The 1,153,433-nt window shown below is 32.9% G+C and overlaps 11 protein-coding genes and 2 long non-coding RNA genes across 18 annotated transcripts; 7 read left to right on the forward strand and 6 right to left on the reverse strand.

Annotated features, from left to right (window-relative positions):
* Window positions 1-3,234: 3,234 nt before the first annotated feature.
* LOC114334459 (all trans-polyprenyl-diphosphate synthase PDSS1) lies at window positions 3,235-356,167 on the reverse strand. 2 transcript variants are annotated; one of them, XM_050655543.1, is made up of 9 exons: window positions 355,942-356,167; window positions 180,368-180,586; window positions 124,723-124,862; window positions 82,472-82,613; window positions 32,349-32,438; window positions 25,241-25,372; window positions 11,028-11,222; window positions 8,397-8,638; window positions 3,235-3,485 (listed from the first exon to the last, which is right to left on the reverse strand). In XM_050655543.1, the coding sequence occupies exons 1-8, from the start codon at window positions 356,092-356,094 to the stop codon at window positions 8,417-8,419; spliced, it is 1,293 nt and encodes a 430-aa protein (XP_050511500.1). In that variant the 5' UTR covers window positions 356,095-356,167; the 3' UTR covers window positions 3,235-3,485; window positions 8,397-8,416. The 2 variants fall into 2 exon arrangements, with proteins under 2 accessions (XP_050511500.1, XP_028140304.1); XM_028284503.2 differs by lacking the exon at window positions 3,235-3,485 and having other exon boundaries at window positions 7,677-8,638.
* LOC114334476 (uncharacterized) lies at window positions 18,874-24,069 on the forward strand. Its single transcript, XM_050655544.1, has 7 exons — window positions 18,874-19,028; window positions 19,674-19,887; window positions 20,578-20,811; window positions 21,573-21,794; window positions 22,139-22,335; window positions 22,506-22,689; window positions 23,175-24,069. The coding sequence occupies exons 2-7, from the start codon at window positions 19,680-19,682 to the stop codon at window positions 23,273-23,275; spliced, it is 1,146 nt and encodes a 381-aa protein (XP_050511501.1). The 5' UTR covers window positions 18,874-19,028; window positions 19,674-19,679; the 3' UTR covers window positions 23,276-24,069.
* On the forward strand, window positions 356,055-365,614 carry LOC114334468 (39S ribosomal protein L32, mitochondrial). Its single transcript, XM_028284510.2, has 3 exons — window positions 356,055-356,352; window positions 356,428-356,670; window positions 365,248-365,614. Exons 1-3 carry the CDS (start codon window positions 356,262-356,264, stop codon window positions 365,508-365,510), a joined length of 597 nt encoding a protein of 198 aa, XP_028140311.1. The 5' UTR covers window positions 356,055-356,261; the 3' UTR covers window positions 365,511-365,614.
* Window positions 365,615-378,572: 12,958 nt separating this feature from the next.
* On the reverse strand, window positions 378,573-394,761 carry LOC114334405 (uncharacterized). Its single transcript, XM_050655545.1, has 5 exons — window positions 394,445-394,761; window positions 388,572-388,690; window positions 383,834-383,932; window positions 383,672-383,773; window positions 378,573-378,726 (listed from the first exon to the last, which is right to left on the reverse strand). The coding sequence occupies exons 2-5, from the start codon at window positions 388,658-388,660 to the stop codon at window positions 378,609-378,611; spliced, it is 408 nt and encodes a 135-aa protein (XP_050511502.1). The 5' UTR covers window positions 388,661-388,690; window positions 394,445-394,761; the 3' UTR covers window positions 378,573-378,608.
* A 9,477-nt stretch (window positions 394,762-404,238) lies between these two features.
* On the reverse strand, window positions 404,239-446,684 carry LOC114334442 (T-complex protein 1 subunit alpha). The gene is made up of 7 exons (XM_028284484.2): window positions 446,521-446,684; window positions 434,670-434,911; window positions 432,354-432,535; window positions 429,095-429,359; window positions 419,896-420,239; window positions 414,104-414,483; window positions 404,239-404,643 (listed from the first exon to the last, which is right to left on the reverse strand). The coding sequence occupies exons 1-7, from the start codon at window positions 446,591-446,593 to the stop codon at window positions 404,456-404,458; spliced, it is 1,674 nt and encodes a 557-aa protein (XP_028140285.1). The 5' UTR covers window positions 446,594-446,684; the 3' UTR covers window positions 404,239-404,455.
* Window positions 446,685-446,989: 305 nt separating this feature from the next.
* On the forward strand, window positions 446,990-680,548 carry LOC114339551 (uncharacterized). 2 transcript variants are annotated; one of them, XM_050655547.1, is made up of 9 exons: window positions 446,990-447,142; window positions 575,417-575,678; window positions 594,380-594,680; window positions 642,355-642,508; window positions 643,174-643,338; window positions 647,325-647,677; window positions 655,841-656,161; window positions 663,047-663,258; window positions 664,691-680,548. In XM_050655547.1, exons 3-9 carry the CDS (start codon window positions 594,587-594,589, stop codon window positions 665,030-665,032), a joined length of 1,641 nt encoding a protein of 546 aa, XP_050511504.1. In that variant the 5' UTR covers window positions 446,990-447,142; window positions 575,417-575,678; window positions 594,380-594,586; the 3' UTR covers window positions 665,033-680,548. The 2 variants fall into 2 exon arrangements, with proteins under 2 accessions (XP_050511504.1, XP_050511503.1); XM_050655546.1 differs by lacking the exon at window positions 446,990-447,142 and adding an exon at window positions 494,457-494,607.
* A 15,671-nt stretch (window positions 680,549-696,219) lies between these two features.
* LOC114339548 (zinc transporter 2) lies at window positions 696,220-847,864 on the reverse strand. 3 transcript variants are annotated; one of them, XM_050655550.1, is made up of 7 exons: window positions 847,401-847,864; window positions 792,219-792,338; window positions 761,344-761,528; window positions 749,869-750,000; window positions 711,126-711,538; window positions 705,220-705,414; window positions 696,220-696,322 (listed from the first exon to the last, which is right to left on the reverse strand). In XM_050655550.1, the coding sequence occupies exons 1-6, from the start codon at window positions 847,620-847,622 to the stop codon at window positions 705,266-705,268; spliced, it is 1,221 nt and encodes a 406-aa protein (XP_050511507.1). In that variant the 5' UTR covers window positions 847,623-847,864; the 3' UTR covers window positions 696,220-696,322; window positions 705,220-705,265. The 3 variants fall into 3 exon arrangements, with proteins under 3 accessions (XP_050511507.1, XP_050511506.1, XP_050511508.1); XM_050655549.1 differs by lacking the exon at window positions 696,220-696,322 and having other exon boundaries at window positions 705,160-705,414; XM_050655551.1 differs by lacking the exons at window positions 696,220-696,322; window positions 847,401-847,864 and adding an exon at window positions 818,778-818,981 and having other exon boundaries at window positions 705,160-705,414.
* On the forward strand, window positions 717,197-721,103 carry LOC126887753 (uncharacterized). Of its 2 annotated transcripts, none has more exons than XR_007699187.1 (3): window positions 717,197-717,424; window positions 717,535-717,715; window positions 719,437-721,103. It is a non-coding gene; the product is annotated as an uncharacterized LOC126887753 (long non-coding RNA). The 2 variants fall into 2 exon arrangements; XR_007699188.1 differs by having other exon boundaries at window positions 717,202-717,424; window positions 720,759-721,103.
* Window positions 722,724-735,728, forward strand: LOC114339549 (uncharacterized). Its single transcript, XM_028290199.2, has 2 exons — window positions 722,724-723,135; window positions 733,583-735,728. The coding sequence occupies exons 1-2, from the start codon at window positions 722,811-722,813 to the stop codon at window positions 734,599-734,601; spliced, it is 1,344 nt and encodes a 447-aa protein (XP_028146000.1). The 5' UTR covers window positions 722,724-722,810; the 3' UTR covers window positions 734,602-735,728.
* On the reverse strand, window positions 778,277-779,226 carry LOC126887752 (101 kDa malaria antigen-like). The gene is made up of 2 exons (XM_050655552.1): window positions 778,646-779,226; window positions 778,277-778,392 (listed from the first exon to the last, which is right to left on the reverse strand). Exons 1-2 carry the CDS (start codon window positions 778,925-778,927, stop codon window positions 778,333-778,335), a joined length of 342 nt encoding a protein of 113 aa, XP_050511509.1. The 5' UTR covers window positions 778,928-779,226; the 3' UTR covers window positions 778,277-778,332.
* Window positions 803,887-805,937, reverse strand: LOC126887754 (uncharacterized). The gene is made up of 3 exons (XR_007699189.1): window positions 805,818-805,937; window positions 805,325-805,621; window positions 803,887-804,912 (listed from the first exon to the last, which is right to left on the reverse strand). It is a non-coding gene; the product is annotated as an uncharacterized LOC126887754 (long non-coding RNA).
* Window positions 806,147-808,396, forward strand: LOC126887751 (piggyBac transposable element-derived protein 4-like). Its single transcript, XM_050655548.1, has 2 exons — window positions 806,147-806,694; window positions 806,756-808,396. Exons 1-2 carry the CDS (start codon window positions 806,470-806,472, stop codon window positions 808,232-808,234), a joined length of 1,704 nt encoding a protein of 567 aa, XP_050511505.1. The 5' UTR covers window positions 806,147-806,469; the 3' UTR covers window positions 808,235-808,396.
* Window positions 847,865-913,120: 65,256 nt separating the features above from the next.
* On the forward strand, window positions 913,121-984,912 carry LOC114330861 (homeobox protein GBX-2-like). Its single transcript, XM_050655553.1, has 3 exons — window positions 913,121-913,402; window positions 980,939-981,272; window positions 984,753-984,912. Exons 1-3 carry the CDS (start codon window positions 913,162-913,164, stop codon window positions 984,886-984,888), a joined length of 711 nt encoding a protein of 236 aa, XP_050511510.1. The 5' UTR covers window positions 913,121-913,161; the 3' UTR covers window positions 984,889-984,912.
* The last annotated feature ends 168,521 nt before the right edge of the window (window positions 984,913-1,153,433 follow it).

Genomic DNA, 1,153,433 nt, shown 5'->3' on the forward strand with positions numbered 1-1,153,433 from the left:
GTCGGTCAAGCGAAACGTAGAACAGGGGTTACTGAAATGGTTTCAAAGTTGCTTTCCTACGAAGGTAATTAAATCCATTTACTAAAGCTGAAAATCAGTACATACATTCTAAATTAAATATAAATAAAAGTTATTATAGTCGGTCAGCTGTATGACGGGACAGAGCCGGTCGGTCGGCCCCAATGAATCTACATGGTTATTCACTATATTTTGACCCCCTTGTAAACTGCTTTATTTACAAAATTAGAAAAAAATGTAAAATATACAAAAGTTATTCGATTTTTAAATTATGTTTTTTTGACATATATATCGTACTAGTGACGTCATCCCTTTGGGCGTGATGACGTAATCGACTATTTTTTAAATGGGAATAGGGGTCGAGTGCTAGCTCATTTGAAAGGTTATTCAATTCCCTATTCAGTAATATGAACATTAACATGATTAATTATACACGGCGTCCAAAAAAATTTTTTTTAATTAAATTAATTGTTTAATTAATAATTCGAAAAATTTTTTTGGACACAAAAATTCAAAACGTTTTTAATGTTAATGTAAGTAATGTTAATGTAAGTACTGTATAGAGAATTGAATAACCTTTCAAATGAGCTAGCACACGACCCCTATTCATTTAAAAAAATAGTCGATTACGTCATCACGCCCAGATGGATGACGTGACTAGTACGATATATATGCCAAAAAATCATAATTAAAAAATCGAATAACTTTTATATTTTACATTTTTTTCTTCTTCTTCTTCTTTCTCGAAACTCCTTATGCCCCTCAGGGGCGTCCGAGGTTTTATTCATCTTCTATCCATCTCTTCCATTTCTTGCGGTCCTTTGCTAACGCTTTCATTTGTTGATGTGTTTTTCCTTTTTCCTGACCAATTTCTATAATCTGATCGATCCATCTCTTCCTTGGCCTCCCTTTCCTTCTTTTTCCATATCTTTTCGATTCCATCACCTGCTTTGGTAGTCTTCCCTGGTCCATTCTGTTAATGTGTCCATACCATTTTAATTTTCTTTTTTGTATCTTGGTTATTATCGATTCCTGTTTCAGTTTTTGTCTAATATCTTCATTTCTTATATTGTCCAATTTCGTTTTTCCTGCTATTTTTCTTAGCTGCTTCATCTCCGCTGCGTTTATTGTACTGTCTATTTTTGCATTGTTTACCCATGTCTCACTTGCATATATTAAAGTTGGCACAGAGATTGCGTTGTATACCTTCAGTTTTATTTCTTTATCTATTTCTTCCTTTCCAAATATTGTTTTATTTAGTGCATAGTAGATCTTATTTGCTTTTTTCGCTATGTATGAGATTTCCTGATCTATCTTTCCATCCTCTGATATTATTACTCCAAGGTATTCAAACGTAGAGACTGTTTCTATTATTTCGTTTTTGCACCTAAATATCGTTTGGTTTATTTCTTCCCTTTTCTTTTGGGTTACTATCATGGTCTTCGTTTTCTTTACATTTACCTCCATTTTCAAATTTTCTATTTCCTCCACCCATATATTGATTAATTTTTGCATTTTCTTTTTATTGTCTGCTATTATTACTAAGTCATCTGCATATAGTAATCCCTCCATTCTCACTGGTACTAAATTCATGTACCCTATTATTGACTGTTATTGCCTTGACCTTCTTTTAGCGCTCTTCATTACTCTATCCATTACTAATATAAACAAAACTGGGCTGAGACTGTCCCCTTGTTTTATTCCTCTCCTTAGGTTTATTATTGGCGATCTGTTTCCATTTATTTGTACTTTAGCAAGTACGTTTCTATACGTACTTTTTACCACGCTTACTATCTTTTGCGGGATTTGCAGATCTTCCATTACTGACCATATTACTTCTCTATTTATAGAATCAAAAGCAGCTTTAATATCTATAAACGTAATATATAAGTCTTCTCCTATTTCGTTTTTCCTTTCAATTATATTTCTCAGTATGTATATATTATCTGTTGTTCCTCTTTCCTTCCTAAAAGCCGCTTGTTCTTCTTCTAGTTTTCCTTCCAGTTCTTTCCTGAGCTTCCTTTCTATTATCCCGGTGTAGACTTTATATGCCACTGATGATAAGCATATAGCCCTATAGTTATCACATTCCGCTTCATCTCCTTTCTTGTGTATTGGTATCAATAAATTTTCTTCCCAGTCTTCCGGTATCTTTTCTGTTCTCCATGCTTCCCTCATTATTTCCAGCAGCCAAAGCTTGCCTCGTTCTCTCACGTACTTCATCATCTCCGGATCTATGTCATCGGCACCTCCCGTTTTTCCAATCTTTATTCTTGAAAATCCCTCTTCAATATCTTTGATATGAATTTCGTCTACTCGATTGTCTCTATCCACTTCTCTTGCCTGCTGTCCTCTCTCCTCATCTTGTTGGTTACTTTCCTCGAATTTTTCTTTATAGTGCTTATTCCATATGGTTAGTATGTCCTGTATGTTTGTTTTCAATTCATTTCGCTCATTTCTAATTCCTCTTATTTGTTTCCTTTTTGTTCCTTTCATGCTTCTAATTTTACATTTACATTTTTTTCTAATTTTGTAAATAAAGCAGTTTACAAGGGGGTCAAAATATAGTGAATAACCCTGTACACTCATTGGGGCCGACCAACCGGCTCCCGTCATACAGCTGATCGACTATAATAACTTCGATTTATATTTAATTTAGAATGTGTGTACTGATTTTCAGCTTTAGTAAATGAATTTAATTACCTTCGTAGGAAAGCAACTTTGATACCTTCTCAGTAACCATTGTTCTACGCTTCGCTTGACCGACCGCCGCCCGTATGTTTCTCTACACAATCACAGTAATCAACTGTGAAAAATTTAGCTTTAGTAAATTCAAATAGATTTTTCTGCGCTGCCTCTACGTCTATTATTTCTAACATCGTCCAGTAAATGGATGACGACACCAGATAATGGTTGTTTGCAGACAAATTCGAAAATAGAATGGCAGGTCTCTTACATAGATAGCGTCTAAGTGCTCCTGTCCACATCCTACTGGAAAATATGGGGAAGTTTGTCTATAAAACTATTATCAAATTTTGCGAAGGTTATTTTACTTATTGTTTTTCAGACAAATATATACAAGCTTACATCTTCTTCATGCCACTTCATGATTGATATTATAGCTTCAATATGTACATAATTATTTGGTTTCACTTGAAACACAATGGTTCTATATATTTTACTATCTTTGAGTAGCGTGTACTTACTAGACTTTTAGGGCCATAAACATTGAGCAATAGAACATAATTAACACTTAAGAACTCGGGGTTTTCCGGTATAAATGTATAACAAATAAAAGTAATAAACGTACAGTAAAATTCAAATCGAGTGATGGAAAACTCTTAGAATAAATGTTAAATTGTTTTATCAATGACATCCCGAGATATACATTTTAATACACCACAGTTATCCTATGTTCTACGTCAGAAAGCCTTCCTAAAGTTTTTCGTCACTGAATTTGAATTTGCCTGTAAAAGAAATATATATTAGCCAACAAAAGGGAATGATACACACTATTCAGACGATAAAAAATAGAACAAAATCTATGAATGCAAAAAAAAAAAAGTTGAATGTATACACCGTTCTTAGGCGTCAACGCCCTTCGGTAGGGATCTATGGAGGAGTATCACCAAGCCGGAAGCCCTTATCCCTTCCCGTACCGCTCCTCCATAGGCCGATCAGACGCCAGTTTATTCCATTAAAATCGAATCGTAAAAAAAAAGTTAATTCCATTAAAATCGAATCAAAAGAGAACTAAAATTGACGAAGAAAATATGTGTCATTGTATGTTTTGCTGCCTATCTTTTCATCGTAGATACTAGGCGAGGATAAAGAATAATGTTAGAGGAACTATTCCGAATAGCAGCAAGCAAAGTTAGGATAGCCATGCTGATCGCCAACATCTGAAACGGATAGGCACCGTAAGAATAAGAGAACAGGAAAAATCAATTAAAAGTTTTATGATTTTAATAGGTGTAATATTTAACGGCACTATAAAGACCATCGTGGTCACAAACCGGGAGTTTGTTATACAGTCCATTCGTAAAATGTGGAAACGGTCTATTATCTCACGACTTAATTATTTTCAGAGTTAAAAATCTGACAGGTCGATTTTTATTTTTAAATTATGATTTTTTGACGTATAGTACATAATAGTGACGTCAGCGTAATGACGTCATCGATGATTTTTTTAAATGGGAATAGGGGTAGTGTGATAGCTGATTTGAAAGGTGATTCAATTCTCTATTCAGTAATATAAACATTAACATCATTATTTATACATTGTGGCCGAAAAATAATTTTTGAATTAAAATAATTGACCCAAAAAGAAAAATGTATGTAATTTATTTAACTCAAAATACATTTTACTGATGCCACATATAGTAAAAAAATGTTTATTTTATAAATAAACATTGTTTTTTGCTTAAATTAAATGTCAAGCAGCCACACACCTGCCTCTTTACCGTTTGAATGTATGTAAGCAATGCTTATTTGTCAAATAAACATTTCTTTTCTCTTTTCTGACAGCAGTAAAATGTATCTTGTGTTAAATAAATTACATATTTATATTCTTTTTTTGCTTCAATTAATTTAATTCAAAAATTATTTTTTTGGCCATCCGGTATAAATAATGATGTTAATGTTTATATTACTGAATAGAGAATTGAATTACCTTTCAAATGAGCTACCACACAGCCCCTATTCCCATTTAAAAAAATCATCGATGACGTCATTACGGCTAAATCGATGACGTCACTATTATGTACTATACCTACGTTAAAAAATCATAATTTAAAAATAAAAATCGGCCTGTCAGAGCTTTAACTCTGAAAATAATTAGGTCATGAGATAATAGACCGTTTTCACACTTTACGAATGCACTGTATGTAAATACATACTGGGTTGGGATAAAGTATGGAATCAAGCAAATATCTTTGAAACGAAAAGAACAATATTTATGAAACTTTGCATGCAAGTACAGTGACGCAAAAGGCATCTGTTGCCATATTTTTTACTATTCCACGTCCGGTTTCACCAGAAATACCCATAACTTATTTAATTTAAATGGGACACCCTATATATTTTTGCGGATTTTAAAAGAACTTGTTATTTTTAATTTATACATACCAAATTTGGTAGAGAAAATTTGTTAAAAAGTATCTGTAGATAATTTTTTGTATTAATACAACGTAATAGGAAATAAACGAGTACTATCTATATACTGTAGACTAAAATTGTTGTTTACATGCACTGCATGACTTATTTGAATTTAGTATAGTAGGTAAAACTGTTACTGAACTAATTGACAAATAAGTTGTATTAAAAATGGTTCATTTAAGTGGAAAATATCGTATTGAAATATTAATGATAATAGGTTATGGTGAATTTTCATTTTTTGGAAGTGAATTTTCCAAATCCATGGATTGGACGTAGAGGATTCATAGAGTGACCCGCTCGTTCTCCGGACCTCAACCCGTTAGATTTTTTCTTTGGGTTATCTAAAATTACGTGTTTCGTTAGGCGACCAACATGCTTGCAGGATTTGAGACAAAGAATAATAATTGATGCATGTGAACTAATACGTGGAGAGATATTGCAAAAAGTGACTCACGAATTTATTTATACGCTTGCACGTTGTCAGGAGCTGAACCTCAAACATTTTCGACATTTGAAATTATTTTTTTTTTTATTTTTGAATATCATTGGTCTAACGTAAATAAATTAACCTATTTTTTAACTGTAAAGAGATTTATTTCTTGTTTTAATAGTTTTTTCTTCCAAACTTGGTATGTATGAATTAAAAATAACAAGTTCTTTTAAAATCCGCAAAAATATATAGGGTGTCCCATTTAAATTAAATAAGTTAAGGGTATTTTCGGTGAAACCGAAAGTGGAATAGTAACAAAAAATATGGCATCAGATGCCTTTTGCGTCACTGTACTTGCATGCAAAGTTTCATAAATATTGTTCTTTTCGTTTCAAAGGTATTTGCTTGGTTCCATACTTTATCCATACTCTGTATAGAAAACAGTATGATATCAAGCTAAAATTTCACAATTTCAAAACAAGTGCGAAAATAATTATACCTGAGTCAATAAATGAAAATGGGAGCAAACAACAAGACATGAAGGAAAATAACCACCATCTGGCAACTTGTGGGACATTAAACGAAATATTTAAGAGTAACATAAGGAGAGGTTAACCCTTTCCACAGTAAAATCACTCTTCTGTCGGCCCTTTGATCTCACGAAGTAATACCGGCAGTACGCAATTGGTAATTCACCAGTGGTGAATGCAGGTTTTTCCTGTTAAAAGCCGTACGTTTCTATGCGAATAGCAATGCGAGAGTGGGGCAAAAGCGACTGCCAACATTGCGCGGTCGCCATGCGCGACTACAGATTTTACTTCCAATTTTTCGGAGAGTGGTTCTACTGTCCCTCTTTATACTGTGGAACCGGTGTGCTCTCGTCCCACTTAACTTTTAATTAAGCAGAGCATGGCCGCACAGCGCAACTCCCTCCTATTTAACGCCGCACTGAAAGGGTTATCCTATTGAGAAGAATGTGGAAGAAGTAAAGGAAAAACCTTAAGAAAATGAAAAGACCGGTCAATGTAGAAAACTATGTAAAATGTATTAATTGTAAAACAGGACTACAATTCGATGTCTGAAAGGATAACATGGAGAAGATGATATAATGATATACAAAGAGGTCAACCAGAGGAGCTGGTATAAAAAAAATTAGCACAGTTGCAGCAGAATAACACTTTAGACAGCATTTAAAACAAATTTCAAAAAGCAGCCCCTCCAATAAAATAACTTATGTGCAGATGGCCTACATGTTAATTACATTTAAGGAAACATCCAAGATTCTTTTAAGTAGTGAACTAACTACAGATTTTACATATAAGTAAAAGGTAATATTGATGTTTAAGAAGACTTTAGGTATGCCTATCTGTCTTTTTAAACGGTCAATATATGTATCAATAAATATGGATAGAGCAAAATTATTTTGTTAGATCGATCTATCAATTGTAGAAGGTATCACTGAAATATTTTAATACACTTACGGTGCTGCTAAATGTTGCGGTGAATTTAGTACTATACAGGACATTCCCTATTAAAAATCTTAGCAACATTGGTAATTTTAAACTTGGAATGTTCAAAGATATTTCTAAAGAAACCAGCGAAAACAACGGCCATACTGAAACATCTATTATAAATGAGGGGATTAGATGCTAAGGGGTACAAGTGACAAAATGGTTTAATTGAGAAAAACGAAGTCAAAGTTAAATTTACATAGTAAATTCTACAGCGAATTAATCACTTATGGACTTATTTTGAATTAATTTTATACCTTTTATTTATCTAATTGTAAAAGCTTTTGTAAAGTTAGTATTTATTTTCATTCAAAATATTTGAAATTTGGAAAAAAATGTTCGCACTTGTACCTCTCTGCTTCAAATTTTGCACTTGTTTCTCTTTGCCACTTAAGTACCTTACGAATTTCTTAAATTCTTAAACTAAAATAAAAGTAAAATTACGTAAAACTTAAACGTTTTTATTTATGAAAAATTACTTGGTAAATTTTGTGTTATTATTTCACTCATTTTGGACAGTTTTTTAAGAGCACGATTTACAAAGATGCTAAATGTCTGTATTTTTCTAGGGTGGAGTAAAGTCAGTAGTAGAAAGGTTGGCTTATGTAATGATTACAAATTAAGGATGGTAATTATAGGAATGATAAGGCGAAAAATGTAAAATTAAATTGAATAATGGCAACTTGCAACTAATGCCAACGTTTCTCAAACGGTCGTTTTAATTGGGGATCTTATTAAGGAGTTACCTGAGGAGTGTTTGCATCTCTATTGATGATACGCAAAAATAGTGTACAGGATAAATGGGGTCGATATTCAAAAATTGGTTAATGGCAAAGGCGAGCAGACCCGGACCAGGAAGAAAAACGAACTTAATATTGTTGTTTTGTAAGATTAAAACGGTCATTACCTTTATCATAGTCAGAGGAAATAAAAGATTGCAGAAATCTGATGATGAGTTACAAGAAATTTTCGTGTCTTATCATAGGACTATAATTTCCATCTAGATATCAAAAAGCCAAAGTTGTTCATCAAGTTGTTATATGCAGGTTGGACTCAGTCGATGAATCAGTTCTTTTTATTAACTCGAGGCACAATTTAGACAATAATGTATTTTTTATGCAATTAATGTAACATGGGTGGGATTATTAGATTTTTAAGTGTATTTTTTGATATCTCAGTACGACAGCCTTATGTAACTTCCAGTTTAGTTTCAAATATTTCAGAAATACCTGCCACTTATACATCATACATAAAATAATTTCATAACTAAAAGTAACTACCTAATCTACTATTTTGTAGACTATTTCATCCTGTTTAGGACATAATCCGCTGTTACTATCAAACCCTTTTGATACGAGCTCTGTTCTATGAGATTAGCAAGTCGCACTGCTTCTTGGCAATGTTGTCGTGCTAAAAATTGTGTCTGCTCAAGTCCTCGGGATTTGTGAACTAATTCAAATGCTTTTTCTACATCTCCTGGTTCTTGAAACCTTCTCATTATCATTGGGTTGAGCTCAGGATACTAAAACATATTGAAATGTATAAGTATAAATACAGGAAATAATGCTAATATAAACGACTTTACATATGTTTACAAAAACGAATATTAAAGAAGTAGTAATTCGGAAAATAATTGATGAATTCTACATAATTATTATTGAATTACGTACGATATTGAACAACCTAAGATAATTTGTTGAATCAAAAAACTTCGGTCTTTTAGTCGCCGACCAGTAACGTCTATAAAATGCAGTCTATAAAATGCTGGGGCTACAGTAAAGTCTAATGCCGTTAATTAACGCGTTATTTGACATTATGCTGGGGCCACAGTAACGTTAACGTCTAACGTCCATTATCGTATTAATTAACACACTAAAAATGACGGAATAAACTGCGCGTTAAACTGACTGGACAAACTTATTTTAGCGTGTAGTTAGCAGAAATCGCGTTTTTTAATCCAATAATTTCAAGATGGAAGTCGAAGCTGCTGCGCTGTTATATTTTAGGAGTGCTAATTATTATTTTATAAACGGATCAAGCAAAAACCAAGACTCAAAAGAAGATGATGGATAAAAATGCAAAGAAAACGAACACGGTAACGACATCAAATACAATCCAGCTTGTTTTATATACCTCATTCGTTCCCATGCCAGATTTTAACGATTTTTTATATTTATTTAAACGGGTCCTATAGTATCCCATAAGTGTGTTTTATGCCTCTCTTTATGCCGGGGCCATAGTAACGTCTAATGCCGTTAATTAACGCGTTATTTGACATTAAAGAGAGGTGTAGCCACGACTTAGCGCGCTAATTTGTTATTGCCATTATTAATGCCGTTAAACTTTGGGCGATAGATCGGGTGGCGGTTACTTTCGACACTTCAAAGGAGTTACTCCGTTACTTATCGCGTTGTTGTGGCTACACTTGCACTGTTTCAACAAGTTCTAGCTTGCAGCGCAGTAGAGTAATTTGTTTTGTGAAATAGGTACATACTATTCTACGAAAATGGGGTGAAGTAATGAGAAAATAATTGAATTTTTAACAGTGTTTGAAACAACCTTGTTTATGGGATCCCCGACAAAAATCACATAAAAATCGTGGTGTTCGTTTTCTGTGCATTTTTATCACCCATCATCTTCTTTTGAGTCTTGGTTTTTGCTTGATCTATTTATAAAATAATAAATTCATAAAATAATAATTAGCACTCATAAAATATAACAGCGTAGCAGTTTCGACATCCATCTTGAAATTGTTGGATTAAAAAACGCGTTTTCTGCTGACTACGCGCTAAAATAAGTGTGGCCAGTCACTTCAACGCGCAATTTATTCCATCATTTTTGGTGTGTTAATTAATACGATAATGGACGTTAGACGTTAACGTTACTGTGGCCCCAGCATTACTGCAAAACAGACGTTTTTTTTGTTATGCTGGAGTGCAAAGTAACCTTGGTGAAACCAAGCTCCTCTCTATGCTGACGGTTTCGCAATATGTGTTCAAGTAAATAATTTTGAAGAAGTGGAGGAGAAACTCGAAACTGTCTTAAAACCTATGATAGCGTGCTATCTGGCAGAATTCCCTGAGACCCAATCCTTCTAAGACGCAAGTCTGCGCCTTCCACCTTCGCGCAAAGGAAGCCAAGCGATAACTCCAAATTGCATGGAATGGTAATACATTAGAACACACAGACGACGAACCTATATATCTTGGAGTAATTCAAAGTATGGGAGTAATTGGAGTAAGCTATATATCTTGGAGTATCATAAAAGTAAAAACTATACAGTATAATCAGAAAGCTAAAGGGAAGTAAATGGGGGGAATGTACTCTCGTCTTAAGAACAACGGTACAGACACTATTTTTTCCAACTGCTGAATACCCCGTTTGGGGCTGATCTGCCCACATGAAACATGCGAAACATGCACCCCGTAACGGGGTGCATGAAACCAACGCCACTCTCAAATCTATATAAAGCAGCGGGTTTTGCAGAACGTTCAACACGCAGAGGCGTTGCAGAGCACATAGAGAAAATTAAACAGATCACGGATAAGCGGCATGCCATATACAAAGCTGAAACATCATGAAAGAGACTAAAATCCAGGAGAAACTTCCTTGGAACAGTGCAGGATGAACTGCCTTAGTATTTTGCTCTTCCCCAGGTTTAATGGACTGGCCAATCTTTAGGCTTTGAAACGTGGAAAACCATGAACGGGGGTCGCTCCATACTCGGCGGAAATTCTATGAAAGACATGCATCTATTCTGTGAGTATCGTTGAGAGCTTTCATGAAACTTACGTACAAAAAGAAATTGTTATTTACATAGATTCGTTAAAGAATAAGGCTTTGTTGATATAAACGTGAGTGAGTATAAATGATTTTTATTTGTCATAATTCTATATTCTACGATAACATACCTTCTCACATGCAAACAATACTGGAGCTGTGGCCAAACCCAATTTTAAATCTGCTGCTGTTGGTTTACCCATAGCTTCAGAAGAAGACACGAAATCCAATAGGTCATCTACTAATTGGAAAGCTATTCCCAAATTTCTTCCGTACTGATATGAAATATCAGTTAAGTTTTCGTCTGCTTCTGCTAATATCGCAACCTAAAGGAAAACTTGATTAATATTTGGTGTATACCATAAATATCTTTATAAAATAAATGTATTATTCTAATTGGGAAATAAGCCACAATTTAAGTTTAAAAAATGATTTTATTGACGTTTCGACTTCCACTTCGGAGGTCGTTATCAAAATACATTATTTCGATAACGACCTATAAATATATTTATCGAAATCGTTATTTCGACCTCCGAAGAGAAAGTCGAAACGTTAATTAAATCATTTTTCCAATTTAAATTGTTGCAAAAATGAATAACCATTTTCAGTTTCGTTGCAACACGAAACTACAGTTGCATCATTATTCTAGTCCAATCAAAGAAAGCAGCAAGCACCTTTACTGGTTTCGAAACTTATTAGTCTCTCATCAGGAGGCACATATGCTGCTCTCTCTGACCCAACTAGGACAAACCCCGGCGTGCAGTCACGGATTGCAACGAACGAAATGGCAGGGATGCCCTAGCGGCAACTGCTAGCAAAAAACTAAGTTTTCAATCTAATAGCACATAAAACAACATCAAAAAAATGTTACTCTACACCCTACCAGATTGAAAAAAATGGGAACCTTCTCTGGTAACACCTCCGAGGCTTCTACAATTTGCAAACCATAACGGATGCTGAGACTAAGGAAGATGAGGGAATTTTACAATTTATAATTCACGTCCCATCTGCTCAGCGCGGTAAAGTTCCAACGAGAATGGTTCCATTGTTACTCCAATCAGAGTAATATAAATCAAAAATTAATAACCATTTTCAATTTCGTTCCAACACGAAACTATAGCCGCATCATTATTCTAGTCCAATCAGAGAGAGATGTGCCTCCTGATGAGAGACTAATAAGTTTCGAAACCGGTAGAGGTCCTTGCTGCACTCTCTGATTAGACTAGAATAATGATGCGGCTGTAGTTTCGTGATGGAACAAAATTGAAAATGGTTATTCATTTTTTATTTACATTACTCTGATTGGAGTACGAAGGGAACCATTCTCGTTGGAACTTTACCGCGCTGAGCAGATGGGACGTGAATTATAAATTGTAAAGTTCCCTCATCTGCCTTAGTCTCAGCATCCGTTATGGCTTGCAAATTGTAGAAGCCTCGGAGGTGTTACCAGAGAAGGTTCCCATTTTTTTTTCAATCTGGTAGGATATAGATTAACATTTTTGGATGTTGTTTTATGTTCTATTTCGTTAGTTGCAATCCGTGACTGCACGCCGGGGTTTGTCCTAGTTGGGTCAGAGAGAGCAGCATATGTGCCTCCTGATGAGAGACTAACAAGTTTCGAAACCGGTAGAGGTGCTTGCTGCACTCTCTGATTGGACTAGAATAATGATGCGGCTGTAGTTTCGTGTTGTAACGAAATTGAAAATGGTTATTCATTTTTGATTTACATTACTCTGATTGGAGTACGAAGGTAACCATTCTCGTTGGAACTTTACTGTGCTGAGTAAATGGGACGTGAATTATAAATTGTAAAGTTCCCTCATCTTCCTTAGTCTCAGCATCCGTTATGGCTTGCAAATTGTAGAAGCCTCGGAGGTGTTACCAGAGAAGGTTCCCATTGTTTTCAATCTGGCAGGATGTAGAGTAACGTTTTTTAATGTTGTTTTATGTGCTATTAGATTGAAAACTTAGTTTTTTGGTAGCAGTTGCCGCTAGGGCATCCCTGCCATTTCGTTCGTTGCAATCCGTGACTGCATGCCGTACAGTGTTCAAAATTGAAGGAAACGTGATCGTAAGTACAAAAAAAAATCTGAGAATGCCGAAATTAAGGGGTTTGTTTGTACTACTCATGATGCAACTTATCAACAAAAATTGATTTTTTATGTTTGTTAGGGCCAGATGTATTAATGATCAAAAGTACAAAATTCAATATAATTGTATACATCATATTTAAATTCTCAGAGGCTGCCTTTTACTTTAATTATTACTTCATTTACGTGGATAGCTAATTTAAAAGTAATTATTTGAGATAAAATTACATACTTTAAAGAATAAAATAGCATAGTTAGCCTCACTGAAAGGTGATTTTGATTTTGATATAATCGTCTGTCTAAAAACCTATCCAATTTTTGATAAAATGAATGTTTGACAGCGTATTACGTTTACTGTGCCATCTTGTGCCAAATTAAATCCTTCACTATATGAAAGACTACAATGTAAGGAATAAAAAAATATATAAGACAAACTGCGCAAAGGTGCGCAACTGAGTACATGAGCATAAGTTTGCATCTAGCGCCGCGCGCATTTGTCTGAATTAATAATTGCACTCGTACGTATTGTTTACAAGTATGTCAAAGACATGTTATTTGTTAGGGTTACGAAAAGAGATTTTAGTTTTGATGAAGTAGTGTTATTCCTCAATAGAGAATATACTCTCTATGTAAATAATATATTCCTTACTCTTAACGATAAAATTATTAGTTTTCGAGATATTTGAACTTAAACAAGTAACGGTACAGATATTTTGATTAACGTATTGTGCGTAACGTAATAATTTTTAATTTCAAATATCTTGAAAACCAATGATTTTCTCATTATGAATGAAAAATATACTCTTCAGTCTTAACGATAAAATCATTGATTTTAGAGATATTTGAAATTTAAAATTAAACGGCACAATACATTAATCAAATATCTGTGCCGTTACATGTTTAACTTCAAATAACTCAAAAACTAATGACTTTATCGTTGCGAATGAGTGCATGTTATTTACATAGAGTATTGGAGAATCGAAAAATAGCGCTAAAATGGCATTTCCGCCAGTGGCGCAGAATTTGGGAAGGGTCAACCATTCACTGTCTCCTGTCGTACTCCTCTGGTAATAGCCAGAAACGTTTGTTTAACATAATTTTATAGGGTGTACAGTACCTAGACTTTTTGCCAACTAAAAGGATACGTTAAAAAGTTTAAAAACACTGAGCAAAAATAGTTTTTAAATTTTTAAATAAAACACCTTGTAGCTCTGTAAGGAGCCACATTTTATTTAAGTGATTTGGGTTAAATCCTAATATTTTGAGGTCTAGAATCTACAACTCAATATTGGATATTCTTAATGAAACACCCTTTATAACGATATTTTTTAAGTAAAATACCCCCTAATGAAGGAATGAAAACTAAAAAACGACCCCTGTTATATATATATATATATATATATATATATATATATATATATAAAAACATAAGATGTAGATCTTTGAAACACACTCAGTGAACCAAAGATCCAAGGTTATTGGTTTAACGACCACTCGTACGAAATCAAATAGATGAAATAGAGAATGTGGAAAAAATCCCCTTACGAACAATTCACACATCCACCATTTCGAGCTGGGAAAAATTTTTTCGAATAGAATCAAAGATCCAAACACCAGTTCTTAGAAATGTGTTTCGCCCTCTTCAACCTCTCTGGGCTCGTCGGTAAAGACAAGAGGTTGAATATCTTTAGACACATTCTAATCAAAAAACAACATTCGAGACCTAGACATAGAAGGTGCGTAAGTCTACGGCAAATCCGACAATGACAGTCTCAAGTTTTAATTCCCTAATTACTTAAAGTAAAATATATGTTTAAAAACATAAGATGTAGATCTTTGAAACACACTCAGTGAACCAAAGATCCAATATATAATTTTTATATATATATATATATATATATATATATATATATATATATATATATATATATATATATATATACTCGTCATACGGTATAATACCTCAAATATTCTAAGTTTTCAGCGAGATAACTTTTACAGTTTAAACAAATTTAGTTTCGATCACGTTTTAACCAATTTTGAACACTGTGCGCCGGGGTTTGTCCTAGTTGGGTCAGAGAGAGCAGCGTATGTGCCTCCTGATGAGAGACTAACAAGTTTCGAAACCGGTAGAGGTGCTTGCTACACTCTCTGATTGGACTAGAATAATGATGCGGCTGTAGTTTCGTGTTGCAACGAAATTGAAAATGGGTATTCATTTTTGTTTTACATTACTCTGATTGGAGTACGAAGGGAACTATTCTCGTTGGAACTTTACCGCGCTGAGCAGATGGGACGTGAATTATAAATTGTAAAATTCCCTCATCTTCCTTAGTCTCAGCATCCGTTATGGCTTGCAAATTGTAGAAGCCTCGGAAGTGTTACCAGAGAAGGTTCACATTGTTTTCAATCTGGTAGGATGTAGAGTAACATTTTTTGATGTGATTTTATGTGCCATTAGATTGAAAACTTAGTGTTTTTTTTAGTTTTTTAAATTGTTGCTTATTTCCCAATTAGAATAATAAATTACATAAATGCCACAAAGAAATATCTTCAGAACAATATTAAAATCAATTTATTGAAAGAAAACGAAGAGTTAGAGGAGACAGAGAAAAATATCTGTGTGAATCTGGCATGTCTACTACTTTTACTTTTAGTACAAAACTTGTTTATTGTGTATTATTGACTCGAGGTCGTATTTTAGTAGTTTCAGTAGCTCTAGGCAAATTATAGTCAGTGAAAAAAATTATTGGTGGTTATGTTTCTCCCAGAATTTTCAACATCTTTTACAAGTACTAACATCACACTTCTGTCCTGACGTAGGTACGTCACGAGGCTGATTTTCTGTTTTTTATGTATACACTTCTGTACAATACACATCAGAATTATTCAAAAGTTCTTCCAGAGATTCTCCACCAGATTTATGCTCTGTATGTACACCAGCAAAAACAGCCTTCCCAAAAAAATAATCAAAAAATAGTCGCCGCATTTGAAAAAAAATTCTGGGTACAAATGGACCCATAACCAACGGATGTGTTTTACTCAATTCAAAAAATAAGCAAAATGATATTTTAAAATGCTAATATGTTAAACTGGGTATAAACCTTATCTTGAACATCACGTCTCAAATTGGCGATACAACAAAGATATAAACATTTGAACTTTCCTAGTGGGTCCAGGTGTACCCACAGACAGTAAAAAGGTTAATAGTCCAGGCTGCATCGTCGCCCCCGTTAGTCGTACCGTGGTCAAAAAATTGTTTTAACAATTTTTTTAAACAAATTGTTAAAAATAATTTTTTCACTTCGGACATTTTTTTAGATTATTTGGGTCATTCTGGGCACAAAAGGTCTCTTGTGATTTTTCTCTAAAATAGATTGTTGGCGAGTTATAGGCGATTTAAAATTTGAAAAATACAAAAATAGCCATTTTCGAATTTGAAAAATACGAAAATGGCCATTTTCAAGGCTTAATGAGTCTATTGAATAAAAAGAAGTATTTGCTTTTACTTCCTCGTATTTAAGTATTTACTTAATAGTAATTGAATGAAGCATTAAAGAAATGACTTTATTCAACTAGTATTAAGTAAATACTTAAATACTTGTAAGTAAAAGCAAATACTTTTTTTTATTCAACAGACCCAATGTCTTGTTTAAACATAATTATTATGAAAGTCAGAAAGTGCATTTATGCAAAAAAATAACTTTGTACCTAACGGAGGCGAGGATAGGGCCGGGACTATAATGAATAAAGAAAGTGAAGACCTGTCTAACGGTTAAACAATGTAAAATAATACAACCCTCACTTGTACGCTGATAATATTTTTTGTAAGTTTACATTCTAATTGTTTTGTAGGGGAGTGCATATAGATTTTCACTTCGGAAAAATCAAATAAGATAGAACTTTTTTGGAATTTCGTTAAGAAATGTTTAATAAACAACATATCAAAAAGTTCTACTCGAGGAGTGGGTGCTTCATTTTTTATTAAACAAATGAATTGCGAAATTAGATGTTTTTTTAAATAACTCCGAAAATATACATTTTAGAAAAAAACTGACTTGACCATTGCAAAATTCAGAAAATTTTACCAAAAAAACCTTGTATAAAGATTTTTCTAAAATTAAATCTGTAGCTTCTATAATTTTTTATTTTTAACGCCAAAGTCACCCTTCTCACAAACATTGGCGCACTGTACACTAGCGTACGGCGAAGTGCTTGGTTGAGTTATTTTAATGTAATGTTTTAACTAGTCGATCAAATGAAATTTTACAAATTGAACATGAAAGAAGAATAATTAAACTATATTATGGTTATAATAAAAAGAAATAAAATGTATGGGCATAAGTACGGTGTGGGCTGAAAGTGAGACTTACATGAATTTTGTTTAAAAATGATTTAAAAATGTGTAACTAATACAATTTTTCTTATAAAACTCTAAATATTGCACAACTTACCTTTCAAACATCTTACTAAACGATGTTTTATTCAAAAAAAAATCTCAAAAATTGAATTCAAATGATATGACGTCTCAAAAAACGTAATTTTTGATAATTTCATAGTTTTACAGAATTAACACCACTTTAAGACGGTATTATTACTTAAGTTTGAACAGATCTGTTACAGTTTTGTAGCTGTTTTTTTAAGATTAGGATGTAGTCTTTCAAATGCACTAAATTATTTTACTTTAGAAATGAAATAAACTATTTCTTTTTAAGAAAATTAAGAAGGATAACAAAAATGTAATACAAAAACCGAAAATTACCAGCTAAAAAAATGTTTATACAAAGTGATCAAAACTTTTTTCTGTAAAACTTACCTAAAATACATTTAATAATAAGCTTCAACAATAATAAATGTTCAACAAAAAATTTTTTTTTAGTTCTTATACAGTATGTTTACGTAACTTGGAACCTATTGATAACTTTTTTATTCTCAGTCTCACGAAAAAAGTTATTCTTTATAAAATACTCTGCATCGTATATAATCTAAGATGCAACCATCAAATATAAAATTTTATTAATTATATACGAGGTATGTAAAAAAATATGAATTTTACTCAAGAGTGAAGTACTTTTATAATTCACAATATCGAAAATTGTTATTAAGAAAAGTTGTTTGGAATTCAAACATATGTTTCAGTGCTCAATTACATCCTTCTAATTAAAATATTGTGAACAATAAAGGCACCCCAAGCAGCAAGAGTTAGTCGAATATACGTCGATACTAAGTCATTTGTAGACCTTGACGTCGATCGACCTTAAAACGACATCGATTAGGTGTCGATTTGTAGACGTCTTTTCGACATCATAATATAGACGTTGATTTAACGTCGATTGTAGGGCGGTAGAGGTTTTCAAAATTTATCGACCAAAAATGAACGTTGAAAAGACGTTATGAAAGTAACCATCAATATTATAGTTATTTGATATATAAATATCTATAAATCAAACTGAAAATAGACATTAGACATACGAATGCGTAGGTACTCTATAATATACCAATACTTCGCGCGTCAATTCTAAAGTTTAGTTCAAAGTAAAAACACAGTAAAACACCAGAGGTACAAAGCAAAACAACATTATTTTAATCGTTAGACCTATAAATTTAATATTAGTACCTATAACAATGATTTCACTCATCGATCTTCAAAAAACTTATCATTAAATAAATTCAAATTTTGCGCGAAACTTTCTCATTGGGGTGTCATAACGGCGCAAAACGTCCTGTCGTCCTGTCCACAGAATATCGAGTTCATTTTTTTAACCAATCAAATTATTAGTACTTTGAAATACTATGTAGTGATTGGCTAAAAAAAGTCTTGCCGCTATCTGTGTATTTTGGATGACAATTGACGTTTTTGACAGTCAAATCAAACAAAATGGCTTTGTTGGTTATGGTGGTGTATGCCGTCTTCCGTCTTCCGTTAGTTTAAGTTTGTTTCCTGTTTTTCTTGATCCATCGTGTTCAAGGAGTTCGCTTTTTTCCATCCATTGGCTCCTTGTTTATTAAATTAGTTTATATTTGGATTATTTCTTGTTTTAGGTAAGTCTAATTTTTAGAAATATCATAACTTAAAAACAGGTATATTTTTTCACTTCTACTTACGAAAATGAACTTCAACTGGTGAAATACATTTCACTGACTAATCTCTGTAGACAATATTATGGTGGGTGAATATGAAAAAATAGTAATAATCAGGAACATTACACATGTTTGTCTTAACAAAATATCATTTTTACAGCATTTTTCTAAATAACCCTATTAAGAATATATACTTATTTTGTTTAAAACATTTTATAACTACAGTGGAACCCCGATCAGTCGGCCCCCGATAACCCGGAAGTCCGGCTAACCCGGACCGATTTTCATCAGACAAAACAAAAATTTTTTCACTTCGACTGAGTTTTTTACCAAGAAATAAACAATACTCTATACAACTGTATGTAATTTAGATGTACTGTGCATATGGATTTCATGTTTTGTCATTTATAATGGAGTTTATCTCTAAGTATACCGTATTTTATTAATTTTTACCATATTCTCCGGCTAACCGGGATTTTCGATAACCCGGATAGGCCGCGGTCCCGATTAATCCAACTTATCGAGGTTCCACTGTATTAGTATTAGTAACAAGATAAAATAGTCAAGAAAAATTAAAATACAGTTTTTTTCTTCACAATTATGTAGGTAAAAATGTATTCTGTAATAGAATTTAAACAAGAAGAAGATGGTGGTGGACTATCTATAGTAAATTCAACTTGGTTGACACCTAGAAAAACTGAAGTACGTTGGCCCCCTATAAAAGATAACCTTCAATTTAAAAAAGTGCTACGCAAACTAGAACCTGAAATTGATGAAACTTGGAAGATATATGGTGTCCAGAAAATTTTTTATTCAACAGGTAATGATAATAATTTAGCTAATTAAAACACAAAGGGTGTCTCACTCACGCAATCTAGTGTAGACACCAATCACTATTTGGAAGTCCTTTTGCAAATTTTGCCACCACGTTTGTCTGACGTTCGAGTCTGCTGTTCCCATTTCTCTTGTTTTCAGCTTGAAAGGATTTCTAAATAGTGATTGGTCTTTACATTGTGCTTTAAATCAGCTTAAAATGTCAGAAATCTTACCAATCCCAGGCACAATCTCAGAAATCCTCAAATATATATTTGAATCTCTCAATCTATTTCGAAAATATGGTGACAATATCACAAATCTAAGCTCGAAGTATGTTTCTATCGTCTCCTGATGATGTTGACATAGTCAACGAAATGTGTTTTGGTTAATGGTGAACTCTTTGAATCAGTTTGAAGAAAACTAAAGGTTTCAGGCTCAAGATTCTTCATAAATTTTCATGAATCTTGTAAAAATGCTTCTAATCTCACAATATCCAATCTGGTGTACACATTCTGTTGAAGCGAAATACCCCTTGTCAGAAGATTGTGTGCCATAAATATGCTTAGCATAATTTACAAAAGTATAAGGCAAAAATTTAATTGCGATTTGTCATTTTTCATTTGTGGTAGTGTAAGTGAAAATAGTGATACCAGTAAAGTTATTTTAACCCTTTTATTACCCCGTACATTTTTAGATGATTTTGAAAAGGCCACAAATAAATTAAAAAGAGCAGAAATAACATCTGATCTACAAACTGATCTTGAGGATGATAATACCAGACCCAGAAGAAAGATCCTGAAACGAAAATTTAGTTCGGATGAGGACAGCAACGACCAGGTTTCGCTATTTAAGCCTGGCAAAAAGTTGAAGCAAATTTTACCACAGCCTCCACCTGTGGGAATTAATAAACTCTATACAAATCCAAGAGGTTAGTGATTCTAAGATTTACATCAATATTAATATTTTAAACACAAACACTTGTTTAACAATTTTAAACCTAAATTATTATTTTGTACATTTGATGATGCCAGCATATTATTGTACAGTGTAGTCCGTAAGAATTTTCAGTGTAAAAAAAATAGATAAAAATTAACTAGTTGTGTGTTATGACACAAGGTACTTTCCCTCAAAGTCTCAAAGCCTCTTAAACTCCATTAACGTTAGCCTATGAGTTTAATAATTTGAAAAATAGACTGTATTGATCTACTAAACATAATAGAGATTATTTTGTTTAAATTTCATTAGTTTTTATGAATTTTTTAAATATTTTTTAATTTTCAAATGTCTTTAACACCCCGTTAACGTATGTCAGTGGGTTTATTATGTGTGATAAATAGTTTTTCCAAAAAACTAATCAGATCCAGATTTTCACATAGTTGATTTTTGGTCCAAATTTTGTAAAAATCTGTTTAGCAATTTTTGCTAAACCGTTGACGAAAAATTTCTCCACAGACACACATTGAAAATCAATGAAAATCCCGAAGTCGAAATTTTACACCATCACAATACTTCGCTTCGATAATACATATCCTATCTAAGGATAGGATATGTAAAATTGAGGGAAAGTAAAAATTGGTCTGTTGTAGGATTTTCTTCCAAATCATTAATCAGCTAGACAATAATTAATTTATCCATTATGAACCTCACTGGTATCATAAAGTATTAAGGGAGTAATAAATAAAATTGTAGGATCGTCTCAAGAATTGGAATCTGGGACAGATGAGTCTGACCCTGGCATACCTTCTGGCTCTCAATTTATGAAAAGCATATCCACACCAAGGGATAAGTTATCATTTCAGATATCTACACCAAAATCTTCATCGTCTTTTAGTAGGCAAGAAGCAACTGAAATACAAACACCGACTCTGAACGAGTCTCTAAATTTTGATAATAGTCTTCAGGATACAAATGGTAAGTTCTTTTATTTATGGGAGTAATTTTGCACAACACTACCTTATTGATTTGCCAAAAATATTGTTGGTTTAAAGCACACAGTAAAAATTGACTTGAAAAAGCTTCCAATAGTGTAACAAATCATCTAATTTTTATAGTTGTTATTACTGATACTATTAATGTAAATGGTCAAATTGTGTTTTCCCCAAACTTACAATTTTTTATGGGCATAGGTACAACCAACGATATAGGTACACAATGTTAGCATGCATTCATTATAAGTATCAATGAATAATTGCAAAAAACTAATGGAAAACCTTCTGTACTTTATTCAATGTGTTGTAAATATGTTTTGTTTCTAGGATTGAAGGTTCTACTTAAACATATATTAACAATTAAGGAACAGAACAGAAAAATTCTAAATATTTTGGAGAAATCAAAACCATTTGAAAATTCAGATTTACCTGATGACTTCAAAATAAAATTGCCAATAGAATCCTTACAAGACCTGGAAGAACTAGAGATATATTTGACAGAAGAAGAGAACTTCAACACTTTTGTAAGTTGTATAAATCTAGTACCCAATTGTAGAAATTAAGAAAATTTAAATTTTTTGCTGATTTGTTTATAATAGAAAATTATTCCCTTATTAAACTTTCTTTGTATAAATTAAAAGAAATTAGTTGCACCTAAATGTAAAAATACTTTTTTTAATTTATATTTTTTTAGAAATCATACTGTGCCTCAATTTCAAACCTGAAAGATGTTACCCAGAAGAATAATAGGATATTAAGATCTCTTTTGACAGATAATATTGCGAAGCATTTTAATTACTTCGGTAACAACCGGCGGCAAGACAGAGTATCAAATAAGCGACCATTTAATCAACTGCGCTTAAACAAAGTGGTTCTAGGTGAGTCTTGTGGTTTCAATTTTTTTGTTTTTTATTAACTTGCTTCGATTGTAAACACGGATTGTGAAGAAAATAAGGAAAGGTGTTTATACAGGGTGTTTCATTCTAAAATAGACATACTTTAACTACTGATAGGGCATGCCTAGGTGTTTTGCAGAAGGTTCATATTTAATGGGTTGTACTCCTTTAATAACTTGAGGTATAGGGCATTTTATCTATTTTGCCCAGTTATTTCTTTCCAACTGCCTTGTATATTGTTTTTTAATCTTTTTAATCTTAATCTTTTTAAATTTCCAAACCCAGATTTAAAAGAAAAGTTAAGAAATTATATTTTGTGTGAATGGGTTGTAATATTATTTGCAAAGAGTGAAAAAACTCATTTTTAGTACAAACAGTTTTAGTCCGTATTGTGTTATTATGTTTCTGAATGAAACAACCCATATATTGTATATTTTTTGATACACTGAATTTTATTTTTATTATAGATGCGGTAAAACAAGGAACTGACTTTACAACTCATGAAGTTGAGAACGCTATTAAGCGCTGGTTAAAACATGCTCCTAACCGTAACAAGAAAAATTACTAATTTGGAATTGTTTTAATTTTAGTTTTTTATTTGATTAAACATGCAAAGGTTTTATAAAGAAACTGTAGGTGAACGCCAAATGTGTAGGAGGGTGGCTAAGGAACTTAAAAATACGATTGAAGGTCTTAATAGTAATTTAAATCAGGCTTCTTCCCTTGTTAGTAAAACAGTAGTACATAGTGATACCGTTTAGTAAGTTTTTAAGGATAAGTATAAAATTTGCAAGATGTTGATGTATAAAATGTAACATCTTTATTTAAAAATAGTCAAAAAATTTAAAAATAAAAATATTCTCGATTATGTTCAAAAAAATTTAAATTTTTTGACTATTTAAAAAAGTATGTTTTACACATCAATATTTTGCAAATTTTATGAAAAAGATTATTATTAAAAAGTTATATTTATTAAAAAAAAATACTTATTTATGACCATTCAAATATTATTTTTAAATAGCCATGGGGATGCGATTCAAGATTTTCAAAAAGATACATTGTCAAATATGATACATCACTAGATTTGAAATTTTGTGAAGAACAATATTGTCACAAAAAAATTATCTCATTTCCTGTTAAACCGGAAGTAATAATTGAAGCACCGCCAAAAGCTGAATATTTATGTGATTTCAAAATAATCGGTTTATTAACAAAAAAGTTATTCACTGTTACCTGATCTCGTCACCAGGTATATCTTAGCCACCCTACCTGCCATTTGCTTTACAAAGTTTCTTGTATTTTATATTCACCTGTCATTTTACAAAGTTTTTTGTATTTTATATAATAAAAGTTTTGACAGAGTTTTTGATTTCTTTATTATTTGACACAGGTTACGTTTGTTAGAGCAGCAGTTGCTAATCGGAAGACACATGCCCTGTTTATTTTTTAACTTGAAAATGCTAAAAATGAACTGCATGTACATCCAATTGACGACTGAAAGCTGCCATTCGAAGAAACTATAACTGCCAACGTCTATTGTACGTCTATATAACGTTATCAGTGAGGTATATCTCGTCGTCGATTAAACGTCATAAGTCGACGTCGTTTCAACTATGACATTGTGCTGTCGAATTCACGTTGAACCGACCGTTGTTTCGACGTATTTGGACGTCGAGTAGTGACGTACATTCGACGTCTCTTCGACTGACTCTTGCTGCTTGGGACTTAACTCTTAAGAAAAATTCATATTATTTACATACCTCGTATAAATCTAAAAAAATTTGATATCTGATGGTTGTATCTTAGATTCTAGACCAGATAGAGCATTTTAGGAAGAATAACTTTTTTTCGTAAAATTGATAATAAAAAAGTTTTCCATGTGGTACCCTAGCTACGCAAACATACTGTATAAGAGCTTCTGTATAAGAATTTTAAAATTGTAATGCCATATTCGGATTCTGCATAACCAAAAACAAAATAGAAACATATTTGATCAAAGTAAAATGATCAATTCAACTATATTTTTAAAATTATTTATACAAAAAAATTGTTATTGTTTAAACAATTAATAAACAATTAGCGGCCAAATCTGCGAGTAGAACATTTTACTTTAACATGTAAATAAACCAACAAAAAAGGTTTTAGAAAAATATAAGCTTGTTTGAATTTATCCGAAACAATACATGTTTTCGTTCTAATTGCACTCCCCTATTGTGAGAAAAGATAAAGTTAATTTAACAAGGGCATAAAATATTTAAACTTATATAATTAGTCAAACAAATACATAAAGGTTCCGTTATTTGGGAAGGCACTAATTTGCGTATTAGGTATGGCTCATCTAGAATTTATCTAGGAATCGCAAGTTGGTGATTGGTTACTGACATTTGAAACTGTTACTGAGTATTTAAATTATTTAATGCTAAGGCGTGGCAGAGGAAGAAACTACAAATTTTGACCTCTGTACAAGTACAATAATATGCAAATTAGTGCCTTCCCTAATGACGGACCTCTATAATATTTTAAAAATACTAACTGCTTTCAGTGAGTTGGCGATTAACGAGGCAGTTTTTCTATACGTTTTTTGTAGATAGTGAGCAAATCGTTCGTTTTCTGTTTCTTTCGATCCTAACTGCATAAATTCTCCTTGGACTAGATCTGTAACAACCTAAAACAAATTAAGAAAATTTGATAGCTCTAATAATGTTTATTTATCAAATAAACATTTTTTTATGTTTTCTGTCAGCAGTAGAATGTATTTTGAGTTAAATAGATTACATACATTCTTCTTTTTGTGTCAATTAATTAAATTCAAAATAATTTTTCTAAGACACCCTGTATAAATGTTTATGTCAATGTTGATATTACTGAATAGAAAATTGAATAACCTTTCAAATGAGCTATTACACGACCCCTATTCCCTATTTAAAAATAAGGGATAAGGAAGTGGAAGGGAGGAAGTTGACAAATGACAGATGTTTGTACCGTAAAAATGTGTCCCCGTTAGATCAAAAATTGATCTGTTTTTTATTTTCTTAAAATCTAATAAATACTGCCAAATATCGAGGTGGACTCTCTTGCTTGGCCCACTCTGTTATATGAAAACATAAGTAATATACCTAAAACTCAAGTTATTCCAGAGCTCATCGAACAACCAATACAAAAGGTACAGTACAGAATGTAGGATAGGAGGATATGCCAGAATATATCACGGCAGGAAATTCAACATGCCCTCAAAAATATGAAAAATAATAGAGCTCCGGGGGAAGATGGTGTAGTCATTGAGACAATAATTAAACTATGATATACACTTTTGATGATACGAATCTAAACACTTTTTAATCTATGTCCGCATAATGAAAGCATTCCAAAAAAATAGAAGAATTCGTTTACAATCTTTCTTCATAACAAAGGAGATAAATTAGATCTTGAAAACTATAGGCCAATTAGTTTGCTAAACCACCTATGCAAGTTTTTTACTCGTATATTGACAAACAGGTTGGAAGCAAAACTCGATTTCTATCAGACAGAAGAACAGTCTGGATTTCGATCTGGACACGGAACAAACGACCATTTGCAATGCCTTAAAACTCTAATCGGAAAGTCTATCGAATATAATAGACCACCTGCTCTTATATTTGTCGACTTCTACAAAGCGTTTGACACAGTGGAAACAGGTGCTATCTTAAAAGCACTATCAGGATGCAGAATAGACCACAGGTAGGCGAATATTATTCGAAATATATAAGAAAATGCGACAACAACTCTTAACCTCCATTCCATGACTGAAAAGATAAAAATTGGCAGAAGGGTACGGCAGGAAGATGCCTTGTCTCCAAAAATATCTATAACATGGAGTACGCATTTAAACGACCAGAGTGCGGAATAACCCACAGGTATGCGAATATTATTCGAAATATATACGAAAATGCGACAACTGTTAACCTCCATTGCGTGACTGAGAAGATAAAAATTGGCATAGGGGTACGGCAGGGAGATACCTTGTCTCTAAAATATTTACTTATAACGTTCATGGAGTACGCATTTAAACGACTAGAGTGGGAATCAAAGGGTATTAGCATCGATGGAAAGATAATGAATATAAAAATATTTTCATTCTATTGCGGGCAATTACTTATTAGGTACTTACCTACTTTCAGTTCAATTTAAGTCAGTAAGTTGTCTCCAGCAAGTTGTCTTTTCATCGTTTTCGTGATCTACCCAATGATCCTCTTCCTACTGGGGAACCCTCTCTCGCCGTTTTTACTACTCTATTTATTGCCATTGCCAAAATTAACATTATCTGGCAGTTATATTAAATTGGTGCAGTATACGTTTAGTCCAGAGAAATAAGGTATTTGTCGGGACACTTGAGCAGCCAGGTTGCAAATGGGTTTTTTGGGTACTATATATCTAATACATTATAAATACAAAAATTCCCGTCACAGTTCGGACGGAAAACTTAGTTATTAACAAATAAGGGTCAAAAATGGCAGTTTTTTCGTTTAAATCGCTACAGGTAAAAATAGGATAATGTAATGTAATGTAGTATTCTTCTTTTAGTAGATGACCCAAGGTTTAAAATGGCAGTTTTTGATTTTTGGTCCCATCATTTGTTGCTTCGGAAATTGCAAAATGAAACTAAAATTTCGAAAATAAAAAAATTGCTATATCTTTTGTGAAAATGACCTTAAGATTTTCGTATTGCACGAAAAGTTGAGTCAAACAGTCCAAATATTGCACAAAAAAATTTAAGACGATTCGTCAATTAGTTTAAATTTTATTCGACTTGTTTATCCCAAAGAGCCTTTTTTCGCAAAGTTATTGTTCAGAAAGTAATAATGATATAGCAATTCTGTGCAATCCACGTGAAAGGAGAATAGTTATGTTTTCAACGTATTGAAAAAAATCATTAAAAAGACGTTTTTATCACTCCGAAAACATTTTACTAAAGCAGAGTCATTTTTGGCTTATAAATAATTTGAATAACTTTGTTAATATTGACTGCAGAGTAAATTTACTTTAGGATTTCAAAAGCTGGTATTTTTACACGAATTAAAAAAAAATCTTTTGGCCTAGGTTAATTACGGTCAAAGTTAGCCCCTTTTATTATTTAATTCAGTTACTTCTACATATATTACATAAAATCCTCCTGTAACAGTGTTAGTTACCATACTACTCCGAAAGGGCTAGGCCGATTTTTATGAAATTTTACACTGATATCCTATATAGTCAAGGAAATGAAGCTGAAAAAATGGCAAAACCTCGCAATTTTTTCGTCCAGCATCGATTTGTACACAAATTTGGGATTAGGCTCATTACACCCACTAGTTCATTTTCTATATTGAGCCGTTGTACGCTTTTGTTTTTTAAGGGTGAAAACTACCCCTAATTGTAAAAAAATTATAAAATAACATTTTAAACTTTAATATTGTCAACATTTGGTTCTTATTAGTTACATAATGATTGTTTTATGCTTTAATATATACTATCATACTATCTCAACCCTTCAAACCACCCTTGTTGGAGCTATATATAAAAAATTACTTATCCTAAAAGAATAATTTCGGCTTGCATCGATTTACATAAAAATTTGGGATTAGGATCACCTCACCCTGTACTTCATATTCTATATCATACTTAAGGGCGTTGATTATTTTTAGGGGTGTAAACTGCCCCTAATTGTCAAAAATTATATAAAAACAATGTAAACTTTAATATGGGTAAAATTTGGTTTTGATTGGTTAAATAATGATTGTTTTATACTTTAGGATATAATATCATAATATTTCAACCCTTAAAAACCACCCTTAATAACAATACAGTTTTTATAAGTAGATATTTTAATAGATTTATACAATTAGGATCATCTCACCCTGTACTTCATATTCTATATCATACTTAAGGGCGTTGATTATTTTTAGGGGTGTAAACTGCCCCTCATTGTCAAAAATTATATAAAAACAATGTAAACTTTAATATGGGTAAAATTTGGCTGTGATTGGTTAAATAATGATTGTTTTATACTTTAGGATATAATATAATATTTCAACCCTTAAAAACCACCCTTAATAACAATACAGTTTTTATAAGTAGATATTTTAATAGATCTATACAGAAAAAAAGTAGAATGAAAGAATTACAAAAACATTTATTTACACAAAAATACGAATTTACAAATATGTACAAATACAATTACAAATAGTTTTTTAGTCATCTTCCAGTATACGAACCGTTTCTGTGGTATTATACATACATTGAAAATTATCCATAAGCGGACTATCCGAATTTTTCTAAAAAAAATCGTTTTATAAACATCGCTCCTTCATTTTTGGCGATAAAAAGTTTTTTCAAAAATGACTTTATAGGATCTTTGAAGAGTTATAAGACTGTGTAAACTAAATTCCGTAAAATCCCTTAGTTTTTAATTAGGGTGGGTTTAAAGGGCTCGAATAAGGGGGTGTTTGCTCGTAAATAGAGGTTTTAAACAGCTATATCTCGCTAACTGTTCACTGTGATGAAAATCTATGCACAAGGGAATTTTAGCTATTAAAAAAGCTACAATTTAGTAATGATAATTCTTTTGTATCTCCTGTATTTTCGGAGATATTTTGAAGTAAGAGGTGAAAAATGGGAAATTAAAAAAAATGTAATTTTTCTTTAAACTCCAATTTTTCTAAAATTAGGCCTTTTAAATAGGTCAAACTTTTTGGATGTATTGATAATACAAATATAAAAGGAATTACAGAAAGGTGAAGACAAATTTTTAATTAGGAGGGTAGTTAGGGGGTTGTTTTCACTGATTTTTTCATAGAGAAAAGCAGGTACCGACCTTTTTTGATCATAAGTCGCTTAATTTTCAGGCTGGAAACTTTTTATTCTTATTTTTTGAAAGTCCTAATTGTATACTTAAAAAAAGATTATTTAAGTTTTTCTCAAAAAATGCAAAGTTTTTCCGTTATTTTACTTTGAATATTTCAAATTATGCATTTGACGAAAAAAGCTAACTTTTAACATGCCGTATCTCGGTGTGTATTGGTCTTACAGATATTACTGAAAAAGAATTTGGTTTGTGTTACTAAAAGATACAATTTTGATATCTACAGTTTTTTGATTAAATGCATATTTTTCGAGGTATTCTCACAAAACCCTCTAAAAAGTCGATTTTTGCATCGAAAAACTGTTACTTTCAAGCGCGAATAACTCGAAAAATATTAGTTTTACGAAGAAAATGTAAAAAACATTTTCTTTTACAATTACTTTTTACATCTATTTACATGGTTAAAATGTAATAAAAAATTCCCGCCCCGAGATGGCGTGGCAACCACCCCACAAGGTTTTAGCGTACAGCGGCATGATATAGAAAATTATCCTTGGACTATTCCCTATCTTCTGTGAAAATTTCAAGTAAATCCATGCTGGACGAAAAAATTGCGAGCCAAAATGCTTCATTTCCTCGACTAATAGGACTGAGTAAAGGTTTTAATTTATTTTTCATACCCATATGTTATAAGGAGGGTTGCTCACCTGACATTTTTTTTATTTTTTTGTACAAAATTGTCAACCTTAATTTTATATGATTTATAATTAAAAAATACATACAACCCTTAATTTTCACTTTTTTATCGCCAACCCCTATTTGTTAATAGCCATATATTATATTTACATCTACAAAATTCTCCTGTCACAGTGTTAGTGGCCATACTCCTCCGAGACCGCTTGACCGATTGTTATGAAATTATAATATATGTATATTTGGTAGGTTTTACAATTGGTCGTAATATATTTTTCATATCCCTGAGTGGTAAGGGGGCTTCCCCCCCCCTAACATTTTGTAATTTTAGGTGGGGATATGTGTAAATAACGTACTCTATAAGACTACGAGTACATACAAATTAAAAAAATTATGATAAAATTCCATCAACAAGCTCCGGAGATATTAATCGCAGCATATGTTTCAAGAATCAGTTTCATTTTTTGAGTGCACGGATTTTAATAATTCCCCTCCGCCGACCACGAATCGATTTCGTTAGGACGTCTTTTTTAAGGCTTTATTAACCACTCTGTATTAAAATATATACCTTCATCTTCAAAATTGCGCTAGTTAGGTTGCTTAATTGTTATAAACAAAGTAGCCGTCAATTAAATAAAAAAAGTGGCTAACTTTGACCGAAATGAAACTAGTCGAAAAGTTATTTTTTGAGAATTCGTGTAAAAATACCAGCTTTTCAAATCCCATTGTAGTTTTAGCCTACAATCAGTATTAACAAAGTTATTCAAATTGTTTATAATCCAAAAATGACTCTACTTTAGTAAAATGTTTTCGGAGTGATATGAATGATTTAATGATTTTTTTAAATGTGTTGAAAATATGACTATTCTTCTTTCATGTGGTTTCCACAGAATTGTTACATCATTATTATTTTCTGAACAATAACATTGCGAAAAAAAAGCTCTTTGGGATAAATAAATTGAATAAAATTTAAACTAATTGACGAATCGTCTTAAAAATGTTTGTGCATTATATGGACTGTTTGACCCAACTTTTCGTGCAATATGAAAATCTTAAGGTCATTTTCACAAAAGATATAGCAATTTTTTTATTTTCAAAATTTTAGTTTTATTTTGCAATTTACGAAGCAACAAATGATGTCACCAAAATTCAAAAACTGCCCTTATAAACCTTGGATCATCTACTAAAAGAAGAATACCATAAATAAGATATCTACCCTATTTTTACCTGTAGCGATTTAAACGAAAAAACTGCCATTTTTGAGCCTTATTTGTTATAACTAATATTCTCGTCCGATCTGTGACGGGAATTTTTGTATTTATAATGTATTAGGTATGTAGTACCCAAAAAACCCATTTGCAACCTGGTTGCTCAAGTGTCCCAAACATGGTATATTTTTGCCTTATTTCCCTGGCGTAGTTGTAAATGATCTTAACTTTGAGAGACTAGAACGTTTTAAGTTGTTTTTCTCCAATTTGGTATCCATTTTTAGTTCTTACTTTTTTATTATTACATCCATGATCAGGTTGAACAATAGGGGACTCAGTGAAACACCCTGTCTTATCCCATTACTAGGTTTAATTGGGTCAGCTAGTTCTTCTTCTACTTTTACTTTTATTTTGTTGCTCTCGTAGAAATTTTCGATCGATTTGATTTTTTCTAGAGGTATCTCTCTTGCGTACATTAAGTGGATAACGTCCTTTAATGTGACCCTTTCAAAGGCGTTCTAAGGTCCACGAAACATAAACAGGCCGGTGTAGTGTATTCTAATGATTTTTCTTGCACTTGCTTTATTATAAATATAGCGTCGGTGCATGATCTTTCCCACCTAAGGGTTTGTTCACTACGGAGAGCAATGGATTGTATCCTCGCCTAGTATCTATTGTTGTCGTCCCCCTTCGTATTTACTCAGTGTTTGTTGTACGTTTGCCGACAGTATACCTGGTATTGGATACATGGGTACGATACATTGATCGGAGTAAGGCTTGGCGCCTCGTAATGAACACAACTTGACACCTTGTTGTTCTTCTGCTAGTGATATAATTTCATTTTATGGTCGTTACCTAAATCTGCTGTATTTAGCCAAAATGCAGATAATATAGGAACAGAAAAATATTAATATTTAACTTACTTGACTAAGTACTGACGTAACATCATTGTTTCTTAACCTAGCGATCAACATGGATGCTACCGCTAAAATAAAATCACCTGCCATTGTGACCTGGAAGAGAGAAAATATATATTAATAATAAAAAAAACTGAGAGGTCGTAAGAATATTGATAGGATGTAAAACATTCATATAGTTTTTCTTGGTAAATCTGTTTCATGTACAGATTGTAACATTATAAAAAGGACCCCGCAAAAACCTTATGGGAAATGGCTCTCTGTCAAATGCTCTGAAACTTTGGGTTTTGGTAGTCCTTAATGTATAGAACAAAAGACTCAATGGGCGCATGGCTCCAAAAAATCATGCTTTTAAGATATAAGCCTCTGAAGTTATAGGAATAAATTTATTTTCTCAAGAATGGGCGACTCTGGAGATAAATTAGAAATCAAGTCGATTTTAATTTTTAAATTATAATTGTTTGGCATATATATCATACTAGTGACGTCATCCATCTGGGCGTGATTGCGCAATCCATGATTTTTTTAAATAAGAATAGGGGTCGTGTGATAGCTCATTTGAAAGGTTATTCAATTCTCTAATACTCTAATCAATAATATAAACATTAACATAATTATTTATACAGGGTGCCCAAAAATTTTTTTGGATTAAATTAATTGAGACAAAAAGAAGAATGTATATAATTTATTTAATTCGAAATACATTTTACTGTTGTCCGAAAACAGGAAAAAATGTTTATTTGATAAATAAATGTTGTTTTTCGCTTAAATTCAATATTAAAGCTGCCACCCACCTGCCTCTTAGAAGTTTGAACATTTAATTTAAGCGAAAAACAATGTTTATTTTTCAAATTGACATTTTTTCTGTTTTCTGACAGCAGTAAAATGTTTTTCGAATTAAATAAATTATATACATTCTTCTTTTTGTCTCAATTAATTTAATTTAAAAAAATTTTGGGCACCCTGTATAAATAATTATGTTACTGTCTATATTAGTGAATAGAGAACTAAATAACCTTTCAAGTGAGCTATCACACGACCCCTTTCGCTTAAATTAAATGTTCAAACTGCTAAGAGGCAGGTGGATGGCAGCTTTAATATTGAATTTAAGCGAAAAACAATATTTATTTATCAAATAAACATACTTTTCTGGTTTCGGACAACAGTAAAATGTATTTCTATTTAAATAAATTATATACATTCTTCTTTTTGTCTCAATTAATTTAATTAAAAAAAATTTTTTGGGGACCCTGTATAAATAATATTGTTAATGGTTATATTATTGAATAGAGAATTTAATAACCTTTCAACACACGACCCCTATTCTTATTTAAAAAAATCATCGATTGCGTCATCACGCCCAGATGGATGACGTCACTAGTATGATATATATGGCAAAAAATTATAATTTAAAAATAAAAATCGACCTGATTTGTAATTTATCTCCAGAGTTGCCCATTCTCGAGAAAATGAATTTATTCCAACTCAAACGTCCTTACTGTACCTATAACTTCAGAGGCTTATATCTTAAAATCATGATTTTTTGGAGCTACGCGCCCATTGAGTCTTTTGTTCTATACATCAAGGACTACCAAAACCCAAAGTTTCAGAGCATTTTACGGAGAGCCATTTTCCATAAGGTTTCTAAGGGGTCCTTTATCCATTTCACATATGAAGGTAGGTATAAGCCAAGAGATTTATACGTATAGATAATAGAAAAAAAAGTCATGTACATATTGGTTAATGTGTCGTGATGAAGCCACAGAATTTTCTAGCGTTTGTTGTTTTTTCATTTCATTATGAGCCTTACAAGTATTATCAAGTAACGAAGAACTTTAACATCTGATTAATAGGATTGATGAATACGGACTCAGGCTAAACACCGCAAAGACAAAAGTGATAGTCCTCAGTAAAACACCAATACAACCGGAAGTGGTAACAGCTTATGGTGAACAACTGGAGAGAAATAACAGTATCACCTACCTTGGTTGTAATCTAAATGAGAACTGGGACGTGAGCAAAGAAATTAGAGTATGTATAGCGAAGGCCAGAGCTGCATTCTTCAAAATGAAGAAACTGATATGTGGAGATAATATCACTTTAAGTCTGAAAATTAGATTAGTGATGTTATGTGTTCTCTACTCTTTTGTATGGTGTAGGTGTAGAATGTAGAAAATAAGGCGGCCAATAGAGCCTGGTGCACTGCGACCTTTGCAGATCTATTGTGTTTCCCCTTCTTTTAAAGCAGTTCATCTAGGTTGGTCTTCTTAATAAGACTCAACAGCCTTGATAGTGGCCTTTTCATGTAGCCTGGTCTTCTTCTTCTACGGCACTACAGCCCAAATTGAGCCTTGGCCTCCTTTATTTTTTGCCTCCACCCTTGCCTGTCTGTGGCTGCTCTTCTCCATACACGGACTCCTAAAAGGGCTTTTGCGTCGCTGTTTACTGTGTCTTCCCAGCGCTTTCGTGGCTTCCCAACCGGTCTCTTTCCTTGCATTCTAGCATTCAGTGCTCGTTTTGGTAGCCTATCCTCTCCCATTCTTATCACATGTCCGGCCCATTGCAATCTTTGTAATCTAATGAAGTCTGACAGGGGCGTTTCCTTATAAAGTTGATAAAGCTCGTTGTTGTATCGACTTCTGCAGATTCCGTTTTCCCTCACAGGTCCTAGTATTCTCCTAAGTACTTTCCTTTCGAATGTGTCGAGTTTGTTTTTGGATGTTTCTTTCAGCACCCAGACTTCACTGCCATAGCATGTTATTGGTCGAATTAAGGTTTTATAGATTCTCATCTTTGTATTTCGGTGGACACTTTTTGACCGAAATATATGGGAGAGGGCAAAATAAGCTTTGTTTGCCTGCGTTATTCTCTTCCTTATTTCTCCATCTTCTGATCCGTCGGCATATATTTCTACTCCCAGGTATGTAAACTTTTCAACCGTTTCAATGTCATCTTCATGTATAATGTTTTCTGGGACTATATTTCTTCTCGTCTGAGTCATTAGTTTTGTTTTTTCTGTGTTAATTTCCAGACCTAGCATTTTTGTTTGTGTCTCTAACTCTGCAAATGTTTCCTGTGCTCCTGTTGATGTTCTACTCATAATATTAATATCATCAGCATAAGCGGCCAGTTGAACCGTTCGGTTGGTCAGTAGATGTCCTCGTCCAGTTTGCATTTGCCTAACCGCATACTCCAGTGCCAGGTTAAACAATGTTGGGGCCAGCCCATCTCCCTGTTTTAGTCCCTGCGAAATGTTAAAAAAGTCTGTCCGGTGGTTTTGTATTCGTACACATGCCTGAGTTTCATCCATTGTGGCTTTAATGAGTCTTATTAACTTGTGTGGTATTGCTAATTCAGCCAATATATAGTATAGTTTGTTCCTTTTGACTGAGTCGTATGCCTGTTTGAAGTCTACAAACACGTTGTGAACATCAATATTGTGTTCCCATGCTTTGCTCAAGATCTGTTTTACTGTGAATATTTGATCCAGTGTCGATCTTCCCCGTCGGAAGCCCGTCTGATACTCTCCAATAATATTTTCTGCTAGTGGTTGGAGCCGCTGGTTTATAATATACGTGAGGACTTTATATGCTGTACATAGTAGAGAGATTCCACGGTAGTTTTTGCACTGGAGTTTGTCTCCTTTTTTATAGATCGGGCATACTATACTTTTCTTCCAGTCGTCGGGTATTTTCTCTTCTTGCCATACGTCTCTGATGAGCGCGTGGATGTGACTTGCTAGGTGGTCGCCACCTACCTTATATAGTTCTGCTGGTATTTCATCAACTCCCGGAGCTTTATTGTTTTTCTGGGCCTTAATGGCTTCGAAAACTTCCTCTGTGGTTGGAGCTTCTACTCCATTCTCTTCTACGTAGATCATACCCATTTCATCTTCCATGTCTACTTGAGTTCCAAGTAGTGTCTGAAAATAATGCTTCCAGGTTTCTGTGACTTTCTGTTGGTCACTGATTATTTGCCCACTTTCATCTTTACATAGACTTGTTTGAGGTTTATACCCACTTTTTATCTTTTTTAGGTATTCGTAAGCCCCTCTAATTTCGTTGTTTTTGAAATGTTCTTCCATTTTTCTATTTGTCCATTTTCATAGGCTCTCTTTTTATTTCTACATGTCTTGTCTGCTTTCCGTCTTGCGACTTCAAATAATGTTCGTCTTTCCCGTGTTCTTCTTGTTATGTACATTTTGTGTGCTTCATTTCTTTCCTCGATTGCTTGTCTGCACTCGTCATCAAACCATGCTGCTCTTCTCTCTTTTTTCTTGTTTCCCAGGGTGGACGCTGCTGCTGTCAGTACTGCTGTTTTGATATTAGTCCATTTGCCCTCTATGGAGTGCAGTTCTAGCGTCCTTAACTTATTTGCGACTTCTTGTTCGAACTTCTCTTTACATTTCTGAATCTTCAGTTTTTCCAGGTCCAGTTTGTTTGTTCTTTGTTGTCTTTCGTTTCTTTTGCTGTTAACTCTGCATCTAAATTTGGTTTGTACTAAAAGATGGTCTGATCCACAGCATGCTCCTCGTCGTGTTCTCACATCGGAGATACTACTGGCTGCCCTTTTGTCTATCAGCACATGGTCAATTTGATTGGTTGTGGTTCCATCTGGTGAAATCCATGTCATTTTGTGTATGCCTGTGCAAAGGCATGTAGCCTGGTGCTTCCGGTTTTTCCTCCCCGAGTTCTAGAAACCGCACTCGTGCGAGACCTTCGCAATGACACAAAACGTGCAGAGCGGTTTCCTCTTCTTCCAGACAGAACCGACAGGTGTCCTCTTCTGTCAGGCCATTGATTATAAATATTCCACATATTCCATAGATGTAGTTATTAATCAATGGTCAGGCCTATGAGACTCAAGTGTTTATTGAGTCTACAATGTCCAGTCAACAGACCCACTATCATTCTGACAGTGCTGCGACTGCGCGAAAGAAAGTCTGTTGTAAATTTAGCCGAATGTTTTTTGATGAATTGTTTAGCCTGCCTCTGTCCTGGGGAGTTGTTCTACCATTTCAGAGACTTCTGTTGCACCCATTTGTGTATAGCCGCTCTTTTTATCGTATTTTCGATTCCAAAGAAGGGTTCCGGACCAACCAGTGGCGTAGATGCGCCTTCTCGGGCCAATTAATCGACCTTCTCGTTGCTACGATGACCCTTATGTCCCGGCACCCAGGCAAGTGTCAACTTGTTTCGACTTCCCACCTGAGAGAGGACATTCAAACAGTTCCATACCAGCCATGAATCGACCTGTACCGAATTGAGAGCCTTTAGAGCCGCTTGACTATCCGAATACATAACGATGGAGTCGCTATCTAGATTTCGGCTGATTAGTTCCATAGCGCACCTTTGTATAGCACCTACTTCGGCTTGAAATAGGTTGGACTTTGCTTGGAAACACCAGTAGGTGTAAGGTTGGACTTTAACCGATACACTTCTCAAGAACCTGGAAGCCTTTGAAATCTGAGTGTATTGGAGAATCCTACGAGTAAGTTGGGTAGATAGAGTTCGTAATGAAGTTGTTTTGTATCGGATGGGAAAAGTTACGGAGTCGTCCAAACAGTTAAAAATCTCAAACTTGGAATATTTTGGCCAGGTTATGCGACACTCAGAGAGATATAATATTCTCCATTTAATACAAGGCAAGGCAAACCTGAGAGAATGGTTTCACAGATCCTCTGCATCCCTTTTCCAAGCTGCCGTCAACAAAATTACTGTAGCCAATTTGATAGCCCACGCTCGATAATCGAGCACGGCACATGAAGAAGATGAGGCTAATTAGTCCAGAAAGCCACTGCGCATCCACTAGGAAAAATATTCCGATTCGGATTTTTTGCACAATCTTACTCAAAAAGGACCCCTTTTAACAAATTTGCATATTGCCAGGACCAAAAGTGGGTCAAAAATTTTTTAAACGTTTTTTTTTTTTTTGTTTTTTTCCTAAAATTATTTTTTTTGCATGGAACAAAGATTTTTAGGTTTTTTTGGATCATTCCAAACAAAAAAGGTCTTTAGTGACTTTTCTCTAAAGTTGGTAGTTTTTGACATATAAGCGATTAAAAATTTAAAAATTGCGAAATCGGCCATTTTTAACCTTCAAAAACTATGTGAAAAACTTAAAATTTGAATGTTGCCAAGGTAGGTAGATATTCTTTAAACATCGATTGATGAAATCTCGAAGAGTTTTTTGCAATACAGTATTCAAAACTCCTTTGTTTTTTAATTTCTAATCACACGTGCGCGACACTATTTTCCACCGTTGCATGTGTATACAGTATGGTGCAAATGAAAGGAATAAATTCGTTATTTCGTAAACCGGCGACTTTAAGGAAAAAACCCGAAATAGGTCGAGTTTTATTTTTAAGTTATGATATTGTGGCATATATGGTATACTAGTGACGTCATCCGTCTGGGCGTGATGACATAATCGATGATTTTTTTTTAATGAGAATAGGGGTCGTGTGGTAGCTCATTTAAAAGGTTCTTCAATTCTCTATTCAGTAATATAAACATTTACATAATTATTTATACAGGGTGTCCAAAAAATGTTTAATGAATTAAATTATTTGACAAAAAAAGAAGTAGAAGCACACCATGTATAAATAATTATATAAATGTTTATATTACTGAATAGGGAATTGAAGAACCTTTCAAATGAGCTAGCACACGACCCCTATTCTTATTTAAAAAAATCATCGATTACGTCATCACGTCCAGATGGATGACGTCACTAGTATACCATATATGCCACAATATCATAACTTAAAAATAAAAATCGACCCGTTTCGGGATTTTTCCTTAGAGTCGCCGGTTTACGAAATAACGAATTTATTCCTTTCATTTGCACCATACTGTCGGTGGAAAATAGTGTCGCGCACGCTTGATTAGCAATTAAAAAACAAAGGAGTTTTGAATATTGTATTGCAAAAATTTCTTCGAGATTTCATCAATCGATGTTTAAAGAATATCTACCCATCTTGGCAACATTCAAATTTTCAGTTTTTCACATAGATTTTGAGGGTTAAAAATGGCCAATTTCGCAATTTTTCAATTTTTATCGCTTGTATGTCAAAAACTATCAACTTTAGAGAAATGTCACTAAAGACCTTTTCTGTTTGAAATGATCCAAAAAACCTTATAAAACTTTGTTCCAAGCAAAAAAAATAATTTTAGAAAAAAAAAACAAAAAAAAAAACGTTTAAAAAATTTTTGACCCACTTTTGGTCCTGGCAACATGCAAATTTGTTAAAAGGGGTCCTTTTTTAGTAAGATTGTGCAAAAAACCCGAATCGGAATATTTTTCCTAGCGGATGCGCAGTGGCTTTCTGGACTAAATATACTTTTATAACAATGCACTCTACTCAACGAAAACAACAGTATTACATAAATTGTTGAACGTTAAAATTGTCCTATAGTGTTAAAAATTATATTTATTCATGGAAAGACAAATTCTACAATAAATTGGTTAAATCTTCTGTACAACACAGTCGCTAATAGAAAACACCTACTCATCTATTAAAAACAACTAATTTATTGTCAAAACAATTAACAAAAAAATCACAGAAGCATTAGCATATCATAAACTTCCTATTTGGGCAACAAACATTATTGTGAAAGGTCCATTGATTATGATTATTTTTAAATGTGTATATAGTTAACATACTTTACAACTTTTTGTTAGTCGTATAAGTATCTCGGTAGGCGGTCTGTCAAAATATCGATATTTTAGATCAATGGGTCAAACTATAATATCATTTTAAAATCAATGGCAAACTATCAAGGCTTATAGAAAGATGATTAGATCGAAATATTATTTTTTAATTTAAAATTGTGTAATAATAAACACATTAAAATCTAAGCAACACTATCCACCTTTAACGCGGGAACAGTCGCGTTCTTTTCTGTCACGTAATCGGTCGCGCGAAATACGAATTTAATTACGAATTTACAATAAATTTTTATTTTATAGTATTTTTATTTACTTGTTATGTTATTGTGTAGAAATATTATTTCTAACAATTATTAAAGCTTGGTTTTCACCAAAGCCATAAATTCCACAAAAATAAGAAGAAGAAGAAGAAGAAAAACAAAGAAAAAATAAACCTACGCATTACTAAACACTTCCTTGAGGCACTTACGAGTAGAAATGTTGCAAAATTTTTCATCCCGTTATCACGGAAAAGGATAAAATGTTATTTTTTCTAACAGCACGACTGCTCCCGGGTTAAATAAACTTAGTAGACCAAGCAGTCTAGTTGTCAGATAAGAAAATGCCAATGATCCCCTAAAAATCATAAGATCAAGCTGAATTTTGCTAAGAATGTCAATTTAGGGACCCTAAAAAAGATACAAAAGAGTTTGCTACTTCCACCCCGACCCCGGGCTTCCCTCTAAACTCTACACCGTAGAAAAAAATGTATCAAACACGAAATATTCGCTACGTGCATGACTAATGCGACACCTAGCGTAGTCGCCTGAAATTTTTGGCAAACATAATTTGACGTTAAACATATGATACACATGACATATTTGATGTTAATGCAGGGCCGTAAGTACGATGTTGGGGGCCCCGGGGCAAACGTGATCTGGGGGCCCCTATCGGGGGGTTTCCCCATCTGAAGGAGGCCCCCTATCGGGGGTTTCGAGAGGGGGTAAACCCCCATCTCTTATCTGGAAAACGTATTACGAAGTTGATTGCTTCGTTTTAAAGGTCTTGTTTGTTTGCATTCAAAATAAAAGCAGGTTGAACAATAATTCGGTACATACCTATCTAACACTGCTTTGATTCCTTGAAAGCGAATGTAGCTGATGGCATAATGTGTCGATCATTGTATAAAACACAGTTACTCTAAAGCATGACTTGGTATCTTGAAATCTTTCATCTTCGCACAGTTCACGAAATGTCTTCTGCATTATTTTTGGAGCGAACCCTACTGGTATTCCCAACGTTGACACATATATTTGAAGCTTCTTCAAAGAAGGTTTCAAATTATCCTCTCATTTCAGTTAGTTTTAAGAGGCTCTCTTCAAGTAAACTGTAAGCTGTTAAAACGTCCAAAGATTTAGATTGCAGTGTTTTCGAGACTATGTTGAGGATTTCAAGGATTGTATTTTGCACAACTACACTCGCCGCCACAACATTCCGCCACCTAAAATTTTTGATAAAGTTTGACAATTTATAACTTTATTATTTGTACTCCGATTTTCAAGATTCTTGCACCAGTTTGTAGATACATGTATTGGTATTGTTTGGTGTTATTCCGGTAACACAAAAATTTTGCTTGTATGGCATTATACGGGGGTGAATGGCAGCGTTATATTTTCTCCTAACTTTAAAAAATTCTGTGGAAAAATGGAAGAGATGATTTTGTTTCATAGTCCTGTCATATTATCCCGGAGGCATCACTAAAATTTTGTTTTTTGAATAGGGAACTTGCATAAAATTTAAAATTGGAAAAAAATGTTATAAATCACAACAGAACATAATTTAAAACATGTATCAATGATAAAAAAGTTTTGTTTGTCTTTCGTTTTTCCCCTAAAGACAATTAAAAATTCAAATTATTCCAGCTAGCAAAAAACGCGTCGTGACGTCATATGGTTTTGCATTTACATTTTACACCAAAAAGTAAACAAAATTAATTAGACATTATAAACGTCAGTAAAAAATACAGTTATGTGACAGTTTCTTCGTTTGAACTATTCATAGAAAATATTTACTTTTACAAAATGGTTTTATTTTCAATAGTAAACCTTCTTTTCTTTCCTTCAAAAACTGTATCAAACTCCAATCTCAACAAACTGGTATATATTATTACAACGACATACGATAAATGTCATTAGAATATAAATATGTTTCCTTTATTACCCTACGACGAGCTGGCCAAATACCCAAGTAGGTGGAGGCCAATAAACTAAAGAAGGAAAAGAAGAAGGTACCTAAATATAACGCTGTGTCTAGGTACACGCTAACGTGTACGCAAATAAAAAAGTTCGTGTCAGAGTGTTGGAATTTGTTTAATTGCGTTGTGTTTATACTTTAATTTAAATATTGATTAGTAAAGAGATTTCTTATTTTTTATTTGTTTAGTGTTTGTTTTTAAATTAACTATGCAGTGTGGACAATTATTTAGTTGTTTTAATGAGTTTAACAACATTTTAAAAAAGTTAAGAGACTATAAATTAATATATATTTTTTTAGTTCTAAGTGAAATACAGTATTTAGTATTACAATATAACACAATATGTTACAATTTAGTGTATACAATATTTAGTATTACCGTCCAAAATTAAAATAAAAGGAAGACCTTAAGCTTTCACAATAATAATTAACTTGTTATGAAGCTATTTCCTTGTGGCATTTTTGTAATCAACTATTCTAAATGGGAACTAAGCCACAATTTAACTAAAAAAATGATGTTATTAACGTTTCAACGTCTAAATCGGACGTCGTTGTCAAAATACAAAATATTATTAAATTAAACAAAAATGTTCTTGCTTAGTAAAAAATTTTTTCTAATAATTTATTTAATCTGACTAATTTTTGTATTTTGACAATGACATCCGATTTGGACGTCGAAACGTTAATAAAATCTTTTTTTAGTTAAATTGTGGCTCATTTCCCATTTAGAATAGTTGATTATAATAATTAACTTACGTATAAAAATTATTTTAGCAATATTTTGTACGTGTCATGTCAACTAAATACATATATTTATTTTGCTAACCTAAATATATACTTTTATTATATACATTGAATTATTACAATTAAGTTTGAAACATCTGAATAGTTCTGCTTCCCTTCCCTTAACCAATATTTTTCTATCAAACAAACACTAAACATATCAAAATAGCATGTATTTACCAAAATATACAGTCACTGCGTACGTTAAATAATGACGTCACTGGCTTCATGAAGTTTAATTCGCGTGTATGTACCTAACTTTTTTATTTGCGTACACGTTAGCGTTTACCTAGACACAGCGACATTTAACCATAATAATAACTAATGTAAAACTAGGTGACGTCACGGGCCGTTCGAACTACTTTAAAATACCGAAGACTTTAAATTTGTACTTCTAAGTTATTATGAGGTTTTGAAGCGTGAACTTTTGGAAATCTCATTTTTATACAAAACTGAACATTATTATGTAATAAAAAAAATGTGCAAGTTCCCTATTATCCGAATACATATCTCTTTTCTTGTAAGAGCTGTACCATTTTTTTCTAAGTAAAAACACTGATTGACTCATAAACTAGAGGTTGGATTGATAAGATTAGAATGGCCCGCATGCAGCTAAGATCTCAATCCTATTGAGTATTTATGGGATAAATTGAAAAAAGCTATTCGCCGTCATTCTAGGCCTCCAGAAAATTTGGTACAGTTATGGCCCTGGTAGAGGAATATCGGGCTATTCCCCAGGCAAGGATAACAAATCTTTATTCGATGCCAAACAGATTGCGAGCTGTCGTTGCTGCAAGAGGTGGACATACCCGCTATTGAATTGTTTTGTTTTTGTTATTAATTTTGTTTTCTTTTGTTAATTTTAGTGCGTTTGATATTTTTAATTAAAAAACCTCCAAGGCAGTGTTTTTATTTACAGCTCTTACAAGAAAAGAGATATTCGGATAATTCAAAAAACAAAACCTTAGTGATACCTCCAGGATAATACAAAAGGAGTATGAAACAAAATCAGCCCTCCAATTTTTCCACAGAATTTTTTAAAATTAGTATAAAATACAACGCTTCCATTCACCCCCGTATAATGCCATCTAAACAAAAATTATTTGTTACCGGAATAACAAAAAACGACATCAATACATGTACCTACAAACTGATGGAAGAATCTTGAAAATCGGAGTAAAAATAACAAAGTTATAGGTTGTCAAACTTAATCAAAAATTTTGGGTAGCGGAATTTTGTGCCGGTGAGTGTAGTAACAAAACAAATTTGAATGATTCTAGTTTCTTTTTTTCAGTTGTGGTGCTTCGTCTCTTTCATTTCTTTTGTTTAATTGCGATGATTGGTCGTGAGATACAACCGGCCAAAGTTGACCGGCATTTACGGCCAAGATATAAACAATAGGATCATAATTTTCGAACCATCACCTTTATACTGCGGTCCTATTTCTCCACAATAATTTTTATATCTTTAAAGTACTCATAACATATATTATTATAATAAAAACTATCGATATTACGAGTGAAAATTGACAAAAATAGCAAAATTCCAATTGAAAATTAGGTTGGAGAAAATGTAACCTAAAAGTTCAAAATCGGTATACGTTAAAAAAATGCATTTTCTCGGCTTCCCATAGAGCAATTTTCTTCATTCTTTTTTTTTTTGTTCCCAAGTAACTCGAGTAGAGCCATCTAACTAACGCATTATGAAATGTCAAAGTTGCTTTTGTTTTGTTATAATAGATTAATTTATTTATAAGAAAACTACATATTTTTTCCAGTTGTAGACTTTTTTAGATAAATTTACTACAAATGTACCTTTTAACGTTAAAAACACAAATATTCTCATTTGAAAGCTGTATAATTATATAAACAATCTTTATTTAAACACATTAAAAATTTTTGTTATAATAAATAAATAAATTTATTACAAATAAAACAAAAGCAAGATTTACATTTAATAAAACGTTAGTTAGATGGCTCTAGTCGAGTCACTTGGGAACAAAAAAAGAATGAAGAAAATCCTCAATGGGAAGCCGAGAAAATGCATTCTTTTAACGTATACCGACTTTGAACTTTGAGATTACATTTTCTCCTACCTATTTTTGATTGGAATTTTGCTATTTTTGTCAATTTTCACTCGTAATATCGATAGTTTTTATTACAATAATATATGTTATGAGTATTTTAAAGATATGAAAATTATTGTGGAGAAAGAGGACCGCAGTAAAAAGGTGATGATTCGAAAATTATGATCCTATTGTTTATATCTTTGCCGTAAATGCCGGTAAACTTTGACCGGTTGTATCTCAGGAACCACTTATCACAATTAAACGTTTTTCTTTTAAAAGAAGCGTCCTGCCACTTTTTTCCAATACCGTTTTCATGATTTAATTTAATTTAATATTCCCCGCAATATTCCTGAGACCGCTTAAATAGTCTGTAAACTGTAAAGTACATTAGATAGGTACAGTTTCTTTTTATGCAAAAATCATAGTGATTCTTATGTATCATAATTACGAGTATTTTGGTTATTATAGTGACCGTAAATTTTTTATTAACATTTTAATTGTTGCGAAACTGTTCATTAAATTTCCATCGGCTTCTGGAATTATAATCTATACGAAAAGAGCTTTTATATTACCAAGTTATTTATTGATTGATAAACAACTACTTATCTAAAATTTTAGTAGAAAATTAAAGATTTTGTTGGAAAAACCCGCATTTTCCGGGGAAAATTTTCGTCAAAGTAAATCGGGAAAAACACGTCTCTATGCAGAATGTAATTACGGTGAATTTTTATATGGGTGTTTTTGGTGTAAAGTTAAAATATTTGGAGTTATAGAGCAAAAATTGAAAAAAACACGATTTTCGAGCGCCATTCTGTTTATAAAAAAAGTAGCACACTATCTGCGGACTTTTCATACCTACATATATTATTAATATATACAATCATAAGATTCGATTCCAGCAATAAATTATGTCCAGTAATAAAATTGCCCAGACTATTAAATAAATAAACATTGCGCGAGAGAGAGAGAGAGAAAGAGAGAGAGAGAGAGAGAGAGAGAGAGAGAGAGAGAGAGAGAGACATAATTTATTGATACAATGTACCAAAAGGCCATCGACCGAAGTCTTTCAGCCAAGCACATTGCGCGATTTTTGCCATTTTTTACGATTCTTGTGATATCAATAAAATTTATAACTTCCATTGACATGTTACTGCGGAATTTCTGACACTGAGGCATTTGAAATATGTTTCTTCTTCTTCTTCTTCAAGTGCCATCTTCGTTCCGAAGGTTGGCGATCATCAGGGCTATACGTATTTTCGAAACTGCTGACCGAAACAATTCGTTGTTGCTACAGCTATACCATTCCCGTAGATTCTTTAGCCAGGAGTTTCGTCTTCTTCCTATGGACCCTTTTCCTGCTATCTTCCCCTGCATAATTATTCGAAATATGTTTAAGAAACATTTAATTTAAACTTTCATATTACAAACGAAATATGCCTCATATTTGTTGTCAAAACTCCAAATCGAAATTTCATGATTTAGGTTTTGAAGATTAGACTCTGCCAATGGAAACTCCACAGCGATTGGTTACTGGAAGTGATAAATTTTATTTTATTTATTAATCTAAACGAAACTAAATATTAATGTTTAATTTACATAGCAATTCAATTGATTCTGGGGAACATTCCACAGTCCTGGAGGTTTCCACGGTATACACGGTTTAGGGCTTGGGTAGTCTAAAACACAATGGCTTATGGTCTGTCTAGATCAGTGGATCGTGGAAGTCGATCGCGATTCTCGGAAAAATACAAATGGAAAAGATATTATGTCTGCTATCAAAGAAGTCCTGTTGTAACGTCCAACGGTTACTATCATGCGGCTATCTCCGCAATGTTAAATACTTAACGTGAAACGCTCTATAGACGTATCTAAATCATGAAAAAGATTTGGAAAGCAAAGTTAAAAGTGATACTATGTATAATATACTTTTCTTTGCAATTTGACGACTCAACTGATATTAATGATACCGCCCAGTTGTTATTTTTATTCGGATGGTATTTTCTGATATGTTGGCTAAAGAAGAATTGTTAACAATGCATCTGAAAGAAAAAATTTGCGGAGAAGATATATACAACGTTTTGTTTTTTAATTTTGTAAGATAATAGGAGCTACCGATTTACAAACTAGTGTGTGTTACAACAGATGGTGCACCATCCATGACTGACATTAACAATGGATGTGTTGCACTGTGTCGAGCTAACGATGACTTTCCATCGTTCACCACCAATTTTTGTGTTCCAAAATTTTAAATATGAAAGACGTCATGAAGATGACAACAAAAATTGTGAATTCAATCAGGGCGCGAAGCTTGCAACGACGTCTTTTTAAAGCGCAATTTAAAGCTAGCGACTCTGCTGAACACACTGATTTACTTTTGCTTGCAGATATGAGGTGGTTGAGACGTGGAAAATTTTTAGATAGGTTCCAGGAGTTACTTGTCGAAATAATTTGTTTTCTAGACGAACGAGGGAACGACGCTCATCTACTTCAAAACCAAAAAATGGCTCAGTGATTTGGCTTTCGTATCAGATTTAGCAAATTATTTGAACCTCGTTAATTTGAAACTACAGGATAAAAATAAAACAGTTATTATCGATGTGATGAGCACAGTACCTACATTCTTCTATCGACAAATTGAAATTATTGATTAATCAAATGAACAGAAAGGATTTAAACAACTTTCCATCGTTGAAAAAAGGTAACCCTCATTTGAATTATGTTTATTATTAGGAGACTGAGCTGCAAGCAGTTCGTAGTGAGTTTGATAGACGCTTCGCTGATTTTAAAAAACACAGATATTGTAATATTTATGTCTAATCAATTTTCTTGTGAAGAGATGAAAAAAATTGCCACTGAAATCTCCATTACTTTCAATTAGATTCAATCAGCTAATTTCCGTCCAAAATGAGGTACTGAAAATAATGTCGGATTATATCTTCAATCCAGAGCGACCAATACGAAATTTCTTTGCCTTTTATATCGCCAGACAAATATCCGTCTTTGAGGCAAGTAGCTCTGCAATTCACAACATTATTGGATCAACATACTTGTGTCAGTCTGCATTTCCCCAAATTAAGGTAGTAAAATCAAAGTATCGTAATCGGCTAACTGATTTTGGTAATCATTTTCGTAATCATTTTTGGTCCTCGGTAATTACGTACCATCATAATATGAAAAACTTGTGGATGATACGCAGTGCCATGCATCAACATCCAAATAAAATTAAGATGAAAAATATGATTTTAATTACGACTCTCTGTGGTTACAACTTTTTATCAAATAGAAATGTGCAATAAAGTGTTTCATTTTCAAAATTGTTTTTTTTTTACTATCAGTCGATCGTTGGAAGCTTGAAGTTTATGTGGTAGATCCCACGCAGTATAAGTTTGAGCACCACGGGTCTAGATGATCCGCAATCGCATTGTAAACTTTCCGCACGGCCCCATTTGAATAGCGAATCAGTACATTTATGGTGCTTCTCAGAGGCTTTTTTCAGTGAGTCACAAGTGACAGAAGAAAAGGTACGTCCGTGATTATACACAGTTATTCTAGTTGTTGATAGATGGCGCTATAATCGGAAAAAATGATTTACCTATTACATATCTACGCGACTAAAATCTAAAGTTCTTCTCAGTCTTTCAGTGTGACATTAATTTTGACGTCATATATGATTTTAAGAATGTAGATAATCATTGTATGACATTTTAGTTAAATCTGACAGTTGTCAGAATCGTAATAAGCCAAATATGAAAAGGTTATTGCAGTATAACCCTTTGATTTGCAATTTGGTATAAAAACAAATCAATCGTGTTTATTGCATTTATAAAAGGGTATGTTCTTTGATTTATATAGTCGTATAAATTGTACTATACTCGTAGGTAACCTATAAATTTACCTATAGATAATATGTAAATCATTTGTTTATTATAGCGCTATCTATCAACAATTAGAATAAATATTATAAATGAGTATAAGCACAAGCACGGACCTACGTTTTTTTCTGTCACTTCAAACTTAATGCGTTAGAAAGAAATCGAAAAACTGTGACGGACTGAAAGAAGCCTCTGACAAAAAGTATACCATGTATACTATATACAATACCAAAGTATACAGTACCAAAGTAGCAGTGGCGTAGCTAGCATGGGTGACACACGGGGCGGTAATCGATGGTGTCACCCCAAATCCAAAAAATAAAGATTGTTAAAATCAACGGAAATCCGATAAATGTATGTTTGGAATAATGAAAAAAATTAAGAATCATAGTTAATAAACCGAGGTTATTTAGCCTTGTTTGCGCCATTGTTGCTCGCAACTAATTCTTGATTAATTTTAGCTTACTAAAATTTCTCTCACATGAAGCAACCGATACACAGCTAACCATTTAGTGGCTGTAATATTTCGTTACTTTTAGCTTCGTTTTTCCTTTTAACGGAAAAAATCCAAGAAGTGCCAATTTGACCTAGATTTTTCTCAGATTTTTAGGGCAGATTTTATTGAAGGATTTCTATGTAGATCTCAGTCGCTCATGCTCTTTTGTGAAGTTGTTAATTTTATTGCTTCCAGTGATTATTCTCACCGTTTCAAAAAACATAAATTTTTCAGTGATCTTTAATCAGGACGCTGGCCTATAATGTGCTCAGATGATTCAGACAGAAATATAGACAACTACCACAGAATGATCATTCTTATGATCATCCTGTCCTGTACTGTGAATTGCCTCTTCATATTTCTTCACTCTCGTCTAAAGACTGACGGCAATAATAATAAATTTAAATAGCTAAAATTAACAGTCGATGGTAAATATTTAGATGCAATCAGACAGTACAAAATGTTACCACAAAAATTTAAGATTCTGCCACACCCTTGAAAAAAAGTATCACGATGAACAAAGCACATGTGTCAGTCGACGTTACATCAAAAATTATGTAAAACGTGTAATAATAGCAGGCACAGGAAAAGTGGACAACAACTGGACAGTACCGGCCCGAGGTAAAGTGTCAGCTAATTAAGGAAAACTTTCGTTAGTCCATGTTGTGAGGCGGCTCCCATATGAAACAATTTTCGATTCGGTTTCTTTGCGGATTCCTGTTCAAAGATGTCCCCTTTATAGGCTATTGATTATATTCAAAATAAGATAGCTAAAAGGAACTACAACGTTAACGGGGTTTTATTATTTCATATGGTCAATGGACATCCATATATGAAAAAATTAATTTTAGCTTACTAAAATTTCTCTCACATGAAGCAACCGATACACAGCTAACCATTTAGTGGCTGTAATATTTCGTTACTTTTAGCTTCGTTTTTCCTTTTAACGGAAAAAATCCAAGAAGTGCCAATTTGACCTAGATTTTTCTCGGTTTCGTGTGTTCACAAAATAATATCGAATTGTATTTTGATTCTTTTGTGATCCTTGCGATCTCATTTTTTTGCAATTGGGTTTCTCGGGTGTCACCCCCGAACGGGTGACACCCGGGGCGCACCTCCCCCTCCGCCCCACTCTAGCTACGCCACTGCAAAGTAGTATAAATACCAAAGTATACATATGCGATTAAGCCTCGCCCAGATGGACCAGAGCAAATTTGATCCAATGAAACCTTGAGTTGGGATGGATATCTGAATCATCATCATTCTCTTTGCCTTATCCCTATGCGGGGTCGGCTTCCCTAATTGCATTTCTCCACACAATTTTATCTTGGGTCATATCAATATTAATCCCCTTTACCAACATGTCCTACCTAATCGTCTCCCCCATGTCTGCTTTGGTCTTCCTCCCCTACTCCTTCCAGGAATCTGCACTTCAGCAATTCTTCGTATTGGGTGATTAACGTCTCGACGTTGAACATGACCAAACCATCTCAACCTATGCTCTCTCATTTTGCATCAATTGGTGCCACACCTAGACTTCCTCTAATATACTCATTTTTAATTTTATCCTTTTTTGTCACTCCACTCATCCATCTAAGCATTCTCATTTCCGCCACATGCATTCGTTGTTCCTCTTTCTTTTTCACTGCCCAACATTCAGTTCCGTACATCATAGCCGGCCTTATGGCTGTTTTACAGAATTTTCCCTTCAACTTCATTGAAATTTTCCTGTCACACAGCACACCACTCGCTTCCTTCCACTTCATCCATCCAGCCCTAATTCTACTGCATGCATCTCCATCTGTTTCTCCATTACTCTGTAATACCGATCCCAGGTACTTAAAACTATTGCTTTTTACAATCAGTTCACCATCCAAAGATACCATTTTAATTGTAGTAACTTCATCTTTAAATGAGCATTCCAAATACTCTGTCTTTGTCCTACTAAGTTTTAAACCTTTTTCCTCGAGAGCTTGTCTCCACTGTTCCAGTTTTTGTTCTAAGTCTCACTATTTCCTACTAACACGACATCACCAGCATACATTAAACACCACGGAATGTTACCCTGTAGTTTCACTGTTATCTGGTCCAAAACTAATGAGAATAAATACGGACTAAGCACCGAGCCTTGGTGCAATCCTACTTTCACATGAAATTTATCAGTCTCTCCCACACCTGTCCTAACACTAGTCGTGACTTCCTCATACATATCCCTCACAATCTTTACATATTCACCAGAGACTCCTTTCTTATTGAGTGCCCACCTCAGAATCTCTCGAGGAACTCTATCATATGCTTTCTCAAGATCAATGAATACCATATGAGCGTTTGTTTCTTTACTCCTGTATTTTTCCATCAACTGCGTTATAATGAAAATTGCATCTGTTGTAGATCTGCCCTGCATAAAGCCAAATTGATTCTCGGATATTTCGGTCTCTTCACGTATCCGTCTATCAGTTACTCTTTTCCATATTTTCATGGTGTGGCTAAGCAGTTTTGTAGCCCTGCAGTTTGTACATTGTTGTATATCTGCCTTGTTTTTGAAGACAGGTAGTAGTATACTGCTTCTCCATTCGTCTGGCATTTGTCCAACTTCCATAATTATATTAAATAAACCTGCTAGCCACCTTGTTCCTGTCTCTCCCAATGCTCTCCTTACTTCCCCAGGATATGAATATAATCTGATAATATTGTTGGCATCCATTTTGTTGACCATTCCCAATGTATATCATAAGAATCACCAATTTTTAGGGCAGATTTTATTGAAGGATTTCTATGTAGATCTCAGTCGCTCATGCTCTTTTGTGAAGTTGTTAATTTTATTGCTTCCAGTGATTATTCTCACCGTTTCAAAAAACATAAATTTTTCAGTGATCTTTAATCAGGACGCTGGCCTATAATGTGCTCAGATGATTCAGACAGAAATATAGACAACTACCACAGAATGATCATTCTTATGATCATCCTGTCCTGTACTGTGAATTGCCTCTTCATATTTCTTCACTCTCGTCTAAAGACTGACGGCAATAATAATAAATTTAAATAGCTAAAATTAACAGTCGATGGTAAATATTTAGATGCAATCAGACAGTACAAAATGTTACCACAAAAATTTAAGATTCTGCCACACCCTTGAAAAAAAGTATCACGATGAACAAAGCACATGTGTCAGTCGACGTTACATCAAAAATTATGTAAAACGTGTAATAATAGCAGGCACAGGAAAAGTGGACAACAACTGGACAGTACCGGCCCGAGGTAAAGTGTCAGCTAATTAAGGAAAACTTTCGTTAGTCCATGTTGTGAGGCGGCTCCCATATGAAACAATTTTCGATTCGGTTTCTTTGCGGATTCCTGTTCAAAGATGTCCCCTTTATAGGCTATTGATTATATTCAAAATAAGATAGCTAAAAGGAACTACAACGTTAACGGGGTTTTATTATTTCATATGGTCAATGGACATCCATATATGAAAAAACCGCGGAGTGCTACCATTTAAAGGGGTGCGTTTTTGAGAAATGGGTGAATTAGTCCCTGGACACAGGTTACATTAGGGTGAATTCTATGCACTTTTGGTACAAATATATCTACATAAAAATTGTTCCGGGTTAAATTTCCTATTTAAATATCACTTTTTAAAGTCAATGATACTTTTTTTACAAAAATATATTCAAAAGAAAAAGCACAAAGAAACCCAAAAGAAAGAAATTTTGTTTTTTGTCCCATAACTTTTGTCCACGAGGATATAGGTATAGACATTGCTTTACAGAAAAAAAACCTACATATTTCTTCTTTAAAATATTGTTTAGTAGAGGTAATTAGGATATATAGTTTTCGAAATATGATTTTTCAAATTTCTTCACTCATAGCAATTTTGGGCAATTTTCCTTGTTATTTCGCAAATATTGTTCTGTAACTTTTTTCTACGTAACTTTAGGTATATGCAATGGTACACATAATATGAATAGAAATCAATAACCTTTAAAATGGTCTACTGTATAACGTTGTACGACTTTTTTTAAAGAGATTATGGTTTTTCAAGGTTTTATACTCTTAACGATTTTTTATATAATATAAAAATAAAATAATAATATTATATTATATATTATATATTATATATTATATATTATATATTATATATTATATATTATATATTATATATTATATATTATATATTATATATTATATATTATATAATAAAAAAAAGCTTATTTTGTTTACTTTAAAATGGTGTATTACAAAAAATTCTAGGATTATTTTTGAATAAGATATTATTTTTCAAAATGTAATAAGTACTTGCAAACATTTTTGATTTTAGGATTATTTTTTCTATTTCTCATTATAACTTTTTTTTCTTGTACATGAATATACTATATATTGCTCAATAAAGAGGGCTTACTTTCTGTTCTTTAAAATGGTGTATCATCTATATTTAAATAATGGAAATCGATTGATTCTTTGATATTTTTGTTACCTGTATTATTTAAAATTATTTCTTTTACAAAAATAACATAAACATTAGTCTTAGAAAACATCATAGTTAAAATTATTTAAACGTTGACATTTAAAAATTTTTCAAAATCAAAGTCCATCTCTTCGTTAGCATTAGCTTCAATATCTTCCTCTGACACCTCAGTTATCTTAGAGTTCCCACAATTAGTACCCATGCACATGGGTACAACATATATATTGAACAACTAATTCCTATCTTCCTACAACCGCAGTTTTTGTATATCCTTTGGTACATTTACATGCTATTTTTTTCAAGTAAAGCTTGTGGTACAGGAGCTTGGACAGTAAATATTGGAATTAATCCATATTTTGAAGTTTGCCCGGCCGAGTCAAGTGAATCCAAAGTATTACCTATAAAAAATGAGATTCAATCATAACACACAATCACATAAAAAAGTTATAATGAGAAATTTAAAAAATAATCCTAAAATCAAAAATCGTTGCAAGTACCTACATATTACATTATGAAAAATCATATCTTATTCAAAAATAATCCTAGAATTTTTTGTAATACACCATTTTAAAGTAAACAGAATAAGCTTTCTTTTTTATTATATAATATATACCTAAATGTAGAAAAAAAAAGTTATAATGGGAAATTTAAAAAATAATCGTAAAAAATACATACATACATAAATACAACTTGTTAAAAGTATAAAATCTTGAAAAAGATAACCTCTTTAGAAGTTGTACAACATTATACAGTAGAACATTTTAAAGGTAGTTGATTTCTATTCCTTCTACATGTAGCATTGCATATGCCTAACGTTACGTAGAAAAAAGTTACAGAACAATATTTGCGAAATAACAAGGAAATTTGCCCAAAATTGCTGTGAGTGGCGAACTTTGAAAAATCATATTTCGAAAACTGTAAATCCTAATGACCTCTACCAAACATCATTTTAAAGAGAAAATATGTAAGTTTTTTTTCTGTGAAGCAATGTCTATACCTATATCTCCGTGGACAAAAGTTATGGGACAAAAAACAAAATTTCTTACTTTTGGGTTTCTTTGTGCTTTTTCTTTTGAATATATTTTTGTAAAAAAAATCTTTGACTTTAAAAAGTTATATTTAGATAGGAAATTTAACCAGGAACAATTTTTATGTAGACGTGTTTGTACCAAAAGTGCATAGAACTCACCCTAATGTAACCTGTGCCCAGGGACTAATTCACCCATTTCTCAAAAACGCACCCCTTTAAATGGTAGCACTCAGCGGTTTTTTTATATATAGAGATTCGTTAACCATATGAAATAATAAAACCCCGTTAACGTTGTAGTTCCTTTCTATAGTACATAATCAATAGCCTATTACACAAATAAATATTTGTGTCGGGCGTCGGGCGAAATTTTTGGGCAGAAATTGTTTAAACAATTGTCTCAAAAATTAAGACAAAGGTCCCTTGTCATTTTTCCCAGAAGTAAATAGTTTTCGACAAACAATGGGAAAATATAAAAGAAGCAATCTTGAACACAAGTAAAGCAATCCTAGCGAAAACCAAAAGAAAACACTAAACAAAAGATTGGTATGATGAAGAATGCCAAGAAGTAGCAGAAGCAATAAGAAAGGTAAGACTCAAAAATCTCACAAATGACGAAGAAAGCACTAGAGAAGAATACAGAGAATTGAGAAAAATCATGAAAAGAAAATGTAGAAGCAAAAAGAGAAAATACAACGAGAACAAACTGAAAGAAATAGAAGAAAAATTTCAAAAAAAAAGAAATAAGATCAATCTACCAGGAAGCAAAAAAAATGGAAAGAGGATATCAAAAAAACAACCCATATATGAGAGATGATAAAGGGATGTTGCTAAATGAGCCGGAAAAAATAATGGGAAACTGGCAAAACTATTTCACAGAACTGATAAATAAGAGCTAAGTACAAAAGGAAACAAACCATAAAATTGAAGATGATCAGATAGCAATAGAAATACCCACAGAACAAGAAATACAGAACGAAATAAAGAGCTTGAAAAATAACAAAAGCCCAGGAATAACAGAAATATAGGCCGAAATGATAAAATCAGGAGGGAAAAGACTACAGAAAGAGATATATGACCTGATAAAAAGAATATGGGAAGTAGAAAAATGCCAGAAGAGTGGACCATAGCAAGGATATGCCCTATACGTAAAAAAGGTGATAGAATGCTATGCGAAAACTACAGAGGCATCGCACTATTAGAAATAGTTTACAAAATATTGGCACAAAGTATAAGAAAAAAGCTAAGTCAATATTCGGAAAAAATACTGGGAGAATGCCAGGCAGGTTTTAGAAACAACAGATCAACGACTGACCAAATATTTACCTTAAAAGAAATACAGACTACCTGTTACGAACATAAAACAGTACTATATGCTTTGTTCATAGACTTTAAGCAGGCTTACGACACAGTAAATAGACAGCAGATGTACTAACTGATGAAAGAATTGGGGATACCAAGTAAAATTGTCAGGATGGTAAAGATGACGATGGAAAACACAACAAATGAAATAGCTTGGAAAGGGTATACATCCAAAAAGTTTGAAACCAAGGAAGGTTTACAACAAGGAGACCCACTATCAACAACGGCATTCAATCTAACATTGGAAGGAATAATCAGGAAAAGCAGAATAAACATGCAAGAAACGATATTTAAAAACGGCCACCAATGCATAGCATTTGCAGATGATCTGACGCTATTAGCAACAAGCAAAAAAGAACTACAAAAGTTAATGAAAAACATAATAACAGAAGCCAAAAAATTCGGACTTAAAGTAAATGAAGAAAAGACAAAGTATATGATAATGGGAGAGATCCAAAAAGAAAAAGAGAATAACATTATAGTACAAATATATGGAGAAAAAACATACTCGTTCAGAAGAGCCAAAGAAATTATTTACCTGGGAGCCAAAATAGATGAAAATGGTCGTGAAGAAGGGGAGATAAAGGCAATAATAGCTAAAGGAAATAAAAAATATGGAGCATTACGCACATTATTGAAATCAAATACGTATCAAGAAAAACAAAAATAAGAATTTATAAGACTGTTATCAGACCTACAGTAACATAAAAACATGCGAAACATGGGTGCTCAAAAAGTCAGAAACAGACCTTTTAGAAAGATGGGAGAGAAAAATGCAAAGAGCAATATATGGAGGTGTGAAAATAGAAGGTCAGCGGATAAGACGAACCAATAAAGAATTGGAAGAACTATATCAAGAGTCAACGATAACGACGACGATCAAAGCACAGAGAATACGATACTTGGGACACATCGAGAGAATGGGAAGTAAACGAATGCCAAAAATGGTACTCTCACGAAGACCAATACAAAAGAGGAGGAAAGGCAGGCCAAGGAAAAGATGGAAGGACACTGTGTATTAAGACTTGAAGAAAAGTAACATTGAGAGATGGAAAGAACTAGCATTGGACAGAAGGAGATGGAGGGAGGTGGTGAAGGAGTGTATAAAAAGACTGAAGTGTAATTAAATAAAATTTATAAGTTTTATAAGTTTTGTAAGTTATATTAAGTTATTTATTATATTATTTATGTAATCAGAAATGTAAACATTTTAGCCCTAGACCTACAAGGCCTGTTGCGCTTAATAAATAAAGATAGTTTTCGATCGGTTAGATTACATTATGTATAAACATTATGTTTAAAGATTCTGAAGAGTGATCGAGGCTTATTTCAATATAGATCGTTGTTAGGTAAGAATTAAAAAACAACGGTCTAAATTGACACACTCTACAGAATTATTACTCTACAGAATCTGGAAATTGAAATCAACTTCAATTTAGGCACTTGGCAACCTCAAAAATAATAATTTCCATATGAGTTTTCAAGCCTCGAAAATGCGTATTTTCGCATTTTTCAGATTTTAAATTGCTTATAACTTGAAACCTAGTAATTTCTTTTCCTTGTGGATTTTTGAAAACTATTAACTTCTCAGAAAAATGACGAGAACACTTTTTTTGTTTAGGACAACCCAAAAAACCTAACAAAATGTTTTTCGGAGCAAAATAGGAGATTGTTGAAATAGAGTGTGCCGCCCCGGCATCAAAATCGGATGGACGCGCATAATTAACAATTAAAAAACAACGGTTTAAATTAAAGTTAGACCCGATAACTCTTCAGAATCTTGAAAATAAATGTTTTGACTTCAATATAAGCACTTGTCAACCTCAAAAATAATAATTCAATTGAATACATAAGTGGATAAAAGTCATCTCATTTTTTGAGAAAATTGTTTTATTCGGTTTTACTTCTTCTGATATGCTGTTTAACCCTTTAAAATTTTAAAATTACCTATCTTTAGCGAAATTAAAAACAGGAAGGTATAAGTTAAACGGGTAGATAAAGGTATTATGTTTAAAATCGCGTTTGGACATAATACCTTTATCCACGTAAAATGTGTAAATATGGAGAATTCTGTTATCACTTTGAAGATCTGCTGACGAACCCCTATTTATTTAAAAAGCAAGCAACGGTTCAAATGAAAAGGTTAATTTTTGTAGTGCAAAATGGATAAGAGTGGAAGAATTTGGCTTATATCACTATCAGACATGCCTTAATGACTACATGTGAATTCAGCAAGTAGATTTAAGAAAAAAAAGGACGGCACATCTGACCAGAACTGAATATAGACCAAGAAAACTGGAAAATAAAACTGGTGATTTGAGTTTGGAAAACTGGAAAATCTAAGAGACTAAATAAAATTTGTTCCTGAAGAGTACAGTTGGTTTTATGAAAACGCGATAGAGGAAAATAAAGAAAATCCCAAAAATAAAAAAAAGGACTTACGTACTAAAAAATATGTATTTATTGTACAGCTGGTTCCTAAAAAACTGATACGAATATTAGTAAGATTTGATCATTTTGAGCAGTGTATTTGATTGGTCTGACATTATATTATATTTATTATGACAGACAAATACTAAAATAAACAAACAAACAACAAACAACTGATTATATGTTAATTCATAAATTGTAATAATTATTAAGGTCTAAATTTTGATATTATTTTAAATTCCTGCATTTTATAAAGAGTACCTATACCTACCTATAAAATAAATGATGGTTTTTACATAAAATAGGGCTGTTATTATTATTTTTTGAGGTTGAACAGAATAAGTTATCTGGCAAATTTTAAGATTTGGCAGTGACAGTGACAGTACGTAAATAATAAGTATTTATCCTTCAAAATATACTGCTCAATTTTCTACAAAATACGATTTAAGAGTCGTATCAGTTTTTTTAGGAACCAGCTGTACATCTTGTTTTGTTATTTTTTTTTTAATAAATGCCCATTTTTGATACTCAACACTTTTATCCACTTAACCCTAACATTTTTTATATTATTTCTATGTGGATAAAGGTAATATGTCCACAAAATTTGAAATATTTGGCTTAAGGTAACTTTTTAAAATTCAATTTAAAGAGTAACAACGTACCTTCAAATACCTGTTTAAAAAAGTATATGGGCCATTCCACGAACATACGCCTGTTTTGGATTACTTCGACAACGAATATTTTACTGTGTAACATAAGAAGTACGAAAGTAAATGGCGCTAATAATTATTCCAATAAACAACAATGTAATTTGCGATTTACTTTTGTTCTTCTTATTTTGCACAGTAAAATATTCGTTGTCGAAGTAATCCAAAACAGGCATATGTTCGTGGAATAGGGTATAGCAATGTAAAGTTATAAAATAAATAATTAACTTGGAACAAAAGACACTAATGCCCGGTGCACCAACAGATCTTAAGCAAGTCGAGAATACCATAAGAATTAATATAATATAATTATAATATATTACAATAAAAATACCATAATATAATAATAGATATTATTGATAATTAGGTTAGAATCTAAAATTATGGTGCAACGTAAGTGATACTCAAGGAGGCCCTATCTATAATGCCCAGTTGCACCAACAGATCTTAAGCTTAAGTCGAGAATATCATAAGAATTAATAGTTATAATATAATTATAATATATTACAATTAAAATACCATAATATAATAATAGATATAATTGATAATAAGGTTAGAATCTAAAATTATGATGCAACGTAAGTGATACTCAAGGAGGCCCTATCTATAATGCCCAGTTGCACCAACAGATCTTAAGCTTAAGTCGAGAATATTATAAGAATTAATATAATATAATTATAATATATTACAGTTAAAATACCATAATATAATAATAGATATAATTGATAATAAGGTTAGAATCTAAAATTATGGTGCAACGTAAGTGATACTCAAGGAGGCCCTATCTATAATGCCCAGTTGCACCAACAGATCTTAAGCTTAAGTCGAGAATATCATAAGAATAAAATATTCGTTGTCGAAGTAATCCAAAACAGACATATGTTCGTGGAATAGGGTATAGCAATGTAAAGTTATAAAATAAATAATTAACTTGGAACAAAAGACACTAATGCCCGGTGCACCAACAGATCTTAAGCAAGTCGAGAATACCATAAGAATTAATATAATATAATTATAATATATTACAATAAAAATACCATAATATAATAATAGATATAATTGATAATTAGGTTAGAATCTAAAATTATGGTGCAACGTAAGTGATACTCAAGGAGGCCCTATCTATAATGCCCAGTTGCACCAACAGATCTTAAGCTTAAGTCGAGAATATCATAAGAATTAATATAATATAATTATAATATATTACAATTAAAATACCATAATATAATAATAGATATAATTGATAATAAGGTTAGAATCTAAAATTATGATGCAACGTAAGTGATACTCAAGGAGGCCCTATCTATAATGCCCAGTTGCACCAACAGATCTTAAGCTTAAGTCGAGAATATTATAAGAATTAATATAATATAATTATAATATATTACAGTTAAAATACCATAATATAATAATAGATATAATTGATAATAAGGTTAGAATCTAAAATTATGGTGCAACGTAAGTGATACTCAAGGAGGCCCTATCTATAATGCCCAGTTGCACCAACAGATCTTAAGCTTAAGTCGAGAATATCATAAGAATTAATATAATATAATTATAATATATTACAATTAAAATACCATAATATAATAATAGATATAATTGATAATAAGGTAAGAATCTAAAATTATGGTGCAACGTAAGTGATACTCAAGGAGGCCCTATCTATTAGTAGAGCTTAGCTAAGCTGGAGCTTAAGATCTGTTGGTGCAACCAGGCATAAAATGCTCATTACTCAAAAACATTATTTTGCGACATATGACCTTTATCCACTTATGTCTTTAATTATGAGTTTTTATGTCACGAAATTTTCGCATTTTCAGATTTTAAATCGCCTATAACTCAAGCACTATCAAGTTTTGAGAAAAATGACAACATACCTTTCTTGTTTAGAATGGTCAAAAAAACATAAAAGAATATTTTCCGAAGCAAAAAAGGTGATCTTTTGAATGTGTTTAAAAAAATATTCAAACAATTTCTGTTTAAAAATTTCGCCCGGCACCCTTCAGATTTGCCGAAAGGGGACATTTTTGAATAGAAATCCGCACAGAAACCGAATCAGAATTTTTTTCAGACGGGAGCGGCATCACAACATGGACTAAAGTCTCAGCTACAATTAAGGAAAACTTTCATTAGCGTCTCTGGGTTGCGCACTTATATTTTACGTAAACCATGTCAACTGACTATTGTAGCATGGGGTGGCGCGTTTAACAAAACTCTTAATATTTTAGAAACAGTTCAAAATACTCTATTAAAAATAATTTTTAAAAAAAGAAAACTGCATCCAACAAAAAAATTATATGATGAATCCGAGATATTTAGTGTTAAATCCCTCTACATCTACAACTGTGTTTTAAATGTTTATATAAACTCAAAAAAATTTAAATTTCAAAGCAACCGATTAACTCGATAAGTAGCAAATATGGATATTAGTATTCAGCAGTTCAAAAAATCAGTAACACAAAGATCCCTAATGTTCTTTGGACCTAAATTTTATAACATAATTCCTATACATATCAAACAAGAACCTAAATTATTTAAATTTAAAAAATACATAAAAACCTATCTAAAAACCCACTTACAATTATTTTTGGACGCAATGTCTTAATGTATGAACGACAGTATAATCAGAGTAGAATTTGGGTGTATATTGGTATTATAATTAACAAAGTATTCAGCAGCTAGAGAGGTTTACCGTCCGTCTTGTTCTGTTGCATTATCTCTTCGATAGTTAGGTATGTTACTTCTTAGTTCCAACCTTAATACTACTTTTATGTACAATTGATACAGTTTCGATTGACATAGTACAGTGCAAAACAGGCAACTCTTGCCTAGGCATGGTGCTGAGTCAGTCGATACTAATAATAATATAAGATCTAAATGTAAAATGTTGTACACACATATTTTTGAATAAATTTGAAATTTGAAATTTGACTAGAGTATTGTATTACAAAATGTTTTACATTCAAGTAAAATAAATGGAACGTGTTAAAATTGGTGTATAACTGTCGATTATCAGTAAATACGCAAAGCAGATTTACTACAAAAACGATTAAAAAACTATACCCCAGTCTATCTGTGAAAAAATCGTCGATTTAACGTAAAAATCTAAAAAAGAATTTCGACGGAGCGTGTTGAGTATCAAAAAAAGATAAGAACTGAAGACAGAAATCAATGCAACGTGAAATAGTGAAATTTCTCTCAAAATTTGGTATTTATGATCCTTAAGCTAATACCGAACCCTAATCTATGGCCTCTGTGGAGCGGCGTGTTTTTTCCCGTGAATTGTCGGTAAAATGACACGTTTCAAAGGAATTTACCATACAAGTACTAAAGCGTCCACCCTTCCGACGAAGCTAGGGCGCTGATACAATCAGTGCTATGTTCTGTCATTTCCGCATGTGATGAAGCTCAATACAATAACAACCATCGGAAAATCGCGGAAAAATCAATTAGTCAAATTTTTCCACAAAAGTTTTAAGATTCGATTCTGCCACTCCCTTGAAAAAAAGTATCACGATGAACAAAGCACATGTCTTGTGTCGCTCGACGTAACATCGAGAATTATGTAAAACCTGTAATAATACCAGGTACAGGAAAAGTGGACAACAACCGGACAGTACTGGCTTGAGGTAAAGTTTCAGCTTCAATTAAGAAAAGCTTTCATTAGCGTCTCTGGGTTGCGCACTTATATTTTACGCAAACTATGTCAATTGACTAGACTGTTGTATTACAAAATGTTTTACATTCAAGTAAAATAAATGGGACGTGTTAAAATTTATGTATAACTGTCGCCTATCGGTAAATACGCCAAGCATGTTGCGGATTTACTACAAATAGTAAAAATATTGTAAAACCTCCGAATTCTAACGAACCGTACCGATTTTGATGATATTTTGCAAGTACTTTCCACTTTAGGAAAAGTTATACGATTAAAATAAATGTGTATTTTTATTTTTTTAAGGGGTGAAAACTATCCGTTTTTACCAAAAATTAAAAACTGCAGAATTTTCATCATGTTAAATAAACATTTGCTTAGCATTTGAGGATGCATTTTATAAAATATAAATATTTGGTAAATATAATAAATATAATAGGTATACAGGGTGTCCAGAAACTTTCCTGACAAACGAAGACCGAAAATTCCCCCGATAATTTTAAGACAATTTAACTCAATTCACGTAGTCCGAAAATACTTCCTAGAGGGACCCCGAGCTCTTGGAAGATGGTGCCTTGTAATTAGTTTTTTTTTAAATACCTCCAGAATGCTTGTATCTAGAAAAACAAAAAGTGGTACGCCTATTTATCTTCCAGAGATAAATCGATTCCTTTAATTAAGAATTTCTAGTACCGGTCATAGGCTTCGGTTTTGGGTAGGGCAACAGTTATTATATCGCATAATTGTTTTGTCTTTAACTTTTAAGCATTTTGATAGTGGAATATTAAATTGTGAGGTATTCTAGTACTAAAAGGTACTCTTGCTTTATGTTGGTAGGATACACCGTTTTCTAGAAAAATCGATTTGAAAATTTTTCGCTTTTTGAATTTGAAAAAATGTTAAAAAACCGGTGTATTTTACCGACTTAGAGCAAGATTAACTTTTTGTTGTTCTGAAGCTATTTCCTTGTGGCATTTTTATGATTAATTATTAATATGGGAAATAAGCCACAATTAAAATGAAAAAAATAATTTTATTAACGTTTCGACGCCCAAATCGGGTGCCGTTGTCAAAATACAAAATATTACTAGAATAAACAAAAGTGTTGTTGCTAAGCAAAAAAATTCTTCTAATAATTTATTTAATCTGACTCATTTATATTGGCAATTCATACATATATTATACATTTTAAAGTAGAAGACTTTAAAATGATATTGCCAATATTTATGAGTTGCGTTCCTGGGACGACTTACTGAAAGATAGTTCATTCGATTACATGAAATCAACCCTAACTCAAGAATATCCGTCACAAAAAAATTATAGCATGTGATCTGTCTTTAAAAAGACAACCAAATGCAACGACAGTAAAATTCTCGCGTTAGAGACTTCATAGTAAATCACAAGGGAAAACCAGGAAAAAAACCTTGTGATACTATCCCGACATCGTAAGTATTTGGTCTTACATTTAATTTACTCTCAAAAAATAATACCAAATTCTGACTTGTAACAGGTTTAAATTATAAATATATTAATAATACTAGATATATAAGTAATATGTACTAAAATATAAAATATGTACTAGCTCGATATTATTGACTTACTAATCTTGGTATTTTCTTTCTATTGACTTCCTCTTTCAGTATGGGTGACCACATCCTACTGCATTCGATCGAGGAATTTGCGACACAATTGGTTTCATTTAGCATAATTAGAGCCGCTTCTTTGATTTTTCTCTTTTTACTATCTGATTCTTTCAGGACTATACTTGAATCTCTCCACTGAACTCTATGCTCATTATCCCATGCGTGTTGACATATTTGAGATCTATCAAATTCTCTATTTTTAATATAAGATTGATGTTCACTTATTCTAACGTCTAATGGTCTTGATGTCTCACCTAAATAAAATTGTTCGCATTCACAAGGTATTTTATAAATGCAATTCTTTGTTCTTTCTTGATCATTGTTAGGTTTAGTTTTAGATAGAATAGATCTCAATGTGTTTGTTGTTTTGAATGTTGTTGAAATGTTGAATTTATTTCCTATTGTTTTAAGTTTCTCCGATAGTCCTTTTATATATGGTATTGATATTTTCCTCGTATTATTTCTTGTGAATGTTGCAGGATCCCGTTCTAAGTTGTTCTGTTCCATTCGATCCAATCTTGACAACTCCTTATTTATAAACGATAAAGGATAATCATTTTTTAATAAAATAGATGTTAATAATTGTTTTTCTGCTAAAAAGGAGTTTTGTTTATTCTAGTAATATTTTGTATTTTGACAACGGCACCCGATTTGGGCGTCGAAACGTTAATAAAATTATTTTTTTCATTTTAATTGTGGCTTATTTCCCATATAAATAATTAATCAAGATTAACTTTTAGTACTAGAATACCTCATAATTTAATAATCTATTGTCAAAAATGCTTAAAAATAAAAACTTTTAGAAACATTTCAAAACTTTTTTTTTGAAAAATATCGTATATTTGATGATAAAAGGTTCGATTGCAGGTTAATTCAAATAAATTTTCATCTTCAACAGGTTGCTACTCGAGTTGTATAGCCGTCACAAACATTTTAAAAAATTATTTGATTTATTACATATTTTGAAAGGTTTCTTTTGGATCTTTATGCCTTTTTGGTTAGAATGTACTCTTTTCCAGCTATTTATAAAAAATCACTCGAAAACATGCTGTTTTAGGTAGAAAATCAACAATTTCAAGCGTGAATAACTTGGAAAATATTGACTTAACCAAGAAAAGTCTTTAAAACATTTTTTGTTATAGATTGAATTATCTATAGAGTTCGGGCATTATTTAAAAGTTAAATATTTTCACCCCCGAAAAGGGGTGGCACTCACCCCTGAGGTAAAAGTACAAATCGGCACCATATAACTTTCTTTCTTTGACATGTATGCAGCATCAGGCAGTGTTCTCCAATATATGCCGTATAGCGTTTCGCCGTACGTCACGTCTGTATGCTGAATATAATACATGATGGAAGTGGTCTCTATTGTATACGTGTAACTATTTTAAGGCGTGTAACTGCTAAACGTGGCTTCAAATGTTGGACGCGACGTCTTTAGTTATTTTCGAGAATTATTCAGACGTTTATGTCAGAAGACCACAACCTGACGCTATAAGCAGCGTACGACGTTTATTAATGATCATAGCCTAAATTTCTGTAGTGACTACGTAAAGTTGCAGGCGACCGACAAACATTGAATGCAACGTATGGCTTCTATTGGAGATCACAGCGTAAATAGAAGTTCCATTTTGTTTCAACTACAAAAACGGCGTTTTGTCGCCACGCTACATGCGACGAAAAACTCGGGCGTGAAAGCGGCCTAAGGCTTTGTGCATATGAGGGCGGTTTGCCAGCGGTTGACGCTACGGTTAGCTGACGTTTGTACCATACACATGACAGCGTTTGACTGGCGGTCCCATTCCTCCTCTAGTAACTTACAACCGCCGCCGTTTGACGACGTTTAGCGGTTGCATGTGTACGATACTACATGATACTATAAATAACAAGATAATATATTGCACATCCTGAAGTCGTGACGTAACTGGAGACCGGCAAGTTCGTAATCGTTCGTAATCATTCGTAATGTCCGATTAGCTTGAATTGTTCGCGGTTGTAAGCTAAGTGTATTTTATATTTTATTTTTGACGAAATTTTGACAGGAATCTCGACACTAAATTTTTTTCGAATACATTGAAGTTTAATGTTATGTTGCTAATTGAATAATTTTATCACAGAATGCATACAAATCCCATTTAACTTTATCAAGAATTCAAATTCAACTTCCGGTCTCCAGTTACGTCATCATGCGCCAACTCGGACGTATTTGAGCTACAGGAAGATACTATCTCGTTATTTATAGTATCATGCGATACTATGCGGCATTTGGGTTTTTCAGGTAAAACGCGACGTAACCGTTGGCAAACCGCTCGCATGTGTACAAAGCCTAAGATAGAGAAGAATAACAAAAAGTTTTTCACTAGTTGCATTTATTTGTTTAGGATATATTATCCGTCTTCCAATTGCCTAATTGGAGATTATAGATATCTCTTACATTTAATGATTCATAAAGAAATATATTGTAAATAAAAAGATATGTGGTTTCTTTATGTATATTTCATAATATCATACATTATTCTTTGTTAAATATTCAAGATTCTTACTTAAGTTTATTATCAATTGAAAAGAAAAAATATTTGTTCTGATTGCTAAATTTTTAAAACATTTTTTTCTGAATACTGTTTTCTATATATGTAATATCGTACCCACTAATTCCTAGGTCAATGTAATGAATGACTTAATAATATGTTCGTTTTTGTTTTCATGTGGTTTTAGGCAAGGGTAATAAGGCAAAAATATACCCTGTTCGTGACACTTCAACAGCTTACTGAAACGTTTTTTTCGACAGATAATACCTATAAGAAAAAATTGTAACTATTTCCTGCATAGGGTCTGGCGGCCATTTTTATTTATAAACAATTTAGTGTCAACAAACGGCTTTTTTTCATTTTTTTTTTCGAATAAATGAAAAACAGTGAAACTTATGGTTTTTTAGTACACACATCTTCGAGAGCATGGGAAAAGCTTTAAAATGACGTATTACAAAGTTTGATATATTCATTTATTGTTAATATAATTGCGAAAAAAGGTCGACATTGCAAAAAAAAATAATTTCGCAATAACTATTGTAAAAATTAGTATACAGCTTTGAAATTTTTGTCAAATAAGGGTTCCTTGGTGCTTAATATGTAACAAACATTTCAAGGTGATTCATTCAATTGTTTAAATTTTATTCAAATTGTTTATCCAACAGAGCTCTTTTTTTCAATAACATAAGTCAGAAAAAAATTATGTTAGAACCATTCTGAAGGTGTCAAATAAAAGAGCATGAGCTAAATTTTCTAATTAGTTTAAAAAAGTGAATAAAAAAATGCACTTATTAGTAATAAATAATTATGCAAAAGTATCGTCAATTTTTCCTTATAAGTATTTTAAATAATTTTTTTCAAAAAAATCTACTTTTTTACCGTGTTTTAGGTGCACAACTACTAAGTTAGTGCTATGTATATAATTATTGATAAAAAAGTGTAATAAATATTTATAATTTATTATTTATAAAAATTAAACAGTTTATAAGGAAAAATTGACCATAATTTTGCATAATTATTTATTACTAAAAATGCATTTTTTATTCCCTTTTTAAATCAATTTGAAAATCTAGCTCATGCTCTTTCATTTGACACCTGTAGGATGGTTCTAACATCAGTTTTTTTTACTTAAGTTATTGCAAAAAAGGCTCTCTGGGATAAACAATTTGAATAAAATTTAAACCTTTGAATGAATCGCTTTGAAATTTTTGTCACATATTAAGCACCAAAGAACCCCCATTTGACAACAATTTTAAAGCTGTACACTAATTTTTACAATAGTTATTGCGAAATTAATTTTTATTCAATTTCGACCTTTTTTCGCAATTATACTAACAATAAATGAGTATAGAAAACTTTATAATACGCCATTTTAAAGCTTTTCCCATGCTCTCGAAGATGTGTGTGCTAAAAAAAACCATGAGTTTCATTGTTTTCCATTTATTTGAAAAAAAAAGGAAAAAAGGCGGTTTTTCGACACAAAATTGTTTAAAAATAAAAATGGCCGCCAGATCCTACGCAGGAAATAGTTAGAATTTGTTCTTATAGGTATTAACTGTCGAAAAAACGCTTCAGTCCGCTGGCTGTTGAAGTGTCATGGAAAAAACCCAATTACCCTGGACTATTTTCCATAACGAGTAGTCGGCGACTTCTGTTGGCGATATTTCTCTAAGTATATTATACAGAATGATTTTTATATAAAGTATTATTTTTTAGCTCTATTGCTCCTCTATTAAGTTTATTACTGACTTTTGTGTTTTGTTGGCAAATTCTTCTTATCCTTCTTTTGTCAGAATTTTTTTCCTCCAGTGTGGAAGATACCATTCTGGCAATACTGACTACTGACTATGTCGAACAAAAATAAGAGAAAACTATTAGAAAGAGCATTTGAAGAGAATAGATAAAACCAAGTAATAGAATCCAGTAAGCATAAAATAGTTGTAATAAGACTTTGTATAACAAGATCTTTGTTTTTGCCTTAAACATTGATCTCCTTCAGCATATGGGTGAGTCATGAGGAACTGTACATACTCTTACCTCGTATAGAGGCTCCTATGAGGAATAACAAATGACCATTAAAAAGTGTCTGCTCCCCTTGTTTAATAATATACAGGGCGAGTTTCGCATTTTGACAGAAATTTATATTCGTCATAATTTTTGAACGGTCAGATCGATGTGTCTCTTATTTTGGTCAATCGTTACACTATTACCACCTAATCAACTGATTTATTCAAACTAGAAAAAAATCAGGTCCGGCTTTAAAAAAATTAGTTCGTTTGAGTCTTAGAAAAAAGTTCACCCTGTATACGCTTTTTGAAAACTCTAATATGAATTTTACAAATTAGACAAATAGGCAATTAAAATGGCATATTTATTTTTTTCCGCACACGATTACTTAACTTTTTATAAAAAAAATCAAATTTCACTATGAATTAAAAGTTTGGTAAAGTGAACCATAGATTTAAAAAAAAAATATCTTTTATTACAAAAATAAATTTTTTTTGCACAAATAAGTAATTTATGTTACCATCCAATCAACTGATTTATTCAAACTAAAGAAAAATCAGGTCCGGATTTAAAAAATTAGTTCGTTTTGGTCTTAGAAAAAATTTCACCCTGTATATGCTTTTTGAAAACTCTAATATGAATTTTACAAATAAGACAAATAGGCAATTAAAATGGCATATTTATTTTTTCCCCACACGATTACTTAATTTTTTATTAAAAAATCAAATTGGTCAAAATCGGAATTTTAACCTAAAAATGAAAACAAAATGAACTCACGGTTTAACTCGCTACAACTCTGTTCCATTTTAATATTTTTTTTCTGAAATTTTTATAGCACATACCTCTTACCATTGTGAAGACTATGAAAATTGTTGTAGACTTTCAGTCTTCCTCTTGTAAAAGTTGCAACCTTGTAAATCGCAAAAATTAGGTGGAAAAATTTAAAATTTATCAATTTTATCACGTCTATGTTAAACTATAGAGTCCAAAAGAAGTGTTATGGGAAGTTTTAGATCTAGACGTGTTATAGAAAAAAAAAATGGTAAAACTTTTAATTTTAAGAAAAACGTTGTTGTTGTAAATTAATTTTTGTAAAAAAAGTTAATTTTTTTAAATGTATGCAAAAACTTTGCCAAACTTTTTATGCATAGTCAAATTTGATTTTAAAAAAAAAAAATAAGTAATCGTGTGGGGAAAAATAAATATGCCATTTTAATTGCCTATTTGTCTTATTTGTAAAATTCATATTAGAGTTTTCAAAAAACGTATACAAGGTGAAATTTTTTCTAAGACCCAAACAAACTAATTTTTTTAATCCGGGCCTGATTTTTTTCTAGTTTGAATAAATCAGTTGATTGGGTGATAACATAAATTAAATATTTGTTCAAAAAAAATTCATTTTTGTAATAAAAGTTATTTTTTTTTAATCTATGGTTCACTTTACCAAACTTTTAATTATTCATAGTAAAATTTGATTTTTTTTATAAAAAATTAAGTAATCGTGTGGGGAAAAAATAAATATGCCATTTTAATTGCCTATTTGTCTAATTTGTAAAAATCATATTAGAGTTTTCAAAAAGCGTATACAGGGTGAAATTTTTTCTAAGACCAAAACGAACTTATTTTTTAAATCCGGGCCTGATTTTTTCTTGTTTGAATAAATCAGTTGATTGGTGGTAACATAAATTAAATATTTGTTCAAAAAAAAATTAATTTTGGTAATAAAAGTTAATTTTGTTAAATCTATGGTTCACTTTACCAAACTTTTAATTCATAATCAAATTTGAGTTTGTTATAAAAAATTAAGCAATCGTGTGCGGAAAAAAATAAATATGTTATTTTAATTGCCTATTTGTCTAATTTGTAAAATTCATATTAGAGTTTTCAAAAAGCTTATACAGGGTGAAATTTTTTCTAAGACCCAAACGAACTAATTTTTTTAAAGCCGGACCTGATTTTTTTCTAGTTTGAATAAATCAGTTGATTAGGTGGCAATAGTGTAACGATTGACCAAAATAAGAGACACATCGATCTGACCGTTACAAAATTATGACAAATACAAATTTCTGTCAAAATGCGAAACTCGCCCTGTATATTATTAAACAATGGGAGCAGACACTTTTTAATGGTCATTTGTTATTCCCCATAGGGGCCTCTATACGAGGTAGGAGTATGTGCAGTTCCTCATGACTCACCCTGTATAGCTGTTGAGTAGTCGGTGGCATATGTAAAAATCGTTTGTAAGAAAAAAAAATAAGTTTTTGTTAGGTCATATTCTTTCCGACTGTATTTTCTAAATGTTATTATACACCATAATATTCGTATTTATACAAGGTACAATATAAAAACCAGCACCTCTATTACCAGTCAAAGTTTAATAATAATAAATATTAGTGCAAAGGCTAACGTATAGTAGTTACTAGAAACTTACAGTACAATATTATGAGTGAAAGCCACTAATAGCAATGTGTGAAAAGACTATTTAAATGGAATCTATTTAATACACTACATAGGTTTATAACCTGATAATTGATATTAAATTCCACAAACAAAATAAGTACCAACCAATGATTACAAGGCCCTAATTCAATAAGTTTGTTTTTCTTATAGTAGTCCATTTACTCACGGTTTGTGCTCCGAATTTTAAAGAACCGCTTGGATTGACACGAAAGGCATGCACAATGCACATAGCTAACATGTCAAAGAAAAAAATGATATTGTGCCGATGTGTGCTTTTGCCCTGGAGGTGAGTAGGTGAGTTGCCTAACATCCCCAGTAGTGCCGCTACCATCCCTTCTCGAGGGTAAAAAACATGTTCAAAATAAGTCCGGAAGTGAATAAAGTGACTAATTCTAAGCAACTTTTGTTCTATAGAATTTTTTCATCAAATCAATACTTTTCGAGTTATTTGCGAGTGAATCTGTTCATTTTTCAACAAAAAAAAAACACGTTTTTAGACGGTTTTTCGCAAATAACTCTTTCCAACAAAAAAAAGTTACCTACATTATTTTCATCGTAACTTACTTAATTTTGATGTTGGAAACTTTTTCATAAAACAAAAATTAAGCTTTTTTAAAACACTTTAAAAAAGTTGTCTAGTTGTTTAAAAACGCCTAGTTACTTTAGAAAAGTTGTAATGAGTTTTTCCCGAAAAGTGCTTGATTTTTTGATAATTTCACGTTGAAATATTTGATTTGGAATTTGTCGAGAAAGAACCCACTTTTGATTAGCTACAACTCTGCTTCTACTGGGTCTACCGACTTTATATACACCATTGTTTTCATTTATTTATAAGCTATATTTTGCCGATAATATTTTTTTTTTCGATAAAATACTTACTTATTGCGTTATTTGCAAAAAACTGTCTAAAATCGAGTTTTTTTTTTGTTGAAAAATGAACATATTCACTCGCAAATAATTCGAAAAGTATTGACTTGGTGAAAAACCTCTATAGGACAAAAGTTACTTAGAATTAGTCAGTTTATCCAATTCTGGACTTACTTTGAACGTATATTTTTTCACCCTCGAGATGGGGTGGAACTAACCCCCGGGGCAAAAGTACACACATCGGCACGATATCACTTTTTTTTTATTTGACATGTTAGCTCTGTGTATCCCAAATTTCATGTCAATCCAAGCGGTTCTTTAAAATTTGGAGGTTGTGCAATATTTTACATTTTACCATGACTGAATCGAATATCTCAGTTGAGCGAATTTTCTATATCCTTATTTTCCTTTATATCTCTTTCGTATATGTGATCACAAGTACAATCATACAAGAGTACCGAATAACCCATCAGTTTAATATAACAGTGTCCAAATAAATTTGCGTGAAAGTTTTCGTACATAATTATAATAGTGCAAAATATACATTTTTACATCACTCGAAGACTAAATCGGGTTGTGTAAATATGATGAAAATAGATGGGCATGTGAAAACATTCCAATGACAAACACTCAAACTGTGTACAAATGATAGTAAAGCTAAAAGTGAGATTTCATTAAAATTCACCAGATACCGCTTTCAATCAATGAAAGTTTTTGTTTTGGGGTTCAAGCAGTATAACAGAGGCGTATACGGTTGGTATAAGAAGGGTCATATTTTTTTATTAACTCTCTAATGAAATATATCTTTATTTCGCTAACTCTTTCTCCATATTTCGGTTCATCCCTTCTAATTGAACATTGGGCCCATTTAGTCCATTCACGGACGGTAAAATATTGCAAAACCTTCCAATTTTAAAGAACCGCTTTGATTGACATGAAATTTTTGTATGCACACATAGCTGACACGTCAAAGAAAAAAAGTTAAATTGCGCCGATGTGTGCTTTTGCCCTAGGGGCAAGTTTCACCTCTTATCGGGGGTGAAAAAATATACTTTCAAAATAAGTACGGAAATGGATAAACTAGTTCTAAGCAACTTTTGTTCTATAGCATTTTTTCACTAAGTTAATACGATTCGAATTATTTGCGAGTGAATACGTTCATTTTTCAACAAAAAAACCACGTTTTTAGACGGTTTTTCGCAAATAACTCAAAAAGTAAGAATTTTATAAAAAAAAACATTCTTAGCAAAATATAACTTATAAAAAAGTGAAAAAAAACTGTGTATGTCTGAGGTATCTAGACCCAGTAGAAGCAGAGTTGTAGGTAATGAAAAATTGGTTCATATTCGTCAAATTCCAAATCGAATATTTCAACGTGAAATAACCAAAAAATTAAGCATTTTTTGAGCAAAACTCTACATTTTTTTTAAAGTGTTTAAAAAAAGCTTTATTTGCGTTTTTTATCAACAAGTTTCTAGCATCAAAAGTAAGCAAGTTGCGCTCAAAATAAAGTTGGTCCCTTTTTTTTGGTAAAAAATCATGAATATCATCCCCTAATTAGCATCCCAAATGAAATTAATCGTTACCGCTTTACGAGTTATTTTATTCGTGTATGTATTTTATATATAGGGTGTCCCAAAAGTAGTGGAACGGTCGAATATTTCGCGAACTAAACATCGGATCGAAAAACTGAAAAGTACGTGTTCAATCATTTTCAAAAATCTATCCATTGACACCAAACACCAACCCCCACTACACCCCCTGGAGGTGGCGTGGGGGGTAACTTTAAAATCTCAAATGGAAACCCCTAGTTTTTCTTGCAGATTTGGATTCGTTATGTAAAAGTAAGCAACTGTTATTCAAGACATTTTTTCGAACTGTGGATAGATGGCGCTATAATTGGGAAAAACCATTTATCCTGATACCATAGGTAAATTATAGAAACGGTCTAACATCTCGAGAAATACACTTCAAAAATGAGAAACCAAAAAACAGGTTTTTAATATTTTTCGAAAACCCATCGACAAACACCAAAAATGACCCTCCAACCCACCCCCTGGAGACGGGGTGGGGGGTAAATTTAAAATCTTAAATAGCAACCCCCACTTTTTATTGCAGATTCGAATTCGTCATGAAAAATTAAGCAATATTTATTCTAAACATTTTTTAAAATTGCTTATAGATGGCGCTAATAAATCGTATTTTTCCAATTAGAGCGCCATCTATCAATAAGTCTAAAAAATGTTTCGAATAAATGTTGCTTAATTTTTCATGACAAATCTGAATCTGTAATAAAAAGTGGGGGTTGCTATTTAAGATTTTAAAGCTACCCCCCACCCCACCTCCAGGGGGTGGGTTGGAGGGTCATGTTTAGTGTTACTCGATAGGTTTTCGAAAAGTATTAAAAACCTTTTTTTTGGTTTCTCATTTGGAAGTGTATTTCTCGAGATATTAGACCGTTTCTATAATTTACCTATGGTATCAGGATAAATGGTTTTTCTCAATTATAGCGCCATCTATCCACAGTTCGAAAAAATGTCTTGAATAAAAGTTACTTACTTTTACGTAACGAATCCAAATCTGCAAGAAAAACTAGGGGTTTCCATTTGAGATTTTAAAGTTACCCTCCACCCCACCTCCAGGGGGTGTAGTGGGGGTTGGTGTTTGGTGTCATTGGATAGATTTTTGAAAATGATTGAACACGTATTTTTCATTTTTTCGATCCGATGTTTAGTTCGCGAAATATTTGACCGTTCCACTACTTTTGGGACACTCTGTATAATCTGTAAGTTTTACCGGTTCAAAGTGCTTATTTTTGAAAGGGCTGTAGTTGAATGGGCTTGAACGAGTCAGTAATCACAAGGGTGTGCAAATTTTGAACAGCCATATCTTAGCCAATTTTTGCCTTTCAGAAAAAAAATGCAAAATTTTCAGAATAGTAAAACTTATTTTTTTTTTTAAATTAAACATTAGCAAAATTTTAATTTAGAAACAAATGTTTTAAAAAATAAGAACTTAAGCCTGAGGCGCTCGATCGAAAAATCTAGAGGATGTGCGATCGAGCCCCGGCCGATGAATAGAAAAATAAAAAGGCCAACGTCGTAGTATAAAATTCAATAGAATCTACGACTTGGTCTGGAATAAACTGGTGTCTGATCGGCCTATGGGGGAGCGGTATGGCAAGGGATAAGGGCTTGTAGCTCGGTGATACTCCTCCATAGATCCCTACCGGAAGGGCGTTGACTCCTAAAAACGGTGTATATATCCTCCTCATTCGTTTCCTCATTGCTGAGTGTCGTGATTCCCTATAATACAAGCAACTACCTCTTTCCATCGGCTTCTGTCCTGAGCTTCCCTCTTTCTGTACTTGATCCGTCCATCGAGTAGGTGAGCGACCTCTACTTCTGCGCCCTTTAACGTTTCCCGAAATTATAAGTCTCTCAAGATTATCATCACTTCTTCTTACAATATGGCCGAAAAATTTTAAGACGGTGGAGAGGCAAATAGAGGAAAGTCGAGTCTGAATATTAAGCTCTTGGAGGATTGAGTGATTTGTTATGTGTTCCGACCATGAGATCCGAAGCATTCTTCTCCAGCACCACATTTCAAAGGCGTCAATCCTTTTTCTGTCGTCCGATTTCATTGTCCATGTTTCGGATCCGTAATTAAATATGGGAAAAATTAAGGCACGTACTAATCTTATTTTGGTGCTCTTCGACAAGCAGCGATCTTTCCAGATTTTCCATAATCGACTCATAGCGTTTTTGGCCATGCCTATTCTCCTACGTATTTCTGTTTCACAAGATCCTGTATTACTGATGTAGGATCCTAGATAATTGAACTCGTTAACCACTTCAAACTGGTCCAAGGCTCCTGTTGTCTGAAGTGAATTTGAATAATCTACTATCATAATTTTTGTTTTTTGTTTATTGATCTTGAGACCACATCTATTGCTTTCGGCTTCCACTAGCTGCAGCAGGCTGGACATTTCTTCTTAGGATGCTGTTATTAAGGTTGTATCATCTGCATATCTGAGATTTGAGATCTTCTTTCCTGTGATAGAAATACCGCCATTCCATTTGTCGAGTGCTTTTCTCATTATATATTCCCCATAGAAATTAAAAAGACTTGGAGATAGAATACATCCTTGTCGGACTGCTCTACCTATTTTAAAAGGATCGGACTTATGGTTTTCAATTCTTATTCTGGTTTCACTGTTCTCATATAGGCTTTTCACCAGAGCTGACAGATGATCAGGAGCCCCCATCTCATGTAGAACTTTCCACAAAACTGTCCAGTTTACACAGTCAAATGCCTTCTGATAATCCAGAAAGCAGATGATTATCGGAATTTTGAATTCTCGTGCTTTCTCAACGAGTTGTCGCATATTAAGAATTTGCTCCCTTGTGCCTTTACCCTTCACGAAGCCTGCCTGTTCTTGTGGTATTTGTCTATCCAGGTATGTCTGCATGCGACACTTGATGATTCTCAACAGAATTTTACTTGGGTGTGAAATTAGTGAAATGGTTCGGTAGTTACTACATTTTGTGGTTACGCCTTTCTTATGAATGGGAGTAAATAGTGCGGTACACCAATCGGTGTATATATATAATGCTTAATTTCATTTGAGATGCTAATTAGGGGGTGATTTTTCCGATTTCTTTTGCCAAAAAAAGGGACCAGTTTTATTTGAAGCGTAACTTAACTTTTGATGCTAAAAACTTTTTTAAAAACAAAAATAAAGCATTTTTTAAACACTTAAAAAAGTTGGAAGACCTCCAACATATGTACATATACCATCTCTCTGGGGTGATTCATTTAGACGTACTTTTTTGGTGGGGTTTTGATAAAAGATCGTGCATGAATCGTATGACCTGACGTTGCGTTTTTATTCAGTATTGTTTGACATTTCATCCTGAAAAGACTTAGCTCAGCACAACGTCTAGAAATTATTCAGCTGTATTAGGAAAATAGGCGTTCAATGAGTAACGTGTTTCGTGAGCTTAGCGCAACTCATGGTCCACATAATTGGCCTACCTAACTAGAGTTGCACAAGTTTGACTTGAATGTTTGAACTTGACTTGAGTTTGACTTAACTTCAAGTCAATCCTTCTGACAAATATTTCAAGTCAAGTCACACTAGTCAATCGTACAGGTTTGAAAATTCAAACTGTTTGTCAAACTAGTTTTAAAGAGTTTGAAAAATAATTTATTTAGTAGATATACCTTTTTGTCGAGATTGACATGTTAGTTGCCAATTAAGATAAGAAAAGTAATAATACAATGAGTGCCACATAAAAGTAACTTAATAGAGGAAGCGATTATAATCAAAATAGGGTCGTAAATTTAAATTTCTTGAAAATGATTCCTGAATGCTTAGAACTGCTTGCTGGCAAGTTTCGTTTTATCCATATAACGTTTTTATATTTAAGTGTTACTAGATTAATACAAAGAATTCGTTGGATAGTTTTTTTATTATACAAATTTAATTTTAATCTACTTTCAAGTATTACGTAACGCAAGATGGGGGGAAGGGTCATGTAAAACGTTACGGCGCGTTACACGGGGAGGGAGTAGGATGGTTCGAACAGCGCATTACGTAACATTGTTTTTTTTAACTTGAATAAAAAAACTACCGAATCACAATCTTCCACCTTTTCAACTTTCGTTTATATTTTACATAGAACCCCTGGATTGTATTATATTGACCCCTCACGCTCCGCTTATGTTACAATAGGACAAAATAGTATTCAAGTGAAAAAATCTTAAAATTTGTACTTAGCAGATCAAGCACAGTAACATGTGTCTCAATGGACAGCTCAAAATAAAATGATTTGGAATTTTTACGACTTTCTTTTATTAAAAAAGGCATTTATTTATCTTAGGGCCAGTTCGAAAAAATATCGGGTACCAAGCTGCTAGTTCACTCGAAAATACAATACAAAAGTATTGCTGTAAATTCGTTGGTATTTCTTTAAAATTCAAAACTAACCATTGGGTTATTAGACCTGGATCCTGCGTACCAAAAAAAGTTTATTAATAGTAAGCTGAAAATTTGTTAATAGCTTAACGGTGTCTAGTCGGACAAACTTAGATGTACGGGAACACTGGAACGGTGGAAGTTTTAATTGTGGAACAGTTTAAAAATTTGGAACGTTAGATTACGAAAACGTCCCATGTATTTTGTCGGACATAACATCCAATTGATTTGTTACTCTTTCATTAAACTCATGCAAAAATCAGACTGCTATTACTAACCAACATGATTCCTGTCATTTGACATATCCTTTATGTTCCACTCATTAAAATGCCCAGTTGGTGATAAACACCAGTCTGATTTTTGCATGAGTGTTTAATGAAATGGTAACAAATCAATTCAAAGTTCTGTCGGACAAAATACATGGAACGTTTACGTAGTCTGGCATTCCAAATTTTTAACCTGTTCCACAATTAAAACTTTTCCTGTTCCAGTGTTCCCATACATCAAAGTTTGTCTGACTAGACACCGTTAAGCTATTAACAAATTTTCAGCTTGCTATTAATCAACTTTTTTTTGGTACGCGGGATCCAGGTCTATATGGTTTTATACTTACAATTTAAATTTCTTTCGGATACAGGCTACAAATGTTGGGTTTAAATTTTTAAAAAATTAATGTATAAATATGCATTAATAGTATGGTATAAGTAGACCCAAACCCAGACATCCAAAGTGAAAGTTATCCTCCAACACCAAATTGTTCTATATGGTCCACATAATGTTAAGAAAAAAGTCACACCATTTTGAGCGTCGGGTTTGGGGGGGAGAGGGGGAAGAAATCGGTAAATTCGGAGTTTTTTACGTTTTTCGTCAATATTTCTAAAACTATGCGGTTTCTAAAGGAGTCTACATAAAATTTAAAACAAAAAAGGTCCTATACATATTTGTTATAAAATCAACGGTTCCAGAGCTACGGAGGGTGAAAAGTGGAAGTTTTCGATACTTTTTATATTTTTTGGGCAATTTATAATATTATTACTGATGAAAGAAATTTTCTTTAACAGTATTTATTGTGTTTTGTAAATAAAATTTGCTATTTCAGTGGCATGTTAGTGATAACCCCTTGAAGAAACGTCAACCTCACCACACAATATCATCATCAATTGCCCAAAAAATATAAAAAATATCGAAAATCTCCGCTTTCCACTCTCCGTAACCCTGGAAGCGTTGATTTTATAACAATTATATATCGGACCTTTTTTGTTTTAAATTTTATGTAGAACAATTTTGTATAGAACATTGTTTACGCTAAAGTATAGTTTTAGAAATATTGACGAAAAACATAAAAAATCTACTAATTTACCGATTTCTCCCCAATCTCCCCTCCAAACCGGACGCTGAAAATGGTGTAACTTTTTATTGAACAATATGTGGACCATATAGAACAATTTGGTGTTGGAGGAAGACTCTTACTTTGGATGTTTGGGTTAGGCCTTTTTTTGACCAGTTATACTATACTACCTCCGTAACTTTGGAACCGTTCATTTTAGAAGGATTATGCATTGGGCCTTTTTTATTTCAAATTTAATGTAGAACAATTTTTTGTCGAGGGTTGTTCATGCTAAACCGTATAGTTTTAAAAACATTGACGAAAAACGTAAAAAACTACGAATTTACCGATTTCTCCCCCCTCTCCCCTTCAAACCCGGCGCTCAAAATGGTGTGACTTTTTTCTGAACATTATGTGGACCATATAGAACAATTTGGTGTTGGATGATAACTTTCACTTTGGATGTCTGGTTTATGCCATTATTTGGATCAATTGTATCATACTATAAGACGCTATAAGCTTTCTTAATAATTATTATCCTAACTGGCGCGTTTATTGGGTTTTATTTGTCTGTCTGCGGTTTAAATAGCATATCAGCCAATACATTTCGATGTTTATTGAAATTCGCCAAAAAAAATTTTTTGGACCTTGTTGGGAGGGGGGATTTCCCCTTCCCCTCCCCCACCAATTACTACCCCACCCATTGATCCGCCACTGAACAAATAAACACGTTGCGTAATATTCAAACTTTTCAAATTGTTTGAAGATGTTTGAATTCAAGTCAAACCTAAAGATATCGAAATCAAGTCAAGTCAAACTTTTTTATACGAAAAGTTTGATTTTCAAGTCAAGTCAAGTTTGTTGAGTAAAATCAAACTAGTTTGACTTGATGCATCTCTATACCTAACGCACAATTCGCTATACAATCAGTAAGTTTAAAACCCAGTTTTCATTATTGGATAACACATGACTAAATAAATCAAATCCAGCACATACTGAAGAAAACATAGCGGCGGTAGCGGATGGTGTACGCGAATATAACTAAGAATCGATTCAATTAGTTCAAAACCTACAAAATTCAATTAGTGCAAGATCTGAGGCCGATCGACCTTCCGAGTCGTCACCGTTTCAGTCGAAGTGCTCTTGATAAGCTTGCAGAAGATCCACTGTTTTCGAAAAAAAATTGTGTTTCGATGATAACCATTTTTGGCTTAATGGGGACGTGAATAAACAAAATGCCCGCATTTCGGTTGATGAGAAACCCGAAGAAGTTGCCATTACGTTCAGAAAAAACAATTGTTTGGTGTGGTTTATGGGGCGGTGTAATCGTCGGTCCATATGTCTTTGAAACAGAGGTCGGCCAGAATGTTACTGTAAATGGAGACCGTTATCGCGCCATTATAACGGACTAATTGGTGCCAGAAATTGAAGCTCGTAGTTTCAATGACATTTGGTTCCAAAAATATGGCGCCAATTGCCGTGAAAGCATGGCTTTACTGCGAAAACGATTCGGTAAGCAATTTATTTCACGCTTCGGACCAGTGAATTGGCCGCCTATATCCTGTGACATCACACCTCTTGATTTTTTCGTTAGGAGCTACCTAAGTCCAAAGTCTACATGAATAAACCGGCTACGAGTGAGGCATCGGAGGCCAATATTACCCGAGTCATTTTTCCAATACCAATTTAAATGATCGAACGCGTCACCGAGAATTGAAACTTTAGAAACGACCATCTTAACAGCAGTCACGGTCAGCATTTGAAAGAAATTATCTTTAAGAAGTAATTGTAAGGAATTGTTCTTTTAAATGACAATAAAGATTTTCAAATAAAATTCATTTTTTTCATTGTTTTTTCTTTTTGACAAAAGAACCTCGAAGGGCCTGTTTCACCAACGACAAATAGTAGTTTATTCTATGAATAAAGTTATTCGACCAATAAACTGACATTTCTCCATTTTACTAACGTCAAATAAGAATTATTTTGCTTATTTATCAAATAAATACTTTACTCTTCGAATAAATTGGCAAGCTAATCTCGCTGTAAATATTTATAAGAAAGTAAATTCGCCAGTTTAACTTTAAATCATCAAAATTATATTGAAACAAAATATAAATATAAATATAAACGTCTATTAAATTTTATTCGACGAATAGTATATTTATATATTCTATTAATTGATTTATTTGTTGTTTGTGAAACCGGACCTAAATGAATCGCCCTTTATAAGGATAACAGTTATCATTGTCAACCTGGTGGAGAAGGCACATGGAGAACACGTACATTAGCAAATTAGGAACCTTTGTACTCGCTCTTATATTTATGTTTAACGTATATTCAAGTTTTTGTATCTATATTTACTTGCTTGTGATATGCTGTTTTATTAAATCAAACAAACATATTTTTTTTATTCTTCTTCTATATTTTGTATTTTGTATAGAAAGACAAAGTTTCTAATTTGCAATGGGTACAATCCAAAATAGTGTATGTATTTAAGTACTTATTTTAGCAGTAGTAAATATATTGGAAAAAAATAAATAACTTACTTGTTTGTGGTTCCATTTGACATTAACACTAGGTTTACCCCTTCGAAAGTCTGACTGATCGATGACATCGTCGTGAACAAGTGAGGCTGTGTGGATCATTTCTGATATCATCGCTACTTCTCTTTGCGATGATAAAAGACCACTGAAACAAAAATAAATAATTAAAAACATAATTGTATAGATTTTTGGATGCATAAATGTGTGTTATACTGTTAATCACGCTTAATACAATTAATATAAAATATGTTTTGCGCCTAATTCTGAATAAAAATGTTATTAACCAAAGCCACTGACCATAAGCAAATATCAAACATTACTTGGCCGTGAAATGTTTGTGCTGCTGCAATGTTTTCATGTGTAAAACATTGATCCCAGAATATGATTTAATTTATAACGTGCCTTTTTGTTACACCCTGTATACATACTATCCGACTATTCTTCTTAACATTCTTACTGCAACACACCAGAGAACCGCCTTACTGCTACACATAACCCGGTCTATATAGACATTTGAAATAACAAAAATTGCCGGAGAGCCAAATTTTGGTGGAGAGCTAGGGTAGGTATACCATAACAAATAAAGTTTTAAAAGTCCCCATCGATCTCATGTGTGCAACAAATGTCATTCGGGGTCAAAGGTTAAAATTTGAGATTTTTTGGATTTTTTTTTCGAAAACGTTAAGTTTTATTAAAAAAGAACATTAAAGCAAAGTTGTAGATCTTAAAATTCTCTACAAAAATAGTCCTTACTATTTTTTTCCTAAGAGTTGCCATTCCTGAGATATCGCGATTCTAAGAGTCATATTATACATGATATGCACACGTTTCCACACCACCTGTGAGGTAGTGTACTCGGCGCGTTTTTTACCGTGGTTTCCCCTGCAGGCCTACTCCACTAACTGTTTTGACAATTTTAGGATAATTTAAGGAAACAATACCGGTCAAGTTCTAGATATTACATTATTATTGATATTGATTATTGATATTGCTATTGATTTTAGGTTAACTATTGTTTTGATTTTTTTTTTAGATATTTTAATCAGATTCATATTCTTGAAAGTCTACTTCAACAGTCAAGTCTTCTTCGATTTCATCTTCTTCCTCTTCCTCTTGCTGGATGTTCAAAAATTGTTCAAATGTGACTGAGTCATTGGTCTCTTCAATAAAATCACAGGAGTCTTCCTCTGTTGTACTGAACTGGACTTTTGAGCAAGACTGACTGAGCAGTTGGTACACGCTAGAGAACACAGCAACCCGACTTTTTTACATCCACATTTGGTACTACAACCTTTTTTGCAATTGCAAAAAATTGTGTTAAGGAGTTTTTCTGGAGCAGGTGGGAGTAAGGTTTTAATCGGTTCCAGAGTATTATCTATTAATTTCCAACCCCAGTCTTCTGGATTCAGTTCATTGCCTAGCCATGTTTGAACTTGATAATATACTCGATACAAATGTTGAAAAGCAGATGCTGATGTTGGAGAAAGACATAATAGTTGTACTTGTTTCTTGTTTCGCGTATTTTTTACAAAAGTTAAGTATCGGTATTTATCAAGACAACTAATTTTTTTGGAGCTCCATAAACCGCAAGAAGAAAGCGAATTCCTTCCGTAATTATTGTTTGCGGTGTGGAATCAAGTTCTGTAAAAACTTTAGAGCAGTCAGTCAAATCTTTTTTTTTTTCAAATAATTTAAGTACTGACGTTTTGCCCTTTCTGTATATTGCTGACGTAGTGTCGCAGCCGGTTATCACATACAAAAATTAAATATACTTTTGGCATTTGGGATAAGCCGATAAACTTTTCGAAGAATATATCTCTGTTCGCTGTTGAGCCCTTCCAGGTTTCAGAAAATAAATAACTTTATCTACTGGAGTCCTTGCAATAAGCAGTACTAGCAAATCAACATCTTCACCAACTACAATTACTGTTGTGTTTGTTGCCTTAAAATTTTCAATTGCTGTCTCAATTATAAGGACATCTGCGTCATTTTTAGCTTGTTTCACTTCAATATTCGCAGCTGTAATTTGTCAGTTAACATGGAAATGAAACGAGATTTATTATTAATGATAGCGAAAAATTGTTGTTGATTCGCTGGAACTGTTATATTTTCATCAAAGATAATCTCGGAACCCGATGATGTTTTTGTAATTCGACGACGTTGTTCTGTAGCTTTAATATTCTTTGTCGAGTCACTGTAGCCGTCAAATACCACTGTCACTGTAAGCCCGTAATGTCTGCTAAATGGTAGACGCTTGTAATAAGTACTTATATTCACTTGAACTGAACCTTTAGCACTAAAAGAAACAGATAATATGAACGAAACCTACGGACAATACTGTAGCCATTGTTTACAATAATCGACAATCTGTTCTTTTTTTCAACAATGGTACAGCCAAATGTTTTTCAAGGCCACGTGGATAGAGGAAATTCAGTTTGGGACTGATTATCTTTTGAAGAAATATTTTCAGAATGCAGTGGAACCTCGATAAGTCGGATTAATCGGGACCGCGGCCGATCTGGGTTATCGAAAATCCGAGTTAGCCGGAGAATATGGTAAAAATTAGTAAAATACATATAAATAATAAACAAGTACACATTATAATTGCAGAAACCTGAAATACATTTATGCACAGTACATCTTAATTACGTCCAGTAGTAGGTATACAGTATTGTTCATTTCTTGGTAAAAAACTCAGTCAAAGTGAAAAGATGTTTGTTTTGTCTGATGAAAATCGGTCCGGGTTAGCCGGACTTCCGAGTTATCGGGGGCCGACTTATCGGGGTTCCACTGTAGTATAATATATTATATAAAAGAGACACAAATATTCATTTATACTTGTCTTAAGTGCCACATTATGTATACATATACGTGGCTTATAATATGTGCATATAATGTATAAAGTAACTTTTAAAATCGCGACATCTCAGGAATGGTAACTCTTAGTAAAAAAATTGTAAGGGATATTTTTGTAGAGAATGTTAAGATATACAACTTTGGTTTGATGTTTTTTTTTTGATAAAACTTACCGTTTTCGAGAAAAACCCAAAAAATCTCAAATTTTGACCTTTGACCCTGAATAACTTTTGTTGCACACATGGGATCGATGGGGACTTTTAAAACTTTATTTGTTATGGTAAACTCTAGCTCTCCACCAAAATTCGGCTCTCCGGCAATTTTTGTTATTGGCCAACTATTTTGATGTCTAAGTTGACCGGATTAACACCAGAGAATATAATGAACGCACGGCAGTGGAAAGGTGATGTTCTTCACGATGTTATAATAGGTTTGTTCGTAGAACGATCAGCAACCGTTGCCAACCGTCAGACGCAAGCGCGTTCGTAGTCTACGAACTCGAACTGTTAACTGCGCAGCGCTAACTGTTAACTGCGCATGCGTCTGATGGTTGGCAACGGTTGCTGATCGATTGGATCGTACTACGAACAAACCTACTATACCCTGTTCGTGACACTTCAACAGCCAGGGTACTGAAGCGTTTTTTCGACAGGTTATACCTATAATGTTGGGGCCACAGTAACGTCTAATGCCGTTAATTAACGCATTATTTGCGTTACAGAAATGGCAAATAATACGTTAATTAACGGCATTAGACGTGACTGTGACCCTAGCATAAGAACAAATTGTACCTATTTCCTGCGTAGGATGTGGCGGCCGTTTTTATTTATAAACAATTTAGTGTCAAAAACGGCCTTTTTCCTTTTTTTCAAATTAATGAAAAACGTTAAGACTTATGGTTTTCTTAGTACAAACATCTTCGAGAGAACGGAAAAAGTTTTTTTCTGCAACCGTCCCGAAAATAAAACTTTCGGTATGATTTATTGAATCGAAAGTACCATTTTACACAACTCATACCGAAAGTAGCTACTTTCGGGACTAATTTGTTCACTTTCGGGACGCTTTTTTTACTTTCGGGACGATTTTGGGTAGCTAGGTAACGACTTTGACAATAACATCAACTTTGTATTTTATTATGACAACGCCTGTCAAATAAATTTCGTGTGTGTTTTCGCTCAGATTTTCGTTTTTCAATTCCAAGTAATGGAAATCAGCAGTGAAACTAATGTAGCAGAGGGGATACGTAGAAAATTATTTAAGAAATAAAATTCACATAGCTTCATAGATTGAAAATGGCCTCAACCAAATTAATATCTCAAAAAATACTAAAAGTACTGACACGTCTAACACTAATTTCAATACTGCCACTTCTGTTAATATTCCTAACAATATCAATGTAAATAATTGTTTATAATTGTGTTATTTATATTCATGAGTAGATTTTTCTAATGTTGAATTCACGAGAGTAATTTGAAAGTCTTTAATAAAAGTTCATAAGTAAAGTTTATCCATATATTCTTTTTAACGTACAAAACGGCTGCAGAAAAAATATTGTACGTAACACGATCCAAAAGTTATTTTACGAGATTCACAGGATTCCAGGACTCGCCTACGGCTCGCCCTGGAAACTTCCTACTCGTCCCTTAAATATCTCTTTCGGAACTCGTTACGTAAATTACTATAAAATGGCGTATTACAATGTTTAATATACTCATTTATTGTAAGTATAATTGCAAAAAAAGGTCGAAATTTCAGAAAAATTAATTTCACAATAACTATTATAAAATAAGTGTACAGCTTTGAAATTTTTGTCAAATGAGGGTTCTTGATTCCTAAAATGTGACAAACATTTCAAAGCTATTCATTCAATTGTTTAAATTTTATTCAAATTATTTATCTCAGAGAACTTTTTTTTGCAATAACACAAGTCAGAAAAAACTAATGTTAGAACCATTCTACAGCTGTCAATTGAAAGAGCATGAGCTAAACGTTCAAATTGGTTTAAAAAAAGTGAATAAAAAGTGCATTTATTAGTAATAAATAACTATGCAAAAGTATCGTCAATATTTTATTGTAAACTTTTTGAATAACTTTTTAAAAAAAAATCTATTTTTTACCGTGTTTTAGGTGCACAACTACTAAGTAATGTTATGTATATGATACTTGATGAAAAATTGTAATAAATATATCTAATATATTATATAAAAAAATAAAAAGTTTGTAAGGAAAAATTGACCATACTTTTGCATAATTATATTATTACTAATAAATGCATTTTTTATTCACTTTTTTTAAATCAATTTAAAAATTTAGCTCATGCTCTTTCATTTGACACCTGTAGAATGGTTCTACCAGCATTTTTTTCTGACTTATGTTATTGTAAAAAAAGCTCTCTGGGATAAACAATTTGAATCAAATTTAAACAATTGAATGAATCGCTTTGAAATTTTTGTCACATATTAAGCACCAAAGAACCCTAATTTGACAAAAGTTTCAAAGTTGTACACTTATTTTTAAAATAGTTATTGCGAAATTATTTTTTTGAAATTTCGAACTTTTTTCGCAATTATATTAACAATAAATGAGTATATTAAACTTTGTAATACGCCATTTTAAAGCTTTTTCCATTCTCTCGAAGATGTTTGTACTAAGAAAACAATATGTCTTACTGTTTTCCATTAATTTGAAAAAAAAAGGAAAAAAGCCGTTTTTTGGCACTAAACTGTTTATAAATAAAAATGGCCGCCAGATCCTACGCAGGAAATAGCTACAATTTGTTCCTATAGGTATTTCCTGTCAAAAATACGCTTCAGTACCCTGGCTGTTGAAATGGCATGGAAAGAACCTTATTACCCTGGACTATAAAGCCTTATTACCGAACAAATTATATTAATAAAACCTTGCTGCAGAACACTAATTAATTACCCTGTAATTTTTTCAGTCTTTTTGGATTCCTTTCTAATAAATGGAATATACCTAATATGATGGTTTTCTCGCATTCTGTGGATGGCGACTCATCTTCATCGCCGATATAAATTAATTAACCTATGAATTTTAAATGCCATACACGCGTACCATATTAAGCGTACTTTACTCGGTCAATATTATTGATATTGACCGATATTGATATTGATGCAATATTATTGACCAATAAATGGTAAGAAAACGGTAGTTTTCACACGGCTCAATAATATTGATCAATAAAGGAAAAAAACGGTAGCCCTCACACGACTCAATAATATTGATCAATAAAGTGTCAGTTTCAATTGTGCAGTCAAGGAGAATGGATCTAGAGTTTCTAATCGCATCTGCTTTGGTTCTCAAGAAGAGGAAAAAAAGGAGGCAAAGAACAGGGTGGATAAAAAACTGGTTAAATAGACGTAGCCCAGTAACTGAACGGGGAATACGGCGATACCGTGTAATTTTCAGGGTCAAGCCCGAATTGCATGAAAATTTGGATTTTGGTTCTACTTACCCTCCACTTCAAAGTTGAACTTGTGCAGTTGGTTGCTTTTACTTGGGGGGTGACAGTCGCCCCTTCTCGGGGATGAAAAAACATACGTTTAAAATAAATCAGGAAATTGATAAACTGACTAATTCTAAACAACTTTCATTCTATAGAGTTTTTTTAACTAAGTCAATAATTTTCGAGTTATTTACGATTGAAAATGTTTATTATTCGACAAAAAAGAACACGTTTTCAGGTGGTTTTTCGCAAATAACTCAAAAAGGTGAGAAGTTTATCAAAAAAATATTCTTATTAAAAATGTATGAGCTTAGGCAAGGATGTTGTTTGTCTCCGACCTTATTTAAAATGTATATTCGTTCGTTGCAATCCGTGACTGCACGCCGGGGTTTGTCCTAGTTGGGTCAGAGAGAGCAGTATATGTGCCTCCTGATGAGAGACTAATAAGTTTCGAAACCGGTAGAGGTGCTTGCTGCACTCTCTGATTGAACTGGAATAATGATGCGGCTGTAGTTTCGTGTTGCAACGAAATTGAAAATGGTTATTCATTTTTGATTTATATATTCAATTATCGCTAGAGCAGTGGAGGAAACCAGTATCCGGAGTGAGAATAGACATAGGAGGTGGCTAAATGTTTAACAACTGTGTTTTTCGCAGATGATCAGGTAGTCGTAACGAATGATGAGGATGATATGGACTACATGTTTAGAAAACTAAAGAAGGAATATGAAAAATGGGGCTTCGATATGAATATGTCAAAGACAGAGTATCTTAAAATAGGGGATGATGAAGAAGATCCAGAGTTAGGAATTAGAACCACAAAAACATGTAAAGAATATAAGTATCTCGGATTTATAATATCTAAAAAAGAAACTACCAAAAGAGACATCGAAAACAACGCAGCAGGGCAAAAAAGCGGTAAACATTCTAAGCTCTCTACTATGGTCTAAGTCTAAAGATATTATAAGACAAAAAACGAAATTGACAATCTATCGAACCTTGATAGAGCCTATTATGACTTATGGAGCAGAAGTTTGTCAGATCACGAAAAAAGATAGAAAAAGAATAGAAGTAGTAGAAATGGATTATCTGAGAGCGTGTGGTATATCCAAAAAAGATCACATCCGGAATGAAGATATTAGAAGGAGGACAAATACTGTATATTCCAGTGCAGATAGAATTGAAACGAGACAACTAGTATCGTATGGTCAGATAAAACGAATGAATGAAGATAGATGGGCAAAGAAAGCTTTAAATTATATACCTACCACAACAAAGAAGAAGAAGGGGGAATGCCTTCAGTTGCCTGGGAAGAAAATGTACGGCACATAACGGACAGAAAACGATGGCAGTCGAAATTAGAGAAGCGGCAGAGGCTGTAGGAACGTCGCTTATAGATAGATAGAAAAATGTAGTATAAAAAAAATGAAACAAATTATTTATTACTGAAGTCTATAGACCCAGCAAAAGTAAAGCTGTAACTCATGATTAATATGTTCTTATTCGCCAAATTCCAAATCGAATATTTCAACGTGAAATAACCAAAAAATGTAGCACTTTTCGGGAAAACCGCATTAAAACTTTTTTAAAAAAGCGTTACAAAAAGCTTTATTTTTATTTTTTTATAAAAGTTTCTAGCATCAAAACTAAGCGAGTTACGGTCAAAATAAAGTTGGCCACTTTTCTTGTTAAAAAAAAGTCGTGAAAATCTCCCCCTATTTAGCACCTCCAAGGAAATTAATCGTTACCGTTTTACAAACAATTTTTCTTTACTTATATATTTTTTATATGATCTGTAAGTTTCACCGGTTCAAAGTGCTTATTTTTGAAAGGGTTATTGTTCAAAGGGCTTGTACGCGTCACTAGTCACGAACGTATGCAAACTTTGAGCAGCCATATCTTAACCAACTCTTGTTTTACAGATATTTAAAATGAAACTAGCATATTTATAAAAGCAAAACCTACATTTTTTACTCTTTGAGATTATTTGTAACACTATTACGTTTTGGTAAGTTGTTTTGGAAAAAAGAGCATTTTTCCAAAATTTTAGAAAAATAATTTTTACTATAAAATCAATTTTTTTCCAAAAATATGCACTTCGAAGCGGTCAAACTTAAAGCTCATATTAACAATACACACATATAAAGTAAATGGTAAAGCGGTAACGATTAATTTTATTTAGAATGCTAAATAGTAGGAGATTTTCGCGGTTTCTTTTACCAAAAAAAAAAGAACCAGCTTTATTTTGACCGTAACTCACTTAGTTTTGATACTAGAAACTATTATAATAAAATAAAAATAAATCTTTTTTTACACAACTTAAAAAAAATTAATAAGTTTTCCCGATAATTGCTTAATTTTTTGGTCATTTCACGTTAAAATATTCGGTTTTGAATTTGAAGAATAAGACCGTATTTTTCATGAGCTACACTTTTGCTTTTACTGGATTATAAACTGGATCCATAGACTTCGTGCTATAGAAAATACTCACTTTTGAGATATTTGCGAAACACCATCTGAAAACATGTTTTTTTCTTGTTGACAAATACATATTTTCACTGGCAAATAACTCGAAAAGTATTGACCTAGTTAAAGAACTCTATAGAACAAAATTTACTTAGAATTAGTCAATTTATCCATTTCCAGACTTATCTTGAACGTATGTTTTTTCGCCCCTTCCCCCTCCAAGTAAAAGCAACCAACGGCACAAGTCCAACTTTGAGGTGGAGGGTCAGTAGAATCTAAAACCAAATTTTTATGCAATTCGGAGTTGACTTTGAAAAGTACAGTCAAAAACGGTTATTTAAACAATTTAGGAGGCTAATATGGTTCCATAAAGGTGGGAAACTATGTAATGTAATGTTAATTGATACGTTTATACCGATAATTTTCACCTCTATTAGTTTCATCGCTTTTATTTCACAATGTATTATGTTTTCCACCTTTTGCGTTATTTTGTCGGTTATAAGCGCGCTCATTACTGCATAATTATCAATATATGTGATCTATTATATTTCTGTTATTTATTACACGAACTTTGTGTTCAATCATGCAAAAACTCAATCTAGGCGCACTATATAGGGTGTAACAAAAAGGCAGGTTATATCACATATGCTGGGACAAAAATAGTTCGATTGAACCTAACTTATCTTAGTACAAATGTGCACATAAAAAAGTTACAGACCTTTGAAGTTACAAAATGAAAATAGAGTTTTTCCAATGTCGAAATATATTAGATTTGATATTTTTTATTGAAAATGAACATGTGGCATTCCTATGGCCGATAAAAAAATAACAGGGAAATTTGTGCACCCCATAAAAACTGGGGGTTTTGTTCCTTTAAACAACCCCTCTATGTGGTGGATTTTACAAATGTTCAAAATATCTCGGTAAAAACTGGTTTATTGAAAGAGTACTAAGAGGCAAAAAAGTTTTTTAAAACATTGTGTTTAACTAATGGTAGCACAATGATAATTTAATTGGAACGCACACAAATGTTTGGGGGATGGGTTTTAGGGAACAAAACCCCCATAAAATTTTTATGGGATGCCCAAATTTCACTGTTATTTTTTTTAAATGTTCCTGCTATAAGAATGCCACATGTCCATTTTCAATAAAAAATCTCTAGTAGTTTTCGATATATTGGAAAAATCGATTTTCATTTTGTAACTTCGAAGGACTGTAACTTTTTTTATGTGCACATTTGTACTAAGGTACTTAAGTTAAGGTTCAATCAAACTTAATTTTTGGTACCAGAATATGTGATTTAATATATGACCTACCTTTTGGTTACACCCTGTATAATTACTGTATGTGTGATCTATGATATTTCTGCTATTTATTACACGAACTTTGTGTTTAATCATGCAAAAACTCGATCTAGGCTCACTATAGACACAGAAAAATTTAGCTAATTGTCTCCTTGTCATTTCTGGTGCAATGTAAAATCAACCTTCAAATTCATTTAGAATGTCTTTAGTAACTGCTTACGAAGTTACGAAATGGAACCGAATTGCACATTTGCAGGTGGTAATTAAGCCTGACACTGAAATAGTCATTATATCAATAGCTAAAGTAATGATAGGTACTTTATAGGTTCTTTGCACTTAAAAATAATTTTATTTGGTATTTATACATGTCTATGGAAATATACGTTAAAGTTTCTGTTTTTTCTATAGATTTTTCTCGGTTTGTTTTTTGGACCTTGGACGTACCTATGTACTTTTTTATTCATAATAATAACATTGCCATCTTCACATCCGAGTCGTATCCTGCTCACATAAATACACTTATACTGGAAAAAGAAAACTAAGAAAGGGGTGGCAGCTCACTAGGCACCCAGAAGATAAAACAAATCTTAATAGAGCTTGCAGATTACTCAAAAGAAACTTGATTCAACATAAAGACAATCGAATCAACAATTATTTAAAGAACCTCTCACCTGCAGATGATACAAATTATTCTCTGTGGAAACTAACAAAAAAACTTAAAGACAACGAACAAATGAATATGCCAATCAGGAAACCAAATGGCACATGGGCTAAAACTGACAAAGATAAAGCATATACTTTCGCAAATCATTTATGCGAGGTATTTCAACCGCATCAGAGGGAAGTATCAGCTGAAAAAGAAGAAGTTATTGATGAAATCGTAAACGCACCATATCAAATGGCTCCACCTATTAAAATTTTTAAGCAATCTGAAGTTAAAGAAGTAATTGATAATCTGGAAAATGAGAACTCACCTGGATATGATATAATATCTAGCTTGGTACTAAAAAATCTACCCAACGAAGGTTTAAGTTTAATTACTTATATATTTAATTCAATATTGGTTATTTTTCACTCCAATGGAAAGTAGCTCAAATTGTTCTAATCCCAAAACCTAATAAGGATCACACGGAAGTATCTTCATATCGTCCAATAGTTTGTTGCCTATTATATCCAAAGTATTTGAGCGGCTGTTCCTGAGAAGACTACAGCCTGTTGGATAGAAGCAATGTTTTACCTAATTATCAGTTTGGTTTTAGAAAACAACATGGTACCATCGAGCAAATTCATAGAGTGGTAAAAACTATCAGAAATTCGCTCGAACACAAAAATTACTGTACAGCTGCATTTCTAGTTATCTCACAGGCATTCGACAAAGTTTGGCATACAGGTTTTATCTCCAAAATTAAATCTATATTTCCTTATCCCATAAGTTCTCTATGAAGATCCTATGAGACAGATAGATTTTTTCAAGTCAAAAGAGGTGGGGAAATTACCAACCTGTTTCCAATATGTTCCGGAGTTCCACAAGGAAGCATATTAGGACCAACACTCTACTTAATTACACATCAGATCTCCCAACCACCAATAATACAACAATTGCTACATATGCGGATGACACAGTTATCATGGCTTCAAATTCTATAGCAACGGAAGCATCCAAGGTATTCCAAAATCATCTGCATAAACTAGAGAGCTGTCTTAAACTGTGGCGAGTCCAAGTAAACAGTTTAAAATCAACAAAGATAACATTTACTTAAAAAAGGTGTCGCGCCACCTGTTTCTATAAATAACACTCCACTACCAGTCAATACAGTCGTAAAATACCTCGGAATTAATTTGGATAGTAAACTTAATTGGGGCACTCACATTTGGAAAAAACGTCTTCAACTCAGCTTAATCTACAGGAAAATGTATTGGTACATGAGTCGAAAATCAAATCTCAGCCTGGAGAACAAACTTCTGATTTATAAATGTATTTTAAAACCGGTATGGCTATATGCAGCACAAATATGGGGAACAGTAAGTAACACCAATATACAAAAACTTCAACGATTCTAATCAAAAGCATTGCGCCAGATCTGCAATGCTCCTTGGTATGTTACGAACCACAGATTACACCACGATTTAGGAAGCTCTCATACCAAATGCAACAGATAAAATAAAATTTATACGTAAAATGTTGCACAGTTCATAATTAATAGCGTACATCTGTTTACACTCAACTCAACAGAGATAACTTCGCATCACACATTTTATATATTATGTAGAATACAGGAGCGTGCCAATTTTGAAACTTCAGTAAACTGCAACGTTAAGCTTTTTGACTTAAACTGGAACAGAAAACAAGTGTCAGTAGGAGATTCGAAGCTCGGGTTAAATGATGCCATAAAAAATAATGCCATAAACTTTTGTCTGTCAAGAGGAGGCAGTTCAAAATAAAAAACATTTGGAATCAATACTTTTTCTTTTATTAAAAAGGGCCTACCTACCCATCTTCCAAGGACCAATGGCCCAGTCAAAAAAATAACAACATACGGTTTCAGAGTGTCGCTAGAAAACAGAACAATACAAATAAATATACTATTTACGAAGTAAAAAATATAAAGGGCTCCATACACGAAAAAAAATATTAGAGGAGTTAGAGAATACCAAAAAAGTACAAAAAAAAACAGTATACAAGAAAGTCTAAGCAAAATCTTGAAAAGCCTTAATGATAAAATTAAGCAATTGGAGAATGAAAAGCTCTGGGCAGTATGCGAATAAGAATAAGTTGTAAAAGAATCATTTAGTAGGATTAATTTCACTGGGGATGCTGATTAGGTGGTGATTTTCACGATTTCTTTTTACGAAAAAAGGAAGGGACCAACGTTATTTTAAGCGTAACTTGCTTACTTTTGCTACTAAAACAAAATTAAAGTTTTTTAAACAATTAAAAAGTGGTTTTTCCCAAAAAGTGCTTTATTCTTTGGTTATTTCACGTTGATATATTCAATTTGAAATTTGGCGAGTATCAATGTGTTTTTCATTACTTATAACTCTTCTTTTACTAGGTAATCTCATACTTAAACCATTTTTTTCACTTTTTTATGGGATATATTTTTGCTAAGAATGTTATTTTTTCGATAAAATACTTACTTTTTAAGTTAGTTGCACGAAACCGTCTGGAAATGTGTTTTTTTGTGAACACACTTACTCGCAAATAACTCGAAAAGTTTTAACTTAATGAAAAAATGCTATGAAACAAAAGTTGCTTAGAATTAGTTAGTTTATCCATTTCCGGTCTTATTTTGAACGTATATTTTTTCACCCTCGAGAAGGGATGAAACTCGCCCCCATGCTACCTATATATGGTAGGGGAGCCCAAGCGGGGATTTTTGCAGTTACTCGAGCGCGTCAGATTATCATATGGAGAGAAACCTGGTACCCTGCAGATGTACCTCTACCATATATTGGCTCTTAACACAGGGGAGTTCGTTAAGGGGGGCCCGAAAAAAAAAATCTATCCTTAAAAAAACTCGAAATTGTCAGATTAAGATAAGGTAAGTTAAGTACATGCAAAAGAGTGTATATTTAAAAAATCTGACGATTTGAGCCAGGCGTAAGGAAATGGGTGAGTCGCAAAGTTGCACAAGAAAAAAGTGAATATTTCGCGAAATGAATAACAGATCGAAAAACTAAAAAATATGTGCTCAATATTTTTTAAAAATCTATCGAATGATACCAAACACGACTTCCCACAGAGAGGGGTGGGGGGTAAATTAAATATTTTAAATACGAATCCCGCGATATTTCGCGAAATGAACATCAGATCGAAAAACTGTAAAATACACTTATTTAATATTTTTAAAAAATCTATCAAATGACACCAAACAAGATCCCCCACGGAGGTGGGGTGGGGGGTTACTTTAAAATCTTAAATAGGAGCCCCCATTTTTTATTGCGGATTTGGATTCCTTACGAAAAAATAAGTAAGTTTTATCCGAAACATTTTTTCAAATTATGCATAGATGGCGTTATAATCGGAGAAAACCATTGTTAGAAATGGAAAATTAAATTAAAAAATGGCAAGCGCCCACTAAAATGGAAAATGTTACTTAACTTTTTTTGGTTTTAGGACCTACTCTTCACAACCCAATAGGTCTCCAAAGCGCTCGAGTGACTGCACATTTAGCATACTTTGCTCCCCTACCAAAAAACAATATGTATATGCCAAATTTCATGTCAATCTAAGCGGATCTTTAAAATTTATAGGTTTTGCATTATTTTACCGTCAGCGAACAAACTATCAATTGCCCATAAACTTTAAAAATATCACTTAACTTAATTTGTATAAAAAATTATTTTTTTGTATTATTAGGGAAAGAAATATGAAAATAAACATGGAGAAAACAAAGATAATGGTCATGGGAAATGAGGATAATCAAGTAAATATAGAGATAAATAACCAAAAACTAGAACAAGTAACAACATATACATAAATACCTGGGTGTGAAAATAGAAAATGGAGGAAGATCAGAAGAATAAGTCAACGAAAGGATAACCATGACTTCCAGAATGTACTACAGCTTAAACAGAGCATTCATTGGAAAGAAAGAAGTAAGCAGTAGGACGAAGATGGGGGTGTATAAAATGATCTTCAGGCCGATCCCCACCTATGGTAGTGAGAGCTGGGTGCTAACACAATCATCGAAAAATAGAATAAACTCAATGGACATTAAGTACTCATGAAAAGTAAAAGGAATTACAAGACGCGATAGAATAAGAAACAGCATTGTAAGAGAAGAACTACAAGTCGAACCAAAAACACAAATACTAGATAAGAACAAGCTTAAATCTTTTTGGGTTTTGTGTAGAATGAACGACAATAGACAAGTAAAACGCGTATGGGAGGCATCAGTACAAAACAAGGGAGAAAAAGGGAGACCAAAGAAAACCTGGAACGATGAAGTGGTAAGAATTCTGAAGAAAAATACAACTTGGACTGAAGCGAAACGAAGGTCCAAGAATAAGCAAGAGTGGAGACGATTTGTATATGATATAGATGCATGAAATGTATTTTTCAAACACCTTAAGAAAGGTTTAGATATAGATTATATATAAAATTATTTACTACTTGGACTAAATAAAAAAGGGATTTGTGTACCAATTTAACAAAAAATTATACTAGAAAAAAATGATTTGTCTAAAAACTGTAAATATTAATCTGTAAACATTAGATAGATAAGTCAACAAGCATGTTTATTCTTTTAAGACTTTTTTAAGTTTATTATGTAAGTAAACAAATTATTGTAAAAAATTGATTTCAATAAACCTATTATCTCAAAAATTATATAGCCCTAGGATCCCTCTCGTTCTACGCTTTCAATCCCAAATATGTATACACATCTGGGCATATGCAACGGCACACTCTGACCTTTTTTGAGTATCCCACCCCGAACGACGTTTCAAAGAATTCTAGGTAATAGTTTAAGTGCATTGAATACATATATATTAACGGTTGATATTTATTAGACCCTGCTGTATCGTTGTCCCCGTTAGGTAAATTATTCAGATTCGTTTTCTTTGCACAAACTTACTGAAAAAGAGGTCCTCATAATAAATCCACAGGGTGCCGGGAGGTGCCGCGATCGGAAAATAGTTTAAACATTTTTTTTAAACAAATTCAAAAAATCAATTTTCTAACTTCGTACAATTTTTTTTAGATTCTTTGGGTCATTATGGGCAAAAAAGGTTTCTTGTAATTTTTCAATGTCCCAAAGAATCTAAAAAAATTGGTACGAAGTGAAAAAATTGATTTTTTAAATTTGTTTAAAAAAATTGTTTAAACAATTATCCGACCGCGGCACCTCCCGGCACCGTGTATTTGTTATTAGGACCTTTTTTTAAGTAAAACCGTTTGTGCAAAAAAAGACGGATCGAAATAATTTACCTAACGGGGACGACGATACAGTCTGGACTATATGGGATGTTGCGTGTTACATATATCGATCGGATATCGCTTTTGGTATGAGAGCTTATCTATCAAAACTAGAAAATAATTCAATTAAAGCTAAAAATTCAAATATTTTTACGAAAATTGACATCGATAGAAAGCGACGTGTAGATATCTACAGTGCACGGAATCCAGGCCCTGACCCTTTGGACCTCTAGTTCATCTGGAGAAAAAGAGTGCAGTGTCATAGGGCGGTGAAATAATCAAGTGTTAGTTTCAGTGATTTTTTAAACTTTTTTAGTATTTTTATTCTTATTTTTAGACTTCTAATAATCATATTTATTGCCAGTGCTGTCTACTATACTAAATTTTATCTATTATGTTCCAAGTAACTGTTATTGTATTTTAAAGTTATAATTTTATATGTCTTACTGGGTGCTCGCCACTGGGCAGCTTCCCTCTATGTTATTTTACAATAATTATGCATATTGCTTATTGTTTGTGATGAGACAGATTGCAATAAACATTGGATGTTATTAAAAAAAAATCTTAACATTTAGAAAAGTGTTTGAAACTATTCCGTGGTGACATTTTAATATTATTTACTATGATGAAAAGGTTGCAAGTGTGAGTCGCTGATGTATAGATTTATGAAAAAAAGCCAATACTCACAATCTTATTATTTATTAGATGTTAATAGAGGCTACCGGTTTCGGGACTTACAATTTATGCCCATCCTCAGGCAAAGTAAAGAGTTTGTTTACACAAAACAAAACTACAAGCTAAAAATACAAGTTTAATATAGAAATATAGATGATTACAAACAAATAACAAACTAGGGTTAAAATTATTGAAACAGGAAACAGGAATTAACATCCTTCTACACTCTACACCTAAATAGATAGTGTATTAAGGAAAAGACGAGGACATTCCCGACTATCATCTTGTAAACTGATATGTAATTTCTTCTAATATTTATTAATGTCGTAGTTTAATTTTAATTTCTACTATATTCACCAGCCTCACATAGACTAGAGCATTTAGCACTAAAAAAAACATTATAAATCGATTTTTAAATACAGCATCTAGAAACTTACAACTTTTTGCATTACGTTCAGGACGATGTCAAGAAAAAAGTCTACTAAGTATGGATCGATTTGCTCGAAAATTTGAGAATAAGTAGTAGATAGTCCAAGGTTCAAAATCTATATAAGGCCGAAAGACGCTTTTACCATGGGGGTGGTTGCCACCCCATCTCGGGGGTGGAAATTTTTTATTATATTTTGACCGCAAAAGTTGGTAAAAACATTCATTCTAAGCAAAAAACGTTCTATACATTTTTTTGATAAAATTAATAGTTTTCGATTTATCGGCTATCGAAAGTGTTAGTTTTATATCGAAAAAATGAATGTTTTTAATCAGTTTTCTGCTAATAACTCAAAAAGTTTTCGTTTTATCAAAACAACTTTGCTTAATAAAAATGTACCATGTACCTTTTGAAAAAATAAACACAACCGTTTTTTTTTAATTTTCTTTAAGACCAATAGTAATCGTCCTATACTTTATTATATGTTGGCTCTTCTTCGTCAAATGGTAAATATTGTAGTTTCAAAGTCAAAAGGCGGGAAAACGATGGATTTTTCGAGTATAACTTGTTCAGTATAACTAATTTAAAGTATTTAAAAATATCTATCTCTAGAAATAAAAAAAGTCTAGCTCAAAAATTAAGTGACTTATGATGAAAAGAATGTCAGTCCCTATTTTTTTCCACGAAAAAGTGATTGAAATGAACCCCCTAATGTTTCAGAGATAGGAAAAAATGTTTAAATATGAAATTATAGCTTATTTAATTCTGAAGAAATTGGTTTACAAAATTTTTTTCTACGGCAAAAATTGAATGAGCTATTGACAATTAAAACTTGTAATAACATGTAAAAACCACATTTACCAACCCTTTCAAAGTCACCTCTTTTTGCGACTGAGGATTTTAAAAGGATTTAATATCAATAGCCTTATAGATCTTGTAAAAACCTACAAAATTCTTTTTTACCAAACTTTCTAAGATAAAAAATAAAAAGTTACTGTTAAAAAATCAATATATTTTTTTGAAAAAAAAGGAGAAATCCAATTGGAAGCATAATAATGTAAGTTAACGGCGTTTTTAGTCATTGGCCTTACTTATTCTTCTTTATTTATGTATTATTAATAGATTCTAGAAGTTTGACTGGCTTAGAATGATTAGTTTTTAAAAAACTGGAGATAAAAGCGAATAATGAATTTTTGTAGTTTGGTAAAAAATGCCACTTTCTTCAGAATAGAAAGATTAGCATCAGAGATACGAAAAAAATGTTTAAATATGAAATTGTAGGCTATTTAATTCTCAAGAACTTGGTTTAAAAAAATTTTTCTACGGCAAAAATTGAGTGAATCGTAAATGAGTATATCGAAAAACATTGATTTTTTCGATATAAAACTGTAACACTTTTGAAGGCGGAAAAATCTAAAAATATTAATTTTATCAAAAAAAGTATAGAGCATTTTTTGCTTAGAATGAATGTTTTTATTAACTTTTGCGGTCAAAATATAATAAAAAGTTTCCACCCCCGAGATGGGGTGGCCACCACCCCGATTGTAAAAGCGCCTTTCGGCATCATATAGATTTTGATCCTTGGACTATCCACTCATTATGCCCAAATTTTCAAGCAAATCGATCTATTCTGTAAAAATTGGGAGGTGAAAAGCTTGCTTCGGTTCCTGGGCTAATAGAAAAATCAGTGGAAATGCATAGTTGCGTTTTAAAGTGCATAAGCATGTCAAAATAAACGTATTACTCCAGATTACGTATAAACTCCAGATAAACGTATTAATCCATATTACCAGATTTTGTTACTCGGGGGTTTTTGGGACCGCTGAAGACGAATACGCCATCAGAACCGATCACCGGAGTACCTGGTGCCCAGGATCACTGCTAAGGTACGTCATTTAAAACACATTGAAAATTTTGACAGGCGACATTTTGCGCTTTCCCCTTAATTTTTATTTCAATTTTAACCATAGTTTGTTATTTGTTTGTAATCATCTATATCTATTTGTATTTTTAGCCTGTAGTTTTGTTTTGTATAAACAAACTCTTTACTGGGCCTATTGTGAGTATTGACCTTTTTTTCATAAATCTATGGGACAAACAACAAAATCGCCTTCTTTCGTTTTATTGCTTCGTTTTTTCAATATGTTTTTGTAAAAAAAATTTTAACTTTAGAAGGTAACTCTTCGATAGCAATTTTAATTTTGAACAACTCTTCTGTAGTGCTTAGGAACTTTAAATGATCGAACTCCGCGGTTTTTTCAAATTTGGGGGTCCATTGACCATATTTTTTCTTGTTGTTTATTTAATGCTAAAATCTAGTCAAAGTCCAATCAGTAACTTTTTTATACATTCACCGGCACAAAATTCCGCCACCCAAAATTTTTGATTGAGTTTGGACAATTTATAACTTTCTTATTTGTGCTCCGATTTTCAAGATTCTTGCACCAGTTTGTAGGTACATGTATTTATATCGTTTGATATTATTCCAGTAACAAAACAAATTTGCTTGCATGGCATTATACAGGGGTGAATGGAAGCGTTATATTTTCTCCTAACTTTGAAAACTTCTGTTGAAAAATGGAATAGCTGATTTTGTTTCATAGTCCTGTCATATTATCCCGGAGGAATTACTAAAATTTTGTTTCTTGAATTATCCGAATATCTCTTGTAAGAGCTGTACAATTTTTTGTAAATAAAAACACTGATTGACTCATAAAATAAAGGTTGGATTGATAAGATTAGAATGGCCCGCATGCAGCCCAGATCTCAATACTATTGAGAATTTATGGGATGAATTGAAAAAAACTATTCGCCGTAATCCTAGGTCTCCAGCAAATTTAATACAATTATGGCCCTGGTAGAGGAATATCCGGCTATTCCCCAGGCAAGGATAACACATCTTTATTCGATGCTAAACAGATTGCGAGCAGTCGTTGCTGCAAGAGGTGGACATACCCGCTATTAAATTATTTTGTTTTGCTGTTAATTTTGTTTTGTTTTGTTAATTTTAGTGTGTTTGATATTTTTAATTAAATAAACCTTCAAAGCAGTGTTTTTATTTACATCTCTTACAAGAAAAGAGATATTCGGATAATTCAAAAAATAAAACCTTAGTGATACCTCCAGGATAATACAAAAGGAGTATGAAACAAAAATAGCCCTCCAATTTTTCCACAGAATTTTTTAAAATTAGGAGAAAAAACATCGCTTCCATGCAACCCCGTACAATGCCATCTAAGTAAAAAAATTTTATTACCGGAATAATAACAAACGACATCAATACATGTACCTACAAACTTATGTAAGAATCTTGAAAATCGTAGTACAAATAATAAAGTTATAGATTGTCAAACTTAATCAAAAATTTTTGGGTGACGGAATTTTGTGCCGGTGAGTGTAGATCCTAACTTACTATCTAATTTAATTTAAGAATCATCCCGTGGTGTATTCTTAGCTTGTTCTAATTTTTAAAGCACTTTGTTCTTGTGCACCAATCACAATAATAGCTTTTTGACTTAACTTGCATTATCCTCTACACTAACGCATATGGCTTTGTCCTCTTGAGTCTTCTTTTTGGCTAGATTTATCCAGAAACTGAATGACCTCGACGTTTTGATGCAGTGAAAGCCCTTCTTCGTGCCTGCTGGCGATTTTTTGTATTTCTTCATCAACATACCCACTCCTAGGTCTCTGTGGATATCTTGGTTGCGGATGTACCAAGATGCATAAACCATGCACCTTGCACCAATACTTTATTTTGGAAAGTTTGGATTATTTTATTATTAGTTTTTTGGTATAACCCCACAGTTGGATGCCATACGTCCACTTAGGTTTTAGAATCTGGTTGTAGAGTAAAAGCTTGTTTTGAATTGACAAGGTCTTTTCAGAAGCCAATACATATTTTTGAATCTGATACTCCATTCTTCCTAATATTTCTTTACGTGTGTTTTCCAGTTCAGCTTTGCATCTACATACGGTCAGCATTGACCACATGAATCAATAGGTAACGTTTTAGTTCTTTTCTAAAGTACTTCTTATTGCAGTACCGTCTCCTATCGGAGGTTGGCTACCATCACAGCAATCTTAACTTTGTTGGCTGCAGCTCTGAACAACTGTATTGAACTGCACCCATACCACTCCCTTAAATTTCGCAACCAGGAAATCCTCCTACGTCCCACATTTCTCTTTCCCGAGATTTTTCCTTGGATTATGAGTCTTAGCAGAGAGTACTTTTCTCCTCTCATTATGTGGCCTAGATACTCCAGTTTTTTCGTTTGTATGGTTTTTATGACTTCGCATTCCTTCCCCATCTTCAGCAAAACATCTTGATTTGTTACTCTTTCTGTCCATGGTATTTTCCACATTCTCCTGTAACACCACATCTCGAATGCCTCAATGTTTTTGATGTTTATCTTTTTCAGTGTCCAAGCTTCCATGCCGTACAGCAGAACGGAGAAAACATAGCACCTTAACATTCTCGTTCTTAAGTTTATATTTATGTCCCGGCTGCATAGGAACTTTTTCATTCTGACAAACGATTGTCTCGCTATCTCAATTCGCCTCTTGATTTCTCTTGTCTGGTCATTAGTATCCGTGAAGAAAATCCCTAAATATTTGTAGGACGTAACTCTTTCAACTGGCTGATTATTTATGGTTAAATTCACATTGGTGTATAGCTTCTTTGTTACAATCATGAATTTAGTCTTTTTGATGTTCAGTTTTAGACCAAAATTATTGGTATGAGTGTTTATGTTTTCCATCAAATACTGTAAATTTCCTAGGTTATCTGTTACTATTAGCGTGTCATCAGCGTATCGAATATTGTTAATTAACTCTCCGTTACTGTTCATACCAATGTTTTGCTCTAGGAGCGCTTCTTGACATATTGTTTCGCTATATATATATATATATATATATATATATATATATATATATATATATATATATATATATATATATATATATATATATATATATATATATATATATATATATATATATATATATATGTATATATCAAGCAGTGATTCTTGAGGATGCAGTCTATTTTGGCCCACAAGACAAAGAAAACTCTTTGACTTACTGTCAAGCTTTCGAATTTATTTTAATTCTTTTTCAAGACATCTGTTGACAAAAATATACATAATAATTTTTACAAAAATATACATACTAAGTACCTACATAATTTTTATAATTGTATATTTTTGTCAACAGATGTCTTGAAAAAGAATTAAAATAAATTCGAAAGCTTGACAGTAACTCAAAGAGTTTTCTTTGTCTTGTGGGCCAAAATAGACTGCATCCTCAAGAATCACTGCTTGATATTTGAATATACAGTCAAGAATACCATAATCTTATATGTATATATATATATATATATATATATATATATATATATATATATATATATGTATATATATATATATATGTATATATATATATATATATATAATATATATTTGTTTTTCTTGGGTTTAGGTTCAGAGATTATGTTTTAAATTTGGAACTAGATTTTATTGTTCATTTACAATCAACGTTTCGGCAGAAACTCTTGCCTTTGTCAAGATTGATTTCTAAAAATTTTTACAAATGAAAAACAATACATTATTTTAGAACAATATTAAAACTTACCAAACACGTAAAACGACACACTAACGACGATGAACAGATACAAATTAAAAATTGAGTGTTGATATCTCATTGCTTACTGTGCTAGTTAATTACAGGAGCGTATCTTTAATGTAGTAAAAGGGATACAAAATGGAAATATGTTACTTTAAGAAATTTTTTAATGGTGTTATTTATTATTAATTAAATTAGATTAAAATAAATTCTATTCAGGTTGTCCGTGTCTTTCCTATCGTTGATTGAATTTTTGTTTCTTTTTATTTCTATTGATTCGTAAATCTCCCTCTTCTTTTTGTTCTTCTCGGTTTTTAAAATCTTTGTGCTTTCGAAGTCAAATGTATGCTTCTTCCCCTTCTCATGTTTTGTCAGTGCAGTTGTATTGTTTTTGTCGTATTTGTGGGAACGAATTCTGGATTGAAGTAGTTGACTAGTCTGACCAATATAGACACCATCACAGTTTGTACAGGGTATCTCATAAACAACATGCGATTTTTTGAGTTTGGGAGTTTTTGTTTTTAGCTTGGTGAAATATTTATTTAAAAGGTTGTTGCCTTTATGAGCCACTGTTATGTTGTGTTGGGCTAGAAGATGCATTAGTTGTTCGGATAAACCTTTTATATATGGAAGAGTTGTATACGTAGTTTTGGTTCTACTACTTTTATTGTTGTTGGTGTTGTTATAAAATTTGTTTATTCTTGACTTAAATACCGATTCGATTAGATGTTCGGGATATGCATTACTTAGGAGAGCATCTTTTGCTTTTTTTATTGCATCCCTTTTACTACATTAAAGATACGCTCCTGTAATTAACTAGCACAGTAAGCAATGAGATATCAACACTCAATTTTTAATTTGTATCTGTTCATCGTCGTTAGTGTGTCGTTTTACGTGTTTGGTAAGTTTTAATATTGTTCTAAAATAATGTATTGTTTTTCATTTGTAAAAATTTTTAGAAATCAATCTTGACAAAGGCAAGAGTTTCTGCCGAAACGTTGATTGTAAATGAACAATAAAATCTAGTTCCAAATTTAAAACATAATCTCTGAACCTAAACCCAAGAAAAACAAATATATATTATATATAATTAGTATGGTTCAAGAACATCAATAAAACTATATATATATATATATATATATATATATATATATATATATATATATATATATATATATATATTGAATAGTAGTGGAAAAAGCACACAACCCTGACGCACACCTCGAAGAATCTCAATTTCTTCGGTTAACTCATTATCAACCTTGATTTTTGCTGTTTGTCCCCAGTACAACCTGGATATGATGTTAATATCGCGACAGTCAATGTTTTTGCTTCTTAGGATTTCATACAGGCATATCGAAGGCCTTCTCAAAATCTATGAATCCTATGTAGAGATCTTGGTTTACATCCAAACATCTTTGCAATAACACACTCAGACCAAACAAAGCTTCCCGTGTTCCCAGTCCACTTCTGAATCCAAACTGTGTGGCGCTTATGTCCTCTTCTAATTGATTAAATATTCTTTTGTGAATTATTTTTAAAAATACTTTTAGTGTGTGGCTCATCAATGCTATAGTTCTGTTGTCTGAACACTCTCTGGCGTTATTCGTCTTCCGGATTGTGACAAAAGTAGAGGAGAGCCATTTCTTTGGTATGATGCCTGTTCTATAAATTGTGTTAAAGAGGTTCACCATTATTTCAAGTGTGTCGTCGTCTATAAGTTTCAACAATTCTACAGGAATTTCATCTGGTCCTGCAGCTTTACCCCCTTTTGTGTTCCTTATAGCATATTCTATCTCGCTTTTTAGGATTTCAGGCCCTGTTGTGTCGTCTGTAGGTTCTGCCACTGCTATTTCTGGTCTTTCTTCTGCAAAAAGTTCTTCAATGTATTCTGTCCATCTTGCCAGTTTTTCATTTAAATCTGTAATTTTTTACCTTTTTTATCCTTTACGATGGATGCTTGTTTCACTTTTTAACCTGTTATTTCCTTGATCTTTTTATGCATGTTAAAGCTATCGTACTTTCTTTCATATTCTTCTATTTCCTTGCAGTTTTCCAGAACCCACTTCTCTTTGGCTTCTCTAATTTTTCTCTTAATCTCACGGTTCTCACTTCTTTGTATTTTGTCTTGTTGTTTTTATTTCTTCGCCTTTCCTCCATGAGGTACAAAATTTCGTTTGTTATCCATTCCTTTTTCTTTATTCTGCTTGGAGCTAAGGAGCCTTTAACAGCTGTCATAAGGGCCTTTTCTATCTCCATCCATTTGTCCTCTACATTGCCTATGTTCCTATTTTTTGCAGCAAGGTTTCTACGATTGTTGTTTACCTGTTCTCTTGTCCTTTCCAGTATAGTTGCGTCTTTCAGTTGCTTAACGTCTATCTTTTGTTTAGCTGCATTTTTCTGTAGTTTCTTGAATCTTATATTTACTACAGCCACTTGTGATCCGATTCTATATCAGTGCCTGGATAGGTTTTTGTATACGTGATGGAGTTTTTAAACCGGCTTCTGATTAGTATATAATCGATTTGATTCCTGACGATGTTGTCTGCATTATCCCTTGGTGATGTCCACGTGTACAATCTACGGTTTGGTAACCTGTACATTGTGTTCATTACTTCTAAAGTACATAATTATGTAAACAAATAGGAGGCTACAAGTCAACAGTGAAAAAGTACTTCTCTTTGATCGCAGTATTCGAATTATTTCAAACACATATCCATGTTTTTGTTAAAGAAATAACAGCAGTCCTTTTAAGCTAAAAATATGGAGCGATTACAATTAAAAATTAAATATCCAGAGCAGTTAGAACTATTCAGTTCAATTGTTGAGGACTGTTTTTATTATCACTTACCACAATACCATACCAACACAAAAGACCCAGAGGCAAACCTCCTATGAGATGATCTGAAACGAACTGCAGGGAAAAATTGGCTACAAGTAGCGTACAACAAAAAACAATGGAAAGGAAGACTTGAAGAGGCTTATGTTCAGATATGGACGTGAATGGCTAGACGAAGAAGAAGAAGAAGAAGACCACAATAGACACATATTGTGTACATGCGATTTTATGTGTTTTTGTTATCATTATTATCAGCCTCTCTTGATCCATTTCGGACATAAACCTCCCCTGTTTGTCTACAAAGTGTTCTATCTTATGCTTTCTGTATCCAGATTTTTGTTGTCTTTCGTAAGTAGTCTTGCCATCGTGTTGGTGCCTCTGCTACGTTTATAGGCTCTTGGTCTCCATTCAACTAGTTTGCGAGTGCATCTTTCGTCCTTCATTCTGGCAACGTGTCCAGCCCATTTCCATTTTAAGTTACAGCTTCTTTCAATGACGTCTATGACTTTGGTCTTAGCTCGTAGATCTTCGTTTCTAATTCGGTCTCGTAGAGTGACCCCTATCATTGATCGCTCCATTCTTTGCGTTACTCTTAGTTTTTGTGCGTTTTTCTATGTGAGCGATAATGTTTCTGCATCATAGGTCATCACCGGTAGCACGCATTGGTCGAAAACTTTTCTTCTTCGTATTAACTGGAATGTCACTCTTAATATCGTTCCTAAGAGCTACGTATGCTGCCCATCCTGGTATTATTCTTCATTTTTAAGCCTATTTTATGATCTCTCTCTCTTGTCGTTTCCCCATTACTGAGGATGGTGATTTCTTCCAATATTCCTAACAATGTTTCTCCATTGGTCTCTATCTTCAGCTGCTCTAAGAGCCTCGCCGAATGAGTTTCCAGCTGAATGCTTTATTTGGTCAGACCATCTAGTTGGTGATCGTTCTCTTGATCTTCTCCCCGGAACGTTTCCAGAAACAATTAATCTCTCCAAACTGTCGTCACCTCTGCGAACCAACCAAAGAATTGCAGAATTCGTTGCAGACATATTGTGGACAGCCTTTTTTTTTAATATTGAGTTGGTTTAGAAAGGAAACGTTTGTCCTATGAGCTGTCCAAGGTATGCGCAGCATTCTTCTCCAGCACCACATCCCAAAGGTATCAATTTTTCGGCGCTGGCATTCTCGAAGAGACCAAGTCTCTGCTCCGTATAGAAACATTGAGAATAGAAGAGCATTCACCAGTCTCATCTTAATATTTTGAGAGATAGATCTGTCTTTCCAAACTTTAGTTAGGCGACTCATCGCATTTTTTGCCATACCAATACGTCTCCGAACTTCTGCTTCACAGTTACCATCGCTAGTTATACTAGACCCGAGATAGATAAAGGTGTTTACTATCTGGTATTCCTGTAACATGTTAGTCAGTTGAATAGTGTCGAATCTGTCGACCACCATTATTTTTTTCTTAGCTTTATTGATGTGCAGACCAACTTTATTGCTTTCGCACTTAACTCTTCGCAGAAGATCAAACATTTCTTGCTCATTTGCTGCTACAAGTGTAGTGTCATCAGCAAATCGTAAATTGGAGATTTTCCTACCAGCTACTGTTACTCCACCGCCCCATCCTTCTAAAACCATCCTCATGACATGTTCACCATAAATGTTAAATAAGCCAGGTGACAACACCCATCCTTGTCTAACACCTCTCTCGGTCTTGAATTGGTTTGAGAACTTCTGATCTAGTCGTACTCTCGCTATATTAGACTGGTACAGATTTTTAATAAGTGTCACCAGGTGCACTGGTTCGCCCATTTCTATTAAAATCGACCACAGATTTATCCAGCTTACACAATCAAATGCTTTTCGGTAGTCAACGAAGCATATAATCAGGTACTTGAAATTCTCTAGACTTTTCAATGAGTTGTCTCAGGTTCAGGATTTGTTCCCTTGTACCTTAACCCTTTACGAACCCCGCTTGTTCTGAGGTATTTGGTAATGTATGGTGTATTCCACGAATATACGACTGTTTCGGATTATCGCGACAACGAATATTTTAGTGTGCAACATAAGAAGTACGGAAGTATTTTGCTCTAATAATTACTCTAATAAACAACAATATAATTTGCAATTTACTTTCGTTCTTCATATTTTGCACAGTAAAATATTCGTTGTCGCGATAATCCAAGAGGGTCGTATATTCGTGGAATGGGGTATAGATAGGTTTTTAATCTGTTTTTGATGATATGCAACAAGATTTTAGTAGCATGTGTTATTAGTGACAGTGTGCGGTAGTTTTCACATCTGGTAGTGGTTCCTTTTTTGTGTGGTGGGATATAAATTGAGGTACACCAATCAGATGGCCATTTTCCTGAATTTCAAAAAGCGACACAGATAGAATGGAGGATATGTAATTCTTTGTCACCTAGTAACTTTAGTATTTCACATGGTATTGAATCAATTCCTGGGGATTTATTTCTCTTTAGTGATTTAATTGCATCTTTGACTTCAGAGAGTAAGACAGTAGGTTCTCTAGGGTAGTCAGAAGGCCACTGATTTTCTGCTGATACCTCGTTCTATCTCTCTGCATATTTGAGAGATGTAATCAGCTTTATCTTTGCGGCACTGTTTTCTGATTTCTCTCGATGACGCTCTGTATTCATCGTTTGTTCCGTACCTAGTTTTATGTTCTTTTCTGCGTTGAACCACAGTCCACGTATTATGGGATATCCATGGCTTACGGCCAGTGGAAACCGCTGCCTCGCAGTCTTTTGCAGCCTCGATTACCTTATCTTTCAGAAAGATCCAAGTGCTCTCAGGGTCACTATCTACTTGGTCTAAAGAAAGAGCTTCTTCTAGGTTTTGTTGGAAGTCATTGATTTTTGATGGATTTAGAGACATGACTTTTCCCTGGGGTCTTCTTTTGGAGACTTCAAAATGAAGTCGAACGTTCAATACCAGGAGTTGATGATCGCTTCCACAGTCTGCGCCAGGATATGTTTTACAGTTGATGGACGACGACTTCCATCTTGATCTTATTAGGATGTAGTCTATTTGGTTCCTAGTTCTTCCATCTGGGCTGCGCCATGTGTATAATCTCCGTGGATGATGTTGATATTGTATGTATGTATGTATTTTATGATAGGCTGTACTAAGTTCTTTCAACATTTTCTTTATTTGTCCCAAATCGTCTGCAATCAAGACTATAGGTACTATCGCCTGCGTAGCTTAGGTGGTATAGCAGCTCGCCGTCCACTTATTCCTTTGTCACTCAGTTTTTGTCATAATCCAGAAAAAATATTATGTGGTTGTAAATGGTTGTAAACTAATTTATGGATTTGGCAACGTTGGCGTTTCTCTTTCACACAGTACCTACTCATCGACGATGACCGGCGACGAGGGGTCACTTTCACATTTTTCGAATGTTGAATTAATCATTTTTGTTACTGGGATTAATATGTGATTTCATAAGAAACTAAATTGTTATATCAGAAGAAATACCGCAAATTAAAGACCCAGACGATTCGGTATGTTCGATTTATTCGGCATTCTTTTTAGATTATCGGCTGCAAGGCAACTAGACAAATAATTATGGTGATTAAAACTAAAATATTTGAACCGTAAGGACAAATTAAAAGAAAAAGTATAATTATTAATGGAAAGGAAATCGATGAATGAATATAAAACGTTTTTAAAATATAAACAAGCCGTCATACATGCCACCGTACACTATATATTGGTGATCCTAAAGAATGATTTTTTTTTAATTTTACGGGAGACCTACATTCAGAAGTGGATAAATATAGGCTAACTGATGATGAAGAATGATAAAAAATTGTAATAATTTTATTCGAGACAGTCAATACAAAAATTTTGGAATCCTGAGAAATTTACAAAAAAAATCTTCAATGATACACTTTTTTTGAATAAATGAAGGTTGTACAGAAACTCTCCTGACAAACGAAGTGCGAAAATGCTTCCTAATTCCTAAGGGAACTAGAGCTCTTTGAAGATGGCGTATTGTAAATAGTTTTTTAAATACCTCCAGAACGCTTCCATTAAAAAAAATGAAAACTGGTAACTCTGTTTATTATCCAGAAATAAAGCAATTCCATCAGTTACGAATTTCTAGTATCGGTCATAGGCGTCCGTTTTGGGTAGGGCAACGGTTATTTTATCCCATAACGTTTTTGTCTGTATGGTAAGTAGATTATAATTTGTTTATGGTAATCGCCATCAACTGCAAATACCAAAGGTGGTTTTTCGAGAATAGGTCACTTTGTAGAAAAATCCTGAGACAGGCCGATTTTTATTTTTAAATTATTTTTTGACATAATATCATACTAGTGACGTCATTCATCTGGGCGTGATGGCGTAGTCGGTGATGTTTTTTAATGAGAACAGAGGTTGTGTGCTAGCTCATTTGAAAGGATATGCATGTCTCTATTCAGTAACATAAGCATTAACCTAATTATTTATACAGGGTGTCCAAAATAATTTGTTTTGAATTAAATTATTTGACACAATAAGAAGAATGTGTGTAATTTATTTACTTCAAAATACATTTTACTGCTATCAGAAAACAGAAAAAAAAATGTTATTGAATATTCAAGCTCTCACCCACCTGCCTCTTGGCAGTGTAAACATTTAATTTAAGCAAAAAGCAATATTTATTTGTCAAATAAATTTTGTTGTCTGTCCTCTGGCATGAGTAAAATGTATTTTGAATTCAATAAATTAAATACATTCTTCTTTTTGTCTCTATTATTTTAATTTAAAAAATATTTTTGACTATAGCATTCAATAACCTTTCAAATAAGCTAGCACACGACCCATATTCTCATTTAAAAAAATCATCGATTACTAAATATTAATTATAATTAATTACTAATTATCAAAATAGTTAATCGTCGATTACGTCATCACGCCCAGATGGATGACGCCACTAGTATGATATGTCAAAAAATCGTAATATAAAGTTAAAACTCGACATGTCTAGGGATTTTTCTCCAAAGTAGCCTATTCTCGAAAAAATGAATTTATTCCATAATAGGGAACTTGCATAAATTTTTAAATATTAAAATAATATTAAAAAACATAAGGTAACATGATCTTAAAACGTTTGCATGCAAAAAAAAAACAAATATTTTTAACCCATATGTTTATTACGATGCTTTGAAAATGCTGTGAAATTCAAATTTCTTAGGACGCGCTTGAACGTGCTTCTATTGGTCTGACGTAACGACCACAGTCAACCGGGCTAGGAGTCGAAAACAACGCGATTAGAGTATTACGGGAATTGTATATTACATTTTAATCGTAGTTAATTTGAAATTACCAGGTAGTATTTGTATTCTTGTATAGTTCTACAATCAATTGTATAGTTTCAACGTGAAATTTATAAATCTTTAGAAATCTAAAGGGTTTAAAATGCATAAGTACCATTACTCATGAGGGTTTTTCAAAACAAAGCGATTAGGTTATTCTGGGGATTGTATAGTACATTTTAATCGTCTTTAATAATTGAAATGCTAAGGGTAAGTTTAATTTAATTGAACTAACTTGGGGATTAAAAATACAAGATCTTAAATATTAACTAATTAATGGAACAGATTTTGCAAATATTCTCGAAGCATTTCTTTGGCTTATGGCGAAATCATCTCCAAGAGACATAAATGTGTGTCATTGATTGTTTGTGTTTTATTTCCATTAATTAAAACGTATAAAATGTATAAAATGAAACGTATAGGTACAGTCTAGGTCTGTATTGAAACTTCATCACTGTACAATTCGGAGACAAACTTTTAAATTGTTTTGCTTCCTATTCTTTCGCATCTTCATCACAAGATACAGAATCACTTTCATTGTACCAATAGTCATCACTACCACTATATTTACTATTATCTTCAAATACAGAACTTCCTGATTCACTTTTTATATCTTCAGATACTGTTTCAAGTCTTTTATAGGTGAAGTTCCTGCATCCTTATTATGTATTTGCAATGGTGACAACCCGACTGTAACACTCCTTTGAAATTTAACTGAATGCCTTTATTGAGATACCGTTTTTGAGGTAAAGCTGGTTGGTTTAATTCAGGTCCTGATTGAACTAAGCTTGTGAATTAGTCCTCTAATATTATCATCATTGTCCTCATCATTACCTCATCATTACTCTTATCATCATTGTCCTCTAGAACTAGAACAGACTTAGATATAGAAGCGGCATCTTCAAGAAGCTGTCGTTTAACCCTTTTAAGGGCTGCTTCCCTCACAGGCTGAGAAAAAGCACGTTTTATATCTGGTTGACAATCAAATATGTGCGGGACAACACCTGACTTAACAATTTTGGTACCACCCATAATCTTGAATTATATATAGTTATCCATGTCATGTTCCAACTGTAACCAATAAACAAATTTAAGTAGGCACATTTCATGAAACGGCAACTAATATTTTTTCTTGAAATAGAAAATGTCTTATTAGGTACCTAATTAGATAAATACTCACATCGAAATGATCCTCACAGAAATAAAGACCTTTGATACTTTGTGAAATATCCTTTTTATCTCGCAAGCCTGACTATAGCCTTATTAATCGACGTTTTTGGTTCTGCTAGTAGAGTAAAAAAATGTTTGTTGGATATTCTGACAGTTGTGCTTTGGCATTCCGGCACTATAGTACTTATATTACGCAGATTTGTTTTTAATTTTGATAAAGTATATTATACACTAAATACACTAAATACAATAATATAAACACCGAGCAAACAACACAGTTATTCGACACGCACAACTAGCAATCGCAAAATGCATTCAATGCAATAGCTCACCGAACGGGCGAACGAGAACAGTGGTTGGTGACGTCAGACCCCAGCTCGCGCTTTTGAAGTTGTTTGAAACGGAAATTTTGGGCGCGGAACTTTAATCAGTTGTTGTACGTACACCATTCATTGTTAAGACGTAATATTTTGAATATAACATTTTTAAACATATAGGTCTGGATCCCGCGTATGAAAAAAAGTTGATTAATAGCAAGCTGAAAATTTGTCAATAGCTTAAGGGTGTCTAGTCTGACAAACTTTGATATATGGGAACACTGGAACAGGGGAAGTTTTAATTGTGGAACAGGTTAAAAATTTGGAACGGTCAGACCACGAAAACGGCACATGTATTTTGTCCGACAGAACAGACTTAAACTCTCCGAACAGAGATTAAACTCTCATGCAAAAATCAGACTGCTATTTATAACCAAATGGGCGTTTTAATGAGTGGAACATGTAGAATATGTCAAATGACAGGAATTATGACAGGTGATAAATAGCAGTCTGATTTTTGCATGAGAGTTTTATCTCTGTTTGGAGAGTTTAGATCTATTCTGTCGGACAAAATAAATGTGCCGTTTTCGTGGTCTGACCGTTCCAAATTTTTAACCTGTTCCACAATTAAAACTGCCCCTGCTACAGTGTTCCCATATATCAAAGTTTGTCCGACTAGACACCCTTAAGCTATTAACAAATTTTCAGCTTGCTATTAATCAACTTTTTTTTCATACGCGGGATCCAGACCTAATAAACTAACAATTTTATGCAAAAATATTTTTATGTGCAAGTTCCCTATTTTGAACTTCTCTGTACCTATATGTTGAAATAGCGGAGGATACGAGCGCGATAACTTCTGCAGTGCTGTTATTTTTGCAACAGATAGTTTAGCGTGAAGCTGTTAACATCTTCGTGAAATTTAGAATATTTTTAAATGGATTGTAAATGGTAGCAATAAATCGTGTGCAACTTCCGGCGATAAACCATTATAGTTTAAACTGTTATAACTTTTAACCTCATCGTTATAAATATCTGAATTTTTTGAAGATATACTTCTTTAAGCACGATTGGGAAAAATGTTAAGAGTGAATTTTTATAAAACCTCACGCGCATGCGCATACAGCCAGTATGGAGTTAGTTGCTAAATATTTCAAGTTATGTATGTATCAGTACATAAGGAGTGAAAAGAATATATTAGTGTTTTTAGTAAATATATTTAATATATTTTTGTGTCTTTGAATTTGTCTTCCTCGGGAATAAGATAAGTACATACAGTGGAACCGCGATAAGTCGGCCCCCGATAACCCGGAAGTCCGGCTAACCCGGACCGATTTTCATCAGATAAACATTTTGATTTTCAATATTTTGTATTTTTCAATTTAATTGTGGCTTATTTCCAATCAAAATAGTTAATTATCAGACAAACCTTTCAACAATAAAAATGTATGTAATATAATATTTGAGAGATAATGTGTATGTGTGTAATTTGAACTATACGATATTAAAAATGACTCATAGCACACGCCGCAGAAACAACAGCCACCTGTCTGTAGTATCTATTCCTTTTTATTTCAAACTGTCAGCATTGTTTAGGAAAGACCATTTAAAAAATTCTTTTATAAACAATGGTCTTTAGTATTGTGTGTCTTGTATTGTTCGCTTCCATTTGCTTACGTTTGGGTTTGGTGTTTTTTTTAGTAATTTTAATGAGTAGGTACTGTGCATATTTATAAATATATTTCATGTTATTTCAATTCTAACGGAGTTTATCTGTAAGTATACCGTATTTTATTAATTTTTACCATATTCTTCGGCTACCTCGGATTTTCGATAACCCGGATCGGTCGCGGTCCCGATTAATCCGAGTTATCGAGGATCCACTGTATTATTAAAACATTTTTATATTGCTTCACTTGTAATTTTATAATCCAATGCAAACATCGCGATTTTAGGGTCAGTGGTGGAGCATTCGACTATAGATCAAGAGGTCCCCACTCCAAATCAGCGTGTTTCCTATCCCTTTTTGTTTTTTTTTTAATTTTTGGTGTTATTTTAAGGTACTAGTACACTTACTTAAGACCAAAAATAATCATTTTTTTCAAGAATTTCTTTCTCAGAACTTCTATTAAAAATGAACATAAAACTTTTTACATATTAATATCTAACTCTTAGAGAGTACAAAAAATATATCTTTTTTCGAGGCCTCGAAAAAAAGTAGTTCCGATGGCGGACAGTTAATCTCACGATTGGGATATCTGAAACAAAAAAATCGTATTGCATTTGAAAAAGGAAGGTTTTTTACGTGCCAATTTACCACAATTTGATCAAAAAATAAAAAATAAGTGTTTTTTAACCATGAAAAACTGAAGAAAAACGAGCGATTTTTTCACAAATTTTTTTCAAATTTCCGTAAAATCTCTTTTTTGCGGAATTTTCCACTAACGGTGGTAAACTGTCACATAAGAAACCTTCCTTTTTCAAATGCCGTATGATTTTTTTTTGTTTCAGAGATCTCAATCCTGAGATTAACTGTCCGCCATCGGAACTACTTTTTTGAGGCCTCGATTTTGGGGCCCTCTACAATATTAGCGTACGTGCATAAATCACAAAAGATATATTTGTTGTATTCTCTAAGAGTTAGATATATTAATACGTAAAAAGTTTTACGTTCATTTTTAATAACGGCTCTAAAAAAATTTTTGAAAAATGCTAATTTTTGGTCTTCTAAAGTGTACTAGTACCTTAATAAAAAAATTTGGAAAGTAGTAAGTATTAAAATTAGTTTAATATTTAAACAAAATACAAATAAACTAAAGTATATTTATTTCGTTGAAATCATATAATAGAAGTATAACGTCTTACGTGCGTAAAAAGTACACATATTATTTTTTTCAAATACGTACATATTTTATGTTAAAGTTGATTTCAAGGAATCGAATGAACTATCTTCCAATAAGGTCGTCCCAGGAACGCCACTCATAAACATCGAGAATATAATTTTAAAGTCTTCTTTAGAATTAGATAAAATTAAATTATTAGAAGAATTTTTTACGAAGCAACTAAAATAAAATTTGTTTTATTAATATCTTGTATTTTGAATAAATAAATTAATTTTAAAGTAAAATAGTTGTAGCTTATTCACAACAAAAAATAGTAAATTGCATTAAACAATATAATGTTTGTGATTATAGCATTTGGTATAATATTTATTTAGTCGAAGAAATTTTTCACAGGCACACACGACTAAAATAAGTATTTATTTCCAAATATTACTTTCCCTAACACATGTCTAAAAATAGGTATAAATAACTTACTTTTGGCAGAGGACACTACACGTGTCTGTTCTCTAATTTTATGACGTTCGTCTTAAAATCAGCATTTTGTGGGAACACACTTACCCAAAATATATAATTAGTTTTCAAGATTAGTTTTATAATATGTAATATATTCTGTTATCCAATATGGTCTTATTAATATAAATGATTTAATTCAATTTAAGATTTTTACGGAGAATAAGCCACAATAATTTTACTTTAAAATAAGTTAATTTGAGGTTTCTAGTTCTACTTCGGAAATCATTTTCCAAATGAAAAAAATTCATAAATTAAACAAATTTTGTTTTTGTTACTTGGTAAAAAAATAATTATTTTATTTTATTTTACTCATTCAGATTGACAATTTAAACATATATTACATATTTTAAAGTATGTATTACACATTCCTGGGACGACTTTATTGGAAGATATTCATTAGATTACATAAAATCAGCTTTAACTTAAGACTATCCGTCAGAAAAAATCATAGCATGTGATTTGTCTTTAAAAAGACAACCACATGCAATGATGACAGTACAACCCTCGTGTTAGTGATTCCGTAGTAAATCACGAGAAGAACTAGGCAAAAACCTCATGATACTATCCAGACATGTGAACTATTTGGTTTCACATTTCGTTTACTCTCAATATTAATACCAAACTCTGATTTTATCTCTATGTTATTTTAAATAAATGATGTCGTCGGCAACATACTTCGAAACGATAAATAACTCTCTGTTGCACGACATCTTGCAATGAACAAAAGGCTTGGGAAGAAAGAAAAAATCTTGGCTGTTGAACAGATATTTCACATTGCAAAAGATAGAGAACCGCTTAAAAAAGTGATCGCTAACCTTCGTTAGAAAACGGCACAATAAGAAGAAGAAGAAAAATGTCGTTTATATATAAGAAAATATAAGAATAGACTGAATGGAGCAGAACAACATATAGACCACTCATCAGCGGTAAAAAACTGTAAAACCGTGGAATTTTGAGAATCAACACCGATTTTAATGAAAATTTGGGTTTAAGCTCTGTTGACACTCTTCCTCAAAATCTACCCTATGCCGAACTGCGCTTTTGTCCTGGGGTGAAAACAACCCCATTTTGGGATGAAAATTTTTTAATCAAAATAACTATGGAAATCGATAGAGTGACCAATTCTGAGTAAATTTTGTTCTATAAATATTTTTGCAAAATTGACACTTTCCAAGTTATTTGCGATTGAAACTATGCATTTTTCATTGAAAAAATTCACGTTTTATAACCGTTTTTCATGAATAACTTAAAAAATTTAATTGACATTATCTATTAAATGACATTATTTCGAAGTCTATTAACGCCCTAGGGGCGCGAAGCCTATTAACGCGAAAAATAACGCCCTAGGGCCTATTAAATTTAAATAACGAGTTAAATACTGTCAAGTTGACAAATAAAACTCTAAGTAAAACGATGGTTACCACAATTACGTTACGACTATTTCTGGTAAATGTACTTATTTGAAAACTAATTAATTCAAAATTCATTCAAATTGTTTGCATATAAAGAATAATTTAGTCGGACGTTAAACGTTGAAGGCACCACGGGTATTATAATAATAACGCTTTCGGTCAACGTATATACCTCGGGTTGAAGGCACTCGGTCTATACACCATTGACCTCAAGCGTTATTACCCTTATAATACCCTTGGTACCTTAATAACCATAATTTTATAATATTGTTCTGAAACTATTTCCTTGTGGCATTTTTACAATCAACTATTGTTAATGGGAAACAAGCCACAATTTTACCAAAAATTATTTTATTAACGTTTCGAAGCCCAAATCGGGTTTCGTTGTCAAAATACAAAATACATACTACTAAAATAAACAAAAATGTTGTTGCTAAGTAAAAAAAATCTTGTAATAATTTATTTAATCTGACTCATTTATATTGGCAATTCAGACGTATATTATACATTTTAAAGTAGAAGACTTTAAAATGATATCGCCAATATTTATGAGTTGCGTTCCTGGGACGACTTTACTAAAAGATAGTTCATTCGATTACATGAAATCAATCAATTCAAAGAGAAAAATCAAAGAAGCGGCTCTAATTATGCTAAATGAAACCAATTGTGTCGCAAATTCCTCGGTAGAATGCAGTAGGATGTGGTTACCCATACTGAAAGAGGAAGTCAATAGAAAGAAAATACCACGATTAGTAAGTCAATAACATATCAAGTTAGTACAAATTTTGTATTTTAGTATAACTGATTGTATATCTATGTATTATTAATATTATTTATAATTTAAACATATTAAAGTCAGAATTTGGTATTAGTTTTTTGAAAGTAAATTAAATGTAAGACCAAATACTTACGATGTCGGGATAGTATCACGAGGTTTTTTCCTGGTTTTCCCTCGTGATTTACTATGGAATATCTAACGCGAGAATTTTACTGTCATCGTTGCATTTGGTTGTCTTTTTAAAGACAGATCACATGCTATGATTTTTTTTTTGTGACGGATATTCTTGAGTTGGGATTGATTTCATGTAATCGAATGAACTATCTTTTAGTAAAGTCGTCCCAGGAACGCAACTCATAAATATTGGCGATATCATTTTAAAGTCTTCTACTTTAAAATGTATAATATACGTCTGAATTGCCAATATAAATGAGTCAGATTAAATAAATTATTAGAAGAATTTTTTTTACTTAGCAACAACATTTTTGGTTATTTTAGTAGTATTTTGTATTTTGACAACGAAACCCGATTTGGGCTTCGAAACGTTAATAAAATCATTTTTGGTAAAATTGTGGCTTGTTTCCCATTAAAAATAGTTAATCATAATTTTATAGAAAGAATCATTAAGAACAAAATTGTGGCTCATAAAAAAGCAAAGAGTTATTGCTCTTTAAAGGATGGTTATTTTCGAAGAACCTCAAAATGGAGAACCTTGAATGTGGTGCAATTTTTTGTGAGAACTTAACCCTTAAAAGACTATGGTTGCCATATGGCAACCATTGTAAGCAGTGATCTAAATAATTTTTTCAGTAGGTTTCTCTATTAAAAAGCAGATGGCTCATGCTGTTCTGAATAGTAAAATAAGTACATTTTAAGGTAGTACTGAAAGTTCAGTCTCAAGTTAGTGTTTGTTTGATTAACATCGTTGTGTATATATCCGATTTTTGTTGGTGCAAAAAAATGTACATCAGATTTGTGTAAGTAACTTTTTAATACCTAATATAAATTATTTTTTGTTTAGTATACGATTTTATTTATAAGAATATACTAGATTTTAAAAATGTTGCATTAGTTTGTCTTTTTCTTTTAGTGTGTAATTATTTTAGGGCGGGAAAAACTAAAATTGCCATATGGCAACCAGAGTTTCTTTCAGTACCTATTATTGAATGTTTTTACTTTATTTTAGAAGAGGCTTTACTCTTGAAGAAGCGTTACAAATGGCGTAAACGGACGATTTAGACGTGGGGGGAATCTACATTGAACCAACAGACACAAAATGAATTGACCGGTGAAGATTCTGCTGATGAGGATAATGGTGGTATGGTAGATAATTTACCAGCAAGTCAATTACGAGCTCCAGCCGAGCTTCAGGTTCGCAATTCGAACGAAAAGGATTTTGCAATTTGCAATGGAGAAAATAGACGCTACCAAGGTATATTTTGTATTTTTACGACAAATATAGGTGATAGTTTTATCGGAATTTTGCCGCTACAGAAAGTAAAAAGGTTTTCCCAAAAAGAAAAGAAAAATATTTTAGTTCCTAGACCATAGGTTTTCGGTAAATACAATTTAGCAATGGGAGGGACAGATCTCAAGGACGAAAATATAGCCAGGTATAGAATACGTATAAGGGGTAAAAAATTGTGGTGGTGCATTTTTTCTTGGCTTATTGATGTATCGATACAAAATGCATGGATTATTACAACAAGTCTGGCCACAACTGTACACAGCTACAATTTAGACGTGATATTGTAAAAGTAGCTTCTGCTAAGTTTCGAGATCCACCAAAAATTTTAGGTTAGGTTAGCTTATCATCCAGCACTAATAGTAGAGTTAGTGATGATATTAGGTATGATAATCTTAGCCATTCGTGGTATCTGCTCCGGAAAATAAGAAAAAGAAATGTGCAAATAAAACGTGCAAGTCTATAATGAGAACGATGTGCTCTAAATGTAACGTTGGCTTATGCCTAGCGTGCAATGTGCAATTTCACACTAAATAATTTATAGTTTTTATTGTTAGTCATAGTTTTTATTGATATTCATAGTTGTAGTAATTTTTGATGTTTATTATAATATAGGTAGTAGGAAGGACTACGGTTGCCATATGGCAATCTTCTTTTTTTTATAAAAAATACTTAAATTGTTTAATTTTTTTATGATAATTTTAATATTTGTTCAAAATAAAACATAAATCACGAACTTTTTTTCAGTTTTTTAATAAAAACAAAAGTCCGTCCTTTAAGGGTTAAGAGACATCTTTTAAAGTTTATTAAAAAATCTTTCAAGTAAGCTCTGAAAAAAGTTTTTTACATAAGAACTGACTGACTTATGAAGAAAACAAAGTCGCTCTCTGCTTTTTTTCTTTTTGAAATGTAAAAATTAAACCCTCGTCGTTACAATCCTAATAAAATTGAATAGCTTCCCACTTGAAATTAACTTTATTTAGGTATAATTGATACGATCCATGTTATTCGACCGGTTTGTAATGCTTAGTTTAGAAAAAATAGTTAATTAAATTGAAAATGACATTTTAAAATTAAAAAAAAAATGATTTTTTCTTAAATAAACCTAAAAGTATTCTTGATACAAAAACAAAAATCAAAATATTCAGTAAAAGAACTTTTACAATTAATATTTGAAACATTTTTTCATATTATAAATACTTTTAGAAGTATTTAAGAAAAATGCAGCTTTTAAAATTTTAAAAATGTCATTTTCGATTTAGTCAACTATTTTTTCTAAACTAAGCATTCCAAACCGGTCGAATCACATGGATCGTATCGATTATACCTAAATATAGTTAATTTCAAGTGGGAAGCTATTCAATTATATTAGGATTGTAACGACGAGGGTTTAACTTTTACATTTCAAAAAAAAACAGAGACCGACTTTATTTTCGTCATAAGTCAGTTCTTATGCAAAAAACTTTTGTCATACCTTACTTGAAAGGTATTTTAATGAGTTTTAAAAGATGTCTGTTAAGTTTTCCCAAAAAATTGCACCACATTCGAGTTATTTAAGATTAAAGGTTCTCCATTTCGATGTTCTTCAAAAATAACCGTCCTTTAAAGGGCAATAACTAAGTCGTTATTGGGTTTACACAGGTCTTTCAGACGCGAATATCTTTGTTTTTTTATTAGCTACAATTTTTTCCTTGATGATTTTTTCTATAAAATAAAATATTTTTAAGTTATTCATGTAAAACGGTTATAAAAAGTTTTTTCAATGAAAAATGCATAGTTTCAATCGCAAGTAACTTGGAAAGTGTCAATTTTGCAAAAAAAAATTATAGAACAAAATTTACTCAGAGTTGGTCACTTTATCGATTTCCGTAGTTATTTTGATTAAACAATATTCATCCCCTAGATGGACTTGCTTTCACCCCCAGGGCAAAAACGCAGTTCGGCATAGGGCAGATTTTGACAAAGGGGTTATAATTACTACCTAAATTCAAATTTTCAAGGAAATCGACCTTGGTTCTCAAAAAAAATTTGCGATTCCTACCACCGTGCACCCTAAAACCCCACCACGTAGGAGGAGGGGGTAACGGAAAACATCAACTTACCAAAAATCTGTACGCCGTAGAAAAAAAAATGTTTCAAACAAGAATTTTTGTTGAGAAAATTTTGACCGAAAATATTATTAACACTTTTTGTGTAGAATGAACCGTTCTCTCAGAAACAAACTTAAATAAAATTTGTATCAACTCGACGGTAAATATTTGATATTCTTTTATCAGTGTCGACATAAATCAAAATGAGTTCTAAAGGTAAAGAGTGAAGCTTTCACATGCAATTTTTGCATTTTATAGCAAAAGAAGTTAGTTTTTAAAAGGTGTTACATCAAAAAACTTTGCGTGATTTTTTCCATTTTTTATGATTCTTATATCAATAAAATGTATCACTTCCATTGACCGGTCGCTGTGGAATTTCCATGTTTAGAGCCTAATCTTCAAAACGTACAATATGAAATTCGATTTTGACTTTTGGCAACAAAGAATGTAAGTCATTTGAAATGTGCCTAAGAAACGCTGAATTTAAACTTTCACATTACAACCTCAGAGGAAGGTAACTGGGAAAATAAAGTGTAATAGAGGAAGAAAACAGCGAACTTATAATGCGAAAAAGCCGAAAAAGGAAAGAAAAAGAAAAATATTATAAAAGAATTTTTTTAATTCAATTTAGAAATTCGTTATTTTCGCCCTTCTTATGCTGTACAGTAGACTGGACCATTGGTTATCGAGTGTCTAGCGATAATCCAAAACAGTCGCAAATTCGTAAAATATACTTTAATTCTTAGATGGTAGACTAAAAATGTTACCTGTTTTCTTTATACATATGTGAGTTGATTGCTTTTGCCATTAAAATTGTAACCATTGGTCGCACAGCTTTTCCATGTCCATCGAAGTAATATGTTGCTATTTCATATAAATTATTCTGGAATGTGTTTCTCCTTAGGGCCTAGAAAAAAGAAAAAAAAATTAAAATTAGAAAAATAACAAAAGTAAAATAGGAAATCAAATCTAAGAAAATTCAACCAGGAAGATAATTACTCTTTTCCTAAAATATCAAAGAATCTATATTAACAAGTTAAAATGCCGAGCAATATCATAACGAAAACTTTGTTTATTTACGTATTTTAATTCATAATATGGAAAATTGCCATTATGAAAAGTTGTTTAGAATTAAAAATTATGTTTTAATGTGCAATTATATAATTCTAACTTAAATATTGTGAATTATAAAGGTACTTTACTCTTGATCGAAATTCATATTTTGTATATACCTCGTATAAAATTAATAAAATTTGATATATGATGGTTGTAATATATGTGGTGCCACTGTTAGGCAACCAACATGACATGAGCCTGGTAGTGACATAACCTGTCATCATAGGGAGCAGTCAACATGGGGAATGTGTCATGAAAATGATCACAATAAAAGGTCTTGAATCAAACATATTCTATTTATAGGGCTTTTCATCGATTGTCATATGTTTCGAGCTTCTGTCAAATGTCGAATAATCCATGTATAATATTAATATACACGGATTATACAACACATGACAGAAGCTCGAAACAAATGACTGTGAATGAAAAGCCCTATTCATCTTTATACCCTGGCAGGTTTACCAGGATATTACAATGGTTGCATCATAAATCTTACACCATGGGTCTGTTAAATAAAAAGAAGTATTTGCTTTTACTTCCTCGTATTTAAGTATCTACTTAATAGTAATTAAATAAAGCATTAAAGAAATGACTTTATTCAATTACTATTAAGTAAATACTTAAATACTTGTAAGTAAAAGCAAATACTTCTTTTATTCAATAGACCCATTGAAGAGCTTTTTATGAAGAATAACTTTTCTTCATCAAATTAAAAATAAAAGAGTTAGGTATAAATAAAAATGTTGTTAGTATCCATAATTTGAGAAAAATCTTCAAATATTTTTTTAGAAGGATGTAATTGATATTTTTATATTTTTTTCCATTAGAAGGATGTAATTGCACATATCAGACCATAATTTTTTATTCCAAACAACATTTCATATAGTCGGTTAGCTATAGACACAACTGGCTAGTGATTTTAGTCAGTAATTTTATCAATTTGGCAAAAAAAATAATTACTAAATAGTTAATAATTACTAAATAATTAGTAATCTTGCCAATTTTGGCAAAATTGGCAGAACACAAAAAAATTACCTACTAAAATCACTAGCCAGTTGTGTCTTTAGCGAACCGACTATAATAACAATTTTCATTTCATAATAACTGGAACAGTCAATTTATCATTAGGTACTCCCATTAAAGGGAGAGCCGTATAGTCGTATAAACATTTTTAAAATTGTTTAAACTATTGCTTTCAAAATATACTCAAATTGTATTTTTGAACATCGTATTTATTTCATATAATAATTAAATTCACTATCAAATGTCATTGATATTTTATTAATACTTTGTTTAAAACTTATTCTGACATTGACGAAGTGTCAAACTCAAATAATGTAAATAACCTCTGCTTTGCTTAACAAATTCAGATTAAAAAACTAGCCTACTTACTAGCAACGATTTCAGCTGATGTTTAGTGTGTCGGCAGAAAATAAAAGGATTGTGGCGTCACATTTTAGTCTTTGAGGTTGATTATCTCGAAGACGGTCAGAGATATCGAAATGCCGTTTTCAAATTTGGATTCAGAAGACAAAACTACATAAGATTCCATTGATAAATCTGCTTTAAGTATTGCAGGACCGGCAACGCAATAACACACAGACTTTGCGAATTTATAAACGAAAAGTTTTCGTTGAATGAAATGTTTTATTATTTTCTATCTTTTTAAAGGGGGGGGGGCGGTATGGTTTGAAAATTTTAAAATTTTCGATTTTTTTTTTTTTTTAAAAGTAGGTACATAACTTCAAGAATATTTACTCTTTGAAAATTTCAGATTGATCGAGCAAAATTACCGGATATGTTGAATATCCCTACCTTCGACTCGCTTTGTAGCATGTTCGCGCCAGCGCACTTTAGCGTAGTGAGAAACGTTCATCAGCTGTTCCCCTTCTCTTTTGTATATTACTCCGCGATTCAAAAACCTATTTCGGTGGCATCACTTTACGATGTGACAGACAAAAAAGAAATTGAAAATAAAGGTTGTCAAAATTTGAAACGCGTTTTTCTCAAAACTGCTTTTTTCAAAGGCGGTGGACACTGTATCTAACTCAAAAACTACTTGACCGATCCACCTGAAATTTTGTAAAGATTTTCTTTAGGCATTTAGTGAGGTAACGAGGTCGAGATTTTTTTGCTTATATTTTGTTTAACAATAATAAATATCTTGATTTTCACTCTTTTTTACAAAAAAATTGTTATTTTTACTTCTGAGTGTTACCAAAAACAGAAAAATCGTTAAAACTAAAAAACTCGACAGCGGTACCTTGAGAAAGTTATATGCCAATAAAATGAGTTCACCTCAATATCCATTTTTAGGGGTTTGTAAAAATTTGCCACCGTCGACTCATCTTTCAATTTAGCCTTGATTTTTTTTAAATTCTTTGAATTGTACCTACTGATTAGGTTCATTTAATTCAAAAATAAAATAATTTTACCATAGGTTCAAAAAAAATCACAAAAATGTGCTTGAAATATTGACTTCAAACCATACCCCCCCTTAATAACTATATTGCTTGTTATTTTAATCGCTTTCATAATACAATGTTATTATTCAAAACGTCTTAAAGGTTTTGCTAATTATAACGTTAAGGAGTTAAGGACCACTTCAGAGAAATACTTGAGCAAACGTTGCCTATGGATGAACGAACCTAAAAGTAAGAGCAAAATCAATAGGAATTACTACTAAATCATTAAGTCAAATAGGTACCCTACTTAATATTTAATTGCTCATGTAGAAATCATTATTAGTGCAGTCATTGAAGCTTTTTAGCTCAGAATTTTTTACTATGAACCGATTTACATGAAATTTTGGAATTAGGCTTTTCCTACCCTTAACTTGAAAAGTGATATTGACCCGAACTTCGTTTTCACCCTGGGGGTGGTTGCCACTCCTTTTCGGTAGTGGAATTTTTTTTTTAAATAAGCTCAGATATAGATAGAAGACCTAAGTTATTGACAATTGAAAATTCGGAATTTTCTCATGATTTTCAACAGTTTTTTGCAAATATCTCCAAAAATATGCATTTTAACGATAATATTATAATAAACAAAATTGTAGCAGGTAAAAAATGAACAAATTGGTTTTTTAAAGAGTGTTCTAAGTGCAATATTAAGCGAGATACTGAAGATCAAAGCCGTTTTTTTATTTTGTGTGAAATTTAATCGATGTATTCAATGCCATCTAGCGCAGAGCGAATAAATTTTATGCATGCTAATGAGAAAGGATTTTATAGTGCTTAAAATAAGCTTTAAAATGAGCACTGCTAAAAGTCTTTTGTACGTAAAATGAGTGAGCTGTAATGAAAAAAAAAGGAACATCTAATGGTTTTTTTAAATCAATGGATTTCATAAGTGCCATTTCCACCAGAATTAAAATTAATGGTATTCCGTCTAGAATCAACTTTAATATAAAGATTTTGATGGATTCTAGCAGTTTCGCTGCTTTGGAACACATATTTCTTGAAAAAATCACGATTTTAAGAAAAAAAATTTCGAATTAAAAAAAACACTTACCTTTCATAATATCTCGAAAATAATGAAAGATACGTAAAAAAGTGTAGTAATAAAAAAATAGGTTTTTTTGACAAAAATTTTGGTTTGTTTGTTTTTCCTCTCACACAAAAATTGACGAAGATATGATTGATTAAAGAGCACAGTCTCTCTCGAGCCCTTTAACCCTTCACCGTTTCAAAATAAAAGGTTTTTCATTACATATTATAATGAAAAAAGTTGTAGCTCTTTTAATTACCTTCAAAATGGTTATTTATAATATATAAGTTGTGATAGCTTCAAAATTGAAGTAGTTATGGTCCAAAAACTAAATCATACATATTCAATGTTTTAATTTAGGGGTAGTTTTAAGGGTTAAAGAACTTGAGCATATGATTTTCCAGCATAGCTTTTTGGAGAACGTGGAACGATATTTAAATTCTTTTTAGTTTATCAAAAGAAATTTTTTATCCAATTTTTAATCGAGGGGTTGATTTTAAGGGTTAAAAGGGGTTAACAAATAATTAAGATAGAGAACGTAAAATATTATTTACTCTAGATTTAAGTCTTCTTGTCAAACCAAATTAATTTTTTGTAAATTTTTTCTCTTTAGGGGTTGTTTTTAAGGGTTGAAAGAGGGTGAACAATATGATAATTAAGACAGAGAACGTAAAATATCATTTTTACTCTATATTTAAATCTTTTTATGTCATACTAAATTAATTTTTTGTAATTTTTTTCAATTTAGGGGTTGTTTGCAAGGGTTGTACGGTTTTCAAGGGGATGAAAATGAGTTTAACATGAGGTTATTGTGTTAAAAAACACTTCACAATGTCACTCTTTATTATGAAACAGGTTTTCTGGCGATAAAATGGCTCAATGTCAATTTTTCCATTAAGGGGTTGTTTTCACCCCTTAAAAATAAAAAACGGAGTTCGGGTCAATATCCTTTTGAAGTAAAGGGTAAGATAAGTCTAATTCCAAAATCTCATGTAAATCGGTTCATAGTAAAAAATTTCGGAGGTAAAAACCTATTTTACGCTTCAATTACTGCACCACATTAGTCCATTCTTTCTTTCTTTCACGGTTTTTGCTCAGCATTTTAAAGAAACGCTTCGATTGATATAAGTTTGAAATACGCCTAGGAAACATCTCAAAAAAAAAAAAGAAAAAAAAATACATTAAAAAATATTCCAGCTACTCCAATACTCAAAAAAAATTAATTTGGAGTTCTATACTCCAAAAAAAAATTTTGAAGTTTTGTACTCAATATGTATAATTGAAAACTCAATATGTACTTAATATCTTTACGGTTTTACTTGATTTTTCCGAAAGTATTGAAAAGAAATATAATATATGTTGTATTTTTGAAAAGCTAGTTGGACTACCAATAACATGAGGTAAAAACCACTCAACCTCCTTTCCATTAAAGATATTTAGGGTTGTGTCCACCCTCGCTAGAGGGTTGAGCGAGGGTTGATGTAATTTAGTTAAAAACTATCCTACAAAATGTCCCCCTCACAAAAATAATTTGACGTGTTTTTGCCTATTCTTAGATCTTCTATAGGGACCAAATTATAGAGGTACTTTTTCAAAACGACACACTGTATATAGTCCAGAAAGCCAATGCGCATCCGCTAGGAAAAATATTCTAATTCGGATTTTTTGCACAATCTTACTTAAAAAGGACCCCTTTTAACAAATTTGCATGTTGCCAGTACCAAAAGTTGGTCAAAAATTTTTTACACGTTTTTTTTTTGTTTTTTTCCTAAAATTATTTTTTTTTGCATGGAACAAAATTTTTTTAGGTTTTTTGGATCATTCCAAACAGAAAAGGTCTTCAGTGACTTTTCTCTGAAGTTGATAGTTTTTGACATATAAGCGATTAAAAATTGAAAAATTGCGAAATCGGCCATTTTTAACCCTCAAAAACTATGTGAAAACCTGAAAATTTGAATGTTACCAAGGTAGGTAGATATTCTTTAAACATCGATTGATGAAATCCCGAAGAGTTTTTTGCAATACAGTATTCAAAACTCCTTTGTTTTTTAATTGCTAATCAAGCGTGCGCGACACTATTTTCCACCGTTGCATGTGTATGTAGTATGGTGCAAATGAAAGGAATAAATTCGTTATTTCGTAAACCGGCGACTTTAAGGAAAAATCCCGAAATAGGTCGATTTTTATTTTTAAGTTATGATATTGTGACATATATGGTATACTAGTGACGTCATCCATCTAAGCGTGATGACGTAATCGATGATTTTTTAAAATGGGAATAGGCGTCGTGTGCCAGCTCATTTGAAAGTTTCTTCAATTCTCTATTCAGTAATATAAACATTTACATACAGGGTGTCCAATAATTTAATTTTTTTGTCAATTTGCCAAATGATTTAATTTAATAAACATTTTTTGGACACCCTGTATAAATAATTATGTACATGTTTATATTACTGAATAGAGAATTGAAGAACCCTTCAAATGAGCCAGCACACGACCCGTATTCTCATTTAAAAAAATCATCGATTACGTCATCACGCCCACATGGATGACGTCACTAGTATACTATATATGCCACAATATTATAACTTAAAAATAAAAACCGACCTGTTTTGGGATTTTTCCTTAAAGTCACCGGTTTACGAAATAACGAATTTATTCCTTTCATTTGCACCATACTGTATACACATGCAACGGTGGAAAATAGTGTCGCGCACGCTTGATTGCCAATTAAAAAACGAAGGGGATTTTGATATTCTATTGCAAAAAACTCTTCGGGATTTCATCAATCGATGTTTAAAGAATATCTACCTACCTTGGCAACATTCACATTTTCAGCTTATCACATAGTTTTTGAGGGTTAAAAATGGCCGATTTCGCAATTTTTCAATTTTTAATCGCTTATATGTATGTAAAGACTGAAAAAGTTTTGTACACACTTATGACAACAGGTAAAAGGGGGAGAAGTGTACTTTTGAAGTGTGTAAAATTAATAATTCTTAGCTGAGCGCTTTCGGCTTATAAAGCCATCTTCGGAGCTATGGTCAAAAAGGTCAAAATACCACTATGAAGAGAGATGGGTTCCATTTATGATATGAAATACTTCTGTTTCTTATGTAGTTTTTTATTGGTTGGAAAAAACCTTGTCTGTCTGTTTAAAAAATTGTTCAATTTGCTGCTGGTTATTTTTGTATCCAGAAAAGTTAAACATCAAGAACGAGCACAAAGGACTTTCACACGAAAATTACATTATATATAAAACGAATATTTGATCATGGTAAGGTCAAAAAGACCTTACCATTTGAATACTGCGGTGTCAGATAGCAGAATGTTCGCCTCGCATGGAGGATTTTTAAGACTGTCATTAAAAATCCTCCATGCGAGGCGACCATTCTGCTATCTGACACCGCAGTATTCAAATGGTAAGGTCTTTTTGACCTTACCATGATCAAATATTCGTTTTATATATAATGTAATTTTCGTGTGAAAGTCCTTTGTGCTCGTTCTTGATGTTTAACTTTTCTGGATACAAAAATAACCAGCAGCAAATTGAACAATTTTTTAAACAGACAGACAAGGTTTTTTCCAACCAATAAAAAACTACATAAGAAACAGAAGTATTTCATATCATAAATGGAACCCATCTCTCTTCATAGTGGTATTTTGACCTTTTTGACCATAGCTCCGAAGATGGCTTTATAAGCCGAAAGCGCTCAGCTAAGAATTATTAATTTTACACACTTCAAAAGTACACTTCTCCCCCTTTTACCTGCTTATATGTATGTCAATCAACTTTAGAGAAAAGTCACTAAAGACTTTTTCTGTTTGGAATGATCCAAAAAACCTAAAAAAAAATTGTTTCATGCAAAAAAAATAATTTTAGGAAAAAAACAAAAAAAAAAACGTTTAAAAAATTTTTGACCAACTTTTGGTCCTGGCAACATGCAAATTTGTTAATTTTGTCCTTTTTGAGTAAGATTGTGCAAAAAATCCGAATTAGAATATTTTTCCTAGCGGATGCGCATTGGCTTTCTGGACTAATATGTATTCGTAGATTACCTAATAGGTCAATGCTAATTTACTAATTCTAAAAAAGTAACAACAGTAAAAATTCTAAATAGGCCATGCACCAGAAGAACTGCTTGTAATGATATTTTGCAATTGTAGAAAAATATGTGATACAACGAGCAGCTGTCGAAAAATTTGACTTTTCTGTAATGCAGCTTGTGAAGCTTGCTCTGGTAATTAATTTTTACAACTAAGCTTGGTTTACTTACAACTTTTTTAGTCCAAGTAATGGAGCTTAGAATAGGACAAAACCTCGCAATTTTTACAGAATGGATCGATTTGCTTGAAAATTTGAGAATAAGTAGTAGATAGTCCAAAGATCAAAATCTATATATGATGCCAAAAGGCGCTTTTACCATGGGGGTGGTTACCACCCCACCTAGGGGTGGAAATTTTTCATTATATTTTGACCGCAAAAGTTGGTAAAAACATTCATTTTAAGCAAAAAACGTTCTATACATTTTTTTGATAAAATTAATAGTTTTCCATTTATTCGCTATCGAAAGTGTTCGTTTTATATCGAAAAAACCAATGTTTTTAATAAGTTTTCTGCTAATAACTCCAAAAGTTTTCGTTTTATCAAAACAACTTTACTTAACAAAAATGTACATTTTAAAAATAAACAAAACCGTTTTTTTTTAATTTTCTTTAAAACCAATAGTAATCGAGATATACTTTATTATATCTTAACTCTTCTTCGTCAAATGCTAAATATTGTAATTTCAAAGTCAAAAGACGGGAAACTATGCATTTTTCGAGGATAACTTGTTCAAACTAATTTAAAATATTTCAAAATATCTCTTTTCAGAAATAAAAAATTTCTCTAGCTCAAAAATTAAGTGACTTATAATGAAAAGAATGTCAGTCCCTATTTTTTTCAGCGAAAAAGTGATCGGAAGCAACCTCCTAATCACCACACTAATTAAAATTAGTCATTGACCTTATTTAGTCTTCTTTATTTATGTATTATTAATAGGATTTAAGGTATTAATCCTCGACACCGTAAGGTACAAGAGGACGGCTTGAGTAAGTAAGTAATAGGATTTAGAAGTTTGACCGGCTTAGGATGATTAGATTAAAAAAAATTTAGTAAAAAAGCGAATACCGAATTTTTATAGTTTGGAAAAAATGGCTTTTTCTTCAGAATAGAAAGATTAGCATCAGAGATACGAAAAAATGTTTAAATACGAAGTTGTAGCTTATTTAATTCCCAAGAACACTGTTTGCAAAACTTTTTTCTACGGTAACAATTGAGCGAGCTATTGACAATTAAAACTTGTAATAACATGCAGAAACCACCTTTACCAACCCTTTCAAAGTCACCTCTTTTTGCGGCTGAGGATTTTAAAAGGATTTAATATTAATAGGCTTATAGATCTTGTAGAAACCTACAAAATTCTTATTTGCCAAACTTTGTAAGATAAAAATAAAAAAGTTACGGTCAAAAAATGAACATATTTTTTTGAAAAAATAAGGAGAAATCCAATTGGAAGCATAATAATGTAAGTTAGCGGTATTTTTAGTCATTGGCCTTATTCATTCTTCTTAATTTCTGTATTAATAATAGATTTTAGCAGTTTGACTGGCTTAGAATAATTACTTTTTAAAAAACTGGACCTAAAACGAATAACGAATTTTTGTAGTTTGGTAAAAAATGCCTTTTCTTCAGAATAGAAAGATTAGCATCAGCGATACGAAAAAATGTTTAAATATGAAATTGTAGGTTATCTAATTCCCAAGAACTTGGTTTGAAAAATTTTTTCTACGGCCAAAATTGAGTGAATCGTAAATGAGTATTATCGAAAAACATTGATTTTTTCGATATAAAACTAACACTTTCGATAGCGAATAAATCGAAAACTGTTAATTTTATCAAAAAATGTATGGAACATTTTTTGCTTAGAATGAATTATGAATTATATTATAATTTGTTTAAAAATTATTATAAATAAATAGGTTGTCATAAAAGACATCGATCTTTCTCGACAAATGCCACCAGACTATAACCGTATTAGTCATTATGGAATATTTTCATAATTTAGGTTCTAAATTAGTCAATGTGGAATATTTTCAGATTTTTTAGGTTTAAGATAATATATCTATTTTATAAAATGTTCAATTAAATTTTCGTGTAAAGCGTGAGAATGCAATAACTTAACATAATTAATTAATAATCTTAACTTTGATAATAATTGACCCCATAACTTAAAATAATTACGAAATATTTTACTAAACTTAATATTTGAACTGATGTCATTTATTTAGTAAGCAGTACAATTATTTTGACATATGATTTATTTTGAAATTTCGTTGTAATAACATTTATTTCAGGTTGAGTGTTTTGTTGAAAGAAATTTTCCTAAAATTATTGTAAGATTTATTCGCGATGTTAAGTCACAAACGACTTCTTGTGAATATCGGTGGAACTAGCTTTGAGAGTATTTTCAATGTCAAACTCTGAGAGCACATTCATTTGAAACAAGTATTAGGTAATATTCATGATTTATTTTTACATGTTTTAAATTAATTATTGGGTATAGTCGGTTCGCTAAACTCAGACACAACTGGCTAGCGATATTAGTAGGTAATTTTTTTGTTTTTGGAGATTTTTGCCAAAACTGACAAAATTACTAACTATTTAGTAATTATTAAATATTTAGTAATTATTTTATTGCTTATTTTACCAAATTGACAAAATTACTTACTAAAATCGCTAGTAGTGCAGCCGATATGTGAAACAATTGTGCATTTAATGATAGAAGTATATAATTTGGATCACATATACTGCACATAAAGGTTCAAAATTAGATATGGGGCCATCTCAGATTTTGCCTTTTACAAAAATGGAGGGGATTCAAAATGGCGACTATACACATGTGCCTAATAACACGATAACTTTTGAACGAGACTTCAGATTTCAACCAAATTTGGTATATAGGTTCTTTTTTGATGTATAAGATAGAGGTCTTGAACCGGAAGAATCGGTTTACCAGAAGTTGTTTTTCCTGTTTTTTATGTAAAAATATGCTGTTTTTTTTTTCAATTCTTTCACCATGTATGTATTAATTTTTCATAAAGTTAATACCGCCATTGAAAAGAAGGTAAAATATTTTTTAGGAAATATTTTTAACTTTTTAGTTATGTTAATTACCATTTAATAAATGCAAAATGTATCTTCACATGTACCTATATGCGACAGATTTGTGCAAATATTATAAGAATTATTGTGTATTTAATGGTAGAAGCATATAATTTGGACCACATATACTACACATATAAAGGTTCAAATTTAGATACGAGAACATCTCAGTTTTTGTTCCTTTTACAAAAATGGCGGGCATTCAAAATGGCGACTATACATATGTGACTAATAGCACGATAACTTTTGAATGAAACGTCAGATTTTCACCAAATTTGGTATATAGTATTGTGTTTCAATTTATCAATCAAAGATAGAATACAATTTTTTATTTTTTTTAATACAGTGTGTCCACGATTGGGGTGCCCAAGAGAAAAAACTTTTTTATTTTCAATTTTAACAAAAAATATCATTCTTGACAAAAAGTTTTGCTTGTTCTAAAACCCCATAAAACGAAATAAAATTTAAGTTTTACAAATCCTGCTTAATTTTGTAGTCAATTTTATGTAATTCTCTATAAATTTTTGCACTAAGTTCAAAAACGTAACAATAATCTAGTGTTGGCAAGCCACAATGTAGCTTAGTAACTGTCAACTACGATCAATAATTTGCTAATTGTCATTTTTTTTGACAATGTTAAGCGTTCAAAAAAGAATTTATCTTGGGATCAATTTTATTGGTAAAATTATTGGATTAATAATTATATAAATATTGTAGCGTGATTAGTGTAATTACTTCTAATTACAATAAAACTAGCGGTTCGTAATTTATATACGACTTTATTTATATAAGTTACAGACGAATTTATCTTATACACTAAACTTATTCACAAAATATGCCCGTATTTATACCCAGTTGTTATTCTGGAACAATCGACTCCCATCTCGAGCTATCGGCTTGTTCCGCCTACGTGACGTACCTTCCAGAATTCTCCGGCGAGGCCTAGCACATCCGATTACGTCATTCTCGAGGTGTTTACTGTTATACGGGGATCGGCCAAGATTTCTCTTCCGCTACACTGCTCCCCTCTTAAGATCTGAGCGTCTCGATCAGCAACTCTAAATGAAGGCCCAGGATGGCGGAATCTACACGACTCTCCAGCTCTGCATACACCCTTCAAGAAGAAATAACAGTCTACTGTCTTTGAAGGGTACGACATCTTCGGGTTCATGCAACACACAGTGATTTGTACACCAGTTCCTCTGAAGACCACTTCAAGCATGCTTCTCACAATCTTCCAATCCAGATTTTCTACTGCATGGCCTATTTTTGGTAAAGCCAAATTTTTGATGTCATAATTACACACGATTTTCTTCAAATTAGTTAGAACACGCCATATGTTCTCGTAGCTTGGCGTGTCCGTATAAGACTTTCTGGTCACCATATACAGCAAAGATCGAGGACCATCTTCCAATCGCAGTACTCTTCCAATTTTAGGCTGCTGATTTCTTAACTCGTCCAGGCGGCCGAACTTTCTATTGAATACGGACGATATTCCTTTAGTCATCTCGAGGTCTTGGGCAACACAGTGGGCCAGAGAGACGTTTTCTGGAACACCAAACAGATCTTGCTGAACTTCTGTGGTCACGCCGAATCTAGCACTCTTTCTCGCTGCGTAATTTGACATAAATTGATTAAAACTTGGCTGTGCGACATCTTTCATCTCCTGTTGGAGGACTCGTGCTTCTTCTGTTTCATTTGAGCCAGCATATGGTGCAAGACGATTTATGTGAATAACTTTTGGTTTACCGTTTGGCAACTTCTTAATTCTATATATTACGTCATTTATTTTCTTCTTAACTTCATATGGACCTTCCCATTGTCTTTGCAGTTTAGGACATAAGCCTCGACGACGTTGCGGATTATAAAGCCAGACAAGATCACCTACTTCGAAGCTTTCATTCTTGCATCGAGAATCATATTGATCTTTCATTCTGTCACTGGCTATCTGGATGTGTTGTCGGGCAAGTTCATGAATGTTGTTCATTCGTAATTTCAGGCGGTCAACGTAGTCTTCGCCTGCAACATGTTCCTCGGAAGGTCCGCAGCCAAACTCTAGGTCGCAGGGCAACCGAACTTCACGACCCAACATCAGGCAGGTTGGTGTTTGACCTGTAGTTTCATTTACGGCCGAGCGGTAGGCCATCAGGAATAAATGAATGTGTTGGTCCCAATCTCGCTGATGTTCAGATACAACTTTGGACAAGTGTTTACCCATCGTTCGGTTCATCCTCTCGACCATCCCATCTGATTGAGGATGCAGGGGTGTTGTTCTGGTCTTATTGGCACCAATCAATTTACAAACGTTTTGGAAAAGAGCTGACTCAAAGTTTCGCCCTTGGTCGGAGTGGATCTCCAAGGGAACACCAAATCGGCTAAAGAATTCTTTAACAAGTACCTCTGCAACGGTAGCAGCTTCTTGATTTGGTAATGCATAGGCCTCAGTCCATTTTGTAAAATAATCCATGGCTACCAGGATGTATTTATTTCCAGCATCGGTTTCTGGAAATGGACCTGCAATGTCGATAGCTACTCTTTCCATAGGACTTCCAACATTGTACTGTCTCATGGGTGCTCTCTTTTTACCAACCGGACCATTACCGGATGCACACGGTTCACATTTTCGGCACCATCTTCTTACATCATCTTTACAGTTCACCCAATAGAACCGTTCTCGAACCTTTTGCAGAGTCTTCGTAATACCAAAGTGTCCACCTGATGTACCGTCATGCAACTGACGCAATACTTCTGACACTTTACTTTTAGGTACAATTAACTGAAGCTTAGATTCTGTACCATCATCGTTCTCAAAGGTTCTGTACAGAAGATCATCTTTTAGTACCAGGCAATTCCATTGGCTCCAGTAGGCCTTGACTTCTGGACTACATGCACTAATGTTCTGCCAACTAGGTCTCTCACCTTGCCGCATCCAATCCAATACTCTTTTTATACATGGATCATCTTCTTGGGCGTCTTGTAACTGTTGGGGCTGCCATTGCTCATTAATTACGGTGGTTCGTCTCACGGGGCAAAATCGTTCCTCTAATTTGGCACAGTGATTACAATTCGCACTGCATGGTCGTCTCGAAAGGGCATCAGCATTTGAGTGAACTCTTCCGGCCCTGTGTTCTATCTCGTAATCATATTCTTGTAATCGTTCTAACCATCTTGCCATCTGGCCCTCTGGATTACGGAATTGTATGAGCCATTTTAGAGCAGCGTGATCTGTTCGAAGAAGGAACTTTCTGCCGTACAAGTATTTATGGAAATGTTCGCAAGCCTTCACTACACCCAGCAGTTCTCTTCTGGTAACGCAATAGTTTCTTTCTGGTTTCGACAGGACTTTGCTGAAATAAGCGATGACTTTTTCCTGTCCATCCTGGATTTGTGAGAGAACAGCTCCTATGGCACTGTTGCTAGCATCGGTATCCAAAACAAATTTTCCTGCCTGTCCCGGGTAGCTTAATATCGGTGCACTGATCAGAGCCCTTTGTAGTTGTTCGAAAGCTTTTTGACACTCCTCACTCCATGTATATTCTTTGCCCTCCTCCGTCAACTTTGTTAGGGGCTTGGAGATATTGGCAAATCCTTTGACAAATCGTCGGTAATATGTACATAGGCCAAGGAAACTTCTAATTTCATGTTTATCTTTTGGTACTGGCCAATCTTTAATTGCATCAATCTTTTCAGGATCAGCTGTTACACCATTACTCGATACAATATGTCCTAAGTACTTAACTTCTCGTCGAAACATGTGACATTTCTTCGGACTTAACTTCAAGTTCGCTGCCCTCAATCGTTGAAAGACGTCTATTAGATTCTTGGCATGTTCATCAAAGGACCTTCCAACCACAATTACATCATCCAAGTAAACCAGGCATGTTTTCCATGTTAGACCTCTTAAAACTGCCTCCATTAATCTTTCAAATGTGGCAGGGGCATTACATAAACCAAACGGCATAGCCGTAAACTGCCAAAGCCCTGATCCTATCGAAAATGCGGTTTTCTCCCGATCGGCTGGCTCCATGTCTACTTGCCAATATCCACTTTTTAAATCGAGTGTGGAAAACCAACGAGAACCGGAGAGAGTATCCAATGTATCGTCTATTCTGGGCAAAGGATAACTATCTTTTTTTGTTACCGCATTGAGCTGGCGGTAGTCGATACAAAAACGCGTTGAACCATCTTTCTTCTTTACCAGAACTACTGGTGATGTCCATGGACTGTTCGATGGTTCAATTACCCCTTGTTTGTCCATATCCTTGATAATCTCTTCGGCTTCATCTCTTTTCGCAAATGGAAGTCGTCTAGGCCGTTGTCTGATTGGCTGAGCGTCTCCGGTATTTATTTTATGCGTTACTATGCTTGTTTTTCCCTTATCCTTCGTGTCAATAGCAAAAACATCTTGATACTCTATCAGCATAGATGTCACTTTTTCCGTTCGTTCATGATCAAGATCTTGGCATCTTTCAATGATCATCTCAACAAGCTCCTTTGGATACTTCGCCTTCGATGATTTCTCATTGGTATTCACAGAGCAAATTGAAGCCACGGGAACACACTGCCCGATCAAAGCTCCTCTACTTAACTTGATAGCAGTTTCCCTTAAATTCATAACTCTTACAGGGATCACATCTCGAACTTTTACCAAAGTTTTCGCCGTTAGGAACTCGACATTATCCACATCTTCGACCATCCTTAAACTTCCCTCTCGGCAGTGTCCATCAAGCATGGTCATCAGAATTTTCTCACTATTACCGGGTATGGTTACGTCGCATGTAGTAAGTAAGCGGATGACATCTTCTTTGTCGTCGTGAAAGGGCAACTCTTCACCATTGATCTTGAGAACTCCATTTTGAACATCCAATATTGCCCCCACTTTCCTTAGTACGTCCATCCCCAATATGAATTCGTCGGAGATCTCGGCAATTAATACTTGATGTTCAACTGTGGTCTGGCCAATGGATACTGACATATTAGCCTCGCCATATGTATTAATTAGCTCACCAGTCGCTGTTCTAAGCTTTACTGTTGCAGGTGATAATTTATTATGGTCTCGTACTACATCTGGACGTGCGATAGTTCTCGTTGCACCTGTATCCACCAAAAATGATCTACATCTATTACTGATACGACCTTCGATGTATAAGTTGTGGATTCCACCGGAGGACGTAAGGTTGACAGTTACTATGGGGGCTCTAGTTCTCGAGGTCGGCAGTTGCCCCTTGGTGTCGACCCGCTCTAGTTTTCCGACGGCTGTACGATCTTCTTACAATTACGACGAATGTGGCCTACGTCTCCACAATTCCAACATCTAGGCTCGCGTCTCTTTGGCATCTGATTACTTAATACTCTCCGTATCATTTCCTCCAGACGTTCATCGTTGTGTTCGTCACTTTCTTCAATGGTTCTTACTCTATGGCCTCGTGAAGTTTGACTAGCCGTTTCGTGTTCCAATGCAATAGCAAGTGCTTCATCTAAAACTTTCGGTCTTGCTAGTCGTAAAGCTTTCTGTAGTTCATTATCTTTCAGCCCATTGACGAAGGTATCTACTGCAATTTCTTCTAAAACGCTGTCTGGCACCTCTGGATAAGCCAACCGCACCACACGAGCCACATCTGCTTCAAATTCTTGCAGATTCTCACTTGCTCGTTGACTTCTACTTCGCAGTTGTACTTTGTATACTTGTTGTAGATGGGCATCTCCATAGCGTTTTTCTAGACGAGTGAACAAGGTCTGGTAACAATTTTCTTGACCCTTGGGAATTGACCTTAATATATCTGCAGCATCACCTCGTAAAGCAGCAGTCAAGGAAACAGACTTTTCTTGTTCGGTCCAATGATTGGCGGTCGCAATAGCTTCAAACTGTCTAAGATATATGGACCAAGAGGACTTTCCATCAAATGGTGGTAATTTGAATCTCATATTATGCGACGTTTCGTCTCTCGGTAGTTCATCTTTCACTAAAGGATCTAACGTTGCTGCATTAACTGATGGTTGTACTTTTGTATCGGTTATCCTGCTCTCTAGCTGTTTGATCTTTTCTTCTACGGTCTCTACACTTTTCTGCATCTTATCGAATGTTCTAGAAACTTCTTCAAATTTCTCATTGTTCTGTTTACAAACTTCTTCTAGTTTTTCGTTGTTTTGCCTACAGACCTCTTTAATTATTTGAGAAGTCTCATCGAATCTTTTAGCAACATTTTCGAATTTCTCGTCGCTTTTTCTACTAACTTCTTCAAGTTTCTCGTCGCTTCTTCTACTAACTTCTTCAAGTTTCTCGTCGCTTCTTCTAGAAGTTTCATCGATCTTTTGAGAAACACTTTCAAATTTCTCGTTGTTCTGTCTACTAACTTCTTCAAGTTTCTCGTCGCTTCTTCTAGAAGTTTCATCGATCGTTTCAGAAACAGTTTTTAATTTCGATAAGATTACTTGTTCTGCTGACTGGAAGTGGAACGTCTTTGGGTCTTCTCCGTTCTTCGTGAGGACATCCTCGAGTCGTGCTTGTAGGACTATCTTGAGCCCACTGCTGTCCAGATCCCGTTCCTCGAGCTGTTCACGGAGCTGTTTTACTGTAAGTTCTTGTAGCAACATCTTTGGTCGGCACACACGTACTTTCCAAAATGTCTTTTAACAGTCTTTCCGAATACCGAACAATCAACGCACTTTAACTATTCCCGACGAATAAAGTCCAAAAGTCTTTTAAAGTCTTTCCGAATACCGAACAATTAACGCACTCCGGTTATTCCCGACGAATAAAGTTCAAAAGTCTTTTAAAGTCTCTCTGTAATTCACTTATTTATATCGCACTAAGTTTACCGAACACCGACACCAACTGTAGCGTGATTAGTGTAATTACTTCTAATTACAATAAAACTAGCGGTTCGTAATTTATATACGACTTTATTTATATAAGTTACAGACGAATTTATCTTATACACTAAACTTATTCACAAAATATGCCCGTATTTATACCCAGTTGTTATTCTGGAACAATCGACTCCCATCTCGAGCTATCGGCTTGTTCCGCCTACGTGACGTACCTTCCAGAATTCTCCGGCGAGGCCTAGCACATCCGATTACGTCATTCTCGAGGTGTTTACTGTTATACGGGGATCGGCCAAGATTTCTCTTCCGCTACAATATTAAATCATTAGATGTTTCAAGGAGAACGACAAAGTTTGGTTTCATAATCCAAAGAAGCGAAAGAGTTGTTTTCCTAAGTTATTATTAGTACAATTTCAAACTTACTGCAAAAAGCTGTATGGATTTACATAAAATTGGCTACAAAATTAAGCATGTTTTGAAAAACTTGAATTTTATTTCATTTTATGGGGATTTAGAACAAGCAAAACGTTTTATCAAAAATGACATTTTTTGCTAAAAATGAAAATAAAAAAGTTTTTCCTCTTGGGCACCCCAACCGTGGACACACTGTATAATTTAATTAAATTTTTTTTTGACAAAAGGTACCCTGAGATTTTTTCTTAATATTTTTATGTATGATTTGCGTTAATTAAATAATTGATCAAATAAATAATAATTAATATAAAAGTAATAAAAAGCAGATCATAACAATAGGTTCTTTTTTTGATGAATAATATCGAGGTCTTGAACCGGAAGAATCGGTTTACCAGAATTTGTGTTTTTACTGTTTTTTTACTTAATAATATGTTGTTTCTTTTTCAATTCTTTCACCCTGTATATATAAATTTTTCAAAAAGGTTTCAAAAGATTTTTCAAATCACAGAAAGAAATCGCAAAGAGTCAAATCACAGTATCGATGGGGGGAATATACATAATAGGAGTGATGACTGATGACCCTATATTGTCGAAAAAGTCCACAATAAAATTCAAATGTTGCAGCGTTGCGTTGTATGAATCTTGTTGAAAATATCCCCGTCTTGCTGAAAATATCCTTCTATTAATTCATCATTCATTAATTGATTTAAAAATGGAGTTAAAATGTCTTGACGGTATATTCCAGCATTTAGAATCCCTTCGAAAAATATGGATCCTGCAATACGTCGCTTGCTTATAGCAATCCAAACTCCAAGTTTATGTGGATGTTAAGCCGTTTCAATAAAATAATGAGGGATATCTGCACTCCAAATCCTCATATTCTGACGATTTGTGTACCCAGAAAGATGAATCCAACATTCGTCAGTAAAAAAGATTTTTACCTAATACACCATCATTATTATTGAGATTGTTCAGAAACCAATTACAGAAGGCTCTTCTTTGGGGATAGACGTTTAGGGTGATTTCATGGAAGGCTTATAAACGATACAGCTGAAGATGTAAATCTTGCTTAAGAATATGCTGGTAAGTTCCATATGATCTGGAAAGATCTACCCGTTGATGTAAATGCCGAATTGATGTATGTAGTTGATCTACAACAACTGTTCTGACCAGTTCGATGTTTTCTTCAGTTCGCACTTTAGGCCTGCCTGCAAAAGACGTCATAGTTGTCATAGACGTCAAAGACGACTGCATAGTTGTGCAAAAGACGTCATAATGAACCGCAACATTGGTAAATTCTTCAACAAAATCTTCAAAAGCATCTCGTTTGGAGTAAATCCATTCTCCGCTAATTCTTTAGACATTTCTAAAATACATTTCGAGCACAGATCGCTTTTGTTCATTCGTGAAAACCAGTTTTGAAAAGTATTATGTATCTGAACATAGTCAAAGTTGATATAAACTGACAAGTATATCTGAATTAATGATAGACATGCGCTGTATAGCTATCTCTGTCCTTCAGGACCCACTATGATGACATTATTTTGGATCAGTGTATACCAGTTATAGGTATATACACTACAATGAAGATGAAATAATACAAATTGTAACTCTACCTACAGTTGAGTCCGCGAGTCTTTACCCGTGCGTAATTAATACCTGGCGAGATAAAACACATACTTTTTATTTACCATCATTCTCTTCCACGCATGAAATTAATGACAAACCAGCTGCCGCCTGTTATTAAGTAAAGACACATGTTATTTTTATGAACGATTTAGACTCAGTACATTGAAAAGAGATAGGTACAAAGAAAGACGATTGGGGATGTCTTCACATATTTTAAGTACAATTTCTGACGTTTTGGTTTGTTTACTTTTGTGGCTGTCAGGTTGTTGAATTTTTGCTGTTATTTTGTCGAATTTTTGCATTTTGAATTTTTTTATAGTATACAAACAGTTGTTTTCACACCTAATTTTATATTGGAGTTAAAAATTTTGTAATAAGTTTATGTTATTTTACGATAAATTTTGACAACGTACAAAGCTAACCTCATTGTTGACACAGTTGAATGCTTGTGTTTAAGGTTCCGCCAAAGTGACTAAAATAACAAAAAGAAAATATGTTATCGAATTTTTTTATAAATTGTTTATTTATTTATTAATCAATGATAATAAAATAATTTATTAAGCTACTTCAAATGTAGCTGTAATTATGCACCAAAATTTTAAAGCAAAACTTAAATTTGACATTCTATTTATTTGATAACGTCAAATTTTATACTATAACCCGTGATCGGAATAATATCCACGTGCCGTTGCGTTTAGTAAATTTCCGACTTATTTCGTATGCTTTAAATGATGACGCACGGGTAAAGATTCGCGGACTCAACTGTAATAAAGGGTATTACATACGATAAGATATTGCAAGGAGCAATATAAAAGATAGTGCAAGTTATATGAAGGCGACGCGCTGTCTCCATATAATTCAATCTGCTGTGTCAAAAGTTTTAAAAAGGTACCTTGATACAGAAAATTATAGAAAGAGACTGAACTAGGGAATAAATCGATGTGCAAGTGTTGCAGACGGTCACTTTTTAATTTCTTTAGAGCTTACGAAAACTCTCGTTGACATCTACGCATCTCAAAAATGACTTGTTAAATGTAAGACAGGTTATATTAATTCTAACAGTCAAAGTTAAATAGAACGGGGCATTTAGCGCTAAAATTACAGGAATAAATCGATTTTTAAATACAGTACGTATCGACTTACAACTTTATGTATTCTGTTCAGGAAGAAGTCAGGAAAATTCTACAATAGGAAAATGAGTCGAAATGCATAATTGCATTTTAAAGTTCATAAATGCATCCAAAATTCATAAACATGCCAAAATAAGCATATTAAGGGCCAGATTTTGTGACTCGGGGGGTTTTTGGGGTCGCTGAATACGACTATGTCATCAGAACCGACCCCCGGAGCACCTGGTGCCCAGGATCACTGCTAGGGCTAGTCATCTGGAGGTTCGAGGGATATCGGCAATAAATTGATGCAAACAGATTACTAGAAAGTTTTTCTAGTCGCTGAACACGAATAGGCCATAAGAACCGACCCTCGGAGTACCTGGTGCCCAGTGTCACTGCTAAGACACGTCATCTTCCGGAGTTTCGAGAGGTGTCGGCATTAAATTGATGCAAACAGATGACTCGGGGGTTTTTTATGGTTGCTGAAAACGAATATGCCATCAGAACCGACAGCCAGACCACCTGGTGCCCACGGTCACTTCTAATACACGTTATCTTTTGGAATTTCAAGTTTCCGCACTGAATACATGCAAATAGATTACTAGGCGGTTTATGAGGTCCCTGAATACGAATACCACATCATAACCGACTTCCGGTCCACCCGGTGCCCAAGGTTACTGCTAAGGCATGTTATCTTCTAGAGTTTGGAAGGATTCTGGGGCACCAGGAGCACCGAGTGTCGGTTCTAATGGGTACTCCTGTTAAGCGATACCAAAAACTCTTAAGTAATCTGTTTGCATCACGAAAACCATCGAAACTCCAGACAACGTGCCTTAGCAATGAAACTGGGCACTGAGTGCTCCGGGGGTCGGTTCTGATGGTGTATTGGTCTTCAGAGACCCCAAAAACCCCCGAGTTACAAAATTTGGTATAAATACACTAATTTTGATATGTTCATGCACTTTTTGATGCATTTTATGCACTTCATAACACAATAATGCATATCGACTCATTTTTCTATTATAGACTTTTTTCTTGACATCATCCTGAACACAATGCAAAAAGTTGCAAGTATTTAAATGTTGTATTTAAAAATCGATTTATTTTTTATAAAAGCCCTGGTCTACAAAAGGTGCTAACCTAAACCAAGGTGACCTGTCAAACTTCTACGGCTCTCTCAAAACGACAAATGTGCCAATTTAATACGATTCTTTTGCTATTATTGTTTTGTATTTGATGGCCTTTTGTAACTGTTTGTACTGGATTTTATCCTTATTTAGCTCTAATAGCTCTATATCTGCTTTCAATATTACTGCACTTTCAGCTTCTTCCGGGCTTTTATTGTTTTTTAAGTAACTATCTCCATTATTTCTTATTCTGTTAATCTGTGATGGATACTGTCGCATTCTAACATTGCTAGTATATTATTTTTCCTTAAACTCCCTTCTTGGTTTCCAATATTGTGCGAATAATACAATATAAATGTTACATAAACTCTTTAACAAGATATGGGCTGATGAGGAGCTACCAAACGAATGGACCCCGGGTGTAATAATTAACATACTAAAAAATACCGATCTAAGTAGATGCGAGAATTAGCGAGCAATAACACTGCTGGGCGTTTTATCCAAAATAATGTCCAAGATCATATTGAACAGATTGAAGCCAGAGCTAAAGAAGAAACTAAGAAGCAACCAAGTAGACTTTCGCGCTAAATGCTCCACAAAAATATAGCGGCATGATAAAATACCAAATCACGATTAAAAGAAGGAAATCGGAATAAATTGGACATACATAAATTGGACAAATAGGGAGGAATGTAAAAGACTTGTAGAGGAAAGAACCCCGCTGTGTTGGGATACACAGCATCTCAGTAAACATCTTCTTAAGACAAACTCTTTAATAATTAAATGCCCGTGGTAAAAACAAATATGTTTGTTTTTAATAAATACGATTAACCTAGATTACCACATCGATACATGCTAGTATTTGATACAAGGTCAAGTTGCAATAATAATCAATGTATGTTTGTTAGCAGTCAGCAGTTTTGAATCACTCTCACTTTTGCTTACCAAAACATAAAACAAAACAATCGACCTTTAATTATACTTTCACGGGGAACAGATAAATGAATTAGTAGTTGAGATTCCAGCGAGTAACATCACATTAAGCAAATAATATACCACCAGCTACTTACCGTTAAATACTCCACGTATAAATAAATGTATTAACTGTGAGAGTTATTTACTACATCAACCCTTATGGTCGGGGGTAACCAACCCCTAATTATCTAAGGTGGCTCAGAAGCCAGGAGCCACCATACCGCACAAACCTTATGGAAATTAGGTCCCAGTGGATTTCGATCATACTTTGGGAAAATACTCTTTGAAGTATCCTGATAAAAAATTCACATGGGCACAACTCAATCGTATGAAGGATTTTCAAGATATAGAGGCACAAACTCTAAAAATTCTAAGATAAACTGGGTATTCCAATTCCCGGAGTTACTGGTTATCTGGCAACATGTAGAAGTTTGGATCAAGGAAAAGTACTAGTAGTCTAGGATTTTTTCCTGGCTATCTAATGGCGACCTTTACTTTGAGCCTGACCTTCAACGGACGTCATCTTCTAGGTTTCGAGGGTTTTCGGCATTAAATTGATATAAACAGTTTACTCATGGGATTTTGGGATCGATAATATGCGCTAATATGCCATCAGAATTGACCTCCGGAGGATGTGGTTTCCAGGGCCACTGCAAGGGACATCATCTTCTAGAGTTTCGATGGTTTTCGTTATTTAATTGATGCAAATGAATTACTGGAGGATTTTTTGAGGTCGCTAAACACGAATATTCCACCAGAACCGACTCCCAGAGCACCTGGTTTCCAAGGTCAATGAAAGGCGCTCCTGGAGTTTCGAGGGTCTTTGGTACTATATTAATGTAAACGGATTAGTTATAGGTTTTTAGTGTTGCTGAACACGAATACGTACACGAATCAGCACAGACTCAGGAGCACCTGGTGCCTAAGACAGGTTAGCTTCTGTAGTTAAAAACCTAACAGTAATCCATTTGGTTCCTCCATTTGATTCCTCCGAAACTCCAGAAGAAAACCTGTCTTAGGCACCAGGTGCTCCTGTGTCTGTGCTGATCACGTATTCGTGTTCAGCAACCCCAAAAATCTATAACTAATCCGTTTGCATTAATGTAGTACCAAAGACCCTCGAAACTCCAGGAGCGCCTTGCATTGATCTTGGAAACCAGGTGCTCCGGGAGTCGGTTCTGATGGCATATTCGTGTTTAGCGATCTCAAAAAAGCCTCCAGTAATTCATTTGCATCAATTAAATGCCGAAAACCATCGAAACTCTGGAAGATGACGTCCCTTACAGTGGCCCTGGCCACCACGTCCTCCGGAGGTCAATTCTGATGGCATATTCGTGTTAAGCGATCCCAAAAACCCATGAGTAATCTGTTTATATCAATTTAATGCCGAAAACCCTCGAAACTCTAGAAGATGACGTCCGTTGAAGGTCAAGGTTACAGTAAAGGTCGCCATTGGATAGTCAGGAAAAAATCCTAGACTACTAGTACTTTTCCTTGATCAAAACTTCTACATGTTGTCAGATAACCAGTAACTCAGGGAATTGGAATACCCAGTATCCCAGTAAATCTTATAATTTTCCGAGTTTGTGCCTCTATATCTTGAAAATCCTTCATACGATTGAGTTGTGCCAATGGGAACTTTTTATCAGGATGCTTCAAAGAGTATTTTCCCAAAGTATGAACGAAATCCACTGGGACCTAATTTCCATAAGGTTTGTGCGGGGTATTTTCGATGAAATATAATAGAAGAGAATGCGCTTATCCAGAAAATCAGCCATGTTTCACTTTTCGCTCAGAAACGCTAGAGCTCCCAATTCTTCATAAGGACGGAAGGCAGTAGAGAGGAATAATACAAAATATAAGTGTAGAAAATAAAAACTTTTGTTTTTCAGATCGATATAGTGCGGCAGATTCGTGCAAATATTTATAAGAATTGTGCATTTAATGATAAAAGCATATAATTTGGACCACATACACCACACAAATAAAGGTTCAAAACTAGATACGAGGCCATCTCAGACTTTACCTCTTACAAAAATGGCGGGCATTCAAAATGGCGATGATACATAAGTGACTAATAGCACGATAACTTTTAAACGAAAAGTCCGATTTCAAACAAATTTGGTATATAGGTTCGTTTTTTTTTTATGTATAAGATCGAGCTCTTGAACTGGGAGAATCGGTTTATGAGAAATTGTGTTTGTCCCGATTTTTTATGTAAAAATGTGTTGTTTTTTTTTTCAATTCTTTCACCCTGTATATATTAATTTTTTAAAAAGGTAATAACGGCATTGAACAGAGCGTAAAAATATTTTTTAGGAAATACTTTGAACTAGTTATGTTAATTACCATGTAATAATGCATAATCTTCACATGTACCTATGTGCGGCAGATTCGTTCAAATATTATAAGAATTATTGTGCATTTAATGGTAGAAGCATATAATTTGGACCACATATACTACACATAAAAAGGTTCAAATTTAAATATGAGGCCATCTCAGATTTGGCCTTTTACAAAAAAGGCCGGCATTCAAAATGGCAACTATACATATGTGACTAATAGCACGATATCTTTTGAACGAAATGTCCGATTTCAACCAAATTTGGTATATAGGTTCTTTTTTTGATGTCTAAGTTCGAGCTCTTGAACTTGAAGAATCGGTTTACCAGAAGTTGTGTTTTTCCTGATTTTTTGTAAAAATATGTTGTTTAATTTCCCAATTCTTTCACCCTGTATATATTATTTTTTCAAAAAGGCAATACCGGCGTTGAAAAGAGCGTAAAAATATTTTTTTAGGAAATAATTTGAACTCTAGTTATATTAATTAGCATTTAATAAATGCATAACCTATCTTCACATATAGGTACCTATGTGTGGCAGATTCGTGCAAATAATAATATAAGAATTATTGTGCATTTAATGGTGGAAGCATATCATTTGGACCACACATACTAAACATACAAAAATTCAAATTTAGATATGAGGCCATCTCAGATTTTGTCTTTTACAAAAATGGCGGGCATTCAAAGTGAATCTGCCGCTCATAGGTACATGTGAACATACGTTATGCATTTATTAAGTGGTAATTAACATAACTAAAAAGTTTAAAATATTTCCAAAAAATATTTTTACACTCTTTTCAATGGCGGTATTACCTTTTTGAAAAATTTATATATACAGGGTGAAAGAATTGAAAAAGAAACAACATATTTTTATATAAAAAACAGTAAAAACATAACTTCTGGTAAACCGATTCTTCCGGTTCAAGACCTCGATCTTACACATCAAAAAAAGAACCTGTATACCAAATTTGGTTGAAATCTGACGTCTCGTTCAAAAGTTATCGTGCTATTAGTCACATATGTATAGTCGCCATTTCGAATGGCCGCCATTTTTGTAAATAGAACAGAAACAGATGGCCTTATATCTAAATTTGAACCTTTATATATGTAGTATATGTGGTCCAAATTATATGCTTCTACCATTTAATGCACAATAATTCCTATAATATTTGCACGAATCTGCCGCACATAGGTACATGTGAAGATCCGTTATGTATTTATTAATTGGTAATTAACATAATTAAGTTCAAAATATTTCCTAAAAAATATTTTTACGCTCTTTTCAATGGCGGTATTAACTTTTTGAAAAATTAATACATACAGGGTGAAAGAATTGAAAAAAAAACAACATATTTTTACATAAAAACCAGGAAAAACACAACTCCTGGTACATCGATTTTTCCGGTTCTAGACCTGCATCTTACACATCAAAAAAGAATCTATATACTAAATTTGGTTGAAATCTGACGTCTCGTTTAAAAGTTATCGTGCTATTAGTCACATATGTATAGTCGCCATTTTGAATGCCCGCCATTTTTGTAAAAGGCCAAATCTGAGATGGCCTCGTATCTAAATTTGAACCTTTATATGTTTAGTATATGTGGTCCAAATTATATACTTCTATCATGAAATGCACAATTGTTTCACATATCGGCTGCACTAATAGTCGTTGTCAAAGTAATTTTCTATTTCGATCAAATTAGATTCATTACATAAAAGGTTGTCGATGACTTCCTATTACAAAAACAATATTTTATTGTTAAAAGGTGTTGATTTATGTTTATTAAAATTTAGACTTGAGGTTACATTTACGTAGTCAATATCTGTAATTAAAATTTTAATAATTATTTGCTAATTTTGGTGTTGTTCTATAGGTACTACATCAATTTTCCCATAGATATTAGACGTTATAGGTACATTTATTTCGACTTAAAATGACACAGATGGCAAACCATTCAAGATTGTTTTCCGCATCGCCTCATGATCATCTTCAAAGAATAATAGAAATTTTTAAATGAATTTGTTGTTGCGTTTAAATATTTACCTTATATTAAAAAATACTTTCACTTACAAATAATGAACCACCTACACGTTTGTTTTGTATTGTAAGTATGTACTAAATGTAAACATTTTAATGGCTTCGTCGGGAGTCTCTGTCTGTATCTTTACTTTAAATATCTTTCCAACTAATGCAACATTGTGAGTATACACTTCACACCAAGACATATATTGTCGACTCTCCTTCTAACATACAGGTAAACTATGCAGACATCCTTCAAGTTCTTCTTTATGGGTCTCATCCTTTAAGGACATTGGCGATCATCATAGTCCATTTTACTCTGTCTGCAGCGGTTCTGAAGTGTTCTATTGTTGTTTTTCCAATCCTCTGCTTTAAATTTTTCAACCAAGACGTGCGTCGTCTCTCTGATCCTATATTTCCTTCCACTTTCCATTGTAACCAATCGCATCAACTCATATTTTCATTTCTTAGTATGTGATCAAAGTAGCTCCTTCATAGTGTTACCATTTTTCACTTAGCTCACATCCCAAATAATTGTATGTGGGTACTTTATCTAAAGCTTTTCATTTAACGTAGTTGTTTCATCTTCCATCTTATTCTTACTGACAATCATGATTTTTGTTTTTTTGTATTCAGATCCATTCCATACCTCTCACAATACTGCGCAGTGCGATCAATCAAAATTTTCATCCTTTCTCTGTTATCTGCAAGGAGTATTGTATCGTCTGCATATCTGAGATTATTCACTAGTGTTCCGTTAATTGATATACCTTCATTGATACTAGTACCTCTTTAAATATCTCTTCTGAGCAAAGACATACTATACATGGAGATTGAGTAGTAGGGTAAAGCTCCGTAGATCCATTATAGTAATATACATATAGCGATAAAAGTTAATAACAAAAATTGTAGCCAACTTTGAGCTTCACATTACAAAATTAGTTAGAATATTACAGGGTGTTCGATAACATAGTGGTAGACCAAATTTATGTTTTTTTAAATGGAACATTTTATTTTACATTCAAAGCATTATTCATTACAAAGCATTTTATTTTACATTCGAAATCTTCTTAACTTCTCCATTACAAAAATATAAAGGTTTGGTAAGTTATACAGGGTATTTACAAAGTTATAACCAATTTTATATGAAAATCGTAACAAGTTCAACTCCCTGTATAAATAAAAATAAGCACAACGGCAATGGTTTATTGATGCCATATTTTTTTATTTATTGTTAAAATTTTCATAAATTATTGATATTGCTAATTTTCTTTATATTGAATACAGCGTGAGTCAAAACGCAAGTACATTATTATCTCAGTATGTAATTTTAAATGGAGCACCCTGTATTTTATATCACTATCTAAAAGTACCATTACCGTACTTTAATTTGTATATTATAACATTCCCTATTTCTAAATTTATTAGTTTTCGAGATATTTTCATTTTTCCATGGACCAGTAGCGGAACTTCCCAGCTTACCAGAATTTAATAAACTGGACCGATTTTATTGGGGTTACTTTAAGAATGAAGGTTATAAAATGCCTCCAACAGCAAGAGATGAGATGAAAAATAAAATACAAAGTGTATTTTGAAGTGCTCATTTACAAATGCTTCGTAGTGTAAGTAACTCATTCAATGACCGTTTCTAGGCATGCATAAATGTGTTAGGAGGTCATTTTGAACAACTTAGTAATTAAATATTTAAAATATTTTATTAAAAGTAGATTTTAATTTTTTCAAAAATGTTGTATTTTGTATTCATGTTTTTTTTTGTAAAACTTTATACTGATACATTGTTTTTCGTTCTTTATTTGTTGCATTGTTACATTTACATACAAAAGTAGTTTTTAAATGTTTTCACAAAATGTTGTATTTTGTGTTTGTGTTTTTTTTTGTAAAATGTATAACTAATAAATTATTTTTCTTTCTTTATTTGTTACACTTACATACAAAAGTAGTTTTTAATTGTTTCAAAAATTTTTTAAGTTGTGGTTGTGTTTTTTTGTAAAAATTATTACTAATAAATTATATTTATTTCTTTATTTGCTACATTGTTACATTATTACCAGATTGATAATCAGTACTTTTCGATAGTAATATAAAATACAGGGTGTTCCATTTAAAATTACTGAGAAAATAATGTACTTGCGTTTTGACTCACTCTGTATTCAATATAAAGAAAATTAGCAATATCAATCATTTATGAAAATTTTGACACCAAATAAAAAATATGGCATCAATAATCCATTGCTTTTGTGCTTATTTTTATTTATACAGTGAGTTGAACTTGTTACGATTTTCATATAAAATTGGCTATAACTTTTAGGTCTGGATCCCGCGTATGAAAAAAAAGTTGATTAATAGCAAGCTGAAAATTTGTTAATAGCTTAAGGGTGTCTAGTCGGACAAACTTTGATATATGGGAACACTGGAACAGGGGCAGTTTTAATTGTGGAACAGGTTAAAAATTTGGAACGGTCAGACCACGAAAACGGTACATGTATTTTGTCCGACAGAACAGACTTAAACTCTTCGAACAGAGATTAAACTATCATGTAAAAATCAGACTGCTATTTATCACCAAATGGGCGTTTTAATGAGTGGAACATGTAGAATATGTCAAATGACAGGAATTATGACAGGTGATAAATAGCAGTCTAATTTTTGCGTGAGAGTTTAATCTCTGTTCGGAGAGTTTAATTCTGTTCTGTCAGACAAAATAAATGTGCCGTTTTCGTGGTGTGAACGTTCCGAATTTTTAACCTGTTCCACAATTAAAACTGCCCCTGTTTCAGTGTTCCCATATATCAAAGTTTATCTGACTAGACACCCTTAAGCTCTTAACAAATTTTCAGCTTGCTATTATTCAACTTTTTTTTCATACGCGGGATCCAGACCTATTTGTAAATATCATGTATAACATAATTTTAACCTTATATTTTTGTAATGGAGAAGTTAAGAAGATTTCGAATATAAAATAAAATACAGGGTGTTCCATTTAAAAAAACATAAGTTTGGTCTGCCACTATGTTATCGAACACCCTTTAACATTCCAATTAATTTTGAAATCTGAAGCTCACAGTTGGCTACAATTTTTGTTATTAACTTTTATTGCTATCTATTAATATAACGGATCTACGGAGCTTTACCCCACTAATCAGTCACCCTATAAGAGCTCAACAAAGTGATTTTTTAATCTTCCAATAATTGTAATGTCAGATTCGGATTCAGCATATTCAAAAACATAATGATGAATTCACCGATATTTTTAAAATTGTTTATACAAAACAGTTTTTTTTTGTTTAAACAGTTAATAAACAATTATTTTAACATATATAGGGTGAGGCAGATAACTGGCCTATTAGAAATATCTCGAGAACTAAAGGCAACAGAATCATGAAAATTGGAATAAAGGGGTTTTGAAGGATGATCTATTAAATGAAAATATTTTCATCTCTTTGCAACTTCCGGTTTATAACTCCGTTTTTTTAAATGGGACACCCTGTATATTTTTACATTTTTTGATTCTCTTCGATGTCTTCTTTCTTAAAATATAAGGTTTTGTAATATTATACAGGGTATTTTAAAAGATAATTATGTTTTTTTATTAATTTCGTAGCAACATTCACACCCTGTAGAATTGTAGTAGTTTTACATCTAAAACTCTACTTACGTTCAAATGATTTTTAATATACTCTACTATTGTTAAGAATCATTAGTATAGCTAAATTTTTAATTTTAGTATACAGGGTTGGTCGAAACTCGGAATGAGTATTTTCTGAGTTTTCTTAAATGGAACACCCTGTATTTTTGTATTGTAGTGAAATGATATTTTATAGTACTTTTTTATTTCTTAAGCATTCCCTATACCTAACTGCTTTAATTTGTGAGTTATCGGTGATTCAAGCTAAACATTAATTGCAACAAAAAATACGTAAAATTTTATTAGGTTGGCCGTGAAAATACTCAATCCCAAATAATTTTTCAGAAATAAATACATATTAATCCAGACTGGCCCTTAAAATTACCAATAATGGTTTAGCTATCGAAATACCTACTTAGTTAAGATTGTTGGTGCGATTAACAATTAAGCACAAATTAAAGCAGTTAGGTATAGGGAATGCTTAAGAAATAAAAAAGTACCATAAAATATCATTTCATTACAATACTAAAATACAGGGTGTTCCATTTAAGAAAACTCAGAAAATACTCATTCCGAATTTCGACCAACACTGTATACTAAAATTAAAAATTTAGCTATACTGTAATGATTCTTAACAATAGTAGAGTATATTAAAAATCATTTGAACGTAAGTAGAGTTTTAGATGTCAAACTACTACAATTCTACAGGGTGTTAATTTTGCTACGAAATCAATAAAAAAACGTAATTATCTTTTAAAATACCCTGTATAATACTACAAAACCTCATATTTTAAGAAAGAAGACATCGAAGAGAATCCAAAAATGTAAAAATATACAGGGTATCCCATTTAAAAAACGAAGTTATAAGCAACTTCCGGTATAACCGGAAGTTGCAAAGAGATGAAAATATTTTCATTTAATAGATCATCCTTCAAAACCCCTTTATTCCAATTTTCATGATTCTGTTGCCTTTAGTTCTAGAGATATTGCTAATAGGCCCTTTATTTGCCTCACCCGGTATATATATAAACGCACAAAAAAGTTTTAAAAAAAATAGGCTTTTTGATTTTTTCCGAAACAATGCAAGTTTTCGATTTACAATAATTATTATTGACTCCCCCACATGTAAACATAATATTATGTATAAATATTTTTTAAATATTGGTGAATGCCCATATATCATCGGCGCTGTTATATTTTAGTATATAAATCTTATTCGAACACTTACTAATATTCGTTTATTTAAACCACTTTTCTCTCACCTTAACCTTGTATGTACAAACATTTTTGGTCAAGAGCTGCTACAATAATTAATTATTATATTATACCAACTGAGTTCTAAATTGAGCAGAACATTGAATTAGTGATATAAAATTGGCCTCTTACTTCTTTGCAAAAATGCATTTATGTAATGCTATCACCTTTACTCATTAGATCATATATTATGTATGTTACGTCCTCTACTGCATTAAAATTAGTGCTTCTGGCTAATTATTAATTATATAAAAAAAATTAATACCCACGTAAAGGTGGACTAAAATGCATGTCATGATCAAAATTAGATTAGTCATGACCTCTGTTTTTACCAACGGCCAATGTTAGGATTAATAACGCGAATTATTTGTCAATTAACGGCTAATTATATAGTGTAAAATATTTCGGTCAAATTTTCGGATTCCTCGTCATAAAAAAAATAGAAAAAAGTAAATAGTCAATTAAATATGGATAAATATACATAAAAACAACGTTATTTTTTTACTTTCCACCGGTAACGTAAACAATTACATATACCGACTTTTTTAAAAATTAAAAGGGAAAATTCCAGTGGTTGGCTAGGAAAACTTCTGATGTATGATGGTATTAGTCTGGGCAGATTATCGCAAAATAGGTCATTTTTGGGAGAAGTTCTTACCAGCAATTGTATTGCTGGAATCGAATATTATGCTTGTATATAATAATATATTATTAATATAGCTATGCGAAGTCCGCAGATATTGTGCTATTTTTTTTTAACAAATTAGAGCTCCGAAATCGTGGTTTTTTTTCAATTAATGATCTGTAATTCCGAAGATTTTAACCTTACACCAAAAACACCTAAATAAAAATTTACCCTAATTTAATTCGGCACAAAGATATTTTTCCCGATTTGCTTCGAAGAAAATTTTCCAAATCCGAGTTTTCCCAACAAAATCTTTTATTTTCAACTAAAATTTTAGCAAAAAGCTTTTTTGGTATAGATTATATTTCCAGAAACCGGTGGAAATTGAACGAATAAATAGTTTAGCAATAGTTAAATTGTTAATTCACAATTTACGGTCGCAACAATAAACATAATGTTGCTCTGAAGTTATTTTAAATATAAAATATTTTATATTTTATATTTTTAGATATAAATGAGTCAGATTAAATAAATTATTAGAAGAATTTTTTGCTAAGCAACAACATTTTTGTTTAATCTAGTATTATTTTGTATTTTGACAACGACACCCGACTTGGGCGTCGAAACGTTAATAAAATCATTTTTTTGGTAAAATTGTGGCTTATTTCCCATTTAAAATAGTTGATAATAAACATAATAATTATGACACACCAGAATAACTATGATTTTCGTACAAAAGCTACTATACATATCTAAAGTACTTTACAGAATGAACATTGGACTATTTGAGTGGCCTCTTCTGCGTCCCTGCGGGTTTGGCTTTTCGTAATTGAGGCGCTCAGAGCAACAGTGACGTAAACCACACATTAAGCATTTTTAGATTAATATATCAATAAAAGCAGCAACATTAAATCTTCGGATTGACAAGGATCTATACAACCTATCTCTATATTTGGCTACATGGCGCTACATAATATGTAGCGTCACACCATAAGCATAATGTAAACACGAATGCAAAGATTGCATTTATCTCAAAACTTCGTTTTTGGGGTTAGGCCACTGTTGCTCTGAGCGCCTCAATTATGGTAAGCCTAACTAATCTACAGTTGCACTCCCATCAACATGTTCTTAATAGATCCTCGAGCGTTTATTTGATTTAAGTGTAAGATGCACTTCTTTGTTTTACTGTTGACTCTTTAAAAAGTAGTTATAGTAACATCATATATAAATTATGCGGATCGTGGTTCTCCATGCTTCTCTGTATTGAGTTGCTTGGGAAGCTTCGAATAGACCATGGATGGTTAATAATGCCTCTGACTTGATCCATCCAGCGTGTAGGTGAGCTTTCTCGTGGTTGTTTATAGAATTGCACAAGTTTGACTTGAATGTTTGAACTTGACTTGAGTTTGACTTAATTTCAAGTCAAACTCAAGTCAATCCCTCTAACAAATAATTCAAGTCAATTCAAACTGGTCAATCGTACAGGTTTGAAAATTCAAACTGTTTGTCAAACTAGTTTGAAAGAGTTTGAAAAATAATTTATTTCGTAGATATACTATTTTGTTGAGATAGACATGTCAGTTGCCAATTAAAATAAGAAATTTAATAATACATTGAGTGCCATATAAATCATCCTCATTTTTAAAAATCATGTACAATAGAACTCTGACACTTTCACAGTAAACTATTTTAAGCACGCACAACAAAATTAAATAAAAAAATACTAAATGAACAGTATTTGGTTTAATTGGGTCTAGTTATTTTTATAATTTTCTGCTTTTATAACCGATAACAATAAACACCGGCACCGTCTTCAACGACAGAACGAAAGTCATAAAAAAGGTTTAGGAAAGTTAAAAAGGAAGAAAACAAAGAACCTCAAAAATCTCTTTTCGTACCAACCCCTTTTTAAGCATGTTAATTCCTTGAAATTTTATGGTCAAATTTGGATTACTTATCTACATTTTTTCAATACAAACGTCCCAGAATCTCATAACATGTGGTGTACTAAAAGTATAAGTCAAGCTGCGTAAGTGAAAGCGGAAGGTACTAACAGTATAAGTTGACTTGTATTCTTAATACAAAGCAGACTTTTGAAATTAAAAGTTTTACTGTTGGAATAAAATCAATATTTATACATAAAAAACAGGCTATTGACTTATACTCTTAGTACAGAAATATAGAAGAATCCCGAAAGGTCCATTTTATGACTTATACTATACTCTTGGTACATAGCACGTTAGATATAATATAGAGATTTTATATAGATTATTTGTATCTTTCAATTTAATTATATATAAACACAACACTTTCACTTTAAAAAAATTCCATCATTTCTTGACCGAAACTTCAAAATTAATGTGTAAATTAATGGGGACAAAAATGTTATTATGGCCAAACGCTTAGTTTAGCATAAACAGACCAAAGACGGTTAGTCCGCGCTTAGTCTACAATTGCGAAACTGTTATGAATGGCAGTTAAGAATGGCAGTTATGACTATAGTCTTGTTATGCAAAACTAAAAACCCTTAATAGACAGAATGTCGCTTGGTTTATTTTTGTTTTTCTTAGTAACCGTTAACGTGACAATAACAGGGATTTTTCCAAGATAGTTTTAGCTATGTGTCACCAGAATCCCCTGTTATCTCGATTTTAAAGAAATGGCGCTTGGTCGAGTTATGCATAACGCCGTCCTTTTAAAGAATTAGTTCATTGTTTGTGATTTTATAACGCTGTTCTTTATTTTTACATAATAGAAGTATGTATGCACTTTACAATTTTCATTACTTTGAAATCACCTGCCGCAACATCAAATAAATCAATATATTTATTTTTCTTAATTAATACTGCTTCGACTACAGATTGTTTCTCTTAATTTTTGCAGTGGGAATACCTTCAATATCAGACTCAATTTGTTCTTGTACTTATTCTGAATCGAAAAATATCCAAATTCAGATATTATCTCCCAAAGCCACACACTTCAAAACGAACGTAATAAACCCAAACATGGACGTCTAAATATGAACTACAAACCAATTTGCGGAGTAGCAGAGTACAGATTCAGACCTATCCAAATAAGTCACAACAAAATCCGTACGCTCTCAATTAGAATTGGAAACAAACACGTGGCCAATATGATATTCCAACTTCAAACTGTTTGAAGAAGTTTGATTTCAAGTCAAACCTAAAGATATCGAAATCAAGTCAAGTCAAACTTTTTTACAAAAAAAGTTTGATTTTCAAGTCAAGTCAAGTTTGTTGAATAAAATCAAACTAGTTTGACTTGATGCATCTCTAGTTGTTTATTATTATTGTTCTAAGACTTCTATTCTTCTCATATTAGGTCCTAAGTATCTAAGATAAAAGCCTTACGAATATAAGACCCGTTTAGCTGATTTACATATAGGTAGTTCCAATTTGTATGATTCGACAACCACAACGTAGAAATGTTGACTGTTAGCGTTTGGCCACACGGGCGGTTTTTTACGGCCGCCGTAAGAGCAGCAAAAATCAGCGCGAAATGGGTCCCACGGTGAGAATAGTAGATGGCCAGACTGAGCTGTAAAATATCGCGCAGCAACAGTCTGTCCATCTGCTATTCTCACCGTGGGACCCATTTTCGCGCTGATTTTTACTGCTCTTACGGCGGCCGTAAAAAACCGCCCGTGTGGCCAAACGCTTAATGTTTTTAATAAAATTAGTCACAACTTGAAGTACAATAAAAACTTAAACTTAATTAAAAACATTAATAGCGTTTTGAATGCCGTAGAAAAAGCACTCCAAGAACTGATTGATTTGTGTCTTGTACAATTACCTTTTATCGATAATTTTTTCCGTGATACAATATTGGTGTCCATCAATTACGTGATTAGGCTTAATTTTATCGTCTTACATGTCACTACCAAGAAAAAAATTAACACCTACACCGTCCATAAACAATAATCAAGCACATCATCAATGTTTGTCGTAACTTAAGGTAATTTTCTTATAATACTCTGGGAAAATTACGAAAAAACAAGGATAAATTATTTACCAGCTATTTTATTGCTGGAATCGAATCTTAAGGTTGCTTACAGTGAAAAATGAAAGAATACCCATGAACGATCACCTAAATCACTTATTTTGTATTTGCTATCTTTTTCTATAACAAACCTTTGTTATTTATAGAAAAAGACAGCAAATACAAAATAAATAAATAACAAACGTTTGTTATAGAAAAAGATAGCAAATACAAAATAAGTGATTGATGTGATCGTTCATGGGTATTCTTTCATTTTTCCGACTGTATATTAGTAATACATATAGATATGCAAAGTCCGCAGAAAGTGTGCTATTTTGTTTATAAACAAATTAGCGCTCCGAAATCTTTTTTTGTTCAATTATTGCTCTGTAACTCAGAAGATTTTAACTCTCAACCAAAAACACCTAAACTAAAAATTCGCCGTAATTTAATTCTGCACAGATATATTGTTTTTCTGAACTCCTTCGACGAAAATTTTCATCAAAAAATCCGGGTTTTCCCAACAAAATCTTAATTTTCAAGTAAAATATTAGGGAAGTAATTATTTATCAATAATTAAATAGCTTAGTGACATAAGAGCTTTTTTGTAGTAGATTATATTTTTGGAAGCCGTCGACAGTCTAACAAATAGTTGAGCAACAATTAAATTGTTAATTAAAAATTTATAGTATCTAACGTACTTTACATAATTGAAATTGTGTTATTTGAACGCCCTCAGGAATTGTTTGACGTTATAAAGAATTTTTTGGCTTATAAACAAATATAATATCTCGACAACCATTAGATTAAAGTTAATTAACAATACGGTATATTTCGGTTCTATTTCTACATCAAAATTTTCATATCGTCAAAAGACTCATAACGTAATATTATAATAATAAAAACGATCGGAATTACGCGTGAAAAACACCAAAAATACCAAAATCCCAATCACAAAACCACGTTGAAGAAAATAGAACTTTAAAGTTCAAAATCGGTATGTTGTACGTTAAAAAGTTATTTTCCTAACAAGTGCAGAAAGTCATACTTTTCCGCACGCGACTGCAGTTTGCCGAACGACGCGAAGCGGGAGTTCGGCAAGCAGTCGAGTGCGGAAAAGAGACTTTCGTCAAGAGTTAGGAACAATATTTTTTCTACGAGTCTTTAAAAAATGACCAAATCTTAATCAATTAATTTAATTATGTAATATGAAAATACATACACAAATTAATTATTTGACAAGGTTGTCAAAACCAAACTTTCAATATAATTAGTTAGCATGACGACGATCTTGATTTCCATGACGATGATTCAAAACAACTGTTATTGTCTACCGATTTGGCTTTCGAATATTATGTCAAAATAATTTTATTGCATCGAATTGTCGCGTTAATTTCATTAAAACAGGAACACAATAAGAAACATTTGAAATAAAATAGTAAATAATATCTAAATATTAGTTTATTGCATGTATTATAATTATTTTAAGGCCATATTAAAATATCTAAACGCGTGCGGAAAAGTAAAACGCGTGCGGAAAAGTAAAACGCGTGCGGAAAAGTAAAACTTTCTAAACTAAAACGCGTGCGCGAAAGTAAAAATTTTTGCACGCTCGTAGAAAAAATATGCATTTTGTCGGCTTCACATAGAGCATTTTTTTTAATCCGAAGTAACTCGAGTAGAGTCACCTAACTAACGCATAACTAAATGCCAAAAATGATTTTTTCTACAACCACTATTCAAAGTGCACTTTTCTGCATGGTTTTATGTTAGCAAACTTGATATTTTCTCACAGTATAAGATATTTGACATTAGTGTGCAGAAAAGTGACGTTTCTGTGCCGCAAAGTGACGTTTCTGTGCCGCAAAGTTCTTTTCTGCACAGTTGACTACCTCATTCTGAGTAACGTTATATTCTGTTTACATCCGTGGACTACCGCATTCTGAGTAACGTTATATTCTGTTTACATCCGTGGTTAAACTTTAGACAAATATGTAACCTATAAGACAATTATTATATTTAACTATAGCATAGAAAGTAAATTATGGATGTTACAACTGTTTTATTTTACAATTTTATTCTTATTAAACATTTTATAATTATCAAATACCCAATAAGGATTTAGCAACCTGTGCAAGAGACGTCGAATGAAGTAGGTTTTGTGTAAATCCGTGACTGCATAAATATAATGTCAATAATGTGTAATAATTGTTTAAATTTAAACAAATTAAGGCAGTGCATTAATTTTTTAACTGATTTCTGTGCAATTTATTTAGGTATAAGGAATTTAAATTGATTAGTAGGTATTAATTAAATACAGTTTAAAATTTATCACATAGGTACCTATTATAATTAATCGTCGTTTGTAAATTGTGATTTTTATTTTTAGGAAAAACTGTGCTTGTAGAAAAAGTATAGTGTGAAACACGTGCAGAAAGGTAATTTCTCACTCGTTTGAATTGCGACACTCGCTTGCGCTCGTACCGCAACTTTTCAAACTCGTGAGAAATTAGTACCTTTCTGCACTTGTTGCACAATATACTATAGTTTTAGATAAATTAATTTATTTGTTATAACAAATTTTTAATTTGTTTAAACAAAAATTGTTTAAATAATTACACAGCTTTTAAATGAGCGTATTTGAGGCCCTTAGAACACAAGGGGTGTAAGTGCCAAGTTTTGAGAAAACTTTTTTTAAAGTTTTCAAATTTAAAAAATCTAGGTAGGTGCTACTTAGCATGTTTTCAATTCCATGTCATTTTTGATTATGTTATTGCTAGTTCATATAGAAATTTTGAAGCTAATCTCCTTCTTATAGGCATCTTTTAGTGCGTCACAGTTTTTCGATTTCTTTCTAACGCATTAAGTTGGAAGTGACAGAAAAAAAAGGTAAGTCCGTGATTAAAATCATTTATAACATTTATTCTAGTTGTTGATAGATGGCGCTATAATCGAACAAAAAATTATTTATGTATTATCTACACTACTATAATCTGTACAATTTATAAAACTATGCAAATCATACCTGTATATAAATGAAATAAACACAATTGATTTGTTTTTACACCAAATTACGATTACGATTCTGACAACTGTCAGTTTTAATTAAAATGTCATGCTTCTATATTCTTAAGATCATATATTACATCATTAATGACACACTAATGCCTGGTTGCACCAACAGATCTTAAGCTCCATCTTAGCTAAGCTCTACTTATAGATAGGACCTCCTTGAGTATCACTTACGTTGCACTTTTAGGTTCTTACCTTATTATCAATTATATCTATTATTATATTATGGTATTCTTATTGTAATATATTATAATTATATTATATAAATTCTTATGATATTCTCGACTTAAGCTTAAGATCTGTTGGTGCAACCGGGCATAAAAGACTGAGAAGAACTTTAAATTATAGTCGTATAAGATATGTAATAGGTAAATAATCAGTAAATCGGTAAACCTAAATTTGTTTTTCGATTATAGCGCCATCTATCAAGAACTGGAATAACTGTTATACATGCGTAGGTATATATCACGGACGTGCCTTTTTTTCTGTCACTTGCGTCACACTGTAAAAAGTCTCTGAGAAGAACCATACCATGTTTTCTATGTGTTTGGGAGTCCATTTTTGTGTTTAACCCTAATTCTTCAAAATTGTCACTTACACTTTCCTGCTATGGACGTGGATAATAATTTCAGTGATTTTTTAGACAAGCTTGTCTGTATCTTCAATAAAGCATTTCCTTTAATTCCAATTAAGCCAAAACATCGCAAACCCTGGACTACTAAAGGTATCCGAATATCTTCCAAGAATATGCGTTCTCTACTCTACATCAAGAAATTTACCAACGTCTCTATCACTGAATATATCACCAAGTACAGGGCAACCTATCTTAAACTTATAAAATGAGCTAAAAAAAAGTCCACTACCAAAACCGTCTGGGAAGCTCTAAAAAAAGAAACGTGGTCCATAATAAACGATCTTCGAAATAAAACCCACACTGCTCAAACATTTTCCCTTCCAGGCCCTGAAAATCTAAATGAATACTTTGTTAATGTGAGTAAAAATACAGTCGAACCCGCTTATTAGAATAGCCTTCGTGCCAAGCAAAAATATTCCTATAACCGGGATATTCTAATAACCGATCAGTGGTGGCTAGCAGAAATAAATGTACCGAATATACGTCGTAATAGTACAACACACTTTGTACATGTACATACTGTATGTACATGTACATTGTATGTACATGTACATAGTATGTATGTACATGTACATACATACGTTATGTACATATATTATGTATATGGTTCTATTTCTTTTTATGTCAATAATACAGTACCTAGTGTAACTATTACTTATTTTATTAAAACACCAAACTACATTATCTGTGCATGCATACCTACACAAATATAAGTATGAAATGTATGCATGCAATATGTAGATATACGTATATATATTTTCTTATTAACCTACATATAACAGACTTACTTTTTTCCTGGAAAAATAATCGGTAATCTGAGACTATTTGTTTTGTTACATAAGATATTAGCGTTGATTGAGATATTAATATGGGTCCAACAATACCTCAGTCAACGATATTAGTCACTTGTTGCTCTAAAATATAATAAATAAAAAATTGACATTGGTTTTACCCTCCAGAAAATTTCAGCGGTTATTATATTACAAGGGGTTATTTATGACTTCCAACTGTTAAAAATCTAAACAGACAACGACGTGGGCGATGGGTGAGCAATAAGAATATTTACACAATTGAAAAATTAGGCACCTACTTTACGATCGGTAAATGTTTGGCGGAAGGTAGAATTGGTACCCATAATAAAGTAAGAAATAAAATATATTATCGACAGCTCCTATAAACCAGAAAACATAAAAATTTGTGGGAAATTGTAGGTAAAAAGTTTTTGGTAACTTAGGATTATTAGATAAAGCGGTATTCTTTTACTAAAACGTATTACTATAAACGGTTAAATTTATTAAGGAGTAAATGGAAATGTTCCGGGATCTGAAAATTCTATTCCTTAAACCGGGATATTCCTATAAGCGGTACTCTAATAAGCGGGTTCGACTGTATTACATCAACGGTTTTTCCCCAAAAAGATCCCATTTCCTATCTCCCTAATTCAAGAAAGGTCTCGAATTCTCGAATAGTATCAAAAGCAAATCTTCCTGTAGTACTGATGGTCTATCGATAAAAATTTTTTCTAATCTCCCAGAAAATGTGTTGGAAGTCCTCATCTCACTGATTAATGATTCTTTTGAGAAAGGCAAATTTCCAGAGTGCCTAAAACTGCCATCATTATTCCTCTTCATAAGGGTGGTGAAATATCTAATACCTGCAATTATAGACCTATTGCACTACTACCGGTACTCTCCAAACGTATTGAGAGACTCATGAGCCCGACTTATGTCCTTTCTCGTTGAAAACAACATTTTATCACAAAATATCATTTAAATAATAAATGCACCACTGATGCCATGTTTTCTGTACTACATGAGTTTTATCAAGCACTGAACAATAATCTTCACAGTGCCACCGTTTTTTGTGACTACGCCAAAGCTTTTGATTGTGTAAATAACATTTTGATAAAAAAACTAAATTTCTACGAAATTCGAGGTATTTCTTTGAATTGGTTCCAATCTTACTTTGATGATAGGAAACAACTGGTTAGAGCAAATGATACAGACTCTAGTCTTAAAAACATTGTATGTGGGGTACCTCAAGGATCAGTATTGGGTCCTCTACTTTTCCTTATCTTTATTAATGACATCACTAGTTTAAAAATCGATGGAAAAATCTTTCTATTTGCTGATGATACCAGTATCACTTGGAGCAACTCAAATATTGCAATTCTTCATGCTACTATAACTTCTGATCTATTTACAATAAAAACCTGGTCTGACTCTAATTTACTCTCGTTTAACGTAGATAAAACAGTAGCATTATCTTATAAAGGAGCTCTTCAACCCTTACCTCTTAATAACAGCCAGATCAGTACTGTTGATTCTGTAAAAGTTCTTGGTATTTTTTTAGACAGCAACCTTAAATGGTCCCTCCATATTAATTTGTTAAGGAAGAAACTATCTTCAGCTTGCTATGCTATACGATCTGTTTCGAATGAACTCAATTTAGCATCTTCCAAAATAACATATTTTTCTTTGTTCGAGTCACATCTTCGTTATGGTCTTCCTTTTTGAGGTTCTGGTACAGCTGCCCAATTCGATGTTATTTTCAAATTACAAAAAAGAGCTATAACATATCTGTTTGGCCTCAGAAGAATAACACATTGTAGAAGTTACTTCAAAGATCACAGATTTTTAACCCTTCCATCTTTATATATTTTAGAAACTGTTTGCTTAATTCGTAAACATCTACATGTCTTTCCACCAAGACCTAATCATGACTACTTCACGAGAAATTCTACCTTTGACGTCTATTTACCGACCCCGTCATCTGAGCTAGTAAAGAAATCTATATTATATTCCGCAAAAAAACTTTATAACCATCTCCCTCTACAACTTAAATCTGCAGCATCTTTCCCCAAATTCCGTAAACTGACAAAATCCTTATTATTGGTATTTTTCACGCGTAATACCGATCTTTTTTTATTATTATAATATGCTATGAGTCTCTTGAAAATATAAAAATTTGTACGTAGAAAGAGGACCGAAATAAAAAGGTAATGGTTCGAAGACTAGCATCCTATTATTTATAACTTCGTCGCAAATGCCGGTCAACTTTGACCGGTTATATCTCAGGAAACATCCATCAAAATTCAAATTTTTTTCTTTTAAAAGAAGCGTCCCGCCGTGTTCTTTCCAACACCAATTTAATCTAATAGTAGTCGAGATTTGTTTATAAGCCAATTTTTTTTATAATTGTAAAACATTCCTGAGGCCTCTCAAATAGTCAGTCCAATTTCAATTATGTAAAGTACGTTAGATAAGTATAGTGCCTTTTTATAAGAAAATCATAGTTATTCTGGTGGATCATAATTATTCCGGTTATTATTGCGACCACAAATTTTTACAATTGTTGCTAAACTATTTGTTATATTGTCAGCCGCTTTCGAAAATATAATCTACTTTAAAAAAGCTTGTCTGTCACCAAATTATTTAATTATTAATAAATAATAAGTACTTCCCTAAAATTTTAGTTGAAAATTAAAGATTTTGTTGTAGTTCTGAGTTCTGAGAAATAAGGAAAAAAAATATCCTGGTGGTGACACAACCCCCTCCAGGCCGAAACCAAATTTTTTGAGTAGTATGGACATCTATATTATTAACCTATATGTTTCCTGCAGCTGATTATGATGATATACATAGTTATAAGCAAATGAAGATCAAAAAACGGTAAATTTTCGCTTTTTTGTCTATTACCAAAAATATAAGTATTTTAAACAAATTTTAGTGTAAGAAACTCATAAATCGTATAAAAAACTTCAATATGGCGTTCGCTGAATATGTCTATCCTTATTGGTTGCTTAGAAAATTGCAAAATAAATCATAAATTTTGAATTTTTATAAATATTCATAACTTATGTAAAAATTAACTTAGAACCTTCTTATTACGCGGAATGCTGAAACTTCGGGTGCTTAAATAATGTCCTAAATTTCAAAGCAATTGGTCAAATAGTTTGGAAGTTATTTAATTTGTTTATCCCAAATTAATTTTTTTTGCAACACTATAAGTCAGAAAAAGATTAAATTACAATAATACTTTGGATAGTTTATGAAAGAAGAAGATTTACACTATTAATTTAATTAAAAAAAAGACAAAAAATAATTCTAAATATTGCAAAATTATTTTGCAAGAACATGTGAATTCAAAAAGGGGGGGGCTAACTTCGTCCCTAATTGTCCTAGGGCAATTGTTTTTCTTTCTAAATGTGTATAAAAATTCAGTCTTTCTAAATATGAAAAAATAATTTTTCTACGAGTAACGGTTAGTAAGTAACCAAAAAATCGACATGTTTTTGCAAGATAATTTTATACTGTTTAAAATTACTTTTTGTCATTTTTTTTAATTAAGTTAATAGTATAAATATTCATCTTTCATAAACTGTCCGAAGTATTACTGTAACCTCATAATTTTCTGACCTAGTGTTGCAAAAAAAAATAATTTGGGATAAACAAATTAAATAACTATTTGACCAATTGCTTTGAAATTTAAAATATAATTTAAGCACAATAAATCTCAGCATTCCGTGTAATAACAAGGTTTTAACTTAATTTTTACATAAGTTATGAACATATATAAAATCTGAAAATGTATGATTTATTTTGCAATTTTCTAAGCAACAAAGAAGGATAAACATATTCAGCGAACATCATATTGAAGATTTTTCACTGTTTAGTAATAGACGAAAAAAGCGAAAATTTACCGTTTTTTGATCTTCATTTGTTTATGAACTATGTATATCATCAAAATCGGCTGCAGGAAACATATAGGGTATTATTATACAGGGTGTCCAGAAACTCTACCGACAAACGAAGACAGGAGATTCTTCAGATAATTTTAAGATAATTTAACCTAATTCACTTAGTCCGAAAATGCCTAAGGGAGCTAGAGCTCTTTGAAGATGGCGTCGTGTAATTAGTTTTTCTTAAATACCTCCAGAACGCTTCTAGTTAGAAAAACGAAAATTGGTACACGTATTTACCTTCCAGAGATAAGTCGATTCCATCCAGTGTCAATTTCTAGTACCAGTCATAGACGTCCGTTTTGGGTAGGGCAACAGTTATTTTATCGCATAACTTTTTTAGCTTTAACTTGTATGCATTTCTGACACTGGATTAAAATTTTAAAGTATTCTAGTACTAAAAGGTACTCTTGTTTTAAATCGGTAGGACACACCGTTTTCTAGAAAAATCGATTTGAAAACTTTTCGCTTTTTGAATTAAAAAAATAATTAAAAAAAAAACTGTTTAGAAAGACGAAAACTGGTACATTTATTTATATTCCAGAGATAAATCGATTTGCGAATTTTGAGTACTGGTAATAGGCGTCCGTTTTGGGTAGGTCAACAGTTATTTTATAGCATAACTTTTTTGTCTTGAATTTTTTAGCATTTTTGACACTAGATTATTAAATTATGAGGTATTCGAGTACTAAAAGTTACTCTTACTTTATGTTGGTAAAATACTTCGTTTTTTGTTGAAAAGTTCTTTTAATTTTTTTTCAAATTCCAAGAACGAAAAACTTTTAAATCGATTTTCCTAGAAAACGGTGTGTCCTACCGACTTAAAGCAAGAGTACCTTTTAGTACTAGAATACCTCACAATTTAATAATCCGGTGTCAACAATGCATAAAAGTTAAGGACAAAAAAGTTATGCGATAAAATACCCGTTGCTCTACCCAAAACGGACGCCTATGACCGGTACTAGAAATTTGCAATGGATGGAATCGATTCGTCTCTGAAAAGGTAATATGCATACCAATTTTCGTTTTTCTAAATAGAAGCGTTCTGGAGGTATTTAAGAAAAACTAATTTCATGACGCCATCTTCAAAGAGCTCTAGCTCCCTTAAGAAGCATTTTCGGACTAGGTGAATTGGGTTAAATTGTCTTAAAATTATCTGAGGAATCTCCTGTCTTCGTTTGTCGGTAGAGTTTCTGGACACCCTGTAGATGTCCATACTACTCAAAAAATTTGGTTTCGGCCTGGAGGGAGATGTGTCACGAGAAAAATCTTATTTCTGTGGACTATTGGTAAATCCCGGATTTTCTGAGGAAAATTTTCGTCGAAGGAAATCGAAAAAAAAATATCTCTGTGCAGAATTAAATTACGATGAATTTTTATTTGGGTGTTTTTGGTTTAAAGTTAAAATCTTCGGGGTTACAGAGCAATAATTGAAAGAAGATAATTTGTTTATAAACAAAATAGCACACATTCTGAGGATCTTGCATACCTATATTACTAACAGCACATCTTCCTCTACCAACCACTATTTCTGAAGCACAAAAATGTAAATCGTTACAAAATTTTTAATGTTTGTGTACATTACGTGAATTTTAACTCATCGAGCCTAATCGATTCTTGGGTCTAGGACGTTTCATCGCCGCCAGTTCATCGCCGGCCGATTCATCGCCAGTCAGTTAATCGCTAACGAATATATTTCCGAATTTTCGACCAATTTTTGCCATACTTAATCTTTTAATAGACTTTTAAACTTTTATAATGTAAAATATAATTTAACACTACAAACTTAATACTATTTAGTATCAAATTTAGGGGAAGTAGAAATAGAACAGTAAATTAATATAATAATATTTTTTATCTTTTTATTTGTCATAAGTTTTGAACTGAATTTAACATCGTGTCGTGTCGTATCCCATAATACAAAATCAACTGACTAACTGGCGATGAAACGGACGGCGATGAAATGGACTGGCGATGAACCGGCGGCATCGAAACGGCGGCTGATGAAACGTCCCATTTCGTCGATTCTTGCTCCTTCCTATGAGTTCTTGGCTTCCTGTAATTGCTAATGATGGCTCGATTTGGACCGAAACAAGTCCAATATTGTAACCTTTAAACATTTTAATAAAATTATTGTGGTTCTTCTTTAATTTGAGTACTTAGCTGGTAAATAAATTTCCTTGTTTTTTCCTAATTTGCCCAGAGTATAAACACAATTTTCTTTTATTGCCATCTTGTTTAAACGATAGATGACAATGACACAAAAAGTGTCCACGCAAGTTTTATAGAACGTAGAAAAGATGCTCTTACTTATAATTATTATGTATTGGTAAGGCTAATGAAACACGTAACTGTCAGTAAATAACTAGTTTCTCAACAAACTGTATAATACGCAATACGATTACATACACAGCCTTTTAATATAATTTAATGGTATAAAGTAAACAGTAGCAATCAGAGTAGTGTACGTAAAGACTTTGTTTTAATAGATAGCAAATACATAGTTTGTTATGTTAGCCCAGTAAATGAACGGGAAAATTCGGCGATACCGTGTAATTTTCAGAGGCAACTCCGAATTGCATGAAAATTTGGATTTAGGTTCTACTTACCCTCCACTTCAAAGTTGAAATTGTGCCGTTGGTTGCTTTTACTTGGGGAGTGACAGTCACCCCTTCTCGGGGGGGAAACATACGTTTAAGGTAAGACCGGAAATGGATAATTTGACTGATTTTAAGCAACTTTTGTTCTATAGAGTTTTTTACGTAAGGCAATACTTCTTGAGTTATTTGCAATTGAAAATGTTGATTTTTCGACAAAAAAACTACGTTTTCAGACGGTTTTTCGCAAATAACTCAAAAAATAAATATTTTATCGAAAAAAATATCCTTAGCAAAAGTGCACCTTATAAAAAAGTCTATCAATCAAATAAAAACAAAGTTGTAGCTCATGAAAAATACGTTCTTAACCGTCTAATTCCAAATCGAATATTAGGTGAAATCACCGAAAAATTAAGCACTTTTCGGGAAAAACCCATTTAAACTTTTTTAAAGTGTTTATAAAAAGCTTTGTTTTAATTGTTAACAAAAGTTTTAGCATTAAAAATAAGCGAGTTATGCTCAAAATAAAGGTGGCCCTCTTTTTTTTTGGAAAAAAAGTCATGAAAATCTCGCCGTGTTTAGCTCCCCAAATGAAATTAATCGCTACCGCTTTACAAACAATTTACTTACCTATCTATTTTTTATATGATCTCTCAGTCTCACCGGTTTAAAGTGTTTATTTTTGAAAGGGTTATAATTGAGAAAGCTTGAATGGGTCACTAATCACGAGTGTATGCAAATTTTGAACAGCCATATCTTAACCAATTTTTGTCTTACGGAGAAACAAAATGAAACTAGCATATTTATAATAGCAAAACCTACATTTTTTTACTCTTTAAGATTTTTCTTATAACTAATACTTTTAAGTTATTTTGAAAAAATGAAATTTTTCAAAAATTTTTAGAAATTTTTTTTTACTATAAAACCAAATGTTTTCAAAAATAAGCACTTCAAACCAATCAAAGTTACAGATCATATAAACAATACACATACAGTTAAAATAGATGGTAAAGCCAAACGATTAATTTCAGTTAGGGTGCTAAACAGAGGGAGGTTTTCACGAATTTTTTACCAAAAAAAAAGGTGCCAACTTTTTTTTTCAGTTTAACTCGTTTATTTTTGATGCTGTAAACTTTTGTAAAAAACAAATATTAAGCTTTTTTTCGATACTTTAAAAATGTTAACAAGGTTTTCCCGAAAAACGCTTCTTTCTTCGGTGGTTTCGCGTTTAATTATTCGATTTGGAATTAGACGAATAAGAACGTATTTTTCATGAGCTACAACTTTGCTTCTACTCAATTTGTAGACTTTACTGGTACACCATTTTTTTCGTTTTCTTATAGGCTACACTTTTGCTAAAAATATTGTTTTTCGATAAAATATTTACTTTTTGAGTTATTTGGGAAAAACGGTCTGAAAACGTAGTTTTTTTGTCGAAAAATCAACATTTTAAATCGCGAATAACTCGAAAAGTATTACTTACGTAAAAAACTTTATAGAACACAAGGTGCTTAAAATAAGTTAATTTATCCATTTCCGGCCTTATTTTAAACACGCGTTTTTCACCCCTCGAGAAGAGGTAAATGTCACCCCCCCCCCCAGTAAAAGCAACCAACAGCACAAATTCAACTTTGAAGTGGAGGGTAAGTAGAACCTAAATCCAAATTTTCTTGCAATTCGGAGTTGCCTCTGGAGATTACACTCCAAAACGGTCATTTATTGGTCTACATGAAAAATGTAGAACAATTTATAGGTTCAGGTTTATGTATCAGAAACAAGACTCATATGATGCATTAGAAACAAGACCCGATACAACCACAACACAAAGATTACTAGAAACATCTAGTCTGGGATCCCAGACCTATTTTCACCATTTACTACTAACAACGAATTTAAGACCACAAAAAGCTTATTGCAGGGATGCTCTACATCTCCGCCACTGTTCAAGATATTCCTAGAACAAATATTAAAACCATCGAAAAGGAAACGTGAAGGGATGGGAATTCCAATCCGGGATAACTTCTTGTATACATTAAATTTTGCAGATGACCAAGTGGTAACGGCTCAAGATGAAGAAGATCTGTCCTATATGCTCCGAAAATTAGAAGAGGAATACACAAAAAATGGACTAGAAATAAACCTAGAAAAGACCGAATACTTAACAACAGAACAAGAACCAGTGAGAAATTTGGAAATGGACGATGATAGGGAAAACGGCACTGAAAAATTCAAACACTTAGGATTCATACTCTCAAAGAATATAACCACCGAGCAAAAGATAATCAGCAGATTAGCACAGACAAGAACATGTATTAAACATTAAGAACTTATTAAACCTAACATTAAAATTAACAACCAAAGTGATAACGTTGTTCTGAAGCTATTTCCTTGTGGCATTTTTATGATTAATTATTTATATGGGAAATAAGCCACAATTAAAATGAAAAAAATAATTTTATTATTTATATAATATACATTCACCAGAAATAATACGAGGAAAATATCAATACCATATATAAAAGGACTATCCGAGAAACTTAAAACAATAGGAAATAAATTCAACATTTCAACAACATTCAAAACAACCAACACATTGAGATCTATTCTATCTAAAACTCAACCTGACAATGATCAAGAAAGAACAAAGAATTGCATTTATAAAATACCTTGTGAATGCGAACAATTTTATTTAGGTGAGACATCAAGACCATTAGACGTTAGAATAAGTGAACATCAATCTTATATTAAAAATAGAGAATTTGAGAGATCTCAAATATGTCAACACGCATGAGATAATGAACATAGAGTTCAGTGGAGAGATTCAAGTATAGTCCTGAAAGAATCAGATAGTAAAAAGAGAAAAATCAAAGAAGCGGCTCTAATTATGCTAAATGAAACCAATTGTGTCGCAAATTCCTCGGTAGAATGCAGTAGGATGTGGTTACCCATACTGAAAGAGGAAGTCAATAGAAAGAAAATACCAAGATTAGTAAGTCAATAATATCGAGCTAGTACATATTTTATATTTTAGTATTACTTATATATCTAGTATTATTAATATTATTTATAATTTAAACATGTTACAAGTCAGAATTTGGTATTATTTTTTGAGAGTAAATTAATGTAAGACCAAATACTTACGATGTCGGGATAGTATCACAGGGTTTTTCCTGGTTTTCCCTTGTGATTTACTATGAAGTCTCTAACGCGAGAATTTTAGTGTCGTTGCATTTGGTTGTCTTTTTAACCCGGGAGTAGTCGCGCTCACTTCTGTAACGTCGATAGTCGCGTGTGAGATTCTATCTCAAAACAGGAATTTTAAAACAAATTTCTATTTTGTACTATTTTTATCTACTTTTTATATTGAAAATATATATTTCTAACAATTTTATTAAAAAGACCTGTGTTAACGACCACCTCCCAACATCGGCCACCTGTCATAACGGCCAGTTTAAAAATTTTCCAAACCAGCTATATGTAGACTACAAAAACTGGCAATACCGTCCACCTTTCTATATCGGCCAATAGTTCTTTCATTTTTAGTGGCCGTTACTGACAAATTTTACTGTACAGTAAAACCTGTGTTAACGGCCACCCGCCAACATCGGCCTCCTGACCTAATGTCCAGTTTAAAAATTTCCCAAACCAATGATATGTAGACTACAAAAACTGGCAATAGCGGCCACCTTTCTATATCGGCCCATAGTTTTTTCATTTTTAGTGGCCGTTACTGACAGGTTTTACTGTATTACGAAAAAGGATGAAATGTGAGATTCTATCTAACGGCGCGACTACTCGCGGGTTAAAGCTAATCGGCTCTCCCCAAAGCCATATATTCCACAAAAAGAAGAAGAAGAAAAAATAAAATTCTTACGCATTATTACACCCTTCCTCGAGGCACTTACGAAATTTTTTTAAAATTGCAAAATTTTTCATCAAGTTATCGCGAAAAAGGATAAAAATTGAGATTCTATCTCACCGCGCGACTACTCGCGGGTTAAAGACAGATCACATGCTATAATTTTTTATGGCGGATATTCTTGAGTTGGGGTTGATTTCATGTAATCGAATGAACTATCTTTTAGTAAGTCGTCCCAGGAACGCAACTCATAAATATTGGCAATATCATTTTAAACTCTTCTACTTTAAAATGTATAATATATGTCTGAATTGCCAATATAAATGAGTGAGATTAAATAAATTATTAGAAGAATTTTTTTTACTTAGCAACAACACTTTTGTTTATTTTAGTAATATTTTGTATTTTGACAACGGCACCCGATTTGGGCGTCGAAACGTTAATAAAATTATTTTTTTCATTTTAATTGTGGCTTATTTCCCATATAAATAATTAATCAAAGTGATAACAAACAAACTGAATTAAATTATTACATTAGCAGAAGAAAAACAAGGTTTTAGGTCGGGAAGATCATTATGCCAGTCAATGGGAGCAAGAATAGGATATTACCTCCGAATTCTATCCTTCTGCATGGATTTTAATGAAATTTTGGTAATAGCCTCTACTTATCTCCTAATTCAAAGTCTACTCTATGTCGATGTGTGCTTTTATCTTGGGTGTGGTTGCCACCCCTTCTCAGGGGTTGAAAAATTTTTGGTTAAAATTATTACGGAACTCACTAGAGAACCTAATTCTTAGCAAAAAATGTTCTATATTTTTTTTTAAACTCATTACTTTTTGAGTTATTCGTGGTTGAAAATTGGCCATTTTCATTGAAACATAATACCCTTTCGAACGGTTTTTTGCGAATACTTTAAAAACTATGCATCTAAGGAAAAAAACTATATTCAACATTTTTGTAAGTTATAAAAAACAAAGAGACACGGTAGGTGAAAATAGTTTGTTTTTTTTTTTGGTACATTCTCAAATTGGTGTATTCAACTTCAAATAACAGAGAAACGGTCGATTTTAGCTGTATAATGCTACAAATACATTTTGTAGTGCTTGAAAAGGCCTTTAAAATGAGCTATATTAAAGGTCACTTACATTAAAACTAAGCGAGATATGCTGGGAACAAAATTGATAACTAATGTGTTTTAAGAAAAAATGAGAAGTAATTTTAACCCTCATCCACCAAAAAGTAAATGCATTATTTTCCTTCTACAATACCTTTTACTATAGTGTTATTTCTATGGTCAGAAAGTTGGACGGGTTTAAAATGAATGGTTTTTGAAAAAAAAGATCAAATTATAGAGAGCATTTTTAAATTTTCTTAAAAATCTTCTTTTTCTCCATGTAACTTGAAAATGATAAGAGATACAGTAATGAAAAATAAAAACGAAATTTTTATCTAAAAAATCCCTACATTTTTGTGTGGTATCTTTTTTCGTATCTCTTGTCATTTTCGAGTTAGATGGAGAAAAAGGAAGATTTTTAAGAAAATTTAAAAATGCGCTCTATAATTTGATCTTATTTTTTTTTCAAAAACCATTTATTTTAAAGTTGTCCAACTTTTTGAACATATAAATAACACTATAATAAAAAGTATTGTAGAAGGAAAATGATGTATTTAAATTCTGATGGATGAGGAGTTAAATATACTTCTCATTTCTTCTTAAAAAACATTAGTCATCAAATTTTTTGCAGAATATCTCGCTTAGTTTGAATGTAATGGACATTTAGTATTGCTCATTTTAAAGGTCTTTTCAAGCACTATAATAGTTGTAAGTATCATTATATATCTAAAATCAACCGTTTCTCTATTATTTCAAGTTGAATACACCGATTTGAGCATGCAGGAAAGTAAAATACCTTGTAATATGACATTATAATATATGTATTATAATACATGTAATAAACTAATATTTAGATATTATTTACGAATTTATTTCAAATTTATCTTATTGTGTTCATGTTTTAATGAAATTAGCGCGATAATTCGATGAAATAAAATTATTTTGACATAATATTTAAAAGTCAGATCAGTAGACAGTAGGTTTGTTCTAGCAAACAATCAAACTAGTCAGAAACCGTCAGCAAACAGTTGGTCAGTGAGAGAACATAATACAGTCACCAGTGCTATCCCCTCTACTCGCGCTGGTCCACTATTCGCTGAGGTTTCAAACCATTTGAAACTGATGCTAGAACAAACCTATTTAAAATGGTTTTGAATCGTAGTCATGGAAACCAATATTGTCGTCGTGGTAACCCATTATATTGAAAGTTTGGTTTTGACAACCTTGTCAACGAATTAATTTGTGTATTTTCACTTCTAAATAAAAATTTATATAACTCTATTTTTGTGGCTTTTTTTCCAAACGTACGGCCCTAGAAAAAATATTGTTCCTAACTCATGCGGAAAGTGCCTTCCCCGCACTCGACTGCCTGCCCGAACTCCGCTATCGCGTCGTTCGTGAAAGTATCACTTTCCGCACTAGTTAGGAAAATAACTATTTCGAGGGAAAATAGGAGATTTTTGAAATAGAGCGCGCCGCTCCGGTAAAAGGATCGGATGGACATGCATAATTTAACAATTACAAAACAACGGTTTAAATTAAGGTTAGACGCGATCACTCTTCAGAATCTTGAAGCTGAATGTTTAAACTTCAATTTAAGTATCTGACAACCTCAAAAATATTAATCTAAATATGAGTTTTTAAGCCTCGAAAATTCGTATTTTCGCATTTTTCAGATATTAAATCGCCTATAACTCGAAAACTATCAATTTTTTGGATAACAAATTTTGGATATCAAACAAAATTTACAGGATACTTTTCTTGTTTAGAATGACCCACAAAACTTAAAAATATATGTTCCGAGGCAAAAAACGTGATCTTTTGTATTTGTTTAAAAAAATTGTTTAAACAATTTCTGCCCAAAAATTCTGGCCGGCACCCTTCAGATTTGTTTAAGGAGACATTTTTGAATAGGAATCCACAAAGAACCCGAATCAGAAATTTTTCCAGACGGGAGCGGTCTCACTACAGGGACTAAAGAGAAATCGTTAGAATACAAATAACCGGCATATTTATGTTTCGTGGACCGTCCAGGAGCATTGGTATAGTTTATTCTTACAATGATGGCTTTTAGTTTCATCCCTAGTGGTTCGAATTCTTAATTTAATCCCCCCATTTTCAACCCTTCTACAGTTGCGTCGTTCTTCATATTAACATTTGTCTGTACAAAAAAAACGACTTTTAAATATTTAGTATGCCGTTTATTCTTACAGCGATGGCTTCTATTTTCATTCCTATTGGTCCGAAATTCATTATCTTAATTTAATCCCCCCATTTTCAACCCTATTTACATTTGCGTCATTATTCATCTGAAACAAGGTCTAAAATGGCGCGTATTTCAATAACGACGTTACGTCAATAACGACGTAACTATCCTGTAGTGACTCAGCATATAGTAACAGTTCTGTCGCTTTTGTATCATCTGTATATTAGAACGTAATTACGCAATAAAAAGAAATTGACAAAATTTTCAGTCATTCTTCTTCCGCACCGGCGATATTATGTTTTTCATCTTTTGCGTTCTTTTCCTGTTCTCAGCTGACTCATCACTGTATATTTGCATGAAGTCGATCTTTGAAATGGATAAAAAATATTAGTACATACTTACATTTCTTATATACACATATACATCTTTGAGGTCGTCTTCAAGTAAGGCGTACGGATCGATTTGGTACTCCGGAAGGGATCCTGGTTGCTGCGTTCGCATCGTGGCGAAAGTACGAGCTGTACCAGGTATTTCGGGCCTTATGCAAGGATGGCAACACCCTTGCGTTAGGTATGACTGAGACGCTGCTGCAGCAGCTACCGCATTTTGTAGAGCTTGTGCCTGAAACAATAATATGAATTAGTTAATAATAGTACATTATATGATAAAAATAGAGCAGTTTTAATAAAACTGGAAGAACAGTAAAGTTGGTACAGTATAAATTTCGATGCACGTCATCAGCGTCATAGCAAGTGAGATCAATGATACCAACACAGAATATTTAAGTCGTAGGTCTGTTCCTTCTTACAATATTGTACACTGGAATTACAGCCACTAGGCATATTTTATTATATACGCGTAGAAATAATATTTGAAGATTTCTATTAATCCAAACTTAATAATAATAATATAATAATAATGGAGTTGGGGGGTACTAATAACGGAAGGACTGGTAACAGAATTGCACCCTGGGAAAAAAGACTTCTCGGAAAAATTGAATTAATGCGTAGGGATATTGGTCAAGTCACATAATATATAAGAGGTGTAACAAGTAGAAAAGTCATTAAGAAAGCTGAAGAAATAATGCGGAGCACTGCAAGACTCTAGAGATACGATCCAGAAAATAACACAGCCTAACAGTGTCTGGATACATTAAAACAAAAACTCTCCGTCTATTCAGGGCGACTAAGGAGGTACAAAGTTAGTAACAACCGAGAATGTGACAATGCACTTTTTGAAAATTCCGACAAGGCGTTCTACCAAAAACTCAATTCCACCGTAGAAAGTGTCGACAAGTCTTACCCAAGCCAAGAAGAAATTCATGAGTTTTGGGGAAATCAACTTTCCACACCAGCTGCTTTTAACAACAATGCTGGCTAAATAGAAGATACGACACACAACTGTCACCACTACGTTACTACTAACTACGAACCATTCACGACTGAAGAGGTCTCAAATGTCATCAAAGAGCTTCATAACTGGAAATCTCCTGGACCAGATGGAGTTCAGAACTTCTCGCTTAAGAAGTTTTGGAGTGTTCATGAGTATTAATCATGTTATTTCTAATCCGCAGGAAATGCCATCATTTCTAACTCAGGGAACCACTTATTTAATACCAAAGGATCAAAATAACACCCACGATCCAGCCAAGTACCGCCCAATTACTTGTCTTCCAACTTTGTATAAATTGGTCACATCCTGTGTATCCCGACGTATCTACCAACACTGTGCTCTAAACAATATCATAGAGCCTTATATACTGAAAGATAAAAAGATACCACACAACCTTCGAACCAAAGTGTTCGATTCTTGTATCCTTCCCGTTCTCACTTACGGAGCTCAAACCTGGACATTCACAAAAATGAAAATTGACAAGATTAGAAAAACTCACAAGAGCCATGGAACGACAGATGCTTGGTATCTCACTCATAGATCGGCAAACAAACGAAGCAACCTAAAACAAAACAAAAGTAAGAAGTGCCGTGGAACAAGCAGCTAAATTAACATGGCAATTGTCTGAACGCAACGAACGTCTCGAAAATGAGTGAAAATGTGTATGGAGCAAAAAAAGTTGGAAACTGGCAACCGTACGAAGTGAAGAGACCAATAGGAAGACCTCAAATGCGCTAAAGCGACGACATCAAAAGAGTCGCAGGACCAATGTGGAAATGCCTCACACACAACAGGGATGCATGGCGAGAAATGGGAGAGGCCTTTATCGATAATACAGCAGGCTGCTGTATTTCACCAACTTTGTTCAAGATATATGTTGCAAAAGTACTAAACCAGTGAAAACGCAAATGCCACGGTATAGGTATAGACCTCGGAGAGGTTTGTTTATATACCTTACAATTTGCTGATGACCAAGTCATCATAGCTGATGATAAAGACGATCTACAGTATGTGGCAAGAAAACTAAAGAAGAAATATGAACAGTGGGGTTTGGAAATTAATGTGGAAAAAACTAAATACCTACCCATAGGAGCTGAGTTATCCAATATCGAACTAGAGGATAATGAAGAAGTCACATCCTGCAGTGAATACACATATCTGGGAGTAATCTTCGATAGAACGGGAAAAGACGACGAGGAAATAAAGAAAAGGGTAACACAAGCTAGAAGAACAATTGGCTGCCTAAATGGAAAACTTTGGAGTTCCGAAATAGGAATACAGCGAAAATACATTATCTATGAACCACTTATTAAAAGCAGCCTACTTTACGGAGCAGAAACTTCGAGAATAACCGAGAACAACGGGGAAAAATTAGAAGCTGTAGAAATGGATGCGTTTAGAAGATCGTTAGGTATATCCAGTAGGGAAAGAGTTTGAAATGAGGAAGTAAGACGACGAATTGGAATAGATGGTTACTTAACAACAGACGTTGAGAGGAAACAGTTGATTTGGTATGGTCATGTTCAAAGAATGGAAGACACAAGATTGCCCAAAAAGATTATGCAGTGGGTACCTTCTTCTTCTTAAGGTGCCGAGACCGCTTGTCGATCGTTGGCTCTCATGTTGTGCAGCATATTAACAATCATTGTCTTATTTACAGCCGCACGAAATAGTTCAGTGCTAGTTTTCCCAAACCATTGGCGTAGGTTTTTAAGCCAAGAAGTTGTACGGCGGCCCACACTTCTTTTTCCCATTATTTTACCTTGCATGACAAGGTGAAGTATGTCATATTTTTCTGGGTGACGCATTATATGACCAAAGTATTCCAATTTGCGCCTTTTAACCGTGTTCACTACTTCGCAACTTTTATTCAAACGTTGCAAAACCCTTTCGTTTGTGACTCTTTCTACCCAACTGATCTTCAGAATACGGCGGTAGACCCACATTTCAAATGCTTCTAGGTTTTTTAAAAGCGATTCTGTCAGTGTCCATGCTTCAACCCCGTAAAGTAGTACTGGGAATATATAACATCGGACCATTCTTATGCGAAGTTCCAAATTTAGATCATGACTGCACAGGATTTTCTTAAATTTCATAAAACTTGTTCTTGCTTTGGCAATTCTACTTTTTATTTCTGTACTAGGGTTCCAGCTTTCATTAATATGAGTACCCAGATATACAAGATTACTTACTCGTTCAATTGAGTCATTACCGATTGTTACGTTATAGTTATTATTATTTACGGCTGCCTGTTTACTAATAACCATAAACTTTGTTTTTCTTGCGTTGAGTTTGAGTCCATATATCGCGCAGAATGCCACCATTCGATTCAATAACGCTTGAAGATGTTCAATTGATCCAGTCAGCAACAAGGTGTCATCTGCGTATCTGATATTGTTCATAAGCATACCATTAATGAGTATTCCCTCTTTTGCGTTTTCCAAGACTTCATTTAAGATTGTTTCAGCGTAAAGATTAAACAACATTGGTGACAATATACAGCCTTGTCGAACTCCGCGCTTGATTTTTACTTCTTCAGAGCACTGATTCGCAACCCTAATACATGCAGCCTGGCCCCAATACAAATTTGCGATTATTCTAATGTCCCTACCGTCCAGACCGGTAGTTTTGAGAATATGTAGCATTTTTTCATGGCGAACTTTATCAAAGGCCTTTTCAAAATCAATCGCGCACATGAAAACGTCATGATTTACATCTCTGCATCTCTGAATTAAAACTTGGGTTGCGAATAGTGCATCACGCGTTCCAGTGGGTACCACCAAACCGCAAAAAACGAGGAAGACCCAAAAAGACATGGAAAGAAGGGGTAACCAAAGCAATGAGTACAAGGGATCTTAGAGATGGCCAATGGGATGATATAAGGACATGGAAGTTAGGCGGAATGGGACGTTTCATAGCCGCCGGTTCATCGCCGGCCGTTTCGATGCCGCCGGTTCATCGCCAGTCCATTTCATCGCCGGCCGTTTCATCGCCGGCCGTTTCATCGCCAGTTAGTCAGTTGATCTTGTATTATGGGAGATGACACGACACGACGTTAAATTCAGTTCAAAACTTATGACAAATAAATAGATAAAAAATGTTATTATATTAATTTACTGTTCTATTTCTACTTTCCCTAAATTTGATACTAAACAGTATTAAATTTGTAGTGTTAAATTATATTTTATATTATAAAAGTTTAAAAGTCTATTAAAAGATTAAGTATGGCAACGGGAATGGTCATATCTCGCATTTCCTAGAATTCCTAATTAATACTAAAAATAAATAATAAATGTAACTGTCGAAAATTGGTCGAAAATTCGGAAATATATCAGTTAGCGATTAACTGACTGGCGATGAACCGGCGGCATCGAAACGGCCGGCGATGAATCGGCCGGCGATGAACTGGCGGCATCGAAACGTCGGCGATGAAACGTCCTAGACCCGAAGTAAGGCATCGGACAACGTCGAAAGACGTTCTAAAATGGAAACACACATACTTTATTCGATAATTCGAATAGAAAAAAGGCAATAAAAAATGATTCACCATTACGTTATTTACTTACTATTATACCTATATTGCATTATGCGTTTAATCTGTGTCATCATGGTCGGTCTCACTCGAAATAATTCCCAATTAATATGTCTAACCACCCAACATATTTTAAATGAAAAATTACAAAATGTTAAGCGCAAGAATATTGTCTGAAGACATTTGGAGAAACATCATTGTTTAACAATAGAATGTGCAATATTTCAGACATCTATTGACTAATTACAAATAAATGAAGATAAGTGCAAGCACCGGGAAATACTTTAATATTAATTAAAAAATAAGTGAAAGAGGCATCATGAGTGCATTTTATGATTATATGTATGTACGTGTCTATGTATTGTATGTAGGTATGTACTGTACAGTCCGTCTAATTTACTTACCGTTGCACGTCATTATTTACGTTAGAGATTAAGTTGACATTGTTGCCCAATTACAAAAAATTCTTGAATTCATTTTAAATCAAATACATCACACAATTTTTGCCGAAGTGGATTATACAGCAAAACAAATTAATATTTAATGTAAATAAATAAAAACTTTAGAAATAGAAAACAAGAATTAAGTTATAATCTTACGTTAAAGTACATAATAAAACAGTAAATATAATGAAACAAATACTTATAGTAAAGAATATAAACAAATATGAAGTGTCATCACCGCAACTATCAAATAAATGTTACCATTTTGTGCCAAAATATCACATTCGTTCGATTATAGTTACAGTGTATTCCGAACAAATGTGCTTCATAAAAACGCTTTATAATCCATTTATACAATTTTAAATATTTAGAATGGGAAATAAGCCACAATATTATTAAAAAATGATTTTTATTAACGTTTCGACGCCCAAATCGGGTGCCGTTGTCAAAATACAAAATACTATTAATATAAACAAAAATGTTGTTGCTTAGTAAAAAATTCTTCTAATAATTTATCTAAAAAAAAATTTTTTTTACTAAGCAACAACATTTTTGTTTATATTAATAGTATTTTGTATTTTGACAACGGCACCCGATTTGGGCGTCGAAACGTTAATAAAAATCATTTTTTAATAATATTGTGGCTTATTTCCCATTCTAAATATTTAAAATTTAAAATTGTAAAAATGCCACAAGAAAATAGCTTCAGAACAACATTAAGAAACCATTTATACAAATTAAATGAAACACATTGTGCATTTCTTTAAGTTAACATTAATAGAAATCTTTAAATATTATTTCTACGCGTATATAATAAAATATGCCTAGTGGCTGTAACGCCAGTGTACTCGGCTAAGTGATTGTAAAAAAGAACACACCTACCGCCTAAATATTTCGTGTTGGTATCATGTGACGTTTCGGGCTATGACGCGGATGACGTGCAACGGTAAGTAAATTAGATGGAGTATATGTATATATGCATGTATAAAGAGTTGGGATAAAGTATGGAACCAAGCAAATATCTTTGAAACGAAAACACCAATATTTATGAAACTTTGCATGCAAGTACAGAATACAGTGACGTAAAAGGCATCTGATGTCATATTATTTGTTTCTACTCCACTTCCGGTTTAACCGGAAATACCTTTAACTTATTTACTTTAAAGGGGACAAGTTTGGAAGAAAAAACTATTAAAATAAGAAATAAATATATTTACAGTTAAAAAAATAGGTTAACTTATTTACGTTAGACCAATGATAATAAAAATTAAAAAAAAATCATTTCACATATTGGAAATGTCCGCCGTTCACTACCTGACAACGTGCAAGCCTATAAATAAATTCGTGAGTCACTCTGCAAGATTTCTCGTCGTATTAGATCACATTCATCAATTATTATTCTGTGTCTCAAATCTTGCAAGCATGTTGGTCGCCTAACGTAAACACGTGATTTTAGATTACCCCAAAGAAAAAAATATAACGAGTTGAGGTACGGAGAACGAGCGGGTCACTCTATGAATCTCTCTACGTCCAATCCATCGACTTGGAAAATTCACCTCCAAAAAATTAAAATTCACCATAACTGATTATCATTAATATTTCAATATGATCTTTTTCACTTAAACGAACCATTTTTAATACAACTTATTTCTGTCAATTAGTTCAGTATCAGTTACCTACTATACTAAATTCAAAGAAGTCATGCAGTGCATGTACAATTGCCTGTACAAGTGCATGACAACAATTTTAGTCTACAGTATAGTATAGATTTATAGATGGTACTCGTGTATTTCCTACTACCTTGTATTAATACAAAAAAATTTCTACAGACACTATTTAACAAATTTTTTCTTACAAATTTGGTATATATGAATAAAAAATAACAAGTTCTTTTAAAATCTGCAAAATATACAGGGTATCCCATTTAAAGTAAATAAGTTAAGGGTATTTCCGGTGAAACCGGAAGTAGAGTAGTAACAAAAAATATGGCATCAAATGCCTTTTGCGTCACTGCACTTGCGTGCAAAGTTTCATAAATATTGTTCTTTTCGTTTCAAAGATATTTGCTTGGTTCCATACTTTATCCCAACCCAGTATATATTTGTATATTATATACTTATTGGCGTGTCCGCACTGGTAAATTTTTCGTGCGTTTTGAACTAATGGTTTGTAACAATAACCGTTTCTTTCTTCGTATATTTTAACTTAGAAAATAAAAGTTTATTATTTTTAAACATATGCAATTGTTAAAACAATATTTCACAAACAATAATCAAATTAGTTTGATTTTTGTGGAATTAAAATACTAAAATAAAACAAAATATAGACTAAGAAAATAAGATATTAGATAAAAATTGGAAGAAATTTTGGTGGAAATCAACTTTTATGAATCGAACACCGCTGTCCTGCGCGTAGCACCAAAAATTAATGTTTATTTAAAAAAATTCTTGATGCCGCGGTAGTTAACCGATTTTAATTTTGCAAATTGCAAATGAAAGGCAAAGTATTCTTCTATATGTAGAAAAAATTTCAACTTTCTATCTGCTTTAGTTTTAGTCCTGCAACATTTTGAAAAAATGAATTTTTTTGCGAAAGCTGGATTGCAAAATTTATTTTGGAAAATCTATAAAACCGATCTTAGTAAAATTTACAGTATTGTTCTAATATATCCTAATGTTTTTCTGGGTAAAATATGAAGGTTCTATGTATAGCAGAAATGGATGAAAAGTGTAAAATGCAAATACTTGTTTTTTTATGGTTTTTTCGCCATTATTGCTATTTTGCAACAAGGGTGACAATCTTTAAAATTTTCAACTAATACTATATTGTAGGAAGTTTAATTACGCAACTTTTATGTCAATTCAACTTTTCTCGGAAGTGAATACATCTAAAGTTTTAATCAAAAAACGAAAAAAAAAATTGAATTTTTCCTTCATTTTTTGACATTTTGGTTATTTAAACAATGTTCCGGACCTTTTTGAGTGGTAAGATAACTCAATTATTATTATATGAGTTAATACCGAGCAATTTCCGCAAAAAAATATGAAACCTCTCAACGTCCATCTCAAAACAGATGCGCCCTGGACTATTAATTATTAAAAGCAACGAAAATGAGCAATTTTCCTACGGCCTGACGTTCTACAACGGTTCTACGTAACCTACGGCATTTATTGGAGACCACAGCCTTCTTTTGAGTCGATTTTTTTGCTGTTAAGTGCAGCATTGTCGCGAACGATATTGTTTTAAGGATTTAGTATTACAGCCAGATTAAGAACTGTATTGTATTTGATTAACCTGATTTATAAAAAAAGCCATAAAATTGTAAAGTTTCTAATCTAGACATAAACCTGATTCAAGAGCTTATGCCGTTTAATAAAACCTTTATGTATGTACACGCGTATTAGATTAGATAGTAAATGGTTACCGGTAATTGTTATGTGAAAGTCCGCAATTCATTGTAGATTCTATTTCATTTTAAATTCGCAAAATAAGTAAACTTTCAGTATAATAAAATATTCTTTATGCGACTTGATTCTTATTTACCGGTATATTAATGTTTTTCATGATTGTTTTTTATTATTTTATATTTCATAAATTTCATTTAACTGATTTAATTACTTTTTCCAGCATAATTTAATAAAGCAAGAAGCTTTTTCTCTTATTTATGACTAATAGTACACGTTTATTGTGGGTGGAGGAGTATTTATTTATAATTTTCGTGCGATAAAATTTGAAAAGTATACATTTAGTATAATAAAACATTTTTTATGTGACTTACTTCTTATTTAACGGTCTATTGTTTTTTAACAAGTAAATCACGTTTTTTGTGATTTAATTTGTTCTTTAACTGATTAAATGTTTTTCTCCAGAATAATATAATAAAGGAAGCTTTTTTACTTAATTTATGACTAATATAGTCCGTTCGCTAACTCAGACTCAACTGGCTAGTGATTTAAGCTAGTAATTTTGCCAATTTGATAAAATTGCCAAAAAAATCATTATTAAATAGTTAATAATTACTAAATATTTAGTAATTTTGCAAATTTTGTCAAAATTGGCAAAAAACAAAAAAGTTACGAACTAAAATCATTAGCCATTTGCGTCTGAGTTTAGCGAACCGACTATATTACACGTTATTACACGTATCTTTTATGTAGGTACTGTCCAAGAATTGGACGGGATTCTGCAGAAAGGAACCAAACAGTCTCATAGGTTGTAAAATACCCCGTATATACTTGTGCAGAAAAGAACCAAGCCACATGATATACCGTCCTCTATGAGCGAAAGAACCAACCAACATTATCGTTGCAGCATGACAGCGTTCTGCAGAAAAGATCCATGTGGGTTGGTTCCTTTATGCAAATTCACTTAAGTTATTTTGCAGAAGAGAACAAAGCTACAAAAGTGGATTTTTTTTAAACAACTGTTTTCTTGAATTCACGGGACTTACAGAACAAATTATTAAATCCCAGTAATTTCAAATTAACATTTTTTTTATATTATACGCCTGATTATGTAACTCAATAATGGAAAATAAATGTTTGTTAACTTTGAATTCACTTAAGTTTTTTTGCAAAAGGGAACCCAGCCACAAAAGTGGATTTTTTGTTTAAAACAACTGTTTTATTGAATATGTGTGAAATCAAATCTAATGACGATTTTAATGTTAAACCATGATTATTTTTTATAGAGAATTTTAAATTTTATCGTAGTTTTTATCGAATAATTTTAAAGTTTTTGGATAATATCTCAATTTTAACAAAGTGTGGTTGGATCCTTTCTGCAGAATCCCGTCCAATTGTTGGTTGCTTATAGCCCAGTAAATGATCGTTTTGGAGTGTAATTTTCAGGGGCAACTCCGAATTGCATGAAAATTTGGATTTAGGTTCTACTTACCCTCCACTTCAAAGTTGAATTTGTGCCGTTGATTGCTTTTACTTGGGGGGTGACAGTCACCCCTTCTCGGTGGTGTAAAAATGCGTGTTTAAAATAAGTCCGGAAATGGATAAATTGACTGATTATAAGCAACTTTCGTTGTATACAGTTTTGTATGTAGTCAAAACTTTTCGAGTTATTTGCGATTGAAAATGTTTATTTTCGACAAAAAACTACGTTTTCTGACGGTTTTTCTCAAATAACTCAAAAAGTAAATATTTTATCGAAAAAATTATTCTTAGCAAAAATGTACCTTATAAAAAAACGAATAAAATGGTGTATTATTAAAATCTATAAACCGAAGCAAAGAAAATGCAAAGTCACGTAAAAGTCAACTTAGAGATTATATAAACAATACATATATTATGTACATTTAAAGTAAACGGTAAAGCGGTAACGATTAATTTTATTTAGGGTGCTAAATTTTATTTAGGGTGCTAAATAGAGGGATAATCAACTATTTTCAATGGGAAATAAGCCACAATTTTACCAAAAAATGATTTTATTAACGTTTCTACGCCCAAGTAGGGTGTCGTATTTAAAATAGAGGGATATTTTCACGATTTTTTTAAACCAAAAAAGGGGCCAACTTTTTTTCAGCGTAACTCGTTTATTTTTGATGCTAGAAACTTTTGTAAAAAATAAAAATAAAGCTTTTTTTAAACACTTTAAAAAATGTTAATAAGTTTTTCCCGAAAAGTGCTTCATTTTTTGGTTATTTCACGTTGAAATAATCGATTTGGAATTTAACGAATAAAAACGTATTTTTCATGAGCTACAAATGTTGCTTTTGCCGGATCTATAGACTTCACGAATAAAACAACTTTATTCGATAAAATATTTACTTTTTAAGTAATTTGCCAAAAACCACCTGAGAACGTGTTTTTTTTTTGTCGAAAAATAAACATTTTCAATCGCAAATAACTCGAAAAGTATTGACTTACATAAAAGACTCTATACAACGAAAGTTTCTTAGAATTAGTCAATTTATCCGGACTAATTTTAGACACGCGTTTTTTCACCCCCGAGATGTGACTGTCACCCCACAAGTAAAAGCAACCAACGGCACAATTTCAACTTTGAAGTGGAGGGTAAGTAGAACCTAAATCCAAATTTTCATGCAATTCGGAGTTGATCCTGAAAATTACACGGTATCGCCGTATTTCTCGTTCATTTACTGGGCTATTATTTACTGGGTTCATTTACTGGGCCACCAGCATGCAATATACAGAATTAGGATAAACTATGGAACCAAGCAAATATCTTTGAAACGAAAGGAACAATATTTATGAAACTTTGCATGCAAGTACAGTAAAACCTCGATATAACGGACTAATTGGGGGGATGGGATGACCGTTAAAGCAGAAAGTCCGTTGTATAAAAATAGGTTTAAAATCAATCAAATTTTTTTTTATTTATGTAGGTACTGTATTAGATACATTGTACAAATCTATGAGTTAAAAAAGGAATAAAGTTTTGTTCGCTCCTTTTTACTCTTCTGCTTCATATAAAAACTTTCTGTAATATACTCACATTTGGTTGACAAAATTATTCACTGATTCATGGGTTGAATAAGCAATGTATTTTTGGCACAACATACAATTAAAGTTGCCATCTTCTGAATTTAGAATACTTTCAGGGGGATTAGCAGGAGCTTTGTGTAAAATCAATAAACATTTCACCTCTGTAGGCGGTATTACCAGTTGCTTCTCTTGAATTTTTCTCACTGCATTTACAAACCTCTACAAATTGAAAATATCTCTGGTGAACGATGCCCTATTAGAGCTATAATATGAAAGGGGCAGATGATGCCTTCTGATGATTATATCTTTGACAACACTAGGTTTACAACATTTACCAACAATTATCGTAGTCAATCCATGCGATCCATCGGCGGCGGCGTTAGCACAAAGCAGTGCCGAGATCCTGTCCTTGTTGTTTTTCCTTCTAGAATTTGATTTTTCATATTTTTTTGCATTCAAATTTTTTTACATTTGATCTGATTTTTTGTCCGTTATATCCAAAGTCCGTTAAATAGAGGTCCGTTATATCGAGGCTTTAGTGTACAGTGATGCAAAAGGCATCTGATGCCATATTTTTTATACTACTCCACTTCCGGTTCCACCGGAAATACCCTTAACTTATTTACTTTGAATGAAACGCCCTGAATATTTTAGCAGATTTTAAAAGAACTTTGGAAGAAAAACTATTAAAACAAGAAATAAATCTCTTTACAGTTAAAGAATAGGTAGGTTAATTTATTTACGTTAGACCAATTATAATAAAAATAAAAAAAAATCATTTCAAATGTTGAAAATGCCCGCCGTTCACCTCCTGACAACGTGCAAGCCTATAAAAAAAAATTCTGAGTCACTCTTTGCAAGATTTCGCCACGTATTAGTTCACATTCATCAATTATTCTTTGTCTCAAATCCTGCAAGCATACTGGTCGCCTGACGTAAACACGTGATGCTTGATAACCCAAAAGAAAAAAATTTAACGGGTTGGAATCAATCCATCGATTTGGAAAATTCGCCTCCAAAAAATAAAAATTTACCATAACCGATTATCATTAATATTTAAATACGATCTTTTTCACTTAAATGAACAATTTTTAATACAACTTATTTCTGTCAATTAGTTCAGTATCTAACAGTTACCTACTACATATACTAAATTCAAATAAGTCATGCAGTGCATGTAAACAACAATTTTAGTCTACAGTCTACAGTATAGATGGTAACTCGTGTATTTCCTACTACGTTGTATTAATAGATAACATTATCTACAGACACTTTTTAACAAATTTTTTCTTCCAGGTATGTATGAATTAAAAATAACAAGTTCTTTTAAAATCTGCAAAAATATACAGGGTGTCCTATTTAAAGTAAATAAGTTAAGGGTATTTCCGGTGAAACCGGAAGTGTAGTAGTAACAAAAAATATGGCATCAGATGCCTTTTGCATCACTATACTTGCATGCAAAGTTTCATAAATATTGTTCATTTCGTTTCAAAGATATTTGCTTGGTTCCATACTTTATCCCAACCCAGTATGTCTTTCGCCCAGTATCGGTGTGTTTTATGAACACACCGATAGGTGTGATGTGGACTTAGATCTACAGACCGGCCGCGTCTCGTAAATTGCACGAATTCGCGCAATCGTATTTGAGACACTGTGTCAGGTGAGGTGTTTGAAAATTTGAGTAACTTGATTCTGTGGTGTGAAGTTCTAAAACTTTTAAGTGTGAGTGTGGTTCATAGAGAAATAACAACAAGTGTGGTTAAACTTTTGTTTTATTTTCAGTGTTCTTTTTGTTGTAAGTAGAAAATGAATTGTTGTACTAAGTGTTTAGTTTCTTTCGAAGAATTAAAGGCTGTACAAAAAATTGTAGTCCCGATAAAACCCACCATAGATGCTATAAGAAATCAAAAAGATATCAATTTGGGTTTTCCATCCACATCCAGAATACCCTCCAATAAAAAATTATCCCTCAGAGGAAATTTTTCCAACGAAAAAAATTAAAAAGGGAAAGAAAAGGTCAAAATTTCAAAAGCCGTCCTCAGAAGAAGTCGATATGATGGCTGCAAAAGTTTTGATTCAAAAATAATTTATTTTTTTATGTGTCAATATAAAATATATATTTTAAAATAAAATTGTTTTATTTTTTGAGAAAAAATAAAAAATACAGCATACTTACGGTACCCCGTCAAAATAGCCCCGTCAAAAAAGCTCCGACAAAATAGCCACGACATAATATCCCGCACACAAAATAGCTCCGACAAAATAGCCTGCAGACAAAATCGCCGCGGAATAATAGCCCGCCGACAAAATAGCCCCGACAAAATAGCCCCGACAAAATAGCCCCGGAAAAAAGCTCCCTTCAGAATTCATCATGAAATAATTCCTTAAAAATACATTTTTTTCGGAAATGGTAATTACCCTCTATTCAGATGTTTATCTTAACCACATTAAATAAAAATTGTCTTTTCAGAGAACTCGAGTCCTGTCTTTCCTGCCTCTTGGAAGTTTGAACAATAAAGTTAAGCAAAAATAAATGTTAATTTATGATATAAACATTTTTTTCTGTTTTCGGGCAACAGTAAAATGCATTTTAAATTAAATAAATTAAATACATTCTTCCTTTTTGTCAAATAATTTAAATTAAAAAAAAGTTTTTGGACACCTTGTATAAATAATTATGTAATTGTTTATAAGAGGCTGTTTTAGCCGGGGCTATTTTAGCCGGGGCTGTTTTGACCGGGGCTATTTTGTGTGCGGGCTATTTTGTCGGGGCTATTTTGTGTGCGGGCTATTTTGTCGAGGCTATTTTGTGTTGAGGCTATTTTGACGGGGCTTTTTTGACGGGGCTGTTTTGATCGGGCTATTTTGACGGGTCACGGCATACTTACAGTACTTTTTTTGAAATGCTATTTTCCAAAGTTTATAAAATTTCTTTCTTTCTTTTTTTTTTTTTGTTTATATTGGCATGGACTTTATGCCATTCGGCCAGTCACAACATGAGTATTAGTGTCATGTGTAGTGTGTATGTTGAGTAAGTGTCTTGTTAGTTTGCAAAGTCGACGTCATTGTCTTTGCAAAGAGACGCTAATTGTATCCGAACGTCTGCGGTCCCTCCGGTGAGTACCGATCCGACAAGGACAGAAACTATATTCATTCATTAATTTATAATAAATAAAAAATTTCTGACCCTGGTGAGATTCGAACCCACAACCTTTCGGATTTTTTCGATCCAAAGGCAGGCGCTCTTACCACTGAGCCACGGAGGGGTCAAATAAAATTTCTTACGCTCGATTTTATATTAATAAAGTTAAAGTGGACTTTAAATTTAAAGTTTTCTTTAACTGTAACAATTGCATTTTTTTTAAGGTAACACACACTTTAACTTTATTATGAAATCGAGCGTTAGTCAAAATTCTAAATGCTCAGTAAATAATAACAACAATTAGGTACTTGTATTGAAAACAACATATTTTGTAATTAAAAAAAACATATTTGCAACTTAGATAACAAAACAACATGCTTTGTTACGTAATTAAAAAAACTCTCCATCATGCATGCTCCATGAGAAAAGAAAATATAAAACTAATTTCATCCTTATCGCGTGTCTCAGATGGCGTAGCTACTTTTGCTATAACTACTCAACGCTTTGCTACTCTACCTACCTACATACAATTTGTATTATTTTATCAAAAAACAAGCATTTACAAACTCTGCAAATTGTATTATTTTACTTTGCATTTTCATATGGAAAAACCGCGGTATTTATCTTGAACTTTTTTTGAACAAGGTGCAATACTTAGGTAATATTATTATTAATAAAACAAAGTATATTAAAATACAATGTTAAAAACTTTAATAATATTTAAAAACTTTAATATATTATATAAAAGTATACATTTTATGAATCAGTAGAAACGATTAGGTATATTTAAATTTGGTAAATTATAACTCCACTCGACCAGAGCACGACCACACAACTCAAAACATATTAAAATACAATGTTAAAAACTTTAACAATATTTAAAAACTTTAATATAATATATTATAGTATACATATTATGAATCAGTAGAAACGATTATATTTAAATTTGGTAAATTAAACTCCGCACAATTAAACGCAACTCGAAACATAAGTACGCAAATACGGTTGCGTGAAGCGTGGCTCGAAGTCGTGCAATTTACGAGACTCGCTCGAACTGTAGATCCTTGTGTGATGTGGACGGAATGTATATGTAGTTATAAATGCGCATTGCCAAAATGCGCGTTAAGCGCCTGTCGCGCGAACGTGCCTTTAAAGAGATGGTTTCCACCTTCTTAATGGCAGCACAATACAAGGGCCTTAAAATAAACGAGGAAAAACCAAAATGTTGGCATCGATTCCAAATAGCAGAGATAGAAATAGAAACGCCGAACAAAGCTTCAGCATAGAAGAGTCCCTTCTATTTTCCTTTCGCCCACATAAGGAACTGTAATATTGATCACTATTGTATATCCCCAATTTTTCTGTTATGGGAATGTTTTTGCTTTCAGTAACTTATACAAAGCTCTAAGGCTACGGCTCCACGGGCTGGAAATTGACGCTAGCAGTAGCCGCAAAACGAACTTAAGGTTCCGCAGAACGGAATAGGAATATCCGAACTGTACCGACTACAGGACTTGTGCGTAGTCGGTTCAGTTCGGCTATTCCCATTCCGTTCCGCGGAACCTTAAGTTCATTTTGCGGCTACTGCTAGCGTCAATTTCCAGCCCGTGGAGCCGTAGCCTAAGAGTTTTCCTTGCTTCTACGATCCGCTTCTAAATTTATTGACTTTCTTTCCCTCTATTTTTTAGAGTATACCCTAGATTATACTCAAAACTCTTGTTGAAGAAATACTCTTATGGTTTGTGGTACTCTTTACTTGTATGCTCCATGTTGAATATTGTATTTCATTAAAATTGTTAATTATTAACACTTTTTTCATACAGTTTTATGATAATTTCACATTACTTAAATAAAAAAACCTACGTTCCATATAAGACAAAACAAGAAACCATAAGATGTTAGTTAGCACAGTCAAAAAGAAGCGAGAGATATAAACATTTAAGAGAAATGAACAAAAATAATAATTAAAGGCAGCATATTTGCTAAACTGCTTCCAACAAATCATCCTAAAAATATAGAGATATCAGTCAACGTAACTAGAAGAAATATTACATCTGAAATATCTCCCTCTTATATATCTAATGCGAAAAATAAAAAAGAAGGAGAAATATTCACTGACAAGAGTAATGTTGTTTAATCTTATACGCTTAACTGTCTCAAATATGTATATAAGTGAATCGATTATAAGGCAATTACTAGCTGCATGGCTAAACAGTACTCTGATATGATTGATTGCATACACTTTACAGACAAACGTAACAATTGTAAATACATATTGCTAACTGTACACGGTACTACACGGTAGTCTTAGCCGTAAGCTCTAGCCTAGTAAATCAGAAGATATATTATCCTTGTCATAACCGGATCAATTAAATGGTTTTGTTTAGAACAAACCATACACAAATAAGAATAATATGAAATATGTATCAGAGTTATTCGTGGTATATGGTTTATGATACAAAGTTAATGGAGAATTTTCCTCCAGACCATAGTTGTTTCCGACCGTATCAAAAGACACCATTCCGCTGAACCCCCGTTTGTTTGCTTAAAATGAGTCTCTACCAAGATTTAAGCGCTCCAAACTGTATTAAAATTTAATCTCATTAGAGTTTCACCATATTCGATGAAAATATCGATATTGTATTGATATCGTATCGAAAACCAATACGATACCGATACAATACATACCTTAGCAATATTAATGTCGATACGATACTCATTATCTGAAATCAATACAATACTCTTGTATTGTCAATACGCTTGCCTCGATATTATTGAAAATATCGATATCGAGAAAAAAAAAATAAAACGCCACAGTTGTTTGATTATATTTTGTTGAATAGGTGTTTAGATCATAATTATTTATTACATAAAAGTATAAGTGATCTGCAACCCAAGCATCAGCTGTTATATTTTACACTTGAGTGCATGAACTTGAAATTCTTGAGAGTGAGTAAATGTCTGTTATGATTACACTGTTTATATCATGTGGCATTTGTGGCAATATTATGGAAGTAAGGGATTTCCCTATATCTTCAAAAGTAGTTTTTAAACAATACAGAATTAGTAAGTATTTGTCGACTTTCAAAGAAGCATTCAGCCATATTCAATCTTTATAAGAATATACATATAAGTTATAAGCAATATTCCTAATATTTTTAGAATAATGTCCATTTGCCAAGCATGCAAAAGTGGGCATAAAGGGCCTACACAGCAGCATGCAAAAGTGGGCATAAAGGGCCTACACAGCTCAGATGTATAATCCTTTTTATGTCGATATTTTATCGAGTATTGTATCGATATCGTATCGAAATCAATATCAATACGATAATAATATAAGAAAGTATTATAAGAAAGTATTGCCGATATCAATACTCGATACGATACTTCATTGGCATAACCAATACAATACTCAATACTTAAAATGTATCGATATTGTATCTTATCGTGAAGCTCTAAATCTCATGAAATGTGAGATTCTAGGAAGGTCCCGCTAAGTAGAGCCTAGGCTGTCTCATGCCCTCTTTAGGAACCACAACTCCAGAATCTTCTTTGATAGGGGCTCTCTCATACTGCATCAATCAGTACTGTAGGGGCATAAGTGTGTATCATCATCATACTTGTCTCTACTAGCCATGGTGAGTCTTGGCCCGATTCACAATCAGCTTCCATTCCTTCCTATCCTTCGCTTTGGTTTTCCAATTTCGCACTCCTAACACTGGCAAGTCGTCTTCCACCTGGTCCTTAACCTTCCGATGACCAGCCATATTTTGTTACACGGATGACCAGCGGGGATAAAAAACGACCCCAGGTCAAAAATTACCTGGAATGAATGTTTTCAGCATTTAAATCTTCATCTAACAATACATCCTCGTTTTCTGATACTATTTCATCTTCTATATCATCATAAAAATCGCTAGCAGTAACAATTTATATATATCTTATATATCGTACATATCTTATATGTAGGTACACAAAATACTAATAGTCCAGAAAGCCACTGCGCATCTGCTAGAAAAAATATTCTAATTCGGATTTTTTGCACAATCTTACTCAAAAAGGACTCCTTTTAACAAATTTGCATGTTTTCAGGACCAAAAGGTGGTCAAAAATTTTTTAAACGTTTTTTTTTTGTTTCTTTCCTAAAATTATTTTTTTTTGCATGGAAAAAAGTTTTTTTTGGTTTTTTGGATCATTCCAAACAGAAAAGTTCTTTAGTGACTTTTCTCTAAAAATGATAGTTTTTGACATATAAGCGATTAAAAATTGAAAAATTGCGAAATCGGCCATTTTTAATCCTCAAAAACTATGTGAAAAACTGAAAATTTAAATGTTGCCAAAGTAGGTAGATACTCTTTAAACATCGATTAATGAAATGCCGAAGAGTTTTTTGCAATACAATATTCAAAACTCCTTTGTTTTTTAATTGCTAATCAAGCGTGCGCGACACTATTTTCCATCGACAGTATGGTGCAAATGAAAGGAATAAATTCGTTATTTCGTAAACCGGCGACTTTAAGGAAAAATCCCGAAACAGGTCGATTTTTAGTTTTAAGTTATGATATTGTGGCATATATGGTATACTAATGACGTCATCCATCTGGGCGTGATGACGTAATCGATGATTTTTTGAAATAAGAATAGGGGTCGTGTGCTAGCTCATTTGAAAGGGTCTTCAATTTTCTATTCAGTAATATAAACATTTGTATAATTATTTATACAGGGTGTATTTCTATTTCTTTTTTTGTCAAATAATTTAATTTAATAAAAATTTTTGGATACCCTGTATAAATAATTATATAAATGTTTACACTACTGAATACAGAATTGAAGAACCTTTCAAATGAGCTACCACACGACCCCTATTCTCATTTAAAAAAATCATCGATTACGTCATCACGCCCAGACGAATGACGTCACTAGTATACCATATATGCCACAATATCATAACTTAAAAATAAAAATCGACCTGTTTCGGGTTTTTTCCTTAAAGTCGCCGGTTTACGAAATAACGAATTTACTCCTTTCATTTGCACCATACTGTATACACATGCAACGGTGTCGCGCACGCGTGATTAAAAATTAAAAAACAAGGCGTTTTGAATAGTGTATTGCAAAAAACTCTTCGGGATTTTATCAATCGATGTTTAAAGAGTATCTACCTACTTTGGCAACATTTAAATTTTCAGTTTTTCACATAGTTTTTGAGGGTTAAAAATGGCCGATTTCGAAATTTTTCAATTTTTAATCGCTTATATGTCAAAAACTATAATTTTTAGAGAAAAGTCACTAAAGACCTTTTCTGTTTGAAATGATCCAAAAAACCTAAAAAAACTTTCTTCCAAGCAAAAAAATAATTTTAGGAAAAAAACAAAAAAAAAACGTTTAAAAAATTTTTGACCACCTTTTGGTCCTGGCAACATGCAAATTTGTTAAAAGGAGTCCTTTTTGAGTAAGATTGTGCAAAAAATCCGAATTAGAATATTTTTCCCAGCGGATGCGCAGTGGCTTTCTGGACTATAAGAAACTATAATAATATACTCCAGGAAATAATAATAATAACTAACTGTAGCAGACAGGAATGTCATGATTCGTACATAACAAGCACCACAGTCTAAAAGTAGATTTTGATAACGCGCAGTGTAAAACTACTTGGAATTCCACATAATAGACGGTATTTTACCAAACATCAACTTCAGAATATATTTTTATTCGTAAAATATAGGGAATTTTTTTTATTTCAAAATATGAGGATATCTAGAATGATATTAAAGACAAATAAAAAAATATTCAGTTAAAAATTGGAAATACTTTTGAATTTATTTAAAAAAACATACACTGGGGTCTAGCCCCCTTGGTGATCCGAAGGTTAAAGGGCATAATTATACGTGTAGGAAATTCCTTCAGAAAAATAACGGGAGAAACGGATGTTATCTACGACTATTTAAATCCTAAAACAAACCAACAGATCAACTTCCACCAACCAGTATAAAAGTGGCGAATCCATTGCGACGATTCTTCTCTTAGAGAACAACTGAATTACGGAAAAGAAAAGAACTTTTGAAGTGTGCAAACCTTTATTAATTCCTAGCTGAGCGCTTTCAGCTTACAACGCCATCTTCAGAGCTATGGTCAAATGTTAAAATACCACTAGCTCTGAACATTTTACCATAGCTCTTGAATCGAATAGATATCGAAAAATAAAACGGACATATGGTTGCTGTTTAGCGTCTTCGGTGGTCGCAAGGGTATAAACATGTGTGAATGTGGATACGCTCTTGTTAAGTGCCATTCTTACCCTTTAGCGAACTAAGAAAAACATGTGAGACGCCCTTTTTCAGTCAGATAAGTGTAAATTAAGATATTATGCAGTTTTTAGAGGGGCAGTCCCTTCTGAGGGTCCAAGGCGACTAGTTCGTATGTTGCTCTGTTGTTCTCCCGCTCGCAGTAATTACCTCGCACGCTAAATTTTAAGACGGTACCTAATGTGTATAATAAAGACTCTCTCTTTCGCTACTAAGACAATTAATCGTTAATTCCGTGCATTTGTTAAACTCATTGTTGTTAATAAATGTTTTTTTCGCTTAACACTTTTATTTCTCGTTTGCACAATCCTTCATATCCTGTTTATTAGTAACTATAAAACCGGACCAAATAAATCTGAGAACCAGTTGCCCTAAAAGTTCACTAGTTTGTGAATATCGAAGGAATCATTAAACCCTTTTCGCCACTGTTGGGGTAAAATTCAATAAAAACTCACATCAGAGAGAATAGATACGAAATTATGTTGCAGAAAGAGGAATTCTTAGGTAGATAAGGAAAGTGACAAAGAAGGATCACATTCTTAGATGGGCTGGATTGCCTTTTTTGCATTTTTTTTTTGTCGAAATGCCCCTGAAGATGATCTGAAAGCGAAAGTACTTGATCAAGGTTTAATAAAGACCTGTGCTCGATATCTACCTTTTTTGCTAAAGTTTTTGTCTCGATGAGTGTTTTGCATTGTTTTATATACTATCAATAAAGTAATGCTGTATATAAATTTTAGTCATCCTTAACCACTAATATACCCTCAGATACGCTGCTGTCCACGATCAGGTTCAGTTCTTCCTTAGAGAGCTGCCGTTGTTAGTGAATTCACTTTCACATTCCATACCGACTGCAAATGTGGGTTAAACTGTATTAAAGTTAAAGAGATTCGTTGCATGTGTAAACTCAAATGAGACTGAGACACTTGTCTCGATTGGTATGTCGATGGACGTAATAACCAGTCGTAATCGGTGCAGATTACCTACAGTTTGATAATTTCAACGTTCAGCTCGTTATTTAATTCGTTCAGTAATATTTTTCACATACGATGTGCTTCAATAGTTTAATACACTATCAATAATATAAAAGAGATCGATACTATCAACTTTTGCTGTCTTGTTTAATCAAATGCATAAGAAGAATGTAAGGTTTTCGTGTATATACCGTAGAAGACATAATTAAATTTTCCAATGGTTCCATCATTGATTAATGGTTTCACCGAAGAAATATACAAAATACTTATAGATTATGTGGTTCCAGCCATTTAATTATTCAAGAAAATACATCACAACTATAACACGTCTTCGTTTTGGTCTGGCCTGTAATCCCACACACCTGCATAAAATTCGTGTTCTCGAAAATTATCTATGTCCAAATTGTGATAAAAAAGGTGATTTAGATCATATTTTTGAAGTTATTCTTCTTTAGGCGCGATTTCATTGAGGGTGAAATTTTATTGATCTGCGCGCATGCGCACACAGGCAGTATGGAGTTAGTTACTAAACGTTTTAATTTATGTATGTATCAGTCCAGAAAAGGTGTGGAAAGAATATGTTAGTGTTTTTAAATATATTTTTCTACAAACGTGTTAAAAATACAATTTTTAGCACTCCATAGGAGCGTTAAAAATGCTACTTTAAGGCACTAGTGCTTTAAAATTTTTAAGGCACTGCAGTTAAAAGTGAATTGTCAAATTGTGAAATGTCAAAATATTTATATTTCATTTATTAACATTAATATTAATAATACAACTTGCGCAATTTGAAAAAGGTGGTTTAAAAGGTTTTTTATTATAATTTTGTGTCTTTGGATTTGTCTTCCTTGGGCGTAAAATAATAAAATATCTATTTTTATATTTCACTTCTCACCGTGATGTGTAATTATGTATATCTGAAACGTCAGTAGTATGCGCCTTGATGGCCTTGTTGCTAGAGCATTGGACCAGAGATCGAGAAATCGCGAGATTGCGGGTTCAATTTCCGGACGATTCATACTTTTTTCTTTTTTTTACTATTTGGCATTGTTAAGTTTTGGTAATTATTGTTAATTTTTTGTATTGTAACTGTTAAGTAGGTATATTGATTTCGTTGAAATTATATTATAATAGAAGTATAACTTCTTACGTGCGTACAAAGTACACACACATTCTTTTTTTTTTTGAATGCCAAAAATATAAGAATGAAACAGATCGATTTATTCAGCAGCTACATAGACTTAAGATACCAGCTCCGTTTAATATCCTTAGTATCTTAGCCAATGGACAAGTGAGTATGTATAATGCGTTAGTGATGTTTCTGTCAAGTACCAAAATAGTTTTGTAGTGTCAAGTATTAAAAGTATATGTCATAGAAAAAAGTGTTGTCTGATTTGGTAGAATGCGATCTTACCCTTCAAAAAATATGTCACGTATTTCAGCACCTGGGAAATTGGAAGGATACTACAAATCTGGCCTCCACATAAGTGGTCTGTAGCTTCGACATGATAGGTGTGAAATTTTAAACGTTCTTGCTGTTGATTGGATAGGAAGGGTAGCGTTATCTAGCCTCCACGCTAGGTACACCATAGCCTCCATACGGTACTTCCAATATTTAATATTATTTTATTAAAGTGGATATAAAGGTAAAACACAAACAACTTTTGTTTCTTAATTATTTATTTATACAATAATGTGACATTTTACATAGAAATATTAGTATTTAATTTCGATTAAATATATGTTTACTTGTTGAATTTATCGGCTGCACACAACAGCTGATCGGCCATTAGACCCAACAACAAAACGCGAAATAAAATGTGTATTTTAAAACTGTTGGATAAACAGTACCTACAATCAGAAAAACTTACCTTTAAAAAGGTACTCGATTATGAAATAACAAAAATATCAAAAAACACGACTGAATATCAGCTTTTTATGGTGACACAAACACCAAACACATCACATAACCGACCAAATAAGTGAACGACAACGAACGAACGAACACGAACACAGATTACAGATTCACAGATAGCGCACGATTTGTCAAAAGTCATGTTCCACCAATCACAATGCCGACATCAGCGCCTCTGACTAAACGGAAGGAAAATAAATACGATTACATGTTTTTTATTAGAGTTAGCGGGGCATGGTATATGTGTGTATGTGTGTATGTATGTATATAGAGAAAATGTGGTGAGCAACTTGGACAGTCCATAGCAAGGCAGCTTTTGAATTGAGTAGAGAGCCGCGGAAGATAAAAACACAGAAAAAACTTGCTACGGAACTTTGAGAACCTGACCGTCTTGTTTATTATTATTCTTATATTATTATTCTTATATTATTGTTATTGTTATTAAATTTTTGTAAATCGTTTTTGAACACACCTATGATGTTGAAAGGAGGCTATAATTAGCTTACCTTAGCTTAGTACCATCTTTTTATTTCAGTACTTAAATTACGTCTCAACAGCTATTGAACTAATTTTTCTTCGTTATTGATATTTTATGGACTTAAGGTCTTTAAATATTTATTCTTCTTGATATAGTAGCCATGTTGTGACTGGCTGATTAACATAAAGTCCATGCCATTAAAAGAAAACATCAATGTTGGGCTTAAATCACCAAAAACATTTATATATCGTGAGTAAATCCTCTTGGATTTAATACTGTTGTGGAGGCTATACCTACATACATCTTTTTCCTGCCTAAATTCTCCCATTGATCTATTAAATGATATCGTTATCTGCAGTGATAGTCGCTCCGAAATATTTAAAGCTCTCCCCTGCTTCAAAATTATATGGGTTTATTGTAACATTTTGCCCTATTCTATCTCGTCTTCTTTGTCTGTTAATACACACATATTTGGTTTTCTTTGCCTTGACCCATAGTCCCGGTTTTTTGCCTCTCTCTCTAATTTGTTGAAAGCTTCTTTTACATTGGTGACTGTGTTTCCAACAATGTCAATGTCATTAATATCCTGGTAGTAATTTTGGTCCATCATCATCATCAGCCTCTCTAAAGCCACTGCTGGACATAGGCCTCCCCTGTTTGTCTCCAAAGTGTTCTATCTTATGCTTTCTGTATCCAGTTTTTTGTTGTCTTTCGTAAGTCGTCTTGCCATCGTATTGGTGGTCTTCCTCTGCTACGTTTATCGACCCTTGGTCTCCATTCAACTAGTTTGCGAGTCCATCTTCCGTCCTTCATTCTGGCAATGTGTCCAGCCCATTTCCATTTTAAATTACAGCTTCTTTCAATGACGTCTATGACTTTGGTCGTAGCTCGTAGATCTTCGTTTCTTATCCTGTCTCGCAGAGTGGCCCCTATCATTGATCGCTCCATTCTTCTCTGCGCTACTCTTAGTTTTTGTGCGTTTTCTTTGTGAACGATAATGTTTCTGCACCATAGGTCATCACCGGTAGCACGCATTGGTCGAAAACTTTTTTCTTCATGTTAGTTGGAATGTCACTCTTAAAAATGTCCCTAAGAGCTCCGTATGCTACCCATCCTTGTATTATTCTTCTGGATACTTCTGTTGTTTGATTGTCCTTACCTATCTTAATTTCGTGACCCAGATATATTGTATTTGTCTACCAGTTCTATTTGTTCATTTTGTATTTCAAGGTGTTTACTTGGTACATACTAAGTTCGTCATATATTTTGTTTTTGTTATATTCATCTTTAAGCCTATTTTATGACATGCCGTACAAAGTTCTTCCAACATTTTCTTTATTTGTCCCAAATCGTCTGCAATCAGGACTATATCGTCTGCGTAGCTTAGGTGGTGTAGCATCTCTCCGTCCACATTTATTCCTTTATCACCCCATTAGAGGGCTTTGATCGCTTATCTAGAGCTGATCTAGAGCCAATATGAAAAGTTTATGTGACAACGTATCCCCTTGACGGATACCTCTTTGGATTTTTATTTGTTTGCTGTTAGCGTGTAGTTGTATCGAGCTTGTCGCATTTATATATATATATATATATATATATATATATATATATATATATATATATATATATATTACATATTAGCCTCGAATATCGGCTATCAATGCGGCTCTCGTTTAGTGCTTCTATAACACTGTCGAGTTCTACTGAGTCGAATGCTTTGTGGAAATCTACGAATGCTAAAACTAAGGGCTTGTTATATTCTATGGATTTTTCGATGAGTTGTTTTATTGTTTGGAGGTGATCGTTGGTTCCAAAGTTTGCTCTGAATCCAGCTTGTTCTCTACTTTGATACAGGTCTAATTTCTTGTCTAATCTTGTGGTGATTACTCTAGTGAAAAGTTTATAAAGATGGTTTAACAGACTGATTAGTCGGTAATTTTCCAGATCAGTTTTTTCTCCTTTTTTGTGCAGAAGAATTGTTTTGGCTCTATTCCATTCAGATGGTATCGATTTCTTTGTCAAACATAGATTAAAGAGATTTTTTTATTTTTCTCATTAGCGGTTCACCGCCATTCTTAACAGCCTCGATCACTATTCCATCGTCTCCTGGTGATTTATTGGATTTCATTTTATTCATCGCTTGTCTAATTTCACTGAGAGTTATTTCTGGCATGAGTTCAGAGCCTTGATTTAATATTGTTTTACTGTCAGTAGTTCTGTTCTAATTTGTGCTGTTCTTACCAGTTTCTCCACGATAATATTAAAGAGGAAAGGTGACAGCGCGTCTCCTTGTTTCATGCCACTGTTAAGTTCAAACGATTTTCAGAGATATTTGTATTTTGGATCTACAGCCATTTACACATATTTTAACATGCTGGATAAGGTTTTTTGGAACTAAAAGTTCTGCCATTGCATTCCATATCTGATCCCTTTTAATGAAGAGATTATGGATATAGGGGGGGGGGGGAAAGACGTGAAGATTTTGCACATTATAATTTGTATACTTTGCATGACAATATATAGTTTAAAGCAACCGAAAAGCGAGTGGGGGGACATGCCCCCCTGCCCAAGGGTATAGGCGCCTATGACAATATTGTAATAGCTAAGAAGGCGTTATCTACTTTGATAGCTCTGAATAAACGATTGAGTATACTATCACTATCACTATAAGTGTTTTTTTTTATTAGATATGCGCATCATATTAAAACTATCTTCAAACCATGTGTCTTCAGTTCTTAAATTTTCTCCAATAAGTAAAGAAACTTACACTATCTATTGTTGGATAAGCCCTTTTTTGATTACGTTGCTACTATACTATATGCCACCAAAGTGAATAAAGTATTGAATGAGATTGGAAAATTCTGTTTTGTAAATTTCTTGAAAATCACATTAGTATCTTTTACCATCTTGAACTGTAAAACTAATTATTGATTAATCTGTTAATAAATTCAAATGTGTGTTATTCAAATAACTTTGAGACCTTAGAAGACAATGTTAATCAGACTGTTAGACCAGGGTAGAAAATTAAAAACGGGAAAAAAATCAATACAGGTATTTGAAGGTGCTAAATTGTAGGGAGGATATAGTCAATTAAAAATACATACAGAGGTACTCGTAAATCGACCTCATTTTTTTATAAAAAAATGCCAAAGTCAGAAAATATTGTTTTTTGCCTATAGCATTTTTAGTATCATATTTACAGCAAAAGTTGTGTTATGAAAATTGTGTATCACAAAAAAATGATTAATTTGAATTTTTACAAGTTAAAATCCATCAAGAATTAACCGAGATAATTGCAAAAAACCACGTTGTTTGCACTATTTTGGAAATGTTAATAACTTTTACTAAATAGGTCGCAAGGAACTTATTGTACCTTGATCATGAGGTAATTAAGTGCCTTTATTAGTTTACAAAATCTCAAGAAGATCTATTTGTTAGTTTACAAGCTATGTTAAATGTTTATCCCAGACATCGAATGTTTAAACAATCATTGTTGCCCAAGGAGTATTTTCAGAGCTTTTTGGCAAAGTGCAATGACTACTTAAAGACTCAAAGTACTAAGAAAGTTAAAAAAAATAATATATTTGTTTTTTAAATGTTGTTAAACAAGTCGATAAAAAAATGGTAAGTTTTTTCCTTATAAACAATTAGAATATCTCTGCAATTTTTTCTGAAAACTAATTATAATTGGTTGTGTCAAAAATCTGGTAAAAAAATACACATTAAAATGAAAAAAATAACTTTCTAGGACCAATAATAGCCAAGTTATAGTTTTTTTTTGAAAAATCACATCTCTATTGTTTATAAATATTAAGAGTTGAAATTTTTACAGCATAGTAATAAATATCTATATTTTATATGACAATTGATAAGTACGAAATATCTTCTATTTAAAACGAGTAATAACCCTGTAAAATCAAGTTACTCACGCTGACTGAGCTGGGACCGTGTGATATGGAAGAATGTCGGAGTTCAGGTTCTCTAGTCGAGATTTTGCTACAGAAAGTTCAATTTGGAGCGCTTGAAAAATTTTATAATATCCCAGCTTCCAGAGAACGTAGAGCCTTCAATTTTTTTTTAAATTGGGGCAACTCGACGAAAGAATAACAACTAGCTAATTTTCATTGACCGGAAAAATCGGAAAATTCTGGAAAATGGATTTTTTTATTCAACATTCTATTTACAACGTTAACAGTAATATATTTTGATAAATATTTTCATAAAATATTATAAATTTGTGAATAAATAATAAAATATAATTATAGTATGTATATATTTATTTATATACAGGGTTGTTCATTTTATTCCTCTCAGTGTCTGTACGGAAAACGACTTGATTTAAAAAAAAAATCTTCATAGAAATATACAAAGCCATTAACACTACAATCTAAAAATAATATGAATTATACAGGGTGCTTCAAAAAAGAGTGGTATGTCAAAGATATATTTTTTATGGAACACCCTACACCTGATGAAATTTTTGAATTGCTCAATTTGAAACAATATGCTAGCTTCTAGCTAGACTATACCTAAGTACAGGGTGTTTTAATTTATTTAAATTTTTAGAAAAATGTGAAATTTTAGAAAAAAATAAATATTTACGAATCTAAGAATCGATGACAATTTTTCTTGGATCTTCATAATAGACTATTTAGCATATTTAAACAGATGTTTATTGTAACAAAATTTATAATTACTTAGGTCCAGTTTCACCAACAACAAATAAATCAATGAATGCTATTCGTCGAATAAAATGTATTAGATGTTTAAGTTTATATTTTGTTTCAATATAATTTTAATAATTTAAAGTGAAACTGGCGAATTTACTTTCCTCTAAATATTTACAGTCAGATTAACTTGCCAATTTACTCAAAGAGTAAGTATTTTTTTGATAAATAAATAAAATGAGTCTTATTTGACGTTAGTAAAATGCAGATATGTCAGTTTATTGGTCGAATAACTTTAATCATAGAATAAACTACTATTCGTCGTTGGTGAAACCGGCCATTAATCGTACATTTTTAGATTTAAAAACTAATTGGAAACAAAAACATTCTCAAATTAAGAAAAAATGTATATGCATAGATTATAATTATTGATCTTCGTTAATTCTACACAGTTTATGTACAGATTTATTAATTTCTTAAACATTATCCCCAATTTTTTTAAACAAATCTTCTTCAACTTCACTTTTGTCATCTATAATAACTGCCAAAAGGTTGTAGCATCTTTTTTCGTCAGTATAATCTTTGCAATTTATGCAAAGCTCGGTACAATTGATTTATTTTAAGAAATTATGGATAATGTGGAAGAAATTGATGAACATGTACAAAAACTGTGTAGAATTAACGAAGATCAATAATTATAATCCATACTTTTTTTTTTTCAATTTGAGAACGTTTTTGTTTTCAATTACTTTTTAAACCTGAAATTGTACGATCATGTAATTATAAATTTTGTTACAATAAAAATCTGCTTAAATATGCTAAATAGTCTATTATGAAGATCCAAAAAAAATTTGTCACCGATTCTTAGATTCGTAAATACCTGTTTATTTTTTTTTTCTCAAACATTACATTTTTTTTAAATTGAAATAAATCAAAAGACCCTGTACTTAGGTATAGTCTAGCTTATTGTTTAAGGGCAAATTCAAACATTTCATCAGGTGTAGGGTGTTCCATAAAAAATATGTCTTTGATATACCACTCTTTTTGAAGCACCCTGTATAATTCATATTATTTTTAATTGTAGTGTTAATGGCCCTGTATATTTCTATGAAGAATTTTTTTTAAATCAACTCGTTTTCCGTACAGACACCGAGGAGAATAAAATGAACAACCCTGTATACATACTATAATTATATTTTAATATTTATTCACAAATTTATAATATTTTATGAAAATAGTTATCAAAATATATTAGTGTTAACGTTGTAAATGAATGTTGAATAAAAAATACATTTTAAAGAATTTTCCGATTTTTTCGGCCAATGAAAATTAGCTAGTTGTTATTCTTTCGTCGAGTTACCCCAAAAAAATTAAAGGCTCTACGTTCTTTGGAAGGTGAGATATTGTAAAATTTTTCAAGCGCTCCAAATTGAACTTTTTATAGCAAAATCTCAACGCGAGAAACTGGACTCCGACATTCTTCCATATCACACGGTCCCAGCTCAGTCAGCGTTAGTAACTTGACTTTAAAGGGTTATTACTCGTTTTAAATAGAAGGTATTTATCAATTGTCATATAAAATATAGATATTTATTACCATGCTCTAAAAATTTAAACTCTTAATATCTATAAAGAATAGAGATGTGATTTTTCAAAAAAAAAAGTATAACTTGGCTATTATTCGTCCTAGAAAGTTTTTTTTTCATTTTAATATACATTTTTTACCAGCTTTTTGACACATCCAATTATAATTATTTATCAGAAAAAATGACAAAGATATTCTACTTGTTTATAAGGAAAAAACTTACCATTTTTTTATCGACTTGTTTAACAACATTTAAAAAACAAATATATTATTTTTTTTAACTTTCTTAGTACTTTGAGTCTTTAAGTAGTCATTGCACTTTGCCAAAAAGCTCTGAAAACACTCCTTGGGCAACAATGATTGTTTAAACATTCGATGTCTGGGATAAACATTTAACATAACTTGTAAACTAACAAATAGATCTTCTTGAGATTTTGTAAACTAATAAAGGCACTTAATTACCTCATGATCAAGGTACAATAAGTTCCTGACGACCTATTTAGTAACAGTTATTAACATTTCCAAAATAGTGCAAAAAACGTTGTTTTTTGCAATTATATCGGTTAATTCTTGATGGATTTTAACTTGTAAAAATTCAAATTAATCGTTTTTTTGTGATACACAACTTTCATAAAACAAATTTTGCTGTAGATATGATACCAAAAATGCTATAGGCAAAAAACAATATTTTCTGACTTTGGCATTTTTTTATAAAAAAATCGATTATGCTACGATTTAGCACCTTCAAATACCTGTATTGATTTTTTTCTATATACTAAACTATACTAAACTAATATTTTCTGACTTTGGTCTTTGTTTATAAAAAAATGAGGTCGATTTACGAGTACCTCTGTATGTATTATTAATAAACTATATCCCCCTACGATTTAGCACCTTCAAATACTTGTATTGATTTTTACCCTGAAATCGCTCATATTTATTTTTCTACCCTGGTGTATTGTGGAGAAACACAAAACACAAAAACACATACTTATTATGTGTTTTTGTAGCTACACATTAAAACTAGTTTTGGCTCTATAATGAGGTATGTTTTTGTTTATGTTTTCAGTTTTGTTGAATGTTTTTGTTTTTAATTAATTTTTAAATCTAAAAATGTACGATTAAATAATTATAAATATTATTACAATAAATATCTGTTCCAATATGCTGAATAGTCTATTATAAAAATCCAAGAAAAAATTTGTCACCGATTCTCAGATTCGTAGATATTAATTTTTTTCTTAAACCTTACATTCTTATAAAAATCGAAATAAATCAAAACACCATGTATTACGTGTAGGAAACCCTTATAAAAGTATAGCTTATTTTTTAAGGAAAATTCAAAAATGGCTCACGAGTAGGGTGTTCCATAAGAGAAAATATAACTTTAATATTCCCCTATTTTTTTGAAGCACCCTGTATAATTTTCATTAGTTTTAGATTGTAGTGTTAATTGCCCTGTAAATTGCTGTCAAGAATTTTTTTTTAAATATCAAGTCGTTTTCCGTACAGAGACCGAGGAAAATACGATGAACCACCCTGTATATATATAAAGATATATAATATACTATACATTTATTATTTATTTACAAATTTATAATATGTTATGAAAATATTTATTGAAATATATTAGTGTTAACATTGTAAATGAATGTTGAATAAAAAAGTCCATTTTCCAGAATTTCCCGATTTTTCCGGTGAATGGAAATTAGCTAGTCGTTATTATTTCGTCCAGTTACCCCAATTTAAAAAAATGAAGGCTCTACGTTCTCTGGAAGCGGAGTTATTGTAAAATTTTCAAGTGTTCCAATTTGAACTTTCAATACCAAAATCTCGAAGCGCGAAAGCGGACTCAGAGATCCTTCCCCCATCACACGGTCCCAGTTAAGTCAGCTCGAGTACCTTCATTTTAAAGGGTTATTACTCATTTTAAATAGAAGATATACTGTAGTTATTAATTGCAATGTAAAATATAGATGTCTATTATGATTTTTTGCAAATTTTGACTCTTAATATTTATAAACAATACAGATATGATTTTTCAAAAAAAAAAGTATAACTTGGGTATTATTGGTCATAGAAAGTTTATTTTTAGTTTTTAATGTGTGTTTTTTACCACTTTTCTGATACAACTAATTATAATTATTTGTCGTGAAAAATAACAAAGTTATTCTAAATGTTTATAAGGAAAAAACTCGCTATTTATTAAACGACTTGTTTAAGAACATTTAAATAATAAATGTATCATTTTTTTTTTATTTCTTAGTAGTTTGAGTCTTTAAAAACTCATTTAACTTTGCTAAAAAGCTCTGAAAATACTCCTTGGGCAACAATAGATGTTTAAACATTCAATGTTTTGGATAAACAATTAACGTAACTCGTAAACTAACAAAACGATGTTCTTGATACTTTGCACTCTAATAAAGGCACATAATATCCTCATAATTAAGGTACAATATGTTCCTTAGGGCATATTTATTAAAAGTTATTAACATTTACAAAATAGTGCAAAAAATGTGGTTTTTTGCAATTATCTCGGTTAATTATTTATTAATTTTAACTAATCAAAATTAAAATTAATCGTTTTCTTATGATACACAACTTTCATAATACAACTTTTGCTGTAAACATGATACAAAAAATGGTACAGGCAAAAAACAATATTTTCTGACTTTAGCCTTTGTTTATAAAAAACTGAGGTTGATTTGCGAGTATCTCTGTATGTATTTTTAATTATCTATGTCCCCCCTACGCAGAGGGCTTCATGTTAGTTGGAATGTCACTCTTAAAAATGTCCCTAAGAGCTCCGTATGCTACCCATCCTTGTATTATTCTTCTGGATACTTCTGTTGTTTGATTGTCCTTACCTATCTTAATTTCGTGACCCAGATATATTGTATTTGTCTACCAGTTCTATTTGTTCATTTTGTATTTCAAGGTGTTTACTTGGTACATACTAAGTTCGTCATATATTTTGTTTTTGTTATATTCATCTTTAAGCCTATTTTATGACATGCCGTACAAAGTTCTTCCAACATTTTCTTTATTTGTCCCAAATCGTCTGCAATCAGGACTATATCGTCTGCGTAGCTTAGGTGGTGTAGCATCTCTCCGTCCACATTTATTCCTTTATCACCCCATTAGAGGGCTTTGATCGCTTATCTAGAGCTGATCTAGAGCCAATATGAAAAGTTTATGTGACAACGTATCCCCTTGACGGATACCTCTTTGGATTTTTATTTGTTTGCTGTTAGCGTGTAGTTGTATCGAGCTTGTCGCATTTATATATATATATATATATATATATATATATATATATATATATATATATATATATATATATTACATATTAGCCTCGAATATCGGCTATCAATGCGGCTCTCGTTTAGTGCTTCTATAACACTGTCGAGTTCTACTGAGTCGAATGCTTTGTGGAAATCTACGAATGCTAAAACTAAGGGCTTGTTATATTCTATGGATTTTTCGATGAGTTGTTTTATTGTTTGGAGGTGATCGTTGGTTCCAAAGTTTGCTCTGAATCCAGCTTGTTCTCTACTTTGATACAGGTCTAATTTCTTGTCTAATCTTGTGGTGATTACTCTAGTGAAAAGTTTATAAAGATGGTTTAACAGACTGATTAGTCGGTAATTTTCCAGATCAGTTTTTTCTCCTTTTTTGTGCAGAAGAATTGTTTTGGCTCTATTCCATTCAGATGGTATCGATTTCTTTGTCAAACATAGATTAAAGAGATTTTTTTATTTTTCTCATTAGCGGTTCACCGCCATTCTTAACAGCCTCGATCACTATTCCATCGTCTCCTGGTGATTTATTGGATTTCATTTTATTCATCGCTTGTCTAATTTCACTGAGAGTTATTTCTGGCATGAGTTCAGAGCCTTGATTTAATATTGTTTTACTGTCAGTAGTTCTGTTCTAATTTGTGCTGTTCTTACCAGTTTCTCCACGATAATATTAAAGAGGAAAGGTGACAGCGCGTCTCCTTGTTTCATGCCACTGTTAAGTTCAAACGATTTTCAGAGATATTTGTATTTTGGATCTACAGCCATTTACACATATTTTAACATGCTGGATAAGGTTTTTTGGAACTAAAAGTTCTGCCATTGCATTCCATATCTGATCCCTTTTAATGAAGAGATTATGGATATAGGGGGGGGGGGGAAAGACGTGAAGATTTTGCACATTATAATTTGTATACTTTGCATGACAATATATAGTTTAAAGCAACCGAAAAGCGAGTGGGGGGACATGCCCCCCTGCCCAAGGGTATAGGCGCCTATGACAATATTGTAATAGCTAAGAAGGCGTTATCTACTTTGATAGCTCTGAATAAACGATTGAGTATACTATCACTATCACTATAAGTGTTTTTTTTTATTAGATATGCGCATCATATTAAAACTATCTTCAAACCATGTGTCTTCAGTTCTTAAATTTTCTCCAATAAGTAAAGAAACTTACACTATCTATTGTTGGATAAGCCCTTTTTTGATTACGTTGCTACTATACTATATGCCACCAAAGTGAATAAAGTATTGAATGAGATTGGAAAATTCTGTTTTGTAAATTTCTTGAAAATCACATTAGTATCTTTTACCATCTTGAACTGTAAAACTAATTATTGATTAATCTGTTAATAAATTCAAATGTGTGTTATTCAAATAACTTTGAGACCTTAGAAGACAATGTTAATCAGACTGTTAGACCAGGGTAGAAAATTAAAAACGGGAAAAAAATCAATACAGGTATTTGAAGGTGCTAAATTGTAGGGAGGATATAGTCAATTAAAAATACATACAGAGGTACTCGTAAATCGACCTCATTTTTTTATAAAAAAATGCCAAAGTCAGAAAATATTGTTTTTTGCCTATAGCATTTTTAGTATCATATTTACAGCAAAAGTTGTGTTATGAAAATTGTGTATCACAAAAAAATGATTAATTTGAATTTTTACAAGTTAAAATCCATCAAGAATTAACCGAGATAATTGCAAAAAACCACGTTGTTTGCACTATTTTGGAAATGTTAATAACTTTTACTAAATAGGTCGCAAGGAACTTATTGTACCTTGATCATGAGGTAATTAAGTGCCTTTATTAGTTTACAAAATCTCAAGAAGATCTATTTGTTAGTTTACAAGCTATGTTAAATGTTTATCCCAGACATCGAATGTTTAAACAATCATTGTTGCCCAAGGAGTATTTTCAGAGCTTTTTGGCAAAGTGCAATGACTACTTAAAGACTCAAAGTACTAAGAAAGTTAAAAAAAATAATATATTTGTTTTTTAAATGTTGTTAAACAAGTCGATAAAAAAATGGTAAGTTTTTTCCTTATAAACAATTAGAATATCTCTGCAATTTTTTCTGAAAACTAATTATAATTGGTTGTGTCAAAAATCTGGTAAAAAAATACACATTAAAATGAAAAAAATAACTTTCTAGGACCAATAATAGCCAAGTTATAGTTTTTTTTTGAAAAATCACATCTCTATTGTTTATAAATATTAAGAGTTGAAATTTTTACAGCATAGTAATAAATATCTATATTTTATATGACAATTGATAAGTACGAAATATCTTCTATTTAAAACGAGTAATAACCCTGTAAAATCAAGTTACTCACGCTGACTGAGCTGGGACCGTGTGATATGGAAGAATGTCGGAGTTCAGGTTCTCTAGTCGAGATTTTGCTACAGAAAGTTCAATTTGGAGCGCTTGAAAAATTTTATAATATCCCAGCTTCCAGAGAACGTAGAGCCTTCAATTTTTTTTTAAATTGGGGCAACTCGACGAAAGAATAACAACTAGCTAATTTTCATTGACCGGAAAAATCGGAAAATTCTGGAAAATGGATTTTTTTATTCAACATTCTATTTACAACGTTAACAGTAATATATTTTGATAAATATTTTCATAAAATATTATAAATTTGTGAATAAATAATAAAATATAATTATAGTATGTATATATTTATTTATATACAGGGTTGTTCATTTTATTCCTCTCAGTGTCTGTACGGAAAACGACTTGATTTAAAAAAAAAATCTTCATAGAAATATACAAAGCCATTAACACTACAATCTAAAAATAATATGAATTATACAGGGTGCTTCAAAAAAGAGTGGTATGTCAAAGATATATTTTTTATGGAACACCCTACACCTGATGAAATTTTTGAATTGCTCAATTTGAAACAATATGCTAGCTTCTAGCTAGACTATACCTAAGTACAGGGTGTTTTAATTTATTTAAATTTTTAGAAAAATGTGAAATTTTAGAAAAAAATAAATATTTACGAATCTAAGAATCGATGACAATTTTTCTTGGATCTTCATAATAGACTATTTAGCATATTTAAACAGATGTTTATTGTAACAAAATTTATAATTACTTAGGTCCAGTTTCACCAACAACAAATAAATCAATGAATGCTATTCGTCGAATAAAATGTATTAGATGTTTAAGTTTATATTTTGTTTCAATATAATTTTAATAATTTAAAGTGAAACTGGCGAATTTACTTTCCTCTAAATATTTACAGTCAGATTAACTTGCCAATTTACTCAAAGAGTAAGTATTTTTTTGATAAATAAATAAAATGAGTCTTATTTGACGTTAGTAAAATGCAGATATGTCAGTTTATTGGTCGAATAACTTTAATCATAGAATAAACTACTATTCGTCGTTGGTGAAACCGGCCATTAATCGTACATTTTTAGATTTAAAAACTAATTGGAAACAAAAACATTCTCAAATTAAGAAAAAATGTATATGCATAGATTATAATTATTGATCTTCGTTAATTCTACACAGTTTATGTACAGATTTATTAATTTCTTAAACATTATCCCCAATTTTTTTAAACAAATCTTCTTCAACTTCACTTTTGTCATCTATAATAACTGCCAAAAGGTTGTAGCATCTTTTTTCGTCAGTATAATCTTTGCAATTTATGCAAAGCTCGGTACAATTGATTTATTTTAAGAAATTATGGATAATGTGGAAGAAATTGATGAACATGTACAAAAACTGTGTAGAATTAACGAAGATCAATAATTATAATCCATACTTTTTTTTTTTTCAATTTGAGAACGTTTTTGTTTTCAATTACTTTTTAAACCTGAAATTGTACGATCATGTAATTATAAATTTTGTTACAATAAAAATCTGCTTAAATATGCTAAATAGTCTATTATGAAGATCCAAAAAAAATTTGTCACCGATTCTTAGATTCGTAAATACCTGTTTATTTTTTTTTTCTCAAACATTACATTTTTTTTAAATTGAAATAAATCAAAAGACCCTGTACTTAGGTATAGTCTAGCTTATTGTTTAAGGGCAAATTCAAACATTTCATCAGGTGTAGGGTGTTCCATAAAAAATATGTCTTTGATATACCACTCTTTTTGAAGCACCCTGTATAATTCATATTATTTTTAATTGTAGTGTTAATGGCCCTGTATATTTCTATGAAGAATTTTTTTTAAATCAACTCGTTTTCCGTACAGACACCGAGGAGAATAAAATGAACAACCCTGTATACATACTATAATTATATTTTAATATTTATTCACAAATTTATAATATTTTATGAAAATAGTTATCAAAATATATTAGTGTTAACGTTGTAAATGAATGTTGAATAAAAAATACATTTTAAAGAATTTTCCGATTTTTTCGGCCAATGAAAATTAGCTAGTTGTTATTCTTTCGTCGAGTTACCCCAAAAAAATTAAAGGCTCTACGTTCTTTGGAAGGTGAGATATTGTAAAATTTTTCAAGCGCTCCAAATTGAACTTTTTATAGCAAAATCTCAACGCGAGAAACTGGACTCCGACATTCTTCCATATCACACGGTCCCAGCTCAGTCAGCGTTAGTAACTTGACTTTAAAGGGTTATTACTCGTTTTAAATAGAAGGTATTTATCAATTGTCATATAAAATATAGATATTTATTACCATGCTCTAAAAATTTAAACTCTTAATATCTATAAAGAATAGAGATGTGATTTTTCAAAAAAAAAAGTATAACTTGGCTATTATTCGTCCTAGAAAGTTTTTTTTTCATTTTAATATACATTTTTTACCAGCTTTTTGACACATCCAATTATAATTATTTATCAGAAAAAATGACAAAGATATTCTACTTGTTTATAAGGAAAAAACTTACCATTTTTTTATCGACTTGTTTAACAACATTTAAAAAACAAATATATTATTTTTTTTAACTTTCTTAGTACTTTGAGTCTTTAAGTAGTCATTGCACTTTGCCAAAAAGCTCTGAAAACACTCCTTGGGCAACAATGATTGTTTAAACATTCGATGTCTGGGATAAACATTTAACATAACTTGTAAACTAACAAATAGATCTTCTTGAGATTTTGTAAACTAATAAAGGCACTTAATTACCTCATGATCAAGGTACAATAAGTTCCTGACGACCTATTTAGTAACAGTTATTAACATTTCCAAAATAGTGCAAAAAACGTTGTTTTTTGCAATTATATCGGTTAATTCTTGATGGATTTTAACTTGTAAAAATTCAAATTAATCGTTTTTTTGTGATACACAACTTTCATAAAACAAATTTTGCTGTAGATATGATACCAAAAATGCTATAGGCAAAAAACAATATTTTCTGACTTTGGCATTTTTTTATAAAAAAATCGATTATGCTACGATTTAGCACCTTCAAATACCTGTATTGATTTTTTTCTATATACTAAACTATACTAAACTAATATTTTCTGACTTTGGTCTTTGTTTATAAAAAAATGAGGTCGATTTACGAGTACCTCTGTATGTATTATTAATAAACTATATCCCCCTACGATTTAGCACCTTCAAATACTTGTATTGATTTTTACCCTGAAATCGCTCATATTTATTTTTCTACCCTGGTGTATTGTGGAGAAACACAAAACACAAAAACACATACTTATTATGTGTTTTTGTAGCTACACATTAAAACTAGTTTTGGCTCTATAATGAGGTATGTTTTTGTTTATGTTTTCAGTTTTGTTGAATGTTTTTGTTTTTAATTAATTTTTAAATCTAAAAATGTACGATTAAATAATTATAAATATTATTACAATAAATATCTGTTCCAATATGCTGAATAGTCTATTATAAAAATCCAAGAAAAAATTTGTCACCGATTCTCAGATTCGTAGATATTAATTTTTTTCTTAAACCTTACATTCTTATAAAAATCGAAATAAATCAAAACACCATGTATTACGTGTAGGAAACCCTTATAAAAGTATAGCTTATTTTTTAAGGAAAATTCAAAAATGGCTCACGAGTAGGGTGTTCCATAAGAGAAAATATAACTTTAATATTCCCCTATTTTTTTGAAGCACCCTGTATAATTTTCATTAGTTTTAGATTGTAGTGTTAATTGCCCTGTAAATTGCTGTCAAGAATTTTTTTTTAAATATCAAGTCGTTTTCCGTACAGAGACCGAGGAAAATACGATGAACCACCCTGTATATATATAAAGATATATAATATACTATACATTTATTATTTATTTACAAATTTATAATATGTTATGAAAATATTTATTGAAATATATTAGTGTTAACATTGTAAATGAATGTTGAATAAAAAAGTCCATTTTCCAGAATTTCCCGATTTTTCCGGTGAATGGAAATTAGCTAGTCGTTATTATTTCGTCCAGTTACCCCAATTTAAAAAAATGAAGGCTCTACGTTCTCTGGAAGCGGAGTTATTGTAAAATTTTCAAGTGTTCCAATTTGAACTTTCAATACCAAAATCTCGAAGCGCGAAAGCGGACTCAGAGATCCTTCCCCCATCACACGGTCCCAGTTAAGTCAGCTCGAGTACCTTCATTTTAAAGGGTTATTACTCATTTTAAATAGAAGATATACTGTAGTTATTAATTGCAATGTAAAATATAGATGTCTATTATGATTTTTTGCAAATTTTGACTCTTAATATTTATAAACAATACAGATATGATTTTTCAAAAAAAAAAGTATAACTTGGGTATTATTGGTCATAGAAAGTTTATTTTTAGTTTTTAATGTGTGTTTTTTACCACTTTTCTGATACAACTAATTATAATTATTTGTCGTGAAAAATAACAAAGTTATTCTAAATGTTTATAAGGAAAAAACTCGCTATTTATTAAACGACTTGTTTAAGAACATTTAAATAATAAATGTATCATTTTTTTTTTATTTCTTAGTAGTTTGAGTCTTTAAAAACTCATTTAACTTTGCTAAAAAGCTCTGAAAATACTCCTTGGGCAACAATAGATGTTTAAACATTCAATGTTTTGGATAAACAATTAACGTAACTCGTAAACTAACAAAACGATGTTCTTGATACTTTGCACTCTAATAAAGGCACATAATATCCTCATAATTAAGGTACAATATGTTCCTTAGGGCATATTTATTAAAAGTTATTAACATTTACAAAATAGTGCAAAAAATGTGGTTTTTTGCAATTATCTCGGTTAATTATTTATTAATTTTAACTAATCAAAATTAAAATTAATCGTTTTCTTATGATACACAACTTTCATAATACAACTTTTGCTGTAAACATGATACAAAAAATGGTACAGGCAAAAAACAATATTTTCTGACTTTAGCCTTTGTTTATAAAAAACTGAGGTTGATTTGCGAGTATCTCTGTATGTATTTTTAATTATCTATGTCCCCCCTACGTTTTACCACCTTCAAATACCTGTATTGATTTTTACCCTGAAATCGCTCATTTTTATTTATCTGCCCTGGCGTATGTAGCAATAATGACAGCCAGTTAAATGTATTATACCTGTAAATTTAATAATAGATCTTAAATTTCCCAGATTGATGTAAGTTGATAAGTAGGTATTATTATAGATAAATAAGGAGATAGGGTATAATTGGTTAGAAGTGGATTGCATGACTGCTAGTAGTCATAGGCGTAACCAGGGGGGGGTTTTGGGGGTTGTAACCCCCCCCATTGGGATGTACTTTGAGCTCTATACGCTTAACACCATAGCCCTCAGAGACCTTCCAGTAGTTTAACCCCCCCCTTTCAGGTAGTTGTAACCCCCCCCTTAGGATCATCCTGGTTACGCCTATGCTAGTAGTAAATGACAAAGAACATAATACTAGCAGTAAACGATACAGAATCAAGAACAGGTTCTGAAACTGCTTTCTTGTGGCATGTCTAATTTAAATATGTTTATAGGGGATGAAGTGACAGTTGCTTGTCATAACAATTACATTTTTACATCAAAAAAAGTTGACGTTTCGATTTATAATCCGGAATTGTTTTCAAAATAGTTATTTATGAAACAGTTCGTAAAGTATGCTTTTTGCGAACGCACGCGATGTTTAGAGCACGAGCGACAACAGAGCGAGTGCTATACATCGCGTAAGTTCGCAAAAAGTACTTCACGCACAGTTTCATACAATATTTTATCTACGATAAACAAATAAAAAAACTGTAACTCTTCGTCACTGGAATTCATTTCTATTCTACAATTTTTAAAACTTTGACATTTAAAAATTCTAATTTCTTTCAAACCACAAAACTGTCAAAATTTTTGTTGTAATTTATTGCTCATTATGTCATCACATCACCATGACAACGCGAAAGTAAAGGATATTTGATTATATGAAAGTGTGTCAAAAACAGTGCGAAAAAGTAAATCCCATTTAAAATACATTCTTACTTCACGCACACTTTAAACCCTTCACGCACTGCTATCTATAATGACAGTTTTCACAAACCAAAAACTTATACATAATGTGACATAGAGTAGATAAAAGTTTATTTTAACATGTACCTATTAATGTTAGGGAAATAAGCAGTGGCGTAGCTGACAGGCCCGCGGGGCCCGCAAGGCGGGGGGGCGACGTTATGAGGGGCCCCTTAAAGCCTTCAAGCTTCATACTTCTACTTTCTTTAAATTAGAGACCAAAACATATTTTCCTAATAAGCATCAAAATAGGGAGTTTGGAAGAAAGTAATTAAGCGGATAATTGACGTAATCCTTTCGGGTGCAATTTAGCGTTTCGTGGACAAATTGGTAGTTTAGATAAAAATGAATACCAAAAAAGGAATTTTTGTCGGTGGTTTTTTTACTAGCTCAATTTGATCCTGCTTCAGCGAAATTAATCGATAAAAACAATATCTTAAAAACAAATTACTTGAGCCCCAAATACAAAACGAAGTTATGAATTTGCTGGCTCAAGAAACTGAAAACAAATTGATCAATTTAATTAAAAAAGTTGTTTTTATCCAATAATTCTTGATACCACTCAAAATATTTTAAAACACGATCAGCTTAGTTTTGTTTTCCGTTATGTAAAACTAACTTGCAATGAAAATAATTTATCTTCCAAAGCAGAAGTTGATGAAAGTTTTTTTGGGATTTATTCGCATTTTGGAGGGTCTAGGACGTTTCATCGCCGCCAGTTCATCGCCGCCGTTTCGATGCCGCCAGTTCATCGCCGGCCGATTCATCGCCGGCCCATTCATCGCCGGCCGATTCATCGCCAGTCAGTTAATCGCTATCTGATTTTTTGATAATCTCCCGTCGTTAAGTATATTACGTCAGATGCCCTTCGTTGCTACGAAAAAATACATTCAGTGACATTAATGACAATTAATGTTTTAAAAATTATAAAAGTGATGACTTTCAATCGTCAAATATTTATAAAAACTGTGTGTTTAATGGTATAGTCCTGTCGCCAGGGGGGTACAACGGCCTTCTTAATTCAGATGGACTTACCCAAGTTTTTTTTATGTATTTTGGCCCGTAGAATACGAATTTTTTGGGTAACAGTTGATCCGGATGTCGATAAGATTGTTATAAACAAAGAAGTTAAGGAATTACATGACAGCGATTTCTCGCAAAACAAAACATTTTTTTGAATTTTTTGGGTCATTCTAACCAAAAAATGTTCCTACAAGTTTTTTCGTAGGATGCATAGTTTTCGAGATAAACGCGGCTGAACTTTCAAAAAATCGAAAAATTACAATTTTTGAACCCTAATAACCTTTGAATAAAAAATAAAATAGCAATTCTGCTTACCAACTTTAAAAGTTTGAGTCAAATTATATCTGTTTTGAATATTTGCATTGCTACAAATTTATTTTTTTATTGTTAAAAAAAGCTATAAACACATAGTGTTTCCCGTGCCTAATACATGCGTTTTAATGCATGCTACGTAGAAATAGGCCCGCTTGCACTCTTATCTCCTCTACCTACTCGTTTGATTTTAAATGAGAAATCATTGAAAACATCACTCAAGCACTAGGTGTTTATAGCTTTGTTTTAACAATAAAATAATAAATTTTTAGCAATACAAATAATTAAAACCGATATAATTTGACTTGAACTTTCAAATGCGGTAAGCAGAATTGCTATTTTATTTTTTAATCAAAAGTTATTCGGGTTCAAAAATTGCAATTTTTCGATTTTTTGAAAGTTCAACCCCGTTTATCTCGAAAACTATGCATCCTACGAAAAAAATTGTAGGAACATTTTTTGGTTAGAATGGCCCAAAAAATACAAAAAAATGTTTTGTTTTGCGAGAAATCGCTGTTATGTGATTCCTCAACTTCTTGGTTTATAACAATCTTATCGACATCCGGATCAACTGTTACCCAAAAAATTCGTGTTCTACAAGTCAAAATACATAAAAAAACTTGGGTAAGTCCATCTGAATACAGGAGGCCGTTGTACCCCCCCTGGCGACAGGACTAGTACTTACATAAGTAAATTACAATAAAATTTTGGTTTTGAACAGTTTTATTCATGAAATAATCGCAACAAATTGCACTCGACTTCTGAAATTAATATAGAATTTTTGCTCTCGTGACACTTTGACACAATTTCACTCGCCTTCGGCTCGTGAAATTAAAACTGTCAAAGTGTCACTCGGGAAAAATTCAATAATTTCAGAGCTCTTGTGCAATTACTACTGATAATCTTTTAAATTTCACGGTCAACATTTCCAACCAAGAGAAACTGTTTCTTTAAATTCGAAAAGAACCCAAAATTTCTGTACAAAAATTTAGGGGAAGTAGAACAGTAAATATAATAGTATTTTTTATCTTTTGAATTTTCATAAGTTTTGAACTGAATTTAACGTCGTGTCTTGTCATCTCCCATAATAAAAAATCAACTGTCTAACTGGCGATGAAACGGACGGCGATGAAATGGACTGGCGATGAACCGGCGTCATCGAAACGGCGGCGATGAACCGGCGGCAATGAAACGTCCCATTCTGCATTTCGGACCAAAGTGTAGGCGGTCTTGTAAATAAAAATTGTCTTGTAAATAAAATAAAAAAAACCTTTCCGTACACAACTGAAGAGCAAAGGGGTATGCTGGGACAAGCGTTATGAGTGGTGTATATTCAGGCGTACAAAGGCGCATAACTGACATTGAAAAAACTGCTTCCTATGTTCATTGTGCACCCCATAATCTGTACTATTCAATCTAAAATACTCAACTTTATTAATCTAACATCAAAACTTTTGCAATCTGAAAAGGCAGAGTTAACGGTCGCCCTTCAACTTTTTGAAAAAACTTTTCGGATTAAGAGACATGTATAATAGGTTTTCATGTCTATTCCCAAAAATCTATTAACATTAACGGATGAAGAATTATTAAAGAAAGACCAAATATTGTCCTTTACACATATTTTAGTAATTATACTGTTATTTGGTGTCGTTATGTTTATAATACGGGGGCCCACAAAAATTGTCGCGTGGGGGCCCCTAAATCTTCAGCTACGCCACTGGAAATAAGTCCATTGTGGACCGAAGTACAGATGTACGATGGAGATGGAAGGTTGAGAACATTAATAACTGTGTAAGAAAAAGAAAAGTAGAATAGAATGACCACATAAACTGAATGACAGAGTGAACAAATATAGTAGTAAGGACAGCGAGAGACGGTTCCCCAATAGGAGGACGATCCAGTGCCGGATTAACCATTAGGCGGACTAGGCGGCCGCCTAGGGCCCGAGCACTTGATGGGGCCCGCATCCCACACAAATGCATTAATTAATATCGAATTATTTAAGCAGTAATTTAAAAAAAAATTAAAATATTAAAAAAATCAAATAGGGCTAACTGAGACAAAAAAAAAGAGAATGGGTAATTTATTATTTCCAATCAAACTCAGTTTTTTGCTTTGTCTTCTGTCAAATATCAGGAAAATACAACCGACTTCAAGACAAATTAAGCAGTTATCTTCAAAGGCATTTTTATATTCCATGTTCTAATCATTTCCTCAATTTGGTAATCAATTTTGCAAGCAAATTTTGCTTAGAAGCTGGTAATTATTTTGGTATGGTACGTTCTTTTTTTATTTGGCTTAATGCCTCGACAACTAATGGCCATTAGCATGGTACAGTGGATTTTTCCAATCAGGTACCTAGTATAATGGGTAGTGTGTGTGTTGAGTAAATGTCGTGTTATTTAGCAAAGTCGTCATTGTTTTTGCAAAGAAATGCTAATTGTATCCGAACATTCTGCGGTCCCTCCGATAAGTACCGATCCCACAAGGATAGAAACTATTTTTATTTATTAATTTTTAATAAACGAAAAATTCTCTACCCAGGGTATGCAAATTTTGAACAGACATATCTTAACCAATTTTTATCTTCCAAAAAAGCAAAAATCTGAAATATTCAGAAAAGCAAAACCTACATTTTTTTATTCTTTAAGATTTTTGGTACCACTAATAATTTTTAAGTTATTTTGAAAAAACAGGCATTTTTTTCAAAATTTCAAAAAATTTGTTTTACTTTAAACCCCAATGTTTTGAAATACCGGTGTGAACCCGTGAAACTTACAGATCATATATGTAAATAATATACTTATTATAAGTTTTTTCAAGATTTTCATAAATTTTCAAGAGTTTTTTGCCAAAAAAAGGAATCAACGTTATTTTAAGCTTTACTTGCTTAATTTTGATACTTAAAACTTGTTTAAAAAAAAAACAAAAATAAAACTTTTTTAATACTTTAAAAAAGTTCTGATGATTTTTCACCGAAAACTGCTTCATTTTTTGATTATGTACGTTGAAATATTTGATTTGGAATATGTCGAATAAGAATTTACTTTTCATTAGCTCCAGTTCTGCTTATACTGGGTCTACATACTTCATACATACCACATACACCATTTTTTTAAATTTTGTATACGCTATATTTTTTCTAAGAATATTTTTTCGATAAAATGCTTAATTTTGTAGTCTAAAAACGTATTTTTTTTGTTGAAAAATAAACATATTCACTCGCAAATAACTCAAAAAGTATTGATTTAGTGAAAAAACTCAATAGAACAAAAGTTACTTAGAATTAATCAGTTTATCCATTTCCGCATTTATTTTGAATGTATGTTTTTTCACCCCCGAATTGGTGGCACTCATACCCAGGGCAAAGTCACATATCGACACAATATCCCTTTTTTTCTTTGGCATATTACCTATGAACTATTAAGGCTATGGGTACATAATTCGCAAATATTTTACGTGTATCCCTACTTTTTCTGTCTTTACACGGCAAATTACGTGTAGTAAAATTCACACTGGTGTGGATATGTAAAAATTACTAGAATGTCATTCTACTTGAAAATGTCATAATTAATTTAAAGAGATGGCTTTTGAATGTTCTTGGACAACTGTTATTTTTATAATTGCAAATTATTAATTCAGTTAATAAATGTGATAATTTTTTCACTAACTATATTTTCAGTGATTGTAATAATTTATTTGTACAACAAAAACTAATAATCAATCGAGAAAAGAGGAAAAGTGTTAAAGTGATTTTTTAATAATATGTTGTTATTTTGGAACGCTTACAATTTTGAACATCTCTAACAACAAAATACTTGGATCACAGGATATATCTGATGTATTCTCTGCTTGGATCTTCCACAAATAATACACAATAAATAACTTTTTATTAAGTTCACATCTTAAATCAATTATTTATCAAATACACTACATATCAATAATATTTAATCAATTTCTCAAAATATTCCCGATGCAATGTCAAATATTTAAAATTTTCACTGATTGTCAGTGTCTGACTGACAATATATGCTGACAATATTATATTCGGTTGAGTGCGTTGTAAGACAAAGACAGATTTGGAAAATATTACCACGGCATTGTGTTCATTTTTTTCAAATCCTGAAAAAACCAATAAATATTTTTGAAAAATTTAAACGCAGAATGAAAGACTAAATTATTACCGAGGGCCGAAAGTCCCTTAGAATAAATAAAAAGTTTATTTTGAATGAGATATTTGAAATTAAAAATCACACTAAATTTTCTCTTAGTCTTTTCACCCCTGTAACTTATTAAAATAAACATTATAGAAGTTCTCAGGGACTTTCGGCCCTCGCTAATAACGTAATCTTTCATTCTGCGTTTAAATTTTTCAAAAATACTTATCAGTTTTCTCAGGATTTGAAAAAAATGAATCCCCATTTGAATAGCATTGCAGCCGAAAATACGTACCGATCCTCTTAATGAGAAGTTGTTGCGAAATGTAAAAAAAGAAAAATGATCTTTTTTACATTATCGTAATTTATTTTTGGAGTAACTACGTCCCAAAACAACATAAATATCTGTAAATTTGTTTTAAGTAAATGGTCGCTATAAAGGGGCCTACTTCTTATGACCGCCTAGGGCCCCATGATGCCTTAAACCGTCACTGGGACGATCAATGTGAAGATCACGAAAACGATGAAACAACAACTTGCTGGAGGCACATTTAAAAAACAGTCATGTCTATACAAAAATAAGAAGAATAAGAAGAACAAATTCTTGTTTGAACTGATAAACCTTTTTTTAGACGGAAGTTCATGTAAATAACACCTTTTACCACTTATCCCACCACACCACTGAAATTGATACAGTTATGTCAATGTCTATAACGTTTTGAATGCATAACTTCCACCAAACAATACCGTGCTCTTGAATATTTAACCAATGTCAAGTTAAAGATGAAACGAAAGTGAAAAGAAATTAAGTGCATGCACGTCTGAACAACAGCCAATTTCTACATCAGTGAACAAATACGGGGGAATTGGAAAATTTAATTTGGTTATGTGGTACACTTTAACAAACGAAAACACTTCAGTATGGAAAATATTAGGTCATATTTTCTTATTTTATCATGTAAATTATTGCGTTGATTTATCTAGTTACCATGATCCATTGAGAGACCTAAAAGGGCAGATAAATAAGGCCTCAGTCTTATTCTGGATGTTTATGTAAAAGATGTTGTCTTGGGTCCCGTGGACACTTTTAGCTCGCCGCAATTTGATGGTGGTATTATAGGTTTTTTGGGTCGCTGAATCCAATGGAAGTGGTCTGGAAGCCCAAATGTGGTGCGTTTAATTGTTATTAACAAATTATGGTAAAATTAGGTGTTTTTCAGGAATTATTAGAAGCCCTGTAAATAAATTGATAGTGTTAAGGTCTTCTCTGGTGTATTTTTGGTCGCTGAATCGAATGCAACTAGTCGCGATTACTCACAATATGTTCTTATTTTGTTAATAAGAAAATAATTGTTTATTCGCCGAAAAGCTCGAAATGCGCTATCTACAGCAAGTTTGTAGTCTTTTTCATAGTATTTTTATACGCTAAATCGATTGCCGCTAGTAGTGATAGCTTAAACCACGTTCCGACTTTGTTATTAAGAGGAAACAGTAGCGATCAACAGGTAGCAAAAACGCGTTCCAAGATTGCGGCTGTAATTTTGAATATTTTTTCGAGATATTTGGCATACGTATTCGTAATATAATAAAGAATGGCGGTACAGATCGCAATTTGAAAAATATATTAATATGTGGAAACTACTCTGTGATTAAATACAATATTAAAAAACGAGCCTGTACCGCCATTAAGAAGAACAAAAAAACACACTTTCTTCAAATAAATTTTTTATCCGATGCCTAGATTTTGTGTCATTTTGGAACTACTAATGAAATAAAAAAATTTCGGAGGTCTGACTGAAACCAATTTCACAACACTGATGACTGATTTCTTTACTGATATCGATTCGAATGAAGTGTCGCAAACTAAAGCGCAATGTAAATGTAACCTATTGGGTATTGGCTATGACTAAAAAAACCGAACACCGGTTTTTGGAATAACCGGTTTTTTGACCGGTTATAACCGCCAGGTTAAACCGTAAGTAAAACAACCGGCATAACCGAAAACCGATATTTTGTCAACAACCGCCATCCCTAATATTTATTAACTTTCCGAACGCTGCCCACGCCAATCCGATTCTTCTTTGTACCGGGTGTCCCAATAAGAATGGCTCTCGGCCATATCTCAGGAACCGTTTATACTACAGCTTTGGGAAAAAAAAATTTATAACAAAAGTTGCCTTGAGAAAAGCCTGGAAATTATTTTCATAATTGTAAGTCCTCCGCTAGAGGGCGTAATTGAATATCAAAAATTAAAAAATCGAAATATTACAAAATTTGCCTAAAGAAAGGGCACTGGAAATCCGATCATCGTATTCTTCATAAAATTCTTCGCATATTTCATTTCACAAGTTTAAGTCTACCTGTGCAAATAAGAGGTGGGGGTGAGAGGGAACCTTGTTATGAAAAAATCGCTGTAAGTCCGGTTCTGCTTAATTGATTTTTGCAAACTTAGTCTTGTTGAAAACAGCTCTTTTTCGTTAATGTAATAGTTATAATTTGGAAACAGCCTATTATGTAATATGCCGACTAGGCGCTATTTTGTTTTTTTTTTATATAAATCTAGTTTTCCTTGGAAAATATTAAATACAAGTATGCATTTTTTTCCTGTATTACAAAATTAGACCAAATTAGCAACAGAATACCGAAAACCGCATGTCGATACCTTTTTTATATCTTGAGATATCTTAAGAAACGTGTAAATTTTAAACATAACTGGAATATAAGTGGAAATATATAGAAGCAAGTAGTGTGCTTTGGAAAAAACAAAGAAACATTTTCCTGATGTCACCGCATATAATAAATCAAAACAAAATAAGACAAATAACACTATAAAATATAACCAAAAAAAAAGAATTTGGACTTTATACAAAAAAAATTATACATCTATTATTATGATTTTAACGAAAAAAATATATTTTAAACTGTTTAATTGTATTTTTATTTAAATATTAAACTAATTTTAATACTTAAAATAATATCAAAAATTAAAAATAACGTTAATACGTAGAATCGTAGAAAATGTTGAATGTTAAAATGTTAAAAAAATTATGTTTTACTGATTTGACACATAATTTGACACATGATGACTTTTTGAAGTTAATACTTCTAATCGTTCTATTTTTCCCATAGCACACTACTTGTTTCCATTTTGACTTCCTTAAATTAGTTTACCGGTGACAATAACAGATATGTATTTATCTTAGTTGAGAATAGGATAATTGGTATTAAAATATAATGAAATAAAAATTAAGAATTTGCGTAGAAAATCTGACGTTTTTACATTTTCTATGATTCATCGAGAGAAAAGCAAATGCGCGGAGGCAACAATTCATAAAAAATTACATATTAACGCTATTTTTAAGTATTGGTATTATGATAAGTATTAAGAATAGTGCAATATTCAAATAAAAATAAAATTAAACTGTTTAAAATATATTTATTCCGTTAAAATCATAATAATAGAAGTATAACTTCTTACGCGCGTACAAAGTACACACACTCTTTTTTTGTTATATTTTATAGTGTTATTTGTCTTATTGTTGTTTTGATTCATTATATACGGTGACATCTGGACAATGTTTCTTTGTTTTTTTTTTCATAGCTCACTACTTGCTTCTATATATTTCCACTTATATGACAGCAACAGTTATGTTTAAAATTTACACGTTTCTTAAGATATCTCGAGATAGAAAAAAGGTATCGACATGCGGTTTTCGGTATTCTGTTGCTAATTTGATCTTATTTTGTAATACAGGAAAAAAAATACATACATGTATTTAATATTTTCCAAAGAAAACTAAATTTCTAAAAAACATAAATAGAGCCTCCTAGCCGGCATATTACGTAATAGGCTGTTTCCAAATTATAACTATTACACTGATGAAAAAGAGCTGTTTTCAACAAGAACAAGTTTGCAAAAATCGATTAAGCAGAACCGGACTTACAGCCATTTTTTAATAACAAGGTTCCCACTCACCCCCACCTCTTATTTCCACAGGTAGACTTAAACTTGTGAAATAAAATATGCGCAGACCGGATTTCCAGTGCCCTTTCATTAGGCAAATTTTGTAATATTTCGATTTTTTAATTTTTGATATTCAATTACGCCCTCTAGCGGAGGACTTACAATTATGAAAATAATTTCCAGGCTTTTCTCGAGGCAACTTTTGTTATAAAATTTTTTTTCCCAAAGCTGTAGTATAAAAGGTTTCTGAGATATGGCCGAGAGCCATTCTTATTGGGACACCCGGTACATACAGTAGAACCTCGATAAGTCGGATTAATCGGGACCGCGGCCGATCCGGGTTATCGAAAATCCGGGTTATCCGGAGAATATGGTAAAAATTAATAAAACACTGTAGATTTACAGATAATCTCCATTATAATTGCAAAAACATGAAATACATATGCACAGTACATCTAAATTACGTACAATTGTATACAATATTGTTTATTTCTTGGTAAAAAACTTAGTCAAAGTTAAAAAATGTTTGTTTTGTCTGATGAAAATCGACAATCCATACGGACTTATTTTAAACACTCGTTTTTTCACCCCCGAGAAGGGGTGACTGTCACCCCACAAGTAAAAGCAACCAACGGTACAAATTTCAACTTTAAAGTGGAGGTTAAGTAGATCTTAAATCCAAATTTTCATGCAATTCGGAGTTGCCCCTGAAAATTACATTCCAAAACGGTCATTTACTGGGCTGTAAGCAACAAACAAATTCTTGGACAGCACCTACATAAAATATACGTGTAATATTAGTCATAAATTAAGGGAAAATGTTTCCTTTATTATATTATTCTGGAAAAAATCATTTAATCATTTAAAGAACAAATTAAATCACAAAAAACGTGATTTACTTGTTAAAAGACAATAGACCGTTAAATAAGAAGTAAGTCACATAAAAAATGTTTTATTATACTAAATGTATACTTTTCAGATTTTATACAAAAATTATAAATAAATACCCCCCCACTCACAATAAACGTGTAATATTTGTTCTGAGAAATAAGGAAAAAAAATATCCTGTTGGTGACACAACCCCCTCCAGGCCGAAACCAAATTTTTTGAGTAGTATGGACATCTATAATAATAACATATATGTTTCCTGCAGCCAATTTTGATGATATACATAGTTATAAACAAATAAAGATCAAAAAACGGGAAACTTTCGCTTTTTTCTTCTATGTACTTCAATTGCTTGGTTCTCTTTATTAGCTTTCAAGAAGATGAAGATGTTATTTGCAAAACCATTGGAAATTTGTACGATTCGTGCCGCAACTTTTAATCGGATCAATAGCTACTTTGAAAAACATGAAATAAATTTATCTTTTTGATCTGTGTGTATGCACAGACACGGGCGCCCATATAAAAATTTTTAGGGGGGAGGGCTAAACGTGAAGATGTTGCACATTATATTTTGTATACTTTGGATAGCCATATATAATTTAAAGCACCCGAAAAGCCAGGGGGGGTCACGCCCCCCTCTTCCCATGGGTATGGGCGCCCATGTGCACAGATGGTGCAAAATCAATGATTGGAACATATTCTGGTCTTGGACACGAGTAAAGAAGATCAACGAGACTATAGAATGAAGTCACTGTTTTATTAAGAGGCTTGTAAGGGTATTCCTGTAGAGTTAGGCGCGACGCTGTAAAAATTGTAAATTTTCTAAACTTCCGTGCTGCAAATTCTCATCTATTCGTGAACTTTGTGAGAACTCAAAAATGAATAACCATTTTCAATTTCGTCGCAACACGAAACTACAGCCGCATCATTATTCCAGTTCAATCAGAGAGTGCAGCAAGCACGTCTACCGGTTTCGAAACTTATTAGTCTCTCATCAGGAGGCACATATGCTGCTCTCTCTGGCCCAACTAGGACAAACCCCGGCGTGCAGTCACGGATCGCAACGAACGAAACGGCAGGGATGCCCTAGCGGCAACTGCTAGCAAAAGACTAAGTTTTCAATCTAATAGCATATAAAACAACATCAAAAAATGTTACTCTACATCCTACCAGATTGAAAACAAAATGGGAACCCTCCAACGGGAAACAACGGGAAAACAATGTTGCAACGAAATTGAAAATGGTTATTCATTTTTTTTCAGTTCCATTTTTTAGTTGTTTAATTGCATTTTTAACTGCTACACTGTTTATGTTTATTTCTTCCCCTACAATTTGTATTTCCGTCTCTGTTGGTTGTGAGTATTCGGGCCTTTGTTCAGTTACTTTTGTACAAAGAAAAAATCTAAATCACATAATATGTATTCTTGTCACAAAAACTAATCCGAGCAATAATATTCTAGAGATGCACACTGTTGGTCCTTCTCGCATCCTCAGGCGACGATCGAGCGGTAGATCGATAGAGATTCTCTGCGTAGTGTGCGAAAATGATGACGCTGAGTGGCTACATATAAGTAATAAAGCAACTGACATTAATCTTCAACAAAGCACTGTACCAACAACTGACTTGCAAGATGTTTATCCAGTTATTGTTGTTAAAGAAAGTCTTGCTAATCCTTTGTCCGAGGATTCTTCTTCTTATGCAATCCACTAATGGATGTTGGCGATCACGTTTGGCCATTTTTCTCTATCCCTTGCATTGTGTATTAGGTCTCCAATGTTTCTTAGTCCTGTTAATTGTTTGACATTACGGAACCATGACATTTTCTTCCTGGCAACTCCTCTTCTTTCTTCGATCTTTCCTTCAATTAAGGTTTGAAGAAGATCCGACACATTAAAATAATGTTCATGTACTAGTACAAAAAAGTTTTTCGCATTTCTTTCATTGTTTTTATAACAGTGAAAAACAACCTCCAACCTTTCTGTCTACGTTATTATTGTAGTCTTTAATTTTCTATAATAAAATTAGATGATACTTATTCCTGTATTTACTTATTCCTGTAAAAATTAAGATTTTTAGTAGATATCTACTAAAAAAAGGGGAAGGGGGAGTTAAAAAATGCCAAAAGAACATCACGTGATTAATGGACGGCAACTTACCCTCTGACAATTCCCTAAAAGCTGTTTTTGACAGACAGCTGTTAATAACAGACTTTTGGCTTAGCGTAAAAAAATGTAAAGGGTTCGCAGAAAGAAAAATGTTGGAAATCGCTGTTCTACATCATTAATTCCGCAAATAGTAGGTTTTTTTCGTTGTATTATGTCTTCTGGGTTCCCTGGTATCAGGGAACCCAGCTAGCTTCTTCACTAACCTCTATAATGACATTATTTTCATGGTCTGCACGAAGAATAGGCTATCAGTACATAATTTGGGTGCATAATCTATACTTAGTGAGTAGAATTACTGTATATCTACTATCGTTGATTGATGTACTGGGTATATTAATTTTTATTCCATATGCATATTTCAATTAACGGTACTATTTAATACTAAACTGATGAAAACTGATTATTCACTTTTTTATTCATATTTGTTATTTTTTTATTTACCACTTCTTGAACTGAAGTATAAAAAACTACTATAACGAAACTTGTTAAAAAATGCATAAAATCACAATTTAGTTTTCTCCCTATTTTATGTTTTTGTTATAAATATCATACAGAACTGCATAATAAGAAAAATGAATAAGTGAAAAACATTCAAATAAAATTTGAAATAGGTCTAGATGTGACATCTATTTGATGCGAAGATGAGTAAATATATGGTTACGTGATGTCCATCGTTAAAATCGGTATCACCTTATTCATATCTCATATCAAGTTTCTGAAAGTTTCAGGAAATCAAGGCAGAAGAAAACATGGTGAGCGATGGCTAAACGAACAGGTTTGCAAACGGCATCAACATTGATATCACTCAAGATACAAACATGTGGATAAATTGAATTAGAGCAGCAGAACCACAAAGGAATAAACGCAAGAATACTAATAAAGTTATATCTATCAAAAATTTTATTTAAAATTATTCCTACCATTATGTTTGACCTTTGAACAATGCAAATGTTAACTTTCGTTGCTGTTCTTAATAAACTGCATTCAGAGGATTATTACTTAATATTAAACGCATCAAGGTTTTGCTATTTTGACATTCTCTTTTTCATATTTTTATTACAAAGAAGGTCTCTAATAAATTGTCTTTATTCAAAAAATTGTGCCAATGCCAATATAAAAAACCGCATGTCATTCAGTTGTAGATGAGTTCTTCTTAAATAATTATTAATCATTCCTTTGTTGCGGTATTATTATCAAAGTACGATTGCTTTTATAATATAACCAGTACTACGGTACAATCAACTTAATGAGCTCTATCATAATAGTTTTTAAGAATTGTTCGTAAAAAAAATAAAAAACGATTCACTAAATGTACTAGGTACAAAGTTTGGAAGAAAAAAATTTTAATACAATATTCCTTTTAGAACTAAAACTAGTATATTGTACAGCAAGTGAGAAAAAAGACATATTTCTCACGAGCGCAGAAGTTTGTTGGTACGAGCCTAGCCACGAGGCGAGTGCCGCAAATCAAGTGAGGGAGAATTATGTCATTTTCTCATGTGTTGTACACTGTACTTTTTCTATGGATGCTATACAATGTGCAACTTCTCTCACTACTTACATACATTCAAAATGAATAATTTCTCATGCAGTGAGAAAAGTCGGCCATTGTAGTGAGAAATATTTTTTCTCACGGGTTCTCCTACGGTTTTCCATATATGATCGCCGTTTCCATGGTAACATGCACGATACAAACACAATTAATGTTTTCAAATAAAATATGTTGAAGCAAAACTTACCAGGAATTAACTTTCAAAACCGTTCGAAAATAACTGTTAATTAGAATTTTAAATAAAACGTAAGTAGATAAATTTTAAGAATATTAAATACTTACATGTATATGTATTTCAATTTATGCATATGTTACAGTTCAAGTTGATTCTCAGTTAGAGTTGACTCCAACTAGTTGGAGTCAACTCCAACTGAAACGAGCAGTAAAAATTGATTTTAAAAATTTAAATCAACTTTTACTAGTTGGAGTTGACTCTTCCTGGATCGATTCAGTAAATGTTGATTATACGAGAATCTCAAGTACATTTTTGATGAGTGTGCTTTCTTTGTTTTGACCGTTTCAACTACTTATTAGTCCAACTGTAACGTCGCCCCCGTTAGGTAAATTATTCTGATTCGATTTTTTGTACAAACTTACTCAAAGAAATACAACCGTATAACAATCCTTATAACAAATACACAGGGTGTCACGCGGTACCGCGGTCGAAAAATTGTTTAACCAATTTCAGTAAAGTCAGTCAGTAAAGACTCTTTATCGAACGTGTCTGATATTACGAGCAGAGGAACAGACGCGTTCGATAAAGAGTATTGAGGTGGTGCGTACAAAATTGTATCGTTAATCATAAAAAACATTAACACTTACTTACAACTTTGAGGAAATTTTTTTAATTTTAGACGAAATAAAAAATTCGTATGACAGTAATGACAGTAATGACAGATGACTTTTGCATGATGGCCGGTTTTGATGTTTAATCGATAGTTATTAATATTGTATACCTACCTAATTACTAAATCTGTAAAGTTTTGATTTATTTTGTATGAATATAATTGCGAAACACTACAGAATTTTACTTTTTGACATAAATTTTATTAATAATACGATAAATTTTGTACAATATTTTTAATAATTAAAGTAAATAAATTTTAATTTCACTTAAATAAATAATCGATTGCTGCCATTGACCACTTACATTCAATCTCGGTTAATTTGATTAATTATCGCGGCAGGTAAAGTAACATTCTTCTTTCAATACAACAAAGTGTTACTTTACTGCCGAAAATGAGGGCAAACGAGTACAATAATGAATGATTTTAGTGAAGTTTGGCGATAAACAATGATTTTAAACAAATTCGCAAAAATACATAGTTTTTTCACTTTGTACAATATTTTTTTAGATCCGTTGGGCCTTTTTTTCTCTAAAATTGACTGTTGTCGAGTTATTAGTGACTTAAAATTTGAAAAACGCCAAAATAACCATTTTCAAGGTTTAATAACTCGGTTAAAGATAATTATTGTGAAAGTCGAGCGAGCGGCCGTGGAGTAACGGCATAATCGCTGGCTTCATACGCCAGCGCACGTGGGTTCGAGCCCTGCTAAAGACAAACCATTTTCATTTTCAATAATGACACGAGCCGTCTCACCGTGCCTCGGAGAGCACGTTAAGCAGTCGGTCCCCCTGGGCTAGTGTACATCGACACTAGTTACTTGAAACAGGTTTAAAGATGTAATTGGCACCGGAACTGTCCGAAAGGCAAAAATGCCATACGATGTTATATATTATGAAAGTCAGAAACTAAAAAAATCAAAGATTAAAGCTACCTCTATAAGATCCTGAAGAAATTTTTGTCATTATTTCATTAATAAGATATTATTTTTAATTACCAACAATGAGCGCTAACCGTGTATTGAGGCGCCGTCAATGTGAGTGCGAGTGAGATTCACCATTGGATGGCTGGAATGGTGCATCTCTTTAGCACTCACCATTGACGGCCGCCTAATACGCACTTAGCGCTCATTGTTAATAATTAAAGATAAAGCTTAGTAATAAAATAGTGACAAAAATTTCTGCTGGATCTTGTAGAGGGGGCTATAAACTTTGATTTGGTCACTTTCTGACTTTCATAATAATGGATTTTAACCGAGTTATTAAGCCTTGAAAATGGCTATTTTCGCATTTTTCAAATTTTAAATCGCGTATAACTCGACAACAATCAATTTTAGAGAAAAATCACAAAATACCTTTTTTTGCTCAGAATAACCCAAATGATCTAAAAAAAATTGTTCGAAGTGAAAAAATTATTTTTGTGAATTTGTCTAAAAAAATTGTTTAAAAAACAATTTATCGATCAAGGTACTGCCTGGCACCCAGTAGATTTGTTATAAGGACCTCTTTTTGAGTAAGTTTGTGCAAAAAATTCGAATCGGAGTAATTTACCTAACGGGGGCGACGATATAGGCTAGACTAATTTGAACATATTCAGTAACATTTAATTTCTAGAATCGGCTGTTTGTGTGAATCAGAATCAACTTTTACTAAATGGCATTGGGAAGAGTATACTTTTCCTAGTTGGAGTCTACTTTTACTAGTAAATGTTGAATATAAATCTTCATTTTATATTTATAATCAACTTTTACTGAAACTAGCCGTTAGAGTTGACTCCAACTAGTTGGAGTCAACTCCAACTGGATAATCAACTTGAACTGTAACACATACAAAATACCTAAAAGCACCTAAATTATTTAATTTTGAAGTTTGAACTCTTGATAAAACCGCATCCATAGAAAAAGGTATTTATACTCTATCTCATATTATGTATACATTTTTAGTTTGTGAAAACTGTCATTATAGATAGCAGTGCGTGGAGGATTTAAAGTGTGCGTGAAGTAACAATGTATTTTAAATGGGATTTACTTTTTCGCACTGTTCTTGGCACACTTTCATATAATCAAATAACCTTAAGTTTCGCGTTGTCATGGTGATGACATGTGAGCAATAAATTACAACAAAAGTTTTGACAGTTTTGTGGTTTGAAAAAATTAGAATTTTTAAATGTTAAAGTTCTAAAAATTGTAGAACAGAAATGAATTCCAGTGACGAAGAGTTACAGTTTTTTTATTTGTTTATCGTAGATAAAATATTGTATGAAACAATTTATTTTAAATGTGATTTACTTTTTCGCACTGTTTTTGGCACACTTTGGAAAAACTATGTAATTAAATCTGGAACATAGCAAAATGTACAGATAATTGGTGTGAGCTCACTTTCATACCCATCTACAAGAAAGTGTATTAACTGATTGTAATAAATACCATTCTATAGCCTTAATGCCCCACATGCATATTCTCAATGTCAGACAAATTATAGAAAAATCTAGAGAATTTATTCATAGAAACATACTTGAGATTCATCGAGCATTCGATAATGTGAAGTGGCATAAAATGTGGAGAATACTAAAAGAAATAGGCACTCTGTGAAGGTGTTCACTACAAGAACATCTAGTATACACTTACTAAAACAACTATATTTAAATAACAACTATATAACTACATTTATATAGTTGTTTTAGTAGGTATAGTATCAAAAACACAGCAAACGAAAGAGTCAACAACACATACTCCCGATATCTTAAAACTACCAGCCAGTGCTCATCAAGGAAATATCTCTTACACGCTATTCAGTATACATATACACACACCCAAACTTATATGGAATCTAACAATAAAACACTAAAAACGTTAGTTTTCTATACTTCCACAAAATTTATTACAACTAAGTGACTACAGCTGTTTCGGCAGAGTGCCTTTCTCAAGTGATATAGTTTACAATGTGGTTGCCTTTTTAAGTCTTTAACTGAAGAGGTTGAGGAGTGGGGAGCTGTTTGTCTCGAGTTTGTCATTCAGAATTATATCCGTATTTTTCAATTTATTAATTTCCATAGATTCTAAAAAAGATAGCTTAAGGCCTTTATTTTGAATATGCAGAATTTGAAACTCTTCATTGAAAGAATGATTATGATCTAGAAGGTGAAGTGCGTATGTAGAAGTGTCTGTTTTTCTATTGTTGAAAGCCCTTTTGTGTTCTGCTATCCGTTTGTCAAAGGTTCTGCCAGTTTGACCGATGTAAGTTTTCGGACAGTCACCACACGTTAGTTTGTACACACCACTCTGTAGTTGCTTTCTCTTTCGGCTTTTACTGTTCTTAATATATTTGCTTAAGTTGTTGTTAGTTCTGAAAGCTGGTGTTATTCCTTTCTTTTTTATGTATCTGGCTATTTTTGTTGTTATCTTGCCAGTGTATGTGAGAGAGCAGAAGGTACTGGGTTCTTTCTGTGGTGGTGGATACACTAATTTCAGGGCTCTCTTATGGAGTTTTTGGTTTAAAATTTTGTTAGCTGTTTGTTCGTTATAGCCATTGTTTACTGCTATTTGTTTAATGATGTTTAGTTCTATCTCGAAGTTTTTTTTTGTCATGGGAATTTCTGTCAGTCTATGTATCATGCTATGGTAGGCTGCTAATTTGCGCTGTGTAGGATGGGATGATGAATTGTGTATAGTTGTGTCAGTATGGGTAGGTTTCTGATATACGAACTCATGTTTGTTGTGTAGTCTGGTAATCGTTACATCTAGAAAGTTTATGGAATTGTTCTGTTCTGTTTCTATTGTAAACTCAATATTACTATGAAGTGAATTAATGTATGATAGAAATTGGTCAAGTTGTCTGTTAGTTCCTGTAAAGCATACTAGTATATCATCCACGTATCTCACCCAATATAAGAACTGTTTAAATACGGGATGTTTAGAAATTTTTGTTTTAAGTTGGTTCATAAATATATCTGATAGCAATGGGCTTAGAGGATTACCCATAATAAGTCCTGCACTGTTGTTTGTGTATATTTGATTATTGAATTCAAAATAGTCTTGATTTATGCAAATTTCAAGAAGGTGTAAAATTTCAGATGCAATGATCGGATTTCTACTATTATGGTCTAAAACATTTTTAACTAAAACAAAAGTTTCTGTAGGAGGAACACTGGGAAAAAGATTTTTTACGTCAAATGAAATTAGTCTGGAGTTGTTGGGCAATTGAAAATGTTGTATTTTATTAACTAGTTCTAGTGTATTTTTTACGGTGAATTTAGGTGAAAATTTAGTGTATTCTGTAATAATATCTGACAGTTTTTTTGAAAGTTTATATGACGGAGCTGTATAAAAAGAAACTACAGGCCTTATTGGGTGGTCAGGTTTGTGTAGTTTAATAAAAGAGTATACATAGTTTAGGAGGTTGTGGGTTCATAATATTAAGGTATTTCTGTTCTGTTGGATTTAGTATTGATTTTGAATTTTTAATGGCTAGTTTAATTTGTTTTCGGTATTTTTCTGTGGGGTCTTTGTTTAGTGTTATAATAGTTTGGTTATTTAAAAATTCTATTGTTTAAATTCTATTGTTTTGTTATTATAGTCTCTTTTATCGATAGCAATAGTAGTGTTACCTTTGTCTGCTTTTGTAAATATTATGTCATGTTTTATTGATTTATTTTTAATTGAAACGGCTGTAGGAAACAAATACTCTATACGATTAAGCTCGGGTGAGCAAGCAGGCCACTCCAAACAAGGGATACCTTATGTTTCAATGATGTCTGTAGTCACTCTAATGGTATGTAGAGGTCCACTATCATGCAATAAAATTAAATTTTCTCCTGTTGCACCTCTCCAGAGCCTGACTACAGGTTATCAACATACCTGTGAGCAGTTAAAGTTGATTGGATGAAAATTAAGGGAGTTTTATTACGGATCAAAATTCCTCTCCAAAACATTACACTTCCCCTTGTATATTTATGAACAGATCTGACAGTTTTCGTTCTTGCTTGTCTTCCTCGACCTCTAAGTACACGATTTCGTGGGTCATTTGATTTTACACAAATCCAGATTTTTTTTTTGAAAATAGCACATTTTGTCAATTCCCAATGTTCCAGTTTTGGTGGTGAAGACACCAATTTAGGCGATCAATCTTGTACTGTCTGGATAACTCGGGAACCCATAACTGTCTCCTGCTGTATACTTCTTGGTACGAACTCTTCTTCTTATCGTTTCAACTGAAACAGTTACACCTGTAGCTTCCAAAAGCTGCCTTTTGAGCTGCAGGTGAGAAATGTTTGGGTGTCTTCCAGCTGATTGGACAATTAAACGATCGTGGAGAGCCGTTATTACTTTTGGCGACTTTCCTTTGCTTTATTTTTGAGCTTTCCTAGTTCCTGTTACCTAGCATAGGTTTTTGGGGTCTAGGACATTTCGCCGTCGCCGTTTCGCCGTCGCCATTTCGCCGTCGCCGTTTCGCCGTCGAGCCATTTCGCCGTCGCCGTTTCGCCGTCGCCATTACTTGTATATAAGTTTTGAATGGTTTTCGAACGATTATATTTCGAACACTTTTGCATAATGAAGTTTTTTATTTTTGATACAGTAAAAACAATTGAAATTGAAATCCCTTTTCTCAATATTGTTTATTTCCGGGAATCTGATAATAGTCATATTTTTAATACTGTAAATATTTTATTTTTTAGACGAAAACAATGTATAGTTGAATACGAAAATATAACTTGGTTTTACTAGCAACATCAGCATTTTATTTACACTGACATTTAGTATAAAAAAAAGTTAGTATGTTATCACGTTCTTGTAAACTTAACCAATGCCGGGATGGCGACGGCGAAACGGCCGACGGCGAACTGGCTCGACGGCGAAACGGCCGACGGCGAACTGGCTCGACGGCGAAAGGGCCGACGGCGAAGTGGCTCGACGGCGAAACGGCGACGGCGAAATGGCTACAGCGAAACGGCGACGGCGAAACGGCGACGGCGAAATGGCTACAGCGAAACGGCGACGGCGAAACGGCGACGGCGAAACGTCCCAGTCCGAGGTTTTGGACAGAACGCCCTGTATTACGCCTAGCTCTACAGCTATGTCCCTCTGAGAACATTACTTTCTCCACAAGACCAACAATCTTTCCTCGTTGTAAGTTCTATAACCCCACATGAGGCATATTTTCGATTTTGGACGCCAAAGTTAGTTTATTTATTTTCGTTCAATTTGCAACTCAAGCAAATAATCTATACCGTACCGAGCTGTACTATCCGATTGTCTTATATATTTGTTTATTTGCAATAAAAACCTTTATTCTTCGCAACAATAACAAGTTTTTTCAAAAGAAATAAATATTACTTTGAAATACATGATGATTCCATATAAGTTTGGGTGTGTGTATATAGCGAACACATCATGTGCGTTGTCTTCGATGGATGGCAAGAAGGAATAGCAGTCAGAGTGTACTAGAATTATCAACAGATGAACTTGAACACATTATGAACATACTAGATCATTTTAGTCGTGAATCATCATCATCATTCTCTTTGCCTTATCCCTATGCGGGGTCGGCTTCCCTAATTGCATTTCTCCACACAATTCTATCTTGGGCCATATCAATGTTAATCCCCTTTACCAACATGTCCTGCCTTATCGTCTCCCCCCAGGTCTTCTTTGGTCTTCCTCTCCTACTCCTTCCAGGAATCTGCACTTCAGCTATTCTTCGTATTGGGTGGTTAACGTCTCGACGTTGAACATGACCAAACCATCTTAACCTATGCTCTCTCATTTTGGCATCAATTGGTGCCACACCTAGACTTCCCCTAATATACTCATTTCTAATTTTATCCTTCTTTGTCACTCCACTCATCCATCTAAGCATTCTCATTTCCGCCACATGCATTCGCTGTTCCTCTTTCTTTTTCACTGCCCAACATTCAGTTCCGTACATCATAGCTGGTCTTATGGCTGTTTTATAGAATTTTCCCTTCAGCTTCATTGGAATTTTTCTGTCACACAACACACCACTCGCTTCTTTCCACTTCATCCATCCAGCCCTAATTCTACTGCATGCATCTCCATCTATTTCTCCATTACTCTGTAATACCGATCCTAGGTACTTAAAACTATTGCTTTTTACAATCATTTCACCATCCAAAGATACCATTTTATTTGTAGTAGCTCCATCTTTAAATGAACATTCCAAATACTCTGTTTTTGTCCTACTAAGTTTTAAACCTTTTTCCTCCAGAGCTTGTCTCCACTGTTCCAGTTTTTGTTCTAAGTCTCTTTCACTATTTCCTACTAACACGACATCATCAGCATACATTAAGCACCATGGAATGTTACCCTGTATTTTCGCTGTTATCTGGTCCAAAACTAATGAGAATAAATACGGACTAAGCACAGAACCTTGATGCAATCCTACTTTCACATGAAATTTATCAGTCTCTCCCACACCTGTCCTAACACTAGTCGTTACTCCCTCATACATATCCCTCACAATCTTTACATATTCACCAGGGACTCCTTTCTTATTGAGTGCCCACCACAGAATCTCTCGAGGAACTCTATCATCATTTTAGTCGTGAATATGGACTTAAAATAACAAACTAACAACGCAGTTGTTATTAGAAACAATGGAGGATTCGAAGAAGAAATACGTCGACGCAGCACAATGTCCAGATTACCAACGGTAAAAATTACTAAAATCTGGAGAGATACGTCCATAACCAAAACCACGAAACTGCGCCTGATACGGGCGCTTATCTTTCTTACCGCTACCTATGCTGGATAACCTTGGACCATCAAAAAGTCCGACTCACGACGTATGACCTTTGAAACGTGGGTATATCGTGGAATGATATGCGTACCCTGGACAGCACACTGCATAAATATCTCAATATTAACATAACTTGACATCAACACTATGCTTACCATAATATATTGAGGTATTTTGAACACATAGTTTAATACAATTGTTCAGAGCTGCAGCCAACAAAGTTAAGATTGCTGTGATCGTAGCCAATCTCCGATAGGAGACGGTACTGCAAAAAGAAGAAGGACACATAGGCAGAAGAAGGGAAGGTGTAAAGATATTAGTGATTGAAGACAAAGTAGATGGTAAACGTACCCGATGAAGATAGCGACTCCGATGGTTAGGCCAAAGAAACATCACCACCGATTAATCTTTGTCTGACACACCAAGTCCAAGAGAGAGAAGAGTGAATAGCAACAATAGGTCAACTACCATAACGTCACCACATTCTTGCGAAGAATAAAAGATAGGGGAGGAGGATTTAAACAAAAATGCGTTAGTCATGGAGACAACAACATATATCTGCTAACATATTATACAGTGGACCAGGGAATCATAATAGCAGTAAATCAACTGATCATTTGATGATGATAATCATATAGTAATCATATTGTGGATAAAGCTAATTTTTTAAAGATATAACATTGAATTGGGTGAAAATTATAAAAAAAATCGATGTCACAGTCGATGTGTCTGGTTGCTAGACAGTTTATACATTCACCCAAGTCCCTGTTTTCTTTTAAGGTTCTTAAAACATAATATATCAATCCAAGAATTAACGTTTTGCATATTTAAACGTAATTGCACTTTAACAATTCCTTATGCAGTATCAATTACTATGACTAACTCACTAACATAAATCATTTACAATAACAATTAAGGTTGTACATGGACAGGCTACTTTATATTTCTTATGACTAAGATGGTATCGTTCGTGATTCTAAAGTTGAATGTACTTGCGAAATCTCATTCGCAAAATTTACCAAGCAAATTAGGGTTATCGTCGTTATTCTCGTGACACAGTGTAATGATTAATATTTTATGTTCCTTTGTTTATTCAGCAATGAAACCAAGCAATCAAGGTTATATACATAAAATAGTGTTCGATTTGTTGAAAGTCTCTATCGGTGTTTTAACATGATGTTAACAAGATTCTCTTAACGATTTTCAAGAACAGAATTCTGAAAGTTTAAAATTTCAGAACAAGGATCTGTAGTTTTTCTTGGAAAGCAACAGTTGAACAAATTCTAAACATAATTAAGTTTAACGGAAAATTTATAAAAAAACATAATTTTCACAGCTATTTTTAAAATGCTTCTTCTTCCTCTTCTTCTTTGTCTTTTTGTGTAGACATGACTCGCAGTAACTTGTTATTCCATTGTTTTCGTCGCTTTCCCACTGCGTCTTCCTATTGTGGAACCGTCTCTCGCCGTCTTTATTGCTCGAGTTGGTGTGATTCGGCTTATGTGTGGTTCCATTCTGCTCTTATTTTTCTTACCCATTCCTTGATATTCTCCATTTTGACATATCCGTCCTATGTGTGTAGTTCTACCTATGTCCCATAGTGTCTTACCATCGATTTTTCTACAAATAAAAGGTCTCTTTCAGCCACTACATGGAAACTAGAGGTGAAAAAGACTGAAAAAGACATACACATCCTACTATATACATCGACGACTTCAACAGGCACCACGAATTCTGGAAGTATACCACAAATGATGAAAATGGGGAGGCACTGGTCGAATGATCTGAAAAGCAAAACACATATCTAGTTGTTGATGCCAAAGACAGAGGAGCATTTAAATAAATCAGCTGCATGGAGAAAAGGACATAACTTAGATATATGCTTTGTCTCAAAAGACACCAATGACTAACAACTGCGAGAAGTGCCTTAGCAGAGTTCCCCCATACTGAACATAGTCCTATGCTTATCCCCACCGGCATATCAATCCCAATAATTAGATCATACCCTCGACTCAGGTGAAATAAATCATAAATAAATCATACCCTCAACTACTAGACAGGACCTTGAGCTGGGTCCCTCCAACCAGCAAAAATTACGAGAGATTTGTGGGTGCACTAATAAGCACTACCAAGGAAACCATCCCTAGGGGATATCGCACAAAATGTGTGCTCGGATGGACTGAAACATGTGAAGACTTATAGGCGCAGTTTCTCAAAAGTGGTGACCGAGAAATAGCCGATGAGCTCTTACAAAACATCGATAAATCTAGACGCCAAAAACGGATAGAGACTGTCGAAAACTTTGGTTTGGAGGAGCTAACCAACTAGAATCCATAGAGGATCAAATGTCTCCTAATAAAGTTACTTTCCATATATTTAAGAATCTAAGTCCAGAGCTCTAAGAGATCGAACATATACTATCAAGGTGAAAAGAGAAGAGCATTAAAATAAACGAACAAAATGGAATTATTTGGGAAATCAGATATTCGCTGAAAGAAATGAAATCAGGTAAGGCACCTAGGTTTGATGAATATTGATGATATCCATCCTGAGTTCCTGATACGGTGGACAGCCGTAGCTCAGCGGCTAGATACTGGCTCCATAAGTCAGAGCGCACGGGTCGATTTCCGGCACCGACAAATGACAAATTTTCATTTCTTAAAATGATACGAGCCGTTCACCGTACTTCGGAGGATACGTTAAGCCGTCGGTCCCCCTGGGGTAGTGTGACCATCGACACCAGCTATGTCAAACAGGGTTAAAGATGCTAGTGGCGCTAGTGCTGTCAGAAAGGATCTCCTCGACAAAAATGCCACACGATATTATTATTAGTGGTGCATACTGGCTCAAGTAATAATGGCTCAAGATTATGACGATTTAAACTATATGGCAAGAAAATTAATTGAAGAGTATGATATATGGGGTCTAGAAGTAAATAAAAAGAAAATCGAATATTTGTGCATTGGAGGAGAACAAGAAGATCTCATATTAGACGATAACACCAAGATAAAGCACTACTGTAACTACAAGTATCTATAGGGTGGTCGGAAAGTCCTTTTACACTAAAAATAATAATGTTTTAACACAGAGCCAATGTTTGTTGGCGTTCCGGCACATGCGCATCGTCAAGGGCACCTGTCTGGTCACGCAGACAACCATAGTTGCGATTGAAACATAATGGCGGACACAAGTGAGTACACAATTAAAGAGTGTTTGGTCGCTGCAGTGTGGATATACGAACGTTGTCATAACAATAAAATAATAGTCGACATTATGAATGACTTTGTTGTTCGTTTTAAAAACCATCACCATCCAGACCAACTTTGATGTCATGGAAGAAGAAGGTTAGGTACCGTTCTCGATGCAGCAATAAGTGGAAGACCAAGCACTCCAAAACGTGTGCTGGTATTGTGGATTCCATTGAACGTTCACCGATGAACTCGACGCAGAAACGCTCTGCAGAGTTGGATATTGCACGGTCAACAATTCAAGATCATAAAAAATATTATGCGAAAGGATTAACAAGTGAAGGCCTCGTTCATTTTCAACAAGATGACGCCTCACCCCATTTTCCTCTCGCTGTTCGCAATCGCCTGAATGAAATTTTACCGGACCGATGGATTGGCCGAGGTTCTCCAATTCCTTGGCCTCCAAAAAGTCTAGATTTAACAACGCCGAACAATTTACTGTGCAGTTTCACTAAAGAGGAGATTAGAAAACGCAGATATGTTTCAAATGAAGACTTGCGAAACGGAGTTCGCCAAGCTTTTACGTCAGTAACTCCGAACATGCTGAGACGGATGAGCATACGAACATGGCGTCGTATCAAGTTGTGTTGCGATAATAGATGTATGCTCACCCACACCGATATTTTAGATGAATAAATAAGTAACAAATAAATTATAAACAAAATTGTGTTATCATTTTCCATCTGTAGTACAACAACAGAAATTCATTAATGTAAAGGGACTTTCCGACCACCCTATAGGTACCACTATTTCGAACGATGGAACATTAGACAAAGGTATAAAGAGAGAAATACGTCAGGGAGAAAAGCCATCACAATGTTAAACAGCATTTTATGAAACCAATCCATCAGCAAAGAAAATAAAAAGAAGATATATGAGATTATAGTAAAAAGTATCACTTTATACAGCTGTGAGGTATGGCCACTGAAAGAAAGAACACTGGCAACGCTGAGAGCAACGGAAATGGATTTTTGGAGAAGAGCCGCAGGAAGATCTAGAAGAGAAAGGATTACCAACGAACGCATTAGAGAAATAATGGGAATCAAACGAACAATCACAGTGACCTAACAAAAAAACAACTTATCTGGTTCGGACATAATATACAAAGAATGGATGAACAACGAATATCAAAAGAAATATTAAAATGGCAACCAAAAGGAAAGAGAAAACGAGGTAGACCGAGAAAAAGTTGGAGCGAAGGAATAACTAAAGAGCTGAGAGGCAGAGAAATAGAAGAGGACTTATGGAACAAACGGACGAAGTGGCGATTGGATAGTTATAAACCGACAAGTAGTAGTTATAGTGGTGCATACACTTATGACTAAAATTATTTCGTTCGTTATTCTACAGTTGAATGTAGGGCTTACAATACCGGGAAACTGTGGACATGGCTGCTAAACAGGCTTGTGGCTTTGAACAGATAGAGAATGTTTTTACTATTCATGATTTAATTTGTGTATTAAAGAAAGAAATACGTACAAACTGGGAAAACATTTGGACTACTTTGGTAACAACTTCGACCAATCATTATGCCGATATTCACCCGACCCTTCCAAGAACTATTCCACATATATCTTCGTATAGTATCAGTAGGGCATATGCCACTACCATAACCAGATTAAGATTTAATCATGGATGCTTTCCGGCTCATTTATATAGATTAGGTATCAATAGAACTCCATTTTGTGACTGTGATAATTCTTCTTATGGAGACCTAAATCACGTATTTTTTTCTTGCACTAAATATAAAAATAATACTTCAGTTTTAGTAAACTCGCTCATTTTACGTAATGTACAGTTTCCTACTAGTATTAGTACGTTATTATGCACTTCTGATAAAGAGGTTCTTGATGAACTAATTGATTTCCTGAAACAATCTCAAATTCGTATTTAATCTTAATTAATTAACATATTAATTAAAATAAAAAAAATCTGTGGCTAATGGATTATGTCCGAAGCCAACTACCACTCTGACACACACACACAATACCGGGATCCCGAATACCAGAATCCCTGACGATTTTTCTCCGGTATTAAAAACCGGTATTTATCTAAAAATACCGGTATTTTGGTATTATGTACCGGGTGTCCCAATAAGAATGGCTCTCGGCCATATCTCAGGAACCGTTTATAGTAGAGCTTTGAAATAAAAAATTTTATAACAAAAGTTGCCTCAGGAAAAGCCTGGAAATTATTTTCATAATTGTGGGACCACCGCTAGAGGGCGTAATTGAATGTCAAAAATTAAAAAATCTAAATTTTACAAAATTTTCCTAATGAAGGGGCACTGAAAATCCGATCGTCGTATTCTTCATAAAATTCTACGCATATTTGATTTGACAAGTTTAGGTCTACCTTTGGAAATAAGAGGTGGGGGTGCGTGGGAACCTTGTTATGAAAAACTGGCTGTGAGTCCGGTTCTGCTTAATCAAATTTTGCAAACTTGGTCTTGTTGAAGACAGATCTTTTTCGTCAATGTAAAAGTTATGATTTCGAACCAACTTACTGAGTAATATGCCAGCTAGAAGGCGTTACTTAATTTTTTCAGAAATCTAGTTTTTCTTGGAAAATATTAAATACAAACATGCATTTTTAATACCATATTACAAAATTAGACAAAATTAGCAACAGAATAGCGAAAACCGCATGTTAATACCTTTTTTCTATCTCGAGATATCTTACAAAACGTGTAAATTTAAAAACATAACTGTTACTGTCACCGGTAAACGGAATTCATTAAAAGTAGTGTGCTATGGAAACAACAAAGAAACATTTTCCAGCTGTCAACGTATCTTTTCAACGCTTCTCATTTGTTTCGAGCCTCGTTCATATCTCGTATATTAATATTGCACACGGATTATACGGCATATGACAGAGGCTCGAAACAAATGAGAAGCGTTGAAAAGCCCTATTACAAAGAAATAAAAACAACTATTTAGTGATGACATAAACGTTGAAATTTTTGCCCATCATTTTCGTTGCAAACATTTACTCTTTCAAGAATAGATTGAACAGCAGTCTCAATTTCTGCTCTCGATATGCTTTGAATGGCGTTTAGTATTCTCTGGATAATGTATTCTAGAGTAGTGTATGATGGGCAACAATTTGAATATTTAGGTCGTCACTAAGTAGTTCTTTTTGTTCTGTGTTATATTTAATTTGAATAGTATTGTTTCGCTTTATATTGTTGTTTTAATTAATTATATTTTTATACGTTGACATCTGGAAAATGTTATTTTGTTTTTTTTTCCACAGCACACTACTTTTGATTAACTTAGTTTACCGGTGATAGTAACAGTTGTGTATAAAATTTACACGTTTCTCGAGATATCTTGAGATAGAAAAAAGGTATCGACATGCGGTTTTCGCTATTCTATTGCTAATTTAATCTAATTTTATGAAGTATGATTAAAAATGCATACTTGTATTTAATATTTTCCAAAGAAAACTAGATTTCTGAAAAAAATTAAATAACGCCTCCCAACTGGCTTATTACTTATTAGGATGGTTCAAAATTATCACGCTTACATTGAAGAAAAAGATCTGTCTTCAACAAGACCCAGTTTTCAAAATTTAATTTAGCAGAACCGGACTTACAGCCATTTTTTCATAACAAGGTTCCCACTCACCCCCACCTCTTATTTGCAAAGGTAGAGTTAAACTTGTTAAATCAAATATGCGCAGAATTTTATGAAGAATACAATAATCGGATTTCCAGTGCCCCTTCATTAGGAAAATTTTGTAAAATTTAGATTTTTTTATTTTTGATATTCAATTACGCCCTCTAGCGGTGGACCCAAAATTATGAAAATAATTTCCAGGCTTTTCCTAAGGCAACTTTTGTTATAAAATTTTTTATTTCAAAGCTCTACTATAAACGGTTCCTGAGATATGGCCGAGAGCCATTCTTATTGGGACACCCGGTACATTAGTTGATAAAAATTGAATTTATGCACAATATAAATCTAATTTAAAATAAAATTAATTAATTACAAAATTTTTTTGAAGATAAATATTCAATTTCGTTGTATTAAAATCTACATCAGGCATTTATTACACATATATCGAGCCAAGTATGGCACCATCGAGAAGCGGCGGTGACGGCAATATAAAGCGATTGTTTATGTTTTACGTCTACTACCCAATGCCACTTTTCTTTCGAAATGCCACATTTTGCAAGAAAAATTAACCCGAAGGAATTTTGGAAAAAATACAAATCCACTTTCCCTGGCCTTTATTATTTGGCTATAAAATATTATTTGTCAATATCTGCCACATCAGTACCTTCCGAAAGAATATTTTCAAAGTCTGAGCAGTTAACAAATCTAAGTATTTTTTAAAAATTAGACAAGGCATTAGAATACCGGTTTTAATACCGGTATCCCGATATTTCAAATTTCAAATATCAAATACCGGTATTCAGAATCTCATTCGCAAAATTTACCAAGCAAATTAGGGTTATCGTCGTGATTCTCGTGACATAGTGTAATGATTAATATTTTATGTTCCTTTTAGTCCCTTCTTTAACGGTAAAATATTGCAAAACCTCTAAATTTTAAAGAACCGCTTGGATTGACATGAAATTTGGCATAGACATAGCTAACAAGTCAAAGAAAAAAAGTGATATTGTGCCGATATGTGCTTTTGCCCCGGGGTGATTTTCACCCCCTCTTGGGGGTGAAAAAATATTTGTCCAAAATAAGTCAGGAAATGGATAAACTGGCTAATTTTAAGTAACTTTTGTTCCATAGATTTTTTTCACTAAGTCAATACTTTTCGAGTTATTTGGCAGTGAATATGTTAATTTTTTCAACAGAATAACCACGCTTTTAGACGGTTTTTCGCAAATAACTCAAATAGTAAGTATTTTGTCGAAAAAACATTCTTACTTAGCAACAATATAGCCTGTAAAAAAACTAAAAAAAAATGGTGTATATATCACGTCTCTATACCTAGTAGAAGCAGAGTTATAGCTAATGAAAAATAGGTTCATATTCGTCAAATTCCAAATGGAATACTTTAACGTGAAATAACCAAAAATGAAGCACATTTCGGGGAAAACTCATTACAAATTATTTAAAGTGTTTAAAAAAGCTTCATTTTTGTTTTATAAAAAAAATTTCTAGCATCAAAATAAACAAGTTACGCTCAAACTAAAGTTAGTCCCTTTTTGTTTTGGTAAAAAAATCGAGAAAATCATTAGTATCTTAAATGAATTTAATCGTTACGACTTCACAAGTTTTTTGACTCGTGTATGTATTATATGATCTGTAAGTTTCATCGGTTCAAAGTCCTTATTATGAAAAGGGCTGTAGTTAAAAGGGGTTGAACGAGTAACTGATCACGAATGTATGCAAATTTAGAAACACAAAATTTTAATCAATGTCTAACAGAAAAACAAAAAAATAGGTACATGATATTCAGAAAAGCAATGCTGACTTTTTTTGTTTTTCGAGATTTTTGGTATCTCTAACAATTTTTAAGTTATTTTGAAAAAAAGCATATTTTTCAAAATTAAAATTTTTAAAAATTTTATTTTGAAACAAAATTTTTTCAAAAATAAGCACTTTGAACCGATGAAACTTACAGATCATATAAACACAACATAAGTAAAATAATTTGTGGAGCGGTAACGATTAATTTCATTTTAATTTGCTAATTAGGGGGTTGTCTTCCCGATCTTTTTTTGCCAAAACAAAAGGGACCAACTTTATTTTGAGCCTAACTTGCTTAAATTTATTGCTAGAAACTTTTTGTAAAAACAGAAATAAATCTTTTTTTAAACACTTTAAAAAAGTTATAATGGGTTTTCCCCAAAAACTGCTTAATTTTTTGGATATTTCACGTCGAAATATTATATTTGAAATTTGGTGAATATGAATCTATTTTTCATTGGCTATAATTCTGGTTCTACGAGATCCAGAGACCTAACGCGTACACCATTTTTTTTTTTACTTTTTTATAGGCTATATTTTTGCTAAGAACGTTTCTTTCGACAAAATACTTACTTTTTGAGTTATTTGCGAAAAACCGTCTAAAAATGTGGTTATTTTGTTGAAAAATGAACATATTCACTCGCAAATAACTCGAAGTGATGACTTGGCGAAAAAGCTCTATAGAACAAAAGTTACTTAAAATTAGTCAGTTAACCCATTTCAGGACTTATTTTGGACATATATTTTTTCACCCCCAAGAGGGGGTGAAAGTCATCCCCAGGGCAAAAGCACACATCGGCACAATATCACTTTTTTTCTTTGACATGTAAGCTATACGTACGCCAAATTTCATGTCAATCCAAGCGGTTCTTTAAAATTTAGAGCAAAAACCGTGAAAGAATGTACTATTTGTTTATACAAGAATGAAGTAGTGCAATCAAGGTTATATACATAAAATAGTGTTCGATTTGTTGAAAGTCTCTATTGGTGTTTTTATACCGGTAAACATTTGATAAATCACGTTAACAAGATTCTGTTAGCGAATTTAAAGAACAGAATTCTGAAAATTCAAAATTTCAGAGGAATGATCAGCATTTCTTTGTGAAATGCAATAATGGAACAAATTCCAAACACAAAATAAGTTGAACGGAAAATTGATAAAAAATAACTAATAGGCTATTTTCACAGCTATTCTTAAAATTCAACTTCTTTTTCTTCTTTTTCTTGATCTGTAGCTCTGTCCGATAGTATCTTACCTTCGATTTTACTAAGGGTTTTCATCTCTAAGGCTAGCATTCTTTTTGTTCTCTCTGTGTCGGGTCAGGTTTCTGTCGTTTAGGTATGTCATTATTGATGTGATGATTGGTTTTGTAAATTCTGCCTTTTATTTCTTTCCCGATATTTTTATTTCTCCATACTTTTTCATTCAGGCATCCTGCGTCACTTGATCTTCCACTTATGTTTCTAACTTTCCGTAACTAGATAGTGTGATGCCTAGATAGTTAAACTCCATAACTTGTTCTATTATCTGACCACAGCTCCATTTTACATTTTAGTAGATTTGTTCTAGATTTGTTCTTGGTATTTTTTTAGACAGCAACCTTAAATGAACCTCCATATCGATTTGTTAAGGAAGAAACTATCTTCAGCTTGCTATGTTATAAGATCTGTTTCGAATGAACTCAATTTAGCATCTTCCAAAATAACATGTTTTTCTTTGTTTGAGTCACATCTTCGTTATGGTCTTCCTTTTTGGCGTTCTGGTGCAGCTGCCCAATTCGATGTTATTTTCAAATTACCGTAAAATGGGGTGAGATTGATCTCCCGGGGTGACATTGATCATGTGTCGTTGTATCACATATATGTAGATACAACCGGAAACAATGTAAAATTGTTTCTCGGCGTGGCACTATTCATTTCTTGGATCTTGACTATGATCAGTTCACGTCGTTGTTAGTTTGCAATTGGCATTGGGAAGAAGTTCTGTGGCTTTGAAATTAACCATAATTTTTGGCCTATTTTTATAGTTTGTGTACTTTTGATGGTAGAGGAAGAACAGAGGTAAGTTTGCTATTTCTAGTGTTATAAAATTATTTTATATGGTTCTCTAATATTAATTTTAAGTATCTAGCATTTTAACTAGCGCCAGCTTTTTTAAGATGGCGGATAATATTGAATGGGGTGACATTGATCAAGTGATCAATCTAACCCCACGTTACGTACGTTTCAGAAATTAATTTATAATTTTTGTTACAGATTTAAGAATATCAATCAAAATGGGAAGAACGTACAAAAAACAATTAAGCAGTAAAACGTATGGCAATTTTAATGAAGATCAAGTTAATCAGGCGTTGCACGATGTATTGGAAAATGGATTATCGCTAAGAAAAGCCTCAAAAAAATACAAATTGTCCTACGGAACTTTAAATAACAAGTACCATTTAAGTAAGATTAAGAAAACAGGTGGACAATCTGTATTCACATATGAAGAATAAGTAGCCATTATAAATAGCATTTTAACGTGTGCAGATTGGGGATATCCTCAAGTGCAATGGATTTGAGAATGTTCGTCAAATTTTTTTGGCCTTAAATCAGCAGGATCGAGGAAGATTTTCAAAATAATTGAAAATGACATATCCACTGTTCCCTTCAAGGAAGTAGTTGCCTTACTACCAGATCCGACACTTGAGACGATTTCTGATAGGATACAAAAATATCATTTTCGCGGAGAAATTAATATAAAAGAATGTTAAGTCAAATTTTCTTTTTTTATAAATTGTTTTGAATTACATTTTTAGTTGTTAAAATCTGTTTTTTTTTGTATAAATAAAGAATAATACAATAAAAATAGTGTGATCATTCTCACCCCGCATGATCAATCTCACCCCTTTGTAAAAATTCGAAAAACTGTCTTACCGAATTGGTCAGGGTTAAGATTGATCATATTCTATTTAAAAGCACTACTATTTCATGCTATAAAATCATCATGATCAATCTCACCCCAGTTACGGGTCTAAGATTGATCACCCTTTTTTTATGAGATAAGTTGATTTTCTTAATAATTAAAACAAAACTAGTGTTAAATCACTACGCTTTAGAAATTAATATAACACGTGAAGTGCTTAACTATAGAACAGTCACAAAAACGTTTAAAATACAGTCGAACCCGCTTATTGGAATAGCCTTTGTACCAGGCAAAAATATTCTTATAACCGGGATATTCTAATAACCGATCATTGGTGGCTAGTCGAAATAAGTGTACCGAATATACGTAATAATATTATTTACATACTATGCCAATGTGTAGTTTTACATACTATGCCAATATGTATATCATATATGTACACCTACATAATCAGTATATGTAAATGGTTTTAGGTCTTTTTACGTCAATAATACAGTAGTGTAACTACTACTTATCTATGTATGTGTTAAATACCAAATTACATTATATTATATATGTGAATGAATACAGTAGCAGTAGGTAATTAATATAAAATGTATGCAATATGTAGATATGTAAATATTTTCTTATTAAAATGCATATAACAAAATTACTTATTTTTTCTTGAGAAATTATCGGTAATTATAGCTTTTTGTTGTTAATCCGTGCGGTCATCCTTAATCCATTGGTTGAATGGAACTTTTATTGGCGGCAAGAAATGGATGAATTGAATTTAACAAAGCCATAAGCCTCTCTGGGTGAATTCTAAATAAACTGCTTCTAACAATTTTATAGCAGGCAACAGTGCCTTTGTGTAGACAAATAAAAATTACTTTATGACCCATGCATTTGTCGGCTAAAAATCGAATTGGTACTCGTAACAAAGTAATAAATATTTATTACCCTAATAATATCTAATCCATAATCCTTAACGACTGACCATAATAACCAAACATAATTTAAATTTTTAGTAAAATTGTAAAAAAAAATAGTCGTTGACCTGCAAAATATGCTAATAAGCGGTATTATCTAATTAGAACCTATTCCAATAAAAGGATAAATTTATTAAGGAGTAAATGGAAACGTTTCGGGAACTCGAATTTATATTCCATAAACCGGTATATTCCTATAACAGGGATTCTAATAAGCGGGTTCGACTGTATAAATCAAATAAAGTTAAAATTGATCAATCTCACCCCATTTCACGGTACAAAAAAGAGCAATAAGATATCTGTTTGGCCTCAGAAGAACAACACATTGCAGAAGTTATTTCAAAGATCACGGAATTTTAACCCTTCCATCTTTGTATATTTTTTAGAAACTGTTTGCTTAATTCGTAAACATCTACATGTCTTTCCACCAAGACCTAATCATGACTACTTCACGAGAAATTCTACCTTTGACGTCTATTTACCGACCCCGTCATCTAAGTTAGTAAAGAAATCTATATTATATTCCGCAAAAAAACTTTACAACCATCTCCGTCTACAACTTAAATCGGCAGCATCTTTCCCTAAATTCCGCAAAAATTGACAAAAGCCTACCTATCTGAAAGATCATATTATGCAGTAGAAGATCATATGCAGCAGCTTAACTTTTAAACTTAATTACTATAGGTCTGGATCCCGCGTATGAAAAAAAGTTGATTAATAGCTAGCTGAAAATTTGTTAATAGCTTAAGGGTGTCTAGTCGGACAAACTTTGATATATGGGAATACTGGAACAGGGGAAGTTTTAATTGTGGAACAGGTTAAAAATTTGGAACGGTCAGACTACTAGGTAGAGGTAGACTATGCAATCTGCAATTTATTTAAATTTTGCAATTGATTATTTCTGTTTAACTTCATTATTATTATGTATTATTATTTTAATTTATACCGACGATTTATGTAATTTTAGTAAATTGAATTGTTATTGTTTTGTTTTCTTGACTTTTTGTAAGCTTTGTCGATAAAATTGTACAATTTTTCATGACAATAAAGCATATTTCTATTCTATTTTATTCTGTTGTTATAAATTTGCGTTTTTGTCTATTTTGATTAAATTGACATATTAAATTTCATGGCGGTTATATTAAATTGGTGCAGCATACGTTGTAAATCATTTTCACTTTGAGAGACTAGTGTTGCGTCGTCTGCATAACAAATTGTTTTAATTTCTCTTTCTCCCAGTGGGTCTCTTTTCGTTCTTATTTTTTTTTTATTATTACATTAATGATGAGGATGAACAATAGAGGAGTCAGGAAATCCCCCTGTCTTATCTCATTGCCACCTTCAATTGGGTCAGTGTTCTTCTTCTACTTTGACTGTATTGCAGTGGCGGCCCGTGAAGTAGTGCCATAGAACCATGGCACTACCTTACTAACTATGCAGAAGCATATTTTTATTTTTAAAATCTTTTAATGCCTGTTAACTTTTTGTGTGTATTTCTTTTTATCTTCATAAATTATATCAAATCTGGCAACTGTGCGCGTAGTACAATCGCTGCCACTTACAGAGGAGATTATTCGGCTCAGAGAATCTCGAGACAAAATTGGTACTACCACGGCTGAAAAGAGAAAGATTTTACGAGCATCCCATATAAGTGACAAAGAAAGAGCTATATTGGACTATTTAGTATACCATAAATGGGAATCTCGTGCCTGGCACAAGATTTTGAGTTTCTTTAAGTGCTGGCTTGTCGCTTTTGTTATGTCTATTTTCTGTTAAAGTTTTTGTATTTATAATATTAATATTATTATTAAACTTTTAGTGCATCATGATCGTGGGTGTAGTATAAATAATATTTTGATTATTAGTTTAATTTATTAATTGACAATGAGTCAGATTAGTATCTTAAAAAACTCTTTTGGTGGTTTTTCTTTACAAATTTTATAAGGTTTTGTGGAGCTGTCGAGTTAGCTTAAATAGGTCACGACGAAAAAAAATTCACAAAATAGAGGCATATTTAAGGAACTGGTCAATTTTAGCGCCGAATTAGACAACGACTTAAAGGTTCATAATATTTAAAGTTCCAGATCTTTCAAAGGTCTACCGTCTCCTGACATGTAGTTTCTTCTAATTTATTTATGTCGGAGAAGTTTTCTGCTTACAAGCGTCGGTTCCTCGAATCATTTTTTAATGAAACATGGAGACAATTTTAATTTTTAAACAAAACTCGGCTTAAAACTGAATTAGAAGTACTGTATTAGTGGGACGAATTAAGTACTACCTCTGGGGCTATTCCGCTATGAGTTTTATTAAATGAGGAAGGTTTAAGAAGCACATTGGAAGAAACTATTTAACTTTTAAGCATTTTAATTACCATTCCTATATCAATATCTGAAGCAGAACGCTGTTTTTCGATGTTAAAACGAATTAAAACATTAGTTAAAAATACAATGAAGGAAGAACGACTTAGGTATCTGCAGAAAAGCATTTTGTAAATGGTATTGATAATTTTAATAATAAAGTTATTGAAAACTTTGCAACCAAAAAAACAAGAAGAATGTATCGTAAACTTTAAAAGTGGTATTAACAAACTTTGTGCATGTATGTAAATAATGAAATAGTAGGTATTATTTTTATAATTTTGTAAATAGAGACTAAATCGTAATATGTACAAGCTAAGTAATATTAGCAGTAAATAATGGTTGTAAGTTGAGAGTTTTTTACTGTTAATGAATTTACTGAACTGTTTTGATAAATTTTGAACAATTTCTTGGCACCTCAGATAAATATACATAAGATACATAAGGTAAAAGTATCAGCGCCTATTTTTTTTTAATTTTTGTTTTATAACTTTTTTGACAATATCGTGAAACCGTCACTAAAAATTTTGGCGGCTGTCCGAATTCTGGCACTACCTTCTTAAAGTGGTAGGAGCCGCCACTGCTGTATTGTTATAGTCTATATCTCTATCAGTTATAACATAATATGTCATAGATCTTTGATATGTCATAGAGTGTTATCGAATAGATATTTGTGTTGGTCTGTGTGGTACAAAAATATGTTGTTTATTGTAAGTTCGTTATTCGTGCAGAAGTTTATCACCAGTTATCCATTTTAATTTTTAACATTCTCGTTATGTTTTGCTTAATTTCGGGTATTACTTGGTTGCCATTCCGGGCGTTAAAATCCGCTAGTATTATCATCTTCCCTCTAACTTGGTCTACTACTTGTCGCAATTCGTCATAAAATGTTTCTCATGTTGTCTGAGGATTTTTAGTTTCTGGACCATATACTCTGACGATATTCCGGTCTTTCTTGTCCATTATTATCTTTGTTGTTACAATTGTTTCTGATTCTTAGTGGGACAACAACATAGATAATATGTAAAATGTTTATCTGACGTGAAGTTTAAGGTACATCTACAGAGAGAATAATAAGAACCTAGAGCAAGTAGAAAAGTAAAAAGGAAAGGACACGGAATTATACTTACAGATCACGTTAAAAACGAAGAGATTCGCAGAAAAACGGAACTAGAAGACATCATAGAAAAAATATCAAGGCAAAAATAGAGATTTTCAGGACATTTAGCAAGGCTTAGCGATGACAAATGGACTAAAAGATACGGCGAATAGTGCATAAGTGGATACCACTTGCGTAAAATAGTATTTCCTGGAGGCGTATGGAAGAGACTTATGCCCTGCAGTGAACGCGAGAATCTCGGTGATGATGATGATGATTATTTGTCTCTGTCTATTCGCTATGAGCTTCGCTTGTATCGCCACCTACCTAGCGGATTACTAGTATCACTTTCGCTGGGAATTTAAAGAGAAAAGTGTTGCCTATCCTCTGTGAGCTTCGCTAATCGCTGGTATTGCTGGTATCGCCACCTAGCGGATGACTAGTACTGTTTCGGCCGGAAATTTAAAGAGGAAAGGAGAAAAGCAAATAATAATTATTTCAATCTTATTATTTAAATCTTATCGTGTAATATTTACAACTGTAAAGAAGTAATTGGATTGTAATCGATAATTAATATCAGTAATTACAGAATTTACTATTCATTATGATTATTTTTAAGATTTTGCTTATCGTTTTGAAGTTTATGTTGACCGATAATATTAGAAAAAATTTATTCTGCAGTATTATAAAAGTATAATAATTTAATGTAATTAAATATACTTTCTTGATACATTTAGCAAAAATTATATGCAATTCTTAATGCAGCAGAACGTCAAATTTCCAGTACTACTGGCGCTCGCGAACTTTTAATTACCCCTTCTACCTACGAGCTCACAGCGGATATGAATATTCACAATACCATCTTGTCACTTGCACTGCACATGCTGTGAATATAAGTAACAAATAGGACAAGACCACAATTTGAATAAAGATTGAAAAAGAAAAGGGCGAAATAAATCAGAATAGAGAATTCTTGAAAAATATTCCAAAAAGAATTATTGAGACCACGATAATACTAATAACATATTGTGGATTAACCTTTTATATGTTGAATCGATGCAGCCATTTACTCGACCATCCATGGTTGATGTCGAAGACTTTTTCATGGTTAAAAAGTTGCTAAGTGACATGGCCTATAATTTTTCTACTTTATTTGATACCTATGACATCGGTAAAAGTTTTAGTTTTTTGTTAAAATTCTTATTAAAAACGTTAGTGCTGCTTAAATAATTTCAACAAACAATCCAATAATGTAACACCCTGTATATATTAGTAGTGGCTAATAAAACAGAAGAAAGCACCACATATGTCGATACTTATCTACTCGCGTAATAATTATTGAGCATAAACAAAAACTAAAAAATAAATCAAGTGTAACGTATACCTACTGTAAAGTAAAGGATTAGGTAATGTTAAGTTTGATTAATCAAATGAATGTTGTTTTAGGTTACGCAAGGTACCAAACTTGACACAGAATTCTCATTTTACAAACAGAATACGCTCGAGCCAAATAATGGAAAATCAATCCTACACAGTTATTTTTACAAAACACCTGCTTGGATTTAACAGTGTATGGTTTTATAACGTTATAGTCCAGGCTGTATGCTCATATTATTCCTATTCGTTTTTTTGCACAAAATTACTCAAAAAGAGGTCGTTATAAACTTATAACAAATCCACAGGGTACCAGGCGGTACCTCGGTCGGAAAATTGTTTAAACATTTTTTGAAACAAATTCAAAAAACCTTTTTTTCACTTTGAACAATTTTTTGTAGATCCTTTCTCATTCTGAGCAAAAAAGTCTCTTGTGATTTTTCTCTTTTTCTAAAATTGATTGTTGTCGAGTTATACGCGATTTAAAATTTGAAAAACTTTTGGCCATTTTCAAGGCTTAATAACTCGGTTAAAAATTATTACTATGAAAGTCATAAAGTGACCAAATCAAAGTTTAAAACCCCCTCTAAGAAATGTTTGTCATTATTTTATTAAAAAGCTGTTATTTTTAATTATTAACAATGAGCGCTAAGCGCGTTTTGAGGTGTGAGTACGAGAGAGATACACCATTGGACGGCTGCCTCAATACCCGCTTAACGCTCATTGTTAATAATAATTAAAAATAGCAGCTTTGTAATAAAATAATGATAAAAATTTCTACAGGATCTTGTAGGGGGGCTTTAAACTTTGATTTCGTCACTTTCTGACTTTTATAATAATAATTTTTAACCGAGTTATTAAGCCTTGAAATGGCTATTTTCTCGATTTTCAAAATTTAAATCGCGTATAACTCGACAACAATTAATTTTAGAGAAAAATCACAAGAGACCTTTTTTGCTTAGAATGACCCACAGAAACTAAAAAAATTGAAATTTCATCCAAAGTGAAAAAATTTATTTTTTTAATTTGTTTAAAAAAATCGTTTAAACAATTTTCCGACCGCGTTATCGCCGCGCGCCGGCACCCTGTGGATTTGTTATAAGGAACTCAAGCAAAAAAAAAGAATCGGAATAATTTACCTAACGGGGCGAGGATACAGTGTGGACTATTAATAGACCAGGACGCATCTGTAAAAATATTAGTACATTTGGACGTTGAGAGGTGACTCAATTTTTTTTGCAGAAATTGCTTGAAAATAACTCAAATAATAATATTTGAGTTATCCTCCCTCTCAAAAAGGTCCGGAACATTGTTTAAATAATCAAAATGTCAAAAAATGAAGGAAAAATTCAATTTTTTTCTTCGTTTTTTGATTATAACTTTAAGAGTATTCATTTTCGAGAAAAGTGGTATTGACATTAAAGTTGTGTAATTAAATTTCCTACAATATAGAGTTGGTTGAAAATTTAAAAAATAGTCACCCTTGTTGCAAAATAGCAATAATTGGGAAAAAACTATACAAAAACAAGTATTCGCATTTTACGTTTTTCAACCATTTCTGCTAAACTTAGGACCTTCAAATTTCACCCAGAAAAACTATATGACACAGTTAAACAATACTGTAAATTTTATTAAGATCGGTTCAACAGATTTTGCAAAATAAATTTTGCAATCCAGCTTTCGCAAAAAAAATTCATTTTTTCAAACTGTTACAGGACTGAAAATAAAGCAGATAGCAAGTTGAATTTCTTTTTTGCTTATAGAAATGTACTGTGCCTTTCATTTACAATTTGCAAAACTAAAATCGATTAACCACCACGGCGTCAGGAATTTTTTTAAATAAACATTAATTATTGGTGTTGCGCGCAGGACACCGGATAGTTTGCTCTGATTGGGCATTCCAATGACCTTTGATAATTATTGATACATTTTAATTTTTATTACATTTCGATATAAATAAATAAATTTGTTTAGTGCAAAATAAAAACACATACTCTATCCTTTGAACTAACACTTTTTTTAGCAAAAACTTTCTTTGTTCATATATTTTAACTTGAGAATAAAAGTTTATTATTTTTAAACATATACAATTGTTTAAACAATATTTCACAAACAATAATAAAATTAGTTTGATTTTTGTGGAATTAAAATATTAAAATACAACAAAATACAGAGTAAGAAAATAATATATTAGATAAAGATTGGAAGAAATTTTGGTGGAAATCAACTTCATGTGAATCGAACACCGCTGTCCTGCGCGTAGCACCAATAATTAATGTTTATTTAAAAAAATTCCTGACGCCGTGGTAGTTAATCGATTTTAATTTTGAAAATTGCAAATGAAAGGTACGGTACACTTCTATATGCAAAAAAAAATTTCAACTTGCTATCTGCTTTATTTTCAGTCCTGTAACATTTTGAAAAAATGAATTGTTTTTGCAAAAGCTGGATTGCAAAATTTATTTTGCAAAATCTATTGAACCGATCTTAATGAAATTTACAGTATTGTATTACTGTACCATAAAGTTTTTCTGGGTAAAATATGAAGGTCATAAGTGTACGATAAATGGTTGAAAAACGTAAAATGCGAATACTTGTTTTTGTATGGTTATTTTCGCAATTATTGCTATTTTGCAACAAGGGTGACTATTTTTTTAACTTTTAACTAATTCTATATTGTAGGAAATTTCATTACGCAACTTTTATGTCAGTACATCTTTTCTGGGAAATGAGTACTTTTAAAGTTATAATCAAAAAACGAAGAAAAAAATCGAATTTTTCCTTCATTTTTTGACATTTTAATTATTTAAACAATGTTCCGGACCTTTTTGAGAGGGAGGATAACTCAAATATTATTATTTGAGTTATTTTCAAGCAATTTCTGCAAAAAAATTTGAGTCACCTCTCAACGTCCATCTCAAAACAGATGGGCCCTGGACTATAAGCAATAATTAATAAAACCTAATTTTAACGACAAAAGTTAACTTCAAAGCTATTTTACACCATGTTTAAAGTTTTGTTGTAAATGTCATGCAGTAAAACGTACGGGATGCAATAAAACACATAAAAAATAATAAATCTGCAGGAAGTGATGTTATACCCGCGGAACTTATTAAATATGGAGGTACTACTCTGATTAATCAAATATATTAAATTAAACTGAGAGCCTGGAATGAGGAACAAATCCGCAAGAGTGGTGTATTGGAATCGTTTGCCCTCTACACAAAAAGGGTGATCAATTGGAATGTAAAAACTATAGGGGAATAACCCTCCTTAATTCAGCAAAAACAAAATTCAACAATACAAGATATTTTCAAGTATCTAAGTGCATATTCAGAGGAGCTTCTTGGCGAATATCAAAGTGGTTTTAGGCCTGGTCGATCAACAACAGACCAGATCTTTGTGCCAAGGTAAATACTGGAAAAAACCAATGAATTCAATAATATCGACACCTTTTCGTAGATTTTAAATCGGCCCATGACAGCGTATATCTCGGTTATTTTCTATCCTGCAAAAATTAAAAATTAAGTAAATTCTGTGTTGTAAAGATCTAAAATATTTAGTGACCGCAGCTGTATTTATGGACGTTTGCTCCAGAAAGAAATTTTATACGATGAATGAATATTCCAGAAAATGTGCTGAAAGTGCATACGATGCAAATGCCTACTACTTCCGATCGAGAATCATCAATACAATTTAGCCCTTACTGTGCGTCTTCAAAAACTTATTTTAAAAGCCTCTTCTAATGTTATTGGACTACGTAAAATGTCAAACGAGGAGTGTACAGAAATCAAAGAGGAAAGTATGAGATATCTTTTAAATACTTGACATGAGAAACAAAAGCAGAGATGAAACAGTGAAAAGTCATATCACTACTGCTCACGCAAAAAATCTGAAATTAAACGAAATTACTAATTTAAATTTAACAATAGACTAAAGTGGTTAATCAAAAGTGCTATAATTCTAATGAAATAATTGCAAGTAAGTATAAATTCTGGGCAAGGTAGGAGTAAAACTACCTACTATTAATCATAAATCTAAGATAAGCCAAAACTAATCAACCGAGGCAAGAATTTTTTCACCTGCGATAGCATTACCATAAATAACACAAATACAAAGCAGAGTCGTAACAAGGCAAGATACAGAAATTTAAATAGGGTAAAATTTTTGAATACTAATGGGACTTGATAGTGATAATAAGTCCTAAGAAGTTCAAAGCACAAAAAGGAGCAGAACTGAGATCAAGAAAGGTATATTTAGCAAGAGCACAAGAATACCAAAAACCCTAAACAAACATCAACAAAATACCAACAGATAACATAAATATCTGAATCATGCATACAGAATTTATGATGGTTCCAGCTAAACGTATAAGAAATAAATAGACACTGAAAAAAGACCTGGGTAGGAACTGCGTATTAACTTAAAATGGGGTAGTTCTCAGTAGTAGGTTGTATAAAATATACCACAGTTAAATAACTTTTACAATGAAGTAAAAACTTCTAGTGTAATTGGTATTTTGTAAGATTATGAAAATCATGAAAATATCCAAACGTGTTACAATTTTCAAAACGTTTTTGGTCCTGCCAAACCATTATCAGTGAAAACTTGAGTATTTGCACAGAAGCCACTTACAAAAGAGTATAAAAAAATGTTTAAATTACATTTTAAAAGTTGTGAAGATTAAAATTAAAACGGCATAATGTAGATCATTACAGATACAATCAAGAGGGAACATTTTATTTGCCCTTATCTTACTCGAAACGGTGACCACGTGTGAATCTGACAAAGGTTACTAGCCAACTATTAGTTGTATCAACAAAATAAAGTCAAGTTTACACTGATAATGATCTGATAGGGCCGAAAACGTGTTTGATAATGGTAATATGTTTAATTATTTTCATTATTTTAATAATTTTACCAATATACCAATTACACTATCAGACCGTTTCACGTTAAGAACGAAGCGTTACTTAGATAGAGCTACGGATTTCTTATGGACGATAGAAGCGCGCCGATGCCACGCCGTTTGATTAGAATGAATCACTGGTGTCTGACACTGGTGTCTTACACCGGTGTCCGCCACCGGTGTTCAATTGCATAGCAAAGCATTGTTGAGCCACTAAAATCAGCCAGACACTCGAAAGTGGATCGTCTGTAGTCTGTGGTCAGACACAAATGTCTTAGTCTGAAAGGGTACTTAGAGGTTTGGCAACACTGATCCGCATAAGCCCAACGTTCCGTTCTTGACGTGAAATAAAGTATAGAAGTTTTGACTTCATTGTAAAAAGTGTAGTTACATTACTATACCTATTTCAAATAACGTTGTTTAAAGCAGAAACAATTCGCAACAGCCTAAAGAATAAAAATAAAAAAGAAATTATTAACTTAACGATATTTATGTATATCACTGTTATGACGAGATAATAGACTAGCATGATTGCGTATTTGAAATATTGTATGTATGTGATCGTTACTGCTACACTGATGCATTGCATGTTACACTTACTATTTGCATGTTGTTTTTTCATACCTGCAACAGACAAAAAAACTTCAGTATCCATGTTAAAGAACTTTTATATTAAAAACAATAAGAAATAATTTAGTGAATACCAATTAGAAGTAATTTACTTCCTTTTTCTATTGCGATATTAAGATTAAACATTCATATTGGCCAAAATTAAAATCACATTAGTATATTGGACGGCATATACGCAATACAGATTAATAGTTTAACAAAAACTGTTCGTATTCTCAGAGGACGTTGTGTATAACATATTTGTGAAAAAGAAGAAAAGCTTATATATTCTGTAAAACTTCATGCGTCAGCTATCTAGTACCTCGTGAATGTATATTTTAGATATAGTTGGAGATAAGTAGTAACCCTGTCTCAATCTTGTATTCACTCTTAAAAATTCTGATGTTCTTGCGCCACTTTTAATACAGCTCTCATTTTTATCATTATCACTCTGGCTTTACAACGCTCTGTGCGTCCTAGTCTGCTCTTGAATTTCTCTCCAGTCAGTCGTCCATATCAATCGCATACCTCCGCCAAGTATGCCTCAGCTCAGCAGTTGGCAGTTCTGCGTTCCCATGATGTAAGTCACGTTAAAGTTTAGACATCTTATAATCTTATGTAAAACAATGTATATATAATAACAATTTTATATCATTTAAAGCGTTTTCAGTAGTAATTAAACGAGAGCTCTAAAATTATCGATTTGTATCCCGAGTGACACTTTGACAGTTTTAATTCACGACCCGAAGTGGAGTGAAACTATGTCAGTGTGCCACGAGGACAAAACAAATCGATAATTAGAGCTCGAGAGTAATTCAGTAAGACTATTTCATAAATAAAAATGTCTTCTTAAATCATTTTAACTTATATTTTAGTGATATCTTCGCCTGAATATTTGCTAAAGATGTTTCTTGTTGTTCTCTGTGAGAAGTTGTAAGACATTAATTGTCACTAATGTCACTGAATGTATTTTTACGTAGCAACGAACGGCATCTGACGTAATATACTTGACGACGCGAAATTATTAAAAATTATCAGTAGTGATTGCACAAGAGCTCTAAAATTATTGAATTTTTCCCGAGTGACACTTTTAATTTCACGAGCCGAAGGCGAAGGCGAGTGACAGTTTTAATTTCACGAAAGGCGAGTGAAATCATGTCAAAGTGTCACGAGAGCAAAAATTCTATATTAATTTTAGAGATAGAGTGCAATTTGTTGCGATTATTTCATGAATAAAACTGTTCAACACCAAAATTTTATTGTAATTTATTTATGTAAGTACAAATTAGTACAATTAAACACACAGTTGTTATAAATATTAATTTAACGGTTGAAAGTCATGACTTTTATAATTTTTAAAACATTAATTATCAATAATGTCACTGAATGTATTTTTTCGTAGCAACGAAGGACATCTGACGTAATATACTTGACGACGGGAAATTATCAAAAATTAGCGGGTATAATATCACAAGAGAGTGGGAATAAATTGAAAATAATGCAGTTTTTCGAAAATTTCTTGTCTGGCAAAATTTTATTGTAATTTATTTATGTAAGTACAAATTAGTACAATTAAACACACAGTTGTTATAAATATTAATTTGACGGTTGAAAGTCATGACTTTTATAATTTTTAAAACATTAATTGTCAATAATGTCACTGAATGTATTTTTTCGTAGCAACGAAGGACATCTGACGTAATATACTTGACGACGGGAAATTATCAAAAATTAGCGGGTATAATATCACAAGAGAGTGGGAATAAATTGAAAATAATGCAGTTTTTCGAAAATTTCTTGTCTGGCAATAGACACGAGAGCCCGCAGGGCTCGAGTGGCTTTTGCCCAATGACAACAAATTTGAGTAAAAATGAAGCATTATTTTCTTATTTATTCTTACTGTCGTGTGATATTCGTAAGATTATTTTTTAATACGTATATTATGGATATTTTCTTAAATGTGACAGTTGTCAAAACTAGGAAACTGGCTGCCATTAAACAGAAACAATCTACTTAAAAAAATTATATCGGTAATTTTCTACAGTAGATAATTCTCAGTATAATTTTAATCTGATTGGACAGAATTAAACACGTGATCAAATATCTTACTATACGATTGGAAGTTAAAATCATCAAAAAATAATCGATTTAATTTAGATTTATGTAGCTTTCTACTGGTCAGAATCTCCTATGAATGAAATAATCGCTGTAATTTTCATTCTGGTAGGTTTCTATTGGTTAGAATCTCTATGAATGAAATATTCACCCATATATTTTTAGTGGCTTTATCCACATACACCTTGTATCAAACCACATTTGCTTCAATCTTAGTCCAAATTTAACCTTTACGTTTGCTTTATAATATAATAAATATGTATAATTAAAGTGGTATTTGAATTCTAGGTAAGCAGCACTGAAGATGGAATTGTTATTACGAAAACGATCTGAGATGTAACTCGAAAGGGTTCTTTTTTAATATGTAGATACAGATTTTATAAAGGAATTCCCTAAATACAATTTTTTGTGATTTATGGTATACAGCTGACTACAGCAAATTCGTTCCCTTGTGGATTTTCTAAAAGAATTACGGTTTATCACCATTTTTTGTCTGAACTTTACGATTAATTTCTCCAATTACCTTTACAGTGTCACTTCTGGCTGCCAAAATAAATTCACAGGAGACGTTTAATTCACAGATAGAGTTATTAAAAAAGAGTAGAAGAAAACTATGCAAGACGCAATTCGAGAGTTAGACGAGGTATACAGGATGTACAAATTAATAAATTAGTCTAACAATAAAACACTGAAAACGTTTGTTTTCTATACTTCCACAAAATTTATTACAACTATGTGACTACAGCTGTTTCGGCAGAGTGCCTTTCTCAAGTGATTTAGTTTACTATGTGTTTGCCTTTTTAAAGTCTTTAACTGAAGAGGTTGAGGAGTGGGGAGCTGTTTGTCTCGAGTTGGTCATTCAGAATTAAATCTTTATTTTTCAATTTATTAATTTCCATAGATTCTAATAAATATAGCTTAAGACCTTTATTTTGAATATGCAGAATTTGAAACTGTTCATTAAAAGAATGATTATGATCTAAAAGGTGAAGTGCGTATGTAGACGTGTCTGTTTTTCTATTGTTGAAAGCCCTTTTGTGTTCTGCTATCCGTTCGTCAAAGGTTCTACCAGTTTGACCGATGTAAGTTTTCGAACAGTCACCACAAGTTAGTTTGTAAACACCACTCTGTAGTTGTTTTCTCCCTCGGCTCTTATTGTTCTTAATATATTTGCTTAAGTTGTTGTTAGTTCTGAAAGCTGGTGTTATTCCTTTCTTTTTTATGTATCTGGCTATTTTTGTTGTTATCTTGCCAGTATATGTGATAGAGCAGAAGGTACAGGGTTCTTTCTGTGGTGGTGGATAAACTAATTTCAGGGCTTTCTTATTGAGTTTTTGGTTTAAAATTTTGTTAATTGTTTGTTCGTTATAGCCATTGTTTACTGCTATTTGTTTAATGATGTTCAGTTCTATCTCGAAGTTATTTTTTGACATGGGAATTTCTGTCCGTCTATGTATCATGCGACGGTAGGCTGCTAATTTGTGTTGTGTAGGATGGGATGATGAATTGTGTATAGTTGTATCAGTATAAGAACTGTTTAAATACGGGATGTTTAGGTGTATGTTTAGAACTGGATGTTTATTGGTGGAGATACGTGGATGATATACTAGTATGCTTTACAGGAACTAACAGGCAACTTGAACAATTTATATCATACATTAATTCACTTCATAGTAATATTGAGTTTACAATAGAAACAGAACAGAATAAGTCCATAAACTTTCTAGATGTAAAAATTACCAGACTACACAACAAACATGAGTTCTCCGTATATCATAAACCTACCCATACTGATACAACTATACACAATTCACCATCCCATCCTACACAACACAAATTAGCAGCCTACCATAGCATGATACATAGACTGACAGAAATTTCCATGTCAAAAATAACTTCGAGATAGAACTGGACATCATTAAACAAATAGCAGTAAACAATGGCTATAACGAACAAACAATTAACAAAATTTTAAACCAAAAACTCCATAAGCAAACCCTGAAATTAGTTTATCCACCACCACAGAAAGAACCCAGTACCTTCTGCTCTATCACATATACTGACAAGATAACAACAAAAATAGCCAGATACATAAAAAAGAAAGGAATAACACCAGCTTTCAGAACTAACAACAACTTAAGCAAATATATTAAGAACAATAAGAGCCGAGGGAGAAAACAACTACAGAGTGGTGTTTACAAACTAACTTGTGGTGACTGTCCGAAAACTTACATCGGTCAAACTGGTAGAACCTTTGACAAACGAATAGCAGAACACAAAAGGGCTTTCAACAATAGAAAAACAGACACGTCTACATACGCACTTCACCTTTTAGATCATAATCATTCTTTTAATGAACAGTTTCAAATTTTGCATATTCAAAATAAAGGCCTTAAGCTATCTTTATTAGAATCTATGGAAATTAATAAATTGAAAAATAAAGATATAATTCTGAATGACCAACTCGAGACAAACAGCTCCCCACTCCTCAACCTCTTCAGTTAAAGACTTTAAAAAGGCAAACACATAGTAAACTAAATCACTTGAGAAAGGCACCCTGCCGAAACAGCTATAGTCACATAGTTGTAATAAATTTTGTGGAAGTATAGAAAACAAACGTTTTCAGTGTTTTATTGTTAGATAAAATGAACTTCCATCAAGTAACGGTCGAATCCATCAATTAATAAATTAGTATTTCGCAAGAAACAATCTTCTATAAGAATAATTACTTAATTTCGATAAGGTCGACGAGAAGACTCGTGATTTGGTTAATTTTATTGAAGGTTACTATTAGCACGTTTTAATTTGTCCACAAGAGTTAGACATACAATGATCCAGCAGGATTACGTGTTTGGTCCGGTACGTACTTAGTATCATCGCGCGATGGTGCCACTCTAGAAAAAGAAATCTATTATGGTATAATGCATTTTCGTAGATGGCTAATGTCAAAATTTCAGATAAATCGAAATATAGTTTTGTTTTTACCGCGTTTGAAAGCGGGCGTGTCCGCGGATTTATTAAAATAAAGAGCAATATATATTTATAAAAATAAAGAGAAAAAGAGCAATATTGATCGGTGATTCGAGTCTTATTTTTTGAAGGGAAATCCCGCAGCGAAATCAAAGAGCGCTTGGATGCTGTGTACAGTCTCTACTCCTTCGATGGCAACCGTCAAAAATTGGTTTAACGGGTTTCAACTTGGTCGGACGTCGGTTTTTGATTAGTCAGGCCTAGATGCCCCAAAATTATATATTTCCCATCTAAATAGTTAATTATAAAAATGTCACAAGGAAATAGCTTCAGAACAACATGAATTCCCTGGTATACACCAAAGACCAAGCAACAGTCGGAAGAGTGGACGGCACCCGACAAACGTGCTCCGAAGAAGGCGAAGACTGTCCTATCGGCCGGAAAAAGGTGAGGGCTACCATTTTCTGGAATTTACAAGGTGTGAGCTACATCGACTACCTGGAGAAGGGCAACACGATCACAGCGCTCTACTATGCCCAATTATTGGTCCTATTCGACGCCAAATTGCAGCAAAAACGATCACATTTGGCGAAGAAAAAAGTGCTCTTCCACCACGACAACGCACCGGCTTACACTTCCGCCGTCGACATGGCTAAATTAGTCGAATTGGGCTATGAACTGTTGCCTCATCCAGTATTGGCCCTGTGCGACTTCTTTTTGTTTTCAAACTTGAAAAAGGCACTCGCTGGGCAGAAGTTTCAACTAGAATGAGGAGGTCATCGCCGACACGGAAGGCTACTTTGCAGAACTCGAGAAAACGTATTTTTGTATTTTTCAGGCGGGTTGAAGAAGTTAGAGTCAGTGTTTCCCAACATGGGGCCCACGCCCACAGAGGGGCAATTTGATTGTTAAGGGGGCTCGACATGACTTTACCCCTTACGATATGGGCCATTTCTAGATTTCTGTGAAAAACATTAAAGTCTCTATTTACTGCTCGTATTTCAGCTAATAATCGTATTCTTGAGGCGAGTTATCAAATATCTTTATTCATTGCTAAGACAAGAAGAAAACATACTATAGGAGAGAATTTAATAAAACCGACAATATCAGCGTTTCTTCCAACGGTTCTTGAAAAAGATGACAAAAATGCAAAAGATACCAGTAACAGTAACAATAGTGTTAGCAAAAGAACTGACGAAATGGGTGAAGATTTTAAAAAACAACGTGTTGAAAAGCTGAAAACAAGAAATTTCTTAGTGCAAATGGATAAATCAACTTTGGGATAGGGCTTTGACAGGGCATTTTGTTGAAGAAATATTGTTCTGTAAAATGTTAGAAAGCACAATAATGAAAAATATAACATATTGTAATGCTGATGATGCTCCTAAAAATATGGGAAATTGGGCAAGAAAAATGCTTGCTTAAAATTGTTGAAAGATGCGAATCCATAAATGATTCTTGTGCATTGTGTTATTCATAGGGAAAACTTGATAGCTAAAAACATCTCAGCTGTTCTATTTGAAGTACATACTACATTCCGTAAGAAAATGCGTTAATGCTATTAAATCTAATGCCAAATGTGAGCGTCTCTTCAAGCTATTTTGTGAAGAACAAAATGAAGACCACCTGAGACTTTTACTTCATACTGAAGTAAGATAGCTATCTGAAGACAACTGCTTGAAAAAATTTATGGAACTACTGTCTGATACTATCAGTGATTTTTTATGCCACACACATGAAATTAAAAGTATCTGTTAACAATCGATGGTAAACTATCTGTGAGTTACTTAGCCGAAATCTTTGAAAAAGTAAACATATTAAATAAGCAACTTCAAGGAACAAATAAAACTCTTGTCGATGTAAAACCGAAGATATTTGGTTTCATTATCCATATTATGTCAGAAACCTATTATATGAACAGTTTCATTGTTAGTGAATGTGACAAAAATGTGTAGTAACTGATACCGCTTTACTTCTTATTGTCAATCACCTGCATATTCTATCGGCTGATTTAAAAGAAAGACTTTCTGATTTAAAATATTTTGATATTCCAACATCATGCAGCCAATGTTAGTGAATTTGTCCGATATATCAAATACGCAGTACCAAGAAAAACTTATAGAGTTGCAAAATGATGAATAAGTTAAAACTTTATTTAATTTTAAAAGGAGCGATCGCATGGCTTTGTGGGAAAATAGAAATCGAATACCCACATTCAACCAAATATGCAAGAAAACTATTGCTATCCTTTTCATCTTCATATTTAGCTGAATGTGGATTTAGTGCTGTAAATGATTTACTGGTAAAAAAGAAATCAGCTGAATATACCACAATTTTGGCACTTGCGACTGAAACTAACCATATTGGAACCTAATATAAAATCTCTGTGCAGCAAGAATCAAGAGCAAGGATCTCACTAAATTAAAACAACAAATTAATATAGAAAAATCTATGTTAAAATTGTTTGGAATCTGAATTTGAGTTTTTTATTATTATGTTTTGAAAATTTACTTATCTGTTTCGTTAACAATTTCCTAGTGATTTTTTCTTAAGTTTATCATTTAATCTTCTAACTAAGTAAACAATTAAATTTTTTAATATTCAAAATTATATATGTTATATGGGGGGCATACACATTTTTGGAATTGCTAAGGTGGGACATGGCACAAAAAGGTTGGGAAACACTGAGTTAGAGTATCGCTGGGTCAAGTGTATTGAACTAAAAGGAGACTATGTCGAGAAATAAAGCACAACTTTTCCAAAATTTTGGTTTTTCTTTTGTAGATTAAGTACTTCGCCGACCTAGTATATTCTGGTGTAACAAAGAATACCGAACTTCCTGAGTTTGTATTAGAGTGTGTTTTTTTATTCGGTTTATTGTACATTACGCATATTCGTAAAAAATTACTACTTTCATTGCGAACCAATCTTCAACACCTGGTTCCTTACGCTATTCGTGTGAACATTCACAGGTTTCACGATTCGTAAGTTTGATCATTAATTATATCAGCTTTATTGTTAGATTACAAAGAACTATTGAAATTGTTTGAATAATCCTTTCGCACTACACGTGTTTATTAAATGCTAATTTCATTGGACAAAATTCTTAGTTTAATTTTAGATTTAATTGTAGAAACTTCTTATTTTAATAGCAGGTAGAAATAAAGACCATCCAAACAACGAATTTCATCGCTTTTACTATAAATATACAGGGTGTAGCAAAAATACAGGTCATAAATTAAATCACATATTCTGGGACCAAAAATAGATCGATTGGACCTAACTTACTTTAATACAAATGTGCACATAAAAAAGTTATAGCCCTTTGAAGTTGTAAAATGAAAATCGATTTTTTCCAATATATCGAAAACTATTCGAGATTTTTTATTGAAAATGGACGTGTGGCATTCTTATGACAAGAACATCTTATAATCAAGTATATTCAAATGGGAAATAAGCCACAAATTTACCTAAAAATGATTTTATTAACGTTTCGACGCCCAAGTCGGGTGTCGTTGTCAAAATACAAAATAATACTAAATAAACAAAAATGTTGTTGCTTAGTAAAAATTTCTTCTAATAATTTATTTAATCTGACTCATTTATATCGGCAATTCAGACACGTATTATACATTTTAAAGTAGACGACTTTAAAATGATATTGCCAATATTGATGAGTTGCATTCCTGGGACGACTTTACTAAAAGATAGTTCATTCGATTACATGAAATCAATCCCAACTCAAGAATATCCGCCACAAAAAATCATAGCAGGTGATCTGTCTTTAAAAAGACAACCAAATGTAACGTTGGCACTGAAATTCTCGCGTTAGAGATTCCATAGTAAATCACGAGGGAAAACCAGGAAAAACCTCGTGATACTATCCCGACATCGTAAGTATTTGGGTTTACATTTAGTTTACTCTCAAAACTAATACCAAATTCTGACTTGATATTTTAAATTTTAAATAATACTAAAATACTAAATGTACTAACTCGATATGTTACTGATTTACTAATTGTGGTATTTTCTTTCTATTGACTTCCTCCTTTAATATGGGTAACCACATCCTACTGCATTCTACCGAGGAATTTGCGACACAATTGGTTTCATTTAGCATAATTAGAGCCGCTTCTTTGATATTTCTCTTTTTACTATCTGCTTCTTTTAGGACTATACTTGAATCTCTCCACTGAACTCTATGTTCATTATCCCATGCGTGTTGACATATTTGAGATCTATCAAATTCTTTATTTTTTATATAAGACTGATGTTCATTTACTCTAACGTCTAATGGTCTTGACGTTTCACCTATATAAAATTGTTCGCATTCACAAGGTATTTTGAAATACAATTCTTTGTTCTTTCTTGTTCACTGTTAGGTTTAGTTTTAGATAGAATAGATCTCAATGTGTTTGTTGTTTTGAATGTTGTTGATATGTTGAATTTATTTCCTATTGTTTTAAGTTTCTGGGATAGTCCTTTTACATATGGTATTTATATTTTCCTCGTATTATTTCTTGTGAATGTTGTAGGATCCCGTTCTAAGTTGTTCTGTTCCATTCGATCCAATCTTGACAATTCCTTATTTATAAACGATATGGGATAATCATTTTTTAATAAAGCAGATGTTAACAATTGTTTTTCTTCTAAAAATGAATTTTCGTTAGAACAAGTAATTTTGGCTCTATCATATAAGGATTTAATGATTCCCTTTTTAACGTTGATGTTATGATTTGATTTGTAATTGAGATATCTGTTGGTGTGTGTTGGTTTTCTATACACTTGAGTCTCATATCCAGTATCCTCCTTTAAGACCAAAACATCGAGGAAAGGTAGGGTGTTATTGTATTCCTTTTCCATTGTAAACTTTATTGTCTCTTCTTGATCGTTTATAATATTCAGGAACGTATCCAACAATTCCGATCTATGAGGCCATATGGAAAACACATCATCTACATATCTCCACCATACTGTGGGTTTTAAATTTTGTTTAGAAATGATATTAGTTTCGAAATCCTCCATAAATATATTAGCCAATAATGGAGATAAAGAAGAGCCCATTGATATAAATGAGTCAGATTAAATAAATTATTAGAAGAAATTTTTACTAAGCAACAACATTTTTGTTTATTTAGTATTATTTTGTATTTTGACAACGACACCCGACTTGGGCGTCGAAACGTTAATAAAATCATTTTTAGGTAAATTTGTGGCTTATTTCCCATTTGAATATACTTGATTATAAAAATGCCACAAGAAAATAGCTTCAGAACAACATTAAGAACATCTTAAAGAAAAATTATAGTGAAATTTGTGCACCCCATAAAAATTTTATGGGGGTTTTGTTCCCTTAAACCCCCCAAACTTTTGTGTACGTTCCAATTAAATTATTATTGTGGTACCATTAGTTAAACTCACTATTTTTAAAACTTTTTTGCCTCTTAGTATTTTTTCGATAAGGCAGTTTTTATCGAGTTGCAGCTTCTTTTTTAATATGTATGCATAAAAATTTTATGGGGGTTTTGTTCCTTTACACCCCCCAAATGTTTGTGTACGTTCCAAATAAACTATTACTGCGGTACCATTAGTTAAACACAATGTTTCTAAAACTTTTTTGTCTCTTAGTATTTTTTCGAGAAGGCACCTTTTATTAAGATGTGGCTTATTTTTTAATATGGTTCAAAATATGCCTAAAAATGTAAATTATAAATAAATTTTTATACGATTACAAGTCTCCATAATCGTACATTAAAAAATATGTGGTGGATTTGACTAATATTCAAAATATCTCAATAAAAACTGACTTTTCGCAAAAGTACTAAGAGGCAAAAAAGTTTTAAAAACATTGTGTTTAATTAATGGTACCACAATAATAATTTAATTGGAACGTACACAAAAGTTTGGGGGGTTTAAAGGAACAAAACCCCCATAAAATTTTTATGGGGTGTCAAAATTATACTATAATTTTTTTGTAAGATGTTCCTGCCATAAAAGTACCACATGTCTAGTTTCAATAAAAAATCTCTAGGAATTTTCGATATATTGGAAAAAATCGATTTTCATTTTGTAACTTCAAAGGGCTGTAACTTTTTGTATGTGCATATTTATACTAAGGTAAACTAGGTTCAATCGAACTATTTTTGGTCCCAGAATATGCGATTAAATTTATGACCTGTATTTTTGTTACACCCTGTATATTGTTTAGAACAGTATTTAGTGTTTACTTCAATATTTTATACAGGGTGTTTCATTGGGAAACGGGGATACTTAAATGGTGAGTAGGGATCACTCAGACGGTTCTAGATATGGTACATTTATTGCCCCACCGATTTTTATAACCGAGTTACACGGTGTTTTATCGATTTTACCCATTTATTTCTGGACCCATAACTTTAGAACCACCTTGTATATTTTTTTGATATTTGGTACACATATGTATCATTTAGAACCCAAACCACCCAAGTCCTAATCAGAAAAAAATCCAGGTCCGGATTAATAGAAAATATAAATTCATTGTGACCTTGAAACAACACCCTGTATATTGAAATTTTCTAAATACCTTTGCATATTTGAAAAGTGTGCCAAAAACTAACTTTAATGGTTTGCTTCCATTTTTTTGCGGAGACATTTTAATGATTTAAATTTTTAAATTATGTCGAAATTTTTAAGAACTCTTCATACAAATGTAGGGTTTGCAAATCACCGCACCACACTACTCTACATTTTAACCAACCGGTAAATGAATCTTGCTCATTTCTTCTTCTCCTTCTTCTAAAGTTCCATCTCCTATCGGAGGTTGGATATCATAATGGCTATGGTCACTTTGTTGGCTGCTGCTCTGAACAGTTGTAATGAACTACAGTTAAACCATTCTCTAAGGTTCCTCAATCAGTAGATGCGTCTTCTTCCTATGCTTCTTCTTCCTTGGATCCTTCCTTACATAATAATTCTCAGCAACTCATAGTTTTCTCCTCTGGTAATGTGACCCAAATATTCCAGTTTTCTTGTTTTTATACTGTTCATAACTTCTTACTCCTTATTTAGACGTCGTAGCACTTCAACATTGGTAATCTTTTGAACCCACTGAATTTTCAATATTCTTCTGTAACACCACATTTCAAACGATTCTATTTTTCTTATGTGTTGTCTCTTCAAAGTCCAAGCTTCCATTCCGTATAGTGATATAGAAAATATGTAGCATCTTAGAGCCCTCATCTCCAGGTTTGTTGTTATTTTCGAAGTAGAAACTGAAAGTCAAATAAACTTCTTTTAAAGTATTTTAGCTTATTCACACTAAAAGAGTAATTTGGCATTTATTCCACACTTCATGTCACGAATATTATAAACTGATAACGCTTGTAATGTAACAAAAACCCATAAAAGCTGCAAAAAGGAAGTTCCAAAATTGGCCATTTCCAATAAATTATTATTGCATTACATTTAATAGACTTTCGACTACTACATAGGTAAAGTAAAAAATAGAATCAAAAATGAATAAACCATTTTTAATTTCGTTGCAAAACGAAAATACAGCCGCACCATATTCTAGTCCAATCAAAGAGTGCAGCAAGCACCTCTACCGGTTTCGAAACTTATTAGTCTCTCATCAGGAGGCATATATGCTGCTCTCTCTGATCCAACCAAAACAAACCCCGGCGTGCAGTCCCGTTATTCATTTTTGATTTACATGTTTACTCTGATTGGAGTACGAAGGGAACCATTCTCGTTGGAACTTTACCGCGCTGAGCAGATGGGACGTGAATTGTAAATTGTAGAATTCCCTCATCTTCCTTAGTCTCAGCATCCGTATGGCTTGCATATTGTAGAAGCCTCGGAGGGTAACCAGAGAAGGTTCCCATTGATTTCATTCTGGTGGGGTGTAGAATAGCATTATGTTGTTTTATATGCTATTAGAGTGAAAACTTAGTCTTTTTTTTTTAATAGAAGACTAAAAAAGAAGAAACAGACGGTAATAAAAAAAATATAGATATATGTCTACTATAGTGTAGTCACTGAAGGTTTTTACCACCAATTTCGTTGAACCTCCATCGATTTTCATAAAAATTGATGAGTGGTTAGAGGATACCTCAAGAAACAAAAGTGACATAATGCCAACTTGCACCTTTACCCTGGTGGTGGATGTCACACCTTCTCGGGGGTGAAAATTATTTTATTAAAAATGACTCCATAAATATATAGAGGGACAAATTCTAAGCAAAATTGTCATATAAAGTTGAGACAGCATTCAAGAAAAAATGTATGTTTTAAAGCGATTTTCCATAAATAACTTAAAATCTATAAATTTTTATCAAAAAGTTATCATTAACAAAATTGAAGATAATAAAAAAACGATAAATTCTTTACTTGAAAACCCTTTTAATATTAATTCAAACTGAGTTATAGGTAACTGAATGTATAATTTTTTTGGCGAGAACTCGAATCTAAGATCTAAATATTTAAGCTTAAGAGCGTAGGCGCCAAATTTCGGGCCAATGCACTTTAAATGCAGACATTTTTTTCGAATCCTGAGAAAACTAATAGTATTTTTGCAAAATTTAAACGCAGAATGAAATATTACATTATTACCGATTGCTGAAAGTCCCTGAAAACTTCTATAATGTTTTTTTTTAATTACAGGGACGAAAAAAAAAAAGAAAAAATTTATTGTGAATTTTAGTTTCAAATACTTCATTCAAAAGAAAGTGTTTGGTTATTCTAAGGGACTTTCAGCCCTCGGTAATAACGTTAATCTTTTATTCGGCGTTTAAATTTTTCAAAATATTTCTTAGTTTTCTCAGGATTCGAAAAAAATGAATGCATTTAAAAAACATTGGTCCAAAATTTTGAGCCTACGCTCTTAAATAACGCGAAAACGATACATTTTATAAAATATACTTACCAAACAACCGTCAAAGTACTCAGAAATACCTATGAGCTTCAGAAATGAGCTTCAGAAGAAGTTAATAGCATTAGAATTTATGCTCGAAATATTTTTCAAAATTTATGTTCCAAAAATCTTTTCAAAAAAAGTTATTGTTTTTTTAGAATACCTCCGCTAATTTTTATGACATCAGGTTCATCTAAAAACCATATGAAATGTAATTTCAATGGCTATAAAATCATATTAAATATAAACTTTTAAATCTCTTATTTTTTTAAAGATAAAAGGTTAGATTTTAGGTTAAAATGTAGGATTTAAACGTTTATATCTCGGTTATTTGGACAAAAGCGGTTTTTTTTTGTTTAAATTGGTTTTAATTGGTAAAAACCATTTTTCATGAAAATCGATGGAGGCTCAACGAAATCGGAGGTAATAGCTCATACCGTCATATCCACCTTCAGTGACTGCACTACTAACAAATCCCAAGCATTCATTAAACGCGAATATTAATAAAATATGTATTTGTTTGTAAAATTTCACTTCTTCAACAAGCGACCATCAAAGAGTTCAAGGAACTGGACCGGAACAGATTGAAAACCTCAACCAAAACCGCCGCATATGTATGGGCACGGTAATGTAGCTGAGTTATAGTAAAAAGTGAGAGTTTAATGAGTTTACAAGAAAATTCTTGGAAGATGATGGTAAGTGGAACTTGTTTCTTCTTGTGTTATTGTGTTTATACATTCTATAAAAATAATGGCTTGCAAAATACATGGAAAATGTTAATTATACTGAAATATGTGATGACAAAACTAAAATTGAGAATGGAGAGTGGGAACATGGCATTATGACGAACAATTTACCTACATTGTTCCGAATATTGGAATAATGGGTAGATGTAGTGAAAAATTAAATACAAATAAACGACAAAAAGCAATAGCCAATTAGATACGTCTTAATACGTCTGCTGAATTAATCGGAGTGCAAAATAAATATAAATAAGACAATATGGTTAACTGCAAATGAAACGATTGGGAAAAAAAGAGAAAATAGAAAATGGATAACCCGAGACACATTACAACTTATAGGAGAAAGAAAGAAATTAAAAATTATAAAAGTAAGCAACCCCGAAGAAGGAAAAGCGTTGGAAGGAAAATACAAAGAAAAAAATATAGCAATTAAAAAGCACGCCAGAAAAGATAAAAGAAATTGCGATCGCTGAAAATGTCAGAAAGAGCTGCACAAGAAATGGACCTGAGAACACAATACTCAATACACCATCATGCGAAATTTGACAGGAAAACAGTAGTAAACAAATCAATCAAAGATAAATACGGAAATATAATTAAGAGGAAACAGTAGCGATCAACAGGTAGCGAAAACGCGTTCCAAGATTGCGGCTGTAATTTTGAATATTTTTTCGAGATATTTGGCACACGTATTCGTAATATAATAAAGAATGGCGGTACAGAGCCCAATTTGAAAAATATTTTAATATGTGGAAATTACTCTGTAATTAAATACAATATTAAAAAAACGAGCCTGTACCGCCATTAAGAAGAACAAAAAAATACACTTTCTTCAAATAAACATTTTTATCCGATGCCTAGATTTTGTGTCATTTTGGAACTACTAAAATTTTTTATTTCATTAGTAGTTCTAAAATGACACAAAACGTAGGCATCGGATAAAACAGTTTATTTGAAGAAAGTGTATTTTTTTGTTCTTCTTAATGGCGGTACAGGCTCGTTTTTTTAATATTGTGTTTAATTACAGAGTAATTTCCACATTTAATGTAATTTTTCAAATTGGGCTCTGTACCGCCATTCTTTATTATATTACGAATACGTGTGCCAAATATCTCGAAAAAATATTCAAAATTACAGCCGCAATCTTGGAACGCGTTTTGGCTACCTGTTGATCGCTACTGAATCACCTTAAAGCAGAACAATGTTGTTCTGAAGCTATTTCCTTGTGACATTTTTATGATTAGCTATTTATATGGGAAATAAGCCACAATTAAATTGAAAAAAATATTTTATTAACGTTTCGAAGCCCAAATCGGGTTTCGTTGTCAAAATTATTTATTTATTAAGCGCAACAGGCCTTGTAGGCCTAGGTCTAAAATGTTTACATTTCTGATTACATAAATAATATAGTAAATAACTTAATATAACTTACATAACTTATAAATTTTATTTAAATACACTTCAGTCTTTTTATACACTCCTTCATAACCTCTCTCCATCTCCTTCTGTCCAATGCTAGTTCTTTCCATCTCTCAATGTTACTTTTCTTCAAGTCTTCATATACACTGTCCTTCCATCTTTTCCTTGGCCTGCCTTTCCTCCTCTTTTGTATTGGTCTTCGTGAAAGTACCATTTTTGGCATTCGTTTACTTCCCATTCTCTCTATGTGCCCCAAGTATCGTATTCTCTGTGCTTTGATCGTCGTCGTAATCGTTGGCTCTTGATATAGTTCTTCCAATTCTTTATTGGTTCTTCTTCTCCACGGACCTTCTATTTTCTCACCTCCATATATTGCTCTTTGCATTTTTCTCTCCTATCTTTCTAACAGGTCTGTTTCTGACTTTTTGAGCACCCATATTTCGCTTGCGTATGTTACTGTAGGTCTGATAACAGTCTTATAAATTCTTATTTTTGTTTTTCTTGATACGTATTTGGATTTCAATAATGTGCGTAATGCTCCATATTTTTTATTTCCTTTAGCTATTCTTGCCTTTATCTCCCCTTCTTCATGACCATTTTCATCTATTTTGGCTCCCAGGTAAATAATTTCTTTGGCTCTTTTAAACGAGTATGTTTTTCTCCATCTATTTGTACTATGATGTTATTCTCTTTTTCTTTTTGGATCTCTCCCATTATCATATACTTTGTCTTTTCTTCATTTATTTTAAGAATAGTTGAAAGACTGATAAGTTTGTACACACTTGAATGAATAAGGGAAAATGAAAATGTAGTATGTCAAAGTGTGTAAATAATTTTATTTCCTTAGCTGAGCGCTTTCGACATAAACGTCATCATCGGAGCTAATGGTCAAATACTAAAAAAGTACCGCTACATAGAGGTGTAAAAAAGTGCATCTTAGAAATGTACATTTGATTTTTGTACATTAGGAATGTACAAAAAAAAAAAATCAAATGTACATTCCTAAGATGCACTTTTTTACACCTCTATGTAGCGGTACTTTTTTAGTATTTGACCATTAGCTCCGATGATGACGTTTATGTCGAAAGCGCTCAGCTAAGGAAATAAAATTATTTACACACTTTGACATACTACATTTTCATTTTCCCTTATTTATTTTAAGTCCGAATTTTTTGGCTTCTGTTATTATGTTTTTCATTAACTTTTGTAGTTCTTTTTTGCTTCGTTGTCAAAATACAAAATACTATTAAATTAATCAAAAATGTTGTTAAGTAATTAAAGGCAGAACAAGTTATAACACACAGATTGAAAGAGCACTTCGATGAAATCGAATACTTCGAGAAATATATTCCAAACACGAGGCAATACCAGATATTGACGAAGAAAATAAAATACAGGAGTTAAGACCGTAGGCGCAAAATTTCGGTCCAATGCTTTATAAATGTATTCATTTTTTTCGAATCATGAGAAAACTAATAAATATTTTTGAAAAATTTAACAGAATGAAAGATTGCATTATTACCGAGGGCCGAAAATCCCTCAGAATAAACGAAAAGTTTCTTTTGAACGAGATATTTAAAATTTAAATAGCACTCAATTTTCTCTTTTTTTTCGAAAGTATGCGATAAAAACGGGTATTAGGTGGAACTGACACAACCAGCTGAAGAACTTGGAGTTCGCAGATGGTACTTGTCTCCTAACAGAACATAGCAACCATATGGAGATGAAGATGGAGAAGCTTGCAAAATTATGAAAAGTAATGAGCATTAAGATAAATACAAAAAAAAACACTTAAAAGACAGCCGAAGAAACTAAAATTAAAATAAATGGAAGACAAATAAAGGAAGTAGATAACTTTACATATCTCGGATCAATAATGGAAAAAAAGGCGGTAGTAAATGAGAAGTAAGACACAACATGCATTTAAGAAAATCTGAAATACATGTAATATATTAATTAACGTAAATCCAATTAAGAATTAGCTAAAATCAAAATATTTAACAGCTGTATTAAGGGTATGTTATTGCATGTCGCAGAATATTGTAGACAAGAAGAAATAGACGGAGAGGCAGCGTTGAAAAATCTCTTTGAATTTACTAAAGCTACATTTTTTAGTTGATTACTGTGAGTGTGTAGAGAAACATACTGCGGTCGGTCAAGCGAAACGTAGAACAGGGGTTACTGAGAGGGTATCAAAGTTGCTTTCCTACGAAGGTAATTAACTCCATTTACTAAGGCCGAAAATCAGTACAAACATTCTAAATTATATATAAATAAAAGTTATTATAGTCGGTCAGCTGTATGACGGGACAGAGCCGGTCGGTCGGCCTCAATAGTCGATTGAGGAAATGAAGCATTTTGGCTCGCAATTTTTTCGTCCAGCATGGATTTACTTGAAATTTTCACAGAAGATAGGGAATAGTCCAAGGATCATTTTCTATATCATGCCGCTATCATACGCTAAAACCTTGGGGGTGGTTGCCACCCCATCTCGGGGGGTGGGAATGTTTTATTACATTTTAACCTTGTAATTCGATGGAAAAAGTGATTCTAAGAAAAAAATGTTTTTTACATTTGCTTCGTAGAACTAATATTTTTCGAGTTATTCGAGCTTAAAAATAACAGTTTTGCGACGAAAAATTGACTTTTTAGAGGGTTTTTTAAGAATACCTCGAAAAATATGCATTTAATCGAAAAAACTTTAGATATCAAAATTGTATCTTTTAGTAACACAAACCAAATTCTTTTCCAATAATATCTTTAAGGCCAGTACAAACCGAGGTACGGCATGTTAAAGGTTAGCTTTTTTCGTCAAATGCATAATTTGAAATATTCAAAGCCAAATAATGGGAAAAATTTGCATTTTTTGAGGAAAACTTAAATAATCTTTTTCCAAGTATACAATTAGGCCTTTCAAAAAAAAATAATAAAAAGTTTCTAGCATGAAAACTAAGCGATCAAAAAAATGTCGGTACCTGCTTTTCTCTACGAAAAAATCAGTGAAAACAACCCCCTAACTACCTTCCTAATTCAAAATTGGTCTTCACCTTTCTGTAGTTCCTTTTATATTTATATTATCAATACACTCAAGGAGTTTGGCGTATTTAAAATGACTAATTTTGGAAAAATTGGAGTTTAAAGAAAAATTGATTTTTTGCGATTTGGTATTTTTCACCTTTTACTTCAAAATATCTCCGAAAATACTGAAGATACGAAAAAAATTATAAACTACTAAATTGAAGCTTTTTTAATGACTAAAACTACCCTGTGCATAGATTTTCATTACAGTGAATAGTTAGCCAGATATAGCAAACACCCCCTTATTCGAGGACTTTAAACCCGTCCCAATTAAAAACTAAGGGATCTTACGGAATTTAATATACACAGTCTTATAGCTTTTTAAAAATCCTTCAAAATCATTTTTGACGAAACTCTATCGCCAAAAATATATAGAATATTTTTCGAGGTTTTCTCAAAAAACCCTCTAAAAATGTCGATTTTTTCGTCAAAAAACTGTTATTTTCAAGCGCGAGTAACTCGAAAAATATTAGTTTTACGAAGAAAATGAAAAAAACATTTTTTTCTTAGAATCACTTTTTCCATCTAATTACATGGTTAAAATGTAATAAAAAATTCCCACCCCCGAGATGGGGTGGCAACCACCCCCAAGGCTTTAGCGCATGATAGCGGCATGATATAGAAAATGATCCTTGGACTATTCCCTACCTTCTGTGAAAACTTGAAGTAAATCCATGATGGACGAAAAAATTGCGAGCCAAAATGCTTCATTTCCTCAATCGACTATTAGGGCCGACCGACCGTCTCTGTCCCGTCATACAGCTGGCCGACTATAATAATTTTTCTTTATATTTAATTTAGAATGTGTGTACTGATTTTTAGCCTTAGTAAATGGAAATAATTACCTTCGTAGGAAAGCAACTTTGATACCCTCTCAGTAACCCCTGTTCTACGTTTCGCTTAACCGACCGCAGTATGTTTCTCTACACACTCACAGTAATCAACTGTGAAAAATCTAGCTTTAGTAAATTCAAAGAGATTGTTCAGAGCTGCCCCTTCCAAAAAATTACAAACTTTATCAATAATTCGATGAGACAAATCCTATAAATATACTGGCCTGATAAAATAACAAACGCAGAACTATGAAGAAGAATAAAACAAGAGAAAATATAACAGAAAATATAACGATTAAGGGGAAAGGCTCAAAATGTCGCCTGTCAAAGTTTTCAATGTGTTTAATTCATTTTTTTTTTTCAAATCCTGAAAAAACTAATAAATATTTTTGAAAAATTATAACACAGAATTAAAGATTACCTTATTACCGAGGGCCGAAGGTCTCTTACAATAAATAAAAAGTTTCTTTTGAATAAAATATTTGCAATTAGAAATCACACTAAATCTAGTCTTTAATTTTCACCCCTGTAACTTATTAAAGTAAACATCATAGAAGTTTTCAGGGACTTTCGGCCCTCGGTAATAATGTAAGTTTTCTCAGGATTCGAAAAAAATGAATACATTTAACACACATTGAAAATTTTGACAGACGCCTATGTCCTTAAAAAACGAAATGGAAATGGATTGGACATACATATACTAAGGAAAAGCCAAAATAATGTAACCAGTTGGCCTGAGATGGGGAGACGTTAAACAGGAGCGGGAAATGAAGAGGAATGGAAAATATTTGTAGATGAAATTTTGAAGGAATAAAACAGAAGAGGATGCACTGATCTCATCAGCCATATTTCACTGTTCGCTAAGAATCGCAAAAACACCTAATACTCCATAAGGAGGGAAGGCAGTAGAGAGAGAGGGAGAGAGAGGGAGAACATAAAGTTAACAATAATAGTATATTGTATGTTACCAAAAAAATAAATATAAATAATATAAAATATAATAAACACTACAGAAGCGTTAATACCTATCGATAAACCTTCTTCTTCTTTTTGTATAGACATGACTCTGTCGGTTTTTTCAATGTGCCTCTAGTAAGTTGTCGTTCCATCGTTTTCGTGAACTTCCCACTGATCGTCTTCCTATTGGGGAACCGTCTCTCGCTGTCCTGACTACCCTATTTGTTGTCATTCGGCTTATGCGGTGATTCCATTCTATTCTTCTGTTTCTTACCCAGTTATTAATGTTATCCACCTTGCATATCCGTCGTATATCTGTTCTTCAAGCTCTGTCTCATACGGAATGGGACGTTTCGATGCCGCCGGTTCATCGCCGGCCGTTTCGATGCCGCCGGTTCATCGCCAGTCCATTTCATCGCCGTCATATCTCGCATTTCCTAGAATTCCTAATTAATACTAAAAATAACTAATAATTGTAACTGTCGAAAATTCCGAAATATATCAGATAGCGATTAATTGACTGGCGATGAATCGGCCGGCATTGGCATCGAACTGGCGGCATCGAAACGGCGGCGATGAAACGTCCTAGACCCGTCTCATAGAGTCTTACCATCGATTTTTCAGAGGGTTTTCATCTCCGCTGTTTCGAGCAATATTTTTGTCCTCTCTGTGTCGGGTCGTGTTTCTGTCGCGTATGTCATTATTGGTCTGATGACTGTTTTGTAAATTCTACCTTTCATTTCTTTTCCGATATTTTTATTTCTCCATATTGTGTCATTCAGGCAACCTGCGGCTCTGTTTGCTCTATTCACTTAATCTTCCACTTCTGTTTCGAGCCTTTCGTAGCTAGATAGTGTGATGCCTAGGTATTTAAACTTCATCACTTATTCTATTATCTGACCTTCCAGCTCCAATTTACATCTTATTGGATCTGCTGTTATAACCATGCATTTTGTCTTTTTTGAGGAAATTAACATGTTAAATTTTCTGGCGATTATGTTGAATTGGTGCAGCATACGTTGTAAATCATCTTCACTTTGACAGATTAGTATTGCATCGTCTGCATAGCAGATTATTTTAAGTTGATTTTCTCCCATTTAGTATCCGTTTTTAGTTCTTACTTTTTTATTCTTTCGTCCATGATTAGGTTGAACAATAAAGGACTCAAGGAATCCCCCTGTCTTATCCCATTGCCGGCTTCAATTGTGTCAGTTAGTTCATCTTCCACTTTTACTTTTATTGTGTTGTTCTGGTAGATGTTTTCGATCGTTTTAATTATTCCTAGAGGTACCTCTCTCGAGTATAATAAGTGGATAACGTCCTCTAATGTGACCCTGTCAAATGCTTTCTTAAGGTCCACGAAACATTAATATGCCGGTTTGTTGTATTCCAACGTTTCTGTTGAACTTCTCTTGTTTGTTATCACTTTGGTTGTTAATTTTAATGTTGTGTTTAATAACTTAATTTCTCTGTCATTCTCCGGGTCCGATTTGTTTCCATTTTTGAAGAGAGGTATTAGGATGCTTGATCTCCATTCTTGTGGTATTCTGTTTTGTTCTATTATTTTTTGTATTAGTTTTAATAGTTGTTTAGTTAAATCTTGTCCTCCGTACTTTAGGAGTTCGTTCGATGTTCTCTCCGCTCCTGGAGGTTTTTTTCTTAATGATTTTTTTTTCTTAATGCTTCCTTTACCTCTCCCTCCTCGATGTTTATTTCTTCGTTTGTCGTAACTTCAGGTGTTAGTGGTTCATTATCGTCACCTTTAGCAAATAGAGATCGGAAGTAGTCTGCCCATATTTTCTTCTGAATGTGTTTCGCTTTTATTAATTCGTTCATCTCCTTTCTTTGCCATTTGATCATTATCCATACTTCTTTTTGTGTTCCGTGGAAGTCGTGTTCCATCTGTTTTGAGAAACTGCCAGTGCTCCCTTTTTATTTGCCTCACTAAAGTATTCGTTTCGTTTCTGATTCGTTTGTAGTGGTTGTATGCCTGTTGTGTTTGTCTTGTTCTGTATTGCAAAAAGGCTTTCTTCTTTTCTTCACATTTTATCTTGACTTCCTCTCTAAACCACGGGGTTTTCTTCTTTAATATGTGAGTATTCGTTACTTTTCTCTCTCCAAGTGATTCTGTTGCAGCGTTGATTATGTTATCTTTGAGTTTTTGCCAGCTTTTATCGATGTTATCGTTTTCTAATATTCCATTCTCAGCAATCTTCTCTGACATTTTTTCCTGTATAAGTATTCATTGGATTCCGTATGTAGTCCTTCGACTTTGATTTTTGTTTGTGTTGGTGCTGCCCTCTTGGGTGTGAAAGATTTCATAATGATTTCTATTTTAGATAATACTAGGCGATGGTCGCTACCTACATCTGCTGAGTTGAGGCATCTTACGTCGATTATTTTTGATGGATTATGTATATCTCTGTTGGTTACAACATAATCTATCATAAATCTTTGACCACGGGTGTTATTGAATGTACACATTCACATGTACAACATTGAATGTACAACAACACAAATAGTATTAGTCTTTGTTGTCAAAAAATGTGTTGTTTATTTTAAGTTCGTTATCCGTGCAGAAGTTTATCATCAGTTCTCCATTTTCGATAAACGTTAGGTATGTCAATTCTGAAAAGACATCTCATAAAACTAACTTGCACATCTTCCCAAAAATTTTTACAATAATCTTTTTCGAGACCGATTTCCAGAGTGGACATCGAAACGTCAAACATTAGTTATTTAAAAATGGAACTTCCTTTCACCAATACTTGTGTCTTAATCCCATAAAAACATAATTCATAATAAAATAGTTTTTAATTTGACAGAATTTTGTGCTGATTGCATTCCTGCCTTACACTGACTATTTTGATGAACTGGCTTATCTTGGAAAGATCTATATATTGTAAAACCACTAAAATACAATTTAGAAAGCATAAAAAATGTATGTACCATTCTATAAAAATGATATGGTCCATTAACCGTCTCCATGAAATTTTGTTTAAAGTAAAATCGTAAAATAAAGTGTGCAGATTCAATAATATGTATGTATTACTCTGGGCTAATTAGCAAAATACAAGGAAGTTATTTACCAGCAATTTTATTGCTGGAATCGAATCTTATGATTGTATACAGGGTGTTTCATTAAGAATTGTTCATATCGTAACTGGAGAATCCTTAGCACAAAATACAAAGATTTAACCGAAAACACTTAAATAAAATGTGGTTACTTACTGAGTTACAGCGTGTTTTATCTAAAAATTTAAAAACTATTTTTGCTTAGCATTTTAAAACTATTCGACGTATCCTTTTCATACTTGGCAGGAAGTATAGGTATTGTATAAACTACTAAATTATGTATAAACTACTAAGTTTTGGTAAAATTCTATTTTGAAATTTTGAATACGTTATTTTTCTATGAATTCACATCAAATTGAATTGGTAGGACGAAAAAAGTCGACAATTTCTAGAGTTTAATATTCTAATACCATATCCAAAATGAATACATTTTATATGGTGGTATTAACGTAATGTTAAGAAACAAGCTACAACAGTAAGAAGTAATCAACATAAAAATGTTCTGAAGCGGTTTTCTTTTGGCATGTTTGACAATTATATTTTTGATGGAATTAAGCCAAAATTGGTTGTAATAATTACATTTTTATAATAACCTAAGGTTATATTTACATGGAAATCCAACATCAGTTGATTTTCTTAGTTTTCCTTTTTTGAGAACAATTTCAGGATTGGAAGTCGAAACATCAAAAACTAACAAAAATAAGTCCCGGATTTCGGGTATTTTTTCAGCCTTATCCCGAATTCGACTGAATTAGAGTTGGTCACACTAAATATATGCCATCTTAAGATTTGATGCCGGCAATAAAATGGAGTCAAGCTCAGTAATCTGCGATATGCAGATGATACAATAGTGTTTTCCAGTACCATAGAAGGGCTGCAAAACTTAATGAATAAAATAACTGAAACCAGTAGAATATATGGACTAGATATAAACACCAGCAAAACCAAGCTAATGATCATCAGCAAGCAAAACATAACTGGAGTAAATCTGTATGTGAACCAAATGAGAATTGAACGTGTCTCACAATACAACTATTTGGGCACTATAATCAATGAGTCGTGGGACAATACTCAAGAGATTAAATGTCACATCGGAAAGGCAAAGAGTGCATTATTGACTATGAGCTCTGTGTTCAAGAGCCATGACATCACTCTAAAAACAAAAATAAGGCTCCTTAAATGTTACGTGTACTCAGTGCTTTTATACGGAGTAGAAACGTGGACCTTGAAGGCGGAAACTTTATCGAAACTTCAAGCTTTTGAGCTATGGTTGTACAGAAGGATCCTGAAGATACCATGGACAGACAAAGTCACCAATGAAGAAGTACTACGGAGGATGAACACAACCGCAGATTTAGTCAACATCGTGAAGGGCCGTAAGCTGCAGTACTTAGGGCATATAATGAGAAATCAAGGCAGATACGAGCTACTCCAGTGCATTTTACAAGGTAAAATTGAAGGAAAAAGGGCCCCAGGACGAAGAAGAATATCCTGGCTAGCTAACCTGAGAACATGGTATGGAAAGACCTCAACACAACTATTCCGTATAGCAACTAACAAAGTCATCATAGCCAGAATGATCGCCAACGTTCGGAACGGACAGGCACCTTAAGAAGCATAAAATAACTAATAAAAAACTTTTCTTGTTTTTTCCTAATTTGCCCACAATATGTACCAACATCATCAAAAATGATTAAAATACAAATTATCTATGAAAGTACCTGTTTGCAAAAGTCTGCGTAAAGCAACAAGCGGCATGTGTAACCGAGATTTAACACTGTTTTCACAATTCTAATTAATTGCAGTATTGTTTCTCCTAGTCAAGGGCAACTTTGTTTAGTTTTGAAACACCTTATTTTATCTAATTAAAATTATTATGTCTGTTTTGCACGACTGCTTAATAGTTCATACCAATTGAAAATAATTATTTCTATTCTTTGTTACTTAACAAGATGCTTTGCGCAAGGTTCATGATTGTTGGTATATTTGCTTAATATCGATAAATTTTTAGATCGCACCCATCGTGCGGCTTCCTTTATTGTAAAACAAGGTTTTTGTAGTTGCACTTTCCAATTGAGTTTTTTTTATTTCAAAACTGTTTTTGTTTCCCCTAATTTTTTTTCTTTCCTTGACATAGCCAGTTGACCATTTGTAATTTGTTTTCACAGAACAACAACCAGAGTTTGAGTTAGAAGTGAAATTAAACTAAAATATGTAAATAAATTTTTCCTTTTTTCTTTTTTTATTCTCTATGTATTTTAAAAAAAATTTATTTTTTTTAATTACCGTATAATACGTTTTTTTGACATTTTTAGTATTTTAAGTAAGTACCTATTTCTATTTTGTTTTGGTTTATTAACTCGATTTTTTTGTATTCTTTGTGTTTAATCATCTTTATTTTGTTTTGTATTGTCTTTATTGTTTTTTTTGTTGTTGTTTTTTTTTAATAATTTATTCGTATCATATTTAATTTAATTCCAGTTACTGGAATCACCAAAATATCTGCTGTATACTGCCCTCCCAAGCACAACAATAATTGAAGCGTGAAGCGAAGGCCTAGATGGGATACAGCCTGAGGCGGTTAAATGTCTGGGTCTACTGGAGCCGGCGTGGCTTCTGGGCCATATGAACGCTGTACTCGCTGAACAGACCTTTCCCAAGGACTGGAAAACATCAAAATTAATACTACTCCCTAAAGGAGAGGAAAAGTATCGGCCTATTTGCCTCCTCTCGTGTATTTGTAAACTGTTTGAGAGAATGTTGCGTGAGAGGATTAATGAAGCGATTGAGAGGTCTGGAGGCTTATCCCCCAGACAGTATGGATTCCGGAAGAATGTTAGCACGACTGATGCAGTGTTGGAGTTGCACCGAACGTTGAATACGGAGGCCCGCGACCAGAAATGGGCCGCCTTGCTCCTGCTCGACGTTAGAAACGCCTTCAATTCACTTCAATGGAGTACAGTGATGAGAGCGATTGAGGATAGGAACTTCCCTGGCTACTTGAGGAACCTGGTCTCGGACTATCTATCCGACAGGAGAATTGTTGTTGAGAGAGGAGTAATTGTGGATGTCACGGCTGGGGTGTCGCAGGGGTCCGTCCTTGGCCCGACGCTGTGGAACCTGGCATATGACGGGGTCTTGCGTCTCGAATACGGTGAGGGGGTTAGTCCTTTCGCGTTCGCGGATGATCTTGCGTTGCTGGTGGTAGCGCGGGATACGGATGAACTTCTGTACAAAGCACAGAGTGCATGTGATCTCGCGGAAGATTGGATGAGTCAGCGCGGTCTGAAACTCGCTGGGGAGACGACCGAGGCCGTGATCCTCAAGGGACCACGGAAAGGCGAGAACGTGATATTTGAGTGCGGCGGAGCAGAGATCATCCCGAAAAAGTGTGTTAAGTATCTGGGAGTGACTCTCCACACGAATGGGAGCTGGGGCGAGCACCTGCGGGTGGTGACGCGCACGGCCACGCAGAGAGCGGCCGCGTTGGGGTGGATAATGCCCAACATTGGCGGGCCCAAATCTGAAAGGAGGAGGGCTTTGCACGGTGTGGTACAGTCTATTCTTCTTTACGCGGTCCCAGTCTGGAGTGAGGCGGTAGAAATATCGTCCTACCGGAGGCTCTTGATGCGCACAGACAGAGCAAGTCACTTACGTGTGGCAAGCGCCTACAGAACTGTGTCTGCGGCAGCATTGTGGGCCATCACCGGCTGCGTACCCTCTCACATCTTGGCTTCCGAGAGGGCCCCTTTATTTTATCGTACTAGGGACAACGGTCCGACCGAGAGTGTAAGACGCGAGGAGAGAGCCATATCCATACGGATGTGGCAAAGTGAATGGGAGGCAATTATGGATGTGGCGCAGTGGACCAAATCACTTATACCGGACCTGAAGACGTGGCTCGAATGTGGGCACCGGCGCTTGGACTATTTCCTGTCGCAGGTGCTCACCGGTCACGGTTGTTTCCGTTCGTATCTCTTCAGGTTCAAGAAAGCGGCTACAGAAAACTGCCCTTACTGTGGTTTGGTCGACACAGTGTCACATACGTTGTTGGAGTGTGCAAGATGGAGTGTGGATAGAATACAATTGGAGAGAAGGAATGGTGTTCGTTTTGACTCTGTGAGTGATATGATTGCAAGGATGTGTGAGGATGAAGGTACTTGGGCAAGGACCCATGCGTTCGTGAGACAAACGCTCCAATCCAAGGAGACTGAAGGAAGACAACTACGCCCATAAAAAAATATACGTGTGTATATATGTGTATATATATGTATGTGTGTATATATGTGGCAATTAAGTCGAACTGTGTGTGTATATAAATGTAACATTGTAGATATTTAATGAGACGTGAGGTGGATGCAGTGTCGCAGATATGCCCTCACCAGAGCGGATCCCGGCCTGCATTCCCAGATCACAAGTATGTTTGGTTGAGAGGACGGAGGGTTTTAGTGGGTAGGTTCTTGCCCCGGCGGGGATTGCGGTTCAGCGTACCACACGTGGTGGGCTGTGCAGCCATCTAAGCGGCGGCGAGGGAATCCCACATAACCAGGCATAAGACCGGTATCTTAAGAAGATTTCCCACCCACCTCCAAAGATATGAAAAAAAAGCACAACAATAAAAGAGACAACTATGAGATTTTCTTCAAAACGCTTGGAAACAAATTTATAGCGGGTGGAGATTACAACGCTAAAAACACAGTATGGGGTGCGAGAGTTACAACTACTAAGGGTCGTGAACTACTAACTGCAATGCATTGCAATAATCTAAACTACCTGTCAACAGGAGAACCCACATATTGGCCTTCGGACCCTTAAAAAATAACAGACCTTTTTGATTTCTATATCACAAAAGGAATTGACAGCAAGTCACAGCAACATCTAGCTTAGACATGTCTTTGGATCACACTCCAGTCCTTATGAACATGTACTCCGATATAACTCAGAATCCAAATCCACCCGCTCTGTGCAATAAAAAGACTAATTGGGATACTTTTAAAGAAGTATTAGATGAAGCAATAGATTTAAAAATACCATTAAAAACACCTGCAGATGTTGAATGGGCGATAACTAACCTCATAAAAAACATACAGAAAGCTTCATGGGCAGCAACTCCAAACTACAAACAGTCAACAAGAAAAGAGTCCTGCCCTCCAACTATAAAAGAAAAAATTACAGAGAAAAGAAGGCTAAGAAGAAATTGGCACCAAAACAGAACAGTAAGCAATAAAAATAAATTTAATAAAGCAGCAAGGGAACTAAAAAAATAATACTTGAAGAAAAAAATGATTCTATACAAAGATACTTAGAAGAGCTTACACCAACAGAAGCCACCGACTACTCACTATGGAAAGCCACAAGGAAACTAAAAAGTCCTCAAACACCAATACCACCAATAAGAAAAAACAATGGCAAATGGGCAAGAAATAACATGGAAAAGGCAGATGCCTTTGGTGGCTATGTCTCACAAGTCTTTCAACCAAACAGCTTGGAATCAAGCTGTTGGAGGTTGGAGTTGAAGAATTGGAGGAAATAAATAGAGTACTAAATGAACCTTACTAAATGGAGCTGCCCATACCGAAATTTAAGTACAATGAAGTTAAGGATGTAATAATGAAAGAAATTAATCCTAAAAAAGCTCCTGGTTATGATCTGATAACGGGTAGGATACTACAAAAAGTAACAAAGAAAGGAATAACGGCAATATTACAAATTTTTAATGCAATAATAAAATTAAATTATTTTCCGCAACAACTGAAAATGGCCAAAACCAGGAAAAAAACTAGAGGAATTAACATCATATAGGCCAATAAGCTTACTGCCTGTGCTTTCCAAAGTGCTGTAAAAATTAATAATGAAAAGCATCAAGCCAATACTAGATAGCAAGATACTAGATACTAGATAAGGTACGGTATGGGCCGCTCTGTGCACCGAGGTGTAACGCCGATATCACGGACGCCATCGGTCAATATTCATTTTGAGTGGTCTAGCCATCTTTGTCACATTAGCGGGATCGCTTAGTAAAAAGATATATATACCACCGATGGAAGACCGTTTTCAGAATTTGGGCGCCTTTAGTAGGTATCAGTATCCGCTCTTCTTGTTATAATGCAAGAGTGGTACATCCGACAATTATTGGCCTAAAATTTACAGGTGCAGTTTTCTGCGCTCCTTAACTACATTATACATATATAGGATTATTGCGCCCCAGAATCACACATAACGTATCCAGTGGGTACAACAAAATATAAAATACAACTCATATCAGATATCAGAGAATCAAAGATTAGCGCACAAAGCTCGAAAATGGCACCCGGGGTTAATAGTTTAGATGCGACGCGCGCCGCCCTCGAAGACCACTTTTACGATTTGGGTGCCTTTAGTAGATATCAATATCCGCTATTTTCGTTGTAATCTAATGAACTATCTTTCAATAAAGTCGTTACAGGAACGCAACTTATAAATATTGGCAATATCAAATCATCTACTTTAAAATGTATAATATATGTCTGAATTGTCAATATGAATGAGTTAGATAAAATTTATTAATGTTTTGAATTCTGATTACGATTTCCGAAGTATAAGTCGAAACGTAAAATAAATTTAATTTCAAATTAGATGGTGGCTTATTCCCAAATAAAATAGTAAATTGCATAAGATGTTACTAGGAAATATCTTCAGAATAGTATACAGAGATATAAATAAAAATAAATCGTTCCCAAGGCAAAGAACTCAAATGGTTTCATACAGAAGTAAAGAAAAAAATTTAAATCACTCATGGGAGTGCCGACAGAAGTGAAAACTTCTAATAGTATATAAATTACGAGCTCAATGCTTTCTTCCCATCAAAAAAGAAGTGCTATACCTATATGATATACGCGTTGCGTACGTTCTATGCTATTTATGTATACATACACATAATATATACGTACGAAATTTATTTCGGCAAAGTAATGACGGTCGCAAACTCAATATTTTTCCCCATCTAAAAAGTGCACAACGTCCCTAAAGAAGTTTTCATTTCAAAAATTTATTTCGTCGAAGCAATGACGGTCGCTAATTCCATACTTCTTCCCCATCCAAAAAGTGCACAACGTCCCTGAAGAAGTTTTCATTTCAAACATTTATTTCACCGAAGCGATGACGGTCGCTAATTCAACACTTTTTCCCCATCTGAAAAGTGTTTAACGTCCCTAAAAAAGTTTTCGCTTCAAAAATTTATTTCGTCGAAGCACTGACGGTCGCTAAGTTAATTCAATACTTTTTTCCATCTAAAAAGGGCGCAACGTCCCTAAAGAAGCTTTCACTTCAAACGTTTATTTTGCAGAAGCGATGACGGTGGCTAATTCAATACTTTTTCTCCATCTAAAAAGGGAACAACGTCCCTAAAGAAGTATTCACTTCAAAAATTTATTTTTGTCGACGAAATGACGGTCGCTATTTCAATACCTTTTCCCCATCTAAAAAGGGCAAAACGTCCCTAAAAAAGTTTTCCCCATCTAAAATAGGCACAACATGCCTAAAGAAGTTTTCACTTCAAAAATTATCTCGTCGAAGCAATGACGGTCGCGATAACGGTCACTAATTCAATCTTTTTCTCCATCTAAAAAGGGCACAACGTCCCTAAAGAAATTTTCACTTCAAAAATTTATTTTCGTCGAAGCAATGACGGTCGCGATGACGGTCGCTAATTCAATACTGTTTCCCCATCTAAAAAGTGCTCAACGTCCCTAAAGAAGTTTTCACTTCAATAATATTACTATTATTATACGTAAATTATAATATACGTACAAAATTTATTTCGTCGAAGTGATGACGGTCGCGATGATGGTCGCGAAATCAACCCTTTTTCCCCATCAGAAAATATATTTTACGTTTATTTTAAATTTAAATACTTCTACACAATTTATGTAAACATACACATAATATAGATATGTACAAAATTTATTTCGCCGAAGAGATGACGGTCGCGAAATAAATCCTTTTTCCCCATCCTAAAATAGGTTTTACATTTATTTTAAATTTAAATACTACACAAGTTATATATACACACACATAATATATAGCATAAGCGATGGCGGTAGCAATGACGGTGGCGATGACAGTCGCGATGACGGTCGCAAATTCAATGCTTTCTCCCCTATCCAAAAATCGCCAACGTCCCTAAAGAAGTTTTCACTTCAAAAATCCGAAATTCGATCAAGAATAGAGCAATCCAGAGCAGCCAGCCTTTTCGAAAATGACGAAACTTTTCTGAGTAACCAAAGACTCGATCTGCAAATTCGATATCGAAGGGTAAAATGTTATGTCCACTCTATTCTTCTTTATTGGACTGTTAATGTTGAGTTAATGAGAAAGCTGGAGTTTTTGAGACGTGGCTTTTTAGGAGAATTTTGAAAATAGCATGGACCGATCATATTACGAACGAAATAGTGTTGCACAGAATGGGAAAAAACAGAGAATGAACTTTTCACCACCATTTAAAGGAGAAAGACAGCATATCTGGAACACATACTTAGAAATGAGAAGTACAAGTTGTTGCAGCTGATTATGAAGGGCAAAATCGAAGGAGAAAGGAGTCGTGGTAGACGACAAATATTCTGGCTGAAAAACATTAGCGATCGAACCGGGTTAAACACACACACGCTTTTAAGAAAAGCAGAAGATAGAGACGAATTTGAAATGTTTATAGCCAATCTTCGTTAGTGGAGTCGCACAGTGGTTCCAAATGCTGAAAACGTGATCATGAGGCGAAAAAGAAATCCCTATTTAGGGATTTTCATGTTTATAGTTGTTTTCTCATACTATCGTAGAGTCCTAATAAGCTGGGATGAGGATCAGACTTAATGTATTCTGGTTCACAGCTCAAGAACAAGTGGGCCATGTCCGGGATTATTTTGGCCGGCAGAGAAAGTGAAAAAGAACGCGTATATTGAAAACGCTGTAAAACGTTTTATAGTTTATCAATTTTATCGCTGTAAAGCAGATTCTACTTTTTATTAAAGTATGTAGTAATGTAAGATGTAACTTAAATCAACATTTATTAACAATAAATTCCTTACATTTGCTAATGCATAAATAGTGAAAATATACTTGAAATAATTAAAATTTTGTAAAGATGCATTCAAAAAGTACAAAATTCTGCATAATTCTGCGACTACTGTTTATTAATCTTAAAATATATAGTAAGGCGGTACAGAATCACTTTGGTTTAGCTACCTATAACTGCCTATGCATTGCTGGCAGTTCTTTGAATACAAAAGTGGGAAATGACGCATATAACATGATTCTGGCGATTGTTCAGTATGTATGGGCAGTTGTACATAAGTAGGTAATAAGTTCTGAATATTGTACTTCATACAAAAAATGTATTGGTAATCAGCAGTTTCAAAAGTCCCTTATAATATAAAATTTTAAACAAAAATGCGGCTAAAATAAAATTTTCGAATTTATTTCGTCCATATTGGATCCGCCATTTTGTTTTAAAAAAGTAATGTTAGATTTGTAAGAAGCGACCTTAACCTATCAAATCTGACACAAAATTTTCCTTTCTGATTAATGTTTTCAATTTCTTTCCGCAATGTTGGATCCGCCATTTTGGTTTTCAGAAAAAATAATGTCAGATTCGTAATCAGCGATGCCAAAAACCCTTAAGAGGAAACAGTAGCGATCAACAGGTAGCAAAAACGCGTTCCAAGATTGCGGCTGTAATTTTGAAAATTTTTTGAAGATATTTGGCACACGTATTCGTAATATAATAAAGAATGGCGGTACGGAGCCCAATTTGAAAAATATATTAATATGTGGAAATTACTCTGTAATTAAATACAATATTAAAAAAACGAGCCTGTACCGCCATTAAGAAGAACAAAAAAATACACTTTCTTCAAATAAACTTTTTTATCCGATGTCATTTTGGAACTACTAAAATTTTTTATTTCATTAGTAGTTCCAAAATGACACAAAATCTAGGCATCGGATAAAAAAGTTTATTTGAAGAAAGTGTATTTTTTTGTTCTTCTTAATGGCGGTACAGGCTCGTTTTTTAATATTGTATTTAATTACAGAGTAATTTCCACATATTAATATATTTTTCAAATTGGGATTTGTACCGCCATTCTTTATTATATTACGAATACGTGTGCCAAATATCTCGAAAAAATATTCAAAATTACAGCCGCAATCTTGGAACGCGTTTTGGCTACCTGTTGATCGCTACTGTTTCACCTTAAGAACGAAAGTAATTCCAAAATGTATAAACAATATACGCTTTTAAAAGTTCATGACCACGTTTTCGGCATTTGGAACCACTGTGAGTCGGTAGAGTACAAAATGCTAATAAACTGGCCTGATGCCTTTATAGCACTATATGGCGAAAACGATATACTTATTAACACAGAGATGAAGTCGCAAGAATTTATAAAACCAGTGCAAGACCAATAATGACATATGCGTCACAAACAAGACCTGACACAGCCACAGCACAAAGGGGAAACTATATTATCGATCGCTATGTAAAATAAATGCATTATTTTGAATGCCAGAATTCACGAATATGAAGAGTAGGATACTATGCTCTAGGCTAGGATACCATCCTTTGGTCTCCGTAGTGAGCACACGCTTAGGTACTGAAGTATAGGATTTAATCAAAATTTAAGAGACACAAAATATGTACAAATATTTGGTATATCCTTATGTAACATCCGATATCAATATAACAGAACCTCAAAATATAATAACCACCAAATTAATAGTATCTACAAATTTCTTATCCGTTACAATAATGGATTGATTCAGACAAGTTTTATCTTTTGGGTGCGTCAGTACATTATACTTTCACTACAACTTGGTTATTATCCCTTCGAGCGACGAATTCTACGCAATACTTCAGATGTTTACTTAAAACATGTGAATTTTACATATTATTATCCTAGTTACAAAACTATACGCAAGAAAAGTTTTGGAATCATTCATGTAGGTTTAAAATCATGTTGTATTAGTAATATTTTTACCAATTATTTATATTGGTAGTTCTTCATCTACATCTGCGCCTAGGATCTCTGAATGAATTAAGAATTCTTCTCAATGAATGATTGTAAGGTATGAATACAACTAAGAAAAAAGTCTTATCAGAACTCTACAAGATCTCGAAGTATGATGTATTGTGTCTCCAAGAAACTCGCAGAAACTCAACTGCCAGAAGACCCAACATCTCAAGTAAGAAATTAAATGCAATATATCATCAAAACAGCATTCGTTGATTAGTATGCATGACATTAAGTTCATACGGTAGTTTAGTTAACTTTTTTAAATAGGCCAATAATACGGTACTAATACCACACACATTTGCTTATTAGTATAGGTAGCAAAAGACAACGAAGTAGCCTCCACAACATCAATAGTGGCACATCAATAGTGGCACATCAACTACTAGACCAGGGCGCATCTGTAAAAATATTAGTACATTTGGACGTTGAGAGGTAACTCAAATTTTTTTTGCAGAAATTGCTTGAAAATAACTCAAATAATAATATTTGAGTTATCCTCCCTCTCAAAAAGGTCCGGAACATTGTTTAAATAATCAAAATGTCAAAAAATTAAGGAAAAATTCGATTTTTTTCTTCGTTTTTTGATTATAACTTTAAAAGTATTCTCTTCCGAGTAAAGGTGTACTGACATAAAAGTTGCATAATTAAATTTCCTACAATATAGAATTGATTAAAAATTTAAAAAATAATCATCCTTGTTGCAAAATAGCAATAATTGCGAAAAAACCATACAAAAACAAGTATTCGCATTTTACGTTTTTCAACCATTTATGCTACACTTAGGACCTTCATATTTCACCCAGAAAAACTTTATGATACAGTAAAACAATACTGTATATTTCATTAACATCGGTTCAATAGATTTTGCAAAATAAATTTTGCAATCCAGCTTTCTCAAAAAAAAATTAATTTTTTCAAAATGTTACAGCACTGAAAATAAAGCAGATACTAAGTTGAATCTGTTTTACTGATAGAAGTGTACTGTACCTTTCATTCGCAATCTGCAAAATTAAAATCGATTAACTACCACGGCGGCGTCAGGAATTTTTTTAAATAAACATTAATTATTGGTTCTACGCGCAGGACAGCGGATAGTTTGCTCTGATTGGGCATTCCAATAACCTTTGATAATGATTGATACATTTTAATTTTATTACATTTCAATATAAATAAATAAATTTGTTTATTGCAAAATAAAAACACATACTCTATCCTTTGAAATAACACGTTTTTTAGCGAAAACTTTCTTTGTTCATATATTTTAACTTAGAGAATAAAAGTTTATTATTTTTAAACATATGCAATTGTTTAAATAATATTTCACAAACAACAATAAAATAAGTTTGATTTTTGTGGAATTAAAATATTAAAATACAATAAAATATAGAGTAAGAAAATAATATATTAGATAAAGATTGGAAGAAATTTTGGTGGAAATCAACTTGTGTGAATCGAACACCGCTGTCCTGCGCGTAGCACCAAAAATTAATGTTTATTTAAAACATTTCCTGACGCCGTGGTAATTAATCGATTTTAATTTTGAAAATTGCAAATGAAAGGTACAGTACACTTCTATAAGCAAAAAAAATTCAACTTGCTATCTGCTTGATTTTCAGTCCTGCAACATTAAAAAAATGAATTTTTTTTGAGAAAGCTGGATTACAAAATTTATTTTGCAAAATCTATTAAACCGATCTTAATGAAATTTACAGTGTTGTAGCATAAATGGTTGAAAAACGTAAAATGCGAATACTTGTTTTTGTATGGTTTTTTTCGCAATTATTGCTATTTTGCGACAAGGGTGATTATTTTTTAAATTATTAACCAATTCTATATTGTAGAAAATTTAATTACGCAACTTTTATGTTAGTACAACTTTTCTCAGAAATAAATAGTTTTAAAGCTATAATCAAAAAACCAATAAAAATTCGAATTTTTCCTTCATATTTTGACATTTTGATTATTTAAACAATGTTCCGGACCATTTTGAGTTGGAAGATAACTCAAATATTATTATTTGAGTTATTTTCAAGCAATTTCTGCAAAAAAATTTGAGTCACCTCTCAACGTCCATCTCAAAACAGATGGGCCCTGGACTATACAAAATGTCTACTAGTAGACGGCTAATCCTTCTACCACCGGACCAAACCAAAATAGATGGCAAACATTAAGCCACAATGGTTTTTCTCAAAACCATTACTGACAGTAGCGACCATAAATATTGGGGGCGTTACTACAGCCATAAAAATGGCGTACGGAATTCCTCCACAATACGAAATGGGAGTTCGGACAAATAATTCCCGGACAAATCATCCCGGACAAATAATCCCCACAAATCATACCGGACAAAAAATCCCCACAAATTATCCCTGGACAAAAAATCCCCACAAAAAATCCCGAACAAATAGTCCCCACAAATTGTTTTGGACAAAATATCCCCAAAAAAATTCCCGGACATAATATCCCCAAGAAATATTTACTGCCGAATAGTTCTCTAAAAGTTTTTCCGAAATTTTACCAAATTTCGAATTCCAATTCCATGCTGAAAATTTCAAATTTTACATGACAAAAGAATGTGAGTTTTTTCAACAATCTTTCATAGCTGCTCGGGGAGAGGCCAGATGGGAGAAGGTCTGTAGGACGGCCTAGAAAAAGGTGGAAAGATGCAGTCAGAGAAGATCTGGAGAAAATGTGAGTGAGACAATGGGACATAGTGTCACAGGACCGAAAAACATGGAAAGCAATAGTAAACACGGTTAAGGCTCTCGAAGAGTTATAACGACATTGATGATGATGACAAATATTTTTGACGTTAAGTTTACAAAAAAGAACAGGTTTTTTTGCATTACAATCAAGATTATCGTTTTCAAGACCAGCAGCTATCATCACGAATACGCAATGTTTTGAACATAGTTAATCAAAGCAGAGCGAGCAAAAGATTTAAACGAATAATTACAACATGATTCCCACGGCCTTAACTCATTCCCCATATCTTCCACGATTTTTGAAAAAAAACTCTTTTGTCATGTAAAATTTGAAGTTTTTGACATGGAATTGCAATTAGAAATTGCTATTCATGCTTAATCTTAATTGCTATTTATTATTTTCATACCAAAAAGCGGTTTCATGGCGATTGCTTCATGCACTGAGGCTGAAAAACATTTGCGTCAATTGCATTCACGGAAAAACTTTTAGAGAATTATTGGCAGCAAATATTTCTTGGGGATATTATGTCCGGGATTTTTTGTGGGGATATTTTGTCCAAAAAAATTTGTGGTTATTATTTGTCCGGGATTTTTTGTGGGGATTTTTTGTCCGGGGATTATTTGCCCAGGAATTTATTGTCCGGGGATTTTTTGTCCTAGCTCCGATAATAATTGTATGATACCACAGAACAGCATGGGAGCGTGGGTATGTGAGAACTCAAACCATAGTCTCGTCCGTAGGAACGTAATCGGTATATAGATAGTAGATAGGTTATAACCATTGAGATAGAAAAAGCCACTATAACTTCGCGGTATAAACTAGCCCTTTATATTTTTACTTTAACTTAACTTCCAATTACAACCAAATTAGCTTATATTGGGGCACTTTAAGAGTCACAGTTTATTCTGAGGTTACGCAGATTCGGACGCAAATGGAGACGCAGTAGAAGCATGGGTTGAAACGAGTGGCCTTACATTAATCCACGATTCTAAACTTCCACCATCCTTTCAGAGCAGCGTTTGGAAAAGATAATATAACCCGAAGATCTGTTTTTCAAATACTAACCTCGAATATCGTGTACCAAAGTAATAATGGCCCCATAGCAAAAACTTTGTTAGACATCATGACAAAAACTCAGACCACTGGCTTTAATCCGGAAGAGTAAACTTCAAAAAGGGAAACTGTGAAAAGTATGCAGACATGCTAGATTCTGAGCTGCTACGTCTTAAACCAAAACCAGGAAACTACGAAAATTTGTAGAAATAATAAAATGTATGTATATTAAAGTTATCCTCAGTGGATATAGACACAATTTGTTCCTAGGATTGTCTAGCAAGTCTAAAGAACTACTGAGGACATACCAAACCCTCTACGCAACTGATCCTTTTGGCCAATAAGCGGTTGACTGCAGGGCAGCTCTACTCTAACAGCTAAGTCAAGCTAGGAAAAGTGGATAGAAAGGAAAAGTGGATAGAAACCCTAGAAAAAATGGCACATAGTAGCAACATAGCCTAGAACCTTGTTAAACGACTTGCAAGCGGTAATCCTAAGGAACATAAAACATCTTGCAAGGTTACAGCACACTAAGTCCTTACTCAACTAATTGTGAATGGGAGAACTAACAATCGGCATACTAAAAGGTGACTAAATCAAGATGCAAACCAGCTAGGAACTCAATTTAAACTAAAAGAACTCCATGGTATGAAAAGACTGAAAAACGGAAAAGCTGAAGGTGTGGATGATAATGTGCAACGCCTAAATAAAGCACCAAAGAACAAAAAATGTATCTTGCAGATATACAGGGTGTCCCGAAAAGATTGGTCATAAATTATACCACAGATTCTGGGGTCAAAAATAGGTTGATTAAACCTGACTTACCTATATACAATTTTGCACACAAAAAAAGTTTGTTACAAAGTGAAAGTTTGAAGTTACAAAATCCCCTTTGAAGTTACAAAATGAAAATGGTTTTATTTTCATATATCGAAAACTCTTAGAGATTTTTTATTGAAAATGGACATGTGGCACTCTTTTGGCAGCAACATCTTAAAAAAAAATTAAAATGAAATTTGTGCACCCCATAAAAATTTTATGAGGGGTTTTGTTCCCTTAAACCCCCCAAACTTTTGTGTACGTTCCAATTAAATTATTATTGTGGCATCATTAGTTAAACACAATGTTTTTAAAACTTTTTTGCCTGTTAGTGCTTTTTCGATAAGCCAGTGTTTATCGAGAAATTTTGAATATTTGTCGAATCCACCACACATTTGTATATGGTTAAGTACGATTATAGAAACCTGTTAATAATCTGAAAGTTTATTTATAATTTATATTTTTAGGTATATTTTTAAAAAGAAGCCACATCTCGATAAATGGTGACTTATCAAAAGAAGATTAAGAGGCAAAAAAGTTTTAAAAACACTGTGTTTAACTAATGGTACCGCAATAATAGTTTAATTGGAACGTACACAAACATTTGGGGGGTTTAAAGGAACAAAGCTCCCATAAAATTTTTATGTAAACATATTAAAAAAGAAGGCGCACCTCGATAACAAGTGGCTTATCGAAAAAATACTAAGAGGCAAAAATGTTTTAAAAACGTTGTGTTTAACTAATGGTACCACAATCATGAATTGATTGGAACGTACACAAAAGTTTGGAGGGTTTAAGGTAACAAAACCCCCATACAATTTTTATGGGGTAGACAAATTTCACTATAATTTCCTTTTAAAATGTTCCTGCCATAAGAATGATACATGTCCATTTTCAATAAAATATCTCTAATAGTTTTCGATATATTGAAAAAAATTTCATTTTATAACTTCAAAGGGCTGTAACTTTTTCTATGAGGTACTATGGGGTAGTATGAGGTACTAAGGTAATCGAACTATTCGTTCTGTTGAACCTGTTCTAAGGTTCAATCGAACTATTTTTGACCCCAGAATGTGTGGTATAATTTATGACCAATCTTTTCGGGACACCCTGTATAACACGTGACTGGGAAATTTCAAATTTATCGAGGAAATCTACAATAATAGTCTTGTTAAAACTAGGAAAGAACCCACAAAATCTCAGGAGCTACAGACCTATTTCATTGTCATCACTTTCTTAAACTACTAGAGACTCATCTTGGCCAGAGTAGAAAAAAATGTTGAGAAGTGCTTCACTTCAGAACAAGAGGGATTCAGACCCGGTACCAGACAGTCCTCGCACTAACAGAACACATTGAAGGGGGCTTCGAAGAAAAAATCAGAGACTGTTTTCGTAGATCTGTTTCCATAAAACAAGACATTGCTCCACGGATTGTACGATACTCTCAATGACCACCATCTAGTTAGGATTGTGCATTTTTTGCTGCAAAATAGACGTTTTCTCGTCACGCTCGAGGGCAAAGTAAGTAGGAAGATAGAAGATAGGCTCCCACAAAGAAGGGCCTCCCACGGGGAAGTGTTTTAGTACCGATGCTTTTCAATATATAAACAAACGACCAACAGACGACGACTGAAACCAAGTATTTTTTCTACGTTGACGAACTTGCAATATGAGCTCAAGGAAAAATGTTTGAAGAAACAAACAACAATAAACAACAAACAAACAAATAAGTACAAAAGAAATTTGAAACTGCCTCTAACACAATGACTGCGTACTACCTTCAGATTTACCCGAGACCCTTTCCTTCTAAAAGCTAAGTCTGTGCCTTCCATTTTCGCGCAAAGGAAGCTAAGCGAAAACTTCAAATTGCGTGGAATGGTAATACATTAGAACACTCAGATCAACATAAATATCTTGGAGTAACTCTGGACCGGTTTCTTACCTAAAGACAACACTGCATCAACGAGAGGGAAAGTAACAAATAGGAACAGGGAACAGCTACTCAGGAAGTTAACGGGAAGTAAATGGGGTGCATGTCCTGGCGTCTTAATAACAACGGCACAGACACTAGGTTTTCAACTGCCGAATATGCGTACCCGTTTGGAACACATCTGCTTATATCAAAAAAGTGGACACTGCGCCAAATGAGACATGCATGAGATAGTAACGGGATGCATGAAACCGACGCCAGTCTCAAATCTATAAAAGGCAAAAATCACTCAACACTCAGAAATATAGCATAGAACATAGACAAAATTAAACAAATCGCGGACAAGCAGCATGCCCTATCCTACAATACAGAGCTCCAACACCACGAAAGTGTAGATCAGTATTTTAAAGATGACGAAATGAAGGAGACGCCAGAACAAAAAATCTTACAATTAAATAAATTAATGGAAAAATAACAATTTCATGCTGTGTGCGTATACAAACTGTGTACGATAGGTTAACAGTTAATGATTAAGTTAGGTCGGGACAGTTCATCATTATTTAATGTAACCTTCACCCAAATTTTATAATGATATTTATAAACAACAAAAGATTCATTATGTCTTAATATGAGGATGTTAAAATTTAAGTAGACTTCAATTTTCTTATAATAAAGATCCAAGATATTAGAAGTTGCACAAGATATGCACGGATCTCAAGGATCCGTTCTAAAACAGCCACACCAAGAAAGCTACGCCTAGTACCTAGTACAAGAAGTGCTTAAATATATTTTGGGAATTTTAAAATTGTTACAGAACACTATTAGACCAAGGCGGATCTGATTTGAGGTGGATGTGAGAGGTGGCATTCGGATTTTTGCAGAAAAAGTGATAACTTCAATAATAATAATTGACTTATGCTCCCTCTCAAATATGCCCGGAACATTAATAAAATAAATTAAAATGTTTAAAAATTACAAAAAATATCGATTTTTTCTATTTTCTTATAACTTTAAAACGATCCATTTTGCAAAAAAATGTAGCAAAATAAAATAAAGACAATTAAATTTTCTATAATATACGAGTGGTTAAAAATGTCATAATTTATTACCCTTGCTGCAAAATAGCAATAAATACAGAAAATGGGGGGAAACAAAGCTTTTCTTATTCAATGTTTTTCAACCATCTAGGTTGCACTTAGGACTTTCATAATAAGCTTAGGAAATGTTTATAATATATTTAAACCGTCCACCAAATTGCATTAAAATCGAAATAGATTTTGCATAATTTTGCAATCTTATTTTATTATAATTTTTTTTAAGCTAAAATTTTTTAAAAACTGACATAACAAAAAGTAGACTAGTTAGAAGTTTTAAAAAAATTTTGCATATAAAGAGGCACTCAATATATCTAATACACTTTACAGAATTGAAATCGAATTATAGGCGGCCTCTGCAATGCAAATGTTTTAAAATTATAAATAATTTTTTGGCTTTTAAACAAATGAATATCTTCCTAAATGTTATATTAAATTAAATTGAAAAAACGGCACTGGAAAAGACCCGGTAAGACACTTCTTTAAAAAAAAAAAGTTGAATTGCGAGGAGTAATTCCTGAGATACAACCGGTCAAAGTTGACCGGTATTTTCGACAAAGTTATAGACAATAGAATGGTAATATTTGAACCATTACCCTTATTCTTTCGGTTCTCTTTCTTCATACAAATTTTCGTATGTTCAAGACACTGATAACATATATGTATTATAATAATAAAAACAATCGGTATTGTATGATTATTTGGTATAAAAATACCAAAAATACAAAAAAAACTACTCCCGATGTAGTCTGGATAAAAGAGAATGGATAGAGGAGTAATACCTCTAAAAACCAGGAGGGATGTTATGATTAGTGATGTGAAGGAGAGATTGTATCACTGGATCAATTACATCCAACAACTCTTTAAGGATGAAAGAGAACTGTGATTACCAAATGATGTCCCTTTAACAAAAAAAAATTGACTAACAAAAAAAAAATAGTAAAATGATTGACTACCTATCGCGTAAAATGGACCATGACAGAGAACTTCTGAACTGACTTTAACAAAAAAAAAATAGTAAAATGATTGACCACCTATCGCGTAAAATGGACCATGACAGAGAACTTCTGAATATTTTCAAGAAGCGAAAAACCCGTAATTGTCTGGGACATGTGTACTGGGGAAGCCATTATGAAATTTTGAGCTTGTTGATGGAGAAGAATATTGAAGGAAGCTAAGATCCTAGTTCATTATTGAAAAAAAATCGGAGAGTGGTCGGGTGTCAATACTCAATACTTATTGAGAGCCACATAGGATAGAAAAAAATCTGTCATAATTGTTTCCGCCCTTCAGAAATGAAGAGGGCACTCTTAGAAGAAGTTCACCTCGGTTTGTCTGGTTTTAATCTTTTGAACGATATGTTTTTAACTGTTTTTTAGTTGTAGGCTGTTCAGGATTAAGCATCATCCCCACTTCAGCTACTTACGTAATCAGCTTTTGCGCGTTGCTGCAGATAAAGCGAAGATTGCCATGATGATCGCCAACATTCGTCACGGACAGGCACATCAAGAAGAAGAAAAGGAACAGATATAAGAACGACCTTCACTGATCTGTTTAATGGATAAAAGTTATTTGATATGTAATTTAATACATATGTTAAAAATTATAAAAAACAATATCCGATATGTCCGATATAATTTTATCCAGGCTATAATTAATTAATAATTAAAAAATGACTTTTTATAAATTCTACTACATTTTTCCGGCCTGGGAATATATTAGGTATTTTAGATTTTTTGGATCACTCGAAACAAAAGTCTTTTGTAATTTTTCTCCTAAGTTGATCGTTTTGGAGTTATGTATAAACAATTTAAAACTGAAAAAAGAACTGAAAATTGCGCTTTTCAAGGCAAAAACACAAGTAAAAAATATCATTTTTAAAATTACGAAGTACGTAAATTCAAGTTCAAACCTTCTTCTATCAGTTCTTGATAAGTATTTTTTAGTTGGCCCGACCCCGTCTTCCCATAAGGAACATTCTTCATTGACAATTAAAAGAATATATTTTATAATAAAACATGGGAAATATTCTTATCGGAACCTGATAGAAGGTTTGAACTTGAATTTAGGTACTTAGTAATTTCAAAAATGATATTTTTTACTTGTGTCTTTGAGTCTTGAAAATCGTCATCTTTCGTTCTTTTTTCAGTTTTCAATTGTTTATAACTCGAAAACGATAAACTTAAGAGGAAACAGTAGCGATCAACAGGTAGCGAAAACGCGATCAAAGATTGCGGCTGTAATTTTGAATATTTTTTCGAGATATTTAGCACACGTTATAATAAAGAATGGCGATACAGAGCCCAATTTGAAAAATATATTAATATGTGGAAATTACTCTGTAATTAAATAGAATATTAAAAAAACGAGCCTGTACCGCCATTAAGAAGAACAAAAAAATACACTTTCTTCAAATAAACTATTTTATCCGATGCCTAGATTTTGTGTCATTTTGGAACTACTAATCAAATAAAAAATTTATGACACAAAATCTAGGCATCGGATAAAAAAGTTTATTTGAAGAAAGTGTATTTTTTTGTTCTTCTTAATGGCGGTACAGGCTCGTTTTTTAATATTTTATTTAATTACAGAGTAATTTCCACATATTAATATATTTTTCAAATTGGGCTCTGTACCGCCATTCTTTATTATATTACGAATACGTGTGCCAAAAATATTCAAAATTACAGCCGCAATCTTGGAACGCGTTTTTGCTACCTGTTGATCGCTACTGTATCACCTTAAGATAAAAATTACAAGATACCTTTTTTGTTTCGAATGATCCAATAAATCCAAAATAATATCTATCCGGGTCGAAAAAACTAGTAGTTTTTATAAAAAAATAGTCATTTTTTAATTATTAATTAATTTTAGTCTGAACAAAATTATATCGTGCAACCCTTGTTTTTTATAATTTTTAACGTACTAATTTACATGTCAAATAATCTTTATCCATTAAACAGATCGGTGAAGGTCATTCTTCTATCAGATCTTAGACTAATAAGTCTGGTTCTTTGCGCTCGAACCGGCCCTGCTTGTCACTTTACTCAAAAATGTTAATCGTGAATATCGCTGGCATTTTAAATAAGAAGTTAATCTATAACCTCTATTTGGTGTATTTCGCAACATGGAAAGTGATTACGACGTACAATATGGAAAAATTACTGATGAACGTTCAGCAATTGATGATGACCGGCGGCTTCAGGCGGCTAAAAAGTGAAAATTTCATTAATAATTCAAGACTTACGTGATTTTGGAAACGGCGGAATGTATTAGATGTATTGTTTGAACATTTTTTTTGTAAATATTAGTAGGATCTTAAGAAATTTATTTGGAATGTGGGTAAGCCGACCACAAATCTGTTAACATTGAACTTAATAGCAACTGGCCTGATATACACACCTTGGAAAAGTCTAGGGATATTTTAAAAAAGAGATTTAATTTCTTCTTTAATTGTTTTGAATAAATAATAATCGATTTGTAGTGTTTAGTAGTATTTAACATACAACAGAATTTGTTGAAATGTCAAAAATATCGAGAAGTACAATTTAAAAAAAATAGGACATCACAAAATATGGTCGCAATAATAGTATGGTATAACTACTAGACCCAAACCCAGACATCCAAAGTGAAAGTTATCCTCCAACACCAAATTCTTCTATATGGTCCACATCAGTGATTCCCAACCGGGGGGCAATCGCCCCCCGGTGGGCGATTTAAGATTTTCAGGGGGGCGACACAGCGAAGGGGGCGATATGGGGGCGATAGAGAAAAGGGGGCGATAGAGAAAAGGGGGCGATCAGGGGGCGTTTAGAATCCGGGAAACGAGAAATGGGTAGTTGAGAAAAAAAAATACAATACTTCCGATCAGATATCCATAGGATAATAAAAAGTGAATATGTATACCCGTGCAGGTAATATGATAATAATAACACAAGCATCTCGTCTAGTAACAGAGGGCTATGAATCATGACACAATTTAATTCGATAGGTATAGTCGCCTCGCAAATGGACTAGAAAATTTAAACCGATTATAACAAAATTCAGTTTGGCGACATTGTGTAAATACCAAGTCTTCTCAGATATCGACAGAACCATAATTGAATCCAGACAAATTAAAATATATATTTGCCAAAAAACTTAGATGTTTCAACCAAACAATGTTTCAAATGGTAGGGTAGTCCAAGCGGGGATTTTTGCAGTTACTCGAGCGCGTCAGAAAATCACAGGGGGAAAAACCCTGTACCCTGTAAATGTACCTCTGCCACAAATATATTGGCTCTTCATACAGGGGAGCTCGTTCAGGAAAAAGGTTCAAAAAAGTTCTGGGTCGAAGGGTCTGAAAAAAAATATATCCTTAGAAAAACTCGAAATCTTCAGATTAAGATAAGGTAAGTACATGCAAAACAGTGTATATTTCAAAAATCTAACGATTTGAGCGGGGTGTAACGAAACGGGTGAGTCACAAAGTTTCACAAAGAAAAAGCGAATATTTCGCGAAATAAACGTCAGATCGGAAAACTAAAAAATACGTATTTAATATTTTTCAATAATCTATCGAATCATACCAAACACGACCCCCTACGGAGATGCGTGGGTCTAAATTTAAGATTTTAAATATGAACCCCGCAATATTTCGCGAAATGAACATCAGATCGAAAAGCTGAAAAATGCAGGTATTCAATATTTTTGAAAAATCTATCGAATGACACCGAACACGACCCCCCATGGAGGTGTGGTGGGAAGTTACTTTAAAATCTTAAATTGGAGCCCTCATATTTTTAGTGCAGATTTGGATTTCTTATGTAAAAATAAGTACCTTTTTTTCGAGACATTTTTTCGAATTATGGATAGATGGCGCTATAATCGGAAAAACGATTGTTGGAAATGAAAAATTAAATTAAAAAATGAAAAGTCCCCCACTTATGGAAAACTTAACTCAACTTTTTTGGTTTTAGGATCTACCCTTCACAACCCAATACTTTTCCATAACGCTCGAGTAACTGCAAATTTAGCATACTTTCGTCCCCTACTAAAATTTGATGTGAAAAATAATTTTTAATTCGATTCGCTAATTAATTTACTTTTTTGTCCTTAAAAGTAGAAAAAACGTTCAATTTCTCTTGCGTAATAATAGTTATAGTGTAATTATTTTAACTATACTATGCGAATAATTAAATGAAATGAACCTGCAACTACAAGGGAAGAAGATAAATATGGCCAAAGCGAAGGGAGTAGTCGGAGTATTCAGTGACAAACCATCTATTTTTGAACAAAATATGCAGAGAACCACTCTTGTGGTTGTGGTGATTCTGAGGATCTTCAATCAAACACATTGCCTCCACCTTCAAATATTGAAAGAAATCTGCAGCCCCGATTCCAAGATCTGACTAGTCTGAAAGTACCAACTTGGTTTATCAATCCTTTTAGCGTGGAAGTTTCAACGGCATGTCCTTATCTTCAAGAAAGCTTGATTGATTTGAAACATGATGTTGAAATTGAAAGTCTGTTTCAGTAGTGTGGCTATAAAAGATTTTGACCGCAGATAAAAGAAGTGTATACAATCTTGTGGAATGCAATCAAATTACGATTATCAGCATTCCCCACAATATATCTAGTGGAGAAAGGTTTTAGTTCTGTATGCATATTGAAAAACAAACAAAGAAATAGGCTGGACATAATTTAAAGAGGTGATTTGAGGTTGCTATTAACCAACATTAAGCCAGACATAAAGAAATTATGTGAGAGACACCAGGCCCAAGGAAGCCATTATAATCATTTATCATTTTACGAAATGTAAAAATAAATAAATACGAATACGTACCTTTTTAGACAATGCGAAAACGGCGGGTTCGTTGGAAAAAAGATTCCCATGATATTTTTTTCCATAATCACCTTCGTGAGACATCCCAGAATAAGGTTCAAGAAGTCGCCCACGTGAAAAGTGGTCCAATTTTTTTTTAACAATTTTTTTAATCAAATTGTAAAAATCAATATTTTTGTCCCGGACATTTTTTTTTGTTTTTTTTTTTGGACTATTCTGGACAAAAAAGTTCACTTATAATTTTTCTCTAAAGTTGATTGTTTTGGAGTTATAAGCAATTTAAAATTGAAAAAAAAAACGAAAAATGGCGATTTTTAAGGCTTAACAACTAGGTTAAAAGTTATTATTCTGAAAGTCAAAAAGTGACTAAATCAAAGTTTAAAGACCTCCCTACAGAATCCTGAAGAAATTTTTGTCATTATTTTATCACTAAGCTGTTACTTTTAAATAATAATAATGAGCGCCATGCACGTGTTAGGCGGCCGTCAATGCTGAGTGCGAGAGAGATGCCATTCCGGCAGTCCAATTGTGCATCTTACTCGCACTCACATTTACAGCGGCGTCAATACGATCTAACCGCTCATTAATCTAATAAATTAATGACACAGATTTCTTCAGGATCATGTAGTGGGGGCTTTAAACTTTGTTTTAGTCACTTTATGACTTTCATAATAATTTTTAACCGGGTTATTAAGTCTTAAAAATGTCAATTTTCGCGTTTTTCAAATTTTATATTGCTTATAACTCGAACAAGATCAACTTTAAAGAAAAATTATAAGAGCTCTTTTTTGTCTAGAATGGTCCAAAAAACCTAAAAAAAATTGACCGGGCCAAAAATATTGATTTTTGCAATTTGATTTAAAAAATTGTTAAAAAAAATTTGGACCACTTTTCACGTGGGCGATTTCTTGAACCTTTTTCTGGGATGTCTCACGAATATGATTATGCAAAAAAATCTCATGAGAATATTTTTCCCAACGAACTCGCCGTTTTCGCCCTGTCTATTTGTACTGATTAATTATTTGTTTCAATTTAATTTGAGAGGGGGGGCGATTGTAGTATTCATAACTGACGAAACATGTCTACGGGGGCGATCATCGGAAAAAGGTTGGGAACCACTGGTCCACATAATGTGCAGAAAAAAGTCACACCGTTTTGAGCGTAGGGTTTGGGGGGAAGAGGGGGGAAAAGTCGGCAAATTAGTAGTTTTTTTACGTTTTTCGCCAATATTTCTAAAACTATTAGGCTAGCGGCAGGCACCCCCAAAATGACCAGGTACTGACCACGGAGAGGTGAATGGCCAATTTTAGACATACTGAATGTTTTTGACGGTGCTGAAAATGAAAATGAGATTTATTTTGAATTTCATGTGGGGGAACATTATCAAAATCGCAGTTTTATCCTAAAAATAAATAAAAATAAAATTATGTTTTTTTGCGTTTACCTCGCTACAACTCTGTTCCGTTTTAATATTTTTTTCTGAAATTTTTACCGTATATAGGCTCTAACAGTTCTGAAGACAACGGTACCTGTTTTAAGCTTTAATTCCTATTCTGATAAAGGTTATAAATTTTTCAAAAGAAAAGGTGCGGATTTGTGCATTGCAAAGTTTAATCGCAAAAGTTGAGTGACTAAATTTAAAATTTAGCGTTTTAATCACGTTTATGTTCAAATAGAGAGTACAAAGAAGCTTTCTGGAAAATTTTAGATCAAAATGTTTTATAGAAAAAAAATGGCGCAACTTTTAATATAGACGTTATACATCCCCAAAATAACGCTTATTTTTCGAGATACTGACCGTGGCGGTGAATGGCTAATTTTGGTCTTATTTTATGTTTTCGATGGTGCTGACAATGAAAAAGAGGTTTATTTTGAATTTTATGTGAGGGAACATTGCCAAAATCGCAATTTTAACCTAAAAATGAAAAAAACAGTAAAGTCACGAATTTTTACGTTCTCGCTACAACTCTGTTCCATTTTACTTTGTGAAGACTATGAAAGTAATTGTAGTCTTTCAGTCTTTTCTTCATAAAAGTTGTGAATTTTTAAAAATCAAAGGTGCAGATTCGTGAATTGCAAAGTTAAATCGCAAAAATTAGGTGATAAAATTTAAAATTTATCTATTTAATTACGTTTATGATAAACCATAGAGTTCAAAGAAGTTTTATGGGGAGTTTTAGGTCTAGATGTGTTATAGAAAAAATATGGTGCAACTTTTAATTTTAAGAAAAACGTGGTTTAACTTTTTTTTATTTTTAGGGCAAAATTGCGATTTTGACAATGTTCTCACACCTAAAATTCAAAATAAACTTGATTTTCGTTTTCAGCACCATCAAAAACATAAAGTAAGACCAAAATTAATCATTCACTACCAATGATCAGTATCTCGAAAAATTAGCGTTATTTTGGGGATTTATAACGTAGATGTTAAAAATTGCACCATTTGTTTTCTATAAAACATTTTGAACCAAAACTTTCCAGAAAACTTCTTTGTACTCTATGTTTTAACAAGAATATAATTAAAAATCTAAATTTCAAACTGATTTTGCGATTAAACTTTGCAATTCACGAATCTGCACCTTGTACTTTAAAAGATTCAGAACTTTTACTAGAATAAGACTAAAAGCTTAAAGCAGAAACCATTGTCTTCAAAAAAGTGAGCGATATATAGTGTACAAACTTTAGAAAAAAATATTAAAACTGACCAGAGTTGTAGCGAGCTAAACGCAAAAAACGTGATTTCATTTTTTTTATTTTTAGGGTACAATTGCAATTTTGACAATAAATAATTCTCCCACCTAAAATTTAAAATAAATTTCATTTTCGTTTTCATCACGGTCAAAAACATAATCTAATACCAAAATTAGCCATTCACCACCCATGGTCAGTATCTCGAAAAATAAGCGTTATATTGGGGATTTCTAATGTCGACATTAAAAGTTGCACGATTTTTTTTTCTATAAAACATTTGGTCTAAAACTTACCAGAAAACTTCTCTGTACTCTCTATTTTAACATAAACGTGATTAAGAAGCTAAATTTTAAACTTCGTCACACAACTTTTGCGATTAAACTTTGCAATGCACAAATCCGCACCTTTTCCTTTGAACAATTCATAACCTTTATCAGGATAAGAATAAAAGCTTGAAACAGGTACCGTTGCCTTCAGAAATGTTACAGCTATATACTGTAAAAATTTCAGAAAAAAATATTAAAATGGAACAGAGTTTTAGAGAGGTAAACGCAAAAAAAACGTTATTTAATTTTTTTTATTTTTAGGTTAAAATTGCGATTTTGACAATGTTCCCCCACAAGAAATTCAAAATAAAGCACCCTCGAAAATATAACGTATGAATTCACATTTTGAGGTTGTGAGGGTACATTGCAGCGCTATGGCCTCTGGAGATAGGTGGACATCTCAATGATCTTCTATTGTGGATATTGGCTTCATGGAGACGATTTCTTACGGTATCACAGCCTATGATTACTTGGTGTGCCCTCTACAAGTCGGTAACCAATTCAGAGCTGGGGTTTGGAAATTAATTATGATAAAACGTAATACATGGTCATTGGAAATAGTGGAAAGTTGCGCACTGTATGGCTCATGAGAGACATGGGTGACAAATAAAAGGATGACAACAGTGGAAATGATGATTTGGAGAAGAAGCTGCAGATTAACACTAATGGAGAAAGTAAAAATAAACGAATTAGACAACTCATGAATGTGAGTATGGAAAAATTACTGATGAACGTTCAGCAATTTGATGATGACCGGCGGCTTCAGGCAGCTAAAAAGTGAAAATTTCATTAATAATTCAAGACTAAGGCTACGGCTCCACGGGCGGGAAATTGACGCTAGCAGTAGCAGTAAAATGAATTTAAGGTTCCGCGGAACGGAATAGGGATAGCCGAACTGTACCGATTACAGGACTTGTGCGTAGTCGGTTCAGTTCGGCTATTCCCATTCCGTTCCGCGGAACCTTAAGTTCATTTTACTGCTACTGCTAGCGTCAATTTCCCGCCCGTGGAGCCGTAGCCTTACGTGATTTTGGAAACGGCGGAATGTATTAGATGTATTGTTTGAACATTTTTTTTTTTTGTAAATATTAGTAGGATCTTAAGAAATTTATTTGGAATGTGGGTAAGACGACCACAAATCTGTTAACATTTAACTTAATAGCAACTGGCCTGATACAGTAGGCGAGCGGCACACCCCTAATTTGAGGCTTAGAAATCGAAAAACCGACCATGACAGGTGAATGGCAAATTTTGGTCATTCTTTATATTTTCGACGTCGGCGAATCCGAATATGAAGTTTATTTTTATCTAGAATTGGTGGAACATGTTTAAAAATAAAATTTTATGCAAAAATGCGAAAAATAAATTTTGATGATTTTTCATATTTACCTCGCTGTATCTTTGGTCGCTGTAAATATTTCCTTTGGAAATTTTACTGTAACATCTTTCAAGTATTTAGATGACAACGAGATTTATCCAAATTGTTTAAACAAATTAAAAGAGGGGTTGTTGGAAACTTTTAAACATTTTGTCGTCAGATCTCGTTAGTTTCATGTTTACTTAAAACAGTTAAGTGACAAACTTTTCAGTTTATAATTTTAACCAACACAGTAATTAAACATAATTCATGAAGAAGTTTTCTGGAAAATATCAAGTCAAAATATGCAATAAGAAAAAAGTTATGTGACTTTATAGACGAGTGGCACTCTTCCAAAAAAAAAACGCCTTTTCTCGAGATACTGACCACGGTATGGTGAATGGCTAAGTTTGGTTTTACTTTATGTTTTTGATGGTACTGAAAACGGAAATAAGGTTTATTTTGAATTTTTGGATGGAGGAACATTGTCAAAATCGCAATTTTAGGCTAAAAATTAAAAAAAAATGAAATCACTGTATAATCTTCGGGCTTAGTGGAGGATGATCTTCAGTTTATTGAAACACCAATAGCACTTAGCAATTTTATTGATATCGACTGACACCAGGGTAGTAAACCCTACAACCCCGAGAGACCGTTTGATGTACTGGTATGTTGCTTGTACGCGAATTAGTTGAAGACTCTATTTGATGCTACATATTGATTCTAGTGATTGAGGTTAAAGGCACTTCTGGCCTGGTTGAAGTGATTCTTGAGAATGATTCTAAAATGTATTATTTCTTGTTGGAAACATGAATTGGGTCCTAGCCCACACGACAAAAGAACAAATGTTTTTAATTAGTCAGCTAAAATTATGTCCATTGCCAAAATATTGTTTATAAATTACAACAATTAAACAAATGAAATATCCCGCACATGTTTGAATATGATAACAAATTGGTTTGTGTGATGTACGGGGTGATAAAAATATACTGTTCAATTTCAGATATTATGCTGAATATTTGGTATTGGACATGTTTTTCTTAAAATTAAAAGTTGCATTATTTTTTTCTATAAAACATTTTATTCTTTGTACCCTATATTTTAACATAAACTTGATTAAAAAGCTAAATTTCAAATTTTGTCCCTCAACTTTTGCGATTAAACTTTGAAATTCAGGAATCTGCACCTTTCACTTTAAACAATTCATAACTTTCATTAAAATGAGACAGAAAGATTGAAATGTGTACCATTGTCTTCAGCAAAGTAAGAAATATAGGTATACCATAAAAATTTCAGAAAAAAAAATATTAAAATGGAACAGAATTAATACACAAAAAATGTGATTTCATTTTTTTTATTTTTAGGGTACAATTACGATTTTGCTAATTTTCCCCCACGTAAAATTCAAAATAAACCTAATTTTCGTTTTCAGCATCATCAAAAACATAAAGTATGACCAAAATTAGCCATTCGCCACACCGTGGTCATCACACCACACAGTATCTCGAGAAATAAGCGTTTTTTGGAAGAGTGCCATTCGTCTATAAAGTCACATAGCTTTTTTCCTATTGCATATTTTGATTTAAAATTTTGCAGAAAACTTCTTCAAGAATTATGTTTTATTGCTATGTTGGTTAAAATTATAAACTAAAAAGTTTGTCACTCAACGTTTTTAAGTAAACATGAAACTAACGAAACCTGATGACAAAATGTCATTAACAAAAATTAACAACTCCTCTTTTAATTTATGTACAGATTTTGTATAAAGCTCGTTCTTATCTAAATACTTTAATGATAACACAGTAAAATTTTCAAAAGGAAATATTTGTAGCGACCATAGATACAGCGAGGTAAAGTTCGAAAATGATCAAAATTGATTTTTCGCATTTTTGCATAAACTTTGATTTTTGAACATGTTCCACCAATTCTAAATAAAAATAAACTTCATATTCAGATTCAGCGACCTCGAAAACATATATAACTACCAAAATTACGCGATGCTGCCGCGCGCCTATACGCGCGCCGGTACACACATCGGAAAAGTCTAGGGATGTTTTTAAAAAGAGATTTAATTTCTTCTTTAATTGTTTTGAATAAATAATAATCGACTTGTAGTAGTAGTAGTATTTAATATACAACAAAATTTGTTGAAATGTCAAAAATAACGAGAATCCCTTTCAGAAATGTCAAAAATATCTAGAAGTACAATTAAAAAAATAGGTCATCACAATAATATGGTCATAATAAGAAGAAAAAACAAAAGGAATACAAAGTATCGCGTGCACCCTGGTTTATTAAGGATCTACACCTGTCTTTCATAGACAAAATCATATTGTCGATACACTGTTGAGGTACGTCTGCCCATTCTTCCATCAGACGTTCTCGGGAACGAAACGGGGTGTATATACAGGGTGTTTGGTAAAGAATGGGCCATAACTTAACCTTAGATTCCTGAGGTTAAAATAGATCGATTTAAGCTAACTTACTTTAGTACGAAAGTTCGTAATATGTTCAATTTTTTTTATTACCCACTCTATTTACTTTTTGAAAAAACTTTTTTTCTCTTAATATTTTTACTTAAAAAAGGTATACTACATTCATCTCGCTAAACTCAACTGTTTTTGAGATAAACGCATTTGAAATCTGTGAGGCAACATAATTTTTTGCATATCATTATAGTTACACCCGAAAAATAACTTTAAATTATAAAAATTTCCAAAAATGTATCTCAAATTTCTTCAAATGGAATTTGCGATACAATAACATAAATATGAGAACTGACACAATTATTATGGTTTCAAGTTTATTTTTCGGATATAACTACAATGATATGCAAAAAATTATGTTGTATGGCAGATTTAAAATGCGTTTATCTCGAAAACAGTTAAGTTTAGCGAGATGAATGTAGTATACCTTTTTTAAGTAAAAATATTAAAAAAATAAAAGTTTTGATGCAAAAAGTATATAAAGTGAGTAATAAAAAAAATTTAACCTACTAAATGAGCGCTGAAAGGCGTATGTGGCGCCCTCTGGGTAATACATCAATTTTGGTGGCGAATTTAGATTTAACATCCCAAAAAACCCCCACTTACCAACTTTCTTGTTGTTATCCCATGCCTGTCAGGAAATATATCCCAAGAATAAATAAAATAAAAGTTTAACTTTGACACCCTGTATTTGGGTTATTATCAACTTTCGTATCAAATGATAAAAATGATGATTTTGTATCAAGTTAAGTTAGCTTAGATCGACCTATTTTAAGCTCAGGAATCTAAAGTTAAGCTATGGCCCATTCTTTACCAAACACCATGTATATGTTACCCATATGTAGAGTAATTCCTCGTTGAAGCAAGTCCCATACATTATACATGCATTCAGGTCAGGGGATTGTGCTGGCCAAGGCAACAAATCAATACCTTCGTTGGTAAGCCAGTATGTCACTGGGCGTGCGACATGTGAACGAACATATCATGCATGAGGTGGAAGTTTTGACCAACCGCTTCAGCAAACGGATGAACGATAGGTTGTAGAATGGTGTCGAGGTACTGCTGAGCTGTAAGGAAGCGGTTTGGAAAAACGAGGTCCGTTCCGCTACCGACTATTATTCTACTCTATACCATTACTGCACCACCTGTGTATATGTAAACGTCCTGAACATGTTATAAGCGTCCTACATTCCCAGATGTTTCCACACTCTTATTCGACGATAATCTGGATGAGATCCAAATCTAGACTTGTCGGAGAATAAACCTGTAGCCCAATCATTTGCATCCCAGTTTTGATATTCTTGACACCACTCTAATCTTGCAGCGCTATGGCCTCTGGAGATAAGTGGACATCTCAATGATCTTCGATTGTGGATATTGGCTTCATGGAGACGATTTCCTACGGTATCACAGCCTATGATTACTTGGTGTGCCCTCTACAAGTCGCTAACCAATTCAGAGCTGGGGTTTGGAAATTAATTATGATAAAATGCAATACATGGTCATTGGAAATAGTGGAAAGTTGCGCACTGTATGGCTCATGAGAGACATGGGTGACAAATAAAAGGATGGAAAACAGTGAAAATGCTGTTTTGGAGAAGAAGCTGCAGATTAACACAATAGAGAACGTGAAAAATAAACGAATTAGACAACTAATGAATGTGAGTATGGAAAAATTACTGATGAACGTTCAGCAATTTGATGATGAAATTTTCATTAATAATTCAAGACTTACGTGATTTTAGAAACGGCGGAATGTATTAGATGTAAGACGACCACAAATCTGCTAACATTGAACATAATAGCAACTGACCTGATATAATATGTATATTTATCTATAGTTATTAAAAATGTAAATTACTTATTTAATAATATTAATGTTTATATTCTGCATATAGTAAGAACATAGTTGCAAAATGATTGCTGTGTTTAATACATTACTTATACTTCAATCTCGATCCATATAAACAAAGTAGGACAATTAGAATTTCGTAAGAATATCATATCGTATTGACACGAAAGAGGATACAAAGCTAAAATCGCAAGATGCTATGATAAGACGAAGTTGGCGGATGCCCCCTTTTTCCTCAAACAACTAACTAAAAATTAATTGAGTACAATAAACCCGCCTATGTATATTTTATTGACTTAGTAAAACCATTTGGGCGTATCCAATTGAAAAATGTCATACCACTCTTCTGCAATATATAAATAGCACATAAGCTTATGAATGTCGTAGAAAATATACATACAGCATACCAAAGCCAAGAGAAGAAATAAACCAATACCGTCTAGGAATGGGATCTGATGGTGATATGCACTTTAATTATTTTCTTTTATACTATTTATCAAAATATCAAAGCAGCGCCGAATTAAATAATAGAAAATATTATATAAACAGAAATCAATTTAAGGTCACCTTATAAAAGCGCAAATTAAGTGTACTCAGAAATCTGCCAATCGTTAGTACAATGTTTAATCTAATAGCAATACTATCAATATTTCAATAAAATATTTAGTGATAAATACTTATCTTCCACACTATAATTAAAATTTATCACATTATAATTAAAATTTATCAGATAAAGCACACGTAAATATTTACTCTATTGTTATCAGTTATCAATTACTTTTAGACTTTTTCTGTAATATATTATATTATTCCGATTCGCATAACCAATTACATTCAGAGTAAAACTGGCTTACATTGTTTCATAGATTAAATATTATATTTAGCTTTAGTGTAATCTTGCAAAAATATGTCAAATTCGGAATCCCATTCATAATCCCACAAATTCACAAATGACTTCACAGAAAATTCAGTAAATGCGTAAGACATAAAATCACAAATGAACAAAAATTACAGACCAGAAGAGAGAAACAACAATACAGATACCCAAAATAAACTCTGTCCGAAAAACAAAAAAAAACAAAAAAAAGAAATAAACGAACAAAAATAATATGAGCCATAGAAAAGAAGAGACTTTCTGGATATGGTGCAGATTTAAAGGTTTACTATTCTAATTGGGAAATAAGCCACAATTTAACTTAAAAAATTATTTTATTGACGTTTCGACTTCCACTTCGGGCGTCGTTATCAAAAAACATATTAATAAATTAAACAAAAATGTTGCTGCTTAGTAAAAAAATTCTTCTAATAATTTAATTTAATCTGACTATGATATTACCAATATTTATGAGTTGCATTCCTGGGACGACTTTATTGAAAGATAGTTCATTCGATTACACGAAATCAACTTTAACTCAAGAATATCCGTCACAAAAAATGATAGCATGTGATCTGTCTTTAAAAAGACAACCACACGCAATGGTGACAGTAGAATTCTCGTGTTAGTGATTCCATAGTAAATCACGAGGAAAAACCAGGAAAAAACCTCATGATACCTACTATGACATTGTAAGTATTTGGTGGTATATTCAGTTTACTCTCAAAACTAACACCAAATTCTAATTTTATATGTTGAATGGGTTGCATGTGAGAGTTCATTTTAAATGAAGTAAAAAAAAAACGATTTTTAAATTATTGAGAGTACGTCTGTTTTTACTTCATTTCTAATTTTATAATATAAAATATATTTTAGTATACATCCTCGATATGTATACTAAAATATATTTTATATTATAAAATTAGAAATGAAGTAAAAAACAGACGTACTCTCAATCATTTAAAAATCGCTTTTTTAACTTCATTTAAAATGAACTCTCACATGCATATCGAGGATAGTACATAATTTATATTTTAGTATTATTTATATATTATTATTATTAATAATATATAAATAATACTAATATATAAATTATGTACTATCCTCGATATGTTATTGACTTACTAATCGTGGTATTTTCTTTCTATTGAGTTGATATTCTTGAGTTAAAAAAGAGTTCATGTAATCGAATGAACTATCTTCCAATAAAGTCGTCCCAGGAACGCAACTCATAAATATTGGCAATAGGTATCATTTTAAAGTCTTTTACTTTAAAAATGTAGTATATTATGTCTGAATATAGTCTGAACAAGAGAAAGTCAGAGTACAACCTAAAGTAGGTGAAGCCTACACTAAAATTATAAAAGCCTTGGAAGAAAAACAAACCCAGTTCTACACGTATAAGCCGAAAACTGATAAAACCTACAGAGTCGTGTTAAAAAATCTGCATCATTCCACTGACATGGAAAAAATCAAAACAATTTTAATGGCATACAAAGTCGTACAAAAAAACCTTTGCCACTATTTTTTGTGGACTTGAAACCCAAGGACAACAATAACACCATTTATGAAATAAAAGAGCTCATGAACTGCAGTGTTATAATTGAACCACCTCGCAAGAAACGGATAATACCCCAGTGCACGAGATGCCAACAATACGGTCACACAAAAAACTTCTGTCAGCGAAATCATAAGTGTGTGAAGTGCGCGGGTCCACATAATACAGCAGAGTGCCTCCGGAAAACAAGAGACAACACAGTGTAGTGCGCGAATTGCTTAGAAAACCATCCCGCTAACTACAGGGGTTGTGTAGTGCACAAACAGTTACAACAACAACTTTACCCGAAGCTACGAGAAAAGACCAATGGAGAGAACCAATCAAACATCAGACCTGGAATATCATATGCTCAAGCAACAGTGGGGACAACAGCAGCAACAAATACAGCAAGTAAGTAATACTCAAACTCAGATACCATTACAAATGATACCTCCACAGCAAAACGATATAACCGAGTTAAAAGGAATGATGAAGGACCTAATCACACAGATGGGGACCATGATGAACCTTATCACAGCCCTAGTTAACCAATTATCGAAATGAAACAGTTACTAAAAATAGCTCAATGGAATTCAAACGGACTGAGCCAACATGCAGAAGAAATAAAGACGTTTCTCAAAGAAAACAAAATAGACATCATGTTAATAGCAGAGACGCATTTTACTAAAAAGTCTTATATGAAAATCGCAAAATATAATATCTACCAAACAAATCACCCAGATGGAGCAGCCCATGGTGGAACTGCAATTATAATTCGCAGCAATATAAACCACAACGAAGAAACAAACTATGCGAAAGATCACCTGCAAGCAACAACAGTTGCTCTAAATACTGGAAGCGGTATTCTAAAAGTTTCTGCAGTCTATTGTCCTCCAAAACATAACAATAAAAAACAAGAATACTCTAAATTCTTCGAAACGCTTGGAAACAGATTCATAGCAGGAGGAGACTATAATGCCAAACACAAAGCCTGGGGCTCCAGACTAATAACTACGAAAGGTAGAGAATTACTTCAAACTATAAATCACAGTAACTTAAAGCACTTCGCCACAGGAGAACCTACATACTGGCCCAGTGATCCACAGAAAACACCAGATGCCATAGATTTTTTCGTAACAAAAGGCATTAATACTAAACAACTCAAAATACAGTCCAGCTTTGATCTGTCATCTGATCATTCACCAATACTCTTAACCATGTTTGAGGGAATAGTAGGGCGACCAAAAAAACCTATAGTATGCAATCATAAAACAAATTGGGACACCTTTCAGGAACGGGTGGATGCATGTATAGATCTTAAAATTCCTCTTAAAACAACCGAGGACATAGAAGTAGCATTAAAAAAACTAACAACTTCCATTCAAACTGCGGGTTGGGTTGCAACCCCGATACAAAAAGACAGTGATAAAATCGACGAAAACCCAATCATAATAAAAGACCAAATTGCTGAAAAGAGAAGACTACGCAAGAAATGGCAGCAAACAAGGACAGCAGCAAATAAGAAAAACCTCAATAAAGCAAGTAAGGACCTAAAAAAACTTCTGTTAACGATGAAAAATGACTCGGTTCAGGCATATCTTGAAAACCTAACGCCAACGGAAGCAACAGACTACTCACTCTGGAGAGCAACAAGAAAATTGAACAGGCCACAACAACATATTCCCCCTATAAAAGATCAACAGGGGAAATGGGCCAGAAACGACAAAGAAAAGGCCAATGCATTTGCACTTCACCTATCAAATGTGTTTAAACCAAATGAAGTAGAGAGTACACAAGAAGACATGGACGACATACAAAACTACCTGGAGTCACCTCTCCAAATGGAACAGCCCATAAGCAACTTTAAATACAAGGAAATAAGAGATGTAATTGTACACCAAATTAAACCAAAAAAAGCACCGGGCTATGACCTAATAACCGGCATTATAGTGCAAAAACTCACTAGAAAAGGAATCACAGCATTACTACAAATTTTTAACGCAATGCTAAGGCTGAGCTACTTTCCAAATCAGTGGAAAGTAGCAGAAATAATAATGCTTCCCAAACCAGGTAAAAACCCTAATGAAATATGCTCGTACAGACCCATCAGTCTCTTGCCAATCTTATCAAAAATATTTGAGAAACTTCTACTCAAGCGAATGCAGCCAATATTAACGGAAAAAAAGCTCATACCAGATCATCAGTTCGGCTTTAGAGCAAAACATGGCACAATAGAACAAGTCCACAGAGTCGTTAAACAAATTAACAATGACTTAGAAAAGAAAAGGTATTGTTCAGCCGCATTCATAGATATTAGCCAAGCTTTTGATAAGGTGTGGCATCCTGGACTATTGTATAAAATAAAAAAAGGTTTACCTCACAACTTCTATCCATTATTAAAATCATACCTAACTAACAGATTTTTCTTAGTAAAACAGCAGTCTGAATATACTAACATCTACCACATAGAATCTGGAGTACCACAGGGTAGTACCTTGGGCCCAATATTATATTTATTGTACACGGCAGACATTCCCACTACAGAACAAACAACAGTATCAACATTTGCTGATGATACAGCAATACTAGCCTCCCATCACAATCCTGCAGGAGCTACAAGAAACCTACAAACAAACTTGAACAAAATAGGAGTATGGCTAAAACAGTGGAAAATAAAAGCGAATGAATCCTAATCAATTCACATTACTTTCACGATGAAAAGAGATCAGTGTCCACCAGTGAAACTAAATAACAGCCAATTAGCACAAGCTGATAGTGTGAAATACTTAGGCATGCACCTAGACAAACGCCTCACATGGCGAACACATATATTCAACAAGCGAAAACAACTAGGACTTAGACTGCAGCAACTATACTGGATTATCGGCAGGAAATCAAAACTGACCATTCAAAACAAAATACTTGTATATAAATCAATTCTAAAACCAATCTGGACATATGGAATCCAGCTATGGGGCACAGCGTCAAATTCAAACTTAGAAATACTTCAAAGGTTCCAAAATAAGGTTTTAAGAATAATAGTCAATGCCCCTTGGTACGTGCCAAATACAGCAATAGAAAGAGACTTGGAAATCCCCACCATCAAAAGTGAAATAAAACGACATAGTGAAAAATATCGGGATAGAGCAAATACGCATGTGAACCCCCTCGCGAGTGATCTATTTAACACAGTAGGTGAGGTGCGCCGCTTAAAAAAATTTAAACCAACGGACCTGATAAGCAGGTTTAACTAAGTGTACTCAGAATAACAAACAAATAACTGTTTTAAATAAATAGGTTAATTATGTAAAGGAAATAATTCACTGGAAATATTTCCTACATGTCCAATGTAAATATCCGACCATTTACTTATTGTCCTTCAATATTATATATGTGACAGATTGTAAATATACTGGGAGTTAATAAAAAAAAAAAAAAAATGTCTGAATTGCCGATATGAATTGAGTCAGATTAAATTAAATTATTAGAAGATTTTTTTACCAAGCAATATTTTATATTTTGATAACGACGTCCGTGAAAACGTGGAATGTGGAAGTCGAAACGGCAATAAAATCATTTTTCAAGTTAAATTGTGGCTTATTTCCTAATTAGAGTAGTAAATTACATAGATGCCACAAACAAATAGCTTCAGAACAAGATTTACAGATGATGGCGAGGAAGCTTGCAGATTTAAATGAGGATGGGCTGGCCACGTGGCAAGGATGAAGGGTGGAAGGTGGAAGTTAACTGAATGAAGACCAATATCAGATAAACGAAACAAAGGAAGACCACCACAGAGACGATGGCCAGATGATCTACGAAAAATGACGAAGAATTGGATCCATACTGCACAAGAACGTACACTCTGGTTACAAACAGGGGAGACTCACGTCCTTCAGTCGACTTAAAACGGTCAGGTGATGATAGAAAATAAAAAATAAACATAAATACTAAGGAAAAAATCATCTGCTGGGAAAGAACAAAATTTTGAATTAAGAGATAAATACACTAAGCATCAAAATTAACGCACCACCTTAAAAATGGAATATTTTTGATGTCTTGTATTTCCTAAACCTGTTGTCCGATTTGAGTGATTTTTTTAGTATATTATAGCTTTGTTTTTCAAGAATATCGATGTGATAATATTATTGCTAAAGAGGTAAGTGTCATTGTATACCGGGTGTAACAATGATAGTGTGTTTTTTCCTCAAAGTTTGGAACACCCTGTGGAAAATTCTAGCATATAAAAAATATTGAAATTAAAACTCAACTGTAGCTTTAGGCTTTCTTAACATTTTGCTTTTTGACTCATTCGCGTATGTTGGATAATAAAACAGTTAGGTACTTTAACAACTAGCAATGTTATTCATCAATACAGGGTGTGTCTAAATAAGTGCGACAAACTTTAAGGGGTAATTCTGCATGAAAAAATAATGACCGTTTGTTTTATAAACATATGTCCGCATATGTTTTGTTTCCAAGATATGGGATGTTGAATTTTTTCTTACAAACTGACGATTTATTTATTGCTCTAAAACTGGTTGAGATATGCAAATGAAATTTGGTAGGTTTTAAGAGGTAGTTATTGCGCATTTTTTGAGATACAATTAAGAATTTTATATTCACCATTGGCGTGTATACGGATATAAATATTTTAGATACATCCCGTACGCACGCCAATGGTGAATATAAAATTCTTAATTGTATGTCAAAAATGTGCAATAATTGCCTCTTAAAAACTACCATATTTCATTTGCATATCTCAACCGCTTTTAAAACAATAAATAAATTAAAAAAATCAATTAATAGTTGGCTGTATACCATAGTTTAAAAAACCAATACAGACGTAAAAACTTCGAGATGTATTCTGGTATAAAATCGTTTATTTAAAACTATAAAATGTCATGGATTGCAGACCGTTTTCGTTCTAAACAGAACATCTTCAGTGCATCCTGCCGAGTATTTTGAAACTAGCACACTGTAAATAGTGTTAACATCATCATATATGGTTTACATAATGTAATATGTTAAAATGTTATGACTACAAGTCGATGTTAATAGATAAAGTGGGAAGCCACTTTACAACTGGCTAGATAAAGCCACTTTATCTATTAACATCGGCTTGTAGTCATAACATTTTAACATATTACATTATGTAAACCATATATGATGATGTTAACACTATTTACAGTGTGCTAGTTTCAAAATACACGGCAGGATGCACTGAAGATGTTCTGTTTAGAACGAAAACGTTCTGCAATCCATGACATTTTATAGTTTTAAATAAACGATTTTATACCAGAATACATCTCGAAGTTTTTACTTCTGTATTGGTTTGTTCAATAAATAAATCGTCGGTTTGTAAGAAAAAATTCAACATCCCGTATCTCGGAAACAAAGCATTTGCGGACATATGTTTATAAAGCAAACTGTCATTATTTTTTCATGCAGAATTACCCCTAAAGTTTGTCGCACTTATTTAGAAAATAACATTGTTAGTTGTTAAAGTACCTAACTTTTTATTATCCCACATAAGCGAATGAATCAGCGAATAATCAAAAAGCAAAATGTTAAGAAAGCCTAAGGCTACAGTTAATAGTTTTAATTTCAATATTTTATATACGCTAGAATACTCCACAGGATGTTCCAAACTTTGAGGAAAAAACACACTATCATTGTTACACCCGGTATACAATGACACTTACCTCTTTAGCAATAATATTATTACGTCGATATTCTTGAAGAACAAAGCTATATTATACTAAAAAAATCACTTAAATCGGACAACAGGTTTAGTAAATATGAGTGATCAAAAATGTCCCATTTTAAGGTGGTGCATTAATTTTGATGCTAGTGATGCTAGTGTAGTATGGTCATTCAGTTAAACTTTTATGGAGAGCTATATGCAACCCATCATGAGATGACAGAAATCCAGAAAAACTGTGTACCAATAAAGATAATAAACCAAGGCTCAGGCAAAATTCCGAAGAGAACAACACACTTACCAATAGGGAAGAAAACTTCTATCAACCTCGTGAACAGGATAGATTTCGGTCAGAATATTGCAGTACAAATGACCATTTTGAATATAATAGACTCATGGCGCTGATTTTTATAGACTTTCGCAAGGCTTTCGACACATTGAACAGTGATGCCATCTTAAAGTCACTAACTCTCTCAATTGCCTTCTTAAAGTCCACGAAACATAAGTATGCCGGTTTGTTGTATTCTAATGATTCCTCTTGAACCGGTCTCATTATAAATATAGAGTCGGTGCATGATCTTCCCGACCTAAAACCTTATTGTTCTTCTGCTAATGTTATAATTTTATTGAGTTTGTTTATTATCAATAAGGTTTATTAATCAATAAATTAATCCCTCTGTAATTCTCCGGTTCCGATTTGCCTCCCTTTTTGAAGAAAAGTTAGGATGCTTGATCTCCAATCTTGTGGTATTCCGTTTTGTTGTTTTTTTTTATTAGTTTTAATAATTGTTTGGTCAGATCTTGTCCTCCGTAATTTAGAAGTTCATTCGGTATTCTGTCATCTACTGTTGATTTTCTATTTTTTAATTTTCGTAATGCTTCCGTTACCTCTCCTACTTCAATGTTTATTTCTTCGCTTGTTGTCACTTCAGATGCTGCTGGGCACCTAAGCGCCGGACTCCACTTGCGATTTGTAGTCGTGCGATTGTTTTGTCGCGAAGATTGAACACATTGTTTCAAATACAAGTCAATCCATGATTATTTAGTCGCAAATGCATTGACTCGTATTTGAAACAATGTGTTCAATCTTCCCGACAAAACAATCGCGCAACTACAAATCGCCAGTGGTGTCCGGCGCTTAGCAAATAGAGATCGAAAGTAGTCTGCCCATGTTTCCTTCTGAATGTGTTTCGTTTTTATTATTTCGTTCATCTCTTCTCTTTGTCCTCTGATCATTCTCCATATTTCCATTGTGTTCCGTAGAAGTCGTGTTCCATCTGTTTTGAGAAACTCTGCCAGTGTTCCCTTTTTATTTGTCTGACTAAAGTGTTCGTTTCGTTTCTGATTCGTTTATAGTGGTTGTATGCCTGTTGTGTTTGTTTTGTTCTATATTGTAAAAAGGCTTTCTGCTTTTCTTCACATTTTATCTTCACTTATTCTCTAAACCATGGGGGTTTCTTGTTTGATATGTTCGTTACTGTATTCGTATTCGTTACTGTCCTCACTCCAAGAGTTCTTCTTCTTCTATGGCACTACAGCCCAAATTGAGCCTTGGCCTCCTTTATTTTTTGCCTCCACCCTTGCTTGTCTGTGGCTGCTCTTCTCCATACACGGACTCCTAAAAGGGCTTGTGCGTCGCTGTTTACTGTGTCTTCCCAGCGCTTTCTTGGCTTTCCAACCGGTCTCTTTCCCTGCATTCTAGCATTTAGTGCTCGTTTTGGTAGCCTATTCTCTCCCATTCTTATCACATGTCCGGCCCATTGCAATCTTTGTATTCTAATGAAGTCTGACAGGGGTGATTCCTTATAAATTTAATAAAGTTCGTTGTTGTATCGACTTCTGAAGATTCCGTTTTCCCTCACAGGTCCTAGTATTCTCCTCAGTACTTTCCTTTCGAATTTGTCGAGTTTGTTTTTGGATGTTTCTTTCAAGACCCAGGCTTCACTGCCATAGCATGTTATTGGTCGAATTAAAGTTTTATAGATTCTCATCTTTGTATTTCGGTGGACACTTTTAGACCGAAATATATGGGAGAGGGCAAAACAAGCTCTGTTTGCCTGCGTTATTCTCTTCCGTATTTCTCCATCTTCTGATCCGTCGGCATATATTTCTACTCCCAGGTATGTAAACTTTCCAACCGTTTCAATGTCATCTTCATGTATATTATTTTGTGGGACTATATTTCTTCTCGTCTGAGTCCTTATTTTTGTTTTTCTGTGTTAATTTCCAGACCTAGCATTTTTGTTTGTGTTTTTAACTCTGCGTATGTTTCCTGTGCTCCTGTTGATGTTCTAGTCATATTAATATCATCGGCATAAGCGGCTAGTTGAACCGTTCGGTTGGTCAGTAGGTTTCCTCGTCCAGTTTGCATTTACCTAACCGCATACTCCAGTGCCAGGTTAAACAATGTTGGGGCCGTAAACTCAGACAGAGAATCCAAGAGTTAGATACTAAAATAAACAATTTCAAAAAATGTACTGACTGAGTATAAAATGCTAATATCACAATCAAAACCGCTCGTCCAAGGTCATTGCCACTGAGAATTAAAGTTCACTCTTACAAAGCGAAGCAAATCAGTTTTACTTTTTCAAATAAAATGCATTACGTACGATTAGTAAAAAAGAAAGTGTATTATTTATTCTGCGAGACAGAGACGGAAGATTGGGAAAGTAAATTCAAGTTGCGTACGGTGGATGATGGCGATGGCGACGGTGTAATGTGATTTTTTCATCAAACGCGAATGCCGATCGAGAGTCCGTTTAACCTACTTTTGCGTTAGATCAAGTTATACCAAAACGCCCTACCGTAACGGATAAACTTGGACGATGACGACTCGTTTTCAATAGACGTTTGGCGTTGCGAAATGCTAAATATTTTTATACACGCATGCAGAAGATATTGACCTGCTGTTGCATTCATTGATAGGTGTATGCTAAATGTAGGTGAACAAAAATTACTTGTATCAGGAGTTTTTCAAAGTTTTTTATAAATTAAAGGTATGAACTTCAATGTAATGTTTCTCGATTACATGTTGAGCGTTATAAATGGTCGCATTTAGGCATTTGTCGAATTTTTGGCATTTTTGGGAAAAGTTATTTACCAGCAATTTTATTGCTGGAATCGAATCTTATGACTGTATATATTAATAATATAGGTATGCAAAGTCCGCAGATAGTGTGCTACTTTTTTTATAAAGAAAATGGCGCCCGAAAATCATGTTTTTTTCAATTTTTACTCTATAACTCCAAAGATTTTAACTGTACACCAAAAACACCCAAATAAAAATTCACCGTAATTAAATTCGGCATAGAGACGTGTTTTTCCCGATTTACTTCGAAAATTTTCCCCGGAAAATGCGGGTTTTTCCAACAAAATCTTTAATTTTCAACTAAAGTTTTAGATAAATAATTGTTTATCAATAATTAAATAACTTGGTAATATAAAAGCTCTTTTCGTATAAATTATAATTCCAGAGGCAGATGGAAATTGAATGAACAGTTCAGTAACAATAATTGAATTGTTAATTAAAAATTTACGGTCGCTATAATAACCACAATAATTATGACACATAAGAATAATTATAATTTTTTTATAAAAAGAAACTGTACCTATGTAATGTATAAATGTACCTATGTAATATTTTAAAGTTATAAACAATTTTTTGGCTTATAAACAAATAGAATATCTCGGGAAATATTAAATTAAATTAAATCATGAAAACGGTATTGGAAAAAAGCGACAGGACGCTTCTTCAAAAAGAAAAAAACTTTTAATTGTGATGAGTGGTTCCTGAGATACAACCGTTCAAAGTTGACCGGCATGTACGGCAAAGATATAAACAATAGGATCATAGTTTTTGAACCATCACCTTTTTATTTTTGTCCTTTCTCCACACCAATTTTCATATCTTTAAAATAGTCATAACATATATTATTATAATAAAAACTATCGATATTACGAGTGAAAATTGCCAAAAATAACAAAATTTTAATCAAAAATTAGGTTGGAGAAAATGTAATCTCAAAGTTCAAAATCGGTATACGTTAAAAAAATGCATTTTCTCGGCTTCCCATGGAGCAATTTTCTTCATTCTTTTTTTGGTCCCAAGAAACTCGAGTAGAGCCATCTAACCAACGTATTATTAAATGTCAAATTTACTGTTGTTTTGTTATAATAAATTAATTTATTTATTATAACAAAAATTTTTAATTTGTTTAAATAAAGATTGTTTAAATAATTATACATCTTTCAAATGAGAAAATTTGTGTTTACCTAAAAAAAGTCTACAACTAAAAAAAATATGTAGTTTTCTTTTCTTATAAATAAATTAATCTATAACAAAACAAAAGCAAATTTGACATTTAATAATAAGTTGGTTAGATTTCTTTCATCAGTAATAAATTTCTTTCATCAGTAATAAGGTTAGAAATTGCCCAAAAAATATAAAAAGTATCCAAAACCTCCTCTTTTCACCCTCCGTAACTCTGGAACCGTTGATTATAACAATTATGTATAGGACCATTTTTGTTTTAAATTTTATGTAGAACATTTGTGTATAGAACATTGTTTACGTTAAAGAATAGTTTTAGAAATATTGACGAAAACGTAAAAAAACTACTATATGCAATATGCTATATCCGCCAACAGAACGGACATGTGGTGCAAGCTGGTCTCGAATCTGGACATGAAACAAAACAGCAGATGCTTCTGGAAATTGATTCGGAATCTTTGCAATGATCCACCGTCTTAAATAGTCTCAAATAGAAGTCACACATGATCAAATAGTCCACCGTCACCTGACGAACCGAGGAGGACGAGATCGAGGTGAAAGAACAAGGTGAGAGTCCTACAAAATATCGACGAAGAAAGGTTAGGTCTATTTACCTCCTTTTGTCTGGAGGAGATGAGAGACACGATCCATCAGATCCAAAGACGAGCAGAAAAATAAAGAACTTTCAACCAATAATCGTATTCGTACATTACAAATACCAGCAATCTGGAGGAAAGCCAGAGTGGTGGTCCTCTTAAAAATCAGGAAAGGATCAAGCGAATGCAAAAAGTTTTAGGCCTATCTTACTGTTGTGTCACCGTTTCAAGGCGTTCATAATAATGATACTGAACCAGGTCACTGAATTTGTAGACAGATAATTGTCTAATAACGTTATTCCAGAACAATACAAGCAGAGTTCAGACACGAAAAACCCGGCTGCAACTAAACTTTTAACATCATAAAACACATTGAAGATGGTTTTAAACGGAAAAAAATAACACAAATAATTATACAATAATAAATCACCATTTTCAAGTGACAAAAGGTCAACAAATAACTAAAGAGCGATCACTGTAATGCCTTCAAAAGCAAGAATATTTTCCATAGTTACAAAAAAAAATATAATATCACATGGATCTTGATGTCAAAAAACAAGCCGGATTCCGAAAAGCCAAATCATGTCTAGATATTCGATAATGTATTCATCATGAGCCAAGTGATAGAAAAGAACAAAGAGAAAAATACTGAAACACATAATATGTGTTAGGACTTTTTCCTCTATTTCTTGTGGATTGTTAAAATCAGTACGATCACAAATTAATTTTTTGCCGCTTATCGACAAAAAAATTCCTATTGTTTATAAGAAATGTCATAAAAAGTTAAAAATAATGTTAAAAAATAATAAAGTTAAGTTTATACATACCATATAATCCCATATTCTGAATCTGGCAATAAATGGGAAATATGTTATGGATCGAATTTTTTTAACCTGAGTGACGATTCGCCGAGGTTTCGCCAAGTCGCATTCGCCATTTTCTATACATTTATTATGCTATGGAACGAACATTTCATGAATACCTGGTGAAATGAGTTATCAAGGAATTACTATTTCTGAACCACAAAACATTGTTACTTGATATGTTAGCTAAATAATTCAGTAGTGTTTATCAACTAGATACTTAATATAATACCTATAAGTCTGGATGCCTTTTCCAAGTCGTTATTTAGCTAACATATTAAGTAACAATGTTTTGTGGTTCAGAAATAGTAATTCATTGATAACTCATTTCACCAGGTATTCATGAAATGTTCGTTCCATAGCATAATAAATGTATAGAAAATGGCGAATGCGACTTGACGAAACCTCGGCGAATCGTCACTCAGGTTAAAAAAATTCGATCCATAACATATTTCCCATTTATTGCCAGATTCAGAATATGGGATTATATGGTATGTATAAACTTAACTTTATTATTTTTTAACATTATTTTTAACTTTTTATGACATTTCTTATAAACAATAGGAATTTTTTTGTCGATAAGCGGCAAAAAATTAATTTGTGATCGTACTGATTTTAACAATCCACAAGAAATAGAGGAAAAAGTCCTAGAGCTCGAAAACATCATAAAAGAAGCACTAAGAAATAGCACTACTGAAGAAGAATATGAAATTCATATGGGAAGATTTAGAGACATAAATCAGGAAATAAAAGAAATGATAAGGGAAAAGAACAGAGCCAAAAAGAGAGCAAGAAGAACAAGAAACCAGTAAGATAAAAATAGGGCAAATCGACTGAATCGACAAGTCAAACAGGCACTAATAGACCATAGAAGCCAAAAGTGGGAAAACTGCATAAAAGAAATGGAGGAAAGGAGCCAAAATATGCAAGAAATATGGAGGCTCCAAAGAACTTTAAGAAACGATAGAAAACCCATTCCCCCACTACATGGAGAAAACGGGATCGTCTACACAGAAGAAGATAAAGCCGAGGTGATGAGAAGAACACTTGAAAGAGAGGGCACACTGAATTATCACCAAGACGAAGATATAGACTTTATCGAAGAAGTCGAAGAAACAGAACTAGAAACGCCCGAAGAACAATCCCACATCACCAAGAGAAATAAGTGAACTGATTCGAAAAAGTTCACCAAAGAAAGCACCTGGTCCAGACGAAATCACTAACAGGGCTCTGAAGTATCTTCCCTCGAAAGCAGTTGTGTATTTGACAAATATAACAAACGCAATACTAAGATACAGGCTCTTCCCAAATCGATGGAAGGAAGCCCATGTAATTATGATACCCAAGCCAGGAAAGAACCACATATTTCCGCAAAATTACAGGCCGATTAGCTTACTTCCAGCAGTCAGTAAGATAGTGGAGCGAGTCATCCAAACCAGGCTCCAATCAGAGACAGACAGGCTAGGTATAATCCCAGACGCACAATTTGGATTTAGAGCTCAACATTCCAGCGAACATCAAATATTAAGACTTACCGAATATATAGTAGCTGGATTCAATGACCAACAATATACGGGAGCAGCCTTTCTGGATGTAAGCAAAGCCTTTGATAGAGTGTGGCATGAAGGACTGACATACAAAATGAGAGATTATGGATACAGCGGGGCCATGACGAAACTCATCTCCTCGTACCTAAGCGACCGGAAGTTCAGGGTCCGGATAGGACTAGTTCTGTCAGAACACGGAATGCCGGAAGCTGGAGTACCACAGGGGGCAGTTTTATCACCCCTTCTGTATAGCATATATATAGCAGATGTTCCAAGAACACCCGGGAAATTGATCAGCCTTTATGCAGACGACACTGCAATTGCTGCAAAACACGTGAACCTAGATATAGCTGTAAGAAATCTACAGATGGCATTGGATACAATAGAAGAATGGAGTATCCAATGGAAAATAGCAATAAATCCAGATAAGACCCAAGCGGTAATCTTCAAAAAGAGAAGAGATAACCCAGAAGAACAGCTAACATTGCAAGACAGACCCATCGAATGGCAAAACAAAGCTAAATATTTAGAAGTCACAATGGGCCAAGGTCTAACATTCACATCACATGTCAACGCAACAGTCCAGAAAACAGCAGCGGCCAGAGCGGCAATAAGAGGACTCATAGGAAGAAGAAGCAAATTAGCTATGAAAACAAAATTAAGACTAATAAATAGCATTATACTGCCAATAATTACATACGCATCTCTTGCATGGGGTCACACGAGTCAAAGTAACAAAAAGAAGATACAAGCGGCACACAAAAACTGCCTCAGAGAAGCTGCAAACGTGCCCAGATATGTCGCCGAACGGTTCTTATTTAGAGACCTAAAACAAATAAGAGTACCGGATATTATGGAGGAAAAAGCCAGAACAAAATTTGCTGAGCTAGAAGACCACCCAAACCGGATCCTGCAAGAGATATTAAGGTATGATGTGTGATTTCCATAGATGGAAACACAGGAGACCCAAACAGCAAATATTAGTAAATATATAATAAAGGCTAGATAATCGTAGCTCTATCAAAAGAAAACAACTTGCTCACCTTTGGCATCTCATTATATTTTATTAATGTTGATTTTATACGTTTCAGACGTCCCTCAAAAAAAATATACAAAAACTTCAAAACGGCTTCAGCCACTAAACAAATCAATAAAATATTAACAATAGGCGAAAGCCACAAAAAAATATTAGTAACAAAACCCAAAAAACGGGCATGAGGGGCCCACATCCTCGAACGCCGAGTCACCGAACTGGACATAGCCCAGAGCGGGGACTCGGCGCCCGAGCAAACAAAACAGATCGAAGATAAGTCACTAGAGATAGCGGGAATAGAGCGCCTCACGCTGGTCTGCATTGATCGGGGTAGGATTTCATATGGGAGTCCGTGTACCCAAGACTCCCATATGATAAGCACTTTGCTGATTGAGAGCCCCTATAGCGCATCAGAGTGCTATCGGGGGGTAAGTGGATGGTCTGGAGCATTGAAGCAGGGTGGAGTGATTCCTGCTTACGGGAGTTAATCCTCCTCGTCCCAATGAATTGTATCACCCGAATGTCATTCTCTAGGGGTGAGCAAGTCTCTCAGGCTGGGTTAAATCACTATGCTTGCTTGCTTGATTTTAACAACCAGACCAACTTGGTACTTATTAAAACGTTTTGAGTTCAGAATTTTCAATTCTATAGAGAACCAAACCATTGACCACATTATTGAAGAGTGTCCCTCAACATCCTACAATGGTAGCCCTGAAGACTTTCTGTTTGCAACTTCAGAGTCAATTGATTATATTAATACACTTAATGTTTGTTTGTAACTATTTAAAGTTTGTCATATACCTATATTACTAGTGTTTGTATTTATAATGTAATATTACATACTTATATATCCATGTATTATTGATATTATTTATAATTTAAACAAAATTATAGTAAAGTCAGAATTTGGTATTAATTTTGAGAGTAAATTAAATGTAAGACCAAATACTTACGATGTCGGGATAGTATCACGAGGTTTTTTCCTGGTTTTCCCTTGTGATTTACTATGAGATCTCTAACGCGAGAATTTTAATGTCACCGTTGCATGTGGTTGTCTTTTTAAAGAAAGATCACATGTCACATGCTATGATTTTTTTGTGACGGATATTCTTGAGTTGGGGTTGATTTCATGTAATCGAATGAACTATCTTTCAGTAAAGTCCTCCCAGGAACGCAACTCATAAATATTGGCAATATCATTTTAAAGTCTTCTACTTTAAAATGTATCATATGTATCTGAATTGCCGATATAAATGAGTCAAATTAAATAAATTATTAGAAGAATTTTTTTACTAAGCAACAACATTTTTGTTTATGTTAGTAGTATTTTGTATTTTGACAACGGCACCCGATTTGGGCGTCGAAACGTTAATAAAAAATCATTTTTTAATAATATTGTGGCTTATTTCCCATTATAAATAGTTAAAATTGTAAAAATGCCACAAGAAAATAGCTTCAGAACAACAATAAATATTTTATCGAAAAAAATATTCCTATCAAAAATGTAGCATAGAAACAAACTAAAAAATTTGTGTATTCGTGAAGTATATAAACCCAGTAAAGGCAAAATTGTAACTCATGAAAAATAACGTTTTTATTGGTCAAAATCCAAATCGAATATTTCAACGTGAAATAACCAAAAAATTAGGCAATTTTCGGGAAAAACTTATTAAATTCTTTTATTTAAACAAGCTTTTATTTTATTTTTATAAGTGTTTAAAGCATTAAAACTAAGCGAGTTATGCTCAAAATAAAGTTTGCTTCCTTTTTTGGTAAAAAATATCGTGAAAATCTCCCCCTGTTTAGCACCCCCTGTTTGAAATTAATCGTTACCGTTTTACAAACAATTTACTTTACTCATGTATTTTTTATATGATCTGTAAGTTTAACCGGTTTAAGGTGCTCTTTTTTGAAAGGGTTATAGTTGAGTTGAAAGGGCTTGAACGAGTCACTAATCACGAGTGTAAACAAACTTTGAAAAGCCATATCTTAACCAATTTTTGTCCTACAGAAACACAAAATGAAACTATGATATTTATAAAATCAGAACCTACATTTTTTTACTCTTCGAGATTTATTTTTCGTGTTACTAATATTTTTTTAAGTTATCTTGACAAAAGGGCACTTTTCAAAAAATTTAAAAAACATTTTTTTTTTACTATAAAACTATTTAATAAAACCAAATTTCTTCAAAAGTAAGCACATCGAAGCGGTCAAACTTACAGATCGTATGAACAGTGCACATATACATAAAGTAAAAGGTAAAGCAGTAACGATTAATTTTATTTAGGGTGCTAAATAGGGGAAGATTTTCACGATTTTTTTGATCAAATAAACGGGGCCAACTTTATTTTTGGGGGCCAACCAACTTGTTGCGTTTGGTTCTATGCTACATTTTTGCTATGAATATTTTTTCGATAAAATATTTACTTTTTGAGTTATTTGCGAAAGACCACTTAAAAACATGATTTTTTGTCGAAAGATATATATTTTCAATCGCAAATAACTTGAAAAGTATTGACTTACTTAAAAAACTCTATAGAACTAGTCAATTTATTACTTTATTAGTCAATTTATCCATTTCCGGACTTAATTTAAACGCGCGTTTTTTCACCTCCCAAGTAAAAGCAACCAACGGCACAAATTCAACTTTGAAGTGGAGGGTAAGTAGAACCTAAATCCAAATGTTCATGCAATTCGGAGTTGACCCTCAAAATTACACCCCAACACGGTCATTTACTGGGCTATAAATACGATATATTTATTTGTTAAGTTATGTTAAAAGTCACAATAAAAGTTCAAATATCTCGTAACTTAGTAACTTATTTTGATTAAGTTAATTTAGTACGCACCTACTTTACTAATTAAGAGAAAATATTCATTAAGGTGTTACGTAGTATCTGAAATTTTCAATTATGTGGCTTTAGACTTCGTAGAGAATTTGAATTAAAATATATTCGATGCATCGATTATATATCTAATTTAAATATCGATACACTATGAGCGCTATGAGTATAAAATACATTCCTTCTATATACAAATTCTGTATATAGGGTGTCCCAAATGTAGCGGGAGGGTCGAATATTTCGCGAAATGAACATCGGATCGAAAAACTGAAAAATACGTGTTTAATATTTTTCAAAAATCTATCGAATGACACCAAACACGACCCCAACTCCACCCCCTGGAGGTGGGGTAGGGGTAACTTTAAAATCTTAAATAGAAACCCCAATTTTTTTATTGCAGATTTGGATTTCTCATGGAAAAATTCAATCAAACAATTATTCTAGATATTTTTTTGAATTCTCGATAGATGGCGCTATTAAATCGTATTTTTCCGATTATAGCGCCATCTATTGACAATTCTAAAAAATGTCTCGAATAAATGTTACTTATTTTTTCATCAGGAAGATATGTTCCTGTGAAGAACTTATTCCACCCCAGGGGGTGGAAGTGGTGGGTAGTGTTTGATGTTATTCGACAAGTTTTTGGAAAATATTAAACACGTGTTTTTTGGTTTTTTACTTGAAAATACCTATATTTCTCCAAATATTAGACCGTTTCTATGATTTACATAGGGTTTCTAGTCCAAGCTGTGGGTGAAAAATAGGTCGATTTCAGGATATAATTCAGGAATTTTTGAAACCTATCAGGTGTAAAGGACGATGGCAGGAATAACTTTTACTAAAATGTAACCAAAAATTTCAGGAGCTTTTTATTTATGACGTTTTCCATTTGTTAAATTTGCAATTTTCAAAGATTTTTAATTTTGCAGCTTAGGATATTCATTTTAGAGAAAAACTTTTTAATAGAAAGTTGTAGTAAATTAAAAAACCTACAATTTGAGGTACGGTAAGTTTAATTTGGTTAATTGGTTATTGCAAAACAGCCTGCGAAAATTCCAAAATGGCGTTTTTGCAATTGCATTATTTATTGTAAAAACAAATTTTATTTATTTTTTTAAGGCTTTAAAATAAAGATCTTTCAATACCAAACATAAAAAAAATTATAGAGCCCGATTGGTAAACTTGTTGCTTAGATATTATAACTTGTTTATCCCAAGGGGTCAAATGTCGAAGGCTATAACTTTAAAAAAAATCGTAGAGAGTTAATACAAGATCCACTCTCCTTCTATAGACTTATATTTTCATATTCTGATTTAAATAAATGCGTAAAATATTTTTCAACCTTTTATTTCGAGTTTGAAAATAAGGGGGCAAATTTCGTTATAAACATTTAGAACTGACCCGCCCCTGTACATCCTATGAGTTTCTAACTTGTAGATTATTGTTGCTGAAGACAAATTAAAGATTCAAAACAAAATAAAAATTTTCTACGAATAACTGAAGCCGAGATAATTGTTTTTGTTTTCTTAAATCGTTGGGCCTTTATTTATAACAATTAAGGAATTATTTCACAGTCATTGACTAAAGAAAGACCTACATTATCTTAAAATAAAAATTATTTTAAACGAAAATTACATTTAATTATTAAAAATGATTTTTAAATTGTAGTGGACATTTATTATTCTGTACGAAGGTGATTTATTGTGTCGGTTGCCCTTAGCAACGGTTAGCAACTTATAGTACATTGAATCACGGTTTTTGCTCCAAATTTTAAAGCTCCGCTTGGATTGACTTGAAATTTAGCAAACACATAGATAACATGTCAAGGAATAAAAATGGTATTGGGCCTCTGTGTGCTTTTGCCCTGGGGGTGACCTTCACTCATTAGAAGGGGTGAAAAAATATACGTTAAAAATAAGTTAGGAAATAGATAAAAAGTCTAATTCTAAGCAACTTTTGTTCTACAACATTTTCTCATTAGGTTAATATTTCGAGTTATTTCCGAGTAAATACGTTCATTTTTCAACAAGAAAAAACACCTTTTTAAGCTGTTTTTGGCAAATAACTCAAAAAGTAAGTACTTTATTGAAAAAAACATTCTTAGAAAAAATATAGCCCATTAAAATAAAAAAAAAACTGGTGTATGTATGAACTCACTAGACCCAGCAGAAGCAAAGTTCTAGCTAATGAAAAATATGTTCATAACCGTCAAAATTCAAAGTGAATATTTCAAAGTGAAATAACCAAAAAATAATGCACTTTTTGGAGAAAACCCATTAGAACCTTTTTAAAGTTTTTAACAAAATATTATTTTTTTTTAAGTTTCTAGTGTCAAAAGTAGCAAGTTACGCTCAAAATAAAGTTGATCTCTTTTTTTTATCAAAAGAACTCTGAAAAGTCACCCCCTAATTACCATCTTAAATCAAATTAATCGTTACCGCTTCACAAGTTACTTTGCTCATGTATTATTTATATAATCTGTAAGTATCATCGGTTCAAAGGGCCTATTTAAAAAAAATGGTTTTAACTGTTTTAATTTTTAATTTTGAAAAAAAAAATGTTTTTTTTTAAATAACTTATAATTTATTAGTGTGACCAAAAATTACAAAGAGTAACAAACTGTAGTTTTTGCTTTTTTGAGTATTTTGGATTTTTTGTTTTTTTTTGTAAGGCAAAAATTGGTTAAGATATGGCTGTTCTAAATTTGCATACACTCGTGATTATTGACTAGTTCAAGTCCTTTCAACTACAGTCCCTTCAAAAATAATCACTTTGAACCAATGAATCTTGCAGACATAAACGACACATACACGAGTAAAACAACTTATAAAGTAAAAAGGATTAAAAATGAATAACCATTTTCAATTTCGTTGCAACACGAAACTACAGCCGCATCATTATTCCAGTTCAATCAGAGAGTGCAGCAAGCAATTCTACCGGTTTCGAAACTTATTAGTCTCTCATCAGGAGGCACATATGCTGCTCTCTCTGACCCAACTAGGACAAACCCCGGCGTGCAGTCACGGATTGCAACGAACGAAATGGCAGGGATGCCCTAGCGGCAACTGTTATCAAAAAACTAAGTTTTCAATCTAATAGCACATAAAACAACATCCAAAAATGTCATTCTACCAGAATGAAAACAATGGGAACCTTCTCTGGTAACACCTCCGAGGCTTCTACAATTTGCAAGCCATAACGGATGCTGAGACTAAGGAAAACTGAAAACTGAAAACTTAGTTTTTTTTAGTTTTTTTTTAAAGGATTAATTTCATTTTTGATACTAATTAGGGGGTAACTTTCCCGAGTTTTTTTGACCAAAAAAAAGAGACCAACTTTGATTTGAGTGTAGCTTGCTTACTATTGATGCTACAAACTTTTTAAAAAACAGATAGATACACATATTTTTTAAACACTTTAAAAAAGTTGTAATTAGTGTTCACCAAAGAGTGCTTCATTTTATGGGTATTTCACTTTGAAATTTGACGGATATGAACCTATTTTTCATTAGCTAGAACTTTGCTTCTGCTGAGTCTAGTAAGTTCATACATACACCATTTTTTTTTAATTTTTAATGGGCTATATTTTTGCTAAGAATGTTTTTTTCAATAAATTACTTACTTTTTAAGTTATTTGAAAAAAACCGCCTAAAAACGGATTTTCATCTTGTTGAAAAATGAACGTATTTACTCGGAAATAACTCGAAAAGTATTAACTAAATGAGAAAATGTTGTAGAACAAAAGTTGCTTAGAATTATACGTTTTATCAATTTCCTAACTTATTTTGAACGTATATTTTTTCACCCCTTCTAAGGGGTGAAGGTCACCCCCTTTTTTATTCCTTGACATGTTATCTATATGTTTGCTAAATTTCAAGTCAATCCAAGCGGTGCTTTAAAATTTGGAGCAAAAACCGTGATTCAATGTACTATAAGTTGCTAACCGTTTCTACGGTCTAAGGACAACCTACACAATAAATCACATTCGTACAGAAAAATAAATCTCCACTAAACTTTAAAAAGCATTTTTAATAATTAAATGTAATTATCGTTTAAAAGAATTTTTATTTTAAGATAATATAAGTTTTTCTTTAGTTGATGACTGTGAAATAATTTCTTAATTGTTATTAATAAAGTCACTACGATTTAAAAAAACAAAAGCAATTATCTCGGCTTCAATTGTTCGTAGAAAATTTTTATTTTGTTTTGAATCTTTATTTTGTCTTCACGAAATTTGCCCCCTTATTTTCAAACCCGAAATAAGAGGTTGAAAAATGTTTTTCCACCTACCTCTACCGAAAGTATACTTTTGCGAAACTGATTGCAGGGAGCAAAGTTGTACTTTTCCTCCCTAGGGAGGAAAAGTAAAAGTGACGTCATGAAATTTCATTCATGAAATATAACTTATTAACGCTCTGTACAATATCTATTTTCTGTTACGTAACTATTTATACATTTTAACGTTTATTTATAAAGCACCCTGTATTTTGTAGAATGGTAAAACATAGTAAATTGTTATTTTGATTTAACAATGTTTACATTAATAATTTGACTTATATTTGACAATTGACAGTTATATTATATCTACTTGTTAGTTTTAGTTCAAATAAATTTTGTTGGCTAGTTACATAAATAAATTAAGTAAGTAAAAATGAAAAAATGACTTGTTATTTGAGGAAGGTGGAAAAACCATATGTACCTATAACATGGGAGTAAAGTGCCTTTTCCTCCCTTGAATGATTACTGCCCTCCGCTACGCGTCGGGCGCAAACTTCATTCTTGGGAGGTTATACAAATAGCTATTACGCATTTATTTACATAAGAATATGAAAATATAAGTCTTTAGAAAGAGAGTGGATCTTGGATTAACTCTACGATTTTTTTGTTCAAAAAGTTATAGCCTTCGACATTTGACCCCTTGGAATAAACAAGTTATAATATCTAAGGAACAAGTTTACCAATCGGGCTCTATAATTTTTTTTATGTTTGGTATTGAAAGATCTTCATTCTAAAGCCTTAAAAATAAATAAAAGTTAATTTTACAATAAATAATGCAATTGCAAAAAACGGCCATTTTGGACCTTTCGCATTTTGTTTTGCAATAACGTATTAACAAAATTAAACTTGTTATAGCTCAAATTGTAGGCTTTTTAATTCAATACAATTTTCTATTTAAAAGTTTTTCTCTAAAATGAATATCCTAAGCTGCAAAATTAAACATCTTTAAAAATTGAAAATTTAACAAATGAAAAACGTCATAAATAAAAAAGCTCCTGAAATTTTTGGTTACATTTTAGTATAAGTTATTCCTGCCATCGTCCTTTACAACACCTGATAGGTTTCAAAAATTCCTTAATTATATCACGTTTTTCACCCACAGCCTGGGGTATTCATGATAAATTGTTTTTTCTGATTATAGAGCCATCTAACCACAATTCGAAAAAATCTCTGGAATAAAAGTTGCTTATTTTTACGTACCTAATGAATCCAAATATGCAATAAAAAGTGGGGATTCCTATTTAAGATTTTAAAGTTACCCCCTACCCCACCTCCTGGGGGTGTTTGGTGTCATTCGAAAGATTTTTGAAAAAATTGAAGAAAAGTATTTGTCAGTTTTTCGATTTGATGTTCATTTCGCGAAATATTCGACCGTCCCGCTACTTTTGGGACACCCTATATATAAATACAAAAGTCAATAAGTATATTAAAAGATGAAATATATTGAAAGAAAAATATATATAGAAAATTGTTGTCTGTATTTAGGTTATCAAAAATTTCATTATTTAAAACGTGATAAATTATTCATTTCAAAATGTTATGTATTTTTCCTTAATATCTGACGAAAATTATACATAATTTCCAAATTTTACCTTGTAATATTCATAATATATCCTGCGTAATAACATAGTTTGTTAAGTCAAGTTGTTTCAGACAATTCCCGTCTTACAAGGTCCAACATTAAAGAAAAAAATATTGAAACATAAAAATAAATATATAGTCCTGTCGCCAGAGGGGGTACAACGGCCTCCTGTATTCAGATGGACTTACCCAAGTTTTTTTTATGTATTTTGACCTGTAGAACACGAATTTTTTGGGTAACAGTTGATCCGGATGTCGATAAGATTGTTATAAACCAAGAAGTTGAGAAATCACATAACAGCGATTTCTCGCAAAACAAAACATTTTTTTGTATTTTTTGGGCCATTTTAACCAAAAAATGTTCCTACAAATTTTTTCGTAGGCTGCATAGTTTTCGAGATAAACGCGGTTGAACTTTCAAAAAATCGAAAAATTGGAATTTTTGAACCCGAAAAACTTTTGATTAAAAAATAAAATAGCAATTCTGCTTACCGCATTTGAAAGTTCAAGTCAAATTATATCGGTTTTAATTATTTGTATGGCCAAAAATATATTATTTTATTGTTAAAAAAAAGCTATAAACACCTAGTGCTTGAGTGATGTTTCAATGATTTCTCATTTAAAATCGAACGAGTACGTAGAGGAGGTAAAAGTGCAAGCGGGGCTATTTGTAAGTAGCATGCATTAAAACGCATGTATTAGGCACGGGAAACAGTATGTGTTTATAGCTTTTTTTAACAATCAAAAAATAAATTTTTAGCAATGCAAATATTCAAAACAGATATAATTTGACTTAAACTTTTAAAGGCGGTAAGCAGGATTGCTATTTTATTTTTTATTCAAACGTTATTCGGGTTCAAAAATTGCAATTTTTCCATTTTTTGAAAGTTTAACCGCGTTTATCTCGAAAACTATGCATCGTACGAAAGAACTTGTAGGAACATTTTTTGGTTAGAATGACCCAAAAAATACAAAAAAATGTTTTGCTTTGCGAGAAATCGCTGTTATGTAATTCCTCAACTTCTTTGTTTATAACAATCTTATCGACATCCGGATCAACTGTTACCCAAAGAAATTCGTGTTCTACGGGTCAAAATACATAAAAAAACTTGGGTAAGTCCATCTGAATTAAGAAGGCCGTTGTACCCCCCCTGGCGACAGGACTAATATTAGCTGACATGAAGCATAAACCATATAGTCCAGTCGCCAGGTGGGGTACAACGGCCTCGTTTATTCATATGGACTTACCCAAGTTTTTTTTATGTATTTTGACCCGTAGAACACGAATTTTTTGGGTAATACCCCAGGCTGTGGGTGAAAAAACGTGATATAATTCAGGAATTTTTGAAACCTATCAGGTGTTGTAAAGGACGATGCCAGGAATAACTTCTACTAAAATGTAACCAAAAATATTGTGCGCTTTTTTTTATTGCGATTTTCATTTGTTAAATTTGCAATTTTTAATGATTTTTAATTTTGCAGCTTAGGATATTGATTTTAGAGAAAAATTTTTTATAGAAAGTTGTAGTAAATTAAAAAACCTACAATTTAAGGTATAGTAAGTTTAATTTCGTTAATTAGTTATTGCAAAACAGCCTGCGAAAAGTCCAAAATGACCGTTTTTTACAATTGCATTATTTATTGTACAAATAATTTTTTTTATTTTTTAAAGCTTTAAAATGAAGATCTTTCAATTCCAAACATAAAAAAAATTGTAAAGCCAGATTAACGAATTTGTTGCTTAGATATTATAAATTGTTTATCCCAAGAGGTCAAATGTCGAAGGCTATAACTTTTTTTAAAAAAAATCGTAGAGAGTTGGTGAAACATCCAATCTCCTTCTAAAGAGTTATATTTTCATATTCTGATGTAAATAAATGCGTAAAACATTTTCAAACCTCTAATTTTTGGGTTTGAAAATAAGGGGGCAAATTTCGTTATAAACATTTAGAGCTGAAGCGGCCCTGTACATCCTATGATTTCTAACTTACAGATTATTGTTGCTGAAGACGAAACGAAGATTTATAAAAAAATAATCACATACAAAAAATTTTGTTTCACTAAAATTAAAAATAAGACTATTTTTCTTTAAAATAAATTAAACCTAGAGGAAACATAAATATTGGTAACATACAACATATATTATCTACAGTTGAAAGAATCCCATAGGCCAATAAGTACCTAGGTACTAAAAATCTAGTTTTTTGAAAACTGAAGTGGTATTTACATATATTATTATGATGGTCTTATTTATATTAGTATAAATATATTAGTAACTATGAACCAATGCATTCTTAGGAAAGAAATCTTCAATGCACATTTGTTTACTTAATAGGCTCCATACCATTGAGTGTATGAGTGCCCTGTATTGGTTTACTCTATAAATATAAAAATTCAAAGTGTTATACACAACATGCAGTCCCTTTAAAATTTATATCTTAATTCTTTGACACCAAGTCCTAAACTCGGTTTTTATCCTTAAAAATGAAACTGCTTGAAATCACGACAATAAACGAGACTAATATGTTACTTTTGTAATAACATTATTAAGTCCTGTACACAAATAACCATAATTTCTTCAAAATAAGAATCTACAAATAATAAAAAAATACAGCTCTGATACTAAATACAAAGACACAGTTAACAAGAAAGTAACAAAAAATATCACCAGAAAGTAAAATAAAAATTACTAGAACGTATTAAGTACATGCACCGCAGACAAACATTGTTAACACAAATATCACAGGGAAACTCAGATATTCGAGACAACAAAAGTAATAGAGTCTATCGAGTTATTAAAATACCTCTTCAGCAACTACAGAACTGAAAACAGCCTAGTAGGTACTAAAGCATGTGTTGAAAATATAGAAGCATGCTGTCAACACAACACACCCTAGAAAAAGCGAACAGTAATTGTGTTAGTTATTAAAGTAGGTAGGTAATAGATGAAATAAGAACGAATATTAAGCAATTAAATAATCTGAACAGGTGGAATGAAAATCCTCATAATAACAAATTTATACAGCAACAGTAAATTATTATATTTTTAAAAATGGAAATACAATGGAAAGTATGCAATTAAAAAGTTCTGCTATATGACAATCAGTAAGAAGTGACATTTAAAAGGAAATGAATAATGTACATTACAAAATAAAAAAAATATTAATCTACAAAAAATATGTTAAATATAACATACCAATTTACAACTTGTATATCGATTTCAAACAGGTGTTTGATGGAGTAGATAGACAAAAGATGTTAAGGCAACTATCTATGTTAGCGATACCCAATAAGTTAGTTAAACTTAAATGAGTAACTTTGGAGGGTTCCAAAGCCATGGTGAGAATAGATGGATACATGACAGAGGCAACTGATATTGAAAATGGAGTTAGGCAAGGTGATGCCTTATCAACAACACTTTTTAATCTAACTTTGGAAGTTGTAAGAAAATTTGATATGAATGGCTGTATTAATACAAGTTCTATGCAAATATGCGTATATGCGGATGATGTTATATCATAATGATAATTATATCATATATGATAACAAGCCGCATCAAAAGGATATTAAGCGGAAAAGCTATATAGCTGAAGCAGGAAGCTGCTACGTTTGGTCTATATATAAATAAAAGTAAAACAAAATATATGGAGTGTACAGAGTCAAATCTACATGAGAATCTGAAGGAAGACAACCATACCTAAAAATATATGCCTTCACTTTTTCCTACCTAAGCTCAATAATAAATAACAACAAACACAGCACTCAAAAAATACAAGCACAGATTCTTAGCGGTAATAAGTGCCTTTATGCATACAAGGACTTAATGAAAAGTAAGTTACTGAATCATGAGTCTAAGCTTAGAATCTACAAAACAGTAATTAGACCAGTGGTCATATATGGATGTGAAAAGTGGACCCTCTCAACCAGTGATGAAAATCAACTGAGAATATTTGAGCGCAAAATACTAAGGAAGATATTTGGACAAACCCATTGCAGCGATGGTTAGTGGAGAATTAAAATGAACTACGAGCTGGATTAACTAATGCAGACCAAAGATAATGTTAGATTTGTAATGTCACAAATACTAAGCTGGCTTAGTTACTTAGAAAGTATGCCAGATAATCGAGCAGTTAGAAGTAATCCAGAGATGGAAATCCCAAGGAAATAGAACAAGAGAAAGATGCTGTAAAAGATGGATAGACAACATAGAGGGAGATCTTAAAACCATGAACATCAGGAGTGGCGAAGGAAAGTATCTGACAGAGCAGAATGGAAGAACATTGTTAAGCAGGCCAAGACTAACAAAGGGTTGTAGCGCCATTAGAAGAATAAAGAAGAAGAATCTACAAAAAATATAAAAGTAAATCATACAGGTGGAAGTGGAGGAAAGACAAATAATGATATGAAGATTGATTACAAAGAAAATGGTGTAACAACATTTATATGAAGTATTTATAGAAAAATGTAAGTAGGTACACAATACAATTTAAAGAATTAAGTACAATTTTTTTGTGCGAATGCCATTTACAAAAAAATGTACTTAGGTACCTAATAATTTTATAAAAATGAAATAAAGGTATGTACCTACATATACCTATTATAATGTATGTATAAAAGCAATTTAGACAGCAGTATAAAATAAGAAAAATATTAAATACCAAAATATATATTTTTTAATGATTTATATTTCATCCTATAAACTCACTACAGTAGGTAAGTAGCAATTTGTTCTTATTGGTTATAAATATTACTAAAAGTAAGTATCTTTAAATAATATGTAGGTATATATTTAAACAATAGTGATCTTGAAAGAAAAAAATATTGGATATATTTAGCTACAAAAATCGCTAAGAAGCGCAAGCTAAAAATTTGTATTTCCGGTTTATCTTGAGTATGTAGGTACTCATTTCCGCTCTTGCTCTTGTTTTTGATATGGGGTGTCATTCATCAAAAATAATACAAAAATTATTTGAATATAATTTAAATCAGAATATAATTGATTACAACAGAAGAGAAACTTCCTACCAATTTGTGAATAAACTGTAGTCTTTAGCATCTGTTTTGTTACATTATGGCTATTATAAAGAAAGTAAAAGCTAAAATAAAGATGTAATATAACAGGTGTCTCAAACTGGAGATATTCAACCAGTATCTTGAGTCAAAGTGTATGTAGGACGAGAAATTAATACAATAAACTCATCACCAATAAACTTTCGAATGCTCGAGCAAAAAGTAAAAGTTATTTTCGTGTAAAACTAAAAAATTACTTTCGTTTTCGTTCAGAAACTGGTCGTCTTAAAAGTAAGAGTCAATTATTAAAAGAAGAGGAAGATAAATGAGGAAAATATTAAAAGTTTAAATCAAATAATCAAAGAAAACAAACCTTTGTTGTATTTTCAGAGAAATTCCTTGTCAGCGTGAAAAATCCAATTTTTGCGCGCACACAAGTTGTTTTTTTGGTTATCTGTGAATGTCCCCACTGACACAGTTTTTCATGAACACGGGCACAAATTCTACTATATCCTAAAGAAGCCATCGTTAAGACTGCTGCGAGACCGCAATCACCGACTAAGAAGCGTGGCGGAGCACCTCACAAGCGCCTTTCCACCAACAAACACGACGTCGCCGTAGTCCCACTACCTCGAGCGCCTTTTACCATTACCATACCAATCACGATTTCTACGTTTTCTAACCTGCAAGATAATGTCTGCTACTATTTTGACGCGAATTAATTTAGCAGTTCAAAATTTGAAGCATCATGTACTTAATACTTTTGGAAGAGGTTTTCCACCAGGTAAAATTTCAAATATTACATAATGTTAGATAGGATTTTAAATTGATGACCTAACATAACCTTACTTTTTGACAGATGCACTTTGCCTAGCAGGAATAGAATTAAACAAAAGTCCTCAGAATTTGCCCAAATTTTCTATTAAAGATATAATAGGCGAGGGATTTTTATGGGCAGTTCCTAAACATCGGCGCTCAGTAGAAAAACGATGGAAAAGAAAATTTGGTGATCCTTATTATGTCTTGAAAATTTTATTGCCTAGGAAGGATTTAAGGACCTGTAATGTGTGTGGTGATGACCACGAGGCTGGTGTTTTATGTCGTAAGTTTTTATTTAATGAAAAACAGTACTGACTAATGTTTTAATGTATATCTAAGTTATGTAATGCTTGTTTAGATTTGACTAATTCGACACCCCCATCGAACAAGGTTGTAACTCATTTTTAGCGATTTTACAGGAGAGGCAAAAAACGAAAACATGAATTTTTAAAAATTTGTAGCGAAATGATTACACTCTTTTACACTAATGTGATATGATATTTATAACATAATAAGGGATTACTGTGAGATGTATTCTTTGTAATTTTATTAGCTATTGAAAATCTTGAGTTTGATTGATATACAACCTTGAGATTAAACATGAGTATCCATAGAAAAAGGTTGTAACTCGCCTAACAACCATTTTACACTCTCCGTGTTAATTATTTTCCCGTTTAACTATTAAAAGGTTGTATGTTTTGAGTTATTTGCAATGTAGCTAGGAGAAAATTAGTTTTTATGGTATATTTAAACAAAATATCAACTAACAGTTTACACAATTTTAATTGGAAATTATAAATTTTACAATAACATTAATATTCTATCACTATGAAAAAAACAATGGTATAAAGTATCTCAAACTTTTCGCATTCTTATTGCGTATCTGTAAATATTTAATTTTAAACCATTTTATTTTATTACTTTACTCTTTTACTAATAATATCTACTTCAAAATTAACATGTGTGTCCTTAAATAGGTTAAAATTTAGAATCTGTTTCTGATTTATTTCAGTTACGGATTTAGGCTTGCCTGATGCTTTGGCATATCGTATCATTGTTATCCATAGGTGTGGAGCATATACGACTTAATATTTTTCGGTTTTTCTATAAGGGTATACATTGAATCACCCTCGTTTTGTGAATGTGTTATTTCAAAAAATACATGTGTAATGTTAATATTAAACTTTTTCACTGCATAGAAGTATGTAGCAAACACTATTCTATACTTGTTTTGTCCACTGCAACTATCAAAAAGGAAAAAAAGTCGGTAGATAATTTAGTTTTTTTTATTTTAGATTTTACTTTTATTTCGATAAATTGACTTATGAGATTCACCGTATGTTTGATTACTTTATAAATTAAACATACGTGCAGCAAAGTCGTAACTCATTTAAAAACCTTGTTATGCGTCAACTATTGGGACCGTGCAAGTTCGGCAAAGCGACCTCTATTTCTACGCTCTGTACTTTTATTCGCACTTTTAATTATATTGGCCAATTATATTAGTCCTGGTTGCTGGATAATTGTCAAGACCATAGTCCAAAAAAATAATAAGAAGAAAAAATAAGATGCAGGTTATGTTTAGCAAACGTAAACAATTGTATGTAGTAAATAAAATCAGTTATTAAAATGCAGTACTGCAAGCAAAATACAATTAATTAAATTTACCTTTATATAATAATTGCATATTATATCAATATTGTGGAGCAATATATAATTTTTCAGCGTCAATGACAGAAGGTATGAAATATACGTCAATTTGACAATTTCAATTGACAATATGAATTATTTAAGATAGTTGCAATATTTCTCCGCGACTCGCGCACGGTCGTTTCTCGTTTCCCTTTCCAAGTACTTGCACACTGCGAATAAAGAAAGTAAATATTTAACATAGGGAGTATCCAGTGTTACTGCCTTTTTCACGCTAGAATGGCACACGTAAGTTAAAATACAACTTTTTTCAATGGAGTATTAGCCAAACTATTGAGAATTAAACTATGTCGTTTATATTGACGTGTGCGCAATTTTTTGCTGAATTCGCATGTGTTGAAATCTGAAAAAAGATGTAACTTGAGTTACAATCTTGTTTGATGGGAGTGTCGAATTTATCCAGCTCTAAAAGCCAGTCAGTTATTAGGAAGGACCAGATTAAATGCAATCTGCATTTTTTGCATATATTTGCATTTTTTTTGATAAATTAGAAAATGTTGCATTTTTTTTGATAAATTAGAAAATGTTGCATTTTTTCAAACATTATACCTAAACATTTTGCATTTTTTCTTGATAAATTCAGAAAAGTTGCATTAATTCGATATTTTAGATCTCAAAGGTTTACTTTCACTTTCAATTAAAAACTATCAGTGGTAAATTCAATAACTGTGTATAATCCATTTTTTTAAGAAAAATGTTTAAATCGGGTAATATTCTTATTCTATTATCTATTTTTGGGACTAAGCCGACTAATCCCTAATATAACTTGGTGGGTAGGATAACAATTTGTTGACATAGGTTGTAAAAACTTGTTTGCTCTTTGTAGGGGAATAAGCAGGTACAGAAATTTAGATTTTAACATTTGTATAAAAGCTGGTTCATTTCGTGTTTTGATTCGCAGTGTGTTGTTGCATTATTATTATTTTTGACATATAGTTTAAATTGAGTAACGAATAATTTTTTTGCCAAAATGCCGAAAGTGACAAGTATTAAACATTTGTGGATAAAGGCGCATCCAGAGCTTTCATGGGACAGAGGTAATTTATTTTGCTCAGCGTGCACAAAAATTCTAAGTACCTACCTATTACCTGTTTCGCTGCTTCCAATAATCTCTAAAATTGTTGAAAAAGCTATGGCAGTACAAATAACCACATTTTTTGAAAATAATAACTATTTCTCAGACTCTCAGTTCGGTTTTAGAAAGGACAAATCCACAGTACTTGGCATACTGGACTTGGTCTCACATATTGTAGACTCCTTTCATAGGTTGCAGTTTAATACTGTTCTGTTTTGTGACTTGAGCAAGGCATTTGACTGTGTAGATCATGGAATGCTCTTGCAAAAACTCAAAAAATACAACTTCTGTCCTTACAGTGTAAAACTAGTTCAATCTTACTTAGAAAACAGAACACAGGTTGTGAGGGTCTCTGGGGTGTTATCGGGAAAGAGTGTTGTTAATATTGGGGTTCCCCAGGGCTCTGTTCTGGGACCCATTCTCTTTCTAATTTATATTAATGACCTTACGAGCATTAACACAAATGCAAAGTACACACTCTTCGCCGATGACACCACAGTGTCTTTTACAACTGATACACTTGGGGAGTCGCTTGAGGGTTCTATGTCTGCACAGTCAGTGACCAATGAATGGTTTTGCGTAAACCGATTACTGCTCAATGCAGCAAAAACCAACAGAGTTGTTTTTTCTCTCAGAAACACACAGAATGTAAATGATGGTATGAGCAGTGTCAGATTTCTGGGTGTATTATTAGATCCCAAGCTTCAATGGGGTGAACATATCAACAGTCTAAGTAAAAAGCTAGCAAAAAATCTGTTTGTACTCAGGAATCTGGCATCTAATGTTTCACATAAAGTCTTATTAACAGCGTACCATGCAATTTTTCAGTCTCATCTAGCCTATGCCATTTTAGTCTGGGGTCATTCAGCAGAAATGTTGACAGTCTTTGGTTGGCAGCATAAGGCAGTTAGAGTTCTTGCTGGTCTTTGGTATAGGGATGATTGTAGGCAAGCATATAGGTCCCTAAGAATTCTCACTGTTCCATCTCTATATATACTTGAGAACCTAATGTTTATCAAGAGGGGAGGGGCGCACTTTGAAACCCATGAGAACATACACCAACATGACACCCGATATAAACACCATCTCGTGCCAGCCTACTGGAGATTGAGGAGGTGTCAAACTGGGCCAGGATACTGGGCTATTAAATTTTTCAACAAACTTCCAGATAGTTTAAAGTGTCTTCCATTAAATCAATTTAAGAGTACAATTAAAGATATTTTGTTAGAAAATGTTTTTTATAGTAATGAGGAATTTCTTGCATTTAAATTTTAGGATTTTATGACTTTAAGCAATGTCCATTGTTAATGTAATCAAATTTAATGTGATTTTAATGTTAGTATTTAATGTTATTAATACTCTTAGTCGTATTGTGCATCTTTTTAATTTGTATTGCGTCCAAATCTTTGTGTAATTTTATTTGACATGTGTTAAACACTTGTGTTAGTGACATGAATAAACGAATCTGAATCTACCTACCATTATACTAATTTAATTTATAATGCCTAATAGTCCAAAAGATTATTAATGTTGCATTTTAATATTGCATTTTTCATATAGGCTCTTGCATATTTTTCACAAATCAATTGCATTTTTTTACATTTTTTTGGTGCATTTTTTCTGGTCTTTGGTTATTAGACATCAATATTTTAAAATAAAATGCGATTTGCGATGAATTGATTGTAAAAATTTCAAAAGTGGATAATAAATTAAATTTATTTTAGGTTAGGTATAAATCTCCTGTGATTAATGTTTATACTGTATTTTAATTGGGTGATTGCCCGTTAATAAATAAATAAGATACCTGAAGGGTTATACCTGGTACACAGATATTGGGTACATTCGGACCACCTCAGCAGCTAGACAGCTGAGTAAGCGGTAGCATTCAGACGACACTGCTGGCAGCTAGCCGCTGTGAGATTTACTAAACGCTCCCTAATGCTGCTGGATGCAACTACTAAGCCTCTTTGTGCTTACAGTCAGCTTCGGAGGTTGTCAGAATGCATCCATTGGTTATGAACCATGAATCACATTATTTGTAGATGTCTCTACCGACCTAGTTGTTTATTTTTCTATGAATTTAATAGCTGGGTCTAGTTCTATCTTGTCCCTTATCACAGTATTTCTTATTTCATCCATTGGTGTGACAGTTTTAACTCACCAGAAATGTTCCATTTCTGCTTTGATTCTACTGTAAATATTGTTTTTTGGTGGGTCCCTAATTCATACCTAAATGTTGGCGTTAGAGTTAAAGACATTTATTTTTGTTCATTTTGAAATTCTTTTTTTACCATTTTTTACTACAATTTTACTTTAAAATATCCTTATTTGTTATTACGATTTTCACTTCGGAAATCCCTTTTTTTTTACTAAAGGATTGTTCATTGCCCTATAATATTAGTGTCTTATTTATTGTGTTTTTATTTATAATTCATATTTGAAGGGTCAGGGGGAAGAACGATGAACATCTACCTGCAAGCATTTTCGGTAAAATGAGAAACAAAGTTACAGATTCATTGTTTTCCGCCTTGCATCCAATTTTGTGACGTGATTTTAAGACGATTATCATCTTTATTTCTCCTTGGCCATTCACAGGTTGATAGTACTGTTTCTAAGCTGACAGATTGCACAAAAATCGCAAAATGACCAAATATTGACATTCATCGTTTTTCAATCTAACCCTTGATTTTCAAAGTCTACTTCTAGGCCTTAAAACTATTTACTTGTTCTGCACCTTTTCTGCTTCTAGTGTATTATTGATTTTTGGCATTATTTTATTGCATGGCATCCCTCAATAAAGTGAGACATGGACTCTGAACCAGCGGGAAACGACAAAATTACTGGTACTGAAAGAAAGATACTGCGGACTATGTATGGGCCTCGCAGAGAAGAGACAACAGGAGAATGGAGAAGAAGACACAATGATGAACTCCAGACAGTATATGGAAATAAAAACATAGTATGCTACAATAAAGCAAACCGAATAAGATGGATGGGCCACGTCACGTGCTAAGATAAAGTGACAAAAGACTTCTGAACGCCACATTCTGGGAAAGGCCCGGTGGCAACAGGTCAGTTGTTCACCCAAGAAAGGGATGGAAGGATGCAGTAGCCAGTAATATACGCAAAATGGGAGTACAGCAATAGCTGCTCAGGACCGACAACAATGGAGGGAAATAGTAAATGCAGCCAAGACTCACATAGAGTTGTAGAGCCAAATGAATGAATGAATGCATTATTTTATTATTTAGTATTTGTTCAAACTTATTAATATTATTCTATTCTTAGGTAGTTTTTGCAATCTCGTTTCTTGTGTATTTGGAAAATTAGAGCTACATTATTTTATTATATCCTGGGGCTTTGCCAATTATATTGTATTATTGTTTCTAATTTCATGGTGGTTGTTTTCTTCATTATTGGCATTATTTATACCGTTTTGTGCTATTTTTATACACTAATGGCCGGTTTCACCAACGACAAATAGTAGTTTATTCTATGAATAAAGGTATTCGACCAATAAACTGACATTTCTCCATTTTACTAAAGTCAAATAAGACTTATTTTATTTATTTATCAAACAAATACTTACTAGCTCGGAAATGAATTATTTCCGTTTATAGAGCAAAGTGTCATAATTTTTTATGCATAATTACCCCTATTTGTAATACTTATTTAGACACACCCTGTATATTGTCTGTTATCATTGAAAACCTCATTTCATATGTTACCTTCCTCCATGTTCCATTTTCCAAGTAGGAAAGTACTTATATCTTTCTGATTGGACCATATTTTCCTTTTCCATTTTTTATTTAAGGGGAAAACGCAAAATGTCGCCTGTCAAAATTTTCAATGTGATTTAAATGTATTTATTTTTGTTTTCGAATCCTGAGAAAACTAATAAATATTTTTGAAAAACTTAACCGCAGAATGAAAGATTACATTATTACTGAGGGCGGAAAGTCCCTGAAAACTTCTATAATGTTTATTTTAATAAGTTACAGGGGTGAAAATAAAAGAGAAAATTTAGTGTGATTTTTAATTACAAATATTTCATTCAAAAGAAACTTTTCATTTATTCTAAGGGACTTTCGGCCCTCGATAATAACGCAATCTTTCATTCTGCGTTTAAAATTTTTCAAAAATACTTATTAGTTATCTGAGGATGCGAAAAAAATGAATACATTTAAAACACATTGAAAATGTTGACAGGCGACATTTTGCGCCTTTCCCCTTAAGGAGGGGGTATGGTTTGAAATCAACATATCAAGCACATTTTTGTGAATTTTTTTCGAAACTATGGTAGAATTATTTTATTTTTAAATTAAATAAACACATTAAGTACAATTCAAAGAATATTTAAGAAAAAATTCAATCCAAAATATTGAAAAATAAGCCATTGGCGACAAATTTTGGCAGGCAGCTAAAAAAAAATGGATTTTGCGGTGGACATCAGAACTCATCACTGGATTATACGAAACAAAAAATTCAAAAAGATTTTATTAGCTTATGAGTTTCACGAGGTAACAACGTCGAGTTTTTTTTATTTTTAATGATTTTTGAATTTTTGGTATCACTCAAAAGTCAAAAATACGAAATTTTTGATAAAAATTTTGTGAAAACCAACAGATTTAATATTGTTGAACAAAAAATAAGCACAAAACGAAAAATATCTCGACGTTGTTACCTCACGAAGTGTCTAAAGAAAATCTGTGCAAAATATCAGGTAGATCGGCCGAGTAGTTTTTAAGTTACAATGTCCACCGCATTTGAAAAAGCAGTTTTGAGAAAAATGCGTTTAAAGTTTTGACAACTGCATCTTCATCTTCTTATTTGTCTGCCAAATCGTAAAGTGATGAACATTGAAATATGTTTTTTAAATTGGGGAGTAATCTACAAAAGAGAAGGCGAACAGTTATTTAACGTTTCTCACTACGCTCCGTCGTGCTGGCGCGAAGCCGCGGCAAAGCGAGTCGAAGGTAGGGATATTCAACCCCCTGCATCTCTGGTAATTTTACTCCGATTATTTTGAAATTTTCAGAGAGTATTCTTGAAAGTATGCACTTTTATTTGAAATAATAAAAAAATTTAAATATTTCAAACCATACCCCCTCCTTAAGTTATGTGATATCTGTTGTCACCTTACCATGATTTTGGTTTTCTATAAAAGAATTTTTGATTTCTTTTCTATCTCACTACATTTTTTTGCCTGGTTCTATCTTTTTCTTATAATTTAGAATTAACGAATGACGCTAAATGGCTAAAAAAATATGGATTTGAAGTAAGGAAACAAGGTCTTTCCTTTCTTCTGGAAACCCAGAATCTTATCTGAATTTTATCAAACTTGTATTATGGTTTGCTGCATATTTACTTAAAACATAAATCGTTGCGTCAGAATAACAAGGTTCTATCTGCAATTTTTGTCTAAACTGAGATTTTTATGTAACTTGGTTCTATTTTATGTTCTTCACCTTAATATGATACTAGCACCGACATATATATTAACAGGTGGCTGAAATACGTAAATTACAAGGTTCTATCTGAAAGAATTTTAAATGTTGATAAGTTAACAAGGTTCTAACTGAGATAAAAAAAACAGTCAACTAAATACACAAGGTCCTATCTGCAAGAACTAAAAGTGTTTATAAGTTAACAATAAGACTTTATCAAATAACTTGAAGTTGTTTTATTATATCATAATATAATTGTTAAACAAGTGTATATGTGGAGAATAAACCTTTATTAAATAAGTTTAAATCATTTCTCAAATCAGAACTCCGTTGTATTAACTATTGAAGTAACCTTTCAGGGTTAATAAAATATATTATTTTTTTTTAATTTACATTGTTAACACATACAGGTGGCGATAATAGTAAAATAAATGCATAACATAAAAACTTCAAATAGTCATAACTAAAAATGGCACCTGAGGCAGATAGAACTTTGTTATTCCAATGCAACGAAATATACTATAATATGTTTATATTAATTTATAAATTTATTTATTTTGCATATAGCAAAAAAGTTATATTATCCAGTATATAATTTTTACAGTAACAAAATTTTGGTTTATTTCAGCAACATGCTACAAGAAAGTTATTGATGAAACAAAGGCAATGCAAGAGCAGATTCAAAACGAATTAAAATTGGAACCTGTGGAAAAAGAGATTGTTGTTTTATATGAAGGCGAAAAAAATGACAAACCAGCGGAATTCTTTGAGGGAAAAAGGATAGTAGAAATGAATAAACCAAGGCCGCAATGGTTTAGCAAAAACTTGCTGCAAGAAACAACACAGAAGAATGCTACCACTAAAGAAGTGAAGCCGTCTGATCTAGGTTAAATTTAATTTTAGTAGTTTGTAGATATCAAATGTATTATAAAGTTGTTAAAAACTTTGAAGAATATTGTATATTTCATAATTACAATATAGATTTTATACTTACAGTAACTGTTTTTCTTTTTAACCTTTTAAATATAGTGCAGTCACTGAAGGTTTTCACCTCCGATTTCGTTGAACCTCAATCGATTTTCATGAAAATTGGTGAGTAATTAGAGGATACCTCAAGGAACAAAGGTGACATAATGCCAACTTGCGCTTTTACCCTGGGGAGGATGTCACCCCTTCTCGGGGTGAAAATTATTTTATTAAAAATATTTCCGTAAGTCGATAGAGGGATAAATTATAAGCAAAATTTGTTATATAAAGTTATTAAAATAAATCGACACTTTTTGAGTTATTAAAGACCAGATTAAGATAAGGTAAGTTACGTAGGGGAATTTGGGGCAAAGTGAACTATCTTTTTAAATTATTCGCGCCAGTAATACAGTTTCACACGTAAATTTAATATATTTAAGTTGGTAACAGTGTGCTTACGACGAGAACACGTTTGACGAAAGCTGCTAAGTTGTGGATGAAATTTTTATTTTATCGTGGTAAAATTCTAATCTGGTAAGTGTGTAATCTAATGTATAACTCAACTAGTTATTATTACATTCAAACGTTGTTAATCTATTATGTTAGGCATCTAATTACAGATAGTTTTGCAAGAAAACGAAGACGATATGTAGTGACAGTTTCACATTAACATCAAATGTCAAAAAAGTACCAGTGTGGGGTAAAGTGAAGTTTTTCACAAGGGGCAAAGTGATACTAGGTTCACTTTGCCCCACTATGGTTTTGTAGTAGGTAGATTTGTAGAATGTGTTTATTGAAGGTTGAAGGTTAGAAACTATATGTAGTCGGGATTTGAACATCTGACCTGGCAGCAAAGAAAGGGCTGGGTAGATTTAGAACAGTATTTACGCCAGAACAGGAAAACGAAATAAATGAGCATGTACTTGACATGGAACGACATTTGTTTGGTTTAACGATTCAGAATTTTAGGCACCTTGCCTATCAATATGCTGAAAGAATTAATATTCCGCACACTTTTTCTCAAGAAAAACAACTAGCAGGAAGAGACTGGGTTTCCAAATTTATGCAAAGACACCATAACTTATCTCTTCGAACACCGGAGGCAACATCTGGAGCCCGAGCATCTGCATTTAATAAAGTAAATGTCAAATCTTTTAAAACATCTTACTTACAAATTTTCTCCCAGTAGTATTTATAACTGTGAGGAAACCGGAATTAGTACAGTTCCAAATAGACAATCCAAAGTGTTATCTCTTAAAGGAAAAAACAGGCCGGTAGCCTCTAATCTGCAGAGCCCTCATCTGCCCTCTCAGGTTGGATGCAAAGTGATATTTTTGCACCAACATGGTTCACACATTTTATAAAATATGCCAAGCCAACAGAAGAAGACCCAGTGTTACTTATTTGTGACGGTCATTCAACACATGTTAAAAATTTAGATTTGATTTTAATGGCAAGAAAAAGTAACGTTCACATTATTACAATTCCCCCACACACGTCTCATCGTTTGCAGCCTCTTGATGTTGCGTTTATTATAGCCAGGGTGTTTAGAATTGGCTAAGAAATAATCCTGGTAAAGTCGTGACGATACATGATGTGAGCGAAATATTTGGTAAAGCATATATGAGAGCTGCAACACTTAAAAATGCTTTAGCCGGTTTTAAAAAAACGGGCATTTGTCCTTATGATAACATTTTCCAAGATATGGCATTTGCGGCTGCATAGGTTACTGACCGTCACCGTCCTCTTTTAACTCAAAATAATGACAATGACGGTGTAGAAAATATCACTCGTGATACTGCAGATGTTGCCGACCGCTGTAATGTAGTGCACCCAAAAATGATCATGTTTGGGCTGTAAGTTTCAGTACGGTTAGTAAAAAAAACAGAACAAATGAAAATCTACCGCCACTATATCCACTAATAAATTTTATGGACATACTTCACAAATAAAACAAACTCGTTCAACATCTAATTAAGTTCAAGACGCTGCGCTGTCAAAAATTCAAACATTTAGGCAACTTGGTGCCATCAAGAGATGTATCGCCTATCCATAAACCCTCTAGCTCGTCACATTATCAACTGCAAAATGTTTCGGTAGCTAACGAACTCCATACCACAAGCTCAGCCAATTTTAGCCAAGCGATATCCCCAAGAGATATAGTGCCTGTCCCTAAAACTGCTCTGAGAAAGGAAAGAAAAAAAGGATCTCAACGGTAATAACGTCTTCCCCTTACCTTGCTGACCAGTGACCTGAAGGCAGAAAAAGAACAACAGAAGGCAAAAATAGTGAAAGAAGAAAAAAAAGTTGCAGTAAAACGAAAAATTGCTGTTCCAGAATCTTCTCACTCCGAAGACCATGATGTTGATGACGCCCACTTGTGCGAAGATTCCAGTGACACGGAAACCTTCAGTGATGAAGATGTTGAAATTTTGCAAACAAACCAGCTTACTGCAGTTCCAACGAAAAATGTGTTTGCCGAAGATTTTATACCTATTAGTTCAACTAACTAATGATAAAATAAAAAAAGAATTTGTTACTCAAGTTAAAGATCCATTAGAAAACTGGTATGAAGTAAAATTTATGAGACAGTACAGAGGAAACTGGAATATCTTCGTCTTTCCAGAGGTAGATGATATCTCGGTAATAACTGCATCTCAAATCATGGGAAATCTTCGCTCTAAAAGAATCAGATATGGAAAAATTCAGTTTATATAGAATCTTTTATGTTTTAAGTTTCTTTAATGGTATTTCCTGATTAAATATTTAATTGATCTAATATGTTTTACTTTGCCCCAAAAACAAAATTCACTTTGCCCTGCCTGAGGGGCAAAGTGAACTATTTGCGACTTTTGGGAAATATGTTTACAGCATATTACATTAAACTGTTTTTTAGTTTTTAGATATTGGAATATGTAGCCAAATGTTTCTACTATCGTATTATAACGTGACTACTGTAATTACTTATAATTACAATAAAACTAGCGGTTCGTATTTATATACGAATTTATTTATACAAGTTACAGATCGAATTTATATTATACACTCCACTCATTTACAAAAACAGTTCCAATTTATAGCCCATCGTTATTTCTCGAAAATTCTGCTTATCTCTAGTTATCGTCCAGACGTTATTAGAATTGCTCGTCTTTCCGTCCCGCTACATCGCGTCATATCTAGAAACATCCTCGTGGAATGCCTGTGTGTAGATGGGACCTGTTATACGACGGTCGGTCAAAAGTAATATTTTGTTACACTGCTCCCCTCTTAAGATCTGAGCGTCCCGATCAGCAACTCTAGATGGCCCAGGATGGCGAAACCTACAGGATTCTCCAGCTCTGCATACACCCCTAGAAAAGAAGTAACAGTCTACTGTCTTTGAAGGGTATGACATCTTCGGGTTCATGCAACACACAGTAATTCGTACGCCAGTTTCTCTGAAGATCACTTCAAGCATGCTTCTCACAATCTTCCAATCCAGATTTTCTACTGCATGGCCTATTTTTGGTAAAGCCAAATCTTTGATGTCATAATTACACACGATTTTCTTGAAATTAGTTAGAGCACGCCATATGTTCTCGTAGCTTGGCGTGTCCGTATAAGACTTCCTGGTCACCATATACAGCAAAGAGCGAGGACCATCTTCCAATCGCAATACTCTTCCAATTTTAGGTTGTTGATTCCTTAACTCGTCCAGGCGGCCGAACTTTCTATTGAATACGGACGAGATTCCTTTAGTCATCTCGAGGTCTTGGACAACACAGTGGGCTAGAGAGACGTTTTCTGGAACACCAAACAGATCTTGCTGAACTTCTGTGGTCACGCCGAATCTAGCACTCTTTCTTTCTGCGTAATTTGACATAAATTCCTTAAAACTTGGCTGTGGTGCATCTTTCATCTCCTGTTGGAGGACTCGGGCTTCCTCTGTTTCATTTGAGCCAGCATATGGTGCAAGACGATTTATGTGAATAACTTTTGGTTTACCGTTTGGTAACTTCTTAATTCTGTATATTACGTCATTTATTCTTAACTTCATACGGACCTTCCCATTGTCTTTGCAGTTTAGGACACAGGCCTCGACGACGTTGTGGATTATAAAGCCAGACAAGATCACCTACTTCGAAGCTTTCATTCTTGCAGCGAGAATCATATTGATCTTTCATTCTGTCACTGGCTATCTGGATGTGTTGTCGGGCAAGTTCATGAATGTTGTTCATTCGTAACTTCAGGAGGTCTACGTATTCTTCGCCTGCAACATATTCCTCGGAAGGTCTGCAGCCAAACTCTAGGTCGCAGGGCAAACGAACTTCACGACCCAACATCAGGCAGGTTGGTGTTTGACCTGTAGTTTCATTCACGGCCGAGCGGTAGGCCATCAGGAATAAATGAATGTGTTGGTCCTAATCTCGCTGATGTTCAGATACAACTTTGGACAAGTGTTTACTCATCGTTCGGTTCATCCTCTCGACCATTCCATCTGATTGAGGATGCAGGGGTGTTGTTCTGGTCTTATTGGCACCAATCAATTTACAAACGTTTTGGAAAAGAGCTGACTCAAAGTTTCGCCCTTGGTCGGAGTGGATCTCCAAGGGAACACCAAATCGGCTGAAGAATTCTTTAACAAGTACCTCTGCAACGGTAGCAGCTTCTTGATTCGGTAATGCATAGGCCTCGGTCCATTTCGTAAAATAGTCCATGGCTACCAAAACGTATTTATTTCCAGCATCGGTTTCTGGAAATGGACCTGCAATGTCGATTGCTACTCTTTCCATAGGACTGCCAACATTGTACTGTCTCATGGGTGCTCTCTTTTTACCAACTGGACCATTACCGGATGCACACAGTTCACATTTCCGGCACCATCTTCTTACATCATCTTTACAGTTCACCCAATAGAACCGTTCTCGAACCTTTTGCAGAGTCTTCGTAATACCAAAGTGTCCACCTGATGTACCGTCATGCAACTGACGCAATACTTCTGACGCTTTACTTTTAGGTATAATCAACTGAAGCTTAGATTCTGTACCATCATTGTTCTCAAAGGTTCTGTACATAGATCATCTTTTAGTACCAGGCAATTCCATTGGCTCCAGTAGGCCTTGACTTCTGGACTACATACACTAATGTTCTGCCAACTAGGTCTCTCACCTTGCCGCATCCAATCCAATACTCTTTTTATACATGGATCATCTTCTTGGGCGTTTTGTAACTGTTGGGGCTGCCATTGCTCATTAACTACGGTGGTTCGTCTCACGGGGCAAAATCGTTCCTCTAATTTGGCACAGTGATTACAATTTGCACTGCATGGTCGTCTCGAAAGGGCATCAGCATTTGAATGAACTCTTCCGGCCCTGTGTTCTATCTCGTAATCATATTCTTGTAATCGTTCTAACCATCTTGCCATCTGGCCCTCTGGATTACGGAATTGTATGAGCCATTTTAGAGCAGCGTGATCTGTTCGAAGAAGGAACTTTCTGCCATACAATTATTTATAGAAATGTTCGCAAGCCTTTACTACACCCAGCAGTTCTCTTCTGGTAACGCAATAGTTTCTTTCTGGTTTCGACAGGACTTTGCTGAAATAAGCGATGACTTTTTCCTGTCCATCCTGGATTTGGGAGAGAACAGCTCCTATGGCACTGTTGCTAGCATCGGTATCCAAAACAAATTTTCCTGCCTGTCCCGGGTAGCTTAATATCGGTGCACTGATCAGAGCCATTTGTAGTTGTTCGAAAGCTTTTTGGCACTCTTCACTCCATGTATATTCTTTGCCCTTCTCCGTCAACTTTGTTAGGGGCTTGGAGATATTGGCAAATCCTTTGACAAATCGTCGGTAATATGTACACAGGCCAAGGAAACTTCTAATTTCATGTTTATCTTTTGGTACTGGCCAATCTTTAATTGCTTCAATCTTTTCAGGATCAGCTGTTACACCGTTACTCTATACAATATGTCCCAAGTACTTAACTTCTCGTCGAAACATGTGTTTTTTCGGACTTAACTTCAAGTTCGCTGCCCTCAATCGTTGAAAGACTTCTATTAGATTCTTGGCGTGTTCATCAAAGGACCTTCCAACCACAATTACATCATCCAAGTAAACCAGGCATGTTTTCCATGTTAGACCTCTTAAAACTGCCTCCATTAATCTTTCAAATGTGGCAGGGGCATTACATAAACCAAACGGCATAGCCGTAAACTGCCAAAGCCCCGATCCTATCGAAAATGCGGTTTTCTCCCGATCGGCTGGCTCCATGTCTACTTGCCAATATCCACTTTTTAAATCGAGTGTGGAAAACCATCGAGAACCGGAGAGAGTATCCAATGTATCGTCTATTCTGGGCAAAGGATAACTAATCTTTTTTACCGCGTTGAGCTGGCGGTAGTCGATACAAAAACGCGTCGAACCATCTTTCTTCTTTACCAGAACTACTGGTGATGTCCATGGACTGTTCGATGGTTCAATTACCCCTTGTTTGTCCACATCCCTGATAATCTCTTCGGCCTCATCTCTTTTCGCAAATGGAAGACGTCTAGGCCGTTGTCTGATTGGCTGAGCGTCTCCGGTATTTATTTTATGCGTTACTATGCTTGTTTTGCCGTTATCCTTCTAATCAATAGCAAAAACATCTTGATACTCTATCAGCATAGACGTCACTTTTTCCGTTCGTTCACGATCAAGATCTTTGCATCTTTCAATGATCATCTCAACAAGCTCCTTTGGATACTTCGCCTTCGATGATTTCTCATTGGTATTCACAGAGCAAATTGAAGCCAGGGGAACACACTGCCCGATCAAAGCTCCTCTACTTAACTTGACAGCAGTTTCCCTTAAATTCATAACTCTTACAGGGATGACATCTCGAACCCTTACCAAAGTTTTCGCCGTTAGGAACTCGACATTTTCCACATATTCGACCATCCTTAAGCTTCCCTCTCGGCAGTGTCCATCAAGCATGGTCATCAGAATTTTCTCACTATTACCGGGTATGGTTACGTAGCATGTAGTTAGTAAGCGGATGACATCTTCTTTGTCGTCGTGAAAGGGCAACTCTTCACCATTGATCCTGAGAACTCCATTTTGAACATCCAATATTGCCCCCACTTTTCTTAGTACGTCCATCCCCAATATGAATTCGTCGGAGATCTCGGCAATTAATACTTGATGTTCAACTGTGGTCTGGCCAATGGATACTGACATATTAGCCTCGCCATATGTATTAATTAGCTCACCAGTCGCTGTTCTAAGCTTTACTGTTGCAGGTGATAATAATTTATTATGGTCTCGTACTACATCTGGACGTGCGATAGTTCTCGTTGCACCTGTATCCACCAAAAATGATCTACGTCTATTATTGATACGACCTTCGATGTATAAGTTGTGGATTCCACCGGAGGACGTAAGGTTGACAGTTACTACTATGGGGGCTCTAGTTCTCGAGGTCGGCAGTTGCCCCTTGGTGTCGACCCGCTCTAGTTTTCCGACGACTGTACCGGGTGTCCCAATAAGAATGGCTCTCGGCTATATCTCAGGAACCGTTTATAGTAGAGCTTTGAAATAAAAAATTTTATAACAAAAGTTGCCTCAGGAAAAGCCTGGAAATTATTTTCATAATTGTGGGACCACCGCTAGAGGGCGTAATTGAATATCAAAAATTAAAAAATCCAAATTTTACAAAATTTTCCTAATGAAGGGGCACTGGAAATCCGATCGTCGTATTCTTCATAAAATTCTACGCATACTTGATTTAACAAGTTTAGGTCTACCTTTGGAAATAGGAGGTGGGGGTGAGTGGGAACCTTGTTATGAAAAACTGGCTGTGAGTCCGGTTCTGCTTAATCAAATTTTGCAAACTTGGTCTTGTTGAAGATAGATCTTTTTCATCAATGTAAAAGTTATGATTTCGAACCAACTTACTGAGTAATATGCCAGCTAGAAGGCGTTATTTAATTTTTTTCAGAAATCTAGTGTTCCTTGGAAAATATTAAATACAAACATGCATTTTTAATACCATATTACAAAATTAGACAAAATTAGCAACAGAATAGCGAAAACCGCATGTTAATACCTTTTTTCTATCTCGAGATATCTGACAAAACGTGTAAATTTAAAAACATAACTGTTACTGTCACCGGTAAACGAAATAATTCATTAAAAGTAGTGTGCTATGGAAACAACAAAGAAACATTTTCCAGCTCTCAACGTATATTAGGTCTTTTCAACGCTTCTCATTTGTTTCGAGCCTCGTTCATATCTCGTATATTAATATTAAACACGGATTATACGGCATATGACAGAGGCTCGAAACAAATGAGAAGCGTTGAAAAGCCCTATTACAAAGAAATAAAAACAACTATTTAGTGATGACATAAACGTTCAAATTTTTACCCATCATTTTCGTTGCAAACATTTACTCTTTCAAGAGTAGATTGAACAGCAGTCTCAATTTCTGCTCTCGATATGCTTTGAATGGCGTTTAGTATTCTCTGGATAATGTATTCTAGAGTAGTGTATGATGGGCAACAATTTGAATATTTAGGTCGTCACTAAGTAGTTCTTTTTGTTCTGTGTTATATTTAATTTTAATAGTATTGCTTCTCTTTATATTGTTGTTTTAATTAATTATATTTTTATACGTTGACATCTGGAAAATGTTATTTTGTTTTTTTCCACAGCACACTACTTTTCATTAACTTAGTTTACCGGTGATAGTAACAGTTATGTATAAAATTTACACGTTTCTCGAGATATCTTGAGATAGAAAAAAGGTATCGACATGCGGTTTTCGCTATTCTATTGCTAATTTAATCTAATTTTATAAAGTATGATTAAAAATGCATACTTGTATTTAATATTTTCCAAAGAAAACTAGATTTCTGAAAAAAATTAAATAACACCTCCCAGCTGGCTTATTACTTATTAGGATGGTTCAAAATTATCACGCTTACATTGAAGAAAAAGATATGTCTTCAACAAGACCCAGTTTTCAAAATTTGATTTAGCAGAACCGGACTTACAGCCATTTTTTCATAACAAGGTTCCCACTCACCCCCACCTCTTATTTGCAAAAGTAGAGTTAAACTTGTTAAATCAAATATGCGCAGAATTTGATGAAGAATACAATAATCGGATTTCCAGTGCCCCTTTATTAGGAAAATTTTGTAAAATTTAGATTTTTTATTTTTGATATTCAATTACGCCCTCTAGCGGTGGACCCACAATTATGAAAATAATTTCCAGGCTTTTCCTGAGCCAACTTTTGTTATAAAATTTTTTATTTCAAAGCTCTACTATAAACGGTTCCTGAGATATGGCCGAGAGCCATTCTTATTGGGACACCCGGTACGATCTTCTTACAATTACGACGAATGTGGCCTACGTCTCCGCAATTCCAACATCTAGGCTCGCGTCTCTTTGGCATCTGATTACTTAATACTCTCCGTATCATTTACTCCAGACGTTCATCGTTGTGTTCGTCACTTTCTTCAATGGTTCTTACTCTATGGCTTCGTGAAGTTTGACTAGACGTTTCGTGTTCCAATGCAATAGCAAGTGCTTTATCTAAAACTTTCGGTCTTGCCAGTCGTAAAGCTTTCTGTAGTTCACTATCTTTCAGCCCATTGACGAAGGTATCTACCGCAATTTCTTCTAAAACGCTGTCTGGCACCTCCGGATAAGCCAACCGCACCACACGAGCCACATCTGCTTCAAATTCTTGCAGATTCTCACTTGCTCGTTGACTTCTACTTCTCAGTTGTGCTTTGTATACTTGTTGTAGATGGGCATCTCCATAGCGTTTTTCTAGACGAGTGAACAAGGTCTGGTAACATTTTTCTTGACCCTTAGGAATTGATCTTAATATATCTGCAGCATCACCTCGCAAAGCAGCAGTCAAGGAAACAGCCTTTTCCTGTTCGGTCCAATGATTGGCGGTCGCAATAGCTTCGAATTGTCTAAGGTATATGGACCAAGAGGACTTTCCATCAAATGGTGGTCATTTGAATCTCATATTATGCGACATTTCGTCTCTCGGTAGTTCATCTTTCACTACAGGATCTAAAGCTACTGCATTAACTGACGGTTGCACTTTTGTATCGGTTATCATGCTCTCTAATTCTTTGATCTTCTCTTCTACGGCCAAAACTACTGCATTAACTGAAGGTAGAACTTTCGTATTGGTTACCATAGTCTCTAGTTGTTTGATCTTCTCTTCTAACATTTCTTTATTGTCGTCTACACTTTTCTGTATCTTATCGAATGTTCTTGAAACTTCTTCAAATTTCTCACTGTTCTGTTTACAAACTTCTTCAAGTTTTTCGTTGTTTTGTCTACAGACCTCTTTAAAAGTTTCATCAATCTTTTGAGAAGTCTTGTCGAATCTTTTAGCAACGTTTTCGAATTTCTCGTCGCTTTTTCTACTAACTTCTTTAAGTTTCTCGTTGTTCTGTCTACTAACTTCTTTAATTACTTGAGAAGTCTCATCAAATTTTTTATCAACGTTTTCGAATTTATCGTCGCTTTTTTTAGAACTTTCATCAATTTTTTGAGAAACACTTTCGAATTTCGATAAGATCGCTTGTTCTGTGTCTGGAAGTGGAGCGTCTTTGGGTCATCTCCATTCTTCTTGAGGACCTCCTCGAGTCGTGCTTTCAGGACTTTCTTGGACCCACTGGCATCTTGCTCGTACTCTTCTAATTGTTCACGGAGCTGTTTTAGCGAAAGTTCTTCTAGCAACATCTTTAGTCAGCACACACGTACTTTTCACAATGTCTTTTAAGTCTTTCCGAATACCGAACAATCAACGCACTTCAATTATTCCCGACGAATAAAGTTCAAAAGTCTTTTAAAAGTCTTTCCGTATACCGAACAATTAACGCACTCCGATTATTCCCGACGAATAAAGTTCAAAAGTCTTTTCATTTATTTACACTCCACACCGGACATCAATATAACGTGACTACTGTAATTACTTATAATTACAATAAAACTAGCGGTTCGTATTTATATACGAATTTATTTATACAAGTTACAGATCGAATTTATATTATACACTCCACTTATTTACAAAAACAGTTCCAATTTATAGCCCATCGTTATTTCTCGAAAATTCTGCCCATCTCTAGTTATCGTCCAGACGTTATTAGAATTATTGCTCGTCTTTCCGTCCCGCTACATCGCGTCATATCTAGAAACATCGTCGTGGAATGCCTGTGTGGAGATATGACCTGTTATACGACGGTCGGTCAAGAGTAATATTTTGTTACAGTATGAACAAAAAATAGTCGTAATTATTATTTTCGTATAAGTCATATTATTTGACAAATCTTAACTGGTTCACTTTGCCCCGACTTCCCCTACATGCAAAACAGTGTCTATTTCAAAAATCTGACGATTTAAACCGGGCGTAAGGAAATGGGTGAGTCCCAAAGTTTCACAAGAAAAGACGAATATTTCACGAAATGAATGACAGATCGAAAAACTAAAAAATATGTCAACAGGTAAATAGGGAGAAGTGTACTTTTGAAGTGTTTACATTAAATAATTCCTAGCTGAGCGATTTCGGCTTATAAAGCCATCTTCAGAGCTATGGTCAAAAAATTTTTTTAATTGATGGAAAAACTGCATAAGAAATAGAAGTTTTTTTATATCGTACATGAGATCCATCTCTCTTCATAGTGGTATTTTGAACCTTTTGACCATAGCTCTGAAGATGGCTTTATAAGCCGAAAGCGCTCAGCTAGGAATTATTTAATTTACACACTTCAAAAGTACACTTCTCCCTATTTACCTGTTGTCATAAGTGTGTACAAAACTATTTCAGTTTTTACATTTTTAAAAAATACCTATGTGCTCAATATTTTTTAAAAATCTATTGAATGATACCAAACACGACTTCCCACGGAGAGGGGTGGGGGGTAAATTTAATATTTTAAATACGAATCCCGCGATAGTTCTCGAAATGAACATCAAGTCGAAAAACTGTAAAATACCCTTATTCAATATTTTTAAAAAATCTATCGAATGGCACCAAACACGACTCCCCACGGAGGTGGGGTGGGGGTTACTTAAAAATCTTAAATAGGAGCCCCCATTTTTTATTGCAGATTTGGATTCCTTACTTAAAAATAAGTACATAACTTATTCGAAATATTTTTTCGAATTATGGATAGATGGCGTTATAATCGGAAAAAACGATTGTTGGAAATGGAAAATTAAATTAAAAAATGGTAAGCGCCCACTAAAATGGAAAACTTTACTTAACTCTTTTTGGTTTTAGGACCTACTCTTCACAACCCAATGAGTCCCCATAACGCTCGAGTGACTGCACATTTGGCATATTTTGCTGTCCTACTAATACAAGAGAAAGTGGAAGGAAAAAGAGGACCGGGAAAACGAGGCGCATCCTGGTTGAAAAATTTAAAGTAGTGGAGTGGAAAAAAACAAAAAACTCTTCAGAACCAGTGCAGACCGAGTAAAATGGACCGTTATGATAGCCAATGTCCTTAAAGGATAAGGCACACGAAGAAGAAAAGTTTTTGTCATCTTCCTGGGCAATACTTATATCTTATTGCAGTTACAGTAATATAACCGTATTCGACTACATATTTATGTCTTCTATTTCCTCGGGCCCACGCGATTTCTGAAAATGATTTTTCCATCTACTTTTTTCCGCTCAATATCTCTTATCAAAATTCCATCTTCCTCTTCTATAAAAATTGGTTTTGCAAATACATATCTCTATTTCTTTTTTGTTTTTAATTTAGTTATAGAATTTTCGTAAATTTCTATTTTAAAATTTAGTTTCGATAGGTACTTAAATACCTGTTTATATTTTCTGTATTACCGTTTCGTCTCCTACGTTGTTTTTTTTCGTGTGAGATATTCTATAGGTACCATGTCTACTTTCCTCTAATATTTTCAAGACTTAGAATCTACATGAGGATAGATTTGCTCAAGTATTTTTTTCTTCGAATAAATTACACAATAAATAATATGTATAAAAAATATATTTTTATTGACTTAAATTACCAACGTACAAGATTTCCTCTACAACTGCAGTTTTCACAATTATTAATCTCGGTTAATACTTTCTTGTAGTTATTATCATCAATATTTATGCAATCTCGAAATACACCTCCAGTACTAAAAGAGGAAATATTTTTATTTTAGTAGGTACGCAATTCTAAATTAAAAGAAAAAGCAAGAATGACTATACCGTAAAATAAGAAAGCAAGTCAACTGAAAAGATAACCAGTAAATTTTTATGCATTTTGTCTTCTTAACGTGCTTATTCCATACGGATATTGGTGATTAATTTAGCTATTTTCACTTTATATTCTCCGGCCCTAAATAGTCCAATAGTTCTTCTAGTTTCATGACCGTTATCAATCAATGGATGTCGTGTTGGCTACTGTATTCGCTATCGTGACTTTATTGGCAGCAGCTCAAAATAAGGATGTAGTACATACTTTCTTTTGACAAAACTGCTTCACAAATAAGGCCTGGCTTATCCAAAGTAACTGTAAAGTGTTTTTCTTTTTAGTATATTCATTTCCGTAACAGCATAACATAAGTCAAGACATACCCAGGACCAATATCGTCAGACCATATCCCACTGATTGGTAAAATTAGACTAAGGCTAAAGAAGATTTGACTTAGTGTTAATCCAAAATACATCAGGCTACTAAAAGACCAAAACACAAAACAGAGTGTAAAGCAGTAGGTATATACAGATTAACTTGCATACCGGTATTTAAATGGATGTAAATAGACCAGGAGATAGACAAGTCGCATAGGGTTTAACAAGACAAAGAGAAAATCTTCAAACCATCAAAAAGAAAGAAACGATTGTGGATGAAACGAGATTTTGGATAAGATGGAGGAGAGTTCCATCAAAAGCTCAAAGATGAACACACGTTATAAAAAATCTGAAAAAAAGGATAGAGGTTTGGTAATATTATAAAATGACGAATCAACTGGGTATGATAAGCCACGATGGTCTTCTTCTTCTGGTAGCACTACTCCGGGGTGGATCTTGGCTGACTGCACAACTCGCTTCCATCTCAAACGGTCGTCCATGATAGTTGGGTCAGTGGGTAGCTCCATTGTTCTTAGATCTGACCATATATTGTCTCTCCATCGCATTCGTGGGCATCCTAAGGGCCTTCTTCCTATGGGGGCTTCCTCCTCGATCAGTTTGGTAACGCGGTTATTAGTGAGTCTATGGACATGGCCAGCCCATCTAAGAAGCTGCGATTTAATTTCTTGAACTATGTCACTCGCCCTATACATCTGTTTGACCTCATCATTTGTTCTCATTCGGTATTGGTTGCTATTATAGTCGTGATAAGGTCCAGAGATTCTTCTGAGGATTTCTCTCAAAACATCTAAGTTTTCTTTCAATTGCTTTGGTCAGAGTCCACGTCTCACACCCATACATGAACACCGGTCTAATCACTGTTTTATATATTCTGATCTTTGATGCTCGTGTTAGCGTCTAAAGGGTCGTTTTCAGGCGAAGTCTTATTGTACGTTTTGTGTGTCATACAAGACGTACGACAAAACATACGTTTTGTGAATAAGCAGATTTAATTTTTTCGATTCGACAAGACGTGCGTTTTGCTTTAGATTTAAACGACCCTTTAGATTTAATAGTATTGTGGAGGCTATACATATGTATATCTGTTTGCTGCCTGAATTTCCCCAACTGTTAGTGTGTACTCCACAACTTATAGTTGGTCGCCAACTATTTTTTGAAGTGAAAACTTCTTTAGGGACGTTGTACGATTTTTGGATAGGGGAAAAAGCATTGAATTCGCGACCGTCATCGCTTATGCTGTATATTATTTGTATGTATATATAAATTGTATAGAAGTGTTTAAATTTCAAATAAATGTAAAACTTTTTTTAGGATGGGGTAAAAGGATTTATTTCGCGACCGTCATCTCTTTGACGAAATAAATTCTGTACGTATCTATATTATGTGTATGTATACATAAACTGTATAGAAGTATTAAAATTTAAAATAAATGTAAAACCTATTTTTTGATGGGGAAAAAGGATTTATTTCGCGACCGTCATCTCTTCGACGAAATAAATTTTGTACGTATATTTATTGATGTGAAAACTTCTTTAGGGACGTTGTTTGGATGGGAAAATGTATTAAATTGGCGACCGTCATCGCTTCGAAGAAATACATTTTTGAAGTGAAAACTTCTTGAGGGACGTTGTGCACTTTTTGGATGAAAAAAAATATTAAATTAGCGACCGTCATCGCTTCGACGAAATAAATATTTGAAGTGAAAATTTCTTTAGGGACGTGGTGCACTTTTTAGATGGAAAAAAGTAATGAATTAGCGACCGTCATCGCTTCGAAGAAATAATTTTTAGAAGTGAAAACTTGAGGGACGTTGTGCACTTTTTGGATGGGGAAAAGTATTAAATTAGCGACCGTCATCGCTTCGACGACATAAATTTTTGAAGTGAAACATTCTTTAGGGACGTTGTGCACTTTTTAGGTGGGGAAAAATTATTAAATTAGCTACCGTCGTTACTTCGACGAAATAAATTTTTGAAGTAAAAACTTCTTTAGGGACGTTTTGCACTTTTAATAAATTAGCGACCGTCAACTCTTCGACGAAATAAATATTTGAAGAGAAAACTTCTTTAGGGACGTTGTGCACTTTTTGGATGGAAAAAAGTATTAGATTAGCGACCGTCATCGCTCCGATGGAATTGATTTTTGAAGTAAAAACTTCTTGAGGGACGTTGTGCACTTTTTGCATGTGGAAAAATTATTAAATTAGCGACCGTCATGCGTCATCGCGGCCGTCATCGCTCCGACGAAATAAATATTTGAAGTAAAAACTTCTTGAGGGACGTTGTGCACTTTTTGGATGGGGAAAAAGTATTAAATTAGCGACCACCATCGCTTCGACGAAATAAATTTTTGAAGTTAAAACTACTTGAGGGACGTTGTGAACTTTTTGAATGGGGAAAAAGTATTAAATTAGCGACCGTCATCGCTTCGACGAAATAAATTTTTGAATTGAAAATTTCTTTAGGGACGTTGTGCACTTTTTGGATGGAAAAAAGTATTAAATTATCGCTTCGACGAAATAAATATTTGAAGTGAAAATTTCTTTAGGGACGTGGTGCACTTTTTAGATGGAAAAAAGTAATGAATTAGCGACCGTCATCGCGACCGTATCGCTTCGAAGAAATAATTTTTAGAAGTGAAAACTTGAGGGACGTTGTGCACTTTTTGGATGGGGAAAAGTATTAAATTAGCGACCGTCATCGCTTCGACATACATTTTTGAAGTGAAACATTCTTTAGGGACGTTGTGCACTTTTTAGGTGGGGAAAAAGTATTGAATTAGCGACTGTCATCGCTTCGGCGAAATAAATTTTTTAAGTGAAAACTTCTTTTGGGGACGTTGTGTACTTTTTGGATGGGGAAAAATTATTAAATTAGATACCGTCGTTACTTCGACGAAATAAATTTTTGAAGTAAAAACTTCTTTAGGGACGTTTTGCACTTTTAATAAATTAGCGACCGTCAACTCTTCGACGAAATAAATATTTGAAGTGAAAACTTCTTTAGGGACGTTGTGCACTTTTTGGATGGAAAAAAGTATTAGATTAGCGACCGTCATCGCTCCGATGGAATTGATTTTTGAAGTAAAAACTTCTTGAGGGACGTTGTGCACTTTTTGCATGTGGAAAAATTATTAAATTAGCGACCGTCATGCGTCATCGCTCCGACGAAATAAATATTTTGAAGTGAAATCTTCTTGAGGGACGTTGTGAACTTTTTGAATGGGGAAAAAGTATTAAATTAGCGACCGTCATCGCTTCGACGAAATAAATTTTTGAATTGAAAATTTCTTTAGGGACGTTGTGCACTTTTTGGATGGAAAAAAGTATTAAATTAGCGACCGTCATCGCTTCGACGAAATAAATTTTTGAAGTGAAAATTTCTTTAGGGACGTTGTGCACTTTTTGGATGGAAAAAATATTACATTAGCGACCGTCATCGCGACCGTCATCGCTTCGACGAAATAAATTTTTAAAGTGAAAACTTCTTTAGGGACGTTGTGTACTTTTTGGATAGGAAAAAGTATTAAATTAGCGACGGTCATGCGTCATCGTGACCGTCATCGCTCCGACGAAATAAATATTTGAAGTAAAAACTTCTTGAGGGACGTTGTGCACTTTTTGGATGGGGAAAAAGTATTAAATTAGCGACCGTCATCGCTTAGACGAAATAAATTTTTGAAATGAAGACTTCTTGGATGGAGAATAAGTATTAAATTGGAGACCGTCATCGCTTCGACGAAATAAATTTTTGAATTGAAAATTTCTTTAGGGACGTCGTGCACTTTTTGGAGGGGAAAAAGTATTAAATTAGCGACCGTCATCGCGACCATCATCGCTTCGACGAAATAAATATTTGAAGTGAAACTTCTTGAGGGGCGTTGTGCATTTGTTGGATGGGGAAAAATATTAAATTAGGGAACGTCATCGCTTCGACAAAATATATTTTTGGATTGAAAATTTCTTTAGGGACGTTGTGCACTTCTTGGATGGGGAAAAGTATTGAATTTGCGACAGTCATCACTTCGCTGAAATAAATTTTGTACGTATATAAATTACATGTATGTATACATAAATAGCATAGGTCATACGCATCGCGTATATGATATAGGTATAGCACTTCTTTCTGGGTGGGGAAAAAGCATTGGGCTCGTAATTTATTTACTATAAGAAGTTTTCACTTCTGTCGGCACTCCCACGAGTGCCTTCAATTTTTTTTTGTTTAAAGGGATCCTTGATCTAATAAAGTTTAGGAAGCATTGATTTAGGGTAAGAGGTTTTGCATAATCATATTAAAGGTAAGCTAGTTAGTTTAAAATTGAGAACTATATCGTCGAAAAGGTTTTTTGAAAACCAATGAACAAGATATACAGATATGTACTATTAATGATCACCAAATTCATAAAGAATAAGAAAACTAAAGCTTAAAAGATTATTTTTTAAGATACTCCTCTTTAATTAATTTAGAAATAGTTATAAGTAGGTATTACCTGCAAAGGGTTGTCGAAATGTCCATAAAACTGGTAGGTAAATTAGCAATAATATTTTCGACATTCATGTAGGATATATACAAGTTACATATTTCGCGTAATCTAAAATATAACACAATTATATAGAACATAATTATTAATAAGACATATTTAAAAACTTACTTATTTGTCCAAGTGTTATCCATCTCAGATCGAACATGATCACTACAAGCCAGTTTATTTGATATTACAATATAATCGTTATACCTTCTTAAATCAAATCTACAAATTTTTAAAAGTCAATGTTTTTGAAGTACTATAAATAACGGTTCAAAACGTTTTACGTCTTTCGATTTCCGATCTACAAGCATCTTCCTCAGGGCCCCCGCTACCATATGTGCAAAGTGTGCAATGCACACGGGCGTCATCTTTTAGGGGCGCCAAAAACCGGGACCAAAATTGCAAAATAATTTGAAAAAAAAACAAAAGTTCAGTAATTTTAAAATAAAAGTTGAGAAATTAATTAGGATTAGGTATAAAGAGGAGAAAAAGAGGTGAAAAACAGAATAGATTGGTCGAAAGAAATTTTCATCGTTGCGTAATATTAGACGATGGTGTGGAGCCACAGTAGAAAAATTTTGCGCAGCGGCCGATAGAGAGAGGTTTCGGGAACTTGTAAACATGATGACGGCCAACGTCTGAATACGGACACGGCATCTAAAGAAGGAAAAGGTATAAATACACACAAAATTTTATTAGTATATCATCCAGCTACTGCTGATTCCTATGTGAGAGAACATGTCAGAAGTCAGGCATTTTAATTTATTTTGTTATAATTTTATTCTGTTTGTTTTATTTTGATAGTTTAGTGTACAAAATAATAGTCCATTTAGGTACTCACAGTTTTTGTTGTGAATTTTAAAAACCCGTTGTATTGACGTGAAATTTGGCATACACACATAGCTAATATTCCAAAGAAAAAAGTGATATTGAGCCCAGAGCCCAGAGCCCCAGAGGACAAAATCCTGGGGGTGAGTTATGCCCCTTCTCGGGTGTGAATAAACATACGTTCAAAATAAGTCCGGAATAGGATAAATTGACTAATTGTAAGCAACTTTGGTTCTATAGGTTTTCCACTAAGTCATTACTTTTTGAGTTATTTGCGAGTGAATATGTTCATTTCTCAACAAAAAATCCCGTTTTTGGCAAATAACTTAAAAGTATGTATTTTATCGAAAAAAAAATGATCTCAGCAAAAATATAGCTTACAAAAAGTGAAAAAAAAATGGTGTACTTATATTTATGAAGTCTGTAAACCCAGTAGAAGCAGATCTGCAGCTAACGAAAAGTAGGTTCTTAATCGTCAAATTCCCAATCGAATATTTATTCGTGAAATAACCAAAAAAATGGAGCACTTTTCGGGTAAAACTCATTACAACTTTTTTAACGTGTTTAAAAAAGTTTTATTTTTGTTTTTTTTTTTAAGTTTCTGGCATAAAAAAGTAAGTAAGCTACGGTGAAAATAAAGTTGTTCCCTTATTTTTTTGATAAAAACAATCGTAAAAATGACCCCCTAATTAGCATCCCAAATGAAATTAATCGTTACTGCTTTACCATTTACTTTAGATAGGCATGTATTGTTTATAATGGGTCTACCCCAAAATCCCGACAGCCAAACTCCCGACAGCCACAATCCCGACGGCCAAAATCCCGACACGCCAGAATCCCGAAAGGCCAAAATCCCGACAGGCCAAAATCCCGACAGGTTTGATAATTTTCTTTTTAACATATAATTACATTTATTTCTTGTTTTTTGTTTATGGCCATCTGTTTTTTATTTTTTGTTACCAAACAAAAGTATTTTGTATTAAAAGTATTAAACAAAAGTCGGAATTTTTACTTATGCGAGGAGTGTTGCATGTCGCGATTTTGGCCTTCGGGATTTTGGCTGTCGGGATTTTGGCTGTCGGGATTTTGGGCGGCACCGGTTTATAATATAGAATCTGTAAGTTTCATCGGTTCAAATTGCTCATTTTTGAAAAGATTTGGAATCTTTAATCTTGAAAATAATTCCTTGTGTACAAAATAACTTAAAAATTATTATCTAGTGATACCCAAAATCTCAAGTAAAAAAATGTAGGTTTTGCTTTTTTGAGTAATTTGAATTTTTTGTTTTCCTCTAAGTCAAACATTTGTTAAGATATGACTTCAAAATTTGAATATGTACACTCGTGATTAGTGACTCGTTTAAGCCCTTTTAACTACAACCTTTTCAAAAATAAGCACTTTGAACCGATGAAACTTCAGATCAATATAAACGATACATAAGTAAAGTAGCTTGTGGTGAAGAGATAACGATTAATTTCATTTGAGATTCTAATTATGGGCTAATTTTCACGATTTTTTTTACCAAATAAAAGTGTTAACATTATTTTGAGCGTATCTTACTTTCTATGTTAGAAACTTAGAAAAAAGAAACAAAAAGAAAGATCCTTTTAAACACTTTAAAAACGTTATAATGAGTTCTTCCCAATAAGCGCTTGATTTTTTGGTTATTTCACGTTGAAATCTTCGATTTGGAATTTGACGAATACGAACCTACTTTTCATTAGCTTCAACTACCTGCTTTTCATTAGCTTTTCTTCTACTGGGTGTACAGATTTCAAATATACACCATTTTTTTCACTTTTTTATAAGCTATATTTTTGCTAAGAATATTTTATTCGATAAAATACTTACTTTTGCGTTATTTGTGAAAAACCGTCTAAAAACCTGTTTTTTTTTTATTGAAAAATGAACATATTTACTCGCAAATAACTCGAAAAGTATTGAACTGGATAGAACGAAAGTTGTTTAAAATTAGATATTTTATCCAATTCCGGATTTTTTTGAACGTATGTTTTTTCATCTCCGACAAAGGGTGAAACTTACATCCAGGGCAAATCACATATCAGCACAATATCACTTCTTTGACATGTTAGATATGGTAAAACAAGTTTTATGACAATCCAAGCGGTTCTTTAAAATTCGGTTTTACAATATTTCGCCGAGGATGAATGAACTATGAATATGACTTCTAAAGTTCACTTTTTTGCTTTATTTCAAGCACGTACCTACCTACCTACCGTCAAAAAAAATACATAAAAAACTTGATCCAAAATGCCTTTAAGGCGCGCTAAAATATTTTTTGCACACAGGCGCCAGCAACCCTTACGGGGGCCCTGATCTTCCTTTATAACTTGATCTCTCAAATATTCGTCTACGCCGTTTCTCTAATTTCATCTGGGCCTATCGCCTTTTTTCACATGGTTTCCACTCTTTAATTTGTTTGGAAAACTTATTTTGGACAGTACATGACCAAACCATATTACCTAACTGTTTGTCTTTTATTTTGTCGGTTATTGGGATATTGCTTTCATGATCTCTCTGATTCTTGCATTTGTCACTTTCTCCATCGTTGACCTACCTTCTGCTCTTCTCCAGAGGTCCTCTTCTATTGCTTGTAGCATTTTTATACTTTTTCTTTAAGGAGCCATACTTATGAGCTATAATGTGATTATCATTTTCGAAATGTTGTTATTATATTCCGATTTTGTTTTCTTTACTTATACAGTCGAACTCGCTTATTAGAATAGCCTTCGTGCCAAGCAAAAATATTCCTATAACCGGGATATTCTAATAACCGATCAGTGGTGGCTAGCAGAAATATATGTACCGAATATACGTCGTAATAGTACAACACACTTTGTAGAGGTACATACTGTATGTACATGTACATAGTATGTATTTACATGTACATACATACGTTATGTACATATATTATGTATATGGTTCTATTTTTTTATGTCAATAATACAGTACCTAGTGTAACTATTACTTATTTTATTAAAACACCAAACTACATTATCTGTGCATGCATACCTACACAAATAAGTATGAAATGTATGCAATATGTAGATATACGTATATATATTTTCTTATTAACATATATCCAACAGACTTACTTTTTTCTGGAAAAATAATCGGTAATCTGAGACTATTTTTTGTTACATAAGATATTAGCGTTGATTGAAATATTAATATGGGTCCAATACCTCAATCAACGATATTAGTCACTTGTTGCTCTAAAATTATAATAAATAAAAAATTTACATTGGTTTTACCCTCCAGAAAATTTCAGCGGTTATTATATTACAAGGGGTTATTTATGACTTCCAACTGTTAAAAATCTAAACAGACAACGACGTGGCGGTGAATGAATAAGAATGTTTACACAATTGAAAAATTAGGTACCTACTTTACGATCGGTAAATGTTTGGCGGAAGGTAGAATTGGTACCCATAATAAAGTAAGGAATAAAATATTATCGAGAGGTCCTATAAAACCAGAAAACATAAAAATTTGTGGGAAATTGTACCTAAAAAGTTTTTGGTAACTTAGGATTATTAGATAAAGCGGTATTCTTTTACTAAAACGTATCACTATAAACGGTTAAATTTATTAAGGAGTAAATGGAAATGTTCCGGGATCTCAAAATTCTATTCCTTAAACCGGGATATTCCTATAAGCGGTACTATAACAAGCGGGTTCGACTGTATTATGTTTATCCCATACTGCCCCATTCATTGCATTTGTTCCGTGAATAATTCAATATTTTAATATCAAAAATAAGCAATAGGCATGCGTAAATATCACAATCAACAATTTGAAGGTGTTAGCAGAACTTGAACTGCAAAAAGGAGACATAAACAAAACTCAAAACAAAAAGAAATCGTGAAAATAGATTTTTTGATATAGACAAAGCTCTATAGACAAAGACTCTAATGATGTAGAAATGTGAAAGTAAGCAAAATGTGTATTTATAGGTTGTTGTGTTAAGTTTGATCATATTATTTGTTCTCAAAACCTTAATAATTGTTACCTGTTAAATCCTTCTGTACACAGCGAATTCAATTTCGTAACTATTTCTGAATGAACAATTTCTGGGGGTCTTTTATCAAACGAGGACATTGGTCTAACGTTTCGTAAAGTTTTGTCTATCTAAAATATATTAATATACAAAGTAACATAGAAGTCCGAACACCCCTTATTACAAATTATTTTATTTTTATAAAAATATGGTACCTACATATATACCTATACAAAATTATCTTGGCCAAAAGAGTAAATTATTAGGATTTCAGCCATATCAGTTTAGCCTTTTTAGTTTTTAGAATCTATTAAAAGCAATGAACAAAACGGACTCAAAATATTCAGCAACAATTCTTATTTGTAAAAGGTACTGGTTAAAGAATACGACACAATAGGGAACTTGCACATTAATGTTCAGTTTTGTATAAAAATGAGGTTTCCAAAATTTCACGCTTCAAAAACTCATAATAACTTAGAAGTACAAATTTAAAGTCATCTGTATTTTAAAATAGTTCAAACGACCCGTGACGTCACATAGTTTAACTCTTAGACAAGGAAAAAAGAGAGGACGGGTAACACCCATTTAACACACACGTTCCAAAAGTGAAGCCAGTTTTTGGTTTGTTTGTCACCAGAAACATGGCGGTCACGTCAAAAATAACAATGGGTTGCCAGTGGTGGGTGTTCGTTGAAGGTTAAAATTTCATAAAAAATAAAGTAAATCATCATCTAAAATTCGTAATAAAAACATATGTATGTATTGAAACATATGTACGTAATATGAGCAATTTAATAAAACATTTACCGTACACAAATTCTTCATTTTAAATACATTTCATGTTTTTATTTTAAATACTCAATGCATAACAATACCCCAAAGATACGTCGATGATCAAAATCCCTGGTGTCGGTTTGGTTTCACTTTTGGTCATAGGATTACTCGTCCTCTCTCTTTCCTTGTCTAAGGTTTAACCATAGATTTATAATACTCTAGATTGCGCCTTACGATCTTAAAATGGGTGACGGTTGCGACAGAGATAAATGAGCCTATTTGGTCGGTAGTCTCTTTCTAATTCAAGGGGAGTATCGACGACGTCACTATCCTACTCTGTCGTCGAGTATTTTAGATGGTTTGACAGTTCGAGCGGATGGCGACGAGAACTGGTCGTTTGTCTTCGGACGTGGATAATCCTGGTTCGAATCCCATACCAATCTTTACTTTTTTATTTTTAGTTTAATCAATATTGCGTTTATTAGATATTATTACATCTCTAAAATAAATCTATGCAAAGAAATATATAACACATAAGAAAAACTGTGTAGGTACCTATAGATTTTTAAAAATATAAAAGCCAATGTTATTTTTTTTAATAAGTTAATGGTAGAATACTATAAAGTAATTAAAAATATTCGTAAAAAAATACCAATAATTAATATCAACATAATGTACCATCGATTTATTAATTGAATCGGTCATTTAAAAAATAACACGAGTCACATATTCCTAATTTTACAGAAGAGCAAAGAAAACTTAACTATATAGTCGAAAGATGGATGAAATGGATGACATCAAAATTCAAAGTTATATTGTAGTTTTGTTCCTAATGTTTTTACTGGACTGGTGTCGTTTTTGCACACAACGTTTATCTTAAAGGAGTCTATTCCTCTCAAAAAGTTAGTTTCTCAAAATTGTGGACTTTGCTGTTTTTGAAATGACCGATTCAATTATAAGTAATTAGACATTATTTTTATTTATGAAACTATTGTTACAATTTTTTAAAAAAGTAGAAGCAAAACAAATATTATTCACATCATTCGAATAAGGACGAATTTATATTAATAACGAATGACTTTTATTTTACTATGCAGTTCACAAAATGTATTCCAATATTAACTTACTATACATAGGTACTACATTTATTATCTGCTAGATTTACTTAGGTCCATTTTTCAGAAGTAAAAATATCTAATAAACGCAATATTGATTAAATAAAAATAAAAAAGGTAAAGTTGGTATGGGATTCGAACCACGATTATCCACGTCCGAAGACCAAAGACCATTTCTCGTCACCACCCGCTCCAACTGTCAACACATATTACTCGATAAAGTGGGATAGTCACGTCGTCGATATTCCCCTAAAATTAAAAAGAGACTACCGACCAAATAGGCTCATTTATCTCTGTCGCAACCGTCACCCATTTTAAGATCGCAGGGCGCAATCTAGAGTATTATATATCTATGGGTTTAACTATATGGTTCCGTTTATGGTTATATTTAGGTATATTCTTCTTATTTAGTTTATTGGCCTCCACCTACTTGGGTACTTGGCCAGTTCGTCGTCGCGAAATAAAGGAAAAATATTTATATATGAGTAGCTGAGATGCAAAACTCGCTCGTTACCCTTAAACGAGTTTTTCAGGAAATATAAAAAACTTATTGTGTCTGACTAATTAACTTAAGTAAAATGAATTCTTCTGCTTGTGAAACATTATCCTGGTCTCCATAAAGAAATTAAGAATTAAAAAATCAGGAGCAGTATTTTAATAGTAAAATATTAGATTAAAAGTTAGAACGAACGAGTTTTGCAACGAAGCATTGCATTGAAACACTTTTGCTGCGAACCACCTAGGAACAAACAAGTTATGCATCATAATAATTGAAACCCAACCAAATAGGACATAGTAAAGTAGACAGTTTTTGAAATATTTTTTATTTATAGAACTTGTACAAAAAAATATTATTTATTAAAAAAACGTAATGCTAATAATTTCATTATTATTAAGGCCAAAAAAAATGTTAAATAGAGAGCCCATTAGCTTCCTCTATTATTTCAATGTCGTGCTCTTCCTCATTGTTTTCTTCTACTCCTTCAAAATTATTATCCACAATGGGGACATAGAACTGCAAATTGTTGTAGGTTCTCCAGTTCTCACCAAAATGAGTGTTAAGGAGTTTTTCTACATCTTTAATTTTTTCTTTTGCAACCATGACGTTGTTTGGAAGTAGAGCTGGAATAATCTGATTAATTTTCTTTCCCTTTTTTAAGATTGGTTCTGGACGCCTAGATTGCATCTGTAATTAATTTCACCCTGCACAGTCACATTGTTTTGATTAGTTTTTTCTATGATTATTATTTTGGAAGCAGCAAATTTGAAGTGGAGTTGGCCAGGAGGTTTTACAACTGTAGCAACTGCACTTTTCCAGTCTTGAACGGCTACCTGGGTCCCAACTTTTCTAACTGTGCTAAATTGGGAAAACAAATTCCAATATTCACTAGGTTGTATTATTGTGTCCTTTTTTCTAATTTTTTGTTCAATCCTCCCGAATACCCTATCGGGAGGAATAAAGGAGTGTCCAACCACAGGATAAGTAACAGTAATTTTTTTGCAACTTAATGTTTCATATAAAAATTTGCACAACATGCCAATCACAGTAATGTTTTTATTTTGGCCGGGGCAGCCATCGCAGAAAATCATTATTTCCTCTATTTCTGAAAGGTCCCTATTTCTAAGATGGTAGTATAAAATCGAAGCAATTTCATTAGACCCTTTATATCTTTGGTGTTCACACCATGTATAAGCATACACCGAACCAGGATTTTGAACACTAGTAGAATTTCCCTCACAGATGGTAAAATTGTAGAGGTACAGTTGCCTGCTATAATAGGCAGCCTGGTCTGGAACACGTGGCAACACAAGATTCTTTTGACAATCAAAAGAAAGTTTAAGTACAGAAGGCCCGTCGTCTTTTTTCAGCATAGAATAAAAAGTTTTTGCCTTCATTTTATGAACCGCATGTTCAGCCATAACTTCAACCTTCCTGGGTCCTGCAGGCATCGTTTTTATTTGGCATCTCAGACGAATGCATTGTGAACAAGCATCTGTTGCTGGAGTCTTGAAACTGATATTAAAATAATAGTTGAAAATATACAGGAAGTAACAATACTTTACCTGCAGGTTGTCATTCACTGGTTGGTTGTACTGTTTCCAGAGTTTTTTTGCTGTGCAATAACTTGGCATGTAGTGTCTGGTGCTTTTCTCCCGTGTATAATGGGACTCCACAAACTGTAGTGATTTTAAGAAATTTGAAACAGCCTCTTTTTTACCTTTAAATTTTTCAGTTTTTTTGTCACCTCCCCTTCGTTCTCTTGGAGACTGATATTCTAAAAGATACTTCTTGCCAATATTTTGAACGCGGTATTTAGAAATACCCAAAATTGTAAGAAAAGCTTTGGAGCAAACCTGTACCATTCCTTCGAACCGAGTTAACACGAAATATTTTATGGATATACAGCTTTTTCTCTCTACATTGTTATCCAGTCTTTCATAATTTTTTCGTTTTCTATTCTTTGCTGGAGCTAGTTGCTTCGTATGTTTTAAAATAAAATTATCTTGGTCCACCTTATTTGGTGTCTCATAAAAAGATTGGTGGAAGCGACGTACATCTTGGAGTTTAAGTTTTGGACAATAAAATGTTTTTGAATGAGTGCATGTTGGTAATGAGGGGAAGCCTTTTGCTGTATGCCTGGAATAAATAAAAATAAAATTAATAAACTGTTTTAATAATTGAAGCAAAAATTATTTATCTCAACATAACCTCAAATAAACCTACCTATTTCGTTTCTCAATATTCCTCTTCCACTTATCTTTAACTATTCTTGTTTTCTTTGGTTTAGGATCCATTACTATTAACACTATTAAAAACAGTAATCAAAACAAAAACTGTATTACTTTTATTTAAAAAGTAGTTTTTTAATGTTTACAACAAAGCGAATACAAGCATGAAATGTTAGGTTAGATTCGCTAAAACAAGGTACGGGCGAGTTTTGCTGCAGAATATGCAACGAGCTAGTTTTGCAACCAACTCTTACATAGAACGAACTAGTTTTGCTACCAACTCCTATTTTATATGGTGAAAATTAAGAGAAACGAGCACGTTTTGCTTAACTTTGGGATGAGACTATTATAAAGGGCAGCCATACGTGTCAGAATCCACAACTATCTCAAATTTTTAATTTTTGGTAACGAGTGAGTTGTGCATCTCAGCTACTCATATATTCTAATGACATTTAAGGTATGTCATTGTAATAATATATACCAGTTTGTTGAGCTTGGAGTTTGATATAGTTATTGAACGAAAGGAAAGAAGGTTTACTAATGGCCGGTTTCACCAACGACAAATAGTAGTTTATTCTAGGAATAAAGTTATTCGACCATTAAACTGACATTGCTCCATTTTACTAACGTCAAACAAGACTTTTATTAATTTATTAAATAAATATTTACTCTTAGAATAAATTGGCAAGTTAATGGACCTATGGATAAAAAACCATTTTGTAAAAGTACAAATTTTCTATGAATAGTTCAAACGATCAGAAACACTTGTAGCGTCACATAACTTCTAAAAAAAAATTTGCTCTACCCAAAACGGACGCCTATGACCGGTACTAGAAATTTGCAATGGATGGAATCGATTCATCTCTGAAAAGTACATATGCATATCAATTTTCGTTTTTCTAAATAGAAGCGTTCTGGAGGTATTTAAGAAAAACTAATTTCATGACGCCATCTTCAAAGAGCTCTAGCTCCCTTAAGAAGCATTTTCGGACTAGGTGAATTGGGTTAAATTGTCTTAAAATTATCTGAGGAATCTCCTGTCTTCGTTTGTTGGTAGAGTTTCTGGACACCCTGTATGTATAAAACAGATTGGACTCTATAATATCTATTTGTAATGTGTCGCATACTGTAAATTTAATTACCTATTCCGTGATATAAGCCATACACTAAATGAAATTAATATTGTTGTTACTTCCCCTTAAAAATAGTAGTAGAGTAGTTGTTAACTTAACTTACTAAAACATTTTTCGTTTAAATAATACCAACCTCACTTGCGATTGTCAAACAAGTTGCACACTTTAAATATACTGACGAAAATGGTTTTGATGGGACAAAATTTTTCTACCCCTTTTTAGTAGACAAAATTTTTCATTTTTTCTTTATAAGGATTGATTACAACTTTTGAAGTTTTCATGGTAAAGTTGGATTCCATGTCATCTGTATTTACATTATCTTCAAATACATTTTCTAGATTTGTATCACGCGTGACGGTATTTATGGAGGAGGAACATAGTATAAATAATATAAGAAGTTGTAAAATTTGTCTCATATAAAACTGTAAATCAACACTGTCAAAATTTGGAATGTCACCTCATGACAAATTATATTTTCTTCTGCCAATGTATACGAGGTGTTCATAACAGGCAACGATTTCCGATTATATAGACATAAATAGGTATCATACTGTAGCGAAAGAAACGAAAAATTCAAAGTGACGTATCCCATATGGCAGATTTCATAAAATATTGATAGTCCAGGAACCGAATTTGCTTGAAAATTTGTGATTAAGTAGTAGTTAGTTCAAGGATCAAAATCTATATGATGCCGAAAGGCGCTTTTACCATGGGGGTGGTTCCCACCCCATCTCGGGGGTGGAAATTTTTTATTATATTTTGGCCGCAAAAGTTGATAAAAATATTCATTTTAAGCAAAAAATGTTATATACATTTTTTTGATAAAATGAATAGTTTTTGATTTATTCGCTATCAAAAGTGTTAGTTTTATATCGACAAAATCAATGTTTTTCGATATTATACTCATTTACGATTCACTCAATTTTTGCCGTAGAAAAAATTTTTTCAAACCAAGTTCTTGGAACTTAAATAACCTACAATTTCATATTTAAACATTTTTTCGTATCTCTGATGCTAATCTTTCTATTCTGAATTAAATTGCAATTTTTACCAAACTACAAAAATTCGTTATTCGCTTTTAACTCCAGTATTTGAAAAACTAATCATTCTAAGCCCGTCAAGTTTCTGGAATCTATTAATAATACATAAATAAAGACGAATGACCTATGACTAAAAACACCGCTAACTTACATTATTATGCTTTCAATTGGATTTCTCCTTTTATTTTTCAAAAAAATATATTGACTTTTTAACCGTAACTTTTTTATTTTTTATCCTAAAAAGTTTGGTAAAAAATAATTTTGTAGTTTTTTACAAGATCTATAAGGCTATTAATATTAAATCCCTTTAAAATTGATATTCGCAAAAAGAGGTGACTTTGAAAAGGTTGGTAAAGGTGGTTTTTGCATGTTATTACAAGTTTTAATTGTCAATAGCTCACTCAATTTTTGCAGTAGAAAAAGTTTTTGCAAACCAAGTTCTTGTGAATTAAATAAGCTACAATTTTATATTAAAATATTTTTTCGTATCTCTGATGCTAATCTTTCTATTCTGAAGAAAAGCGCATTTTTTACCAAACTACAAAAATTCGGTATTCGCTTTTAACTCATTTTTTTAAAAACTAATCATTTTAAGCCGGTCAAACCTCTAGAACTTATTAATAATACATAAATAAAGAAGAAATTTTAATTAAGGTGGTGAGTAGGGGAATGTTTCCGATCACTTTTTCGCTGAAAAAATAGGTTGTTCTGAAGCTATTTCCTTGTGGCATTTTTGTGATTACCTATTTAGACGGGATTATTATTATTACAGAAAAAAATAGGGACTGACATTCTTTTTATTATGTCACTTAATTTTTGAGCTAGAGAATATATTCTTATTTCTGGAGATAAATATTTTTAAATACTTTAACTTAGTTTGAACAAGTTATTCTCGAAAAATGCATAGTTTTCCTGTCTGTTGACTTTGAAACTACAATATTTAACATTTGACGAAGAAGAGCTAACATAATATAATAAAGTATAGCTAGATTACTATTGGTCTTAAAGAAAATTAAAAAAAAAACGTTTTGTTTATTTTTTCAAAAGGTACATTTTTGTTAAGCAAAGTTGTTTTGATAAAACGAAAACTTTTTGCGTTATTAGCAGAAAACTAATTAAAACATTTATTTTTTCGATATAAAACTAACACTTTCGATAGCGAATAAATCGAAAACTATTAATTTTATTAAAAAAATGTATAGAACGTTTTTTGCTTAGAATGAATGTGTTTACCAACTTTTGTGGTTAAAATAAAATAAAACATTTCCACCCCCCGAGATGGGGTGGCAACCACCCCCATGGTAAAAGCGCCTTTCAGCTTCATATAGATTTTGATCCTTGGACTATCCACTACTTATTCTCAAATTTTCAAGCAAATCGATCCATTCTGTAAAAATTGCGAGGTTTTGTCCTATTTTAAGCTTCATTACTTGGACTTAATTTGACATAAATCGGTAGGTACTGGAAGGTTTTCGACCTCACAGAATAGGGCTTTTCATTCACAGTCATTTGTTTCGAGCTTCTGTCATATGTCGTATAATCCGTGTATATTAATATTATACACAGATTATACAACATATGACAGAAGCTCGAAACAAATGATAATCGATGAAAAGCACTATACGAACTATGATGTCAAAATTTAAATAGTCCCAACGGCAGATTCTAAATGGTGAAGAAAATTTATTAAAATTTACAAACAATAGATATAAAAAAAACTAAGTTTTCAATCTAATAGCACATTAAAACAACATCCAAAAATGTTATTCTACATCCTACCAGATTGAAAACAATGGGAACCTTCTCTGGTAACACCTCCGAGGCTTCTACAATTTGCAAGCCATAACGGATGCTGAGACTAAGGAAGATAAGGGAAACTGAAAATGGTTATTCATTTTTAATAGATATAATAGTGTATCAGATATAACAGTGTGAGATTTTTGACTTTTGTGAATACGAATTTGATATCATAAGTAAAAATCTTAAAATGCTGGATCCAAAATTGGCGAATAAAATTGTTGTAGCTGTAATATTATCGTTGAATAAATAATATTTACTTTTTTTTACAATTATATTACTTCTTTGTCAGCTTAAGAAATTTCAATCATCAATAAATATAGTTTATGAACATGAATAAATATTTATGTAAAACAATAGAAATATTACAATCGTATACAATAGTCTTTGTTTGTCAAATCCGCTATTATATTGTGTAAGCGTTTCTTCAGGTTCATTTTCAAAATCGCAAATGTAGCGCCAAAGTCTTAATCTTTGTAGAAATCTGTGGCTCCCACAAACATCCTTTTCTGAATCATCATCACTGTTCGAAGCAGTCGGAAGTGGAACTAAAGGCGCATTCTCACGGTTCGATTTTAGTTGATCAACCAAAATCGGTCAAGGTTTTGTTCACACATTTCAAACAAAATTGAAGCAATTAGTTTTAATAAAATGGCGCCAAGTTTAGTTATACGCAAAAGTATAAATATTATTAGTAGTTTACTGATTCATCAATTCACGAAAATTACGTTAAGACGGAATAAAGAACTAAAAAAAAGTCGTTTCTAGATACGAAATTTATTAAAAGAAGGAATGAATGTCGTGTTTCAGAAACTTTAAAACTGCTAAAAGAACTTATATATATATATATATATATATATATATATATATATATATATATATATATATATCGGGTGTTCTACAGCATTCGCCGTTTCCCGCATCCTATTCGCCATGCTTTTCGGTCACGAATATCTTCCTCGTTGAGTTGTCTACTGTTCATTGCTTTCTCTACATCTTGTATCCATGTTCTCTTCGGTCTGCCTCTTTTTCTTCTCTCGGGTGGTACATACTGGATCATTTTCTTGGGCCATCTTGTTGGTCCCATTCTCTGGACATGCCCGTACCATATTAATCTTTTTTGTTCTATTCTGTCTATAATATCCTTTTCTACTTCCATTCTTTCTTTTATTTCTTCGTTTGGGATATGCTGCAGTTTAGATATTCTGCAGCTTCTTCTAAGCGCGTCCATTTCTAAAGCTTGAAGTCTTTTATTTTGTTGGTCTTTTACTTCCCACACTTCCGAGTTGTACAGGACAATTCCTTCCACGATAGTTTGGTAGATTTTTTTCTTTGTCTGATTTTGCAGTCCTGTACTCCACCAAATGCCATTTAGCTGTTTTATAGCTTTTCTTCCTTGCTTATTCGATATTCTATATCTTGATCGCATGTGGAGTTTTTGTCAAAAATTGAACCTAGATATTTAAATTCATCACATCCTTTTATGTATTCCCCTTCTAATTCTAAGTCTTCAGTATCACCTCCGACTACAAGGTATTCAGTTTTCTCCATGCTCATTTCCAAACCCCATTTTTGGTACTCCTCTTTCAATTTTCTAATCATGTAACTGGCGTCATCTTTATCAGCAGCAATCAGCAAAAGAACTTGCTTTGTTAATTTAAACGATAGCAATTTACGCAGACAAGAGTGATTCAAGTCGACCAACAAATGTTTATATGCTTCACACACTATTCAACTCGTCTGAAAAATGTTAAGTTGAACGATAAAGTTTGACTCTATCAATCTTTTGTTAAATCGACAAAAGTTGACCGATTAAAATTGAAATATGTGTTCTCGCAGCTATTATTATTCGTTTTTAGTTGATCCACTAAACTTATCAACTAAAATCGAACCGTGAGAATGCGCATTTAGAGTAATAAGTTTTTTCTGATAATCTTTTTCTCATAGGCATCTTTCAGTGCGTCACAGTTTTTAGATTTCTTTCTAATGCATTAAATAGTATGTGACAGAAAAAAAAGGCACGTCCGTGATCGGTCGCGGATCTTTCCCCAACACGACTCTACCTTATCGGCAGAGTCTACGAGACGTGTACGGTAAATTGAAGGTGGAATTACAAAGAAAGAAATATGTATGTCTTTGTACTCACTTTATAACGCTTAAAAAATTTCGGGATCTGGATTTCAATGCATATTTTTTTTTATAATTCTCGTATCAAAATTACGCGTGAAGTTAGTCATATTGATGACAGTTGGGGAAACGTCCGCGATTACAGACATTTATAACATTTGTTCTAGTTGTCGATAGATAGCGCTATAATCGAAAAAAAATTATCTACGAATATAATCTGTACAATTTATAAGACTATACAAATCAAAGAAAATACCATTTTATAAATGCAATAAACACAATTGATTTGTTTTTATGCCAAATTGAAAATAAAATATGACAACTGTCAGATTTAACTAAAATGTCATGTTAGAATAAATGTTATAAATGTGTATTATCACGGACTTACCTTTTTTTTATCATTTGTGACGCACTGAAAAATGCATATGAAAAGGACCGTAGTTTGCCCTTGGGAACGTAAAAGTGACAACTGGTTTCATAGCTCGGCAACATTTTTCGCACTTTTAATTATATTGGCCAATCATATTGGTCCTGGTTACTGGACAATTGTTAAGGCCATAGCCCAAAAAAATTATAAGAAGAAAAAGTAATATTATGGTTATGTTATCAAAACGTTAACAAATGTATGTAGTAAATAAAATTAATTATTAAAATGCACTACACTACTACAAGCAAAATACAATTAATTAAATTTACTTTTATATAATTTCATATCATATCAATATTGTGGAGCAACATATAATTTTTCTTCTTCATTGACAGTAGATATGAAATATACGTCAATTTTTCAATTTCAGACAATGAATTATTTAAGAAAGTTGCAGGATTTCTCCGATATTCGCGCACGATCGTTTCTCGTATCCCCTCCAAGTAGTTGCACACGGCGAATTGGTAATAATGCTGCTTCTGTTATATCGGGTCCATGGATTAGTAATGCTGAATTCCGGTAGGTATGTTGTACCGGGTATACAGTATGGTGCAAATGAAAGGAATAAATTCGTTATTTCGTAAACTGGCGACCTTAAGAAAAAATCCCGAACTTTTATTTTTATTTTATGATGTTTTGGCATATAAATATGTCATACTAGTGACGTCATCCATCTGGGAGTGATGACGTAATCGATGATTTTTAAAAATGAGAATAGGGGTCGTGTGCCAACTCATTTGAAAGGTTATTCAATTCTCTATCCAGTAATATAAACATTTACATAATTATTTATACATGGTGTCCAAAAACTTTTTTCTCTAATTATATTATTTGACAAAAACAGAAGAATTCATGTAATTTATTCAATTCAAAATACATTTTACTGTTGCCCTAAACAGAAAAAAATGTTTATTTCATTGCTTCTCGATTAAATTCAATGTTTATTTGTAAAATTTTTTGCTGATTTCTGACAGCAGTAAAATATATTTTTAATCAAATAAATTACATACATTCTTCTTTTTTTTGTCAAATGTAATTAAAAAAAAATTTTGGACACCCTGTAGAAATAATTATGTTAATATTTATATTACTGAATAGAGAATTGAATGAGCTGGCACATGACCCCTACTCTCATTAAAAAAAATCATCAATTACGTCATCATGCCCAGATGGACGACGTCACTAGTAGGCCATATATGCCAAAATATCATGATTTAAAAATATAAATCGACCTGTTTCGGGATTTTTCCTCTATGTCGTCGGTTTACGAAATAACGAATTTATTCCTTTCATTTTCACTATACTGTATAGTTGAACAAAGTAGCTGGCTGTTAGAATAGTTCCGAAATTTTTCTGTATCACTTTTTTCACCACTCGAATTCTTTGTCAAATAATATGAAAACGATGGATCAGTTCTTCGTCGTTTCCGATGATGCGAGCTGGTATATTAGTATTTTCAAAGAAACGTCGAGTTGTTTCCATCATTATTACTTAAACCAGACCAAAAATGGGTTATTATTCTTATTAGCCAAAACCAGGTTTCGTCCAATTCTTTTTTAAAACCATCTTGGAGCATTTCTTTTTTGTTTCACATCTTTGTCTTCTGTTTTGAGCGCATAATTTTCATATTGCTTTCCATTCGTTCTGTATTATTAGACCAGGGCGCATCTGTAAAAATATTAGTACATTTGGATGTTGATAGGTGACTCATATTTTTTTAGCAGAAATCGCTTGAAAAAAACTCATATAATAATATTTGAGTTATCCTCCCACTCAAAAAGGTCCGGAACATTGTTTAAATAATTAAATGTCAAAAATGAAGGAAAAATTCGATTTTTTTCTTCGTATTTTGATTATTACTTAAAAGTATTCATTTCCGAGAAAATTGCACTAACATAAAAGTTACGTAATTAAATTTCCTACAATATAGGATTGGTTAAAAATTATAAAAATTGTCACCCTTGTTGCAAAATAGCAATAATTGCGAAAAAAACCTTAAAAAAACAAGTATTGTCATTTTACGTTTTCCAACCATTTATGCTACACTTAGGACTTTCATATTTCACCCAGAAAAACTTTATGATATAATAAACCAATATTGTAAATTTCATTAAGATCGGTTTAACGGGTTTTGCAAAATAAATTTTGCAATCCAGCTTTTGCAAAAAAAATTCATTTTTTCATAATGTTGCAGGACTGAAAATAAAGCAGACAGCAAGTTGAATTTTTTTACGTATAGAGGAATACTGTATAGGTCTGGATCCGGCGTATGAAAAAAAAGTTGATTAATAGCAAGCTGAAAATTTGTTAATAGCTTAAGGGTGTCTAGTAAGATAAACATTGATATATGAGAACACTGGAACAGGGGCAGTTTTAATTGTGGAACAGGTTAAAAATTTGGAACGGTCAGGCCACGAAAACGGCACATTTATTTTGTCCGAAAGAACAGACTTAAACTCTCCGAACAGAGATTAAACTCCCATGCAAAAATCAGACTGCTATTTATCACCTGTCATAATTCCTGTCATTTGACATATTCTACATGTTCCACTCATTAAAACGCCCATTTGGTGATAAATAGCAGTCTGATTTTTGCATGAGAGTTTAATCTCTGTTCGGAGAGTTTAAGTCTGTTCTGTCGGACAAAATACATGTGCCGTTTTCGTGGTCTGACCGTTAAAAATTTTTAACCTGTTCCACAATTAAAACTTCCCCTGTTCCAGTATTCCCATATATCAAAGTTTGTCCGACTAGACACCCTTAAGCTATTAACAAATTTTCAGCTTGCTATTAATCAACTTTTTTTTCATACGCGGGATCCAGACCTAGTACCTTTCATTTGCAATTTGCAAAATTAAAATCGGTTAACTACCACCGCGTCAGGATTTTTTTTAAATTAACATTAATTTTTGGTGCTACGCGCAGGACCACGGATACGTTTGCTTGGATTGGGCATTCCAGTGACCTTCGATAATTATTGATAAATTTTAATTATTAGTACATTTCGATATAAATAATTTTTTTTATTGCAAAATAAAAATATTTGATTTTTGTGGAATTAAAATACAACAAAATATAGAGTAAGAAAATAATATATTAGATAAAGATTGGAAGACATTTTGGTGGAAATCAACTTGAGTGAATCGAACACCGCTGTCCTGCACGTAGCACCAAAAATGAATGTTTATTTAAAAAAATTCCTGACGCCGTGGTAGTTAACTGACTTTAATTTTGCAAATTGCAAATGAAAGGTACAGTATTCTTCTGTGTAAAATTTTTTTAACTTGCTATCTGCTTTATTTTAAGTCCTGGAATATTTTGAAAAAATGAATTTTTTTGCGAAAGCTGGATTGCAAAATCTGTTGAACCGATCTTAACCCACCAGTGGTCGCTATATGAGATTTTCTCTCACGGTTTCAGAAAATTACGCACAACTTTTTTTCTGGGAAATTTTACGCGCTGTTGTTCCTTCTAGTCTCCTAACTATCCTCCCTCGACAATCTAATAGACTCGTCCGCTCAGATAGTGACTCAGTTTACTTAGTATCACCATATTGTTGAGTCAGTGCGCTTCATGTGAGAGATTCTCTCATCAAGCGACCACCGGCGTTACCAACTGTGTATAAAAATTAATTTTAGTTTTCCCCTTGAAACCTACAAAAATATCCTTTTATTATGTAATAAAAGGCGCTGTGGATGTGGTCGATGATATGAAAATCCTATATTCTGTTTCACGGGTTGGTTGTAGATGTTCACTTACCATATATTTTTCAATGTTAAATATTGGCGGCATCAATAGTCACATTTTATATAAAGATAATAATAATAAAACAGAAAAATGTCGTGTCTTTGTAAAGCAAATGGCTTTATCTTTAATGAAACCTTATCTTTTTTGTAAAATTCTGTAAAGAAAGACAAAAGTTGGATATGTGAGCGAAAATCTCACGCGCGACCACTCGCGTAACAACCTACCTAGCAACCAATGCCGGGTTAATGAAATTTACAAAGTTTTTTTATTATACCATAAAGTTTTTCTGGGTAAAATATGAAGGTCCTAAGTGTAGCATAAATCGTTGAAAAACGTAAAATGCGAATACTTGTTTTTTTATGTTGTTTTCGCAATTATTGCTATTTTGCAACAAGAGTGACCATTTTTAAAATGTTTATCCAATCCTATATTGTAGAAAATTTAATTACGCAACTTTTATGTTAGTGCGGCTTTTCTCGGAAGTGAATACTTTTAAAGTTATAATAAAAAAAAAACGAAGAAAAAATCGACTTTTTCCTTCATTTTTTGACATTTTGATTATTGAAACAATGTTCCGGACCTTTTTGAGTGGGAGGACTATTATTATGAGTTTTTTCAAGCAATTTCTGCAAAAAATATGAGACACCTCTCCACGTCCATCTCAAAACAGATGCGCCCTGGACTATATCCTTTTGTAATTTTATTAGATCTGCCTACTTTTCGTCGGAATTGAGGATTCTAATCCAGCGCTGCCCTGGCAATGTCATCTGGGTGTTAGAACATAATAAATGTTGTTTTAATGGTTTATTAAAAAATTATTTGAAAATGTAACAATAAATATTGTGAAAAAGCTTTCAAAAACGTCTTGTAATTATTAAAAATCCTCGCAAATGATGAAGTACTGAAAAATACTTCGAATTAAGTTTATTTTAAAGGAGATTAGCTGAAAATGAGTGACAATTATATGCAGAAACGTATAAATTAGTAATACAGAGTATATATCAAATTAATCATATAATTCTCCACTCTCCATGGCTTGCTGGTAGCTCTTTCCGCCTCTTTGTTCGGAATCCAATTTGATCATATCGTCTATTCTCAAGATGGTAATGGCAGCTTCTGTCGCAAACTTAAGGGATTTTATTTTGGACATGGTGGGTTCCAAAACTCCGGCTTTTCGGTTATCTCGAACGGTACCTGAAATTAAATATCAAGTTACGATTATCTGACACCTTTACAAATACAAAAAAATGGTATTAGTCCAGTCGAGTAAAGGTCTCTGCCCACTACACCGTGTCATACTATGACCGTACTAGGAACGTATCAGACAAAAAAATTTTCTTTGCATTGTAGAGTATGTAGTCTAGGCGCCAAATAGAGGTCACCGTGTCTTTTTCAATTCTGATGGACAAAGTCAACGGTTTCTTATGGATTTTTGGCTGCTGGTTGCGAATTTCGAGGGTGGATTACGATCCGAGTGGAAAAAAATTGTTAAAAACAATTTAATTGTTTATAAATTGTTTACAAGGCTCTGGCTCATAAACTAAAAAAGATAAAAAAAATGGTTCAAACAAAATTTGTTCCTTAATAAACAACGATGAAAAAAACGTTTACTAAACTTAAATCCAACAATTAGAACTCAAGATATTGTAAAATTAGTGCACAATGCAAATTGTAAATTACAAAATAAGTATTTTTCGAAGCTTTATCGATCGTAACTCGGCTAGTTCGCATGCAAATGAACCTTAGAGGGTTTCATTTTAAAGCTTAATTAATAGGCTTCCAAACAACGTTTGTTATATTACTTTATCTTCATTTGTTTTAAAGTTATACCCGTTTGAAGTTGTAATTTTCTTAAAAAAAATTGTACTTTATATTGTTTATAAGAGTTTCAAGCAAATTTGAGCTATAAAAATTTATAGTTTAATTAACAATAATGATAGAAAAACTCAAAAGGAACAATTTGAGCTTATGAAAATGTTCGTAAGTTTATTTTTGGCCAAGACATCGATATTTTAATGGCGCGCTATGAGGCGCAAGATCGGCTCACAGTCAAGTATCTATTTTTTTTTCGACGCTTTATCGATCGTAACTCTGCTTCTACTCGAGCAAATGAGCTTTTCAACATCTCATTTTAAAGCTTAATTAATGGACTTCTAAACAAGGTTTTTCAAATTACTTTATATATGATATTTTTTGACATATAATACACAATTTTTTATTACTTAAATTATTCATCATTGCAACAAATCAATATTACATTACACTATTAAGAAACAATGACTTTGTTGTTACAAATAGACAGAATTGACAGTAGTATGTTATATTTGTAAACAATAACAGACATATTAAGAACGGCCAAGGCCTCCTGAGCAAAATAGTGTAACAACAGAGCAGTCGATCGGTGTCTTTAACTTGATATTACTTGACTGACCGATCTTGAGCCTCAGAGCGTGCTATTAAATTATTGATATCTTATAAAAATAAATAAACCTACGAACCTAATAAGCCAAAAATAAACCTACGAACACTTTCCTAAGCTCAAAATATTCTTTTTGAGTTATTCTATTATTAATGTTAATTAAAGTATAAATATTTATTGCTCAAAGGACATCGCACACATCTTATGGAAAATATAATGTCACTCAAATTCAATAAAATTTATATGAATATATTCGTTTCAATTTAACGATCAATTCTTATCATTGCGCCAACTGTTAATTTTCAATAATAAGAGCAGAAATTGATATAAATCAATCTGAAATCAAATGGGTAGGTACATAAGTTAGAGAGAGAAAAAATATTTTAAAATACCCAAATTATAGTTAGTTCATAAATCTTCTCGAGCTCTTAAGCATCTTATTATAATAGTTTCACTAATCCGCTTAGGCCCAGCAGGGTTTAAGCTGTTTTGAATAGCACCCAGAGCAATAGTGATTATAACTGACACGTTTATAGACTCCAAAAATGTGATTTCGATAAACTTTAATTGCAATTTGCGCCGTAATTAATCATAATTAAGAGTTGGCGCAATGATAAGAATTGACAGTTAATTTAAAACGAATCTATTCGTATAAATTTTATTGAATTTGAGTGACATTATATTTTCCATAAGATGTGTGCGATGTCCTTTACTAAAAACTATTATAAACAAGGTAATCCATCTGGGCGTAATGACGTAATCGATGATTTTTTTAAATGAGAATATGGGTCGTGTTAAAAGGATATTCAATTCTCTATTCAGTAATATAAACATTAAGATAATTATTTGTACAGGGTGTCCAAAAAAATTTTTTTTAATTAAATTAATTGGCACAAAAAGAAGAATGTCTGTAATTTATTTAGTTCAAAATATCTTCTACTGTTTTTGATCATAAGTCACTCAATTTTTATGCTAGAAACTTTTTGACGAAAAAAGCTAATCTTTAACATGCTGTATCTCGGTTTGTATCTGTCGGAAAAATATTATAGAAAAAGAATTTGGTTTGTGTTACTAAAAGACATAATTTCTGTAGCTACAGTTTTTTAGATTAAATGCATATTTTTCGAGTTATTCTCAAAAAACTCTCTAAAAAGTGGATTTTTTCGTCGAAAAACTGTTACTTTCAACCGCGAATAACTCGAAAAATATTAGTTTTACGAAAAAAAATGTAAAACACATTTTTTGTTTAGAATTACGTTTTACACCGACTTACATGGTTAAAATTTAATAAAAAATTCCCACCCCCGAGATGGGGTGGCAAACACCCCCAAGGTTTTAGCGTATAGTGGCATGATATAGAAAATGATCCTTGGACTATTCCCTACTTTCTGTGAAAATTTCAAGCAAATCCATGCTGGACGAAAAAATTGCGAGCCAAAATGCTTCATTTTTTCGACTATATGCTTTCTTTGAAAACTATAAAAAAAGACCCATAAAAACTGAAATAATTAAATGTTGTAATCAGTTTTCGTAATAGATAAGAGTTCTTTATATGTTTCGTAACTCATTCTGAAGTATTACGTATTGATAAAATTTGTTTTGATGATCGATTAAATCAGGAAATAAAGAAGCAAATTCACTTTCTGTGTTTCGTTGTTTACAAATTTCATGCACCCACTTATTACGCTTTCTTTTTGAAAGTTTATTTTATTGTTCCTCTTCCGCGCACAACAAACTAACAATCATCATTTTTAAGAATTTAATTCCGGGCTTTAGCGGTCCGTTTCGTTGCCGACCGATTCTATCTAATGAGCGCAGACCTTTAGACAAAAAAGGTTTAAACTTGAATGGCAAGCTACCTCAAATTTTATTGTTCTAACCCAGCGGTTCTCAATCTTTTTTGGCGACGGAACCCTTTTGGAAAGCAAAATACTTGACGGAACCCTACAATAAAACAATAGTTTTTAAAAGTGTATTTTTTATTAATAAGCATAATCAAATTCCAATGTAACAGTTACTTATTACTTACTTACATATGTAACAAGTATAATAATATAATATAATATTAAAATGAAAAAATCTAACTAATGGGAGGTATGAAACTTTTTTTTTCATCCATTGGTTGATATCAGGTTTAATAGATGACATTTGAAGTCTCATATTAGGTTCGGCGTCCAGTTTATTGCGGTATTTTGTTTTCGTGGCTGCATATGTTGAGAATCTTGTTTCGCACAAATATGTTGTTGGGAACGGTAGAAGAATATTCAGAGCCATTTTGGCAAGCATTGGATATTCATCACGGATTCTGCACCAAAAATCTTTCGAGAGGCGTCGTTTTAAACAATGACTCCATAAATGTGTCTGATGACATTTCTAAAAGAGATTCGTATATCTCGTTTGACATATTTTCGGGCTTTTGTAAGTTGGGTTTATGAATCGATGAATTCAGTTTCATTTTTGTGTTCTGTTCTTCGGGAAAATACTTCTCAAAAGATGCACGCATGGAAGTGAGATATTTGACCAATTCTTCAAATACATCATCTCGGAACATTTCTGAGTCCGTATCGCTAACAAACTGAGTGATGTAAAGCTTTCTATTTCTCTCTTTCTGACGCAAATAATTAAAAAATCTAATTTTCTTTTGAAGGCAGTTATTTTGTTACAGACCTGGAACACTTTTGTCTGTTTACCTTGCAATAATAAATTTAAATCGTTCAGTTTTTGAAAGATATCCGCCATAAAAGACATTCGGAACAACCAAGTTTTATCATACAAACGGTCTTTCAAATTGAAATAACTATCTGAAAGAAACACTTGTAACTCGGCTCTAAGTTCAAATAGCCTTGTTAAAGTTTTACCCCGAGACAGCCATCGCACTTCTGTATGGAGCAGCAGTTATATTTGATGCCATAATCTTCACACAAAAATGAAAACAATCGGGATTGTAGTGGTCGTGATTTGATAAAATTAATTCTTTTTACTGCTTCATCCATAACTAATTTTAGATTTGACAGCATTTGCTTCATCGCAAGTGCTTGTCTATGCAGGATACTATGGCTAGAGCTATAATTAGGAGCTTTATTTTTTATTCGTGACACTAGTCCTGCTGTATTACCTGTCATTGCCTTGGTCCCATCTGTACAAATGTCTGTACATTGCCCCCGTTCCAACTGAGATTATTTTCCTCAAAAAACATAATTATTTTATTAAAAATTTCCTCTCCGGTTGTGTTTGTGGGCAGCGGTGAACACATAAGCATGTCTTCATCAAAAGAACTTTCATATAGATATCTCACGATAACCAGCAAGGTAGCCAGACCAGCGATATCAGTAGACTCATCTATTTGCAAGGCGAATCGTGTTTTTTGTAGTAGGTAGTTCTTGTTTGACGTAGCTGGCCAGATCATGAATACGCAGTGAAACAGTATCGTTCGATAGCGGTATTTACAGTAGAAAGATGCTTTGCAGATTTTTCATCGAGCATACATTTTGTTATGTCTAACACACATGGTTTTATTAAATTCTCAGCGATATTGTGCGCTTCACCTGCTTGTACAATACGATAGCTAACTAAATATGATACCTCTGTGGCCTTTTCATTGAAAGTTTGGGTTACATGCATCATAGTTTTTTGACTTTCCAATAACTGTTCTTTTTTACCTATAAAAAATTATTTATTCTTATTTTTAGAATCGGGGTGTACAGTTTCTAAATGTCGGCGCAACTTGGCAGGTGCCATGGATCTATTATCATCATATTTCCTCTTTTTCGCCTTTGAAACCGTGGAACTTGACGTCGTTGCATAATCGTCTTGACCGGTAATTGCTGTATACTCCGCACGTACTGCTTTTGAACATTCGGCTTCGGTAGTAGATGTTGTTGCATCACGTTTAACGCCTTTAAGCCAACGTTCCATTCTTCTTTATTAAAAACCACAAAATAACTTACGATCACAAACAACAAAAGTACAAAATTGATACAATCAGAATACAGCAGTAGAAAAATAAACACTTTTTTTCTAGCAGGTCGCTCCGAACCCTAATTGTCGACTTACTACTGAATAAGGACTAAGTCACACCAAAGAATGCCCCAACCAACCAAGTTGGTTGGGGTATTCTTTGGTCACACTAAGTCGTGCATCGGCGTTGACAGGCTAGTAAAATTGTATGAGGCAACAAGAGGCAACTAAGTTCGACCTGCATAGGGATTACGTACACTCGATACGCATCGTATCCGCCATGTTTTCCCGTAAGGCGCTATGGGAAAACATGGCGGATACGATGCGTATCGAGTGTACGTAATCCGGGCCCTGTGGTTCGACTACGCCTCGTGAATCGTGCTATGCCGCGTCAGAAAAGTCGACCAGAGAGAGGTGTTTTGATTTTTTTTTCTAAATTCTCGCGGAACCCCCACAGGGGTATCGCGGAACCCTAGGGTTCCGCGGAACACACTTTGAGTATCGTTGTTCTAACCTTTAAGGTCAACAGTATTGTAAATTTAAAATTGCGACTGAATTCCGTCGCTATCTTGAATTTAAAAGTTTTTTTAAAAACTCTCATAAAAAAATGGCAAGGACTGAAATTGTGCCATTTGCTCCAATTTCTTTTTGAAATTTTTTTGTGCGATCGTTAGTTGGGGGGGAAATAGGGACAAAGCATCATTATTAAATGATCTCGTTTATTATTAGCTATTCAGCATGAATGTACATATACATTAAAAATTTGAAAAAATTTAAACAAACGCTTTTCTTTAGTTACGAATGACTAAAATTAAAAATAAAAAAAATCAACTACAAAGCAAGAAATAAAAAAATTCAAACTCAAAGGATTATTCGAAAAAAAAAACTGACAGTAGATTTTTTCAATTTTTTAACGAATGTGTGAGATTTTTGTATATTTAATCTGTCTAACAGTTTTTTCGAATAATCCTTCGAGTTTAAATTTTTTTATTTTTTGCTCTTTAGTTGATTTTTTTTATATTGTTAATTTTAATCATTCGTAAAGTCGCGTTTACACGATGGCAATTGGCGAGACAATTGTCATTGGACAATTGTCATCACGTGGTTGCGGATTGTCGGAGGCCAGTCCAGTTGAAAGAGAAGATGTTTACACGGGGCCATGATGTTTAGTTGGCTCCGTGTAAACATCTTCTCTTTCAACTGGACTGGCCTCCGACAATCTGCAACCACGTGATGACAATTGTCCAATGACAATTGTCTCGCCAATTGCCATCGTGTAAACGCGACTTTACTAAAGAAAAGCATTTCTTAATTTTTTTTTCATATTTTTTTATTTTTTACTTTTTAGTCTTACACTTTTCAAGCATTAAAATATATCGTCATGCTTATTAAACTATATGTATTAAGCATATGATGTACAAACATGAAAAGTACATATTCGGAATCGGCAAAAAATTTGAAACTATTGTTTATTTATGAAGCATAACGTAAACAATTAACGTAAAAAGTGAAATTATGTATAGTTCATATAATTAGCTACAATCTGTAAAAGTTTCAATGTTCTTCATTGTAAAAAACAAAAGAATTTAGGCATTTTCCATTAAAATCGTTTTTTTTTTATTTAAACAATTAATAAACATAAAATATTTTTTGACTATTCGTGTATTGTTCCAGCGAATGCATATGTCTGCAAATTTTCATTCATTTGCATTGAAGAAAAGGCAGTCAAATTAATGTTTAAAGATTTGACGCAAACGATTGAACTAAAGAAAAGCGTTTAAAAAATATAGATTATTTTTTATACAAATATTTTTATATTTTTATTTCATTTTTTTTTTGGTAAAATCCTTATTTAAAGTCGACCATTTGCGATAAAGGCGCGAGCGTGAAACCTTGAGAGGATTGATTTTATAGGAATTGGTTTTGTTCGATATCTCGGCTATTTTTAACTTTTCGACAAAATGGTTAAGAACTTAAATTGTTTCAATTGCGATTTCTTACAATTTCAGTTTCGTGAGGTCGATCTTTTCCTAGTTAAGGGAAACGGAGCAAAATGCAAAATTTTGACGCATATCAAAATTTTCAATGTGTTTTAAGAGGATGGGTACGTATTTTCGGCTGCAATGCTATTCAAATGGGGATTCATTTTTTTCAAATCCTGAGAAAACTAATAAGTATTTTTGAAAAATTTAAACGCAGAATGAAAGATTACGTTATTAGCGAGGGCTGAAAGTCCCTAAGAACTTCTATAATGTTTATTTTAATTTTCACTGATGAGCCCAGAGAGGTTGAAGAGGGCGAAACACATTTCTAAGAACTGGTGTTTGGATCTTTGATTCTATTCAAAAAAATTTTCCCAGCCCGAAGTAGTGGATGTGTGAATTATTCGTAAGGGGAGTTTTCCGCATTCTCTATTTCATTTGTTTGTTTTCGTACGAGTGGTCGTCCAAACCAGTAACTTTGGATCTTTTGATCACTGAGTGTGTTTCAAAGATCTACATCTTTTGTTTTACAACATACATTTTACTTTAAGTAGTAATTAGGGAATTAAAACTTGAGACGGGCATTGTCAGATTGGGCGTAGATTTACGCTCCTGCTATGTCTAGGTCTCGAATGTTGTTTTTTGATTGGAATGTGTCTGAAGATATTCAACCTCTCATCTTCACTGATGAGCCCAGAGAGGTTGAAGAGGGCGAAACACATTTCTAAGAACTGGTGTTTGGATCTTTGATTCTATTCAAAAAAATTTTCCCAGCCCGAAGTAGTGGATGTGTGAATTATTCGTAAGGGGATTTTTCCGCATACTCTATTTCATTTGTTTGTTTATTTTAATAAGTTACAGGGGTGAAAAACTAAGAGAAAATTTAGTGTGATTTTTAACTTTAAATATCTCATTCAAAATAAACGTTTTATTTATTCTAGGGGACTTTCGGCCCTCGGTAATAATTTAGTCTTTCATTCTGTGTCTAAATTTTTCAAAAATATTTATTGGTTTTTTCAGGATTCGAAAAAAATGAACACAATGTCCGTGGTAATATTTTCCACATCTATCTTTGTCATACAACGCACTCAGTCGAATAGAATATTTGTCAGTCAGACGGTGACAATTAGTCACAATTTTAAATATTGGACATGAGTCGGGAATATTTTGAGTTGTTGATTAAATAATATTGATATATAGTGTATTTGATAAATAATTGATTTAAGACGTGAACTTAATAAAAAGTTATTTATTGTGCATTATTTGTGGAAGATCCAAGCAGAGAATACATCAGGATAATAATATATTTTTGATCCAAGTATTTTGTTGTTAAAGATGTTCAAAATTGTAAGCGTTCCATAGTAACAATATATTATTAAAAAATCACTTTAACACTTTTCCTCTTTTCTCGATTGAATATTAGTTTTTGTTGTACCTACATATATAGATTATTACAATCACTGAATACATAGTTAGTGAAAAAATTATCAAATTTCTTAACTGAATTAATAATTTGCAATTATTACAAACAACAGTTATCCAAGAACATTCAAAAGCCATCTCTTTAAGCTAATTATGACATTGTCAAGTAGAATGACATTCTAGTAATATTTACATATCCATACCAGTGTGAATTTTACTACACGTAATTTGCCATGTAAAGACAGAAAAGATAGGGATAGCCGTAAAATATTTGCAAATTATGTACCCATGGCCTTAAATGTATTCATTTTTTTCGAATCCTGAGAAAACTAACAAGTATTTTTGAAAAATTTAAACGCATAATGAAAGACTACTTTATTACCGAGGGCCGAAAGTCTTTTAGAATAAACAAAAAATTTCTTTTGAATGAAATATTTACGATTAAAAATGACACTAAAGTTTCTTTTTTATTTTCACCCCTGTACCTTATTAAAATAAACATTATAGAAGTTTTCTGGGACTTTCGGACCTCGGAAATAACGTAATCTTTCATTCTGCGTTTAAATTGTTCAGAAATATTTATTAGTTTTCTCAGGATTCGAAAAAAATGAATACATTTAAAACACATTTTGCTCCTTTCCCCTTAAGGAGAAAAGTAGTGACTAAGTATAATTAGTAATACATAAACAAAAATGGGAGAGAATTATACTGATATGTCAAATTACACTAACATATTTGTGAATAGTCCAGTAAACCAAAAATCACGTTCAAACCGATGTGGCTATGCCAGACAACAAAGACTAAAAATAAATACTAAAGACGCTTTTAGAAGATTAAAACTAAATATAATAATTACATATAAATATCAATTTACCTTCCATGAGATCTAATCCTACATATTTCAAATGCGCATGATCCTTTTTCGTTTGACTGGAATTCTGGTATGCCCTCAACTTAGCTACTAAATCTGTAGCGTCCTGCGCTGCATTAACTGCCAACGTTTTAGGAATAACCAGTAAACTCCTGGCGAATTCGGCGATAGCCAATTGTTCTCTGGAGCTTAGCGTGGTTGCGAAGTTTTCCAAATATATCGAAAGCGCTGCTTCGACACTGCCTCCACCGACTACGACGCTTTTCGATTCGAGTACGCGTTTTACAACGGACAAGGCGTCGTGAACAGATCTTTCCATTTCATCACAATAGAAATCGTTGGGTCCCCGCAAGATGATAGAGGCTGCTGTACGTGCTTTTGGTCTAAAATTATAAGAGAGAATTTAATACATATATAAAAAACTTTTAATCTGTGAAATAATTTCCAACCAATATTTGACATATCCATAGTCAAAAATACAAAAGCAACAAGTTTACATTGAAGTGTTCACCAAACTGTGACATTAATTGACTTGACATTGTAATGTGCTCTATCTAGCTAACTCTGTAGATAGAACTAAGAAAGAAGGACGACCTTCTCCAAGAAGTGCAAAAAAGTATGCCCTCTACTCGTAAGAGTATATCACAAGAAATTTAGGAAACTATTAAACATTGTGTAACAAGGCTAATTATTAATTTAACCTATAATTTAATCGAAGATTTAATAAAATGTAATGTTTTTCCACCTTTTAATATATCGTATCTATTGTCTCTGGACAGCAAAAATATATATGATTGTTTAATGAAATTTATCGGTGAAACTAAAATCAACCTTTAAATTTATTAATCCTGATAATTTGATATATTATGTATATTAGGCCGGGAAAAAAATGGACAAAAAAAATTTTAAACGGGCTAGTAAAAAAATTTGTGTATGGTAGTCCTTATACTGTGTAACAAACATAGGGCGAATTAAATTATTTTTGACTGGGCCCCCGGGGGCCTGAAAAAATTATTTTTTTTGCTTTATTTTTGGGCAGGCTAGTGTCTAAAATATTAATATCGATGCTATCTCGTTAAAAAATTTTCATCATGATCGAAAAAAATTTAACCGGCCCCCACGACTAAAAACATAAAAGAGGGGTAAACAATGCATATTTATTTATTATTTTTGCGCTGTTAACTGTGCAGCTCTTTGCTTGAATCAATATTCGGCACGAAAGGTTTTTACATTACACTATTATGCACATATTTAACATTATTTCGTATATTCATTTAACCCAGAACGATGAGCTGCACGGCGAGTTCCACCCGCCCACTCTCCTTTGCTCAACATTTTTACTTACTCATTTCTTGAAGCATGGTATCGACATTTACTTTTAAATATCGACTAATTCTTTCTGGTATCAAGTTTAGCTCGGATGTAACCATGTCTAGATTCTTCACCACACACTTTTATTGACGCATCAGTAATTATCTTCACACACCTCTTCACCGCTTGAGTATGGCAAGGAAAATTGTCAAACTTTGGAACTTGTTTCACCATGTCCCACAATTCCTCGTCGACCAAATTATAATTATTAGAAGAGGATTTATTAGAAGAGGATCTGTTACAGCAATATTTATCCAGTATATGAGATCTATGTAATCTTCTGCATCGAAATTGATTTAGGGATTTGGGATACTATGAAAATACAATTTTTATACCTACATTTTAAAATTCTTCTGACAGCAACTTCTCTAATACGTTGACGTGAATCTATTAACATACAAGTTTGAATGATTTCCAGGAGCGCAAATTAAGCATTGTCTTGAATAACTTTATTGATAATTAATTGATGAGGCATTATTCGGAAAATCTCTCGAGGCCTGGATTAATTTCCATAGATGCCTGGCACTATATTACAATCTTGGCTGTGTTTTTATCTCAAACGTCATCCGAGAATATACTTGTATTGACAAAACATGTATCAGCTAAAATCTTTAAGCTTTCACAAGGCTACATCAGTTGTAGCTACATAAACTCTAAGAATGCCAACTTATCTCTGCCAAACTTTGAGAACATATTCCATCTCCAATTATTGCTTTAGATAGTTTGAACAGATACTATTGATCTGAACTTAGATGATTTTCATTTACAAGAGGCAGGACAGAATTCATGGGTTTAAATTTAATAACAGGCATTTTTTCGCAATTGGGAAGAAGGGATCCAATCGGCTCAGAATATGAATGGGGAGGGACCTTTTGTGTGGTCACGGTTTGTTTCCGAAGATCATGGTTTGATCTTTCCTTTCATCAAAGTAGAGCCTTTCAATTGACTTGTTTAACATTCTATTCTCATGCTGGAGTTGTCGTCTGTATTCCTTAACTCCTCTCCGATTTTTATTTAGATCTTCTAAAGCGGCATTTAAAAGCTGAAGTATTTTTTCCTGTCGACTGTATTATCTTTCTTTTGCTTAACAATATAATATGACAACAAAAGCTTTTGATAGCCCCAAACATTTTTTTAACAAAATAAAAATTCTTTAAAAGCCCGGTTAATTACTTTTTAAACCGGCCCAAATTTGGTAAAGGACTATATAAATACTAGTTACAACTTTTAGCAACTAGCCTTGTATAAGTAAGAGTAAAAAATTTTCGACCCAAAAAAAATTTTTTTAAGGGCCAGGGGGCTCTCTTAAATATTTTTTAAACTGTCCCAAATTTGGTATAGGATTAAATAAATAATAAATCCAACTTTTGGCAACTAGCCGTGTAGAAAAAATAAAAAAAAGTTTTTCAGCCCGGCCTAATGTACATATGAAAAAAGAAGATGTATAATGGAAAAACGTGGTAAGCAACTTGGATAGCCCATAGCTGCCAGCTGCAGCTTTTGAATTGAGTAGAGAGCTGTGGAAGAGTTTGCTATGGAACTCTAAGGACCTCATTGCCTTCTTTATGTATGAATAAAAAACAAAAAAGTTGTGACTGGCTAATTGACACCAAGTCTATGCCGTAAAAAAGCGCTAATTATTATTAATGGCCCAAAGTTAAATAATCCTGTGAAACAAAAACACTTAATAACAGATGAGACCCTTAAAATAATTGAGAATAGAAGAAATCTTGGTCAAAGTGGTGTATATAGTGAAAGGAATAAAGCTAGTTTGAGAAACCTCAACAAAGAAATAAAACGAACATGCAAGGCCGATAAAAAAACAATGCAATAACCATACATGTAATGAAATTCAGAGCCACGATCAAAATAATCAGCCAAGAGATCTACTTATAGGTCTGGATCCCGCGTATAAAAAAAAGTTGATTAATAGCAAGCTGAAAATTTGTTAATAGCTTGAGGGTGTCTAGTCGGACAAACTTTGATATATGGGAACACTGGAACAGGGCGAGTTTTAATTGTGGAACAGGTTAAAAATTTGGAACGGTCATACCACGAAAACGTCACATGTATTTTGTCTGACAGAACTTCCAATTGATTTGTTACGCTTTCATTAAACTCTCATGCAAAAATCAGACTGCTATTTGTCACCAAATGGGCATTTTAATGAGTGGAACACGTAGAATCTGTCAAATGAGGAATTATGACAGGCGATAAATAGCAGTCTGATTTTTGCATGAGAGTTTAATGAAAGCGTAACAAATCAATTGGAAGTTCTGTCGGACAAAATACATGTAACGTTTTCGTGGTCTGACCGTTCCAAATTTTTAACCTGTTCCACAATTAAAACTTCCCCTGTTTCAGTGTTCCCATATATCAAAGTTTGTCCGACTAGACACCCTTAAACTATTAACAAATGTTCAGCTTGGTATTAATCAACTTTTTTTTCATACGCGGGATCCACACCTATTATAAAATACGCTACATAACATAACTTTAAAGACATAATTTGGGCCATTAAATATCAAACTGGAACCCAACAGAGAAGATATAACAGAGACATGGATAATATATTGCCGGGGTCTATATAAAGATGATCAACACCAGGAACTTATTCATCAAACCCCTGAAAAATGAAAGAACCTAATAGTCTCAAGAATGAAATAAGACTGAAGATCAGTAAACTCAAGTATAACAAAGCACCAGGTCCATATATGATAACAGCAGGCTCAAAGCCACAGAAAAACGGGCATAAAATTGCTTCACTTTCTCTGTAGATGTCCAAACAAAGGTCTGATGACTGAACAAAATCCACAATACCAATTCCAAGCAAAGAACTGATGACAACAAAATCCACAATACCAACAATACATAAAAAAGGCAGCTTGCATAAATATGACAACTATAGAATCATCTTCCTTATCTCACATGCCAGTAAAATAATGCTACACATAATCATTGAGACTGAAAATTTAGTCTGAAAAATTCCTACAAAGAGAAATACCCCAAGAGCAAACTGGATGTACCAAAGGTACATCATTCCAAAGAAGTACACGAAAACACCTACTGAACATAAGACAAATAATAGAAAAATCTAGGGAATTCAATATCCCACTATGCATTTGTTTTATAGATTATCGCAAAGCGCTCGACAAGGTCAAATGTCAATACTTGGATCCTAAGCGAAAAAAAAAAAAAAAAAAAAAAAATAAGTGGCACTGAAATGTTCTGTTGGAGAAGACTGTTACCAATTCCATGGACCGACAACAGAACAAATACTTTAATTTTAAGTGAGCTAAAAGTCAGCAAGTGGCTGTCCAGCCAAGTCCACCTCCAACAATTAAAATACTTTGGACATGTTATCAAAATATCATCTACTTCGCCTTATAATACAAGGAAAAGTGGAGGGAAAGAGATGGATTGGTCGAAAGAAACTTTCATGGTTGCGTAATATTAGAAAATGGTGCGGTTCCACAAGAATTATTTCGCGCAGCAGCCGATAGAGAAAAGTTTCAGGAAATTGTAAACATGATGACGGCCAACGTCTGAATACGGACACGGCACCGAAAGAAGAAGGACATCTTATGAGAGCAGACAATCCCTGACAAAATGGGTCAACCAAATGACAGGATTTTGCAAAAGACCTATGCATGAGTTAAAAGAAATGACCAGAGACAAAGATCTTTCGAGCCAGACAATACACTAGTGATGTTGATTATAGTTACTTTCGAGTATTCGTTAAAAATCGTTACTTTTGTATAAAGTAATCATTTACAGTATTCGTTACTTTGATGACTATAATTACTTTTGTATTTGAGTACCGGTAATCATATCGAGAATCGTATTTCTCAGTCCTCACCCTCACACCCTTAAAACGCTTCATACCGATCATGATATTCGATAACACTCGTAAAATACCGGCCCCGTTCGTTACTCGCTGGGATACGATTGGTAGAAAGTAATCAAGTGTACTGGTTGTAGATACAATAGTCGTTACTCGCTCTGATACGATTGGTACGAAGTAATCAAAGTAGATACAATAGTCGTTACTCGCTCTGATACGATTAGTACGAAGTAATCAGAGTAATCAAAGTACCGATTTGCCTCTCTGTATAGTAATCGTTACTTTCGGTATTCGTAAGTAACAAGTACTTTGTAACGAATACATACTTTTTCAACATCTCTACAATACACGAGAACATGATGATCACTAAACTCCCTCCGGGGGGTCAGGACTAAAGAGAGAGATTCCCGATATTTCCGATTGCATTACTGTATAATGCCTTGAAGTCAGTAATTAAGATCTAAGCAGTATTTTTGCGAAGAGAAAACAAAGATATATTTTTCAAGTGCATAGAATAACTGATCACCAGCTGAGTATTTTCGCTTCATTTAAACAATGGTTTAAGCTTTGGTAAACTTACCCTTTAATAATTATCAATTCATCGTCAGAAATTCTTTCTTGAACAACTTCCGCTGCCTCTCCTACCATGCTAGAATCAAAACTTTCATCTCCCTCCATGTTACTAAGAGAAGTTAGGAAAGTGGCACCAGTTGCTTTGGCAATGCGTTTTAAGTCAGCTTTCTTTACTCTTCTTACACCCATCGCTCCATTTTCAACGAAGTATTTTAGGCAAAGATCATCGATACCACCACTCGCAAGAATAACATTAACACCGGTAGAGAGGATTTTCTGGATGCGTTCTTTGGTGATGTCGAGCTCTCTTGTGCGGATTGCTTCCAGTTGATTTGGATCAGTAATCAAAACCTAATAATAATAAATATATAATAATATAAACATCTCATAGAAACATAATTTTCTTTGTCTCCTATTATTTGTATAAACCTGGCCTTATTCGGAAATCTGGGTGATGTGAATTAATGCAGGATAGCTGTCCTACTTGTTCAAAAAAATATCAAAATTGGGCCATACATACTAAAGTTGTTTAGGGTAAAAATTTGTTTTTCAACCAGCAATTTGTAGAAGATTCTACCCGCTCTACAGGGTGATTGATTAGTGGGGTAAAGCTGAATAGATCCGCTATAGTAATATATAGCAATAAAAGTTAATAACAAAAATTGTAGCCAACTTTGAGCCTCACATTACAAAAAATAGTTAGAATGTTACAGGTTGTTCGATAACACAGTGGCAGACCAAACTTATGTTTTTTAAATGGAACACCCTATATTTTATTTTATATTCGAAATCCTGTTAACTTCTCCATCACAAAAATATAAAGGTTTGTTACGTTATACAGGGTATTTACAAAGTTATAACCAATTTTGTATGAAAATCGTAACAAGTTTAACTCCCTGTATAAATAAAAATAAGCACAACAATGGTTTATTAGTGCCATATTTTTTTATTTATTGTCAAAATTTTCAAGAATTATTGACATTGCTAATTTTCTTTATATCAAATACAGGGTGAGTCAAAACGCAAGTACACTATTTTCTCAGTAATGTTAAATGGAACACCCTGTATTTTATATCATTATTGAAAAGTAACATTAACGTACTTTAATTTTTATATAACATTCCCTATGTCCAAATTTATTAGTTTTCGAGATATTTTCATTTTTCAGAGCAAATTATTTTAGGTGTCTATCTAAATTTTAAGTAAGCCATTTTGACAATGGCACCTATGTACGCCGTTGCTCCCGCCTGGCGGCGCTAGTCTAGTTGGAGGTCAAAGTTTTGACTATTCGTGAAGTTTGTATATGGTGTTTTTGATTACGATTTAATAAATAATAAATTATGGCCGAAATATACGGATCTTGGAGACTGTTTGTGCGTTGAAAAACGAATTGAGAAGGGATGCGAGAGTTACTGGAAAAAGGAAACACTTATCGAATGATAAACTATATTAATCATCGTCTCAATGTTTTATTTCTATAGCTCAGAGGGTATTTATCTGGTATTGATTAACTCCCCACACGAGTCTGACAACTGTGTATAATATGATATGTGCGATCTGCCTTACTTTTTTTATCAATTTAAAATTCACAATTAAGTGTTCTCAGCATTAATTTTTGTGTTTATCTTATTTAAAAATGTGATATTTTCAAAATATGGCTGCCATGACAGTTGCGCATTTGGTGTAAATTTGGTTTAAGCATGGGGTGAGCGCAGTTGATTCTGCAATGTTGTCTTATTTAAAAAAAAAATATAACTCCTTATGGAAATATAGAATGTGTTAATTTAATTAAGAATAATTATTTGGGTGTTTGTCTACGTGAAAGGCGACCTTAAATTTAAGGTGAAATTAGAAAAAATTAGGGTTAGGTTTGATCAGGTTATGTTTTAGTCACTAAAGAATATTTGAATGGTACTAGGTCACTTTAATTTTCAGTTATTAACTTATTTATATTATTTTCGATTAGGTTAGGTTTGCTCAGGTTATGTTTTAGTCATTTTAAAGAATATTTTAAAGATAATATATCACTAAAATGTTCAGTTATTAACTTTTTTATATTATTTTCGATGACGCTAGGTTAGATTTGGTCAGGCTATATTTTAGTCACTAAAAATATTGAGAACTTGAGAAATATTTAAAATTAGTATTTCACATTTTTCTATATTATTACTTCAAATATAAATTTTTTTACATGTTCACTCCATAAAAAGCGATTGTAGATGTGGCAACAGTGTGAATGTATATAAAATTGCATATCTTAATCCGTGCGTTTATAATAAATTTTGATCTGAATTTTATAGTGAAGTATTCTATTTTTTACAGTCGAATCTGGTGGCAATACTTAATCTGTTTCAACAAAATGTTTATTGCAGATACGTGCATTTATTCTCGGCACATATTTATCCCTTCTTATTGCTACAATCCACTTTTTTCTCATCAGAATATCTTTGGGAAACCTGTGTCCTGATGTTCTCGATGAGCACAAATGCACAGCACAACATTGAGGGATTTTATTTTCTCAAGTTTAATTCACACAGCGAAACAAATATGCAATATTTACTTGGAAATAGATTGATTTGAAGTATTGACGTAAGTTGACATGACCTCCAACTACACGAGCGCCACCTACGTTGAGCTTTCCAGATTAGCTGCCATTGACGATTACTGATTATCAATCCGGTAATCAATGTAACAACGTAGCAAATAAATAAATAAAAATAATTTATTAGTAATACATTTTACAAAAAAAAACACAACCACAATATGCAACATTTTTGAAACAATTAAAAACTACTTTTTTATGTAAATGTAACAAATAAAGAAAGAAAATTAGTAATACATTTTACAAAAAAAAAACACAAACACAAAATACAACATTTTGTGAAGACAATTAAACACTACTTTTGTATGTAAATGTAACAATGTAACAAATAAAGAACGAATAATAATTTATCAGTAATAATACATTTTGCAAAAAAAATATGTTTGAAAAAATTAGAAGCTACTTTTAATAAAATATTTTTAATATTTAATTACATAAGGTGTTCAAAATTACCTCCTACCACATTTATGCACGCCTAAAAACGATCATTGAATGAGCTACTTACTCTACGAAGCATTTGTAAATTAACACATCGAAATATACTTTGTATTCTATTTTTCATCTCATCCCTTGTTGTTGGAGGTATTTTATAAACTTCATTAATAACGTAACCCCAAAAAAATCAGTCCAGTTTACCAAATTCTGGTGATTTGGGTGGCCACGCTACTGGTCCATTAAAAAATGAAAATATCTCGAAAACTAATAAATTTAGACATAGGGAATGTTATCTAAAAATTAAAATACGGTAATGGTACTTTTCAATAATGATATAAAATACAGGGTTTTTCATTTAAAATTACTGAGCAAATAATGTACTAGTGTTTTGACTCACCGTATATTTGATATAAAGAAAATTAGCAATATCAATTATTCTTAAATATTTTGACAATACGTAAAAAAATATGGCATTAATAAACCATTGCTGTTTTGCTTATTTTTATTTATACAGGGAGTTGAACTTGTTACGATTTTCATATAAAATTGGTTATAACTTTGTAAATACCCTGTATAACATAACAAATGTTTATATTTTTGTGATAGAGAAGTTAACAGGATTTCGAATTTAAAATAAAATATATGGTGTTCCATTTAAAAAACACAAGTTTGGTCTGCCACTGTGTTATCGAACACCCTGTAACATTCTTACTATTTTTGTAATATGAAGCTCAAAAGTGGCTAACATTTTTGTTATTAACTTTTATTGCTATCTATTACTATAGCGGATCTATTGAGCTTTACCCCACTAATCAATCACCCTGTATATGACCACCAAAAATGGTAAAGATAAATGGAAGATTTGTTCAGCAAAAATGTAGGAAGATAACGATAAATTAGGATGGCGATCTTACTACCATTTAGAGCGTTAATAAGCAATGTAATAAATTACAATTCGAATGACTACCCACTAAAATAAGAAATAAATAATACCCGCATTAACAAATATGTAATTTAATTACTAACTTTGTCACTATAACTAAATTAAAATCTAGTCGAAGTTTTAGTGTAAAGTTGTTATATTTAAACCCGATTTAATGTCCAATTTACACTAGTCCGCGACACACTACACAAGAGCACTGTTACCCTTTAAATAGCATTAATTTGAACAGGAACCAAGGATATTTTCTTTAGCATTAATAAACTTCATAATAGGGAACTTGCATAAAATTTTAAATTCGAAAAAAAATGGTATAAATCACAACAGAACATAATTTAGAACCTGTATCAAAGATAAAAAAAAGTTTTGTTTGTCTTTCGTTCAGCCCCTAAAGACGACTAAAAATTCAACTTATACCAGCCACCCCAAAACGCGTCGTGACGTCACGGGGTTGTATATTTACATTTTACACCAATTGTATATATAATTTTAAATTAGACATTATAAACGTCAGTAAAAAATACAGTTATGTGACGTTAAAAGTGCTTTTGATCGTTTGAACTATTCATAGAAAATTTGTACTTTTACAAAATGGTTTTATTTTCAATAGTAAACCTTCTTTCCTTTCCTTCAAAAACTGTATCAAACTCCAATCTCAACAAACTGGTATATATTATTACAACGACATACGATAAATGCCATTAGAATATAAATATTTTTCCTTTATTCCCCGACGACGAGCTGGGCAAATACCCAAGTAGGTGGAGGCCAATAAACTAAAGAAGAAGAAGAATATACGTAAATAAAATCATAAACGGAACCATATACGCTCCGAGCTTCGCTGGTATCGCCACCTACCTACAGGATGACTAGTATAACTTTTACCGGAAAATTTCTGGAAAGAAAAAAGTGTTGCCTATCCTCTGTGAGTTTCGCTGGTATGGCTGGTATCGCCATCTAGCGGTTGACTAGTGTTCCTATTTCGACCGGAATTTTAAAGTGGCCAGTAGAAAAGCAAATAATAGTTGTTTCAAACTTATTATTTAATTCTTATCGTGTAATATTTACAACGTAAAGAAGTAATTGGATTGTAATCGATAATTAATATCAGTAAGTACAGCATTTATTATTCATTATGATTATTTTTAAGATTTTGCTGATCGTTTTGACGTTTATGTTAATGTTTTTAATTTCAATGTTTTAAATTAATCACTTTGACATTTATGTCAAATTTCCAGTAAAAGCTTACAGACTTGTCACTACTGGCGCTCGCGAAATTTTCATTTTCCCCTCTACCTACGAGCTCACAGCGTATAGTTAAACTCTGTGACGTCACGGGTCGTTTAAACTATTTTAAAATAAAGAAGACTTTAAATTTGTACTTCTAAGTTATTATGAGTTTTTGAAGCGGGAAATTTTGGAAATCTCATTTTTATACAAAACTGAACATTATATAATAAAAAAATGTGCAAGTTCCCTATTAGCATTTGCGAAACGTGTAGCTTTTAAACTATAACCTAGACACACAATAATTATACAATACGCGAGTGTTAAAAACTCTAAACAAGAAATGCGTCGACAAGACTGGTCGAATTTTAGATTTGTACTTTTTCACTAAAAATACGTGAGAGTTTTGCAGCCAAACTCTAAACTAACAAATACGACGAGCGGACTAAAAAGATACTACCGCTTCAAATTATAATTGCAATGCCTAGCCAATGTCAAGGGGTTGGCAGGGGACAACTTCGAAATCTCTATTAGGTAGGCAAAAACCACACCTTTTGAATATTTGCTACCCGGGATTTCCTGGGTACAAGTTTTCGGTGGTTTTTATGAAAGTAGAAATGATTTTAATATCAGTGGCATTTTTATGTCTAATTCAGCTTTATTTGTCCAACAGTGGGAATAAGCCTCCCATAATTTCTTCCGTTTCGAATGTTAATATCCACCGAAATAAATATAGTGACAAAATTATAATGATTTTTAATAATATACAGGGTGATTGATTAGTAGGGTAAAGCTCAATAGCTCCGCTATAGTAATAGATAGCAATAAAAGTTAATAACAAAAATTTTAGCCACCTTTGAGCTTCACATTACAAAATTAGTTAGAATGTTACAGGGTGTTCGATAACACAGTGGCAGACCTAACTTATGTTTAAGTATTTTCTATGGGAAATAAGCCACAATTTTACTAAAAAATGAATTTATTAACGTTTCGAAGCCCAAATCGGGTTTCGTTGTCAAAATACAAAATATTATTAAAATAAACCTGGGACGACTTTACTAAAATATAGTTCATTCGATTACATGAAATCAATCCCAACTCAAGAATATCCGTCACAAAAAAATCATAGCATGTGATCTGTCTTTAAAAAGACAACCAAATGCAACGATGACAGTAAAATTCTCGCGTTAGAGATTCCATAGTATTTGAGATAAAAAACATAGATCAAAACAACAAACACATTGAGATCTATTCTATCTAAAACTAAACCTAACAATGAACAAGAAAGAACAAAGAATTGAATTTATAAAATACCTTGTGAATGCGAACAATTTTATTTAGGTGAAACATCAAGACCATTAAACGTTAGAACAAGTGAACATCAGTCTTATATTAAAAATAGAGAATTTGATAGATCTCAAATATGTCAACACGCATGGGATAATGAACATAGAGTTCAGTGGAGAGATTCAAGTATAGTCCTGAAAGAATCAGATAGTAAAAAGAGAAAAATCAAAGAAGCGGCTCTAATTATGCTAAATGAAACCAATTGTGTCGCAAATTCCTCGGTAGAATGCAGTAGGATGTGGTTACCCATACTGAAAGAGGAAGTCGATAGAAAGAAAATACCACGATTAGTAAGTCAATAACATATCGAGTTAGTACAAATTTTATATTTTAGTATTACTTATTGTATATCTGTGTATTATTAATATTATTTATAATTTAAACATATTAAAGTCACAATTTGGTATTAGTTTTTTGAAGGTAAATTAAATGTAAGAGCAAATACTTACGGTGTCGGGATAGTATCACGAGGTTTTTTCCTGGTTTTCCCTCGTGATTTACTATGGAATCTAACGCGAGAATTTTACTGTCATCGTTGCATTTGGTTGTCTTTTTAAAGACAGATCACATGCTATGATTTTTTTGTGACGGATATTCTTGAGTTGGGATTGATTTCATGTAATCGAATGAACTATATTTTAGTAAAGTCGTCCCAGGAACGCAACTCATAAATATTGGCGATATCATTTTAAAGTCTTCTACTTTAAAATGTATAATATACGTCTGAATTGCCAATATAGATGAGTCAGATTAAATAAATTATTAGAAGAATTTTTTTTACTTGGCAACAACATTTTTGTTTATTTTAATATTTTGTATTTTGACAACGAAACCCGATTTGGGCTTCGAAACGTTAATAAATTCATTTTTTAGTAAAATTGTGGCTTATTTCCCATAGAAAATACTTATTTATAAAAATGCCACAAGGAAATAGCTTCAGAACAACACTAACTTATGTTTTTTTAAATGGAACACACTATATTTTATTTTATATTCGAAATCCTGTTAACTTCTCCATCACAAAAATATAAAGGTTTGTAATGTTATACAGGGTATTTACAAAGTTATAACCAATTTTGTATGAAAATCATAACAAGTTCAACTCCCTGTATTAATAAAAATAAGCACAACAGCAATGGTTTATTAATGCCATATTTTTTCATTTATTGTCAAAATTTTTAAGAATTATTGATATTGCTAATTTTCTTTATATCAAATATAGGGCGAGTCAAAACGCAAGTACATTATTTTCTGAGTAATGTTAAATGGAACACCCTGTATTTTATATCATTATTGAAAAGTAACATTAACGTACTTTAATTTTTATATAACATTCCCTATGTCCAAATTTATTAGTTTTCGAGATATTTTCATTTTTCAGAGCAAATTATTTTAGGTGTCTAAATTTATCTAAATTTTAAGTAAGCCATGACTGAATTGACAATTGACGATTACTGATTATCAATCCGGTAATCAATGTAACAACGTAGCAAATAAATAAATAAAAATAATTTATTAGTAATACATTTTACAAAAAAAAACACAACCACAACATGCAACATTTTTGAAATAATTAAAAACTACTTTTTTATGTAAATGTAACAAATAAAGAAAGAAAATTAGTAATAAATTTTACGAAAAAACACACAAAATACAACATTTTGTGAAGACAATTAAACACTACTTTTGTATGTAAATGTAACAAATAAAGAACGAATAATAATTTATCAGTAATAATACATTTTGCAAAAAAAAAACATGTTTGAAAAAATTAGAAGCTACTTTTCATAAAATATTTTTAATATTTAATTACATAAGGTGTTCAAAACACATTTATGCACGCCTAAAAACGATCATTGAATGAGCTACTTACTCTACGAAGCATTTGTAAATTAACACATCGAAATATACTTTCTATTCTATTTTTCATCTCATCCCTTGTTGTTCTAGGTATTTTATAAACTTCATTAATAACGTAACCCCAAAAAAATCAGTCCAGTTTATTAAATTCTGGTGATTTGGGTGGCCACGCTACTGGTCCATTGAAAAATGAAAATATCTCGAAAACTAATAAATTTAGACATAGGGAAGGTTATCTAAAAATTAAAGTACGGTAATGGTACTTTTCAACAGTGATATAAAATACAGGGTGTTCCATTTAAAATTACTGAGAAAATAATGTACTTTCGTTTTGACTCACCCTGTATTTGATATAAAGAAAATTAGCAATATCGACCATTCTTTAAAATTTTGACAATACGTTAAAAAATATGGCATTAATAAACCATTGTTGTTTTGCTTATTTTTATTTATACAGGGAGTTGAACTTGTTACGACTTTCATATAAAATTGGTTATAACTTTGTAAATACCTGTACAACATAACAAACCTTTATATTTTTGTGATGGAGAAGTTAACAGGATTTCGAATTTAAAATAAAATATAGGGTGTTCCATTTAAAAAAAAACATAAGTTTGGTCTGCCACTATGTTATCGAACACCCTGTAACATTCTAACTAATTTTGTAATGTGAAGCTCAAAGGTGGCTAAAATTTTTGTTATTAACTTTTATTGCTATCTATTACTATAGCGGAGCTATTGAGCTTTACCCTACTAATCAATCACCGTGTATGTTTAGAGAAATGACATAATTACCTGAACACCCATCTTCATTTTAGCCTTCTGCAATGAAAAATCTAAACATGCGATTTTGGCGTTAACAATTTTTTTGGGCATCGCTTGGCTGGCAACGGTGCAGTTTAATGCATAACCTGGTACAAGGAAGCTCTCTCTGGCGCTTTTACCATGTGCTTTCAAGACATTGACAGCCTTTATGGGATACATGCTATTTCCTCTTGAATCTGTCACTTTAACAGCATTGGCGGCATCGACAACGATTTGTGAAAAAAGATCAGCATCACTATTACATGTTAAGAAAAACAATACAACATTATCGAATACCGAATATTTAAATATACTTTAAAATTCAATAGAATACGGGAAGCGTTTACACATTGATGCAGCGTTGTAACGCAGCGTTACAAAGTGTTAACACGTTAAGCGCTATGTGAACCTACATGCGGTTCCCAACCGAAAGGACCACACGGGCTCCATGATCCAACATATTGTCTACAGTACTATAATAAAAAAAAAATTAACTGGTCAAAGAGGAAAATTATACTAGCTGGGAGGTAGAATTTTGGGGAGGTAGCTATTTGGGAGGTGAACATTTTAATTTTGTTAACATAGACTGATAATTCTACTGTTTGAAACTTTCCAGTTGCTTCGAGACGTCAGTGTCCATGTTTCGACACCATACATTAATATATTGAAGATATAATATAGAAGACTTCAAGTCTCCAAAGGTAGACTTATATCACAGCAACCTTTTATTTTCATAAAAGCAACCTGAATTTCTCTGAATCTTATCTCTTGCTGCTGTCCTAGTTTCATGTTAGCAGGCCAAATATGTGTATTCTTTGCGTCACGATATAAGAAATTTGGTCTGACGCTGGTGGGTTGTCCCGCCAGTGGGGATTAAGGGGAAAGGAACAAAATGCAAGATTTTGACGCCTGTTAAAATTTTCAATGTGTTTTAAATGTAATCATTTTTTTCGAATCCTGAAAAATGTAAGTATTTTTGAAAAATTTAAACGCAGAATGAAAAATTACTTTATTACCGAGGGCCGAAAGTCCCTTGGAATGAATTAAAAGTTTCTTTTGAACGAGATATTTGAAATTAAAAATCACACTAAATGTTCTCTTAGTTTTTCACCCCCTGTAACTGATTAAAATAAACATTATAGAAGTTTTCAGGGACTTTCGGCCCTCGGTAATAACGTAACGGCTTAAAGCCGAAAGTTTGTACCCATCCCCTTAAAAAAAAGTGCAAGTCTTCAAGTATATATAGTATTTTAATTGGGTTGGAATAATAAATATAAATTTAAATATCATATCATTATATTTATTACGTATTTATATCTATGTAGTTATAGGTATATTATTATGTACAATGAAATAAGAGAAATGAACAAATTAAAGAAATTAAGGAAAATAATGATAATAACAGTAAAAGATTAAAAGAGTGGTAGCAAAAATCACAATTAAAAAAGATAACATTATAAACAACAAGATAACATTAAAAGATAACATTAAAAAAATAACATAGAAAATAACAGAAAAATAAAATTTGAAGTTTAGACGGAACAAAATAAATACAAATTACAACTCTATGCCACTATCGCTGTCATCTTCACTAGAATCGTCATCATCTAATGTTATAATTATTGGTTTAATATGTGAGGTTAATGTTCTGTAATGGTCTTCCGTTTTTATAACATGTGAAACACAATTTTGCCACAGCGTTGGGGAAATATTTTTTATTTCTTCTACAACATGTGACACCGATTGGCTACTAAATTTGGGACAGCAGTTGTTTCGCCGTAAACTTTCCTTAAGTTGGCTCCAGATTAATTCAATGGGGTTGAAGACACAGTAGTAAGGAGGTAATCGCAATACATTATGACCACCACGTTTGGCTAATTCGTCTATAACAAACTGTTTCTCAAACACTTTTGTGTGAAGAACTTCCAACATTTCTTTTTTTTGTATATGTTTCTTCAAAGTACAAACCATTGTCATACAAAAAATCAGATATTTGTTTTTTTGTCGAACCTACACCGGGGATTTTTCTAATTTGTTCGCTGTGATACGTCGCGTTATCCATTACAATGACACTTTTTGGAGGCAAATTTGGCTACACCTTCTTTTCAAAACATTCCTTAATCAAGCTACTCGTCATATTTTCATGGTAATCCAGCTTTGAATCTTTAATGTTTTTTGCCGATAGTAAAAAACTTTCCCCTCCAATCCAGCCATACTCCAAGCAAGCCATACATAATTATGTGTAAAGCTATATAATAATAATTAGAGGTATATCTTAGCTTTAACTAATGCACTTGCTAATGATTCTTTAATTTTTTTTATTTAAAGATAGTGAAAACGATATAAAACAGATTATAATCTAACTCCATAAAATTCACGTAATGAGCGCATTGGACATAAAAATTGTTTGTGGTCGTTTGTAATTGATTCCAAGCTAGTTAATTTCAGATGAGTAAATTAATTCGTCTACAGCAAACAAAATTTTTAATACGAAGCATTGTCTAGAAATTTTAATTTTAATAATTTATTTGCATTGGCAGGTAACGAGTCAGTTCTGTAAATAATATCAAGTCCGGCCTTAGTAAGCTGTTCCAATAATATTGCCACCCGTCGCAAAGATAATTGAGGGATTAGTATATTAGTAACATCAACTATTTATTATGATACTAAATCGGTAGGGACAACCCACCAGCGTTAGGCCAAATTTCTTATATCGTGACACAAAGAATACTGCTGAATGTGTTCAAAACACCTAACACATTCTTTCACTTGCTCATTTGGTCCTCTTGATGTGCAACTTGAGCTCCATCTCCCTACTCTATCTACAATGCAGTTTATCAGTTCTTGCAAGTCTTCTAGTGTCTCTACTAGAATTACCGCATTATCTTCGCATCTAATATTATCTATAACTGTACCATTAAAATTAATAGCAAATAAGAAAATGTATGAATCAATTTTAAACAGTATTTTCCAAATGTCAGTTTGGCATTTGGAAAATAATCCACATTTATTTACTATTCTAATGTTTTGGCAACGTTTTGAGGTTCTGCCATCAGAAATCCTAAATGACGTAAGAATATAAACTTTAATACTGTATGACATTGTTAACCAACCCATTTTATTTAGGTCTAAAAAATATTCGATTGATATATAATAGAAAATTTGATACAAAAAAGCAAGCAGATTGTAACATAAATAATAGTTTTGAATCTACCAAAAATTGTTATAATTTTGTAATTTAAAAGGATACGCTCCAATAATTTTTGAGCTCATCGAGGTTTTGGCAACATTTATGATGCACTCCTTTCCCAATTCTTCGACTGGAATAGTCAAATGATCCTGAATGTACCTACAAGCCTCTTTGCATGCTAATCTGTATCCACTTATAATTGAAGTTGGATGTATCTTTTGTTTCACGAGTTCATCAGCATTCTATACAAAAAAACAAAAAGTATTACATCTTGTTAAAAATTGCAAAAAGAGATTAGTGATTTTTAAACATATTTTTTAAATAATGGTACAAAATGGCGACGCTATAGTCATTCTCGAGAGGCATATTTAGTTTTATGCATATTTATTGTTTACCTCACGCAAATTCTAATCTTGAAAAAAATTTCTCCAACTTTTTGCGTCAAATCATTATAGCGCCCTCTGTAGGTGCGAATCTAATGAAATAGAAATATTCTTTCAGTTTTTTTTCAACATAAAACCAGAAAATTCAGAAAATATGAGATTCTGATTGACGAATATCGTAGTGTTACTGTGAGTGGATCTACTAAAAACTTAAGTGTTGGAAACTTGAACCAGAACATTAAGATGACTTACATATGTGCCAAATTATTTCAAAATTGCTTGCAACAGAATAAAAAAAATATGCATAGAAGTTGGCATAACTGTAGGCAATGAATGCCAGATTTTGATTGAGAATGACGTCAGATTAAGACCTTGTGTCGTGTTGGGCATAAATTCCTTAAACATATTGCTTTCAAATTAAACATCTTGGACAACTACAATGATGCAGACTTACTTGCTACATTAAATATGCCACCCGTTTCTATGCGTCATAAGAAGAGAGATTTTATTACGTTTTACAATATTCTGCATGGTAGAGCTGCTGCTTCTTCTTTGCTCAATAAAATTAATATACATGTTCCATCCAGACCTACCAGATCTATAGCTAGTTTCCATTACCCTATACATCACACTAACTATGGATTTAACAACTTCATTACAAGAACTGCTAGACTAGCCAATCAATATGACAACATAGATTTCTTTGCAACCTTTGGCTCATTCATGCGTCAGGTTTTGTGTACTCTTGGTTTGAGTAATAGATATAGATAACTTTTGTATTGCATTGTATAATAATACAGATTAACTTTTTGTATTGCAACTGTAGATATAGTCAGTATTATGAATTTATAGTTTAACATTAATTGTAATTGGGCTTGCCCGTTGATAAATAAAATAAATAAATAAATAAGACAAAAATAACAAATGAACAAGTCAAAACGACTGTTAAATGGATTAAAGACAAATCAAAATTGGATTATGGAGTTGGCCGCTTATCCCCTGTTATCCTGGCTTAAACCTTATTAACCTTTCAGAGTTAACGTGCGGACTATGATTCCGCTTGTCTAAATATTTGCCGATTTCTGACGATTAATTACGACCTCGGTCGTGGCATGCTCGCTAGCTTCAAGTGAGGGGATACTCTATTCAGTACTGTTGTGAGAATTGTCTTAGTGCGTTTAGTTCTGCTGCTATATTGACTTGCGGAACGTGAGTCCGCATGGTATACAAGTTGTCACAAATCTTCAGGTAAGATTAAATTTTAAAATATTTTGTTTTTAGGGTAAATATAAAAATATTTATGTAATTTATAATTGGGAGTGATCTACTGATTACGTTTTCTGTATATTTGATTGATATAAACTTATTTTTTTTTACAGATTTTTTAAGATGAGTTTAGAAAAGCAACTAGCATATCTTGAAAAGCTGCATGCGGAATTTCTATCTGATTCTGAGCCAGAAGCTGAATCTGACGATGATGATGCTAGTTTGGAAGGAGATTATGAAGAAGTACAGGACCACGATACCGACATGGAAGAAGGCATTGAGGAAAGAATCTTAGAATCTCGGAAGGCAGCAGCGAAGATTGACTTATTTCCGTTTATTCATGTATCTACTTTGCGCAGCTCAAACATTTGTTTTTTATTTAGTCATTGTTTAGTTTCTCAGAAATAATTGTTTTGTATTTTTTTAATTTAGGTTTTTGCGATTTATAGGACTCAAAATATGAAAAGGATATATTCGTTCACTTTTATTTTTGAAGCATGAGTTTTTGACTACAATTCGATGTTGTTAGATGTATTAGAATACATGCTCAAAGGGCAACATGTTTCCCTGATCGAAAATGCTAGGTACTTGCCAGTTCAATGGGCACAGACCAACTCCAACTTATTAAGTAACATTAAATACTCCAAATTGACTACTTATTTTGTAAAAATGATGTAATTATATATTATGACATTTAAATTTAAAAGAATTACAACTTTATACCTACCTTTAGTAATTCTGCAGCTATGATAACAACTGAAGTTGTACCATCTCCTACTTCTTCATCCTGTAACTGAGCCAATTCTACTAATACTCTGGCGGCAGGATGTTCAACTTCTAAAAGACGTAAAATGGTAGCTCCGTCATTAGTTACTGTCACATCTCCAATGTCATCAACCAACATTTTATCTAGACCAACTGGTCCCAATGAACTCTTTACAACATTTGCGATAGTAGAGGCTGCCATAACTAAAAAGTTAATTTACATTGAACTAAATGAGATTAAACTAAAACTTAATGGAAATTATCTATTAGAATCGTTTCTGTGTGACCAGTGTATTATTAGATTAACTGATATGTAGTTATATAATAATTAAAGATAAATAAATAAGGAGAGCAAGTAGTACACAGAGAATCCAAGAAAAAACGGGCAATATTCATATTGTAAATTTGTTCAGTATAGTTTGTGTTTGTAGGAAAAAAGTTGGGAAGGCTGGTTCAATGTTGTACAAGAAATGTTTGTAAATAGCTATTTGTATAAGAGGGGAACAAAGTGCTAATTTTCCTCCCGAGAATGAAGCCTGCCTGATGCGTAGCGGAGGGCAGTAATCATTCAAGGGAGGAAAAGGCACTTTACTCCTATGTTATAATATATATATATATATATATATATATATATATATATATATATATATATATATATAATCAGCCCAAAACACATTGACTGCATTCCCCAAAATTATTCATTTTGTATTATTAACAGTCACTACATATTAATAATCATATATATATATATATATATATATATATATATATATATATATATATATATATATATATATATGATTTTTCCACCTCCCTCAAATAACATGTCATTTTTTCATTTTTAAATTATTTATTTACGTAACTAACAAAATTTATAAGAAAACTAAAACTAACAAGTAAGGACAGTATAACTGTCAACTGTCAAATAAAATTCAACTTATCAATGAAAACATTGTTAAATAAAAATAACAATTTACTGTTTTTTATCATTCTGAATAATACAGGGTGTTCTACAAATAAACGTTAAAATGTATAGATACTTACGTAATAGAAAATAGAATATAACATAAGATGTCAATAAGTTATTTCATCGGTGACACACTGTGACGTCACTTTTACTTTTAAGCCCAAGGGAGTAAAAGTACTTTGTCTCCCAAGGGAGGAAAAGTACGACTTTGCTCCCTACAATGAGACCAGGGAACGTATACTTTGGGTAGAGGTAGGTGGAAAACTATATTCTCACCTTACCCCAGCCTGTGGGTGAAAAAACATGTTATAATTCAGGAATTTTTGAAACCTATCAGGTGTTGTAAAGACGATGCCAGGAGTAACTTCTACTAAAATGTAACCAAAAACTTTGTGCCCTTTTTTATTTAAGATGTTTTTCACTTGTTAAATTTACAATTTTGAAAGATTTTTAATTTTGCAATTTAGGATATTCATTTTAGAGAAAAACTTTTAAATAGGAAGTTGTAGTGAATTTAAAAACCTACAATTTGAGCTATGGCAAGTTTAATTTCGTTAATTTGTTATTGCAAAATAGCCAGCGAAAACACAAAAATGGCTGTTTTTTGCAATTGTATTATTTATTGTAAAAATAACTTTCTTTTATTCTTTAGGGCTTTAAAAATGAAGATATTTCAATTCCAAACATAAAAAAAATTGTAAAGCCCGATTGGTGAATTTGTTGCTTAGATATTATAAATTATTTATCCCGAGAGGTCAAATGTCGAAGGCTATTCGCGATGTGCAAGTACTTGGAAAGGGAAACGAGAAACGACCCTGCGCGAGTCGCGGAGAAATATTGCAACTATCTTAAATAATTCATATTGTCAATTGAAATTGTCAAATTGACGTATATTTCATACCTTCTGTCAATGAAGCAGAAAAATTATATATTGCTCCACAATATTGATATGATATGCAATTATTATATAAAGGTAATTTTAATTAATTGTATTTTGCTTGCAGTACTGCATTTTAATAACTAATTTTATTTACTACATACAATTGTTGATGTTTTCATAACATAACCTGAATCTTATTTTTTCTTCTTATTATTTTTTTGGACTATGGCCTTGACAATTATCCAGTAACCAGGACTAATATAATTGGCCAATATAATTAAAAGTGCGAATAATAGTACAGAGCGTAGAAATAGGGGTCGCTTTGCTGAACTTGCACGGTCCCAATAACTTTTTGAAAAAAAAAAATCGTAGAAGGTTAATCCTAGATCCACTCTCCTTCTAAAGACTTATATTTTCATATTCTGATGTAAATAAATACGTATAGCATTTTTCAACGTCTTATTTCAGGTTTAAAAATAAGGGGGCAAATTTCATTATAAACATTTTGAACTGAAGCGGCCCCTTATACATCCTATGAGTTTTTAACTTGCAGATTATTGTTGCTAAAGACAAAAAGAAGATTAAAAACAAAATAAAAATGTTCTTTATGTTTGGAATTGAAAGATCTTCATTTTAAAGCCTTAAAGAATAAAAGAAAGGTATTTTTTACAATAAATAATGCAATTGCAAAAAACGGTCATTTTGGACTTTTCACAGGCTGTTTTGCAATAACAAATTAACGAAATTAAACCTGCCATAGCTCAAATTGTAGGTTTTTTAATTTACTACAACTTTCTATTTAAAAGTTTTTCTCTAAAATGAATATCCTAACATATCCTACATATCCTACATATCAACATATCTAACATATCCTACATATCAACATATCAACAACATTAACGTATATATTTTCTTGTGATTGTTTTTATCAAAATTTAGTGGTAAAACCTTCAATTTAATTGTTGAAAGTCATACCTACATGGTGAGAAAGGTCTGCAGTTTCTGCCTAAAGTTGTGTTTTTGAAGTTGAAGTGTTCTAATCTAAGAAATCTGTGAAAATTAGTGCAGTTTTGCAGTTCTCTTTTTCGTTTTTTTGGCTCAAAAGCAATTACCATTAAAAATCAATTAAGGATAAGCTCCGTCTGTTTTGGAATAATTACCAGTGGCGTGCCTACTACTTTCCTAATTCTTTAATTTTTAATTTGACGATTATTATGGAGTGTGTTGTTTGTAAAATTATAAATAGCAGACCATATATAACATGTGACAGCTGCCAGAGGGCTACACACAGGGATTGTTCGAATCTTACTGCTAGTGAATTAAAAGTTATTGATCTTAAGGGAACCAGATTATTGAAGTATTACTGTGAAGAATGTGAAGCCGGAGTTAAATTAATTCCTACATTACTACAAAAAATTGGTGATTTACAAAACGAGTTGCAAGAAGTAAAAAAATGTGTTGAAGGTTACAAGAGAAGTGGGGAAATGTCATTGAGTGTTAAGGAAGATTTAATCAGTGAAATTATGGATAGAGAGAGGAGAGCTTCTAATATTGTAGTGTTTAATGTAAATGAGTCCAAAATGAAGACCCAACAGGACAGAAATGATGAAGACTTGACTACGGTAAACAAGATATTGGAAAATTTTGATATAGACAGAAAGAGCATTAAAGTTTTTAGACTTGGTAAGTTTACACCAATGAAAACTAGACCAATTAAAGTTATACTACCATCTAAAGAAAAGGTTATGTCTGTGCTGAAGAATAAACAACTGATTAAGGAAGCAGGTATCAAGATCTTTGCAGATCAAACCAACCAGCAACGTGAGTATTATAAAAAAGTACAAAATGAACTACAGAATCTGATCGATTCGGGTGACTTAATACAGATGTTATATATATAAATGCTCAAAGTGTTTTGCAAAATTTAGATCTAATTAGGGAAAGTCTGTTATGTTTTAATCCGAAGGTTATTTTATTAAGCGAGACCAGGACCACCAAGGACATAGAAGATAATGAAATAAGAATTGAAAACTATATGTGTGTTCGTTGTGATTCATCAAGTAGGTATACTGGTGGAGTGTTAGTATATGTTAAAAGTGACTATAGATGTTCTGTTGTAAGAAAGTATGTCCTTGACAAAAATTATTGGTGTGTAATTTTAAAAGTTAATTTTCTAACATCAACTTGGTACATAGGTTGCATATATATCATTCGCCTTCATCATCAGATGCTAGGTTTATGGAAGAACTGGATAATATTTTTGATTTTATTGTTTCAACGAACCACTCTTTCATTTTAGTGGGCGATTTCAATTTAGATCAATTGTCAAGAACTTTTTATGTCAAAAAAATAAATGATCAAATGTTGAGCTACGGTATTTGCCAATTAGTTACAGAACCTACTAGAGTGACAAATGTATCTAAAACACTGGTAGATTATGTCCTGTCAAATACTAATAATATCATAGTAAATGTTCATGAAACTCCAAAATTAACTGACCACTCCATAATTTCTGTTAATATAAGAAATACTAAAAGTACAGAGCATTATAATGTTAAGAAATTTAGAAATTTAAGTCAGAGTAATATTTTGACAATTCAAACTAATTTAATGTATTATAACTGGAATTTGAATTCTGTTGATGTTGACTCGATTTTTAATGAGTTATTTTTAAATTGTGAGATTGAAATCAATAAAACAGCACCTATTCAAATCTGCCGGTTTAACTTAAAGCTACCTTGGTTTGATAACGAAGTTTACTCTCTTATAAAATTACGTGATAATGCTTATAGAACTTTTAAAACAGCACTTGAACCGTTTAAACAGGAGTTGTGGAGTAATTTTAAAAGATATCGTAATGAAGTTGTTAATTTGTTAAAAACTAAAAAAAATCTTTATTATTTTAATAAAATAGATAGATTTAGACACAACCCCAAAGAAATGTGGAGAACATTAAAAAATTTAGTGAACATTAAATCCAAGGGTTCACCTCAATATGTTCAATTTGAAACAGGTATGTATTCAACATGTCAAGATAGCAAAGAAATCGCTAACCAGTTCAACAGTTACTTTGTTTCAAGTATCAACAATATTGTTGGAGCTTTGGATTTGAGGCAAACCTGGTGTAATAAAAATAGTAACTTATACCTACCAATAAATAAATTTAAATTAGTATCTTTAAACGAATTATGTATGTATGTTAATAAATTAGACAGTAAATGCTCAGTTCATGATATATTAAACGCTAAAATTCTCAAAGACATTTTTGAAACAATTGGGCATATTATACTAAATTTAATCAATACTTGTCTGTCTACTGGTAAAATTCCGAATCAACTTAAAGTTAGTACAATTGTACCAATTCAAAAAATCAATAATACAGTGAAAGCTGAAGAATTCAGACCCATCAATACACTACCCCCAATTGAAAAATTGATTGAGCTTGTTGTGTATGATCAAATTATTGAACATGTTAAAACAAATGCTATTTTGATAAGTAATCAATCTGGTTTCAGAAAGCAACACTCTTGTGATTCGGCACTTCAATTGACAATTAGTAAATTTAAAACTGAATTGGATCAAAACAAATATGTAGTATCTGTATTCTTAGACCTTAAGAGGGCGTTTGAGACCATAGACCGTAATATTTTACTGGCAAAATTGTGGCAGTATGGCATTAGGGGTGGAGTTTTTGACTGGCTGAATAATTATCTATCAAATCGCAAGCAGAAGGTTAAATTCAATAATTGTATGTCAGATGAACTTAACATTGATCTAGGTGTACCTCAGGGCAGTGTCCTGGGGCCATTACTTTTTATTCTCTACTTGAATGATATAGATCTGTTTGTGGATTGTGAGTTTGTCAATCTTTTTGCTGACGATACGTTAATAGCTTGTAGTGATGTATGCTTGGAAAATGCAGTGGCAAAAATGAATTCAATTCTAGAGGCTGTTTATAATTATTTAACATTAAACAAGTTAAAATTAAATGTATCAAAGACAAAAGCTCTAATTGTAACCAGTAGATATAAGTATAAAAAAATCAATATAAATAGCATTAATTTATCCATAAATGGTGAAAAGATTGAAATAACAACAACTATTAAATACTTAGGATTTCAACTTGATAACACTCTTTCATTGGAAGATCATTTTGTTTATATACACAAAAAAATCAGCAAGAAATTATTCTTTTTTACAAGAATAGCAAAAAATTTATCTTTAGAAACTAGACTTACTGTATATAATTCAATGATCCAACCACATTTTGATTATTGTGCATCAGTCTTATATTTGTTCAACCTAAATAAAATGGGGCAACTTCAAAAATTACAAAATCGTGGCATGCGTATAATATTAAGAATGGGTCGATGGACACCAATAAATTTAATGCTGAATACATTGAACTGGTTTTCGGTATATCAAAGGTTTCAATATTTTGCATTGATTTTTGTTTATAAAATTAAAAACAATATAGCTCCCGATTATTTTCAGCAATTTATTAATTTTCCTAATACACACATACACGATACTCAAAATAAAAATAACATATACTTTTCTAAAATGAATTATAGCAGCTCAATGAATTCATTAATATTTAGAGGTTTCAGAGAATTTAATGAATTGCCTAATGAATTAAAAGACTGTAGGACAGTTAAAAGTTTTAAAGATAAATTAAAGGTTTTCCTTAAAAATTTAAAGTAGTATGTATTTGAATTGGCGGTGAACGTGCACAATATTTTTGTTTATTTTTATTGACTTTTATTGGTTGGGGAACTTGTTAATTTGATTATAATTCGTTATTAATTTTGATTATAATTTGTTATTATTTTTTAATTCATTATTACATTTATTATTTTTTTATTGAATTTTTTTATTGTGAATCATTGTATTGTATTTTCCTTCGTTTTATATGTAAAAAAATGTATTTAAGTTAAATTTGTATATTAGGTTACCTATTTTTGAAATAAAGATATCTATCTATATCTATATATCTATCCTAAGCTGAAAAATTAAAAATCTTTAAAAATTGCAAATTTAACAAATGAAAAATGTCATAAATAAAAAAGCCCACAAAATTTTTGGTTACATTTTAGTAGAAGTCATTCCTGGCATCATCCTTTACAACACCTAACAGGTTTCAAAAATTCCTTTATATAATAAATTTTCTCAGAATTTATCCCTCTATTGATTTAAGGGGATATTTTTATTAAATACGCCAGTCAGTGGGAGCAAGAATAGGATATTACCTCCGAATTCTATCCTACTGCATGGATTTTAATGAAATTTTGGGCCTAGCCTCTACTTATCTCCTAATTCAAAGTCTACCTTATGCCGATGTGTGCTTTTATCTTGGGGGTGGTTCCCACCCTTTCTTAGTGGTGGAAAATTTTTTGGTTAAAATTACCACGGAATTCGCTAGAGAACCAATTCTACGCAAAAACTGTTCTATAATTTTTTTTTTAAAACTCAATACTTTTTGAGATATTCGTGGTTGGAAATTGGCCATTTTCATTGAAACATAATACCTTCTCGAACGGTTTTTTTGCGAATACCTTAAAAACAATGCATCTCACTAAAAAAACTATATTAAACATTTTTGTAGGTTATATAAAAACCAAGAGACACTTGCCCTCATAAATCTTCTAGTTATAGTACAAAAAGAGATATGGTAGAGGTGAAATGAAAATGGTTTGTTTTTTGATACATTCTCAAATTGGTGTATTCAACTTGAAATAACAGAGAAACGGTCGATTTTAGGTGTATAATGCTACTAATACCTTTTTTAGTTCTTGAAAAGGCCTTTAAAATGAGCTATATTACAGATCCATTACATTAAAACTAAGCGAGATATGCTGCAAACAAAATTGATAACTAATGTATTTTTTAAGAAAAAAATGAGAAGTAATTTTAACCCCCATCCAGCAAAATGTAAATGCATCGTTTTCGTTCCACAATACCTTTTATTATAGTATTATTTCTATGTTCAAAAAGTTGGACGGGTTTAAAATGAATGGTTTTTGAAAAAAAAAAAGATCAAATTATAGAGAGCATTTTTAAATTTTCTTAAAAATCTTCCTTTTTCTCCATGTAACTTGAAAATGATAAGAGATATAGTAATGAAAAATAAAAAGGAAGTTTTTATCTGAAAAAGCCCTACATTTTTGTGTGGTCGTTTTTTTCCTATCTCTTTTATATTTTTCGAGTTACATCGAGGAAAAGGAAGATTTTTAAGAAAATTTAAAAATGCGCTCTATAATTTGATCTTATTTTTTTCAAAAACCATTCATTTTAATCCGGTCAAATTTTTTGAACATAGAAATAACACTATATTAAAAAGTATTGTAGAAGGAAAATGATGTACATATTTAAATTCTGATGGATGAGGTTAAATATACTTCTCATTTCTTCTTAAAATACATTAGTCAACTTTTTTGCAGAATATCTCGCTTAGTTAGAATATAATCGACATTTAGTATTGCTCATTTTAAAGGTCTTCCCAAGCACTACAAAAGTTATTAGCATCATTATACACCTAAAATCTAGTTTCTCTGTTATTTCAAGTTGAATACACCGATTTTTGAAGCAAAAAAACAAACTCTTCTTACCTGCCATATCCAACTTTGTATTCTAACTAGAAGATTTATGAAGGAACCAATCTCTTTGTTTTTTATAACCTACAGAAATAATTTATATAGTTTTTTTGTTATATGCATAGTTCAGGTATTCGCAAAAATCCGTCCCAAAAGGTGTCATTTTTCAATGAAAATGGCCAATTTCCAACCACAAATAACTCAAAAAGCATCGAGTTTTCAAAAAATAATTATAGAACAGTTTTTGCTTAAAATTAGGTTCTCTGGCCTCTTCCGTGGCTTTTTAACCGAACTTTCACCCTTGTGAAGGGGTGGGAACCACCCCTAAGATAAAAGCGCACATCAGCATAGGGTAGACTATGTTTCTTGAGCTATTCCCTACTTACTGTGAAAATATCAAGTAAATCGATGTAGTAGGATGGAATTCGGAGCCAAATACCCTCATTGACTGCCCTAAAAATAATTTTCACCACCCCCAGGGTGTGGCATCCACCCCAAGGGTAAAAACTCAAGTTGGCACCATGTCACTTTTATTCCTTGAGGTATCCTCTAAGCCTAAGCACTCACCAATTTTCATGAATATAGATGGCGGTTCAACGAAGTGGGAGATACTAGGTTTGTTCTAGCAAACAGTCAAACTAGTCAGAAACCGTCAGCAAACAGTTCGTCAGTGAGAAAACATAATACAGTCACCAGTGCTATCCCCTCTACTCACGCTGGTTCACTATTCACTGATGGTTTCAAACCGTTTGAAACTGATGCTAGAACAAACCTAATAGCTCATATTTATCCACCTTCAGTGACTACACTAATAGGGCATTGAACATAACCTAGCAAAACAGGGTTGTCATATCTTTTGTATAAAGTATGTATGTTTAAAATCTAAAGATAGACTTTTCGAAATTATATTTCTAATATTTTTTGTTATGAGAAGCTACAATTTTTTAATTTATATAAAACAGCATTCATAAACTATTTTTTTTTAATTACCTAAACATTAAATTAAATAATGTATAGATTATAGCAAAAGTAATTTTATTTTCTATTTCAGCAATTTTCTGAAACTTATTTAAAAACCATTAAGTAGAATTTATCCTCTTCACGGTCTTCTGGATCCATAATTTTTACTGATATTTTGCTATTTACTTTTTAAAACTGTTGACTTTTTTCATGTTTCTAAACTATTAATTTTTATACTAAACTAAAATACACTTGCAATCATAAAAAGCAGGTCACTCGATGAATTATTCAAGTTAGATGTCTCGAATTTTCTAAACCTCTTGGCCGATTTGAGTGATTTTTTTACTATGTTATATCCTTATTCTTTATCAATGTTATAATAATATTGTTGCTAGACAGGTAAATTGTCATTGTATACCGGGTGTAACAATCACACTGTGTTTATTCATCAAAGTTCGGAACACCCTGTGGAATGTTTTAGCATAGATAAAATATTGAAATTAAAACTCAATTGTAGCCTTAGTCTTTCTTAACATCTTATTTTTTGATTTATTTGTTTATGTTGGATAATAAAAAAGTTAGCCAAGTTAATGACTAGCCATGTTCGTTATCAATACAGGGTGTTTCTAAATAAGTGCGACAAACTTTAAGGGGTAATTTTGCATGAAAAAATAACAACAGTTTGCTTTATAAACATATGTCCGCAAATGTTTCGTTTCCGAGATACGGGATGTTGAAATTTTTCTTACAAACTGACAATTTATTTATTGCTCTAAAACCCGTGAAGATATGTAAATGAAATTTGGTAGGTTTTAAGAGGCAATTATTTTGCATTTTTTGACATACAATTAATAATTCTATATTCACCATTGGCGTGCATATGGGTATAAACATTTTAGATACATCCCGTATGCACGCCAATGGTGAATATAAAATTCTTAAATGTATGTCAAAAAATTCGCCATAACTACCTCTTAGCACCTACCAAATTTCATTTGCATATCTCAACCGGTTTTAGAGCAATAAATAAATCGTCAGTTTGTAAGAAAAAATTTAACATCCCGTATCTTGAAACCGAATAATTTGTGGCCATACGTTTATAAAGCAAACAGTCATTATTTTTTCATGCAGAATTACCCCTTAAGGTTTGTAGCACTTATTTAGAATCACACTTTATGATGAAGAACATGGTTAGTTGTTAACGTGTCTAACTTTTTTATTATCCAACATAAAAAAAATAAATAAAAAAAAGAAAATGTTAAGAAAGCCTAAGGCTACAATCGAGTTTTAATTTCAATATTTTATCTATGCTAAGACATTCCACAGGGTGTTTCGAACTTTGAGGAATAAACACAATATGATTGTTACACCAGGTATACAATGAAAATTTACCTGTCTAGCAACAATATTATTATAGCGATATTGTTAAAGAATAAGGCTATAACCTACTAAAAAAATCACTAAAATCGGACAACAGGTTTAGAAAATTCGAGACATCTAACTTGAATAATTCATCGAGTGACCCGCTTTTTATGATCGCAAGTGTAGTTTCTAAACTATTAATTTTAATGCTTTTCGGTATGGTATCTTTGTTAAATTCAAATTTATGCAATTTTTATGGTAATGTGTATAAATGTTTGCCCCTTCATAAATAAAATAAAAATAATAAAATAAAGTGATGTGTTATTGTTTGTTTTCAACTTTTAACTGATATATTATGTGCTCTTGCTTGATTTTTAATTTTAGATGTGACAAAGTCTAGCTGAAATCTCTCTTGAAACTGGTATTCCTCAAAGAGTTATACTATTTGGAATAAAATACCTTACTGAATTAGCTAGTTGCATGCTTCTTGTGTTTCGGTTCAAATGCAGTCTATCGAAAATTTCCTATATTTGACAAGGTATACATTTGCTGTACTTTTTGAATTCGTTTTGATTGGTTTTATGTATTAAAAATCATAATTTTAATATTGTGGGTGTACAATAGTTACAGCGTTTACTGAACAGAGGGTGAGGTGTATAAGAACTACCAGTGACATAACTTTTGATAACTTTTATCTCAGGCTTATATAGAAAAACAGTTTTTGTTTACAAACACCAATAGATTTGTAATAGCTCCTCAATCCGCCTCTTATAATACTCACGCCCAGAACATATATTTGCAAGAAACATAGACTGATTATTTCATCCTCTACCTTTTATAGTTCTGAATTATTATAATAATAATGTCAAAATCTGTTAATGAATAGTCGTGTTTAGCAATGAAAATTAATTGTATAAGTAGACATGTTCTGTAGAAATATCTATTGTAGTTAAAGAGATATTCAAACTGATGTAGGTGGATATACTTACCTCGTGAGCGGCGTTTAGGTTAGGTGCGGTACAAATTATCAATAAAATATAGTGTTACTTACCATTTTGAGTGCGAACCGAAGCTCCCGTTGTTCTGGAGCCGGCTACAGACAGTGGACTTGCTAAAATCGACATTTTTTAAAACATAAGTTTTATAGCAACCTCGCCGCAAATTAATCAACTGATATTGACAGATGACAGAAATAAAAGTGAAGTGAGTTATAATTGACATATGACATGTGACATATTGATCTTCTTTCTTTTAATTAGGTACGTAGAGACAGAGAAGAGTTCTATATGGTACGATAGTTATCCAAAATGAATATTGGTTTTAAAAATAAGAATTAATTAAGTTATCCAGTATTATTTATTGACCTATTTTTATTATTTAAACGATTCATTAAAAGTCTAATTCTAATGAACTGTTGTAAAATGAGTGGGGATCGAACGGACCGAAAAAGAAATCTGTCTTACCGACTGCTCAATTTGTTATTCTGTCAATGTCATTTTCTTGAAAATAAACTAAAATTAAAATTTATTAACATGTCTACGTTTCTGATTGATGATCGTGGCCAGTGCAATTTGTAGACGAGATCTACATTAATTTTTGTTGTGTTTGTTTTAAAAAAGTGTAGTGTTTTCTAAAATTACGTGCAATTATTTCAAGATATTTGTTTCATATTGGTAAGTCCCAATTTAATAAATAATTTAAGAAACGTCATGGTTCATGCTATATCATGTTTTTTAAACATACTTGAGCTTTTTGTTGTTTTTGAGTTAACTGTTTGAGGTTTTTTGCAAGCTTTCTTCTATATTATCTGGTTTTTATAGAAATTGCCCGTGTGGCTTCGATTTAATTAATTTACTTACATATTAATCTAGGGCAAGGGGCAAATGATTAATTCAATTAATATAATGGAGTGATATGTTAACTTGTAGTCTGCATAATATGTCTATAAGCATAATATAGTTGTAAATTTATCAATCTGCCAACATATCAACAGATTTTTAGTTTTTAAATCTATGGAAAGTAGTTTGACACCTGCTTGTATAGCTCAACAATTTTTATTTTAAAACTGGTTATAAAACTTCCTTCTATCTAAGTATTGGTATATTAGACATAGAATAAAAAAATATTGAGTGGTAAGTTTTTTCTTACTCTGTCATTACTTATTATTTCCCTGGCGTTTAGTACTGCTGAAGGTTTTGTCCCAAAATCCACTTCTATTTCTAAATAATGGTTTTACTAGCTGAAATCAAGCTAAAAAAGCATATTTGTAAATAAGGTTTGAAAAGAGCGTTTAGTTTCACATTAGAGTGCGTTACGCAGGGGGTGGGGGAGGGGTCAAAAATTGCATTGCGTATTACTTGAACGCTCCCTAAGTACTAACACCCTGCTTCTCAGATGGCATCTCTTATTGAAAGTAGGATGTAGGATATCTACCTTCAAAGACCATTTTTATTACTTTTCAAGTTGTGTTGTTATTTAGGGGTATTGAATTCAGTAGTTTGCAGCAAATTGTTATTTGAAAGATGTTTAGACTCAAAGTGTGTTTTCCATCTAAAAGACTGGGTGTTAATGTTTGTGTGTATTTTCTATTTAACTGAAAAATGGATGAGGGACCCAGTTTATCAAAAAAAATATGGGGACAAAGACCATGAGGAAACTCTTTTGAAATGGCTTGATGAAATAGAAAATAGAAGACTAGAAAGTTCCTCCATACCTAGAAAACTAGATAAAAATAGACAGTTTCGTTTTGATTCAATTCGAGTCTCTTACTCTTACCATCATTTAACACATGTTTCTAGGTTTATCTGTTCTCAAAGAGGCTTTGTAAGAAGACTGAAAACCAGAACTAAACTACAAAACTGAAGTTGAGCATATGCGACTTACTTGATCTAAATGAACCTCAACAGAGTCAGAGTCCAGAAGTAAGAGTTGAAAAATTAGAAAAAAAAATACTGTTCTTATTGCCACTATAAAAAGAAAAGAAGAACAGTTTATGTATACTTCCACTGTCAATACCAATTTGCTTGGAATGTGAGAAAAAGATTTGTTTGGGGTGTTCTACACCAGAGGTGTAACGAGGATGATCCTAAGGGGCGGGTTACAACTACTTGACAGTCTCTGGGGGGTATGGAATAGTAATGGTGTTAAGCATATAGAGCTCAAAGTACATCCAAATGGAGGGGGGGTTGTAACCCCCAAACCTCCCTGTTACGCCTATGCTCTACACTTTAACAAATTTAGTACTTGTCAGTTTTTTTTTGTTTTGTCATTTTTTGAAAACTTTTTTGTTTTCATGTGTGTTAAGTACTCCTTATTTAACTCGATTATATAACTGTTTTACCAAGGTTTTTTAATTTGTTTAATTTTTATCCCACATTTTTATAAGGAGTAAAAATAATACTTTCAGTAAGTCATTGAAATAGTTTTGTGCACTAAAATATTTAACAAAAAGGAATTTCCACTAAAATGCTAAACCCATCCGCCAGGCAGTTAAATAGTTAGTGTTTATGTAATAATTGATTTTAGATATTATAGTACTTCAGGGTTAAACCAATTATTTATTTTGTACAGTTATATCTATGATTTAAATGAATTTTGGCAAGACAAATAGGAATTTAGTTGTTTTTGAATATCTCTTTTTCTTTCTCAACCATTTCGATACAATCCTGAGTGCAGGTCTCTCCCAATTATACAGTACCTAAATCTATAGCTTTTTGCTCTACCAATTTGGACAAACATGTTTTATAATTATGTTAGTGGTGTAATCACCTGTTTAATGTTGTTTTAAAAGATTAAATATTATTATTGTAAGTACAGTGGAACCCCGATAAGTCGGCCCCCGATAACCCGGAAGTCCGGCTAACCCGGACCGATTTTCATCAGATAAACATTTTGATTTTCAATATTTTGTATTTTTCAATTTAATTGTGGCTTATTTCCAATCAAAATAGTTAATTATCCCACAATCCTTTCAACAATAAAAGTGTATGTAATATAATATTTGAGAGATAATGTGTCTAGACTCTCTGTGTCCTGTACTTATGTGTGTAATTTGAACACGAGATTAAAAATTACTCATAGTACATGCCGCAAAAACAACAGCCAGCTGTCTGCAGTATCTATTCCTTTTTATTTCAAACTGTCAGCATTGTTTAGGAAAGACTATTTAAAAAATTCTTTTATAAACAATGGTCTTTAGTATTGTGTGTCTTGTATTGTTTGGGTTTGGTTTTTTTTAGAATTGTAATGAGTAGGTAATATGTACTGTGCATATTTATAAAAATATTTCATGTTATTTCAATTCTAATGGAGTTTATCTGTAAGTATACCGTATTTTATTAATTTTTACCATATTCTCCGGCTATCTCGGATTTTCGATAACCCGGATCGGTCGTGGTCCCGATTAATCCGAGTTATCGAGGTTCCACTGTATATTATAAGGTAATTAAACTAAAGTATTACGGATTCTGCAAATACAAAATTTTTTTGCACATACAGTAAAACCCTGATTATCCGTATTCCTCGGGGACCGGTGGTGGCACAGATAATTGAAAAGCACGGATAATTCGAACATGTATTTCTTATCAACGCATGAAAGGCAATCCTTCCTAACCGACAAGATTTGGTAAAATGACATATATATATCATTCGACTCGCCATAAAAATCCGCGTCGATTGGTCTGGGTCTCGTAGCGCTGCGTTGAGATTTGTTGTCGCTTAGGAAGTACGTGAATCTTAAGTATTCTCACGTTTTCAACTGACTAAGCAACAAAAAAGTCCTAATTTTCTATATATCGGTTGGTTGGACAGTTTGAGTTATAAGAAAAAACGAATAGTAATTTGTTCCTGTCTTAAAATTATATTAACCGTTAACTTAGATAAATTTACTGAAAGTAAAATCATATGCACCAAGCAGTACGGTATTTTTTCCTGTTCTAGATTTTGCTATCATAGTCGCTTACCGATTTTTATACAAACAGAAATATCATCCAAACGTGTCCTTATACATTTGTTCCTAAAAATGTATTTGACATCATTTGTGCTTAGACATTTTTGCTTGTTGCGAAATAGGTATAAAAAAGAGCTTAGATAATTTTACATAAAAAAACGATACCGACTTGATGTCGCTTAGATAATTTTACCTGACTAATTAGTTTGGAACCGAATGTCGCTTAAATAGTTTTACTTGCCTTAATGTTGTGCCAAACGTGTCGCTTAGATAGTTTTATTTGAATTTCAAAACGAATAATAGGCGCTTAGGAGGCGCAACCATGTTTTGAATGTCGGTTATGCATAACATACTGCATACTGCTTTCGTATTATACTAGTAAGAGGACTAACTCACAATCATAAACTTATATCGAGAAACAGTCCTGATGAAGGTGAAAATTTGGCACAGCCCTCAAATAGTATGGATTTAAATACACCACACATTGATATAGTCCTAAAAGTAACTGAGATGAATAAAGAACAATCAAATAATACAAATATTGTTGAAAAGAAAAAAAAACTGTTCGTAAATGCAAAAGAGACATGAAATACATCGATTACATGTCTGATCAAGAAGATTTTTCAACTTTTTACGGCGACAATGAGGATTCATACGACTGGTTGCCAGTACAAAGTGCAAGCGACGAGGAAACAAATGATGCAGAGTCAACGGGTAAAACAAGAAAAAAGAAAAAGAATTTCAGAAGAATAAAACCAACAACGAATGGATCGGGCATAGAAGAAGAAACTATAGGTGACGCTGGATTCACGGAAAGAAAAAATAATGAAAGAAAAGAAAGATCTAAGAAGAAGAGAGCTGGGGAAGAATATACAATTAAGAAGGGAGTGACAGTACCAGCCAAGAAATTTCTCCCGAATCCATGTAAAGGAAAAAAATGTGGCAATAACTGTGGATCTATCCCAGAAGAAAGAAGAGAAAGCCTATTTAACCATTTCTGGAAACTGGATACAACTCGACGACGAAATTGGTTGGTATCATTGGCGCAAAGAGTAGGTGTGAAGCGCAAGCGCAGTGAGTCTGAAAAACGCAACTGTACTATAAAATATTTTATAAATGAAGGAGAAGGTAAGAGAAATGTATGCTTACAGTTCGTAGCAGCCACTATGAATGTTTCAGATAAAACTATTTATAGTATTATTAAAAATGCAGAGTGGGGATGTGCCAAGGAAAACATGAGAGGAAAGATGGAGCCGTCAAATAAAACCAAACAAACTACTCTGGATACCGTTATAAACTTTATAAAAAGTTTGCCTGCTTTACCATCGCACTATGGCCGCCAAGATTCCAGTAAAGTTTATTTACCAGAAGAATTCAAGACCATACCAACTCTTTACGGAATTTATAAAAATAATGTCATTAATCAAGGTATGGATATTGTGAGTGAGAGAATTTTTCGCAAAATATTTCATGAGCAGTTTAACGTCGGCTTTCATGTACCAAAGAAAGATAAGTGCAATAAATGCCTTGTGTTTGAAAAAACCACTGATCCTGACAAACTGAAAGAAAAAGAACAGCATGAGAAAGAAAAAGAAGAAAGTTACGCCCGTTTCAAAAGTCACAAAAAGATCCACAAAGATGATTCTTTTACATTATGCGTCAGCTTTGATCTTCAAAAGGTCTTGAATACGCCATATTCACCTTTATTACTATTATACTATAGTAGAAAACTAGCTGTTTATAACCTATGTTTCTACGAGAACAGGACTCGTAAAGTATTCTGTTATTATTGGGACGAATCTAATGGTAAACGAGGTGCAAATGAAGTAGCAACAATTTTGCATAAATACATTAAATCTGTTGATGCCAGAGGAAATGTTAAACGATTGCTGTTATACTGCGATTGTTGTCCAGGGCAAAACCGGAACCGCACTGTTATGGGTATGATTCACCAAACTTTGCAGGAATGTAATAATCTTGAAACAATTCAGTTGAATTTCCTACTAACTGGACACACTTATATGCCAGTAGATACGTCTCACGCCATCATTGAAAATAACCTTAAACATACAACTGTTTATGCACCTTCCCAATGGTTCACCATTTTCTCAACTGCTAGAAAGAATCCATCGCCATTTAATGTTGACCGAATATCTTATGATCAATTTAAAAAATGGGATAACATTGGAGACAAATATTTCAAAGGAAATCTTACTGGCAAAATAAGTAAAGTTCGGATTGCAACTTTTAAGAAAGACAAACACATTAGGTGACAAACCTCACGTAATATAAATAATACCGTTAATAGGTAAATATACGAGGTATACTTACATTTAATTAATATTAATAACTAATTATAAAATTATACTAGGTAAATATACCTTGTATATTTATCTATTAACGATTTTATTTATATCATTTTAAAGTGCGCATGCGTTTTGCTGCTAATTGGCACCCGCGAACGCACTTATTGTTTCTATAAAAACATCTATGAATTCTGTTGTCAAATTATTCGATGTTGAAGTCCAGCCTAAGACTAGGGTCCCACTTATGTCCTGCTATAGATCACTACTGCCCATTTCCAAAAAGAAATATGACGATCTTCAGAAATTTTGTGCTCACCAAGTCATTCCAGCTTGTTTTCATCATGAATATTTGAACATTCCACGGGATGCGAATATGAAAGGTGTGTTACCAGAATCAGACGTAGAAGATCCTGATTACGATTTTTCATTTATTTTTGCTGCAGTTTTGTTTTGATATTATGTTATTAATATTAGTATTACGAGTATATTATAATTTGTGGTTGCTTTCATTTTGATGTTATAAGGTATAAGAAGTCAAAGTGTTAATAAGGCTGGTTAATAACAAGTATACGGTCGGCTTGTGTAACATTTCCTAAATAAATTTATGGGTAAATGCATTAAAATGCAATTATTGCTTCTCCGTCATCTGTTTGGATTATAAAAAGATGCAATGACATTATTAAATGCGTTTAGGCATAAATTGATTTAGAAAGCGTTACGCAAGCCCCCCTAAATAGCATATTTTTTTATAAGTTTAATTATTTGAGGTTCCAGTATTACAGTCTTGACCAAATACGATTTAAAGTTGATTTTTTAACTATTATTTGTTTTGTTTGTTTGCTATCATTTGTTATATGTTTGAGATTGAATTATAGAATTCCTTACAAATTGTCTTACATAGGATATTACTCTAAGTACACTTGGTTAATTTTGCATTTAATGTGTTCTTTACCAATTATTTTTCCAATAGTTAGAGTTTTGGATCTTAACCATAGTTAAGTGTTAATGAAAGAGTACACACGAACATAATATTATGTATGAGATTTTAAAGAAACTTTTTTAACTCTGATGAGTCTTGTGATGTTAAACTGTACACTGTGCCTTATTTGGAGTAATAATAATTAATAATAATATGTTGAGATCTCTTTCTTGTTTGCAAATTCTTGATGTTACTTACTTATGTTATTTAACAATTATTTAGAAGATTTTTTTTATTCATACCCAGTGTTTATTATAAAAACCAAATTTTGTTTAAGTTCTTCATTTTTAATTCAAAAAAATACTGCAATACAATAAAAATATTGATTAAAAACAAAAATTGTTTTATTTGTTAAACTCACTCCCTTCAAAAATGTCGGATAGAGTTGCAAATGTTACTTTATAATAAGTAATTAGATTATTTTTCTTGAAAGATCTGACTAAAATTTAATTATTTAGTTTTTTTTTCCTATTTTTCAAAGATATTTTTTCGTTATTAATATATTTTTACCTATTTGCATATAAATAGCTTAAGTATGTAACTGAATATACTTGAAAGTTTTTTTGTAGGCTCAGGCGCATAGATAGTTGTACCTGTTATTTTTTTGGGGTAATCTTTTACTAACCAACTCTAAATGGTAAACTTGAAGTGTTAAGTAAAAATATTACTTCTTAGATAAAAGCCCACAATATTATAATGCATAAACTCTAACAAGTATTTATCTATGATGGAAAGTAAATATTTTATAAGAATTTTTCAATAAAAAAAATTTTTGATCAGCTCTCCTGCACATTTGTATAGATGTCGGTTAGGAAGGATTGCCTTTCATGCGTTGTTATGTATAATAAATATAGTCTGTCCGCTATAACTTTACGATTTCTGAAAGTTATGACGATTTGTCTTTTGTAATAAATACAAGTTTATTTTATCTTAGATTAAAGAAAAAAAGAAACGCACATATTGGATACATCCCATCATAAAGGAACGAAATTATAAGGGATTTTTTACACATTATATTAACGAAATTAATATAATAAAGGCCCAGAGATGTTTTTTAATTTTACAAGAATGTCTAAAAAATCTTTTCAGGAGTTATTAGTGAGTATTAAAGAGCCGTGTTCAAGAAATAACACCGTTATGAGGGAAAGCATATCACCTAAGAAAAACTATTTATAACGCTAAGAGGCTGTCCATTCTATGGTACGCTACTGAGCAAATACAGGTGTTAAATTGATGCCCCTCTATTATACCCCATCTATTGGGAAATAGTGATGTTTCACAAATGAATATTAACAAAAAAATTATTCAAATTAAAGCCAAAGTACGTATCGAGAAAGACGAAAACCAGAATATACAAAACCGTAATAAGAGCAACAGTCACCTACGGATGTGAGACATGGGTGCTAAATAAAACAAGAAAAAATGATATAGAGTTGAGAACGGAACGTACTAAGAGCTATTTTCAGGGGAAAGAATACATATACAGAAGACGGCTGGCATAGAAGCACCAATCAAGAATTAAGGATGCTTTACAAGGAACCAAGTGTAACAAGATACACAAAGTCATAAAGAATCAGGTGGGCAGGTAATGTCGAGGGTATGGATAAGAAAAGAATACCAAAGATGGTACTGCACAGAAGACCAGTTGGGTCTAGGAGACGAGGTAGACCAAGAAAAAGACAGCAAGAAAGTTTCAGGAAGGTATAGTATCGATAGAAATTACACACTGGAAAGAGGAGGTGAAAAATAGGATATAGTGGAGAACCATAATTCAGCAATTTTTACATAGACATCAAATACAATTATATATAAATTATTAGCATAAACTGTATTATCTAAAATTGTAAATACAAGGCCTGTAGAGCATAATAAATAAAATAATAAATATGGCCTGTTTTTTTATTATTCTGTTTGAATATTCATCAATACGCATATCCCAAATAGCTGGTCTCATCTGAATTTCATTAATTAATTTTTCTACATCTGTATTTCCCAACACAAAAACACGATCTGACAACACTCACTAGAGAATTCGCTAGAAAACAGCTCAAACGTCTGTGTTGCACCATGATACACCCATTTATGATATGCCATCGAAGTCATAAAACCGATTGGCGGTGGATGGGTTCCAGGATATGTCGCCAGAAAGTCGCTGCATCGAAAATTTTAAGAGCGTCTGGTGTGTGTTACTGCATCAAAGTATAGTAAGGGATGCGTCACTTTTGACATCTCAGCGGGGGTTCAGTCGACGTATGCCGCCCCGTCTGTGTTACCTCTAAGGATGCATTAGAAATAAACAAACACGAGGAGCACTCCCAACTCATAATTTGGGAGTGCTCCTCGAACATTCAAAGTGTCTTGGTTTGTTTATTTCTATATAGTGCATTTTTATTGTAATTGTAGTGTAATTTTGTAGTCAGACAGGATCACTTGTTATTAAACTTCATATAACTTTTGCTTAGTTATTTGGTTATAAAGAACTTAACTTATCAGTCCGAAATTCCCATTTTGCCCCGGTTACGGGGCAAAATGGGAAATGCTACGGGGCAAGATGGGAATGTATTTTAGTCAGGCTGGCAGAGTTCACAAATATGAGCACCTTCGTTTTCTTCCTTAACATCTATGCAGGAATTATGAGCCCATCCATGGCAGACACTACACACTACCCATCCTTCAATTGACTGCAAATATAAGTATCCACAGCAGATGCATCCACAGTCTTCATCATCTTTTGATGAGTCAGTGTCCATCTCGTTTTCTTCTTTAGTTTTCTTTGATTTTTTTATTAGTGTCAGTTTTAATCAGATTCTTCTTACAAAGTTTAAATGCTGTAAAGTAGCGGCAATTTAGGAGAGCGGGGCAAGATGGGATAATATCCCATATTGCCCCAACCGCTTTGCCCCAACAGACATCATTTCAAATAAAATTAGTAATTTCTAACGTAAAAGATATAAAACGGTTCACAGCACGCAATATTAAAATTCAGCAAAGTATTATCATATTTGAATGAAAAACGTGATAAAACTTGCTTACTTACCTTATAGCACTTCTATAAATATTACCAAAATTTTTTAACAAAACAAAAGAAAATGGTTTTTATGTCTAAAGAAGCATACTACGTGACTAGAAGTTTCTTTCTAATGACTGAAGTGAGTCAAACCACGTTCGTTCGAATGGCGCTACTGCCAATATTATGACGACTATAAGTTATGCACACCGATGCATTTCCCGTTCTGCCCCGAGCCTCATGTTGCCCCGGTCTCCCCTATGCCGCATCAGTATGTCTCTGAACCATCAATGTTGCTGTCGCCCAGGGCCTCTTTGATTTTCAACTTTACACATTTAGATGATATTTAGATTATATTTGTTTTTTCATAGAATCTGGCCTAAGTATGAACCTTTTCACTGCTTAACAAGAGCTAACAATTCTCTTTAGATTAGCTCTTCTTAGGACCTCATAATTTGTTACATAGTCCACCCATGGAATTCTAAGCAGCTTTCTGAGACACCACATTTCAAAAGTATCCACACGATTCAGAGATTTCACTTTTAGGACCATGTCTCACTTCTGTACATCAGGATGGACGACATATAGCATTTCAAGACCCGATTCGAAAAGTTAAAGGAAATTATTTAACGAATGGCGTTTTTAGCCACATTGCTTCTTTTTATCATCACTTCCTGGTCACAGTCCCATTCGCTGCTTAATGTACCTTCAAGGTAGTTAAATATTTGAACCTGTTCAATAGCTCTATAATTTATATTCAACTGAGCTTCCATATAGGGTTGATTAAGCTAATAGGTACTCTTCTCCTACTTCATTTATGATATTCACTACATGTTGCAGCTGGCCACGCTACTAGACACGCGAGTACCTAATTGTTAAGCTTATCCGGCCCATTCTCACATGTGATTTTCATGTTTGTCATTTCATGTGACTGTCATGATAATTGATAATAATTGATATACTCATGGTAATAATTGACGCCTTTTGTGAAGTTACAATAGTATTTTACAACTTTAACACAATGACAACTATAAACTTAAAAAACAACTGTTCTATAAACTGTCAACACTCTATTTCTATATGTATATGTTACAGTTCGAGTTGATTCTCAGTTAAAGTTAACTATTCCTAGTTCAAGTAAACTGAAACTAAAACGAGCAGTAATAGTTGTTCTGAAAAGTTAAATTCAACATTCAACTTTTACTAGTTGAAGTAAACTATAAACCTTTGCCAGTGAACGTATATTCCGGGAAAAAGAAAATTAACTCTTAATCTCTAGAGATATTAAAATTAAAACTGTTTTAGAAAGGCAATCTACAATTTTAGGATTCATATGCGTAATAACTATAGTACAGGGGTGGCCAAACTGTGGCTCGCGAGCCACATGTGGCTCTTTGAAGGATTATTTGTGGCTCTTAATAAATATACCTGAATTACTTTTAATTTTTGTGTTTCAAAATGTCTTAAATTAGTGACAAGAAATGTAAAAGACTAAGTGTAGTGTGGACTTTGACAAGGAGACCCCTTATCACCGTTGCTAGTCAATTTGTCCTTAGAATATGTAATAAGTAAAATATCATCTGATTTGACAGGGGGATTTGCGAATCGCTGATTAAAACTATTGTTTGCGTTTGTTGATGATCTAGGTGCAGTCGCTCATTCTACAAGAGACGTGAGAGAGGTGTTTTCACAACTCGAGGAAGAAACAGGTAGTCCGGACCTTCGAATAAATGAAGAGAATACGAAATACATGTTAGTAACCAAAAATCCAAGACCAAGAGTTAGGCAGAACATAACTATCAATGACCACAACTTCGAAGAAGTAAAAGAGTTTAAATATCTAGGAGTGGTAATCGCAGATGACAACCGCATATAAAAAGAGGCAAGAGGTCTCCGCAAGGATAGCTGCGGGGAATAGAGCATTATATTCCCTATCATCATTATTAAGATCTAAGTTACTAAAAAGACAATCTAAATTAAGACTGTACAAGCCAATTATTCTTCCAATGGTTATACATGGAAGTGAACATGGATTCAACATCAGCGGGAAATAAATATGCTGCTGGTTTTTAAAAGGAAAGTTCTCAGAATCATATTGAAAAGTCCCCAAAGAGATGAGTTGACAGGAGAGTGTGAAGGCGCTGCATGCCGCAAAGCTGAATTGGTGACTGTGGATGGCACTGAAAACATTGTTAGACATATAAAAGCTAAGATAAGATGGGCAGGTTGTGTGGTAAGATTAGAGGAATACAGTGTTTTTTGAGAGACGGTAGAAGATCAGTAGGCCGTCCCAGAAAAAAATGGAAGGATGATGAAGAATCGAAGTAGTAAAGGTTGCTTAGAATTATTTGCATATTTGAAATAACAATGTGAACCATTTTATTCACTTTTAAATTTGTGAAATTCAAAAACTGAGAGAAAAATTGAATACCTTTTTTACACTGTTTAATTGCGGCTCGCGAAAAATTTCAAATTTTGAAAAATGGCTCGGACTATGATGGAGCTTGCCACCCCTATATCAAATAAACTTGATCGCATATGAATCCTAAAATTTAGATTGCTTTTCTAAAACAGTTTTAATTAAATTTAATCTTTTTGATAAAATCGGCATCACCGCGCTAAAAACTCTCATAAGGACTGCATTGCCTATGTTTCTTATACTGTAAAGTCAAGGTGAGACGGAATATAGTTTGAGTTGATAGTCTGGGTTGATTATCGGAGAATAGGCCATTTTTGGGAAAAGTTATTTACCAGCAATTTTATTGCTGGAATCGAATCTTATGATTGTATATATTAATAATATAGATATGCAAAGTCCGCAGATAGTGTGCTACTTTTTTTATAAACAAAATGGCGCCCGAAAATCGTGTTTTTTTCAATTTTTGCTCTATAACTCCAAAGATTTTAAATTTAGACCAAAACTACCCAAATAAAAATTCACCGCAATTAAATTCTGCATAGAGACGAAAACTTCCCCGGAAAAAGCGGGTTTTTCCAACAAAATCTTTAATTTTCAACTAAACTTTTAGATAAGTAGTTGTTAATTAATAATGAAATAACTTGGTAACGTAAAGCCCTTTCCGTATATATTATAATTCCAGAAGCCGATGGAAATTGAACGAACAGGTTAGCAACAATTGAAATGTTAATTAAAAATTTACGGTCGCTATAATAACGACAATAATGATGATGCATAAGAATAACTATGATTTTTTCATAAAAAGACACTATATCTATCTAATGTATTTCACAGAATTGAAATTGGACTATTTAAGCGGCCTCAGGAATATTTTAAAATTATAAACAATTTTTTGGCTTATAAACAAATAGAATATCTCGGGAAATATTAAACTAAATTAAATTGTGAAAATGGTTTTCGAAAGTCAGCGGCAGGACGCTTCTTTAAAAAAAAAACTTTCAATTATGACAAGTGGTTCCTGAGATACAATGGGTCAAAGTTGACCGAAATTTACGGCAAAGATATAAACAATAGGATCATAATTTTCAAACCATCACCTTTTTGTTTTTGTCGTCTTTCTCCACAACAATTTTCATATCTTTAAAATCCTCATAACATATATTATTATAATAAAAACTATCGATAATACGTGTGAAAATTGCCAAAAATAGCAAAATTCCAATCAAAAATTAGGTTGGAGAAAATGTAACCCTCAAAGTTCAAAATCGGTATACGTTAAAAAAAATGCATTTTCTCGGCTTCCCATGGAGCAATTTCCTTCATTCTTTTTTTGTTCCCAAGTAACTCGAGTAGAGCCATCGAACTAACGCATTATTAAATGTCAAACTTGCTTTTGTTTTGTTATAATAAATTAATTTATTTATTTTAACACAATATTTTAATTTGTTTAAATAAAAATTGTTTAAATAATTATACAGCTTTCAAATGAGAATATTTATGTTTTCAACTTTAAAAGGTACACTTGTAGTAAGTTTATCTAAAAAAAGTCTACAACTGGAAAAAATATGTAATTTTCTGTTCTTATAAATAAATTAATCTATTATAACAAAACAAAAACAAGTTTGACATTTAATAATGCTTTAGTTCGATGGCTCTACTCGAGTTATTAGGGAACAAAAAAAGAATGAAGGAAATTGCTCCACGGGAAGCCGAGAAAATGCATTTTGTTAACGTATACCGATTTTGAACTTTGAGGGTTACATTTTCTCCAACCTAATTTTTGATTGGAATTTTGCTATTTTTGGCAATTTTCACACGTATTATTGATAGTTTTTATTATAATAATATATGTTATGAGGATTTTAAAGATATGAAAATTGGTGTGGAGAAAGAGGACAAAATAAAAAGGTGACGGTTTGAAAATTATGATCCTATTGTTTATATCTTTGCCGTAAATTCCGGTAAACTTTGACCGGTTGTATCTCAGGAACCACTCATCATAATTAAACGTTTTTTCTTTTAAAAGAAGCGTCCTGCCGCTGTCTTTCGAATACCGTTTTCACAATTTAATTTAGTTTAATATTTCCCGAGATATTCTATTTGTTTATAAACCAAAAAATTGTTTATAATTTTAAAATATTCCTAAGGCCGCTAAAATAGTCCAATTTCAATTTTGTATAGTACATTAGATAGGTATAGTGTCTTTTTATGAAAAAATCATAGTTATTCTTATGCATCATAATTATTGTCGTTATTATAGCGACCGTAAATTTTTAATTAACATTTTAAATGTTGCTAAACTGTTCATTCAATTTCCATAGACTTCTGGAATTATAATATATACGGAAAGGGCTTGTACGTTACCAAGGCATTTAATTATTGATTAACAACTACTTATCTAAAAGTTTAGTTGAAAATTAAAGATTTTGTTGGAAAACCCCGCTTTTTCCGGGGAAAGTTTTCGTCGAAGTAAATCGGAAAAAACACGTCTCTAGGCAGAATTTAATTGCAGTGAATTTTTATTTGGGTGTTTTTGGTCTAAAGTTAAAATTTTTGGAGTTATAGAGCAAAAATTGAAAAAAACACGATTTTCGGGCGCCATTTTGTTTATAAAAAAAGTAGCACACTATCTGCGGACTTTGCATATCTATATTATTAATACATACAATAATAAGATTCGATTCCAGCAATAAAATTGCTGGTAAATAACTTTTCCTTGTATTTTGCTTATTAGCCCAGAGTATGAATATTCATGGATCAATCAGTAAATGTAGAATCGCACGTGCTTTTGCGTGCGCATCCTTTTGTTTTGACTGTTATCAACTTATCACGATTTGAACATACACAGTACAGTAACATTTTATTTCAAGAATTTGGTGTTTGTATTATTTCACTTTTTGAGATTTTCATGTATAGGCCTGGATCCCGTGTACCAAAAAAAAGTTTATTAATAGCAAGCTGAAAATTTGTTAATAGCTTAACGGTGTCTAGTCGGACAAACTTGTATATACGGGAACACTGGATAAGAGGAAGTTTTAATTGTGGGACAGTTTAAAAATTTGGTACGTCAGATTACGAAAACGTCCCATGTATTTTGTCGGACAGAACATCTAATTGATTTGTTACTCTTTCATTAACCTCTCATGCAAAAATCAGACTGCTATTACTAACCAACATGATTCCTGACGTTTGATATGTTCTTCGTGTTCCACTCATTAAAATGCCCAGTTAGTGATAAACACCAGTCTGATTTTTTCATGAGAGTTTAATGAAATGGTAACATATCAATTGGAAGTTCTGCCCGACAAAATACATGGAACGTTTTCGTAGTCTGACGTTCTAAATTTTTAAACTGTTCCACAATTAAAACTTCCCCTGTTCCAGTGTTCCCGTACATCAAAGTTTGTCCCACTAGACACCGTTAAGATACACTCACCGGCACGAAAAACGGGCACCCCAAAAAATGGGTAATTTTTGATAGCTTGTATCTTCTAAACCTGTTGTCCAATTTAAGTAATTTTTTAAATGTTTTATAGCCTTATTCTTTAGCAATACCGATGTAATAATATTGTTGATAGACAGGTAAATTTTCATTGTATACCGGGTGTCCCAATCAAACTGGGATTTTTTCTCAATTTTTACAACACCCTGTGGAATATTTTAGCCTTTATAAAATATTGAAATTAAAACCCAACTATAGCTCCAGGTTTTAGTAACATTCTGTTTTTTTATTTATTCGCTTGTGTGACACACAAAACGTACAATAAGACGTAGTGTGAAAACGAGCCTTTACTGTCTCCGTTAACTCCACAGGCTGTCTGTCAAATTCTTCATTTAATAAACTGTCAAAATACTTTCTCCATCTCTTTTTGACATCCTTTTCGTGAATTAGTATTTTATTATTTTCATCTCGAATACATCTAATCTGATTAAAATCTATTGCTTTCTTTGCTCTCTGTTTGGCTATTTTATACAGTGCGTCCATAAAGTAACGCATAAATTCACTATTTCGTAAACCTGAGACTTTAAGGAAAAATCCCGAGACAGGTCGATTTTTATTTTTAATTTATGATTTTTTGGCTTATACATCATACTAGTGACGTCATCCATCTGTTCTTGATGACGTAATCTATGATTTTTTTAAATGAGAATAGGGGTCATGCGACAGCTCATTTGAAAGGGTATTCAATTCTCTATTCACTAATATAAATAATAACATAATTATTTATACAGTGTGTTCAAAAATTTTTTTTAATTAAATTAATTGAGACAAAAGTAAGAATGTATTTAATTTATTTAATTCAAAATACGTTTTACTGTTGTCAGAAAACAGGAAAAAATGTTTTTTTGACAAATAAATATTGCTTTTCGCTTAAATCCAATGTTAAACTCCAGCCCACCTGCCTCTTGGCACTTTAAACATTTCGTTTAAGCGAAAATCAATTTTTATTTGTCAAATAAACATTTTTTTTTCTGTTTTTTGACAACAGTAAAACTTATTGTGTATTAAATAAAGTATGTACATACATTCTTCTTTTTGTCTCAATTAATTTAATTAAAAAATATTTTTTTGAACACCCTGTATAAATAATTATGTTAATGTTTATATTAGTGAATAGAGAATTGAATACCCTTTCAAATGAGCTATCACATGACCCCTATTCCCATTAAAAAAAATCATCGATTACGTCATCAAGCCCAGATGGATGACGTCAACATTGTAAATTAAAAATAAAAATCGACTGGTTTAGGCATTTTTCCTTAAAGTTGCCGGTTTACGAAATAATGAATTTATGCGGTACTTTATGGACGCACTGTGTATCTTTGCTTCGCTTTCCCTTAGTGCGGCAGATTCGTGCAATATAAGAATTGTGCATTTAATGATAGTAGCATATAATTTGGACCACATATACTATACATATAAATGTTAAAAATTAGGTGGGAGGCCATCTCAGATTTTGCTTTTTACAAAAATGGCGGGCATTCAAAATGGCGACTATACATATGTGACTAATAGCACCGTAACTTTTGAACGAAACATCCGATTTCAACCAAATTTGGTATGTAGGATCTTTAATTTGATGTGTAAGATCGAGCTTTAGAACTGGAAGAATCGGTTTACCAGAAATTTTGTTTTTCCTGATTTTTTATATAAAAATATGTTGTTTTTTTTAACTCTTTCACCCTGTATGTATTAATTTTTCAAAAAGTTAATACCGCCATTGAAAAGAGCGTAAAAATAGTTTTTAGGAATTATTTTGAACTTTTTAGTTATGTTAATTACCATTTAATAAAGGCATAACGTATCTTCACATGTACCTGTGTGCGGCAGATTCGTGCAAATATTATAAGAATTATTGTGCATTTAATGGTAAAAGCATATAATTTGGACCATATATAATACATACATAAAGGTTAAAATTTAGATATGAGGCCATCTCAGTTTTTGTTCTTTTTACAAAAATGGCGGGCATTCAAAATGGCGACTATACATATGTAACTAACAGCACGATAACTTTTGAACGAGACGTCAGATTTTAACCAAATTTGGTATATATGTTCTTTCTTTGATGAATAAGGTCGATTTCTTCTTCTTCTTCTTGTAATAGTATGTCCTGTTTCTTCTGTTACAGTCTTTGCTGCGATCCGGAGCTCCAACTCTCGTACCATCGTTTTTTGGGTCTTCCTATGGGTCGCTTGGTGTTGTGCTTCTGTGTTTTTGCCCAATGCGCCATACGTTCAGGGTCCATCCGATCTACGTGGTCTCTCCACATGCGTCGTCGCGCTCTTGTCAATCTCACTATGTCTTGAACGCCTAGCTCTCTCAATGTGTCTTCGTTTCGTATTCTATCTCTGAGTGTGATACCTCTTATGGATCTTAGGGTTTTCATCTCTGTTGTTCTCATTATTTGTTTGGTCTTTGTTGTCTCGGCCCTTGTCTCAGCTGCGTATGTCAGTACGGGTCTAACACATGTCTTATAAATGCGGACTTTGCTTTCGGTGCTCATATATTTATTCCGCCAGATTATATCCCTTAGGAAACCAGATATTCTCGAGGTCTGGAACCGAAAGAATCGGTTTACCAGAAGTTGTGTTTTTACTGGTTTTTTATGTAAAAATATGTTGTTTCTTTTTCAATTCTTTCACCCTGTATATATAAATTTTTCAAAAAGGTAATACGGCCATTGAAAAGAGTAAATATATTTTTAGGAAATATTTTAAACTTTTTAGTTATGTTAATTACCATTTAATAAATGCCTAACGTATGTTCACATGTACCTATGGGCGGCAGATCCATTTTGAATGCCCGCCATTTTTGTAAAAGACAAAATCTGAGATGGCCTCATATCTAAATTTGAATTTTTGCATGTGTAGTATGTGTGATCCAAATTATCTGCTTCTACCATTAAATTCACAATAATTCTTATATTATTATCACTACATCTGATACGTTATTCATTTATTAAATGGTAATTAATATAACTAAAGAGTTCAAAATATTTCCTAAAAAATATTCTTACGCTCTTTTCAATGGCGTTATTGCCTTTTTGAAAAATTAATATATAGAGGGTGAAATAATTGAAATAAAAACAACATATTTTTACATAAAAAACCAGGAAAAACACAACTTCTGGTAAACCGATTCTTCCGGTTCAAAACCTCAATTTTACACATCAAAAAAAGAACCTATATACCAGATTTGCTTAAAATCGGAAATTTCTTTCAAAAGTTATCGTGCTATTAGTCACATATGTATAGTCGCCATTTTGAATGCGCGCCATTTTTGTAAAAGGCAAAATCTGAGATGGCCTCCCATCTAAATTTGAACCTTTATATGTGTAGTATACAGGGTGAGTCATGAGGAACTGTACATACTCCTACTTCGTATAGAGGGCCCTATGGGCATAACAAATGACCATTAAAAAGTGTCTGCTCCTATTGTTTAGTAATATACAGGGCGAGTTTTGCATTTTGACAGAAATTTATATTCGTCATAATTTTTGAACGGTCAGATCGATGTGTCTCTTATTTTGGTCAATCATTACACTATTACCACCTAATCAACTGATTTATTCAAACTAGAAAAAAATCAGGTCCGGCTTTAAAAAATTAGTTCGTTTGGGTCTTAGAAAAAATTTCACCCTGTATACGCTTTTTGAAAACTCTAGTATTAATTTTACAAATTAGACAAATACGCAATTAAAATGACATATTTATTTTTTTCCCCACACGATTACTTAGTTTTTTTTTAGGAAACAAAGGTTGAACCTTGCAAAATGGACACAAGTCCGGTTTTATTTTTTTTCTGGTATATCAAGGGGTGCTTATTATAAGACTAACTTTTTCTGAAAAAATTTCGCCCCGGAACCTCCCTTTTCACCCCTTTAAAGGGGATAATTTGTAGTTTTTGCGGAACGTAGCCCTTCCTGTACCTTTTACAAAAAAATTTTTTTACAGAAATATAAAAAGGACTATATTTTCTACGATATATTTCCGACAGCATATGTCCATCATCCACCGTTTAGCGACAAATACGCAATTAAAATGACATATTTATTTTTTTCCCCACACGATTACTTAGTTTTTTTTTAGGAAACAAAGGTTGAACCTTGCAAAATGGACACAAGTCCGGTTTTATTTTTTTTCTGGTATATCAAGGGGTGCTTATTATAAGACTAACTTTTTCTGAAAAAATTTCGCCCCGGAACCTCCCTTTTCACCCCTTTAAAGGGGATAATTTGTAGTTTTTGCGGGACGTAGCCCTTCCTGTACCTTTTACAAAAAATTTTTTTTATAGAAATATAAAAAGGACTATATTTTCTACGATCTATTTATGACAGCATATGTCTAGCATTCACCGTTTAGCGGGGGTGGGGCCCCAAAGATGACATGTTTTTAAAAAAGATGTTTTTAAAAAATATATATTTTTCCCTAAGTGTAACGGAAATTACGAAGAAATCCTGCGGCAATTATTCATAAATAAGTGACTGATTTTTTGGTATAGGTTTTACTTACGGGTAATTGCCTTATTTTTAATTACAGGGTGTTACATTTTAAAAAACCCCTTTTTATACTATCTGAACCGTTTATGCTAGAGTAAAAGGACTTTCAGCGATTACCCATGTATTGATGCTATTTACAAATTTGTATAATGCACCCCCATTTTTTTCCCGGAACCACCCCAAAAAAAAAGAAGAATTAATAAATAAAGTGATTTTCTTGGAATCCTTCACACACAATGCCCTTTATTAATATGCTTCATATATCATTTTGTGCACGTTATTATTACCCATGCATGGACACCAAAAGCGATTTCCTAATGCAACCCCTGTAGCCAAAAAAAAAAATAAATAAAATGGGGGGTTGAAATTTTTTTTTGTTTTTTGCTTTTTGATCCATATGGGCATATGCTTCATCAATAGTGCTTTTCAGAAATATATATGGTTATTGCAACATCCCTGCGGAAACCACCCCTATCCTTGAAAATATACTGCAGAAACTACCCCTATCCCTTGGCGAGCATGTTTTTACGATTTTCTCATTACCTATGCATTCTTTTTAAACAAAACTTATACAAGGTTAAAGACCGCTATTTACTCTAAAAATTAGGTCCTATTCATTTTTTTCGTATAAGCAACCGTTACGGCACAGTGGCGCCGTAAACTTCATATATGCTTTGGCGGGCTCCAGTTTTTGTTTTTTTTTGGTCATCTGTTCGTTTTATTGATAAAGTACTTATGTAAAATAAAACAACATAGTGTAACCTACAAATTATGACCTATGCACATTTTACATTCTTTGCGCCCAAAAGCCACAGTGGTGGCCCAAAATCAATTTTTGCATATTTTCACCACCTACACGCATTTTATTGCATTAATGCTACCTTAATAGCACAATATTCACCCTTAAGTGGTCGCTAAGCAGTGGCGTATCCAGGGGGTGATGAGGGCGATCATCCCCCTCTCCCTCTCAAACCAAGTGATATTATATTTAAAGATTATAAAAATATTCATTTATTTTTATAGAAATACTTATGTTATATTATTATTTTTATAAGAATGGCGTACTTTTTATGCTTTAGCGACAGTGGCGGATCCAGCATCGTTAAGAGGGGGGTGCCAATTGGCTAAATTTCTATAAAAATTAATGGATATTTTTATAATCTTTAAATATAATATCACTTGGTTTGAGAGGGGGGGGGGGTGATCGCCCTCATCACCCACTGGATCCGCCACTGCTTAGCGACCACTTAAGGGTGAATATTGTGCTATTTAGGTAGCAGTAATGCAATAAAATGCGTGTAGGTGGCGAAAATATGCAAAAATTGATTTTGGGCCACCACTGTGGCTTTGGGGCGCAAAGAATGTAAAATGTGCATAGGTCATAATTTGTAGATTACACTATGTTGTTTTATTATACATAAGTACTTTATCAATAAAACGAACAGATGACGAAAAAAAAAACAAAAACTGGAGCCCGCCAAAGCATATATGAAGTTTACGGCGCCACTGTGCCGTAACGGTTGCTTATACGAAAAAAATGAATAGGACCTAATTTTTAGAGTAAATAGTGGTCTTTAACCTTGTATAAGTTTTGTTTAAAAAGAATGCATAGGTAATGAGAAAATCGTAAAAACATGCTCGCCAAGGGATAGGGGTAGTTTCTGCAGTATATTTTCGATAGGGGTGGTTTCCGCAGGGATGTTGCAATAACCATATATATTTCTGAAAAGCAGTATTGATGAAGCATATGCCCATATGGATCAAAAAGCAAAAAACAAAAAAAAAATTTCAACGCCCCATTTATTTATTTTTTTTTTGGCTACAGGGGTTGCACTAGGAAATCGCTTTTGGTGTCCATGCATGGGTAATAATAACGTGCACAAAATGATATATGAAGCATATTAATAAAGGGCATTGTGTGTGAAGGCTTCCAAGAAAATCACTTTATTTATTAATTCTTCTTCTTTTTGGGGTGGTTCCGGGGAAAAATGGGTGTGCATTATAAAAATTTGTAAATAGCACAAGTACATGGGTAATCGCTGAAAGTCTTTTTACTCTAGCATAAACGGTTCAGATGGTATAAAAAGGGGTTTTTTAAAACGTAACACCCTGTAATTAAAAATAAGGCAATTACCCTTAAGCAAAACCTATACCAAAAAATAAGTCACTTATTTATGAATAATTGTCGCAGGATTTCTTCGTAATTTCCGTTACACTTAGGGAAAAATATATTTTTTTTAAAAACATCTTTTTTAAAAACTTGTCATCTTTGGGGCGCCACCCCCGCTAAACGGTGGATGATGGACATATGCTGTCGGAAATATATCGTAGAAAATATAGTCCTTTTTATATTTCTGTAAAAAAATTTTTTTGTAAAAGGTACAGGAAGGGCTACGTTCCGCAAAAACTACAAATTATCCCCTTTAAAGGGGTGAAAAGGGAGGTTCCGGGGCGAAATTTTTTCAGAAAAAGTTGGTCTTATAATAAGCACCCCTTGATATACCAGAAAAAAAATAAAACCGGACTTGTGTCCATTTTGCAAGGTTCAATCTTTGTTTCCTACACTAAAAGTGAACCATAGATTTAAAAAAAATTAACTTTTATTACAAAAATTTATTTTTTTAAACAAATATTTGATTTATGTTACCACCCAATCAACTGATTTATTCAAACTAGAAAAAATCAGGTCCGGCTTTAAAAAATTAGTTCGTTTGGCTCTTAGAAAAAATTTCACCCTGTATAAGCTTTTTGAAAACTCTAATATAAATTTTACAAATTAGGCAAATAGGCAATTAAAATGGCATATTTATTTTTTCCCCGCTCGATTACTTAATTTTTTATTATAAAATCAAATTTGTTAAAATCGCAATTTTACCATAAAAATAAAAAAAAAATGAACAACGTTTTTCTTAAAATTAAAAGTTTCACCATTTTTTTTTTCTATAACACGTCTAGATCTAAAACTCCCCATAACACTCCTCTTTGGACTCTATAGTTTAACATAGACGTGATCAAATAGATAAATTTTAAATTTTTTCACTTAATTTTTGCGATTTAACTTTGCAATCTGCGAATCTGCACCTTTTATTTTTTTAAATTCATAACTTTTACGAGAAGAAGACTGAAAGTCTACAACAATTGTCATAGTCTTCACAATGGTAGGAAATATGTGCTGTAAAAATTTCAGAAAAAAAAATGGAACGTAGCGAGTTAAACCGTGATTTCATCTTTTTTTTTTCATTTTTAGGTTAAAATTCCGATTTTGACAAATTTGATTTTTTAATAAAAAATTAAGTAATCGTGTGGGGAAAAAATAAATATGCCATTTTAATTGCCTATTTGTCTAATTTGTAAAATTCATATTAGAGTTTTCAAAAAGCGTATACAGGGTGAAATTTTTTCTAAGACCAAAACGAAATAATTTTTTAAATCCGGACCTGATTTTTTTCTAGTTTGAATAAATCAGTTGATTGGGTGGTAACATAAATTAAATATTTGTTAAAAAAAAATTTAATTTTTGTAATAAAAGTAATTTTTTTTAAATCTATGGTTCACTTTACCAAACTTTTAATTATTATTCATAGTCAAATTTGATTTTTTTATAAAAAATTAAGTAATCATGTGGGGAAAAAATAAATATGCCATTTTAATTGCCTATTTGTCTAATTTGTAAAATTCATATTAGAGTTTTCAAAAAGCGTATACAGTGTGAAATTTTTTCTAAGACCCAAGCTAACTAATTTTTTAAAGCCGGACCTGATTTTTTCTAGTTTGAATAAATCAGTTGATTAAGTGGTAACATAAATCAACTATTTGTTAAAAAAAAATAATTTTTGTAATAAAAGCTAATTTTTTTAAATCTATGGTTTACTTTACCAAACTTTTAATTCATAGTCAAATTTAATTTTTTTATAAAAAATTAATTAATCGTGTGGGGAATATAGTAAATATGCCATTTTAATTGTCTATTTGTCTAATTTGTAAAATTCATATTAGAGTTTTCAAAAAGCGTACACAGGGTGAAATTTTTTCTAAGACCGAAACGAACTAATTTTTTAAAGCCGTACCTGATTTTTTTTTTAGTTTGAAGAAATCAGTTAATTAGGTGGTAATAGTGTAACGATTGGCCAAAATAAGACACATCGATCTGACCGTTCAAAAATTATGACGAATATAAATTTCTGTCAAAATGCGAAACTCGCCCTGTATATTATTAAACAAGGGGAGCAGACACTTTTTAATGGTCATTTGTTATTCCCCATAGGAGCCTCTATACGAGGTAGGAGTATGTACAGTTCCTCATGACTCACCCTGTATATGGTCCAAATTATATGCTTCTATCATCAAATGCACAATTGTTTCACATATCGGCTGCACTACCTGGTATCAAGTTGATCGTATAGGTTTGAATACGCTCCTGCTTTTGCTACTGTTACTTTCGCTTCCTTTTTGGCGACCATATAGTTTTGAAGATCTATGTCCGATCTGGTTTCTTGCCACTTTTTATATAATTTTCACTTCTCTCTTATTTTTCCTTGTACTTCATTTGACCACCACCAAGTCTCTTTATCCTCAAACTTCTTTCCTGACGTTTTCCCAAGTATTTCAATAGCCGTCTCTAAATAACTCTCTTCAACTGTAACATATACTACATTTTCTGACGTTCTAAGCGTCGCTACACATCTCTGGGTCATTCCATGACATCTCGAATAGTCTCCCAACTGAATACTTCTCTTTTTACGTCAAGGGATTTTTTCTATGTAGGGTCAATCTGTAGGGTCAATCTGTTTACTTCTCGGCATAAAAGTAAACAATTCAACAAGTGAAAAGTCCAGGACTGTATTAGCTCAATGTGCCCGTGTGCCTACTAGCGTGGCGGTTACTGTATTGTTGGTGGTTGGTTATTAATATGAAGGCAATTAATTTTGATGCCTAGTGGGGAGAGAATATAATCCTTTCTTACGCCTATCCTTATCTCCATTTCTTCTGTGTATAGGTTGTTGGTGATCCTTAATTCCAGTTTTTGATTACAATATAGTTGTTGTACTATATGGACTAGTCCAATATACTTGTTCAAAATCAAAAAAGTGTTGAGGTCACGTTAAAAAAGTCTCTCATCTCTAATGGTACGTTTCCATTATGTTGGTGCTCTGTGTTCCGTGTGGATACGGCATGCGCTCTTCTACATATAAACCGCCACCGATTGGATCGCCCGGAGCGGCGTTCACCCCATAGATATAATAACAAGTAGATTAGGCCAGGTCCGAAAAATAGCGTAACGCGGAGCAGTTCGGGTCGGTGGTCTATCTATCTCTACCGGCGCTTAGCTTTCTCTCTCTAGCATATGGTGGTCGCCGCCCCTGTGTTTTTGTCGTTCCATTACTCCCACCTCTTTGTAGATACTTTCACACTCGCACGACAGACAAAGATAGCTAGACCATCGTACTTGATATTGGCCTTACTGATGCATTGAGTGGCATATAACTAGCCTGGTCTATTGTTAACATGTCTCTGGTTCACCCTCGACGATCCAATCGCCAATCGGTTGAATCGGTGGCTGTTTATATGTAGACGAGCACATGCCGTATCCATAGTGTTGAAAAAATCAGGGAATATTCTCGATATGGAGAATTTTCTGAGAATGAACCGTACGACGCACTTAGGGATATTGTTGAAGATGAAATAGGGTATTAAAAATCATGAAATTATATACAAAATTATGAGACTAAACAACAGTGTTCTTTATAATATATAAACAAAATATAAAAACAACAGAGAACACAAAATTTATTTGATAAAAAAATAAAGTTTCTTCTTAACAACAAATAATGTAAGTAATGGATGTGGTGATTTAATCAGAAAAACATGAGGCCTCAGGTTCAGAATCTATTTCTGTCATTAGCTCATCCTGGTCATCTACATTCTGCATTTCAATGTACTGATGAGAAGTTGTGGGATTTTATTTTTCACGAGTCGTCAGCTCAGTCATGGATTGGTCTAGGTCTAAAGGGGCATTTAGACGGGCTAGTTTTTGAAGCAATATGTTGCCGAAAATATATATTTGGTATGTTTCTGGCAACATTACAGCCATCTAGTGAAAATATCGCCGTTTGGCTGAGCCATGTGGCCGAAATCTTACTGGTATTTGAACACTATTGCAGTGCCTGATGCGTTGCCGATAAAGTCTTACTGCTGTGGAAAATTTTGCATGTTGCTCTGTATTTCCTGTTTATTTCCTGTACTCTTTTGAAATTTAGTTTCGTTTTGTCAAAACATACAAAGAAAAGATGAATATGTGGTCAAATGAAATCACAATAAGGTTTATTAATGCAGTACATTTACATCCCGAGTTGTACTTCTAGAATTTACGTACTTCTGGAATTATGAGACAAATGGAAGAGTAGTGCACTCTGAATAAATACATTAAACTAAAACTGTTACTATATATAAACAACAATTGCTAATCTTGTTGAAATTGGTATTACGTTTCTCATATTTGATCTTTCTTCTCTATTCTTGGCCCTATCATATTTATTAATAGTTCGAAATCACTTTTTGACATTCTTGTAAAATTCTTAAACAAATAATTGTCTAGCATTATTTCCATAGTTAAATTACTCATTATTTCGCGTTTACTTAGAAAAGCCATATGCACATTTTCCGTTTTCCATTTTTCTTTTTTATGTATCTTCTTAGCGCGATTAAGGACGAAGCAACTCTCAAGAGAATATTCTCTTCTTACATCACTACGTATTCATCCACACGGAGCACCAACGTTGGGTACGTACCTTGAGAGTTAAATTTTCGATAACATCTAAATTTTTAGAATTTGTTGTAAATTATAAATTTTTAGATGTTATCGAACATTTTTACTCGAGAGATGATACTTTTTTAACGTGACCTCAACACTTTTTTATGTTCCGAATTGCGTTTACCACACCGGTACCACTGTCGGTGTAAAGTAGTAAAGCACCTTACGGTGAAGCCAACGGTACGACTTTCATCCAATACTCGGTCCCGAGCGGACCTCCAACTGTTGTAAACGCAACATCGGGTCTGCAACCACGAAGAATGCCATTTATTTCTCGCTGGTAACGATTTATTTAATTACAAGTTCATAGATCTGCTTAATGATATAATGACAGTTATCGGCATCGGTAGTGACTCTCATTTATTTTAAGCCTAAGAAATCGCGAACCTGCCACAGATGACGGTGACCGACCTACCGGCTGATTATATTTGTTTAGTTTACTAGAATAGTTTTCGGTGTGTGCATCTGACTTTTGTGTCTGTAACTCAGGTGAGCAAGAAACAAATTTGTTTTATTTGAAGCGGTGAAAGTCGAGTTATATGGACCATATTTGGAGGCATGTATTGTTAGCCTCAACACCGAAACCGAGTTTTTAAAAGCGGATATGAAGTTTTATAATGATATCTACAGTCGGATTAGAATATCGGTTATATGAATATCCCGGTTTATGGAATATAAATTCGAGGTACCCAAACGTTTCCATCTACTCCTTAACAGCGTAGGCGCAAAATTTCGGACTAATACTTTTTAAATTAATTAATTTATTTTTTAATCCTATTTTATTTAAATTTAAACGCAGAATGAAAGATTACAATATTACTGAGGGCCGAAAGTCCCTGAAAACTTCTTTAATGTCACCGTTGCATGTGGTTGTCTTTTTAAAGACAGATCACATGCTATGATTTTTTTTGTGACGGATATTCTTGAGTTGGGGTTGATTTCATGTAATCGAATGAACTATCTTTCAGTAAAGTCGTCCCAGGAACGCAACTCATAAATATTGGCAATATCATTTTAAAGTCTTCTACTTTAAAATGTATCATATGTATCTGAATTGCCGATATAAATGAGTCAAATTAAATAAATTATTAGAAGAATTTTTTTACTAAGCAACAACATTTTTGTTTCCATTAGTAGTATTTTGTATTTTGACAACGGCACCCGATTTGGGCGTCGAAACGTTAATAAAATTATTTTTTTCATTTTAATTGTGGCTTATTTCCCATATAAATAATTAATCATAAAAATGCCACAAGGAAATCGCTTCAGAACATCTTTAATGTTTATTTTAACAAGAATAAAAACCGCTAAACGCCGTAAAAATGAGTGGCGCATACAATATCCCAGCTACAAAAGATCTGATATGAATATTACGTGGCGCGAAAATGTATTTTCATTTTGATGCCAAATAAAATTTTAGTTTTATTTTAAAAGATTTTTTCATGATATTTTCTAAATTTGAAGTAAATGCGCCACAAAAGAGTAACTTTGATACAGTTTGAATTTTGAAGATCTTTTGTGGCGCGTTTACTTCAGATTTAGCAAATATTATGAAAAAATCTTTTAAAATAAAACTGGAATTTTATTTTGCGTCAAAATGAAAATACATTTTCGCGCCACGTAATATTCATATCAGATCTTTTGTAGCTGGAATATTGTATGCGCCACTCATTTTTACGGCGTTTAGCGGTTTTTTATTCTTGTATCAGGAGTTTTTCAAAGTTATTTATACATTAAATGTATGAAGTTGAATGTAAAGTTTCTCGATTACACGTTAAGCTTCATAAATTGTCGCCTTTGTCGCATTATCTCTCAAAAATGATTCTAGTGTACATCGAATGTACACTAGATTTTTTTCTATTCGAAATAGATTGAAAAAAAAATATTGGGATGGCCGGTAAATGAACTCGGATTGTCTGTTGCCTGATCAAATTTAGCGTCGTAACCATTACAAGTACATACACCATTTCGGGGATAATGGTTAATTGGATTATGCTTTTGTAGCTTAATAACTTCTAAACGGCTTAACCGATTTTGATCACTAAACATGAGTTTGAAACGTATTGACAAGTAGTATCTGATGCATCTAAGGTGAAGTATCATAACTGAAGGTATTACAGGAATTATTGAGCTTGAAAAACTGTTTTTTCTCACAGGAAATAGATTTGATTATACTTATGAAGCCTATAACTTAAAAATTCGAATTTCCCGGATATGGGGTATGCACCGTTAGATGCGCCTAGAGCTCTTCTACAAACGCTCAGTTATTGGTGCAATTCGTAGGTTGAAATTTTTAGTAATTGTCGAAAAACCAAAATTTTCAGTGTAGTTTTTCAGTTTTTCGGCTATACTGAGCGGTGTGTATGTGATAAGATATATACCTCAAAAAATATGCCGTTTTATAGCTACCAAGTCCTATAGCTGGCTTATGGGTGGTCAAAAGTCACAAACTACACCGGTTCTGAATCGGCCCTGACCCCTCTTCAAGCACAGAAAAAAAATTCAGATCGGTTTAACTTTTCCACATACATACATACAAAATGTTTGTATCCACAAAAATTTTCCCTTTTTTAATTAGAAATTGAGTCATATTTCTGAGCTCGGTAACTTTTGAATGGTATAACCGATTTTCAAAATTAGACATGCAAAGGTAATGATCAGTAGGTACTATCACAAGCCGCAAAGGTCGGACTTAAATTTTCGAAATTTTTGGTAGTTTAGGGGACGAGAACGAAAAACATAACCTAAATAGGAAGGGCCGTAAAATCAACACCCTTCTACCAAAATGGATGGTTGACATATGGATGGGTGAGTCTTTTCCTGAACTGTAAGATGGGATTTGGCCCAATTTTCAATTCAGTCACATTTAGAAAATCGATAATTTCGTGTATATATTATAGTGTCGCGTGTAAGGGGGTTGTGCACCACTGGTGAAAACTTCCGTTCTCTTGGGATAAGTTACAGGGGTGAAAACAAAAGAGAACATTTAGTGTAATTTATAATTTCAAATATCTCATTTAAAAGAAACCTTTTTTTATTCTAAGGAACCTTCGGCCCTCGTTAATAATGAAATCTTTCATTATGCGTTTAATGTCTGGTTGCACCAACATATTTTAAGCTTAAGACGTGCCTTAAGCTCAGGCTTACGAAACTGTTACGCCATTGAGTCTTAGATCAATTTTCAGCTTGCCACAATGGATTGCCACGTGGATTGCATCTTAAACTTAGTTTAAGTTAAGACTTGCTTAGATAAGAATCGAAAATTATGGTGCAACGTAAGTGAGACTTAAAGCGGCCCTATCTATAAGCTGAGCTGGGCTAAGCTGGAGCTTAAGATTTGTTGCTGAAACCAGGCATAAATTTTTCAAAAATGTTTATTAGTTTTCTCATGATTTGAAAAAAATGAAAATGGTCGGAAATTTTGCGCCTACGCTCTTAATACATTTATTTGTTAATTGGAATATGTTAAAAAAATACCGCTTAAAACAATATTTTTCAGGCAAACGAATAAATTTTTATGGACAATTTCCTAAAAATTTAAATTAAGTATGCCTAGTTTATTAAGGTTTGTCGCCTTTTTGTCGCTTTTTTTGTTATAATAAATACAGTGATGAGCGGACCAATAACCGGCAAAATAACGCAAAAGATAGAAAACATAATACATTGTGAAGTAAAAAGAGATGAAACTAGTAGAGATGGAAATTATCGATATCATCATCATCAGTAGCTCGACAACCCTTTTTGGGTCCTGGCTTGTTCTAGGATTTTCCGCCATTCTGTTCTGGTCCTTGCTTTGTTTTTAAAGTTGGTAATCTTAAGTGTTTTCAGATCTCGTTCCACTTGTTCCATGTATCTAAGTTTGGGTCTTAACTTTGACCTTCTACCTACTGGTGTCTGCCTCATTATATGTTTTGGTGTTTCAGTCTCCAACATCCGTTTAACATGGCCCATCCAGCGCATCTTTATGGATGTTATGACGTCGGGTTCCTTGTATGCTGCGTATAGTTCAAAATTATATCTTCTGCGCCATACGTCATTTTCTTTCACCCCCTTATATATGTGTCTAAGGGTTTTTCGTTCAAACGTTCCCTAATAGGTTCTCATCGCTTTTCGACAGTGTCCATGTGTCTGATCCATATATAACGACCGGTCTTATCAGGATTTTGTATATTTTGCATTTGGTTTCTCTTGTGATATTGTTAGATCTTAGATGTTTAATTTAGTCCATTATATGTTTTATTAGCAATATGTATTCTTCTCTTAACTTCTTCACTGACGTTGTTATCTGCGGTAATTAGTGAACCTATATATGTAAAATTTTTCACGCTTTCGATGTTATGATCTCCTATTGTCAGATTCTGTAGATTTCTTTGGCCTGTCGATTTGCTGGCCTTCTGGATGTACAATTTGGTTTTTATTTCATTATGTTTAGGCCACTGTTTTGTGCCTCTCTTTCTATCGCATTAAATGCTTCTATCATCTCTCGTTCGCTTCTAACTATGATATCAACATTATCTGCAAATGCCAATATTTGTATACTTTTTGTTATTATTGTTCCTCTGGTGTTGACTTTTGACTCTCTAATTATTTTCTCTAATGTGATGTTGAATAGAATACAGGATAGGGCATCTCCCTGTCGTAGGCCCGTTCTAAAATGGATTGTACCTGTTAGTGCGTGTTGAATTCGAATTTTGCTTTGTACTTTAAGTGTTTGTTTTACTATCTAAATGAGTTGAGTTGGAATATTAAACTCTTTCAGGGCGTAAATCAGAAATTCTCGATGGATGCTATCATAGGCACTCTCAAAATCAATGAAGAGATGATGTGTGCCTATATTAAATTCACTAGTATTTTCCAAGATTTGCTTCAAGTTATCGATATATAAACGTATAAAGTATCATTAAATTACATAGTTTCCCACCTTTCGACGTATCGGAGGAGTATGACAACTGTCACTGTGACAGGAGAATTTTTTAAAATACTCCTGTCACAGACGTCTAAAGGTGGGAAACTACGTAATGTAATGTTAATTTATACGTTTACATCGATAATTTCCACCTCTACAAGTTCCATCTCTTTTTATTTCACAATGTATTATGTTTCCCATCTTTTGCGTTATTTTGCCGGTTATTAGCGCGTTCATCACTGTATATTAATTCATTATAACAAAAGTAAAGCATTATTGATCATAGTTATTTTGGTGTATGTATTATGTTATTCTGGTTATTATTGCGCACGTAAATTTTTAATTAACAATTTAATTGTTGCTAAACTATTTGTTAGATTATCGCCGGCTTCCGGAAGTATAATCTACTTCAAAAGCTATTATTTCACCAAGCTATTTAAATATTGATAAACAATTCGCTGTTGGGCGTGAAAAAGGGGACAAGTCAATTTTTGATGAAAACGGGATTAACTCAAATATAGGTTGAAAAAAGTATGTTTTAATTGTGTGTAAAAGGGGACTAGTCAATGTAGCTGAATTTGTATGTAAAGTTGATTGTTCCAAAAGAGGCACTTACAAAATAGTACATAAAGTTTAGTGTAAAAAGGGATATGTTAACATATTCCTTTTGGCACTGCCCATATCAGTATTTCTCTTAGTGAATAATGAGACAACTTGACTTGCCCCCTTATTCACGGTTAGCTTTTAATGTAGCGAGCAACCAACTTAACACACATAACCTATAAATTAGTATGCAAAACGAGTCATAGTTGTGATTATTATTGCAAAATAAAAATATTTGTTTAAATTCAGTAATACCAATATAATAAGTGAAAATTAAAAAATGTCTAGAGGAAAACAAATTCTAAATATGCTAAATGCCGATGGTAAGTAAAATCATAATTTATTTTCCACTGGTAGTGGTAGAATATTTTTACTGTAATCTAAAATTATCCAGTTGTTTCTGTATGTATAATGTGTACACAGAATAAATAAAATAAATGGGATATTGTTTTACAGATGAACAAGAGAATGTTCGTATATATTGTTCAGATAAGGAAACTGTATTAGAAAATTGCAATAAAAGATGTACAAATGCTGACAATTACTTGGAAGGGATTATACCAATGCAGAAAACATTTCCTTCTGGTAAGTAATAAAATAAATAATTTTATTAAAAGTGGGTACACGTAATACAAACTATGGAAGAAATTATATGAACAAAAACAAAATGCGCATTTAGTGTCGTTCTTTTGTTGTTTGCTAATAAAAATTTTATTAGCTAATTTTATTTTTGTTGCATTTTAGAGCAACATGCCCGAGATGAGTCTGAGATGTCCTACGCCAGTAGCGTTGCTGCATCACTTCCAGATGAAATTCAGGATCTATTAGATTTTTCATCAGATGATAGTATTGCAGATCCAAATTTTGTCCCTGCGCAGGATGAAAAATATGATAGCTTTGCCGCGGACAGCGATAGAGTAGAAAGAAAAAAAAGAAGAGCCAATTCAGAAGAAGATATAAATAATACTGCAGTAGACAAATATAACTTAGACGGGCAAGTCCACGAGAAAGTTAAAAAACGCACGAACAAAGAAACGAGAAAAATGAGACAAGAGAGACGAGAAAAACGAAATTTTGGTAAGGCGTATGTTACAAGAACTGGAAAAGAGATTAAAGAAAAAACTATGCAAGAACTGAAATTATGTAGAAATAAGTGCAAGGAAAAAATAAAGGACGAAGTTCGCTTGCAACTTTTTAAAGAATTCTCGGAAATGGGAAGCTACAATCGTAGGTTAGAATATATAGCTGCTCTCATGGATGTTAAAGAGAAGAGTTCTATGCGAATTAGGTGTTCTGACCCAAGCAAACAACGGTACCGACAGCATACCATAATTTCCCTCTTCATGGCGTTCGTTCTGTTGCTTGCAAGGACTGTTTTATGAAAACTTATAATATTAGTAAGAAATTCATAGAAGTTATAGTAGCGAAAAAATGTTCTCAAATATCAGGCGTAATGACATTAGACCAACGAGGATATCATGAAAATCGGAAGAAGGTATCAGATGATGAAAAAATAAGGGCAAGGGATCACATTTTATCTATCCCCTTATATGAAAGTCACTATACAAGAAGGCAGTCATCGAGGAAATATTTACCTTCAAACTACACACTCACTGCTATTTATGAAGCTTACAAGAAGATTTACCCAGATAATTTTATTAATCGTAAAATGTACGAAAACATATTTCACAGCCTTAACATCACTATAAAGAAACCTAAGAAAGACACATGCGGTAAATGTGACAAATTAAAAATGAAAATTACTATGTGCAAGAATGAGGATGAAATAAAACTACTAAAAGAAGAGTTAAACGAACACCATTTACAAGCTGATCAAGAATATAAAAACAAAGAAGACGATAAATTTCTGACTAAGGATAATGCTAAAATGAAAACTATTACTTTTGATCTCCAGCAATGCCTGCCAACACCAGACCTCCACAGTGGTGAGTCGTTTTACAAGAGGCAATTGTGGACATTTAATCTTACAGTTCACGACTGTGATAACTCACAAGCCCACTGCTATTTATGGCATGAATCTTTAGCAAAACGGGGCGGAAATGAAATTAGTTCCTGCCTATATCAATACCTAACAAAAGATTTAGATCCTAAAGTTGAACACGTAATAATGTATTCAGACTGCTGTCCTGGCCAGAATAAGAACAGGTTCATAACAGCAGCTTGTTTAACTGCTTTACAATGCTCTGCAAATTTAAAAATTATTGAACACAAGTTTTTAATACCAGGTCATACACATATGGAGTGCGATACGGATCATAGTTTAATAGAAAAAAAGAAGAAAAAATTTAGTAGTCAAATAGAACATCCACATGATTGGGCTCAACTAATTCGGCAAGTAGGGAGGAAACGTCAATTTTTAGTTAAAGAAATGCAGCGCTCTGCGTTTCTTAATTTTGGTGGCTTATTTAATTCTGTATTAGTTAACCGCAAAACTGATACTCAAAATAACAAGATAAACTGGAGACAATTTCGTTGGTTACGGTATGAAAAATCTAACCAGTTTCAATACAAGTTGTCCTTTGACAAAGAAGAACCTTTTAAGACCGTAGATTTAGAAAAGAGGGGAAAAGCGGCTATAAATTTATTACCCAAGGAGGCATATAACAAGCCTGTGCCGATAACGATAGAAAAGAAAAAGCACCTGATGGACTTACTGCCGTATATATCAGAATCACTGTGGGACTTTTACAAAAATCTACCCACAGATAAAGACTTAGCTGATGTGCTCCCGGATTCATCAACTTCTGACGACGATTAAAAGTTTGAAGTATCTTGTAGCTAGATTTGTATGCATAAGTAATTTATGTTTAATGTTTTTAGTACATAAACATAATGTAGCACTTAAGTAAGCTTGTATTAACGTAATAAAATTTTCCATTATCCTGTGTTATCGTTATTATGTTCAACTACAAAGGGGGTAAGTCATGTGAGTATTTGTGAAAAACGAGGTAAGTCAAACAAATATCGTTTTAAACATATTTTTTTCCCAAATACTCAGCAAAAAAATCTTAATCCATGTAGGAAAAGTACATGTAAAAACAAATTTCAAGTAGATTATCATTCAAAACATCTGTAAAAAAACATCATTTTTTTGTAAAATTTTAAATAGTGTTTTTCTCGTTTTCACATTTTATGACTTGTCCCCCTTTTCACGCGCAACAGCGAATTACTTCCCTAAAATTTTAGTTGAAAATTCAAGATTTTGTTGGGAAATCCCGGATTTTTCGAGGAAAATTATCATTAAGGATATCTAAAAAAAAATATCTCTATGCACAATTAAATTACGGTGAATTTTTAATTGGGTGTTTTTGGTTTAAAGTTAAAATTTTTAGAGTTACAAAGCAATAATTGAAAAAAAATAAGATTTCGGAGAGCTAATTTGTATGCAGGGTGGGCCAAAGAAGAGTCCACCTCGATATTTGGCAGTAGTTATTAGATTTTATGGAAATGCCAAATCAGGTCGATTTTTGTTCTAAGGGGACACATTTTTACTATACATACATCTATTATTTGTCAACCCCCTCCCTTCCACGTTCCCAACACCTTATTTTTAAATGGGGAATAGGGTCGTGTGCTAGCTCAATTGAAAGGATATTCAATTCTCTATTCAGTAATATAAACACTATCATAATTATTTATACAGGGTTAGAAATTTTTTTTTAAATAATTTAATTGACAAAAAAAGAAGAATGTATGTAATTTATTTTATTTAAAATACATTTTAATGTTGTCAGAAAACAGAAATAAATGTTTATTTCACGAATAAACATTGCTTTTCGCTTAAATTAAATGTTCAAACTTCCAAGAGGCAGGTGGATGGCGGGAGCTGGCTTGAACATTGAATTTAAGCGAAAAACAATGTTTATTTGTGAAATAAACATTTATTTCGGTTTTCTGACAACAGTAACATGCATTTTAAATAAAATAAATTACATACATTCTTCTTTTTTTTGTCAATTAATTTAATTCAAAACATTTTTTGGTCACCCTGTATAAATAATTATGATAATGTTAATATTACTGAATAGAGAATTGAATAAACTTTCAAATGAGCTACCACACGACCCCTATTCCCTATTTAAAAATAAGGTGTTGGGGACGTGAAAGGGAGAAGGTTGACAAATGACAGATGTATGTATCGTAAAATGTGTCCCCCTTAGAACAAAAATCGACCTGTGTCGGCATTTCCTTAAAATCTAATAACTACTGCGAAATATCGAGGTGGACTCTTTTCTTTGGCCCACCTTGTATAATCAAAATAGCACGCTTTCTGCGGACTTTGCATACTTGCCCGGAGTATTATTGATTTATATTATAATCAGGACAAACATATTACATTTTACTAACAAAATCAACAATAGATTTTTATATTAAAGAATTTTCCTAAGACGAGTGTACTCCTGATGATGGCATAATTGCAGTTGTTGATAATAATATTCTCGTTTATATGCTGTGTATATTGTTGTCTAATATAGTTCGCAACTAGGTCATGCAGAATAAATTTAAAAGACATCATTACAGTTAACACCATTAAAGAATGAATTAATACAATAATAGTCAAAGGTGCAGTTATACCGTGTGTCTTAAACGTTATATACAGGATGTCCAAAAACTCTCCCGATAAACGAAGACCGGAGATTCCTCAGATAATTTTACCTAGTAATTCAGATAACTAACCCAATTTACCTAGTCCGCAAATGCTTCTTAAGGGAGCTAGAGTTCTTTAAAGATGACGCCTCGTATTTATGTAGATTTTTTTTAAATACCTCCAGAACACTTCTATTTGAAAAAACGAAAACTGGTACGCCCCAGATATAAATCGACTCCATCAATTCCGAATTTCTAGTACCATTCATAGGCGTCCGTTTTGGGTAAAGCAACGGTTTTTTATCGCATACCTTTTTGGCCTTTAACTTTTAAGCATTTTTGACACTGGATTATTAAATCGCGAGGCATTCTAGTACTAAAAGTTACTCTCGCTTGAAGTTGGTAGGATACACTGTTTTCTAGAAAAATCGATTTGAAATTTTTTTTATTTTTTGTATTTGAAAAAAGTTTTCAAAAATAACGTGTATTTTACCGACTTAACGCAAGAGTAACTTTTTTACTAGAATATCTCATTATTTAATAATCTAGTATCAAAAATGCTTAAATATTAGAGACAAATAACTTATACGATAACATTACCGTTGCCCTACCCAAAACGGACGCCTATGGCCGGTACCAGCAATTCGCAATTTATGGAATCTATTCATCTCTGGAAGATAAATAGGCGTACCAGTTTTGGATTTTCTTAATACAAGCTTTCTGGAGGTATTTAAAAAAAAACTAATTACGAGGCTCCATCTATAAAGACTTCTAGCTCCCTTAGGAAATATTTTCGGACTAGGTGAATTGGGTTAAATTGTCTTCGTTTGTCAGGAGGGTTTCTGGACACCCTGTATAAATCCATGATTTTCTGTACCCTCAGTTCCTCTATGGGGAATTGACCGAATTAATTCCGCAATATATGATATTGCGGAATTTTCATCCACATCCACATTTTCATCCAAAAATATATTCTTAAAAAAATCATGTTTTTATCAAAGCTGTAAATAAAAAGTCATACCGCGTTTTAATTGGACAGCGGACGTATTACTGGATCAGAAATAGTGCCGTATCTGCGTTTTATTTACAAATAGGATTTTTTACAAGGAAGAATAGTTACCAAAAAAAATGAATTCCTTATAATTATTGTTTATTATATACGCAAAATACCTACATGTCATAAATGTTTAAAATAAGAGGTCGCAACACGAGTCTCGATAAAAACGCGGTAAATACGATGTGCTCAATTAGAACGCGGCAAGTACATGATACTCACTAGCACATACCGCTTTTTAGTTGACTACTCTGTAGATACCGCATTTTAATTAAGCAACTATTGAAATTTAGCACATACGGCATAATCCAATTTGTTTATTTTGGTAGTAAATAAAATGATACGGCTTTCAGACATTGCAGAAGCATAAATAAGGTCACAAGGAAACCACATATAGCAAAAACTCGATTTTCAATTTTTTTGCAGATACCGCGTTTTAATTGAGGACAACCGCGTGGCAATCGATTTAGGTATGGACCTACCGTATCCCACACATTTTCGATGGGTGACAAATCAACTGATCTTGGTGGCTACTCCAAAGTTTCTAAACGAGATTCTTGTATGAACTCCATGGTTTCACTGGCAATATGAGGTCTTGCGTCAGTCAGAATAATATTCCCGTACTTTTTTCCGAAGGAAAGGAATTGTGTATTTTGCGGTCAAAAATTACATTGAGAATTATTACATGTTCTCAACAGATTTCAGAAAAAGAATTTTTGGTCTTTATTCTCAACGAGGTATTAATAAAATCTAAAATGTCGATTTTAAATCAAAATTAAACTGTTATAGTTACAGTTCTTCGTCCTATTTAATCTTTTTACACGAGTTGATACCTTTAAAAATTGACAACCAGTTGTTTTATTTTATATAATTTGTTTTTTCTTATTATAATCTAGAGAATTTACAAACTGGAATGTGTTAATTTCGGGCATGCATAATATTATCTTTTAATCAAGATATTTTAATGTTTCTGTCCATTTATATACAGGGTGTTTGGTAAAGAATGGGTCATAGCTTAACCTTAGATTCCTGAGCTTAATAGGTCAATTTAAGCTAACTTACCTTAGTATGAAAGTTGATAATAACCGAAATACAGGGTGTCAAACTTTTATTTTATTTATTCTTGAATATTTCCTGACAGACATGAGATAACAACACGAAATCTGGTAAGCGGGGGTTTTTTGGGATGAGAAATCTAAATTCGCTACCAAAAATGATGTATTACTCAGAGGGCGCCACATACGTCTTTCAGCGCTAATTTAATACGTTCAATTTTCTTTATCCCCCACTCTACATACTTTTTGAATCAAAATTTTTATTCTCTTAATATTTTTACTTAAAAAAGATATACTACATTCATCTCGCTAAACTTAACTGTTTTCAAGATAAACGCATTTTAAATCTACGATACAAGATAATTTTTTGCATAATATTATTATCATTGTAGTTAAACCCGAAAAATAAACTCCATAAGGCGAAACCATAATAATTGTGCCAGGTCTCATATTTATGCCATTGCATCGCAAATTCCATTTGAAGAAATTTGCGATACATTTTTGTAAATTTTTATGGTTTAAGTTATTTTTCGGGTATAACTAATAAGTACAATGATATGCAAAAAATTATGTTGCCTTGCAGATTTTTATCTCGTAAACGGTTGAGTTTAGCGAGATGAATGTAAGAATATTAAGTAAAAATATTAATAGACCCTTTTAATTATTATAGACCTAATTACAGTAGAGCGTCGATTATCCTAACGTCGATCAACCGAACGACCGGTTATCCGAACTCCCGACTCCCGCGCCCCTCACTCGAGTACTGAGCAAGCGTTAGTAATTAAAGCTTAAAATATCTTCAATTTTCTTCAATTGTGTATCCAAAAATATGTTGTTGAAAAGACTGCACTTTTTTGTTTATTTGCTATTTGTCATTATCAAGGTATAAACAAATATACAGTTATATAAATATGGTTTTTATTCACTTGTGGATAAATATGAATGACACTCTCAATATAGTTCGATTATCCGAACAAATCGGTTTTCCGAACACCCATGTCCCCCAATTAGTTCGGATAATCGACGCTCTACTGTAATACCCTTTTTGGGTAAGAATATTAATAGAATAAAAGTTTTGATTGAAAAAGTATGTAGAATGGGCAATAAAAAAAATTAAACTTGAATTAAATAAGCGCTGAAAGGCGTATGTGGCGCCCTCTGGGTAATACATAATTTTTGGTGGCGAATTTAGATTTCTCGTCCCAAATAACCCTCGCTTACTAAATTTCACATTATTATCCCATGCCTGTCGGGAAATATTCAAGAATAAATAAAATAAAAGTTTAACTTTGACACCTTGTATTTCGGTTATTATCAACTTTCGTACAAAAGCAAGTTAACTTAAATCGTCCTATTTTAAGCTCAGGAATCTAAGATTAAGCTATGGCCCATTCTTTACCAAACACCCTGTATTCCATAAAAATAAAAATATTTTTAGACATTCAAATGATGCTGATGATTCATCATTCGATGACGTTTTTCCACTTGGTTCTCATAAATTATCTGATACAAAAATAAAGAAGTCTGCACGGGCTACCTTTACCTACATTCTTCATGTGGCGCATTTTTACGAACTATTTTGGGGATTGCTCCATGTGGTTAGGATCTAGGTATTTTGTGCATGATAATGGATAAAATAAAAAACTGAAAGTGTGGAATAAGTAACAGAAAGAAGTGTTTCAATAATAGCATTGAGAATATGAATTTTTTTAAGATATGGGTTTGTAGTAATACTTGGTGAAATTGTGACTACGTTATTTTTTAAAAACCCAGCGACAGGTTAATTTTTTATTAAAGGAGGATACATTTTTCCGGTATTTTATTATTTTACTTAAGTCAGGGTAAGAATCACCCCAGCATTTTTTAATGGTAATTAGGGTGTCAAATAGGATATCGTTTTAAAGCCATTGCCAATCCCTGTACAGTAGACTCCCGTAAGTTCGGCCTCGGTTAGCTCGGTCTCCGCTAGTCCGGCTGGCTCTCTGCTTGCAGTGGCCACCAATTTTTCTGCAAGATTTTTTTTAATTATCATCGAGGACCAAAACTTGAGCCCAGAGCAAATAGACAACGTCAACGAAACTGGGTTAAATTTTAAACTGCTGCCCAGAAATACCTTTATCACCCCACAAGAAACAGCTGCTGCAAGGTTTAAAGTCAGCAAAAAGATGATAACGGTCGCCTTGTGTTCAAATGCTTCGGGGATCCACATTGACTCCTATTTGTCATTGGCACAGCAGCAAAACTGAGAGCGATTAAGAACATAAATATGGAAACTTTCCCAGTGTATTATCGGTCGCAGAAATCAGCATGGATGGACACATATTTGTTAAGGGAATGGTTCGTCGACGAATTTGTTCCCGAAGTGAAAAAACATTTTACAAAATTAATACTGCCCAGCAAAGCACTTCTACTTCCTGACAACGCGCCTGCTCACCAGGAAGATATTCAGTGTGACGATGAAAAACAAATTAAACTGCTGTTCTTGCCACCCAATGTAACCAGTTTTCAGCAGCCGATGGACCAAGAGGCCATTGAGTGCTTCAAGAGGAAGTATAGGCGAAAACTGCTTTCTGAAGTTATTTCCATATTGAAGGCTGATGACAACTTAGGCCTAGAAATACTGAAGTCAGTTAATATGAAGGATGTTGTGTATATGTCGGCCAAGGCATACGACGAAATACCACTGCCGACTTTTGTAAAGTCTTGGAAAAACTTTGGCCAAATATAGAAGATACGATTGACCAAGCAAACACAACAGCAAATGAGCCAAACTACATTCTTGTTAACGCACCTGATGACAAGGCAGCTTATTGCACTACGTTCGGCAACTACCGAACTGTGATCCCGTTGTTGAAGAAGATGTTTTGGTGTGGATCAACTTTGAAATGGAGCTACACAACGAAGTTTGAACGACGACGACGAAATCTCCGAGTGTGTTATTCGCCAGGAAAATGAGAAGAATATAGAGACGCAAATGCTGCTGAGAATGTGTTTAAGAAGCCAAACCAGGAATGTACAGTAATATTTTTAAATTTTATTAGGCCTACAGTTCTGTAAGTATTGTTTTGTAGTGTTTTTATCCTTCTGTTTTTTCATATGTGGTAAATATATGGCAGAGTATCCCACTGTGTTGTATTCTACATAATGTGCAAGTGTTTTGTGCTTGCTAGAGCCTTACAAACAAATGGGTATTTTTTAGATAGGCATCGGTTAGTTTGGCCACTTTTAAGTTCGGCCTAGGGTTCAGTCCCGAGGTGGCCGAACTTACGGGAGTCTACTGTATATTAGTTTTTAAATTGGATCCAATACTGTATTTTATTTCTTCAAAAAGACTTTTAAACTTTAAATTGTATTTACTGGCTTAATTAGTTGATTTAGTAGACCAATGGTTTTATTTTAATTTCGTTCTTCGCGCAGAATTTGATATTTTTTGGCGAATTTGTCACACTAAGTAAATGATATGATATAAACACAAAAGGAAAGTTAAATTAGACAATTCTCTTGCGAATCAGTTGTAAGCATTAATTTGTAGTCTGAAAATGTATTACCATTGTTTATTCTATTCCGGAAACGGTAGATATTCTTCTTTTTCCCTTTAATTGCCATCTGGGGTCGTCCTCTTGCTCTCTTTCCTGTCCATGGTCTCCATTGTTGTGTCACGGTATTCCACCTATTGTCTATTTGTCTGGCGTTATGACCTGCGAAACTCCATTTTAGCCTGGCTATATGTTGTCCTGCGTCTTTGACTTTTGTTTTATTTCTTATCCAGTTGTTTTGCTGTTTGTCTTTTAATTTTACTCCTAACGTTGCTCTTTCCATGGCTCTTTGTGCCTTCATTATTTTATCCATGATTGCTTTGGTGAAGCTCTTGTTTTTAAGTATTGTTGTATTCTTTATTCTTTAATTTAAAAAAATACGGTAGATATTATTTAGTTGTATTTTATGAAGAATGAATGTGCCAATATGATAGATCCGCAATTTAATAAACGACATCAAGATAAACACGACAGTAGAAAGTATGTTTTGGAGTTAGTAAAAAAATTTAAGGAAGCTGGAAATATAGGTAATAAAAAACGAAAATCTGAAGGGCCTGTAGTTAATGAACCTAGTGCAGTATTAGGATGTATTCACTTACGTAGAATCCATAATCAACTATTGTCAATGGGAAATAAGCCACAATTTTACCAAAAAAATGATTTTATTAACTAAAAGAAAAGAACAGAAAAGAAAAGAAAAGATGGTTTAGATTTGATTACAGTACAGAGCCTCTACTATGTGCTTATACGTATTTCGGAATAACCGTTTCCTCATCGGAGCACCTAGGTAGAGGCACTGAAGTGAAATCAATTCCTTTCCGGGTAATTATCAAAATAATTACCAAAGATGCTACTAGCACCATCTATGAATCAAAAGTCTAATAAGTCAGGAAATAAAATTCGAAATTATTTTTTCCACCTACCTCTACCGTAAGTATACTTTTCCGGACCTGATTGTAGGGAGCAAAGTTGTACTTTTCCTCCCTAGGAAGGAAAATATTTTTCCTCCCTAGGGAGGAAAAGTAAAAGTGACGTCGTGATATTTCATTCATGAAATATAACTTATTGACGCCCTGTACAATATCTATTTTCTATTACGTAAGTATCTATACATTTTAACGTTTATTTATAAAACATCCTGTATTTTGCAGAATGGTAAAAAACAGTAAATTGTTATTTTGATTTAATAATGTTTACATTAATAATTTGACTTATATTTGACAGTTGACAGTTATATTGTCCCTACTTGTTAGTTTTAGTTTTAATAAATTTTGTTGGTTAGTTACATAAATAAATTAAGAATGAAAAATGACTTGTTATTAATTTGAGGAAGGTGGAAAAACCATATGTATAACATGGGAGTAAAGTGCCTTTTCCTCACTTGAATGATTACTGCCCTCCGCTACGCGTCGGGCAGTAAACTTTCCTCCCTTGTTATACAAATAGCTAATCCTCTGAGCTTTTTAAGTTGGAAAAATAAAGCATAACAGAGTACCCTTGTCGAATATTTCGCCAATCTGGTATGCTTTATTTTTCCAACTTAAAAAGCTCAGAGGATAAATAATTTCGAATTTTATTTCCTGACTTATTAGACTTTTGATTTTCTTAACGTTTCGACGCCCAAGTCGGGTGTTCTTTTGATTTAAAATATTGTTTATTGTTTTATTTCAACTATTGTTTTCACCCAATTTTGAAAAAATGTGAAAACTTTGAATTATCTACGTCCGTCTGTCCGTCTGTCTGTAATCACAACTCCTCTGTGAATATACCAGCTAGAATGACAAATTAGGTGTCAAATGAAAGCTTATAATCCAAGGATGGTAGCAAAGGTGAGATATTTGACCTAGGCTGTCTGTCCGACCCCGAATATAACTCCTCCGTCATTATACCAGGTAGAATGACAAATGAGGTGTCAAATAAAAGCTTATAATTCAAAGATGGTACTAAAGGTGAGATATTTGACCTAGGCTGTCCGACCGCAAATATAACTCCTCCGTCATTATAGCAGGTAGAATGACAAATGAGGTGTCATATGAAAGCTTATAATCCAAGGATGTTACTAAAGGTGATACATTTGATCTAGGCTGTCTGTGCGTCGGTCTGTCCGACCGCGAATATAGCTTATCCGTCAATATACCAGGTAAAATGACAAATGAGGTGTCAAATGAAAGCTTATAATCCAAGGATGGTACTACAGGTGAGATATTTGACCTAGGCTGTCTGTCCGTCGGTCTGTCCGACCGCGAATATAACTCCTCCGTCATTATACCAGGTCCATTATTATACCAGGTACCACTGTATTAAGACCAAGTCTCTACAACGCTATGAATGAGTTAGGAATCCCAAAAAAACTCATATGTATGATAAAAGTGACAATGGCTAAGATGATATCAGCAGTAAAAATTCAAAACGACTCGTCAACCCCATTTGAAATACATAGGGGGTTAAGGCAGGGAGATGCGCTGACGTGTCAACTTTTTAATGTAGCATTAGAAAAAGTCGTACGAGACGCTAATATAGATGGCAGGGGAACAATATTCAATAGATCTGTCCAAATTCTAGCATATGCAGACGACGTGGACATTATAACAAGAACCAGAGCGAGAACTGCGGAAATCCTAACCGAGCTAGTAGCAGCAGCAGAACGAATGGGGTTACATATAAATCGAAATAAAACAAAATTCATGGCGACTAACACAAACACAAGAGCTGGAAATGTTGACGCAGATCTAATCATCAATGACCAAAACTTCGAAGCGGTCAAAGAGTTCATATATCTAGGAACATCGGTTAACCCCAATATTAACACATCAGAGGAAATAAAAAGGCGAATAATAATTGCAAACAGGTGTTATCATAGTCTATCAAAGTACTTAGCTAACAAACGTATGTCTCAAAAAACTCGTATAAGGCTGTATAGAACATTGATAGTCCCCGTTCTCACATATGGATCAGGGGCATGGACGCTAACTAAAACAGATGAATCCGCTCTGTCGATTTTTGAAAGAAAGGTGCTACGTAAGATATTCGGAGCGGTCTGTGAGAACGGAATATGGAGGCGTAGATATAACTTTGAACTGCAGAATATCTACAAGCATACGTTTGGTGGAAAAGATATTATCACTATAATTAAGCGAAACCGCCTGCAGTGGGCAGGACATGTAGCCAGGGCCCTTGAATCGAACATGATAAAAAAGATTCTAACAGCGCAACCCGTGGGAATGAGAAGACGGGGTAGACCAAAGCTGAGGTGGATGGACGGTGTAACACAGGATGCCGAGAAGATCGGAGTCGGCAACTGGAAAATGCAAGCAAGGGACAGAACAGAATGGCGTAGAAAGCTTGAGAAGGTCGAGGACCTCTAAGGGCTGTAGCACCAAGATGATGATGATGTCATTATACCAGGTAGAATGACAAATGAGGTGTCAAATAAAAGCTTATAATTCAATGATGGTACTAAAGGTGAGATATTTGACCTAGGCTGTCTGTTCGGCGGTCCGTCCGACCGCGAATTTAACTCCTCCGTCATTTTACCAGGTAGAATGACAAATACGGTGTCATATGAAAGTTTATAATCCAAGGATGTTACTAAAGGTGATAAATTTGATCTAGGCTGTCTGTGCGTCGGTCTGTCCGACCGCGAATATAGCTCCTCCGTTATTATACCAGGTAGAATGACAAATGAGGTGTCAAATGAAAGCTTATAATCCAAGGATGGTACTAAAGGTGAGATATTTGACCTAGGCTGTCTGTCCGTCGGTCCGTCCGACCGCGAATATAACTCTTCCGTCAATATACCAGGTAGAATGACAAATGAGGTGTCAAATGAAAGCTTATAATGCGATTGTACTAAATGTGAGAAATTTGACCTAGGACTTCCGGTTTTAGAAATGCGACCAGAAGTACTGTTTTAAAGTCGCCGGAATAGTACACGTGATATATTAATCGACGCTACTTCGCAAGAAGAGAACAAATATATACTTCCGGTTTCATGACTGTCTGTTCATCTGTCTTTCCGTCCGCGAATACAACTCCTCCATTATTAATACAGATAGAATGACAAATGAGGTGCCGAATGAAAGCTTATAACCCAAGGGTGTTATTAAAGATGAGAAATTTGACATCGGACTTCCAGTTTTAGAGTTGCAACCGTATGAACTGTTCTAAAGTCACCGAAATAGTATAAGCGATATATCATTCGACGTGCCTTAGCGAGATGAGAAAAAATTTTGGTTTTGGTTTTTATATCATTTTTGCTTAAAAAGTTCTAACCAGAAGTGCCGTTATAGTCGCAGAAATAGTACATGTAACACATCAGTCGAAGCGTATTGAAAAGTTGAGTTTTAATCTTTAGTTCCTGTTTTGAAGTCATTTCTGTTTAAACAATGATGACCCAAAGTTTAGTCAAAATGACTCAAAAATTGGTAAAAATTGGAAAATTCAACTATGTAATTGCTTTATGTAAATTTTGTTTAAACATTTCTTTTAAAAAATATTGTCAATAACGGTACGCCTCTGTGTTCGGGTATTTGCCCTTTGAAGCCTTATTTTTTTGTTGTTTTTTCGATTGACCAACTTTCAGTCGCTTGCCAAAAGGTTAATTTTTATTTTTTAATTTTCCAAAACGGTGATTAGAGTCGCTTCTAAATCTCGGTGCCATCATCCTACCGAATACTTCTATCTCGGGGTGGCTATAAATAAAATTTAAACAGAGAGAAAGAGCATTCCGAACGTTGGTTGGCCTGCGACTCGTGCTCTAAATAAGATCGTGTCGCCGCGGTTTTTGTGCAATTGGTAGTAGTTTTTGAGTCATTGGAAAATTAACGTGTAGAATTGTGAGTTTTCGTGAAAATATGGGTAAAAAACGACGTTTGAATCGTTTTATTTCCAAATGGATTAAAAGGTTTGTTTATAAGGTTTCTTTTGAAGTTTGTTGTGCTTCTTTTGTTATCTGGTTGGATCATTATATCGCCATGCTTGAAAGCAATTTATAGGGGAGTGCATATACACTTCGGAAAAAATCAAACAAGATAGAACTTTTTGTAATTTCATTAAGAAATGTTTAATAAAAACAACAAATCAAAAAGTTCTACTCGAGAAGTGGGTGCTTCATTTTTTATTAAACAAATGAATTGCGAAATTAGATGTTTTTTTAAATAACTCCGAAAATATAAACTTATATACAGTATGTCCCTGTAAGTTGTATCCATATGGAAAACTTTTTTATTATTAATTTACGAAAAAAAGTTATTCTTCATAAAAAGCTCTGCATGGTCCAAAACCTAAGATTTAATCATCAAATATCAAATTTTTTGAATATTATACGAGGTATGCCAAAAAGTTTGAATTTCACTCAAGAGTAAAGTAGCTTCATTTTTCACAATATTGAAAATTGCTATTATGAAAAGTTGTTTGGAATTAAAAACTATATTGTAATATGCAATTATATCCTTCTAATTGAAAAAAATTGTATTTGATAAATTATGGATAACTAACATTATTTTCAGTTATTTCAATTTAGATAACTCTTTTATTATTAATTAAGTGATTCTTAATAAAAAGTTTGGCATGGTCCAAAACCTAAAATACAACCATCTTATAACAAATTTTATCAATTTTATACGAGGTATGTCAAAAATATGAATTTCGCTCAATAGTAATACACGTTATTTTTCACAATATCGAAAATTCCTATTATGACAAGTTATTTAGAATTAAAAAGTATGCTTCAGTATGTAATTACATCCTTCTAATTGAAATATTCTGAACTATAAAGGTACTTTACTTTTGATTTAAATTTATTTTTTGACATACCTCGTATAAAATTGATAAAATTTTATATAAGATGGTTGTATTTTAGGTTTTAGACCATCCAGAACTTTTTATTAAGAATCACTTTTTTTCGCAAAATTAATAATAAAAGAGTTATCAGAATTGAAATAACTGAAAATAATGTAAGTTATCCATAATTTTTCAAAAAAAAAAAAAATTTTTTCACTTAGAAGGATGTAATTGCATATTAAAATATAGTTTTTAATTCCCAACAACTTTTCATAATAGCAATTTTCAATATTGTGAAAAATAAAGCTACTTTACTCTTGAGTGAAATTCAAACTTTTTGACATACCTCGTATAATATTCAAAAAATTTGATATTTGATGGTTAAATCTTAGGTTTTGGACCATGCAGAGCTTTTTGTGAAGAATAACTTTTTTCGGAAAATTAATAATAAAAAAGTTTTCCATATGGATACAACTTACAGGGACATACTGTATAAAGATTTTTCGAAAATTAAGTCTGTAGCTTCTATAATTTTTTATTTATATCGCTAAAGTCACCCTTTTCACAAACATTGGCGCACTGTAAACTAGCGTTCGGAGAAGTGCACGGTTGAGTTATTTTAATGTAATTCTTTAACTAATGGATCAAATGAAATTTTACAAATTGGACATGAAAGAAGATAATTAAGCTATCTTATGGTTATAATAAAAATAAATAAAATGTATGGGCGTAAGTACGGTGTTCGCGGAAAGTGAGACTTACATGAATTTTGTTTAAAAATGATTTAAAAATGTGTAACTAATACAATTTTTCTTATAAAACTCTCAATTTTACAAAACTTACCTTTCAAAACTTTTACTAAACGATGTTGCATTAAAAAAAATCTCAAAAATTTAATTCAAATGATACGACGTCTCTAAAAATGTAATTTTTGAAAACTTCGTAGTTTTACAGAATTACCACCAGTTTAAGACGGTATTACTCAAGTTTGAACAGATTTATTACAATTTCATAGGTACTTTTTTAAAGCTTAGGATGTAATCTTTAAAACGCACTAAATTATTTTACTTTGGAGATAAAATACACTATTTATTTTTGAGAAAATTAAGAAAGATAACAAAAATGTAATACAAAAACCGAAAATTACCAGCTAAAAAAATTTTATACAAAGTGATCAAAACTTTTTTCTGTAAAACTTACCTAATACATTTAATAGTAAGCTTCAACAATAATAAATGTTCAACAAAAAAAATTGTTTTAGCTCTTATACAGTATGTCTGCGTAAATTGGAACCTATTTATAACTTTTTTATTATCAGTTTTAGGATATCTTAGACTTTAGACCAGGTAGAACATTTTATGAAAAACAACTTTTTTTCGTAAAATTGATAATAAAATAGTTATCATACCTAATTTTAATAAAATGATGATGGGTATCCGTAATTTGAGAAAAAATTGAATTTTTTTTTCGATTAGAATGATGTAATTGTATAATAAAACATAATTTTTAATTTCAAACAACTTTTCCTAATAGCATTTTTTGATATTCTGGAATATAAAGGTACTTTATACTCTTTAACGGAATTCATATTTTTCACATAACTCGTATAAAATTGATAACATTTGATATCTGATGGTTGCATTTTAGCATGCCAGAGCATTTTATGAAGAATACCTTTTTTTCGTAAAATTGATAATAAAAAAGTTTTCCATGTGGTTCCTAGCTACACAGACATACTGTATAAGAGCTTCTGTATAAGAATTTTCATTGTAATGCCATATTCGGATTCAGCATAATCAAAAACAAAATAGAAACATATTTGATCAAATACAATTATGAATTCAACTATAGTTTTAAAATTATTTATACAGAACAATTATTATTGTTTAAACAATTAATAAACAATTAGCGGCCAAATCTGCGAGTACATAGAACTTTTTACTTTAATATGTATATAAACTCGTTTTCGTTCTAATTGCACTCCCCTATTATGTAGGAATACGTTTTAGATAAATAGTAGTACATGTAGTTATACACATAGCAAGCAACAATTCCCAATTCAGTATAGAAATATGTTTTTTTAAATGCATACAAAGTTCGCGTCTACTTATTAAAATGTATGTTGCAATTCTGCTTGTTCATTGGCGGATTGATACCCTTATGGAAGGTTATCACTCGCATCTTTTGCGCGGACGGCCGATACTTCTTACGATTGGTGATTTATCTCTTAGCGCTGTTTCACATTATAAGAATTTAAGCGTGCGAGGGTTACAACGCACGACGACATTCCAATGGTAGCTCATGTAATCATATGGACTGTTTCACATTATAATAATTTTGAACGTGCGAGGGTTTTCTCGTGCGATAGTTTTGACGCATTTGCCATTTTCACACAATAAGAATTGAGTCGCACGAAGATATGTTGCTGTGTTGTTTGGTATATTATTTTTATTCACACTATATTATTATAATATAGAAATATATAAATATAGAAACTTGACGAGAAATGCTTGGAATGGTGTATACCGTGTACTTAACAGTGAATTTGACGAATTAGGTGGCAAAGAAAAAGACACATTTGGTAAGCACAGCAAAATTAATTATATGTTAGTGATAACAACAGTAATTAAACCTGCTACGTATATTATAATAAACTTTATTTTACATAGTTGCAATTAACGTTGAGTATAGAGGGTGTTCCATCAATATGTGTGAATATAAAAATCTATAAATCGTATCTTTTTGCGTTCATAGGATGGATCCAATGAACTCGGTTCCTCTTATTTCTCTTTCTTCGACAATAAAGTAACCACAACGCTATAATGTGATTTCGCTCCATATAATATAACTATACCTTTTATTCTACGAAATTATATTTAGTTTTATAGGGTAAACGACTCGGAAGACTGGAGTAGGGCGGCCGTCGCGTCTTGCGTGAAATTATCTAAAAACAACATTTAAAACGAGGGGAACAGGAACAACATTTAAAAACGAGTGGATGACGGAGGGTCTTTTAAATTCTGTACATGAAAAACAGATTGTAATCTTGTTCTGAAGCTATTTCCTTGTGGCATTTTTGTAATAAACTATTCTAAATTGAAAATAAGCCACAATTTAACTAAAAAATGATTTTATTAACGTTTCGACGCCCAAATCGGATGTCAAAACGTTAATAAAATACTTATTTTAGTTAAATTGTGGCTTATTTCCCATTTAGAATAGTTTATTAGATATATTGTATGAGCTAATTAGATGAGCTAATCCCACAAATAACTTAGTAGAACAACGATTATAAAAACAAATTAAGATTTTTAATTAAAAACATAAGAAATAATAACTGACAAAATAGAAATTGCAAATGAATTAAATACGCATTACAGCACATTAGGACAAAAGTATGGACAAAAAATACCCATTTGTAATTATACATCGTAATGATACATATCAGACATCGTATCATGTACCGACCTCAGCCACAAAGTGTAAATAAAACTAATATACCAAACAACACAGCAAAATATCTTCGTGCGACCCAATTCTTATTGTGTGAAAAGGACAAGCGCGTCAAAACTACCGCACGAAAAAACCCTCGCACGTTCAAAATTCTTATAATGTGAAACACCACTTACTGTTTTGACCACACGTGTCCCCCCATTCTGCTTATGTGATTATTCCATTCTTTTTTCTGTTTAGTGTCCATTCGTTTATACACCGTACGTTACATTGTCTTCTAATTTCTTCACACGTCTTTCGATCTCTCAGCGTATTTCCTGTAATTCTTCTCAGTACTTTCATCTCTGCCGTTTCCAGTAGTATTTATATGGTGGCTGTATCGGGTCTTGTTTCTGATGCATATGTTCCGTTGATGGTTTACAGAAACAATTAAATGAAATTACAATATGTGTAAGACAACGACCAATAATATATTTATTTATTTTTGGTTAAAAAGGCGTGCTTATATGTCGTAAGAGGGTTTGTTATTCTTTGCGGGACGAGGGTTTGTGTCAGACTGCCTGTGGATGAACTAAAAACATTAGTTTTACATTTCTGTGGTTTTTAAAGAAGTTGAAGACTGATTCATTGACATAGGAGGCTGGCCCTTTATCGTCCCGTAATCTATTATGGAATTTGCGTTTCCCATACATAAATTGAACAGGCCATCAACATCTGGTGTTTTAAAAGCTGAGAAGGCATTTTATCTGAATACTGATATATTTCGTTTCTTAAAACTTAACAGGCCCTTTATGCATATGGTTTGTGAATTTTAAAATGGGACGTATTATTTCATTTTGAAAAAGTTATTAAAAATTAAAATTAGCAAAATGGTAATTGAAGCGTGTCGCCACACATATACCAGTATTTTTCTTACGCTGGCTTTATAAATTACTGATTTTATCTCAGTGTTAATTTTTCGGTTTCGCCATATAGTGTTATTAAGACATCCTGCCAGTCTATTTGATTTTTGTACTTGATTTCTCATTTCTTCGTCCAGGTCTCCGTATCTTGACAATGCAATTCCAAGATATTTTATTTCCATTATTTGTTCAATACTTCTTCTTCTTCTTTTTATGTAGACATGACTCTGTCTGTTTTTCAATGTGCCTCCAGTAAGTTGTCATTCCATCGTTGTCGTAGTCTTCCCACTACGTAGTCTATTGTCGTCCTTACTTCTCTGTTTGTTGTCATTCTACTCTTCTGTTTTTCACCCAGTTATTAATGTACAATACTGATGCCATCAATGTATATTTTACATCTGATTGGTTCTTTACTGCTTACTATTGTTTTAGTTTTCTGAGACGAACTTGTCTTAACGAATTTTTTTATTCTTATGTTAAAACTGTGGACTAATCTTTGCAGACTATCTTCATCTTGGGCTATCAGTATTGCGTCGTCTGAGTAACAGAATATTTTTAATGTAAAAATGTATACCATTTTTATTCAGTTGCAATGCGAAGGCAAGACTGTCTTTAATTTAGTACAAAGAGCGCAAACCAGCACTCTAAATCGACGATTTTCGACTCTAATTGGAGTCATCATCAGAGAGGCGTAGGTTTGCTGCTCTCTGCCCCAAGTGACGAAACTCCGAGAGTTTATCCCCACATTGCAACTGACGTTATGGAGTAGGTGCCTAGCGACATCTGCTAAATGAAAGTCAAAGTTTTCAACCTGATAAAAATATTTAAAAATATCCAAAATATTTCTAAAAGATATTTAATTGAAAACTTATTGGACCATTTTCCTGGTAATACCTCCATGGCTTCTAAAAATTGGCTTCTTTTTTTTAGAATATTTTTACTTCTTTGTTTCCCATTTTGTATCCTCTTCCTTCATTGACGCTTTTGATGATTTCAACCATGATTAAATTGAAGAGCATCGGACTCGAATGAGTATCCTTGTCTTATTCCCCTGCCTATGTCTATAGGTTCTGTAAGTTGTCCATCTATTCTGACTTTCATTTTGTTGTTTTGGTAGATGTTTTCAATAGTTTTTATGATATCTAGGGGGACTTCTGTATTATACAGATGATGGATTACATCTTTGAGTCTTACTCTATCAAATGCTTTCTTCAAGTCAATCAGACATATAAATGCTAATCTATTATAATATTCTAGTGATGTCTCAGTAATTTGCTTTATGACGAATATTGCATCTGTACACAATCTTCCATCCTGAGGCTATAGTTGGGTTTTAATTTCAGTATTTTATAAATGCTACAAGATTCCACATGTTGCGGTGAACTTTAAGAAAAAGCACAGTATGATTGGTACACCCTCTATACATTAACAATTTACCAGAGGGCCTCGATTTTTGACCATTCGCTTCGTTATCGAACGTAGTCGTTTCGTATCTGTTTAGTATACGAAGCGAATACGTTCGATAACGAAGCGAAGGGTCAAAAATCGAGGCCCTCTGTCTAACAACAATTTTATTACAGTGATGTTGTTAACGAATAAGACTATAACTTATTAAAAAATCACTTAAATCGGACAACAGGTTTAGGGAATTCGAGACATCAAATGACACATTTTTACGATGGTGCTTTAATTTCTTGGAATAGTGTATTATTTATGTTTGGTTGATGTACTTTTCAGTATTTTATGGCATAGGGTACAATAAGGGACAATAACCTTACGGACATAACTTCCATGAATCAACTTGTGTGTGATTTTTTGTGTGATAGGTCTTCAGAATTGTAAATGATTATATGTATTGTGTCCTGAAAAATTTGCATTGACTATACTTAAGGAAACACACTACAGATCAGAATGTTAACAATTCTTAGAATTATATTATAAAGAAAGGTTGTTTAGAATACAAAGATTATAACTATGTAGGAAAGTCATTAGAGATATAGTAAAATAGTATTAATAGGTTTACTATAGACTACAATTTTCAGATTAATAATATTTTTAGATGTTTATTATTTTGATTTGCCGGGAAATGAAAAAAATTAGTTTATGGAATTTACTTATCATTGATAAACATTCATATTTATGTACTACATATACATACATTATGTACTACATATACTATATCTTTATTTTTAATTGTTCACTAAACTATTTCAACATATGGAATACTATTTTATGAATGATGTTGAATGTGTTTAGGAAAAAATAATTTTTATCGGAAGGTAATTAATCATTATAGTTAGAAACTAGTGATTGCTTTATAATTTTATAGGATTTTACTGTAAATGGAACAAAATTCAATTTATTTAGTGATTATAAAAACTAATGAAATTCTTGGCGTCACAAATCTATCAGATACAGGTATCATTCAATCTTCTCTTGTCTACTGCTGGACATCGATCTCTCCCATAATTTTCCATATATTCCAGTTCATCCTATTGGTGGACGACCTCCACTTCGGAAGGCTTTGTCAATTTGTTATACCTATGTCACTTGAGCCACGTGACCTATCTAGTTTCATTTCAATGTTGCTGTTCTCTCTTCTCTCTATAGCATCAGCCTCCCATGATCGTCGTCTTATTTGGCGGTTTGGGATCTGGTCAGGTAGAGAAATGCCCAACATAAAACACTCCATCGCACTTTGAGCTACACGTATCTTTTGCCCTGTTCTCTATGTAATGTTTCCGTTCCGTATGGCAGCACTGACAACACACATTGTTTAAAGGTTTCTCTTTTAAGACATTGGAAAGTCTAATGATTTGAAAACATGGTTCAACTTTCCGAAGACTGTCCAAGTCATACGACGAAGAAGCTCAGTGGTTTGATTGTCTTTTTACTATGCGAATCTCTAAGGGTGCGTTCACTACGAAGACCAAAGGATGGTATCCTAGCCTAGAGCATGGTATCGTACTCTTCATATTCGTGAATTCTCGCATTTAAAATAATGTATTTATTTTACCCCCTGTTCTTCTTGCTATTAGGGTGAAACTTCAAAGGCGGCATTAGGGTGAGATCAAGTAAAACAGGTAAACCGCGCAGTCGACGTTGGCAAACCGCCCACATATGGACAAGCCCTAACTGTCGGTCATATCACTGATGTGTATAACAAACAGATTACCTTTGGTTTCAATCCCCAGGTTTTACCTACAACTCAGCTGCATTACAACTCGTGGTGCATATATGTAATGTATTGTTAGATTATATTATAACTACATACTATTTGACGTTTCGATTTCCACTCCGGAAATCGTTTTCAAAAAAGATCATTTTAAAAATGGGGGAAAATGTATAACCAACAAGTTATTAGTTGGTTATAACGTTGTTTTTTAACGATTTCCGGAGTGGAAGTTGAAAAGTCAAACAGTAGTTAAAAATGTAATTTTCACATAAACTTAATATAGTGTAGGAAACAGAGGTTGAACCTCGCAAAATGAACACAAGTCTGGTTTTATTGAAGTTATACTTCTTTACGATCGAGGGTGAAATTTTATACTTGCCTGGCGCAGGCGCAGATAGACAGTAGGTAGTTCGTTGCTATTCTTTCAAATTATGTATATATAAGCGCAAATAAGTCATTAAAAGAATATATTAGTGTTTTTAGTAAATGTATTATTAATTATAATTTTTGTGTCTTTGGATATGTCTTCCTCGGTAATAAAATATTTTATAATAAAGTAAGTATATTTACTTTAAATTTTAAAGTATTTTTTCACTTGGTCTATTGAATTTGTCAGTATGTATGAGAAATCTTGTAAGCTGTCAAAGCAAAGGGAGTTTGACTCGGCGGTAGCGCGTTCGACCGGAGATCGAGAAGTCCCTGGTTCAATTCCGTGTGTTATCTAACTTTTTTTTACTTTTAGTATTGTTTTAGTAAAAAATTTTGGAAAGTAGTAAGTAAAAATTAGTTTAATCTTTAAATACAAATAACCTGTTGAAAGTATATTTATTTCGTTGAAATCATATAATAGAAGTATAACTTCTTACGTGCGTACAAAGTACACACACATTCTTTTTTTTTCTGGTATATCAAGGTGTGCTCATTATGAGACTAACATTTTCTTAAAAAATTTCGCCCCGGAACCCCCCTTTTCATCCCTTTAAAGGGGGTAATTTGTGGTTTTTGCGAAACGTAGCTCTTCTTGTGCGTTTTGCAAAAAGTTTACTTAATAGTAAAATGAAGAGGACTATATTGCCTACTATTTATTTCCCGACAGCATATGTCTATCACACACCGTTTAGCGGGGGTGGCGCCCCAAAATTGACAAATTTTAAAAAAAGATGTTTTAAAAAAATTATTTTTCCCTAACTGTACTGAACGTAAGGAATAAACACTGCGGCAATTAATCACAAATAAGTGGCTGATTTTTTGGTATAGGTTTCATTTAAGGACAATTGCAAATTTTTTAATTACAGGGTGTTACATTTTAAAAAACCCCTTTGGGTTTAAAACCCCTTTAAAATCCATCTGAACCGCCTATGCTAGAGTAAAAAAACTTTCAGCGATTATCCATGTACTGGTGTTATTTACAAATTTCTATAATGCACCCCCATCTTTTTCCGAATCACCCTAAAAAAGGAGATTTAATAAAGAAAGTGATTTTCTTGGAATCCTTCACACACCATGCCCTTTATTAAAATGCTTCATATATTATTTTGTGCACTTTCTTATTACATATGCATGGACACCAAAAGCGATTTCTGGATGCAACCCCTGTAGCAAAATAAAAATAAATAAGGAGGGGTTGAAAAAATTTTTTTTTGCTTTTTGGCCCATATGGACATATGCGCCATCAATAGGGTTTTTCATAAATATATATTATTATTGCAACATCCCTGCGGAAAGTACCCCTATCCTTGAAAATAAACTGCAGAAACTACCCTATCCTTTGGAGAGCATGTTTTTACGATTTTCTCACTACCTATGCATTTTTCTAAAACAAAACTTATACAGAATTAAAGACCACTATTTTCTCTACAAATAAGGTCGTATGCATATTTTTCGTATAAGCAACCGTTACGGCACAGTGGCGCCGTAAACCTCAGAAATGCTTTGGCGGGCTCCAGTTTTTGTTTTTTTTTCGTCACCTATTCATTTTATTGATAACGTACTTATGGAAAATAAAAGAACACACTGTCTGCTACAGATTATGACCTATGCATATTTTATTTTCTTTGCACCCTAAAGCCACAGTGGTGGCCCAAAATCAATTTTTGATTATTTTCTTTATTATTTCTCCTTTTTTTTGGGTGGTTCCGGAGAAAATATGGGGGTGTATTATACAAATTTGTATATAACACCAGTACATGCATAAGCATACATAGGCGGTTCAGATGGTATAAAAGGGGGGTTTTTAAAAATGTATCACCCTGTAATTAAACAATTTGCAATTGCCCTTAAATTAAACCTATACCAAAAAATCAGCCACTTATTTATGATTAATTGCCACAGTAGACCAGAGCGTATCTGTAAAAATATTAGTACATTTGGACGTTGAGAGGTGACTCAAATTTTTTTGCAGAAATTGCTTGAAAATAAATCAAATAATAATATTTGAGTTATCCTCCCTCTCAAAAAAGTCCGGAACATTGTTTAAATAATCAAAATGTCAAAAAATTAAGGAAAAATTCGATTTTTTTCTTGGTTTTTTGATTATAACTTTAAAAGTATTCATTTCCGAGAAAAGTTGTACTGACATAAAAGTTGCGTAATTAAATTTCCTACAATATACAATTGGTTAAAAATTTAAAAGATAGTCACCCTTGTTGCAAAATAGCAATAATTGTGAAAAAAACATACAAAAACAAGTATTCGCATTTTACGTTTTTCAACCATTTATGCTGCACGTAGAACCTTCATATTTCACCCTGAAAAACTTTATGATACAGTAAAACAATACGCAAAATAAAGTTTGCAATCCAGCTTTCGTAAAAAAAATTCATTTTTTTAAAATGTTACAGGAATGAAAATAAAGCAGATAGCAAGTTGAAATTTTTTTGCGTATATAAGTGTACTGTACCTTTCATTTGCAATTTTGTAAAATTAAAATCGATTAATACCACGGCGTCAGGAATTTTTTTAAATAAACATTAATTATTGGTGCTACGCGCAGGACAGAGGATAGTTTGCTCTGATTGGGCATTCCAATGACCTTTGATAATGATTGATACATTTTAATTTTTATTACGTTTCGATATAAATAAATAAATTTGTTTATTGCAAAATAAAAACACATACTCTATCCTTTGAAATAACACTTTTATTAGCAAAAACTTTCTTTGTTCATATATTTTAACTTAAATAATAAAAGTTTATTATTTTTAAACATATCATCATCATCATCATCCAGCCTCAAAAGTCCACTGCTGAACATAGGCCTCCTCCCCTCGTTTCCAACCCCATCTATCCTGCGCCGCCCTCATCCAGTTTTTATTTACCTTTCTCAAGTCGTCAGTCCATCTTGTAGGCGGTCGACCGACGCTTCTCTTGTCTTCTCTTGGCCTCCATTCCAATAACCTCTTCGTCCATCGCCCATCTGTCATTCTGGCTACGTGTCCTGCCCATCTCCACTTCAACCTGGCTATCCTCTCGATGACGTCAGTCACCTTTGTTCTTCTCCTGATTTCTTCGTTTCTGATTTTGTCTCGCAGAGTTATTCCTAACAACATTGACCGCTCCATTCTTCTCTGCGTGACTCTTAGTTTAGTAGCCGAGGCTTTAGTTAACGTAAGTGTTTCTGATCCGTACGTCAAGACTGGGAGGACGCACTGATCGAATACCTTTCTCTTTAGACATGTGGGTAACTCACTTTTAAAAGTTTCTCTCAGTTTTCCAAATGCTGCCCACCCAAGACCGATTCTTATCTTCAGCTCATGAGTCTGGTTATCCATGCCAATCGTAATTTCATGTCCCGGGTATTTATATCTATCTACGAGTTCTATTTCCTTCCCACCAATACTGATGTTCTGGTTGGGTACCAAATTTGTCATTATTTTTGTTTTTGAGATGTTTATATTTAAACATACATTTTCTGTAGCTACAACGAGTTCTTGTACCATCTCTCTTGCCATACCTAGATCCTCAGCTACTATGACTATATCATCGGCGAAACGTAAGTTGTTTAGGTATTCTCCATCTATTTTTATTCCCTTTGTCATCCAATCCAAACTCTTGAAAGCATGTTCTAAGACCGTATTAAAAAGTTTAGGTGACATTGGGTCTCCTTGTCTAACCCCCCGTTCTATTTTTATGCGATTACTGTTAGTATGTAATTTGACAGTGGTTGTTGCCTGTAAGTATATTTTGTGTAATAATTTTTTATACCTATAATCTAGCCTGCATTCTTTAAGCGCCTGTAATATTTTGCTAAGTTCAACTGTGTCAAAGGCTTTATGAAATCGATAAAAACTAGAACTAGGGGTTTATTGTATTCCACTACTTTCTCTATCAGGGTTTTTATACTTTGTAGATGGTCATTTGTTCCGTAATGTTTTCGGAATCCTGCCTGTTCTCTTGGTTGATAAGTCTAACTTTCTTTCCATTCTCTTAACTATTATTCGCGTAAATAACTTATATAAATGGCTGAGGAGGCTAATCGGTCTGTAATTCTCTAAATTGGCTTTGTCTCCTGCTTTGTGTAATAGAATCATAGTAGCGTTGTTCCAGTCTGTTGGAATATTGGCGTTGTGAAGGCAGATATTGAAAAGTTGTTTAATTTTTTCAAGTAGTATATTTCCTCCAATTTTTAGTGCTTCTGATACTATTCCATCTTCACCTGGGGTTCGATTATTTTTCATTTTCTTCATCTTTGATTTCTGATTTTGTTATATCGGGCATTAAATCCGATCCTTGATTTAATACCCCAGTTTTTACTGTAATTGGAGGTTGCGCATTGTCATCTTTTTTTCTTGATTTGTATAATTCTGTGTAGAACTCTTCGACTATTGTTAATATTTCATCTCTGTTTGTAGTTTCTTTTCCAGTTCTGTTTCTTAGTTTGTTGATTTCTATTTTTCCTTTTTGTACGCTTACGTTCTTCAAAACTTTCATGTTCTTATTTTGCTCTATTGCTTGTTTTGTTTTTTCTACATTGTAGTTTCTTATGTCTTTTCTTATTGACTTTGTGATAGTCTTATTTATTTGATTTAGCGCTTCTTTGCTGGAACTTGTATCTCCTTTCATCTGTCGTCTTAGTTCTATAAGGGTTTTAGTAGGTTGACTTAGTTTTTCATCTTTTTGGTTTGTTGGACAGTATTTAGTTTGAGCCTGTTGTATTGTGGTGATTATTTGCTTGTTCAGTATATTAATGTCTGTTGTTGTTGTATCTTTCAATGTATCATTAATATATTTTTCGAACTCCTGAATATTAGTTGGTTTTACCCATTTCTTTGGGTGTTTCTTATTTATCATTTTGAGTCTTTCCTTTTCGATCGATATCGTTATTTTAGCTCTTACTAACCTGTGATCACTGCTTGTGCTGAACTGGTTTAACACATTTACGTCTTTAAATAATTCTTTTTTATTTGTTAAGAAATAGTCGATTTCGTTCCTTGTTTTTCAATCTGGACTTTCCCAGGTCCATCTTCTGTGTTTTTTGTTTTTAAAGAAGCTGTTCATTTGATAGATATTGTTTTCCAAAAGAAAAGTTAACAGTTGTTTGCCTCGTATCATTTCTGCCTTCGCTTCCAAAATTTCCCAGTATTATTTCAGAGGGGTCTTCCTTGGTACCTATTTTGGCGTTGAAATCACCGCCTATTATTAAGAAGTGGCCAGGATTTTCCTTGATTGCACAGGATATTTGGTCGTAGAATATTTGGACTTCTTCATCTGAATGGCCTGTAGTAGGTGCGTATACTTGAATGAACTTTAGGATATATCTGGTGCTCATTTTGATGTTTAAGTAGACCACCCTTGTTGATATTTGGTTTATTGACACAATTCTGTTCGCAATTCTTTTGTGAACAAAGAAGCCTTTTAAACATATGCAATTGTTTAAACAATATTTCACAAACAATAATAAAATTAATTTGATTTTTGTGGAATTAAAATATTAAAATACAACAAAATATATAGTAAGAAAATAATATATTAGATAATGATTGGAAGAAATTTTGGTGGAAATCAACTTGTGTGAATCGAACACCGCTGTCCTGCGCGTAGCACCAAAAATTATTGTTTATTTAAAAAATTTTCTGACGCCGTGGTAATTAATCGATTTTAATTTTGAAAATTGCAAATGAAAGGTACAGAGCACTTCTATAAGCAAAAAAATTTTCAACTTGCTATCTGCTTTATTTTCAGTCCTGTAATATTTTGAAGAAATGAATTTTTTTTGCGAAAGCTTGATTGCAAAATTTATTTTGCAAAATCTATTAAACCGATCTTAATGAAATTTACAGTATTGTTTTACTGTATCATAAAGTTTTTCTGGGTGAAATATGAAGGTCCTAAGTGTAGCATAAATGGTTGAAAAACGTAAAATGCCAATACTTGTTTTTGTATGGTTTTTTTCGCAATTATTGCTATTTTGCAACTAGGGTGACTATTTTTTAAATTTTTAACCAATTCTATATTGTAGGAAATTTAATTACGCAACTTTTATGTTAGTACAACTTTTCTCGAAAATGAATACTTTTAAAGTTATAACCAAAAAACGAAGAAAAAAATCGAATTTTTGCTTCAATTTTTGACATTTTGATTATTTAAACAATGTTCCGGACCTTTTTGAGAGGGAGGATAACTCAAATATTATTATTTGATTTATTTTCAAGCAATTTCTGCAAACAAATTTGAGTCACCTCTCAACGTCCATCTCAAAACAGATGCGCCCTGGACTACAGCATTTCTTCTTAAATTTCATTACAGTTAGGGAAAATAACTGTTTTCAAAAACATCGTTTTTAAAAATTTGTCAACTTTTGAGCGTCACCCCCGCTTAACGGTGGGTGATAGCTATATGTTGTCGGGAAATAAATATGTAGTAGGAAATATAGTCCTCTTCATTTTACCATCAGGTACATTTTTTGTAAAACGTACAGGAAGGGCTACGTTTCGCAAAAACCACGAATTACCTCCTTTAATGGGATGAAAAGGGGGGTTCCAGGGCGAAATCTTTTAAGAAAATGTTATTATGTCTCATAATAAGCACCCCTTGATATACTAGAAAAAAAATAAATCCGGACTTGTGTCCACTTTGCGAGGTTCAACTTCTGTTTCCTACACTAATATTCAACTTATAATTTTTTATTAAAATCAAGAAGTTTTAATAATTTATTTACCGTTCAATGTCCAATTCGTCGATATAAAACCGAATATTAAATTCTCTCTGGTTTGCTTCTTATTATACCTAGTCTCGCTAATTGAATATGCTTATGGCGCGTCCGCATTGGTAAATTTTTCGTGCGTATTGAACTAATGGTTCGTCGCAAGAATTTGCGTCGCAAGAATGTGTACTGAAATTATTTGATCTTCGCTCGAAAACGATAACCGATGGAACGTGTGCGTTGTGTGCGTCGAAAATTCTTGCGTCCGATTTATGCGACGAACACGTCCACACTTGCACAATTTACTTTTTACCAGTATCACCTGCTCAGATCACACGGTTCCCGGGAAGGGGGGTTATCGTGGAAGGTCTTGTCACTGGGAATTTTTCGGCGTCTACTTATTTCTTAATGATTCTTTAGTCAAAATTCACTGAGAGCGAAATCGCAACACGTTCTTTTTTTAACTAAGGGCAAAATGCATTTTTTCTGCACAAAGCTCTACTATTCCGTAAAAATTTTACATCGTTTGAAATGCACATTGTATTACCAATATTTTTTTCTTTCAAAAACTATCAGAAATAGTTTTGGGGATATTAATACATTAGCCTGAATTTTTTCAGATTTTTCTGACTACACTAAGACCACTTTTTGAGGCTTTGAAAATAATTTTTTTACTTTTTTGACCCTTTTAAACGCTTTTGAGATAATGCTCTTGTTCCGGGTGTGAGTATATAAATATACTTTATTCAATTTAATGATATTAGTATTTATATCACCACAAAATACAAGCTTAAATTAGGCGCCAATTTGAAAAATAAATTAATATACACTCACGGACAAAAATATTCCATATTTTGAAATTAGCGTGTGAAATAAAAAAAATTTGTGCTGCCCCCAGTGTCATAGAAATAGGATTTCTTTTCAGAATCCGATGTTTTAATGTTTCATATAAATGGTATAATCGGATTTAAATTTAATATGGGCTATATGGTGGCCAATATAATTTTTAAATTCAATCTCATCAAGGTAAGTATTCACTATTCTACCGACATTAAGACCTGCGTCATGGTACACGAATTTGTTATCCAATATGGCTAATAAATGGCAAAACCTGATCTTCTAAAATGTTTTTAATGTACATATCAGCTGTCATTCACCCAATCACCTCCACAAGTTCAGTATCTCCTTACCAAGGAATACCACTCCATAGCACTATGCCGCCACCACTAAAATTAACCCTCTGTATGAGGTTACATCTGGCATACCGTTCACCATATGGAAGCAAGATTTACAAGACTTCGTCTACAGAATAGTTGGCGAACAGTATGTCAGTTGTAACCTCATACAGAGCGTTAGTTTTGGTTGTGGCGACATAGTGCTACGGAGCGGTACTGCTTTGAAATGACATACCGAACACGTGAAGGTGATTAGGCGAATGCCAACTGATATGTACATTGAAAACATTTTAGAAGATCATGTTTTGCTATTTGAAAGCTATATTGGATATGACATATTGGTGCTAATGCACTTCTTCTTGTCGCTAGCATAGTGAATACTTAACTTGATGAGATTCAGTTTAAAAATTATACTGGCCACTATATAGCCCAGATCAGATTTAAATCCGATTATAGCCTTTATGTGATACTTTAAAAAATGGCATTCGTAAAAAACGAACATTCCACATGCATATGCAATATTTTTGTCCAAGAGTATATAAGTGAGATACGTATTTTTGCATTATAGATGTTACAGGTAGAAATTCGTTAACATACATAATTATAATATATTATTTATTTATTATATAAATAAATATGCAGATATATGTTGAGCGCAAAATATTAACAATTAGAGATATTAGATGTATAATAAATTGGCAAAGTGTTACAACATTTTTTGTACTAAAAAAGAAAAAAAAAATTTAATGATAATATTATTATGATATTATAATGCCATTTTAAATATGCGTTCATGGCATTTTAAACATGGTTATTGAATTTCTACCTCTAACACATGTAATGCAAAAATACGTCTCTCTTATAATATATTAGTTAATTTTTTATATTGGCGCATAATTTAAGCTTGTATTTTGTCTTTATAATACTAAAAGTATCATTAAATTGAATAAAGCATATTTATATACTCACACCCGGAAAAAGAGCACTATCTCAAAAGCATTTAAAAGTGTCAAAAAAGTGAAAAAATCATTTTCAAAGCCTCAAAAAGTGGTCTTAGAGTAGTCATAAAAATCTGAAAAAATTCAGGCTAATGTGTTAATGTCCTCAAAACTACTTCTGATAGTTTTTGAAAGAAACAAAATATTGGTAATACAATGTAAATTTCAAACGATGTAAAATATTTACGGAATAGTAGAGATTTGTGCAGAAAAAATGCATTTCACGCTTAGTTAAAAAAAGAACGTGCTGCGATTTCGCTCTCAGTGAATTTTGACTAAAGAATCATTAAAAAATAAGTAGACGCCGGAAAATTCCCAGTGACAAGACCTCCCACGATAACCCCCCTTCCCGGGAACCGTGATCATTTACGACACCCCCATCGAACAAGGTTGTAACTCTTTTAGTGATTTTACAGGAGAGGCAAAAAAAACGAAAACATGAATTTTTAAAAATTTGTTGCGAAATGATTAGACTCTTTTACACTAATGTGATATGATATTTATAACATAATAAGGGATTACTGTGAGATGTATGTTTTGTAATTTTATTAACTATTGCATGTCTTGAGTTTGAGTGAGATACAACCTTGAGATTAAACATGAGTATTCGTAGAAAAAGGTTGTAACTCGCCTAACAACCATTTTACACTCTCCGTGTAAATTATTTTTCCCGTTTAACTATTAAAAGGTTGTATGTTTTGAGTTATTTGCAATATAGCTAGGAAAAAATTAGTTTTTATGGTATATTTAATCAAAATATCATCTCACAGTTAACACAATTTTAATTGGAAATTATAAATTTTACAATAACATTAATATTCTATCACTATGAAAAAACATGGTATAAAATATTTCAAATTTTTCGCATTCTTATTGCGTATCTGTAAATATTCAATTTTAAACCATTTTACTTTATTACTTTACTCTTTTACTATTAATATCTACTTCAAAATTAACATTTGTGTCCTTAAATAGGTTAAAATTTAGAATTTGCTTCTGATTTATTTCAGTTACGGATTTAGGCTTGCCTGATGCTTTGGCATATCGTATCATCGTTATCCATTGGTGTGGAGCATAATACGACTTAATGTTTTTCGGTGTTTCTATATAATAAGGGCATGCATAGAATCACCCCCGTTTTGTGAATGTGCTATTTAAAAAAATACATGTTTAATGTTAATATTAAACTTTTTCACTACATAGAAGTACGTATAGCAAACACTATTCTATACTTATTTTGTCCACCTCAACTATCAAAAGGGAAAAAAGTTCGTAAATCATTTTTTACTTTTATTTCGATAAATTGACTTATGAGATGCACCATATGGTTGAATACTTTGTAAATTAAACATACGTGCAACAGAGTTGTAACTCATTTAAAATTCACCTGTGTTGAAATCTGAAAAAAGGTCTAACTTGAGCTACAACCTTGTTCGATGGGGGTGTCAAATTTATTTGATCTTCGCTCGAAAACAATAACCGATGGAGCGTGTGCGTTGTGTGCGTCGAAAATTCTTGCGTTCGTTTTATGCGACGAACACGTCTACACTAGCACAATTTACTTCGAGCACGCAGCTATTTGCGACGAATAGCTGGTACGCACGAAACTTTGCCAATGCGGACGCGCCATTAGATGTTCTCCGAGAACTTTTTTTCTAGTACTGTTTTGTGGATGACCTGAATTGTGAATTATTGCTACTGAGGTCAGTTGTAATTTACGTCATGCGTAATTTTACTTTATAGACCAGGGCATACAGCACTAAAAACAAGGGAATAAATCGATTTTTAAATACAGCACCTAGAGACTTGCAGTTTTTTGCATTATGTTCAGGATGACGCCAGGAGAAAAGTCTACAATATAAAAATGGGTTGTAATGCATAATTGCATTTTATAGTGCATAACATGTATTTAGAAGTGTATGGGGGGTCGGGGGGGGGGTGCTAGAACCGACCGTTGATGCACCTGGTGTGTTATTAAAAAGCTACGTCATCTAGACTTTGGAGGGTTTTCGTCCTGATCACGAATACGTCATCAGCACCTACCTCCGGAGCACCTGGTGCCATCACAGCTGAGGCACGTCATCTTCTGGACTTTCGAGGGTTTTCGGCAATAAATTGATACAAACAGATTACTCGGGGGTTTTTTGGGGTTCTAGAACACGAATATGACATCAGAACCGACCCTCGGAGCACCTAGTGCCCAGGTTGACTGATATACACGTTATGTTCTGGAATTTTGAGGGTTTTCGGGGTTAAGAGGTCGGTTCTGATGGCAACCACAAAAACCCCCCGAGTAATCTATTTGCATCAAGTTAGTGTCGGAAAGCCTCGAAATTCCAGAAGAGGACGTTTATATCAGTCACCCTGGGCACTAGGTGCTCCGAGAATCGGTTGTGAAGTCATATTCGTGCTCAGCGATCCCAAAAATCTCCGAGGAAGCTGTTTGCATCAATTGAGTGCCGAAAACCCTCGAAGCTCCAGATGACGTACCTTAGCAGTAACCCTTGACGCCAGGTGTTTCGGGGGTCGGTTCTGATTGCGTATTCCTGTACAGTGATCCTAAAAAGCGCCCAAATAACAAAACCTTGCCCTTATTAATGTACCTACTGATTTTGACATGTTTATGCACTTTAAAATGCAATTATGCACTTTAAAATGCAATTATACATTTCCACCCATTTTTCTATTGTAGACTTTTTCCTGATATCATCCAAGAATGCAAATAGTTGTAAGTCTCTAGGTGCTGAATTTAAAAATCGATTTATTTTTTCCTAAATGCCCTGGTCTATTAACGGTATTTGGGACTAGTCTTTTTGTGAATATATGCGCTATTTAGTACAATTAAAGGAATGTGTTTGCATTTATGAATTTTATTTTCACTGTGTGACGTAACTTAATTGCTTATTCGTCTTATTAGGTTGATTCTCTACGTTAGCGATTTGAAAGTGATTCACCTAGCTTTTAAATTGAGCTCTAATAGGTCTGGATCCCGCGTATGAAAAAAAGTTGATTAATAGCAAGCTGAAAATTTGTTAATAGCTTAAGGCTGTCTAGTCGGATAAACTTTGATATATGGGAACACTGGAACAGGGGCAGTTTTAATTGTGGAACATGTTAAAAATTTGGAACGGTCACAACACAAAAACGGCACATTTATTTTGTCCGACAGAACAGACTTAAACTCTCCGAACAGAGATTAAACTCTCATGCAAAAATCAGACTGCTATTTATCACCTGTCATAATTCCTGTCATTTGACATATTCTACATGTTCCACTCATTAAAACGCCCATTTGGTAATAAATAGCAGTCTGATTTTTGCATGAGAGTTTAATCTCTGTTCGAAGAGTTTAAGTCTGTTCTGTCGGACAAAATACATGAGCCGTTTTCGTGGTCTGACCGTTCCAAATTTTTAACCTGTTCCACAATTAAAACTTCCCCTGTTCCAATGTTCCCATATATCAAAGTTTGTCCGACTAGACACCCTTAAGCTATTAACAAATTTTCAGCTTGCTATTAATCAACTTTTTTTTCATACGCGGGATCCAGACCTATAAAATATTTGATGGATGACCGATACTTAATGGAAATTCATTTTATCTAATGCGGGCTCCATACTCTCGGCGAAGTTACTTCGCCAAAGTTGACCGAAGTCCGAAGTACCTCTCTACACACTCGTTCTACTTCGCGAGGAACACATTCAAGCGGTGCGATGCCGACAAAGATCCCTTTGACTCGGACGCGCCAGACCGACAGAGAATGAAAGTAGAACGAAGCGGGGCAAAGTTGCACAAGGTGGCCGCCTACACTCTTGTACTTGTTGAACCTCGATCGACTTCGGCGAGAGTGTGGAGCTCACATAACAATAACACACTAAAAAACTTTTGTTTTCAATACTTCCACAAAATTTATTATAATTTAATGCCACTACAGCTGTTTCGACAGAACGCCTTTCTTAAGTGATGTATTTCAGTGCGCGTCTGCACTTTAAAGTCTCTTACTGATTAGATTGAGGAGTGAGGAGCTGTTTGTTTCGAGTTGGTCCTTAAATTTGCATTTGATACTGTTCATTATAGTGCAGTCACTGAAGATTTTCACCTCCGATTTCGTTGAACCTTCATCGATTTTCATGAAAATTGGTACGTAATTAGAGGATACCTCAAGGAACAAAGGTGACATGATGCCAACTTGCGCTTTTATCCTGTAGGTGGATGCCACCCCTTCTCGGGGGTGAAAATTATTTTATTAAAAATAATACCATAAGTCCATAATAAAGTTATTAAAATAAATCAACACTTTTTGAGTTATTAAAGACCAAAGATTTAATTTTTTCGTAAAAAAATGCATGTTTTAAATCGGTTTTTCACGTATAAATCAAAAACTATAAGCTTTTACAAAAAAGTTATTATTACTAAAATTGAAGATAATAAAAAATTGAATACATTTCTCACATAAAAAACTAAACTAATGTTAGTTCAAAGTGAGTTATTGGCAATTGAATGTGTATTTTTTTCGACGAGTACTCAAATCTAAGTATGCAAGCTTAAATAACGGGAAAACGATGCAATTTATAAAATATTCCTGCTAAACATTTGCCAAAGAACTTCGGAATACCTATCAAATGAGCTACAGAACAAGGTAATAGCATCAAAATTAAGCAAGTTATAATGAAAATAAAAGAACCGTTTCGATTTTTTTAGGAAACAGTGAAAAATAAAACATACGCCATTTCCACAGAAATAAAAATTTATAGTAATCCTTACAAAAACTTCTTTATATTAGCATAAGTAATGTTTTCGATTATTTCATTCATAGGAGATTCTGACCAATAGAAAGCTACAGAAATCTGAATTAAATCGATAATTTTTGATAATCTCAGTATATTACGTCAGATGCCCTTCGTTGCTACGAAAAAATACATTCAGTGACATTAATGACAATTAATGTTTTAAAAATTATAAAAGTGATGACTTTCAATCGTCAAATATTTATAAAAACTGTGTGTTTAATGGTACTTACATAAATAAATTACAATAAAATTTTGGTTTTGAGCAGTTTTATTCATGAAATAATCGCAACAAATTGCACTCGACCTCTGAAATTAATATAGAATTTTTGCTCTCGTGACACTTTGACATAATTTCACTCGCCTTCGGCTCGTGAAATTAAAACTGTCAAAGTGTCACTCGGGAAAAATTCAATAATTTCAGAGCTCTTGTGCAATTACTACTGATAATTTTGACCGGTTTGGAATGCATATTTTTGAAAAATAGATATAATTTAAAAAAATCATAATTTTTAAAATTATTTTAATTCTCATATTCTTTTGATAATAACTCCAAAAATACTCAATATACGTAAAAAATTATATATAACCCAATTTTAATTTTTTCTGTGCCAAATATTTAACCTGTTTTACTATTTCTATAGGAAAAAAAACAGAGGTAGAAACGTTTAAACCTTAAATTATGCTATGGGAACCATGCAACCGGGGTCATTTAACCTTATATTTTAAAAAAAGGAAGGGGTTTAGAAGATTAGGTTCAACGTGCTTAAATATAACTTGGAATTAACTTTCAAACAGTTTTTAGATGAACCTGATATCGTAAACACGAACGGACTTATTAAAAAAACAATAACATTTTTTGGAAAAATTTTTAAAAGGTGAATTTTGAAAAAATTTTGGAGCATAAATTTTAACGCTATCAACATGTTCGGGGGCTCATTTAATAGATATTTTTAAGTACTTTGACGAATGTTTAATAAGTTTATGTTATAAAATGCATCAGTTTCCCGTTATTTCAGCTTGAATACTTAGAATTTTTCACTCGCCGAAAAAAATATACATTCAATTACCTATAACACACTTTTAATTAACATTAAAAGGTTTCTGTAGTAAGGGGTTTATTTCGTTTTTTATTAGCTTCAATTTTGATAATAATAACTTTTTTTAAAAACTTACACTTTTTGAGTTATTGATGAAAAATTGGTTAAAAACATGCATTTTTTTCAAGAAAAATGAAAATCTTTGATCTTTAATAACTCAAAAAGTTTTGATTTATTTTAATAACTTTATATTACAAATTTTACTTGAAATTTGCCCCTCTATCGAATTATGGGGTTATTTTTCATAAAATAATTTTCACCCTCGAGAAGGGGTGGCATCCGACGCCAGGGCAAAATAGCAAGTTGACACCATGTCACCTTTGTTCCTTGAGATATCCTCTAACCACTCACCAATTTTTATGCAAATCGATGGAGGTTCAACGAAATCAGAGGTAATAGCTCATATCCACCTTCAGTGACTCCACTATTAAAAGAATTATGATATAGAAAGTGATGTGCGTACGTAGAATCTGTTTTTATATTATTGAAACCTCTTTTGTGTTCTGCTATACGTTTGTCAAATGTTCCGCCAGTTTGGCCGATGTAAGTTTTTGAACAATCCCCACATGTCGGTTTGTATACACCACAAAAAAAAACAATTAGATTGTTGTATATTGTATATAAAGTGACATGTGGTCAACGTCAGCGTCCTGCAACCATGATACTACGCATTTTGGTATATGGCAACCATACAGGAATAACAATGGCATATTCAATAAATATTCAAATACTGAAATGAAATACGAAATATGAAATGAAATACGAAAATAATTAATGCATTTAAAAAGCATTGCTCTGAAATTTTGTGCCTATGCCCTTAATAAAAAATTCATTTGTACTACTAGTACTATTTTAAACCTGATTTTATGATATTTTCACAATTGCACTATGGAAATAATATATTGTAGGTCCATGTCCTATGTCCATGTTTTACTTCACATTTATTGTATGTCCATACAGGGGGTTACTTTTAGCTTGTTAAATGTGATTAACGTTTAACCCTAACAGAAATAGAACGGAATAAGATATAAAAGAAAGGTGCAACACGAACTTAACTGTAATTGTTACTTTTAAAGTATGTACGGTTTGTCACGGACAACAACTTTTAAATTTAGTATAGTATAGTTGATCCAAAAGATGGCATAACCCAGACATCCAAAGTGAAAGTTATCCTTCAACACCAAATTGTTCTATATGGTCCACACAATGTCCAGAAAAAAGTCACACCATTTTGAGCGTCGGGTTTGGGGGGGAGAGGGGGGAGAAATCGGTAAATTCGTAGTTTTTTAAGTTTTCCCCAATATTTCTAAAACTATGCGGTTTAGCATAAACAACCTTCTATACAAAATTATTCTACATTAAATTTGAAATAAAAAAGGTCCTATGCATAATCTTTCTAAAATGAATGGTTCCAAAGTTACGGAGGTAGTATAGTATAACTGGTCCAAAAAAAGGCCTAACCCAAACATCCAAAGTAAAAGTTTTCCTCCAACACCAAAATGTTCTCTATGGTCCACATATTGTTTAGTAAAAAGTTACACCATTTTGAGCGTCCGGTTTGGGAGGGAGATGGGAGAGAAGCCGGTAAATTAGTATTTTTTTAAGTTTTTCGTCAATATTTCTAAAACTATGCTTTAGCGTAAACAATGTTATATACAAAAATGTTCTACACGAAATTTAAAACAAAAAATGTTCGATACATAATTGTTATAAAATCAACGGTTCCAGAGTTACGGAGGGTGAAAATTCGAGGTTTTCGATACTTTTTATATTTTTTGGGCAATTTATGATATAACTATATCAAAAACCCAGACATCCAAAGTGAAAGTTATCCTCCAACACCAAATTGTTCTACATATATGGTCCACATAATGTTCAAAAAAAGTCACACCATTTTGAGCGTCGGGTTTGGGGGGGAGAGGGGGGAGAAATCGGTAAATATAAAAAGTATCGAAAACCTCCATGTTTCACCCTCCGTAACTCTGGAACCGTTGATTTTATAACAATTATGTATAGAACCTTTTTTGTTTTAAATTTTATGTAGAACATTTTTCTATGGAACATTCCTTACGCTAATGCAAAGTTTTAGAAATATTGACGAAAAACGTAAAAAAAACTACTAATTTACCGACTTCTCCCCGATCTCCCCCCCAAACCGGACGCTCAAAATGGTGTAACTTTTTACTGAACAATATGTGGACCATATATAACAATTTGGTGTTGAAGGAAAACTTTTACTTTGGATGTCTGCGTTAGGCCTTTTTTTGGACCAATTATACTATACTACCACCGTAACTTTGGAACCGTTCATTTTAGAAGGGTTATGCATAGAGCCTTTTTTATTTCAAATTTAATCTAGAACAATTTTGTTTAGAGGGTTGTTCATGCTAAACCGCTTAGTTTTAGAAATATTGACGAAGAACCTAAAAAACTACGAATTTACCGATTTCTCCCCCCTCCCCCCCCCCAGACCCGACGCTCAAAATGGTGTGACTTTTTTCTGAACATTATGTGGACCATATAGAACAGTGGTTCCCAAAGGGGGCGGTACCGCCCACCGGTGGGCGTTGAAGAGAGATAAGGGGGCTTTTTGGGTCCAAGGAAAATTTGGGTCCAGGGAAACTTTGCTTCTAACAACTTTGCTTTTCGCTTCTCACACAGAAATAGAGAAGGTGAATCCGAAAATATAAACGAAATGCACAAAATGCATTTTGGTTATGCACCGTGCAATTTTTTATTTATCACTCAGTCCAATACTGCAACAATTTTGACGTTGAAGTCGAACGTTTCAGTTTGGTTAGTATAATTCCACTTTCAGTAGAACCTTTCTGCTTTAAGTGAATTTTGGCTCCTCCTTCGCGCAGCGGCATGGTCAGGCATAACTTAATCATTCGAGATTGTTTCGCTAAAGCAGGGTGGTGAATTTTCTGTGTGTTATTTGCAGAAAGTTGCAGTGCATTTATTAGAAATATATTTTATTGTAATACATATTTGTCACAAAGGTAAGTATCTACGTGGCATTTATATCACTTACTATAATTCTTTATTATTTTTCCCTATCGTAATTTACGAGGTATTTGTAAAAATGTAATAAATCTAAATTTGTTTCCTTATATGTATAGTTATTGTAAAATATTCAAAAAGTACCAACTTGCACAAACTGGATCAAAGTAAAAAGTTAATTAGGACCTACCTACACTGAGAGAAGAATTGGGGAAAAAGTACAAAAAATCTTAATAAAATTTACTATACTGAATAGTAATCTGATCATAGACTGCCAAAAATAAACTATTTACTGAATATAAAGTTATTTTTATAATATGTGTACAGTATGGTAATTTTTAATAAGTTGTTTTGTAATTTTTCCTCAAATTCTTCTCTCAGTGTATATTTATTTACTTGTGGCATGTTTTAAATTTTTCGACTACTTGCTTGGATATTCCGCCACTCTGAAATATTGATTTTGCTAGCTAAAAAAATATTTAAAAGTTTATTATTTAAAATTATCAAAGCGGTGGCTACAGCATATTTATTTTTACAGATATACCTACAGTATGTCCGATCCAAAGAAAAAGTGCAGACAATACAATGTCGAATATTTGAAGTATGGTTTTATTCAGTCGCCTTCTAATAAGGCATTACTAATGTGTTTAATTTGCCAGAGAGTTTTCTCAAATGAAGCCATGAAACCTTCACGATTACAAGAACATTTGACCAAAATACATCCCGACAGAAAAGACAGAAATTTATCATATTTTGAAACGGTCAAAAAACAACATTTCAAACGTCCAACTTTAGCTAGTATCTTTTCAGCAGCATCAAAGCAAGACGATGATGGGCTACGTGCTTCTTATAACATTTCCTTACTTATAGCTAAATCAGGAAAACCCCATACTATTGGCGAAGAATTAATACTGCCAGCTGTAAGTGAAGTTTTGCGGACTGTACTGCACCAGCCGGCATCTGATATTATTAAAAAATTCCATTAAGCAATAATACGGTACAGAGACGAATTGACGAAATGTCTGAGGATGTGGAGCGTTCTCTAACTGATTATTTAAAGACTACTGAGTTTTCTTTACAGCTTGATGAATCAACTCTGCCAAACAATGAGTCTTTACTTCTTGCGTACGTTCGCTTCATAAAAAGTGAAAAAATCTGTCAAGAACTGTTATTTGTAAGAACACTGGAAACAGATACTAAAGGCAAATCGATATTTGATGTTCTGGAACACTATTTTACAGATAAAGTTATACCTCTGGAAAATGTCATAACTGTTGCTACAGATGGTGCTCCGGCAATGGTTGGACGACACCGCGGACTGATAGCATATTTGAAAAAAGCGGTACCAAATTTATACTCGCCGTGCATTGTGTAATTCACAGACAGCATTTAGTTGCAAAAAATCTTAGTGATCGCCTTCATTGTTCACTACAATATGTAATTACTGCAGTTAACAAGATCAGAAGCAGTGCTCTCAATGATAGATTGTTTAGAAAACTGTGTGATGAAAACGACGAGAATTTTAATCGTTTATTGTTGCACACAGAAGTTCGATGGCTTTCGAAGGGTACCTGTCTAAAAAGATTTTATGATCTCTTTGACTCAGTTTTAGAGTTTTTTTAAAGCAAAGATGATTCTTTGAGAGACAATTTATTAAAATTTAAGAGCGATATTGCTTATTTAACTGATTTATACGATAAATTTAATGAAACAAACCTACAGCTACAAGGTGATAATTTGAATTTGATCAAAGCAAAAGGAACTATTTCCTCGTTCGTGTCAAAACTTAATTTGTATAGGCAAAATTTGGGTCGGAGACAATTTCATCAGTTTCAAAATCTTTCCTCTGTGGAGACAAATGATGAAGACATTCTGGTATATTGCCAGCACTTGGAAGCACTTCAAGAAGATTTTAGGGATAGATTTCAGGATATCCTTGGTCTGATTATTTCAGATTGGGTGCTAGAACCGTTCTCAAGTTTAGAAACAGCAGAATTATCACTACAGGAGGAATTGATAGAATTGTCAACAAATGAAGAGTTAAAAGTGAAATTTAAAAATGGATATCAAGAATTTTGGCTGCAATGTCAAATTTCAGTATTATATCCAGCTTTATGGGCTGCATCAAAGAAGTTTTTCATTGCCTTTCCTTCATCGTATTTAGCCTAAAGAGGATTTAGCATAGTCTGCAATTTATTAACAAAGAAGAGAAATAGACTGTCCATAGTGGAGCGCGGTGATTTAAGATTGCTGATGACAAGTATGGAACCAAATATTGACAGATTACTATCATTACATCAAGCTTAGCCTTCTCATTAAAAATGTTATATTATTATTATATTGTTTTTTATGATATGTATTTAAGTTAAAGTTTGATCAATACATGAATACTGTATTTTTGAATAAAACATTTTTTTTTAATTTGTTGTTGCTTGGATTAGTTAAGGGGCCGTCGAATCATATTTAAGGTAGCCTTTGACCCAAATAAGGTAAAACAATTGTGAATGAAAGTGCGTTACTAATTTTAAGAATGGAAGAGTTTTTTAAGGGGGGCGTTAAGTATTTTGTTTTTGGAAAAATGGGCGGTAGGCCGAAAAAGGTTGGGAACCACTGATATAGAACAATTTGGTGTTGGAGGATAACTTTCACTTTGGATGTCTGGGTTTGGGTCTAACTATACCATACTAATTGATTTTACCGAAAACATCAGTTTTGGACATTCAATATCTGTCTTCTTAGCCATCGATAGAGGTTTCTAAACTTTGGTGCATCCGACAACTGGAATAGGTACCCTTAAAAATTTGTTGGACAATTTTACCAGTAAATTGTAAATATTTTTATTAAACAATCCTGCAAGAATAATGATAATTTATGACTCCATAATGCGTCCCGCATGCATTATAAAGAGTTATAAAATTTATACCCTCACAGCTGATATTTGCAGGATTGTTTGATAGAAATATTTACAATTAACAATTAACTGGTAACATTGTCCGACAATTTTTTAAGTGTACTCCAGTTGTTGAACGCACTAAAGTTTAGAAACCTCTAAATTTACGAAACGGCCCTCTCCCGAAAATTTTCCGACTTGACATGAATAATTGAATAAAAAAGGTCTCATGACGGAGGTAATACATACATTTTTGCAATGGTGGGCCCAAGGACTATTCTTATTTGGTTCATAAAATACTTTGCGAAAAAAAATGTTAGTATAGCATTAAAATGTTTTAAAACATTAATTAAATAGGTAAACGGGAAAATTACATTTCATCATTTGGCGAACAGGAAATATCCCCTTGTGTGTTTCCTTAACCTTAAGGACTCCTTAATGATATCTTTAGTTATAACTAATAAATAAATTAAAAGTAAGTTATGCTTTTAATGATTTTATGCTACATCCTGTTAGTCAGTATTTAAGAATTTTAAGATGAATGCGTCCATTATTACCAACTGCTCGTATTATAATATCTTCAGAGTTTGTCTGCGAATGTTCGTGAAAGTGGGTTGAATGTCACAGTATCGCGTGGTATTAATAACTGTTGTTTGTATTAATGTCTATATTTTTTTAACCCAGTCCAAGACAAAATGCAATTCATAAATTGGTTCAACAAAGAAAACTAAATTTTTCGGTCGCTTATTTTTTGTCGACAGAGTGTAGATTCAGAAATGCTTAGAGTTGTTAGTATTTCTTGGTAGGAGGTTGGTTGTCTTTTTAGTTTTTCATATAGCCATAAAGACAAAAATATATAGATGTTCCGTGGTGATTGAGTTGTGTGTAATTGTCCACAGAAACAATTAAATGAAATTAAAATAAATGTAAAAACAACAAACTGTCTGTCAATAATATATTTCACAATAAAACACTGAAAACTTTTTGTTTTCTATACTTTCACAAAATTTATTATTTACAACTATGTGACTACAGCTGTTTCGGCAGAGTGCCTTTCTCAAGTGATCACTTGAGAAAGGCACTCTGCCGAAACAGCTGTAGTCACATAGTTGTAAATAATAAATTTTGTGAAAGTATAGAAAACAAAAGTTTTCAGTGTTTTATTGTGAGATAAAATGAACTTCCATCAAGTAACGGTCGAATCCATCAATTTAATAATATATTTATTTCAATCGGTAAAAAGAACGTGAAAATGTCTCGAAAGAGGATGTGTTATTTTAGCGAGTCTGTGACCGCACGGGGTGCTGGCTGTGACTCTACTGAACTAGACCACAAACACTAATCTGTCATTATGTGGTTCTACCATATGGCCAGACAGGCGACAATTTATTAGATCTGGTGTTTTGAAAACTGCAAAGGCATTTTACCTGAATAGGGATAATATTTCGTTTCGTAAAACTTAACAGGCCCTTCTATACCTATGGTTTGTATATTAAATGTGAATTTTAAATGGGACGTATTATTTCATTTTGAAAAAGTTATTAAAAATTAAAATAAGCATTTAAAAAGTAGTAATTGAAACGTGTCGCCACATAGACTTAAAGTACTTTATTGCTTTTCGAAATGTCCCACCAAGATCGATACACTTTTGAATACGTTCAAACCAATTGGTAAAACAGTTACTCCAGTCTTCAGTTAACACCTGTAAAATCGCTGTTTTAAAGGCATCGATGCCTTCTTTTGGCAAGTGGAATCGCCCACGCATTGAATTCTTGATCTTTGCGAACGTGAAGAAGTCGTTGGGACTTTGGTGAGGCTATACGGTGGACGTTTTAACAATTCCATGTTTTGAAGCTCCAAAAACTCTATTGTCTTTTGGGCAGTGTGAATTCTTGCATTGTCCTGATGTAGGATGATTCGCCGTTGTGTGTTGCTTTTGGAGTTTCGCGATAACTTCTGGTAAACAAACGGTTATATACCAGTAAGAAGTAACCGTTCTTCAATATTCTAAAGCAGTTTTCTTTGACACACTTCGAGAACAGATCACTTTTGTTGGTTTTTCCTCATCTTGAGAAGAAAAAAAAAAAAGATTTATCGCCACTAACAATACTATAAACGTTTTTTGAGTTGCCTTTGCTGAACCGTTCCATTGTTTTTCGACACCAGTTAACGCTAACCGCTTTTTGCTCTTCTGTGAGCAAATGAGCCTTTACCAACTTCGTAACGCCCAGTTTTTCATGTAGGATCTTTTGGATCGAGATCTTTGACATGCCTAAAGATTCCTCTATCTTCTGGTATGTTACACGGCGGTCATCCTTAATTAGCTGACGAACCGCATCAATGTTTTGCTGTGTAACTGATGTTTTGGGTGGACCTGGCCTGGATTCATCGCTGAGACTGGAGCGACCACGTTGAAATTCGCAATACCAGCGGGAAATAGTTGACTGGTTTAATGCTTTATTCCCAAACACAGAAGTCATTTCAGCGAGACATTGTTATTGGGATAATCCTCTCTGAAGATTGTAAAAAATTATTGCTCGAAAATGTTCTCGGCTAAGATCCATTTTTCGACCGACTTGCTAATTTCAAAAATTCACTGCATCTACACGACTTGTTGTATCGCACTGAAACTCTGGATTTATGCCAACAAAAGATTGAGGTTATATTGTTGTGTCGGAAGGTTTTATTGTTGGCGCCCTCTAAGCGGCTATATGCAAAACTAAAAAGACAAACCTCGTACCTTCAGTTGGGTCGCGGACGTTTCCCCAACTGTCATCAATACGACTAACTTCACGCGTAACTTCGATACGAGAATTATAAAAAAAAATATGCATTGAAATCCAGATCCCGTAATTCGTTAAGCGTGATAAAGTGAGTACCAAGACATACATATTTCTTTGTTTGTAATTACAGCTTCAATTTACCGTACACTTCTCGTAGACTCTGCCGATAAGGTAGAGTCGTGTTGGGGAAAAGTCGCGCGCCCCCTTCAGTTATTACTAAGATTTAAATTGTTTTTAATACATGTACGATAAGTACAAACTTTTGATATCATAAAAGGGGAACTAATTTTTAAGCAATTCGTTTATGTCTCCATTCTATTGTAATAAAACATAAATCAATGACTCACGCAACTGCTACATTAGTTAGGAAATAATTTAGTCTTTGATCTGTAAGTCATACTAAAAATTGCATTTTCAACATCACGCAAAGATATAAATTGATCTAAACGCATGATTGAATTTTCCTTCTATTAGTTTTGAGAACACGAACATATGATAATAATATAAATGGCGACTGTTTTCTGTTTTTCAACAATAAGTTTCGATAATATATGAAATGGGTTTATACACTCACCGGCACGAAAAACGGGCACCCCACAAAATGGGCCATTTTTGATGTCTCGAATTTCCTAAACCTGTTGTCTGATTCAAGTGATTTTTTCAATATGTTTTAGCCTTATTCTTTAACAATATTGCTGTAATCATATTGTTGCTAAACAGGTAAATTTTCATTGTATACCGGGTGTACCAATCAAACTGTGGTTTTTTCTCAAAGTTCAACAGACCCTGTGAAACATTTATAAAATACTGAAATTAAAACCCAACTAAAATTTCAATAAACAATTCATCCTAACAACAGACGCATCCAACGAGAGTTGTTCAGCAATTTTAAGTCAAGATTATAACGGAATAGACCTACCAATAGCATACGCATCAAGAAGTTTCAATAAAGGAGAATGTAATAAACCTATAATCGTTAAGGAATTACTAGCGATTCATTGGGGAATTAATCATTTCAAATGTTATTTATATGGAGTACCAACATTTTTAGTAAAAACGGATCATAAACCACTAACACATTTATTTGCAATGAAAGAACCAACTTCGAAACTTACAAGAATCAGATTAGGTTTAGAGGAATACGACTTCGAAATAGAGTATATAACAGGGAAAAATAACTACGCAGACAGCCTTTCAAGAATAACATTACATCAATTAAAGAACCTATACCTAGACAATACCCATATATTAGCTATAACACGAGCTCAAGCAAGAAAAAAGAAGAAGGAAGCAAGGCAAACGAAGGCAGAAAGTGAACTCGCACTACAGCCAGAAGCCCCCAAACAGACAGTAGGAAAGGTACTAAATAATTTAGAGGCGCATAGACTACCAATTTTGTCTCTTGGAGCAGAACTAATCTCACCAAGACTGTGCATTAGGGTCAAAAACAAAATAAAGTGCAGCAAGAGCATAGCCACAGAATTCAATCATTTTGATTTAAACCAAATGTTGGCACAGCTTGATAAGCTGGCGGTAGAGAATGCAGTACGTAAAGTAAAAATATACGTAAACGATATTATTTTTAAAGTGTGCACAATTGAGGAATTTATTAAACAAGGAAACAAAATATTGAAGAATGTAGAAATATACATATGTGAAGTACCAAAAACAATAGAAGATGACAAAGAAAAACACAGGTTAATAGAAGAATATCATAATCGTCCGATGTTTGGAGGACACGTAGGAAATAACAGACTCATAAAGAAGCTAAAAGCAAGGTTTAGATGGAAAAATTTGGAAAAAGACGTAAGAAAATACATTAAACAATGTCATAAATGTCAAATTAACAAACCGAAAAGAACACATGTCGAAGAATTCGTGATATCGGACACTTCTTCCAAACCATGGGACATAGTATACATAGATACGATAGGTCCATTTACTAAAAGTAACGAAGGTAATAGATACTGTATAACAATGTTATGTGAGCTTACGAAATACGCGGTCAGTATACCCGTGTGCAATAAAGAAGCAGAGGCAATAGCCCGAGGAATTTTTGATCATTTCATACCAACATACGGACTCATGAAGCAAATAAGAACAGATCAAGGCACAGAATATAAAAATGAAGTAATGCAGGAACTAACAAAGCTACTAAAAATAGAGCACAACTTCTCAACGGCATACCATCCACAGTCCATTGGAAGTTGCGAAAAACTGCACAGAACATTAAACGAGTACGTAAGAGCATTCATAGACGAAGACAGAGAAAATTGGGATGTGTGTTGCAGGATGTTCACATACTGCTACAATACAACCCCTAACGCGTATCATGGTTACACACCGTTTGAACTGTTATATGGCAGGAAGGTTAACCTACCAGAAGACCTTATACAGGAGATTCAACCATGTTACAATATAGATGCTTACTACAATGAGTTACGCTACAAACTACAAAGCGCACACGAGAGAGCTAGAACCTTCTTACTAAAACACAAAAAAGAGCGACAAGAAAATAACAAGAGCAAAGCAACACCACAACACTTTAAAATAGGAGACCTAGTCCTGGTAAAAAGGGAAGAGAATGGTAAGTTTGATAGTCTTTATGTAGGCCCCTTTACAGTAACAGAGGTAAATAATGTTAATTGTAAGATCAGATTGGAAAACAATAAAATCAGGGAAATACATAAGAATAGATTATATGCTTACAATCCGAGAACACAGTGAGTGACAAGTGAAACGGGAACAATGTTGATAACGAACATTTTTATTTTTTTTTTGTATTTAATTATTATTTATAGGAAATAAAAAATGTATATATTGTATTTATTAAAACGCAGTAAGCAGTTGGTGGTACTATTAGAAAAATTTTCTTCCTTTTCCGTAGTCAGAAAATTTTCGGAAGGAAAGGAAGATGTGTTAGGATACACGGCATCTCTTAGTAATCTTCTTATTAAAACAAATCCTTTTAATAATTAAAAATGTCTTTGGCAAAACAACTACGTTTGTTTATAGTAAATACGATCGACCTACATTAGCACATCGGTGTACCAGTTTTCGGTTTGACCAAGGTCGGTTTGAAATAACAAATAGTATTCATTATTTATAACCTAGTCGACTCAGCGCTTTTAACCAAAACAATCTTACTTTCATTATATACCAAAACAATAAACAGGAGGATACCGATTATTAGTTCTAATTCCATTGCGAACAGTAAGTCATTAATATTTGAGATCCCAAAGGGCAAACATCACAGCTACTGAGAAATAACGTACCACCAGCTCTTTACCGTTAGTACTTTAACTTACGAAATAAATGCATCTAGGGTAATACGAGTTATTTCATAAACCCTTATGGTAGGGGGTAACCACCCCTTACTTATCTGAGGTGGCTCAGAAGCTAGGAGCCACCATAGAACTTTTTATTCCCAATCCATACATATAAAGTTTGGTAGAAAAAATGTTATCTCTTAAATTAAACAGAATAAAGAAAGCAAAATGTACTGAGGGGTTCTACTATCTGTATACCTATATGTTACGAGTAAAGTTAGGTTAATGGGTTAACCTAGTGTTACCCTGGTAAAGTGCGAAGTACCCTCGAGGTATTGGTAAAATAAATGCAATTGTAAAGCTGCTGGAAATATTTGTAACTCCAAATGCCCTAGCAGCTTGTCTTGTTTTAACAAATAGGTTATAATTTTTATTTCTGCAGAATTTATAGTTTTACTTTTCTTACTTTTTTAAAATGCGTTTTTTTCTTAAATTTAAGATAGCTTTCAAACAGTTACGTCCTTGTCATTACTAGTATACCCAATTGAGTATTTAACCAAGTGGCAGCAAGTAGAATGTGTTTTACCCGAATAAAGCCCGAAATCTGAAATTTGAACTTTTTAATTTACATATTACCGTCGAACCCGCTTATTGGAATAGCCTTCGTGCCAAACAAAAGTATTCCTATAACCGGGATATTCTAATAACCGATCATGGGTGACTACTAGAAAGGTTTCGGGACCTCAAATTTTTATTCCTTAAACCGGGATATTCCTATATCCGGTATTCTAATAAGCGGGTTCGACTGTATATCGGACTTACGATCGGATATTACCGATACCTCACGGATCGAACTTTACTCGGGTAATCTAAAGGTACGTATAGATATGCGCGTCGAACACTTCGCGCCGTGTGTGCGGTACGCGTTCCTGGCGGGTTCGTTAGATTAGTACGCGTTAGTATGTGTTTTGAAGTGGCACACAAACGGTGCGCACACGATCCAACTGCTGTCGGCGCCAAGAACGCACGGCGTACACACGGCGCGAAGAGCGCGGCGCGCATATATATATGAGCAATATTTCTACTTTTCGGTGAATTTTGTGGGGAGGGTCCTCGGATTTTCTTCAAATTTTAGTATGTTATTGGACCTATTTAAAAAACGTTATCCTGAGACTTACAGACCCCTAGGGGCCTTAGAGCCCTAGATAGGGCCCGTCAAAGACCCAAAAAAGGTCGTTTTTGCCGTATATTTGACAGGCTGTATATCGGCTCCCATTTAACCGATTTTGACTTACCAAACGTCATTGCCTTTGTAATTTTAAGTAGTTTTTTCAGTGACAATTTCAAGGCTTTAGTCAATAACCCTGATTTTTGGGACCATTTTAAGTAACGCTAAAAATTTCAAAAAATTACTATTTTCAAAAATTTGTTAAAAATCTCATTTTAATCCGATTTTCATTTTCTGGACGACAGTTTAAAGGTATTAAAAAGGGCTTTAAAATGATATTTTGTGAGTTAAAATCCGTTTAGTAGAAGTGGAGATAAAACAGATTGAAAATAGACATTTTTGTAAAAATGGGGTTTTTACGGATTTTCAAAGTGCTGACACGTTTTGGGGTATATATTAAATTGTACAAAAATTTTTTTACAGGCAGTTTTTTATATAAATAATAACGTTTCATTGGAGATTTTCTTGGCCCGAGCCTCTATCTACCTTATATAACCCTCTAAAAATGAGTATTTTGTTACTCAAATGAGACAACTTAACAAACAACTTACGGCTTATTTCTATCAATCAGATAGCCTGAAGACTTTATCTATCACAGATTATAAAAGTAGAGATTAAAACCTTTTATTTAAGGGGTCATACAAACTTCTAGGTAGCCTAGAAGTGCAGTTATGATATTTCAAAGTCTTAACTAAAATCAAAGTACAAGAGACTAAGTTTTCACTCTAATGGCATACAACATATCCCACCAGAATGAAAACAATGGGAACCTTCTCTGGTTACACCTCCGAGGCTTCTACAATTTGCAAGCCATTGAAAATGGTTATTCATTTTTTAAAATCAAAGTATCAATTCTGTGAACGCTACTTTTATATCACTAAGAGCCGCTATAGATGAAATTTGATAATTATTTTAAGCACGATAAAAGCCTAAAACTTAAATAGTAGAACCTAAAAGAAAAGCTATGAACACTCTGCCGTCACTTTTTAGAGGCACACACCTCGACAGTGGCGCATCAAACATTCTACTTATGGAGGGGATAAATAAATTAAAAGGTACCCTCCCTCACTCCCAGAATTATTTTTTTTATTTTTTAAAGTTATACTTGATTCAAAAATAAGACTCAGTGTAATTTCAACCCGCCTCCCCTGTTTTCCTACCCCCACCATCAAAAAGTTCATTTCTCGTTTTTTATTTTTTTTAGGTGGGATGTAATCAATTTTAAAATTTCAAAAAATTCACACGCATACTTGTGGCTTTTACAAAACATGCCTATTTTTTATAGACACGTAGGTTGAGTGACGTAACCTAAAAAAAATTATTTTTTTATTTTTATAAACTTTTAAACGAAAAACTTTTTTTTGGGGATGGCTGTTGGACTATTTTGTTTTAATCTTGTGTATTTTATCAAATGCTATATTTCTAATTTATTTCAGAAGTTTCCGTAAGGTTCTCCATCTTCAAAAATCCAAAAAATTGTTTTTCGAGGGGGTTTTTGGGGGTTTCAACGTATTTATCCAATTTTTAAATATTCTACAGGACACAGTTACTTCAATTAACATATAACCTATAAAAAAACATTAATTTAATCTATTTTGAAGTCTATAAAATAGGGAAAATCACCAAAAATCCCCTAAAAAACAGTTTTTTGGATTTTTTGGTGGTGGGGGAAGGGGGATGGGGGTGGTGTGTTAAAATTACACTGAGTTTTATTTCTTAATAACGTAGAACTTTAAAAAATTAACAAAATTGAATTCTGGGTGTAAGGAAGGGTACCTTTTAATTTATTTATCCCGTTCATAAGTGGAAAGTTTGATGCGCCACTGTCGAGGTATGTGCTTCTAAAAAGTGACGGTATAGTGTTCATACGTTTTCTTTTAGGTTTTATTGTTTAAGTTATGGCCTCTTATCGTGCCTAAAATAGTTAACAAATTTCACCCATAGCGGCACTTAGTCTATAAAAGTAGCGTTCACAGAATTGATACTTTAATTTTAGTTAGGACTTTGAAATATCATAACTGTACTTCTAGGCTACCTAGAAGTTTGTGTGAGCCCTCAAATAAAAGATTGTGATCTCTACTTTTCTAATCCGTAATAGTTAAAGTCTTCAGGCTCTCTGATTGATATAAATAGGCCGTAAGTTGTTTGTTAAGTCACCTCATTTGAGTAACAAAATACTCATTTTTAGAGGGTCATATAAGGTAGATAGAGGCCCGGGCCAAGAAAATCTCCAATACGAAGTTATTATTTATATAAAAAGTTACGTCTAAAAAAATTTTGGTACAATTTAATATATACCCCAAAACGTGTCAGCACTTTGAAAATCCATAAAAACGCGATTTTTACAAAAATGTCCATTTTCAATCTGTTGTATATCCGCTTCTACCGAACGGATTTTAACTCTTGAAATATTGTTTTAAAGACCTTTTTATTACGTTTAAACCGCCGACCAGAAAAAGAAAATCGGATTAAAATTAGATTTTTAACAAATTTTTGAAAATAGCAATTTTTTGAAATTTTTAGCGTTACTTAAAATGGTCCCAAAAATCAAGGTTATTAATTAGAGACTTGAAATTGTCACTGATAAAACTACTTAAAATTATAAAGAAAATAACGTTTGGTGAGTTAAAATCGGTTAACTGGGAGTCGATATACAGCCTGTCAAATATAGGCTAAAAACGACCTTTTTGGGTCTTTGACGGGCCCTATCTAGGGCTCTAAGGCCCCTAGGGGGCTGTAACTCTCAGGATGACGTTTTCTCAATAAGTCCAATAACAAACTAAAATTTGAAGAAAATCCGAGGACCCTCCCCACAAAATTCACCGAAAAGTAGAAATATTGCTCATATATATATATATATATATATATATATATATATATATATATATATATATATATATATATATATATACAACAAACAAGTGGTTTATTAGGGTTGCAGTCAGAAGTTTGGCCAGGATATCAAAGAAACACTCTTTTGACTTTTTGTCTAGCTTTCGGGGTTGTTTGACCCCTTTATCAAGACTCTGTAATATAAAACAAAAATGTAAGTATTTTAAAATATTACATTGTTTTAGTAAACCTACTAGTCGTTGAGATTATTAAAGAGAAGCTTGATGATGCTCAACATTTCAAATTAACACAAATATTGAAAAAAGAAAACAAAGGACACAATACATTTTAAAATTTTTGAATAATTAGCAGAAATACAATAATTATTCTGTCATGTTAACCTACTGATAATGTAAGTCAAAAACTCTGACACATAGAGAACAGAAAGAAGAAACAATCAAATTAAAAAGTATCAAATAAAAAAGTAATTAAGTGTTATGATTATTGTGGTTCTTTTTAAAACATCAGAGGCCCATACAAGGTGTGTTCAAATTCACTAACTGTACTTAAGAGTATGCAACTCATTATACGTCCATGTGTGTTTTGTAAAACAAACAAGTATTTTTATGTTTTGGTTTTTAGTGTTGCGCAAGTAGATAACAATATATGTTGCTAAGTTTTTCTATATCTGATTTTTTATTTATACATGAGTTGCTAGATTTTATGCAACACATTTCCACAAAAACGCGTTTACAGTGGTTTGTTTCCCTTGCCAAAATACAGGAACCCTCGAAATTGAACTCATGTTTCAATGTTATAGCATGTTCTGTTAGTGCACATGCATTTATTTTGTTAACTTTTATGTCACTACGGTGACTGATGGCTCTACTATGGAAATTACGAGATGTTTCGCCAATGTACACGTTGTTACAATTGAAACAAGGTATAGAATATACAACATTCGAAGATTCCTGCATAGTGAAGGGATCCTTAGTTTTTGTGTATAACATAGACACCGTTTTCACATTCCTTGTTGCGATTTTTAAGCCATTCACATTTTTGAAAATGTTGAATAGCTTCGGTGTCAGATCAGGAATGTAGGGCAAGGAACCAAAAGTTATTTTGGGTGGTACTACTGATGTGTTGCCTGTCAGTTGTCGGACTTCATTATTATGACAATTTCGTCCGTCAGCTGATTGACAAGAAGGAGAACCAAAAATAAGTTTGTTTAGAAGTTTGTTTCTTGTCAATCAGCTGACGGACGAAATTGTCATAATAATGAAGTCCGACAACTGACAGGCAACACATCAGTAGTACCACCCAAAATAACTTTTGGTTCCTTGCCCTACATTCCTGATCTGACACCGAAGCTATTCAACATTTTCAAAAATGTGAATGGCTTAAAAATCGCAACAAGGAATGTGAAAACGGTGTCTATGTTATACACAAAAACTAAGGATCCCTTCACTATGCAGGAATCTTCGAATGTTGTATATTCTATACCTTGTTTCAATTGTAACAACGTGTACATTGGCGAAACATCTCGTAATTTCCATAGTAGAGCCATCAGTCACCGTAGTGACATAAAAGTTAACAAAATAAATGCATGTGCACTAACAGAACATGCTATAACATTGAAACATGAGTTCAATTTCGAGGGTTCCTGTATTTTGGCAAGGGAAACAAACCACTGTAAACGCGTTTTTGTGGAAATGTGTTGCATAAAATCTAGCAACTCATGTATAAATAAAAAATCAGATATAGAAAAACTTAGCAACATATATTGTTATCTACTTGCGCAACACTAAAAACCAAAACATAAAAATACTTGTTTGTTTTACAAAACACACATGGACGTATAATGAGTTGCATACTCTTAAGTACAGTTAGTGAATTTGAACACACCTTGTATGGGCCTCTGATGTTTTAAAAAGAACCACAATAATCATAACACTTAATTACTTTTTTATTTGATACTTTTTAATTTGATTGTTTCTTCTTTCTGTTCTCTATGTGTCAGAGTTTTTGACTTACATTATCAGTAGGTTAACATGACAGAATAATTATTGTATTTCTGCTAATTATTCAAAAATTTTAAAATGTATTGTGTCCTTTGTTTTCTTTTTTCAATATTTGTGTTAATTTGAAATGTTGAGCATCATCAAGCTTCTCTTTAATAATCTCAACGACTAGTAGGTTTACTAAAACAATGTAATATTTTAAAATACTTACATTTTTGTTTTATATTACAGAGTCTTGATAAAGGGGTCAAACAACCCCGAAAGCTAGACAAAAAGTCAAAAGAGTGTTTCTTTGATATCCTGGCCAAACTTCTGACTGCAACCCTAATAAACCACTTGTTTGTTGATATTGACAGTCACTAATATCCAGTATTTCTTGTATATATATATATATATATATATATATATATATATATATATATATAAAATAGAAATTTTTTTAATTCCTGGGTTTTCGGTCTGATAAAAATAAAACACTTTATTATGGCTTAAACGTTTCGGCTAATTGCCATTTTCAATAAGCACTTTAATGAATAATTGTAAACATTACATAAAACAAAACAAAAGACTAAAATTTACATTGCACTTGTTGGCTTGGCGTTTTGTTGTGGAATGCGAGCTTGACTCTTGAAACCATATGGCAGAATTCAAAATTGACGTCCGTTAAGGACCGTATTTAAAATATTTGCCAAATTGTACATTTATAAAAATTAAATCAATTTATTAAATTATGATATACACTGGAGAGATCCTTGATGTCAGTTTTATTATTTATGCAATTTTGGTCTTTCTTTACATGGATCATCTCCAATATACATCTTTTGTTGTAATTTTGTTCTTTTTCTAAAATTTGTACATTTTCAAAATCAAAAGCATGGTTATTTTCTATGGAATGCTTGGCTAATGCTGTAGTGTTTACTTTGTTGGTTTGTACACTATGTTTGTGTGCAACCACATAGTGTACAAACATAGTGTACAAACCAACAAAGTAAACACTACAGCATTAGCCAAGCATTCCATAGAAAATAACCATGCTTTTGATTTTGAAAATGTACAAATTTTAGAAAAAGAACAAAATTACAACAAAAGATGTATATTGGAGATGATCCATGTAAAGAAAGACCAAAATTGCATAAATAATAAAACTGACATCAAGGATCTCTCCAGTGTATATCATAATTTAATAAATTGATTTAATTTTTATAAATGTACAATTTGGCAAATATTTTAAATACGGTCCTTAACGGACGTCAATTTTGAATTCTGCCATATGGTTTCAAGAGTCAAGCTCGCATTCCACAACAAAACGCCAAGCCAACAAGTGCAATGTAAATTTTAGTCTTTTGTTTTGTTTTATGTAATGTTTACAATTATTCATTAAAGTGCTTATTGAAAATGGCAATTAGCCGAAACGTTTAAGCCATAATAAAGTGTTTTATTTTTATCAGACCGAAAACCCAGGAATTAAAAAAATTTCTATTTAATAATTTACGGTCAGGAAATAACTAAACTATATATATATATATATATATATATATATATATATATATATATATATATATATATATATAAGATTATGGTATTCTTGACTGTGTATTTAAATATCAAGCAGTAATTCTTGAGGATGCAGTCAATTTTTGGCCCACAAGACAAAGAAAACTCTTTGACTTACTGTCAAGCTTTCGAATTTATTTTAATTCTTTTTCAAGACATCTGTTGACAAAAATATACAAATATAAAAATTATGTACTTACAATTTTCTTAATTACTTACTAGTCGTGAGATTACATTGGAAAAATTAGGAACTTTACTAAAAGGACAATCATGCACATATAAAAACTCATTTTAAATACTTCAATTATGTTGTCATGTTCGAAATATGTCACGAAATATATAAAGTGTATATACTTTATGTAGAAGGAAAGTAAAACTAGTAACAATATAAATTTTTATTAGATTTTATTAGTTTGATATATGAAAAATAAATTAAGGTCAATTAGTCCAGTCAATTTGTCTAAAGTATATATTAATTTTGATGTTTGATTGTATGATAGAAAATCAGATTATGATGTGCTAATTTTTTTGTTGATATGCTAATATGTAACAATAAATGTTACTTAATTTGTCTATATCGGATTTTCTATTTATACATTTTTTATTTTTTTGTATATGTGTCATTTCTATAAATAACCTCTTCTGTTCATTTTTTACCCTCTGTAGGATTGACGCTTGTGAAAAGTTAAATGTATGATTTAAATTAATTGAGTGGTCGGCTAACGCACAAGCTTGTGATTTATTTGTGTTAATATCACTTCTGTGAGAAATTATTCTACTGTGTAATGTACGAGAAGTTTCTCCTATATAAACTTTATCACAGTCTGAGCAAGGTATTTGATACACAACTTTTGAACTTTCCTTAGTCGTTAGAGGATCTTTAGTTTTAGTGTATAGTTGTGCTATAGTTTTAACATTTCTAGTAGCAATTTTCATGTTTTCCAATCCTTTAAATAATTTTAGAAGTTTTTGTGTTAAGAATGGAATATAAGGTAAAGATCCAAATGTTTGCGATGTTGCTGGTACTAAGGTGTCAACTGTTGGGCTATTATTTATTTCTTGGCTTGTAATGATGGAAGGTGGAGATGTTGCAGTACTAAAAATTAATTTATTAAGTAGGCCTACCGGATAAGAGTTTTCCATTAATATGTTTTTTAGTCTCTTCAAACCCTGATTTCTAGCAATAGATTCATAAATTACTATTCAGAACATCCTACAAGAATGAAAATAAACTTAATTTTGGGACTAAAAAGTAGAGTAATAAAAATATCTCATCCAACATATAGAGAACAGGGTTTGAAGAGACTAAAAAACATATTAATGGAAAACTCTTATCCGGTAGGCCTACTTAATAAATTAATTTTTAGTACTGCAACCTCTCCACCTTCCATCATTACAAGCCAAGAAATAAATAATAGCCCAACAGTTGACACCTTAGTACCAGCAACATCGCAAACATTTGGATCTTTACCTTATATTCCATTCTTAACACAAAAACTTCTAAAATTATTTAAAGGATTGGAAAACATGAAAATTGCTACTAGAAATGTTAAAACTATGGCCAGTATTATATTAGGCAACTGGTGACGCCACCAAGTTGCTCCACCAGTGACTCATTACGTCACGGGGCATTTAAGTAAATGAGACCTATTAGACTACGGTAACTGGTTGTGCCACCAGTTGCCCATATCGGCCACCAGTTGCCCATAATATTTTGTGTGCTTTAATTTGGTGGAGCCACTAGTTGCGCCACCAGTTGCCCCACTAGTTGCGCCACCAGTTACCTAGTCTAATAATGGCCTATAGCACAACTATACACTAAAACTAAAGATCCTCTAACGACTAAGGAAAGTTCAAAAGTTGTGTATCAAATACCTTGCTCAGACTGTGATAAAGTTTATATAGGAGAAACTTCTCGTACATTACACAGTAGAATAATTTCTCACAGAAGTGATATTAACACAAATAAATCACAAGCTTGTGCGTTAGCCGACCACTCAATTAATTTAAATCATACATTTAACTTTTCACAAGCGTCAATCCTACAGAGGGTAAAAAATGAACAGAAGAGGTTATTTATAGAAATGACACATATACAAAAAAATAAAAAATGTATAAATAGAAAATCCTATATAGACAAATTAAGTAACATTTATTGTTACATATTAGCATATCAACAAAAAAATTAGCACATCATAATCTGATTTTCTATCATACAATCAAACATCAAAATTAATATATACTTTAGACAAATTGACTGGACTAATTGAACTTAATTTATTTTTCATATATCAAACTAATAAAATCTAATAAAAATTTATATTGTTACTAGTTTTACTTTCCTTCTACATAAAGTATATACACTTTATATATTTCGTGACATATTTCAAACATGACAACATAATTGAAGTATTTAAAATGAGTTTTTATATGTGCATGATTGTCCTTTTAGTAAAGTTCCTAATTTTTCCAATGTAATCTCACGACTAGTAAGTAATTAAGAAAATTGTAAGTACATAATTTTTATATTTGTATATTTTTGTCAACAGATGTCTTGAAAAAGAATTAAAATAAATTCGAAAGCTTGACAGTAAGTCAAAGAGTTTTCTTTGTCTTGTGGGCCAAAAATTGACTGCATCCTCAAGAATTACTGCTTGATATATATATATATATATATATATATATATATATATATATATATATATATATATATATATATATATATATATATATATATATATATTGATGTGATCTTTATTATTGATATGACATAATATTCTTATATGTTACTTAATTTAATCAATGTATTAATACTAATCTAATTAATTAACCAGATCACATATCAATATGTTTTCAATCTCAGGGCGAATTATAAATTAATTACTTACTTCCGTGGCTTCTAAATATTTCTTAATGGTTCCTAATCGGGATAGAAAAGAAAAGAGTAAAAAAAATACACATATGGGTTACAATTATAATCAAAATATTTTTTATTTTATTTAAAAGGCAATCAATGCTTAATATTTGCTATTTCTTATTATTCTTAAACATAACATTTACAAATGGGAATCTTATTTCCTTTTGGTTTTCAATTGAAAGTTTTTATTAACATTTAACTATTAGGAGTTATTAGGAACAACTCTATTTAAGTTTGATGAAGCTTTTCTGATATTATTGATTATGTTATTCAATTTTTTATGTGGAATTTAATACGAAAAACCCATACATTCATGTCCAAACAAATGAGACTGACCTTTTCCTGGTGAACTGAAAATGTCCTCACACAAGACCCTTTCCTGCTATCCTTGGCTGCGATCAAACCTCGTCCTGGCTTCCAGTGATGTTCTCCTTTGAAAAACTAGCTCGAATAGCTCTCGTTCCTGCTTTTGTCGTGATGCTGTGTTCTACCTTTTTCGAAACTGCTATCAGCTACCGGGACACTCTGGGCTCAAGGAGGTTCTTTTACTCTCGACCTGGCCTACTTCTCGTTCCACGATAGATACTCCACACTCACGGAACTACACCGGCTTTCTCACTCCTCGAACACTACCGTCTACTACTCGACTTCACTTCTCGACAGCTCAAAACATTCTGCTCTCACTTTGTCATCCATTCCCCTACTTTCTAAATATCCCTTCCAGATTCACAAATCAATCTTCCACCACCAACTCTCATTCGTAATATTCCTCAAAACCAATTTTTAATCTTTCTAAATATGCTTAATGGATTTCAAAAGAAAATATTTAATTCCCATTCTAAAATACTTTCTAACTATTTACAAATTTTAATGACCTATTCTCTCTTTCAAATGAGTCTTATTTAGCATAGGCTAATGATCGAAACCTTCCGCGAAAAACGATAGTGAACTATCATCTATTTCACTGAGTTTTATTTAGCATAGGCTAATGATCGACCTTCCGAGAAGAACGATAATGGTACGCGTCATTCACTTTGTTTATCTAAGCACATTGTTCCGAGTTTCGTACGCTTATTCTAATCACTTCTTAAAATTAAATATAACAATTTGTTGTATACAGGTTGTTTTAAATTTATATGCCCGTGGTTGAGAAAATTGAAAATATTTTATATTAAATTGAATACTGTTTATAATTATCAAAATTTAATTTTCATATCAAATAGAAATATAACAAATCCCCGCCTTGTATTCGATAAAATTTATCTGCATTTTTAAATAAATTTTCTCGAGGCAAAACCAACTCCCTGTATATTTCCTTACTTTAATCTACGTCTTATATCCTAACTTACTATCTACTTCATGTAATTCTGTCTTTTATTCGTGATATTTGTATACATCGTGAATATTATAAATTCCTCGGATCTTTTCCGAGTTCCTGTGCCTCAACTCATAACTATTTATCCCATTTTCATTATTCACGATGTACGGGCCTTCGAAAACAGGCATCAACTTTGCGCAAATGCCCCCAGGAAGATTTGATACTCGTAATGCCCTCACGAGTACTTTTTCACCCTTTTGGAAAGTCACTGGTCTTCTTTTTCTATTTTGTTCCTGTCTTTGGATATATTTTTCGTTGCTTCGCCGTAATCTTCTCTGTACGGTTTCAATCACCTGTTGATATTCTTTTGGCTCTTGGTCTTCCCATGGCCTTATCGGCAATACACCCTTCATGATGTATTCTGGGGTCTCTTTTGTTACTGTGCTCGGAATTGTATTTAGATACCTTTCTATTTCCGCCATTTTCCTGTCCCAGTGGCGATGTTGACCATCTGTTGCAATGCGAAGAAATTTCGTCACTTCCTGTATGAATCGTTCCGAAGGATTACTCTGTGGATGCCTGATGCTGACAAAATTTGTCTCTATTCCTCGTTCTCGAAGTTGTCCCTTGAAACGATCATTTCGGAAATACGTTGCATTGTCCAGTAGGATCTTTTTTGGTGTTCCTACTATGGCTATAAAATTGTCGATTTTTCTTAATATTTCCTCCCCCTTTGTGGTGCGGCAACTATATAATTTTACGTATTTTGAAAACACATCCACCATTACCAGAATATGTTTGTTCCTTTTAGTGGTCATAATTAGATCGCTTAACATATCTATTGCTACAATGTCTAGTTTGTTTCGGGCTTCAATATTTTTGGCAACATTTTCGTTTTTGAAATTCCGACTCTTATATTTTTGACATACATCGCACTTCTGGGTAATTTCCTTTGCAATGCGGTAATCCTGTCGGCTGATGTAATTTTCCCTAAAAACGAGCCAAACTTTTCTGCTACCGATATGCCCATTGTCCTCATGTAATTTCTTTATTATCTTTTCGGCCAATGTCTGTGTCACTAAATATAGTTCCTTTCCGTCTATTCTCTTAAAATATATGTCATTTTCTACTTCCGCTCTTCTTTTCTCTCTTTCCTCTAGGTCTTCTTGGTTTGTCCTTATCTCATTTAACGAATATATCCCTTCTTCTTGTATTAATCTATTTAGTCCCACCTGTAGAGTAATTGTTTCCTTTTTTCCCGTGTCCTCATCCCGTGTTAGAGCGTCGGCTATTATGTTGTCTTTTCCTTTTATATATCGGAACTCAAATTCATACTCCTGTAATAATAGAATGCCTCTATGTATTCTATTATTTACTAATCTATTCTTCATGATATGTACTAAAGCTGCATGGTCTGTTTCGATTGTGAATTTTGCTCCCAATAAGTAAAACCTCAATTTGTTTACGCAATATAGTACACTGGCAAACTCCAATTCTGTAACACTATATTTTCTCTCATGTGTTTTAGTCACTCGCGATATAAAACATATCGGCACTTCTTGGTCGTTTTGTATTTGAGACAGAACTCCTGCAAATTTTTGTATGGACGCATCAGTTCGGAGTATAAAAGGTAGATTGTAAATGGGGTGGTATATTTTCGTTCCTTTTGCGAATTCTCGTTTTAATGTTTCGAAAGCTTCCTCCTGTTCTTCTTTCCAATTCCATTTTATTCCTTTTTTAAGCAACTTTATCAGAGGGATTTCCTTTTGGCTCAAAACGGGAATCAGCTTTTTAAAATAATTAATCGTGCCAAGAAAACCTCTCAATGTTTTCAAATTCGTTGGTCTTGGGTATTCATCTATGAGCTTGACTCTGTCTTCGGATAATCTTACTGTTTTGGTGTCCAATTGAAAACCCAAATAAATGACTTCTTTTTGAAAAAATTGACATTTTTCAATGTTTAATTTCAATCCCGCTGTGTCCAATTCTTCCAGAATTATTTCTATGTGTTTCAGATGACTCTGAGTATCTTGTGAAAAAATTAATAAATCATCGATATAATGAACTATGAAATCTTCGTGGCGATTCAAAATGGTATGTAGAGCTCGGACGAGTGCAGCACAAGCACTCTGCAATCCAAACGGCACTACCTTAAACCGGTAGACAATACCATCAATAGAAAAAGCGGTGTAGTTTCTACACTTTTCAGCTAACGGTATCAACCAAAAACTGTGTTTTAAGTCAATTTTCGAAAATATGTGTGACCCGGTGATTCTTCCAAAAATGGCCTCGATGTTTAGAGGTGATTCATATTGTGATACAGTGTGCTGGTTGATATTCCTGGCATCTAAACATAATCTCAATTCTCCACTGCTTTTCTTTACTATCACAATCGGGTTAACATACGGTGAATCACATCTTTCGATGATTTGATCTTCCAACATTTTATTTATTTCTTCTTTCACCTCTTGTCGATACTTGTATGGAATCGGGTAAGTCTTTGATCGAAAATTTCCCAAGTTTTTCACCTCAAATGAATGTTCGTACTTTTTAGCCACTCTGTTTTCCTCATTGATCAAATTTTCGTAGTTTCTTAACATCAACCGCAATTCTTTTTCTTTCCCTTCTCCACATATCAATTTTCTGTCTTTTTTCTCAGATTCTTCACACATGTTTACCGTGCATTCTGCATCCTCGTTTGCATATACCTCCTCTTCAAATACCACTGTTTCAATCATATTCTTTTCACTTTCATTTTTTAGCTTTATTTCTTCTTCTCCTGAGCCCGTCTCTTCTTTTGAGGAATCCCAGGTTTCCTTTGTTTCTGATACTCTCAAATTTTCTTCTTCTGGGCTCAACTCTTCTTTTGAGGAGCCACAGGTTTCATTTTCTTTTATCTTTTTCTGACCTTTTCTCCTTTTTCTTCTTTGTCCTTGCTTCGCTGCCAAATTCATTTCCACTGTTTGTTCTTTATCTGATTCGTCCGTATTTTGTTTCTCATGTTCCTTGTCCTGTTCTTTTTCTTTTTCTTCTGTTAGTTTCATCGTATTATTTTTAAAATCTATCACTACATGTTTTTCTGCCAATTCGTCCACTCCTACTATCATGTCATGTGACATGTTTGGCATTATTACACATTGTAGTGCATACATATTCTTGCCCAGTCGTACCATTACTCGTATGCCTTCATTTATAGTTGCCAATGTCCGTTTGTTTGCGCCCACTAAATTTACCCTAGGTATTTTATAAATTAAATTTGTTAAGTTAACTTCTTCTATTAGTTTTCTGTTGACCAATGTTATTTCAGATCCAGTGTCTATCATAATTTTAATTGGTTTCTCGTTGATAAATCCATCCACAAATTTTAAATTAACTCCATTTTTCTTTTCGTTGTTTCCTGCCAATTTAATAAACTCCTTGGGGTGACAAAAGATTCCTGTTTGATTTTTGGTTTTTAGTGAGCGCCGTCGTGAAAAGACGCCGGTTGCTCATCGTTGTTTATATTTTCGTCATAATGTCTCTCTCCGTCATATTCATCTGTCTGGGTATTATTTACTTCTCTTCTATTTTCTCTTGGTCTGTCGGATCTGTTTCGGTTTTCTCGATATCCCTGTTCATTTTGTCTACCATTATTTCTGTTTTCTTGATTTGAGCGTGTGGTGTTTCTATTCTGGTATTCTCGATTTCTGTCCTCATTCCATTGCCTATTTCTTTGTTCATAATTTCCTCTTCCGTTGTCTCTATTTTCGTTTTCCCTTCTGGGATTAAAATCTCGTCTTGTATAGTCCCTCCTATTTTGATTTCTATCTCTGTAATCTTGTGTTTCTCGGGGCCTGTAATCTTCTCGCGACCTTCTTGATTTTCTTTCTCTTAGACGTGATTCTCTTATTTGTAGGAATTGGCATAAACTATCTATGTCTTTGTAATTTTGCAATGTGATATGGTCTTCCAGCGTTTCCTCGAAATGTCTTGCAATCAGTTCGACTAATTGTTCCGATGAGTAATTATATTGTAAATGTTTTGCATTATTGTAAATTTGCAAAGCATATGTCCTTTCTGATACACCCATCCTATCATTGTATTTCCCATTTTGCAATTCCTTGTTAATTTCCAATTGTTGGACCTTTCCCCAGAAATAATTCAAAAATTTTTGTTCAAATTGTTGCCAATTGCCGAATTCTTCTTCTTTACTATCGAACCATAGGCTTGCTTCATATTTGAGATGGTTTCTGATAGTTTCTTTTGCTGTATCGAAATTTCCGATGTGTTGTATTTTCTTTTTCAGGCTATTTATGAACGGCACTGGGTGTAATCTTCTTACATCCCGCCAAACCTTATCTTCACGTCATCTGTGCTATGTATAACCATTTCTCTTCTTTCTCCGACATTTTGTTGAGTATTGATTTCTGCAATCTTTCTTTCCACTTCTTCTATGTCTGCTTGAATAGCGTTTTGCAACTTGTTTTCCAAACTTTCCATTTCTTTTTTCTGGCAATTCGTTATCTCCTTTATTTTGCTTTTGATTTCTTTAATCTCTGTCTCTTGTTGTTGCATGTGATCTTTAATTTTCACTTCATACTTTTCTATGCGTTCCTCCATTTTCTTGTTGTTCTTTCTATTGCTTGTTTCATTTTTTGTTGTGTCTCATCCATTTTTTGATCCAATTTTTGTTGTGTTTCATCCATTTTTTGTTGTGTTTCATCCATTTTTTGTTGTGTTTCATCCATTTTTTGATCCACTTTATCCATTTTTTTTGATGTTTCTTCCTGATTTTTATCCATTGTTCGTTTTGCTTCATCCATTTTTTGTGACTGGAGTTGCATAAGTTGTAATAGTTTATCTATTCCTGATAATTCTTGCTGTTCTGATGCCATGATTTTCGTGTCTAAAATATCTTCTTGGTCTGAATGTTCTTTTTGTTTTTTGTTGTCCTTGCTTTGGCTTCTTGTCACAGACATTTGTTTTCAAGAAGTACTGTCCCCGCCAAATATGAAATTTTACTAGTATGTTACCAAGACGACTTTTTCTCACCCAAATATTATAAATTGTCAATAAATATATCAAATGTAAATATCGTAAAAATAAAATATTAAATCAGTTATGTAAAACTTGTACCTAAAGAGATCTAAAATTTTATGTTATCAAATGTAAGTATCTCACTTTTTACCACAGGCATATAAATTTTCAAATACCGGCTTTACTCTTTCTATCCTTCAAATTTGCCACTAGAAATACTTTACAATGCTTTCCACGTTGGACGACAGTTGATGTGATCTTTATTATTGATATGAGATAATATTCTTATATGTTACTTAATTTAATCAATGTATTAATACTAATCTAATTAATTAACCAGATCACATATCAATATGTTTTCAATCTCAGGGCGAATTATAAATTAATTACTTACTTCCGTGGCTTCTAAATATTTCTTAATGGTTCCTAATCGGGATAGAAAAGAAAAGAGTAAAAAAAATACACATATGGGTTACAATTATAATCAAAATATTTTTTATTTTATTTAAAAGGCAATCAATGCTTAATATTTGCTATTTCTTATTATTCTTAAACATAACATTTACAAATGGGAATCTTATTTCCTTTTGGTTTTCAATTGAAAGTTTTTATTAACATTTAACTATTAGGAGTTATTAGGAACAACTCTATTTAAGTTTGATGAAGCTTTTCTGATATTATTGATTATGTTATTCAATTTTTTATGTGGAATTTAATACGAAAAACCCATACATTCATGTCCAAACAAATGAGACTGACCTTTTCCTGGTGAACTGAAAATGTCCTCACACAAGACCCTTTCCTGCTATCCTTGGCTGCGATCAAACCTCGTCCTGGCTTCCAGTGATGTTCTCCTTTGAAAAACTAGCTCGAATAGCTCTCGTTCCTGCTTTTGTCGTGATGCTGTGTTCTACCTTTTTCGAAACTGCTATCAGCTACCGGGACACTCTGGGCTCAAGGAGGTTCTTTTACTCTCGACCTGGCCTACTTCTCGTTCCACGATAGATACTCCACACTCACGGAACTACACCGGCTTTCTCACTCCTCGAACACTACCGTCTACTACTCGACTTCACTTCTCGACAGCTCAAAACATTCTGCTCTCACTTTGTCATCCATTCCCCTACTTTCTAAATATCCCTTCCAGATTCACAAATCAATCTTCCACCACCAACTCTCATTCGTAATATTCCTCAAAACCAATTTTTAATCTTTCTAAATATGCTTAATGGATTTCAAAAGAAAATATTTAATTCCCATTCTAAAATACTTTCTAACTATTTACAAATTTTAATGACCTATTCTCTCTTTCAAATGAGTCTTATTTAGCATAGGCTAATGATCGAAACCTTCCGCGAAAAACGATAATGAACTATCATCTATTTCACTGAGTTTTATTTAGCATAGGCTAATGATCGACCTTCCGAGAAGAACGATAATGGTACGCGTCATTCACTTTGTTTATCTAAGCACATTGTTCCGAGTTTCGTACGCTTATTCTAATCACTTCTTAAAATTAAATATAACAATTTGTTGTATACAGGTTGTTTTAAATTTATATGCCCGTGGTTGAGAAAATTGAAAATATTTTATATTAAATTGAATACTGTTTATAATTATCAAAATTTAATTTTCATATCAAATAGAAATATAACAATATATATATATATATATCTTTAGGTTTACCCGTTAATCTAAAGGTATATGCAGATATGCCCACCGCGCACGTCGATACGTGTGTACGCCGTGCGTTCTTGGCGCCGACAGAAGTTGGATCGTGTGCGCACCGTTTGTGTGCCACTTGAAAACACGTACTAATGCGTACTAATCTAACGAAGCCGCCACGAACGCGTACCGCACACACGGAGCGAAGTGTTCGGCGCGCATATCTATACGTACCTTAACGTTAACCGTAACATACAATGGGAAAAATGAAAGAATACCCATGAACAATCACATCAATCACTTATTTTGCATTTGCTGTCATTTTCTATGTCAAACGTTTGTTATTTATAGAAAAAGACAGCAAATACAAAATAAGTGATTGATGTGATCGTTCATAGGTATTCTTTCATTTTTCCGACTCTAACTAATATTGTACTAGAGATTGCTGCGATGTAGGAAAATGTTGTTGGCATGTGAAATGAAACATATTTTATAGCCCAAAATAAGATGCATTTAAATTCAAACTGCCGATTGTAAGAACATACGAGATTTGTAATGTATACTATTATATGTATATTATTTGTTTGTATCATTTTTTTATTCATAACAATTTCTACACTCCTATTACCAGTTCGCGGTATTGCACATTACATTGAAATATATATCCGTATAAGAATCCAAGGTAAGACCAAAGAAACTTAATATTTTCATTAAGGGGGTTGGCGCAAAATTTCGGCTCCAATGCTTTTTAAATGCATCCTTTTTTTTTTCGAGGACCGAAAGTCCTAGAAAACTTCTATAATGCTTATTTTAATAAATTACAGGGGCGAATAAAAAAAATTAGTGTGATTTTGAAACAACAACAAAAATATGGTCAAAAATTATTTTCCCCCTTTTGTTTTTATGTTTTTTAAACTGGAATTTAAACACTAGAACCAAAAAATTAGATCGATAGCAGCCTAAATCCCGATCAAGAAATAAGATAGAGAATAGAACAGGCCAGAAAATCTTTAAAAAAAAAATCAAAAGACTGCTATGTGATTCTCGAATTAAACTCGAAATTCGTCTACGTTTGTCAAAATGCTACGTCTGATCGACTCTTCTTTATGCAGTTGAAACGTGGACCCTTAAAACAGCAACCGTAAATAAACTGGAGGCCTTTGAAATGTGGATCTACCGTAGAATCCCCAAAATTTCATGAACATCGCATACCTCAAACGAAGAAGTGTTGTAGAAAATAGGCAAAGAACGAGAACTTTTCAACGCAGTAAAAGTTAGAAAAACATCATACCTAGGCCACATACTGAGAAACAATAAGTACCAATATGGTCAACTAATAGTGAAGGAAAGATCGAGGGAAAGAGGGGACAAGGAAGGAAAAGACTATCGTGGCCAAGAACCATCCGACAATGGACAGGGCTAAATTTTGAACAGCTAATAAGAACATCTGAAGACAGAAAAGAGTTTGCAATTATAGTAGCCAACCTCCATTGAAAAGAGGGCACTTTAAGAAGAAGAAGAACCAAAAAATTTGATGTACTCTGGTAATGAGCAAGGAAGAAAGCATAGTAGCATATATTTATTATCTTCTTCTTCTTCTTTTATATAGGCAGTACTGCCTGTTATTCTTCAACGGTGCCTTTCATTCTGTCCCTAAGTTGTCATTCCATCTTTTCCTTGGGCGTCCTATACTTCTCCTGCCTAACGGTGACTTGTCCCTGGCTATTATTACCATCCTTGATTCAGACATCGTGCTTATGTGCTCATTCCACTCTTCTTTTCTGTTCTTCACCCAGGTATTTATATTGTCTACCCCACATATGCGTCTGATTTCCTCACTTCTTACCCTATCCTGTAGTCCTTTTCCAGCAATCCTTCTTAAGATCTTCATTTCGTTGGTTTCCAGATGTCTTCGTGTTTTGCTTGTATCTGGTCTTGTTTCGGCCGTGTAAGTCATAACTGGCCTAATAACTGACTTTATATTCGGGCCTTTGTTTCCAATCTTAGGTGTTTGTTTTTCCAAATTGTGTCGTTTAGGCATCCGGCCGTTCTACTGGCTTTAATTATTTGGTCTTTTACCTCTTCTTCGTTATTGTTGTCGGCTGATAGATTAATTCCCAGATATTTGAAAGTCATTACTTGTTGTATAATTTGATTGTCTAACTCCAATTTGCATCTTATTGGTTCTTTGGCAATTGCTAAGCTTTTTGTTTTTTGGCTGATATTTTCATATTCATTTCTTTTGCGTTAATGTTGAACTCGTGCAATAATCTTTGTAGGTCGTCTTCGCACTCTGCTACTAACACGGTGTCATGTCATCAGCGTAACAGAGTATTTTTATCTCTCTATTGCCCATTTTGTACCCTCTTTTTTTCTTCACTTGTTTTATTATTGCATCCAATATTATGTTAAACACTAGAGGGCTTAGTGAATCTCCTTGCCTGATTCCTGTGTTTGTTTCTATGGGTTCTGTTATTATTCCATTGTCTTTCATTTTTATTTCATTTCTTACATATATTATTATGTTTTCTATCAGTTTTATGATATCCAGTGGTAAATTTTTCTCATATAGTAGGTGTAGGTGTAAAGGATATATTTATTATCACGTACTACAATTGGACAAAAGCTTTAAATAATATTTTTCAGTATAACTTAACATTTTCTAAATATTTTAATTAAAAGACAAATACAGAGTTGGGATAAAGTATGGAACCAAGCAAATATCTTTGAAACGAAAAGAACAATATTTATGAAACTTTCATTGCAAGTAACTATAGTGACGCAAAAGGCATCTGATGCCATATTTTTTGTTACTACTCCACTTCCGGTTTCACCGGAAATACCCTTAACTTAGTTAATTTAAATGGGACACCTTGTATATTTTTGTAGATTTTAAAAGAACTTGTTATTTTTAATTCATACATACCAAGTTTGGAAGGAAAAACTATTAAAACAAGAACTAAATCTCTTTACAGTTAAAAAATAGGTTAATTTATTTACGTTAGACCAATGATATTAAAAATAAAAAAAAAATAATTTCAAATGTTGAAAATGTTTGCTGTTCACCTCCTGACAACGTGCAAGCCTATAAATAAATTCGTGGGTCACTTTTTGCAAGATTTCTCCACGTATTAGTTCACATTAATCAATTATTCTTTGTCTCAAATCCCGCAAGCATGTTGGTCGCCTAACGTAAACACGTGATTTTAGATAACCCCAAAGAAAAAAAATCTAACGGGTTGAGGTCCGGACAACGAGCGGGCCACTCTATGAATCCTCTACGTCCAATCCATCGATTTGGAAAATTCACTTCCAAAAAATGAAAATTCACCATAACCGATTAATTATCATTAATATTTCAATACGATATTTTTCACTTAATGAACCAGTTTTAATACAACTTATTTTTGTCAATTAGTTCAGTAACAGTTTTACCTGCTATACTAAATTCAAATAAGTCATGCAGTGCATATAAACAACAATAATTTTAGTCTTCACTCTACACTACAGTATAGATTTGATGGTACTCGTTTATTTCCTACTACGTTGTATTAAGTAATACAAAAAATTATCTACAGACACTCTTTAACAAATTTTTTCTACCAAATTTGGTATGTATGAATTAAAAATAACAAGTTCTTTTAAAATCCGCAAAAATATACAGGGTGTCCCATTTAAATTAAATAAGTTAAGGGTATTTCCGGTGAAACCAGAAGTGGAGTAGTAACAAAAAATATGGCAACAGATGCCTTTTGGGTCACTGTACTTGCATGCAAAGTTTCATAAATATTGTTCTTTTCGTTTCAAAGATATTTGCTTGGTTTCATACTTTAGCTATTTTCTAATTGTAATTTTTGTTCTTTATTAACCAAAATATGCACGAACTTATCGTCTCTAAAAATGGGCCACTACAGGGTGATTGATTAGTGGGGTAAAGCTCAATAGATCCTCTATAGTAATAGAGAGCAATAAAAGTTAATAACAAAAATTTTAGCCACCTTTGAGCTTCACATTACAAAATTAGTTAGAACGTTACAGGGTGTCCGATAACACAGTGGCAGACCAAACTTATGTTTTCTTAAATGGAACACCCTATATTTTATTTTAAATTCGAAATCCTGTTAACTTTTCCATCACAAAAATATAAAGGTTTGTTATGTTATACAGGGTATTTACAAAGTTATAACCAATTTTATATGAAAATCGTAGCAAGTTCAACTCCCTGTATAAATAAAAATAAGCAAAACAGCAATCGTGTATAAATGCCATATTTTTTTAAGTAGTGTCAAAATTTTCAAGAATGATTAATATTGCTAATTTTCTTTATATCAAATACAGCGTGAGTCAAAACGCAAGTACATTATTTTCTCAGTAATTTTAAATGGAACACCCTGTATTTTATATCACTATTGAAAAGTGCTATTACCGTACTTTAATTTTTAGATAACATTCCCTATGTCTAAATTTATTAGTTTTCGAGATATTTTCATTTTTCAATGGACCAGTAGCGTGGCCACCCAAATCACCAGAATTTAATAAACTGGACTGATTTTTTGGGGTTACGTTAATAATGAAGCTTATAAAATACCTCCAACAACAAGGGATGAGATGAAAAATAGATTACAAAGTGTATTTCGATGTGTTCATTTACAAATGCTTCGTAGAGTAAGTAGCTCATTCAATGATCGTTTTAGGCGTGCATAAATGTGTTAGGAGGTAATTTTGAACACCTTATGTAATTAAATATTAACTATTTTATTAAAAGTAGCTTCAAATTTTTTCAAACATGTTTTTTTGCAAAATGTATTACTGATAAATTATTTTTCGTTCTTTATTTGTTACATTGTTACGTTTACATACAAAAGTAGTGTTTAATTGTCTTCACAAAATGTTGTATTTTGTGTTTGTATGTTTTCTTGTAAAATGTATTACTAATTTTCTTTCTTTATTTGTTACATTTACATAAAAAAGTAGTTTTTAATTGTTTCAAATATGTTGCATGTTGTGGTTGTGTTTTTTTTTTGTAAAATGTATTACTAATAAACTATTTTTATTTCTTTATTTGCTGCATTGTTACATTGATTGCCGGATTGATAATAATCAGTAATCGTCAATTGTCAGTTCAGTCATGGCTTACTTAAAATTTAGACACCTAAAATAATTTTCCCTGAAAAATGAAAATATCTCGAAAACGAATAAAGGACCTAGCCGGGTAAGATGGTGAAAAGTGCCCCCAGCTCGATTTAAATTCCATATAGGCCAATTTTTAGCACATATAGAGGAACTCACTTTCTGAAATTTTTAGCCCCCTAGGTGGTCACGTGACCCCCCTAGAGCCTAATTAGGCTTTTTATGTTTTTATTTTTTATCTCAGCCGCATAAAGAGCTAGCCAAAAACTTTATTTAAAAAATTTGAAGTTTCATAAAGATCTATAAGAAAAAATTTTTTTTATTTTTTGTCGGGAAATTCGAATTTTTAGAACAATTTTAAACTTTTAAATAACTCTGAAAAAAAAACTAAGACACTCGTTTTTACGAAAATCAATTATAACGTGTATTTTTGCACAATCTTTCACCCTGAATTTTTTCAGATTTTTAAAATTGGTGAAACGTACCTTTAAAAATAAAAAACCGCATTTTTTCGGTTTTTTTTTTCGTTTTTTGATACAATTTTATACATATTTTTCAAAAAAGATAACACCGTCACTAGAATAGGTAAAAAACTGAAAAATAATTGGGGTTTGCTTTATAAATTTTTTTTGTAATGCCATCCATTTTCAAGATACAGGGCGTTGAAGAAAACAAAATTTTACACATTTTTTACGATTTTGCTGAAACTACTGGCAACATTGTAATAAAACTTGGCGGGTTTTAAGAGGTAATTATTGTGCATATTTTGACATACAATTAAGGATTTGATATTCATCATTGGCGCGCATAGGGGTAATGGTCTGAACTTTTTAAAGAATAAAGATAGTACGCCACTGACATATTTCAAATTAACAATCGTTTTTGAATTCCTCGTTCAATTTGTGACAAAAAATCTATCTTCTTATTTTTTCATACGATGCGCCATTTTTATTCAAAAAATAAAAGATCTTAATCCTTACAAAGCATTCGAACTTCTAGTAGTTTCTACATCTATACCTCGTCCAATATACTTACCGTTGCACGTCATCCGCGCCATAGCCTGTGACACGATACCAACACGAAATATTTAGGCAGTGGGTGTGTTCTTTTTTAGAATCAAAATGATTCTAAAGGGGAACACACCTACCGCCTAGATATTTCGTGTTGGTATCGTGTCACAGGCTATGGCGCGGATGACGTGCAACGGTAAGTAAATTGGACGAGGTTATACATACATAAACTCGTACATCCATTATAAAAATTAATTCGAATACTTTGGAAGCGTTAAGATATTTTATTTTTTGCAACAAGACGGCGCGTCGTATGAAAAAATGGGAAGATAGATTTTTTGTCACAAATGGAACGAGGAATTCAAAAAGATTGTTAATTTGAAATAGGTCAGTGGCGTACCATCTTTTTTTCTTTAAAAAGTTCAGACCATTACCCGTATGCGCGCCAATGATGAATATAAAATTCTTAGTTGTATGTCAAAAAATGCACAATAACTACCTCTTAAAACCTGCCAAATTTTATTGCAATGTTGCCAGTAGTTTCGGCAAAATCGTACAAAATGTGTAAAATTTTGTTTTCTTCAACGCCCTGTATCTTGAAAATGGATGGCGTTACAAAAAAATTTTATTAAGCAAACCCCAATTATTTTTTATTTTTTTACCTATTCTAGTGACGGTGTTACCTTTTTTGAAAAATATGTATAAAATTATATCAAAAAACGAAAAAGAAAACCGAAAAAATGCGGATTTTTATTTTTAAAGGTACGTTTCACCAATTTTAAAAATCTGAAAAAATTCAGGATGAAAGATTGTGCAAAAATACACATTATAAATGATTTTCGTAAAAACGGGTGTCTTAGTTTTTTTTTCAGATTTATTTAAAAGTTTAAAATTGTTCTAAAAATTCGAATTTCCCGCCAAAAAATAAAAAAAAAATTTTTATATAGATCTTCTTGAAACTTACAACTTCTTTAAATAAAGTTTTTGGCTGGCTCTTGACGCGGCTGAGATAAAAAATAAAAACATAAAAAGCCTAATTAGGCTCTAGGGGGGTCACGTGACCACCTAGGGGGCTAAAAATTTCAGAAAGTGAGTTCCTCTATATGTGCTAAAAAGTGACTTATATGGAATTTAAATTGAGTTGGGGGCACTTTTCACCATCTTACCCGGCTAGGCCCTTTGGTCATAGGGAATGTTATATAAAAATTAAAGTACGGTAATATTACTTTTCAATAATAATATAAAATACAGGGTGTTCTATTTAACATTACTGAGAAAATAATGTACTTGCGTTTTGACTCACCCTGTATTTGATATAAAGAAAATTAGCAATGTCAATAATTCTTGAAAATTTTGATAATAAATAAAAAATATGGCATTAGTAAACCATTGCTGTTGTGCTTATTTTTATTTATACATGGAGTTGAACTTGTTACGATTTTCATACAAACTTGGTTATAACTTTGTAAATACCCTGTATAACATAACAAACCTTTATATTTTTGTGATCGAGAAGTTAACAGGATGTCGAATTTAAAACAAAATATAGGGTGTTCCATTTAAAAAAACATAAGTTTGGTCTGCCACTGTGTTACCGAACACCCTGTAACGTTCTAACTAATTCTGTAATGTGAAGCTCAGAGTCGGCTACAATTTTTGTTATTAACTTTTATTGTTATCTATTACTATAGCGGATCTATTGAGCTTTACCCCACTAATCAGTCACCCTGTATATAAAATCAAAATCACTAAAAACTTTATAAACCAAGAATTTTTGATACTAAGCATTTTCCAATTTAAATTGACATTTTACCCTTACTCCAATGTTCCTGCAGACTGCATTACAAACGTTTATTTTTACTCTTCGAGGGATCAGCATAGAACGTTTTTCCAATTAACGTGTATGTGTATCTCTCGTATACAAAAAATTACGTAATGATACCCATTAAATTGAATAATTAGCCTTTCAGACTAATTTTAATTTAGTATCTACTCTTCAACCGACCTCGACCGTCGAAAACCTCTAATCAAAACCTAATCTATTTCATTAATAGTACAGTTAACGTAGGCTGAAATATGTCGACAATATAAACTATAGAAGATGAGTAAAATCAAAACATACTGATGAAGTATCACTAAGTCAAAATTAACAAATTTAGTAGATACTATTTAGCCTTTGAGCTTTCAAATTAAACACTAGTATCAAAATAAACTGCTCGTCAAAAGTTACGGATATAGAAAATTATGCTGATTTTCATAGTTAATTGTTTCGTGAACCGATTAACGGATTCCGCTAATTTTTTTTATTATTTTAGATTTTTCTTTAGTATTTACACAGTTGTGCAAAGATTTACTCAAATATCTTTCTTGTACTTATACCGGGTGGAAGAAAAGAAATGTTTTTCTTATGTTAACTTTGTGACACCCTGTAGGGAGGACGAGGTACAAATTTTAGTATACATCGGAATAGCATTGTAGTCTTATATTTTGTGAACATTTTTTTTTAATGTACCTGATATCTTTAGAAACAAAGAAGATAGGTGGTTTTACTCTTTAACATGATTTTACTCCTTTAAATGAAACAAAACTAAATTAACAATAAAAAATAACAGTTAACAAACTTTAAAAACAGAAAGGCACATAAGGTAAACAGTTGTTATTGACACCTATAAGAGTTATTTGTCGACTAGGTAAGCGGTATGTACAGCACAACATAAGAGAGACGAGATTGTTTAATGGAGGGAGTCTCTGTGACGTTTTGGGGTGGAATTTCCTTGAGAATAAGTACGGATTTGGTGTCTACGTGAGGCTCTTTAAATAGCGAGAGGTACATTACACAGATTTTTTTTCTTTAAACTTCCTGTTCCTTTCGCACTGTATGTAGAAGATCATTTCATCTTAGTGGTATGATAACACATGGCTTTCTCAAGTATCGCATGTAGTCAGTTAAAACACATATTCAATAGTAAAACCGTCTATACCTCGTCCAATTTACTTACCGTTGCACGTCATCCGCGCCATAGCCTGTGACACGATACCAACACGAAATATTTAGGCGGTGGGTGTGTTCTTTTTTAGAATCAAAATGATTCTAAAGGGGAACACACCTACCGCCTAGATATTTCGTGTTGGTATCGTGTCACAGGCTATGGCGCGGATGACGTGCAACGGTAAGTAAATTGGACGAGGTATATATAGTTTTGTCATTAAAGATATCAGAGAAATTTAAAAAATTAAATATTCGCAAAATATGAGCCTATAACATAATATCGATGTATACCCACCCATCTTGTGTCTCAACCTTTTGTTTCGGTGAAAACACAAGACATGTTAAACTACAAAACCGTTTATTTTCTTTGTTTTTAAAGATATCAGGGACATTCACAAAACAAAAAGGTTCATAAAACATAAGAGTACAATACGATTCTGATGTATACTCACATTTTTACCTCGTCCTCCCTACAGGGTGTCTCAAACTTAACATAAGAAAACATTTATTTTCTTCCACCCGGTATAAGTATAAAAAAAATTTTAAGTTAACTTTTGCACAACTGTGTAAACACTAAAGAAAAATTTAAAATAATAAAAAAATTAGCGGAATCCGGTAATCTGTTCCGGTAACTTTTGACGAGCAGTTTATAAATATAAGATTACATTGTACAACCTAAAGGTTCTATCTGAACTGACGAAGCTATATATCCAACTATACTGGGTGCTTCCTTAATAATTGGAAATATTTTAACAGTAGCTTCTTGGGGTGAAAATATTACGGTTTAACCCAAATCACCTAGTCCGAAAATGCTAAGGGAGCTAGAGCTCTTTGAATATGGCGTCTTGTAATTAGTTTTTTTAAATACCTTCAGAACGCTTCTATTTAGAAAATCGAAACCTGGTGCGTCTATTTATCTTTCAGAGAAAAATCGATTCCATAAATTGCGAAATACTACTACCGGTCATAGGCGCCCGTTGTAGGTAGGGCAACGGTTTTTTATCTCATTATTTTTTGTGTCTTTAATTTTTAAGTATTTTTGACACATTTAGATTAGATTAGTAGATTATTAAATTATAAGGTATTTGAGTAGGTACTAAAAGTTACTCTTGCTTTAAGTCGGTAAAATACGCCGTTCTTTTGAAAAAAAAATTCAAATTCAAAAAACCAAAAATTTTCAAATCGATTTTTCTAGAAAACGGTGTATCCTACCGACTTCAAGCAAGAGTACCTTTTAGTATTAGAGTATCTCACAATTTAATAATCCAGTGTAAAAAATCCTTAAAAGTTAAAGACAAAAAAAGTTATGCGATAAAATAACCATTTCGCTACCCAAAAGGGACGCATATGACCGGTACTAGAAATTCGCAATTGATGGAATCGTTGCATCTCTGGAAGATAAATGGCGTACCAGTTTTCGTTTTTCTAAATAGAAGCGTTCGGGACGTAATTTACAAAAAACTAATTACAAGACGCTATCTTCAAAGGAGAAGATCAAGAGGACGATCACCAACTAGATGGTCCGACCAAATAAAGAATTCAGCTGGAAACTCATTCTGCGAAGCTCTAAGAGCAGCTGAAGATAGAGACCAATGGAGAAACATTGTTAGAAATATTGGAAGAAAGTTAGATCCTCAGTAATGGGGAAACTACAGGAGAGAGATCTTCAAAGGGCTCTAGCTCTCTTAGTCCATTTTCGGACTAGGTGATTTGGGTTAAATCGTAATATTTTCAGCCCAAGAATGTAGAGTTAAACACCTTGTTTACTATTGACACTAAGTGCAGACTATTGAATCTGTTATTAAAAGTATTGAAGCAGTGGAAGTACAAAATTAAAAAAAGTCAATTAAAACCACGATGACAATAGTTCGATTTCTGAGGAAATATGTAGGATGGGAGCAGTGAATACCTTACGCTCATGTAGAGAGAATGGACTAGACGAGGTAAATCATGGAGTGAGGAAATATCGCAACTATAATGTGGGTGTACTATTTACTATCTAAAATGTACTTTAAAATTACTCCATTACTATTTAAAATGTATGTAGTGAAGCCATTTTTGAGGAAGCATTACTATCTCAAAGTGGAGGAATTAACGGAAGATCTATTAACAACATAAGATATGCAGATGACACCGTGATTATGAGCTTTGCTGAACAACTGGAATTACTACTAAACAAAACAAACAGTTTCTATGAAGAATGTGGACTAAACATGAATATAAAAAAGACCAAATACATGATAATAACTAAGAAAACAAATATATGTACAACCAAGCATACATTTGAGAAATGTATCGATAGAAAGGGTTGAGAAATATAAATACCTAGGAACCTGGATTTCAGACAATAATGATCAAACAACAGAAATAAGGGCCAGGATAGAAATAACAAGCAACGCGTTTGTAAAAATGAAAACAATTATCTGCAACAAAGACCTTAAATTAGAGCTGGGAGTAAGAGCTTTCGAGATGCTACGTGTTTTCGATAAGTACTGCAATATGGACTTAAAAGCTGGACATTGAAGCCAGAACACATAAGTAAGCTACACTCATTTGAAATGTGGTGTTACAGAAGGATGCTTAGAATAGCATGGACACAGAAGAAAACGAACACGGAAGTATTGCGAGAAATGGGCAAAGAATTCGAAATAATAAACACAATAAAAATAAGGAAATTACAATATCCGGGACAATGAGATACTAAATCCAAAACATGTAGACACCGATGACTGTACTAAATTTAAAATCCAATCTTCCCTAATTCGATTTCGCTGCCTCCATTCAGGGTTCTCCTCTTAACTGTAAACACACATTTCTTTTATAGCTTCAGTAAACAACTTCCCTACCGAATATATATAAAAAAAGAAGCTTTATGGGTTTTGATGAAATATTGAGACCCGCGTGCCATGTGTCGAATAAGGAATTACTACCATGCTATCGCTTCTGCCTTTGTAGTTAAGACCTTTTTATAACGTCGAACTTTTATATGCATCACGAGATAATTGGTTACACTCAACCGGATGTACTGTTAACTCCTATTTAAGAAAAACATTTAAAGCTCCAGCAGATCAATAATTTTAAATTATAATTAAAGGAAAATCCCAATAGCTGGCTGTATACCATAGTTATAAAACTTCTTCTTCTTCTTCAGGTGCCATCTCCCCTACGGAGGTTGGCAATCATCATAGCTATTTTAATTTTAGAGGCAGTAGTTCTAAATAGTTGTTTTGAGCTGCATCCAAACCATTCTCGCAGGTTCTTCAGCCATGAAATTCGTCTTCTTCCGATGCTTCTTCTGCCATCTACCTTTCCTTGCATTATGAGTCGCAGGATGCCATACTTCTCGCCCCGCATCACATGTCCGAGATACTGTAGTTTTCTTTCTTTAATTGTAAGTTCAACTTCCTTCTCTTTACCTATTCTTCTTAGTACTTCGTTGTTCGTAACTCTATCTACCCAGGAAACCCTCATAATTCTTCCACATTTCAAAGGCGTTAAGTCGTCTCATTGTCTCTACATTTAACATCCATGATTCCACTCCGTAGTATAGTACACTGTATACGTAACATTTTGTTAGGCGTACTTTAAGAGCTAATGTTAAATATTTGCTACATAGGACCTTTTTCATTTTCATAAAATTAGAACGTGCTTTTTTGATTCTGACTTTGATTTCTGCAGTGTAGTCATTATTTTCTGTTATAAGTGTTCCTAGGTAAGTGTACTTTTTTGCTCTTTCGATCTGCTGGCCCTCTACTATCAAGAGTTCGTTAGTATTATGGATGTTTTTACTGATTTTCATAAACTTCGTCTTTTTGATATTGAGAGAGAGTCCGTACTCCCTACTACACCTTACTATTTTACTCATGAGTCTTTGCAGGTCTTGTAGACTATCGGCTATTATTACTGTATCATCTGCATATCTGATGTTGTTAACTATGACTCCATTTACTCTTATGCCGACTGTTTCATCTTCCAGAGTTTCTCGCATTACCTCTTCAGAATAAGCGTTAAATAATAGAGGTGATAGTATGCAGCCTTGCCGGACCCCCTCCTTTTTTCCATTTTTTCAGATGTTTCTTTTTCAATTCTTACAATTGCTCGCTGATTGTAATAGAGGTGTTTTATTAGTCTTAAATCTCTTTCATCTAGGTTTTTAGTTTTCAGAATATCCATGAGTCGATCATGTTTTACTTTATCAAACGCTTTATTGTAGTCTATAAAACAGACGTAAAGGGGACGGTTAACATCCAAACATCTCTGTGTCAGCACGTTAAAGGAGAATAATGCCTCTCTGGTACCCATACCATTGCGGAACCCATATTGAGTGTCACTAACCAGCTCCAGTTTAGAGTGTATTCTGGCGTGGATCATTTTCAGCAGAATTTTCAAGGTATGTGACATTAAGCTTATGGTTCGGTAGTCACTGCATTCTTTGGCATTCACTTTCTTGTGTGCAAACACACAAATGCTGATGTCAACATTTCTCTAGGAATGATTCCCGTAGTATAGATAGCGTTGAACAGTTCTACTATTATGTCCAGGTTTTTCTCGTTGACCAACTTTATCAGATCGCTAGGTAATTCATCTGGACCAGCAGATTTATTGGTTTTCATAGAGTCTATTGCCTGACTAACCTCTATAAAACTTACATAGAAGTAAAAACTTCAATTTGTATCATAGTATAAAAAATTTTATTTAAACTCTTTGAAAAAGTGTCATCCAAATGGAGTAAAACAACAGAACGTTTTTGATCTGATTCAGATCATCCCCAGTGCCTAGAATGAAGTATTTCCACGTTAGATTGAATGCAAAAGGTTAAAATTGTGACTTAGTAAAAAAGCATGTGGTAAATACTTACATTCCATATAGTAAATAAAACTAAATCCATACATATAAGAAGGGGTGTCCGGCAGGGATATGTGCCTTCCCCTCTTTTATTTAACATTTATTCGGAAGCCATATTTCAAGAGTCTTTGGAAGATGCAGAGATGGGAATCAAAGTGAATGGGGTATTGATCAACAACATACGATATACTGATGATGCTGTCTTAATTTGTGACAGCGTAGCAGATCTTCAATAACTTGTCACTATAATCGGAGAATACAGCAAGCGAATGGGATTAGAGATTAATACTAAAAAGACCAAATTCATGATCATCTCCAGAAACTTGAATGCATTTGAAAACTCCACCATAACACTGAATACTAAGTCCATTGAAAGAGTGAGCAAATTTAAATACCTGGGAACGTGGCTTTTTGAAGACTGGGCATCGGACAGGGAAGTAAAATATCGCATTGAGCAAGCTCGATAAGCTTTCGTAAAATTCAGGAAGGTACTGACCTGTTCAGAGTTCGATCTTACACTGAGACTAAGGTTTACTAAATGCTACGTGTGGTCGGTGCTGCTATACGGCATAGAGAGTTGGACACTCAAAACGTGGGATATAAACAGATTAGAAGCCTTCGAAATGTGGCTTTATCGCCGTATCCTAAAGATACCATCGACGGCGAAAGTCACAAATGTAGATGTCCTTAAAAGAATCAACCAAGAACGCTAGCTTTTCGAAAACATCAAGAAAAGAAAGACGGCGTATTTGGGTCACATCATTCGAAACGAAAACTACCAGTTCCTTCAACTTATACTCCAGGGTAAAATTGAAGGCAAGAGTGGAATAGGACGCAAGAAAATGTCCTGGCTCCGAAACATAAGGCAATGGACAGGGATTAACGACATACAATCTCTGATACACATTGCAAGAAACAGAGAGTTAATGGAAAATGTGATCGCTAACATCCATTAGTGGATTTGCATCTGAAGAAGAAGAAGAAATGAAACTAGCACACTAGTTGTATTGGTGACATCAAAATATATGGTTTTATGGATACATTTGTAATAAATAATGTAACCGTAGGCCGATGATAGTGGATTCATATTAAACACTTAAAGATCAACATAGATTCTTTGCTCGAATAAAACACAAAGTTCTTGTCAGTTCGATTGACACAGACCAAATGAGCTGAATGAGGAAATGAGAAATGTAGAAAATCTGGACATCTGGACCTGAACATCTACATTTTTCATTTCCTCATTCAGCTCATTTGGTATGTGTCAATCGAACTGACAAGAACCTTGTGTTTTATTCGAGCAATGAAACCATGTTGCTCTTTAACTATTTAATATAAATCCACTATCATCGGCCTAGGGTCCCATTATCTATTACAAATGTATCCATAAAATCGTATATTTTGATGTTACCGTTACAACTAGCGTGCTAGTTTCATTTACTATACGAAATGTAAGTATTTACCACATGCTTTTTTATTAACAGTCACAATTTTAACTTTTGCATTCAATTTTGCATTTGGAAATACTTCATTCTAGGTACTGAGGATGATCTGAATCAGATCAAAAACGTTCTGTTGTTTTACTTTTTTATACTACCATACAAATTGAAATTTTTACTTCTATGTAAGTTTTGACAATAAGTATTAACACTTATAATTACACAAGAGCTCTAAAATTACCGATTTGTATCCCGATTGACACTTTCACAGTTTTATGTCAAAATTATGTCGAAATTGTCACGAGGGCAATACAAATCTGTAATTTTACGATGTCGAGTGTAATTCAGTAAGATTATTTCATGAATAAAACTGTTCAAAACAAAAATTTTATTGTGATTTATTTGTGTACAGATTAGTATTATAATTTTATATTTATTTTTTATGTTCACTTTGACACCTTGTAAACATTAATTGTGATTAATGTCTCTAAATGTTTAATTAATTATAAATTTGCGTAACAACGAAGGACATCTGCCGCGCTACTTGACGACGGGTAATTATCACAAAATATTATCACTTGTAATTACACAAGAGCTCTAAAATTAACGATTTGTATCCAGAATGACACTTTTAACAGTTTTAATTTCCCGACCTGAAGGTGGGGAGGATTATGTCAAATTGTCACGAAAGCAATACAAATCGGTAATTTTATGAGCTCGAGTGTAATTCGGTAAGATTATTTTATGAATAAAAGTGTATTTTTAAATTATTTCTAATATTTTATTAAAAAAATACAGGATCCTTTGTAAAAGCGTTGATTGAATATGCGGCATATTCAATCAACGGTAAAAGGTATAATTAAAAGACCCCAAGAAGGGTTACATCACAAAACAAAACGTTTTCGGATTAACAAGTAACAGTGTTAAGCCCTAAAATGATAAGTATAACCTAATTAATAAATGACAATGTTGTAAGAGTTGACTAAGGTTAAGAATTGACAGAGGCCATACTTACAATAGCATTCATGCGTGAGGCATGAGCCACCAAAAAGTTATGGGTAGAATCCCGTTAAAAGTTGCAAGATCTTAAATGATACTACATATTATGAATAAAATCGATGGATGTTGCAAATATTCCTGGATATTACCCAGGGCAACACAGGAGTCTAATCCACGTGGATGTGATATGAGAGGGATTAACCTCACATATTGAGAATTGAGTGTCAACTGAACTAAAGGTGAAGGAACTTTAGAAGTATGTCAGAGACAGACTGTCAATGCGACGATGTTATGAACTGTTTTGTTACATCAGCCAACGAATTTAAAGTTTATGTTGATGTTGAAAATAAAACATTATCAAATGTCGATATATTGGTGATAGAAATATTCGAACCTAAATGTAAAAAATTGTGAAATATGTGATGATTAAATATATGAACATCACAAAATGATAAATAGGTACAGTCGAACCAGAGTTTTCTTAAATGGAACACCCTGTATTTTAGTATTGTAATGAAATGATATTTAGGGTACTTTTTTATTTTATAAGCATTCCCTATACCTAACTGCTTTAACTTGTGAATTATTGGTGATTCAAGCCAAACATTAATTGCAACAAAAAATACGTGAAATTTTATTAGGTTGGCCTTGAAAATATTCAGTCACAAATAATTTTTCGGAAATAAACACATATTAATCTAAACTGATCGTTAGAATTCCCAATAATGGCTGAGCTGTCAAAATACTTACGTAGTTAAGATTGTTGGTGCGATTAACAATTAAGCACAATTTAAAGCAGTTAGGTATAGGGAATGCTTAAGAAATAAAAAAGTAACATAAATATCATTTCATTACAATACTAAAATACAGGGTATTCCATTTAAGAAAACTCAGAAAATACTCATTCCGAGTTTCGACCAACCCTGTATACTAAAATTCAACAATTAGCTATACTAATAATTTCTGATAATAGTAGACTATATTAAAAATCATTTAAACATAAATAAAGTTTTTGATGTCAAACTACTCCAATTCTACAGGGTGTGAAAGTTGCTACGAAATTAATAAAAAAACGTAATTATCTTTTAAACTACCCTGTATAACAATACAAAACCTCATATATTAAGAAATAAGACTTCGAGTAGAATCCAAAAATGTAAAAATATACGGGGGTCCCATTAAAAAAAAAGAAGTTATAAGCAACTTCCGGTATAACCGGAAGTAGCAAATAGATGAAGAATAATGATATTTTCATTAAATAGATCACTCTTCAAAATCCCTTCATGCCAATGTTCATGAGTCTGTTGCCATTAGTTCTCGAGATATTTCTAATAGGCCCTTTATCTGTCTCACCCTCTATACTTCCAGTTTTGATATCACTTCCGGTTAAAACGTTGTGACCGCATATTTTTCAAAAATATCTTAAAACTAGACTATGATATATCTATGAACGCATATTGAAAAGGTGAGTTCAAATATAAGGTTCCGGTTTTAATATAGGTATCATCCGGTCAAAAAGTTGTGACCGGAAAAATATCTCAAAACCAGACATATACCAATGAACGCGTATTGACGAGTTAAAAAATATTTAGTTCAGGTTTTAATTTCACTACTGATTAAATCTTTTGAGCCGGCTTTATTTATAAATTAGTTGCTTCAACTGAAATATAGAACATTCATTCACGTGGGTGAAAACCTAGAACTTAGCGCAGCTTCACACACTAAGAATTTTGAACGTGCGATGGTTGGAAAGCATGGTGACATTCCAATAGTGCAGGGATTCTTAACCGGTGTTCCGCGGAACTGTGTTGCAAGTGTTCCGCGAAAAATATACGTTAATCTCGCAGACCGACGTGAAATTGTGTCGCTTCCAAGAGATCGGGAAGAATGAAAAATTCTCTTGACAATCTCGTCGGCGTGTGCTATACGTGTATTTATTGTCGCGGTTACCCGGTTACCTGTTTTCTGGTGTACCTGGCAACACTGCTGGTCTCGGTCTTCGGTAGTGGTGCGAACTCCAAGCTTAAGATTGCTAATTTGTTTTGCTTGAATACGCCCTATTTGTCACGTGCACGCAACCGTTTCTCGCCGAAAACGACGCACTATTTTTATTGAGTTTTAAGTTCCAGTTGATAGGTAAGTAATTTAGATTAGTTTATTTAAGATTTAACAGCAAGTTCAAATAAAAATAAGGTTACTTAGAGCTAACAACAACGATGAATATTGTTAATTTACTTTTGTAACTAATCACCTTTTAAAATAAAATTTGTTTCGCATTGGAGCAATGGACAAATTCCTTATTAAAAGAAAACGTAGTTCTGACGATGCACAAGATATAAACTATGGAGCTGGTACCAGTACCTCTGTGGAGGGACAGCTTCCCATTTCCCAACCAACCAAAAAAGTTAATCGCCAGTATTCGGAAGAATATTTGAGTTATGGTTTTACATAGAAAGGTGATGAAGATTGTCCCATGCCAAATTGTCTTGTGTGTGGTGAAAATTTATCAAATTCGGCAATGGTCCCGACTAAACTAAAACGCCATTTTTCAACGAAACATGCCAATCTTAGTTCAAAAAATTGTTAAAATTTCTGACAAAGCAGAATTAGCTTCTTATAAAATGACTGAATTAATAGCTATAAGGTTGAAACCGCATACTATTGCTGATGAATATGCAATGGTAAAAATTTTGTTTGGTGAGGATGCAAAAAAAGAAACTCTGAAACTAAAGTTTTCTAAAATGTCACTCGAAGAATTTTGGATTTCTGTGCAAGCTGAACACCCACTTCCTTCTACAAGAGCAATAAAGTTATTACTACAGTTTGCAACTTCATACTTGTGTGAATTAGGTTTTTCAACCTTCACAAACATAAAAACAAAGAAACGTGAAAGACTTGGGAATATTGATGAAGAAATGAGGGTAGCGCTATCGCATATTAGACCAGATATTGCTAAAATTTGCAAAAGTCATCAGGCTCAAGTGTCGCACTAAATTTGTGTAATTTTTATGTTATTATGTTAGTTATGCCTATGCCCATACATCTAATTGTAAAATAAAATGTAATAAAGTGTATTTACTAATCTACATATATTTTGTTAATTTCTATTTTTAGAATATGTTTTTATTCTTATATTTTGTTTTTGCATGTATTTGCAGTTAAAGAACGTGTTTTATTTACATTTGTATTTACATTTGCACCCCTTATTTAGTGTTTCCTATAAAATAGCACAATGGTGTTCCGCGACTTTTTTACAATTTGTCAAGTGTTCCCCAGCTTTGAAAAGGTTAAGAACCACTGCGATAGTGGCTCAAGCAATCCCATGGCAACTTTCACATTACACGGCGACTTTACCGAGCGTTCCAACCGCCGTGTAATGAGAAAGGTACCATAGGATTGCTCGAGCTACTATTGGAAAGTCATCGTGCCTTCCAACTCTCGCACGTTCAAATTCTTAGCGTGTGAAACGAGGGTACGGAGTCCAATCCCTGGTTTTTGAAAATAATTTATTTATTGTATATGAAAAGTCCATGTATTAATTTTTTTACAACGTGGAATGAAGTAAAGACTTCTGTTGTATGTAGGCATATATGAATTTATTAAAAAATCCTTAAAATTTATCCACGAAGGAGTGGAAGTACAAAATGTTTTCGGTCAGACTGACCATCATCAGAGTGTACCTAAACCTGGAAATAAGTAAACCGCTAAGATTAAAAAGCAGAAGAGTGAAATTTTGACAGTTGAAAAATTTTTAAGAAAATGTGGTTACTTACGTCAAGTGTACAAGTATTGTAACTAGTCTCTTAAATAGGTATAAAAACCTCTAAAATACATTATTGTTACATTCTATATTAAAAAATGGTCGACATTAAGTCGATGTCTTAAGGTTTAAAGATCACATGTGAATGTATTTCATCTTTGCTGCAAGGATGAAATACATTCACATATCCAGTACCAAATCGCCGTCCTTGTTCTTTATCCGCTTCTGCCGCCTTCAGCGACAAGGGTGATTTATTCTTAGCGTGTGAAATGAGGGTACGGAGTCCAATCCCTTGATTTTGAAAATAATTTATTTATTGTATATGAAAAGCCGATGTATTAATTTTTTTACAACGTGGAATGAAGTAAACACTTCTGTTGTATGTAGGCATATATGAATTTATTAAAAAATCCTTAAAATTTATCCACGAAGGAGTGGAAGTACAAAATGTTTTCGGTCATACTGACCATCATCAGAGTGTAAACCTGTAAATAAGTAAACCACTAAGATTAAAAAGCAGAAGAGTGAAATTTTGACAGTTGAAAAATTTTTAAGAAAATGTGGTTACTTACGTCAAGTGTACAAGTAATTGTAACTAGTCTCTTCAATAGGTATAAAAACCTCTAAAATACATGTCCATGAACCTAGCAAAGCAAGGTTAGCAGAATGGAATCAGACCAAGTGCATAATTAGGTGCTAATTAGGTGCTAATTAAGTACCCCAATCGCGAATTTAGTGCTCCTTTATTTTTTAAGTTATGACATGTTCTGCCAGGTACATATGAACTCAGCAGAGCACAACCATAAAAAACATCAAATCGAAAAGTGACCAAGCTTATAATTAAGCACTAATTAGGTGCTAATTTAGTACCCCAAACGTGAATTTAGTGCTCCTTTTTTTTAAATTATGACGTGTTCTGCCAGGTACATATGAACTCAGCAGAGCACAACCATAAAAAACATCAAATCGAAAAGTGACCAAGCTTATAATTAAGTACTAATTAGGTGCTAATTTAGTACCCCAATCGCGAATTTAGTGCTCCTTTATTTTTTAAGTCATGACATGTTCTGCCAGGTACATATGAACTCAGCAGAGCACAACCATAAAAAACATCAAATCGAAAAGTGACCAAGCTTATAATTAAGCACTAATTAGGTGCTAATTTAGTACCCCAAACGTGAATTTGTGCTAGGTCTAGTTTGCATGGAGGAAGAGCTCTGAATTGGGTAGGGGTTTTTCAGTACTTTGTGAAAGACAGACCTGGATGGGGAAGTCCTTAACCCCAACACGGCGCGTCCCAATGGCTGATAGGGAACGTTCCTGTAGATATACAGGACAGGTACGAATAAGGCTTCGCCAAATAAGTACCGGCGGATCAACTGAGGACATGACACAGGACAGCAGCTGTGTCATTAGTGGCTCGCGGCTAAGGAATACAATTCCTAACAGGTGCGGTGCCATAAAGTCGCAGGCGACAATCAAATAATGATTTAACCGGCTGCGATACTGCGAACCTAAACCTAAATAAAAACCGAATGTGCGCCGGTATAAGCAATCAACCGTTACCAGGAGGTACGGAAGGGCACTCTATTGTCCTGGGGTTGAGAAATCGGCCCCGAAGGCGGATGAGCTGAAAATTCAGTCAACGGCAGTGGAATCAGGAAAGCAACGGGAAACTACCTGATTATAACTTCCCTAGTAACTCATGATGACAGATGTTAATAATGTAAATATATTTACTAATCATGGGACTCGGAATCCAAGATTCGGCGTGGGAAACAGCAGGTTTTCCCCAGTCGTCAGCAAGCGAATTCCCTGTAATTCAAATTTGGTAATAGATAAGGAATGTTTAATAGCGACTTGGAATATTACAAGTATGTTTGAGTCTGGAAAGATTCACAATACGATCAAGGAAATGCGAAGGTTAAATATAAATATCTTAGGTATAAGCGAGATGAGGTGGCCGGGTTCTGGCCATATAACGATAGATAATTATGAAATTTACTACTCTGGTGAAGAAGGTCCGCAACATAGAAATGGTGTGGCATTTATTTTAGAACAAAATGTCGCAAAATCAGTAAAAAATATCGTGCTATACTCAGATAGGTTAATAATGTTACAAATAAAAACAAATCGTACAGACTTAAACATCATTCAGGTATATGCACCTACACAACAATATGACGATGAAGTTGTCGAAAGCTTTTATTCAGATCTAGACTATTTATTATCACTCACAGGAAGCCAAGATATAAACATTGTATTGGGGGATTTCAATGCCAAGGTTGGAAGAGGTAGTGAAGAAAATGTCGTTGGCAAGTTTGGTTTAGGAACGAGAAACGACCGTGGAGATAGAATGATTAGATTTTGTGTAGAAAAACAATTAGTAATTTCCAACACTTTTTTTGACTTGCCTAAGCGACGACTTTACACCTGGAAATCTCCTATGGACACTTACGGAAGAATAGTAAGAAATCAAATTGATTATATCTGTATATCAAAAAGATATAGAAATGCTATCTTGTCCTCCAAAACATATCCAGGAGCGGATGTACCCTCCAACCACAACTTACTAGCAGCTAAAGTATTACTTAAATTTAAAAAGATTAAAAAACCCAAAATATCTCCTAGGATCAGCAAAGATAAACTTTCAAATGCGGAAGTGAAAGAAATAGTAACCGATAAATTAGAAGATCAGTTTCAGAAATTGGGAAATAAAAATTCAGAAGAACAATTATGGGAGTCATGCAAAGAAACATTGGAAAAAGTCCAAGAAGACCATCTAATGGAAAATCAGCGTAGGAATAAGCAACAGTGGATGACAGAAGAGATATTGAATTTAATGGATGCAAGAAGAAAATATAAGAATGCTAATCTGACAGAATACAAAAAGCTAAACAGTATGATTCGAAGAAAAATAAGATCAGCTAAATCAGAGTGGCATAAACAACAATGTAAAGAAATTGAGAACTACGAGCGTATCTATGACGCATTCAATATGCACAAAAAACTGAAAGAAGTTGCAGGACTGAATAAAAAATGTAATCCTCCACTAATCGAAGATAAAAACGGAAAAATTATAATCGATATCGAAGGTCAACTAATACGATGGACAGAATATATAAAGGAATTATTCGATGATGAAAGAAGCGAACTAGAAACGCTAAATGACATAAGCGGTCCTCCAATATCTAAGGAAGAAGTGCAATACGCTATAAAGAACGCAAAAAACGGGAAGGCGATCGGACCAGATGGGATTTACGTAGAAACACTAAAGCTTTTAGGTGTCGAGGGCATTAAGATACTTACGAAATTGTTCAACTTAATCTATGAAAGCGGAAAAATTCCTAAAGATTGGCTTAAATCCTCATTTGTTGTACTACCAAAAAAACACAGAGCCACAAAATGCAGCGACTATCGCACCATCAGCCTAATGAGTCATGTATTGAAAACGTTTCTTAGAATCATTCATCAAAGAACATATAGAAAAATTGAGGAAAGAATCTCAAGTACTCAATTCGGTTTTCGCTGTGGCCTTGGAACGCGTGATGCACTATTCGCAACCCAAGTTTTAATTCAGAGATGCAGAGATGTAAATCATGACGTTTTCATGTGCGCGATTGATTTTGAAAAGGCCTTTGATAAAGTTCGCCATGAAAAAATGCTACATATTCTCAAAACTACCGGTCTGGACGGTAGGGACATTAGAATAATCGCAAATTTGTATTAGGGCCAGGCTGCATGTATTAGGGTTGCGAATCAGTGCTCTGAAGAAGTAAAAATCAAGCGCGGAGTTCGACAAGGCTGTATATTGTCACCAATGTTGTTTAATCTTTACGCTGAAACAATCTTAAATGAAGTCTTGGAAAACGCAAAAGAGGGAATACTCATTAATGGTATGCTTATGAACAATATCAGATACGCAGATGACACCTTGTTGCTGACTGGATCAATTGAACATCTTCAAGCGTTATTGTATCGAATGGTGGCATTCTGCGCGATATATGGACTCAAACTCAACGCAAGAAAAACAAAGTTTATGGTTATTAGTAAACAGGCAGCCGTAAATAATAATAACTATAACGTAACAATCGGTAATGACTCAATTGAACGAGTAAGTAATCTTGTATATCTGGGTACTCATATTAATGAAAGCTGGAACCCTAGTACAGAAATAAAAAGTAGAATTGCCAAAGCAAGAACAAGTTTTATGAAATTTAAGAAAATCCTGTGCAGTCATGATCTAAATTTGGAACTTCGCATAAGAATGGTCCGATGTTATATATTCCCAGTACTACTTTACGGGGTTGAAGCATGGACACTGACAGAATCGCTTTTAAAAAACCTAGAAGCATTTGAAATGTGGGTCTACCGCCGTATTCTGAAGATCAGTTGGGTAGAAAGAGTCACAAACGAAAGGGTTTTGCAACGTTTGAATAAAAGTTGCGAAGTAGTGAACACGGTTAAAAGGCGCAAATTGGAATACTTTGGTCATATAATGCGTCACCCAGAAAAATATGACATACTTCACCTTGTCATGCAAGGTAAAATAATGGGAAAAAGAAGTGTGGGCCGCCGTACAACTTCTTGGCTTAAAAACCTACGCCAATGGTTTGGGAAAACTAGCACTGAACTATTTCGTGCGGCTGTAAATAAGACAATGATTGTTAATATGCTGCACAACATGAGAGCCAACGATCGACAAGCGGTCTCGGCACCTTAAGAAGAAGAAACGTGAATTTAGTGCTCCTTTTTTTTTAAATTATGACGTGTTCTGCCAGGTACATATGAACTCAGCAGAGCACAACCATAAAAAACATCAAATCGAAAAGTGACCAAGCTTATAATTAAGCACTAATTAGGTGCTAATTTAGTACCCCAAACGTGAATTTAGTGCTCCTTTTTTTTTTAAATTATGACGTGTTCTGCCAGGTACATATGAACTCAGCAGAGCACAACCATAAAAAACATCAAATCGAAAAGTGACCAAGCTTATAATTAAGTACTAATTAGGTGCTAATTTAGTACCCCAATCGCGAATTTAGTGCTCCTTTATTTTTTAAGTCATGACATGTTCTGCCAGGTACATATGAACTCAGCAGAGCACAACCATAAAAAACATCAAATCGAAAAGTGACCAAGCTTATAATTAAGCACTAATTAGGTGCTAATTTAGTACCCCAAACGTGAATTTAGTGCTCCTTTTTTTTTAATTATGACGTGTTCTGCCAGGTACATATGAACTCAGCAGAGCACAACCATAAAAAACATCAAATCGAAAAGTGACCAAGCTTATAATTAAGTACTAATTAGGTGCTAATTTAGTACCCCAATCGCTAATTTAGTGCTCCTTTTTTTTTAATTATGACGTGTTCTGCCAGGTACATATGAACTCAGCAGAGCACAACCATAAAAAACATCAAATCGAAAAGTGACCAAGCTTGTAATTAAGTACTAATTAGGTGCTAATTTGATACCCCAATCGCGAATTTAGTGCTCCTTTTTTTTAAATTATGACGTGTTCTGCCAGGTACATATGAACTCAGCAGAGCACAACCATAAAAAACATCAAATCGAAAAGTGACCAAGCTTATAATTAAGTACTAATTAGGTGCTAATTTAGTACCCCAATCGCGAATTTAGTGCTCCTGAAATTCGTTATTAGGGCACTTAATTAGCACCTAAATTTAAGATAGGTATGTTTGGACTTTTTTGATTTTTTGAGGTAGTACTCTAATGACTTCATATGTACCCGGTAGAACATGGCTTAAAGGAAAGAAAAAATGGAACATTTAATTCGCGATTGGGGTACTAAATTAGCACCTAATTAGTACTTAATTATAAGCTTGGTCATTTTTCGATTTGACGTTTATTAAAGTTGTACTCTGCTGAGTACATATGTACCTGGCAGAACGCGTCATAATTTAAAAAAAAAGAAGCACTAAATTCGCGATTGGGGTACTAAATTAGCACCTAATTAGTACTTAATTATAAGCTTGGTCACTTTTCGATTTGATGTTTTTATGGTTGTGCTCTGCTGAGTTCATATGTACCTGGCAGAACACGTCATAATTTAAAAAAAAAGGAGCACTAAATTCGCGATTGGGGTACTTAATTAGCACCTAATTAGCACCTAATTATGCACTTGGTCTGATTCCATTCTGCTAACCTTGCTCTGCTAGGTTCATGGACATCTAAAATACATTATTGTTACATTCTATATTAAAAAGTGGCCGACATTAAGTCGATGTCTTAAGGTTTAAAGATCACATATGAATGTATTTCATCTTTGCTGCAAGGATGAAATACATTCACATATCCAGTACCAAATCGCCGTCCTTGTTCTTTATCCGCTTCTGCCGCCTTCAGCGACAAGGGTGATTTATTCTTAGCGTGTGAAATGAGGGTACGGAGTCCAATCCCTTGTTTTTGAAAATAATTTATTTATTGTATATGAAAAGTAGATGTATTATTTTTTTTTACTTGTAACTATAGTTGAACTATAAGACTACATTTTTGTTTTCTTGGTCACAGTGATCTTCCAGAAGAACCTAGTACGGTCTTGCTACTGGGGGTGACAAGAATACCTACATCTCCAGTACCAAATCGCCGTCCTTGTTCTTTACCCGCTTCTGCCGCCTTCAGCGACAAGGGTGATTTTGTCGGGGGTGAAAGCGGTGGCGGTAGACAGTCTCGTCGATCATCCATATCGGATGGTAAGAAGAACGTTGTAGTTAGAAGAAATTCTTCTTTAAAGAAGAGTGGTGGAGGTGTTGGTGCTGGTAGACGGTTCCAGGTATATTTGGAATGCTTTTGTGTTTCGTGTTGCTTTTGTTGTTGTTGTGTTTGATGTTAGTAGTTAGTAATCAAGCTGTCTTGAATATTTTAAAATTAAAACTGTCGCCAATCATTCGGAACAGCAATTTTTAATAATAGTGAAACTCCCAGATTCTAAAGGTGCTGATGGGAGATGGCGTCTATGCGCAGAATTATACTTGGTGTATAAGAGAGAAAGTATTCGAAATAATGAAATAATGAATAATATAAAATTTGTTATTTCATTATATCGAATACTTTCTCTCTCATACACCGACTAGAATACTGCGCATTGACGCTATCCCCCACCGGCACCTTTAGAATCTGTGCACTGTATGTTTTTAACCATATTATATTATTTTAATCTAGTATTGCCCAAATACTATTGAAAATTTTTGGTTATTCGTTGCCAGAAGTCAAGGAGAATTAACTTTATTGTTAAAACAATACTATAATGTCAAAAAACACAAAATTACATCTTGATGTATCTCTGAGACATTTTATGGTTTCTCGGTTTAGAAATGCATGATATGATGACACAGTTTTTGTGGCAAAAAGTACAAAAGCCTTTATAGGTACCGACAGAATACGCCATCAGAACCGACCCCCCGGTGCAACGCATTCAGCGACCCCAAAACCCCCCGAAAAATGCACTTTTGGATGCATTTTATGCACTTTAAAATGCAATTATGCATGTCCACCCATTTTTCTATTGTAGACTTTTTCCTGACATCCTCATGGATAGAGGTGAAGTCTCTAGGTGCTGTATTTAAAAATCGATTTATGCTTCTTTTCATGAGCATTTTTCAGTGCGTCACAAATGATAGAAAAAACGGTAAGTCCGTGATAATAGACATTTATGACATTTATTCTAACATGACATTTTAGTTAAATCTGACAGTTGTCACATTTTATTTGCAATTTGGCATAAAAACAAATCAATTGAGTTTATTGCATTTATAAAATGGTATTTTCTTTGATTTGTATCGTCTTATAAATTGTACAGATTATATTCGTAGATATATTATATAAATAGTAAATAATTTTTTTCGATTATAGCGCCATCTATTGACAACTAGAATAAATGTTATAAATGTCACCGATGAAATGTAATCACCGACGTGCGTTTTTTTCTGTCACATACAATTTAATGCGTTAGAAAGAAATCGAAAAACTGTGACGCACTGAAAGATCCTCATGAGAAAAAGATATTTCGGTGTTTTTAGTGCTAAATGCCTGGTGTAATACGTGGGTTTGACTGTATCTATCTCAAGCGTTTGGTTTGGCTTTTAATTTCTAACTCGTGCCCAAAGTCTTTGTATACAAGTGTTTTTTTTTTGGTTCCATGACATCTCGTAACCCCACAAATGGTAACGGACAATTCGTAACGACGACAGTTCGTAACGGTGACACTTTGTAATAGCGACAGTTCGTAACGATACATACTCGTAACGGACAAGTCGTAACGCCAACATTCAATTTTTTTTAGCAAATAACGTTACGACTATTTCTGGTAAATGTACTTATTTGAAAACTAATTAATTCAAAATTCATTAAAATTTTTTGCATATAAAGAATTATTTAGTCGGACATTAAACGTTGAAGGCACCACGGGTATTATAATAATAACGCTTTCGGTCAACGTATATACCTCGAGCCGAAGGCCCTCGGTCTATACACCATTGACCTCAAGCGTTATTATCCTTATAATACCCTTAATAACTATTACATTACTGGATTATATTTATTTTAAGACATAGTTTTAAACGTTTATTCTGATGCTGGTTGTCAAATTATTGATAAACGTAATTTCAAATATAACCTGTAATACAAGTTAGTTTCCACGTTAAAAAGAATAAACAGAATAATTCAATTTTGACGTTACAGATTGTACCGTTACGAATTTGTATAGTTATGAACTGTTGTGTTACGAGATGTCTGATGTTTCTGCGAGCATTAGATTTGAGAGGAACTTCCAATGAGACCTTTGACAAGCATATGTCTTGGATCAGCGATTTTTTGATGTGATAAGAATGATGTCATCTGCGGATCTAAGGTGAGGTCACCTTCCGCCGTCGATATTGATGCCTGTTTTCCCAAAACAGTGATTTCATGGCGTATTGGAGGACAGTTATAAAAGTTTTTCGCGAATTGGTATCCTCGGTAAGCCACTGTTTCGGTTATTGTGCATGGAACAAACCTTTCGTTCTTATAGACACGCTGACGTCCATTTGGATATCTTAGGGTTATTCTGCTCTCATTTGAGACCACTATGTTGTACCATTCCGCCACAGTCTAGTCAGCATATTGTCGCGCAAAACCAAGTATAGCTCTACGATGTTCTAGGAGCAGCTGTAGTCTCGAGCTGGACGGAAATAGTGATGTTGAAAAAGTATCTATTCGTTACAAAGTACTCGTTACTTACGAATACCGAAAGTAACGATTACTATACAGAGAGGCAAATCGTTACTTTGATTACTCTGATTGCTTCGTACCAATCGCATCAGAGCGAGTACCTATTTGAGTATTGTATCTACAATCGGTTGATATCGGAATCGGACCGGTATTCCACTACAGTTAACTTAAATTTTATTTATATGAAGGGCGAAGGCTATGAAGAGTTTTACAGGATTACAGGGCGCTGAGAAGTAGCTGAAACAGAGGGAGGTATATCATTTAACAAAGCATAAAGCCCCCCAGAAACAGACGTCGATACGATTTGTCGAGGTAGATAATAATTCACAGATGTTCGTTCCTTTGAAAATAACAGTGTAACGCATTAGATTTTAATAATAAATACACACTATTCTTATCAGGCCTAGAGAAAAAGGAACCCTCAATATACTGATTTTGACATGTTTATGTACATTTTTCTATTGAAAACTTTTTCCCGTTTCACTATTTCGCTAAAAATAATTTATTTTTTCCTAAATGCCTCGGTCTGTGTATTTTATTGTTATGATCCAAAAATCTAAAATAATATCTGCCCGGGCCAAAAAAGTAGAATTTATAAAAAAAATCATTTTTATTAATTATTAATTAGTCTGGACAAAATTATGTCGGGCACTCCTTGTTTTTAATAATTGTTAACATAACAGATTACATATCATTTAATTTCTTATACTTATACGAAATACTGAGAAATGCGATTCTCGATATGATTACCGGAACTCAAATACAAAAGTAATCATAGTAACGAATACTGTAAATGATTACTTTATACAAATGTAACCATTTGTAACGAATACTTGAAAGTAACTATAATCAACATCACTAGACGGAAAGCCCTCAGATTTCCTTCTGAAAGCCTTCTTCTAGTGGTACGTTCACTCACACCATCATTTCTCACCTCAAAAGGACGCGTACGAGCTTCAGGAGCGATGCAAATGCGATTTATCAACACGTTGCTGACAATGAAGCGGCCATCTCGAATTGTAGTCCATCGATGTCGGCCTTGATCTGGCTTACGGGTGTATGAACCTGGTTCCAGAAATCGTCTGATAGCATCCGGTACCGTACATCCCTACATCCTTCGGAGAGCTTAAGATGGCGTTAAAGAAGTGGCACAATATTCCCCAATCGGATATCCAGGATATCATGAATGAATTGCCGAACCGGCTCCAAGAAGTCGTAAGGGCCAGAGGCGGTAACACCCATTATTAATACTCATAATTTTTAGACAATCATTTTCAAAAGTATAGGCTATTGATTATATTCAAAATAAGATAGCTAAAAGGAACTACAACGTTAACGGAGTTTTATTATTTCATATGGTCAATGGACATCTATATATGAAAAAACCGCGGAGTGCTACCATTTAAAGGGGTGCGTTTTTGAGAAATGGGTGAATTAGTCCCTGGGCACAGGTTACATTAGGGTGAGTTCTATGTATGCATTTTTGGTACAAACATATCTACATAAAAATTGTTCCTGATTAAATTTCCTATCTAAATATCACTTTTTAAAGTCAATGATACTTTTTTTTTTACAAAAATATATTTAAAATAAAAAGCACAAAGAAACCCAAAAGAAAGAAATTTTGTTTTTTGTCCCATAACTTTTGTCCACGAGGATATAGGTATAGACATTATAGGTGTGTCATAGAAAAAAAACCTACATATTTCTTCTTTAAAATGTTGTTTAGTAGAGGTAATTAGGATTTATAGTTTTCGAAATATGATTTTTCAAAGTTCGCCACTCACAGCAATTTTGGGCAATTTTCCTTGTTATTTCGCAAATATTGTTCTGTAACTTTTTTCTACGTAACTTTAGGTATAGTCGGTTCGCTAAACTCAGACACAACTGGCTAGTGATTTTAGTAAGTAATTTTGCCAATTTGCTAAAATTCGCAAAAAAATAATGACTAAATAGTTAATAATTACTAAATAGTTAATAATTTTGCCAATTTTGGCAAAATTGGAAAAGAACAAAAAAATTACCTACCAAAATCACTAGCCGATTGTGTCTGAGATTAGCGAACCGACTATATATGCAATGGTACACGTAATAGGAATAGAAATCAATTATGTACCTTTAAAATGGTCTACTGTATAACGTTGTACGACTTTTTTTAAAGAGATTATGGTTTTTTAAGGTTTTATACTTTTAACGATTTTTTATAATATAATATAAATATATATATATATATATATATATATATATATATATATATATATATCGGTTTTAAAACGTTCTCCTACGTCTTCCGATGCCTAGTCGCCATTCACTTCGGTCCATCCAAAGGTCTTCATCCAATTCTCTTTCTCTCATTTCTCGATTTATGCCTTCTCTCCAACTCAGGCGGGGTCTTCCTCTTTTTCGTCTACCATGAGGGGTCCACGTTAGGATTTGTTTCGGGAGTCGTTCTTCGGACATTCTTTGTACGTGTCCATACCATCTAAGCTGATATAAATATAAAATAATATTATTATATAATATATTATATTATATAATATTACACTATATACAGGGTGTTAGTAAATAAGTATGAAAAATTTTAAGGGCTAATTCTACATGAAAAATTAATACCAGTTTGCTCTATAAACATATGTCCGCAAATGCTTAGTTTCGGAGATACGGGGTGTTGAAATTTTTATTTCAAACTGCCAATTTATTTATTGCTCTAAGACCAGTTGAGCTATGAAAATGAAATTTGGTGAGTTTTAGGAGGTAGTTATTACGAATTTTTTGACATACAATTTAGAATTTTGTATTCATCATTGGCGCGCCTACGGGCAATGGTCTGAATTTTTTTAAAGAAAAAAATAGTACGCCACTGAGATATTTCGAATTTAAAATTATTTTTAAATTCCACGTCTAATTTATGATAAAAAACCTTTCTTGCCTTTTTTTCATATGATGCATCGTTTTTATGCAGAAAAATAAAACATCTTGGCGCGTATTTTTCATTTCTTAATACATCATCAAGAACTATTCAATATAATAATACTAAACTAGAACAATAACAGAAAATATTACTAATAAGATTTCAACTAGGTGCAAAGCTGCAAGAAATGTTTAAAATGATCTCCTTTACGGATAACAGAAGAATTTTATATTCATCATTGGCGCGCGTACGGGTAATGGTCTGAATTTTTTGAAGAAAAAAATAGTACGCCACTGAGATATGTCAAATTAAAAATCATTTTTGAATTTCTCGTTCAATTTACGACAAAAAATCTTTCTTTCCTTTTTTTCATACGAGGCGCCGTTTTTATACAAAAAAATAAAACATCTTAACGTTTACCAAGTATTTTAAGGTAGTTTCCATATGCATAGAAACTTAGTTCAAATACTTTGTAAACGTTAAGATGTTTAATTTTTTTTTGCATAAAAACGGCGCCGCATATGAAAAAAAGGCAAGAAAGATTTTTTGTTGTCAATTGAACGAGGAATTCAAAAATGATTTTTAGTTTGATGTATCTCAGTGGCGTACTATTTTTTTCTTCAAAAAATTCAGACCATTACCCGTACGCGCGCCAATGATGAATATAAAATTCTTCTGTTACCTGTAAAGGAGATCATTTTAAACATTTATTGCAGCTTTGCGCCTAGTTGAAATAGTATTAGTAATATTTTCTGTTATTGTTCTAGTTTAGTATTATTATATTGAATAGTTCTTGATGATGTATTAAGAAATGAAAAATATGCGCCAAGAAGTTTTATTTTTCTGCATAAAAACGGTGCATCATATGGAAAAAAGGCAAGAAAAGTTTTTTATCATAAATTAGACGTGGAATTTAAAAATAATTTCTAATTCGAAATATCTCAGTGGCGTACTATTTTTTTCTTTAAAATAATTCAGACCATTGCCCGTAGGCGCGCCAATGATGAATACAAAATTCTTAATTGTATGTCATAAAATTCGTAATAACTATCTCCTAAAACTCACCAGGAGAGGAGTTCGGCAGGGATGTATTATGTCTCCATTACTCTTTAATGCATATAGTGAAGCCATTTTTGAAGAAGCATTGCTATCTCAAAGTGAAGGAATAATAATTAACGGAAGATCTATTAACAACATAAGATATGCAGATGACACCGTGATTATAGCAAGCTCTGCTGAACAACTCCAACTACTACTGAACAAAACAAACAATTTCTGTAAAGAATATGGACTAAAAATGAATATAAAAAAGACCAAATACATGATAATAACTAAGAAAACAAACATACAAACAAGCATACATTTGGGAAATGTGCCGATAGAAAGGATTGATAAATACAAATACCTAGGAACCTGGATTTCAGAGAAAAATGATCAAACAACAGAAATAAGGACCAGGATAGAAATAGCAAGAAATGCGTTTGTAAAGATGAAAACAGTTCTCTGCAACAAAGACCTTAGTTTAGAACTGAGAGCAAGAGCTTTGAGATGCTACGTGTTCTCGATACTACAATATGGACTTGAAAGCTGGACATTAAAGCAAGAACACATAAATAAGCTACAGTCATTTGAAATGTGGTGTTACAGAAGAATGCTTAGAATAGCATGGACACAGAGGAAAACGAACACGGAAGTACTGCGAGAAATGGGTAAAGAATGCGAAATAATAAACACAATAAAAATAAGAAAGTTACAATATCTGGGACACGTAATGAGGGGACCGCGATATGAAATGCTAAGACTGATAATACAGGGAAAGATAAGAGGCGGAAGGAGTATAGGAAGAAGGAGATTGTCATGGTTAAAGAATTTAAGGGACTGGTTTAGATGCAGTTCTATAGAACTCTTTAGAGCAGCGGTGGATAGAGTAAAGATAGTGATGATGATATCCAACCTCCGATTAGGAGACGGCACTTGAAGAAGAAGAAAACTCACCAAATTTCATTTTCATAGATCAACTGGTCTTAGAGCAATAAATAAATTGGCAGTTTGAAATAAAAATTTCAACACCCCGTATCTCCGAAACTAAGCATTTGCGGACATATGTTTATAAAGCAAACTGGCATTAATTTTTCATGTAGGATTAGCCCTTAAAATTTTTCATACTTATTTACTAACACCCTGTATAGTATATACAGGGTGCGCCAAACCTCTGGTCTTCTTTGATTACGGCTAAACTATGAGATATACAAAAAAATGTTTATAACAAAACTAATGTGTATCAAAGAGGTCTATAATTTAAAATTATTTTTAATTATACAGGGTGAGTCAGAACGACGATTAAATCATTTTTGAATATATTATTTAAAAATATGAAAAATTTGTATAAGGTCTTATAGGCCTAAAGTTAATAATTTTCGAAATATTTACATTTTTATTGAGAAAAATGGTAATATTTATAGGGTTGTGGATTATGTTTCCAAGGAAATAAAACTTTAGGTGATAGGTCAAAGTTTTTAAAATATAGTGTTATTTTTAAATAATTTAATATTTTTTACTTTTAGCCATAAAATATACAGTGTGATCACTATTTGCAAATACAAAATTTTTTCATTTTTTTTAATGGGACACCCTGTATATTAGTTTTGAGTTTTGTAGTAAATATTACAACCTTTCTTTTGGTATAAGGTTGTATGTACCTAGCATGTTTCGTTTTGTAGATATTTTTAAAAAACTATAGATTTTACGTGTTTGCGGATTTTTTATTTAAAATTTTTTTTGCAAAAAAAATAATTATAATCTGGTTTTAGAAACATACACTAAAATATAAAATATGAAAATAAAAACGTAATTAAAAATTAAAATAAATCGTATGCTAGTACAACTCAATTGAATTTAATAACTTTAAATTATTTTACAAAAAATATTTTACCATATTAATGAATGCATAAAATAGTTACTAAATTAAATAAACAACCAAATTTTAAATCAACCATAGTAATTTTTCTACTACAGCAACTTTTCTGTACCAAATTAATTGTTAGTTAAATTGTATTTAGTTAAACTTTTAATTTACCATTTAAATTTACTTACATACATCTTGAGAATATAAAAATTATTATAAAGTATGCTTTGAAACAAATGAATGCTAAATGTATCATCCAAATTATTTATTAATATAAATAGTATTTACTGGTGTCACAAAAACTGGTAATACTTTTGTAGTTGAAATTTTTGTAACAATTTTTTATATTTTAAATTTTAATTTTTTAACCGAAAAATGTTTGGATATGACATTTGTTTTGGGCGAAACCATTAGAAATTATTACCAGCTTTTGTGACACGAGTAGGTACATAAATACTATTTACTTCTTAATATACTTCCATAATGTTCATTTTTTTCAAAGCATACTTTATACGTTCTCAAGATGTAGGTAAATTAAAAAGTTATTAACTGATCTTACTCGTAAAAACAATATAACTAACAATTAATTTGGTACAGGAAAGTTGCTGCGGTAGAAGAATTACTACGATTGATTTAAAATTTGGTTGTTTATTTAATTTAGTAACTAATTTATGTATTCATTAATAAGGTAAAATATTTTTTGTAAAATAATTTAAAGTTATTAAATTCAATTGAATTGTACTAGCATACGATTTATTTTAATCTTTAATTACGTTTTTATTTTCATATTTTATATTTTAGTGTATGTTTCTAAAACCAGATTATAATTATTTTTTTTTGCAAAAAAATTTTTAAATAAAAAATCCGCAAAAACGTAAAATCTATAGTTTTTTTAAAATATCTACAAAACGAAACATGCTAGGTACATACAACCTTATACCAAAAGAAAGGTTGTAATATTTACTACCAAACGCAAAATTAACATACAGGGTGTCCCATTTAAAAAAAATGAGAAAATTTTGTATTTGCAAATAGTGATCACACTGTATATTTTATGGCTAAAACTAAAAAATATTAAATTATTTAAAAATAACACTATATTTTAAAAACTTTGACCTATCACCTAAATTTTTATTTCCTTGGAAACATAATCCACAACCCTATAAATATTACCATTTTTCTCAATAAAAATGTAAATATTTTGAAAATTATTAACTTTAGGCCTATAAGATCTTATACAAATTTTTCATATTTTTAAATAATATATTCAAAAATGATTTAATATACAGGGTGTTCCATTTGAAAAAATACAACTTTGGTTCATACCGTCGTTCTGACTCACCCTGTATAATTGAAAATAATTTTAAATTATAGACCTCTTTGATACACATTAGTTTTGTTATAAACATTTTTTTGTATATCTCATAGTTTAGCCGTAATCAAAGAAGACCAGAGGTTTGGCCCACCCTGTATAATATAATATTATGTTATATACAGGGTGAGGCAGATAAAGGGCCTATTAGAAATATCTCGAGAACTAAAGCTAAGAGAATGTTGAAAATTTGAATACAGGGGTTTTGAGGTATGAACTATTTAATGAAAATATTTTCTTCTCTTTGCTACTTCCGGTTATACCGGAAGTTGATTGTACCTTCGTTTTTTTAAATGGGACACCCTGTATATTATTACATTTTTTGATTCTCCTCGATTTCTTCTTTCTTAAAATATAAGGTTTTGTAATATTATACAGGGTAGGTTAAAAGATAATTACGTTTTCTTATAAATTTTGTAGCAACATTAACACCCTGTAGGATTGTAGTAGATTGGTATAATAAACTCTATTAATGTTCAAATGATTTTTAATATAGTCTACTATTGTTAAGAGTTATTGGTATAGTTAAACTTTTCATTTTAGTATACAGAGTTGGTCAAAACTCGGAATGAGTATTTTCTGAGTTTTCTTAAATGGAACACCCTGTGTTTTAGTATTGTAATGAAATGTTATTTTATGGTACTTTTTAATTTCTTAAGCATTCCCTATACCTAACTTCTTTAATTTGTGAGTTATTGGTGATTAAAACCAAACATTAATTGCAACACAAAATAGGTGAAATTGTATTAGGTTGGCCGTGAAAATATTCAGTCACAAATAATTTTTTGGAAATAAATACATATTAATCTATACTGATACTTAAAATTGCCAATAGTGGTTGAGGTATCAAAATACTATCGAAGTTAAGATTGTTGGTGCGATTAACAATTAAGCACAAACTAAAGCAGTTAGGTATAGGGAATGCTTAAGAAGTAAAAAGTACTGAAATATCATTTCATTACAATACTAAAATATAGGGTGTTCCATTTAAGAAAACTCAGAAAATACTCATTCCGAGTTTCGACCCACCAAACTAAAATTAAAAATTTAGCTACACTAATAATTGTTAACAATAGTAGACTATATTAAAAATCATTTGAACATAAATAGAGTTTATTATGTCAAACTACTACAACCCTACAGGGTGGGAATATTGCTACGAAATTAATAAGAAAACGTAATTATCTTTTAACCTACCCTGTATATTATTACAAAACCTTATATTTTAAGAAAGAAGAAATCGAGGAGAATCCAAAAATGTAAATGTAAAAATGTCCCATTTAAAAAAACGAAGTTATAAGCAACTTCCGGTATAACCGGAAGTACCAAATAGATGAAAATATTTTCATTAAATAGATCAGTCTTCAAAACCCCCTTATTCCAATTTTCATAATTCAATTTTCTTTAGTTCTCGAGATATTTCTAATAGGCCCTTTATCTGCCTCACCCTATATTATATAATACCTAATATAAAAAAATATTATTTTTTACATTTTTTACGATTATTTTTGAAATTTTTTATTATAACTTTTTTTTTCTTATACATGAATATACTATATATTGCTCAATAAAGAGGGCTTACTTTCTGTTCTTTAAAATGGTGTATCATCTATATTTAAATCTGTAATGGAAACCGAGTGATTCTTTGATATTTTTTTACCCGTATTATTTAAAATTATTTCTTTTACAAAAATTACATAAACATTAGTCTTAGAAAACATCTATTTAGTTAAAATTATTTAAACGTTGACATTTAAAAAATTTTCAAAATCAAAGTCCATCTCTTCGTTAGCATTTTAGCTTCAATATCTTCCTCTGACACCTCAGTTATCTTAGAGTTCCCACAATTAGTACCCATGCACATGGACCCTTTGCAGAATATTGAACAACTAATTCCTACTCGTATCTTCCTACAACCGCAGGATTCAATCATAACACACAATCACATAAAAAAGTTATAATGAGGAATTTAAAAAATAATCCTAAAATCAAAAATCGTTGCAAGTACTTATTAAATTTTGAAAAAGCATATCTTATTCAAAAATAATCCTAGAATTTTTTATAATACACCATTTTAAAGTAAACAGAATAAGCTTTATTTTTTATTATATAATATATACCTAAATGTAGAAAAAAAGTTATAATGGGAAATTAAAAAAATAATCGTAAAAAATATAAAAACTCGTTAAAAGTATAAAGTCTTGAAAAAGATAACCTCTTTAAAAGAAGTCTTACAACATTATACAGTAGAACATTTTAAAGGTAACTGATTTCTATTCCTCTTACATGTACCATTGCATATGCCTAAAGTTACGTAGAAAAAAGTTACAGAACAATATTTGCGAAATAACAAGGAAAATTGCCCAAAATTGCTGTGAGTGGCGAACTTTGAAAAATCACATTTCGAAAACTGTAAATCCTAATGACCTCTACCAAACATCATTTTAAAGACAAAATATGTAAGTTTTTTTTCTGTGAAGCAATGTCTATACCTATATCCCCGTGGACAAAAGTTATGGGACAAAAAACAAAATTTCTTTCTTTTGGGTTTCTTTGTGCTTTTTCTTTTGAATATATTTTTGTAAAAAAAAGTATCTTTGACTTTAAAAAGTTATATTTAAATAGGAAATTTTACCAGGAATCAGGAACAATTTTTATGTAGACGTATTTGTACCAAAAGTGCATAGAACTCACCCTAATGTAACCTGTGCCCAGGGACTAATTCACCCATTTCTCAAAAACGCACCCCTTTAAATGGTAGCATTTCGCGGTTTTTTCATATATAGAGATTCATTGACCATATGAAATAGGTATTAAAACCCCGTTAACGTTGTAGTTCCTTTCTATAGTACATAATCAATAGCCTAGTATGTTTGTTTGAATTTTCTTCAAAAATTTTTAAACATTGGATTTTTGCTAAGCATCCCTTGATAAACGACTTTTTTTCAATCATTTTATTATTTATAAACATTTTCATTACCTACCAAAAGAAAGTATTCCACCTATTGTTAATCTGGTGGTATGGGAACGATATTTTGTCGTTTTCTGTGCTACTTCGATTCATAACTTACTTTGTTAATAATTTTATTGTTTCCTCTTCCTCAAAGGTAGTTCCTCACCGTATCTTTCATAAAATGTGGTCCAAAATTGACAATTCTGCAAATTGAAATACTAATTTTGCCGGTGAGTGTATTTTATGGAGATAAATAATTTATTCCACATTTATGAAGTATGTACTTTCTCTTTCTAACTCATATTTTTTAATAACGTAGGTGTTATTTGAGATTATTATTAGCAGTAAATGTTGCTAAAACGAAATACCTTAAATTTGTTTTTTCACTCAAAGAATGTTTTTCAATTTAACATATATTCAAGCCAGCTGGTGTATAAAAATGATGGAAAAGAAATTGTAAACCAAAAGTATTCGAAAAGAAGATAAAATGGCAAAAGTTAATTACAAGTAAATTATTCACCATTATGGTAAAATAATTATGCTATTTTATTACTTTTTAGTTACAGTATGACGGAGATAATATGTAATTATGCTAATTAGTTGTAAAAATGGTTAGAAAAATCTTAAAAAGTAAATGAAAGGTGCAAACAGTAAATCGGTTTATTATGTTAGAATAAAATAGGCATTACGTTTAAAGTTTAAATGTGTAAGAGTCGAGTAACACAAAGGAGTAGCGAATATGATTTTCAAACATTTTAGAAGAGCCAAATACGGCCATATTTTCTTCTTCCTCCGCTTTATAAGCAGTTCTGCTTATTCATTGGCGGATTGATACCTTTATGGAAGGTTGTCACTCCATCTTTTGCTCGGTCGGCCGATACTTCTTCTACCGATTGGTGATTTATCTCGTGTTATTTTGACCACACGTGTCTCCCCCATTCGGCTTATGTTGTTATTCCATTCTTTTTTTCTATTTAGTGTCCATTCGTTTATACACTGTGCGTTACATTTTCTTTTAATGTCTTCTCTCCTCATTTGTTATTTCTCTGTATAGTCAATCCATGTATCCTTTTCTGTGTTTTGGTTTTATTAGGTCCTTTACCTCCGTTCTTTGACCTCTTAAAGTGCCATATTTCCTTTTGCAGACCATAAAAGTCATTCTGAAGCTATTTCCTTGTGGCATTTTTATGATTAACTATTTAGATGGGAAATAAGCCACAATTAAATTGAAAAAATAATTTTATTAACGTTTCGAAGCCCAAATCGGGGTTCTTTGTCAAAATACAAAATACTACTAAATTAAACAAAAATGTTATTGCTAAGTAAAAAAATTCTTCTAATAATATATTTAATCTGACTCTTTTATATTGGCAATTCAGACGTATATTATACATTTTAAAGTAGAAGACTTTAAAATGATATCGCCAATATTTATGAGTTGCTTTCCTGGGACGACTTTACTAAAAGATAGTTCATTCGATTACATGAAATCAATCCCAACTCAAGAATATCCGTCACAAAAAATCATAGCATGTGATCTGTCTTTAAAAAGACAACCAAATGCAACGATGACAGTAAAATTCTCACGTTAGAGATTCCATAGTAAATCACGAGGGAAAACCCAGGAAAAAACCTCGTGATACTATCCCGAGATCGTAAGTATTTGGTCTGACATTTAATTTACTTTCAAAAACTAATACCAAATTCTGAATGTTTAAATTATAAATAATATTAATAATACATAGATATACAATAAGTAATAATAAAATATAAAATTTGTATTAACTCGATTTGTTATTGACTTACTAATCGTGGTGTTTTCTTTCTATTGACTTCCTCTTTCAGTATGGGTAACCACATCCTACTGCATTCTACCGAGGAATTTGCGACACAATTGGTTTCATTTAGCATTAGAGCCGCTTCTTTGATTTTTCTCTTTTTACTATCTGATCTTTCAGGACTATACTTGAATCTCTCCACTGAACTCTATGAACAATTTTATTTAGGTGAAACATCAAGACCGTTAAACGTTAGAATAAGTGAACATCAGTCTTATATTAAAAATAGAGAATTTGATAGATCTCAAATATTATGTCAACACGCATGGGATAATGAACATAGAGTTCAGTGGAGAGATTCAAGTATAGTCCTAAAAGAATCAGGTAAAAAGAGGAAAATCAAAGAATCGGCTCTAATTATGCTAAATGAAACCAATTGTGTCGCAAATTCCTCGGTAGAATGCAGTAGGATGTGGTTACCCATACTGAAAGAGGAAGTCAATAGAAAGAAAATACCACGATTAGTAGGTCAATAACATATCGAGTTAGTACAAATTTTATATTTTATTATTACTTATTACTATGTCTTATTAATATTATTTATAATTTAAACATATTAAAGTCAGAATTTGGTATTAGTTTTTAAAAGTAAATTAAATGTAAGACCAAATACTTACGATGTCGGGATAGTATCACGAGGTTTTTTCCTGGTTTTTCCCTCGTGATTTACTATGGAATCTCTAACGCGAGAATTTTACTGTCATCGTTGCATTTGGTTGTCTTTTTAAAGACAGATCACATGCTATGATTTTTTTGTGACGGGTATTCCTGAGTTGGGATTGATTTCATGTAATCGAATGAACTATCTTTTAGTAAAGTAGTTCCAGGAACGCAACTCATAAATATTGGCGATATCATTTTAAAGTCTTCTACTTTAAAATGTATAATATACGTCTGAATTGCCAATATAAATGAGTCAGATTAAATAAATTATTAGAAGAATTTTTTTACTTAGCAACAACATTTTTGTTTAATTTAGTAGTAGTTTGTATTTTGACAACGAACCCCGATTTGGGCTTCGAAACGTTAATAAAATTATTTTTTCAATTTAATTGTGGCTTATTTCCCACCTAAATAGTTAATCATAAAAGTCATGTTCCATTTCTTTCGAAAAACGTTCCTAGTGATCATTTTTTATTCTTCTTACGAGAGAATTCCTCTTGACATTATTTTATTCTTGGTTGACCTGTATTTTAAGTAAACTTTTTTCTTTTCTTTACATTTTTCCTTCACTTTTGTACAAAACCATGGAGTCATCGCCCGAGTCTTCGCCTCGGGCGCCACAAACTGTGGCTTATTCCGTTGAGAATAAGCCACACAACTGGCTTATTCCCAACTAAAATAGTAAATTAATATGACAAAGTATTAATTTGTAAAATTAAAATAATAATTCTTTTGATTTATGCGTTTATTCACTTTGTAAATATTTTTTACCGACACTGTAATATAATACAGGTTATGAGCCGCATCCCAAGCTATAGCAGAAACACGACGGTAGACCGCATACCATAGTAGCATCAAATGTTTTCACTGCTGTACTTGAAATAAAATACTTAAAAATAAAAATGAAACTCATTAAATAGTTATTTTTCTACGGCCGTGCTAAATCAGCCACTTTCCCGCACGCATTTCGTTTCCGAAAGTTGCACTTTTCCGCACGGCGTGCGGGAAAGTAGAATACCTTGTAATATGGCCATTATAATATATTATAATACAAGCAATAAACTAATATTTAGATATTATTTACTAATTTGTTTCAAATGTATTTTATTGTGTTCATGTTTTAATGAAATTAACGCAATAATTCGATGAAATAAAATTATTTTGACATAATATTTGAAAGTCAAATCAGTAGACAATTACAATGGTTTTGAATCGTCGTCATGGAAACCAATATCGTCGTCGTGGTATCCCATTATATTGAAAGTTTGGTTTTTGACAACCTTGTTAAAGAATTAATTTGTGTATCTTCACTCCTAAATAAAAATTTATATTATGACTATTTTTGTAACTGAAAATAACTATTTCCTAACTAGTGCGGAAAGTGATACTTTCCCGCACGAGACTGCCGTTGACCCGAACGATGCGATAGCGGAGTTAGGGCAAGCAGTCGAGTGCGGAAAAGACACTTTCCGCATGAGTTAGGAACAATATTTTTTCTAGGGCCGTACGTTTGGAAAAAAAGCCAAACAAATAAAGATATCAATTTTTATTTAGTAGTGAAAATACACAAATTAATACGTTCTTTGCCAAAGTTCTCAAAACCAAACTTTCAGTAAAATTGGTTACCATGACAACGATATTGGTTTCCATGACGACGATTCAAAACCATTGTCATTATCTACTGATTTGGCTTTTTAATATTATGTCAAAATAATTATATTTCAACGAATTATCAGTAGTAATTGCACAAGAGCTCTGAAATTATTGAATTTTTCCCTAGTGACACTTTGACAGTTTTAATTTCACGAGCCGAAGGCGAGTGAAATTATGTCAAGTGTCACGAGAGCAAAAATTCTATATTAATTTCAGAGGTCGAGTGCAATTTGTTGCGATTATTTCATGAATAAAACTGTTCAAAACCAAAATTTTATTGTAATTTATTTATGTAAGTAGCATTAAACACACAGTTTTTATAAATATTTGACGATTGAAAATCATCACTTTTATAATTTTTAAAACATTAATTGTCATTAATGTCACTGAATGTATTTTTTCGTAGCAACGAAGGGCATCTGACGTAATATACTTAACGACGGGAGATTATCAAAAATTATCGATTTAATTCAGATTTCTGTAGCTTTCTATTGGTCAGAATCTCCTATGAATGAAATAATCAGTAGTAATTGCACAAGAGCTCTAAAATTATCGAAGTTTTCCCGAGTGACACTTGGACTGTTTTAATTTCACGACCCGAAGGGGAGTGACATTGTGTCAAAGTGTCACAAGGGCAAAAATTCGATAATAATTTTAGAGATTGAGTGCAATTTGTTGCGATTATTTCATGAATAAAACTGTTCAAAACCGAAATTTTATTGTAATTATTTATGTAAGTACAAATTAGTACCATTAAACACACAGTTGTTATTATACAAATTTGACGCTTAAAAGTCATCGCTTTTATAATTTTTAAAACATTAATTGTCATTAATTTCACTGAATGTATTTTTTCGTAGCAACGAAGGGCATCTGACGTAATATACTTGACGACGAGAAATTATCAAAAATTATCGATTTAATTTAGATTTCTGTAGCTTTCTATTGGTCAGAATCTCCTATGAATGAAATAATCAGTAGTAATTGCACAAGAGCTCTAAAATTCTGTATTAATTTTAGAGATCGAGTGCAATTTGTTGCGATTATTTCATGAATAAAACTGTTCAAAACCGAAATTTTACTTTGATTATTTATGTAAGTACAAATTAGTACAGTTAAACACACAGTTGTTATAAATACATATTTTAATGTTGTTCTGAAGCTATTTCCTTGTGGCATTTTTAGAATTAACTATTTTCTATGGGAAATAAGCCACTATTTTACTAAAAAAATGAATTGATTAACGTTTCGAAGCCCAAATCGGGTTTCGTTGTCAAAATACAAAATACTTCCTTGTGGCATTTTTATAATTAACTATTTTCTATGGGAAATAAGCCACAATTTTACTAAAAAAATGAATTTATTAACTTGAAGTATTTTGTATTTTGACAACGAAACCCGATTTGGGCTTCGAAACGTTAATAAATTCATTTTTTTAGTAAAATTGTGGCTTATTTCCCATAGAAAATAGTTAAATACATATTTGACGGTCGAAAGTCATCATTTTATAATTTTTAAAACATTAATTGTTATTAATGATATACTGTAATATACTTGACGACGGGATATTATCAAAAATTATCAGGTTAATTTTTATTTCTGTAGCTTTCTATTGGTCAGAATCTCCTATGAATGAAATAATCGCGTTAATTTCATTAAAACATGAACACAATAAGATAAATTTGAAATAAATTAGTAACTAATATCCAAATATTAGTTTATTGCATGTATTATAATATATTATAATGCCATATTACAAGGTATTCTACTTTCCCGCACGCCTTGTGGGAAAGTGCAACTTTCGGAAATGAAATGCGTGTGGGAAAGTGGCTGTTTTAGCACGGCCGTAGAAAAATAGTATGTTTTTGTAATACTTGACGTATAAGGTAAAACACTTTTCTTTGCCATCATTAGTAAACATTTCGGTCGTCTTTTAATAATTTATTATCGTAAAACGTATTTATGGTCAAGGTACCTGCGATCAGCATACACCACGTGGATATCATCCGTCCACAGGTATCAATTGGCACATCCGCAGCCAAAGGAGTTTCTCAACCATATACTCGAAATCCGGCCCCTATCACAGCAGCCGATCAGCAGGACGAAATCTCCACCGCCAGTGACGTCGCGACGCCGAAGGCGTCCCCTTTGTCCAGATGCACAGCAGCTAGTGCCATTATGTCAACAACGGCGCCAAATGACGTCATGGAAAGGTCCGTGGACTCGATTGGGACTTGTTCGTTGGATGTGGAAGCTTCAGTCGATTTTTCAGGTTTGAGAAGAATTGTTGGCTTTTGTGGTAGTTTGTAGCTATTTGCATTTGTGTTTATATTAATTTCTAGTTGTCAAAAAATATTTATACAGAGTGAGTTTTATGTATGGAAACTGTCAATTATCTCGGAAACGGCTTCTACGATTTTTACAAATTTTGGCGTTTAAAGGCGGATCCACATCAATAAAAATTTATGTTGTACGTTGTATTTGACGCAAATTTGTTCGTGTGCGCTGAAATTTTTGTTGATGTCGACTGTGCACCGCATATAATAACGCAAAAATATTTTCGTGACGAACAACGCACGCTGTCTGTCGTGCTGTCGGTTTTTCAGTCGACTTCAAAGAAATTTGCGCCGCACAGCAATGTTAGTGTGGACTTGTTTATCCACTTGTCGCTAAGTGGATTCGGAGGTACAACACGGCAACTAAATATTTACCTCGTAAAAATACTTGACCCGATTTAAATTTTTGCCGCAAATGTTTTTTCTGTATTTTAAAATACAACACATACACAAATGTTTATTGATGTGGATACGCCTTAAGGGTTTTGTGATGCGGCCGATATTGTGGTGGTATTTACATTGTTGTCAGATCTTCCAATTTTCTGAAAATCTAACGAACTTTCTTATTTCAAATGGAAAGCCCCTTTATATTTTTTGCATTTTGAAGTCCTTAAAAAATACTGAATATTTTTCATATAATGTACCCTATACCTAAATGCTATAATTTCGGAGATATTAATACATTTACATTATCGTCGCTGAAGTTAAAATATTACATTTAGGGCCGGTTGTTCGAACGCTAATCAACAATGATCACTATCAAATATTTAATCACTGTCACCAACTGTCAATGTCAACTTAACATAACAATTATTAACATAATTGATTAATAAATCTCATAATTGTAATCAATTATGTTTTCACTAACCCAATCAAAGTTGACATTGACAGTTGTGACAGTAATTAAATATTTGATAATGATCATTTTTGATTAGCGTTCGAACAACCGGCCCTAAGATGAATAAACTCGTTTAATTTGAATAATCTTTAATAATTTATATCCTAATAATATCATAACAAGGTCTACTGTCAATAGATTCAAAAGTTTAACGAAATTGGTGCAGTACAAGGTTTATCCAAATCATAGCACAGAAAACCTACTGCAGCTAAAAACACATTCCTGGTAGAGGTATGTCAATATTTGAATAGTAGAAAATTAAGAATTTTAGAAAACCAGTAAAGGCGATTAGTCTGTCATCATCTGACAACTCTTGAACTAATTTCATTTTGTATGGATGGAATTTATTTTCACGCAAAATTTTCATTACTGATGTTTGTGGAAAAGTGTGGATCGTCTTCTAACAGGATACAAACATCTAAAGATTTGTTTTCAGTTGAAGCAGTTTTTCTGCGCCCTGATTTGGATAAATCTTTTACGGAACCAGTTTCGTTAAACTTTTTTAATAATTTACTGACAGTATTTTGGTTAGGATATAAATTATTAAAGATATTACACGTTTCTTGTAGACTTCGACGCATATCATAAACGTCAAAGTTGTTATTGTAATAACAGTCATATCCGTCTAAATGTATTATTTTAACTTAGGCCAAGATAACATAAATGTAGTAATAACTCTGAAATTATGACATATGGTATAGGGAACATCATACGAAAAATAATCAGTATTTCTTAAGGACTTCTAAATACAAAACATATGCAGGATGTTCTACTTGAAATAAGAAAGTCCGTTAGATTTCCAGAAAAGTGGAAGATATGACAACAATGTAAATACCACCACACTATAGGCCGTATGATAAAATACTTAAACGTCAAAATTTGTAAAAATCGTAGAAGCCGTTTCTGAGATAATTGAGGGTTTCCATACATAAAACTCACTCTGTATGTACTACCAATCCGATTGGTAGATACGTAATTATTTTTTCAAACTCAGAAAATACTTAAATATAAAGGGTGTTTATTTCTATTTTCTTTTCTGTGATTATTTTCTTTTTAAATGGCTTGATGTGTATATCTTGCATGTGTCTGAATAGAGTAGTTTGATAGTATTGTTAAGAGTTTTAAAGTAACTTTCTCTATTAAATTTATATTTTATATTATAAAAACCATCATACATGTTGTTTTATTATTATACAAGGTCTTGTAATGCAATGAAATAAAAAATAATACGTCATCAGAGTCGAGATACAGAATTTGTTATACAGTGATGAGCGCGCTAATAACCGGCAAAATAGCACAAAAGATGGAAAACGTATTAAGTTGTGAGATAAAAAGAAATGAAACTAGTCGATCTGGGAAATTTAGTGATATTAACTTATAAATTTACATTATATTGATTGTTTCCCACCTTTAGACGTATTGCACGAGTTTGGCAACTACCACTGTCACAGTGACAGTTTTAGTTGACATACTCCTCTGATACGTGTAAAGGTGGGAAACAATCAATATAATGTAAATTTATCAGTTAATATCGCTAAATCTCCCAGCTCCACTAGTTTCATTTCTTTTTATCTCACAACTTAATACGTTTTCCATCTTTTGTGCTATTTTGCCGGTTATTAGCGCGCTCATCACTGTATTTATGTTGTTCTTATTTGAGCGTCTTTGTCTTTTTAGTAGTTTATTCTCCCACTTACGACTGGTTTTCCAAGTCCTTTAAACACCACGAATAGTGTTAATTCTCACATTAATGAGATGTCTCCTAATTGATCATAGAAAGCTTTTCTTTCATTCTCACCCAGACCAACATAAAGAGCTCTCATTGTATTTCTAACCAAAATTTTACTCCCTAAACTCTAAAAAATACTTTTCTTTTTCTGTAAATATAACTGTGACCTAATATGTGTTCCGTAGAGTGGTTGAGTGCGTGTGATAACCTTATTGTCCACGGAAACAAATAAATATGTAAATGTAAAACAACTATCAATAATATATTTATTTCGGTAAAAAGGCGTGCTTTGTTTATATCTCGTAAGGGCTTGTTATGTAGAATCGAGATAACCCGCACGACATTTTTAAAAATGAGGTCATTTTTCTGTAATGATACCTTGCAACTTCAACTTCGAAAGCGCATGATTAAATGCTACATTTGGTCAGTTCTCTTGTATGGTGTCGAAGCATGGACATTAAAAATATCCACCATTAACCGTTTGGAGGCCTTTGAAATGTGGCTGCACAGACGTATTCTGAAAATACCATGGACGGCTATGCTGACAAATGTGGCAGTCCTTAAGAGAGCAAATGCTACCCGCGAGCTGCTTGATAACATCAAATATAGAAAGATGGCCTATCTTGGACACGTAGTAAGGGGAGACCGGTATAATATTCTTCAACTTATTATGATGGGTAAAATCGAAGGACGCAGAGGAATTGGTAGAAAGCAGGCCTCTTGGTTGAAGAATATCCGGGAGTGGACAGGAATAAAGAAAGCAGAACACCTATTTAGAATAGCTCGAGACAGAGACAGTTTCGCCATGTTAATCGCCAACGTCAAGGGGACTTGATAGGGCACGTTAAGAAGAAGAAGGGCTTGTTATTCTTTTGCCGAGTGAGGGGTTATATGACCGACCGGACTGCAAGCTGTGACTGAATTAAAAAACATTTATGTTGACACATGTAGTTTTAAGAAGTTGACGGTTCGAATGCATTTAAAAAGTGAGTTATTGGCATAAAGAGGCTAGCTGGTCTGGTACGGTAATTTATTAAATGTGGAACTTTTGTTTCCCATACATAAACTGAACAGGCCATTAACATCTGGTTTCGTATAGATATTATGAGCCGAAAGAATGTGAATTTTGAATGGGACGTATTATTTCGTTTTGAGAGAAAAGTTATTAATTAAAAAATAGTAATTGAAGCGTGTCGCCACATATGAGTTTAATTGAATAGATTCGAATTGGTTGAACTCTGAGTGATGATAAATTCAGACTTTGCGTATATTTTCCCCATACATATTATATTTTAAAAAAAAAACCAGTTACCACATAGTGTTGTAGGGCGACAATACATTATAATACAATACAAAAACAAATTAATATTAAGATCAAACTTAATCTTAAACTTAACTAATATTTCTGCTATATATTTATATTATGTGCACATTTAACCCATTCCTTCTTATTTCTGGCCAACGTCCTTGCTTGCACTATCTATGTTGTTCCCCTGGTTTTTCTAATATTTTTATATGGTTCTATCCCATGTTTGTCGTGGTCTACATTTCTTCTTTCTTCTTTGCGTTTTTGTCTCCCAAATTTCTTTCACCGGTTTTATATGATCCATTCTCCGGAGACGACCCCACCAACTGAGTTGTCTTCTTTATAAATTGTGAGGTTGACTCTATTTTCAAATCTTCTCTTATTTGAGTGTTCCGTAGTCTATCTTTTTTGATAACTTCTAGAACTCGTCCAAGGTATTGTATTTCTACTGCCTGTATTTTACCCTTTTGTCGTTCTGTTAGTACCCACGACTCGCAACCAAAGGTTAATGCAGACCTATATCAGAGGACAACGACCACAACTGTGGTCGTTGTTCTCTGCCTATATATTGACTTCAACATAATGCATTTCGGAATGCATTTAACTCATTTTGCCAAAAAAAAGTCACTTAACACCTGTGTGCGCTAGACCAACGAAATTTTTTTTTGTTTTTATTGTTATTTCTTTTTTAGTTATGAATTTATTGCTCATTAAATACACTGGGGTGCAAAATTAACCGGACACTTTAAAAATGGGTCATTTTTGATGTTTCAAATTTCCTGAACCTGTTGCCCGATTTAAGTGATTTTTTTAGTACATATATTATAGCCTTATTCTTTAACAGTATCGCTGTAATAGTATTGTTGCTAAACAATTACATTTTGCAGACCGGGTGTACCAATGAAACTGTGTTTTTTTCTCAAACTTCGCACCACCCTGTGGAATATTCTAGCATGTATAAAATACTCTAATTAAAACCCAACTATAGCCTCATGTTTTCTCAACATTCTGATTCTTGACTCATTCGCTTATGTTGAACCGTAAAAAAGTTAAGTACTTTAACAATTAGCCATGTTTTCATCAATATACGGTGTTTTTAAATAAGTCTGGCAAACTTCAAGGGGTAATTCTACATTAAAAAATAATGACAGTTTGCTTTTTAAACGTATGTCCGCAAATGCTTCGTTTCTGAGATAGAGGGTGTTAAATTTTTTCTTACAAGCTGACGATTTATTCATTGCTTTAAAACCAGTGGAAATATGCAAATGAAATTTGGTGGGTTTTAAGACGTAGCTATTGTACATTTTTTCACATACAAGTAAGAATTTAATATTTACCATTGGCGCGCATACGGGTAATATGTGCCGTCTTATTACCCGTATGCGCGCCCATGGTGAATATTAAATTCTTAATTGTATGTCAAAATATGTGCAATAACGACGTCTTAAAACCCAACAAATTTGATTTGCATATCTCTTCTTCTTCTTCAAATGCAAATCCACTAATGGATGTTGGCGATCACATTTTCCATTAACTCTCTGTTTCTTGCAATGTGGATCAGTGATTGTATGTCGGTAATCCCTGTCCATTGCCTTATGTTTCGGAGCCAGGACATTTTCTTGCGTCCTATTCCTCTCTTGCCTTCAATTTTACCCTGGATTATAAGTTGAAGGAACTGGTATTTTTCGTTTCGCATGATGTGACCCAAATACGCCGTTTTTCTTTTCTTGATGTTTTCGAAAAGCTGACGTTCTTGGTTGATTCTTTTAAGGACATCCACATTTGTGACTTTCGCCGTCCATGGTATCTTTAGGATACGGCGATAAAGCCACATTTCGAAGGCTTCTAATCTGTTTATATCCTTCGTTTTGAGTGTCCAGCCCTCTATGCCATATAGCAGCACCGACCACACGTAGCATTTGCATATCTCAACCGGTTTTAAAGCAATAAATAAATCGTCAGTTTGTAAAAAAAATTCAAGCCTCCCTATCTCGGAAACGAAGCATTTGCGGATATACCGTTTATAAAGCAAACTGTCATTATTTTTCATGCAGAATTACTTCTAAAAGTTTGCCATACTTATTTAAAAACACCCTGTATTGATTAAAAACATGGCTAGTTGTTAAAGTACCTACCTTTTTTATGTCTAATGTAAGCGAATGAATCAAAAAACAAAATGTTGAGAAAACATGAGGCTATAGTTGGATTTTAATTTCAGTATTTTATAAATGCTAGAATATTCCACAGGGTGATGCAAACTTTGAGAAAAAAACACAGTTTGATTGGTACACCCGGTATACAATAAAAATTTAACTGTTTAGCAACAATACTATTACCGCGATATTGTTAAAGAATAAGGCTATAATATACTAAAAAAATCACTTAAATCGGACAACAGGTTCAGTAAATTTGAGACATCAAAAATGACCCATTTTTAAAGTGTCCGGTTAATTTTGCACCCCAGTGTAGTATAGTTGTCCTCTAATTCTACTCCTAAGTATTGGAAGGTTCGTGCTTGTTCTACGTTTACTTCTATTATTTATCTTTGCTTCTTCTTCATTTTCTCCCAATCCCATAACTTTTGTTTTATTTTTATTAAGTTTCATTCCATATTGTTTTAGTATTTCATTCCATATTGCTATATTTCTTTGTCATAGTTGTTTCTCATTTTCGGCCAATATAACGACGTCGGCGAATGCTTCTGAAATGTCTACTCTTCTTAATTCTTAAAATAAATTATAAATTGTGTTGGACTTAATTCTCCTCCTTGTCTCAGACCTTCGTTTGTACTAAATGGTTTTGATATTCTGTTTTGACTGATATAATTCACATTGTTGTTGTAAATGCTCTTAATTACCATTATCATTTTGTTACCTACTAATACCTCTCTGCTCTAATATTTCCCATAATGTTTGCCTTGGTACCGTGTCAAAAACCTTTTCAAGATCTATGTACGCCATATACGTCTTTTCTTCCTGTTGCTGGTATTTTTCTATTATTTGTTTGATTGTCAATATATGATCATGGGTGCTTCTGCCTTTCCTGAATCCGGTATGTGATTCCTCGAGTGTGCTGTCAATTTTTCTGATTATTATTTTGTTCAGTATTTCTTCGTATATTTTCAAGGCAGTGCTTAAGAGTATTATTACTCTGTAGTTGTTTGAAATGTGGACCTATAGAAAAATTATGAGGGTTTCCTGGGTAGATAGAGTTACAAACAATGAAGTACTGAGAAGAATAGGTAAAGAAAAGGAAGTTGAACTTACAATTAAAGAAAAGAAGCTACAGTATCTCGGACATGTGATGCGGGGCGAGAAGTATGGCATCCTACGACTCATAATGCAAGGAAAGATAGATGGCAGAAGAAGCATCGGAAGAAGACGAATTTCATGGTTGAAGAACCTGAGAGAGTGGTTTGGATGCAGCTCGAAACAACTATTTAGAGCTACTGCCTCAAAAATTAAAATAGCTATGATGATTGCCAACCTCCGTAGCGGAGATGGCACCTGAAGAAGAAGTTGTTGCAATCCGTTCTATCGGATTGCCCTTTTTATAGATCGGCATTATCTGAGCCTTTTGTAAGTCCATCGTTATCTGTTCTTCTCTCCATATTATGTCATTAAATATCTTTAGTAATAACTCTGTTGCATTTTGTCCCATTTTTTCATCATTTCACTGGTTATTCTGTCATAACCTGGTGCTTTTCCGTTTTCCCCATACATATTATGTTTTTATAAATAAACTCTGACTATAATGATATTTTATTTATTGATATATGAGTAATTATAAATATTTAAATAAGGTATAAAAGCAATATTTGTTGAAAGTGAAATTTCGTAGTATTTATTGGTGATACTAGTTTTTAATTCCAAGGATGTTCATAATAAGTTTAGCGTATTTGGACAGTGGCGTGGGTGAAACAATAGCGATTTTGAATTTTGTGGGGTCAATAAATTTACTTACAGCAAAGCAAAATATTCGTGGTTCTTATCTGTTAATTTGGTCATTGACATTAAATTATTCATATATTTTTTATAATGAGCTTCAGAATACATTAAGGTTATCGCCAACTTTTTAATTGATCTGTACAACACACATTTTGTCACTGTCACATTTAAAATCATGTTTCAAAAATAATCCTGATATTAGTATTAGCAAGCAAGCAAGCAATAGTGATTAACTCAGCCTGAGAGACTTGCTCACCCCTTGAGATTGACATTCGGGTGAAATAATTCATTGGGGCGAGGAGGATTAACTCAGGTCAGCAGGAATCACTCCACCCCGCTCCAATGCTCCAGACCATCCACTACCCCCACCCCCTCCCCGCACTACCCCCACCCCCTCCCCGATAGCACTCTGATACTCTATAGGGGCTCTTAATCAGCAAAGTGCTTAATCATGTGGGAGTCGTGGGTACACGGACTCCCACACGAAATCATACCCCGATCAATTAGGGCAATCAATGAGGGTATTTGGCTCCGAATTCCATCCTACTACATCGATTTACTTGATATTTTCTGGAGGTTAGAGGCTAGGTTATTTCTTGAGCCTAGAGAACCTAATTTTAAATAAAAACTGTTCTATAAGTATTTTTTGACAACTCAATACTTTTTGAGTTATTCGTGGTTGAAAATTGGCAATTTTCATTGAAAAATGACACCTTTTCGGACTGATTTTTGTGAATACCTTAAAAACTATGCATCTAACAAAAAAACTATATAAAATATTTCTGTAGGTTATAAAAAACAAAGAGATTCGTTCCTTCATAAATCTTATAGTTAAAATTTAAAGAGGGATATGGTAGGTAAGAAGAGTTTGTTTTTTTGCTTTTGAAGAGATGTTCAAATCGGTGTATTCAACTTGAAATAGCAGCGAAACGGTCGATTTTAGGTGTATAATGATACTTACAACTTTTATAGTGCTTGAAGAGACCTTTAAAATGAGCAATACTAAATGTCGATTACATTCAAACTAAGCGAGATGTTCTGCAAAAAAGTTGATGACTAATGTATTTTAAGAAGAAATGAGAAGTATATTTAACCCCTCATCCATCAGAATTGAAATACATCGTTTTCCTTCTACAATAAGTTTCATTATAGTGTTGTTTATATGTTCAAAAAATTGCGGACTGGTTTAAAATGAATGGTTTTTGAAAAAAATAAGATCAAATTATAGAGCGCATTTTAAATTTTCTTAAAAATCTTTCTTTTTCTCCATGTAACTCGATAGTAATAAGAGATACGAAAAAAAAGATACCACACAAAAATGTAGGGTTTTTTCAGATAAAAATTTCCTTTTTATTTTTATTATTGTATCTCTTATCATTTTCAAGTTACATGGAGAAAAAGGAAGATTTTTAAGAAAATTTAAAAATGCTTTCTATAATTTGATCTTTTTTTTTCAAAAACCCATTTAAACCATTTAAACCCGTCCAACTTTCTAAACATAGAAATAACACTATAGTAAAAGGTTTTGTAGAAAGAAAACGATGCATTTACATTTTGGTGGATGGGGGTTAAAATTACTTCTCATTTTGTTTTAAACACATTAATTATCAATTTTTTTTTGCAGCATATCTCGCTTAGTTTTAATGTAATGGACCTTTAATATAGCTTATTTTAAAAGGCCTTTTCAAAGGATACAAAAGGTATTGGTAGCATTATACACCTAAAATCGACCGTTTCTCTGTTATTTCAAGTTGAATACACCAATTTGAGAATGTACCAAAAAACAAACTATTTTCACCTACCATATCTCTTTTTGTATTATAACTAGAAAAGTTATGGAGGCAAGTTTCTCTTTGTTTTTTTATAACTTACAAAAATGTTAACAATAATTTTTTTACTTAGATGCATAGTTTTTACGGTATTCGCAAAAAACCGTTCGAAAGGGTATTAAGTTTCAATGAAAATGGCCAATTTTCAACTACGAATAACTCAAAAAGTATTGAGTTTTAAAAAAAAGTATAGAACAGTTTTTGCTTAGAATTAGGTTTTCTAGCGAATTCCGTGATAATTTTAACCAAAAAATTTTCCACCTCTGAGAAGGGGTGGGAACCACCCCCCAAGATAAAAGCACACATCGGCATAGGGTAGACTTTGAATTAGGAGATAAGTAGAGGCTAGGCCTAAAATTTCATTAAAATCCATGCAGTAGGATAGAACTCGGAGGTAATATTTCTTGCTCCCATTGACTGGCGTAAATGCAGTCCAGCATGAGGCGCTCTATTCCCGCTATTTTTAGTGGGATCGAGGATGTGGGCCCCTCTTGCCCGTTTTTTGGGTTTTGTTAGTACTTTTTTGTAGCTGCGCCTATTGTAAATGTTCTATTGATTTTTTTGGTGCCCGAAGCCGTTTTTTGGTTTTTTGTAGATTTTTTTAGGAATGTCTCAAACGTATAAAATCAACATTATAATGCGATGCCAAAGGTAAGCGCGTTGTCTTCTTTTGATAGAGCTACGATTATCTAGCCTTTATTATAGTTTTACTAATATTTGCTGCTTGGGTCTTCTGTGTTTCCATCTATGGTACACATAATACCTTAATATCTCTTGAAGGATCCGGTTTGGGTGGTCTTCTAGCTCATCAAACTTTGTTCTGGCTTTGTCCTCCGTCATATCCAGTACTCTTATTTGTTTTAGGTCTCTGAATAAGAACCGTTCGGCGACGTATCTGGGCACGTTTGCAGTTTCTCTGAGGTAGTAGTTGTGTGCCACTTGGAACTTCTGTTTGGTACTTTGACTTGTGTGACCCATGCAAGAGATTCGTGTGTAATTATTGGCAGTATTGGCATTATGATATTCGTATTAGTGGTGGACTTTTTTATATTCTAAGGTTTGTTCTAACTGTTACTAGTCCAGGCTGTATGCTCGCCCCTGTAGATAAATTATTCCGATTCGTTTTTTTGCACAAACTTACTCAAAAAGAGTTCCTTATAACAAATCTACAAGGTGCTAGGCGGTACCACGGTCGGAAAATTGTTTAAACATTTTTTTTAAACAAATTCAAAATGTCAGCTTTTTCACTTCGGACAATTTTAGATTATTTGGGTCATTCTGAGCAAAAAAGGTCTCTTGCGATTTTTCTCTAAAATTGATTGTTGTCTTGAAAATGGCCATTTTTCTCGGTTAAAAATTATTATTATGAAAGTCAGAAAGTGACCAAATCAAAGTTTAAAGCTCCCCTACATGATCCTGAAGAAATGTTTGTTATTATTTTATTACTAAGCTGTTATTTTTAATTATTAACAATGAGCGCGAAGCGTGTATTAGCCGACCGTCAATGGTGAGTGCGAGTAAGATGCATCATTGGACGGCCGGAATGGTACATCTTTTCTGGTGCAAAAAGGATAGATTTTTTACGGACTGTCCCCAACGCATGCCCCTGTATTAAGAGTCCATATGGTAGGGGTGCGTTTACAGGGTACACGGTTTCTCCCGATGTGCATTGGTTCTCCCCAATAAAAACAAAAACTGCCTTTATTATTTTTCAGCTTTACTCAGAATTGAGTATTTAGAAACTGTCTTTCGGTCTTTTTCCTTGACGGAGAGAAGGTAAATGCGTGGCTAAAGTGCCCTGTTTGCTTTCTCCTATTTTCGTCGTCTCTTGTGCTTATATATTGTAAAAGCCAGAGATACAGGATGCAGCCAGAAAGCAGTTTATTAACGAAAAGTCTTGGATTTAAAATATTGTGTATTATATTTTTATTTCAATTATTCTAATTGTTTAAAAAGTAGTAAACTTTGTATCTAGGGCTTTTCGTTGTTTTCCTCGTTTTGAGAAAAATAAATATGTCATTCTGTTCCACAACTGTGTCATCCCACAACACCGGTTTCGAAATATTGTGATACACTATTCATAGTTTTTGAGTAGGCAGTTTTATCTACGACTGCATCTTGACCTATTCTAAAGTGACTGTTAAAACACGTGCATTTTACATTCTGCATGAAAAATATTCACTTATCAGGCTTTTAGACCAGGTCATGTCAAATATATTAATCTGGACTGAAAGATTGTATAGTAGATACCTTATGAATGATGAATAAATAATGTTTAGTTTAGAAATAAAGTGTGATATACAATATATCTATTTTAGTGAAAACATTAATATCTCTTTAAAACTATTAGTCATTTAGATAGGATTCTACGAATATATAATATATTACCACTTAATTTTGAATATTATATTTTATATTGAATGTACAAAAATGAGTAATTCCATAATTTTTATTTCCTCTACCGATACCGGCTAGATTATATAATAACCGGCAAAATTAACCGCCCACCTTGTATTTCTTTCATTTTGCAAAAATTGGACCACATTTTATGAAAGATACGGTGAAAACTACATTTGTTGAAAATAAAATAATAAAATTATTGAAAAAGAGTTATTTATCAAGGGATGCTTAGCAAAAGTCCAATGTTTAAAAATCTTCGAAGAAAATTCAGACAAGCATAATTTTGAAAATCCTACATAGTTTTATGTACACTAAGCATCAAAATTAACGCACCATCTTAAAAATGGGACATTTTTGAATGAGACGTATTTCCTAAACCTGTTGTCCGATTTGAGTGATTTTTTAAATTTATTATAGCTTTATTCAAGAATATGGATGTAATAATATTGTTGCTAAACAGGTAAGTGTCTTTGAATACCGGACGTAACAATGACAGTGTGTTTTTTCCTCAAAGTTCGGAACACCCTGTGGGTTATTCCAGCGTATATAAAATATTGAAATTAAAACTCAACTGTTAGTGGAGTCAATGAAGGTGGATATGAGTTATTACCTCAGATTTCGTTTAACCTCCATCGATTTTCATAAAAATTGGTGAGTGGTTAAAGGATACCTCAAGGAACAAAGGTGACATAGTGCCAACTTGCGCTTTTTGCATTTTAGGGGTGAAATACACCCCTTTTTTTAAAATTATTTTTTAGATTTCTGAAAGTGCAGTCACTGTAAGTTTTCACTTCCTATTTCGTTGAACCTTCATCGATTTTCATGAAAATCGGTAAGTAGTTAGAGAATACCTCACGCAATAAAAGTTATATAGCATCAACTTGCGCTTTTGCATTTTAGGGGTGCAATACACCCCTACTTTTTAAATTGTAAAAAATGCAGATTTCCGCATTATGGCGCAAGTAATCTCGTTTAATTAAGAAAAATAAATATTTTTTTATATTTATGTGCATGAATTACATTTTTTTTTAATTTTTCAAACCTTATAGCAACAAAAAATCCGAAAATTAACAAGTCGAAAATAACGAAAACCTTATTCTTCTATATTTCTGAAAGTGTAGTCACTGAATGTTTTCACCCACGATTTCTTTGAACCTTCATCGATTTTCATGAAAATTGTTGAGTAGTTAGAGGATACCTCAAAAAACAAAAGTGATATGGCACCAAGTTGCGCTTTCTGCATTTTAGGGGTGAAATCCACCTTTTTTTTTTAATGATAAAAATGCAGATTTCAGCATTCTGGCTCAAGCAATCTCCTTTAATTAAGTAAAATAAATATTTTTTTACATTTATGTGCATGATTTATAATTTTTATTAATTTTTCAAACCTTATAGCAACCAAAAATCAGGAAATTAGGAAATCGACAATCACGAAAAAGATTATTCTTTTATATTTCCAAAAAGGCAGTCACTGAAGGTTTTCACCCCTAATTTCGTTGAACCTCCATCAATTTTCATAAAAATTGATAAGTAGTTAGAGGATACCTCAAGAAACAAAAATTATGTGGTACCAAATTGCGCTTTTATCCTGGGGGTGGATGTTAACCCTTCTCATGGGTGAACACTATTTTATGAAAAATAACCCCATAATTAGATAGAGGAGTAAATTCTAAGCAAACTTTCTTTTATTAAGTTTATAAATTTTTTATTTAAATAATGTTTCATAATTTAATAAAATAATATTGGTACAGTAAAACCTGTCAATAACGGCCACTAAAAATAGAAAACAATTGGCCGTTATAGGAATGTGGCCGCTAATGCTAGGTTTCCTTTTCCACAAATACATAAACTATAATTGAAAATTTATTTATTTTAGTAATTAAAGCAAATCTAATTAAATATAATTCTACAAACAAACGGAACATACCTTTCATTAGATATCGCAAATCATTTTGGCTGATTTTGTCTGCATACGTATATATTATGTTTGAGGAATCCCTTTTTTTGTGAGACTGGATATAGGACATTTCTCAAGTATGAATTCACATTCATGGTATATCGTTGCTAATATACAGGGATAATAATCTGTGCAATGTTATGGTACAGGCTACGTTAAATATGAAGTAAATGTGGAAGATATACACTGGTTATTCAATTTCAATTTAATTTGATTGTTTTCTAATCGCTTACAATATTTAAAATAATTAAATATATAAAGTTAGGGATTTCAAAAATAAATTCAGTTCTCACTGGCAGGGTGGGAAATAATAAAGTGCCATACAATAGCATTTCATTACAATGCTCATTACAGGCATTACAGGCTGCTCCGTTTGAGAAAACTCATACTCTCAAACTTTGAGAAAACACTCATTGAGTGTCGACCAACCCTGTATTAGCTAAAATTAAACGTTTTGCTAGATTAATAACTTTTGACAATAATATATTAAAAATCACTTGAACATAATTTGATTTTCTGATGTCAAATCACTACAATTATACAGGGGGTGAATATTGCTATGAAATTTGAAAAAAAAAACGTAATTATCTTTTAAACTACTTCGTATAACATCACAAAACCTGATATTTTAAGAAATAAAACATAGAGGAGAATCCAAAAATGTAAAAATATACAGGGTGTTCCATTAAACAAAAGATAATTTTGTTTCACCCTGTCAATATGGGTGGCCCTGTATATTTGGAAATGTATTTAAATTCTGATATTATCTATGCCCCAATCTCACCTAAATAAACTTTTTTCGTATCTCCTACAACAAACGACTAATTGGACTTCCCAGAACCTGTATACATACAAAATCGCCGCTATAAAATTTTTTCAAAGAAAATGTTATTGGTTTTTTTTAAATAACTCCGTTAATTTTTAAAATATGAGATTTATCCAAAAACCAATACAAAGCTAAATAAAAGGACTATAACCCTGTATTAAACATAATTTTCTAAATCCTTTATTTTTTTTAAATACAAGGTGAAAGGGCCCCGGTTACATGGTTCTCGTAGTAAAATTTAGGTTTTAAATGTTTCTATCTCTCTTTTCTTCTATTCTTCTATCTAAAATTTTGTTCTCTACCAATTTTTAAGTATATCGAGTATTTTTGGAGTTATTATCAAAAGAAAATGAAATTCACGAAAATTTGAAAAATTCTAATTTTTTTAATCGTATTTTTTTTCAAAAATATGCATTTTAAACCGGTCAAAATTGTTGAAGGTATTACTTATGTTAAAATAAATAAAGTATTGAATGGGTTACTATAAATTTTAATTTTTGTGGAAATGACGTAAGTTTCATTTTTCATTCTTCCCTAAAAAATCTGAAAGGGTCCTCTTATTTCCATCATAACTTGCTTAATTTTGATGCCGTCGACTTCTTATATAACTTTTTGATAGTTACCTTTAAGTACTTTATTAAAATGTTTAGTATCTATATTTAACAAAGTGCATCGTTTTCCTGTTATTTAAGCTTGAATACTAAGATTTGAGTACTCGCGGAAAAAAAAATATACATTCAATTGCATATAACTCACTTTGTATATGTAATAAAGGATTTTTCGAATAAGGAGCTTATTTATTTTTATATTATCTTCGATTTTGGTACAACAACTTTTTTGAAGAAACTTATGGTTTTTGAGTTATTTATGAAAAACTGCTCTAAAACATGGATTTTTTTCAGGAAAAATCAAAACTTTTGATCTTTAATAACTCAAAGACTATTGATTTATTGGAATAACTTTATATAACAAATTTTACTTATAATTTGTCCCTCTATCGATTAGTGGTATTATTTTTAATAAAATAATTTCCACCCCCGAGAAGGGGTGGCATCCCCCCCCCCCCAGGGCAAAAGCGCAAGTTGGCACCATGTCACCTTTGTTTCTTGAGGTATCCTCTAATTAATCACCAATTTTCATGAAAATCGATGGAGGTTCAACGAAATCGGAGGTGAAATCCTTCATTGACTCCACTATGTAGCCTTAGGCATTTTTAACATTTTGCTTTTTGATTCATTCGCTTATGTTGGATAATAAAAAAGTTAGGTATTTTAACAACTAGCCATGTTCTTCATCAATACAGGGTGTTTCTAAATAAGTGCGACAAACTGTAATTCTGCATGAAAAAATAGTGACTAACATATAAACATATGTCCGCAAATGCTTCGTTTCCGAGATACGGGACGTTGAATTTTTTCTTACAAATTGACGATTTATTTATTGCTCTAAAACCTGGTTGAGAGATGCAAATGAAATTTGGTAGGTTTTAAGAGGTAGTTATTGCGCATTTTTTGACATACAACTAACAATTTTAAATTCATCATTGGCGTGCACACGGGTAATATGACCCGTATGCACGCCAATGGTGAATATAAAATTATCTTAAAACCTACTAAATTTCATTTGCATATCTTAACCGGTTTTAGAGCAATAAATAAATAATCAGTTTGTAAGAAAAAAATCAACATCCCCTATCTCAGAAACGAAGCATTTGCGGAAACGGTCATTATTTTTTCATGCAGAATTACTGCTTAAAGTTTGTCGCACTTATTTAGAAACACCATGTGTTGATGAAGAATGTTGCTAGTTGTTAAAGTACCTTAACTTTTTTATTATCCAACATAAGCGAATGAATCAAAAAGCAAAATGTTAAGAAAGCCAAGGCTACAGTTGAGTTTTAATTTCAATATTTTATATACGTTGGAATATTCCACAGGGTGTTCCGAACTTTGAGGAAAAAGCACACTATCATTGTACCTGTTTAGCAACAATATTATTACATCGATATTCTTGAATAATAAATCTATAACATATTAAAAAAATCACTCAAATCGAACAACAGGTTTAGGAAATACGAGACATCAAAAATGTCCCATTTTTAAGGTGGTGCGTTAATTTTGATGCTTAGTGTATATTAGTAATTAAAAATTTATGAGTATTAATAATGGATGTTGCCGCCTCTGGCTCTTAGGACTTCATGGAGCCGGATTGGCAATACATTTATGATAATATCTTGAGCTGGGTACTCACTTGAGCACGAATACGCATGAGGCAAGTCGAGGCCGCACCGAATGCCTCGAGTCGGGAAAAATGTATGAGGACACGCATCCCGCATAAGGCTTGCCACAGCAGTGATCCATTTATTCTTCCTGTGGCAGCGAATATGTCGAACGAACAATTATTATTATAATAATAGCTAAGGTTACGAGGATTCCATAGTATTTCCATATTTTTGTATTTATCAATAAGTTCTAAACACAACTCTTGGCTCCATTCCATTTTTTATAGGTAGATTTATAAATTTGTCTTAAATGTTTAAGTGTATAACTTTCCAAAAGAATGAATATTTCAAGATAAGAAATAAAATTCAACAGAATGCAAATCTTTTAACACCCTTTTGTATTATTATATTATATAGCTACATTCATTGCTTGCACGGTTTGTTTAAAAATGTATAAATATGAATCGAAACGCAGCCGCATGTTTAAAAATACTTAAAAACCGTCCACACTGAGGCACGAATACCTTTGATGGACCGAAACCAAATGGATCGCTCCGAGGCGTGCGGCGAACAATTTGAGCATATTTGCCGCGCCTCGGATGACGTCCTCACTGACTGCCTCGTACGGCCTCGGCTTGCCTCATGCGCGTTCGTGCTCAAGTGAGTACCCGGCACCCCGATGCTGTTAAACTAGCAAGAGCAGGAGCCATGGTCCTAATAAAGGATGGCATTAAACACCATTTGGCTAACAAAGTAGAAGAAACATACCTCCAAGCAGTCAGCTTAGTCATAGAGGATTGGATAGGGCCAATAGCGGTTTCAGCTGCGTACTGCCCTCCTAATTATCCACCTAACAAAGAAGCATTCACCAACCTCTTCAAAAGTGTTGGCAATAGATTCCTAGCAGGGGGTGACTACAATACTAAACATACCAGCTGGGGATCTCGGCTTACAGCACCCGGTAGAGGCAGAATACTCCATCAAGTAAAACAGGAATTAAAACTAGACCATCTATCTACATATCGACCAACCTACTGGCCAACAGATCATCGAAAAATACCTGACTGCCTAGATTTCTTCATTACAAAAGGTTTTGCACAAGGATACCTAGACATACAGTCAAATTTTGATATTGCCTCTGATCATACACCAGTAATTGCTACAATTAACTCTTCGGTAGTATTAAAAGAAAAACCAATAACCTTATGCAATAACAAAACTAATGGGATCTATTCCGGGATAAAATTGAAGAAAAGCTAAACCTAGCTATATCCTTAAAGAATGCAAAAGAACTCGAAGATGCGGTGGAGTACTTCACAACACTGGTCCAAGCGGCTGCATGGGAATCAACCCCTACCACAACACCAAAGCAAAAACAAGTAAACTGCCCCTTAAATGTCAGAGAGATGATTAACGAAAAGAGAAGACTAAGAAACACCTGGCAAAGAACAAGGCACCCAGATGATAGACAAAGATACAATCGAGCTGCAAGGCAGCTAAAAGAAACACTTAGAAGACTTAAAAATAAATCATTCACATAATATCTACAAAACTTATCACCATCAGCTGATACTAACTATAGTCTCTGGAAAGCCACAAAACACCTAAAACAGCCACGAGATCAAATCCCACCAATTAGAAAATCTGATGGTACCTGGGCCAAAACAGATGGAGAAAAGGTAGAAGTTTTCGGAAGAAGTATTTCAACCGTTACCACCTGCAAACGGAATTAATGACGACGAAATATATGCATTCCTTGAGGAAAACGAGCAACAAATGGAGCCTATTAAACAGTTCACAATACATGAAACTTACGACGTTATAAAAAATCACTTAGACCCCAAGAAGGCACCTGGCTATGACCTGGTTACAGGCCAAATATTAAAAGAACTTCCTAGAAAAGCGGTCGTTATGTTGACGCAACTCTTCAACGCAGTTCTAAGACTGAAGTACTTCCCTGCACAATGGAAGGTAGCAGAAATCATATTAATTCATAAACAGGGAAAACAGCCAAATGAACCTAGCTCCTATCGACCAATCAGTTTACTACCAGTCTTGTCAAAAATAATGGAAAAGTTACTAATGAAGAGACTGATGGAAACTGTCGCAGCAAAAAGCTTAATCCCAGACTATTAACTTGGGTTTCGTCAGAAACACTCGACAGTAGAACAAGTGCATCGTGTTGTTAACACAATCATCAAAGCATTCGAAGATAAAAGTTACTGTGAATCAGCTTTTTTGGATGTCAGCAAAGCCTTTGACAAGGTGTGGCATGAGGGACTCCTTTACAAATTAAAAACGCTGCTACCAACAACAATATATTTGATTCTAAAATCCTACTTAGAAGAACGATACTTCAGAGTTAGATATGAAAATGAAGTAACTAAACTACGCATCATCAAAGCAGGAGTCCCACAAGGAAGTGTCTTAGGCCCAGTCTTATACCTACCCTTCACGGCTGATCTGCCATGTACTGATGACACAGTTACCTCTACCTTTGCTGATGACACAGATATATTAGCAGTAAACAGAAATCCTGAAGTAGCAGCGACAACACTACAAACCAGTCTCAACAATATAGCAACGTGGGCAAGGAAATGGCGAATTACAATAAATGAAAGTAAATCTGCACACATAACATTCACAAAATGCCATGGTGAAACGCCAAGCATCACATTCAACAATGAACGAATACCTAAAACAGACAGCGTTAAATATTTGGGGATACACCTGGACAAACATCTAACCTGGCGTACCCACATATGGAAAAAAAGAAAGCAGCTGGATACTAAATGGAAAAAGCTGTACTGGCTCCTTGGCAGAAAATCACAATTATCATTGCGGAACAAATTACTAACTTACAATACCGTTCTCAAACCAGTATGGACCTACGGAATCCAGTTATGGGGAACAGCATCTAAATCGAACATTGCTATCATCGAGAGATTCCAGTCAAAAGCCCTGCGCAGTATAGTAGATGCTCCTTGGTTCGTAACAAACCGAGACATTTATAATGATCTATAGATGCCAACGGTTACTGCAGTGACGAAACAGCTTAGCACAAACTACCTAAAACGCCTAGAGCAACATCCAAACACACTGGCAATTAATCTGCTTGACAACAGTGAAGAAACCCGAAGGTTGAAAATAAGAACACCCTTGGATCTACTATTCTAACAGCAATAATTGTACATATGAAATTAATTTTAAATTGGGATAGTTTTATTTTATTTTTTAATATCGATGTAATAATGTAAAGTTGCAAATTTTTATTGTTTTTAACATAAATGTAAGAATGTAAAAGTGCATACAGAGAGTGGATCATTGGACAAACTCTCTCTCACGACATTGTACCAATCAACATGTATGCTTATTGTTATTATATGATGTAACAGATTGCAAAATAAACATTAAACAAAAAAAAGTGAGTACCCAGCTTTGTATATCCGATTATAGGATATTGTGCCACTCCTCTACCGCCAGCGTTACCAGATCTCCTGTTTTCATACTTCTTCTCCTGTTCTCCTATTTTCAATCTCAAATCTTCTGTTATATGCTATGTTATATTTTCCACTATAATATGCTATGTTGTTATTACATTTGATACAATATTTGGTACAATTAGAGATTATTTAGCATTATCAGACAACAAGTATAAACATTTGTCAAACCTGAATTTAAGCTTTGTTCGTGAAGACAGTCCATGACTGGTTTCCGACTGAGTCGCATGCGCAGTTCCGTTTTCAAGCGCTTGAAAACGGAACTGCGCATGCGAATCAATCAGAAACCAGTTATGGACTATGTTGTTTCACTTTATATAAACAAACATTCAATTGAAGAACAGAAGAATACCGATTTGATTTAAAATATTTTTTCTACAACCGTGTTAAAAATGCAATTTTTAGCACTCCATACGAGCGTTAAAAATGCTACTTTTCCGCAAATCGCCAGGAAATTTTGACATTCCTGTCAAAATTTCTTGAAGAAAAAGTCAGGACTTCCTTACTGTAAGGAAATGTCATTTCCTTACTGTAAGGAAATGATATTTCCGTACAGTTGTTAGTGTTCTACATAAATCCATAAAACGTCTGTATGCATTTTCGTATTTTTCTCTTGATTTCTTTGGCAATAATTCTAATGAAGCAGTATTCACTGCCTCAACCAGCTCTGGAGGAGTCCCAGGAATGGAAATTTCATCAACACTTATCATTTTACTTTCGAGAACACCAGCAATTAAATTTATAAGCGTCAAGTTTGACAATTCAACCTCAATACGTTTCCATAGTAACCCAAGTAATTTTATTAGGAATTTCAAAGCACCATTTATTTGGGAATAAAATTATCGCGTTTTTTTTAAATCAATCAATATCTGTCGAATTTTAAACGATTTGCGGAAAAATAGTATGTTTACCTCGTAGGAAAAGCCACATTCCTGGACTCTGTGTTGCTAAGTCTCGGCTTGCGCCTCGACTTAGCAATCTTCACAGTCGTCCAGGAATGTTAAGCTTTTCCTACCCGGTAAACAATGTACTATTAAGGCACTAGTGCTTTAAAAAATTTATGGCACTGCAGTTCGTATTGACCGTATAGGCAATTTTGATGTAACGTCAAAAAAATATAAAAATGGAATGTCAGTCAAGTTCAAGTAAAAGTTTTTGTAGATATTGTCCTGTAATTACGTTTGTAGAAAAAATATTGTATGATATGCGTGTTAAAAAGTACATTTTTAAGGCACTTATGTGAATTGCAGAACTAGCTTCGCTCATTCTGCAAACGTTTACATGCGTGCCTTAAACGTGTCCTTTTAACACTTATATCATAAATAACTATTAATATACCTACTCATAATGCTGAAATTTAATAAAAAAAAATTTAATAGTGACCAAATTCCATTCAAATCAACAGCTTTCAGTTTTGTTTATACCACTTTTAGTAGTTTAAATGTATTCCACCAGGGGTCAGATACTTTTAATTGCGAATTCAAATGAACAAAAACATATTTTGCATACACGATGTTTGGATTTCTTTATTGGTGCTCAAATTACTAAAAGATTTGACTTTAACGGACTTAAGGACGATATTAAAAAAAAACTAGAGATTATATTAGGTTTGTTCCAATACAACGAAAAACGTCATGTAACGATCACGCTCCTGTGCACTTAACAAAATAACCCATGGAACGCACGATATACAGACACAGAACGCATGGAACGTATTATTTTATAGTAACGTGATCGTTACATGACGGTTTTTCGTTGTGTTGGAACAAACCTATTGTAGATCCAATTCATGTATTTGCAGGTATAACACCTAGTAGGTAAGTTCCCTAAGCGAAGCTCTTTCCAAATCTTATTAAGGAATAGGAATTATATATACTAGACGATGAATGGCCTTTAAAAGTAGCCTTAAGATAGTTATTTTGTTCGATTTAATTACATTCTATTGTTTTATTTGAAATTATTAAAAATCTCCTGTTTTCTACTGTTTTTTTATGTCCTATTATACTGTTATGAGAAATTTTCTTCTGGCAACACTGTCTACCGCAGCCGTCTTGAGCTCTCTGAAGAATGTAGGGCAGGGGCTGGTACTCTTTTTCTTATCCGTTTTTTAAGGTTATCCCAAATGTGTTCAATTGGGTTAAAATCGAGACAGCGTGATGGCTATGGTAAAACTTGAATCCCGACTTCATTAAGGTGATTACGGGTGAAGCTTGCGGTATATCAATGGGCATTGCCGTGCATTAATCTAAAATTTTCATCAATGAATGGTGCGAAAGGCATGACATGGTCTTGGAGAACGTCGTCCACGTATCTTTGATTATTCACACTGTCTCAATCAAACACAAAAGAGATACATCCCCGAATAATTATTGACCTTCCTCGGTATGCCACTGTTTTGGTTTTAGTGCATGGTGCAAACCTTTTGTTTTGACGCTGGTAGACACTCTGACGTCCATCTGGACTTCTTAGGCTATTCTGCTTTCATCTGAGAACAATATGTTTTTCCATTCCACCACAGTCCAGAGAGCATATTCTCGCGGGACTAACCGAGTCTAGCAAGTTGGGGCGCGAGCTGGACTTGGTTCTGGGCGTACCTCTTTTTTTGGAACTGATTAGTTTTCTGATCATTACTAGTTTAGGCATTCTGTTCACTGCCATTCTTTCTACATGTGTACATGTACAAATTTGAATTGAACACATTTGGGACAACCTCAAAAGATGGGTAAGAGCAAGAGTACCAACCCCTACATCCTTCGGAGAGCTCAAGACGCCTGCGGTAGAGGAGTGGTACAACATCCCTCTATAGGATATCCAGGATATCATGAATGGGTTGCCGAACCGAGTCGAAGATGTCCTAAGGGGCAGAGGCGGCGACACCCATTATTAATACTATTTTTTTAAATTAGACTATGATTTTCAACGTTATTTGTTTCAATTTTTTTCGATGATTTTTAAACATTGGAGTTTTGCTAAACATTCCTTGATAAAAGGATCTTTTTTTCAATAATTTTATTGTTTTCTTTTCCTCAAAGGTAGTTTTCACCGTATATTTTATAAATTGTGGTCCAAAATTGATAATTTCCGCAAATTGAAAGAAATACAAAAGGGGCGGTTAATTGTGCTGGAGAGTATATATTAAACTTCGTCTATTGTTGTGTATAAAAAAAATCTAAAATATTTATATGGCTGTTATGTATTTATGCGAATAATAATATTTAAAGAGGAAACATATTTCTATTACTTTAATAGCCCCTTTTATATAATACGTACTTGTTACGACTCTGTTCACGTGTAAATAAAAAATCCCACAGTTCGAAATGTCACCTGAAGAAAACGCAACACCATTAATTCGTTGTCTATAGTTTCATTCGGATGTTGATTCAATATTTTGCTTGCGGACGTGGGCACATCACTATTTCGAACTGCATTGCACCGTTACCTGCCATATATTTCTACAGGGTTAATCAAATTTATGGCTTCTAGTATTGACTTTCATGTGTGCGTTTAATTATCAAGTGTTCATAATATTGACGTGTAGGCTGTAAAAAGAGTGAGTGCAAAAAGTGTAGTGTTACGATTACAGGTTGTTTTTTTAAGTTTTTTTTTATTTTGTTTACTTGTGTTACCTTAAGTGTATTCTAATTACTTTAACTGGTAGATAAATAAGTAGTAGATTTCCCTCCATTACGTTTAACAGTCGTATAAATCGTTTATACTTTACCAACAAAACAAACCAGAAATTAGTTGATCTTAACGGGCTGACATTTTGGTAAATGAATTGTGTTTTATCAGGGCCCCGCAACCATATGTGAAAAGTGTGCAATGCACACGGGCGCCATCCTTTAGGGGCGATAAGACCCAGGGTCAAAAATTGATAAATAATTTGCAAAAAAAAATTAAAAATTAATTTTAAAACAAAAGTTGAGAAATTAAATAGGATTAGGTATAAATACACACGAAACATATTTAAATTAAGTGACAGCGATCTTTTAAAACGTTGTTTTGTTCTTGAAGAATGACTGACAGATTAGCGTAATAAGGATAGGTATAGACTCCAATGATTTGTTTAATGAAATAAAAAAAGTAATTTTCATTACCAAATGATACTGACCCCTTAAGTATTTTACAATATAATATATTTGAAAACAATTTAATCTTCAACCTTCCAAACGTAAACATTTCACTAAGAATTCTTTTGACATTACCTGTATCTTTAGCTACTGATGAGCGATCTTTTTCAAAGTTAAAAATCACGTGTATAAAAGTATGAATGTTAGAGCTGTAATTGATAAATTTACAACAGCAAAGTCTCAGAAAATATCGCTACTACAATAGCTATTTTTTATTTGTCTATTGTACCTATAGTCCAGTAAATGGACGTGAAATACGGCGATACCGTGTAATTTTCAGGGTGGCCAACGAATTGCACGAAAATTTCGATGTAGGTTCTACCCTTACCCTTTACTTCAAATTTGGACTTGTGTCGTTGGTTGCTTTTGCTCGGGGAGTGAATATTCTCGATGGTGAAAAAATATAGGTTTAAAATAAGTCCAGAAATGGACTAATTCTAAGCAACTTTTGTTCTATAGAGTTTTGTAACTGATTCAATACTTTTTGAGTTATTTGCGAGTGAAATTGTTTATTTTTTCAACAAAAAAAATCACGTTTTAGACGGTTTTTCGTAAATAACTCAAAACCTATGTATTTTATCGAAAAATATTGTTATCAAAAATGTAGCTTATAAAAAAACGAAAAAAATGGTGTATTCATGAAGTCTATAGACCCAGTAAAAGCAAAATTGGAGTTCATGAGAAAAACGTTCTTATTCGTCAAATTCCAAATCGAATATTTCAACGTGAAATAACCAAAAAGATTAAGCACTGTTCGGTGAAAACTCATTAAAACTTATTATGACTTCTAAACTTCAGTTTTCTGCTTTATTTCAAACACCTACCTATCTACCTACCTTCTAAAAAATAAATAAATAAACATGAACCAAAATGCCTAAGGGGCGCCAAAATCCTTTTTTGCACACAGGCGCCAGCAGCCCTTACGGGGCCCTGTGTTTTATATTGCTTAAATCTTCTAATGGCGCTACAACCCTTTGTGAGTCTTGACCTGCTTAACAACGTTCTTCCATTCTGCCCTGTCGGATACTTTCCTTTGCCACTGCCTGATGTTCATGGTTTTCATGGTCAAGATCTTCCTCTACGTCGTCTATCCATCTTTTACGGGGCCTTCCTCTTGTTCTATTTCCTTTGGGCGTCTATCTCTGGATTACTTTTGCAGCTCGATTAGGGAGCATCCATAAACTACGTCGTTGAAAAGGGGAAGGGGGACTTTGCTTATTACGACGGTATTCGACAGGGGGGAGGGGGCCATAAGTGCACATCCTACCTCGTTTGAAGTTCACGAATATAAAAAATATACCCTATTTTAGAATGAAAAAGAATTTGTATATTACTTTTATCGCATACTTTTCATTTCATTTTTATCACTCACAGCCTTAAAAATTTTGCTAGCAGTTTTATACAGAATAACAAACAATGAAACATTCCTATGTCTTTAAACAAACGCTTCTTTTCAGCTGGAAGCAATAAATATTAAACTGTTCATGGTTCGTCCACATAAGTAGGAATAACAATTTTTAATTTTCTTGTTTTTGTAAAGAATATTTTAATTCATTTTCTTTTCAATATTATGGGACACCCCGTATATACGAGTAGGCCAATACCTAATTCAGTGAGTATGTATTAATTTTTATCATTATTTTCAAGTAAAAACCTTAAAGTTTTTTGTATGTAATTACCTGCCTACTCGCCTCATTTTAAAAAGACAATTCGCCAACCAACTCTCTTGGTTAACAGTCACTTACAATTTCCGAAAAGTGTATAGAAACTCAATATAGTCCTCGCGAGTGATTTATACTTTATACTACTCAGCAATAGCAGTACGAAAAATAGCAGGCCTGCTCCAGCTTGTGCAACGAGAAATGACAAGGTAGGAAATATTTTTATTACAATTTACTTTAAGGTCTGGTTTTTTTACTGTTATTTTTTTTTATTCTATTTTTAAATTCACCCTATGCTAAACAGTCCACTAATAAAGCTCACTGAGTTAGTAATCTCCTCCAAGATGATTTATTGGTCCTTCGAGCCGGATAGATCCATTTTCTATGTTTTTTTCTTGCATTTTTCATTTTTCTAAGAGGGTAATATAGTCGGGGAAAGTATCTTTTAAACCTGAATTGTTTGATTTTATTGTCATACTTTGCTAATTTACAAAGATCAGAATCAAATTCAGGTTATTTAACCGCATTTCCTTTGACTTTATTTTTTTGTTATTCTTTAACATAAGGCGATAAAATATTCTTTACAAAATTAAAATCACGTATCAATTAGTAAATTGGTTTTTTGTTTGTGTCGATCGTTAGTGGTACCTATACCTCAGTTAATGTTGTTTTTTAAGTAAAAAAGGAACACATTAATGTAAAAGTAATTATTATTAAATTGTCAACGTCGGCCAATAGACAAATTTTGTTATAATAATTATTATACAGGTTGACTCTATTATAGATGAAACTGTGTGTTTATTTTACACAGTAATTTTTATTTAAAGGGTTTATGTTTTACAATTATTTTTTGTCTATAAATATTCAAATAGCAGAGGACACAGTTTTCTATTTTATTAGCACAAAGTTCGGTTGTATTTTATTAATTTTCGTGTGGTGAATCTATTTTATTTCCTAACGCTAATTTGATATTTTTCTAAATTTATTAATTCTACATTTAAATTTACAAAATGGCAGATAAAATTAAAAAATATCAATCTTTAAGACAAGTTGAAGTGCAACAAATGACTGAAATTCATGATGTTGCTTTAAAGGTAGCTGCTGACGATAAGAATTTTTACCCGGTTTTGGAAGTTATGTATGAAGGATTGGATAAAATTCGTGACAATTTTTATGATCTTCATAATAAAATAATTATGTTAGTTTCTGAGCAAGATAATGAGGACGCGCTATTTAAAGTCGAAGATGATTGCCGTAGTAATTTTGACAAATTATATTATAAAATTAAATTAACATACGTGCAAGCCTTTAGAAAATCTTCAACATCAAGTCAGCAAACTACATCAACTTCACAGTCTCAAAATCCTTTACCTATAAATTATTTTAATTTACCGAAACCGGAATTGCCATCTTTCAGTGGAAAAATAACTGAATTTAGAAGTTTTATAGATCAGTTTGATGCTCGCGTTCATACTCTTACTTACTTACAACCAATTGACAAATTTAATTTGTTACTATCGTGTTTAAAGGATGCAGCGCGCGATGCTGTGGATCATATTGACATCACAGCAAACAATTATCCAATTGCCTATGATCTGCTTTGTGAAAGGTTTAATAATGTTGAGGTAATCGCTGCCAATTTATGGAATAACCTTGAAAGTTCACCAAAACTAACTTCAGAAGATCCAAAAGAACTACGCAAGTTGTTAGATACATTTTCGAAAAATGTGGCATCTCTAAATAAGCTAGGACTACCCACAGTACATTGGGATTTTATACTTGTTCAAATGATTTTAAAACGATTAACTGTTTCTTTAGTAACACCTTTGAGCTTTTTCATAATAATTCAACCATCCCAAGCTATAAAAAACTGATTGATTTTTTAAATCAAAGTTGTCTCGCTTTAGATAATATTGATTTTCACACTAAACCAAAATCTAACTTTTCTAAAAAACCTAATTCTTCCAAATCTACATCATTCCTTGCTCAAACAGAACCTGAACCAAAATGTTCTATCTGTAAAACTAATGATACCCATGCCATTTATAAATGCTCCGTTTTTTTGGCAAAATCTCCTGTAGATCGATTTCAATTAATAAAAAAGAACAAGATGTGTATTAACTGTCTTGGATCACATCGTTCTAGCCTATGCAAATCTACATGGACTTGTCACTCGTGCCATAAAAAACATCATACACTACTTTGCTTCTCCTCTTCTAAGAAAGAAGAGAATGTTCAAGATTCGGCGGCATCCACTTTAAATTCAACGACTGGATCATCCGTTTCTGTGTGTTTTTCTTCCGCTGATAAAAGTACTTTGCTTTCCACTGCATGCATTGAGGTGCTTGATTGTCACGGTAACTACCAACCTGTTAGGTGTCTGTTAGATTCGGGAAGCATGACGTCCTTCATCTGTCAAAAGACCCTTAGGCGTTTAGGTTTACGTCCCATGAAAACTTCAGCTAACATCCAAGGATTAGGTTCTATGCAGTCGAACACTAATTTAGGTGGGGTTACCATTTCTTTTAAACCAGTACGTAAATCTTCTCCTATTTTGACAACCGATGCGTTAGTCTTGACAAAAATATGTGAGGATCAGCCTTTATGTAATTTAGAAGTTAATACTTGGCCCCATATTGCTAATTTAAAGTTAGCAGATGATAACTTCTTTCGTAGAGGATCCATAGACATTCTTTTAGGAGCTGATGTATTCTCTACAATTCTTTTGGATGGACGTATTTACGGCAATCAAGATGAACCTGATGCAATTAATACTATATTTGGCTATGTGCTTATGGGAAAAGTAAATATTTCAAAGGCACCTACTCTTACGTCTTTATTTTGCCAAGTTGAAGATACGGTTTCTTTGGATCAGCAAATAAAGAAATTCTGGGAATTAGAAGCAGTCCCTGAAGTTTTTTGCTTAGCTCCTGATGACGCTAAAGTGGAAAATATGTTTATGAATACTTATACGCGTGAACATCCAGGACGCTTTGTAGTAGATCTACCTTTTAAGGAAGAAAATCCTGTCTTTCCTAATATTAGATCACTTGCTCTTAGTAGGTTTTATTCATTAGAAAGAAGGCTTCAAAAATCTCCTGAACTTTATGACCAATACCGCACCTTTATGAAGGAATTTGTTGAGCTCGGTCACATGGAACCTGTCCCATTGAATAACTTCGATTCACCTTATGTTTACTATTTATCGCATCATTGTGTTTTAAGACCTGAAAGTCTAACAAGTAAATTAAGGGTCGTTTTTAATGGTTCCGGGCATCTTCCAAATCAACCCTCACTCAATGACAAATTATTCACTGGTCCTAAGCTTCAGACTGACATCTGTACAATTTTGATTAATTTTCGATTGCATGGTTATGTAATTACGGCCGATATTTCTAAAATGTATAGGCAAATTTTAATTAATCCTACTCAAACAGATTATCAAAGAGTACTTTGGCGTTCTAATAATTCTGAACCTGTTCGAGATCTTCGTATCAACAGAGTTGTTTATGGTCTCTCTTGTTCTCCTTATCTTGCTATTAGATGTCTACATCAGTTGGCTAATGATGACGGGGATTCTTTTCCTCTAGCAGCCGAGGCACTTAAAACTGGAACCTACGTTGATGATATCGTTTCTTCCTGTCCTAGTTTCGAAAATGCCTTAGCACTAAGAGACGAACTTATTGCCTTACTTGCCAAAGGAGGTTTTGAGTTGAAAAAATGGTCCAGTAATGTACCCGATTTATTGAAAGGATTAGCTGTATCAGATTTAGCAATAAAACCTCTTACATTTAATGATGATATTTCGTCCAAAACACTTAAAGTATTAGGGTTGGAATGGGACGCTTCTTCGGATACATTTGCTTTTAAAGTTCAAGTTTTAGACTCTTCTTGTACAAAACGTCATCTTTTGTCCAATTTAGCAAAAATATTTGATCCTCTTGGATTTTTATCTCCAATAACATTTCTAATTAAACACCTTATTCAAAGAATATGGACTCAAAAGATTGGTTGGGATGATGCTCCATCAAAAGAAATTATCCGTTTGTGGAAAAAATACATTGATGATGTAGCATATTTGAGTAAATTAAATTTACCTCGTCGTTTATTAATTGACGATATTTTACGCTTAGAAGTTCACTGTTTTGGTGACGCTAGCGAGAAAGGTTACTGCGCTGTCTTGTACTTTCGATGCTTATCACCTTCAGGCCAACCTTTTGTTTCTTTTGTTATAGCTAAATCTAAGGTCGCACCCATTAATAAGGGACTTACTATTCCCAGATTAGAATTGTCTGCTGCGGTTTTAGTGGCTCGACTAGTCTCCTTTGTTTCTTCTGTTATTAAAGATAAAGTAGAAATCAAGGAAATATACTGTTATTCTGATTCTGCTGTTACATTACGTTGGTTACAATCTTCCCCTCATCAGTGGAAAACTTTTGTGAGCAATAGAGTAGCTTATGTGCAGGAACGAGTAACTTCTTCATGTTGGCACTATGTTCCTTCTGAAGAAAATCCTGCTGACATTGGTTCAAGGGGTTGCTTACCCTCTGAGTTAATTAACTGTTCCAAATGGTGGGCGGGGCCAACCTTCTTACAATCTGATCCGCTAACGTTCTTTGAACTTAATTCAAAGGAGTCTACTAATGTAAATTTGGAAGTGCGGACTGTCGCATTGATTGCTGAAATTCCCAATAATTTTTTAGATATTTTATTGGATCGTCATTCGTCTTTAAATAGGTGTGTTCGATGTTTGTGTTACATTATTCGTTTTTTCCATTATGTAACCAAAAACCGATATGGTAATCTGGAAATAGGTTGTTTAAGTTTATTGGAGCAACATAACTCCTTACTGGTTTTTGTTAAACGATCACAGCAGATCTTTTTTAATACTTTAATAAATTTTATCCAAGATAAACAGCTGCTTCCAAAAAATTTAAGAAAGCTTTCACCTTTTATCGATGCAAAGGGAATTCTACGTGTAGGTAGTCGCCTAGCTAATGCGCCCATTTCGTATGATCGCAAATTTCCGGCATTACTTCCTAACAGTTGTAAATTAACTGATATGATTATTGAATCTACTCATCTGCAATATCTACACGCCGGGCTTCAAACTGTTCAATACCTAATTTCTCAGCGTTTTTGGATTATATCTTCCAAACGAGCCATTCGTAGAGTACTGTCTAAATGTGTTAAATGTTTTAAGGTGAATCCTTTGTCCCCAGTTCCGTTAATGGGAAATCTACCGCTAGCTCGAATATCTCAACTAAAACCTTTCAGTAATGTTGGAGTTGATTTTGCGGGCCCTTTTCCTATAAGAGCTTCCAAACTTCGAAAGTCTCAAACTCTTAAAGCGTATTTGTCGCTTTTTATTTGTTTCTCAACAAAAGCTCTTCATTTAGAGCTCGTATCTGATTTATCCACTGACGCGTTTTTAGCTGCGTTTAAGCGATTTGTCAGTCGTAGAGGCCGATGTCAACATGTTTATAGTGACAATGGCACTAACTTTGTTGGAGCCAGAGCAGAACTTAACAGATTGGCATCACAAGCTGCTTCTCATGAATCTATTCAATGGCATCTCATTCCCCCTTCTTCTCCACACTTTGGAGGTTTATGGGAATCTAATATTAAGACGGTAAAGGGTCATTTAATTCGCACAATTGGAGAACAAGTACTAACTTTTGAAGAGTTATATACTATTTTTTCTCAAATTGAGGCCATCATGAATTCGAGGCCAATATGCCCGTTAAGTTCAGACCCAAACGATCTTAGTGCGTTAACCACAGGACATTTTTTGACCATGGAGCCTTTGAGTGCTCCGCCCGAAGAAACGTTGCTCGATGTTGCGCACAATCGGTTGAATCGTTGGCAATTATTAAATAAGTTGCACCAACAGATTTGGGAACGGTGGTCTAAGGAGTACCTCCAAACTCTTCATCAAAGGGCTAAATGGAATTCTCCGTCTCCAAACGTCCAACTAGGTACCTTAGTGGTAATCCGCCAAAATAATATTCCCCCGCTACAATGGCCTTTGGGCCGTATAATTGAGGTTCATCCTGGATCTGATGGTATAGTTAGAGTGGCCACAGTGAAAACTAATAGTGGTATATATAAACGCTCTATAGTAAAATTATGTCCTTTGCCTTTTGAGCCGTAACAATACTGCGTATTGTGGTGGGCGGTTGTGGTTCGTCCACATAAGTAGGAATAACAATTTTTAATTTTCTTGTTTTTGTAAAGAATATTTTAATTCATTTTCTTTTCAATATTATGGGACACCCCGTATATACGAGTAGGCCAATACCTAATTCAGTGAGTATGTATTAATTTTTATCATTATTTTCAAGTAAAAACCTTAAAGTTTTTTGTATGTAATTACCTGCCTACTCGCCTCATTTTAAAAAGACAATTCGCCAACCAACTCTCTTGGTTAACAGTCACTTACAATTTCCGAAAAGTGTATAGAAACTCAATATAGTCCTCGCGAGTGATTTATACTTTATACTACTCAGCAATAGCAGTACGAAAAATAGCAGGCCTGCTCCAGCTTGTGCAACGAGAAATGACAAGGTAGGAAATATTTTTATTACAATTTACTTTAAGGTCTGGTTTTTTTACTGTTATTTTTTTTTATTCTATTTTTAAATTCACCCCATGCTAAACAGTCCACTAATAAAGCTCACTGAGTTAGTAATCTCCTCCAAGATGATTTAGTTCACTTATTTACTGAATACTCTGTGTGAAACAATTCTGAAAGAATCAATAGAAATAAAATATTCTATTCTATTTAGTTAGTACATTGTATCTATTTATACTTAATAAAAGAAATGGCATTGAAATCAAAACAAAATAAGTATCAAGATTTATATGATGTAGTTAAGAAAGCATAGGAACTACGATAAAAGTGTTGTCTTTTGTCCCTATAAAGCTAATTATTAGTTGTACAGTGAATTGAGAGAGTACGCGGATATTAATGAGCTACATAGTAATACTGATTTGGATACATTCGTAAATAAACTTTGAGAGCTAACTTTTAAAAATCTAGAATAACATGGAATTTAAAAAAATCACTAAAAAGGGGGGTCATGAGTTGCAATTGCGACGTCGGTATGAGGAACTGCAAACGACGCTTTACGACGGAAGGTGGGGAGGGTATTAAAAACTCCAACATTTTTACGACGTAGTTTATGGATGTTCCCTTATCTGGCATTATTTTTAAGTGACCAAGCCAGTGTAGTCTTTGTCTTCTTCCTCTTCTTTTTAGCATGATCGGCCATGCTAGTAGGCTACTGCCTGTTCATTGCCATCAAGTCTTCCCCGGATGATGTAGTCCAGCATTCTCGCCATCGTTTTGGTGGTCTACCCTGTGGTCTTTTACCTACTTCTACTGGGTTATTCGTTTTTTCGCTTTTAACGAGTCTGCTGTCCTCTATTCTCTTTATATGTTTGTTCCATTACCTTCGTCTCTGTCTGACCCACCTTCCTATGTCCTGTATTCCACAGTTTTGTCTGATGTCTTCACTTCTTATTCTGTCACGTAGAGTTTCGCCTTGTATGCTTCAGTGTTCTCATTTCAACTGTTCTCATCATTTGTAACGTTCTATTTGTGTCTGGTCTTGTTTCTGCCGCATATTATGTTATAATATGTCTTATTGTTTTATATACACACACCCAAACTTATATGGAATCATCTCTGATATTTCTTATTATTTCGTGCGAATTTAAAAAAACGAACACACGAAGTCAAACATAATTTATTTTAAAGCAATCTAATAACAAATACGTCACAATTAAATAAAACAATAAAGTATTTAACAAACAAATTGAACCTAGTTGTTTTAAAGTCAATAGAATAAAAAATTTCAATGTAAAACTAATAATGTTTAAATTGTTTTTATTTATTTTTTTTGTAGTCAGTGTTATCACCTCCAGTCCTAGGCAAGCTTTAGTTTGCGTGAACACGCTCCTAATCAAATTGTCAACATTTTGTTGTGGTAGATTGCTCCATTCTTCAAGAACAGCTTATACTAGCCGGGCGGTGTTTTGTGGATTATTCCGGCGAACTCTAATTTTTCTTTTAGGCATATCCCACAAATACTCTATAGGGTTAAGCTCGGGTGAGCAAGCAGTCCACTCCAAACAGGGGATACCTTCTGCTTCAATGATGTCTCTAATCACTCTAATGGTATGTGGAGGTCCATTATCCTGCATGAAAATTAAATTTTCTCCTGTTGCATCTCTCCAGAGCCTAACTGCAGGTTATCAATATACCTGTGAGCAGTTAAAGTTGATTGGATGAAAATTAAAGGAGTTTTTTCACGGATCACAATTTCTCTCCAGAACATTATACCTCCCCTTGTATATTTGTGAACAGATCTGACAGTTTTCGTTCTGGATTGTCTTCTTCGACCTCTAAGTACACGATTTCGTGGGTCATCTGATTTTACACCAATCCTGACTTTTTCTGAAAATAGCACATTTTGTCAATTCCCAATGTTCCAGTTTTGGTGGTGAAGACATCAATTTAGGCGATCAATCTTGTGCTGTCTGGATAACTCGGGAACTCATAACTGTCCCCTGCTGTAAACTTCTTGGCACGAACTCTTCTTCTTATCGTTTCAACTGAAAAAGTTACACCTGTAGCTTCCAAAGGCTGCAGTTGGAGCTGTAGGTGAGAAATGGTTGGGTGTTTTCCAGCTGATTGGACAATTAAACGATCGTGGCGAGCCGTTATTACTTTTTGGCGACTTTCCCTTGCTTTATTTTTAAACTTTTCTAGTTCTTGTTACTTAGCATAGGTTTTGGACAGAACGTCCTGTGTTACGCATAGCTCTACAGCTATGTCCCTCTAAGAACATTACTTTCTCCACAAGACCAATATATTTCCTCGTTGTAAGTTCTATAACCCTACATGAGGCATATTTTCGTTTTTGGATGCAAAAGTTAGTTTATTTATTTTTGTTCAATTTGCAACTCAAGCAAATAACCTATACCGTACAGAGCTGTACTATCTGATTGTCTTATCGATTTGTTTATTTTCAATAAAAAACCTTTATTCTTCGCAACAATAACAAGTTTTTTCAAAAGAAATAAATATTGCTTTGAAATATATGGTGATTCCATATAAGTTTGGGTGCGTGTCTTTTGACTTTGCTTTCAGTATTTACATATTTGTTCTTCCATACGATTTCTTTCAGGCATCCCGAGATTTTAGCTGCTTTCATTGTCATAGTCTTTCATTATCTTTGTGACTTTACTAATCTAACAATATCTGCGGTCTGCATTAGTTCATACAGCTTGTAGTTTATTTTAATTCTCCACGAACCATCGCTGCAATGGGTTGGTCCAAATATCTTTCTTGGTATTTTGCGCTCAAATATTCTCAGTTGATTTTCATCAGTGGTTGAGGGGGTCCACGTTTCACACCCATATGTGACCACTGGTCTAATCTGTGTTGTAGATTCTAAGCTTAGATTCACCAGTGGCGGCTGGTCAGAGGAGGCAAGGGAGGCTTAGCCTCCCCATAAATGTTTTACACATGCTACACTGTTCTGTTTACTTTGCTATTTTGCTTCGCGTTAGAGATATCGGAAAAAGTTATTTGAACAAGTTATTCCAAATAATATTCTAACCCCACATACCAAATTTCATCACAAAATTCGCACTTTTAGTTTTTTCTTTATTTGTAGCCAGGATCCTAAAATCGCAGGCCGGAAAATCTCACTTGCTAATGCTCCGCGCAGCCCAGCAGCGTTTAAGGAGGGTTTAAGGAGACCCGGTCTTGCATTAACGCACACGCTGCCCGGAGATTGGGCAAGGGCGCTAATCGGCCAGCAGCCTCCTCTGTGATTTTAGGATCCTGACTACAAATAATGAAAAAACTAAAAGTGCGAATTTTGTGATGAAATTTGGTATGTGGGATTAGAATAATATTTGGAACAACTTGTTCAAATAACTTTTTCCGATATCTGTAATGCAAAGCAAAATATCGGTAATTTACTGTGTTCTTGGATTCGCTTTTAGAATTAAAAAAATTCAGTTGAGTATCTTAAAAAATGTAAACCTTCAACATGGACTGTATTCGCTGCAAAACTTCAAATCTGTATTTATTTTGATATGCATGCATATCTACTTACAGAGATAGAATTGTTAACAAATAAACGACACAAACTTTGGTAATACACTTTTATTACAATTAGACTAACTATTTTTAAAATGATATGATATTATGAAATTGTGAATTATGATGATATAAAATGTAAAAAAAAATGGTCAAAAAAATGGGGCCTTAAATTAGATTTTTTTGGCTAATTTTTTTGCTAGTCCAAATTTGTCTAGATATTTTACAGTTAGGTATAGCCTCCCCTATTGTAAAAATCACGAGTTGCCACTGAGATTCACGATTCGGTAACTTACTTTTCATTAAGTTTTTATATGCATAAAAGCACTTATTACCGCTAAGAATACGTGTTTTTATTTTTTGACTGGCGTTGTTGTTGTCATTAATTATTATTGGGCCTAGGTAGAGAAAAGTGTAGACATATTTTTAGGTATGGTTGTCTACCTTCAGATTCTCATGTTGATTCGACTTTGTGCACTCCATATCTTTTGTTTTACTTTCATTTATATATAGACCAAATTATTTAGCAGCTTCCCGTTTCAGCTCTATAGCTTTTTCGCTTAATACCCTTTTGTTGCAGCTTATTATGGCAACATCGTCCACATATTTGCGCATATTTGCATATATTTTGTATTAATACGGCCGTTTATATCCAATTTTCTAACAACAGCTTCCAAAGTTAGATTAAGAAGTGTTGCTGAAAAGGAATCACCTTGCCTAACTCCATTTTAAATATCTATGCCATATCTCCATGTCTCCATCTATTCTCACCATTTGGAACCCTCCAAGTCATTCGTATAAGTTTAACTATAAGTTTAACTTTTGTCTATCTACTCCATCAAACACCTGTTTTAAATCCATAATATACAAGTTGTAAATTGGTATTTTATATTCAACACATTTTTCATGTATAAAAATCTTAACATATTTGGTCTACAGGGTGGTGAATTGGAAAACGGGCCATAGGAAACTCAATGTAAAATTCTAAACTGTTGAATTCCTGCTTCCCTAATTATTCTACATCAAAAGACATGAGAAACTATTTGTAGAGGATTGAAATCTTTATTGAAAACAATTGTTAAAATTGTTCTACGAATAAAACACATTCCAAAATTTTGTAAAATATAATAAATTTTATCAAAGTATTTGCCAAATTTAGGCCACACACAGTGCAAGAATGTGTATAAGGTTGCCTTCGGTCACAATTAAATTATTATATTAACAATATTTTGAACTGTCAGTATTTTTATTTTACCGTTTTTATTGTTTAAAAACCAATAAAGTCGAAAAGATGTCCTCAGTTGAGGAGAAAGTAGTAATAATAATAATTGATGGATTCGACCGTTACTTGATGGAAGTTCATTTTATCTCACAATAAAACACTGAAAAACGTTTTTTTTTTCTATACTTCCACAAAATTTATTACAACTATGTTATTACTACAGCTGTTTCGGCAAAGTGCCTTTCTCAAGTGATATATTTTACAATGTGTTTGCCTTTTTAAGTCTTTAACTGAAGAGGTTGAGGAGTGGGGAGCTGTTTGTCTCGAGTTGGTCATTCAGAATTATATCTGTATTTTTCAATTTATTAATTTCCATTGATTCTAAAAGTGATAGCTTAAGGCCTTTATTTTGAATATGTAGAATTTGAAACTCTTCATTGAAAGAATGATTATGATCTAGAAGGTGAAGTGCGTATGTAGAAGTGTCTGTTTTTCTATTGTTGAAAGCCCTTTTGTGTTCTGCTATCCGTTTGTCAAAAGTTCTGCCAGTTTGACCGATGTAAGTAACACTACTATTGCTATCGATAAAAGTGACTATAATAACAAAACAATAGAATTTTTAAATAACCAAAATAGTATAACAATAAACAAAGACCCCACAGAAAAATACCGAAAACAAATTAAACTAGCCATTGAAAATTCAAAATCAATACTAAATCCAACAGAACAGAAATACCTTAATATTATGAACCCACAACCCCCTAAATTATACTCCTTTATTAAACTACATAAACCTGACCACCCAATAAGACCTGTAGTTTCTTTTTATACAGCTCCGTCATATAAACTTTCAAAAAAACTGTTAGATATTATTACAGAATACACTAAATTTTCACCTAAATTCACCGTAAAAAATACACTAGAACTAGTTAATAAAATACAACATTTTCAATTGCCCAACAACTCCAGACTAATTTCATTTGACGTAAAAAATCTTTTTCCTAGTGTTCCTCCTACAGAAACTTTTGTTTTAGTTAAAAACCTTTTAGAACATAATAGTACAAATCCGATCATTGCATCTGAAATTTTACACCTTCTTGAAATTTGCATAAATCAAGACTATTTTGAATTCAATAATCAAATTTACACAAACAACAGTGCAGGACTTATTATGGGTAATCCTCTAAGCCCTAAGCCCATTACTATCAGATATATTTATGAACCAACTTGAAACAACAATTTCTAAACACCTCGTATTTAAACAGTTCTTATATTGGTGGAGATACGTGGATGACATACTAGTCTGCTTTACAGGAACTAACAGACAACTTGACCAATTTCTATCATACATTAATTCACTTCATAGTAATATTGAGTTCACAATAGAAACAGAACAGAATAATTCCATAAACTTTCTAGATGTAACGATTACCAGACTACACAACAAACATGAGTTCTCCGTATATCATAAACCTACCCATACTGACACAACTATACACAATTCATCATCCCATCCTACACAACACAAATTAGCAGCCTACCATAGCATGATACATAGACTGACAGAAATTCCTATGACAAAAAATAACTTCGAGACAGAACTAAATATCATTAGACAAATAGCAGTAAACAATGGCTATAACGAACAAACAGTTAACAACATTTTAAACCAAAAACTCCATAAGAAAGCCTTGAAATTAGTGTATCCACCACCACAGAAAGAACCCAGTACCTTCTGCTCTCTCACATATACTGGCAAAATAACAACAAAAATAGCCAGATACATAAAAAAGAAAGGAATAACACCAGCTTTCAGAACTAACAACAACTTAAGCAAACATATTAAAAACAATAAAAGCTGAAAGAGAAAGCAACTACAGAGTGGTGTGTACAAACTAACTTGTGGTGACTGTCCGAAAACTTACATCGGTCAAACTGGCAGAACTTTTGACAAACGGATAGCAGAACACAAAAGGGCTTTCAACAATAGAAAAACAGACACTTCTACATACGCACTTCACCTTCTAGATCATAATCATTCTTTCAATGAAGAGTTTCAAATTCTACATATTCAAAATAAAGGCCTTAAGCTATCACTTTTAGAATCAATGGAAATTAATAAATTGAAAAATACAGATATAATTCTGAATGACCAACTCGAGGCAAACAGCTCCCCACTTCTCAACCTCTTCAGTTAAAGACTTAAAAAGGCAAACACATTGTAAAATATATCACTTGAGAAAGGCACTCTGCCGAAACAGCTGTAGTAATAACATAGTTGTAATAAATTTTGTGGAAGTATAGAAAACAAACGTTTTTCAGTGTTTTATTGTGAGAAGTAATAATAATGTTTTATTCAGTCAATAGTTTGCGTACTGTCAGAAATAGTAACGTGTGGCCTTACTTTTACGCACTTAGGTATGGCAAATGTATTCTATTTTTCAAAATTTTGGACTCTGTTTAAATCGTAGAACAATTTTAACTTTTGTTTTTAATACAGATTTTAATCCTCTACAAATAGTTTCTCATTACTTTTGCTGTAAAATAATTAGGGAAGCAGGAATTCAACAATTTAGAATTTTACATTGAGTTTCCTATTCACCACCCGGTATAGTTGACCTCTTTGGTAAAAATGTATTTTGAAGTTATGTATACTAAACCTACGTGTCTATAAAAAATGTACATTTTTTAAGTTATACTTCTTTAGGCGCGATTGAGAGTAAAATTTCATAATTCTGCGCACATGCGCACACAGACAGTATGTACTTAGTTGCAATGAATTGTTCAGAATTAAAAACGGCTCCGAACTCTGGAGAGGAAACAGATAAGAGGTAGAACATTGAACTAGAGATCGATAGGTCGCGGGTTTAAATCCGGGACGATTCACGTTTTTTTTTTTAATTTTTGGTGGTTTTAATAAAAAAAATTTGAAAGTGGTAGGTAAGAAAGTTAGTTTAATATTTAAATAAAATGCAAATATAAACAGTTACGTATATTAATTTCGTTGAAATTATATAATAGAAGTATAACTTCCTACGTGCGTACAAAGTACACACACATTCTTTTTATAAAAGCCTCAACTATGCGTTTCACCTAAAAAAATGACGTTTTTTAAGGGGGTTGGTAGGGGGTGGAGGGTTAAAATGGAACCGGATCTTATTGTTTAATTTACATAGAACATAAAAAAATTAAACAAATTGAATTCTAAGAGAGAGGGCATTTTCCCTATTTAACTGGGAACAACCCTTTGTAAAGAGTTGTATAATTCATCAAAAATGTTAATATTTCTTTTATAAATAACAACAACCTTATCGGTTTGAATTTTTCCTATTACGTGTATATTTTTATTTTCGGACTAGTTCTCGATAGCCACTAAATATTTGTTATTGTAATTTAAATGTAGATAATTGATAGACTCGATTTTTTGTTTGTATTTACTACTAGATACTTATTGCACATAACTGGTAAAGCTTTTTTAATCCGTTATATTGATATTATTGTGTCTACGATTGTTATATTACAATGATTTCGAATTATACATTCATTATTTAACATAACTAGATTATCTGTTTTGGGCAATTTGAAGCCATAATTGTTTAATCCGTGGGCGCATCTCAAGGTTGACTAACGCCCCAAAATTGTTAGTACTATTAGTACCTACCATTTAAAAAATATTAGTTGTGTTGAAAATTTAGCGTGTGTGGTAAAGGTACGAGTCGGCGTGTATGATTAGCGTGTGTTAATGTTGCGTAATTAAATTGTACCAATATTTTTTCCCAATTGTTTAATAATACTTTCTTAAATTCTTTATAAATGATTGGTGATTAGAGAGTTTATATTTAAATATTCGTAACTAGGATTAATTATATTTATGTTTATGTGTGTCATTGAGAGTTGTTTTGTGATGCAAAGGTTCAGGTATGTAATTATCATAACATTAGTTAATATTAATACTACTACTTCTTTTTTTGTAAAGACATGACTGTATGTTTTTCCAATGTGTCTCCAGTAGGTTGTCGTTCCATCGTTTTCGTGGTCTTCCCACTGATCGTCTTCCTATTGAGGAACCGTCTCTCGCCGTCCTTACTACTCTATTTGTTGTCATTCGGCTTATGTAGTCATTCCATTCTAATACTCTTCTGTTCCTTACTCAGTTATTAAAGGGTCCTTTAGACGAGCCACTAAAATTGCACATTTTCGGCAATATTTAGTAGAAATATTGCTCAGCGATTTTTGTGAAAACAGAAATATTTACGTATGGCCTGTCAACAATAATAAAAAATATTTACTGCAATATTTCCAGCCATGCTTGTTGCATTATATATCCGTTTTAGACGAAAAACACCCTTGAAGTATTGCCGAGACGAATGTTATCAATACCCGTTTCTGGTATATCCCGAGATAAAATAAATTGATTTTTCGCATACGTCCTTAAACTTCTGAATTTTTTATAAGCTTCGTTCGGTGTTGTATTGAATTCTTGTGCAATGGCCATCCAACTATCTTTCTTTGCATTTCTGTCTTTGTATGATGTATTTTCTACATCCCACAACTCTGGACGTAAATGTACTGCATTAATAAAACTTATTGTGTTTTCATTTGTCCACGTATTCATTTTTTCTTTGTATGTTTTAACAAAACCTAATTAAATTTCTACAGAATAGCCGAGCAACATGCAAGATTTTCCACAGCAGTCCGAACTTATCGGCAACGCATCAGCCACTAACTGCAATAGTGTTCAAATACCAGCAATATTTCGGCCACATGGCTCGGCCCTAAGGCGATATTTTCATTAGATGCTGCAATGTTGCCAGCAACATACCGAATATATATTGCCGGCAACATATTGCTTTAAAAACTAGCCCGTCTAAATGCCCGTCTAATGTTCTCCACCTTGCATCTCGGTCGTATATCTGTACTTCCAGCTCTGTCCCGTAGTGTTTTACCATTAGAGATTGCAATCCAGCAGCATTTTCAATCCAGCTTGATTTTTGCAAGATTGTCCTAAATCCAGCTAGATCCAACGCGGATCCAGCAAAATATGGAATCAAAATAAAAACACGATTTTAATGTTTTTTTGTCTGTATTCTAAATTTCTAAACAGAAACATGAATTTGGTTTTGGAAGACCAAGTTTTGAAAAAACATATTTTATCTATCGTCTAACCTAATTCGCACAGAACTGTACATGTAACCGGTTGAGGAGAAAGCCCTTTCGGCCTCTATGCTGGTCGGTTTTAAGGTCATCAAATAGTCATAGACCATGGACAAATGATCGCATTTCACTCCATCTGTCTCATAAACGGCCATTTCCTTTTCCAAAATCTTTTCATAATCTTTTAGAAAACCAGTTTTTATTTGGTTATAAAAGTTTTCTCATTCTCGATTCAATTCAATCTCAAGTTCAAGCTCCGGATTAGTTGACCCATCTTCTTCCATTATGTCCTCTTGCACTGTTTCCACAATCACTTGTATTTATACGACTCAACAAATTTTTCATCTCTTGTCGCATTGCATTCTTTTTCGGCATGGGGAAAACCAAGATTGTTTAGTCCTTGACCACTAATGTACCTGTAATTTCAGAGAGGCGCCGTTCCGCGATTCTGTTGAGTAATGCTTCCGATGGATTGGCACTAAAGCTAGAGTCCTGGCTATTTTGTTTGTCTAAGACAAATTTCATGGTTGTGTCGGCCGTTATCAAAGTGGACTCTCTTCTGCAAAGAGCTTTTACAGCCAGTTTCACCAGTTAAAGAGTGGCGATCAACTCATTTATTATTGACCACTCGCCAGCAGAGAATATTATCGCAGAATCAATGTCTATCAACGCTTTATCGATGCAAACTTTTAGGCTGTAGAAACTTTCCAGCATACTGAGCTACTGCTAGCGCGATAGAATGGCAAGTTGCCGACTCACGGCTTTGAATAAAGAGGCTTATGAAGACATTAAGTAACCTATTTCTAATTTGACACGTTTGCGGATCCGCGCTGCTGGATCCAGCATGGTTTGCTGGATCCAGCATGTAAAAAAAGCGCTGGATCCAGCTGGATGGCTGGATACTGGATCCAGCAATTGCAATCTCTACTTACCATCTCTCATTTGTCTTCTCTGTATCAGGTCGTGTTTCTGCCGCTTATGCCATTATTGGTCTGATGACTGTTTTGTAAATTCTGCCTTTGATTTTTTTCCGATTTTTTATTTATCCATATTGTATCATTCAGGCAACCTGCGGTGTTTGCTCTATTGATTTGATCTTCCACTTCTGTTTCGAGCTTTCCGTAGGTAGATAGTGTGATGCCTAGATATTTAAGCTTCATCACTTGTTCTATTATAATGTTATTTGAATTTATTTGAATTAATGAATTTGACGTTATAACCATGCATTTTGTCTTTTTGGGGAAATTTACATGTTAAATTTTCTGGCGGTTATATTAAATTGTTGCAGCATACGTTGTAAATCATCTTCACTTTGAGAGATTAGTATTGCATCATCTGCTTAGCAGATTATTTTAAGTTGTTTTTCTCCCATTTGGTATCCTTTTTAGTGCTTACTTTTTTATTATTTTATCCATGATCAGGTTGAATTATAAAGAACTTAAGGAATCCCCCTGTCTTAACCCATTTCCAGCTTCAATTGGGTCAGTCAGTTCATCTTCTTTTACTGCTTTTACTTTGTCGGAAATGCTGCAGATAGTTTTAAGACAATTTAACCCACTTTCCGCAATAGAAGCATTCTGGATGCATTTAAAAAAAAACTAATTATTATAAGGCGTCATCATCAAAGAGTATTGTAGGATTAGAAATTCAATCCTCCTACATTTTACTTCAAGTCATCCACATTTAAGAAATATTTCTCTTTGTTAAACTGTGGGAATTTTACCATAATTATGAATAATTGTCATGAGACCATAGATACTTTGCTTGATTTCCATCTTATGTCATAATGAAATTGGTTCGCAAAACCAGTGTGCAGGGTTCGTATTGTGTAGTGAGTTAATTAAATTTGATTTAATGACCCGTTCACTTTTTATATTATGCCTGATTTATTTTTGTGTGATTTATTGTGCATATATAATTATTCGGCCTTAAACGTAGGCATAAATAATTAACTTTTACTCTCATCGTTAAAACTGAATACCGTATTTTTAAACCAGGGCGTATCTGTTTTTAGCTGGATGTGAGAGGGGCATTCTGATTTTTGCAGACAAAGTTGTATGATAATTTTAATAATAATAAAGTCCTGAGCACTCAGTACGACCAGCTCTTTGAACTTTGAACTTTGAATGCTTTCTCTATGTATAACGAAAAGTCATTTGTATAGGGTGTAATAAAAAGACAGGTCATAAATTAAATCACATATTCTAGGACCAAAAATAGTTCGATTGAACCTAACTTACTTTAGTACAAATGTACACATAACAAAAATTACAGCCCTTTTTTTTAACACGAAAATCGATTTTTTTTCAGTAGGCACATATTATATTGAAAACTATTATACCTTGTTTTTAAAATAGGAGGAGTAATTCAAATTTTCCGCGCCGTAATGCTTGTTTGTAATTGGTCCAACCGCAAGTAAGTTTACTCCACAAACTTATGAAATTTTGACACTATTGACATTTATCACATTTTGGCACTAGTGGAATTTAAAATTGATAGGTTTTAAGTAAGTTATATTTGTGATTTTTTGTGTTTTCTACGTTAGTCCTTCAATTTTTAGATTTTTAGTTTGCATTTGTATAAAAAACAGTTGCTTTTAGAACTCTTTGGCGACGTGGTAGTAAATATAATATTTATCGATTACCGTCGAAGGGCGACATGGTTAACCTAAAAAGAAGATGAATCTGTTGATTTTTGAGTGACATTATTGGGTGTGAATCTGTCTTATGGGTTTACTTCTCCTAGTTTAAAAGCAGGGTTTTTTATACAGATTTATTATTAAAAATAGACACACACAAAAATATGCACACTATGACAGGAACATCTTAAAAAATAACAATTAAATTTGTGCACCCCATAAATTTATGGGGGTTTTCGTATACACCCCCACCCCCCCAATATTTCTGTTCGTTCCAATTTTACGTGTATAATTGTGTACGTTTTTTGCCTCTTAGTACATTTTCCATTAGCCAGTTTTTATCGAGATATTTTGAACATTTGTAAATTTGTAAATTCACCAATTTCACTATTATTTTTTTAAGATGTTGCTGTCATAAGAATGTCACATGTCCGTTTTCAATAAAAAAATCTATAATAGTTTTCGATACATTGTAAAAATCGATTTGCATTTTGTAACTTCAAAGGGCTGTAACTTTTTTTTATGTGCACATTTGTACTCAGGTAAGTAAAGTGTGATTTACTTTATGACCTGCCTTTTTGTTACGCCCTGTATATTAAGAAATTTAGATACTACACTGGGCGTCATAGAAAACGGGCACCCTAAAAAATGGGTAATTTTTGAGGTCGCGTATCTCCTAAACCTGTTGTCCGATTTAAGTGATTTTTTGAATATGCTATAGCCTTATTCTTTGTCAATATTCCTGTAATAATATTTTTGCTAAACAGGTAATTTTTCATTGTATACCGGGTGTACGAATCAAACTGTGTTTTTTTCTCAAAGTTCGCAACACCCTGTGGAATATCCTAGCATTTATAAAATACTGAAATTAAAACCCAACTATAGCCTCAGGTTTTCTTAACATTCTGTTTTTGTTATTCATTCGCTTATGTTGGATAATACAAAGGTTAGGTACTTTAACAACTAGCTATGTTCTTTTTCAGTACAGGGTGTTTCTAAACAAGTGCGACAAACTTTAAGGGGTAATTCTGTATTATAAAATAATGACAGTTTGCTTTATAATCGTATGTCCGCAAATGCTTCGTTTCCGAGATACGGGATGTTGAATGTTTTCTTACAAACTGACTATTTATTTATTGCTTTAAAACCGGTTCAGATATGCAAATGAAATTTGGTGGGTTTTAAGGCGTAGTTATTGCACATTTTTTGACATACAATTAAGAATTTTATATTCACCATTGGCGTGCATACGGGTAATATGATCGGTCATATTACCCGTATGCACGCCAATAGTGAATATAAAATCCTTATGTGCAGTCAAAAAATTCGCAATACCTATCTCTTAAAACCTAACAAATTTCATTTGCATATCTCAACCGGTTTTAGGGCAATAAAATAAATCGTCAGTTTCTAAAAAAAAATCAACACCTCGTATCTCGTAAACGAAGCATTTGCGGACATAAGTTTATAAAGCAAACGGTCATTATTTTTTCATGCAGAATTGCCCCTTAAAGTTTGTCGCACTTATTTACAAACAACCTATATTGATAAAGAACATGACTAGTTGTTAAAGTACATAACTTTTGTATTATCCAACATAAGCGAATGAATAAAAAAATAGAATGTTAAGAAAACCTGAGGCTATAGTTGGATTTTAATTTCAGTATTTTATAAATGCTAGAATATTCCACAGGGTGTTGTGAACATTGAGAAAAAAACACAGTTTGATTCGTACACCCGGTATACAATGAAAATTTACCTGTTTAGCAAAAATATTATTACAGGGATATTAACAAAAAATAATGCTATAACATATTCAAAAATCACTTAAATCGGACAACAAGTTTAGGAGATACGCGACATCAAAAATGACCCATTTTTTAGGGTGCCCATTTTCTATGGCGCGCAGTGTATTTACATATATTTAATACACATCAGTAGAATTGCATGTTTAGTACATTTTTTTTTTGGTCAAACTTTTAATAATATGGACTATTTTTGCACAAACTAAATCTGTAATCCATACTACAATATATTGTAATTTATAGTATATTAATGATTTCATATTTTTACAGATTGGTCTGAGGCTTCCTCTGCAGGCACATTGCGCAGTGCAAGCATATTGTCGCCGTCCCCTGAACCTCATTTGCCGTCTTATTTAAGTCTTGCTTGTACAGTCAACGGTTATTCCACGTCAACGCACTACGATCCAGTACGCCTTGCTTCCAGGTTAGTATTAATATTAGGTATTAGTATTGTTTAGGTTAAACGCAAATTTTTGCGTCATGCGTCATTACTGGCTATAAAGAGGCATGAGAAATACAATCTCTATAAACTGGCACAACAACATCATCTTAGGGGATCTTGAACCGGGCGGGTTGTTTTCTAGGGCAATTTTTGGGAGTCTATTCTCATCCATTTGTCGTACATGGTTGTACCACATCCTCTTGCGCTGCCTTCCCCATCTTTCAATATCTTGAATTTTGCATTGCTCTCTAATGTTTGTATTTCTAACTCTGTCTCTCCTTGTTTTCCCCACTATTGTTCTTAGGGTTTTTATTTCGGCAACTCTTAGCATCTGGTTCGTTTTGTTGGTATCTTCGCGCACTTATGCCGTATGTCATGATCGTCGTATGCAAGTCTGGTAGATACTGTTGTAGACTTCAATAAAATAACTTTACAAAATATGTCCACGGGATAATAGCCATTTCCTAATTATTTCACTGACAGTATGTATCAATGATATTGCACATCGGCGTACGTTTCACTTTATGTTTTGATTAAACTTGTTTGAAAATGAATCGTGACGCATGGGCAAAGATAAAATAGAATAACTATAACAATTCTTCCTTCTTTCACTTTTATTTAACTGTGATTTCTTTTATTTTTTGCAGATCTCGAGATGCTTCTCCACACCGGATAGACTGCGACCAGCAAACTATTCCAAAACCTGCAACGTTTTCGATACAAAATAATTTACTCTCTCCTCCGAATATAGTTCCGTTACCAACCCAAAAGATGGAGAACGCTTTAACGCAACACAGGAACGAATTTTACAGGTATATTTTGAAAGGTTGATTCAGACCAACAGTCAAGTCACAGTCAGATACAAAACAGTCAAGATTGCTTCTTTGGCTTTTCAATGTAATTCCCACGCACGCTCACGGTACAGTCACAGTCGCGGTACAGTCACAATCACTGCCCGTCCGATCGCTCTGCCAGCGATCAAGACGGTGACTTGATCGTGACTGGACTGGACTGCCGGTGGTGTGAATATGACACAGTCAGTCAGTAACGTTCCTTATTGTAGCGTGCTTACGGTTAAAATAATACTCTCGGTTCGTTTATACGAATTTGTTTATACAAGTTACAGACGAATTTATTTTACAGACTAACTCTATTTACAAACTTAGTTCCTTATATATTGAATACGAAATACCAGACATTTTCCTGAACGTTCCAGAATAATGGAACCGCCCATCACTAGTTAATCCGTGGCCGTGACTGTCGAATATTCACGAGAAGTCGTTTCCTCACTTGTACGGTGAGTCATTCTTCCAGATGTTTCCTTACGTGACGCGGTGTCGAGACGGAACCTGTTATTTGCGGTCGGTAATTCGTCACAATATTTTCGTCACTTGTTTCGCTACTTTTGTTAGTAATGGAGGACAAAAAATTAATTGTACTATGATTCTCAGCGAAAATTAAAAACATGACAGGAAACGACAGTCTATTCACATGCACAATGCACATGCCACAAGAAATTATGTTCTATTATAGAATGAATTATATTGAGTACTATACAGTGATCAGCGCGCTAATAGCCGGCAAAATAACGCAAAAGATGGAAAACATATTACATTGCGAAACAAAAAGATGAAACTAGTGGAGGTGGAAATTATCGTTATAAACGTATAAATTAACATTACATTACATAATTTGCCACCTTTAGACGTAACAGAGGAGTGTGACAACTGTCACTATGACAGTAGAATTTTATAAAATACTCCTGTCACAGACGTCTAAAAGTGGGAAACTATGTAATGTAATGTTAATTATTTATACGTTTATAACGATAATTTCCACCTCCACTAGTTTCATCTCTTTTTGTTTCGCAATGTATTATGTTCTCCATCTTTTGCGTTATTTTGCCGGTTATTAGCGCGCTAATATATCATAAAAATATTTTATAATATATCATAAAATAAAATATTTTTGAATGTTTCTTAAGTGGCAACATTAGTGTGCGGAAAACGCGTTCCAAGATTGCAGCTTTAGTTTTGAATATTTTGTCGAGATATTTGGCACACATATTCGTACTATAGTAAAGAATGGCGGTAGGTACAGAGCCCAATTTGAGAAATATATTAGTATGTGGAAATTACTCTTAAATTAATTAAAATATTAAAAAAACGAGTATGTACGTATTTACGCCATTAACGCCATTAAGAAGAACAAAAAATACATTTTCTTCAAATAAACTTTTTTATACCATGCCTAGATTTTACGTCACATTGGAATTACTAAAAATCGATTATCTATAACAAAAAATCGAACTTGACTGACTTGGCAACATTTAGCTCGCCTATGAGTATAATACTTATTGTTATCACAATATTGTGCTTTCGTTTTTGATACTATAGTGTCACTGTCGTACTCCCGACGCACTGTAGCCGCACTGTTGAAAGTTCGCAGAACTTTCGAAAAACAAAAATATTGACGACGCGCTGATGTAGCCTCTTAAAATACCAAACAGCTTACAAAAATAAATACCTAATCATTTGAATCGGCCAATAAAAAAATCGTAGATGTTAATCCTATAAAAGACATAATTGTTATTCATATAATAGTCGTTATATGGTTCGTTCTAATTATCTCAGAAGAATACAATAATGGAGTTCATTCGTTGCAATACTAGAAACTCTCTAAAGACTCAATAATCTTAATCGACCTGAATGCTCTGATCGTACTGTGACTTTTGGTCTGAATTAACCTTTACGAAAGCAAAAACAAAATAAATGACAGCTTAGGTATGGGTTTTTTTCATAGTTATAATCGATTTTTTTTAATTATTAAATTTAATTCTTTATTTTGTTTATATTGTTAGTCTACGATGGTTGTCTTGTAGTTTTACATATAATCATAAAGACAAAAAATATATAGACTTAAAGTATTTTACTCTTTTCAAAATATGCCCCACCAAGATCGATATACGTTTGCATAAGTTAAAACCAATTAGTAAAACAGTTATTTTTTCAGTTGACAATTGCAAAATCGCCGTTTTAAAGGCAACGATGGGATGGTTTCTTCTGGAGACTGGAATTGCTGCCCACGGATTGAATTCTCTTGGGAACGTGAAGAAGTCGTTGGAACTTACGTCGGGGCTATACGGTGGATGGTTTAACAATTCGATGTTTTGATCTTTTGCTGTATCCTTTGGGCATATGAAAAGCTGTATCTTTTGGGCAGTGTGAGCACCTGCATTGTCCTGATTTAGGATGATTCGCCGTTGTGTGTTGCTTTGTCGGAATTTAGCAATAACTTCTGGTAAACAAACGGTTATATACCAATCAGAAACAACCGTTCTTCGATCGTTCATAGTAATTGTTGCGACATGGCCAGATTTTGACAGAACAGTTGCGACCATTTTCTTTGACGCAATTCGAGAACGGATCACTTTTGTTTGTTTTTCCTCATCGTGAGACATCCACACAGCGGATTGGCGTTTATGGCTTGATTACACGTAAGGAGTACAGTGGCGAGACAGCAAACTGTTACTAGGCCGAGACAGTGGTGAGGGCGAGAGATGGTTTATACGTATTTGGCAATTTTTGAATTTGGAGGAGAGTCATTTCAGTTTCGATTCACAAAAACAAGGATTAGTGTACTTATGGATCGCAAAGCTAACATTAAAAATATATCAAACGGCCTATACCACTGCTTATACAAGAATTTACGGATATATTATGAGAAGGAGATAAGCGTATTTAGACTATAGACAATGGGTTTTAAGAAGACCAAATGTCGCTGCTCCCGATTTCTTCGATTCATTGATTTTTTTATATCTTGTCTATATCTCGAATTGAAAATTTTTATTTTATTTGACTTCTTGAGTTTTTAAACCAACAATATTTATTTCTTCTACAATCGATACATATGCTGCCTCGCGTTTTTGTTTATTTTTATACTCCAAATATTTGAAATTTCGTATGAAGGGGGTGACTTATCTATACAATTGAACTAAATTTTATTGTCCTATCTGTGTTCCATTCGTTAGCTATTTTTGAGAATCACAAATCACATTGATTAACACAAGTCGTCTCCTCTGATGAAGTGATAATTAGCAGTTGAAGCAGTTACACAGCTAGTGTTGTTTACACATACCGAGTGGATTGGCGAGTATACGATTGAAAGGTGGGAGGTCGAAGACTCGGCCTAGTAAATAGAACAAGATCCGAATGACTGTCTCGCCATATGACTGGGTCGAGTGCTCGGCCAAGTACTCGTTAGTATGTTTATACCAAACGAGCACTCGGCCGAGAACACTGTCTCGCTACAATACTCGTTACGTGTAATCAAGGTTTAAGTTTCCGGTTAGTAGGTGTAAATACAAGATGCATCGCCACTAATAATACTATAAACGTTTTTCCTTTGTTGAACCGTTTCAATGAAGCGACCACGTTGAAATTCGCAATACCAGTTGGAACTACATAGTTGACTAGTGTGATGCTTCATTCCCAAACACAGAAACCATTTCAGCAAGACATTGCTGTTAGGATAATCGTCTCCGAAAATTATAAAAAATTATTGCTTGAAAATATTCTCGGCTTAGATCCATTTTTTGACCGACTTGCTAATTTCAAAAATTCACTGTATCTACACGACTTGTTGTATCGCAATGAAAATCTGGATTTATGTCAACAAAATATTGAGGTTACATTTGTGTCTGAAGGTTTTATTGGTGGCGCCCTCTAAGAGACTATATGCAAAACTAAAAAGACAATCGTATCCTGTATTTTGATTTAATTAGTATTTACTGTTTTAGTTCTCTTAAGACCTCTACGTACATGAGTAAGCAGTCCTATTCTTCCGGTATATTTAGCAGTATAACGAGCTCGAAAGATACGACTGACAGTTGTTTAGAAAACGGTCATCACAGTATCCAAAATAAGTGTGTTAGTTTTGAAACCACTAGCGTTACAGCGACAAACGGGCAAAGAAAATGTGTATCAGAAACAGCGATGAAACAGGATTATACGAATGGTACAGAAACGAAATCATTCATTCAACAAAGAGTGGAACGTCTTTATGGACCCGGAGCTTTAGCACAGGGATTTTTCATTACCAAGCCACAAAAATCTCGAATTTTTGAAACAGAAACTAGGGGTTCTTCTACAGGTAAGGTTTTGTTTATATAGTAAGGTATCCGCCAAAAGAAACAGTACCGAAATTAAGAGGGCTGGGAAATTGCGCACGCAAGTTGCATTTATCATATTTGGCATACTTGTCATTAGCTGTCAACTTGACATTACGTTATGGTTAAAATCTTTGTCATTATGGTTCTTTCTACCGAAGAAAAAGATTTTTTAGTAGAACATAAATTTCCGCCCATACGGAGTTGGACGGAATAATGGTCCACGTTTAAAATAAGTGTCAGAAAGATATCGTTGGAATAATTTTTCGTCGCACAGATTTCGAGTATCCACCTCATTCACCGGATTTAATACCACCTGATGCCTACATTTGGGGTATGATGAAGAATTCTATATTTCGCTCGGAAAATCCGCCAGAAACTGTTGGAGAACTACGGCACATAATAATAAGTTATTTTTAACATTTGTAGCAACCACTTTTCTTAAATATGTTTAATGATCTTCAGAAACGTTATGAAGCTTGTTTGCAACGCCATGGTGCACATTTTGAACATATGTATATGTATTACAAAAACTAATTCATAAATAATTTTTTTTATATTCAGTACTGTTTATTTTGGCGGATACTGTATTAATTCTATGTAAAATTAATTTCTTCTATAAAAGAACTTTCCGATGTGAGTATTAAACAAGCCACTAATTTTTAGTAGGCAAATAGGGAGGATGGAGTCGTGTACTAGCTAATTTAAAAGCTTATTCAATTCTCTATTCAGCGGTAGAAACATTAACATAATTCGATTTTAAGTAATTCCGTAGGTAAAATTAAGTGGTGTAAGATATGGAGATCTTGGGGCCACTCTATTATTTTTTGTCGGCCAATGCACCTCTTAGGAAAAATTGTACAAAAAACATGAACAGGAAGTGCAAAGTGCGACGGTTCACCGTCTTGCTCAAACCATATACGTTTTCATTAATGTCCAATTGCTTCATCAGAAAAAAGGTGTTGACGAATGAAGTGTGGAGTTTGATTGCATAAATCTTGCATTACTTCGAAAAACTGCATTCAGTGATCTGGATCATTCTCATTGATTTCCTGGACATTATGAATTTTATAGCGTAAATATTCCTATCATATCCCATGTATGTTCTGTGGATCGAGATATGGACTGCAAGATTGTCAGTTCATATGGACAATTCCCACCTCCTCTATATGAGGGGTCTAGATGCAAAACCGGACATTTCCACTTTTTGGTCAAAATTAGTTGAATACACCTCTGTAATCTGTGATTAAAGATCCATATATTAACAATTTGATAAAGAGCAAAATTGGACAGTTCCTAGTAGTAATCAGGGTTGGCATAGAATTTCCCCATCTTATAAAACCCAGTGGGTTTTTTCGGGTTTTTTCAATTGATAAAACCCACTATTATTGGGTTTTTTGGGGTTTTTTCAAAAATAGCAAATTTTCAGTTGAATGAACGTCATATACATATATTTATTTCTGAATAAAAACAAAAACTAGCATAAATACCATGAAGTAAGTAGTAGGTGAATACAAAACGAGAGAAACTGAAACTAAACTAATAAAACACTTATTTTAAACATGGTATATAGACAAATAAAAAAATAAGCATGTTTCTTGTTAAACAAAGCATCAGTGCTTTTATTCTTTCAATTTTGCTGCTAATTAAAATTTTACAATGTTTACATTCGGCTTTAAGCTTTCCTTCCGTTTCAATTTTGTTAACGTCTGCCCAACTGAAATCTAATTTTCTTCCACATCTACTGTTATTTGCCATAATTTCAGAATGATGTAATTTCACAATTCACAACTCCAGAACGCCACGGCAAAACGCACTCATCAATGCATCGCACAGTTAAAATTGACAAAATTAACACGTTAATCGCCATGACACCCAACAGTTGGGTTTCAGATCTTATGGTTGTACACGCTCTGACACCCATACGGCAACCTTCACTACTAGTATGAACATTAAGTTCTGTCTTAACTGGGCCTGGGGTAAGATATTTTTCGCATCATTTGGGCGATTAACGTGTTAAGAGGTTTGTGCTCTAAATAAATCCCCGAAGAAATATCGGTGATTCCCCATTATCCGGCTGTTGGCGTGGAGGCAAATGACGTAGTGCAGGTGCTGATGCACTGATGGCCAGTGATGCCAAATGTATTTATTTATGTCAAGTTGCTTTATTTTGTAAGCATATTTTGTTATTTTATTTTTGCAATAAAATTCATAATTTTTGTAAAACTTTTGATAGAGCAGAAACTATATATCAAATCTAAATAAAAAACTGAAAATCCCCAAAAAAACCCGAAAAAACCCTAAAAAACCCAAAAAAACCCGTCGGGTTGGGCTTTTAAAAAAAACCCGGGTTTTTTCCAACCCTGGTAGTAATTCAGTGTGAAAGAATTGGTTCAGATGCAAAAGTGGACTTTTCCTCCAATTTGAGATAGGGAAAAGTAAACTTGTAAATTGTTTTTTTTTAGTTTACTCAGAATGACATAAAGTGGAAATGTCCGGTTTTGAATCTTATATTGGTTGACGATTCTAGCACGGTGAAACGCGCGTTTGTCGTCCATAAAAATTAGGCGCAATGAAAGGAGGAAAAGATACCACATGCTGATCTGAAATACTTGTTATGTATCTTGCAATTGCAACCGTCATAAAACCTCTATCCCTCTCTCCTATGGCGCTACAGCCCAAGTCGGGCCCTGGCCTCCCCCAGCATCCGCCTCTAAATATCTCTGTCTCTGGCTGCTCTCCTCCAGTTGTCCACCCCCAATATCTCTTTAACATCGGTTCTCACTTCGTCTATCCACCTTCTCCTTGGTTTTCCTACTGGCCGACGTCCCACCATAGTTCCGCTAAGCGTTCTATCAGGTGTTCTATCGTTATCCATTCTTATAAGGTGACCTGCCCAGCTCAATCTTTGTATTTCTGCATAATTTGCTATAGATAGAGGGTTCTCTGTAATATTGGTATAACTCGTGATTGAACCTTATACTCCATATACCATTGTCGCAAATGGGTTCCAGTATCCTCAGTATTCTTTCAAAATATTAATAAGGTTTATTGTCTTCGGTCATGATCCATATTTCTACACCATATGTTGCTATTGGCCGTATGATGGTTTTATATGTTTTAAACTTTACTTCTCTTTGGATCCAAACACCTGCGACAGAGAGAAGTATGCTTTGTTAGCAAGCATTATCCGTTTCCGTATTTTTTCCTCCTCGCTGCGGATTCTCAGTTATCTGTACACCCAGGTATGTGAGCTGTTCTACTACTTTTATATTAGCGTCGTCTATTCTTAAATTCTGCAAGTTTCGTTGGTTCCGTGCTTGTATTAGGGCTTTAGTTTTATCTACGTTGACGGCCAGCCCTATTTGTTTCGCATTTTCTTCAAGCTCCACATATAGTTTTGTGACATCTCTTGCGTTTCTTCCCATCAAGTTTACATCATCTGCGTACATTGCAATCTGCTTAGACTTATTAAATAGTAATTTTTTTGGGTTTACGGACATTTTTCTTATGAAATATTCCATATATATATTATGTGAGAACCTCTATCCAAAATAACAAAATCAGTGTAGGCTTCTGAACTTATACCTGCCCCAACCATAAGGATGCCCCCCCCCCCACTTATTATTTCCGCAATATTGAATTGAAAATATTGCTCTCATCTTCTCCAAATTCTTTCTCGGCCGTCTGGTGACGGCTTTTCTCAGACAAAATCTGGACTCATCTGAGAACAATACATTGCTCCAGTCTGCATCTCTCCAGTTTTCAAGTTTGAAATTAGATGCCGATTTCTCAAACATGATGAGACCAGAAATCGATCATCTCGTTCGGATGTTGCCCTTCTACGACGTGATTCTGTTCTTCTTGTGAAGTTACCGGTGTCATTGAAACACCAGACTGCTCTTTGAACCGCAGATGGACTAACACCTAACATTTCAGCTGCATAATATTGGCTAGGACCATCATCATCATCTTGCTTCTTCTCTTGTCCACTGCAGGACATAAGCCTCCTCAGCACGTCTCCAGGAAGTTCGATCTTGTGCTAATTGCATCCATCTACCATCTATTCTTTTTATGTCGTCTCCAGCGTGTTGGTGGTCTGCCTCTGCTTCTCTTGTCCATGCGAGGTCTCCATTCTAACAGTTTTTTTATCCACCTGTCATCCTGCAATCTCGCTATGTGTCCGGCGAAACTCCATTTTAATCTGGAAATTCTTTCTATAATCTCTTGCACACCCGTTCTTTGCCTTATTTCTAAATTTCTCACTCGATCCATAAGTCTTATTCCTAGAATGGATCTTTCCATGTTCCGCTGTTCTATTCTAAGCTTTGACACCCTTGCTTTGGTTAATGTTAGTGTTTCAGGACCATCTTGAACTAAAGCCAGCGCTCTTACAGCATCTGGAGCTAGAGAGTTTAGGAAGGAAATTAAATAAAAATATAACACGTTTTGGACATAAAATCACTATTCTTTTTCTCATGAGCATCTTTCAGTGCGTCACAGTTTTTCGATTTCTTTCTAATCTAACGCATTAAATTGTATGTGACAGAAAAAAAGGCACGTCTGTGATTACAGACATTTATAACATTTATTCTAGTTGTCGATGGATGGCGCTATAATCGAAAAAAAAATTATTTACGAATCATATAATATATCTACGAATATAATCTGTACAATTTATAAGACTATACGAATCAAATAAAATACCATTTTATAAATGCAACAAGAATAAAAAAAACCTCTAAACGCCGTAAAAATGAGTGGCGCATATAATATTCCAGCTTAAAAAAAACCTGATATGAATATTACGTGGCGCGAAAATGTATTTTCATTTTAATGCAAAACAAAATTCTAGTTTTATTTTAAAAGATTTTTCTATAATTTTTGCTAAATTTGAAATAAACGCGCCACAAAAGAGTTTCAAAATTCAAACTGTATCAAAGTTACTCTTTTGTGGCGCGTTTTACTTCAAATTTAGCAAATATTATGGAAATATCTTTTAAAATAAAACTAGAATTTTGTTTTGCATCAAAATGAAAATGCATTTTCGCGCCACGTAATACCTATTCATATCAGGTTTTTTTTTTAAGCTGGAATATTGTATGCGCCACTCATTTTTACGACGTTTAGCGGTTTTTTATTCTTGTATCAGGAGTTTTTTAAAGTTATTTATAAATTAAATGTATGAAGTTAAATGCAATGTTTCTCGATTACATATTAAGCTTTATAAATGGTCGCATTATCTCCCAAATGATCTAGTGTCCATCGAATGTACACTAGATTTTTTTTCTATTCGAAATAGATTTAAAAAAAATATTGGGATGGCCGGTAAATGAACTCGGATTGCCCATTTCCAGATCAAATTTAGCGTCGTAACCACTACAACTACATAAACCATTTAGGGAATAATCGTTAATTGGATTATACTTTTGTAGCTTAATAACTTCTAAACGGCTTAACCGATTTTGATCACTAAACATGAGTTTGAAACGTATTGACAAGTAGTATCTGATGAATCTAAGATCAAGTATGATAACTAAAGCTATTATAGGAATTATTGAGCTTGAAAACTCGTTTTTCCCATAAGAAATAGATTTGATTATGCTTATGAAGCCTATAACTTAAAAATTCGAATTTTCCCGGATATGAGGTATACACCGATAGATTCGCTCAGAGTCCTTCTACAAACGCTCAGTTATTGGCGCAATTCGTAGGTTGAAATTTTGAGTAATTGTCGAAAAACCAAAATTTTCAAAGTTTAGTTTTTCAGTTTTTTAGCTATACTGAGCCGTGTGTATGTCTGATCCTGGCGGCTTAGACACCATTTGAAAGCTTAACTCAACACTATTGATTTGGTGTATTTGCGGTTCTCCTGTCTCTTCTTGAACCGAAGCTATATACCCCCAAAAAATATGCCGTTTTGTACCTACCAAGTCCTATAGCTGGCTTATGGGTGGTCAAAAGTCACAAACTACACCGGTTCTGAATCGGCCCTGACCCCCTCTTCAAACACAGAAAAAAAATTCAGATCGGTTTAACTTTTCCACATACATACATACATATCCACATTTTCCCTTTTTTAAATAAAAATTTAGTCATATTTCTGAGCTCGGTACCTTTTGAATGGTATAACCGATTTTCAAAATTAGACATGCGTTAGAAAGGTAATGATCAGTACTATCAGAAGCCGCAAAGGTCGGAGTTAAATTTTCGAAGTTTTTGGGAGTTTTGGGGACGAGAACGAAAAACAGACCCTAAATAGGAAGGGCCGTAAAATCCACACCCGTGGACCAAAATGGATGGTTGACATATGAATGGGTGAGTCTTTTCCTGAACTTTAAGATGGGGTTGGCCCAATTTTCAATTCAGTCAGATTTAGAAAATCGAAAATTTCGTGTATACAGGGTGTAACAAAAATACAGGTCATAAATTAAATCACATATTCTGGGACCAAAAATAGTTCGATTGAACCTAACTTACCTTAGTCCAAATGAGCATACAAAAAAAGTTATAGCCCTTTGAAGTTACAAGATAAAAATCGATTTTTTCCGATATATCGAAAAGTATTAGAGATTTTTTAATGAAAATGGACACGTGGCTTTCCTAGGGCAGAAACATTTTAAAAATAAATTATAGTTAAATTTGTGCACCCCATAAAAATTTTATGGGGTTTTGTTCCCTTAAACCCCCCAAACTTTTTTGTACGTTCCAATTAAATTATTGTTGTGGTACCATTAGTTAAACAGGATGTTTTTAAAGCTTTTTTGTCTCTTAGTACTTTTTGGAAAAGCTAGTTTTTATCGAGATATTTTGAATATTTGTCAAATCCACCACATATTTGTATACTGTTACGTACGATTGTAGAGACCTGGTAATAATATGAAATTTTTTTTTATAAATTACAGTTTGAGGTATATTTTGAACCATATTAGAAAAGAAGCCACATCTCGATAAAAGGTGCCTCATCGGAAAAATACTAAGAGGCAAAAAAGTTTTAAAAATATCCTGTTTAACTAATGGTACCGCAATAATAGTTTAATTGGAACGTACACAAACATTTGGGGGGTTTAAAGGCACAGAACCCCCATAAAATTTTTATGTAAACATATTAAAAAAGAAGCCGCATCTCGATTAAAACTGGTTTATCGAAAAAATATTAAGAGGCAAAAAAGTTTTAAAAACATTGTGTTTAACTAAGGGTTCCACAATAATAATTTAATTGGAACGTACAAAAAAGTTTGGGGGGTTTAAGGGAACAAAACCCCCATAAAATTTTTATGGGGTGCATAAATTCAACTATAATTTACTTTTAAAATTTTGCTGCCATAAGAATACCACATGTCAATTTTCATTAAAAAATCTCTAATAGTTCTCGATATATCGGAAAAAATCGATTTTTATCGTGTAAATTCAAAGGGCTGTAACTTTTTTTGTGTGCATATTTGTACTAAGGTAAGTTAGGTTCAATCGAACTATTTTTGGTCCCAGAATATGTGATTTAATTTATGACCTGTATTTTTGTTACACCCTGTATATAGTATCGCGTGTAGGGGAGTGTGGATGTGCGCCACTGGCGAGAACTGCCGTTCTCTGGTAATAATTACAATTGATTTGTTTTTATGCCCAATTGCAAATAAAATGTGACCACTTGTAGATTTAACTAAAATGTCATGTTAGAATAAATGTTATAAATGTGTCACGGACTTACCTTTTTTTCTATCATTTGTGACGCACTGAAAAATGCTCATGAAAAAGACTTTACAATAGTACAGTTGTTGAACTAAAAACAACACTCAATAAATATCACCTTGCTTATCACAAACAATTTAAAAAAAAAACCCTGAAATATCAATTTGTTTTAAGAAATATAAAAGCAATATTAAAATATATTATTTTATTTCTCGTATACGAGGGTACATAGAAATTTACATACGTAATTTAATGTCTCTAAAATTATACAACTTCAAATAAATGAGAAAAAAGGAATGGGTCGATTTTTTGCACCTAGTGTAATATGGTTCGCAGCATTATTTTTGTATTCTCTATTTTTTGTAGAAAGTTGGTACAACTTGACGACTTTTAATTTAAAATAGATTAATTAAATAATGTTCAAAATGTTTAATTGTTATTTTCACTTGTTTTTGTAGGAAGTGAACGGCATTCAAAATCAATGAATGATAACTTACTAGAGGACGATCTGGAACCGGGAATGAAGCAAAGCACTAGCAGTCCTACTCTTCCAGTTTTGAGGCATTTACGGCCCGAATTCAGAGCCCAATTACCGATGATAAGTCCTAGGAGAGGACAACATTTGGAAGTTACTAGTACTACAATTCAAAAAAGTATCACTATACCAAAACTAAAAGATGAAATCAAAGCTAATGGTCATTCTAAAGCCAATGAAGTGGATACGATCTGTGAAGTTAAGGAAAACATCGGAAATGTAGGAGCTGTTAAGAATGGATCAGGTATTTTTTCTATTTGTATGTACCTGAAGTAAGATTTAAGCAAGGATGAATATGAAAAATTCAAATTTCTACGATTATTTTACGGTAATATGACAAAAGTGGCAATAAGTTATTTTTGAACATTGAATTTAGTACTTATTACCACTGCTACGTGTTAGGAAGCCAATTATTTAATATTAATGGCTGAGAACAATAAGGTTCCAAGTGCCATTTCACAGTTTTTTTAGGAAACAAATTTTTAATTTTAAACTGTCATAAGTTCGTTATTTGAAGGACTGTAAATGTTAAAATCTTTTTATACTACAGTGTGGTAAATTGTAACAACGCCTCCAGTTAGATAATGTCGTAAGCAAGATTCTAATGTGTGATTTTTTAACATTGCGTCTGCAGTGTACTTGGAACCTTAATGCACTATATGCTTTGTACTTGGACATTTATGGAATTAGAAGATAAATAAATTAACAGGAAATTTTAAATTTCCAAAATATTGTTAGTGCAATTGGTGACATTAAGCAATAATATCAAAATAAAGCGAATATTTATTCTTAAATTGAAAATCATAAAAAAAAACTAGAAAAAAATATTTTTCCTAAATCTAAAATCTTAAGCTTAAAAAAACAGAACTTGAAATGAAAATAAAAAAATACATATACTTTATGGAAAAATGTACCTAATTAAAATGTCGCTTGGAACCTCATGGACCGAACCTGTAAATATTTCAGGTAATTGAAACCATATTTCATTATTGATTAGACCGCCATCTAAAAACAATTCAACGTATTGCAACTATCATTCGATGCATAATTCTTTATTAAATAGAATCCTTTACAAGAACTGATTTTGTCAAAATGTCGCTTGGAACCCTATGGTTCCCAACCCTCGATATAGTAGGTACTCGATGGTTGATACTTAAATATGTATATTCGTATATCTTTAAGGCCATCGGTTCATAATTCACAAATATTTTACGGCTATCCCTACTTTTTCTGTCTTTATACGGCAAATTACGTGTAGTAAAATTTTCACTGGTATGGATTATGTAAACTTTACTTGTATAATTAATTGCCTTAATTATTAATTCAGTTAATTAATATGATTATTTCATTCATAGGAGATTCTGACCAATAGAAAGCTGCAGAAATCTAAATTAAACTGATAATTTTTGATAATTTCCCGTCGTCAAGTATATTACGTCAGATGCCTTTCGTTGCTACGAAAAAATACATTCAGTGACATTAATGACAGTAAATGTTTTAAAAATTATAAAAGTGATGACTTTTAACCGTCAAATATGTATAACAACTCTGTGTTTAATTGTACTAATTTGTACTTACATAAATAAATTACAATAAAATTTTGGTTTTGAACAGTTTTATTCATGAAATAATCGCAACAAATTGCACTCGATGTCTAAAATTAATATAGAATTTTAGAGTTCTTGTGCAATTACTACTGATAATTTTTTCACTAAATATGAATTCAGTGATTGTAATAATTTATCTACTGTACAACAAAATTAATACTCAATCGAGAAAAGAGGAAAAGTGATACAGTGATTTTTTAATAATATATTGTTACTATGAAATGCTTACAATTTTGAACATCTTTAACAACAAAATACTTGGATCACTAAATATATCCTGGTGTATTCTCTGCTTGGATCTTCCATAAATAATAAACAATAAATAACGTTTTATTTAATCAACAACTCAAAATATTTCCGATGCCATGTCAAATATTTAAAATTGTCACTGTCTTGTTACCATATTCTATTCGACTCAGTGCGTTGTATGACAATTATAGCGAATGTTCGATGTGGAAAACATCACCACGGATATGGTGGCCATTTTTTTCGAATCCTTAAAAAACTAATAAATATTTTTAAGAAATTTAAACGCAGAATGAAAGACTAAATTATTATCGAGGACCGAAAGTTCCTTAGAATAAATAAAAAGTTTCTTTTGAATGAGATATTTAAAATTAAAAATCACACTACATGTTTTCTTAGTTTTAGACCCCTGTAACTTATTAAAATAAACATTATAGAAGTTTTCAGGGACTTTCGGCCCTCGGTAAGAACGTAATCTTTCATTCTGCGTTTAAATTTTTCAAAAATACTTATTAGTTTTCTCAGGATTCGAAAAAAGTGAATCCCATTTAAATAGCATTGAAGCCGAAAGTTCGTACCCATCCCCTTAACGGAAAGCGTTCTAACGCTAACTATCCAATAATCTAACCTAACAAGGAAAAACTGTGAGGTGGGTGTTTCTGAATAAACATCAAGGAATGGCAGAAACGCTTCAGACTCATTTTCCATTGTGAATTGAATACTGAGATGTATTCCATTCAGGTGGGAGAGGAAGAGATCTAATGTGTCTTTACCATGGGGCCAAATAACAAAAGTGTCATCAACGTACCGTAACCTGCAGGTGGGTTTGAGATTTGATGAGGACAGGGCTGTTGTTTCGAAATGTTTCATGTAGATATCAGCTATTACGGGAGAGAGGGGGATCCCATTTGGGGGACCTTTGATTTGACGATAGAAATGATTTTGGAATGAAAAGTATGTATTAGACATGCACTGTTTTATAAGAGATACTATGTCTTGGAGAATTTGTGCTTAGACTCCAAGATGGAAATAGTTTCATCGATAGGAATGTTGGTGTTTTGGTTGGTGACAAGCCGTTTTCGGCTAATAGTTGTATGGATATGGCGAGATGTTTTGCCAATTTCTGAGTGGGGCAATTGTATGCACTGACGCTGGGTCTTAGGGGGACATTGGGCTTATGGATTTTTGGAAGGCAGTATATTGGAATTCAAGATGATTTTTCTCTGGGTGTAAGAGATTTTTTGATGTGTGGAGGTACAGTGGTCTTATTTATGATGGATTTGGTCGTTTTTTTCTAGATAGGTGATGGGATCGTTTAGGACGCGTTTGTGTTCTCTCGAGTTTGAGAAGTTCGAACATTTTGTCGAGATAATTAGAAGAGTTGAGAATGATAGTGGTATTTGTCCTTTGTCGGCCGGAAAGATGACAATGTCAAGGTTGTTTTTTAAGGGTACATCTTTCTAAAAGACTGATATTTGTCGGTGTTTGGAAGTACGGAGAATTCTGGCGACATATTGTCTGGCAACTCCGTCTTGGTCGGAAGGAAGATGAGAAATAGCTTCTTCAGTTTGACAAATAATTTTCTCAGTTGGGATGGAATGAGGAGTGACAGAACAATCGAAGCCTTTTGATAGAGCTTTGGTGGCTGAATCGGATATGTGAATATCTGAGAAGTTGCGTACAACAGTAGAAGGATGTTGATTCGAAAGGGGTTATGCATTTTGCTGAAAATAATATGGAAATTAGATGCAATTACGTGAAATATAAAGCTGGACCTCGGAGGTAAACTACACTATGTCGAACATGGTATTATTTTGAATAAGTTCCTTTAATCCACTTATTTTTATCGTTAAAATATGGTCATATTGTCTTTCAACCAATTATGGAATATATCAGATTTTTATTAACATCCTAAGTGCTCTAAACTTTGTTGTAAACACAGGCTAACCACAGTTGCTCGAAATGGCATAGTGTAGTTTACCTCTGAGGTCCAGAAAGGTACTTGAGCGAAATTCAAATTTTGTTGCATAACTCGTGTAATATAGATAAAATTTTATATCTGATGGTTGGATCTTAGGTTTAGTCCATGCAGAAGTTTTTATGAAAAATAACTTTTGTTCGTAAAATTAATAATAAAACAGTTTTCCATACGTTGCCAACTTAAGTAGACACGCTGTATATATAAATAAATTTAATACATTGAGATAGTAATATTCTAATAATAAAATACCCATTGTCTTGTATAATACAATTAATTATTAACTAAATTCATAATGCAAAGCCCTTAATCTATCAAGGTCAATAACGTGTATACTTATCATGATGTATTGGGTCTCCAAATAATCAGAATCCCGTGTTATCATTTTGTAGCAGTCGTTAGTCTAAATAATTGAACGGTTTGTTTTGTTTTGATAATTAAAGTGTGCAATTTGTTGACTTATTTAGACATGCCGTCGTCGTTAAACGTATGTAAGTATTTTTATCAAATTTAACGAAAAAAAAACGACATTGGAATTACCATTCACAAGATCGTTTGAAGCCTATTTTTTATATCATTTCATTTTGTTATTTAGTTGAGTAAATAATGTCACAATAACTACAATAATATTTTCATCTCAACTGTCTCATATTTTATAAAATTGAAATCGATCTAAGAACCTCATTTTATCTCACTTTCCCTTAGCATAACAAACCTTAAAATTGACTGGGACTGATATCCCTTTTTGAATACAGGAATGTGTGGTTCAATGACGATTTTCTTAAGATCACTTCATTAAAACATGCGTTTATTTTCTTTTTCTTCATGATGTGCCGATGTATGACGAATGTTGGCGATCATCATAGCAATCTTTATTTTATCTGCAGCAACGCAGAAAAGCTGCACAGATGTTGTGTTGAACCAGGTTCTGAGGTTCTTTAACCAGGATGTTCTTCTTCCTGGACCTCGCTTTCCAAATATTTTTCCTTGCAGGATGGCTTGTAGGAGGGCATATCTGGATTCATTTTGCATAATATGTCCAAAGTATTCCAACTTTCGAGATTTGATGGTGGGTAGTGTCTCTCGGTTCTTCCCCATTCTTCTAAGAACCTCCTCATTCGTGACCCGGTCAGTCCACGGGATTTTAACAATTCTCCGATATAGCCACATCTCAAATGCTTCCAATTTTCGACACATATCTTCGTTCAAGGTGTTTATTTTAACATTCAGTATCTAATTACAGAAGCCTTTTTGATCGTAAATACCCTATTATTACACCATTCCTATTTTTGTTGAAAGAAATTATATATTTCGTGCAATATGCCAATATATATTTTTCTTCTTCTTCGTCTTTATAAGCAATTCTGCTTGTTCATTGGCGGATTGATACCTCTATGGAAGGTTGTCACTCCATCTTTTGCGCGGTCGGCCGATATTTCTTTTATCAATTGGTGATTTATCTCTTGCTATTTTGACCACACGTGTCTCACCCATTCTGCGTATGTGGTTATTCCATTCTTTTTTTTTTATGTAATGTCCAGTCGTTTGTACACTGTACGTTACATTGTCTTATAATGTCCTCACTCCTCTTTCGATCTCTTAGCGTATTTCCGGTAATTATTCTCAGTACTTTCATCTCTGCCGTTTCCAGTAGTCTTTGTGTTGTGGCTGTATCGGGTCTTGTTTCTGATGCATTATTGGTCTTACACTGGCTTTATAAATTTTTTAGTTCATCTCAGTGTTAATATGTCGGTTTCGCCATATAATGTTATTAAGACATCCTGCCAGTCTATTTGCTTTTTGTGCTTGATTTCTCACTTCTTTGTTCAGGTCTTCGTAGCTTGACAATGTAATTCCTAGGTATTCCATTACTTCTGTGATATTACTGATACCATCAATTTATATTTTACATCTGATTTGTTCTTTACTGATTACTATTGTTTTAGTTTTCTGGGACGAAATTGTCATATTGATTTCTTTGGCTCTCATGTTAAATCTGTGGACTAATCTTTGCAGACTATCTTCATCTTGGGCTATCAATATTGCGTCGTCTGCATAACAGAGTATTTTTACTTCTTTGTTTCTCATTCTGTATCCTCTTCCTTTGTTGACGCTTTTGATGATTTCATCCATAATAAATTGAAAAGCATAGGACTCAATGATCTCCCTGTCTTATTCCGCTGCCTATGTCTATAGGTACTGTAAGTTATCAATAGTTTTTATGATATCTAGGTGTACTTCTCTATTATACAGAAAATGGATTATATCTTTGAGTCTTACTTTGTCAAATGCTTTCTTCAAGTCAATCAGACATAGAAATGCTGGTCTATTATATTCTAGTGATTTCTCAGTACTATAGTCTATTTTTAAACCAAGAGGAGTAATTCAAATTTCCCGCGCCGTAAAACTTGTTTGTAATTGGTCCAACCTCAGGCAAGTTTACTCCACTGTTACATCCACTTTAGCGACGTATTAGTATAATATAATATTTATGGATTGCCATCAAAAGCCGATATGATCAACCAAAAAAAAAAAGATTTATTTGGTGATATTTCTAGTGACTTTCTTGGGTATGAATCTGTCTTTTTAGTTTGCTCCTCTTGGTTTAAAAACAAAGCTTAATGATACTCTCAGTGATACTGAGAAATACATATTTTTTAAGTATGTAAATGTTTATTCTAAACCGAATGTTACGCTTGCGACTCTGATGTTTGTTTGTATATTTTTTGTACATTCTTATGCCACTACAGTAGGGTTGATCTGACTATCGGATATTGATTTCTTAGAAATAAGTTTTTAACATTTTATTCTTGCTAAATCTTATGTTATTTTTATTATTTTTAAAAACTTTTTTATTAAGGGCATAGGCGCAAAATGTCGCCTATCAAAATGTTCAATGTGTTTTAAATGTATTCATTTTTTTTTCGAATCCTGAGAAAACTAATAAGTATTTTTGAAAAATTTAAACGCAGAATGAAAGATTGCATTATTCGTTTCTTTTGAATGAGATATTTGAAGTTAAAGGCACACTAAATTTTCTTTTTTTTTTTTTTCACCAATGCAACTTATTAAAATAAACATTATAGAAGTTTTCAGGGACTTTCGGCCCTCGGTAATAACATAATCTTTCATTCTGCGTTTAAATTTTTCAAAAATACTGATAGTTTTCTCAGGATTCGAAAAAAATTAATACATTTAAAACACATTGAACATTTTGACAGGCGACATTTTGCGACTATACCCTTAATTTAATATAGTTCTCATATTTTTCTATTAAATTAATGTTAAATTTTTTTAGTGGAAAAAGACGGTCATTATTTTATAAAAATACTCGAAGATCAAAATAAAAGACTTTTGGAATTAGCCGCCAGGGTTGAAGATGATATATCAACTCCTGATTTATCAGAAGAAGTTATAGGAAAACTTAGATCTGCTTCAGGAAAAGCAAGATTGTTAGTATCACAGAAAATGCAACAGTTTAAGGGATTGTGCACCAACAATATTAATCAGGTAATTTATACCTATGTTATTTATCATTTTAATTTTGTCTCCAGTATTTTGCACTTTTGGTACATAAATTTATTGTATATTATATGGTTATTGCTCATTTCTTTTGTTACATACTCATACATTGATTAAACATATTTATAAAAAGAAATAACACTAAAATTTGTGCACCCCATAAAAATTTTATGGAGATTTTGTTCCCTTAAGCCCCCCGCCCCTTCCCTCACCAAATATTCGTGTACGTTCCAATTAAATTATTATTGTGGTACCATTAGTTAAACACAATGTTTTTAAAACTTTTTTGCCTCTTAGTACTTTTTCGATAAGCTACTTTTTATCGAGATATTTTGTACATTTGTAAAATCCACCACAAATATGTAAATGGTTAAGTAAGATTATATAATATTATTGTGATTATTTCATTCATAGGAGATTCTGACCAATAGAAAGCTACAGAAATCTAAATTATATCGATAATTTTTGATAATCTCCCGTCGTTAAGTATATTACGTCAGATGCCCTTCGTTGCTACGAAAAAATACATTCAGTGACATTAATGACAATTAATGTTTTAAAAATTATAAAAGTGATGACTTTCAATCGTCAAATATTTATAAAAACTGTGTGTTTAATGGTACTTACATAAATAAATTACAATAAAATTTTGGTTTTGAACAGTTTTATTCATGAAATAATCGCAACAAATTGCACTCGACCTCTGAAATTAATATAGAATTTTTGCTCTCGTGACACTTTGACATAATTTCACTCGCCTTCGGCTCGTGAAATTAAAACTGTCAAAGTGTCACTCGGGAAAAATTCAATAATTTCAGAGCTCTTGTGCAATTACTACTGATAATATTATTACCAGGTCTCGATAATCTTACTTAACCATTTAAAAATATGTGGTTGATTTTACAAATGTTCAAAATATCTCAATAAAAACTGGCTTATCGAAAAAGTACTAAGAGGCAAAAAAGTTTTAAAATATTTTATTTGACTAATATCACAATAATAATTTAATTGGAACGTACACAACTATTTGGGGGGAGGGGGGTTTAAGTGAACAAAACCCCCATAAAACATTTATGAGGTGCACAAATTTCACTGTTATTTTTTTTAAGATGTTCCTGCCATCAAAATGCCACATGTCCATTTTCAATAAAAAAACTGTTTTTTTGTGCACGTTTGTACTAAGGTAAGTTAGGTTCAAACGTACTATTTTTGGTCCCAGAATATGTGATTTAATTTATGACCTGCCTTTTTGTTATACCCTGTACCCCTAATAGGTGCAAATATTGTATGGCTCTATATAGTTATTCTAGATTGGTTTAATCGCTGTAAGGTATCAGAGCATTAAAAACAAGCAAATAAAAAGTACGTTATTGTTGATTGGTTATTAACTATTATTAATATTCTTCTCTGTTTCATATAGACTGGTGGTGAAGAATTCCCTACTACAAACGAAGATCTGCAGGGCTTCTGGGACATGGTAATGCTTCAAGTGGACCAAGTAGATGCCATCTTTAAGGAAATCGAAGAACTAAAAGCGAATAACTGGAAGGAACCGGTCAAGGCGGCACCTAAGACTCCCCAAAACGGAAAACCTAAAAAAGTAACTCCCCGGACTAGACCTTCATCAGCTGCAAATGAGGAGGCAAGAAAACAGAGAGAAATAGAGAGAAAGAAAATAATAGAAGAAAGACGCAAAGCTATGAAAGCAGCTCAACAGACTAAACCCACTATCGAAATTTTCGTGCCTGAAAACGCTAGCTGAGATTCGACAACTCTTTAGGTATTTTTTTTAGGAGTAGGGGTGGATTTTAGGAAGGTAAATTTTTAATTAAAACATGATACTAGGGCCATTTGTAAAATGATGTTCCCTGTGCCGCTGATAAAGAGTGCGAGTGATGGGAGAAATCTGGCAACACTGCCTTACACATTAACTCTCCCTCTCTCTTACCCCACCACTTTCGCCTTGCTGCATTGCTCAGTGTCGGCCTAGCAACCTTCGAAGATGGAGGTCATGGTTGTTGTTACCGCCAATGTGAAATTTATGCTGTGAAACGTTTTTTAAATGCAAAATGGATTTCACCTATTGACATTCATAGTCTGTTAATCGAGTTTATGGGTAAAAGTGCATATCTGTGGAGAGAATGGTGTGGAGAATTCAGTGAAGGCCGAATGGAAATTCACGATGAAACTGAAGGCCTTCCGCTCCGATTGTTTGCGGTCTTTTCCGACCATTTTGAACATGTTAAACATGCATTTTACTCATAAACTTCGATTAACTGACGATGAATGTCAATAGGTGAAATCCATTTTGCATTTATAAAACGTACCACAGCATGAATTTCACATTGGCGGTAACAGCGAGAGGGACCACCATCTTCGAAGGCTGCTAGGCTGACACTGAGCAAGGCAGCGAGCCAAAGGTGGTGGGGTAAGAGATAGGGAGAGTTGATGTGTAAGGCAGTGTTGCCAGATTTCTCACAGCACGTCGCGCTATTTCTTAGCGGATTATGGAACCTTTTTTTTTACGAATGACTCTTGTACATTGTTGATGATTTTTAAAAAATACAATCAAATCATGATCCTAAGAAAATTTAAGAAGTATTATCAGATTTTTAAAAATAATAATGATTTGCTCTAATTAAACTTTATACAAATATTGAGTGAGTTTCATTATTACTATTTCTTTATACATCTGATATATTCATAATGAAATATAATTATTTATAGCCTGAATTATTTTTTTGGCAGTATATATTTAGTATTGATTAGCCATTGGAAAAGCTTAAATTAGCTCTCATGTAGAACATCTATTTTAACTTCGAACCTAATGTGATCTTAAAAAAAACTAACGCTATGTTTAGTAACAGATAGTTATTTCGGATAATAGACACCATCGAACTTTATACTATATGCTGATATACAGGGTGTTTCATTAATAATTGTCCATAACTGGAGAAACTCGTAAACTTTAATCGTAACTGGAGAAACCTTAACACAAAATACGAAGATTTAACCCAAAACACTTAAATAAAATATTCTTCCTTACCAAGATACAGAGTTCAAATATTCTAAAATGATTATATCCCATTGTTAAAGCACCTTTTAATGTTTTGTTCAAACTTGACACACAGTTTACACATGTTAGGATACTTTAGCTAGTGTTAAAAGATAGTTTTCCGCTGTTACCAGAGACGCGCCGTAGGGATAAATACTTCATTTTCGCCCCTTTTCCCCCTCACAATCTACGCCACTGTCGTAATAATCATTTCAGCATGTTTTTTTATTGTTGCTTTTTACATAAATATCATCCTTTTGTCTCATTGCGATAAAGTAAGTAGTTTTCAAGTTATTTGCATTTAAAGATAATGGATTCCATAAGACTATGTATTTTAAACTACATTCAATAAGATTATGTGTCTAAAATACATACTTTTATTGAATCCATTACATTAAAACGCAAATAACTTGAAAACTACTTACTCTGTCGCATTGAGACAAAAGGATGACATTTACGTAAAAAGTAACGAAGAATAAAAAAAACATGCTGAAATGACTATTACGACAGTGGCGTAGATTGTAAGGGGGAAAAGGGGCGAAAAGGAAGTATATATCCCTACAGCACGCCTCTGGTAACAGCGGAAAACTATCTTTTAACACTAGTTCAAGTATACTAACTTGTGTAAACTTTGTGTTAAGTTTGAATAAAAAATATTAAAAGGTGCTTTAACAATGGGCCAATATCCTTTTAGAACATTTGTAATAAAACACTCTGTATCTCGGTAAGGAAGAATATTTTATTTAAGTGTTTTGAGTTAAATCTTCGTATTTTGTGCTAAGGTTTCTCCAGTTACAATATGGACAATTGTTAATGAAACACCCTGTATAGAGTAGATTCCGGATAGAACGAGTTTTAACGGAACAACATTTTGTCGTACTAACCGGACGACGCACAAAACTTTTAAGTAATTTAAGCTCGTTTTCAAACCAGTAGTCAAACAGGCATTTGTTTGTGAGATGATTTCGTCGTTGGAGTCAAACCACTTTCCGCCGAGCCATTTCGTCATGTTTGGAAACAAGAAATAGTCCCTCGGGTCTAAATCTGGACAGTGGGGCGGATGAGGGAGCAATTCGTAGCCTAATTCATAGATTTTTGCCATGCTTGTTCAAACTTCAAATTTACACCGGGCGACGCACAAAGCGTTCATGTAATTTAAGCTTAATTTTGAACCAGTAGGCAAACATAGGCATTTGTTTGTGAGATGGTTTCGTCGTTGGAGTCAAACCTCTTTCCGCCGAGCCATTTCGTCATGTTTGGGAACAAGAATAGTCACTCGGGACTAAATCTGAAGGATGGGGCGGATGAGGGAGTAATTCGTAGCCTAATTCATAGATTTTTGCCATGCTTGTTCAAACTGCAAATTTACACCGGAGTCAAGTGCCAGTTGCTTGTTGACAGGAACTTTATATAGTCGATTCGCTAATCTGAGACACAACTGTAAATCACAATAGAGATGCACTATATGGAAATAAACAAACCAAGACACGCTGAATTTTCGGAGAGCACTCCCAAATCATGATTTGGCTCCTCAAGCTCCTCGTGCTTGTTCATTTCTATTGCATCTTTATTGTGATTGTAGTGTAGACAGTTGTGTCTCAGATTAGCGAATCGACTATACTATGTACTAATATATATGTACAGTAAATTCCGAATAGAACGAGTTTGAACGGAACAACATTTTGTCGCACTAACCGGACGACGCACAAAGCGTTGTAATTTAAGCTTGTTTTTGAACCAGTAGTCATAGGCATTTGTTTGTGAGATGGTTTCGTCGTTGGAGTCAAATCTCTTTCCGCCGAGCCATTTCGTCAAGTTGGGGAACAAGAAATAGTCACTTAGGGTTAAATCTGGAGAATGGGGCCAATGAGGGTGCAATTCGTAGCCTAATTCATAGATTTTTGTCGTGGAAACTGCACGTTTGCACACTTGCATTGCTCTGGAGGAAAGAAACTTGTTCTTGGCCAAACGCGGTAATTTTTTTTCAATTCCTCATTGAATCGACTCAGTAAGTTGGTATCCATTGATTGTTTCCCCTTTTTGAAGGCAATGAATGTGAACTATACCGCGTGAATCGGAAGAAACTTTCGCCATGACTTTGTTGGCTGACAAACCCATCTTTGCTTTCGTTGGCGCAGATTTACCCCTAGAAACCCACTGTTTTGTTTGTTGTTTGGTCTCCGGTGTGTTGTAGTGGATCCACGTTTCGTCCATGGTTATGAAATCGCGCAAAAACTCATCCATATTGCGCCTGAACAACGCCAAACATTCCTGCGAATCTTGTCATACGGTTGATTTTGTGGTCGATTGTGAGCAAAGGCAGCACCCATGATACTATAAATAACAAGATAATATGTTGCGCATCTCGAAGAAAAGGGAGTCGTGACGTAACTGGAGACCCAAGTTCGTAATGGTTCGTAATGACCGAATGATTTCCGATTAGTTTGAATTGCTCGCGGTTGTATAGTCCAGGCTGTATGGTCGCCCCCGTTAGGTAAATTATTCCGATTCGATTTTTTTGCACAAACTTACTAAAAAAGAGTTCCTTATAACAAATCCGCAGGGTGCCGGGAGTTGCCGCGGTCAAAAAATTATTTAAACAATTTTCCGACCGCGGCATCTCCCGGCACTCTGTGTATTTGTTATAAGGACCTCTTTTTAAGTGAGTTTGTGCAACAAAATCGAATCGGAATATGTTAGCTAACGGGGGCGACGATACTGCCTGGACTATAATCTAACAACAAGAATTCAAATTCCGGTCTCCAGTTACGTCATGCGATGCGCGAACTCGGACGTATTTGCGCTACGGGAAGATACTATCTTGATATTTATAGTATCATGGCAGCACCCATCTTGAGGAAGGCTTTCTCACACCCAAGTGATCGTTCAAAATTGAAGCCACTGAGCCATGTGAGTTGCCTGTGGCTTTCACAATACCTCTCAACCTCTCACTTTCAATCTCCGGTCGGTTAAAACCATATAGTGGATTTTTTTCAATTGTTTCAGATGTAGAGTCCTTAACTGGGCGTCCAGAACATTCGGCATCTTTCGTGCTTGTACGGCCACATTGAAATTCAGTAAAACACTATTATGAAAATGGATGGTACAGAGTTCCCATAATATTTATCAAGTTTAGTCTGGGTTTTGAGTGATGGTTTTTTCCGCAAAAAAATGTTTAATGAGGACACATAAAGCACGTTTTCTATTTTCTTCTCAAAACGCGGGATAGTCTGCTATCAACGGCTGTCAAATACAAACTAAGCAGCGTGTTCAAATTTAGACCGGACTGAAGTGAGACTTGCCTGTTGACAGGAGCAGTGTTGCCATTTCAATTAAGTGGCGGGTAATTCAAAAACTCACGGACTTATTGATCCGTCCTCATATTATATCTGTTTATTTATTGACTTACGTTTGTGACCATTTTTTCTTCTATATTAAAAACATCATACAGGATTATTAATGCGAGATATTATACTTTTAATATTATCATCATCAAAGATAGTGTAAATGAATATATTGAACGTTCCTGCAGCCTTCAGACACACTGGAAGCCAAACAAATTATGTTGGTTCGTATAACCGCCTTGTCTGGTGGCGACGATTTTTTGCACAATATTTGTATCAGACTGTTCTTCACATATTGAGTATCATGGATACAAGAATATTGATTAAGGTACACGACATGTGTTGTGGGTAGTTGACTATAAATAGCCGTACGTAAACGGTCGCGGTACATCTGCATTTGAGGTTATGGTAGAGTCTACATTGGCTCGAAAAAACGCAGCGTGTTACAACAGTTAAAAATGACTCTGCGTGAGTTTGGTTCACGCATCGTAAAATAGCGTCGAAAACTCGATGATTTTTTAATACAAATAGTAGATCTTTGAAAAATGATGATTCCAGTCCTTGGTCCATTAGTTTCAATGCTTAAAATTTATTTTAGAAGACAAAAACATCAGTAAAGTCAGTAATATGATATTAGTTCATCCAGTTATCCACCAAACGCAGCATTATAATTTTCGTTATTTCTTAATTCCAAGCGCTTACCAGGATAGTGAAATTGTCAGCAGTCATCCAGGTCTTGAGATTATTTTCATAATCCACTACAGATTGGCTTAAATTTTTGAAATATTTAGTATGTTAAAATTTTCTCGATTGAAAAGTTTTTTTAACTCGATTCTAGATCCTGACCCACTACTTTGCGCCGTGTAATTTGGGTTGCCTACTGCGAACTTTTTACATGTCTTCTTAAATCATGTATCATGTTCACGTGTAAACACTTTTCCGCATTCCACGCACTTATTAATTCTTTCCACACCGAACATTTTCGTTGTCAAGAAAATGAAATACCTACTCACAAAGCAAACACAGAACTGTGAACAGTAGAAATGATTACATCGGAAAATTAATCCAACAGCTTCACTGTTCAATTGGTAATTATACAAAGAGTCTACATTCTACCACAACCAATACTATTTTAATATTAAATATCATGTAACTGCAGTAAATATCGATTTTTATTATCACTAAATAGTCTTTTCAGCGTTTTTCTAAAAACAATTTTAACGGTCACATATATGATCATTCACACATGACATAATTAGCGCAAATTACATATTATTATGATTCATTGAATGCGCTTCGCAATTAAAATCTAGAGTTTAAACAACTGATTAAATTTCGTCAGCCCTAGCTTTTCACCGACCTTCAAGTGACTTTACATCAATTGATTTTGAATTTTGAGTCTATACTTTTCCAAATTTAATAAAATTTGTGATTTTTTATATTATCTAATCGTTGTTTTATTTAAGTCAAGCATAGCCACAGATCAATCTTTATAGTAATAACTTTCAGTTTCATTTTTAAGTACATCTAAAAAGGTACTACCTACATAATTTATTCATGCCATACACTGTGAATTTTTAAAGTGGTTAGGTAATATAGCAAAATTTTATTATTTATAAAATTCTTTCAACAGCATGACTTGCTCGAAAATCATTTAGATACCTTTTCTTTGTAATATCTATAAATTAATAATTTTCCCATTTCTATTTTATTCCAATTTCTATTTGTATGTAATATTTTTTAAATAACTCAAAGGCCCATTTCGCCGATTCAAGTTTATATAGACAACCCAAATTACACAGCGCAAAGTAGTGGGTCAGTATTTAGACAAAATCCTTTTTTTAAGAGACCACTCTATTACTGATTGATCTATTTGTTGTTAGGTGATGTCCTCACACATTTAGATACAAACGATCCAAATGGCATTAAACATTATAATACAATACAGAAAAAACACGCCGAATTCCTTCTCAAGAGCTACCAGTTTTTTAACAGTATACTACTGCTCTTTTTCTTCAATTGAGAAATTCTTTTACCTTATGTAAATAATTTCACTAGGCCTCTTAACCGCATTGACTGTGATTACATGTCAACAATCAACTTGCGTTGATTGGAACAAAAAGAGGCGCGGGTAATTGCGCGTAGATATTCTATACAAAACGATGTCGATGTGAAACCTTACTTGAGTTTGCATTTATGTCACTAAAAATGGTTAGACGTAGACGAAGTTGTAATAGATGTTCTACTGTAGCAATTTTGAAATTAACAAATCTACTTTTTTTGTGTATTATTTACTTATACTGACAAATACTCTTTAAGATGTTGCATCAAGTTGTAAAAGAAATTTTCTTCTTAACTCATTAAATTTTTACCTTCGTGGCATTCACCTCTAAATGTTTTGCTATTAAAATTTCTGCACTCTATTAATTTATACTTTAATATGCTCACTTGTACAATCTAAATATATTACACTTACTGCAAAGCTAATAAAACGTTTTATTGTATCAACAAAACTAAAACTTGATAACCGAACAGCAATTTTGTTTTATATCTCGCGCCAAACTTCTCGAGCAGTACATAATACGAGGGGTGTCTTTTTAGTTTTGTATATAGCCATAAAGACTAAAAATATATAGGACTTAAAGTGCGTTATTGTTCTTCAAAATATATCTCACCAAGATTGATAGTCTTTTGCATACGTTCCAACTTATTGGTAAAACTGTTATTCCAGTCTTCAGTTTACACCTGCAAAATCGCTGTTTTAAGGGCAACGATGGCTTCTTCTGGCGACTGGAGTCGCTACCCAGGCATTGAATTCTTGAACTTTGGGAACGTGAAGAGGTCGTTGGGACTTAGGTCGGGGCTATACGGTGGATGCTTTAATAATTCGATGTTTTGAAGCTCCAAAAACTCTATTGTCTTTTAGGCTTACATTGTCCTGATGTAGGATGATTCTCCGTTGTGTGTTGTTTTGTCGGAGTTTTCGCGATAACTTCTGGTAAAAAAACGGTTATACATGTAGGATTCGTTAAAGACAATTGTAATAAAAATCCGTGTGATGTTTAACAGTTTTAATTAATAAAATAGATAGCTAAATTATAGATACTATTAAATTGACGAAATGTAGAAGTGTTGGTGTAATTGCGACCAAAATTTACGTGTCCTTGTTCTTACAAAAAATGAAATGTATTTAGAGATAATTGCGTCTAATCAATATTATAACCGGCGTGTCATAATATTCGTCTTAAGGCGTCTTTTTACGTCTTATCCCCAATAACACGACTGTCGCGGTTCTGATCTTAAAATCGACTGCCGTATTCTTCCCATAATAACCAAAATTCTCTTACTGCTAATCTCCTCTTCTCCTGGTTTAATTTGCTTTCGTGAGAACTAACCTATTAAAATTGGATCAAAGTTGCGAATGTTATTCTTACCTAATTAGGTCTTAAAGATTCAAAGTTAGAAGTATTTCGCCCCAGCTACCGTAGTAATCCCAATTCGTTCCACCCATCTGGGCCGACGCGACGCAGGTCCATATGCGTGAGATTCTTATTCCGTGCTCGTAATAATAATTAAGAAAAAAATATATACAGGGGAATTTAAAAATATAAGGTAAAATATTTACAATTCTACATACATATACCAAGACACACTTCGGAAACGGATCACTTTTGTCGATTTTCCTCATCGTGAAACACCCACACAGCGGATTGGCGTTTATTTTCCGATTCGTAAGAGTAAATCCAAGATTTAGCGCCACTAACAATACTATAAACGTTTTTAGAGCTTGCTTTGTTGAACCGTTCCAAGGTTTTTCGACACCAATTGACGCGAACCGCTTTTTGCTCTTGTGTAAGCAAATGAGGGATCCAACGGGAAACCAACTTCGTAACACCCAGTTTTTCATGTAGGATCTTTTGGATCGAGGTCTTTGAAATGCCCAACGGTGCCCCTCTCTCCCGGTATGTTACACAGCGGTGGTCATTAATTAGCTGACGAACCGCATCAATGTGTGTGACTGCTATTTTGAGTGGACCTGAAGACGTTGAAATTCGCAATACCAGAGGGAAATAGTTGACTGGTGTGATGCTTCATTCCCAAACACACAAAGCCTCCCAGCGGAGACATTCCTGTTGCGATAATCCTCTCTGGAAATTGTAAAAATTATTGCTCGAAAATGTTCTCGGCTGATCCATTTTTTCGAACGACTTGCTAATTTCAAAAATTCACTATATCTACACGACTTCTTGTATCGCAATGGAACTCTGGATTTATCCAGCTTAAAGTGGCTATATGCAAAACTAAAAAGACAAAACTCGTATATAATTTTTTTTCTACTAAATCTGTTTCTCGTCATCGATAACAGACATGTTCAAAACTTATGGTGTCACGAATTCACGGTTTGACTTATAGTTTGAATAAACGAGGATTTCAAAAAATTTTCAAATGATCAAAACGAGCTCTAGGGTGCCACTGTTTTGTTATTGATCACAAAGAACAAAATTAGTAGGAGAGATGTAGATAAATAATTTTTCATACTGAAACATGTGACAACAAAGATTCATACGAACAATTTATTCTATGATTATATTTTTTTTATTTACGATTTTAGATTTGATGTAAGTTAAAAAGATTTTTTAATTGTATGCCTATCCCACATGTAGTACTTTAATCTTTCTGTCTACAGTCTATTGTGTCAGTTCCTAGATGGCGAAAACAAATACCTAGTCTTGTGAGACAATTTTCAGAACAATCGTCAACAGTAGATGATGAGAATTCAACAGAAAAAAAATAAGATTTTAGTTTCATTTGACATCAATACTTTCACTGCGCACCGGAATATACTTGGATAAAATCAATTATTTTTACCGGCATAATAAAACAGCTGGATAGCTCAGGCGGTAGGATGTCTGACTTCAAAGCAGGTAGGCCAGGGATCGAATCCCAGCGCCGGAGAGAACATCTAGATATTTTTAAAAATATCTATAGGCCCCAGGCCGAATAAATCATATGTATTAACTTTTACTTGAACATATACAGGGTGTCCCCGAAAATAGTGCGTTCCTTTAAGGTATGGATATAATACACAATGTAGAAGAAAAAAGTCCTATAACATTTTTTTCTAAAGTTAACCGTTTCCAAAAAAAATTACATTGTTCGCCATATAAGCGAACTTTTATTTTCATAAAATTTAAAAATTTGGCATCACTGTACAAGAACTGTTTGTGATTTAGTTTATTGACACCACAAATGTAGGTCAGACAGGTACACCTGCAAAATAATTGTACCACCCTATGTTTGAAAATCCAACAAAACAAGAATTTGTTTGTTTAGGATGAAGACAGGGTTTAATGTAAATACTTATGGCTAAAATGCTGCAACTATTTTTGAATTGTGATTGTCTATGTTTATATTTCTGTATACATAGTTGTCAGATTTCAATTTGCATTCCAAAATGTATTTTGGTTTTTTAGCCAAACGGTTGCATTTAGAAAAAAATGTTATAAGACTTTTTTGCTTTGCATGGTGCCTTCTACCTATACCTTTAAGGAACGCACTATTTTCGGGGACACCCTGTATATATGGATATTTTTTTAACCATTTCACATTTTTCTTTTCAAAATAATAAGAGGAAAGGATCTTATTTTTACGATCGATACCGGAAACATATTTATTGTACCCTTAAATTTGGTGACGGTGTAATTAATTTTGTACAAGACACCTATGTTGATCACTATGTTGATTTTAGTAAAGTAAAACAGTTTGGCTATGTGCTTCCCAAATTATAAAATCACCACTTCGGTGTTTATCTTATAGTGAAGTGTTAAGTAATTGTAGATTGAGCGATAATGTGACTATATTATAACAAAGTTATGCGCTTTCGTTTGTTCCTTGCGTGGCACTTTACCAGGGGACTCCAACGTTGTCAATATTATTTGTCACCACTGACATTGTCATGCAGTCGGTAGACGTTTGACAGACAGTAAAGTTAAGTACTATATGTGCCATCCCTATGTACTGTACCAGATTGGATACTCGAAATATATTATGTGATAAATACGATTTATGCAAATGCGTTGTGGCAATAACAATAATCAAAAATATAATTTTTAAATGTAGGCATTTTCTAAAGATATACACTTGACCAAGAAATGAACGCACCATCTTAAAGATAGGTCATTTTTGATGTCTCGAATTTCCTAAACCTGTTGTCCGATTTAAGTGATTTTTTTAATATGTTATTACTATATTACAAATATTGTTACTAGACAGATAAATTGTCATTGTATGCCGGGTGTACCAATCAAACTGAGTTTTTTTTCTCAAAGTTCGCGTAACACTGTGGAATATCTAGCATTTATCAAATACTGAAATTAGAACCCAACTATAGCCTCATGTTTTCTTATCATTCTGTTTTTTATTCATTCGCTTATGTTGAATAATAAAAAGTTAGGTACTTTAACAAATAGCCTTATTTTTCGTCAGTACATGGTGCTTTTAAATAATTATGGCAAACTTTAAGGGGTAATTGTAAATGCTTCGTTTCCGAGATAAGGGGTGTTGAAATTTTTCATACAAACTGATGATTTATTTATTGCTCCAAAACTGGTTGGGATATGCAAATGAAATTTGGTGGATTTTAAGAGGTAGTTATTGTGCATTTTTTGACATACAATTTTATATTCACGATTGGCGCACATAAGGGTCATATTACCCGTATGCACGCCAATGGTGAATATTAAATTCCTAATTGTATGCGCAATTTTATCAAAAAATGCGCACCGCTTAAGACCCACCAAATTTCATTTGCATATCTTAACCGGTTTTAGAACAATAAATAAATCGTCTGTGAGAAAAATTTCAACACCCCCTATCTCGGAAACGAAGCATTTGCGGATAAACGTTTATCAAGCAAACTGTCATTATTTTTTGATGTACAATTACCCCTTAAAGTTTGCCATACTTATTTAAAAACACCATGTATTGACGAAAAATAAGGCTATTTCTTAAAGTACCCAACTTTTTTATTATCCAACATAAGCGAATGAATCAAAAAACAGAATGTTAAGAAAGCATGAGGCTATAGTTGGGTTTTAATTTCAGTATTTTATAAATGCTAGATATTCCACAGGGCCACGCGAACTTTGAGAAAATTCTCAGTTTGATTGGTACAATGTATACAATGACAATTTACCTGTCTAGCAACAATATTATTACAGCGATATTGTTAAAGAATAAGGCTATAACATATTAAAAAAATCACTTAAATCGGACAAGTTTAGGAAATTCGAGACATTAAAAATTACCAATTTTTAAGGTGGTGCGTTAATTTCTTAGAGAAGTGTATTGAATTTCTTAATATCACGAATTAATTTGGTTAAAAACGTTGGTTATAAATATGCGGAAAAATGTGACAATGGTTTTCTGGTGAATAGTTTGTACTGCTTCTAGAAGTATCAGTAATAAATATACTCGTAGCTTACTTTTTATCTTATAAACTATATTTCAATTCTGCAAAGACTGAGTTATAAAACAATAACACTGAACAGCAAAAATATATCGATAACATGTATTACCAATAATAACCAAAAATTATTGTACTAAAAAAAAGAAGATACATTCCCAGTGCTTTTTATACTTACTGGTGCATTTTTTATTAATTTTTATTAAGATTCTTTGTTATACACGTGACCGTTTAAATGAGATATAACAACTACAGGGTTTTATTTAGCACATTAGTAAAAGAACATGCATGCGTTGGTCAAAATGTTCGTTTCTTGGCATAAAATAATTAAATGTGGGTATTTAAAGGACACAATTTCCACAGAATGTACTCAAGTTTACATGTTCCTCTGAAAAATCAACTTCTTCAGAAGAATGTTAAACTAATTTTTTGCCATTATTTATATATCTACCTAACAGGAAATGGACACAGCAACAGCCAATGTGAACTGTAATTAACAATTGAATCTGTATTTAAAGCCGCTAGTTTCTCATTCTTCTTTTTCCAGTTACTTCTGCTATCGGAGGTTGGCTATCATCACTGCTATCCGTACCTTATTGGTGACTGCTTTGAAAATAACTACTGAGCAGCAACTATGACACTGTCTTAGGTTTCTCAGCCAGGAAATTCTTCGTCTCCCTATGGATCTTTTACACTTAATTTTACCTTGCATTATGAGCCTTAATATCTCATTTCGCACCTCTTGTAATGTGCCCTAAATATTCCAGCTTTCTTGTTTGATGTTCTTTATGATCTCGCAATCTTTTGTAGGCTTCTTAACACTTCTGCATTTGTAACTCGTTGGATCCATGGTATTCTCAAAATCTTTCTATAACACTGCATATCAAATGCTTCCAACTTCTTTATATTATCCACTTTTAGTGTTCAGCTTTCCATTCCGTACAACAAAGCCAAGAACACGTAGCATATTAAGGCTCTTATCCTCAGCTCTAGAGGAAGGTCTCGATTAACAAACATTGGTCACTGTTTTCATTTACCCAGGTTCCCAGATATTTTTAGTTAATCACTCTTTGTACTTGTTTTCCCTCGATTCTAGCCTTCCTTCTGAATATTGCTTAGAAATAATCATGAACTTTGTTTTCTTATAGTTCATTTGTAGTCTATATTTTATACTGACTTAGTAATCTATTTACTAAGCGTTGTAGTGCTTTTAATATGTCTGCAAAAATAGCGATGTCGTCTGTGAATCTTATGTTGTTCCAGATTTTTCCCTTTCTTGATATACCCTGTTTTTCCCCTGATATTGCTTCCTTAAAAACAGCTTTACTGTACAGATTGAATAACAATGTGGACAACACGCAACCCTGTCTAACACCTCTTTTGATTTCTTTAGTTTCTGTTTCTACATTTTCGATTCTAACCTTTGCTTTTTGAATCCAGTACACATTGACAATAACCCGTTTATCTCGACTGTCCACATTCTTTTGTTTTAACAGTTTACGAGTTTCTGATGTCGCACTCTATCAAAAGCCTTTTGATAATCTATAAAGAAGGCATAGAGACCCTGGTTCATATCTAGTCGTCTTTGCGCAAGAACGTTAAAACGAACAGAGCCTCACCCTCCTAGGAACGAGAGAAGCTCTGTTCGCTTCAAATAATCAGAAATATTTCTCACCAAAATATTAGAAATTCAGCGACTTAAAAATACAGATTTAATTCTCAATAAACAAACATATAGTGAGAGGTCTCCGTTACTCTGTCTGACGGGAATGTGGTTAGGTAGAAAAGAAAGAGGAAGGTTAGGAAGAAAAAAAGAGTAATAATGCCCGGTTTACATTATTTCAGTCCAGTAATCCAGTACAGTCCACACTGTTTTAGTCATTCAAAAGCTGTAAGATCGGTAACACTATAGAGACATTGCTTTAACGCCATAATCAAGCACTGGATGACGTTCACACTGTTCAAATGACGCTGGAATGAAAAATAGACTGTCATTCCAGTCAACTGGACTGGATTGATCACTGGAATGGTTCATTCAGTGCAGACTCACATTATTCCAATGGCGTTCCACCGCTCTAGTGAAATGCTGGACTGTAATAATGTGTACCGAACATAATACAAATTTCTGTTAAGGTACTAGTACACTTTAGAAGACCAAAAATAATCATTTTTTACTTTTTTTTTTCAGAACCTTTATTATAAGTTAACATAAAGCTTTTTACATATTAATATATAACTCTTAGAGAGTACACAAAAAATATATCTTTTTTCATTTATGCACGCACACTAATATTGTAGAGGGCGCAAACTCGAAGACTCGAAAAATGATGGCGGACAGTTAATCTCAGGATTGGGATATCTGAAACAAAAAAATCGTACGGCATTTGAAAAAGGAAGGTTTCTTACGTGACAATTTACCACAATTTGAACAAAAAATAAAAAATAAATATTTTTTAACCATGAAAAACTGAAGAAAAAGGGGCGATTTTTTCACAAAAATTTTTCAAATTTCCGTAAAATCTTTTTTTGTGGAATTTTTCACTAACGGTGGTAAATTGTCACGTAAGAAACCTTCCTTTTTCAAATGCCGTACGATTTTTTTGTTTCGGAGATCCCAATCCTGAGATTAACTGTCCGCCATCGGAGCTGCTTTTTTTCGAGGCCTCGACTTTGGCGCCCTCTACAGTATTAGTGTACGTGCATAAATGAAAAAAGATATATTTTTTGTATTCTCTAAGAATTAGATATTAACATGTAAAAAGTTTTATGTTCATTTTTAATAAAGGTTCTGAGAAAAAATCTTAAAAAATGCTTATTTTTGGTCTTCTAAAGTGTACTAGTACCTTAAGTAGATTTAAAAATTGCAAAATTTAAAACTACTATTCTTCTGAAGAAGCTGCACTAAAACGAAACGAATGGGAAAAAATAGATCAAACTTACTAAGGTACCTTTTTAAGGGCTATGTATTTCACTATTTTATATTTGCCAAGAAACATTTTGACCGATTAAAAGCAAAACTTCTCCCACTTTTTAGAAGTTCCGACACAGTATCACCAAATACGAAGACTGATATCTAAAATAAAAAGTTATGCTAATGAACGTGTTTATTAAAAAATAAGTAAAATGGAAATGCTGTTAAATAGGAGTAATATTTTCAATTTATATTTCATTTGTTAATGTTCCCTGTGAAAAGTCGGTGTATGTTGTACGTATTGTTGACAGAGATTTTTTAATATAGTTGGGATTACTATAGATATGTTATATTCTATGTTAGTTTTTTTAAGGTGAAGTTAAAAATATGACAATTTATTTATTGCATTACACCTCTATATCCCTTTCATTCGATCAGCATTCTTATATCATTTTTGATAATTATTTATTATATTAACTACATTAAATAAATTATTTACGCTACTTTACTTGTTGTTTTGATTTTACACTCCTAAGCACAATAGTACTCAACAAATTAGGGCCGATTTATCACACCTAAGTTAATCTATGAAAATAGATGAAAGTATGAAAAAGAGAGCCTATGGAAATAGACAAATAGAAAAAATGGAAGAAAATTTCAAAAACAACGAAATTAGAAGGGCATACGAATACCTAAAAAAGATAAGAAGTGGGTATAAACCTCAAACAAGTCTATGTAAAGATGAAAGTGGGCAAATAATCAGTGACCAACAGAAAGTCACAGAAACCTGGAAGCATTATTTTCAGATCCTACTTGGAACACAAGTAGACATGGAAGATGAAATGGGTATGAACTACGTAGAAAAGAATGAAGTAGATAATGGAGTAGAAGCTCCAACTATAGAGGAAGTTCTCGAAGCTATTAAGGCCCAGAAAAACAATAAAGCTCCGGGAGTTGACGAAGTACCAGCAGAACTGTAGTAAGGTAGGTGGCGACCACCTAGCAAGTCACATCCACGCGCTCATCAAAGACATATGGCAAGAAGAGAAAATACCCGACGACTGGGAGAAAAGTATAGTATGCCCGATCTATAAAAAAAAAGGAGACAAACTCCAGTGCAAAAACTACCGTGGAATCTTTCTACTATGTACAGCATATAAAGTCCTCACGTATATTAGGTCTGTTCCAACAAACAGTCAAATTAGTCAGAAACGGTCAACAAACAGTTGGTCAGTGAGAGAACATAATACAGTCATCAGTTTTCCAGCGCCTCTACTCGCGCTGCTCCACTATTCGCTGATAGTTTCTGACTGGTTTGGCCGCTTGTTGGAACAAACCTATTATAAACCAGCGGCTCCAACCACTAGCAGAAAATATTATTGGAGAGTATCAGATGGGCTTCCGACAGGGAAGATCGACACTGGATGAAACATTTACAGTCAAACAGATCTTGAGCAAATCATGGGAACACGATATTGATGTTCACAACGTGTTTGTAGACTTCAAACAGGCATACGACTCAGTCAAAAGGAACAAACTATACTATACACTGTGTCCGTAAAGTATGGAACAAATTCTTTTTTAGCTAAACAGAGCATTTTAAGAAATACTCCTGAAACACGTCGATTTTTTATTTTAATTTACCGTATTTTAAAATAATATTCTAATATACAGGGTGAATTACTTTCGAATAATGACGTCACCGTCATTTTTTTTAAATGGAACACCCCCATTTTGTCTCAATTTTCGGATTACTCTAGCTGAGCTGATTCCAAAAATGTATCACATGTTGATTCCAATTGGTACAGGGTGGACAAAAATACAATAGTTTTGTGTGTACTCATAATATTAAATTTTAATTAATTTTTGATATTAAATTAAAATATTAAATTAAACAATATCAAAAATTAATTAAAATATCAAAAATACAATAAGTATTTTTGATAATATTGTTAATTTAACTAAGGCGTTACTTTATGAACACACACAAAGCTATTGTATTTTTGTCCACCCTGTACCAATTTGAATCAAGATGTGATACATTTTTGGAATCAGCTCAGCTAGAGTAATCCGAAAATTGAAACAAAATGGGGGTGTTCCATTTAAAAAAAATGACGGTGTCGTCATTACTCGAAAGTAATTCACCCTGTATATTAGAATATTATTTTAAAATACGGTAAATTAAAATCCAAAATCGACGTGTTTCAGGATTATTTCTTAAAATGCTCTGTTTAGCTAAAAAATAATTTGTTCCATACTTTACGGACACAATGTATATTGGCTGAATTGGCAATACCACACAAGCTAATAAGACTCATTAAAGCCACAATGGATGAAACTCAGGCATGTGTACGAATACAAAACCACAGGACAGACTTTTACAAAATTTCGCAGGGAGATGGGCTGGCCCCAACATTGTTTAACCTGGCACTGGAGTATGCGGTTAGGCAAATGAAAACTGGACGAGGAAACCTACTGACCAACCGAACGGTTCAACTGGGCCGCTTATGCCGATGATATTAATATTATGAGTAGAACATCAACAGGAGCACAGGAAACATACGCAGAGTTAAAAACACAAACAAAAATGCTAGGTCTGGAAATTAACACAGAAAAAACAAAAATAATGACTCAGGCGAGAAGAAATATAGTCCCACAAAACATACATGAAGATGACATTGAAACAGTTGGAAAGTTTACATACCTGGGAATAGAAATATGCTTAGTAGAAATTATGCTTAATATAATAGAAAAGGTTATATTATTTACATTATGACAGCTTTTCATGTCAAGTTACAATAATACAACGCATGCGTAATCCTTGAAATCATCTGAACTGAGTTCTAAATGCTCGAATTTCAGCGTCCAAACTGAACGCAGCAAACTGCCAAAATCGGTTGAACGTGAATTGAGCAAGACGATTTTGATTTTTAACTGACGTTCACTAAAAGTTCAGGTTAAACTGGAGTTGAACTCAATATGAGAAATCGGCCCTTAGTGGAACACTATATTGCAAACTACACTTGAGAACAAAATAATCGACTCACTTGCTGAATTGTACACCTTAGAAGTCTCAAATTTCCTAAACCTGTTGTCCGATTTGAGTGATTTTTTTAGTATGTTATAGCCTTATTTAAGAAAATCGATGTACTATTATTGTTGCTATACAGGTAACGGTCATTTTATACCGGGTGTAACAATCATACTGTGTTTTTTTCTTAAAGTTCGGAACACCCTGTGGAATATTCTAGCATATAAAAAATATTTAAATTAAAATTTGATTGTAGGCTTATGCTTTATTAACATTTTCTTTTTTGATTCATTTGCTTATGTTGGATAATAAAAAAGTTAGTAAAGTTAACAACTAGCGAAGTAAATCCTCATTTTCTGCTTAGTTTAATAAGCAAGCCTAAAGTAAGCTATGAGAAATTAACAATTTAATGGATGTAAAATGGTTGACAGTCAAAAAGTGTCTGGTTTGTTGTGAAAATGAGTAGATCTATTATTTAAAGTTTCAATAAAGTCCGTAGTTTGTTTTTGTTATTTGGTGGAAATGGAAGGCGCTACAGGGAATTTGACCCGCGATGAGTGTGTTCAAGTAGTGATCTTACATAGCAAATGACTTAGCTACCATGCTATCGGCTCCTTATATTGGTAACAATTTTTTGCCAATGCACGAGAATGCAAGACCACGTTCACGAACTGTAACTGAATATTTACAACAGATAAATCTTCGGACTTTGCATTGACCATCGCAAAGTCCAGATCTTAACCTGATCGAAAATTTGCGGGACATAATTGGCAGAAGACTACGACAGCGTTTGCCACCTCCTAGAACCTCACAAGAGGTAGAAACAGTAGCTTTCGAGATTTGGAATGATATTGATCAAGACCAAATAGCATACCTCATTTGTAATATAAAAGTACATACATATCTCTTTTATTATCGAACATAAGCGAAGAATAAAAAAACAAGATGTTAAGAAAGCCTAAGGCTTTTGAGCCTAAGGCAATTGAGTTCTAATTTAAATATTTTATATATGCTAGAATATTACACAGGGTGTTCCGAACTTAAAGAAAAAAACACCGTTCGATTGTTACACCCGGTATAAAATGACCTTTACCTGTCTAGCAACAATAATATTACATCGATTTTCTTAAATAATAAGGCTGTAACATACTAAAAAAAAGAATGTGTGTGTACTTTGTACGCACGTAAGAAGTTATACTTCTATTATATAATTTCAACGAAATAAATATACTTAACAGTTACAATACAAAAAATTAACAATAATTACCAAAAATTAACCAAAATGCGAAAAATAAAAAAAAAATAAAAAAAAAAGAATATGAATCGTCGGCATTTGAACCCTCGATCTCTCGATCTCTGGTCCAATGCTCTACCAACCAGGCTGTCAAGGCGCCTGTTATTGACATTTCGGATATACATAATTACATATCACGGTGACAAATGTAATATAAAAATAGATATTTTATTATTTTACGCCCAAGGAAGACAAATCCAAAGACACAAAAATTATAATAAATAATACATTTATTAAAAAACACTAATATATTATTTTAATGGCTTATTTGCGCCGATACACAAATTGAAAGATTAGCAACGAACTACATACTGTCTGTCTGCGCATGCGCCAGGCAATTATAAAATTTCACCCTCGATCGTAAAGAACTTCAAAAATCACTCGAATCGGACAACAGGTTTAGGAAATTCGAGACTTCTAACGTGTACAATTCAGCAAGTGAGTCGAATATTTTGCTCTCAAGTGTAGTTTTGCAGAAAGTTTTGTGTGAATATGTTAAGCAAATAATTTTCAATAGTGAACCCTTTGCATATCGATGGCTATTATAAAAACCTCATATCTCATTTTATAGGAAATTTTACAGGAGAGACTTTAAACTGAATTTCTGCATGATATGGTACATCGGGGCACGGCCCACTTGTGGGCCCTTCAACCACTGAGACCTCCTACGGCGCGTCCATTGTGTCACCCTTATTCTACGGACCAGGTCCATAAGAACCTGGTCTTCAGCGTTTCTGGGGCCCAGGTTGCACCGGGCTCCTATGTCCGTCAGAATCAGCAGGGTCTGCAAATCTGAACTCCTCCTGCCGATGCCGCTCCGAAAGTCTAATCGTTCAGCAAGCTTACAGCCAGGGGCGGCTAGTGATAGTAGAAGGTGGTGAGGCACACTATACTTGAGGAATTTTATTATGATGGTTAGCTTTTCTTTAATGACCGGAAGGTCGATTTTGTGACGTCATAACGCTAGGACGAAGCTAGGACAAATAATCCCGGACAAAAAATCCCCACAAATTATGCCTGGACAAAAAATCCCCGGACAAATAATCTCCGGACAAAAAATCCCCACAAAAAATTCCGGGCAAATAATCTCCACAAATTATTTAGACAAAATATTCCCACAAAAATTCCGGACAGAAAATCCTTAAGAAATATTTGCTGCCGATTAGTTCTCTAAAAGTTTTCCCGTGAATGCGATCGACTCGGATGCTTTCAGCCTCAGTGTATAGAGTTATTTTGAATTACAATTCCATATCAAAAACTTCAAATTTTACGTAACAAAAGAGTGTGAGTTTTTCAAAAATCGTGGAAGATATGGGGAATGAGGTAATGCTGTGAGAATCATGTTCCAATATTATTTGCTTAAATCTTTTCACTCTGATTTGAATAACTATGTTCAAAGCATTGCCATTGTCCAAAAAAATTTGTGGAGATTATTTGTCCGGGATTTTTTTGTGGGGATTTTTTGTCTGGGGATTTTTGTGGAGACTTTTTGTCCGGGGATTATTTGCCGAACCCTCGCTAGGGCGTCTACAGAACAGCGCCGTACTTATTTTAATGCTTGCAAACGATATTAAAATATTAAATAACAATTTTATTCGCAAAAGAATAGCAACGAAAGCTCTAAGCCTCCAACAGGTTCATACTCATAGGAGCTGTTTTTTAGCTAAAAATAATTACTATAATAGGTACTACATATCAAACCAATATGAATCAGATGTTTCGCCCTTCCTTGGTCTCATCAGCGTTGTACAGCCATATTAAGAAAACTTTACATTACATAATACATGACAACAAACGGACAACTGATTCTGTTAATATTAATCAGTTGCCAAAATGAAATTGTTGTACGTAAACAATATACCCATAAACACGTGATAATTTCATTTTAGAACCAATCTTATATTGTAAATGTATTGAATATAGGGAAATACAAACAAGCAAGTAAGCAAATTACTGTTACATTATAAGATTGATTTTTATGTTAAGTAAACTAAGGGTTAAACTTGGTTTTTTTGGTATTTTATTTTATGTTTTTTTATCAAAAGCGTGCTTACAAGAAAATAAATCATAAAAGAAAGCATGATTTCTAAATTTTTTATTTATTTATTTAACTCGCATTGATAAATGCCACACAGCCAGTATGACATTGATAAAATCTTCTAAACATAATCTAAACTTCTAAACTAATATAAAACTATATCTAAAACTACTTTACAAAACTACAATACAAGCGTCCATAGCAAATAAGGGAAGCCAGGTCAAGTACCTAACTTCATAACTAAAAAAAACACATGTTTGAAGCATGCCTCAAGGATGGATGAATTTCGTTCCCAGAATTGGTGGCACATTTTTCAAATTTTGCCACTTTTACTGTCCCATTTTAAGAAATGGTAGTATGCTAGACAAGGAGGTTTGAAGCATGCCTCATCTGTAATGATTTGAGAAAGTTGAAAGAATGAGATGCATGATGCATATTTATAATAATGGCACGTGGAAGACGGATACAAAGATAAAGAGTCAGGGCCGTACCGATTTTAATTTTTTTCATAAAAATAAAGTTATTTAGAAAATTTTAAAAAGCGAAATTATATTTAAAAAACTGATTATGAAATAACGAAATAACGTAAATAGTCGATTGATATACTGGTGAGGCACTGCCTCATAGGACAAGCCGCCACTGTTTATAGCCTCACAGAAAGCCACAAGCCTCTTCAAAGGTATGGTGCTTTTATGAGCATTTTTCGGTGCGTCACAAATGATAGAAAAAAAGGTAAATCCGTGATAATACACATTTATAACATTTATTCTAACATGACATTTTAGTTAAATCTGACAGTTGTCACATTTTATTTGCAATTTGGCATAAAAACAAATCAATTGTGTTTAGTGCATTTATAAAATGGTATTTTCTTTGATTTGTATAGTCTTATAAATTGTACAGATTATATTCGTAGATATATTATATAATTCGTAAATAATTTTTTTTCGATTATAGCGCCATCTATCTACAAGTAGAATAAATGTTAAAAATGCCTAATCACCGACGTGCCTTTTTTCTGTCACATACAATTTAATGCGTTAGAAAGAAATCGAAAAACTGTGACGCACTGAAAGATGCTCATGAGAAAAAGAATAACTCCCTCACCTGTCTCGGCTGCATAAAGGCCGATCCTAGGATTTGCCACCTCTGGTAGGTTAATGCCAGACACTTCTAGAGGACACTCATTACATAGACGGCACCGTGAGCCATCCGCCAATCCAAGCAGATGAAGGTGCAGCTGGAGTCAACAGTGGCCGGTGAGCATACTGACTACCAGGGAGCATCTTCTACGGTGTAGAAGCAGAAGTTGGGCTGTGAGACTTTTGGATGGCCCCACTATGGGGAGCCAAGCTTGTCTCAAACCTCCGCAACTAGCCCAGAAGTCCTGGAACCTCCGCAGAAGAAGCTCCTCGAGATTACCTCCACCCCAAATCACAGATTCGGATCCCACAACTATTAGAAAATTTAGCAGACATAGGTATAAGAGGAAACACATTTAACTTAATGGAAAGCTACTTAGAAAAGGGAAATTGAGTATGGTAAAGAATACTTCTAGCTCTGTCTCATAGTGTCTTATCATCGATTTTTCGAAGGGTTTTCATCTCCTTTTCATCTCCGCTGTTTCGAGCAATATTTTTGCCCTCTCTGTGTTAGGTTGTGTTTCTGCCGCTTGTTATTATTTGTCTAATGACTGTTTTGTAAATTCTACCTTTCATTTCTCTTCCGATATTTTTATTTCTTCATATTGTGTCGTTCAGGCAACCTGCAGCTATGTTTGCTCTATTCACTTGATCTTCCACTTTTGTGTTGAGCTTTCCGTAGCTGGATAGTGTGATGCCTAGATATTTAAACTCCATCACTTGTTGTATTATCTGACCATCCATCTCCAATTTACACCTTATTGGATTTTCTGTTATAATAACTCAACTAAAATATTTTAAAAATTAATAACCATTTTCAATTTCGTTGCAACACGAAACCACAGCCGCATCATTATTCCAGTTCAATCAGAGAGTGCAACAATCACCTCTACCGGTTTCGAAACTTCTTAGTCTCTCATCAGGAGGCACATATGCTGCTCTCTCTGACCCAACTAGGGCAAACCCCCGCGTGCAGTCACGGATTGCAACGAACGATTGTGGTTTCGTGTTGCAACGAAATTGAACATGGTTATTCATTTTTGATTTACATGTTTACTCTGATTGGAGTACGAAGGGAACCATTCTCGTTGGAAGTTTACCGCGCTGAGCAGATGGGACGTGAATTATAAATTGTAAAATTCCCTCATCTTCCTTAGTCTCTGCATCCGTTATGGCTTGCAAATTGTAGAAGCCTCGGAGGTGTTACCAGAGAAGGTTCCCATTGTTTTCAGTCTGGTAGGATGTAGAATATCATTTTTGGATGTTGTTTTATGTGCTATTAGATTCAAACCTTAGTTTTTTGCTAGCAGTTGCTGCTACGGCATCCCTGCCATTTGGTTCGTTGCAATCCGTGACTGCACGCCGGGGTTTGTCCTAGTTGGGTCAGAGAGAGCAGCATACGTGCCTCCTGATGAGAGACTAATAAGTTTCGAAACCGGTAGAGGTGATTGCTGCACTCTCTGATTGAACTGGAATAATGATGCGGCTGTGGTTTCGTGTTGCAACGAAATTGAAAATGGTTATTCATTTTTGATATACATGTTTACTCTGGAGTACGAAGGTAACCATTCTCGTTGGAACTTTACCGCGCTGACCAGATGGGACGTGAATTATAAATTGTAAAATTCCCTCATCTTCCTTAGTCTCAGCATCCGTTATGGCTTGCAAATTGTAGAAGCCTCGGAGGTGTTACCAGATAATGTACCTATTGTTTTCAGTCTGGTAGGATGTAGAATAACATATTTGGATGTTGTTTTAATGTGCTATTAGATTGAAAACTTAGTGTTTTTTTTAAATATTTTACTAAACGTCATGCTAAACATCGTATGTATAAAAATTATGACTAAAGTCAGCTAGCTAACGTCTAAAGATGGAAATCTATCATGTAATATAATGTAAATTTATAGGTTTCTAACCATAATTTTTCCTCCTAGGTTTCCCCCTCCACTAGTTCCATCTCTTTTTATTTCAAAACGTATTATGTTTTCCATCCTTTGCGTTATTTTGCCGGTTTTTAGCGCACTCATCATTGCATTCTTACCATAATCCATAATCTATACAAAAATAAACATTTACTCACATCATTAGAACATAACTATAATATGATAACTAGAGCAGTCTTTTGTTAGACTCAATATTGCAAAGAAAACAGTTGGGAAACGAAATTTTGAGTATTTACAAGGAAGAATCTACAATTTGCTCCCTGAAATTTACAAAACATACCTAATCACCATAAATTCCCTGAAATTGATCAAGAAATTGTTTTCTAGCTATTCGAAACAAAATGACCGGCAAATGTTCAGCCACCATTTTGAAACCAATTAATAGATAGATAGATAGATAGATAGATAGACATTTATTGTTTTTAAAAACTACTGTTTTATAACAATGAGTTTAGTAAGTACAGAATATAACTAACAACTAGTCTAGAACATAAATAACTATTAACAAATTTAAACAAAAGTTAAGCGCTATCACTAACTGAAATGGAGAACTTGGTTTTTTTAATAAACACCAATGAAGGAGAAACTGAAGTACAGAATATAACTAACAACTAGTCTAGAACATAAGTAACTATTAACAAATTTAAACAAAAGTTAATCGCTATTACTAACTGAAATGGAGACTTGTTTTCTTAAATAAACACCAATGAAGGAGAAACTGAAGCCTATTCATTTAAAACAAAAGATCTAAGTTTTATGATATTCCAAATATATATTGAAATTGCTTTCAGAGATATTATAGTTACATTATTAAGACAACCAATAAGGTCGGTGCAATTATTAAGGGGGGCCATATTAACCGGTTTCATTGAACTGTAAATGGGACATTCAAACAGTAAATGTTCAAGAGTTTCCAACTTGTTTGTGTTACAAATAGTACAGATTTCAGATGGTCGTATATGATATGTTATACCATTATAGGTAAATTTTAACACATGGCGATTAGATGTTCGAAGTTGCGCCATGGCACGAATGTATTTTATGGGAATTTGAAATTCCAGATATTTCTGTACTGAGGTATCTACGGATAAATGTTTGTAAATAGTTGAGAATGTTGACATGGAGACTGCTTGAATGTCTTCTTGATGAAGCATATCCATATACTTTTTTAACATGCTTTTCTTGTTTTTTAATAGCCAATCAGAGATGTTTTCATCCCAAGAAAATTCATAATCTAATATTTGAAAATATTGCTTAAACTGTGAAACCCAGTTGTATCTGTTCGTATTTATTGAATTATTTGCTGAAGAAATTTGAAGCTGACGCAGAAAACAAATAAGAGGAAGTCTTAAATCATGCATTTGCGATAGCTTGATAAGCCAATTTAAAGTTAGCTTGAAAATAGTAAAAGAAATTTTTACTCTTCCTGTCTCCAACCTAACAGCATAATCAGGTGTATTGATACTGAGATGTAAAAGTTTTTTAAAGAAAGTTATTTGTATTCTTTCTAACTGGTCAGCATATCTCATTCCCCAAACGGGCACACAGTTCATAACAAGGCTTTGAACTAGCGAATCGAAAAGTTGCACACGAGATGTCCAAGAATTCATTTTGGTTTTAGCCATTAAACCTATCACGTTACCAATTGCGTGTTTTGCTCTTTCCACTGTTGTATCGGCCATTGCTTTAAAAAGTGATGTTGTGGTTAGGGTGACTCCAAGATATACAAATTTGTTAACAACTTCTATTTTTTCATTCTTATATAGGAACTTAACGCCTTTATTGCCAATTTGACCGCTTCGGGCAAATGGAAGAATTTTGGTTTTGCCAACATTTACAGTTAGCTGGTTTTTGTCACTGTATTTTTCTAGATAACTTAAATTTTTACCGAGTTCAACTTCCGAGTCACAAAGAATGACCAAATCATCAGCATACAATAGCATTATTATTTGATTTTGGCTATCAATGGAGATACCTTGTGATCCTTGACTAATAAAAAACTGTTCTATATCCGCAATAAATAAACTAAATAATAGTGGACTCAAAGGTTCACCCTGTAAGACTCCTGTTGAAATATCAAATGGTCTTGTGTAGCCGTTTGGAGTTTTGATGTACATCCTAGCATTATCATAAATGTTTTTCAAAATGGCTATTATTTTAGAACTCACCCCAAGGCCAAATAGCTTTTGCCACAGCAAATGATGGATAATGGAGTCAAAAGCCCGCTTATAATCTACAAAGGCAGCGTACACTTTGCGTTTTTTCAGTCGTAGTTGCAGTTGTACAGCAGAAGTGAGGGTGAATACATTATCAATGCAACCCCTTGATCCCCTGAAACCCGACTGACATTCGGGAAGAACATTATTTACTTCAACCCAATCTCTGAGTCTGTTTAACAAAATATTAGTAAATATTTTTTCAACACAATTAAGTAAGGCAATACCTCTATAGTTTGCTGGATCATCTCTGTTGCCCTTTTTAAATATCATAGTAAAAATGACTTCACTCCAGTTATGCGGCGTAATGGTTGTTTCCAGTATTCTATTAAACATGCCCGTTAAATACAGTATCCAATTATTTGGAAGATTTTTAAAGAATTCATAAGAAATATGGTCAGTTCCAGGTGCTTTACGATTGGGACAGTTATTTAGGACTCTATATATTTCGTCACTGGTTATAATAGCGTCAAAAATTGGATGTCTTGCATCAAAAAAACGGGCATTATGATATAGTTTTGGGGGATATATATTCGAATAAAATTGCTCCCATACGTCTACATCGATAAAAGAAGTATTGTGATTTTTCCGAAATTTCCTAATCACTGACCAGAATGTTTTGGAGTCCCTGCTGTTTGCAAGTTGAGAATACAGGTTATGAAAATATATATGTTTTTTCTTTTTAATTATTTGTCTATAGGCTTTTTTTGATGTCAAAAAATTTGTTTTATAGGGGTCGCGGAAGTTATTTGATTTAGCTGTTTTGAGGCTTTGTTTCATGTTGTTTTTAGCTGAGGTACATTCATGATCAAACCATGGAGGACTTTGCCTGATACACGACGGGAAAGATTTTTCTTTACAAAGTTGTAATTGCGAAGCAGTTTCTTTAATTGCTGACATTAGATTATTGTATAGTTCCTGTGCATCAATATTTATAGAAAGAGACGTTTTATTCGAATGTTGCATAGAAATTTTATAGAAAAAGGCAAGGTCAGTATTCCATTGATATATAGTTTTTTTTTGTATAGGAAGTGCTTTTTTGAAACGACTTTCTCGAAAAAAGTCGGAAACGCAAGTTACCAGTATACCAAAGTGGTCAGAAGGGCTGTTATGGTTCATTACACATAAATCTTGGATAATAGGTATTGCACTGTTCTGGATAAATGCTAAGTCAATTACACTATTTCCAGCTTTGCTAATGTGAGTAAATTGTGCCGGTGTATCAGACTCAGTCCTCCCATTAAGTAGACAGAAAGAGTTGGTGTTCATGAAGTCAATAATATGGCGCCCCTTAGTATTTAAAACCATGTCATTGCTTAGACGATACTCCGATAGATTTGTGCCCTCCAGCATCTCTGGCGGAACTTCTCCAATATCTGATATTCTACTGTTAAAGTCACCGCCAATTAGAAGCGGAACATCGAAATGGTTTTCTAGAATTTCCGACAGAGATACTTGAAAAAGTTCTAGAATATACACAATATCTAAGGACGGTTTAAAATATACTGTGCAAATAATAATAGACTCTTCCGAAGGAGAAACCAGTCTGCAAAATAGCCACCACGGTGTTTTTTCTAAAATTACACAGTTGTATACATTTTTATAAAATATGTAGATACCACCGCTTGCTCTGCCCACGGATTTCTCTTTCGAAGCAGGACTACTTATAACATTATAGGATGACAAAACAATTGACAAATTATTACACTCATTAAGTAGCCATGTTTCAGTAAGACATAAAACCGAAAAATCATCGTAATCTCTAACAAATTCATCCAGATTGGCAAATCCTTGACAGTTCCAAAATACTATTTTGAATGATTGCTATTCAGGTAGAGATGAGTTTGCCCCACATAAAGCAGGCTTTGAAGTCTTGAGTCCCTTTTCACGTCTAGGTGATTCCTGTTCCTCTCTATCACGTTTGGTTGTTCCTCTTGTAGTAATTCTAGGTATTTTGTTTATGTATCTAATCGTTAAATTTTTCTCCCCATTATCTATACGACTTTGTAGCTCTGTTCGTAATTCAGCTAGATATTTTGACTGGCAAGGTGTCAGATCTTGTTTTATGTATATGTTTGAGTTTGAGTTTTGATTCAGTTTAGATTTATTTTTAAGAACAAAAAGGGCATCTTCACTGGACATCATAGTAACTTTCAGCGGCCTTGGTTTCATATCTTGGCGAGGAAAGCCAAGCCGGCGATGCGAAGCTATTTGTAAGTTAGGAGCTACCTGATTTAATATTTGTTGTGCATTAACTTCATCGGATTCTGTATTTTCTGGAACACCCATGAGCAAAACATTTTTTTCCCTTTGTTTTCTATCAGCCAGCTCTATAAGGATATTTTCGGGAGGAGAGGATTCTATTTTCTGGATTTTAATTTTTAGCTGTTCGTTTTCTCTTCTTAGAACCGCTATTTCCGAGATGCAAGCGTCAATTTTTGTCGACTGAGAATTTACTAAATTATGTAAGTCAGACATTCGAGTGTTACATGTTGCGATAGCGTTACTTAAATTAGCAAGCTGAGCCATAATTGCGTTGAAGTGCATTGTGCTAGCATCTGCTTCTGTGGTACAATTTTGACACTTCCATGTCAACAAGGTTGCAGGTGAAAAATTTAAGGGTTGAGGTTGAGCACAAACACCGTGCCATGTTGTTTTGCATCCAGAACATTCCAGTTTGCTACCATCTGTCGGTGTTATAATTTTATGGCATGCCTGACAATTTAAATCCATTATAGTAATATTAACCGTACTATTAAAGGTACCACTAATTACTTAAGTTTTTGTCTAAGGCAATACTCAAGTTTCAATTAAGTAGATCGCTGAAATGTAGATTGTATTTCTTGTTTAAAAATTGGGTTTTTCTCCTTACAGGTGTGTTTATAGTAAAAACTATTCAACTGTTCTAAGGCAATATTCTGGTTTCGATTGAGTAGAACGTTGAAATGTAAATTGTATTTCTTTTTTAAAAATTAAGTTTTTCTACTTACAGTTGTGTTTACAATAAAAACTGTTTAACTTTTAACTTATATTGGTAAAATTCACAAGCCACTGTTAAACGATGTTACCTCTACGGCTGCTAGAACTAAACTCAAAACCAATTAATAAACAAAGTTTATAGTGTCAGATTAAAAATAGATTACGAAATCGTAAAAGGTTATACACTCCGCACAAAATTCCGCCATCAAAAATGTTTGATCAAGTTTGACAATTAATTACTTTTTTATTTGTATTCCGATTTTCAAGATTCTTGCATTAATTTGTAGGTAAATGTGTTGACATCATTTGTTATTATTCTGGTAATAAACAATTTTTGCTTAAATGGCATTATACGGGGGTCAATGGAAGCGTTGTATTTTCTCCTAACTTTAAAAAATTCTGTGGACAAATTGAAGGTTTCATTTTGTTTCATAGTTCTTTCGTATTATCTCGCGAGGCCACCCTAAGATTTTGTTTTTTGAATTATACGAATGTCTCTTTTCTTGTCAGAGCTGCACAATTTTTGTAAATACAAACACTGATTGACTCATAAACATATATTATATAAAATTATAATGTATATCTATGTATGTATAACTCCATCTAATTTACTTACCGTTGCACGTCATCCGCGTCATAGCCCGTGACATCACATGATACCAACACGAAATTTTTGGGCGGTGGGTATGTTCTTTTTTAGAATCCTTTTGCCGAGTACACTGGAATTACAGCCACTAGACACATTTTATTATATACGCGTAGAAATAATATTTGAAGATTTCTATTAATGTTAAATTAAAGAAATACACAATAATATGTTTCGTTTAATTGGTATAAATGGATTAAAAAGCGTTTTTATAAAGCACATTTGTTCGGAACACACTGTAACTGTAATCGAACGAAGGTGACATTTTGGCATAAATTGGTAACATTTATTTGACAGTTGCGGTATTGACACTTTAGATTTGTTTTTATTCTTTACTCTAAGTATTTGTTTTATTATATTTATTGTTTTTATTATTTACTTTAAGGTAAGATTATAACTTATATTAATTTGTTTTGTTGTATAATCCAATGGAGACCAATGGAGAAACATTGTTAGGAATATTGGAAGAAATCACGATCCTCAGTAATGGGGAAACGACAGGAGAGAGAGAGAGAGAGAGATAATCCAAGTTTGCAATAATTATGTGATCTATTTGATTTAAAATGGATTCAGGATTTTTTAATACTTTGGCAACAATGTCAACTTAGATCTCTGACATAGATAATGATGTGCAACGGTAAGTAAATTAGACAAACTGTATATTGCTATACCGCAAGGTTACTGTCATAGTTTCGATTTTTCGAATGACTCTAAATAGAATTTCGGGCCCGTGCGATAAAAAGTATTCACTTCAAAAACACTTTAAATATAAACCAATACTGTGAAATTTACTTTTTTAATATAACCTGGTGTCAGAACAATTGCTGTATATATCATTTGTTCTTATGCCAACTTTTTTAAGTTAAATAAACGTTATACAACATGTTTTATTATTTCCCTTTATTTATTTTTTAAAAATGTAACATTTTTGGATAGGTATTGTCAGCCTACTTTGAAAAGTTTACATTTTATCAAATTTAAACGTCATCTGAAAAAAAAATGGTCATTAGGACAGCTGTAAAACAGGACACTTGTTTTAATTTCATAAATATTTTTATTATTTTTATTTCACAGTCAACTATTTTATTATCAGATCTAGTCAATTATTTTATTATCATATCTAATCAATTATTTTGAATTTCATATATCTAATCACAAAACAAAACAAAAAAATAACAAAATTATGAAAACATTGTTTCTATCTTTTGTAGAATGATTTAAAACTGACTTATTACATATATTTTCAAAGTAAACTAACTATACATAGATCAACAGAAGGCACTTTCCAATGCAAAGTATAAAAAATTGTACTGATCAATAAAATTAAAATTATATGTGCTACTTAATAAACAACAAAAATCTTAAATTATCAAAAATAGGAATAACTAAGTACATAGATTGGTCGAAATATATGTCTAAATTGAAGTCGATTAAATTTCTAATTACGCATATCAGATCTTTGTGGTCCGGGAGGTAGCGTCAAATTTGACTGGAGCATTTTGGCATGGCTGTTTTTTTTTATATAGTCAGTTGTTCCAAAGCTTATTAACAAATGATGTGTCAGTTGGCCCAAAACCGGAACATAAAATGAAAAAAGAAGAGGAAAATTAATCATAAAATACCTAATTACACTTTTATAAAAAAGATCTTTTTATAATACCACCTTTTTATTATTTATACGATATAATTTAAAAAAATGTTATAAAAACTATTATTTTTTAAATCAAAATGTCAATTTTAAAAACAAAAAAAATTTCCATGACGGGAATCGAACCCGAGCCTCCTGTAATATTTAACATATAAGTTCTAGGTTAAATTTAAATTTATAAATCTAGTTATTTCCCATTATAAATAGTTAAAATAAGTTCTAGGGTTTTTTTCTTCTTTCATTTTATTTTTGTTGACTTAAGTCCCGGAGTCACGCCGGCTGACACATTTTGACGTTATCAAACAAGTACTAACCACCAAAATAAATTCATAGAATCCGTGCCAAAATCAGCCTAAAATTTGACACTATACTCCGTCCCAAACCCTTTTTTCAGTGCGTCACAGATTATCGAATTATCTCTAACGCATTACAGTTGGAAGCGACAGAAAAAAACGTACCTCTGTGATTATTATTATACATTGAACTTATGTATTTCTTGACGGGTATTTGCTTATTAAAACGGATTTCTACTTATAGATGTATAATTGGTTGGCGATTACAATACTCTAAATAGATAACCAATCAATGAGGCGAGTAAAGTTAATTTGACACAAAAATAATCGATCATATGGTAAAATTACAATTGTAATTTCTAGGTTAGAAATGTGTCAACTATGTAAATATAAATATTCTATGTCATTGTTATATTCGGTCATTGTCTAGTAAAATTTGATATTATATTTATTTAATTTTACATTAAACTATTTTAAACAAGTAATTGAACTTCGTAAGTCCTAGATTTTCACCCAAAGTAATCGGGCGCGTCGAATAATATATCACTTGTATTATTCCGGTGACTTTAAAACAGTACTTCTGGTTGCTTTTCTCAAACCGGAAGTCCTATGTCAAATTTCTCACATTTAGTACCATCCTTGGATTATAAGCTTTTATTCGACATCTCATTTGTCATTCTACCTGGTATAGTGAGGAGGAGTTATATTCGCGGTCGGACGGACAGACAGCTTAGGTCAAATTTCTCACCTTTAGTATCATCCTTGGATCATAAGTTTTCATTTGACACCTCATTTGTCATTCTACCTGGTATAATGACGGAGGAGTTATATTCGCTGTCGGACGGACAGACAGCCTAGGTCAAATTTCTCACCTTTAGTACCATCCTTGGATTATTAGCTTTCATTTGACACCTCACTGGTCATTCTACCTCGTACAATGACGGAGGATTTGTATTCACAGACGGACAGACAGACGGACGTGCATAATTCAAAGTTTTCACATGTTTCAAAATTGGGTGAAAACAATATTAATATTCTGGCAAATATTGGTATAAATATTGATGTTATATAAATATAAATATTCTGACAACTGCCAATGTCAGATTTAACTAAAATGTCATGTAATGATTTGCGACATTCCTAAAATCCTATATGACGTCAAAATTAATGACGCACGAAAAAAGGGTTTGGGACGGAGTATACCTCCCTGACTTGGTTCACGGTATTAATACATGATTCCATAACATGGTTTTATTTAAAAACTGACAGAGGATTACCGAGATGATGTTCATTGAGTGAGTGTCGTACAATTTGTGAAGCAATGTATTGTGCCCTACTGTGTCATAGGCGGCTGTCAAATCTACGAAAGCAGCCCCTATAAATTTTTTTCGAAGATATCTTCAATGTGTTCTGTTAATGCGAGGACTTAACCAGTGCAAAATTTGCCGGATCTGAATTCTCTTATGGGATGAGATGTGGACATCTTTTTCTATTCTGGCCAGGATAGATCTCTCGTAGACTTTGAGAAAGTGACAAAACGGGAAAGAAAGAAACACAATAAGTTAAAGGTCGTAAACCCTAATGACCGTGTTAATTTTTGTATTTCTGTTTATCACAAAATATTCTTAACACGTTCGATGCGCATGTCTCTCATCGGCGACATTCGGTTTCGCTCTCCAGTGCGGTTGTCGCCAATGAGCGATATGTGTTTACTTACATGCCAACCGTTAGTGTGAATTCAGCATCTGGGAGACGTACTTATACTTCGAAAAATATACGCACCGAACTGAACTAATATGCATATTAGGGTGGGCCGAAAAAACTAAAATTATTTTTTTAAGTCGTAATACTGCGGAAAAGTTGCGAATGTATGAGACTAAAAAGGGGTAAGAATTTAAAAGATATCGGTTTATATCTTCCGTTCGCGCATGAGCCATAAAGTTTGCCGAAATTGGTAAAAAACTGATTTTTGCGATAATTTTTAACAGATTAAATTTAGCGTGGATACGTTTGTAATAGCTCATTTTCTCATTCTTAATGACCATACTAACTAAATTTAACCGTGTTATTAAAATCTCTTAACATTGTCCGTTCGCGCAAAAGGCATAAAAATAGCCAAAATGTGACAAAATTGCGTATTTCATACACGTTTAATTTTTCGTAATTAAGAGTTTAGTTGAATGAAAATAATACTCACATATACATTTTGTTGAACTTGTATTGAGAACACTTAAAATAAACACACTTTAAACACATCATTTTCAGAACTTTAGTAGGCTATTATTTAAAAATATTGTTTGTGAATTTAGAAAAAACCAAATTTTTTACGAGATACAAGTTTTCAATTCAACAATATGGTCCAATGTCCACCAGTCCATTGTCCGTCCAGTCCATCTTGTATTATTTTAACACCTTTTTGCTATTACATAGTAGAAGGCACTTTGAACTGTGATTTCTGTGTAAAGTCCGGCATTGCAGACCTTGATAACAATGTTGTTCTTATGAAGCCGTCGCGATTCTCAGCTCCGCAAACTTTTCCAGCGGCTTCTGTTACGAGTTTTACACATCGTTCTACGGCCTGTGTATGAACAGGAAATGACTTTAATATTACATCCCAGTTAGGGGCTGAATCACTCTGAATAATTAATGTTATTTCATCACCATTTATATCTTTTAATAATGGAGGAGAAGATAACTCACAGTCTAACCAATGAATTATTTCTGAATAGTCTCGACATTCAAAATTTAGTTTTGGCAGTTTGAGTATTCTAATTCTAATGTTAGATCTTGTTTTATCTAGCTGTCTAGCTTTCAGAATTCTGCGAAGTCCAAGCTCTCTTATATGTTTTCTGTTATCTTGTGTCATGGCCAACATCAAATGTTCTAGATGGGCGAAAAAAGCATTGCGCTCAATAACAGGGTCAACAACCCTGTTGACGAAATAACATTAACAACAATCCGAAATAACATCAATTATTCAGAGTGATTCAGCCCCTAACTGGGATGTAATATTAAAGTCATTTCCTGTTCATACACAGGCAGTAGAACGATGTGTAAAACTCGTAACAGAAGCCGCTGGAAAAGTTTGCGGAGCTGAGAATCGCGACGGTTTCATAAGAACAACATAATTATCAAGGTCTGCAATGCCGGACTTTACACAGAAATCACAGTTCAAAGTGCCTTCTACTATGTAATAGCAAAAAGGTGTTAAAATAATCCAAGATGGACTGGACGGACAATGGACTGGTGGACATTGGACCATATTGTCGAATTGAAAACTTGCATCTCGTAAAAAATTTGGTTTTTTCTATATTCACAAACAATATTTTTAAATAATAGCCTACTAAAGTTCTGAAAATGATGTATTTATAGTGTGTTTATTTTAAGTGTTCTCAATACAAGTTCAACAAAATGTATATGTGAGTACTATTTTCATTCAACTAAACTCTTAATTACGAAAAATTAAACGTGTATGAAATATGCAATTTTGTCACATTTTGGCTATTTTTATGCCTTTTGCGCGAACGGACAATGTTAAGAGATTTTAATAACACGGTTAAATTTAGTTAGTATGGTTATTAAGAATGAGAAAATGAGCTATTACAAACGTATCCACGCTAAATTAAATCTGTTAAAAATTATCGCAAAAAATCAATTTTTTACCAATTTCGGAACGGAAGATATAAACCGATATTTTTTAAATTCTTACCCCTTTTTAGTCTCATACATTCGCAACTTTTCCGCGGTATTACGACTTGAAAAAAATAATTTTAGTTTTTTCGGCCCACCCTAATGCATATATTCGGTCAGTATTTTCAAAATATCAAATTCATTTGTAATAGAATGTTTAAAATTCCATAAATTGGTTTGGTCGTTTGAATATTCCGAAATCATATCCCTTTTACCCATGTTGACACCTGTGTTCCTTTCTATGACCGTATCGAAAACACCACATAAAGCGGTGACGACGTTCGGGGTTCGGGGTATTACCATTTGAAGCCAGAAATTCTTTCCCCCTGCGATAAGGAATGAGATGCATTGAGACCAGAAAAGTGTGTGCACACATCGACATCGCTCGTTCGTTCCCTAATGTTTCGAATTCAACAAGTTATCGGTAAGTGGTTTTAATTACCTATATTATTAGTCCTTTATTCCCATTGTTTCCTTTTTGAATTATTTAGCAACAAACCAATTTGAATTTGTGTATTATGTATTGCGCTTATGGAGAAATTCCACTTTCTCGCAATAGAAGCTATCAGAAGGCATTAGCAGGTGTTGTAATTAGTGTTTATTGCTTGTTTTTGATTTTATTACTTGTTTCGTTCAATACCTGCTAGTAAACATACATAGAAAATTAACCACTCTTATCTTTGACAGAGATAGAGCACAGTTTAATGCTAAAGAAACAGTTAATTCACTCTCGACTTTTGACGGTTCCAATTTTGCAATCCACTCCCGAGACAAAATTTTGACTGCGCAAAGGACTAGGAAAAAAATGCTCGCGTTTTTGTAAGACTTAAAATTATCAGTCAGTTTCAAGAATATGCCAAATTTGTAATAAAATAATTATCATCGAAGTTCTTCGAAAAGTGGAAAATTAGTTTCATAAATCGTAAAATTCTTCACATACACACTTCTCAAGTTTGAAAAATCATATTAATTTAATGAATTGAAATAATTAATCCACGTATCTATCAGATTGCACTAAATATCATCTTCATCTGATTTTCATGAACTTTCTGATGCGCCGTCACCAAAATGGAACATAGAGCACAAAGGATTTTCGTGGAGTGGCCCTACTGATTGTTTAGCATTATTCGCTCCGTGCGTGACCATGGTAGGGATACACGAAACGATGCCCAGCATCCGTAGCGGCGAAATATGACAATTTTGGCGATTATTATTTGTAATATCAGTGTCATTGTTTGTATAACAAATTTTATCAAAAATGGTAAATAAATGTTGCGTAAGTATTTATTATGCTAATGATAAGCCAAAAAATAAGCGTAATTTTTATAAATATCCAGTAATGACAAATAAATTAGATAAAAGATTTAAACTAGGAGGAATAAACTCGAAAGACAGATTCACACCAAATAATGTCACTATAAAGATCACCATATTCATCTTCTTTTTTGGTTGACCGTATCGAATGGTACTCCAGTACCTTCCAGAAGAGTTCTAAAAACAACAGTTTTTTTTGTATAAATGCAGATTAAAAATCTAAAAATTAAAGAAATAACTCAGAAATCAGAAAACATCGCCGATATAATTAATTAACCTAGGAAATTTAAAAGACAATATTGTCAAAATTTCATAAATGTTAATAGTGTCAAAATTTCACAATTTATTGGAGTAAACTTGCCTGCGGTTGGACCAATTAGAAACAAGCATTATAGCGCAGTAAATTTGAATTACTCCTCCTAGTTTAAAAACTAGGATAGATTTTTCCCTTTTTGTTTCGTTTGGGGTTGAAAAGATAAATTGTGATGAATTTTTAGAAACCCAGTTTTTAATACTACATCCACTTTATACATAAATTGGAAAAATATCGTTTAAAAACTTATTATTAATAATTTGCAACTTACAATATGTATTTATCATATGGTTTACTTCAAATTGTTGCCGCCAAAAATGTCAGGTGACGACGCTAGGTGTCGCGTCAGTCATGCACGGAGCGAATACTATGGCTAAAGTTTTAACAGGCGATAAATCTCTGGAAGTCACTTTACATTAAATAATAAATTCTAATAATTAATAACTAAGATGAAATAAAAACAAACATAACTTGGTTTCAACTTAAAAAAATATATGCTTCTGTAATAATTTAAGCAGTTTATAGGCTATTATGTATTTTAGAAAGGAACTACAACGTTAACGGGGTTTTATTGTTTCATATAGTCAATGGACCTCTAAATATGAAAAACACGCGGAGTGCTACCATTTAAAGGGGTGAGTTTTTGAGGAAGGAGTGAATTAGTCCCTAGGCACAGGGCGAATTAGGGTGAGTTCTATGCACTTTTGGTACAAACACGTCTACAGGAAAATTATTCCAGGTTAAATTTACTATCAAAACATCACATTTTAATGTCAAAAATATTTTTTTTACAAAACTATATTCAAAAGAAAAGCAAGAAAAAACACGAAAGATGGCATTTTTGTTTTTTGCCCCATAACTTTTTCCACGGGGATATAGGTATAGGCATTGCTTCACAGAAAAAAAAACTTCCATCCTTCCTCTTTAAAATGACGTTTGGCAAAAGCCTCTACGATTTATAGTTTTCAAACTATAATTTTTCCTTGTTTTGGCCCATTTTCCTTGTTACTTCTCAAACATTGTTCTGTAACTTTTTTCTAAGTAGCTTTAGGTATATGAAATTTCACATTCAATATGAAGAAAAGTCAATTATCTTTAAAATGGTCTATTGTAGAAGGCTGTATAACTATTTTTAAGCAAGATAGGGATGTTCAAAATTTTATACTTTTAATGATTTTTGATATATTTTACGATGATTTTTAAATTTCTCATTATAACTTTTTTTATTGTGTATTAAGGTATATACATTGTACAATAAAAAAGAAAGCTATTTTGTTTACTTTAAAATGGCGTATCGTAAAAAATTCTAGGACTATTTTTAAACAAGATATGCTTTTTCAACATGTGACATACACATGCAATAGGTCCCACTAAGTTGGAACCACATGGAAAACGTTTTTATTATTAACTTTATGAAAAAAAATATGCTTTATAAAATGCTCTGCATAGTCTAGAACCCACGATTCAATCATCAGATATAAAATTTTATTAATAGTGTACGAGGTATGTTAAAAATATGAATTTCGCTTAACAGTAAAGCACCTTTACATTTAACAATATCGAAAAGTGTTAATAAGAAACGTTATTTGGAATTAAAAATTATGTTATAATATGCAATTATATTCTAATTGAAAAAAAAAATAAAAAAAAGTTTAAAATTTTTCTCAAATTTCGGATACCCTTGGATATCCTACGGATATCTTGTTTAAAAGTAGTCCTAGAATTTTTTGCAATATACGATTTTAAAGTAAAGAAAATAAGCTTTTTTAAACCTAAATGTATAAGAAAAAAGTCATAATGAAAAATATAAAAAATAATCATTAAAAATATCAAAAATCATTCAAAGTATAAAACCTTGAAAAAGCATAAATTGCTTAAAAATAGCCGTATAATCTTATACAATAGACCATTTCAAAGGTAATTGACTTCTTTTTATATTAAATGTACCAATGCATATATGTACGTAGAAATGCGTAGAAAAAAGTTACAGAACAATGTTTGCGAAATAATAGGGAAAATGGCCCAAAAATGCTGTGCGCGGCGAACTTTGAAAAATCCTATTTCGGAAAATATAAATCCTAGAGACTTTTACCAAACTTCATTTTAAAGAGGAAGGATGGAAGTTATTTTTCGCTGCAGCAATGCCTATACCTATATCAGTGTGGAAAAAAGTTATGGGGCAAAAAAATTGCTTTCTCTCGTGTTTTTTTCTTGCTTTTCTTTTGAATATATTTTTGTAAGAAATAATACTTTTGACTTTAAAATGTGATATTTCGATAGTAAATTTAACCTGGAACAATTTTCCGGTAGACGTGTTTGTGCCAAAAGTGCATAGTACGCACCCTAATTCACCCTGTGCCTAGGGACTAATTCACCCCTTTCTCAAAAACGCACCCAATTAAATGGTAGCACTCCGCGGTTTTCTCAAATTTAGAGGTCCATTGACCATATGAGACAATAAAATCCCGTTAACGTTGTAGTTCCTTTTAGCTCTCTTATTTTGAAAATAATCAATAGCCTATTAAAGAAAAGACAAAGAATTAAAAATCATCTCTTTAACGCTAAGATAGGATAAAAAAAAAACATTTAATAACATAACCTGAGATAATATAATACATAGTAAGCACCTCATCTAATCGTGTCATAAGACTCAATAATTTTCATATCACCTTGTCACCACTGGAGGTTTTGACATTCACTACAAGAAAGTATTAGATCGTGGTTGTAGGTTTCCACTTGTATTGTACAACTTAAAACGGATATTTGGCTTTGTATTGCAGATGCTGCTTTTTTCAACAAGGCATCCCTATCACAGTATTCATCTAAAAATAAATTAATGAAAATTAAACATACACTTTATTTTGAGCTTACAAAAACTGCTATTGCATTATTTGATGGACGCATTATAAAAACAATATGCAATACGAACAAAGATTCCTAAATTAAGCCAGATAAATAAGATTTTTCTCGTGACACATCCCCCTCCAGGCCGAAATCAAATTTTTTGAGTAGTATGGACATCTATATTAATAATCTATATGTTTCCTGCAGCCGATTTTGATGGTATACATAGTTATAAACAAATGAAGATCAAAAAACGGTAAATTTTCGCTTTTTTCGTCTATTACTAAAAAGTAAAGCATTCTAAACAAATTTGAGAATAAGAAACTCATAAATTATATAAAAAGCTTCAATATTGCGTTCGCTGAATATGTCTATCCTTATTTGTTGCTTAGAAAATTGCAAAATAAGTCATACATTTTGAGATTTTATAAATGTTCATAACTTATGTAAAAATTAAGTTAGAACCGTCTTATTATACGAAATGCTGAGACTTTTTGTGCTTAAATTATATTTTAAATTTCAAAGCAATTGTTCAAATAGTTTAAAAGTTATTTAATTTGTTTATCCCAAATTCATTTTTTTTGCAACACTATAAGTCAGAAAATTATGAGGTTACAGTAACACTTCGGACAGTTTATTAAGGAAGAACGTTTATACTATTAACTTAATTAAAACAAAATGACAAAAAGTAATTTTAAACAGTGTAAAATTATTTTGCAAAAACATGCCGATTTTTTGCTTACTTATAAACAATTAGAATAACTTTTTAACCGTTATCCGTCGAAGCCATAAAAGTAAGAAAATACATAACAACAAACCAAATCCAAGCGAAATTGAAACAGGTAACCGATTCCAACCGCTGTCGAAAGAAACAGAAGAAAATACTGGAAACGCAGAAACCAACAAAATACCAAAACCTCCATCAATATTTGTACACGGGGTACAGGATTTCAACGAGATGACAAAGCAATTAGAGGAAATAGCCAAAAAAAAGAATACCAGACATAAAGTTTAATAAACAACGTTGTCAAAATAAATTGTGAAACACCAGAAATATACCGAAAATTGGTTAAGGAGTTCAAGGAAAAAAATATTGACCATCACACGTACCAACTAAAAGAAGAACGAGCCTACAGAATCGTGATCAGATACTTACATCACTCAACCAATACTGATGACATAAAAAGTGAGCTACCTCAGTTAGGGCACAAAGTGAGAAACATAGTTAATGTAAAACAACAAAAAACCAAAGAACCACTTAATCTCTTCTTTGTAGATTTAGAACCCGCGCAAAACAATAAAGATGTCTATAATATAACAGGCCTATAGAACAGAGTAGTACACATAGAACCTCCACGAACTCAAAAAAAACAGTATAATACAGTGCATGAGATAAGAAAGAAACTTCACTATAAGAAATTTACCAAAGGAAGCAACAAAAACAACGGAGAGCATCAAAACCCATCAGCAATCTACACAAATGATATATACACAAGAAACACACAACAACTATCCAATCCACTGCCCCAGGTCTTGAGCTACGCTGAAGTAACTAAACACAACCAAACAGAAGATACAACCACTGTGTTAAACAAGTTTTTGGAAGAATTCAAGAATCTATTCAACCAACTAATCCAACAAAATAGCATGGTCCTCAACATGCTTACCATGCTTATGAACAAAATGAAATAAATGGCTAAGTTTCTTCGATTAGCCCAATGGAATGCCAACGGCCTTCCAAGCCATACAGAAGAAGTGAAAATATTTCTAGACATAAATAAAATTGACATATTTTTAATTAGTCAAACGCACTTTACGAACAGAACTTATTTTAGCATACCTAAATATAAACTATATCATACTGAGCATCCTGACGGCACAGCCCACGGAGGTACAGCAATACTCATCAAAGAAAATATTAAACATCATGAACTACTGAAGTACAAAGAAGAACACATCCAAGCAACGACAGTAAGCCTTGAAGCACTTCCATATAATGTCAACTTATCAGCTGTGTACTGCCCTCCTCGCCATAATCTAAAACGAGAACACTATGAAGAATTTTTCCAAACTTTCGGACCAAAATTCATTGCTGGGGGAGATTACAACAGCAAGCATACCTTGTGGGGGTCACGACTTATAACAACAAAAGGCAGAGAACTGGCACATGTTATACAAAATAAGAATTACTCATTTATCTCAACGGGAACACCAACATACTGGCCGACCGATCCCAACAAAAAACCAGATTTATTGGACTTCTTCATAACAAACGGTATTGGTATAACTTATACAGATATAACACCAAGCTATGACCTAACTACTGACCATAGCCCAATAATAGCAACGGTAAGTACAACAGTTATCACTAAAAAACCAAAACTCCACCTGCACAACAATAAAACAAACTGGGACACTTACCGACAAATAATTCACGATACTATCGAAATAACAACGAGGCTGAAAAAACTGGAAGAAATAGAAGAGGACTATAACAAATTTATAAACATACTACAGTATGCAGCTAAATCAGCTACCCCACAAAGTAGTCCCAACAGAAACATAAGTAATATACCTTTAGAAATAAAAAAACTGGTAGCTGAAAAAAGAAAGGCCAGATCTGCATGGCAACGAACACACACACCAGATAGCAGAACAAGATACAATCGCATCAGCAACAAATTAAAATCAAAGCTGCAAGAAGTCAAAAATGAGTCATTTACGAATTACATCACCAATATATCAAGACAAGACAACTCTATATGGAAGCCCATAAAAAGTAAGAGAAAGCCAATAACAGCATTACCTCCAATACGTAAAAATTCAACACCACCAGGACCATTGGCAAAAAGTGATAAAGAAAAGGCTGACCTATTTGCCGAGTATTTAGCAGAAGTTTTTACTCCACTAAATGACGACCAAGTACCAGAAGCGAACCAAATATTAGAAGAACCACTACAGATACAGGACAGAATAAAACTATTTACTCCAAAAAAAAATTAGAGACGTAATTGCCAACCTAAACCCAAAGAAGGCACCAGGCGAAGATCTGATAACCGCAAAAATGTTAAAAGAAATACCCAAAAAGGGCATAGTTAAACTACTGCACATATTCAATGCAATACTTAGATGTGACTACTGGCCCAAAGCACTCAAAATTGGACAAATAATTATGATACCAAAGCCTGGCAAAAACCCTCTAGATGTCTCATCATATAGGCCTATCAGCTTATTACCAACAATCTCCAAGTTGCTTGAAAGACTTATCCTAAACAGAATAAATGCAGAAATAAATCCATAAAATTGGATCCCAGATCATCAGTTCGGATTTCGACAAAGCCATTCAACGATACAACAATGCCATCGCATAGTCAACGCCATCAACCAGTCACTTGAAAATCAGCAGTACTGCACAGCAGCCTTTATAGACATGTCAGGCTTTTGACAAAGTCTGGCATCCAGGCTTGTTATGCACAATAAAAAGAATTCTCCCAGCAAGTTACTACAACCTACTGAAAGCCTACCTACACGAACGGCAGTTTAAAGTAAAAGTTAATGAAGAAGTTTCGGAATACAAGCCTATTCACTCTGGCGTACCACAATGGAGCATACTAGGGCCATTATTGTACATACTATATACATATGACTTGCCTACAAATGATAAAACAACCATCGGGACATTTGCAGACGACACTGCTATTTTTGCCAAGCATGACGATCCTATTGCAGCAACACAAAATCTCCAAGAGCATCTAAACTCACTTGAAATATGGCTGAAGAAGTGGAAGTTTAAGGTAAACGAAACAAAATCATCCCATATAACATTCACTCTCCGGACTGGAACCTGCCCACCAGTAACCATCAATCAAATAAAAATACCACAAAGTAATCAAGTCAAATATCTAGGGCTACACTTTGACAATAAACTCAACTGGAAACACTATATAACAAAGAAAAGAATGCAACTTGACCTAAAAACCAAAGAACTTTACTGGCTCATTGGAAGAAAATCCCACCTTTCAATAGAAAACAAATTGCTAATATATAAAGCAGTGATAAAGCCAATCTGGACTTATGGCATTGAACTGTGGGGCTGTGCTAGCAAATCCAATACTGTGATTATCCAGAGAGCGCAATCCAAGATACTTCGAGCAATAGTTAATGCACCATGGTATGTATCAAACCAAACTCTACACACAGATCTAAAAATTCCATATGTAACCGAAGTCATCCGAGAAAACAACAGAAAACACCACAACAAACTAGAAGACCATCCTAATCCACTACTTCATCCACTACTGCAACGTGTCCACAATAGAAGACTCGGAAGAAGCTGGCCCTCCGACCTAAGAGGTAACTGAGGAAACATCGCTGGATGTTTACCTCTCCACGTCACCACATTTACAATAATTTAATTTAATGTAAGACCAACAAATTGACTTATAGATGTTTGTTTTATATCTGATTGCCAATAAGGGGAGATAATAAAAAAAAAATGATTTTTGAATTTTTGGTATCACTCAGAAATCAAAAAAAAGAAAATTTTTGGTAAAAATTTTGTGAAAATCAACAGATTTATAATTGTTGAACAAAAAATAAGCAAAAAAAGAAAAATATCTCGACGTTGTTACCTCATGAAATATCTCAAGAAAATATGTGCAAAATATCAGGTAGATCGGCCGAGTAGTTTTTCAGTTACAATGTCCACCGCATTTGAAAAAGCATTTTTGAGAAAAATGAGTTTAAAGTTTTGACAACTGCATCTTCATCTTCTTATTTGTCTGCAAAATCGTAAAGTGATGCACATTGGAATATGTTTTTTGAATCGAGGAGTAATCTACAAAAGAGAAGGCGAACAGTTGTTTAACGTTTCTCACTACGCTCAAGCGTGCTGGCACGAAGTCGCGGCAAAGCGTGTCGGAGGTAGAGATATTCAACACGCTGTATCTCTGGTAATTTTACTCCGATTATTTTGAAATTTTCAGAGAGTATTCTTGAAAGTATGCACTTTTATTTGAAATAATAAAAAAATTAAATATTTCAAACCATACCTCCCCCCCTTAAATCTGACCGATTCGAATTCTGTAAAGAAATCTTGAAAGATTGCCTTTTTCTTGTAGATTTTAAAGAGAGCGTCCGAAAGTAAGCAAATAAAGCCAATTACGTGCCAGAATGTCTGAGGGATGTCATCTGGAGAAATAAAGATATGAGGCAGGAAGGGAAAGTATACATATATAAATCGTGTGTAAGACCGATCATGACGTACGCGATAGAAACAATATGTGACACATCAGAAAGCAAGAGGACACTGAGAACATCAGAAATGAGAACGTTAACTGGAAAAACACTAAGAGAGAGAATACCGAACGACAGAAAAAGAGATATCCGTAGCATACAAGACATAGTATGATGGGGAAGACAGAGACGACGAGAGTGGAATCAGCATGAGACTCGAGATCGACAGCAGAATGGACAGCGAGAGAATAGCCCGTATAGCCAGAGATTCAAATCCAACAGGCAAGAGACCAATAGGAAGGCCCTTTAAAAGGTAGCGAGACAGCTGGCAGTCAACATCACAGCTACGAATACAAGCTCAAAAGCGACTAAGAACCGGTCAAAAGGCGTAATATAAGAAGAGAAAGAATACAAAATTTATCAGTCTTTCAACTATTTATATAAATTTACTTACCAACAGCTAAATGCACTGATATAATATTTTTCCCGGGCGAAAGAGCCCAAGCGTGTAAACTATGTACGTGTTTTATTCCGGCTAACTTGGTTAATTCGTTTTTTAATTTTATACTATCTACAGGACTCCCTTCAAGTAAAAACCAGAACGAGTCCCTTCCAACTCTAACAGTCGTGCAAATGACTATTAATGAAAATAAAATAGTACAGATTGGATCTGCTATCTTCGCAGTTGGTACAAATTTTATTATAATGGCAGCTAAAAGTACGCCAAGACTTTGAACTAGATCTCCGAGGACGTGGATAGTTGCTGCACGCAGGTTTATATTCGACGAAGATGATCCAGAATGGGAATGTTGACTCGATAATCCATGGGAATGTGTGTGGCAGATGCCGTGAAGAATAGCACCCATTCTAAAAACAAAATAAATATTTCTATAAAAACATGCTTAATTTAGAATTACGCTAATAGTGATTGCTTCTACACCGTGTTTATAATTTTAATTAACTAAAAACAATAAAAAACTTGCCTTCATTTTTAGTGAAATCGGACTGAGATAAAAAAAATATTTACAAGATGAGAAACCATATTCTAAGATAATAAAAAGTCTAAAAAAGTTCATGATACAAAAGATGAAAAAATAAAAAAGCGTCGCACTTGCGGAGTGCCGACAGAAGTGATCACTTCTTATACAGGGTGGTTCATCTTACCCGCCTTGGTGTCTGTACGGAAACCCACTTGATATTTTAAAAAAAATTCTTCACAATAATATACAGGGCCATTAATACTACAATCTAAACATAATGTGAATTATACAGGGTGCTCCAATAAAGAGTAGTATATCAAAGTTATATTTTTTCTTATGGAATGCCCTATATATGATGACATTATCGAATTGACCTTAAAAAATAAGCTATACTTTCATAAGGGTTCCCTATACCTAAATACAGGGTGTTTTGATTTATTTCGATTTTTATAAAAATGTAAGGTTTTAGAAAAAAATAAATATCTACGAATCTAAGAATCAGTAACAAATTTCTTCTTGGATCTTAATAACTGACTATTTGGTATACTTAAGCAGATGCTTATTGCAACAAAGTTTCTTACAGGGTGGTCAAAATATGAGATTGTTCTATTAACAAATTCAAGCTGTAATAACTTACTTAATTTAAATGGAACACCCTGTATCTTACTAGTCTATCGCGTAGAAAATATACTTAGCTTTCAATTTGTATTAGGGTTTCCTATACCTATCTTTTTATAGGGTGGTCAAAATATTAGATTGTTCTATTAACAAATTCAAGCTGTAATAACTTACTTATTTTAAATAGAACACCCTGTATCTTACTAGCCTATCGCATAGAAAATTTATTTAGCTTTCAATTCTTATTAGGGTGTCCTATACCTATCTCCCTTCATTTGTTAAATATTTAAAGATTTCCTAATTTGCAAGCTTTAAAAATTAGAATTAAGTAAATATATCGTGGTTACATTATTATGTACAACACATCACCAACGCCGGCAATACACTTAGACATGATACTGTCATTAATAAAATTTTCATTGTTATCATGTAATCACACAGAGTGTTGTATTATTTTAGTTGATTTTGGCCTACATGTGACATAGAATAATATTTTTATATTAAACTGCATACCCTATATTAGATGCCGTATTCTGGATGATATTTAAAATATATTTCATTCCGTATAAGTATTTTCCATATCTTAAACCAACGGTTATTAAGTAAATTTAAGAACACCACTTCTTGTTTGAATCTTTGAATCGCAATTACAAACAATTAAATGCAATGACGAAAACGAGCCTATTGTACAAAAATATTTAAAAATGGGTATTTACAGAATAACATGGGAATTTACATTTACAGAATAACATGTGTAATTGAGAATGTTTACATGGACTTGAAGAGATTTTAAATATCTTCCATTATAAATAATAGAATATCGAATATGTCATTTAAAATAAGAACACTCTGTGTGATTAAATAATAAAAATATGAATTTTATTAACGAAAGTATCTTAACTAAGATATTTAAGTATATTGCCGGTGTTGGTGATGTGTTGTATATTATAACCACGACATAGGTACTTAATTCTAATTTTTAAAGCTTACAAATTTGGAAATCTTTAAATATTTAAAAAATGAAGGGAGATAGGTATAGGAAACCCTAATAAGAATTGAAAGCAAAGTAAATTTTCTACGCGATATGCTAGTAAGATACAGGGTGTTCTATTTAAAATAAGTAAGTTATTACAGCTTGAATTTGTTAATAGAACAATCTAGTATTTTGACCACCCTGTAAAAGATAGGTATAGGAAACCCTAATATAAATTGAAAGCTAAGTATATTTTCTACGCGAGAGACTAGTTAGATATGGGGTGTTCTATTTAAAATAAGTAAGTTATTACAGCTTGAATTTGTTAATAGAACAATCTCATATTTTGACCACCCTGTAAGAAATTTTATTGCAGTAAGCATTTGTTTAGGTATGCTAAATAGTCTATTATTAAGATCCAAGAAAGAATTTGTTACTAATTCTTAGATTCGTAGATATTTATTTTTTTCCAAAACCTTACATTTTCATAAAAATCGAAATAAATCAAAACACCCTGTATTTAGGTATAGGCAACCCTTAAGTATAGCTTATTTTTTAAGGTCAATTCAGTAATGTCATCAGATATAGGGCATTCCATAAGAAAAAACATAACTTTGATATACCACTCTTTTTTGGAGCACCCTGTATAATTCACATTATTTTTAGATTGTAGTATTAAAGGCCCTGTATATTTCCGTGAAGAAATTTTTTTTTAAATATCAAGTGGTTTTCCGTACAGAGACCGAGGCGAATAAGATGAACCACCCTGTAGATTCGATTAAATTCGATTTATTTTATTTAATTTTATTAAATTTTATCTAATTTAATTTAATTTATTTGATCTTCTATAATTTTATTTAATTTTACTTAATTTTATGAAATATATGTATGTATTTTTATTTTATTTTATATAATTTTATTTAATTTTATCACTTTTATTTCATTTTTTTTTCAATTTTATTCAATTTTTTCAATGTTATTTAATTTTTGTATTTTTGTTTAATTTTTTTAATATTATTTCATATTAAGTTATTCTTAAAATGTTATTTTTTGTGTATTTTATTTAATTTTATTTAATTAACACCTATAGGGTTGAAACCACCCCGAACACTGTAAATAATAGAAAATTCTGAATCTATATATAATTTTAAGATAGAAAAATGTTTCGCACTATATTTTTCGAAAAAACTGAACGCATCAACCCCTACAGGGTTAAAACTAATTTGAAGCCAGTCAAGAATTGAAAATTCGGAATTTATATTTAGTTTTAGTCATTTATTTTATAAAAACATGCACCACTCTATTTTTTTGTTTCGAAAAACTGAGCAAATCAACTCCTATTGGATTGAAACCATCCCCAACGCAGTCAATATCAAATTCTGGATCCATACTTTGTTTTACTAAAAACGTGTATTTTTTTTGAGAAAATTGAAATCACCCCATATGGTTGAAACCACCCCGAAGCCAGCCAAATAATCAGTTTGAAAAATAAAATTATTTCATCAACTTTTAAAAGAATAATAATAAATTCAAGTGGTTGTTCAGAAAAGACAGGATCACAGAATAGAAAACAATTATTTGTTCTGTGACGTAATTAAAACAATGAAAAACGAATAGGGATTTTCATTCAAAGTCATTTGTTTCGAACTTTTGTCATGTGTCACATAATATTAATATATCATGTAATCACACAGAGTGTTGTATTATTTTAGTTGATTTTGGCCTACATGTGACATAGAATAATATTTTTATATTAAACTGCATACCCTATATTAGATGCCGTATTCTGGATGATATTTAAAATATATTTCATTCCGTATAAGTATTTTCCATATCTTAAACCAACGGTTATTAAGTAAATTTAAGAACACCACTTCTTGTTTGAATCTTTGAATCGCAATTACAAACAATTAAATGCAATGACGAAAACGAGCCTATTGTACAAAAATATTTAAAAATGGGTATTTACAGAATAACATGGGAATTTACATTTACAGAATAACATGTGTAATTGAGAATGTTTACATGGACTTGAAGAGATTTTAAATATCTTCCATTATAAATAATAGAATATCGAATATGTCATTTAAAATAAGAACACTCTGTGTGATTAAATAATAAAAATATGAATTTTATTAACGAAAGTATCTTAACTAAGATATTTAAGTATATTGCCGGTGTTGGTGATGTGTTGTATATTATAACCACGACATAGGTACTTAATTCTAATTTTTAAAGCTTACAAATTTGGAAATCTTTAAATATTTAAAAAATGAAGGGAGATAGGTATAGGAAACCCTAATAAGAATTGAAAGCAAAGTAAATTTTCTACGCGATATGCTAGTAAGATACAGGGTGTTCTATTTAAAATAAGTAAGTTATTACAGCTTGAATTTGTTAATAGAACAATCTAGTATTTTGACCACCCTGTAAAAGATAGGTATAGGAAACCCTAATATAAATTGAAAGCTAAGTATATTTTCTACGCGAGAGACTAGTTAGATATGGGTGTTCTATTTAAAATAAGTAAGTTATTACAGCTTGAATTTGTTAATAGAACAATCTCATATTTTGACCACCCTGTAAGAAATTTTATTGCAGTAAGCATTTGTTTAGGTATGCTAAATAGTCTATTATTAAGATCCAAGAAAGAATTTGTTACTAATTCTTAGATTCGTAGATTTTTATTTTTTTCCAAAACCTTACATTTTCATAAAAATCGAAATAAATCAAAACACCCTGTATTTAGGTATAGGCAACCCTTAAGTATAGCTTATTTTTTAAGGTCAATTCAGTAATGTCATCAGATATAGGGCATTCCATAAGAAAAAACATAACTTTGATATACCACTCTTTTTTGGAGCACCCTGTATAATTCACATTATTTTTAGATTGTAGTATTAAAGGCCCTGTATATTTCTGTGAAGAAATTTTTTTTTAAATATCAAGTGGTTTTCCGTACAGAGACCGAGGCGAATAAGATGAACCACCCTGTAGATTCGATTAAATTCGATTTATTTTATTTAATTTTATTAAATTTTATCTAATTTAATTTAATTTATTTGATCTTCTATAATTTTATTTAATTTTACTTAATTTTATGAAATATATGTATGTATTTTTATTTTATTTTATATAATTTTATTTAATTTTATCACTTTTATTTCATTTTTTTTTCAATTTTATTCAATTTTTTCAATGTTATTTAATTTTTGTATTTTTGTTTAATTTTTTTAATATTATTTCATATTAAGTTATTCTTAAAATGTTATTTTTTGTGTATTTTATTTAATTTTATTTAATTAACACCTATAGGGTTGAAACCACCCCGAACACTGTAAATAATAGAAAATTCTGAATCTATATATAATTTTAAGATAGAAAAATGTTTCGCACTATATTTTTCGAAAAAACTGAACGCATCAACCCCTACAGGGTTAAAACTAATTTGAAGCCAGTCAAGAATTGAAAATTCGGAATTTATATTTAGTTTTAGTCATTTATTTTATAAAAACATGCACCACTCTATTTTTTTGTTTCGAAAAACTGAGCAAATCAACTCCTATTGGATTGAAACCATCCCCAACGCAGTCAATATCAAATTCTGGATCCATACTTTGTTTTACTAAAAACGTGTATTTTTTTTGAGAAAATTGAAATCACCCCATATGGTTGAAACCACCCCGAAGCCAGCCAAATAATCAGTTTGAAAAATAAAATTATTTCATCAACTTTTAAAAGAATAATAATAAATTCAAGTGGTTGTTCAGAAAAGACAGGATCACAGAATAGAAAACAATTATTTGTTCTGTGACGTAATTAAAACAATGAAAAACGAATAGGGATTTTCATTCACAGTCATTTGTTTCGAACTTTTGTCATGTGTCACATAATATTAATATATCTACGACATACGTTATTGGTGTATACCAGTGATGTGGGAGAGAGGGGATGTGACCTACGGCGACGCAGATGGGATCGCTTCCGCCATGTTGGATGGAGCTCATGTAGCATTAGTAGTAGTGTAGCGTTGATGCCTGTAAAAGTTCAATTTTTTAAAGTTTTGAGTGAGTTTAGGGTTATTTATTGATAATAATAGTACCATGGCTTCGTGTGCTTTTCTTCTGTGTACAAATAACAAACGAAAGAACCAGAAAAACTCCAGGGGATAACATTTCATAGGTTAGTATGCACCTACAAACAGTGTACAGAGCCGTATTACTTCAATTGTAGTAATGCTGCCTGTAAAAATAATAGGTAATTTTTTAACTGGGTTTATATTATGGTTGTAGTTTTCCCAAAGATGTTGAAAGGAGAAAGGCTTGGGTACAGTTTGTACACAGAGAGAATTGGGAACCAGCCACCAGTAGCAAATTGTGTACGAAACATTTTGCCGAGAGGGATGTAGATCGGACTTCATTAGTTTGTATTCGTTTGCGAGAAAACGCAGTCCCTACAATTGGTGAATCTCAGGTAACAATAATTATACATATTAAAAAATTAAATAGGTTATTAGGTTGGTTAGAGACCTTGATATTAATCTCCACATGGTATGTTTTCTGTTTTTTTCAATATCTTTTGATTTGTAGTAACTTTTCAAAACCCAAGAGACATTTTCATACGTTGTCATATTATGGGTAATTTTTTCTCAGTACATACAAGCTTTTTACGTTCTTTTTATGTGTACTACTGTGTACTCTGTGCATACTCTTCAAAGTGCATTTGAATCTTGTATTATCACTTAGTTTCATTTTACTTATTCTTACATTTCCTAGTTGTTTTCATGTATTTATTACCTATTTTATATAGCTACCAAAACTTTTGTCGTTTTATCGAACTTTTTCATTCGGATGGTATATAATGTACCTACTTTACTTTTACGGTAAAGATTAGGAAAATTTTCATGTTCTTTTCTTTAATTGAGTTCTTTTATTGTTATTGTTCTTCTTTTCATATTCAGGATATTAATTTAAACCAAACTTCTTCTAGTGGTGTTGAATCTCAATAATTTTTGTTTGTAAAGCATTATATTTTGCAATTTTCATCTTTTTGCATTATTACACTGATCTAATTATGATAAACATTATATTTAACAACCTTTTTTATTTAACAATGCCCTAATTATTTATATATTACTGTTTTATTATTTTATGTTTACTAATATTTACTTCTTAGAACAAAAAATTATCAATTGCTTAAAATATAATACTGTTCTTCGTAAGAGTCTGTACTGAAAGGTGACCGTGAAACGGGATCTTTTAGAAATTTGGTGTAGGATTATGGTGCTTTGAAGTATGATTGTAGTTTAGCTACGAGCATTTGCTATTTTCCATCTTTTGTAAATCATATTTATGCTTATATACATATACATACATTTCGTTCTCTGGTGTAGATCCTTGGTAAGCATTTGATGGAAGTAACATTTGTTTTATATATCACTATCTCTCTTTCTTTATTAACTTATTGGTTAAGGTTTTTAGGACTCGTTTTAGGAAGTTTCTAAACCCGTTGGTGTAGAACTTTGTCTTATTCGGGTGATCGGTATAATTAGTACTTATTTTGTAATGGTTTATCTATTTATTTGAATTTGCATTTCTTTGTATTATATTTTACTTGTATTATTTTTATCACCGTATATGCTTTTACTCACATTATTATATGGATTATTATTATTACCTTATTTTAGGTACTCATTATCCAGAGTATTGGTGTTTTGTTTGAGATTCATTCGTTTGCAGCTCCACTAGCTTGTATATTAATTTATGTAGGATATGATATCCACTATATATATACTTTAACTTTGGTTATACACCTTTTATCTTATATAGAGACATGAATAATTGCATTTGTATGTTAAATACCTACATTATTTAACTTTGATTACTAGTCAGTTAACTTATTTATCTTTGAATATTACTTACACTTGGATTATAGGGTTTTTCATCGATTGTCATTTGTTTCGAGCTTCTGTCAGATGTTGTATAATCTGTATATAATATTAATATACACGGATTATACGACATGTGACAGAAACTTGAAACAAATGACTGTGAATGAAAAGCCCTATTAAATAAATCTGATTATTACTTGATGATGAACTTTAACTTTGACTATTAGTTAGACTTTATGCTATAAGTCTTTATGATTTTGAATTAATTACATACTTTTTTAAAGCACATTCATTTTTTTTCCAGAGATAGATACTATCTGCAGTCATTTATTAATAATAAATGAATAATTTTAGTGTGATGGATACTACAATTCATTGGGTAATGTTTTTTGATTCTCCCCAGAGTAACACCTGAAAATTATTTTGATACTTTGAAATTTTTTATGATTATTAATTTAAACTAACTACAGTGGAACCTCGATTATCCGTCTCTCCATTAACCGTCACCTCTGTTAACCGTCAGGGTAGGTACATATAGAAGTTTTATTGACTACATAAGCAAAAACTTTAATGTAAACAAATAAAAAAAGTTAATTTGATTTGTGATGAGGACACAAACGGCTATCCATTGCTGACAGATAAAGAAATCGTTGAAATGGCAATAAATGTGGACCAAACAGATTCAGAAGCTGATAGACTTGGAATTTGACTGTAGCCATGTTGATGAACCTATTGTAACTGACAAAGGTTTGCGTAAATAATCTAGAGAAGCTGTATCACATATGCAATAATTCATCGAGTGGAATTCTCAACAAGAAGAAGCCAATAAAGTAGATTGCATGATCTGATGCTGATTAAGAAATTCAGCCGTCGCAAAATGTGAAGCAACAGTAAGAGAAACAAAGATTTCAGAATATTTTAAATTGATTCGATTTTACGAACACAAATCCCTCTTATATTGTCAAACAAACCATACAAATGAAATTTGAGAGTTGTACCATGAATTTTCATTTTTTTTAATGTTCTGTTAACCGTCTTTTCGATTATCCGTCATACTCTTGGTCCGGTGCCCTGACGGATAATCGAGGTTCTGCTGTATATTCATTGACTTAACTACTGAACGATTACTACTGCATAATATGCAGTAGTATATCATAGTATATAATAATATATTATATTATTTCCTGGTTAGAACTTTCTGTTCTTGTTTTCTTTATTTCTTGTTAAAATTAATTTATAAAAACCAAAAGGAGCTTCAAAAATAAAACATTTTTATTCATCAGATCACCTTATTCTTTTGGGGTAAGTGTCTAGTGTACTAATTGTACACTGTACAAATTTTCCTAAGCCTGTATTAATTTTTTATAACCATTTTTTTATATACCTAACCTCGCATCTTCTAAAAGCATGTGTTCTGATATTTTAATTTTAAATATTTCTTTTTTGACTTACATATATGCACGTGGTTAATCAGATAATTTTAACTAAATAGTAAGAATTAATAATAATTCCATTTAATGTATTTTTGTCATCTGCTACTCTTTCTGATTATTTCTTAAAAATGGCAGACTTGGCATACTTTGGTTTCTCTACTTCTTGATGTCTGATATGTATTTTATTTTCTAGTTTTTGGAAAAAATCAATATTTCCTCCCTTCGGGAGCCTCCAGCCTCATACATCACTGGTGGTGCTACTTCAAGGCAAAAAGGAACAGGATGCATCCAACAGAGAGCAGCACCCAACATCTCTAGTTGCAGCGACCTGAGGCCACAACATCTGCCCAGGTCTACAAGTCTACAGCAGTACCATTCGACATCAAGGAGTTACCATCGAACCAATACCAACAGCTATAAGTATAATCTAAAAATTGTTAGTTTTTGGCAAGGATTTGAATATATTATGTTATTGAATTTAATAAGTCATTATTTTAATTATATCTTTATTGAATAATAAACATGATTAGTTAAAATATTGTTTTGTTTGCTTTCATTCTAGATTTTCAATGTTCATATTTTTGATTAAGACAAGGTGGACTCACAACGTGGCAGATTGAGCTGGTCTTGGGTAAATGATAACTATCATAGTTGGTTGAAATGTTATTTTTCTATATTATTTGGAGTAGTTTATTGTCTGGAGTAGTTTATCGTTTCAATACTAAAAGTATATACAGTGCGTCCATAAAGTAACGCATAAATTCATTATTTCGTAAACCGGCGACTTTAACGAAAAATTCCGAAACAAGTCGATTTTTATTTTTAAATTACAATTTTCTGGCAGATATGTCATACTAGTGACGTCATCCATCTGGGGGTCAAACGTCATAACATAATCGATGAATTTTTCAAATGAGAATAGGGGTCATGTGATAGCTCATTTGCAAGGGTATGTAATTCTCTATTTACTAATACAAACAATAACATAATTATTTATACAGGGTGTCCAAAAAGATTTGTTTAATTAAATTAATTGAGACAAAAAGAAAAAAGTATGTAACTTATTTAATTCAAAATTCGTTTCACTTTTGTCAGAAAACAGGAATACATGTACATGTTTATTTGACAAATAATAAATATTGCTTTTCGCTTAAATTCAATGTTAGAGCTGCCACCCACCTGCCTCTTGGAAGTTTAACATTACGCTTAAGCGAAAATCAATATTTATTTTTTAAATAAAACATTTTTATATTTTTTGGCACGATCTTTTTGTACCAATTAATTTAATTTAAAAAACCATTTTTGGACAGCCCATATAATTAATTATATTAATGTTTATCTTATTGAATAGAGAATTATATACCCGTTCAAATGAGCTATTACATGATTCCTATTCTCATTTAAAAAATCATCGATTGCCTCATCACGCCAAGATGGATGACGTCACCAGTATATGTATACCAAAAAATCGTAATTTAAAAGTAAAAATCGACCTGCTTCGGGATTTGTCCTTAAAGTCTCCGGTTTACGAAATAATGAATTTATGCGTTACTTTATGGACGCACTGTATAAAACGTAGCTCTACTTCAGTGAGTTTTTATGTTTATTTAGTACTTATTTTGTACGCTTTTTTATTTCTTTTAAATATATATTATACAATTTTTAAATCATATCATTGACCGGCTTTGTACATTTTATGAAACTTTACTTTAATAAAATTTTATTATTATTATTATTAAATTTGTTTATTATTATTAAACTGTACTTCAAAAGTAATAAAAATGAAACTAATTTTATTCCAAATAACTATTATTATTAATCTACCTCGATGCTGATTCGAAAATAAAATAGTAAATCGTAAATACAACTTGAATTAATTTGAATCCGGACCTGCCCGTCGCCATATTACATGGAGCACCAAGAGCCGACAAGTGGTCCCATCTAAAATATACAGACCGATCGCTTGCGTCTAATCCCCTCTCTCCCACATCACTGGTGTATACAATAATACAAACCAAAGACGTATGACGTAGATATCTTAATATTGTGTGACACATGACAGAAGCTCGAAACAAATGACACTCGATGAAAAGCCCTATTAAGTAAGTTCGTGAGAAACTAACTAACGTCAACGTCAATAAAATTATGTCTTTGTCTTATGTCAACTGTCTCTAAATGTAAATGTAACCGTAACCTAAAGTTTGTTTGCATTTTGCATAGTTAAAAGTTAAAATAAAATACAAACATGGAAAGGAATAGAAGTAATTTTAGACCTCCTAATTCAGACATGTTTCCACAAAGGTTTAGAAATGATTCAAGGAACCATTGGCAACCTCAGTTTAATTCAAATAATCCCTGTAATTTTAATCCTTGGGTATCCAATTCTCTACAAAACTCTGCCCATAGACCATACAATGCAGGACCAGGATTCAATACTGTGCGACAGAGAGGTTCTTCATGGACGAATAATGGACATAACGGCCAATGGAATCAAAACCGTAATATGCGGGGGCAAAACTGGCCCAATAATACTGAAGATAATAATGGGGGTTATTGGAAGCAAATTTCAGGTATATAATAAGCTTATCAAATAAATTCTTTACTTGATATGTTTGTTTAAAGTTTATTTTATAGTTTGTGGTTTATACTTATTGAAATATTTGATAAAAGCTATTGTACCACAAGAACATAGTTTCACCATATTGAATTATGTATGCAGCTTCTGGTCAATAACACTCCTGACTAGCTAATAGATACAGTCGAAGCCGCTCATTAGAATACCGCTTATAGGAATATCCCGTTTAAAGGAATAGAAATTTGAGGTCCCGAAACCTTTCTACTAGTCACCAACGATCGGTTATTAGAATATCCTGGTTATAGGAATAGTTTTGCTTGGCACGAAGGCTATTCCAATAAGTGGGTTCGACTGTACAAGTACAGGGCACATTCTGTATCAAATCACTCGGACAAAAACTTATGGATTTCCGATTTGCCTGAAACTTGGTGTATAGCTTCTGTGTAACATAAAAATAAGATGTTCAAGCCTGAAGAGTCATTTTTTCCCTTGAGTGTTCTAAATGTCATTTTTAGCGATTTTACATTGATTTGGTATTTATTTAAATAAACTTGTATATTTTATCGTAAATTTCCACAAGGAAAAATTTCCTGTAGCCATTAATTACAAGTAAAATTTGATAAAAAATTTTGGCTTGGTAGAAGGTATATTAGTTTAAAAAACTCCTATAGGGCTACAAACATAGAAACAAAACGTTTTCGCTCTGTAACAAGAGCATCAACAGTGTTACAAGAACATGGTGAGCCAACCAAAAAATACAAAGGTCAAAGCCTTTCAAAAACAGACTAAAAGTCTTATATAGATGTCAACATGGCAAAATCCAAAGGATGGATAAAATTCCTAGGGCTACGGCCCTAGGGCAACATATGACTCCCACATGTGGTAAGTGGGTCAATAGGTAGCAGTGAAAACATTTTGTTTCTATGTTTGTAGATAGATATATTTATTGATCTTTTTGTATCATTTACATGACATAAGACAAGTTACAAACATGGTATACTTATAGTACAATAAGTAGGTTATTAAAAAATACTACACTAAAGTAAACTAAAGTTATCTTATTAAAAACATTAATGGTAACAAACATTTAGTAGAGAACAAGATTACGAGACTGATAAAATATTGTTAAAAGTATAAAAATATCGGAATCAGTTGCTAGCTATCGTTCCAGCCAATGAATTCGTCTAGAGAATAAAAACAATGTTCAGTTAAAAACAACTTTAACCTGGTTTTGAACTTGTTAAAGTGCAATATTTCTTTTATTGAATTTGGTAGCAAATTAAAAAATTGTCCTCCGGCATACATTGGAGACTTTTTTAGTTGAAATCGGTTGAATTTGTTTAGGTGGATATCACTTTTATTTCTCGTGTGGTAATTATGGACATCACTATTTATTTGAAACTTATTCTTATTAAGAAAAGTGTAGGTTAATAGTTTGAAAAGATAGATGCATGTGCAGGTCATAATATTATTCTTTTTAAATGTATCTACAAGATTCATTGTAATCTAAGTTAAAAATTAGGCAAATGAATCGCTTTTGAAGGATGAATATTCGCCCAATTTCCGTAGCTCTGCCCCACACAATTATATTGCAGCTGATGGCGGAGTATACAAATGCATAGTACAAGTTAAGTAGGTAAGATTGATAAAAATTTGATTTCAAACTATTGAAAGCAAAGTAGAGTTTATTTAGTTTTTTACAGAGAGAGTCAATTTGATGATTAAAATTTAATTTGGAATCTAATTCCATTCCAAGGAATTTAGTGTATTCGACAGTCTCAAATTTGCAATTATTTGTTAAGGTTATATTGTCACCTTCCTTAAGTGGAGATGTGAATTGGATAAAAATGGTCTTATTTTCATTGATAAGAAGGTGATTAATTTGACACCAATGAATGAATTCATTCATGGTTATTTGTATTTTCTTATGCAACTCGTCTAAACCATCAGCTACAATTACAATTGTTGTGTCGTCTGCATATATAAAAACACGTCCATTTGTTATACTTAAGGTACTAGTACACTTTAGAAGACCAAAAATAAGCATTTTTTCAAGATTTTTTTTTCTCAGGACCTTTATTAGAAATGAACAAAACTTTTTACATATTAATATCTGACTCTTGGAGAATACAAAAAATATATCTTTTTTCATTTATGCACGTACACTAATGTTGTAGAGGGCGCCAAAATCGAGGCCTCGAAAAAAAGTAGTTCCGATGGCGGACAGTTAATCTCATGATTGGGATCTCTGAAACAAAAAAATCATACGGCATTTGAAAAAGGAAGGTTTCTTACGTGAGAATTTACCACCGTTAGTGAAAAATTCCGCAAAGAAAAGATTTTACGGAAATTTGAAAAAATTTTGTGAAAAAATGACCCGTTTTTCTTCAGTTTTTCATGGTTAAAAAATGATTATTTTTTATTTTTTGATGAAATTGTGGTAAATTGTCACGTAAGAAACCTTCCTTTTTCAAATGCAGTATGATTTTTTTGTTTCAGATATCCCAATCCTGAGATTAACTGTCCGCCATCATTTTTCGAGGCCTCGACTTTTGCGCCCTCTGCAATATTAGTGTACGTGCATAAATGAAAAAATATATATTTTTTGTACTCTCTAAGAGTTATATATTAATATGAAAAAAACTTTATGTTCATTTCTAATAAGGGTTCTGAGAAAAAAATTCTTGAAAAAAATGATTATTTTTGGTCTTCTAAAGTGTACTAGTACCTTAAAGGTAGGTCATTTATGTAGAGGAGAAATAAAAGTGGTCCTAATACTCCACCTTGCGGAGTTCCAATAGGAGTACTAAACTCATCAGACAACTCATCATCGACCTGCACCTTGAGTGTTCTGCCAGACAAATATGAGTTAATCCAAGATTGAATTGGACCTCGAATACCCATTGCTTCAAGTTTGATTGATAAGTAGTTATGGTTAATCGTGTCAAATTCACGGGTTAGGTCGAAAAATATGCCCACTAAGTAGTTGTTCTGATCAATATTTTCATGGACATATTGTACAAGCTCAACTGAAGCAGTTTCGATTGAATAGTTCTGGCGAAAACCATGTTGGGATTGAGTAATTATTTTATTGTGGTCTAAGTATTCAATTAACTGTTTGTACACTACCAATTCAATAATTTTAGAGAAATTTTTTTGTAGCTCTATAGGGGCTTTTTAAACTAATATACCTTTCACCAAGCCAAAATTTTTCATTAAATTTTACTTATCATAAATTATCAATGGAACAAATAATGTTTTAACAGAAAAGATTCAGAAATGTCATTATACGGGATTATAACAAGTTTTTGATGTTTTCGATAAAATTTTAGTGTAGAAAGGCATAATGAACGCTTTTCACATGTTCCTTAACCTTTCGTTACTCACGCCAACTTTTTGTGATCGGATACTCACGCACGGTGCAGGAGACCGGGTCCAAAAATATGGGTCAGCAGTGTTTTAAAATTATTTTTTTTTGCAAAATTGTGTACGATTAAATTATTTAATGAATATATGATCATATAATTTTGTAGATATGCGTTTGTGTTCACATTATATTACTTTAATCAAAAATTTAATAATTTTCATTGTTATCCATTTATATGTATATACAAAAACTTTGGAAGTGAAAAAAAATTAAATATGGTTAAATTTGTGTACTAAGAACTTTAGATCTTAATTCAATACACAAAAAAATTAAAAATAAAGAGTAATTGTGAGTAACAAAAAAAGTTATAAAAATTAATTAACGTTTTTAAAACATGAAATACACAATGGTGTCACATTCATTGGAACAATGGTGTTCCAAACACAGATATTTTGAGCATATTTGGCAGTAAAACTTTGTTTTTCTATTTTTCTTCCAATCACAAACAGCACAGCGATCTGAAGTTCCTGGTGTTACGAATGGTACTTGTTCTGTTGGTAAACCACATATCTCCCTAAACCTCATTCTGATGGTTCTGGGTAAGTTATATATTTATATTTATATATATAAATATAAATAAACTAATCTATAAACATTGAAAATAAGGAAAAGATCTTAAATTACCTTACTAATTAAAAATATCGATGTGTGATCCAAACACAAAAATTGGTGCACAAATACTCGCACACGGTGTATGGGACCATGTTGTGTAATAACAAAAGGACAGTACTATTTTTTACACTGCGAACTGACTTTACCCACAGTTGATTGACCACTGAAGAGGTATACGAAGTAGCCATTCAAAATCCCCACTACAAGCAGAGTTACAGGAATTTATTTACAGGCCCGGTCTCCCACACCGTGTGCGAGTAACGGAGAGTTAAAGGCAGAAAAGCATTAGGGAGACGCGGATGTGATGAGTTGTTAAAGACATCTTGAAATTCTCATTATAGATTGAATCGAGTCCTTGTCAAGACTGCGACTACCAGTGTGTTCATAAAGATTAAAAACAACGTGAAGAATCTGAGCTAGCCTAGTCTGCGACAAGTCGAGTCGAGTCCATGACTCTCTAATGCATTTCTGCCTTATTCCCAAAATACATATACTTCAATGTGGCTGAAAATTTGCCTACAGATAGTCAAAACATAGAACTTTAGCCATTAGTCTCCCAATGGTACTTTTGAGTATCACCAAATTCTGGTACCCTTATATCCCAAGTATTGAAGTAGATCTAATTTGAGAATGCCTGTTAAGGGGAACAGAGCAAAATGCAAAATTTTGACGCACCACAAAATTTTCAATGTGTTTTAAATGTATTAATTTTTTTCGAATCCTGAGAAAACTAATAAATATTTTTGAAAAATTTAAATTTCTTAGGATTCGAAAAAATGAATAAATTTAAAACAGATTGAAAATTTTGACATGCGTCAAAATTTTGCATTTTGCTCCGTTCTCCTTAAATATCATCTATTAGTTATCAGCTGATGTTTAATACTTCAAATGTCATTCAAATGATTTCGTTTTAAATAGGTACACAATAAGATTTGTAGGTTTAAATAGTAGAGTTGTCTAAAGGATTGTTGGGAATATCAATGCTTTTAGCTTATTTTAGAAAGTTATGACCAAAAAAACAAGGCAGACTTAAAAGTACAATTGGTAATTAACTGTCAAATAAAATCTAAATGTGGTGGAAGAGTAAGGGTTAAGTGGTTTAAAAGTATTTTTACTTTCTTACGATACAAAAATAGTTAAGTACATGTAATAATATCAGAGTCTAAAATATAGGCGTCTCCTGTAAATCTTCTTCTTCTTTAGGTGCCGTGTCTGTATTCAGACGTTGGCCGTCATCATGTTTACAATTTCTTGAAATCTCTCTCTATCGGCTGCTGCGCGAAATAATTCTTCTACTGTGCAGCCACACCATTGTCTAATATTACGCAGCCATGAAAGTTTCTTTTGACCAATCCATCTCTTTCCCTTCACTTTTCCTTGTATTATAAGGCGAAGCAGATGGTATTTAGGTCCTCTAATTATATGGCCGAAGTATTCTGTTTTTCTCCTCTTTATGATGCTTATGAGCAGACGTTCTGAATTCAGCATTTGAAGAACATCTTCATTGGAAGTGTGCGAAACCCATGATATCTTTAGGATTCGTCGATAGCACCACAATTCGAATGCTTCTATTTTGTTTAGCATTGTGGTTTTTAACGTCCATGTCTCACAACCATACAATAGGATAGACCACACAACATTTCAGCACCTTCTTTCGAATATTCATCGACAGGTTTCTGTTACATAAAACTGGTTTCCAGGTCATAAAAGCCTTCCGTGATATTTCGATTCTAGTTATTATCTCTTCATCAGAGTCACAATTTACATTTAACCAGCTGCCAAGGGACTTGAAATGATTTACCCGTTCTAACTCCTCTCCATCAAGAGAAAGCTGACCTTGATCTATATTAATCTTTCCAACTACCATCCACTTTGTCTTTGAAATGTTGATTTTAAGGCCTCTCCGATAACTTGCTTCACTGACTAGATTTAGTAGTGTCTGAAGATCTTGTAAATTTTCAGCAAGAATGGCTGGATCGTCAGCGTATCTAATATTGTTGATTACTTCTCTGCCTAGCCTTACTCCCTCTTGTCTGTCATCCAAAGCCTCCCTAAAGATTTCTTCAGAGTACAGATTAAAAAGGGTGGGTGATAAAACACAACCTTGTCATACTCCACGTTTTATCGGCAGTTTTTCAGTACGACTGTCTCCAATTTGGATAGAGGCTACTTGATTGTAATATAAGTATTTCAGCAGTCTTATATCGTAGTGGTCAAGTCCTGCTGCCTGCAGGCAATCGAAAAGTGTATCATGTTGTACTCGGTCGAATGCCCTCTCGAAGTCGATGAAACAAACATAAACGTTCTTTCGGAATTCACAACTTTTTTGTAATAGAACGCGCATACAAAATAGTGCTTCTCTAGTTCCTAGACCATTTCTAAATCCAAATTGATTATTACCCATTCTAGTTTCGCACAGAAGGAATACTCGGTTTTGTATAATACGTAAAAGTATCTTAAGTGTGTGACTCATCAAGCTGATTAGTCTAAAATCGCTGCATTTGGTGGGCCTGCTTTTCTTTGGTAATGTTATAAACAGTGACTCCAACCAATCATCTGGTATTTTTTCTTCGTTGTAAATTTTGTTAAAGAAAGTAGTCAAGTAGGTAATGTTTTCCTCATCTAAAAGTTTAAGTAGCTCAACAGGGATTTGATCTGGTCCAGGTGCTTTATTGTTTTTGGCTTGTTGTATTGCTTTTATGACTTCTGACTTCAGTATACTGGGACCTCTGTCTAATTGGTTGTCACAGGTAGTATTTGGAGTATTTTCTCGAGAAGCATCGTCAAAAAGGTCACTGATGTGTCTCTCCCATGCTTTGCACTGTTGTTCGTGATCACAAATTTTTCGGTCTGCGGTTTTAAGTACGTGAGCATTTTTCTGTTTTCTAATTCCGGAGGTATATTTAAGTTTCTTGTGGAGGTTGAAACTGTCATGCTTTTTTTGGAGGTCTTCTATTTCTTTACATGAATTCTCGAGCCAGGATTCTTTGGCCTGTTTAATTTTTCTTTTTATGAGTTTGTTGATTTCACGGTAGTTGATAATATTTCTATTTTTGTATTTTCATCGAACTTCCATCAGGTCTAGAATTTCTTGGTTCATCCAGTCATTTTTTGCCAACATTGTAGGTGTTTTTAAAGATTCCCTTACGTCCTCTAAAATCGAGTTTTGAATAAATAAATACAATTACCTAAATTAAAAAATGATTAAAAAGAAATTATAGTATCGTTCTGAAGCTATTTCTTTGTAACATTTAGGTAATTTATTAAAAAAAGATTTTATTAACGTTTTGACTTCCACTTCGTGTGTAGTTGTCAAAATACAAAATATTCATCATCATCAGGGCTGTTCATTCTGGATGGAATGTTTGCCGCTCTTACTTAGAGCTCTCTGATTCACTTATTGTGGAGAATTCCGCATTCCACTTGTGTTGTCAAAGTTTGTTGTATGACTTGGCTGTTGTTACAGTTTTTTTTCCACTCATTTCGATATGTGCATAGTTCCCTTCAGTTTCTCACTTCCAGAATTTTGATATCTCTCATGACCTGGTCCTCCAATCTCTCTCTGGGTCTTCCTCTTGGTCTGTCAGTTTCTGGTTTCCATCTGGTGATCTTCTTAATCAGTATGTCGCTTTTCCTTCTCTCTATGTGTCCCAGCCAGCTCAGTCTCTGCGCTTTAATAAATCTAACTATATCTTCTCCCTTCATTATGTCTCTTAGTTCATGGTTCATTCTTCTTCTCATTTCTCCGTTGTTCATTCTTATCGTGCCCATAATCTGTCTGAGGATTTTCCTTTCGAATATTCGAATATATTCTCAATTTTTCTTCACAAAATATTACTTAATATAATTATACAGTAATATTTTGTATTTTGACAACGACGTCCGAAGTGGAAATCGAAACGTTAATAAAATCATTGTTTAATTGTGGCTTATTTCCCATTTAGAATAATAAAAGAAATTATAGAAAATCTCATTTGCAGCAATTACAGTTCTCGCCATTTTTGTCTAAAAGTTGAAAATGGCGGAGATATTGAACAAAAACAACTGCTATAAAACCAGGTTTACTGCATACATACTACCCTTAATGTTCATTTTAGCAAAAAAATAAAATAGATCAGAATTGTATAAAATTTAATTTTTATACTAATATTTGCCCCCCTAAAGATTAGAAAACTAAAATTTTGTTCAGCTCGGCATGCAAGGTCAAATGTTATCCTGACTGGACTATATATATTTTTGACTCTGTATTATTGCATGTAACTTTTTTTATCGTAAAAAACTAAAAATCCTTTCAAACGTTTTTTTTAAGTTCCGCATTTGGGTATTTTTAAGCAAATTTTCAACCAAATGGAAGTACCTATATGTATTTTGGGAATTAAGGAAAAGGCGTTTAACGGTTTAAAAAATGGCGTTTTAACGTTTTCTGCATTAAAATGTGATCGAAAAATAGTTTGTTATAATGCCGTATAATGACATTTTTGAGTACCTTCTGTTGAAACATTATTTTTTCCATTGATATTTTATGATAAAATATACAAATTTATTTAAATAACTAGGTAGGTACCTAATCCAGCACACATCAGCACAATATAACTTTTTTTTCTTTGACATGTTAGCTATTTGTTTACTAAATTTGTTGACAGAATAGAAAATATGCAATACCAAAGCTTTTACTTAATTCGCACTCCTAAGTATATGCTATTTACCGCTTGATTTTAAAGGATTTGTTTATATTAAAAGAGGTGTTGTACATGGTGTTTCATTAATAATTGGAAATATTTGAACTGTAGATTCCTGGTCTCAAAATATATATTGTTAAAAAAAGTTATTAAAACATATTACATAAAAGGTTCTTCATTGTGTAAAACCTCAGATGCAACCATCATAATATGTATCAATTTTTATCAATTCATAAAAGGTATGTCAAAAATATTGTGAACTATAAAAGTACTTTACTTTTGAGCGAAATTCATATTTTTTGACATACGTCTTTAAAATTTATAAAATTTGATATATTATGACGCATTTTAGGTTTTAGACCATATAGAGCTTTATATAAAGAATAATTTTTTCTTCGTAAAATTAATAATAAAAAAGTTATTAAGAGCATACATTAGCGCGTCATCAATATACCTTCGGGAGATAGTATCATACCTTTTTTCGTAAGGTCTGCGAAACTTTGGCAACAGTGCTTCGGGATTGTTTGACATAACTTGAATGTGACATTAACTTATAGGCGCGCTAAATAGAAGTAATAGAAAACAAATTTGTTACTAGTAAATAAATATTTATAAAAATGAACTAAAATGGGTGAAAATTTTATGATAACATTGGTATTTGCACAAAATAATAACAATAAATAATCATTTCGTTGTGAAGCGAAACAAGAGCCGTCTTATTTTATTTAGTTCATAGAGCGCCAAAGGCACTCTAATTTTATATACTCGCATTAGAATTCAAATATTTTTACGTAAAGTATGCTTACCTACCTACATATAACTAAAACGCACAATTAACAATAATCTATTTTCTTAAATAGGCCAACAATTTAGTTCTATTACACTACTGCACTGAACAGATATCGATAAAGATAACAGAACAGATAAGAAAAAAATTGACGCAGGTTTGTCAAAATGACAGTGATAAATATTTCTCTATGTTGCCTAATCAGTTATTAGTTATAATATGTTCGATTTCTTGCTGGAAATAAAAAATTTTAGTAGGTCCAAAATGACACAAAATCTAGGCATGGGATAAAAAAATTTATTTGAAGAAAGTGTATTTTTTTTTGTTCTTCTTAATGGCGGTACAATCTCAATTTTTTATTATTGTATTTAATTACAAAGTATGTAATTTCCACATTCTAATATTTTTCTCAAATTGGGCTCTGTACCGCCATTCTTTATTATATTACGAATATGTGTTCCAAATATCTCGATAAAATATTCAAAATTACAGCCGCAATCTTGGACCGCGTTTGTTGCTACCTGTTGATCGCTACTGTAGTCTCTTAAAAATGAAAATGATGTTGGGTATCCGTAATTTGAGAAAATATTTCAGACTTTTTGTTCAATTAGAAGGATGTAATTATTGCATATTAGAACATAGTTTTTAATTCCCAATATCTATTCATATAAAGGTGCACACCTCATATAACTCAAAAGGTATATTTTTTTACACGCACATTTTTTATATTTTGTTTAAAAGTATAATATTGATAAAATTTGATATCTGATGGTTGAATCTCAGGTTTTAGACCCTGCAGAACTTTTTATAAAGAATAACTTTTTTTCATAAACTTTTCGTTTCTGTATGTGTCCAACTTGAGTAGACAAGCTGTATGTATATAATAAATCCAATATTGTTGACCACTATAAACTTATAATTTTTAAATTATTTATAGGTAATCAAAATGAACAGAGATCTAGTTTTCAACGAGGAAATTTTACTAGGGAACGAAGGACACCATATGATAGACCCAGAGAATTTTTTAACAACCGAAATGACAGATTTAATGCTCAGGATAGGTGGGAGGGACCTAGCAATACAGAAGTTAATGACTCATCATACGACACTGTCCCAGAACCTCTGAGTCCACTAGAAGCAAAAATTGAAAAACTGATATCAGAAGTTCAAGGCCAGCCTGACAAAATAGGAGAATTAATATTGCTACAAAATAATAACGAAATTCCTCCAGTATTGATAAACAACGCCGTACATCAAGTTAAAAATTGTGTAATGAATATTGACAGAGATGAAGAAACAGGTTTTTCTAAATTGAGAATAAACAATACAGTTATTTGCGAGGGCATGTATTCTTCAAAGAAAGATGCCAAGGAAGCACTGTACGAAATGGCTCTAGATATTTTGAAAATGAAATGCTTCTTTATTTCTTCAAAATCACACTACGAAGAAGTTTCAATGGATGATATAAATAATAAAAAGACAGAGATTCCAGAAAATAACCCAGTCGACAGCAATAGTGTTGCTTTAAAAATGATGTTAAAAATGGGATGGGGTGGAAAAGGACTTGGTAACAAAGAACAAGGTGAACAAAAAAGTGTTGCAGACAAAATCGTTGAGAATATTTCTAGAGAAGGTTTAGGAGGTGGAGGTAAAAATGTAATGCAAGAAATCGACAAAATTCTTGCTGATTATGCTAAGTCGACGAAAACCATCACGCTGGCATTTGATTCTGGTTTCACAAAAGAGGAAAGGGCTCGTATTCATTCTATAGCAGCTAAGTATCATTTAAAATCTAAGAGTGAGGGAGGTTTTAATTCTAGAAGAATAACCATTAGCAAAAAATGTAGTAAATGGGTATTAATTCGAGAATTATTAAGAGCAGGTCTTGAAAATGAGTCCTATGTTTTGTCTATACCAGACGAGTTTCAGCACTTATGGATAAGTGATGAAAAATAGTTTATTAATGATTAATGAGGCATTCTTGTGAGTTTGCATGTGGTAATATTAAAAAGAAAATTAATGTAAAGATACAATCCCTGTGATGTATCAACAAAATTAAATATAACGTAAAGTTATCCTGTAGTTGTTATAATCGTCGAATTGGTGTGATGTATCATATTATTTAGCTTAACTACTAGCGTTACTTCTTGACAGTTCTTGAGTTATCTGATGTATCAAGTGTCACTTTATAACGCGACGTTATATGTGAAGTTATAAGATAACTTTGTAGTTATGTAGTAAGGATTTTTGTAAGGTTAGGTTCATCTTTTGGCTTGTTTTTAGAATTGAAATGAATGTTCAATGAAGAACGCTGCGAGATTCAACAAATCCGTATGAATTGACAGTTTGAATTCCAACGATGCTTCAGATTGTCCCGGGACCTTGCGCGGCATTTGATTAATTTAATCAATAAAACACGTAATTACTAATAAAATTAAAATAATTCAAGATAAAAAAAATAGAACGGTAAAACACACTTTTAAAAATAGAAACATTATACAAAAGACAAATCGAGAGATACAATAATAAATATGTTTTTAAATTTATAAACATACAGGAGTTTTACTGTTCTTTCTATCTACTTTTATGATATACCACCAAGCAGGTGTTTAGTGGGTATACATTTTCATTATTCTCTTTCTAGCTCCAACTTGTACTGTTTCTACATAAGGTTTTCTTTGTTAGAAGACCAACTTTGTTGAAGAAAAAACAATACATACTTCATTTTTAACTCCTGGGAAATAATAACTCGTTACATCTCGTAACGATGAGTGATACATCACACGGAATTTACGTTAAGAGTTATCGAGACAGTTATCTGTCATAGTTAAATTAACAACAAAACTTTAAAAATAATTTTGGTGATACATCACAGGATTGATTAAGTTAAGGGTATTCTATATTTAATTAATTTCTGACTATTAATATTAGTTTATGTATACTTTAAATTTTGTACATACACAATACATACTGTAAACAGATTAAAGTTATTTAACTTTGCCTGGGAAAGTTGCATTTTTACTATATTTAACTTTGTAAAACTGTAAGAATCTTTTTACAAATAAACTTTGTGTGCTTCTGTATCTTTTAGGTTTTTAATTTGTGGATGTGTTTAATTTCTAAAACCATCGAAAAATACACCAACAAATTTAAAGAAACAACATTGAATCTGCCATTTTAGAATTCTTTTTTGTTTTAACAAAGAATAGAGTTATCAAATTTTATTTATTTATAAAACTATGTAGCATTAAGTACTATTACAAGTATGTATGTTTAACTAATTAATTATATTTACAAGTATTTAATGTACATATATTACATTATGACTTTGTCATTGTTTCTTTAATACTTTCATCCAGGTTTTTCCTCCCAGTTCTTTGTGTTTTCATTATATTATTTTTAGTGTTTTTGTTATTCATTAACCACTTAAGTACGGATGTCAAGATTTATTTCAATATGCTTTTTTGTCATGGGCCGGATAGCTCAGGCGAGGCGGTAGGATGTCTGACTTCCACGCAGGTAGGCCGGGATCGAATCCCAGCGCCGCCGGCGAGAACATCTAGACATATTTAAAATGTCTATAGGCCCCAGGTCGACTCAGTCTGAATAAAACGAGTACCTTGGTGATAATAGGCGGTTGAAGCGTAGCACTGGATATAAAACAGGAGACTATTATTATTACAGTAAAACCTCCTTTAACCGAAATAATTGGGGGGGGGGAAGCCGTTTCGGATAACAAGAATTTCGGTTAAAAATAACATGGGTTTTGTATTCTTCTTGTATCAAACTGCATAGTATTCTTGGTCAAAGATAGTATTAAACAATACAATGAGGTGATTTCGTAATGTGTTGTATATTTAATTGCGTTCTTTAGTTGTTTGCAAACAAAGTTGACAATGTTGACAAATTAACATCGAATTGTTTCTGCTTTTCGATAAAAATTTACTTTTTATTGACGAAATTATTGAAAGTGTCAGCCGTTTCGGTTAAACGATGTTTCGGTTAAAAAGGTTTCGGTTAACGGAGGTTTTACTGTATATATTTTTTTGTCATTCATTCTGAACTAAAGACTAATGACAGAATTATAGTTTCTGTTAAGTCATTAGTACATTTTTAATTGTTTTAAACAGCGACTGATGAAACAAAATGACAAATGTGCCACACAACAATTTCAGGTTCTTTTTGCGAATATGCATCAATAGGTTTCTATTGCATAAAACTGGTTTCCAGGTCATAAAAGCCTTACGTGATATTTCGATCCTGGTTTCCCTAACAACTAGAGCGGTTTTATAATTTGAAATTTTTAAATGCATGTTTTATATCATAATGTAAGAAACCTTTTTCCATATTTTAACTAGAGCAACTTTTATTTCTTTGGTGTTTTGTATAGTTGGATTTCCTGGCATTAGTCTTGTAATTAATGTGTGTCAGACATTCAATCGTGATCCGGGTTCTATGGAATCTCTAACAAGAGAATTTTACTGTAACCGTTGCATGTGGTTGTCTTTTTAAAGACAGATCACATGCTATGATTTTTTTTGTGGCGGATATTCTTGCGTTGGGGTTGATTTCATGTAATCCAATGAACTATCTTTCAGTAAAGTCGTCCCAGGAACGCAACTCATAAATATTGGCAATATCATTTTAAAGTATTCTACTTTAAAAATTGCTTCATTTTTTCGATATTTTACGTTGAAATATTCGATTTGGAATTTGACGAATAAAAACGTATTTTTCATGAGCTACAACTTTGCTTGTGCTGGGTCTATGGACTTCACCGATACACAACTTTTTTCGTTTGTCTCTATGCTACATTTTTGCTAAGAATATATTTTTTTAATAAAATAGGTACTTAGTTTTCGAGTTATTTGCGGAAAACCGGCTGAAACGTGTTTTTTGTTGAAAAATAAACATTTTCAATTGTAAATAACTCTTAAAGTATCGACTTACTTAAAAACTCTATAGAAGGAAAGTTGCTTAGAATTAGTCAATTTATCCATTTCCGGGCTTACTTTAAACGAGCGTTTTTTTACCTCCGAGAAGGGGTGAATGTCACCCCCCAAGTAAAAGCAACCAACGACACAAATTTAATTTTGAAGTGGAGGGTAAGTAGAACCTAAATCCAAATTTTCATGCAATTCGGAGTTGACGCTGAAAATTACACGGTATCGCCGTATTTCCCGTTCATTTACTGGGATATTAATCTTATATACTTTCTCCCGGAGAAGTTGGATGATTTTAAACCATGACAAATGTTACAGAAAAATGTTTATAATATATTTTTTTTTTTTTTTTTTTTTTTGAAAAATGGCTTTGGCAGAGCCAATTAGCCAGACTTGTTTGTGATTGATTGCAGATTCATAGTCATAAATTTCTTATAAACATAAGTACATTCTACAATATTATTTTTATAGATACATTGGTACATTGTGTAGCTTTTTTTATTTTGTTTTTTTTTTTTAAATTATTTTACTGTTTTTTAAATATAAAATATATTTTAATTTGTGCGAAACACTTCTTTTTTTTATGTTTGTTTCTATTTTTTTTTTCTTTTTTTATTTATGTTTGTTTCTATTTTTTTTTATGTTTGTTTCTATTTTTTTTTTCTTTTTTTTTTATTTATTATTTTTTTTGTTATTATTTTATTATGTGTTTTTTTTATATATATATATATTTTTTAATTTTTTCAAACCACATTAACAAATTATGCCTATTATATTAAGTTTACAACTTGTATTTACATAATTTAACATGTTTATAAATGAGATGAAGAATTTCCATATCATTTGTAAATATTAAAGTATTAAGATTTATTGGGAAAAAACATTTTAAATCTTTTAATTCTTTATAAAGGTCGTTTATGTTATTTATGTTTAAATGACATTCTAATATGACATGTGTTAGATCTCCGATTTTGCCACAAGTACAATTGGGAGTATCTGACAAGCCGATTCTATGCATGTAATATGGCGTAAGAGCATGATTGGCTCTCAGCCGATTAATGGTCTTTATAAAATGTCTGTTATATTCTGTATAAAACCATCTTTTTGAGAATATCCTAGGGTTACAATGAGCAAAATTTGAGCCAGTATTACATTCTCTGTAATGCAATTGCCAATTATTACAATATTACATTACCCGTTGTGTAGACCTATTTTATTTTCTTTTGTAATTTGTTAGATTGCTATGTATACTATGTAATACAGTATACAGTGATGAGTGCGCTAATAACCGCCAAATAACGCAAAAGAGAAAACATTATTAAGTTATGAAATAGTACGAGATGGAGCTGAGTAGCTAGTGGCTACTTGACTTCAGCTAGTTGGCTAATTGAAAAAAATAACTTGCCAGCTTTGAGATGTGGTGTTATCGATATCATGGGCATAACACGTAACAAATACGGAAACATTAAGAAGGATGAAAAAGAAATACTAAACAATATGAAGGAAAGAAAAATTAGTTACTTTGGTCACAAACTAAGAAATGAAAAATATGAGTTGATGCGATTGGTTATATGTACCGGGTGTCCCAATAAGAATGGCTCTCGGCCATATCTCAGGAACCGTTTATAGTAGAGCTTTGAAATAAAAAATTTTATAACAAAAGTTGCCCCAGGAAAAGCCTGGAAATTATTTTCATAATTGTGGGACCACCGCTAGAGGGCGTAATTGAATATCAAAAATTAAAAAATCTAAATTTTACAAAATTTTCTTAATGAAGGGGCATTGGAAATCCGATCTTCGTATTCTTCATAAAATTCTACGCATATTTGATTTCACAAGTTTAGGTCTACCTTTGGAAACAAGAGGTGGGGGTGAGTGGGAACCTTGTTACGAAAAACTGGCTGTGAGTCCGGTTCTGCTTAAACAAATTTTGCAAATTTGGTCTTGTTGAAGACAGATATTTTTCGTCAATGTAAAAGTTATGATTTCGAACCAACTTGCTGAGTAATATGCCAGCTAGAAGGCGTTATTTAATTTTTTTCAGAAATCTAGTTTTCTTTGGAAAATATTAAATACAAACATGCATTTTTAATACCATATTACAAAATTAGACAAAATTAGCAACAGAATAGCGAAAACCGCATGTTAATACCTTTTTTCTATCTCGAGATATCTTACAAAACGTGTAAATTTAAAAACATAACTATTACTGTCACCGGTAAACGAAGTTTAGGAAAAGTAGTGTGCTATGGAAACAACAAAGAAACATTTTCTAACTGTCAACGTATATTAGGTCTTTTCAACGCTTCTCATTTGTTTCGAGCCTCGTTCATATCTCGTATATTAATATTATACACGGATTATACGGCATATGACAGAGGCTCGAAACAAATGAGAAGCGTTGAAAAGCCCTATTACAAAGAAATAAAAACAACTATTTAGTGATGACATAAATGTTCAAATTTTTGGCCATCATTTTCGTTGCAAACATTTACTCTTTCAAGAGTAGATTGAACAGCAGTCTCAATTTCTGCTCTCGATATGCTTTGAATGGCGTTTAGTATTCTCTGTTTAATGTATTCTAGAGTAGTGTATGATGGGCAACAATTTGAATATTTAGGTCGTCACTAAGTAGTTCTTTTTGTTCTTTGTTATATTTAATTTTAATAGTATTGTTTCTCTTTATATTGTTGTTTTAATTAATTATATTTTTATACGTTGACATCTGGAAAATGTTTTTTTGTTTTTTTCCACAGCACACTACTTTTCATTAACTTAGTTTACCGGTGATAGTAAGTTATGTATAAAATTTACACGTTTCTCGAGATATCTTGAGATATAAAAAAGGTATCGACATGCGGTTTTTGCTATTCTATTGCTAATTTAATCTAATTTTATAAAGTATGATTAAAAATGCATACTTATATTTAATATTTTCCAAAGAAAACTAGATTTCTGAAAAAAATTAAATAACGCCTCCCAGCTGGCTTATTACTTATTAGGATGGTTCAAAATTATCACGCTTACATTGAAGAAAAATATCTGTCTTCAACAAGACCCAGTTTTCAAAATTTGACTTAGCAGAACCGGACTTACAGCCATTTTTTCATAACAAGGTTCCCACTCACCCCCACCTCTTATTTGCAAAAGTAGAGTTAAACTTGTTAAATCAAATATGCGCAGAATTTTATGAAGATTACAATAATCGGATTTCCAGTGCCCCTTCGTTAGGAAAATTTTGTAAAATTTAGATTTTTAAATTTTTGATATTCAATTACGCCCTCTAGCGGTGAACCCACAATTATGAAAATAATTTCCAGGCTTTTCCTGAGGCAACTTTTGTTATAAAATTTTTTATTTCAAAGCTCTACTATAAACGGTTCCTGAGATATGGCCGAGAGCCATTCTTATTGGGACACCCTGTACAAGGGAAAGTGGAAAGAAAAAGAGGACCGGGGAGACGACGCACATCCTGGTTGAAAAATTTAAAGCAGTAAAGTGGGAAAACGACAATAGAACTCTTCAGAGCCTCTGCAAACACAGTTAAATGGGCCATTATGATCCCCAATCTCCTTAAAGAATCTACGTCAAAAGGACGCTGAAAAAAGGACGCGCGACAAAAAGACGCCTATGAAATAAGGACGCGTATCAAAAATGTAAATGTAGCATGGATATTTATGTACTTATGTAATAGAAAAATTTAAATTCTACCGAAATCTCCCAGTTGCTTATTATATTACAGCAATAATTAGGATTTACTTTCTTCCAAGAAGATTATAGTAAATCTTGACTCGGTCGTTTACTCGATCTACAACAATAACGAGGGTATAATACATCGGGCAGACTGCAATTGCGCGCAGCGGTCAGGGAAAGGGGGAAGACCTAACCCTTCGGTCCTAACTTAACTTTCGGGTATTAGAGTGAGAGAGGTATTTGACCACAGGTCCATTTTTGGTACGCGTCCTTTTGTCGCGCGTCCTTATTTCCTAGGCGTCTTTTTGTCACGCGTCCTTTTGTCCGCGTCCTTTTGACGGTACACCCTCCTTAAAGGATGAGGCACATGAAGAAGAAGTTCAGTCATAATTATTGTCTGTTTTTAAACCAAGAGGAGTAATTCAAATTTACCGCGCCGTAATGCTTGTTTGTAATTGGTCCAACCTCAGGCAAGTTTACTCCACTGTTATGAAATTTTGTCATTAATGACATTTATCAAATTTTGACACTACTGGCATTTCATGGGTTAAGTTATATCCTGCATTTTATAAGTGTTTCTGCGTTATTCCTTTAATTTTTAGATTTTTAGGCTACTTTTATATAAAAACAGTTGGTTTTAGAACTCTTTAGCAACGTATTAGTATAATATATTTATGGATTAGCATCGAAAGCCGATACAACCAAAAAAGAAGATATATTTAGTGATTTTTCTAGTGACTATCTTGGGTGCGAATCTGTTTTTTTAGTTTACTCCTCTTGGTTTTAAAACGAACCATACTCATAATTATACAGTTTAAGTCATAATTATACATAGGACGTCGAAAAATATTTTATTTTAATTTTCCATGTCATCTTGACAAGAGTGTACGTGACGTCTCAAATAATAGTAGAAATTATTCTTGATCAATAATTTAATGTTGATTAAAAAATTAGTAAGCTTTGTTTTTAACCCAAGAGGAGTAAACTAAAAAGACAAATTCACACCCAAGAAAGTCACTAGAAATATCACCAAATACATCTTCTTTTTTATATAATAATCCATAAATATTACATTTAATATGTCGCTAAAGATTTCTAAAAACAACTGATGTTTATAAAAAAACACACTAAGTCTAAAAATGAAAGGAAGAACACAGAAAACATAAAAATCGCTGATATACCTAACTTAATTAACCTACGAAATGCCAATAGTGTCAAAATTTTATAAATGTCATTAGTGTCAAAATTTGATAACAGTGGACTAAACTTGCCTGAGGTTGGACCAATTACAAACAAGCTTTACGGCGCGGGAAATTTGAATTACTTCTCTTGGTTTAAAAACAGACTATAATAAACTGTTTTTATTTACTTCTACTAAAAAATATTAATCTTTGACATCATACGTATTACTATGACTGAAGTCAACTATCCCTTAAACAAACTAACGTCTAAAGGTGGGGAACTACAGAGATATCGTAAAGGCATTTTTATCGCGCGCTAATAGCGGAATACGCTATTTTGACAAGCATGCAAGCGTAGAGTGAATGTTACGCTAATACCGGATAACGTGTCCCTCTATTTAGGTCAAAATAACGGACGGTAATAACTTTAACGCTAATTTGACATTTGGGATGAAACATAAAAATAATTTATAGAATACAAATTTTATAAACTAAAAACTCTGAATCGTCTTGTTTCCTGTCTTGAGAAACACGTGTGTTCTTATTTTATCTACAATAGACTACTTTTGTCTTTAGGATACTAGTTATTCAGATATTTTATATTATTTTTATACTGATTATTTATATTTATTGTTGATTAAATCATGAAAATTAAAATGGATGTCAACTTGCTCAATATGTAAATTCACTTTTCAATAAAAAAAAAAACATTTACAGTATTCCTCAACATTAATTCCTAGGTTATATGTAATCCCAAACGTCGGTTGTTATAATAACGTTAAACCCCGCCCCAGAACATTTGCAATAACTCTCTTGATGGGTTGAAATAGACCATTATCCGTTATTCACGTCTTGACACGGTATTAACGTTTGCCTTTGAGTTATCTCTCTACTATCAATAGCGGTATTGTAATGTAGTGTTTTATAGGTTTCTATAGATAATTTCCTACTTCTACCAGTTTCATCTATTTTTATTTCTTTTATTGCACAACGTATTATGTATTCCATCTTTTGCGTTATTTTGTTGGTTCTTAGCGCACTCATCACTGTAGATACAATTATTGTATAATTTTTCTGTTTTGTTTGGTTTTAAAAATCAAAATAATTTTACACTATAAACTGAATGTCTAAATAGGTGAACAATGACTAGTTTTCTACAAAAATGTAAAATTGCGCCGTTACTCATAGGAAATAATTTTATTTTGTAATTGTTTCACTAAATAAACATTTTTTTAAGAGATTCAAGATAAACTAGATATTATGGCTGTAACGTATAAAATAAACCTTTAGTTATTCCGCAGAAACCATAGCGTCTGTTGTGAACAAATAAATACTTTCTAAATATTAATTTGTATTATTTTAAGCAAACAGTAGGTTTGTTCTAGCAAACAGTCAAACTAGTCAGAAACCGTCAGGAAACAGTTGGTCAGTGAGAGAACATAATACAGTCACCAGTGCGATCCCCTCTACTCGCGCTGGTCCACTATTCGCTGATGGTTTCAAACCGTTTGAAACTGATGCTAGAACAAACGTAATAACATTATGTCGAAATTCCCATGTCACATTATTGGACAAAACTATAAAATATGATATGGTATTTTTCATGGGCATTTTTCATTGCGTCACAAATAATAGAAAAAAAGTAAGTCCGTGATATCATTTATAACATTTATTCTAACATAACATTTTAGTTAAATCTGACAGTTGTCACATTTTATTTGCAATTTTGCATAAAAACAAATCAAATATGTTTATTGCATTATTTATAAGATGGTATTTTCTTTAATTTGTATAGTCTTATAAATTGTAGACATTATATTCGTAGATATATAATTCGTAAATAATTATTTTTTTCGATTATAACGCCATCTATCGACAACTAGAATAAATGTTATAAATGTCTGTAATCACGGACGTGCCTTTTTTCTGTCACATACAATTTAATGCGTTAGAAAGAAATCGAGAAACTGTGACGCACTGAAAGATACCCATGAAAAAAAGATTATAAGATTATATACAGTGGTGAGCGCGCTAATAACCGGCAAAATAACGCAAAAGATGGAAAACAAAATACACTGTGAAGTAAGAAGACATGAAACTTGTTGAGGTGGAAATTATCGTTATAAACGTATAAATTAACATTACATTATATTACACAGTTTTCCACCTTTAAACGTATCGGAGGAGTATAACTGTCACTGTGGCAGGATAATTTTACAAAATACTCCTGTAACAGACGTATACAGGTGGGAAACTATGTAATGAAATACGTTTATAACGATAATTTCCACCTCAACAAGTTTCATGTCTTCTTACTTCACAATGTATTTTGTTTTCCATCTTTTGCGTTATTTTGCCGATTATTATACAGTCCAACAGTCCGTACTATATATATACCGTTGCACGTCATTATCTACGTCAGAGATCTAAGTTGACATTGTTGCCCAATTACAAAAAAAATTTGATTTTATTTTAAATCAAATATATCACATAATTATTGCGAAGTGGATTGTACAACAAAACAAATTAATATTCAATGTAAATAAATAAAAACATTAGAAATAGAAAACAAGAATTAAGTTATAATATTACGTGACAGTAAATAATAAAAACAATAAATATAATAAAACATATATGTACTTATAGTAAAGAATAAAAACAAATCTGAAGTGTCAACACCGTAACTGTCAAAGAAGTGTTACCAATTTATGCCAAAATGTCATCTTTGTTCGATCGTAGTTAGAGTATAATCCGAACAAGTGAGCTTTATAAAAACGCTTTGTATTCCACTTATTCAAATTAAATGAAACAAGTTAGGGTGTGTTTCTTTAAATTTACATTAATATAAAACTTTTAATATTACTTCTACGCATATATAATAAAATATCTCTAGTGGCTGTAATTCCAGTGTAATCAACTAAACAATTCTAAAAAGGAACACACCTACGACTTAAATATTTCGTGTTGGTATCATGTGACGTCACGTGCTATGACGCGGATGACGTGCAACGGTATCTATATTGTACTGTAGATAGCGTCGATATACTGCGAAAACCAGATAAATGACAAATTTTAAAATATTGAGTTAAGTATACCAAAATTCTCAGCTTTTTACGCTCTACATACAGGTAAAACTCAATAAATAATACGACTTACCATTCAGCAGATAATTTGTGTAATAAACAAATAAGTTACACCTAACCAACTTTTCATTTTCAAATAAAACAATATATCGCTACTTACTTCCATAAAATCAAAGTTCTGTTGCATGTAAAACCAACTAAGCGCACATTTATATTTGCCGGACAATAATATATTTCTACTGCTGTATATCTACCATATTCAGTAAAAAGGTGATAAGTTTTTTAATAGTGTGATTTATTTTGATTTACAGGTAAAACCAGGTAAGTGATTGCAGCTGAATCTTAAATTTAGGTTTAATCAGCAAGGTCTCTTTAACTTTTTCAAACTAATGATAGAATATTATTTCTGATATATGCATCTTTCACTAGCATATCGAATATCAAACACAACTGGTCCGCTTCATTCAAAATAAAGCACTAAACTTTAAAAACGTTTTTTCTCTATTTCGGTATTTCGACATTTACCTGGTTTTCGTAGTATACCGACAGATCGTTGGCATATTAAATATAGTACTAAAATAGCATGTAAACTTGTGAAAAAGCTCAGCAGTGATTTTAAAAAACATAAACCACCTTGCAAGGTTACAGAAAACTAAGTCGCTACTGAACTCATTGTGAATGGGAGACCTAAGAACCGATGTAAAGACCCAAAAATAGACTGAATCAGGAGGCAAAGCACCTAGGAACTCCATTTACACTAAAATAACCACGATGGTACGAACAGGCTCAAAAACGGGAAAGTTGCAGGTGTGGATGATATACACAGTGAGCAAATAAAGCACCTAGGACAATGGGCAAAAATGGACCTTGCAGTTGTATAACATGCACTTTAAAGCCTGTGTAATTCCAAAATCATGGAGAAAATCTAAAATAATAGCCTTATTAAAACCAGTGAAGGCCTTGGGCCTCTAGGGCCTGTTTGACCTGATGTATATACAGGGTGTCCAGAAACTCTACCGACAAACGAAGACAGGAGATTCTTCAGATAATTTTAAGATCATTTAACCCAATTCACTTAGTCCGAAAATGCTTCCTAAGGGAGCTAGAGCTCTTTGAAGATGGCGTCTTGTAATTAGTTTTTCTTAAATACCTCCAAAACGCTTCTATTTAGAAAAACAAAAATTCGTACGCGTATTTATCTTCAAGATATAAATCTTATCCATCCATTGCAAATTTCTAGTACCGATCATAGGCGTCCGTTTTGGGTAGGCCAACAGTTATTTTATCGCATAACTTTTTTATCTTTAACTTTTATGCATTTCTGACACTGGATTATTAAATTGTGAAGTATCCTAGTACTAAAAGGTACTATTGTTTTAAATCGTTAGGACACACCGTTTTCTAGAAAAATGGATTTGAAAATTTTTCGCTTTTTGAATTAAAAAAAAAATTTCAAAAAAAAACTGTTTTAGAAAGACGAAAACTGGTACATTTATTTATATTCCAGAGATAAATCGATTTCATTAATTGCGAATTTCTAGTACTGATCATAGGCGTCCGTTTTGGGTAGGTCAACAGTTGTTATTTTATAGCATAACTTTTTTGTCTTGAATTTTTGAGCATTTTTGACACTAGATTATTAAATTATGAGGTATTCGAGTACTAAAAGTTACTCTTACTTTATGCTGGTAAAATACTTCGTTTTTTGTTGAAAAGTTCTTTCAATTTTTTTTCAAATTCCAAAAACGAAAAACTTTCAAATCGATTTTTCTAGAAAACGGTGTGTCCTACCGACTTAGAGCAAGAGTACCTTTACCTCACAATTTAATAATCCGGTGTCAAAAATGCATAAAAGTTAAGGACAAAAAAGTTAAGCGATAAAATACCCGTTGCTCTACCCAAAACGGACGCCTATGACCGGTACTAGAAATTTGCAATAGATGGAATCCATTCATCTCTGAAAAGTAAATATGCATACCAATTTTCGTTTTTCTAAATAGAAGCGTTCTGGAGGTATTTAAGAAAAACTAATTTCATGACGCCATCTTCAAAGAGCTTTAGCTCCCTTAAGAAGCATTTTCGGACTAGATAAATTGGGTTAAATTGTCTTAAAATTAGCTGAGGAATCTCCTGTCTTCATTTGTCGGTAGAGTTTCTGGACACCCTGTATAAAACTGGGGATGAACCCCGAAAATCTCAGTAACTGGGGATCTATTGTCTTGTTCTGTCGCTTTTCCAAAGACAGATTCATCATGGCCAGAATAGAAATACATATGTAAATGTTAACAAGCACATAATTCCCCAACAAGAAGGATTCTGATCCTGCAAGCTTTGCACCTCCCAAGTCCTGGCATTAACACAACACATTGAAGAGAGCTTCCAAGAAAAACTTTCGTAGATCTGACAGCAGTCTATGACACAGTAGGAACAAAAGATTGATCCACAAATTGTACGATACTCTCAATGATCCTCATCTAGTTAGGTTCGTGCGTTCTTTGCTCCAAAAGTAAGAATGCTGGGGGGCAAAGTAAGTAGGCGGAGAGTTCAAAAGAACAGGGTCTCCCACAGGGAAGGATTTTAGCACCAATGTTTTTAAATGTATATATACAAACGGCCAACCCATGCCGAATCAAATCAAGCACTTCCTCAAATATGATGATCTATGATGAATTGTTTAAGTTCTGACAGTTCAGTGGATTTTTCAGATTTTGGCAACGCTGTGGGGTTCTGAGGTCAGAAATCTAAAATTATTTAATCGTGTTTTTGTGGTAGAAACAGCAATATTAGTGTATAATCAATAGAACAGATTATTTAGTAATATATTTTAACAAAATCAATGGGAAAGTGCCAGTAACTTGCTGTATACCATAATTAAAAATCATACAGAACAAGTAAAAACTTCGTTTGTATAATGGTATAAAAAGTTTATTGAAAAAATATTAAAAAGTCATCCAAAAGGATTCGCAAAACGTTTTCAATCTAGATCAGATCATCTTCAGTGCCTAGAACGAAGTATTTCCACGTTAGAATGAATGCAAAAGGTTAAAATTATGACTAGGTAAAGAAAAAATGTGGATAATACTTACGTTCTGCTTAGTACATGAAACTAGCAAACTTATAGAATAGGTGACATCGAGAAATATGATTTACATTTTAAAAAAATGATGTTAGTAGCGACTCTACGTCGATGTTAAACGATAAATTTAAGAGTGCTCAAAGGGCAACATGATTCACTGCTCGATGGTAACGTGTGGTACTTGCCAGTTCGATGAACACAGACCAATATATTTTAAGGCTAAAATGACAGATGAATGTACTGACTACTATTTAATACGAATAAAATAATAAAATATACGAATAAAAAGTATTTTTAGTTCAATAACTAGGCTTTAGTATTTTTTTATTTTTTAGTGTTAACTTAGGTTAGTAATATAAATAATAATAAAGTACATGTGAACACATACGTTAGATAAAAAAATCAAAACCCTTTATTTCTTTATAAATGATCTCATGCTATACCTACAATATTTTACTCGTATTAAATACTATTCAGTACATGCATCTGTCACTTTTAGCCTTAAAATATTAAATGATCTATTTCATTGTTTATATAGGGATAGTTGGTCAGCCCAATAGGAAAATTTGTTTGATTCAAATTGAGACAGTCACCAGATGTCCCCACAATTTCTGTCAGGGTCGCAATGTCAAAATGCATACACACCAAGTTGAATACGATCCTATTCATAACACCCCAACTCGCATACATATTAAGAAAAATAAATATTATAGAAGAGTATATTTGATTCGAGTTGGGGTGTTATGAATAGGATCGTATCCAACTTGATGTCTATGCATTTTGGCGTTGTGACCCTGACAGAAATTGTGGGGACATCTGGTGACTGTCTCAATTTGAATCAAACATATTTACCTATTGGGCTGACCAACTATCTCCCTATACAAACATTGTCTATTTTATTTATAATACACTATCATAATATTGTTGTTAATTAATATATTTTGGCAAGTAATGAAAAGCGATTAACATCATTACTTAGAATAAAGAAGTATCAGATATTATTTGTACAGTAAACAAGAACAAAGAAAATATATCTGATAAGTAATGATGCTTAGCTTTTCACTGTACAATAAACATGGCCATGTTTCATCAATTATCATGGCCATGTTTATGGTACAGTGAGAAGTAATGGAAATATTCTAACGTTTTGGCAATGCTCTGACGTCAGAAATATTGACTGACGTAAGCGTGTTTTTGTAGTAAAAAGTGTATAGGTATTAACGACAGATAACAAAAATAATACTCACATAATATTGACCACAAGCCCTAATGCTGATATAATCATCATCGTATTAGCTTGTATTTCGTAATCTTTGGTATATATCCTCTCGATTGCCATCGCTGATAAAACTGCCGTCAATAACCATATTGTTAAGACACTGTAAGAAAAATGTGTTTAATAGAAAATGTAAATACCGCTAATACCCTTAGTAGTTGATGCGGTTAAATTGAAATCAAAATATACACTAAACAGCAAAATTAACGCACCGCCTTAAAATGAGACATTTTTGATGTCTCGAATTTCCTAAACCTCTTGTCCGATTCGAGCGATTTTTTTAGTATGTTATAGCCTTACTCTTTAAGAATATCAATGTAGTAATATTGTTGCTGGACAGGTAAATGTCATTGTATATAGGGTGTAACAATCATACTATGTTTTTTCCTCAAAGTTCTGAACACCCTGTGGAGTATTGCAGCATATAGGAAATATTGAAATTAAAAATAAATTGTAGCCTTGGACTTTCTTAACATTCTGTTTTTTGATTCATTTGCTTATGTCGGATAATAAAAAAAGTTTGGTACCTTAACAACTAGCCATGTTTTTCATCAATAAATCCTCATTTTCTGCTTAGTTTAATAAACAAGCCTAAAGTAGGCTCTTGAAACTTAACAATTTGATAGATGCCAAATTGTTAACAGTCGAAAAGGTCTGGTTTGTTGTGAAAATTAGTAGATTTATTATGTAAAGTTCTATTAAAATTTAAGAGAACGATTTACCACTTCAAGGAATCTTTAACTTAACCAAACTTAGTGCGGTTCATAATATCCAACCCAGGATTGATACGGCGAGGAGACGTCTTGTAGAACATGACTTGCGTATTCGAAGACCAGCTACAAGCCCAGCATTAACTGCTTATCACCGAAGAGCTAGATTGAAATTTGCTGGAGCACATGTATACTGGGATAATGACGACTGCGAAAACGTTCAGTTTACAGATGAATCCAGATCTTGATTATATAATTCCGATCGACGTTTAAGAGTAATCCGACGACCAAATGAGCGTTATGCTCATAGTCCAAGTAATGAAGCTTAAAATAGGACAAAACCTCGCAATTTTTACAGAATGGATCGATTTGCTTGAAAATTTGAGAATAAGTAGTGGATAATCCAAGGATCAAAATCTATATGATGCCGAAAGGCGCTTTTACCATGGGGGTGGTTGCCACCCCATCTCGGGGGTGGAAATTTTTTATTATATTTTGACCGCAAAAGTTGGTAAACACATTCATTCTAAGCAAAAAACGTTCTATACATTTTTTTGATAAAATTAATAGTTTTCGATTTATTAGCTATCGAAAGATTTATCGTTTTATATCGAAAAAATCAATGTTTTTAATAAGTTTTCTGCTAATTGCTAATAACTCCAAAAGTTTTCGTTTTATCAAAACAACTTTACTTAACAAAAATGTACCTTTTAAAAAAATTAAAAAAAAACCGTTTTTTTTTACTTTAAGACCAATAGTCATCGAGTTATACTTTATTATAGTTAGCTCTTCTCCGTCAAACGGTAAATATTGTAGTTTCAAAGTCAAAAAAGTAGAAAACTATGCATTTTTCGAGGATAACTTGTTTAAACTAATTTAAAGTATTTAAAAATATCTATCTCCAGAAATAAAAAAAGTCTCTAGATCAAGAATCAAGTGACTTATAATGAAAATAATGTCAGTCCTTATTTTTTTCAGCGAAAAAGTGATCGGAAGCAACCTCCTAATCACCACCCTAATTAAAATTAGTAATTGACCTTATTTGGTCTTCTTTATTTATGCATTATTAATAGGTTCTAGAAGTTTGACCAGCTTAGAATGATTAGTTAATAAAAAAAAATGGAGTTAAAAGCGAATAACGAATTTTTGTAGTTTGGAAAAAATGGCTTTTCTTCAGAATAGAAAGATTAGCATCAAAGATACGAAAACATGTTTAAATATTAAATTGTAGCTTGTTTAATTCCCAAGAACCTGGTTTACAAATTTTTTTTCTTTAACGGCAAAAATTGAGTGAGCTATTGACAATTAAAACTTGTAATAACATACAAAAACCACCTTTACCAACCCTTTCAAAGTCATCTCTTTTTGCGACTGAGGATTTTAAAAATATTTAATATTAATAGGCTTATAGATCTTATAAGAACCTACAAAATTCTTTTTTACCAAACTTTCTAAGATAAAAAATAAAAAAGTTACGGTTAAAAAATCAATATATTTTTCTGAAGAAAAAAGGAGAAATCCAATTGAAAGCATAATAATGTAAGTTAGCGGTATTTTTAGTCATTGGCCTTATTCATTCTTCTTTACTTATGTATTATTAATAGATTCTAGAAGTTTGACGGGCTTATATTGATTAGTTTTTAAGAAACTGGAGTTAAAAGCGAATAACGAATTTTTGTAGTTTGGTAAAAAATACCACTTTCTTCAGAATATAAAGATTAGCATCAGAGATACGAAAAAATGTTTAAATATGAAATTGTAGGTTATTTAATTTCCAAGAACTTGGTTGGAAAAATATTGATTTTTTCGATAGAAAACTAACACTTTCGATAACGAATAAATCGAAAACTATTAATTTTCTCAAAAAAATTTATAGAGTATATTTTGCTTAGAATGAACGTTGCGGTCAAAATATAATAAAAACATTTCCACCCCCGAGATGGGGTGGCAACCCTACTTATTCTCAAATTTTCAAGCAAATCGATCCATTCTGTAAAAATTGCGAGGTGAAAAGCTTCGGTTCCTGAACAATCAGTGCAACATGCGTAGAACCACTTGATTTAATGTAGGGTCTATTATGGTTTTTGGAGGAATTTATTTAACAGTGCGGACAGATCTTGTTCCTTTACGTGGAAGTTCTTTAAACAGTGACAGGTACATAAGCGATATTTGATCTGAACACGTTGTAGCTTTCGCTCCTTATATTTGTAACATGTTGTTGCTAATGCACGATAATACAAGACCTCACGTTGTACGAAGTATAACCGAATATTTACAATAGGTAAATCTTAGGACTTTGAATTGGCGACCACATAATCCAGATGTTAACCCGATCGAACAATTGTGGGACATAATTCGCAGAAGACTACGACAGCGTTTGCCTCCTCCTAGAACCCTACAAGAAGCAGAAACAGTAGTACTCGAGATTTGGAATAATATTGATCAAGACCAAAGCAAACCTAATTTCGAGTGTGTCTCGTCGATGTGATTAGAAGTAAAGGCGGAAACACGCGCTTCTAACGCGTATTGTGTTGATTTATTTTTGTTACTAATGATGGTATAACCTCTGCTTCTTACGTTATGCTAATAAAAACGTTTTACATTATAAAAGTACATATCTCTTTTGCTTGAACCTACTCATCACGGCCCGTGATTCACGGGTCAAATTCCTTGCAGCACGTTCCATTTCCGCCAAACAAGAAAAAAAATTACGGACTTAATTGAAAATTTAAATAATAAATCTATTAATTTTTTCAACAAACCAAACACTTTTTTACTGTTAACAATTTGACATCTATCAAATTGTTAATTTCTCATAGCTTACTTTAGGCTGGTTTATTAAACTAAGCAAAAAATGAGGATTTATTGATGAAAAACATGGCTAGTTGTTGTACCTTACTTTCTTATTATCCAACATAAGCGAATGAATCAAAAAACAAACTGTTAAGAAAGCCTAAGGTTACAATTTAGTTTTAATTTCAATATTTTATATATGCTAGAATATTCCACAGGATGTTCCGAATTTTGAACAAAAAAAAACACAGTATGATTGTTACACCTGGTGTACAATGACATTTACCTGTCTAGCAACAGTATTACTACATCGATATTCTTAAAGAATAAGGCTATAACACACTAAAAAAATCAATCAAATCGGACAACAAGTTTAGGAAATTCGAGACATCAAAAATGTCCTAGTTTTAAGGTGGTGCGTTAATTTTGCTGCTGAGTATATATTCAATTTTTATTTTATTATGGTATTTGTAAATAAGTATGACAAACTTTAAGGGATAATTCTACATGAAAAAATAATGACAGTTTGCTCGATAAAAATATGTCCGCAAGTGCTTCGTTTCGTAGATAAGTGGTGTTGAAATTACTCTTACAAACTAGCAATTTATTTGTTGCTCTATAACTGGTTGAGATATTCAAATGAAATTTACTGTGTTTTAAGAGGTAACTATTGCGCTTTTTTGACATGCAATTAAGAATTTTACATTCAACATTGGCGCGCACACGGGTAAGGGTCTGAAATTTTTTAAAGAAAAAAAATAGTACGCCACTGAGATATTTCAAATTAAAAATCATTTTTGAATGCCTCGTTCAATTTGTGACGAAAAAACATCTGCCTTCCCTTTTTTTAATACGACGCGCCGTTTTTATGTAAAAAATAAAACATCTTAACGCTTTTTTTTTTTTTTTTTTTTTTTTTTCTCCTGGAAGCCCTCTGTTGTGAACCGGTTGTACTGCAGCCACTTGGCTTATTGTACATCTTCCATTCGTTTATGAAACCCATTCCAGAATTCTGGAACCCTGTACCAGCTTGTACAGGTCTAGTGGGTGGGTGCCATATAAATTTGGAGTCATTTCTATGTCTCCGAAAAGTGTTTGCCGCCTCCGATCCAATGCCTCACAGTCATGCAAAATATGGTTGACTGTTTCAGGTTCTCTGTTACAGAGTCTGCAGCTCAAGTCTCCATGAAACAGCCCCATTGTATGCAGGTGACCCTTAACTGGCGCATGTCCAGTGAGGAAACCTGTTATGACTCTGAGCTGATTCCTGCTTGTTTTCAGCAGTAACTCAGCTCTACTAGCACATGTCCGTCCGATATACATCTTGCCATGTGTGTGACCGGGTACACTCTCCCAGTGTGAGTTGTGTTGGCTTCGAATCCAGGCTTTTTTTCGTTCACGGACGGTGCTTTTTGGCACTCCCACGGCCGGCTCTGGACCCAGGTATTTTGTAGCTGATGCTCTCTTGGCAAGTGCATCAGCTCTTTCATTGCCGTATATGCCCCGATGACCTGGAACCCATACCAGTATAACACTGTTATGTTGTGCCAGTCTATCAAGTTCTTGTCGACATTCCCACACCAGCCTAGAGTTCACCTTAGGGCTTATAAGAGCCCCAATGGCTGCTTGGCTATCTGTGCATATGTTAACCCGCTGCAGTTCGAATGCCCTCAGGTTGTTTTCTCTTGCACACTGCAAGATTGCAAAAATCTCTGCCTGAAATACGGAGGTACATTCTCCCAGTGGAATAGAAATGTTGAAATTTCCACCACTACAGAATATTCCTGCGCCCGAACCGTCTGCAGTTTTAGACCCGTCCGTATACCAGGTGCAACCCCGCAGTCTGGGTCGAGAGTTTCCTCTGTCCCATTCGTCTCGTGGGCAAATGTCCACTTGAAAAGGTACTTCAGGCATATATCTTGATGTCATATGGTCAGAAATCATCATCCATTCGGCATCATTAGTTTCATTCGTTATTTTACTATGTCCTGATTTAACTGGTACGTTGCTCAGGTTTTCTCGCAGTCTATAATAGCCCATTCTCGCCTCACCTCTTATTGTTATATGTAAAGGAGGGAGATCCAGTAGTGCCTCCATAGCTGCCGTAGGTGTGCCCCTCATAGCCCCCGTGATCCCGAGACAAGCAAGTCTTTGCACCTTGCTTAATTTGATGATGGCACTTTTTTGCTGCACTTTTGGCCACCATACCACTGATGCATATGTAATTGTGGGTTTTACCACCGTGTTATAAGTCCAATATACCATGTCTGGTCTCAAACCCCACATTTTTCCATGAGTACGTCTGGCTACCATTAACGTAGATACCACCCTCTTCGTTATTCTTTCTATCTGCTGATTCCAAGTAAGTCTTGAGTCTAATATTATCCCGAGATACTTTACTTCACTCACCAGATTTAAATGTACACCATTTAGACTTAGAGGACCCAATTCCTCTGAATTCCTTCTTTTAGTAAATTTCATGATTTTGGACTTTAGAGGACTGATGTTAAGCCCTACATTTGAAGTCCATTCTGTAACTACGGTCAGAGCCTGTTGCATTCGATCTCTGACTGTACCATTAAATTTTCCGTGGGCTAAGATGACTAGGTCATCCGCATAGCCCAGGACGTGATGCCTATCGTTGTCGAGTCTAGCGATCAGGCCATCCATGACCAGATTCCACAATAGAGGAGATAAGACTCCCCCTGTGGGCAGCCTCTGGCTACCTGAGCTGACACTGTATCCCCTAGCAACGTAGCATATATCACACGGCTTCTCAGCATGCAGTCTATCCATCTACAGCTTGTTTCGTCTATTCCTTTTAGACGGATCGCCCTTGTGATCGCTTCGTAGGAGGTGTTGTCAAATGCTCCCTCAATATCGAGAAATGCACCCAACATCACCTCTTGGTTTTCTAGAACGTACTCCACTCTCTGTACAAGATGGTGCAGTGCCGTTTCTGTGGAGACTCCCGCTCGATATGCATATTGTCCCTGATGTATCGGACTTTCAACCAATACACCGTCCCTGATATGCCTATCGAGCAGTTTTTCTAAGGTCTTTAGTACGAATGACATCAGACTTAATGGCCGCAGAGACTTGGCCCTTTCCTGTCCGATTTTGCCAGGTTTGGGTATAAAAGCCACCCTTATCAGCCTCCATGCTTTTGGTATGTACCCCAGCCCTAAACTAGCCTGCAGTATCTTACACAATTTTTTGAAAAGAAGGTCGTTTCCCTTCTGTAGAAGTATTGGATAAATTCCGTCCGGACCCGGTGATTTATATGGCTCGAATGAGTTTATTGCCCATTTGATTTTGTCCTGGTTTATAACTTCTTTTGCCACATGCCAGTTTTCCCTAGAACCATAATTCATGATATCCAGTCCGGTTTGCCATGTGTCTAGTGGTATCAGTTTTGTCTCAGACTCAGGAAAGTGCACCCTGAAAAGCTCTTTCAGGGTGTCTTCACCATTCTGAGTGTATTCACCTGACTCTTTTTGGAGCGAGGGAATACTTATCTGAGGGTCCTTTGAGAGAACTTTATGGAGCCTTGCCATTTCTGAAGTCCCTTCTATCTCTTCACAATGCCTTCTCCACGATTCTCTTTTTGCCCTTCTCAGTTCCTTATTGTAGTCAGTCAGAGCTTTGCGATAATCGCCCCACTCGCCTGACCTTTTGGCGAAATTAAATTTTCGTCTAACCTCTGTCCTTTGATTTGCAAGATTATGATTCTACCAGGGAACTTTCCTGTTGGAATTCCTCACTATCTCCGGACAGTTGTCTTCGAACGCTGACGTGACAATCTCTTGAAATTGTTCGGCAGCCATGTCTAGGTCCAATGTATGCCTTATCTTCCCGTTAATCCTGCCTAAGCTATATTCTATGTCTGCTTGATATGCTTCCCAGTTTGTTTTACGAGGATTACGATAAGTTTCCTTGATCTTAACGCTTACAAAGTATTCGATATATAGTCCAGAGGAATAAGGATTCTCTCAGGACACTCAAACATCCAGGTAGCTGACTACTTTTTTAGTTATTGTAGACCTATAGGAAGAAAACCTACCTGTTTCCTGCCTAGAGTTCGCGTCCATTTTTTAATTATTAACAATTTAGTGCAAAAAACGCGATTTTTTTCATTTTTTGCGCTCCATTAAATAGTTGACATAAAATTACAAAATTGGATTTTTTAGAACATTAAAAAAGCTTCAAAATACCGATTTTTGAATCTTAAAAAGTCAATTTGTTGCTTCGCAAATTGCAAAATAAATGAAAATCGATTTTTGTTAATACCTTTTACTAAATTTAACCTAGAATTTTAGGGTATCACCCAAAGTTGGGTATACTTATTGGTACTTAACAATCCCTCAAAATTTAAGACCGATCCATTAATTAGTTTAAAAGTTATTCTATTTGTTTATCCCAGAGACCTTTATTTTGCAATAACATAAGACAGAAAATAATGGACATAGGGCAATTCTGAGTATGCCATATGAAAGTAGAAGAGTGGTAGTATCAAAATGTATTAAAAAAAAAGATAGAAAAATTAATTAATATAGCCAAAAATCCTAATGCCAAATTTTCGAAATTTTGTAGTTTATAAACATTTAGAACAACTTTAAAAATATTATCCGTAGAAACAATCTTTTTATATATTCAAAAAGCTAGTATTTTAACACGAATTTTCAAATAAATAACAATTGGGACAAAGTTAGCATGTGTTTTTTTTAATTCACAGCTAATTTGTTTATAATAATTAAGGAATCTCATTAAGGATATTTTAAAGAATGGGATTTGTATTTTTTGCTAAAAAATTTGCACAAACATTGTACCTTCACAGCACCCTCTACAATTTTTCATAAATATAGTTCAAACGGTTACTAGAAGGAATCTACAAATCCACCGAGTTAAAATACCGAAAAAGCAATTTCAAGATAATAAAATTGTCTGTATCTCCGGATCAACTCAATGGATTTTGGTCTTCCTTTTTTTAATTTGTATGTAATTCCTACGTATATTACAAATATGCAATTTGTTTATAAATTTATTAATTAACAAACAGTCTAATTTGTTTAAACAATTCTTGAAAAAATATTTTTTTTACAAAAATCTATTTTTTTAATCATAGTATCATTAATGATCACAGAAAACGTTAAAGTACACTTTAATAAATAAATTATTTGTATTAGATAATTATTTATTGAAGATAATTTATTTATAAAAGTATACCTTAACTTTTTCTATGATTAATAACGATAGTATAAAAACATGGATTTTTGGGAAAAAATTATTCTTTCAAAAATTATTTAAACAAATTAGACTGTTTATTAATTAATAAATGTCTAGGCAAATTTCATATTTGTAATGTACAGAAAAATTACATATAAATTAAAAAAGAAAGATCCAAATACAGGGTGTCCAGAAACTCTCCCGACAAATGAAAACTGGAGATTCTTCAGATAATTTGAAGACAATTTAACCCAATTCACCTAGTTCGAAAATGATTCCTAAGGGAGATAGAGCCCTTTGAAGATGGCGTCATGGTATTAGTTTTGCTTAAATATCTCCAGAACGCTTCTACTTAGAAAAACGAAAACTGGTACACTTATTTATCTTGCAGAGATAAATCAATTATATCAATTACGAATTTCTAGTACCAGTCATAGGCGCCCGTTCTGGGTAGGGTAACGGTTACTTTATCATATAACTTTTTTATCTTTATCTTCTAAGCATTTTTATGCTGGATTAGTAAATTGTAAGGTATTCTAGTACTAAAAGATACTCTTGCTTTAAGCCGGTAGGATGCACCGTTTTCGATAAAAATAAATATGAAAATTTTTCGTTTGTTGAATTAAAAAAAAAAAAATTCAAAAAAAAACTGTTTAGAAAAACGAAAAGTGGTACGTTTATTTATCTTCTAGAGATAAATCGATTTCCTTAGTTGCGAAATTCTATTACCGGTCATATGCGTCCGTTTTGGGTAGGTCAATGGTTATTTTATAGCATAACTTTTTTGTCTTTAATTTTTAAACATTTTTGACACTTGGTGATTAAATTATGAGGTATTCTAGTACTAAAAGTTACTATTACTTTAAATCAGTAAAATACACAATCTCTTTTTGACAAAAATTTTAAAATTTTCTTCAAATTTAATCAACGAAAAATTTTCAAATTGATTTTTCTAGAAAACGGTGCATCCTATCGCATTAAAGCAAGAGTACCTTTTAGTACTAGAATACCTCACAATTTAATAATCCATTGTCAAGAAGGTTTAGAAGTTAAAGACAAAAAAGTTATGCGATAAAATACCAGTTGCCCTACCCAAAACGGGCGTCTATGACCGGTACTAGAAATTCGCAATTGATGGAATCGATTTATCTCTGGAAGGTAAATAAGCGTACCAGTTTTCGTTTTTCTGAATAACAGTGTTCTGGAGATATTTAACAAAAACTAATTCCCAGACGCCATCTTCAAAGAGCTGTAGCTCCCTCAGAAAGCATTTTCAGACTAGGTGAATTGGGTTAAATTGTCTTACAATTACCTGAAGAATCTCCTGTCTTCGTTTGTCGGGAGAGTTTCTGGACACCCTGTATATTCAGTAGATCCCGAGATATAGTAAATGATAGTAGTTTTAAGTTGCCCTTTTTAGTTTTTGAACTCGTGCATTTGTCGGTTCCCAGCTCCCCCTTCACTTACCAAGACTAGTCACCAATTGAACTACATTTTTAAAAATTCGTGAAAAATACCAGCATTTTGAAAATGTAAAATGATTCTTTCTACGGACAATATTTTTAAAGTTATTCTAAATGTTTATAAACTACAAAATTTCAAAAATTTGGCATTAGGATTTTTGACTATATTAGATAATTTTTTTATGTTTTTTTAGTACATTTTGATATTATCACTTTTCTACTTTAATTTGGCATACGCTGAATTGCCCGATCTTCATTATTTTCTGTCTTATGTTATTGCAAAATAAAGGTCTCTGGGATAAACAAATAGAATAACTTTTAAACTAATTAATGGGTCGGTCTCAAATTTTGAGGGTTTGTTAAGTACCCCAATACCCAACTTCGGGTGAAACACTAAAGTTCTAAGGTAGTTTTTGTAAAAGTTATTAACAAATACCGATTTTTTACTTATTTTGCCCTTTGCGTAGCAACAAATTAACTTTTTAACTTTTAAAAATCGGCATTTTGAAGGTTTTTTAATGTTCTAACAAATTAAATTTTGTAATTTTATGTCAACTATTTAGCTTTTGAAAGAAGTTCAAAAAATCGAAAAAGTCGCGATTTTTGCACTAAATTATTAATAATTAAAAAACGGACGCGAACTCTAGACAGGAAACAGGTAGGTTTTCTTCCTATTATAGGTCTGTATGTATGTATCGGTTTAGAACGTCTTTTGACGTTGTCCAATGCCTAACTTCCACGTCCTTCTATCATCCCATTGGCCATCTCTAAAATCCCTTGTACTCATTGCTTTGGTTACCCCTTCTTTCCATGTCTTTTTGGGCCTACAATAACTAAAAAAGTAGTCAGCCACCTGGATCTTTGAGTGTCCCGAACATGGTCTATTTCTGCTTATTTCCCTGGAGTAATAAGTTTCTATTATGAATGTATCGTTTATGTCGAATACTTTGTAAGCGTTCAGACGCTTTATTTTTTGCATAAAAACGGCGCGACGCCGACGTATGAAAAAAAGGAAAGATAGATTTTCTGTTACAAATTAAACGAGGAATTCAAAAATGATTTTTAATTTGAAACATCTCAGTGGCGTACTATTTTTATTTTTTATTCTGCACTTTGAGAGACTAAAAATAATTGTGCAAATTACACAACGTAACACACGCAACCCATAACCTAGTCACAATTTATAACAGCAAGAGCAGACATAATTGTTACTTTATATTTCAAGTTGCAACATGAATAAAAAAGTATACGTACCTAAGAAGAGCACCTATAACCTCGGCTCTGTAATACCCAAAAGTCATTCGTTTTGTAGGTGGTTTCTTCCCAACCCATATAGCCAATAAAGATATTAGAAATCCTATCAAGTCTGAAAATAAATGAGCCGCATCGGTCATTACAGCTAAACTTCCTGCAAGATATCCTCCTACTAATTCTGCTATCTGCAACATAATGTAATAGATATTTCTTAATATGTAGATATTTCTATACAGAGTGATTGATTAGTGGGGTAAAGCTCAATAGATCGTCTATACCAGTGATACTCAATCTGCGGCCCTCAGGGCCGCATGCGGCCCTCTAGCGTTTTTTATGCGGCCCGAAGGCTAACTAAAGGGCCCTGTAAACGATCAAATTATTTATTAAATTTCACGTGTTTTTCAAATTATTTGATAGTGTGCCGATGTGTTTGAGGCGTGTTTGTGCGTGAGGCAGACAATTCAATGACTTTAATTTTGAAATTAAATTGAAATTTTTTAAGAAATCTGATTAAAAAGCAGGCATTATTAACTTTGAATAATAAATTATTAAAGTTAGTGAACACATACCTATTTTAAAAATAATCAATACTTATTTACTAGATTGCAACGACTCATTTAGTAATCACACGAAAAATTCAGGTCCGGATTAACAAAAAAAAATTTAAATAATTGTGACTTTGAAACAACACCCTGTATATTAAAATTTTCAAAATTCGTTAGCACATTTGAAAAGAGCACAAAAACTAAGTTTAATTGCTCGCTTCAATTTTTTGCGCAAACAATTTAATGACATTAATTTTGAAATTATATCGATATTTTTGTTTTGCAAGTTCGAGTAAATTTTCTGCACAAAAAATAGAAGCGAACCATTAAAATTAGTTTTTGTGCTCTTTTTAAATGTGCAAACGGGTTTTGAAAATTTCAATATACAGGATGTTATTTCAAGGTCACAATGAATTTATAATTATGTTTAACCCGGGTCTGGATTTTTCTTGTGATTAGTAGTTGGGTGGTTTGGGTTCTAAATGTGACATATGTGTACCAAATCTTAAAAATATATACAAGGCTGTTCCAAAGTTATGGGTCCAGAAAAAATGGGCAAAATCGGTAAAACACCCTTTAACTCGGTTATAAAAATTGGTGGGGCAATAAATTCAGTATGTCTAGAACCGCCTCATTTACCTCTATTCACCAGTTAAACATTCCCGTTTCCCAATGAAACACACTGTATACTACTTCACCTTGATTGCGGCCCGCAAGCTGTTGCAATGGCTACTATGTGGCCCAGAAAAGAAAAAGGTTGAGTATCGCTGGTCTATACTAATAGATAGCAATAAAAGTTAATAACAAAAATTTTAGTCACCTTTGAGCTTCACATTATAAAATTAGTTAGAATGTTACAGGGTGTTCAATAACACAGGGGCAGACCAAACTTATGTTTATTTAAATGGAACACCCTATATTTTATTTTAAATTCGTATCCTGTTAACTGCTCCATCACAAAAATATAAAGGTTTATTATGTTATACAGGATACAACAGCAATGATTTATTAATGCCATATTTTTTTATTTATTGTCAAAATGTTCAAGAATTATTGATATTGCTAATTTTCTTTATATCAAATACAGGGTGAGTCAAAACGCAAGTATATTATTTTCTCAGTAATTTTAAATGGAACACCCTGTACCTATTTTATATCATTATTGAAAAGTACCATTACCGTACTTTAATTTTTAGATAACATTCCCTATGTCTAAATTTAGTAGTTGTCGAGATATTTTCATTTTTCAATGGACCAGTAGCGTGGCCATCCAAATCACCAGAATTTAATAAACTGGTCTGATTTTTTTGGGGTTACGTTAATAATGAAGTTTATAAAATACCTCCAACAACAAGGAATGCGATGAAAAATAGAATACAAAGTGTATTTCAATGTGTTAATTTACAAATGCTTTGTAGAGTACGTAGCTCAATCAATGATCGTTTTTAGGCGTGCATAAATGTGTTAGGAGGTAATTTTAAACACCTTATGTAATTAAATATTAAAAATATTTTATTAAAAGTAGCTTCTAATTTTTTCAAACATGTTTTTTTGCAAAATGTATTACTGATAAATTATGTTTCTTTCTTTATTTGTTACATTGTTACATTTACAAACAAAAGTAGTGTTTAATTATTGTCTTCGCAAAATGTTGTATTTTGCGTTTGTGTCTTTTTTTGTAAAATTTATTACTACTTTTCTTTCTTTATTTGTTACATTTACATAAAAAAGTAGTTTTTAATTGTTTCAAAAATGTTGCATGTTGTGGTTGTGTTTTTTTTTTGTAAAATGTATTACTAATAAATTATTTTTATTTCTTTATTTGCTACATTGTTACATTGATTACCGGATTGATAATCATTAATCGTCAATTGTCAATTCAGTCATGGCTTACTTAAAATTTAGGCAAATTTAGACATCTAAAATAATTTGCGCTGAAAAATGAAAATATCTCGAAAACTAATCAATTTGGCCTATATATAAAAATTAAAGTACATTGGTGATAAATTTATGATATAAAATACAGGGTGTTCCATTTAACATTACTGAGAAAATAATGTACTTGCGTTTTGACTCACCCTGTATTTGATATAAAGAAAATTAGCAATGTCAATATTTCTTGAAAATTTCGACAATAAATAAAAAAATATGGCATTAATAAACCATTGCTGTTGTGTTTATTTTTATTTATACAGGGAGTTGAACTTGTTCCGATTTTCATACAAAATTGGTTATAACTTTGTAAATACCCTGTGTAACATAACAAACCTTTATATTTTGTGATGGACAAGTTAACAGGATTTCGAATTTAAAATAAAATATAGGGTGTTCCATTTAAAAAAACATAAGTTTGATCTGCCACTGTGTTATCGAACACCCTGTAACATTCTAACTAATTTTGTAATATGAAGCGCAAAGGTGGCTAAAATTTTGTTATTAACTTTTATTGATATCTATTACTATAGCGGATCTAGTGAGCTTTACCCCACTAGTCAATCAACCTGTAATATTAAGAACATTTAACATATTTTGTTTCACGCCATACTCGGTGCAAAATGATACAAAATGATAGCGGTTTAGATGGATAAACTGTTTGATGCATTAGTAGAATAGATTCCTAGCATCGCCCAATGGTTTGGTTAAGCCATTAGTTTACAGTTTACTTTAACCGTTATCGACATTAACTTCATCTTTCCTCGTTACAGGTTGCTAAAGGCATATCTTTTGAACTCCCGCCACTTTTGCAAATTTTACCAATACACATTCAACCCTCTTACACGCCAGCTAAGCTGTGTTAATCGCAAATAACGTTAAGAAATTCAATGTCAAAATCTTGACCTTTTTATTGTGTGTTCTGTTCTGAAGTAAAATTTAAGACACAACTTAAAAAAGTTAAACAAGAGAAAAGAGAAAATTCTCCTTTGGGTCGGAATGCAGAGTTCTTGGTAGCTATCTTAGTCGAGGAAATGAAGTTGGAAAAATGGCAAAACCTCGCAATTTTTTCGTCCAGCATCGATTTGTACAAAAATTTGGGATTAGGCTCATTTCACCCTCTAGTTCATTTTCTATATTAAGCCGTTGTGCGCCTTTAATTTTTTAAGGGTGAAAACCACCCCTAATTGTAAATTAGGAATAATTAATTCATCAGTATGTTTTTGTGATAATGTTTCGATTAGAGATTTAAACCATATTTTCTTGGAATGCAAAATTAACGAGAGATATATAAATCAATTATATTACAATTTACGACAAACACAAGTTCATTTTCCAATTAGTATAGAATATCTACAGTTGTCATAAAATGGAAATATTTAAATTACTCATAAACTACTTGAAAGAAACAAATATAATCATTTAAGTGAAATACGTATAAATATAACAAAACTAATAAATTGATGTAAAAATAAAATAAAAATCTGTGGCTAACGGACTCGCATCCAAGCCATTTTTTCACACACACACACACACACCCCTAATTGTAAAAAATTATAAAATAACATTTTAAACTTTAATATTGTCAACATTTGCTTCTTATTAGTTACATAATGATTGTTTGGTGCTTTAAGATATAATATCACAATATTTCAACCCTTAAAACCACCCTTGTTGGAGCTATATATGAAAAGTTTACTTATCCTAAAAGAATAATTTCGGCTTGCATCAATTTACATAAAAATTTGGGGTTAGAATCATCTTACCCTGCACTTCATATTCTATATCATGCTCAAGGGCATTGATTATTTTTAGAGGTGTAAACTACCCTTATTGTCAAAAATTATATAAAAACATTGTAAACTTTAATATACGCTCTGAGCTTCGCTGGTGTTGCTCCTGGCGGATTACTAATTCAACTTTCACCGGTAATTTTTAAATTTATTATTTAATTGTTATCGCTTAGTATTTACAACGTAAAAAAGTAATTAAATTGTAATCGTTTTTTTTTAAGATTTTGCTAATCATTTTGACGTTCTATTGATAAAATATGAATTTCTTACTTCGGATACTTTCACAATTATCTTGTAGATGGCGCAGATTAATTTAGAATTACATATTACGGAACCTTAAAAAAACTTAAATTCAGCATTTAAAACGTAAGTATATTTAAGGTAAAAATATATACCACAGCTTTGACCAACTAATATTTTTTATAATTAATATCTTTAATTTAAATTTTAAATTAATCACTTTGACATTTATGTCAAATTTTCAGTAAACGTTTACAGACTTGCCACTAGTGGCGTTCGCGAATTTGTAAATATCCCCTCTACGTACGAGCTCACAGCGTATAGGTAAAATTTGATAATGACTGGTTAAATAATGATTGTTTTATGCTTTAGGATATAATATCATAATACTTCAACCCTTAAAAACCACCCTTAATAACATTGCAATTTTTATAAGTAGACAATTTAATAGATCTATACAGAAAAAAAGTAGAATTAAAGAATTAGAAAAACATTTATTTACACAAAAATACGAATTTAAAAATATATAAAAATACACATACAAATAGTTTTTTAGTCATTCAGTATACGAACCGGCTCTGTGGTATTATATAGGTACATTGAAAATGCTCTAAAGGGGACTATTCGAATTTTTCGAAAAAAAAATTAGTTTGATAAACATAGCTCCTTCATTTTTGGCGATAAAAAGATTTTTCAATATTAGTTTTGTAGGATTTTTGAGGAGTAATAAGACTGTGTAAATTAAATTCCGTAAGATCCCTTAATTTTTAATTGAGGTGGGTTTAAAGGGCTCAAATAAGGGGGTGTTTGCTCGTAAATAGATGTTTTAAAGAGCTATATCTCGCTAACTGTTCACTGTAATGAAAATCTATGCATAAGAATATTTTAGCTATTAAAAAAGCTACAATTTAGTAGTCTATCATTTTTTTCGTATCTCCAGTATTTTCGGAGATATTTTGAAGAAAATGATAAAAAATGCATAATTGCAAAAATACATTTTTTTTAAACTTCAATTTTTCTAAAAGTAGGCCTTTTAAATAGGTCAAACTTCTTGGGTGTATTGATAATATAAATATAAAAGGAATTACAGAAAGGCGAAGACCAATTTTTAGTTACAAGGGTAGTTAGGGGGTTGTTTTCACTGTTTTTTCCGTAGAGAAAAATAGGTACCGACTTTTTTTTGATCATAAGTTGCTCAATTTTTATGCTAGAAACTTTTTATTATTTTTTTGAAAGATCTTATTGTATGCTTGAAAAAACATCATGTAAGTTTTCCTGGAAAAATGCAAAGTTTTCACGTTATTTGGCTTTGATTATTTCAAGTTATGCATTTGACGAAAAAAGCTAACCTTTATCATGCTGTATCTCGGTTTGTATTGGTCGTAAAAATATTATAGAAAACAGTTTAGTTTGCGTTACTAAAAGATACAATTTTGATTTCTACAGTTTTTTTGAATAAATGCATACTTTTCGAGTTATTCTCAAAAAACCCTATACAAAAGTCGATTTTTCCGTCGAAAAACTGTTACTCTCAACCACGAATAACTCGAAAATTCCCACCCCCGAGATGGGGTGGCAACTACCCCCAAGGTTTTAGCGTACAGCAGCATGATATAGAAAATGATCCTTGCACTATTCCCTACCTTCTGTGAAAATTTCAAGTAAATCCATGCTGAACGAAAAAATTGCGAGCCAAAATGCTTCATTTCCTCGACTATCTGTAATCTGAGCTTTTTAAAATTTATAAAGTAAACAGACCGATAAATAGCGGACATGGGAGAATCTACAATTTGCATTGATCACCTGTCCGCTTATCTATTATAGATAAAAATCTAACAGAATGTCTACTTCCTTAGTACTCAGCAGAGCCTATTTTACTTCAAATCAGGCCCGAGGCACTACACAATTTTCGGGCCCCTAAATATAATTTAATAATAATAGTAACTTTTTTAAATGTATTAATTATTTAAGTAATAGAAATATAGTTGCACAAGAAAATAAAAATTTTATTAACAATAAATAAAATTTATATTTAAACAATTACACATTGTTTAAGGGGATAGGCGCAAACTTTCGGCTTCAATGCTATACGATGCTATTTAAAAACATTCGTTTTTTTCGAAGCCTGAGAAAACTAATAAGTATTTTTGAAAAATTAATACGCAGAATGAAAGATTACGTTTTTTCCCCTGGAAGGAAGCCATCTGTGTTGTGAACCGGGTGTACTGTAGCCACTTTACTCCAGGCTGTGGGTGAAAAATAGGTCGATTTCAGGATATAATTCAGGAATTTTTGAAACCTATCAGGTGTTGTAAAGGACGATGCCAGGAATAACTTCTACTAAAATGTGACCAAAAATATTGTGAGCTTTTTTTGTTATTGCGATTTTAATTTGTTAAATTTGCAATTTTTAAAGATTTTTAAGTTTGCAGCTTAGGATATTGATTCTAGAGAAAAACTTTTTAATAGAAAGTTGTAGTAAATTAAAAAACCTACAATTTGAGCTATGGTAAGTTTAATTCCGTTTATTGGTTATTGCAAAACAGCCTGCGAAAGGTCCAAAATGGCCGTTTTTTACAATTGCGTTATTTATTGTACTAATCATTTTTTTTATTTTTTAAAGCTTTAAAATGAAGATCTTTCAATTCCAAACATAAAAAGAATTGTAAGGCCGGATTAACGAATTTGTTGCTTAGATATTATAAATTGTTTATCCCAAGAGGTCAAATGTCGAAAGCTATAACTTTTTGAAAAAAAATCGTAGAGAGTTGGTGAAACATCCAACCTCCTTCTAAAGAGTTATATTTTCATATTCTGATGTAAATAAATGCGTAACACATTTTTAAACCTCTAATTCTTGGGTTTGAAAGTAAGGGGACAAATTTCGTTATAAACATTTAGAGCTGAAGCGGCCCTGTACATCCTATAAGTTTTTAACTTACAGATTATTATTGCTGAAGACGAATCGAAGATTTATAAAAAAATTAAAAATTTCTACGACCAACTGAAGCCGAGCTAAATATTGGGTTTGAAAATAAGGGGGCAAATTTCGTTATAAACATTTAGAGCTGAAGCGGCCTTGTACATCCTATGAGTTTCTAACTTACAGATTATTGTTGCTGAAGACGAAACGAAGATTTATAAAAAAATAAAAATTTTCTACAACCAACTGAAGCCGAGATAATTGTTCCTTTTTTTTTTAAATCGTAGTGCCTTTATTTATAACAATTAAAAAATTATTTTACAGTCATTGACTAAAGAAAGAAAATAATATTACAAAAATGATACATTATACAGGGTGTCCCGAAAAGATTGGTCATAAATTATACCACAGATTCTGGGGTCAAAAATAAGTTGATTGAACCTCACTTACCTATATACAATAGTGCACACAAAAAAAGTTACAGCCCTTTAAAGTTACAAAATGAAAATCGATTTTTTTTCATATATCGAAAACTCTCAGAGATTTTTTATTGAAAATAGACATGTGGCATTTTTATGGCAGCAACATTTTAAAAAAAAAATTAAGTAAAATTTGTGTACCCCATAAAAATTTTATGGGTGTTTTGTTCCCTTAAACCCCCCCCCCCCCCAAACTTTTGGGTACGTGCCAATTAAATTATTATTGTGGCACCATTAGTTAAACACATTATTTTTAAAACTTTTTTGCCTCTTAGTACTTTTTAGCCAGTGTGTATCGAGATATTTTGAATATTTGTCGAATCCACCACATATTTGTATATGGTTAAGTACGATTATAGAGACCTGTTAATAATCTGAAAATTTATTTATAATTTACATTTTTAGGTATATTTTGAAAAAGAAGCTACATCTCGATAAAAGGTGACTTATGAAAACAAGACTAAGAGGCAAAAGTTTTAAAAACACTGTGTTTAACTAATGGTACTACAATAATAGTTTAATTGGAACGTACACAAATATTTGGGGGGTTTAAAGGAACAAAACCCCCATAAAATTGTTACGTAAATATATTAAAAAAGAAGCCGCATCTCAATAAAAACTGGTTTATCGAAAAAATACTAAGAGGCAAAAAGTTCTAAAAACGTTGTGTTTAACTAATGGTACCACAATAATGAATTAATTGGAACGTACACAAAAGTTTGGGGGGGTTTAAGGGAACAAGATCCCCATAAACTTTTACGGGGTGGACAAATTTCACTATAATTTTGTTTTAAGATGTTCCTGCCATAAGAATGATACATGTCCATTTTCAATAAAAAATCTCTAATAGTTTTCGATATATTGAAAAAAATCGATTTTCATTTTGTAACTTTAAAGGGCTGTAACTTTTTTTATGAGCACATTTGTACTAAGGTAAGTTAGGTTCAATCGAACTATTTTTGACCCCAGAATGTGTGGTATAATTTATGACCAATCTTTTCGGGACACCCTGTATAAGTGGTTCCCAACCTTTTATGTTTGACGACCCACCTTCTGATGTTTTTTCATATTCGCGACCCAACCCTCACCCATGATGATACGCTATTCTGTACTCTGAACGCCACTCAGCTACTGTAAGAGCCACGCCGCGACCCACCTGAAATCTGTCCGCGACCCACTAGTGGGTCGCGACTTTCATTATATGAAATATATAACTATATTTTTAATTTTTTCATTGTTTTATAAATATAATAATAATAATGGTACTTCTTATTATACAATATAAAAAATTTTCTTCTTGTAGTGACTATCCGTTTTGGATGTTGGCGACCATCATGGCAATCTGTACTTGCTCACTAAATCGGTACTGCTGCTATAAAAAGATTTGTAGTTGATGTGTTGAACGACGCGTACGTAAATTTTCTAGCAAGGTAATCCTTCGCCTTCCTGGTTCTCAGTTTCCAAATGGGGTTTGCCAAATTGCCATGATGGTCGAGAACATCCAAAACGGATAGTCACTACCAGAAGAAACAGTTTTATATTGTCTAATAAGAAGTAACATTATTATTATATTTATATAACAATGAAAAAATTAAAAATATAGTTATATATTTCATTGTAAATAATGCGACCGTCAATTTATAAATCAAAAGTATTCAACAAGTGAATGCAGAGGTTTACTCGGTCATTTAGGTTGGCAATTAAAAAAAAGAAGTCGGCTACTTCATTGGTTTAATAGAAGACGTTTCGCTTTATATTTCTAAAGCTTCATCAGCTCTCTAAAATACAAAAGATGACAAAGAGTTTATAAGCAAGTCTATACATAATATGTTTATAGTCTATAATTTACAACTCAATATGTAGATTTTTTTAAGATGTTGTGTGAGCTGTACAATTTATTCAACATTTGGAACTAACTTAAACAAAAAAAAAAACTGTGCAATTATTAATGTTCATGTTCGAAGATACGAAGATTTAAATCGAACATTTGCCTTCATTTAATGATCTTTCTCCAAAGAAGACAAACAAAGCACTGATCAGGGTTGCCAACGACCGAACGTCGTTTTCTACTAGATTTAGGTATAAAATCTACTAAATTCTACTAGATGGAGGATAAAATCTACCAAAAATTCTACTAAATTATTTGCTCACAAAATGACACTTGACAGCCAAAAAAGAAGAAGAAATGACAGATGACAGCCCAAAAAAGAAGAAGAAATGACAGATGACAGCTAGAAAAGAAGAAGAAATGACAGATGACAGGTTATTATATGTTAAAAACAACAAAAACCATGTTTATTTAAAATATAATAATTTTTATATTTACATAAACCACACATAAACAACATAATTGAAACTTCTAAAAAATAATTAAAAAAATGTTAAACACTTATTCTATAGAAAAGTATATCCTCTCTAGGAGAAAGTGGTGAAAACAAGAGAAACAAGTTGATTTAACTAATACCATTGATTAAGAACTACCCTTTTTTTTAAATTCTAATACATTTTGTACATTTAATTTTTTTAACGTCACTTTCTTGTGCTTAACACAGTTTACTATCAAAAATTTTACTTCAAAATTAAGTTAGTTTAACGTTTTGAATTGTAAACTGATTTTAATATAAAATTATAGCTTATTTCCAGTAAAAATAGTGCATTAGAGTTCATTTCTAACTCTCAATAAACCCCTACTGATAAAATGTTGCAAGTCTGCAAGCATTGGCAATTTCATATGATTGCACATATCACAAAAATATCCTCTCTAAGAAGAAATATGTAGGTAAAAATAAGTTGTATTTAACTGAAAGGATAAGTAGTTATTAAAATGAAATAAAGTGTCTCTATTTATTATAATATGGGTAACATATTCATAAATACAAACAAGGAAATAATAATATTATATTATAAGTGTTGTATCCCATAAGTCATTTTTAGGGAGAATGTGACTTACACCGTTTGACTTCTGAGGCATCCATATGTAAACATGTAAAAGACAACTATAAGTTCTAGGCAAAAAAATATCAAATCGTATATTTTGTACAAAATTCATTTACTTAAACAACATTTACTCAACTACTTAAAATATTTTCAATTTCCTCTAATTCTAAACCTACAATGGTATGTTTGCTGTCTTTTGTAATGTCTTTAAAGGTAGGTATATCGGAATTAAAATAACATTTGTATATATTTTTTTCTCCTTATGAACTTTTATTTACAATCAATTTCTTAAAAGTTTTAAGTAAGTTTGAATGAAATTTTAAGCAAGGAAGGAGGAGCATCCAATGATGCTTGTCTTATAGGTTTATTTCACTGTTTTATTAAATCTTGTAGCCACGTTCGCTTGAGTCTTGTGTGTATTCGTCCATTGGTAGATATGTTTGATCAGTTCGTTGTCTTGGTTTCTTGTTCGACTTTCATGGTTGGTCACTTTACGCTGTATTTCATGTATTACGAAGGGAATATTCAGATCATTGTGAGATTACTGACATACCAGGGTGCGCCAGTAATTGGTCTAAGGACTTTTGATTGAAATCTCTGTATGGTTGTGATGTGTGTTAATTTAGCACAATCCCAGAGATGGATACCATACATCCTAATTGATTTCAACATGGCTTTGTATAGTAGTAATTTGATATTTAATGACAATTTGGATATCCTACCAAGGAGCCAGTACATTTGTCTGAACTTGAGATCCAACTGCCTGCATTTCATTTAGAGGTGTTTGTTCCATGTTATCCTTTGGTTGATATGCAATCTAAGGTATTTAAGATGCAATGTAAACTAATTTGAATGCACAAATATCATTCTTGAGACGAGACATTGTGGAAAAGTTTAGAATTTGTTAAAATGCTGGATTCAAAAGTAGGAGTTTAATACAACAGATATATAACATAAATGGTATTAACAATATAAACAGGTTAATACAATAAAACAAAGGTTTAAGTATTTATTTTTTAAATTTTAATACTTTATGCATTGGAATCTATAAAGTTTTGAACTAAGACCAAAAGTATGACACTTTCATTTGCATGCCATCAGCATTTGTTTATTTAAATGTGCTATAAAAAAAACACCATAAATCCAATTCCTTTACTTATTATTTTTTTGTCCTTTAAAACAATTTGTTTATTCATACATTTTTGCTAGCTGTGGAAGTTCTTTTAACGGAATGTGATATAACATACTTTAAATGATACTTCAAATCAAACACCAATATCATGTACCTATGTATTTATAAATTTATTAACAAACTGTAGTCCAAGAAAAATAATATATTGTTACAACTTTTTCAAAGTAACTTTATTCAAACTCAAATACAATATAAACTTTAACAAACTGACAACTGTCGACTACTAAATCTGAATTACAACTGAACTATAGAATGTCAAACACATAATGTTTATATAGTTTTCTGACGTTCTAGATGTCACCAGACATTTCTGGGTTATTCCATGACATCCAGAATATTCTCGTACGTGACTACTTCTTCTTTCACGTCGAGGGACTCTTTCTATGTAGGAACAATCTACGGAACTGTCATAACACTGCTCCCTCCTTTATAGTTATTCGCCTCGAATAACTGGTCTATCAGGGTCTGGTTGAAGCCAACAGGGTGGATCAGTTCCATGATATGGGGCTAATCTCTCAATGTGAACTACCTTGGGTTTACTTCTCGCTGAAAACTGGATGCGGTAGACCAGATCATTTATTTTCTTTAAGACGGTGTACGGGCCTTCCCAGTTTCGTTGAAGTTTCGGACAAAGTCCTTTCTTGCGTGTGGGATTGTATAGCCATACTGGATCACCTCTTTCGAAAGTTGTCCCTGTAGCTTGCACATCGAACCTGGACTTGGCTTTATCACTTTGAAGCTTCAAACTTTTACGAGCAAATTCGTGGACTTTTTCCAGTTTTTCTCTTAAGCTTTCTAGGTACGTCAGGGATGAAGGTTCTTCTTCACAGGTAGGCAATTTTCCGAAAATAAGATCTTGAGGAAGCTTCATTTCTCTTCCGGTGATCATCATTGATGGAGAATAACCGGTTGCTTCATGTTCAGAACTTCTGTAGGCTAACAGGAATAGAGGTATTAGGGTATCCCAATCTTTTTGATTATCAGCAACAAACATTGAGAGGTATTGACAAATAGTTCTATTATGTCTTTCGATCATTCCGTCTGATTGTGGGTGGAGAGGCGTAGTTCGAGTTTTCTTAATACCCAAGATTTTCATTAATTCTTGCCATAATTCGGATTCAAAATTTCGTCCCTGATCAGAATGCAACTCTAAAGGAACTCCATGTCTTGATACGACGTGTGTTATGAATGCTTCTGCTACAGTCGTCGCTTCTTGATTAGGAAGAGGTGCAATTTCAGGCCATTTTGAAAAATAATCCATTGCAACCATTAAGTACTTGTTACCTCTCTCTGTCGTTGGAAGTGGACCGAGAATATCAACTGCAAGTCGTTCAAAAGGCTCTCCGGAAAGATATTGTGCCATTTTACCACGACTTCTTGTTCTAGGGCCTTTTCTACCGTTACATAAGTCGCATTTCTTACACCATTCTTCTACATCTCGGCGACAATTGATCCAATAAAATCTGTCTCGAACCCTGGCCAGTGTTCTTTTTACCCCAAAATGTCCTCCACACAGGCTGCTATGAAGTTCTTGCAACACACTTTTAATGTGTGATTTTGGCAGTACCACTTGTTGAACTATACGTACTCCATCGGGACTTTCCCACTTCCGATATAATAGACCATTCGAAAGATGCAAAGATTCCCATTGAGCCCAGTACGCCTTTATAATTCGACTATATTTAGATATTTCCTGCCAAAGAGGTCTTACTCCATTTCTAAGCCATTCTCGTATGACTCTTAAGTCATTATCTTTCTTTTGACTCTTCTTAATGTTTTCCAGGGAAGTCTGATCATTATCTTCTTCCTGTTCAACCGTGGTCATGCAGAGACTTACTTCTTCAGTTACGCTCTCTTTTTCTTCAAGTCTTTTACAGTACTGGCATTGTCGTTCTAAACAGGGTCGCCTAGAAAGAATATCGGCATTGTTATGGAGACGCCCTTTTCGATGTACTATGTCGAAGTTATACTGTTGGAGTCTCTCTATCCATCGAGCCACTTGTCCTTCTGGCTTTTTAAAATTCATTAGCCACTGCAAAGCGCTATGGTCTGTTCTGATTGTAAAATTTCTGTTATAAAGGAAGGTATGAAAGTGTTCTAGGGCTTTTATAATAGCTAGGAGCTCTTTTCTGGTAACGCAATAATTCTTTTCTGCCTTTCCTATGGTTTTACTAAAATATGCAATAACTTTTTCTTCACCTTCCTGTTCTTGTGATAAAACAGCGCCAATACCATGCTGAGATGCGTCACAATCCAACAGAAATTTTCCATCTTCTCGTGGATAGGCTAGGATAGGTGCTGTTGTAAGTAGTTTTTTTAAATCTACGAAGGCATTTTGACAATCCGGTGTCCAGTCAAATTCAATGTTGTTTTCGGTTAGTCGATAAAGAGGCTTAGCGATGCGGCCAAAATCTTTTATGAATTTTCGGTAATATGAACAGAGTCCAAGAAAACTTCTAATTTCTTTTTTATTTCCTGGTTTAGGCCAATCTTTAATAACTGAAATCTTCTCTGGATCAGTTTTAATTCCATCTGCTGAAACGATATGTCCTAGATAGTACGCTTCTCTTTGAAATAGTGAACATTTCTTATAATTAAGCTTTAAGTTGGCATTTCGCAGTCTTTCAAATACCTCGCTTAAGTTTTTCAGATGTTCATCAAAGGTTTTGGACATAATCATTATATCATCAAGATATACTAGACATGTTTTCCAAGTAAGTCCTCTTAAAACCATTTCCATCAGGCGTTCAAACGTAGCTGGAGCATTACAAAGACCAAATGGTAGAACCTGAAACCTGTAGAGACCACGGCCAGTTGAAAAAGCTGTTTTGTCTCGATCATCAGGATGTACTTCTACTTGCCAGTAGCCACTTTTTAAATCTAGAGTCGAAAACCATTTAGCACCTGATAAAGTGTTTAGTGTATCATCTATTCGTGGCAATGGATAACTGTCCTTTTGTGTAACATGGTTTAATCTTCTGTAGTCTACACAAAAACGAGTAGATCCGTCTTTCTTAGTTACTAAGACTACTGGTGAACACCAGGGGCCCGAAGCTTCTTCGATGATATCGGAATTTATCATGTCTTGTATTATGTTTTCAACTTCTTTTTGTCTAGCAAACGGTAATCTGCGTGGGGCTTGACGAATTGGTCTTGCATCTCCAGTATCGATTCTATATTGAACTAGACTAGTACGCCCTGTAGATTTCTCGGATTCAAAAATGTCGTAGTTTTCATTAATAAATTCATTAGCTTTTTCTACTTCTTCAGTTGTTAAGTGATCAACATTTTTGATCAGTTCTTTCGCCAGGTTAGCGTCAACTTGGTAACTTAAAGCTGTATTCTTTTTCAAATACTTTTCGCACTTGATTATTTTTTCTATTGGCGTACAGAGTGCTATTTGTTGTTCTTTCTTCAACTTAAAAGGCTTTTTGGACAAATTAGCAACCCTTACTGGAATTATCTCATCTACATTCACGAGGCATCTGGCTATCAAGATTCCGTCATTAACAAGTTCCTCGCTTTCAACAACGCCGAAATGTAAACCTTCAGGTTTTTGACTCAGTCTCGCCAGGACTATACTTTCAGAATTTTGAGGAATTTCTGTATCTTCACTAACTATAACTCTTACTTGAGGTGTAGACTCTTCAAAATTTAGGACTATTTCTTCATTTTCAATAAACAAAATTTTATTTTGAAGATCTATGATAAATTTGTTTTGCATAATGTCCATTCCAAGAATGCATTCATCTTTAATATCGGCTACAAGAAATATGTGTTTTATCAAGGTGTTGCCAATCTTTATGGTCGCCGTTACTTCTCCATGAATTGGAATAGTTTGACCTGAAGCTGTTTCAAGAACTAAGTTTGTTTTACATGGCTGTAGTTTTCTGTTCAGAAGTTCTTTGCGAACAAAAGATCTTGTTGCACCGGTATCAATAAGAAAAGTGCATTTTTGATTGTCAACGTAGCCCTTAAGTAATAAGTTCTGTTCATTTTTGTTGAAAGTATAACTGCGAATTTGGGGGCTTTTATTAGATTCAGCCGACGCCCGCCCCTTAGTGTCGACTTTTATTCGTTTCCCTGGCTATTGTTTGAATATCTGTGGTCAGTTGTAGGAGATCGACTTCTTACATACCTATCTCTACTAATATTTCTAGTAGGACTATATGATGGGCTTCTGGATGTCGATCTAGGCGACCTTCTGACATCATTATTGTATTCTTCTTTTCTCGCTTGGATCCACTTCTACAATTGACCTGCAAATGTCCAATTCTTCCGCAGTTAAAACATCTTCTGTTTTGATTTTGAGCTTTTTGTTGATTTTGTTGAAGATTTTGGAGTATGTTCAACATCTGGGACAAAATAGGTTGTTGATTATCTGTGGTAGGAACTTGTTCATCTTCTCGAAATCTTATTTCTTTTAATCTTGGGCGAGATCTTGAAATACTTTTAGCCGCTTCAAACTCCTGGGCTGAAACTAGTGCTCCATTTAGCGTTTTGTGGTGTTGTAATCGGAGAGCCTGTTGCATTTCGATATCATGTAGTCCGTCTATGAATGCCTGTATACCGATTTGTTCAAGAAAATCTTTAGGTGCCTGAGGGTATGCCAAATGTAGTAATCTTTTAATATCAGCTTCAAATTCTTGTAGGCTCTCGTTATGTTTTTGATACCGAACTTTAAGCTGACTTTGAAAAACCTGCTTCAGATGTTGTTGGCCATATCTTGTTTCTAAAGCTTGAACAAGTGAGTCATAACTAGGTGAATCCTGAGGAAGAAATTGAAGGACGGTTGCTGCCTGACCTCGAAGCGACACCACCAAGGAAGCTGCCATTTCTCTTTCAGTCCAGCCATTTGCTTTAGCTGCAGCTTCAAATTGGAAACGATAAGTTTCCCACGCTGTTTGGCCATCAAACGTGGGTGGTTTTAAAATTTTGCTACTTCTAATTATGCCTGGATCAACGATGGAAGAGGAAAGGGCTGTTTGTTCGGATTCGACATTAGTAACTGAAACAATATGAGATAAAGAAGCTTGGGTATTAATTTTGTTTGCTAACTCTACTATTTGTTTTTCTAAACTATATTTCAAATCGTTTTGTTGCTGCTTTAAATCGTTTTGTTGCTGTTCTATTTTATTTTCTAAATGATTTTGTTGTTGGTCTATTTTGTTTTCTAAATAATTTTGTTGTTGTTCTATTTTATTATCTAAACAGTTTTGTTTTTCTTCTAATATATCTATTTTATTAGTAATTCGACTTACCTCTAACTGAAAATGCTCGTGAATTTGGGACAAACTATTCATAATTTCTACCTCTGCTTGTCTACGCCTCTCCTCCTCTTCTTTTCTAAGCTTTTTATCTTCCTCTTTCTCTTCTTGCCTACGTTTCTCTTCATTTTCTTTCTCTTCTTGCCTACGTTTCTCTTCATTTTCTTTCTCTTCTTGCCTACGTTTCTCTTCATTTTCTTTCATTTTTAAAAACCATGCTGGTGGTCCGGATGTATCCATTTCCTTCTCAACTTTAGATGATCTGGTATTTACCATAAACAATTCTCAATATCTTCTTCAATATCTCTTAAATCCCACCGCTGTCACCAATGTTACAACTTTTTCAAAGTAACTTTATTCAAACTCAAATACAATATAAACTTTAACAAACTGACAACTGTCGACTACTAAATCTGAATTACAACTGAACTATAGAATGTCAAACACATAATGTTTATATAGTTTTCTGACGTTCTAGATGTCACCAGACATTTCTGGGTTATTCCATGACATCCAGAATATTCTCGTACGTGACTACTTCTTCTTTCACGTCGAGGGACTCTTTCTATGTAGGAACAATCTACGGAACTGTCATAACAATATTATCAACATTAGCCATTTACAGTAAAACCTCCGTTAACCAAAATAATTGGGGGTAGGCTGTTTTGGATAACAAGAATTTCAGTTAAAAATGACATTGTTTTTGTACTCTTCTTTTATCAAATTACATAGTATTGGAGAGATATAGCTACAAAACATCATTGTCAAAGGGAAACACAAAAGAAAATAGAAGAATTCTTTAAAAAACACTCTAAACATGTTCATTTTCCTTGATTTTATTGCTTTTTGATTAATTTCCTTTATATTGACAAAATTATTGAAACTGTCAGCCATTTCGGTTAAACGATGTTTTGGTTAAAAAGGTTTCGGTTAACGGAGGTTTTACTGTATTTGCCTTAAATGGCAACATTTTAAAACAAACAAACACACATTACACAAAAAGTTGCACTAGACTTTCTCCTGGTTAAAAATGTATAAAGGTACTGCCACAGTTTGTTCGAATTATTAACCGCAGGCTCAGTTGCCAATATTTCAATGTTTTCTCTAAACAACTGCAATATTTGTAAAGCTGCTATTATTGGAACAAAAGGTATGTTGCATTGCATCTCATTTCACATATTAATACGAAAAATCTCTTTAAAATACCAAACCTTCTTTCAATAACAATTGAAGCAATTTATGATTGATTAAAAAGCACTTCAACTGCTGTCGAAGATTCTGCTATGGTGTCATTAATAGGTAGTTGAGAACTGGATATTCCCTAACAATACATTGTCCATAAATTCCCCATTTTATGTGCCCATAATCCATAATATGCAAAAGTATTTGATAACTCCTAAAATAGAGTATTTTTTCTAAATGCACTTCCATAATATTGTAGGATGAGTATTATGGGTTATATTGCTCTTTAAATGACAAAATACTAATTAAATTCAACGTTTTACTCTTTTTCATGATCTTTTTACTTGTTATATATATTACAGGTAACAAAAATAGAATTTTAGCACATTTTAGAGGTTATTTTTATAATTTTTTACAAAAATAAAAATATTTAATGTCATTGTCATTTGTCAAAATAAAAGATTCCTTTCTTACAACCAAAACCTACTAAAATCTACTATATTTTCTACCAGATTCTAAAATCTACTAGATTTAAAATTTTCCCACTAAATCACAAGAAATTCTACTAGATCTAGTAGAAAATCTACTAAATTGGCAACCCTGGCACTGATGCACTGATTGATTGCAGGCTACGCTAACGAAAAATTTTCAAGGGCCATATGTCACCAAATTCCAATCAACAGCGGCGCGGTGGTTGAGACACACATTTTGAACTTCTACGGGGGTCATGAAAAAATTATTTGGATGGGTGGATTTGTATAGCGGAAATATTTGTGTTTTTTTGACTTGGAAATACGTGGTGATTGTGTTATTAATTTAATGGAAATAGCCACATTTTGAATATAAAAAAAAAGAAAGAAAAATAATTTAGAATATAATTCTTTCTTTTTTTTATATTCAAAATGTGGCTATTTCCATTAAATTAATAACACAATCACCACGTATTTCCAAGTCAAAAAAACACAAATATTTCCGCTATACAAATCCACCCATCCAAATAATTTTTTCATGACCCCCGTAGAAGTTCAAAATGTGTGTCTCAACCACCGCGCCGCTGTTGATTGGAATTTGGTGACATATGGCCCTTGAAAATTTTTCGTTAGCGTAGCCTGCAATCAATCAGTGCATCAGTGCTTTGTTTGTCTTCTTTGGAGAAAGATCATTAAATGAAGGCAAATGTTCGATTTAAATCTTCGTATCTTCGAATATGAACATTAATAATTGCACAGTTTTTTTTTTGTTTAAGTTAGTTCCAAATGTTGAATAAATTGTACAGTTCACACAACATCTTAAAAAAATCTACATATTGAGTTGTAAGTTATAGACTATAAACATATTATGTATAGACTTGCTTATAAACTCTTTGTCATCTTTTGTATTTTAGAGAACTGATGAAGCTTTAGAAATATAAAGCGAAACGTCTTCTATTAAACCAATGGAGTAGCCGACTTCTTTTTTTTAATTGCCAACCTAAATGATCGAGTAAACCTCTGCATTCACTAGTTGAACACTTTTGAGTTATATATTTCATATATATGTATCATTTTTGTAATATTATTTCTTCAGAAATGAGATTTCACATATAAAAGTTTATCAAGAAAAACAAGTACAGTGGTAAATAGACTGTATATTATAATGGTAATATTATTAAATTGTTTTCGGTCAAAATTTAATACAAGTTACGTAAAAATTTTCCGAGCGCGCGGATTTGAAGCGAGCCTGGCGATTTGCAAAATTCGGCCGCTCGCAAAAGCACCGATTTTAAAAATAATTTTTAATAATTATATTTAACTATATTTTATAATAATTTTTATTTTAAGATAATATAAGTCTTTCTTTAGTCAATGACTGTAAAATAATTTCTTAATTGTTTTAAATAAAGGCACTATGATTTAAGAAAAAAGAAGCAATTATCTCGGCTTCAGTTAGTTGTAGAAAATTTTTATTTTTTTATAAATCTTCGTTTCGTCATCAGCAACAATAATATGTAAGTTAGAAACTCATAGGATGTACAGGGCCGCTTCAGCTCTAAATGGTTATAACGAAATTTGCCCCCTTATTTTCAAACCCAACATTTAGCTCGGCTTCAGTTAGTCGTAAAAATTTTTAATTTTTTTATAGATCTTCATTTCGTCTTCAGCAACAATAATCTGTAAGTTAAAAATTTATGGGATGTACAGGGCCGCTTCAGCTCTAAATGTTTATAACGAATTTGCCCCCTTATTGTCAAACCCAAAAATTAGAGGTTTAAAAATGTTTTACGCATTTATTTACATCAGAATATGAAAATATATCTCTTTAGAAGTAGATTGGATGTTTCACCAACTCTCTACGATTTTTTTTCGAAAAGTTATAGCCTTCGACATTTGACCTCTTGGGATAAACAATTTATAATATCTAAGCAACAAATTCGTTAATCCGGCCTTACAATATTTTTTTATGTTTATAATTGAAAGATCTTCATTTTAAAGCTTTAAAAAATAAAAAAATTATTTGTACAATAAATAATGCAATTGTAAAAAACGGCCACTTTGGACCTTTCGCGGGCTGTTTTGCAATAACCAATAAACGAAATTAAACTTACCGTAGCTCAAATTGTTGGTTTTTTAATTTACTACAACTTTCTATTAAAAAGTTTTTCTCTAGAATCAATATCCTAAGCTGCAAACTTAAAAATCTCTAAAAATTGCAAATTTAACAAATGAAAATCGCAATAACAAAAAAAGCTCACAATATTTTTGGTCACATTTTAGTAGAAGTTATTCCTGGCATCGTCCTTTACAACACCTGATAGGTTTCAAAAAGTCCTGAATTATATCACGTTTTTTACCCACAGCCTGGGGTACTTGGCTTATTGTACATCTTCCATTCGTTCATGAAACTCATTCCAGAATTCTGGAAACCTGTAAAAGCTTGTACAGGTCTAGTGGGTGGGTGCCATATATATTTGGAGTCACTTCGATGTCTCCGAAAAGTGTTTGCCGCTTCTGATCCAATGCCTCACAGTCATGCAAAATATGGTTGACTGTTTCAGGTTCTCTGATACAGAGTCTGCAGCTTAAGTCTTCATGAAACAGCCCCATTGTATGCAGGTGACCCTTAACTGGCGCATGTCCAGTGAAGAAACCTGTTATGACTCTGAGCTGATTCTTGCTTGTTTACAGCAGTAACTCAGCCCTACTAGCACATATCCGTCCGATATACATCTTGCCATGTGTTTGACCGGGTACACTCTCCCAGTGTGAGTTGTGTTGGCTTCGGATCCAGGCTGTTTTTCGTTCGCGGACCGTGCTTTTTGGCACTCCCACGGTCAGCTCTGGACCCAGGTATTTTGTAGCTGATGCTTTCTTGGCAAGTGCATCAGCGCTTTCATTGCCGTATATGCCCCGATGACCTGGAACCCATACCAGTATAACACTGTTATGTTGTGCCAGTCTGTCAAGTTCTTGTCGACATTCCCACACCAGCCTAGCACCTTAGGGTTTATAAGAGCCCCAATGGCTGCTTGGCTATCTGTGCATATGTTAACCCGCTGCAGTTCGAATGCCCTTAGGTTGTTTTCTCTTGCACATTGCAAGATTGCAAAAATCTCTGCCTGAAATACGGAGGTATATTCTTCCAGTGGAATAGAAATGTTGAAATTTCCACCACTACAGAATATTGCTGCGCCCGAACCGTCTGCAGTTTTAGGCCCGTCCGTATACCAGGTGTAACCCTGCAGTCTGGGTCGAGAGTTTCCTCTGTCCCATTCGTCTCGTGGGCAAATGTCCACTTGAAAAGGTACTTCAGGCTTGTATCTTGATGTCATATGGTTAGAAATCACCATCCATTCGGCATCATTAGTTTCATTCGTTATTCTACTATGTCCTGATTTAACTGGTACGTTGCTCAGGTTTTCTCGCAGTCTATAATATCCCATTCTCGCCTCACCTCTTATTGTTATATGTAAAGGAGGGATATCCAGTAGTGCCTCCATAGCTGCCGTAGGTGTGCCCCTCATAGCCTCCGTGATCCCGAGACAAGCAAGGCTTTGCACATTGCTTAATTTGATGATGGCACTTTTTTGTTGCATTTTTGGCCACCTACCACTAGTGTTGCCAGGTCCGATTTGTTTTTAATCGGTACATAAGCAAAAACAAATCGGGATTTAGAGTTGTAGATCGGGACAAATAAACAACAATAGCCCAGTAAATGACCGTTTAGGAGTGTAATTTTCAGAGTCAACTCCGAATTGCATGAAAATGTGGTTTTAGGTTCTACTTACTGTCTACTTCAATTGAACTTGTACCGTTGGTTGCTTTTACTTGGGGGGTGACAGTTACAGTTACCCCTTCTCGGGGGTAAAAAAGCGCGTTTAAGGTACTTAAGTCCCAAAATGGATCAACTGATCAACTCTTAGAAACTTTTGTTCTATATAATTTTTAAACTAAGTCAATATTTTTCGAGTAATTTTATCGAAAAAAATATTCTTAGCAAAATTTAGCTTTTAAAAAAGCAAACAAAATTGTATGTTCAGAAAGTCTACAAAACCAGTAAAAGCCAAGTTGTAGCTCATCAAAATTACGTTCTTATTAGTCAAATTCCAAATCGAATTTTTCATATTGAAACAACCAAAAAATTAAGCAATTTTCGGGCAAAACCTATTAAAATTTTTTAAAGTGTTTAAAAAAATCTTTAATTTTGTTTTATATAAAAGTCTCTAGCCTTAAAAATAAGCGAGTTACGCTCAAAATAAAGTTGGCCCCTTTTTTTTGATAAAAAAAATCGTGAAAATCTCCCCCTATTTAGCACCGTAAATAAAATTAATCGTTACCGCTTTACCATTTACTTTATATATGTATTGTTTATACGATCTGTAAGGTTTACGGGTTGGGAGTGCTTAGTTTAAAAAAAAAAAATCTTTTATAGTAAAAAAAATTTTCCTAATGCACTTTTTTCAAAATAACTTAAAAAGTATTAGGGATACTAAAAATCTCAAGGAGTAAAAAGTTGGTAGGTTTTGCTTTTATAAATATGATAGATTCATGTTTTTCTGTAAGACAAAAATTGGTTAAAATATGGCTGTTCATATTTTGCATACACTCGTGATTAGTGACTCGTTCAGGCCCTTTCAATTATGTAAAAAATATAAAAAAGTAAAGTAAATTTTTTGTAAAGTGGTAACGATTAAGTTCATTTGGGTTGCTAAATAAGGGGAGATTTTCACGATTAGGAGGAGATTTCAAAAAAAAGGAGTCAACTTAATTTTGAGCATAACTCGCTTAGTTTTGATGCTATGTAGAAACTTTTTGAAGTTATACTTCTTTACGGGCGTAATGACGGTGAAATTTTATATGGGAAAACCTAGCGACCGGGCGCATGCGCATTATAACTTTGTTCTAATTGGATGTTCAAATGACATGACAAAAATTATCCAATATGGCAGCTGTGGCACAGCTGTGGGACTGTGTTTGGTTATAATGTATGCTTGTTGCGTTTTAAAATTTGTAGGAAGAGAAACAACAAACAAAAAGTTAGTTAATGGTTATACTGCCTTTTTAAATAGTTTTCATATTATATTTTTGGACTTATTTACATAGAAGAGATGATTGTTGCATGCCAATGTGAAAGCTCATCAAACTGTGCCTAGTATGAGTGCCGCAGATCTCGCTTATTCAAAGCTAAAGAATCTTTCACTGGTAAGTGTTTTATAAATAGTTGTTCAAATTTTGTTATGATATTTGAACATAGCCACTTTGCACGACGCAAGTGATTGCGAAATTTATTAGTCGTTATACGGGCTCCGATACCTACCTTGAACATACCAAAATACATAAGTAGTACCTATGTAATACTTTTTTTTACATAATTTGATTACCATCAAAATTTCTATTAATATTCACCTAATATATTGTCTTCTTACCCTATGTTTTGTTGTATTTTTTCAATTCTAAATCATTTCAATTCAAAATCAAAATAATTTGATTTACGTAAGTTAAAAATGTCAAAAGGTTAATCTGTTTAGTTAGACGATCTTCGCACATAATGACAAGCTGTCTCTGTGGCGCAGTTTTAATGCGGGTGAATCCCAATACAACGCAAATACCAGCCGCGTGGTAAGTTGGTTCGAATCCCAATAGAAACTTTTATTTTTTTATTTTTTTTTATACATTTTATGATTGTAAGTATATTTATTATATAATTTTATTTTCAGAAAATACGTATTTAGTTAAAAAATTTTCCGACAATTAATGTTCAGAAATCATTTGTGGCATTTTTAATGTGTTTGTGTGTGTTTTATTTTTTTAAACAAACTGGAACATGAAGTAAAAACCACTTCTATGTAAAAGGTATATTTACTAAAAATTTTTAGAATCCCAATGGATTCAATAAAATGAGTTCATCAGAACGTTTTCAAACCTATCGGTCCATCATCAGTGATTTGAATACTTGCAAAATAGCCCCAGAACCAAACAATGGTTGTGATTATAAATAAATCTACATTATGTTGAAATAAATTTAAAATGGCTAAACGCCGATGTTCAAGGATTAAACCTCTGGGAACATGGTGAAACTCTACCCGAGGACCCAATCTACTAAGTGACTTAGTAGTCATCGTTGACCGAAGATGGTTGATTGGGTCCTCGGGTAGAGTTTCACCATGTTCCCAGAGGTTTAATCCTTGAACATCGGCGTTTAGCCATTTTAAGTTTATTTCAACATAATGTAGATTTATTTATAATCACAACCATTGTTTGGTTCTGGGGCTATTTTGCAAGTATTCAAATCACTGATGATGGACCGATAGGTTTGAAAACGTTCTGATGAACTCATTTTATTGAATCCATTGGGATTCTAAAAATTTTTAGTAAATATACCTTTTACATAGAAGTGGTTTTTACTTCATGTTCCAGTTTGTTTAACTATAAGGTATACAGCCAATCCAGGGAACTACCCCTTTTTAGTTTTATTTTTTTATTATTTTAATTTTTGGCACTGTTTTAATAAAAATGTTTGAGAAGTATTAAGTATAAATTAATTTAATATTTAAATAAAATATAAATAAAAAGTATATTAATTTCGTTTATAATCATATAATCATATAATAGAAGTATAACTTCTTACGTGCGTACAAAGTACACACACATTCTTTTTTAAAACATAAAAATAGTTTATTAAAAAAGTTTTAATTGGTTTTTCCCGAAAACTGATTCATTTCTTGGTTATTTCACGTTGAAATATTTGATTTGGAATTTGACGAATAAAAACGTATTTTTCATGAGCTACAACTTGGCTTTTGCAGGGTCTATAGACTTTACAAGTTCACAATTTTTTTCATTTTTTTATATTATGCTACATTTTTGCTAACAATATTTTTTTTGATCAAACTGTTTTTTTGACTTACTGTTTGAATTATTTGTGAAAATCGCCTGAAAACGTGATTTTTTTTGTCGAAAAATAAAGATTTTCAATCGTAAATAACTCGAAAAGTATTAACTAAGTTAAAATTCTATAGAACTAAAATTGCTTATAATTAGTCAATTTATCCATCTTCGGACTTATTTTAAACGCGCGGTTTTTCACCGCCAACTAGGGGTGACTGTCACCCCCCGAGTAAAAGCAACCAACGGCATAAGCCGTCCAAATTTTCATGCTATTCGGAGTTGATCCTGAAAATTACACGGTATCGCCGTATTTCCCGTTCATTTACTGGACTACAAGGTGTTTCTATAATCTGTATTTAATCCTGCATAATAATAATAATCAGACAAAATTACAAAAAAAAACGTAGGTCAAGTAAATTATTGATTTTTTATTAAAAATTATATTATCTATACCTATTTTTTCATTCGATTTTGCCGCTTTTAGGAGTGCCTTGTTTTTATAACATAGTTATAAAATTCACTGCAAGTCCTCCTGAAATTGGTTTTCGTGGGTGAAAATCGGGACATTTAGTGTCCCGATCAGGTACAAATCGGTACGCGTCCCCAGACCCCTGAAAATCGGGACGTCCCGCGCAAATCGGGACACCTGGTAATTGTGGGTTTTACCACCATGTTATAAGTCCAATATACCATGTCTGGTCTCAAACTGGTCTTTTTGACTTATGTAAATACTTTGTATTTTTGACTTATGTAAATACTTTGTATATTTTGACTTATGTAAATACTTTGTATATTGACATCAAATTGAATTGAATTAAATTGAAACCCCACATTTTTCCATGAGTACGTCTGGCTACCATTAACGTAGTTACCGCTCTCTTCGTTATTCCTTCTATCTGCTGATTCTAAGTAAGTCTTGAGTCTAATATTATCCCGAGATACTTTACTTCACTCACCAGATTTAAATGTAGACCATTTAGACTTAGAGGACCCAATTCCTCTGAATTCCTCCTTTTAATAAATGTCATGATTTTTGACTTTAGAGGACTGATGTTAAGCCCTACATTTGAAGTCCATTCTGTAACTACGGTCAGAGCCTGTTGCATTCGATTACGTTACTACTAAGGGTCGAAAGTCCCTGAAATCTTCTATAATGTTTATTTTAATAAGTTACAGGGGTGAAAAAAGAGAAAATTGAGTGTGATTTTTAATTTTAAATCCATATCTTATTCAAAAGAATCTTTTTATATATTCTAAGGGACATTCGGCTCTCGGTAATAATGTAATCTTTCATTCTGCGTCTAAATTTTTTTAAAATATAAATTTTTATTAATTTTTTGAGGATTCGAAAAAATTAATGCATTTAAAGAGCATTGAAGCCGAAAGCTTGGCATGGCACTAAGTATCTCATGTTGTGACTGGCTGAATGATATAAAGTCCATGCCATTAAAAAAAAATCATTTATCATTGCCTGTTCGTAAAATTAAAGAATTTTGAAAATTTGTTTTGTTATTGTAATAAACATGTTTTGTTTGGTGATCTTTCCGAGCTCCATTCAAATACGGACCCGAGGCAGGTGCCTCACGTGCCTAGTGGTAAAATAGGCCCTGGTACTCAGTACTTAGTACTCAAATATGAGTAAAATGAAATAAGAAAAGAGAGCTTTAGATTTAATTCAATTCAGGGGCACCACCATCATTGACATATTATGTTTCTTTCTTTTTAGAGTACCTAATCAGAACTGCAAGGTACACCACAGGCATTTCTGTTGACACTAAAAAGAAGAAACATATGTCAACTGATGGTGGTGCTTGGTGGCCCCTGAATCGAGTTAAATCTAAAGCTGCCTTTCCTTAAAAAAGTTAATTGCGAACTCCAATTATTCAATTATAACTAAGTATAGGTTGGATAAATTACTGCCAAAATCTAAATCAAAATACACCAATTAAAGAAGTGTGGAACAAAGTAAACCGATATAAAAACCGAAAACAAGCGAATAAACCCCTAATGGACCCCAAAGAAGACTGGATAAGCGAATTCCACACAAAAATCTCACCTCCATGGGTCGAAAACAACATTACTCAACAAATAGCTACTGTAAATAGGAACACTTCTTTCCTACAATCGTTATTTCAATTATGGGAACTCGATCATTGCATTAAATCAACAAATAATAAATCTCCCGGGGCGGATAACATTTCATATAATATGTTGCATAAAATGCCCTTAGACCATAAGAAAGCCCTGTTGGAATTGTTCAATTCGATTTGGATAAATAGGATTCCTTTTCCACCGATGTGGAAAGAATACATCATAGTACCTATCAAAAAACCTGGAAAACAGAATGGAAATGCAGATTCATATAGACCCATAGCTTTAGCATCGTGTATATTTAAAACCATGGAAAGAATGATAAAGAACAGGCTTGAATATTGGCTAGAAAATGAAAAAATATTACCTGACTCACAATATGCTTTTAGAAAGGGAAGATCTTCCTTGGAACCCCTAACGATACTAGTAAATGACATCTATCTAGGATTCACACACAAATATAGCACTTTGGCCACATTTTTGGATATAACTTCAGCATATGATAATGTTCAAATAAATATACTAGAAGGGAAGCTCATCAATATTGGTCTACCAACCTCATCAAGAAATTTCGGAATCAAGAATATGTAGATCTGGATTACCACAAGGTAGTATCCTGAGCCCAATCCTCTACAGCCTGTACACAATGGATATAGAAAATGTTATATCACAAAAGTCTAAAATCATTCAATACGCTGATGATGTTGTTATTTACACCAGTAGCAAATCAGAGGACAAATGTATAGAAAATATCAACACTGAATTTATAAAAATCCAAAAATACCTAGACAACATGGGACTTTCCATATCCGAGTCCAAAACCAATATATGTATTTTCTCTAGAAACAGAAATAACTATCAAAGAAAACTAACAATAGGAAAATATAAACTCTGTATTAGTAACTCTGTAAAATATCTTGGTCTGCATCTAGATAGAAAACTATTATGGAAGGACTGTATCCACCAAATTATCAAAAAAACAAGTAATTCTATAAATATCCTAAGAGCGTTTTGTAGAGCAAAGTGGGGAGCAGACCCAAATACGGCTTTACTATTCTACAAAACAATGGTACGATCAATAATGGATTATGGAAGTCAACTCTATGGAACAGCAGCAGATACACATCTAAATAAAATCGAGATACATCAAAATAAATGCTTAAGAGTTTGCCTGGGATATCTTAAGTCAACGCCCATAAACATTATACAAGCTGAAGCCGTGGAACCTCCTCTTAAACTAAGAAGACAACTATTGAGCAGAAAATTCATGATAAAAACCATTTCAAAAAAAACTTCTTACCTCAATAGTGTACAGTCACTAACAGTTCAAGTTTTGACCCATAGATACTGGCACTTCAAGAAAACCCCCCTCATAGTAGAATCTTTCTCAGAAATAGCTGACATTACAGATATACTCTATTCCAACCAACTCCCTCCAGTTTTAATTTACTCACCTGAACAAATTTTTTCACGTGAAATTAGAACCTACTATTTTGAAAGTGAAGAAGTAGCAAGTATCAATCAAACAAAGTTCAACGAAACAAAAAACAAATACTGGCCAAACTATGATTCTATATTCACTGATGGATCAAAGTCAAAAGAATATACCAGTTGTGCCTTCTACCATTTTGAGGAAAATACTGACAAAAAATTTATTTTACCAAAGGAAGCTTCCATATACACTGCAGAACTAACAGCAATAGTGCAAGCTATGAAATACGTACTCGGCTCTAACCACGACAAATTTATAATATGTACGGACAGCAAAAGTGCAGTAGATAAACTTAAAAATGTTAAAATAAATAGATCAGTTAATCATATTGAAGCAAAAATCCTGTATTTACATAATGCGATACACATCAAGAATAAAGTCGTCATATATCTATGGGTAAAGGGACACGCAGGCATAACAGGTAATGAAATGGTGGATGCCTTAGCAAAAACAGCTCCAACATCAGGAGAAGAACTAAATCTTAAACTACCCCCGTCCGATTTATTCTTAAATCAAAGGAACAAAATAAATGAGATGTGGCAAAACCTATACAGTGCATCAACAACTGGAACAAACTTTTGTAAACACCAGCCAAGGATCCCCAGAAAACCATGGTTTCACAAAATACCAAACAGAAACTTTGTCGCCACAATAAATCGAATACGTGCAAACCATGCACTAACACCTTATTATAAACACAAAATAAAAATTACAGACGATCCACTGTGTAGTTGTGGTAAAATGGGTACATTGGTACATGTTTTACTTGAATGTCCAATAAATATTGTAAACATTAATAATCTATATAAAAACTTAATTCACTACAAGATAAACCTTCCAATAGACCTAAATTGTATTATTTTTTCAGCAAATAATAATATACTTTATGTACTTCATCAACACATCATAAACTGTAAACTAAAATTGTAAAATTACTAACCAATTTTGTAAGCAATTCTGCAAAACAAACTAAATGTAAAGCATTAAAGGAGAAAAAAAAAAGGTGAATACAAAAAAAAAAAAAAAAAAAAATAATAAAAAAAATAAACCAAGTAAAAAAAAAATTAACCAATTAAAAAAAAACAAAAAAAAACAAAAAAAAAAAAACAAAAAAAAACAAAAAAAAAACAAAAAAAAACAAAAAAAAAAGAAAACAAAAAAAAAATAAAAACACACAAAGAGGGCTAAAACCTCCGCGGCGTTGAACCGGGTTGATGCTCTAGCGCGGAAGGAAAAAAAATTAAACACCTTACACTTTACTAATGCTACATATTACTAACAAAACAAATGAATACATCATGCTCAAGTTTGATACTATGAAACAATTTACACAAACTATTTATACAATCTAACATAGTCTGGCTAATTGGTCCTCACCAAAGCCATAAATTCCACGAAAAAAAAAAAAAAAAACTAAGTATATAAAATCTATATTTACCATAAATATTCCACAAAATATTGCTGCACTGCTTAACTTTTTCCAAGCACTGGAATCGTCAGAGGTCCTTAAAGCATCGTGACAATGATATCCCGTTTCGATAGTAGTTTCATAACATTCCTAAAATTAAAATAAAAGTATAAAGAATTGTGATTAATAATATAAGTATATAGTTCTTCCGATTGTTTACCCTAGAGCATAACAGTAAGTTGTTTCTCTGTTTTGTGGACTTGGAAAAAGCATTTGATCGGGCGCCACGTAACAAAATCTGGGAAATATTAAACCGTAGAAATGTGAAACCGAAGTTAATCCAAGCAATTCAGAGTATATATAAATGTACACGTAATAATGTAAGAACGAACAATCACTCATCTCTAGAATTCTACACTAGGGTGGGCCGAAAAAAATTTTTATTTTAAGTTGTAATACCGCGGAAAACTTGCGAATTATAATTTGAAACAAAACAAAAAAAAATTTTCAAAATCGGTTAATATCTTCCGGTCCCGCATTAACCTTAAAGTTTGACTATTTTTTAAAAAAACTTCATTTTTCTTATTTTGTGAAAATTTTTTTTTATATTTATTTTTTAACGTAATAGTTATTTATGCGTTGAGATAGCCCCTAAGAACATTGTGTTTTAATTTGATTGTGATTACTGGATATCTTCCGGTCCCGCATAAGCTCCAAAATATGCCAAAATATTGGAAATTTACAGTTTTTACGAATTTTTTTTCCTTATGTTTAATTAGTTTTAAATCGTTCCAGTTACGATATTTTTTAAAAAACACTTCTGGTTGCTAAATAAGCCTAATTATACAAGCAGAATTTTTTCAGTTATGACTGAGTGACATAATAGGGATTATAAATAACAACGAGCATAGAACCTTTCAACTTATATTTGTATTATTATAAAAAAAGTACAATATACAATTATTAGTTAATTGTCTGCATTATTGCCTCTATTTTGTAGCTGAAGAAGGTACTTTAAAATCTGATTTACTGGCGAAGTCTGGCATGGCTGATCGCGACAGTAGGGTACTTCTGATAAATCCGTCTCTAGCTTCAGCGCCACAAACTCTGCCCGAAGCTTCCGTCACTAGTTTCACACAACGCTCAACTGCCTGTGTGTGAACTGGGAATTTCTTGTAATTAATGTTCCAGTTAAGGATGGAGTCACTGTTGATGTACGATTTTATCTCTTCATCACTGACCCTGGCCAACAGTGGGGGAGAAGATAAGTCGCAGTTCATCCAGTTGACAATATCTGAGTACTCTTGAGCTTCAAAGTTGATTTTCGGTGGTGTGAATGTCCTTACTTTCTTCCTTTTTAAATCTATTTGCCTTGCCTTTAGAATTCGACGAAGTCCGAGCTGTCTTATCAGTTTATTGTCGTCCTCAATCATTGCCAACATCAAATTTTCGGGGTGGGAAAAATAACCATTTCGCTCAATCACTCGGTTTATAACAGCAAGCAAAGGCTCGGGCAAATATCTCGTTGATTCAATTGCTTGGTAAACAAGCTTTGGACCATCTGTAAAGTTTTTGCTTTTATTGATAGCAAACCACATTGGCATATACGATTTCAAGATAAACAAAACTAGCTCTTGAAGTTCAGGTGAGGGGTTTTCTTCACTTATGTAAAGTCGCAAAGTTCTATTTGCTTTGGTCAACCACCTCGAGTGTGATAAGTGTCCGGGATCTCGTACAGACAAATCCCCTTTACATGTCCCAGATCTTATCGCAGTGGAGATATCAAGTAGGTACTGTTGATCCTTGCTGAGAACCTTTCTGTCTACCTCCGGTATCTGACAATCTATAGACTGGAAGTTAATTACCGGCAGTTTTTGACAGGCAACAAGTTTTTCACCGATTGGTCCTCTTGAAGTACTAGGCCCGGTTGTTTTGCCATCTAGATGTTCAAAGAGGTGCCGGAACGGCAGCTCATTAAAGTGGAGCAGGCAAATTGCCCATTGGACGGGCCTCCTTAAATATAATTCAATTCTTCGAATTATCCCAGTTGTCAACCACTAAATTCCCTACAATAGGTTTGTGTGAATATAAACGATTACTATTACTTTTAAAAAACAATTAATTATCAAATTCCAAAAATACGAAAAAATGTTGAAATTTCAATATTTCGGCATATTTTAAAGCTTATGCGGGACCGGAAGATATCCAGTAATCACAATCAAATTAAAACACAATGTTCTTAGAGTCTATCTCAACGCATAAATAACTATTACGTTAAAAAATGAATATAAAAAATTTTTTTTCACAAAATAAGAAAAATGAAGTTTTTTTAAAAAATAGTCAAACTTTAAGGCTAATGTGGGACCGGAAGATATTACCCGATTTTGAAAATTTTTCTTTTATTTTGTTTCTAATTACAATTCGCAAGTTTTCTGCGGTATTACAACTTAAAAAAAATAAAAAAAAATTTCGGCCCACCCTATTCTACACAAGAACAGGTGTAAGACAAGGGGGTGTTCTGAGTCCTTTGTTATTCATCACTCTAATGGACGACATTGCAAAAGAATGCAGGGATAAGGTAAAAAGAACTAGGGTTGGGGTGTATAAACTTCAACAAGTTTACGTGTCAGAGTTGATATATGCCGATGACCTGGTAATTGTGGCAAAATCAGAAAAAGACTTACAAGTGAATGTTTGGAGTGAAGCCTTTAAGAAATTTGGGATGAAAATAAATATTGAAAAAACAGAAGCTTTAGTAATATCGAAAACTCAAGAAAATATAAATGTAAAGCTGAATAATGAGACCATTACACAAGTTGAGGACTTAAAGTATCTAGGATCAACAATGAATGGGCAGGGAAATATAGAACCAGAAATAAACAGCAGGGTAATGAGTGCAACAAAATTATACTATGCACTAAATAAAAGTTTTATTAGGAAGAAAGAATTAAGCCTGAAAACAAAAATGAAAGTATTTCAAACTGTATACGAGCCGGTGCTACTCTACGGTAGTGAAACGTAGACAATGAACGACAACATCCGTAGTAAAATTCAAGCATGCGAAATGCGATATTTAGGTGCGGTATCCGGGGTGACCAGACGTGAGCGTATAAGAAATGAAGACATACGTGAAAGGTGCGGTGTTGGAAGGACCTTAGACAGACTTGAAACGAAACAGTTATCGTGGTTCGGACATATGGCGAGAATGAGTGAAGGTAGAACTGTAAAGAGGGTATGGAAAGCGGCATCTGACAACAAACGACGAAGAGGTTGGCTAGCAAGAACGTGGAACGCAAATATTGGAAAGGCTTGCGTAAAAAGAAATATTGGGTGGAGAGAAGCAGAAAGACTAGCTACTGACCGAAAGGCATGGAGACGTCTGATTTCTCCACTTACCTCGACACCGTAAGGTACAAGAGAACGGCTTAAGTAAGTAAGTTCTTCCGATTCTTAAATTATATGATGTCATGATTCATTTTTAAACAAGTTAAATCAAAACATTAAGTGAAAGGTACGTCGATGTGTAATATCACTGATATGTAAGTACTGTCAATGTAATAATTAGGAAATGGCTATTATCGGTGGACGTATTTTATAAAATTATATTGTAGATTTATATTTAACTATGTTATAATATACACTCACCGGCACGAAATTCCGCCACCCAAAATTTTTGATTAAGTTTGATAATATAATAATATAACTTTATTATAGGCTATTGATTATATTCAAAGTAAGATAACTAAAAGGAACTACAACGTTAACGGAGTTTTATTATTTCATATGGTCAATGGACATCTATATATGAAAAAACCGTGGAGTGCTACCATTTAACACTAGAAGCACCAACATTTTTGAATACCTAGAAGCACCGGAGCGGTCAAGATGACGGGTATTAGAATTTTCTACCGCCAGTCGTTTTCGTATCGTTTTTTAATTGAAAAAAAAACCTATATTGAGTTAATACCTACTAACAAAAAACATTTAGTTAATTTAAATAAATTAAGACGAAGTAGTTTTCAATCCTAATAGTAAATTATTAATATTGAAAATATTAAAAATATTACTAAAAGATTTTTAAATTGAAAAATTATTGGTACGCTTTCCTGGTGACACCTCCAAGACTTCTACAATTTGCAAGTCAAATGGATGCTGCAGTGAAGACGAGAGGGAAGGAATTCTACACTATGCAATTCACATCCTCCGTCTGCAGCTGGTAAAGTTTCAACGGAAAAATGCACCTAGTTACTCTACGGAGTAATACGACTATAAAATAAAAATGTATACCATTTTTATTCAGTTGCAATGCGAAGGCAAAACAATCTTACTTTTCAATTAGAATACGGAGTGCAGTCCAGTCCCTTGAATCGCGATTTTCGGCTCTTATTGGAGCCTTCATCGGAAAGAACGTAGGCACTGTTCTCCATATTTTACCTGATTCGTATCGAGAGGTTTTCCCACCCATTGCAACTGAAGTGATGATAGTAGGTGGCTAGCGCCATCTGGCATTGAAAGACGAAGTAGTTTTCAATCCTAATAGTAAATTATTAATATTGAAAATATTAAAAATATTACTAAAAGATTTTTAAATTGAAAACTTATTGGTACACTTTCCTGGTGACACCTCCAAGACTTCTACAATTTGCAAGTCAAATGGATGCTGCAGTGAAGACGAGAGGGAAGGAATTCTACACTATGCAATTCACATCCTCCGTCTGCAGCTGGTAAAGTTCCAACGGAAAAATGCACCTAGTTACTCTACGGAGTAATACGACTATAAAATAAAAATTTATACCATTTTTATTCAGTTGCAATGCGAAGACAAAACAATCTTACTTTTCAATTAGAATACGGAGTGCAGTCCAGTCCCTTGAATCGCGATTTTCGGCTCTTATTGGAGCCTTCATCGGAAAGAACGTAGGCACTGTTCTCCATATTTTAACTGATTCGTATCGAGAGGTTTTCCCACCCATTGCAACTGAAGTGATGATAGTAGGTGGCTAGCGGCATCTGGCATTGAAAGACGAAGTAGTTTTCAATCCTAATAGTAAATTATTAATATAGGAATTCTACACTATGCAATTCACATCCTCCGTCTGCAGCTGGTAAAGTTCCAACGGAAAAATGCACCTAGTTACTCTACGGAGTAATACGACTATAAAATAAAAATGTATACCATTTTTATTCAGTTGCAATGCGAAGACAAAACAATCTTACTTTTCAATTAGAATACGGAGTGCAGTCCAGTCCCTTGAATCGCGATTTTCGGCTCTTATTGGAGCCTTCATCGGAAAGAACGTAGGCACTGTTCTCCATATTTTAACTGATTCGTATCGAGAGGTTTTCCCACCCATTGCAACTGAACTGATGATAGTAGGTGGCTAGAGCCATCTGGCATTGAAAGACGAAGTAGTTTTCAATCCTAATAGTAAATTATTAATATCATACTATTAGGATTGAAAACCTACTTCGTCTTTCAATGCCAGATGGCGCTAGCCACCTACTATCATCACTTCAGTTGCAATGGGTGGGAAAACCTCTCGATACGAATCAGTTAAAATATGGAGAACAGTGCCTACGTTCTTTCCGATGAAGGCTCCAATAAGAGCCGAAAATCGCGATTCAAGGGACTGGACTGCACTCCGTATTCTAATTGAAAAGTAAGATTGTTTTGCCTTCGCATGGCAACTGAATAAAAATGGTATACATTTTTATTTTATAATCGTATTACTCCGTAGAGTAACTAGGTGCATTTTTCCGTTGGAACTTTACCAGCTGCAGACGGAGGATGTGAATTGCATAGTGTAGAATTCCTTCCCTCTCGTCTTCACTGCAGCATCCATTTGACTTGCAAATTGTAGAAGTATTGGGGGTGTCACCAGGAAAGTGTACCAATAAGTTTTCAATTTAAAAATCTTTTAGTAATATTTTTAATATTTTCAATATTAATAATTTACTATTAGGATTGAAAACTACTTCGGCTTTCAATGCCAGATGGCGCTAGCCACCTACTATCATCACTTCAGTTGCAATGGGTGGGAAAACCTCTCGATACGAATCAGTTAAAATATGGAGAACAGTGACTACGTTCTTTCCGATGAAGGCTCCAATAAGAGCCGAAAATCGCGATTCAAGGGACTGGACTGCACTCCGTATTCTAATTGAAAAGTAAGATTGTTTTGCCTTCGCATTGCAACTGAATAAAAATGGTATACATTTTTATTTTAAATAAATTATTTAATTATTTAAGCACAATTTATGTAGTAACAAAATTTTTTTAATTTTGCTTGTACAAGACCTACACACAAAATTTTTACATAGGTATATAACCTTCACATGTTTAATTTTAGTTTTAGTTCCCAGTTTTCCACTTCTTCTTCTTCAGGTGCTATTTCTGCTACGGAGGTTGGCAATCATAATAGCTATTTTAATTTTTGAGTCAGTAGCTCTGAATAGTTGTTTTGAGCTGCATCCAAACCTCAGCCATGAAATTCGTCTTCTTCCGATGCTTCTTCTGCTATCTACCCCTCCTTGCATTATGAGTCATATGATGTCATACTTCTCGCTCCGCATCACATGTCCGAGATATTGTAGCTTTTGTCACTGCCTACGTTAATTATTTGATTGAGGTGTTGTATCTCTGATTTGTTTCCGTTGATATTGTTGTGCCCTTAGTCAGATGATCTTTTCGCAATTCTTCTGCTAACTGAAGTAGGAAGGTCTGCCCAGATATTTGACAACCAGTAACTTCCTTATACAGAATCCAAGCATTTATTCCTACCATATCTAAGATATTAAAAAATGCCTGCAACGGCCATCTTCTTGAAGCTGATTTGGTTGAGCACTGTATGGCCATCTGATCTACAACGTCTACTCCGTATTTTGTATGGTTGCAGTAGGTAATGGTTTTAGGTTTCTCCTTTTTGTCTATGCTTATTTCAAATTTGTTTGAGTATAGAGAATTCAGCGCTAGAATATTTTTGATCATTTTTCTCTGGTAGACCTGGTTTCCCTGGTTAGCTCAAGTCTTCGTGTATGAAAATTTTTGATTTGTATAATTCCATCTTTTCGTTTTTTATTGACGGAGGAATATCATTTCTTGCTCGGTTTACTGTTCCAGTACTGCTGGTAGCCTTCTTTCGTAATACTTTTTATGTATCGTGACATTTCTTCCCTTATTCATAAATGGGCCCATTAGACGGCTAATTACATGATCCCCTAGAAGTTGATTGTCTGGTCGTTGTTCATCTTTCCGTAGGTAAGGAAATCCGTGCAATAAATATTTGGACTAGACATTTGCTGTAAGCCAGAATTTGAGTCCAAACTTATCGGGTTTATACGCCATGTACTGGGTGAAGTGACATCTTGCCTTTGTGGGAAAAAGCTGTTCGTCGATAGCTTTATTTTAGCCAGCTTTAGGTGTAGCAAAATATACAATTCTCTATAAATAAGTTCCATATTGCCGACGCAAGTGTAAATTTATCTGTTGGTCATCGCTCAGATCTGGTACTTCTCCTCCGTAATAAGGACCGCATTTTTTCTAGGTGGACATCAACATATTCAACAAGTAATTACACTAAGTACCTACCTGCAAAAAAGAACTTGTAATCGTTAAATAGATGTAGCAAAGTCCTAAATTTTTAAGTTTCTAGAATAACTATGAATAAGTAGTAATACAGGGGGTCAAAAATAGAAAGCAGTCAAAATGACCGCTCTGGTGCTTCTAGTGTTAAAGGGGTGCGTTTTTGAGAAATGTGTGAATTAGTCCCTGGGCACAGGTTACATTAGGGTGAGTTATATGCACTTTTGGTACAAACATATATACATAAAAATTGTTCCTGGTTAAATTTCCTATCTAAATATCACTTTTTAAAGTCAATGATACTTTTTTTTACAAAAATATATTCAAAAGAAAAAGCACAAAGAAACCCAAAAGAAAGAAATTTTGTTTCTTGTCCCATAACTTTTGTCCACGAGGATATAGGTATAGACATTGCTTTACACAAAAAAATCTACATATTTCTTCTTTAAAATGTTGTTTAGTAGAAGTAATTAGGATTTACACTTTTCGAAATATGATTTTTCAAAGTTTGCCACTCAGCAATTTTGGGCAATTTTCCTTGTTATTTCGCAAATATTGTTCTGTAACTTTTTTCTACGTAACTTTAGGTATATGCAATGGTACACATAATAGGAATAGAAATCAATAACCTTTAAAATGGTCTACTGTATAACGTTGTACGACTTTTTTTAAAGAGATTATGGTTTTTCAAGGTTTTATACTTTTAACGATTTTTTATAATTTAATATAAAAATAAAATAATATTATGATATAATATATTATATTATATATTATATAATACGTAACATAAAAAAAATATTATTTTTTACATTTTTACGATTATTTTTGAAATTTCTCATTATAACTTTTTTTCTTCTACATTTAGGTATATATTATATTATATAATAAAAAAGCTCATTTTGTTTACTTTAAAATGGTGTATTACAAAAAATTCTAGGATTATTTTTAAATAAGATATTATTTTTCAAAATGTAATAAGTACTTGCAACGATTTTTGATTTTAGGATTATTTTGTAAATTTCTTATTATAACTTTTTTTTTCTTGTTCATGAATATACTATATATTGCTCAATAAAGAGGGCTTACTTTCTGTTCTTTAAAATGATGTCTCATCTATATTTAAATAATGGAAACCGAGTGATTCTTTGATATTTTTTTACCTGCATTATTTAAAATTATTTCTTTTACAAAAATTACATAAACATTAGTCTTAGAAAACATCACTTTAGTTAAAATTATTTAAAAGTTGACATTTAAAAAAATTTCAAAATCAAAATCCATCTCTTCGTTAGCATTAGCTTCAATATCTTCCTCTGACACTTCAGTTATCTTAGAGTTCCCACAATTAGTACCCATGCACATGCACCCTTTGCAGAATATTGAACAACTAATTCCTATCTTCCTACAACCGCAGCTTTTTATACATCCTTTGGTACATTTACATGCTATTTTTTCAAGCAAAACTTGTGGTGCAGTAGCACTGACAGTAAATATTGGAATTAATCCATATTTTGAAGTTTTCCCGGCCGAGTCAAGTAGATCCAAAGTATTACCTATAAAAAATAAGATTCAATCATAACACACAATCACATAAAAAAGTTATAATGAGAAATTTAAAAAATAATCCTAAAAACAAAAATCGTTGCCAGTACTTATTACATTTTGAAAAAGCATATCTTATTCAAAAATAATCCTAGATTTTTTTATAATACACCATTTTAAAGTAAACAGAATAAATTTTCTTTTTTATTATATAATATATACCTAAATGTAGAAAAAAAAGTTATAATGGGAAATTTAAAAAATAATCGTAAAAAATATAAAAACTCGTTAAAAGTATAAAATCTTGAAAAAGATAACCTCTTTAAAAGACGGCGCCGGCGTACAACAATATACAGTAGTGCATTTTAAAGGTAATTGATTTCTATTCCTCTTACATGTACCATTGCATATGCCTAAAGTTACGTAGAAAAAGTTACAGAACAATATTTGGGAAATAACAAGGAAAATTGCCCAAAATTGCTGTGAGTGGCGAATTTTGAAAAATCATATTTCGAAAACTGTAAATTCTAATGACCTCTACCAAACATCATTTTAAAGAGAAAATATGTAAGTTTTTTTCTGTGAAGCAATGTCTATACCTATATCCCCGTGGACAAAAGTTATGGGACAAAAAACAAAATTTCTTTATTTTGGGTTTCTTTGTGCTTTTTCTTTTGAATATATTTTTGTAAAAAAAAGTATCTTTGACTTTAAAAAGTTATATTTAGATAGGAAATTTAACCAGGAACAATTTTTATGTAGACGTATTTGTACCAAAAGTGCATAGAACTCACCCTAATGTAACCTGTGCCCAGGGACTAATTCACCCATTTCTCAAAAACGCACCCCTTTAAATGGTAGCACTCCGCGGTTTTTTCATATAAAGAGATTCATTGACCATATGAAATAATAAGACCCCGTTAACACGTTCAATGCCAATAACGCGCTGGCGCGTCGATACATGACTTTAGCTAGGTGCCGACGACGCTCTCGCGCGTTCAGACTTTCATCGATTATTATCTTGGATTATTTCACTGGCGCTACAACAGGGGAGAGATTAAATGTCCAGCAAACGACGGCACTGTTGCCAGATTTACCTTTTTCCTTTTAGCGGGAATTTTAAAATTAGTCCAATGCCACTTTGATTTTAAAAGATAGTTCTGTATTCTTAAATTTTAATATAACCTTACTTTTACAAGTAATTAGGATTATTTTATTTACATGTAAATATTGAAACAAGTATTGTACTGTGTCATAATTTAAAACTCATGTTGCAGCGTTTCGAAAAAAAAAAAAATGAAGCTCAAAAGAAATATACTTATACAGTACAAATTATTTTTTAATGGGAATGGAAATTTACGATTTCAAAGGTGAAAATGTGTTGGGATAATATAGATGGACACTTTTCTATTTTAGTATTAAGTGGTTACATAATTATTCAGAATATTAATAAAATTACTAGTAATTTGAATTAGTTTTAATATGTATTATAATAGTGTATTAATTCTCATCATGTATCTGGCTAAATAGCTAAGCGCTAAAGTCGCAAAATAAAAAAAATTGAAAAAAACATTCTTAGTGGCCTAGCACCTTTACTTTACCTGGGGGCGAGGCGAGTTAATAAATTCTATTTTCTTATTGCAGTCATTTTGTGACGGCTTATGAAGTTACATAAATGATGTCTTTAGGCTGTGAAATTTTAACTGTAGAAAGACATCTTTATGACTTGTATTTACATGATATAGGGCTTTTCACTCAGTCATTTGTTTCGAGCTTCTGTCATGTGTTGTCTAATATTAATATATCTATGTCATATGTTATTGATATTGCCAATGATACAAACCAAAGATGTATGACGTAGATATATTAATATTATGTGACACTTGACCGAAGCTTGAAACAAATGACAATCGATGAAAAGCCCTATTCAATAGGGCATTTCATTCACAGTCATTTGTTTCGAGCTTCTGTCATATAATATTAATATATCTACATCGTACGTTATTGGTATATACCAATGATACAAACCAAAGACGTATGACGTAGATACATTAATATTATGTGACTCATGACAGAAGCTCGAAACAAATGACAATCGATGAAAAGCCCTATTGGCGTCTGCATATCAGGATCCGGTAATACTATATTATTTATCTATGATCAGGATGTTGCTGGGTGTACACAAGTAAACAACACTTTTTTTATTAAAAGGTTTATTTCATTAAATCAAAACTTACATGGATACAGTTTAAATAAGATATTTTTTCTATTTAAGGCAATATAATATAAGATATATATTTTAGTATAACTCTCCTACATTAACAAGCTTTAACACATTCAGTGGCCATGACGTATGGGTAGCATCACGAAGGTTTTACGGAAGGTACTGATGACACATAAGTTATGTGAGTAGTACTGTGTAACTTAATAAATGATTTAAGTATGTGGTACCAACCAAGTGGAGCTTGTTCGAGATGGGCACCAAACATGTTAATCTGGTCATGCACAGAGACTTATACTATAATATGTTATATCTCATATTGTTCACTACAGTAGTAATGAGTGAGCCTGCATACACGAACTATAATATATTATTATGGTTCTGTGTATGCAGGCTCACTCATTACTACTGTAGTGAACAATATGAGATGTAATATTATGAGATATACCTATTATATATTATGGTATAGCTCTCCATGAGTGCCAAGTTTTAAACTTAACTGATAACTAATGGATACCCTTTTATCCAAAATTTTATGAAAATTTTGAATGGTCATATTGGTATTAATTCCACAACCCCTTCCTATAACAATAGGCTCATTGTTGGATGTTATTGCAGTAGTTCTACTGGAAATACTTACTAAAATTGTATGTATCTGCATCACTTAGAAGTCTACCCAAAAAGCTATTAATACTCTCTAAACCATCATTAATACATCTTGTATACATAATAGGATTTTTTTCAGAATCAGATATTTTATTAAGATTTACTTACCATGCCCTATCTATGTGCCAGGCACTTAACAGTCTATTAGGAGCAATACCCAGTACATTTGACGAGGCATTGTAAAAGGTGTCGCTTATACCTGATATGAAAACATTTGACTATACATATAATACCAACACAGACATGTATTTAAAAAAATTGGTAAATTAAAGTAGGTATCTTTTCTATTTGAAAATAAGAAAGCAGTACAAAATCCATTTCCAAATTCATCTTTTACTAATACTGTCAATAAGTTCAAAGTCATAGGAATTGAGCCCATGAGTTCCATCGATTGCGATAAAGGATTTACCAAACTTAATTAACATTTCCTTTTGGCACAGTATTAAGGAAAATAAGACAAAAATCATAAATGTTAAATTCAGAATGAATATCCATTAGTATGCCCTGTTGTTTGTAAAATAATATTGGACATGAGTCTGTAAGCATTCAACCCAAAAATAAACACTGGTTGCATCATCATTGTACATATACCCATCTTTCAAATCAATGCCATAAGAGAGTTTAAAATTTGTGATATCTTTTCTTGTAAGTAAATCAATTCTTTTTAATTCGCCTCCTATGCTATTATGCTATCCTGAACAGTCTGAAGTTTACTAAAAAAGTAAAATATAGGTATAGGAGAATCAAACACACTAGTTTGAAATTGTAAACTGTAGTAAATATTCATGAGTAATATTTAAAAAGTGGTTTAGTGGTAACATTCTTGTTTTAAATTATATTGTGTATATGGACGGCGGAAAGGCAGGACCTCATAACTGAAAAATTTGTATAAAATGAGTTACTTTGGTTTTCGCTTTAGAATAAGTGTATCAGCACCTATTAAACAGCTTTTAGAGCTGGGAAAGCCTTTTGGAAGCCTTCCGGAAACTTTCCCAGCTGTAATCGCTGTTTAATAGCTGCTGATACACTTATTCTAAAGCGAAAAGTGAAGTAACTCATGTTATAAAATTTTTTCAGTTACGAAGTCCTGCCTTTCCACCGTCGATATGCAAATATTGTACTTACATTTTTGAAGAAAGTCTCAAAATAAACTTTGAAGAGATATTTATCTGATTTTGGTATTTATGTAAGTGCTCTTTATCATCCTCATGCCCGTAATGTGTTTTAAAATAGTTTCAATATTTTTAGATACTATTATTCGACTAGTACACCAAATAAACATTTTGCAGGATCCTTGGGATTTTAAAGCTCTTTCTCTATCTTGTTTTGTAAAATAATTTTTTGAGGATCACATACATATACATTCATAATAAGATGTTTCATGTTCTTGTTCTCTTCCTGTGCCATCCATACAGTGCAAATCTAAAAAAACAACATAACAGGTGATTACATGGGCAGTTATACTACTTACAGCTTACTTTGTATCTAATCTATTATCTAGTATTACTCTATTATTATCTACCTACATAAAACTATCTTTGAAATCTAAATTTTTGATATCAACATCAACCTTAATACTTAAAAAATAAATAATAATGTGGAAGTTACACGTACCTACCTAAAAGTTTTTGAATTGCAATTTTATCAACTGGAAAAGACTGCAACATAATGAGTTTGAAATTATGACACAGCACAATATTTATTGTTTCAATTTACATTGTAAATAAAATAATAATAATAATCCTAATCAGTCGTAAAAGTAAGGTTAAGATTTTTAACTTGAGAAAACAGAACTGTCAAATTTAAAACCAAACTGCTATAAAATTTTAAAATTCCCGCTAAAAGGAATCTGGCAACATTGCCGTCGTTTGCTGGACATTTAATCTCTCCCCTACAACAGGGCTTTTTATATTTTAAAGGCAGGTAACTAGAGGTATCAATAATTCTCTAATTTTGTTCTTGGTTTTTCGATTTACGACTTTTTGTCCCGATAGGATGTGTATATCTGTTGGCTTTGTATTAAGTGTAAATATCAGTAATAGCACATATAATTCTGCAAATGCTTATTAATTTATCGGATTACTAACCGTGTAAAAATTAAACATTCCCAGATTTCGGTATTTCCCCTATTTTCTAGAGTCGCTAATCGTAAAGCTTGGTAATACCCGGATAATTTCGGTGTTTCCCCTAAATGTTATTTGAGTTCTTTTACATCTCCTTTGGTTATTTTATATTTGAATGGCATAGGGTAAGCATACGGAAGTGCAAAAATGAATAACACTGACGATATTTTACAAAGTGGCTCAAATTCAAATAAAAAAATAAAATTAGATATGAAAAAAAAATTAACAGAGGAAGAACTTTTGAGATTATTAGAAACAAGCGATGAAGAATTTAGTGACTTTCTTGATTCAGACAGTGAATATTTACCAGAATCTGAGGATGAAATTGAAAATACTTTACCTACAGCACTTATTGAGGATACGGAAGATACGGTATGTTACAAAATTAAATGCAAATATTAACTTTTTATTAAAACATATTATTTAATTGTAGCCTAATCTACTCGTTGATGTTGATGAAAGCGATAAATGGAAAGAAAATTTTGATGGTATGAAAAATTTTCCTTTTTTAAAACACCAAGAGTTACTAGTAGAAGTTTCCGATAATAATCCAGTTGACTTTTTTCGGATGCTACTTACAGATGAATGTTTGCAGCAAGTATGTGATGAGACAAACAGGTATGCCGAGCACATTTTCTTATCTAATGCAGGGGCGACACATTCTAGGATTTTCGATTGGAAAATTTTGACTTCCGAAGAACTGCTAGTCTTTTTAGGATTAGTTCTACACATGGGTCATATTTCGTTGCCTAGGATTGAGGATTATTGGAAAAAGAAAGATCCTCTTTTTGCTAATGCAATTTTTTCCACTTTTATGGGCCGGAACAGATTTATGGTCATAATGCGATGTTTGCATTTTAATAATAATCCAGAAGAGGGAGAACAAGTACCTGAAGACAGAATTTATAAAATTAGACCGATGATAAACTTTTTCAATAAGAGAATGGAAGAAGTTTATTATCCTGATCGTAATTTGAGCTTAGATGAGTCAATGGTATTACACAGAGGACGACTTAATTTTAGACAATACTTAAAAAACAAAAAACATAAATATGGGATTAAGTTGTATATGTTGACCGAACCAAATGGTCTAATTTTAAAATTTTTAGTTTATTCTGGAATGTTTGACGATTCAGGTGGAAAAGGACATGTTAATAAAGTGGTTTTGCACCTCTTAGAAGGGAAACTAAATGTAGGCCATTGCGTTTACATGGACAATTTTTACAACAGCTTTGATTTAGCTAAAAATTTACTTGAATTTTCCACTTACTGCACAGGAACTCTTAGAATTGACCGTAAAAATAATCCGGCAGAAGTAAGGCAAGAAAAACTTGCTAAAGGTGCAACAATTGCCCGTTGCCGAAAAGGGGTATTAGTTGGCAAATGGAAGGATAAAAGGGACGTTTACTATATAACAACAGAATGTCAAAACACTTTACAAGAAGTTACAACAAGAAGAGGTCAACATGTAATAAAACCAGAGCCTATTATCAGATATAATAAAAATATGTCTGGTATTGACCGGCAAGACCAGATGCTTGCCTATTATCCGAGTCAACGAAAAACTGTACGATGGCCAACAAAAATATTTATACATGTTATACAGATGATGGCTATAAATGCCCACATACTATACAACAAGTACTCTGGAAAAAAGATTGGTCTTTACGAATTTCGTTTACAACTCGTTAGATCCCTTTTAAAAGTTATTAATTCTGAAGCCAAACTTGTTCCAAAAGATCATTCAGTAACAAAACGAGAGGTAAAGGATGTAAAGGGAAAAGTTATGAGAAAACGCTGTAAAACTTGCAGTCAACAAAATATTCGTAAAGATACAATTTACGAATGCAGAGCCTGTCCCGATACCCCTGGATTTTGTCTGGATTGCTGTCAAATATCCCACAAAGTTTAATGTTGTTTTATTTACTTATAATTTATGTTATTTTGTATTTCTTGTTTTGTTTTGTATTAGTAAATAAATGTTCCTACTGATTTTTATCAATATTATTTACAAAACGCACCAGCGCGTCGAACGGCGTATGTATACAAATACTAGAGTCGAGCGCCACTGACGCTCTGGCGCATTCACCACCAACCCCTCTTGTTGTATATATGTGCATTTAGTTTAAAAATACTTACTTTATTCGGACTTTTCCAGAAACTAATAAATAAACGTCTTTGTATCAAAAACAGTAAGCGGCTCCTGGTGAAAGCCTACCCAGAATGGACCGGCAGTTAACGTGTTAACGTTGTAGTTCCTTTCTATAGTAGGTACATAATCAATAGCCTATTACTTGTACTCCGATTTTCAAGATTCTTGCACCAGTTTGTAGGTACATGTATTGGTATCGTTTGGTATTATTCCAGTAACACAAAAATTTTGCTTGCATTGCATTGTACGGGGGTGAATGGAAGTGTTGTATTTCCTCCTAACTTTAAAACATTCTGTGGAAAAATGGAAGGGCTGGTTTTGTTGTCCTGTCATATTATTATCCCGGTGGCATCACTAAAATTTTGTTTTTTGAATTATCCGAATATCTCTTTTCTTGTAAGCTGTACCATTTTTTGTAAATAAAAACCTGAATGACTCATAAAATAGAGGTTGGATTGATAAGATTAGAATGGCCCGCATGCAGCCAGACCTCAATCCTATTGAGTATTTATGGGATGAATTAAAAAAAGCTATTCGCCGTCATCCTAGACGTCCAGAAAATTTAGTACAGTTATGGCCCTGGTAGAGGAATATCCGGCTATTCCCCAGGCAAGGATAACACACCTTTATTCAATGCTAAACAGATTGCGAGCAGTCGTTGCTGCAAGAGGTGGACATACCCTCTATTAAATTATTTTGTTTTGCTGTTAATTTTGTTCTGTTTTGTTAATTTTAGTGTGTTTGATATTTTTAATTAAATAAACTTTCAAAGCAGTGTTTTTATTTACAGCTCTTACAAGAAAAGAGATATTCGGAAAATTCAAAAAATAAAACCTTAGTGATACCTCCAGGATAATACAAAAGGAGTATGAAACAAAATTAGCCCTCCAATTTTTGCACAGAATTTTTTAAAATTAGGAGAAAAAACAACGCTTCCATTCAACCCCGTATAAAGCCATCTAAGTAAAAAATTTTTATTGCCGGAATAATAAAATACATGTACCTACAAACTGATGCAAGAATCTTGAAAATCGGAGTACAAATCATAAAGTTATAGATTGTCAAACTTAATCAAAAATTTTGAGTGGAGGAATTTTGTGCCGGTGAGTGTATTTAACAAAATATAACTTCACAAAATAAACGCAATATAAGTTATAAATTCCAATATACACAACAAAAGCGCAATGTCGCTGTCACTGAAACTGATAAACGTCAAAATTCATAGTAAACACGGTATCATATACATGCCGTATTGTTTATCCTTGTTTAACTTATTGTGGTTTCTATGGACTAGTGGCTTAATCTTGCGATACTAGTTTCTGTGAGTTAAAAAAGAGACCTAGTATAAAAAGTAATTCGTGAATAATTTCATGCATGGGCAAAGATGGAGTGGAAGAACTATATCAATTCGGAGAACAATCCGGGACAAAGCGCATTATCATTTTTATTATACAAAATACAATGGTTCACAAAAGTTCCTAACCTTTGCTTGGGGAATATCACTAAAAAACTGTATTGCATAAAAAATAATTTTATTTTAATTTAACTCATTTGATCAATATTAAAAATACTTTTACTATTGGAACAAATAAGAATGAAAAACGAAGGAAAGAAAATGACACAAGGAAAACACTCAAAAGATAGATGAATATATATCGCAAAAGGTGGGTAAACTCATACTAGGACCAATACTTATAGCTTAAGTAAAATTATAGCTAAAAGAAAAGGTAAGCTTAAGTTTAGCTCAAACAAATAAAGCGTAAAAACATAGATCTAACATGAACTTACCGATGTATTCTCCATTGCCAATAAAAGATAAAACTGACAATATTTACATGTATTCAGTAATTTACAGTAAAGTAAATTTCTATGCATGCATTTAGTAAGCAATTATTTTTTTAGAGATAACTTCAAAAACCGAATTCAAATAAAGGTTTATTAAAAATAGTAGAGAGAATTTTGTTATAATTAACGGGAAATGTAGGGTAAACTAAAAATAAAACATTAACATTTTTATGTACTTTTATATAGTCTAAAGGCTAAGGCCACAAGGGCGATAATTTACGGCGCCGTAAGAGCAGTAAACCTGACGAGGCATTGGTTGACTAACTCCTATTTCACCTACAATTGGTGGAGGAGTTAGTCAACCAATGGGTTTACTGCTCTTACGGCGCCGTAAATTACCGCCCGTGTGGCCTTTCGCTATGAGACGATTAGAGGTCGACCTGCACCGATCAGTTTAACCTTCGGACAACCACTTGGACCCCAGTGCATGTTTTTATTTAATAAATTCAGAAATATTTTCAATTTTAAACTCATTATTTTTTTATTTGACTTTAATATCATTCTAGATACCCTCATATTTTGTAATAAAAAAAATTCCCTATATTTTACGAAAAAAAAAATTTTTTCTAAATTTGGGGTCAAAGACGAACTTACTTGGCCTTCCATTTTCCAATTTTATATTAAGTAAATACCGTCTATTATGTGGAATTGTATGTAAAAAAGATTTCAATATGTATTGAAAAAATATTGTTTGTTAAACCTGTGGGGACGTAATTAGTGTATATTTTAAAATTTCTTTATAGCTCGATCAGGGAACACAAAATTTTACGAGAACCTCCAAAAAAATAAGGGAAGGATGAAAATTTGGGAATAGGTAGTTGAAATTGTCTATTATTATATAAGAAAACGTTTACAATTCTACATCCGCTTCATTTTACAAAAATTGGGAAATACGGAAAAAACGTTTTTTAGTTTTAAGTCAATACTTTTCGAGTTATTTGCGAGTAAATATGTTCATTTTTAACAAAAAAAAAACATGTTGTTGGGTGGTTTTTCGCAGATAACGCAAAAAGAAATATTCTAGCGAAAAAAATATTCTTAGTAAAAATATAGCTAAAGATAAAACCCATAACTAAATTAAAATTCATGGTGACGTTTCAATTATTACTTTAATCATCGTCAGAATAATAAGCTTCTTGAGCGGATGCTTTTAAATAATTTAAGGACCGATTGTTCAATTGGAGATTATCTTCAGATTAAAAATAATTTTCAATTAAACTTAATATTGCGTTGTTCAATGCAAGTTTAACACTTAACCATCTGTTAACTAGAGATTATCTTAATCGCTCAAAAACGAAGGATTAACGGTGTTAACTAAAGATTTGTAACCTTACTTTCTGGTTTTAAATGAAATATTTTCAAGAAAATTACAAATTGGAACAACCATAGTTATTGCACTAGCTAGATATGTATGTATTTTGAATTGTTCTTTCTATAAATTTTCAGTCGTAGATAAGATTTCCAGTAATAATGCAGTAATGATCTATTACAATTTCGTGTCTCTAATAATAATGGTTATTTCTCTTTTATTTTGATGACAGAGATATGACAGAGGACGAATATTTCTTAGCTGTTTTTAATATAATTTTTTTGTCTAAAAAAATGTGTTTCTTAAAAAATTTATGTCAGTACAAAAATAAATTAGATCTCTCAGTGTATAGGTACTTATGCTTTCTACAAATTTATGCATGATAATTATTAATTATTTATAAATACATATTTCCAGAAGTTTCGCTTTTTTCATTATGTGTAAAAATCAGGTAAAAACAAATTGGAAAAACTTTTAATGAAATTTTTGTGAAGGAACAGGAATATTTTTATAAGCTAAAAAATTAACATTACTATTTAAACATGTTTTTCTACAACCGTGTTAAAAATGCAATTTTTAGCTCTCCATACGAGCGTTAAAAATGCTACTTAAGGCACTAGTGCTTTAAAATTTTTATGGCACTGCAGTTCGTATTGACCGTATAGACCGTGTATGAGTTTTTAAATCACACATTTTAACTTTTAACTCATGGTAGTTGTAATTTTAATTTTGTATGTATATTAGACACTTATTATTCAATTGTGACAATTTGCTGTAAGTGTGTTGTTTACAATTTTTTTAATAAAAGATATTTTGAATTTGAATTTGAATTTTGATGCAATGTCAAAAAAATATAAAAATGGAATATCAGTCAAGCTCAAGTAAAATTTTTTGTAGATATTGTCCTGTAATTACGCTTGTAGAAAAAATATTGTATGATATGCGTGTTACAAAATAAAAATTTTAAGGCACTCATGTGAATTGCAGAACTCGCTTCGCAAATTCTGCAAACTTTCACATGCGTGCCTTAAATGTGTACTTTTAACACTTATATACTTATATCATAAATAACTATTTTTTACGCAAAGTTAGCACTTGTACTTTTAATACTTTCTTCCATTTTATTTATTTTTTTTTTTTTTTATTTACATTAACGTGCTCGGCAACTATGGCCACTCGCACGGGACGATTACAAACAAGATTACAAGAGGTATAATTAAAGAGCATTAACAAGTTATGTCATAAAAAAAAATTAAAGTTTATGATACAATGATATTTTTTTTAAAAACTGAAGAACTCTGTCTAACTGGTTGGTATCACTTAGAATGTCACATAGCTGCGGTTTTAGTTTGAGCTGTTGTCTTACTACACTGAACTGATGACATTCGGTAATAATGTGGTTCACGGTAAGTTGGCACTGGCATGTTAAACAGATAGGCCGGATATCTGATGACATCAGGAAGCCGTGAGTAAGTTTGGTGTGGCCTATACGGATTCTTCTTATATTTCTAAGGTCTTGTCTAGAGAGTCCTGTGGGGCCAGTGTAAAGTGGCTTATATACTGAGGGCTGGATTGCACGTAAAGATGTATTTAAGGAACTCCAGTGGGTTTGCCATAATCTCCATGTGAATCTGTACGCTTCTGTTTTCAAATCTTTACAAATTTGGATGTGGGTTGTTGACGTGGTATCTGTTGAAGCCGTTTTAGCATGATGATCTGCAAGTTCATTGCCAGGTATACCAATGTGAGACGGAATCCATATAAATGTAATCTTAGTGTTTAAGGTAGAAAGGTGGTAGTAACAATGATGGATATTTTGGACAAGAGGATGATCGGTAAAAATATGTTTAATAATGTAAATTAAAATCTCTGTCAGTAGTAGTTGACATGTACTAAACACTACATGTCAAAAATCATTAACTTTATAACACAGAACACATTTTTATGTACAATTTTCATGATAAAGTTTGTTTCAAGTCGTTAATTAATAACTGGCAACGTTGTCGCCGCCTCAGTACTCGGGTTTAATAAATCCGAAAGTTAACTAACATTGAACAACTTCTTAAAAAATAATCTTTAGATTACATTTAATTAAAGTTTACTTAATCCATGAGTTAACTACTGATTGAACAACTGGCCCTTAAAGGAACAAACATAATTAATGAAAACGTAAAAAATGACATTGACAATCATTGGGTTAAGTTAATAATTTCAAACACGCCATGTCTTGTTGCGTGTTTAAGGGTGGCTTCAAAAGAAATATGGATAATGCCTCCTTGATGCTGAGATCTGTTGGAGAACTTGCATTATTATTATTGTTGGAGAACTATTAGTCGTAAGGACTTCTCAATCATTGGTCATGCAAGTTCTCCAACAGAACTCAGCATCAAGGAGGCATTATCCATATTTCTTTTGAAGCCACCCTTAAACACGCAACAAGACATGGCGTGTTTGAAATTATTAACTTAACCCAATGATTGTCAATGTCATTTTTTACGTTTTCATTAATTATGTTTGTTCCTTTAAAATTATTTAAAAGCATCCGCTCAAGAAGCTTATTATTCTGACGATGATTAAAGTAATAATTGAAACGTCACCATGAATTTTAAAAATAAAGCTTATAAAAAATTTAAAAAAATGGTGTACGCTTGAGGTCTGCAGACCCAGTAGAAGCAGAGTTGTAGCTAATCAAAAGAAGGTTCTTCTTCGTCAAATTACAAATCGAATATTTCAATGTGAAATAACCAAAAAACAGAGCACTTTTCGGGGAAAATTCATTACAACTTTTTAAAGTGTTTAAAAAAAGTTTATTTTTGTTTTTAAAAAAAACTTCTAACATTAAAAATAAGTGAGTTGCGCTCAAAATATTGTTAGCCCCTTTTATTTTTTGGTACAAAAATCGCGAAAATCACTCCCTAATTAGTTTCCTAAAAAAATTAATCGTTACCGCTTCACAAGTTACTTTACTTTTATATTGTTTATCTTATCTATAAGTTTCATTGGTTCAAAGTGCTCATTTTTGAAAAAAATTTGGTTTAAAATAAAACATTTTTTGTAATTTTGAAAAAAAAATGAAATTGTTTATGGAATTAACTTAAAAACTATTAGTAATACCAAAAATCTTAAAGAGTAATAAAATGTACGTTTTGCTTTTCGGAATATTCTTGCTTTTTTGTTTTCTTTCTAGACAAAAAGTGGTTATGCTATGGCTGTTCAAAATTTGCCTAAACTCATGATGTTATTCGTTCAAGCCATTTTAACTACAGCTTTTTCAAAATTAAGCACTTTGAACCGATGAAACTTACAGATCATATAAATAATACATAAGCAAAGTAACTTGTGAAGTGGTAATGATACAATTTATTTGTGATGCTAATTAGGGGGTGATTTTCGCGAGTTATTTACCAAAAAATAAAAGGGACCAACAATATTTTGAGCGTAACTCACCTACCTTTAATGTTACAAGTTTTTTTTCAAAACAAAAATAAACCTTTTTTTAAACACTTTAAAAAAGTTAAAATGAATTTTCTCCGAAAAGAGCTCCGTTTTGGGTTATTTCACATTGAAATATTCGATTTGGAATTTGACGAAGAAGAACCTACTTTTCATTAGCTACAACTCTGCTTCTACTGGGTCTACAGACCTCAAGAATACAACATTTTTTTCAGTTTTTTATAAGCTATATTTTTGATAAGAATATTTTTTTCGCTCAAATATAAATATGAAATATAAATATTTTGACGTTTCACAATTTGACAATTCACTTTTAACTGCAGTGCCGTAAAAATTTTAAAGCACTAGTGCCTTAAAGTAGCATTTTAACGCTCCTATGGAGTCCTAAAAATTGCATTTTTAACACGTTTGTAGAAAAATATATTTAAAAACACTAATATATTCTTTCCACACCTTTTCTGGACTGATACATACATAAATTAAAACATTTTGAAGTATAACTTCAAAAATATAATATGAAAACTATTTAAAAAGGCAGTATAACTATTAACTAACCTTTGTTGTTTCTCTTCCCACAAATTTTAAAACGCAACAACCATACATAACTAAACCGTCAACCGTCCAAACCACAGCTGCGCTACAGCTGCCATATTGGATCATTTTTGACATGTCATTTGAACATCCAATCAGAACAAAGTTATAATGCGCATGCGCCGGGATCGTAGGTTTTAACATAAAAAAATTCACCCTCATATCGCGCGTAAAGAAGTATAACTTCAAAAAACTCTTAAATTTTACATAAAATATGTTCAACACATTTACAATGAACAGAATTAGCATAAAATTTACTAATATTAATAACAAAAAAAAAGCATGTTGGAATCATTTTCAAACTTTTCAGTCAAATTCACCCCAGCAGTGTCAACTACACCCCATTTTACGGTACCGTATTTATAGTCCAGAGAAATAAGGTTTTTCTCGTGACACATCCCCCTCCAGGCCGAAACCAAATTTTTTGAGTAGTATGGACATCTATATTATTAACCTATATGTTTCCTGCAGCCGATTTTGATGATATACATAGTTATAAACAAATGAAGATCGAAAAACGGTAAATTATCGCTTTTTTCGTCTATTACCAAAAAGTTAAGCACTTTAAACAAATTTGAGAGTAAGAAACTCATAAATCGTATAAAAAACTTCAATATGGCATTCGCTGAATATGTCCAACCTTATTGGTTGCTTAGAAAATTGCAAAATAAATCATAAATATTGAGTTTTTATAAATGTTCGTAACTTGGGGAAAAATTAACTTAGAATCTTCTTATTACGCGGAATGCCGAGACTTCTTGTACTTAAATTATATTTTAAATTTCAAAGCAATTGGTCAAATAGTTTAAAAGTTATTTAATTTATTTTTCCCAAATTCATTTTTTTGCAACACTATAAGTCAGAAAATTATGAGGTTACAATAATACTTCGGACAGTTTATGAAAGAAGAACATTTATACTATTACCTTAATTAAAAATAAATGACAAAAAATAATTTTAAACAGTGTAAAATTATATTGCAAAAACATGTCCATTTTTTGCTTACTTATAAACAATTAGAATAACTTTTTAACCGTTACCCGTAGAAAAATTATTTTTTCATATTTAGAAAGATTGAATTTTTATACACATTTAGAAAGAAAAACAACTGTTCTAGGACATTTAGGGACAAAGTTAGCCCCCCCATTTATTTAATTCACATGTTTTTGCAAAATAATTTTTCAATATTTATAATTATTTTTTGTAATTTTTTTTTAATTAAATTAATACCGTAAATTTTCTTCTTTCGTAAACTATCCAAAATATTACTGTAACTTCATCATTTTCTGACTTACAGTGTTGCAAAAAAATTAATTTCGGATAAACAAATTAAATAACTTATAAACTATTTGACCAATTGCTTTGGAATTTAGGGTGTAATTTAAGCACCATAAGTCTCAGCATTCCATATAATAAGAAGGTTCTAAGTTAATTTTTACATAAGTTATGAATATTTATAAAAACTCAAAATTTATGATTTATTTGGCAATTTTCTAAGTAACCAATAAGGATAGACATATTCAGCGAACGCCATATTGAAGTTTTTTATACGGTTTATGAGTTTATTACTCTCAAATTTGTTTAAAATGCCCAATTTTTTAGTAAGAGACGAAAAAAGCGAAAATTTACCGTTTTTTGATCTTCATTTGTTTATAACTATGTATATCATCAAAATCGGCTGCAGGAAACATATAGGTTATTATTATAGATGACCATATTACTCGAAAAATTTGGTTTGAGCCTGGAGGGGGATGTGTCACCAACACGATATTTTTTTTCCTTATTTCTCTGGTCTATTACTAATTTTCAATAAAAACACTTTAATTTCTGATTACTATGGTTTAAATATTTATTTACTGTAGATATTATTGGACAACCTATATGCAAATAAAGGACATAAAAGAGAAATATAAAAACGTATATTGTAATATTAGACATTTTCTAATTGTTATAACGGACGTACGTTTGGCTCACATATTTTGGTTTATTTGCTATAATATGAATGATGACGATGTGCAAAGATACAGAGGGAAGAACAACTATACGCTGTGAGCTCGTACGTAGAGGGGATATTTACAAATTCGCGAGCGCCAGTAGTGGCAAGTCTGTAAACGTTTACCGGAAATTTGACATAAATGTCAAAGTGATTAATTTAAAATTAAAATTAAAAACATTAATTATAAAAAATATTAGTTGGTCAAAGCTGTGGTATATATTGTTACCTTAAATATACTTACGTTTTAAATACTGAATTTAAGTTTTTTTAATGTTCCGTAATGTGTAATTATAAATTAATACATTAATCTTAGCGCCATCTACACGATAATTGTGAAAGTATCCGAAGTAAGAAATTCATATTTTATCAATAGAACGTCAAAATGATTAGCAAAATTTTAAAAAAATCGATTACAATTTAATTACTTTTTTGCGTTGTAAATATTAAGCGATAACAATTAAATAATAAATTTAAAAATTACCGGTGAAAGTTGAATTAGTAATCCGCTAGGAGCGCCACCAGCGAAGCTCAGAGCGTATAAGAAAACAACTCCATATACCAAGAATCCATAATAAGTAAAATAATCAGAAAACAATAATATGGCTTTTCATTCACAGTCATTTGTTTCGAGCTTCTGTCATATGTCGTATAATTCGTGTGTATTAATATTATACAGAGATTATACAACATATGACATATGGCAGAAGCTCGAAACAAATGACAATCGATGAAAAGCCCTATTGCAATGTTTTGGGCTGGTACAAATGATGGGAAACGACTGATAGCCAAAGAGAATGTTAGAACCTAAAAGAGCAAAGAAACTAAAAAGAGGACAGCCAAAAAAAGCTGGATAAATGATATTATAAAAGCAGGTAAAGGTAAAAGAATAATCTACACAGAAATGAGAATGACACTCTAGCTAGCGGGTAAAACGAATGTTAACCAGAAGAAGAGGAAACACAAAATATTCATGTTTTATACCAATTAAAAATATTAGGTAATATCAGTAGTTATGTATTTCGGTTAAAGTTTTTTTGAATAGGCACATAATAGCAACTGCTGTTACTTACTAATGAGAAAGATTCACAGTGACAAAACTGAATACATACCATATTAAAATTTGCCAAATTAATGATTTTTTCAAATCCACTATTTTATGCGTTATGAGAAACTCTGGCCAATAATTCCTATCGACGAGTTTTAAACGCACTATCTAGGGAATTTTAAAAAGAAAACATTGTATTAAGAAGTTCTAAATTCATTGTTATCGAGAAGTGCCCACTTTTAATAATATTGTCTGTTCAGATTAAAGATAAAGATTTGTAGTATGAAAAACTTTAATTACTAAAGTAATCATTTTTTAATCATTTATATTTGTTACTGTAAATGAAATAGTTAGTAGGCTAGTGCTGTGGGACTTGTTATAATTGTTATTGTATACAGGGTGAGGCAGATAAACGGCCAACTAGAAATATCTGGAGAACTAAGGTAACTGAACCCTGTTTTGGTACCGAACCCTGGTAATTGAGGGGTTTTGAAGAGTGGACTGTTTAATGAAAATATTTTCATCTATTTGTTACTTTATGTTATACGCTGGGAGCGTTAACTATGATTATAGGTCACGTGGTACACTGTGATGTCGCGGGGACGATCTTATGTGTTTGCTTTATGTGTGATTCACAAAAACAAGAGATTATTTAAAATTTTACTATCATTTTGTGCTAATATATCAATACATTATTAGAAATTTGCTATAAAAACTTTATGTAGTAGAAAATGTCTGATATAATACATGAATATACATAGTTTAAATCTACACTGCGCGTCAGAAAAAACGGGCACCCCACAAAATGGGTCATTTTTGATGTCTCGAATTTCCTAAACTAGTTGTCCGATTTAAGTGATTTTTTAATGTTTTTTTTTTATTTTTTTTTTATTTATAATTGGCTTTGGCATAAACCAATTAGCCAGACTTATTTTTTATTTATGAAATATAAAAGGAGCATTTTTTATCCAATATAAATAAATTGATTGTTCAAATTCTCACGCCCTAGGATAAATGTTATTATGTTAGTAAAATGTGTGTATTTCTGTTTAGTGCATTTTTTATATGTATATTTTTTATTTTTTTTTAATTATATTTTTTGTTTTTTTAATGCTTTATTTATTTAGTCTTTTGTTTAGTTTTAATTCCTTTTTTTTCCTTTTTTTTTTGTTTTTTTTTATTAGTTTATCATTATTTTACTTTTTTTTTGTTAATTTTTTCGTGAACACACTTAGAATAATATTTTGTATCGCAGAATTGCTTACAATGGTGTTAGTTTTTTACAATTTCATTTTGCAACGAATTAAAAGATTATACAAACATTGATATAAGTTAATATTATTACTAAAAATTATACAATTTAGACTGGTTGGCAAACAGAATTTGAGATTTACCATATCTTCGAAAAATGATTCAATGATCTTCTTATTTCTTGAACATTCTAGGATAGCATGGTTCATATCACCAACTTCTCCGCATAGACAATATGGGTTTTCATCCAGTCCTATTTTATATTTGTACAAAGAAGTCATAGCATAATTAGATCTTATTCTGTTTATTGTAACAATGAAGTTTCGTTTTGTTAATCCATGAAACCAGCTTTTCGATGGTATATTATTTTGGTGGCCGACATAGTTAAGCCCTGTGACTGATGAATTATATTCTTGCTGCCACAATTGTTTTAAATGTGAAGTAAACTTGGAGGTAAGATCTGTAGATGGAACAATATTGGTGGTTAAATCGTATCCTGTGTCAGTGGCTGACTTGGCTAGTGTATCGACTACATCATTACCTTTTATTCCTGAGTGTCCTTTAATCCACACTACAGTTATTGTTTTCCTTTGTTTTGTTGCTTCAAAGTGCAGTTTTAACATTTCTGCCTCTATGTTAGTAAGGTTTTTCGATGATTTCAGGTTTGTTATTCGGTCAACTGCACTTTTACTGTCAGTGAATATAACATGATTCTGTGTGTTTCTGGACTGGACGTATCTAAATGCTTTTGCTATGGCAATCGTTTCAGCGGTATATATGGAACACTCATCTGGTAGCTTGAACTTGTAATATTGGGAAGAGTTTGCGTCATAAAAAGCACAGCCTACTTTTCCATTCAACTTGGATCCGTCAGTATATATGTATTGGTGTTCAGGCCATCTTTCATTAATGGTTTCTAGAAAGTTTTCTTTTGGGTCCAGGTAGTATGTTTTTATATGTTTTGAAAAGAAAACATAGGGAGGTTCGGTGTAGATAAGTATATTTTTATTGATTGACAGCGAGTTAGAGATTTGTGCCATTGTGGTATAGCTGTTTACTAGGAGTGGAGTAGCTTTTGAGTGCCAATATGGATGGGTGAGTACTAGGACAGTGAGGTCGTGAATGTTACGAAGATAGCTGGCTTCTTTGGATATGGCTTTAGCCATAAATTTATGACTAATTAGCTGCCTTCTGAAAGATAGTGGAGGACTTCTATAATATTTATTGGGGTAGATTTAAGATAACCAAGACATATTCTCAAACTTTTGTTTTTCTGGGTCTCTATTTTGTTTCGGTGAGTATGTGCTGCTGTTCCATATAGGTCACTGCCATAGTCTAATATACTTCTAACCATTGTTTTATAGAATAGTAAAGCGGTATTTGGATCTGCTCCCCATTTGGTATTGCAGAATGCTCTCAAAATATTCATAGCGTTCTCGGTTTTTTTATTGCATGGTGGATGGTATCTTTCCACAGTAATTTTCTGTCTAAATAGAGTCCAACGTATTTAACACATTTTTGATTGGAAGAAGATATGGTCCCAGTTGTAACTGTACTTGAGTTATGTCCCTATTTTTAGTAAAAATACACACTTCAGATTTTTTTCAGAAAAAATTAAGTTGTTTGAATCTAACCAGTGCTTAACTGACCATAGGTTTGTGTTTAAAATGTTCTGATAATTTGAAATAGTAGTATCGTTGGTGTAGATAACAATATCATCAGCAAACTGTATCATATTCACGTTATTCAAATTTACTTCGAAGTACATTGTATATAGTATAAAAAGTAGCGGGCTGAGTATGCTGCCTTGAGGGAGTCCTAAATTCGATGTTCGGGATCCTTGAAGATTTTGGTTTAATTTTAGTGAAAGTCGTCTATCGGAGTATAGTGAAATTAAAAATGAACATATTTGATGAGGTATTCCTATTGATGTCAGCTTATGGTACAAAATGTTTAAATTTACGTTATCAAAAGCCGAGGAAAGGTCAATAAAAACTGCAGCCGTATGTTTCTTTATTGTATATCCTGTCAGTATATCTGTAACGAGAACAGTAATAGCTTCGAGAGTGGACCTACCTTTCCGGAAACCATATTGTGAGTTTGGTAGGATGTGTTCGATTTCTAGCCATTGTTCTAATCGATTCTTTATTATTCTTTCCAGAGTTTTAAGAATACAAGATGCCAGGGATATAGGTCTGTACGAACTTGAGAGGTCTAACGGTTTGCCTTTCTTTTTAATGGGTAATATTATATAGTTCTTCCAGCTATCCGGAATAGGACTTGCACCAGTCCAGATACTATTATAGATTTCTAACAGCGACTTTTTATGTTTATATGGGAGGTGAAACAGCATGGAGTAAGTTATATTGTCCTCTCCTGGTGAAGTATTATTAAATAGTTTCAACGATCTTTCTAATTCCCACATCTCAAAACGTTCAAGTAAGTGCAAGGTGTTTCTGGGAACAGTTTTTAAAGATAACTGATTGTATTCTACGCATTCTTTTGCCCAGTCTGGTGAGATTGTGGCATGGAATTCTTCTATCCAATTCGCTTCCGGATCAATAGGCAACTTATTCTGTTGCTTACGATTCTTAAAACTATTTACCTTTTTCCATACTTCAGTGATGGGAATTGTCTGATTTAGGCTCTCAACATATTTCCTCCACTGCATTCTTTTTGTTTCTTGAATGTTTTTTTTTGCGATGGCATCAACTCGTTTTAATTCAAGTAAATTTTGTATGGGTTTTCTTTCCATAATCTGAAAGCTTCTTTTCTCCTACGAGCAATGTTGTTGCAAGTCTCATTCCACCATTGTTTTGGTTTGTGCTTACAGTACTTATTTCTTATTATTGTTCTTTTCGGGATACAAATGTTTGCAGCTGAATTTATCATGTCTATGAAATTGTTGTAGTTACATACGGTGCTCATTTCCTCTAGTGTTGTCGTGTACAGATTCCAGTTGGCTTTTTAAGAACCCATATGTTGTGAACTGGACCAGAGGTTTGTAAGTCTGAGTTATTAAACTTCATATATATAGGAACGTGGTTGGTTCCATGAGGATCCTGTATGACTGACCAAGATATTAAATGTAATATGTTTTGTGTACAAATAGACAGATCAATGGCACTTTTCCTACCTGACGTAACAAGTGTGGGTGCACCATCATTGAGATACACAAGATTGCAGTGATTAATAGCATTGAGCAAAGAAACACCATAGACATCATTAAATTTACAACCCCAACAAAGATGATCAGCGTTGAAACCTCCAGCAATTATAAAAGTTCGTGGTAAGTTTTCGAAAAATTGTATCCATTCTCTTATATTCTATACGAGTCTTTGGTTTAATGTATACTGACAATATGCACACTGCTTTGTTATTAGGTAGAAGTTTCACTTCGATGCATGTACACATCATTTTTGCTGGTTTCTGTACTACGATTTCTGAAAATAATCTATTGGATTTTACTAGTATGGCTACCCCACCGTAACCATCCATACGGTAGTTTCTGTTGTATTTAAGAGATATTCTAAGTTTTCTTTATTGCCAACTGCAGATCTGCAGTTCCACTGTAAAATGTTGAATTTGTTTATAGCCGAGAAGACGAGGAAGTAGTTGGTATATTGTGCATGTTTAATAATTGTTTACTAATTAATATTTGTTGTAAGTCTTGTTTGGTAACTTTGGGATTATTAGATTCCCTAAAATTTTTAAAAAGTTCGGTAACAATAGTAAAAATTATATCTAAAATATCAGAGTTTGACTCTGTTTGTAGCGCGTGAGAATTTGAATTTAAATTATTTTTATATGAAGAACTATTTATAATTGGAAGATTAGTTCCTGATTGTCTAAAGTTAAATGTGTATTCTGGATCTGACTGTGTTAAGACAGGACTATTTGGTCTCTGCCTTTTGCTACCTTTAGAAGATTTGACGACTGTATATTTATTATGATTACTATTGGCCGAAAATGTGAATGGACGGGTAACAGAAGAGCTATTTAAACTTTGGTTAACAAGAGGGTAATTAGAAGAAGGCAAGTTTTGTTGATGGGAATCTTTAATAATGTTATTTGATGTTACGCCTGCATAAGATTTGCGGGGAATTTGTTTGTTGGCAGCATGATAATTGATATTACCATTAGTCACGCATTCTTTAATTAATTTCTGTCTTTTAAATTCTGGGCATGACTTAAGATTTGTTGTGAAGTGGTCTCCCATACAACTAAAACATTTTGGAGTTAATGTTGTTTCCTGACACTCTTTTGTATTATGGTCTTTCTGGCAATTGTTACAACGGGGGCTACTCCTACATTGCTTCCCCTGGTGGCCAAATCGCAAACAGTTGAAACAAAGCAGGACCTTTTGTTGATATGGTTCAGTTTCTTTCAACACCTTATTTATAGTAACGTATTTTGGAAGTACTTGTGTTTTAAAGCTTACTACACACGATTTAGTAGGAAAGTAATTTATTTTATCATCGGTAACCGTTTTTCTATTTATTCTAGAAACGTTTACTACCTCAAAATTAGAATTTATTTCGAATTTTTTAATTTTATTTTTAATATATTCATCGAATAATTCCGGTGAGACATCCCGTATAACACCTTGTCGAATAATAATAAATTTAGATATATAAACCTCCAAATTGTTTTTAACAAAAACCGGATCGTTTTTCTTGTCGATAAGGTAATTAGCGTTTTTAGAAACGGTAAATTTAATTCTTAATTTATTTCTGCCAATTGTATCGATACTAATTATGTTATTATCCAATTCTGGGAATTTTGTAAGAATAATGTCACCAATTTTTAATGCATTAAGTTTACCTTTAAAATCGCTATCCTCATTTTCAACATATATATGAAAAGGGCCACGGTCATTTATGGTGTACTTAAAAATTTCTTTTTGTGTGTCATCATTAGATTTAATAGGATCGGAAGTACTTACAGTTTGGTTGAGTTCAGCCTTACTAAAACCTTTAAAATTGCTAGGGGATTCCATTTCAATATCTGGACTACTAAGGGTGGTATTGGGAGGTCCATCAGGTTCAGGGGGCGGTTTACCGCCCGTGTCCGCACTCATTTGATTAAAAAATAGAAACAAAAACGCGAGTTATTAGTCTATATATTAGTTGAATAATTATCGATACTTATTATTCGTATTAATAAAGCGTTTTGATTACTCGTCAGCACCGGCTATTGACACGTCCGACTCGCACGAGAACTAAAACTGTAGTATTTTTTAATATGTTATAGCCTTATTCTTTAACAATATCGCTGTAATAATATTGTTGCTAGACAGGTAAATTGTCATTGTATACCGGGTGTACCAATCAAACTGTGTTTTTTCTCAATGTTCACAACACCCTGTGAAATATTGTAGCTTTTATAAAATACTGAAATTAAAACCCAACTATAGCCTCAGGTTTTCTTAACATTCTGTTTTTTGATTCATTCGTTTATGTTGGATAATAAAGAAGTTAGGTACTTTTAGGTTAGGTAACAACTAGCCATGTTCTTCATCAGTACAGGGTGTTTCTAAATAAGTGACACAAACTTTAAATGGTAATTCTGCATGAAAAAATAATGACCGTTTGCTTTATAAACATAAGTCCGCAAATGCTTCGTTTCCGAGATACGGATGTTGACTTTTTTTACAAACTGACGATTTATTCATATATCTAAAACCGGTTGAGATATGCAAATTAAATTTGGTAGGTTTTAAGAGGTAGTTATTGCGCATTTTTTGACATACAAATAAAAATTTTATATTCACCATTGGCGTGCGTATGGGTAATATGACCGAGTAATATAACCCGCATGCACGTTAAATAAATAACTCGAATTAGTGAAAAAACTGTATAGAATAAAAGTTGCCTGGATTTAGTCAGTTTATCGAATGCCGGACTTATTTAGAACGTATGTTTTTCACCTCCGAGAAGGGATGAAACTCACACCCAGGGCCAGGGCAAAAGCACACATCGGCACAATATCACTTTTCTTCTTTGACATGTTAGCTATGCTTATGCCAAATTTCATGTCAATCCAAACGGTTCTTTAGAATATACAGCAAAAATCGTCAAATAATGTACTAACAGCGGGTATATTAATCTAATGTGGTATAATATATTGATAAAAGATACATTTGGTATTCGGTCTTTTGTGTATTTTTTGGTATTTGGTATTTTGTGTATTTTTGTCCTCATACTTACAAATACAACACTAATGATACCTACTGTGCTTCAGAGGTGTAACCAGGATGATCCTAAGGGGGGGTTACAACTACTTACTTGATGGTCTCTGGGGGATATAGAATAGTAATGGTGTTAAGCGTATAGAGCTCAAAGTACATCCAAATGGGGGGGGGGGGTTATAACCCCAAACCCCCTGGTTACGCCTATGCTGTGCTTAGGAAATAACTCCTGAGATAAACAAAGTTATAGCTAAGTTCATCAATTTAGAAATTAGAGCTTAAAAAAATTGTTCCTTACCATAACAATATATGTATTTCTATCAAGTAACCGAAAATTACATACAGTATGGTGCAAATGAAAGGAATAAATTCGTTATTTCGTAAACCGGCGACATTAAGGAAAAATCCCGAAACAGGTCGATTTTTATTTTTAGATTATGATATTTTAACATATATATCACACGCGTGACGTCATCTACGTGGGCGTGATGACGTAATCGATAATTTTTTTAAATGAAAATAGGGGTCGTATGCTATCTTATTTCAAAGGTTATTTAATTCTCTATTCAGTAATGTAAACATTAACATAATTATTTATACAGGGTGTCCAAAAACAATTTTTTAAATTAAATTAATTGACAAAAACAGAAGTACCTATGTGTGTAATTTATTTAATACAAAATACTTTTTACTGTTAACAGAAAACAGAAAAAAAATGTTTATTTGAAAAATAAACATTGCTTTTCGCTTAAATTCAATGTTCAAGCCAGCCCCCGCTCGGCACCTGCTTTTTGGAAGTTTGAACAATTAATTTAAGCGAAAAGCAATGTTAATTTTTCGAATAAACATTTTTTCCTGTTTTCTGACAGTAGTAAATGTATTTTGAATTAAATAAATTACATACATTCTTCTTTTTTGTCAATTAATTTAATATAAAAAAACTGTTTTTGGACACCCTGTATAAATAACGATGTTAATGTTTATATTACTGAATAGAAAATTGAATAACCTTTCAAATGAGCTAGCACACGACCCCTATTCTCATTTAAAAAAATTATCGACGTCATCACGCCCAGGTGGATGACGTCACTTGTGTGATGTATACGCCAAAATATCGTAATTTAAAAATAAAAATCGACCTGTTTCGGGATTTTTTCGTAAAGTCGCCGGTTTACGAAATAACGAATTTATTCCTTTCATTTGCACCATACTGTATATATTTTTGTTATGCTGAGTAGGTACGTGTTCATTGCTTGACATATTACAAACAAATATAGTTATAGTTAGTAAGTATATAAAAATTATCTAAATAGACAAATAAATATCATATAAGTCGTGACGATCGTGTTTACAATAGCAAATAAAGTTTTCAAGAATGTGATGCTTTGTACATAAAATGTGGTAATTAAAAACTTGTAGGTGACGTGCCCATTATCATTAAATTAAAACATTATGACATACGCAATCATCAATACTATACAAATATATTATCTAAATTTCAAACCAATAAACTAAAACTGTATATGTATTGATAATTAGTCAATATATACAGGGTGTCCCAAAATTAGCGGAACGGTCGAATATTTCGCGAAAACGGATAGGATCGAAAAACTGAAAAATACGTGTTCAATATTTTTCAAAAACCTATCTCGAACAACACCAAACACGACCCCCCCACTTCACCCATTGGAGGTGGGGTGAGGAGTAACATCTTAAATAGGGACCCCCATTTTTTTATTGCAAGTTAGGATTCCGCATGAAAAAATAAGTAACATAAGTTACTTGAAATTTTTTTAAAAATTTGTTAATAGATGGCGCTATAATCGGAAAAATGCGATTTATTAGCGCCATCTATAAACAATTCTAAAAAATGTTTCGAATAAATGCTACTTATTTTTCATGGGGAATCCTAACCTGCAATAAAAAATAGGGGTCCCTATTTAAGATTTTGAAGTTACCCCCTACTCCACATCCAAGGTGTGGAGTGGAGGGTCGTGTTTGGTGTCACTCGATAGGTTTTTGAAAAATATTAAACACGTGTTTTTTGGGTTTTCGTTTGGATGTGCATTTCTCGAAATATTAGACCGTTTCTATAATTGACCTAAGGCATCACGATAAATCGTTTTTTCCGATTATAGTGCCATCTATCCACAATTCGAAAAAATGTTTGAAATAAAGGCTGCTAATTTTTACGAGGGGAATCCAAATCTGCAATAAAAAATGTGGGTTCCTATTTAAGAGTTTAAAGGTACCCCTCACCCCAGCTCCAGGGGGTGGAGTGGGGGTCGTGTTTGGAGTCATTCGATAAATTTATGAAAAATATCGAATAGATACGTATTTTTTAGTTTTTCGATTCGATGTTTATTTCGCGAAATATTCGACCGTTCCGCTACTTTTGGGACACCCTAAATATGACTTTTACGTACATATTCAGTGGACTATCATTTATAAATAAACTAAGGTTAAAAAGCTACGACTGTCCAATGGAATCTCTCTACAAATAATAAGTCAAAAATATTTACAAACTTAATTAAAAATAATATTATTTTAGATAAAGCAACGCCAGGAAAATCTTGGAAATATTTTTATTCGGGGGATTATAATTGAATTAATGTAAGACTGTCATGTGATTTATTTAAAGATAAGAACCTACTATCAATTGTCTGCATTAATGAAAAAACTATAAGCAAATTAAAAAACAAACAAGATTTATTCACTTATGGTAGGGGAGCAAAGTATGCTAAATGTGCAGTCACTCGACTGCAGTCACTGGGGGGCTATTGAGTTGTGAAGAGTAGGTCCTAAATCCAAAAAAAGTTAAGTTAAGTTTTCCATTTTAGTGGGGACTTGTCCATTTTTAATTTAATTCTCCATTTCCAACAATCGTTTTTTTTTTAGATTATAGCGCCATCTATCCATAATTCGAAAAAATGTCTCGAATAAAAGTTACTTATTTTTACGTAGGGAATCCATATCTGCAATAAAAAATTGGGACTTCCATTAGATTTTAAAGTAACCCCCCAACCCACCTCCGTGGGGGGTCGTGTTTGGTGCCATTCGACAGATTTTTCAAAAATATTGAATAAGTGTATTTTTCAGTTTTTCGATCTAATGTTCATTTCGCGAAATATCACGGGATTCGTATTTAAAATATTAAATTTACTCCCGCGCCCCTCTCCGTGGGAAGTCGTGTTTGGTATTATTCGATAGATTTTTGAAAAATATTGAGTACGTATTTTTTAGTTTTTCGATCTGTCAGTCATTTCGCGAAATATTCGCTTTTTTCTTGTGAAACTTTGGGACTCACCCATTTCCTTACAAATCGTCAGATTTTTGGAATACATATATTTATATGTTACAGTTCAAGTTGATTCTCAGTTAGAGTTGACTCCAACTAGTTGGAGTCAACTCCAACTGAAACGAGCAGTAAAAGTTGATTTTAGAAATTTAAATCAACTTTTACTAGTTGGAGTTGACTCTTCCTGGATCGATTCAGTAAATGTTGATTATACGAGAATCTCAAGTGCATTTTTGATGAGTGTGCGTTTCTTTGTTTTGATCGTTTCAACTACTTATTAGTATAGCATGTAATAGTAGGGGAGCCCAAGCGGGGATTTTTGCCAGTTATTCGAGCGCGTCAGATTAGCATATGGGGAGAAACCTGGTACCCTGCAGATGTACCTCTACTATATATTGGCTCTTAACACAGGGGAGTTCGTTAAGGGGGGCCCGAAAAAAAAAATATATCCTTAAAAATACTTGAAATTGTCAGATTAAGGCTATGGGTACATAATTCGCAAATATTTTACGTGTATCCCTACTTTTTCTGTCTTTACACGGCAAATTACGTGTAGTAAAATTCGCACTGGTGTGGATATGTAAACATTACTAGAATGTCATTCTACTTGAAAATGTCATCATTAATTTAAAGAGATGGCTTTTGAATGTTCTTGGATAACTGTTATTTTTATAATTGCAAATTATTAATTCAGTTAATAAATGTGACAATTTTTTCACTAACTATGTTTTCAGTGATTGTAATAATTTATTTGTACAACAAAAACTAATAATCAATCGAGAAAAGAGGAAAAGTGTTAAAGTGATTTTTAATATGTTGTTATTTTGGAACGCTTACAATTTTGAACATCTCTAACAACAAAATACTTGGATCACAAGATATATCTGATGTATTCTCTGCTTGGATCTTCCACAAATAATACACAATAAATAACTTTTTATTAAGTTCACGTCTTAAATCAATTATTTATCAAATACACTATATATCAATAATATTTAATCAATTTCTCAAAATATTCCCGATGCAATGTCAAATATTTAAAATTGTCACTGATTGTCAATGTCTGACTGACAATATATGCTGACAATATTATATTCGGTTGAGTGCGTTGTAAGACAAAGACAGATTTGGAAAATATTACCACGGCATTGTGTTCATTTTTTTCAAATCCTGAAAAAACCAATAAATATTTTTGAAAAATTTAAACGCAGAATGAAAGACTAAATTATTACCGAGGGCCGAAAGTCCCTTAGAATAAATAAAAAGTTTATTTTGAATGAGATATTTGAAATTAAAAATCACACTAAATTTTCTCTTAGTTTTTTCACCCCTGTAACTTATTAAAATAAACATTATAGAAGTTCTCAGGGACTTTCGGCCCTCGCTAATAACGTAATCTTTCATTCTGCGTTTAAATTTTTCAAAAATACTTATTAGTTTTCTCAGGATTTGAAAAAAATGAATCCCCATTTGAATAGCATTGCAGCCGAAAATACGTACCGATCCTCTTAAGATAAGGTAAGTTAAGTACATGCAAAAGAGTGTATATTTCAAAAATCTGACCATTTGAGCTGGGCGTAAGGAAATGAGCGAGTCCCAAAATTTCACAAGAAAAAAGCGAATATTTCGGGGAATGAATGACAGATCGAAAAACTAAAAAATATGTGCTCAATATTTTTTAAAAATCTACCGAATGATATCAAACACGAGTTCCCACGGAGAGGGGGGAGGGTAAATTTAATATTTTAAATACGAATCCCGCGATATTTCTCGAAATGAACATCAGATCGAAAAACTGTAAAATACACTTATTCAATACTTTTAAAAAATCTACCGAATGGCACTAAACACGACCCCCCACGGAGGTGGGGTGGGGGGTTACTTTAAAATCTTAAATAGGAGCCCCATTTTTTATTGCAGATTTGGATTCCTTACGTAGAAATAAGTAACTTTTACTCGAAACATTTTTTCGAATTATGGATAGATAGCGTTATAATCGGAAAAAACGATTATTGGAAATGGAAAATTAAATTAAAAATGGCAAGCGCCCACTAAAATGGACAACTTTACTTAACTTTTTTTGGTTTTATGACCTACTCTTCACAACCCAATAGGTCCCCATAACGCTCGAGTGACTGCACATTTAGCATATTTTGCTCCCCTACCATAACGTCACCCCCGTTAGGTAAATTATTCTGATTCGATATTTTGCACAAGCTTACTCAAAGAAATACATCCGTATAAAAATCCTTATAACAAATACACAGGGTGTCACGCGGTACCGCGGTCGAAAAATTGTTTAACCAATTTTTGATAACCAAATTTACAAAAATAATTTTATCTACTCTATCTCATATTATGTAAAGCAGCGGTTCTCAATCTGTGGTACATGTACCACTGGTGGTACATATCATTATTTGCGGTCCTGCCAAAGACAAACTGCAAAGACATTGAAAATGCCTATTTTCGCATTTTTCAAATTTTAAATCGCGTATAACTCGACAACAATCAATTTTAGAGAAAAATCACAAAATACCTTTTTTTGTTCAGACTAACCCAAATGATCTAAAAAAAATTGTTCGAAGTGAAAAAATTATTTTTGTGAATTTGTCTAAAAAAAGTGTTTAAACAATTTATCGATCAAGGTAGTGCCTGGCACCCAGTAGATTTGTTATAAGGACCTCTTTTTGAGTAAGTTTGTGGAAAAAATTCGAATCGGAGTAATTTACCTAACGGGGGCGACGATACAGCCTAGACTAATTTGAACATATTCAGTAACATTTAATTCCTAGAATCGGCTGTTTGTGTGAATCAGAATCAACTTTTACTAAATGGCATTGGGAAGAGTATACTTTTCCTAGTTGGAGTCTACTTTTACTAGTAAATGTTGAATATAAATCTTCATTTTATATTTATAATCAACTTTTACTGAAACCAGCCGTTAGAGTCGACTCCAACTAGTTGGAGTCAACTCCAACTGGATAATCAACTTGAACTGTAACATATACACTGTTTTGCATGTACTTAACTTACCTTATCTTAATCCGACGATTTCGAGTTTTTATAAGGATATATTTTTTTCGGCCCCCTTTAACGAACTAGCCTGCATTAAGAGCCAATATATGGTAGAGGTTCATTTTCAGGGTACAAGGTTTCTCCCCATGTAATAATCTGACGCGCTCGAGTAACTGCAAAAATCCCCGTTTGAGCTCCCCTACCATTAGCAATACATATTCGTAAATATAAACGGCAAATTATTGTTGAAAATAGAAAATATTTCATGTAGCAAGTACCCTGTGTATTCCAGGAAAATAATTTTTTTTCAGAACATCTCAATAGCCAAATATTTTATGAGTTTTCGGATAATAAATATATACATATAGTAAGCAAAACCTACAGATTTTTTGCAGAAATTCCTATCTATTTATAGTTAAAGATAAACTTGTAGTAAAGAAAAGAGAGACATTCTCACAATTTATTTTACAACTGACGACCGGTTTCGCTGTCTACACTTTGCACAGCATCTTTAGGTCCCGGTTAAAGTAAAATTAAATGCTACAAACAACAAAAAAACCAGAGTTAGTTAAGTGGTCTGATTTAAATCAAAGGTTAATGATCAAGCCAATATCAAAGTACCTACATATATTTACGTATACACATAAATACCCACATGTACGTATTTACGTATGGTGTTTAACCCTCACACTCACATGCATGCACGCATTCATATGCAGTAGTAACAAAAGTATGTCAAGTATAAGATATATATATATATATATATATATATATATATATATATATATATATATATACATATATATATATATATAAATGGGGTTGAGGTTTATTGGGTATACAGCTGAATAAAACCAAGTGGTACTCTGTTTAACAAATCGTTATATTTCGCTGATTTTCATCAGCATCATCAGACGAAAGCTACAATATTTAAAAAATGGTACAATGTTATAATATGATCTTTTTTTAACAATTTTTATCTTACCTAATTGAGGTTAACGGTATTAAGATATTAAGATGACATCGAGATACTGATGAAAATCAGCGAAATATAACGATTTGTTAAACAGAGTACCACTTGGTTTTATTCAACTGTATACCCAATAAACCTCAACCCCATTTTTATCTACCAGGTCAGCTGTTATCTTAAAAAAAAAAAAAATATATATATATATATATATATATATATATATATATATATATATATATATAATATATATATATATATATATATATATATATATATATATATATATATATATATATATATATATATATATATATATATATATATATATATATATATATATATATATATATATATATATATATATATATATATATATATATATATATATATATATATATATATATATATATATATATATATATATATATATATATATATATATATATATATATATATATATATTGTTGTGATCTTGATTATTGATATGAGATGATAATTTTATATGTCATTTAATTTAATCAATACATTACTAATAATCTAATTAATTTACCAGATCACATATCAATATGTTTTTAATCTCAGGGCTATTTATAAAATTAATTATTTACATACGTGGCTTCTAAGTATTTCTTAATGGTTCCTAATCGGGATAGGAAAGAAAAGAGTAAAATAATAACACATATGGGTTACAATTGTAATCAAAATATTGTTTATTTTATTCAAATGGCAATCACTGCTTAATATTTGCTATATCTTATTATTCTTAAACATAACATTTACACATGGGAATCTTATTTTCTTTTGATTTCCAATTGAAAGTTTTTATTAACATTTAACTATTATGATTTATTAGCAACAATTCTATTTAAGTTTGATGAAGCTTTTCTGATATTATTGATTATGTTTCTTCAATTTTAAATGTGGTATTTACTACGAAAAACCCATACATTCATGTCCAAAAAAATGAGACTGACCTTTTTCTGGTGCACTGAGAATGTCTTCACACAAGACCCGTTTCCTGCTATCCTTGGCTGCAATCAAAACCTCGTCCTGGCTTCCAGTAATGTTCTCCTCTGAAACTAGCTCGTATAGCTCTCGTTTCCTGCTTCTGTCGTGATGCTGTGTTCTACCTTTTTCGAAACTGCAATCAGCTACCGGGAACTCTTGGCTCAAGGAGGTTCTTTTACTCTCAACCTGGCCTACCTCTCGTTCTACGATAGATACTCCACACTCACGGAACTACACAGGCTTTCTCACTCTCCGTACACTACCGTCTACTACTCGACTTCACTTCTCGACAGCTCAAAACATTCTGATCTCTATTTGTCATTCATTCCCCTACTTTCTAAATATCCCTTCCAGATTCACAAATCAAACTTCCACCACCAACTCTCATTCGCAGTATTCCTCAAAACCAATTTTTAAACTTTCTAAATATGCTTAATGGATTTCAAAGAAAATAGTTAATTCCCATTCTAAAATTACTTTCTACTATATACAAATTTTAATGACCTATTCTCTATTTCCACTTAGTCTTAATTAGCATCGGCTAATGACCGATCCTTCCGCGAACAACGATAATGACCTATTAACGATTTCACTTGAGTCTTATTTAATCACTTCTTAAAATTAAATATAACAATTTGTTGTATACAGGTTGTTCCAAATTTATATGCCCGTGGTTGAGAAAATTGAAAATATTTTATATTAAATTGAATTTTGTCTATAATTATCAAATTTTAATTTTCATATCAAATAGAAATATAACAAATCCCCGCCTTGTATTCGATAAAATTTATCTGCATTTTTAAATAAATTTTCTCGAGGCAAAACCAACTCCCTGTATATTTCCTTACTTTAATCTACGTCTTATATCCTAACTTACTATCTACTTCATGTAATTCTGTCTTTTATTCGTGATATTTGTATACATCGTGAATATTATAAATTCCTCGGATCTTTTCCGAGTTCCTGTGCCTCAACTCATAACTATTTATCCCATTTTCATTATTCACGATATACGGGCCTTCGAAAACAGGCATCAACTTTGCGCAAATGCCCACAGGAAGATTTGATACTCGTAATGCCCTCACGAGTACTTTTTCACCCTTTTGGAAAGTCACTGGTCTTCTTTTTCTATTTTGTTCCTGTCTTTGGATATATTTTTCGTTGCTTCGCCGTAATCTTCTCTGTACGGTTTCAATCACCTGTTGATATTCTTTTGGCTCTTGGTCTTCCCATGGCCTTATCGGCAGTACACCCTTCATGATGTATTCTGGGGTCTCTTTTGTTACTGTGCTCGGAATTGTATTTAGATACCTTTCTATTTCCGCCATTTTCCTGTCCCAGTGGCGATGTTGACCATCTGTTGCAATGCGAAGAAATTTCGTCACTTCCTGTATGAATCGTTCCGAAGGATTACTCTGTGGATGCCTGATGCTGACAAAATTTGTCTCTATTGCTCGTTCTCGAAGTTGTCCCTTGAAACGATCATTTCGGAAATACGTTGCATTGTCCAGTAGAATCTTTTTTGGTGTTCCTACTATGGCTATAAAATTGTCTATTTTTCTTAATATTTCTTCCCCCTTTGTGGTGCGGCAACTATATAATTTTACGTATTTTGAAAACACATCCACCATTACCAGAATATGTTTGTTCCTTTTAGTGGTCATAATTAGATCGCTTAACATATCTATTGCTACAATGTCTAGTTTGTTTCGGGCTTCAATATTTTTGGCAACATTTTCGTTTTTGAAATTCCGACTCTTATATTTTTGACATACATCGCACTTCTGGGTAATTTCCTTTGCAATGCGGTAATCCTGTCGGCTTATGTAATTTTCCCTTTTTCCCATATCAATCTTCTGTCTTTTTCCTCAGATTTTTCACATACTTTTACCGTGCATTCTGCATCCTCGTTTTCATATGCCTCTTCTTCAAATACCACTGTTTCAATCATATTCTTTTCACTTTCATTTTTTAGCTTTATTTCTTCTTCTCCTGAGCCCGTCTCTTCTTTTGAGGAATCCCAGGTTTCCTTTGTTTCTGATACTCTCAAATTTTCTTCTTCTGGGCTCAACTCTTCTTTTGAGGAGCCACAGGTTTCATTTTCTTTTATCTTTTTCTGACCTTTTCTCCTTTTTCTTCTTTGTCCTTGTTTCGCTGCCAAATTCATTTCCACTGTTTGTTCTTTACCTGATTCGTCCGCATTTTGTTTCTCATGTTCCTTGTCCTGTTCTTTTTCTTTTTCTTCTGTTAGTTTCATCGTATTATTTTTAAAATCTATCACTACATGTTTTTCTGCCAATTCGTCCACTCCTACTATCATGTCATGTGACATGTTTGGCATTATTACACATTGTAGTGCATACATATTCTTGCCCAGTCGTACCATTACTCGTATGCCTTCATTTATAGTTGCCAATGTCCGTTTGTTTGCGCCCACTAAATTTACCCTAGGTATTTTATAAATTAAATTTGTTAAGTTAACTTCTTCTATTAGTTTTCTGTTGACCAATGTTATTTCAGATCCAGTGTCTATCATAATTTTAATTGGTTTCTCGTTGATAAATCCATCCACAAATTTTAAATTAACTCCATTTTTCTTTTCGTTGTTTCCTGCCAATTTAATAAACTCCTTGGGGTGACAAAAGATTCCTGTTTGATTTTTGGTTTTTAGTGAGCGCCGTCGTGAAAAGACGCCGGTTGCTCATCGTTGTTTATATTTTCGTCATAATGTCTCTCTCCGTCATATTCATCTGTCTGGGTATTATTTACTTCTCTTCTATTTTCTCTTGGTCTGTCGGATCTGTTTCGGTTTTCTCGATATCCCTGTTCATTTTGTCTACCATTATTTCTGTTTTCTTGATTTGAGCGTGTGGTGTTTCTATTCTGGTATTCTCGATTTCTGTCCTCATTCCATTGCCTATTTCTTTGTTCATAATTTCCTCTTCCGTTGTCTCTATTTTCGTTTTCCCTTCTGGGATTAAAATCTCGTCTTGTATAGTCCCTCCTATTTTGATTTCTATCTCTGTAATCTTGTGTTTCTCGGGGCCTGTAATCTTCTCGCGACCTTCTTGATTTTCTTTCTCTTAGACGTGATTCTCTTATTTGTAGGAATTGGCATAAACTATCTATGTCTTTGTAATTTTGCAATGTGATATGGTCTTCCAGCGTCTCCTCGAAATGTCTTGCAATCAGTTCGACTAATTGTTCCGATGAGTAATTATATTGTAAATGTTTTGCATTATTGTAAATTTGCAAAGCATATGTCCTTTCTGATACACCCATCCTATCATTGTATTTCCCATTTTGCAATTCCTTGTTAATTTCCAATTGTTGGACTTTTCCCCAGAAATAATTCAAAAATTTTTGTTCAAATTGTTGCCAATTGCCGAATTCTTCTTCTTTACTATCGAACCATAGGCTTGCTTCATATTTGAGATGGTTTCTGATAGTTTCTTTTGCTGTTTCGAAATTTCCGATGTGTTGTATTTTCTTTTTCAGGCTATTTATGAACGGCACTGGGTGTAATCTTCTTACATCCCCGCCAAACCTTATCTTCACGTCATCTGTGCTATGTATAACCATTTCTCTTCTTTCTCCTACATTTTGTTGCGTCCGGTTTTCGGTGACTTGTTTTTCTATTTCTGTGATTCTTTTTTCCACTTCTTCTCTGTCTACTTGAATAGCATTTTCCAACTTATTTTCCAAATTTTCTATTTCCTTTTTCTGGCAATTCGTTATTTCCTTTATTTTGCTTTTGATTTCTTTAATCTCTGTCTCTTGTTGTCCCATATCGTTCTTGATCATTGTCAAACATCCTTTTACTTCCTTTTCATACTTTCCTATGCGTTCCTCCATTTTCTTGTTGTTCTCTTCTATTGCTTGTTTCATTTTTTTTTGTGTTTCATCCATTTTTTGATCCAATTTTTGTTGTGTTTCATCCATTTTTTTATCCACTTTTTGTTGTGTTTCATCCATTTTTTGATCCAATTTTTGTTGTGTTTCATCCATTTTTCGATCCACTTTTCGTTGATTGTCATCCAGTTTTTGTGACTGGAGTTGCATCAGTTGTAATAGTTTATCTATTCCTGATAATTCTTGCTGTTCTGATGCCATGATTGTCGTGTCTAAAATATCTTCTTGGTCTGAATGTTCTTTTTGTTTTTTGTTGTCCTTGCTTTGGCTTCTTGTCACAGACATTTGTTTTCAAGAAGTACTGTCCCCGCCAAATATGAAATTTTACTAGTATGTTACCAAGACGACTTTTTCTCACCCAAATATTATAAATTGTCAATAAATATATCAAATGTAATATCGTAAAAATAAAATATTAAATCAGTTATGTAAAATTTGTACCTAAAGAGATCTAAAATTTTATGTTATCAAATGTAATTATCTCATTTTTTACCACAGGCATATAAATTTTCAAATACCGGCTTTACTCTTTCTATCCTTCAAATTTGCCACTAGAAATACTTTACAATGCCCTCCACGTTGGACGACAGTTGTTGTGATCTTGATTATTGATATGAGATGATAATTTTATATGTCATTTAATTTAATCAATACATTACTAATAATCTAATTAATTTACCAGATCACATATCAATATGTTTTTAATCTCAGGGCTATTTATAAAATTAATTATTTACATACGTGGCTTCTAAGTATTTCTTAATGGTTCCTAATCGGGATAGGAAAGAAAAGAGTAAAATAATAACACATATGGGTTACAATTGTAATCAAAATATTGTTTATTTTATTCAAATGGCAATCACTGCTTAATATTTGCTATATCTTATTATTCTTAAACATAACATTTACACATGGGAATCTTATTTTCTTTTGATTTCCAATTGAAAGTTTTTATTAACATTTAACTATTATGATTTATTAGCAACAATTCTATTTAAGTTTGATGAAGCTTTTCTGATATTATTGATTATGTTTCTTCAATTTTAAATGTGGTATTTACTACGAAAAACCCATACATTCATGTCCAAAAAAATGAGACTGACCTTTTTCTGGTGCACTGAGAATGTCTTCACACAAGACCCGTTTCCTGCTATCCTTGGCTGCAATCAAAACCTCGTCCTGGCTTCCAGTAATGTTCTCCTCTGAAACTAGCTCGTATAGCTCTCGTTTCCTGCTTCTGTCGTGATGCTGTGTTCTACCTTTTTCGAAACTGCAATCAGCTACCGGGAACTCTTGGCTCAAGGAGGTTCTTTTACTCTCAACCTGGCCTACCTCTCGTTCTACGATAGATACTCCACACTCACGGAACTACACAGGCTTTCTCACTCTCCGTACACTACCGTCTACTACTCGACTTCACTTCTCGACAGCTCAAAACATTCTGATCTCTATTTGTCATTCATTCCCCTACTTTCTAAATATCCCTTCCAGATTCACAAATCAAACTTCCACCACCAACTCTCATTCGCAGTATTCCTCAAAACCAATTTTTAAACTTTCTAAATATGCTTAATGGATTTCAAAGAAAATAGTTAATTCCCATTCTAAAATTACTTTCTACTATATACAAATTTTAATGACCTATTCTCTATTTCCACTTAGTCTTAATTAGCATCGGCTAATGACCGATCCTTCCGCGAACAACGATAATGACCTATTAACGATTTCACTTAAGTCTTATTTAATCACTTCTTAAAATTAAATATAACAATTTGTTGTATACAGGTTGTTCCAAATTTATATGCCCGTGGTTGAGAAAATTGAAAATATTTTATATTAAATTGAATTTTGTCTATAATTATCAAATTTTAATTTTCATATCAAATAGAAATATAACAATATATATATATATATATATATATATATATATATATATATATATATATATATATATATATATATATATATATATGTTCGGAAAGATTTCCGCGGTCAGGTAAATGAAAATTACTAAGTTCTCGGGAAGAACCGCGTTGAGAATTTATAACTCGACGTTTCGGCACCCTTTTTGGAGCCATTATCAAGAGGGGTATGGTTCCGTTTGAGTTCGGGGTCTCAATCTGCCTACTCCCCTCACTCGTGACGTATCAGTAGTGTCTTGTTCTCTAGGAGAACGGTCAAGCGGCACTGAGGTCTCAATCTGCCTACTCCTCAGTGTCGAGTGACGACCTGTCTTCGCCTGTGTAGCTCCTTTTATACTCTCAGTGCGCGCGGGAACTGTATGCGCGGGAGAGGCCTGAGTGGGATCGACTGACGTGGGGATTCGCCGAAGCAGCGGTCGCCATGTTGCCGGCAGTCTTTTGGCGTCATCGCGTGTGTTTAGGCTGTGAGGGCGTTTTTCAATTTCGATGGCTTCACCGATGATTCTCGATTTTAAGGAGCGGACAGGGGCGATGGTTTTTGCTTTCTCGAAATCTATTTGGTGACCTGTCTGAATATGATGTTGGGAAAGGGCTGAAGTAGTGTCGGAATGTTTTACAGATATGGAATGTTCGTAGTATATATATATATATATATATATATATATATATATATATATATATATATATATATATATATACTTACTTTCCGGTATAAGGAATGAATATAGTAGTAGTCAATATCATACTTTTTCTCTGCACTTTGCTAAAAGAAGGGTTGTTAGAGGGATAGATTTGATTGTAATAAATTAACAGAATATAATATTGGCAGGATCTTGAGGGGACTAGTAAGAAAACACGACATTAAACCGAGAAAAACGAAAATTGTTAGTTATATATAAAGTGATGTTATTTTTAATTAATTGTGTAGATTTTATTTATATAGGGTTATTAGATGTTGTTCAGGATGTTCAAGAACTTATAGATGTAAAAATTGGGTGTGCAATTTTTTAGACAAGATTGGTCGGATATGCAATATAATAGTTGTGATCTGATTGTGAAAATTTGTTTGATTTGTTTGAAAAAAATTTAAAATTGAAAAATTGGTAATTTGCTAAAATGTTTAATTAAAAGTGTCAATCAATAAAATTAATAGCTAATTCACAATTAAAGTCAAGTGTATGGGTAATGCAATAGGTGATACTAAATTTACTGTAATATACAGTTATAATTATCTGTAGACTGTAGAGCAGGGGTAGGCAAACTTATTTTAGAAAGGGCCACAAAATGTTTTTGGTCTATTACCGAGGGCCGCAATATTTGTTACCTTAACATTTTCGAATTTTTAACTTTTTACTAATTTTGTTTAAGGGGGGGCGGGGGGGGGGTATGGTTTAAATCAACATTTTTGTTTGAAACTATAGTGAAAATATTTCATTCTTAAATTAGATAAACATATTTAGTACAATTCAAAGAATTAAAAAAAAATCAAGACTAAATATTGAAAAATAAGCCAGCGGTGACAAATTTTTACAGTCACCTCCAAAAAAGATGAATTTTGCAATAGACATTAGCACGTCATTGTATCATATATGAAACAAAAAATTCAAAAATATTTTATTAGCATGAGCATAGAGGTAACGCTGTCGAGTTTTTTATCTCCCAGAAGTCAAAATAACGAAATTTTTTGTAAAAAAAGGGTGAAAATCAACATATTTATTATTGTTAATTTATTGTAAAAAATAAACCTAAGACAAAAAGTATCTCGACCGAGTTACCTCACGAAATGTCTAAAGAAAATCTATGAAAAATTTCAGGTGGATCTGTCAAGTAGCTTTTAAGTTACAATGACCACCGACTTTGAAAGCGTTGAAGCGTTGAAGAAAACGCGTTTAAAGTTTTGACAACTTTTATTTTCGATTTCTTTTTTGTCTGTCAAATCCTACAGTGATGCACATCGGATTTATGTTTTTGAATCGCAGAGTAATTTACAAAAGAGAATGGAACAGCTGTTAAACAATTCTCGCTACTACGCTCAAGCTGCTGCAAAACGAGTCGAAGATATGATATTAAGCATGCTGTATTTCCGGTACTTTTACTTCGGTCAAACTAAAATTTTCAGAGAGTAATATAATTTTCAGTAGTAAAAGTCCATATCTCTCCCCCTAAATAGCATTTGCACTTATTTAAGCATGCTATTTTCCTCAAATACATGTGTATATATTTATTTATTTTAATTTTATCTATGAACCTATTTATTTTTTCACTAATATTGTTCTGAAGCTATTTTCTTTTGGCATCTTTTGTAATTTTCTATTTTATTTCGGAATATGCCACAATTTAAGTTTGAAATTAAATTAATTTGACTTTTCGATTTCCACTTAGGAAATCGTTATCAAAATGCAAAACATTAATAAATTAATCATTTATTTAATAATTAGTTTAATTTATTAATGCTTTGTATTTGATGAACGATTTCTGAAGTGAAAGTCGAAACGTCAAATAAATTTAGTTTAAAATTTAAATTGTGGCTTATTCCCAAATAAAATAGTAAATTCTCTTTCCACATTGCTATTAGTTGCGTAGGTAGTTATATATTTGAAGGTAAATTCCGTACAACGTAATTTAAATAAAAATAAAAGAAGTCATTTTGAAAAAATCTTAGATTACCTTAATTGTTTTTGTTTTCTTTGAAAGAATTAATAATAAAAAAATATTTATGAAACACATTATTTATTATTTACATTACAATAATATTTATTAAAATATGAAAAATGAACCTTCATGTCTTTTCTAAGGTTTTAGTTTAATTTTATGTCCTCGTTCAGGATTCTTTCTATTTCGGGTGAAAATTTTGTGGGATTTTACCAATTAATTTCTGTCCTCAATGGATTTTGTCAAAAATATTGCAAAAATATGCAAATTAATCTATAATTTCTAGTCGAATTTGGTAGGTATGCAATCAATTTGAACTGAAAAATGATTTCTTAGAAGTGGTAAGGAAAATGATATATCTTCAAAATCTTTGAAACGATTTTCAAATTCCGTCAGCAAATTACACATTTTTTCTTCATAAATTTTGAACTTATTTTCACGTACATTATTTAATAATTTTAATGAGGGAAATAATTGAACTATTTCTTTCTTTTTTATATGATCAATGAATAATTTGAGTTTTATTATAAAAGTTTCATTTTGAGTTCAAAACTTGTAAATTTAGCAAACTAGCAGTTTTTCATTACTAAAAATAAAACAATTTCCTCCCCTAATTCACAGCATCTTTTAAGAACCTTTCGCTAAACTTGATTGTGGTACTAAAGATGATTGTGGTATAAGACATCAGTATGTTCTGTTTCTAACTCTTCCAAAAATGCTATGAATTCACGATGATTTAATCCTCTTGAACGAATAAAATTAACAATATTAGTTATAATATGAAATTTTGGCACAATACCTGTTCTGGTAATTGTTCACGAAAGTAATCTTTAAGTTTTCTTAACATTACAATATTTGCTCCTCTTAAATTTGGTGCTCCGTCACTTGTTACACTAACTAGGTGGTTACAGGTTAATTTAAATTTTTTCAGACAGTTCCTGACTACTTCAAAAATATCGTTTCCATTTGTTGAAATTTCATTAATTTTATTGAGGGAGCCGCCAAAATTCTGTGCCGGAAACCCAAATAATTGCCCGCGTTATGTTGAAAATTTGCGGAAAAATCACCCGCTGTGAAAGTGTTAATTAATAGCTGCATTATCTATATTTATTTATTAATATTAGCAATAATTTAAAAAAATCTTTAAATAAAAATAATTCACCTTTTTCTGCGGGCCGCAAAAAATGTATAAAGGGCCGCATGCGGCCCGCACTTTGTCCACCCCTGCTGTAGAGCAATGAAACTTATGGAATATAACAAAAAAAGTTGAAAAATAATAAAAGTTGAAAAAAAAAAAATAAAAATGTTAATAATATATGAAAAAATAAAATATGAAAAAATTTTCATTTATGTTAATATCTGTTGAATTTAATAAATAGTTGTGTAGGTTAAAAATTAATTTAAAATTTTTGACAACATTACCTAGTTGAGCTGAATTAAATGGTTTCTTTGTAATGATAAAATTTTTTTTGTTTTAAAGTCGATAAATACCACATAATAGATTCTAGAACAAACACAAAGGAGATGGACATAACAGGAGTTTGGGAAAATTTTTGATGGGGAAAGCAATCTGAGCACTACATCTTATTTCTTTTCGATTTTAAGAATAGGAAAATTCCTGTAATTAAGCTTTTTTAGGAAGCCTGTGACATCAAGCCGAATTTTGGTGGCGAATTTAGATTTTTCATCCCAAAAAACTCCCGCTTACCAAATTTCATGTTGTTATCCCATGCCTGTCAGGAAATATTCAAGAATATATAAAATAAAAGTTTAACTTTGACACCCTGTATTTCGGATATTATCGACTTTCGTACTAAGGTAAGTTAGCTTAAATCGACCTATTTTGAGCTCAGGAATCTAAGGTTAAGCTATGGCCTATTCTTTACCAAACACCCTGTATATCAGAGCATATTAAAAATTACGATTTCCTGATGTTTGCAGATGATTTGAAATTATTTAGAGCAGAAGATTCAAATGTTAATAAAATTTTAATTCAAGAAGATTTAGACTGTTTGAGTATTTTATTGTGAGAATATTTTGCATTTAAAAGTTGCTAAATGCTGCTATATCTAAAAGTTTTTATAGAGGTATTAAAAATATGATACTTCTGATACAATTAATGATAATGAATTGTCTTATGTCAAAACAATAAAAGACTTAAGCGTCACATTTAAAAAATAGTTGCGTTTTGCAACATATAAATAATTTAACAGTAAATTCAATAAAATCTTTAGGCTTTTTCATTCGCAATTAGGTATCTGAGACTATCTGTTTTGGCAAGAACAATTTATTATGCTTTGGTCATATCCAAAGTGGAATATATACATCTATTGTATGGTCTAAACTCTAAACAATACCAAGTTCATTCTACTATATTGGAGACATTGCAGAACAAATTTTTAAGATATTGTGCATATAAATTATACATAAGCATTATCAATCATGATTGTACAGATATTTTAACAACACTCAACTTGAATTTATTAACACGTTGACGGACAGTGCATAAAATGTATAAGCAAGTGTTGTGACACTATATGAATTTTTCAAGGTAGAATAGGGAAATTGCTGAATTTCTTTTAGCGCTTATAGTTTATGAAAACAATAAGTTTTTTAACATTTTTTTTAAACATGTGGACGATGACCATGGATATCGTGTCACATTTCATATCGATGGCTTAGTGTGAAAACCTCGTATCTCAATTTTTTTCGAAAATGACATTTTGGTGGTTTTAGTTTGAAAACCTTGTATCTCACCATTTACAACTGTTAGAAAAAATCCAAATACAGTAGGCTATTTCCTACAGCCGAAAAAAGAAACCACGTATATCAATTGCTCTCTTGATTTAGTGTGAATACCACGTATATATAACCAAGAATTTGGTACTTAATTTGAAGTGTTTGTTTGAGAGATTCTACTTGGAGAAGTGTTTTTTGTGAACAACAAAATGTAGTCCGGCATGTAGAAACATTTTATGAACCTTAAATCAAAAGATTTGTATTGTATCGACCTAGTATTTGGAGGTGTGCAATAAGCTATGAAAAATGAAAACCTCGTAAATAATAATAAACACAACCTCATTTGAGATGAAAAACACGTATATCAAGATATACGAGGTTATCATAGTTACTTGGGCAAAGGCTCTATATACTGCAAGGATATTTACGTGTTTTTCATAGTTAATATTTGTATTTCCAATTTAATAGCAATATTTAACACTTTTAGCTCTGGGCCAATATCAGATATTTGCCTCAATGTGCTCGCTTAAAAATACGTAATATAATTTTTATTTTTATGTTATATTATGCTGAAAATCAGTTTTTTGCCTCTCCTGTAAAATTGTCATTTAATGAGATACGAGGTTTTCACACTAAGCCATCGATATGCATCTGTAGATGTAATGTAACAAAAAATCTACTGACTTTTTGTGACAACTTGTTATTTTAAAAATGTCATCTATAGATGTTGTGTCATATTACATCAATGGAAATTAGACGTCTATAGACGTTCTGTCTGCCAACTTGTTAAAAACTTGACGCGATAGGTAAGTAGCTCCGATTTAGTATTTTTGTTTAAATTAATAAGTGGTTTAATTTGTTGTTCTGAACTTCTCCAAACCAATAAGTTTATATGTTCCCTCGAGAAGTCTCAGACATGTTGATTTGTTTTATATAGGTACCATTTCACAGTAAAAATTGTGGTATGCATAGGCCCATTGAGCAAACACTGAAAATTATAAATGAGAACAATTTAGAAATAGGTATTTGGTTTCATTTAAAAATCGAATAAAAAGAGCTTGCCAAGTTATAGGTACTTTTTTGTTTATTTTAATTAATTTTGTGTCATATATAATAATTATATAGTAATGCTCAGTTATAGTTATTATTAAGTTTACTCTATGGGCAAATGTATACCACAATTAATTATTAATATTTTGTTTTATTTATAATTAAGACCTTAATTTCACTTTGTTTGTAAGCTAATACAGAGATTTCTTAGAATATACAACATTAAAAGTGGATGTTGTCCTATGGTTGTTATTTATGTATACACAGTTCTGTAATAATGCCAAGAACGATATAAAAATATTGTCAGTCAAGTTTTGTATTTTCCTGTAGTTGAGAAGGAATAAAGTGTAAATTGTTGATAGTCAGAAGAATTTTATTGGTGCATATACTTTAAGGAACACTTCACCTAACTTAAATTATAATAAAATTGATTTTTATACTGCATCTTAACACCATGGCTGCATTGCGAGACAAATAGACCTTGTATGATATTAACGGTTGGCTGCATCGACTGTGTTTAACGCACGGTGGCAAATGGGGTATATGGGACATATATCGCACTCAACGTAAGTTTTTAAATATCTCTAAAGGCAGCCAAGGTGTTAAGATATACCTATCCTTTTTGTAATGGGGGTAATCCCTTATATTAGTAAATAAAATAAATAGTAATAAACACTTACATTAGTGAGCAAAGGAGAATCCTCCAAATTATCAAAGTGCTCCTCAGACAGCATATTGGTTTGATAATGGTCAGTAGTGTTATAACAATTTGTGAGGTCTTGACCCAAATTCGAATTTACATTTTCCCAAATTAACCTACTACAGTTGCCGCATTTTCTTTGTTTAGAATTTTCATCATCTAAGAGGAAATCTTCATTCTCTTGGTGAACACATTTGTTCATATTAAAAAGTTTCCTAAGTTATTGTTTACTAAAATATAACCTCACAATTGCACTTAGATTATATGATTTTTCCATACTTTTAATGCTCTATCTGATATGTAAACATATTCAACAAACAATTTATATCTTATTAATTAAAATTCATTTTCAACATTTAAAAATTAAATAGGTTAATTTTTTTCCAAAATATATTATTTTTTTTATACCAGATACCAGTACACGTGACTTTGACACAACATGCCATGGCCATGCCACCATGCCACATTGTTTGATTTGCTTGTCTAGATAATGTTTAGAAGAAATGCGTTCAATGTGCTTCCCCGTTTAGGATTTTGTCCTCTTCAGGGTTTGAGGTGAATGTATTGTGTTGGCAGCAAAGCAAACAGTCCGAAAACCACACCGGGGCAAGCGCCGTGTCCTGGTGTTCTTGGATCCTGGGTTATGCCAGACGGTGTTGTCCAGAAGGCCAGAAGTCAACAGAGAAGAAAGTTTGATGGATTGGTGTTGGTTCCATAGACATTTACGTGTACTGTCCGTGCTTTGCTTTCGACCAAGCTCCCTAGAAACCATTGTACAACGACAGGCGAACCTGCGTCCCTCGTCGGCGGTCAGGAGGTGGCTTTGAGCGCAGCGTGGACAGTGAGCGTTCGAGTGGAGAAAATAGTTGCGGCTATTTTCTTGGGACGAACAGGTATAATTGTGCAATGAAGTTGGGAAACCGCAAAAAACCAACTTCTCCCTGTTCGGGGTAAGGAAGAGGAAATGTTAGAGGTGGGTACGGAAGGCTAACGGGGTAGCCTCAAGGATGTTTTCGTACTCTACCGGGAGTTCGTCAATGCATGTTTGCATTAGAGCGGACGGTACGTGAATCTTTTTGCGTTTGGGCTTTCGGTAGAGTACGTGGCCGGAAGATGAACAGGAACATTTGAGAGATTCTTGTGTGTCGGAAGGGGGGCCGTTGATTACTTTGATTGTGAAGTTCCTGTTCAGAGAGTTTATTCTCTCGGTGATTTTGGGGATGTTCGAGATGTTATGGATTTCGTTTGAGGGATATCGCCAGTGCTCATAGTTACATCTACGCAAGACTCTGCGCTCCGTCCTCAACAACCTCTCTTGTTTTTGTCTTGAGCAAAGAGAGTAGATACATGATTTGTACTCCATGACGGGTCGAATAAAGGTCTTGTAAGTGTGAATGAGAGTCTTCTTGTGTGTCTTGCCAATTTTTCCCGAGAGAGCGTTGAGAAGTCTGGCCCTGTTCCTTACCCTATCTAAAGTTGCCTTTAGATCTGCGTCCCAGTTGAGAGTCCTGGTAAACAGTACTCCCAAATAGTTCACAGTCGGGCTAACAACAAGCCTTTCTCCCAACAAACTCAGAGGATATTGGTCGTCTTCATTGCGAATGATTCTATTTGACACAGTAGGGGCGCGAAACACAATTGTTGTTGTTTTGTTCGCGTTGAGCGTGACTCTCCACTTACAACACCATTCGCCGACACCGTCCAACAGAGCCTGTGCTCTTCTGAAGAGGAGTCTTGGGTTGTATCGAGAGGTAGTTGAGAGCAGAGTCGTGTCGTCTGCATAGAGAAACAGCCGAGCACCTGGGATATTTTGGTTAGTGATGTCGCTGTTGTAGATGATGTACAACAGCGGCGCTAGGACTGAACCCTGGGGAACTCCAGCTTGTGGAGTGAAGGGGGTGGACTTTTGATCGCATATTTTCACTCTGACAGTACGGTTGTGGAGGTAGGAGTGCACAATTTTGGTAAATTGCAATGGAAGCCCGATGTCCAGAAGTTTCCGAACAAGCCCGTCGTGCCAGACCTGGTCGAAAGCCTTCTGCACATCCAGAAATGTGGCTATGGCGATAGAACCATCGTTGATGGTTTGAGTGACTTTGGTAGTGAAATCTATTAATGCATGTTTGGTAGATTTACCTGACTGGAATCCATATTGGAATTTTGGTATGATATTGTGGTTTTCGAGAAAGTTATTGAGCCTCTCCTTTAGGATTAGCTCAAGAACTTTACCCAGAGTATTGATTAATGAAATTGGTCTGTAGGATTCCACGTCGGTTGGGGGTTTGCCTTTTTTCAAAAGCATGATGGTGTTGGCCACTTTCCAAGGAGTAGGAAAATGGCTGTTTTTGAGACATGCATTGAATATTTTAGTTAGAAGAGGGATGATACTCTCTGGAAGTTTTTTGAGGCACCTTCGGTTGATGCCATCAGGTCCGGGAGCGCTGTTTTTGCCGATTTGGCAAAAGCTCTCCGTTTCCCTGTCTGTGAGGGCGTCCATGATAGGATCATAGACTGGAATGTGGTGGTTGAGAGTAACATTTACAATGTATTCTGTGTTGAATTTAAATATGCGATCAAAGTTCGGGTTATCTGGCGTTTGAAAATTGTTTTGAAGCGAATTTTTGAATGCTTCGGCTTTCCCTTCTGGGGAATTGACTATGTGATTGTTGACCAACAGATGAGATGGTTGAGATAATTTTTGTTTTGTTAGGACTTTGAATTTTTGCCAGAATTTACCTCCGTCTCTGTAGTCCAGTTTTGAGGTAGTCTCTTCCCACCGGCGAGCCGTTAGGACAGATATCTCCCTCTTTATCCTGCCATGGCCTTCGACTATGTAGTTATATAGCTCTCTCTGTAGTTTCTTTAATGTTTTTTTACATAAAATGTGAGGGTACTCGTGTCTTGATTGAAATTTATTGAATATTTAAATACACAGGGAAATACTTACTTAATTTTATTTAAAACTATAGGCCTACATATTTTTAGACGAATCTATTTCTTGTTTTTAAGTATTCTAATAGATAGGCAACTAAGAGAACAAATATAAAAGTACAAAAGGTACAATATTTTTTAGAATTGTAAATTCTAAATTCAGGTACAAAAGCCTAGGTACCTAATTAAGAACATTTTCAGTCAAAGGACAAATTAGCCACGGTATAATGCATTTCTTATGCGTACTTACTTTTAAATTGCTTAAGTTATTGATCATCCTCGTTCTTATGTTATTTTTGCATATCAGACACCTAAAATAATACAAAAATATACAATGTATATTGGTTAAAGATATTATATTTCAAAAAAAACTTTGCCCTTATTGGGAATGCTTTGTTTATTTTCTTTACATTTCTTTCATGTCCAAGTCCTTTAAAAGTTATGTGTCAGCAGTTATGAGAAAATGAATTATTTGCACATAATAAAATGAACATGAAACTATTTTCTTGTGGACTGTCTAATTTAAGTATTATGCACCTCTATGCACCTAGGTATAAAGTTGAGTATTAATCCCATAATATGAAGATAATATTTAAAATAAACATTTTACAAATTTAGTTTAGAGCTCTTTAGATAGAGTATTAATCTATGTGATTAGTAATAAAGAATAGTTTGCCAGTTTACTGTGCAGTTAAAATTATAAGAATCTAGTGTTTCATTCAATTAATATAAAATTATATTTGGAAAAGTAATCAGTACTATGTACCTATGTATTATTAAATTACGGTTTCACATTGCTGCAGAAGCATATTCTTGAGATTTTAAAGTTAGTATTTTTATTATAAAAATGAATTCAAAAAAGATATCTGGGACACAAAATCGAAAAACATAAGCCGACAAAGAAGAAATGGCAAAAAAAACAATCGGGTTTTCTTTCCAGTTTCTTAAAAAAACTAAAAGTGATGTTGTTTTTTTCAGATGATAGTCCAATAAAACTGTAACCGAAGTTGATTTACCAGGGACATTTGTGGACATCGTGACACCGACTTAGATCGGTGCCTCACTGTCCGGAACACACCTTGTTAGGACACAAGTATAAACTCAAGTCATATGATGCCCCATTACCCAGAGAATTCAAGGTAACATTCAGTATAAAGCCACACCATTTGTTATGCACCAACAGATCTTAAGCTTAAGACGTGCCTTAAGCTCAGCTTACGGAACATACGCGGTGCACCATAGATCAATTTTGAGTTTCCCACAGTGGATTGCATAGATAAGAATCGAAAATTATGGTGCAACGTAAGTGAGACTTATCTATAAACTGAGCTGGGCGAAGCTGGAGCTTAAGATTTGTTGGTGCAACCAGACATAAAACACATATGTCCCCCGAGGCTTGGGCTGTACGAGTATGTGTGTGTTTGGGGAGGGCACCTCTGCTAGTTTTCCAAGCGGGTACCTTATACCCTAGCGCCGTTACTGTTTGGCGTTAACCAAAAAGGGGCCTAGCGTCGTCATCTCTCCTTTATGGTGAAACTGAAAATATTGAAACAGAGGAACAGCTAGAAGCCTATTTGAATACTTTTCAAGAAAACTAGATTGGAACAGATCCGCAAACTAGTCCGCCTATATCTAAAACACCAACTGATTCGCAGTGTATCACTTCTAAATCTCACGAAATAGCCGTTCCGCAGCCCAGCACGTCTTCATCCCAAGTACTGACTGAAGAGCACGAGCAAATTTCTTCAAAGCGAGCAGCTGTAAAAGATAATCTTTTACTACAAGTAACAAAAATGTTGTGAACCTCATAAGTAAAATTCCCTCTGGCTCAAATAGGTGATACTGTCAGCATTAAAGTGCCTAATCTTCTTATGTTTATTAAAACAATTATCCCAAATAAAAACCCAACCCAACTAATTTTTTATTTTTACCTAATAGGTAAATCATACATTTATATTTTTAACATACACCAAAGATGTATGCTGAATGTCGACATTCACCAGTGAATGTTAGAAAATATGATATTTAACCAATAATTCGGACATACACCAAGTGACTTGGTGAATGTTGACACTCACTGGTTTATCTCGACATTGTTCACGTTATCTCGACATTTTTCCAGTTTTCGGACTTTCACAGTAACATATATATTATATATAGTAGATTCCTAATTTATATTGATGTAACTAATAATTTTATTATACCAAAATAAGGGGACGTCAAGCAGCATATATAGGGTTTATATCACCCTATCGTTTTATTTTAAATGCGGGAACAACAATCCCCAGACAAAAACTGTGAAAATCAAAAAGTGACAGGCAAAAATCCAAACCGAACCGGCGGTGCTTTAATTTTAATTTTCCCCAATGAATGCATTATGGCAGAATTTAATGGGTCTGTTATATAAACTCACCCCCGAGCGTCACAAATTAGTCAGGGAGTAAATTTCTCTGTCAAATTATGCAAATGCGTTCGCGATTCTGACTCCACTCATGCCTAATGTTTCCCTATTGTATCCCCGATAACTTTACAATCGTGTCTGTTATGGTTTGCGAGAACGATTCTATGAAATATCCAGGGAATTTAAGGATTTAATTGTGCACCGATTTCGGATATATCATCAGGAACATGCGACGTGAATTTAAAATCACTAATGTTTGATATACAGGGAATTTCAAAAGTATAAAATAATTTTAAAATTTTTGTGTTCTTTTTTGATGTTGCAGAACTCGAGTGATCTAAGCTGTGTTAATATCTAAATTTTAACTGGAGCAAATTTAACACTGAAGAATATTTCAAAAATTTACTCAACATTTTCTAAACGAAAGCTGGGAAAGAAACTGCTCCAGAATAAACACCTATATTTGGGGGTAGGAGAAGCACCGAAAGCTGGAAAATACTTTGATCTCTTCGACAAGATAAGACTAAAAACATCATCTCACCGATCAGCCTAGATAAACGGGACGACTACTTCGCAAATCTACTGGCGGAAGCATAGGCGTAACCAGGATGATCCTAAGGGGGGGTTACAACTACCTAAAAGGGGGGGTTACAACCCCCAAAACCCCCCCCTGGTTACGCCTATGGGCGGAAGAAAGGGTGGAATATTTGCAAATACCACAAACACAATCAGAGGCATTTTTCCATGACACTTCAACAGCCAGAGTACTGAAGCGTTTTTTCGACAGGTAATACCTATAAGAACAAATAATTGTAACTATTTCCTGCTTAGAATCTGGAGGCCATTTTTGTTTATAAACAATTAAGTGTCAAAAAACAACCTCTTTTTCTTTTTTTTTTCAAATCAATGGAAAACAATGAAACTTATGGTGTTTTTAGTACAAACATTTTCGAGAGCATGGAAAAAACTTTAAAATGGCGTATTACAAAGTTTGATATAGGTACTCATTTATTGTTAATATAATTGCGAAAAGGTCGAAATTACAAAAAAAATATACTCGCAATAACTATTGTAAAAATTTACAGCTTTGAAATTTTTGTAAAGTGAGGGTTCTTTGGTGCTAATATGTTATTCATTCATTCAGTTGTTTAAATAAGTCAGAAAAAAAATGATGTTAGAACCAATCTACATAAGTCAAATGAAAGAGCATGAGCTAAATTTTCAAATTGGTTTAAAAAAAAGTGAATAAAAAAATGCGTGTATTCGTAATAAATAATTATGCAAAAGGATCGTTAATTTTTCCTTATACATTTTTTATTTTTTTATATATTAAATTATACATATTTATTACAATTTTTTATCAATTATTATATACATAACATTACTTGGTAATTGTGCACCGAAAGTGATTCAAAAAGTTTATAACGAAAAATTGACGGTACTTTTGCATAATTATTTATTACCAATAAATGCATTTTTTATTCACTTTTTTAAACCAATTTGAAAGTTTAGCTCATGCTCTTTCATTTGACACCTATAGAATGGTTCTAAAATCATTTTTTTTTCTAACTTATGTTATTGCAAAAAAGCTCTCTGGGATAAACAATTTGAATAAAGTTTAAACAATTGAATTAATCGCTTTGAAATTTTTATCACATATTAGGCACCAGAGAACACTTATTTGACAAAAATTTCAAAGCTGTACGCTAATTTTTACAATAGTTATTAATAATAATAATAATAATAATAATACTTTATTTCCTTTTTGACAAATACAATTTGTATAGGATCAGTCACAGTTTAGAAAACAAAATTAGTAAATATAAATGTAAATCTAAAATTACGTTAAACCTAAGATTACAATACAAACACAAATAGAAAACACAAAATTACTAGCATATACTTAAAATAATGTCAACTACTAAAATACTCATCAACAGAATAAAACGTATTCTGCAATAAAAAATCTTTCAAAGTTAATTTAAATATTTTCATATTCTTACACTTTTTTATTGGCTCGGGTAACTTATTATATATTCTTTGACCTATTATTGCAGGTGAGTAAAAATGCATATTTCCTTTAGAAAAAGGTACATGTAATTTTTGATTCTGCCTTGTATTTATATTGTGAATTTGACCGTTAGTTTTAAATTTCTCAAGATTTGAATGAATAAAAACACAAACTTCAAAAATATATAAGCACGGCACAGTTAAAAGTTTATATCTAGTAAAATAACTCTTACAGCTAGTTATTCGAGAAATACCAGCAATACAACGGACTATTCTCTTTTGACATAGAAAGACTTCACTGAATTTACAAGACGTACCCCAAAATACTATGCCATACCGCAAACGAGACTCCACCTGAGCATAATACAGCATAATAAGCTGTGTCTCACTTAGTATATCCTTGAGGTTTCGAAGTAGGTAGCATGCTGAGTTTATTTTGGAAATAATATCATCACATTGCCTTTTCCAATTGAGACATTCATCAATATATAAACCCAAAAACTTTAGGCATTGAACTTTTTCAATTTGTTTAGAATATATTGATAGTTCGATATCTAACAGATGTTTCTGTCTATTGTGGAAATGAATAACATGCGTTTTATCCGCATTAAGATGTAAGTAATTTGAGGAAAACCAATAACTAAGATCACACAAGAGTTCGTTACATTTATTTTCAAGAGATATATGTGATTTATCTGATATAAGTATTGAAGTATCATCTGCATAAAGTGTAAACTGTACAGTAGAATTTATTGAGACAATATCATTTAAGTAAATAAGAAATAATATTGGGCCAATTACAGAACCTTGCGGAACACCCATATGAATGTAAATGTAATCTGATTTGCAAATATTTACTGATTGTTGGGATACATCTGTTAAGGAGACATACTGACGACGTTCTGATAGGTAGGATTCTACCCATTTTAGAGAGAGATCTTTTATTCCAATATTTTCCAATTTATTAATGAGTAAGCTATGATCGACACAATCAAATGCCCTGCTGAGATCACAAAAAATCCCGACAGGGCATTCATCCGCATCAATATATTTAGTTAAAGTCTCATAAAATGAATGAACTGCTGTATTTGTAGACTTACCTGCCTGAAAGCCATGCTGATATTTACTAACAATACCGTTCTCCAATAAATAAGAGTTTAATCTGTTAAGATAACAATATTCGAATATTTTCGAAAACACTGAAGAGACAGTTATTGGGCGATAATTACTAATATCCTTTGGATCGCCTTTCTTATGTACAGGAACGACCTTTCCCACCTTTAGATAATCCGGGAAAATACCATTGCAAAAAGACAAGTTTATTAGAAATGTTAAAGGTGATAGTATGAATGGAATTACTTTTTTTAATAAAAATTGAGGTATTTCATCAAATCCGCAGGATTTTGAAGATTTCAATTTTCCTATCAATAATTCATTCAGCTCATTTGGAGTGTAAGGACATAATTGTAAAAAATTTTCATTTTCATTATAAGGCGGTTTCCTTAAAGTACTATTTTGATGACTGGGAATTTTAGAACGTACCTCAATTGGAGCATTCTTAAAGTAAACATTGAACATGTTAGCGACAATAGGGCATTCCTCTATTACACAATTTTCATCTGATTTTAGGCATATATTTTTCCTTCCATTATTGTCAACATTATTAGTCACGTCAGCAACAAGTCTCCAGGCACTTTTTGTAGGATTATCTGATAACGAAATAATATTCTGGTAATAATTTTTCTTTGTCAAACATAAAAGTTTCTGGTGTTTCTTTTTTTCTAACTTGTAATATTCACGAAAACACGGACAGGATCTAGATAAGGCATGCAAGTTTTTTAAGTTACTACTAGATAAGCGTAAGAAATTAATGTTTTGCAATTTTGACCTTTTTTCGCAATTATATTAACAATAAATGAGTATATCAAACTTTGTAATATGTCATTATATAGTTATTTTCCTAACAAGTTCAGAAACAGAAAGTCATACTTTTCCGCACGCGACTGCAGTTTGCCGAACGACGCGAAGCGGGAGTTCGGCAAGCAGTCGAGTGCGGAAAAGGGACTTTCTGCAAGAGTTAGGAACAATATTTTTTCTACGAGTCTTTAAAAAATGACTAAATCTTAATCAATTAATTTAATTAATATGAAAATACATACACAAATTAATTCTTTGACAAGGTTGTCAAAACCAAACTTTCAATATAATTAGTTAGCATGACGACGATCTTGGTTTCCATGACGATGATTCAAAACGACTCTTATTGTCTACCGATTTGACTTTCGAATACTATGTCAAAATAATTTTATTTCATCGAATTGTCGCGTTAATTTCATTAAAACAGGAACACAGTAAGATACATTTGAAATAAAATAGTAAATAATATCTAAATATTAGTTTATTGCACGTATTATAATTATTTTAAGGCGATATTAAAATATCTAAAAGCGCGCAGAAAAGTAAAACGCGTGCGGAAAAGTAAAACGCGTGCAGAAAAGTAAAACGCGTGCGGAAAAGTAAAACGAGTGCGGAAAAGTAAAACTTTCTAAACTAAAACGCATGCGCGAAAGTAGACATTTTTGCACGCTCGTAGAAAAAAGCTTTTTCCATGCTCTCAAAGATGTTTGTCCTAAAAAACCATAACTTTCACTGTTTTCCATTGATTTGAAAAAAAGTAAAAATGGCCGTTTTTTGACACTAAATTGTTTATAAATAAAAATTGCCGCCAGATTCTACGCAGTAAATAGATACAATTTGTTCTTATAGGTATTACCTATCGAAAAAAAGCTTCAGAGCCCTGGCTGTTAAAGTGTCACGAACAGGGTATATTTTTGTCTTATTACCCTGGCCTACAATGAGAAGGAGACTTTCAATAAATTAGAGGTACCTACAGGCAAAAAATCTGGTCTAAGGGTTAATACAAAGAAAACCAAAATATATGTGCATTAACAGAACACAAGACGAAATAGAATAGAGTAGAGCAAAATGTTACAATAGACCCATATAACTTTGAAAGAGTGCAGAGCTCGGATCTCGGAGCTACAATGACCACAGATAACGATATCACGGAAGTGATAAAAGAGAGAATTCAGGCAGTAAGCAGATGTATGTCATCATCATCATCTTGGTGCTACAGCCCTTAGAGGGCCTCGACCTTCTCAAGCTTTCTACACCGTTCTGTTCTGTCCCTTGCATGTTCTAACAGATGTATGTATAGCCACTAATACATTATTAAATCTAAGAGCCTAACACGAACATAAAAAATGAGATATACAAAACAGTAATTAGACCGGTGCTCATGTATGGGTGTGAGACGTGGACGCTAACAAAAGCAATGGAAAGAAAACCAAGATGTTTTTAGAGAAAAATCCTCAGAAGAATCTTTGGACCTTATCACGCCCCTAATAGCAACCAATACTGAATGAGACCAAATGCCGAGGTCAAACAGATGTGTAGCCTTGTGAAGTTAGTATAAGAGAAATCCCCGACAGGAACAAGGCCTTTAGGACGTCCATGAATGCGATGGAGAGATAAAATATGGTCAGGTTTAAGAACAATGGGGCTACCCACTAAACTCTAACCCAATTATCATGGACGACCTTTCGAGATGGAAGAGAGTTGTGCAGTCAGCCAAAACCCACCCCGGATTGTAGTTCTACGAGAAGAAGAAGAAGAAAAAGAAAAATAAAACACACCACATCATAGATTATTTGTATATTACAAAAACTAAAAATACACGATGGTCCAGAGAAATAAGATTTTTCTCGTGACACATCCCCCTCCACAGGCCAAAACCAAATTTTTTGAGTAGTATGGACATCTATATTAATAACTTATATGTTTCCTGCAGCAGATTTTGATGATATACATAGTTATAAACGAATGAAGATCAAAAAACGGTAAATTTTCGCTTTTTGCGTCTAATACTAAAAAGTGAAGCATTCTAAACAAATTTGAGAATAAGAAACACATAAATCATATAAAAAAACTTCAATATGGCGTTCGATGAATATGCCTATCCTTATTTGTTGCTTAGAAAATTGCAAAATAAATCATAAATTTATAATAAATAATTTTGAGATTTTATAAATGTTCATAACTTATGTAAAAATTAAGTTATAACCTTCTTATTACACGGAATGCTGAGCCTTCTTGTGCTTAAATTATATTTTAAGTTTCAAAGCAATTGGTCAAATAGTTTAAAAGTTATTTAATTTGTTTATCCCAAAGTCATTTTTTTGCCACACTATAAGTCAGAAAATTATGAGGTCGCAGTAATATTTCGGACAGTTTATGAAAGAAGAACATTTATACTATTAACTTAATTTAAAAAATGACAAAAAGTAATTTTAAACAGTGTAAAATTATTTTGCAAAAACATGTCGATTTTTGCTTACTTATAAACAATTAGAATAACTTTTTAACCGTTACCAGTAGAAAAATTATTTTTTCATATTTAGAAAGACTGAATTTTTATACACATTTAAAAGAAATACAATTGTCTTAGGACAATTAGGGACGAAGTTAGCCCCCCTTTTTTAATTCACATGTTCTTGCAAAATGATTTTGCAATATTTAGAATTATTTTTTGTCATTTTTTTTAATTAAATTAATAGTGTAAATCTTCTTCTTTCATAAACTATCCAAAACATTACTGTAACTTCATCATTTTCTGACTTACGTGTTGCAAAAAAATTAATTTGGGATAAACAAATTAAATAACTTTTAAACTATTTGACTGATTGATTTGAAATTTAGGGTATGATTTAAGCACCAGAAGTCTGAAAATTCCGTGTAATAAGAAGGTTCTAAGTTAATTTTTACATAAGTTATGAATATTTATAAAAACTCAAAATTTATTATTTATTTTGCAATTTTCTAAGCAACCAATAAGGATACACATATTCAACGAACGCCATATTGAAGTTTTTTATACGATTTATGATTTATGAGCATCTTACTCTCAAATTTGTTTAAAGTGCTTAACTTTTTGGTAATAGACGAAAAAAGCGAAAATTTACCGTTTTTTGATTTATTGGTTTATAACTATGTATACAGGGTGATTCATTAAGAATGTCCAATCTTTGAGATGTAGATTCTAGGTTCTGTATGTAGATTCTAAAATATTAAGATTTAACCCAAATCATTTAAATAAAATGTGGCTCGTTACTGAGTTACAGGGTGTTTTATTTAAAAATTTAATAACTATTTTTACCCAGGGCTTTAAAACTATTTCACATATCCTTGTCATACTTGGCAGAAAATATAGGTACTGTACATCCTACTAAATTATGATAAAAAAACTTTTTGGCTACTACCAGAGGCGTACGACACGGAAAAGTGAATGGTTGACCCTTCCCAAATTCTACGCCACTGGCGAAATTGCTATTTTGGCACAATATTTCGATTTTTCAATACTTTATGTGTAAGTAATATACTCTTCATTCGTAACGTTAAAGTCATTAGTTTTAGAGATATTTGAAGTTGAAAATGAAACGGCATAGCTATTTTGATTAATGTATTGTGCTCCTTCATTTTAACTTTAAATATCTCGAAAACTAATGAATTTAGCGGTACGGATGAAGGGTATATTATTTGCATATAAAGTTTTGAAGAATCGAAAAATTGCAATAAAATAGTAATTCCGCCAGTGGCGTAGAATGTGGGAAGGGTCAACCATTCACTTTCCCCTGTCGTACGCCTCTGGTACTAGCCAGAAAGTTTTATTTAACATATTTTAGTAGGTTGTACAGTATCTACACTATCTGCCAAGTATGATAAGGATATGTCAAATACTTTTAAAATACTGGATACAAATATTTAATATTTATGTAATAGAGATGTTTGATTTAAAAATTTAAAAATTATTTGTACCCAGTACTTTAAAAGTATTTGAAATTGCCGTATAATACTTGCTAAAAAGTGTAGGTACTGCACACCTTACTAATTTACTTACTTACTTACTTTACTTAGTCCTAAGCCTTTCTACCTTTAGGTGTAAGGCTGGTGGAGTTGAGTTTGGCATTGTAGTCTCCATGCTTTCCGATCTTGCGCTAGGTTTCTTGCACTTTCCAATGTCAATCCCTTCTTCTCGACTTCTTTCCTGATTTCATCTACCCACATAACTCTTGGTCTCCCTCTTTTGTTTTTCCCCTGCACTCTCGTTTCGAACACTCGTTTTGTTAGCCTCTCGTTCGACATTCTACACACGTGCCCGAACCATCTAAGTTGTCCTTCTACTATTTTTTTTTCATTGATTGGTTCTAGTTTTAGGTTTTGTCTAATTGTTTCGTTTCGTATTTTGTCTGTCCTTTTTCTGTTTGCTATTTTCCTCAGGAACCTCATTTCCATAGCATTGACTCTGGATTTTTGTCTCCCCGTCAATGTCCATGTCTCGCTGCTATACATGATTGTTGGTCTAACTACTGATTTAACGACTGCCGTTTTTACTTTTTCCGGTATCCCTTTTTTCCCAAAAAATGTTGTTTTCATAGTGTTAAATAAGCTTCCTGTTCGTCCCATTCTCTCGTTTATTTCCATGTCTTGTTTACCATTTGATTCGATTATTACTCCTAGGTATTTAAAATATTCCACTTGCTCTAGTTGTTTCCCGTCTAATTCTATTGCGTGTGTCTTCCTCGTATTTGAAATTATCATTGTTTTTGTTTTCTCTGTATTAATTTTCATATTTATGTTTGATAGTTCTTCTTCTAGGATTTCAAGATTGTTCTGTAAGTCTTCTCTGTTTTCTGCTATCAATACCATGTCGTCTGCAAATAGTAGCTCCGATAGTTGAGTCTGTTTCATTTGCCAGTATCCTAATGTTAGTTTTCTCATTCTTCTCTTGGCTTTCTTTATCGCTTCATCCAGTACCACTGAGAATAGCAGTGGACTCAGCACGCATCCCTGTTTGACGCCTTGACTTGTAGAAAATTCTCTGGATTCCTCGTTATTGGTTCTTACTGTATTTGTATTATTTTTGTACATATCCTTTATTACTTCTATTATGTGTCTGTCGACTCCCCTTTCTGTTAGTGTCTTCCAAACGTCCTTTCTTCGGATTCTGTCAAACGCCTTTTCCAGGTCAATGAAGCACATATGTATCTCTCTATTTTTCTTGATTACCTTCTCACTTACTTGTCTTAATGTGAATATTAGGTCTTGCGTGCTTCTGTCCTTCCTGAATCCACACTGTGTGTCTTCCATAGTTGTTTCTATTTGTGTTTTTATTCTTGTCTCTAGTATTCTTGCTAATACCTTCCCAGGGATACTTGATATGGTGATACCTCGGTAATTATTACAGTTTCTCTTGTCTCCCTTTTTGTGTATTGGTAATATAATGTCTTTCTTCCAGTCCTTTGGTAATTCTGCTCTATTTATGATATCATTCATTAGTTCTTTCATGCTATCCATTCCCTCTGTCCCCATGAATTTTATCATTTCCGGGGTGATATGATCCTTGCCTGGTGCTTTGCCCAGTTTTACTCTTTCTATTGCTTTCTCTAATTCCTCTCTTGTTATGGATTCCACTTGTTGTTCTTCATTCCTTTCTTGTATCTCCCCTATGTTGTCCTTGTCTACATGAGTTAGCTCTTTGAAATGTTCTCTCCATCTTTCCATTATTTGTTTTTCTTCTGTTAGTACGTTTCCATTCTTGTCTTTTATATTCGGCATCGTGTGCTCTTTCTTTTGTCTGAGTTGTTTTAATGCGCCGTAGAAGAGTTTTTGGTTTTCCCTATAATTTTTTGTCATTTTTTGTCCAAATATCTCCCATGACCTTTCCTTTCCTGCTTTCACCGCTATTTTAACCTCTTTCCTTTTTTCTTTATATGCTTCGTAATCTTCCGGGTGTTTTGTGCTTAGGTATCTTTTCCATTTGTCTTTTTTGTTCTTTATTTTCTCTCGTATTTCTTCCGTCCACCATTCTGTTCTCCTCATGTTAGTGTTTGCTATTTTTGCTTTCCCGCAAGTTTCCTCAGCTGCTTTGATTATGCTGGTTTTTAGATATTCCCATTTTTTTTCTATATTTGTATTTTTTGCCCTACCTTTCAAAGTATTATCTAAGTTTTCTTGGAATTTCTTCTTATATATTTCCTCTTTTAATTTGTAACTTTTTATTTTTTCATTTACTACCTTTCTTCTCTTTTCTTCTTTTTCCTCTGTTGTTCTCATTCTCATTATTACTAGATGGTGGTCACTGCCAATCTCCGAGCCTCTTTTCACTTTCGTATCCTGTACTCTTTTCCATTTGTTGCTGCTTACCAAAAAGTAATCTATGATTGATTTTTCGTTTCTGCTGTCTTGTACTCTCGTGTATTTGTGTACTTCTTTATGTTTAAATTTTGTATTTGTTATAACTAGTTTATTCTCCATACATATTTCTATTATTCTTTCACCATTTCTGTTTAGCATTTCTTCTCCTTCTTTTCCCATGCACTCCTCTATTCCGCTGTTGTTGTTTCCGACTCTACCGTTTAGATCTCCCATTACAATTATGTTTTCTTCCCCATTATCAATTTGCATTTGGAGCTCCTCGAAAAATTTATCTTTCTCTTCCTTTCTTGCATCTTCATTTACTCCGTAGGCTGTTATTATTGTCCATATTTCTTCGTCCATCAGTTTAATTTTCACCGATAATATTCTCTGGTTAACATATGTTTCTTCTATAACGTGTTGTAGTCTATTCGGTGCAATTATTATCCCGACTCCTTCTTTTGCTCTCTCTTTTGTATCCGCTCCTACCCAAAGTAACCAATATCCTTTGTGTATTTTCTTAAGACCTTTTCCTTTCATCTTCGTTTCTGTTATTCCTAGTATTTCTATTTTTTGTCTTATCATATCTTCTACCAGTTCTTCCTCTTTTCCATTGATGCTTCTCACATTCCATGTTCCCATTTTTATCTCTCCTTTTTTCTGCAATCTAGCTTTCCCCTTTTTCCTATTTTCATCCTTGTTTACCTTTGCATCATCTTTTTCCCTATCGCTTTTCCCATTCATTGCCTTGGTTGTCATTGTTGTGGGTCCGGTCTCATTATTTTCTTTTAGTTTTTTGAAGTCCCTTCCCCGATATTTCTGTGAGTTAGTATAAGTTTCTCTTTATTATGGTCCCATTTCCACTCCTTTCCATTAATCTCCAGTTTCATATATCCTATCTTCGTAGTATTACCTTTGTCTTTTTCTTCTTTTGCCATTTTCCTAATTTTTGCTTGTATTTCCCTTTCCTTTCTTGTTAAATCTGATTCTATATACACCTTTTGTCCCTGTAGATTTTTCAGTTTTCCTTTGTTTTTTAGTACACTCATCTTATCCGTTAGGTTTTCCATTTCTGCTACAAAGATTTGGTCGCCGATCTTCACCGCTCCTCTCAGTCTGACCTCTAATTTCAGATTTCTTCCTATGAAGTGTTCTACTGACTCCTTTACAGGCTTTCCGTCGGTAGCATCTAGTGTTAGGCCTTTTAATACTATATTATTTCTCCGTCTATCTTTTTCCAATTGTTCTATTCTATTGTTTGCCATTTTTAAACCTTCTTCCAATTTTTCGTTTTTTTCTTTCAGCTCCTTAATATATTCCATCGTTTCTTTTTGGTCTTTCCGTATGGTTCTTATTTCTGCCATCATTTCATCATTTTTCCACATAACTTCCCGCATCATTTTTATCATCTCTTCATTTGTGTCGTTGCTTTTATTCGGTGTTCGTCTCGTCAGGTTACTCTTTTCAAAATATAATTTATCTTCTTTATATTTTTTCTTCTTAGATTCTTCGTCGCCACTATCAGATAGTTCTTCATTCTTTCTATAGGTTTCCTTTCGGATTGTTCCTGTTCCGCCACTGGCCATTTTAAATTAAATGTTAACCTCAGCACTAATATAAATATTATTATTATACACTTAGAAGTTTATTTTTATTTCGCACAAGAACGCTTTTTAAGTTTAACGATTATCGATAACGATAGGTCTTTTAAAAAACCGGTGTTTTTATTGTGATAGGTTTCGAATTCGAAATTACCTTATCGCCAATACACCTGCCACACGACCTCTCGCCTCGCTTGCCAAACTCGAACTCCTCCTTACTAATTTATGTTAAATAAACGTTTCTGGCTATAACCAGAGGCGTACAGGGGAAAATAAATGGGTGAACCTTCCCAAATTCTACGCCACTGATGGAATTGCCATTTCAGCATAATTTTTAGATTCTCCAATACTTTCTATGCAAATAATATACTCTTCATTCGTATCGATAAAATCATTAGTTTTCGAGATATTTGAAGTTAAAAATGAAGGGACACAATACATTAATCAAAATAACTGTAAAGTTTCTTTTTCAACTTTAAATATCTTGAAAACTAATGACCTTAACGTTACGAATGAAGTGTATATAATTTACATAGAAAGTATTGGAAAATCGAAATATTGTGCTAAAATAGCAATTTCGCCAGTGGGGTAGAATTTGGGAAGGGTAAACCATGCACTATCCCCTGCCGTACGCCTCTGGTAGTAGACAGAAACGTTTGTTTATCATAATTTAGTAGGGTGTATGGCAACCACACTTTCTGCAAAGTATGACAAGGATATGTCAAATAGTTTTAAGTACTGGGTAAAAATGATTATTAAATTTTTAAACTCAGTAACGAGGCACATTTTGTATAAGTGATTTGGGATAAATCTTAATATTTTGAGGTCTAGAATCTACAACTCAGAGATTGGACATTCTTAATTAATCACCCTGTACAATCAAAATCGGCTGCAGGAAACATATAGGTTATTATAGACCAAGAGGCAGCGCTGAAAAATCTCTTTGAATTTACTAAAGCTAGATTTTTCACAGTTGATTACTGTGAGTGTGTAGAGAAACATACTGCGGTCGGTCAAGCGAAACGTAGAACAGGGGTTACTGAGAGGGTATCAAAGTTGCTTTCCTACGAAGGTAATTATTTCCATTTACTAAGGCTGAAAATCAGTACACACATTCTAAATTAAATATAAATAAAATTTATTATAGTCGGTCAGCTGTATGACGGGACAGAGCCGGTCGGTCGGCTCCAATAGTCGATTAAGGAAATGAAGCATTTTGGCTCGCAATTCTTTCGTCCAGCATGGATTTACTTGAAATTTTCACAGGAGGTAGGGAATAGTCCAAGGATCATTTTATGTATCATGCCGCTATCATACGCTAAAACCTTGGGGGTGGTTGCCACCCCGTCTCGGGGGTGGGAATTTTTTATTGCATTTTAACCATGTAATTCGATGAAAAAGTGATTCTAAGAAAAAATGTTTTTTACATTTTCTTCGTAAAACTAATATTTTTTGAGTTATTCGCGCTTAAAAATAACAGTTTTTCGACGAAAAAATCAACTTTTTTAGAGGGTTTTTAGAGAATACCTCGAAAAATATGCATTTAATCAAAAAAACTGTAGATATCGAAATTGTATCTTTTAGTAATACAAACCAAATTCTTTTCCTATAATGTCTTTAAGACCAATATAAACCGAGATACGGCATGTTAAAGGTTAGCTTTTTTCGTCAAATGCATAATTTGAAATATTCAAAGCCAAATAATGGGAAAAATTTGCATTTTTTCGAGGAAAACCTAAACAATCTTTTTTCAAGTATACAATGAGACCTTTCAAAAAAATAATAAAAAGTTTCTAGCATAAAAATTAAGCGACTTATAATCAAAAAAATGTCGGTACCTGCTTTTCTCTACGAAAAAAATCAGTGAAAACCACCCCCTAACTACCTTCTTATGTAAAATTGGTCTCTTCACCTTTCTGTAGTTCCTTTTATATTTATATTATCAATACACTCAAGGAGTTTGACCTATTTAAATGCCTAATTTTGGAAAAATTGGAGTTTAAAGAAAAAATAATTTTTTGCAATTTGGTATTTTTCATCTTTTACTTCAAAATATCTCCGAAAATACTGAAGGTACGAAAAAAAATATAAACCACTAAATTGTAGCTTTTTTAATGACTAAAATTACACTTTGCATAGATTTTTATTACAGTGAATAGTTAGCCAGATATAGCTGTTCAAAACCTCTATTTACCAGCAAAAACCCCCTTATTCGAGCCCTTTAAACTTGCTCCAATTAAAAACTAAGGGATCTTACGGAATTTAATTTACACAGTCTTATAGCCCTTTAAAAATTCTACAAAATGATTTTTGAAGAAACTTTTTATCGCCAAAAATATATAGAATATTTTTCGAGGTATTCTCAAAAAACCCTCTAAAAAAGTCGATGTTTTCGTCGAAAAACTGTTATTTTCAAGGGCGAATAACTCGAAAAATATTAGTTTTACGAAGAAAATGCAAAAAACATTTTTTTCTTAGAAGCACTTTTTCCATCGAATTACATGGTTAAAATGTAATAAAAAATTCCCACCAGATGGGGTGGTAACCACCCCCAAGGATTTAGCGTATGATAGCGGCATTATATAGAAAATTATCCTTGGACTATTTCCTACCTTCTGTGAAAATTTTAAGTAAATCTATGCTGGACGAAAAAATTGCGAGCCAAAATGCTTCATTTCATCAATCGACTATTGGGGCCGACCGACCGGCTCTGTCCCGTTATACAGCTGACCGACTATAATAACTTATATTTATATTTAATTTAGAATGTGTGAACGCTTGGAGAAGACAATGGGAGAGCGACTCACCACAGGAATCACACCAAATGTCCTGTATCGATCAGAAACCGCCAGGCTTTGAATTGCTCCGCTATACATGGACGGCGCTGAACAGAATAAGAACAGGTACCGGTAGATGTGCTGACAGCTTGCATAGATGGGGAAAGGCCCTTACTCCTGAGTGTGACTGTGGTGCGCAACGGCAGACCGTCCGCCACATTATTGAGGAATGCCCCCGAAGGCGGTACCCTGGAGTTTTCGATAAGTTCCTGAATGCGACCGAAAATGTTTTACATTATATTAACACATTAGATGTTCGTTTGTGATACTTCATGTAATGTTTTATATACTTTTTTAAATTATGTGTTCTTATTGTATCTATGCCATACGATAAATAAATAAATAGAATGTGTGTACTGATTTTCAGCCTTAGTAAATGGAAATACTTAATTACCTTCGTAGGAAAGCAACTTTGATGCCCTCTCAGTAACCGCTGTTCTACGTTTCGCTTGACCGACCGCAGTATGTTTCTCTACACAATCACACTAATCAACTGTGAAAAATCTAGTTTTAGTAAATTCAAAGAGATTTTTCAGCGCTGCCTCTCCGTCTATTATTATAGATGTCCATACTATTCAAAAAAATTGGTTTCGGCCTGGAGGGGGTTGTGTCACCAAGAGGATATTATTTTTCCTTATTTCTCGAACTACGACACAACCTATTGAATTCACACTTTTGATAATATCGCCCCATCGCCCGCAAGCTCCATTATTTTTTAAATAACCGCATTCAAAACATAATGCGCTGGACACTGTTTGCGAAGAAGCTCAGCTACTTTATTAGCTGCTGATGGTGGTAGTTTAACCAATTTAAAGAAACACGGAGGCTGGGAATCAACTAGTGTGCCAGAAGTAGGTATGTATAGAAAATTCTTTAAAAACAAAATGCATACAGCATCTCAGATTGAAAAGAGTCATAAAGAAATTAATACATATTTCAAAAACTAATACAAACACTGACACAAACACACAAACACTGACACAAACTGGCACAAACACGACATAAGTAATTGTTATTATTATTGTCTAATAATACTAATTCCAATACTGTAACTTCTATTAATATCCCTAATAATATTAACACCGTCGAACGCGATTATTGGAATGCCTTCGTGCCAAGTAAAAGTATTCATATAACCGGGATATTCTAATAACCGTTCACTGGTTGCTAGTAGAAACGTTTTGGGATCTTAATTTCCAGATTAACCACTGGCATCACATGACATCATGCCAGGGGTTAATCTGGAAATAATTTTAATATCCTTTAAAATCGGATAATATAATGTAACCTCAACTGTTTAAAAACAGCTCAAGGGTTTTTACCCGTATATTTTGGGGGCTTAAAGCATGTAAACCTGTAAGTATAACTATCTATTCACTTTTTTACCTTTGTCAAAATTTAACCTCACGTTTGCTTTACTTATAGAGTTATACTTATTTTAGGTGATAACACTGATGATGGAATATTGATTCCGAAAACGTTTTGTTGTGATATTATAGCCCTTTTTAGGGATTTTATATATACGTTTTACAAGATAAGGTTTTTATTTTTTGTGATTTATGGTATACAGCCAGTTACAGGAATTTTTCCTTGTGATATTCTTAGATTTCTCGTTGCTTTTCGGCACTACCTATTAATTTTAAACTTACTGAGTTATTTTTAGCGTACGCCTATGAAGAAATTATAAGAGAATGGGTGTGAACGAACTAATATTGATTTCGACATGGAATATGTTTAACCATCATCAGATTCAACTCTACTATAAAGCGTTTAACAATTGACAATTTACTACAACAATAGAAATTATAATGGGATTGCGGCACGTATGAGTTGTCATCGAACATCTTTAATAATTTTCACAAAATTCCGACAAGACGGTGTTACAGTACTCTTAAGACGGTAGTCACGTATCATTTGGGAATAAAAAATTAATAAGGATATTAGAAACAATGATGTAAATAACAATCATGGGAATTGATTTAGGAATTTTTTTAATATAGTCTCTGTTGAGAATAATAATTAAGTACCTATTACCGGCATACATAGACACTGATTTTTTCGAAATTTGGCATTTCATTTTTATCGAATAATTCATTGGGTTATACAGTGCGCTGGAATAAGTGTTACTCCCCTTACTAACTTATTTATTTTTAGCACATAAGCAAAACGCTCGGACAAGTCGATTTTTAAAATATTCATAGTTTATTATAGCATCAATGTTACGAACTTTACGCGGTCCCTCTTCAGGTGACAGTGATAAATTTGATTTTTTTTAATGGGAAAGTACATCATGTGACACCTCATTTAAAAGCTTATGAAAGACTGATTACAAAAATGTATAATACTTTAATCCTTTTTGAGACAGTAAGCGCAAAAGCGACAACAGAAATATAGAGAGTATTAAGAAGGAAATGGTTAAAAAATTGAAGAGATTGCAGAAAAGAGCGAGAAACAGGAGATAGAGATTAAAGAAATCAAAATCAAAATGAAGAAGATAAAGAATGGCCAGAAAAAGGAACTAGAAAATTTGGAAAACAAGTTCGAAAACGCATTACAAGAAGACAGGCGAGAAATAGAAAGAAAAGTGGAGGAAATCAAGACTCAACAAAATGTCGGAGAAAGAAGAGAAATGGTTATACACAGCACAGATGACGTGAAAATACGATTTGGCGGGATGTAAGAAGATTACACCCAGTGCCCTTCATAAATAACCTAAAAAAGAAAGTACAGCACATTGGAAATTTTGAAACGGCTAAAGAAATGATCAGAAACCATCTTAATTATGAGGCAGGTCTGTGGTTTGACAGCAAAGAAGAAGAAACTGACAGTTTTCAACAGTTTGAACAAAAATTTTTAAACTATTTCTGGGGAAAAGTCCAACAAATGGAAATCAACAAAGAATTACAAAATGGGAAATACAATGATCGGATGGGTATCTCGGAAAAAACATATTGCAAGACATTTCGAAGAAACGCTAGAAGACCACATCACATTGCAAAATTACAAGGACATAGATAGTTTGTGCCAATTTCTACAAATAAGAGAATCGCGTCAAAGAGAAAGAACATCAAGAAGATCGCAAGAAGATTACAGACCCCGAGAAACACAAGATTACAGAGATAGATGACAAAATAATAGGAGGGACTATACAAGACGAGATTTTAATCCCAGGAGGGAAAACGAATATAGGGACAACAGTTGAAGAGCTAATTTTCCTGGTCCGAGGGAGATTCCTTTGTTTTGTCTAGAACGAGTAGCTGATTATTATCCGTTTGTGCACAAGATATTCGAGCAAGTCCTGTGTGGTTTTCTTGGAAGCAATTTTGACGAGGGGGACTTTTTCGCAACAACCAGAGAGTACGTGTTGAGAGAATCAAGGACAGCGCAATCCAGAAAACGAGGGAGTGAAGAATAAAAGGTTAGTCAAATCATTTGTCTGAATGGAGAAAAGTTATTTATATCAAGACCATATTTGTTTACTTGTTTATTGAACAATATTTTGTAACACAGTTACTCATTTCAAATTTGAGAAATAAATTCAAAAGAAGAAAAGTAAAATTCATTCAATTTAGTATGAGTAAATAAGAAATTAATTAAATAAATAATTTTGTCAAAACAAGGAGATATCAGAGTTAGAGTTTTAATTTATTAAGTTAGAGATTGTTGCAACAAAGTTAAATTTTAATATTTTTGAATCATATATACGCGGCATTTAATAAAAACAATAGATTACATTTATATGAATTTGAGTGTTGTCAATTTCCCTGTTTCTACCCTGGAAGAAGTAAGCAACTAGAAATACTAGAAGCCACAGATTACAGGTATTGTATCAAATACAAAATAAGCCCTGATAATAAAATTGATTGGAAAATTTAATTGGAATTTAGTTATGTCTTTACATAGGCAATAAATAAAATAATTGGATAATCAATCAAATTAAGAATTTGCTAATTAATCTAAATAAATAGAAAAGGTAGAGCATAACAATATATACTCAAAAAAAGTATTTAATACAGTGCTGAAGGAAAGCACAGAAGGCATAAAGGTAAATGGAGAAATAATTAATAATATAAGGTGTGCTGATGACACTGTGAATCTAGCGAGCAGCATGGAGAAACTGAGTTGCCTAATGAGTAAGATACAAAAAACAAGTGCACAATACAAGATGTTGGATAGTTTCTTAGGCTTGACATTTATATCTTTACCTTCACTTATCGATATGGATCTAAGAGTCTTTGACAAAATATTTCAAGTTGGAATAACACGATTTATAAATTTATGAATAATGATTAATGCATCAGAAACAAGACCCGACATAGCACAAAGACTACTGGAAATAGCAGAGATGAAATTACTGAGAACAATTACTGGAAATACTTACGCTAAGAGATCGAAAGAGAAGAAAAGACATTAGAAGAAAATGTAACGTACAGTATATAAACGAATGGACACTAAATAGAAAAAAGAATGGAATAACCACATAAGCAGAATGGGAGAGGCACGTGTGGTCAAAATAGCAAGAGATAGACCGCTCAAAAGATGTAGTGACAACTTCCATAGAGAAACACAAGAGCACACACAGCACACAGCACACAGAGAGAAACACAAGAAACACGACAACACAACGTTAAAAGCAAAGTAATGTAAAATGTTATTTTCATTACAATCAATATACTTAATGCTAATGCTTAATTCCGTATGCATACAATATTTACTCAAATACGTCATAAGAAACCAGTTTCAGAACCTATTTTAATATGGCGTAAGGGAGATATGTATTATAAATAAACAGTTTTCACACTATTATATTATCAGTCTATGTTGTATAAAAAACATTTTAAAAAGGTTCTAAAAACTCTACGAAGAATGTAAGCTGGTATTATCGGAATAAATAGGAAATAAATTGTCAGTGCAATTTTTTGGCCAAGTCAGATAATTGATACATATTTCTCAGGTTTTTCCTATTTTCAAGAACATCCATTTTGTGTTGATCACAAAAATAATAAATCTATGAAATTCTATTCTGCCACTTAAATAACAATAACTTAATAAATGAGAGGGCTATAAATAATTTTCTGCCAGAAAAATGTATGATACAGTAGATTTGTAGCGACTAGAATAAGAAGCACTAACTCATGCGGGTCTAGTTTTGGGGTATGTTTGTGACAAATGGCTGATGACCGCCCCAAACCATAATAGAAATAGACCAGTAGATGAAAGTTTCCAGGCCAAAGAATGTTTGCTTTTGAGATATTTTCCGAACACTGTAACGGCTTCGGCTCTTTATCATCTGTACTTAAAAGTATAAAAAATACAATTAAAAATCTTACATTGAAGTGAGAATTTGTTAATTCTCGCATTTAATTTATAATTTTATGAGTTAATAATACAGAAAATGGCTCTAATACAATAAAATATTTAAACCAATGTACCCTAATTCCTAATTTTTAATAAAATGTATCACCATGCTTATACATGTGTACTGTTTACAAATACATAAGGAGTAGAAAGGAAAAAAGCTTAAGTTTGTCATCACCAATTATATTCTTCTTCAAATGCCATCTCCGCGACGGAGGTCGGCAATCATCATAGCTATTCGGACTTTAGAGGGAACTGCTTTGAAAAGTTCATTTGATGTACATTCTACCATTCTCTCAGGTTGCGCAGCCACGATATACTACGTCTCCCTAATACTTCTTTTTCCTTGGATCTTTTCCTGCATAATGAGTTGGAGCAATTTGTATCTCTCTCCACGTGTAATATGTCCGAGATATTCCAATTTTCTTGTTTTGATGGTACAATAAAACCTCCGTTAACCGAAATAATTGGGAGGTGGGAGAAGGCCATTTCGGATAACAAGAATTTCGGTTAAAAATAACATTGTTTTTTGTATTCTTCTTGTATCAAATTACATAGTATTCTTGGTCAAAGTTGGTATTAAAAAATACTATGAGGTGATTTCGTAATGTGTTGTACCTATATTTAATTCCTTTCTTTAGTTGTATAAAAGCAATGTTGTCAAATTAATATCGAATTGTTTCCATTTTGCGATAAAAATTAACTTTTTATTGACAAAAATATTGAAACTGTCAGCCGTTTCGGTTAAACGATGTTTCGGTTAAAAATGTTTCGGTTAATGGAGGTTTTACTGTATTTAAGATTTCCATTTCTTTATTCATCTTTCTCAGAACCTATTTGTTTGTGACGTGTTCTGTCCACGATATTTTCAGAATTTTTCTGTACATCCACAACTTGAATAATTCCAGTTTTTTCTCTGAGGTAACTCTAAAATCTTAAATAGGAACCCCCGTTTTTTATTGCAGTTTTGGATTCCTCATGAAAGAATAAGTAACATTTATTCGAAACACTTTTTAGAATTTTGTTGATAGATGGCGCTAATAAATCTTATTTTTACGATTATGGCGCCATCTATGAACAATTCTAAAAAATGTTTTGAATAAATGTTACTTACTCTTTCATGAGAAATCCAAAACTGTAATAATAACGGAGCTTCCTATGTAAGATTCTAGAGTCATCCTACCCCACATCCAGGGGGTAGGATGGAGGGTCATGTATGGTGTTAAGTATTCGATAGGCTTTTGAAAAATATTGAATACGTATTTTTTGGTTTTTCATTTGGAAGTATATTTCTCAAGATATTAGACCATTTCTATAATTTACCTATGGTATCACGATAAATCGTTTTTTCCGATTATAGCGCCATCTATCCACAATTCGAAAAAATGTCCCGAATAAAAGTTATTTACTTTTACGTAAGGAATCTAAATGTGCAATAAAAACTAGGGGTTTCCATTTAATATTTTAAAGTTACCTCTCACTCCACTTCCAGGGGGTGGAGAGGGGATCGTGTTTGATGTCATTCGATAGATTTTTGAAAATTATTAAACACGTATTTTTCAGTTTTTTGATCCGATGATCATTTCGTGAAATATTCGACCGTTCTAATACTTTTGGGACACATAAAAACTAAATTTTTATTTTAATAAGTATTATGTATTATTATTATTCAGGTTTTTTTCATTAACATCAGTCGCATCAACTAATTCTCATTTGTCATTTGTTTCGAGCTTCTGTCATACATGGTACATACCAATGATACAAACCAAAGACGTATTAGTCCTGTCGCCAGGGGGGGTACAACGGCCTCCTGTATTCAGATGGACTTACCCAAGTTCTTTTTATGTATTTTGACCTGTAGAACACGAATTTTTTGGGTAACAGTTGATCCGGATGTCGATAAGATTGTTATAAACCAAGAAGTTGAGGAATCACATAACAGCGATTTCTCGCAAAACAAAACATTTTTTTATATTTTTTGGGCCATTCTAACCAAAAAATGTTACTACAATTTTTTTCATAGGATGCATAGTTTTCGAGATAAACGCAGTTGAACTTTCAAAAAATCGAAAAATTGCAATTTTTGAAGACGAATAACTTTTAATTAAAAAATAAAATAGCAATTCTGCTTACCGCATTTGAAAGTTCAAGTCAAATTATATCGGTTTTAATTGTTTGTATTGCTAAAAATTGATTATTTTATTGTTAAAACAAAGCTATAAACACCTAGTGCTTGAGTGATGTTTTCAATGATTTCTCATTTAAAATCGAACGAATAGGTAAAGGAGGTAATAGTGCAAGCGGGACTATTTCTACGTAGCATGCATTTAAACGCATGTATTAGGCACGGGAAACACTATGTCTTTATAGCTTTTCTTAACAATCAAAAAATAAATTTTTAGCAATGCAAATATTCAAAACAGATATAATTTGACTTTATCTTTTAAAGGCGGTAAGCAGAATTGCTATTTTATTTTTTATTCAAAGGTTATTCGGGTTCAAAAATTGCAATTTTTCGATTTTTTGAAAGTTCAACCGCGTTTATCTCGAAAACTATGCATCCTACGAAAAAACTTATAGGAACATTTTTTGGTTAGAATGACCCAAAAAATACAAAAAATTGTTTTGTTTTGCCAGAAATCGCTGTTATGTAATTCCTCAACTTCTTTGTTTATAACAACCTTATCGACATCCGGATCAACTGTTACCCAAAAAATTCGTGTTCTACGGGCCAAAATACATAAAAAAACTTGGGTAAGTCCATCTGAATTAAAAAGGCCGTTGTACCCCCCCCCCTGGCGACAGGACTATATGACGTAGATATATTAATATTATGTGACACATGACAGAAGCTCGAAACAAATGACTGTGAATGAAAAGCCCTATTAGCGACATGACATTAAGGTACAATTACTTAATTAATTTACAATATATTAAAAAGTTAAGTCTCTTTAAGGAAATTTACAATATTATTTATGTTACAGTTTTCGTCTAGTAATTTAGATTTTCGGAAAGATTATTGTTGGAATTTTCTTGTATAAATTTTGTACAATTTAATAAGTGTTTTACCGTATATGCATGAGTTAATCGTATATGCCCTAAACGCATTATTCAGAATTGTTTTAAAATAATTTCTTGTTTAAGATTTTTAGTAGTTTTTCACTTTTATATAAGTTGACAGATCTAAAACCAGAAAGGAGATAAACTATCCAGTTCGTGACATAAACATAAGTATGTACTTCAACCCTGAGACCTTATATCACAGGAATCATTGTTCTTAAGGGGGAAGTTTTAGACCAGTTCAAAGCAACTACGATTAAGAAAAAGGTATTGTAGCGGAAGAGAAATCTTGGCCGATCCCCGTATAACAGTAAACACCTCGAGAATGACGTAATCGGATGTGCTAGGCCTCGCCGGAGAATTCTGGAAGGTACGTCACGTAGGCGGAACAAGCCGATAGCTCGAGATGGGAGTCGATTGTTCCAGAATAACAACTGGGTATAAATACGGGCATATTTTGTGAATAAGTTTAGTGTATAAGATAAATTCGTCTGTAACTTATATAAATAAAGTCGTATATAAATTACGAACCGCTAGTTTTATTGTAATTAGAAGTAATTACACTAATCACGCTACAGTATTATAGGTTAATTAATAAATACAAATGATTTACTATTTCTTATTAGGAATTAAACACAATTTCAGTTTAAAATACGTTTATTTGGACTTTTCGATTTCTACTTCGGACATTGGTCTCAAAATACAAATTAAACAAATTATTATGTTTTATTAGGTACCTTATAGTCCAGTGGTTTCCAACCTGTGGGGCGCGCCCCCCTGGGGGGGCGCGAGCCTCTTGCAAGGGGGGCGTGCAATTATTTCCAAAATATTAGTAAATACTATTAGCAAGGAAGTTTTATTTTAATCATAACAAAATATTGAAATATTATACCAAAAATGTACTAAAAAATTATGCCTACTAGATTTTTTAAAAGATATCAAAAATCTACCAAAAAAGTAGAAATCTACTAAATATGGCAACGCTGCCGGTGGGGCGAGGAAATAAAAGACAAGCACTCGGAACATCCCGGGTATTTTCGTGCATATTTGCGCCAAACTTCAGTAAAGAGAAGCATCAATTTTGTCTGTTGTCTTGTCTGTCACTCAGGGTTGCCACATTACACGAATTATCGTGTAATTACACGATTTGTTCCTATTTTACACGATTACACGAATCAAGTACGAAATCTTACGATTTTTACCATTAAAAATTTTCAGTATTATTTTTAATACATTTTTATTAAAATTTACCTAATACTTCCCTGTATTGTTTAAAAATTACTTTGCAAAGAAAGAGAAATCCTCGGATATATGTAATCTATACCTCTATACTCTCATTCCTAATCATAACATACCATAATGATAACATAAACATCATTGGAAGAGTCTCAAGTTAAGTACTCATTTACACTAAAGTAAAATATAGGGGAATCCCTTGAAAATATTAGTAAGGTATAAATATTAGCCAGTCACCAACCGTTCTTGAATGGTTAAGCGCATGCGCGGTAGCGAATAATTATGCGCAGTAACACAGTTTTCGTTACTGCGCAGACTCGTAACCATTCAAGGACGGTTTATTAAGCATTTTCCGACTTTACACGATTTTACACGATTTTCAGTAGTCGAGTTTCACGATTTTTGCTTCACTTCATCTGGCAACCCTGCTGTCACTAGTTGTCAGTTAGTCAGTTGTAAATGAACAGAATTAGTTTGTTAGTAGTGCCTGTGATACCTAAGTTGATATAATAATATAGAATAAAGCACTTCGCTTAATGTTGATGTTGAGTAACTTCTAAATTAATATTGAGGTAAATTTCAGAACTGTTATAATATTCTACATTATTATCCAGGAAATGTTATTTTATTGTTGTGGAGTTTATCGGTACGAACGCGTCAATGTTATACCTAAACATCCGAGACAATAAAATAACATCCTGGCCTATGGTTTATTTTTTAACCAAGAGGAGTGATTCAATTTTCCCGCTCTGTATTGCTTGTTTGTAATTGGTCCAACCGTAGGCAAGTTTACTCCACTGTTATAGAATTTTGACACTAGTGACATTTATCAAATTTTGACACTAGTAACATTTCATAGGTTAATTAAGTTATATCGGCAATTTTTTGTGTTTTCTGTGTTATATAATATTTATGGATTGCCGTTGAGGGCCGATTACATCAACCAAAAAAGAAGATGTATTTGATTATTATTCTAGTGACTTTCTTAGGTGTGAATCTGTCTTTTAAGTTTACTCCTCCTGGTTAAAAAATAAACTATAGGTTTTTTCACTACTAGCACATTTTTTACTTTCTGGTAAATTTACCAGTAACCGTTTTAATTGAATAATATGAATATTTTTAGGTATTTAAAAAATTCACGTTTAAGTAAGTAGAGCGCAAGTTATTTTTATGTTGTTTATATTCTAATAATTTTTAACAAAAAATTAGTTTTTAATTCTACCTACATTTAAAAATTACCCCAATTAAGACTGATTTTTAATTTAAAAGAAAAAATGAAAACAAGAAAATATTGATAATAGATATAATATAATTGTATTGTATTTTAAATTAATATAAAGTCATCTATGAAACAAAATGTGTGGTTGCTAGGTTCCTTACTAATTCAGATGCCTATATCTATATTATTGTATCAACATAAGATGGCGTACTTACTAATATATCAAATTCCTGTCAAATTTAATTTTTAAATTGAAATATTTTTTATTTATCAATATTTTAAGTTGTAAAATATACATTAATTAATTTGCAATGTATTTAATAGCTAAATAGATTGAAATGCATAGTGGTTTATAAAATGTATAGGTAGTATTGAATTGTTTATAAAATTTCGTATAGTGTCAATTTTGTTTTCAACATGCGATATGGTCTACAGACCCTTTTAAAGCTAATAGTGAAAAAGTATTTTTATTTGATTTAAAATAATTAAATATTAGAATAATAAAATAATCTTTTTAGATGGATAAATACGTAACTGGGTTGAAAAGAAAATTAAATGAAGCAGAAGCAGAGGGCAAAAGAAAATGTGATGAAAAAAACGGAAATACATCTTCGCAAAATAGTAAAACTAAATATAGAAAATATGATCCAATGTACTTATCATTAGGATTTACATGTAAGGTTATTAATGGCCAAGAACGACCGATGTGTTTGCTGTGTATGAATACTTTGGCCTCAGATAGCATGAAACCAAATAAATTAAAACGGCATCTTGAAAAAGTACATGCAGATCACGTTGGCAAGACAAGAGAATTTTTCCAAAGAAAATTAGAGACTTTAAATACACAACAATAAATGTTTTCAAAGACCATGTCTGTAACACAAAAAGCATTGCTTGCGTCGTATAAAGTTTCTTATAGAATTGCTAAATGCAAAAAACCCCATTCAATAGCAGAAAATTTGGTGCTACCTGCAGCTATTGACATGATATCTACGATGCTTGGTGAATCATATGCTGATCAACTTAAAATCATTCCACTTGCAGATAATACTGTGGGAAGACGAATATCCGATATATCTGAAGATCTTTAAGATCAATTAATAGAAAAAGTAAAACTTTCTTCTTTCGCGTTGCAAGTAGATGAGGCTACCGATGTTATTAAGGATGCACACTTGATAACATATGTAAGATATGTTGTGGAAACTGATGTCAGAGAAGACATGTTATTCTGTAAACCTATTGAAGGCAATACTACAGCAAGTGAAGTTTTTAAAATTATTGATAATTTCTTTAATGAAAATGACGTTCTATGGGAAAACTGTGTTGGACTATGCACAGATGGAGGTCCATCTATGGCAGGAAAAAATGCTGGTCTACAGGCACTAGTTCGAAAGGTGGCTCCTCGTGCAGTTTGGACTCATTGCATGATTCATAGACAATCACTTGTTTCAAGAGATATGGATGAAAATCTACTGACAGTATTCGAAGTTGTTATCAGAGTTGTAAATTTTATCAAAAACAGCCCATTAAGAGGAAGGCTTTTCGCAAAATTGTGTGATGATATGGGTGCAGAATATAGATCACTTCTATATTATTGTGAGGCACGTTGGCTTTCTCGTGCCAAGGTGCTTCAAAGAGTTTTTGAGCTAAAAGAAGAGATCGCCATATTTCTTACTGAAAATAATAGAGATGAAGCAAACTTGTTTTATGACACGAAATTTCTAGTAAAACTTGCGTATTTAGTTAATATTTTTCAAAGACTCAGTACTTTAAATAAATCAATGCAAGGGCCTCAAATTCATGCTTTTACACAGAAAGACAAGATCACTGCATTTATAAAAAAATTGGAACTGTGGATAATACGTTTAAAAAATAATAACTTTGACATGTTTCCCACTTTTAAAATTACCTGTCTTGCTGATGAAATAGAAGAAAGTAAAGTTATTATTAATAATCATTTGACCAACCTCTTGAAGCAATTCTCGTTTTACTTTAAAGATCTTGACATGTCCAAATATGAATGGATTAGAAACCCGTTTGTGATTGAACAATATGACGATTTTGGCCTTACGATAGCAGAGCAGGAAATGATAATTGACTTATCTAGTGACAGCACATTAAAGCAAATGTTTCAAGACGAAAATAATATTGTTACGTTTTGGCTAGGAGTAAAGGACGATTTTCCTATTTTGACAAACAAAGCTTTAGCAATTTTATTACCATTTGTCATATCCTACCTATGTGAAACTGGTTTTTCTACAGTAGCTGTCTTAAAGACAAAGTATCGATCTCGCTTGGTGATTGAAAAGGAACTGAGAACTGCAATTTCTTCAATGATACCACGCTTTGAGAAAATATGTGCCGAAAAACAAGCTCAACCATCGCATTACATTTTTAAAATGTATTAATTATATATTCTTTTATTTTTTTTTATTTTTGTAAGATATGTTTTTGTTACATTTAAAGATATTATTTCTTATAATAAATCATTATTTTTTATGTATATTTTTTATGATATTGTATATTATTATTATTTTGTAGCCCATGAACTAAATTATAATTTTAGTATTTATGAAATTAGATTGTTAGAAAAATTAAGGGGGGCGCAGAAAAAAAATATTTTTAAAGGGGGGCGCAGGTTCAAAAAGGTTGGAAACCGCTGTTACAGTCTAAGATCCGAATATAGGTCGATCTGTACCTATCTGCTTACCGGATGAAACATTTTTTTTATTAAATTTCATACATAGACAAATATTTGTAGCATGGGTTGCCTATCAAAATCGTATCATAGCTATCCTTAAGGGGGGGCCGTAGGGGTTGAAATCAATATTTCAAGCACATTTTTTTGAGAGTATGGCAGAATTATTTTATTTTTAAATTAAATAGACATATTCAGTACAACTCATAGATTATTCAAGAAAAAATTCAAGGAAAAATATTAAAAAATAAGCCAACGGTGGCAAATTTTTGAAGACACCTCAAAATATAATGAATTTTGCGGTGGACATCAGAACTCACCATTAAAGCTCGGATTATAGGCAAAATGCCTTTTTTGCCTATTTTGCCTATTATAATTGTTTTTTGCACTTTTTGCCTTTTTTCGTAAATTCCGCCTATTTGTGCCTTTTTTAAAATTTCATGGTACTACCCATGATATTATTCTATTACTAAACCATTCTATAATAAAATTTTGGGTCAATAATAAAATATCAACGGTTTGTTTATATAACAGATTTCTAGGAAAATGTACCTGATCGAGACTTGATGGTTAACTATTTGGCTTTATTAGTTTATTATCAGTTGTACAGTCGGTTACTGTATCAGAGTTTAGTCACAAATTGCTATATCCTAGTTTAGTTTTGTTGCGTATACCGAAAAGCAAAGAACACGTTTTAAAACGTTTTAGACATGTGTGTGAAAAGATGACATCTAAATTAAGGCTATGGATCGCACCTTATTCGGAACTTTCTCTAGAAGGAGATGGAGCATTTTGTAAACCATGCGGCAAATCGGTAAGCTTTATTTTTTCTCTTTTTTTCTCGTCCCACAACATAACTAAATTCTAAAGCGGTTTTAGAATTCTAATTATTTTTTTTTAAATTCTCAGATTTTAAGTAGAAAAAAGTACTTTATTGACCAGCATTGTGGAACCCCACTTCATAAACGTAATTTGGAAAAATTAAATTCCTCTAACTTAGCCCAAATATCTCTGCGGGATAGTTTAAGCAGTTCAAAAAAAGGAGGAAGACGCATTTAAATTTGATTTATGCCAGATGATGATTGCATCCAACATTCCTCTATATAAAGTTAATAACCCTAGTTTTAAATGCTTTTTCGAAAAATATCTTAATAAATCCTTACCGGACGAGAGTACATTGAGAAAACATACTGTGGAAAAATGTTATGTGGAATGTATTTCAAAAATTAAGCGGGAGTTAGAGGGCAATTTTTTGTATATTATCGTGGATGAAACGACAGATGTATGCGGCAGGTATATAGCTAATTTAATGATTGGGATTTTGAACGAAAACTTTACGAGAAAACCTTATTTAGTTGCCGTTAAATAATTGGAAAAAACAAACAATTTAACAATAAGTCGATTTATACAAGATAGTTTAACAAACCTCATTTTACCCAACCCTATACCAGTGAATAAAATAGTTTTAATGCTTTCAGATGCTGCGGCATATATGTTAAAAGCTGCTGTTAATTTAAAGATTTTTTATCCTAATTTAATTCATTGCACTTGTGTAGCCCACGGGGTAAATAAAATTGCTGAAGAAATAAGAAATCTGCTTCCGTTGGTAAATAATTTTATAAATTTTGTGAAAAAAGTTTTTGTAAAGGCTCCGTTGAGGGTGCAAATATATAAAGAAAGACTTCCCGGTATCCCTTTGCCACCTAAACCAGTAATTACAAGGTGGGGAACCTGGCTCGAAGCAGTTTTTTTTTACTTTGAACACTGCAATGAAATATGCATAAAGCATTGGGAAAAATAGTATTAAACGTGTTGAAAGAACTGCACTTGGATCCGAAGAAATGTGTAGGAATCGGTACTACGGCAGGAATGGTGAGTTTTATGGCACTTCTCACACACGGTAAAAGTGTGTGAAAAGTGGCTTAAAACTCACCATTGTAACCCTAATTTTTAAAAATTATCCCCCGTACCTCCGGTACTCCTCCCCAAAAATATTTTGTGGCCCCTCCCGAAAATCGTTCCTGGATCCGCCCTTGGTATAACCTCTATACTACAATGTAATTTACTGGAAGACATTTAACGACTGCTCAACGTCGGGTATTACAGAGTATTTATTAGTATCGAACCCAACGTTCAGGAGACGTCGGATGTTTTCTCAGTAGGTATATGGTAGATTGCTGCGTGTACTTGCGGGAAGGTGAGAACGACAATACAACGTATTGTCGTTCAAAACAATAAACTGGAAAATTAGTTTATTTTTGTTTATAAAAATTACAAAAGAAAATGCAAGTCACCCGTCAACTGTCAATCTCAAATCGTCCACCAGATTAAGGCGTATTCACGACGACGACCGGTCGTCGGGAGTCTGTCGTCGGTTGTTTGCGCTTACTTTAGGACGTATTAGGTACACCAATAGGTAAATTCGAGGTGTGCAAGGTAAAAATAGGTTATACTAAAGGTCGGCAGGGGGTGTCCTTGTCCAAATCAGTTAAAATGTAGTGTAATTTAGGTCGCGAGTCAAATCCGCCATTAATGAAAAATCGCCATGGTTCAGCCATTTTTTGAAACATAATGTTTGGCAATTTTTTTGCTAGATTTTAATGAATATTTGATTTTAATTAACGAATTTTGTTTATATATAAATCAAGGATAATTTTGTAAGGGTCTAGACATAATAATATGTTTTTTTAACTACGATGGTTAGATATTTCTATTTTTACCATTTTGTTCGATTTAACTTGTAAATTTCTGAGGCGCTTTCAGTTTTTAGCAATTTTTATACCTAGTTTAACAGTACACTTCCTTGCGTTTGTAAATTTTCGACCGCATTATGCAATGAGGCAGATGATTAATAAAATAATTATACAAGTCACTTAGGTTATATTCTGAATAGAGTAGGAACCTACTTAAATAAGTATCAACAGGCCGTCATGCATCTTAGTTTCTGATGATTTAATATCCTCCAAGATTATTAACCTATTTGGTAAAAATGAAGTGTGTCGGCCGTACTTCTGTGGTAGAGAATTTTATACTATTACTTTGCAAGACCAAAGTCCTAAAAACTAACGTAATTTGACGATAAAATATCTCGAGCTAAGAACTCGAGAGGGGGACGTCGAGGCAACCCGTATTTCTATTCCCCACTTAGGTGCAAATAGCGGTTTTCTGACCGTCGTCGCAACGTCGCGTATTAACGTTGGAGCATTTAATCCAACGTTAAGACGTCGTAATATTACGTCCAATTGCTTCTTGGGGTATTACAGGAGCACATTTTGTGTTTTAAGTAAGAAACAGATCCGCAGTATGTATTTCGATTTCACTAGACCGCGTCAGCTACGGATGTCTGAATGCAACCAAAGCCCAAAGGCCAACAAACTTTCTCCTGAAAGTTTTCTACTCAAGTTGTAATCCTACTTCAGTAGTAATAAATTATTGTTTCGTTCAAGCCATCGCAGCAGATGTTGTCATTGTAAGATTACTACTTGAGTAGGCAACTTTCAGGAGACGTTTGTTAGCCTTTGAGCTTTGGTTGCATTCGTCCGTAGCTGACGAGGTCTAATGACAACGAAATGCATACTACGTTACTGTTTCCAACTTAAAACACAAAGGCTGACAAAACGTGCATACACATATGTATACTGACATAATAAGTACCTATTAGTCTTAGAATAATTGGAAACAAAATAGATATTATTTCCCTTTTCTAATTAAAACAAGCTTTCATAATTTACGAAAAGAGACAATAATAAGTACAATAATAAGGCAAACAACTATTTCTTGCAACCTCCATTTTCCCTGATAAATTGTCAGTCAAAAAAACTAACAGCTTATATCAAAACAAATAACTCATTTAAAAGTTTTCCATGACATCATAATATTAACTCGTTTAATTCGATAGGGAACAGCAATAAAGGCAATAAATACATTACCAATTGCTTACAAATTACAGTTTGACGAAGAGCAAGCAGTAATTTTGTGGAGAAACACGATTATTATCATGAATTTTTAACGTGGAAACGGCCACACCGCACTATCAATACTCAATAAAGTAAACTCATAATTATATTATTAATTGTACTGTCGTTTGGTGGACAAACAGCTAATTAGTCGTTGATATGAATGACAAATGCTTGAATTTACTGTTTATTTCGATAATGAGTTCTCAACTAATGATCAAAAGTGGATAGCCAAACTAATAAAAAAAAGCAGTGGAAGTTTCGTCCGATTATTCCATTCTGAATATTATATCAAAACTAGCAATATTGAATTGATTATTATATAGATCAACTTTTAATCGATGTTTAGTGTGCCAATTACTGTCTGCTTTTACATTTCTGCATTTGCATCTAGTCGATTGGTTTTCAAAATAACATTTTTTTATTTAAAAAGCTCAACAGGCCTTGATGGCCTAGTGCTAAAGATACAATTGAGGGGACTAGATGCTAAGGTGTACAAGTGACAAAATATTGTAAACTGAGTTAAGTGCACAAATTAATACGAGATAGTACTACAAATTTATTTGCAAAGAGATACAGGTGAATTATACTACTGGTGGCGACATATCGCAGGTTCTGGTTTGACTACGAAATATTTAAAAACAAATGATAAAAGGGTTGCCAATGTGAGTCCATTATACAATTGGAAATAGGAATTGAGTCAATACTCGCAATCTTAAGTTTGTATTTTATTAGTTGTTACATATCATGGGGCAACCGGTTTCGAGTCTTACAATTTATGACTCATCTTCAGGCCCAGTACAAAAGGTCTTCACAATACAAACTACAAGCTAAAATCACAAAAAGAGACAAACATGTACATATAGGTACATATATAAAAACATAAAAATATAAAAACCACTATGTCTTGGTTTTAATTACATACAATAAAGCCAAACAACTGTATCAAGTTCGGCAAAGCGACACCTTTTTTCTACGCTCAGCAACATTATTCGCACTTTTAATTAGGTATATTGACCAATTATATTAGTCCTGGTTACTGGATAATTGTCAAGGCTATAGTCCAAAAAAAGTAATAAGAAGAAAAAATAAGATTCAGGTTATGTTATTAAAACGTAAACAATTATATGTAGTAAATAAAATTAGTTATTAAAATGCATTACTGCAAGCAAAATACAATTAATTAAATTTACCTTTATACAGTATGTCCCTGTAAGTTGTATCCATATGGAAAAAATTTTTATTATTAATTTTACGAAAAAAAGGTATTCTTGATAAAAAGCTCTGCATGGTCCAAAACCTAAGATTTAACCATCAAATATCAAATTTTTTGAATGTTATACGAGGTATGTCAAAAAGTTTGAATTTCACTCAAGAGTAAAGTAGCTTTATTTTTCACAATATTGAAAATTGCTATTATGAAAAGTTGTTTGGAATTAAAAACTATATTCTAGTATACAATTACATCCTTCCAATTGAAAATTTTTTTTTTTTTTGAATAATTATGGAAACTAACATTATTTTCAGTTATTTCAATTCAGATAACTCTTCTATTATTAATTTTACGAGAAAAGTGATTCTTAATGAAAAGTTCTGCATGGTCTAAAACCTAAAATACAACCAACATATTTCAAATTTGATCAATTTTATACGAGGTATGTCAAAAAATATGAATTTCGCTCAAGAGTAAAATACGTTTATTTTTCACAATATCGAAAATTGTTATTATGAAAAGTTATTTAGAATTAAAAACTATGTTTCAGTATGTAATTACATCCTTCTAAATGAAATATTCTGAACTATAAAGGTACTTTACTTTTGATCTAAATTTATCTTTTTTAACATACCTCGTATAAAATTGATCAAATTTGATATAAGACGGTTGTATGTTAGGTTTTAGACCATCCAGAACTTTTTATTAAGAATAACTTTTTTCATAAAATTAATAATAAAAAAGTTATCAGAATTGAAATAACTTAAAATAATCTTAGTTATCCAAAATTTCTCAAAAAAAAATTTTTTTAATTAGAAGTATGTAATTGCATATTAGAATATAGTTTTTAATTCCAAACAACTTTTCATAATAGCAATTTTCAATATTGTGAAAAATAAAGCTACTTTACTCTTGAGTGAAATTCAAACTTTTTGACATACCTCGTATAATATTCAAAAAATTTGATATTTGATGGTTAAATCTTAGGTTTTGGACCATGCAGAGCTTTTTATAAATAATAACTTTTTTTCGTAAAACTAATAATAAAAAAGTTTTCCCTATGGATACAACTTACAGGGACATACTGTATATCATATCAATATTGTGGAGCAATATATATAATTTTTCTTCTTCAATGACAGTAGGTACGAAATATACGTCAGTTTGACAATTTCAATTGACAATATGAATGAATTATTTTGAGAAAGTTGCAATATTTCTCCGCTATTCTCGCACGATCGTTTCTCGTATCCCCTCTAAGTACTTGCACACAGCGAATAGTATTGAACTTAATAGTCTATAGCATGTATAGGGCTTTTCATTCACACTCTCACAGTAATTTGTTTCGAGCTTCTGTCATATGTCGTATAATCCGTGTATATTAATATTATACATAGATTATACAACATATGACAGAAGCTAGAAACAAATGACAATCGATGAAAAGCCCTATATTGAGACATTTTGCCATTGGGAGTGACCAATCTGATGAGAATTGCTTGCTATATAATTTAATATATACTACCATCAATCCTTAAATGGTTAAGGGTTGATGAAGTCTTGACAAGATGGTATGTGATCAAAAAACATATAAAGTTTGTAGTAATTGGTATGTACTACCTATTACTACATACATAGCACATACTTATTACTACAAACTTTATAAATTTTCATCCTTCCTTTATTTTTTTTTGAGGTTTTCGTAAAGTTTTGTGTTCCTTGATCGAGCTATCAAGAAATCTATTGATTTCAAGACAAGATCAAGACAAGAAGTAATTTTAGATTTCAAGACAAGACAAGAAATTTTATGTCAATACCAAGATTTCTTGTCAAGAAAACAAGAAATCTTGAAATATCTTGACTAATAATGAAAACTCTAAAAGGTATTTATTTGTGAAAAAGATAACAATATTTTGACATAAAATAACCTATTTTATAATTTATTGAACACTTTTTTTGCTAAATCGATTTGCAAAATGTAAATTAAAAATAATAATTAATGCTTACCTAATTCAGTTGAAAATAAAATTGCAAACTAGATAACTAGATTTTATTTTAAATTACAAATTTTAGCACCTTTTTGAAATCGGAATTGATAAGCCAGATAACACTTCTCATGGAGTCAACGCCCAGCCGATTTCTTGGCTTTGTTCTTGTTAAAGCTGCGCTTGAAAATAGTCTATCCGCAAGTACAGATGTTGCTGGCGTTTCCAGAAAATCCTTGGCCATTTTCGATAATGACGGATAGATATTTTCGTGTCTTCTCCACCAATCAAGTATATTCTCAGAATCGTCTGGCCTATACTAAATTTACATTCAAATTCAAGATGCAGAAGAAATAAACAAACCAAGACACGTTAAATGCTACTAAGACAACTCCCGAATCATAATTTACAATGGATAAACTTTGGAAATCATGATTTGGGATTTACAATGTATATACATTGTAAATTATGATTCGGGAGTGCTCCTAGTAGCATTTAACGTGTTTTAGTTTGTTTATTTCTTCTACATCTTGATTGTAAATTTAGTAAAGGCCCATTTATGTATTTTTCAATGTCATACTTCAAAGATTGTAGGTTATCATTATTACCTTTCTAAATAATATCTAAATCAAGTAGATATCTTCTTTTTTTCAGACTAAGTGCTGGCTCTGGTATTGGATTCTGTAAATCATTCTGGGATTTATTACAGTAGTCAGCTTTAACTATTTCTTCAAATTTTTGTACTGCCTCTGATTGTAGAAGCTTTCCCCAAGATGAAGAGGAAAATGCCTCTACTTTGTGCCGAGGATTCAAAATAAGAACTATACAGTATAATATACAATTAGTTTTATTATAGTTTTTCAGTATTTTATCTCTCGCAGCTTGAATGCAGTAACGTCTCTCTATCAATTTTATTATCAAGTTCATGAGCCCCATATTTCCAGTTTATCTAAAAGTAAATTTACTTCAATTACCACCAATGGGAGGGTGCAATATTTTTGCCCTTCGTGTATTTAAGAAAGTGTTTTAAAGCTCTTCAGATGCTGATAAAATTTACTGATCAGAACCCATTCTTCATCTAATATTTTACAATTATTTAGATTTTTGATGTTGTTGCAAAATACAGTTAAAACATTTTTACACTTAAACACCATGTTGGTACCTCGAAAGTTTAATGCCATTTTGTAGGCACATCTAATTTTGGCATAGTCATTAGTCATCTTACCCTGAGTTTTTGACATTTTTTGACAAGATGTTTAATCTGACTTACAGGAGAGTTGAAATCCAAAGCAGTATCATTTACATCATTTTCTACGTCGATCTTATCCTCCAAATAATCAAAATTTCAAACACTGTTATGATTTGGTTCAATCATTTTTATAAAATCCTGGACAGCTAAGTTAAGAATATGTGCAAAACGTACAAAATGCTTATTTTAAGCATGCAACTACAAATCAAATTTGGCGTTCGTCGAGGAAACAAATGCAGATCGGGGACTCTCCCAGTGGCAGTGGAGGCCGTGTTAGCAAGCAACGCAACAAAACGGTCGCCGGGGAATCACCAGACCGGGTAATTAAGAAATTTCAAGATCTTGAAATTTATTGAGTCAAGACAAGATATAAAATGTCAAGAAAACGCCAAGACAAGATTTTTTTAAATTTCTTGATTTTTTCTCAAGACAAGACAAGAAGTTTTTGTCAAGACACGAATTCTTGTCTTGTCGGCCCCTAGTAAAGTAGAAAGTTTGTAATAATGACGTTAATCTATTACAGTATTAAATTCGTTGAAATAGTACAAGCGATATATTATTCGACGTGTCTTAGCAAGATAAAACAAAAAATATATACTTTCGGTTTCATGCATGTCTCTCCGTCCATCTGTCTGTCCGTGAACACCACTCCATTGTAACATATTGAATGACAAGTGAGGTATCGTATGAGAGGTTAAAACCTAAAATGGTATTAAAGATGAGAAGTTTGAACTCGGACTTCCGGATCTAGAGACATTCAACACCTTGGTAAGTGCTGGTGTGAAAGTTGTAACTTGATAAAAATTGTTCCAGATTTGGATACCTCGAATATAGATCCAAACATTTTAACTAACATTCAACTTAAAAAACATGAATGTTCATGTTAAAATTTTATCTACCATGTTTCAAGGAACTCTTCTCATAATTCATGATAAAGCACCGAAAGTAGATGAAATAAAAGAGGATATTTCCAAATTTTAACAAAAAAATGTTTCAAATAAATAGCAGCAGATTATCATTTAAAAATAATACATGAGTTCTCCGTATTTGACAAACCTACCCATACTGACACAACTATACACAATTCACCATCCCATTCTACACAACATAAATTAGCAGCCTACCATAGCATGTACATAGATTGACAGAAATTTCCATATGGTCCTTTCCATGGGCATTTTTCAGTGCGTCACAAATGATAGAAAAAAAGGTAAGTCCATGATAATATACATTTATAACATTTATTCTAACATGACATTTTAGGTAAAATGTGACAGTTGTCACATTTTATTTGCAATTTGGCATAAAAACAAATCAATTGTGTTTATTGCATTTATAAAATTGTATTTTCTTTGATTAGTATAATCTTATAAATTGTACAGATTATATTCGTAGATATATTATATAATTCGTAAATCATTTTTTTACGGTTATAGCGCCATCTATCGACAACTAGAATAAATGTTATAAATGTCTGTAATCACAGACATGTCTTTTTTTGTGTCACATATGCGTTAGAAAGAAATCGAAAAACTGTGAAAATCGAAAAACACTGAAAGATGCCTATGAGAAAAAGAATATCAAAAAATAACTTCGAGATAGAATTGACCATCATTAAGCAAATAGCAGTAAAAAATGGGTATCACGAACAAACTATTAACAAAATTTTAAACCCAAAACTCCATTGAAAGCCCTGAAATTAGTCTTCCCACCACCACAGAAAAAACCAGTACCTTTTACTGTATCACATATGCAGGCAAAACATCAACAAAAATAGCCAAATACATAACAAAGAAAGGAATAACACCAGCTTTCAGAACAAACAACAACTTAAGCAATTACATTAATAACAATAAGAGTTAAAAGAAAAAGCAGTTACAGAGTGTTTACAAACTAGCATTTGGTGACTGTCCAAAAACTTACATCGGTCAAACTGGCAGAATCTTTGACAAACGAACATCAGAACACAAAAGGGCTTTCACAGCAATAGAAAAACAGACTCTACGTAGTCACTTCACCTTCTAGATCATAATCCTTCTTTTGATGAACCGTTTAAAATTTAGAAAATAAAGGTCTTAATACATAGTAAACATAGTAAAATAATTCACCTGAGAAAGGCACTCTGCCGAAACAGCTGTAGTGACATTTTATAATAAATTTTGTGGAAGTATTAAAAACAAAACGTTTCAGTGTTTTATTGTTAAATTAAGAGAATCTCGTACGTTGCAATGTGAAGTATATTCTACGACAATACATTGTAAATGAAATGCGTGTAACAACAAACAACTATTATTACATAATTATATTTTACTGACATCAAAATGAAATTTTACCTACATATTATCAAGTTTTTCAACAAATTAGATAGTACCTATCCATTAGCATAATAAGGAACATATAAAATTATATATCAAAATTCAAAATAAGCTCCAAATGTTCGGTTTAACTACAACTTTTGTTTCTTTTAGTAACATAAGATTATGATTAACTCAAAGACTAGCTCAATAAATTTATATGTATATTATATTATTTGCGGTTAAAAGGTGAAAAGCTGCTTCGTTGAAAATGTATTTTGTGGTATCTCGAAAGCTTAAGGCGAATTTGCCTATGCCATATGGCACATTACAAACGTAAGAAGGTAAATAACATTTGCTTCTGTCTTTAATATCTGCACATATAAAATAAGTTAAAAATAAAATAAAAATTCCATTTTTATTCAGTTGCAATGCGAAGGCAAAACAATCTTATTTTTCAATTAGAGTACGGAGCGCAGTCCAGCCCTCTGAATCGATGATTTTCGATTCTTGTTGGAGTCCCATCGGAGAGAACGTAGGCCTGCTACTCCATACTCCAATTGACCAACACCGAGAGTTTATCCCCCACATCGCAACTGGCGTGAATGGACTAGGTGACTAGCGTCATCTGGCAATTGAAAGATGAAGTAGTTTTCAATCCTAATAGCATAATTAATAATATTTAAAAATATTAAAATATTACTAAAAGATTTTTAAATTGAAAACTTATTGGTCCATTTTCTTGGTAACACTTCCAAGGCTTCTAAAATTTGCAAGCCAGATGGATGCTAAAGCGAAGAAGACAAGAGGGATTCAAAAACTTACAATTCACGACCCCGTCTGTTCAGCTGGTAAATTCCAACAGAAAATGGACCTAGTTACTCAAAGAAGTAACGACCAATATAAAAATAAAATAAAAATTCCATTTTTATTCAGTTGCAATGCGAAGGCAAAACAATCTTATTTTTCAATTAGAATACGGAGCGCAGTCCAGCCCTCTGAATCGACGATTTTCGACTCTGTTGGAGTCTCATCGGAGAGAACGTAGGCCTGCTATTCCATACTCCAATTGACCAACACCGAGAGTTTATCTCCCACATCGCAACTGGCGTGAATGGACTAGGTGACTAGCGTCATCTGGCAATTGAAAGATGAAGTAGTAGTTAGTAATTTTTAAATATTATTAATATTACTATTAGGATTGAAAACTACTTCATCTTTCAATTGCCAGATGACGCTAGTCACCTAGTCCATTCACGCCAGTTGCGATGTGGGGGATAAACTCTCGGTGTTGGTCAATTGGAGTATGGAGTAGCAGGCCTACGTTCTCTCCGATAAGACTCCAACAAGAGTCGAAAATCGTCGATTCAGAGGGCTGAACTGCGCTCCGTATTCTAACTGAAAAATAATATTGTTTTGCTTTCGCATTGCAACTGAATAAAAATGGAATTTTTATTTTATTTTTGTATTGGTCGTTACTTCTTTGAGTAACTAGGTCCATTTTCTGTTGGAATTTACCAGCTGAAGACGGGGTCGTAAATTGTACGTTTTTGAATTCCCTCTTGTCTTCCTCGCTTCAGCATCCGTCTGGCTTGCAAATTTTAGAAGCCTTGGAGGTGTTACCAAGAAAATGGACCAATAAGTTTTCAATTTAAAAATCTTTTAGTAATATTTTGATATTTTTAAATATTATTAATATTGCTATTAGGATTGAAAACTACTTCATCCTTAAAATAAGTTAGTTTATCATGAAATTATATCAAGTTTGACAACAAAAAATTTAATCAATAAAATTAAAATATGAATAAAGTTCATACCAAACCCTTCTTACAGTGCGTCATTAAGTTTGACGCCATTTAGAATTTTAAGAATGCCGCGAATAATTGCATGACATTTTAGTTAAATCTGACAGTTGTCAGAATATTTATATTTATATTATTTATACTAATATCCAATTTATACAAATATTTGCCAAAATATTAATACAAGAATAAAAAACCGCTAAACGCCGTAAAAATGAGCGGCGCATACAATATTCCAGCTACAAAAGAGCTGATACGAGTATTACGTGGCGCGAAAATGTATTTTCATTTTGATGGAAAATAAAATTCTAGTTTTATTTTGAAAGATTTTTTCCATAATATTTGCTAAATTTGAAGTAAAACGCGACACAAAAGAGTAACTTTGATACAGTTTGCATTTTGAGTCTCTTTTGTGGCGCGTTTTACTTCAAATTTAGCAAATATTATGGAAAAAACCTTTAAAAAAAACTAGAATTTTTTTTTCATCAAAATGAAAATACATTTTTGCGCCCAGCTCTTTTGTAGCTGGAATATTGTATGTGCCACTCATTTTTACGACGTTTAGTTTAGCGGTTTTTTATTCTTGTATCAGAAGCTTTTTAAAGTTTTTTATAACTTAAATGTATGAAGTTGAATGTAATGTTTCTTGATTAGACGTTAAGCGTTATAAATGGTCGCCTTTGTCGCATTCTCTCCCAAGTGATCTAGTAGTTACCACACCAGACTTGTGATAAGATGATCCGAGTTCATATCCCAGCCATCCTAATAATTATGGCCGGCAAATGGATTATACATTTGGAGACCGATTACTTCTGAACGGCTTAACCGATTTTGATCATTAAACATGAGTTTGAAACGTATTAACAAGTAGTATCTGATGCATTCAAGGTCAATTATGATAACTGAAGGTATTACACGAATTATTGAACTTGAAGAACCGTTATCCCCATAGAAATAGATTTAATCATATTTATGAAGCCTATAACTTAAAAATTCGAATGTCCCAGATATGAGCTATATACCGTTAGACGCGTCTAGAGTCCTCCTACAAACGCTCAGTTTTTGGCGTAATTCATAGGTTGAAATTTTGAGTAATTGTCAAAAAACCAAAATTTTCAAAGTTTAGTTTTTCAGTTTTTCGGCTATACTGAGCCGTGTGTATGTCTGATCCTAACCGCTTAGGCACCATTTGAATGTTCAACTCAACGCTATTGATTTGGTGTATTTGTGGTTTCCCTTTCTCTCCTTGGACCTAAGATATATAAATACGCCTAAAATATGCAATTTTGCATCTACCAAGTCCTATAGCTGGCTTATGGGTGGCCAAAAGTCACAAACTACACTGGTTCTGAATCGGCCCTGACCCCCTCTTGAAACACAGAAAAAAATTCAGATCAGTGTAACTTTTCCACATACATACCTACTATTGTGTATCATTTTGACAATCAAAGATAGAAAAAACTTTATCTTTTTAATTATAACGCGGGCACATAAATTTGATACACCCTGTATATTGATTTGTAACTATTTATTAGAAGTTAGCTTTTAAGCGGTGGGTTTATCCTTAATGAGTTTTACCCTGAAGAATTAAAGACATTTGTAAAAAGTGAAGTGAAAAGACAATTTATTTCGGATTATAATTTTAAAAAGATTGTTTTGTTACGGGAAAGGCAAAATCCACAGGTAATTGTAATTATTAGTTTTTAGAAAAATAAGGTAGAGAAATGTGGAATTTTAAGTCCTTTTGTTTAAGCCCAAGAATATTTGTAGAATTCCCGAAAAGTACTTATGATGAGTACTTAGAAGTATTTGTTGAAAGTAGGCTTGGGTTTTTTCGAATGAAACAAGAGGAATGTGGAGAGAGAAATGTTTCTGATTGGCTTGGCAATTTGGAATGGGGAGAGAGAAGTTTGAATGTTCAGACAGTTTGGGAAAGGAGATTATTATGTGACCGGCATCCGAGAAGAGCAGTCAAAAGTTTTCGTGAGTAGTTCAGAAGCAAGTACTAGTGGTTGTTTGAGAGTGAAGAGTATCTGAAAAGTGGAACGAGAGACAAATCAAATTGAGAAGAAATACCTCTTTGATTCTGTAAAGTCCAAGAGAGTAAGTTACAAGATCTATAGTTATTAAAATTATTTGTGACACCAAGTAAAAAAGATACTTGGGTCTCAGCAGATTATCATTGTGAGAAAGAGAGGAGAGAGTTTTGGAGTTTATTGAAAGAGTACTGGTCAAAAGAGGCCTGGCTCGTGTTTTGGAGAAATAGTTGCTGGTATGCTGCTGGATTGATGCTGAGAACGGAGAGGGCTTTGATTGGTAGCCTAGCATAATCAACAAGGAAGAGCTGTTTGGGTCAAGAGGAAACATCATTGTGTGTGAATAAAAAAGGTCAGTCAATAACTTATGTGATATATTTTCTTTATAATCAGAAGTTAATTTTTTTGCGTAAAAGCATATGAATTAAGATTCCAACATTTCAAAAATTTAATAGGAAGTATAAGTAGTTTTGCGAATACCTAAATTGGTTTGTTTAGCTTATTTTATTAATGGTATCAAGAACAAAGCGATAAATATTTGTTTGAATTAGATTAATTTATATGGTAAAAGTTTCATTTGGACAGTTATGCCCACAGGATTTAATTGATAAATTTTCAGAGCATTGCTTTTGATAATAAAGGTATTTGTATGTGCTTATTTATGGTATTTCTATTTATTTCCTTTTCCTATTTTATCCCGATAAGAATCAACTAAGAGATACTGAAGCCACGAGAAAGGATAAGTATAACCTAAGATAATTTAGTTATTTTTTTTTATGACAAAAGGGCACCCTGAGATTTTTCTTAATTTTTTTATGTATGATTTGCGACAATTGAGTAATTAATTAAATAAATACTAATTATTATAAAAGTAAGAGAAAGCAGATCATAACAATACCTACATATCCACAAACATTTGCCCCTTTTTAAATAAAAATTGAGTTATACTTCTGTGCTCGGTAACTTTTGAATGGTATAACCGATTTTCAAAATTAGACATGCTTGGAAATGTAATGATCAGCACTATTAGAAGCTGCAAAGACCGGAGTTAAATTATTGAAATTTTTGGGAGTTTTTGTGACGAGAACGAAAAACAGACCCTAAATGGAAAGGGCCGTAAAATCCACACCCTTGGACCAAAATGGAGATTTGATATATGGATGGGCGAGTCTTTTCCTAAACTTTAAGATGGGATTTAGTCCGACTTTCAATTCAGTCAGATTTAGAAATATTAAAATATGCATAATATATATTAACGTCGTTGAAAAATACTAACCTCTACTAAAATCACAATAAAGATGCACTAGAAATAAATAAACCAAGACACGTTGAATGTTACGAGGAGGACTCGCTAATTATGATTTACAATGTATTAACTTTGTATATACATACATTGTAACTCATGATTTGGGAATGCTTCTCGTAACATTCAACGTGTTTGGTTTGTTTATTTCTAGTGCATCCTTATTGTGATTTTAGTATAGAATTACAATTATTGTTAGTTTACCCTTTTGACATTGTAAACGATCGATTACTTTTGTGTTAAATTATCTTTATTCGTATAATTGATTAATTATTTATTAGGAGTATTGTAATCGCCAACCAATAATTATTATACGTCTATAAGTATAAGTCACTTTAATATGCAATTAGATTATCTTAATTTGTTTAGTGCTCTTTGGAGTTCATTTTAAAATTCTCTCATTGTCTCTTCAGCTCTTTCTTCAGTTGGTCCGTATACTTTTATGAATCCTATTTCATCTCTTAGGTGTATTTGGATTGTTATAACTCTGGATGATGATGTGTAATAGTCTGTTATTCTTGTCCCTGCGGTACTCCTGATCTCCTGAACAATAAAGAGTATATTCCTCATTTAGATGTATGTGCCTACCTCCTACCTTTCGCTTATTCCCATTATTTGGATACCCATTTTTTCCATTTATTCAGTTATTTCCTTTCCGTTTAGAGTGGTCAGGTTCCATATCGCTATTTTTGTTGGTTCTGACTCGTTGTGTTGAATGTGCTTATAACTCGTAACTTCTTTATTATTCTCGTTGTCTTTATTGATCCCCGTTGTCATTATGCTAAATTATTATTAGTCTGGGCAGATTATCGGAAAATCGGCCATTTTTGGGACAAGTTATTTACCAGCAATTTTATTGCTGGAATCGAATCTTATGATTTTATATATCAATAATGTAGGTATGCAAAGTCCGCAGCTAGTGTGCTGCTTTTTTTATAAACAAAGTGACGCCCGAAAATCGTGTTTTTCAACTTTTGCTCTATAACTCCAAAGATTTTAACTTTACCACAAAAACACCCAAATAGAAATTCGCCGTAATTAAATTCTGCATAGAGACATGTTTTTCCCGATTTACTTCGACAAAAATTTTCCTCGGAAAATGCGGGTTTTTCCAACAAAACATAATTTTCAACTAAAATTTTAGGTTAGTAATTATTTATTAATAATTAAATAACATGGTGATATAAAAGTTCTTTTGGTATAGATTATATTTCCAGAAGCCGATGGAAATTGAAGGAACATTTTAGCAAGAATTAAATTGTTAATTAAAAATTTAGGGTCGCTATAATAACCACAATAATTACGATGCATAATAATAACTATGATTTTTGTATAAAATGGCACTATACCTATCTAACGTACTTTACAGAATTGAAAATGGACTATTTGAGCGGCCTCAGGAATATTTTAAAATTATAAACAATTTTTTGGCTTATAAACAAATATATTATCTCCGGAAATATTAAATTAAATTAAATTAAATTAAATTAAATTATAAAAACGGTATTGGAAAGAACGCGGCAGAACGCTTCTTTTAAAAGAAAAAACGTTTAATTACGATGAGTTGTTCCTGAGATACAACCGGTCAAAGGTATGTACGACGAAGATATAAATAAAGGATGGTAATTTTCGAACCATCACCTTTCTATTTCGGTCCTCTTTCTCCACACAAATTTTCATATCTTTAAAAGACTCATAACATATATTTTAATAATAACAACTATCGGTATTACGAGTGAAAAATACCAAAATTTCAATAAAAAATCAGGTTGGAGAAAATGGAATCTCAAAGTTCAAAATCGGTATACGTTAAAAAATGCATTTTCTCGGCTTCCCATGAAGCACTTTTCTTCAATTTTTGTGTTCCCAAGTAACTCGAGTAGAACCATATAACTAACGCATTAATAAATGTCAAAGTTGCTTTTGTTTGTTACAATAAATTTATTTATTTATAAGAAAATAAAACTACATATTTTTTCCAGTTGTAGACTTTTTTTAGATAAACTTACCACAAGTGTTCCTTTTAACGTTTAAAAGACAAATATTCTCATTTGAAAGCTGTATAATTATTTAAACAATCTTTGTTTAAAAAAATTAATTTTGTGTTAACATAAATAAATAAATTTATTATAACAAAACAAAAGCAACTTTGACATTTAATATTGCTTTAGTTAAGTGGCTATTCGCATTACTTGGTATCAAATAAAAAGGTGAAGAAAATTGCTCCATGCTTGAGATTCCATTTTCTCCAACCTGATTTTTTATTGAAATTTTGGTATTTTTGGTATTTTACACTCGTAATAACGATAGTTTTTATTATTATAATATATGTTATGAGTTTTTAAAGATATGAAAATTTGTGTGGAAAAAGAGGACCGAAATAAAAAGGTGATGGTTTGAAAGTTACCACCCTATTATTTATATCTTTGCCATACATGCCGGTCAACTTTGACTGGTTGTATCTCAGGAACCACACATAACAATTAAACGTTTTTTCTTTTAAGAGAAGCATTCTGTCACGTTATTTCCAATGCCGTTTTCATAATTTAATTTAGTTTAATATTTCCCGAAATATTATATTTGTTTATAAGCCAAAAAATTGTTTATAATTTTAAAATATTCCTGAGGCCACTCAAATATTCCAATTTCAATTCTGTAAAGTGCATTAGATAGGTATATTGCCATTTTATAAAAAAATCATAGTTATTCTTATGCATCGTAATTATTGTGGTTATTATGGCGACCTTAAATTTGTAATTGACAATTTTATTGTTGCTGAACTGTTCATTTAATTTCCATCGGCTTCTGGAAATATAATTTATACCAAAAGAGCTTTTATATCACCAAGTTATTTAATTATTGATAAATAATTACTAACCTAAAATTTTAGTTGAAAATTAAAGATTTTGTTGAAAAAACTTGCATTTTCCGAGGAAAATTTTCATCAAAGTACATGTCTATATGCAGAATTTAATTATGGTGAATTTTTATTTGAGTGTTTTTGGTGTCAAAGACACGATTTTCGGGCGCCATTTTGTTTATAAAAAAAGTAGCAAACTATCTGCGGACTTTGCATACCTACATATATTATTAATATATAGGATCATAAGATTCGATTCCAGCAATAAAATTGCTGGTAAATAACTTTTCCTTGTATTTTGCTAATAGGCCCAGAGTATACATATTAATATGAAATGCCTCAATGATATAAATTGCTTTCTCAATTAATTATATAAAATTAAAGACGATTATCTTTATTTCTAAATAACTTATGGATAAAAACTAGGTACTATACTAAATGTACAATCAAGATGCAGTAGAAATTAACAAACCAACGTTAAATGCTACTAGGAGAACTCCCGAATCATAATTTACAATGTATATTATGTACATTGTAAATCCCAAATCATGATTTCCAAAATGTATACATTCTAAATTATAATTCGGGAGTGCTCCTGATAGTAGCATTTAACGTGTCTTGGTTTGTTTATTTCTACTGTATCTTGATTGTAAAATTAATGTAGATATTGAAAACTATTCTTAGTTATAAAAAAAAATCGAATAATGTATTATTATTTGTTTCATAAGGGACATTTTTAAATTTGGGCGGAGGCGGTGTCGCAGTCGCAGGCTTTGCTAAGTGAGTGAGCCAAAATAAATAGGAAATTTAACCGTTGACTAATTGGGGGCGCAATTCTCTTGATGAGAACACAGAAAATCGCTTAGCTATAAGCTTGTTGGTCCCATGGCTACAAATCAGGGGTGGATTTTCAAATAAAAAGTGACTAACTTTAAAACTCAAATGACTTTTTAGGATGAGGTTAAAATTATTAATATTGCTGTAAAACGTTATAAGAATAAAAAACCGGCAAACGCCGTAAAAATAAGTGGCGCATACAATATTCCAGCTACAAAAGAGCTGATATGAATATTACGTGGCGCGAAAATGTATTTTCATTTTGATGAAAAATAAAATTCTAGTTTTATTTTGAAAATTTTTATCCATAATATTTGCTAAATTTGAAGTAAAACGCGCCACAAAAGAGTAACTTTGATACAGTTTGCATTTTAAGGCTTTTTGTGGCGCGTTTTACTTCAAATTTAGCAAATATTATGGAAAAAATCTTTCAAAATAAACGTAAACGTAATATTCATATCAGCTCTTTTGTAGCTGGAATGTTGTATGCGCCACTGGAATATTGTTTAGCGGTTTTTTATTCTTGTATCAGGAGTTTTTCAAAGTTTTTTTATATGTATAATAAATGTATGAAGTTGAATGTAATGTTTCTCGATTACACGTTAAGCGTTATAAATGGTCGCCTTTGTTGCATTCTCTCCCAAATGATCTAGTAGTTACGACACCAGACTTGTGATAAGGCAATCTGAGTTCATATCCCAGCCATCCTAATAATTATGGCCGGCAAATTAACTCAGATTGCCCGATCAAACTTAGCGTCGTTAAATGGATTCTTTTGGAACTCGATAGCTTCTGAACGGCTTAACCGATTTTGATCATTAAACATAAGTTTAAAACGTATTGACAAGTAGTATCTGGTGCATTCAAGGTCAAGTATGATAACTGAAGGTATTACAGGAATTATTGAGCTTGAAAAACTGTTTTTCCCATAAGAAATAGATTTGATCATATTTATGAAGCCTATAACTTAAAAATTCGAATATTCCCAGATATGAGGTATACATCGTTAGACACGTCTAGAGTCCTCCTACAAACCCTCAGTCATTGACGCAATTCGTAGGTTGAAATTTTAAGTTATTGTCGAAAAACAAAATTTTTTAAAGTTTAGACCGCTTAGGCTCCATTTGAAAGCTTAACTCAACGCTATTGATTTGGTGTATTTGCGGTTTTCCTGTCTCTCCTTGAACCTAAGATATATACGCCCAAAAAATATGCCATTTTGTATCTACCTAGCCCTATAGCTGGCTTATGGCTAGTCAAAAGTCACAAACTACACCGGTTCTGTATCGGTCGGAATCGGCCCTGCCCCCTCTTGAAACACAGAAAAACAAATTCAGATCGGTATAACTTTTCCACACAGATACATACATACATATTCACAAACATTTTCCCCTTTTTAAATAAAAATTGAGTTATACTTCTGAGCTCGGTAACTTTTGAATGGTATAACCGAATTTCAAAATTAGACATGCGTTGGAAATGTAATGATCAGTGCTATCAAAAGTCGCAAAAGTCTGACTTAAATTTTTGAAATTTTTGGGAGTTTTGGGACGCATAGGCGTAACCAGGGGGTTTTGGGGGTTATAACCCCCCCTATTTCGATTGACTTTGAGCTCTATACGCTTAACACCATACCCCTCAGAGACCTTCCAGTAGTTGTAACCCACCCTTTTCAGTAGTTGTAACCCCCCCTTAGGATCATCCTGGTTACGCCTATGTTGGTACGAGAACGAAAAACAGATCCTAAATGGTAAGTGTCGTAAAATCCACACCCTTAGACCAAAATGGAGAGTTGACATATGGATGGGCGAATCTTTTCCTAAACTTTAAGATGGGATTTGGCCCAATTTTCAATTCAGTCAGATTTAGAAAACCGAAAATTTCGTGTATAACATAGTGTCGCATGTAGGGGTATTGTACGCCACTGGCGAGAATTGCCGTTCTCTGGTAATTATATAATAATATATAATGCAAGAAAAAATAGAAGGAAAATGGAATCCAGGACGTGGAAGAATGTCATGCTTGCGGAATTTTAGAGAGTGGTTTGGCTGCACCACTAATAAACTCTTTAGGTCAGCTGTAAACAAGGTCAGGATAGCCTTGATGATTTCCATTGTCCGATAGGAGTGACATGAGAAGAAGAAGAAAACGTTATTAACGTACGTCACTTCTTTATTAATTTATATTTAAATAGAGTATGATGCAGCAAAATAAACAGTACCTACTGAAATGACTATTGAAATGTTTATTATTATTTATATATTTAGTCTTGACCAAGAACTGCTCTAACGTTTTGAGCGAAAAATCCTAAGACGAAATATATGGTGGCATAAAAGAACAAGGTTTGTGGCGCAGGCGTTACAACTTTGAGTTGTATAGAAGCATTGGAGTTTGAAGAACCTGACGTTGTAAAATTCATTAAGGTAGCACACCTTAGATGGATAGGTCATGTAATCAGGAGAGAGGAAGATGCCCTAGTCAGAAACATTTTTGACTAAAGAGGGCCGATAGAACAACGAGCAGGAGGAAGACCGAGACTTAGGTACCAAGGCAACTTATAGAAAATTATTTAAAATCTATTCGAATTAGAGCATTTAGAAGAGTTGCCAGAGACAAGGGCGAATGTAGAATTGTTCTGAAGGACGCTTTGGCACATACAGAGCTGTAACGCCACTCATGATGATGATATTTAGTCTTGCAAACATTATTCACGACGACGTTATCGATAAAACAGATGTTCAAGATGACCTCCGTTCAGTTCCAAGTTTTGTCATATATAGCTTTCACGAAGGTTCTCAATCATGTCTGTGAACTAAGGCTGTTAAATGGCACGAAAAAATCTTAAAATCTTAATCCGAAATTCCGGAATAGACGGTGGATCGGTATGAAAAACAGCTTCTTTTAGCATTCCCCATATGTGGACATGAAGTGGCGTTAGGTCTGGTGAGTGCAATGAGTACGGAAAATCACTTACTTAATTACTTATTCCGTGGCGTTACAACCCTTTGTGGGTTTTAGCCGACTCGACAACATGCTTCCAGTCTTCTTTGTCTTGAGCAATATCTATCCAATTCTCCACGTCCATAGCTTTCAAGTCTCCTGCTATATTATCTCGCAACCGAAGTCGAGGGCGTCTGCGTGGTCTTCTTCCAGTGGGGACGTTCTCCCATACCAGCCTTATTGCTCTTTGGTCAGAATGTCTTCTGAGGTGTCCTGCCCATTGGAGTCTTCTGGACTTTATTTCTTTTATGATGTTGGCGTCTGGGTATAGTTATAGAGCTCTTTGTTAGTTCTTATCCTATATTGTCCTGATGCTTCATCAAGCACAGGCCCAAAGATCTTTTTTAGGATTTTTCTTTCCCAAACACGTAGTCTCTCTTTCTTTGCCTTTGTTACCGTCCACTTTGTGCGTTGAAAATCACTGCCACGCGAAATAAGGCGATCCCCAAAATTTTTGGGCATCATTAGAAGAGACTCCCTGGTCGTGTGAAGCGTTGTCCCGCCCTGCAAAGACCGTTGTTGGTTATCAGTGGTAGGTTCCTGGTACGACAAAATCGCTGAAGATCGTGTAGATAATCTGTTCTTTGTAGCGCTTCTGATTAACAGTCAACGCCGTTCCATCGTTTGCTTCGATGAAATACGGGCCAAATATGCCATGTGCGGATACAGCAGTTCTTGCATCGGGGCGTTCGAATCCAAGAAACCGTGTTGGCTGCCTGTGAAGCCTACATTCGTCAGAAACTGGTCGATTGAACTCCCGCGGAGAGGTCGAAAGCGACGCATCCTTTACTTTACTTTTATGAAGTGACACACACCAGGCACTCTTAAATTTTCAATCGACGTTCCCGCGACCCATACTAGAACCCATGTGTGGCCAATCGGTTTTACGACATCGGACGGCATATCATAAATGCGTGTATTTGACTACAACACAGACGTTTGAGCTGTTTTCTAGCGAATTTTGTTGTGAGTGTTGCCAAATCTTGTTTAATGATGGAAATTGCAGACTGGAACTATATTTTGACTTAAATTTATTACTCCCATATCAAGTTTTTTTATATGGGACTCATTGTATTTTTAATTTTTTTATCTTATAGCTTAATGGGCAACTTAATTAGGTACATTTCTATCTGAAAAAAAGTAGTCTACTAAATAAATTATTTTTCAAACTCTTTGAAACTAACTTGACAGTCAAACAGAATTTTCAGGAAGCACTAGAAGAACTAACTACGGGAATAAAAGTAAATGGTCGACCAATCAATAATATAGGTACGGTTTGCCGACGACACTATTTTATTAGTGGAATGTCTTGAAGATTTAGAACAAATAGTTGACAGTGTGTTAGAAGTCAGCGAAGAAAAGTCCCTAAACACAAAAAAGACACAATTTATGGTAATAACAAAAGCCCAACAGGGCCAAGAAAGCAATACAATAGGTACATGGAAAACAAATTTAAAAAATTAAAAATATAAATATCTGGGTACAATATAATGAAAATAATGACTACACAGATAGTATGATAGAATTGATCCAAAAGATGGCATAACCCAGACATCCAAAGTGAAAGTTATCCTCCTACACCAAATTGTTCAATATGGTCCACATAATGTTCAGAAAAAAGTCAACCTTTTGAGCGTCGGGTTTGGGAGGGGGGGGGGGAGAGGGGGAAGAACTCGGTAAACTCGTAGTTTTTTACGTTTTTCGTCAATATTTCTAAAACTGTGCTGTTTAGCATGAACAACCCACTATACAAAAATGTTCTACATTAAATTTGAAATAAAAAAGGTCCCATGCATAATCCTTCTAAAATAAACGGTTCCAAAGTTACGGAGGTAGTATAGCATAATTGGTCCAAAAAAAGGCCTAACCCAGACATCCAAAATAAAAGTTTTTCTCCTACACCAAATTGTTCTATATGGTCCACATATGGTTCAGTAAAAAGTTACACCATTTTGATGAGCGTCCGGTTTGGGGGGGGGGGAGATGGGGGAGAAGTCGGTAAATTAGTCGTTTTTTTACGTTTATCGTCAATATTTCTAAAACTATACTTTAGCGTAAAAAATGTTCTCCATAAAATTTAAAACAAAAAAGGTCCGATACATAATTGTTATAAAATCAACGGTTCCAGAGTTACGGAGGGTGAAAAGTGGAGGTTTTAGATACTTTTTATATTTTTTGGGCAATTGATGATAATTTTGGGTGGTGAGGTTGACGTTTCTTCAAGGGCTTATCACTAACATACCATCGGCCACTGAAATAGCAAATTTTATTTATAAAACACAATCCTGTTAAAGAAAATCAGTAGGGAATTGCCCAACAAATATAAAAAGTATCGAAAACCTCCACTTTTCACCCTCCGTAACTCTGGAATCGTTGATTTTATAACAAATATGTATGAGACCTTTTTTGTTTTAAATTTGATGTAGAACATTTTTGTATAGAACATTGTTTACGCTAAATCATATTTTGAGAAATATTGACGAAAAACGTAAAAAAACTACTAATTTACCGATTTCTCCCCCATCTCCCTCCCAAACCGGACGCTCAAAATGGTGTAACTTTTTACTGAACAATATGTGGACCATATAGAACAATTTGGTGTTGGAGGAAAACTTTTACTTTGGATTTTTAGGTTAGGCCTTTTTTTGGACCAATTATACTATACTACCTCAGTAACTTTGAAACCGTTCATTTTAGAAGGATTATGCATAGGGCCTTTTTTATTTCAAATTTAATGTAGAACATTTTTGTATAGAAGGTTGTTCATGCTAAATCGTATAGTTTTAAAAATATTTACGAAAAACTTAAAAAACTACGAATTTACCGATTTCTCCCCCCTCTACCCCCCGAACGCGACGCTCAAAATGGTGTGACTTTTTTCTGAAAATTATGTGGACCATATAGAATAATTTGGTGTTGGAGGATAACTTTCACTTTGGATGTCTGGGTTTGGGTCTAGTTATACCATACTAAGAAGAGATTAAAGCAGGAATAGGACAGGCAAGAAATGCTTTCAACAAACTGAAAAAAGTATTCTGTGGCAAGCAGGGATGTTACAATTTCTTTAAAAATAAGACTTCTGAGATGCTACGTGTTCTCCGTATTATTTTATGGGTTGGAGGCTTGGACATTAAAGAAAGATGCTTCGGACAGGTAAGAAGCCTTCGAATTATGGGCCTACAGAAGGATATTAAGAATAAGTTGGGTGGAGTCACGAATGTCGAGGTGTTGAGAAGAATGGGAAAAGAAAGAGGGGTTTTAAATACAATTGAAGTTAGAAAACTGCAATATCTGGAACATGTCATGAGGAGCGAGCGTTATAACTTCTTCTTCTTCTTCTTTTTATGTAGACATGACTATGTCTGTTTTTCAATGTGCCTCCAGTAAGTTGTCATTCCATCTTTTTCGTGGTCTTCTTACTGATCGTCTTCCTATTGGGGAATCGTCTCTCACCGTTCCTTACTACTCTATTAATTTGTTATCATTCAGCTTATGTGGCCATTCCATTCTACTCTTCTATTTCTCACCCAGGTATTAATGTTGTCCACCTTGCATCTCCGTCGTATATCGATTTTTCGCAGTGTTTTCATCTCTGCTGTTTCTAACATTCTTTTTATCCTTTCTGTATCAGCTCTGTAGCGGTTATATTAAATTCGTGCAGCATACGTTGTAAATCATCTTCACTTTAAGAGATTAGAATTGCGTCGTCTTACTTTTTTTATTATTTCGAGCGTTATATACTTGTTGCAGTTAATAATACAAGGAAGAATACAGGGTAGAAGGAGTCGTGGAAGAAGACAACAATTTGAGAGCTTGATTTAACTGCACTTCTGCTGATCTCTTTAGAGGAGAGGTATCGAAAGTGCGAATTGCCATGATGGTTGCCGACTTTCTTAGTGGAGTTGGCACATGAAGAAGATACTTTAAGAGCGAGTTTTCATCCGCCCGCACCTGTGATAATGAGACATACCCCAAGGAGTAATGTTTTAAGAACATTTAATATTTTATGTGAGGAGATTTTTAAATTCAGGATATGCTGCTTCTAAGAGAGGCGTGAGTCAAATATCAAACCCAGTATTTTACAATGAAGAGGTGCCTTTAAATTTGACAAAAAACGTTATCTACTTTTTAAAAGATACGGTTCTGTATTTCTTTTCTACTCCAAAACTTGACGGTTCATTTACATTTGCATAGCGTATTTTCGCGGCAAGTATATTTCGTGAAATATAATGAATTTTGATAATCTTGCCGACAAGGAATTATATTCATTTTGTTAGGAATATTAATTAAGACTTTCAGAGTTTATTTTAACTTCATTGTCTTTGTTGCTTTTTATTGAAGAAGAATTTTGAGAGTATATTTTGTTTGCGAATTTTTCTTAAAAAATAAACTACCTAATAAAGGATGAAAAATTCATTTTTCTAATATCGAAAATATCATAAATTTGTGAATTCACAGGAGGAAAAATGTTTTCCTGTAGCTGGATAGTGGCTGTACCTATAGGTACCATATATTACAAAAAATAAGTAAAATCGTTTACAAAAGGTAGGTATATTTATTAAAATTCCCTAAAAAGGGGCTACATCACAAGCAGAACTAATTTTCGATCTGATTACAGATCATCATCAGTGCTAGTGCTGATAAGATGCTGGCATGCTAACCAGTGGCGTACTGATAGATCAGCGGGCCCTGGTTCCAGTTGGGATGCGGACCCGCTTGCCCAATAAAACCACACATTGCATATCAAAAGTTTTTAATAAACATTGAATATAAATCATCTTATATCCTAAAATGTATCATACATTTTTTATAAAAACTCAACCTAATTTATAGTTCATTTTACTCACGGTTTTTTTATTGGCTTTAGGATTAGAGCATGCGGCCAGAAACAAAGTAAATAGTAGGTACATATATAAACATAATATATCTTATCTAAACTATCTAATTAGTAATCTAAGTTAAGGTTGTTGTTGTAATTACTCACGGTTGTTGCTCCAAATTTTACAGAACCGTTTGGATTGACATGAAATTTGGCATAAACATAGCTAATATGTCAAAGAAAAACATGATATTGTGCCGATGTATAATTTTGTCCAGGGGGTGAGTTTCTTCCCTCGGGGTGACTCGGGGGTGAAAAAATACACGTTCAAGATAAGTCCGGAATTGGATAAACTAACTAATTCTAAGCAACTTTAGTTCCATAGATTGTTTTCACTAAGTCAATACTTTTTAAGTTGAGTGAATATGTTCATTTTTCAACAAAAAAAACTACGTTTCTAGAGGGTTTTTCGGAAATAACTCAAAAAGTGCCCTGTATACCCAGTAGGAGCAGAGTCGTAGTTATATAATGAAAAATAGGTTCTTATTCGTCAAATTCCAAATCGAATATTTGAACTCATTACACCTTTTTTAAAAGTGGGCATAAAGGGCCTACACAGCTCAGATGTAAAATCCTTTTTATGTCGGTATTTTATCGAGTATTGTATCGATATCGTATCGAAATCAATATCAATACGATATTTTTATAGGTAAGAAAGTATTGCCGATATCGATACTCGATAATACGATACTTCATTGGCATAACCAATAAAATACTCAATACTTAAAAAGTATCGATATTATATCGTATCGTGAAGCTACCCAGATAGCACAAGTACGTTTTATGGACATCCAATGGACGTACATCTGTGTACATTGGAACGTCCAATGGACGTCCCGCTAAGGTACAATGGACATCCGATGGACGTCCAACGAACGTCCAGAGTTCACAAAATTGGACGTCCATAGAACGTCCGCTACAAACGTACAGTGTACGTTGTTGAAGCTTTCAGTGTACATCTTATGTACATTCAATGTACATCTGATGTACCTACATTCAATGTACGTTTTATGGACATTTTTGTAGGGCACTTTTCAGAAAGCAATCTAGTGTCCATAATTTTTTGAATACATACATAGCAAAAGGCCTTTAGGTATAGGAAATAGTTCCTGTAATACTAAACTTATACTTTAAAATATTACACAAAATACCTTTTTTATTTCTCTTTATTATAACTTTATTATGTATACTGTATTATAGGAACATCATTAATGCACGACTGCACTTGCACGATAAACAGCAAACACAAAGATATCACAGGATGTATTATATTGTATGTAATAACTTAATAATTTAATAAAGACAAAATTCAGATAATGGCGCCCTATGAAGCATGCACATAAAGAGGTTTATTTCTGTTCTGTTCCTTCCAACCAAACATTATTTCTTAGAACTTAGAGTCAGTACGGTTGTATATTGCAAGCGGGTTTGCCATTCTGTGAATTATCATACATAAATCCTCCTTCAGTATTCCACAACGATTAACAGCGATAATTTCCTAAAAGTACCTGCCTAATACTACCTTTTACGACTGATAGCGTGAAGAGCGACAACGTTGTCAAGAAGATTCTCATTTAGTTTGGCGGGAAATTTAACAGATACAAAATGCACATTTAAGATTTAAATTGGTAGTGTCTAATTATTGTAAGTTCTATAATTATATAAATAAATATATAAATCATCTTATATCCTAAAATGTATCATACATTTTTTATAAAAACTCAACCTAATTTATAGTTCATTTTACTCACGGTTTTTTTATTGGCTTTAGGATTAGAGCATGCGGCCAGAAACAAAGTAAATAGTAGGTACATATATAAACATAATATATCTTATCTAAACTATCTAATTAGTAATCTAAGTTAAGGTTGTTGTTGTAATTACTCACGGTTGTTGCTCCAAATTTTACAGAACCGTTTGGATTGACATGAAATTTGGCATAAACATAGCTAACATGTCAAAGAAAAACATGATATTGTGCCGATGTATAATTTTGTCCAGGGGGTGAGTTTCTTCCCTCGGGGTGACTCGGGGGTGAAAAAATACACGTTCAAGATAAGCCCGGAATTGGATAAACTAACTAATTCTAAGCAACTTTAGTTCCATAGATTGTTTTCACTAAGTCAATACTTTTTAAGTTGAGTGAATATGTTCATTTTTCAACAAAAAAAACTACGTTTCTAGAGGGTTTTTCGGAAATAACTCAAAAAGTGCCCTGTATACCCAGTAGGAGCAGAGTCGTAGTTATATAATGAAAAATAGGTTCTTATTCGTCAAATTCCAAATCGAATATTTGAACTCATTACACCTTTTTTAAAAGTGGGCATAAAGGGCCTACACAGCTCAGATGTAAAATCCTTTTTATGTCGGTATTTTATCGAGTATTGTATCGATATCGTATCGAAATCAATATCAATACGATATTTTTATAGGTAAGAAAGTATTGCCGATATCGATACTCGATAATACGATACTTCATTGGCATAACCAATAAAATACTCAATACTTAAAAAGTATCGATATTATATCGTATCGTGAAGCTACCCAGATAGCACAAGTACGTTTTATGGACATCCAATGGACGTACATCTGTGTACATTGGAACGTCCAATGGACGTCCCGCTAAGGTACAATGGACATCCGATGGACGTCCAACGAACGTCCAGAGTTCACAAAATTGGACGTCCATAGAACGTCCGCTACAAACGTACAGTGTACGTTGTTGAAGCTTTCAGTGTACATCTTATGTACATTCAATGTACATCTGATGTACCTACATTCAATGTACGTTTATGGACATTTTTGTAGGGCACTTTTCAGAAAGCAATCTAGTGTCCATAATTTTTTGAATACATACATAGCAAAAGGCCTTTAGGTATAGGAAATAGTTCCTGTAATACTAAACTTATACTTTAAAATATTACACAAAATACCTTTTTTATTTCTCTTTATTATAACTTTATTATGTATACTGTATTATAGGAACATCATTAATGCACGACTGCACTTGCACGATAAACAGCAAACACAAAGATATCACAGGATGTATTATATTGTATGTAATAACTTAATAATTTAATAAAGACAAAATTCAGATAATGGCGCCCTATGAAGCATGCACATAAAGAGGTTTATTTCTGTTCTGTTCCTTCCAACCAAACATTATTTCTTAGAACTTAGAGTCAGTACGGTTGTATATTGCAAGCGGGTTTGCCATTCTGTGAATTATCATACATAAATCCTCCTTCAGTATTCCACAACGATTAACAGCGATAATTTCCTAAAAGTACCTGCCTAATACTACCTTTTACGACTGATAGCGTGAAGAGCGACAACGTTGTCAAGAAGATTCTCATTTAGTTTGGCGGGAAATTTAACAGATACAAAATGCACATTTAAGATTTAAATTGGTAGTGTCTAATTATTGTAAGTTCTATAATTACCGATGCGCGATGTAGCTCCGTTATTCTGAAAAAGTTTACCATCGTTTTATCATCATCTAATATTATATAGGTTTAATTAAAATAATTTTAGTGGTTCAGTGTTTTAATTCGATGATGAAAAAATATGTGACTACATTTATTAGAAGCTTCTTGTATTCTACTAATAATATTGCTTTGATTAAAACAAGAAGCTATATATAAAACAAGAAGCTTATATAAGCTATAACGCTGTAGTCGCGTTTTGTGTAAAATCTCCATGGACCACAAATGGATGTCCAATGTACGTTGAAATCAAACGTCCAATGGATGTCGCGTAGTGGACGTACATTAGTACGTCCAGTTTTGGTCCATGGACGTTTGGACTTTAAATGTACGTTATATGGACGTCCATCGGACGTTGTGTGCTATATGGGTATACAATAGAGTCAACATTAGAATTTATAGAAAGAAGGCAACTCAGTTGGTGGGGTTATCTTCAGAGAATAGATCATACAAAACCAGTGAAAGAAATTTGTCAGGCATAAACACAAAGACGAAAGAGGAAAGGTAGACCACGACAAACATGGGATAAGGTATTAGGTAGGTACTAGGAAAAATATTCGAAAAAAGGGGAACAACGTGGATAGAAGCAAGGAAGCTGGTCAGAAATAAGAAAAGTTGTTTTTGGTCTTATAATGTATTGTCGCCCTACACCACTATGTGGTAACAGGTTTTTTGAAAATATAGGTATACCTATAAGTGCCTACTTAATAACTATCTACTTAATTAAAACTCTCATGAAAATTTGAAATGTGTATTAAAATGAGTTTTAATGTTTAAATAATATATCTAAATTAAATGATGAAAATATTCACTTTATACATCAAAAATCACCGTGACAGAAGTATCAGCAGTAATATCTGAAATTAAATTAAAATCAATCCAACAAAATAGCCTCCAACTAAATATAATCACGTCAATGCAACAAATCCAACACTAAATCAATTGATTCATAGAAATTTTATTGGTCAATACGAGATAATAGCCTCCAAATTGAGGTGCACTCTAAACACTAATTTTCTTCCACGTCTAATTAAGCCCCTACAACAAAACCGAGATTATTACTCTGTCATTGGCCGAGGGGTCTCCAACTACGACGCGAAGGCGGGGCTCTGTAAGCCCCTCCCTAGAGGTTTCCACGTTGGACACCGATCAGGCTCAATTTTAACAGTTACCTCGTTAACTTCTTGCTTGGCGGATATCAACCGTTAACAATCGGTTAATTATTTGTATAAACAAATATGGAAATGCCATCAGAGCAGATCATGATCAAATCGGATAGTGAGCCAGTTACGAAGCCTGTGCCGAGGCCTTTTTCGATCGAGGCTCTTATGAGTGACTGTGGCCCTCGGAGAAATACACATTTTGTGCCGTGGGAACCTCAACATCAGTTTGTACATAATAACACTAAAGACACTGATTCTGAGGAAAGTGTGGAAATGGACTTAGTGCAGGATTTGTCGAACAGAAGTCAAAAAGATGGTAAGTAGGTAATATTAAGTATAAATATAATAAAGTAGATAGTAGGTACCTATATGTAATTTTTTTCGGTGCTACTATATACGGCCTACCTAGAGGGTGCGATCTACCTGAAGGATTTGCACCAAGTAATGAAATACAAGAAAACTCTTGTAGAGAAAATATTTATTCACAAGTAATAAACATTTGAAGCAAAATAAATATAAAATAAAAGAGAACTAAGTATACTTAATTAACAAAATACCCTGGGAAAATGTTACGTGCGGTGCTATTTGAATAATATTAATAAAACTAAATTTACTTAGGTACATAAAGTTTATTGTACTTATACCTAATCCTAAATAGTACCTAGACTTAGCAATAATCATTTAGCCTACAAAAATCCCTTTCATTATTGTGTGCAAACCCTTCTAAGAAAAGATTATGCTGATTAGCCGCACATGAATACGGTACCGACAAAAACAATCTTTACAAAGTGAATAAAACGCATAAGTCAGAAGAATTATTATCTTAATTTTACAAAAAAATAGTGGATACTTTGTTATGTCAATTTACTATTTTAGCTGAAAATAAGCTTATTCTCAACTAAAATAGCAAATTAATATGACAAATTTAATTAGATAAGTACCTATTATTATTTATTATTAATTAGTAAGTAGGTAGGTATTAGGTATCTGTGAAGTTGTACTTAAAGCAAAATAATAATTCTTATGATTTATGCGTTTTATTCACTTAATAAAGAAGACACTTTGTTTTTTTTTGTCGGCATTGTAATATTATAATCTAGACCAGGGCGCATCTGTAAAATTATTAGTACATTTGGACGTTGAGAGGTGACTCAAGTTTTTTTGCAGAAATTGCTTGAAAATAACTCAAATAATAATATTTGAGTTATCCTTCCTCTCAAAAAGGTCCGGAACATTGTTTAAATAATCAAAATGTCAAAAAATGAAGGAAAAATTCGATTTTTTTCTTCGTTTTTTGATTATAACTTTAAAAGTGTTCATTTCCGAGAAAAGTTGTACTGACATAAAAGTTGCGAAATTAAATTTCCTACAATATAGAATTGGTTGAAAATTTAAAAAATAGTCACACCTGTTGAAAAATAGCAATAATTGCGAAAAAACCATACAAAAACAAGTATTCGTATTTTACGTTTTTCAACCATTTATGCTACACTTAGGACCTTAATATTTGACCCAGAAAAACTTTATGATACAGTAAAACAGTACTGTAAATTTCATTAAGATCGGTTCAATAAATTTTGAAAAATAAATTTTGCAATCCAGCTTTCGCAAAAAAATTCAATTTTTCAAAATGTTACAGGACTGAAAATAAAACAGATAGCAATTTGAATTTTTTTTGCGTATAGAAGTGTACTGTACCTTTCATTTGCAATTTGCAAAATTAAAATCGATTTTAACTACCACGGCCTCAGGAAATTTTTAAATAAACATTAATTATTGGTGCTACGCGCAGGACAGCGGATAGTTTGCTCTGATTGGGCATTCCAATGACCTTTGATAATAATTGATACTTTTTAATTTTTACTAAATTTCGATATAAATAAATAAATTTGTTTATTGCAAAATAAAAACACATACTCTATCTTTTGAAATAACACTTTTTTTAGCAAAAACTTTCTTTGTTTATATATTTTAACTTAGAGAATAAAAGTTTATTATTTTTGATCATATGCAATTGTTTAAACAATATTTCACAAACAATAATAAAATTAATTTAATTTAATTAATCAATTTTAATTTTGCAAATTGCAAATGAAAGGTACAGTACACTTCTATAAGCAAACAAAAATTCAACTTGCTATCTGCTTTATTTTCAGTTCTGCAACATTTAAAAAAAAATGAATTTTTTTTGCGAAAGCTGGATTGCAAAATTTATTTTGCAAAATATATTAAACCAATCTGAATTAAATTTACAGTGTTGTTTTACTATATCATAAAGTTTTTCTGGATAAAACATGAAGGTCCTAAGTGTAGCGTAAATGGTTGAAAAACGTAAAATGCGAATACTTGTTTTTGTATGGTTTTTTTTTCGCAATTATTGCTATTTTGCAACAAGGGTGACTATTTTTTAAATTTTTAACCAATTCTTTATTATAGGAAATTTAATTACGCAACTTTTATGCCAGTACAACTTTTCTCAGAAATGAACAGTTTTAAAGTTATAATCAAAAAAACCAATAAAAAAATCGAATTTTTCCTTCATATTTTGACATTTTGATTATTTAAACAATGTTCCGGACCATTTTGAGTGGGAGGATAACTCAAATATTATTATTTGAGTTATTTTAAAGCAATTTCTGCAAAAAAATTTGAGTCACCTCTCAACGTCCATCTAAAAACAGATGCGCCCTGGACTAATAAGCAAGCTATAGATAGTAGAAACGCGACGGTAGACCGCAAAATATAGTAGAACCTTTTTTCTTTTTAAACAGGCGGATTTAAGATAATACTGATGTTCAGGCCCCGGGCTTAGGTAACTGGCGCCCTGGGCAAATGGTCTACTGGCGCCCCCTTTATTACTATAATGTAAAAACAAATAATTTATGTTACTTTATATTTTATGAAGTAAAGTAAATAACAAGAAAAACACGTCCTTCATACACACAACTGTAGATATTTATTTCTATTTCATACATAATTCACACTTCCAGCAAAGATTACAACTTAATATACCTATGAATAATAATGCTTGATATTAACTTATCATTATTAAGTTTCTTAATATTTTTATTTTACATTTCCGGTAGCATGTATTATATTTACATGTTTTGTTCTATATATTTTTGAACATTTTGTGTCAGATATTTTTTAGTGGGTAATTTGTTTCTCTAATTTATTTTTATTATCTCTTTTATTTTGCGCCCCCAAAAATTTGGCGCCCTGGGAAAATGCCCAGTCTGCCCATTTATAGCCCGGGGCCTGGTGATGTTTATAATCACGATCGGGTACAAAATTTTACAAGTTAGGTATATTCCAAAAACTGTTTTTCTTGCTTCTGTCTTTAACCAAAACCAACCTACACTTCTATATCTTAAACTTCTATTCTTTTAGTAACTAACTAATCATCCGTGTACTTTGTTTGAAAGAAATTTAAAGTTTAGGTTAGACTTACGTTTCAATTAGGTTATTAGGTACTTACCTTATAGGTCTGGATCCCGTGTACCAAAAAAAGTTGATTAATAGCAAGCTGAAAATTTGTTAATAGCTTAACGGTGTCTAGCCGGACAAACTTTGATGTACGGGAACACTGCAACAGGCGAAGTTTTAATTGTGGAACAGTTTAAAAATTTGGAACGTCAGATTACGAAAACGTCCCAAGTATTTTGTCGGACAGAACATCCAATTGATTTTTTACCCTTTCATTAAAATCTAATGGAAAAATTAGACTGCTATTACTAACCAACATGATTCCTGCCATTTGACATGTTCTTCGTGTTCCACTCAGCAAAATGCCCAGTTGGTGATAAACACCAGCAGGCAAGGATCTAGAAATTCATAATAGGGGGGTCAGACTTACCTCAAATATTATATTTTCCAGATTTAGCCATACCTACGACTCACACTTACTCTAACGATAAAATACAGTATATTTATAATCCCAGATACCTACAGTATCAAAAAGATTGAGCCCTGATGGGACTCTTTCCGTATTATCAAGCCGTAGTTGCAAGTAAAATAAAACGGAATTATCATAAATACATTTAATATTAATCATTATTAATATACACAATTTTAAATATGAAGTGACAAATGTGACAAAAATCTTTAACTAATGTAATAATATAACAATAAAGACAAATATATTAATATAATAAAACTTCATTTTAATTGACAGATCACGTTTTCTGACTTACCTTCACACACTTTTTTAAAGTTGCTACATTTTAATTGAGCCGTTTTATGATAGTTATTATCAAAATGGCTTTTTAATATCTCACTCGCTTTCTTGAATTTCCGAAGGGGCTTAATAACTAAATTTTGTAATGCGATTTTACTTTGGCCCCCTCTTTAGGCCCGAATAAAACACACACATGGCAGTAAGCATACCTTCATCTTTCTTGCTGTATGATAGCCACGGGAATTTAGTTAGCCACATAAGCTGGAATTGTCTTGACTGTCCCGATTCTAATGTCTTTGGAAATTTGTATTCACTTTCGGGAACCCAAGGATTAGTTAGGACACGATATTATTTTAAGTCGTCACTGCACTTCTCGTTACCCACAAAGCAACCGATATCGTTATAATTAGTGGCTGCCGAATCTGTATCACACGTAACTGATTCTGGTGAAAATGCTTTTACTTACACCAATACTACAGTTTCCGACAGCTAACGTTAACATAGGCTTACTATTACCATCGGCAACATTAGTAGACCGAGGACTTACTCATAGGCGAAACCAGGGGGGTTTTGGGGGTTGTAACCCCCCCCCCCATTGGGATGTACTTTCAGCTCTATACGCTTAACATCATATCCCTCAGATATTTCCAGTAGTTGTAACCCCCCCCTTTCAGGTAGATGTAACCCCCCCCTTAGGATCATCCTGGTTACGCCTATGGACTTACTTGAGAACGTGTCTTCTTTATGAACTGCATTATGTCGGTTTGAATCTTTCGTTTGGACATATTCACTATTAATAATTAATGAATAATTATTAGTCAACGCTAGCAAACACAATTCACGACTATTTCTGGTCTTCACGATCTCACTGGTCACTTTTTTCCAACTGGAGATGTAAAAATAACGTTTCTACCATCAATGAGTAGGTAGGTACGCTCCCCTGGATTATCTAGTACAATTCAAAGTTTTATATCTTTATTGTACCTACCGCAAATTTGAAATGTGACTTTTCATGAGGTAAGGTTTATACCCAGTGTAATGTATTTGCATTTTAAGATATCATTTCTGTTATTCTTTGAATTGAGAAAAATATTTCAGTTGTTTATGGCTCCATCGGCAATAAACAAATGCGGCTTCAATTTATTTTTCAGAAAAGGCTGGTTTTATTAGATTTTATTGCTTCTTTCAATAATTCTTTGGAAGCAGTTGTCGTTTAATTTAGTGTTCTACTGATGGCCTAAAGTTTAGATTTGACAGAAAAAAATAATAAATAATAAAAAAATACTTATAGAATAAATCCAATAGGGGGTCTATAATATACCCTTTGACCCCCCCTGTATCCGCGCCTGAACACCAGTCTGATTTTTGCATGAGAGTTTAATGAAATGGTAACAAATCAATTGAAAGTTCTGTCCGACAAAATACATGGAACGTTTTCGTTGTCTGACGTTACTCATTTTTAACCTGTTCCACAATCAAAACTTCCTCTGTTCCAGTGTTCCCATAGATCAAAGTTTGTCCGACTAGACACCGTTAAGCTATTAACAACTTTTCAGCTTGCTATTACCTAATCAACTTTTTTTGGTACGCGGGATCCAGGCCTATTAGGTACTTATTAGGTTATTTCAATTGGTTCGATTCTACTTTTTGTTTTATACATATCTTTCTAATGCCCTAGCTTCTTAAATCTTGTAAACGGATTAACGGATTCTGCTATTTTTTTTTAGTCTTTTAGATTTTTCTTTGATATTTACACTGATGGGCAAATGATTACTCAAACTTCTATTTTGAGCTTATACCTACTGGGTGGAAGAAAAGAAGTGGTTTTCTTATTTTAAGTTTGAGACACCCTGTAGTAAGGAACAGGTATAAAGGTGGCTATATATATCGAAATCATACCTATTAGGTATACCTATAAAGTGCGAAAGAAACAAAGTGTTTAAAGAAAGAAAGTCTCTGTAATGTACCGGTCGCTATTTAAAGAGCAATCCACGTAAAGACACTAACTATCCGTTCTTGCTGTCAAGGAAATTTCACCCCAAAACATCACAGAGCCTCCAATAAACTATCTCGTCTCTCTTATGTTGCGCTGTGCATACCTCTCACCTGGCGACAAAGAACTCTTATAGGTGTCGATAAGAACTGTTTACGTTATGTGCGTTCTATTTTTAAAGTTTAGTTAACTGTTATTTTTTAAATTTAATTTAGTAGATACCTACCGTTTCAGTTAAAACACATGTTAAAGAATACAACTCTCTATTTTTTCTCCTAAGGGGATCGGTACATAGTTTCGGCTCCAATGCTATTTAAATGGGATTAATTTTTTTCGAATCCTGAGAAAACTAATAAGTATTTTTGAAGAATTTAAACGCAGAATGAAAGATTACGTTCTTTCCGAGGGCCAAAAGTCCCTGAAAAACTTCTATAATGTTTATTTTAATAAGTTGCAGGGATGAAAAACTAAGAGAAAATGTAGTGTGATTTTAAATTTCAAATATCTCATTCAAAAGAAACTTTTTATTTATTCTAAGGGACTTTCGGCCCTCGATAATAATTTAATCTTTCCAGGAGCGTCATTTGAAATTTTGATAGGGGGGGGGCAAGCATAATACATTTATATGCAAACATAATACAAGATTGATCTATTTTTTGTAAATTTCAGCCATTTTCAGGGTCGGGGGGGAAGCAAATGCCCCCTGACCCTATCAAATGACGCCCCTGAATCTTTCATTCTGCGTTTAAATTTTTTTAAAATATTTATTAGTTTTTTCAGGATTCGAAAAAAATGGACACCATGTCCGTGGTGATATTTTCCAAATCGAACATTTCTCTATCTTTGTCATACAACGCACTGAGTCGAATAGAATATGGTGACAAGACAGTGACAATTTTAAATATTTGACATGGCATCGGGAATATTTTGAGTTGTTGATTAAATAATATTGATAGTGTATTTGATGAATAATAATTGATTTAAGACGTGAACTTAATAAAAAGCTATTTATTGTTTATTATTTATGGAAGCTCCAAGCAGATAACACACCAGGATATATTCTGTGATCCAAGTATTTTGTTGTTAAAGATGATCAAAATTGTAAGCATTCCATAGTAACAATATATTATTAAAAAAGCACTTGATCATTTTTCTTCTTTTCTCGATTGAGTATTAGTTTTTGTTGTACAGTATATAAATTAATACAATCACTATGTACATAGTTAGTGAAAAAATTATCAGTAGTAATTGCACAAGAGCTCTAAAATTCTATATTAATTTTAGAGTTCGAGTGCAATTTGTTGCGATTATTTCATGAATAAAACTGTTTGTGACTTTCACAGCATTGTGAATCCCTTTTCAAAATCTATTATGATATTTTTTGTATTCATTTTAAATTTAACGACCTACATTTTTCCTCGATTATGCGAAAAGAATTGAAATAAGTGTCAGTAGTTTTATTAGACAAAAAAGCGAAAACTACTGGCACATAAAAACCGTTTTGAATTGCATTTTTTTTAAATGGATTACCCTATCAATAATTACATTTTTTTGTCTTACAAGTAATTTCAATTGTCGTTGAACTGTCGCCGTTTGAAAACTTGTCTTCTGGACACTTTGAAGTTTGAGAAAATGCAAACCGTTTGACTTAATTAAAACGACTTAAAAATATAACCAAAATATTATGTATTTTAAAAATTCGATATTGTTTAAGGTTTCTTACAATGTCAGTATATATTATTGAACTAAAAAAATAAAGTTAAATAATAAAAACCAATTTTTCTCAAAAAAGTGCAAGAGTCTTGCAGGTTGGTCTTGGTCTTGCGTGGTCTTGCAAGGTTCGGTCTTGGTCTTGGTCTTGGTCTTGCTGCAAGACCAAGACCAAGACCGCAAGACCAAGACCAGTCTCGTTCATCACTACCTGCAAATGACACCGTCTAGCCAGCCATCCTCCGATAGTTGCAAATAGTAGTTTTGTGCACGTGCTTCATTTGGATGAGGTAATTTAAAATTTGACTCTCATAAAATTTTGGTTATCGCTATTTAGTCCTGTCGCCAGTGGAGGTACAACGGCCTCCTTAATTCAGATGGACTTACCCAAGTTTTTTTTATGTATTTTGACCCGTAGAACACGAATTTTTTGGGTAACAGTCGATCCGGATGTCGATAAGGTTGTTATAAACAAAGAACTTAAGGAATCACATAACAGCGATTTTTCGTAAAACAAAACATTTTTTTGTATTGTTTGGGTCATTCTAAGCAAAAAGTGTTTTTACAAGTTTTTTAGTAGGAGCATAGTTCTCGACATAAACGCGGTTGAACTTTCAAAAAATCGAAAAATTGCAATTTTTGAACCCGAATATCTTTTGATTGAAAAATAAAATAGCAATTCTGCTTACCGCATTTGAAAGTTCAAGTCAAACTCTATCGGTTTTGATTACTTTCATTGCTAAAAATTAATTTTTTTATTATTAAACAAAGCTATAAACACATAGTGGTTGAATGATGTTTTCAATGCATTTCTTATTTGAAATCGAACGAGTAGGCGCGCATACAGAATTTCTACGTAGATTGCGTACATTAAAACGCATGCATTGGGCACGGGAAACACTATGTGTTATTGGCTTTGTTTAACAAATAAAAACTTAATTTTTAGCAATGCAAATAATCAAAACCGATAGAATTTAACTTGAACTTTCAAATGCAGTAAGCAGAATTGCTATTTTATTTTTTAATCAAAAGTTATTCGGGTTGAAAAATTGCACTTTTTCGATTTTTTGAAAGTTCAACCGCGTTTACCTCAAAAACTATGCATCCTACGAAACAACTTGTAAAAACATTTTTTGCTTAGAATCACCCATACAATACAAAAAAATGTTTTGTTTTTCGAAAAATCGCTGTTATGTGATTCCTCAAGTTCTTTGTTTATAATAATCTTATCGACATCCGGATCGACTGTTACCCAAAGAATTCGTGTTCTACGGGTCAAAATACATAAAAAAACTTGGGTAAGTCCATCTAAATTAAGGAGGCCGTTGTACCCCTTTGGCGACAGGACTAATTGTTTTAAACGGAAATGAAACTTTCGGTGTTAATTTCTTTTCTAAATTTAGTTATACTTTGATGTTATTTAACGATTTTACGATTAGCAAGATATTTTTACAGTTATTTTAATAAACATACAAAAGTGTGCTACGGGGTATGTTGTAACAAAACATTGGGGCTTATTGTAACTAGAGATGCATCAAGTCAAACTTGTTTGATTTTACTCAACAAACTTGACTTGACTTGAAAATCAAACTTTTTGTATAAAAAAGTTTGACTTGACTTGATTTCGATATCTTTAGGTTTGACTTGAATTCAAACATCTTCAAACAGTTTGAAAAAGTTTGAATATTACGCAACGTGTTTATTTTCAATTTTAAATGAGACCGCCTACGCCTTTATTTGTTCACTGGCGGATCAACGGAGGAGTGGAGGGAGGGGTACTGGAAATCGTTTAACCGATTTTTCGTAGATAACTCAAAAACTGTAAGTTTTTACAAAAAAGTTATTATTACCAAAATTGAAGCTAATAAAAAATTAAACAAACTTCTTACTAAAAAGACCTTTTAATATCGACTAAAAGTGAGTTATAGGTAATTGAATGCATATTTTTCTCGGCGAGTACCCAAATCTAAGTATTTAATCTTAAATTACGGGAAAATGATGCATGTTATAACATAAACTTATTAAACATTTGTAAAAGTACTTAGAAATATCTGTCAAATGAGATACCGAACAAGTTAATAGCATTAAAATTTATGCTCCAAAATCTTTTAAAATATTTTCCAAAAAATTATATTGTTTTTTAATAACTCCGTTAATTTTTAAGATATCAGGTTCACCTAAAAACGGTTTGAAAGGTAATTCCAAGGACTATTAAAACGCGGTGAATTTAATTTTTTAAACCCCTTACTTTTTTAAAAATCAAAGATTAAATGGCCACGGTTACATGGTTCTCGCAGCAAAATTTAAACTTTAAACGTTTCTATCTCGGTTATTTTTCACCCTACAGAAACGGTAAACAGGTATAATATTTGATATAGAAAAAACTAAAATTTGGTTATTAACCATTTTTTACGTATATTAAGTATTTTTATAGTTATTATCAAAAGAAAATGAAAATGACGATAATTTTAAAAATTCTGATGTTTTTAAATTACATATTTTTTTCAAAAATACGCATTATAAACCGGTGAAAATTGTTAAAATCATTACTTATGCTAATACCAAGAAATTTTTGTAAGGATTACTATAAATTTTAATTTTTGTTAAAATGGCGTATGTTTTATTTTTCACTTTCTCCTAAAAAATTCGAAAGGGTTCTCTTAGTTTCATCATAACTTGCTTAATTTTTATGCTATTAACTTCTTCTGGAGCATATTTGTTAGGTATTCTAAAGTACTTTGATAAGTGTTAAGCAAGTATATTTTATAAAATATATCGTTTTCCCGCTATTTAAGCTTGAATACTTAGATTTTAGTACTCATCCAAAAAAATATACATTCAGTTACCCATAACTCACTTTGAATTAAAATTAGTTTAGTACTTTGAGTCAATAGTGTATTCAATATTTTATTGTCTTCAATTTTGGTAAGAATAACTTTTTTGTAAAAGCTAATAGTTTTTGAGTTATACGTGAAAAACAGCTTTAAAACATGCATTTTTTTACGAAAAAATAAAAATTTTGATTTTTAATAACTCAAAAAGTATTGATTTATGTTAATAACTTAATATGACAAATTTTGCTTAGAATTTGTCCCTCTATCGATTTATGGTATTATTTTTAAAAATAATTTTCACCCCAGAAAAGGGGTGGCATCCACCCCCAGGGTAAAAGCGCAAGTTGGCATCATGTCACCTTTGGTCCTTGAGGTACTCTCTAACTACTCACCAATTTTTATGAAAATCGATGGAGGTTCAACGAAATCGGAGGTGAAAACCTTCAGTGACTGCACTATTTTATGTGGCACTCATTGTATTATTAATTTTCTTATCTTAATTTTCAACTAACATGTCAGTATATCTACTAAATAAATTATTTTTTAAACTCTTTCAAACTAGTTTGACAAACAGTTTGAATTTTCAAACCTGTACGATTGACTAGTTTGACTTGACTTGAAATATTTGTCAGAAGGATTGACTTGAGTTTGACTTGAAATTAAGTCAAACTCAAGTCAAGTTCAAACATTCAAGTCAAACTTGTGCAACTCTAGGTTTGGTTGATGTAGAGTAGTAGAGTTGACCATCTGTTACTTATCTTTTTCTTGCTAATGATCCGTATTGTTCACTGTAATACGTAATTTTGTTCATGAGGACTTGTAGGTCTTCTAGGTTGTCCGCAAATTATGGTATAAGGTATCTGAAGGTAATATCGCCAAGCTAAGGTTTAGAATTTTTTTGTTGGATAGTGGGCCATATTAAAAAAGATGTCACAACTTAAGCTATTCAATGAACTACTTGAAATTATGTAGAATCCACTAAAATAATAACCTTGTAAAAGCTAATAGTTTTTGAGTTATACGTGAAAAACAGCTTTAAAACATGCATTTTTTTACGAAAAAATAAAAATTTTGATTTTTAATAACTCAAAAAGTATTGATTTATGTTAATAACTTAATATGACAAATTTTGCTTAGAATTTGTCCCTCTATCGATTTATGGTATTATTTTAAAAAATAATTTTCACCCCAGAAAAGGGGTGGCATCCACCCCCAGGGTAAAAGCGCAAGTTGGCATCATGTCACCTTTATTCCTTGAGGTATTCTCTAACTACTCACCAATTTTCATGAAAATCGATGGAGGTTCAACGAAATCGGAGGTGAAAACCTTCAGTGACTGCACTATTTTATGTGGCACTCATTGTATTATTAATTTTCTTATCTTAATTTTCAACTAACATGTCTATCTCGACAAAAAAGTATATCTACTAAATAAATTATTTTTTAAACTCTTTCAAACTAGTTTGACAAACAGTTTGAATTTTCAAACCTGTACGATTGACTAGTTTGACTTGACTTGAAATATTTTTCAGAAGGATTGACTTGAGTTTGACTTAAAATTAAGTCAAACTTAAGTCAAGTTCAAACATTCAAGTCAAACTTGTGCAACTCTAATTGTAACATGTTGCAAATTGCGCTGAATCTTACTAAATTTATAATCTAACTCAATATAAAAACGTATTATTTAGTTTAGTAATAGTTCAGAATGAGACAACATAAAAGAAAATCAGAAAGGGCAACTTAAAGCCAGAAAGCGAAGTCTACGAGTTAGCTGCAGCGGAAATTTTAGATAATCAATGTAGCATAAAGCAAGCAAGTGAAACAGCACGGACTGTGTCATGTATCTTTATACCGATATAAAAAAAGAAAAACATTAAGAGTCTAACAAGTGGGCTGTACTAAACCGGGGATAGTTTTTACAGCCGAATAACGGCCGGTTTCGCAAAGTCAAGTTAAGAGATAACCAGAAGTCACCACAATATATTATAATGGGGGAACCTCTGGTTATCTCTTAACCACAAGTTAACTTTACTTTGTGAAACCGGCCGTTAGAAAGTAAAATGGTTTCGTATATTCTGAAGTGCCCCGAAATATAATTTGGACAAATTCCCATGAAGATGCGAAAACTGCCTTAACAATGTGCTGTGAAACTCAGTGCTAAGCAACTTCCTTCTTCGTGGTATCAAAATTATACAGTTGGTCCAGATTGGCTTCAAAATTTTATGCGTAGAAATCTAAATTTATATTTAAGAACACCGGAAGCTACGTTATGAAGTCGAGTAACAACTTTCAACAGGACCAACGTTGGTATTTTCTTCGAAATACTCCAAAAAATTCGAATTTTCGTAATGTTACAACCTGCCCCAATAGATGTTACAACTAGCCCCACGCGCGGGGTAAGTTGTAACAATTCACTTTTTTGGTAAAACGCTAGTTGATTAAAAAATACCAGTCTTTTTAACTTTTTTTCAGTTCAATTATATTCAGAAAGAATTAAACTAGCGTTTAGTGTTTAATTAGTGATAATTGGAAAAATAGCTGTCAAGATATATTTGATTTTATGAAAATTGTTACAATTAGCCCCCTGCTCCCCTATATTACAAAGTTTGATATACTCATTTATTGTTAATATAATTGTTAAAAAAGGTCGAAATTGCAAAAAAATTAATTTCGCAAATTGCGAATCGCAATTACTATTGTAAAAAATAGTGTACAGCTTTGAAATTTTTGTCAAATGAGGATTCTTTAGTGCTTAATATGTGACAAAAATTTAAAAGCGATTCATTTATTTGTTTACATTTTATTCAAATTTATTATGAGTTTTTTTTTGCAATAACATAAAAAAATGATGATGAACTATTCTACAGGTGTCAAATGAAAGAGCATGAGCTAAATTTTCAAATTGGTTTATAAAAAAGTGAATAAAAAATGCATTTATTAATAATAAATAATTGTGCAAAAGTATCGTCAATTTTTCCTTATAAACTTTTTATTTTTTTTATATAATAAATTACATATATTTATTACAATTTTTTATCAATTATTATATACATATTAGGTACTTGATAGTTGTGCACCTAAAAAACGGTAAAAAAATAAATTTTTTTGAAAAAGGTTATTCAAAAAGTTGGTAAAGAAAAATTTACGATATTTTTGTATAATTATTTATTACTAATAAATGCATTATTTATTCACTTTTTTTAAACCAATTTGAAAGTTTAGCTTACGCTCTTTCATTTGACACCTGCAGAATGGTTCTAAAAGCATCTTTTTCTGACTATGCTACTGCAAAAAAAGCTTTCTGTAAACAATTTGAATAAAATTTAAACAATTGAATGAATCACTTTGAAATGTTGGTCACATATTAAGCACCCTCATTTGACAAAAATTTCAAAGCTCTACACTAACTTTTACAATAGTTATTACGAAATTAATTTTTTTTGCAATTTAGACCTTTTTTCGCAATTGTATTAACAATAAATGAGTATATCAAACTTTGTAATACGTCATTTTAAAGCTTTTCCATGCTCTCGAAGATGTATGTACTAAAAAAACCATAAGTTTTACTGTTTTCCATTGATTTAAAAAAAGGTCGTTTTTTGACACTAAATTGTTTGTAAATAAAAATGACCGGCAGATCCTACGCAGGAATTAATTAGATACAATTTGTTCGTATAGATATTATATATATATATATATATATATATATATATATATATATATATATTGATGTGATCTTTATTATTGATATGAGATAATATTCTTATATGTCATTTAATTTAATCAATGCATTAATAATAATCTAATTAATTTACCAGATCACATATCAATATGTTTTCAATTTCAGGGCTTTTTATAAAATTAATTACTTACTCTCGTGGCTTCTAAGTATTTCTCAATGGTTCCTAATCGGGATAGGAAAGAAAAGAGTAAAATAATACACACATATGGGTTACAATTATAATCAAAATATTGTTTATTTTATTTAAATGGCAATCACTGCTTAATATTTGCTAGATCTTATTTTTCTTAAACATAACATTTACAAATGGGAATCTTATTTCCTTTTGGTTTCCAATTGAAAGTTTTTATTAACATTTAACTATTAGGATTTATTAGCAACAATTCTATTTAAGTTTGATGAAGCTTTTCTGATATTATTTATTATGTTCTTCAATTTATAATGTGGTATTTAATACGAAAAACCCATACATTCATGTCCAAACAAATGAGACTGACCTTTTTCTGGTGAACTGAGAATGTCTTCACACAAGACCCGTTTCCTGCTATCCTTGGCTGCGATCAAAACCTCGTCCTGGCTTTCAGTAATGTTCTCCTTTGAAAACTAGCTCGTATAGCTCTCGTTCCTGCTTCTGTCGTGATGCTGTATTCTACCTTTTTCGAAACTGCAATCAGCTACCGGGACACTCTTGGCTTAAGGAGGTTCTTTTACTCTCAACCTGGCCTACCTCTCGTTCCACGATAGATACTCCACACTCACGGAACTACACCGGCTTTCTCACTCTCCGTACACTACCGTCTACTACTGGACTTCACTTCTCGACAGCTCAAAACATTCTGATCTATATTTGTCATTCATTCCCCTACTTTCTAAATATCCCTTCTAGATTCACAAATCAACCTTCCACCACCAACTCTCATTCGCAGTATTCCTCAAAACCCATTTTTAATCTTTCTAAATATGCTTAATGGATTTCCAAAAAAAAATAGTTAATTCCCATTCTAAAATTACTTTCTACTATTTACAAAATTTAATGACCTATTATCTACTTCAACTGAGTCTTATTTAGCATAGGCTAATGATCGAACCTTCCGCGAACAACGATAATGACCTATTATCGATTTCAACTGAGTCTTATTTAGCATAGGCTAATGATCGAACCTTCCGCGAACAACGATAATGGTACGCCATTCACTTTGTTTATTCTAAGCGCATTTTCCCGAGTTTCGTTTAATCACTTCTTAAAATTAAATATAACAATTTGTTGTATACAGGTTGTTCTAAATTTATATGCCCGTGGTTGAGAAAATTGAAAATATTTTATATTAAATTGAATTCTGTTTATAATTATCAAAATTTAATTTTCATATCAAATAGAAATATAACAAATCCCCGCCTTGTATTCGATAAAATTTATCTGCAATTTTAAATAAATTTTCTCGAGGCAAAACCAACTCCCTGTATATTTCCTTACTTTAATCTACGTCTTATACCCCTACTTCTTGTATTACTCTAATTAGTCCCACCTGTAGAGTAATTGTTTCCTTATTTTCAGTGTCCTCATCCTGTGTTAGAGTGTCGGCTATTATGTTGTCTTTCCCTTTTTCCCATATCAATCTTCTGTCTTTTTCCTCAGATTTTTCACATACTTTTACCGTGTATTCTGCATCCTCGTTTTCATATGCCTCCTCTTCAAATGCCACTGTTTCGATCATATCTTTTTCGCTTTCATTTGTTAGCTTTATTTCTTCTTCTCCTGAGCTCATCTCTTCTTTTGAGGAATCCCAGTTTTCTTTTGCTTTTGATACTCTCAATTTTTCTTCTTCTGGGCTCAACTCTTCTTTTGAGGAGCCACAGGTTTCATTTTCTTTTGTCTTTTTCTGACTTTTTCTCCCTTTTCTTCTTTGTCCTTGCTTCGTTGCCAAATTCATTTCCACTGTTTGTTCTTTACCTGATTCGTCCGTATTTTGTTTCTCCTGTTCCTTGTCCTGTTCTTCTTCTTTTTCTTCTGTTAGATTCATCGTAATATTTTTAAAATCTATCACTACATGTTTTTCTGCCAATTCGTCAACTCCTACTATCATGTCATGTGACATGTTTGGCATTATTACACATTGTAGTGCATACATCTTCTTACCCAGTCGTACCATTACTCGTATGCCTTCATTTATAGTTGCCAATGTCCGTTTGTTTGCGCCCACTAAATTTACCCTAGGTATTTTGTAAATTAAATTTGTTAAGTTAACTTCTTCTATTAGTTTTCTGTTGACCAATGTTATTTCAGATCCAGTGTCTATCATAATTTTAATTGGTTTCTCGTTGATAAATCCATCCACAAATTTTAAATTAACTCCATTTTTCTTTTCGTTGTTTCTTGCCAATTTAATAAACTCCTTGGGGTTACAAAAGATTCCTGTTTGATTTTTGGTTTTTAGTGAGCGCCGTCGTGAAAAGACGCCGGTTGCTCATCGTTGTTTATATTTTCGTCATAATGTCTCTCTCCGTCATATTCATCTGTCTGGGTATTATTTACTTCTCTTCTATTTTCTCTTGGTCTGTCGGATCTGTTTCGGTTTTCTCGATATCCCTGTTCATTTTGTCTACCATTATTTCTGTTTTCTTGATTTGCGAGTGTGGTGTTTCTATTCTGGTATTCTCGATTTCTGTCCTCATTCCATTGCCTATTTCTTTGTTCATAATTTCCTCTTCCGTTGTCTCTATTTTCGTTTTCCCTTCTGGGATTAAAATCTCGTCTTGTATAGTCCCTCCTATTTTGATTTCTATCTCTGTAATCCTGTGTTTCTCGGGGCCTGTAATCTTCTCGCGACCTTCTTGATTTTCTTTCTCTTTAACGTGATTCTCTTATTTGTAGGAATTGGCATAAACTATCTATGTCTTTGTAGTTTTGCAATGTGATATGGTCTTCCAGCGTTTCTTCGAAATGTCTTGCAATCAGTTCGACTAATTGTTCCGATGAGTAATTATATTGTAAATGTTTTGCGTTATAGTAAATTTGTAATGCATATGTCCTTTCTGATATACCCATCCTATCATTGTATTTCCCATTTTGCAATTCCTTGTTAATTTCCAATTGTTGGACTTTTCCCCAGAAATAATTCAAAAATTTTTGTTCAAATTGTTGCCAACTGTCAAATTCTTCTTATTTGCAATCGAACCATAGGCTTGCTTCATATTTTAGATGGTTTCTGATAGTTTCTTTTGCTGTTTCGAAATTTCCGATGTGCTGTATTTTCTTTTTCAGGCTATTTATGAACGGCACTGGGTGTAATCTTCTTACGTCCCCGCCAAACCTTATCTTCACGTCATCTGTGCTATGTATAACCATTTCTCTTCTTTCTCCGACATTTTGTTGAGTATTGATTTCCGCAATCTTTCTTTCCACTTCTTTTATGTCTGCTTGAATAGCGTTTTGCAACTTGTTTTCCAAACTTTCCATTTCTTTTTTCTGGCAATTCGTTATCTCCTTTATTTTATTTTGAATTTTCATTTCTTGTTCTTTCATGTGATCCTTAATTTTCATTTCATACTTTTCTATGCGTTCCTCCATTTTCTTGTTGTTCTCTTCTATGGCTTGTTTTGTTTCCTTCTGATTTTCTTGCATTATTCTTTTTGTTTCATCCATTTTCTGTTGTGTTTCATCCATTTTCTTTGATGTTTCTTCCTGATTTTTATCCATTGTCCTTTTTGCTTCATCCATTGCTTGTTTTGTTTCTCTTTGATTGTCATCCAGTTTTTGTTCCATTCTTTGTGACTGGAGTAGGGCTTCCAATCCCGGAATTCCGAGATCTCGGTATTGCGGGATCCCGCGTTATTTTCCAATCCCGCATGATGCGGGATTACAGGCGCGGGATCCGCGGGATTTGCGGGACTGAAAAAAGAGTACATGCGACCACTAGCCAGTGCTATCGCCCGGTGACATTTGTGAGTTTTGATGCTTTAGTAAATCTAAAAAATATCTTGAAGCCAGTAAAACTTGCTGTTGAATTCCTTTACCGTCAAGATGCCAATCTCATTACTGCTGAATCTACGCTCAAATTTATTGTCAAGAAACTTGAATATAATCATTCAACGTTAGCTTCAGAATTAGCTTTGTCTTTGCGCCGACATAATTTTACAACAACATAGAAATGTGACTGCACTACTGATTTATCACGCGTCGTGTGACGGAGAGGCTGAGAGCAATGATGACGAAGAGGCTGATCAAGTAAGAAACGTCAATGTAGAGGTTCCGTCATGCGGTTACGATCTTGACATGGGGTTCCAATATTGATCTTACATTGCAAAAGGAGTTAAAGTTAACTTTATCGTCAGCATGTAATGTACTTTTGCCCGTCACCATATCGAGCTAATACATTTGAGTCCATTAAAAAAAAAGAAATGACTATATGAATCTGGGGGGGTCAATGGGAAAATATGTTACATTTACATATAAAGCCTTAAAAGGAATACCGTCGACAAGTGTGGAAGCCGAAAGGGCATTTTCTGCTGTCGGCTATATGTATTGCCTCTAAAATACGCAGTAGTTTGGCAGGCAACAGTTTAGATATGTTGTGTTTCCTTCGCACTGAAATAATTGAAATCTTTAGCTAAATAATACTAACGTATAGCTAAGTAATATTACATACCAACTAAATAAGTAAAGCAAATTACATGTCAATTTTTAGTTGAAAATTTGTTTTTTGTTGATTTTTATAAAACCTGGTGTATTTTTTGAAGAAGATAGATTTTTTGTTTTTTTAGTATTTGTTACTGTTTTTTGTGAAGAATAAACAGTGTAATTTGATTGGTCTCATACCAATAGTAGTACTTAAATAAATATGGAGTTAATTGATTAATTCATTGTTTTATTTGCCTTATATAAATACGACTATTTTCAATATGCGGGATCTCGCAAATACCGAGATCCCGCGGGATTGAAAATTGGTAGTCCCGCAAATACCGAGATTGAACTCATGCTGCGGTATTGGAAGCCCTAGACTGGAGTTGCATCATTTGTAATAATTTATCTATTCCTGATAATTCTTGCTGTTCTGATGCCATGATTGTCGTGTCTAAAATATCTTCTTGGTCTGAATTATTCTCTTGATTTGAATGTTCTTTTTGTTTTTTGTTGTCTTTGCTTTGGCTTCTTGTCACAGACATTTGTTTTCAAGAAGTACTGTCCCCGCCAAATATGAAATTTTACTAGTATGTTACCAAGACGACTTTTTCTCACCCAAATATTATAAATTGTCAATAAATATATCAAATGTAAATATCGTAAAAATAAAATATTAAATCAGTTATGTAAAATTTGTACCTAAAGAGATCTAAAATTTTATGTTATCAAATGTAAGTATCTCACTTTTTACCACAGGCATATAAATTTTCAAATACCGGCTTTACTCTTTCTATCCTTCAAATTTGCCACTAGAAATACTTTACAATGCTTTCCACGTTGGACGACAGTTGATGTGATCTTTATTATTGATATGAGATAATATTCTTATGTCATTTAATTTAATCAATGCATTAATAATAATCTAATTAATTTACCAGATCACATATCAATATGTTTTCAATCTCAGGGCTTTTTATAAAATTAATTACTTACTCTCGTGGCTTCTAAGTATTTTTCAATGGTTCCTAATCGGGATAGGAAAGAAAAGAGTAAAATAATACACACATATGGGTTACAATTATAATCAAAATATTGTTTATTTTATTTAAATGGCAATCACTGCTTAATATTTGCTAGATCTTATTTTTCTTAAGGCTATGGGTACATAATTCGCAAATATTTTACGTGTATCCCTACTTTTTCTGTCTTTTACACGGCAAATTACGTGTAGTAAAATTCACACTGGTGTGGATATGTAAACATTACTAGAATGTCATTTTACTTGAAAATGTCATAATTAATTTAAAGAGATGGCTTTTGAATGTTCTTGGATAACTGTTATTTTTATAATTGCAAATTATTAATTCAGTTAATAAATTTGATAATTTTTTCACTAACTATGTTTTCAGTGATTGTAATAATTTATTTGTACAACAAAAACTAATAATCAATCGAGAAAAGAGGAAAAGTGTTAAAGTGATTTTTTAATAATATGTTGTTATTTTGGAACACTTACAATTTTGAACATCTCTAACAACAAAATACTTGGATCACAGGATATATCTGATGTATTCTCTGCTTGGATCTTCCACAAATAATACACAATAAATAACTTTTTATTAAGTTCACGTCTTAAATCAATTATTTATCAAATACACTATATATCAATAATATTTAATCAACTTCTCAAAATATTCCCGATGCAATGTCAAATATTTAAAATTGTCACTGATTGTCAGTGTCTGACTGACAATATATGCTGACAATATTATATTCGGTTGAGTGCGTTGTAAGACAAAGACAGATTTGGAAAATATTACCACGGCATTGTGCTCATTTTTTTCAAATCCTGAAAAAACCAATAAATATTTTTGAAAAATTTAAACGCAGAATGAAAGACTAAATTATTACCGAGGGCCGAAAGTCCCTTAGAATAAATAAAAACTTTATTTTGAATGATATATTTGAAATTAAAAATCACACTAAATTTTCTCTTAGTTTTTTCACCCCTGTAACTTATTAAAATAAACATTATAGAAGTTCTCAGGGACTTTCGGCCCTCGCTAATAACGTAATCTTTCATTCTGCGTTTAAATTTTTCAAAAATACTTATTGGTTTTCTCAGGATTTGAAAAAAATGAATCCCCATTTGAATAGCATTGCAGCCAAAAATACGTACCGATCCTCTTAAACATAACATTTACAAATGGGAATCTTATTTCCTTTTGGTTTCCAATTGAAAGTTTTTATTAACATTTAACTATTAGGATTTATTAGCAACAATTCTATTTAAGTTTGATGAAGCTTTTCTGATATTATTTATTATGTTCTTCAATTTATAATGTGGTATTTAATACGAAAAACCCATACATTCATGTCCAAACAAATGAGACTGACCTTTTTCTGGTGAACTGAGAATGTCTTCACACAAGACCCGTTTCCTGCTATCCTTGGCTGCGATCAAAACCTCGTCCTGGCTTTCAGTAATGTTCTCCTTTGAAAACTAGCTCGTATAGCTCTCGTTCCTGCTTCTGTCGTGATGCTGTATTCTACCTTTTTCGAAACTGCAATCAGCTACCGGGACACTCTTGGCTTAAGGAGGTTCTTTTACTCTCAACCTGGCCTACCTCTCGTTCCACGATAGATACTCCACACTCACGGAACTACACCGGCTTTCTCACTCTCCGTACACTACCGTCTACTACTGGACTTCACTTCTCGACAGCTCAAAACATTCTGATCTATATTTGTCATTCATTCCCCTACTTTCTAAATATCCCTTCCAGATTCACAAATCAACCTTCCACCACCAACTCTCATTCGCAGTATTCCTCAAAACCCATTTTTAATCTTTCTAAATATGCTTAATGGATTTCCAAAAAAAATAGTTAATTCCCATTCTAAAATTACTTTCTACTATTCACAAAATTTAATGACCTATTATCTACTTCAACTGAGTCTTATTTAGCATAGGCTAATGATCGAACCTTCCGCGAACAACGATAATGACCTATTATCGATTTCAACTGAGTCTTATTTAGCATAGGCTAATGATCGAACCTTCCGCGAACAACGATAATGGTACGCCATTCACTTTGTTTATTCTAAGCGCATTTTCCCGAGTTTCGTTTAATCACTTCTTAAAATTAAATATATAACAATTTGTTGTATACAGGTTGTTCTAAATTTATATGCCCGTGGTTGAGAAAATTGAAAATATTTTATATTAAATTGAATTCTGTTTATAATTATCAAAATTTAATTTTCATATCAAATAGAAATATAACAATATATATATATATATGTATATATATATATATATATATATATATATATATATATATATATATATATATAATCGGTTCATAACGTTCTACGACGTCTTCCGATTCCCAATCGCCATTGCTCTCGATCGTAGCACATGTCTTCGTTCAAGCCTCTTTCTCCGATTTCCCTATGGATTCCTTCTATCCAGCTTTTCCTAGGTCTTCCTCTCTTCCGCCGTCCTTTTGGTGCCCATCGTAGCACTTGCTTGGGTAATCTGTCTTCTTCCATACGTTGTACGTGGCCAAACCATCTTAGTTGCTTTGTTTTTATATCGTCCATTATTGTATGCTTTACATCCATTATCTCCAATATTCTTGTATTTCTGATTTTTTGTATTCTTGATATTATACCAGCAGATCTTCTCCAGAAGTCCATTTCAGTTGTTCTGAGCATATTTTCGGATTTTTCTTTAAGTGGCCAAACTTCGCTGCTGTATGTTATAATGCTCTTAACAATGCTGTTATAGATGTTACGTTTATTTTCTTTGGAGATACTTTGGTCCCATAGGATTTTGTTCAATAATGCGATAGCTTTCCTTCCTTGTGTGCACCTTTCTTGGATATTCTTGTCCAACGTTCCATCTTGTGTAATTGTAAGACCCAAGTATTTATATTCCTGACAGTGATTAATAGTTATTTCATTTTCCAACGCTAGATCCTGCTGTATACCTCCAACGCACATATATTCCGTTTTCTTGGTATTCACTTCTAAACCCCAGTTCCGGTACTCTTCTATGATTTTTCGGGTCATATATTCAATATCGTGATAATCCTGGGCCATAAGAATCTGATCATAGATATTACCTGTCGAAAAAACGCTTCAGTACCCTGGCTGTTGAAGTGTCATGAACAGGGTATATTTTTACCTTATTACCCTGGCCTAATAAGATTATTGTAAACAACCACTTCTCACAATTAATGGAAAAAAATTGTCTTTAAATTCGGTATCAGATTTCAGATCATTTTCTGTTGTTCTCTCTCGCTGCGAATACTTGTGGAGTTTTAAATTTGTCTATGTTTTTTAATAAGTGTTCACGATTATATCACAAAGAGGTAATTATACATGTATCCCTCAATTACTTAGAAATCAAAACAACAAAATAAACAGTAGGTTCACTCTCAGCTATGTATGCGTATGCTGTAGAAAATAACCACTCTTTTGATTTTCATAATTTATAAATTTTGTTGAATCCTGGTGTATAAAATCGGCTCGGGTCAAACTTCGAGCACCGATAGTGAAACACCAAATTAAAGATGCTACTTTATTTATGAACGGCACTCTAACCCGGGAACCTTAAAAATCTACTAATCGACGGACTCTTACTGTCTTACTTGTATGAATGATAAACTGATAATAATGATGAGACTACATGTTGTCTCTTCAAAGTGATTCGAATGAATGGTTTCTAAATGTATGCTTTTCTCGGTAGCAATAGTATTGGGATCAGGGCCCACGCGACTAACGAACAAAGGTTTTTATTTATTTATTAAAATGAATGTGCCATAGCCAAAAATATTGTTTATGATTCGCAATACTTACTTAAATTTGTAGCCCGCACATGTTTAAATATAATAACAAAATGCGTTAATGTGATATACGGGGTGATAAAAAGATTGTTTAATACCGGATATGAAAATTGAATGTTTGAGATTAAACACCTGGACACTCACTGAAGAGATGGAGAAAAAACTTGAAGTGTGGCTTCGAGGTGTGGCTATACAAGCGAATCCTAAGGATATCATTTGCGGACAAGATAACCAACGAGACCGTACTACGAAGAATGGGGAAAGAAAGAGAAGTGATGTTTACAATTAAAAAGAGAAAGTTAGAATATATCGGACATATAATGAGAAACGGCACTAAATACAGATTACTGAAAATAATCCTTCAGAAGACAAAGTACTCGGAAAGTGAGGTATAGAGAGAAGAAGAATATCATGGTTAAAGAACCTGAGGAAATGATTCTCGACAACAACTAACCTATTTAAAACATCAGTTAATAAAATAATTATAGCCAGAATGATCGCCAATATTCGAAACGAATAGGCACCAAAAGAATAAGAATAGATTTTGTAAAGAGAGCAGAACTACAGCAAATAATGTATATTGGAGATGATTCGCATAAAAAAGATCAAAATTGCATCAATAATCAGACCGATATAAAAGATCTCTTCAATATAATATCATAACTGAATAAATTTATATAGTTTTTTGTAAATGCACAATTGGCAGATATTTTAAATACGACCCTGAACCAGTCGTAGTTTTTCAAGTGTCCGTCATGTGGCTTAGTACCTATAGCCCAATAAATGACCATGTTGGAGTGTAATTTCCAGGGGCAACTCAGAATTGCATGAAAATTTGGATTTAGGTTCTACTTACCCTCCACTTCAAAGTTGAATTTGTGCCGTTGGTTGCTTTTACTTGGGGGGTGACATTTACCCCTTCTCGGGGGGTGAAAAACGCGTGTTTAAAATAAGGCCGGAAATGGATAAATTGACTTATTTTAAGCACCTTTTGCCCTATAAAGTTTTTTACGTAAGTCAATACTTTTCGAGTTATTCGCGATTTAAAATGTTGATTTTTCGACAAAAAAAACTACGTTTTCAGACCGTTTTTCCCAAATAACTCAAAAAGTAAATATTTTATCGAAAAAAATATTTTTAGCAAAAGTGTAGCCTATTAAAAAACGAAATAATAGTGTACCAGTAAAGTCTACAAATTGAGTAGAAGCAAAGTTGTAGCTCATGAAAAATACGTTCTTATTCGTCTAATTCCAAATCGAATAATTCAATGCGAAATAACCGAAGAAAGAATCGTTTTCCGGGAAAACCCTATTAACATTTTTAAAGTATCGAAAAAAAGCTTATTATCTGTTTTTTACAAAAGTTTACAGCATCAAAAATAAACGAGTTACACTGAAAAAAAAAGTTGGCCCCTTTTTTTTGGTAAAAAAAATCGTGAAAACCTCCCTCTATTTAGCACCCTAAATAAAATTAATCGTTTGGCTTTACCATCTATTTTAACTGTATGTGTATTGTTTATATGATCTGTAAGTTTGATTGGTTTGAAGTGCTTATTTCTGAAAACATTTGGTTTTATAGTAAAAAAAATTTTCTAAAAATTTTTGAAAATTTAATTTTTTCAAAATAACTTAAAAATTATTAGTTATAAGAAAAATCTTAAACAGTAAAAAAATGTAGGTTTTGCTATTATAAATATGCTAATTTCATTTTGTTTCTCCGTAAGACAAAAATTGGTTAAGATGTGGCTGTTCAAAATTTGCATACACTCGTGATTAGTGACCCATTCAAGCTTTCTCAATTATAACCCTTTCAAAAATAAACACTTTAAACCGGTGAGATTGACAGATCATATAAAAAATAGATAGGTAAGTAAATTGTTTGTAAAGCGGTAGCAATTAATTTCATTTGGGGAGCTAATAAACACGGCGAGATTTTCATGATTTTTTACAAAAAAAAATAGGACCAACTTTATTTTGAGCGTAACTCGCTTATTTTGAATGCTAAAACTTTTGTTAACAATTAAAACAAAGCTTTTTATAAACACTTTAAAAAAATTTAAATGGGTTTTTCCCGAAAAGTGCTTAATTTTTCGGTGATGCCACCTTGAAATATTCGATTTGGAATTAGACGAATAAGAACGTATTTTTCATGAGCTACAACTTTGTTTTTATTTGATTGATAGACTTTACTGATAATCCATTTTTTTGGGTTTTTTATAAGCTATACTTTTGATAAGAATATTTTTTTCGATAAAATATTTACTTTTTGAGTTATTTGCGAAAAACCGTCTGAAAACGTAGTTTTTTGTCGAAAAATCAACATTTTCAATGGCAAATAACTCGAAAAGTATTGACTTACGTAAAAAACTTTATAGAACAAAAGTTGCTTAAAATCAGTCAATTTATCCATTTCCGGTTTTATCTTGAACGTATATTTTTTCACCCCCGAGAAGGGGTGACTGTCACCCCCCAAGTAAAAGCAACCAACGGCACAATTTCAACTTTGAAGTGGAGGGTAAGTAGAACCTAAATCCAAATTTTCATGCACTTCGGAGTTGCCCCTGAAAATTACACGGTATCGCCGAATTTCCCGTTCATTTACTGGGCTACTAGTGGGGTCAATGGAGTTTTTACTTAACGGAAAAAAATCAAGCGAGATATAACTTTTTTTAATTTCATTTCAATGAAATGTACTTATAATAAGTATACAACATGTCAAAAAGTTCTACTCCAAAAGTGGGTGCTTAAATATTTTATTAAGCACATGAACAGCAAAACTAGTTTTTTTAAATAGGTACCCACTAAAATACAAATTTGAGAAAAAACTGACTGAAAAAAGCCATTGAAAAATTCAGATAATTTTACACAAAAAACCTTACATAAAGATTTTTCTAAAATTAAAACTACAGCTTCTACAATTTTTTCAAAGTAGTATGAAATAAAGACTTCTGTTGTGTATACTGGTATTTGAATTTATTAAAAATTCTTTAAAATATCTCCAAAAAATAACAGAAACTCACAAAAATCACAAAACGTTTTCGGTGTAAACTGACCATCTTCAGTGGGAACGTCCAGTGTACAGGTACATATTTGAAACTAGCTTCGGTAGACAGACGGTGTGAAAACCTTTCAATTATGTACATTGTTAACATACACACACCCAAAATTATATGGAATCATCTGATATTTCTTATTATTTCGTGCGAATTAAAAAAAACGAACACACGAAGTCACACATAATTTATTTTAAAGCAGTTTAATAACAAATACGTAACAATTAAATAAAACAATAAAGTATTTAACAAACAAATTAAAACTAGTAGTTGTTTTAAAGTCAATAGAATAAAAAATTTGAATGTAAAACTAATAATGTTTAAATTGTTTTTATTTATTTTTAAAATTTTTTTTGTAGTCAGTGTTATCACCTCTAGTCCTATGCAAGCTTCAGTTTGCGTGGGCACACTTCTAAACAAATTTCAACATTTTGTTGTGATAGGTTGCTCCATTCTTCAAAAGCAGCTTATACTAGCCGTACGGTGTTTTGTAGATTATCCCGGCGAGCTCTAATTTTTCTTGTAAGCATATCCCACAAATACTCTATAGGGTTAAGCTCGGGTGAGCAAGCAGTCCACTCCAAACAAGGGATACCTTCTGCTTCAATGATGTCCCTATAGTCACTCTAATGGCATGTGGAGTGTGGAGGTCCATTATCATGCATAAAAATTAAATTTTCTCCTGTTGCATCTCTCCAGAGCCTAACTACAGGTTACCAACATACTTGTGAGCAGTTAAAGTTGATTGGATGAAAATTAAAGGAGTTTTTTTACGGATCACAATTCCTCTCCAGAACATGATACCTCCCCTTTTATATTTGTGAACAGATCTGACAGATTTCGCTCTTGCTTATCTTCTTCGACCTCTAAGTACCTACACGATTTCGTAGGTCATCTAATTTTACACCAATCCTGTCTTTTTCTGAAAATAGCACATTTTGTCAATTCCCAATGTTCCAGTTTTGGTCGGTGAAGACACCAATTTAAGCGACCAATCTTTTGTTGCCTGGATAACTCGGTAACTCGTAACTGTCTCCTGCTGTATACTTCTTGGAACGAACTCTTCTTCTTATCGTTTCAACTGAAAAAGTTACACCTGTAGCTTCCAAAAGCTGCCTTTTGAGCAGCAGATGAGAAATGGTTGGCTGTTTTCAGCTGATTGGACAACTAAACTATCGTGGAAAGCCGTTATTACTTTTTGGCGACTTTCACTTACCTTATTTTTAAGCTTTCCTAGTTCCTGTTACCTAGCATAGGTTTTAGCCACAAGACCAATATCTTTCCCCGTTGTAAGTTCTATAACCCCACATGAGACATATTCTCGTTTTTGAACGCAAAAGTTAGTTTATTTATTTTCGCTCAATTTGCAACTCAATCAAATAACCTGTACCGTCCGATTGTCTAATCGATTTGTTTATTTTCATTAAAAACCTTTATTCCTCGCAACAATAACAAGTTTTTTCAAAAGAAATAAATATTGCTTTGAAATACATGGTGATTCCATATACAGGGTGAGTCATGAGGAACTGTACATACTCCTACCTCGTATAGAGGCTCCTATGGGGAATAACAAATGACCATTAAAAAGTGTCTGCTCCCATTGTTTAACAATATACAGGGCGAGTTTCGCATTTTGACAGAAATTTGTATTCGTCATAATTTTTGAACGGTCAGATCGATGTGTCTCTTATTTTGGCCAATCGTTACACTATTACCACCTAATTAACTAATTTATTCAAACTAGAAAAAAATCAGGTCTGGCTTTAAAAAAGTTAGTTCGTTTGTGTCTTAGAAAAAATTTCACCCTGTATACGCTTTTTGGAAACTCTAATATGAATTTTACAAATTAGACAAATAGGCAATTAAAATGGCATATTTATTTTTTTCCGCACACGATTACTTAATTTTTTATAAAAAAATCAAATTTCACTATGAATTAAAAGTTTGGTAAAGTGAACCATAGATTAAAAAAAAATAACTTTCATTACAAAAATTAATTTTTTTCCACAAATAAGTAATTTACGTTACCATCCAATCAACTGATTTATTCAAACTAGAGAAAAATCAGGTCCGGATTTAAAAAATTAGTTCGTTTTGGTCTTAGAAAAAATTTCACCCTGTATACGCTTTTTGAAAACTCTAATATGAATTTTACAATTAAGACAAATAGGCAATTAAAATGGCATATTTATTTTTTTTCCCACACGATTACTTAATTTTTTATTAAAAAATCAAATTTGTCAAGATCGGAATTTTAACCTAAAAATGAAAAAAAAAAAATGAACTCATGGTTTAACTCGCTACAACTCTGTTCCATTTTAATATCTTTTTTCTGAAATTTTTACAGCACATACCTCTTACCATTGTGAAGACTATGAAAATTGTTGTAGACTTTCAGTCTTCTTCTTTTAAAAGTTCAAAACTTGTAAATCGCAAAAATTAGGTGAAAAATTTAAAATTTATCAATTTGATCACGTCTATGTTAAACTATAGAGTCCAAAAGAAGTGTTATGGGAAGTTTTAGATCTAGACGTGTTATAAAAAAAAAATGGTAAAACTTTTAATTTTAAGAAAAACGTTGTTTTTGTAAATTAATTTTTGTAAAAAAAGTTAATTTTTTTAAATCTATGCAAAAACTTTGCCAAACTTTTTATGCATAGTCAAATTTGATTTTTTAATAAAAAAATAAGTAATCGTGTGGGGAAAAAATAAATATGCCATTTTAATGGCCTATTTGTCTTATTTCTAAAATTCATATTAGAGTTTTCAAAAAACGTAAACAAGGTGAAATTTTTTCTAAGACCCAAACAAACTAATTTTTTAAATCCGGGCCTGATTTTTTTCTAGTTTGAATCAATCAGTTGATTGGGTGATAACATAAATTACATATTTGTTCAAAAAAATTCATTTTTGTAATAAAAGTTATTTTTTTTTAATTTATGGTTCACTTTACCAAACTTCTAATTATTCATAGTCAAATTTGATTTTTTTTTATAAAAAATTAAGTAATCGTGTGGGGAAAAAATAAATATGCCATTTTCATTGCCTATTTGTCTAATTTGTAAAAATCATATTAGAGTTTTCAAAAAGCGTATACAGGGTGAAATTTTTTCTAAGACCAAAACGAATTTATTTTTTAAATCCGGGCCTGATTTTTTTCTTGTTTGAATAAATCAGTTGATTGGTGGTAACATAAATTAAATATTTGTTAAAAAAATTAATTTTGGTAATAAAAGTTAATTTTGTTAAATCTATGGTTCACTTTACCAAACTTTTAATTCATAATCAAATTTAATTTTTTTTATAAAAAATTAAGCAATCGTGTGCGGAAAAAAATAAATATGTTATTTTAATTGCCTATTTGTCTAATTTGTAAAATTCATATTAGAGTTTTCAAAAAGCTTATACAGAGTGAAATTTTTTCTAAGACCCAAACGAACTAATTTTTTTAAAGCCGGACCTGATTTTTTTTTAGTTTGAATAAATCAGTTGATTAGGTGGCAATAGTGTAACGATTAACCAAAATAAGAGACACATCGATCTGACCGTTCAAAAATTATGACGAATACAAATTTCAGTCAAAATGCGAAACTCGCCCTGTATATTATTAAACAATGGGAGCAGACACTTTTTAATGGCCATTTGTTATTCCCCATCGGGGCCTCTATACGAGGTAGGAGTATGTACAGTTCCTCATGACTCACCCTGTATAAGTTTGGGTGTGTGTATTTTTAACATTACAATCAATACGACATTAAGTTGATCTATAAAGATTACGATAAACCATGTGGATGATAAACCAGGTGAGAGGCAACGACCAGCTCAGTTGGTCGTATTTTTTCTCTCAGTTTCCTTTCCCCGTAATTCCGTGTTAATTTCGTCTTTATCAGAAGCATTTCTATTTTTGTTCCTCTGTATTAGTTCTTTTACTATTGTGGTTCTTTTGAGGTTTCGATATCTACTACGTCTACTTCTTCTTCCTCCACCGTTTACCCTTACTGGTGCATTTCTTCTCCATTAAATTGCTCCGTCAACGGTTCTATGTAGGGATCTGCCCATACTTACTACTTATATGTATTCTATGTATTCATTGTCCACTATTATAACCATTCCCTCTTTATTTTTTATTTTGTTTGTTACCGTTGCATTTTTTGGTTTGTTATTTCATATTTTTATAAAAAAAATCGTGTTTCTATTTGTTGTTTCCTGTTCTATTATTTGCGTTGTGTCATCTACCCACCTTCTTCTAGTTAGTTTTAAAATTTTCTTAGCGTTCTGTCTTAATTGTTCATAATTTTTTTGTCTTCCTCTTTATCTGTTTTCAGCCGTGTAATTCTTGCTTACAATTTTTGCTGAAAGCATTTAAATAGCATTCGACCAAGATTTTGGGCCTACCCCTTTTTAATAAAAAAAACCCGATATAAAACAAAAGTTACTTAGAATTAGTCAGTTATTCCACTTCCGGAATTATTTTGAACGTATTCTTTTCAGCCCCGAGAAGGGTTGGCGCTCACCCCAGGACAAAAACACACATCGCCACAATATAATTTTTTTCTTTGAGATATTTAGCTATGTGTATGCCAAATTTCATGTCGATCTAATTAATAGACTAAGAGCCGCTATAGGTGAAATTTCTTAATCATTTTAGGCACGATGGGACCCTATAATTTAAATAGTAGAACCTAAAAGAAAACGTTTGAACACTGTGCCGTCACTTTTCAGTGGCACATGCATCGACAGTGGCGCATCAAACTTTCCACTTATGGATGGGATAAATAAATTAAAAGTTACCCTCCCTTACTAACAGAATTATTTTTTTTTATTTTTTTAAGTTCTTTGTGATTAACACATAGGATTCAGCGTAATTTGAAACCCACCACCCCTTCCCCCTGCCCCACCATCAAAAATTTCATTTTTTGTTTTTATTTTTTTTTTGGTGGGATGCAATCAATTTTATAATTTCAAAAAATTCACACGCGTAGCTGAGGCTTTTATAAAACATGCCTATTTTTTATAGACCCATAGGTAGAGTGTACATAACCTCAAAAAATCAAAAGAAATTTTTTTTTTTCAAAAAAGCGTATAACTTTTTTTGAGGAATAGCTGCAGGTCTAATTTTTTCTTAATCTTGTGTGTTTTATCAAACGCTATATTTTTAATTTTTTTCAGATTTTTCCGTACGGCTCCCCATCTTCAAAAATCCGAAAAACTGTTTTTTGGGGGGTTTTGGGGGATTTTCCCTATTTTATAGACTTCATAATAAATCAAATCAATTTTGTTTTTATAGGTTATATGTACTTGAAGTAATTCAGTCCTTTAGAATATTTAAAAATCAGAAAAACACGTTCAAACCCCCCAAAACCCCCTTAAAAAACAGTTTTTTGGATTTTTGAAGGTGACCAGCGTTACAGAAGAATCTGAAAAAAAATTAGAAATATAGTGTTTGATAAAATACACAAGACTAAGAAAAAATTAGATCTGCAGCTATCTTCAAAAAAAAAGTTATATACTTTTTTCCAAAAAAAAAAAAAAAATTTTTTTTTGAGGTTATGTACACTCACCCTACAGGTCTATAAAAATAGACGTGTTTTATAAAAGCCTTAACTATGCTTGTGAATTTTTTGAAATTTTAAAATTGATTGCATCTCACAAAAAAAATAAAATCGAAAAATAAAGTTTTTGATGGTGGGGGCAGGAAGAAGGGGGTGGTGGGTTAAAATTACGATGAATCTTATGTTTTAATCACATAGAACTTAAAAAAATGAAAAAAATTAAATTCTGGTAATGAGGGAGGGTATTTTTTAATTTATGTATCCCGTCCATAAGTGGAAAGTTTGATGCGCCACTGTAGACGCATGTGCCACTGAAAAGTGACGGCACAGTGCTCAAACGTTTTCTTTTAGGTTCTACTATTTAAGTTATAGGGTCCCGTCGTGCCTAAAGTGATTAAGAAATTTCACCTATAGCGGCTCTTAGTCTATAAGCGTTTCTTTAAAATTCGGAGGTTTTGTAATATTTTACCGTGACTGAATAGACTACAAGTCGTGAACAGTTAACTAATAGTCTAAGAGCTAGTGAACCCTCCAACTAACGGTCGTCCTGTAAGGCTAGAAATTTGTCTAGTGATATTTCATAGCACACCAAGGCTAAATACCATGACCTGGCAGGGATCAGCCGTGCACGTGTATCTACCAGGTGAATCGAAAATTGCAAATTTAGGGGGTAAAATAAACTTTCTCCTGTAAAGTTTAAATGTAAGTATGTGTTTGAGTAAGTCATTTAGAAGAAATGTGTACAATGACAGGCGATTCTGAAGAGCATAAGACCTTGCCAGGCGAGGGGAAAGATTAGGGGTTTTTCCTAAAATTATCTTTTTTGCATCGAACAAAGTTTTTTTAGGTTTTTTGAATTATTCCAAACAGAAAAGGTCGTTAGTGATTTTTTTCTTAGGTTAATAGTTTTTGTTAGAATATAAGCGATAAAAATTTTTTAAAATTGCGAAATTGGCCATTTTTAACCCTAAATCGGACATTTAACTAAAAATTTCAATGTTGCCAAGGTAGGTAGATATTCTTTAAACATCGATTGATGAAATCCCGAAGAGTTTTTGCAATACGGTATCGAAAACCCCTTTGTTTTTTAATTGCTAATCAAGCGGGCGCGACACTGTAGTAATGAGGACGTTTGAGTTTGCATAAATTCATTATCTCGAGAATGGGCAAATTTGAAGATAAATCCTCAGACAGGTCGATTTTTATTTTTAAATTAGTACTTTTTGGCATATATATAATACTAGTGACGTCATCCACCTGGGCGTGATGACGTAATCGATGATTTTTTTAAATGAGAGTAGGGGTTGTGTGGTTGCTCATTTGAAAGGTTATTTAATTCTCTATTCAGTAATATAAACCTTAACATAGTTATTTATACAGGGTGTACACACAATTTTTTTCTTCCTTTTGTCTAAATTAATTTAATAAAAATTTTTTTTTGTACACCCTTTATAAATAATTATGATAATGTCTATATTACTGAATATAAAATTAAATAATCTTTCAAATGAGCTATCAAACAACCCCAACTCTCATTTAAAAAATCATCGATTAAGCCATCACGCCTAGACGGATGACGTCACTAGTATTATATATACGCCAAAAAGTCCTAATTTAAGAATAAAAATCGACCTGTCTGAGGATTTCTCTTTAAATTTGCCCTTTCTCGAGATAATGAATTTATGCAAACTCAAACGTCCTCACTTATTTATACTACAGTGTCGCGCCCACTTGATTAGCAATTAAAAAACAAAGGGGTTTTCGATATTGTATTGCAAAAAACTCTTCGGGATTTCATCAATCAATGTTTAAAGAATATCTACCTACCTTGGCAACATTGAACTTTTTAGGTAAATGTCCGATTTAGGGTTAAAAATGGCCGATTTCGCAATTTTCAAAATTTTTAGTCGCTTATATAACAAAAACTATTAACTTAAGAGAAAAATCACCAAAGACCTTTTCTGTTTGGAATGATTCAAAAAACCTAAAAAAAACTTAATTTTAGGAAAAACACATAATCTTTCCCCTCGCCTGGCAAGGTCTTATGCTCTTCAGAATCGCCTGTCATTGTACACATTTCTTCTAAATGACTTACTCAAACACGTGCACGTGCACGCCTGATGCCTGCCAGGTCATGGTTTTTAGCCTTGGTGTGCTATGAATTATCACTAGACAAATTTCTAGCCTTACAGGACGACCGTTAGTCGGAGGGTTCACTAGCTCTTAGACTATAATATTAATTAATATTTACGCTAATATAGGTACATATAAACAGTGACCGGTTTTAGTCCGCAAACGTTGCTTATCGATTCTAGACTAGATCCTTAAATGTACACACTCCAAATCTGACGCGTTGCACGTCATGATCATCAAAAGTTGTAGTCAGAAAACAGAAAGGAGTTCGAAACATCATAACTATCCCAAAACATAGTAGGAGTAACAGGATCTCAATTAGGCTTTCCACTATTTGAAGTAAAGAAAGTATGTACCGCAGTACCGAACTAAAAAACGGTAAAGCACCAGGACCTGGGGGGATTTCAGTTGAGTTGATACCAAACGGAACTCCAAGATTTTACGAGCCCATAAGGAAACTACTTCAAAGATGCATCGATAACAAAGATGTCCCACAAGAATGGAAATTATTGTATATGCCAGCGCTTTAGCAAAAAAGGAGATCGAAAACAATGTGACAACTACAGGGGTATTTCCGTTACGCCAAATATCAGCAAAATTTACGGAAGGATCTTTTAAAAAACCAAATAGAAGAAGAATACAAGGAAATGGAGGCAGAAGAACAAGTAGGATTTAGAGCCGGACGTCATGGAAAAGAGAACAGCTGTCAACCAAGATGAAAAGCTTCAGAAAGTGGGTATTGATGATAAAGACCTACGCATGATCAAAAATCTTTACTGGCATCAACGTGCAAACATCAGGATTGGCTGGGACACGTCTGAAGAACTTCAAATACGAAGAGGAGTAAGGCAGGGCTGCATTTTGTCCCCACTAATATTTAACATCTATTCTGAGTTTGTTTTCAATAAAGCAGTGGATAATGCTCAATGTGGTATCAAAATGAATGGCGTCAATATTAATAATTTGAGATATGCGGATGATACGGTGTTAATTGCGAGCAATTATGAAGAACTTCAACATCTGATTAATAGGATTACCACAACGTGTGATGAATATGGACTCAAGCTAAACACCGCAAAGACCAAGGTGATGGTTGTCAGTAAGACGCCAATACAACCGGAAGTAGTAACAGCTTATGGTGAACAATTAGAGAGAACTAACAGTATCACCTACCTTGGTTGTAATCTAAATGAGAACTGGGACATGAGCAAAGAAATTAGAATACGTATAGAGAAGGCCAGAGCTGCATTCTTTAAGATAAACAAACTTTTATGTGGAAACAACATTACTTTGAATCTTAAAATTAGATTAGTGAGATGTTATGTGTTCTCTACTCTTTTGTACGGTGTCGAAGGTTGGACTTTAACAGATACTCTTCTCAAGAAATTGGAAGCCTTTGAAATTTGGGTATACCGAAGAATCCTACGAATAAGTTGGGTGGATAGAGTTCGTAACGAAGTTGTTTTGCACCGGATGGGAAAAGTCACAGAAGTCGTCAGAACAGTTAAAAATCGAAAACTTGAATATTTTGGCCATGTTATGCGACACCCAGAGAGATATAATATACTCCATTTAATAATACAAGGCAAGGTAGACGGAAGAAGAGGGCCAGGTCGAAGAAGAACGTCATGGCTTAAAAACCTGAGAGAATGGTATAACAGATCCTCTGCATCCCTTTTCCGAGCTGCCGTTAACAAAATTGCTATAGCCAATTTGATAGCCAACGTTCGATAATCGAGCACGGCACATGAAGAAGAAGTCAACCAAGAGATTTCGTATATATTGATCTAAAAATGCATACGACAGTGTGCCTTTGTTAAAGTTATGGGAGGCAATGGAGAATACAAAATATAAACATTTTTTTTTTGAGTGAATTTGATGGCCTTGGCCGAGCCAATTAGCCAGACATTTTGTTATTTTAAAAACAAACAAATTTGATTTTTCAATTAGAGGAATTTTTTCTGTATTTCTAACTCTAAATACATAACAAACTAACATTATTATCTACAATTATTAATCTAAATAATACTCTGTTTTGGTTGTTCATTTTTTTTTTGTAAATTTTTATTTTTTTTTGTTTTTTTGTTGCATTTTTTTATATTTTTAATTTGTTTTTTTACTATTTTTTTTATTGTTATTTTTTATAAATTGTTTTTTTTTTACTACGCTAAGACGTAAACCCGATTCATCCTCGCGGAGGTTTACATCTTCTTAGTTTTTTTTGTTGCTTTTTTTATTTTTTCTGTTTTTTTTTTCTTTTCTTTTCTCTTTTTTTGTTCTTTTCTTTTTTCAATTATAAATATAAACATAGAAATGATAAAAATAATTAAAAAATTTTATAACAACACGGCCACGAAAATTTAACAAGGAAACAAACTCAGCGAAGGGTTTTTGACTAATAAAGGGCTCAAACAAGGATGCTGCTTCTATTCAACACTTTTTGAAGTTATACTTCTTTAGGCACGAGGGTGAATTTATGCATTCCCTGGCGCATGCGCATACCGACAGTATGGTCGCTACATCTTTTAAGTTATGTAGCGCAAATAAGGTGTGCGTGAAAAGAATATTAGTGTTTTTAGTAAATATATTTATTATAATTTTTATATCTGTGGATTTGTCTTCCTTCTAATAAGTATTATTGAAAATGTTTATTTTCAAATGAATGTATCTGTCACCGTGATTGTAATTATGTCCGAGAAATGATCGACTGAATACAAAAACGCTGGTAGCTGATCGGTAGAGCATTCGCCTAGGGATCGAGAGGTCCCCTGGTCAAATCCGGACAAAGTCATATCCTTTTTTTTATTTTTGGTATTCTTTTTGTTCTTTCTAAAATTAGTTTAATATTTAAATACAATACAAAAAAACTGTTTAAAGTTGATAGGTATATTGATTTCGTTGAAATCAATATATTATGAAGTTAGATTTCATTATAATAGAAGTATAACTTCTTACGTGCGTTCAAAGTACACACATTCTTTTTTTTAAATATATTTGGAACAAGCTCTGAAAAATTGGAAACGGAAATGCAAGAACATGGGATCCCATTGAATGACCATACACTATAATATACTCTTTGTTTCGCAGACGACCAAATACTAATAGCACAAGACTATGATGATATCTGTTACATGACAAGAAAGCGAATAGAGGAATACAGGAAATGAAGACTGTAGATCAACGTAGGAAAAACCAAATATATGAATATCGGTGAGACTTGATACTTAACTGAGGAGAAACATTCAGTAAACGTAACGAATATAAATACCTGGGTATGAAAATCACGAATGACGGAACACTGGACGGAGCCAATAAAAAACGAAATATTCAGGGCAGGAAAGCAATTACGCTTCTAAACTCAGTAGGGATAAGCCTGGGATAAGCAGATAAACAATCAAAACAAGAAAAAGTTCTATAACGCCGTAGTTAAAAGCATTATAACATACAGCTGCGAAGTATGGCCTATGAAGGAAAAATTAAAACGAATGTTAGAGGTCACCGAAATGGAGTTCTGGAGAAGAGCTGCAGGAAGATCAAGAAAAGAACATGTCACCAATGAACGGATACGAGAAATAATGAAGGAAACACATACAATAAATGACGAAATCAACGAAATAAAACTGGATGGAACAAAATCAACAAGATGGTTTGGTTACGTACAAAGAATGCGTGAGGACGCAGAATCCCAAAACAACTATGTACAACGCTGGAAACCGCAAGGTAGAAGAATAAGAGGTAGACCGAGGAAAATTGGCCAGCAGGAATAAACAAAGCCATGGATGAAAGAGATCTGCAAGTAGATCAATGTGCGGACAGAGAGGAATGGCGAACGGATAGCGGAAGACGGAGAACGTTGTAAACCGATAATATAGTTAGTACCTATTGCTATTTTTTCAATATTTAATATATAAATGACAAAATAAGTAAGTATACTCAATGGTTTATTTCTTTATTACAACAACATGTTACATTACAACCATCTTGTCTTGCTTGACTTCACTTGACATTGACATAAGTCAGGAGTCATAAGTCCACTGTACCCAACGTACACTATGGTACCAACCTATATTTAACACACCCCCTCGATTTGAACTTCAATACATATGAGGAAAAATCGACTAAGTCTAAACAATTAAACAATTATTAAAATTAAACTAAAAAATTAAAAATTAAAAGTTAGGAAACACTTGACAAAGACCTTAGATGGCAAAATTTTTCTTTTGATAATGGCTTTGTCAATATATCTGCAATATTGTTTTCAGAGCAAATATAATCAATGCATATCAATTGTTTTGAAACCAAATCTTTTATGTAATGTTCTTTGATGTCAATGTGCTTGGCATGTTTAGAATTTTCAAAAGACTGACACATTGCTATTGTACTCATATTATCAATTAAAAGTTTTGATTTACCCTGTACATTAAAATCAGATGAAATACCCTTTAAGTAAATCAATTCTTGAGCTGAGGTAGCCGCAGCTATGTATTCAGCTTCTGCGGTTGAAAGAGCAACACAGTTTTGTTTCTGGGATAACCATGAAACTGGATTGCCACAATAAAATACAATACAACCTGTAATACTTTTTCTATCAATTTTATTTGATGCCCAATCTGAATCTGAATAACAAACTAGTTCCCACGGTTTCTTTTTATATGTTAATGAAAAATTTGTGTGTCTCTTTCAAATATCGCAGTACTCTTTTTCCTGCTTTCCAAGTTTGTTGTGTTGGTTTATCAAGTACTCTACTGAGATATGAAACGGCAAACATACTATCAGGTCTAGATGTAGTTGCTATATACATAAGACTACCTATAAGTTTCCTATAAGGAACATCGATTACCTCTAGAGTGTTATCTATCTGAAAATTTGTTTCCATTGGTGATGCGATACCCTTACAATCACTCATACCAAATGAACTCAGTACCTTTGATATCATTTTGGGCTGTCCTAATGTGAGATTATCACTTTCTCTTAATATTGTCATTCCTAAAAAGTTCTTCACTTCACCCAGGTCCTTGGCACAAAAATTGTTTTTCAAAATATCTATTGTTTCTTTTATTTTTTGTTCATTACCTGTTAATATTATATCGTCTACATAAACAATCATACATATGTCTTCTCCTATATATAGACAAAAATCATGTTTTGATCTAATAAATCCGTTCTCTGTTACAACTCTATTAAAAGTATGATTCCAGCATTTTGGTGATTCTTTTAAACCATATAACGCTCTATTTAATTTTAAAACCTTTCCTCTATCTACTATTAGTCCTTGTGGAGGATAAATATATATTTCTGAATCAAGTGTTCCGTTTAAGAAAGCTGTGGGCACATCAAGTTGATAAATTTTCCAATCTCTTTGCAGTGCATGAGCCAGCATCATTCTCACTGTGCTCATTCTTGCCACAGGTGCATAGGTTGATTTTAGTGGATTCTCCTCCTGTACTTGAAAACCCTTTGCAACCAACCTTGCTTTATGTGTTCCATCATCTTTAATTTTAAAAACCCATCTTGTATCTATAATCTTTTTGTTATCAGGTAAATTAACTGGTGTCCATGTGTTTAGGTTTTCCAATGATTCCAGTTCTTGATTAATTGCATTATTCCACTCTCCACTTTTCTGCGCTTCTTTAAACGTCTCTGGTTCACCATTCAATGACAGTAAGCAATAAGCTGAATATAATTCATATTCGTTAAAATGTTCTGGTAATTTTACTTCTCTTCCTCTTCTAGTACATATGGGATCCTCTTCATTACTTTCTATTTCAGTTCTAATTAATTCTTCGTTTTTAGCTAAACTTTCATTTTTGTTGCTTCCATCTTTAGTACCTTCAGAATTTCCTTCATTTTTGATCCAAACTGTTTGATTTTTACTGTTACCATTAACATCATCTGTTACACTGTCTTCATATTTAACTTGTTTTTCATCAAAAATAACATCTGTAGATGTAATTATTTTGTTGTTTTTACAATCCCACAATCTATATCCTGAATTAGAATAACCTACCATTATTGTTGTTTTTGTTCTAATATCAAATTTATTCGGCTTTGGAAGAATTACACTCCATGCTTTAGAACCAAAAACTCTAAGATTATTAATATTATTCTCACCATACCATATCTGAGATGGTGTTTTACCACCATTAGCTGTTGTAGGACTCCTGTTCAATTCATAAGCTGAACATCTCATTGCTTCACCCCATAAATGTTTAGGCAAGTTAGTTTCTGCTAGTTTAACTCTAACTTTATTTATCAATGTACGATTCATTCTTTCAGATGTACCATTTTGCTGTGGTGTGTATGGTTGAGTATACTGCAACTCAATACCCATTTGTCTACAAATATTTTTAAATTTATGTGATGAGAATTCACCCCCATTATCTAGTCTGATACTCTTAGTTTTAACATTATGTTTAGTTTTAATTAAATTTATAAAATCAAGAACATTATTTTCAGCTTCACTTTTATATCTTAGTAATTTAACTACTGTAAAATGTGAGAAATCATCAACTAATACCTGAAAATATTTTTCTCCGTCTAAAGTAGGATTAGCAACTGGCCCTGCTATATCTGAATGTATTAAATCACCAATTCTTTTGCTTTTCTTTTCTTTACTATAAAAGCTTCGTCGTGTCTACTTTTACCCTGAATACAACTTTCACATACTTCTTTTGAAAAAGGTAATTGTAAATTTTTTAAGCCTAAATGATTCAAATGGCCTAAGCGTCTATGCCAAATGTTTCTATTAAAATCAGTTTTATCTAAATCATTCACATTTAAAGCCGTACATTCTATGACTAACTTAAAAAGATACAAATTATTCACTTTAGGACATTCAACAGTATATGTTTTTCCAATAATAAGTGCACAATGGTTTTTAAATACAACCTTATTACCCTTTTCAGTTAAATATGAAACAGAAATTAAGTTATGTTTTAAGTTTGGAACAATTAAACCATTAATACTTACTTTTGTTCCGTTATGAATACCTCTAAGTTATCCTTTTTGAGTTGATTTTAATTTGTAACCATCTGCAATTTGTACAAAACTTGTTTTATCCAAATTTTTTACATCTATCATATAGTCCACAAGTTTATCTGATAAAAAATTTTGTGTACAACCTGAATCTAAAACAAAATTTACCTCATTAAGTGTCTCACAGTTCATTGCAGGGTAAACTGTCTCTTCATTTTGCATCATTTCTTCACCACTGGACATTTTCTGGTTTTCAACTTCATTAGTGGAATTTATCGCAATAAAACCTAATTCTTGTTCTTCTACATAACCTGCACGCTCAGAGTTACTTCTATTTGTATTGGCACTTCTATAATATCCATGTCTTCTGGAACTACTGCTTCCTCTACCCCGGTTAGAAGTTCTGCTTCTACACTCGTATGATTTATGGTTCATTTAACCACATTTGAAGCATTTAATATCACTTACTTTGAATGCTGCCTCATTGCTCATATTAGGTGATTTGTTTTTATCAAATTTCTTCAGTTCTTCATCCAATAATCTAGATTTAACGAACTCCATAGTTACCTCAGTGTTTAATGTTTCTATTGCGGTAATTACAGCTTCATACTCTTCATTAAGGGTTAAAAGAAGATGACATACTTTGTCTGATTCCTCTAGTTTACTATCTACACCTTCCAGTTCTCTTATAATTTTGTCAAAATTCATAAAATGGTCTTCCAGCTTTTGATCTCTTTTACACTTCAAAGTCAATAGTTTCATTTTTAATGTAAGCTTGGTAAATATACTTTTTCTTTCGAATACGCCTTCAAGTGCTGCAATCATTTCTTTGGCGGTTTTTGCATCTTTTATAATGTCTAAATGTTTATCTGTCACACATTGAACTATAATGGATTTTGCCTTTGAATCGTCATCTGTAAAATTTTCTAACTGAGTTGGGTTTAAACTTTCAATCACTGGTAACACTTTCTTTTCATTTAATAGGATCTTGACACGAAATTTCCAACTGTTAAAATTCTCTCCTGTGAGAATAGGAAAATGTTGACCCATAAACATCTTCAAAGGTACTCTCGTTTTCTTGATTTATACTTTACTTATTTGTCAAAGAGCCAGCTCGAGCCCATAACCTTTTCAATATTTAATATATAAATGACAAAATAAGTAAGTATACTCAATGGTTTATTTCTTTATTACAACAACATGTTACATTACAACCATCTTGTCTTGCTTGACTTCACTTGACATTGACATAAGTCAGGAGTCATAAGTCCACTGTACCCAACGTACACTATGGTACCAACCTATATTTAACACTATTTACCGTAATGTTCAGTAATTAGCAAGTCGTAAACACTTAACTAATTAATGCTAAAATAATATCTACGCTAAATATAATATAAACACTCGACCGTTTTAGTCCGCAAACGTTGCTTATCGATTCTAGATCCTAAATTTACATGACACACTCCAAATCTGACGCGTTGCACGTCATGATCATCAAAAGGGGTAGTCAGCGACCAGCGACGTGAATAACAATTTAATATTCTGGCTGAATGTATTTGTACGATTCATTCGTTATTCAGAAACCCTACATTAAACAGTTTACATGATTGTTATTTTCATGATATACGCACTCAAATGATCGCTGCTTTTAACACATAGGCGCACTAGCACTATTGTAGCTCTTAAATAATTAAATTATAATACAAGTATTGATTATTGTAGTTGAGGGTATTCATAGTGGTAACAAATAAAGAAATAAAATAACAGGGACTCATAGGGATAATAAGAAAGGAAAATGAGTTTATATAGTATAGTATAGTTGATCCAAAAGATGGCATAACCCAGACATCCAAAGTGAAAGTTATCCCTCAACACCAAATTGTTCTATATGGTCCACACAATGTCCAGAAAAAAGTCACACCATTTTGAGCGTCGGGTTTGGGGGGGAGAGGGAGGAGAAATCGGTAAATTCGTAGTTTTTTAAGTTTTTCGCCAATATTTCTAAAACTATGCGGTTTAGCATGAACAACCCTGTATACAAAATTGTTCTACATTAAATTTGAAATAAAAAAGGTCCTATGCATAATCTTTCTAAAATGAATGGTTCCAAAGTTACGGAGGTAGTATAATATAACTGGTCCAAAAAAAGGCCTAACCAAAACATCCGATGTAAAAGTTTTCCTCCAACACCAAAATGTTCTATATTGTCCACATATTGTTCAGTAAAAAGTTACACCATTTTGAGCGTCCGGTTTGGGAGGGAGATGGGAGAGAAACCGGTAAATTAGTAGTTTTTTTACGTTTTTCGTCAATATTTCTAAAACTGTGCTTTATCGTAAACAATGTTATAAACAAAAATGTTGTACATGAAATTTAAAACAAAATATGTTCTATACATAATTGTTATAAAATCAACGGTACCAGAGTTAAGAAGGGCGAAAGTCGAAGTTTTCGATACTTTTTATATTTTTTGGGCAATATTTATGATATAACTGTACCAAAAACCGAGACATCCAAAGTGAAAGTTATCCTCCAACACCAAATTGTTCTATATGGTCCACATAATGTTCAGAAAAAAGTCACACCATTTTGAGCGTCGGGTTTGGGGGGGGGGGGGGAGAGGGGAGAGACATCAGTAAATATAAAAAGTATCGAAAACCTCCACTTTTCACCCTCTGTAACTCTGGAACCGTTGATTTTATAACAATTATGTATAGAACCTTTTTTGTTTTAAATTTTATGTAGAATATTTTTCTATAGAACATTCCTTACGCTAAAGCATAGTTTTAGAAATATTGACGAAAAACTTAAAAAAAACTACTAATTTACCGACTTCTCCCCCATCTCCCCCCCCCCAAATCGGACTCTCAAAATGGTGTAACTTTTTACTGAACAATATGTGGACCATATAGAACAATTTGGTGTTGAAGGAAAACTTTTACTTTGGATGTCTGGGTTAGGCTTTTTTTTGGGACCAATTATACTATACTACCTCCGTAACTTTGGAACCGTTCATTTTAGAAGGGTTATGCATGGGCCTTTTTTATTTCAAATTTAATGTAGAACAATTTTGTGTAGAGGGTTGTTCGTGCTAAACCGCTTAGTTTTAGAAATATTGACGAAAAACGTAAAAAACTACGAATTTGCAGATTTCTTCCCCCTCTCCCCCCCAAACCCGACGCTCAAAATGGTGTGACTTTTTTCTGAACATTATGTGGACCGTATAGAACAATTTGGTGTTGGAGGATAACTTTCACTTTGGATGTCTGGGTTTGGGTCTAACTATACCTACCATACTAATAATCCTTTATACTTGAGGAATAAAGAGGTAATAAAAATTATTTTGGTACTTAGTTAAAAATTAATACACTGTCCGTAAATAACGTGTGATTCATTTGGAGGTAATTAAAAAAAAAGAAATTTCTTTTGAAAATTTTTATTAGCATACTGAAACATAAACGACAATAAACTACCCCAGCTAATAGAAATACCATTCGAAAATAATATCTCAACCAACTAAGTTCACCCTAGCTTAGCTCAGTCTCTCAGGGTATGTGTTCGTCTTGTCCTAATTTTAGATATGAACTCTGAAAATTCGGAATGGAAGCAAAGAAAACAATATTTTAACCAATCATGTTTATTTGTTCAATAAAGATATAATAAAATGTGACTTTTAAATGCATTAACAAAAATATTCAAATTCTTGCCAAAAACTAACAATTTTTAAATTATACTTATGGCTTTTGGTATCTGGTTCGCTGGTAACTTCGTGATGTCGAATGGTACTGCTGTTGGTTCTGCAACTGGCTCTGGGGTTCTAAAGGCTGTATTCCACCAGGCCTACAGATGTTGGTCGTTGCAGTCTAGGTGATGTGGTTGTAGTCTGCATAACATGTTCCTCGTTCTTGTATCACCGGCGATTGAGGATTGTTGAAGCTCCCGGCGGAAGGACGGTGATCTTTTATCCCAAAAACTAGAAGAATAATGCGTATAAGTGACAATCAAGAAGTTAAAAACCAAATTGTACCTTTGCCATATAGTATTCAAAAACTAGTAGATGGCAAGGGTAAATTAAATGGAATTAAGATGAGGAGAATAGTTAAATTATCTGATTACTAAAAGCATATCAATAGACGAAATGAAATATTTAAAATTAAGATATCAAGACACGTGGAGAGTCGAGGTTAGGTATAGAAACAAAAAAAGGTTATGAATAACTCACCCCAAGAGAATAAGCGTTGACGGAAAATAAATCTAATATTCGAATTTCATGCCTTTAAATAAATTAATTCTTCCGTTCCATTTTCAGTTTGTGTCATGGAGTAGGGATGAAGTGTCAATGTCATATCAGCGAAATACACAACACAGAACATGACATTTGAAATAACGACTATGGAACACAAGATTAGATCAGATGCTAGAATGTAAGATTATGAAGTATGTTCAGTTGATGATTTAAATGTTAGATGAAAAAAGAGTTGCCTATAGAACGGGCGCCAAACAAGTTTTTAACGAAAAAGCAAGTTAAAACGAATACAAAAGATAACTATTAATGAAATATTAAAGAAAATAAAGTAAAATAATTATTTAAAAATAAAATAGCAAAGATGTGACGCTTGCAACGTTAAAATACAAAATAACAATTCTTTACAATTACTTCTTAAAGATAATTTCTTTTGAATTTTGGCCTTTACTGTGGTTAAGATGGTCGATTCTAAAGTTCCAATTCTCGATGAGGGGTTCGAGCATTTCGATTGGTATTTGACCAATGACTTGAATAATATTGGCCTCCAAGCCGGTATCGTAGCCGGTTTATTCATGTGGACTTTGGACTTTAGGTAGCCCCAAAAGAAAAAGTCTAGAGGTGTGATGTCACAGGATCTAGGCTGCTAATTCACTGGTTCGAAGCCGAAGCGTGAAATAAATTTTGTTCACCAATTGTTCTCGCAGTAAGTCTATGCCTTCGCGGGCGGTATGACAAGTGAAGCCATCTTGTTGGAACCAAATGTCATCGAGACTACGAGCTTCAGTTTCAGGCACCAAATAGTCCGTTATCACGGCGCGATAAGGCGGATAAGGGTCTCCAGTTACAATAATATTCTGGCTGGCCTATGTGAGGACTAGGAAGGTCGGTTGGCTGCAGATCTTAAATTAATTGAGTTTTGTGTACCTACTTTTAAACCAAGATTCTTACGTAAAATACGTTTAGTTATTACGTACGGAAAACCAAGCTTTTGAGAATCGATATTTCATTATTTTGCGTGTAAGTATTCTGCTACCACCGCTATATTTTTTCAGTACGTAATGAATGTGGTCCATTTGGGTACACGACAATTAGACCGAAAGCAGTAGACCGAACTCATTAGACCGAAAAGCACTTTACCGAAACCTCACTAGACCGAAATGGTAAATAAATTTAAAATGTTTGCAGTAAATTATGCTAAGATTTTGTATATCTGTCTTTTTGTTTATTGTATTTTTTTTTGTATTATTTTATATATAGACTGTGTAAATTGTTACTCTGTACAGTCTGATATAAAATACTTTTCATCCGTTAAACAAATTAGTGAAGGTAAAAATAAATTAAGGGTAGAGTGACGTTAACACTATTTTAACTGTTTATAATAACCATCCAAATAACATTTAGTTGTAATTACATTAGTCTTATCTCTTTTACTGCGACAAGTAAAAAGAACTGCTTTTCAGTCTTCTGCTGTTCGGTCTAGTGAGGTTTCGGTAAAGTGCTTTTCGGTCTACTGCTTTCGGTCTAATGATTTCGGTCTCTTTACAGTAAACCGTCTATTTGTTCGCGTATTATCCAATAATGAAAAATCTGGTTTTCAAACTTACTGATGGTATAGCCAATTGTGCGTCAGGTACCGGTAGGCCGATTATGTGGACCATAAGTTGGTCTAAGCCAGCGATACTCAACCTTTTTCTTTCCTGGGCCACATAAAAGCCATTATCACAGCTTGCGGGCCGCAATTAAGATGAAGTAGTATACAGGGTGTTTCATTGGGAAACGGAAATACTTGAATGGTGAATAGATGTAGATGAGGCGGTTCTAGACATACTAAATTTATTGCTCCACCGACTTTATAACCGAGTTACAGGGTTTTTTTTTATCGATTTTGCCCATTTCTTTCTGGACCCATAACTTTAGAACCACCTTGTATATTTTTTTGATATTTGGTACACATATGTCACATTTAGAACCTAAACCACCCAACTACTAATCACAAGAAAAATCCAGGTCTGGATTAAACAAAATTATAAATCCATTGTGACCTTGGAACAACATCCTGAATATTGAAATTTTCAAAACTCGTTTGCACATTTGAAAAGAGCTTTAATGGAATTTCTATTTGTGCGCAGACAATTCAATGACTTTGATTTTGAAATTATGTTGAAATTTTTAAGAACTCGAACTTTCAAAACAAAAATTTAGATATAATTTCAAAATTAATGTCATTAAATTATCTGCGCAAAAAATTGAAGCGAGCAATTAAACTTAGTTTTTGTGCTCTTTTCAAATGCGCAGACGAATTTTGAAAATTTTAATATACCTACAGTGTGTTGTTTCAAGGTCACAATTATTTTTATTTTTTTTTGTTAATCCATACCTGAATTTTTCTTGTGATTACTAAATGGGTCGTTGTAATGTAGTAAATAAGTATTGATTATTTTTAAAATGAGTATTTGTTCATTAACTCTAATAATTTATTATTAAAAGTTAATAATACCCTGCTTTTTAATCAGAGTTATTAAAAATTTCAATATAATTTAAAATTAAAGTTATTAAATTGTCTGCCTTACGCCCAAACACGCCTCAAACACATCGGCACACTATCAAATAATTTGAAAAACACGTGAAATTTGACAAATAATTTGATCACAGGGCACTTTAGTTAGGCTTCGCGCTGCATAAAAAACGCTAGAGGGCCGCATGCGGTTCGCGGGCTGCAGGTTGAGTATCGCTGGTCTAAGCGCACAAAATAACGTACAAATAACTATCTATAACGCACATTTTCGTAATACAGCTGAATCATTTCTAGACGCTGTGCCCGGATAAGTATTTCCATGATGAAATGTCAAACAGTACTGAACAAAAACGCAACGTCAGGTGACACGATTCATGCATGCTACCTCTAAATAAATTACTTATTACAAGAAGAAAATGTCTAATAGCGTCATAGAATCATCAGTTCACTAATTTTCGTTTTTATGAACATTTAATGGATAAAATTTCATTAGAAAAGGATTAACACAACATTAGTGAAAATGACGCTTTTCTAGTGCAAGGAAATGCAAATTTATTGCCTTTTATCTAAAGTTTTTAATAATATAAGATTTAGAGCTGTATTATTAGATTAGCAGCCTATTCTTCTTTTATCCTTTACAGAAGAAAGTCAGAATAACTGAAAGAGAAGGCTTAGAGTACATAATTCTACTATTTTTGACAGATAATAACATAATCTAGTGTTCTCATTTCTTTCCATTTTACTCCTACCAAGCAACAATCGCTGGTGAACCACTGATATCAACACTTTTAAAAGTATCACATGGTGATTTTTTATCACTATTAAAAGTAGGCAGATATCCGTGAGACACATTAATTTATAGTACCTAATGCATGGATTGTCGTGTCTCTTCAATTCCTCAATCAAAGGTCCATGTAAAAATTTTACAAAATAAAGAAAATGATGCTTGCCAAGTTATTACGAATAGATAACTGATCACACGTGTGAAAGATTTTTTTCTGCTAAATCAGCCTAAATGTCTTTTATCTATTAACCGTCAGTGACTATGTCTTATCAAGAGATATAACCATCTTAAATTTTTATGAAATGTTTTAGAATCTGTAAACTAATCGTTGGTATATGCAGCATTATTTTAATTTCTTTGTTTCTCATTATTTAACCTCTTCTTGCAGTTTTAATTTCGTTTATGATTTCATCTAACACTTGTCTGTGTTAATTTCTTTGATAATTGCTTGAATTATATTTACATTATATGATACATTATATATACCTACAAAGCTTGCAAAAACGTTAAAATGTCAAGAAACGCCACTGCTTAATATAATATTGGGTGGTAAGTACCCAAATGGTATTTTCGGCCGTTTTGTTCAATTATGCATATGATAATGGTTTGCTGAAGGGGTTTGTACTGTAATACTATCAATTTACTCGTTTCCTGTTACTTGAATGCTGTAATTAAATGAAGCAGTCTTTATTGCTTTCCTTTAAGGACCAAGGGTTGCAGAACCGTATTTGATAATAATCTTTCTGAATAATTTTTACGCATAAATATACACATACATTCAATTTGTTTATCAATTTTATTAAATATTAGTTTTATTTATGTACATAGTTAAATATACAAACGGGGCAAAATTATGGAATAAATCGATTTTTTCGAAAATGGAAGATTTTGGAGGGAAATCCCGAAACTGGTCGATTTTTATTTTTAAATTATGATTTTTTGACATATGTCATATTTATGACATTAGTGGCGTCATCCATCTGGGCGTGATGACGTAATCGATGATTTTTTTAAATAAGAATAGGGGTCTTGAAATAGCTCATGTAAAAGGTTATTCAATTCTATATTCAGTAATATAAACATTAATATAATTAAAAAACTCTAACAAGAAGTAAAACCACTTCTATGTAAATTGGTATATTTATTAAAACTTAAAAAATCCCAATGGATTGAATAAAATATGTCCAATTCAGAACGTTTTCAGACCTATCGGTCCATCATCAGTGAATGTGCATACTTGCTAAATAGCCCCAGAACCAAACAATGGTTGAATTTAAAATTCAATTTACATTATTTAAAAATAATATTAAACAGGCTAAACGCCGATGTTAAAGGATATCGCCTATGGGAACATGGTGAAACCCTACCAAAACCTCAATCAACTATCTTAGGCCAACTTTGACTATAAAGTCACTTTATAGTCAAAGTTGGCCTAAGATGGTTGATTGAGGTTTTGGTAGGGTTTCACCATGTTCCCATAGGCGATATCCTTTAACATCGGCGTTTAGCCTGTTTAATATTATTTTTAAATAATGTAAATTGAATTTTAAATTCAACCATTGTTTGGTTCTGGGGCTATTTAGCAAGTATGCACATTCACTGATGATGGACCGATAGGTCTGAAAACGTTCTGAATTGGACATATTTTATTCAATCCATTGGGATTTTTTAAGTTTTAATAAATATACATTAGTGAGGTGATTTGCAAATGCTTCGGCTTTTTCTTTATTATTTCTACACCAGTTTCCCTCTTGGTTTCGTATTGGTGGTATTTGTTGTTTCGGGTGTTTGATTTTTCTCGTGGCCTTCCAAAGGGTATATTCACTATCTGCGTTTGCTGATAAACCTGTAAGATATTCTTGTATTTTGTTATTTTTGATATTATGCAATTGTAGTTTAATTTCCTTGGTGATTTTATTTAATTTCGCCTTTTTCTCATGTGTTCTTTTTCTTCGCCACTCTTCCTTTATTTTTCTCTTTCTAGCAATCATTTCCTTTATTACAGTTGGGCAATTCTCTTTCAATTCTGTTTGGTAGCAGTCAGGGGTAGCATACCAAGCAGCTTCTTGTATAGATTTCTGAAGATTTTCTACTGCTGCGTAGATGTCACTTTCTGTTTTCAATGGGATGTTTATGTCAATTAGTTCATCTAGTTTAGTCTTGAAAATGCTCCAGTCTGTTTTGTTACTGTATAGTGATGGTTGTTTAGTACTGTTTGTTATTTGTGCATACCATGTCGCGATTACGCTAGAGTGGTCAGAGGGTAGATCGTAACAAGATTCTACTTTTGCCAATTTAACATTAATTCCTTTAACAATGTAAAAGTCGAGTAGATCAGGTATTTTTGCATTGTCGGTAGGCCAGTAAGTTGGTTCCCTTGTGGTGAGGTAAGTTGCATTGGTCGCATTTATAGCTTTAAGAAGTTCTCTGCCTTTTGTGGTAATAATTCTGGATCCCCAGGTAGTATGCTTAGAATTAAAATCTCCTCCTGCTATAAATCTATTTCCTAATGTTTTAAAGAAATTTTCAAACTGTTCCGTTTTGTTATTGTGCTTTGGCGGACAGTATATAGCTGATACTGTTAGTGGGCCTAGTTGATCTTCCACAACAATGCTGGTGGCCTGTAGATAGTCGCATTCATGTTTTTGTATTTCGTAGTGCTTTAGTTTATTACTAACTATTATTGCAGTGCCTCCATGTGCTTTTTCGTTGGGATGTTGCGTATGATAAGTTGTAAATCGTGGAATATTGATGTGGTTTTTGGATGTAAAATGAGTTTCTGTAATCAGCATTATGTCAATTTTTTGTGTGTTAATAAATAGTTTTAATTCTTCTACATGTTGACTTAAGCCATTGGCGTTCCATAATACTAGCTTTAGTAACTGAGTCATTTCTGGTTGAGAATCATGGTCAGGAGGTTGAGCATAGTGCTCATTTGTTCCGTCAGTTTTTTTAACATGTCTTTCAGTTCTGACATGTCTGTGTGGTTATTAGTTTGATTTGGTATATGTTGTGTAGTAGTTTGGTTGGAGGCTTGCTGGTTAACTGCTTGCGTTGCTTGTGCGTATGTTATTCCAGGTTGCACATAGTTGACTGTTGTAGTTCTATCTTGGTTTGTCCTCGCGTTGTGTCGTCTCAAGTTAGGGAATTTAAGTTTTTGTAATTGTTTGTGAACTTCACACCCTCTATAATTTGCGGGGTGATTTTCACCACAGTTAGCACATTTAACATTACTGTCTCTGGTTTTCCTTGGACATTCTTTAGTGTAATGAGGTTCTGCGCATTTGACACAGCACGGTTGTTTATTGCAGAAGTTTTTTGTGTGGTTGTATTTTTGACATCTACTACATTGCGGAATTATTCTCTTGACATATATCCCATGGAAGATGGTGACACAGAGGAAGAAATAAATGACTTCCTGGAATCGCCCTACCAGATGGATTTACCTATACAAAAAATCACCACTAAAGAAGTTAGAAATATGATCCAGCATGAAATCAGTCCAAAAAAAGCTCCAGGGTATGACCTGATCAACGGGAAAGTACTGCAGCAATTGACATGCAAAGGTCTGAAAATGATAACGCAAGTATTTAATGCAATATTTAGGCTAGGTTACTACCCAGAACAATGGAAAGTTGCTCAAATTATTCTCATACCTAAGCCAGGGAAAAATAAAACTCAGGTGACTTCATACAGACCAATAAGCCTGCTACCTGTTCTATCAAAAATTTTGGAAAAACTTCTCCTTAAACAATTATCCCCAGTTATAGAAGAAAGGAAACTAATTCCCCAACACCAATTTGGGTTCAGAACACAACACGGAACGATAGAACAGGTACATAGACTGGTAAAACACATCAGAAGTGATCTAGAAAATAAAAGGTATTGTTCTGCTGCATTCCTGGACATTGGTCAGGCCTTCGACAAGGTATGGCATGCTGGTATGCTCTTTAAACTAAAGAAAAACCTTCCTCATCCTTTTTATCAAATCCTAAAAAGCTATATTTCCAACCGACATTTCCTAGTCAAGCAGGATAATGAATACACAAGCCTAAGACCAATAAAAGCCGGAGTGCCACAAGGAAGTGTCTTGGGACCGATATTGTACTTGCTTTACACTGCTGACCTACCCACAAGTAACAAAACAACGTGTGCAACTTTTGCTGATGACACTGCTGTACTAGCCTCTCACCATGATCCAAATACAGCATCCAGAACCCTTCAGAAAGACCTTAATAATATACAAATATGGCTTAAAAAATGGAAGATAAAGGCGAATGAGAGTAAATCCATCCACGTAACCTTCACCATGAGAAGACAAACATGTCCATCTGTAACACTAAATGAAACTCAACTCCCACAAACCGATACTGTCAAGTACCTAGGAATCCATCTTGATAGGAGATTAACTTGGCAAAAACACATTTTTACAAAAAGAAAACAACTAGGAATAAAATTTCGAGAAATGTACTGGATCATCGGTCGTAAATCTCAACTATCACTTGAAAACAAACTGCTGATATATAAAACTATATTAAAACCAGTGTGGACCTATGGTATCCAACTTTGGGGGACAGCCAGTCAAACTAACCTAGAAATATTGCAGAGATTCCAGAACAAAGTCCTTAGAACAATGCTGAATGCCCCTTGGTACGTGCCAAACTATGTGATAGAGCAAGACCTCAATGTGCCATCCATAAAAACAGTAATAACGGAATATTACAAAAAATATTCCAAGAGACTAGAATCTCATCCAAATGAGTTAGCCAGCAACCTTACTGATGACCACAATGATGTACGACGCCTGAAGAGATTCAAAGTAGTGGATCTAGCAAGAAGATTCGAATAATCTGTGATAACTAAACTTATTTTAATTTGTTTTAATTTAATTTATGTAAAGAGGGTGATCACTGGATCTCCCTCTACAGGTCAAAATTTTCAATTTTTGTCAAATAATTTACCTATTGTTCTCAGTTGAGGACAGATTGTAAATATTACAACATTAAATAAAAAAAAAAAAAAAAAAAAAAAAATAAATATACCAATTTACATAGAAGTGGTTTTACTTCTTGTTAGAGTTTTTTAACTATATGGTATACAGCCAACCTAGGGAACTTCCCTTTTAGATTAATATAATTATTTATCCGGAACTTATCGCTTATTCCCGAATTATTATCGCGGAAATCCTAACTGAGCTAGTAGCAGCAGCAGAACAAATGGGGTTACATATAAATCGAAATAAAACAAAATTCATGGCGACTAACACAAACACAAGAGCTGGAAATGTTGACGCAGATCTAATCATCAATGACCAAAACTTCGAAGCGGTCAAAGAGTTCATATATCTAGGGACATCGGTTAACCCCAATAATAACACATCAGAGGAAATAAAAAGACGAATAATAATTGCAAACAGGTGTTATCATAGTCTATCAAATTACTTAGCTAACAAACGTCTGTCTCAAAAAACTCGTATAAGGCTGTATAGAACATTGATAGTCCCCGTTCTCACATATGGATCAGAGGCATGGACGCTAACTAAAACAGATGAATCCGCTCTGTCGATTTTTGAAAGAAAGGTGCTACGTAAGATATTCGGAGCGGTCTGTGAGAACGGAATATGGAGGCGTAGATATAACTTTGAACTGCAGAATATCTACAAGCATACGTTTGGTGGAAAAGATATTATCACTATAATTAAGCGAAACCGCCTGCAGTGGGCAGGACATGTAGCCCGGGCCCCTGAATCGAACATGATAAAAAAGATTCTAACAGCGCAACCCGTGGGAATGAGAAGACGGGGTAGACCAAAGCTGAGGTGGATGGACGGGGTAACACAGGATGCCGAGAAGATCGGAGTCGGCAACTGGAAAATGCAAGCAATGGACAGAACAGAATGGCGTAGAAAGCTTGAGAAGGTCGAGGCCCTCTAAGGGCTGTAGCACCAAGATGATGTGATGATGATGATAATTATTTATACAGAGTGTTCAAAAAAAAATTTTAAATTAAAATAATTGACAGAAATAGAAGAGTGTAGGTATGTAATTTATTTATTTCCAAACACATTATACATTTTACTGCTGTCAGAAAATAGAAAAAAATGTTTGTTTGAGAAAAAGACATTTCCTTTCGCTTAAATTAAATGTTCATAATGTCACCCACCTGTCTTTTTACAGTTTGAACGTTTAATTTAAGCAAAAAAGCAATGTTTATTTATCATATAAATATTTTTTCTGTTTTCTGGCAGCGGTAAAATGTATTTTAAATTAAATAAATTACATACATTGTTCTTTTTGTGTGAATTACTTTAATCCAAAAATCTTTTTTTGCCCACCCTGTATAAATAATTATGGTAATGAACTAAGTTTTCAATCTAATAGCACATAAAACAACATCCAAAAATGTCATTCTACATCCTACCAGACTGAAAACAATGGGAACCTTCTCTGGTAACACCTCCGAGGCTTCTACAATTAGCAAGCCATAACGGATGCTGAGGCTAAAGAAGATGAGGGAATTATACAATTTATAATTCACATCCCATCTGCTCAGCGCGGTAAAGTTCCAACGAGAATGGTTCCCTTCGTACTCCAATCAGAGTAAACATGTACATGTACATGTTCAACATGTTAGTTATATGCCTCTGTAATTTCCACATTCTCTAGAATCTCTTTTTTTGTGTGTAGGCAGTATTATAGCCGTATTCCATGTTAGGTTTAACAGTCCGTAAAGTTCCTGTTTGCCAAATTCTCCCAGATATTTCAGTAACTCGGCATCTACTCCATCTATGCTATTCAGTATCAGTTCAGAGTTGCCACTTGAAGTCCGTTATGTGAGGTTCTAAGCTCTGGTCATTCCAACCCGCGTGGGGAGAGTCCTGTGATGCTGAAGTTAAATCCAGGAATATTTTAAACATCACATCTATTTTAATACCATATGTAAACAATTTAAAACTGTATAACATTTAAAGAGTTTTTATTCAAATATCTTGATAACTCAGGCTTGTTCTTTGACCTGTAATAAGCCTTTTTACTATACTAATAGTATAGACCGGGAGATATTATACAGAAGTTCAGCCACGATTTTCTAAGTCCTGCCTTTTGCAATACTGGAAGGGTAGACGATGTACTTACAATCTGTGGAAACATTCACAAATTTCCTGTGACATTTTCCTGTAAAAATTAGATTTTCCCAAAAAATGAAAATAGGGTTTTGCGATGAATTTCTAAGTCCTGCCATATCCGTAGATAGACAGGATACTATCGATTTTATGAAGTAAATTTTTTGGGCGGGAGGGTTGCAAACGGGGTAACGGAGTATATATGTATACGAACATGTAAGGAAAATAATGAAATTTTCATGATTTTCTAAGTCCTGCCAACTAAATAAACTAAACATATTTATTTCAAAATGATGAAAAAAATATTGGCATGACGTCTCCTAATGTTTAAGTATACTTGTCCCTTGGAAAATTCCGCGGAAAATTTTCACCCTGATTCCGTGATTTTCTTAGTCCTGCCTTTAAAAAGTTATAATACTCAAATACAATCAATACCTTTTCGGTACTCGGCAGGAAGGTTAAACGGTTCTTGTAAGACGGCAGGAGTCCTAGATTTGTAAGAAAATTCGTGAAAAAGTCAACGATTTTCTGAGTCATGCCATTTTGCACATGTTTCAAGAATCTTAATATACGTCTATTTACAAAGAGGCAGGATGGTTTTATGGTTATTTTGTATACAGGGTGGGGCATTAGTGTGACAAAGTCCAATTACTCGTTTGTCGTAAGATATACGAAAAAAGTTATTTAGGTAAAACAGGGGCCACAAATAGGACTATGATTTAACAGTATTTTCTAATATACAGGGCTACCCGTTTTCACAGGGTGACACAAATTTATGTTTTTTAAATTGAATACCCTGTATATTTTTACATTCTTGAATTCTACTCGATGTTTTCTTTAATAAAATATAGTGTTTTGAAATATTGTACGAGGTAGTTTAAAATATAATTACGTTTTTTTGTTAATTTTGTAGGAACATTAACACCCTATACATATTGTTAGTGATTTGATATCCAAACTTCTATTAATTTATGTTTAAACGAATTTTAATATAGTCTACTAGTGTCAGTTATTAATAGTATACCAAAATGTTTAATTTTAGTATACGGGGTTGGTTGAAACTCGGAATGAGTATTTTCTGAGCTTTCTAAAGTTGTTAAGCATTTTCTATACCATATTTATATATTAATTTCAGCAGTAAATTGATACAGACAGATTACTCAGGTGGTTTTTGGGGTTTCTGAACAAGAATGTCACATTAGCACAGATCTTTACCTAGTGCTCGGGGTGACTAATATACACGCCATATTCTTAAATTTCGAGGCTTTCAGACACTAAAGTGATGCAAGTAGATTACTCGAGGAATTTTGTGGTTGCTGAACATGAATACGCCATCAGAATCGACCTCCAAAAACTCTCTAAATTCGAGATCAGTCACCCTGGGCACCAGGTGCTCCGAGGGTCGGTTGTAATGTCATATTCGTGTTCGGCCATCCCAAAAACCCTCGAATAATCTGTTTTCTTTAATTTACTGCCGATATCCCACGAAACTCCAGATGACGTGCCTTAGCAGCAACTCTGGGCACTAGGTGATTCGGAGGTCGGTTCTGCTTGCGTATTCGTAACTCCATAAACCTCCCAAATAACAAAATTTTGCCCTTAATACACTGATTTTGACAGGTTTATGCAATTTACACCCATTTTTATATTGTACACCTTTTCCTGATGTTATCCTGAACACAATGCAAAAAGTTGCAAGTAGATAGATGTTGTATTTAAAAATCGATTTATTCTGGTGTTGTTAGTGTTAGTACATTTTGCTGTCAAATATAGGAAACAATATCAGGACATTAAATAAAATATAACATTTTTATTTTCGGAGAGTCGCATAAATGGCCCGACGTCTATTTGTTTAGCAGTGTTTTATTTCCATGAAACGTGATTTACGTTTCATGTTTCTTTGATGTGCGGCCTGCCTAAGGGAGCTAAAGCTCTTTATAGATGGCGCGTTGTAATTAGTTTTTTATATCTCCAGAACGCTTCTAATCCGAAAGACAAAAACTGGTCCGCCTTTTTTTCTTCCAGAGATAAATCGATTCCATCAATTTCGAATCTCTAGTACCGGTCATAGGAATCTTTTTTGTTTTTCCCTTTTAGGTATTTTTGACACTAGATTATTAAATTGTGAGGTATTCTAGTGCTAAAAAGTACTCCTACTTTAAGTCAGTAGGATGCACGGTTTTCTGGAAAAAAACATTTTAAAATTTTTCGTTTGTTGAATTTGAAAACATTTTTTTAACAATTAAAAAAAAACGGTGTATTTGCCGATTTAAAGCAAGAGTAACTTTTAGTACTAGAATACCTCATAATTTAATACTCTACTCTCAAAAATGTCTAAAAATTTAAAGACCAATAAGTTATGAGATAAAATATCCGTTGATCTACCCAAGACGGATGCCTGTGACCAGTATTAGAAATTCACAATTGATAAAATCGATTCATCTCTGGAAGAGAAATAAACGTAGCAGTTTTCGTTTTCCTAAATAGAATTTTTTTAAATTCTTTTAAACTCAAAAAACCAAAAAACGAAAAATTTTTCAAATCGATTTTTCTAGAACACTGCGAATTCTTCTGAGTTAAAGCAAAAGTACCTTTTAGTACAAAACTATCCCAGAATTTAATAATCCAGTGTCAGAAATGCTTAGAAGTTAGACAGAAAAGTTATTCGATAAAATATCCGTTTCCGTACCCAAAACGGACTCCTATGACCGGCACTAAAAATTGACAATTGATAATTGACATTTGACAATTTACCTCTGGAAGATAAATAGGTGTACCAGTTTTCGTTTTTCCAAATAAAAGCGTTCTGCAGCTATTTTAAAGAAACTAATTACAAGACTTCGATATGCTTCTTCTAAACGAAGCATATCGAAGTAGAGGTCGTCCGCCAACCAGATGGTCTGATGAGATCAAACGGATCGACAGAAACTTGATGCAGACAGCACAGGACAGAAATGCATGGAGAAGACTGAGGGAGACCTATATCCATCATTGTATAGATCCGGGTTGAATTATGACGATGATGAATTACAAGACGCCATCTTTAAAGAGCTCTAGCTTTCCACGGAAGCATTTTTGAACTAGGTGAATTGAGTTAAATTTTCTTAAAATTATCTGAGGAATCTCCTGTTTTTGTTTGTTATGAGAGCTTCTGGACACCCTGTATAATATAATGGGTAGGTAAATTCCCTACTATAACCAATAAATTGTAAAAATTGTTTATTTACTTTTATTGCGTTTACTTAGATAAAAATATGGTCTAATCACTTAAAATAAAGATGTTACAGTTTGCTATTAGATTTGAAAAGTGTGTAAAAATTCCGAGACATTATTCAGGAAAATAATATTTAATAGGATACGATTGTTTTAATGATACACAAATTAATTTTTTGTATTATTCATCTTTGCGGTTATTCTGCCAAGTTGTAAACGGTTTTAGATTAGTGTTTTTTAAGCATACTCGACATGGTATGACTTAGAAAGTTGTCGTGATATGAATATGTTTGTATAACACCCTGAAATAATTTTACAGACACACAATTTAATATACGAAATAACTATGCAACCATCCTGCCTCTTTGAAAATAGATTTATATTAACCTTCTTGAGATATGTGCGAAATGGCATGGCTTAGAAAATCGTGTAATTTTCCACGAATTTTCTTACAAATTTTTTAAATATATATAGTAAAAAAGGTGTAACTAAACATCCTGTCATTTTGAATAATGTCTACTGAAATTATTTATTTTATAAGAAAATTTATTTTATGACTTAGAAAATCACGGAACCAGAGTGAACATTTTATACAGAATTTTCCAAGAAACACTTGCAGTTAAATATTAGGTGACGTCATGCCAACATTTTTTTTGGTCATTTTGAAATAAATATGATTAATTTATTAAGTTGGCAGGACTTAGAAAATTATGAAAATTTCATTATTTTCATTACATGTTTGTATATCTGTATACTCCCTTAGTCCTTTTGCAACCATCCTGCCCAAAAAATTTTCTTCATAAAATAGATAGTATCCTGTTATTCTATGGATATGGCAGGACTTAAAAATTCATCGCAACTCCCAATTTTTTTTTCATGGAAAATCTAATTTTCACAGGAAAAGGTCACAGGAAACCCGTGGATTTTTCCACAAATTGTAAGTACCTTCTCTAACCTTCCAGTATTGCAAAGGGCAGGACTTAGAAAATCGTGGTTGAACTTCTGTTAATATCTCCCGGTTTAGTACGGGATCCGAATATAGGTCGATCTGTACCCATCTGCTTGCCGGATGAAATATTTTTTTTATTAAATTTCATACATAGACAAATATTTCTAGTATGGGTTGCCTATCAAAATCGTGTCATAGCTATCCTTAAGGGGGGGCCGTAGTGGTTGAAATCAATATTTCAAACACATTTTTTTAAACTATGGTAGAATTATTTTATTTTTAATTTAAATAGGCACATTCAGTACAATTTATAGATTATTCAAAAATTTTGAAAAATACGCCAACGGTGGCAAATTTTTGAAGACACCTCAAAATATACCTAATGAATTTTGCTGTGGACATCAGAACTCATCATTGGATCATGGTAAACAAAAAATTTAAAAATATTTTATTAGCTTATGAGTTTCTCGAGGTAACGCTGTCGAGTTTTTTAGTTTTATCGAATTTTGACTTTTTGATTTCACTCAGAAGTCAAAACAACTAATTTTTTTGCAAAAAGGGTCAAAATCAACATATTTACTATTGTTAAACAAAAAATAAGCATAAAACAAAAAATATCTCGACAGCGTTACCCCAAGGAATGTCTAAAGAAAATACACACAACGCAAAAGTCTAAGGATATTTTAATAATTTGACAATACCAATGACAGAAATTTCATGACCATATAAATTTGCTTGTACTGTAATTGTTGATACAGACACTCACTTCTTATCAAAAAAAAAAATGTAAAACTGATAGCAATACGTGTTCTAGAATGTTTTTTATAAGGGACAAAAAAATCGACATTTTATGTTTTGTTTATTTTTAATTTTAGTCAGTTTATACCATTCTTGCTTAATAGGTGAGTTAAAGATATTGTCTTTTTACCATGCAACGACAACATTTAACGTTGAACGAGATGACTAGAGCCGTGGGCCTCCTTCAAGCTGGTATGCGACAAACTCAAGTTGCTGACCAGCTGGGTGTCTCCCAAAGCGTCGTAAGTCGTTTGTGGCGTCGGTTTAGAGACACTGGGAGTCCAGCCGAGCAACATCCAGGACATGGTCGCTCTACAACCATCGCTCAAGACCGATATTTAATTTTAAATGCCAGAAGGCAGCCAACAATCACAGCACCCGAGCTGGTTAATGAATTACAGCTTGCACATAATGGAACAATTAGCCGCAGTACTGTGAGGAATCGTCTCCATGAAGCCAATCTTCGTAGTCGGCGACCACTGAGATGTCCACCTCTATCTAGAGGCAATCGCGCTGCAACATTAACCTGGTGTCAAGAGTTTCAGAATTGGACTCACAATGACTGGGCCACAGTTTTGTTTAGTGACGAGTCTAAATATGGATTTCATCCAGATTCTCGTCGGACAAGAGTTTGGAGACGACCCGGAAATGGAGAACGATTACGACATCTTCAAGAAGTGTATGCATACAGAGGTGGTACATTAATGGTATGGGGCGGAATCATGATTGACGGAAGAACTGACCTCATTTTCCCACGTGGTTTTCTCAGAAGTCAGCAATATTTGGACACTATTCTTGAACCTGTTGTGCGCCCGTTTGCTGCTGCTGTTGGAGAAAATTTTTACTTTATGCATGATAACGCTCGACCACATGTTGCGCATATTGTAACAAACTGGTTGGATAACGAGGGTATTGATGTATTGCCGTGGCCAGCACAATCACCGGACTTGAATCCCATTGAGCATGTATAGGACATGCTCCAACGAAGAATTACTCCATATATGGGCAATATCTACAATGAGTTTCAATTAAAAGAGCTTCTGAGAGAACAATGGACACAACTACCTCAAGCAGACATTAACAATGTGATTCGGAGCATGAACAGTAGATGTAGAGCTGTGATAAACCAACGTGGTGGCCATACTTTATTTTAAGTTTATATTTCGTATTTTTGACATTTTATGGTGGTATGTGAAACATGGGTGATTTGCAATATATTTTTTTTTGCTCCAATTTTCTGTTTTTTTTTGCAATTTATGGTTTTTGACATATTAAACAACAATTTAAACTACAAATTTGGTATTACTCTTTTAAGTTGATTACAGATGCACAAAATACGTCTATTTATAAAAATATCCCTAGACTTTTGCGTTGTGTGTATATACAAAATTACAGGTGGGTTGGTCAAGTAGTTTTGAGTTACAATATCTACAGACTTTGAAAAAAGCAGTTTTGAGAAAAAGGCGTTTAAAGTATTGTCAACTTTTATTTTCAATTTATTTTTGAAGTTATACTTCTTTAGGCACGAGGGTGAATTTTTACATTCCCTGGCGGCAGTATGGTATTTAGTCGCTACATATTTTAAGTTATGTAGCGCAAATAAGGTGTGCGTGAAAAGAATATATTATTAGTGTTTTTAGTAAATATATTTATTATAATTTTTATGTCTGTGGATTTGTCTTCCTTCTTATAAGTAGGTATTCAAAATGTTTATTTTTAATTAATGTATCTGTCACGTCACCATGATTGTAATTATGTCTGAGAAATGATCGACTGAATACAAGCGCGGTGATAGCTAATCGGTAGATCATTCGCCTAGCGATCGAAAGGTCCGTTGTAACAATCCTGACAAAGTCATATCTTTTTTTTTTAATTTTTGGTATTCTATTTGTTCTTTCTAAAATTAGTTTAATGCTTAAATACAATACAAAACACTGTTTAAAGTAGATAGGTATATTGATTTCGTTGAAATCACATTCTTTTTTTGTCTGTCAAATCGTAAAGTGATTCACGCCGGAATATGTTTTTGAATCGCGGAGTAATTTACAAAAGAAAATGAGAACAGCTGTTGACCGTTTCTTAATACGCTCAAGTCCGCTGGCGCGAACTTACTGCAAAGCAAGTCAAAGGTAGGGAGGTAGGGAAATAGTATTGAATATCCCTACCTTCGACTTGCTTGTTGAACAAAGGTCAACAGCTGTTCTCATTTTCTTTTGTAAATTACTCCGCGATTCCAAAATATATTCCAGTGTGCATCATTTTACGATTTGACAGACAAAAAAAAATTGAAAATAAAAGTTCACTATACTTTAAACGCTTTTTCCTCAAAACTGCCTTTTTCAAGGGCTGTAGACCTTGTAACTCAAAATCTACTTGACCGATCTACCTGGAATTTTGTATATATTTTCTTTAGACATTTCTTGAGGTAATGCTGTCGATATTTTTTGTTTAATGCTTATTTTTTGTTTAACAATAATAAATATGTTGATTTTCACCCTTTTTTGCAAACAATATCGTTGTTTTGACTTCTAAGTGATATTAAAAAGTCAAAAGTCGATAAAACTAAAAAAATCGACAATATTACCTCGAAAAACTTATAAGCCAATAAAACATTTTTGAATTTTTTGTTTACCATGATCCAATGATGAGTTTTGATGTCCACCGCAAAATTCATTATATTTTGAGGTGTCTTCAAAAATTTGCCACCGTTTGCTTATTTTTTAATATTTTTCCTTGAATTTTTCTTGAATAATTTATGAATTGTACTGAATATGGCTATTTAATTTAAAAATAAAATAATTATACCATACTTAAAAAAATGTGCTTGAAATATTGATTTCAACTCCTACGCCCACCCTCCCTTAACGATAGCTATGACACGATTTTGATAGGCAACCCATTCTAGAAATATTTGTCTATGTATGAAATTTAATAAAAAAAATGTTTCATCCGGCAAGCAGATGGGTACAGATCGACCTATATTCGGATCTTAGACTATTTAATGATTTTCATACAGTTAGCCAAGTACTTTTTACCAACAATAACCAACTTTCTAAGAACCAATCCTGCCTGTGTAAAAGTAAAAGTATTTTTTTAAAGGGCTTCGCATATAACAATCATTGTAATTTTCTTTTACACGAATGCGTTGCACGGTAACGGAGCACCATTATTTCAATTTGACGTATTTAACAACTTTTTTTGTCGTTAATATCAGTGTATTTCCCTTTATTAACTGAAATGAACTTGTTAAATGTAATACCACGTTGTTTAAAGGATGAAAGTATCAATTTTCGTAAATTATTACGTTTGTCTACAGAATGTTGTATAATTTAAAGTAACAGGTAGTGGCTATTACGATAACATACATCTCTTGTTAACTAACATAAGGTTTAGTAGTAGGTACCTTCCATGAAAAAACCGCAACATATTGAATAACTCAAATATTTACCCCCAATGAACTAAAGTCTGCAAATTTCTGTTTTATCATGGAACATTATTCTAAAATTATTTTTGTGGCATTTTTAGATTCTTCATCTTATTTTGGTGCCTATTTGTTTCGAATATTGGCGATCATTCTGGTTATAATTATTTTATTAACTGATGCTTTAAATAGATTAGTTGTTATTATGGATAACCATTTTCACAGGTTCTTTAACCATGATATTCTTCTTCTCCCAATTCCTCGCTTTCCGAATACTTTGCCTTGAAGTATTACGTTCAGTAACCTGTATTTTGTGCCGTTTCTCATTATGTGTCCGAGTTATTCTAACTTTCTCCTTTTAATGGTATACATCACCTCTCTTTCTTTCCCCATTCTTCGTAATACGGTCTCATTGGTTACCTTGTCCGTCCATGATATCCTTAGGATTCGCCTGTATATATAGCCACATCTCGAAGGCTTCGAAGTTTTTTCTCCATCGCTTCAGTGAGTGTCCGGGATTCAACTCCGTAGTATAATATTGAGAATATATAACATCGTAGGAGCCTTACTTTTATCTCCAGATTAAGGTTGTGGCTTTTAAAGAGTTTTGCCATGTTAGTGAATGCACTTCTAGCCTTATCTATTCTACATTTTATTTCTTGTGAGTGATTTTATTTTTACGGTAAATACTATATTTTTTGGGATTAAACTACAATTTAAACTATTGTCGTCATTATCGTTCCCTCTATTATTAGTCGTACCGTCTTGTAACTGGTTCCCGTCGTTACACGACCAAAATACTTCAGTTTTCATTTTTTCCCTTTTCTTTATAGTGTCCACTTCTTTGTTCAGTCTTAGCAACAGATCTTCATTTGTAATATGGTTTATCTACGGTATAAGCATTCTCCAGTAGCATCTTTCCAATACATACTTCCAATTTATGTAGGTCCGTTTGGTTCAGCGATCATACTTCAACGTCATACAACAATGTGGAGAATACATTACTTCGTAATAGCCTCGGTCTTAATTCACAATCACAATATAATCAGTTGTTAATATCCCTGTGTGATAACAGTTATTTATGATATAAGTGTTAAAAGTACACGTTTAAGGCACGCATGTGAAAGTTTGCAGAATGAGCGAAGCGAGTTCTGCAATTCACATGAGTGCCTTAAAAATGTACTTTTTAACACGAATATCATACAATATTTTTTCTATAAACGTAATTACAGGACAATATCTACAAAAACTTTTACTTGAACTTGACTGACATTCCATTTTTATATTTTTTTGACATTACATCAAAATTGCCTATACATTCAATACGAACTTCAGTGCCATAAAAATTTTAAAGCGCTAGTGCCTTAAAGTAGCATTTTTAACGCTCGTATGGAGTGCTAAAAATTGCATTTTTAACACGGTTGTAGAAAATAGTTATTTCCTAACAAGTGCACAGGGGCGGCCCGTCGTGGTAGGCAAGGTGGGCGCTGCCTAACCTCTTCAAATGTACAATACAATAATAAATAATTTATTAATATAAATTATTTATTTCAAAATGGTAATTTATAAATTTTGACACAATGCGTAAGTATCTAAAATAAAAAAGCTACTTTTTAATTTCTCTTCGAAGTTGTAATTATTTTACGCTCCTCGTAGTAGTACTACTGACTTCTATTAATGGCACTACCCTATGGTCAGGCACTTTAAAATCCGCCTAACCTAAAGAACAGAACAGAATGATATGCGTCTCTCATTCTTACACTAGCACAGCGCTGTAACTGTGGCTTGTCTAGCCCTAGTGGACGAGAATTTCCGGGAACTTTTTGGGGCTAGGGTAGGCTACATTTGTTTGTGCCTTCGGTAATGGTTGTCCCAAGCTGCATCTCGGGATAGCCAATTGTATGTTTTCGGATCATGACTACAAATTCTCAAAAAAAACTAAAAGTGCGAATTTTGTAATGAAATTTAATACGTGAAGTTAGAATAATATTTGGAACAACTTTTCCAAATAACTTTTTCCGATATCTCTAACGCGAAGCAAAATATCGAAAATTCGCCCTGTTCCGCCCCTCTTATCTTCTCTCTCATTTCCATTGCTTTTGTTTGCGCTGGTTCAAGATCCGATTTATTCCTTTTCTTCTACTTCTCGCCTACCGCTTTTCTCCCCTTGAGTTTCGTCCTTTTCTTTTTCCCTCCCTCTTTTGTTTTCTCTTTCGCCCTCGCTCCCCTCTCTATGGCTTTATTTTTTTCTTTTTTTGTCCCATTTTTCTTCCCAAATGTTGGGTCGTGCTGATCGGTTCAGTGGGGCAGTGCGCCCTTGCCCCCAAGGCTGTTTTCCGCTCGGGTTCGCCATCTCCCTTAGGTATCGCTTGTAACCCACTATGTTACCCCCTTCGACATGATGGTATCACACCTTGAGGTTGGGGTGGCGGTATATCAGGATGATACATAGCCGTCATCCCTATGTAAAATCCGTTTGTTTTCGTGGTTTCCTCCACTGGTTTCAGAGGTTTTCTCCTCGGGTATAGGTTTGAGTATCAGGACGTGTATGATGGGTAGGGGTGGATGTCGTATGATAGTTGGGAGTATTAACTATCATATAGGGACAGGATAAAAGATTGGCTATACGAGAGCGGCCATCTGCTCCAATTTGTTGCGTTTTACGATGAGCAGGAGAAGCTGTGGAGGTATTCTATCTATAAAAATATCTAGAAGTCCGAAAGCCGCCAGCCGCTTTGAATTTAAAAAGTATTACCGGAACTGCTTTATGACTGTACCTGCAAAAGGGCAGTTCATACAATAAATAATATTTTCTAATATGTTTGTTTAGATTAGGATGAAAAAAAAAGAACTATAAATCATAAATGAAACGCCTTTTAGTATTGTCAGGTAATAATAATAATAGTTTACAGAATCATCTGAATCATTACTATTTAATTATTTGAATTTATTTTCGTTTTAAAAATAGTATTATCATCAGTGGCCCTTTTGGCCGCACATATTGTTGGCCGCCCGTGTGCGCTGCACACTTAGTAGCACACATGGTAGCGGCGGCCCTGCTTGTATGTATACTAAAGCGAGCCTCTCGTACCCACTGCATTTCGAAATCATCATGGATGGAATGATTTATATTTATAATTTAAAACATTGTTTCTTTGCAGGTAATTCGGATATAGACGATGATTTAGATGAATCCCATTCAGCAGAAGGCTCAGCCGCTACGAAAGCTCGCCGCCGACGTACGGCGTTTACGAGTGAGCAATTATTAGAACTAGAAAGAGAATTTCATGCGAAAAAATACCTTTCGCTTACAGAACGAAGCCAAATAGCTTCTGCACTTCGACTGAGCGAAGTTCAAGTTAAAATTTGGTTCCAGAATCGAAGAGCGAAGTGGAAAAGAGTAAAGGCTGGCCTTGGTAGTGGACCGCACCAAGGAGTTAAGAATTCCCACCAGAAAAGTAAACTTGTAGTGCCCATTCCAGTACACGTTAACAGGTAAGTTTATTATCTTCTTCTTATTCTTTTTGTATAGACAAAATGGCTCTGTTTGTTTTTTCAATGTGCCTCCAGTAAGTTGTCGTTCCTTCGTTTTCGTGGTCTTCCCACTGATCGTATTCCTATTGGGGAACCGTCTCTTGCCGTCCTTACTACTCTATTTGTTGCCATTCCATTCTACTCTTCTGTTTCTTATCCAGGTATTAATGTTCTCCACCTTGCACCTCTGTCGCATATCTGTACTTCTAGCTCTGTCCCGTAGTGTCTTACCATCGATTTCTCGAAGGGTTTTCATCTCCGCTGTTTAGAGCAATACTATTGTCCTCTCTGTGTCAGGTCGTGTGTCTGCCGAGTATGTCATTATTGGTCGGTGTGACTGTTTTGTAAATTGTGCCTTTAATTTCTCTTCCGATATTTTTATTTCTCCATATTGTTTCATTCAGGCAAACCTGCGGCTCTGTTTGCTCTACTCTTTACTTGAACTTCCACTCCTGTTTTGAGCTTTCCATAGCTAGATAGTGTGCTGATTAGATATTAAACTACATTACTATTGTTCTATTATCTGACCCTCCAGCTCCAATTTACATCTAATTGCATTTGCTGTTATAACCATGCATTTTGTCTTTTTTGGGGAAATTAACGTGTTAAATTTTCTGGCGGTTATATTAAATTGGTGCAGCATACGTTGTAAGGCTACGAGCAGGGCCTCGATTTTTGGCCCTTCGCTTCGTTATCGAACGTATTCGCTCCGTATCTGTTTAGTATACGTAGCGAATTCGTTCGATAGCGAAGCGAAGGGTCAAAAATCGAGGCCCAGACAAGCGACTGTAAGAGCAGTAAAATGAAGCGCGAAAAATAGGTCCTATCCTATGTTGCTATGTTGGTGCGCGATATTTTACAGCTCAGTCTGGCCATCCACTACACTCACCGTGGGACCACTTTTCGCGCTTCATTTTACTGCTCTTACAGCGCCGTAAATTGTCGCTTGTCTGGCCGTAGGCTTAATCATCTTCACTTTGAGAGATTAGTAATTCATCGTCTGCATCGCAGATTAGTATTGCCCAACCTATCGTTACATAACTGACTCCCAATGTGTAGCATGTTACAATGTTTAATTTTTTGTTATATTCAAGGGAAAAAACACACTTTTGATGGTATTTTAAACTAAATTACTTAAGAGAAAGACCACATTAATACGATAATAATTAATTAATATTGCGTAAAGAACTAAAATAAAAGCTACATAATTTTTTTTGACAACCAAAAACGTCCTAAAGAACCGCTTTGATTGACGTGGAATTTGGCATACACATAGCTAACATGTTAAAAAAACCAAGTGATATTGTGCGGATGTGTGATTTTGCCCTGGGGATACTTCTTCTTGGGGGTGAAAAACACGTTCAAAATAAGTCCGGAAGTAGATAAACTAACTAATTCTAAGCAACTTAATTATGTTCTATAGCGCTTTTTACTAAATATATAAAAATATATTCAATACTTTTCGAGTTATTTGCGAGTGAATATGTTCATTTTCAATGAAAAAAACACCTTTTTATACGGTTTTTCGCAAATAACTCAAAAAGTAAGTATTTGATAGGAAAAAAATTCTTAGCAGAAATATACATAGCTTAAAAAAAGTAAGAAAAATGGCGTATATATGAAGTATGTAGACACAGTAGAAGCAGAGTTGTACCTATTAATGAAAAGTAGGTTCATATTCGTCAAATTCTAAATCGATTATTTGAACGTGAGATAAGAGATAAACAAAAAGTCAAGCACTTTTCAAGAGAAACTCATTATTACTTTTTTAAAGTACTTAAAAAACCTTTACTTTTGTTTTCTAAAAAGGCTTTTACCATCAAAAGTACGTAAGTTACGTTCAAAATACTGTTGGTTCCTTTTTTCTTGGTAAAAAAATCGTAATAATCACCCCTTATTAGCATCCCAAATGAAATTAATCGTTACCGCTTCACAAGTTACTTTACTTAAGTATTGTTCTTTTCATGAGCATTTTTCAGTGCGTAACAAATGATAGGAAAAAGGGTAAGTCCGTGATAATACACATTTATGACATTTATTCTAACATGACATTTTAGTTAAATCTGACAGTTGTCACATTTTATTTTCAATTTGGAATAAAAACAAATCAAATGTGTTTCTTGCATTTATAAAATAGTATTTCCTTTGATTTGTATAGTCTTATAAATTATACAGAATATATTTGTAATATTATTATCTAATTAAAAAAAAATATTTTTTTATTATGGCGCCATCTATCGACAACTAGAATAACTAGAATAAATGTTGTAAATGTCTGTAATCACGGACGTGCCTTTTTTTCTGTCACATACAATTTAATGCGTTAGAAAGAAATCGAAAAACTGTGACGCACTGAAAGATGATCATGAGAAAAAGAATATGTATTGTTTATATGATCTGTAAGTTTCACAGGTTCAAAAGGCTTATTTTTAAAAAGCCTGAAGTTAAAAGTGCTTGAACGAGTCACTACTCCGGAGTGTATGCAAATTTTGAATAACCATATCTTAACCAATTTTTGTCTTAGACAAAAACAAAAAATGCAACATATTCAGAAAAGCAAAATCTACATTTTTTTACTTCTTGAGATGCTTTGTGTCACTAATAATTTTTAAATTAATTAATTAATAATTAATTTTTTTCAAAATAAAAAAAAATCTTTAAAACCAAATTTTTTCAAAAATGAGCACTTTGAACCGGTGAAACTTACACAGTAAGTATATAAACAATACATAAGTAAAGTAACTTGTGAAGCGGTAACCATTAATTTCATTTCGGGAGCTAATTAGAGGGTGATTTTTACGATTTTTTTACCAAAAAAAGGGACCAACTTGTTTTGAGCGTAACTTACTTTTGATGCTAGAACCTTTTTTAAATACTTTGAAAAAGTTGTGAAAAGTTTTCCCCAAAGAGTTCTTCATTTTTTGGTTATTTTACGTTGAAATATTCGATTTGTAATTTGACTAATAATAACCTACTTTTCAGTAGCTACAACTCTACTTCTACTGGGTCTAAACACTTCTTCGATACACCATTTTTTTTCAGTTTTTTATGAGCAATATTTTGCTAAGAATATTTTTTCAATAAAATACTTACTTTTTGAGTTATTTTTCTCGTAAATAACTTGAAAAGTATTGATTTAATGAAAAACTCCTGAAAGATTCCTTAGAATTCTTCTTTTTGTCCAATTCCGTACTTATTTTGAACGTTTATTTTTTCACCTCCGAGAAGGGGTGAAACTCACCCTTAGGGCAAAAGCTCACATCAGCTCAATATCACTTTTTTCTTTGACATGTTAGCTATGTGTATGCCAAATATCATGTCAATCTAAGCGGTTCTTTAAAATTCACAGCAAGGTGAGTAAATGGACTATTGTAGTAGTACATGTTTGATATTCAGACAGAGAATTGTATGTTTTATATTTGTTTTTCTTAATTATTGCAGATTTGCAGTTAGGAGTCAGCATCAGCAGTTAGAACGAGCTCTTGGTGATTTGGCCGGTAGAGTATTAGCTAGTCACGCTGCATTAAGAGCTGGTTTAGACTTACATGGATTCCATACTCAAGCTCCGCCCCACTAGACATAAAACTAGATTTATAGAGACTAGTGATTCAGATGTGATGTAAAAGTACGGCTCAAAGATCATGTGTTTCTTGTGAATACTGATATGTTAGTACGATGATCTAATTTTATAAAAAATGCTTTATTTACAGGGTATTTCTTTGTTATATTTTTAGCTTGAATAGCAATTAAACATTTTGTTTAAATTTTTTTAACATTCGAATAGGACACAAAGATAAGAAACACCCTGTATAATAAGCATAAACTTTTAAATTCTCAAAAACACCGAAAACTTTTTTTAACAATATTAGACATTGTTATGTATTAACCTTTTATGTATTTCCTACAATTATTTGATATTTTATTTTACACCTTTTCTACAACAACAGTACGACAGTACCTATTGTATTAGAGGGTTGGAAAATAAACGATTTCTTCACCACAGCTACAAAACGAAAATGTAAATCTCTTGTACATATACTGAAGGGTTTTGTACATATACAGGGTGTTTCATTAATAATTGGAAATATTTTAACTGTAGATTCCTGGGCTCAAAATATTAAGATTCAAATCACATAGTCCGAAAATGCTTCCTGAGGGAAATAGAGCTCTTTAAAGTATGGCGTCTTGTAATTAGTTTGTTTTAAATAGGTACCTCCAGAACGCTTCTATGTAGAAAAATGAAAATTTGTACGCCTAAAATCTTTCTCTGAAAGATAAATCCATTCCATAAATTGCGAATTTGTAGTACCGGTCATGGGCGTCCCTTTTGGGTAGGGCAACAGTTATTTTATCTCATAACTTTTTTGACTTGAACTTTAAAACATTTTTGATCCTGGATTATTAAATTACACCGGTAATGATATTATATAAGTATAAATAATACTTATATAATAATTAAAGTCGGTAAAATATACCGTCTTATTAAAAAAAAATCACATTTTTTTTTCAAATTCAAAAAACCTAAAACTTCAAATTGTTTTTTCTTGAAATCGGTGTATCCTACCGTTAAAACAAGAGTACATTTAAGTACTAGAATACCTCAAAATTTAATAAATCCAGTGTCAAAAATGTTTAACAGTTAAAGACAAGAAAGTAAAAGTAAACAAATTAAAGATAGAACGTGTGCGAGAAATTTACAAGAAGGAAACCAATAAAAGATTGAGGCAGATAGAGTACCAAAAAGAAACATGGACAATGGAAGAAAGATGGAAAACTTACAGGGAAGTATTAAAGAAAACAGCAGCTGAAGTGTGTGGAATCAAAAAATGTAATTATCAATTGAAAAGGACAAGATGGTGGAATAAAGAAGTGAAAACAGAAATAAAATAGAAGAAAATGGCATGGAAAAAATACATCGAAACGGGATTAGAAGAAGATAAAGAAGAATATTACAAGCAGAGACGATTGGTAAAAAAGACAGTGACACAAGCAAAAGCAAAATCATGGAAAGAATTTGGAGAAAAACTACAAGAAGGATATAGAACAAACAATAGAAACTTTTGGACGACAATACGACACATGAAGGGGGGAAAACAAAAGGAGATAAATGCAGTAAGAGATAGATCAATGCAAATTCAAATAAACCCGGAACAAATAGCTAGGGTATGGAAAGAATATTATGAGGAAAAATTTGATACCGAAGTAACACAGGTTGACAATGTAATAAATGAAGGCCAAGAAAACACAGAGATAGACCAAATAAGTAGAGAAGAAGTAATAGAAGGAATATCAAACATAAAATTAGACAAGGCAGGAGGAGATGATGAAATTAAACCGGAAATGGTAAAATACATGGGAGAAGAGGGAATAAACTGGCTATGGATAATATACATATAAAGAGGCATGGGAAAAGCAAGCAATCCCTAGAGACTGGCAGAATAACATAATTGTACCAATATACAAAAAAGGAGAACTTTTGATGAGGATGCAACACAACAGAATTACGAGAAGAATCCACGAAGCAAGGAACATTGCAAAAAGAAAAAGAGGTAGACTAAGAATAAATGGATACAGCAAATAGTAGAGGCGGGGAAAGTTAAAGGAAAATCACTCGAGGAATTAAAAATAATGGCGGAAAACAGAAAAGAATGGAAGAGATGGGTGAATGTAAATTAAAATAGCGATTCCAAATCTGACACCCTGATAGGGTACAAGGAAGGAGAGAAAGAAAGAAAGAATAATTAAAGTCGGTAAAATACACCGTCTTATTTAAAAAAAAAATTCACATTTTTTTCAAATTCAAAAAACCAAAAACTTTCAAATCGTTTTTTCTTGAAATCGGTGTATCCTACCGTTAAAACAAGAGTACATTTAAGTACTAGAATACAGTAAAACCTGCCATATCCGGATCAATGTGGCGACAGACCGATCCGGATATGAAAAAATCCGGATATCAATCAAGACCACTTCTTTTATAGTCTCTGAAACGTTTTCTCCTTCATACATTCCAGTAATCAACGCCGTCAATAACTTTCGTCGATAGACACGTTTTATAGATCCTATAATACATTATTTTGCCATCTTTTAGTTCTTTTGGGTCGAGATGAGAAGGTGTGTTGTCCAACAGCAGGACTGACTTTCTCGGTATATTTCGGTAGATGCGGACGGCAGAACCGTCCGGATATGGGGAAATCCGGATATGAGAGGTCCGGATATGGCAGGTTGTATTGTACCTCAAAATTTAATAAATCCAGTGTCAGAAATGCTTAACAGTTAAAGACAAAAAAGGTATGCCGTTGCCCTTCCCAAAAGGGACCCCTATGACCGGTACTATAAATTCGCAATTTATGGAATCGATTTATCTCTGGAAGATAAATAGGCGTATCGCTTTTCGTTTTTCTAAATACATAGAAGCGTTCTGGAGGTATTTAAAAAACCCAGTTAAAAGACATAGCTCTTCAAAGAGCTCTAGCTCCCTTTGGAAGCGGTTTCTGACTAGGTGATTTGGGTACATTAATATTTTGAGCACAGGAGTATACAGTTAAAATATTTCCGATTATTAATGAAACACCTTGTAATAATATCTAAAAAAAGACTAACAAATAAGTAAAGAAAATAGTTAAAGAAAAATTATCATTCAGCAGATGATCTTTTACTTGGTAATTGTATGGATTGTTCTCGAGTAAAAATCGATTTAGGGGACAATGTTCAAGGAGAAAAGTTGAATAAATTATGACTATCAATGTCCGTGAGTTGAAATCGCTTTAGTATTGTATTGAATCTCATTAATTACATAAAAACAATAATAATTATATGTATCTAGGATTTAGGTAACATTATCGTCCCATGTCTCCATTGGCCTGCCCCTTGGTCTCTTAATTTGTCTTCTTGCTTCCCATACTTGTTTAACTGGATTTTCTTGATTCATTCTAACCATGTGTCCATACCATCTCAGTTTGGCCTCTTCACTTTTATTAATAATTGGTTGGACCTTAAGATGTCTTCCAACTGCCTCATTTCTAATCCTGTCTAACCTGGTTATGCCCATTATTCTTCTAAGAAACTTCATTTCTATGCTCTGTATTTTCGTTCTTAATTTATCAGTAAGCTTTCAACTTTTACTATCAAAAGTTACAATCGGCACAAACATCGTCTTGTACATGGTGACTTTGGCTTTTTGGGATTTGCCTTTTTTGGACAAAAACGTACTTTTGATTGGGTGGTACATACAAGCAGCATTTTATATTCTCGAACTATTTTAGCTTCTTCAGTTCCGCTGTTCTCTACTTGTACTCCTAAGTATTTGTAAGTTTCGACTTGTTCAAGTGTATTTCCGTTTGTTTTCTATTTTTTCCGGATACCACTACTTTCATCTTCTCATTATTAATCCACAAATTTCGTTTCATTAGTGCAGCCTTCCATACTTGTAAATATGGTTTGAGTGCTTCTTGATTTATTCCAAATATCACGAGATCGTTTGCGTATGCACAGTATGAGATCCACACTGAGACTGTTTCGAAATTTCTATATCCGGCATATAATTTCAGTGTTTCTGCTCTGGTTTCTTTAATTATGTTTGTTATCCAAGACGATGTTAAACAGTATGAGGTTAAGGATTGCCCCTTGACGTAAACCCTTAATTAGTATGAACTCTTCGGATTCCGTATTATTGGTTCTGACCCTGTTCCTTGTATGTGTGTACACACTCATAAATTATAATCAAAGTCTTCACTAAGTTATTCACACCTATTTTTTAAACGTATGTCTCTCACCTTCCTTGGAGTATTATCAGATGCCTTTTCTAAGTCAATAATGGCTTGGTATAACTCAGTGCTTGAGTTCCGTACGTTCTGTATTAGTTTCTTCCTAGTGAAAATGTGGTCTTGGATATTTTGCCTTTTCTAAATCCACTCTGTGATTGTTCCACTTAGAATCAACTTCTTGTAAAATACGTTTCTCTAATATTCTCTCACTCCGTGCCTTATTACAAACTTTTGTTATCAATTTGTAAGTTGGTCTCACTCCGTGCCGTATTACAAAACTTTTGTTATCAATTCAATGTCCTTGTCGTTCATGTTTTTTAGCATTTCCGGTGTGATTTTATCAAATCCAGCCTCCGTACCTTTTCTTAAGTTTTTTAATTATTTCTTTTGTTTCTACTATACCTATTTCGACTGGGTTTTGGTCTTCTTACTCTAGCTCGTGTGCGGTTCTTCTGGGTTGATGTCTACAACTTTTTGGATGCTCTGTAGATACTGGAAATATTGCTTCCATCTATCTAGGATGTGATCATTGATCATTGCCATGCAATAGGCGTTCTTCTTTGTCTCTCATCTGTTTTGGTGTTTGTGAAGACTTTTCTGTTCTTAGATTCTTCAGGGTTTTGAAGAAAAACAAAAACAAAAATAAAGAATTAATATATGTAAAATAACTGTTCTGTAAGAAATCCATCGTCCTTCCAAAATATGTTCGTTTTCCATCCAATACTAAAATACCTGTTCATAGTTCTATTCATAGTTTTCAAATTGTACAGTAGGTATTAATTTTTCATCAAATATAATATTTGTATATAAATATAAAATTATTTTTTATCGTCGTGTTTTTGGGAATTGAACAATTTTGTAAATTTTTTGACATATTGATTTTTTTTCAATATCATTGGGTAGAAGAATAGATTTTTGAAATAATAATATGACTATTATATAGGGTGTTCCAAAAGTAGTGGAACGGTCGAATATTTCGCGAACTAAACATCGGATCAAAAAACTGAGAAATACGTGTTCAATTATTTTTAAAAATCTATCCAATGACACCAAAAACCAACCCCCACTACACCCCCTGGAGGTGGGGTGGGAGGTAACTTTAAAATCTCAAATGGAAACCCCAAGTTTTTCTTGCAGATTTGGATTCGGTACGTAAAAGTAAGCAACTTTTATTCAAGACATTTTTTCGAACTGTGGATAGATGGCGCTATAATTGAAAAAAACGATTTATCCTGATACCATAGGTAAATTATAGAAACGGTCTAATATCTCGAGAAATACACTTCCAAATGAGAAACCAGAAATCAAGTTCTTAATATTTTTCGAAAACCTATCGATAAACACCAAACATCATCCTCTAACCCACCCTCTGGAGATGGGGTGGGGGGTAAATTTAAAATCTTAAATAGCAACCCCCACTTTTTATTGCATATTCGAATTCGTCATGAAAAATTAAACCACATTTATTCGAAACATTTTTTAAAATTGCTGATAGATGGCGCTAATAAATCGTATTTTTTCAATTAAAGCGCCATCTATCGAATCCGAATCCGACGAATAAATCCGGACGAATCCGAATCTGTAATAAAAAGTGGGGGTTGCTATTTAAGATTTTAAAGCTACCCCCACCCCACCTCGAGGGGGTGGGTTGGAGGGTCATGTTTAGTGTTATTCGATAGGTTTTCAAAAAGTATTAAAAAGCTTTTTTTTTGGTTTCTCATTTGGAAGTGTATTTCTCGAGATATTAGACCGTTTCTATAATTTACCTATGGTATCAGGATAAATCGTTTTTCCCAATTATAACGCCATCTATCCACAGTTCGAAAAATGTCTTGAATAAAAGTTGCTTACTTTTACGTAACGAATCCAAATCTGCAAGAAAAACTAGGGGTTTCCATTTGAGATTTTAAAGTTACCCTCCACCCCACCTCCAGGGGGTGTAGTGGGGGTTGGGGTTTGGTGTCATTGGATAGATTTTTGAAAATGATTGAACACTTATTTTTCAGTTTTTCGATCCGATGTTTAGTTCGCGAAATATTCGACCGTTCCACTACTTTTGGGACACCCTGTATGATTTTATCAACAAAGGTGCAATAAGTTAATTATAATTGTATGATTATATATCAAATAGAGGAGATAAACAATTCAATTCATAAAATTATGTAGATAGGGCCGCTTTAAGTCTTACATACGTTGTACCATAATTTGCGATTCTTATCCAGTGGCCTAATAAACTCCGCCGGGGCCCCCCGCAGTATTGGAAATGGGGCCCCCTTTAAAAAGTACTAAATGCGACTTGTGTAACAAAACTTATATGTGTTATAGCCCAGTAAATGAACGTGAAATAGGGCGATACCGTGTAATTTTTAGTGTCACCACCGTGACAAGTGGTCAAGTCAATACATTTCGATGAGTTATTTGCGAGTGAAAAAATGTTTATTATTTAACAAAAAAAAAAAAAACACGTTTGCAGGCAGTTTTTTCGCAAATAGCTCAAAAAGTAAATATTTAATCGAAAAAAAATTCTTAACAAAAATGTAGCAAAAAAAGACAAAAAACAAAGTGTAGTTCATATAAAATTGTTCTTATGTGTCAAATTCCAAATCGAATATTTCAACCTGAAATAATCAAAATATGAGGCACTTTTCAGGGAAAACCCATTAAAACTTTTTTAAAGTGTTTAAAAAAGCTTTATTTTATTTTTATTTTTTATAAGAGATTCTACCATCAAAACTAAGCGCTCAAAATAAAGTTAACCCCTTTTTTTATAAGAAAAATCTTGAAAATCTCCACCTATTTAACACCTCAAATGAAACTAATCATTACTGCTGTACAAATTTACTTTAACTGCTTTACTTAATTTTTTTGTATATAACCTGTAAGTTTTTCCTGTTCAAAGTGCTTATTTTTGAAAGGGTTCTAGTTGAAAGGGCTTGAACGAGTCACTAATTACGAGTGTGTGCAAATTTTTTGTCTTACAGAAAAACAAAATTAAACCAAAATATTTATAAAAGCAAAACCTACATTTCTTTACTGTTTAAAATTTTGCGCATCACTAATACTTTTTAAGTTATTTTGAAAAAAGGGCATTTTTCATGGGGCATGGTATAAAACCAAATTTTTTCAAAAATAAGAACTTTGAACCGGTCAAACATACAGGTCATATAAACAAAACATAATATAAAGTAAATGGTAAAGCGCCAACATAATTTTATTTGGGGTGCTAAAAATAGGGGGAGATTTTCATGATTTTTTTACCAAAAATAGGGGGTTGATTTTATTTTTAAAACATAAAAATAAAGTTCTTTTCACCATTTAAGAAAAGCTTTAATGAGTTATCCCCGAAAATTTCTTCATTTTTTGGTTATTTTACGTTGAAATATTCGATTTGGAATTGGACGAATAAGAACAATTTTTCATGAGCTACAACTTTGCTTTTACTGTGTCGATAGGCATCATGAATACACCATTTTTTTTTATAAGTTACATTTTTGCTAAAAATATAATTTTTTGATAATATCTCATACGATAAAATACTTATTTTTTGAGTAATTTGCGAAGAACCACCTGAAAACGTGTTTTTTTTTCGTTGAAAAATAAGCAATTTCACTCTCAAATATATTTGACTTAAATAAAGAAATTCTATAGAACAAAAATTGCTTATAATTAGTCAATTTATCCATTTCCGGACTTATTTTAAACGTATGTTTTTCACTCCCGAGAAGGAGTGTCTTTCACCCCCCAAGTAAAAGCAACCAACGGCACAAGTCCAACTTTAAGTGGAGGGTAAGTAGAACCTAAATCCAAATTGTCAAGGAAATTCGTCGTGACGCTGATAATTACACTCCAAAACGGTCATTTACTGGGTTATTAGTGTATTCATGCACTGTTTATGATAATTTACCTTTTTCATCTTTATTGGTATAGAATAAATTAGAACAAAAGTTAATAAATGATTACATTATTACATGCATAGTATTATTCTATGAGATGAACAACTTTCTTCGTGAATTACTATCAGCGAATATATTATTGTAACGTGACTATTGTAATTACTTATAATTACAATAAAACTAGCGGTTCGTATTTATATACGACTTTATTATTTATTTATACAAGTTTACTTTACAAACTTTAGCTTAAGACTAAACTGTATTTACAAATATGCTCGTATTTATACCCAGTTGTTATTCTGGAACAATCGACGCCCATCTCTAGCTATCAGCGTGTTCCGCCTACGGATCGTACGTTCGAGAAGTCCCTCCTCCTTTCCGCCGAGGCCTAGATCATTCGATGACGTCATTCTCGAGGTGTTTACTGTTATACGGCGGTCGTCCAAGATTTCTCTTTTGTTACACTGCTCCCCTCTTAAGATCTGAGCGTCCCGATCAGCAACTCTAGATGAAGGCCCAGGATGGCGGAATCTACACGACTCTCCAGCTCTGCATACACCCTTCAAGAAGAAATAGCAGTCTACTGTCTTTGAAGGGTATGACATCTTCGGGTTCATGCAACACACAGTAATTCGTACCCCAGTTTCTCTGAAGATCACTTCAAGCATGCTTCTCACAATCTTCCAATCCAGACTTTCTACTGCATGGCCTATTTTTGGGATAGCCAAATCTTTGATGTCATAATTACACACGATTTTCTTCAAATTAGTTAGAGCACGCCATATGTTCTCGTAGCTTGGCGTGTCCGTATAAGACTTCCTGGTCACTATATACAGCAAAGATCGAGGACCATCTTCCAATCGCAATACTCTTCCAATTTTAGGTTGTTGATTCCTTAACTCGTCCAGGCGGCCGAACTTTCTATTGAATACGGACGAGATTCCTTTAGTCATCTCGAGGTCTTGGGCAACACAGTGGACTAGAGAGACGTTTTCTGGAACACCAAACAGATCTTGCTGAACTTCTGTGGTCACGCCGAATCTAGTACTCTTTCTTTCTGCGTAATTTGACATAAATTCCTTAAAACTTGGCTGTGGTGCATCTTTCATCTCCTGTTGGAGGACTCGGGCTTCCTCTGTTTCATTTGAGCCAGCATATGGTGCAAGACGATTTATGTGAATAACTTTTGGTTTACCGTTTGGTAACTTCTTAATTCTGTATATTACGTCATTTATTTTCTTCTTAACTTCATACGGACCTTCCCATTGTCTTTGCAGTTTAGGACACAGGCCTCGACGACGTTGTGGATTATAAAGCCAGACAAGATCACCTACTTTGAAGCTTCCATTCTTGCAGCGAGAATCATATTGATCTTTCATTCTGTCACTGGCTATCTGGATGTGTTGTCGGGCAAGTTCATGAATGTTGTTCATTCGTAACTTCAGGCGGTCTACGTATTCTTCGCCTGCAACATATTCCTCGGAAGGTCTGCAGCCAAACTCTAGGTCGCAGGGCAACCGAACTTCACGACCCAACATCAGGCAGGTTGGTGTTTGACCTGTAGTTTCATTCACGGCCGAGCGGTAGGCCATCAGGAATAAATGAATGTGTTGGTCCCAATCTCGCCGATTTTCAGATACAACTTTGGACAAGTGTTTACCCATCGTTCGGTTCATCCTCTCGACCATCCCATCTGATTGAGGATGCAGGGGTGTTGTTCTGGTCTTATTGACACCAATCAATTTACAAACGTTTTGGAAAAGAGCTGACTCAAAGTTTCGCCCTTGGTCGGAGTGGATCTCCAAGGGAACACCAAATCGGCTGAAGAATTCTTTAACAAGTACCTCTGCAACGGTAGCAGCTTCTTGATTTGGTAATGCATAGGCCTCGGTCCATTTCGTAAAATAATCCATGGCTACCAGGATGTATTTATTTCCAGCATCAGTTTCTGGAAATGGACCTGCAATGTCGATTGCTACTCTTTCCATAGGACTGCCAACATTGTACTGTCTCATGGGTGCTCTCTTTTTACCAACTGGACCATTACCGGATGCACACAGTTCACATTTCTGGCACCATCTTCTTACATCATCTTTACAGTTCACCCAATAGAACCGTTCTCGAACCTTTTGCAGAGTCTTCGTAATACCAAAGTGTCCACCTGATGTACCGTCATGCAACTGACGCAATACTTCTGACACTTTACTTTTAGGTACAATCAACTGAAGCTTAGATTCTGTACCATCATCGTTCTCAAAGGTTCTGTACAGAAGATCATCTTTTAGTATCAGGCAATTCCATTGGCTCCAGTAGGCCTTGACTTCCGGACTACATGCACTAATGTTTTGCCAACTAGGTCTCTCACCTCGACGCATCCAATCCAATACTCTTTTTATACATGGATCGTCTTCTTGGGCTTCTTGTAACTGTTGTGGCTGCCATTGCTCATTAACGACGGTAGTTCGTCTCACAGGGCAAAGCTGTTCATCTACTTTAAGCCGGTGATTACAACTTTCACTGCATGGCCGTATCGAGGAAGCATCTGTATTTGAACCAACTCTTCCAGTCCTCTTCATGCGTCTCTTCGGCATCGTGTCACGAATCACCCTCCGTACCATTTCCACCAAACGTTCTTCTTTTCTCTTATCGCCTTTTTCCACGGTTATTACTCGATTGTTTCGTGAAGCTTGGCTAGCTGCTTCGTGTTCCAAGGCAATAGCAAGTGCTTCATCTAAAACTTTCGGTCTTGCTAGTCGTAAAGCTTTCTGTAGTTCGTTATCTTTCAGCCCATTGACGAAGGTATCTACTGCAATTTCTTCTAAAACGCTGTCTGGCACCTCTGGATAAGCCAACCGCACCACACGAGCCACATCTGCTTCAAATTCTTGCAGATTCTCACTTGCTCGTTGACTTCTACTTCGCAGTTGTGCTTTGTATACTTGTTGTAGATGGGCATCTCCATAGCGTTTTTCTAGACGAGTGAACAAGGTCTGGTAACAATTTTCTTGACCCTTAGGAATTGATCTTAATATATCTGCAGCATCACCTCGCAAAGCAGCAGTCAAGGAAACAGCCTTTTCCTGTTCGGTCCAATGATTGGCGGTCGCAATAGCTTCAAATTGTCTAAGATATATGGACCAAGAGGACTTTCCATCGAATGGTGGTAATTTGAATCTCATATTATGCGACGTTTCGTCTCTCGGTAGTTCATCTTTCACTACAGGATCTAACGCTGCTGCATTAACTGATGGTTGTACTTTTGTATCGGTTATCATGCTCTCTAGTTGTTTGATCTTTTCTTCTACGGTCTCTACACTTTTCTGCATCTTATCGAATGTTCTAGAAACTTCTTCAAATTTCTCGTCATTCTGTCTACAAACGTCTTTAATTACTCGAGAAACACTTTCAAATTTCTCGTCGCTTTTTCTAGAAGTTTCATCGATCTTTTGAGAAACACTTTCAAATTTCTCGTTGTTCTGTCTACTAACTTCTTCAAGTTTCTCGTTATTCTGTCTACTAACTTCTTTAATTACTTGAGAAGTCTCGTCAAATTTTTTAGCAACGTTTTCGAATTTCTCGTCGCTTTTTCTAGAAGTTTCATCGATCGTTTCAGAAACAGTTTTTAATTTCGATAAGATTGCTTGTTCTGCTGACTGGAAGTGGAACGTCTTTGGGTCTTCTCCGTTCTTCGTGAGGACATCCTCGAGTCGTGCTTGTAGGACTATCTTGAGCCCACTGCTGTCCAGATCCCGTTCCTCTAGCTGTTCACGGAGCTGTTTTACTGTAAGTTCTTGTAGCAACATCTTTGGTCGGCACACACGTACTTTCCAAAATGTCTTTTAACAGTCTTTCCGAATACCGAACAATCAACGCACTCCGGTTATTCCCGACGAATAAAGTTCAAAAGTCTTTTAAAGTCTCTCTGTAATTCACTTATTTATATCGCACTAAGTTAACCGAACACCGACACCAACTGTAACGTGACTATTGTAATTACTTATAATTACAATAAAACTAGCGGTTCGTATTTATATACGACTTTATTATTTATTTATACAAGTTTACTTTACAAACTTTAGCTTAAGACTAAACTGTATTTACAAATATGCTCGTATTTATACCCAGTTGTTATTCTGGAACAATCGACGCCCATCTCTAGCTATCAGCGTGTTCCGCCTACGGATCGTACATTCGAGAAGTCCCTCCTCCTTTCCGCCGAGGCCTAGATCATTCGATGACGTCATTCTCGAGGTGTTTACTGTTATACGGCGGTCGTCCAAGATTTCTCTTTTGTTACATTATCTACAATTTTATTAATACCTACATATCTATCTGATGGACAACTTCATTTTCAATACTACACTGCTTAGAAAACGTTGCGTATGTATGGTAAAATAATATAACAATAACATATTTTTACATAATATATTAGACAAATGGGGCCCCTGACATATTGGGGCCCCCCGCAAGCTTCATGCTGCGGAGGCCTCTGTTACGCATCTGTTCTTATCAATGCATTCCACGTGGCAATCCTTTGTGACAAGCTGAAAATTGACCTAAGACTAAATGGTGCAACGCGTATGTTTTGTAAGCTGAGCTTAAAGCACGTCTTAAGCTTAAGATCTGTTGGTGCAACCAGACATAAATTACCTTCTAAAGTTTTTCTGTTATTGAACATTTTTCACGGTAGCTTTTTCTACTCAAACTTAAACTAAATATACAATTGTTTCATCGGTTTGTTTATTTTCAATAAAAGCCTTTATTCTTCGCAACAATAAAAAGCTTTTTCAACAGAATTAAATATTATTTGAAATACATGGTGACTCCATATAAGTTTGATTGCGTATACTTATTCATAACTAGAATTTAATCACTAAAGGTTGAAATGTGAATATGAAAAGTTCATTTTGTAGGGCAATCCGGCAATCTGAAAATTTATTTTTTTAATTTTGATATTGTTAATCTCCTCTAACATAAATAAAACCAAATATTGAACCAGTGTTAACTATAAGATGTACATATTTGTAATATATATATGTTGAATATGAAAAATCTTTCCATTGTTTTCCTATACTTAACCTGTACAACTTTTTCAACGATAACACACAATTATTATTCAGAGATATCTTTTACATAAAAATAAGTAACCAAGCGACTCACGAGGCCGAGGATCCATCGAGAGAACAAATCAAGATCAGTGGCGGATCCAAAGGGGGTGTCACGCCCCCCCCCCGCAGACGAAAAAAAAATATCAGTTCAATAATCCTAAAAAAAGAAAAACCGAGAGCCGTCAAACAAAAAAAAATTAGGCTTATCCAAAAAATTGAAGACCCACTAAGCGCCTATGGGCGGTAAGACTAAGGCCCGGTACTTTATGTCTCCGTTAACAGGCGGTTAGTTAACCGGGGTTTAATCGGGACAGAAATATATGCATAACATAGACATAAACGCAATTATACTTATTATTATATTCATAAATAATTATAATAATAATTATAATTGCTTTTATTACAACGCAAGAGGCCCTATGAGGTACTTTTCTGTCCCGATTAAACCCCGGTTAGCTAACCGAGGTTTAACCGGGACATAAAGTACCGGCCCTAAGTGTTAAATCCAGTGGCGGATCTAGAAATTTTTTTTGGGGAGGTCATGGGTCTTGAGGGTGATTTAATTACTTTTCTCTGATGCAAGGTCACTTAGTCTTACCAACCCTAGGATAAGTGGGTTTACCATTATGGGGGGGGGGGTCATGAGCCCCGTGACACCCTCCTGGATCCGCCCATGGGTAAATCACCCTCAAGATCCATGCCCCCCCCCCAAATTCTGGATCCGCCACTGATCAAGATTTACGTCTACTAATAACTTGGATAATAAGAAAATCAGTCATATTAATAGTCGTAGATGTAAGATTTGTACATTAAAAAAGAATTGGTCATTTCACCAGAGTACATACTCCATAAGAAACTATGTTTCTTGCGGGTAAGACAAGTATGCTTGCGTGTTATGTTATTCTATTCTTCTCTATGGTATGGAGGAGTGATCACTAAAGCAAATATACAGTTGAGTCCATGGTTCTTTACTCGTGCGTCATTAATACCTGGAGAGATAAAACACATACTTTTTATCTAGCATCATTTTCTTGATCACGCATGAAACTAGAATCAAACCATCTACTGCCTGTTATTAAATAAAGACACCTATATTTTTATGAATTCTCTAGAAGCCTAGACTCAGTAAATTGAAGTGTCGATTTCAGTGTTTAAATACAACTACAATTTGTGAAGTTTCTGGTTTGTTTACTTTTGGCTGTCAGTTTGTTCGATTTTTTGCTGTTTTTTGTCCTGTTTCTGACTTTAGAAGTTATTTATATTAATTACATAAACATTTGTTTTCACAATTAATTTTATTGAAATTTTATGGTAAGTGTATTTTATTTTGTGATTAATTTACTTACAAAGTTAACCTTATTCACACAGTTAAGAAATTGTTTTGTTTAAGTTTCCGAAAAAGTGAAAGAAATGACAAAAAGGAAATATTTAATTTTATAATTTTTATAAATTGGTTATTTATTTATTAATTACTAATGATATTAAAAGAATTTATTAAGCTACTTCAAATGTAGCTGTAAATCTGCACCAAAACTTTTAAGCAAAATTAACATTTTACATTCTATTTATTTGATAACGTCAAATTTGATAATATAATCGGTGATCGGAGCAGTATCCACTTTCTGTTACTTGCAGTTGCGTGGCGTAAAAAAAATGATGACGAACGAGTAAAGAACCATGGACTCAACTGTATAAAAATAAATTCGCAGCCTTTGAATTTGGGTTTTAAAGAAGAATCATACGTATATCATGGATGCAAAGAGTGTCAAAGAAACGTGCAAATATTAGTATTGACCAAAGGACTTGAGTACCTGCTTAAGAGATGTAATGAGAGGGCAAACATACTCAGTAAATAATATAACTCCTTATACAAGGCAAAATCTGAGGGAAACCAAATATGGGAAGATGAAAAATATCCTTCAAGAGAATATCGAACTTGAAGAAGAAAATTAAGAAGATCAAAAACAAGCTCTGTTTATTATGCTTGTATAATAATTCTAAACATATAAATTTTACAGCGAGATATAGGGCTTTTCATCGATTGTCATTTGTTTCGAGCTTCTGTCATAGGTTGTATAATCTGTATATAATAATAATATACACGGAGTATACGACATATGACAGAAGCTCGAAACAAATGACTGTTAATGAAAAGCCCTATTGAGTATATTTTAGCAGTTCTAATTATAGTTGTTCCATTTTATTTTTGCCCATTGGTCATGGTTCATTTTCAAACAAGTTAAATCAAAACATAAAATGAAACGTACGTTGACGTGTAGTATCATTGATACGTACTGTCAGTGGTAATAATTGGGAAATGGCTGTTATCCCGTGGACGCATTTTATAAAGTTATTTATTGAATTGTTTAATTTTTTTCACTATTGATTAGATTGATCGACTCAACAATAAACAGCTTGAACATCATACCGACTATTTTACTATTATAAAGATAAATATAGAACGGTAATAAATTTAAAAAAACAAAAATGTTTAACAGTAATCACGAAAATAAACAAATAATTTTCCATTCGACAGAACTATAGCCACACTCCTAGATATTACCTGTCACGTAAAAAAATAAATAGGTACTTACCGGAAGTAATCAAATCAGGAGAGGACAGTAGTTAGTCGTTCTAACAATAATTATATTTGAAAATAAAAATTACAATAACATACTTAAAGACTTAGGGCCGGTTGTTCGAACGCTAATCAACAATGATCATTATCAAATAATTAATTACTGTCAATGTCAATTGTTAAAACATAATTAATTACAATTCTGAGACTATAATCAATTAATATAACAATAATTATTAACATAATTAATAATAAATCTCATAATTGTAATTAATTATGTTTTCAGCAACCCAAACAAAGTTGACATTGACAGTTTTGGTGACAGTAATTAAATATTTAATAATGATCATTGTTGATTAGCGTTCGAACAACCGGCCCTAAAAGTCAAATAATTTGAAAAACCAAATAAACAATAAATTCACATAATTACCAACAAATGCGCTAATGTCACTCTCACTTAAAAATCATAGTAAACAAGGAATCAACGACATGCCATATTGTTTATCCTTGTTTAACTTATTGTGGTTTCTATAGACAAGCGACTGACTTAATTTTGCGATACTAATTTCTGTGACTAAAAAAGAGACCTATTATAAAAAGTAATTCGTGAATAATTTCATGCATGGGAAAAGTTAGAGTTCTAAAGGAAGAACTATATTAAACAATTATTATTAAACAGATTAGGAACTGAAAGGAACATGAACTATGCTGGTCAAGTGATTATCATTATCATAGCCGAGATATGGCCACAAAATCAGCACAGCTACGGCTAAAATTTCAATAAGTATTTAAAATGAATATAAAAATAAATTATGCAACCAAAACTACAGCTAAGTTACAGACGAAAATACTATGCTTTTTCTCATGAGGATATTTCAGTGCGTCACAGTTTTTCGATTTCTTTCTAACGCAATAAATTGCATGTGACAGAAAAAAACGCACGTCGGTGATTACATTTCGTCGGTGACATTTATAACATTTTATCTAGTTGTCCATAGATGGCGCTATAATAGGAAAAAAATTATTTACTAATTATATAATATATATTTACGAATATAATCTGTACAATTTATAAGACTATACAAATCAAAGAAAATACCATTTTATAAATGCAATAAACAATTGATTTGTTTTTATACTAAATTGCAAATAAAATGTGACAATTGTCAGATTTAACTAAAATGTCATGTTAGAATAAATGTCATAAATGTGTATTATCACGGACTTACCTTTTTTCTATCATTTGTGACGCACTGAAAAATGCTCATGAAAAGAAGCATATATCTAGCGTTTTAATTTGAAAAGGTACCACCCTCGATAATTTGGTTCCTATAGAAATATAGAAAATCTAAAAATATGCAAAACCACGTCAAATTTATTTGTAAGGGCGGCATTTTATAGACCAGGTTTCAACTAAATTACATCAACCCTTTAGAGGGGGGACACAACCCCCAAAATCTTTAATGAAAAGGGTGGCTGGGTAATACCTCTTTTTAAATGAGTTCTATTACCTTTTCTTTAAAAATACCACATATATATACCTACTTATTTTTAGTACTTTTGGAAAAATGAAGTGACACCGTAAAAATATCGAGTACAGAACTCCAAAATATTTTTTTAGTATTAAAGTATTTTGAGTATGTTTTGGAGTATTTTTTGGAAAAAATCAAGAAAAACCATAAAGATATTAAGTACCTATACTCTCTGAGCTTCGCTGGTGTCGCTCCTGGCGGATTACTAATTCAACTTTCACCGGTAATTTTTAAATTTATTATTTAATTGTTATCGCTTAATATTTACAACGCTAAAAAGTAATTAAATTGTAACAGATTTTTTTAAGATTTTGCTAATCATTTTGACGTTCTATTGATGAAATATTAATTTCTTACTTCGGATACTTTCTCAATTATCGTGTAGATGGCGCTAAGATTAATTGATTAATTTATAATTACATATTACGGAACATTAAAAAAACGTAAATTGAGTATTTAAAACGTAAGTATATTTAAGGTAAAAATATATACCACAGCTTTGACCAACTAATATTTCTTATAATTAATGTTTTTAATTTTAATTTTAAATTAATCACTTTGACATTTATGTCAAATTTCCGGTAAACGTTTACAGACTTGCCACTACTGGCGCTCGCGAATTTATAAATATCCCCTCTACGTACGAGCTCACAGCGTATAGAGTTCAGAACTCCAAAAATTTTTTCAAATATTAAATTTAAGATTTTTCCGAAAGTACTGAAAAGCAATATAATGTTATATATATTTTTATATAATTTTATATATTATATATATTTATATATTTTTATTATAGAAGGTGGCACCTTTTCAAATTGACACACTGTATAATATGGAACAAGAGTTCAAGATCACGAAGACGGAATAAATTAAATATTGTCTTTCATTTCAAGTTAACTATTATCTTTTTTTATATTTTCTTGTCACTTTGTTTATCTTTATATACTTTTACGCCTTGTATTATCAAATCTGTTGATATTGATTTTTGAGTTTGTTTGCTTAAATGTATGTAAAAAGGAAACTGGGATATCATTTCAGACCATAATATACCTACACCCTTCGGTGATTATGTTAATGTTACAAATAATTAGGTACCCCACAAAATTCTACTAATCTTTTGCTTACATTTTTCTATCGTTCCTAAAAAGGTATCCAGTTAAATCCGACACGGCTTGAAAAGTCACGGCGTGAAGAATCAAGTGGGCGTGGATGAATTTTGTCACCCTAGTCATAGAGCCTGTCAATGACAGGGGCTGCCAGGTGGCGAATCCGATCCTGCAGCTGCTTCAAAGCCGATCCAGCTATCTCTGACAACCGGGACAATCGTAATTATGCGCTACAGTAACTTGACGTTGTTTGGCTTTTGTTAGAAGTGTTGGCTGTTTGTAGTAGTAGTTTGTTTTGTTGTCGAATTAGGGTTAACTGCTATTTCCTTCTTCAAATTTGAAAAGATTTATATTTCGATCTATTTCAATATTTTTCCATTAATACAATAATGGAAGACAATGTATCAAAAAATCAAAACTTAAAGGACATCGCACACATCTTATGGAAAATATAATGTCACTCAAATTCAATAAAATTTATATGAATATATTCGTTTCAATTTAACGGTCAATTCTTATTATTGCGCCAACTCTTAATTTTCAATAATAAGAGCAGAAATTGATATAAATCAATCTGAAATCAAATGGGTAGGTACATAAGTTAGAGAGAGAAAAACTATTTTAAAATACCCAAATTATAGGTACTTTATAAATCTTCTCGGGCTATTAAGCATCTTATTATAATAGTTTCACTAATCCGCTTAGGCTCAGCGGGGTTTAAGCTGTTTTGAATAGCACCCAGAGCAATAGTGATTATAACTGACACGTTTATAGACTCGAAAAATGCGATTTCCATAAACTTTGGCGCAATGATAAGAATTGACCGTTAATTTAAAACGAATCTATTCGTATAAATTTTATTGAATTTGAGTGACATTATATTTTTCATAAAATGTGTGCGATGTCCTTTAAACATAAAATATCTTCTTCTTCCTCTTTATAAGCAATTGTGCATGTTCATTGGCGGATTGATGCCTCCATGGAATTATGGAATGTTGTCACTCCATCTCTTGCGCGGTCGGCCGATACGTCTTCTACCGATTTAGTCCAGAGTAATAAAGGATTTTCTCGGGACACTCAAAGATCTACTACTTAGTAGTAGTACAACAAAAAGACTACAGTGGAACCCCGATAAGTCGGCCCCCGATAACCCGGAAGTCCGGCTAACCCGGACCGATTTTTCATTCCGGACAAACATTTGAACAATAAAAATGTATGTAATATAATATTTGAGAGATAATGTGTATTTGTGTAATTTGAACAATACGATAGTAAAAATGACTCATGGCACACGGCGGCAGAGCGACGTTCATTGACTCGGATTATCGGAAACAACAGGCACCTGTATTCCTTTATTTATTTCAAACTGTCTTAGCATTGTTCAAAAAAGATTATTTAAAAAATTCTTTTTTAAACAATTGTCTTATAGTCTCCACTGTTCTTAAATAACATAACATTGTTCCGATTGTGACCGTATTGTGTATAGTACAGTCGTATTTTTCGCTTCCGTTCTGTAATCGTGCTTCAGATAGGTTTGTGTTTGCGTGTTTTTTTGTCTACGCGTGAGCTTTTTTACCAAAAAATGAACAATACTCTATTATAGTCTATACAACTATACGTAATTTAGATGTGTACTGTGCATATATTTATATTTCATGATATTTCAATTATAACGGAGTTTATCTGTAAGTATACCGTATGTTATTAATTTTTACCATATTCTCCGGCTAACCCGGATTTTCGATAACCCGGATCGGCCGCGGTCCCGATTAATCGGAGTTATCGAGGTTTCACTGTACTTTTTAGTTATTGCAGACCTATAAGAAGAGAACATACCTGTTTCCTGCCTAGAGTTCGCGTCCGTTTTTTAATTATTAACAATTTAGTGCAAAAATCGCGATTTTTTCGATTTTTTGCGCTCCATTCAAAAGCTAAATAGTTGACATAAAATTACAAAATTCATTTTTTTAGAACATTGAAAAACCTTCAAAATGCCGATTTTTGAAAGTTAAAAAGTTAATTTGTTGCTACGCAAACTGCAAAATAAATGAAAATCGTTATTTGTTAATAACTTTTACTAAAACTACCTTAGAACTTTAGTGTTTCACCCAAAGTTGGGTATTGGCGTACTTAACAAACTTTCAAAATTTAAGACCGATCCATTAATTAGTTTAAAAGTTATTCTATTTGTTTATCCCAGAGACCTTTATTTTGTAATAAGATAAGACAGAAAATAATAAAGATAGGGCAATTCTGAGTATGCCAAATGAAAGTAGAAGAGTGGTAGTATCAAAATGTATTAAAAAAAGATAAAAAAATAATTAATATAGTCAAAAATTCTAATATAAAATTTTTGAAATTTTGTAGTTTATAAACATTTAGAATAACTTTAAAAAAGTTGTCCGTAGAAACAATCTTTTTATATATTCGAAAAGATAGTATTTTAACACGAATTTTCAAATAAAAAAATTTAGCCTGTGTTCATTTGGGACAAAGTTAGCCATATGATTTTTTAATTCACAGCTAATTTGTTTATAATAATTAAGGAATCTCATCAATGCCATTTTTAAGAATGGCATTTGTATTTTTACTTAAAAAATTTGCACAAACATTGTACCTTCACAGCACCCTCTAAGATTTTTCAAAAATGTAATTCAAGCGATTACTAGAGGGGGAACCTACAAATCCACCGAGTTAAAATACCTAAAAAGCAATTTCAAAGGAATATAATTTTCTGTATCTCCGGATCAACTCAATGGATTTTGATCTTCCTTTTTTATATATGTATGTAATTTCTACGTACATTACAAATATGCAATTTGCTTATAAATTTATTAATTAATAAACAGTCTAATTTGTTTAAAAACAATTCTTGAAAAAATATTTTTTTTACAAGAATCTATTTTTTGTAATCATAGTATCATTAATGATCATAGAAAAAGTTAAAGTACACTTTAATAAATAAATGATTTTTATTAGATAATTATTTATTGAAGATAATTTATTAATTAAAGTATACCTTCACCTTTTCTATGGTTAATAGTTAATAGTATGATTAAAATCAGGGATTTTTGGGAAAAAATTATTTTTTCTTTTTCAAAATTGTTTAACCAAATTAGGTAGACTGTTTATTAATTAATAAATGTCTAGACAAATTGCATATATTTGTAATGTACAGAAAAATTACATACAAATTAAAAAGAACGACCAAAATATATTCAGTAGATCTCGAGATATAGAAAATGAAAGTATTTTTAAGTTGCCTTTTTTAGTTTTTGAACTCATGCATTTATAGGCTCCCAGCTCCCCCTTCACTTAACACGACTAGTCCCAATTTAACTAAATTTTTAAAAATTCGTGTAAAATACCAGCTTTTCTAATATTATGTAAAATGATTTTTTCTACGGACAATATTTTTAAAGTTACGCTAAATGTTTATAAACTACAAAATTTCACAAATTTGGCATTAGGATTTTTGACTATATTAGATAATTTTTTATCTTTTTTTAGTACTTTTTGATAGCATCAGTTTTCTACTTTCATTTGGCATACGCAAAATTGCCCTATCTTCATTATTTTCTGTCTTATGTTATTGCAAAATAAAGGTCTCTGGGATAAACAATTAGAATAACTCTTAAACTAATTAATGGATCGGTCTCAAATTTTAAGGGTTTGCCAATACCCAACTTTGTGTGAAACACTAAAGTTCTAAGGTACCTAGTGTTAGTAAAAGTTATTAGCAAATAACGATTTTCACTTATTTTGCAGTTTGCATAGCAACAAATTAACTTTTTAACTTTCAAAAATCGGCATTTTGAAGGTTTTTCAATGTTCTAAAAAATTAAATTTTGTAATTTTATGTCAACTATTTAGCTTTTGAATGGGGTACAAAAAATCGAAAAAATCACGATTTTTGCACTAAATTGTTAATAATTAAAAAACGGACGCGAACACTGGGGAGGAAACAGGTAGGTTTTCTTCCTATAGGTCTACAATAACTAAAAAAGTATTCAGCTACCTGGATCTTTGAGTGTCCCGAACATGGTCTATTTCTAGCTTATTACCCTGGAGTAATTGGTAATTTATCTCTTGCTATATTGACCACACGTGTCTCCCCCATTTTGATTAGAATAGGCCTCCTCTTCCTTCTTCCATGCCTCTCTATCTTGGGAAATCTGCATCCATTTTGACCCGGCGTATTTCTTCAGGTCATCTGACCATCGCATTTGTGGCCTTCCCCTTTTTCGTCCGTTTTTACACGGTCTCCAATTTATAATCGTGTTAGTCCATCTTTCATCCTTCTGTCTTAGGGTGTGTCAGGCGAACTTCCATTTCAGCTTCGCTACTTGGATAGAGACATCTTTAACTTTTGTTTTGTTATGGATCCATTCGTTTCCTTTCCTGTCTGATAATTTAATGTTCAGAATTTGTCTTGTCATGGATCTTTCTGTCTTTGCTACTTTTTTCATATTTTCCTTTGTAAACGTCCATGTCAGAGAGCCATATATGAGGACAGGAAATATAAATTGATTGAAGACTCTCGTTTTTAGATATTGGGGGTATTTCTGTTCTTTGGAATATGAAACAATTTTCCGAATGATGCCCAGGGCAATCTTATTCTTCTCTTTATTTCTTCGGTCAGATTTTCTTTATTTAATTAAGTGATTTGTGCTATTACTCTTTTACTAGTTCTATTCTTGTTTGTGTCACTGTAATTTTATCAATTCTTCTTGTTGGTAATTAAATCAAAAATATGTATTTGTTGTCTCAAGCTTACTCGATTCATAACAAATTGGCAAATGAATTAAATTAAACAGCAAATTAATTCCGGGATCGCCCTCTCATAATCCATTTACCGATGAGAAATGGAAAGTTTGGTCCCATAAATCTTCCATTATTTTATTTGGCTTGTGGCTTGCGGGGGACTATCGGCCTATAAAATAATTGAGTTGGCCTTTTACAGGGTTGGTGGCGGCGGTTACTTTTTGAGGACGTTATGTCACATTAACAACCTATCTAAAACTTGCCGCAACAAAATCCCATCTCCTATCTCCCTAATTCAAGAAAAGTCTCGAATTCATTCTTTATAAGACCAGTTGATAAATCTGAACTGATCCAAACAATCAATAGTATCAAAAGCAAATTTTCCTGTAGTAGGTAATGATCAACTATTCATAAAAATGTTCTCAATTTTCTCAGAAAATGTGTTGGAAGTCCTCATCACACTAATTAATGATTCCGTTGAGAAAGGTAAATTTCCAGAGTACCTAAAGACGGCCTTCATTTAAGACAGCTTTCAAAAGGGTGGTGAAAATCGAATGCCTGCAATTATAGACCTATTGCATTACTATCGGTGCTCTTCAAAATTATTGAGAAACCCATCAAAGCTCGTATATGTCCTTTCTCGTTAAAAATAACATTTTATCTCAAAATCAGTTCGGCTTTTTAAATAATAAATGTACCACTGATGCCATGTTTTCTGTATTACATGAGGTTTACCAAGCACTGAACAATAATCTCCACACTATCACTGTTTTTACTTTTTTGTGACTATGCCAAAGCTTTTGATTGTGTAAATCATGACATCATTTTGATAGAAAAACTAAATGGCTACGGAATTAGAGGTATTTCTTTGAATTGGTTCCAATCTTACTTGGATAATAGGAAACAACTGGTTAGAGCAAATGATACAGACTTTTGTCTCAAAAACATTGTGTATGGGGTACCACAATGTTCACTATTGAGTCCTCTACTTTTCCTTATTTTTATTAATGACACCACTTGTTTAAAAATCGACGGAAATTTTTTTTGCCGATGATAGCAGTATCAGTTGGAGTTACTCAAATATAGCAACTCTTCATGCTACTATAACTTCTGATCTACTTACAATGAAAACCTGACCCGACTCTAATTTACTCTCTTTTAACGTAGATAAAACAAGAGCATTATCGTGTAAAGAAACTCCTCATCCTTTACCTCTTAGTAACAGCCAGATCAGCACCGTTGATGCTGTAAAATTTCTTGTGTATTTTTTTAGACAGCAACCTTTAAATGACCCCTTCATATCGAGTTGTTAAGTAAGAAACTAGCTTCAGCTTGCTATGCAATAAGATCTGTTTCGAAGTAAATCACTTTAGCATCTTCAAAAATAACATATTTTTCTTTGTTCGAGTCTCATCTTCGATATGGTCTTCTTTTTTGGGTTTCTGGTACAGCTACCCAATCCGATGGTATTTTTAAATTAAAAAAAGAGCAACAAGATATCTGTTTTTCCTCAGAAGAAAAACACATTGCAGAAGCTACTTCGAATATCATGGGATTTTAACACTTTCTTGTTTATATATTCTAGAAACTGTTTGCTTAATTCGTAAACATCTACATGTTTTTTCAGCAATATCTAATCATGACTATTCCATTCCACCAGAGATTCTACCTTTGACGTCTATTACACTGAGTTAGTAAAGAGATCTATATTATACTCTACAAGAAAACTATACAACCATTTCCCTCTACAACTTAAATTTGCAACATCTTTCCCCAAGTTCCGTAAAATAACAAAATTCTATCTATTTGAAAGACCATTATATTCAGTAAAAGAGTTTTTTATTGAATAACTAAGCAATTACAGTACGTAACCTTATGTACCTAATAGGTCTGGATCCCGCGTATGAAAAAAAAGTTGATTAATAGCAAGCTGAAAATTTGTTAATAGCTTAAGGGTGTCTAGTCGGACAAAACTTTGACATATGGGAACACTGGAACAGGGGAAGTTTTAATTGTGGAACAGGTTAAAAATTTGGAACGGTCAGACCACGAAAACGGCACATGTATTTTGTCCGACAGAACAGACTTAAACTCTCCGAACAGAGATTAAACTCTCATGCAAAAATCAGACTGCTATTTATCACCAAATGGGCGTTTTAATGAGTGGAACATGTAGAATATGTCAAATGACAGGAATTAGGACAAGTGATAAATAGCAGTCTGATTTTTGCAAGAGAGTTTAATCTCTGTTCGGAGAGTTTAAGTCTGTTCTGTCGGACAAAATAAATGTGCCATTTTCATGGTCTGACCGTTCCAAATTTTTAACCTGTTCCACAATTAAAACTGCCCCTGTTACAGTGTTCCCATATATCAAAGTTTGCCCGACTAGACACCCTTAAGCTATTAACAAATTTTCAGCTTGCTATTGATCAACTTTTTTTTCATACGCGGGATCCAGACCTATAATTTGCGTGTCATATTCAGCAGCTTAAACTTATTAATTAGTTTCAGAGGTAGATTATATGCAATTTGCAATTTATTTAAATTTTGCAATCGATTGCTTTTACTTCATTATTTTGTTTTACTTCATTATTTTATATTAATATTGACGATTGAAAAGTTAATGAAAAACATAATAACAGAAGCCAAAAAATTCGGACTTAAAATAAATGAAGAAAAGACAAAGTATATGATAATGGGAGAGATCCAAAAAGAAAAAGACAATAACATCATAGTACAAATAGATGGAGAAAAAACATACTCGTTCAAAAGAGCCAAAGAAATTATTTACCTGGGAGCCAAAATAGATGAAAATGGTCTTGAAGAAGGGGAGATAAAGAAAAGAATAGCTAAAGGAAATAAAAAATATGGAGCATTACGCACATTATTGAAATCCAAATACGTATCAAGAAAAACAAAAATAAGAATTTATAAGACTGTTATCAGACCTACAGTAACATACGCATGCGAAACATGGGTGCTCAAAAAGTCAGAAACAGACCTTTTAGAAAGATGGGGGAGAAAAATGCAAAGAGCAATATATGGAGGTGTGAAAATAGAAGGTCAGTGGAGAAGAATAACCAATAAAGAATTGGAAGAACTATATCAAGAGCCAACGATCACGACGACGATCAAAGCACAGAGAATACGATACTTGCGGCACATCGAGAGAATGGGAAGTAAACGAATGCCAAAAATGGTACTCTCACGAAGACCAATACAAAAGAGGAGGAAGGGCAGGCCAAGGAAAAGATGGAAGGACCGTGTGTATGAACACTTGAAGAAAAGTAACTTTTAGAGATGGAAAGAACTAGCATTGGACAGGAGGAGATGGAGAGAGGTGGTGAAGGAGTGTATAAAAAGACTGAAGTGTAATTAAATAAAATGTATAAGTTTTATAAGTTATGTAAGTTATTAAGTTATTTATTATATTGTTTATGTAATCAGAAATGTAAACATTTTAGCCCTAGGCCTACAAGGCCTGTTGCGCTTAATAAATAAGAATTGTTTTTACTTCATTATTTTGTTTTACTTCATTATTTTATATTAATATTGACGATTTATGCAGGTAATTTTAGTAAATTGTATTCGTTATTGTTTCTTTTTCTGACTCTATAAGATTTGTCTATAAAATTGTACAATGACAATATAGACCAGGGCGCATCTGTACAAATATTAGTACATTTGGACGTTGAGAGGTGACTCAAATTTTTTTGCAGAAATTGCTTGAAAATAACTCAAATAATAATATTTGAGTTATCCTCCTTCTCAAAAAGGTCCGGAACATTGTTTAAATAATTAAAATGTCAAAAAATGAAGGAAAAATTCGATTTTTTTTTTCGTTTTTTGATTATAATTTTAAAAGTATTTATTTCCGAGAAAAGTTGTACTGACATAAAAGTTGCGTTTAAATTTCCTACAATATAGAATTGGTTAAAAATTTAAAAAATAGTCACCCTTGTTGCAAAATAGCAATAATTGCGAAAAACACATACAAAAACAAGTATTTGCATTTCACGTTTTTATGGTTCTACACTTAGGACCTTCATATTTCACCCAGAAAAATTTTATGATACAGTAAAACAATACTGTAAATTTCATTAAGATCGGTTCAATAGATTTTGCAAAATAAATTTTGCAATCCAGCTTTCGCAAAAAAAATTCATTTTTTCAAAATGTTACAGGACTGAAAATAAAGCAGATAGCAAGTTGAAATTTTTTTTACGTATAGAAGTGTACTGTAATTTTCATTTTCAATTTGCAAAATTAACATCAATTATTTACCACGGCGTCAGGATTTTTTTTAAATAAACATTAATTATTGGTGCTACGCGCAGGACAGCGGATAGTTTGCTCTGATTGGGCATTCCAATGACCTTTGATAATGATTGATACATTTTAATTCTTATTACATTTCGATATAAATAAATAAATTTGTTTATTGCAAAAAAACACATACTCTATCTTTTGAAATAACCCTTTTTTTAGCAAAAACTTTCTGTGTTCATATATTTTAACTTAGAGAATAAAAGTTTATTATTTTTAAACATATGCAATTGTTTAAACAATATTTCACAAACAATAATAAAATTAGTTTGATTTTTGTGAAATTTAAATATTAAAATACAACAAAATATAGAGTAAGAAAATAATATATTAGATAAAGATTGGAAGAAATTTTGGTGGAAATCAACTTGTGTGAATGGAAATCGCTGTCCTGCGCGTAGCACCAAAAATTAATGTTTATTTAAAAAATTTCCTGACGCCGTGGTAATTAATTGCTTTTAATTTTGCAAAATGCAAATGAAAGGTACAGTACACTTCTATAAGCAAAAAAAAAATCAATTTGATATCTGCTTTATTTTCAGTCCTGCAACATCTTAAAAAAATGAATTTTTTTTGCGAAAGCTGGATGGCAAAATTTATTTTGCAAAATCTATTAAACCGATCCTAATTAAATTTACACTGTCGTTTTAGTATATCATAAAGTTTTTCTGGGTAAAATATGAAGGTCCTAAGTGTAGCGTAAATGGTTGAAAAACGTAAAATGCGAATACTTGTTTTTGTATGGTTTTTTCGCAATTATTGCAATTTTGCAACAAGGATGACTATTTTTTAAATTTTTAACCAATTCTATATTGTAGGAAATTTAATTACGCAACATTTATGTCAGTACAACTTTTCTCAGAAATGAAAAGTTTTAAAGTTATAATCAAAAAACCAATAAAAAAAATAGAATTTTTCCTTCATATTTTGACATTTTGATGATTTAAACAATGTTCCGGACCATTTTGAGTGGGAGGATAGCTCAAATATTATTATTTGAGTTATTTTCAAGCAATTTCTGCAAAAAAATTTGAGTCACCTCTCAACGTCCATCTCAAAACAGATGCGCCCTGGACTAATAAAGCATATTTCTATTACATCAAGTGCCAGGATTTACAGAATTTCTTAGACTTAGAATTAATAAGTTATAATTAAGAACCAGATTTTTGCCCCCACAATTTTTTCCACATCCATTTGGTAATTAAATAAAAAAAATATGTATCTATGTGTGTTCTCAGGCTTGGACAAATTGGCGAATGAATTAAATTAAACAGCAAATTAATTCTGCGATCGCCCTCTCATAATCCATTTACCGATGAGAAATGGAAAGTTTGCTCCCATAAATCTTCCATTATTTTATTTGGCTTGTGGCTTGCGGGGGATTATCGGCCTATAAAATAATTGAGTTGGCCTTTTACAGGGTTGGTGGCGGCGGTTGCCTTTTGAGGACGTTATGGCACATTAACGGGCCTCTTTTATTCGGGACCACACGAGGTCTCGAATTGTAATAAAAGTTTACAAAAACCGGAAGCAGTGTCTCTAGGGAAAATTATTCTAGGGACAAACCCTCATTGAATCATGTATAAAGTAGCAATATTAAGTATTTAGAGTTTTTTATTAAGAAAATCTTTTTTATTAGAATATAACAAAAAATAAAAAATGTAGGTACGTATTGACAATAATTTTCTAAATTCTTTGCCTCTACCAATGTTAGAAATTATAAAAAAAATATCTTATTAAAAATACTAAAATTATGCACAGACAAACTATAGTCCAGGCCGCATCGGTTTTGAGATGGACGTTGAGAGGTGACTAATTTTTTTTGCAGAAATTGCTTAAAAATAACTCAAATAATAATATTTGAGTTATCCTCCCACTCAAAATGGTCCGGAACATTGTTTAAATAATTAAAATGTCAAAATATGAAGGAAAATTTTTATTTTCTTATTGGTTTTTTGATTTTAACTTTAAAACTATTCATTTCTGAGAAAAGTTGTACTAACATAAAAGTTGTATAATTAAACTTCCTGCAATATACAATTGGTTAAAAATTTAAAAAATAGTCACCCTTGTAGCAAAATAGCAATAATTGCGAAAAAAAACCATACAAAAACAAGTATTCGCATTGTACGTTTTTCAACCATAGGTTCAAAGGTACAGTACACTTCTATATGCAAAAAAAATTTCTGCTATCTGCTTTATTTTCAGTCCTGTAACATTTTGAAAAAATGAATTTTTTTTGCGAAAGCTTTATTGCAAAATTTATTTTGCAAAATCTATTAAACCTATCTAATGAAATTTACAGTATTGTTTTACTGTATCATAAAGTTTTTCTGGGTGAAATATGAAGGTCCTAAGTGAAGCATCAATGGTTGAAAAACATAAATTGCGAATACTTGTTTTTGCATGGTTTTTTCGCAATTATTGCTATTTTGCAACAAGGGTGACTATTTTTTTTTTAATTTTTAACCAATTCTATATTGTAGAAAATTTAAACGCAACTTTTATGTCAGTACAACTTTTCTCGGAAATGAATACTTTTAAAGTTATAATCCAAAAACCAATAAAAAAATCGAATTTTTCCTTCATTTTTTGACATTTTGATTATTTAAACAATGTTCCGGACCTTTTTGAGAGGGAGGATAACTCAAATATTATCATTTGAGTTATTTTCAAGCAATTTCTGCAAAAAAAATTTAAGTCACCTCTCAACGTCCAAATGTACTAATATTTTTACAGATGCGTCCTGGTCTACTAGGTCAAAAATATTAACTTACACTCTATTTTACATTTTTGGACAAGTTTAAGTCGGATTAACGTACTAAGGGACAGCTCAAACGACCCCATATATCTCACCAGCTTTTATCTTAAAATCTTCTTCTTCTCATATCCTTTTTTTTCATGCATTTCTATTTTTGGCGACCGCTGTATTTTTTCAATATATATAATATTATTTTGTCTAGAAATTGCCCGTAGATTAGGCCTTGGGGTCCGGACAAATAACTCCCGGACAAATAATCCCGGACCAAAAATCCCACAAATTATTCCTGGATAAAAAAATCCCCCGACAAAAAATCCCCAATGCTGTCGAATAGTTCTCTAAATGCAGGGAAAGATTCAAGGAAGGCGCAGCATAGGTAGAAGAAAAATGTCCTGGCTGAGAAATCTCAGAGAATGGTTTGGATGTAGCTTAACTGAATTCTTTTGGGTTGTAGTGTCAAAAGTTAGAACAGCAATGATGATTGCCAACCTTCGTCACGGAGATTTCATGTAAAGAAGAAGAAGTTCTCTAAAAGTTTTCCCGTGAATGCAATCGATGCAAATGCTTTTCAAACTTAGTGCATGAGGTTTATAGACTGGGAGATGTTAAACAAAAGTTAAGCCACTATTTTCTGAGCCCTTCCCTTTGCAATACTGGAAGGTTAGAGGAGGTACTTACAGTTTGTGGAAAAGTCCATAGGTTTCCTGTGAAATTTTCCTGTGAAAGTTAGATTATCCATAAAAAATGGGGCGTTGCAATGAATTTCTGAGTCCTGCCTTATCCACAGAATGACAGGATACTATCTAATTTATGAAGTAATTTTTTGGGCAGGAGGGTTTCAAAAGGTGGAAGGGGGTTTATATATAGGTATATAAAACACGCAATGAAAGTAATGAAATTTTCATGATTTTCTGAGTCCTGCCAACTAAATAAATTAAACATATTGATTTCAAAACTATCAAAAAAAATGTTGGCATGACGTCTCCTAATGTTTGACTGTACTTGTCCCTTGGAAAATTTTGTGGAAAATTTTCACCCTTATTCCGTGATTTTCTGAGTATTTCTTAGGGATTTTTTGTCCGGGATTTTTTGTGGGGATATTTTGTCGAAAAAAAAAAATTGTGGGGATTTTTTGTCCGGGAATTTTTTGTAGGGATTTTTTGTCCAGGGATTATTTGTGGGGATTTTTTGTGAGGATTTTTTGTCCGGGGATTATTTGTGCTAGCTTCATTTTATTGTAAAATAACCTGAAAAAAAGTTATAACCTCCAAAATGAAGCTTGTTACAAAATTTTCACTTATTTTTGTTTATTTTAAAAATTTAAAATTCTACCTCCATAACCGTTACTTTTTTGTACAACATAGAGATGAGCGCACGTCTCTATTTCCAGTTGGATCCGGAGTTTCACAGGGAAGTGTTCTGGGGCCAGTGTTATACCTATTGTACACAGCAGTCTTACCAACAAACTTTCAAACCACAACAGCTATATATGCAGATGACACAACAGTGATGTCAGTACATCAGGAGCCACGGATAGCTTCTCAACTTTTGCAAACCAGCCTTAACAAAATGCAAACTTGGCTAAAACGGTGGCGTTTTCAAACAAATGAAACAAAGTCGGTTCATATTACCTTCACAAACCGTAAAGGTCACTGCCCGCCTGTATATTTCAACAACAACCACCTAAAACAGCAAGCAACAGTCAAATACCTTGGAATGCACCTGGACCAAAGATTAAACTGGAGAACACACTTTTTATGAAGCGTAAACAACTTGGTCTCAAATTACACAATCTTTACTGGCTGATTGGTCACAAATCATCACTTTCAATGAAAAATAAAATACTTGTCTACAAAGCAATTTTGAAGCCAATATGGAGTTACGGGATCCAACTTTGGGGTACTGCATCAACTCCAATATCGAAATCTTGGAGAGGTTCCAGTCGAAGGTTCTTCGAATAATCACAAATGCCCCATGGTATGTTGCAAATAATATTATTAGACGCGATCAAGAAATTGCAACAGTAAAAGAAGAAATTACTAACTTCGCACAGAAATACGAAGACAGACTGACACATCCAAATGTACTAGCCAGAAACCTGATGAGACAACCAGTCAGACGAAGACTTAGACGAAATACACCTAGTGATTTACCATCGCGATTTTAGTTATATGTGCCGTAATTCCGAGAGACAAACAATTTTATATCTATGTAAAATATTTGTAAAGAAAATGATTAATGAATCATTTTCTCCAAGTCACCTACACTAGTGTTCACAACATTTACTCATTGTAACTTGTTTTACAGATTGTAAATAAATTGGGAGGTTAAATAAAAAAAATTGTTTGTAACTTTTTGTTGGTCACTTGACGATAAAAGTAATATAGAAATAAAATGGTAGAACATTTAGTTTGCTACATTTTATGTTTAATTAAATTTTCTGTAGGGTTGCTAGTTTACGACGCAAAAACCCTTTGCACCCCTTTTTCCAAGATGGCGGCCGGGGGACAATGGTGGCGACCCCACAAAATTGAACTTAAGCTTCTACTGACCCCCTACACGTTAAAAAAAAAATAAAATTGCCTCCTCTAACAAATGCAAGCCGACCTAAAAAATTTAACATTTCAATGGACTAAAACAAAATAAAACCATTGGAATTATTTAAGAATAAAAAAATATTTGGAAAGTGCCGCAATTAAAAGTACTGCAAGATAATGGTTATTCAGAATTTTAATTAACAAAATATACTGATCAAAACTAAAAAGGAGCCACTAACTTAATTAAATTGTTTATTACATTAGGTAGGAACTTAAATAATATCATACGTCCACCCAGTAGACACATACAGTGTGTCTTCGTAACTTGGAACCATATGGGAAACTTTTAATATCAATTTTACGAAAAAAAGTCATTCTTTATAAAGTGTTGTGCATAGTCTAAAACCTCAGAAGCAATCATCAGATATCAAATTTTATCAACAGTATACGAGGTATATAGAAAAATATGAATTTCGCTCAAGAGTAAAGTGCCTTTATATTTCACAATATTGAAAATTGATATTGAGAAAAGTTGTTTGTAATTAAAAAGTATGTTATAATCTGCATTTAAACTCTTCTAATTAAAATTTTTTTTTGAAAATATTGCTCAAATCACGGACACACCTAACCTCATTTTTAATTATGATAGCTCCGGTATTATTAATTTTACGAAATAAAGGTATTCTTTATAAAAAGTTCTACATAGTATAACAACCAAGATATAATTATAAGATATTAAATTTTGTCAATTTTATACGAGGTATTTCAAAAAAATATGAATTTCGCCGAAGAGTAAAGTACCTTTATTTTTTACAATATTGAGATTTGTTATTATAAAAAATTGTTCAGAATTAAAACTATGTTTCAATATGCAATTGCATCCTTCTAGTTGAAATATTGTGAACTATAAAGGTATTTTACTCTTGAGCGAAATTCATATTTTTTAATGTTGTTCTGAAGCTATTTTCTTGTGGCATTTTTATAATCAAGTATATTCAAATGGGAAATAAGCCACAATTTTACCTAAAAATGATTTTATTAACGTTTCGACGCCCAAGTCGGGTGTCGTTGTCAAAATACAAAATAATACTAAATAAACAAAAACGTTGTTGCTTAGTAAAAAATTCTTCTAATAATTTATTTAATCTGACTCATTTATATCGGCAATTCAGACACGTATTATACATTTTAAAGTAGACGACTTTAAAATGATATTGCCAATATTGATGAGTTGCGTTCCTGGGACGACTTTATTAAATGATAGTTCATTCGATTACATGAAATCAATCCAAACTCAAGAATATCCGCCACAAAAAAACGCAACTCATCAATATTGGCAATATCATTTTAAAGTCGTCTACTTTAAAATGTATAATACGTGTCTGAATTGCCGATATAAATGAGTCAGATTAAATAAATTATTAGAAGAATTTTTTACTAAGCAACAACGTTTTTGTTTATTTAGTATTATTTTGTATTTTGACAACGACACCCGACTTGGGCGTCGAAACGTTAATAAAATCATTTTTAGGTAAAATTGTGGCTTATTTCCCATTTGAATATACTTGTTCATATTTTTTGACATACCTCGTATAAAATTGAAAAAAAAAAATTGATATCTTATGATTGCATCTTAATTTTTTGACTATTCAGACATTTTTATAAAGAATAACTTTTTTTCGCAAAATAAATAATAAGGGAGTTATCTTCAATAAAATTAATGTTGGCTATCCGTAATTTGAGGAAATTTAAAATTTTTTTTTTCTATTAGAAGAGTGTAAATGCATATTATACCATAACTTTTTAATTACAGACAACCTTTCTTAAGAACAATTTTCGATATTGTGAAATATAAAGGCACTTTACTCTTGAGCGAAATTTATATTTTTTGACATACCTCGTATATTATTAATAAAATTTGATATCTGATGATTGCATCTTAGGTTTTAAACTATGCAGAGCACTTTATGAAGAATAACTTTTTTTCGTAAAATTGATATTAAAAAAGTTTCCCATATGGTTCCAAGTTACGCAGACACACTGTATAATAAAGTTGTTATCAATAAAAGACGAAAACAAGTTTCTTATGTTCGTTTTTCTTCTATTCAATAAAAAACAAAAGTTTATAACATTTTGGAATGATATTTATTCCGTAATTTCTGTCGACATTTGTTAAGCATAAGTTGTTAAGCATGAATGATGCATTTTGATGTGTTTGAAAGGCCTCGAAGACGCATAATGTGCACAAAGATTTAAATTGCTTGGGCAATAACTTTAAGAAGGAAGATGCCGCACAGCAAAAATTTTAAATGTTCGTCGTGCTGCGATAAATAGAGCCTGGACCAGACAGAATAAAATGTGTGGAGTTATTAGAAGACCTATTACAATCCTAAAAACATCGTGCCAGGGCGACTACAGCTAGAGAGGATCGACTTTTACAACTATGTCAGAGAGGGCCGTCAGACATTGTCGAAGTACTGCTCGAAAGCTAAAAAATAAGTTGGTACAAGCTACGGGTACAAGAGTAAATATTCAAACTATACATAATCGAATTCACGAACGTGGGTTGAATGCAAAAAAACCAGCTAGAGTACCTCCTTTGAACCCTGCACATCATAGAGTCAGACGTTTGCTTGTAGAGGACCACATGAATTCGACCACCGCACAATGGAGTAACGTGATGTTCACTGACGAGTCCAGATTTCTTTTAAATCACATTGATTGACGTGTTAGAGTCCGGAGAAGACCAGGCAAGTGCTTTTTGGATTCCACAATTCAAGAAACTTAGGCTTTTGGGGAGGTTCAATTATGGTTTGTGGTGGGACACATTTTAATGGCCGCTCTGACCTAGTATTTATTCGACGAGAAGCGATGACGAAAGAGCGGTATCTTAACGAAATTCTTGAACCACAGTTGTTCCATTTGCCGAAAATATGGGTCCAGAATTTATCCTTCAGCAAGATAACGCAAGACCGCACATGGCCAGGATAGTGCAGATTTATTTGACTACCCACAATATTCAGGTTATAGAGTGCCAGCGAAAAGATTCCCGATTTAAATTCCATTAGTCACATTTGGGATACACTCGAGAAGAGCTTGCTTATAGGATTAGCAGCCACTAAGAAACCTACAACATATCGAGGAAGGTTTCATGAAAGAACAGGAGCAACTAGATCGAGAAACTATTCGAAATGTTATTGAAAGCCTGCCTGGATATTGTGCAGAAGTTTGGCGAGTTAGCGGAGCCCATACACGCTATAAGTTTTGTTTTAAAATAATGTTTAGCAACGCTTTTATTAAAGAAATAAATCGAGTTTTTCACATTTATCACTTTTTATTTTTTCCCTAGGAAAATTTACAGATCAGTAACAAAAACTTTGCTATATTTTTAGCGAAATCTTTAGGTGCAATTATACATAACAGTGCATTCGTAAAGTTTAGAAACGGTCTATTATCTCATGAATTAATTATTTTCATAGTTAAAGCTCTGACAGGTCGATTTTTATTTTTAAATTATGATTTTTTAACGTATATCCCATAATAGTGACGTCATCGATTTGAGCGTGATGACGTCATCGATTTTTTTTTAAATGGGAATAGGGGTCGTGTGGTAGTTCATTTGAAAGATGATTTAATTTATCTATTTAGTAATATAAACATTAACATTATTATTTATACCGGGTGGCCAAAAAAATAACTTTTAATTTAAATTAATTGCCGCAAAAAAGAATAGGTAGGTACATGTAATTTATTTAACTCAAATGCATTTTACTGCTGTCAGAAAAGAGAAAAAAATGTTCATTTAACAAATAAACATTGCTTTTCGCCATCGGTACATAATTCGCAAATATTTTACGGCTATCCCTACTTTTTCTATCTTTACACGGCAAATTACTTGTAGTAAAATTCACACTGGTATGGATATGTAAACATTACTAGAATGTCATTCTATTTGACAATATCATCATTAACTTTAAAGAGATGGCTTTTGAATGTTCTTGGATAACTGTTATTTGTATGATTGCAAATTATTAATTCAGTTAATAAATGTTATAATTTTTTCATTAACTATGTATTCAGTGATTGTTATAATTTATATGTACAACAAAAACTAATACTCAATCGAGAAAAGACGAAAAGTGTTAAAGTGATTTTTTAATAATATATTGTTAGGTACTATGGAATGCTTACAATTTTGAACATCTTTAACAAAAAAATACTTGAATCACAGATATATCCTGATGTATTCTCTGCTTGGATCTTCCATAAATAATAAACAATAAATAACTTTTTATTAAGTTCACGTCTTAGATCAATTATTTATCAAATACACTATCAATATTATTTAATGAACAACTCAAAATATTCGCGATGCCATGTCAAATATTTAAAACTGTCACTGTCTTGTCATCATATTCTATTTGACTAAGTGCGTTGTATGACAAAGATAGCGAATGTTCGATTTGGAAAATATCACCACGGACATGGTGTCCATTTTTTTCGAATCCTGAAAAAACTAATAAATATTTTTAAAAAATTTAAACGCAGAATAAAAGTCTAAATTATTATCGAGGGCCGAAAGTCCCTTAGAATAAATAAAAAGTTTTTTTTGAATGAGATATTTGAAATTAAAAATCACACATTTTGTCTTAGTTTTTCACCCCTGTAATTTAATAAAATAAACATTATAGAAGCTTTTAGGGACTTTCGGCCCTCGGTAAGAATGTAATCTTTCATTCTGCGTTTAAATTTTTCAAAAATACTTATTAGTTTTCTCAGGATTTGAAAAAATGAATCCCCATTTGAATAGCATTGCAGCCGAAAATACGTAACCATCCCCTTAAATTAAATGTTCAAACTGTTAAGAGGCAGGTGTGTGGCTGTTTGACATTTAATTTAAGCGAAAAGCAAGGTTTCTTTATGAAATAAACATTTTTTTTATTATATGTGGCATCAGTAAAACTTATTTTGAGTTAAATAAATTACATACATTCTTCTTTTTGCGCCAATTATTTTAATTCAAAAATTATTTTTTTGGCCACCCGGTATAAATAATGATGTTAATGTTTATAATACTGAATAGACAATTGAACCACCTTTCAAATGAGCTACCACACGACTCCTATTCCCATTTAAAAAAATCATCGATGACGTCATCTATTATGGGATATACGTCAAAAAATCATAATTTAAAAATAAAAATCGACCTGTCAGAGCTTTAACTCTGAAAATAATTAAGTCATGAGATAATAGACCATTTCCACACTTTATGAATGCACTATAAAAATAATATAATCATAAAAACAATCAGTTCAAAACTACCAACATCTTTATAAGTGGCTCCTTGATCAGTGAAATTTGATTAAAATTTTTTGGTTATATGTATATGTTGATAATAATTGGTTAATAACTGGTTAATTGTTTCTTGGGCATGTCTTTCATTTAAATATTTGCATTGTCCCACTCGCTGTCGTCCGCCTATGTGTTAAAATCAGCAGCGCAAAAGTATCGCTTAACATCACCAGAACAGAGCACAATACACATGATGATGTATGAGAAGGACCTCCCACTAAACAATTTGCCAACATTACAATCCAACTGACGTTGCCATTGTTGGCCTCTGTTGTCGGCTCTGCTTATCCTTTTCCTTAGGACTTTATCCTTGTTGTTTCCCTATTGCCCTTGAAGCATTGATGCCAGATACTCCAATATTTCTCTAATAATATCCCTATCTATCTCAAACTAATGTTAAAATATTGGTTTTTACATACCAACTATGATTGACGATGTTATAGATAAAATCGCTCAACCAATTAATTGAGTAGGTATACGTCTATGTGAATTTTTTGAAATTTTAAAATTGATTGCATCCCATATAAAAAAATAAAAACGAAAAATGAGAGGGGCGAGGGGGAGAGGGGGAAGGGGGTGCTGGGTGGTGGGTTAAAATTGTGATTAGTTTTGTTTTTAATCACATTGAACTTAAAAAATTTAATTCTGGGTGTGAGGGGGAGGGGCAACCTTTAATTTATTTATCTCGTTCATAAGTAGAATTTTTACATACCAACGATAATTGACGATGTTATAGATAAAATTGCTCAAAAAATCAATTGAGTATAGGTTGCTTTCATTATCTAAACGCATAATCTTCAGGGGTATCAAATTTATTTTAATTTTCCGCTCTTCTATCTATCTTTTCCAGATCTTCCTGTCGTTCGATCTTTCGACAATTCTTTCATATCGCGATAGGTTTTTCTTTTTTCTCTCACTTTATCTATATTCTCTTTTCTTTTTTATACTCAGTCCAGCATATTGATGTGTCTATACCAGTTTATTTTTTACTTTCTCTGTGGGATATGAGTACGATAGTACGAATATATTCTCTATCCAATCTCTTAATGTGGTGTCAGTTATTTTTACTTCCTTTATTATTTCTAGTAGCTATTCTAGTAGATATCATTTCTCTCGTCTCTAACTATCTTATTAGTTAATACGTTGATAATACCTAACAACAATATGTTAATTTTCCAAAAAAAAAAAACAAAATGCATGGGACAAAATAGGACCAGTGATAGAGTTTAAGTATATAGGCATCACTATGGAAGGTTCGGAAAGGAAGTGAAAGATAAGGTGAATAGAGCAAACGAAGCCGCAGGTTGCCTACACAAGATCAATACAAAATCAAAGACATTAATACAAACTGATGCCTCCTGATCATTGTTAACTGAAATGGATAACATACAAAGGAGCTATAGACTTTAATGACCATGATCGAAAACGATTTAATATCATTTTCTTTCTTTTACGCTATACGAATGGTGCAAAATAAAGCCAATTATTGCGGCGAATAAACGAGAAAGAAACTAAATATATATTGGTTGCTTCTTCTTTGTTTTGTGTCACTCCTATCGGAGATTGGGAATCATCAAGTCTATCCTGCCCTTATTCACAGCTGACCTAAAGAGTTCATTAGTGCATGGTGCAGCCAAACTACTCTCTCAAATTCCGCAACCATGACATTCTTCCGCAACCATGTTGGTTGCTAAAAACCAAGGACGTATATATAATAACCGAATATATCATAAACTGGACATAGATATTAATGATAATAACCGTCATCCATAACCGAATATATCATAAACTGGACATAGATATTAATAATACACAATTTGGGTATCACAAAGGCCTAGGAACGCGTGAAGTTCTTTTCTCACTAAATATCCTAATACAAAGGTGCCTAGACGTCAATCAAGATATATATGTCTGTTTTATTGACTATAATAAAGCTTTCGATAAAGTACGACATGAACAATTAATGAATGTCCTGAAATTAAAGAAGATAGGCTACAATGACCTCAGGATCATATCTAATTTATAGTATAAGCAGTGAGCAAAAGTACGTGTTAACGAACAGCTGTCAGAGGAAATTGAAATTAGACGTGGGGTGAGACAGGGATGCGTATTGTCGCCAGTTCTCTCTAATGCCTACTCGGAAGAGATCCTAAAAAAATCATCATCTTGATGGTGAAACAGCTGGAATAAAGGTGAACGGAGTTCCCATTAATAACATTAGACATGCGGATGACACTGTCGTCTTAGCCGAAAATATTGAAGATATTTAGAGACTTTTTAACAGAATAGCGATATATAGCCAAGAATACGGTCTAACAATAAACATCAAGAAGACAAAATTTATGAGAAAATCTAAAACTCAAAGAAATAAGGAGAATCTCCTCATAAACGGAACCAATGTCGAACGAGTAGACCAATATGCATATCTTGGAACAATGATCAACTCCACAAATGATTACTTCCAGGAGATTAAAATTAGAATAGAAAAGGTTAGAGCGAATTTTAACAAAATGAGTAAAGTGCTCTGCACAAGAGATCTAAAGCTGGAGCTAAGAGTAAGGTTGGCTAGGTGCTACGTTTTCTCGACTCTGTTTTACGGAATGGAAGGATGGACCTTGAATGGGGCATCAATGAAAAAACTGGAATCATTTGAGTTGTAGGTATAGGTATAGAAGAATTCTGAAAATATCATGGACAGAACACGTCACAAACAAAGAGATTCTGAGAAAGATGAATAAAGAAATGGAAGTCTTAAATACAATCAAAACCAGAAAATTGGAATATCTCGGAAACATTACACGTGGAGAGAGATACAACTTGCTCCAATTGATTATGCAGGGAACGATTCAAGGAAAGAGAAGCATAGGGAGATGCAGAATATCGTGGCTGCGCAACCTGAGAGAATGGTACAGATGTACATCAAATGAACTTTTCAGAGCAGCTGTCTTCAAAGTCCGAATAGCTATGATGATTGCCGACCTCCGTCGCGGGAATGGCACTTGAATAATAAGATAAATAATAAAAACCCTTAAAAATATTCAACAGAGAATCCAAATTAACAACTATAGGTACTTTTGAGCAAGTCAAAGAATTGACGTAGAACCAACGTATTCAGAAGATTTAGAACATAATCAGTCGTGTGATGGATGACCGAAGTTAAGTTTAACGTTTGAGTTAAAGTTAAGATAACTCTCAGGAATAACGTGCTCATAACTGTATAGGTAAAAGTTGGTGTGATGTATCGCTCCCAGTTATGAAATAGTTATATCATCAACGTTATATTAGAAAGAAGTTTTGAGGAACAAATTTTGAAGTAACAAAGAGAACCTTATGTACAAATAGTACAAGTTGGAGTGAGCGCGAGAGATTGTTCCGAACATACCCGTCGTCGGCTACTGCCGATGACCGAACAGCAAACAGCTGTTTGGGTTCCTTGGTGTTTCTAAGTTGCTTTCAAACGGTAGATAGAAACAGGGTTGCCAGATTGGTGTATTTTCCCAAAATTTTGGGTTAATTTGAAAGCGTCTATTGAAATTTTTCTAAGCAGAAATTGTAGTGGGATTTTTTGGGGGCGGAAAATTATGGATGATTTTAAGGGGTCATGGTAAATTAAATTTGCGAATGTACATAGAACTGTATATTATACTCCCATATAATCGAAGACGATAGGAACTATGAATTATTTCCATGGCCCTCGTTGATATTGTAGTATGAATTTTGCTTTACTGTTCTCTTCATTAGACTAATAATTTATTAAAATGCGGCAACAATTTAAATTTGGGGACTTTGGGGTATTTGAGCTTCAATTTCAGGGAATTTCAGTTTCTAAGTGGGGGATTTATAAAATATCATCTGGCAACTCTGGATAGAAAGCTCAGTAGGTACTTAAAATAAAATTTCAACTTATATCGCTCGATTTGATTTTTGTATAATTTTTAAAATTGTATTACCCTTCTATTCTTAATTATTAAATTACTAGCTTCTAAATTCACTTGATTTCTGACTAAAAACAAGTCAAAAGATGAACCTAACCTTGCATAACTACAGAATTATCTCATAACTTGAGGTTTAACGTCGCGTTATAAAGTGACCAGATAACTCAAGAACTGTCAAGAAATAACGCAAATAGTTAAGTTAAGTATGATACATCACACCAATTCGATGGTTATAACATAACTACAGGATAACTTTACGTTAACGATAACTTCGGTCATCCATCACAGGGCAGAATATCTATATAGCTACGAAATTCTACAGTAGCGATTTGTCAACACTGTAGAATCGTAAGTTTAAGGACAACTATTACTCATCATCTTTTTGTGGTGGTTATTAGTGAAGTGGAATAATTTTTATAGATCATTTCCACCACAAAGAAAATAATAAATGCTGGATTGCCAGTTCAATTACTGAAAAACTATTAATAAAAACTAATCGAGACGAGGAGATGCTAAGAATAACTGAATAATAGATAGGAAGATCCTTAGAAGAATTCTTGAGCCAAAAAAATCCAAGCTGAACAATTTAGTTAGACAGTTAGTAAATAATCAGAAAAATGGAGAAGACATATTATAGTGGCTCAAATATTGAAGTGGCTTGGACATCGCAAACCCTGGACTACCAAAGGTGTCCGCATATCAGCCAAAAACATACGTTCACTACTGTATATCAAGAGATTTACTACCAACGTCTCTGTTAGTGAATATATCACCAAGTACAGGGCAATCTATTTAAGACATAAAATCGGCTAAAAAATTGTACTATCAAAATCGTCTCAGAAGCTCCAAAAGTGTTGCAAAAGAAACTTGATCCATAATAAACGATCTTCGAAATAAAACTCACACAGCTCAAACATTTTCCCTTCCAGACCCAGAAAATCTAAATGAATACTTTGTTAATGTGAGTAAAAATATAACATCAACTATTGTGTCACAACAAGATCTCATTTCCTATCTCCCTAATTCAGGAAAGGTTTCGAATTCATTCTTTATAAGACCGGTTGGTAAATCTGAACTGATCCAAACAATCAATAGTATCAAAAGCAAATCTTCCTGTAGTACCGATGGACTCTCCATAAAAATTTTCTCAAATCTCCCAGACAATGTGTTGGGAGTCCTCATCTCTCTAATTAATGATTCTTTTGAGAAAGGTAAATTTCCAGAGTGCCTAAAGACGGCCATCATTATTCCTCTTCATAAGGGTGGTGAAAAATCTATTGCCTGCAATTATAGACCTATTGCATTACTACCGGTACTCTCTAAAATTATTGAAAGACTCATAAAAGCCCGACTTATGTCCTTTCTCGTTGATAACAAGATTTTATCACAAAATCAGTTCGGCTTTTTAAATAATAAATGTACCACCGATGCCATGTTTTCTGTACTACATGAGGTTTAGCAACCATTAAACAATAATCTCCACACTGCCACTGTGTTTTGTGATTATGCCAAAGCTTTTGATTGTGTTAATCACGACATTTTGATAAAAAAACTAGATTTCTATGGAATTCGAGGTATTTCTTTGAACTGGTTTCAATCTTACTTGGATAATAGGAAACAACTGGTTAGAGCAAATGACACAGACTCTAGTCTCAAAAATGTTGTATGTGGGGTACCACAAGGTTCAGTATTGGGTCCTCTACTTTTCCTTATCTTTATTAATGACATCACTAGTTTAAAAATCGATGGAAAATTTTTCTTTTTGCTGACGATACCAGTATCACTTGGAGCAACTCAAATATCGCAACTCTTCATGCTACTATAACTTCTCATCTACTCACAATAAAATCCTGGTCAGATTCTAATTTACTCTCTTTTAACGTAGATTAAACAGTGGCATTACCCTATAAAGGAACTCTTCAACCCTTACCTCTTCATAACAGCCAGATCAGTATCGTTGATTCTGTAAAGTTTCTTGGTATTTTTTAGATAGCAACCTTAAATGGTCACTTCATATCGATGAGTTAAGCAAGAAACTATCCTCAACTTGCTTTGCAATAAGATCTGTCTCGAAGGAAATGGATTTAGCCTCTTCCAAAATAACATACTTTTCATTGTTCGAGTCCCATCTTCGATATGGTCTGCCTTTTTGGGATTCTGGTACAGCTGCCCAATCCGATGTTACTTTTAAATTACAAAAAAGAGCAATAAGATATCTGTTTGGCCTTAGAAGAACAACACATTGCAGAAGCTACTTCAAAGATCACAGGATTCTAACATTCCCTTCTTTATACATTTTAGAAACTGTTTGCTTAATTCGTAAACATCTACATGTCTTTCCAGCAAGACCTAGACATGACTATTCCACCAGAAATTCTACTTTTGACATCTATTTACCGATCCCGTCCAGTGAGTTAGTAAAGAAATCTATATTATATTCTGCAAAAAAACTATACAACCATCTCCCCCTACAACTTAAATCTGCAACATTTTTCCCCAAGTTCCGTAAAATGACAAAAGCCTATTTATCTGAAAGACCATATTATTCAATAGCAGAGTTTCTTAACAAATAACTAAGAAATTACAGTATTCTTATGTATAAGTAGAGTCTTAATCTATATTTAAATGTCATATGCAGCAGCATAACTTATTAAATTACTTATTAAATTTCTTAAGGTAGATTACGCAAATTGCAATTTTTTTTAAATTTTGCAATTAAATAGATTGTTACTGATTTTTATTTCACTTTATTATGTTTTATTTATATTGACGATTGACGATTTGTATAATTTTAGTAAATTGTATTTGTTATTGTTTTTATTTATGATTCTTGTAAGCTTTGTCTATAAAATTGTTAAATTTTTCACGACAATAAAGCATATTTCTATTCTATGTACGAAGACGATAAAAAGATACATTAATATAGAAAATATTACAGTGGAAACATACAAATACAAGACCTAAAGGAAGACCAAAGTGCAGATGGGAAGATCAGATCAGAGAAGATATCAACAGAATGAAGATGCCTAGATGAAGAATAAGAAAACAAAGAAAAAGCGTACTGATTCCAGGCGAAAAACGGATCAGAAGAGCTCATATTAAGAGGCTACATTAGCGCGTCATCAAAACGGAAAACGCGTTCCAAGATTGCAGCTTTAATTTTGAATATTTTGTTGGGATATTTGGCACACATATTCGTAATAGGTATAATAAAGAATGGCGGTACAGAGCCCAATTTGAGAAATATGTTAGTAGGTGAAAATTACTCTATAATTAAATAAAATATTACAAAAATGAGCCTGTACCGCCATTAAGAAAAACAAAAAAAAACACTTTTTTCAAATAAACTTTTGTATCCCATGCCTAGATTTTGTATCATTGGAACTACTAAAATTTATTAGCTATAACAAGAAATCGAATATATTATAACCAATAACTGATTATTAGGCAAAATAGAGAAATAGTCAGTGTAATTTTGACAAACCTGTGTCGGTTTTCTAAGTTTAATAGCACAATTCTGCTATTTGTTATGTTATCTGTATCGATATGTATTCAGAGTGTTCAGTGCAGTAGTGTATTATTTTCTAAGATATTGGAATTCGTTTGTGTTGATCCATAGGGAAGTAGTGTTTGTTTATAAATAATTTATTATATTTTTGTGTAATATAACTAAGTTTTCGGACTATTTGAAAAAATAGATTATTATTAATTGTGAGTTTTATAGATAAGTATATTTTACGTAAAAATATTTCGAATTCTAATGTGAGTATCTACCTATATGAAGTTTTAGGAGGATTTTTTATTCTAGAAATATCATCAATAGTTTTAAAAAATAAGAAAGGTTAATCAAACGAAAAATAAAGTGAGGACTTCCAAGAAAAAACCAAAATATTTTGGATTATTTTTATAAATATTTATTTTTTATCTAATAATAAAATTGTTTTCTATTGCTTCCATTTAGCGCGCCTATGAGTATATTGTGACTTATTGACAGTGTCAAACACTGTCGGCGCACTGATGCCAAAGTTTCGCAGAAAGTTCGAAAAAGGGTGTGCTACTTTTTCCCGAAGTAATAATGATGACTCGGTGATGGGCCCCCGTAATGAGCGTAATTTGTAATATTATTAAGATACGGTTTTCTAAAATATCTTGATAGGTATATACAAGTATCTAAAGTATTTTTATTTATATTTGGGTGTCATATGCAGCAGCTTAAATTTATTAGTTCCTGAGGTTATATTTTATTTGTTGTATGCTCAATTTGCAATTTAATTTCAATTTTGCAGTATATTGTTTTTGTTTTATTTTGATTACTTTTTATTTTGTAATATTGACGATTTATGTAATTTTGGTAAATTGCATTTGTTACTGCTATTTTCTGACTATTTGTAAGCTTTGTCCATAAAATTGTAAAATTTTCAATGACAGTAAAGCATGCTTTTATTCTATTCTAAAAATTACATGTTTGCGTTCCTTCTGTTCGAGATAAATAATGGAAGTTCCCCTGTAAAAATCTAAAAAGTCCGAATAGAAATTATCGAAGTGGCGTTCCAACAAATTGGAACAATCTCGGGGTCGATTTTATGGTAATGGTTGGTCCCAGGAGGTTTCTAAAAGCCGAAACTTGCTTAGTCAGAAAACGAATATACGTTGACGACAATGGCGACTCCATTTTCCGATATCCTTGTCAAACACCCTCTACTTTACATTCAATTATACTTTCAAAAATCTATTGTTGTAGTTAATATATCAATAAAAGTCAGTAGCAAATTTTATCAAAATCAAACAATGAAAAATTAGTTTTATTCTGGTTTGAACTTTTATTTAGTAAAATTTTTTTATATAGAAAGTTAATAATATAATTTTAAAAACGTATTTTAGATAAATGCATCAGATAAAGTATATATCCTGATTATACAATGCGTCCATAAAGTAACGCATAAAATCATTATTTTGTAAACCGGTGACTTTAAGAAAAAATCCCGAAACAGGTCGATTTTTATTTTTAAATTATGATTGTTTGACATATATGTATCATCATACTAATGAATGACATATTCCATATGGGTGTGATGACGTAATCGATGATTTTTTTAAATGAGAATAGGTGTGATAGCTCATTTGAAAGGACATTCAATTCTCTCTTCACTAATATAAACATTAACATAATTATTTATATAGGTTGTTCAAAAAAAATGTAATCAAATTAATTGAGACAAAAAGAAGAATGTATATAATTTATTTAATTCAAAATACGTTTTACTACTGTTGTCAGAAAACAGGAAAAAAAGTTTATTTAACAAATAAATATTGCTTTTCGCTTAAATTCAATGTTAAACTGCCACCCACCTGTCTCTTGACAGTTTGAACATTTCGTTTATGCGAAAATCAATGTTTATTTTTCAAATAAAACATTTTTCTGTTTTCTGACAGCAGTAAAATGTATTAACAATTAAACAAAAATTATATACATTTATCTTTTTGTGTCAATTAATTTAATTAAAAAATATTTTTTTGGATACCCTGTATAAATAATTATGTTAATGTTTAAATTATTGAATAGAGAATTAAATACCCTTTTAAATGAGCTATCACAAGACATCCCTTCTCATTAAAAAATCCTCGATTACGTCATCACGCCCAGATGGATGACGTCACTAGCAGTGCCGCGCCAAGGGTTTCAAGCGCCCGGGGGCAAGTAATTTTAGGCGCCCCTTTCCTCCTCCCCTTGTAGGTAGTTTTTTGCAACTTAGTGAATAAGTCCATTTACTCACGGTTTTTGCTCCGGATTTTAAGGCAGCGCTTGGATTGAAATGAAATTTGGCATAAGCGTAGCTAACATGCCAAAGAGAAAAAGTGATATTGTGCCGATGTGTGTTTTTGCTCTGAGGGTGAGTTTTACCCTTCTCGGGGGTGAAAAACTATACGTTTAAAATAAGTACGGAAATGGATAAACTGACTAATTCTAAGCCACTTTTGTTCTATAGAGTTTTTTCACTAAGTCAATACTTTTCGATTATTTGCGAGTGAATATGTCCATTTTTCAACAAAAAAAACACGTTTTTCGCAAATAACTCAAAAAGTATTTTATCGAAAAAACATTATTAGCAAAAAATATAGCTTATAAAAAAGTGAAAAAAAAATGGTGTATGCATGAAGTCAGTAGACCCAGATGAAGCAGAATTGTAGCTAATGAAAACTACACTCCATCTAATTTACTTACCGTTGCACGTCATCCGCGTCATAGCCCGAGACGTCACATGATACCAACACGAAATATTTAGGAGGTAGGTGTGTTCTTTTTTAGAATCACTTTGCCGAGTACACTGGCGTTACAGCAACTAGACATATTTTATTATGTACCCGTAGAAATAATATTTAAAGATTTCTATTATTGTTAACGTAAAGAAATACACAATAATATGTTTCATTTAATTTGTATAAATGGATTATAAAGCGTTTTTATGAAGCACATTCGTTCGGAATACACTGTCACTATAATCGAAAGAAGGTGATATTTGGGCATAAATTGGTAACATTTATTTGACAGTTGCGGTGATGACACTTCATATTTGTTTATATTCTTTACTATAAGTATGTGTTTCATTAAATTTACTGTTTTTATTATGTACTTTAACGTAAGATTATAACCTAATTCTGGTTTTCTATTTCTAAAGTTTTTATTTATTGACATTGAATATTAATTTGTTTTGCTGTATAATCCACTTCCGCAAAAATTGTGTGATGTATTTGATTTAAAATGAATTCAAGAATTTTTTGTAATTGGGCAACAATGTCAACTTAGATCTCTAACGTAAATAATGGCGTGCAACGGTAAGTAAATTAGACGCACTGTAGGTTCTTATTCGTCAAATTCCAAATCAAATACCTATTTCAACGAGAAATAAACAAAAAATGAAGTACTTTTCGGGGTAAACTCATTACAACTAATAGGTCTGGATCCCGTGTATGAAAAAAAAGTTGATTAAGAGCAAGCTGAAAATTTGTTAATAGCTTAAGGGTGTCTAGTCTTTGATATATGGGAACACTGTAACAGGGGCAGTTTTAATTGTGGAACAGGTTAAAAATTTGGAACGGTCAGACCACGAAAACGGCACATTTATTTTGTCCGACAGAACAGACCTAAACTCTCCGAACAGAGATTAAACTCTCATGCAAAAATCAGACTGCTATTTATCACCTGTCATAATTCCTGTCATTTGACATATTTTACATGTTCCACTCATTAAAACGCCCATTTGGTGGTAAATAGCAGTCTGATTTTTGCATGAGAGTTTAATCTCTGTTCGGAGAGTTTAAGTCTGTTCTGTCGGACAAAATACATGTGCCGTTTTCGTGGTCTGACCGTTCCAAATTTTTAACCTGTTCCACAATTAAAACTTCCCCTGTTCCAGTGTTCCCATATAGGGATCCAGACCTATAAGTTTCATCGGTTCAAAGTGCTTTTAAAAAAAATTGGTTTTAAAGTAATTTTTTTTTAATTTTGAAAAAATTACATTTTTTTCAAAAAAACTTAAATTATTAGTGATACCAAAAATCTCAAAGAGTAAAAAAATGTACGTTTTGCTTTTCTTAATATTTTGAATTTTTTGTTTTTCTGTAAGACAAAAATTGGTTAATCAGCGGCAAAAAAATGTAAAACAGTGGAATTTTGAGAATCAACACCGATTTTAATGAAAATTTGGATTTAAGCTCGGTTGATCCCCTTCTTCAAAATCTATCCTATGCCGAACCGGGCTTTTGCCCTGGGGGTGAAAATGACCCCATCTAGGGAATGAAAATTTTTCAATCAAAATAACTATGGGAGTCGTTAGATTGACCAATTCTGAGTAAATTTTGTTCTATAAATTATTTTTGCAAAGTTGATATTTTCCAAGTTATTAGCGATTGAAACTATGCATTTTTCATTGAAAAAACTCACGTTTTATGACCGTTTTTCATGAATAACTTATATTTTTTAATGACCTATAAAAGGTGTCTCTTGTTTTCCCAAAAAAATTTCACCACATTTGAGTTATTTGAGATTGAAGGTTCTCATAATTCGGTTCTAATAACTTTCGAAGTATCAACTTTCCAAAAAAATTTTATAGAGTAAAATTTACTCAGAATTGGTCAATATACTTTCATAGTTATTTTGATTAAAAATATTTCCATCCCCTAGACGGGGTTTTTTTCACCCCCAGGGCAAAAGCCCGCTTCGGCGTAGGGTAGATTTTGACAAAGGTTAAAATCTACCCTACACTGAAATTTACCTTGATTCTCAAAATTTCACGAGATGTTGATTGGACAGACTGGACTATAAGATATGGCTGTTCAAAATTTGCATACTCTCGTGATTAGGGACTCGTTCAAGCCGTTTCAACTACAGCCCTTTCAAAAATAGCCACTTTGAACCGACGAAACTTACAGATAATAGAAATAATACATAAGTAAAGTAAATTTTTTTTTTTTTTTTTTTTTTTTTTAGCGTATGGCTTAAGTATATCACAGAATATAGTTAGATTTATGCATTATACAATGCATCACAAACAGATGTCCAATTTTTTTATATATTCGATTGACCCTTCGGTTGCCATTACAAAGTCTATAGGGTCGCCTGTGTATGCTCTGCGTGGGCAGTCCTGAACAATGTGACTGATCGTCTGTCTTGCAGCGCCGCAGTCACAAGAAGGCGAGGGGAGTTTACCCCATCTGTGGAGGGAGTCGGCGCATCTTCCACAGTTTGTTCGAATTCGATTAAGGGCTGCCCAAATCTTACGGGGACGTTCAAATTCGCCAGGTTTCCCTATGATGTCCGGTAGACTATGGTAATGCGGATCTGTCCTACTTTCCCAATCTTCTCTCCATCGGGTATTTAAGTCAAAGTTGGATTGCTGCAGCGCTTGAGCAGATTGTAGAGGGGGTAACCTGGATCGGAGACGGTTTCCAAGAATATCGGGGATGTCGTTGTGGACTAGAAGCTGACGACTGTCCATTATTTTGTTATATTCTTTAACCAATGCATGTTCGCGGCGTAGGTTGGGTGGTGCTATATTACTAAGGGTAGGTAGCCACATTGTAGGGGTGGGCTTAATTGTGCCTGTTATCATACGCATAGTACGGTTTAGTTGGGTGTCGACCAGGTGGGTATGCCTGCTATTTAGCCACACTGGAGCACAGTATTCTGCCACCGGATATATCAGGCCAAGAGCAGAGGATCTTAATGTTGATGCTGTGGACCCCCATGTAGTGCCGCAGAGTTTCTGTATTATATTGTTGCGTGTTTTCAATTTTGCTGCTGTTTTCGTCAGGTGTTCTCTGAATGTGAGCGTTCTGTCTAGAGTAACCCCAAGGTATTTCGGGTATTTATTGTGTTTTAACAGCTTGTTATTAAAATACACTCGCAATTCTCTGTTTGCCAACTTGTTGTTTAGATGAAAAGCTGATACTTCAGTTTTTGTAGTACTTGGCTGTAGTCTCCATTTCTTAAGGTATTCGCTGAGGATGGATAAGTCATTCGTGAGAGTGATTTCTGTAGTTTCTAAAGATTGGTGGCTTGTTGCAAGGGTCCAGTCGTCAGCATATCCAAACTTCCGAGATTCGGTTTCAGGCATGTCAGCAATATAGAGGCTGAAAAGTAAAGGGGCAAGGACAGAACCCTGTGGAAGACCATTGTTAAGTTTCATCTGTCTACTCGTCTCCTTTCCCATTATAACCTGGAAGGCTCTGTTGGTCAGCATGTTGTCAATGAGGTTAATTATCTTTCTGCAGGGGATAATGCGGGCCAGTTTATATATTAATCCCTGTCTCCAAACAGTATCATATGCTGCTGTTAGATCTATAAATACTGTTGCTGTCTTTTGTTTCTTTTGAAAACTAGCTTCTATAAAAGTTGTTAATGACAGCACTTGGTCCGTACAGCTTCGATGAGGGCGGAAGCCAGCTTGTTCAATGGGGACATTTTCTAGTATCCTGTGACTAATTCTGTTGAGGAGAAGCTTTTCTAATAGTTTATATACCATGCTGAGTAGAGCTATGGGGCGGTAGTTTTCTGGCTTATCGTTTGATTTGCCCGGTTTCGGAATTGCAATTATCTTTGTTCGCTTAAGTGAGAAAGGAATGTTACCTGACTGAAGTATATCATTAAAGAACATTGCAAGCCACTGTTTCGTGTATGCACCACTGTGTATCAAGAACTCTGGATGGATACCATCAAACCCAGGTGCTTTACCTGATTTCATTTCTTTCAGCGCATGTGTGATTTCAGAAATAAGTATTCTTGCTGAATATTCGGAGTTCGTTCTGTTCATTTGTTTTAATGCTCTTAAGTCTATTTTCACGTTGGTAGTATGTGTTCGATCTCGTGGAGCTCTGGATAGAGATACTATATGGGAGGCAACCTTGTTAGGAGACATTTTAGACTCTCTGGATTCCAGCTGGTTAGCTCCTCCAATTTTCCGCAACAAGGACCATGCCTGCCGGCTTGATTTTTTGAAGTCAAGGTTTTCGACAGTCTTTATCCATTTTTGGCGTCTAGCTGTATCGATGTTGTGTAAAAGCTCATCGGCTATTTCTCGGTCACCACTTTCGAGAAACTTCGTGTATAAGTCTTCACATGTTTCAGTCCATCCAGGCACATATTCTTTGCGATACCCCCTAGGGATGGTTTTCTTGGCAGTGCTTATTACTGCGCCCACAAACCTCTCATAATGTTTGCTGGTTGGAGGGACCCAGCTCAATGTCCGGTCTAGTTGTTCAGAGAATTTCTTCCAGTTTGCTTTTCTAAGATTCCACCTGGGTCGAGGATATGATCTAATTATTGGAATTGATATTCCGATGGTGATAAGCACCGGACGATGTTGAGTATGTGGGAAGTCTGCAAGGACACTTCTCGCAGTTGTTAGTGGTCTGTCATTGGTATCTTTTGAGACAAAACATAGGTCTGGGTTATATTCTTTTCTCCATGCAGCTGATTTAAATGTTCCTCTGTCTTTGGCATCAAAAACTAGGTATGTGTTTTGCTCTTCGGACCATTCTACTAGTGCCTCCCCATTTTCATCATTCGTGGTGTACTTCCACATTTCGTGGTGGCTGTTGAAGTCGCCGATGTATATAGTAGGATGTGGATGAGTCTTTAGCACTTCTGGGTTCCATGTAGTGGCTGGAGGTTTGTATATGTTAACTACGGTAATATCTCCAATCTTGGTGACTACTTCATGTATATTATTTTCATTGGAAGCAGAAAGTAGGAAACCATTTTCTATATTGCAGCGAATGTAGGTTGCGACGCCGTAATGTTTATCATAGGTGGCTCCCAGTAAATCGTAGCCAGGTATCTTTCCCCTTAAATCAAGCTGGACTTTGTCTTCAGTATGGGTCTCTTGTATGGCAACCAGGTCAATGTCGTTATCGTGTAGGATTTTTTGCAACACTTGGCATTTTGCCTGGCTTATGCCCTCGATGTTAAGGTGACAGACTCGGATACACGGTCCGAGATCTCTAGTCAGTTGGTTCTGAGAAGAACCTTTATTTGTTCCCATCGTATGTTTACGTATAGATAAGATTTCTGTTTGTGATCTGTGATGTTGGCAGGATATTGTTTTTGTTTTTCGTTCGTCTGCCGCCAAATTTTTGCTAGTTCATTTAGCGTTACCCAGGGTGCACCACATGGAGGCGAACTAGCATTACACCCCAGTAGCAGTAAAGTAAATTGTGAAGCGGTAACGGTTAATTTCATTTAGGATGCTAATTAGGGGGTGATTTTCACGATTTTTTTTACCAAAAAAGGGACCAACTTTATTTTGAGTGTAACTTGCTTACTTTTAATGGTAGAAACTTTCTTAAAAAACAAATATAAACAAGTTATGATGAGTTTTCCCCGAAAATTGCTTTTCGTGGGTTTCTAAACGTGTTTTTGTTTGTTGAAAAATGGACATATTCACTCGCAAATAACTCGAAAAGTATTGACTTTTGAAAAAACTCTATACAACAAAAGTTGCTTAGAATTTGTCAGTTTATTAATTTCCGGTTGGTATAACAAATTTTATAAAAAAAGGTAAATTAATGTTATCTATTTATCATATGCTTAACTTCAATTTGTGAGACCTAAAACGAAGCGAAGGGTCAAAAATCGAGGTCCTGGTGAAGCTAGGTGTTGCGTCAGTCATGCACGGAGCGAATACCTACAAACTATTTGTTATGTGCTTAGGAAAGTAATATACCTACATTACCAATACTATAAATATTTACAAAAAACAACGATTACACCATCAGAGAACAAATATGGTTCAGTTTAATAAGAGAAATAAGGGTTCGTACAATTATGGGATCAAAGTAATACTTACTGCCATTTTTATACCTACCTACGATTGGTAAGTTTTAAATTTTACAAGATAATAAAATATTACTAATATTTCTGGTAATTTCGGTATTGTAAAAAATTTTTTCGGCTCCTACTGGCGCCTTTTGAATACGGCGCCGGGGGCTCCGCCCCCCTTCGCCCTTATGGACGGCGCGGGCCTGGTCACTAGTATGATAATGCCAAAAATCTTAATTTAAAAATAAAAATCGGCCTGTTTCGGGATTTTTCCTTAAAGTCACCGGTTTACGAAATAATGAATTTATGCGTTACTTTATGGACGCATTGTAGGATGATCTCTAGAAATCAAATGTAGGATAGAAAAAGCAAGATCTTTAAAAAAAGTGTCTAAGCTATTCACATGTCATGATTTATCCGTATCCATAAAATCAGATTACTACGTTGTTATATCTTTCCTATACTCTTGTACGGAGTTGAGTAGTGGACCCTCACAGACGCCACCTGCAAGAAAATTAAGACTTTAAAAAATGTGTCTTCATCGGTGAATCCTGAAGATATCTTATACCGATCAGATTGCCGTGATGGTCGCCAACACCCGAAACGGATAGACACTACAAGAAGAAGAAGATAGGAGGATCTACTTTTTCCTAGGGTTTAAAGGAGAACGGTATTTTCTTTTATTTTTGAAGTTATACTTCTTTAGGCGCGATTGAGATTGAGGGTGAATTTATATTGATCTGCGCGCATGCGCACACCGACAGTATAATATTAGTCGTTATACGGGTTCTGACTGGGTGTTGAAATGATCTGTCAATAATAAATAATTGTTCAATATAAAGGTAAACAAATGTATAATATATTAGTTTTATTGTTGTGAGGACAGAAACAAAAAAGTTTATAATTGTAGTGACCTTTAAATAGTTTTTAAAAGCAACAGGTACGTAATAATTGTAAATTTATCATAGGTACCTATCTATTTGAACCTACCAAAATACATAGTATGTAATACTTTTATTTACATAATTTGATTACCATCAAAATTTCTATCAATGTTCACCTAATATATTGTTTTCTTACTCTCTGTTTTGTTGTATTTTTTCAATTCTAAATCATTTCAATTCAAAATCAAAATAATTTAATTTAATTCAAAAATGTCAAAAGCTTAATCCGTTTAGTTAGTCGATCTTCGCACATAATGACACATTGCCTCCGTGGCGAAGCGTTTAAGGCGAATGAACCCCAATATACCAACCGCGCTGATAGCTGGTTCGAATCCCAATAAAAACTTTTATTTTTTTATTTTTTTTATACATTTTATGATTGTAAGTATATTTATTATATAATTTTATTTTCAGAAAATACGTATTTAGTTAAAAAAATTTCCGACAATTAATGTTCAGAAATCATTTGTGACATTTTTAATGTGTTTGTGTGTGTTTTATTCTTTTATTATTTTAATTTTTGGCACTGTTTTAATAAAAATGTTGGAGAAGTAGTAAGTATAAATTAGTTTAATATTTAAATAAAATATAAATAAAAAGTATATTAATTTCGTTTAAATCATATAATAGAAGTATAACTTCTTACGTGCGTACAAAGTACACACACATTCTTTTTTTGTTGTTTTGAAGCTATTTTCTTGTGACATCTTTTGCAATTTACTATTTAATTTCAAACTCAAATTGTGGATAATTCCCAACTAAAATAGTATTTTTTTTAATTATACATACTACCCAAAATGATATTCAATGCCGCAGCTACTCTGTTTAATAAATAATCATTGAATGATGAACGCTTTTAGAAATAAATATGGATTTAAATATTTTCTTCTTCTTCTTCTTCTTCTTCTTCTGAGCCTTTTATTGTCCATGTTTTGACATAGGCCTCTCCCAACTCCGTCCATCGGTCTCTATCCTGAGCAACATATTTCCAATTTGTTACGGCTATTTTTTTAATATCATCAATCCATCTCATCTGTGGTCTTCCTCACGGTCATTTTCTTTCATAAGGTCTCCAATGTTGTACCTACTGTTGCATTCCAACGTTTTCCAACGTCAAGCCTTTGATAAGGTTTGGCATGATGGACTACTGTTTAAATTAAAAAATCACTCTCCCACACACTGTACATTATTATAGAATCCTACCTAAAAGAAAGATATTTTACTGTAAGGTACGGACAGACAACATCAGAAATCACATTGATAAAGGCAGGGGTACCACAGGGCAGTGTTCTTGGTCCACTTCTCTATCTTAAGTACACAGCTGATCTTCTAGTAAGCAAGCAAACAATCACAGCTTCCTTTGCAGACTATAAAGCGATAATGGTTAAACACAAAGACCCAGTCATAGCCGCAAGAATTATCCAACACATCTAGTGAAAATTCAGGACTGGACAAGAAACTGCAGAATTAAAGTCAACGAAGTAAAATTAGTGCAGGTTACATTTACCAAATGCAGAGGTACAGTGCCACCTGTTACACTAAATGGACAAGATCTGCCTCAATCTGACAGCGTCAAGTATTTAGGGATGCACTTGGACAAAGGACTGACCTGGAGAAAGCACATTTTTAACAAAAGAAAACAACTTGGCTTGAAACTCAGCAAATACTACTGGCTATTGGAAAGACAGCCAAAACTTAGTTTAAAAAACAAATTATTGGTGTATAAAGTAGCCTTAAAACCAATATGGACATATGGTGTACAACTATGGGGTACGGCTGCAAACTCAAACATAGAAATATTAGAACGATTCCAGTCGAAGGTACTACGGACCATAACAAATGCACCTTGGTTTGTGCCAAACAGAGAAATCCAAGACGATCTCCAAGTAGCCACAGCTAAGGAGATAGTGAGTGAATACAGCAACTGCTATTTGATAAAATTAGAAAACCACCCAAATAATCTTGCACTGAACCTGCTAGATAACAGTGAGCAGACTCGGAGACTGAAGAGGCACAAACCATTGGAGCTACCGTATAGGTTCTAAGCAGCAGTGAAGTGAAGTGTAGTGCAGTGAAGTACTTACCCGTACAGGGCACAGTCCAATAATTTAAGAGACTAGTGGAGCCTTTGTTATCACTGGATAACAAATCCAAATTTATACATACACCCCTTTGAACAAACAACAAACATGCTTAAAATTTTTATGTGTTGATTGCATGTAGTAAATATCCTATAATAAAAAAAAATTCAACGTTGGACTTTTTTTCTAGCAGTGTGGCCTGCGAAGCTCCATTTAGGTTTAGCAATTTTTGTTGTTATGTCCTTGACTGTTTTTTTTATCCTACACAGTCGTTCCTCTTTTTATCTGAGAGTCGTATACCTAACATTGCTCTTTCCATTGCTCTTTCTGTTGTGGCTAATTTATTCACATTTTCCTTGGTTGGGGTCCAGGTTTGGCATCCATATATCAAGATAGGAAGGATGCACTGGTTGAACACTTTGCTCCTCAAGTATTCGGGTATTTTGCGGTTCTTAAGTATCCAATTAAGTTTTACAGATCCTATTCATGTTAGTTTTACCCTTCTAGTAATTTCCGAATTTGGATTCTCTTAGTCAAGTACAGGATTCAATTTTCCTGGATTTAAATATGTTACCCCCTAAAGAAGATAATGAGGAAACTCCCACTGTTCACCATAAATACGTGGGAAAAAGTTCAACTTGTCTCTGTTAGAACAGAAAACCTCAAACATAAAAGATATGAATTATTACAAAGAAATTCAGCAAGGAAATAGAATATATGGCGGATTCCATAGATACTTTTACAAAGTAAGAAATTTTACAAAGATAATTAATGATGTGGAGAGATTGCTTCAATGGACCAACTATATTCAACATCTTTTTAATGATGAAAGAGAAGAACTGTCTGAAAGCTCAAAGGAATTCGGACCACCTCTATTACTGGACTAGATGATGTGCTAATATAATTATTAAAAGGCATTGATGAATATATTATCCATCTAATGCTTGTACATTTTATTCTAAATATATTGCTTTTACTCTTTATTCTAATAGACTGTCACAATCTCCAAAATCCTCTCATCTCAAAGACTGCATAAATTCCCTCGCAATGACTGCAATTGACCTAAAGTTAAGTGGAACAACCTGTTCAGATCACACAACAATATACACTAAGCAGCAAAATTAACGCACCACCTTAAAAATGGGACATGATAGATGTCAAATTGTTAACAAATAAAAAGTGTCTGATTTGTTGAGAAAATTAGTAGATTCATTATTTTAAGTTTCAATGAAGTTCGTACTTTTTTTGTTGTTTGGTGGAAATTGGAAATGGAACGCGCTGCAAGGAATTTGACCTGTGATGAGTGTGTTCAAGCAGTGACCTCACATAGGACTTAGCTACCATGCTATCGGTCGGAGGTTGGAAGTTTCACATACATAAATTTCGCGTATTGTTCAACGCTATACTGCTATAGAGAGAAAAGTGAACGATTATAACCGACGTCCCGAACAAGGTAGACATCGAGTTACTACGTCGTTCAAGACCATTTTAATAGATTATGCGATTTAAGAAAACGATTTTCCACGTCCAGGAATCTTTTAACGGAACTTAGTGCGGTTCACAATATCCAACCCAGCATTGATACGGTGAGGAGACGTCTTGTAGAACATGACTTGCGTATACGAAGTTCTTTTAAAGGCCCAGCATTAACTGTAGTGTTGCCCAAAATCGGTCTTGGTCTTGCAGTCTTGGTCTTGTTCTTGCGTTTTTTGCAAGACCAAGACCGCCTAATTTTAGCAAGACCAAGACCAAGACTTACCGTGCAAGACTTAAGCAAGAACAAGACTAAGCCTGCGAGACTCTTGCGTCTTGCAATTAGAACTGAGGGTCGTTTTAGGGAGTATATAAGTTCGGCTATATTCTTAGATACTCTATGAGAAACAAAAAAAATTGTAAAAAAAAATTTGAAAATTGGATTTATGCGCATTATGAACAATACCATAAACATACATAGCAAATCAAAATATCCATTAAAAAAACACTTAACACATTTGACATGTACTCAGAGGTCATTACTGCAATGTAAAAATAAAATATTTTATACATACTTTCCCAGCAGCCGACTTCTTCGCTCTGAAATTAATTGTCCAGGTTTTGAGAATAGTTGTCTTCTAATCATAACATAACATTTCTGCGTTGCGACGCCTACACTAATATCGAATATCGTATACTAACTTTTTAAAAATGTGTCACCTTAGCTAATAGAAAATAATATACTTAATAAGTATATAAGTAATTAATTTTTTTCATTATTAGTTTTTCAGGAATCCAAACACCAGAAATCTTATCGGTATACATATTATAAATAGTAAGACTATTATGCATTGTTTATGCTGACTGTGCTATGAGGTCACTCGGCTAAACAAAATTTGCCGAAACAGCGCGGCTATTATTTAAAAGTATCATAAGATATTGATACGAGACAGAAGTACAGATAATGCCGGATATCCTGTAAACAAAATACCGAAATATTATTTTAACGATATACACTTCTCCAAGAAATTAACGCACCACGTTAAAAACTGATCAGTTTTAATGTCTCAAATTTCCTAAACCTGTTGTCCGATTTAAGTGATTTTTTTAAATATGTTGCCTTATTCTTTATAAATATGTATTGCTGTAATAATATTGTTGCTATACAGGTCCATTATTGTCATTGTATACCGGGTGTACCAATCAAATTGTGGTTTTTCTCACTCTGTGGATTATTCTAGCATTATGCTAACTTAATATTCAAGCATGCAATAACATACTGAAATTAAATTAACTATAGCACTTATATTGGATAATAAAAAGGTTAGGTACTTTTTAACTAGCCATGTTTTTTATCAATAGAGGATGTTTTTAAATAAGTATGGCAAACTTTAATGGGTACCTAATTCTGCACAAAAAAGTAATGACAATTGGCTTCATAAACGTTTACTTTATAAATGCTTCGTTTCCCAAATAGAGGGTGTTGAAATTTTTCTTACAAACTGATGATTTATTTGTTGCTCTAAAACCGGTTGAGATATGCAAATGAAATTTTGTGGGATTTAAGAGGTAGTTTTAACTTTAGTTAGTTAGAACATAGGCAGGTATCACTTAGATCGTGGGTTCAAACCCCACCCGGTGTCAGTTGTTTAGATATTTATTAATTTGGCTAGTCTTTACTATGGCTGTGTTATTCAAACTTAAAATATACCTCTCTGTTACGCTGTTATAAGATATGCAATAGGCTAATGGACAACTACGAGACTTGCAAGACTCTTGCTGCAAGACCAAGACCGGGAACGCAATACCAATACCAAGACCAGGTGTACTGGCGCAAGACCAAGACCAAGACTGTCTAAGTCTCGTCTTGGTCTTGCATTTGAGCAACACTAATTAACTGTAAACCACCGCAGAGCTAGATTGCAATTTGCCAGAACACAAGTAAACTGGAATAATGACGATTAGGAAAACGTTCTGTTTACAGATAAATCCCGATTTTGCCTCTATTATAGTTTCGATTGACGTTTAAGAGTACCTACCTAATTCGACAGTGTAAATGTAAAAATGAGTGTTTGCCCAGTGTAACATACGTAGAATGCCTTTATTTAATAGAGGGTCTATATAATAATGGTTTGGGGAAGAATTTCTTTAACAGCGCGGATTGACCTTGTTCTTAGGTTCCTTTACGTGGACGTTCTTTCAACAGTGAAAGGTATACAACCGATATTTTATATGAGCATGTTGTACCTTCCTTTCGCTTCTTATATTATTAACAGTTTTTTGCTAATGAACGATAATGCAACTGTATAAATAATTATATTAATCCTTATATTACTAAATAGGAAATTGAATAACATTTCACTGAGCTATCACACGACCCATACTCCTATTTAAAAAATAAATTAAACTAAAAGGGAAGTTCCCTAGGTTGGCTGTATACCATATAGTTAAAAAACTCTAACAAGAAGTAAAACCACTTCTATGTAAATTGGTATATTTATTAAAACTTAAAAATCCCAATGGATTGAATAAAATATGTCCAATTCAGAACGTTTTCAGACCTATCGGTCCATCATCAGTGAATGTGCATACTTGCTAAATAGCCCCAGAACCAAACAATGGTTGAATTTAAAATTCGATTTACATTATTTAAAAATAATATTCAACAGGCTAAACGCCGATGTTACAGGATATTGCCTATGGGAACATGGTGAAACCCTACCAAAACCTCAATCAACCATCTTAGGCCAACTTTGACTATAAAGTGACATTGTTTGGTTCTGGGGCTATTTAGCAAGTATGCACATTTACTGATGATGGACCGATAGGTCTGAAAACGTTCTGAATTGGACATATTTTATTCAATCCATTGGGATTTTTAAGTTTTAATAAATATACCAATTTACATAGAAGTGGTTTTACTTCTTGTTAGAGTTTTTTAAAAAATAAATTATTGATTGTGTTATCACGGTCAGATGGATGACGTCACTAGTATGATATACAGGGTGTTTCATTAATAATTGTCCATATAGTAACTGGAGAAACCTTAGCACAAAATACGAAGATTTAACCTAAAACACTTAAATAAAATGTTGTTCCTTACTGAGTTACAGGGTGTTTTATCCAAAAATTTAAAAACTATTTTTGCTCAGCATTTTAAATCTATTCGACGTATCCTTTTCATACTTGGCAGGAAGTATAGGTACTGTACAAAATACTAAATTATGTTAAACAAACGTTTCTGGCTGTTACCAGAGGCGTACGACGGGGGAATGTGAATGGTTGACCCTTTCCAAATTCTACGCCACTGGCAAAATTGCCATTTTAGTTCAATTTTTGGATTCTCGAACACTTTCTGTGAAAATAATATACTCTTCATTCGTAACGATAAAGTCATTAGTTTTCGAGATCTTTGAAGGTAAAAATGAAACGACACGGTTATTTTGATTAATGTATTGTGTCGCTTCATTTTTAATTTCAAATATTTCGAAAACTAATCATTTTATCGTTACGAATGAACAGTATATTATTTACATAAAAAGTATTGCAAAATCAAAAAATTACATTAAAATACCAATTTCGTCAGTGACGTAGAATTTGGGAAGGGTCAACCAGACACTATCCCCTGTCGTACGCCTCTGGTAGAAGCTAGAAACGTTTATTTATCTTAATTTAGTAGGGTGTACAGTACCTACACTTTCTGTCAAGTATGATAACAATACGCCAAATAGTTTTAAAGTACTGGGTACAAATAGTTTTTAAATTTTAATCATATGAATCATATCATAAATTAATCAAAATAATTGTGCCGTTTCATATTTAACTTCAAATATCTCGAAAACTAATGACTTTATCGTTACCAATGAAGAGTATGTTATTTACGTAGAAAGTATTGGAAAATCTAAAAATGGCACTAAAATAGTAATTCCTCCAGTGGCGTAGAATTTGAGAAGGATCAACCATTCACCATCCCCTGTCGTACGCCTCTGGCAGTAGCTAGAAACGTTTGTTTATCATAATTTAGTAGGGTGTCTAATAGTTGCACTTTCTGCCAAGTATGAAAAGGATGCGTCAAATAGTTTTAAAATGTTGAGCAAAAATAATTTTTAAATTTTTAGATAAAACACCCTGTAACTCAGTAAGGAACCACATTTTATTTAAGTGTTTTAGGTTAAATCTTCGTATTTTGTGCTGAGGTTTCTCCAGTTACTATATGGACAATTATTAATGAAACACCCTGTATATGCCAAAAAAATCATAATTTAAAAAAATCGACCTGTTTCGGGATTTATTTCCAAAATCGCCCATTCATGAAAAATGAATTTATCCCTTTCATTTGTATCTACCATACGGTATATCGATATAAATAATATAATCAACTATAAATGGAGATATTTAATTAGAAATGCCAAAACTACAACGTAATTTAATAAACTATTTTAAATAATACTTCGATATTCAAATATCATGATCTAACTTTATAAACCTCTTTCTTTTCACAAATTGTAGGTACGCAATTTCCTAGTAATGCTATTACTTTATATTTTTTTTTGTGTTGAGTAATAGACGGAATCATTAGTAAGAGTTTGTGAGATTTCCCCATTACTGGAACCATTTTTCTCGACAAATTGGTAGGTCGTAAAAAGTGGAACAGCGGCCAAATCGTCGGTCGCAGTGTCGCAATTTGCGCCGGCCACGCCCCCAACACGAACGCAGCAGGACCACAGCAGGAAGTCCGTTGAACGCGAGGACTTGCGATTATTCCTGCTAGATACAGCGATTTAGAATTTAGTTACAGGGTACGTAAGATACGTTCGTTTAATTGCACAGTAGTTAGAAGTGGATTCTAGTTTCTTACGTAACTGTACAAGAAATAAACTGCGCGCAGAGAAAACGGGCCACCCACAAAATTTAGGAAATTTAATTTTTTTGTATACATTTCTCCAGTTGATTTTATTGTTAATTAAATTAAATAAAATATGACGCCTACTGAGAAGCAAGACTGATCCTGTAAAGAGAATAAACCAATTCGCAAATCCTTTAAAACCAAAAATTCTTAGAGCTTTACGAATCAATGAAGATTCGCGGCATTGATGGTTTTGAGAACTATATAAAGTATTGTAGTGTTACACTGGCCTACTTATAGTAAAAAGTATTACTTAGGGCCAATTTCTCATATCGAGTTCAACTCCAGTTTAACCTGAACTTCTAGTAAACGTCAGTTTAAAGTCAAAATCGTCTTTCTCAATTTACGTTCAACCGACGGCAGTTTAAACTTGAACGATGCTTGAACGGTGGAATTCGGCCGTTCAAAGATTTCAGAACTCAGTTCAGATGATTTCATGGACTACGCATGCGTTGTATTAACACGAAACGCTGTCATAATATAAATATATCCTATTTTATTATATTTAGCCTAACGATAAACGATAACATTATTTTTGTTTTTATAATATTTATTTATAATTATTAAAATGACTATTTGACTATAAATACTTAAATTTAACTTTATTCAAAAACAGCATAAAAAAGGTAGTTCAAAATGGCGACAGTTTTTTACCATTTGCCATCTATTGGCATTTCTCGAAAGCTGTAGAACGAGCACTGACATGAACGTGCAATGAGAAATGCATTCCAAACAAAAACGAAGATCACCGGTGAACCTGGTTCACTGGTTCGAGCACTGACATGAACGTGCAATGAGAAATGCATTCCAAACAAAAACGAAGATCACCGGTGAACCTGGTTCAACTGAACCATAGATTACCGCAGGTATGAGAAATCGACCGAATCGACCCTTAATAACGATGGAAAATATCGAAAGTCTGTTCAGATTGTTACATTGCGAAAAATGCAGCAAGCCAAAAGGATGTGACAAGACAATTAAATGTTGGTCGATCAACTGTTTGAGAGCTCAGTGGCGGATCTAGAAATTGTTTTGGGGGGGGGTCATGGGTCTTGAGGGCGATTTAATTACTATTCAAACTGGAACATGAAGTAAAACCACTTCTATGTAAAAGGTTTACTAAAATTTTTAAAAATCCCAATGGATTGAATAAATTGTGTTCATCAGAACGTTTTCGAACCTATCGGTCCATCATCAGTGAATCTAAAATCAAATAAGCAATCCCACTATTAAAATTGAAAAGATGATTGAAATTTTGAAAGTTACAAAAGTGTGGTTATGATTACTTACTTGAAATACTTGCAAAATAGCCCCAGAATCAAACAATGGTTGTGATTATAAATCAATCTACATTGTGTTATAATAATATTGTAAAGGCTAAACGCCGATGTTCAAAGATATAACCTCTGGGAACATGGTGATGCTCTACCCGAGGACCCAATCAACCTCGGGTCCTCGGGTAGAGCATCTCCATGTTCCCAGAGGTTATATCTTTGAACATCGGCGTTTAGCCTTTACAATATTATTATAACACAATGTAGATTGATTCATAATCACAACCATTGTTTGGTTCTGGGGCCATTTTGCAAGTATTTCAAGTACCTAAGTAATCATAACCACACTTTTGTAACTTTCAAAATTTCAACCATCTTTTCAATTTTAATAGTGGGATTGCTTATTTGATTTTAGATTCACTGATGATGGACCGATAGGTTCGAAAACGTTCTGATGAACACATTTTATTCAATCCATTGGGATTTTTAAAAATTTTAGTTAATATACCTTTTACATAGAAGTGAATTTACTTCATGTTCCAGTTTGTTTAACTATAAGGTATACAGCCAACCCAGGGAACTACCCCTTTTAGTTTAATTACTATTCTCAGATGCAAGGTCACTTAGTCTTACCAACCCTAGGATAAGTGGGTTTACAATTATGGGGGGGGGGGGTCATGACCCCCGTGACACCCCCCTGGATCCGCCAGTGTGAGAGCTAACGAAAAATCGTTAAGGTTTTAGAAAAACCTTAACGATTTTTCTAAAATTAAATCTACAGCTTCTATAATTTTTTATTTATAACGCTTAAGTCACCCGTCTCACAATCGACGCAGCGCGCGTTTGAGTTAATACGAGGTCTCAAAAATGTACCTAATTTTTGAAATCATTATAGTTTTACAGAATTACTACCATTTTAGAGGATATTACTCAAGTTTAAACGGATATATTACAATTTTATAGATGTTTTTTTAAAAGCTTAAGGGGTAGTCTTTAAAATAAATTAAATTATTTTACTTTAAAAATGAAACAAACAACTTCTTTTTGAGAAAATTAAGAAAGATAAAAAAATGTAATACAAAAACCGAAAATTATCAGTTAAAAATGTTTAATACAAAGTCTTACAAAAACTTACCTAAAATACATTTAATAACAAGCTTAAAAAATAACAAATGCTCAAAAAAAAATTTTTTTTTGGAGCTCTTACACTGTATGTCTGTGTAACTTGGAACCTATTGAAAACTTTTTATTATCAATTTTACGAAAAAAAGTTATTCTTCATAAAATGCTTAGCATCGTTAAGAATCTAAGATGCAATCATCAGATATCAAATGTTATTAATTGTAAACGAGGTCTGTCAAAAAATATGAATTAAACTCAGGACTAAAGTTCTTTTATATTTCACAATATCGAAAATTGTTATTATGAAAAGTTGTTTGGAATTAGAAACTATGTTTCAATAATACATTATATCCCTAATAACACCAAACATTCTATGTATGTTCCTAGAATGTACACACAGGACATTGAAAACATTCCTGGAATGTCCTCAAAAGCACAAGAACGTCCCCTTAATGTCCCAGGAAAGTCCTGTGTCAGCATTTTAAATATTCCTTGATTGTCTTGTTAGAACATTCCATGAATGTCTACGAATGTTCTTTGAACATTCACAGTATATTTTTTAGACATTCCCTGGATATAGTCGCCGATGTGACATAATACCTCCGATTTGTTTTTTCATGAGTTTTGTAAGAGAGACTAAAAACTTTTTTTACAGTCACCTCCTGTTTTCATATGATATTTTTTGACATGTTTTGTAGTAAATTCAACTATCTATTTACTACAAACCATGTCAAAATTTACATGTAAAAACAGGAGATGGCCCTAAAAATGGTTTTTCGTCTCCTACAAAATTCATGAAAAAGCAGATAGGAGGTATTGTCACATCACCGACGATATATCAGACGTATATGTGGCCATACCAAATAATACATCCTTGATAAATATAAACATTTTTATTGCACAAAATCTTGTCATATATTTTTTCCCTAATCATCACTACGATGATGATTCATTGTATTGAATTGTACTTACAATTACAATCTGGTCATAACTGACCAATGATCAATTTTAATTTAACCTAAATTACTACTGTTTCTTAAAATGAAGAGCTTACCCCATTAGTTCAGAGAAATAAGGAAAAAAAATATAGTGTTGGTGACACAACCCCCTCCAGGCCGAAACCAAATTTTTTGAGTAGTATGGACATCTATAATAATAACCTATATGTTTCCTGCAGCCGATTTTGATGATATACATAGTTATAAACAAATAAAGATCAAAAACCGTAAATTTTTGCTTTTTTCGTCTATAACCAAAAAGTTAAGCATTTTAAACAAATTTGAGAGTGAGAAACTCATATATCGTATAAAAAACTTCAATATGGCGTTCGCTGAATATGTCTATCCTTATTGGTTGCTTATAAAATTGCAAAATAAATCATAAATTTTGAGTTTTTATAAATATTCATAACTTATGTAAAAATTAACTTAGAACGTTCTTATTATACGAATTGCTGAGACATGTGGTTCTTAAATTATATTTTAAATTTCAAAGCAATTGGTCAAATAGTTTAAAAGGTATTTAATTTGTTTATCCCAAATTAATTTAATAGTTTATGAAAGAAGAAGATTTATACTATTAATTTGATTAAAAAGAAATTACAAAAAATAATTCTAAATACTGCAAAATTATTTTGCAAAAACATGTGAATTAAAAAAAGGGGGGGCTAACTTCGTCCCTAATTGTTCAAGGACACTGGTTTTTCTTTCTAAATGTGTATAAAAATTCATTCTTTCCAAATCTGAAAAAATAATTTTTCTACTTGAAACGGTTAAAAAGTTATTCTAATTATTTATAAGTAAGCAAAAATTCGACGTGGTTTTGCAAAATAATTTAACACTGTTTAAAATTACTTTTTGTCATTTTTTTTTAATTACGTCAATAGTATAAATTTTCTTCTTCCATAAACTGTCAGAAGTCTTACTGTAACCTCATAATTTTCTGACTTATAGTGTTGCAAAAAAAAATGAATTTCGGATAAACAAACTAAATAACTTTTAAACTATTTGACCAATTGCTTTGAAATTTAAAATATAATTTGAGAACCACAAGTCTCAGCAACTCGTGCAATAAGAAGGTTCTAAGTTAATTTTTGCTTAAGTTATGAATATTTATAAAAACTCAAAATTTATGATTTATTTTGCAATTTTCTAAGCAACCAATAAGGATAGACATATTCAGCGAACGCCATATTGAATTTTTTTAGACGATTTATGAGTTTCTTACTCTCATGTTTAACTTTTTGGTTATAGACGAAAAAAGCGAAAATTTACCGTTTTTTGATCTTCATTTGTTTATAACTATGTATATCATCAAAATCGGCTGCAGGAAACATAAAAGTTATTAATATAGATGTCCATACTACTCAAAAAATTTGGTTTCGGCCTGGAGGGGGATGTGTCACGAGAAAAATCTTATTTCTCTGGACTACATAGCGTCTCCTATCTAATCTAACAAGATCGTGCACTATTCTAACATACACAGGCACACAAGCACTATGCTCTGCTTTTCACTATCACCTATCACTCAAACTATTTCAAAAGCTTTGTCCTCTTCAATCTTCTAGTTTGCCCAGTAGTATCGAGGAGCTGGATTTCCTCAATATTCTCGTACTTATGAAGTTGTTGCTCGTGACTTCCTGCCATCTTCTTGATGATTATATCCAGGTTACATTTCTAGGTCCTTATGGAGATCACTGTTTGTCACATACCAAGGAGCATCTACAAAATTTCTCAGTATTTTGTTCTGGAATCTTTGTATAATTTTTATATTATTTGGTCTAGTACATCCCCATAGTGGGCATCCATAAGTCCATACAGGTCTTAATATTTGTTTATAAAGAAACTTATTATGCATCTACTTTGTGGGGTTTCTTCCAGCACTAGCCAATGCACTTTTTATATCTTTCTTTTGCCTTTCATAGCCACAAGGCTATACGTTTCCTTTCTGGTTTTTTTGTAGACGACTTTCAGCTGATTCTAAAAAAATTAAAATGAATGGTAATTTTTCTATTCTTTACAATTAAAAATTAAAAGAAATAGGTACTATTTACAGGTATATAATAATATGCAAAAATAATTCGTTTCATAAAGAATAAAGAAAATTGAATTTTGGATTGAATTGGATTTTATAATACTTAGGTACTTAATTGTTTAAACAAAAGAGATCCAGCAGAGCAAAACTAACAGACAGAACAGCAAAAAAAGCCACTAATTTCCATTTTCCATCCAATCAGAAAATTTTATGTTATCATGAAATGTGATGACCACGCGACCCTACATAGATACACGCTCGGCAAATTTGAAAATGAACGCAAATTGAATAGTAAGTGGCCTCTCTTAAAATATAGGACATTGGTAGTATGTTCGTAGAATGTCTTGTGGTAACATTCCACCAATAATTTAATCAGATGTTCACCGAATGTTCCTTGAATGTCCAGGACATTCAAACATTAATAGAACTTTGATAGGACATTCCTGGAATGTTTTGTGTTGTTAGGGATCCTGTTAATTAAAATATTGTGAACTGTAAAGTTACTTAACTCTTAAGTGAAATTTATATTTTTTGACATAGGTACCTCGTATAAAATTGAAAAAATTGATATCTGATGGTTGCATCTTAGATTTTAAATCTAAACGGGAACTGGTGTATGTTTTCAAAAGACTGATAGTGTGTAAATAAATTTATTAAATCAGCTAAGTACTTTCAGCATATTATGCCATCATCAGAGCTATCGTCTTATAGGTGTAAAAACCTCAAAAGAAGAGAAAACTTCGAACAAACACATTCTTTAGTTTAAAATAAACCCAGGGATATAACCACTGGTTAGGGTAAAAACCCTTAAATGTTTAAAAAATCATATTTAATGTGTTTTTTATAAAATGGCTACCATTCTTAGTGTAGCCATTTTATAAAAAACACATTAAATGTGATTTTTTAAACATTTGAGGGTTTTTACCCTAACCAGTGGTTATATCCCTGGGTTTATTTTAAACTAAAGAATGTGTTTGTTCGAAGTTTTCTCTTCTTTTGAGGTTTTTACACCTATAAGACGATAGCTCTGATGATGGCATAATATGCTGAAAGTACTTAGCTGATTTAATAAATTTATTTACACACTATCAGTCTTTTGAAAACATACACCAGTTCCCGTTTAGATTTATATAGAAGTGTGTACAAGTCAAACAGTCTTTTTCTATTCATTTCTTAGATTTTAGACCAGGTAGAGAATTTTATGAAAAATAACTTTTTCTCGTAAAATTGTTATCAATAAAATGATGTTGGGTATCCTTGAGAAATATTTCCATTTTTTTTTAAGTAGAAAATTGTAATTGCATATTAGAATTAACTATTTTTAATGGGAAATAAGCCACAATTTTACTAAAAAAATTATTTTATTTTATATTAGAACATAGTTTTAATTCCAAACAATTTTTGATATTCTGAAATATAAAGATGCTTTACTCTTGGACGAAATTCATATGTTTGACATACCTCGTATACAATTGATAAAATTTGATATCTGATGGCTGAGTTTTAAATTTAAGACCATATAGAGGAGCATTTCATGAAGAATAACTTTTTTTCGTAAAATTAATAATAAAAAAGTTTCCCATAGTTATGCAGACATAAAATTGATCAAAATTGATCAAAGTAAAATCATGAATTCAACGAGTTTTTAAAAGTATTTTTACAAAACAGTTGTTATTGTTTAAACAATAATAAACAATTAGCGGCTAAATCTGTGAGTACAGTTGAGTCCGCGAGTCTTTACCCGTGCGTCATTAATACCTGGCGAGATAAAACACATACTTTATATCTAGCATCATTCTCTTCCACGCATGAAACTCATGACAAACCAGCTGCCGTTTGTTATTAAGTAAAAATACATGTTATTTTTATGAACCATCTAGACCCAGTGCATTGAAAAGAGATAGGTACAAAAAAAGACGATTCGGTATGTTTTCATATTTTAAGCACAATTTGTTTGACGTTTCTGCTTTGTTTACTTTTGTGGCTGTCAGTCAGTTGAATTTTTTGCGTTTTTTTGTCGAATTTTTGCATTTTGAAGTTTCTTTATATTACACAAACAGTTGTTTTTACAACTAATTTTATATTGGGCTTTGAAATTTTAAGGTATACAATTATATTTTGGCAATTAATATTTAAAACATACAAAGCTAACGTCATTCACACAGTAAAAAAATGATTGTGTTTAGATTTCCGTCAAAGTGAATAAAATAACAAAAATAAAATATGTCATTGAATTTTTTTTAAATTGTTTATTTATTTATTAATCAATAATAATAAAATAATTTATTAAGCTACTTCAAATGTAGCTGTAATTCTGCACAAAAATTTTGAAGCAAAACTTACATTTGACATTCTATATATTTGATAAAGTCAAATTTTATAATAAAACCCGTAATCGGAACAGTAGCCACTTTCTGTCAGTTGTTGTTGCGTGAAATAGATTTCCGACTTATTTCGTATGCTTTAAATGATGACGCACGGGTAAAGACTCGCGGACTCAACTGTAGAACTTTTTATATATAAATTAATAAAAAAAGTTTTAGAAAAATATAAGCTTGTTTGAATTTTTCTGAAACAATGCAAGTTTTCGTTCTATATTGACTCCCCTATACCTGTACTTTTGAAGTTGGGTATTGTAATTTAATGGAAAGTTTAGCATTCAACACATTCAGAATTATAGCTAGACAAGATAACCTAAAACGATATTTTAATTGATTTTCGTGGCAAACAGCGTATTACGTATATGCATGTATAATTCATGGTCTGATGTTTGTCAGTTCATTACAAAATAGAAAGGACAGACGACATGTATTAAAATTATCATAAATCCATCGTTTTGCTGTTATCTGATCAAAACAAAAAACCTATGCATTAAAATGAAGAAAGTAGTCAATTCAGTGCGGTATTTACATTGTGTTAAAAATCTCGAGGCAATAATCGGTTTACGATAATTGAATCTCTAATCTACGATTACATTATACGGAAAACCGATTTAAAAATTGGTAATTTATTGAACAATGCCTAGAAAGTCACAAGACAAAACTAACGTTGCATTACTATTTGTGATTGAAAAAATAAATAAGCTTTTGATTATCACTTAAACATATCAAAAATATTTTAAATTAGAATTATCCCAGAGAACGGTAGTACTCGTCAGTGGCGCACTCCCTCCTACATGCGGACTATTTATTATACAGGGTGTCCCGAAAAGATTGGTCATAAATTATACCACACATTCTGGGATCAAAAATAGGTTGATTGAACCTCACTTACCTATGTACAATAGTGCACACAAAAAAGTTACAACCCTTTGAAGTTACAAAATAAAAATCGATTTTTTTTCAAATATCGAAAACTCTTAAAGATTTTTTATTACAAATGGACAAGTGGCATTTTTGTGACAGCTTCATCTTAAAAAAAATTAAAGTGAAATTTGTGCACCCCATAAAAATTTTATGGGGGTTTTGTTCCCTTAAACCCCCAAACTTTTGTGTACGTTCCAATTAAATTATTATTGTGGCAGCTTTAGTTAAACACAATGTTTTTAAAACTTTTTTGCCTCTTAGTACTTTTTCGATAAGCCAGCGTTTATCGAGATATTTTGAGTATTTGTCGAATCCACCACATATTTGTATATGGTTAAGTACGAGTATAGAGACCTGTTAATAATCTGAAAATTTATTTATAATTTACATTTTTAGGTATATTTGGAAAAAGAAGCCACATCTCGATAAAAGGTGACTTATCAAAAAAAGACTAAAAGGCAAACAAGTTTTAAAAACACTGTGTTTAACTAATGGTACCACAATAATAGTTTCATTGGAACGTACACAAACATTTGGGGGGTTTAAAGGAACAAAACCCCCATAAAATTTTTATGTAAATATATTAAAAAAGCATCTCGATAAAAACTCGCTTATAGAAAAAATACTAAGAGGCAAAAAAGTTTTCAAAACGTTGTGTTTCACTAATGGTACCACAATAATGAATTAATTGGAACGCACACAAAAGTTTGGGGGGGTTTAAAGGAAGAAAACACCCATAAAATTTTTATGGGGTGGAAAAATTTCACTATAATTTTGTTTTAAGATGTTCCTGCCATAACAATGATACATGTCTATTTTCAATAAAAAATCTCTAATAGTTTTCGATATATTGAAAAAAATCTATTTTTATTTTGTAACTTCAAAGGGCTGTAACTTTTTTATGAGCACATTTGTACTAAGGTAAGTTAGGTTCAATCGAACTGTTTTTGACCCCAAAATGTGTGGTATAATTTATGACCAATCTTTTCGGGACACCCTGTATAATAGGAAATGGTTGAATGCCCGAATATATGAAATTTACGTAAATAAAAGGCAGATATCGAGCACTGAGTTTATTTAATCTTGCCCAAGTATACTTTCGCTATCTAGAGCATCTTCAGGGGCATTTCGTCAATAAAAAGAAGGTATTATCCTCGAATGTCATCTAATAAAATAGTTTGGTGGCAACTTAAATTAACCAAGATCAAATTAAATTGACCAAATTAGAATCTTACCAGGCACTCAAATTCATCTGTTTTGTCCTTTGTTAAGTGTGTATTTATATGTTAATTTAGGTTGCCACCAAACTATTTTATTAGATGACATTCGAGGATAATACCTTCTTTTTATTGACGAAATGCCCCTAAAGATGCTCTAGATAGCGAAAGTATACTTGGGCAAGATTAAATAAACTCAGTGCTCGATATCTGCCTTTTATTTCCGTAAATTTTATTTATTATATACCCCAAGTTTTCGATTTTGTCAACCTGGCTGAATTTAAAAATGTGCCAAATCCCATTTTAAAGTTCACGAAAAGACCCGCCAATCCCTATTATTCCAAGCTTAATATAGGACAAAACCTCGCAATTTTTACAGAATGGATCGATTTGCTTGAAAATTTGAGAATAAGTAGTGGATAGTCCAAGGATCAAAATCTATATGATGCCGAAAGGCGCTTTTAGCATGGGGGTGGTTGCCACCCCATCACGGGGGTGGAAATTTTATATTATGTTTTGACTGCAAAAGTTGATAAAAACATTCATTCTAAGCAAAAAATATTCTATACATTTTTTTGATAAAATTAATAGTTTTCGATTTATTCGCTATCGAAAGTGTTAGTTTTATATCACAAAAATCAATGTTTTTCGATATAGGCTCATTTACGATTCACTCAATTTTTGCCGTAGAAAAAAATTTTTCAGACCAGCTTCTTGGAAATTAAATAACCTGCAATTTCATATTTAAACATTTTTTCGTATTTCTGATGATAATTTTTCTATTCTGAAGAAAATGGTATTTTTTACCAAACTACAAAAATTCGTTATTCGCTTTTAACTCCGGTTTTATAAAAACTAATCATTCTAAGCCAGTCAAACTTCTAGAATCTATTAATAATACATAAACAATGAAGAATAAATAGGGTCAATGACTAAAAACACCGCTAACTGACATTATTGTGCTTCCAACTGGATTTATCCTTTTTTTTTTCAAAAAAATATATTGATTTTTTAACCGTAACTTTTTTAATTTTTAGTTTAGAAACTTTTGTAAAAAAATTTTTGTAGGTTTCTGCATGATCTTTAATCCTATTGATATTAAATCTTTTTAAAATCCTTAGTCGCAAAAAGAGGTGACTTGAAAGGGTTGGTAAAGGTGATTTTTGCATGTTGTTACAAGTTTTTATTGTCAATAACCCACTCAATTTTTGTAGTAAAAAAATTTTTGCAAATCATTTTCTTGGTAATTAAATAAGCCACAATTTCATATTTAAATTTTTTTGTATCTCTGATTCTAGTCTTTCTATTCTGAAGAAAAAGGCAATTTTTTTCCAAACTACAAAAATTCGTTATTCGCTTTTAACTCCATTTTTTTAAAGACTAATCATTGTAAGCCGGTCAAACTTCTAGAGCCTATTAAAAATACATAAATAAAGAAGACCAAATAAGGTCAATGACGAATTTTTATTAGGGTGGTGATTAGGGAGTTGCTTCCTATCACTTTTTTGCTGAAAAAAATAGGGACTGATATTCTTTTCATTATAAGTCACGCCTTTGTTTTATTTCTACAGATAGTGATTTTTAAATAATTTAAATTAGTTTGAACAAATTAGTTATCCTCGAAAAATGCATAGTTTTCCCGTCTTTTGACTTAAGAAACTACAATATTTAGCATTTGACGAAGAAGAGCTAACATATAATAAACTATAGTTCTATTACTATTGGGCTTAAAAAAAATTAAGAAAAACGGTTTTGTTTATTTTTTTTAAAGGTACATTTTTGTTATGTAAAGTTGTTTTGATATAAAACGAAAACTTTTGGAGTTATTAGCAGAAAAATAATTAAAAACATTGATTTTTTCGATATAAAACTAACACTTTCGATAGCGAATAAATCGAAAACTATTAATTTTATCAAAAAAATGTATAGAACGTTTTTTGCTTAGAATGAATGTTCTTAGCAACTTTTGTGGTCAAAATATAATAAAAAGTTTCCACCCCCTAGATGGGGTGGCAGCCACCCCCATGGTAAAAGCACCTTTCGGCATTATATAGATTTTGATCCTTGGACTATCCACTACTTATTCTCAAGTTTTCAAGCAAATCGATCCATTCTGTAAAAATTGCAAGGTGAAAAGCTTCGGTTCCTGGACTATATGTCAACCTGAATCATGTAATTTGTCTATTTCTGTCCAATTATCTCTCTCCTGCGCGTGTTGTTCTTCTTTGGAGAATGAGTAACCAGACATGTCTTTTATTTGGTCCGACCATCGTAATGGAGATCTTTCTCTGAATCTTTTGCCCTCTACGTTGCCTTCAACTATCATTCGTTCCATGCCTTCACTTCTTCTAGTTATGTGTCCAAAATACCTCAGTATATTTTGGTTGATAGTTGTGGTGAGGGGAATCTAGTTTTTATATTAAGTTCTGCTAGTGTTGTATTGGCTGGAGTTTGGCTGTTACCGATCTGGCCATTGTGATGCGAATATGGATCTTGTCTTCGCATCCTCCACTGTTAGTAATAACGGGGCCTAAGTAATTAAATTCTCTGACCACTTCGTAACGTGCCAAGTTCCTTATCCCTGTTTGGTTGTTTCTGATTCTATATCAATATCTATATCAATATCACAATGATTATTACTTTGGTTCTCTGTATATTTATTTTCAAACCATATCCGTACTCACCATGCCTAGCCTATTCATAATTTCTTCAGTTTTTTGGTGAAGACGCCAATATAACAGTATCATCAGCATAACGTAGGTTTTTTATTTTTCTTCCTCCTATAGTTGCTCCATCTTGCCATTCCTCAAAAACTTGAAGCACAATGTGTTTACTATATACATATATTGAATAGATTGGGGGATATTATACATCCCTGTCGAATTCCAAATTTTAATTTAAAGTTTTTAGAAACCACGTATTTATTAACTCTTACAGTAGCGGTGTTATTTACATAAAGCTCTTGTAATAAATCCGGTGTTATTTACAGAAAGTTCTTGTAATAAATAAATTAGATGTTCTGGCGTAGGTACCCATTTCTTTAAGTATATGCCACATTTTATCCTATTTTACGTTATCGAATAGAATAGAATAGAAATATGCTTTATTGTCATGAAAAATTTAACAATTTTATAGACAAAGCTTATAGACCGGGAGATATTATACAGAAGTTCAGCCACGATTTTTTAAGTCCTGCCTTTTGCAATAGTGGAAGGGTAGACGAGGTACTTACAATTTGTGGAAACATCCACAAATTTCCTGTGACATTTTCCTGTAAAAATTAGATTTTCCCAAAAAATAAAAATAGGGTTTTCCGATGAATTTCTGAGTCCTACCATATCCGTAGAATGACAGGATGCTATGGATTTTATGAAGAAAATTTTTTGGGCAGGAGGGTTGCAAACGGGCTAACGGAGTATATATGTATACAAATATGTAAGGAAAATAATAAAATTTTCATGATTTTCTGGGTCCTGCCAACTAAATAAATTAAACATATTTATTTCAAAATGATCAAAAAAAATGTTGGCATGACGTCTCCTACTGTTTAAGTATACTTGTCCCTTGAAAAATTCTGTGAAAAATTTTCACCCTGATTCCGTGATTTTCTGAGTCCTGCCTTTAAAAAGTTATAATACTTAATTGCAATCAATACTTTTTCGGTACTCGGCAGGAAGGTTAAACGGTTCTTGTAAGATGGCAGGAGTCCTAGATTTGTATGAAAATTCAAGAATCTTCAAGAATCTTAATATAAGTATATTTACAAAGAGGCAGGATGGTTTTATAGTTATTTCGTATACAGGGTGGGGCATTAGTGTGACAAAGTCCAATTACTCGTTTGTCGTAAGAGATACGAAAAAAAGTTATTTAGGTTAAACTTGGGGCAGAGATAGGATCATAATTTAAAAATATTTTCTAATATACAGGGCTACCCGTATTGACAGGGTAACACAAACTTATATTTTTTTAATGGAACACCCTGTATAAAATTTTAAGATTCCTAAGACAATTTTAAGACACTTTAACCCAATCCATTTAATCCAAAAATGTTTCCTAAGGGAGCTAGAGCTAAAAGGGAGGTTCCCTAGGTTGGCTGTATACCATATAGTTAAAAAACTCTAACAAGAAGTAAAACCACTTCTATGTAAATTGGTATATTTATTAAAACTTAAAAATCCCAATGGATTGAATAAAAATGTCCAATTCAGAACGTTTTCAGACCTATCGGTCCATCATCAGTGAATCTACAATAAAATAAGTAATCCCACTATTAGAATTGAAAGATGGTTGAAATTTTTAAAAGCTAAAAATGTGGTTAGATTACTTACGTGCATACTTGCTAAATAGCCCCAGAACCAAACAATGGTTGAATTTAAAATTCAATTTACATTATTTAAAAATAATATTAAACAGGCTAAACGCCGATGTTACAGGATATTGCCTATGGGAACATGGTGAAACCCTACCAAAACCTCAATCAACCATCTTAGGCCAACTTTGACTATAAAGTGACACTAATGTCTAAGGAACTGTTTGAAGTGACATTGACAGTAGAGAAAAAGGTAGTCGATTTTCAATGTTAATTAACCAAAATCAAATTTTGGTTAATTAACATTGAAAATCGACTACCTTTTTCTCTACTGTCAATGTCACTTCAAACAGTTCCTTAGACATTAGTGTCACTTTATAGTCAAAGTTGGCCTAAGATGGTTGATTGAGGTTTTTGGTAGGGTTTCACCATGTTCCCATAGGCAATATCCTGTAACATCGGCGTTTAGCCTGTTTAATATTATTTTTAAATAATGTAAATTGAATTTTAAATTCAACCATTGTTTGGTTCTGGGGCTATTTAGCAAGTATGCACGTAAGTAATCTAACCACATTTTTAGCTTTTAAAAATTTCAACCATCTTTCAATTCTAATAGTGGGATTACTTATTTTATTGTAGATTCACTGATGATGGACCGATAGGTCTGAAAACGTTCTGAATTGGACATTTTTATTCAATCCATTGGGATTTTTAAGTTTTAATAAATATACCAATTTACATAGAAGTGGTTTTACTTCTTGTTAGAGTTTTTTGGAGCTAGAGCTCTTTGAAGATGGCGCCTTGTAATTAGTTTTTTTTTATATCTCCAGACGCTTCCATTTCGATAGACAAAAACTGGTCCGCCTTTTTATCTTCCAGAGATAAATCGATTCCATCAATTGCGAATCTCTAGTACCTGTCATAGGAGTCCGTTTTGGGTAGGGCAGCGGTATTTTTATCGCATAACTTTTTGCCTTTAACTTTTAAAATTTTTGACACTATATTATTAAATTGTGAGGTATTCTAGTACTAAAAGGTACTCTTACTTTAAGTCGGTAGGATGCACCGTTTTCTAGAAAAATCAAATTTAAAATTTTTCGTATTTTGGATTTAAGAAAAATTTGAAAAAAAAAAAAATTAAAAAAAACAGTGTATTTACCGACTTCAAGCAAGAGTAACTTTTAGTACTAATATAACTCATAATTTAATACTCTACTGTCAATAATGCTTAAAAATTAAAGCAAGTTGTGAGATTTCGTTGATCTACCCAATACGGACGGCTATGACCGATACTAGAAATTCACAATTGATAAAATCGATTCATCTCTGGAAGAGAAATAAACGTACCAGTTTTAGTTTTTCTAAATAGTTTTTTTTATTTTTTTTTTCAAATTCAAAAACCGAAAAATTTTTCAAATCGATTTTTCTAGAACACGGCGTATCCTACCGACTTAAAGCAAGAGTACCTTTTAGTACAAGAATACCCGGTAGTTTAATAATCCAGTGTCAAAAATGCTTAAAAGTTAAACACAGAAAAGTTATACGATAAAATATCCGTTTCCGTACCCTAAACGGACGCCTATGACCGGTACTAAAAATTGACAATTGATGGAATCGATTTATCTCTGGAAGATAAGTAGGTGTACCAGTTTTCGTTTTTCTCAAAGTGTTCTGGAGCTATTTTAAATAAACTAATTACAATACGCCATCGTTAAAGAGCTCTATCATCCTTAGGAAGCATTTTCGGACTAGGTGAATTGAGTTAAATTTTCTTAAAATTATCTTAGGAATCTCCGGGCTTCGTTCGTTAGAAGAGTTTCTGGACACCCTGTATAATAGGTACAATCCCTACTATAACCAATTAATTGTAAAATTATTGATTTTCTTCCTATTACTTTTGTTAAGTTCACTTAGATACAAATATGATCTAATCGCTTAAAATAAAGATCTTACAGTTTGGTATTAGATTTGAAAGGTATGTAAAAATCCGAGAGATTACTCAGGAAAATAATATTTAATCAGTACGATTGTTTTAACGATATAAAATAGTTATTTTCCTAACTAATGCGGAAAGTGATACTTTCACGCACGAGACTGCCGTTGACCCGAACGACGCGATAGCGGAGTTCGGGCAAGCAGTCGAGTGCGGGGAAGACACTTTCCGCATGAGTTAGGAACAATATTTTTTCTAGGGCCGTACGTTTGGAAAAAAGTCAAAAAATAGAGTTATATAAATTTTTATTTAGAAGTGAAAATACACAAATTAATTCTTTGATAAGGTTGTCAAAACCAAACTTTCAATATAATGGGTTACCACGACGACGATATTAGTTTCCATGACGACGATTCAAAACCATTGTAATTGTCTACTGATCTAACTTTTAAATATTATGTCAAGATAATTTTATTTCATCGAATTATCGCGCTAATTTTATTTAAACATGAACACAATAAGATAAATTTGAAATAAATTATTAAATAATATCTAAATATTAGTTTATTGAATGTATATAATATATTATAATGCCATATTACAAGGTATTTTACTTTCCCGCACGCCGTGCGGGAAAATTTACTTTCACGCACGCCGTGCGGAAAAGTGCAACTTTCGGAAACGAAATGCGTGCGTGAAAGTGGCTCTTTTAGCACGGCCGTAGAAAAATTAATTTTTATGTATTAAATACCTTTGCGGATATCCTACCACGTTGTAAACGGTTTTCGATTAGTGTTTTTTAAGCATACTTGACATGGAATGACTCAGAAAATTGTGGTGATATGAATATGTTTGTATAACAACCTGCAGTAATTATACAGACTTAAAATTTTATTTTTATATACGAAATAACTACATATTAACTTTATATTAACATTCTTAAAATATGTGCAAAATGGCATGATTCAGAAAATCGTGTAACTTTCCACGAATTTTCTTACACATTTTTTAACTATGCATAGTAAAAAAGGTGTAACTAAACACTCTGCCATTTTAAATAATGTCTACTTCAATTATTTATTTTATAATAAAATTTATTTTATGGCTCAGAAAATCACGGAACCAAGGTGAAAATTTTCCACAGAATTTTCCAAGGGACAAGTGCAGTTAAACATTAGGAGACATTTTTTTCGATCATTTTCAAATAATTATGTTTAATTTATTAATTTGGCAGGACTCAGAAAATTATTATGAAAATTTCGTTATTTTCATTACATGTTTGTATATTTATATACATACTCCCTTAGTCCTTTTGCAACCCTCCTGCCCAAAAAATTTTCTTCATAAAATTGATAGTATTCTGTCATTCCATGGATATGGCAGGACTCAGAAATTCATCGCAACTCCCCATTTTTTTCCTCATGGAAAATCTAATTTTCACAGAAAAATGTCATAGGAAACCCGTGGATTTTTCCATAAATTGTCAGTACCTTTTCTAATTTTCCAGTATTGCAAAGGGCAGGACTCAGAAAATCGTGGTTGAAGTTCTGTTAATATCTCCCGGTTTATTACAAGAATCATGAATAAAAACCATAAATACAATTTACTAAAATTATACAAATCGTCAATACAGGTGTTTGGTAAAGAATGGGCCATAGCTTAACCTCAGCTTCCTGAGGTTAACATAGGCCGAATTAAGCTAACTTACCTTAGTACAAAGTTTATAATAACCGAGATACAGGGTGTCAAAGTTAAACTTTTTTTTTTATTTATTATTGAATATTTCCTGACAGGTATGAGATAACAACATGCAATTTGGTATGTGGGGGTTTTTTGGGTCGAGAAAACTAAATTCCCTACCAAAAATTTTGTATTGCCCAGAGGGCGCCACATACGCCTTTCAGCCCTAATTTATTACGTTCAATTTTTTTTATCCCTCAGTCTGTATAATTTTGACATTAAAATTTTTATTCTCCTATTAGTTTTACTTAAAAAAGGTATGCTTCTTTCATCTCCCTAAACTCAACCGTTTTCGAGATAAACGCATTTTAAATCTGCGATACACCATCATTTTTAGCATGATATCATTGTAGTTACACCCGAAGAATAACTTAAAACCATAAAATTATCCAAAAATGTATTGCAAATTTCTTCAAATGGAATTTGCGATGCAATGACATAAATTTAAGAACTGGCACAAATTATTTAGGGGAGTGCAATTAGAACGAAAATATTCATTGTTTCGGAAAAATTCAAACAAGCTTATATTTTTCTAAAACTTCTTTTGTTAATTTATATGCTTGTTAAAGTAAAAAGTTCTACTCGCAGATTTGGCCGCTAATTGTTTATTAATTTTTTAAACAATAACAATTGTTTTGTATAAATAATTTTAAAAATATCGTTAAACTTCATTCGTTAAACTTCATATCGTTCATCATTTTACTTTGACCAAATATGTTTCTATTTTGTTTTTGATTATGGTGAATCCGAATATGGCATTGCAATTTGAAAATTCTTATACAGAAGCTCTTATACAGTATGTATGCGTAGCTAGGAACCACATGGAAAACTGTTTTATTATCAATTTTACGAAAAAATTATTCTTCATAAAATGCTTTGGATAGTCAAAAATATAAAACTTAACCATCAGATATCAAATTTTATCAATTTTATACGAGTTATGTCAAAAATATGAATTACTTTAGAGTAAGTACCTTTATATTCCAGAATATCAAAAAATGATATTATAAAAAGTTGTTTGAAATTAAAAACTATGTTTAAATATACAATTACATCATTCTAATTAAAAAAGATTCAATTATTTCTTAAATTACGAATACTCATCATCATTTCATTTCAATTATGATAACTATTTAATTACCACTTTAACGAAAAAAAGTTATTCTTCATAAAATGCTCTCCCTGGTCTATAATCTAAGATACAACCATCAGATATCAAACTTTTTAAATTTTATACGAGGTACGTAAAAAATATGAATTTTTCTTAAGAGTTAAGTGCCTTTATTATTCACAATATTTTAATTAGAAGGATGTAATTGAACACTAAAACAAATTTTTTAATTCCAAACAACTTTTCTTAATAACAATTTTCGATATTGTGAAATGCAAATGTACTTTACTCTTGAGTGAAATTCATATTTTTGACATATCTCATATAAAATTAATTAAATTTGATATTTGATGATTGCATCTTAGATTATATACGATGCAGAGTATTTTATAAAGAATAAGTTTTTTTTTCGTAAAACTGATAATAAAAAAATTATCAATAGGTTCCAAGTTACGCAGACATACTGTATAAGAGCTAAAAAAATTTTTTTTTACTGAACATTTATTATTGTTGAAGCTTATTATTAAATGTATTTTAGGTAACTTTTACAGAAAAAAGTTTTGATCACTTTGTATAAACATTTTTTTAGCTGGTAATTTTCGGTTTTTGTATTACATTTTTGTTAACTATCTTAATTTTCTCAAAAAGAAACAGTTTATTTAATTTCTAAAGTAAAATAATTCAGTTTATTTTAAAGATTACATCCTAAGCTTTAAAAAAGTACTTATAAAACTGTAATAGATCTGTTCAAACTTGAGTAATACCTTCTTAAATTGGTGGTACATAATTCTATTAAACTAAGAAGATTTCAAAAATTACATTTTTTGAGACGTCATATCATTTGAATTAAATTTTTGAGATTTTTTTTGAATGAAACATCATTTAGTAAGATATTTGAAAGGTAAGTTGTGCAAAATTGAGAGTGTTATAAGAAAAATTGTATTAGTTACACATTTTTAAATCATTTTTAAACAAAATTCATGTAAGGCTCACTTTCCGCCCACACCGTACTTATGACCATACATTTTATTTCTTTCTATTATAACCATAAGATAGCATAATTATTCTTCTTTCATGAACAATTCGTAAAACTTCATTTGATCCATTAGTTAAAGAATTAGGTACATTAAAATAACTCAATCATGCACTTCGCCGTACGCTAATTTATAGTGCGCCAATGTTTGTGAGAAGGGTGACTTTAGCGTTATAAATTAAAAAATTATAGAAGATAGAGATTTAATTTTAGAAAATTCTTTATAAAAGGTTTTTTTTGTAAAATTTTCTGAATTTTTCAATGGTCAAGTCAGTTTTTTTTCTAAAATTTACATTTTCGGAGTTATTTAAAAAAACATCTAATTTCGTAGTTCATTTGTTTAATAAAAAATGAAGCACCCACTTCTCGAGTAGAACTTTTTGATATGTTGTTTATTAAACATTTCTTAATAAAATTACAAAAAGTTCTATCTTGTTTGATTTTTTCCGAAGTGAAAATCTATATGCACTCACAAGTTATTTTTCGGGTGTAACTACAATGATATTATGCTAAAAATGATGGTGTATCGCAGATTTAAACTGCGTTTATCTCGAAAACGGTTGAGTTTAGGGAGATAAAAAAGTATACCTTTTTTAAGTAAAACTAATAGGAGAATAAAAAATTTAATGTCAAAATTATACAGAGTGAGGGATAAAAGAAATTGAACCTAATAAATGAGTGCTGAAAGTCGTATGTGGCGCCTTTTGGGCAATACATAATTTTTGGTAGGGAATTTAGTTTTCTCGACCCATAAAACCCCCACATACCAAATTTCATGTTGTTATCTCATACTTATCAGGAAATATTCAATAATAAATAAAAAAAGTTTAAGTTTGACACCCTGTATCTCGGTTATTACAAACTTTGTACTAAGTTAAGTTAGCTTAAATCGGCCTATTTTAACCTCAGGTACCTGAGGTTAAGCTATGGGCCATTCTTTACCAAACACCCTTTATAAATAAAACTTAATACTGTAAAATTAAAATCAGTAACAATCTATTGCAAAATTAAAAAAAAATTTGCAAATTGCGCAATCTACCTTAAGAAATTTAATATGTAAGCTATGGTGCTGCATATGACACTCAAATATTAAGATTCTACTTAAACATAAGAATACTGTAATTTCTTAGTTATTGGTTAAGAAACTGCTATTGAATAATATGGTCTTTCAGATAAATAGGCTTTTGTCATTTTACGGAACTTGAGGAAAGATGTTGCAGATTTAAGTTGTAGAGGGAAATGGTTGTATAGTTTTTTTTGCAGAATATAATATAGATTTCTTTACTAGCTCACTGGACGGGATCGGTAAATATATGTCAAAGGTAGAATTTCTGGTGGAGTAGTCATGTCTAGGTCTTGCTGGAAAGACATGTAGATGTTTACGAATTAAGCAAACAGGTTCTAAAATATATAAAGAAGGTAATGTTAGAATCCTGTTATCTTTGAAGTAGCTTCTGCAATGTGTTGTTCTGCTGAGGCCAAACAGATATCGTATTGCTCTTTTTTGTAATTTAAAAATAACATCGGATTGGGCAGCTGTACCAGAACCCCAAAAAGGCAGACCATATCGAAGATGGGACTCAAACAATGAAAAGTATGTTATTTTGGAAGAGGCTAAATCCATTTCCTTCGAAACAGATCTTATTGCAAAGCAAGCTGAGGATAGTTTCTTGCTTAACACATCGATATGAAGGGGCCATTTAAGGTAGCTATCTTAAAAAAAATACCAAGAAACTTTACAGCCTTGGAGTAGTCAACAAAGCACAAATATGTAATATGTTTCTATGTTAAACTCTTGAGATCTTTCGATAATTTGACAAACATTAAGAATGTGTTCTCTTGTTTGTCAAACTAAGACCAATCTGCATTGTTCTTGGGGAATTTGTGGCAAGAGAATAATTGATGATGATTAGAGCTTTGCTCGCGTGGGATAGCAATGCTACTGTACGGTAATTACTGCAATCTGTCGGACGGAGAACATTTGTTATATATGGGAATAAATTATGCGAGTTTACGTCAGTCATTTCACTTTCCGGTATTCCAGATCTCATTGCAAATTCTAAGCATTACTTCCGTCCCTAATTCTCCCTTTGCTTTTAGTGTTTCAGCTGTTATTCCATCTTCCCCTTCTGCATTTTCTGTTGGTACAAACAGAAACAATACGTTTATCATATTACATAACATTGTCTCAAAATTTAACCAATAATCACTCAAGGATTTTTTATATTATTAAGTGTTAAAGATGCATCCTTTCAAATTGTTCTTGAAAGAAAAAGTCACCGCACTAGATAGTTTTTGTAGGTAACTGAATGGAGTTCCCGCTGTGAATCCTTGTAAAAAATAATGATTTGGAATGACATGCAGGATTTATTAATAGCTAGTAAAATATCAGTTTCGCTGTTCTATTTCTTAGGAACATTATATTTATATTTTATTTTTAAAAGTAAAATATAGTAGATTTATGTAGATTGTATGTTTCTAAATAGAAATTTTTTTTATAATCTGTATAAAATTAAGAAAAGATACGTGAGATCTGAAACACACAAAAATAATTATTGGTTGGGTCACTCAACTCAGAGTCTGTTGGTTTACTTGATTTCACACTATCTGGTTTTAAGCTGGGTACTCACTTGAGCACGAATACGCATGAGGCAAGCCGAGGCCGCACGGAATGCCTCCAGTCGGGAAAAATGTATAAGGACACGCATCCCGCATGAGGCTTGCCGCAGCAGTGATCCATTTATTCGTCCTGAGGCAGCGAATATGTCGAACGAACAATAATTTATTATAATAATAGATAGGGTTACGAGGATTCCATAGTATTTCCATATTTTTGTATTTATCAATAAATTCTAAACACAACTTTACTCTTGGCTCCATTCCATTTTTTATAGGTAGATTTATAAATTTGTCTTAAATTTTTAAGTGTATAACTTTCCAAAAGAATGAATATTTCAAGATAAGAAATAAAATTCAACAAAATCCAAATCTTTTTGTATTGTTATATTACAGGGGTGGCCAAGCTCCTTGATAGTCCGAGCCATTTTTAAGAATTTGAAATTTTTCGCGAGCCGCAATTAAAAATTATTTAAGACGTGTAAAAAAAGGTACATAATACATTTTTCTCTCACTCCTTGGATTTGCGAATTTTAAAGTGAAATAAAATTAAAAATGAATAAACAGTTTCAAAAATTTAAACTTTTTTTTTTTAATTTTTGAAATATGAAAATAATTCTTCAAGCAGTCTTTACTAATTCAAGTTACTTCGATTTTTCATCATCCTTCCATCTATTTCTGGGACGGTCCACTGATCTTTTACCTTCTCTCAAAAACACTGTCTCAAACTCTTTAACACTTTGTTTCCTCTGATCGTACCACATGACCTGCCCATCTTACCTTAGCTTTTATACAGGGTGTTTCTAAATTCATGCGACAAACTTCAGGAGGTGATTGCTCGTATGAAATTAATATGGGTTCTTCCTATAACAAAATTTCCTCAGCCCAACCCTTAAGGGTGGTATCACCCATAAAAGGTAGTAACTAAAATTGAGTTTTTATTTTTTTTTTAAATTTCAGTAAAGCTAGAAACTTGAAATTCTGTAATTTTCGTGCACTCGCAAAGGACTAACCACGTGTATTTTTTCAATATTCCTGTTACATTATACGGGGGTGAAATTAGCAACCCTTACTTTATTTCATATCAAAACTTTTTTTTCGAGACGAAGTTGTATGAAATAAAATTTAACTTAAAATCCTTGTTTTATTTAAAACTTTTTTTTATTCTTAAATTGTTTCCCAAAATCAATAGCTGCAGAGAAAAAAATAAACATCATAATAGCTGCAGAGAAAAAAAATAAACATCATAATTTATAATTTTTTTTAATAAATTTAGTGGAAAACAGTAAAGATGTAAAATGTAATACGATTCATAATAAATGCTGGAAATGACCACCTCTAGCCAAAATACATGAACGTAGCCTACGTGTCATGGATTGCCGTACACGTTCAACGATTTGAAGAATCGTATTCAAATAGCGTGTGACACCATAGAAATACACCTCAAATCTTTGAACGTGTACGGCAATCCATGACACGTAGGCTACGTTCATGTATTTTGGCTAGAGGTGGTAATTTCCAGCATTTATTATGAATCGTATTACATTTTACACCTTACTGTTTTCCACTAAATTTATTAAAACAATTATAAATTATAATGTTTATTTTTTTTTTCTCTGCAGCTATTATGATGTTAATTTTTTTTTCTCTGCAGCTATTGGTTTTGGGAAAAAAATTTAAGAATAAAAAAAAGTTTTAAATAAAACAAGGATTTTAAGTTAAATTTTATTTCATACAACTTCGTCTCGAAAAAAAAGTTTTGATATGAAATAAAGTAAGGGTTGCTAATTTCACCCCCGTATAATGTAACAGGAATATTGAAAAAATACACGTGGTTAGTCCTTTGCGAGTGCACGAAAATTACAGAATTTCAAGTTTCTAGCTTTACTGAAATTAAAAAAAAATAAAAACTCAATTTTAGTTACCACCTTTTATGGGTGATATCACCCTTAAGGGTTGGGCTGAGGAAATTTTGTTATAGGAAGAACCCATATTAATTTCATACGAGCAATCACCTCCTGAAGTTTGTCGCATGAATTTAGAAACACCCTGTATGTCTGGAGATGTTTTCAATACCACACACAGTAACCAACTCAGCTTTGCGGCTCCTTCTACATTCTCCTGTCAGTTTATCCCTTTGAGGCCAAATATCATTCTGAGAACTTTCCTTTCAAAACCCAGCAGCATATTTATTTCCCGCTGATGTAGAGTCCATGTTTCACTTCCTTATGTAACAATTGGGTGAATAATAATTGGCGTGTACAGTCTGAATTTAGATTGTCTTTTTAGCAGTTTAGCTATTATTAGCAATTTAGCATTTAGCAGTTTAGCCATTAGCTTTATTCCACGCAGCTATCCATACTGAGACCTATTTTTATATGTGGTTCTCATCTGTGATTACCGGCCCCAGATATTTAAACTCTTTTACTACTTCGAAGTTGTGGTCATTAATAATTATGTTCTGCCCAACTCTTGGTCTTGATTACTAGCATGTATTTCGTCTTCTCACTATTTATTCGAAGGCTCAAACTACCTGTTTCTTCCTCGAGTTGTGAAAACACCTCTCTCACGTCTCTTGTAGAATGAGCGACTGCACCTACATTATCACCAAAGGCCAACAATGGTTTTAATCCTCGATTCGGTAATCCCCCTGCCAGCGCATATGATATTTTACTTATTACATATTCTAGGGCCAAATTGAATAGCAACGGTGACAAGGGGTCACTAAGTGTAAGTCATGTTGTTACAATAATTGTAACTGACTAATAATCAGTTTATTTCATTTGTTGTTCGGACCGAAGGACATCATGCACATTTGTGCGGCCATCTTTAAATGCTCTCACCCATTTCCTTACCATTCCATCACTCATAATGTTTTGTCCGTAAACTTCAATGATCGATGAATATCGATCGGTTTTACGCCTTTAGCACTAAGAAATCGTATAACAGCCCGTACTTCACAATCAGCGGGACTCACGATTGTTGGAGGCATCTTAAACACTGGAGTAAATAAGTATACAATGAAGAATCAGACTGTAATGGCGTCAGTGTGCGTAGACAAGAGATGTAGGTAACCAGCGCTCATGCGCGGAACGCCGACCGTAGCGCTGCGGCGGCGGAATCGCAAAACGGTACTTACATAAAAAACATGCCTCGTATATTATATAGCTACATTCATTGCTTGCACGGTCTGTTTAAAAATGTATAAATATGAATCGAAACGCAACCGCATGTTTAATAGTTATTTATGATACTTATAAGTGTTAAAAGTACAATTTTAAGGCACGCATGTAAAAGTTTGCAGAATGAGCGAAGCGAATTCTGCTATTCACATGAGTGCCTTAAAAATGTACTTTTTAACACGTATATCATACAATATTTTTTTCTACAAACGTCTTATATATCAACAATTATAATTTATTCATTCTCAAATACAGGACAATACCTACAAAAACTTTTACTTGAACTTGACTGACACTCTATTTTTATATTTTTCTTGACATTACATCAAAACTGCCTATACTGTCAATACGTTAGTTTTTTTCTACAAACGTGTTAAAAATGCAATAATACAGTTTAAATTAAATTTTAAAAAACCTTTTAAACCACCTTTTTTTAAATTGCGCAAGTTTTACTATTAATATAATTGTTAATAAATGAAATATAAATATTTTGCCATTTCACAATTTGATAATTTACTTTTAACTGCAGTGCCTTAAAAATTTTAAAGCACTAGTGCTTTAAAGTAGCGTTTTTAACGCTCCTATGGAGTGCTAAAAATTGCATTTTTATCACAGTTGTAGAAAAAAATACTTAAAAACCGTCCACACTGAGGCACGACCCTTTGATGGACCGACAACAAATGGATCGTTCCGAGGCGTGCGGCGAACGATTTGAGCATATTTTTCCGCGCCTCAGATGACTTCCTCATTGACTGCCTCGTACGGCCTCGGCTTGCCTCATGCGCTTTCGTGCTCAAGTGAATACCCAGCTTTAAAAGAGTAGCACCAATTTCTTGTCCAAACGCACACTAATCCAGACAGTATCAGACCTGCTAGTTGGTTGGTTAGTGGAGTAAAAGAAATCGGGGCCACAGGTGTTTGGACAAAAAATATTCCCCGGACAAAACATCCCTACAAATTATCCCTGGAAAAAATTCCCCACAAAAAATTCCGAATAAATATTCCCCACAAATTTTTTGGACAAAATCGCGTACAAAAAATCCCGGACAAAAAATCGCCAAGAAATATTTGCTGCCGAATAGTTCTCTAAAAGTTTTCCCGTGAATGCAATCGACGCAAATGTTTTTCAGCCTCAGTGCATGAGAGTTCCAGCAATCGCCATGAAACCGGTTTTCATAGAGCATATTGTTGCAAACAACATTAGAGAGCAGATCAGTTACAACATTTTATATGTATCAAAACAATACTAATTTCAATTCCAATGTCAGAACCACGCATTGCGAGGAAATTTAGATATACAAAGGTTTTCGATTATTTTAACTCTTTTGGTGCATTTGGGAACTTTATAGGCATTACTATTCGAGATCCGGTTTTAAAAAAAACGTAATTGAGAATCTGCGTGCATTCATAAAAAAATTTTGCGCTATTACGAATTTTTAGCTTTGTTATGAAGACGCAGACCACAAGTTTTTGACATAGCTTTTGAAAACTTCTACAGCAGTTCATTAGATGACTAAATATTTTTAACGTTAAATTTACAAAAAGTAACAGGTTTTTTTTACATTACAATCAAGATTATCGTTTTCAGAACCAACAGGCAATGTTTTGAACAGAGTTATACAAAGCAGAGTGAGCAAAAGATTTGAGCTAATAATTATAACGTGATTCCCACAGCCTTAGCTCATTCCATGGACGACCATACCAATGGGCAGGGGGGCCGTCCCCTTCCTAGCTTTTCGGGTGCTTTAAACTATATATTATGGTTATCCAAAGTATACAAAATATAATGTGCAACATCTTCACATCTGCCCCCCCTAAAATTTTTTATATGGGCGCCCGTGCCTCATTCCCCATATCTTCCACGATTTTTGAAAAAACCCACAATTGGAATTCGAAATTTGAAAAACGGTCTCATGGCGATTGCTATAACTCTCATGCACTGAGGCTCAAAAACATTTGCGTCGATTGCATTCATGGGAATAGTTTTAGAGAACTATTTGGCATCAAATATTTCTTGGGGATTTTTTGTCCTGGATTTTTTGTGGGGATATTTGGTCCAAAAAAATTTGTGTGGATTAATTGTCCGGAATTTTTGGGGGATTTTTGTCCGGGGATTAATTGTCTGACGATTATTTGTGGGGATTATTTGTGGGGATTATTTGTGGGGATTTTTTGTTTGGGAATTTTTTGTCCAGGAAAAATTTGTGGGGATTTTTTGTCCGGGATTATTGCCTGGGGATTATTTGTCCTAGCTTCGGGCCACACTAGCGTCTAATGCCGTTATCTAATTATCGCATTATTTTACATTAAAGAGAAGTGTAGCCACGACTTAGCCCTCTAATTTGTTATTGGCATTATTAGTCTCGTTAAGCATTAGACGATAGCTCGAGTGGTGATCGCTTTCGACACATCAAAGGACTTCAATACATCATGCATCGTGTTAAAACTCGCTAAAATAAGTGCCAGTCACTTTAATGCGCAGTGTAATTCATTATTTTTGGTGTCTAAATTGATATGATAATGAACGTTAAACGTTAACATTACTGTGGCCCCAGCATAACTGGAATAATCATCGAAGCTATACCGCAGTTACAAACATTTTTTTCGTATAATCTATACAACCTGGCTAGATCAGTGCATTTACGAAAAAATAACTATTTTTAAATACAGCGCAACTTTTTCCATTGTGTTCGGGATTACGTCAGGAAAAGGTCTACAATAGAAAAATTGGTGGAAATGCATAATTATATTTACAGTGCATAAAATGCGTTCAAACGTGCACAAAAACGTCAAAATCAGTATAGGTACTAATGGCAAGATTTTCTTACTCGACTCACAGGTTGTCCGTGAGGTACGTCAGGAGTTTTACCTCCGTCAGGAGGTGGGATGGGAGGTTACTTTAAAATCTTAAATAGTAGCCCCCATTTTTTATTGTAGATTTGGATTCCTTAAATAAAAATAAGTAACTGTTATTCGAGACATTTTTTCGAATTATCGAGAGATGGATATCATCATTATCTTTGTCTTATCCCTATGCGGGGTCGGCTTCCATAATTGCATTTCGACACACAATTCTATCCTGGGTCATATCAATATTAATCCCCTTTACCAACATGGCCTGCCTAATCGTCTCCCCCCACGTCTTCTTTGGTCTTCCTCTCCTACTCCTTCCAGGAATCTGCACTTCAGCTACTCTTCGTATTGGATGATTAACGTCTCGACGTTGAACATGACCAAACCATCTCAACCTATGCTCTCTCATTTTGGCATCAATTGGTGCCACACCTAGACTTCCCCTAATATACTCATTTTTAATTTGATCCTTTCTTGTCACTCCACTCATCCATCTAAGCATTCTCATCTCCGCCACATGCATTCGTTGTTCTTCTTTCTTTTTCACTGCCCAACATTCAGTTCCGTACATCATAGCCGGTCTTATGGCTGTTTTATAGAATTTTCCTTTCAGCTTCATTGGAACTTTTCTGTCACACAATACACCACTCGCTTCCTTCCACTTCATCCATCCAGCCCTAATTCTACTGCATGCATCTCCATATATTTCTCCATTACTCTGTAATACCGATCCCAGATACTTAAAACTATTGCTTTTTACAATCAGTTCACCATCCAAAGATACCATTTTATTTGTAGTAGCTCCATCTTTAAATGAACATTCCAAATACTCTGTCTTTGTCCTACTAAGTTTTAAACCTTTTTCCTCCAGAGCTCGTGTCCACTGTTCCAGTTTTTGTTCTAAGTCTCTTTCACTATTTTCTACTAACACGACATCATCAGCGTACATTAAGCACCATGGAATGTTACCCTGTAGTTTCGCTGTTATCTGGTCCAAAATTAATGAGAATAAATACGGACTAAGCACCGAGCCTTGGTGCAATCCTACTTTCACATAAAATTTATCAGTCTCTCTCACACCTGTCCTAACACTAGTCGTTACTCCCTCATACATATCCCTCACAATCTTTATATATGCACCAGGGACTCCTTTCTTATTGAGTGCCCACCACAGAATCTCTCGAGGAACTATACCATCATATGCTTTCTCAAGATCAATGAATACCATACGAGCGTTTGTTTCTTTACTCCTGTATTTTTCCATCAACTGCCTTATAATGAAAATTTCGTCTGTTGTTGATCTGCCCTGCATAAAGCCAAATTGATTCTCGGATATGTCGGTCTCTTCACGTATCCGTCTATCAATTACTCTCTCCCATATTTTCATGGTGTGGCTACGCAGTTTTATAGCCCTGTAGTTTGTACACTGCTGTATGTCTCCCTTGTTTTTGTAGACAGGTGCTAGTATACTGCTTCTCCATTCGTCTGGCATTTGTCCAACTTCCAACTTCCATACGAATTTGTCCAACGATAGATGGAGCTATAATCGGAAAAAACGATTGTTGGAAATGGAAAATTAAATTAAAAAATGGAAAGTCCCCCACTTTATGGAAAACTGAACTTAACTTTTTTGGTTTTAGGACCTACTCTTCACAACCCAATAGGTCCCCATAACGTTCGAGTAACTGCAATTTTAGCATACTTTCCTCCCCTACTATTAATCACAAACGAAATTTTTTTGTATTGTTTGTGACAAGCTATTTTTTCCTATACATGCCATGGGGAGCCTTATATGCCATGGGGAGAATTTAACCCCCCCCCACCCTCCCCCTGGTTGCGCCACAGATAATCAATGAAATAGGTAATACATTTTCAATAATCAATTTATCAAATACCTACATATCTAATAATATAGTAATTCCTTTTTAATAACGCGGTCATAATGGGAATAATTTTGTTTGCACAACTTTAGGCTATTGTACACACACAGGGCCGTCTCTACCCGGGGGTGCAAGGGGTGCGAGGCACCCGGGCGCCAAGCCCAAGGGGCGCAAGCCGAACACTTGCTAGGCTCAAACTTGCCCTTTTGTCCTTAAAAAAACTACAAATAACAAAAACATGCAAGTGCACTTTCGGTATTTTTTACAAAGGCTATTATTAAATACATACTACACCTATGATTAGCAAATGAAATAAGTATATGAAACCCATTTAGATTATTCCGACAATAATTTCAAAAAGGTGACGCGTTATTTTGACCAATATTGAATGTCGAGTGACAATGAAGTTTGTATCACAATCTTGTAAAAATTATCAGTGTATCCGATTTGCTGACAAACGTATAATTGCCGCTTGGGGAGCTATTTGGCATTCAAAATTTTTTTTAAATTGTTTAAGACATGAATCCTCTTGCGTTTTATGTTCCTTGTGCGGCTCACAGCCTTACGGAAATAATAAATTTTATTTGTTAAAAAAATTTATGTTTTTTTTCGCATTAATATTACGGTGGAATGGGTGGAATGTCATATGAGATACCCACCTTAACATTAAAACCGCTTTCAAATGCGCGATGGGATTGTTGTTGCCGGGGCTCGAACCGTGCGCTCTGGCTTATGAACCAAGGTATGATGTCTCTGAGCTACGGTCACACTACGGCCGTCCACGGTAGGAGAGTAAAATTAACTCATTAAAAAGACTTCGTTTGACTATGGGGAAAATTTACCGTGCATTATACTCAATTTTTGACAACAACAAATACGACAATGACACAAGAAACATCGAAAGCTCATTGATTACAAAATTAAAGAAATTTAAGTTTATCTGCTCTGTCGTGACATGGTATAATATTTTAGTAAAGGTTAATATTGTCAGCAAAACTTTGCAAATTAGCGATATTATTATTTCGGAAGCTGTTAGATGCTTGATCAATTTAGTGATGATTTAACCAACAACCGCACTGACACTGCGTTTGAACAGATATTAATTGACTCGGTTACAATTGCAAAACCAAAATTTTAAAGTTAACTTCTGTTAAAAATGAATAACCATTTTTAATTTCATTGCAAAACGAAAATACAGCCGAACCATATTCTAGTCCAATCAGAGAGTGCAGCAAGCACCTCTACCGGTTTCGAAACTTTATTAGTCTCTCATCAGGAGGCACATATGCTGCTCTCTCTGATCCAACCAAAACAAACCCCCAGCGTGCAGTCCCGGATTGCAACGAACAAAATGGCATAGATGCCCTAGCGGCAACTGCTAGCAAAAAGACTAAGTTTTCACTCTAATGGCATATAAAACAACATAATGCTATTCTACATCCCACCAGAATGAATACAATGGGAACCTTCTCTGGTTACACCTCCGAGGCTTCTACAATTTGCAAGCCATACGGATGCTGAGACTAAGGAAGATGAGGGAATTCTACAATTTACAATTCACGTCCCATCTGCTCAGCGCGGTAAAGTTCCAACGAGAATGGTTCCCTTCATACTCCAATCAGAGTAAATGTAAATCAAAAATGAATAACCATTTTCAATTTCGTTGCAAAACGAAAATACAGCCGAACCATATTCTAGTCCAATCAGAGAGTGCAGCAAGCATCTATACCGATTTCGAAACTTATTAGTCTCTCATCAGGAGGCACATATGCTGCTCTCTCTGATCCAACCAAAACAAACCCCCAGCGTGCAGTTTGAACTTTACCGCGCTGAGCAGATGGGACGTGAATTGTAAATTGTAGAATTCTCTCATCTTCCTTAGTCTCAGCATCCGTATGGCTTGCAAATTGTAGAAGCCTCGGAGGTGTAACCAGAGAAGGTTTCCATTGTTTTCATTCTGGTGGGATGTAGAATAGCATTATGTTGTTTTATATGCCATTAGAGTGAAAACTTAGTCTTTTTGCTAGCAGTTGCCGCTAGGGCATATTTGCCATTTCGTTCGTTGCAATCTGGGACTGCACGCTGGGGGGTTGTTTTGGTTGGATGGGAGAGAGAGCAGCATATGTGCCTCCTGATGAGTGACTAATAAGTTTCGAAACCGGTAGAAATGCTTGCTGCACTCTCTGATTGGACTAGAATATGGTTCGGCTGTATTTTCGTTTTGCAACGAAATTGAAAATGGTAATTCATTTTTGATTTAGATTTATTTACTCTGGAGTATGAAGGGAACCATTCTCGTTTCAGTCTAATGAGTTCGGTCTCCTGCTTTCGGTCTAATTATTTCGGCCTCTTTATAATAAACTGTTTAAGGATACATTTAACACTTCCAGTAACAATAGCTGAAGGAGAAAGGTCTTTTTCTAAACTTAAATTGATCAAAAATTATCTGCGCTCAACAATGGACCAAGACAGGTTAACAAAGCTGGCTTTAATAATTATAGAAATTCAAGTAAAAATTGATATCACCGAAGCAATAAAAACTTTTGCCAACTTACAAGCTAGAAAAGTTGACTTTGATATAGGTATTTTAAAAATTATGGTACAGCGTTATAAGATTGATCTTTTATGAATACTGAAACCATGTTTTTAATATATAAATAAAGAAAGCAAACATAATTAGTTTTAATTTTAGCGTAACTATAACCTATATAATCTTCTGACAAAAGGGGGCGCAAAAGTGAGTCTTGCACCCCGGCGCCGTGTATGGTTAAGACGGCCCTGTACACACATATGATTTTGATTGACTTGTCCAATCCGCTTCTTAAACTGATAACACAAGATAAATATGACAAAAAAGAAGGCGGAGCTTCCAAACTCCCATTAGACGCATTAGTGATTCATTAGACACTCATCTCCAACGATGAAAGTTCATTAGTAAATTCATGGAGTGCTCGAATGTGTATCCACGGCTAGTAATCGTTTTTCATTTGTCAACAAGTGTAATGAGATGCGAGCACGCGGCGCACCCAGGGCGGGGCCCCCAAGCAATTATCAAAGCACCAGGGGGGCGACCACCCCCGGATATAGATACGCGCAATCGGGCTAACGTTGGACGTTAAAGGTTCTGAAAGTCAAATTATAGTAGTTTCGGTTAGTTTAATGGTATATGTTTAATGTTATTTATGTATATAAGGGAACATTAAGCTGTAGGTAGATAACCGTTGAACAGTTGAAGCGTGCCATAAATATGCAAAACGTTGTAAGTGCCACTTTTTCACAAATGCGGATTATAAGCTAAATACAGTGGAACACCGATAAGTCGGCCTCCGAAAACCCGGACGTCCGGCTAATCCGGACCGATTTTCATCAGACAAAACAAACATTTTTTCACTTTGACTGAGTTTTTTACCAAGAAATAAACAATAGGTACTGTATACAACTGTACGTAATTTAGATGTATGCATACGTATTTCTTGTTTTCGCAATTATAATGTGTAGGTATTTGTTTATTATTTATACCTATGTATTTTATTAATTTTTACCATATTCTCCGGCTAACCCGGATTTTCAATAACCCAGATCGGCCGTGGTCCCGATTAATCCGACTTAACGAGGTTCCACTGTAGGTAGTAGGTATACGCCATGCTTTACTTGCACAATAAAATTTATATCGACGGCGCTTTGCCCAGCGGCGATATAACAAATTAAATATCAAAACGTAGTAAGTGCCAACGAACAGTTGCTTATTTAACATGACCTAGCAAAGCTTTTGGATTTGGAGCGGTGTTTGGGTGTACTGTTTTCGAAAAAAAATGGATATTTCTGAAGATATACGTGACAAAAAAAGAAAAATTACTGGAAATGTAAGAGAAGATGTAAAACGCAATAAAATCTCTGGAAGTCCATACCTATGGATTTGGTGCGTATAATGGCAAGTGCGCGTTTTAAAAATCCATTTGTAATTAAATGCACTACCAGATTTTTCAACTGGATGGAAATTATAAAAACTACCCTAGTAACCTCCACCCTGGGCATCTCCCAAGCTGTTATGCTGAAAATATCTAAGGACCACTTAGAGCAAATTGAAGTTAAAACGTCGTACTCGGAGGTCGCACCATGGCGCAAAGTGCGTGTGTTTAAACCAAAGGTTATAGGTTACACCACAATATTTTGAAAATTTAAACATTGAATTGGTGGAACAGGCACCCCGTAAATGGAACAAAGAAAAAATTAAAGAAATTAGAAGTATGATCCCTTTCATTTCACCCACCAATTAAGAATTTTATCAAAAACTGGTGGAGAGTTAGGAGGCCCTAAAGATGAATAAAAATAAGTTACAACTTATAAGTTTATAATAAAATGTTTTGTATTAGCATCAAAATATTAACATTGTATTTAGCAAACTGTTTTGTATAGTAGGTAGGTAAAGACGTCCGAAAAACAATACATGTTTTGTTTAAAATACGATTTTTACCATCCATTATAATACATGTTCAACTTTATTGGCACATACTACGTTTTTATAATTAATGGCAAATAACAAATGTATTATTTACCAATGTTTCCATTAAAGTATGTGTTTTATTACTTGCCTATATCTAAACGGGCGGAGGTAAATTCCTCACCAACCAGTAAAAACATATAATCCGACAGGTATTTTCCTCACCAAATTTAAAGGTTCCTATTAATCCGGTAGGTATTTTCCTCACCAACTCACTCAGGTAATAAAATAAAAATATAGATTTAAAAAAGATAAAGGCAGTAAAAATATAGATTTAATTTAAGAATTTCTATTATGAAAGCATCCGAAATCCAAATACAAGACATTAATTTCCTTACATTATAATAATAGTTTATAATATAGATTATTTCATTCATAGGAGATTCTGACCAATAGAAACCTAAAGAAATCTGAATTAAATCGATAATTTTTGATAATCTCCCGTCGTTAGGTATATTACGTCAGATGCCCTTCGTTGCTACGAAAAAATACATTCAGTGACATTAATGACAATTAATGTTTTAAAAATTATAAAAGTGATGACTTTCAATCGTCAAATATTTATAAAAACTGTGTGTTTAATGGTACTTACATAAATAAATTACAATAAAATTTTGGTTTTGAACAGTTTTATTCATGAAATAATCGCAACAAATTGCACTCGACCTCTGAAATTAATATAGAATTTTTGCTCTCGTGACACTATGACATAATTTCACTCGCCTTCGGCTCGTGAAATTAAAGCTGTCAAAGTGTCACTCGGGAAAAATTCAATAATTTCAGAGCTCTTGTGCAATTACTACTGATAATATGCAAGACCTATAAATTATTATTTAATATTTACTATAATAAGACAGACACTTTACAAAATCTATTCTAGTCATTTGATTAGACTGATATCTTATTAATAAATTTACTAAATACATTTTTCAATTTCAGTTTAACTTGTTTATCTTTGATAGGTTTTGAAATATGCAAACTTTAAATTTTAACATACGTATCTACCTGAAATTCTTTAATTTTTTCAAAGAAAATATATATGGATGGATGCGTATTACAAAACGATAAATTAAAATGCGAATGAAAAGATTCGCAAGCATTCGTAATACGAATAACAGAAGAATTTGCCTCTGTCCACAAATATGGCATTTTCGTCTATATAAGTTTCAACTAAATGATCAACATATCTATCTTAAATTTAATTTCCTGGTGTGCATGACATTAAATCAAACACAAAACAATCTGATACGTCTTCTGGTTTTATATGTAAGGCCAAAAGTATGTTTGAGCCACTTGCCTCTTTCAGAATCATTTTTATATTCTGATATTAAATCAAGAGACCAAGACATTTCTATACCAAGCTTGGTGTAGGTGAAATTTACAACCATGTATTTCAGTGTTCGGACACATTTCAATGATTGCATTCCTTTTCAAAATCTTCAAAAATTTTACTAGCATTAAACTCAATTTTGAGGGCTTTAAAAATTTCTGATTTTAATAAATAAAAAATATCGCTGTAAATTTCTGTTGTAAATATGTTGTTTTTTTGTTTGGCAGTAAACAGTATAATAAAGAAATATAATGCCCATTAATTAGCCCATGAATAATGAATAATTGCAAATAATATGTGGTACGATAAGAAAATGTACCATCCATATAATAAAATTCAATGTGGCTAAAAGTCTTACATTTGTTTCACCACTAAATACAATTATCCTACTTTTGACACAGTTTATAAAGAGAAAATTTTCCCTCTTGGTTGTTTTTTGAGCACACCTCTTCACAAATTCTTGAACCTCATCAATATTGGAAAGAAGTCGACCAGTCATCATTTTTCGTCGATAATAATTATATATTTTTTCTTATGTAACTAACAACAATCGTAGTAATTGTTTCAGACAAATTAGCTGCAAGTGCTTGCCGTATAATTTTTGCTGGTTTTTCAATTCTCTTCGGCTTTACGTTTACAATAGTTAGAAACAATTTTTCGATCTAACTTCTGACAATCTGGTTCATGATTATGTTGTCGGCTACTTCTAGATATTGTAAAAGTTGCACCAATAGTAAAAAAATTCGCACTACAAGTTGTTTTATCCTCCAGAACACTTCTTCACTTTTTAAAACTTTCACTTTATAAAAAATAAAATTTTCAAATACCAATACCGCGTAAGGTTTACCGCGATCACTTTCTATTAAACAGGCCATTTTTGTAAAAATTCCAATTGTGACTAAAAATAAAATACTATAATTAATTAATTAATTATTATAATTATAGGTACCTACTGTAATTTAATAGTAGATAAATAATTCAATAATTGAATGCCTTTTAGTAAAATCTACCTGAAATAACCATTTCGGTCTTGGTGAGGAAAATACCTGTGGGATTATAACATACCCTTATAAACGCAGGTAAAAGATTATTTTGGTGAGGAAATTACACCCGCCGATCTAAAATGATATCAGAAATAGCTACAAATATTTTGTATTTCTTAGTAAGCTAAAACAAAACAAATTAATGCGCCTCCTGTAAAATTTTTAAAAATGCACATACCACCTTTTGCATATTATGTCACGCTTCAGTTGGGAAAAAGTAATGTCGTTTAACCTTGCAAAAGACGTTTGGCAAAAAAAATCACACGGGTGGACGAGTTGGGTCTGAGAAACCCAGACAAACTGTGTATCATTTTTCCGAAGAATGTTTATTTCTAACATTTAAATAAAGGCATTCGCTTGCAACTACCACAATAAAGTAAACTTTACCAAAAAATAACATCCTGAAACGTTTTAACTTAACATTAATAAACTATAAGAAATATTTCTACTGTTTTCTGAACACATTTTCATTTGAGAAACGCTGTAAAGTTTATTGATATAATTTTGTTGCACATACTTGACACATACCTACAGTTCTTCCATTATACACATATGAAATCGCAAGTTAATTTGTGTAGAATGACTTATACCTATCTCTTTTCCTTAGGTGTATTATCCATTTTTGGAATGTATGGTGTACTTAGCTCATTTTGCGCATTTTTCGACATACATCCCTTTACCCATACACCCGCCATTTGTCAACAAAAACGCTTATTGTCATTATAGGGCTTTTCATTCACAGCCATTTGTTTCGAGCTTCTGTCATATGTCGTATAATCCGTGTATATTAATATTATACACAGATTATACAATCTATGACAGAAGCTCGAAACAAATCGATGAAAAGCCCTATTGATAGATTGCTGAATAAAGGAGTTAAAACAATTCCCAACAATTATGGCTTTTTGTTGTTAATATACATCCTGTTTGTAAATTGCATTCTTTATAAGTCTCTCGTTCTATTGACTCTGTATTTCGACTGATTTAATATTCCACTAATACCTCCAGATCAGTTGATTCAATTGGAATATCATCAGTTCGTCCCATTTGTACCGTTCAGCCCATTTGTACCTACGGTATCCAGCTGTGGGGAACAGCTTCTAATAGCAATATAAATATCATAAAGAGGTTCCAAAACAAGACGGCAAGGCTGATTCTTGATGCTCCGTACTACGTACCCAACTAGAGCTTCACGATACGATACAATATCGATACTTTTTAAGTATTGAGTATTGTATTAGTTATGCCAATGAAGTATCGTATCGTGTATCGATATCGGCAATACTTTCTTATAAAAATATCGTATTGATATTGATTTTCGATACGATATCGATACAATACTCGATAAAATATCGACATAAAAAGGTTTAAATTAATATAAAGAACTATTATTTATTCATTTATCTTTATCATTTATCTTTATTAAAAAAATCTCTTAAAATATATATAAAAAAAATAGGATAAATTACATTGTAACTTCACAAATATTATCCTCTAAAGAGCTCTTCATCCATCTATTCACGCAAATGAGTTCTTGGATACTCTTATCTTTTAAAAAGCATCTTTTATTCGTTAATCTCAGAGCTGCTTCAGAAGAAAGCCGCTCGACTGGTACGGACGTCGCTTGGACACACAAAATATCCCTACCCAACCGAGATACAATGTGGAAAACACTACTACATATATGATTTCCACCATAATAAAATATTTGTGTTTGGTCCAGGTCTTGGAAATTGCAAGTAGTTTTTAATTTCCGTTTTAAAAACATCGATATTATCTGATAATTTTAAAAATAAAATATCGAAATTAATTGGCCTATTGGGTCCTTATCTCTCGTACTAATGGAGAGCATACGCGCTTGTGCGTCTTGTAACTCTTTTTTTTTTCTCGATATCGATATTCTCAATAATATTGAGGCAAGCGTATCGACAATACAAGAGTATTGTATTGAGTTCAGATAATGAGTATCGTATCGACATTAATAATGCTAAGGTATGTATTGTATCGGTATCGTATTGGTTTTCGATACGATATCAATACAATATCGATATTTTTATCGAATACCGTGAAGCTCTATACCCAACTCGATGATCCAACGGCTGCATATGAAATGCCTCAGGTCCATGTCACCAGCCCCCCCTTTTTCGATTTGAGGGTCAAAAAAAAGCTCATTCGTTTGTATTGCGTTAGTACTGGATTGTATCACCCTTCATTCGTTTGTACTGCCCCCACCTTTTTAAATCTGCCTGGAGGGGCTGGTGACATGCCATCCCCCCTTTTTCGATTTGAGGGTCAAAAAAAGCTCATTCGTTTGTATTGCGTTAGTACTGGATTGTATCACCCTTCATTCGTTTGTACTGCCCCCACCCTTTTAAATCTGCCTGGAGGGGCTGGTGACATGTTATCCCCCCCTTTTTCGATCTGGGGGTCCGGGATGGGTATGTTCGTTTGTACTGCGTTAGTATCGGATTGTATCGCCCTTATTTTGTTTGTACTGCCCCCACCCGTCTAGATTGGCCTGGGGGGGCCAGTGACATGCTACCCTCTACTCTGCACTTTTTGCCTTCTGAATGTCGAAAATAGGCTATTTCGTTTGTACTGCGTTAGTACTGGATTGTATCACCCTTCATTCGTTTGTACTGCCTCCACCCTTTTAAATCTGCCTGGAGGGGCTGGTGACATGCCATCCCCCCTTTTTCGATATGGAGGTCCGGGATGGGTATGTTCGTTTGTACTACGTTAGTATCGGATTGTATCGCCCTTATTCTGTTTGTACCGCCCCTACCCGTCTAGATTGGCCTGGGGGGCCAGTGACATGCTACCCCTCTACTATGCATTCTTTGCCATCTGAATGTCAAAAATAGGCTATTTCGTTTGTACTGCGTTAGTACTGGATTGTACCGCCCTTATTTGGTTTGTACTACCCTTACCCTTCTACATTTAAAACAGAGAAGGATTAGTGCTAGGAGTAAGGACACAAAATCAGCCAAACCTTGCACATAGTAACACCGCGGGTGTAAAATTTGGTAAATTCGTCAAAAATGAAACGAATTAAATTTTGAAACTGAAAAACAGGCTTGCAAGCCACTCTCCACTCTCCATGGGGAATGGAAATTTACCCCCTCAGATGGATCTCGGAGTAGTAGCGATTTGAAAAATGGTACATGTATTTGTTGGAGATATTTTGAACACCATTTTCAATCAGAAATCAGAGCAGCGACCTTGTCTTTTCCTACTAGGAAGAAATTTATCCATCCCCTCAATAAATTTTACAGTTTCAGACGCTATCGATATGAAAATCAAAGATCTTATGCGGCGCATTCCGAAATGCACTCTTCGTTGTACAATTTCAACCTCTCTGGATAACTGATTAACTGAAACATACATACGGCAGAATTTATTGGAATCGAAAATTATTAAAAGTATTTGGAACATTAAATGAAAAATTCCCACAATCAATATCTTTCTTACCATCTAATGTCAGAGACCAGATAACAATAATTGCCGCTGCTATGTTATGGTAATTTGTTTTCTAGAAAGGTTTGTATTGTTCGTTTATGACTGCAATAAGATTCAGAATTTCCGTATTTCATTTGTAAAATAAATATAGTGTCAAAAACTTGCTTATACATTAATTTGACGCACTGTCCGTCAACGTGTTAATTGACTCTACAGATTCAGTGTCAAAACGAGACATTTTTATAGAAAAATATTTGCAAGTATATTAAATGCCAAACTGACCTATTAAATAAACAATGACATTGCAATTTTCGATTTCTACTATGGAATTATCGCTGTATAGACCAAACGGATCTGTTTTGAGGTGGATGTGAGAGGTGGCATTCCGATTTTTGCAGATAAAATTAGGTGACAACTTCAGTAATTATAATTGACTTATGCTCCTTCTCAAATATGTTTGGAACATTATTAAAAAAATTTAAATATTTAAAAATTTCGAAAAACATCGATTTTTTTCAACTTTAATTGCTTGTAACTTAAAAACAAATCATTTTGGAACAAAGTCATAGGGAAATAAAATAAAGATAATTGAATTTTGTATAATATACGACACAACTGGTATAAAATATCTTAAATGATTATCCTTTCTGCAAAATAGCAATAAATACAAAATAAGAGGGCAAAATAAGCCTCTTTTTTTTCAATGTTTTTCAACCACTTTGGTTGCACTTAGAACCTTCGTATTTTACTTAGAAAATTCTTACGACATACTCAATCCGTCCACCAAATTTCGTTAAAATCGACATAATAGATTTTGCATAATAATTTTGCAATCTAAATTTTTTTAGAAAAAGTTCAAATTTTTTAAAAACTTTCTGAACAAAAAGTAGACCTGTTAGAAATTTGTTAATTTTTTTACATATCGAGAGGTACTTTACCAATCCAATACACTTTACAAAATTAAAATCGGATTATTTAAGCGGCCTCAGCACTGTTTTAAGAATATAAACAATTTTTTTGCTTATAAACAAATAGTGAGGACGTGTGAGTTGGAATAAATTCATTTTCTCGAGAATGGGCAACTCTGGAGATAAATCCCTAAACAGGTCGATTTTTATATTTAAATTATAATTTTTGGGATATCTATCATACTACTAACGTCATCCATCTGGGTGTGATGACATAATCGATGATTTTTTTAAATGAAAATATGGGTCGTGTGCTAGCTTATTTGAAAGATTATTCAATTCTCTATTTATTACATAATTATTTATACAGGGTACCCAAATTTTTTTTTAATTAATTGAGACAAACAGAAGAAAGTATTTAATTTAGTTAATTCGAGATACATTTTACTGTTGTCCTAAAACAGAAAAAAATGTTTATTTGATAAATAACAGAAAAATGAATTTATTCGTATTTATTAACTCAAACGTCCTCACTGTATTTGTTTATAAGCCAAAAAATTGTGTATAACTTTAAAACATTGCTGAGGCCGATTAAATAAACCAACTTAAGTTCTGTAAAGTGTATTAGATAGGTAGGGCGTATCTTTATATGTAAAAAAATTAGCAAACTTCTAAATAATGGTCTACTTTTTGTTCAGAAAGTTTATAAAAAATTTTAACTTTTTTAAAAAAATTTAGATTGCAAAATTATTATGCAAAATCAATTAAGTGCATTTTATAGTCGTATATCATAAAAAATTCAATTATCTTTATTTTATTTCCCTACGACTACGTATATTTGCACATATTGTTCCAAAATGAATGGTTTTAAAAACGATTGAAAAGTTGAAAAAAATCGATGTTTTTCGAAATTTTTAAATATTTGAATGTTTTTATTAATGTTCCGGACATATTTGAGAAGGAGCATAAGCCAATTATAATTACTGAAGTTGGCACCTAATTTTATCTGCAAAAATCGGAATGCCATCTCTCACATCCACTTCAAAACAGATCCGCCCTGGTCTATACAGCGATAATTCCATAGTAAAACAATCGAAAATTGCACTGTTATTGTTTATTTAATAGTTCAGTTTGACATTTCATATATTTGCAAATATTTTTCTATAAAAATGTCTCGTTTTGGCACTGAATCTGTAGAGTCAATTAACACGTTGACGGACAGTGCGTCAAATGTATAAGCAAGATTTTGACACTATATTTATTTTGCAAATGGAATACGGAAATTCTGAATCTCATTGCAGTCATAAATGAACAATACAAACCTTTCTAGAAAACAAATTACCATAACATAGCAAGGGCAATTATTGTTATCTGGTCTCTCGCATTAGATGGTAGGAAAGACATTGATTGTGGGAATTTTTCATTTAATGTTCCAAATACTTTTAAAAATTTTCGATTCCAATGAATTCTGCCGTATGTATGTTTCAGTTAATCAGTTATCCAGAGAGGTTGAAATTGTACAATGAAGAGTGCATTTCGGAATGCGCCGCATGAGATCTTTGATTTTCATATCGATAGCGTGTAAAACTGTAAAATTTATTGAGGGGATGGATAAATTTCTTCCTAGTAGGAAAAGGCAAGATCGCTCCTCTGATTTCTGATCGAAAATGGTGTTCAAAATATCTCCAACAAATACATGTACCATTTTTCAAATCGGTAGCGTAGAACTACTCCGAGATCTATCTGAGGGTGTAACTTTCCATTCCCCATGGAGAGTGGCTTGCAAGCCTGTTTTTCAGTTTCAAAATGTAATTCGTTACATTTTTGACGAATTTACCAAATTTTACACCCGCGGTGTTACTATAATAGTTTTGGCTAATTTTGTGTCCTTACTCCTAGCATTAATCCTCCCCTGTTTTAAATGTAGAAGGGTAGCATGTCACTGGCCCCCCAGGCCAATCTAGACGGGTGGGGGCGGTACAAACAAAATAAGGGCGATACAATCCGATACTAACGCAGTACAAACGAACATACCCATCTCGGACCACCATATCGAAAAAGGGGAGATGGCATGTCACCAGCCCCTCCAGATAGATTTAAAAGGGTGGAGGCAGTACAAACGAATGAAGAGTGATACAATCCAGTACTAACGCAGTACAAACGAAATAGCCTACTTTCGACGTCAGATGGCAAAAAGTGCAGATTAGAGGGGTAGCATGTCACTGGCCCCCCAGGCCAATCTAGACGGGTGGGGGCGACACAAACAAAATAAAGGCGATACAATCCGATACTAACGTAGTACAAACGAACATACCCATCCCGGACCCCCATATCGAAAAAGGGGAGATGCCATGTCACCAGCCCCTCCAGGCAGATTTAAAAGGGTGGAGGCAGTACAAAAGAATGAATGGTGATACAATCCAGTACTAACGCAGTACAAACGAAATAGCCTATTTTCGACATTCAGAAGGCAAAAAGTGCAGAGTAGAGGGTAGCATGTCACTGGCCCCCCCAGGCCAATCTAGACGGGTGGGGGCAGTACAAACAAAATAAGGACGATACAATCCGATACTAACGCAGTACAAACGAACATACCCATCCCGGACCTTCAGATCGAAAAAGGGGGGATGGCATGTCACCAGCCCCTCCAGGCAGATTTAAAAGTGTGGGGGCAGTACAAAAGAATGAATGGTGATACAATCCAGTACTAACGCAGTACAAACGAAATAGCCTATTTTCGACATTCAGAAGGCAAAAAGTGCAGAGTAGAGGGTAGCATGTCACTGGCCCCCCCAGGCCAATCTAGACGGGTGGGGGCAGTACAAACAAAATAAGGACGATACAATCCGATACTAACGCAGTACAAACGAACATACCCATCCCGGACCTTCAGATCGAAAAAGGGGGGGATGGCATGTCACCAGCCCCTCCAGGCAGATTTAAAAGGGTGGGGGCAGTACAAACGAATGAAGGGTGATACAATCCAGTACTAACGCAATACAAACGAATGAGCCTTTTTTGACCCTCAAATCGAAAAAGGGGGGGATGGCATGTCACCAGCCCCTCCAGGCAGATTTAAAAGGGTGGGGGCAGTACAAACGAATGAAGGGTGATACAATCCAGTACTAACGCAATACAAACGAATGAGCTTTTTTTTGACCCTCAAATTGAAAAAGGGGGGGCTGGTGACATGGACCTAAATGCCTCCCGAAATAGGATTTCTTACCTGTCGCTAAAATGGTCACATACGAATTGCCTCCCAAGCTTTAAATAAATTACATGCTTTTAATCTTCATTTGAAGGTGAGACGTTGCCGCATCTTCGTCACTTTGTAAATTTTTGGCAAAATTGGTATTTTATTATTTAATTTATTTTATTTTCAACCTTTATATATTAAACATTATTGACACTAGGCGGTATTTATAAATTATAACTAACTTATACATATGTTATTAGTTTTTTAACCATTATAATATATTTTATAATAACCATTATTTTTTATTATCAATAATTTAACAAAAAATACAAAAACATATTAAGTATTTTTAAGATTTATTAAAAATAACATCACGAAAAAACTTATTTGGAAAATATTACAAAATGTGTATAGAAATATAAAATTACAAAATATTTTTCCTAAATTTATATGATACTACTTTGACAAATTCTAATCTATTTCTTTTACAGTCTCTTAATTCTAAAATTTTTTCATTTAGAAAATTTATTTTGCTGTACTTTCTGCAACAATTTTTTTTGGTGTCGAAACAGAATTCATTTTAATGTAGGTATTTATTTGAAATTGTAAAATTACATCAATAAAATTATTAATGTTAGGATGAGGGCAGTAGAAAGAAGAATTATACTTGGAATGGAAACTTTCGCATGGGTTTGTGGTTCTTTTTCTGGTCGAATTTTCAGATATGTAATTATCAACAAGATAATCACAAAACTGGGTGACTTTTTCATCGACTGGTTTAAGTTCTGCCAAATCTATAGCAAAAAAATCGCTAACATCTTTAGGATGTAAGAATGAAAGACCAAAAATATAAATAAGAAAATGCGTAATTTCAGTTGAGTCAACACTTTTTCTGGTATTCTGGAGCTAATCCCAGTGCTTGAACCTTTCTATACTATGCCTGACCCAAATGAAAACGACATACATGAAGATCTGCTTCAGGAAATGCCATAGGAATACCATTATGAATGGAAATTTCAAAGTCTGAAGTTATTACTTTAGACTTTAGGGGATACAGGACAATTAATTTTAAAACATTCTTCTATGATATATTTAAAAACGAGATAATATGAAGATGACTTTTTATCTTGAAGTAAAAAAAAGACAAGAGGAATATAATGTCCATTTTTCAAGCCATGTATACTAAACAATTGAATGAAAAAACGAGGACAGTATTCAAAAGTTCCGTCAACATACCAATTAGAAACAGTCGAAAGAAAACGAAGATTTGAAAAACATGTTAATATGTATAACAATATCATTATCTTTGTCTTTTTTAATTATAAAATTTTCATTTCTATTTGTAATAATAGAATATGAATCGAGAGCTTAATCGAGAATCGAGAGAAGTTTAATTAAAGAATTTATGGTTCTAGCATAATATAACTTTTGTACCCTATTGATATCATTGATAGTAAATGTCTCTATAATTTGTCTTCTTAAGTTCTTTACAGATGAGCTTCATTGGTTTTTCGCTCAGATCTTCCACTTCTGCTCTTTTTATTGAATTGCTTACGGCTTTTCTATTGTAAACTTCGGCAGACAACTTCTCGTGGTTATGATCTAATATTGATTCAATTATCGTATTTTCACATCACTGTGTTTTCACAAATGCTTTGCAGGTTTTTTTAGTACATGTCCACCGTTTTACTGTATGTTTGGCCAACATTTTTTGAAAACCGAATGTAAAACCATGAATTATTGATAGTAAACGTTTACCCTTTTGACTGACACTTATTGTTGATTCCATTATTTCGGATGTTATGACTTAAACACAATTTGATCTTGAAATCGACGAACTGACAAGCTTGAAATAGACAAATTAACTGATGCAGGCGGAGTAACCTAGTTGAGTCCTAGAATTTATAATCCGTATTTCTAATAGCCGAGTTGAGTCCCGAAGATGGGTAAATTGAGTCCCGTGTCTACCTGGGGCTTAGTCCGTGTACGTAATGATTTCTAGGAATTAGAAAACAATAATTTATTTTAGAGCATATAATTTTATTACAAAAATGTATACCTACCGGAGTAACCTAGTTGAGTCCCAGAATTTATAATCCGTATTTCTAATAGCCGAGTTGAGTCCCGAAGATGGGTAAATTGAGTCCTGTGTCTACCTGGGGCTTAGTCGGTGTACGTAATGATTTCTAGGAATTAGAAAACAATAATTTATTTTAGAGTTTAGAGCATATAATTTTATTACAAAAATGTATACCTACAATATTTACAAAAAGCAATATAAGCTAGAATTACATGCTAACTCATTTATTTAACTATTCTAAATTTTTCACCTACACTTTTGAGGCAATCAAATTTTGATATTAATCTATTATTTAATTTTAAAATTTGTTCATCTACAAATTTTTTTGATGTAAGGGTTTGTGCAGAATAATTTTTTTTTACTTTTTTTGTACACTTCTAATTTTAACATACGTTTCACTTTGAAAGTCTATTAAAACTGTCAGTACCGGCGCTAGGGTACAAGGCGCCAGCCTGCAAAAGAAGCATACGCACCCTTCGGGTTCATTTAAATTAGTATTTTGTATAGCACCGGCAGAAAAAGCTCATTTTGGCGCCCCCCAAACAGGGGCGCCCGCCTGCAGTGCATCCCTTGCAGGCCCGTTATCACCGGCCCTGAAAACTGTTAAAAATTGAAAAATATGAGGATGAGCAAAATAAAATGACGAGTTAAACCTGGAATGAAAACTCTCACATGTGTTCGTCGTCCGTTGTAAACTGCTTGACATCTCCGCCCATATTTCTGGCGGAAACTTAGCCGATTCTGAGACATAATTAACGACCAGATAGTCCGCAAATTCTACTATTCTATGATTTTGTTGCTGTATTGATGATAAAGCTTCAACAAAACAATCTCCTACATCTTCTGGGTTGAGAAATGGCATTTCAAAGCAGTATGTTAAATATATTCCTACATCACTCTCTTTGTCTTTGTATAAGGATGTTAAACCTAGTGCCTGAATTTTGCGCCACCTGAAAAAAGAAAAAAAAACATCATTAGAATTACAACAGTATGACATATGGAAAATAAGTAAAAAACACCGGAAAACAAAAAGCATATATACACATCATCATCATCAAAAATACAATTCAAATACTCGTATGTTAAATATGACTACTTATCAGGACCAGGAAAATTACAACAACGTGGCATATGGGAAATCAGTCAAAAAAATCAAAAAACAAAAAGTTTACATACACATCATCATCATCATCATCATCATCAAAAAAAAGATTCAAATATGTCAAATATGACTACTTATCAGGACCAGGAAATTTACAACAGCGTGGCATATGCGAAATCAGTACAAAAAAACCAAAAAACAAAAAGCACACATACACATCATCATCATTCAAAAAAGGATTCAAATATGACTACTTACCAGGATTGTCCTAAATGGAATCGGCAGCCCTTCAATGAAACATTAGTCGAAACATCAGTGACACTTTGCTGAATTGCTTCTTCAAAATCTGCAAATACCGTTCTTAAAGCGAGTTTTTTATTGCATTTCTCATCTTGTTCTGTTAAGTATTTAAGTGCCAGTGTATATGTATGTTTTTGTTTATTTGGCAATAAGAAGAAAACCAAAGGTATATAATGATCTTCTTTTAGACCATGGATGGAGAACATTTGCTTAAAAAACTTTGGGCAATATTCAAAAGTTCCATCTATATAAATGGTGTCCAAATCTGCTAAAAATTCTAAATTGCTGCTACAGGAAAACATAATAATTTGGTTTTCTATGTCGTTCACCATTAGAAAATCCTCGTTTTTGTTGGTTATCATTGGAAATGTTTTTAATATATCATGAGTTTCCTCCATACTTTTTGGTAATTTAGGTAGAAGAGATCGTCGGGCGTTATACATATTTTTTCGAACCAATGCCACGTCTTTGGTAGTCAAGGTACTAATATCTCCATTTCGTAATTTCTTTTGCAAAATTTTCATAGGTCTTTCACCGATGTCTTCTACGGCCTTTCGTTTTAAGGAGTTACTTAACATTTGACGGTTAAGTGCATCTTCGTTTAATTCGCTATGGTTGTGTTCATCCCGAATTTCCGTCACTACGTTATCACATTGGGTTTTTAAAAATGCTTTACATTTTTCTCTCGTCTGCGCACAACACATCCAACGCTTGTCGTTATTCTTTAAAGATTTGCGAAAACGATATTTGAAGCCATTTAACACAATCAATTGTTTTCCTTTTCACTAAGAACAATTTTCACTGAACTCATTTTGGCAATCAACTTAACACCGTATTGTATACAGATAGATCGCACCATACTAAATATTTTGTAGGATATTGCTTTTTTATATTTGATTACCATAAATGCATAACCAATAAAATCATTTCATTCCTCTATTGTTATTCCAGGTAATAACAATATTTCTAAATATGCTTAAATACAAATTAGAAAGTACTTACAAATTAGAAAGCTATTAAAAGGTAATTACGGTAATTAAAGGATTACGGTAAGGTAATTAAAGGATTACGATGCCCGGGACTCAATTCGACCATCTAAATATTTTGACCCTTCTTAATTCAGGTATATGGGACTCAATTTACCTATGCCCATGCAGGAACTAATAAACTTTCAAGTATTTATACAACATTTAGCCAATTAGCACAATTTACAAAAGAAAAGAGAATATAAACAAATAAAAAGATTAAGGTAAAAGTAGCTATTCATGGAATCGTTAAGAAGAGATTAGAATCGGAATTGGAATTACTCAGAAAATACCCAGAGAATATAAACAAAAAAAGATTAAGGGAAAAGTACCTATTAAGGGAATTATAAAATGGAATTATAAATATGGAAGAGATTAGAATCGGAATTGGAATTACCCAGAAAAGTTGGATATTAGATTGTCGGGGAACAACTTTCTTTTCTAAAAAGAAATATGTATGTCGTACTGTGAAATATTTATGAGAAACAAATTTTATGTACACTGCATTAAGAATTAGAAAATTCAAAATAAATAGATACTACCTATTTAAATTATGATTTGGCAACATTGTGTCATTATAGAGAGATTAAATAGACAAAATATCAGCCTAAATGATTAACGAAACGGAGGCATTTCGGTTGTACCTGGGAGGCATTTCATGTATGAAAATATTTACCTGAAAAAGTAGGAGGCATTTCGATAACGCCGGATCCAACGAGACTTCGTGTACAAATCATAATTATTTGTCATCAAAAACGCTTATTGTCATTATTGATAGAATAAAGGAGTTAAAAAATTCCCAGAAAGCTTATTGTTTTAATATACAAAGACGCCAATATCAATTATTGCTTTTTGTTGTTAATTTACATCCTGTTTGTAAAATGCATTCTTTATAAGTCTCTCCTTCCATAGACTCTGTATTTCGACTTATTTAATATTCCACTAACACCTCCAGATCAGTTGATTCAATTGGAATATCATCAGTTCGTCAAATAAATGCCCATGAATAGTCAATGAGCAATCGCTTATCAGTGATCACTAGGCGGCGGCTCTTTTGGACACAAAACAATCGTGTATCGATATTACGGGTACCTGACTTTGCGACGTCATTCACTATTGAATTTTGGTAAGAAGAAATTTTAAGCCCAGACGGAATGTTTCCTAAGATTAATAGGCCTGTTTGTATACGGATTTGTATAGTCTTTAATTAAGCGCTTCGTATCTTTCAACTTAAATAAAGTACTTCTTCTTCAGATTTAAATCCATTAGTGAATGTTAGCAATCACATTTTCCATTAACTCTCTGTCTCTTTCAATGTGTATCACGGTGTATCAGAGATTGTATGTCGTTAATCCCTGTCCATTGCTTTATGTTTCGGAGCCAGGACACTTTTTTCCATGATTTCGGAGTTTTTTCCAGGAATATTTTGGACAGGGTAGGGGATGTGAAGCAGCCGTGTAATAGTTCTTTTAGTCCAGAGAAATAAGGTTTTCGTCGGGACACTTAAGCAGCCAGGTTGTAAATGGTTTTTTGGGTACTATATACCTAATACATTATTAATACAAAAATGCCCGTCACAGTTCGGACGAAAATTTTAGTTATTAACAAATAAGTGTCAAAAATGGCAGTTTTTTCGTTTAAATCGCTACAAGTAAAAATAGGGTAATTAAATATCTTATTTAGATCATTAATCCTGTAGTAGATGAACAAAGGTTCAAAATGGCACTTTTTAAATCTTGGTTCGATCATTTGTTGCTTCGCTAATTGCAAAATAAAACTAAAATTTCGAAAATAAAAAATTTGCTATAACTTTTGCGAAAATGAACATAAGACTTTGATATTGCAGAAAAGTTGACACAACCAGTGCATATCATGCACAAAAAATTTCAAGACGATTTGTCAATTAGTTTAAATTTTATTCAATTTTTTTATCCCAAAGAGCTTTTTTTCCAATGTTATTGTTCAGAAAATAATAATGATACAGCAATTCTGTGAAAAATACATGAAAGAAGAACACTTTTATTTTCAATGAATTTAAAAAATCAAGCAAATGTCATTTTTGTCATGCCGAAAACATTTTAATAAAGTAGAGTCATTTTTTGGATTAGGATTTCAAAAAATGGTATTTTTACACGAATTTTCAAAAAAAAAAATTTGCCTAGGTTAAATGCGGTCAAAGTTAGCCACTTTTATTATTTAATTCACAGTTACTTCTATATACATAAAATTCTCCTGTAACAGTGTTAGTTACCATATTCCTCCGAAACGGCTAGACCGATTTTTATGAAGTTTTACACGTATATCCTGTAGGACTGAGAATATGTTTTAATCTATTTTTCATACCCATAAATTATAAGGGGGGTTGCCCCCTGACATTTTTTTTTAATTTTTTTGGACAAAATTGTCTACCTTAATTTTATATCGTGTAGAATTAAAAAATACATACAACTCTTAATTTCTACTCTTATATCACCAACCGCCATTTTTTAATAGCCATCTATATATTTACATCTAAGTATAAAATTCTCCTGTCACAGTGTTAGTTGCCCATACTCCTCTGATAGTCTAAATAGTCTAAGAGCTAGTGAACCCTCGGACTAACGGTCATCCTGTAAGGCTAGAAATTTTTCTAGTGATAACTCATAGCACACCAAGGCTAAAAACCATGACCTGGCAGGCATCAGCGGTGCACGTGTATCTACCAGGTGAATCAAAAAGTGCAAATTTAGGGGGTAAAATAAACTTTCTCCTGTAAGGTTTAAATTTAAGTATGTGTTTGAGTAAGTCATTTAGAAGAAATGTGTACAATGACAGGCGATTCTGAAGAGCATAAGACCTTGCCAGGCGAGGGGCAATATTAGGGGTTTTTCTTAAAATTATTCTTTTTGTGGTTTTTCTCTGAAGTTAATAGTTTTTGTTATAAAAGCGTTTGAAAATTTTGAAAATTGCGAAATCAGCCATTTTTAACCCTAAATCGGACATTTATCTAAAAATTTCAAAGTTGCCAAGGTAGGTAGATATTCTTTAAACATTGATTGATGAAATCCCAAAGAGTTTTTTGCAATACGAAATCGGAAACCCCTTTGTTTTTTAATTGCTAATCAAGCGGGCGCGACAGTGTAGTATAAGTGAGGACGTTTGAGTTGGCATAAATTCATTATATCGAGAATATCGAGGGCAAATTTCAAGAGAAATCCACAGACAGGTCGATTTTTATTTTTAAATTAGGACTTTTTGGCATATATATAATACTAGTGACGTCATCCATCTGAGCGTGATGATGTAATCGATGATTTTTTTTAAATGAGAGTCGAGGTTGTGTGATAGTTCATTTGAAAGGTTATTTAATTCTCTATTCACTAATATAAACATTAACATAATTATTTTTACAGGGTGTACAAAAAAAATTTTTGATTAAATTAACTTTGATTAAATTTGACAAATAGAAGAAAAATTTTTTTTGTCCATCCTGTATAAATAATTATGTTAACGATTATATTACTGAATAGAGAATTAAATAACCTTTCAAATGAGCTATCACACAACCCCTACTCTTATTTAAAAAAATCATCGAATACGTCATCACGCCCAGATGGATGACATCACTTGTATTATATATATGCTAAAAAGTCCTAATTCAAAATAAAAATCGACCTGTCTGAGGATTTCTCTTAAAATTTGCCTATTCTCGAGATAATGAATTTATGCAAACTCAAACGTCCTCACTTATACTACAGTGTCGCGCCCGCTTGATTAGCAATTAAAAAAACAAAGGGGTTTTCGATATTTTATTGCAAAAAACTCTTCGGGGTTTCATCAATCAATGTTTAAAGAATATCTAGGTACCTTGGTAACATTGAAATTTTTAGATAAATGTCCGATTTAGGGTTAAAAATGGCCGATTTTGTAATTTTCAAAATTTTCAATCGCTTATATAACAAAAACTATTAACTTCAGAGAAAAACCACTAAAGACCTTTTTTGTCTGGAATGATTCAAAAAACCTAAAAAAAATTTTTTCGATGCAAAAACAACAATTTTAGGAAAAACCCCTAATCTTTCCCCTCGCCTGGCAAGGTCTTATGTTCTTCAGAATCGCCTGGCATTGTACACATTTCTTCTAAATGACTTACTCAAACACATACTTAAATTTAAACCTTACAGGAGAAAGTTTATTTTACCCCCTAAATTTGCACTTTTCGATTCACCTGGTAGATACACGTGCACCGCTGATGCCTGCCAGGTCATGGTTTTTAGCCTTGGTGTGCTATGAATTATCACTAGAAAAATTTCTAGCCTTACAGGACGACCGTTAGTCGGAGGGTTCACTAGTTCTTAGACTATGAGACCGCTTGACCGATTTTTATGAAATTATGTATGAATATTCGGTAGGTCTTAGAATCAGTCGTAATCTATTTTTCATATCTCTGAGTGATAAGGGGGGTTCCCCCTAACATTTTGTAATGTTAGGGGGGATATGTGTACATAACGTACTCTACAAAACTACGAGTACATAGAAATTAAAAAAATGATGATCAAAATCCATCAACAAACTCCGGAGATATTAATCGCAGCATATGTTTGAAGAATCAATTTCATGTTTTGAGTGCACGGATTTTAATAATTTCTCTCCACCGACCACGAATAGATTTCGTTAGGACGTAATTTTTAAAGCTTTATTAACCACTTTGTTGAAGTTAAAAGTTTACTCAAACTTTTACAAATAAACTATATACCTTGAGCTTCAGAATGGCGCTAGTTAGGTTGCTTAATTGTTATAAAAAAGTAGCTATGAATTATATAAAAAAGTGGCTAACTTTGACCGTAATTAACCTAGGCGAAAAGTTTTTTTTAAATTCTTGTAAAAATACTAACTTTTCAAATCCCAAAGCAGTTTTAATCTAGAGTCAATATTAACAAAGGTATTCAAATTGTTTATAAGCCACAAATGACTCTAGTAAAATGTTTTCGGAATGATAAAAATGACTTTTTATTGATTTTTTTTAAATTCTTTGAAAACATAGCTATTCTTCTTTCACGTGGTTTCCACAGAACTGCTATATCATTCAAGGGCGGATCCAGGACGGATTTTCGGGAGGGGCCATGCACTTTTTTTGGGGAGAGGTACCGGAGGTACGGGGGGTAATTTTTAAAAATTAGGGTTACAATGGTGAGTTTTAAGGCACTTTTCACACACTTTACCGTGTGTAAGAAGTGCATTAAAATTCACCATTCGTGCCGTAGTACCGATTCCTACACATTTCTTCGGATCCAAGTGCAGTTCTTTAATTAAGTTTAATATTATTTTTCCCAATGCTTCTCCTGTCAGGCATTGTTCTTTCCCTCGTTCTTGATTTTCACTAATTATTTTTAGGTTCTCATAAGCGCAAATGAACTTGACAAAGTCTTCACGAATGTTGTTATTGTGTATGTATCTCAAATTTAGAGAAAGCTGTTCCACGTGGGATACGTCGGTCGTTTCGTCAAATATGACAGACAGAGTAATAATTTGCACTTTGAACCTGATTTATTATTTGTTCAATTATTTCTTCACCACAACATGTTATTAATTATTGATTTTGACTGGTGCTACTAATGTATGTTACTCAGGAAGATGCTGTGGATAGGTGTTATTTAAGAGCCTTATCTCCTGATGCAATTTTAAAGCTTAACAATTCCTCTCATTGATAGATCCAGCATCTTCGTCCAGAAGCAGAAGGCTATCATCACGATGGTCTCTTAGAGGAATATTTTGTCGATTCTTTATTATTTTTGTATCTGTTTAGACCTCTGAGAAAACCCCCTCCGTGGCTCAGTGGTAAGAGCGCCTACCTATGGATCGAAAAATCCGGAAGGTCGTGAGTTCGAATCTCACCAGGGTCAGAAATTTTTCGTTTATTATAAATTAATAAATGAAAATAGTTTCTGTCCTTGTGGGATCGGTACTCACCGGAGGGACCGCAGACGTTCGGATACAATTAGCGTCTCTTTGCAAAGACAATGACGTTGACTTTGCAAAGTAACAAGACACTTACTCAACACACACACTACAGATTACTCCCCTGAGTTAGTAATAAGTTATAGTCTACAAAACATTATGAAATTGACTGGCCAGTTGGTTGTGAAAACCAGTGCCAATGAAACACAAAAACACACACAGACCTCTGAGAGTCTATCTGGTTAATGACTGACTTTTGAGGGTTGCGATAACTTTGTAGAAAATCCAGCTCAAGCTGAACGCAGTCCTTGTGGTATGATGTTTTTTCACGGGTTTATATGGCTCCGTCTTTGCTCATGAGTTTGGTGAAAGATGTTAAAGGTTTCATGACAAGGCTTTGGGCTGTCATCCCTTTATTGCCATATTTTTCATTAGAAAAATAAAACGCAATACTTGTAAAACAATTTCTTTTGATTGTGCGAAAATACACCAACCCCTTTGTTCTAAGTGCTAGTGACCCAAGTAACGGTTCATTTCTTTTTTATTTTTTGTGTGTATAGAATGTACGGAAATTGATACGATTTTGATGGCTGTCAAGGCCGCGTCTCACCATCAAATAATTTGATCAAACTGGTTTGAGCAAACTGAAAATGACAGTTAGTGACGTCACATCCTGAGTGTTCATTATGGATAATAATGAAAAATTTTAAATAAAGTACAAACAAGTTAGACAACTCAATACAAAATTGATCAAACTAGACTGATAGTGAGAGCACAGATTTTTAGAATTTCAAAAAAACTGCAATTGTGACGTCACTTTGACGTACTTCCGGAGTTTGCTCAAACTGTTTGATCAAATTATTTGATGGTGGGACGCGGTCTTTAAGGTCGTTCTAACAATTGGCACTTTGTAAAATTATCAACATTTTGATTTACAAAACATCCAATGTCATTCTTGAAGCTTTTGTTACTGTCTTTATTCAATTCTGGTCCAGAAAACATATGTATCCCCTGTTTTGTACAGCTGGTTCCAAAAAAAACTGATACGACTCTTAAAGCGCATTTTGTAGAAAATTGAGCAGTGTATTTTCTTCTTCTTCTTCTTTTTTTTTGGTCTCGCAACAAAGCGATTACCAGCACGATTTATAGGCGATCTTGATGTAGTCTGGCTCTAAGCTATATCAAAATCACTGACTATGTTCTTGTAAAAAGCTTTTGGTGAGGTGTGATATAATAAATATGAGTTTAATTATATTTCATTTATTATATTTTGACGGATAAATACTTATTATTTAAATACTGTAACTGTCACTGCCAAATCTTAAAATTTGTCAAATAACTTCAACCTCAAAAAATGGCTGTTTGTTTGTTTATTTTATTATTTGTCTGTCATAATAATAGTACATTATATACCGCGGGACTGAAGTAGTACATTTAATCCTGAAGGTAAAGTTTATGGCCCGACCGCAGGGAGGGCCATAATTTACCTGAAGGATTAAATGTACTTCAGTCGCAAGGTATATACGATACTTTTCGTACTTCCGGTATGATTTTATTAATTATTTCAATAATTTCAATCAGTTTTTTCTCTCTTCAACTCATTTAATAAACTGTCTTTAAAATAAGTTACCATAGTAACATTGCGTTGTGACAGTTATAATTTAGAAACATTGTCATTACTAGTGTCATTGTAAAGAAACATTGTTATTGATAATTATTGGTATCATGAGTGAAGAAGGTGTATCTGATATTGATAAAAGAGCAGCCGAAGTAGGTGAAGAATTGTTACCACCGAAATCTAGAAAACTATACGAGCAGCAGTACGATGCTTTTTTTAAATATCCCTTAAATTCGTTTGTTTGTGATTTAATCGTTCCGGGAGTTTCGTCAATATTTAATCCCGGAGGGATTAAATGTGACACTTTAGTACCTGTCACAAGGGAGTGAAGTTGTCACTTTAGGCCCGGAAGTACGAAAATATAATATAATGTCAGACCAATCATACACTGCTCAAAATGATCAAATCTTACTAAGAGTCGTATCAGTTTGTTTTGGAACCAGCTGTACATGTGTTTGAAATTAAAAACATTTGAACTGAAAACATTTAAATTTATATATTTTTGAATTCTCGGAGGGGGCCATGGCCCCCTCCCTGGATCCGCCCTTGATATCATTCTTATTTTCTGAACAATAACATTGCAAAAAAAGCTCTTTGGGATAAACAAATTGAATAAAATTTAAACTAATTGACGAATCGTCTTAAACTTTTTTGTGCATTATACGGACTGTTTGACTCAACTTTTCATGCAATATGAAAGTCTAAAGGCCATTTTCGCAAAATTTATAGCAAATTTTTTATTTTCGAAATTTTAGTTTTATTTTAAAATTTCCGAAGCAACAAATGATCGGACCAAAATTCAGAAACTGTCATTTTTCAGCTTCGCTCATCTACTAAAAGAAAAATACTATAAATAAGATATCTAATTACCGTATTTTTACCTGTGGCGGTTTAAACGAAAACACTGCCATTTTTGACGCTTATTTGTAAATAACTAAAATTCTCGTCCGAACTGTGACGGGCATTTTTGTATTTATAATGCATTAGGCATACAGTACCCAAAAAACCTATTTGCAACCTGGCTGCTTAAGTGTCCCGAACATGGTATATTTTGCCTTATTTTCCTGGCGTATTTGTCGTATTAAATTGGCTGCGTATTCTGTTGCCCGTTTTGGTAGCTACTTTGTTTTTTTTTTTTTTTATTTATTTAAAGAGATAAAGTCGCATCCACCCAAAGGTTATTAGCGACATTCCTGTAACATTTGTAATAATATTAAATTTAACATTTATAACAATCAATCATTTTAACAATTAATTAGAATTTGAGAACAATTGAACATTTGTAACAATTAATTAAGTTAAATTTTGTGTAACATATTTATACATTTTAAGTAACCCAATAAATTGTCCGGAACTAAATTTTTGTTGAGGAGTGCTTTCAGGTTATTTGGCAAATTGTAAAACTGTCTTTGATTTACATATTTAGGACAGTCTATCAAGAAGTGCTTTATACTGTCTACTGTATTGCATGTTTCGCATTTTGGAGGTTCACTATTTGAGAAGAGATAGGCGTGAGTATACCTACAGTGTCCAAGTCGTAGACGTGTAATAATAGTTTGGCATCTTCTGCTTCTGACAGTGGACTTCCATGAAAAAATGTCACTTTTGATGGTTCTGAGTTTAGAACTAGAGTCATTCCACTCCCGATTCCACGCACTTAACACTTTATTTTTGAAATAAACTTTTAGATCGCCTGCGACACTCCGACACTCTGTTTCTGATGCGTCACTGTTGATAGCGTTACGCGCACTAGTATCTGCTTCTTCATTCCCTTCTATACCTATATGAGATGGTATCCACAGGAAGTGGATTCTTCTAAAATTGTCTTGAGCTTTCATTAATTCGGCCTTGATCATTTTCTCAATGGGGTGTTTAGGGTATACATTTTGCAGGGCTTTGACTGCGCTGAGAGAGTCAGAAAGGACTAGACAACAAGGGATGTTTTTGATATTTACTTGCTTGATGGCTTTGAACAAACCAAATAGTTCTGCAGTATAGATGCTGGAATTTAAAGGAAGTTTAAATTGAAAAGTGTCATTTGGGGTTACCACTGCTGCTCCAACGCCAAGTTCGCCTTTGGATGCATCTGTATAAATTTTAATCCACTCATTGTATTGTTGATCTAGGATTGAATTTAGTTTGACTTTAAAAATAATAGGACTAGTTTCATGTTTATTATATATACTTAACGCTGTATTGACTTTAGGCTGTTCGATAGTCCAAGGTAGATAGTTATTTGTATTCGTTTGAAATACTGTTGGGAATTGAATGTTTATTCTGGAACTATATAATCGGATTCTCTCGTAGTAAGGTTTGGGGGTACGGGGCTTATTATTGTAATAGTTGATATATTTGTTATTAAAAGTATTACAGAAGAGAGGTTTTTTTATATCTGAGGCTATAGATGTAGCATGTGCTAGAGCTAAGTACATTCTTCGGTAGTTTAGAGGTGGTTCGCCGGCTTCGCTCAGTATGCTCTCGGAGGGAGTTGTCCGGAAGGCTCCAAGTGCAATTCTAATACCAGCGTTGTGTATGCTGTCAAGTTTTTTAAGTAATGTTTTTGAAGCAGATGCATATGCAATTGATCCATAATCTAATTTAGATCTAATTAATGTTTTATATATTCTCAACAGAGTTTCCTGATCTGATCCCCAATTTCGGTTTGCCAAGGTTTTCATTAGATTCAGTCTTTTATGACATGTTAAAATTGTCTGTTTTATATGTTCCTGCCAAGTAAGTTGTTGATCAAACCACATACCTAAAAACTTTGCCGTTGGTTTAAATGGGAGCATAGTATTATATAATTTTAAGGTAGAGGACGTTGATGAAGCCTTTTTGGAGAAGAGTATTCCTGATGTTTTTGTTACTGAAAATTTGAATCCGGTCGTTAGAGACCATTGTTCTAATTGGTTTAGAAAATGCTGCAAAGCGTTTGTCATTGATGCGGTGTTATTTCCTTTGATATACACAACAAGGTCATCTGCAAAAAGTCGAGCCTTTAGAGGTTTATTAAGGTTGTTAATAATATTATTTATTGCCACTACTTATTTATTACTACTTTGTTTTTGTTGTACCTATAGAGTCCTTTTATGTCTTTTTATTAATATTCGTTAAACTTAGATGTCTTCCATTGCTTTCCGTAGTTTGGTTCTAGGTATTGAGTCTAGGTTCTTAAGATCTAAAAAATCAGATTGACGGATCTATTTTTGGCCATTCGTTTTTCTATTAGTTGTTCGATCATGTAAGTGTGATCTAAGCATGCTTTTCCTGCTGTAAAACGTGCCTGGTCTTTTCCGATTTTCTCCTTTATGTGTATTTTTAATTTTCCTTTATGGTCTTTCCATACATTATAGAAGTTATAATGCTGATTCCTCGATAGTTTTCGTAGTTTTCTCTATTTCCTTTCTTATATCGTCGCACTAGAACAATACTCGGATATCTTCAAATATGTGACTTTTGAGATATCTGCTCTATCTGATGTAAAATTTCATAAGCTATCTGGAGAGATACTAAGATTTGTTCAATCGGCTGGTTTTTGGTGTTTTTGAGCAATATCCTAATATTGCACTACTTGATTTGTTGGCAATACCTGGGTTAAAAGGAAGATATTTTAAAATACCTTTTTATTATCCGATTAATATTTGCCTTTTCTAACCATAGTTGTTGACTATTTCACCGAGTGTGGCAAAGAAATTTTTAAATTAACCTGTTTTTTTAAGTTGTCTCTGTATTTCCCTAACTAAGCTTCAAAAATACGGATTATTTTAGTAAATGTCCGAGTATATCCCCACGCTCACCTACGAATTCGTGGATGAGTCGGTCAGTTTTCACTTTCACTAGTTGTTCTCCGACTGCAATAGAGTGCGGATGCTAAAAGTCGTTTTTTAAATTCGTTCGGAAAACAAGTGTATTCTGTTTATTAAAATGTATTCGGTGTCTGAGCGGACAAGAAAAATACTCAGAAATTTTGAAAACATTGATGCATCATTAGCAAGGAAGAATGCTGAAAATAGTGTAAGTAGTAATTTCGTTACCTTTTTAAATAATTCTGTAAGTAGTATATCAATATTGTCTCATCGTTTATGTGATGCTAGGCTAATGAGAAAGATAATAATACTCAGTCATTAGCATACGTGCGTTTCACCAGCCAAGGAGATGATCAGTTTAATAATGTTATTACTTATTAAATTCTATTAACATATTTATTGTGAGAAATTGCATTGCATTAGGACAAAAAATAAAATTTTAACAAAAGCACTTTTTTTCTAAAAAAAATTCTATTTTTTTAATAAAGCCTCCTACTTATGCAAAATATTTTTGATAAAAATAAAATTTTAATAAAATTTTTCAACTTGCAGGGAAGCACGAGATTATCAGAATGCAGCTATACCCGTAAAAGTACTGACTATGCTAACATTGGATTGGTAAGAAATTTTGAATTTTAATAATATGTTTCATTTATTTTAACTGACGTGAAACACTTTATTAATTTAATGTGAAAATCATTTGATTGTGACGTGAAATCTATTTTATATTCTTGTTCCAGACTGCAGAAATTTTCCAGCCTCGAAAATATGAAACAGCTACCTTTTTTGATGACGCGGGAACAACATTACAAAACAATTTTCTACGGGACAGCCAAATATTTGTTTCAAATAGACCAAATATTCAGAAATACTCCATAGAAGTCACTTCTCTCGATGAAAATGATTCTCCGTTTGATGATAGCGATGCCGATAAAAATTATTTTCCATCAGAGAGCAGTGAAAGCAGCAGTGAAAAGAAAGAAAATACTCCCAAGAAAAGAAAGGTTTTCAAGAAAAGAAATAAAAACCTTCTAGAGTCGACCAGTACTAAGGATAACAAAAAAAATTCCGATTCTAAGCGGGACCTATCAGAAGATGAGGTCCCTACTGAAATTGAAACCAATAAAGAATTAAGCGATAAGAAAAAGCCAAAGAAAAGATTACGTGATCCGACAAAATGGAAAAGAAATACAAAGAAAATCAAAGTCAATACAGGGCAGCCTATCTATCAGCAGGTGGTTTACAAAAAAGAGAAAAGAAAGTACAACCAGGCTGTGAAGAAAAGTGCTTGCTAAAATGTTCTCAAAACATTAATAGTGATGCAAGGGAAAGTATTTTTTGTAGTTTTTATAAAATAGGAAATAAGAACAGTCAGCGGTTTTTCATAAACTCTTGCATAAGCCCAACAAAGCCTAGAAAATATAGAAATCCGAAACCTGGAAGTAAGCGTTGTTTAAATTTTTCCTACCATTTTAATATAGATGGTAAAAAAATTAAAGTTTGCAAACAGTTTTTCAAGAGAACTTTAGATGTAAGCAACACTGCAATTTCAAAAAGGAATGACGTTGGAATAGTTTTACAAGATTCTAGGGGCTCACACAACAATCACAAGAAACTTGATGAAAGCTTGAGGCAAGGAGTTATTGATCACATTAACACATTCGCTAGAATTGAATCACATTATTGCCGAACAAACAACCAAAAAGAGTTTATTGATGGTGGTCTTACTCTAGCGGAAATGTATCGCTTATACATAGCAGAATGCCAGCGACTTAACAAGACATCCGTAAAAAGTTCCATGTATGCACATATTTTTAATACATGCTTTAATATTAGCTTTTTCCGGCCAAAAAAAGACTTGTGCACCCTTTGTGATGAATATCACCATGCAAACGATAAGTCAGTTTTGCTAGAAAAATATAACGAACATCAACTCGAGAAAGAGCTCTCCCGCCAGGAAAAAAAGAAAGACATTGAATATGCAAGTGAACATATTGAATTAAACTCACTTTTCTGTTTTGATTTGCAAGCAGTAATTCCACTGCCTTCTGGAACTGTATCAAGTTTTTATTACAAAAGTAAACTTAACTGCTTTAACTTTACTGTTTTTGATCTAGTAAAAAAAGATGGCACATGTTACTTATGGCACGAAGGCGAAGCTCGTAGAGGCTGTAATGAAATAGCTACGTGCGTTTTCAACTTACTTGTAAATAATTGTATTGGACAGAATGTAACATTTTACTCAGACAATTGCGGAGGGCAAAACAAGAACAGATTTATGGCCTTAATGTTTTTGTATGTTATTAGGAATTATAACATTGAGTCAATTAGCCATAAATTCCTTATCGTGGGGCATACCCAAAATGAGGGTGACTCTATGCATTCCTGTATAGAGTCTGCCAAAAAAAGAGCTTTACTGAGTGGACCTATTTCAACTCCACAAGAAATGGCAATGATAATAAAATTAGCCAAAAAGACAGGAAAGCCTTACATGGTTAATAATCTTCAATTTTCTGATATTTTAGATTGGAAAAAGTTTAGCATGAATTTTGCAAGTTTTTCTAAAAATTCAATTGGAGAGAAAATACTCTGGAGCAATATTAAGGTACTGCGAGTGACCAAAGAAAGCCCAAATATTATTTTCTACAAGGAAACCTTTGGTACCGATTCATTTAAACAAATTAACGTTCGAATGAATGAAGTTGGCAATATTGCTCCAGCTTATATGGAACGCCCTAAAATTCCCTTTAAGAAAAAAGAAGATCTTTTAAGTTTAATCCGACATATCCCTGCTGAACATCACGATTTTTTTAAAAATCTAAAATCGTACAAGAAAGGTCAACAACAAGATCAAGAAGTTAGCGATTAAAAAATGTTCGCGGAAGTTTTTTTTTCAATTTATTATTGTTTATTGAGTGGAATTTTAGTATAAAGATTTAACCAGTTGGTAATATTTGATTTCATTTTATAAATTTATGTAATAATATTATGTTTGCTATTTCTTGAAGTTTCAGTAAAAAATAAAAAGTTACAATACCTACTGCATTTTTTTGCGAATAATTGTGTAAAGATAACTTGAAAAATCAATGAAACAAGACAAAGTGGTCAAGTGCGTCAAAAAATAGTGTAACAGTGGGATATTTTTAAATGCTAATAATAGTAACAAAATTAATTGTTGAAAAATAGAATTGGTGAAATACTAGGATAAGCTGAAGAAAAATAAAGATATTTTTAAAGAATATTACAAAAAATAAATACAATACTAGGACAACTTCAGCACTTAGCAAAGATAAATTGTAATATAAAAAATTTTTAAAGTGTAAGAGGAGGACATGTTACAAAATCTCAGTTTATTCTCATTATTTATTATTTCAAATTTTCAGTTGAACTCTAAACACACTCAAGAACAAATAGGGCACCATAACATTTAAGAAACAATGCAATAAACTGATATAAAATATTTTTATTTCATATTTTCTATGGGGGAAATTTAAAACTCAATTTACTCGAAACTATATTTTTTAAGTTGTCTTAGTATTGTTCTAGTACGACGATATATTGATGTTATATTATATGCTTGAGTCTGAGTCCATTCTGTCGGTAAGTCTTCTCCATTCAGTGCTCTCTCAAACATTTTGTGTATCATGCATAATAGCTTTTCTGATCTGTTTTTATCAATTCATTTGATATCCTACCGATGCCTTCTCCTTTTTGTTCTTTAGAGTTTCAATCGTTCTTTTACCTCTTCTTCTTCTTCAAGTACCGTGCCCAAATTTTAGGCGTGGGTAGCTTCCAAGACAATTTGCCGATATCGTTCTCGATCTTGTGCGGCATGTAATAGTTGATCTGCTGATAAGCCAGTCCATTGACGAAGGTTTCGGAGCCATGAATATTTCTTCCTACCAATTCCTATTTTCCGTCGATTTTTCCGTTGAGTATTAACTGCAGCATCCTGTATCTGCAACCCTTCATTATATGTCCGAGATATTCAAGTATTCTCTTTTTTATCATCTTGATTAAGTCACCTTCGCCTTGACCTACTCTGATTAAGACTTCTCTGTTTGAAATGCGTTGAACCCAAGATATTCTGAGCATTCTAGGATATGACCACATCGCGAAGGCTTCTAATTTGTTCATCATGTTAACTTTCATGATCCAGGTTTCACATCCATACAGTAATACAGGATACACATAACATTTTAGGAACTTGATTCTTAGTTGTAAATTCAGCTGAGAGTTGCTCAGAACAGACAGTGCCGCGCCAGTACGTGTTAGCGCTTGTGTGCAAAACATTTAATGGCGCCCAAAAATACGCCTTTTTTTTAATCGTCAAGTTAAAATCGTCCCGTTAAAGTGAACAATTATTTATTGTAACCAAACAAAAATAACTAAATAACTAAAAATTCTCATATATACAACAGGAAAATAAACTAAGTTAAAATAATTAAGTAAAAATAAATCTTTGGCGTAACATACATAACTAAAGATACAGGTAAACTTGAAAATAAATATCTATTTCAGAAAAAATTCACTTTTCGCGCCTTCCAGCATTTACTGGAATCAGACTGCAAACCTCAGAATTGAAGGTGAACACACCGAATATGTGAACATCATGCGTGGAGTGAGGCAAGGCTGTATTCTGTAACTATGTGGCTGGTTGATAACTGGTCTCCACATCCACTTTCTCTGCAGGTTCATTTGCTGTAGTAATAACATAATTAAATTTGATATATGTCCGAAACTCGAGCAACAATTGTTTTATCTCTTGGAAAGCTTTTAAAGCCAGCTACATAATATTCATTGTTTTTGATTGAAAAACTTTTTTAACGAAGTTAACTTTTATCAGAACTTTATAACCAGAGGTACGTAGACCAATGGCGACGCGTTACTTTTTCTAAAGTGTTACCAAAACCAGATGCAAAAAACCTTATATAAAAAGATGAAGATATGGTTAAATGTATATAATATATACATTTAACCATATCTTCATCTTTTTATATAATGAGTTTGTTAAAATAATAAACATAATGAGTTTGTTAAAAAAAATAGATAGGTATATCCTTAGCACACTTATAATAGATACCGTATGTTTTTGGGCAAACAAAAATTAGCGTTTCGTGGTCATTTTGAGGGCGACGACTCTGACAATCGAGGCACTTACAGGGAATTGTAACGATACTATTGAAGTCATAATATGACTTCAATAGTATCGTTACAATTCCCTGTAAGTGCCTCGATTGTCAGAGTCGTCGCCCTCAAAATGACCACGAAACGCTAATTTTTGTTTGCCCAAAAACATACGGTATCTATTATAAGTGTGCTAAGGATATACCTATCTATTTTTTTTAACAAACTCATTATGTTTAGCAATATTTGCTTTAAAAGCTTAGTTGAGAGACCTTTTGATTCTTGTTTTGCCAAACTGACATCTTACATGTAGATAACAGGGAAATTTCATGGCTCATTTTTAAAGCCCTAAAACTATTTAAATCGTGAACTGTGAACACGGCCACGGGTCCTCCCATTTTTTCTCTAGAAGCCAGAAGAGATGACCAACAATACAGTCTATTTTTCTTGCAACCACATAACCAATGATTTTCACTGTACCAACTCAATTTAAAATATTGAACTCCTTTTTTTTTATTCCTTTTAAAATGTTTAAAGTAGGTCTTCCATTTTCAATAATCTTATTTTTTTCTTCAAAATTATACAAGGAGAGTTACTTTTCAAGTAGTTGATCAATTACGCAGCGACACTCATCCATGGTTAATAGCACGCACACTGTAATAGGTACTGTAACCAAATCAAAAACTGATAACAGGTCTACTGATATACACACGGCCCACGTCGTCGCTCCTTCAAAATTTTCAGATACTAGGCGGTCTCGACCTACAGCGAGGATCACCACATTGTAACCACAAACGAGAGTGGTAACAACGTAATAAAGTGCAACTGAGTCACATAAACTTGCCAATATTTTCGTGTGTCTACGAGTAGTTGGCTATTTACTGAATTAGGTACTATTAACACATAATATATTGGTAAAAATATAAATGGAATTATTTCATAGTAGTCATAAAATATTTACTTGCAAGATTTTTAACTGTTACCAATGGTAACAGTGGTGACATGGACGCTTCGCCAGTGATGTAGACTAAACAACTGAGCATAAGAATGTAAATGTTGATATTTTATCTCCTAAACATCTAGCTTGAAAATTTCTATCACGATCTTTATCCTAATGCGGGATATCACATCAAGCATAATAACTTTCTGACAAAATTTGGTATAATGGCTTAAAGCATCAGTTCTGCTAGACCAGCGAGTATTAGATAAACACTTTAAAGCCAGACTTCCAAAGTGTTGTTTTATGATATCCCAACGTTTGGTAGAAGCTGAAAAAAAAATGGGTAAGTGTTATTTTGTTCCGCCTAAAATTTTTGTGAAAACTCTAGTGGCACCCCTTAATTGCTGGCGCCTGTGTGCCCCGCACACATTGCACACGTGGACGGCGCGGCCCTGAGAACAGATCTAAGTTTCATAAATGCTCCTCTTGCAATTTCTATACGAGTTTTAATTTCTTCATCCGGATTTAGTGTCTCGTTTATCCAACACCCTAGGTATTTAAAATGATTAACTTTTGTTAAAGGTTCATGATTGATAATTAGTTGCATAGGGCCGACGTCTTGTTTGCTAACCACAAGTAACTTTGTCTTTGTTGTATTTATGCCAAGTCCGTTATTGAAGCATTCTCTAATGACTCGATCTATAAGGAATTGAAGATTTTCGATACTTTCAGCCATGATCGCGGTGTCGTCTGCATATCTGATGTTGTTAATAGTTTCTCCTCCGATTCGAACTCCACATTGCCCTTCCAAGGCTTCGTTAAAAATTATTTCTGAGTATACGTTTAACAAAGTTGGGGATAACACCCAACCCTGTCTGACATCTCTTTTTACCTCAGCTAGGCTTAATTCTATTTCATCATGTGTATAGATCTCTATTCCGTCTATTTCGGTTTCTTTGCATTGGAGGCGGTTTTCGGTTAGCAATTTTTTATAGTATTCTTGCCATTCGTTTTGTTTGATTTGACCGATCTTCATTTTCTCTGTTTTATTTCTTTGAAACGATTTTAAGACACGCCATGACTCTGAATTTCTCGGTCCTCTTCTTTATCTTCTTCATGTGTAATCTCCTCTAAGAAGGTCGGCAACTCATCATGGCAATTCGCACTTTCGATACCGGTGCTCTAAAGATATCAGCAGAAGTGCAGCTTAACCAAACTCTCAAATTTTTTAACCAGTAGATGCGTCTTCTTCCTCGATTTTTGCTACCCTGTATTTTTCCTTGTATTATTAACTCCAACAAGTTATAATGCTCACCCCTTATGACATGTCCCAGATATTGCAGTTTTCTAACTTTAATTGTATTAAAAATCTCTCTTTCTTTTCCATTTTTCTCAATACCTCGACATTCGTGACTCTATCCACCCAACTTATTCTTAATAACCTTCTGTAGGCCCATAACTCGAAGGCCTCTAATCTGTCATCTTTCTTCTTTCTTCTTTCTTCTAAATCTAAATCATACATATGTCTTTAATGTCCAAACCTCCAACCCATAAAATGATACGGAGAACACAAGCATTTCAGAAGTCTTATCTTTAAAGAAATTGTAATATCCCTGCTCAGTGGCGTACTGAGCATGGTTCCACGGGTTCCGTGGAACCAGGACCCGGGCCCCGCAGGTTCCCTCTATAACGCGCTTTTTGCTTTTTTTTTGTTTCTAATTTGATGGGGACATTTTGAACTACACAAGTACACACTAGGAAATGTAACTGATTAATAAATTTTAATTTTTGTGTAGGTACATACTTATAAATAAAAACAAAGCATACCTATTCATTAAAAAGTTTAAAAATAAAATTTATTAACTGGAACTGGATATAAGTCGGGAATTAGATGAACTAACTAAACTACTTCAGGCATTTTTTTCTATACCCTTTTTTTACTAAGTTAATACTTTTCGAGTTATTTGCGAGTGAAAATGTTTATTTTTCAACTGAAAAACCACGTTGCAGGCGGTTTTTCGCAAATAACTCAGAAAGTTAATATTTTGTCAAAAGAAAACTATTAGGTATTAACAAAAATATAGTTTATAACAAAGTGAAAAAAATGGTGTATGTATAAAGTTTGTAGACCTAGTAGAAGCAGAGTTGTAGGTAATGAAAAGTGGGTTTTTACTATTCAAATTCAACGTGAAATAACCAAATAATCAAGCACTTTTCGGGGAAAACTCAACTTTTTTAAAGCATAGCTTTATTTTTGTTTTTTTAAAAAGTTTCTAACATCAAAAGTTAATAAGTGACGATCAAAAGAATGTTGGTCCATTTTCTTGTTGGTTAAAAATATCGTGAAAATCACCCCCAATTAACATCCGAAATGAAATGAATCGTTACCGCTTCACAAATTACTTTACTTCTTTATTGTTTTAAGTTCTGTAAGATTCATTGGTTCAAAGTGCTTATTTTTGAAAAGGCTATAGTTATCTAGATGGGCTTAAACGAGTCACTAATCACGAGTGTATGCAAATTTTGAGCATCCACATCTTAATCAATTTTTGGCTTAAGGAAAGCAAAAAGTCCACAATACTCACAATAGCAAAACCTATATTTTTTACCACTTGAGATGTTTGGTATCACCAATAACTTAAAAGGGACAAACTTTATTTTGAGCGTTACATACTTAATTTTGATGTTAGAAACTAAAACAAAAAAAAAAAAAAAACAAAAATAAAGCTTTTTTAAACACTTTAAAAAAGTTGCAATGAGTTTTTCCTTAAAAGCTCCTTTAAAATCTAATATTTCAAGTTGAAATATTAGATTTTAAATTTGTTGAATAAGAACCTACTTTTTATTAAGCTACAACATCTCTGCTCCTACTGGGTCTACTATTAAGAAAATTTTTTTCGATAAAATACTTAGGTACTTTTTGACTTATTTGAGAAACACATTCTAAAAACGTGGTTTTTTTGTTGAAAAGTAAAAATATTCACTCGCAAATAACTCAAAAAGTATTGACTTAGTGGAAAAACATTATAGAACTAAAGTTTAGAATTAGTCAGTTTATTAAATTCCGGACTTATTTTGAACATATGTTTTTTCACCCTCGAGAAGGGGTGAAACTCACCCCCAGGGCAAAAACACACATCGGCACAATATAACTTTTTTTTTCTTTTACGTGTTAGCTATATGTATGCCATCGCCATCGCGAATCGCCCATCTCTAATTGAATTAGTAAGACGTGTTTATGAGTGCTCGTAATTTTTATCAAATTTTGTGATTATTACGGATAAAATTAAAAAGCTTTTAAAGCGCCAAAGTGACCATAAAGTGACAAAGTGAAATTGCACATAAAGTGAGCCAAGAAAACAAGCAGAATAATTTGTAACTACAATTTCTTATATTTACAGTTATTGAACAAAACAAAAATATCGCTTGCAAATTAACGAACTATAAAAACCAGAAACTAATTAAGTTTGATAAGGTGACTTGATTTTGAGCCATCGAAGCGGGCTCGGCACTTTTTGGCAAACCGAACAGTTACAAAATAACGATTGGACTATTAAGTAACGGGGGTGAATATAAGTGAAAATAATCGGTATGTGTACAATTTATTTATTTATTGGAAAAGAACAAAAAATTTCGCATGCAAATTAACGAACTAACGAACTATAAAAACAGTAACTAATTAGGTTTGATAAGGTGACGTGCCTCTGATCTTTTGAGGTGGGCTCGGCACTTTTTCGCAAACCGAACAGTTACAAAATAACGATTGAACTATTAAGTAACGGGAGTGAATAATACATGCACGCTGCGCCACAAAAAATGGCGTCGAATTTATTAACACCGGTAAAAGTAATGGATAGTTACAAAATGGATTCGGACGACGACACATCCGGAGACCATAGAAAGAGGAACAGAGAAAAAGAGGAAGAATTGTTCCGGAAAAGTAGAAAAGTGTCTAGATCGCCCAACAAAACCCGTAACGAAGATAATAAGCTCGATCAAATTATTCAAATGATGCAGGACTTAACCAAAGAGACAAAAAATTTAACAGCGGAAGTAAAAGAGATAAAGAATGAACAGAGAAAGTACTGGGAGGAATTAAACGACCTGAAAACAGAATTGGAGAAAGTTAAACAAGAAAACCAAACTAAACACAAGGAGAAGGAAGAAATGAAAAAAGAGCTAAATGATATGAAAATACGTGTACAAAGACTAGAAAAGGAAAGAAAAGTAAATAATGTTGTAATACAAGGCTTATCAATAGATACAATCGATAGAAATGCACTGAAACAAGCTGTAGGAAACTTCATGAAAAAAGAAATGAATGTCAATGTTCAAATCGAAGAAGCTATCAAACTGGGAGAAAAAACATGTTTGGTCAAACTACAGAACAAGTTTGAAAAAGAAAAGATCATGCAAAATAAAGCTAAACTAAAACACATAAAAGACTATAAAGTGTATATAAATAATGACATAACAAAAGAAGAACTACAAACATAGAAAAAAATAAGACAAGTCGCAAATGAAGAAATAAATAAGGGTAAAAGTGTTACAATAAAATATAATAAATTAATAATAGATGGAAAAACACACAAATGGAATCAATACAGCAACCATCTAGAAGAAGACCAGAGAAACCCAAAAAACTGGCAGAAGATGAAAATATACAAACAAAATCACAAATCACGACAGACAAGGCACAGAAAAAGGAATTGAGCAAGGACGAAAATAGAAATAGAGCAAAAACGAAAGATAAACCTGAAATAGACACAAGAGAGAACATATTTATAGGAGCATGGAATGTAAGAACCCTACACGAAACCGGCAAATTGGAGCAGGTAAGCCAAGAGATTGATAAGTACAAATTAGACATTGTCGGATTAAGCGAAACAAGATGGAATGGCAGTGGATTAACCCGAGTAGGAGACCAACAACTAATGATATATTCTGGGAACACAGATGTAAATGACAAACACGAAAAGGGGGTGGCAATACTGTTAGCCCAAAAGGGAAGAAAGGTTCTAGTAGAGTGGGAACCAGTGTCAGAGAGGATTATTTGGGCGAGACTGAAGACAAGATATTATAACATAATAGTAATAAATATATATGCTCCTACGAATAAAAATGACGAAAATGAGAAGGAAGAATTTTACGAGCAACTACAAACAACATTTAATAGGATCAATAATAAATATAGAAGAGATATAAAAATAGTAATCGGAGACTTTAATGCTAAAATAGGAAATGATAATACAGGACATGAACATGTGATGGGAAAGGAGGGAATCGGAGAGAGAAACGACAATGGAAATCGATTAATCGAATTTTTTGAGCAAAGTTCACAATTTATCCAGAGAATAAAAACAAAAGAAGATGCGCTGTCCCGGCCAGACAGCAATCTTATCTACACTTTTGGCCAAGAAACGCATAAGCGCCCAATACTCCACAAGGAGGGATGGAACGAGAGAGACATGTATGCCAAATTTCATGTCAATCCAAGCAGTTTTTTAAACATTCAAACAAAAGCCCTGAGTAAATGGACTATAAATTTAATTAGCTTGAGTTTTTATAAATATTTATATTATGATATATTTTATGATGTATGATGATTTATGTTTAATGTTTATTAAAAACTTTTGATATGGAATGTGTGTTTTTATTGAGCGGGCGGGCCCGCATCCCAACTGGAACCAGGGCCCGCTGATCTATCGGTACGCCACTCGCCACTGTCCCTGCTACAGAATACTGTTTTCAGTTTGTTGAAAGCATTTCTGGTCTGACTTATTCTTGCTTTAATCACTTCTATGCATTCATCATGTTCATTAATTATTGTACCCAGATATTTATATTTTTCAACTTTTTTAATTTGATCTCCATGTATTGTTATGTTTTCTTGGCGCTGCTGTTGGGCTTTTGTTATTACCATAAATTCTGTCTTTTTTGTGTTTTGTGAGAGTCCGTTTTCTTCGCTGACTTCTACCACTGTGTCAACCATTGTAAATATTCAAGACATTCCGCTAATAAAATAGTGTTGTCGGCAAACCTTATATTATTGATTGGTCGACCATTTACTTTTATTCCCGTAGTTAGTTCTTCTAGTGCTTCCTGGATTTTTCCTCTGAATACTAATTGAACAAGGTAAGAGACAGGTCACAGCCCTGCCTGACGCCCCTCTCGATCTCTATTTCATTTGAAAGACGTTGCTCTCTTTTAGCACAGCGATCTGATTATAATCGATAGTGCTAATGATCCTGGTATCTCTCATGTCTAAATTTTTCTTTTGATAAGGCCTGATATCTAACTTTATCGAAGGCTTTGTTGTAATCCAAGAAACACATATATACCGGCTGATTAACATCCATGCACCTTCGCACAAGTACATTTACAGTGAACAGGGCCTCCCTTGCTCGCAATACCTTTCTAAATCCAAATTGTGTGTCACTAATATCTTGCTCAAGTTTGTTGTGTATTCTCCAGTGTGTAATTTTTAACAATATGTATTTTGAGCATATGACTCATTAAACTTATTATCCGGTGGTCTTCGCATTCTTTTGCATTTGGTTTTTTGGCAGTGTTATGAACGTTGATATCAGCCAATCTCTGGCACCGGTGTTGTAGTGTAGAATAATAGACACAAAAGTATTGCGCAAAGCTTGATACTGAAATATAAATATAGAGCGGGCTGTATCGTCGCCCCCGTTAGCGATATTATTCCGATTAGATTTTTTTGCACAAACTTACTCAAAAGGAGGTCCTTATAGCAAATCCACAGGGTGCTAGGCGGTGCTGTGGTCGAAAAACTGTTAAACAATTTTTTTTAAACAAATTTATAAAAATAATTTTTTCATTTCGAACAAATTTTTTTTAAAATAACTTGGGTCCATCTGAACAAAAAAGGTATCTTGTAATTTTTCTCTAAAATTGATTATTGTCGAGTTATACGCGATTTAAAATTTGAAAAATGCGAAGATTGCCATTTTCAAGGCTTAATAACTCGATTAAAAATTATTATTATGAAAGTCAAAAATTGACCAAATCAAAGTTTAAAATCCCTCCTTAAAGATCCTGAAGAAATTTTTGTCATTATTCTATTAAAAAGCTGATATTTTTATATATCTATAACTAAGCGTATCGCGTATAACTCGACAACAATCAATTTTAGAGGAAAATCACATGGAGACCTTTTTGCTCAGAATGACCCAGATTACAAAAAAAAAAAATTGTTCGAAATGCAAAAATTAATTTTGTCAATTTGTTTAAAAAAAATTGTTTAGACAATTTTTCGATAACGGCACCGCCTGGCTAGTTTCTCGAAGAAGTTTCTTCTTCTAGTTGAAGAAGCTGCATTAAACATCGGTCTAAAAATAAATGAAGACAAAACAAAATACATGGTTGTCTCAAAACAAGAACGACGGCGAATAAGGCAAAATATTACTATAAACGATCATAACTTCGAAGTGGTTAAAGAATTTAAAAATCTAGGAGCAACAATCACAAATGACAACAAATTAGAGCGAGAAGTTGAAACGCGAATAATGGCAGGGCAGGAAACAGATCTTTCTTTGCAATGAAACATCTAATAAAGTCAAAACTTCTTTCACCAGGTGCAAAAATCCAGATATATAAGACCATAATACGACCAGCAGTCGCGTATGGAAGCGAAATATGAACGCTAACAAAAAGAGAAGTAAATAAATTGCTGGTGTGGGAACGTAAAATCCTTCGAATGATATATGGCCCTTACAGAGACAGCGTGACAAACGAATGGAGGTGCAGATACAATAACGAGCTAGAGTCTCTATTCGGAAAACAAAATCTAGTCAGATATATAGAGGTTAATAGACTCAGATGGACAGGTTATGTGATACGCAGTAACGACAATCGCCTTATAAACAATGTGTTCTGGGAAAGTCTAGATGGAAGAAGGTCTATAGGGCGGCCTAGAAAAAGGAAAGATGCAGTCAAATAAGATTTAGAGAAAATGGGAGTGCGACAATGGGAATTAGTGGCAGAGGACCGACAAACATGGAAGGCAATAGTAAACGAGGCAAAGACTCACGAAGAGTTGTAGCGCCAATGATGATGATGACCGCCTGGCACCCTGTGGATTTGTTATAAGGATCTCTTTTTGAGTAAGTTTGTGCAAAAAAATCGAATCGGAATAATTTTGTTAACGGGGCGACGATACAGGCCGATCTAATAGTTTGATATATAAAAAATATAAAAATATGTTATTTTTTGCGTAAAATAACAAAGGCAATGAATGAAGCATTCAATACTGGCCTGTTTATTTATTATGAAGAAATTTTAAGCCCAGTGTGTTTCTTAAGCTTGTTACCATGTATTGCATTAAAATTCGTCTGCAGAATCAAATTACGTTTTGTGTATGATTAAATTGTTTATAAGGAACATAACGGATGTATCGAAAAACAATTGACGATTATAAGTGCATCGTATTTCATCCGAACTGCAGCTTTTTACATACAAAGAGAATATAATTAAATGAGGTTCAAAAATGTATTCCCAATAATACGTGCACGGTAGTCGTGTGTTAATAATAATTTATTGAGGAGTGGTATTTTCTATTTACAGTGACTGTAGTTATAATATGGTCTTTTAATATCGAATGACAAATTTATTATTCTTCTTATCAGGGCCTATTTTACCACTAGGCCCGTAAGGCACCTGCCTCGGGCCCTCATTTTAATGGGGCTCGGAAAGATCACCAAAAATTTTTTATTTTTATTACAATAACAAAATAAATTTTCAAAAATTCTTTCATTTTACGAACAGGAAATGATAAATGATGACTCCACTGTTGATTTTCAAGCGACTTCACCTGTCACAAGTACATCTCCGTCATCTCCTATAGAAAACGACAATGTCAATAACTTTTTTCCTAGCGATATAGGGGATTGACCAAAACATAGGAAGGCGTGGGTTAATCTGGAATTTCAACAATATCTTATAAATGAGCACATCAGAATCAAAACCTGCTAAATCCTAAATTTGTCGTTCTACTGTAAATCCAAACTAAAAGTACAAATTTCTGAAGATGTAAGAAACATGCAGAAAAATGACAAATTAGTGTGCCATTTTATGATATTTATTGATGCCCCTTTGACTGAGAAATGCCTGATACTTTTTGGAAAATTTACATTTTTAATGTTTTTTAGCCACCTGAAAATTTTCAAAATATGGATCTAACCGGTTTTGATTCAATAGGCCTCAAATATAAATAATCGACCGAATCAATACATTGATAATATTAGTAAATGTGTTACACGACTGGATAATAATAAAACCAGAATTTGCAAAGAGCAATTTTTTATGACATGAAAGCTAATGGAGAAAAATTCTTCGTGAGTGGTTAGTGTACAGTCCTAAATGTAGCCTTGTTACGTTTGTAAACTGATTTCCACGAAAATTATTATTTTTCTAACTTTCGATAGGTATACTTAATGACTGAAAAAATATCAATAGGACAGTTATTCATCATATTCAGAATATTTATCATATTCATATTCAGAATATATTTCATCAATTGGTACGTTAGTCAAGAGAAGTAGTATAGCAGGAAAAATTGTAACATTAATGGAAAAAAGTTATTTAGAAGAAAAGGCACATTGAAGAAACCCTTTTCAACGAATAACAGCAATAGCAACCATTAAATTTTTGTCAAAGAACGGTCTATCATTTTATGGTTCAACAACCAAATTATTTACAAAAGGAGATGACATATATACAGTGTGTCGCATTTAAGACGAAGACAGCCATACATTTTGGGTATCAAAATAAATACAAATGTGAAGTTTTGTACAGTTATGCAGATTGAATGTTCAAATTTTTTAAGATACTCAGCTGAAATTTAAATTTTAAACGCAGCCTACTGCGACTCCAAAAACAGGGTAAAATTTAGATATTTTGCTTCCCGTTAGAAATATCGGAAAAAGTTATTTGAAAAAGATGTTCCAAATATTCATTATGTATCCAAATCTAACCCCACGTACCAACTTTCATAACAAAATTCGCACTTTTAGTTTTTTTCATTATTTGTAGTCAGGATCCTAAAACTTAAAATGGGTTGGCCTGAGATACATCACGGGACAGACGAATTTTAGGGCCCTGACTACAAATACTGAAAAAAACTAAAAGTGCGAATTCTGTCATGCAATTTGGTATGTGGTGTTCGAATAAGATTTGGAAGTACTTTTTAAAATAACTTTTTCCGATATCTAGCTAACGCGAAGTAAAATACCTATAGAAAAATTACCCTGTTGGTGGATTCGCAGTAGGCCGCGATTAAAATTTAAATTTCAGTTGCTATCTTAAAAAATGTGAACCTTGAACCTTCAACCTGTATGACTGTAATAATAAACAACGTTTAATTGTTTTTAAATTTTATTTATTGTTAATAAATTTAGGGGCCCGAAATTTGTGTAGTGCCTCGGGCCTGATTTGAAGTAAAATAGGCTCTGTTTCTTATTGTGCAGTCTTCTAACAAAGGTTGGGAGATCCCTTCTTTAAACGCTTCCCTATCTTTTGGTATGTGAAATATCCGTTCAACACTGAGTTAGTCTAATCTCTGATATTCCTCAACCAGATTTCTTCTGTTTTTCCCAAGCTTTTTCATCCTTCTACTCTTCCTTGCATGATGGCGTGTAGCAGAGAATATTTATCGTTTCGAAGTATGTGGTCCAGATACGATGTTTTTCTTATTTTAATTTGTTCATAAGCTTTCTGCCAAGTCCAATTCGTCTTAACACTTCTTCGTTTGATAATTTTGCAGCCCAAGGAATTTTTATAATACGCCTATATAGTCACATTTCGAATGCCTCCAATTTTTTTACGGGTTGGGCTTTCAGAGTCCAAGCTTCTACCCCATATGGAAGTTTCGACCAAACATAACATTCGACGAACCTCAATTTGATAGCCTTACTCAATTTCTTATTTGTAAACATTGACTTGTATTTTATAAATCCTTTTCGAGGTATATGTATTTCTATTCTGTCCTTTATCTCCTCATCTTGATCTAACTATGAGTTTATAATTGCTTCGAGGTATTTATACTTGTCGACCCTCTCCAACGCTTTACCTTCCAATGTCAGATGTATGTTGTCAATAGGGTTTTTCGAGATCATCATATATTTGGATTTATCTAAATTCATTGTTATAGTCTTATCTCTTTGCGTTCTCGGTTAATGATTTCTATTAGACTTGTAAATCGTCTATGTCTATATTTTCTGACATGATTGCGGTATCGTCTGCAAATCTTGTGTTATTAATTATGCTCCCTCCAATCTTTACACCTTCAGTTCTCACCCATAGTGTAAATGATAAAAAATACAGCTTAACAATGCCTGCAAACTTCTTCTTCTTCTTCTTCTTTCTCGAAACTCCTTATGCCCCTCAGGGGCGTCGGAGGTTTTATTCATCCTCTATCCATATCTTCCATTTCTTGCGGTCCTTTGCTAACTCTTTCATTTGTTGATGTGTTTTCCCTTTTTCCTGTCCAATTTCTATAATCTGATCGATCCATCTCTTCCTTGGCCTCCCTTTCCTTCTTTTACCATATCGTTTTGATTCCATCACCTGCTTTGGTAGTCTTCTCTGGTCCATTCTGTTGATGTGTCCATACCATTTTAATTTTCTTTTTTGTTTCTTGGTTATTATCGATTCCTGTTTCAGTCTTTCTCTAATATCTTCATTTCTTATTCTGTCCAATTTCGTTTTTCCTGCTATTTTTCTTAGCTGCTTCATCTCGGCTGCGTTTATTGTACTGTCTATTTTTGTATTGTTTACCCATGTCTCACTTGCATATATTAAAGTTGGTACAGAGATTGCGTTGTATACCTTCAGTTTTATTTCTTTATCTATTTCTTCCTTTCCAAATATTGTTTTATTTAGTGCATGGTAGATCTTATTTGCTTTTTTCGCTCTGTATGAGATTTCTTGATCTATCTTTCCATCCTCTGATATTACTCCAAGGTATTCAAACGTCGAGACTGTTTCTATTATTTCGTTTTTGCACCTAAATATCGTTGGGTTTATTTCTTCCCTTTTCTTTTGGGTTACTATCATGGTCTTAGTTTTCTTTACATTTACCTTAATTTTCAAATTTTCTATTTCCTCCACCCAGATATCGATTAATTTTTGCATTTTCTCCTTATTGTCTGCTATTATTACTAAATAATCTGCATATAGTAATCCCTCCATTCTCACTGGTACTAAATTCCTGTACCCTATTGTTGACTGTAATTGCCTTGACCTTCTTTTAGCGCTCTTCATTCTTCATTACTCTATCCATTACTAATATAAACAAAACTGGGCTGAGGTTTTTTCCCTCTCCTTAGGTTTATTATTGGCGATCTGTTTCCGTTTATTTGTACTTTAGTAAGTACGTTTCTATATGTACTTTTTACCGCGCTTACTATCTTTTGCGGGATTTGCAGATCTTCCATTACCGACCATATTACTTCTCTATTTATAGAATCAAAAGCAGCTTTAATATCTATAAACGAAATATATAAGTCTTCTCCTATTTCGTTTTTCCTTTCAATTATATTTCTCAGTATGTATATATTATCTGTTGTTCCTCTTTCCTTCCTAAAAGCCGCTTGTTCTTCTTCTAGTTTTCCTTCCAGTTCTTTCCTGATCTTCCTTTCTATTATCCCGGTGTAGACTTTATATACCACGGCTGATAAGCATATAGCCCTATAGTTACCACATTCCGCTTCATCTCCTTTCTTGTGTATTGGTATCAATAAATTTTCTTCCCAGTCTTTCGGTATCTTTTCTGTTCTCCATGCCTCCCTCATTATTTTCAGTAGCCAAAGCTTGCCTCGATCTCCCACGTACTTCATCATCTCCGGATCTATGTCATCGGCACCTCCTGCTTTTCAAATCTTTATTCTTGCCAATCCTTCTTCAATATCTTTGATATGAATTTCGTCTACTCGATTGTCCCTGTCCTCTTCTCTTGCCTACTGTCCTCTCTCCTCATTTTGTTGATTGCTTGCCTCGAATTTTTCTTTATAGTGTTTATTCTATAATATGGTTAGTATGTCTTGTATGTTTGTTTTCAATTCATTTCGCTCATTTCCTAATTCCTCTTATTTGTTTCCTTTTTGTTCCTTTCATGCTTCTTATTTTATTCCAAAACTGTTTATTGTTATTCCCAAAACCTTCGTTCAATTCTTCACCGAATTCCTTCCAGCTCTTCTTCTTAGCATCTTTTACTAGTTATTTCACTATAATTCTCTGTCTTCTGTATTCGTCTCTGTCTTGCTCTTCATTTGTGTTTATGTATCGCTTCCACATTTCTTTCTTCTTTTTTACTGCTTGCTTTATTTCCTTATTCCACCATCCAGTTCTTGTATTATTCGTCGCGTTCTTTCTTATTCCACATACTTGTTTTTGCAGTGTTCCATAACGTGTCACTCAATTTTTTCCATCTCTCTTTCATACTCCATATTTCCTCATTGTTTTCATGCTGTTCCAGTATTTCATCTGTCTCTATTTGGTATAACTTCCTCATTTCCATATTTTTCATCTTATGTATTGCTATTCTTGTATATTGAGGACTCTCAATTATTTCCATTAGTTTCATGTTTATCTCTGCTGTCACTAGTCTGTGTTGGGTACCGAGTTCGGCTTCGTTCTCTGTTTTTATATTTTGTATCGTTAGTTCTGCTTCTCGAGGATACACTATGTAGTCAATTATGCTTCTCGCATTTCTTTCTTCTGCTACGTATGTATATTTTTCGTTTCTCGGTTGATACCAGAAAAAATTACCTATTAACAAGTCATTTATTTGGCAGAAACTTATCATTCTTCTACCATTCCTATTTATCGTCTCTTCTCCATACATTCCCAAGCAGCCTAATGCCATATTTTCATCATTTCCTATTCGTGCATTCCTGTCTCCTAGTAAAATGGTGTTTTTGCTTTCCTCTTGTATCTCATCAATAAGTTTCTGTATCTCATCATAGAATAGTTCTGTTTTTCATGCTCTGTTCCTTCTACCGGTGCATATACCTGTATTATGTGACATTCTTCTTCTTTTAACTCTATTTTTATGTATATGGTTCTTGATGATACTGGTTTGAATTTGGTTATTCTTCTATTCATTTCTTTCGTTACAACTATTCCCAAGCCTTCTTTGCCTGCAAACAAAATAAAATAAAGACATAGAATAAAATGTCTATTTATTCAGTCCTGGTAAGGAGATAAAAAATTAGTAACAACCCAAAAATTTGATAATACCCTCTTGCCCCATGACACCACTATAGTAATGCTACCTTTCTTCAGCCTTAAGTAATCCAACTTTGGACATAGACCTCCCCCAATTCAATCAAGTGTTTTCTTTTTTGCGCCATTTGTTTCCAGTTGTGTCCTCCAATCTTCTTGTCATCAGCGATGACCTATTTTACTCCTAAGCCTCGGGTCCGCATTTCAATGGGGCCCAGAAAGATCATCTTAAAAAATTTTTTATTGCAATAACAAAATAAATTTTCAAAATTCTTTCATTTTCAAAATTTTTTCTTTCTTACGAACACAAAATGATAAATTATAACAATAACAGTTAAATTCATAAAACACAAACCGTTCCTAAAAAAGTATCGCCGATAAACGCTTCATATAAAGAGGAGCTTTCCCGAGGACGAAAACGAAAACAATTTAATGATGAAAATTCAAGTGTTCCCGAAACGATTTTTTGTAAATACATACCTGTCCTTTTTGTTTTTTTTCTGTCCTTATATTTAGGGGCCCGAAAACTGTGTAGTGTCTCGGGCCGATTTGAAGTAAAATAGACTCGAAAATGCTCCTTTAGCCTTCATTAAGAGGAAACAGTAGCGATCAACAGGTAGCGAAAGCGCGTTCCAAGATTGCGGCTGTAATTTTAAATATTTTTTCGAGATATTTGGCACACGTATTCATAATATAATAAAGAATGGCGGTACAGAGCCCAATTTGAAAAATATATTAATATGTGGAAATTACTCTGTAATTAAATACAATATTAAAAAAACGAGCCTGTACCGCCATTAAGAAGAACAAAAAAATACACTTTCTTCAAATAAACTTTTTTATCCGATGCCTAGATTTTGTGTCATTTTGGAACTACTAAAATTTTTTATTTCGTTAGTAGTTCCAAACTTGACTATGTACTTGGTCGATGCTATGACTCTCAATCTGAATTTTATCGCTGACTACAAGGTTGGTCATAAATTTTGTCTTTGAGGTGTTAATTTTAAGACCAATTGTTTTTGACACTTTATAGAGCGTGTGCAGCATTTTTGTAGCTTTATAAACTTTATCAGATATTAAAACGATGTCATCGGCAAATCTTAGGTGGTTCAGATCCTCCCGTTTATATTGATTCCCATATTATCCTCTCCTTCCATTTGCTTGAACATATATTCAAGAACAGCTGTAAACAATTTCGGGGAGATAGTATCACCCTGTCTAATTCCACGTTCTATTCTAAATTTCTTGGTATCTTCATGAAGTCGAACACAAGCTGTACCAGTTTCGTAGATACTTTTAATCAAGGCGATATATCGGTAGTCAATGCGGCAGTCCGCCAATGCTCGAAGCATTTTATGATGATCTATAGTATCGAACGCCTTTTCATAATCCACGAATATAAGAAAGATAGGCTTGTTATACTCTGTGCACTTTTATATTAGCGTTTTTATAACTTGTAGATGATCGTTTGTTCCGTATCTGGAGCGGAACCCAGCCTGTTCACAAGGTTGGTAACTATCCAGTTTGTTCACAAGCCGTTTTGTTATTATCTTCATGAATAGTTTGTATGTATGGGAGAGCAAACTAATAGGTCTGTAGTTCTTCAGATCTGAAATGTCACCTTTTTTATGCATTATGGTTATTATTGCATTATGCCACTGAGAGGGGGTTACGCCTCTTGTCAAACAAACATTGAACATCTTTTTCAACACATTTATTAACGTTTCTCCTCCTTCTTTGATGTGTTCAATGACTATCCCATCTTCTCCAGGTGATTTACTGTTTTTCATCTCCGAGAGAGCTGATTTTATTTCCTCTGTTGTGATATCTGGGATGCCTTCTGAGCCTACATTTTGAACTTTTGGTATTTGACTTTGATCAGGATCTGGAAGTTCTTCTCGCTTATACAATTCTGAGTAAAAATCTTGAGCAATTTTTAAAATATCTTCCTTATTTTTTGTTATTTCTCCTTTTTTATTTACAAGTTTACAAATATTTTTCAATCCTTTAGTCATTTGTCGGCGCAGTACCTTTAAACTCTTATTTTTATCAATAGCTTGAGTTATGTGTTCAGTGTTGTAATTTCTGACATCTTTTCGAATGGATTTTGTGATATCTTTGTTTAACTGTCTAAGTGCTGCAAAATTATCTGTGTATTTGTTTTTCAATTCTCTTCTTTTGTTTATAAGGTCTTTAGTAGCTTGAGTAAGTTTATCTATCTTGTTTTTTCTTTTTTCCTTATATTTGCTATGAGCGTTTCGAATCGCACTGTTTATTCGCATGTTTGTCACCTCTATATCTACTGCATTTTCATTTAGATGTTATACTTCTTTCAGTTCTGAAGTTATGAGATTCTGATAAGCTACACTATCTTCTATCGATTCCCATTTATTAGAATACCTCTCTGTTATCATTGCTGTCCTCTCTTGTCTAATGTTGATCAATATTTTTGCTCTAACCAACCGATGGTCACTCCCAACAGTGATTTTATTGATTACTGTAACATCTTGGATAATATTTTTTCTGTTTGTGATGATGAAATCAATTTCGTTTTTTGTTATGCCATCTGGACTAGCCCACGTCCACTTACGTTGTTGGTTCTTTTTGAAAAATGTGTTCATCACGTATAGCCGATGATGCAACAAAAAATTTAGTAGCATACCTCCTCTATCATTTCGCTCACCATATCCAAATGAGCCCATAGCCACTTCTGCGTTATCTTCTTTATATCCAAGTTTAGCGTTAAAATCGCCCATTAAGATTAGGTGGTGGGTTTTATCTTTTTCCATAGCTCTATTTATATCTTCATAAAAGTTTTCTATTTCTTCATCGCTATGACTCGTCGTGGGTGCATAATTTTAATAGAGCATCTCTTGTTCAATTTTAGTATGAGGTACACAACTCTTGAGCTTACACTATCTATTTTTATAATTTTATCTAGGTGTTTCTTGTGGACGAGAAAACCTACGCCGCCAACTGCCTTATCGTCTTCTCCAATGAAATGTAACAGATGCCCTGATTTTAAAACTAATTGGTTTTCTCCTTTTCTTCGTATTTCGGAAAGTCCCAGTACATCCCATTTTATGCAGTTAAGTTCTTCCTGTCATTCAATGAGCTTATCTTCAGTTGAAAGCGTTCTTACGTTATAAGTGGCAATATGCAATATTCGTTGTCCATGGTAGCCGTGTCTATCCCGGTGATTCTTTGCACCCTCTGCCCTTGGCCCGATCTGGTGGCTACCGTCACCAGAGACCGTTGGGCCGCCGGGGACTAAGGGCCTTTTTCTAGTTTGTGTCATGTCATTTACGGGGGAAAATTAGCCATTTCACTACCATGCTGGCCAGTGCGGGTTGGTAGCGGGAAATTAGGAGTGTTTGAATGGGGAGAGGCGCAGGTTACGCAGTTTGTGTGTAGGGTGTGCGACAATATGCCATACACCCCCCCCACGCAAAGTGGACCCCTCCCACTCCAACACGGTCAATAGGACTCATCCGTCACTCGGGGTGTGGATGAGATAGGTTTGAGGATAGAGATAATGGGTAAGGTTGAGATGGAATGTTAGGGAGGGACAGCGGTCAGCTGCTCCTGTAATCACCTCTTACGACTAGTAGGCTATCCTGTGGGTGTATTCTACTAAGCGGCCCGCATCCCACACGGGGATCTAATCACGGGGGACAAATCAACTAATATCGTTATAATTAGTGGCTGCCGAACCTTTATCACACGTAACTGATTCTGGTGAAAATAATACACGTTAATACGTCAACATAGGCCTATTATTACCATCGGCAACATTAGTAGACCGAGATCTTACTTGAAAACCTGGCTTTTTATGAACTGCATGTTGCCGGTTTCAATCTTTCGTTTGGACATATTCACGATTATTCACCGCTAGCAAACTGTCTTTCTACTGTCAATGGGTACGCCTGGATTATCTAGTAAAATTCAAATTTTTATATTTTTATTGTATCGCAAATTTGAGACGTGACTTTTTATGAGATAAGGTTAATACCCAGTTTAACGTATTTGCATTTTAAAATATCATTTTTGTTATTCATTGAATTGAGAAAAATATATCCATTGTTTATGCTTCCATCGGAACCCAAACAAATGCGCCTGCAGTTTATTTTTCAGAGAAGGCTGCTTTTATTGGATTTTATGGCTTCTTTCAATTATTTGGAAGCGGTTGTCGTGTATATAGAGGGAGTCCATGGTCCCGTTGACCCCCCCCTGTATCCGCGCCTATATATACATATATTTAAGTTACGTAAATACTATTATATATTGGATTAAACCTCAATTGATTGTAATGAGAATTAAATTTTACATTTGTTTTGACGTTTGGATGGAAATCATTTTAGCAAAACCTTTATAAAATAAAAATAAAAATTTTCAAAAAAATTTTCCTCTAAATGTTTACAAAATGCTGGTGGGTGGTGATATCAATTTGACAGCTGACTTACTTTTGACTAAATTTTGCAGGTAGAACTAGCAGTCGATGTTCATGTTAAGCAGGGAGAAAAAGTATGTCTGGTTGAGCTTGAAAAGTCATGCTAAAGAGGTTAAAAGAAAAGTCATGCGAAACAAAAGCAAATTGCTTGTAACATGTGCATTTAATTCACATTAAACTAAATATTTGTCTGCTAAAGTGACGACAAGATATAAATATTATTTACCAGTATTTTATAAAAAAAAGCTTTTAAAATATTCCAGTGAGTAATATACAATGTACAAAACAAGTTAATTATTATTGACAGATAACAAAAGAGTAGCTTATTTACGCTTAGTTGATGGAAAAGATAATTATGAAGCAAGAAATTCTTTGCGCCTTGCGTGCAGTAATCCTTGCTCCTTAGAACCGACCGATGGAACACCGCAACGGAAGCGGTACTTTTGACAGATTTCGGCCTCGTTAACATTCAAATAAGGTTCCACCTACCAACATGGGAATAAATACGACTGTCACACCACATATTTTCTGTAATTTGTATACCTCAGGGACGTAGTCAACAGGGCATATAAAAAAATCCTTTCTTTGTGATGGCTGAAAAAAAAAATACAGACTAATATATTTGCTGCTAAGCCCGGTAAAACAGAGTTAAAGTGTTTACATACTTCCTATGAAACAAAACAGTAGCCCCAAAAGTCCTATATCATGGCGTTTGGAGATGTTTAGATTAAGCTTAATTTACCTATACATTCGATAATGGTATTACATTATATGGAGCAAGTTTTTTTTTTTTTTTATTTAATGGCATAGACATTAGTCATTCAGCCAGTTGCAATAAACAAAATACATTCCTAATCCTAATACAAAATAAACAGAAACAATATAGTAACACAATAAATAATACAATACAATAATAATACAATAAAAACAATAATGGAACTCTGATAAAGTGATAAAACATTTATGACAAAAAAAAAGATGCAAATCTGAACTTAAATCATAAAAAATCTCATGCCCGCGTACAAATCTTATAGGACTGTGCGTGTATCTGACAAGAAATCTATAATGATATTGTATATTTGTTGTGAGCCTGTAGCCAGCAAAGACTGTATATTGAATGGTGCATGCATATCAAGTTGAATTAAATTTTTATAGAGAGAGTTTGAATGCTGTTGAAACTTAGTACATTCAAAAAAAGATATGATCAAGATCACCCTGCTTTCCGCAATGTTTGCAATTATTGCCTTCAATCACATTTATTTTATATAAATGACTTGGATAGCAAGCATGCCCAAAACGTAATCGATTTATAGTTGTTATATATTTACGTGGAGCTTTAAAACTCTTAAACCATGTATTTTGTGGAATCACTGGTTGTAAAGTGGTGTATCTTGTGGGGTTTGTTAAGCAGTAAAGATTCCATTGATCTTTCCATATCGATAGTTGGTTTCTTTTAAAAATAGTAATAACATCTGATACACATAAAGAATATGACAATAAAGTGCCTGATGTTATACTGGATTTGGCTAAGTAGTCTACATACTCATTATCTTTGAGTCCAATATGTGCCTTAACCCAAATAAATTTTATATTGAAGCCAGAGTCTTCTAACTGCTTTAACATATCCTTTATTAAAAATATGTAAGGATTACTAAATGTTTTGGGCAAAAAAGTATTTTTGATATTCTGTAAAACTGATAGGCAGTCTGAAAGAATTAACGTTTTTTTAGTATAAGAGTTTTTAATATATTTCAACGCTTCGAGTATGGCTAATGATTCCGCAGAGAAAATTGAAAACTCATTGGGAAGTTTGTACTTGAATTCGAAACCTCCTGAGGGTAAAAAATACGCACAGCCAGACCCTTCTCCTGATTTAGATGCATCTGTGTATATAACTGTTGCATCACTGTAGCAGTTCAAAATAGATTTCAGGATATTGTTGCTGATTATGTTGTTTTCGTTGTATGTGGGTATTATTACATCAGTTTTATGGAAGAGAGCAAAGTAGTCTAAGTTTTTGTCTACTGTGTTTAATTCCTTTGAAAAATAGGATTGTTCTGTAATGCAGTACATAAAGGCGGAGATGGTTTTTTAATCCAATACTTGTGAGTAAGATCTGATTCGTTAAGATGACATATACAGTGGAACCTCGATAACTCGGATTAATCGGGACCGCGGCCGATCCGGGTTATCGAAAATCCGGGTTAGCCGGAGAATATGGTAAAAATTAATAAAATACGGTATACTAACAGATAAATTCGTGATAACACAAACCTAAGCAAACGGAAGCAAACAATACAAGACTGTACTACACACAATACAGTCACAATCGGAACGATGTTATGAACAATGAAAACTAAGACCATTGTTTAAAAAGAATTTTTTAAATAGACTTTTAGTCTTTTTTAACCAATGCTAAGACAGTTTGAAATAAATAAAGGAATAACAGGTGCCTGTTGCTTCCGATAAATCCGACACAATGACCGTCGCTCTGCCGCCGCCGCCGTGTGCCATGAGTCATTTTTACTATCGTATACATAGTTAAAATTACACAAATACACATTATCTCAAATATTATATTACATAAGTACATTTTTATTGTTGAAATGTTTGATGAAAATCGGTCCGGGTTAGCCGGACTTCCGGGTTATCGGGGGCCGACTTATCAGGGTTCCACTGTACTGGAAAATAATTCGAAATTTGTAGTGTGTGCTTTAAGTACCCATTTTTCGCTTAGTAAATTTCTTCTAATCTCTAAAGGAGGCTCAGAAGCTTCAACATGTATTGGTTGTATAGGAGTAGATCTCATAGCACCTAAACAGATTCTCAAGGCAGAGTTTTGGAAAACGTCAATTTTTCTTAAAAGGTTTTTGGAAGCAGAACCGTAGAGAGTAGCACCATAATCTATAATGGATCGTATATAAGCTCTATAAAACAATAAAGATGTTTCAACATCGCAGCCCCACCACACTCTAGTTGTTATTATGGAGCAAGTTAAACGGGCTTGGAAACGAGGGGAGGAGGCCTATCTTCAGCAGTGGACTTTTGAGGCTGGATGATGATGGAGTATTTCAAAAATTATGGTCAGCTTTATCTGACCATAACTTTTATCAAAAATGAATAACCATTTTCAATTTCGTTGCAACACGAAACTACAGCCGCATCATTATTCCAGTTCAATCAGAGAGTGCAGCAAGCACCTCTACCGGTTTCGAAGCTTATTAGTCTCTCATCAGGAGGCACATATGCTGCTCTCTCTGACCCAACTAGGACAAACCCCGGCGTGCAGTCACGGATTACAACGAACGAAATGGCAGGGATGGCCTAGCGGCAACTGCTATCAAAAAAACTAAGTTTTCAATCTAATAGCACATAAAACAACATCCAAAAATGTCATTCTACATCCTACCAGACTGAAAACAATGGGAACCTTCTCTGGTAACACCTCCGAGGCTTCTACAATTTGTAAGCCATAACTTTTATCTTTATATTATAGGGTTGAACTCAATTGAAGCGCTTATTGTATAAAGGGTATTAGTCCACAATACTTAGTCTTGAGAAAAACGAAAAAAACTATTTAGTTTAGAAACTTGATGATCTATCAAATTTTGTTCTACAAATGAAATGTAGAGTGACATGCAAATTTCCTTTATAGACTCTTCGATCCGTCGACGTTGGTTTAACAAAATGTATATCTTACTTTAATTTCGTACGGAAGTGGACTTATTCCCTTTATACAATAAGCGATTCAATTGTTAGTGCAGTCACTGAATGTTTTCACCTCCGATTTCGTTGAACCTCCATCGATTTGCATAAAAATTGGTGAGTACTTGGAAGATGTCTCAAGAAACAAACATGACGTGGTGACAACTTGCGCTTTTACACTGAAGGTGGATATTGCCTCTTCTCTAGGTGAAAATAATTTTATTAAAAATAACCCCATTAATCGCTAGAGGGACAAATTATAATAAGCGAAATTAAAGCAAAAACAGAAAAAACAAGTGAAATCTTTGTTAACAGAAAAACTCAAATTTCGTCCTGTATCATTTTTTACGTATACCGTGTATTTTTGGAGTTATCCAAATGAAAAAGAAAATAAAATTTGCGAAAATTTCAAAAATTGTAATTTTTTTTAAAATCATATTTTTTTTCAAAAATATGCATTCCATACTGGTTACAATGTTTGAGGTGATTACTCATACTAAAGTAAAGAAAGTCTTTTGTAAAGAAATTTTTTGTGGAAATGACGTATGTTTTATTTTTCACTTTTTCTAAAAAATTTGAAAAAAACCCTCTTATTTCCATCATAACTTGCTTAATTTTGTTTTGATGCTATCAAGTTCATTCGGAGATCATCTGATAAATAATCCTGAGAATTTCGACAAGTGTTTAATAACTATAAAATGCCTAGTTTAGCCGTTATTTATGCTTGAATACATATTTAGATTTGAGTACCTACTCGCCGAAAAAAATATAGATTCAATTTCCTATATCTCACTTTGAATTAATACTAAAAGGTTTTTCATTCGAGCTTTTATTAGCTTGCATTTTGATAATGATATTTTTTTTCTAAAATCTTATAGTTTTTGTGTTATTATGAAAAAATATGCTTTAAAAAAAGCATTTGTTTCACGAAAAGTTAAAAACTTTTTGATGTTTAATAACTTAAAAAGTATTGATCTATTTTATAACTTGATATAATAAATTTTGCTTAGAATTTGTCCCTCTATCGCTTTATGGGGTTATTTTTAATAAAATAATTTTCACTCTCGATATGGAGCAGCATCCACCGCCGGGTGAAAATGCAATTTGGCACTATGTCACTTTTGTTTATTTTGGTATCCTTCAACTATTTACCTATTTTCATGAAATTTTCACTATACATGTAAAAACTACATAATAAAATCCAATGGAAAAAGAATGCAATTAATCATGTTAACAACAAGAAAAACATTATTTTATACACAAAATAAAATAACACATAATAATAATAACACACATAAATAAAAACCAATCATCATTCTCTTTACCTTATTCCTATGGTGGATCGGCTTCCCTAATTGCATTTTCCATACAATTCTATCTTGGGTCATATCAATATTTACCCCTTTACCAACATGTCCTGCCTAAGCGTCCTTACACAGTTCTTGTTTGGCCTTCCTCTCCTACTCCTTCCAGGAATCTGCATTTCAGCAATTCTTCGTATTGGTTGATTAACGTCTCCATGTTGAACATGACCAAACCATCATAACCAATGTTCTCTCATTTTGGCATCAATTAATGCCACCCCTAGACTTCGCCTAACATACTCATTTTAAATTTTATCCTTTTTTGTCACTCCACTCATCCAGCTAAACATTCTCATTTCCGCCACATGCATTCATAGTTCCTCTTTATTTTTCACTGCCCAACATTCAGTTCCGTACATCATAGCCAATCTCATGAATGTTTATAAAATTTTCCCTGCAGCTTCCTTGGTATTTTTCTGTCACACAACAGACCTCTCGTTTCATTCCATTTCATCCATCCAACCCTAATTCTATTGCATGAATCTCAATTATTTTTCCATTACTTTGTAATACCAATCCTAGGTATTTAAAACTATTGCTTTTAACAATCATTTTACCATCCAAAGTGACCATTTGTAGTGACTCCATATTTAAATGGACATTCCAAATACTCTGTTTTTGTCCTAGTAAGTTTTAAACCTTTTTCCTCCAGAGCTTGTCTCCACTGTTCCAGTTTTTGTTCTAAGTCTATTTCACTATTTCCTACTAATACTACATCATCAGCATACATTAAGCACCATGACATGTTACCCTGCAGTTTTGCTGTTATCTGGTCCAAAACTAACGAGAAGTCTCTCCCACACCTGACCTAACACTAGTCGTTACTTCCTCATACATATCCCTCACAATATTTACATTTTCACTAGGGCCTCTTGTCTTATTGGATGCCTATCACATAATCTTTCGAAGAACTCTATAATATGCTTTCTCAAGATCAATGAATACCGTATGAAGGTTTGTTTCTTTATTCCTGTATTTTTCCATCAATTGCCTTATAACGAAAAATTGCACGTGTTGTTGATCTGCCCCGCATAAAGCCAAATTGATTATCATAAATGAAAACTAATATAGCTAAAAAATGTACAAAGCGTTACATACCTATTGGCAAAATTGTATAAAATGATACACTCTGTACAATTATTAAACATACTTCTTTAAGCAGACCGCAAAGACTTTTCTCTTAATTAAGTCTTAGTCTTTTCCTTTGATAAAAATCATCAACGGAAACCGCATTGTTAGCAACTTATCGGTAATCAATTATATTTCGTTTATAGCTATACAGGATGAGCACAGATATATTTATTACTTGAGGTGTTTGTAAGAATATTTGTTTATTGGTTAGTGTATATATTTGAAATTGAGAGGGTTAGAAGTAAAAGGGTTTAAGTGCACTTTTTTTTTAAATTTTACTCTACGTACAGATTCGCATACTTAAATGGTATTAGAACTTGGTGGTAAAACGATTTAAGCATATTTCGCCCTACAGTCGCGCACAGTTAAACAGGTTTAACTGTGCGCTTGAACCGTTTTACCACAAAACTATTTTTAGTATTCTGTAAATACAAATAGCAATAAATGGGTTTAAGTGCGCTTGAACCACTTTACCACAAAACTATTTTTAGTATTCTGTAATGTGTAAACATAGGTTAATACAGGATTAATTTTAAGTAAATAAATATTAGATTTGTGACCAATTTTGAAGACTAATTAAGTAGTACTTATGCAACGTGCCAGTTGTAGTTACACTGTGGATAACAGCTGGGACAATAATGATTAGTAATATGTAGTTAACATCTGCACTTGAACCGTTCTCAAAGTAACATTTATCAACACCATGTACCGATTCAAGTACATTTTTCTAATAATTGAAAAAAGGAAGGATATAGTAAAAGTAATAATATACCCTTATATTTTTATCTTTTTATAGTACATTGTACAATAGACATATTTTATTTTAATGACTTCTAGAATTTATATAACTCAAAAAACTTTGAAGCTGATTATCTCAGAACTATCAAAACTGCACTTAAATACTTTTACGTCTGGCCCTCTCAATTGTGAAATGTATCAAACTGAATATGTTTTATTACTAATTCATCAACCACGTTTCAGATATAGAGGTTGCCCCGGAAAATAGTGCGTTCCTTAAAGGTATGGATAGAATGCACCATTTAAAATAAAACTTTCTTATAAATTTATTTTCTTAAGTCAGCTGTTGCCTCAAAAAATAAAAATAAATTTATTTTAGTTAAACTTGCATTTGGCAACCTGGCAGTCTCTATTTTAAAACACAGAAGAAATAATATTATTTGTAAATTGTCGTAAATACCTGTAGCCCGGGAATAGATCGTATTATCATGTTTTCGTTTCACAAGTAGCACGATATGTTAATTACGTACGGTGAAGCTCACTATGACAGTAATAGGGCTGTTTATGTTGAAAGCTATCCCACTAGCGGACACGAAGTAAGCATAGATTAAGTGCAAAGATGCGATTTTGGATAAATATAGTCAGTGATAATCCAACAGTAAGTACCCGATAATGTAGCTAGAATGGTTGGCATTTCTAAAAACATTGTTCATAAAACATTTACTGCGGTCACTTCGAACATTTATTGTAATAATAATTTTTCATTTAATTTAAAACAGTATACAAACCTTAATAATTATTAGATATTTAATAAAAACAAATGCTTTTTATCTATCACTGTTATCAGTGTCAATACAATATTATGCCGAACGATCGCTGATACATGATAGTTGAGTCACAGTAACTTTAACGTAGAGTAATAATATTCTGTCTAAATCCCGAGCCGAGGATTAGCGGCGTGTAATTTGGGTTGCCTATATAAACTTGAATCAACGAAATGGGCCTTGAGTGTTATTTAAAACGCTGAAAAGACCGTTTAGTGATAATAAAAAGGGTGGGTTGTGATTGCGCGCAGCGGTCAAATACCTCCTGCCCTGCGGTTCTCTCACTCTAATACCCAATACCCGTAAGTTAGGTTTGGACCGAAGGGTTAGGTCTTCCTCCTTTCAGGAAAAAACCGATATTTACTGCGGTTGCATGATATTTAATATTAAAATAGTATTGGATGTGGTAGAATGTAGACTCTTTGTATAATTATCAATTGAACAGTGAAGCTGTTAGATCAATTTTCCGATTCAATCATTTCTACTGTTCACAGTTCTGTGTTTGTGTTTGCTTTTGAGTAGGTATTTCATTTTCTTGACAACGAAAATGTTCGGTGTGGAAATAATTAATAAGTGCTTGGAATGCGGAAACGTGTATAAACGTAAACATGATTTAAAAAGACATGTAAAAAGTTCGCATCCCGACAAATTGGATGCAATTGCCCCTTTAAAAGTGCTTAAAGGCAACGTCTATAAATTTAGACATAAGCCAAGTTTAAACTTTCATGCCAAAAAAATGCACACAAATGTCATTGATTTGTACAGTTGTAATTTTTTGAATAATAAACATTCGCGATTCAAGTTTATATAGGCAACACAAATTACACGCCGCTAATCCTCGGCTCGGGATCTAGACTCGAGTGTATAATAAGGAGCGCAATGTTGTCGGCTGTATATGCTTTTCTGTGGGAAATAATCAAATGTATTAAATTTAAGATATTATTTAAAAGTGTTGACTTTACAAAAAAAATTAAGACATTTTTGTTTTAAATGGTGTACTCAGTCCATACCTTTAAGGAACGCATTATTTTCCCGAAAAAGTGCTATTTCCTCAAGGCAATGCACCGTGTTACAAATCAATGAAAACGACGGCAAAATTTCATGAACTGGGCTTCAAATTGCTTCCGTAGCTACCTTATTCACCAGATATGGCTCCCAGCGACTACGACCTGTTCGCTGACCTCAAGAGAATGCTCGATGGAAAGAAATTTAGAACCAATGAAGGTTAAAGATAAATTGTATTAAGTATAAAAATGGTATTGAAAAGTTCTGTAATCGCTATAATCGTTGTCGCCCTCGAAGGTAATTATATTGAATAATAAAATCAAATTTTTATAAAAAAAATTTTTCTATGTTAACTTACCAACTTTTCAGCCCAACGATTATTACTTTGGAGGTAATGGCTCTTCAAGCTAAGAAACGTATTTAGATAATTACGTCATTTAGGTACAGGGCCGTGCGGTGCTATGATGCGGTGAGGCAGCCGCATCAGGCGGCATCGCAAGGGGGGCGGCATAATCAGTAAAATCAAAATACAAATTGAGCCATTCAATAATTAAAAATATATATAGGACCAAGTGTCATCTGAAAATATTTAACTGATGAAGGTTTAACAGAACTTATTTTGACAAATTTGGAAAAATTAGTTCTTGACTTAAAACGGCTCAGAGGACAAGGCTATGATAACGGGGTTGATATGAAAGGAATAAGAAAGGGTGTACAGAACAGAATATTTGAAAAATATCCGAGGGCGTTTTACGTGACCTGCGCATGCCACTTTAGTCATAAATGACGCAGCGTCTTCTTCTAAAGAAACAACAACCTTTTTTTGTATTATGCAAGAACTGTACACTTTTTTCTGGTTTTACAAAGCGTTGGGAAGTTCTGAAAAAAACATGTTTCACAACTAACACTAAAACCGTTGAGTACTACTAGATGGTTATGTCGAATATAGATGCATTGAAACCTAAGATTTCAATTTTGTGAAATATGTAATGCCTTATTCGAAATAATAGAAGACGTCAACAATGATTCAGAAACTAAAGTCAAAGCACGAGGATTAGTAAAAAATATTAAAAATTATAAATTTATATGCCGTGTAGTTCTTTGGCATGATAGTTTATTTCATATAAATTCAGTCTCGAAGACGTTGCAACATCTAACCATCTAACTATAAATTTGTCAGATTGTGTAAAAATGTTGTCCGAAACTATGGAAAAAATAAAATTTACTGAGAATTAGGCTATGACCAAATGAAAATTACTGATAATGAAATTGCAGAAAATCTTGTAAATAAGTTCCGAAGACAACTGCTGAAAATAAATATTGAGGCAAGAGAAAAATGCGTCAATTTGATCTGTGAATCAGTTCTCAATAGAGGAAGATAAATTTAAAGTACATTTTTTCATCTATATTAATTTTAGACATTGCCTTTAATTCTTTGATTGATCGATTTTCGTTTTTAGAAACTCATAATAAAAATTTTAAATTTTTATATGATATTTTTAAATTGAGTGAAATATAAGAAAAGGGAAAAGGGAAAGATGATAAAATACTAGAAAAATACCAGAAAATCTTCATTCAATACTTTTCATAGAAAAAGAATCGGATATAGAGGCAAATGATTTTCTAGAAGCATTATTGCATGATTTATCTCAAATGATACCATACTCCATGAAACCTTTAGAGGTTTTGAACTATTTGTGCCAAAATAACCTAATTTTTTTATACCCAAATATACATAGTTGTATCACTAAGGGCCGGTATTATCTGTCCCGATTAAACCCCGGTTAGAGGAATTTTATCATGCGAGGTGCAGAACGTACCGGCCCTAAGGATGTTATTAACACTCTCTGTCTCGGTAGCTTGGGGAAAGAAGTTTTTCAAAATTAAAAATGATTAAAAACTATTTACGAAGACAACCATAAGACAAACAAAACTAAAAAAATTAGCACCTATTTCGATAGAGTCCTCACTAGCTGCCACTTTAGACTACACCAAGCTGATTGAAGAGTTTGCCAAAATTAAAATCAAATGGATAAAATTATAATTTTCATAAAAATGATGTTTAGTGTTAATATATTTCATTTAATTTAAAGTATTATGTTTTGTTTTCAAAATAAAAGTTTTCGTTCATTTTGTGTAATTTCATTTAATATAAAAATAAATACTAGTATTAAGTTTGAATAATATTTGGGGGCGGCATTTCGAAGACTTGCATCATATTGAAAAGATGTACCGCACGGCTCTGTTTACGTAACACCATATTGTTACTAAAGAAGGTATCAGGAAAAAGGATAAACATTTATAAAAAATTCAGAAGTGTCTCGCCATGCGACTAATATATTTTAGTTATGGGTTAAACACCCTGTATGATGATCACATTTAAATTATCTTTGTTACTTAAGCGGAATGGTTTGTTTACAAATATACATATTTTAATATACTACCTACCAAATATGAAAGTTATGAATCATTTTATAATGTCAAGAACCATGTTACTATATTTTAAATATTAAATATACACTAACTGAATATCATAATAATAGTCAATATTTTTTAAATTAAAATAATAGACATAATGTAAGGACATTATTATTTCTAAGGTACATATTTATTTCTTTCATCGCTCATGTCTGGTTGCCCTTCTTCTTTTTTTGGCGTCATAACTAGGGGTCGCCAACTTCTTGAAAATTCAAGATCTTGTCTTCATCTTGTCTTGATTTCAAGACAAGATCAAGACAAGAAGTAATTTTAGATTTCAAGACAAGACAAGAAATTTTATATCAATACCAAGATTTCTTGTCAAGAAAACCAGAAATCTTGAAATATCTTGACTAATAATGAAAACTCTAAAACGTATTTATTTGTGAAAAAGATAACATTATTTTAACATAACATATTTTATCTACTCTATGTCATATTATGTATACGTTTTTAGTTTGTGAAAACTGTCATTATGGATAGCAGTGCGTGAAGGGTTTAAAGTGTGCGTGAAGTAACAATGTATTTTAAATGGGATTTACTTTTTCGCACACTTTCAATGGGTTTTTTGGCACACTTTCATATAATCAAATATCCTTAACTTTCGCGTTGTCATGGTGATGACAATATGAGCAATGACTTACAACAAAATTTTTGACAGTTTTGTGGTTTGAAAGTATGTAGTTAGGATTTTTAAATGTCAAAGTTCTAAAAATTGTAGAATAGAAATGAATTCCAGTGACGAAGAGTTACAGTTTTTTTATTTGTTTATCGTAGATAAAATATTGTATGAAACTGTGTATAGCACTCGCTCCGTTGTCGCTCGTGCTCTAAAATTCGCGTGCGTTCGCAAAAAGCATACTTTACGAACTGTTTCATAAATAACTATGAATTTATTGATTGCCAACTAAATTCTATTGATATATTTTCTATTGATATATACAGGGTGATTGATTAGTAGGGTAAAGCTCAATAGCTCCGCTATAGTAATAGATAGCAATAAAAGTTAATAACAAAAATTTTAGCCACCTTTGAGTTTCATATTACAAAACTAGTTAGAATGTTACAGGGTGTTCGATAACACAGTGGCAGACCAAACTTTTGTTTTTTTATATGGAACACCCTAAATTTTATTTTAAATTCAAAATTCTGTTAACTTCTCCATCACAAAAATATAAAGGTTTGTTATGTTATACAGGGTATTTACAAAGTTATAACCAATTTTATATGAAAATCGTAACGAGTTCAACTCCCTGTATAAATAAAAATAAGCAGAACAACAATGGTTTCTTAATGCCATATTTTTTAACGTATTGTCAAAATTTTCAAGGATAATTGATATTGCTAATTTTCTTTATATCAAATACAGGGTGAGTCAAAATGCAAGTACATTATTTTCTTAGTAATTTTAAATGAAACACCCTGGATTTTATATCACTATTGAAAAGTATCAGTACCGTACTTTAAATGTTGGTTAACATTCCCTATGGCTAAATTTGTTAGTTTTCGAGATATTTTTATTTTTCAATGGACCAGTAGCGTGGCCACCCAAATCACCAGAATTTAATAAACTGAACTGATTTTTTTGGGGTTAGATACGTTAATAATGAAGTTTATAAAATACCTCCAACAACAAAGGATGAGATGAAAAATAGAATACAAAGTGTATTTCGACGTGTTAATTTACAAATGCTCCGTAGAGTAAGTAGCTCATTCAATGATCGTTTTTAGGCGTACATAAATGTGTTAGGAGATAATTTTGAACACCTTATGTAATTAAATATTAAAAATATTTTATTAAAAGTAGCTTCTAATTTTTTCAAACATTTTTTTGCAAAATGTATTATTGATAAATTATGTTTCGTTTTTTATTTGTTACATTGTTACATTTACATGCAAAAGTAGTGTTTAATTGTCTTCACAAAATATTGTATTTTGTGTTTGTGTGTTTTTTTGTAAAATTTATTACTAATTTTCTTTGTTTATTTGTTGAATTTACATAAAAAGATAGTTTTTAATTGTTTCAAAAATGTTGCATGTAGTGGTTGTGTTTTTGTTTGTAAAATGTATTACTAATAAATTATTTTTATTTCTTTATTTGCTACAGTGTTACATTGATTACCGGATTGATAATAATCGGTAATCTTCAATTGTCAATTCAGTCATGGCTTACTTAAAATTTAGATAAATTTAGACACATAAAATAATTTGCTCTGAAAAATGAAAATATCTCGAAAACTAATAAATTTGGACATAGCGATGGCTTAGTGTGAAAACCTCGTATCTCATTGTACAGAAAATTTCACATGAGTGATTTTAAACTGAATTTCTGCATACTCTAACCCAAAATATATATGAAAAATGTATGTGTAATGATCTAAACATACTCAGAATCAAAAATATTTAAACATAGTTTTTGTTTTAAGTTATAGTATGCAGAAATTAAGTTTAAAGTGTCTCCTGTAAAATTTTCTGTAAAATGAGATACGAGGTTTTCACACTAAGCTATTGATAGGGAATGTTACATAAAAATTAAAGTACGGTAATGTTACTTTTCAATAATTATATAAAATACAGGGTGTTCCATTTAACATTACTGAGAAAATAATGTACTTGCGTTTTGACTCACCCTGTATAAGATATAATCAAAATCAGCAATATCAATAATTCTTAAAAATTTTGACAATAAGTAAAAAGATATGGCATTAATAAACCATTGATGTTGTGCTTATTTTTATTTATACAGGGAGTTGAACTTGTTACGATTTTCATACAAAATTGGTTATAACTTTGTAAATACCCTGTATAACATAACAAACCTTTATATTTTTGTGATGGAGAAGTTAACGGGATTTCGAATAAAAAATAAAATATAGTGTGTTCCATTTAAAAAAAAAAAACATAAGTTAGGTCTGCCACTGTGTTATCGAACATCCTGTAACATTCTAACTAATTTTGTAATGTGAAGCTTAAAGGTGGCTAAAATTTTTGTTATTAACTTTTATTGCTATCTATTACTATAGCGGAGCTATTGAGCTTTACCCTACTAATCAATCACCCTGTAGATTGATTCTATTTTAAATAACAAAAGCACATTTTTAAATCGGAATTGACAAGCCATGAATTAAGGCAGATAACACTTCTCATGGAGTCAACACCTAGCAGATTTCTTGGCTTTGTTATTGTTAAAGCTGCTCTTGAAAATAGCATTTCCGCAGGTACAGGCTGGCGTTCCGAGAAAATCCTTGGCCATCTTCGAAAATGACGGGTAGATAATTTTCGTGTCTTCTCCACCAATCAAGTATATTCTCAGACCAGTATATTCTGACCTAGGCTAATTTATGTATTTTTCAATTTCATACTTCCAAGATTGTAAGTTATCATTGTCAGCGTTCTTAAATAGGTAAGTAATATCTAAATCAAATTCGTTACCTTCTTTTTTCAGACCAAGTGCTGGTATTGTATTCTGAAGATCATTCTGGGATTTATTAAAATAGTAAGCTTTAAATATTTCTTCAAATTTTTGTACTGCCTCTGATTGTAGAAGCTTTCACCAAGATGTAGAGAAAAATGCCTCTACTTTATGCCAAGTATCCAAAATAAGAACTATACAGTATATCCAATTAGTTTTGTAATAGTGTTTCAGTATTTTATCTCTCGCAGCTTGAATGAAGTAAATTAATTACTTGTCGGTAGTGTCTTTATCAATTTAATTTACAGGTTAATGAGCCCAATATTTTCAGTTTGTCTAAAAGTAAGTTTACTCCAATTACCACCAATGGGATTGTGCAATATTTTTCCCATTCGAGCCTTCGAGTATTGAAGAAAGTGTTTTAAAGTTTCTCAGATACTGTCAAAATTTACTGATCAGGACCCATTCTTTATCTAATATTTTGCATTTATTTAGATTTTTGATCGGGACTCCCCCCCCCCAGTGGCCGTGTGAGCACGCAACGCAATAAAAAGGTCGCCGGGGAATCACCGGACCGGGTAATCAAGAAATTTCAAGATCTTGAAATTTCTTGAGTCAAGACAAGATATAAAATGTCAAGAAAACGTCAAGACAAGAATTTTTTAAATGTCTTGGTTTTTTCTCAAGACAAGACAAGAAGTTGTTGTCAAGACAAGAATTCTTGTCTTGTCGACCCCTAGTCATAACCGCGGATGGGTCTTTGCCTGTCTGGCTGACTATGTCCTTCTATTCAGATCTCTCTTGTGTCCTTCTTCTCCATTGTTTTATTTTCATGGTTTTCAGGTCGTCTTCCACGCCATCCAACTATCTCGTTCTGGGCCTTCCTTTTTTCGCCTTCCTATCGGCTTCGATTGTAATATTTTCTTTGCTGTGTTTGCATCTTTTTGCCTCTGGACATGTCCCAGCCATGACAGTCTTTTCACAAATTTTACAATATTATACCCTTTATTCAATTCATTGACCTCGTCGTTTTTCCTGATTCTCCATGTGCCGTCTTCCTCTTGCAAAGGGCCATATAATTTTCTCGAGTACCTTTCTTTCGAATGTCGTGAGTTGGGCTTTACCTTTTTTCGTCATTACCCAGGTTTCACAACCATAGATTACTACAGTTCTAACCAATGCTTTGTAGATAGTCTTTTGGTTCTTTTGTCTAATAATTTCGATGCCATTAATCTTTTATTAGCGTAGTATGTACGATTCCCACTGGAACTACGTGCATTAATTTCGTTATTTAAAATACACATCCTTACGTTCAATAGTACGGTATGCGCCAAAACAAAGGACACTGAAATCAGGAAACCTGTGAAATATAATCGCGTCATATGAAACAAGTGACAATAGTTGTCATGGTATTTTTAAACATTGTTTATTCTAACAAACGATCAAAAATATTAGAAATGGTGCTTCTTCTTCTTCTTCTTCTTAGCCTTCTATCGTCCACGTTTGGACATAGGCCTCTCCCAACTCCTTCCATCGGTCTCTATCCTGAGCAACATATTTCCAATTCGTTCCGGCTACTCTTTTAATATCATCAACCCATCTCATCTGTGGTCTTCCTCTCGGTCGTTTACTTTGGTAAGGTCTCCAATGTTGTATCGTTGCATTCCAACGTTGGTCTTTTTGTCTAACAGTGTGGCCTGCGAAGCTCCATTTAAGTTTGGCAACTTTTGTTGTTATGTCCTCGACTTTTGTTTTTGATCTTACCCAGTCGTTCCTCTTTTTATCTGACAGTCGTATACCTAACATTGCTCTTTCCATAGCTCTTTGTGTTGTGGCTAGTTTATTCATATTTGCCTTGGTTAGGGTCCAGGTTTGACACCCATATGTCATGATAGGAAGGATGCACTGGTTGAACACTTTGGTTCTCAAATATTGAGGTATTTTGCGGTTCTTAAGTATCCAACCAAGTTTTCCAAATCCTGCCCATGCTAGTCTTGCTGTTCTATTAATTTCCGCACTTTGGTTTTCTTTGTCTAGTTTCAGGATTTGGCCTAGGTAGATATATTCCTGGATTTTTTCTATCTCACTGCCATTTATAGTTATGCGTCTGGGGTCATCTGTGTTTGTCATTATTTTTGTTTTCTTCATGTTCATTTTCAGGCCGACGTATTGGGAGCTGCCTGCGAGTTCCTCCATCATAATTTGCAGTTCCTCGAATGAGCTCGCTATAATCACAATGTCGTCAGCGAATCTGAGGTGGTTTAGCTTCTTGCCATTAACGTTAATGCCATAGGTTGACCAATTTGTCGTTTTGAAGACGTCTTCTAGTGCTAGGTTGAAAAGCTTTGGCGATATTACGTCTCCTTGTCTCACGCCTCTCTTAATAGGGATGGGATTTGTATTTTCGTCTAGTTGTACTATCATAGTTGCATTTTCATATATATTATGTATTAGTTGTCTATATCTCGAATCTATTCTACAATTATTAATAGCTTGTTCTATGGCCCACATCTCGATACTATCAAACGCCTTTTCATAGTCTACGAAGGCAAGAAATACGGGTAGTTGGTATTCATTTGCCTTCTCTATCAATGTTCTCATTGTCAGCAGATGGTCTGATGTACTATATCCTTTGCGGAAGCCAGCCTGTTCCACTGGTTGGTAATTGTCCATTTTGTAGGTCAACCGGTTGTTAATAATTCTCATGAATAGTTTGTATACTTGACTGAGCAACGATATCGGTCTATAATTCTGTAGGTCACATTTGTCCCCTTTTTTTGTGTAAAAGTATTACTAGACTTTCGTTCCAGTCTTTAGGGATCTTGCTATCATGAAGACATTTATTAAATAGCTCTGTTAGTATAGGGATTGTTACTGTTTTGCTTGTTTTCAAGAGCTCAGCAATTATACCGTCCTGTCCTGGAGCTTTATTATTTTTTAGTTCTTTTAAAGCTCTTTCTATTTCGAATCCCTTTATATTTGGTAGTACTTCTGATCCCACGTTTTTTATTTTTCTTTTGATGTTCACCTTTGTTGATTCATTAGGCTGGCTTTGGGAGCTGTACAAGCTTTTGTAGAAGTCTTCGACTATTTTTGTAATTTTATATTTGTCCTTCTCTTCCTTACTATTGGCGTCTTTAATTTTGATGATTTTTTGAACACCCAGTGCCGGTCTTAGACATTTTAAGCCTCTGTTGTTTTCAATGACTCGCTCTATTAAGTTCTCGTTCCATTTTTGTAAGTCGCGTTTTAGTTCTTTTCTAATTGTTTTATTAAGTTCTATGTATTCTTGAGTATGGCGTTTGTTTTGCGTTAGTAGTTGTCGTCTTTCCGTCATTAGTTGTTTAGTTTCGTTGCTTATTTTGTCTTCTTTAGTACTTGTTTTCTTTGCGACCTTTAGTCCGGCTTCGAGAAGGTTCTTATTGATGTTTTTGTTAATTTCGTCAATTTCATCTTGATTATGTGAAGGATCATATTTGAACTTATCCGCTAAGACCTCTCGGAATTGCTCTTCATTTGTTTTTAATTTAAAGGCATCTATTCGCGTTGTTTTTTTAAATATTCTTTTTCTCTCTTCTTTCATGTTAATATTTATTTTTGCTCTAACTATACGATGGTCACTACCCGTTGTTACGTTGTTGATTGTTGTTACGTCTTCAAATATTCTTTTGTTGTTTGAGAGAAAATAGTCTATTTCATTTTTGGTGGTTCCGTTAGGTGCAACCCATGTCCACTTTCTGTTTGGTTTCTTTTTGTAGAAGGTATTCATAACATACATGTTTTCTTGTTCCAGGAATTCCATAAGTATTTCTCCCCTGGTGTTTCTTGTGCCGAATCCAAAATTTCCAATCTTGCTTTCAGAGTCTTCAATCTTACTTCCAATTTTGGCGTTAAAATCTCCCATTATTATTATTTTGGATTCTCTGTTGGTGTCTATAGCTGTTTTAAGATCTTCGTAAAAAGTATTTATTTCTTCATCAGTTGCCTTTTCAGTTGGAGCATAAACTTGCACAATCTTTAATTTGGTTTTTGGATTTGGTTTTAAAATCATGTATGTAACCCTGTCTGAGATGCTGTCAATTATTTGAATTTGTGATTTTCTCTTCTTGTTGATTAAGAAACCTACTCCACCGTATGTATAGTCTTCATTGCCTTTATAATAGAGCCTGTTGCCTGAATGTAAGTCCACATATCCTTCACCCCTTCTTTTAACTTCTGATAGTCCCATTATATCCCAATTCATATTCCCTAATTCCTCTTCTAGTTCGTAGAGTTTTTCGTCTTTTGCCATGGAACGGATGTTGTAAGTTGCTATATGGAGTTGCTTGTTGTTCTTCTTTTTCAATGTCGACTTGCCTCCCCCAGAATCCTCGAGGCAGACCGTTATATCGGTGTGGGACTGTGGAATAAACTTCC

The sequence above is a fragment of the Diabrotica virgifera genome, chromosome 7 (genome assembly GCF_917563875.1).
Source record: "Diabrotica virgifera virgifera chromosome 7, PGI_DIABVI_V3a".
NCBI lineage: Eukaryota > Metazoa > Arthropoda > Insecta > Coleoptera > Chrysomelidae > Diabrotica > Diabrotica virgifera.

What these genes read in the sequence shown, in the direction of transcription:
- LOC114334476 (XM_050655544.1), top strand. Translation starts at nt 19,680, where the DNA reads ATGTATTCTGTAATAGAATTTAAACAAGAAGAAGATGGTGGTGGACTA. An exon ending in TAGTCTTCAGGATACAAATG is followed by an intron (nt 21,795 to 22,138) that starts GTAAGTTCTTTT and finishes TTTTGTTTCTAG; the next exon opens with GATTGAAGGTTCTACTTAAA. An exon ending in CTTAAACAAAGTGGTTCTAG is followed by an intron (nt 22,690 to 23,174) that starts GTGAGTCTTGTG and finishes TTTTTATTATAG; the next exon opens with ATGCGGTAAAACAAGGAACT.
- LOC114339548 (XM_050655550.1), bottom strand. Translation starts at nt 847,622, where the DNA reads ATGAACAAATGTGTTCACCAAGAGAATGAAGATTTCCTCTTAGATGAT. An exon ending in TATTTTGTGGAATATTTATG is followed by an intron (nt 761,529 to 792,218) that starts GTAAATATAGAT and finishes ATTATGTTGCAG; the next exon opens with ATAGCAGAATTAGTAGGAGG. An exon ending in ATCAGTGCATTTAGCTGTTG is followed by an intron (nt 705,415 to 711,125) that starts GTAAGTAAATTT and finishes ATTTATTTTTAG; the next exon opens with ATGAATACTGTGATAGGGAT.
- LOC114339549 (XM_028290199.2), top strand. Translation starts at nt 722,811, where the DNA reads ATGGAAAGGAATAGAAGTAATTTTAGACCTCCTAATTCAGACATGTTT. An exon ending in TTATTGGAAGCAAATTTCAG is followed by an intron (nt 723,136 to 733,582) that starts GTATATAATAAG and finishes AATTATTTATAG; the next exon opens with GTAATCAAAATGAACAGAGA.
- LOC114334442 (XM_028284484.2), bottom strand. Translation starts at nt 446,593, where the DNA reads ATGTCGATTTTAGCAAGTCCACTGTCTGTAGCCGGCTCCAGAACAACG. An exon ending in TTCGGTTCGCACTCAAAATG is followed by an intron (nt 434,912 to 446,520) that starts GTAAGTAACACT and finishes TTAACTTTTTAG; the next exon opens with TTATGGCAGCCTCTACTATC. An exon ending in TAGCTGCAGAATTACTAAAG is followed by an intron (nt 432,536 to 434,669) that starts GTAGGTATAAAG and finishes TTTTTTGTATAG; the next exon opens with AATGCTGATGAACTCGTGAA.
- LOC114339551 (XM_050655546.1), top strand. Translation starts at nt 494,558, where the DNA reads ATGGGTAAAAAACGACGTTTGAATCGTTTTATTTCCAAATGGATTAAA. An exon ending in AGCTTCAGTCGATTTTTCAG is followed by an intron (nt 594,681 to 642,354) that starts GTTTGAGAAGAA and finishes ATATTTTTACAG; the next exon opens with ATTGGTCTGAGGCTTCCTCT. An exon ending in AACTAGGGGTTCTTCTACAG is followed by an intron (nt 647,678 to 655,840) that starts GTAAGGTTTTGT and finishes TTGTTTTTGTAG; the next exon opens with GAAGTGAACGGCATTCAAAA.
- LOC126887752 (XM_050655552.1), bottom strand. Translation starts at nt 778,927, where the DNA reads ATGGTAAATACCAGATCATCTAAAGTTGAGAAGGAAATGGATACATCC. An exon ending in ACGAGCATTTTCAGTTAGAG is followed by an intron (nt 778,393 to 778,645) that starts GTAAGTCGAATT and finishes ATATTGTTTCAG; the next exon opens with TTACTAATGTCGAATCCGAA.
- LOC114330861 (XM_050655553.1), top strand. Translation starts at nt 913,162, where the DNA reads ATGGAAATGCCATCAGAGCAGATCATGATCAAATCGGATAGTGAGCCA. An exon ending in GAACAGAAGTCAAAAAGATG is followed by an intron (nt 913,403 to 980,938) that starts GTAAGTAGGTAA and finishes GTTTCTTTGCAG; the next exon opens with GTAATTCGGATATAGACGAT. An exon ending in ATTCCAGTACACGTTAACAG is followed by an intron (nt 981,273 to 984,752) that starts GTAAGTTTATTA and finishes TAATTATTGCAG; the next exon opens with ATTTGCAGTTAGGAGTCAGC.
- LOC114334405 (XM_050655545.1), bottom strand. Translation starts at nt 388,660, where the DNA reads ATGTCCTCGTTTGATAAAAGACCCCCAGAAATTGTTCATTCAGAAATA. An exon ending in TGTACAGAAGGATTTAACAG is followed by an intron (nt 383,933 to 388,571) that starts GTAACAATTATT and finishes AAAAATTTGTAG; the next exon opens with ATTTGATTTAAGAAGGTATA. An exon ending in GATAACACTTGGACAAATAA is followed by an intron (nt 383,774 to 383,833) that starts GTAAGTTTTTAA and finishes GTTATATTTTAG; the next exon opens with ATTACGCGAAATATGTAACT.
- LOC114334459 (XM_050655543.1), bottom strand. Translation starts at nt 356,094, where the DNA reads ATGGCTTCTTTAGGATATAGTAGAATTTGTGCCCGTGTTCATGAAAAA. An exon ending in TATATGTGTATATAAGAAAT is followed by an intron (nt 124,863 to 180,367) that starts GTAAGTATGTAC and finishes TCTTTTTTCTAG; the next exon opens with GCCCTAAGGAGAAACACATT. An exon ending in TTACGTCAGTACTTAGTCAA is followed by an intron (nt 25,373 to 32,348) that starts GTAAGTTAAATA and finishes AATTTGTTTTAG; the next exon opens with GTTGTTACAGATCTAGTCCA.
- LOC126887751 (XM_050655548.1), top strand. Translation starts at nt 806,470, where the DNA reads ATGAATAACACTGACGATATTTTACAAAGTGGCTCAAATTCAAATAAA. An exon ending in TTGAGGATACGGAAGATACG is followed by an intron (nt 806,695 to 806,755) that starts GTATGTTACAAA and finishes ATTTAATTGTAG; the next exon opens with CCTAATCTACTCGTTGATGT.
- LOC114334468 (XM_028284510.2), top strand. Translation starts at nt 356,262, where the DNA reads ATGTCTGCTACTATTTTGACGCGAATTAATTTAGCAGTTCAAAATTTG. An exon ending in TGGAAGAGGTTTTCCACCAG is followed by an intron (nt 356,353 to 356,427) that starts GTAAAATTTCAA and finishes ACTTTTTGACAG; the next exon opens with ATGCACTTTGCCTAGCAGGA. An exon ending in CGAGGCTGGTGTTTTATGTC is followed by an intron (nt 356,671 to 365,247) that starts GTAAGTTTTTAT and finishes GGTTTATTTCAG; the next exon opens with CAACATGCTACAAGAAAGTT.